Source organism: Drepanopeziza brunnea (genome assembly GCF_022702325.1).
Source record: "Drepanopeziza brunnea f. sp. 'multigermtubi' strain 214-2 chromosome Unknown ctg6, whole genome shotgun sequence".
Taxonomy (NCBI): Eukaryota; Fungi; Ascomycota; class Leotiomycetes; order Helotiales; family Drepanopezizaceae; genus Drepanopeziza; species Drepanopeziza brunnea.
The window spans coordinates 1,388,699-2,461,724 of NW_027094069.1; the positions used below are offsets into that span (position 1 = coordinate 1,388,699).

The window sequence follows — 1,073,026 nt, forward strand, 5'->3', positions numbered from 1 at the left end:
GAACGTTAGCTTTAATTAAATGCATTAAAAGCTTCGCGATTACGCCGTAGTTTCGAATAAAACGGCGGTAAAAGTTATAAAATCTAAAGAAGTTTTAAACGCTTTTAACGGTTATAAAAAGCGCTTAATGCTTTATTATCGACGTTTTATCCGGATCTACTTTTAAGCTTTCGGTAGAAATAATAAAGCTTAAGTATTTTACTTTAATAATGCTAAATTCGTATTTTTTAATATTAGCTTAAAAGCTAGCGTCGTCGAGTCGTTAAAAAACTTAACGGACGTAGTAAGCGTGCTTTAAAAGGTCGAAAAAGTAAATTAAAATATCGTTTAAATATATTATATAAAAGATATTTAAAAAGTCGAAAAAGAGGTTATTTATATAGCGTTAGTAAGTAGCGAATCTATTAATTAATCCGAATAAAAAGACCTTGCACTTATAAGCATTATAGCGTGTTTTGAATATTATAAGCTCTTTTAAAGCTAAGTCTATTCGTATTTTATAAAAAGCTTGCCGAATATCGAGTTTCGTAAAGATTTTAACTCTTAAAAGACGTGCGAAGGTCTTATCGATTAAAAAGAAAGAGTATCGATCTTTACGAGTAAAGTTGTTTAACGCGCGGAAGTCAATATAAAAGCGAAAAGAACCGTCTTGCTTTTTAACAAACAAGACTAGAGCTGTAAATAGCGCTATTAAAAGTTCGATAAAACTTTTATTAAAATTATCGATAAAGTAAGCTTTAATAAGCTTTAGCTTAAGGATCGACATCTTATATAATAATAAGTATCGAAGCGCTTTTTCTTTTTTTTCGAAAAGCTCGATTTTATAATCGTAAGGCTTATGTAGTGCTAGCACGTTGCTAACGGCTTTAAAAAACACGTATATATAATCGGAGTATTCGAAAAAGATAAAAAGGTCGTTAATAAGCTTTAATAGTTCTATTGCGAAGTCGATAATAAAGATAAAGCCGTTAATAAAGCGTATTAGCGTTGCTTAATAGTTAACTTAAATAAAAGCAATCGTTTAACGCTCGAAGATTAAGCAATCGAGCTCGTAAAAAGACGTAAAGAATAGTTTTACGTTCTTTTATCGAGCAATTATATAGAAAGCGTATCCGAAGACGCTATTGATTTTAAAGTTTCTATTGATTTTGTGCTTAAATATTTAACGAAAGCGTTTAACGAGTAAAAAAGGTTTTACGAAAGCGATATCGGTTAATATAAGCTTACGGTTTATTTAAGATATTAATTTAACGTAGTCTTTAAAAAAAGTGGTTTTCGTAAAGCGAAAGAGTAACGGCTTTACGAAAAAGTAAAAAAAAAAAAAAGGTTTAATAATCTTAAAAGAAAAAGCGGAAAGAAGACGATTCCGAAAAGAAAAAAAACGATTTTAAAAAGAAAGAAGTGATTTAACGATTATTATTGCTGCTTGATCCGCTCGTGAACTATAGTTTACAAATGAATTAGCGTTATAAGCTTTTTAAAAGCGGTTTAAAGCTCGATTACGTTTATTAACGTCGTGCTAGTGACGAGCGTTTACTTTACGCTAATTAAAGTGTATAATCTTAATAAGTTTAGCGTAAGTAGCGGTCGAAAAGTTAAAGCGAAGCTAATAAAGCTTGCGGCGAACGCAATTAAAAAGAATCTAATGCTTAATTAATTATGTTCGTCCGAAGATCACGCTATGATTTTTAAAGTTAATAATAAAAAAAAAAGTAAAAGATTAGACGCGCTTGTCGACCGTAAAGTTAAGAAGTGCAAAATGTAAGATAATAGCTTTACGAGCTTTATTATATAATTTAATAAAGAATAAAGCCGAAAGAGATTAAATCAAAGGTTTAAGAAAAAAAGAAAGTGATTTAAGTAGCGCTAAGTTAATTAACGCGTACTTATTAGCTCTTAAGTCGAGCAAAGCAAATACTTTATACGAAAGGCTATTCTTAGTAAAAGTGACGAATATAATCATAGTTTTATTATTAAAAAGCTTCGTAAAATCGAAGTATCGTATGTCTTGAAGCTGGCTTAAAAAAGAAGCTTTGCTTAAGCTTCGACGTTTTCTTTATTAAAAGCGTCGAAGTCAGCAAGAAAGAGCTCTTAGTGATTTTTAAAAGCATCGGAGTAAAGCTTATCGTTCGAGTCATCCGAATAAAAGCTGTATTCAAGTCTAGCGCCGTATTTTATTTCGTTGATTAAGTAGTAGCGAAAAAGCTTTAGCGTATTCGGATCTTTACGAGACGATTTAAAAGTCTTGATCGCTAACTTAAAAGCGTTTCCGAAAGAAAAGAATTTATTAAATCGATTAAATCGATTTGCATTAGCGCTAAAGCTGTTAAAGGTTTAACGTTAAAAAGTAAAAAAGAAAACGAAGGTTAAGCTACTTTAACGGTTCTCGTAATAAATGATTTGCTTAACCGCTGCTTTTTAAGCCGAGCGAGATTCGATACGAGCTTTACTATAAGAGCTCTTCGCGAATTAAGTATTATACTTAGCTTATAGAGCGTCGTAAAGCTTTATAAACGCGTATTAGCTAACAGCTAATTGTTAGACGGCAATCTGAAAGTCTTTAAAAGTTGTAATCTTAGCAAATTCTAAATAAAGCTGATCGCGCAGCGTCTTAATAATCTTAAAACGCAAAGCTTTACGTAATCGGTCCTCGTCTTTAATTTCAGCGGTAGCAGCAAGCTTCGAGAAAACAAAATAAAAGTCTTAAAATTGCTAGTTAAGCTTTATATAAAGTTTTTCGAACTCAATTAACGCTTTAGCCTTTTTAACAGGGTCGTTTAAGAACTCGAAAGCGATTTAAACGAGTTCCGAAGCGGTTACGAAGTTGCTACGATCTATAATTAAAAAGGCTAAGAACAAGTAAGCTATTCTTTCGATTTAGTTAAAGATGTAATTCTTACGTTAGCGTTTTATAAAAAAGTATTCTTTAAAAGCTTTTAAGTTATCGAAGACGCGGGCTTGCTAATAGCGTGCTCGGTAGCTTATACCGTTTAAAAGCTTTTGTTTAAAGTTAAAGATCCGCTCGATACGAGCGCGACTTTAAGAAGCTAAAGAAAAGGCTTTAAAAGTATTGAACTTAGCTAAAGTGCGGAAGTTGATTAGCTTATAAAGAGAAAGTGGTTCATCGTCGTCGGCGAAGAAGCGGCGAAAGTTAGCGGTTCTATAAATAGAAAGAGTAGTTTAAAAGACCGAAGGCCTGTATAGCTCTTTGCTTTTAAAATTATCTTCGAAAAAGACTTAAAAAGGCTTTAACGAGCGTTCCGTAGTTAGCAAGATCGCTTAGAGCTGATCTAATTCTTTTCGAGCTCGACGAGCCTTTTTTTTAGCTTTTTCGGCGAAAGTTTTTTGCTCGCTAGCGTTCTTATCGAGCTCTTCGTTGCGGGTTTTCATATCTGCGAAAAGCTTTTTAAGCTTAGCAGCCTTTCGTTAAGACTAAAAGAAAGCTTAGTATTAAGCCAAGGCTTCTTCGGGGTTAGTAAAGGCCGAAGGATCATCTTTATCGTCTTGCTTACTAATAGCTTCTTCTTAAGTAAAAGGAACTGTTGGATTGCTTCCAAGCGATTGGGAATATATTCGTAACTTCGTAAGGTCGTCAAAGTACTTGCAATTGCAAAACACTCGGTTGATAAGGTATCTGAATTCTGTCTGCTCCTTAAGATTCAGGGGAGCTGATTCCTTCTATAGGACTAGAAGGAATCACGTGCACTAGCTAACTAATAGGTCTACTTGTCAAGTTGAAGGTCCTTTGACTGCGGACATGCTAAGCGAGGCATGCCAAGTGGCCCGTGAACTATAGTTCACGGGTGAGCTTCCCCAACTACTACTACTACTACTACTAGCTAGCTAAGGTCGATATAGAGATACCGACACCGGCAACTCTTTCTTTGGCAAGCAGTGCCTTGCCAACTACTATATCGACCGAAAAAGAAGGAAGGTAATTAAACAAAAGAGAAAAAAAACAATCTCATCCCTCTTTCTCTTACAGCGGCCTTTCCATCTACCCGTCCACTTGCACCTTCAAGGTATTGGTCAAAACTAGCTCTTGCAAGGAGGTATTGGCCCCGACTTTAGTCATAGCGTTAGCAAGGTTAGATTTTCCTTCGATCTAGCGTACTTTAAAGAGCTCCCGCTTCTCGTATAACTCCCGAATAGCTATAATATCGATCATGAAGCGCTTCTTTTTAATAGTCTCTAGCTTTACTATACACTCGTAGAGCGAGTAAGAGTCAGTGCACACGATTACGAGGAAGTTAAGGATTCTTAGCTGAGCCGTGATTTGGGCAAAGGTAATCGACATAGCAATAGCTATATCGATACTTAAGGACATCGCGTATAGCTTAAAGGCTAATACTGCTCTTGTCACCCTCTTGCACTTCTATGACACCCAATGTAAGATGTTACCCGTCAGAGTGAACTCGTTCTCACTTACGTGAGCTTTATTGCTAAAGATAGCTACGAAACCGATCTAAGAGCTGAGGTCAGCGTTGTTAGCAAACGCTCCGTCTACGAACACAAAGAGCTTCGCAGTCTTCAAGTCTAAGGGCACGTAATAGATCCTTCGGGTTGGGTGATCGATCAGCTACTAGATCACCTTATTGAGGGCTTTGTAGTCCTTATCTTTTGGTTCCTAGTGCTAAGCAGCCATCGATAAAGCATAAGATGCCTTTAAGTAGCAAATGGTAGCCAAATACGCCCTTCGAGCACGTTGTTCTAAGTACTCCTTAGCCCGCGTTGCTGAATCGAGCTTGATTACGGCAAGCCTTTCACCTTGCCCTTTCTGCCCAACTGACAGTCCGAACCCGTCTTTATCTAAGGATAGCTTGCATCTATTGAAAATCATCGGTTCGGCGTGTGTAAGAGTCTTTATTTCCTTGCTCTTTAGCTTAGATTTGACCAACTCTCTCTCTTCCCTTGCTCTTATAGCTCGATTGACAACTATAAGAACATCGTCCGTCTGTAAGGCAGCTATTCTTAGCTGATCCTTGTTGATTGACACAAAAAGGCAAAAATCAAAGCTCGATTGCTTTATCTCGAAGTTGTTTGTGAAATGCTTTGAAAAACGCTTATACTAGTGCGTTCTTGCCTCGAAGATGCCGTATAAAGGGCTAGTCATAAAGAACAAAGTGCCGGAAAGGAATCGATAGGTGATCTTTTTAAGTGGTCGCACGACGATTATTCGGATGAGCTTCGTGCTTGACTGAGTGTAAGCCTGAGTGATATTTCTGCTACAGACTTAACACTCGTAGTCCCTTATCAGCGAAGGAGCTAGAGCACAATAGAGTCTTTGACCCGCTCGCTGTACCGTAAAAGACTCGGTGAGTACCTTCGTCTTGCCCTTGTCTTAGAAGGCTTAAACCACTATACGAGACTTTTCGTATAGCGTTAGTGTTCCTTTGCCTTTGATCTTATTAATAAACCTAGATCCGAAGATCTTAGCGCCTTTAGCGCGTAGGTCGGTGCCCGGGATCACTTAAAGGATGCTTTAAGCTATCAATCCAGCCAATTCCTTTGCTCTAGACTCTTGAAATAGTGCCCCGGGGCTCTTGATAATTCCCTCGGCTTGTAGCTTAGCTGAGAGCTTATAGTCCCGGCGTTCCTTGTCGGTAATCAACACCTCGGAGTCCTTAATGAATAGAACGTAAGAATCGCCCTCCTCTTCGTCGAGCACGGTCGGGATACTAAGATCGTACTTCTAGTAAGGTATCTGGACTATTAGTATTGTTGACTTCTAGGGATTGACAAGTTGAGGGTTAAGGGAGCTGTTTGCTAATTTAGGCGAGCTTCTTAGATTAAGCGACCTCGGTGGATTAAGCGAATGTTGAGGTTTAAGCGAATTTCGTATTTCCAGCTCTTTTTCGCTTTCGCTTTGATCTTCTTTCACCTCTACTTTAAGTACTTGCAACTCCTCTAGCAGCTTTTCAACTTCAAAGTAGTAAGGTTTTACTAAGGTTGACTTGAATTCCGTAAGCCTCGGACATGCCATTGTGCACGTGTGCCTTTGCTTACTAAGCAGTTGAAAGAGGCCCTTCTACCCTTGGTTTTCTCGCTATACGAGCACCCGTGAGCCAATAAGGAGGTCTAAGGTATGCTCCGTAATTAGGCCATTCTTCTTCTTAAGCGCGTCTTTAACCTGCTTCGCAGCGTGGCATTTTCGTACTTCCTTTATAGCTTTGTTAATAGCAGCAGCACGCTCTTAGGTAGACGCGGCAAGTCGATCTTGTTCCGTTAGCCTTGGTAGGGTGCTAAAAACGAGAAGCGTAAGGACTAGGCCATTAAGTCCCGCCGTGTCGTTGATGGCTTTGATAGCTATTTGAAGCCGGTCTTCTTTTAAGGCTTTTGGAAGCTCTTTTGTAACGATCTTAAAGGCGCGTCGCATAAAGACGTAGTAGCGTTCCATTAGCTCGACGCTGTGATAGGCTTTTACAAGCATTTGCTTTAAGGTGCTGCTAATACTCTTAAGGTAGCTTCGGAACGTTGCCGAATTGAAGTTGGTTCCGAGATCGTGCACGACGTTTGTAAAAGGTCCGACGTAAGTGTTGACCTAGTATCTACTGAATCCTTTAAGTAAGTGCTGTGCGGACATGCTTTTAAGGAAAGTGGCGGCTTGAAAATTAATAGAATCGCAGACGACGTATAATACGTTCTTGCCGTCAAAGTGCATTACGTCTACGTATACCGTATTATTAAAGTCAGTATCATCTTTAAGTCTGATACTAAACCTTTTTAAAGAACGTCCGAATACTTAGCAGTGGTAGCAAAACTTTTAGATGTTGTAAAGCAAATCCCGTTTAAATTCGTGCTCGGCCCTTTTGAGAACAGCAGCAAATCGACCTGCTAAAAGGTAGCTAAAACGCTTATAGATAGTTTTCAATTGCTCTTCCGTAAGGTGGCAGTAGACGGTCTCGCCCTCGGTGCTGTAGTAAGTAGCAGCGTGCTCTTTACTTAATAGCATCCATACGTACCTAAACATCCTTACTACTAGTATTTCCTTTTTCCCTTAGACTAGCACGTTCCGCAAGTTATCCAAGATCACCTTGTGCTTGTCTATGTTAGCTAATGAGAATAAAAAGGGTACGTCGCTCTTTATAACGTAGAACTCCACTTGACCTAAAGGTGTTTCTAAGGTAACTGCTCTAATAAAAGTAGCCGAGCCGATGCCGTATTTGACGGACTTCTCTTTTGCTCGAGATGTATTTAATTAGACCTCGAGGTACCTCTTTTAGAGTGCTCGTAGCTAGGGCAAGCTAGCGGTAGAGAAATTGGCTGCTCCGCTGTCAATTATAAGGCTTATGAATACGTTTTTAGAGTACTTAGAGGCTATATAGATCTTTGCTTTGCCCGCGGGCATACGCGGATCTTGCCCGGTCATCTTTTAGGTCTCTACTTGGCTAGTAAGGGCGTGGAATGCCGTTTGAATCTCTAGTTGCTTATATACCTCGTTAGCGTCAAAGGTGCCGTGGGTAGTCATAAAACCTTCGGACATGTTAGCGTAGCTGCCCGATTCGGGCGGCTCGTTTGGTAAGCTTGCGATAAACTGATCGAATTCTTCCGTAGATACAAGCGGCAAACCTTCGATCGACGCCACGTACTAGGAGAATTTGTTCTTCGTCACTCTTTTTGCGTCTTTAGAGCTTTAGAACTTAGCGACGGATGCCTTCTTCTCGTCGGGGGTGTAGTTGGTGCTCTAGCAACTTGGCTTTTTGCAAACAAAACACCTTTTCTCACCCTTAGTAGCCTTGGCAGCTTTCTTACCTCCGAAGTATTGGCGGTCTTGAATAAAGCATTCGTATTCTTCGTTTAAATCGGAGTCAGCTTCTGAAGCGTGCTGAGAGCAGGTGTGATCGTGTGGCTCGCTAGAGCTCGCGTAAGCTCTAGCTTTGGCGGGAGGTCGAAAGGTCTTAGTAGCAAACGCAATTGCTCGACGAATATTAGCAACTGCCGCGGTAGAGGTAAAAGCAGGATTCATTCGTGCAATCGTAGTCTCTGGTACGTTTTTACAAGCTGAATACAGCTTGTTAGCAAGACTTCGATCATCCTTCAAACCTGGTCGTAAAGAGCCTTGAATGCCCTTGAGCTCCTTAGCGAGCTTTTTAAAGCACTCGCTAAGCGAGGTCCTTGGATTCTCCTTCTTGACTAAATCTAGCGAAATTTCTTTTTAACGGTCGTATTTTGCTTGCCGTCGGTAGTCAGTCTCGAAGTGGTCTCTTATAGCAATAGCGTTTGCTTTAAACGTCGGAAGCCTAGCTTTGATCACATGATTGTAATAGAAGGTTATAGCCTCTTTCGTAAGCATAATTAAGAACGCTGCCAAATAGTCGTCGGATGTTAAGCCGTACCGACTTGCTTAGTCAGCGAAAATACTTAATTAGGTCTTGAAGTCATCGTCGGGTCCCGAATACTTCAGTTCTTTAAGAAAGCTTTTTGCAAACAAGGCTAACTCTTTTGCCTTTGGGTAAGGGTCCGTTGCTTTTAGCTTAAGGAAATCGTCTTTATCATCGTTAAGGGCGCTTGGAGTGCCGTACGCAAGCGTGCCGTGCTTAGCTAGTAGTCGGATCGGTACGGGGTTACCGATATAATTGCCGGTGGTCCGTCCTCTTCTAGGGTCTTTAAGAGGCTCATTTCCGGATCCGAGGTCTTTTGAAGGTCCGTTTCCGAATCCCTTTAGTGGTCCAAGAGGACCGTTCTTACCCTCTCCGTATCCGTGTCCTCGATCTCTTTGCTAATCTCTCCCGTTTCTTCTTCGTCGGTTATCGCTAGGATCGCTAGAGTCATTCGAGTCACCGGTTAGTGCTTTAGCTTAGTGATATCCGTATCCTTAAGCTTGCTTTTAGCGATTCTTATACCTTTGGTCTCTCTCTTGTTGATACGTGGCCTCTTAAGAGATATAAGTAGCTTGCCGGTACGTCCGAGGGTGCTGGATCCCTTCTTCGGGTTGCTGAGGCTGGGCACGGAAATCTGCACGCTGTCTTTGGTAAGAGCTGATTTTGTCCGGAATGCTCTTAGGTTTTGGCGGGTCCTCTTTTGGCGTGTAGCTCCCGTGGCCTCGATTGTTGTCTGGTCCGATGATGATCTCAAGACCGTTTTTGTTGCTACTCGGTCTTGGTTTTTCGAAAATTCGGCTGTAGCCCTTGAGAAAGGGGTTTAAGGGTCGCTGAGGTGATTTTGGCTCTTTTTGTATGGTTAGCGTATTGCGTAGCGATTGATGAGGTTGATGAATTGAGGATGAGTACGCTGAAGTACTTCGTCGTAGCCTTTCGTTGGATTGTATAGCGTAGGTTCGTAATTCCGCTATTTGCTTTGCTATAGCCTTTATATTTCGTTCCATATCGCTCCTTTCTTTTAAAAACTCTTCGCGTAACTTCCGAATCTCTTCCTTTTCTTTCCTTTTGCTTGAGGCCTCTTTTTCCTTCCCTTTTAGACTGCGCGGGGGTGGAGGTGGTTGAGGTGTAGTATCCTCGTCGTCCGTGAGGTTTTCGGCGGTCCACTTTGAATCGAGACTTAAAGGTGTTGCTTGTTGCTCTTTTATCTCTTCGAGGGTCCACTAGTGCTGCCGCTCGTCGTTCAAGAGCTTGACCATCCTATTAGCGTAGCCCTTTTGCTTTAAAGGGCACTACACGCCTTTGGACAGCAAGTGTTCCTTAAGGCTAATAAAGGTAGCATACTTAAGGCCTCGTCCCGTATTATCCTCCGTTATCGTAAAACTGGTCCAATCCTAGCGTGAGAACGCGTGCCGGAATAGGCTCTACAAGTCGTAATCTTTCAGCCTTCTATACTTCGCATCCAGGAAGTCCTTCACTATCGCTCGGGCCGTGATCTTATTGTCTGGCTTTGCGTATAGCAGCTCGTTTAAGTCAAATGAGATGCCCGACATCTCGTCATCTGGCCTTTCCGAGAGGCTTAGGAGTCCTGGGTATAGGGTTTGTTTTAGCTGAATAGCTGGGGGTTCCGTGGGTAGTGATGAGACTCGAGGGGTATAATACTCTATTGCTCTTTGTCGGCTGGACTCCCTACTCGGAGGTCCAGTTGCTCGATCGGCTATAGTTGCTGTCTGCTCGTACGTAGATCGATCTTGTTGGTTGGGTTTGCTATATGTAGCAAGCGCGGCTCTTACAGCGTTGAAGGTTGTTGTTTTTGAAAGTGACTTGGTTCGGAATCACTCTTCCGTAGGAATAGGGAAAAATCGATGGTATAAGCAAGCGACTTGGTACGGAATCGCTCTTCCGTTGTAAAGGAAAGGTATCGAGGTGTAAGAAAGCGACTTGGTACGGAATCGCTCTTCCGTTGTAGAAGGAGGGAGGTATCGTAGTAAAAGGTATCCTCGCTATAGAGTCCTAGCTTCTCTGTGATTGATCACTTAGTAGTAAATCAACCACTGATCAGTGTTGGATTGCTTCCAAGCGATTAAGAATATATTCGTAACTTCGTAAGGTCGTCAAAGTACTTGCAATTGCAAAACACTCGGTTGATAAGGTATCTGAATTCTGTCTGCTCCTTAAGATTCAGGGGAGCTGATTCCTTCTATAAGACTAGAAGGAATCACGTGCACTAGCTAACTAATAGGTCTACTTGTCAAGTTGGGGGTCCCTTGACTGCGGACATGCTAAGCGAGGCATGCCAAGTGGCCCGTGAACCATGGTTCACGGGTGAGCTTCCCCAACTACTACTACTACTACTACTAGCTAGCTAAGGTCGATATAGAGATACCGACAGGAACTATTGGTTAGGCCGTAAAAGAAGAGGAAAGAGCTGCTAAAGCAGCTTTAAAAGGTGTACGAAGGATTTTGCTCGCGAAGCGAAAGTTATTGTATTATATAAGTGCTATCCTTTAAGTTATACTTAAAATAAGCTTTCTCGTAATTGTTAGTATCGTTTAAATGTTTTTTAACGTCTAACTATTAAGGAATTCTAAAAAAAAGGAATATTATTAAAGCCGTTCCCGGCGGAATAAAGTAGTTATTGATAATGTAACGACCTTAAGCGATTACTTAAAAGAACTCACGAAAGCGCGAGGGTTTATATAAAAGCTCAAGAGAATCTTAAAGTAATGACTTAAAATCAACAACTACCGAGTATAAAGGTTGAAAGTAGCTAAGGTCTATATATACGAAGGTAGAAGCGCTAAGGACTCGTAAACTATAGTTCATAGGTCAAAAAGCGAAGAATAAAAGAATACGAAGAATACGAAGGAAAAAAGGAAGGAAGTAGCTTGGCGCATATGAGGTGGGTCCAGGAGACCTGGCGTGTCGTCACAATAAAGTCGAAAAATGCAAACTAGCAATATTCAACTTAATTAATATATATAAAAGAGTTGCTGCTTAATTACGATTAGCAATCGGTATTATTTAAAAAGAACGCTAAGTACTCGAATATACAGCCTCTTTTATTATATATAATACTTTAAGCTATCCCGATCATAATTGCAATAGCAATTACAATTACGAGACTTATTATACTAATCGAAACTATAAAAGATCAAGTAAAAGCTATAACCGTAGTTTAAGAAGAAGCTATAATCGCGGTAATAAAAGCAAAGGTAAGAATAAAGGTTTTGCACGTAAAAAAAAGAATAAAAGATTTCGCGGAAGCAATAAAAAAAGTAAAAGACTTAAAGTATGCTTTATTTGCGGTAAGCTTAACTGCTAGTCTACTAAATACTCTTTCGAAAAACGAAAACGCTTTTACGACGAGTATAAGAAAAGCGTTATATATTATACTACTCAACTAATGACCTTAGCTTATTTTGCAAGCTTTTTAGCGGATTACGAAAGAGTAAAAAGTATTTCAAACGAAGAAAATCATTAAGATCAAGTAATATACGCTATTAAAAACTATTAATACGACGAATACGATTACGATGATCGCAATTACTTTACTTAAACTTTTTTTATCGAAGCTAAAAAAGTAATAAGCGCCGAGATTATTGCAATTTTGCAAAAACGCTTAGTTTACTACGCTTTTATTACTTTAGACGCTATAAACCTTTTAATTAAAGAAGACGAAACCGTTTTATTAAAGACTTATATTTTACACTTTCGATATTCAGCTTATCGATTCTAAAAGTTCCTTTTCGATTCGAAAGCTGCAAGTAAGTCTTTTGTAAAAGAAGTATAAGTGAAAGCTCTTTAGCACTACTTACTTAAATTACAAGTGATTACTACTTAAAAAAGTACTATCAGCTTCGGCGAAACCTCGGCTATTATTAAAAGAATCGTAAAAATACAAATATTAATTAATAAGATTGTTTTTTATATAATTAATACTAATACTCTTTTCTTAATCTATTTAAAAGACATAGATTCTCTTAACGTGTATTTTAATAATTTAAAAAACCTGCTTATGCAAGGCCATAATAGCGTGCTAATTGTTAGAAAATAAAGCTACTTATTTTTATTATTCAATTAGCAAGAAACTATTATATGCTATTTTACTGAAAAAGAATTGCGTTAAATTCATCGCCGTTAAAAACACCTTTTAGTATAGCGTTTTGCTATTACTTTTAAAGCTATAAATAAAGAGTTTAAAACCGATATCTTCGAGAAGATTATTAAATACTATGCGCAATATCAATTATATAAGCAAGCTTTTCGCAGATTTAAAATCTTTTTAAAAAATAAGTATAAATTCAATTATTCGATTATTATTAATATTATGTATATTAACGAAGACCTCGTATTATATATCGTAGATTCAATTATAAGTTACGGTTTTAAAGGATTCCTTAAGAATATAATTGCAAAACACGTATAAAATACAATACGTTATTATTAGATCGATATATACTTAAACCCTTTAAATATAATCGTAATAAACGCTAAAACCAACTTGAACTCTTAAGAGTTTAAACAATAAGCAAAATCGATAAATACTAAGATTAAAGTAGTTTTAATAAAAGCTTATAATAGCGTCGGAAAAATAAAGCGCTATCATAGCCTTTTTCGAAGAATATATAATATTTTAAAAAAAGAATTAGCAAGTAAAAGAGTTGATAAGCATATAATACTTTAAATAGCTTTTAAAGCTATTAACGATATAGCCGGCCTCGAAAATATTGTCTTTATATTGCTCGTATACGGCGCATACTTACGCTTTTTTAAAATAGATTTTCTAGCACTATTTATAACAAAAAGACGAAAGGCCTTTCGAATTGCAATTAAAGAGATTCGTCGATTATAAGCTAAAAGAAAAGTCAAGGACGCTTTAGCAATGCGAAATGGACTAAATACTTTAAAAACCTTTAACCTCTTTTTGCAATCAAACGTTAAAGTTTATAAAAAGGTAAAAAGTAAACTAAGCAAAAGCGAATAGACTAGACCGTACAAGCTAATTGCACGTGAAAACGAGACTTGCAAAGTATTCGTAAACGATCGAATTAGCGAATTCCGTTTAATAATTATTAAACTATATTATAAATCACTTTTAAATACGCTAAACCTCGAAGAATCCTTGTTATCGAACCGGTCAACTAAAGCTAAACTACTATCGGTTTAGCTTATAAGACAACTTACTTTAGCTATTAAAATTGGATCACGCTTGCGCAAACCGAAAGGCAGTTTAGCAGTTCGCTATAACCTTCGTCACTTTTTTGCAAGTATAAAAGAATTTAAATATTTCGACGAGCAATTTCTTAATCACGAAAATAATATTATTATAATATTCTTTACTTATAAAAAAAAAGCTAATATTACACTTTCTACGAAGCTTAAAAACGAAAGAGTTATTATTACGCTCGGCGAGTAATTCGTAGAATTACGCTTTTAAAAGCTAAAAGGCTTAATAGAAAAGAAAGTATTTAAAGTTATAAAATACAATCTTATAATCTACGGAATAAGCCGCATATTCAACTTTCGAATGATCGATAAGATCAAAAGCAAGAATACCTTCGAACTATACGAAAAATCACGCTTTATTATTTAAGCTTAAAGCGACGAAAGCAAGTATAATATTCTTATTTAATCCTCGATTATTTAGCGCAATAATTAGCGTTTAATAATATCTTTAGCTTTATTTTTAAAATCCTTTAATCAAGCAATAATATCTTTGCGAAATATTACTTAAGCTTACGTATCGAATCAGCGTTATCTCGAGCGTATGATCTTAGCGTATTTGCTTAAGAACTTTTAATATTTATACTTTTCGAGCTATATCTTATTAATTTGTAAACTTTTATACGAGATTGCGAAAGCAAGTACTTATTAATAAAACACTTATTATAAATATTATAAAGATAAGCTATTTATAGTCTCTTTTATATACGACCTTTATTTATTAATCTTTATAATTAGCAAATTCGCTATTATTAAAATACAAACAAACGATACGCTAATAATAGCTGACAAGAAGTTTAATGACTTAGAAAAGCAAAAGCTTAAGAAGGCTGATTTCAACGCTAAGCTAAAAAAAACGCTTATAATAAAAAACGAAGTGACATTCAATAAAAAAACACTAAAGAAGCTCGCTAATAGCTCGATTTTACTTAAGTAAAAAGACCAAAGGAAAAAGCTAAAGCTAGTTATCGAAAATAAAAACAATTACTTAAAGCAGCGAACACGTGCAGCTTATATTGCAAGTTTATATTAACTTAAAGCTATTTTCGATTTATCTACCGCCGCGCAAATTTAGTAAAAAGACTTCACTTTAAACGATATCACTTTCTTAAACAAAAGAATTGCATAGATAATAGAAAACTAACAACGAAGCTTAATATATCTTAATATCGACTTACGTTTAGCGAAGCTATTCGTATTTATAAACGAGAGTTTTGCTAATAATAAAGACTGCAGTTTATAAATTGGTTTTCTAATTATTTTAGCAATCGAAAAGAAGTTTAATAGCTCTTTCTTCATTTAAAAGAACCTTATCGCTACTAGTTCGATAAAATGCAAGCGAGTGATACGCTTCGTATTTGCTTCGGAAATCTATAGCATAGTCTCCGGTATAAATATTGCTATTTGCGTAGCTATTACTTTCAAAATGATTATTAACAAGCTAGAAATCTTCGAAGTCTTTATAATCGTTTATACCGACTCATATTCTTTTTACGAATGCTTTATTAAGCTCGGAACTATTAAAAAGAAGCGCTTAATAATCGATATTATAGCTTTTAGATAATCATACGAGCGCCAAGAGCTTGCAAAAGTTAAATAAATTAAAAGAAAAGATAATTTAGCCGACTTTATAACGAAAATCAACTTAAATAAGTCGTTAGCGACCTTTATTAATACGAACAAAGCTAACGTACGTATCGAAGAGTAAATGGAAAAAGCATAAGAAAGTCAGGTCGAAAATAAAAAGAACGGTAATAATATTTTTTTATCGATAACGTTAAGAATAAAAAAGCTATTTTTACTTGTATTATAATTGCAATTGCAATTACTGCAATTGCAAAAAAGAAAATTGCGAGTGTAAGAATAAGAAAATCGGAGTTAAGGACTCGGGATCGGAGTTAAAGACTCGATTAAAAATAAAAGTGGCTCGTGCACCTTTGCTATAGCAACTACATAGTGGCCCGTGTACGCAACTATATATAACTGCACCTCGCAGCTAAAATAGCTTCCTTCCTCCCTTAGACTTAATAATACCACGAATGCAACCACTTGCCATTCGTATCAAGTCTCACGTGTGCACCTTATTGTGTAACCAACAGTTCCTAATTAAATATTTTTTGGACGACGAAAAAGAACCCGCCAGGATGGAAATTTTTGGAATCATTTTTTGAAACCGAAGAGTACCTAGCGAAAGAGAGATAAGTCAGCAGACAGACCATCGAGACAAACCAACGCATTAAGCCTGGGACCCCAAGACTATTAATTATGGATCTCACGAGGTCCAGCTTGCGAATTCTGATTCTCTTTCCTAAGGAACGGAGGGGAATTCCAAACGGGTGCCAAACACCGAGTTTCTTCTGCTCGGATAAATTAGTGGGCGAATTAACTGCTATAGGGGACCACTTGAGGAGTAGGCTAGCGGTAAGAACTTGACGAATTGAAAGGATACAAAGTAGATGGCGTATGTGAAACGCGATATCTACAATACGAGCTGCTCCTGAATAATGCGTCTCGCAACTGACCGAGGACTGTAGAAACGGAGCTCGAGCTCTCACGACAATATCCTACACAAGCTCCCGGCAATACGGACTACGCACGGAGACCTCACTTGGTACCATACCAGGTTCCAGCACTACGACGCCAACCGGAGATGCGCGTGCGGCAAACGTAAAGCCCTTGTGCACCTCGCCTTCGATCGCTTTACACGGCGGCGGTTATTTTTTTTTTTTTTTTTTTTTTTTTTTTTTTCTAGCTAGAACGGAAACTCGACCAAGGATCCTGCTAAGCACTATCCCGGAAGCCTGCGACTTCCTTAAGGCTCTCCTTAGCAGCAAACCGGCTGGCTTTCAAGCCTTCCTAACCACCACGGAGTTCTATTATGAGCATTGCACTCGCTGATAATGCCGCTCTAGCTGCTCACTGATACTGCCTCTATAAGGAGGACGGGGTACGCCCCGCCTTATAGAGGCTGTAGAAGCTAGCAAAATACACGATAGAATAGAGCAATTCTAAGGCAGCGTGATGCCTTCCCGAGGGAACTTGTTTCTGACGCTATGATACGATATAGATAGACTGTTTTTAGAGTTTTGTTTTGTTTTTAGCTATGGTTGCGAGCACCCTTTCTCTCTTTTTCCTTCTTTCTTCCTAGCATTGTTATGTATACCTACGGCTGACCCCGGTCTGGCCTCGATACTAGTCGTCTTGCGGCTCGAGGGTAGCCATGTTGCGATGGCCACGGCAGCTTGCGCCTGCCTTATTCTCTTTTCTAGTTTTTTTTTCTTTAACGAGAGATTCTTCTCTCATTATGATCCATCTTATCTATAAGAAAAGAGCGCAAACGACAATAGCTTTTGCTGCACTACTATGAACTACTTTCTAGGGCTGTGTTATATGTAACTCCTTAGCTTAGCACGTCGCTATACCCTATAAGAGGTCTTAAGGCGGCAGGCTTCGCTTGCTACCCGCCCGACGTTAATGAATACAACAACAACAACAAGACTATAGAAACTGACCAACACTTTGGTCTATATACAGAATTTTTAAGCACCTAACGCCATTCCCTACTATACCTTTCCCAAACACCCGCGGTCCAATTCGTGACAGCGTAATTGCGGTCTCAATCAAAAAAGTACAGGACCAGATAAACCAAATCGAATTGACGGGGGCAGGGAGAGGCAAGAGCATTAGTTCATGTGCTGCCGCCAGTGCTCACACCGTCCATTTCAATGTTATTGCTGCCATTAGATATCCCCACACTGCTGCCACTATTGTCAAAAAAGTTCAGCATATCCTGGGGCAGGTATTCCAACCAGGGCATAATTTCTCCGCCCAGTGACGACACGTCGATTTCCTGACTCTCCAGCATCATGTCTCCGACGTTACCACCTTGCGAGAAGTCATAAGAGGCGGAATCACACCGCATGTCGTGAGGAGATCTCATGCCTCGTGGGGTATTGTTGTAAGACTGGTACGGGGTCGGTGTGCCGTGTGAGTAAGGATTTTGTAATCCGAGAAGCATCTCCGCATCTGAGGTTGAAGCATGATCTGCCGTCTCCGCAGAGTATTTGGTAGGGAGAGGCACTATCCGCTTCAAGGTTTGCGATCGCGGTGGAGCAGAAGAGGAGTATTGAGAGGTGTAATTGGACGCGGAAGTCGATGAAGCTGTAGCCTCTGGCAAACTTTGTCGAATAGGGTCGTAAATCATATTACCGGTTGATGGCGGAGGCGGAGGATGCGGAGGGGTATTTTCCATTTGTTGGTACATGAATGTGAGGTTCGAGTTTGGAGAATTGGTTGTTCCGGTCAATGACCATCCGATGGCTTGCGATGAATCAAGAGCTGGTGATCCTGGCACGTGCTCCGATCGAGAAGAGCGTAAGTCGGCGAGGCGGCCAGAATTTGATAAATTCGTGTTCAACTTCTTTTGCCAATGCATCAAGTCCGGCTTCAATTTTGTGCTTTCATATTCCTGTTCAGTAAACGTCTCTGGATCCCAGATCCCTTTCGCCTTTTGATCAAGCGCTACCAGGAGATATCTGGTTCCTGCCCAGTACGTTTCTAATTGCTGCAGTGCTTTGTAGCACTTTTGGTAATTCTGGTTGGCGGCTGAAGCAAGCAGAGTGTGTTTCTGCTTCTGCTTCTGTTCGCTAGAGGTTATCTTTCCTTTCCGGTCGCTTGGTTCAACACCACGGTCATTCCGTGGGGGACTAGCATCTCTGGAAGCAGGCTGTGAAGTGTGTGCAGCGGTTTCCATGAGAAACGCAGACGCCGCAATATACATGGGCTGAGATGTAAAAGCGTTGCCGATGAAGCTTCTTGGATCGATGACTTCGGCAAAGGCTAAAATGTCAGCGATAGTCTTGGCAGAAGACATACTAAGTTCCCGGCTGTGAGGAAGCAGAGAAAGGATCTGGCCTTCGAAGGAGCGCATCAGAGTTGGTTGATGGACCAGCATGATGAGAGTGTGAAACCAGAAGTGTACCTGATCCAAGTCAGTGAAGCTAATACTACTATCAATAGCAAAAGTTTTCATCTTACCAGGATGAAATTGGTCCCTTCGCCAGACTTCACGTAGTGTTGGAAGTTGGTGGCATTAAACGTCAACTTCTGGTCCAACCTTTGATATAGCTCTGTCAGATCCTTCTCCATGCTTTGCAAACTCTCAACCTTCTTCGGCGTAACATCCTTTGCATCTCTGATATTATTCAATAGATCCGTTACTCGTCCATAGAGATGAACAATCTGTATCAATGCCGGAAACGGATTTGGCCATCCGCCGTCACGGGTGATTTCAGGAAACGATAGTTCCAAGTCTTCATCTCTTAACGCGACGGATCTTCCCGTCCCTGATGAGATTACTCTGTCAAGCATGAAAACCGCCCACAAAGTGTCAATGCGCTCTTGCTCAAGTGCCTTCATCTCTTGCAGGTTGACCTGAGGAGTAGTTTCTAAGATAGCCGAGTCATTGCCATATCGGTGATAACCGGAATCTTTCGGGCCCTGGTGTTTGACACCATCCAGCTTCTGGAGACCCAAATCCACTGCCATTCGGATTGCGCATCCTAGGTACATCCACAACGCACTGTCTTGATTGGCGCCGAATCCCTCATACGCAAGCAACAAACAGGCCTGCACTGCTGCGACCGTCGGACATGGGAATGTGTCGACTACAGCAGCCTTGGCCCTTTGCGCAAAAGCATTTCCATACTCTGATTTTGGGAGCGACTTATCATGATGACCGATAAGTAGAGGGTGGTCTGTAAAGCGAGCAGCGAGCGCACAAACGGCATCGACGAGAATCGCTTCAACGGACTTCTCTTCCACTCGTTGGATGAACGATCTCTGTCGAAGGAAAGGGTAGTTTGATCCTAGGTGTGCAAAGAATGTTTCGATAATGTGAATGATCAACCTGTTGACCGGCAATGGATCGTTCTGATCGTAGATTGGCATCTCAATGGAAGATCTCGTCTCCCCCCCGGGCTGCAAGTATGTGCCACCACGAGCAGATCCACCTCCTCCTGGGCCATTAGAGCCAGGAGATACTATTTTGTTGATTAGTAGCTGTAGCAGGTTTAATTTTGGTGCAGGGTACCTACTCGCAACAGACGAGCTGCCAATACTTCTGCTGTGCTCTCGAACCGAGACAACCACTTGCTTGAAGCCAGGAACGATAGCAGTCGGGCCGAAGTATCTGAAGTACGGTACTCGATAGTTCTGCAGACTGGAATTTGAAGAGTGTTCGGCTTTCAAAGGTCAGTATTTGCGTGAGATATCGTTTAGGTAGGCTTCACTTACCAGTGGAACTTTCATCTTCGTCGGAGAATACATCACTTTCTTTGTAATCCGCGATTTTGCAGTATCCCCTTTCCCCGTTATCAATCATACTTTTTCGCCTAGGCTTAGGTGACTTTTGCGTGAAATAGCGCTGATTTTTTGAGACCGTCCTCCCGCCCCCCTCGCCTAGCTCCGAACAATTGCCCTGTGCCCTTTGCTGTTGATGGCCATGCCCTTTCTCCACCGCCGATTTTTCTCTTTCTTCATGCTCCTCCTCTTCCTCCTCGTGCCCGTCCTCCTCATTATTGTTCTTTCTGCCAGCATCACTGCCCCTACACTCCCTCTTCACATTACCCTCCTCGTAGCCCATGCACTCATGTCCATTTTCCGTACAAGTCGAGCACAAGGGCTTCTTCCCATCGCATCTCGTCTTCCGCTTGCGACACGTCCGGCAACTATTCGATTGCCCATCAGCCCAATCCCCTTCACGCAAAGACCGCGTCGGAGATCATCGTGCGCGTTCCAGAACTCCCGCTTCACTCCAACTTCCACGGTAGGCCCAGCTGGCAAAGCAAAGAAAAAAACACCGCACAAAAGGGACCTACGCAGCATTGATCCTCCTCCTCTTGGGCGGTGGCTGTCCCTCATTATTGACGAAGCGGATCTGCTTCAGCGGTAGCAGCTGTGAGATCCGGACTGCAGGTGGATGTGCCATTATTCCCAGTTCCAGCAGCGGGGATTGCACCACGGGTTGTTGAGCTCGCACTCATCCCTGGTGGCTCTTCTGCATAGAGCGACACATTCGACTATCGATTCGCAGGGCACATTGTCTGTCCTTTATCCTTTGCTTCGTGCGCAAATTGCTTCTTCCGTCTGGTGTCTGTGGACTCGAGTTGATTAATGAATGCGGAGGAAGGTTTTGCTGGGATGAGCTTGACTGCTTGATTTTCTGGGGGACGCGCTCATCTGTGGAGCACTGCCGGCTTGGCTCTGGGGTTCCGGATGCGCCAGTGAACTCAGCTTGCGAGGATCAAAAGGCAGCGATAGATTTCAGTAGATTTCAGTAACTGCTGGTTTGTTGGTCGATAATCTAATCTCATAATAGCATCCGGTTTCCGGCTTCACATAATCTCACTGGACGATCTGGGGTGATTTGGGGCTTGGACAGGATCGATGTCCAGGCCAGGGTGGATACGGAGCTTGAAGAGCCGAGGATCTCAAATGCATCCCGAAGGATATGCGAGTATGCCGAATACTGCTGTAAATGAAAGGATGACGGGTAAGTAACAACATATTCTAATTTATGAATCAGTAATGCCCCCATGATCCCAAGTCGATCTGTCTCGAGCCGGGTACTGAAGAGTATTTTCATACCAATGTCCATAGCCCCTCGCTAAAGCCAGCTTCAACCCCTTTCTCCTCTATCCTCGATAAACAAGGCTTCTGAAAGCCGACACATAGGCATCCAAGGCTTGCTAATTGAGATGCCAATATTCACAATTCCTCATTCGTAATATCATGCAGCTCAATGAGTCAATATAAAGGTGAAAACCTATAAAGCAAGCCATCAGTCTACACAACCTGCTTCTTTTCTTTCCAAGTCAACCTCTCTTTGGCTCTCCTCTCTCCCGTTGTCGAGGATAACAACAACAATAGATAGCTCCATAGGCATAGATCCGTCGTCCTCAGTATTTGTAAAATAATTGAATGCAAGCAATACAGCTCGAAATGCCGCACATGTAAATATCTAAACGTTATTGTAACGTCGGTGTTTATACACTCAAAAGAGTTTCTTTGCCTTCACCCGTGCCTGTGCCTGTGTTCGTGCCGCGAAGTTGAAAAAGATGTGGTTCGAGGAGAAGGAGAAGGAGGTCCGGCTGAGGTACTCAGCAGGCGCCTCTACTCGTGGAAGACGAGGTTCGCGGATGGGAGCGTTGGCCCGTATTATCTGGGGATGGCAAGTGGAGGAGAGAGAATCTTCAGATGTCGAAGTGAGAGCTTTGGGTCTGGAATTGTGTAAGGATTCAGAGTTTGAGAATCCGGGCCTAGGGTTTGGAGGAGATCTATCTGTAAAGAGTTTGGTAGAATTTGATAATACCTCGAAGGAATGAAAACCGATTTTTCGGCTGTGCCGCTCTCTCTGCAATTTTCTCGGCCTTTCTCCGTTCTCCTGTAATAGGTGCTTCAATACATACGTCACAGGTCAGCGTAGCAAAAAACACAGCCTGTCTGTCATAAGTTCATTATTTTCCAGATCCCTACACAATGTAAACACAAAAAGAGCTGGCTAACTACAAAGGTATCTCCGCCAAAGGTGACCAAAGTCGCTGAACATATTCTTTGACCTACAATAAGCACATCATCTACTTATCGTCCCAATTCATGTGCATGCAAATCATTCCCATTCCCTCTGATCGATTTCATCCTTTATGTCCCGCCATTTGTACTCAGCGTTCAAGAACGTAATGTAAATGAGTGAGGAAAAGCAGATCCGAAAACTGCTTGTTCAAAACAGAAGGCAAAATTAAAAACAACGCTTGCGCAAGTGCGTATCAACAGATTTTCGCAGGTCAAGAGAGATGGTCTGAGGGTGTTTTCTGTCGTTCATCGGCCCGTTTTCATTCGGTCGGGTCGGAATCTGTAATTGAGTCTTGTTCGGCCTCGGATGTGAGGATAGCCGAGTCTGGGTTGGAGTCCAGGGGGAGGGATGGGTCCAGAGGTGTGAGGAGTTTCTCAGCCGGTTCCTCAAATAGAATAGGGGCTGCTTCGGCTACTAAGATGGGTACCTCTCCTTCAGGGATAGACGTACCCTTCATGATATCGCCGGCTTCGGCCTCGGCCTCGGGTTCGGGTTCGGCGCTAGGTACAGGGTGTCCGATAACCTTAGCAGAGGGATCCGCTTCCACCAGCTCGGGCCTGACAGAGGAAACACTTTGCCCTGCTGCTTTCGAAGCAGGCTCGCACGGCTCCGATGATGTAGAGGGACTCTCAGATGCGACAGATGTAGCAGCGGTAATTATCTCAGTCACAGTAAACTCTCTGAAGATTGTTGTCGTCAATGGCTCTTTCTCGACTGGCTTCGGATCCACCTGCACCACTTGCTCAATAGTAGCGGCAGGCTTTACTGTCACTGGCGCTTCATGGTAGACCGTTTTCGTGATCTGTTCTACCATCGGAGCAGAACCCATGACGGCCGATGAATGCGTGCGTTCAGGTGTGCTCGTTGGTTTGAGTGAAAGCAGCAATATCAGGACACTCAGGACACAGATAACCACATTCTTCGAATCCCGCATTGCCACTTGGAAAGCCGCCAATAGTAGCTCTGGGAGCGACGAGTCGTCGTGAACGGCAATTCTAGAGGAGCTGCGTCGAGACTCCGATGGCGCTGGACACTCCTGTCCATACATCTCATTCATACGTTGCTCCTCCATGCGTTGCTCCTCCATGTTCTTCCTCATCAGATCCTCTTCTTCCACCATTCGCTGGCGCAGCTCTTCTTCCAGGGCCAATTGCTTCCGCATCTGCTCTTCCTCATGGAGTCTTGTCTCTTCGTCGTGCAATCGCGCTTCCTCCTCGCGCATTCGCTCTTCTTCTTCCCGTCGCTTCTCGGCTTCATGATCGTGGATATGATCCACCACTATATCCTCATCCTCAAATCCATCATCCGGCTCCTTCTGCTCCTCGGCCTTGGGTTTCGCAACAAGAGCCAGATGCTCTAACTCAGCATGCTGATGCGTCTCAATGAACGGCTCAAGCTCCACATCTACCCTCTCCATCTCCTTCCAGCAGGCTGCCCAAGCACCAGCCCTCATCAGTCCGTTACTTGCATATATCTTCACCCGGAACCGACGTTCCCCTCTGCCAACGTCGCCGACAGTCTCGAGACGCACATCTCGCATGCATATATCACACCACTTCCTCTGCTCACCTGCTTCCCCTCCCCAATTATCGTCGCCGCCTTCTTCGTCCGAGCTCGGCGCTTCGGAGTCTCCTGGCCCCATGTAGTGTCCACATCGTAGAATCTTGGCACGAGGGCGCACTGGCAGTTCAAGAGCTTCAAGGAGACGCTCTTCGAGTATCTCGTAAGAGTCTTGCGGGTGAGGAAGAAGGATACCACGTTCGAGGACTGTATCTCCTAGTTTCTCTTGGAGGAGTCTCCAGCTTTCTTTGACGGTTTTTAATGCTGTGGGTATTTCAAGAGAGGACATTAAGTACGAGTAATGCCATTGAAGGGGGAGGACAGTGACATGTAGCAGGACGAGAGGTTCTTTCTTCGCCTTGAAGCGAGTAGGCGTTCGTTTGGAAGGAGTGTATTGAGAATTGGGGGTGCCGATTCGAGAGACAGTTGGCATATGTCTCTTGGACGAGCGAGGGGCCGAGAAGACCGATTGTGTGGGAGAGGACATCTGCATTGCACGGACTGAGGAGGGGGTTCGGAAGGGGGGCCTCGCGAGGACTTTGCTTGGAGTTCGGGTTGTCGAGTCTGCTGGCCTTTGTAACATATATGAAGATGCGCTGGGAACTCTGGAGATAGCATTCATCTCTTTGGCGGATCCGGCCTCTTCCCCAACCACTGGAGAAGTCAGGAGCTTCTGGTTACCGTCTGAGCTATGCATTTCGGAATTCATGCTGCTTCGCTTGCTGCAGTCAGAATGACTGAATACGTCGTCGTTATCAACGTCAGCCTCATCGTGATGGTCGCTGGAGTCTCCGTTCCCTTGTTCAGAGTGTCGATCTAGTTCGTATGTTGGGTTTATCTCTTCCTCGTGGTTCGGATGGTGGTCATTGTCCGTCTCGTAGATTGTTTCGCTTTCATCGCCGTACGTGATTTGAGTCCCATCACTGTAGCTCAACTCTGTGCCATCGTATGTTATCTCTGTCCCCTCCCGTTCGCAGGCCTCTTCTGTTTGCATGCTGAGTTCTGAATCTGCCAATCCGTTGTAATGGTCGTGCTCGATGTTGGCGACTACAGCTTTTGCTGCAGCACGGATTTGTTCCCCTATACGCCCCAGCTGGCGTTCTCGGGCTGCAGATTTTCCATCCTTTCCAGCCCGCTCTGGTTGTGGCTCTTGTGCTCCGCCCTCCTCGGCGACCTCTTCGACTGAGGCTTTTTGCGGCGAGGGAGGGGCCGGCACATTCTCCTTGTGGTCCTCTGCGGATCCTGAAGTACTGGTATCTTCCTCATCATCTGGACTCTTAGCTTTGATATCCTCCTCGGTCTCAGAGTCATGGTGCACCACCGTCTGGTTACTCGGGACGCTTTCGGGCGACATCTCGCCTTCCTGGATCGCAAGGTCCCCCTTTATAGAATTTCCCGTCGTATTTTCGGTCTTGCTGGGATCATCCGACAAACATGAAGGGTCCACATGTATCTCGAAGTCTTTCGGGGAAGCTGTGTTTCGCATCTCGACGACTTCCTGGGGGGCAGCTTGTCCGTCAAATACTCTAAATTACGTGGCAAGACAGCTCATACAGCAGCCCGTTTGCTGTGGAGAGTAATCGCGCAGTGTTATATATCAGATCCTTCGTGGTTGTTGGTGGTATATGTTAGGTCTTATCGGTATTGGGTTCGAAATCATTGGTGCATATAGAGCCTTGTTTTTTTTCTCTTTTTTTTTTCGAGTTCTGTTGTTGATTCCAATCGGTGGTTGCCTGTGACAACAAGAAACACAATTTCGTGCATCAAAAGCGCACCGCTTGACGAGGCCGCGTCGGACAGAGAATATATTACCAAGGAGTTGTGCCATTTCTCAGAATAGAATTGAACTTCCTTATCTGTCGTACCGTTGTAAAATGATCATGTAAATCAACTGACCTTTTTTTTTTTTGTTCACATTTTTCCCAGACCCACACTGATGGCGTTCCATCCATCTCCCGGCCGGCCTGGCTCTTTGACACCCGCCAGCTTTGGTCTACGCCTAAGCGCTAAGCGCATTGGCTATCGTTATAAATTATTCTGAGCACTGGGCGAGGCTGCTCAGAGAAGGGAAGTGACCCAGCTAGTTCCAGACCTCGCAATGGGAATGTCTTCAATTTCGCCTATCTCTTCAGTCTCCTCCGGCATACAACCAACGGCCCTGTGGTGTAAGGGTGCTCAACATCATGCACAATGCGGCAGCCGAGTATTTATTTACTTCATCCTGTACTGTATCCGCAAGAAAGGATGGAATGAAATGAAAATGGCATCCGCAGAGGAGATGTGAGCCTTCTACGTCATGTCACCATGCAGGTGCAGTATTTCAGGGGTCCAAAGTCGTTCCTTATAGTGTCTTGGTGGGGGAGGGAGGGGTTGCTCTTGAAATCTTCATGCTCTTCGTCCCTTCTTCAGCTTCGAAAGTTCAACCTTCAGAATTCAATCTACAACCTTCAAAATTCAAACTTCAAACTTCAAACTTCAAACTTCAAACTTCAAACTTCAAAGGCTGAACCAATTCTCGTCTATCGTTTATACAAACTTCAAATTTGAGCAAGTCAACAACCAAAAGTACTACAGAGACTAGGGAACAAGCAGACAAGATGGCGGACTATGGTATGTTGTAATTCCCAGCTGCTCGGGAACCAAATCTGACTCGCAGTAGAGCAGAAGCCCACACCGGAGAACATGACCATGATGCAAGCATTCGAATGGTACGTGCCAGACGATCACAAGCACTGGATCCGGCTCCACGACAACATCCTGCAGATGAAAGCCGTTGGGATCGACAACATATGGGTCCCCCCTGGATGCAAAGCCTCTTCCCCTTCTGGCAATGGCTACGATATCTACGATCTATACGACCTCGGTGAATTCGATCAAAAGGGAGGCAAGGCAACGAAATGGGGTACCAAGGAAGAGCTCGTGGCGATGGTGAAGAAGGCCAACGAGGTTGGTGTAGGGATCTACTGGGATGCAGGTATGTTGCATGTCCACGTAGCTGTAAATGCTATCTTCTGACATTATATCTTCAGTGCTCAACCATAAAGCTGCTGCCGACCACAAAGAGAAGTGCCAAGTCCAAGAAGTCGATTCCAACGACCGCAACAAAACCATCTCGGACCCGTATCAAATCGACGCATGGCTAGGCTTTGACTTCCCTGGTCGAGGTGAGAAATACTCTGCGCAGAAGTACCACTGGTTCCATTTCTCAGGAACAGACTACAATGCCAGCAACGGCAAGACTGCCATCTACAAGATTCTCGGAGACAAGACGAAGGGCTGGGCAGTCGACGGCGATGTCGATTCCGAGAATGGCAATTACGACTACCTCATGTTCGCCGATCTTGATTACTCCCACCCAGAAGTTGAAAAAGACGTCCTCGATTGGGGTATCTGGTTGAGCAAGGAGTTTACGATCAAGGGCATGCGTTTCGACGCTGTGAAGCATTTCAGCGAAGACTTTCTGCGCAAGTTCATTACGCTAATGGACGAGATGTACGGTGAGGGATGGTTCTTCGTTGGAGAGTTTTGGAAAGACAGCTTGTCGGACATGAGTGCGTACTTGCAGCGCATGGGCAAGAAGTTCAGCTTGTTTGACGCGCCATTGGTGTATAATTTCAGCAAGTTGAGCAAGACTGAGGGAGGGGACTTGAGAAAGGTCTTTGATGATACGCTAGTGCAGGTCGAGCCTATCAATGCTGTGGTGAGTCCCCTCTCGGAATTTCCTTGTGATGATGCTAATGAATACAGACTTTGGTCATGAACCACGACACTCAACCCTATCAAGCCCTTGAGGCTGCCATCGAGCCCTTCTTCAAACCGCTAGCTTACGCTTTGATTCTCTTGCGTGATCGCGGCTACCCCTGCGTCTTCTATGGTGATCTCTACGGTATTAAAGGCGAGCACCCATTCCCACCTTCCTGCGGAGGTGCTCTTCCATCCCTGATATTGGCCCGTAAACTTTATGCCTATGGTAAACAAGCCGATTATTTCGACTTTGCTACCTGCATTGGCTGGGTTCGCTACGGTACCTGGGACAAGCGATTCGGATGTGCCACAGTCATGAGCAATGCCGGACCTGGTGAGAAGAGAATGCACGTGGGTGAGATGCACGCGGGGGAGAAGTGGACGGATGTTCTTGGATGGGGAGAAGGGGAAGTGGAGATTGATTCCGAGGGATATGGGATATTTACTTGCCCTGGTGTAAGCCTGGCTGTCTGGGTGAATAAGGAAGCGGAGGGCAGAGATCAGTTCGGGAAGTTGTGAGTGCCGGTCTCCTGCCCTGACATTAGTAATTGCTAACAATCTTTTAGTGACAGTGATATCTACAAGACCTAGTAGTCGGTATTTTGGGATATACGTAAAAAGGGACATGATCTTTCTACCGAAGTCAGCGAGCGTTTGTGTGTACAGCGAGATTCGGTGGACTCTTGAAGCATAAGAACTTATATACCAAGCTACTCCATCAGAATTTATATTGACGTAGTACAATATTACTCTATATTGTCGAAATAATATTAATGAATCTGTTCCTCTGCGTTGGTCTTGCGGGTACAGAAGCATTGGAAATTGTTCAGGGAAGGGAATGGGTGGGTTGGTGGCAGCGAGCTGCTTCGGGGTGTATATCGAAAAATAAAGTTGGCTTTATTTTTTCTTCTTCTTTTTTGTTTCTCTCCTGTCTTTCCTACTTTGAGGGTAACAGCTAGGCTAGGAGCTCAACTTGGATTACATATCGTAATTGTACGGTGAGCTTATGAACTAAAAGCATAGGAGAGAAATACGGGGGGTTGAGATTGAACTTTCTTTCGTCAGTGGTCAAAGTTTCTTTGCGTACTGTTCTTTTTTCTTTTTTTTTTTTCCAAGTTTTTCTTTTACTTCAACTTGAGCCCTGTTTCAGCTACCGAATATGATTCTGGGAGAAAAGCCAGAGGTCGTTTTGGATTTTAGCTTGTTCGCAGGAGCAAGTTGTTTTTACCTAGGTATGCTCGCATGTTTTTCAAGCTAGGTAGCCTCATGGGATCGATCAGTGGAGAGAGAGGGGGGGGGGGGGGGGGGGGGGGTTCCCTATAAGGAAAAGGTTATTATTATCTCTTCTAGGTCCCAAATTTGAATCTTTTTCGGGTATCCGGCTGGATGAATTACGGATGGGATCTGTGGAGAAGAGAGGTGAAAAGGTGTAGGTAGATTGAAGCGAAGAAGATAGGAATCTGGTAGAGATAGATGGATGGATGTTCCTTCGAACTTGTCGTGCTGGGATTTGTTTTGAGGATATCGGTTCATTGATGATGGCGTGGCGGAGAAGTGACGGGGGCAAATAAGTGGTGTGCGACGTTCGGGTTGGGAATGGAAGGGATACAATACGTGCTAACTCACGTTCGTCCCGTAGATGAGCTAGAGAGCGTGGTTGCAAGACCTGGAAAAGAGAGAAATCACCACAGCAAGGAAGGCGTTTGGGATTGGGTATTCTTTGATATAGCTACAGAGGAGGGGAAAATCGATATTTTTAGCTGGAGGGAAAACATGGCCAGATGGGAACATGCGTGATGTTGCTTAAACAAATTTTTCACGTGAGATTTGTCGTTCTTTCCATATTGACAGGGCCAGAGCTAGCGAAGTTTGTTACTTGATGGTGACGATTCTTGATGTGCTCGATCGTAGACTGAGAATAGGGCTCTGGCTCTGAGTCAAGGGAGTTTTCAAGATAACTCCACTGCTATAGACAAGTATCGGTGTCAAGACTAAACAACAGGGCGAATGAATTTGGGTTGTGTAAAGATTCGGTCTGCCAGAAAAAGAATAAAGAAGAAGAAATTTGATGCAGAGAATTACGAACAGTAAAATTCCTTCATATCAAACTGGTAGAGCCATCGAGTTTCCAACAGCCTGCGGGTTCCAGAACACAAACGTCGGATCCACCCGCATCTTGATATCCAGCAGCTTGTTATACGTCGCCGCACCGTAGTATTCCTCAGCGGCCGTCATCGCATCCAAGTCCGAGTCCACATAGTTGATGTAGCCCGAGAAATCCCCATCGGGCTGGGCATTTTCCACGGCAGCATTCAGGCCATCCACGAAGCCGATGGCCGCCGGGTCGTAGGGAGGCTGCTGGGCGGCTGTGGATTCGTAGTTCTGGAAGACCCACAACGTATCTCGCTCAGAGTAGGCCGATGAGTCCGGCGACGGCGCGTTGATGGCCGATCCAGGGCCACCGTAGAGATTGATGATGGAGTAGAAGGGACCTTTGCCTTGGTTGTCGACCATGTAGGCCCAGAAGGCGCGGATAGCAGCGGTGGTTAGCGGCCGTGCGTTCTTCGAGACGATGGATTTCGCGTAAAAGGTGTCGTGGGACGTGTATTCGTGGCCCAGTGGCTGTGCCAGAGGATATGGGTCAGCGAGAACTGTGAGGGCTTCGATCCAGCCCTGCTGTGTGACGGTGGGAGAAGCCGCTCCTGGGAACCCGGCAAGCATCGCTGGGAAGACCGAGTTGGTGAATGCTGCCGTGTCGCAATCCATGCACCATCCGCTGATGCTGAATAAGCCGCTCGTGTCGGTGTACATGCCGAGAGTGATATTGGGGGTGAGCAGCGGCGAAGTGAGCACAAAGTTTTGGAGCTTCTCGAACCCTGCCGTGACGGTCTCAACGTTGGTCAGGGACGCAGCCAGATCGGCGCTGAAATACGTGACGGAGGCTGGAGCTGGCTGGGTCTGAAGGTAGAAATAAGTCGCAATGGCGAATGCATCTCCTGCTCCTTTCATAGCGTAGAAGACATCTGGGTATGACTCGCAGCTAGTGTAGATCTGTGATCCATTGGCGAGGACAACATCGATTCCGACAATGGTATCAAGAGTGATGCCCCATTTTCTTGACGCATAGCCGTACCCGCCGTGTAAAGCATGACCTGCAATGCCCACCCCCGAGCAAGTTCCATGGGGGAGACCCCGCTGGGCCTGATCGAAGATTTCTATGGCAATGTTTCCCAGTCTTTGCCCGGCTCCAATTTTCGCAATGAAGGTGCCTGTTCCGCCGTTAGAGGACCGATATTCGAGATCTCTTTGATTGATAATACTCACTTTTGTCAACATCGATCGATGCGAATTTCTCCATATCAACAATCAAACTCCCATCTTTGCCGCCACTCGAGTAACTTGCATACGAATGCCCGCCCCCTTTGGCTTGAACTTTCAGACTCGCGGCTGCAGCACACGTAACCGAAGATGCAACCTGCTCCGGTGTTTCGGGGACAGTAATAACTGCCGGCTCATAAACAAGTCGAAGGTTGTACGGCGTCGCATAACTTGTCCAATTCCCGTCACTCTTCACAACAAAAGGGACGTTCTTGGACGTCAGGCAATCAAGGACATCGTTCCGGGGCTTTCTTGGACTATATGGAGCAGCTGCATTTACAGAGGTGGCGGCAACCAGGGACCCGACGAGCAGCTGAAATAACGAAGGATACATATTTGATATCCGTGAGTTCCGATTACAGATGAATATGAAATGGATATGTAGATTAACTTTGCGAACTGTGGGAGGGCTGGGTAATAAATATACTTCGAAGAAAAAAGGATAGGGTGGATATAGTTTAGGCGAGTGAGATCAACATCGCCTAATCATACCCCTGATCGGAGTGCTAGTCAGAGGCAAGGTTTGCGGTTTCTAGTACCCTTCACCGATACGGTCAATTTTTTCGTCATTTTTCTTTTACACGCGATTGATTATGAACACTATGACTAAACATAATGCCCACACGGGAGATAAAATCTTTAGAGCTATAGCTTTTAGAATATTTAATTCTTGCATTAAACCGAGCACGATTGCCGCTGAATTCGTTGTTCTTCTTCGTTTATTTAACGCGAGATTTAGAAGCCGAAAATCATATATTATAAAAAGAGCTTAAATAACGCATTATCGTATAGATAATGTGGAGGCTTAAGTAGGTATACTTTGTTTTTAATATTTATTATTTTTTAAATAAAAAATCAGTATACGTGTTGTGATGAATTGATTATGATGCGTTGCGCAGCTGTCTAATAAGTAAAGATGCGAGGCTTTTGAATTGATCGGTACACTTAAAAAAACACGAATTATGATCATCGATAAATCTACTCTCACGTTGGGATATTGAAAATATACTGCGATATAGACTCGAAGCTAGCGACTGCGATTTTTCAGAAGGCTACAAGTAATTATTTGTGGTTATTTAATTATTCAGCTGTATATACAATAGAATAGTATTAAATAAGCGCGAACGAGGTTGAAATACAGATATAATTGCGTTCCAAAACTCCATTGATTCCTAATTTTTTTTCCTAGAGTAGGTCTAATACTAAAGAACGATATGGTATTTTATTATTAATTTTTCAATCAAAAAGTGTGTAAGTAATATATGTTGCAATAAAAAAGGTCAAAAATTTGACGGTATCGCTGAAGGGTACTAGGAACCGCAACGCCTCTGACTAGTACTCCGACCAGGGGTACGATTACTGTAGCACCTCGTGAATACGGAGGTGAGATGTCGTCACGCCCAGGCGTCTCTTTCGAACCCAAAAATAGACATCGAATCAAAGCTGGCTCAGCTTCAGCCTGTTCAACTCTTCTCTGTACAACGAACACAGGTGACCCATCTGTTGATTGCAAGCGGACGTGCTGTGCGACGATCTTTTCGTATTTGCCTGACCGATAAATTTTCAGTCTTACTGCTCGAGTAGTGCTTATGTGTAAAGCTTCCGAGCGGTCTGACCAGCTACGTCGGTGGCGTAACCATCGCTACCGGATGAAGGCTTTGCCACCGTGGCTGGAAGACTGTGGTAGGAAGCTTAAGCAGTTATTGGGCAAGCCCAGGAGTTTTGGGTATAAGTGAGGGTCAGCCTGAAAGAGGGCGAGAATGCCCCGGGATTCTTTTGGCTATGGGAGGTGGGCGAATCTATATGTAGACCTGGACGAAGAAATTGCTGTTTTCAGAACTCGACGGAAGAGCTATAGCTGCTGGAGCCGGTAGAGAGATCGAAGTTATTCGTGTCACAGATCTGGTGGATGAAGTCAATGATTGCAATGGTTACGCGGTGCCGTTATGGAAGGAATGATGCTGAGGATCGGGCTCACTAGTGAGTCGAAGAAGTTGGTTATAATCACTGACTAACTATTAGAATGACAAGTCCCCTAAACTCCAATAAGCATCATGTTTCTCAAGTGATGAATATCATCGCTGCTCCCAGCTCTTTTGCACCCTCTAGCAAGTAGCCAACATGCTAGTCAAGGCAGTCTTCTCCGCCGACGTAATGGTCAAATCGTACACGGACTTGACCTTCGTCCAAGCCTTCGCGTAGGTGCAGTAGAATGAGGTCTGAAATACGCGAATCTCGTCAGCATTATTTCTCTGGAGTGGCTGTCTCCCCAGCAACCGTCGTACACGGCAGCGACTTGCTCCTCGGATAGTAGGAGTGTTAGATGGATGTACTCACCAACGGCGGCTTCCAGTTTTCGGGCCCGGAATCACTCTTGGCCTGGTTCACGTTATCCGTGACGGCCCATAGCTGGGGGTTCGTCAGGTCGTTGGCGAAAACCTGTCTCTGCGCAGTAGTCCAAGCCGCGGCTCCGGACTTCCAGGCATTGCTTAATGGCACCATGTGATCGATGTCTACATCGGAAGCGGCTGTCCACTAGAGGCAAGTTGTCAGTAAGCTTTATAAGATTACGATTCTGAGTTGCAGAACGCAGAGAGAGAGAGAGAGAGAGGAGGGAATCAGTCTTACGGTCGCTCCGTCGAAGGGCGAGAACCAGGATCCGGAGGTTGAGGCACAGGCTGTGTTCGTAACGACGTTGGTGCCGTCGCGGATCAGCACTGTCTCTCTGGTGTTGCAATTTCCTGAGATGGTGATCCAAGAGGGGAAGAGGTCGCGCGAGTAGCCAGTTTGGGGGCCCTGGGCTGCAACAGTGAGGCCGCTGGGTCAGGCACCGAGAAGTCAGCAGATGATCTCGCTTTTGAGTAATGTATAGCTAAGATACTAGAAAGTTGGGATTTGGCTATTTCCTGGGAAAGAAATCCTTACGCGAGAAGCGTCCTTGCTGTAGCGGTTGTGGGGATGCCGGGAGGGGCGCGGACTTCGATGGGTGCTGTGAGGACGCAAGTAGATATGGATAAGAGGAGGGTGCTGAGGACGGCGAGGGAAACCATGGCGGCCAGCGAGGTTCAAGTGGACTGACTGAATGCGATACTTGCTGAGAGGGATGCAGATATCAAAGTGTGAGAATTAGAGCAGCCAGCGAACCCTACTTATATATGTCTTCCTCTGACTATACATCTCGGACTTAATCATAACAATCCACCGTCTCGTCGACTGTATGCAGAGGCCGTATCTCATCTGCACGAGCATATAGACATCATGGCTAATAACGACTCTTCCCCTCTGCCTGGAATCCAACCTTCTCATTCCGGCGACTCCTCCGGCGAACAGAGCTGCTTGGCTCAGATCCGTATATGATATAAGCTTATACAGAGTCCTCTTTCGCCAGATATGTTTCAATCGAGCAGATGACAGCCTTATCGAATAATGTCGACACATGAAGTGCAAATGTATCTGCATCGCTTGGCTCTCTCCAGACCTGCTCTTTTGAGAGGATAGCGGCAGGGCCCGAAAGTAGTTCAATAGTCAAATCTGGTTGTCAAGGACACACGTGAGATCTTCGAAGACGGGGATGTATACGTATAGATGTATCTACAGCTCCAAGATCAAGCCTGAGGTTGGTAGTTGTTTGTGTACCCTTGCGGAAGCTATTTAAAGTATATTATTCCGAGCTAGATAAGCACTGGCGTGATTGCTTATGCGCCCACTTTGGATTGATAGGCCATGTTATATATGCCGTTTATACCCACCCACCTTATCGCGGTATCGATCTCGAAGTGATAGGCAGGACATGGACATGTCGTACAGATTCCACGTGCGCGGGGTAGATCCAAAGAAGGCAGTTGCGAAGCAAAGATAAGCGAATTACGCAGGCTGGATATCAATATTAGATATCACAATTGGCACCGAATCAGCAGCTGATCAAAAGATCCATCTCCGCTGATCAGAACCAGTTTGGGCCCTGGTGTTTCTCAAATTCAGACTTCACATTATCTCAAAATCTTCCGGGCTGCTTTTCGGTATTTCAGGGTTAGCGAGACAAAATCGTCGTAGCCAGATGAAATAATCAGTCTGATCAGTTGAGTTGGACCCACAAACCCTCGAATCCCTTTGCGGTGCGTCTAAGGCCTTTTGGTCGCACTTTGATGGGAAGTGTCTAGAAATCGAGTCAACATTTCCATTCCACGAGCTATATCAGCGCCAATTTATACTTATATTTGCTCGGAGGTAGCTGGAACGATTCTCTGTTCATTCTGTTATATAATAATTCAATCTTATATAGTTTTAGTCTTGTTATAATAACTAACTATACCGTTAAAAATGGGTTGATTTTTTTTTTCGCAGCGCTTGTCCATCGGAACGCCCTTTGAGACTTCAATCAACTCGATCGTTATAAAATATATTAAAAACACGCTGAAGGTAAGACATCTAAGACGAGTGTCGACACGTCTTACTTTTACTTATTAATTCTTATTTAAAAGCTTTATAATACTTAAATATCAATAATTAGGCGTGGTTTCCAAATTCTATTCATTAACACTTAAAGATTTTAAGCTAATTACGTGATTGATATGAAATTGTCTGAACAAAGATAAATGAACAGAAAAATCTCTACAAATCAGCCTTACTAGCTAATCTCTCCGAGGCTGTTCGAAAATGTCGATTTTGAAAAATAAGTATGGACATTGATGTCGGCCGTAAGATCTCGGACTTAATCGGTCGGATTTCGGATTTAAATCAATCGGATTTAAAAATAATCGCTTATCACGCTGCACCGACGCTATAATCGTCGGGTACCTTGAATTCAATTTGTAAAAAATTCCGACCTGGGAATATTGAATATTGAATATCGACAGATAGCAGATATCTTTGGGCATATCTCATAGAGAGAATCGGCTGTACTAGCTAATTACTAAAAGGTGGTAGCGATAACGGTATACGTAGTATACGTTTGAAATTTCTTACGGTTATTCGGATGGCTTTTGCGGGACCGCCCTTCCCCTTACCCCCTTTTCAAGCACATCAGCTATCGCGTTTCCTAGTAGTAAAGCTATGACAGTTTGATCGTGAACGCGCTTGATTGGAGCATTTGCAAATGGACCCGCCCCGATTATGATAACACACCTTTACTAATCGATCCCCAGTTGCTTGCAATACGTAGCTGGTGGTACGCAAATAGAGCACGGAATAGGTGGAAGAGAAGCTTTCGTTATTGATGAGCCTAGTTTGGGTTTGAATTTGGATGCTGGTTTTGTAGCGCTTTGAGGATTTAATAACACTGCGAAATTTTAGATTGTAAATATTCTATTTTGCAAATCTGAACTCATTGGATTACAAGTACTAAATAGACATGATCTGAATCTTTCGGTTATCGAGATTAGCACAGTTTGGCGCTCATTTTGATAGATTATGTTCTTGAGTCAGACGCGTTATCCTCGATAGAACCTTCGGCCTTTGATTGGTCAATACTAGGCTGGTTCAAAATCGAGGTAATCAACGCGGAGGATTTTGAGATAAGATTTCACATACATTCAAGAATCTCTTTGTCAACACCTCTGGTGGGAAATTGTCAGCCTCTTTCGGTAATAGATACGGCTCTCAGAATTGGCGTCCGATAAGGAAGATTGCAATTTCTCGAGCACATACTTGCATTTCAGATCTCAAATGTTCCTCCTGGGGACTTCAACTGTTGCCAATTCATGTATCACCTGTTCTCCGTACTGCAAACTGCCAGAGTTCGAAAGACTTTTTTTTTGGATTGAGTAAACATCTGACGCAGCTATCCACCTATGCTTCATTTATTCATGCGAATCAACACTCCGTAATTGGGAAGAGGGGTTACTATGATCAAGTTCGTGGTTCGGGATCAGATGCTCCGCTTCGCTCAACTTTAGCCCGTGATACTTGGGGTCATTCCAAATCTTTCTCAAATATCTCCTCGATGTTAGGTGCAGTATGGAAATCTCTCTATACCTGCATTTCTGTATCGAATATCCATTATGAGGGTGGTCACATTAGGGACAAGTTTATGTTGGCTCGGTCTTAGCCAGGCTTTGACGACGTCTAAACCTTCGACCAGCTTCAGATGGGATGATATGAAGTACATGTGAGGGAACTTTTACACAGGCTGTTGATAAGATTAGGTACTGATTGATGTAACCAGACTTGCCTTTGGCGACTCGTACACATACGTCCAAGGAACGGCAGGGCGTTCAAATTACTCATTCGTTGGAGACTATCTGAACTATGCATACACTCCCAAAACTTTGCTGACGAGCGAGATCGTCAAGAACCGAGTATGTGTGCCGAAGTACATTGGGAGATTATATCTTGACGCGAAATGTACAGACATCAGCGGGTGGACCAGACTACGTCGAATACCTGACGGGATGCTTCTCCGGCCTGCCTTCCGAGTGCCCGAGACAGCTTTGGGACTTTGCCTTTGCGGGAGCGGATGTCTCTGCCAGATTGTAAGAGCTCGTGGAATAGGATCTCTTCTGGTGACTCATTTTCTCACATATCACAGCCTTCCACGCCATCACAACTTCTCGGTCCAGCTTGATGAACAAATCATACGTACGTACGTTCTTGGGCGACTAGGTTACCTCCCAATTCGGACAGCTCCCCTGGACTTGATCTTCCATTGCCTCTTTTGTCCTGAGACGTTGGCAGTTAGCATTTACTGACTCGCACATTATCTAGAATGGTCTCTCTACGCTAAGCCTGTCCTCCCAATCGATGTCTCTCGAGCACTGGTCGTCATCTTCATCGGCATCAACGATATCAACGACTCAGCCATGTTCACCTTCCCTCGCAAGAACGCCACAGACTTTCCGTCTTTCTACGCCCAGATCATCCACGCGGAGATGGATTCCGTCGCGAAGATATACGACGCCGGCTACCGGAACTTCCTATTCATGAACCTCCCCCCACTGGACAGAAAAGTACGTCCATCCCACCCCCAACTCATTCCTCAACCCAGCATATTGACAAATTCAATAAAACCCAGCCGGGTAATCAGCTGAGCGCAACCTCACTCCCGAACAGCACCATGGTACACCAATACAACCTAGCCATCTCCTCCGCCGCCGCCCAGTTCACCGCCGCGCACCCAGGAGCCCACGCCATGGTCTTCGACAGCTACGCCTTTCTCGCGGGAGTAATGGACCACCCCTCCCGGTACGGCATCACGAACACGACGGGCTTCTGCCCCAGGTTCAACGCCCCGGACATAGCCACCAACTACGCGGCCTACGGCTGCCAGCCCATCGGCGACTACTTCTGGTACGATTCTGGACACATCACTTGGACCGTCCACCGGCACCTCGCGCGCGCGGTGGAGAGGTTTCTGGTGGGCCAGAGTCGCTAAAGTGGCTGGCTGGCTCGCTCGCTTAGGTAGTTCGGACAGAGAGGTGCTGGATATGGTAATGAAACAATTATTAGTCACCTCGTCTATCTTGATAACTTCTCGAGGCTCCTCGACCACTTTTTCTCTGTGAATTTGGCCCTTGAATCTCCCTTGCACTTGCATCGGGACCCTTCGATTTTGTCAGACTCCTATTGCTGATATATAAGGATGCCTGCCTATTTCGGAATTCCACCTCCTCTCTTCTTGATTCTCGTCTTCTAGAAAACAAAGAAGATACGTCTATCTATCTATCTATCTCTCCATCTATCTAACTTTCTCTTCAAAGGGGGCTAGAATCACAAAACGTTTGACCACCACTTTACTACTCAAAAATAAATAATAAAAAAAATATATATAAATGCATGTGTCACACATAACAACCGCACTCCCCCCATCCCTTCTCATCTCCCCTCTAGCCATCTCTATCAGAAACAAACCTCTCAAGTCAATACAATAACGAAAAGAAGGCCCAAACCTCCACACACGGATAGAAACAAATGAAAACAGATCATGTGACTTACACACATCTCGCATCTCATACCCCCTCCCTCCTTCGTCCCTTTTTCATCTATCTATCTGTCGAAATCACTTCGCAACACCTCACTAGCCGGCCACAACCCAAGAATGGAGGGGAGCTTATTGCGGAGTGAGCGCAAGTAAAGAATCGGTTACTCCCAACGCTAGCTATATACATCCAATGTTTCTCCATCTTGTATTCATATTCGTACAGCGGGGTCAATCGAGCGGTACTGGGGGCTGGCTGGCTCGTAGGGAAAGCAACATTGGATCATCGACGGAGCCAGTCAGTCACGCCATTTCCTCACCCGACATCACAAATATGTAAAATAACATGACCTTGTATCATAAATAGAGGAAGAAAAAGAAGCTAGTATTATAGATCCAGTCTCTGGAACATGACATGACTATCGTCTGTATTATTTAGGGGGAGAGAGAGACTCTCCAAAGAAGAGTGCCATCCTGCCTACTCTAACGCCATGAACGCAATTTCGCTTGGTATCATGTCACTGGAATAAAAAGCAATAGAAGAACTAAAAGAACACGCTCCTCTTCTTCGGTATCTTGTTCCGACCCCCAAATCCAAAAAACCCATTAGGGCTCGCCGAGTGGTTGCCGCTCGCCTGCAAATACGGACTGCTGCTATTCTGCGGCCTCGGGGTAGATCCGAATCCGGCCGAGCTGTACCCGTGAGGTGTGCTCGCCGGCCTGGCAACCGGTGTGGGCACAGTATGTGGCGCGCTCTGGTGCTGCGGTAACGCGGCTAACGCCTGCGGTCGAGGACTGGGCGCAAACTGCACGCGCGGGGCTGGGACGCCGTATTTCTTCCGCAGCCTCTCCGTCTCTTTGGCTACCTCTAGCTCTCGACGTTTCCGCTCTCTATCCTCCTGTTCGAGCATTTTCTTGATGCGTTTCTGCTCCTCGTGTTCGGCTTTTGCGCGAGCTCGCTCTTCCTCTTGCACGATGCGTTTTAGTCGTTCGGTTTCGGCGTCGATTTCCCATTGTGTGCGCGGGTCAGCAGGGGGTGGTCTGGAGACGGGTTGCTGCTGCTGGCGGCGGGGGGGTTGCGGGGGAATTTGCGATTGTGGGATGTTATTCGTCCTCTGTGGTGGTGTAGACATGACTGCTCCTGACATGAGGGGGAGAGGTGGACCGGATTTCCCTGCAATCAAGGGGCCGCTATTCTTCCTCCCTCCATGCGGATTAGCTGCTCCGACGGTAGGAGAACTGATATTGAACATCTCTCGGTTGGGGTTGAAGAAAATGTCTTTGATTACAGTTGCACCGAGCAAAAGCACCACCTCGAGACCCTTGACATCTTCCACATCTACTCTGTGCATGTTCGGTTGGTAAATCGTGAGATTCTTTCCACCTTTGAACATCGCCACTGTGATATCAGGCTCCTTGGTCTTCCTGCCATTTGTTGACTTTCCCGCTAAGAAACACGAAATATCTTTCGATAGCTTCCCATCCCTCCTCCACTTAAACGCAATTTTAGGCGTGAGAGATGAAGCTGCAGGGTCACTCTGGCTTCTGTCAAGGGACGAGGCTGAAGGTAACCGGAAGGTATTCTGCGGCATCTCGAATTCCCAATACGCCGAGCTGAAGGTCGTGCTCGGGATCTGCCTGATGATTACCTGCTGATCGGGATTGTACAGCTGGACTGTAAAAGCGTTGGGCACGATCGGTACAGGTGGCGGCGGCAACCCGTTCTCAGCGGCAGCAAGACCTGGTTGCTGCCATTCTGGACGCACCAGCACCTCGGCAAACAGGACCTCAGGGCTGTACGAGTCGTACAAGCCTACCGCGTAGCAGTTCTTCGAGGCTGGGAGGTTCGGCTCAGGTCGTCGCAGCGTGTATTCGGGTTGGAGCTCTTCTGCACCATTCTCGCGCAGGAAGATGGTGCTGGAGGCGGGAATGTCGGAGGAGGGCTTGATGATGAAGCATGGGAGATTTTCGTCGAGCATTTTGGTTGCGCCTGCGAGGCGGTGTCACCTCTAGGTCTTTTGGTATGGTATGGTATAGTGTAGTGTGGTGTGGTGTGGGTTTAAGCTGGTATAGGGGGCAGGGCAATTCCGCGCGTTGGGTTATGTGTGAGTTGAAAACGATGGTGTACGAAGTAGTCGTTGTTGGCTGGTGAGAAGTGAGCAGTAGTAGTTTAGGTTAGATAGGGTGTATGTTTCATGATCAAGGTCACAGCTCTTTGAAGGACTTGAGATTCGAGAAACAGAAACAAAAGCAAACAGAAAGGAGACAAGACGGCCTCTTTCATCACGGGTGAGGCTGAGGAGGCTGAGGGCCGAGGGCCGAGGGCTAAGGAGGCTGGGCGTCTATTCTTAGTTTTGCCAAAGACTCACTTGAGCATAACTCGACCGTCATACCTGGCCTTGTCTTGGACCCTTAAGCGATGCGACAAACGGTTGCGAGGCATTCTCTGACGGAGAAGCATGATTCAGAAGTCGGAATTCCAGCAGCGGAACTCGCTTCGCAGCAGATAGAGAAGGCAAGTTTCATAGAATCTCCCAGTCCCAGATCTGAGCAAGAAGTTGCTGGATGCGCCAGATATGGCTATAATTTTTTTTATTTTTAGATTCAATAATCGTAGTATGTACCTAGGTATGCACACATACTTTCATTCTAGTCTCCTTCCATCCTCGGCATATTCAGGACATTACAAATTTTCTGTTGTCCGCTCGTCATGTCGCCCTTTCCCCCTTGCCTTTCCTTTCTCTTCCTTTCCTTTCCTTCCCTTTCCTTTCCTCCCTTCCTTCCCGTCCACTTGCCTTCCCTTCTCAAGACTCCTCGCTATGCTAAATTTATCCATCTAAGCACCAGGCTCAGGGACCACTAAAAGGTTATATACACAAGAACGAGACTGCATGCAATTCATGAGCTCATCAGACCATTCCCATCTCTATCTCCATCCTAGTAATCCCTAGTTTAGAAACGTCTTCGTGTCCAAGATGCTGCTCGGTACTCTCGAGCCTTGATCGCTCAGTACTCTCGAGCCCGGGTGATATCTGAACGCTGTGTCCTCGCTTAGCATGCGATTATGACGAACTCCAACATTAGTCCGGATAGGATGCGGGATGGGCGGCATCGGTGGGATCTTCCGGCCGCTTTGCTGTTGCCTGTCGACGTGGTCTGTCTGCTGGGCAACCCATGAGTTGACGGTGCGGAAGCGGGGAGCCGAATCCTGGGAGGTAGTCGTGTACATCGTGTCTCGGTCACCCTTCAATGCCGGGGCCTCAGGTACGGAAGTTCCCCACGAGAGTCTAGCAGCGGCAGTTTCGGGGTCGCGTGACTGGCGATAGGTTTGTCGAGAGCCGCCAGCGTTAACTGTTGGCTCTGGCATGATGAGCCCGTCCCCAAAGCCAGAGGACAGCGAAGACAAGTAGCTAATGCGGTTGATCTCTCTTTGGCTTGGGTCGTAGGCGCCCGAGGTTGTCAGCGTGTTCTGCGAGCCTGGTTGTCTAGATAGCATCATGTTACTGCCAGTGTTGCTATAGTCCGAAAATAAATTACCACCAGCTGCGCTCGAACTAAGTGAGTTGCTGTAGGCACTTGACGGTTCTTGGCCCTGGTTAATGTTATTTTGACCCCCGACGCCGTAGAAATCCTGAGTAGCGAAGGTGGGGGCAGCCTGCTCAATCGGCGAGGATGTCTGAGGATACTGAGGGTTAACGAAAGGGTTTGAATTGTCAACCAAGCCCGGTTGGAAAGGCTCAAGCGGTTGTGAATTTCTTCCCAAGGGCGTAGCAGCGCTTCCTGGATTCGGCATCGGGTATGGTGAGCCAGATGTCGAATAGTAAGCCTCGACCTGTCGTTGCGTCGGTGAGGATTTCTCATCAGCGCTGTAACCTGCGTAGTATTGCGGGGGGTAATCCATATAACCGTCGTTCTCTTTTCGCCATCCATACCAGCCTCTTGGGCCCCCTTTGCCAAACTTCCTGTGCTTGGTTGAGACCCCAAAGTAAAATCTCCGCCCTTTCATTTTCAAGCAAAGAAAAATTACCAGAGCGGAAAAGGTGACAAATGCGCCTGGATACCGTTAGTACTTCCTCGCTCTCCCCCAAATCGCTCTCCCCCAAAGAATGGATATCGGAAAATTAGACCTTACCTATGGCTGCTAGGGCGATAAGCCAGTGTGTAGCGCTGCTGGACAGTGTCCCGGGCCTTTCCTGTTGCCGGGGGGAGTCATCTTGACCTGGCAACGCGGACATTGTAGCAGACGCTACTGCTACTGTAGCCGAAGTCACAACTGTAGAGGTGGCCGTCATTAATATATGTGGAGTGCTAGCTGGTCGGTCTTGATCCGGCTCGTCCAGACCCTTTCGAGGTCTACCCAGCTGTGGTCGCGCCGTCCAGGCTGGTAGTACGGAAATTGGGATAGTCGTTGAAGATGGCGAAAAAGTTGTGGATGGCGCGGTCTGTAGATTGTTAGTTCAGCGACATGAGCCCGAGCTAGAAGTCCTACAATGCTCGCTGCAGCAGCAGCCATATAACCAGGTTGTGTAGATGAGCTGGGTGAGCTCGAGGAAATTGTGGAATTCGTAGCTGTTGATGAGGTGAAGGGTATCGAGGTTGTCATCCATATAGTAGATGTAATTGGAGGAGCCGTAGACGTTACGACAATAGTCGTGGGTTCAACAGTGCCGATGGGAGAAGCCGCTATCGCAGGAGCGTACATAGTCCTGGTCGCGATCACGGAAGAGGTCGCAGCAGGAGTAGCCAGTAGCGGGAATTTCTTTCCATCAACGCCCGTTCCAGGTATTGCCAGCGGTTGCGGCACCATATTCCCATTGATGTCCACTCGTTGCTTTCCTCCATAATTATCATCGCCCCTCACGTTGAGTATCTTGAAATGTGACCGAGTTGGAGAGTCTCGCCGTTGTTGCAATACCCCAAGTGGGCCCTGCTGTATTTGATCCAACGGTGCCATTGCCGTGCTCATAACCTCCCAGGCGCTCGCTGGCCCTTCGTATTATCTATCCTTCGCCACGGTGCCTGGTATGCTGAGCATACACTGATGCTCGCCAAATAGTCCCGCCCTTCGTTGGAATGCCTGGAGAGCTGTCTATTGCAAAAACTGGACCTTCGAATGTAATCAATCACGAGCCAGCCGTGTGACGCACAAAAAGAAAAGAATTGGAACCGAGCGAGTTGCTGAAGAAAAGAGTGTGTCAGGAACGAACGGTGATCTCAAGCACCAGCGGATCGAGTCGAGGCGTCGGCATGATTCGGGGTGGGGGAGGAGGGTGCCTATGAGGCCGTATGAGCGAGCAAGTGGTCAGTGGTCTGAGGGCCGGATTCAGTGTTGCAGCGATGGACGAAGTCACAGCAGTCCAGTTGGTTCGTGCCCGTGGAAGGATTCCTGGAGCGGATATGCAACATCTTAGCCATCTCAGGCTGGGCTCTCGCTGCGTTACATCGCCCGCCCGCCGCGAGTGAGAGGATTCGATTGGTGACCTGAGACTGTGGTGCTCCACCTCTGAACGACCCAGAGCCATTCACAGCGGCGACCGAAGCTTGAGGTCGATCATCAGCAAGGACCAGCAGCGTGGAGGTGGTGAGAATGCATTGCATAGTTGCGGTGTTGTCTTGATCTTGATGTTTCGTATCAGGGATGATCGGGCACTGCCGTTTGAGAGTTTGTCGTTGTTGTCCCACCAAAATCTCGAACCCGTGACGAGCCGACGACATCGAGATGCAACTTCTACACTGCGAGCAGATAAAGTAGAAGAGTGAAGGGGACTATGACGAATGTAGACGGAGATCAAGTTGAGGTGCCATACTCTTATCAAATTACTGTAAATGGTCACGCTTGCGCAACTCGGGACTCCTGCTCACTGGTCAATATAGAATATAGTAAACAGTATATCGCTTAAGTTATGGTGCGGAACTACCCGTACAGCGTGATAGGCGGCGGCAGCCCCCTACCCTACCGAGAAAAACAAGCTCATCTATACTTTACCGTATGCATGCATCACGGAAGGCTAGCTTTACGATTCGTAGATCAAAGCCTTAAACGTTAAACTAAGCTTTGGAAGAAAGCAATACAGTAGTACACTTGACGTTTTGGTCGTTGGAGATCCTGAGCTTACTCCGCGAAGCCACCAACCAAATATTTCCGTACCGAAATGAGGATGCAGTAAGTACTCTCGGAATGGAAATGAAATCGTAAAACCCAGAGCGAGCATGGACTCAAAATGAGATGCGCATCGGGGCAACTACTATGCCTCGCTTGACTGAACTGCCTTACGAACCTGCCCGGTCGGAGAGGTTCAAGATTCAGCGACAATGTTTCGTCACTGAAGCTCAAACCTCGGAAAATTGCGAGAGAGTCTTGGAAAATACCAGAGTCCAGCCCTGCCAAGAGATCCCGTCTCATGAACTGTGCAACTTCCGGGTGCACCCCTACTTTGGAAAAGAGCCAATCCAAACGTAGAATAACCAGAGAAGATATCCCAGGTGCGGTGACGGCGATCCAACAAGCTTTCGCGGAAGACCCTTAAAACCTTGTATATACTTGGGTCCAGTCTGATGTCTCTCGTCGTCTCGCTCACACGTACGGAGAGCAACAACATGCTCCATCGTGGAAACGGCGGTCTGCTGCCACCCGAACTCGCTCTGCCGGTTGCATGAATGCCGTAATATTAGAGCTAGCCAGCAGCCAGTAAGCCAGTAAGCAACAAGCACTGCACCATCTCACCCCGCCTCGTCGGGCCTCAGTCTTCAGAGGAGGGCGGATGGATGGGCATGAAAGTCCCGTCTTCGGCACGTCTGTCGCGTCGCCATTCTTTAACATAAAAACGTCAGTCTGGCAGACCAATCGAGGAACGGCAAGCATCACCCAGGAGACTGCGTTTTCCACGTCTTCAGGTGATCAAAGCTTGACCTCAGTCGAAACAGAGCGTCACTTGGCATTTTGCTGCCGTTGGGAGTTCGTGATGCGCTGTTCCACGTGGCGAAGGAGTCGGCGAATGATGAGGAGGAGAGGGTTGGAAAGATGGAAGATGTGGGTGCAGCAGCAGAAGGTGGTCGGCATGAATCTTCGGCATGAATGCGGTAGCATGGGGGATGAACGTCAAGGTGTGTAGGGAGGGCAGTTTCCATGGTGAAACGGGGCATCGGACGAAACTGAGGCCTTGACGGCTATTCGATGCTGCTGGCATGGCTCTGGGTGTGTATAAGCGACGCGTTCTTGAACAAATGGATCTTGAACGAGATCAGGAGCTTTAGCGTTGCGATGTTTGGACGACACCTTGTCCCTCTCTTTGCCTCTTGTTTAAATACAGGAGATCCCACTCCGACTCCGACCGAGTCTTTCAAGCCTCTGGCCCGGAGACTATGGCTGGATGTCCATCATCCTCGAGGCTCTCCCTAGTTGCCATGCTTTGCTCTATCTCGATATCTGGTGTGCGATAGAGATGCATACTGACAAACACAGCGTTACCATATTTGGAAAGACAGACAAGCAGAAGCCTAAAATCTAGACAGACCCAAAGGGATTTTACTTCCTCAACATGATTGGTGCCAACATATACGAAACTATAGGCTTCCACTTCGGTCAAGCAGATGGACTATGACAACAAGGGGGATATCTGTAAGTTGTTCTGCATGTGTGAGAGAGCCTCGGAAGCTACCGGATGACGAATGGAGAGAAATATTGTTATGCCTCGGTCTGAGAAGAGCTTTTGATCTGAGGCTTTAGTATTATCTATAGTTTGTTGCTTTAGAGTGGTCATCTGCTCTCTCAACCGTCTGATGAACCAACCAAAAACTTGACGGGCCAACTTCGAGTTGGAGTATCTTCCTCTGTCACCTCGGAATCACGGGTAGGAAAGATGGGAACGACTTGACAGACAGAGACATGACAGACACTTCGGAGGTTCGGAATCTTCCCGAGCGGCTATCGGGATGAACAACAACGTCAACACGAGATGATTCCCAGACCAAACCAAACCAACCGAGAATCAACAAACTACATACTACAAAAGAATTCCAAGACCAAGAAGATTCGTCGTAGGATGATTGCAGGATACTATCCGCGCCATGCCAACCGGTGCGGCTGGATTATTTCTCACAGGCTCAAATGACCAGTTTTCTTGTTTTGGTGCAGTCCCGGTCCAAGCTCGTGAAAACAATAATAGCTTGGGTCATCACCGCCCTTTGGTATCCGAGCACTCCCATCCAGCTTTTCATATCTTCGCTTCCTAGAAAACGCCTCCCCTCTCTATCTTCTCCAGACTTGTGGAGGCATGGCGTCCACGACGACGAGATCAATGATGCGGCTGCCTGCCTCTTCAATCGGCTTCAGCACGGCAGCTGCTCGCCGGTCCTTCGCGACAGTACCAACTCCCCTCACTCGCGCGCCGCGATCAACGTCCCGGATCCTCTTGCAGCAGAGCAAGTTGCACCAGACCTCGCGTCGCGCATACGCAGATATCGCTCCCGCTCCCGTTGAGAAGGCAAAGAAGCGCCGCTTCCCGTTCTTCAAGACTCTTTGGCGCCTCACATACGCCTCTGCGATTATAGGCACAGCTTATATGGCTTATGGAGTTTATGAGTTGAGACACCCAGACGACCAATTCGAACCGGATCCAACGAAGAAGAACCTCGTCATTCTGGGTACGAATTTGATGCACATATACCGGCATGTTTGTGACTTCTAACTAATCGTCTGCAGGCACAGGTTGGGGCGCCGTATCTCTCCTCAAGAAGCTCGACACCGAAAACTACAACGTTATCGTTATTTCTCCCCGAAACTACTTCCTCTTCACGCCCCTCCTGCCATCATGCACAACCGGCACCGTCGAACACCGATCCATCATGGAGCCTATCCGCAGCATAACCAGACATAAGCAAGCGGCCGTGAAGTTCTACGAAGCAGAGGCGACCAAGATCGACTCACAGAGAAAGATTGTCTACATCAATGACAACTCTGACATCAAAGGAACTTCCAGCAAGACCGAGGTCGCTTATGATATGCTTGTTGTTAGTGTTGGCGCTGAGAATGCTACATTCGGTATTCAAGGTGTAAAGGAGCACGCTTGCTTCTTGAAGGAGATAGGTGATGCCCAGACTATCCGCAAGAAGATCATGGACTGCGTGGAGACTGCCACTTTCAAGGGCCAGACACCCGAGGAGGTCGAGCGTCTCCTTCACATGGTTGTCGTCGGTGGCGGACCAACTGGTGTCGAGTTCGCCGGTGAGCTCCAGGATTTCTTCGACCAGGACATCAAGAAGTGGATTCCTGAGATCAGCGACAAGTTCAAGGTCACTCTGATCGAAGCCCTCCCCAGCGTGCTTCCCACGTTCTCCAAGCAACTCATTGATTACACCGAGTCAACCTTCAAGGAAGAGAAGATTACCATCAAGACTAAGACGGCTGTCAAGAAGGTCACGGATACCACCGTAGAAGCCGAGGCAACTGGCCCTGATGGAAAGAAGACTATGGAGGTCATGCCGTATGGCCTGCTCGTCTGGGCCACTGGTAATGCGGTTCGTCCCATCGTCAAGGACCTTATGGCCAGCATCCCCGCGCAGAAAGACTCGAGAAGAGGACTGGCCGTCAACGAATACCTCGTCGTACAAGGCGCCAAGGATATCTGGGCCACCGGTGACTGTGCCGTCGCAGGTTACGCGCCAACCGCCCAAGTCGCTGCACAGGAAGGTGCCTTTCTCGCCCGCCTCTTCAACACCATGGCCAAGAGCGAAGCCATCGAGAGCAAGATCCACGAGCTTAGCTCGTCGCTTAACTTGCAACCTGGAGACGCTGCTGGCATCGCAAAGGAAATCGAGTCGCATGAGAGGCAATTGCGCCGAGTCAAGGATATCAAGCCGTTCCACTACACCCATCAGGGCTCTTTGGCATACATTGGTAGTGAGCGCGCGGTAGCGGACGTGAGTTGGTTAAATGGCAATTTTGCGACTGGTGGTGGCTTGACCTATCTGTTCTGGAGAAGTGCGTATTTAAGCATGTGCTTTAGCAGTAAGTGCCCTTCTGATAAAATCGACCTGTCAAAAGATCTTGGCTGACGAATACTCTCAAGCTCGTAACCGTGTCCTGGTCGTTCTCGACTGGTTGAAGTCCAAGGCCTTCGGACGAGATGTATCCCGCGAATAAAAAGACAAGCAGGAATGCAGTGCACTATAAGGGAAGATACAGACAACACCATAAGACAGTCGGAGTAGAAGAGAGGCGTGTTTGTGTATAACTTGTTGTTTCCTTTGTTCTTTTTCCTTTTTCTTTTAGAAACGAAAAACTGGGATAGAAAGGACAGCAACCCGTGTACAGATATAGACAGGGTGTTTATTTTATATTTCCCCCCCCCTTTCCATTCAACGGATAGAGGAGAAAACGATAATAGCAGAAGACAATAAAGGATTCAGAGCTCAAGCAATCTTTTCTCTATTTCTTCTTCTTTCTTTCCGCTGATGAGAAGAGACGGGAGGTCCGTCTATAAATGCCCTGGAAAAAACAGGGGGCCGCGGGTGTTGATCGGGTGGATGAGACCTCATTGATATTTTTCTTTTTTCCCGCTCGGGATTCCCGCTGCGCTCTGGCATCTCTGAGAGCGAACGAGTGAGCGAACGGGGAACGTGACGTAACGTGAACTTCTTATCAGTCTATGACATGATCGGGTATTTGACTAGATGATCTTTACTTTACTTCACCAGCGTCTTTGATATTGTAGCCCCCCTATTTTTCGAGAAGAAGAAAAGAGTCGATGGAAATGTAGCTATGTATAGCTTTTATACATAGGTATCTTGATTCGACTTTTGCCCCTTTTTCCTCTCTCTTTTTTCCTCTCTTCTTTCATCTTGGATATTGAATCAGAATCTCCTGGATCTTTGATCGGCTCTTTGTTGGTGTACTCCGTATATTTTATCTGGCTTGCTTGCGAGTTCCCTACATCCCTTGAGAAGGTTGGGAAATGGGTGGTTATAGGTCTGGGGTTCCCTGGCGTAGTGAGCGTTTTTTTTCCCCCGGCTCTTGTTGTTATGGGGAGGACGGCATTGGGTTTTGTTATACGTATTCTGGGGGGTAAATGCAAATTCCTATTCTAGGGAGGCGTGAGATGATTGATTAGTGGTCAGAGAGAGATAGAGGTGCTAACTAGCTAGGCCTGGATCTGTCTGTACGCTAGCTGACCTGTATTGTGGTGTTGTGGATGGGGTACATAACTGTACGGAGGCTGGACCGGAAGACTAGCTGTAAATGATTTCGGGACTATGGTCACTTCATGCTGACGTTTTAGGAACCCCATAGCAGGATTGCGAGTAAATGCCTGATTATTAGGTTGTTGCTGAAGAGAAGCATGACACCGCCAAGCCAAGACTTTTAACCCTCGCGAGGACCCTGAAGCCCTCTTTGGCTTGCAATGTTATTCATATTGGCATCAATCAGCGTGAAAATCTTAGGAAATGGGTCGGCTTCAATCTAGCCTTTCCGTAGCCGCTCCCGACGGATCTGCCATCTTGGCATCCTCACCTCTAACTCAGGGTAGTCTTTACCTACTTGACCCAGTCCCTCTCTTTCTACCATCTCGAGATCCATCGAAAACCTTCCTCCATCACCAGAGCTTCGGCTTCTCCCAGGTCCCCCGTCTCCGGATCTGGCTCCAGTACTCCGTTTCAAAGCCAGAATCACCGCCATGGAAAGGCTGCGACTGGGCACCGCAGTCCTAGCGCTGGAGGTGATGGAGATGCACTTCCACCAGGCTTCCGACGCTTGTGGCCTGCTGGACTGGTTGCTTACAGCTGGGGAGAAGGGTATGGAACTCGTCGACGGCAAAAACTGCGAGCTTGTTTGGTAAAGAGGAAGGGTGATGTGGTAATAACCATGAGATTCTTCGGTGAGGTAGAGACATAATGTGATGGGTTGGTGGAGCCATTAACACAGTCTCTTCAAATTCTCGAGACTTCCTGGTACACCAAGCTTTGTTGGAGGGTATTCGGGGACGGCCGCGCTTGCCGACCGTTCTTTTAGAAAAATACAAGATGTAAGAAGCAGGTACTGAGCGAAGAGATGATTAAAAAATTTGTTCATTTGAATATTCAATATCAAATCCATGACTCGCTGTAGGGACTCATTGTAGCATCGATTCAATAGATTTCTGAGAAGGAAATAGGTAGAGAGGAAATAAGAAAAGAAAGAGAATGAAAACAGGAGAGAAAAATTACTTCAATTTTAATAATCCTGAATTTTAAGCATTGAAGCTCCTTCCAGCTGTTTTTGTAATTGAATCCGTGTTATTCTTTTGGTGGTTGATGATGGTGTTGTTGTTGTTGTTGTTATTATCGTTTTTGGTGGAACTCAGAAGATCACGGGAAGCCACGCAGGCCTCCGTCTGCCTGGAAACGACCCGCCGAGTCGAAGCCGCTCGAAGTGGGTAGAAGCGACACGCTAAGCCTCTTTGGGTGAGCTGCCGTTCTTGAGCTTGCCTACTATTCTACAATCGATTACCCCAACTCCCGACCACTACTTATTGTCACCTCCTTCACCTGCCACCACTTCTTCCTCTTGTCCCAACTACACAACAACAACACATCCACACTCTTCTTGGGTTCCTCGATCTATCGTAGCAACCTCTCACACTCAAACTCACTCTCCATCCCATACACAAGCTTGCCCACCCGCCGGCGACTCCCCACGGAAAACGAAACACCTTCACCACAGCTCCAGCTTCTGGACCCGCCGTCAACATGTCGGCCGAGCCTGGATCACCAGATATCAAGCAGGAGCAAAAGAAGAAGATCAATCTCAAGTGGGTCAAGCTTCATCGGCTTCTTGTGGGCAAACACTGACAGTCACCAGCGATGCTTCCGGTGCTGAGCACAAGACTGTAAGTTGACACGATGCCTGGCAGCTGCTTGGACTTCAAACTGACCGGCCTCCCAGAATGATGATACCGCGACGGCCATTCTGAAAAAGAAGAAGAAGCCAAATTCCTTGATGTAAGAATCTCGCAGGTCTACGTCCTAGGATGTCAAAGCTGACAAGGTGGCAATAGGGTCACCGATGCCGCTACCGATGATAACTCTGTGATCGCTCTGTCCAACAACACTATGGAGACGCTCCAATTGTTCCGTGGCGATACCGTCTTGGTGAAGGGAAAGAAGCGCAAGGACACTGTTCTAATCGTTCTCGCCGATGAGGAGTTGGATGACGGGAGCGCGCGTATGAACCGTGTTGTTAGACATAACCTTCGCGTCAAGCACGGCGATGTCGTCACCGTTCACCCTTGCCCCGACATCAAATACGTAAGCTTCTTTATTCACAGATTAATCTTTAACAAGTTTTGACAATCCCTACAGGCCAAGCGCATTGCTGTCCTTCCTATCGCCGATACCGTTGAAGGCCTCACCGGGTCTCTCTTCGATGTCTTCCTCGCCCCATACTTCCGGGAGGCATACAGACCCGTTCGTCAGGGCGACCTTTTCACAGTCCGTGGTGGTATGAGACAAGTCGAGTTCAAGGTTGTGGAGGTCGATCCTCCGGAATACGGAATTGTTGCACAAGATACCGTCATTCATTGCGAAGGCGAACCCATCCAGCGCGAGGATGAGGAGGGTAACCTGAACGAGGTTGGATATGATGATATTGGAGGATGCCGAAAGCAGATGGCCCAGATCCGCGAAATGGTCGAGCTTCCTTTGCGCCATCCTCAGCTCTTCAAGTCCATCGGTATCAAGCCTCCCCGTGGTGTCCTTATGTTCGGTCCTCCAGGTACTGGAAAAACACTCATGGCTCGAGCTGTGGCAAATGAGACTGGTGCTTTCTTCTTCTTGATCAACGGTCCCGAAATCATGTCGAAGATGGCTGGTGAGTCCGAATCGAATCTCCGCAAAGCATTCGAGGAGGCCGAGAAGAACTCTCCTGCGATTATCTTCATTGATGAGATCGACTCTATCGCCCCAAAGCGTGACAAGACCAACGGAGAGGTTGAGCGCCGTGTCGTTTCCCAACTCCTTACCCTGATGGACGGCATGAAGGCTCGATCGAACGTTGTTGTTATGGCCGCTACTAACAGACCCAACTCGATCGACCCTGCCCTTCGTCGTTTCGGACGTTTCGATCGGGAGGTCGATATCGGCATTCCAGACCCAACTGGCCGCCTCGAGATTCTTCAAATCCACACCAAGAACATGAAGTTGGGTGATGATGTTGATCTTGAGCAGATTGCGTCTGAGACTCACGGTTACGTCGGTTCCGATATTGCATCCCTCTGCTCTGAGGCTGCTATGCAACAGATTCGTGAGAAGATGGATCTCATCGATCTGGATGAGGATACAATTGATGCCGAAGTTCTTGACTCCCTGGGGGTTACCATGGACAACTTCCGCTTCGCCCTTGGTGTTTCCAACCCATCTGCTCTCCGCGAGGTTGCTGTTGTCGAGGTACCAAACGTCCGCTGGGACGATATTGGAGGACTCGAGGAGGTCAAGCGGGAGCTTATCGAGAGCGTCCAATATCCCGTCGACCATCCCGAAAAGTTCCTCAAGTTCGGTCTCTCCCCATCCCGCGGTGTTCTCTTCTACGGTCCTCCTGGTACTGGTAAGACATTGCTTGCAAAGGCTGTCGCCAACGAGTGTTCCGCCAACTTCATCTCAGTCAAGGGCCCTGAGTTGTTAAGTATGTGGTTTGGAGAGTCTGAGAGCAACATCAGAGATATTTTCGACAAGGCCAGAGCCGCTGCTCCTTGCGTCGTGTTTTTGGATGAGTTGGACTCCATTGCCAAGTCACGTGGCGGATCGAACGGTGACGCTGGAGGTGCTTCTGACCGTGTTGTGAACCAACTTTTGACTGGTAAGTCTACGATTATCCTCTTCCGGAACCAGAACTAACCTTCCGCAGAAATGGACGGTATGACATCCAAGAAGAACGTCTTCGTCATTGGTGCTACCAACAGACCTGAGCAACTTGACAATGCTCTCTGCAGACCCGGTCGTCTTGATACCCTTGTCTATGTTCCTCTCCCCAACGAGTCGTCTCGTGCTGGTATTCTTAAGGCACAACTCAGAAAGACCCCAGTCGCTCCTGACGTCGACCTTACTTACATCGCTTCCCGCACCCACGGTTTCTCTGGTGCTGATCTGGGCTTCATCACTCAACGTGCTGTCAAGCTTGCCATCAAGGAAGCCATATCTTTGGATATTGAGCGCCGCAAGGCTTTGGAGGCTGCCGGGGGAGACGTTGATATGGAGGACGATGATGCAGAGGATCCAGTTCCTCAGTTGACCAAGGCCCATTTCGAGGAGGCTATGTCATCCGCTCGCCGATCGGTTTCCGATGTTGAGATCCGTAGATACGAGGCTTTCGCTCAGAGCATGAAGAGTTCTGGACCTGGTGCCTTCTTCAAGTTCCCCGAGGCTGGAGAGGCCGCTGCCAATGCTGAGGGTGGAGCTGCTGGGTTCGGTAATGCTGGTGAGGATGACAGTCTCTACGACTAGTCATTTGTAATCTATAGTTCTTTCTGTTTTGCATGCATGGGAGAATTCCTAGGCCGGTTTGGGAATGGTGTTTCCTAGGGTAGGCCTGTATTGGGAGTCGGGAGAGAAGTAAGCCTTCATCAGTCGGCTGGGGGGCATCAACAAGATTTTCTTCATTTGCTTTTTGCATACATTCGGGCGCAGCGATGATTTAGAGTGTCTCTCCAGAGCACACTTGGTCTTCACTGTACCCGACCGACCGAATAGATTGATAGTCCGTCCCATGAACTTTTCTTACCGTTTATCTTGTGGCAGCCGTCACTTTCATGACTTTTGTATGATCATTATGGAATCATCGCTACAATTCGTGCCCACTGTTTACCAGCAATGCTGAATTTCGAACCAGATCTATGAGCTTTCATTTCATGTATGCACTCTGTCGGTCATCACACACACACACGTATATAATGTATATTTATTGACCCACTGACCTACTGACCTAGGTCCTCATCTCTATAACATGACCGTACTTAACTCGAATTGACAGTTTGTAAACAATAAATCATAAGTTACCATCTCCCAGTACGTCCCCGACCCTACCTGAATCTACCCGAACCTACCCGAACCTACCCGAACCTACCTACCTACCTACACACTACACATCAGCTATAGAGACGAGCGAGCAAAAGAAAAGGCAATGAAAATGATGAAATGTGTGTGCTTGTATGGGCTATGGGGGTATATATACACACACACACACACACACACACATACACACACATATATATATATATATATATATATATACATAAAGTTTTTTGCAAGAACACTTTCTCTTCAATCTTTTCTCTTCAGTCTAGTAGGTTTTGGATGTGGCTATTATGGATGGGCGCTTTTTTTGTTTTTGTTTTTGTTTTTTCTTTGGAGGGTGGAAAAGGGTGAAGGGAGGGAAGGGGGGATGAGGATGCTTGATCACTGGTTACATGATGAGACGAGAGAGCCTCGCTTGTTGTTTGGATATATCGTAGTAGTAGGAGGAGATATATTATAGAGCATCCCTCGCTTGCTGCAGCTACCCTGTAGATTTGTGGCTGTCTTATGTGTGCGGAGGGGAGGCATACATGGTATAAAGATACATGGTATAAAGGTTGCTGCAATGATCTCTCATCAGTACATGTGCATATACATAAATACATCTATATTCGCGGCTGTCCCATTTTTTTCGTTCCTGGCCCGTTTGAACGCCGTCTTGAGGGTCCAAGTGTACATATGATTTTTTCCATCCCGGACTACTTCTATTTCGTCCTGTTGCCTGGAATCCAATTCCAAGTCCAAGTCCAAGTTCTCGGCACGGTACCTATATGGAAACAGAAAGGGAGAAGGAGAGGGAGGGAGAGGGAGAGGAGGGAGGGGGGGCTTTTCATTCGGGAACCTCGCACACCAGCTCCAAACACTCCCTCGTAACCTTCACCCCCTCCTCAACCACTACCCTCGGCAGCGCCAGACTGACCCCTCCCTCGCCTCTTCCCCTGAAGCCAGGTACGTCCTCCCCAGGCCTCCTCTTCACGTTGCTTACTCCGTTGACTTTCCCGCTCGCTTTACTTGAGTTCGCCGTGGTGGCTGTTGGGTTGGTGCTGGTGCTTGCGGAGGCGTTTTGGGCGAATGCTTCTTGAGCGAGAGTGTCGTCTTTGATGTCTTGCAGGACGCGCCGCATGAGCTCTGGGAAGGAGGTGTATTTCCCAGAACGGAGGAGGGAGAGGGCGTGGGCTTGGAGGGTGGTAGGCCAGTTCGCGGGGTGGGCGTGGAGGGCGTGGAGGAGCGTATCGTGGATCCTGAGCGGTGGTATTAGTGTTTGCTTTTTTGAGGGGAGGGAGTTTGTTGTATAAGGTGATGGATGGTAGGGCACAGTTTGAGGAGGGAGGGGTGCGAAGAGGGGCATGTTGCTGGTAAGACGAGAAGAAGAAAAGAAGAAAAGTAAGCAGTGAGCGAAAGTACTTGGTAATATGCCCGTCTCGCAGGAGCGTCATGTTTATCTGAGACCGCAGCTCGGGATCCTGGGTCGTGGGCGAGTAGTTCGAGGCGGCCTTTGGCACGCGGACCGGCGTCGTGGATCCGGATGGCATTGTGCTGGCTGCTCTTTGGCACGCTCGCTCTGTTCTATTTCTCTCTGGATCCTGCCTTCGACCGTTCTCCTCCCAATCTTCCAATTCTCCCTCTCGGATATCTCAAAGCTGGGAAGTTTGGGTTGACGCTTGACTGCGAGGTTGTGGTTTGTGGTTTTATGGATTGGCTGGCTGTTGGGTTGGGGAAGGAGAGTTGGCCAAGAGTCACGGTGGCAGATATAGAATGGAACTGCTGGTAGGTATTGTGTTTGTGTTGTGTTGCTGATGTGATGTGTTGAATTGTCGGCTTCCTTGGTGAGTGAGCAGCATAGCATTCAACCGCTCACTCACTCATTGCTTTGCGACTTGCGACTTAGGCGCGAGGCTGAGGGTGGGGCAGCTCGAGAAGGCTACCAATCATAGATCAAGAGAGAGGAGTGAGGGGCCGAGCCGAGAGTGACCTAGTTGGACCTTTGGCGAGAACTCAGGGGTTTAAGTGGGGCTACTTGCTTTATGTATCACAACAGGACGATATCAACCAACAACCAACAACCAACAACCAACAGCCAACAGCCAACAGCCAACAAACAACAACTTATCACATATCACCGATTTCCCAACATCTGAAACTGTACTCCCGTTTCAAACTATTCCTAATGTTTCGTCATAGCCAAATGTCGCGACCTCACTGGCTCCGTGGAAGACGTCGACCTCCTCAAGTCGTTCGCCAAATTGAAAAGCTGCGGGAGGCTGGATTGACGATCATCATGCCACTCATTGCCTAACTCAACAAGTGTTCATTCTTCGAGACCAAGGAAGGATTTGTATTAAAAGGAACGTGTATAACTATCCCTGACTTCGTAATCCTGTCCATCAAACCTTCTTTTCTTTTTGCTTCGAATACCCACCAGTCCCCATCTCCCACTAAGTATTTCTCCTTCTGTTCTGCATCAATCCTTTTCCAATCCGAACAGTTGAAGAAGTCAGTCAACTCCAGCCACTCTGCAGCAGGCTTCGATCACTCAGCACTCTAGCTGCATCTCGTTCTTCGTTTGATTTATTTTCTGCGTTGCGCATTTGATCCGTTGCGTCATTCCAGAAATCACTAGGACGCCAGCAATATCCTTCATAAAGCAAAGAGTTTTGGGAAAGGACTCGAGAGACTATCACCTCTCGATCCCTCCTGTCACAAACGACGTGGAGACCGTGGAGTGCCACTACCCTAACGGTAGCACTCGAATCTGCCGCGTTTTTTGCAAGTCGAAGCATTCGCTATCCCTTCCGCGGGCAACGTGTCAAAGCTCTTGCTGGCAACGCTCTACCTGCTGTCGTCACTGCTGTACGGTGTTATCTATCATCGACAATCCCCAAAGTGGTGGCGGCGAGCCTTATCACAACCTACGTTTTCGGAGCCGGCTTGGGACCCCTACTGCCATTCTCATTCACAATGCTGCGCAAACACCTTGGTCTGTCCCTTGCACTGCCTACAGCGCTCGCCTTGTCCCTGTCAAATTTTCAGGAAATCAGAAATGAATACATTTCGTTATCATGTCTGTTGACATACGATACGCAGATGGTCAATTGCAAAAAGAAGGATTTCGACAGGGGATGCTCAAATGATTGCATTGCGAATCTGTTGACCATACAAGCAGATGTGCGAGACGCCTGCGTATCCGCTAGCGTAAATGCACAAACACTATTGGGGATTATCAAGAATGGAGGGATTTTAGCGGCGCTGTGTTTTTCAACGCCCGTATCAGAACCACCACAGGCTTCTGTTACCATGACGATGGTACCAACGACCAAAGCTACAACGAAACAGATGGCTACTCCTACGACCTCATTGATGTTTTGGTCAGTATCGAGTGGAACTTTGGCCTCGAAACCGACACCCACATCGACAGGGATTGCAGCAACCTCTTCGGCTTCTAAAAAACCAACAATCTCTACACAGCAGGCGTCATTCCCGGAAACGATAACTTCGGCGATACCTCCTATCCCCTCTTTCACCTCTTCCACGACATCCGCGGAAAGTTTATCCACTACGACATCCTCCAAGGATGGCGCTGCAGCCGCCGGGTCCAGTGCCACCCCGAAAGCGACATCCAAGCCAGACGGAGGATCAGGTGGCGGATCTCCCTTCGATATATCGAGTAGTGGGAGCACTGTTGGATGTAACCTGGTCTGGTGTGCAGTTTTGGCGATAGCATGGACGGGTTTTATGTTTGGATGGTAAGGTCTTCTTCGGGCTTAGGTTTGGAATATGAGATGACCGAGGTCCGAAATTACGAAAATTTCTACACGAACTTGGATTGATACGTTTGGAGAGAAACGACTTGAAAATGGTTGTAACAGCGACGGGCTGTGATGAAAGGGCGGATTGGTAGAGGAATATCCTTAGCCTTATCAGCAAAACAGGCAGCATGGCGGTGTGGAGTTCTGGGACAGAGGCCCCGGCTGTCATGTCAAGCGCACTTGTGTTCGATACCACTCCTTGCTTTACAATCAAATAACTCGAGTACGGAAGCCCTCTGAATTTTGCAACTGCCCACTCGAGAACTAATATGAATTCTCAATGCGCGCAGAACGAGGGTTCAAACGAAATGTCGTTTTCTGCAATATGCAGGTAGGATTGGAGTCCACGGGGGGGGGCTATTTCTCCGTCTATATGTAACTATTTACTGCCTGCGATATGCGTGCTACCATATCTTTGTCTGCGCATAAATCTTCTTATCTGCAGTTCTCTCAACATTGTTTACAGGTTGTTCAGATTGGGCGAGGGGGGAGGGGCGGTAAATGGCTAGCTACAGCTGCCTTTCATCAAAGGGCCATAGGGTCATCGGGCCAGCTCATCTTTCTCTCTTCTTGACACTCGTTACGTCCAGACCAACAAGTACAATAAATGAAAAGGACTGATGTTGATGACGGCCTAGATGCGGGTTTCGAAGTTTTCGACTCGAGGAATCCGAGCTCCTTGCTTAGGTAGGTAGGTAGGCAGGCAACAGGTCTGGATCGACGGAGAAAGACAGGGTAAGCTGAGGGAGGGATTTGAAGGTTTCCCTCCGTAGGTAGGCTAGACAGTCAGTCGGTCGGTTAGAAGTTTGAGTAGAAGGCAAGGAAGCAGTTCCGCAAAAAAAAAAAAAAAAAAAAAAAAAATAAAAAATTTAAAGAAAAGAAAAAAATGAAAAAAAAAGGGGGGGGTGTGGGGGGGTTCTTTGCTAGGAAGGTATGAGAGGGAGAGAGAGAGGTTCGCGCGAGCCTTCATTCTCTGAAATACGTCCAGCTCCTCCTCCCTCTTCCGAGCTGTACGCGTATTCGATGATATGACATATACTTCGTATTAATCAGAGATTGTAAAGTGGTCTAGTAGTAAATGAAATGAAACTGTAGCTATGAGTCGATGCGCGGTTTCTCTCTCTGTTCCTTCATGTCGGTTCATCAGTATCGACCTCGTTTCGCTCGGGGAGATGGACAGGGTTCGCTTAGCGCGCCACCTATTTATGGCCCCCAAATTCCTGGTAAACATCATTAGATAGCCATTCCGGGGGGCTTCGTCTCCTCATATCGAAGGAATCTCCTCCCCTGATTCTTGGGGGGGTAGACAGAAGTCAGATACCATTCAAACCCATTCTTTTGCAATTGCAAGAACCTGCGTGCTAAGCTAAGCACGTTGAAGGAGATACGAGAGAACGTTCGCTTCCGGCGAACCAACACTTTACGAATGAATTCTTTGTTTAGTATAGTGAGTGGTACTTAAGCGAGAGCAGAGGGGGGAAAGGGGAGGGGCCTCTCGCTTATCAGGTGGAAGAAAAATCGATTATTTATTTATCTACTTTAGGGAAGTGGTTTCCGTAGATGTGGATATCGACCGGTCGAGGAACATGATGGACTAATGGTTTAAGCTCACACTTGCTTAATGAACTGGGAGACCCATCTTGACATTCGGAGGTTGACTCCCAGGCCCTCGCAAGTCGGTCCGGGTAAACATGTTCAGTTAAGATTACAAACTGGAATCTTATCTGTGTCCCACGTCACAGGTGAGTTTCCAGTTGAGTTTTGATCTTTTTCTTTTCTTTCTGCTTTTTTAAGGAAGAGCCGGGGGGAGAGGGTTGGTGCTGCTTTGAATTTCTTCCAGATTCTCATACGGAATTCCCAAGACCCGCCACTCCCCAACCTCACCGACCCCAAGCCTAAGCTTCATTTTCCCAGCAGTGTAACACCTTAAGAGCAAGAAGAGGAAGTGGTCTTGACAAGAAGGGATTAGCTGCCGTTCCGTGACGAGCGAGCAAATCGGATCCCTGCCGTCTAAAGTTTAGGGGGCAGGATTATCCGAGAGGAAAAGATGAAGTGCCACTATCTCGGTATCCACCGGCCTGTGAGATATTGCCGGAGGCAGCTTTCAAGCTTTCAAGCTTTCAAGCAGGAAGCAGAAAGAAGCCTAGCCTCTGGAGGGCCCAGAAACCAGCCCTCAGGAGAAAGCTAGAGGATGCGCCTCCAGGCAAGACCCAAGGTCCCGCGCGAGTACCTACCTACCTGCCTACCTACCTACCAGCCTGGATGAAAAGCTGCTGCACACAAGGCTCAGCTCAGCCAAGGAAACGACGTCGATTTTGGCAGAGAGCTGCACTTGCTGGAAAGATGAAGATGGGGATGGCTTCGGCTGGCCATTCACGCATACAGATGCCTGGCTGGCTACGCACCCTCGGCCGCAGCGGCTTCACAGCTCGCACCATGGAAGAGTCTGGTCCTGACATGTATGTACGATCTTGCGAGGTCCTAGCCCTCGAAATGGCCTGGAGAGTGGAGCGAGCGCTCGGGATCTTGTCTCCTGAGCAGTTGACGGAGGATGCCACGGTCCGCAAAGTCCCGCAACATGCATCTGCGAGCAAGAGAGAGAGAGAGAGAGAGAGCTTGGACTGGTACGTTGGAAAGGCAAAGAAGCAAGCCTAGGATCTTTTAGTGAGTGAGGCTGAGAGCCAGGATCACCGTTAACGAAGGCTAAGATTGGAAGAGGAATCTATGATAGGGGGCAGGGATTCTGAAATTGTTGAAGAATCTGAGGAGGGCAAGGCTTTGAGGATGGGAATAGGAATGTCTCCGAATCAGCGGGTGGGATAGGACGTACGTTCGCGGAGGGGAGATGGGCAATGATTATGGGCCTTTGGAAAAGAGAGTACATACTTGAACTCAAAAAAAACCGAGACGTTCTCAGCACTTGGATATCGAAGTTTCTGGGCTTCAAGAAGACTAGTATTATTAGGTGACTTTCGATTGAACATGCGTACGTGTCCGGGATCTATTTCGACATTCTGCAGAATACAAAGCTTGAAGAGAGAAACAGCAAGGGCCTAGGGTCGATGACTATCAGCCAGCTAGATAACTAACCCTCTTATGAATCAGTTCAATCAGTTATAGAAAATTTCAGACTCGCCAGAGTTTGGATATTTTATTCTCCTCTTTGTGTAGAATATGTACGAAGCCTGATGCAAAGGCGAGAGAGGGCGATGGAGTCGAAGGACTTGGTGTCGCTCTCAGGATATTCAAACGACAGACTCGATGCAATGCTGAGCAACTATTGAAGAACTTCTTGGTACTTGATACTCGATGCTTTTAACCTTTTATGAAGCCAAAAATATATAGACACAGAAGAAGCTCACTGGAATCAACGGGCGTGGAAGCAGACCTTCGCGAATTACTGACCCAAGTCATGACAACAAATCAGACATAATCAACGGTGATGGTGTTTGAATCCTGCCTGAGAGGGCTGGGCTATCGACTTGGTAATGGGTTAGTACGTGCTGGGTACCTTTGAGGTCAATTTGTGCACTGTGTAGAACGACTTGCGTTGGATGTTTTGTTGTGTTATCATTCTTCAACAAACAGCGTTGCCCTTCCAAACGAATCGAGAACTTCTCCATTGACCACTATGCTACATTTACACCTGCTCTGATTCCCCCACATGAGTATTCCAATCTATCTGTATTCAGGGCGGACATAGTCGGCGAAGGTCTTTGGCTCCTCGTACTTGGCATGGTGGTCGTGTCCGTGGGCATGGGGATCGTCTTGTGGGCCAACGTACTCCATCTTCAGCACGTTGCCGCACTCTGGACATCTCTCGACAGGGCGTTCCCGAGTCATCTAGTCAATCATCAGTCTCATGCCCCAGCTTCGACGCACGCCCAAACATACCGTGAGCCAGATGACGTTGTGGGAGTCGGCAGGGAACCCAGTGCAACCGGCGTATTGCTCGTCGCCGAATGACTTGACCATAATTGGGTTGTCGAGCGTGCCTGCGTTTCCCCATCAGCAACTGATCTTCCTACTATCCGTAGCGCACCCATTCAATTGTGGTCTGATTTCGAGCGTACCTAGTCGGGAGGCATCCAATGGCTTCATATCGAAGATGTCAATGCCTTGCATCTTTCCCAATATTTCTAGTCGTTCTAAACCAGTGGCCTGCTCGAGATCGGTGGGAACGGTTCCTGGCGCGGCTCCGGGACCGAACAGGTCGGCCTCGGTCTTGATATCTGCATACGCGCATCAGCACCCACTCACTCCGCCCAGAAACCCTCCATGAAGCTCAGATTTCGTATCGTACCTTGGAACTTCTTCAGCTTGTTCTCGTTGGCTCCGCTAGGGGGTGAGGGGGCGGCTTCTCCTGTGGTGCCGGAGTTAGGACAATGCGATGAGTTGCGGATCGGGAGGAACTCGTACTGCGCACAATGGAGCTTGTGAAGCTACGTTTGACTATAGGATTGACTGCCGCTCTGCGTGCGGCAGCAAGGGCAGGGCGTGAGAGAAACATGGTGGCTTCGATTGATGATTGTTAATCGATTGTTAATCAACGGAGGGCATCCGACGACTGAAGTTCAAGGGAAACCCGACACGCTAAATGCTCCACACGTGACTACATATACTATATTTATAAATTGCAACGACATGAAGTTGCTTTTTCGGAAAATATGTTTGAGCAATCGCCACGAACCGTATGTTTATTCCTGATAAACCCTTGTCTTATCTCCAATAGCATCTCAGTGCTCCTCTGATTTCCTCGTGGCCTAGCTACCCGCCATTTCTTCGCATCATATTGCTGAATAGAGATCATACCCCTCGACAAGAAAGACAAGACAACCTTCGATCAGCACATTGTATAGAGGTAGTATTTCTCCCTATCTATTACTTCTAAAGTACTTGCTGATCATCCCGATCGTTTTCAAATGGCATACATAGCGAGTCTAGTAATACTCCTGCCGCCATTCCCGAGATGGTAAATCGACTCACATATACTCCAAGCGCAACACGCAGCTCACTTCTTCGTGGAAATAGGCTCAATATTGCAACCAAAATTTTAAGCGATTTCTTGCGGTTATGCCTGCTAAATCCTTGAGCCGTCTGCCCTGGGAGTGTTCCGGTGTTCTGAGGTACTTTTATAGCATGAAGCCCAGCAGCACTGAGTACATCCGGTGCTGAAACAGACTTGGAAAAGCTGTATAGCAGCTACCTAGCAGCTCGCTATTTGCATGCGAATATTGTCAGCACCAGCATTTACCGACTCGGCCAATGTGATGCAGCTGAGAATGATATCGAGCTGTAGAGGAGAAAGCTGTGCTGGCTCGCTATCACGGTCTCTTTTACCTCATTGCCAGTTTGACAGTCCCCAGGATTGCCAGAGGGAAGATGGCCCACCTGCTTTGGTCTTCTGGACGGGAGTCTGATTGCTGTCTGGAGGAGGGCTGGGATTCCGCCTAGCAGATTGCGACGTAGCAGCTGCCGAAGGTGGGTGCCGAAGGCTTGCAGCTAATGATGGTTTCTATAAAGCCAATTATTAGTCTGGATTTCTTCCTTCTCAAAAGCATCTCACTTCATATCGTTTCTTTCAAACTTGCTTTTTGTACGTGTTTGAAATTTTGTGCTTGTAGTGGAGGAAATGCATATAATCTTGTGGAGGAGATAGCTAATCGCTTCTTGTCTACTCTCTCAGAAAAAGAAGATGGTGTACAAGAAACCCGGAGGTAACCTAACGAGCTAGAACAAACGGACTTTTTGGATAAATTGCACGTGCACACGCGAGACTTAAATCGCGTCGGATCAAGCTCCTTAGGTATAAATTTTAGCAGTCCATCGATTCACTTTTCAACCCTCTTTCTTTGAAGTCAAATTCTCCTTCAGTTCGACTTTGGTAGTCCTTTCTATCCAACTCACCGCTGCACAGCCTAGTCCGGAAATATAACTTCAGACCTCAACGTCTTCCGACGAACTCTTTCTCACCTCCCCATCTCACCCACCACCTTACCACCTCACCACCCCAAGACCGTTCGACAACTTTCTTCAAATATTACAACAACGACGGCTTCTTCTCTGGTATCCATCCCCCTGCCTTCCTATCTTCCGATCTTGGCAATACACTTGCACACTTTCCTATCAAAATTTACTTTACTTCACACCTTCATACCAAGTCGAATCCAAGATGCCGCTACGACCAACTTTCGACCTCTATGAGGCCCTCGAGATCGATGCTACTGCTACTAAAGGGGAAATCATATCCTCATACCGTCGTCTTGCTCGTGATCATCATCCCGACAAGAATCCCGATAACGCCGAGGCCACGGCCAATATGCAGAAGGTATGCCTGCTCTTTCATCAATCTATCCACGTTCCTCAATACCCCAGGGACGCTGTGGTCTTATCCTCCTTATCTATATTTCAGAACTGACCCTCCTTCGTCTAGATCAACGCGGCATATGAGATCCTCAAGAACCAAGAGCTCCGTGCCAACTATGACCGCCAAACCCCGAACACTCGATTCTCTTTCAACAGCGACCAATACCAAAGCGGAGATGAATATGACGACTGGGAGAACTATTCCTATGAACAGGAGGAACGCGGTGATTACTTCGATGGCTTCGGCTTCGAAGGATTCCCTTTCGGCGAACATGAATTCGGCTTTGGTGGACGTAGCGCTCGCAATCTTCGCGATGACGCTCGGGCAGAGTTGATAAAGAAGATAAAGGAGATGGAAGAAGCCATGAAGAGAGCAGAGGAGCTACGCGTGCAGGCCAGAGATCAGGTCAGTCGTTCCATTTTTCATTTCTTCATACAGAGGGGAACCCCATTTCTCGAAGTTCGGTCAAAATTAAGGGGTCCCTTCCTGCACTGTCCCCCAGATTTCGAACCAAGATCGAGGGATCATATCTCTGATTTTCCATGCTGTTCCAAAAGCCTTGAGGAGGAAGTAGCTAGCTGAACAGCATGAGCTAATACACTGAACAGAGAATCAAGAGAGAGGCTGAGGTTAAAGCACAAGCGGAACAAAAGGAGCAGAAGCAGAAGCTCGCCGCCGAGGAGAAGGAGAAGAGACTGCGCAAGGAGAAGAGTGGTCAAGAAGCCATCTGGAAGGCGAAGAAAGCGACCACCCCGTCTCTTCAACGCAAGTCATGCCTCCACTCTGAGTTCTGGCCTCGTCAGCAGATGAAGAGCAAATTTCAGTGCATGGGTTGTCTGCGAAAGCGAGGCCCAGTTGGGTTCAAGTGTCCGTACTGTTCATCACTGCAGTGCCAGTCTTGCCTCGATGACTTCAGAGTCAAGCGTGCTGCTCGCTGTGCAGCTCCCTAGGGATTTCAGTTGTCATTTTACGACAGGCAGCAAACAGCTTCTCGTCATATAGCATGCCAGTCACCTTGGCAGGGGGTCCACATTTCTGTTTTCTTTCTGTTTTCAGGCGTAGTAAACATCGAGGGGGCAGGTGGTAGGAGTATGGCGTTTGTCTTGCCATGTGGCAAAGATTTCTTTGCGACATGCGGATGGATACGTTTATGGATTTGTTTCGTTAGGCGCGCGTGTGGAGCTGGATAATCGGATGTTCGATACCAACAGGTCCCATGGAGAGATCTCACTTAGTTTATGCTTTCTGCGGCCAAGTCAGATACCAAATCATAGAAGGAATATGAGGCTCTTGTCTAAATTTCGAGGATCTCTGAGAGTACCATCGGTAGGTAGGTAGGCATATGCAACTATTCTGGTGTTCTCGTTCCGTGGTGAGCGTTATTGATGCCAGTGATCTGGACCCAGCTTGCGAGTGCCCCAAACCCCGAACTCTTTTGATCATTCTTGTTCGTCATGTAATAAGCCTGCACACCTGCGAAGTAGGGGATTGCGTCGTCATCATAAGGCCGGAGTTGGAATGTGGCTGTTGATATATGTTACCATAATTGATCCATGACATTGGAGATCACCTCGCTCTGCAACGCGAGCCCAGCTCATCTGCAGCTTTCGTTGTTCTTGTTGTTGTTGTATTTATTAACGTCTGGCGGACTATGCAGCGTAGCATGCGCTCCTCGTCCTAGGACCTCCTAAGGGGTACGGAGACGTGCAAAGCTGAGGGCTTATATACAGTCTATCAAATCGATCTTCCAAGCGCCAAACCCTTGCGCAGCTGTAATCTTCTCTTGAATCGACCTAGTATCACCCTATAATACCCCAGAATGCAATTCAACTTTTTTTTTTGCAAAAGAGTGTCGAAACAATCAAGTACGTATCCTACCATAGGACGACGGCCGGTCCTTTCTTGGGTACAATCATGAGGAAGCCGGCTCTATCGATTGGGATCGGATACGCCACGGGATGCAAGGGCAGAAGAGAGACGCGACATCTTGTGCCGCCGGATATATTACTGAACCTCTCACCACGACGGACGCCTACTCGTCGCCTCATACAATACCAACAACGATCCTCTCATCCACTGTCCTCGGGTCTCCCGACGCCACAAAATCCGTTCTGGTGAGCGGCATCGTGGGTAAATACACACCCTCCCAGATCTTCACCGTGATCAATACCCTGACAAGGAAGCGAGGGAGCGAGGAAGCCGTGTCGCGATTGAGAATATTCAGGAGAAGAGACAAATGGAAACGAAAGAAGGTCTCGCCTGCAGCTGATTCATCCCGTCAACTATATACAAGTCACCTGTCGTTCGTGGTGGGTTCTTCCGGCAGTCGAAGCGGAGAAATCGGGGGCAGCGGAGGCCTTTCCGCTCGGTCAGGGGATCTTGCTGCAAATACGATGGAGAAGTGAGTAAGTAATATAGGTCATGGGACGGGACCTGACTCGGTATGATTGATACTGCTCGCCTTGATTCGGGTGATCCATCCGTATATTAATATAGGTATATGGGGTATGATCGGACTTGTCGCTATCGCGGTCTCATTTATCTACTAGCGAGTTTCTCGCTTCCGACCTCTCGGACTTGCCAGTCAGTTGCGCATCCTCTGGAATCTCCAGATGATGCGGGATGTATGATGGTGTATGTATGTATGTGTGTGTGTGTGTGTGTATGTATGTATGTATATATGAATATATAAAATATACATACATACACACATATATATACACACATGTCAGACGTCGGATAGTCGGATATAGGGCAGAAGAGGTCATGCCGCGGGGATCCAATAGCCTCGGTGGTGGAACCAGCGGGTCGGACTTGTCGGCGTTTCGTTCCGTGGCGCGCCTCAACATCTCGGAAGCCGACCGCCCCGTCTCTTCTCTCTTCCCGCCCTCTCCCTCTCCCTCTCCCTTCCCCTTCTCTTTTCTTCCCTTCTTACAACCACTTCCGACAACTTTCATCCCCTCCCCAAACCCCCAAACCCCCCAAAGTAACGTCGCCAAAGTAACATCGGTACCACACACCCCGAACTCATGGATCCGAATTCCAATGCCGATCAGCAGTCCGTCGTCGATTCAGCGGCAGCGGTCTCTCCGATTGCGACGGTGACGCGGCCGGGAGACGACGACGACGATAACACCGCCGTCAACACCGCTGATACACCGCGCCCAGCAAAACGCCAAAAGGTCTTGAGCGCATGCGACGTTTGCCATGCCAAGAAATCCAAATGCGATGGCGGCAGGCCGTAAGTAACCTTCTATTCACTTTAACCTCCATTTTGATTTTCACTTTGATTTTCACTTTGATTTTCCTGCCTCCTTGTATTGTCTCCCGGGGCGCCTGTCGACCGACGCAGGCGCAGGAAGCAAAGAAGCTTTGGCCCATGCACCACCACCCAAAACATGCCTGTCCAATTTTGAAGAAAAAAAAAAAGGGAAAAGAAAAGAAAAGAAAAGAAAAAAAAAAGAAAATGAAAATGAAAAAGAAAAAAAACAAAAAACTATTTCTCCATTTACATGAGAAGACATGCTTACTTCGAAATCCGTACCATTAGTGCCTGTGGGCCCTGTTTCCAAAGGTCGGAGCGATACGGAACTGAGATATTGTGCGCTTACTCAAGAGATGGACCTGGGCCAGCAGTTGTCAGACCGTGAGTGACCGCCCAGACAGATTATGAAGACTTCGCCATCATTACTGAAACTCATGAAAAGCCGTCTCAATACCCAGAGTTTGATCGATCGCATTCACAGTCTAGAACGCGAGATCGCTTCCTCGAAGCAAGGACCCTCAGCACAGCTAGGGCGTGATAAACGGGGGTCAGAGACTCACTCTGGAAAACGCCATGGACTTCCATCCTCGCCCACATCTTCCAATGCCTGGATGTCTGTCAATAGACCTACTCTCAGGGCTACTGAGGGTGAAAAAACCCCAGCCGACGCGGTGGGCTCGAGAGCCTTCATCGATAACCGAGGCGCTTCACCATCCAATGTGGCCAGCCAAATTTATGGCAGCTCTACAGCTACCAATCTTATGCGACAAGACAAAAAAAGTTTTCGGACCACTAGCAGGAGACGGACAAGTAGTTTTCAACCCACGTCAAATCCAGTCCCCTCTCGAGAGAAGTCACTGGGAACACCATCACTTTTATCTGAGAATTTCTCGCTTCCCCAACGAGATGTAGCAGACGCTCTACTAGAAGCATACTGGCTTCGATCGCACACTCTCTATCCGTTTATTGACAAAGACAATTTCATGGAAGCGTACCAGGACTTATGGCTCCCCTCTCGTCAGACTCAAGAAGACTTCCAGACAAGCGATCTTGGTCTAGGAACGCCAGGACTTTCGGATTCTCGCACCGTCGTCTTTCACTGTGCTCTGAACGCGATTTTTGCGCTTGGTTGCCAGCTATCTGACACTGCTATATCACACCAAGAGCGAGACTCCTCATCACAGACCTTCTTTCTTCGCTCGAAAAGTTTGTTACAGGTTGATATATTGGACGAAGGCAGTATCGGACTTGTACAGACCCTGCTGATCATTGCTCAATTCCTTCAGAGCACACCGTCTCCCAGTCAATGCTGGACCTCGCTGGGTTTAGCTTGCCGCATTGCCCAGGGATTGGGACTGCATGCCGAAGACCGTGGTTCGCGGACAGACGCCAAAGAAGTTGAACTTCGTCGTCGGGTATGGTACGGCTGTACCATGATGGATATGTAGGTTCCCCATGTTATTATCGCTTGAGAGTGGCTAATGAGTCAACAGAGAAGCAAGTATGACACTTGGACGTCCAATGATGACACCCTGTCAAATTACTATCCCTCTACCTTCAGCCACCGAAGATGAAGCATTAAGGTTGAATCAACCCTTGTCGCAATTTACTTTCTATAATGAGACAATCAAGTTGTACTTCATTCTTGGGAAGTCACTGTCGACGCTCTACGGGCTATGGTCATCGCCAGGTGCCAGCAATGACAACGAGAAAGGCAGTAAGAGCAGTGAGGCTCAGACCCCTGACTCGGATTCGATCATTTCTCTAGACGACGAGCTCTCAAATTTCGAAGACACTATTCCCATTCTCCTGCACTGGAAGACAGGCAACGACACCAGGGCTTCGATTCCGCGCCAGTGGCAACCGATGATCGAGATGCAGACAAATGTTCTTCATGCGCAGTCAGTGGAATGAATACCCATCACTCGTAGATGCTGACTATTTTCTTTCAGATTCCTTCATACCCAAGTCTTGCTACACCGCCCAACATTTCTACGGGTTTGTAGAAAGATATGGCCTCAACACTCGGCCGATACGGCCGATAACCAAAACGGTGATCGCATTACGAAATCCCATAGCCTTCGCTCTCAGTTAGATTCCCAGTCTGCCACGTCCTGCTTGAGTGCAGCAATCGATCTCATCAATCTACTTTCCAATGCCACTACCCAAGCAGCTTCTGGCTCTTGGTGGTCTACGACATTCTGTGCGTTCCTCCCTGCGGGATTCTTTCCATTTTTTTAACTTGGATTGCTCACATCCTCCCTAGATCTATGTACTGCCGGAACGGTTGTATTGCTCACCGAAGCATGCCTCAAGCCTCTTGGATATCTGCGATTCGACATTGACGAGATACACTCGGCATGGGCGCTTTGCTGTGGAACACTAGGACGCCTTGTGGAACAAGACCATCCTGTAGAGCCAGTGTTAGACGGGCTGTGTAACATCTTTCAGAAGCTGTCGACTGGTAAGCTATTTCCTTGCGTTATGAGTAGCCGATATTGAGTTTCGCAACAGACCAACGCTCAGCACAACCACCAAATGAAGCGACCGAAGGGACGTCTACGGAGGCACAACAAGATGGCGATTCCCGACACGACCAAGGAGTTGGCCTTTCTCCAGAGCATATTGATCACGATCTTCGACAATCAAACGTGCCAGAGGAAGTCTTTGCGCTTCCCATGCAGCCTGTGATTGATTTCATGATGCAAAACAAGAGTTTTACACCTTTTGGTACAATAGGTACGGTTATTCTACCCTTTCAGCTCTAATTCTCGGAGGAAACGAGAGTTTTGAACATGGCATAGGGCGCCTGCCCGCACGTGACCGTAAAAGCGGGCGTCCGCCTTTGAGGTGCTGGATGGCTGTATGAGGCCCGGGACGTGCCTGCCCGAGTGGTGCAGTGACGCGGGCCTCATGCAATATCCTGGCGACGAGACCCAGCGTTGAACTGAATTTTGCGCGGCTTGGGATTTTTATGCTCACATATCGGCAGATGGAAGTTGGTGGCACGTGCCAGTAAACGGCACAGCAGATGGTGATGATGTGTAGATAGATAGAGCGAGCGGCGATGAGAAGTACGAGCGGCGACTGTTCTTTACCTCATTCAACGACACTATAGCCTGTACAACGAATTCTACTACTAGCCAGCATCCCTGGATCCCGAATTTCTCATCACGATGTAAGATATTTCGTCGCGCCCGTTCTAAATGGCAGTCTGATATTCTATGTTCTACCTCTATTGTAGTTGAAGAAACCCGCACTCGATCAATTGAAAGTCTGGACACGCATGTTATTTTTCAGCGACTCTATGACCCCCATGGCCCCGGTCTCCGCTTCGACTTGCATGAGCGCCATGAAAAGCGCCTCGTTTCCCGGGCTACTAAACACCCCGCAACCCATCTCTTCACCGCACGATCCCGAATTTCCAGCGACACAAAACTCATCTGGGAGACCCAGCAGAACCTCGATCGGTCGAAGCTGGCCCTCCACCACGCGGAACAGGCTGTTTCCCAGTAGATTGGGCTCGAACGGGATGGCGATGCCACCTAGCCGAAGCTGGGGACTGGAAGCCAGGGTGTCGGCGTGATGTTGAGTCAAGAAATGGTGGATAACGCAGTCATAGATGGAGACGACGAGCAGGTGGCAGGCCAGGATACCTAGGAGATCAGGGACTGCCCGGCGAGGATTTGCCGATGGCGGCGAGTCCGGACTGGCTGCTGGACTCCTATGATGACTTGCTGCCGGGTACTGGAACGAACGCAGAAGTTGAGCAAATTCGCTTAGATATCATCAGCTGCCTTGTTATTCTAAGAAGATTCCGTGGAATTCGGTTTGTACGCGACAGAATGCCTCGGCAGAGAGAATGAGTGGGAGGGAGATATCGGGAGTCTCCACATACCCTGACTTCTGCGTAATGACCGCCAAAGGATTCGACCTGAAGCCGATCTGACACACATCCGACAGACCATGCCGGGAGTCGTGGGCGCACGTCAGCCGCAGATCTTCGGCCATGACCCACGGCGCCGACTCTAGCATAGCCAAGAGACTCGAGAGGTCGCGCTGCAAGGCAAACACGCGAGACTCGTAGTCAACAAGGGAGTGCGCCCGCTCGGGCGACGGTTCCGGAACCGGGTTGCACGGAGCGCTGCTGTCCATGGAGCCGCCCCGTCCGGGAGGACTCGCAACCTCGTCTGGGGAGGAGTACATGATGGTACACGCCTCGCTCCCTCCCCCGAACATAGACGTCTCGTGAAGATAGGCTTCGTCAGCATCGACGGGCGGCCAGCCGGACGACGACGACGACGAGGACAGCTCGCGCGTATCAACAGCGAGCAGGTCGAAATCGTACCAGCAGCCCTCGACGGCGGTCGGCGGCATCACCTCGCTCGGATCAGCCAGGAGGCGTGGAGCGGTGCTGGCTGACTTCTTGGGACGGCCTGATCGCTTGGAGGGCCGGGTGAGGCACTCGGCGTTGCAGCGCACACAGCGGATGCAGGAGAAGGTCGGGTGCGACTCGATCCGGAGACAACGAAGCTTTTGGCTGCGGCACCTGTTGCATGCGATGTGGACTGTTGGCTTTGGTGGTCTTGACGACATTTTTGATGTTGTGTATGTGTGTTTGAGAGGCTTTTTGTTCTTGAGCTGCTGCTACCTTCTCCAAGAAATATGTATTTATACATATATACATACATAAAGCACCACACCTTTTCTAGATGTTGTACAAGTACGTGCCTCATCTTATCTCAACTCAGAGTGGGGGGGAAGTCGAATTCGTTCCGCTTAAGTAAGCAAGCGAGCTGCAGCAGAACGCGGATCACCCAAACAAAAGAAGCAGGTGGCCGTCGTTGTCTCGAGGATCGGAGATTGCAAAGAGTAGTATGGCCTTCCCGTCGTGCTACTAGATAAGTATGATGGATAGATAGATCGGTAGGTGAGTAAGTAGGTAGATATGTTGAGCCCATCCCATTTATCCCATTCATGGGGGTAGTGGTTCATCTTACCCATCTCACCCTCACCTTGCTGCTTATGGGGATATATTCATAATACGTGTGCTACCCCCGTGACCTGGAGCGTTCTGTGCCTTTCGTGGTAGGTTTTGATGATTAGGATTTCACGTGGCCCATAAGACAGTGCCACGTGCTACACGCGGCGCTAAGATCCCACCGTGTTGCTACTGCCTCAGTCCGACAATTCGCTACTGATACACCTCTCTCTCTGTGTATATATCCTTAATCCGACGACCTACCTTTACCATTCATTACCTCTGTCGGCTCCACGACAAATCATCCACATCTTCCTCTTCTATTCAGCTTCTCCGAAATCAACAAATCCTCTTCACGCAAATTGTACACTCCTGCGTGGACTTTACGATGCTTGGGTGGGTTTCTTCGCAGCGTCGTCTACAATGTCGTCCATAGTATGAAATTGGTGGCTTTGAGTCCTGACATAGGTAGCTAGCGTCACCCACTCCCCTCCAGGATTGCGAACTGTACAATACGAAAAAAAATTACAACACACTACAATGAGTTGTATCTATCTATGAATATTTCATGCTAACATTCCTCCTGAATTTAGGTCCTTGGCGATAATAAGCTCAACCTCCTGCCCCTCGCAATCGGCACCCTGGGGAGAGCTCTCGATGATCTTTAAGCGGGCAGATGAAATGAGATTGGTGATGTGAAAGAGAGCATCATATCTTGAGGGTTGACCAGCCTCGAATTTCTCGAGTTTTTACTCACGTGCGAAACAGGTCTTGGATGCACTTACCTACCTCACGGAGCGGATGGTCACGCTCTTCGTCTCGCTCTTTCCCCTTAGAGCTCTGATGTGTACCCACACGTGATGTGCTTCCTCATTTTTCTATGTGATGAGCCGAAGTCGCACAAAGAATATTGCTAATACGGAGAAAGGATTGTGGAAAAGGGTTGTCAAAAAAGGGTTGTGAAACTCCGGGGGGGGTGGGTTGGTGGGGGAAAGGCTATCTCAACGACAATAGAGCCTTCGAATTGCAGGGTCTGGCCGTCGAGAAACTCAACGCGGACCAGACAAAGAACATGTCAGGAGCAAGAAGGAACCTTATTGCTGGAGAAGCAGATGTCAGAAAAGAGAGAATAAGACAAGAGCGGCTTTCGACTAGACCAGTATAAGAATTCCCAAGAAGAAAACAAGCGGAGAAAAGAGAAAAAGAAAGAGAACCGAAAAGAAGATGCAGCACGAGTCAACTCAAATATGAGTGATTTCGGGCAGATGCCATGCATGAGATACAATATCACAGGACACGGCATGCTGGCAAACTTCACGATCGCCGTTTTCCCCTCATGGAGAAAAGGAGTATATGTACAGCGAGGATATCGTTTCCTGATCCCCGTCTGTCTGAACTCGAGGGTAGCCCGTCGTCATACCCGTTACTGAAATGGGTATAATCTCAAAAGCGCGAATCCATGACAAAGATTTCATACCATCCAACATTGTATGGCTATGGTATGCCCGGGCTGTATAACAGGAAATAGCTACAGGAGTTTAGAACACGCACACATACACACACACACACACACACACACACACACACACATACAAATATCAAATCCCAAGCTCGTAGTATCCGCCAAACACGCAAAGCTAGATAGATGGGAAACATCATCATCAAAACCCCGCCGGCAATTCTTCGCCTCTTTGTAGTATTCGTATTGTTTGATGTTCAGAGCTTGCATGCGTGGTGCACCCGCGCGTCCGGCTATGATGTTTACATATGATATTATGTGTACCCAGTTATGCGTTCGTAATTGGACGACGTTCTCTGCTCTTACTTGGGGACTCTCTCTCTCTCTCTCTCTCGCTTTTTTTCTCTGTATCCAGATGTTAAAATCCCGAAGAAGAAGAGGAGGTAGAAGAAGAAGAAACGCCTTTGGCATTACTGCACGCAATCAGCATGAAACAAACCAACCCTAACCCCCCCTCCCCCTCCCCCTCCCCCTCCATCTTGCATATCTTGCAATTTACCCGTCCCGTTTCAGAGCCAGCTCTTCTCGCATCGCGCATCGATTGATAATCGCATACTACCGTATACTACCGGTATACTAAACCATACTATCCCGTATTGTATTGTATTGTATTGTAGCGTATTATATGGTATTACACCACATCACAAACCAAGTAGGTGGCAAGATAATAAATAGATAGACAGATGTACATACCAAAAACTCCTCCCGAGTCGTAGTCGCAGTCCCACGATGCAACTTCCTTAATTAAGGAAGGAGCAGTGTAGTGTAGTGTGGTGTAGTACGGTAGTATTCACTCACCTCTTGCACTGGTCCCCCTCTCACTCACCCACATACCTACCTACCTACCGGTACACATACCGGTACTCTCTCTCAGTGGAGAGGAGGATTCAAGCCCGCGAGCTGAAAAGGTTAGAATCAGCCACGGGATCGTCGAAGAAAAAAAATCAAAAATATATACACAAATGTCCTGACTCAAGGGGAAAAAAAAAAAAAAAAAACCTTCTCTAGGTACCTGCCTAGATACTTAGTGAGACAAAGATCCAAGACGAAGTCTTCGGATGAAGGTCAAACAGATAGGTAGTACCGGTACCGGTAGTACAGGCAGCGAAGTGAAAGAGAGTTGCGAGTAAAGTTGCAGTAACAAGCCGTATGCATATACTACCTACGTGTATATGTATGATACAATATATTAACATCTCCAAGAACTCGGCTCATATCATCTGCGACAAACGTACATGTGAGGATCAGGAACGAGAAAGGAAAAAGAAACGGCAGGGAGATATATCGAAAGATACAGATGGAGTGATCTTTATACTTTCATTAAGGCCTCATTCTTTTTCGACAGACACCTAATGCAAAAATGCCTGCAGGTCCTTTTATCCCCTAGCTAGCCCCCATTAAACCCGACATCACACACAGATCCCAGCCCTTTCCTGCAGGTATATTGCACAAACGACAGCACCGTCGCAACAAGATGCACGCCCCTTTCAAGTTCGCAATTCGCTTTCGCTCGCCGCCCGCTATGCAAGTCATACCAGCTGCGTACAGTAGCACAGCGTCTTCTGATCTAATCCAGAAGACCATCTTAGCCCCCTCCAAAGGATCGTTTCAAATCTTAGGCTTCTCCCACGTAAAAACACTCATATGATTCCCCCGGGCGGATCATACACGGCCTGCATGCCCCTCCCCATATTTCTATCTAGTCCAGCGCTTCCCGGCCCCTCGACCTGCACATCCCCATTAGGGGTGATCTTCCTCAGCATAAACATTGGCTTCTTTCCCTCCTTATCAAGCTGCTTGAACAGAATCAGCGGCTTCTCCTCCATCCCCAAGCAACGTTCTTTATCACCATAGACGATGTATAAGGCGTATTGTTCCCACGGGGCGTTGATGTTGTATTTCTTCAAAGCAGCGGGCAGGACTTTGTAGCACGGGTCTTCCATACTGACGCGGAAGGACTTGAAGATCTCCACGGAGCCGTTGGAGGAGGGCGTGTCGGAGGCAGGGGTTGGGGCTCGCCGTGAGGGCGCGGGTTTTTGAGAATCTCGCGAGTAGGTCGAGGCTTGGTATTGGTCGTTGTCTTGTCCGAAAGTGCTTCGGGCGGGTGTGGGTTGGTCGGAGCCGGAGCGGTAGGATCGGGAGGCGAGAGTGGAGCCGCCGACTATCGGGGGTGAAGTTGGTGAGGGTTGGCTAAGAGGTGAAGGGTAGCCGGGTGATGTTGATGGTTGTGAGCCCCCATTCATGGCGGCCAGATGTGAGGATGAAATTACTGCCCTCTCAGCTGCACTTGCAGGATCAAGAGTTTGCTCAATCAAAGGTCTTTCCTGGGTAGCTTGGAAATATGTCGGAGAGGAATTTTTCTGGTTGTCGAAATAGAGCGGCTTTGTGGAAAATTTTCGTGAAAGACCGCTCACAGAATGGGCCGATGGAGGCGTGGGTGCAGGCGGCGATATTGTATTTGGAATATCGTAAGGGTATGAGGCTTGGTTGTTGGAATCCGAAGGGTAAGGCAGTGGCTGTCCTTCTTTCGCCATACGAAATACGGGCAGAAGCTCCTCTCGCAATCGAGCATATTCGGACGTTATCCTGCGTAGTTCCATCTCTGCAATACTCATTCTCTCATCCCGTAATCGTAGTTGTTCCACCAGATGCTTAATATCTTTCAGAGTTGCCGTTGCGTATTGTGCCTCTGCATCTGCCGCTGATGGGAATCAGCAACCGTGATTAGGATAACACAGGTGCGTACTCACACAAGGGCACATAGTGATCGCTCTCTAGGGGTATATCCTGCTTGGTCTTGATATCGTAAACGTTTTTCAAGATCGTGAGTCGATGTCCAACACTCGTAACACCCATCTGCTTCAGATCCTCATGCTGTAGCGCCACCAAAGCCTCCCCCACGATCTCATTTTCTACATCGGGTAAGTGCACATCCCAATTCCAGACCAAGAGTAGGGAGCCATACCTAAGAACTGATCCACGTATTGCTGCAATCCCAAGCTCCCGACAAAGTCCGCGCATTCATCCGCAGTCCACTCGGTGATGATGGTCTCTGGCAGCCTGTCCCCGGAGCCCGGGGCACCATACGTCGTCGGCGTGTGCTCGTTCGACGAGGGATTCGAGTCTGTCGCCTCGGAGTCTGTTGCCAGAGGAGGGGATGAGTCGTGCACACTCCTCTCGTACTCGTCGTCAGCGTCGCTCTCGGGATACATGGCGGTGCCGGATGCATAGGCCATGCTATGTTGAGACATCTGCTGGCTGGCTGGCTGGATGGAGATGGGAGATGGAGATGGAATGGTGGTAGATGAGTGAGTGAGGTTGCTGCCAGAGTGAGTTGAGGATAGTTCCAGAGCGATAGTCTCCAATTCGGTCCTTAGGCTTAGATTGCAGGTGGATCTGGAGTCCGGGCCGGGTCTAACGGGATGCGGGAGGACGGGTCCCACGCTAAGCCCGACCTAGTCTAGTCGAATGCCAATATTCTCAAGAGAACTTGCAGCACTGACCGTGACTTTTATATGGGACTTATTATATAATTATATGATCGTGTTTGTACAATTAAGGGGAGTTTGCATTGCATCGTTGATGTGAGTACCGCTCCATCTCCTTTTGCTTGTTACGCTATCCAAAAGTATACTTACTGACTGGACTGGACTGGAAAGAAGTGCGTGCAGTCGTTGACTGGAACCACTACGACCATGTCACGAACCAGGGATTGATTGGGATCAACGTGAGACAGAATGCAACAATAGAAGCAACATCCCATGCTTGAGGACGTCGAGAAGTACGGGAAACTGTGTCTGGAAATACTGATACAGCTTTGAAGAACACATCATCCAATATGGTATAGACTGATCCCCATGTTGCCCACGCCGTCGGGACTTGGCCCCAGCCCCCCTTTTCCGGTTGCCCACTGCCGCCCGCCAGCCGGTACGAGACGGAGAAATCAGACGCTTCGCCTTCAGGAATCCTCATTTATCATGTTCGTGTGCATCGTTTATATAGTACAAGTAGAAATAAGAGTGCTGCTACCTCGAGCTTTGCGTTCGCATTTTGCGAGCCAGCCAGTCTCCAAGCATTCCATCCAGGCGCTGAGCTTCATTAGCGCATGTCACTCCTTCACCAGAGATAATGAACGACTTACATTGGTTATGTCAGCCAGCTTCGCATTCTCCTCCTTGAAGAGACTTCCCATAATTGGATGGTCGGGCCCGGCAGGGACTACCCCTGACTTGTCATATACCACCACCAGCAGGTCTTTGATGTCCGCATCATCATCAAAGAATGTTCGCAGATGTGCATCGCTCCATGTTGCGGTTGACGTGGAGGTTGTAGAGCTCCCCGTACCTTTCTTCTCCCGTACATCGTCTGCATCTATCAATTCTGGTGAAGGCGATGATACAGGTGAAGGTTGATCTTCTTGACTTGATGAATCGACCATGAGAGCCGGTGGGTATGATCCCGAGGATATACCAGGAGACGCTTGCACCGGAGACTCGGAAAGTCTCTCATCCGCAAAAGTAGATCGTTCCGTGGCAGTTGTCGAAATATAGTTGTCTGGAAAGCTTCCAGGAACTGGACGTTGACTCTGTTTACTTGGCTCACCAGCAGGCTCTTCCACCAAAGAATCCTCACTGGACGAATCGAAGTCATCCAGCTCCACGCGAGATTTGGCTTTCTTTGCCTTGACAGGGCGTGGCTCAGAAGTGCTGGGATTGGCCGAGCGAAGTATCTTGGAGATCTTGCCACCCGCCTTCTGTTCTTTCTGTGATGCGGGTATAGCCTGGCCCATGCCAACCTCAGAAGTATTCCGACTGAGGGTAGCTTCGGGAGAAGCACCCTGGGGTTGCTGTGCTTTAGTAAGTACAGGGGAGACAATTCGTTGCTGCGAAAGATCCTCGCTCGATGGCTCTGATTTGACAATACGCATCGAGGGCGCTGGAGCCGATTCAGCTGGTGGTGCCTTTTCAGGGGCAGGCGCTTGGACTGGTTCCGCAACTATGGGCTGTCTAGACTGTGCCCCCTTTTGGATGGGTGACGATTCTGTTCGGGACGGTTGCTGCTGTTTACTCGCCTTACGTTCAAGAGTCTGAGAAACTACCGCAGCCTCAGTAGGTGGTTTTTCCTCGAGTTCTTTGCTGGGCGAAGGGGACGCCCTTTGGTTATCGTTCCACCTCTTCTCAGAAAGCTCTTCAATTTCCTCGTCAATTGACGAGATTTTCGATTTCTTCTCTTTCCGTTTGAAAAGGCCACTGAGCATGCCTGGTTTCTTCTCCTTCTCCTTCTTATCTTTCTTATCTTTCCTGTCTTTGGACTTCTCTGGGGAATCTTTCTCAAGCTTATCTAGACTCGCACGTTGCTTCTGTTCCTTGGATTCGTTGGACGTCCTCGTAGACGAGCTCGAATCATCTCTGAGTAGATTGGGAGTGAGTGTGATCTTCCTCGTCTCCACAGAATCGTCCTTGAAGAAGGAGTCCGTATTCCTCAGGGTACCATTTCGAGATTTACTCTCTATCTTCCCATCGAAGAACTCATCACTAGATCGAGTGATGTCAGAGCTGGGCTTGCTTGCGGAGTCTTTATCGACATCTGGCTCTGCCGATTCTGACCCAACTTCTCGGATGTCGGGTCGTGCGTCCAATGGCTCGGCGATTTTGATCTCCTCCTCCACAATTTCTTGGTCCTGATGCTCCACATTTTGATCTTGCTGCCCGTTCTGGCCATAGTAATCACCTTCTCCGTCTTCCTCGTCTGTTGAATAATCGACATCCGAAGCTTCCACATATGTTGGGGCTGCAAACGTGACAGTCCTAGCATTCCGTCTGCGTATAGCCTTCTTGAGTGGATTTTTCGGTTTCGCTTCTTGATCTCCCAGCATTGCTGAAGTGAGCTTTGCTTGTATTAGCCCAAGAATTAATTACAGATAGAAAAGAACGTACGTCAATATTCCTGTGTTTGTTCAAACGAGCTAGTCGTTCTGTCGGCGTTTCGATATGTTCTGCTGGCAAATATCCTACGCATCTCATTGGCCTGGGAATTCGACATCGCGTCAGATGAACTCACCAATACTACTGTCCTTGACAACTCTGACAAGCCACCAGTAGCTATTACTGTCATCAAGCAGCACCATAGTGTCACCCTTAGTAGCATTCGCTTGGCCTTCAACAGTTGCGACAAACGTGTGTAACGCATAGACGAATTCGAAATCGATGTCCTCTAGTTCTTGTAAGCTTTCACCACCCCAACCCGAATCAACAAATCTAGAGTCAGCAGAATAAGGAATTTCGTAATCGTCATCTTCATCCTCGGAACTTTCGTAGGGTATGGTTATTCCTGTTTCGTCGCCTGTGGGATTTTCTTGCTCGATGGGTCGCTCGCCAGGGAGTTCTGTTGAGTCTCCCACACCAGGCTCTAAGTCCTCGCTGAGTAGGGCGAGATCGTCTGCTATTAGTTGATCGCTATAGTAATCGAGGTCAAAATCGTTATCGTAACTTTCGACGGGCCGGTATCCAGGACCTGTATGAAGGGGGGAAGTCTCGGCTGTTTGGTCCTCGTGGTTGGATTCGCTGCCGGTGCCGTCCAGATACTCACCAAGAAAATGACGAAAACGATGCCGCTTAGCCTGGCTACTTTGACCATCGTCCTTGTCGATGGGATCAGGCTGAGGTCTTAGAGGGAAATGATCCGGTGTCTCCACAAAAGGGGATGAACTCTCGTAGCACGCTTGTGGAAACGAGGGAGAACCGATCGGATTATTCTGCGAAAGAGAATCGCCTCGCTGGGGCCACAAGTGCGGAAGGGAATACCCACCATCATCGATTGAGGGAGAGCTGGAGATCTTGTCCATCATATCATCATCCATCAGATCATCGCCCTCCGCGTCTGCCATGTCGGCATCTTCGCTTGTTGAACCTCCATTCTGCGCAATGGCCAGATCGTCTTGTTGTTGGAGATTGGTGCCGGTCAAGTTTGACGTCACCCTCGCTGCCAGCTCGTCGCCGTATTGCTGTGCTTGATGGACATCCCCCTTTGACCACTCCTTCGACACTCTTGGACTTCTGTGATTCTCTTCCGCGGCCTCTACCGCTACTTCTCGCAAAGCCTCTGCCTGATGTGGCGCTGGGGGTCCTACGCCTAGAGCGCCTGGGCTTGTAGGTTGCCGGGTGTGGTCCTGTGCCGACGGGGAATTTTGGTCCTGGAGATCAATCGAGTCTGTCAGGATTGGCAATTAGTAGATATCTTCTGCATTTAAACTCCTGTGGAGATTCCTACCGGCTCGGATAATCTGCGGGCGCGTCATGATGCCTCCTGAGCATGGGTTTCTGGAAGTTGAAAAGAGATCTCGCGAAGAGTGGTAATGAGGTGATCGCGCAACTTTGGGTTGATGCACGAATCCGCACGAAGCCGCAGCAAGTTATCTATCTCATGGATGGGAACCTGCAGAAGTTGTACAAGGCAGTTCCTGAAATCGGATCGGGTAGAGAATGCAATCGATGACACAAGGAGTGGCAGCAGCCATATGCCGCAAAAAGGGACTGGACTGGACTGTGAGTTATGGTATGCCTCCGAGCTACAAGATCCGTTGCGGAAAAGTAACAGTGTCGACTATGGCCTGCGTAGCGACGTCGAATGTAGTGTACCGTACGTATCGTATCGTATCGTGTCGTATCGTGTCGTATCGTATCGTATCGTACCGCACTGCGTCGTCCCTTATTTGATCTTTTGCGAAACACAAGAGAAGGAGTGTCGGGGTTGAATGGAATAGATAGGATGGAGTGAGTGGATTGCTGTGCCATGAAGCTGGATTGTTCCCGATATGGGGGCAAGGCACTAAGCCCCTTTTAGAGCACGTGAAGCTCCTTAAAATTCACAGAAAAAAGCAGAGTGATCCTCAACTCTGTAAACTACATCAACCTGCACATATACTTCTGCATTATTTCAGCTATCCGTTCTAGGGTCCAGGAAACATATAGGTATAGTTGTTTCAACAGCCACGTCTCGCGCGCTATTCTGGCAAATTCATCTCAGAGATCTGCAAAGGACAGAGAGCCCTTGTATGTTTGTTGACGTATGATTCAGCCTCCTGCATAAGGGCGCGTATAAGTATTGACGAACTCAGACGTGAATATCTAGTCGCAGCATCTCAAGATTCTCTCTTTTAGGGCACGTCCTAAAGAACACATCCTTCGCTCTTTGTGTTCTTGCCTTCTCAGAAGTTTGGTCTGAATATGCGGATTTAGACTGCTCAGCAATGCCTGGATGAGTATCAAATGCGTCACATGGCTTGATACCCTTCAAGGTTATTGATGTCCCTTCTTTATACTTGTCTTTACTTCTCTATGCCAGACTCTGTGCTATAGGTAGTAGCATGCTTCGTTACAGCACTGCTGTTCTCCAACCAACTCTTCTCTAGAAACTTTTGGCGATTTGCTGCGATTATCAACTACATCTATGTCCACCAAAGGGAACCCAACTATTGAGGTCCTGCGATGTTTAACATTCGATGCAAATGAAGGTTGGGATGGCATAAGCCTAAACCTGTCAAGGATCCGCTGCATTTGGAATCAGTGCCTTCTACAAGAGACGCCATCGAACCCTGTTCTACTGGATGAATTTGGATTACCCGACTCACTTGGTTATCCCAAACTTGGTCTCTGAGCATAGAAATCCCTTTTTGGAGCACAATAACAGGTTGTCTTTCAACTCTTTCCGTCTGTTACTTCCGCAGCGCAGATCATTCTACGCAGTTTCACGTCATTATGCAAATCTTTTAACACGGTTAACCTTACCCACCAACTCCGGCTCCTCAAGGATATCCTGACCTGTCTCAACTTGCACACTATCGATTAGCTGCTCATCGGTGTCCTCAAATCTGAATATCGCCTTCTATCCCTGTTATGGATACTTGCAGCAATCGAGCCCGGCGCAGGTACCCTTGTGAGTGCAGCAGCAGCAGCAGCAGCAGCAGCAACCGGACCAGCCGAAGCTGCTTATCATCCGACGAAGAGTTAGGATTCTCTTTTCAGGAATGACACGAGCCTGCTTTCGCATGTTGACCCTTAAAGAGCTTCTCGAGAAATTGCGTTCATACAAAGGAAGACCTGAGTTCGGGTCAACTCTGAGCCAATCCTTGGAGAACTCCAGGACGATGTTTTATAGCAGGTATTTCTCAAAGATACAAATCGGCAAAACAGCATCTTGACATCGGTAAACTCATTAGAGACCGGCCTCTAGCAGCAAAACCAGATAGAACCGGGCTAGCCTGAACAGGGAGAGTATATACAGACGGGAGCATTGGGACTTGAAAAGTGCCTAGGTATATACTCCAAACACCTTCACTGGGACAGTAGCATGGAGAACCCCGGGTCTGCAGGAAAAAAAAAATGCAATCCGTGGCTCCGTTCGCACCAGAGACCAGGAGTCACACGAGGGAGAAGGCCCGCCGCCTACCGTACCGCAGCTGGATTTGGTTTGCTTACATATTTCCCGCGAGCGTGTTCTTCCATTTGTCAGAAATGGTACTATTATGCCAGCTGATTATTTTTGGTATTTGTTCAGCTTTCGTCAAGATTGGTCCACCTTCCGATTTGAAATCAATCAGGCCGGCTGAACGTTGCCACTTTGACAAATTTTTGGCGTCATATCTGTGCGCTAGGTATCTCAGTCAAACTGACACGCACGGAACAGCCTCTGAGGGTTTGAACCTCTCCTCGTCTGATTTTGACTCGCGAACCGAGCTCAAGAAAGCGGGAATGGAGAAATGGCTGGCGGTGGACAGTCGAGTCCAGACGAGCCCGTTGGATATGATTTTGAGCGTGAAGCAGCGCAGCGCTTCGTATACGTTGTAATACCGGTACCGGTACCGGTAGTACCTACGTAGTACTTCCATCTTCCGTTGAGGCATTTTCGCATTTGAGTTTCCGATCGACAGAGCTCGAGTAAGAGACGTCCAGCGTGCCCGAAGCAGCCAGTCTCCAGGTCCTTTGACTCCCCTCAAACCCCGAAGCGGCTCACGAGTCACAACAACGGCCACCAGCAATACGTAGGTTCAATCCGAAATGATATGCTTTGTTGAGCGCCCAGACGTTCCTGTCGCATCTCAAGCGTTTGCCCATTGCTTGTCAACGATGATGTTTTTTGAGGGGGTGGCATTTTTAAGCCTCGCCCAGTCTTGACACCTTGAGGGGAGCTTGGCAGGCTTCTCACAGCCTTGGATTGGGGTGCCCGGCCGTCGTGATGGAAGCCAGCCATCGATATGATGAGGTTGAGGTTGTCTATGGGATTGGTCTGGGTCTGGGTCTGGGTATGGGGATTGAAATTGATATTGATGATATCGTGACTCGTCATCATCGTTGATTATGATATATGATATATAATGTAATGGAAACACACAGTACATCCACATAACGTACATATACGAATATACTATATATACTACGTACATATATACTATAGTGCTTCAGAGTGCACCCGACCCAGCCCGACTCAAGTGTGCTTTAATGTACAATATATACATAAGGTATATATACATATATATCTTATATAAATTAAATAGCAAGAAGGATGCTCCGTATATCTCTTCTATTATTATCTGTCCCTTACCAGCCCCCCTATCCCTTATATTATCCACACCACACACGACACATACGAGCCGAATTTGAGTCCGAATCCGAGTCCGGTCGGAAAGCTTATTGGGAGAGCCAACCGAGCCACCCGCTTCAGGACCACCTCAATGAAACCTTCACCCCCTCCACTTCAACCTCTCCGACAACCACCACCACCACCACCATTACCACCACCAGTAACATAATACCGTATCATTTGTTCATGATACGACCTAACATACAGCACATCACAGCATCGCACAGCGCGACTCACGACCCATCAAACAATCGCCCTCCTCGATGACCGCCCAATCTATCGAGTCGCGCCGAATCCGCCGTTGATTGCGCCCGCCGAAAAATCACGACTCAACTTAATCTCCGTCACCTACAATGTCGACCAACACCCATTAAGTGACTATTCAGCACTTGCGGCAGGGCCGCGTTATAGATGAAAATGGAAGCCCGACAGATTCTCGACATTGTGAGGCCCAGCCGCACAACGGCCACGACGTCGAGCACGACGCCGCACTGTACCCCTTTCACGCTACCCTCGGCCGGCGTCCTTACACTCGGTGTCGACAACATCATTACGCTGACCTCCGATGCCGTCTTTCAGCCGGAATGCACTGCATCCAGCGACACAGTGCTTACGGGGAAAGGCTCACCGACCTTTACGGACTTTCGTGATCCTTTCTACGCCTCGACGATCCCCGAATGCTACGCGCTGGCAGCGGCGACGGTGATCGCTTATATGCTCGTTATTATGCTATTTATCACCCCTCGGACATTCTTGCGCGAAGGTGCGGTGGTACTAGGGAGACGGGGGTTCACGAATGGCCCCTCGGGCAATAGCGAAGCGGGAATCGGAATCGGTGGCCGACCGTGGTTGCAGAAGGTCGCGGCTCTGACCGTGGCGGTATCCCTTACGATTGCGACCGCAGACACGTTCCGAGTAGCCGAAGAACAATATTATGTTGGATACATGGACGCTGCGGCTCTCCAGAGTCAAGTGGAGGATGGTCTGGAATTGAAGATTATCCGCGTCATCTCCGACACATTCCTGTGGCTTGCTCAAGCTCAAACGTTGATAAGGTTATTCCCACGACAGAGGGAGAAAATCATTATCAAGTGGACGGCCTTCGCTCTCATAACACTCGACGTCCTTTTCAGTATCCTCAACAACTTCGTTTATAACGGCAGCTCTCGCCCACGAAGCTTCGTGGACGCAATCCCCGCACTTGCATACCTATTCCAGCTGGCACTGAGCCTATTGTACGCTGCATGGGTCTTGTACTACTCGATAACCAAGAAACAATTCGCCTTTTATCATGCGCAGATGAAGAATATGATCATGGTATCATTATTGTCAATAGTATCGGTACTAGTTCCAATCGTCTTTTTCGTTTTGGACATATCAAAGCCAACTTTAGCCGGATGGGGAGACTATGTGCGCTGGGTTGGAGCAGCAGCAGCCAGTGTCGTAGTCTGGGAATGGGTGGAAAGAATCGAAGCATTAGAAAGAGAGGATAAGAAAGATGGTGTGTTGGGGCGAGAAGTGTTCGACGGAGATGAGATGTTGGACGCAAATCTTCCAGGAGCGAATTGGAATTATCGTCCGACGCACCGGAGAGGCGGCAGTGGAGATGGAGCCAGTGGAGCCACCACCGGGTCCAGCGGTAGATCGTGGCCTACCGCTGTCAGTGGCCTTGCGAATCGATACCGGCCCCGTGCTAAACACGACATCGAAAAAGGCCGGACTACACAACGCCTTAAAGAGAAACGTTCTCGGCCGCGGCCTCCACTTTGGCCAACTAGGCCTCCCGCCGCTGCAACTCCCGTCAGCAGAACAGATACAGCTAGTGCAGAAAGTACGGTCTATGCTGTTCGATACCATCCGATTAGCGAAGCAACGCCGTCCGTAAGAGATGGTGCGAGACCGACAGAACTTTATAGGCACAACAGTGCAGAGATCAATAGGGAACCAAGCAGCACTCAAGAAGAGTTCAATGCAATAGAGGAGAAGGATCTTGCGATTGAACGAATGGAAGAAGGTCTAGGGTCCGAAGCTGAGCCACCAAAACAACACACTGCTTGGAAGTCCTTTGCCAAGGCAAATCCATTCAAACGGAGAGGGAAAGAACTCCCACCGGAGGTTTCTGCACATACAGCAGCAAAGCCCACAGAGCAGACAAATGTCCACGACGGTACATCAAGCGTATGGGACGTCCGAGCCCGACTCGAGGACTTCGCTGCGACACAAGCCGAGAAACTCCGGGACAAGTCGAAAACAACCTCAGCCGTCGGTCCGCTTCCTAAGACCGTTATCCCAGCCCCTCCGCGAAGGCGTGATCTCGCCGCCGCACTGGAAGAGCTCGAGAACACCGAACGACACGACCATGCTCTAAGTCGAGCTACGCAACTAGAACGTCAACTCCCAGACCGGTCAGCTAGCCAAGCGGCCTGGCTCCCATCTTCCGTCACCCCCGACGATGACCTAGAAACCAGACAACCGCAACAGCGCCCCAGCGACCCTTACCGCCCCGACACTTCTAACGGGCGGTCAATCCACCAACGTAGCGCCATCTCTTTCGTAAGAGCTTCGTCACAGACACAATCCAATGACGCCGTATCACCTGCCGAGATTCAGCGCGTGACGCCGCCGAGCATGAGTGCTAGCCAGGTAAGCAGTTCCACGCTATGGCGCTCACCATCTTTGCCGAGGAGACCGGAAGGGCCGCCCGTGACGAGCATCCCTGCTCCGCCGAGGCGGCCCAGGTCTCCCGACGAGGATGAGTGAGTGGATAGGGTGGTCTGTTTAGTTATGTGTCTAGTTCGGGTTCTGCATTAGCATGGCGCTCTTTTGGACAATTAGCATGGTTGGGTTGGTTGTATTTATGGCATAGCGTGGCACAGCATAGCATAGCGGGAACTTCAAAATGGGGCTGGGTACATAGGAGGACCGCAAGGGACTGCCCTGGACATGAGCGGCATAGATTAATAGATGGGGGGCGAAGATGGGGCCGGGCGACAAGCCGTTTACGTTTACGGTTTGACACTTTGGATAGAAACCTTCGCTGGCATTCTTGGGAACGGCGCAGCACGCCTACGTATGGAGGAGCATCTGTGGATTCCAAAGAGAAGGGGCCAAGAAGGGGGTGGGGGTGGGGGAAAGCAAGAGGCATTGCGGATCCAATGTTGATCTGGTCTTGTCCAGCGATCCGGGGGGGGGATTCCATCAAGACAAGGCAAACGGTGTTAGAAGGAAGGGAGAGAAGAAGATACATATCCGTGTACTGGTTCTAACGTAGTTACCAGTTAATGATGGATGGGCGCTACGAATGTCATGAGTGATGAATATATCCATTTTCCCGTCTCCTAATCCTTTTTACCTTGCAGATCTGCCCTTTGGCATGTCACTCACCCACTTTCGTCCCTTCCCTGTTTCAGACGAGGGAAGGAAGAAAGGAAGAAAGAAAGAAAGAAAGAAAGAAAGAAAGAAAGAAAGAAAGACAAACGCTTCATTGATGACCATCTCCTCATCACCTGTTGGGCAGTTGGATAAATATCGCCATTGCCACCACCATCGCCACTAGCTAGATAGTAGGTAAAAACCCCTACCTCGACTCGATCCCGCGGCCACCTCTTCCGAGACCCTAGAGGGTGAGACGGGAGGGGGAGGGGGACGGATGGTTGGTTTTTATGGTTGGGCTAGCTGACTTGCTGGCTGGCTGGCTGGCTGGCTGACTGACACGACCTTCCTCATCCACTCGCTGCTTCCTCGAGACTCGTGGGTGTGTGGGCTGGGTGAGTTAGGTGAGTGAGCGAGCGGTTTCCCGTTAGATAGATGCCGCTCATATCAACAGTAAAATAAAATCCACTGGCCTTGCTTACATCCCAAGTAGACAAGTGCCAGTCAGAGATGGAAGACAGACGCAACTTGAAATACTATGGGTTGAACACCTCGGCTCAGGAACGTCGGGAAATTAGATAGCAGGCGGCGATGCTTCCGGAAGAAAGGATGCAGATATAATCCGTTGTATAAAGAGCAAAGTGGCCACTTGGCTAGCTGAGAGGGCACTCACTGGAAAGCTAGGTGTCTCTGCGTTGGTGACTAGTTCAGATGTTCGAACATGACTTTGAGAGCGCAAGCCTCGTATGTTCACCAGACATGCCATCAGAAGAATAGTGGTGCGAGTGTTATAGAATCTGAAGTGAACGCAAACTGCCAATGGGTGCAGATGCTTTCTATTGATTGCTATGATCACATCTCCAGCTCGCTCCCTGAAATCAATCCCTCATTAAGGTCATTTAGTTCTCCCGTTCGTAACATCTTCTCATTTCGTTTCGTATCACCCCCGTGCAAAGTCGATTTCACAGAATCGTACCGAACCTATGTGAATCAGTTTGGCATCACAGAAAAGCAGCACATGGTTTGAAACTTACCCGAAGGTCTGTTTGATGCTTCGCACGTAATACTCTCTCCAGTTACGCTTTGTAACCTCTTCTTGGCCCACCGGAACACCACTCCAGGTGACTCTCATAACAGTAACATTATCCACATCGTTTTGATCAAAGTTGATCTCGAGACGTGAGTGGTGATCCTTTGGCCATTGGTCGAGTCTCCAACTTTGGACGATCTTGGTCGGCTCAACGAGTTCGACGTACTCACCGGAGACGTTGCCACCGAACAACTCAAACTTGCCGCCCTGCTTCGCGCCCTCGAACAACTTGGGTGCTGCACGAGTGAAAGCGGAAATGCGTTGGGGGTCTGTAAACGTTTGGTAGAGCTCGGTAGCCGGGGCACGGAACTCCTCGGTATCAGTAACAGTGGTAGTGTTGACCGTGGTGCTGGCCTTGGTCTTCTGAGAGGTCGAAGCAGCGGCTGGTGCAGAGGGAACGTGCAACTTGGGAGTGGAGCTGCCGCTCAAGGTAGGGTTTTCACCCGGGGCATGCTGAAGATCTTTTCCGTGCTCAGCAATCAAGGCGGGACCAAGCTTCGCGAATTCTTTGCGCAACTGTGGGAGAATCTTGGAGCGGACTAGGTCCTTAACGGGAGCTTTGGAGTTGGCATCAGAGTAGATATCTAGGTCGAACTATTCAAGAGTTAGTTTGGCCAGACAAGGCGCCCACGGGGACGAAGAGACATACAACATACTCATTTTCTTCAGTATCATGCGCAACCTCAGGTACTGTGATTGTTCCGCTAACATCTTCACCATCCTTGGTCTTGCCTATTTTGGTCAGCATTGCCTCCGTAACAGTGATTCTCGACTTACCAGAATACTCGAGGACAAGCTTGACGTCAAAAATCGTGATGACTTTCCCCTTGCGCTGGTTAACATCAACGTCGCCATCCATGCTGATCAGCTTGTCTAATTGAGCTGTGACTCCATTCTCCTCAGCATTGATGCCCTTGATGTTCTTCTCCAGGTATGCCTTGGTCCAGACACTGGCATCCTTATTGACCCAGTGCCAATTGTTCGGGTTGTGCAGCATGGTGAGATTGTGTGGAAGGTCGATGCTGTTCAAGATACCTGTCAGCACAAAGAAACGACTGAGATTGCCAGACAGCGAGGGGCTTAAGAATTTTTCAGAAGGAGACCGGAGTCGTAGCATTTTCCTCAAGAACTGAGTACAAAATCGTTCATAGGACTGGTGCCAGCTTGTATATCATCATAAAAGTCGTGAGGGAGAGGAAGGACGTAAATATAACTCTGGTACCTTTGGTGGGGCCTAACGGTGAAAGCTGAGCGTTTAAAATCGGCGACGCTGTATGTCCTCGACTGTAATGGAAGAGGAGATTCACATCTATGGGTTGACGATGAAGCTTCCACGGAGTGCGAATGCTGGGTGTGAAGAAAGAAATAACGGGGTTGGAAGAGAATTGAGCTCTCAAGATAAACAGTGAAAAGAAGAATCTAGAAGCTCAATCAACTAGTGGCCGAGGCTAGTCGAGCACGTGCTGGTTAGCTCCAACCAGGACTGCCCGTGACTTCGACTTTTCTCCGACAACACTCCGGCTGGTACGGACGTGTTCAACCATTTATCCGTATTCTTATATTCTCTAGAATTAGAATCCTTCTTGGATAGCAGTGCCCGGGAGTACGGTAGGTAGTCCCTTGAGATTATGCAATCCATGGCCTTGCTTAACCTTTACCGACATCCAAGCTTTCGAAGCGGCCTTCCTCCTTCCTGCGAATATCTACCGGTACCGTACTTACCTCACTCAAGATTGCTCAAAGCTCTAGGAGGGAGTTTCTTCCTAGCACTCTGCCGGCCATACAATACACACACACGTCCAATCACCTGGTCACAATAAAGCTCTCTCAAACCTGAGCTGTTGTCTCAAATCCACAAATCCACCTAAGCCTCGGACGTGGTGGCTCGGGCGCGGCGCACCAAACACTTTCCCGCAACACCAAGTCAACAATATCTGACAGATCTAACGAAACAGAAACACAAGAACATCATAACGGTAAAGCTTGTTCGTAACCTACTGAGCTGCGATACAAAACCGTTTGTCGAGTGCATTGAGTGGAATGTGTCAAGTGTTTAGGCTGGTAGAACGAACCTCTACTTACGCAGCGACTCGGTTGAAATGACAAGAGAGAGTACGTTGGAATATAACGCAAGCTGCTCATTAATCCAGATCACATACGTCATAGAGGCGTTGATACACCTTTGATGTCCTGAATCTATAGGTACATAAGGTCTGGGTACATGCTTGAAGTCCTTACCAAAAGTCACGTGTCGCGCTTAGATCGGATCAATGATAAAAACAACAAATAAAGGTAACAGAACGAGCCGTGTCGTTAGTTAGGAGTCTGGCAACTTGACAACTTGACTTGTCGGATTGCATACACTCCCTATACAGGAGTATGATGGACTTGGAGTTGGAGACTCAAACGACAATACTGTAAAGATCAAAGCAGGGGGCTGGGGGACGGGAAGGAAGGTTTGGGTCTGACGACAGTCAGGGACTGCCCTTAAGTATTTAAGGTTTTGGATCTTATTCGGATCTTCTACTACCATGCCCATCCAGTGTCGCATCTTCGTGTTCAAACATTGACTGGGCACGCACTTTTCAATTGCAATGCCCATATATGCGCCTTTATCCACCCGCTAATTTACCTTCTACCCCCTACCTGCATTGGATACTTCATTCTATGACACCAAGCGCCTAGTTGACTTCTTTACTGCACGAATTTACACCTACCGGCGACTATGGCTACTACCACCACCAACGACACCCTCTTGTCTCTGTCCGACGAACTGGCACCCTTGGGAGGACCGAACAGCGCAGTCAACCCTCGCCTCCGAAGACGCTCCAGCGGACTCGGAGGAGAGATCAGGGCAGGAGACACAGGCTCGCCGGCATTAGCAACATTGGACGTGAGACCGCCGTCTCCCGCAACAATCAAAGTATGCACGTGTGATGCTTCCACTCCAGCAGCACATCTGATCTGACATGAACCAGGCGCAGACCGAACGCGACCGCAAAAAGCCATTCTCCAAGCGCAGGAAAGCCAAAACAGTCTTCCAACAGTGGAAAAGGTATGCGTTGAAGCACACATGGGTTACACCGCTGGCGCTGTTGCTGGTATTCCTCGCCCTCTATGCGATCAACCCGACTAGCTCGAATCCTGTCCACCACTTTATCTTCCTCTCCTACGAGATTCCTTTAAGTCCGAACGACCCGCCGGGAACACTGACTCAATATGGGAAGGGAGGCTGGGATCTCGCGTTCGTCAGCTTCTATGTTATTGTGCTCTCGTTTACAAGAGAGTTCATCATGCAGAGAATCCTACGACCTCTGGCCAAGCGCAGTGGATTGAAGAGCAGGGCAAAGCAATCCCGCTTCATGGAGCAGATGTATACGGCTATCTACTTTGGATTTCTCGGTCCCTGCGGATTATATGTTATGAGTCGGACACCTCTTTGGTACTTCAACACTAGGGCTATGTACGAGTTCTTCCCACACAAGACCCACGAGGCTTTGTTCAAGTTCTACTACCTCTTCCAGGCGGCATACTGGGCTCAGCAAGCAATTGTGCTTGTGCTGGGAATGGAGAAGCCCAGGAAGGATTTCAGGGAACTGGTTGGGCACCACGTAGTGTCGTTGGCTCTGATATTCTTGAGCTACCGTTTCCACTTTACCTACATGGGTCTCGGGGTCTTTATTACCCACGACATCAGCGATTTCTTCCTCGCCGTAAGTAGCAATTCCGCTCCTCACCCCGGGCTGCGCTAACAACAACCACCTCTCCAGACCTCCAAAACTCTCAACTACCTCGACCACCCGCTCGTCGGCCCCTATTTCGGATTCTTCGTCGTCGCCTGGATATACCTGCGCCATTACCTCAACCTCCGCATCCTCTGGTCCGAATTCAATGAGTTCAAGACCGTCGGCCCCTACGAACTCAACTGGGCAACCGAACAATACAAATGCGCTCTCTCGCACTGGATCTCCACCATCCTACTTGCCGCTCTCCAAGGCCTGAACCTTTTCTGGCTGTACTACATCTTGCGCATCGCATACCGGTTTGTTTTTGTAGGCACTGCGGACGACGACAGAAGTGATAACGATGAGAATGAGTTCCAAGAGGAGGAGAGGCTGGATGCGGAGGCAAGAGACAGGCGGGCGCTGAAGGAAGGAACTGCTAGCCCTGCGGTGGTGCTGCTGAATGGGCAATCTATGAATGGCGCTGCCAAGGGCTATGGGATTGCAGCGAGCAGTGGGGCGAAGACCCTGTCGAATGGGGCTGCAAATCGGAAGGAAACTGGCAGGACGAAAGCTTGATCTGATGGCAAACGCACGCACGCTGATCCGATCTTGGTGTGTGGGGTTACGAGCACCATTGGGGGCGTCGTGTCTCAAAGCTGTAATGACGGGAGAGGCAGTCACATTTGGTATGGAGACTAGCCTGGACTTTACGACTGTCGTTACTTTGTCCTGGATGACAAAGATCCTTTAGAGATCTCTTTACCTGCCTTATTCGGGTCAACATTTTCATGAAGGCGGGGGTGGAAGGCAGGGGAGGATGCCGAGAACACCTGGAACAGTCGTTACGCTTCTTGTAGTGATCATATCTATACGAAGTTTATTAATGAGAATTGGTGGGCTATGATTCCGGTTGCCTCGCACGTGCGATACTGCGCTGTTCAAGTTCAACGACGTGACGGTTCTTGCGATCCTTTGACTTTAGATTCCCTCTCTCCGATCATCAGAGCCCTTCTTCGTCTTAAAAAGTGTGCCTCGATGCTCTCCGAACATCTTCTCATTTGATCAGCCATTAAAGATAGCGCACGTTCTAGCACATCCTCGTCGAAGTCCATACATTGACAAGTCTTGCGTTCTCAGAAAAAGTCATCTCTGCACCCTCAAGAACGAAACAGCGAAAGCTAATCTGCCGCTCCTCTCCATCTCAACAACTATCAATAAGTTGCTCACAAACTCCCCGCTTGGCTTCTGTGCTTCTACTTTCTGTACAAATTGAAAGCTTCGGCTGACTGGATAGTCGAGTAGAAAGGAGGAGGAGGAGGAGGAGGAGGAGGAGGAGTGATCTTCTCGGCTGCGAGAGGTTCACGATCGCGAGTTGTTTACTGTGAGGTGCAATCCGGGGATTTGGTGAGCCTTTTGGAGATTGGGAGCGGCTACTTGAGCGACGCGGTAAAGGGTTCCGACGGCAGTCGGATCCTGTCCCGCTGAGTGAGGGGGATGCTTCCCTTCGACGTGAAGAAAGGACGCTGTATCGGTCTATATGAGTCTACCTACCGTATATCATTGGTAATGGACCTAAGAAAAAAAAAATTACATATATACCTATATCTATATAGTTTAGAAACTTCACTCTACTTATTGCACATGATGTAAGCCATCCTCTTCACGTCTTCTCTCACCAGGTCTCTTTCTTTCGACCGATCGCGAGGATCTCTAGGCCGAGGAGATCGTTACATCTCGGCATCGCGAAGAGGGCCGCTCCTTCTTCGCGCGTGACTCTCCTGGGGGCTGTGAGGTTGGGGCTGAGCCACCCACGACGACAAAAGTTTCGCCCGGCGGCCGGCTCGACTGCGAATGGGAACACCGTTGCGTGTTAGACGCTCGTATTCTTCACGACGGGGCAGCCTCCTCGTCTAATATCCGGTTCCGCACCTGTTTGGCCTATGCTGCTGATAAGTAATAATATACCGGTAGCAGTTTATAAATCTCGTGTGTCGTATCGATATCTCCCCACTCTGCGCCCGTCTGCTCGAGGAGCCAGCCAGGACAAGTAGGTATCGCACAGAAAGGGTGGTGGAAATAAGTAGAATAGCAGTTGTTGATATGCTGCGATGGGCAGAAAGCTGAGGCAGGGGATCGAAGTTGCTTGAAAGCTTGAGGAGGGACAACTGCCGTAGCCTCAGGCAGACGAGGCCGGCCACAAGGGCGCGTGCACCAGTAGTGGTGGGGAGAGGTAGGTAGGTAGGTATATCAGCTTGCAGAGCAGAGAGCTCTGCATTGCAGACAACAATCCATTCATTCGCTTTGGCAACTCGGTCATCGTCCAAATATAGGACACGTGACTGTTTGAGGCAGGTGGTCCCTCTACGTCCCCTTGCCCCCGTTTCCTTCCCGTTCTCCACCTCCATTGCCCGCAGATCAAGCTTTCCCTTCCGTTGTCTATACACTCTTCACTCTTCACTCTTCACTCTTCACTCTTCACTCTTCACTCTTCACTCTTCACTCTTCACTCTTCACTCTTCACTCTTCACTCTTCACTCTTCACTCTCCACTCTCCACTCTCCACTGTCCACTGTCTACTCTTTCCCGCTTCTCTTTCTTTAGATACTAAACCGATAAACCAATAAATAAACAGGTACGCGAATGAGGGAGCTTACAAGTGGACGGACGGCGAAAAGAAAGTGGTGGGGTTTGATTGGATTGGATTGGCAGGTGACTTCCTCTTTACTTTTCCTTTGTCATGCTTGATTATTTGTAATTTCTGGGCCGGGCTAGGCTGAACTAGTCAGATTCGGTTTGGTTTTGAAATCTTTCGTATTTGTTTATATATATATATATATGAAAAAATCATAAGCCTACTCTCATCCCCCTACTATAGAACTCGCGGCGTCCTTGTAATTCTCGGTCACTTCGAAGCCGTAGATCAGAGCATGTGGATTCGGGACTTCACTTACTTGCGTACTTACCTACTTATTGAGTGGTATAGTAGCCATGTTTTTCTTTCACGAGACTTCATGGGGAGAATGGTATGTTTTTTTGTATGTATTATCCTCTTGCTTTCAAATTCTGGAGCGTAGTCGTGTGTTGCAGTCGAGGTGTACTACGTACGGTAGTTTCAAATCGATAGGTTGAAATCTACTTGTATCGTCAAGGCTCACCTCACCGACCCATACGCGCCGTTGGAGTCATACGATCTCTCACCCGAACTAGCTTCCCCGTGGAGATTCACGTACCTAGTAAAGTACCTAGTTGAACTTGTGGATATGCAGCTACCAAGGCCCCGGGCCCGGCCGGCGGCCACCCGCTTACCGCTACTCCACTCGACTTGCCTATGGGTGAAGGCAGGGATGAGGAGACGAGCAATGCAAGTGCGCTAGCTGCAGAGGTGCTGACCGATCGATTACATACTTAATGATCTGTGATCTGTGGGGAGAGAGAAAGGTCTTGCGTGCTTGCGAGAGAGGAGAGAAGAGAATGGCGAGTATTTGCATTTGCCGTTTTCGGATCCGGGCCCGGGACCTGGATGCTGGCGCCGAAGACGCTGTGCGTCTGCAGAGAACAAGATTAGGCAGTGGTTCATACGCTGAATGTATAACCAGCTACGGAAATGGCTTCCGACTGATAGAGTATGGCCGGGGGCGCAGGAAGTCCGCTTCTGAAAAGAGAAGGAGGGAGAGTGTACGTGTGTACTCTAGGAACTAGTCCACATATGAATGGCTTGCATTTCCGAGGGCATGTTATCCCACCCAGGAGCCACGTAGAGCCGTTCGGAGCGGTGCGCATAGACAAACCCGAAGACTATATAGGCCACGCTGCTGCCGGAGGGCCGGAGGGCCGGAGAGACGTTTGAAACATGCCGATCATTCTCGGGCCATTTCCAAAAAGAGATCTAGGGTGACAGGGCGACGGAGCGACGGAGCGACGGATTACGGGAGCGACGGGCTACGGGAGCGACGGGCTACGGCATCGACGTGGAGAGACCGGTAAGTGTATGCGATTGGCGGCGCAGGGGAAGAGAGGGAAGGGGACGGTGACGGTGACGATAGGGAGCTTTGCTTGCTTGCTTGTTTTTTCGATTGATTGATTGATTGACAGAGTTTCTCACCGCCGTATCGATTCCGGGCCAGTGATGTGGGAGCATGAATCAAGAGGGTATCAATGGCTAGGTAGATGATGCATCGTCCGTCACACAGAGCGACGTAGCTGAGATATGAGCGGCTCTTGATATGCATGGATACTGGTACCGGTTTTGCGAGCTCGGGTGTTGGAGTGATGGAAGTAGAGGAGGTGGTTTTGTTGTTGCGAGGGGTGATTTCTTGAGGATGAGTGTCCAATTAAGGTTGCCCCTGGGGAAATCTCGCTTAGGATATGCTGGCCTTCTTTTCGGACAAATACTGTAATGCGGTCGCGAACTGGAGACCGTGCAGATGCAGATGCAGATGCAAGTGCAGATGCAGATGCAGGTCGCTATGCAGGTGGCTCGCCATGCAGCTCCTCCGTGGCTCCGTTGCCCCGTTGTTCCGTTGTTCCGGGGCAGTGGGCAGTGATGAGGGTGGTCGAAGAAGCGTTGATAGCTATTGAAGCGTTGATAGGTATTCTGTGAATGAAGTGTTGAGAGGCGATTTCCAAGTGGCTGTTAGAGATACACTAGGCAAACTTGAGTAGATAGTTGATTGTACTGGGGAATAGGGACAGGCAACGGGAACAGCGACTGAGACCACGTTGGGAGTCTGGACCTTCTAGACCTTCTAGACCTTCTAGAGCTTGTAGTAGTGTGACGGTGTGGCCGACGTGTGAGTATCGGACTGAGACACTGGATTGGTCACGACACGATCAGCTGAGTTGAAGTCATAGATAAAGGGGAATAAGGCCGTCAATGGTGTGATGCGAGAGAAACAAAGAAATAGAAGCAATTAACAGTTGACCCATTCTGGTCATATGAAGGGTGCCCCATGACTTCCAGTGTGTGTGGTACAGGAAAACAGATTTCTATATATGTGCACGCATGAAAGCTATAATAAAATATACAGCTAAATATATATAGGTAACTCATCAAGTCCCGTTCTATCAGCCATAGAGAGGCAGAACCGTAGAAGAGACTGGATCCCAGCAACCGGGTGCTCGTAAATAAAGAGGTGCAGCATCACCATTTGTCAGATCGGTAACAGTAAGGAACACCAAGGGAGTCCAGACTTTATGTATTCCGTAATTTCTCAATAATTGAACCTTGTTCCAGAATAGATATCGTGCCAATGCGGCATAATAGAAGCTCTTCCGGACCAGGATCAGGACCAGGACCCGGACTAGGGCAGATCCATATCACTGATCGATCCATACGAAATCAGAAGAGAAATCCAAACACCTCTGCTTCCAAACCGAACCACCGTCTCTGGTTGACTCACTGCCTGAATGATTGACTGACGACGAGCCTCAAACAAAGTGAGTGTCCGTCCAACACCAAAAGTCAAACGGCCTTCGATATCTGAAATGCCTTAAGGTCTTCAAACGTCGGGAGAAACTACGGACCGAGCTTGTCTGTGCTCGCCGCAGCTAGGAGTATTAGCTGTATATGTGACACCCTTGCTGCATCTGAACTGAAGATCTCTCGTGTTCTATTGTATTATCCGGTACTGGATGCACTCCAAGCTAGCTAGTAATAGATCTGGGATTCCTCTTCCGGAGGCGGCTCGCGTCTTGCGTCTGAGAGTCTGAGAGTCGGAGAGTCGGAGAGTCTGAGAATCTAAGAGTCTAATAAGAGTCTGAGAGTTTGTGAGTCTGCTATCAAATCAACTCGACGCGACTCGACTCGACTCGACTCGCCTCAACTCAACTCAACTCGACTCAACTAAACTCAACTCTACCGACTACGTAAGCTGGGTGTATCGCCGCCGCTGCATATATATTAGTCGCAACATAGATAGAGACTGCATGCGACTTGCTGCATACATCTTTGCATATACTGCAAACAACTAGTTGTACATCTCTCTCTTTCTGCACGGATTGCATTAAAGGCAAACGCTCCGCAGAGAACGGAAAGAACGGGCCTGGCCAAAAGACCCTAGTCGCTAGCTCGGGGCGGTGAGCGTAGCGCCACACTGGCTCGATCGAATTGCCCATAGAGCCATAGAGAGCTTCACTTCACCTCGAATCCTCCTCCTTCCACAAAGATCCTACAACCCCCCCCCCCCCCCCTCTCCTCCTCTCCAATACAAATCCATTCCAATCCATTCCGAACTACATCAAACAAAACCTCGTCGTCGCCGAAGGTCAGAGGAAACAGATCTGGTGTGCCAGTGACGTTCCCAGATACCACACGATACGATCCCATCCCACACCATACATCTCGACTTCTCCCTCCGAACCGGTAGTGCAGGACTGCACGGCCCCGATCCTTGTCTATAACAAACAGGTCGAAGGTGATATCCAGTTCCAGGTCCAGGCCGATTCTCTAGATCGACACCACCGTCCCATCAATACCACCAGTAAGGTCCTGCCTGGGTCCCGTGTGTCGATCTCCCTCTATCTCGGTCGACTACGGAGTACACCGCGACTCTAGGATCTAGAGTCTCCATACTGTTCCAGCGCTCTCACCTATCTCCGCGCTCACCTTAACGCGCCTGCTCTGAGGTAAGTTACCATACCCAACTCCCCCTCCCCCTCCCCCTCCCCCCCCCCCCCCCCCCTCTCCTCCTCCGTCCTTATTATCTGGAAAGGCTCCATACCACCTCACTGCATACTCGAACCCCTCCCAACCTCAAAAGTCTCATTCCAGCTTCTTTTTATTCATCACATGAGCTCTGCTCCACCCAGCCACCAGCACGCACGCACGCATGCAAGCCACACCCGCTGACACCATTTCATGATCTTGCAGGTGGCGATTGCCGTACCGAGGCTGCGTCTGCTTCGCGTTCGCCCCGAGCACCTCAATTGAAGCTCGTCGCCATCTAAGGTGCCATGAGCTGTCAACAACCCTCTTACGAACCGGAAATCTGATGAGGGACGGGGGAAACGGAACTATCCCATAATTGTAATGGCAGCAGAGGCATATGAGCTAAGCTCACAGCTTGGAAGTCAAGATGGAGCTTCGAATTTGTCCACCAAGCTTCTCAACTTCGTCCATTTCTACTCTTCACCCGCCCTCTTTATCATATTTATCGTAGCTTTTGTTACGAATTCTATTCTCTCCGCTGAGAACGCTGCAGAGTCGCTAGGTCCCGTTCGACTCGGTCCTGGTGGAAAGCCACTACCCCGCGGAACGGCTCGAAAGAACGAAGAAGAGAGGGAGAAGAGAAAGAAGGACAAGGATTTCAGCCATGGCAGAAAGCTGTTCTTCTTCTACCTTTCTGCTGCACTTCTTGCGACTTTTGTGGCAAATGCAATCAACATCATTGCTCATGCTCTCACCGATACTGCGAATGGTTGGTGGTGTGGTGAAGCTGCGGCTGTAAGTAGTAGAACGTTCTTATTTCTTCAAAGACCGGCATAACTAACCCAATTTCGACTAGATATATGTTTGTGCATCGGCCTTCTTCTATAGCATCTTCCTCATCTCTCTGGTGGACACGACGCCATCTCCCAACATCGCTCACCAAATTACATGGGGCTTTTCCATTATCATGGAAGTCGTACTGCTAGGGGGGAATATTGCCTTATACACCAGTCCTCATAAGGAAATCAATTCTCTGAAGAAAAAGGACGACAGCGAGAAGATTTACGATTCACCAACAGATTGGGAGGCTGTCCAATTAACAATTGATATAGCCCGAGTCATAGTCCTACTAGCCCTCTTCACATTCTACATTATTTTCTCCCTCGAACGCAGTCACAATCAACGAAGCGAGTCACGAGGGGATTCTGACGAGCAGGCCCCTCTCCTTGTCAACGGCCAGGCTAACGGAAATGGACATGTTCATGATAATGGAACAATTGGTCATGGTGAATGTGCTGCTGGATTCGTTACTCCCAACACCCGCAAGAGTACAGAGGAACCCGCATTCTACAAGCCAACCGTGCAGCCAAATAAGACTTGGTACGAATATCTCAGAGGTTATTCTCTCTTCTTCCCATACTTGTGGCCAAGCAGATCTGTCCGCCTTCAGCTTGTGGTTCTGGTTTGCTTCCTTCTGGTTATACTTCAACGGGTGGTCAACATTGCTGTGCCCATCCAGCTTGGTCGCCTCACCAACCAACTCGCCAATCGAGATGGAGAGACCTCTGGTATGCCTTGGCTCTCGATCTCCATGCTCATCGGATTCAAGTTTCTGCAGGGTACTGGTGGTATCCTGGGAGCCATTAGATCTGTACTCTGGATTCCTATCTCTCAATACTCCTACCGAGCATTGACTACAGCATCTTTTGAGCATGTTCACAGTCTCAGTCTTGACTTTCACTTGGGTAAGCGAACAGGAGAGGTCTTGTCTGCTCTGAGCAAAGGAAACGCTATCAACAATTTCCTCGAGCAAATCACGTTTCAAGTTCTCCCCATGATTTTTGATTTAGGGGTTGCAATTGTGTACTTTGGTATTGCTTTCGACGCCTACTATGCCTTAGTGGTTGCCATGATCACGTTCGCCTACCTCTACCTTACAATCCGGATGGCCCGATGGCGCTCTACCCAGAGACGAGCCATGACAAATCTGAGCCGAGAGGAGGATGCAGTCAAGAACGATTCTCTCACTTCCTATGAGACTGTCAAGTATTTCAATGCCGAGGAATACGAGTTCAATCGATATCGCAAAGCGGTCATCGCGTTCCAGGCAATGGAGTACGAGGTCACGATATCTTTGAATATTCTCAATATTTCACAGAACATGGTGTTCATGACTGGTCTCCTTGTCACGTCTTTCATTTCTGCATATCAAGTTACAACTGGTATTCGCAAGGCGGGAGACTTCGTAACGCTCTTGACTTACATGGCGCAACTCCAACAGCCCCTCAATTTCTTTGGCTCGTTCTACCGGAGCGTACAGAGCGCAATGATCAGCGGAGAGAGACTCCTCGAGCTTTTCAAAGAGCAACCCACTGTTGTCGACGAGCTCGAAGCAAAGGCCATGCCAGGTTGTGAAGGCCAAATCAGTTTCCAGAACGTCAAATTCTCCTACGACCAACGCAAGCCTGCCCTGGAAAACCTTAGTTTCAATTGCCGTCCTGGCACCACCACTGCGTTTGTTGGGGAATCTGGTGGGGGGAAGTCAACCGTCTTCAGACTTTTATTCCGGTTTTACAACACCCAAGATGGAAGTATTCAAGTCGATGGCACTGATGTTAGAGACATTACCATTGATTCTCTGCGGCGCCACATCGGAGTAGTTCCACAGGATACCATTCTGTTCAATGAGACTCTCATGTACAATCTGAAGTACGCCAACCAGGCGGCCACGGACGAGCAGGTCTACGCAGCATGCCGCGCAGCTTCCATCCACGACAAGATCATGGCCTTCCCGGATCAGTACGAGACCAAAGTCGGAGAGCGCGGTCTTCGTCTAAGTGGTGGAGAGAAACAGCGTGTGGCTATTGCTCGTACCATCCTCAAGGACCCCCGCATCATCATGCTAGATGAGGCTACGGCGGCTTTGGATTCAGATACTGAACAGAACATCCAAGAGGCACTGCGAACCTTGTCTCAAGGCCGGACTATGCTTGTCATTGCGTGAGTTGTCCTGTTTTTCGCGGTCAAGTCAAGTAAATTACTAACTCAGTCCACAGTCATCGCCTGTCAACAATCACCAGTGCTGACCAGATCGTTGTTCTCCATGCTGGTCGGGTTGACGAAGCTGGGACTCACAAGGAATTGCTGGAGAAGAAGGGCCGCTACTACAACATGTGGCGAAAGCAGATCAAGGCTGAGCGTGCCGAGCAGCAAGCTACACAGATGATGGCAAAAGCCAAGGCTCTGAAGGATGCTATCATGACCCGACCCACCAGCTCTGGAAATGAGGGAAGTCCGAGTGAGGAAGCCAGTGACAATGATTGTGGACGCGACAACCGAAGTACTACAACGTCGGCCACGCTTGCCTCCAACGCCCTCCTCGTCAAAAAGCCTGAGGCATATCGGATGGATAGCTCTTCAGGCTCCGAGTCTAACTTTGGGGACGTCAATGGCATCAATGGCACCAAGCCAGACAGCGTCGACAAATTCCAAGGCGTTGAGACTGCGGGCGAGACCTTGGTTGGGGCCACGGCTCAGGGTGCTCAAAACGATGCCCGTCAGGCTGAACAAGAGCAGCCCCGACAAACAGACCCTTCTAACAAGCTGCGGATTTCTTGAACGATAATCGATTTCTTCCGAATTCTTTACATCACGCAAAATCCGATGATGAGCAAAAGATACCCAATACCCACAGCGCGTTTCGTGAACTGCGGTTCATTGGCCATTTCGGCCGGTCTCAACGCAGCTTGTTCGCAGACTCATAAATTTTCTCGATGATTTTCCCTTTTTCTTCTTCTTTCTTCTTCATGTGTCTTTTTCTCCACGATGACCACAAAATTGGGTTTTAATAATTGAGACGAGAGAAAAGAAGATTACGGCTTTACGAACCTTGCATAAAACGGTGCATGAACGGGGCGGGCTCAGCGATTTGATTTGAATTTTTCTGGCTTTTCCCTTTCCGGTCCGCTCTTTCTGCTTCTGAATAGTTCCAGGGATAGAGGCTGGAGCCCAGGGTCTGCTCTATTGGTTCTTGCTTTTACATGGAACTTCCGGTATGTATTTTACATCCAAAACAACGGCGTGGGGGCTGTTTGCTAGTTTGCTTGCTTGATATGGTGCCACGGGGTTGGGCCGGGATGACGGGTTGGTCTGTCCCCGGAAGGTGCTCTGGATGGGAGGCTCTTATGCCGGCTGGCTGGGAGTCGGCTGGCTGTGGCATGACAAAATGGCTTAGACAATTGATGCAAATCACCCCGTACTTCCTCTTTCTCTCTTTCTTTCTTTCTTTTCTTTCTTGCTTTCTAGCTTTCATCTACCCATCTATCCACCCCTCTCCACAACCCCCCCTCCTCTTTTTTAGAACACTACAATACAAACCACGACACCGTTGCGGAAACCAATCTATCTACCTAACCCAACCACCTCTTCCCTGGATACCCTTGGTTCTCCCCCTACGCCCCTTCCAACCTCTGGAGCTGTCTAACCCATTCATGCTGGGCTCACGAGACGGGAGGGGCGAGGAGCTGGACGTGCAGTGGAAGAAGATGTGGAGGATGCGGTGGCGCTGGTCTTGGGAGGTTCGTATCGGAGGGGGAGGGAGAGGGGAGAGGGGAAGGGACAAGTACATCCTTGCTTTCGTCTTCTCTCGCTGTGGAATCACTCATACGTGTGGGAGGGGGATATGCCAGGGAGAGAGAGGGGGGTGGGTTTTGGAAGTGAGTTTGGGTTGTGAAGATATAGTCACTCTCCGGGTTTCTGATACAGCGAGACGGGAGCGGGAGTAAGTGAGTGAGTGAGTGAGTGGGTGCTACTCGATGAATCCTGTCTTACTTACTTACTAGCTGGCTAGCTTTCTGACTCGCTCATGACTTACTCACTGTCTGGAAAATCGAGAACCAGAAGGGAGAAGAAGAAAAAAGAAGAAAGGAAAAAAAAGACACGTAGGATAGATACATACAAACATTTTACGAACCTTTCTCGGAGAGAGAGAGAGGACTAAGAGAGACCACCACACCATATGCACCCGCTTTCCTCCTGCGCCGTTCGGAAGTGCCGACGCGTCCGCGTAGTCGCGCGCTGCTGAGTTGCTCTGGCGCGTCTGCGGCAGGGCATGAAGGGTGCGGGAGGTGGATCCGCTGGGGCCGTGTCGGGGTTGTGTTTAGGGGTTGTTTGTTGTGGTGGTGGGCGTGGATGAGATGGGATGTGATGGGATGTGATGGGATAGGGGGGGGGGGGGGGGAAGGGGGAAGGGGGAAGGAAGGGTAATCGATCAATCGACAGATAGATAGATAAATAGGTAGCTTCATCTGCCAAGTCTTATTCCAATTCTAGTTTTGGGGTGCTGTTTGTTCTCTCATTTTTTCCTTTTTTTTTTTTTTTTTTTTTTTTTTTTTTTTTTTTACTTTGGGTGATCTTTCTCCCTGGGACTCGATTCTTACCTGACTATACCTCTACACCCGGTATACAGAGAGAAGTCGTCTAAACGCGGAAGTAACAACTGGAAGGGGAGGGGGGGGAAGGCGGTTCCATCCGTCCGCTCCGAGCTAAGCGAAGAACCAACGACGTCGATCGATCGCGCCTCCGCACCTTCAGCGATCCTTCCTGCTTGGGCCAACTCTGGCGAACCTGGACAGCAACAGGCAACAGGAGATACCGGTATTGAAGCGACCGGGCTCGTGCACAAGAAAGAAAAAGGAAAAAAATGGGTTACTTCAGAGCGGCTAGGCAACCTCGCTATTACTGCAATCAAAGCTTCAATTAACGCGAGGCGAGAAGAGGAGGAAATCAATCACAGATGGGCAGCGGAAAGAGTCACGGGGTAATCTATCTACATACAGGCTAGACTCACTCGTCGGACCACCTTCTCGGAATGAATAGGGGCGATGAGTTGTTTCCCGAACCGTGCTTTCTTCGTAGGTCGTCGGGTGGTTTCATGGATGGATGGATAGGTCTTCTTGCACTGTGTATTTGTATGTTAAGAAGAAGAAGAAGAAGAAGAAGAAGAAGAAGAAATAAAAAAAAATCTACTCGCGAGTAAATGAGTGAAGTGATGCAGCTCCACACCTTTGTAAAAAACCCCCGTCGCAGGGGACAGAGCGAGACTACCTATCTCCCGAGTCCACGAAATCCATCGCAGCAAAACAAGTAAGTACCGCCGACATATACGTCCAAACATCAACGCCCAACCATCAACACACACATACATCCCACCCTAAAAACCACCCAAGAGATTGGTTGACCCCCATCTCGCTACCGTCCGTCACCACCACCACCGCCACCACCACCACCTCTCAATACGCCGCAGCTCTCGGCGTCCAAGGCCGCCCCTGCGCATCGTACAACCCACAGGTATTACAGCGCACATGCCCGCAGACAAAGCAAGACTCAATGACGTCGCCCGTGCGCGCGATGCGGATGTTGCGCCGCGTCTCGCCCAGGGCCTCCACGCACGGGGCGCCCTTCTCGTTGGGGTGCCCGTACTTGCCTTCCTTGTTGCAGCAGGTCCAGGTGCTGCACGTGGAGTAGTCCACGACTGGCTTCGGGCCGGCGCGGTGGGAGGCTGTGCTGGGCATGGGTTGGTTTGGTTTGGTTTGGGGGGGAAGGGAGGGAGGGAGGGAGGGATGGGCGGTCTCTGCGAGGTGTTGGATGTTAGATTTGAGGTATGGTCTTTTTACTTTCTCTTCTTGTTTCTTTTCTTGAGAGAGAGAGAGAGAGAGAGAGAGGGAGAGGGGAAAGGGGGAGTGGATGCCAGGGACAGCAAGGTAGATAGATAGATGTATCTACCGAAGATAGGAGCCTGGAGAGCAATCCGCTCCCGTGCTGTATCTCGAGAGCTCGGCGAAGGTGGTTCGACGAACGAATTACTCGAGAGCAAGCCTTTCCCGCGAGGAGGACGGAGATGATGTGCGTACGTACGTGCTAATCGTAATTGCTCGGGACTGAGAAAGGAAGACGTTCGAAGAGGTGTGTGGGTGCGAGTGTGGGTGATGAAGAAGAAGAAGAAGAAGGAAAGTCGTAATTCCAAGCCAGAAGGCGAGCCCTGATGTAGGCCAGCATTCTACTCATGAATAACCTTTCCCTGCAGGAGAGTTGCACTCGTGGAGAAGGCATGTCCTGAATCACAGTAATTCGTGTGGGGTTCAAAGGATAGGTGTTATTCGACGTTAGGGAACGGAGGCGATGGGACCCCGATGCCACTTCCAAAAAGCTTTCGGTTCCGTCGCGGAACAGATGCCAGGAGCTTGAACTTCGTTAATATAGAATCACAGCACTGCGTTGAGGATGTGGATCGAGAACTGACCTTGCAAGCCCCTACAGTCACAAAGATTAAGCGAGATCAAATAGGGGTCAGCGAATCGAACAGCACATGAGCACAAGTTTTTGTAGAGCTCGTAATGAAATGGTATATCCTTCCATGAGATTTGGCTGTCTAGCCCACCATACCATCAACGCTGCTCTGGGTGCTACTACCAACGTCTTAGAGCCTACCGCTTCAACGTCTTCTGCTTCTCTGCATCCTTCACCAATTTCCGCCCGCTAACCATTAGCCCCTTCCTCTTCCTCACACCATCCATATACCTCTTCGCCACATTCTCCTTATCAGCCAGCTCTCCCAGATCCTCCAGATCGTCCTCCGTAAACGGAACCCAGAATGGATCTTCGTCGAGAATCTCGTAGCCTTGGAAGATAAGTTGCGGTGATGCGGCACCGGATGTGCGTTTGCGGATTTCGTCAGAGAAGCCGAAGGATTCGGCGACGGGGAGGAGGGATTGGATTGTAAAGAAGGGGGTACCTTCGTTCATGGCTTCGGATTGAACGCGGCCACGACGGCGGGTCAGGACGTCGTAGACGCGGCCCAGGACTTCGGCTGGGTTGTTGTTAAAATTGACGCATGGCAAAATGATTGGCTGTGGGGAAAGTGACTTACTACTTGCTTGAATCTCACAAGAGTACATTGCGAGAAGTAAGCGTGGACTCCAGTCTAAAAACCCTTGCTTGATGGCTTGTTGCACGGTCTTTATAACTTCGCCCGTGAGGCGGCCGAGTTTATCGCGTGCTGAGGACTCATCTTCTGCTGCAGGAGTGATCGTAACCTCCTCGAGGAACACGGCAATACCTTGAACTGGCTCATTACACATGGGCCCTTGAGCGGTGGCGAGTTGGAAGGCATAGCTTATCTTGTCGGAGAAGTCTCGTGCTTCTAAAGTATCGCCAATCGTCTGCTCCTTCTCAACTTCTGCTTCTCGGAGGCTGCGTGTGTTAGTTGAGAGACTCTAGGGCTTAGTATCACTGAGACTTACAATCGCCCACAAATACCATCCTTGGTTCTATCAATCAAGAGATTGGGTCCTGTTCTCCGTGGTCCGAACGCTGTGATTTGTTCCACTGCATTTGCCCAGATATCTCGCTGTCCCTTGACTCCTTCGAAAGTAGTCTGGAGCTCCTTCTTGAACTCGGCAAGTGACAATACCTTTTTGTTATCAAGCACATCGTCAACATCAACCTGTTCCGCACTTGTTGTCTCGCCATTCGCTGTTACGCTTTTCTCAACGGCTTCGCGGTCGGAATAAAGTCGCTTGATCGCACTCGAATTTTTTGACAGAAAGTTCGTCACTTCAGCTGGTAGAGGTCGTACAGTCAACCGAACAGAGACTTGCTTGGAAGCTGTTACAGCCACAACAGTACCTCTCCCCAATTCCTTGCTCGCAGGTGGTTTCATCTCCTCAGCACGTACGATTGTTTCCCGGTAAGGCACAATCGGCTCGCCAGCCTGGATCTCGCATCTGGCAAATCTCTCCCGTAGGTCCGTCAAGCAACGCTCTAGGTGCAACTCTCCAGCGGTCAGAAGGACGTGCTCACCACTCTCGAACTGTTCGTATTCGGCACAAGGGTCACTCTGTACAAGTAATTTGAGCCCAGTGATCATCTTTTCCAGGTCTGCTGGGCTGACAGGCTCCAGAGCAACGCGAACAATTGGCTTCGAAGCCATATTTACGCCCGCGAGATTGACGCTACCTTCTAGTTGACTGCAGATGGTTCCCGACTTGAGAACATGGCCTTCCAATCCAGCGATACCGAAGACCACACCGGCTGGTACTGATGTCAAAGGCTCGAGACTACGTCCCATGAGCAGGTAGAGAGCAGTCACAGTGACTTTCTGAGGCTCGGGGGCATTGTGAGGATTCGCAGGTGTGAACTTCGGCGGTAGAACATAGACCGAGTCCCCAACTGACAGTGTCCCGGAGTATATTCTTGCGAATCCAATGAGGTGCTCCCGGTCAGGTTTTGCCTCTTCGATATTAGCTTCCTCGAGACTGGCCTCTCCGATTGCTTCTGTAATGCCACCCAGAGGGTCTTTTGTGTCGCCGTTTTCTAGAGCCTTCGCCTTCGCAATTTCTGCTCGTTTCCGGCGTCCCATCTCCCTTGCTTCTTCCGGACTCAATGCACCTCGGCGCTTATTTTCTGGGAGCTCGCTCTCTGGTATTGACACCATTTTACTGATGTAGGCCACGACTGGATCACTGTTGGAGCTTTTTGACTTGACCATAGCGTCACGGATGATTGGGTCAACAAACTTGAAGCCAGGAGAATCGTCGATGAGGGCAGGTAGTCTATCCGCTTGTGCTGTAGGTGGCGCTGGTAACGACTCTATTACAGAAACCAGCAATGCCGTTGATAGTGGAAGCCAGGCGCTAAACAGTGTAGTAAGGATAGCTCGAGGATCTCTTGAGCGTATGATATGCGGAGGAAGGGTAATATTCAACGACTTGGTAATTTTATCGGTCAAAACAGGATCACTAAAGTGTGACGCGTTAGAACACACATTCTAGGCTGCTTAAGCATACCCACAGGGAAGAGAAGGAAATATACGCACCCCTTGCCCTTATCACCGCCGGTTGTAGCTGAGTATACAGCCCATATCTGATCAAGCACAAGTTGAACAAACATAGGCTTGAGATTTCTGCCCTTAAGATGCTTCTGCCCCAGAACCTTTTTCGTCTTGGGGTCCAGATAAAAGTCTCCCCAGAGTACTTTCTCCATAACATTTCTTTTGATTCCCAGCTTTTTCTCATATAAGCTGGCAAATTGTCTTACAGTAAATGCCCAGCCATCGATGGCACTGCTGAATATGACGTTGTTCTTTTCCGGCGCAAAATAGATGTCCTCGTCATCTTTTTCTTCGAATGTGTTGTGAGATGATAACATACTCTCAGTGTCAATTGAAGTCGCATTTGTTCCATTCGCGGTATCCCGGTCCGTCTTCTCCTTCTCCTTTGCAGCAACGGCAGCGATTCTCTCGTCGACTCTTTCTCTCCAGTTCAGGTCCTCCTCCATTCTCTCGCCTTGGAAAAATGACCCCAGCACGGCGTTAACTTGCTCCAGAATTTTGTTCAGATGTATGTAGGCCTCTCCAGGTGTCATCTTCAATTCCGTAATGAGACGATCCATCTTGTTAATGACCAGCAACGGCTTCATGTGTTCCACCCAGGTTTGCCGCAGCACAGTCACAGTCTGACTGCAAACTCCTTCCACAGAATCCACGAGTACTATGGCCCCGTCGCAGAGCCGAGACGCAGTCGAAACCTCGCTGCTGAAATCGATGTGCCCAGGGGAGTCTATTAAATTGATCAGGTATTCTCTTTGTTCTGGCGTTGCGTCCGGCGCAGATCTGCGAAGCATAGAGAAGAAGAGGGAGATGGCAGATGACTCCATGGTAATCCCACGAGTCTGCTCATCGGGTCGCGAATCGAGGTATCGTATTTTGCCGGCCATTTTCGACGAGATGATGCCGTTCGTCGCAATGAGCGCGTCGGAAAGGGATGTCTTTCCATGATCCTAATGCGAACATTAGACGCCTTCGATAGTGACAAGATGCGCAAATGCTGAGACTTACGACGTGGGCTAAGATGCATATCTAGAATTCATATCAGCGCCAACGGACATATACTGTTACCCCTCCATCGCGGACTTACATTTCTGATGCCTTCCGGATTTTTCTGTAAAGCGACCAGCTTTTCTGGATTAACGACAGGCATATTGAAGGCTAGAGTTCTTACGCAGACAGAACAATGAAGAGAGAGAGAGTAGACAAGAAGGAAGCCCAGAAGGCCTGAAGTCGAGGTGGTGTTAAGCTGGAATTATTTTAGCGTCAGCCCGACTCTTGCACGAGTCAAAACTACCCCGCTACGCCACTACAGCACAAGGAAGTTCGGTCACATGACTATTTCCAAATCGACTAAAGTTTTCTTCCGCTCACCTTGCCCTGGCAGACTGACCATGATGAAATTTCTAGTGATACAATGGTGAAGTATTTTTACCTATCGTTCTAATATCAACCCTTTTTTATAGCAAAACAATCACAAGGATAGGAAAAAGTTGCACAAAACTCACCCGCTAGATTGATTCCTTTTGTCTTAAGGAGTATTCCTATGAGAAGTAGAGGTTAACAACTCGTAGGTCCAGGCCAAATCCTTGTCGACATCGAATAATATATACCGGTAATCGCTGCACCTCTATAAGAAATCGGATAGATAGGTACTCCATTCGACCGTCTAAATGCTACGTCAAAATAGAGTAATTAAGCGAGGTTGGAAAAGGGCTGCCGACATCATCAATGGAGAAGTGGTCGGTCTACTCTATCTGAAAGCCTAATCAAAGTAAATACAAGCATCGAGGGATCGAAACTTGATGTCCCTCGGAAGAATATAATATCAGGCATCTGAACATTGATATTCTATCGGTGGTACTGCTCCAATCTAGGATCTCGAAAGCTCCTGGTCGACGAGGCGCAAGACTTGCGCGAGTATCGAGACCGAGAGCAGCTACCGGGCACTATCTGAATGTTTCAAGACGGAAAAGTCTGACCTGCGAGCTTCGCAGGAGATCTTTCCACAAGCCTGATATCGGATGTTTGTTGATCTCTCCAGGACGCTAAGCGAGAAAGGGGAACCGCCTGTTCGCACGCCTCTCTCTGTAAAGGAATAGAGTATGATCCTTATCGTTTGCTCGGAATGGAAAGAATGATGTATGGCTATGAAACCAAGATAACTTCTGTGCGAAAGCCCTTCGTCTGTGGTGCGCCACCGATTTGGGTCGAGATGGGTCGAGTGATATTACATGCTGACTTGGCCGGAAAATGCCCGATGACAAGCTCTCTCACTCAGCCTCTACGTCTCAACTTCCATCCCAGGGCACAAAAACGCGAGTAATTCTATACACACATGATCAGTTCTCACATGCCCGGAAAGCAGCTACCCGCTACCTACTGCATCACGAATCTTCTCTCCGCGTCTCGAATGAATGCGTCTCCCTCGCTTCTCTGATATCACACGGTCGTATCGGAAACTCTGTGAGTGGAAAGAGACTTCTGACAAGGATAGATAGAGACTGGAGGTAGAGAAGGCAAATCCCAGGCTACAATGGTCTGTACGGGACAAGGCTCTCTACTCACACGGCTCCCCGGTATCCAGGGCGAGCGGAAGTCGCAAATAATAGCTGAGGGATCTTCACCGAGTAGAAGCATATCCATGCCGTACCACCACAGTCGCACGAGCGCGCTCCTCTTCGCAGCGCGGGTCATCCCAATTCTCTCATCTAGCAGCCAGAGAGAGTGTCACCGATCCGCCATTCTTGGCCCAACACCTCTCCGGACGGCAGACCTCTTGTTTGCTGCCAAGCTCGGTCAAGATTTCTCCACATCCTGGCGGCGTGGATCGAATCCGGATGGCTATGCTTCGACATCGCTCCCTTCCGACCCTGCTGGGTACTTTCGGATGGCCGTTGTCCCAGCCTCACGCCTCCGCACGACCAAGTGACCCTGCGCATGTACCAAGGCAGACCGCTCCAAGGCTCATCTCGATTGCTGGCGCATGTCGCCGCATACGTCCTCATCTCTGTGGGCTGGCCAGTACGCCCGACGCATAAGCGCAGCCCTACTACTCCTCGAGACCTCATTCCCATGTGCTGATGGCAACCTGGTGAAATTTCAACAGTAAATATATATATATGTATAGCTGGCTACTCGAATCCTCATTTCTTGCAAAACAGACGCTCCCTCCTCATTCAAGACGGTCTGTCTACTCGCGGAAGTTCCCCAGTATTAGACACCAGGCTCCGAGTCTCGCGCCGCCATCAAGAAAAATCCCACATGACCCAGCGCACAATCTTCCGTCACCCTCCAAGACCATCATCCATCACACTCCTCGCAAAGAGAACCATCATTCCCACACCCACACCCACACACACTCCCATCGCCATCACCACGCAAGCCACCACCTCCGCCCTTCCAACATGGCCCACTCGCACACCATGCTGTCCATCGCCCAGATCCTCGGCTTATTCTTCTGTGCCCATCACTTCTGGCCCAAAGGCACCACGTACAGAAAGGCCGGCGGGGACTGGGAGAAGAGCTATCGCAGGAGGCATGCCCAGGGACACTCCCGGTCGAATAAACGTGGGAGGAAGGACTCTGGGACCTCGAGTAATGACGAGCACGTGCCCAGGAGGAGGGGAGACGGGCGAAGAGAGAGACATCATGAGTACGAGGACGGGAAACGGCGGCAAAGCAGGCACGCAAGCTCGAGATATTGAGGCCGGAGCAATGTCATCGACGAAGGAGAGAGACGAGTCCAATGAATGATAACGGTGACGGTGATAACTGGGGGTTCATGCGAGTGGCGGACCGGGAGAAACTGGTGAAGTTGGATATCTGTTCGGTAGGCAATCTTGCTGTCTCGATATATCAGTGACAAAGCCGTGTTCGATCTGGGCAATCAAGTCACCACTGATCTAGATCGGAAACAGTCTCTCGGTTTCCACTATCCAGATGAGTTCTCGAGAGGTCGCTCCCCCTTCCCCCCCTTCCGGCCTTCAAGCGTTGGCGTTGCAATGCATCCGCCCGGCGGGATGCGTACGTGACCATGTATTCTCCGACGTCACGCAAGTGCCGTGCGTGCAACGACTTGGGTCGGTTACCTCCGCCAGCAGTGTCACATCTGCTGGACCCGTTCGTTTCGTGATACCAGGATATGCTTTTGTCTCTCGTTGCCTCAAGCGAGGTCCAATGGATGGATGTATGTACCCAGAGAGAAGAAGAAGCATTCGGTGAGGATGTGGATAGGGACATTGGGGACATTGCCGGCCCACGTCGGCAATGTTGATGCTCCCGCTGCATCCTGAGATCGAGAGTCGCCAAAGAATCCAGCCTGTGATACTTGGCTGAAGCAAGGGTGGATTGGCATGCCGGTGGTGGAGGCCTCGACGGAAGTTGAGCTGAGGCCGGTGAGCAAGTTGATGCATAGGCTGAAGAGGTTGAGAGCATTGCCCGTAGTCAAGGGACTCGCGGGAGAGCTGGGTGAGCTTTGAGAACACTTTATATCCTGGCTCTGCTGCTCTTATACGCAGATGGTTCGTTCTCCTGCACATGATAGGGTCACTGTCTGGTCCGCCATACCAGCATTGGACGCTAAAAAAGCTCATATACCCGGAGGAATAGCGGATTTGAAAACATTTCAAGCTGTCTCGTGTATCGTGTACGTCGATGGCTTTTGTGCAAGTGTATCCGAAACCTCGAATACAAACATATCACAAAAACCATCTCCGCTGCTGGCACCCACGTACCAAAAATGCAACCGAGTAAAGTTCAAGGGAATTTTTTCCCGAGAAGCACACGTCTATAGTTTCTTCATAATATCATTGACTGCCTTCGCGGCGAACCTTTTCCTCTCCGCTTCCGGCATATCGGCCCCCAAATCTACACCAGTCAATCACCAAGCTCTCAACTCCCAGGCCAGCAAGAAACGTACCTCTAACAGCCTGCATCTTCAGCATCATAGCCTGTAAATCCTCCACGTCCTTATCACTCGGCTCCTCCGCATCACCACGGTCGTCCCCGCCACCAGAGATGCTGCCCGCATATATATCCATCTTCATCCCCCTCATCTCCTTCTCCATCTCCGCTTTATCAGCAGCACCGAGTCCGAACCCGATACTAGCAGCGTCGTCACTGTCATCCTCCTCTAAACCGTCAAGATCTATAGCATCTCCAAGCTCATCGCTCCCTTCCCAATCATTCGCCTCCAGAGCCTCTTTCAGACGATCCATACCCAAAGGCTCTGTTGACATCAGTTCAGTCAGTCCAAGCCACTTCCCCCAGATACCCTCCCTCTCAAACCAAAGACCCAGAGGGAAAAGGTTCACACACGTACCCGAATACTCATTCCGTCCCTTCGCTTCAAAATCCACAAACTCAAACCCATACTCCTGACAAACATCCTCCCACTCCTCGTGACTTTTCTCCAGATACGGAGTCGCGCTCTGCTTCATGCCCACCGCCAGACACACGCCCTCCCAACTCAACCCGCACCCCTCCTTGACGACCTCCCCCACGCCCTCAAGCAACGACTTGACCTCCTCGAGGCCAGCCTCGTCAACAGGTTTCTTGAAGCACACCACGAAAGCGCCAAGGACGGACAGCACTTCGCGAGCCTCGGGGGCGAGAAAGTCAGCTGACCAGGCGGGCGGGTCGGCGATCTCGTCAAGCCAGACGGGGATGCTGGCTGTGTAGTAGGCGGTGCTGATAGTGTGCGTATGTGAGCTGCCAGCGATGGTGTCGATCGTTAGGGTGGGCTGTGTGCCGGTCAAGCCTGTGAGCGTTAGAAGGTGATGGTGAGGACTGCTGATTGAGAAGATACTTTGGATGAGGTCTAGCAGGCCGTGGTCAGGGCGACTGACAGCCAGGATACGGCGGGGATGTGAAATCTCCATTTTGTGTGTTGTGTTTGCGTTTGATGGAGGAAACATCGCATCCAGGTGCTTTGGCTTTGAGGTTGGGAATATAGCACGTGATCTGACGTTTTGGACCTTACTGAGCCCGGCAGCTGTCCATCTCATGTCTCTCTAGTAGAAGATGGAGATGACCGTCCCGGTAGCATATACTCACAAACATTGCATAGATACGTGGTCTTGAAGTTTTCGCATTTTCCTCTATTTGGCCTACGACTCATAGTAGCCAACGCGCAACAAACTCATGCCCGGCTTTGCTTTTCCTCTAACGCCATAAAATGACCCAAGCCATTCATCTATCAATCATTTGCATCCCCTCCGCTCCCACCTTTCAGCCCCTAGGTGCACCGCGTCCGCTTGCTCTCGCCCTGCTGACCGTGGCTCTACCTCTGGCAAGACCAACACCTCGGCCCTTTACGCCCCTACTTCTGAACATCGGCGCGTTTCTGCAGCTCACACGTTAGCCGGTTTTCCGTGATTGAAAGCATGAAGGAGGGATAGAAGCAGTAGAGCTGGGAGCAGGGACCATACCGAAGCATATCAGGCACAATAAAGAACCGCACATGCGATCCCCGAATATAGACCTGATCCAAGTGGCTGACCCGCCCATCGCGCGCCGTGACAGTGATATCCTTCAATTGCACATTCATATTGTCCTCAGCTATCACACCTTGAATCAGCCTCTATCCTTTGTGTTCAGCCCCGGGCGAGAATTGATGGGTTGGGCGAGGCAGAGGGAATGTACCTTCGAGCAGCTTGCCACGGTAGACCTGTCCAGATGTAATCTCCAGCGTTACGACATGACCCTACGGTTTCTTATTAGCATGTATTCTCACGCCAATCCTTCCATTTTTCGGTACGCATAAGGCTGAAGCTCTGGAGATGCAGGGCGGGGTGTGCAGCGCATAGGAATAACGGACCTGCGCCTCGTTCAGCAGCTTGATGGGGATCCCGATCGTGCTCGTCATTTTATCCGCGATGATCTTGCGCTCTGAGTTCGATTGTGAGGGGGGCGCGGTTCGTGGATTGGAGTTGGGGGGTGGTCGTCGCGAGGCCGAGAGCTGGTGGACCGCGTTTCTCGAAATGCGACGGGCACGCTAAGTGATTTGGAAGCTCTCACTAGCGCCATCCAATCTCGACTGCAATTCTCATGGGTATCCACCTCACTCCACGACACCGTTGTTCACATCCCATCATGAACCGGAATCGACATTAAAGGTCCAATGGAGATGAACATCTCAGCTACTTTAAATGTCTTCCGGCTCCTGACAAGACCATCACTATGCCTCCCGCATGCTACCATCTCGACCTTCAACCAGCTGCCTGTTCCGCTGAACTCGGCATTTGGCAAGCATAAGGATGTAGATATTAGAGCTGTAGTGCTGGATAAAGATAACTGCTTTGCGGTACCGCACGAGAATGATGTTTATGGGGCTTATGAGGTAGGCTCACTCTTTGCTTTTGGCTCCTCATCCCTCTCTTGACACCAGTTCGCATCTACATATCAAGTCATCAGTTGTGTTTCCTGTGTATATCGACATTTCCATCTCACTTCAATGCTTCATTCATCTCCAATGACCCATCGTGATTTGGGTTATTGTTCTCTACCCATCCATCTATCTATCTTACTTTAATCTTCCTCAAACCTTCCCTATAATGACTTCCCAATTTCCGAAGCACATCCTCAAACCCCCAACTTTCTCACCCCCCTCTGCCCCCTCCTGGAACCATACTCACACTCTCTTTCACAGAAAAAGTTCGCCCAGCTCCGCGCTGCCTACCCCAACCACCGGCTCCTAATCGTCTCTAACACGGCGGGATCCTCTTCGGACCCCTCCCTCTCCCTCTCCAGCGCCGTCCAGAAAAGCACCGGCGTCCACGTCCTCCCGCACAGCACCAAGAAGCCTGGGTGCGGCGAGGAGATCATGGCGTACTTCCGCGCGCACCCCGAGACGGGCGTCACGCGACCGGAGCACATCGCCGTGGTGGGCGACCGGCTAACGACCGACGTCGTGATGGCGAATCTGATGGGCGGGTACGCCGTCTGGGTGCGTGACGGGGTTGTGAAGAGGGAGGAGACGAGCGTGGTGGGTTTTGCTTCCTTCCCCCTTCCTCCCCTCGACTCTTTCGTCTGTTCTTTGGTGTGGAAACAAGACGTACGGGCCGCTGACATGGAAACCAGTTCGCGAGGATGGAGCAGCGCTTCGGCGACTTCCTCCTGAAGCGAGGATACGAAGCCCCAGATCCGGCTAGGAACCCATTCAATTCCTGATTCGGATCGAGGCGTCTTGCCTCTGGCATTGGGACGCGGAGAAAGGGAGGGGGCTCGCTAAGCACTCGGAGAGAGGGAGAGGGAGAGAGGGGGAGGGAGAGAGAGGGAGGGGGAGAGAGAGAGAGAGAGAGAGAGAGAGAGAGAGAGAGCGACGGAAACATTGAATCCAAAGATTGATTGTAGTATCAGATTGCAAGCAAGTACCAACATCAACAAGATAGAACAGCGACGACAGAAGAGCGACGACAGATCAAGCATCGACTCCAGCCACAGCCATCAGCAATACCCAGCGCGATGCCTCGCCGCAGTCGAACATGACATGACATACCTACCTTACCTACCTCTCCATCCATCCATCATCCTCCCATCCCTGAGCAAGCCAGCAAGCCAGCAAGCCAGCCGAGCCGATTCAAGACCGAACATCCGAACCCGGTATCCCCCCCTTCCCTCACCCCTCACCCATGTCACTCAATAAACCCCCTTTCATGCGATGCGCACTCGCTACCGCGTCCTCCTCTCTCGATGTCCACACCCCGCTCGTCGAGCCCTTTTTTATTTTTCTTTTCAGGGGTTTTCGTTTGTCTGTCTGTCTGTTAGTCAGTCAATCAGTTAGTCAATCTGTCTATCTGTCAGTCGATCTGTTAGTCAGTTAGTCAGCTAGTCAGCTAGTCAGTCTGGTCGCACGCACACACGCACACACGCACACACGCACACACGCACACACGCACACACGCACACACGCACGCATGCATGCATGCATGTACCGGTACTATGTGCATGCACGCCTCTCCTTCCCGCACCCCCGCACCCACGCATCGTGAAATATAGTAGTAGCAGTAGTAGATTGATTAAAAACCAAAAAAACCAAAAAAAAAAAAAAAAAAAAAAAAAAAAAAAAAAAAAACCTCCCTCCTCCGTACTTCGTAACTAAGTAGTAGTACGTAGATGCAAAAGCAAAAGGCAAAGGCAAAGGCAAAGGCAAAGGCAAAGGAAAAAGGGACAGGAAAAAGGAAAAAAGGGGGGGAGGGGATAAGACGAGGAGGGCCGGTAACGGGTACGGGTACGGTATCAAGCCCAGCCAGGCGAATCGGGACCCTTTCCATCCATCCATCCACCTATCCACCTATCCAACCCAACCCTTTCCAGTCGGAAAAACACCCCACTTACTTACTTACTACGTACTTACTACGTACTTACTCACTTACTCAACTCAACTTACTCACCTCACTACCGTACGTACTAACTAACTACTCCAACCCTCCTCCTCCTCCTCCACCACTCCCTCCACAGTCAACCAACCAACCGACGGAGGCCAGCAAGCAAGCCATACTCCTCCGCCCTCCGCCCTCCGCCCTCCGCCCTCACTCACCCACCCATCTACCCACCTCCCTTTATCCCATCCGCCCACCGCAACTACAGCCTACCGTACACCGTCCACCGCAAGCAGAGAGACAGCAGAAAACCTAGGTACCTACCTCTGCACACCCTACCCTTTCTACCCACCAACCAACCCACCAACCCACGCAACCAACCCACTCACCCGCCCTTCCCGCACAAAAATAGCAATAGAAGTCGACAAGAGATCCATACCTCTATCCATCCATACCTCCTCCCTCCCTCCCTCCTCCCCTCCCACCCCCCCCCACCCTCACCAGTACAGTACCACAAGCAAGAAAAAATCCAAATGCTTAAAGGCGACCGACCTTTCGAATCTGGACCCAGACCCAGACCCGACCCCCTCTCCCCTTTCTCTGTCGCTCCGCTCCGCTTCACTCCGCTTCACTCAACCTGAAACGCGCCGAGGGGTATTTACGGAAATGCAGGACTAATTATAGTAGGTAAGTAAGTAAGTAAGTAGGTAGGTAAGTAGGTAGGTACTGTACTTGTGTAGTGTACTGTAGTGTAGTGTAGTGTAGGTACTAGTAGTAGGACCGGTAAGGAGGAGTGACTGCTGCTGCTGCTGCTGCTTACGGCTAGGTACTACCTACCGTATACCGGTACCGGTAGTACTGTACTGCTAAGTTAAGTAGGTAAGTAGGTAGGTAGGAGTAGGTAGGAGTAGGTACTATTATAAGGTAACTAACTACTTATGACTATAACTATGACTATGACTACCGGTAGTACGACTACTGTATGACTTGCTGTAACTTTCTTTGTGAGGGTGTGGGTGCGGGTTGTGTGGCTGATGCAAGAGTTCGTCCGTTCACAAAGCATATACGCATACACACACACAAACCTACACAACTCCATACGTACGGAAGGGTTCCCTTCCTCTTGTTCTTCTTCCTCTTCCTCTTCTTTTCATTCCTCCTCTTCTTAATTCCTCCTCTTATCCCTCCTCTTTATCCCTCCTCTTACCCCTCCTCCCCCTCTTCATCTCCTCCTTCTTCTTTTTTAGAAAACCCGCACCATTCAAGCAGTGAATTAAATAGCAGCTGCTCTGGTTAGATTACTCGCAACTATTTAGAGCTCTGGGGGAAAAAAAAAAAAACTAAAAAACTGACCACACCCGAGTCGGTCCCCCCCCCCCCCCTCTCCCCGAGTCCCGTAACCCCCCGGTACCCTTAAAGCGCAACTTGCTTGACTGGCCAGGACGGGAAGAAGGAAGAAAAAAAAAGGTTCCATGGCGCCAACGGACGGAATAGACAGACTCCCAAAAAGGCGAAGATCGTGACTAACAGAAAACTCTTAATCCTGCACCCCAGTCCCCCCCCCCCCCCCCCCCTCCCCCCCTCGCCTATCATATCATACGGAGGAGGTACCGGTAGTAGGTACCGGGAACTCGTGCGGCCAGCATACCATAAGTACTATACTTATCTGTCCCCACCTCGAAAAGATAAAGAAAAAAAGAAAGAAAAAAAAAAGGATCAAAAAAAAAAAAAAAAAAAAAAAAAAAAACAGGAAAACGAAGATACAGGCCTAGAGAACTATCCAAAATGTAGTTATAAGGGTGAAGTTCCGCTGAGCCAACTTTTCAGAGCGTTGCGATCTCTTTCCCCCGTTGCGATCTCTCTCCCCAGTTGCGATCTCTGGCCCCGGGCTCAAGGAGTAGGCTCCGTATAGAAAAAAGATCGACGCATGGGGGCCAGATTTAGGCGGCACCACACGAGTTGAGTTGAGTTCCGTACGTTCGTTCCATCGACTGATAGCCTAAACTCTGGAGTTTCGGTTAGGCTTTTTGCTTGTTCGTCAAGGACGAGTCGGTAGACTTCCCGATTCTTGTACCATCGACTCCTGTATCGGTAGCAGTGCCACCAAAATAGTAGTAGTTTATTCCGAGATGGCCTCGGTTCTTGGGCGGAAAAAAAAAATTTGTGCCTCTGGATGGAGAACTCCTGTCAAGTCGATCGACAGGTCACCCACCACCCCGTCTTGGAGCTTCCGATAATCCGGTCCCGTCCGTGGGGATTCAAGAAGCAAAGACCAAGCAGCCTCCCAGAGGTCCCAGAGGAAAACATTACCTCGTCTACCGAACATCACACCCGGGGAATTTCAACCCCCTTCATGAAGGGGAGCAGGCGACTATCAACAGTTCCAAATACAGCACTGATTCAAAAACCAAAAATCTCTACACCACCACCACATGCGTAGGATTTCCGCTTCGGAGAAGTCCGGATACAACGGGTGAGGTGTTCGCTCTGCACGGCTCAGAGGATCTATTTATATGAGAATGAAACACATCACAGAAAGACATTTGCTCTGAAAGCTTGTGAGAATTTAGAAAATAGCAAAGCTTAGCGAGCCCTCTTTACTTAGAAGCAACAGCCTGCAGCGTGAACGCTAGGGCATGCCAGACCTGTGGCTCTGGTGCGATGACCAGGAATGCCCTTCGCGAATAGTGGTCAACGCGGAGATATATATAGTGGTATAGAGAGAGATATATATATATATATATGTATATCTATATATATATATCCCGATTTGTGGAGTGTGGTGGCGGGTGCCGAAAAGACCAGATGACATGTAGGTAAGCTTTAGGAAGCTGTTATTTTTGGCGGCTTGGGTACAGCGATCAGTACTCTTGTTATCGGTTTATTGTTTCATCATTGGCACTATCGGGACGTGCATAGCTGCGGATCGCGGGCGTGAGGCTTGGATTGTCCAAATACTACTATATTCAGAATTCCATCGCACGAACTTGGTAGTAGAGGGTTAGGGCGAGCTGGGTTAGGATGAGGATCAGTTCGGTAGACAGGGTTACAACCATTTAATTTTCTTGCATTTTGTTGGTAGTTCAAGGCAGATGGGTGGATGGTCGGGTTAGTATGGTCGATCTGGCTCAAGCCCACCGCTGGACGGCACGGTTGAATAAGACGGAAAGAGAAGAATCCGATGACAGGTAGAAGAGCTACTCTGGATCTGCCGCTAACAACCTTCTATTTTCGTCGGGGCGTCCTTCTAGAAGTACAGAGACAGACTCCCGATGAAAGTTAGGAAAGATCGAAGCAGGCATCTCAAGAGGAAGTTCTTGGAAGCGACAACGCCACTTTTGCCTGGGAATGCCTAACCTGTGAGGGAAAGTCCCGACGGGTCCATTTCACGGACTAAAGTGTACGGAGGGTAAGGTGTGAGGTGGCATCGTCAGCGTGCGGGCTGCCAGGACTTTCCTGGCTGGCATCGACGACTCCAGAGTCCATCTGTTCATTCATGATGGACAAACATTGCCTGCGACAACTACTAGTTTTTCGTGTTTCTTCGAGACATGTGACCTTGCCTCGTGCTTCGGCTTCCAGGTTTCGGGTTCCTGGTGTGGCGTTTAACCCCTATTTTTGAAAGGCCCTAAGTTACGGTAGTGTGGCACTCGGTCTGAGCTCGGCGCGGATTGGCTGCAGGCACAAGCGTTCCCGACTACCTAGACGCTTGCTGCAGGTACCGGGTCAAGCCGTGTGTGTGGAAGCCGGCCGTGTGCACTGTCATGCTGGTTGTCGCTCAGAGCTGAAATGAAGAGGAAAAAAAAAAAAAAAAACACACACACACACACACCGAACGTACTGTGACGAGAGCGCGCAGGTAAACAGGCAACGCACTGACTATTAAGCATAGGAAGTCGAAGGATTCTCACTTGACTCGACCTCTACTCTACCTCTTACTCGTCGAGGGCCACAGCCACGACTACCGCGTGGATGCCCCTCAGACCAACAGTCCGCAATGGTGACGCGATGCCAGGCTTCTGTTTCTATTTTGAGTTTCGTTCGGCTTCGGCCCTGGCACTTTGCGCGGCGATAAAAAGTGACCAGGGGATCGTCATGCGAGGGTTTCGATTGGTGGACTGAAACAGTCAGCAGACAGCGCTTTCCGAAGCGATGCTTAGGGTTTGGGTTCAAGGGAGCAGCAGTGTGGCACACAGAGCCCAAGAAAGTACGGACTTCCTTTTTTTAGCCGGTCGTGAGCGAGGCTGCAAAGGGCGAGAAACGTACGAACACCCGAGGTGATGGATTTGACTGCATATGGTTGCGTGGCCCGTCCGGCTGCGCACCGCTGCTAGGGGCGCGTGGTTATTCTTAGAATGAGAATAAGAAGAGGTGAGGTTTATCCGTAGCCGTCCGACGAGGGATGTGCCAGCAACCAACCTAGTAATATGCTTGCTTGCTTTTACGGAGCAACACTCTGTAGTACCACTACGGTAGTACGTAGTAAGTACCTTACCTGGGGTCATGGGTGGCAGCCCGCTACGCTCTCCGTAGCCGGCGCACATCAGCCCGTCCGTTACCAGCGGTGGAGGGGAGTTTCGTTGGGATGATCGAGCCGCCCACCCGCAAGATGTCGACCGTTGTCGCTCAGGGGCACTCTGGTGGGCACTCTGGTGGGCACTCTGGTGGGCACTCTGGTTCCGTGGTCGGCCGGGATCATGACCCCAATTGGCCTGGAGGAAACGACGAAACGCCGGGGCCGCATGCCCGCCCCAGCACGACTTGGGCAGCGCGTGGCATGGCATCGCATGGGGGTGAGAGCTCGGCTCCCCCTTTCCCTTTCCTTTTCCTTTTCCCTTTCCCTTTCCCTTCTCCTTCCTTTCCACTGCTTCTGGGGCGAAGCGAAGCGAGGCGCGGAGCCGAGATCTGTTACGTGAGGCGGGGAGGGGAGACCTCGGGAACGAAGGAAGGAAGACAAGACGGCAAACGGGAGTTTCTGAGAGCGCCTGCGGATGTTGCTGCGGGGAGAAGGTAGGTAGGTGTGCGGACCGGCCAGTTCAGATATCACAGCTCTGGAAGGATGGGTTATATGTACGGAGCAGTACGGTCGATCTGTACGGAGCTCTGGACGTCCGAAGTCGTAGTACCGTAGATGTACGTAGTAGTATTGTCGCAGTGGAATCTCGTGGGATAGGTCGAGGCAGAGTTCAAGCCAAAGTATATCTTGAGTGGACCCGGCGGGTCGCGAGCGGCTGGCATCTGGAATGGAAGGGGAGAGTTCGTTGAGGTTGTCGTCGATAGATGAGATAGCTGTGGATCCTTGGGTTGGGATAGTTGGGATAGTTGGGATGGTTGGGATAGTTGGGATGGTTGGGATAGATGGGATGGGTTGGGATAGTTGGGACGATTGGGATAGTTGGGATGGTTGGTAGGTGGAGAGTGGAAGTACGGTATGGAGGGAGAACGTTGTACAGACGGAAGTACGGTTGTGTGGGTGGTGCAGACGAGACCAGCGAGGGTGACGAGGGTGACGAGGGTAGGGTAGGGCAGGGCAGGGCAGGGTAGGGTAGGGTAGGGTAGGGCAGGGTAGTAGGGTAGGGCAGGGTAGAGCAGAGTACGGAGAGCAGGACCGGAGGCACCAGAAAAAGGAACTGGTTCTAGCTCGGCGCTCCGCTCTACTTACTACCGTACTACCGTACTATCCCTCTCCCTGAATAATAGACGGACCTACAGTACAAACTGTACTCCCTCTAAACCCCCCCCCCCCCCCCCCCCCACCCCCCCAACCCATCCTGGCTCCCTGTCCTGTCTCGCCAGCACAGACTCACAGACTCACAGACTCTCAGACTCTCAGACTCTCAGACTCTCAGACTAACAGACTCACAGACCCCGTGATCTTGGCACCGATCCGCTACCGGTGGTCTGCCCCCTTCCCTTTCTTGCTCTAGCGCCAGTTCCAGGTGTTCCAGTTTCCATCCACTCCTTCTGCCACCTCTCTCTCTCCGTCATCTTTGCTTTCACTTCTCATCGACGCCTCTTCCGTCTCCGTCTCCCATTTCCCATCTCCATTTCCATATCCTCCTATTCACTCCCTTCCTTTCTTGCACAGTCTTCCGGCTACAAACGGAATCACAGTCATTACACATACACACTTACAATACACACACACTCGCACACACACACACCTTTCTCTCTCTCTCTCTCTCTCTCTCTCTCTCTCTCTCTCACACACACACACACACACACCCACACACATACAATACAGAGAACACACTCATTCCCTCTCGCTACGTTCAGACTCGAATTTTTCCAAATCGACAAATTTCTTCGCTCGATTGGCCAAACAATACAGAACTACATTTCTTCTGTTCCTGCTAGATCCAGCGAAAAAAAAATATATATCCCCCCCTCACCTATTCAATCACACATCGACGACCCTTTTGATATATTCGATTCCATCGCATTGCGCTACTCGCAATTCGCGATCCACTGACTCTTTCAGTCTTTGTCAGGAGATAGATCTACGGAGAGGTGGTTCTCTCACATATAGACACTTTTCTGAATCACCGAAATCAGAAACACGAAGGCACTCGTCATGGAACTATTCTCAGCACCAGAGGACAACCGGTGCATGTCGGAAATCTCGCAGGAGGACGCGGCGTCGGTGATCAAAATGTCGTCGACCCCCAGCCCAACTGCCTCGGCTTCAGCCAGCGGCTCGTCAGCATCCAGAAGACCGCCCCGGAAGAGTACCCTGACCCAGCAACAGAAGAATCAGAAGCGCCAACGCGCCACTCAGGATCAACTCGTTACGCTGGAGATGGAATTCAACAAGAACCCTACGCCAACCGCTACTGTTAGGGAGAGGATAGCGGAGGACATCAACATGACAGAGCGTTCGGTGCAGATTTGGTTCCAGAACAGGTGAGTTTCGCGCCCACAATTTGCTGAGACACAGAAGCCAACAAAACCTTAGGCGCGCAAAGATAAAGTTGATGGCGAAGAAGAGCATCGAAACTGGCGAGGATTGCGACGCTATCCCTGAAGCAATGCGACAGTACCTTGCAATCCAAGCTATGGAGTCTGGAAAGTCGTTGGGAGGAAACTTCCTGGGCCGCTCCGGCCTCATGCCTTATGGCAGTGGTAGCTTGATGATGGGAGGAGATCAGGGCCCGCAGGGAAAAGTTGGTACGTGGAGCAAAAGTCGAAATACCCAGGTCTCCGAAAACTGACGAATCTAAAGTTATCCACCATTTTTCATGCCGGTCGTTGAGCATTGGATCTTGGAGACGGGTCGGCCAAAGTGCGATGGATTTGATCATCTTCTACTCGCCAGACAAGGCATGCATGACATACTACATTAACAATGATCAAGCAGGCTACAAGATCGAGTACCCTTTTGCATTCATCAAGAACATCTACCTTGAAAACGGAGATATGGAGTCTGGAACGCCAGGTGGCTTGGTTGTCGAGCTCAACCGACCCCCGAACTTCTTCATGGACTCGTCCGGATCCGGCGGTTTCTTCCAATGTGGTGATTTCACGGAAGAACAGCAAGCATCTTCTCAGATGATTCATAATCTCGGCGGACACCCCAAGGTTCTCAGCGGACAACTCGCCAAGCTGGTCTCCCTGGAATCTTTCATGAATCGTCACAACCAATTCGAGCCACAGATTTCAGTATCTGCTCCCTCGTCTCCGATTGGTATGCGGCCAGCGTCTCAGCCAAACTACAATGCCCAGGCACATGTTGGTATGTTCCAGGAGGGGTGGGGCGTGAACATGAACACTCCTGGTCAGAGAGGCCCTGGCCACAAGAGACAGCGAAGTAGGTCCGTTCCTATGGCGGTCGACTTTTCGATGTTCAACAACCCCATGCCTTCCTTCCTTATTCAGCACACGGGTGAGAACCCGCAGCACCATCACAATCCAAACATCTTCGCACCCGTCCCACAGCAGGCAAATAACATGGGGGCTCTGGGGCCAAACTTGCGGATCGACACGTCGTCTGGATATGGAATGGATTTCAGGCAATACCCCATGTCCGCTACTACAGCCGCATCGCCGTCCGATTTTGCAAGCCCCGGGTTCTTCTCCCAAGGTCCGGACACAGGCGGTCTTACTGCCCCTTCATACAACAATACGCCATACAATGTCCCCTATCTCTCACCCAACCCAATGGCTGATTCTGTCCATGGCATGATCCAACCCTCTGTGTCGCCACTTTCCTTCATGAGCCACGCCGACCCGGCTATTGTTGATCAGTCACCCCCGATGATGATGCACCGTAGCGCTTCCGCAGATGTCTATACCATGCAGCATGACCACTCGAACATCTCCGATGACGGCACTGGACTCAACGAGATGTACTCCAAACACACTCTAAACCTGCCTATGCATCCTCACTCGCCGCCCTTTACAGAGCAGTCTCAGGCCGATATTGACATGCATCAACTCGTCTCGTTCGACGACAATGCCGCAAGTCTCTCACCCGAAACTATTTCCCAATAGCCAAAGGTCGATTGTAGCCACGGATGATCCAAACGTTCGGCCTCATTTGTGTTTGAGCCCCCGGGGCTTGGCTGCGCAGGTGGTAGTCTGAGCAGAGGAAGACACAAGGGACAGTTTCTCGCTGGAGATGGAACTTGTGTTACTGGAGCGAATATACGGGAGGCGTTTTCTGGGTTGTTGTTTTCATTTCGATCGATTGGTGGTGCTTACAACGACGACCTGCATTCCTTGGGTCGTGTTTGAGTGATGCCTTCGGCTTAATCCTACCTCGTTGTTGGCTTTCCATCATTTGCTAGCTTTTCCTCTTTCTTTGCTTTGTCTTCTGCCACGAACCTACATGACGATATATTCTACTCGATCATGCTTGGCTGGCTCAGCGATCGCGCTTCCTCGATCTTTTCGCTTTTTCTGTCGCTGTCGTGTTTGAGAGACATGTTTGAGTTTTCGAGTACATTTTCTCGCATTTTGGCTGAGGCTTTTCGAGAAAAGAAGGATATCCTTGGTGGGCTAGGTGGTCGGAGGGAAATACACCGGTGTTTGTGAAAATGCTACGCGAGAGGGGGGGAACTTGTCTGTTTAGGTAGTGTTGAGTTGATGTTGTGGGTGGTTGATATCACCCTGGGCTTAATAATGGAAGATTCATTATCGAGACTGCTCCTACATGATTTGGATAGGCGTGGCTCCGTATATGATGCTCAATAAGGAGGCGATGAAGTAGCTTGAGTTTGTCGTTGGATACCCGTACTGACAACAGGAAGAAGATGGTGATCCGCCCTGACTGCCTCGGAACACTAGACCTTTTAAACACTAATACTGAACACTTCCTCTACTCGTGATTTGATTGATAATCGAGAAATGATTCCATCCTCGAACGTCTTAGTGGCATTCTCATGAGCCAAGGCACAATCCCCAGATCCCCCTACTGAAAGTCTGCTGAGGTCTGGTGCACTTACTGGCCCTCGCTTTGACGGGCCGATCGCGGAATCAGTAATCGATCCAACAACCGAGAATACGGAGACAGGCATGCGGTAGACAGGTACCAGGTACGAACCACGTACGTACATTACCTTGCTCTTTGAATATTTTGAGACTTTGATACCCTGTGGGCCTTTATTGAAACAGTTCAAATAATAACAGCACCCATCTCATCCTCAACACGATCAGTTGTATAACTTACAACCAGGACACGGAGCGCGTCCCAGACAAAGCCTTTTTTGCCTTTACACTCCCGCGTCTATACTTGGCACCAAGCCTCGGTCTGATCTTTGTGTGTGAGCAGCTCTCCGAGAACGCGTCGCGTCGGGGTGACCTGAGCCGCTGGACAGCAACACTCCGGGATGACGACAGCGTCGCCATACACAGGTTGAAATGGCGAATAATAATTATGCGGATGCGACAGGTTCGTCCCCGCCAGAGCGAGGAATCAGCAGAGCTGCGACGGATCCTGAGGAATTGGTAGATGGGGCTTCGATTCCGATGGCAGATGGCAGAGAAGCTGCTCCCAGGGTGTGCTTCTCTCACGACCTAGGCAGATCGACTGCAGAACCATACAGGATGGGGAATCTCTCAGTCGATGATACACTAGCTGCTCTCCAAGTACCCCAGAGGAGTTCCGGTAACGGTTCTGGAGCGAATAATGCTATGAGGCTTCCGTCTGCATCGCCGACACGGACGAGACACCGTGGGTATTCCCTGCGCAGAGCTCTGTTCGCCAGAAGCGTGAATTACAGGCCACCCAGGCCGGGGGAGGGAGCTGGAGGGAGGATTGAGCTTCTTGAGGGATGTCCAATTGGAGGAAGCCAGGAACAAGAACAAGATCGCGGAGCAGGAGAAGGGACAGGAGGAGGACATGATGGACAGGCCGCACAAAGGGAAAGATATGCCAAGAGGCTTTCGAGTGCCGCCACTGTGTCTCCAAGCAATTTGGATGGGCATCATATGTCGATATCCACAATTACAGCTGTAGAAGAAGGACGGTACCCGTTCGAGGAGAACTCGACGAAAGGCACCCAGTCGAGAGGGAAAGGAGGCCTTACCACCCTATGGAACTACGATCTCTGGGCCCGGAAACGCATCCAATCTTCTGCTCCAGTGAGAAGAGCCAAAGCATGGAAAGACAAAATGGTTATGATTATTCTACGGCGAAATCCGATCACGCCCTCTAAAGACGGACGTCACATCGACCTCGATATCAGCATTAGAAGAGCTGGTCCGGTGATTGACGAGCGAACCGGCAAAGAACACATCAGTAATTGGATCAGATCGAGCAGATATACAGTCTGGAACTTCTTGCCAAGACAACTGTGGTTTCAATTCTCGAAGCTGGCGAATGCGTACTTTTTGGTCATTTCTATACTGCAGATGATTCCCAGCTTAAGTACAACGGGCACTTACACCACCGTTGCCCCCTTGTTGGTTTTTGTGGCGATCAGTATGGGGAAGGAGGGGTGGGACGATGTGAGGTACGGACTCAACTTACTTTCGAAGCGATTTTGTGAACGTGGATATGAAGGACATGCTAATTGAAAGTGTAGGAGATACAAGTTAGATAAGATCGAAAACAACCGGGAGACGCTTGTTCTGCGTCGGTTCAAACCCGAGCAAGCGTTTGGATCTGGCGAGCTGGGAAATAAGTTGAAAGCTCTAGTACCGAAGAAGAAACATGCTAAGTTTGAAGGTGCTCTTGATGGAGCTGAAGATAGAGAGGATGGGAATTGGAAAAAGTTGAAGTGGCATGCGATCAGAGTTGGCGACATCATCAAACTCCGGCGCGACGACCCTGTCCCAGCAGACATTGTGATTCTCTCAGCTTCTGGCCCCAACGGTGTCGCTTACATCGAAACTATGGCACTTGATGGCGAAACTAATCTCAAATCCAAACAAGCGCCTCCGCCTCTGGCTAAACGCTGTGGATCTGAGGACGCCATTGCAACCTGCCAAGCACACTTGGTTATCGAGGATCCGAATATAGATTTGTATAATTTTGACGGGAGAGTGACGGTCGATAAGGAGACGCTGCCGTTGACGACCAACGAGGTTATTTTCCGAGGCAGCACGTTGCGGAATACAGCGCAGGCTGTGGGAATCGTGGTCAACACAGGCGAGGAGTGCAAGATCCGCATGAACGCTAACAAAAATCCTCGAACCAAAGCACCAGCTCTCCAGGCGTTCACCAACAAGATTGTTATCTTGCTTTTCTTCTTTGTTGTCTTCCTCGCTCTCTTCTGTACCCTCGCATACCAGATTTGGACCGATAAGACCGAGGAGAAGGCATGGTATTTGAAAGGACTACATGTCCCCTTGCATCAGATCATTGTTGGGTTCGTGATCCTCTACAACACGCTGATTCCACTGTCACTGTATGTCAGTTTGGAGATCGTTAAGGTTGGGCAGGTTTACTTGATGGGGGATGTTGAAATGTATGATCCGGTGTCGGATACGCCGATGACTTGCAACGTGAGCTTTGCTGGCTTTTCCCCCTGGAAGTTCGTACTGATATGACAATATTTAGACCACTACCATCCTGGAAAACCTGGGTCAAGTCAATTACATCTTTTCTGATAAGACCGGAACGTTGACAGATAACATCATGAAATTCCGCAAACTCAGCGTTGCTGGCTACACCTGGCTCCACGACTTCGATTTGCAGGAAGAAGCCGCCAAGCTCGAAGACGCTCAGGCGGCCGCTGTGGAAAGCAAGAAGAAGAAGGGCAAAGGCATTATGAAACACGTTGTCCAGATGACAATTCCTGCCCGACCAGCAGACGAGCGAAGAATGTCCGCCTTGTCAAGTTCTACAGTCCGTCCTTCCAAATCGATCCGCAGATCTAGCTCCGTGAAGCAGTGGAAGTCGACAGCACGACCTTCAAAAGCCCAGCCAGAGACGCGGACAGAAGACTTGCTCAAGTTCATGCAGCATAACCCACATAGTGTGTTTACGAAGAAGGCGAAGTTCTTCCTGCTCTCGCTGGCGCTGTGCCATACGTGTCTGCCCGAGGTGAAGGAGAATGGGGACATTGAATTCCAGGCTGCTTCTCCCGATGAACTGGCTCTTGTCAAAGCTGCTCAGGAACTCGAATATCTTGTCATTGACAGATCTGCGAAATCTATCACTATAAGGCATTCAAGCGGCCCAGACTCCTCTGAGACAGTTACAGAAACCTACGATATCCTCGATGTTATTGAGTTCTCCAGCAAGCGAAAACGCATGTCGATTATCGTTCGCTTCCCTAATGGCAGAATATGTATCTTTTGCAAAGGAGCCGACTCGGCTATCATGCCGCGTCTCAAGCTTGCGCCTATGGCGATGCAAAAGAAGGCAGAGGTATTGAACCGTTCGAATGTGATTAAGAACTTAGAAGCCGGGGAGGCACTGAGAAGAATGAGCGAGAGTAGCCCACGCCCTAGCTTTAGCCCTCGTGTAAGCATCAGCAGAAAGAGCGTCAGCCTCTCTCGCCCCAGCATGCATGCATCCCGTAAAAGTATCGGACACGGACGGTCCAGCACGGCGAGCGCGCGAATACAGCCTATTCCTGTTCGCGACGAGCTAGATACCTGGATTCGGAGGCAAGAAACCGACGGTGATCCCGTCGATGATACAGGGGTCTATTCGACTGGCAGGGCCTCATTTGCATCTCTGGACCGCATCGGCTCGACAATGAGTATTCCGGTGTTGGAGAGGCACTTGGATGAGATGATTGATGAAGGCGTGGTGCTGGATGAGGCGATGGTGTTCGAGAGGTGCTTTCAGCATATTGACGACTTTGCCTCCGAGGGGTTGAGGACATTGCTCTTTGGATATCGGTTCTTGGACGAGGGGGAGTATGGAGGTAGGCAACATCTTCGTTCTCCGGAGTACACGATGAGAAATTCATGCTAACAAATCTCAGGTTGGAAGAAAGTATACGTCGATGCCACAACCAGCCTAGTGGACCGTCAGAACTTGATCGAGCATGCTGGAGAGCTAATCGAGCAGAACTTCGACCTTGCAGGCGCTACTGCCATCGAGGACAAGCTGCAGAAAGGCGTCCCTGAGACGATCGACAAGTTGAGGCGGGCGAATATCAAAATATGGATGCTTACCGGCGACAAGCGAGAGACGGCCATCAATATCGGGCACAGCGCTCGGATTTGCAAGAGCTACTCGACCATTATCATTCTAGATCATAATACGGGCGACGTTGAACAGCTCATGGCAACCACTTTGATGGATATCACTAAAGGATCTGTTGCCCATTCCGTTGTTGTCGTCGATGGACAGACGCTCTCTGAGATTGATGTGAATGAGACGCTGGCCTTGCTGTTTTTCGACCTTGTCGTTCTTGTGGATTCAGTTATCTGCTGTCGAGCCAGCCCGAGCCAGAAAGCCTCTCTAGTAAAGAGAGTGCGGACCAAAGTCAAGAAGTCTCTTACCCTGGCCATCGGCGACGGCGCGAACGACATTGCCATGATTACGGATGCTCATGTCGGAATTGGTATTAGTGGAAAGGAGGGGTTGCAAGCTGCTCGTATTGCAGACTACTCCATCGCGCAGTTCCGATTCTTGCAGCGCCTTCTCTTCGTCCATGGACGATGGAACTACGTGCGAACAGCGAAATACATCCTAGCAACCTTCTGGAAAGAGGTCGTGTTCTACCTACTCCAAGCCCTGTATCAGAGGTGGGTTGGATATACAGGAACCTCCCTCTTCGAGTCTACATCCCTGACGGTATTCAACACGCTGTTCACCTCCCTCTGCGTCATCTTTCTCGGCATGTTCGAGCAGGATCTTAACGCAAGCACATTGCTAGCAGTACCGGAACTTTACGTCACTGCGCAGAATAACTCGGCGTTTAACTTCAAAGTGTATTTCGGGTGGATGCTCATGGCGATTTCAGAGTCTGTCATCATCTACTTCTCTATCTATGCGCTCTTTGGTGGAGCGATCTTTACCCGTGACGATAACCTGCTCGCCATGGGCACGCTTGCCTTTTCAGCCTCTGTGGTATTCATCAACACAAAGCTCCTGTACGTCCTGCCCACCCCTTTCCTCGCATCCCTACTTGTCAACCATGGCTAACATAACCCCATAAACAGTCTCATCGAGATGCACAACAAAACCGCTATCTCCTTCCTGGGCTGGGCGATCTCCGTAGCCGGCTGGTTCCTCTGGACGCTCTTCCTCTCAGTCGTCTTCACACACAACAAGACCTACCCGCTCTACTCCATCAAAGACGGCTTCACCAAAGGCTACGGCCGCAACCTCCTCTGGTGGCTCGTCTTATTCCTCACCCTCGCAGCTGTCGTGCTGTTAGAGCTGGGTGTCAGCAGTGTGCGGAAAGCATTCTGGCCGACGGACGTAGATCTCTTCCAGGAGCTCCAGAGGGATCCCGGTGTGAGGAGGAAATTTGAGGAGGCGGTGGAGAGGGACGAGCAGGGCGAGAATGTTGTCACTTTCAACCAGCAGAAGAGCAGTCGGGAAGAGGAAGCGAGGAGGGAAGGCGAGATTCAGAAGTTGCTCAATCGGCCGCGCGTTATGGATCGGGAGATGATGCAGGCCGAGGAGGCGGATGTGCTGCAGAGTCCTGTGGAGGTGGGGGGTGGGGGGAACGCAGGCCGGGGTGCGAGCGAGCACCTGACGAGGAGGAAGATCTCGGTGGATTATGGGAATGAGAACCTGCAGCAGGAGATGAGATGAGCGTTAGGGGGTAGGCGAGGAGGTGTGTGAGTGGACCCTGTGTCGGGCAGGCCCACCAGCAGAGAAAAGGAGATGGTCATGATTGTCTGAGTAATGATTAATTAATTGTACATACAACAACACGGGTGGGGACGGGGACGGCCTGCAACGGCAAGGAAAGGAGGGAGGGGGGGGGGGTTGGCGTTTTCGATACCTACTTACTTACTCTCTCCTATTCTGTTTTCTACAGCAGGGAAATCGACAGGAAGAAGAACGGAACTGAACAGAACGGAACTGAACGGAACATAACAGAATGAAAGAGAATATAATACTACCGAGTCGTCTCCCTCTCTTTCTTTTCCTTTCTCTTCTTCTGAGACTTTTTCAAGGAGTTACAGGAACTACGAGAACTTTGCTTGCTTGGATTATTTTATGCATCGATTCATTCATGGATTGGTGGATGATGCGAGAATTGGTGGGGGGGGGGTTGGACTGGTTGATTGTGATTGTGATTGTGGTTGTGGTCCATGTTGTTGTTGTTTTGTGTTTTTGTTCCTTTGATTTGTTTTCTTCTTTTTTTTTTTCTCTCTCTCTCTTGCCTGGCTGCGCTAGGTGTGTGTGTGTGTGTGTGTGTGTGTGCTAAGTGACCGACCGACCTACTGTGTGAATAGCCGCCTTTGGTGCTTTGCTTTGCTTTGCTTTGCTTTACTTTGCTTTAGTACCGACGAAACCATGAACGGAAGCACCTGGGAAGAGCCGGGTGAGCGAGTGGGTAGGTGAGTAAGTAAGTAGGTAAGTGAGTGAGTACGTTAGCATTCCCTCGCGGCCCTTCTGTCTGGTCTGGTCTGGTCTGGTCTAGTCTCCGAATGCAATGCACTGATTAAGTAAACTACTAGCCTGGCATCTTCTCGCTGTTGAGAAGTGGAAGGGGAAGTGGAGGTAGAAGTGGAAGGTGAAAGAGAAGTGCAAGGTGATCGATCTACTCTTTTTTCCTGCGCGGAGACAGATAGACGGACTATGTACCACGTTGTATAGGTAGCAAATAAGTTAAGTTAAAGTAGAGTAGAGTAGAGTAGAGCGGGTAAAGAGGGGTGAGGCCAGCGACGGAGAAGCAGGGTCTTGGCTCATCCTGATTGATCTAAGTAGGGCCTGTCCGTACTTTTACTTTAGGCTGGCTTTGGCAGGATGGAGGAGGAGAGAGGAGAGGGGATTTGGAGTTTTTGGTTGGTTGGTTGGTTGGTTGGTTGGTTGATTGGTTGGTGATTTGCGCAAAACTAGATGTATATATGTGTGTGTGTGTGTGTGTATGTGTATTTGTGTGTATATGTACATGATTGTTGGTCACTCGGCTAAAGGACTCTTGCTATGACCTATCGGCGATTCTGTCTTGGGGAGGGGCGTGTTAAGGTGCTTGGTGGCTTCTTCATGTTTACATTCATATTCATAGTCATATTCATATTCATATTTTTGTTTTTTGTTTTTTGTTTTTTGTTTTGTTAAGTTTTGTTCTGTTTAGTTTAGGGGGATGGCTGCGGAGGTTGAAGGTTGAAGGTTAAAAGTTGTAGGGTGGGTGTATTCTTTTATTGACATCCCTCTCGCTTATTCCTCTTCCTCTTCCTCTTCCTCTTCCTCTTCCTCTTCTTAGTCTCAAGGTAAAGATAAAGAAAGAAGGAAGGACTGGCTATTTCGCTCACTGTGTGTGTCTATATTTAAGTAGACGATTGGATTGGTTGGTTGAAGATATGCACTGGACTACTGGGTTGTAGGTTATAGGTTCGGTCGAGATGGCAAGGAGAGGAGAGGAAAGGCTATGGTGGTGTTGTGTATTGTGCTGGTAGGCTGGGTTCCGTAGTTCGCTTCCTGGTGTTGTGGGGCGCGGCGGGTTGGGCCGGGCTGGGTGCTTGCTGGCTGGGATAAGGTCGAGAAATAGATGCGCACTGCTTTTTGTTTTCTCGAAAGATTCGTGTTTTTTTTTCTACAGGTTCCGTCGGTATTTAGGTGGTATGTGGTATGTATTGAAAAAATAATCGAGTCCGTTGTGAGCTAGCTAGCTGTCTGGCCCGGCGGGGATAGACAAACAATTCTACCCTCCCCCTCTTTCCTTAGTGAATTGTATGAATCCCGTTTCTATGCCTATCAAGGGCGATGTAGTCTTCCTGCTGAGTATTGAAAAGGAATTATATTCATCTCAGCTTCTGCATCTATGATATCTATCTTTGAAGTCTAAAATTTAAAATTTGCTTCTGAGGAAAAGATGAAAGACGTTAGCTGGCTGGACGTGGTTTGTTTGAAAATGGTCGAAGAGAATTGGGGAAGCTATAATCTATAAGATAAAAATATTTTTATCCTTTCGTTAGTTGTGTAGGTGCGGAACTTTATAGAAAGGGTCTGGAAAGATCTTCTTCCGAAAAAATATCTGTACTTTCTTCGGTTTCTATCTATTCTGTCTCAGGATAGTAAAACTCGGTCACCGTCGACTTGACTCGAAACATCCAGACGGACTATGCTTTTTTCACGCATCAAATAGACAATGAGAAGAAAACGGAAATGTATCTGAATTCTGCATTTTATTGACTTAATATCTGCCGCAGCAACGGCCACTCCTTCGCTGAACATTCAAGGGTATCACAAAACAAACATACAAAAAAGCCCAGTCCTAACATATCGCGAGTTTGAAAGCAGTCCAAACCAAGTTCAAACCGTACGCACTCATCTCACGATTTACAAAAACGCCCACCCCGCCTCGACAGCAGCCTTCCGCATCGCCTTCTCGTCCTGGTATTCCTTCAGCGTCTGCTGACCAACCGTCGAAGTCATCACGAGCGACAGCCACGCCCAGCTGACCGTATCGTAATCGTTGCCGCTCCCCTTGAACCGCGCCTGCCAGATCAGGAAGTCCTCTGGCATGGGGCCGGTGGAGTCCAGGTACTTGAGGAGGAGAACCTTGTAATCGACGTACAGCAGGGCGCACTTGTCGAGCGAGGTGTAGCTGCCGTCGAGCTTGCCGTCTTGGATCTGGACGTAGAGGAAGACGACGGACTTGCTGAAGAAACCGAGGCTTTCGCGGTATCCGTAGCGCGTGACCATGCTGTCGTGCTTGACTTTGAAGAGGTTGATGGGTTGTATGGCCTGGAGGTACTGGTCTGGAGCGGGGGCATTGTATGGCAGGTTCGAGGGGTTCGAAGAGAGGCTGTGGCCAGTTTGCTGAGTGAAGTATTGTGCGTCGTATTTGCGTTTCTTCGAGGAGATAGTTGGATCAAATTGCTGGTCGTAGCTGGTGACGTGCGGACCTGGCGCGGCTTGTTGATCTTCGTACATCGAGGGGTATGGCTGCATGTTCTGGTAGGAGTTGGAGGCATACGTGTATGACTGTTCAAAGTTGCCATTTTGACTGCTCTGCGCTGCTATCTCTTGACCTGGTGCTTGGCCTAATAGTGCTGGGGTTGGTGTCTGACTTGCAACCAAGGGCTGGGAACTGTTTCCATTAGCTCTATATTCGTCATTAACCGTTTCAACAGACGCCATACCCAATATTAAAGCCAATCGCGACGCCAAAATCTGCAGCAGCAGCCACAATTTCTCTCACCAGCTTCGATCTCTCTGCCTGCTTTCCCCCAAAGTTCTTCTCGCAGAACCTGAACAGAGCAAAAGCATTACAGCACATCTCCTTCATCTCATGATTCTGCTTGTCCTTCCATGGCTCGCCAGGGCGTCTCAACAGCAACACAAGTAGCACGGTAAATCTAGCCAAGATTTCTAGGTGACAGAGGCCTCCGTGCAAGGTGGGAGGGCCAGTCAAGAAACGTGGGTCGTTGTTAGCTATAGCTTGGACAGCAACATCTGCCATGACTTCAACGTTAATAGAGCTTCTACTCGTGACCCCCTTCCTGTATTCAATAAAGCCCAGGACGAGCTCGAGGTATTCACGTTCGCAGACTAGGGCGCTGAAATCTGACTGGCCTTGGGCAGGAAAGTGCAAGGACAGGTACACCGCCGTAGCTCCGTTCCCCATCTTTGCAAGTGGTGTTGGCTGTCGGGTTGTCAAGTTGTTGAGTTGTCGAGTATCCTATTGGTAGAGGTTCATCTGAATCGATCTGTTTTGTGGACCTAAAGATTGTGGTTGGAAGTCGGCTATGAGGCGCTAGCTATCTTGTGGTTAAGCTAACAGCTGAGGTGAAGTTGGCTATTTCCGACAAGGCAATTGTTCGAAGGTGAACGAGAATTGCTGTCGGTAAAGAATGGTTGGAATGAAAGCAGCTAGACCCGAGACGCTAGCTAGAGAATCCACGAGAATACCTGCTACAAGAAGCATGTTGGTTAAATCAACTTTGCAGTGCAAGGCTATCATGTTCATAAAGAATAGCGACATCGACTACACAAATGATTTCAATATAGAACCTCTCAGTCCCACCGATTTGATGATTTGAATCTCCCTGGATCTCGTTTAAGATCGCATTCAGTAATCAGTTTCCTACTTGGCCGCCAGTAACTCATTGGAGGTTCTGATTTAGAGAGGATATTGGCACTTGAAGCTTTTACTTGAGATTCATCATACGCTTTATAGTTTGGTCAAATCTTTTCTTTGTATGCAGATCGAAATAACTAGACTCGTTGATACTACGAGATACTTGTCCCGATTCGGGTTATCCGTCTCTGGCATACTGGCTTCCAAATCCATTCATTCAACAGTGCTACGCAACAGTGTGCCACAAGGATTCACCAAGATTTGAAGAAGAGGGGCTCGCAGTTTAGAGTATTGCGAGTGAACCAACATAGAGTTGCGTAAAAACTTGGGCGCTGAAATTTTTATGCGATGTGACGGGATAGAAGAGAAAACACACGGAGCAGACAGTCGCTGTATATGTCACCAAACACACTAAACAAAAGCAAAGGGAACTCAAGACATGGAGAGGAACACCCGTTGTACGAAATTGATGTATTCATCTTCTTCCGGATCCTATTTTCAGTGATTACGTTGACTATCCCGGGTCAACTTTGCAGCACAAGGCACAAAGGTCATCTACCGGATGCGTCGGGAGTTCATAGTCCTCAATGCCCTGCTCCAAGTTCCAGAGCCGATAAGACTATTGGGGCAATATGCAATAAAGTGTGAGCCGAGAGATGAATCAATTCATCGGGCAGGGTAGGTGGTTTGGTTTGCTGGGTCTTGATGTCAAGACAGACGACTTTGAGTGTCCGAAGCCGAGTTCGACATTGAATGCGAGGTACAACCAAGACACTGTTGGAAAACTCGAGCACTCATTCACTGTCGGAAGTCAGGCTACGGTGCCATCGTGCAAAATATCAGATGCAGGCCTGAAAGTCGGAGCGGATGGATATCCATATGCAACGAAATACCTAGATAAGCGTACGGCCGTTCACCCCGAGATTGGAGAGAGCGAGGGCGTAATGCTGCCAAAAAGCTCTTCCACATCGGCATTTCTCTGAACAAAGTAACAGAATGCAGTACAGCATTGGAAAAAGGCATGGAGCGCATTCCATGACGTTGCCGAGTCACCTTGCTAATGGCGGGATGGGTCGGCGACAAGGTTGGAGGCCACGAGCATTTGATGAGGCATCATTTTTGCTGCGGCGGTAGGAGGGTGACGCACAATATTAAATACATCAAATACAACGCGATAACCTCAGATCCTCCATCAAGAAATCCTCTGCAGTCAGCATAAGATGGGAGTGCAAACGAGGGGGGGGGCACGGAGGGGGCGACGCTGACCGCAGCTTCGGTCGCCATGCCAAAAGCGTAGCTGCTCCCTACTTCATCCTCTCTTCTTCATGCCACCGCGCACGGCGATGATCATAATGAAAGAAGGCAACTCTTATGCCTGGAAAGCAATCAAAAATTCCCCCGCTGAGGATGCCGAAACATACTCAACGATTCTCAACGCCCCGATGTGCAATGGAGGTTTCGTATCGTAAGCAAAGCCATTCATGAGCGGCATGCTTGCAAGAAGGTAAGTATGAAGAAGAAAAGAGGGAGATTGAAGGAGAGAGTGAGTTTAAGTACCTGCGAAATTCTTTAGCGCGGGACTAAACTAGCGCAAGGTCACGGGGTATGTGTCAGCGAGCACTAGTCTACATGCAAATTGAACTTCAATCCCGTAATCATACATGAATTCTTTGCCTCCTCAATCAACCCGGAAAAATCATGGCCAACAACGACCTTCTGAAATGGACAACCAGTGACGTAGACTTCTACGCCCTCCTGGGTGTCACCTTTGAAGCCTGCTCAGAGTCTGAACTGCGGCGCGCCTACCGCAAAACCGCCCTGAAGTACCACCCGGACAAAGTAGGCAAGGACTTCGACCCGGACAAATACGAGCTCTTCCAAGCAGCGAACGATGTCCTGAGTGACCCGCAGCTGAAAGCCAAGTATGACAACCACCGGAATGCGAAGCTGCAGAAGCAGAGGGCGAATGAGCTGTTCGAGGGAAAGAGGAGGCAGATGAAGGAGGATCTGGAGGCGAGGGAGAGAGGTGGGACGAGTGGGGTGAAAAGGGGGAGGGAGGAAGGGGAGACGGATATGGGGATTGAAATGAGGAAATTGGCTGAGGAGGGGAGGAAGAGGAGGGCTGCTCGGCAGTCGATGATGGCCGAGAATGCGGCCTCCTCGCCTGCGCCTCCAAATCGGAACGCTGAACCGGAACCGACTCTCGTTCCCGAAGAAAAAACACAAAAATCACAAGAACCGGAAGAGGAAGATGAAGTGGTCCGCCTCGAACGCCGGATTCGCGAAGCAGAACTTGCAAAAGCCAAGCGGAAAGCAGACAAGAAAGCCAGGAAGAGTGGAATCTTCGTTCCTGCCGAGTCGCCCGCAGGCAAGACGGGAGAGATGAAGATGGGCGCGGAGACAGCTACACCTATCAAACGTCCCGATATCTTCAGAGGATTGAAAGCTGACGAACAGTCTTCAGCATCTCCGAAATTCTCCTTCTCGCCTAGCATAGCGACGCCGAAGCGGAACGACTTTGCGGCCACGATGGCGAGATTGAAAGAGGCGGAGAAGAAGAGGATGGAAGAGGAGATTCGGCAGCAGGAATCGGGAACCGCGTGAGCTCTACACACTCCCTCGCTTGGTCATGATGATTTTAGCGCTGGCGTTGGAGAGGATTTGTTCGTTTTGCTATACCCACGATACATAATACAAGTGCCTTCAAATACCGCGGACCCGAATTTACATTGGTGTCATGACCTGTGGTATGTTCCGTAACGGCGGCCCTTTCTTTACCTCAAAGCTCTACAGCACAGCCATCTTCCCCCTCGGCCTAGTCGTGTATATGCCTTCCTCGATCCTGCATCTTACATTCCGTAACCTCTATCTAGTTACTCCTCGCCAAATGCCATGTTGGCACAAACGCTTTCACCTTGACTACCCTTCCCTCCCCCTCCTGCTCCCACTCAAGCTTAAACTCATCCCCCTCCCCCTTAGAAATACCCTCGCCCTGCGCCAACTGCACATCCGTCATGGTCTCCAGCCTACAGAGTCCTAACCCTACATTCCCCAGACCAACCAGGAACTTCCCCGCGCTCCTCCCCTTCTTCTCCCACCTCCCAATGCCTGTCTCCCGCGGAATACTCTCAGCCCCCCACAGCCCCCCTCCGCCACCCAAATACTGCAGCACCTCCGGCTCCTTCTCGTCAACCCCGTATATCATCACAGGCAAGATCCGTTTCCTCACTACCCCGCGATGGTGGGTACGTATCGTGAGCTCCTGACCAACGTAACACCCCTTCCTATAGTCAATCCCACCCATATAATCGACATTGCTCTCCTGTGGCAGGGCCTGCTCCCTCACCAGTTCGTCCTGGCCCTCCGGCACACCCTTCAGATACCGCCTCAGCCTGTAGACCTCCTCGGTGCATTCCTCGCGGTCAGCCTCCGGCTTCCGATCGCCAGGAAGCAGCACTCTCCTCCCCATGCCCGGGGCGCGAGAGTCCTCGCATCCGATAACACCCTTCGTCCAGTTCCTGCCATTACCATTAAAATCGCCGTCACTATTACCATTGCTATCGTGATTGCCGTCTGCCCATAGACTCCACACCCCCCGCTCCCCCACCTCCAGCACCCGAACCTCGAACCGACTCCTCAGCCTGTAGCGCCTGATATGCTTAGCCAGCACATCCACTTCTTTAGCATCAACCTCGATCAGCCAGCCTCCTCCTCCTTCCGCTCCATACTTGCCTCCGCCTCCATCAACGTAAGGGTATACGAAGACGTCATTCAGGAGCCGCCCACTCGCGTTCAGGAACGCAGCGTAGAACCCGCTCGTGCGCGGGGCGTTCGGGGAGAGGTTCGCTGTGATGACGCCTTGGAGGTAGTGTGTTGAGTCCGGGCCGGTGAGGGCGATAAGGCGGCGGTCCGAGAGGTGGGCGTAGGCTGCTGATGGGGGAGGTTTGGAAGGGGGAGGTTTGGACGGAGGACTGGATGTTGACGTTGAGTAGAGGCGAGTGGTTTTGGTGGCGAGAGACAGCGTGCGGGAGAGGCAATTGCTGCATATGTATGATATTGGCGATTGGGAGAGTATTCGTAATATTGCGTGTGAGCTTTTCATAATGAATGGGTTGGGATGCTATGAGCCGTGAGCTCTGTGTGTGGAAGGAGAAGCTTGAGCTACTTGTGTGAGGATTCCTCGATTTGAGGCGAGGCGACAAAATTCCGCGCTGCGACTTCTCAGCCTTGTCAGCCTTTACCCATGCTCTAGCGAGCTTTGATCGGTTGATTTGGTTCTGGCCTACCAATCTTATTTGCCTACGCAGGCGTGGAAGAAGTATCATTTGGAAGAAAGGATGGAACAAATATGCTACGAAGTGGACTGGTAGCAAAGTACAATTATAGAGCAAAAAATATGTGTCGGTAGGCTACAGTTTGGATCAATCATAGCTACCTCGCCATAACCCCCCCGCCCACGACCTTCCGAGTACCTGGGCTAAATGTCCTCTGAATATTCGTCCATGCCATTTGCACGCCAAAATGCATCCTCGTTACCCTCGCGCTGTAACTCCATCGCTCATGTCTGATGGCTAAGCCTAGTCATACATCATCATCGCTGAACTCCATTTGCAACTGCATCCAGATAATTGAGCAGAAACCCCGTGTCTGCAGGTGATATAGGAGTTTGGCTGCCACGCCGTGGACCCATTTCCATAGACGCGAGACTTCCTACTCTCGTTCTCGACGCCAGTCCCGGCATTGGATCAACAGAGGAAATCGAAATAAGTTTCTCGTCAGATGGCCCTTGAGAAAGAGGAGTCGCGCCAACAGGGACTTTGCGGAACAAGGAGAGTAAGGTTTGTGTATGGTCTGTTGCACTCGCTGGTCGCTCAAATGAGGGTTGAGCGAGTACTGGGAAACTTGGCTGCTGTAGAGTTGAATCATCAGGCGTTTTCGATACGGCTGGTTGCGGCCGTTTCAGTATCTGAGGCTGGAATAATGACTTCTCCGCGCGTAATACATGGCGTTTTGACACTGGTGTTGCCTTCTTTCCGTTCGAGCGCATCTTCGGCGCGGAGCCGTCTTTCCCGGCGCGTTCTTCCTCGCTCAACTCCACAGGCCGAGCAAGAATTGTGGCGGGTCTGAAAGGAAGCTGGGAGCCTGGTGGTAGAGCCAGCTTGGTACCAATATTTGCGGCTTGATCTGGAACTCGCTTATCGTTGAGGAGAGCAGATGTGACCGCAGCATTGGTGGATAATGGTTCCACGGCTGACAGCTCCACTGCAGAAGGAGTTAAGCTGGGAGGCAATGCTGTCGCACTAAGCGGTCCTGCAGGCACCGCTGCTAGAATTTTAGGGCTGTTGAAGAGACCGAGCAGAGTTGACTTCTGAGTGTCACTGATTGCTGGTCTGGCAGCCGCACTTGGAGGAGCAGCTCCTGGGTGGCCGTTTTGGGGCTGTCCAACTCGCAGACGACGGGGCTCCTGGGAATTCTGAGAAGCATCCGCGGGTAGTTCTTGAGGCATCGGCTGCGCTCGAGGGGTTTGGATGTCTGAAGCATACTGCCTCAAGGGGAGATCACGCGGAGCAGGAGCCTCGCTGGCTGCCTGATCTCGTATCTTGAAAGCATTGAGAAGAGCCAATGAATGACTGGTGAGTTTTGGTGGTGTCTGCTTCGGCTGTGGTAGGACCATGGTCGAGTGCAAGCCAGGAAACATTGGGCTAGGCAGTGCTACGGGGACAGTTGGATGATGCTGTGGCGGCTGTGTTTCTCGAGGTGGAGGTACCATGGGAGCATGAGCAGGGCCTCCAGTAAAGACAGCTCTTTGAACATGCGGAGGGAGTGGTTGCGGGTGAACCAGATGCTGAGACTGGTGGATGTGTGGGTTCTGAGTCCGTTGTGGCGTTGGCTTGTGGGGCGGGAAATTCTGGTGAGAGTTGTGTCTAGGATACTGGGGCGAGAGGTTGGGCAACTGATGGGAGAACGTCTCAGGCTGTTGCTGCTGGGGATGGAATGGAAAAGTAGGCGGAGGTGGCATGCTGGAGAACTGCGGAGGCCTGGGTGGGAAGTGGTGAGGTGTCGGAGGCATCTGAGGTTGAGCACGGGCATGGTCCATTGGTGTATGAGGCGGTGCGACTTTGGGGATTTGTTCGTTCGCAGTAGCTGGCTTGTTGTGAAGTAAGGCAAGCAACGCGTTGCCGACCTTATTTACAGGTTGAGGAACGGGAGTTGGTTCAGCTTGCAGCTCTTGAGGCTGCTGTATCTTCAAAAGACGATTCAGAGCAGCGCTTGCATCCTCCAGACTACTCTGATCTGGCATGCCACGGTGGAGGCCGTCATCAGTCTGCCCTGGGCCAGCTGAATCCACGCCCTGATCTTCTTCTGTAAATATTTCGTCACCAGTAGACAGGTATTGCTTGCTTAGACGTCTCTTTGTCCCTTTCTTTTTCTCTTCCAAGATCCATTTACGGAGAGGCACGAGAAATGGTGCCACCATGTAGAACTTATTGGCATTCACAACTCCCTGGGTGGTTGCCTGGCCTTTCTTTCGGAACGCTGGAAGGTCAGAGAGGCGCCACCACTGGATCTTGCTGATCTCCTTGCGTGTTCGTGGCGCAAAGTAGGTATCCATCGGTACATCCTTGAAGACAAAAAGTTGCATTTGTTGATCTCGCATGTTAACCTCAATTGACTTGACATCTCGGCCTTCCGGAACTAGCCCGGCTTCCACAAGATCGTACCCAGTCTCTTCGTAAACCTCTCGGATAGCGCAAACCATGTCGTCTTCGTCTTTGTTGATCTTTCCCCTAGGGAAACTCCAGTTTGCGCCTTTCTTCCAACCCTTGACCAGAACCGCAGAGTCCATTTCCTCATTCAGCAAGATGGCACCTCTTACGGGAATGCGGGCCTTGTATTCCATGAACTGCTCAAAAGCTTGCATGTGTTCTCCTTGAGAAAAAGCGGAAAGCAATGGGCAGTGCGAGAATATTCTTTCACAGAAATGGCGGAGGGACATGGATGGAAGGGCGGGGTCGAGGGGACGGATGAAGTCCTCGTAGAACCATTGGGCTTCTTCAACTTGAAAACATATCCGCTCAATCGATTCTAGATCAGCCAGCGGGAGGTTCAGAATAAATCGGACGCAGAGATCGTCGAGCCCTGGATCAAGTTTGTTAACTATGGCTCTCGCGATAAAGCTGCGAAGTAATCGGATAGCAGATAGAAGTGGGCGGGTTATCAAGCATGGCATGATCGCAAGAATACCACTTTGGAGCTCGAAACACTTACAGTCTTCTAGTTGCATATTTAATTCTGTCATGATGCCTCGTTCTCAGCATATCCACGACTCAACTGTGCCAAGGGAGCCGGGAAAATCAAGCCAGAGAGGCGGCAGGTACAGCTAGTACCCGAGAGTCCAAGGTATTCCGAGGGATAGGAGGTCGTGGCGAAATGGGACAGTTTGCAGATAGGGTTCCAAGGGGTTTGTTGTGGAGGGTTGTACGGACGTTGAATAAAGTTGAGACGATCGGATCTGATGTCGCGGAAGAGGGCTGATGGATCGGAAGTTGTTTCGAGTCAGTCTTTAGCGTACCGTCTACGTACTAGCACAAAAGGCTTTAGCCACAGCCACAGAGGCTTGGAAAGTGGCTGGGGCCGGCAGGGGGTAAGGTGGGGTTTGCTTACTAATCAATCCAATCCGATCGCCGGGATCCAGTTAAGCTGCCAAGTGCTCTCTCTCTCTCATGTTTGGATGTCACCGTAACAATGACGTTGTGGCAAAGGGTGGAGGCGCAGACCTCACGATCGCGCGCCAAACCATCTTGGTTCTGCAAATATCCAACCAAGTGCGTGCCTGAGATAGCTAGCTAATAAACTCTTCAAGCCTAAGCCAGTTTCTCACCTTCGTACTCCGTATATAACAAACCCTGATTCCTTCCCTCATTCACAGTGATTCATGGCCATGTTCCACTGATCTCGCGCTTAACGCTGCCAGACATTCGCCCCTTCTTACCATACGCGCGACAACGACAACCGTTTCAGAGAGGAGTAGCAGATACCACTCATTCATTCACCCCGAGGTATTCCCTCTTCAGTAAAGCGCGGTTGGTCCTCTCTGAGTGAAGGAAATCGCTTTGTTGTGCTGTTCTCCTATCAAAGCAAAGCATCCCCTCAGTCCATTTACAACTACAGCTACAACTATAACTACCCGGTCCACCTTCAGCACCTGAACTCTACAACCACAATCATGGCAAGCTTCGTCGCAAAGATCATAAGCAAGAAGATTCTGGGGGAGACTCTTGAGAATAACTTTGGCAAAGATGTTTGTTATTCTGCCCGAAAGTTCAAATGCCATCTCAACTAACATTTCGTGCTCTAGGATCCCTACTTCGAGACTGTACCGGCGACCCGTCTTGATGGCAAACCTTCCAAAAAGACCAAGAAGAGGCGCAAGGCCTTGCCACCAGGAATATCCGCTCACGATGCAAAGGTTCTTACCAAGGTCAAGCGTCGCGCATACCGCCTCGATATGTGTCTATTCAGTTGCTTGGGAATCCGCTTTGGCTGGAGTTCCGTCATTGGAATCATACCTGCGTAGGTCGCATCGCACAGCCACTGGTCTAGCCCCAAAGACTAACAAATCTGCTCTTCAGTATCGGAGATGCCATCGATGCCTTCATGGCTCTGATGGTCTACCGAACATGCACGCAGGTTGAAGGTGGCCTACCATCAGACGTCAAGATGAAAATGATATTGAACATCATCGTAGATTTCGGCGTCGGACTGGTACCCTTCCTCGGAGATATCGTAGATGCCTTATTCCGGGCCAATACCAAGAACGCCGTCATCCTGGAGCATTACCTGAGAGAGAAGGGAGCGAAGAGTCTCGAAGCACGAGGTCAGATCGCTCCTGACATCGACCCTAGCGATCCCGATGTATTCGATGTACAAAGCAGCGACGAAAATCCACCTCCTCACTATGCAAATCAAGCGTCAACTCGACATGGCACAGGCAAAGTTCCAAAGCAGCATGACCATGGTGTAAGGGGTGGGGGCAGCAAGCAGAGGATACAAGATCCCGAGATGGGATATGAGGTGCGAAGGCCCGAAGCCGCATATGACAATGAAACTCGGGGCAACAAGTCTACCTCGCGGAAGGGCAGGCGTTGATTCTTTCCAGAGGGATGGTATGATACGGTGTGATGAGGTTGGGTGGTGTTTTATGCGATGTTTATGTAGCGACTTGATGTCTGATGTTAGAGAATACCCGCGAGTAAAAGATGAGAGTGGAACCAACAATAGAAGCTTTACGAGTCATTTATTCTAACGGACCTGAATTGTGCCGGTATTCGCGTTCAGATATGCCTAACAAGGGGTCGAAGTTTGATGGATAAGTAGCGCGTCCGTAATCACGTTGGCTCCACCAGGAACACGACCGTTAGCTCCGGGATCGGTTCATATGCTAAATCTAGCAGACAAAACATCCAACCTGTACGTAGTTGTATCTGAATAAAATTAAAATTCCAGCTTTGGCATGGCACAAGACCAGTCGGCCTCTCACAGCTGACGATTCTCCAAGTCATGACTACCAATATCCACTATATCAATTATATCCACTCCTGTCGCCAACCTCCTGCCTTCCTGCCTCCGGGATTAAGATCTGATAAAGCAAGATTAGATCCGGGCCCGTGAGAGGTTAAGCCAAGACTAGACTCCCGACTCCCGACTCCCAGCCTCTTTGATTCAGCCGAATTTCTGGCCTCGACGCGTTTGTCTTTAGCGTGTTTTCTTTAGTCGGTGCACGGACCAGATACGCGGTGTCTTTTTGCTATTAAGAGGCTTCTTCCGCCCTCCTCGAACCACCCGTTCCCATCAACAACAACTACTACCTCTCTCCTGCTTTCACGATCCCAATCCCAATCCTTCCTGAACCGAATACAATATTCCTCATTCATCATTCAACTCTGCAATACTTCAATATGACTTCCATTGTCACTCCTTCCAAGGCAGTAAGTCCTCGCCACACCCCTTCGACCTATCGTCCTCCTTTCAAGTCGTCCATACGTTCGAGTCTAATGCTAACTCGTGTCACCATAGGCTGCCACTGGCATGGAATCCCTCAAGATGGACTCCCCTGTGAAGAAGCTTGACTTCGGAACTGCCAACAAAGAGAACGAGTCACTCAAGGCCGACGCGCCTATCTTCAGCGACATCGACAACAAGAAACCCGTCGTTGAAGAAATCAAGAAGACCGAGATAATAAAGGTTGCGCCCACAATCAAGCCAGAGGAAGCCGATGAGCCATTGCTGCGCGAGAACCCACAACGCTTCGTGCTCTTCCCAATCAAGTACCACGAGGTCAGTCGCGTCGACGCGTAGCTCATACAAGTTTTTGGTGGGAGACAAAGGCTAATATGTTTCAATACCAGATCTGGCAGATGTACAAGAAGGCCGAGGCTTCTTTTTGGACCGCTGAAGAGATTGACCTATCCAAGGATCTCCATGACTGGAATAACAGACTCAATGACGACGAGCGCTATTTCATCTCTCACGTCCTTGCGTTCTTCGCAGCGTCCGACGGTATTGTGAACGAGAACCTTGTGGAGCGCTTCAGCGGTGAAGTTCAAGTTCCGGAGGCGCGATGCTTTTACGGTTTCCAGATTATGATGGAGAATATCCACTCCGAGACATACTCTCTTCTCATCGACACATACATCAAAGAGCAATCCCAAAAGACATATCTGTTCAACGCTATTGATACTAGTAAGTACAAGCTTGATAAAGTAGTAGACTCTTGAATACTAACGTGTACCAGTTCCCTGCATCAAGAAGAAGGCCGACTGGGCTGTCAAGTGGATCGAGGACAAGAACTCTACGTTTGCTCAACGTCTTGTTGCATTCGCCGCCGTTGAGGGTATCTTCTTCAGTGGTTCTTTTGCATCCATCTTCTGGCTGAAGAAGCGTGGTCTCATGGCCGGTCTTACCTTCTCCAACGAGCTCATCTCCCGTGACGAGGGGCTTCATACCGATTTCGCCTGTCTGCTCTTCTCCCATCTGAACCACCGCCCAAGCAAGCAAGCCGTCCAAGACGTCATTACCGAGGCAGTCGAGATTGAGCAAGAGTTCTTGACAGAGGCTCTTCCTTGCGCTCTTCTTGGCATGAACGCCAACCTCATGAAGCAATATATCGAATTCGTCGCTGATCGCCTGCTCCTCTCCCTCGGTAACGAGAAGTTCTACAAGTCCACCAACCCTTTTGACTTCATGGAGAACATCTCTCTCGCTGGAAAGACCAACTTCTTTGAGAAGCGCGTCGGAGACTACCAAAAGGCCGGTGTCATGGCCGGCACGCAAAAGAAACACGAGGACACCGCCGCTCAGACCGATGCGAAGGCAGAGAATGGTGGTGACTTCAATTTCGACGAGGACTTCTAAATGTCCCAAATCTGTATTTTGGCGGTCATCGGCGTCTCTCATATTCACTGTACATGTTTGCCTCGGGTATCTCTACTCCTTCTTCAAACGGGTCTCTGCATAGATTGCGAGGTCATCAGATGCAACCGTTTGGTGTCTTTGTTATGTTTCTGGAAATACACACTTTATTGATTGGCGTTCTGGGAGTCGGGATCACCACAGGTGTGATGAGAGATGCCTGACCTGGATTGAATGAAGGATGGATAGGGAGTATAGCGTTGATACCGGTAGTGTAGTAGAAATAGAATATTTCAATCTTTCAATTATCCTCATCCTGTTGACTCACAATATGATTGTCTCTTGTGTTGGCTGCAACAAGTCCGCCATCCCACAACCGTAACGCCTGCATGTATCATGCATTGCCATTGCCCAGATGCTCATCAGCCTGCTCAAAATCCCGTCATCTAGCTGAAGGATGCCTCCCCTACTCATGCGACAAGCATGCAGCCTCTCATCGACCACTCCACAGCAAAATCATTCCAGCAAATGCACATCCTCTCTGAGCCCTTCCAAACACCTCTCTCCCTTTCCTCTCAACATCAATTCTCTCTACCTCTTCCCCTTCTTCTTCCCCTTTCCCTTCCCACCTCCCTGCTGCTGCTGCTGTTGCTGTTGCTGCGCACCACCCTTCGCCGCCGCCGCCACAACCACCGCCCCTCCTCCACCCTCCTTCACCTCCTCCCCCTCCTCCTTGATAACAGCCTCCTCCTCCTCCCTCTTCATCTCCAGCCCGGCCATGGGCCTTGCCAACCGTCCCAGGATCTGGACCAAGCGGGACACCTCGGCCGCCTTGTTCGTCTCGTACTTGAGCGTCGTGCCGCTTACGGGGTCGAACGTTTTCAGCGTGAGCGTTGCGCGCGGCGCGAGGGGGTCTGCGGGTCTGCGGGTCTTGCTAGGTTTGCTGGGTTTGCTGGATGTGGTTGTGGGGGAGGTGGAGGGCAGGGGGGAAATGGTGTATTTGGATGTTATGCGTGTCTGTTCCGGGGGGGGATTGGTTAGCTAGCTAAGGGAAAGGATGGAGATCGGGGTGAAGGTATAAGTTTTTTTTGGGGGGCGGGGGGGGGGAAGAGGCCGGGGAGAGGGGAGAGAGACGTACAGTTGAGGGCCGCGCTTCGAGGAGGAGGGTGCTTTCGGTGAGCCATGATTGTGCTGTGGGTAGGAACGGCATGTTTGGATATTTGGGTGGATATTGGCTGGAAGGGCCAAATCTCGTCGTCGTCCTTGGTTCGCACAATTGGGTGTATGGTGGGCTTGTTATCGGTGTCCCCGTCCAGGATCGTGTCGTAGGAAGAGGTGGTAGAGGCTGCGATTGAGCTTCGAAGTGACTTGCGAATTCGGTTGATGGGGTGGGAATAAGGCTGAAGGGCTTTGGTCTTGGCGTGGCTCGGTTAAATACCTAGCTTTATTGAGTGAGGCTATATAAACAAGGGAACTCCAGGCACCTTCAGATGTCTTCCACTTTCCTGAGAGCGAGGCAATTAACGTCAACAACTTCAGACATTAGAGGGTGCACTCGTGATTCTTGGGATTTGATTCTCATCCCTAGCTAGCTAGCTAGCACCGACAGGACTCTAAGATTTAGGTCAATCATCTCACAGGTTTTTATCCACCGAAGGCCAGGTTTCCATGTATATACGTCTAGGGGAATAGAGGACCAGGGAACCCTCACCATGGATATTGCAACCAGACTGTTCCGGACTCATTCGTGGACTCTTATCGGGGGGTATATTGGATCTTCCACAGACGATGCGGCCATAATCGCTATACCCCCAGTGTCAGCGTTGTCGATATCCTGAAGTGTATTTGGCAATGGGATAAAATATCACTAAATAGTGATAAGTGAGTCTCTTTTTGTCGATTTCTTCTCTGGGACAGTCAGCTTTTGCAAAAATGTCGCCATCGTAACAGAACCCAGACAATGTCGAATACCCAACGAGACAAACAATCAGCCATGGCAGAGGTACTATGGAAATGAATAGGGCTCGTATTTAACACATCCAAGACAATCGAGAGTAATATCAGCGGTTGGAAGGTGAACGCCCACCATTGCATTCCCGCTGCATTGGTGAGTACAGGATCCTTCCAAGAGGTACACTTAGAAAAACAAATGTACAGTATCATATTGTTCTCCATCCTGCTCTAATATTCAGAGTCGTATGCATTTTAGCATCCAGCCCGCCTCCAAGCAGGCCGTCGATGCAGAACCAAAGGCGGAAGACTAGTCGCCTTCGGGCTTGATAGGTTGCGAATCTCCCTGTGTATCTGAACGTCGGTTTACTTTGGCATATCGCTCTGGTCCCATACTCGCTATCTAAAACCCTCTACATTGCCATGGTAATTCGAGTCCCATTCATTACATTTGGGTTCCTAGTAAGGAAGACTACAGCTGGCTGGTTGGTGTTCTTGCTTTTCTCTGGCCTCTAAGCTCGAGGGTCAGTCTTTTTGATGTGTCGTTTCCCTTGTGTCACTAGGTATGTTCTCTCTTTCAGCACATTTTGGCCTATCGGATCCAATGTTGTGGCCCAGGTCAAACTAAACAACTCAATAAGTGGGCTGGCCTTGGACGAGGAGACAATTGGGTCCTTGCTTTGGTCATGTCAAGATTTGGACGGTGGTCTTGGTCTAATCGGGGACTGTGAAGCTGGGGTCTTTAGCGAGCAGCTGGGCATGGATCTCCTAGGCGATTCAACAGAGGTCTTCCGAAGAGTTTGGCTAGATGAGAAGCGTCTTACTCGGACGGTGCCAGTCAGATTTGTCTCAGCTAACCCGAATGGTTGCCAGCTGAAGGTATCTGGGGGGCTAGACTCTAGAGAGACGAAGACACCATCGTCAACGGAGGCTCTATTGACGGGGCTGAAGAGCAGTGTATCAGCTGTAATGAATGTGAACTGGGCGATGAGTGTAAATATATTTCTGATCGTGGTTTGTTTACGTCTCAGGAAGTTATATGTTGTTGTCACAATGAAGGGGGAAGAAGAGAAAACTTTGTAGCTATCACAACGGGAGAGAAGGATAGCAATATTAGGAGATCATATTTATATAAGAGGAGATGCAGACCGTTCACTATCAAGTCTCAATATCACAGCGATTCCGTAACGGCTTTCTTGTATTGAATGTTCTTCAGAAGCTCTGCCCACCATTCAACGGCTTCTCGTAAGTGTCACATGGTATCTAAATCTGCAGGCCTACATGACAGTAGAGATTAGGGAAGATTCAAGGTTACATGGTAATGAGGAAAAGCCATTTGGGGCTCCTGAGAAAGAAGTCTGTTGTTGTATGGAATGCATTGGACGAGCTTTAGCTGTTGTTAGCGAAGCTACCGCTTAGTCATGGTTGGCGGGGTAGATTGGAAGGGCGACTGTCTGTAATAGGGGGGCGAGTATCTCAGTGAATCGACACTTTACTTATATCGATTTCGCGCAAAATCATAAGCTGCCCTACCTACCCATTTTCATCTACAAAAGACCCTCACAACAGCTTCAGCAGTCCTGATGCAGAATGGCCACCCACCCACCATCTGGCGGGGCCGATGAATCCCAGCCTGATCAGAAGATCGAGGAGCAATCCGATAGTCTTGTAGCTGAGACCAAAAAGCTCGCCGAAGAAATGCATCGGCGGTGTCGAGTCCTACTCGATGAGCTCCTACAGTTCCAGGCGCATCTCAAAGCGTTGAAGAAGGAAGCTCGAGTCGAAGTCAGGTGCTTCAAAGGCGGCGTTCAGTCAGAACTGCGGATACTAGGCAAGGTGAAAAAGAGCAATATTTCTGGTCGGGCTCAGGGGTGCTAATCAGATATCGAAGCTCCTAAAATCAGATCCGGCGGATCCGAAAACAGCTCACGGGCTTCGATCCTCCAATCTTTCATTTTACGGACTGGTGTGGTCGATAGCGAAGACTTGCAGGAGCGTCATCGGTCTTGAGAAGAAGTTTTTTAAGATACATGCCAAGGCTGATATCGTATCAGAGGACGGCTTAAGTTGGACAATGGTATCTTCAGTGACAGAAAAAAAGATCATATGGGACTTGGCAAAAGCAGGCTGGGTAGATTCTAGTGGTGAGAGTGAAGATGATTTCGAGGTGCTCGAAGACGACAAACCAGAAGGACTCTTGAGGCAAGTCGAGGCTCTTGTTAAAGCGTCCCGAGCTACTGTCGTCCATGGCCGACATCCCAAGATCACACTCGTGCTACCCAAAATCAAAGCTGTCCCGGATTCCAAGGAAGTAGGAGCCATCCTACAGAAGATAAGAAATATGGGCGTTGTCATTCTTACATCGCAAGAGTTGCCCACCGGACCTCCTCTACCGGCTGACGCTATCGAGCAAATGGCAGCTGACAGACTGAATTGCTTCTCCGACACCCTCAATATTGACTGTACTATACTACTTGCATTTGCGAGTGACCTATCTCACGGGAGAGTTGAGCCAGCACAATGGCATAATCGTGCAATAGCCAGACAGATCGAAATAGAGGCCGAAGACCTACTACTACCGTCCAGTCTCTGGCCGGCATGCGGCAGTAGGAAGCTTGTAACCACCAAGGAATCAGCAGACAGAATGCGGGAGATTATCAAAACCATCGGCAGTGAGGACGAGAGCAAGCGAGCCTCGCTTCTCCTCGGTCTCGACGAGAACTCACACCTGCCCCAAGAACAGCTCGTCAAGCACTTCCAGACCCTGACAGATTACCCCGTGCCGGCCGAATGGTCGCTACCCATCAAAATCGTAGACACCGATATGGCAACCATAATTACCAGTCTCCCCGCCTTCGCGGAGAACGTCGCGGAAAAATTGACGCCCATCAACCGATCGGTCTTCTTTTACGGCTGGGCAAATCGCATGACGATACTGAGCAGCAACGCGGGCGTGGCAAAGGTTTTCGACCACGCCGTTGAGCAGAGCAGTGATCCCGATAGTGCCGGCCCGGATATATGGCTGTCGCCGACGTGCCGGTCGCTAGTCGGAAAGGAGAAAAAGCGAAGGGGTTTCACTGAGAGGGAGGAGGAGACTTTGTGAATGAGGAAAGCTCTCGGCTGATTTGTAAACAAGAACTTCCAACTTGAGCCGTATGAAATGTATGTATGTATGTATGAGGTAGATCTCAATGTAGAGGGCAGCAGAAGGCTGGATGGCTGATTTTGAGATTCACAGCCTTTATTGCAGGTAACACTGCAGAGCTTGATGCTGACATCAGTTGCGACGTAGGCCCATTCATGGCTTTCTGCTCAAATCGATGGGCAGGTGTAAAACTGTTCCGCCTCTGGTCATGACACCCTTTCTTCAATCACACTATTTCATGAGAATGAGGAGGGAACAAGTTGAAGGTTGAAGGTTGAAGGTTGAAAGTTGAAGACTAAAAAGTTGAAAGTTGGAAATCAAAAGCTTCATTCTGCCGATTCTCAATCGTGATACTCACAGGTCTTCCCCATAGTAACCGGCACCACGAATCTGCACGAACAGTTCAATTTGTCCGTAAAAGTTTGCGCACTTCGAAGACCTGGTTAGAGAACTGGATTATTCATGAATTTGATTGTAGCAGCCGCCTTCTCATGGACACGATTGAGAAGGTGGCTAACGTTGAGATTCCTCGAGAGTAGACGTCCACTCCAAGTCTAAATCACTGGCTCGGTGATCTGCTCCGAGCTAACTCCCCCAAACGCCCCGTCCCTCAAAACAACTTTTCTTTTTGGGGTATCCTACCACGAAACTCAAACCCAAGCCGCAAATGCAAGATAATTTTCCACCCCATCAATTGCCACTCATACCCGTATGACACCCGAGAAGTCAGTGCTTCAGGAAAAACTCTGTTCCGGGACCCAGAATACGACATCCTTGTCGCCTGTAGCAAAGAAGTTGTAGCGCGGGTTGAAGGCAATGACCGCCGACTCCCCGTCATACTCCAGCTGATGGATCGGAAGGAGGAATTGTTCGGGCGCAGGAGCCAGCGTATCCCACACCAGAGCATTCTGGCCTCGGGAGCCACTGATCACGTATCTGCCATCCGGTGTGAAGCAGCAGTCGCCGGTGCCGGGGTACAGGTAGTCGCTTGACTGCGAGCTGACGCCTTCTGGATTCTGGTCACCACCATAAAGTCTTCGGACACTGCCACGTTCTCGACGTAAAGCAGCTTTCAAGTGGCCATCAAACGCATCGAGCAAGAAGTGGCTTTGCCCAGCACTGCCGAGCAGGATGTGTTTCCCATCATTTGAGAACTCAATTTTACTCCACCCCTTGCTCGCCAAATTCGAAGTTTCCGGGTTAGCGAAGGGCAGAATATCAAAGGTCGAGAAAGGGGCCTTATCATAGTTTCTAAAATCGTAAAGCAGGATTGACGCGGCGGTGGGAGAGGCGACGGCGAAGACGTTGCCGGAGGGGTCCCAGGCAGCGAGGTACGCACCGTTGAGCAGGAGTTTGCCGCAATGGTTCTTGGTCGCTGCGTCCCAGATGCGGAGAGTGTTGTCTTCGCTGCAGGAGAGGAAGTTGTCTTGCCCGGGGTGCAAAGAGAGACACGTGACTGTGTCTTCGTGGCCTTCGAAGTAGCGGAGGTATGAGTTGTCGTGGGTGGAGAGGTAGCGGATGGTATCTGTATGTGATTGAGTACAGTTTGAAGTATCAGGGGGAAGAGAGGCACACGGTTGAGTTTAGTACTGGCGTGAATAATGCAGCCAGTGGCATGGCCGAACATGGCGTGGTTGACCCCGTATTTGTGACTGAGAAGGGGCTTGTGGTGTTTGCCATCTTTGACGTTGTAGATTTGCATGGTGTGGTCACTTTCTGATGTGAGAAGTTGACCTCCTTCATCGTCAAAGCTGAGAGAGACTATAGTCGTTGGCTGGCCCGGAGTCTTCTCTCGGCGGAAGTGCTTCTTGGTGTCAGTCTTTTCTCAATTATGAATGTGAGGGCCGTACCTTGGTCGGTCGATACAGCGAGATCACCTCGGAGAGTATCGCCGTCGGCTGCACTGCAGTTATTTTCCCTGTGAGGCCATTGCCAATGGGAGAGTCGACAGCTATAGGGGTTGTCGACATAGCTGGTCGTTATCAATTGTTTTCGAATTTGTATCTTTCGTATCGTTCGTATCGTTCGTATCGTTCGTATCTTTGGCACACAAAGCAAAGTCAAGATTCAGGGTGCATTATTTACGTGTTGGAGTCAGAATTGGGCGATCCAATAGGTAGTCAAGACTTGGGAGTTCCTTTCGCAGCGAGGACTGATGTTTTGATCGATCACGTGCCGACTTCTCGCTACTTCTCTGATTGGCCGAGGACCCGTCATTTAAGCATCAGGGGATTGTTCAGCTGTGGGACAAACTTTATTTACTGCAATAGCAGATCAGCTCTCTTGAAAAGTCAATCCAGAGCAACTTATAGATAGCCTTTATAAATTGATAGGTAGGCGATAAAGTCAGATTATCGACTCACCGTCTTAGGAGTTTGCCCACAAAGGCGCTTCCCAATTTTTTATCTGGCAAAAACTAGTCATAGCTCAAGCTGGTGTTGCACTTACACCGAGCGCAGCAACCCCTCTGAAGGAGGGCACAAGGGAAGCGCCAACATGGCTACAACTCTAGGGTACGCCGTGAAGCTGCAGACAAATATCGAGTTGCTGACGGGGATAGAGCTTTTGTGGCTGGTGGCATTGCAGCTTGCGGAGCAGTCACAGCTACGCATCCGTTTGAGACAGTCAAGATCCGGTAAGCCCCCCTCTCGCGAGCTTCCATCAGCGATCAAGGCGCTGACCATGGGCGTATAGCATGCAATTGCAGGGCGAGCTTCAGGAGAAGAGTCTTCAACCGCGCATGTATAAGGGCCCTCTCCATGGCGTCTCAGTCATCGTTCGCAACGAGGGGGTCAGGGGCATCTATCGCGGAATCGGCACGGCGTATATCTACCAAATGATCCTCAATGGATGTCGATTGGGCTTTTACGAACCAATACGGCATACTATAACCTCGGCCATCTGCTCGGACTCGACAACGCAGAGCTTGGGGATTAATATCTTCTCGGGCGCTTCTTCTGGAATATTGGGCGCCGCGGCTGGGAGTCCGTTCTTTCTGGTTAAGACAAGATTACAGAGTTTCTCTCCGTTTGCACCGGTGGGCACCCAACACAATTACAAGAACGCTGTGGATGGTATGATGCAGATATACAAGGGAGAGGGCGTCAATGGGCTCTACAGAGGCGTGGGGGCTGCTATGGTGAGGACAGGGTTTGGCAGTTCTGTACAGCTGCCAACGTACTTTTTCGCGAAGAGGAGGCTGCAAAAGCATTTGGGGATGGAGGATGGTCCAGCCTTGCATTTGGCAAGCAGTTCTGCTAGTGGATTCGTGGTATGCTGCGTGATGCATCCTCCGGGTAGGTCATCAAGTTCTTTTGGATGAGGACAAGCTAATGCTAAGCCAAGACACCATCATGTCTCGCATGTACAACCAAAACGGAAATCTCTACCAAGGAGTGTTGGATTGTCTAGCGAAGACGGTCAAGACCGAAGGGTTGTTGGCTATTTATAAAGGATTCTTGCCCCATCTGGCAAGAATCTTGCCTCACACCATTTTGACACTCAGTTTGGCCGAGCAAACAAATAAGTTGATGCGCAAGCTGGAGGACAAGATTCTTCCTCCAGCCGACGAGAAAGAGAATGTTTGAGTAGTTTCATAGCAGAACCACCAATTCAAGCTTCTCTTTTGTTGATCCAAGCTTGACATGCATCTACGGAATTGGCATTGAAAAAACAGTTCGATGCGCATGTCTTTTGGATATCCCCGGGATAGATTCGAAAGTTGGTGCAAGCTGCAACAAATGCTTTTTCGCGTTGCTCAGTTGCATAATGCCGAATTCGAATTCGAAGCCGGGCAGGGTGAGGTCAGGACAGAGGATGTCAATTTTATCGAATTTCCTGTATCGAATTGGGAACTCTGGCTTCGACTTGGGCTGGAAGCCTCAAAGTTTAGCCATTGATAGATCTAGAGCACCCGTAGCATAAAATCCCTTGATCGCCATTCTCTCCAATAGGTCGTGAGTCCGAGTTCTGGTCACCACCCCAGCCAAATATCCCATCATTTCCCTCTAATACGGGGAGGCCACAGAGACCACATCCCGCGGAGACCTCACCGCTCCTGGGCTTGAGCTTGCTCGACGTTCTGACAACATTTGCAACAATGCTAGGGTAGTTCTGTTCGACAGACTCGAAATATTGGATCATCAGATCGTCGATCGTGGTCAACTTTGAGGAAGCGGATATGTCAGATGACGAGTTTTGATATAGGATCAGGTCCGTGAGAGGAGCTGTGGTTAGAGAAGTAAAAGTCACGAGTTCTTTCTTCAGCAAATCTCGCGCGGGATAATTGAACCCGACTCCATAGGATGTCATCCCGTCGGAAACTTGCCAAGGCAGAGAGAACCCACGGCCCTTGGCTGTCTCCGTGAGAGTCTTCTCAGCAAGCCTCGTGGTAGAGTCTCCGAACAAGATGCTTTCGCAGCTGTTCCTCTTCGCAACTTCCACTAGAAGTCGAGTGAGCAGTGTGGTAGCAATGTCCTTCCGTGAAGTCGCTGAAGGCATGGAGCCAATAAGCGCTTGCAATCGCTCTGTTCCGAGTTTCTGAGTGACAACCTCTGCAGGAGCAGACATTCCCAGGGCTTTCCAATCTATGTTGTCCAGCTGGAGAGCATCCTCGAGGCCTAGGGAGAAATATGTATGTCTAGGAAAACGAGCCTTGTACTTCTCCAGCAACGCAACACAGTCCTTTCGATCGGCATCATCCAGGTGTAAGTAGATGTGTACTATGTGTAGCTTGTATGCAGCTCGGTTCATTCGCTCGTATTGTCCTTGGAGATGCTGGTCCAGAATGTGTAGTAACGAGGCAGACGAGGGTCCAAACGAGAGGGGAAACAGTAACTTCTTTGGGGCATTCCTTGAACCTCGCATCTTGTAAGTTTCCATGCGCTTGATAACCTTGGTTGCTACATATTGCGTGAAGCACTTGCTGGACTCATGTCAATATCTGCTTTTCCATAGATCCACTCAAGACGTACCTGCATACTGTCTCTGATCGGATTTGCTGTGTCCCAGGCTCTTCGTTGCATCGCTTACAAAGTGGGCTAGCGACGCCATTCGAAGCAACTTTATTGCTCGAATTTGCCATGTTGGATGTATAATTGATGTATAATTGAGTTCGTTCAAGTCGGTATATTATTTCGGGGAAACTATTTACCTAAGCCTCCCCGAAGGCTGCTACCAGGCACGTTTTAAGTGGGGTGGTATGTTTGAACGGTCCAAGCGCCTAGGTTCGTTACGTTGCCTCATGGAGCATGTTGGAAAGGGCAACTCTTCAACCATATTATGCCTGACTTACGACAATCGTCATATCTCGGACTCTACTCAATATTCCAGGTTCACCACCTACCCTGCGGTCTACTTATAAGCTGGATTCGAAGCGACAGGTGCTGAGACACGCAAGCCGCAAGCATCAGCCTCGAGGCTACAGCAATCATGAGGAACTGGCTCCATGGTCTCCTCCTGCTGGGGCTGTCTGCTATCACTGTTGGAGCAATGGAAATGAAGATGAATCAGGTGGCTGAGAACAGACAGATCTGCGCAGGAATGTACAGTCGGGAATCTTGGGGAGGAGCTGTCGAGCCGCATATACTTGTCAAATTCTTAAAGAACACGGAAGAGGGCGATTCGGATCCGATCACGAGTTTGGTGATATTCGAGTGGAAGGACTATAATTTGATAGGGGTACTTCCTACCGCTGATTCTATAACGGTATTTCTTGCCGTTTTCGCTGGCCGGGGCTGATAACTGATTCCATACACAGAAGGAATACCTTTGCGACACGCAATCAATCGAGAATAAGTTCTGCAATGCCAACCAGACTGGAGAGTTCGTTCTGGCCCCCAACGCGACGGAGATTTCGAAGAATTTGCTTTTCACAAAAGCGGTACACTTGAAGGATCCGGGACTACCTATCAACTATGCGATCAAGAAAACCGGCTACTACTGTGTTGGGACCACAGCTTTTTCGCCATCGGATGTTGCATACACAGCTACGGTCGAGTTTCGAAATGCCTACGGCGAGCTTCCGGCTGCTCAGATTGCGAAGCTACCCTTTTATGGAGGCATTACCCTTGTCTATGCAGTTATCGGAGCGTAAGTTACCTGTCATACCTTTGATTCAAAGCAGTTGCAGCTTGCTAACACAAGTGACAGCTTCTGGGCTTTTCTATATGCGCAACATAGACAAGACATTTGTAAGACATTCAATTCTGAAACTCCATCAATATGCTTACCAACGTCGCAGTGCCTGTACAAAATTACATCACCGCAATTATCATGTTTTTGATAGTTGAAATGCTGATGACCTGGTTTTTCTACGGTACATGGTCTTGTGAATCTTTACCCGGACACCACTGACTTTCCTAGATTACATGAATCGCCATGGCTCCAATGTAGGCTCGAAAGTCTTGATGATCGTTGTCGCAATCTTGAACGCGGGACGAAACTCGTTCTCTTTCTTCCTCTTACTTATTGTCTGTATGGGTTATGGTGTTGTAAAGCACAGCCTTGGCAAGACTATGATCTACGTTCGCTATCTTGCAGGTGCCCATTTTGTATTTGGCCTGATCTACTCCATTGCCAGCTTGACTGTCACTCCCGAGACTGCTGGTACGTCTTACTAGTACCTCCTTGCCATTTAAGCTGATCAGTGACAGGACCTCTCGTGCTATTCGTCATCCTGCCATTGGCAGGAACGCTTACAGCCTTCTATGTCTGGACTCTCAACTCTCTTAACATGACTATGAAGGATCTGATGGAGCGGAAACAAACACAGAAATTCTCTATGTACCGCAAGCTCTGGTGGGCTATCCTCAGCTCCATCATTATCATCTTTGGTTTTTTCTTCTTCAATTCTTTCACGTTCGCCTCGGCCGGGGATGCTGACTTCGTGCCCTTCCACTGGAAGACCCGCTGGTTCATTCTCGACGGATGGTTAAACCTCGTCTACCTTGGCGACGTTGTCTTCATAGCATACTTGTGGAGACCCACCGCAAATAACAGGAGATTCGCGATGAGTGACGAGCTGGCTCAAGATGATGAAGGCTTTGAAATTGCAGATTTCGGAGCAGAAGATGACGAGGAAGACGATTTGGAGAACGCTGATGCACACAGAGGAGACAGAACACAACCAGGACAAGAAGGTCCTCGGTATGATCCGGCACCCTCAGCAACCAATACTGCAAAAATTCTTCCTAGGGAAAGTCTAGATGGAGAGACGATATTCGCTGTGGGTGAGGACGGAGATAGGTGGTCGGAGGAAGGTAGTGATGATGAATCTCGGGGGAAGCTTGTGACGAAAGATCCGAAGGATGTATGAGAGACCACTTGGTACTTGCTTGTAGTAATAGACACAGGCGAATGGATAAACACGATTTCTTATTTTCACCATCAACGGTATTTTCTTGTTCTTGCGCAGGTTGTACACTAGTATAAATGTGTAGCCAAGTGGCATGCAGATAACATATACATCTTTTCCCCAAGTATGAGCTTACAGGCTTTTATCACAAAATTATGTTGTCCCCTTTACTATGGTTACTAGAGTTGGCTCGACTTGCAGGATCTTCTCCGTAGATATTGCCAGATGTATCACAGCAATTTTTTGACACAGTTGCTTCAGCAGAAATGAATTTGCTTGCTACTGCTTCTCTCACATGTCTATTGCTTCGGGAACGCAGGTGCCTTATGATCTATTTCTAAATATGATATCGCGTACTTCTATGGACGAGTCAGGCTGTCACGGACGGTGAATGATATTTCCTCATTCAAGTCTTCAAGCGACGACCACCGGGATCGCAGGGCTGACGATTTGAGAAGCCGCACATCCATCAATGTGATAAGCCACAGGCATTCGATGGACTTATAATTCTCTCCCTACTGGCCGCTTGCTGATGAATACTGGACTGGCAGGTTAAGTTGTAGCGACCGGCGGCTGAGCAGCTTCGGGCATTCCGTACCGAGACTGGCGCACGAAGAGAACTCCTTATGAAGGAACAGGAGTTGCACAAGAAATCACATGAGATGAGTGTGGAGAAGGCCAAAAAATATGATTTTTGCTGCAGCTGATCGTATGTCTTCCTTTCTCTTCCTCTACTTGCAGTTTTCTGCCCATCGCGTAATCGTCGGCTCGCTTAGGTGGGCCTCCTTTCAGCCTTTCAGTCTTAGTCGGTATAAGCGACTGCGGATCGGAATCGAGTGCGGATTTTTCGAATGTGTTAGAAATTTTTGTATATTATAGCAATTAATTACTATTACAACTCAAAAATATTTATATAAATAATTAATCTGCGAGTATATCTTCTTTCGAAACATCCGAAATCGTATCATTTGATAAAACATTTGATTATCGATTGCTATTTTTAAAATCTGATTCGTCTCTTACTTTACGCAACGAATCGTTTGAATCTCTACTACTATTAGAATTGAAACTATCGCTATCGATATTAATACTAGAAAAAAGAAAAACATCTTGCTTTAAAAAAAGGTCTTTAATAGTATCGGTTATAATTATCAGATCATCGTTATCGTAAGAAAGTTCGGGTTGAGAAAAAGTTGGTCGAGGAATACCTTTTTTACGAGGCCGCAAAATTTGACTTTTAAAAGGTTGTTGCATCCATCAAATCTCTTTCGAATCGAGAATTGAAATGAATATTATATCGTCGTCTTTAATAATTAAGCTTATAGCAAAGCGTTTTCGTATAATACTTTTACGCTCGCGCTCAATTATGCGATTCTTTTACGATATTTAGTATCTTTTTCCTCTTTTTAAATCTTATCGACGCGTTGTTATTTTATAGCAGATTTAAGATTTTCTTTACTTTGCTGCTTAATAGCAAGCTTGTTATCGATTAATAATACGATTTCAAATGTTTCGGAAAAAAGTATGCTCGTAAATTAATTATTTATATAAATATTCTTTAGTTAATTATAATAATAATTGCTATAGTATATAAGAATTTCTAACACATTCGAAAAATCCGCACTCGCTTCCGATCCGCAGTCGCTTATACCGACTAAGACTGAAAGGCTGAAAGGAGGCCCACCTAAGCGAGCCGACGATTATCCCCCTCTCTCGAAGTTAATAGCGCTGGTACAGTACTAGGTAACTGCTAATGCATAAAACCACTTTTCGCACCAAAACTAAGGTTCAACTTCGGGGGAAAAAATCAACACTAGCCGGCGCTTTATTAATTTCATGTTCGGGGACGTAGTTGATTTGAACTTTCAATATTGAATCTGATTGTTTAATAGACCTAGATACAAAAGACGAAGCTGAAGTTGCTCCTTTTTTTTTCATGACTTCTTCCACAGTTAAGCGAAAGCCAACTTTCTATACTGTGTTTCTGCTTTAGTGAACTCAATTAGTTCCTAATATAAACTTAAACGTCTTATGGTTATAAGCTATCTCTTGTTGCCAGAAGGTTTACAATTTCTACTTTCCTATTAAGGTTTATGTTTATAAAAAGTTTAAGCCGTCAAATGTAAAGATTATTGGTGCGAAATGAAAGTTTATACATTAGCAGTTAGAGGTTACTGTATGTTCCTAGTCTCGCAGTCGCAGTCTTCCTCGCGATACGACATGGATTTGGCAAGAGCTCCGGATGGCTCTACCTTATCATTTTCTGTTTGGCACGCATAATCGGCCCCTCCATGCAACTTGCTACGATCTCCGATCCAGGAAACACAAGTCTCTACACTGGATACGCAATTCTGAACAACGCTGGCCTCTCGCCGCTCTTGTTTGCCGCGTTGGGATTCGTCGGCCGACTTCTCATCAGCATCCACAAATCCTACCATGCCGTATTCCTACCCAACATCCTGAGGGTTGTCCAGCTCGTCATCCTGGTGAGTCTAATCTTTGGAATTGTCGGCGGCATCGATGCCAGATCCGTCTACACCAGTGATTTGGAGACGGATCCGGGAGCTCGCGACGTCCGAGGTACCCTAACCAAGGCCGGCACAGCACTGTTCATCGTGTCGTGCGACGCCACCGTTGCTTCCACGACCATCATCTCATTCTTAGTCCCCCGTGCTGAGCCCGGCGAGAAGCGGCTCTTCTTCGCCGTCGCGATCGCTCCCCCGTTCCTCTTCGTCCGGCTCATCTACTCCTGCACTAGCACCTTCACCACCAATCTGCACTTCAACTTGCTCGAGGGAGATACCACGACCTTGCTCTTCATGGCTTTTGTAATGGAGCTCTGTGTGATGACTCTTTTTTTTTTTGGAGGTACGGGTCTGAAGCTGAGGAAGGCTGTCAGAGAGCAACGTCGCACTCTTGCCACTGGTGAGATTGGCGGCTCAGCTAGCCCGGAACCTCTGCAGAAGAAGACTGGCGCTGGTAGCCAGGCTCTAAATTTTTCCAAGTACACTAGTGGCCATTGGGAAGTCCATAGCTTTTTGGTCAAGTGGTGGGAGAGGGGATCTGGAGATGCAGTCGCAGGAGATGGGGAAGTGATGGTCAAGCAATGGAGGTAGAGGATTATGGGTGGGATTGGCAAGAAGGTGCATCATTTTTCGGGATACTGAGATCAGCAACGGCGACTTCCGTTGGAGTATGTGTCTGTTAATTTGCTGTTGGTCTTGTAGCATAGACTTTATACATATATATATATCATGAGAGGTATATCATCCCCCGAGGAAGGTTGCACACTCGAGTGCCTTTAGAGACGTTGATGGAATATCTAATCTAAGCTCCTCTTCCATACCATCATAATCGTACCAAAAGTATCCTCTAACCCACAAGGAGAGAGAGCGTCATTTAAGCTAGTCCCAGGCGTAGTAGCTAGCTAGCTGGCCAGGCACAACCTAGCTGAACGTTACCTATCGCTTCGACGCTCCGTAGGTAGTTCGGCTCTCCTTTACCCGAACTGACGCCGATCGATCCAAACAAAATTTTGGGTCTCCTTTATGATTCGAGATGTTGCGGATGTACTTCAACCAGTGGCGCAGGTACAATGGTGTACTTGTCAGGTCAATCTGGCAGGAGGATCAACAACTTTGTAACGATTTGGGGCCGAGTGGTTTAGAAACACCGAACCACACACGACAAAATCACGGCGGAATTCGAATACGACAAAAGATGTAGGCATTCGACACCGGGCTGAACTTTTTGATGCTTTTTTCCCCCAAAAAAGTTTTTTTTTTATTTTTTTTTTACCAGAGGGGCAAGAATGGAAATTAGCTGGGAAGTCTCATGCTACTACTAACATTCCCGGAATACGCTAACACTGGAGACTATCTTACCGGCTGAGGTTTGTGAGCCGATGTGGCTTAAAAGTAAGTAAGACGTATATTCGATTAATAAGATCGAAAATCATTTTGAAGATACCAAAACAGGTCGAACAACATTTTCTCTTCTTGGTTAGCACTCCGTCCTTCATTTCTATATTTTCGATATTCCGAACGTAAACTGAAGGCCGGAATCGTAGAAGCCGGATTGTTGGATTCAGCAGGCGCTGAAACGCACTGGTATCGTCACGATAGGGAACATCTTTTGCAAATAAAAATACATATTCTTACACTACACAGAGCCCCGAGCACTAATCTACATGAATGATAAACGGCGCTTGCTCACTTCACAAGTATCCAGCCCATCTTGCCCATCCCGCGCAACGTATCTGGAAAGCACCTTGACCACGATCACCAAGCACGCAGCTCCAAGCTCCAATATGGTCCCTCCAGACCCAACCTGAGTGATGGTGTACACGGCAAAAAGAAAAACACGTGGGGAAATGAAAAAAATGAAAAATGGGGTATCTCGTACATTACAGTCATCCAGTCATAATAAAAAGGGTCAGGACAACCAAGCTCGACGTATAGACATGTGCCAAGAATAAACAGCAGAAGGAGATCCTGAGAGTAGAACAGCACCGCCGACCCACTATCTCTCGTCCTCTGCGTTCTTCTCCGGCATATCTTTCTGGGATAATACAGCGGCCACAGCATCGTTGCGCCACTTTGCCTCTGCCTCGGGGTCGTTGAAGAACTCTGTGTAGAATGGCGAGACCGGGTCAGCGATTTCGTTGAACGGGCGGACCGCCTTCGCCTTCGCCTTTCCTTTCGCCTTTGCCTTAGCCTTAGGAAGTTCAGGTGGAGGGGAAGATGAAGCAGCAGCAGCACAATCACCAGTCTCCTCTGGCTTCGACTTATCTGCCAGCGTAGCAGTCACAGCATCGCTGCGCCACTTGGCCTCCGCCTCTGGATGTTCGAAAAACTCCGTAAAAGAGCCTAGAGCTGGAATGAGTTCGGGAGTTGGCGCAGATGATCGGACCAGTTGACGGCGACTGATTGTTGTGGACGGATGGCTGGGAGCGGGGGAAGGCGAGCCACTGCTCTGTGGCAGAGACGATGCACCAGGATGGAGCATTGGCATCTGTCGGAAAGGATCCGGGACACGTCTTGCAAAGGCTGACATATTTACAGGACCGTTACCGGGGAGTGGCTGTGGGTATGTACGAGGATGGCCAGTAGAATCCCCGAATCGAAGATTGCCGGTTGGGAACTGACGGATATTACGCTCGAAATTGGCTGGAGGTAGGCCCGTGTATTGGTACCCCGAATTTGTGGCGACTGTTTGGTATTGATACATATTGGGAACTGGTGGTAGGGCCGCTGCGGAAGATTGAGGATGCGAGGAAATGGCTGGATGATAGTAACCACCAGGACTGGCCGTGGACTGACCATACTGAAGCTGCTGTCGAGGCAAGGGTTGGAGCACGAACTGACCGAGTTGAGATGGATGCGGTGGAGGGCGTGGCAATTTCTTCGCTGTGTTCTTTTGAATCAACTGCGCGCGAGCATGGACCACATCATCATCTGCGCTGTATAACGGAGCAGATGGCTTGAGAGCTGCTGCATAGCCAACAGTCTCTGCGGAAGAGCCTGGTCGGGGGAGAAGGTCACCCAGCTGCAGCTGCGGTCCTTCAATAGACTGGATTAGGTTGGGATCTTGGTTTGCTCTAGGAGTATTAGTTGCCAGGAGGGAACAATTACGGTTGGTGTGTCGGCATCGTTTGCAACCTCCACCACTGAGGCCTAGGGATGTATCACAATAGACCTTCGCCTTGCGACAGTCATCACACACCGGAACTGCTCTGTTGCTAGATCGGGAGCGACCGCTAGATTGATTGCTTTTCGTCTGGAGTGGAGAGCTCAGAATGTATTCGGGCGGAGTCTTGAGCATATCAAGTGAGCCCCCGAAAGGTGAGTGTTGTGATGGAATGTTTGTGCTCATCATGATGTTTGGGGTGCCTGGCGAGTTTCTGTGCAGAAACTGTCGCTGTCCAACATTTGCCAAAGCCAACGCAGCACGTGGCGGAGTCTCCATCATGCTTGATGAGCTTTCGCGGCCGGACTGTTGTGGCCCAAAATAGGAAGAGTTCATCACAGGACGTGCGGGAGTCTCCATCATACCTGACAAGCCTGCGTGGATGGAATGTGGTGGTTCAGTTTTCGCAGAGGTCATCTCAGGACGTGGGGGCGTGTAAACAGGAATATACGGAGGCTTTGATTCTTGATTTTCACTTTCCTCCTGCTGACTGCGAATTTCGTCTTGTCTCTGCTGATTCATCGCCTGCATAGACTCGTCAATTCCGCGACTATTTTCCACTGCCTGCGCCGGGTAGTTGTATCCATGGTTAAGAGCCATGACAGGTTGAGGGTATGCCCGAGACTGATCACCGTATGCGAGACTATTGTTTTGTAGGGTCATGCCGCCAGGATTAGGGTCGTAAGGATTGTAGGTTGGGATCATCTGATTTTGTGCCTGAAGTCCCATCCCCGCTTGGAAATTGGGAACCTGAAGCAACTCATCGTAGTACTTGGAGTAAAGTAGAGTATCCTGCGAATTAGTCTCAAGCGGAGTGGCTACCTGCTTCTTCGTCCGACTTACTGACCGTGGCGTGGCTGAGCTCTTGCGATTAGTAGCTGCAGGACGTAAAAAATTAGCAAATGCCTGTCCATAAACATTTCATGATGGGATTGAAATGTAGTCATGTTCCTTTCTATGGTGCCGTGGGAGTCGGGAAAGCAAGAAATAGAAGAAATGAATACCTACGTGGGCGAACCGGCGTCGTGACTCCCGACAAGCTCAACTTCCTGGACTGACTAGCACGACGCTTTGGTTGGGAAATTTCTGACTCGGACTCAATTTGTTGTGGAGTATGGACACGCTTGCTGGCCGACGACTTGCGGGGTTGTCTGCCTGAATTGGTAGGTGTGGGAGTCGCAACGATGCCTTCGGTGACTCTGTTACGTCTTGTTGGGGTTGAGAAGTTGAACATGGGAGGTTGTCGAACAGACTTAATAAGGCTGGACCTGTCACCGGTTTCAGGGTCGCCTGTAGGATTCCGACGCGGAGACGTGGTCAAGTCGATTAGGTTGTGATCGTCTGGGTCGGGATATGTACACTTGCTTGGTCCGGCCGGTCCGTCATGGCCAGCATCCTCTCCGCGCTGCGCATTTCTTTGGAAGGGAAAGGGGGGGTTGGAAGAGGATGCGGTATACGTGGAGGAAGAGATTGGCGCCAAATAAGATGAAGGGTCTCCAATGGGAGGTGAGGCGTCGCGCTCGACGTACACGTTGAGTTGAGAACCAATTTCATTCAGTCCGGTGATATCATCCATCAATTCGCAGCGGGCTAGAACTTCACGCATCTGGTGCGGGCAATTCACTTTGACACCTTCCGGGGTTACGAGGTACGGCTGGCTAGCAGGAGGAAGGGGGAGCATTCTCAGAGCCATGAGTTCCCAATCTAATACAGCCATTAGTAACATCAATCAACTGGTCAAGATACAGAGATCTTACGCGTGGGATCGCGGCCGAGTGTGTCTTTGATCTTCTGGCATCTCCGAAGAAACGCGCTGTTGGCTTTGCCCTGTTCGGACATGGTTTGAATGAGAGCACCAACTGTGCAGGGATTGTAGCGAGAGGAATGCGAGTTGAATAGTGACACCGAGTGTCGGGAAAGGAGGCCCTGCGAAGCGCAGCAGAATTGCTTGATGGGGTTGTGTTCGGCGGTGTTGACTTTGTTGTTGTTGACAACCGTTCGGGAAACCAAACAGTACCCTCGTGATGATAAACACGGCTAGCGCAGCCGGCACAAATTGAGCAGCAACCCGGACGCTTAACCTATAGGCTGAGTTCGCGTTCCAGGAGACTACGAAATTTCTCTCCGGTAGAGGAGGACCACTTGGCCAATCAAGCAGACTTCGTACTTCTTTGCCAGAACAAGTATATGCTAAAGGGCTTGAGATATATCCACAGGAATATCGTACTTCTGGGCGCTCACTGTGTTCCTTGAAAGTTGATAACCTTTACTGCGGGCATTGAACACACCTCTTGCGCTCTCATTGCGGCAGTTTTTGTCGTCCATATTGGACATGCGCTTCATCAAGGCCTTTTATTCCTTAGCCTTACGAAAGTTTAGAAGCATTAGAGCATCATCAGAAATAATAAGCAAGTGCAGAACGAGAAACGATTTTTACTTGCATCGAGAACAGATCATGCTAGCATCTCTCAGGTTCACCGTGCCGAGATTACAGCAATGCTTCTCAATAACGGATTTGAAGTCTTAGAGACCCAAGCTTTGTTCGTTAAACAGCAACGAACTTCCAAGCAAGTAGCTTGAAAAGCCGCCCGAGAGGGAAATACATCGGGAGAAAATAGAAAAGCCAGACAATGCTCAAAGACTGCATTTTAGTCACCCAAAGCTCGGTATGGATACCAGTAGGCGCATGTACACAGAAGAAGATGCATTGTTATGGGAGTTACACTTGGGGGCCATGGATTTTGACTCGGGTTGGAGTTCTTGAAGTCCTCACGGTCAGTAGTACTTCTCCAATCTGGTGGAACCACTTGGCTTTAAGCAGACACGAAGTTATCGATATATACAACAACCAAGCCGCATATTTAGAGCGAATTCAATTTGTTTGTGACCCAAGAAACAAAGGAGTGAGGAGTTAGAATTGGAGACCAATATTAATGATGTCCTGAGACGGATGGAGTGAAGTCGTTGAAAAGGTGGAGCCATTTAACCGAGCAAGATTAGATTAGATCAGATCTTCATCTGATCTTGGCATCAACTTTTATAAACAGCCGCCACAGTACAATACAAGGTAGTCAACGTAGTCAACCCTCACACACTGCAAAATGGGTAAAGGTAGGCTCCAGGAAAACCCGAAGCTTAGCAATCCATCATTGCTAACAATATCACAGGTACGGATAAGCTATACGTATGTTCCCAAATGGCCTCGACACTTCGAAACTCACCTACGCGACCTCGACAAAAGCGCCTCCGGTCATGCTATAGAACCTGCACTGACTGTTTGCTAGATTACCCACTCCGAGTGGTCCTCTTCCGACGCGTACTCCGCCAGCGCTGGCTCGAACGTCAACCAAAAAGCGCCAAATGGAGCGAACTTCAAGAGACTGCCCTTCAACTTTTGCGCCGCGAGTCTCCAACCCTTCAAACACCCAGTCTGCACAGCAGAAGGCACGATATTCGACGTTGAGGTAATCAGTCAATGGCTCGAGAAGCATGGAACGAATCCGGTGACTGGCAAGCCGATGAAAGATAAGGATTTGATAAAGCTCAACTTCGCGCGTAACGGGGACACGGATGCGCATGATGGGGGCATGGGGGCTGGAGATGGGAAGGGAGAGATGGTGGATCCTGTTACGTTCAAGGTGTTTACGGACAATACGCATATTGTGGCCATACGACATGGCAGCGAGGCGAACGTTTTTGCCTGGGAGACGGTTGAGAGGCTGAATATCAAGGCTAAGACGTGGAAGGACTTGGTTGATGATCGGGATTTCGGGAGGTCGGATATCATTACGCTACAGGATCCGCAGAATCTGGAGAGCAGGGATTTGAGTCAATTCAACTTTGTGAAGGAGGGAGAGACGGTGCTTACGAAGGAGCAAGAGGAAGAAAGGAAGAAGGGGAGTGTGAACATTGACGCCTTAGGCAGGGTAGGAGACAAGGTTCTGAGAGCGAAAGAAGCTGTGGAGAAGGCCAGGAGAGAACGCGAAGCAGGGGGTGATGTTAATCGATCCAAAGCTTTGGCCAAGCCAGGAGCCTCCAGTGCTCCTCCCAAGCCGTCGATGTTACAGGAAAAGAAGGTGGCTTACAATGCGGCACAGTTTACAACGGGTAAAGCTGCAGCAAGTTTTACATCTACCGGACTTACCCCCGAGACAAGCGGCGAGAGAGCGCTCCTTACTGACGAGGAGTATATGCTTCGGCCTAAGAGAGTAAAGATCAAGGGTTATGCTCGGATTGAAACCTCAATGGGATCTTTGAATATCGAGTTACAAACAGAAACGGCACCACGGGCTGTATGGAATTTTGTTCACTTGGCGAAGAAAGGGTATTACAACGGAGTAAAATTCCATCGCAACATCCGGAATTTTATGATTCAAGGTGGGGATCCTACCGGGACAGGCAAGGGAGGAACAAGTATCTGGGGTAAGAACTTTATGGACGAGTTTGATGGTCCTCTGACACACGACGCAAGAGGTGTCATGAGCATGGCGAACAAGGGCAAGAATACCAACTCGAGCCAATTCTTCATTACCTACAAGCCAGCGAAGCATCTGGACCGGAAACACACCATTTTCGGTCGAGTCGTCGGCGGTATGGATGTGCTCACAAAGCTGGAGAATGTTCCAGGCGACGATGGAAACCGGCCTCTTGAGGATATCGTTATGGAAAATGTTGTGGTATTTGTCGACCCATTCGAGGAGTTTCAGAAGCAGAAACGCGAGAGGGATGAGCTCGAGAAGCAAAAAGAGGAGATCAAGAGACAAGGAGGAACCGAGGACGACAAAACAACCTGGACGGGCAAGCGGATCAGGAATGACGGGACTATCGAGCAGAGCGAGCAATCGGGTGGTGTAGGCAAGTATTTGAATGCTGTCAAGGCTACCGGCAGCAGGAAACCCGCCCCTGAAGACGAAATACCAGAAGCCGAGCCTGCTAAGAAAAAGATAAAGACTGGAGGATTCGGAAACTTCGATGGATGGTGATTTGCTCGGCCTGAGTGCCCGGTGAAAGAAAAAGCGAGGAATCTGAACGCGAAAGCTGGATAGCGACCCAATCGCGGAGACAAAATCTTGCCTTGGAAAAGTGTCGAGTTGAAAGCTCTGAGTTGGGGGAAATGAGAAGCCGGGAGATACCTAGCAAGGCGAGGAAGGACTCTGGTATAGCCTTACCAGCGATCTTTCTCTGTATTGTGCTATACTCGTCAACGAAAATAGCGCTGAGGATAGAAACCCGGAAGTGAAAGTGAATTATCGCCTTCCGAGATATCTATTCAGAATAAATATATAATATAGCTGACTGGCTGTTGAATTCCACTTTCAATTTCCACCTATGCTGTGTAAGGATTCCTTACTTATCGTCGTTAATATGTGCCACCCACACCACAGCTGCAGGTCCCATCGAAGATAAGGGAGGACAATCTCACCAAGCTCTGCTGCGTCTCTTGCTCTCTCTAGCCCTCTGCTGGTCACATTGCGCCGCACAACATCTGGTGTCGTATTCCCTAGACTTACAGAGTCGAGCCGAACTTTGATCTCCGAGACCTCCACTTTGTGCACCGCCGATTCCAAGCGTTCCGCCTTGTATCGGCACACGCCGATAGATCGACAACCCCGCGAGCACTATGTCCATGTCAATGTCGACATCAACATCGACATCACCGTCAACACAACGACCACCGCCAGAGAACCACAATGGCTCCGGGTCCCCCTCCGGTCTAGGTCCAGGTCCAAGTCCAATTCCAGGCCAGGGCCAGCAGCAACAGCAGCAACACAAGCGAGTTTACCAAGTCAGTCGGTTTTGCCGCTGAGGCGCGATACCGTTCTTTGCTACTATTGTTTCTTCTCTTGTTTAGCACCCTTCAAATCAATAATGCTAATATATATCCGTGTGAACCTAGGCCTGCATCCCTTGCAGAAGAAGGTACGACTCTATCGCTCTTTCACTCATCTCTCTTTATTATCCAGATCGAATCCAAACAATTGCTGACCCTCCGGCAGAAAGGTAAAATGCGACTTAGGATCTGTCGATAACCCAAACGAACCACCATGTGTGAGGTGCCGACGAGAAAGCAAAGAATGCTATTTCTCTGCTACAAGACGAAAGAGGAAGAATGAAGAAGGCGGACCCGATAGCCTGGATGGCTACGAACAGGACGACTACCTCGTTCGCAACAGCAGGAAGATGCCACAAAGCTCCCCTCACGCCAGCATCAGACAGTCGTCAATAGGTGCTTCAGAATCCGCCAGATCAGCAAACCAGTATGTGGATAATGCGCCCGCGGCTCCTGGACCGCCGTTGACGCCTGGTGGATCCATCGGCAGAACGCAGCCTTTGCGCCGGCCGACAGAACAGCGGAAAGGCGATTTTCCAAAAGACGAGCGACAATCCGATGGGTCAAATACACAATTGGAGAACTTGGAGGCACAGGAGGTTATGCGACGAGAGGTCTATGGTAGGCTCGAGCCCTACTGAGGCTTTGGAAATGAAGCTAATGTTGAATCAGGACCCCACGATGCTCTGGATCTATTGTATAAGGCTGCGACAAATAGGTAAGTTGGTGTTTATGTCAAATTGAGGCTGAGATGCTCAAACTTTTGAAGTCCAGGTCACAAGAGAAACAACAGCCAGGTATCTTCTATGCCCAATAGTACTACGCCTGGCCACCAGGCATTGGCTTCTCCTCTACACAACCTCAACCAACCCATCCAGGTCAGCAGCGGTATGAGGCCTCCAAAGCGACGGAGAGATACCACCATTGATCCCTCTTTATCTTCCGTAGCACCAAATGGGCGACCAGAGAGAATACAGGAACAAGGCTATAAGGATGCAGTAAAGGCCTGGTCCCGATTCAGATTTGTGCGAGCTGGATGGTTTACTCCTAGCGAAGCAATCGACTATATTGATTAGTACGTGAAACCTAGCCGGCTAAGATGTGTGACCAGGGCTAACCGGCCCAGCTATTATGAATACCTCAGTCCACTAACACCAATCTCCCCACCAACGTTCAGAGATACAGGAACCCACCATACGTTGCTCATCGAAGAGCCTATTCTGACTGTCACTCTTCTGACAATCGCTACTCGCTACCGACAGATCCCAGGTCCCGGAGGCCATTGTAGATCGCATGCTATCCATGAACAACTCTGGACTTATCTTCGGGGAATGATCGAACGCTGCCTGTGGGGCCAGGAAGCATTTGGAGGTGGTTTCTGCGGCTCTGGAGGAGAATCCGAGGCTCAGACGTCGAGCACAGCACCTTGGCGTGGCTTGCGGAAAGGCAGTCTGAGAACGCTAGGCACGATTGAAAGTCTCATGATCCTGACAGAATGGCATCCTCGAGCGCTTCACTTCCCTCCTGCAGAGGCAACAGACGAGCTGATGCTTCCTTCCTACGATACTCCAGATACTTATAGCACAGACGATGATGGCATGCCTCGTCTCCCCAGAGGTGTCGGTGGCAAGAGAATTGAAAGTTGGCTAGAGCCGGCTTGGAGAAGTGACCGCATGTGTTGGATGCTGCTGAGCACAGCAATGGGTCTATCTTACGAGCTTGGTGTTTTTGATGAGATTGAAGAGCTTTTAGCTCAGGGGGGAGAGATGACTCGGCCTGAGTACGAAGACGAGGCATATCGTCTGCGGGCTGCTAGAATCAAGCGGCTTTTGCTGATATACGTCACACAACTGGCCGGTCGTCTTGGATGGACAAATATGGTTCCCGAGAACCTGCGCGTTGGCGATCCCGCCTTCGCTCCCCGCAAGAGAAAAGCTTCGTTAGACGGTAAGACTCCTGAGACAAATACAACTGTGAGCACCGGCTTCAACTACATCCCGAATCTGGAGCTAGATGATCAGATCATCCACTGTTGGGCTGGTATCAGTAACGCTATGCGAATCGGTAATGACAAGCTCTTCAAGTCGAGGCAGCATACTACGAGAATTATCAATGATTCGACTTACATCGAGCTACTGAAAGACTTCCAGCCTATGCTGAGAGCATGGATGACTGAGTTTCAGAGATTCAAGCTACCTCAGTACATTGGATGCATCCTGCAAATCGAATACCAATACGTTCGAATTTACGTGAATTCTCTATCTCTTCAAGCTGTTGTTGAGAGATGCAGTACTGAGGCTGGCAATCGGATTCTCACAACTGGACATCAAGACAACAGAACGGCAACGGGACTCGATAGCGCTACATTGACAGAGAATCAGCAGACATACTACGGAAAGCTGCCGCTCTCGACTTTCGGTAGCTACACCTCAGCTGACCAAGACTATGTTAAGGAGGTTGTCGATGGAAGTCGTGAACTACTGACGATCGTAGTCGATGGACTCCTACCTGGAGGCTATCTCAAGCACGCCCCAGTACGCACCTACTTCCGAATTATCAGCGGTGCCATGTTCTTGCTAAAGACATTCGCCCTCGGTGCAACGAAGAGCGACGTAGAGAAGAGTATCAGACTCATGGACAGAGCGGTTGATGCGCTACGAAACTGCGTGGTCGATGATGTTCACTTGGGAATTCGTTTTGCAGATCTCCTCGAAACTCTGACCTCTCGTCTGCGAAGCCGATTCATCAGTGCTCCCGGCCACTACACATCTGGCGAGAACATCAGCAGACATCGCAGTCCAGTCATGCATCATGAGGCAGACTCCAAGAGACAGAAGATGGATCAAAGTGACACGATCCGAGAGTGGAGTGCTTCAACTCCAAATTACGCCGTGAATAACGGCGCTGGTAACCCGTCCCCTCCCATCCTTTTTCAACTAGTATTTATTGTTTTTCCAGATCTGAACGTGTCAGCCACCCCCTTTGACCTCAACCAAGGCTCATTTGTGGCCGCCCCTGGCGATTCATACAATCAAGGCCCTGAGCCCGCCTACGGCAACGGCATTGATATGCAAGATGCCTTTGGCGACTGGAACGCGAACAATGGCAAAGATTTTTGGTATCTACCGCCTGGTACAGCCTTCTATCAGCATCTCAACGACCAAGGTGTTACGCAGACTGCGGAGGGTGTTAACGTTGGAGGCATGGATTTGCTGGATTTCATGGCTTTGGACCCGCCCCCGCCTTTTGATAACGATGCGTTCCAAGGAGGCGTGTAAGGTGGTTCTTAAGGGAAGGGATCCGGACATTGGCGAATTTGCATTGGAGGAAGGATGAACATGGCGTTTTCGATGGCAGGCATGGAACACTGGACACGACTGGCTGCAACGGCGGGTGCTTCTGATGATTGCGAGGTATTTTGGATTTCAAGACAACGAGTGATTCCCCATTGTACGGATTCGGAGCTTATGTCGCCAGTGAACAAACAATATATTCTGCGCCATGATCGCCGGAACACACACATGCTCTATGCTCTTCTTTCCTTCTTTTCCTGCCTCCGTATCCAGTTTCGCTTCGCTTCGCAGGGTGCGTGCGTGAATGATTGATTGTCCGTGCCAGGATGCACGCACCAGCGGCATTTCCGCACCCCGTACCCCGTACCCCGTACCACCCAACCCGAGGTCCAGGCTTTGTGTCTGTATCTCTCTCCGCCTCTGTCTATATTCTCTCGTCTCTGTCTCTGCTATCCTATCTAAGCTCGCACTCATGTTTATGTCATACACCCACCAACCACCCACCAATGGCTGCACTGGGCGTTGGTTTACAGAGCTTCTTCTACTTCTTCTACTCCTTCTTCTTCTCTCACGTGCAGAAAAGGGGGGAGGAGATGTAGTTAGTTGTATACAGTGTATAGAGGATAGGGGATAGGGGAGATGGAGCGGGAGGGAGAGAGAGGCAGAGGGAGAGAGAGAGAGAGTATGTGTGTGTGTGTGAGTGAGCGAGGAGAGGGGGGGAAAAAGAAAGAGGCTGCGCGCTACGCGATATCATAGGTATATATCGTACATGGTAATGATACATACATATATACATACATACATACATGTGATATACATATATATATATACATGCGTACAGTTACAGTACAAAGCAATGCAATGCAATTCACCGTGAGGGTGATTGAGAGAGACTAAACAGATAGATAGACATACAGGCAAGGCAGTAAGTAAGTAAGTAACGCCGGGAAACCTAGACCGAGAGCCAAACCCCCCTTCCCTCCCCCACCCAAAGACCGAGAGCAAGAACCCAAAGACCGAGAGCGCCAGCATGAAATGAAGAAGGAATTCCCCCCCGGATAAACAGCGTAGAGAAGATCCGAAAAGAAAGGCCTGGTTATCTGGGGTCGTCTAAAACTTTTTGATATATATAAGATGAGATTAAAGAAAAAAAGAAAAAAAAAAGAGGACCACAACAACAAGGACGTTCGTGAGTGAGTTCTCGCAACGAGGGTGACCACCGAACGAGCCATCGAAGAGCCGATTCATTTTATTGATTTTCGCTTCAGAGCACCTTGTTGTTGCGCAGGATGGTCTCCAGGGCCTGGGTGTCGAAGAGGGTGTCGTCGGGGATCTGGTCGATGATGTAGGTGAGGTTTGCGAAGAGGTCGCCCTGGTTCTTGTAGGCGAGGATGGCGGGCACGCCGGCGTTGTCGAACTCGATGGCTTCGTAGTGGATGCGGACGAAGTGGATGCCGGGGTTTTTGGAGACGAGGGGAGTGAGGGCGTCGGAGATGACTTGGGAGACGGCACACTGGGGTTTTACGTCAGTACGTTGTTTCTCGGGACGGAGGAGAAGAGGGCAGAGGAGAGGGGGAGGGACCGGTGAAGGTAAGGGGAAATGGGGAGGAGGAAGAGGGAGAGGGAGAGGGGAGGGGAAACGTACCTCAGGATCGTAAACAAACACACACACAACCGTGTCTCGCGTCACCTTCTCAATAGCATCCAGGTACCCCAGAGCGTCCACCTCATCAAAGCGCCCAAAGCGCCTCATACTCGGACTCGTCCTCCGATTCCGAATATCGCTGCCCTCCCGCCGGAGCTCCTCCCGCCGCTGCATCCTCCACCGCTGCACAAACTCCTCCTCGTCCTCGTCGTCGCTGCCCTCCCCCTCGTCCTTGAAGGTGCTCGCGCGCTTGTTGCCGCCGGCGCTCTCCTCGTTCGTTCGAGCCCCTCGCCGACTGCCACTCCGCGCCCGGCTCTTCCACGACGCGCCCCCGCTCTGCTGCTTGCGCGCCTCCTCGAAGCTACGGGCGTCGGCAATGACGCCCTTGACGCCCGTCGTGCGCCCGCTGTCGAAGTCGCGGTGCGGGAGGTACATGGGCCCCCCGCGGGGGTCGAGGGACGGCATCATCCGCATGTTCTCGGCGACCTGCTTCTGCAGGAATGCGGCTTCCTCGTCGGCCTCGTCCTCGCTGTGCTCGGCGTCGTGGGCGTAGTCGTGGACGTCGCTGGCGTGGTAGGGTAATTTGGCGTGCGCGGAGGCTTTCTGGAGGATGCTGTCGAATTCTTCCTCGGCGGCGGTTCTGGCTGCCATTTATCTTTTTTTTTTATCTTCCCTGGGCCAGGAAGGGGGGGAGGTGTGTACTATTTGTGGGTGGTGAAGGTGGTGTGCGTATGTGTTATGTGTGTACTTTCAGGGATGGATAAGGGGTCTTGTTGAGTCCGTAATTTGGAGAGATGATGGGGCCAAGGGAGGCGAGGGACACCGGGAGACGGTTGATCTCTTCTAGAAGGCGCGGGAGAAGCGACGAGGATTGTTTTAGAGTTCCTTGGGATTAATTGTTGACGTTTCAGATGGCCACTCGAGCCCCTATCATCTGAATTAGAAAGGGGCTTTGTGACTTTTGACTTTTTCGTGTACGACGAAACATGGAGGTCGGTACGTACACATCGCCATGGGACTAATTTTAGATCGATATGTGTATCCAAGTGTATACCTATCTACTACGTACTACGTATATACGGGTATCCATATACGGGTATCTATATATATGCACATGTATATACACATATGAACATACCTATTTACATACAAACATATATATACACAAATATCCAAACGTCCAAATGTCAACCACTTAACGCAAGTGCCAAACAAACACCAAACAAACGCTCCTACTACGTATATCCCGAATCGAAACAAAACGAAACTTCAGACTTACGTACCTACGCAGTACCTACGCAGTACCTACGCACGCACGCATTCCAACCGCGCCACTCGACACCTGCAAGGATCCATCCCATCCCATCCTTCTTCCTCTCGAGTCTCTCCCTTCTCTGTTGACTTTACACATACCTTCGTACGTATCCGTATCTTCGGCTCGGACAAGGATTTCGAAGCCGATCTGTCGTGGAATTCGGTACTAATTTTAGGCCCGGCGGCAGCACACAGCCAGATACGAAATAGGTACGTAAGATTACGAAACGGTGAGATCAAAGTTAGACGGTTTCAGCTATAATCATCACGGACCCCCTATTTCAGAGAGAGAGAGAGAGAGATGCTTTATTCATATCATAGTAAGTAAACAATCATGATGATGATCAAGCGCTGCCGGGTGCTAGATTTGACCTCTCTCTCTTTACATACATATATACATACATTCATACATACATACATATATACATACTACGTCGCAGGCGTAAGTATTACCCCTCGAGGGTAGGGAAAACAGGGGGTTTAAAGTGGAAACTAAACTTTTAAGGCACCCTCGAGGGGTAATACTTAGGCCTGTACCGTGGTACATACGTACGTAGTACATACATACATACCACGGTAAAAGCGTAAGTATTACCCCTCGAGGGTGCCTCAAAAGTTTAGTTCCCATTATAAACCCCTTGGCTACCCTACCCTTAAGGCGTAATACTTACGCCTGGGACGTAGTACGTAGTACATGAATACGTAGTACATACATACATACATACATACCACGGTACAGGCCTAAGTATTACCCCTCGAGGGTGCCTTAAAAGTTTAGTTTCCACTTTAAAACCCCTGTTTTCCCTACCCTCGAGGGGTAATACTTACGCCTGCGACGTAGTACATACATACATACCGGTACATACATACATACATACATACGTAGTACATACGTACATACATACTACGTACGTACATACATACTACATACATACGTACCTACCTACTTAAGCTCACATCACCTCCTGCATTCCCCCCTGCCTCAGCCGAGTAACAAATACTAGTACGTAGTACACAACTCAGACAGACAGCGCCTTCTCCCTTCGAACCCTCAGATATCCAATCCAAGCGTGCAGAATACCGAGGTAGGTCGGTGGGTAGAACTGTCACGGCGATAGATGGTCCCTAGGTGCGTGCATGCATGGAGAACCATGTCAGCAACGATCATGCATCATGAAGAAAGAGGAAAGAAGAAGATAAAAACGAGGAGTCACGCACGTCTGAGAGGAATTGAGAGGGTCTGAGAGTTTGAGAGTTCGAGGGTCTGAGAGTTTGAAAGTTTGAGAGTTTGAGAATTTGAGAGTTTGAGAGTTTGAGAGTTTGAGGGTTTGAGAGTTTGAGATTTGAGATTCGGAGTTGGTAATAAGAGTGACTACCTACCTACTCACTCACTTTATAATTCGTAATACTGGCCGTGCAAAGAGAGAGAGGGAGAGGGAGAGACAGAGAGAGAGGCACTTCATGTGGTACTTGCCGACCGATTCGTAGCATCCTAGGGACGTGTAACAGAACAGATCGACCTCTTTGAGTCGCCGGGCCTTCTGCCCCCAGGAGCGGCGTAACTCCTTCCAAATGAGAATAGCCCGATTCACACGACAATCATGAGAAGGAGCGAGTGCTCATTTTCTATGCAGTATTCATCCGGGCTATTTTGTACAAGCTGCGCATGATGGACCGACGCCAAACTGCCAGATGGATAGCGAGGAGGCAGCAAAAGCTCGAAATAAAGACTCCATCTTCCGCTGCCCGCGTGGTCCACATGTTCCCACCAGCCGCCACCTAATATATCTACATATACCCAAGACTAACAAGGGCTAGGGCAACCTCTCCTCCTGGAGCTTTATCGACGTTCGAAACACTAACACGGACATTGAATCGGGAGACACAAAGAGGAAGAGACGAGCCAGATGAAGGAGAAAAAAAAAACCTTCCTGGCGCGCAAACCCCCCTCCGTTGACTCAGCCCAGAAGATGCTGCTATCCCACCGAGACCACCCGAGACAGAGCTTTTGGGTTTGATTGACCGAAAAAATGAAATTACGGAAACATGTTGACGAGGAAATAGAGAAAGGCGATGCGAGAGGGGAAGGCCGGGGAACCAGATGTCTCGGAAGGATATCATCGCAAAACAGCCCGGGCTTAAGGCGCGCAAGAAACGAGCAAATCATTCAACACCACCCCATACGAACAAGAATGTTGTGAAAAGGGGAATTATTCGGCACAGAATCGGGGATCGCGGGCCATCTTGAGCGGGTCGTTTCCCTCGGGCCGGATCGCCAGCTCAGTAACGAACACTACATTGCTAGGGCATGCGTGGAATCGTAACTTCGTCCAGGTACGCCGAGTTGCAGAGATTAACAAGGCGGGGGGGTATCGGGGTTTTGATGGGTGATTGATTAGAAGATTGTAGAAGTGGTCGGATGTCAGGGGATTCGGAGTGAGCTACTCTGCACAGCTCGAATGTGGGATACCGTCCGCAATTTTCGAGTTGGGAGCTCTTACATAGCCCAGATCTTGAGCTAGAAGGGGGCTAAAGTCAGCAGAATACTCGGAAAACAACGTAGCAGCTTCGCGTACCAATGAATCCCATGATCCAGTACACAAACTCATTCCATCATTGCTGACACCTAAGCAGCTGACCCGGTTGTCGTGGCCCACCAGCGATCCCACCTTCTCTCCGCGAGTGATGTCCCACACCTGTTTTTAACGTTAGCATGAGATCTGGGGATTTGCATGCAAGATCTCCTACCTTGCATTCGAAGTCATCGTAGCCAGCGAACAGGAGTCTACCCGAAACCGAAGTGGCGACAGAAGTGATACCGCAAAGAATGGCTTCGCTCTGTGATTTTGCTGTTAGCATGTTTCCCACCAGAGCAAGAAAATAAATTTATGAAAGATGCGGAGACGACGTACTCCGTATTGGTTCAGTTCTCTATCAGCACGAATATCAAACAGCCTGCAGGTAGCATCGTCGGAACCGGTGACAAATGAGTGGCCATCTGGGAAGAATTGGATGGCGTTGATATCGGACTCGTGACCAGCAAATGTTTGGACGGCCTTGCCAGCTCGGATATCCCATAATTTGGCGAAGGCATCACAGGCACCGGAGACGAAGGTGTTCTGATTTGTTGGGTTTATGCTGATGCTCATAACATCACCGAGATGGTCTGCGAACTCGGTGACCTTGGATCCCGTCTCAACATCCCACTTCATACAGGTCATATCGCCGGAGGAGGTGAGGATGCTACGGTCGTTGATGAATCGGCAGCAGGAGAGGTACCCAGAGTGACCCGAAAGTTCTCGTGCAACGCGGGTTGGGCCTTCGCGGTTCGAGTTGAGGTTGTAAATAGAGCAGATGTTGTCCAGACCACCGCACGCGACGTAATTTCCGCTCGGGGCGTACGCACAAGTCATGACCCAAGATGAGCGTAGAGGAATAGCGTGGACTTTGTTCGTGGTGTATGCATCCCAGATTATGAGCTTTCCGTCTTGCGATGCTGATACTAAATGTCTCCGATCGGTCGACCAGTGCATGGCGTAGATCTTCGCGAGATGTCCCTTCAAGGTCTTTCTGGTCTTCATCATGGTGTTCTTTGGTAGGGCCTCTTGTTGACTGCGGGCGATATTCGAGACTGCGCCATCATGGTCAGCACAATCGAAATTGGGGTACCGCAGGAATCATGGCAGTTGGATTCGAGGTTGACAAGACGCTGTAGAGCGGCAGCGATCGGATCTACTTACGCGTGCCATCCGCCAAATCATCCTTCTTGCGCTTTATCCTGTCCTTCAGGTTCTCAGCCTCACGACGGGCCTGCTGGATGCGCGCCTGCATCTGATCTGGAGAGACGTCGTTCGACATGATGGCGGTCTGTTGCGAGCTGCGGATTGCGGGTTGCGGGTTGCGGGTTGTGGGTTGCGGGTTGTGGAAGGATTGATGGGTTGTGAGGAAGCTCGAGATTGGAGATTGGAGATTGGAGATTGGAGATTGAGATTGAGATGAGGCTAGGGTAGGGTAGGGTAGGGTAGGGTAGGGGGAGGGTGGTTGGTTCGGGGGGTTGCGCCCACACAGAGGATAGCTCCCCGGGGCTACTTGGCAGCAGCACTGCCGCTGGTGAGTGAGCGAGCGGTTGTGTTGTGGGAGGAGAAGAGGAGGAGGAAGAGGAGGAGGAGGAGGAGAAGGAGGAGGAGGAGGAGGAGGAAGAGGAGGAGGAGAAAGACGAAGAGATCTCTTGATGAGGGCGCCGGAGCAAATTGATGGAAGGGGAGTGACAGGAAGTCAATGTGGAGTGCCGTGGGAGTGGGAGTGGAATGGAGAGAGAGAGAGAGAGGTCGTTGGGTTGGAGGTTGGTGCCGGCTCGGAAGTTGGATCGGAGGCTGGATTTGCTGGATTTGACCGATCGATGGATTGACCTCTTTGGGTTTGGCCTGCTTTTCGGGAGACCTTTCGGCCGGCCGAGCCAATTCTCCAGCCCCGAAGCCGTACCTACCTTATATCATTCATATCACTTATAACATATATTTATGTGCGCATTTCAGTTGGATATGAAATTATCCACATATACGTATATACATATATATCATATTTAAACATCTCTCTCTCTCCCTATCTCCTCCCCCCTCTCTCGGTGAGTTTCCCACCCACAGATTGCTTACTGAGCAAGAACCGATGCGACTACCTAGGTAATATTGGAGTCTACTCCGACCCCCTCGAAAAACCTACTTCCCCTGGTAAAAATCCCTGGTTGTACTGTATCTACCGGTACCGACTCGAGCAGTAGGTCTGTGCCCTGCTTTGCATTTATTTACCGGTACTGTAGTCTGGCACCACTGGCTTTACCCATCTTTATCGACCATACTACGTATATCCGCCTTGAGCCTCTATCAAAACGCAAAGAAATTTGACCTTTACACACATGACTAGGTTGCTTATCCAACCAAGGCATTTCACCGCCCCTTCTTGCTGCTGGGCGACTCGGCGTCTCTTGGGCAGCGATCTCCATCCGCGAGCAAGACATCTCGATATCTTGAATTCTCGACTTCACAAGTACTCACTCTCTATCTACAGCCTTGCAGCTAGCTGCATGCTGCCATGGTCTATCTACGTAGTACCTCAGTATTAACTAATAATTTAGTTTCGGATGCATATGATTCCCAGGCCGTGCAGAAAGCTTCCGCCGCTATGGACAGTACTGCTACTGCTGCTTGACCCCCTTGGCCCACGTTCATGTGTGGTTTGGCTCACTCTCGAAGCCAGCTTTGTTTTGGTTGCGTTTTGTTCTGTTTGATCTGGTTTGATTTGTTTTTGCTTTTGCTGAAAGAAACTCAATCATGTGGAAAGTGGGCCTCCTGAAAGCGGAATATATGCTTACACTCCAGCTTTGTACTTGACATTACTCAGACCAAGGGATCGAGATCGATATGATTTCCCAGTATCCTTGTTCCAACAGGAATTACTACTAAGTAGAGTAAACTGGCGAGTACAGATCGCTTACTAAGATGGGTAGGTGCCTTCTTATACGCCGGCCATGGACCAATTGCCCATCGTCTTTAAGATTTATTTTCGGGAAAATAACAGGAGTATATAGCCGGAAATCTATACCTGTCTAAATTTCTTGTTTCTCTCGTTGTTAGAGTTAAGAACACCAGTGCGGTCGGTAACTTGTAAGAGTTTCAGCAAGTAAGGGATTGTCATTATTGACTACGACTCGGCCAAGATATTCGCTTCTTGCATACCATACCATACCTCACTTCTTCTCTGCTATCAGGAGCGATGCATCTCGTTTCGAAAGATGCGGCGCCCACTTTCCATCATACCAGTGCTCCAATATCCTCGTCTCAGGACGGTTCGCAGACTCTCATCTCTCGAAGCATCACCTCGGATATCCCCAGAATCTTCAACAGCTACCAGGATGGATTATGTCGCTTTGCCCAAGGTAGAGGTAAGCAGCCGCCGTCAGTCGTCAATGATACACGCTCCCGCCTGCTTGCAGCCGTAGTTGCGCAATCCAATCAGGCCTTCACGAGTTCGCATGCTGTCTGAGAGTTTGACACAGGGCTGAGAGAAGATCATAGTTACACGCCCACTTGACTGGAAGCATCAGGTCAGCGAAAATATTCCATTACCCTCGTGTTTCGATGACTTGGGGTCGGGGGAGTCTTCAGAAGGAATCTGTTCTAATCTGCTGAGTAGTCGGGAATGTCTTCATGAGGTGTGGGTGCAGAAGAAGAGCCGCGGAGAGACAACGCTTGAAGACCCTTTAATTGAAATGCCGGTCGGTAAGTTTGACTACGCCTTGGAGATGTGAGTTAAAAATCTTCCTCTTTTCCTCCTTTTTTTCTACGTATTGCGAACAGGCTCCACCCGAGAGTGGATCAGGGGCACAAAACAACACAGGGTTTTGCTTCGCTTGGAAGTGGCTCAAACCACTACTTTTGGTCTCGCTACCATCTGATTCTTCGCAGGTTCTTTCCCCTTTTCTCGAAATACATCTACAATCTCTGCAATGACGAGGTATGTGTGCGTATATTGCCTTTCCAATCTCTCTGACTTTTCAACTGCAAAGACCTATCGTCTCCAATACTCTCGACACCTCCTCGCTTCTTCCCTGCGATGAAGCCCCAGCTAATCTTGACCACAGGAATCCCTATTATACACTACCAAATCGGTCCTCGCCGACTTCGAAGCAGACGGCCTAGCCTACCTCGAGCTTCGCACAACCCCGCGCGCAATGCCCTCCGCAAACATCACCAAAGATGATTATGTGCGGCTCATTCTCTCCGTCACAAACGCCCCCTCCCCCCAGATGAAAACAAAACTCATCCTCTCCATCGATCGCCGCAACGATGCAGCTACAGCCCTCTCCGTTGTCGCCCTCGCCCTGAAATACCGCTCCCAAGGCGTCGTTGGCATCGACCTGGTAAGACACCCGGGAATGATAATCTTTCCCTATGGATCCATTCTGATCCCGAGAGATTCTCAGAACCCCTTCCCCCCTCCTCCTTTGAAACATTCTCATGTGGCAAATACTGACTCCTCCGTTTTCCAGTGCGGTGACCCCACCGTAGGCGACGTCTCCATCTTTCGGCCCGCTTTCCAACTCGCCATAAGCGAGAACTTACCCATCACCATCCATTTCTCAGAGGCGCCTTCTTGTACGAAAGAGGAGTTGTGGACTCTGCTGGAGTACAGACCGCAGCGGATCGGCCATGTGATCCATGTGCCGGAGGATGTGAGGGAGGAGATTGTGAGGAGGGGGCTGGGCCTGGAGCTATGTCTGAGTTGCAATGTGCACGCCAAGATGATTCCGGGGACGTACGGGGACCACCATTTCGGGTGGTGGAAGGGAAAGGGGTGTCCCATTGCGTTGAGTGTCAGTGCCGCACACTCCTAGGATATTGCTTGTTGGGGAGCGTGAGTGTCGAAAGGAAAGATGTGCTAACGAAAGCTGATAGACGGACGACGTTGGAGTCTTTGGCAGTGCCCTCTCGAATGAGTACGCACTCATCGCCGAGCACTTCAACCTCGACAATAAGGAGATCTGTGAGCTTGCGCGAAGTGCCGTCGACATGATCTTCGGCGGCGAGAAGGAGAAGGAGAGGCTGCGAAAGCTGATGTGGAGATAGGGCTTTGAATTGTAAGGACTTAAGAGCCTGTTTTGGCTCGCAGATTCAGGCCAAGATGCACTCCTCCTTATCAAGATATTTTTGCATCTTTAAGTTGCACACCAAGATGCAAGAATTGACCGATCTGTTTGGCTTGTGGACGTAAATCTTGTAAAGGGTGCATCTGACCCTGCAACTCAAGACTTAAGATGCACCATACAAATCCGAGCTGGACCAGATAGCTCTCAGTTCGAACTCCCAAGTTACAAGCTTAAGTAAGTTGCAAGCTTTTTTCTCACCGTCCCCCCTTTTTACTACATTTCTTAACAACGCTACCTCTCCATATACAGTGGCGAACCTATAGGCAGTATCTGCGGCGCTGCAGTTGTGCCAATTAGTTGCACTGTTATCTATCACCTCATCAACTTATCTTGTCTGGATAGGTAGTCTGCTCCTTTTCATTCGCATCACCCATCCATCCATCACATCTCCTCTCGTCACACATCTTATTCAAGGAAAGCAAAGCAATTAATCATATCGCGACTGTCACCGACGGGTGCATACAACTCAAGTGCTGGAGGCTACACTCACCGTACGTGGCCCATTATATTATTGCGCCAGCTTGACGAGGTCTTTTTTTTTTTCAACTCAAGCGCAGACTTCTGATCTCTCGCTCTTTCGGTGGTAGTAAGGTCCTCGGGGCGATGTGCACGATGTAGCAGGAATATGCCTCCGTATAGTTTCCGGGAAGATAAAGAGGACCTACCTTCAAACTCGCAGAGCCAGAAGCGCGTCACCATGGCGACAGGACGGTGTTTCGCGATTGAGCTAGGCTCGAGTTGGCCTCGAACTTTCGTCCCAAGGAGCCCTCCCAACGCCATACTCTCCTCCCGCGCCTTCGAACGATCAGACCGCATCACAAGCGGCCCCAAAACTTTTCCTCGAGTCTACGAATGACGGAAACATATCCGGATCTGACTCTCCATTATATCGATTCCCAGTCACACTTACACCGAAATCAATCCATCTCGACATTGAGACCCGACCCCGTGTACCATCTTATATCGAGACCGCGAACGTGTTGAACATGGCTCTAAGCCAACAGCCTTGGGAACTGAGCCGAATCCAATCTATCACCGAGTCTCACTTTGACGATCCGAATTGCTCTCTTCTCAAGGCCGTGCTCGTCAACAACGCATCGATCGTCGCTGCTGCCACGGAGAAATCCGACTTCCTCGGCTTCGGTGACGCCAACCGCAACCCAGAGAATGATCGGTACTTTGCACAGATTGGAGTCGAGCAGTCAAGGCTGACCTTCGGTCTCAATATTGGCATCAATGGCGAGTTCGGAAAACTATGGGGCTTGAGATACCAGTTCTACGCTTTAGCTCTAGGAGCATGGCTTACATTCGTGTGGTACCATGCTATGCAGGTTAAGGAAGCCAACAAGACGTTCAGCGCAGTCTACTCGGGTCTAGAAAGAGTCGGACTCAAATCCTTGGCCGTGATCTTCGCCGTCATTCTTACCACCTTCATTTCCGACCACGTTTATCAGGTGTACCAACTGGTTCGCAAATTTCGAGGATATCCAGCTCCATCCGCAGAGCTCATGCAGCCGATGGATGACATATTTATGGTCGTCTTTGGGTTCTCTGTTTTGGCCGTCACTGTCGTATTCTTGGGCAGTGTTGAATTCTTCTGGTTTATGATTTGCGCTGTTGGGAAGTAATACTCCAGGTAAGCATCTTTTTCCGTCCTTCTTTGCGAAAGATATTAAGCATCGTCTATCTGGGTTTCAAACTGAAGAGTAAAAACTGATGCTGAACGATATCAGAGAAAATCATGAAGAGTTCCCGGTCGCTTCGAGGACCACGGCACGGGCTGGGACGGGTTTTTCGGGCGATGGGTTGACTGGGTTGCAGTACGCCAATGAAACTATAGGAATTCGTCCTGTGGTATACTTTCTGGGTTGGTCATTGGCTGCTGGAAGTTTTCGAGATCTTGAAATAGGAGGGTGGAGAGAGGGCCACGGAAATTCTTGTAAGCAACAAGCAGTTTGACACGGTTGCAAGATGTGATAATTCATGATCACTGGACGACTTGAGATCGCACAAAATGATGAGCATGATGCTTGCTATTGAAAGGCAGCTTATTGTGACCGTGACACTTCTTGAATTCGAAGAAAGAAATTGCGACAAGATGCGCACTCTCTTCCCGGCTTTCCAGATACTCAACCCAAGAGCCGGGTTACTCACTCTCGCCCATCTATACGGTACCTCGTCCAACTCCTATCAAGCAAAAATGAAAATCTACCTTTCCACTCATATCCGCGGGAATCGAATAGGTGGAAGTCTTCGATCCGTTGTACATTCCGCCGAAATCTTTCTGGAACGACACGGTGAAGATGAACAATATGGCGGTGCGGGATTGCAGGCTCATTTCGGGCGGTTCTCTGATCTGCTTCAATTACCTATAGGCCATAGCGATCAAGGAAGATTATTGATGAGGTTGCTTCCATTTTTCTGCCTCCGAAGCGCCCTCAGGTGACATGCCGGGCACTAACATAGCTTCACCACGCAACTTTTATTCATTTAACCGTTTAGCGTTCGACCTCTTCCTCTCTACAAATACCGTCAACTTTCACCCCTAATTTACAAGTCCCAAATCGACAATCATGTCTGTTCACGGAAAGACTGTTCTGGTAGACAACCATCAGCAGCACGCGGTCGAGAACACCAACGAGAAGATGCCATACGAGCATGATGTCGTCGACCTCGAGAGCGGCAGCACGTCCAAGTTTCCGAAACCCATCAGCAGCTATTTCAGGCGTTGGACGATATCCGACCTCATCGTTGTTCTCGGGACGATCAACTACTGCGCGACCATTACCTTCATCAAGCGCAGCATCCCCGAGAGCGAGCTCCCTGTCACTCCGGCGACGACCTACTACGAGGAGGTCACCATCTTCAGCCGCGGTTTTGCCCTCGCTCTGTCCTTCATAGCGACGTTTCTGACGGCCATTATCCTGGTCAAAATCTGTCGCTTCGTCCGCCATATCTTGGGATTCCCGGTTCGAGAGTCGAGTCTGCGCCTTGCGGACCCCGTCGGTACGTGGTGCATGATTGACACTGTGGAACATTACATTGCGTATTATGTTCACAACTTGTGTGTCTTTTGCACCCTCTCGGCCTTCTTTGGAGCCGCGATCTGGGTTGAGTACCGCTTGCTCACGGAGTCGACTTGGCTGGCCGCTTATTGCTCGGGAGTCGTTTAGATAGATCCAGGTAGATCCTCCTTCCGTCCCGTGATGCTCTATTCATTCTAATTAACGTTTGCACACAGATCCTTCGAGTTGTTGATCCAGTTCTCGATCTCTAACGACTTCTCGATCACATTTGCATCAAAAAACCCTACAGGGTGGCAGCGCTTGTTTGATGATGGTTATGGTGGTGGTCTTCGCCGGGGATCTTCTTGACGTGCAGTGAGTTCAGGTAATCAGGCGTTGCCGCTTTATTGGTCACTTGTTTTTCGGTGGACCAGGTATTGCCCTGGAAAGGACATATCTCATGGGCATCGGTGGACAGTGACGAGGGGGGGGGGGGTTAACTTTTGAGGCATGGGCTAAAGCATCGGTGGATACCTAGCATATGGCCGAATGTATATCCTCAACGAACCAGAAACTCTCGAAATATGCAAGTCTATGCCAGAGAATTGAATGATCGTGCTGAATAAGTACATTTGAAGACTTTCTAATCAAATATATGTCGCTCTTCCTCGAAACTGGGGTGAGGTCTTGGAAATCTAGCAATGACCGTTCTTTTTGGGGAAGCTGCATTGTACTGTATCGTCGGTCTCAACACTTTCAATTTCCAATCGTCCATATCGCCAATTTCCAATCAAAACCGCATCGAACACTGGCAGCGCGGTGCATAGCAACCCTGGACCGAGACGTGCAACATCTCAGCACCAGTGCCAGCACCAACACCGCCCGCCTCTCTGAAAAGGACGCGTCGATCGTACGTCTCAAAGCTCGGAGTCATAATGTTAGGCCTCAAGTGGGAAAGGATACGTTTTTGAAGGTCGTCTTTGTAAGGAGGCACATATGATGGTCATTCAACTGGTAGGCCGACGAGGTAGAGAGGAGTGATCGTGAGGGTTCAGGGCGTTAGGGGAAAACCTACGATGCTGTATTGGCAGAGGGACGGAAATGTTCTGCTTGTCTCTGTTCTACCATGGTTTATGTTCCTCAGGATGTGGTTACGACCAGATTGAATACTTTCATGTTGTTTCTGGGTATTTTCATCGGTGGCAATGTTCAGGTCCAGCACCTCCTGATCGATGCTCGATGCGTGTCTTGGGCTTGCTACTGACTGCATCAGCTGATCTGGGATGCTTTACTTGGGGACGGGGAGAATCACTTAGTAGTAGATATGGACTCCTTTCTTCTCTCGGTCTCGAGGCCGGCAAGGAACTCAAGTTCATTGTGCTCCCCTCCGGGAAAAAATGAGGGGGGAAGGGGGAGGAGAAGGCTGAAATCGTAGTTTGGAGATGTGCAAGCACCAATACGTTGATATTGAGACTATAATTTAAAAGTAGATCTGCTATGACTACACCCTCGGCAACCTTTCTCGTGGCAAAGCTTTCAAATAATATCGTGGGTTCCCTACTTGATCATGAAAACTATGCCGAAGCAAAGATCTATATCTGGATGAATCTCTCGATATCAAGGACAAAAGAAAACAAGACCAAGGAAACTGAGGCTACAGTGCGCCATGCGTAACTACACAAGAATCTTGCTGCATTTATCGTTGTTGAGAACGACTTTGACGGAACTTTCAACTCGCATGTAAGGCCGTTGTTCGAATCGTGGAAGGAGATCGCTCTGATGATAGGTCGGTCGGATATGTTTCTCCGCTTTATCAAGACGAACGGCTTTACTTTCTTCTATAAAGTTTCAGACCTGACATAACATCAACCAATCTCGAGTGGGTAGATGGGGAAGAAAAGGTCATGCACAATGTACGAGGCTTTGAAGACCAATCTGAGCTTGACCAACATGGCTTTTGCATTGATGTATCTGCTAGGAATTAAATAATTGCAGGTTCAGCAATTCGACGTGGTCGGTCGCGTGGATTCGAGTAGCATAAATACTAGAGATACTCCCTTCTTGTCAGTCGAAAGACCAGATCAGAGTTGTAGTCAAGAAAAGCTCACGAAACTTCAACCCATTTCCTTAATAGCCCGGCCCGTCATATGCCCGGCTCTTCCCTAAGATAAGATAAGCGATAAGCACGTCTTCAGAACTCTCGGATTTTCGAAAAGCCTTGGTCCACAACATTAACATGCCCGCATACACAAACGTTTTAGAAGAGATCCGTCAACACGGGTATAATTCTCAAGATGCCCCTCACGATCCTCAGCGACGACAATGTCAAGGAGATCCTACACAACCTGACCAGAGATGATGTCGCAGCTTTGCAGATCGCCATGAGAAACGCCATGCACGAGTATGCGACTGGTACTACGAATTCTGGAGCCTGTGCAGACAATCAGCCCAAACGAACGGTCATAGGATCCGCGGGGAACTCGACGACTACCTTGTTTATGCCGTCGATCAGCTCCTCCTCTATTGCAATCAAAGGTGAGGCTCTACTTCTTAACTCTTCAAGAAAGTATCTACTAACAACTATACAGTTGTCACCCTCGCCTGTCCCCCCTCAAATCCAGATGAAGCTCCTTCGGCATCAGCCAATGAAGATGCCACCCCTTACGGCTCTCTCACACTTATGGGCGCGGAAGGCAAGCCCTTCGGCTTCCTGAACGCCGAAGAAATCACTGCTTTCCGAACTGCACTCGCATCCTCTCTCCTCATGCTCCGCCGGACAAAAGTAAAGACCATCACAGTATTTGGAACCGGAAAGCAAGCATACTGGCACATCCGTCTAGCCCTCCTCTTGCGTGGAAACACAATCAAGAACGTGCACTTCATCAACCGCGAGTTCAACGAGCGAGCTGCAAAGATCATGAAAGCGTTCGTTACGTATGATATTGCAGCCAAGCGGAGTGAGGGGTGGGTGGATACCCAATTCGACTTGGCGTCTTTAAGGTACACCGAGATTGACCGGATTCTGAAGCAGAGGCTAAGAGCGTCGGACATTATCATCTGTACCACTCCTTCTACAGAACCGCTGTTCGACCACACAATCTTGACGAATACAGAAGGAAGAATGCGAGCACGGTTGATCATTGCCATTGGATCTTACAAGCCTCATATGATTGAGATCCCACCCGAGGTAGTAACGCAAGCTATCAAAGTCCATGGGGCTGGTCACCATTTCCATAAGCGCGCAGAAGAAGGTGGCGTAATTGTAGTGGACACGCTGGAATGCCTCAGGGAAGCAGGCGAGTTGGTTCAAGCAGGCGTGCGATCCGATCGAACGGTTGAACTTGGAGAACTAGTCACGCTCGACCAAATGCACCCTCACGACGACGACTCGCCCATTGAAGACAGCCCGCGCAGCTCCTTCCAAGACCTTACCATATCACCCGACGGTACCAGAAGCACGTCCAAGATCTTCGGTGACTCGAGTATCGAAAGTCCCGGCTCGCCTCCGGCGAGAAGTTCCTCCAGAAAGTCCTCGTTCACGTTGAATCGCAATCCCTCGTTCTCCCTGCGGCCGAGCAGGAGTAACAGCATGTCCTCGCAAAGCGGCGGCAGCAGCAGGAGAAAGCAGGAGCAGACTGAGAAAGATGATCAGATGAGTAGGTGGCTGAGTAGCGGGAACGTTATTTACAAGAGCGTGGGCATGGGCTTGATGGATCTAGTGGTGGGAGGGGAGGTTGTGAAGCTTGCAAGGAAGAAGAACATTGGGACGACCATCCAGGATTTCTGAAGAGGGGCCGCTCGAGTGACCCGGAGGTTATTCGATATTGAAGCAGCCATGCGGATGCTGTTGCGAGTTTCGGTCAGCAGCAATGATAGCTGTGATAGCAGGGCGTCCGCGCGGATGCCAGAGCAGGTGATCAAGGGATGATCAAAGGTGCTCACGTTGACGACTGATGATAACCACGAAATGATACCACGAAATGATACCACAAATTTTGGACCCCGGGTTAGAGCCATGTCGCAATGGCAATAGTAAATACCAAATGAACTCGAGTGGGATTGAGGGTATTTGCTAGAGGCCGAAGCCGCATAGAGCAGGACTACTCGTTTCAGGGCCCAGCTTATCAGAAACAGTAATTGGGTTCTGTTTTTGCGCCCTGCTGTAAGCACACAGCTCATACATATACTTGGAGCATCTAGGATATTTGCAGCAGCAGATGTGGGTCGACTTCAAATCCTCCCAACACGATCAAAGCCTTTTTTTTTTCTTCTTTCTTCCTTGGTGCTCCTCGCCCAAGCTCGTATCACGGATCGCAGTCTGACAGTGCCAATCTTATCATCCAGTGAGTAATAAATATCCGTAACGTGTCTAGAGGTGAGGGTCGAGAGGTGGGATAACAAATAGATAAATGAAAAAACGCACTGCGTTATTGGACACGACACGACTCTAGATCTAGAAAGATTATATTTCAATTTAAAAACTCAGCATCTGAGTCGATTTTTTCCAAAAATTGCTCGGGTTTGTCAAGCTCAGTGCTGATGTCATTTTCTAGCCCCGGACGTCTAGCCAGGAGACGACGAGAACACAGCACAGGTGAGGTAGAAAAAGGGAACCGCACGAGGTATTTAGGATAATGCGACCTTTAATCCAAATGGGTTTTGATACTGCCAGCACCATCCTGCCCCTGTCACTCTATGATGGGAATAGGGACGGACTACAGCAATTGAGAAAGAAAAGAAGAAGAAAAAAAACGCCCTGATCCGAGAAGCCAAACCTGCCAGGCACGTTGCCTGACCGGTTCGGCATTAGCCCTGAGTACTCGCTGTAACACGCCAGCGCCGAATACTCCATGACAGACCCAAGGGCAGCACTTGCTCAAGTAATAGTTATGCGAGATCCATGCCGACGCTACCTAACAGCCATCGTCGACCCTTCACCCTCAAACACCAACATGCCATGCTTGCCCCTCACAAGCTCGACCTCCTCCCGGCTCGGAAGTAATGCATCCTTGAGGTCTTCCTCCGTAGGCGCAGCGCCAAAGTAAGACTCCTTGACCGTAATTCCGACCTCGAGATCCCGGATCTTACCGCTTGCAACATCGTACAGCACGCCGTGCACCGTCAGCCCCCGGTCCCTGATCGCCTCCTCGACAAACCAGCTGCTCATCAAGTTATGCACCCCCATCTCGACGTTCAGCTCCGCCAGCCTCACAGCTCTTGCTCCGTCGTCACCGAGCTCCGTCAGCTCTTCCTCGTTCTGCTTGCGTAGGGATCGTAAGGGGGTGATCCACGCATCGATAACGCCTCCCACGCGCGCATCGCCCAAGGCAGCACCGGCGCCTCCACAGCACGTGTGGCCGCACAGAACGATGTGGTGGACTTTGAGGTGGACGACGGCGTACTCGATGACGGCCATGGAGTTGATGTCGGTAGGTGAGATGATGTTGGCGATGTTGCGGTGCACGAAGACGTCGCCGGGCTGGAGGCCGAGGAGCGTCGTTTCAGGAACGCGAGAGTCGGAGCAGCCCAGCCAGACTTGTGTTTTTATGATTAGCCATTCTCTCTTTCAATTCCCATGGGGTGTTCATGAATAGGTCGTGAGCAGAAAACCGTATGAGTTTGTTGGGTCTGGGGAGAAGGGGACATACGAATAGTAGGTGTCTGCTTGATGGCCAGCTTCTCAAAGAACGCGGGGTTCTGGTTCTCTTTGAAATTCGCCCAGGCCTCATTGGACCTCAAGGCGGACTCAAACGTGTGCCTTTCTGTTCCACCGAGCAGGAGCTCATCAGCATATTTTTCTGGCAATTTTTGGTACCGTTCCTCTTGCTCATGGGAACAGGGGTGGCACGCGTTACAAGATCAAGATGTATAGGAATCGGTGGCTGATGAGAGTTTGCTCTTACTGTTGGGGCCCATTGCAACGAGTGTAAGGTAAGTCTCAGGAAAGTGAGGAATACGATGAGTTGGTGAGGGAGATCTGGACCCCAAAGCGCTGGTGTACAGGGTGGCGAACCTATTTAAGAGGCAGGAACGAGGGTGTTGAGAAATTGCGAGAATCGGCCGCTGCCAAAGTTTTGCCTCTGAATTCGATGAGGCTGATGACGAGCTCTAATAGCGGGAATCAATGGGGATCCTGAGCTTGAGATATCTAAATGATTGAGAAGAGTGATCCGATAGTAGATTGTGGGGGAGCGGATGTGGAAATCTGCGTGCTCTGCTGCTATTTTGTGATGATTTGCAGAGGGGACAAGGGCAGAGGTCTCAGCACTCTGTTCCCTTGGTGGGTGGCGTCGAATTCGTCCTACATGCAACGGTCCCATTAGGAGAGTACCAGTTTCCGCTCCTCCTCGGTGGTGTCACACTTGGGGGCAAGATGTTACTCCCGGGCGTGGTTACGCAGGTCATCGTGGACACGGATCCATAGAAAGAATTTGGAATTGGGACGATCTGTGAGCAGTGATCGAGGCATCTCCCCCAGAGTAAGCAATACAAACTCATTCAACCACCGGCTAGCCACAAAAGGATCTTGTACTGGCGGACGGCCGCACGGATTCTGCAATGCGACATCGAATACCTCGCACTACATACTTGCCTGCCCAAGGAGAATCGATTCGCAGATGCTTGGCCCGGGTCCGCAGCTCGTCTCAGTGGTACATCTATCCCTCGCCGTAAGCAAATGAATCTTTGGCGTTGATGTTGATGTTGACGTTCAATCAAGCGAGGGTAGCACCAGCTTCTAGTTCGGATAGATTAGGGAATCCTTGCTGGCGATCTCTCTAGTCCCGGAGACAGATGCCAAGATGGAGTCAATTGAACAACATTTGAGGTCGGGTGGAGAAGAACAATCATGTCCAACTTCCTAGCCATTGAACATATGTTAGCTACTTTTTAACGTGGCCTTGGGCCAAAATCAAACGATCCATTATCAGACTCATGAAGGCAACGAAAGATTCACGCAGAACGTCCAAACTGGATTCCGAACTTTCGGAAAGATCTCATGTGATGGCGGAAATGAGGGAGGATGTGGAGTTTTCAGGTGTTCATAAAGTCCCAAAGTATGGTATCATCAGCTGAGTTTTGTTGCGCCTAGCTACAACCCTCCCAGAGCCATAAATACCATAAAAACGCCATAGACACTGCACCAAGAAAGAAATTAGATCTTGATAGCGCTCTCCAGGGCCTTGCGCTTCTTCTCGGTACGAGCAACAGCCTTAGCACCCATGATACCTCCACCCCAGTGTTTCTTGGCCTCCTCGTACTTCTCAGCGTAGCCCTCCTTGATGGCCTGGACCAACTTGGAAAGCTCGGTCTTGTCCTCGGATCTGACCTCGGTCAACGCGAGAACGGCAGCAGTCTTCTTGTGGACGACCGTGCCGAGTCTAGCCTTGCCCTTGATGATGGCGTAAGGGACACCCATCTTGCGGCAGAGTGCTGGGAGGAAGATAACCAACTCAATTGGGTCGACATCATTTGGGATCAGGACAAGGGAAGCCTTCTTGTTCTCGATCAGACCGACAACGTGATTGAGACCATACTTGACGGCGTATGGCTTTTTGCTAACGTCTTCCTTCTTCTTGCCCTCCTTCATGGCGGTAGCCTCTTTGACTAGGCGCTCCTTTTTCTCGGTCTTGCTCTCGGGGCGGTACTTGTTGAGGAGGGTGAAGGCCTTGCCAGCGGTGTTGCGGTCGAGGACGTTCTGGAACTGGGCGATCGCGGGCGGGACCTTCAGGCGGAGGTTGAGAATCTTGCGTTGGCGTTGAAGACGGACATACTCGGGCCATTTCACCATGCGCGAAAGGTTTCTGCGAGGTTGGATGTCTTGACCGATACCGTAGTTACGGGTGCGCTTCTCAATGAGCGGGTTCTGAAAAATGTCAGCGGGGACACAAGGGAGGGAATACAGTTGTTGGTCATACCTTGGGGGCCTTCTTCGAACCTGCACCAGCCTTGGACTGGGGGAACGGGGCTGGAGCAGCCTTCTTTCCGGCTTTGGGAGGCTATCATTGAGAAAAGAGACATCAGCGAACATGTTCACTAATAATCTTCTTTGAACTCTAGAGAGACCTCACTGGCATTTCTGCGCAGATGAGGCTCAAGCCAAGTCATCATCAAAACCCTCAGGTTATTGATGGAAAACACATCTCGACGTGCGATTGCTCGTAGAGGTACGAGAGTGGCAGCGAGTCGTATCAATTCATATAGAACTCTGTCAGTAGCTTACCATCTTGTCGGATCGCTGTGGTGGTGCGATTTGTCGTGTGGTTGTCGATGGGAAGTGGAAGAGGAAAGAAGATTTCGCGAAGCAGATTTGTGTGCGCGAAAGTCTTGGCAGTGACTAGCTCTTTCATCACGTGTCGCTAAGCGGAGTCATGTTTGGCCGCTCCGTCCAGACGCTGATGGGTGTAAGGCGAGATGAATAACGGAGGCTGAAATGGACCCCATACTTTTTTCACAATGGCGCCTTCTCTATGTGCTATCTGCAAGACTGCTAGGGCTCTGATAATACGTCCGAAAAACGCTCAGAAGCTCTGTAAACCATGCTTCATCACTATCTTCGAGGAGGAGATCCACCACACGATCATCACAACGAAACTTTTTACACGAGGGGACAGGATAGCAATAGGCGCATCTGGAGGAAAGGACTCCACTGTGCTTGCATCAGTACTCAAAACCCTCAATGAACGCTACAATTACGGTCTGGATCTGGTACTACTCAGTATCGACGAAGGAATCAAGGGATACCGAGATGACTCTCTGGAGACGGTAAAAAGAAATGCGACGCAGTACGAAATGGAGTTGAAGATTGTCGGGTATGATGAGCTTTATGGGTGGACTATGGACCAAGTCGTGGAGACTATCGGGAAGAAGGGAAACTGCACATACTGTGGTGTCTTCCGCAGACAGGCTTTAGACCGAGGCGCAAAAATGCTGGGGATCAAGCATGTGGTGACTGGACATAATGCAGACGACGTGGCTGAGACCATTCTGATGAATCTACTTCGAGGGGACCTTCCACGACTGGCACGGAGCACAAGTATAGTCACTGGCGGCGAATCGAGCGAAGTCAGACGGAGCAAGCCCTTGAAGTACGCATATGAGAAGGAAATCGTGCTATACGCCCATCACAAGAAGCTTGATTACTTCAGCACAGAATGCATTTACAGCCCAGAAGCTTTCAGAGGAAGTGCAAGGACCCTGATCAAAAGTCTGGAGCGAGTTCGACCCAGTGCGATTTTGGATGTGGTGCGTAGTGGCGAAGACATGGCGAGACTAGTACCGGAGGAGGTAACAGGGATTAGTCAATGCAAAAGCCACAAAGTCCCGTTATCAAGAGCTGGCGGCGAGGAAGAAGGCGGTGGTGGCTGTGGGAGTGCTGGTAGGGAGACTGGAGGAGAAATGGCTGCTATGGAGAAGAAGCTGCAGCAAGATGAAGAGGCCACGAATCGGGAGGTCGATGTTGCTTCGTTAATGGCAAACGGTACAGATGGTGAACCACACGATAGAACGAAGAGGAAGGCAGCAGCCCGGAATGATGTCAGGAATGAGCAGGGAAAGAAGCTTACTCGACAAGTTCTAGGTACCTGCAAAACCTGTGGATACATGTCCAGTCAGGATATCTGTAAGGCCTGCATGCTACTCGAAGGTCTGAATAAGAACCGGCCTAAGATGGAAATCGAGGTCGACCTCGAGGATGAGGAAAGCTCGACCCTGAGGCGGAAAATTGAGGGTATTGCTTTATCGGCTGGTTGAACCAGCCAGGCCGAAAACAAAAGAAACCTTTGAAAAGAGTATCTTCTCGCTGTGCATTGGCTATGAACGCTTCAGTCTCCTGGTAAGGCCAGTCAGTACGTCAAGTGAAGCTTCGATTAGTCCATTTGATGGTTCTATGAGGGCCCAACCTGAAGGAGTGCCGAAACTGCCGTTTTATGAGAACTCCAAAGGCTCCTACCTGGTTTGAAGATAGAGAGATTTTAAACCTCAAGGTCTTGTAATGGCTTCCCAGCAAGACGAAATATAATCTCACAAAGTTAACTGATTGTAGGATCTTGGGCGGACCTCTCAAAGGATATTCACCTCCGATTTCTTTTTTTTTTAAAAAAAATCGCTGTTCATCGTGAGTCATCTGGACGATTCCAAAAACATCAAAGCTGTCTCACTGTTTTGCGACAAATTCGATTGCTTTCTGTATTCTAGCACTGAATCTGTCAATCAAGCGATGCGAGGCAGAGGCCTAGGCACAACCATAAATGTTTGCATTCAGTTTAAATCCGTACATTCCGCTCAGTTCAGAATTTGCAGCGATCTTTGTAGGGTAGGCAGCTCTGAAGTCATGCGCCTTCCGGCGTTGTAGGATTGTGTTTTCTCTTCCAGAAATTCCATAAAAAAACCAACCTTCCCAGTTCCAAGTACCACCAACCAAAAAGGGTGTGTAATGTACCTCTTATCGCGAATTGAAGAGCGCTAATTTCTCCCTTACCGCGATGCTTAGAATCGATATACCTAGTAAATGATCTGCTCGAAAAAATTTTTAGAAAAGGAAGTCGATAGGCATGTCAAAGAATAGAGTAGAAGGTTACTAAGAGACTCGGTGTATCCATGACTAATATAGTGAGAAAAAAGTATTTAAGTAAATGAATTATAAACACGATCGTTGATTTTGATATGAAGGAGAAGACTAACGAGGCAGTTAGGTTGATGGCTTTTACAGCTTGCTAGCTCGGGGCAGCTGGTTAACGAAAGAGGACATGGCGTTTCCGGAAGAAGGATATAGGATATGCAATTAAAGCTAGACAAGGCTTGAAAAAAAAAAATTTATTTATTTTGAAGCATGATGAACTATTTTTTTTTTTCCAAAAAAAAAAAAAAAAATTCGGATTAAAATATCGTTCATCGATACATGAAACTTGGGACTGGACTTAATATAAAAAACCATCATCTTGTTAGTATCAAAACGAAATGATAATTATAATAACAACTCTCTTATTTCAATTATTCTTTATCAGTCAGATTCTCTCTAATATTCGCAAAGAAAATCGAAGCTTTAGTACTATTACTTAATATTACTTGATATTTGAGGTCAATATCTAAAGTCGCTTAATTATAGTTAGTGTATATAAGGCGTCAGGGCTCCACTCTTATCGCGATAAGAATGAATGGGACAGCGACTGTTCGTACCGATACATAAACAAGCACACCGCTCGTTCTGAAAGAGAAAAAGAAACTCTCTTCTTTTAGGAAATACAAATAACTTCCAATTACACAGAAGGCTGCGAGAAAGTACCTCTTCAAGCATATCAGGTGGCAAAGGGTTTTTCCAGACGCCTCGACGCCTCGCCCCAATCTTTACTCCAAACCCTCTTGAGCCGGTCTCCCAGGATTCAGTATGTCGATCATCAGCATCCCTGTCCTGGGGCTCTTAACCCTTTCCCTCCTCGCCATCTACAAGTTTGTCATCTACCCAGTGCTCCTCTCCCCACTATCCAAAATACCCAACGCACACTGGTCGGCTCCAATATCACCGCTCTGGATCTTGCGCACTCGATTGCTAAAGCAAGAGAACCGCAAGACTCACGATGCTCACCTCAAGCATGGCCCAGTCATCCGGTTGGGTCCGAATGAGCTCAGCGTCAATGATCTTGCTGGATTGAGGACGGTGTATGCTGGGGGCTTTGAGAAGGGAGAGTGGTACTCGATATTCGATAACTACGGGTAAGTCTACCTTATAGTCTCTCGGGATGTGATTGTTCTGATATGATGTTGTCAACTTAGTGTTCCGTGCATGTTCTCGGCTTGGCACTCCAAGCCTCACTCAGCAAAGAAGCGCATGATCTCCAACATCTACTCCAAATCCAACATCCACAACTCGCCCGCTCTCCACCGACAGGCTCAAGTGATCCTCTATGATCGTCTCCTTCCCATTCTGACCGCTGCTTCAACACCCCCAAACTGCCAAAACGGCATCGAAATTCATGAGATTTGGAATGCGACAACCCTGGACTTCATCACGGCCTACCAGTTCGGTCTCCAAAACGGCAGCAACTTTCTAAGCGAAGAGGAATACCGGAAACATTGGTTCTCTCTATACTACAATCGTAAGAGATACACCTTCTGGTCCCAGGAACTTCCCCGCCTAAATCGCTTCTTCAGGAAACTTGGGATTTACCTCGTTCCGAAGTGGGTGGATGATAACAATGATGAGCTTGAAGCCTGGACCCAGGAGCGCTGCGATAGGACCTTGACTTACATCATGGAGGGTCTTGCAGCGAAAGATACGGATCCCGGAAACGAACCTGTGGTGTTCAGCACCATGCTGAATGGTATCGAGAAGGAACGCAAGAGCAAAGGAGACAGCTCCATCCTTGCCACGGATTTGCTCAAACACCCGGAGCTTAGCATGGCGAGTGAGATGATTGATCATCTGGCTGCAGGGCACGAGACGTCCGGAATCACGCTTACGTACATAACGTGGCACCTCTCGCAAGATATTCCGCTGCAAGACAGACTTCGCGCTGAGCTTCTCTCTCTTTCGCCAAATATGCTTCTGTCCAGGAACTCGTCCAGGAAGGAGTTGCCGAGCTCGAAGGAGTTGGACAATCTACCCGTCTTGCACGCTATCATGATGGAAACTCTCCGTCTCGATGCCGCGATTCCAGGAAGCCAGCCTCGGCAAACTCCCTACCCATCCTGCACAATAGGGAAATTCTCAGGTATCCCCGGCGGCGTGAGAGTAGGGGCCCAAGCACACAGCGTACACCGAAATGCAGAGGTGTATCCGAGGCCGGAGAAGTTCGATTACACGAGATGGCTGGACGACGAGAACGGATATTCGGAGCATCAGAAGAAAGAGCGCGACCGGTGGTTCTGGGCTTTCAGTAGTGGTGGAAGGATGTGTGTCGGGAGCAACTTTGCTGTCCATGGTATGCTGTTCTCTTCCGAGTGGAAAGTTTTCCACGAGGCTTGCAATGTATGACTAACCGTAGGCAGAAATCAAGCTTATTCTGGCAGCTGTGTACTCGAACTTCCGGACGTACATTGTGAACGATGAAGGGATTGAACAAGAGGACGGGTACACTGTTGGTCCAGCGAGCAATCGGCTCATCTTGAAACTCGAGCGAGTGGAGGAGGATTGAGGCGTTAACAGAAAGAATAGGAGAACAACTGGGTAAAGGAGATAAGACAATAGTTTCGGTACCCTGTCTATAATTTTGTGCGCGAACAGTAGCGGGACTCGGCAATGTCAACAATCGGCAAGCGCCATTATCTCAGGCCTCAATGGACCACAATATTTCACGCAGAAGAGAGCCTCGGCTGCCTAGAAGCCAAGTTCATCTCCAGAAAGTTGTTGCGAGCTTCCCGCACACAAAGAGTGGAGTCCGAGGGTAATCATAACAAATCGTTTGGATTGAGCGAACTCCTGAGCGAGTTATGGGGGTGTAGTCATCAGGCTACCACTTGGTACCTAGTGAATCGTCCTCGTCCCTGCTTAGAGTCCCAGTAGTACAAAAGCCCAAGTCAACAGCCCCTATCTCGACACGCTCCACACACAACCCATTCAATATAAATCACTCCGAAAAGTCAACATCCAATCCAAAACACAACAACAAAACCCCGCCCCCATCACCGCAAACCACTCACCAAGACGACCAAGCGCGCCACCACCAACACCGGGGCCACCAGCTGGATGATCCGCTCCTATCGCTGCGAAAAAAAAAAAAAAAAAAAAAAAAAAAAAGTGGCGCCGGCCTCCTTGTTATGTGGCATGAGGAAGAAGTTTGGGCGGTGGGCGGCGGCGAGATGGGGGGTCGGGAGTGGGCGATGCTGGGGGAGGCGCTTGTGCAGGTATACAGTATTTTTTTTTTCGTTTGCCCTTCTCCTCCGAGAAACGCGAGACGTACGCGGGAGAACCAACGATAAGTTAATATATATATATATATATAAATAAATATTTTCTTGGCAGACTTTACTTGTGTGAATGCGCTAGGTGGATGGGTAGGCTGGATCTGACCCAGACGAGTACTGGGACTTTCAACGCTTGGTGCATGGTATTGGAAGCATCTCTGTGGAGGATCTACACGTAAGAAGGGTGAGAGGGGATGGTCTTCTCGAATGCACGGGAGGTGCTGAAGACGGAGCGGAGGGCGAAGAAGAAGAAGTCGAGTGTTCGGAAGGCTGCTCGGCGGAGTGCCGGGTCAACAACATCGCCGAGGGCGGTGGTATTCGGAGTATTTGAACATCGGCCCATGGTAGCGGGGGAGAAGTAACGTGTGCATCTATCTACCTATCTGCATATTTGTCGAGGGTTGAGTGCCGTATAGACTATGTGTGGTATCCATCCCCCACTGGAGGTTTTCTAGCAGGACCAAACAAAACTCCCCTCAGATTAGCATTAGAAGCATCTTTGTCACAGATCCTAATATTCGTATCTTTGAAAAATGAAATACGGTTGGTTCCACGTCACGCCACCATGTTTATCCCCCCCCCTTCCCCCCCGACTCCTCGCGTCCACCCCAAAACCGAATGCAACTCGGAACTGCACCTAGGCTTTCAACTGTCACTTTATACTGCAGGAGGAAAGTTGTTGTCGGTCCCTACTTTGAGCCCTTGAAATCCTCCACCTGAGGAAAAGTGAAGAGGCTTTTAAATTTGGGCGAGGCGGCTCTTGCTAGTTGAACTCTCCGCCAGCATTCTACTTGCTACCAGTTGAAAATTCATTAAGAAGAAGACATTGATCCGAGCCGGAAGATGATCTTCACAGTAGCAAGTAGTTGTAGAGAGTTTTAGCAGAACCTGCGGGCCAGATCTACAAGTGAAATCTGCAGGTTGCGGCCCTTTTGAGATAGGTGCTTCGAAATTTTGACTCGAGCTAATTCCAATGTAGGTCTACGCTAGATCCAAAAGAGCCGAAACTTGTCAGTGGTGCAAGGCTTTGGTTTGTCCCTATTAAGCCTAATCAGGCTATTATATATAGCCTTTATTACATACTTAGTAGGTGTAGACTGATTAGTATAGACATAGTCAAAGCCAAGTATACGGCTCAAGTCCTCCTACGTAAGATGACTCTGGTTTACTTATTTGAAGCTGATTTTGCGTCAGCCAAGCCCAAAAGAATTCGAAGGTCTATTAGCTTCTACTTTATCAGCTGTAGAATAATACGTACGAGTATGAAGTCTTTCTCATCACACGAGCTACCGTCGGTCCAATATCATCATCAACTTCCAAAATCAGAATACGATACATCAATCCTTTATATTGTTGAAATGGTCCCCATCAAATCTCCGCTCACCGTGCTTTTGTAAGTAGCTTATCCAATCCATCTTTATCATTCTTAGATAGCTAGCTTGATGGTTTGCTTATTGCTTTAGTATCTCTGTAGTGAGCGCACAAAGTCCAGTATGTACTTGTGGAAACCGGGCTGACACCGAAGCCGTATGCGGCCTAATCGCCAGCACAGGCGCTACTAGCCTAAGCGCCTCTCGAGAGCCTTCTCCTCTTGAATGCACGCCAAAAGACCTCAACCGTTCGATCGTGGGTGGTCTTGTAGAACGCAATTGATTCGCGCGGGCGTCTTTAACTCCGTAAGGGTAAGGGGAGGAACAGAGGAGTTTACATACCACCGGCTTGTCCCCCATCGTCCCATCGTTAGATTGGCCTCAACTCGGTTCTAGAGTACATGGACAGCTTTCGGAGTTCCAAGAGCCTTTCCAACCCCCCTTGTGAGCGGTCTTACCTCTTTCGTAGTAGGTACAGTAGTATGCGCAAAAGCCAGCGGCCAAAAAAAAAAAAAAAGGGAGAACACGGGGTAACAAATGAATGTGAGACTGAATTACCTTACCCTATACATACATATACATATATATATATAATATATATATATATATATATGTATATATATCAATATTGGAATACGCCAATATTTTAAAACCCACCCTGGCTCAAAGAATCGTTCCCACGCGGTGATCGGGTCACGTGAGTAGATCATTCCATATTGCCGCCGTCGTGCCTTCCGATTCCAATCGCACGATCAGATCAGCTGCCGGCAAGCTAAGCAAAGGCAACGGTGAATTTAGTGACCCGTGTGGCCATGAAATTTCTGACTCCAAGAAACGAAAATACAACACCTCTTCGTACTTCTTTTCAGCCAACCAAACCCCATCCATCCAACAGCGTTTCCCCGACACATCCCCCCCCCCCAAACACACACACAGACACACACACAACAAGAATGGATTTCAACACCGCGCCACCACCGTCCATGGAGACCGACGCCGATGCCGACGCCATGCAAACCAAAACCGAAGTCGCCCACGCCCACGCCAACGACAAGAACAACAAGCAAACCCCCCCAGCGGCGCCGTCACAAAAGCCCTCCCGCCAGCAGCGCAAGAAGAAGAAGAAGAAGTCCAGGATCCTGAAGCCCGACTACGTCGACGGGGACACGGCCTTCATGCGCCTCGCGACGGACGTCAAGTATGGGCAGTTCGCGCGCGACGTGCACAGCCTGAACGGCGAGCGCTTCGTCACGCGCATGCAGATGCGGCAGGTGTGGCAGAGCACCGTGCGCCAGGCGCATCACCGCTGGGCGAGGGACAAGTACGATGCGCCTGACTCGGCCAAGGAGAGGGCGTTTGGGGGCCGGTTGTTGGAGGAGGCACTGGCGCAGGTAAGGTCTTCCCCCGTGGTCTATGGTCCTCCTTTTGCTGGGCAGGGGAACGGGGATTGGGAGACGATGGGTTGGCTGAGCTGACTGGGTTCGGTTTGCAGGCGGATGGTTACGAGGGCTTTGATCTGGATGCGTATTGTAAGTCTCCGTCGTCCGTCGTGGACCCCCCGGCCTTGTCATGTTATGCTATGATGTTCTTCTGGGTATCTTCGTATCCAAACAGGTGATCTCTCGAGATCTTGTTGAGAACGAATGAACGAACGTATGGATGGGATCCTTAATCTCACCAAAGTTCGAGGCTTGGGGATATCTGGATCTGTTTCTACTACATATGGCACAACTGCTGACTCCGCCTTGCTTTTCTCAAGGGGACCTTCAGGGCGCGATGCGTGAGATGGACGCCTTGTCAATGACAGCAGACCGCGGTGCTAAGTTGGTCACGGGGTGCGAGAAGCTCATCGCAGAGCGGCTGATGAAGTTGCGGGTGGATTTGGTGAAGCGGACAAGAGCTGCTCGTAAGGCAGAGAAGAGGCTGCAGAATTTCGTTACCAAGCGGGAGACGACGCTGAAGACCGAGCCTGGCCCAGATGTGGAAATGCAGTAAGCCGGCAATCAATGCCAAGAAAGACTCGCCGTCTCCTTCTCTAGCATAGCAATGGAAGCGTACATGGATTTCTAATCTAAGCCCAGCTCCTGATGACGGACGGCACTCTCGATGGAATTTAAATCACAGCTTGCAAAAACCAAAAGCACATATTTTCCACTATGAGCAGCAGAGGTCGAACATGGTTGTGATGTATAGTGGTTCGAATAGAGTATCCAATCAGATTTTCCTAATTACAAAAGTACATACGATCAAGCTTTGAATATCAAGCCAGAAGCTGTCCACCACCCGCCGTATACCTCCTCTCCGCCGCTGCTCTATCAGCATCTACCCTCCTCATCCTCACGCCCTCCTGTCTCCCGCAGCAGCCCAGCGCAAGCGGGAGCGGAACAACGACCAGCGCTAGAACGGTCTGGAATATCAAAGATCTGAACATGTTTCCTGGCGGCCGATCGGTATGGTCATCAGCTGTCCCATCGTTAGGGCCCGAGGCACGGAGAGCATCGGAGACGATGATGAAGATCCCTCCGAAAAGTTGGCCGCCAGTCCAGCAGATGGTGCTGGTAACCTCCGGGGCAACAGGATGCGTGATCTCAATCAGGTATTCCAGCACGATCGGAATGAGACTGAACGATGCCGCGCCCAGGATAGATAGGGTGACATACGGCGCCAGTATGGTCCGGGTCTGTGGGGCCCAGGTGAAGGCTAGATAGCAGACGGCAATGATCGGTACCAGGACTTTACAAGCTAGAAGGTATGATTTAGTTTTGTCGATGATCGGTGAGGTGATAGCCGATGCTACCAGGCCGACAACGATGAGGAGAGCTCCAGCGATACCAGCGTCGTCCTCGGTGAAGGAGTAAGGCTGGAGAATCTGGTTGAGCAAGGACGAGAGGCTATTGAACAGCCCCACGTAGAACGTAAACGGGATCATGATCATCCAGAATTCCGGGGACGAGATGAGAAACCTGAGGGATGGGATCAGCTGGTGCTTTGGCTGAGTCCCAGAGTGGGAGCTCGGTGTTGGTGGCTTTGCTGAGAGGAAAAATGAAGGAATGCTCGCAACAGTAGCCTTTCAACTGTCAGTATGCGCAGAGAGACAGGTGGCTAGAAAACACATACAATGATGGAGATATACAGGACCATGTTAGGGATGTCAGAAGCCTGATGTACCCAAGCAGGATCAATAAGTTGAGCCAATGCGCCCCCTAAAGGATTTGCCAAGCTCATCACAGCCGTCGCCGCAATTCTTCCGCGGTTGGTGAACCACAGATCCGAGTATCTGGTCGGAGCAGCGAGCACAAAAGGTTGGGCCAGTCCCGTCAGAATCTGTCCGACCATGAGGCCTCCAAAACTGCCATGCGTCCCTACTCTGGTCGCTGCATATCGGATCCAATTTCCCACCAGGATGAGCACGGAAGCGGCTATGATGGACGGCTTGGGACCTCCGCGGTGAAGCGTGTACACCACAAATGGAGATGCCACGACAAAGGCGAAGAGGAAGCCCGTACTGAGCCAGTTGATGCTGGACGACGTTACATTGTAGTACTCAGCCGCCGTCGTCGAATTTGCCGCAAAGGAGAGCCACTGCCTCGTGTTAACGAGGCTGAGATTATTATCAACACTTTGCTGGTTGCAGATATATATCTACTTACGTTCCAAGACACGATGATATTCAAGAGCACCAACTGTACCAGTCCGAACCACCTCCTTTTGTAGACCTTGAATTCCGTGTGGCCGCGGGCTAATGCCTCCCCGTCCCCATCAGTCCTCTCACTCTCACGAACCACAGAAGCGCGTCGACGCCCATCTTCTTCGTCGGTATCGGATCCCAAAAGCTCGTCGTCACTGCGGATGTCGTCCGAGGCTTCGAGGTCCCCCGTTCCGTCTTGACCGTCACCGCTGCCAGTTGTCTCGTCCGTTTCTGTGATCTTGAAGTCGCTCTTCCTATTAACGTCGATGCCATTGCCATTGCCATTTCCACCCCCTTTTCCATTGGAACCGAGTCCATCGGCTCTTCTCCTCCTCTCGCTGCCGATGCCATTGCCCTTGCTCTTCAAGCCTCTCATCCTCATCGGCCGCATAACCATCCAGTCCGGCAACATTTCCCGAGCAGTATCTCTCTCGCAGACCGCGACGCCAGATTTCTCTGCCCTCGAGGCCCTCGGGCCCCTCGGGGACGCTGTGGTGCGGACATCGTTGCTGTCTGAGTCGGGGCCCATGTCCGAATTTAATTGACGACGTAATTGACGTAGGTTGGTGATCCGAGCTCCTGCTAAGCTTTTTCGCCCAGGCCTATATAGACAACTATAGAGTATATCGGAATAATTCACAGGCTACAGTATATGGTGGAATATATTCAACGGGAGATTTGGGAGATCTGGATGATGAGCTAAGGTCTCGTGCCAGCCCGGGACGGTATCCTCGAAATGGACTGCCCCCGGCTGTCCAAGGACCCGGGTCGAGACGCCGCCGAGGCACAGTGATGAGAATCGACATCATCACAAAAAACAGATCTGATAACTATTCTGACCTCCAGCCAGTCTATCTTGCGAAGGCCCGAGGGATATAGCCAATTCCCTCTCCGAGAACGCATCTCATCTTCTTGTCTCTCACATAAGCCGGTTGGTATGCTGGAATTTCACGTTTATATAAAAGGGTCTACCGCGCCCGGCACCGTTAGGAAACACACTATATTGGACTTGGAACTCGGTCATGACTATTCTCTAAGATCGAATCCCATTCCTAGACATAGCCTCTCCAACTCGTCTCGATTACAGTGGTGGCTTCGACAAAGGTGCAAAAGAAAGGGACCACTGTACATGCCAGGAATCGAAGAAAAGGGAATGGAAGACCAGGGAGAACGAAAGACAGGCCAAGGTCCAAACAAACAGAGTATAATCAGTAATAAGCCAAAAATTGCATCAGGTGAGGCTTGGTATAAGCTCCCTCTCTGCCTTGGGACTCACAAGATGCACAAGAGACCAGAATCCATCTATAAGCCTTTTCCTACTAGTATACATGCAGAACCCGCGCTCAAACAAGGAGTTGTGTTGTGCGTCTGTACAAGCCCGCCTCGGCACCGACTATTTCCCCCACCATCTAATAAGTCGTCTGGGCATTTCAAATGCAGTGTTGTCGTGTGAGAAGCAAAGGCTTCTACTTGAGGGCAGCCCAAAGCTTTGGTGCAGCGCACGAGGTGGCGCAATGAGCGAGATGGAAGACTAACCGTTGTCAGTATATACGAGGTAGAAAGAGCGGCTACACAGAGCTTACATTCTTCGACGCAGTCCTCGTCTGGCTGCTTCTTGTCCTCGCTCTGAGTAGCACTGGTAACACGCTCGACGCACTCATCGTAGTGATGCTTTGGACCGGAGCATTGCTTGGATTGCTTGCATTCTTCAAAAGTCAGTATGATTCTTGCGGTTTTATTTCCCGCCACATATTCTTCAATCCATCCGACACCTGACAGGGTCCTCTCATGCAGCATCCGTGGTGTATGGTGATATGCCTCGTCTCGAGTGGCGTTCGGTTGACAAGTCTCTTCGTCGGGATGCAGAACGATAGAACAGTCTCGATTACCATGTCGAATTTGGCATTTTTCCTTGATTACATGCCGCCTCGACATATGGGGTGGATTTGAGGTTCTGGCGATCGTTCCCTGGAAGTAGACCAGAGTCCTCGCTGTCCACAGAGTGCGATGGCAGGTCCTAGACCAATGTGTCGCTATTTTCGAGGCCGTTGCATATCCATAACATCCAAAGAAACGTATAAACTCACCCTCCTCGAACTTATCCTTAGGGTCGACCATCTCCTCTTCCTCCTCCTCTTCTTCTTCTTCGGCTTCCTCCGGCTCGTCCTTAGATTCTTCCTCCCCTCCTTCGCTGGTAGATTCTTCCTGAAAAAGAAAAATAATATTGTTAGCAAATGTACACTTCCTCCTGGAGAATTGCAGTCCCAGTCTCAATCATCCATAACTACTGTGCGCAGATTCCGCCGCATCGCCAACCACCCCAACCCGTTCTACAGACCTCCAGTCCGATCACCATCAAACCAGCTGCCTGGCCATCATTCGTATCCATGTTTCTCCTCCTCCTCTGCCAATGCTGAAAATAGGAGCTTCGAGACGTACCTTCACATCCTCGGTCTCCTCTTCCTTCTGGGCCTCCGCCTCAGCGGAGCTCCACGGCAGCGCCGCCTCCAGCAGGTCGCTGAAGCTATCAAAGAATCCCATCGTAGCAGAAGATCGCAACGCACAACGATTGATGGCTCAATGGGGGCGAGGGTGCGTGGTGTGCGTGGTACGTGTTCGACGTCGATATGAGGATGGAGCGGAAAGACTCGAGCTGCCGAAAGAAGCTTGAAATTGGTTGGCGTTGATTGGTTGGTCTGTATCTGAATTAGACACGTGATTTCAAGGGCTTCCTGGATATTCCGGGTGCACGTCCCACTTGGTGCAAGGCGAGCAAGGCAGTACGTAGGATTTCTCTTTCAAATAATGGAGTCGGAACTTCGTATGTGCTTAGTTGTTGGAAGCCTGAGTGACCGAACAAATGAGGTTTGGAATTTTTTCATTTTTACCGCGAATATGAATAATTTTGCGCCCTTTTGTTAGACACCAAATTCCGAAAGTGGTGCACTTTCACTATGAATTTGACCATCATGTCTTTGTCTTCTCAACTTGAAAACGATGAGCTTCGAGAATAGTCTAATGTTATTTACACTATTTGACATTCAAGACAAACAAGTAGCGAGACATGGAATCAAGAAATCAGAATCGACACTCATTCTATCTCATCGACAAATCATGGCTCCGGAACACCTTGCACAGGCTCACCGTGAGCAAAACTCTACCAAGTGCAATGAGCGCCTTGTTCCCCAAGAATTCACAGATCCCCATCTCGCCGTGTACTATTTATTGACCGAATACCTAGTCATCCCGCCTCTCCGCCTCCAGTCTCCGCCTGTGGTCCAGGTCGACCGTCACAGCCTGAGCTTGGGCTTCCTCATAGCCCGGAGGAGGCTCATCTGGAGTAATAGGTACGTCGGGCTTGGGCGAGTTTGTCAGAGAGCTTCTCACTTCACCAATCCCGCTGTCCCTCGTCGGACGGACGGGGACGGGACTAATTATCGTAGGTCCATCATCCTCGGGAGCTTCTCTAGGTGCCTCGTAGGCTGGCAATTGCTCCAAGTGAACGTTCGCCAGGTCTATGTTTCCGGCAGCATCCCGATGCGAAGTCTCTTGGGCCACCACATACGCTTGGTGTAGACGCTCCTTTATTTGCTCGAACATGGTGTGGAAATCGAAGGCTCCACCGTCCTTGAACGTAAATCGCAACTCAACTGCCGCGTGCGTCGGTGGGATATTTCCTCCGGCTACGGGCTTGCATAACGCAACCCAGTAGTTTGCGCCAAAGAAGGGCGCTCGCACGTAGCTGTCTTGGAGATTGAGAATGGGTGTCGAGAAGGATTTAAGCTCGGGCGTCGGCGCTGATGGAAGGTAGACTATCTGTACAGACGTAAGTAGGAGCCAAGCGACTGGAACGTGTCTTCTTACCCTTTGGTTGGTGAGATAGAGAATCCCAGAGTCGCTTTTCGCAGAAAAAGGATCCGATCCGGGGAATGTGCTCGAGGACGATAATTGTAGACTCGTCCGCGGCGGGGATGTGTAGAATACTCTTTCGTTCGGCAGTTTGACAAAGCCCGGCTCGGCAGGGTTGGTCATTACCCAGCTGCGGCGAGTTTGCTTTAGCAATTTGTCATGGGCCAGCTTTGAAGCGTAGAGATGCTGCTCTTGATGGAATTGATACATGATGAAGGGACTCTGAATTTCTGGGGCGCAACGAAGACAGAAAGAAGTCAAGAAAGACGCGAGATCCTGGTATGGGACTTACTTGATAGACATGTTGAGTTTAGCTAACTCTGCCCCAAACCAGTTTGTATGCAGAGGAGTGGGGGGGGGGTTCCAGCCGCAAGTGTAGGTGCTAAGAGCAGAGAACGAACTCTCTTCGTCGGCTCAACGGCAAGTTGCAGAAACAGAAACCGGTAGGCTCCGTAGCTGTTCGCCGGGGATCCGGGGGACTGGTAGGTAGGTAAGTACGGAGGGAGGGTAGATATAGTACGGTATGTAGAAGTTACTGTCGGGCGGACGGTAGGTAGGTACCGGTAGGTGGGTAGGTAGGTAGGTAGGTGAGGGCGCGGGTTGAAGTGAAGTGGAACTGGGCTGAAGGTTTCAGGGCAGTCAGTATCTTGCAGCAGCTGAGGACAGTAGCGTAGCCAGATGAGTAAGTGAAGGTAGGGAGGTTGATATAGAGAACGGATATGTGTGTGTGTGTATGTGTATGTGTATGTGTATGTGTATGTTTGTGCGGTGATTTTATAAGTTTGAAATCATCACGCCGTTCTGCCTTTCTGCCCTTCTGCCCTTCTGCCTTTCTGCATTTCTGCCTTTCGCCTACCGACGGACAGGCTCCGTACGGACAGTACTGCATGGAATTAAACCCACCTTCTTCGGCATGGCCCGCATCACGCGCTTCCGCTTTTCGTCATCGCCAAGGTTAAGGAAAGTCAGTCGGGATCACGTGACTCTACATCATGACGGGTCGAGGATAGAGAGGGAGGCGACGCTGAGGAAGGTTGGAGATGGGTACAAACAGCGCCATATACCTATACAGACTATATCTATCTTTACAATTTCGGATAGCATTGATGTACTTCTCTTTGAGTATATATATATATATATATATCCATTCTATATCTTCTCGGTATCCTCCGTCCATATCCTTGAATATCCATCGGTAGAGATAGAGTATTCAGACTGCATGGAGCCTACCGGTATTGCAACTTGCAGGGGAACAGATCCGCCGGATGAAGTACGTAGTACAAGTACCATTACGTATACAACGTACAGAGTCGAAGGTCCGGAGTAGACTTTCCGGCTTATTGGCCATGGTGCGCCAAGCGAGCCTGCTGTACCAGTACTTAATAAATAGCTACCTACATTCATCAGATGAAGAAGAAGACTGGAACGTTCAACTGGCTCATTCCATAAGTAGTGAGCTCAAGGCTCCGTACCTGAAAGCGCCCCATGCCGCTTTTACCGGTCGATGGGGGTTTCCTTTGAAACGGCGAGCTTTCCACCGCTTTCCTGATAGAACCCTAGCTTCCACCTCTATTTCAACATCACCATCCCATATCAATACATCGTCAATTGTGCAGATCTATCCTCCGCTTGCGGTATACGTGCCAGTGACTGCAGGCATTTCTCACCTTTCCTTGCGTATTGCAACAATAACCTTCCTGTTCGCATCATTATTTTATCCCCAGTCCCGAACCATGGCGACCTCGCACCAGCTGCAGGAGCTTGGGACTTACACAGCCTGCGACATAGCGGACGCACTTGTCAAACTCAACGTTCCCAATGCAGGCTTTCTTCCAGATTTGAAGCTGTTTGCTCCTCCTTCTACGGCTCCGGAAGGTAGCGAAGGTGATTCTAATCCGGATGTGCTGGTAGCCCCTGCTTCCACGGTGTTGTTTGCTCCCAAGACCGGAGATACTTCTGGCTATATAGATGCGAACATCCCGTCGGGGAAGCATTTTGTGGATCTCACAGAGCCAGAGACTATCGTGGTTATGCAACAGCCTCTGGGGCAGAAATGTGCGATTCTTGGCGGCATCATGGCTCTCCGGATGAAGGTCCTCAATGCCAAAGGTATCGTTGTGAATGGCAGAGTGAGAGATATTGAGGAACTGGCAACCACAGCCCTTCCCGTAGGTTCTTTTTTCGCATGCGCCCCTTGCTCACCGTATATTTCAAATTCTCAAGGTTTTTGCACTACACAACAAGCTCTACTATAGTCGATTCGGTTTCCTGTTATCATGTCTTCCATATCCTGATCCATTATCATCAACATACTGAGTGCTACCAGATCTGGGGCAAGGCTACCTCGATCGTCGGAAGTGGCTTAGAAGCAAAAGCGCATGCCGTTCAAGTACCACTGGACATCGATGGGACCGTTGTCAGACCCGGGGATTTGGTCTTCAGCGACTTCGTCAACGGCGTAGTAGTGATACCACACGACAAAGTCGAAGAGCTCCTCGCAATCTTGCCTGGTCTTGTGGAAGCAGACGACCGAGTGAAGGAGGACGTGGAGAAAGGGATGACAGTCCAAGAGGCTTTCAAGAAGCACAGAGGCTAGTGACAGACCGGCCTTAAACGAACCCATGAGGTGCATTAGGAAGCTGTCGATGGGCAAAATTCTGGAATGGCGGTGGTGGTGGCTGCAAACCCGTAGTCTGACTGCGATAAGGGGGTATGAATCAAGGGTCACTCGGTTAATTGAAGCGATTTGGGCGGCGTTGTTTATGTTATACGCACTCATGCTAACAGCCTCATGGCCCTCACGGCATTGGAATTCTGATTTCGAGAATGCAGGCAGCGTGTATACCTGGATAGCTCCGCTGACAAAAATCTTGATTTCATTAGTTGCCATTTGGTACTACCCTGATATCCCTACATCACGAAAGTAGCAAGCATGTAGATGCATGGCTCTATCAGGCACGCCACAAGGTCGGATTCTGCGGGGAATTGAATATAGACTGGATCTCCGACCTGCATGTACAAGTAGGTCAATGTCAGACATCAATCACGGTTCCCTGGTTATGCACAACTGGGCCTTCGAAACGGTTATTTGCCGTCGTCTTGTTCAGCCGTAATTCTTCCTTCTTCTGGCTGGCTACCATATCCAAGTATCAACATGCCTGTGCACAACTGTGTACAATTGCTCGGCTCCAGGTATAAGCGCTCCCCTCTCTTTCAAAATTGGTTTCCGCCCTCGCTAAAGCCAGGCAGCAAACGTCCTCTCTACCTACCTTCCCGTCTCCATCGTCTCTCGCATTCATTCTCTCCCCAAAGCCACGTAATCCTCGGGAAAGAAATCTAGTATCGATAGATATATATATATATATATATATATATATATATATATATATATCCCCAAAAACACCCACCCACCTACACCCACCCTCCTCATCGCAGTATCCGCCACCGAGTAATCAATCCACCCCGTGATATATGTTTTTTCAATTAACTATTTCCTATATCATACCATTTACATGCATAGATGAACGACGCCAATATCTATCTCTCCATTCAACCACCGAGCCATTGCCCAACCGAGAGGCGCCTGACCGCCTCAATCTTTCCAGCCCTAATCTTTCCAGCCCTATAGATGTCCATGGAGACGGGGTGTGAAAGCTGCGAGCCCGAACGAGCAATCCAGTTTCGATCGGAACTCTAGCTTTACCACAAGGCTCGACTAGGTAATACGCGTGCTTTATAGGACAGGGTAGAGTATCTGAGTAGCAGAGAAGTATCTATCTGTATGGTTCAAGCTGTCCCTGCGGTCTGATTGATTTGTCACGAGGTAGCGATTGATAGACTGCGCTGCTGGCGCTAGTGGTTTCTGGGGCTTGGGCTTGGATGAGGAAGGGGTCGCAGGCTAGATGTGGTGGGCAGGATGTGGGTTACTTTGTTGCCGGGGGTGGTGAGGGGGTTCTTTGATTGGGATCTTGGATGTGATTTCGCTTTGACGATGGGACTACGCGGTTTACCTTCGAAAGGTGCTACTGCTGTATTCAAGTGTTGACGTTGATGCCTATCCCATATGCTGAGAAACAAGACGTAGCTCGTAGTTTACATCATCCACTGGTGATCCGTTAAATAATGCGTGAGAAACCTCTACCCTGACCGGAAAAAATGGCATAGCTGTTTACAATACGATAGCACATTGTAACTTTAGCTATGGCTAAGCTCGCTCAAAACACCTTACTGCGTATCTGGGGGCAAGGTCTCGTTCATGATCTCCGAAACGCTCCCCATCCCCCCTGCCTTCACAGCTGCTCCCCCACCCACGAACTTCAATACCCATTCCCTAACCCTTCTCGTCTTCTCTACCTGTGGGTGGACACCATCGCCACTCACCAAGTCAGCAGCACCATAGCAGCCACCCACATCCGTCCTATTCACCCGATTCCTGTACAGCAGATGAACCTTGGTCATCTCTTTCCGCAAACTCTGTCCATAAACCCTTCCCTTGAAGCTATTCAAGGCTACATTCCTCATAAGCACCACATCCTGCGGCCTCAAACCTTCTAACACACTCCTCATATCCCCTTCCACCGGCCGAGAAGAAGACAACCAGAAATTGACTCCGAACCCGGATTTCGTTTCATCGCCAACGAGGACCTCAACGAGGGAAACGCTATCTCCTCGCCGAGTCTTCACTCCTCTGGGCTGTGGCATGGATATAATGCCCACGATGAGATTGACGGTCATGGTCTGCGGTTGGATGGAATCGAGGTACTCCGGTCTCGGTACATCCCTGATGTTGGTTAGACGGCCAGCGATAGGCGCTTCTCTGATCTGGGCAGTGGCACGAAATGAGGACTCGAAGGATGCGGATGTGAACGAGCATTCGTCGCTAGTGAACGATGCTGGACCCTCCGAGGCTGGAGCGATCTGGGAAGATGGAACATCCACATGGCGGGCGTAAGACTCTTCGTAGAACTGGGAGAGGACTTGTGAGATCTGTGCTTGGGTGGAGGCGAAGGAGTCGCCTGGCAATTGGGATTGAGAGATCTCAAATTCAACTTGAGAGGTTGTGAAGAAAGAAGCTCCTTCGTCGCCTTGGGACTGAGGATAGCCTGTAAAGAGCTGGTGTTGATCGAAGTCTTGCGTCAGACCCGTAGTCAGCTGCTTGCGATCTAAAGGCAGAGATCTCCATTGGGGATCTGTTGATGTTGATGATGTTGATTTCGGATCTGGATTACTGCTGTCAATCCCGAGCAGTTGGGCAATGGGATCGATGAAGGTGTCGAGGAGATCGTCTTGATTCCAGCTGAGTGAGCTGGGAGGTGGAGCTCCGAAGAACAACATCAGACGTGGTGCCATAGCCAACAAGCTGGGCTGATATCATGTGACATGTGCATTTCCTCAGATCCGACGAAGTATCTGGGACACAAGGAGACTTATCCAAGATGGATTTAAAGGCAAATTATTTCACGCGTACATTGTTTGCAGTTGTTTTTCTGTATTGGGAGAGCTAGTCTGTCAGCTCAGCCAAAGTCCCGTTTGGCATCCCATGATCTGATAAGCCGGAGTCTTAGAGCCAGCCAAGTGGGACCGTGACACTAGAAGCGGATCAGATAAACTCCACCGATATAACCGAGGGACGCACAGGTTCGGATTAACTCCGTGAAACTATATACTCAAATGCCCCGCTAAAATTCCATACGGACATACATAAAAAACCAGAAACAAAGACGAACATGCGCTTCCGAACCCAAACTCGAATTCGAACTCGGTCTCGACGCTCCTCATACCAGAACGACGCAAAAGAACAATGGCGAGCGCCTTCAAGTCCTTCCTGAAAGCTGCGCAACAGACCATCTCCGGCACAACAAGTCCAACTCCTGCAGAGGCCCCAGCTTGGGACAAGCTCTTCCCAAAGGTAGATCCAACCGTAGATGGCGAGGACTGCGACCATGATTGCACTTCCTGTGTGGTGAAATGGCCGAAGGGATTCAAGATCGACGAGGACGATGAGCTTTATGGGCATGTGAAGGCGTGGAGTACGCATGTCTTGGTAGCAACTGGGAAGACGGATTGGGTGAGGGATGTTGCGGACGAGAAGGGGAGTCTGATGGAGGCCATTGGGACGAAGGCGAGCGTGAAGATCAGCAATGGTGTGAGTTATTTCTCATTCGGCAAGCAGACTGAAGAAAGACTAATACAATGCCAGAAACTCATGCTCTCCGCCTCAAACATACCCACACCAAACCACTCTTGCGACTATGCAGAACCGACCACAGTCCTCCTCCTGCCCGCCTTCCTAATTATCGAGAATGTCCACCCTAAGAGCGTGGACACCCTGATCTCAGATTACATCAACAAAGCCCCTACCAACACGACACCACTTGGTCCATTCTCTATACCCGCACCTCTTCAAGATCCTCTTCCTACTGCCGAGCAAATCACTTCCAGACCCTCACCCCACCGTGCTCTCATCCTCCTCTGCTCGCAAAAGACCCGAGATGCAAGGTGTGGGCAATCAGCACCCCTGTTACGGAAAGAATTGGAGAGACATCTGCGGGTATGTGGCTTGTACAGGGACCTGGACGACGAGAGACCCGGTGGAGTTGGCATCTACTTCATTTCGCATGTTGGTGGTCATAAATACTCGGCCAATGTTATGATATACCGGAAAGCGGATGCGTTTGGGCTTGATAAGGTTGAGCGGGGGAAGCTGGCTGGAGAGGTGTGCCCGCCGCCTTCGAAGCCTGCGATTGATGAGGTTCAGGAGGGTGCTGCTCAATGTATATGGATTGCTAGGGTACGACCAGAAGATTGCGAGGGGATTGTGAAGTACACGGTGTTACAGGGCAAGTTGATTAAGCCTGGAAGCCAGTTGAGAGGTGGATTCGACAGACAGAGAGGTGTTTTCTCGTGGTAATTGGAATTGCTGGATTGGATAGACAGAGACTATCGGGGCGCTGAGGAGCTTTGTAGAGGAAATAGTCAAGCGATTTTTATTCTCTAGTGCTTTGCCACCCCGGCTCTCGTTTACACACGCATGTACTTAAGCGACAAAGTAAGGGGGTTGTTGACTATTGACATTTATCATCAATGCCAGACCAAGTCATGTTTCTTTCTAGAGGGAGAGGCTAGAAAGTGTGAATCGGTTTTCGAGAACTGCTTTCTTGAATTCCTTCACAAGGTCAATGCTATATTTAGTCTCTGATTTGCGAAAGTAAACAGCGAATTGAGCTTTGAACATTCCATCGTATCGCGGATTATGCACTAGGTACCCCTAGTGATTTCACGTGTTGGGACTAAACCTTGTTGCTGGGCAACGCAAGCACGCTCGTCTCGTCAACACAGGACGGGCCGTGGGGAAGCGCAAGTACATCAACTCTTCAACTTCTCAACTCTTCAATTCTTCAACTCCTCATTTCTTCAACTCTTCAAACCCTCAAATTCATACTCTCGACATGCAGCTCATTATTCGCCTCATTGCAGCATAATTTAAGAGTAATTCCGCCATTACAGAGTACAGACAGCATCAATTGGGGCCTGCCCATCATGGCTTCGCAACAGCCCCAACCGGATTCTTACCACCACATACGCCCCAAATCCTCCTCCGTATTGTCATTCATGCACAAGAGAACTCCTTCCGCGGGAACATTCCTACCCCCCAATGAGTCCCACGAGTCCGTCGCCTCTCCAGTCAACGGAGCCATGCCATTTCTACCCCACGATCATCCTCATGCGAGAGCGCTCGGAGAAATCCAGCAAAATCAACAAAGCAGCATGCCGCCGATTTCGTCGAACAAGTTGAGGGATGGGAGCCGACCTAGCACGATGGAGGAGAAACCAAAATCGCTGCACAAGAAGACCCTGAGCTCGATCTCCTTAAAGTCATTAGCTGGGAGGGACTCGGACAAAGCTACCAAGTCAAAAGAGTCTAAGCCCAAGCCCAAGAAGATGAAATCCTCCACCAATCTGGCCAGTCTCCTCAAACGCCCGAAATCTTCGAGAAGCCTACACAAGGAGGCTCAAGCCGAAGCTGTTCGCCCCCCGAAAGATAAAGAGAATCGGAGCCCCGTGGCACAAGATTCTGCTGCAGAAGCTGTGCGACTACCAATATACGCCCAATTCTCCAGCGAACACTTGGCGAAGCAGCCACTGGGAGGGAAGGTCCTCGAGGACGAGATTGATCTCTACACGCCGCAGAACTATTGCCCAGGGAAACAACGCAACTTTTACCAAGGCCCAGGCCAACAACCCACCCTGATAACCCGCGATGACCCAGCACAGCGTCCAAGAAAACCATACCTGCCCAGCAGCTTCAGCGTGCAGGATATCACCCGAAAAGTGAGCAGTGGATCGAGGAAGAGCGCCGAGCTGATGCGACGGGTCTCTTCAGGAAAGCGACCAAGCTTTGAGAAGAAGATCACTGGGTCCTCCTCCAAATCCGAGTTGTCTGACAGAGCAGGCCCAAGCAAGGGTCAGCGGGTACTGGCAGCTGTGTCGGCACTCGGGGGAGGAAGATCACAGAAGTCTGGAGCTCAATCCGAATCGCTTCAAGATAGGGATGTTGATCGGGAGTTTGAGGCTATGTTGGACAGACGGAATATTCCTGAGCACCAACGAGGAAAGATGCGGAACCTTGCCATGTCGATGAAGAAAGATTTCATCAAGCAAGACTGGGCCGAGATAGCTGCTGCGAAGAATGGCAGACCTGGAACAGATGGTAGCGACTCAAGTGCTGATGCAACCAACGCTCTCCAGGCTGTCCCTGAAGTCAAAGTTAAGCGACCCAGAAGTCGAACATTCACTCTCTCGAGAGCAAGCAGCAAGGAGCCTACGTCGCCAACTAAGAAGAGTAAGCCTGAGGGTAGCACGGGTAAACATTCTCGCACCAAGTCCTCTGACAGCGGGCTTGTTGGCGCAAAGTCCTTGACGGCTACAGGCGTTGCTGCGGCACAATCCATGATTGCCAAGGCGAAAGGACAAACTCCAGATGACTTCGTATCATACTTGAGGAAAGTTCAGAAGCCTGAGCTGGTCGAGGTCGGCCGCTTGCATAAGTTGAGACTTCTGCTCCGCAACGAGACCGTTGCTTGGACGGATGGGTTTATTGGACAGGGTGGGATGGAGGAGATTGTTGGGTTATTGCACCGAACCATGGAAGTCGAGTGGAGGTTTGTCTCTCATGTCCTGTAAACGTGCTACTGCTAACATCAAGACAGAGAGGAGCATGAGGATGCATTATTGCACGAGGTCCTACTCTGCTTGAAGGCGCTATCCACCACAGCCCTGGCTCTCCACCACCTTGAAAAGATCCAACACACCCTCTTCCCAGCTCTTCTGCACATGATCTTTGACGAGGAGAAGAAGGGTCCCAGCGAATTCACAACCCGCAATATCGTATCTTCTCTGTTGTTCACATATCTGAAATCGGCCCCCATTGCCGAGCGGACTTTCCGTGCCATGACCATTCTCTCCTACCTTAAGGACCCAGAGCCTACCGAGTCGCAGCGACCTGTAGGCTTTGTTCTCGACATGCGACGCCCCCGTCCATACCGAGTCTGGTGCAAGGAGGTTGTCAATGTCACCAAGGAGGTCTTCTGGATCTTCCTTCACAACCTGAATGTCATTTCCCTTCCAGGAGCACGACACCACGATAGCGAGACAATGTATGAAACGAGCGACTCCACCATCGCGTCCCTGATTTCAGACCCCAGTTTTGACATATCGAACCCACACCATGTCTTCATGGCCCGCCACTTCCCACAAGAACTTCCACCCGTACCAGCCGCTCCATACGTCGGTGGGGTTGAATGGGACGCAACCAACTACCTCGCTTCGCACCTCGACCTCGTCAACGGCATCATCTCTTGCCTGCCTACTCGAGAAGAACGCAACACCCTTCGTGAGCAGATGCTGGTTTCGGGCTGGGAGAAGTGCTTTGGCGGTACCCTTCGCCTATGCAAGGAAAAGTTCTACGGAGGCGTCCACGCTGGTTTGAGATGCTGGGTTGCCGCAGCTGTGGAAGATGGTTGGGATACGCGCGATGTCCGAAACGGTCCTTCTGTTGAGCCTAGGAGCCCAGTGAAGAGTCCCAAGAAGGCGTCAGCTCCTCTGCAGCCGCCGCCAAAGATTGACATGAAGCTGGATTTCTCGGGGGAACATAAGAAGAAGCCTGTCAGTGATGATTTATGGTTGTAGAAGGAAAAGAGTACTAATCTCCCCAACATGTCGGGTTGGGTAAACACGAAACCTCGAGTTAGGTCGCCGGTCTCCAGTCCTTTGACGACGGCTCTATTGGTCTCTGTGTCTGGTTTCTCCCTCTCGTATCATGGGTGTTGGGACCTGGGCTTCTCTTTTGTCTCATGACCAGTATGAGTGATGATTATATGAGTGTCGAATGCACAAATTGAATATGATGTAATAAGCTTCTTCTCCTTGCTGTCTGTCAAGCCTGTTCGTTGGTGTGGAAGTGAATGTGGCTGTCAACCACCAGCCTGGGCGAGCCATCGTAACCTTTTCTTTTTGATCGGAGTGATATGCGTGTTTTGCAAGTGGCTAATAACTGTTTTACACAAGCGTTCGAATATTGACTGATGGGGGGAGAATATCGGACTGCATTCGTGTGTCGGACAAGCATAATTACAATTCGATCCTGAATTGCGAATGGGAAAATTGGAAACTTGGGAAGAAGGCTTAGGTAGATGCTCAACTAGTATTCATAAACTGCCTTGGGACTAGGTAGGCACCTCCCATGATACCTTTACGGTCTGTTGAATGCCAACTCTGCCCAAATCGAAAAGCTGGCCCGAGTACGTGAATTGCCTACTTGTGGAACGACTTGACCTTCTCTATCTCGTCATAGCTACCCATGAAGATACCTGATCTGTCGTGGATATTGGTTGGCGTAACCTCCATCATGCGGTTCATCTTGCTGTCCAAAGCTTGTCCGCCAGCTGTCAAAGGTTAGCCTTGTGCCACCAGCCATTTGAAGCATCATCTTACCATTCTCAAATACCATAGCCATGGGGGCACACTCATACAAGATCCTTAGCTTCCCCTTCGGACTCTTCTTATCTGCTGGATAGGCGAAAATGCCACCATACAGCAGTGTACGATAGGCGTCGGCGACCATACTGCCAATATATCTCGCCGAGTACGGCTTACCCCCATCCTGAACAGGGTACTTCAGCGAGTTGAAGTAGTCCTTGACTGGCTCTTCCCAGTACAGGGAGTTACCCTCGTTGACCGAGTAGATTGATCGCGACTTCGGAATCTTCATATCCGGATGCGTGAGGATGAACTCGCCAAGCGCCGAATCCATGGTAAATCCGTTGACTGTGCTGTTCTTCATGGTTATAACTAGCTGTGTGGAAGCACCGTACATAGTGAAGCCGGCGGCAACCAACTCCGTTCCTGGCTTCAACAGATCTTCTTTTGTGCCTTTTGAGCCCTCGGGCAGCTTATGGATCCCGAAAATTGTACCGACAGACACACCAGCGTCCAAGTTGGAGGAACCATCAATGGGATCACATGCAACTGCGTAACGAGCACCTTTGTGTTCGGGGAAAAAGATGGCTTCCTCCTCTTCTTCGGAGACGAGTACCGCGCACTTCCCGGACGATCGCATAGCGGCTATGAAGAGGTCATTCCCGATTACATCGAGCTTCTTTTGGTCGTCACCGGTTGTGTTGCTGGATCCTGCGAGACCGGTCAGGTTGATGAGGGTTGCGCGGCGGATGTAGTACGCTATCGACTTGAAGGAAAATTGGAGGGCATGGCAGAGTAAGCTTGGGGGGAAGTCAGTCCCATGCTTGGTGGCTTTAAGGAGCTTGGGGAAGCGTACGTGAAATCCCCAGTAGCCTCCTTGTGTTTTGCCTGCTCTTCTGTGAGGAACCGGGTAAGAGTAACGATGTCCGTATTGATCTTCTCTTGTTGCGAGCTGTTGGATGCCATTATGGATGATAGTGATGTCGGTTGGGTAGGTCGTCAGATCCAGTGAGTGGGTAATATTCTTGGGCTTTTCGAGGTATTTCAAGTGGAAACGGTTCGTTCGATGGGGGTCGGAGTTGGACCTCGGTTCGACGGTTCGAGACGGAGGGGTTCCGAGACGTGGTAGGTAGAGAGAAAGGTAGATGATAGGTAGGAAAAAGAAGCTTGAATAAGGCAGAAGATAGAGAGCTGGCTGGATATAAGGGAAGCACGAGAGACTTGGAAAATGTCAAGACGTGCGGGCACTTACTTTTTGTTGTATTGATGAAGGTGATGGAATGGATGAATGAATGAATACCGTAACTACGGAGAGAATCCCCGGCAGCTGTATGATCCAGTCCAGTGCCATGTTCTCGTCAAGAGAGAGGAGCTCCCGTTCCCGTTCAGAACCTCTCGACTCTCCACACGAGATGCAGGCCTGGCCATGGATCTCCGAGGGCCATGAATATCCGAATTCATCTCCATCTCCATCTCGATCGTGACTGTTGACGAGTCATCACTGGTCGCTGCCGAGCGGGAGATGCCGGGCGCATCAATGTTCTTCCATCTCATGTGACTGCTGGAGTGCCTCTGAGATCACGTGTATCAACTATGCTATTAGTGACCTAGCGTGCCTTAGCATCCGGGAAAAAAAAATCGGCTCGATTAGCGCCATCTTCGCACTTCAAAAAGGCTTTTAGCTGAAGCTCCATCCACCTTCCCTTACCCTCAACTTCAACCATTTCCGATCTCGACAACAACTCCCGAGCTTCGCAACTGCACAATCGACGTGGCAATGGTAAGCCGCAGCTCCTCTACCTCTCCCTCCCTCTATAGTGATGACATACATACAACCGCAAACTAGAGTCTTTGATCCCAAGGGAAATGAAACTTTTGTAACACGTCAGTCTGATATGGAGATACTATTCTGTCGATCCAAGGATTACTCGTCTCTGGATTATGCTGATTCTGCTTTCCAGACTCCCGTTCGCGTTCATTTATGATGCGAGTCCGCCGACTGCGTCCTGTTCCTGAAGCTTCGGTAAGCACATCTCCCATTCCTTCTACCTCGAATTCACCTTGCTATGATGAACATTCGTGCTTTGCACGCTGGAAATTACCGACTGAACAATCATGTCGAAAACAAATGGCTATTTCTGAGCAACTCACCTCCTCTTCAATTGCTTGCATGCTACTCATCTTCCCGAACATGGCGCTGACAGTCACAAAGCTACAGGAGTTCGACCAGCCTCAACATCTCTTCAAAGGTAGGATATCAGTCCTCACTCTCCCCCACACACCCCGGAATCCTACATGATGAATGGCACTGGGCTCCGACAGTCGACAAGATCTTCTGGTCATGAAGGATAAGCCCCTTTGCGGCAGGCCTAGAAAACCTCGCCCACTGAATACCGCCCGGAAAGCACGGGGCCAGAGTGTTGTATGTCAAGATGTTTGCTAATACCTCATTAGAATCTTAGAGATGCCTTCGCGATTGGATCCGCCTGGGATCATGTTGTCTTATAATGCCCTTGGTAGGTCACTACTTCCTCTCCTTCCGCAGCCTCTCAAATCCATTTCTATGATGAGCATTTTAGATGACGAGTCTGATCCGGTTTTCCGATGTTGACACAAATTAAATTAAACCATTCATGCCAACTGATCTTTGGAACAACCTTCAATTCCTTCTTGCTCCATGACTGGCATATGCTTACCATCTCTTCGCAGTCAGTATAGACAGCTCCCTACGCATACTCGGCAACATCTGGCAGGGAGGTGCTCGACTCCTTCACTGGATCCTCGACCCCTGTCTGCCCGACGACGATTTGTAAGCCCTGCCTCTCCCCTTCCCAGACAGACCTCGAGCATAATGATGACCTCGACCGACAAATGACAAGCATATGTCCAAGCCTTCGGGCGGTGACGAGTCTGTCTTGACTGAACGCGCTCAGATTAATTCTCATCACTGTCACGCCCCCATGAATACCGCTAACAAACATTTTAGAAGAACCGCCCTTTGTTTCACGTTCGCCTCTCCTCTTCGGTTTTATGCATTTCGCATAGAACACATCAGGTATGCACTCCCATAATTTCTCATCGTCTTCTCCCCAACACTATTACATGATGATCAATAATCACGACGGTCAACATAAAGCCACACGTTGGTATTGATGAGAATGCCTGTGACAGGGCTGTAGATCTGATAGTTCTTCTATGTATCCAGTTTTTTCTTGCAAATATTCTTCACACTACTTTACTGACTCGTCTTGAAAGTTTCATCGGCATATGAATCCCAGTCCAGTGCCTGAGCTTGTGTGTACTGGTCTGCCCATAACAGATTTTCATTGAGAATTCGAGCTTCGTGCTCGGGCTCGAAGAAGATGCGCTGACGCTATTACAAATGCTGGTTGACTCCTGCGATCTTGCCTCCACGGCCTCTGCACCCACACCCAGGCCATCCCCAGGCCATCCCAGAATGATGGAAATTTGCGAGAGCTATCATGGTAACCAGAGCCACAAGCTCTGTTACCTGTATGGGAACAGTAGCCCAACAACGCCACCAGCTCCTAGCAGTTTTCCTCAAATTCATCGTTTTATCCACCATCCACTTCAGCATGTCGAGGACCCTTGACTCCAATGACGATGCATGCATGTACGTTCGTTCATCCATGGCAATACGGACTTCAAGATCTAGATCTTCCATTCCTCCCGATCGTTATCAACCATCCATTGCTCCATCTCCGTGTCTTCCAGTCATCCAAATGTTGAAATGAAATCAAGTCTAATCCCTCAAGTCTCTGCTTACCCAGCCGTTCTGTACTGTGTTGCCAGTAGGCAGGGTATTTGATTCGTGTCAACTCATTCCAACCGCCTGTGCGTGTCGTTTTCTCCGTGGACGCCCACGTGCGCCTCAAGATGCCGTGTTTGTTCCAAGACGTCCTGTCCTGCCCGTCATTTCCCCCCCTGTCATCAAGAAAGTACCATAGTGATCAGTAGCCCCCAAAACGGTATCGCCATCATCTTAGCATTAGTCTCGAAACCTGGAACCCCCTTTCCTTTCTTGAGACTCGGCGTTGCAGTTGCCGTGAAAAACCCAGTGAGCGTCTGCGTCGTAGTCATCACCTCCACCGTCTCCGTCCCCGAACTCGCCACAGAGCTCGTTGTCAAGGGGCTCACTGAGATCCAGTCGCTAGCCGACTCATACAACACCCCATTGATTATCGCACCTTTCTTATTAACAATCATCTTTTTCTGATCGTCCGTACATGTGTCCGGAATATTACGCTGATAGCATGTAGCGGACGGTGACGGGGGGAGATCATTCGTGTACGTGGCGTTCAATGGACCGGTGGTGTTGTATGTAGTACGATTTATTACTTCTCCTGTGGAAATTGAGGTTCCGCTCATGATGCGGGCGAAGACTTGGAAGGCTGTTTCGGGCTGGTAGGCGGGCACGCTATGGCCTGAGTCGTAGATGCGTGAAAACGACAAGTTCCCAAACTGCCGGACTACGCCGCCAATGTAGGATGTGTTGACGATGATGGGAGCGTAGCCTGCGCTACGGAAGATGGATGCATATGAAGGGGAGGTGGCTTCGGCTACAGCAAGAGATATGGCTTCGCCGCCGAGCCAGTTGCAAATGTAGTCGCGATCGCCATACATGAAGCCTACTCTGATGCCGGAGTTAAGGAGAGCGGCGATATCTGGGATGAGAGACATGCGCTCGTAATCGCCTGTAGAGGTAAACGCCGAGACGACTTGAAGGTTTGTTTGCGTGAAGTTGACGGGGGAGCCGATGGCGGCCTGCACAGAGGCAGTATTTAGGTACTCCAAGTATGTGCTTGGAGGAAATGATTCGGGAGTGTAGTGGGCGATATCGTAGATACTCCTGCCAGCATCGAAGTATGGCTGTAGGACGTTGACGGAACAGCTACTATAGGCATTTGCGCATATGGTGTTGACGACCTTGACATCGCCTTCATTTTCGGGATCTTGACTAGCAACTGCCACTCGACATTGCTTTGTGAGATCCTGACATCCTCCTGCCGAGTAGAAGCTTGCGCTTGCAAGTTTTGCTCGGGTTGGGTTGATGGCTTGTAAGCCGAAGGTATTGTTGACAGCCATTGCTGGGTAGAAGGGCGCCTGTATCAAGTCGTCCACACAGCCATTGACGATACCTAGGGAAGCGAGCTTGATCTCGACACTCCCACTTCTCGAGATTGTTCCGTTCGCTCGGCGCTTGTTCTGTTCCTCCCAAATACTAGCAAATGCAGGGCCGTATTTCCCACCATAGCTCTCGGCAAATAAGTGTACACCCATCGTTGTACTGCTATTCGGTCCATATTCAGGGAAAGCACCTAGGAAGCCTTGGAGCATGTGCCAGATAGCCATTCCGGCGATTTCGGTCGTGTTTGCAGTGTTGTTGACGTTGAGGGAGCTGAACGTCCCGTTCATGAAAGTACTTGCTGGTTGCGAATTCGGTAGGGTTTGGGGAGGGTTGTAAAGGTTCGATGTAAGGAGATCGAGGGAGCCATTGGTAGGTGTATCGTAAGAGAAGCCGACCTGGTTTGGCTGTACTGTAGTCAGTAGGAATAGCAATCGTAGGATATCAAAATTGGCACAGCATGCGACTCTGGCGAAAGAATGATGGTCGACCGCGCGCGACGAATATTGAGTACCTGGCATATTCATCCTCGAGCTTCCAGCAGAAGATTGCGCATATCGTAGGCCCAAACCAGACTTTTCTCAACCACCGAGCTACAATTATCCAAAGAAATTTCCCGTCGTACCTGATCAATAAACAGCATATTTGACCCGCGATCCCATCCCCAATCCCTGAATTGTGTGCCCAGCTGGCCCATACCCTTCTCAACAACTTCGCAAGGACCATTCTCAGTGAAGAAGCCGATCATCGAACTCGACCCAGGCCCTCCATTCAGCCATACCGTCAATTGATCTGTTGGAGCCCTAGCTCCTACAAACCAAAAGAACGTATTCGTCGGGTACGTCCCGGGTAAATGAACCCATCCTGTGTACTGCTGCTGCGTATCGAAAGCGGTTTCGCAAGTGCCTGGAGGCGGAGACTTGTAAGAAATGGTGATGTTGCCGTCGATAGGGCTCTTGATGGTGGTCAGGTTTAACGCGACGGGCGGGTATTGAGCGAGCGTGGTTGCGACGAAGAGAAGGACAAAAAGAAGCCGATACATGATTGTTCACGCATTTTTCGATGATGCAGAAGAAGAAGAAGAAAAACGAGCGGAATGATGGGGTTTTGGAGGAACGACCGTCCCGCTGATAGGACAGGGCAGGGTTTGTGTTGTGTTGATCTTTCCAGCGGCGTCGGTGTCGACAAGAAAGCGGCGAAATTGCTGGGCTGCCAGTGCCAATGATGCTTCGACGACCCCAAAAGCTTGTGTACTTAAGTACGTGATTTCTGGGCTTACTCACGTATAATATAATATATATATATATATTAATATATACGCATACTTACATCCACATACATACATACATACATACATACATACATACGAAAAACGAACTGCCTTTCCAATTGCAGTCCGTGATCTTTCTCAAGTTTATTTTGGGCATATTGGGTTTTTCTCGTACACATTTTCGAATTTCGATCGCCAAAATCGCGATTGTCTCCGTGTCGAATCTACACGCCCAACTCAGCCATCCCCCTTTCCGCCATTGCGGCTGAAGTGTGCGTGTTTTGTGCTATTCCCTGACTCTTCTTACCCGCAATTCCCCTGCTTTTGCTCTCAGATTTCTCTGCATCTACCCTTCGCCTTCAGTCCTCCTATCTGGTCACCTCTGTCATCATATACTGGGTCATACTTCGAGGAGCATTGGATGGAGACATCTTCCTCGAGAAATGTACCGTCAAGAATGTTCAAGAGGTTACAACTGCTTTCAAGGCCGAACATAGTGTTGAGCCAACAGATGAACCCAAGTGCGCAACCAACGAGATCGATATTGAGCGCGCTTCCATCTCCAAATGTATGTCCTTTGACATCGAGCACCCTTCGATGTTGAAAGTCAATCTGGCGACGGGGCAGCACACACCGATGATCCGCTGTCATATCGGGATTACCGGTTTGAAGACCGCAATCCCGCATGATCTCGATGTCGTCGAGCCACTGCCCATTGACCATCTTCGCGGCGAAGAGATGCGTGTCCACTCGACTGGTGACTGGTTCGCAAGTGCTCTCACTGTACTCAGCACATCTTCCCAGACAATGCTCTGGAATTACAAAGTCCCTACCGCTATCTTTGCCTTCTCACAGAGAGAGTCGATTCTATGCGGTGTGCTTGCGCTTCTTTGTATTATTGACGAATCTGCTACTCCAGAGTGGGCCACTAAATACAACGATGAAGAAGAGGAGCGCGAGACTGTGATGAGAAAATTAAGAGAGTCCTCCCGGGCTATGATGAGAGAAATGTCCTTGTCGCCAGCAGAGAAAGCCAAAGCATTCCGAGAGAGAGTCAGCAAGAAACATGATGAGTGGTTTGAAGGCTTGAATGCCATCAGGAGAAGGGGCGCCCAAAGGGCCGACACCAGGATCGTGGAGGCTGTTCAAAGTCCCAAGTGGGATAACAAGCTCGTCGCTGAACACAACCTTCTATGGCTGAAATGGACAGGCCACGTGCAGGAAAGTCATGACCTGAGAAGAGCGGTTGAAGTGCTGCTGTGGAGGATGGTGAAAGAGCCACCGTTCGCTCGAGATCTGGCCCACACGCTCGATTAGTGGCAGGCATTTCTTGATAACGGCGGGCCCCAAAAGGCGGATTATCTGGCATTGAAGGAAGGCCGGGTGATGTTTGGCGAATGCCAGTCTTATTTTGGCCATCATTCAGGCCTCTGCAGCGGCCTCGCACGGTTCGCTCGGGATGGACTTGCAGGAGTGCACGAGGATATGGAAAACAGTCCGATTAGGATGACATAGTAGTAGTACGTTGAAGCGATGCCTTCTTAATCGGTAATACACCTTCTCTCTAGGTAAGCACTTCTAATGTCGCAAACCGCACGGCATAGTAGCTCAATTTCAAGTTCGTCGTATACCTACCGGAGTACCTCGCTTATTCTTTACTTATCTTCAGTTCAATCAACATAGAACAAAACAACATCGTATAAACTCCCACAGTTAGCGCGCTCCACCGCGCAAGGTTCCACCAATCTACGGTACGGAGTACAGCATGCAGATTTAACCTTTGAGTATTAACTGATCAGTGCTCAAGCGCAAGAAGTCACGATCACGGAAACAGCGCCCAAATCAGCGATGGAAGCTTCCTGATTCGGCGTTGAGGCTTTAGTACTTTTTACCATATTATTCGTCTTATAAACGATAGTTGATTATGAGGACTTTATGTTCTAATATTTAACGATGACGCCAAACTTATAAAATCAGCTTACAATACGTTAGCTTATTTATGTATTGCTTTATTCGAGATGTAGATTATTTATAAATTTTTGTATCGGGATTCCAGCCCTTCAAATCAGTAAAAAAAAAAAAAAAAAAAAAAAAAAAAAAAAAAACCCTGCAAATACATGCGTTAAAAATCGCGACAGTAAATAACTAGCTGTGAAAATATTATGCATTTAGTATCTAAGAATTACGCCGATTAAATCACTCGATGTTGACTTCTATATCTAGATACGCTACTGAGTTATTTAAATAATAAGCTGGAAGTACGATTTACAGCGACCTGAAAGATAATAAATTGGTAATTGCAATTTACGAGCACGCAGCTCTCCGACAAAGGAAAGTAATACTACGATACGAGCGATCACTACTTCGTAGAGGCAAGCACGAGGCTTTGGATCCTGTCGGTACATCAATACCGGTAATCGACCCAGCTCGGTTGGGGCCAGCTCGGTTACGGATGGAGCATGCCTCGCTTAGCGTGGCATACCCTCAGGGACCCCCAACTTCCTTGTTAATACCGGTACTACTGTATTGTATACCGGTAGTGTGAGGGGAGGAAACAAACATTTCGGCCACGGAATGCCAAGGCGGAGGGACGCACGGACCCCCACAACAATGGACTTACTAGGTACGTATCTCCTCCTGTACCTTAGTACTACTACGTAGTATCTCTTCCATACCCTCGTACACAATCTAGACCTCATTCGAAGACCTTGCTCTCGTACCGTGACATATACGTAGTATTAGTAGTAGTAGTAGCTAGCCCTCGTGATCCCTTCCAATCGTACTCATACGTAGTAAGTAGAAGGAATCCACGTCCCCGAAACCTTGGGGGAGCAGACAGGATTCCGAGACCGTTTTCACCGACAGTTGTGCAAGTGCGAGAAACCTACTACTACTACCGTACGTACGTGCGCGGCACACTAGCGATGAGAAACATCCGCTACGGTAGCGGCGATCCAACAGATACGGTCTGTTACAGATACGGTCTGTAGGTTGTACACGTTACCTCGGCGATCTTTTCGTTTCCGTTTTAGCATGCCTGCTTACGAACAAGACCTCTGGGTTATGGATGATTCCTTTTTTTTTTTTCTTCTTTCCTTTTTCGTCTTTCTTAGTAGTAGTTTGGGACAGAGCGTACTCCTAGCTGGTACTTACTACAGTACTACTGCCTTTGACAGCCGTAATACTACGTAAGTGGAGCTTTCGGCAGCTCACGATCAAGCTCGCATGGTTACCTTCAATCGATTATCTGAGCAGAGCTACTATCCCTCCCCCCCCCACCATGAATAAATGCCGGGCCAGTTTAGCTCCATGAACCGTAGAGCGGTGGTTTCGGAATGGCTCAAAGCCTTATCAACTCTACTGCACAGACTAAATACTGACCTAAAGGTACTACGTACTACGTCCCGGGCGGAAGTATTACCTCTCGAGGGTAGGTAGGGTAACCAGGTGGTCTAAATTGGAAACCAAACTTTTGAGGCACCCTCGAGGGGTAATACTACTACTTAGGCCTGTATCGTGGTAGTAGTACGTAGTCCGTAGTACTTTTCAAGGCTGGATTCTTATACTACGCAAGTTGATTGGTTTAAGCCCTGGTTAGATCCCTTGCAAATTTATACTCCCGACATGTACGTACAGTAGTATTCATGGGGTGGGGAGAAGACTTCATGGAAACCCGAGCTTAATTCGGAGCGGAGGTTTGCTTTTAAGCTCAGATCCTAGAAAAGCTTAAGATGAAAGCTTAAGCGCTACTATCCCTCCCCCATGAATACGTACTGTAGTAGTAGTACATGTCGAAAGTATAATTTCGCAAGGGATCTGACCAGGGCTTAAACCAATCAACTTGTCAGAATCCAGCCTTGAAAAGTACATCTAGGTCAGTTTGTAGTCTGTACAATGGAGTTGACAGGGCGTTGGGCCATTCCGAAACCACCGCTCTATGATTTATGGGCCTGAACTAGGCCGGCATGTATTCATGGGGGGGGGGGGGGGGGGGATAGTAGGGCGAGCGGGCGAGCTGGGTTAGGATCAAGGTCAGCTAGCTAATCAGGGTAATGACGGTATACTCAACACATGTTTTAATAGAAGTTTACAGCAGATACGTGCATGTAGTCTATGTAATGAATGTGCTCCGCAAAATCGACATAGCTGAAATCCAACAAGGGAGCACTCTACCAAGGCAACGGCGGTCAGTCAGCGCGAGAACCACTCGATCAGGATGGCGACGTTGAGATACCGGTACGTGAGAGGCTACGATTCTCTACCTGGTACGACGCTGCCTCTCACGAACCTCCAGCTCTCTTTTGCGGGGCAAAGGGTCCACTTCGAAAGCCGAGATTAAATCACTGGCATGCGACGTCTCTTCGACGACATTTATTTTGTGTTCGCGGGTTCCAAACCTGCTTCTTCTTTCTTCTCGAATATTACGCCGGCTGCGATCTATACCTGACGGACGGACATGCGGATTGGAAAGACCAAGAAGGTTTGCGAAAAAAAAAAAAAAAAAAAAAAAAAAAAAAAAACGGATATACTACGTAGAAGATAAGATAAGAAAGGCTTAGTTCGACTAATCGAAAACACAATATTGCGCCTTCGAAAAGAGCGGGTTGCAAATACACCGGCAATTTTTTTCATGCGGGCTATAAGCGCGAGCCCTTTTAGCTTCACGACCAAACGGGAACGATATGTTTACTGAGACGAATGGAGGCCGCTCGTAGAGCCATACGTATCCGATCAGCCGACGAGAGAAAACTCGGCGCGCATTACTATATGCATTCATTGCTTTTAGAAGGGTTGATAGGTAAAGCGTTTGCGATTTGAGAGAGAGCTTTTCCTGAACGTGGTTTCTACTCCCGCTTGGATGGCAATTCTATTTCGCATATAAGTTCTTTTTTTTCTTTCGCACGTCGCCGTCCCCCGTAGGAGGGAGGTCTGGAGGTCCAAGCAAGCAGTGCGGTTTGGATACCCGGCCGACGTTGATAGATGTAATAATTGTAATGACAACAACGTTGGGAGAGTTAAATTTTTTATTTTTTTTTGTTGAGGTTCTGCTGCCCAGAAGTTGATTTTACCGAAAGCCGTTTGGCCGAAACCGGGTTTCGCGAGACCCGCGCCAGAGGAGTTGAGGAAGAGGAGGAGGAGGTGGGAAAGAGGTGGGAAAAAAAGTGGGAAAAAAGTGGGAGCGTAAGGCTGGTTTAAACTCCGATATCGCCGGGCAAGCTGACTACTGTACAGATAACCGACTTTGATCGATCGACCTCTGTACTGATTTAATTACCTCTTTTGCAAGCTTTTGTTTATTTTATTTTTTCAAAAAAAAAAAAAAAACCCCCCAAATTGATTACTCCGTATACGGCTATACGGAGATGCATAAGGTAAGTTAGTACCTACTTACCGGCTCTGCTTAACGAAATCTCCTGTCATCGATCCTGCTGCGCAGAGCAGAGGTGAAAGCGGCGACAACATACCTTGAACCCATCCACCTGCGCATCCGCAGAACTAGACTCTAGACTGCTCGGGGAAGGAAGTTGATCACCTTTGCCATGGGTGCCACAACTGGTCATGATTTAATTATTTATTAATGCGAAGTGGTCCGAGATCGGCCGGTCGTTTCGCACATCAGCTGCGGTTTTATTTTAATATTTATTTATCCCCGTATCGGAGCAGCGTAGATCCAGGTTCGAAGCATTGACCTACAGTACCGGTTATGCTGTACGTAGATCAGTGGGTCGGTCGTTGGGCGGTAGGGCGCGCTTGACGGTGGGAGCTGACGCATACGGTACCGTACTCTCTGCCTACTTGATACTTTGGGTATTTATTATCTGTGCAATCAACAAGAAGACCACACCGTTCCTGAAACCATAGACTGCTATATCGGATCAGGCAGCTTTCGGCGCCGAGTCTACTTATTCGGTTATCCTGGATATGAAGTCAGCGGCAGAGCTAAGAAGTTACGGAGGCTATCTCCCCCCCGTGAACACACACACAGTCCATGGCAGGATTTAAGGGTGGCACGGATAGGTAGACTTTTGCTGTGTTCTTGCTCGTGCCACCCTTGGGATGCTGCCTTTTACTTTATTCATGGGGGATAGTACTACTAGTACGTACCCCCTCCCATGAATCAATGTCGAGAGTATAATTTCGCACGGGATCTTACCAGGCCTTAAACCAATCAACTTATAAGGATTCAGCTTTGCAAAGTAGTACGTAGTACCGGTATCTTTGAGCCAGTATTTAGTCTATACAATGGAGTCGACAGAGCTTTAAGCCATTAAGAAACCACCGCTCTATGATTTATGGGCCTAAACTGGGTCCGACATTTATTCATGGGGGGAGAGTAGTAGTAAGAAGGTGGACGATTTTAGACGACGACGATCATCACATCCTCGTACCCATAAGTATAAGTCATCTCGATCTCTATTCGGCCTGCTCCGTAACTTGCCCTGGGTTCGAAGTTGACTTTTTGCCCTGACCTTGACCTGAAATAAAGATGTACTACGTAGTAGCAGTAGCAGTATGGTGTTCCAGTACGGCCGGAGTACGTAAATATTCTCCTTCCGAAACTTCGACTTCTCTTAGCCCGACTCTATACTTATAGAGCGCCGCCTTGGCTTTGAAGTGAGAGAAAGTGGGGCTTGCTTCTGCGTGCGAAGAAATGATGATGACGCCGGCAACGACCGTATCAGATCAGATTAGATCACGGCAAAGGGAAGAAAGAAGGGGGGGAACTGAATATCGTTAGACCGGAGGCCACCGCGGCACCAACAAACAACTTCAAGAAATATACTATCGCCCAAGTGCAAGATAGTAGTACCATATCCGCACACCTTTCCGCACTGCCAGGTCAAGGGTGAAGGAAGGCACATAATTAGCCTCCAAGCAAAAGGCAAACTCAGCCGGATAGAATATCCGCACCTCGAGATACCGGTACCTTGATGCCTCCCGTATAACTATAAGCCAGAATCTCGAGCGATCAGCGATCGCCATCTTCTATAACCGTCCACTTTATTATTGGGCTCTTGGCTGGAGCGCGACGTCTATATTTAAGCTAAATTCAGTGACTCACAAACCGAGGTTGAAAACTATCTGGTAATGGTTATGCATGTTGACCTAATAGCGCGGCCAGAAAGGGGGTTATTTTGGGGGTGGGGGTACCCATGCCGAAAATCTTCCTAAATAAGTACCTCCTCGGGTTGAAAAAGATCAACGCATGGGTACGGACTATCTGGCGGGTATTGACTTTCTACAGTCACGTATAGAGGTATACCGCATATTTCGCGCGCCCTGGGCCGCCCTTCCTCTTTACTCCCCCCTCATCGTGGTATTCCGCGTCTCTGGAGGGTGGCGCTTCCAAAACGGAACCTCCTGCTTTACACCTATCCCTTCCTCGCAGCGAATCATTCGCTTATTTCGTTTCGTTCGGTCCGGCGTAGATTCGTAGACATACATTTTTTTTTTTTTTTTTTTTTTTCGTCGCTGCTACGGGTGAGCCAGGTAGGACGTTCTTGGAGAGGCTTATTTTGGTATTTTAATAGAGTCCAGCCCGGCTTCAGCACCGCTAACACGAAAAGGTCCTCTCGTACGCCTCGTACTCGCGGCAGCACTAGTACCCGTTCGTCCCAGGAGAAGCTAGTCCACCCTGGACCAAAGGCCGTGTCCCGAGGCTGTTCAAGGATTCTCGTTGCATTCCAACCGTTGGAAACCCTGGAGTGCATCGATCTGACTTCGTACATCCCCCCAGCAGACCTGTTCTCCGTACGTTCTGTAAGGACTAGGACTGCGAATCAAGCCTCGTTCATCGGATCTTCGTTCAGGAGCTTGAAGATTCCGTACATATAGGCCCTGTCCCAGACAAGAGCAGCCTTCACGTTTCAGTGAGATTACGGAAGTCAGGCCTCACCGCGGCATCTTCCATGAGGAATGTGCAAGGCATCCGGGAGTTCGGTTGAATCTTGTTTTAATAAAAGTGTTTTAATAAAAGTGCCCTTCTGAGTATTTCTAACTTTTGAAACTTGACAACTGCCCAAGGCCATGATTCCATTGCGTGGTGGGCCGTTGAGAAAATCCGTATAAAGTCCACCGCTCCGTTAGCCATTTCTATTTCTGCATCCTCATTCGATCTTCATTCAGCTCTCTCTTCTCACTCATCACTCATCACTCATCACAGGACTACCGTGCTCTCTCTCCTCACACATTCCATCCATCATGCATTTCCTCTCGCTTGCACTGTTCATCGGCCTTGTGACCGCATCCCCAGTTAGCAAGCTCACCCCGAGAGCTGCCTCATCTCCTCCACAGGGAGCTATCGTCGTCGACCAGAGCGGTTCCGTGGCCGGGTCTTTGCCGACCGTCCAGGCCGGAGTCGATGCCTTATCGAAGACCTCGACCGAGGTGCAAACCCTCTACATCATGGCCGGCAACTACACCGAGCAAGTCTACATTCAGCCTCTGGCGGGGCCGCTGGTCGTCCAAGGGCAGACGGACGACACCAGCTCTTACAAGGGCAACAAAGTCACCATCAGCCAGAACCGGTCCCGCAACACCGTCGCGAAGAACGACGATACCGCCACGGTCCGCAACTGGTCCACCAACACCAAATTCTACAACATCAACCTCGAGAACACGTTCGGCCACACGCCGACCAACGGCCAAGCGCTGGCGATCTCCGCCCAGGAGACCAACCAAGGCTACTATGGCATGAGCTTCTTGGGCTTCCAAGACACCATCCTGGCGAACGAGGGCAAACAGCTCTACGCCAAGTGCTATGTCGAGGGTGTCGTGGACTTCATCTTCGGGCAGCGGGCCTTCGCCTGGTTCGAAGGCGCCGACATCCGAGTCTTTGAAGAGGCCGTCATCGTAGCCAACGGGGCCGCGACGGAAGGGGCTTCGAAGTTCGTGATCAACAAGTCGAACGTCGCGGCCCGCGACGCCAACGTCCAGAAGGGGACCGCCCACCTGGCCCGGCCCTGGAAGGAGTTCTCCTACACGGTCTTCCAGAACACCGAGCTCAGCGATGTCGTCGACCCGGAAGGCTGGAGGGCCTGGAACGAGGCGACGCCCAACACGGCCTCGTCGACGCTGGCGGAGTTCGGCAACACCGGGGCCGGGGCGGGCGACAAGAGTACTCGCGCTCCGTTCGGCCAGTTCTTGCAGGCGCCTATTGCGATCGAGGACGTCTTGGGCAGTGGCTGGGAGAAGGAGTCGTATGTCGACATGGCGTACATGTCCTAGAGCTCCGTAGCGAGCGAGCGAGCGAGCGAGCCGCTCAATGCATCATCATTGTATATACCTATATATTCGCGTATTCCCTGTACATATGTTCATCTTATATCAACGCCATCCCTTGGCTCCAGCCACATCCACCGTACACACCTGTCTGTCTGCCTTGCACTTACTTCCACCCAGATACCAGGAAAACATACCGTGATAACCTCGCACTCACTGAGCCTGATCCCCACCCCGCTCGCAGGTTCGCCCTCACCCTTCTCACCCTTCTCACCCTTCCAACCCCAACTCATCCGCGTCTCTGGCGATGCAACTCTGCGTATCCCTCGTCGAATCCAAGACCCGAACCCGCGACAGCCGTGCACGCACGGCTTGTGCGTCCGCTTCAGGATTAGCCGGTCGGGTTCCAGTAGGCAGCCGTATGGTTTTGTACGGTAGTTGTATGGTTTTGCACGGTAGTTGTTGTACGGTAGTTGTTGTACAAGTGTTGTACAAGTGTTGTACTTCTAGGTCAGTACATCTACCATCCCCCACCCCTGGACCACACGTGGGAAAGTATAGCTTCGCAAGGGCTCTCTCCTTACCGTACCAGGGCCTCGCACCCAATCAAAACCCCGGTACGTACTGTACAGTAGTACAGTACAGTATAAGGATTCAGCCTTGAGAAAGTACTACTACCGGTATATGTGAAGCCCGGTATTGAGTCTATACAGTGGATTCGACAGGGCTCTGAGCCATTCAGAAAACCAGTGCTGGATGATTCGTGGGGGGACGTGTAGTCTCTTTGTGTATGGTACCTACCGGTAGGTACTACCGGTACTGTAGGTACTGTACGTACTAGTTGTACTACAGTACTTACTACATACCACCTATACCGATAGTAAGTAGGTACCGGTAAGTAGCTATCGTAGCTACTTACTTACTTACAACAAAGCCCTTCCTTCCTTCCTTCCTTCCCTCCCACCGCCATCGCCCCCACGCCGCAAAACTCTCCCCGCGCAACGCAAGGCCTTCCTTCTTCTTTCTCTCCTCCGCAGAAACGATCCCCCTCGGCACCGCACCACCGGACGAAACGGGCGCGCTAGCCAATCACCCCGATCCCGTACCGCGGTCTGAGATGTTGCCGTTGTGGTGATACGCTAGATATACCGGTAGGTACGTACTGTAGTAAGCACGCACGCACGCACGCACGAACGCCTAAGTACTTTTCCTGTATAAGTACAGGAAGGTCATCGTAGCCCTGGCCGGAGCACCGGTACAAGTCAGAGAGAGGCAAGGGTTTGCGGTTTCCTACAGTACAGTACAGTACAGTAGTACCTAGGTAGTAAGTACCCTTCAGCGACGCGCTCACACTTCTTCACCTATTTATTCTCTTACATCATATAGGTAGGTAGGTAGGTACATCTCAGGTGCCATTCGATATAGAAATCGATCACAAAAACGTGAATTTTTTTCTTGTCTTTCCGTCGGACCTGCTGTAGAAGAAAAAGGCGTTGCAGGTTCGGTAGGGTTTTGGGAACGCGTTTGTTTACATCCGGGTTCGAACTTGGGCGGCGCCGCGCCGTTCAGACGGGGCCTTTTTTTGTACTTGGTAGATGAGATGAGATGGCTGGATAGATACCGGTAGATAGGCAAGCAGCTGTGGATGAATTATATGGTGCTTGCTGAACATTCATACCTCGTCGCAAGCTTTCGAATGGATGTCGGTGTTCGTTCTCGATAGCTTGGGGTAGTAATAAGTTTATCGATTATGATAGATTCTTTCCCTTTTTTTCATTTTTTCATTTTTTTTTTCTTTTTGGTGAAAAGTGCACCGATCGGTGGGAAAGCCTTGCCATCTTGACGTGTTAGGTAATTGCGCAACGCATCACAATACAATACAATTCATTACAGCGCGCAGATACATACAAAACCTTTTTTCGTAAACAATTCACAGATATCAAAAGAGGAAGTATACCTCCTCAAGCTGACCTCTTCTAGACACGATAGTGCATCATCCAAGCCTTTTTCTCCATATATATATAACATATATGATTTTCAGCCTTCAAATCCCGCCTTGAAATGACGAAGAACACCGATGAATGTATCAGCAACCGTGCTCGGCTTCACTAACGCAAGGCTTCTCTTCTGTGAGCGCTACAGCCTCAGCGATCATATCCTTCGCTTCGGCATTGCATTCAATCCGGGCGTGACCAACTAATCGCGCGTGAAAGAGAGATCACGGGATTCTTGACTCGATCGTATCGCTGAAGAGTAAGTACTACTACCGGTACCTACTGTACTTAGGAACCGCAACCGCAACCCCTTGTCCTCTGCCTCGTACTCCGACCAGGGGGCACGATCACACAGTACCGTTTCTAACTACCGGTAAGAACAGTACAGTGCGGCCGGTACCTGCCGTATCCGCCTCCTCACAGACCACGGTGGAGAGGCAGGCAAGAGACCATGTCCTCCGTCGGGGGACCTGATCCGGCATACCGGCGCGGTCGTGTGCAGATAGGCGAGAATCATAGTACAAGCGAGTAGCGGATCGGGTAGTAATAGCCAGGGCGCTTATCTAGCAAACCTGCGAAAGAGAGATTTACGGCTTTCTGGTTTCGGAAGGGGGTGAAGCTGAGCTTGATCGGAATGCTTTGTCGGTGGAATGCTGATCCGACGGGCGAGAGAGCCCTGTGAAGGCTGGCTTGTCGAGCGAAACGACTTTCGAATCAAAGGGTGATGCAGAGTTCTTATATTCTGGCTTAGAGCAGATGTCCAGTAGAATTTTGGCGTTCAGTAAAGAGCTATGTGAGTTGGAAGTGGTCTTGCAAAACATTCGGTCGATGGGTCAGAGCGTGGTTTGGACGGAATTCGATCCTCGAGCTTCGCCTGATCGTACACATGCCACCAGTTCATCGCCCGCCGGGTGTTATTTCTACATCCAACTCTTACACGAGCTCGGCTTGAAGCTTCTCGATAACCCGTAATACACCTCATTCCCACCCTCACTTGTCCCTGCGAATTGCAAAGAAGTAGTTCCCCAATTTCTCCCCCCCAGGAACCTCCTTCCACCCAACACCAGGCACATACACCACCCCCAGAACCATTGGGCTATTCCAGCCCCCCTCCTTCAAAAAGTAACCTCTCAGCTCCTCCTCATTAATGTACTTGTCCCAATCATGCGTCCCCCGCGGCACTATCCTCGCTAGATCCTCCGCCACAAGCTTCGTGGTTACCCAGCTCGTCCACGTCCGCGCAATCGTACTCATCACGATCCACCCTCCGGGCTTCACAAACGGGGTGCACAGATCCAGGAACTCGGCCGGGTAGGTAATGTGCTCAATGACCTCAAACACCGACATGACATCGTATTGCTCCTCCACCGACGCCGGCTGCGGCAGCTCCTCGATAGAGGTATTGAGATAGGTCAATTTCCCTTTCAACCCAGGGTCCTGCCTCGCGTGTCCCTTTGCGATAGCCAGCACCTCAGGACTTGGATCGATAGCCGTCACGCTCTGCGTGCTCCCCAGCCTTGCAGCGCTCTCGGCGAATATCCCCCCTCCGCACCCAATATCCAGATACCTGATCCCGTCTCGAGGCGGCGGATCCGGCTGTACGGCATGGCAGCTTCGGATGAAGTCGTGGCGCAGAGGGTTCATGAGATGCAGGAGGCGCGAGGAGCCGTGCGGATCCCACCATGTCGACGCCAGGGCATTGAAGTGCGAGACTTCTTCCGGGTTGACCGACGAGGAGGTGGTGCTGTGAAGCCGGAACTGGTTCTGCACGAACCTGGGCGCGGTGCGGAGGAGGAGGTTCAGGTTTCGGAGGGAGGTCGGCTTCATAAAGGAAGCTGCGGGCAAAGCCATTGCCGCTATGAGTCGGCTGCTTGCTCGATTGGATGCCCTGGCCGTTCTCCTCGTCGGTAATGGGGGGATGGTGATTGTAGCCGTGGACTCGAGCTCCCATACCAGGCCTCGGCACTAATTTACCTAGGTCGAGGTCCCTGCCAAGCTGTATGGTACTTCGCATGATTACTTAAGTATTACATGCATCTGATTTATTCTTCGGCTGAATCATTTCTCTTCCTCTCCTTGTCTTTTTCCTCACATCTTTTCCATGAATATATTGGATACTGCCTTTACCGTAACTACGCTCCTTGTTCACCAGACCTGCTGCTTTATTCTTCTCTAATAAATAGAAAGTCTTCTTTATAGCTCTAAAAAGAAACAGCACTGTAATTATCTGCCCCACTACCCACCGTCGGAGCGCAAATTCGAGCCGCGGGGTACATCTCACAACATCTCCTCGCCTCGCACCACCCGCAACACCGTCGCAATGCCTTCCCCGGCCGTCGCCCAGCAGTTCGACAGCATAGAATCCACAATCCACGCATACAGTCCGCCTCTCCCTCCCCAATGCCATCCCAAAGCCCAAATCCCCCTCTCCCGGCTCGTGCTCCCCTTCTTCTAACGCATCCCAGAAAACGGCGAATTTATAGTCGTGCTCGACGACCTCTCCCGCGAGAACGAAGGCGACCTGATCATCGCCGCCGAGGACGTCACCGCCGAGAAGATGGCCTTCATGGTGCGCTACACCTCCGGCCTGATCTGCGCGCCCATGACCCCGGCCCTGACCACGCATTTCGACCTCCCGCAGATGGTGTCCGCGAACGAGGACCCGAACCGCACCGCCTACACCGTTTCCATCGACGCCGAGTCCCCCGAAACGACGACGGGGATCTCGGCCCACAACCGGGCGCTGACGTGTAGGACGCTGGCGAGCAAGGAGGCCACCAAGGCGAGCTTCAGACGGCCGGGCCATGTGTTTCCGCTGCGGGCGAGGGAGGGCGGTATCAGGGAGCGAACGGGACACACGGAGGCGGCGGTGGAGTTCTGCAGGTTGGCCGGGAAGGCGCCCGTGGGTGTGATCTGCGAGTTGGTGGAGGATGGGGAGGAGGTTGCGGGACAGGCTCTGAGGAGGGAGCCGGAGATGATGAGGCGGGATGGGTGTTTGGCGTTTGGGAAGAAGTGGGGGCTGAAGGTCTGCACGATTGAGGATCTGGTTGAGTATGTGGAGAAGACCGAAGGGAAGCTGGTAAATAAGACGAATGGGGCGAGTTGAGGGTTGGGAGGATGGGAGTACGTACGTGTGGTGAGAGGCGTTGGATTTGTAAAAATTCTGGCTCGGACGCCATAACTACAAGGAAATCCTCACGGCCCGGTTCTGAATTCGAGGTGGGACGATATGAAGAGCTAAACTCGTAAGTCATGCACGAAGGAGACAAAAAACTGTTCTATCGATATCACGACATCGTCTCCTGCAAATGCACCTCTTCGCCAACAAGGCTCTAATCAAGCAACTCCTCACCACTCAACGAGCTACATAAATCCGTGTCTAACTAACCCGGCTTCGCTCCCAACATATACCTATACTGCAAGCCTAACAGCCCTTATAGAAAGCCCACCACAGCAATACTTCCCAGAGCCATTAAGTAGCCATGCCTTACCTACTCACCACGAACCATGAAAACCCCCAAGGAAGAAACAGCATCCCCTCCCGATCTCTACACATCATGCGCGTTCCCCCCCTCTCCCAACCTACCCGCCTCGCCTCCCCAATCTCCAAGCAACGCACCCCCATCCATCCTCCTTCCCCTTCCTTCCCTACCCACATTAACATCCCCCTTCCTTCCTTCATTCTCTCTCTCTCTCTCTCTCTCTCTCTCTTCCCAATCGCGACCCCGGAACCCAAACACCCTATATACTACGTATGTATATATATCCTTACTCGACTCGACTCGACTAGATTAAAACCCCTTTAAATGTTTCCCCAAGAGAGATAGATAGATAGATAGATAGAGAGATAGATAGATAGATAGATAAAGAGGCTTGGTATACTCACAGAAAGGTAGGTATACCTGTATGTGCTGTGTACTACCTTCACCCGACTTCGGATACGGTGCGTACTGTGGGCGATGGATGATGGATGGCTGGAGACGGACGGACGGGTCGCTTGCGCTGGCTGGGGGGATATATATATGTATGTACTACGTCGCAGGCGTAAGTATTACCCCTCGAGGGTATGGAAAACAGGGGATTTAAAGTGGAAACTAAACTTTTGAGGCACCCTCGAGGGGTAATACTTAGGCCTGTACCGTGGTATGTGTGCGTGCGTGCATGCGATACACATATATCTATATACGGCTATCAAAAAAAAAAAAAAAAAAAAAAAAAAAAAAAACACACAAAAAATAACATCAACATTCGAAAGTTGAGTCACAACCAGCCAAAAAAAAAAAAAAAAAAAAAAAAAAAAAAAAAAAAAAAAAAAAAAAAAAAAAAAAAAAAAAAAAAAAAAAAAAAAGAAGACCGGAGTGGATGAGCACCGCAGCAGAAGACCCGAGAGGCCAAAAGGGCAGTTAGCGAGAGAGAGAGAGTAGCCGCTCAAGAGGAAAAAGGCAGAGAGAGAGAGAGCGGAAAACGCAGCTGCTTCTCAGTAAGGAAGTCATCGGTCGATCGATCGGCCGGCTCGTCGCTCTCTCTCTTGCTCGCTTCTGCTCGCTAGGAACAAGCGAGGCGAGGCCCTGAGCCTGAGCCTGAGCCTGAGCCTGAGCCTGAGCCCAGGCCGTCGTTTCTTGCAATAGTGTTCGCAGCGGCAGATTCGTCCCGGCTGCGATCGTTGGGTGAGCAGAGAGAGAGAGAGAGGTACCTCGGACGGGCTGGATAAGTAGGAGGAGAGGTTCGGCTTGGTCACGGCTGATCGAACGAGGTGGAAGTCCGGAGGCGGGCTGGTTCGAGGAGGCGGCAATATTGCCATTCAGCTTCATTCATGTAGCCATGTTCTGCTCTAGAATATTGTCACAGTATCCCGTCCATCATCGGCCCTACCAACGCCACTTTTTCTCGCCGAGCAATGGAAGCCGTCCGTTGGCCATGCAGCAAGCAAATACCATACAAACAAAGCAAAGCACTACCAACCTTTATTTGATCATCCGCCCCGAGGTCGCTTAGCTCCGTGCTGTTGGCCTCCACCTCCAATAGAACCCTCTTCTCTACCACGCTTAGTACCTGCCTGCCCATTTGGGCTGTACGGGGGAGCGTGAGCATTCGGTCCGCCTCCTTGCTGTCCGCCTCCTTGCGGTCCGCCTCTACCCCTGCCTCTGCCACCCTGTCCTCCTTGTCCACCGGCACCTCCACGTGCTTGATAAATTTGGGGTCCTCCCCCACGCCCTCGGACAGAAGAATTTCCGCGCATCATTGGGATTGAAGATGAACGCTGCTGATTGTTAACGGGTGCCTAAAGATTCATTAGTCTACGCTCAATTCAACACACAATGCCAGCTTACATTTGGAAGGTTGCTAGGAGGGTTAGCCGTCGCGCCGTTCTGTACCAGTGCAGTATTCAGTACTTGTGATGCCCGACGCTGCTGAGGTAGCTGTTCGTTTAGCGGAACCGGCGGCAGCGGCAGCGAAGCTACGGATTCGAGTTTGACCACGGCTGGTGCAGGATTCGAACCAGCTGAGCCATTTGGTTGTGCAACGGGTTCTGATTCACCGTGTTAGTCATGAGTATGTTACAAAGGAGAAGACATAATACCAGGAGCTGGGGCAGGTGCAGCCGGTGCGACCGGTGCAGCAATGGCAGCCGGTGCAGGCATTGTCGGCTTCCACGCCTTGACATCCTCCCACACCTCTCCAACAGGTCGCTCTGGAGTTTCTTGGGCAGCCTTCTCCACAATGTCCAGTTTTCCCGTAGCGTTCCGAACCTTGTTTTCCGTCATGTTGATTCTCAACGCCGACTTCTTGGTCTCCATGGTGACTGCATTTATTTTTGCGGCTTCAGCCTTTTGCAACGCATCGGCCAATGCCTGTGCATGGTCATCGATAAGCTTCTGTGTCTCCTTTGCATGTTCATCTTTCACCTTTTGGGTTTGAATACCAGCGAGCCGTGTGATGTTGGACCTCAAAATTTCCTTGGCGGTGTTGTTACTAGCCACGAAGTCTCGGACTTCTTTCTCGGACATGGAAAATGCTGGGTTCGTTTGCGGCTGTTGACTCGGGGTTGCGGGCATACTGGGTGCTGCTCCGGTGGCAGGCTTGGATTCTATAGCAACCTTCGAAGGTGTGTCAAGAGGTTGATGAGTCGGAGCAGGCTGAACAGCTTTGTTTTCCGCCAGCCAAATTGCTTTCTCCTGTTCCAACCGCATATCAAACTCGGCTGCAACTTCGGCCTTCTGAGCCTCTCTCGACTCGGCAAGCTTCTTGTTCAACGCGGTCTTCATCTTCTCGGAGCGTTCCCGTAGCTTGCTCTCCATCTCCTCCTCCATCCTGCTGACCTTCGCCTCTGCCTCCTTGACCTTGGACTCCGCTCCAGCAATACGATCCTCCAAGGCTTTTCTTTGCTCATCTGCGAGTCCTGAGGTAGGGATTTCGTCAATTTGGCCTTCTTCCGTTTCGTTTTGAATAGCGGCATCAGAAGCTTGGGCTGCTTGATTGGTTCTTGCTTCTGAAGCTCCTGCGATGGCGTTGGCTCGTTCGGAATTGGACTTTTCGAGTTGTTCTCCCAGTTCCTTGATCTGCGTCTCCAAGTAAGACTTTTCTTTCTTCACGTCTTCAAGCTCGCTACGTAGTTTAGCAATTTGTGTATTAAGGGCTGGGTCGCTTTGCGGTATAGCTGCAGGAATAGCAGCAGTCTGGCGGAGTTTAGAAACATCGGCCAAGGCTTGATCACGCTCGAATTTGACCGTTTCGAGTTCCTGGCTGATAGACTGAAGTTGCTGCTGAGCAGCCTCTTTCTCTTGGACAGCAGTCTCAAGTTCTTCCTGGAGGCCTGTAAGTTGCTGCTGAAGATTGTCCTTCTCCTGGATTGCAGCATCTCTCTCGGCTGTGCGCTCCTTGTTCTGGTTCAAGTTGATTCGGTTACGCTCCTTCGCTTGGTCAATCAATTTGGTTCGTGACTGCTGCCAAGTGGCCTTATCGGCTTCCAGGCCCTGGATCCTCTCCTGCAAAGGCTGTTGCTCCTCGACCAAGTTATCTCGCTCAGCTCGTAGTGATTCGATGGTCTCCTTGAGTTGTTCCATCTCGGCTGGGTCGATTCGGTCGTACTTTGAAATGATGTCTTGAGTACGCTTCTGCCATCTGTCCCGATCCTCCTGCAACAATCGCATCTCCTCACTCGTCGTCTCTTTTCCTTGCTCAAGCTCCCGGATCCTGGTCTCCAACGGCTGTATCTGTCCCAATAGATCTTCCACTCGCTTGGTTTTCTCGGCTAGCTGACTCTGGGCTTGGCGGGCTTCATTACGGAGAGTGATACTGCTCTCGCGGAACAGGTTCAGTTCGCTGAGCTTCTCCATGAGGTCTTTGTGCGCAACGGAGCTGCGGCTTCCATCTGCATTTTGTCGGCGCTCTTGCTCAAGTTTGAGTCTGGTCTCGTCAAGTTGAGACTGGGCGTAGTCAAGCTGCTGTTGCAGACGCTTGGCTTCTTGGACCTTCATCTCATACTGTACTTCCACGATTTCTTTCTCTCGTCTCAGGAACACATTGAGTTCTCGGAGGCCATCCGCATTACGATCGCCGGTGGACTCTACTTCTGCGGACCCAGCTTCTACTGCGCGGCTTTGCTGGAGACCACTGATCTGTGCTCCAACATCCTCCAATTGTTGATGAAGTAGCTTGTTCTGGGAATTGAGATCATCACGTCTGGTTCTTAGCTCTTTCAACTCCTTCTCGAATTGCTCTCGTCGATCCTCCCACGAGCTTTGGCTTTGACTCAAAGTTACTTTGGCAGATTCGGCCTCGGCCTTGAGAGTGGAAGATTCGCTCTTGAGTTGATTATGCTCCGCTCGGAGAGCCAAGAGTAATTTCGTAGCTTCAGCATGCTTGACAAGCTCATTTTCGTAATCCTGCTGGGCCTTGGTTGCGATGGCCGCCTGTGCACGAAGATCCTGCTGGTGAAACTGTGCCGCCGTCGCATGCTTCTCATCCTCGTCCTTGAGTCGAGAAATCTCCGCTTGGAGAGCCGCCTTCTCTTCCTCGGCTTGACGAGCAACTTCTGACTGGCCATTTCGTAGTGAGGTCAATTCGTTGTTAGTATTAGTCAGTTCGGACGAGATATCATCGACTCTCTGCTCAAGCTCGCGGATCTTGGTGTCCTTCTCTTCTACGATGCTATCCATCTCCTCGCGGTACTGGTCCTGGGTTGCGTTGAGGCTGGCCAGCTCCTCCTCGGACGATTGACTAATGGACTTGTATTGCTCCATTTGGTTCCTCGTATTCTCAAGCTCTGATTTGGCGAGTTCCAAATCCCTCTTCAACTCCGAAACCTCAATTGCCAATTCCTGCTCCCTGCTAATATCTGCCTCGGAGGCATCTCCATTCGTACCGTCGGTCTCGGCGTTGGCACCTGGTCGAGGCGTTGGTCTGGGCTGGAGAAGCTCTACTCGCTCCTCTGCGCTCTTCAACTCGATCGTAAGCTCGTCCACTCGTGATTGCAGATGATCGCGGGTTGTCTTCGCAGCCACTAGCTCTTCCCTAACTTGGCTGAGACTCGACGCGAGATCGTCAATACGCTTCTGGTTTTGTTGAGAGTCGTATTCCTTCCGTAATTGAGCCTTCTTACTATCATCAATCTCATCACTGAGTTTACGTTTGGTCGTATTCAGCTCGCTTTCGAGGCTTTCTACTTGGGCCGTCAACCTGCGTCTGGTCTCGGAATCAGATAATTCGCGCTCGTTGTGCAGTGTCTGTTGATTGGCAATCAGAGCGTTCAGTCGTGTGCGTTCATTCATGAGTTCTTCGGTATCATGGCTCAAACGCTCCTGGATGTCTTTCCATAGTTTCTTCTCCGCCTTCAGGTTAGCGTTCTCGTTACGCATACTCTCCACAAGTCCTTTAGCTTCGACAAGATCCTCGGCGACTTGTTGAGTTCGCAAATCTTGCTTGGCTGCTGAATCTGAGAGAAGTTGCGACCGCTTTTGCAACTCCGAGTTTTCGTTCTGCAGCATCGAGTAGTTAGAGTTGAGCAGGTCATATCTTTCACTGTTCAGCGTAAGTTGGCTGTTTATTTTGGCAATTTCAGCCTGCAGAGCACCCTTCTCCTGGGACAATCTCTCGATTTGCTCTTTCATGGTGCGCCGATCGGTGGACTGCTCCTCTCTGTACTGGTCGAAATGAGCCTGAAGTTCGCGCAGCAAGTAAGCATTTTCTCGGTTGCCCGGAGTCTGCTCGGTCGATTGCATCAAGCCATTCTGGTTTCCATCGACCGATTGACCAAACAGAGACGCAAGATCTGAGTTGGCTGGAAGCTGGCCACGATGTTGAAGCATGCGACGGAACATATCTCTTTCCTTAATGTAGCTTTCCGAACGGGTGATCATGGACTGCAGTTCATCCTTATAGTTCTCAATTTTTGCCTGGAGATTACGCACTTCCTCATGGTCTTTGGCTGCCTGATGCTTTGCAGCAAGTGCTTCCTCGCTCTCCATCTGGGCACCTAGTTGTCGAGTGATCTTGAGAAGCTCTTGGTTCTTTTCTTGCAGTTCGCTAACACTGCGGAATACTGTCAGCCGCTGGCTGATGAATCGGTCGGTGTCGGTGAGTCCTTCGAATGCTTCCTCGCTGACTTCTCCTCGAGCCAGACGCTCAAGCTGGGCCTGTTCCTCGGGGCTCAATGCACCAAGCCCGCGTTCTCGGGCATCCAAGTCGCTTAGTAGCATCTTGACTTGGGCACTGAGATCTCGAAGTTGTTGCTGCAGGATATTCACCTCTGCCTTAGCTGTGGAAGCTTCACTCTCTGCTCTCCTAGCATCCTTCTTTGCACGGTCTCTCTCCTTTCCAGTTTGGTCGACGAATCTTGACATTTCGATGACTTCTTGTTGAAGACGTCCATTCTCAGCCTGGGCCTCTTCAATCTCTGGCTGCTTAGCCTCCAAGCCTTGCATCATTTCGTCCACCTCGGCTGCAAGGCGGTCACCCCGTCGCTTCTCAGCTTGGTACAAGTTACGAAGTTTGAAGTTTTCTTCGGCAAACTGGGTCGCAGTCATGGCATTGGTTTTGCGTACGGACCCAGGAGTTCCAAACTGGGCAGGCGACCCTGCTCTTCCATTAAGGCCTTGGCGAGGTGTTCCCGGGACAGATCCTGGGCGGGTAGCGATGATGGCTTCAAGACGGTCGTTGTCGGCTTCCAGTTCAGTAATACGATGCTCCAGAGCTGCCCGCTCTTGTCTTTCTGCTTCCATTACCGATTGGCATCGCCCAACTTCCTCTGCTGCATCGTCCTTGACCTTCTCCAAGCTTGCCTCAACCTCCTTGAGTCTGTTTTTGTGAGTTTCCGATTGCTGAGCCTGAAGTTCGGCGAGTCGGTTGGCACTCTCTAGCTCCTGGCGGTATCCTTCTTCTGACTTCGCGGCTGCTTCTTGAAGCTGTTGCACTTTTCCGAGCGATTCTTCCACTTTCTTTTGAAGCTCATCCACACGATTTCTCAGTACTTGTTCTGTCTTCTTCAAAGCTTCAAGATTGGAGGTCGTGTCTTCGTTCAGACGTTGAAGCTCGGCAATTCGTGCCCCCTTTTCCTTTCGGTACTTCAATGCCTCCGCGCTCTTCGTCTTTAGCTCGTTCTCGAACCACTCATTATTGCGTTTCGCAAGCTCAATCTCTTGCTTGAGAGACTGCTCTCGGAATTTAGCACTCGATGCAGCGGCATTCGCGCTCTGAACTTGTTGCTGAACCACTGTGAGCTGTTGACTGAGCTCTAGTCCCTTTTGGTGTTGCTTTTGTAGATCCCGAGAAAGGTTATCGTTTGCGGTTGTCTTCGACTCAAGTACTGCGATCGTGTCGCGATTTGCGGCTTCGAGAGATGCGATTCGTACGCGTAGTGTCTCTGCTTCGGATGTTGAAGAGGTCGATGAGGACTTCAGTGATTGCAGTTCGCTCTCGAGGGATGATCTGGCGTTCTCTGTTGCGCAAACATGTTTAGCCCTTGGCCAGATAATCTCTCTGCGATCGGGAGGTCATACCTTCTTCCTTCAACTTCGTGCGAACCTCTTCAACGGTTTTCTGCGCCTTCTCGATATTTGTGCGCAGACCCTCAATGCGAGTCTCTGAGCCCCTCACTGAATTCTCCAACTCGATATCCACGCGAAGTTTATCTGCGGCGAGCTCATCGTGTTCGCGCGCCTTCGCCGTGACAGCTTCGAGGACCAATCGGACAAGCTCAGCGGTTGGTGAGTCGATGGCGAAGCTGAGAGTCTGTTGAGGGACACTCAGATAGGCCGATAAGTAGTCGACATCTAATACAGCCGTAGCCATGGCTACGAAGAGATCCTCATCAATTTGGGCAAGATCGCAAAGAGACAAAGGTAATATTGTGACGGGGGGACGCGCGTTTGGTTTATCGATGCGCTGTCGGTATCGGTGCAGTAGAAGGGGAGAGATATGGGATAAGCTTCCTGTATATCAGTACATATCTCGCAGAGCTCCGTACACGCGCCGTGGATCCGGTAGGTGTGTAGGAAATTTGTTGGTGTGGGGTTGGTGATGGTAAGGTATTTGGGGTTGTTCTTTGAAGCTGGACGCATGCATCTTTAGCGCGAAATGTTGCGCCAAGACTTTTACTTACGGGGACCTAGCTCAAGTTACGAAGTAGCCTTGTCCCACCCAAAGCTCCGACTCAGAGCCCCCAACTTCTCCATATCACTCACAACTCACAACTCACAACTACCTTCTCACCCCGGAGGCTGATCATCGACTATTTCTTTCACCATTCCGGCCGAACTATCCAGTCATACAGGCCATAGCGCAGCACGTTACCGGTCATTTGGCTCTCGAACACTTTCACTTGATCTGTGGCTCCTGTGAATGCGACCCGAAGACTGACCGCCCGAGGCCACCTCGACGTAACCCGAAACAGAGTCCTCTCGCTCTCCTTCTTCACAGTCACGTCTCCCACGCTGGGCAACATACACCGCAGCCTCCATGTCTTCCTATCTCGAGAAGCAGCAGGCTCAGTTCAAGAGCAGTGCTATTTCTGCGGCTCCCCAGATTGCCACGAAGAAACGCAAACTCACGGCCCCTACTCCAGAATCCGCCCCATCCCCAGCACCCTCTAACACTTCGACCACCTCGAAAGCCGACAGCAAGGCCCCGAAGAAGAAAGAGTCAGCAAATGTCGTCTACTCTCAACCCGCGACGACGGGATATGGAACAGATGCCTTCACCCAGGTCACCTATGTTATCGATTTCTTGAAGAAGAAAGATGAAGCGAAGACGTTCAAGGATATCCTGGAGTACCTAAGCCAGATGCATGCGGATGATCGGATGAAGCAAACGATTGCGAGAGTTCTGAAGAAACACGACCGAGTCCAATGGTTCCCAGACCCAAGTCTGAAGACCCAAACTTGGTACTCGGGAAAATTCATGCACCGACCTATCATCAACGTCCGCTCCAAAGGTGATCTCCTCGCACATCTTCAGCGTAAGGCCGATGCGCAAGGAGTCTCTGTCAAGGATCTGAAGGATGGCTGGCCAGACTGTGAGGAGGCCATTGACGAGTTGGAGCGAGAGCATAAGATCTTGGTCACAAGAACAAAGAAGGACAACCATGCTAGGATGGTCTGGAGCGACGATCCAACCTTGTTTCATGCCACCGATCCAGAATTCCAAGTCATGTGGCACAAAATCGAGTTACCCTCCGTTGATGAGCTTGTCCGAAAGCTTCAAGAAGCTGGTCAGAAGCCTGCAAGTGAAGACCCTGCGAAGCGTATCAAGGCCGCACCGAAGCTGAAGGAGAAGAAGAAGAGAGCCGCACGCAGTGGTGGCAAGACTACTAACCTACACATGTCCCATCTTCTTAAGGATTACTCATACATGAAGAAATAGAACCACGGTCAAAAGTCGCCTGGGTTACGGAAATTCGCGATAGATTCTGGGAAGCATTGCATGGCGTTATTGAGGCAGGACGGTGGTATTCTTTCTTCAGCAATGGCGTCTGGTCGGCCATGGTCGGGGGTTGACGGCTCTCAGAAGTATCACTCCAGGGAATTCAAGACTTTCAATCTCTGAACTTTCCAAGCTCAACGGTTGCAATGTTTATGATTTCAAGTCATTTATGAAGCCTGGGCTGATCTTATGGTATGGATGGTTCAAGTGAACCTTTCCGTCGGTGAGTATGGGGCTGGCTTTTATAAACTGACGGCCGGTAAGTGCATTCTCCCGAGCAAGATCAAGCACTTAATGCAGTTCGCCAATCTCATCATCCACAATATTCCAAAGCTTACAGATTATCTCTTTCATTGTCTAGCTTCACATGGGACATGATGGCTATGACTTCTTTATACTGTTGCATCACCGAATTCGGGTGCGTTGCACATTCGGTAATGAGAAAATATACTTGAAAACCAATTTGGAGCTCTACTCTCAAAGCTCTATCGAAAAAGAGTACAGTAGCAGACAGACCTGGTCTTTGAAAATGTGAAAATCTACTCCCATTTCAAGTTAAGCGCACGGCTCCCACGACCGCCTCGGAAGTGGTGCTATACGGAATATGGAGGTGCTTGGGGTAAATAGGTCAAAGAGGTCACCGCCGTCGTCAGCAAGGGGTGAAAAGGTCAACGTCTGCCATCTATCCTGCCATATGGAACAGTGGTACAGGTGGTGGCCTACTTTACGGAACCCCCGGCACCTCCGGAATGATTTCCCATCGTTTCTCGGCCCCCGGCCCTGCCGCCTACGATAAGTATTCTGCATCTCTGTTTTCTTGATCTTCTCTATCCTGCGCCCCTATTGCCCCTTTTTGTATTATGTGAGCCCTCATTTTTCTCTCCTGTCAATAGTCCGGCCCACTCCAAGCAGAATGACAAAATTCGACATTGAGATCGTGACCGACAGTGTCTGTCCCTGGTGCTACGTGGGGAAGACGAAGCTGGACAAAGCTACTGAGGCGTACAAGGAGGTGCACCCCAACTCGGAGGATACGTTCTCGATGACTTGGATGCCATTTTATCTGGAGCCTGGAGCTCCACAGACTGGTAATTCTTCCTTCCAAACTATGATTTCACACAGAAGACATGATGAGCAAGCAGTACTAAGGGAATCTTCCAGGTGTGGACCGGATTGGCTACTACCGAGCCAAGTCCGGCCGGGAGAGAACGGATATGATGTTCAAGCGCCTCTCGCAGATCGGGAGAGAGGTCGGCATCAACTCCGAGCACGGTGGCAAAACTGGCAACACGCGGGATTCGCACCGCCTGGTCCAGCTCGGCGAGTCCACATCGCCAGCCTTGCAGACTCGAGTGAGTGGTGGAGGAGGAGCTTTTCGCTGCGCATTTCGAGAACGAAGGCGACATTACAGGTCACGATGTCTTGCTGGGCGCAGCCGTCAAAGCTGGTCTCGACGAGAGCGAGGCCAGGGACTGGCTCCAGAGTGATAGAGGGGGGCCTGAGGCTGATGGGGAGGTCGAGCAGGCGAGGCTCAAGCAGATCAGCGGGGTGCCAAACTTCACGGTGCAGGCGAAGTACGAGATCGGTGGCGTACAGGATCCGGCTGTGTTTCTGAGACTGTTTGAGAAGATCAAGGCGCAGGAGGAGGGCGCGGAGGCTTGATGTGGTATGGACTATCGACGTCGGCTGTGTGCCTGCCGAAGCTATTCTCCTCGTCTGTCTGGTTGTACGGTGTGTTTTTATGTTCGGGGGGCTGTCGAGAGATATCTTCCAGTCCATTTGCTCATTACCCGCATCTCGACTGAGGACTCCAAGCTCTCTTTGAAGATCGCCATGATCCCTCCGGCCACTTTGGCGGTTTATATTGAAGCCTCTAGCCGAAAACCTTGCCGCAGCAGAAGCATCATCGAGTCACGTTGTGACCAGCCAATACATCAGATTTGTATCATTCCTACCCCGAGATACGCTCTGTGTCAACCCTTCCCTTCCCTGCCTCGCCTTGCCTTGCCTTGCACGATTCCCACCGGCCGCCCAGTGCAACCAATCCATCCATCCATCCACTCTCTACCCCCAATGAGTCAAATGCCCACTCGCCGGATCCCAATGCCCACCCTGACAAACAAACATAATCTCACAAGCCCTCCCCCCACCCCCAACCGCATAGCAACGCGCCCTATAGTAATAGTCCTCCCCCCCGCCGAATCTCGTCCCGTTGTAAGTCATCTCCGTCACGCCGTCCGCCGCGACCGGAACCAGAACAGTGACGTCCGCACCCGCGCTGTGAGGAGCAGCACACCCGCCGTCGGTCAGTAATCGAATCCGTCTTGCCTGCTTGCTTGCTTGCTTGCTTGCTCGTCTCGAGGAAAAAAAGAGGAAGAAAAAGATAAAAAGGGAGAAAAGAAAAAAAAGAAAAAAGAAAAAAAAAAAACTCACATGTCCTTCCACTCCGCCCGCAGCCCTAGCTTGACCCCTTCGTGGCGTCTGATTTCCTCGCACCTATCGTCGTACGCGAAGAGCTGGGCCTGCTGCTGCTGCTGCTGCTGCTGCTGCTTCCCCTCTCCCTCAGCGGCAGCGGCGGCGGCGGCGGCGGCGGCGCCGTCGTCGTCGTCGTCGACAACGAGGGAGGCGAGCGTGCAGATTGTGGTGTTGGAGAACTGCACGAAGAGTCTGCTGGGGACGGTGCAGTAGGTCTTGGAGGCGGGTGGTGGTGGTGGACAGCTTGCTGGGTGGTCGCTGCAGCGAGCGAGGGTCGCGGGCGTGACGACGGTTGAGAGGAGGAGGAGGAGGAGGAGGAGGAGGGAGAGGAAGGCGAGGGGGATCATTGCTGCTTGGTGTACTGTTGTTGTTGTTGCTGGGTAGGTGTTCGTTTTGGCTTTGCTTTGCTTTGCCTTGCTCCCCTTCGTGGGAGAGGTGCTGGTGGGGCTTGGAGGAGAGGGTTTTCCTCTTTTTGGCGGTTGTGGTGTGTGTGTGTGTATGTATGTATGTACGTGTGTGTGTATGGACGCGAGAGGGTCTGCCTTGGTCCGTATCTCGTCACTGAAGAGGCGCAAAGAGGGCTGGCTAGGTTCCGGGAGGGGATGAAAAAAAAGGGGCTCGAGAAACGAAGCGAGAGAGAGAGAGAGAGAGAGAGCCAGCCTTGATTGAAGGTGAGAGGATCAGCGTGCATGCGTTCTCGCATTCTGGAATTCGAAATCCGCGAACAAGGTCGTCCGTCCGTCAGTCAGTCAGTCACCTGAGGTGTCTAAACCAAACCGCGGTTTTTCGATACTCGATTCGACAAACCCGAGCCTAGGTCGTCTAGCGTGCTCCTGGTGGTCTTCTTTGGAGTAGCCGCAGCAGACCAGTGTTTTGTTTTTTTTTTTGCTTCCGTCTATGTTTTTCGGGAGAGGTCGTGTCGAGAATCTGGATGTCAACAACGACAAACAAAACAAAACAGAACAGAAACCGCTAGCCGAGCTTGGCTGGTGGTGGTGGTGGTGGGTGGTGTTGTTGCTGTTGTTGGCAACCTGTTTCGCAGACCCGGGAAGCTAGTACCTTTATGGGGATTGTGAAGAGCCGCTTGTTTATTTACTATGTATATTAATAGGTGTTATAAGGCGCAAATAGGTATGGGAGACGAGGGATGCGGGAGAGGCGCAGAGTTGGGAGCCTAGCGTGATGATCAACTTATCGAGGACACCTGGTTGTTGTTCAGTGCGCTTCCTTGATGTGGTTTAGGAATAACAGAGGTGGTTCTCTTGAGAACGCACTCATCCTAGCCTCCTGGGATGGCACCGAGATGGAGATGGTAGTTGAGATGCTGATTCGCCGTAGTAGGGCCCGGAGCGTTGCTTGCGAGGAGATGAGATTGCTGCGCTGGTCTTTACGGCTGCTCTTGTTGCGAAGAGGAAGCAAAGCGGGAGCTTGAGGCCAGGGATGCGGGACAATCGATCTCAGATATCTCCTATTGCGATTCAATAATGAGATTGTGATCCTGAAGATAGCGGGGAGACAAGCTCGAGACGTGACGCACCAAAGAAAGAGTTCCCGGGATGGTAGTTACCTACCTGCAACGCTTACAAACCAATCCCCCTGCCATCACTGCCCCAGAGGCTACCCGCGACAATCTTCCTGCGCTCCGAGGACACATTCAGAAGATACGGCAGGCATGCCAAGTTTGGCAATGAAATCCGCAACAACACCATAGATGCGTCCGTCCACCAACCCGTTTGTTTACATGCGCGCTCGCTAAACAACGAGCGAGCGACCTCATTCCCAGCACCGATTCTTCCAATTCCCCCCCACCCTCTTTCACATATAAAAAACGTGGAAAAAAAAATATATATCCATTTGGGAGAAACCATGGATCATAGATCAATCAACCCCCCCCCTAACCCCACCCCACCCAACCAAAAGAATCAATCCTCTCTCCGCCTCCAAACAAACCAACCGCCTCATCTAATACAGCCAGCCCACATCGCCCCCTCCCACGACTACGGAACCTACGGAAAAAAAAAAAACATCCCACAAAACCTCCCGCCCAAGCCGCAGTATATGTAGGTACGTAGATATCTCCATCTCCACTCTCAATCTCGCAACCATATCGAAACCCATATTAACAAAATTCCATCGCAACACATCGCAATACAACCCACCCTCCTTAGCAGCGAGGTAGGTAGATAGGCAACAAACACAAAGACAGATACAAAAGCAGTCCGCCCTCCCCCGCCGCCTCTCCTACTTGAAAAGCGGACGAATACAGGTAGGCTATCCATCATATCAAGAAAATACAGCAGTATACCCACAAAAACCCACCTTCTACTTTATATTTATCCCCTATCATACTTACCGCGAATCACAACAGCGACACCGGCATAGTATATCAATCACGATCAGCACAATTTTTTTGATCAGCACCTTCATTGCTCACTCTCAATCCCAGCGCGCGGATACCGCAGCCCCTTCTAATCTACATTAACCTTTGTATTAACCCACCAAACCCCCATCAGAATCCCCAGCCTTCCCTTCACGAGGAGCAAGTCCCGTCAGATATTTTCATCGGCCTTGTTCGCTCCCCAGAAAGAGAGGCCGCCTCGCCAATCAAGCGACGGACAGCAGAGGCAAGAAAGAAAAAAGGCCGAAACATCATTGGTATCATGAGATGAGCCTCGCGGCTAGCTCCCTATTCCCGCCATAGGGCCCCGTGTACCAGACCCGATCTATTTGTGTATACCACCCGCTCGCACCGGAGCAAAAGAAAGGCAGTAGAGTGAAACGGACAAAAGAAATTTGAGCAACCCGTTTGTTTGGGAGAGTGCTGTAGACCTTGATGTGTATGCCGCAGTGCCCAGGTAAACTCCGACAAAACAAAGGAAAAGGGCAGTAGTAAGATTTTCGGAATGTACAGGGTATCGAAGGTGTCTCGAAGGCAACTTGGAAAGATGCTCGGAGGACTTTTGTTCGTTGAAAATTTCGGATATCAAAATCCAAAGTCGTGGAGAAATTTTACTATACTCTAGACTGGTGGAAAGTTTTTCATGACCAACGCCAGAATAGTCCACGGTAGTGTCACGGGAGTATGATTCTAACGCTAGAAATGCCATAAGCATCCCTTTATTGAGCAGCGGTCCACATCTCTTGATTTAGACGTGGCTTGACATCGTATTCACCCTCGGGGCTTTGTAGTCGTCGGATGTTAGAGTTTTGGTAATACATTTGTTGGCCCATTTGAGATCCATAAGGATCTGGGTCTGGATAAACGTAGCCGTTACTTGCCGAAGGCGACGGCATACCATTTTGCGATTGCGATGGCGATGCCCATCCAGAGTTACTCATGTGAGGGCTACCAGTCACACTACGCTCGGGGTGGGTAGGGGGCTCCAAGATTGAAGGAGGTCCGTATCCAGTAGGGTGAGAGGTGGGTCTCATACCGTTGTTGTACGAGGCAGTGGTAGGTGGTTGGCCTTGCATGTGGTATTCTCCTCTGACGTGATTGGGCAGGTGCTGGTTGCCGATGTATTGGTATTCTACTGGATGGCGGTGCATGCTGCTGAGAGGTGCAAGTTCCGAGTTGGGCGAAGCAGAAAGGGTTCTTTGGCCAGGAGATGGGGTCGACATTGGAGATCCATTGTTCGAATACTGCTCTCCATCTGATCGTTGACGTCCGCCTCGTTGACTTCCGGTACGGGTGGCGAGAGCGGCGGCAGTGGCAGCGGCAGCTTCTTCGACGGTTCCAGTGTGGTGGTTCTGATGGCGAGTCAAAGTGGTTCGGCGGGTGAAGGTCTTCTGACAGTCGGCGTAGGGGCATTTGTATGGCCTCTTGCCAGAATGAATACGACGATGTCTAGCCAGGGAAGAGGAGTCACTGAAAGGCTGCAGGCTGTTAGATACGAAGAAGCAGGTGGAGGGACAGATCTTGCCTTGCCACATCGTTCACACATATGAGGCTTCTCGCCGGTGTGGACTCGCATGTGTACAGTCAATGCCGAACGTTGAATGAATTGCTTTCCGCAACCTGGATGCTCGCAAACGTGGGGCCGGATACCACTATGGATACGTTCTGGAAGAAGAAGATCAGTGGTGTAGTTTCAAGCGGACAGGTGAAGGCTTACCATGGCGGGCGAGATCACTTCTTCGCGCAAAGCCTTTTCCACACGAGCTACACGAGAAAGCCTTCTGCGCAATGCCGTTTCCAGACTGCGCAGGACTTCGGATGCTTTCTTGTTGCATCATACCATTATCGAATCTCGGATCGGATGGATAAGATTGTTGCAACATAGGGAGCGGGGCTTGCATAGCGGTCGGAGATGGGTAACGCATATTTGGAGCTCCATTCATGCCGTTCATCTGTCCGTATCTCGGAGCAGAGCCAGAGTACCGTGAATGCTCCGAATCATGGGGCGAGTTCCCTCGTTCCGATCCAGTGTCAGACATGTGCATGCTGTTGGCTTGCGAGATTGATTGAAGGAGATGAAGATCTTGTGGGACGCCATTTGCTGCCGCGGCGGCGGCGGCGGCCTTGGGGCCTTTGGCATTTACAATCTGCTTGATATCCATGATGAAAAATGGAGTGACGGTCGGTTCGAAAAAGAGTGTGGGTGGTACGGCGCGGAGGGGGTTATAGGGAGATGGCGACGCTTGGATCAGGCGTTCGCTCAACAGTCCCGTTTAGATTCGGGAATCGCTGTGGTGTCTCGAATCTGAGGCTTTGTCTCGGGGACGCGCCTGCGGAAGAATATCCGACGTGGTGAGCGTGCCTTACTCGTCAGAAGCGATCTGGGCAAACAGCTTGGCAATGCAGCGCAATCGAGATAGCGTGTTGGGTAGAAAATCTGGCGCGGTGGGTGATCTTACTCCAAAGATTTGTTTGTTGTCCAACAGAGAAACCGAGAAAAACCTTGGGATCGTCGACGTCAGTTTCTATCTCTTGGGACGTGCAAGGGTACAAGGCAAACAGAATGGAATCGCGACCGACGTGCTCATTACTGTCACACCCACACCGCCTACTCGCGGGAGGACAAAAGGGACTCGTCAAGAGAAGAGAAAGAAAGCAGAGTGGAGGTCGGGACGTGTGTGAGTGTAAGTGTGAATGTGAGTGTGAGTGTGTGTGTGTAAGGATGCATCAATCCGAACGTGCTCACCTTGTCAACGTTTGTAGCCGAGCCAAACCCAAAGAATCCACAGAGGCGTTGGTCCGAAGATTCCCAGCTTCGCGATATCCGCTAATGCGGATGGTGGGTTCGTGGGTTCGTGGGTTCGTGGGGCGCGGGAATGTCAGAACGCACGGGCACCAGGCGGCCTGTTGAAAATTGGCTGCGGCTGGCCCTGGTAGGGTAGAGTTTAATATAGTAATTGTTGTTCGCGCCGTCTGCGTCTGATTTCTGTCGCCCGAGCGAGTCGCAACTCGTTGGAATTGCCGCTTTGTCGTGGAAAGGGGGCGAGTTGGCCGAGTCTAACAAGACAGGCGAGCGAGCAAGGGAATCTGGAGACGGAAATCAGTGAGGTGGTGGAGGGGACCCTTTGCTGCCGCCGGATCGTGGTGTTGATGATGGCACGGGGTGTAGAGCAGTGGCTAGGCCAGGCTGGTCTTGTGTCACCACTGGCTCTCCAGTTGGCCAGTGTCTCTGTCTCCAGAGACGGAAGCTCGCGGTATCCTGCAGTGTTTGAGGCACGCGCCAGAGGTTCGTCGGAATACGTGATGTATCGTGAAGTCGTGGCGGCGAAAGCAGATCAAAGATCAGCGTAGCCGTATGTCGCCCAATGTGATGTATGCCAGACAATTCAAGTCTTCCCTTCCTTTGCAGACTTTCCAGAGAAAGAACGCGTCGATGCTCGAGATGAAGATCGATCAGGTGCGCACTGCAACTCCGAGCTGGGCTGGGTAGTGGACCAGGAGCTGAGGCCTTTTGCCGGGGCGACGTTCCACTTGCCCGTAGCCTTCCTTATTCCCAGGTTGCTTTGTTGTGTTTCGTTTCGTGCACGGGAGCGGGATGTGGAAGTGGGTGAGGACAGGTTTGATCGAGGCGCCGAAAAAGTCGAGTTGCAGCGCGGGAGCAGGCTGACGAGGTAAGAGCGGGTCGAGGGGGAAGAAACGCTGCGGACGGTTAGCTGGATGTACCTCGTCAAGAGAATCCCTGGTGGTAGTGGTAGTGGTAGGAGCAGGAGCAGGAGCAGGAGCAGGAGCAGGACTTGCAATGAATTGATCGCTGTGATGACTATGAGATTCCTAGGCCAAGAGTCGACGTCGACGTTGGAAACGAAGTTGAAATTTGGGGTGACACGGAAGCTTAGGATCGCCTCGGAACACCGCTGCACGTACAAGGAAGATGCGGTATGGGCAGGTTTCGGGAAACACACAGGCGTTGAATCGAATTGGATCCTCGATACCTATCTAACAGAGAGGATGAGTCTGTTTGTGTCTGAGCTTTGGAGGACCGGGCTGGATGCTGGCTGGGTACTGGGTACCTATTCCAAGGGGGGCGGCAGAGGAAGAGGTAGAGGTGAAAAGTAGTGGCAAAGGTAGAGGCGGAGGCAGAGATGGAGACAGAAGAGGTGAGGTCCCCACGGGAGTCGTTGGTGTTGATTCGGGACTCGTTATGGGTTGGTTAGTTGGTCGGTTTAGTTGGTTGGTTGATCAGGGACCCAGAGGAATGAAGGTAGTTTTGTTGGTTCGGCGAGATGGGGGTGGGGAGGGGGGTGTGGGCTTTGGGATGGGATGGAATTTTTCGACACGACCCAAGAGAGATACAGAGCCGGAAAGGACCTGCAGAACAAGACAGGACAGGACAGGACAGGACAGAACGGGATCCGACCAGCGAGAGGAGAGAGTACCAGGTCGTGTGTGTGTACAAGTAGTAGTAGTAGTAGTAACTTACTACCTACCTACTAGTACTCCTTTTCTGAGTATTTACAACTAATCGTCGCCCAGCAGGCCCGCAGGCCTGCAGTCCCAAAATTCCTCCTGCGGCCAGGGGGTTTCGGGGGAACACTAGAGGCTGGTCAGTGGTGCGCCTTGGGCCTGGGGATTCTTTCTTCAAACCTCCTGAAGACTCGCTAAAGCACAACAAGAGTTGAAGCCCATATCCATGTACGTATCCATGCACACTGCCCTGGCGCCCATGGGCCCGAGGGCCCAAGGACGTGCAGGGAACGGCGCAGGGGAGGCTGGCTGGCCAGGAGATTTGGGTGCCGGTGTGAGGTGGAAGGGGGGTGGAAGGGAGGTGGAAGGGAGGTCGAGGGCGATGGCGATGGCGATGGCGACGGCGATGGCGATGGCGAGCTCAGGCACAGCATGTTATAGGTACAGGCTCAAGGTAAAAGAAGAAGAAGAAGAAGAACTCATAGCGGGTACAGACATACGAGGACAACTCGCTCGGGTCCAAGGGGAGGATAGGGCAACGGGCAAGACTATCGGTATCGGGACCATTCAAGCCATTCAAGCGGAGTCCATTCAAGCGGACTGGGCAGGGCAAGCATAGAGTCGACCCGGAGGCTCCTATCGTAAGTATGGGACTATTTTAAAAGACACTTCTATTTCTGTTACCTACTCAGGAGCAGTGGGCTCTGGCAGAGCTGTGCGTGCGTTACCGACATTGTAGGTACATAGGTACTCCATGTACTACTACTACGGTATGTTCCTCGCTGCTCAGACTCAGACCAGGAACTGAAACCGCAATGTCGTCGAGAAGCAATCTCTCAATTACTAAGTACCAGCAGGGCGAAGTGGCCATGAAAGAAATACATACAGTACTAGTAAGTCTATAAATACTTCTGCTACGACTGGTGGTACCTCCAACTACTTTTAAATTCGTACCTCGGCCGTGGGTTGGGTAGCCTTCGACAGTACCTAGTAGTACCCAGTAGCACTTAGTAATAAATCTCCACCGATATCCGGTCAGCTCCTTTCTAGGCAGGATGGATTGCATAGCATATCTCCCTTAACATTAGAGGGATTTTGTTCCGAAATTTGTACGAATTATGGTAGCCGTAGTACTACTACGTACGTAGTTCGTGGCTGTAGCTATAAACCAGGCCCACTTGGTTCCAAGCTGGTTTATACTGTGGTTACATATAAAGTTGATTTGTTTAAAGCGAGGTTGGCGTGCTAATAACAAATAGTAGTCGTACCTTGGTGCAACAGATCACGATCGATAGCGACACGGATATAAAGCTGTTAGTATTACGGAGTAAGGTAAGCATTACAAAGTTTATTCCAAAGGATGTGTATGCCGGGCTAGAATTTAGTAGTAGCCCCTTTTCTAGCGCCAAAGGCCATAAAGTACTCCTAGATAACCGGGAACCTAGCTCTCTTACAGCTAGTCATCTGTGCTAGCTCCAAACTACTACTAGGTACAACTAAAGCTACGAAGAAATCTCGGAACAGAACTCTTCTGCTAACCTACCGGCACAACTACTACCATTGTCCGTATCCAGAACTCCTTATGTGATGGCAATGTTTAACGAGGACTTCGCACCATGGAGGCCGTGGGATGGGAGCCATTGACTTCACGCACCCGGCTTCAATTTCGGGCCTGAGCTGCACGTTCCGGGATAGTAGTAGGTAGGTATAGTACTTCTAATCTTTCTTCCAGTACTTCTAGAAGCCCCCGCTCTGCCCATGCTCTGCGCTGCTTCCAGAAGCCTGGAGGAATCCGCAGTGCCGCTTCGAAAGTCTTATTTTATCCTCTCCCCATCCCCCCTTGGCCCTTGGCCTTCCCCCCCTTTCCGCTGGGCTGGGTGGTGGTCGTGCTGGTCAGCAGTGAGCACGGCGCAGAATGCGAAAGTGCCTGGTCCTGATCCGTGTTCCCCCATCTCCAAATATTTGTACGGAATAGCACTACTACAACGTACTACTACTACATTGTAGTACTACTACTACTACTACTACTACTGTAACGCACGGGAAGTCCTTTCCATCTCTCTGTGTCGTCTCTGATGCTGCATTTCTGCTGCTGATCCCCGTCCATCGTTATGTGCGCTAGTCGCGTCTATCGCTGCAAGTTCGAAACAGTCCTCGCTGTCGCCGAACCAATTCGTTCGTGTCGAGTTTCTATCTCGGACGAAGGAACGAAGGAAAAAAAGTTTATGTGGGAACTGCAGCTCTTTGTGGGCCAGGTGCCAGGTCACGTACGGAGTATTACCTAGTTGTACATTTTATTTGCGGGTGCCGCTCTGCGACTGATATCTGACCCCGGCTGCCATACTGTATTACTCTACCGTGTGTACAGTACTGTACAGAGTATACTTGTAAGTCCGTGTGTCATGCAAGCTGACGATAATGTGCAGATCCGTGGGTTGTTTCAGGAGGAAGTTAAGACGACCAGCTCGATCGTTCGACGATGAGAACGTGCTACTTTTAGCATCAAGCTTGCTACTTTTAGCCTTGAGCTTCGCAATGACACGGAACACTATGAGGGCTTTGCCTGAAGGACATTGCTTCAGCGCAGCAGGAACCCAGGTGCATGGATCGCTTTGCACACCGTCGCGATCAGTCCGCATCTGATCGTTGAAGAGACTTGTACGGAGTCTGTAAAGTACCGGTAAGTTGTAGCGACGCACGCTGTAACCAGATGGGGCTTTTTACAGCTCACGATATTCGAGGTTGCGCGTTAGAAAGATTGAGCTGCCTCCTGGGGTGAGTGCTAATTGCCTCCCGCAGTACCATTGTACTATTTCAGTCTCGTTCCGATCGTCAACCAAAATAGACGGCTCAATAACTCACTCATAGCGCTTATTATTAGATGTCCAGAGCAAAAGCCGATAGACTCGTTGCGAAATTAGTCTGCCTGATAATTCCCCCTATATCAAATTTTCTCCTTTCAGGCCCAGAGTTGGTACTAGTAGTAGTAGATTCAAGTCTCCGAGACCAAGAGGCTGTTCGATGTGCCAATGCTCATCCACGCTGCTCGCAGTTGTGGAGGCCGTCCGTGCTTGGAGATAGATAGATAGGCTTTGAAATGGTATGTCGACTCGGCTCCTGCAGCTGGCCAGTGGCCATGAGGTTGACCAACAAGTGAGGTCTGTGCCAGAAGGCATAAAGGCATGAAGGCATGAAGGCATGAAGGCATGAGGGCATGAAGGCATCAAGGCATGAAGGCATGAAGGCATGAAGCTCTCTCGGTGGACCGAGATTGAAAACCAAAGCATGCAACGATGACTGTCACCATCATGGTGCTCTCCGCCAGGCCTATCATACAACATGTACTGTAGTAGTAAGTACTACTACGTACTAGTATTTTCGTCAGTATTGGAACCTGTTGCGCTCAGGCCTGATACGCACCACTGCGCACATGTACCACGCTTTCCATCCCCCGCTCTCGCTACTCTCCGAAGTCTCCTCGGCACTGACTCCATGAATGCCCAAGCCCCAAGTCGCCGCCCGTGATTTGCTGCCTGCGGTTGTCCCGCATGGAATCCTGAAATCCTGAGCCTTGTTTGTCGACATCCACATCCCCTGAGTAAGGCGGGTCGAGATCTACAGAGTACGGAGTAGGGACTACGTACTACCACTTCGTAATCGTAATCAGGAGCTTTGGCCGGGTGGACTCGTCTACTTTTCTTTCCCTCCCCATCGTCTTCGTCCAAACAAAGCGTGCATGTCTGTAGCGAGCATGAATCGTGAGGGTTCTGCTTCTTCGGTCGATAGCGTTGCGATACGTATCAAGTCAAGTCAAGTCAAGTCAAGCCAAGCCAAGTCAAGTCAAGTCAAGTCAAGTCAGCAAGCTGATAGAGACATCGACGCCTCGTCGATTTGACAATCGTTTTGCGATTTACGAGGTGGATGAAGGAAGGACACCTGCCAAATCACTAAATGGCCCGTGTGTGAGGGAGCCCATGGCGAGAGTAACATGCTTCTAGCGGCCTTCGAGAAGCAGCTGGGACGGTGAACTGGGTGCATACGGTGCTTATGCAAGGACAAGCAAGGTACGTAGTAAGTAAGTAGGAACAGCAAAATAAGAAGATAAGGAAGTGAGCATAAATATTTTCAGTACTAGTAGGGTAGTTGTCGTACTACTACCACGTACTACTACTTCCATCTCCTAAACAGAGCTTTGAAGTAAGGACTTCAGAGAGGGCGAGAGTTGGCCTGACTATGGGGACTGTGTAGCTAGGTACCGGTATCTCAAGCCGGTATCACTCGTCGCCTCGGCTATCTTACAGCCAGTGTTTTGGTTGCCTTCCTCCATCCTTCCAATTCAGCAGGCCAACATAGTAGTAGTTGTACGAGTGGTACCTCGAGCTACTACGTACGCGTTGTAGCTCCAGGACCCAGCTGCTGGAAAAGCACAGTCAGAATTCACAAAGATGTACTATGTACTACTGATTCTAAGAGGGAATTCCCTGTTATCTGGAAGTCCCACACGCTGCCTGTCGGGCACGGACGGGCACGTTTCAACCTCACCCACCGAGTCACCGACACCCGCCGACGAGGAATATCGCTGAACGGCCATGAGCTGAAAGCCCTAAATACTACGTAGTAGTATTTCAAGCCGATGCATTCTGATAGCTGCTGTCGACTACTCTGTACAGAACCGTCCCGTCCGACATGGGTTTCAAGATACATACAATTAATTACATGCCTTGGAACGCCAGCTACAGCAAAGCGGCATACGGTACATTTCCCGACAGACGTCCTTCATGCTGTAGAGATAAGGGTAGAGTTTTCCTGGTACACCGGAAATACCACCTCTCTCCCGCGGGCCGGCCGCGGTCTCTACTGTACTGTATCGTCGACACTGGGTAGATACGGAGCAGCTACCATCGTGTCCAGCAGGGAGATCACCCAACCTAACCTATCAAGCCCCTGGCCTCCTACTTACAGTAATGATCAGGGCCATGATTCGGCCCATGCTACAACTACTTACTACAACTTACTACAACTTACTACAACTTACTACAACTTACTACAACTTACTACAACTTACTACAACTTACTACAACTTACTACAACTTACTACTACTTACTACTACTTACTACTACTTACTACTACTACTAGTACTATCTTTGAGGCATGTCCCCAGGCCCATCCTGCCGCGCCCTAGTCGCGCGGTGCGCCGGCGTCTCTGTGGTTTGGTCCCTGCGTCGTGAGCGACGACCACCTCCCAGCCCTGGGCCCTGGTTCTCTCCCACTCTTGGAACCTGTTCGAACCTGTTTTCCTTTCTAGAAGGTCCCGTGGAAGAAGTCTACTCCGTAGATTTCATACCAATCTCTCTCTCTCTCTCTCCCCCCCCCGCTCTCCCTCTCTCTGTAACCGGGTTGCAGGTCGCGTTGGGCATGAACTCTTGTATGCCCCGCCACCCCCCGACAAACGCCATCCGCATTGATAGAAGACAGAGTACGGACACAAGCCCAAGACCTAAGACCTCTTTCAGGATCTTTCAAGAGTCAAGACGATCTCGAATCACAAGATCCGCCGTTCTCTACCGTAGGGCGGGTGTCTTGGAGAGAGTACGGGCAGAGTGGCATCTCCTCTCTACTTGGAGCTTTTGGGGACTTAACAGACCGAAATTTTCTGGCTGCGCTGCGTTCGAAAAGTTTCCGCGGCAGAGTTGTGGGCTGTTCCGTATTCAACAGCTTTCGTTCCGGTTGGGAGATGGAGCTCCTTGGTGATCCGTCCGGATCAGCATATCGGTCCCGGAACTCAAAAGACGCTCCTCCGCCCCTACTGTCCTACACGGATATGGCGTACACGGATATGGCGCACGCGGATATGGCGCGTATCCTCTCTCCGCTCCGGAGTCGAACCTCGACCGGAAAGGAAATATTATATCATATTTACACATATCGATGCCGCGTTGAAAACTCCAGTCTCCGAAATCGAAATCGACATCGGAGCGAGTACAAGTTCACGACGGGTCAGGGATTTCGCGCATGTACTCCGTACTCTACGCCCTCCCTATCTACCTTTAGAGTATACTTTACTGCATACTTCAGTTTCAATGGAGTGCTGTACCGGTATTCCTTCGTGCCATCGCGCTACACCGGGAGCGGTTACCGCGAAAAACCAGAGTAGATCAAGTTGCGAGAGCTGGGATTCTGGGAACAGGGCGGTAAATAGCCATTAGCTAAAGTTCACGCTGCGAGCTGGGAATAGGGCGGTAAATGGCCATCAACCAAGGGGAGGGGGGCGGTTCAACATCCAGGTGCCAGCGTCCCGGGACGCTTAGGGTTAGGCTCAGCCACGCTAAAGACTAAAATAGTGTCGAGTCTGCCTTTTAGAAGGATTCCCCTGCCTCCTACAAGAGGTATTAGTCGTACCCTCGTACAACTAGTCGTAGGTAGGTATTCCCAAAAGCCATCACGACACGGCCGTTGCCTCTGCTGTCACCCGGCTGGAGATCGGGAATCCCGCGCATTGTTTCCATGCTGGCGCCACGTCGCTACTTAGTTGTACCACTTGCCCGCCAGACCTACCCGTCTGGTCGGTCGGTGGTGCGTAGAAATGTGCCCACGATAACGCACCGTGCATGATAGGTAACCACCCTAAGGGGAAACCATCGCTCAGATGATGTTTCTACCTACCGGTATGCTGCTGTCAATTTTACTTTGTTCGATGTCGCTTATTTACACACTACGAACCCGATGTTCTCGTGCTGTTGTTTATCTTACTTTTGTTTGGTGTCGCTTATTTAGTACGTAGTAGGTAGGTATGTACAACTACGGTACGTCTGTATGTATGTATGTATGCAACTGGATGCAGCGACGTGACACGGCGGCGCAAGCGAGATACGATGATCGTACGGCACTCACTACGGAAGCAGGCATCACGGGGTCGATGGTAGATAGATCTACATACCCCTTGAGAGAAGTAAGTCGAAAGGCAGACATGACGCGATGTAGTAGATACCGGTAGATAGGTATCCCTCAGGAGAAGTCGAAAGGCCCCGGCTCTGAATATGAACGCGCTCGCCGTGGCCGTAGAATAAATATTACTGTTATATATGGAACCCGCAAGCCGCTGAGCTCCTCTCAGCGAAGTCGTTCCTTCCTCCCTCCCTTATTTGAGGGTTAGTCAGATTCCTACGATTTTAGAGCTCTTGAGATTGATGAGATTCGGGCGAGTTTGATGCCGGGCCGGTCCCATCCCATCCCATCCCGCCGCCTCTACGCGACCCCTCTCTCTCTGTTGGTGTAAATTACAAGCTGTGATACAGAATCAATCATTTTCGTTCGCTGCTAGGGACCTACGGTACTATCTAGCATAATAAGTGTGTGGGCCGGGTATGGATTACATATCTAGTATCTTTCACGATTCCACGATCGGCTGGTGGGCTTTAAGGAGAGAAGGAAGGGGGGGATACTTTTCATATTCTCGTCGTGGGTTGAGGTGTTGATCCCCCCGCTCTCCCCCCCCCTCTCCTCCCCTCCCCCTTTTTTCCACATGAATGAGCTGCAAGCGGGCGGGCTTCCAGAAGTAAGATCTTGTTCGTCTTCAAGTTCTTCAATGTTACTACAGTACTATCTCGAACCTTCCCCTTCCCCCTCCCCTTCCCCCGCCGGGCTTCTTAGCTTTCGGTTTTAGCTTTCAGAGGACAGCTACCGGTAGCGATTTGGCGAAAGGAAATCTATCCATCCAGTCAGCGTATCTGCAATATGAGAGAGATCCGGGCGTGCTAAGTCTGCGCTGTACGTAGTACGTACGTAGTACGGTATCTTTCTGAGGTTGGCTCCGGCGGGGAGACCCGAGTCCTTCTCTGGGACAGGTGATTTTCTTGGTTTCTTCCTTATCGTGGGCTGTGTATGCTCAATACTGTAGGGTGTCCAGCACTAGCACCCTTCCCTATGCTATGCACAGATAGGTGATGCTGCCGGTATCGATGCTTGGATGACTGGCTGGCACTGTTGCTAGAGCTACCACGAGTACTACGTACATCTCGTTTACCTCGGGGGACTTGTATGTCCCAGGGCCAAGCGCCGGGTGTTGCTTTTCTGAATCTGGGGAGTTGGCACCTGGAGTTGGCGACTGTCGGACGCAGGTCGAGCGGCGATCTTCTTTTCAGATGTGAGTCGTGGATGGGTATCTATTAATGCCTTTTGGTTTATCTCCGATCGTGTCCATCTGTTTTTCCATATGCGGTCTGTGTTCATCGGGTGTGAAAATGTGCTTGCTTGCTTATCTCTGTTGCGCGCACAACACAGGAGACTCCCGATCCGTTGACGTCTACCGAGCCGTGTGGTGTCGCGTAAATTGCCATCGATGATGGGGCTCGCCTTGTTCAAAATTTAAATCAAGCTATTACAGCCAGTCTACGTGATGATGAAGCTGCAGTCCAGCTTCTTGAAAGGTTAAGTGTCTCCGATTCCGCCGTTGAATCTCTCGCTGGCTGATTGCCCTCTCTGCGTCCGGGTGGTTGACTCGCTCGCAAGATATTCGCATCACATCAACAACAACAACAACAACAACAACAACAACACCTGTCAGGCAGAGACGCACAACGCACATCCGTGGCTCCCATCTAGGCAGCTCAGTATGTGAACCGATTGACTTACACTACCTTATCATCTGCAAGTCCTCAAAATCGCGCCCCGAGTTTCTATCTACCTTTTGGTCTTCCCACGAACTAGTGCAGACTGTCTACCTCGGAGCAGTACGTTAACCTGGGAGAGCCAGCACCAACCCACCTCTTCCCGGAGACTCCCTTGAGGAAATGTCCTCGAGGTCAAGAGGCGCAGCAGCGTGAGAGTCTAGGAACGGCAAACTGAAGCCGCCAGCAGAGGCCTACCCGCGTCCCATCGGTCCTCCGAGCTGGCTACCCGAGAAGATTCGCTACGCAAGAGAAGTCCCGTCGGTCCCGACTTGTGGTGCCAAACCCTCCTCAAACACCGCCCCAGAAAGCGAATGATGATGTTCCAACGGCCGGTCCAGAACCCGATCCTTTCCCAGCTATCATCCCTCGAGAGCTGTCCCAGGAGACAGCCGCCTCCCAAGCTTCTTCCCTCCGTAGAGCTCTAGGGCCAACGAACTTGTGACCACTCAGATCATCTTTTGAAGGAGGGAGTGAAAGATAGACGAGAGCAGTTTCGAGAATCCCTTCTTCCCGCTTTACGCAAGAGCTTACAGGAACACCATCATCCTACGCGATCAACGACACATACCCCAAGCGCCATCAAAGATCCCACGGGATCGGTCCCAGGACACGCCGAGCAGTCACAGCTCTACAGGCGCTGCAGCTCATCGAACACTTACTCGAGAGACAACCGCAACCGACACATTCGTCACTGCTCCCCAGACTCCCTCGTCACAGAAGACGGAAGACGCGTGGGTCGATAACACTCGGGAGTCTCTCCCCCGTGGCCGACCAACGGATACCCACGACAGCCCACAGGACCGGCCGGCCGTGGCCCCAGACGACGACTTACACACGAACCGTCTCTCGCACGCCGACTCCCTCGAGAGCCCCGCGCCGCATCTCCTGTCCGGCGGACGACCGCACATCATGTCCGCAGAACGCCCGTACGTCGCCCCAGCAAGCCCCAGCTCCATCGCGGGCGCGGGCGCGGGTGCGACTGTTCTCACTCTCGCGGGCTCGGAGAAGAGACGTGTACGTTCGTCGAGCGTGGTTGCTGCTGTCTGTCCAAGCTGGGACCGGGTTCGAGACAGCCAGAAGGGAGGCTACGAGTTTGCCGTAGCGTAGCGGGATGGCGTTTGGAAGACAGATACGGAGACGGATGCGGACAAGAACACGATGGGGCCTGCGCAGGAGGTGATGGAGATGGGAGTAGCGAGGGCGACGACGATTTCGGAGCGCAATTGTGCTCACTGAATCCCTCGCTACGATTGCAGATGTCGCTGCAGCTGCAGCAGAGCGTATCAAGGTTACGGACTACTCGACAACGAGGGAGCATGTTACGGTTACGGTTACGGTTGCGGTTACGGTTGCGGACCACACCACCACCACCGCGACGGCTGCGGTAGCTGCGTCTGGGGATCCGCCGATCGGGTTAAATCAGACACGGCCTTCAACGGCGGCTGTGCCGCAGATCCAAGTGCACGCAGGTTGTGGGCAACGACGCTTCGAGTTTGAGTGAGTGAGTGAGGACTTGGCGACGGTAGCCTGGATATCTGGTGGTTGTCTTGCGTCGCGCGTTTTGTTGGCAGTCGGCATGCTGCTGGTGTGAGAGGGGTTGATTGTTGGAGATGGATGTCCAGGGGGATACGCAACGAAGGAGAGCTGGGGACCGGTAGTTGTCGAGCACTTGGGATCGAGCGATCCGGACAGAGAGGTAGCTAGCTAGCTGCCTTTTCAACTCTTGGAGTACGAGATGGTTGATCAGGAAAGATAAGGTATCTTGTGCCTGCGCGTTGGTGTGCTTGCCGGTGATGGCGGCAGGCAAGTAAGTAGTCGCTTGATTCCCACTCCGTAAACACATGTCGTGGTTCTTTTCTTTTTCGGACACTGAAGCCTCTCTGTCTTTTCATTTTCGTTTTCTCTTGCATTCCATTTTCATTCCATTTTCATTCCATTTTCATTCCATTTTCATTCCATTTTCATTTTCGTTCCATTTCAATCCACATATTGGATTCTCACATTGCCGAGTAACAACTGGCCCAGTGATTTCCAAAGTGTCTTAATCGATCAATGATATGATGACATTATCAGGTCGTAAATTCACCATGTATCATAACGGCCGCATGATCTATATTCAAGACAGAAGCGCGAGCAGCTTATAGCAGGTTGGGTTTGGTTGGCGTTCACTAGACAATGAAATTTATCTAAATTCTGTCTTAGTGGAAATGAAATGCTCTTGCTGCTTGTAGGAGCTCTAACCTACCTCTACCTCTACCTCTGAGTGACCCTAATCGCTTTGAACTATATTTAGATAACTGCGGAGTCAGATCTGCCTCTGCATCTGAATCCAAAGCATGTTGTAATCTTGAAAGGATATTGTTATTGTATCTCCCCCGCGGCGATGCGCGATAGGACGGATCAAGAATCTGAGCTGCCGAGCTCTACATACCATTCTTGAAGGGAGGCGGCTGTGATGAAGAGGCCCGTGAAAGGTCTGGGGTTGGAGTGATCGTAGACGAGCCTGTTGCTCCTTCTTGTATCCTTCGTTTTCGTTCCGAGACCCTGCGTACCTAGAGTAGGCTGAAGGAGGCCATGCGGATCGATGTCCGAGAGAACCCACCCGCGTTCTGGGCTGCTTTCTCTGGATAGGATTGACTGATGGCAAGTCATCTTGACTGACAACCGCAAGGGCAGGGATGGACAGAGACAACAGTTTGAACAAATGACTTGACGACGTCGTGAAATAAATGAAGTAAAGCGCTGTTGGCACCTACGCCTGGCGCTACTGTAATAACCCCATCCACTCGGGGGCCCAGGCAGCAGGAAAACATGCAAAAGTCAACATTCAAGTCCGGGAAACCATCTCAACGGTAACCCCCATACATCCACCTTCTTGACACTGTCATATGTTTCGTAGCAAACACGCCCATTGTGAAAAGGCAAAAAACAAATACAAAGACTTGGAAAGGTTTATGCGGAGGATCGTATTCGGTAATTCAGATCGAGAATATACCAAGGGCGGATCTTGCTTCGCGGTCCATGTCCACTGCTCTTGTTCGTGGGACTGGCGTGGGAGCTTGGTATTGTGAAGAAGAGTCTGCCGTCTGAAATTCGCAAGTCCATTGCTAAAAAGGATATGGGAGATACACAACCGCCGCGGGCAGCGCTTGAGGGAAGATGACAGCAGCGCTTGGTGGTTAGTTGGAGAGGGACTCTGGTCGGCCGTTCATATGCATGGTGCGTGTTTTGGCAGCGTCGTTAAAGGAAGGCGATGTGGTTGCGAAGAGAAGTTACGAAAGCCTTGAAACGCTCCCAAGTCTCGACTCGGCTTTGGTGATGCCGTGGACGAGGTGTAAGGCGCTGAGGTAGCCTTGTACGTCTTAGATAGTCTCCGGCTATTGCAGGACTGTGATATCCAGGAATAACGGAGAGAAAGAATAATTCTCTTGGTTGTAGCCTCACTTATGCCTGAGGCAGGATATCTCATTCGGGCCTTAGCGCGGTTACTGGGGCGACGTGATTGCGGAGTACCTCAATACCCCTACTTTGGCGATGAACTCTCTTCAACCAACCCATTCCACATTACTCAAGCTCGAACTCTATCTCCACGCGAAGTGCTTGTTCTCGCTATCTCCCGACATACTACTAATGCTCTTGTTACACATGGCGCGAGCGCGAGCGCGGCCGCGAGTGCGAGTGCGAGTGCGACCATATCGCGTGATTGCAATGCCCAACTTCAAGACGTCGAAGTTCAGGAGTTTCTCAAATCTTTCCGCAGGTGCTCAAGGTTTACATTCAGCCCTCCCAAAGACCATTGCATACATTGTGTGTGCTGCTGCGGTCGCTGTACCAGGCCTCTGGTGGCTGACACCTTCCTCTGACGAAGCTCCACGTCTTGATCTCGAGGGACCACCCACGAAGCAATTGGTCTTCGACACAGGTCCGTCAAAAAATGCGGTGACGCGTATCTTATCGCAGAACTCATATTCATTCATGGTCAAAACCGTCTCCGGCGTTAATCGATACGATGGCACCCAACTAGCTTCAAATAGTGTGTGCGAGGACCGATTCACACATGGGAAGCTTCCTTCGCCGTGGAACGATAACAATCAGTGGATGGCCTGGGGCGTTTTCGATGGTCATGCAGGCTGGCAGACAGCGGCACTTCTCCAGAAACAACTCCTGCCTTTTGTGCGATATAGCTTGGGCAATATTGAGCCTACTCCAGGAGGGGCAGTGAGATCCGACAAGATGATCCAAACTGCTATTAAGAAAGGGTTCGTTGACCTCGACGAAGCCATCATGGAGCTAGCCTTGACTGCCGCTCAGAGTGAAGAACCTCTTCAGGACAAAGTGAAGAAATCTGAGTCTGCCTGGGCAGGCTCATGCGCCTTGCTAGCTATGTATGATCCCGCGGCAAGCACACTACAAGTGGCGTGTACAGGCGACTCGCGAGCAGTGTTGGGACGGGAAGATTCGGACGGCAAGTGGAGAGCTATTCCTCTGTCAGTGGACCAAACGGCCAACAATCCAGAGGAAGTGGCGAGAATCAGCAAGGAGCACCCTGGCGAAGAAGGCATAGTTAAGGACGGAAGGGTGCTAGGGCTTGTAGTTTCACGAGCCTTTGGCGACAGTCGGTGGAAATGGGCAGTCGAATTACAGAAGGATCTGAAAAGGAGGCTTTATGGCCCAAGACCCCTCACACCAAAGTACGACATTCGAACACCGCCATACATAACTGCCGAGCCGATTGTCACCACGACGAAGATTGATCCAAACAAACCCTCGTTCTTAATCTTAGCAACGGACGGTTTATGGGATACCCTCACCAATCAACAGGCCGTTGATCTGGTAAAAGGATGGTTGGAATCTCGAGCATCTCGAGATTCGAGCCGTACACCAGAGCCTACGCACGAGCCATTTGATTTTGGTCACTTTCGGAAAGGTGTGAGCTGGAAGTTTGTGGCGGAGAGGGCAACCTTTCAAGATGACAATGTTGCCGTGCACCTGGTGCGAAATTCACTAGGCGGAAACCACCATGAATTACTCGCTGGTCGGCTTGCCTTCAGTTCTCCATTCTCCCGGAGCTTGCGGGATGATATAACTGTCCAAGTTGTCTTCTTCAATGTCCCAGGTCTCGAATCCTCAACTCAAAAGCCCACGTTGCTTGACCGTATGCGGCCCAAGCTTGGTCTTCGGTAACGCATATATCCTATGTCTTACTCAAAAGCAAGTAAAAGCTCGAACGAGTCTCGCTTATGTGAGTGCGCCGGGCCTACTCTGGATGAAAGATCTAGGAATGTGAGCGAGGTACGTCCGAGGCTTTCTCGAGATCTGTTTTCAAAGACTGGAGTGGCCATAACCCTGTCCTTTGGCGTTCTACCCTGGCAACTCGTCTCTCGGATCAGAAGGAAAGGAACTGGAAATGGGGTGACGATTTCTTTCAACTCATTTGCCTCGATATCATGAAAGAAGTTTTACGCCTCAATCTACCCTCGCGTCGAATTTACCGGCAATTTCCAGCCGAGAACAAGATCAGCGTACGACTGAGCCGGCTGGATTTCATCACGAGAACTTTCGTTGATATCGCCGGGTCGTGCTAGTAAAGGGGAGAAGCAATTGGATAGCGCTGTAATATAGCTGTTCGTCCGAAGCGCTGAAGTAGATTGACGATATCATCTGTCTAAATAATGTACTCTGGCGGGGAGATCCTAGAGTCATCGCTGCATCGAACGTGGCCAGCATTAGAAAGGGCAATCGCTAGGAAGAATGAATACGGCAAGCGGTCAATGAATATTTGAGAGAATTATGATAGTTACATGGATTATGCCACTTTCCCAAGAGGGTCTGATATTGAGGTCGGTAGGTTTACGAGGCGTATTTCAAGGCTGTACAGCTCATCTAAGGTATATGCAGGTGTCGATTAAGATATCAGAGAGAGGGCGAGGAGCTTCTGGTCAGAATGCAGCCTGCGGTTGATAGTTAGCCTGTGTGTATTCTTGTCAGGCAAGTTATCAGAAGATAAGATAGACGACGAATATTTGGCAGAGCGACAGACAGTCCAAGTCTTGTATACCGTATATACCTTCGGACACTCTGTTGGATTGATGGATGTCCAGACAAGCAAATCTCGGCGCCGGCTTCGGCATATCACGTGAGCATATGGGATTCCGGTTTTCGGGGATAACGAACGAATGGCAGTCCGGAGAAGGATCCAGACCAGATCTGAAGCTCTGAATACGGTCGGGGACTCCGTGTAAACTACAGACTTCTACGAGATGCACGGAATCATTGGCGCTTGCATCCTCACCGACCGAATGACAGTTCGACTTGAGTGTCACACTGACGCTTCGTTGTCCTGTGCCCGCTTGCGTCAAAGATAGATACTCTGTAGATATATAGATAGGCAGATAGATAGATAGATAGAAGAGATGCAGCAGAAAAGTAAATACCTACCACCAACCACAACCGCAACCGCAACCTCGAAAGTCAAGTCAGATCGAGTCGCCACTTCGCAACAGCGCTTTTGCGACTGACTTCACCCATACGTCTCCTTTTCGCAAGATTCATTTTTCCATTTTTCCATTTTTTCTGTTTTTAAACGACGTCATCATCGCAGCCATCAACAACATTCCACGAATCCCGAACTCTTCAGCCTTGTCCCAGAGCTAAGGTAAAGCAGCTGCACTGGCACGGCCTTCCACCCAACCAGTACTATCCCGCATCTCGACCAGCAACCTCGGGCATCTACGAATCATTAGAGACTCGGACGAAATATGCTGATCCGGATATCGGATCTGTTGTGAACCGACCGGGCACCGGCGAATTGCTTTGTTAGCAGGAAGGAGCTTGACCAAGACTGCTGCTGCGGATGGCCCTAGGAACGAGGACACCACTCGTAACTCGGAGGCACTGAGTTTGCAGGAAAGACAATACTAGGTCGGCCGACGCGCTGCGAATGGCGCCCTGCAACGAATCCGATTAATGGCGCTCCTAAATCCCACCTTCATCTTTGGGGTGATAGTGCTCGCATACCTATTCTCCTTTATCATATTCGCCGTTCTCCGGATCCTCACCGGCATATCTATCCAGCGCATCGGCTACTTCTCCTTGAGGCGACTCGCGTACACGCCGAAGGATGGCATAAAAATCGAGATCAGGGGACTGGGATTGAACTTGCACCGGCCGACCTTTGCACAGCCGACATGGGTCAGTGTCGTCCTTAGGGAGCTGGCAGTGACTATCGACTTGAAGGCTGCAGACGGAGAGAAGGGCAGCGGTTCTGATACGAAAAATGGAACCAATGGCACAGCGGACGGGGCCGGTGGCTCAGCTTGCGACTCTAAGCCAAAGAAGAGGCCCTTGTCGAACAAGACGAGCTTTACGCTTCGAAGAAGTAAGAGCTGGGAAAAGCTCACCCATGCGAAGGAACGGATCAAGCGCTTGCACCGGAATATCAACTGGATCCGTATGGTCGATGTGGTGGCTACAAATACCTCTGTGACAGTGGTGGACGTGGGGCAGATTCAAGTTGGGAGCTTTACTATGGCGGTGGATACGCGGCGCAAAATGGTAGACAGAGGGAGGATGTTTTCACATCTGAAGATGCCCAAGAAAGAACAACGACCTGCGGAATGGATGCTTACAGTTCGGAGCGTCCTCTTTACTCCCGAAGGCAAGGACTCCCTCGAAGTACTCGATCACGCGACCCTCAACGTTCATGGACTGCTGTATAAAGAATTGGACGGACTCCGAGATGCTGCTATTTCGCTAAAGCTGGGTCGGGTACATATACCATACGATGACATAAATACTTGCATGAATAGTTACAAAGACTGCCGCAGGCCACACGTAGAGGAAAAGTCGGAAACGGAGGATATCTCTGTCACGGATCTGATCGAAGAGCTCGACAGACCAGGTAGCCGTGAACAGAAGCTCGTTCAAACCGTTTCTGACTCCAAGGAGTTCGCCAGTTCCATTCTGCGTGGGATCAAGGAAGTACAATTCGCGGTCAGTTTCGTTGGATTCTCGAAGAAATTCAGCGCCGTACAGCCTCGTGGTTCACCCATCTATCTCAATGCGTCGATGAAAGAGGTTGGCGTAGCTCTGCACCGACTTGATCAGAAGTCGCCGGCGCATCGGATGTATTTCTCTTCTAAGGACGTTGCTCATCAAGCTCTGGTGGCGGCACTGGCTATTTCTGTTGGTGTTGACGATGGAAATGGGAAATCCGATAGACTGGCTTACATACCAATGGCAACCACAACAGTACGAACCACTCTTCCCTCAAAGACGGTGGAATTCGCTCGGGACTGTAGTGCTGATGACCGAAATGCAAACATCTTGTACTCGAATGTTGTCATCACTTCGCCGTCCATTGATCTGGACCCGAAGCACCTGCCTCTGATTCTGGCACTCTTACAATCCAAGCCCAAGTCTCGGAAATCTACGCAGCCGCAAAGGCATGTCATCATTTCAAGGCTACTGCCAAAAGCCAACGTCAAGTTCTCGATGCACGAACCAGTCGTTCGAATCGCGCTCCCACCTGTCGAGAAGGATGCGGCTGAAGATGATTTCGATTTGATCATCTCGTCAATTTCCTCGGTATCTTTGGACATCGAGTCTTCGCACTCTGCAGTGGGAGAGCTTCATTATAGCCTAGGCTCGACGCTTAGAGTACAATCCCACGATCTGTACTACCAGACCTCGTCCGGAGCGCATTTTGACCTACTTCAAACTGAATCGTTGGAGCTGAAAGCTCAGCTCAGCGCCAACCCGGAAGTTCAAGTCGTGGCAACTGGCAACCTTCAAACCTTTTCCATTCACATGGTCCGCCCCGAGATCAGTGATGGCGTTCGCCAAATCGTCCGTCAGTTACGGCTTAATGTGGAGCCGACGAAGAAAGTACATGCCAAGACAAACCGCAATCCAAATTTCATTAGAGCATTACCACCTTGGCTCTTGCATTTTCAAATCCAAGGCTCGGACTTCAGCGCGGAAGTTGCTGGTGTAGATGAAGATATCTCTGATGATACAAGAGGCGTTGCTCTGCAATTACAATCATGGACAACAGAATACAAGGCACACAAGGTGCTCGCGGATCGAAGAATATCACGTCGCAGAGCAGCAAGTCGGTCACTGACACCAGACTCTGACATGTTCTTGACTATGCCCCAGTCTACCCGAAGAAAGCATCAGCAGAAACAGCATCCGACTGATGGTCGGCGTATGGCTGTTTACATCCGCGGCCTGGAGGCTTTCATCATCGAATCGACTGAAAAATGGGAGGCTGAACCTTTCGTTGCGATACCGCGCTTCGAAGTCGCACTCTCAACTTCAAGTGATACCCAGGGTCCAGTCTTCCACGTCAACTCGCATGTGAAGCAGCTCCTTGTCCAGTACTCTCTCTATCGCCACTATTCTGCTGGAGTTGCTATCACCGTCCTGAGGAAAGCTTTTGTCCGTACCAAAGCAGACAGGGATGAGGAGCAAGCGAGGGTGTCGACAACAGCGATGCGCGACGCTGAATTGCTATCCCCTGTCAGATCTTCAGATGATTTTTACACTCGCGATGCGCCGGAATACCCGTTCACAGCGAGTGAGTTGGTCACTATCGACCTCAAGGCGACGCTGGTCCAAGTTAAGGCACAAATGCCTTCCGACCCAGCAGTGATGGTACAAATATATGGCTTGGAAGCTGGCCGACATAGGTGGTCGCCTCCCTTCTTGCACGCCAAGCTTGCGAGACTTTATGCGGACGCACCAAAAATGAAGCATGTGTGGGCAAGGCTTGTAAGTATCAAAGGTCTGCGAGTGGACTTGCGTGAGAGCCGTCGGAAACGCAGCAACGGCCAAATGGAGGACGAGAAGCTCATTGACGTGAAATCTGAGGCTATAAGATTAGCTATCCCACATCAGCTCGTTCTTCACAAAGTTTTTGACAACTTTGTCAATACACTGAAGGCTGTTCAACAGCTACACCATCGCTTTGTCACCGGTACAAATGAGTACATTCTCAACAAGCGTCCAGAAGGTCCGAAACATCTGCCAAAAATCTCAGTCCGAAGCAGACTTCTGCTTTTTGAGCTTGAAGATGGTGCATTCGAATGGAAACTGGGCGTGATATATCGCACCGGGCTAGTTGAGCAATCACAGCGCCTTGCACGTGAAGCGGCATTCAAATTCAAGGCTAAGAAGATCGAGGAAGAGGAAATGCGCAAGGATTCTTCCCGTTTCCGCAACAGATCTGCTCACCCGCGGGGCCGTAGTACTCAAAGGGATGCCCATGTCCCGAAAAGAAGTCAGAGCGAGGACGAGGCCACTGATAAACATCAATCAAGAGGTCATCGTGGTCGCAATATGCGCTACGACCCTGAAGGCACCTGCGGAATATCAAGCTCAGCCAAAATTTCTATTGGAGAGGCCCATGAGAGACTGCAGAAGTATAATTCAGAGAGCTGGAAGCGACGAATTGACCGCGTCTACGGAAAATTTAAAAGTGGAATGAAGGATATTCGTGCTATCTTCTGGGGATCCGAACAGCTTGACGACATGGTGGATGTCGAAAATATACTTGAGGTACCTCAACGTCCGGCCCTGATGGCTACCTTGATCATCGATCTTCACATCACGATCGATAAGCCGTCATTCCCAATGCACCAGCTACCCGACTTCATCCATCGCGTAGGGAAAGGCATGCCCTATGACATGCAATACTCGCTCTTGGTCCCTATGCACGTCCAGATAGATATGGGAGAAGCTCGAATGACCCTGCGTGATTATCCTCTGCCTCTCTTGCATGTTCCGGCCATCAAACCTGGTCAGTCTACTCGACTACCTGCCTGGTCCCTAAAGTCCGATTTTGTTATCGCCGAAGAATTCCGAGGCCGCGAATCAACGCGGCATGTTAAAGTCGATATCATTCCGCCGAACAGCCCTGAATCGGGGACGTCAAATGTGGGCGGGTTCGCCATTGATGTCCGGAGAACGATCTCGCCGGTCAAGTCATACTCCGACATCAAGGTTGATATCAATACAGGATTCCCCACGCGCATAACTTGGGGTGCATCTTTCCAGCCAGCTATACAGGACATGATGATGGTAGTCGAGACATTCACCAAGCCTCAGGTTGATCCATCAGACCGAACTGGCTTCTGGGACAAGATCCGGCTTAGTTTTCATTCTCGTGTTAGCGTGGCATGGAAAGGGGATGGCGATGTCCATCTCATGCTCAAGGGAACCCGTGATCCATATTCCATTACTGGCGATGGTGCAGGTTTTCTTATGTGCTGGCGTAATGACGTTCGGTGGAACATATGCCGCGAGGAAGACCCAAGAAAGTTCATGACCGTAGACAGTGGTGAATACATCCTCGCGATTCCGGACTTCAGCCATCAAGCCCGTTCGATGTCGAAGAACGTTCTGGATAGCGATAGTGTGACCAGTGTGGATAGTTTCAAACGTGGTGCGGCCTTCAAAAAGGTTATCATGAAGCTGTCTGGGAATGTGCAGTGGCAAACCGGCTTGACGTTTGAACGGAATTTGCAAGAAGACGGCAAACGGTCCTTCGATTTTGAGCCCCATTACAATGTCATTCTGAAGGAACCACAATTTGCGAAGGGATCGCCCGGCCAGGAATACGACGCTTTCCGAGGATTTAGGAGTAACCACATACACATGTCGATTGCCGTCAGAGCACCCGTCGAACGAGAGTGGTCTGTATCAAATCTAGAAAACTCCAGTAGCTACAACACTGTACATCTGACCCCTCGGTTCTTCTCCCACTTCTTCGCCTGGTGGTCGATGTTCAACGGTACTATGTCACTTCCCATCCGCCAAGGTACGCTGTGGCCAGGCATTGAGAAGTCCAGCAAGAAATTTGGCCGGCACCTTGCTACGATAAAGTACAACCTTCTTCTGGCTCCTCTGTTCATCAGTCACATATACAAGCACAAGGATGCCGAGGATTACTCAGAAGACGTTGTCTCTGCCACAGGCTTGAAGATGAGACTCGACAGCTTCATGCTTGATATGCACCAACGTCGTGAGGAATTTCCCACCCACGACAAGGGCCGCAAGACACAGGGCACAACCACTGGTATGAAGATGCACCAAGCGCAACTGGATCTTTTGTCAGCCGATATCCGAGCTATAACGGCCAGTATCGCTGGTACAACCCCTGAGGATTTGCAGAAGGCGTCCGCCTCTCAGCTTGTGTCCCAAGCGGAAACTCCTTCCATCGATCTGTCACGATTTGAAATCCCAGACAACGACTTCAGCTGGATCGACATGGATGACTTTGTCGAACTGGATTGGATCCTGCCATCTGAGGCAAATCCAAAGACAAAGATCATGCCGCTGGCTTACACCCCTCGTTTCACGTATTTCCGCCAGACTGATCACGGCGATACCATTTCTGGAGACCCCGACAGATCGAGCCCATTTGGAAAAGAGCAGACACATTTCTGTATCATGAGCAAGGATGATGACCCTCGTCGCGTTCAATGCCAGCTGATAAAAAGTCGCCTTGGGCAGCTTGAAACCCAGATGGAGTCTCATAACCAAGCTATCGAATACGCCGCACTTGAATGCGTTAGAGATGATACCAATCCTTCCCTGAGAGCAGATTTCGAGCTACTAAGCAAACATGGCAGTTTCCTGCGAGACAAAAGGCTATTTTTAGAGTCGATGCTGCGTCGCATGGCCATGCGCATCCATACGGACAAGAAGCGTGCAGTACCCGATGGGGATGCCGATGTCGACAGCGATGGCGAAACAACGTCTCCCAAGGATTATGATGAAGCTGCCGAAGGAATGGACACCAATCCTGGCTCAGATTTCGTGAGTGACTTCAACAATCGTTTCGTCATTCACAATATGCAGTTGAAGTGGAACAACCTCTTGAGGAACATAATCCTTCGATACATACACCAAGTCAGCCAGAGGCGCGGATTCGTCTACTATCTCTCCAGACGAGCTGTCAAGTTCATTCTCGATATTGTTGACGAACAGAACAAGGCGAAGGCAGCAAAGCAACACCCGTCGCCAGAGACCGATGGCTCTCGTAGAGGCTCTGCAGCTGATGTTCCGTACGGCGAGCCTGGTCCTCAAGAAGTCGAAGAGCGGATCAACGAGCTTCTCGCCGATGGCAGGGACTTTATCAACGCAGACGACACTGATACCCAGGAGGATCCGGCTCTAGAAAAGGGTGAGAAGGTTTCCTCCGAAGATCTCCGTACTGGCATTGGCCGCGAGTTCACGCCACAGAACAGCTACCACGTACGACTTATCGCTCCTCAGATTCAGCTCCAAAGCGAGAAGAATCCTAAAGCTGTGGTTCTGGTCACCGCCAAGGGTATGGAGCTAAAAGTTATCGAGGTCATGGACAAAGACCGCATATCGGACGTCATCAGTGGTCTGGTGCAGCGCCGATTTTCCGTGGAGATGGACAGCACACAGTTCTTTGTCACGCATCAGAAGTGGTTCTCATCACAGCTCTTGTCAATGTACTCTGGAAATCATTATGGTGTACCCGCTGGTACTGCCTGGCCACCCTGGGTACCCATGGAAGTCATGTTTGACTTTAAAGTTGATCCATTCGGCTTCAAACGGATTGTCCAAAAGACCTCCGCTACCTTGAGGTACGACAAGTACAACACATTGCGACTCAAGTACAACGATGAGATTAGCAGCGAAGGCACTTATGCGGTCGCTGAAGACAATGTCGAAAATCGGATGGATCATCTCTACGTCGAGTTCCCCCAGATCTTCGCCATCTGCAACTCAGCCCAGTATTATGCGATGTACATCATCGTACTGGACCTTCTGATGTACAGCGAGCCTCTGGAGAAGACCAGAAATGAACGTTTGGAGAAGATCATGCTTGCATCAGACTTCAGTGATTTACGAGGTGCCCCGGAAATGGTCATTCGTTTGCAGGAACGGATTCGACAGCTAGAAGAGATCAAGGACCTATTCCAGATGAACTCGAAGTTTTTGGACATGAAAGGGTGGGAAGATAGGCTTGCTGTTGACAGGGACCTAGCCAGCTGCGAGGATGAACTGTTTTTCATGATGAAAGCCATCACCTCTTCGCAGAGAAAATACGACGCAACACAGACCAGCGGGTTGCTCAGGTGGATCATTTCGTCGAGTCAAATTGTTTGGCATCTCATCCGGGACAACAATGAGCCGCTGATGGAATTTCAACTTCAACACGCCGAGTACGATCGAGTGGACAATTCAGATGGGTCGCACATGAATTCCATGTCGATAGGGAAGATCATTGGGCTCAACCTTTTGCCAGATGCTATCTATCCCGAGATGTTTGCTCCCTACTCTGATCCTGAGCGCGGAGTTTTCAACGAAGGCGAAAACAACAAGATGTTGAGTGTAAACTGGAACATGCTCGAAGCAATTGCAGGTATTCCTGTGATGGACCGGTTCGAAGTCAATCTCTTCCCTGTGAAAATTCAGCTCGAACGTGAGGTCGGAAAACGACTCTTCGATTATATGTTTCCTGGCACCAATGATACAAAGCCTACATCGCCGTTCATGGTTAAATACATGCAACCCGTGGACGACGAGGGTGAGGATGAGAACGGGGAAGAGCAAAGCACACCCACTATGGAGAAGCAACCTAATATCGTAGCTAGAGACAAGCATAACAACGAATATAAACCACGAGCAGGATCATTTGAGCTGCGTCTCCAGCCGACCATGAACTCGGAAGCTCGTCCGAGCACCTCGTCCGCGCGCAAATCAAAGGCTTCTAGCGTGTACGGACACGGACGAGAACACGAGAGCAATCATTTCAGACTGTTCCAGTCAAGCAACAAAACCTCTGCAAATTCTCGGGGTGTGTCCGCAAAGACTCTGGCCAGGAAACCATCGAGCGAAAGCCTACAGTCCAGTATGGCATCGCGGCCAACTCTAGGCCGGACGTTGACCGTGGGCTCCGCAAATGATGCTAACTCAACCCATACGACTAACAGCGACTCGAAGAAGCGGTTCGGGATTCATCGCCACCCAGGTAAGAAGGCAGAGCCGTCTGATGACCTGACGAAGATGATGTCTCGAGCATCTGAGTACATGACACTTGCACATGTCAAGATAACAAGTGTCGTACTCTGTCTGAGTTATAAAGGGAACGGGGAGCGTAACCTTGAAGATGTTCACGACTTCGTCTTCCGCCTGCCTTCTATTGAGTATCGTAACAAGACTTGGTCGAACCTCGACCTTGCGCTCGCTCTGAAGAAAGATGTTATTCGAGCCTTGATTTCCCACACCGGTGCTATCATCAAAAATAAGTTCAAGCATCGGCCAACAACTGCTCAGCAGCATCGCCTCCGAGAACTTGCCACAAGTAGCATGCTTCTGAATCCTTCCAGCCAAGACAACTTGCACGACAACAGCGATGCAAGCAGTTCTGTGTTCGAAACGAGTCTCAGCGCTGCTCGATCTGATCGGTCGAGAAGTCCCCGGCGATCTTTCACGTCGAGTAACAGTATCGGCCTCAGCCAATTGAACCGGACACCTAGCGACTCCAGCAGCGTTCTCTCGAAGCAATCGCGCAACCAAAGCATCCAATCTTCGCTGATGATGACCCCGATGGTGCAACGGGATACTATCAAGACAGACCCCGACAGCGAAATGCCTGGTCCGAAGAGCGGGAAGAGCAATCACGAGTCGGGGCTGCTGGCTACGCTGGGTCGCTTGAAGAAGAAGGATAAGGATAGCTCGCCAGGCTCGAGTGGAGGCCAGACGCAAGACAACAATGATGAATCGACGAAGAAGAAGAAGGGCATACATTTCAAGAAGATCCTCGGTGGCTTGTCGAGCGACCACTGAAACACGATATGTATTTCTTTGTACGATATTCACGATGTGCTTTGGGGGCTGGGGGCCCAGAATGTACAGGATCAGGCGGAGGAGAGCTTTTTTTTTTTCTCTTTTTTTTCTTCCGGTAGCGAAAACCTGGGTAGGGCGGCGGCGGCGGCGGCAGCGGCGTTTTTTGGGACTCTCTGGAAAGGGCGAGGCAAGGCCAGGCGAGCGAGTCCTGTTTGCTGATTGGCTTTCTCGGCAATTTCTGATTTTTCCCTTTTTTTTTTTGTTAGATTACGTAAAATATAGGTTCTGGCTGTCTCTCAGTTAGCCAGTCGGAAATGAATCAATTCATATGTATAATCTCGGCTAGAGCTTGATTTGTTGGGCCTGTTGTTGACATGCTACCGAAAGCCGTGCTCGTGCTCGTTCCTTTTTTTTCTTTCTTTTTTTTTTCTTTTTGATAAATTTCAAGCAAGGTATCCATCATCTATGATCTAGGTAGGTAAGTAAGTACCTCCCAAACGGCATTTGAAGATGAAGATGAGGGATGGATGGATGGGGTTCGGAACCAGCGTTCGATCAGGTCGATTTCACTTACTTTCACTTTACTTACTTTACTTACTTTACTTACTTTACTTACTTTACTTACTTTACTTACTTTACTTACTTTACTTACTTTACTTACTTTACTTACTTTACTTACTTTACTTACTTTACTTACTTTACTTACTTTACTTACTTTACTTACTTTACTTACTTTACTTACTTTACTTACTTTACTTACTTTACTTACTTTACTTACTTTACTGTGACCGAGGGCCCGCAGGTTCACAGTCAGCACACTGACTATTAGACTTTAACTACCTGTCGGTACCTACCTACATCAATATCAACCCAGCTTGGTTGGGGCCAGCTCGGCTACGGATGAGCATGCCTCGCTTACACGGGTATGCTTCGCTTAGCGTGGCATACCCTCAGGGGCCCCCAACTTCCTTGTAAATGGTGTTAGATCGCTACGTAGTCTCGTGAATACTTCTAATCGTCTAGAAGGAATCCACTCCCCCGAACCTTGGGGGGCAGACAAGAATCAGATACCATTTTTGCCGACAGTTTTGCAATGGCAAGGAGCTAGGTACGTGCGCCGCACGCTAGGAATGAGCGTTCGCTACCGGCGGTCCAACACCACCACATCTTTTCTTTGTTTGTTTGTTTGTTTATATCAAGTCGCATATTTGTCCGATCACGAACTGCACGGCATAGCATGGTGACGACGACGGGGAAGGCTAAATGCCAAGCTACTGCGACAAAGCTGAATGATCCAGGGGACCTGCCTAATCCGGATGTCCGCAAGCTCGGAACTTCCTATCAGGGCGGCACGAGCGGGACTTCAGCGCCGTACAATATCCAGTAGTGTGTGCGATGGCGACGCTGCCCCCACCGCCCAAGGGGATCCTGGTAATTATTATTATGGTTGTATTTATCAACGTCGGACGGATAGCAGGCTCCGCCTACCGCCTACCGCCTACCGCGCAGGGACCTCCTACAGGGTACGGCGACGACGTGCTCAGCTAAGGAGTTGCACACAAGACAATCTTGAAAAGCAGATCCAGAGTAATACAACCACAGCTGCGATCATCTGCGCTTGTTTCTTCTAGGTAGGATACTAGATCGATCACAAGAAAAGAGATCTTACGTCAAGGAAAAGAAAAGTAAAGGAGCAAAGCAGGGTAGAGATTTCGGCAGCTAGCTTAGCTTCGAAGCGTGGATTTGGTGTAGGATCAATCGTAAGAAGACGAATATGGATAGTGTCGAGGCCGGACTGAGGTCAGGTATGGTGAGTAGTACAGAGGAAGGAAAAAGAAAAGAACGCCTCACCTCAAAACCCACATTCAAAACTCTGGATCCAAAACCCAACCTATCAATCCGATATCCTACTTAGCATGCGTTCAAGGTCAGTAAGGTTCCTTTAGGAAGGAACCTCGCCGCCTAAAGAGAAATGCAACCCTCGGCGTATATCTTAGCGCCGAGTCTTTATAGTCTATGTAAGGAGGGGCGGAACCCGTTCTCCTTACGAAACTAATAGGTGTAAGCATCTAGGTAAGCACTCGGCGAGTGCGGTGCTTGGAGTAGAACTCCAAGGTGGTCAGGAAGGCCTGAAAGTCGGCCGGCTTGCTGGAAAGAGCTTTGAGGAAGCTGTTGGCTTCGGGGATGGTACTCGGTGGGGTCCATGGTCGTGAATCCTTAAGGAGGGTGGTTTTTTTTTCTCTCCTCCCTTTTTCTCCTTCCCTTTTCCCCCTTGGTCTTCTCGCTCGCTTGAGGGAAGGATGGATGGAAGGGGGGTTTAAAATAGCAAACTGCGAGAGGAAGAAAAGGAAAATCATGAGTGGTGTTTCTGAGAGGCGATTTACATTATTGTTTAACGACAGACCAGATGACTCCCTTTGATCATTACCAACCCCGCATGTCCGCAGCAATTATTTCACCGATCCATCTAACTCGCCGGGTATCGAACACAAACAATCCAGAATTAAGCAAAAGGAAGCTGGTTTCAAATGAACCCCGATGGTACCTATCAGAATCCCGCGCCAACGAAATCAACCGAATATTCATGTCCCGAGAAGGAAATGTCTTCACATATAGAAGCTACCAGGATGATCTAGGATAGACTCTTGTCGCTCGCGCTAGAAGGGCAGTCCAACGTAGGACTGCGCTCTATTTCGGTATGGGTTGGCGTACGACGAGTAGAAGGAGTGACCGAGCCTGAGGATGATGGGAATGGGTCTAACGAGTCCTTGCGTGCCGAGCCCTGACTCGAGAAAGCTAGACCTGACGATCTTGTGGCCGAGTTAGAGCCACGGGTCGAATAGCATTGGGCTGGCGTGTGTATGACCGACGAAGAGCCCATGTATTTGCGCTCGAACTCATCCATATCCAGACCACTATTTCCTTGTCCTTTCAAATCCTGTTTTCGGAATTCCCGAAGGTAATCCCTACTTTCCGATGAATTTGGGCTCGGGGTAGTCTTTCTGGGCTCAGTGCAACCGAACAGCTTTCGAATGCGTTGTTTGATAAGACGAAAGACCGGTCTAAGAGGCGGAACGCAGGCACATGTAATTCCGAAGCTTACTTCTGCCATCGAGCAGTTGAGCGGCGCAGCACCTTCATCTATACCCGAGTATTAGATAGACACGAGAACGAATTCGTGGGAACAATCTTACAGGTAACGTCAATCCCACCCAAGCCCTTGAGTTGACCGAGACGGAAGAGACCTGCCAAACAACTCCTGTCGAAACATATCAGTACGGGTATATACGAAACATCATGTCCAGACCTACACCAAGCCAATTGCATATAGACCAGACAATTCGATCTTTTGTCGTTGAGGCATGGCGGATCTCCAAAATACCGGAATAGGCGCTCCCCACAAGAGAAAATCCGAAGCGACGTTGAGAGCCGAGCTGACGTAGAAGAACAGTCTGATGTTGATGCATTTTCTGCGCGGTATCGACCAGTTCCAAGAGCCTTCTGGTGGGGTGCATGCGAAGACGACGACGAGCACAAAGATGATTGCTTGTATCACGATGGCGACCCCCAAAACATACATCAATCGGCGAAATATCTTTCCGGGGAAGATACGAAGGTAGGAGGCGATAATTGACAACTTCGTGAGAGAGGTTGCTACTGCGTACGCGCTGTAAGCACCATAGTTCAGCTTGACGAGATGCTCAGCTGCTCTGAAGTTGAACGTTGGAATTCGCACGATGATCCAGATATGGGTTCCGAGCCCTCTCTTTGCCCCTACGATGATGAAGCCGGCGAGGACGACCATGAAGAGAGTAGCTGCGAGCATGAGATCTAGAGAGCATGGGATCAGCACTGCCAAAGATTGATGAGTTAGACTGGCCGATGCCTTGGGGCACGGCGGCAGACAACGCGACACGGCCGCAGAGATGGGACAAAAAAAGTTCGGCTTTGCCGACAGGCGGGAAGGGAATGAATACTCACAGTCGTCCAACCCAACTGCGCTCGTCTTGCCCCGACGATTAGCAGGAAGCTTGACGCAGAGACGGGCGCTGAGACGAAGCGAGGTCATCCCAACAGCCAGGATCATGAGGAAAGAGGCAGTCCATATAAGGGGGTGGGCGAGCGACTTGTCGAGGGCCAACTGCTCATCAGTGAAGACCATGTCGGCACCGAATGGGGTAGCAGGCTCGGCCATTGCTGGAGGTTTCGCGTTCGTGAGAGAGAAGACGGGTATGGTGGCAGGGTAGCAAGGTCGAGGTCGAGGTCGCGGTCGAGGTCGCGGTCAAGATCGCGGTCCAGGTCACGGCGGGAGAGAAGAGGTGATGTGCTGTGTGCTGTGTGCTGTGTGCAAGATTGGGACGGACGTAGGTATGCAGTGGGTACTAGATGAAGTACAAAAGAGTGACAGGCGGCGAGGCCGAGAAAAAGTTGAGATTTATCGATCGTAGGGGTGATGATGGAGGAGAAAAGACGTCACTTCACCTCTTGGGGTTGAGACGAGATGGGCGGTAAGAGATGAATATTTCCTGTCGCCGCATCGCCGTCGCCGTCGCCTAGTCTGGTCTGGTCTGGTCTAGTCTAATTTCCACGTGGGAGGAAGGAACGCAAGGTAAGGTGAGGAGATATACCACAACAAGACACACCCACAACCACAAAAATCCAAAAACCGAGATCCTCCTTTTGCTGCAGAGAAAACACTCGCAACTCGCAACAGTAAGGGAATCGTCGCTAAGATATGAGACATGGACGAAAGCACGCGTTCACTTTTCGTATACAAGGCAAGAACATCAACCAAAAAAAAAAAAACACCACATACAGATCCAACAGCCACCGTTCTTGAGCGTAATTCAATTGGCTATCGATCGACATACAAGAAGCAACAGAGTTCCACAGTACATAGGAAACATTATGGAGCATAATTTCGTTGGCCTTCATTACTACCATGACCACCTTGACCCTCCAGAACAGGCTCCATTGTGTCTGTCTATACAAGAACTTTCGAAGGTGTCTGATCTTGAAAAATACTTACAACAACGCCCATGGTATATCTACCTCTACCTGCCATCCAGAGATCGTTCCTCTGTCACCTAATACGAGGTTTGGTAATTTGGACACCGAGTTATCCAGTCTCTATTGCGACCGGGTCTGCTTTTAGTGTCTTTTCCAGCTCAGCATATTCCAACGGGATGCCAACACCTGCATATGTCAGTCTCAGATCTATCCCTGCCAAACTCTCTAACCATTTCATTATCTTCTTCTAGTGCGAGCGGCTGCCTCAGGCAAATTCATCAAAACCTTCACGGATAGGCCGCGGCTGATCCTCCTTGCTCTCGTGGTTTATGAACAAGAACGAGAGGAGGACGACAAGAGCCCCAACCCAATACAACGCGCTGGAGTATTGAGTGTTGAGGATGATTTGACCGATCAATGACAGTGGGATTGTCATGGATAGTCCCACTGTTACCACTAACGGAGTTGTGAGGAGCATGGCGTAAGCCCAAGCATAGTCGCTGATGAAAGACGATGCCGAGTTCAGCTGTATCGATGTCAGGAATGCCCGCCCAAGCATGCTTATAGAAGTATACTTACCAGTACGATGGCCCATATCTTCCCAGTAGGTGGCAGACCAAACTCTTCAACTCCAGTATAGTGAAGTATGATAAAGCCCGGCCACATGAAAATGACATTGAAAAGCCCAACCAGTCCGAAGAATAGTGGCATGTTCACGCGGTCTTCATTCCCAATCTTCTTTTTCATGACAACGGTGTAGATGCCGTACATAACAGCACTTCCGAAAGCCATGGCGTCTCCGATTGCTATCTCTCCTTGTGACTTGTGGGGAAAGTTCCCACGATTGTCGTCGTTATCCTCACCAGCAAGATCCACTGATGAGATCAAAACAATCCCAGCCAAGGATGCCAAAACTCCAATGAGTTTCTTATATGAGAAGTGCTCGACCCGCACCAGAGCCCCGAAGACCAGTGTCCAGATACTGCTCGTAGATGTCAAGATCGTAGAACTGGCCACGCTGGTATATTCCAAGCAAGCCGCAACCAGATAATTGGCTCCAAACCAAAGAAGGCAAAACTCCAGACTGAGCCATGCCGTCTCTGGTACACTGAGCATTTCTTCCGGAGGTTGAGGCTCTCCCGTCAATGTCAGAGCTGGACCGACATCATTGTCCACCAGAAGTCGGGTCTGAGAAGCTGACATGGAGTCTTCGACTTCGTCATCGTCCCTAGGCTTGCTTCCAACTGGCGCATAATCTCCCTTGCCTTCCCAAAATATCACCAAGGAGTTCTTGATATGTGAGAAGCCATGTTCATGAGATATCCGGAGGAATATGGGGATCAACGAGATGGCGAAGAACGAGGTATTGATATAGGTGACGAAGTAGGGCTTGGAGTAGGTTTTGTCTGCGAATATATACTCGGAGAGTGTCAGCAAGTCACAGCTGGCCTAGAAGCAAGTATATAACTTACACTGGCCAAGAAGTTGGACGCGGTCCACAGAATCACTGTCACTAGCAGCAGGAAGATTCCCAGGGTTCGGCGTGCCATATTCTCCAAGCCAACGAGAGCCCGAAATCCTCTCGGCTTCAGCGGCTTCAGCGCCGGCCTCACGGAAGCCGCCGACTGCCTGTTGTGGTACTCCATCGATTGGTCTCGGGGTAACTCTTCAGCAGCCACCCCGAGCAGCACGGGAGGCTCTTGTGCACTCATGATATTCCCAGCAAGCGTCGTTGCTTGCGTGTGCAGCTCTTATCGTTAAGAGGACTTAGAAAGTAGATTTGTTAAGCTTCTGTCATGGGGGTCGGAAAGTGACGAATGCTGGTGTCATGGAAGGGCCAGCACTATACGTCTCATTAGGCATATATGATGATGCACTGTGTCTATCATCCGAGATCGATTATGTTGATGCAGGACTGGCAGAAGATCATAGGTAGGAACGACAAATGTTTGGCAGTGCGTGAAGTAGGTATTTCGAATTGTGGTGGTGGAATCTCTTGGACGAAACGTATCTTCGCTATCCCTGCACTTGTACCTATTCCGCACTCATACCCCTTGTTTGCGATAGGCGGGCAGTTCCGATACGGCTTTCCGGCGATAGCTTTGGCTGGCACTGGCAGCCCAACCATGTCATGCTCTATAGTGAGCATAGTACTTTACTCTTGACTTCATGGGGTGAGCTAAATAAAGTCGTAAAACCAATTTCCGTTTCCTCATGCAGTGCAGCCTGGCTCTTATACTTCGTATAAATATATATATATATATATATATATATATATATATATGGTATACATATATATGTGTATGGCATGAATGATTATTCCCAGCGAAGATAAAACTTGATGCGTTGCGAGGCTATGATTTTTTGCAGTTCAAGTTACACCCTTGATCAAGCCGCAATGAGCCCGAGAAAGACGAATGTTAAGCGATGTTGAAGATACCGCGAAGGTAACACAGATCCACTGTGTAAGTTTATATATGGATCGACTTATGGTAGCTAGTAGTAGCTGTGTGAGAGTCTACACGTGCCTTACCATGACGACAAGAGCTTGAAAACACACTGCCAGGAGAGTTCTCCAGGTTCCATGAGACTAGACGTTTCCAGCATCACCTCTCACAGGCCAGACCAACAGAAGGCGACAAGAGAGCCTTCTTGTAAAACCCATTATGCATTCTGTATAGACAAGGAGACGCAGACACCAAAACGCCAATACTGATTCCTATGTACACCCGAACTTTGGTTGGCCGTGCCCGCCCATTACATGAGCGTGGCTCCGGAAAGGTGCCCGGTGCACAAAACGCAATTCAAGGCCGTTCCGAAGACCAGGAAAAAATGGGCAGGACGCACGTAGAAGGAAAGAAAGAAAATACCCCGTCTGGTTCTTCTTCTCTAGCATGCGCAACCGTCTCTGTCGTTCTCGATGTGGATGTTGATGGGGTCTGAGAAGTCGCCGCTGAACTCCTCGGATTCTTCTTGGGCTAAGGCGTTTCTTGCAATGACTGTAGAGAACTGTTAGTAAGTGGAAGGTCAGACCAGAGGAGATGTAAGAAGACTAACCCTCGAATGCTTGTTCTACGTTGATAGCCTCCTTTGCACTAGTCTCGAAATATGGAATTCCGCCTTTGGACTGGCAGAAGGTCATGGCCCGTTTCGACGATATCTGAACCAATATTAGCCAACGTCCCCACGGCTTCAGCGTCTCAAACATACCACTCTCTTATTCTCCTCCACATCGATTTTGTTTCCCAGCACGACCTATACCAATTAGCCCCAATTCCCACTCAGCTTGTGCCATAGCTCACAAAAGGAAAGCTATCGGGATCTCGAGGGGAAGCCTGGATCAGGAACTCATCCCTCCAGCTATCAAGCGTGTCGAAACTCTTCGAGTTGTTCACATCGTACACCAGAACACAGCAGTCGGCACCTCTGTAGAACGCTACACCCAGCGATTGGAATCTCTCTTGGCCTGCCGTATCCCAAAGCTATGTCCCATCAGTAATCCATCCATGTATGTTCCAACGAGGGAGGTAGGGGCCTCACCTGCATAGTGACAAGTCTATCGTCAACCAACACTTCTTTCGTGAGGAAATCCGCCCCAATCGTCGCCTTGTAACTTGCACTGAACTTCTTGTTGACCTGCCCAATCATCAGTCCTCCATGTCGGCAGGCAATGTGTTATGTGCAGAAGTCTGGGGGTCGAAAGGAGGGGGGGGGCATGTACATATTGGTTCATCAAACTCGTCTTGCCGACACCGCTATCGCCCAAGATAATGACCTGCATACCCAGTTAGCTCTGCACTCAAACAGACACATACAGACACAACTGAGCGACCATAGGCCTCCTACCTTGAGCAAAACCTTCTTTCTGGACGCCATTGTGAGGAGAGAGGCTGGAGAGGGCGGCTGATGCGCGATCACAAGGACAATAAGGATATCGGCCTTCTTCCCTCTTGTCCTATCAGCCCTGGGATTTTCTATTAAACCCTCTAACTTCTCAAATTTCTGACTCAGGACTAGACAAGAGGTGGTTGCAGAGCGGAGATAATATCAATGCTCGAGGAGGTGGATGATTATGAGGGAGCTCTCCAGTGCACTTGGGGTTCACCGCTTACGGAGCGACCAGAGCTCATGACAGGCCAGCCCCCCGAAACAGCAGCCTTACCTCGTTACAAGCTCAAAGTTCAGCCTTGGACTAAAGTCACTTTGCAACAAGCACCATCCTAACGTCTTCTAGGTAAGAAATGTAGGTTGTAATTTAGACCTTGCATCTACTGTATCTGCAGCATACACAGGCGCAACATGACTTCGTGGCGAGATGAGTATATTCGGAACCTGCAGGAGCGGGACCAGCGAGAGAGAGCCAGCTACCAGAGGCTCGACGCCGATTTGATATCTGCCTGTACGCTCCCCAACACCTCTTCGAACTTTACAGCCTAATGCAGTAATATATAGTCACGAACCTCCTAGACCGAACAGCAGAACTCGAGGCCGAGAAAGCCGCACGTACATCCGCGGAGACCGCCGGCGCGAAACCGCGAGATCCAACCACGCCGGCGAGTACGAACGATAATACGGCGCAGATAAGATGGGACCTGGCAGAAGCACTGCGCTCGAACGGGCAATTTCAGTCGCGAATCAAGACCGCCGAGGCTGAGCTGAGCAAGCTGAAAGTCAAGAGTAGATCCGAGTCCAAGCAGGTGGATGAGCTGTCTAGGGAACGTTCGTACCTCGCCCAGAAGCTGAAGGATAGGGATGAGGAGTTACGGGGAAAGACAAAGCTCTTAGATGTAGGTGTGCTGTCGGGCAACAGGTGGATACATGGCTTACGTATACGAGGACGTCCATGATGAGGTTATTTCGCTCAACTTGCAGCTGAATTTGTCTGAGCAGAAGGTCAATGGTCTCAAGGCTGAGAATAAGGAGTTAATAGACCGATGGATGGCCCGCAAGGGTAGGGAAGCGGAGGAAATGAACAAGGCATTTGGATGATATGCTTCTATGGCAGACGAGGCTTGGGTATCATAGTGTATTGATTCAGCGCGGACTTCCACCGCTAACGCTGTTTTCGTTCACTGTTAGTATTTTACATTCTTTTCTTCAATTGTCGTCCCTCATCAATCTTTACGCACGCTCCTTCACAACTCGCTGTATGGACATGAAAACCGACCGAATGATAGGATCACGAGCGTAGCTTGCTCGCAGCGCTGATTTTGTCAAGATGGCCTTGGTCCTTCGTGGCGATGAAGTACTGACCAGTGCCGTTCGTCCAGCTAATATCCTTGTCGAAGAAAACACCAGTAATCTTGTTCTGAATCAAATTTGCCAAATCGTTCTCGTTGCGCCCATTCCCAACGGCGAATGACTGCAAGGAGACGATATGGCATCCATCTTTGAGGTCCAAGAACAGATACCGGAGCGCTTCGTTGGTTTCAGAACTGAAAACCTTGTTGTTCACCAGAACGACATCTGCTTTTCGTAGCGCAGCTTTGATCACATCGTTTTCCAGAAAGTCGCCTTTTTCAAGATGAACTTTGCCGGTCTGGAGTCCCCAGAGGCGGCAACGGGCAGCAAATTCAGCCAGTTGCTTATCTGCGAGTTCACAGGCCTTCGGCATTATCTCACAGCCCCAGCTCTCACAACCGAACTGCAGCGCGGCCTGCAAGACGACACTTCCAACGCCAGAGCCCAGATCCACGAAAACTTGGTCCGACTTGAGCCCAGTCTCGCCGAGGACTCGGCTGACGAACGGACAGAGGAGCTCGCCGTAAGTGTTGTCTTTTGCGGAATAAAATTGTAACAAGTCAACCTGGGGCGAGACAGCTCGATCGTAGCCTTGTCTTAGAATGAACTCGATCATATTATATGGGAGATCATGCAAATTTTCGAGGTTCTTGGCCAGTGAACCATTCTTAAAAAGGCTTCTGACCGCTTTGTTATAATTCTCGACTGCGATTCCGAATTTCTGTAGCGTCTCTTTGCCTAGCCCCTTTGTTCCTATTTCGTTGTTTGCTGCCTCCAGAGGACGGAGGGTACTGCTAAACGCTTTGGCTTGACTGGCCGTTAAGTAAACATCCCGCACAATCTGGGCAATTTCGCAGATCTCTTTGATTGAATCAATTTTGTCTTTGCCAGGGATGAGATCAAATCTGCATCGTTCAATGTCAGCTTTGGTCATATAATTGCCATGGATATGATAGTCCAACCTTTCCAGCTGAGAGGCACCCGGGTACTGCAAAAACACTTTAAAGCGCTTCAAAGAAGATTTGGGGCAGCCATCCTTGTTAATAGGAACCGCATCCATAGCATGGATCATCTTGAACCCCCCACCATCAGCTTCAGAGAAAGCTTCCTTGCGGCGCAAAGTCCTCCTGGAGTCAACAGGGTGATCATTTTTCTGGCGCTTGTACTTGTTTGTGTCGAAGGGCCTACCAAAGATGCCGTTCTTATCCCCGCCATCTTCATTGTCATCGCTGTCACTTTGAACACGTTGATCTGCCTTGCGCTTCGGAGGTCGCAGATGGGAGGACGCGTGCTGATCTGAGGACGGAGCAGGACTGGCGGTCGAAGATGAAGGAGACACTCGAGCTGGTGTGGCTTGTGATTGCTGAGATCTCTGAGGAGGTTCATGTCTTGGTCTCTGGGCAGAGGGTAGTGCTGTCGGCTGCACTTCACTTTGGACTCGAATTGTTCGGACTACCCCCCTAACAGGCTTGATGCCAGAATTCTTGTTGCCGAAGAGATTCATGTTAAGGACTGCCGGTTTGGATAATATGTGCCAATATCAAAAAAAAAATATGCGCCGTAAATACCCAAAATCATAAAGAGCGTCGTGAAGGTGTTGTACTGATATCTGTACGGATATAAGTGGATGGTTTGTTTTCGTTGCAGCCTCAGGTACTAGTTATACCTCCGTAGGTTCAAAACAACCCCGACGCTACGTAAGAAAAAGGGGTCCCTGGGGGTCAGGTGGGGTCGGACCGGACTTTTTCCGGACCCTTCCATTTTGTCTTTGTCTGCGAATTCAGGTAACGAGAATCTCGGGTGGGCTCTTACATCACTCAACATCGCCCTCATGCCTTTAGGATGCTCTTATGTACGGGTATCATTCTGTTGGCGAATGCCATCTACAACTTCTCAACGCCAAATCCTGCCCCTCTAGGGATCTAGCCCAAGTTTGTACCTCCGAGCGCCTGTTATCCGTGTTCTATATCATAATCGCATTCCCTATTTCATAGCTTGGACCTGACAGCCTCAAGTCTGTACTTGACGTCCTTAAGGACCTTGGTCGCAGGCTTCCAATCATCAAACTGTTTCAATAGCTCTGTTGTCTCATGATCGAGCTCCGTCTTTACAAAGTCTTCTTCTAGAAGACCCCGCATTATCCATGGCAACATATATGGATTTGCGTTGGTTGGGATCTCGTACTTCTTGATATCCAGTGGGACATCGCCTACCGAAGTTGTCTCCAGGGCGTACTCGACCGCAAGGCTATGTTTGATTAGCGAATACTCATTAATGGCGAAATCGCGTACGCACTCGTAAACATTTCCATCGTCATAAAGTCGTGAATGGCCCTCGCCGGTATACAGACTACCTGCGAGAGGCGCTGAAAGTTCTCTGATGAGCCCATGGTCGGATACACCAAGGTTGCGTAGCTTCAGTGCAAATCCGACGAGATGTGAGAGGCTGCCACGGAGTTAATGAGCTGATCTTAAAATTCAAGCAAGGGTAACGTACAAGTCAGGAGCATGTATCCGGCCATCGACAAAAACTGCTCTGAAAATGTAAGGATGGCTGACTGTAGAGAATATGGAGGACTGGTCGATGTTAGTGCTTTCTGTCAATGGGAGTTCGGTTTTCGTACCTCCAATGACACCAGTTGGTCGTCAATAGAACCGCAATATGTGACTCTAACCCCATACTTCACAGCCACCTTGAGAGAGTCCTCATATCGTTTAGACACGGTACTGTGGGGGTTTGCAAATTCGAACAACTCGCCGGCTGAACCACTGAAAAGCCTAGACTTGTAGTCCGAAAAGGGACCCAGCGACACTCCGGCCATTGCACAAACTCCAATCTTCCCCGTTGTCACGACGCCAAACTCTATCAGTTTAGCTACTAGCATCAGCGCCACAGGAACTCCCTGCGAATGGCAAGAAACTAGCACGAAGTCGGCCTTCCTGACATGTTCAATCCAGTTGAGCAAAAGCTTCCACAAGTTATCAACCCGTTCGGCAATCTTGCCCTCGCCCTCGAGTGCTACTTTCTCGATTTCGCAATCAACAGACCCGTTCTGATCTGTCCATCTCCTGATTGCTTCCGCTCCATGATTGGCAAATCGAATAGATGTACCTGTTGGCTGACCAATTACTGTTCTAAGGAGAGGGGCGGGGAATAGACCGTGAATGCCGATTGCAAGCGCTTTTTTGATCTTAGGTGGCTCTTTTGTGAGAAAAACGTGCTTCACAGGTTTCTGCTGACCGCGCAATAGTAGCCGGGAGATTTGTTGTAGTATCGAGGGATTCTCTACAAGTCTATAAGTGCTTCTCACCGAAGGTATAAGCAGGTTCGGGGGCGAAGTCTTTGCTTTTGATGGTGCAGGGCTTGAGGGATTTTTGGCTATCGATGCCGCGGCCTGGTTTACTGTCACCGCAGCATCGTTCTCGGTCGACTGTGGTCGTCCTCTTTTACTCGACTGCCATTTCTTACTTTCTTTAACAGTCGCCGTTTTCGCCGGTTGTGGTTTGTGTTGAGAAGCATCTCCAGCGACTGCAACTTCGCCAGAAGCTTCGGGTTTATTCGGCATTGTATCTGTCTTCTTGGATGGTTCAGTGGACCAGAACGCCCAACTTGAGCCAGCAGCCGGGGCACCCGGGACTGGCTTAGAAGTCGTAGGAGTCGGGGCATCGGCCATAGCAGTTTCTTGGTCATCTTCCGGGACTTTGACGGGAATCTCTTGTTTCGGAGCTTCCGTCGCAACTGAGGGTGCTGCAGTTGACCATAGGCCAAACCAGGAGCCTGATGCCGCGGGCGGTATAGTTGGCTTTGAAGCGTCTTCTTCCTGAGCAGCTACTACAGGCTCAGTGACCTGTTCTTCGACTGTTGGCATATCCCCAATTTCGACGCTTGGGGCGATCTCAGGCGCTTTATCAGGGACAGTCGGCACCTCTCCTGTAGGTCTGCTAAGCCAACCTCCCAGCCAACCTGACGATGTTGCAGGTCTCGGAGGATCTTTACCAGCCTGTGGTGGGATTTGAATTTCAGAAGACTTCTCTTGAGCTTTTAGGGCCTTTGCTGGTGCCTCTTCGGCCGTAGATACTTCTCCCGTCAGGGAAGAAGGGTCGGATTTCCTTTCATTCTTGTCTGTTGGTCCATCAACGTCCATAGTTCCTCCCATGGTGATTTCTAAAGTCTCCTTGCTCTTCCCAAGATACATTGAAGGTGGCCTGGTAGTTGAGATAGAAGGTCTCGTGGGCGGGGATTTCTTGGGCTCAAATCGACTTAAATCCACGGTTGATGAGTTCGTCGGCTTGTCTGCAAGGATCGATTCCCTTGCTACTTGAGTGGAGGCCATCGATTTCCTAGGCCAAGTGCCGTACCAACTTGCCCTCGTTTTAAGCTGCGCATGGTGTCAGTCAGGCAATACTGCACGGTGAGATCGACAGACAGGTTTAAAAGAGCTCGACTCGGGCTTGACGCCCTTCAAACGGGTCGGGACTTCATCTTTTGTACCCGGAATGTCGCTTGAAGTCTCGACTATAGGATTCGAAGGCTTCACCGTGGTCGGGGAGCTTTCCTCGAGTGGCGTTTGACCTGAACTGCCAGCCGGATCATTCTCGCTGGGAGACTTCGTTCTGGCTCGTTTTGATTTCCTTAAAGGGCCCATTAAACAGGATGGCACACGCAGACCTGGATCCACGCCGAGCGAGCAATAGGTTTGAAGGGGACGTGGCGGTCGTAAAAAATCAGAGGAGATGCACTACCAGACAGATGTCTTTCTTTGGACGGCTGGATTGTATCTTGCGGGTGACTTGGCAGCCTGATGCCACACAACTTGGATAGCCCGAGGCCCCTCAATACTCACAGACCCGGCTTATGTAATGTCTTGTGGGAGCTTCTGACTTGGTACTTCACTCCTAGGTACCTACTTCGTAGGCAATCCTCGATTTATGAGCAGAATACAGTAGAAGACACATGGTACTCAGGAACGTAAAAAAGCTTTAGGCAATGGTTTTAGAGGCTTGAGCAAAGAGAACTACTTCAATTCGGAGTTCTTGCCAATGTTATCTGTAAAGATGCCTAATGTACCTGACGAGGTCCATAGTTAGAACAGGTAACTCTTTCATGGTCAATATAAACATACACATTCCGTATACCGCAGTTATCCCAATATCAAAAATACCAAGTACAAAACATAGGTACATGCAACTCACAGTCTCGGTCTTGGCTGCACCACTGTATTCCGGCGCTAGTCCCCGCCTCGCCCGCAAAAAAAAAAAAAGTCCCCAACTTCGCGGCACTTGCATTTTACGTGTAGGCGGAACAACTCGCGACAAGTCACATACCAACACCCGACGTTGGATGTACAAGATGGCGCCCATTGATAAGAAGAGGAAGACCGGTCCGACTAACGAGTCTTTTGCACGCTCTCGAAACACTGCTGATGCCGACACGCGACCATCGAAACGGCCAAGAGCAGAGGAGGATGGGGAGAACACCACGAAATCAAAAATTCCTTATGTCCCCAAAATATCGAAAGCTAAAGATGAAGAGGTCGCCTTTCCTAGAGGTGGCGCAAGTCTTTTGACGCCCTTGGAGCACAAACAAATTCAAATTGAAGCTACTCGGGATGTTCTCTTCGAACAAGGCGCAAACTCCAAGTCCGTTGAAGCTGGCGTGAATGGCGAGCCGGCCGCAAAGAAGAAGCACAAGCTGAAGAAAGTGAAAGGCAAGGGAAATAAGGGCAGTGAAGCTGCTGAAGTTGAGGAGAAAAATGTTAGGATTGAGGGCCTGAGTTACACGGTAAGCTGGGATACTCAAGTCAGAGTCTTGCACATCTAACGTATCGCAGCGGATAGTCCCAGGGTCACTAGTCTTGGGCCAAGTTTCTCAAATCAATGACCTCGATGTAGCTCTTTCGTTGCCTAATAACCTCACTGGATACGTGCCGATAACCTCGATCTCGGACAAGATTACTGAACGGATCGAGGCCATTGCTGCGCAGGAAGGAGAAGACGAGGATGAGACAGACCTGAAGGATGTGAACCTGAAGAAATTGTTTTCTATCGGGCAATACCTTCGAGCATACGTTGTTTCTACCAAGGACGACGAGGCTGCCGGGTCAAAGGCTAAGAGACACATCGAGTTATCTCTTCGACCACAGCAATCAAATGCCAACATCGCAGTACAGAATGTGGTCACCAACAATACCCTCATGGCATCAGTTGCAAGCGTGGAAGATCACGGACTTATCATGGATCTTGGTCTCCCCGAACTCGGTGTGAAAGGTTTCATGTCTTCCAATGAAGTTGGTTATGGAGTGGCTCTTTCGAGCATAGAGGAAGGTGCTGTTTTCTTGTGCACGATTCTTGGTCTGAATTCGAGTGGGAAAACCGTCAAACTATCCGTGGACCCGCAGAAGATCGCCAACTCAAAGAATCCAAAATACCTTTCCGATGCTCCGACAATCGATGCGTTCCTGCCAGGTACCGCTGTCGAAATCTTGGTCTCAGAAATCACTCTGAGAGGAATCTCTGGGAAAGTCATGGGCTCGCTTGATGTGACCGCGGATTTGATGCATTCGGGCGCTGGCGCAAGTGGAAAAGATCTGGAGAAGAAATACAAGATTGGGTCGAAAGTCAAGGGAAGATTAATATGCACTTTCCCGAATTCACAGCCCGCTAAACTGGGGGTCTCTCTATTGGACCATGTCTTGTCGCTCTCGTCTCTACAAGGGCTTCTGAACAGTGAACTAAAAAACCCTCTCGATATCTTGCCTCTCTCTTCTTTCGTTGAGGAAGTAAAGGTCAAGAAGGTGGAGCCAGGAATGGGACTTTTTGTTGACGTGGGTGTCAAGGGTGTCGCCGGATTTGTTCATATTTCCAGAGTGAAGGATGGCAAGATTGAAACTCTCGCAGAAACCTCTGGTCCTTTCAAGACCGGATCGGTTCATCGGGGGCGACTGATTGGATACAACGCACTTGATGGACTCTATATTGTATCCTTGGAGCCATCGATCCTTGCGCAGCCCTTCCTACGAGTCGAGGATTTATCCATCGGCGAAGTGGTCAAGGGAAAAGTGGAGAAGATTGTTGTGAACGAACGAGGCGTGGGAGGACTGCTGGTAAACTTGGCTGATGGGATATCTGGTCTGGTTCCAGAAGCCCATATGGCAGACGTTCACTTACTCCGTCCGGAGAAGAAGTTTAAGGAGGGCTCGACGGTCATGGCTCGAGTTCTATCCACCGACCCCGGCAAACGACAGATTCGACTCACTCTTAAGAAAACCTTGGTAAATTCGGATGCAGCTCTATTTGTCTCTTACGACGATATCAAAGTCGGCATGCAAAGCCCTGGAACAATCGTTAACATCCTCTCTACTGGTGCCGTGGTGCAGTTCTATGGGACTATCCGTGGTTTCCTTCCGGTCGCCGAAATGAGCGAGGCATACATCCAGGATCCATCCCAACATTTTTTAGTTGGTCAAGTTGTCAATGTGCACGTTGTCAAAGTTGATCCAGAAGCCAAGAAATTGATAGTATCTTGCAAGGATCCTGCGGCGTTTGGCCTTGCTCAGCAAGCTGCGTTCAAGAAGCTGAAGCTCGGCGAGGTTGTCTCCGCTGTGGTTACAGAGAAGTCCAACGACAACATTTCTCTCGACTTACATGGAATTCGTGCCACCCTTCCGATCGGCCAGCTCACTGATGGGTCATCACAAAAGAATGCATCCGCTCTCAAGAAGATCAGGGTCGGACAGACTTTGACCGATCTAGTGGTTCTCGGCAAGTACGAAAACAAACGCCTGATCATCTTGACGAACAAGCCAAATCTTGTGAAGGATGCTAAAGCCAAGCTCCTCTTGAGAAGCTTCGAGGACGTGAAGGAGGACAAGGTTGTCCATGGATTCGTTAAGAACATAACTTTGACGGCTGTATTCGTTCAGTTTGCGGGAGGCCTCACTGGTTTACTGCCAAAGGTCAAGTTGCCAGAGGCAGCTATCCGTCTTCCAGACTTCGGAATGAAGAAATTTCAGACTTTACAGGTCAAGATCACCCGAGTAGATCATGGCCAGAGGCAGTTCCAATTGTCAATGGTTGATGCCGCATCGAAGGAGAGAGTCGAACCAGAAACACCTGTTTCATCTGGTAGTATCAATCAGGAAGCAGTAAACCCAATTGATACCACACTTACATGTCTCGACGATCTGACGCAGGGAAGATTGACGAAAGCAAAAATATCTTCTGTAAAGGAAACTCAGATCAATGTTCAACTTGCCGACAATATCCAAGGTCGTATAGATGTTTCGCAAATTTTCGATTCATTCGATGATATCAAGGACCGCAAGAGGCCAGTGCGATCATTCTCGCCAAAGCAGATCTTGAATGTCCGTGTTCTGGGTATCCACGATGCCAAGAATCATCGATTCTTGCCAATCTCGCATCGCTCTGGCAAAACTATGGTTTTCGAGTTATCCGCAAAGCCAAGCGACCAGAATGACGACCCCAAAGAACCCCTGGCACTCGATAAGGTCAAGGTCGGATCCTCATGGGTCGCCTACGTCAACAACATCAAGGAAGAATACGTTTGGGTGAATCTGTCTCCCAATGTCCGTGGACGCATTCCAGCCTTAGAGCTCTCAGAAGACGTGTCCAAATTAAAGAACTTGGAGACACACTTCCCCATTGGATCCGCTATTAAAGTCCATGTCAAACATGTCGATGCTGGAAACAATCGTTTGGATTTGTCTGCGTTATCAAGTCAATCTTCAGGACCTATCACCTTGAAGAGTTTAAGCAAGGGGATGGTTGTTACAGGAAAGGTCACAAAATCTACTGAGAGACACATCATGGTGCAGCTCAGCGATAATCTATCGGCTCCAGTCAACCTTACCGACCTCGCAGATGACTACTCAGAAGCCGATCCTACAAAGTACTCAAAGGGTGAGATTGTCAGAGTATGTGTCGTTGATGTCGACCTGCCAAACAAAAAGATCAGACTGTCGACTCGGCCATCAAGAGTATTGAGCTCTTCTCTTGAAGTAAAGGATCCTGAGATCTCGGAAATTTCGCAATTGAAGCCCAACGACATTGTGCGCGGGTTCATCAAAAACATTACCGAAGCGGGGCTCTTCATCAACTTGGGTGGGAAAGTCGATGCCTTGGTTAAGGTTGCGGATCTCTCCGATTCGTTCATCAAAGACTGGCAGTCCGAGTACGAGGTTGATCAGCTTGTCAAAGGTAAGGTCATTGGCATTGACAAATCCAGAGGCAACGTCCAGATGAGTTTGAAAGCCTCTGCCCTTGATAAAGACTACGTGCTCCCCATGAGCTTTGCCGATTTAAGACCCGGGCAAATTGTCACTGGAAAAATCAGAAAAGTTGAGGAATTCGGCGCTTTTATTGTCATTGATGGCACCAATAACCTCAGCGGCCTCTGCCATCGGACTCAAATGGCTGACAAAAGGGTTGATGACGTGAAAAGTCTTTACCAGGCAGGTGATCAGGTCAAAGCCAAGATCGTGTTTCTCGATGCTGAAAAGAGACAAATTAGCTTGGGGCTCAAGGCTTCGTACTTTGAGGATAATGCAGGATCTGGGGACAACAGCGACGGTGAAGATCTAGATGGGGTGGAGGGAATCGAAATCGGTGGTGATTCCAGTGGAGACGAGGATGGCCAGGATGGGGGTATCGACCTCGATGTCGAGAGTATTGACAGCAACGAGGGCCAAGGAGGAGGGGAATCTGATCTCGAGATGCCTGACGCTCAGGACGATACCGATGCACCGGCTCTTAGCGCAGGAGGCTTCGACTGGTCTGCCAATGTCCTCGACGAACAGTCCAATGCCGGGTCTGATAACGAAGGCGCAGACGAGAAGCCGAAGAAGAAGCGTAGGAAGGCTGAAATTACAGTCGATCGTACCGGTGATCTCGATGTTAATGGCCCACAGTCCGTCAGTGATTTTGAACGTCTCCTGCTCGGACAACCAGACTCATCGACCCTGTGGATCCAATACATGGCTTTCCAGATGCAACTAAGCGAGCTCAGCAAGGCGCGAGAAGTTGCAGAGCGTGCTATCAAAACCATCAATATCCGCGAGGAGACCGAGAAGATGAATGTCTGGATCGCACTTCTCAATCTGGAGAATGCTTACGGCAGTGATGAAACTGTAGAGGAGGTTTTCAAGAGAGCATGCCAATACAACGACGCTCAGGAGATCTACGAAAGACTGACTAGTATCTACATTCAGTCTGGCAAGCACAGCGTAAGTCAGCCACTTACCCTGCAGAGCATAAACAACTGACCCCATTTCAGAAAGCCGATGACCTCTTTCAAGTCCTCGTCAAGAAGTTCTCCCAGTCCCCCAACGTCTGGGCAAACTACGCACACTTCCTTCACTCAACCCTCTCCTCCCCAGACCGTGCACGTGCCCTCCTCTCCCGTGCAAAGCAATCTCTGCCATCCCACACTCACGTCGCCATAACCCTCAAGTTTGCCGCCCTCGAGTTTCACTCCAAGGTCGGCTCCCCCGAGCGCGGTCGCACCATGTTCGAAGCCTTACTCACCACGTTCCCCAAGCGTCTCGACATCTGGAACCAGCTACTCGATCTGGAAATCCAACAAAATGACAAGGATATCATACGTGGTGTATTCGAGCGTATGGTGAAGACAAACAAGGCATTGAAACCTAAGCAAGCGGTGGCTTGGTTCAGACGCTGGAGTGAGTGGGAGGAGGGGAATGGGGATAAGAAGAGCAAGGAGAAGGTGTTGGCGAAGACGCAGGAGTGGGTTAGTGCTGCGGCCAAGAAGAAAGCAAAGGTTGGTGGTACTGTTGATGAATGAAGTGAAGATGTATCATAATGGAGCTACACTTCAAGCCGAAGTAGATACAAAGGTGGCGATCAGGCTTTGTTCTGTATAGCATGGAGTAAGGACACTTGAAAATGTGCAGATGGGTTTTTGGGGATACTACACTAGGAGTACGTGCCACCTGGTTTGAAGGCTACAACCGTTTCTCGTAGCTTCCTCGTCTTGGGACAATGAACTCACTTTCCACTCTGACTTGGAGAGTTTAGCTGGTGCCCAATGCAAGGACTCGTTCTCCGAATTATTCTCTTTGGGGAGCTGCTCCAAATATGGAACTGCTTCGAAATCAATCAAACTTCCCGGCATTCTGAACTGGTCTCATCACCCTGCACCTCACTTTCGAAGAGAAACACCCCGCGAGAGCGATCTGCAAAGCCAACACCCCACCTCCCCCCCTCTAAAATAGGAGAGAAACTGAAGAGCCAACCTATAATTTACTCTAGAACCCTCTATAAAACCTCTCGAATCGGGAAACGAAGATCTTTCCAATTGCCCACCTTCGAGCAACTGCATTCTGTTAACATCCACAAGATGTCCTAGCTAGACACCTCCGAAGCCGATCCACTCCTCAAGGTACCCAGGCACAACGAATACGAGATGGAATCACCAAAGAGTAGTCCAAGACATTCAAGCTTCCCGAGTCATATCCAACATCAAAAAGAGTCATACGCAGGAAGACCTCAAAGGTTGCCTATAAACCCAACTAAAACCCCACGACAACCTCGCTAAACTTCTCGCTTAGAGCCCAATGCTCTTGGCAATTTGCTCAGGGGCACCTTCCCCTTTATAAACTCTCTCTATTCTAAGGTTATGATAGAATCTTCTAATCATATTGATAGCTAGTCTCCTCTTTAGTCGGATAGAAATTAGCGAATTTACTATTTGTGACATGTCATACGATACATGTCCACGAGCGGCAGAGAGACTGAGCTATTCGATTTCGCTACTAGTGTACTAGTAGAGTTTATAGTTTGATAAAATAAGATAGGAGGCGGCAAATTATAATGCTTTCGAAGCGGAATTCCCAAACCTCTGGCCTTTACAGTTAGAAAGTAATTATTATTGTGTTATTGTATTTACAAACGTCAGGCAGGTGGCGGGCGAAGCCTGCCGCCCTGGGACCTCCCACGGGGTACGGCGACGTACTAAGCTGAGGAGTTACATATAAGACCCTAGAAATCATTTCAAGGTGGTACAGCGGTGCTGATATCGATTGCGCCCTTTCTTTACAGATAGGATGGATTACGAAAAGAGAACAAAGGCTCCCGTCAGAGAAAGAAAAGCCAAAGAAGCAAGGCAGGGAATGCCATAGCAAGCTTCAAAGTGTCGCATTGTCAGAGTCGCAGGGAATTAAAAATTGAGAGAGATATTACGTGCGAGTTGATTGAATGCAATAGGAAACTGTCACTTTATTCTTTAATCCGGGTACCCTTATTCACATTGAGTCGGACATTTTCACTTTCCTATTCAAACTGTCCTCGAGTGAAAAGGAGCATTGGTTAATCTTGGTATCCACATAGGATGTATGCACACGGGGTTGAGACCTAGTACGAATAGAAATAGCTGTTTTTCGTGGTTATGATTCTTTGGGAAGGAAGCTATTCTAGGTGGGAGGGAGAGCTACCTTGTGCCAAGGCCGGCGTACCTAATGTAGTCAGGGGAAAAGTCAATCGAAAGACACTGTTGATTGAATTCTGATCTGAGCATTTGTTTTTTAAATTGAATCAGACATTTTCACTTTCCTATCTAAAAATTATCTGGGTGAAATGGAGCATTGGTTAAGTAAATAGTACGATTTTTCAGAAGTAAAAGAACAATAGTAAAGTCAATTGAAAGACACCGTGGATTGAATTTCTAATCTAAGCATCTGTTATTCATATCAAGTCAGATATTTCTACTTTTCTATCCAGATAGTCCCTGGGTGAAGAGAAGCACTAAGTAAGTTAATATTAAGATTCACCCAGAAGTGAAAGAATAATAGTAAAGTCAATTCAGGGAAACCGTGAATCCTTAATTAAGCACTTTTTATTTACGTCAAGTCAGACATTCTTATTTCCTTACGCAAACAGCCCTTGAGTGAAAAGAAGCACTAATTGTTGAATTGATACTGAGATTCACTCAGAACTGAAAGAACAATAGTAAAGTCAATCAAAAGACGCTGTCACTTGAATTCTCTACTGATCTGTATACCTTTATTCACATCAAGTTAGAAATTTGAACTTCCTTACTCAGAAAGTCCGTAAGTGAAAATACGCATTGGTTAAGTTAGTACCAAGATTCATTCGAAACTAAAAGAAAAATAGTGAAGTTGATTGAGCGATTGAATGGAATAAACTTTTCTATCTAAGCGCCAATTCTAAAATGTATATAACCAGCACCCCTATCTGCTTGAGAACAATCAAACAAACCAATCCTTAAGAAAAGCAAACGATGGGTGTTGCTGTTCTGTCTGTGGGAGCTGCGTATGCTGTTAGACGTAGTTCCTTTCTATAAGTGGCTTTAAGGAACGCTTTATTGCTTCCTTTTCTTTCTTTCTGATTCCTGAGCAATATTTTGATGTTAAACTACGTGCTTCTGTATTGAATTGTGAGAAACAGATCGAAATTTTGATAAATTTAACAGCGGGTTGAAAATATATTGATATTTTAACAAAGATGACAGTGATACTTCCTTTTATTATTTCTTGTTTTTAAAAGTTTATTCTGACATAAAATTACACGCTTCTGTATTGAATTATGAAAAATAGATCGACATATATATAGAGTTAAGAACGGTCTAAATATATATGAATATAACGACAAAGATGACAGTGATAAGTTCTACAAGCATCGATATGGAAATTCAATTAAAAAATTAATTTATAGCAAGTTTCTTAAAAATAAATTGTATCAAAATAATTCATTTGCAATGCATTAACTGTACAACCTTTCTATAGCTCCAGCTCTTAAGTGGTAAAAAAAACCAACATATAAACAAAACGCGGACCAGAAAAAAGAGGAAAGATGTCTAATAGTGTTATGATTTTTTTCAATACATACGCTTGATAACGCATGTAAACTTCACTGATGTTAGTGAATTTTACATACATCTAAACTGCATCAATTCGCGTCTGGTGAAGATCAACGAGACGAAAAGAATAGCTTGAAGGTGAAGTTTTTTCCATTGCCTAGTCTTCAGATTCTTAAATTTAAGCTATTGACATCAAATTCACTCTCTTTACCTAATTGAATACACAGCTACAATCTGGATTCTGTGAATGACTGAAGCAGTGAATTCTTAAGAAAGGGGGAAGAAATGAAAGGGATTAATGAAGGCTGAAGCTCTTCTTGCTAGAGGCTTTGTTTGTGCCTGAAGCAGTGAATTTCTGAAGGGGGGGGGAAGAGAAGAAAGAGGTGAAGGCTGAAGCTCTTCTTGCTCAAGGCTTTGTGCTGTAAAGAATACAAACCAGCTATAGAGACAGACCCTGGGAAGAGAGCAAGGAATAGGAAAGAAAGAGAAGATTAAAACTGTGGCTCTAATCCGCGAAAACAAGTGATGCATGTCCTGTTGAGTACAACAGCTATTGCACCTGGAATTCAATTACCTTCCGGCACTCTTTCCAATATATAACCCTCGCCTAGGCATTCAAGAATCCATCAAGTCCGATTTCCCTAAATATACTATTCCGCCTCAATGCCGGCGTACTAAGCCTCTCCACTGAGTCACTAGGACTACACGCCAGAGTATACGGTCTGCCACGCCCCATCATGCCACCAGAGCCGCGGTTAATGTTATATATGCCTTTCGAGATGGCCGTCTTCTCCGTCAAATTAATTTCCCTCTCGCTTCGTCAAATCCTACCCCAGCCCCCTATCCTCAACCTCCAAGTCAGCCATCGGCGTCCTCTGCTCCTCAATCGAACCCCTTCCTCTCGCTCCCGCATCCCAGCCTCATCTCCCCTCCCACTTCTCTGGACTAGAACATTAGCAAGCAACTCTTGCGGATGCATAATCGGAATGCCCCATTTCTCAAACCTGGAGTCATTTCCTGAGAGTTCGCTTGCTAATGCTCACTTGGGTCGGAATTTTCTCTCCTATAGATTTGAACGCTTTTGCTGCTGCATTGCTGCGTTTTTTTCCTACAGACAAAAAACAATGTTATGAGGAAGGCAAGCAAGACGACGGCGCCAATTGCGATGCCGGCTATTGCTCCAGCCGCCCATGTCTCTGATGACTTTGGATCAGAATCGGAGCCAGTGTTGGAAATTGAGGTATTTGTTGGGAGCGTAGCTGGCAGAGCCACACGAATTGGGGCAGTGCTATCTGAAAAGACGGCTTGAGAGACATTGAAGGTTCGGGAATTTTAGGGCGTCGTTACATACGCTTCTTGCAGGAACGCTCGCCCCAGAACATACGTGTTTTCGTCGGCAGTCTGCTTGACTGGGAAGTACAGGCTTGTAGAGTTGAGTAGAATTGCAGAGGTAACGTTGAGGTCGAAAGCTGCGTAGGGTAGCACTATGTCCGGTGTTGAACCACTTCCTTCTGGTTGGCAAGTGTGAATGTGATGTTTGGGTTGAGAGCTGCCAGTTCTCGTGCGTGGAATTGTCGACCAGGTGGAGTCCTCACTTCTGATCTATGAAGAGACCAAAAGCTTTCTCGAACTGCTGGCATACTGTAGCTGGGAGGTAGCACTCCGAGACGGCTGAGTCGATGTACGCCAGTATAGGTTTGGACAGCAAATTAGTGTTTTCAGAGGCCGTGCTAGAACTAAGGAGCGTATTGCAACCACCAAATCGCGGAGATTGTCACTTGCCATCGTGAACCGGATTAGGATTAAGTATAATTCTGGAGGCATCGTAGCCGCCGAATATCAAGACTTCCCAAGACGCCCTTGAGACGGTAGAATGCACCTGCTGTATAGCTCCAGCTCATACTCGGTACCGTGCCATTTGTTCACAGGGTACCTGTAAAGCTTTGCTCTGCATATCCAGAGAAGTTGGTGGGCTGGAACCCAAGCCCAAGCATGCCGAACCACCAGTTGTCGGTAACGACCTCTGAAACTATCTGGTCGGGGAGAGTGGGTCCCATCTTGACTGTATAGCCCAAGCCCACAGTATCGAATCCTGAGTGCTGAATCAACATTTTCCCAGCATCAATAGCTGGTTCATAAGCCTACCATATTGCCCTACTTCCCCGTAACCTAGATTTGAATCCAACTGTAGTTGATATTGATCTTCTTTTTTCCAAGCAGACGACTTTGAAGAATCAAAACGCCGCCTCTGTCCTCTTGGCAAGCTGGCTTCACCCTCGGCCGTGATGTTGTAAGTCTGTGCTCCTTAGACTACCCACGTCTCCTGCCACAAATTTGCAGGAAGAACTCGATATATATTCGATAGGGTACCGACCCGAATGATAAAAGTGCTCCAAGTACCGTTAACTCCTTCTCTGTGACCAGTCAGCTTTAGTCTGTCTTACTCAGAAATCATACTAATGCTGACTAGGTATCGCAACAACAGGAACCATGAGAGAAGCGTTTCCTCTCTTATCCAATATCTCATTTGTGTAGCCACTACAAGTTGACAACCGCACCAAGAGTAATGAGACCTTTGAAAACGAACGCATCGCAATTGCTCACCTGATAAGCCAAAAGCGCAAAGGGGGGGGGGGGGGGTTAAACTGGCAAATGATATACTTACTGCATAAGTGCGATTATGGGACCCTCGTACCCATGATAATATAGCAGGACAAAGACCATCATATGATCTCCCCAACTTGCGTAGGCACAACAGCATGACGTTCGCGTCCTTCAAGATAGTAGCAATGCAGGTAGCCAAAAGTTGACAGCCCGTAAAGATAAGCGACATACTCAGGGGTCGCTGCCATCATTCGCCTTTCCTATTGGAAATTATCAATGTTGGACGATAAACATTGAAGGTCTATGACCTTGATCGATAATCGGTCTCATCCAACGAGAAGAATATTCTGGTGTGTGAAGAGTATGGACGGACATACAACGAAGCGCATACCAGTACAATGCGAACGATCCCTTGGATCGATTCTGCTTCCATGGACTTGAATAATACCGAAAAAAAAAAATGAAAAAAAAAAAATATTGGTTGCCGTTCTGAGGTAGACCGGGTCGATCCGAGCTTCGTTCTCCCCCCCGGCTAACCACGATCTCGCCATCATGATTGGAAGCTAGCCCATCTCCAAATGGACGGCAGCGAAAACGTCTCTCGAGTGGAAAAGCAGAGACACCTGGGTCTCATGATACAGATTTGATACAATTGGTACACACCTATACAAATTACTACCTCTCCAACGATTTGTACTTCGGGCCAGAATGTCTAGCCTCCCATCCTCTCTTCCTCTGCTTTGGCTTGAGCGCAATGACCTTGTTCTTCTTGAACTCGATGTCAGCTCCTTCAATACCAGCTCTTTGCATCACGCCAGCAGTTCCTTCATCCCACAAGCTGCGGAAAATGCCAACCCCAATCGGACTCAGATTCAGACTTTGCACAACGCTCTTCATGGAGATAGGCTTACTCCACTCCAAATGTTTGAAGTGCTCTTTGCTTTGATTTGTCCTGCGCACGTCTCGTTGGAACTTCTCCTTTAACTTTGCCACGTCAAGAAGCTCGCCAGGCTGCTGCTGGAGGACAAACGCAGAAAACCGGTGATATGGGGTCCCCTTCTGGGCGAAGGGTGGGAGCCAAGGTAGGACGAGCTGGTCTTCTGGGACCTTGGAAAGAGGCAGTGAAGTCTTTGTTGGGGAGATAGGGATGTTGACGGCGAAGTAATGTAATCGCGACTTGAACTTGTCATCCTCCCCTGGTGCATCTGAATCGACCACAATGACGCTAACAAATCGTTCTCCTTTGTCGAAGACTTGAACTTTCAAGCGGCAAGGAACCTCACTGACTCGAGAATCAACAAAATCGCCAGGCTGGACATTTCGGTCCCTGAAAGCAAGTCTGACCTCAGCGGTGGGCTCGAAAGAAGGCAGTACATCGGGAACAACGCCAAGTTGATTTATACGTTGGATAATGAGCGGGCGTTGGTATTTACGCCACTTCTCGTTTGCCAGATACCGGTAGATGGGCTTGCTCATGTCACCTTTTAATTGTGGTTAGCAATTGAAAATACTTAGAATAGATAATATGCGTACCCTCGCCGTCTTCGAAGCGCTTCTTGATCAGGGGATCGTTGATGTCTGCTTGTATCTTCAAATATTCCAGATGCCTCCGCATACTATCCAGCCTCATATTCTTCGAATTTTCTCCCCCTTTGATTTTCTCAGCATCTGTAGCCAGTAGCTTCGAAATACGTGAACGTTCTTCAGCGATCAACTCCAGCTTTTCAGCCCTGTCTGCCGCGAGCACTTTCCTGGCCTCCTGGAAACATTGATATGGCAATTGCTCGAGCGGAATGTTATCGGAACTTTTCAATGCTGCGCGACGTCTTCTGGATCCGATTGGGACTACTCCAGTCCTCAACAGAGCTCGTTCTTGCTTCGGACTCGTAACAGTCGCAGGATCGAGTACGGGCTTAAAGGAGACTTTCTCGGTGGTAGCTTCTTCATGGGATCGGGAAGAGCTGGTGAAGGTTCGAGTTACTCTCGCGGAATTGCACGAGGCCTGTGTTTTCTGGAGACATCGTGCCAATGGCCTTGCGGCCTTCTGACAGGCGGGCATAGTTGGTGTTGTGGATGCTTGTTGATGTCTGTAAAGATTTCAAATATCGCCGTGACACGGACTAACATTATTCCGGGACCACCGAAGTTCCGCCATATTTTGAACTCCTACGAGATTGACGAACAACAAGTCGCATACCATCCATGGCGTCCAAAGGGTTGCAGAAGTTCTCGCGGAGCTTGATAACACTAAGAACGCTCTCTTCTGGAGTGAAGGATCCGTTGACGGTTGGTCATAACGTCCTGGTCGCAGAAGTCCTTCTAACTACTCAGCAGCAATGTCTGGCACCACGGCTTTCGAGGTCAATGGCGACGGAGACCACGATGCCCTCCAACATAACGCACGAATTCAATCCTTCATTTCTTGAAACCGCTTCGGATCCTACGTACGGCCTACCAGGTACTACCTCTCTAGCGCAACTGGCAGCAGCATCTGACCTATTTCACAGACCCGACAGTCCTTACCACCATCTATAAATTTCCTACGATGGAGCCTATCCGATTCGAATCATACAACAGCAAGCACCTCCATCTTCCTCTCCGCCGCGATATTCTGCACCGCGCAGTCATCTTCGAAGGCGACTACACCCGGCAAGGAACAGCAAGCTCCAAGACTCGATTCGAGGTCCATGGTTCTCACCGCAAAGTTAGACCACAAAAGGGAGGTGGTAAGGCGCGTCTTGGTACGAGGCAATCGCCTGTGATCCAGGGTGGAGGAAAGACTTTCGGACCGCATCCTCGAGACTTCGCTACCGCCCTCCCGAGAAAAATGTACGATTTGGCGTGGAGGACTGCCTTGAGCTGGCGGTACAGGAGGGGTGAACTGCTTGTATGCGAAGATGGGATGGATATCGAGTACCAGAAGGCACGATACATCAAGGCCATTTTGGACCACAACCACTGGGGTAAAGAATTTGGGAGAACACTCATAATTACATTGAATCTGGAGAGAAACCTGACTCAGGCCATGGAACATGCTGGTGAGCATGGGAGAGTTCAGACAGCTGAGGAAGTGGATGTCAAGGATTTGCTCGAGTTGGGAAGAGTAGTGATTGAGAAGAGTGCGCTGGACAAGATATTGATCGAGCATCAGAGTGATCTCGTGAATCGAAGGACTGTAGCATAAGCTTCCTTGATGAAGTTCTATCGGCTTGTATATTTCTGTAAAGTATGATTACCTTTACGTTCTGATTCTTTGTTTATCAGATCACCATTTTTATTAGTTGTCGTGGAGATGTAGAATTTGCCTATATAGTCTTCACTGGATCCTCGTGGTCACGGGACCTGGCGTTGTCTCTTGGCTACCTCTGCATCCCTACACAACGAGAGCTCCCCCCAACTCGTTAAATGGCTTATCCCCAAACTTCACGAATCACATCACGATATTACGATAATAATCAGAGATCTCTCGTCTACAATTGTATCCAGACTCCTTACTTTGTTACACAAAATTGTTGTTTCAGTCAAACAGGTTGTCGAGGTCGATTCATGAGCATGGTACACCCATTTCAATGTACTCCACCAAGCAATGCGTCACTTCACAAACATGTAAATACAGGACTGCCGTCGAGAGGAGTTTGATATTAGCTGTTTTTCTCAAGGAACACAAGTCTAACCCCAGCTCCTCGTCAAGCGAAGTCTGGGAACGCTAAGGATGCAGAAAAGAATTCTCAGATCTCACGAGATTTCTCCTTCACCTCGAATAATACCAAGCATACGGATTGTTCCAATCAAGCAAACAACATGAGAGAAGTGGCAGTAGAGGCACGGAATGAGACCAACCTCCAATAGCTCCATACTTCCATGTTCGTAGGTATGCATTTCCATGACCACCTCGCCAACGAGAACCAGGTACAGCAGGTACAGTGACAATGAAATCGAGACCGATGTGCGAGACTTAGCACTATTACTGACGAGTAAAGCTCCCGCTCCGCTAAGACTGTAGAGAGAACATGAGGGGCACGATCATTCCGGCTCGAGGACTATATACCGTAGATATCGGCAACGCTGGTGGGAAGAATACATTTCTCTCGGTGGCTTCTCAAGACTCAGGTCCGGCGAGAGAAGAATCAAAGGATCATAGCTAGCCCCAGCTCTACTTCCGAAACATGACTGACACTATGAAAATTCCGTAAGGAGAGTCATTTTGCGCTCTTTTCTGGAACAGCATATATACCGTACACCAGCACCTGTGTCTCTCTCTGGAGTACCGTCAGAAATATAGAGGCATCCTCAACTGGGCATCGACCATATACCACGGTACAGGCCTAAGTATTACCACTCGAGGGTGCCTTAAAAGTTTAGTTTCCACTTTAAACCCCCTGTTTTCCCTACCCTCGAGGGGTAATACTTACGCCTGCGACGCAGTACCACGGTACAGGCCTTAAGTATTAACCCTCGAGGGTGCCTGAAAAGTTTAGTTTCCACTTTAAACCCCCTGTTTTCCCTACCCTCGAGGGGTAATACTTACGCCTGCGACGCAGTACCACGGTACAGGCCTTAAGTATTACCACTCGAGGGTATGGAAAACAGGGGGGTTTAAAGTGGAAACTAAACTTTTAAGGCACCCTCGAGGGGTAATACTTAGGCCTGTACCGTGGTAGTATGTCCCCCCTTTATCAGCATGTCGCCGCCGAGCGTATTCACTGTATCGCAGCCACTGAACAGATGCACCGAATATATATCCCGATCCGTCCGTTTGAAAAAAAAAAACACATCTTTGCACCAGCCACGTTTCTGGCCACGTGCCTCCTCGATCATTCAGACGAGTCTTCGTATCCGTCCTTGGAGCTCCGTACTTATGATTCGGATTAACAACTTCAGGGCAAGACCCCCGATATTGGAACAGCTCTGTCATCCCTTCCTATTCCAAACATGCTACTACCGGTACTATACGTAGTACAACATATTTGCCAGCGTTGGAAGTTTATTAGCCTCTGCCTCCGCTTCCGCAATTTGATGCATACCTCCGTACAGTGCTCCACGTGAAACGGTCACTGCACGTACTACGTACGTAGTACTACTTATCGAAGGTATAACTTTGCAAGGGATCTTACGTAATACTTGTATCAGGTCTTACTATATTTACAATAGTAGAATGATTTTCGACTCAAGGAGGGCCAACTGAAACAAACATACTTATACGGGTTTCAAAGTCTATTTATATCTTTTACTCTCCCCTTCCTATGAATAAATGTCGGACCCAGTTTAAGCCTATAAATTATAGAGCGGTGGTTTCTTAATGGCTCAAAGCCTTGTCAACTCCACTGTATAGACTAAATACTGGCTCAAAGATACTTTCCAAAGCTGAATCCTTATAAGTTGATTGGTTTAATTTAAGCCTTGGTAAGATCCCCTTGCGAAATTATACTTTCGACATTTATTTATGGAGGGAGAGTAAACTGAAAGAATATAAGAAGGCCTATTTAATCGAGACGACGATTACGTATTGCTCGTATTTCTATATTTATATTGACAATAAAAAGTATGTGTACGAGATTGCCGAGCTACTTCGCAATTATAGCTACCTATATAAGATAAGCAATTCCTCTTTATTTTTTTATCTTCATCATACACAATCATCATACTGCTTTACAATATTCTTACAAGCTCAATTCGTCAAAAGATTATTTTTATTTACCAACTCCATTATGCGTTTCAACAACAATCTCTCGCTCGCTTTTTTTTTTAGCGTCGCAACCGCTTTTCGTCGAACCTGCACATACGACACTACAGCCGACAACGACGTGCCCGGCTCTTACACTATAACAGACATGGACAATTGGAGTAACATCGCGGCGGACTTTTGCAGTACTATCCAGCAGCTGCAAACTATGAACTCTCGTGCCTCGATGATTGCGGGACAAACTTTAAGAGTTCCTTGCAGAACTCGATCGCGCGATTGCGCTAGGATCGCGGGCAGCGAATATGGGTATTATACGGTCGTCGACGGCGATAACTTGCAGCTTATTGCGAGGGATTTTTGCGCAGAGATCGATGGTTTGTCGCTCTTAAACACCGACGTTAAAGACTACAAAGTCACCGCTGGCATGGTCCTCCAAGTTCCTTGCTCTTGGAACTAGCTACAATACGTAAAAGCTTTATCCGCTCGCTCGCTTTGCTTACTGCGGGGGGCCAGCGAAGACGGATTTCTGAGCTTGTACGTGGCGCTGGCTACGAACCTGCGATATTCTCAACCATATTGGTAAAGCCGATCAAAAAACGCACCTTTTTCGAAGGGTGATCGAGGCGATGCACTTTAATGCTAGTCGTATTTTTCGTATTTGCCGACGAAACGAACGACGATTAAAGATACGGAATAAGAATTACTAGATACTTTTTCGTACATAACTCGAACTCGACCTTACCGACTAGCTCGATGACTCTATTTGACGACTGCATTCGACTTTTTTTCTCAAATTCGATACGATAAGCGATATTCACGATTGATTATACAAGGACGCTGAGGAAACGAAGTGGACACGGTAGCGGCTTGGCTCTCGGAACTCCTGGGATTGCTATACCGGTATAGTAGAGGAACCTTTGACAAAGGCTGGCCCGAGGACGCCTACAACTACAATCGATTGCGAATATAATATGTCGAACGAAAGAAAGAAGGAAGAAGGATCTTAGTCGGATACTTGATTAAATGGTCTGAAAAACGGTGTATCGAGCTGCTGATATCCTAATCGCAATAAGAAGCGACCGTAGCAATTGATTCTTTTCCAACTATATCTGCCGTTCATAAGAAGCATTGAGATGATATACGTAGTATTAAGCAATTGAACTGCTCCTTTTATCTTTTTCGATAATAAGGTTAAGCTCAGTGTATTTCGAAAGGACGGAAGATAGTGGGTAAAAACTGAGTCTCTTTTTATAAGATATTAAAGACTTGATTATCAATATGTAAAAACATGATATCGATGAATCGATTCTTAAAGTGACGTATCTTTACATACCACGGTATAAGCTTGAAGTATTACCCTTCGAAGGTGCTTTAAAAGTGTAGTTTCCACTTTAAACCCCCTGCTTACCTTACCCTCGAGGGGTAATACTTACGCCTGGGACGTAGTACTTACTTACCTACGTCATCAGCCCAGCCCTGCCCTGCCCTGTCTACACCTACAGAGTCCATCGTCCCTACAGTTCAACGACAGGCGCAAGAGGCAACTGTCGCTAGCGCCGGACGCGCAGCGTCAAACATGTTTTCGGAAACGAGTCCGATCCGGGAAAGGCTTGGAAACAGCTATTTGGAGCTTTTGTTGCACGTCGCAAACCGAGCCGATATTTATATCTCGGTTCTTTTTTGGTTTACATATATATATATATATATATATAGATATATATCTACGTAGTATATCTCTCAAGGTTGATTATTGACACTTCGCCAGCCATCACATACCCGAGGTAGGTAAGCTGGGGGGAAGGGTTAAAGAGGAAATTCTGCCCGAGAGGCGCGCTCGCTCATTGTGCTCGTCGACATTATCCGTTACCATTGCAATTTAGAACGAGAGAAAGGTAGGAAGAAATCGGCGGCATCTGATGATCATCCGCAAGAAGGCACTTTTCAGAATGACAAACAAGTATTAGCATGTACGAAGTATATTACGCGACGATAATTGCAGAAGGGTTGGGTTTGAAAAGACTTTTATTCCGTCTGATAGTGGGTAACAATTGTCAGTCGTTTTTATTACTTGCCCTTCCCACACTACGGAGTAGAAGCTGGCGCGCCGGCGACTGGGTCGCAAAGGGCGCTTTCTTTACTTACTGTACCGGTAGTAGTTTGGGCCTCTCATTCTCCACAGACGGCACGATTTGCCTTTTGGGCGCTTACTGCGGAGATAGTACTGCACTTAGGGCGATACACGAGTCAGCTAGCGAGCTAGCCATGCCATACATATTCAAAAAGGAGAAAGTTCAAATTTGAACTGAAAAAGCGACCTGCAAGAGCACGGTGAGAGCAAAGAATTTAGTTGACACCATTTCGAACCACGCGAAGAAGACCAATATTTCGTTTTTTTTTGTTTTTTTTTAAAAAAAAAAAATTCCGGGAGTTGATGGATGAGAGACTGAAACTGATGCAGGTGACGATACGGAGTACGATAAGTATATCCGCGGGGATAGAAATAAAGCCGTTCATATTCGTGCTACTTACTTGTACTGAATATAGCACCTCGGATTCTTTCTCGGCTTAGCTGGCTGATATAGTACGTAGTAGATTCAGCTTCAAACAGATACTACGTCGCAGGCGTAAGTATTACCCCTCGAGGGTAGGGAAAACAGGGGGTTTAAAGTGGAAACTAAACTTTTGAGGCACCCTCGAGGGGTAATACTTAGGCCTGTACCGTGGTAGATGAACCAAAACCACAACTCTCTTAAGAATAGTTTCGCCGCGTATAGTTTGTTTGTAGTACCGGTAGTACTATAGTTGGTCAAGTACCTACGGTACTGGCTATCTATCACCGCCTTCGCTTGGCGAACGCCGGACAAGGTCTGGCTAAAAGCTTACATAAATTACCTACTTAGCAGGTCAATTCGGGGTAAATATTGATGCTGCTGTACGGTACATAGGTACCTACCTACGTAGTAGGTACGTAGTATGTCCACCCGCGAGCTCTCGGCTACAGCTAGTCAGAGTGAGTAACCTGCCTGCCTAGTCTAAGCAGCTCAAGGACATGCATGCATGCATGCTACGTACGTAGTACATACCACGGTACAGACGTAAGTACGTAGAATTACCCCTTGAGGGTGCCTCAAAAGTTTAGTTCCCACTACGTATAAACCCCCTGGTTACCCTACCCTAAGGGAGTAATACTTATTACGCCTGGGACGTAGTAGAATCCATACTCACCTCTCCCGTCCTCGTCCCCCTCCTAAAAAACCCAACTCCAACCCCAACCCAAACCCCAACCCCATATCAACAAATCAACAAACAATCGAAAATCAAACCCACGAAAGGGAAAGCAAAGGCCACCCGTCCCTTCTATCTATCTCTCTCTGTATCTTATCCACATGACAGATAAAGACGCATTCCATCATATCATGTCCTAATTCTCCTAACTCTCGTACCGCTACGCTACGGTACGCTACTGTACGTCAAGCCCTCTCTCACTATTCCTGCCTATCATATAAAATCACAATTCATCTCTACAGTAGTAAGTAAAGGTAAGTAGTGCTGGTATCACCTAAGGGGTGGTGCACACACAGCTTGAGACTCGATACGAATACTTATTATTTAGCAGGTGTTGCATTCGTAGTGTTGGTAAGTCCAAGGAGAGGGGAGCTATTCTACCGGTAGGTGAGTGGGAAGTGGTACCGGTACCGTAGTACGGTAGTACGGTACCTAGTGGTGGTGCCAGGAGTGCACGGGCCACTAACTCCGATACCGAGTCCTTAACTCCGGCTCCTTCCATTCCCCAGTTCAGCATTCCCACAGTAAGGAAGGTCAAGCCGCGCGGTAAGCGAGCGAACGAGTGAGTGAGTGAGTGAGTGGAAAGCTCCACGAGTCAAGTTAGTGTGGTGAGAATTTCCGGTTTGGGAATTTGGGATAGAGAGAGAGAGAGAGAGACGTCAGAGTCTGCTGAGGGAGGCAGATATTTCAGAGGCAGGTTGGTTTTCCGTTTCGCTTCTTGGGGTGGAGCTGTGCACTGGATTTCGTGAGCGTAGATCCGTCTTGTTCATCGGTTCATTTATTTATTTATTTTATTTATTCATTTATTTATTAATGTCCACAACTTATCATAGCACGCTCGCCTCGAGCTGTACGAGGGTAGCTCCCCCGACCCTGTCACCTATCTACGTACATAGTAGTACTTCGCTCGATTCAATGCCATCCCCGTAATCCAACTCAGATCAGATTAACAATTAACAATCAGCATTCAATTTATCGGAAATTCCGTCCATTCCCCATCCGCCCACCCTCCTTCCTGTCCCAGAGGCAGCTGGAGGGCTACTGCCGGGTCTATCCTCTGGATCATGACCGGCGCTCCCTCTCCCCGTGCGTGCCTCTGGTGTAGCAACTGCTGGACCGTTGTGCATACTGCCCTGTACCTCTCTTCGACACCGACCCAGGAAAGTCCAAGTTCGCGCTCAGCGATACCCCGAAACTCCCGGTTTTGTAACCAGCCACCAATCTCCGGGAGCAATTCATCGCATTCGCGAACCATGTCCCACATCATCTGGTTCGTGATCACTTCAGCCCTCGCTCGTTCTTCCAGCCGCTCTATTTCAAGCTTCTTCTTCTGCCGGGACTTCGTCGCTGCCCCGCGGTTGCGCTCGAGTTGATTAGTGCGTTTGGCATCTTCCTCTGATGCCGTTTGCGGCTTCTTCCTCTCTCGCTTTCTCTTCTGCGCGCGTACCACAACAGGGGCGGCGTCCGGGCCCGGTCGAGTCATCTGGGTGGCCTGAGGGAACTCGCGGTTGGTCTGTCTTGCATTTTGAATTCGGTTTCGGCCTTGATTCTGGTCTACTTCGAATTCTGCCGGCTGGAATGGCTGTTGATGGGCCTGGGAAGCGTGCAAAGCGTGCGGGGCTGCGCCAAACTTACCAGCTGCTCTACTCGCTGTGGAGGGTGGTGGAGGTTGCTGCTGATAAGCTTGGTAATCGTAGAATGCATGCGGAACGTTGCCAAACGGACCAGCCGCCATATTTGACATGGCAGGTGGTAAGAGTTGCTGCTGATGAGCCTGGGCGTAGAAAGCCTGCATGTTGTTGCTAAACGAACCAGCCGCCATGTGTGCAGTGGCAGGTGGGAAAGGTTGCTGCTGAAAAGCCTGGCAATCGTGGAAGGCTTGCGGACCATTGTCAAACGGGGCAGCCGCCATGTCCGCTGCGGCTGGCGTGTCTGCAAATAAGATGTCTGTAGACTCCAGGCAATTTGGACTGTCGGAGCTAAAGGTTAACATCGGCGTTGGTTCATCTTCCGTCAAGGTCTCCTCGATGGCGGGACTAGTCGAAACTTGTGGGCCGAGATGAGTCATGTCGCCAGCAGCAAGCATGTTTTTGTTGCTGGAGTAGTAAGGACACTCCTGGCTGTAGGTTCCGGTGAAGAACATGGCGGGATCGAGTATATTGCTGGCGTCAGACTCGGAGTTGACGGAGAGCTGAGAGTTGTCGAGGTTGAAGGTGTCGAAGCCCGTTTCATGGATGACTCTGTCACTCATGGGCATGATTGCACGATCTCGGTAAGGATTGATTGCAATGGTCGAATATGTGTCGGTGGTTGCGGGCGATGATGCAGGGTTCTCAGGGGCGGAAGGCAGAGCAAGAGGAAGAAGAGATGCCCCGCTGATATATCAGCAGTTGGATGCGTGGAGCGTGTTCAGCACTTAGAGAATTGGTCTCGAAAGAGAGCTGCTCCAGACCTGATTCGAGACTTGTGAGGTGCAGGGACAGAGGAGCACCGGAGCTACCGAAGATCAATGATTATCTGGGGGGGGCAAACGAAGCCTCAGGCTCAGCTAAAGGGCAAACAGTCGACCGATTTCCTGTCGAAGTACGGGCGGACCCGTCTTCGAGGGGAGGGGGGCTCAATTGGTGCGCTGGAGACCGATTGGGTTTCATGGAATCATTGTTTTGGAAAAGCTCGTTGGGGCTTGGTGTTGTGGTGTTGTGGTGGTTGTTATGTTGCTGTGTGTTGCTGTGTTTATTTTTCGACCAACTTGCCCTTCCAATCCCTTCCACTGGAGACTAGCGGGGGTCCCAGGGTCCTCTAATTCTCGATGAGTTCTCGAGCCCTTACCTTCTTCGCTGATCGACTGTTTGTGGTCCTGGTCCGAGGCCGGTGGTGCAACTTTTAAGCGCGAGGTACGGGGGGGGTGGAAGGGCAAGCAAAGCACAAATATCGCATGGCACCAACCACCAACCAGTATGATGGAATGGATGGAATGGATGGAATGGAAGGAATAGGATTGGAATTCTGGGGATGAAATGAAGAGGTGGATGGCGGCGTTGACGACCTGCGACTCACTACCAACACCGATGTGGAAGTGAATTGGTTGTATTGGTGGGTGATGGGTTGATGGGTGATGGGTGATGGTTGACAGGAAAGTTTAGACTTTGAACTTCGATGTCCGGGGAAGCTAGGAGGTCGGAGAAAGCTCCATTCCCCCCTGCTAGCGGCGCTTGGCGGGGGAAGCGATGGCACTTATTATGTTTACGTATATATGGATATTTATCTATGTCTCTATGTATATATACCTCTCTATTTATATGTATATGTATACACAGATATTTCCCTCTCCCTCTCCGACTACGACAAGTTTGCCACGAGATTCATCAGCATCACCCTCACGATCAGGTTTGTTGCCATTACCATCACCACGATCATGGTCATTGCCACCGCCACTGCCCTTCCTACTGCCTCCATTTCCTGTTTATCTCCGATGGCATCTGCATCTGTACCACATACAACACCCGCTCCAACCAGCTTGATCGTTGGGATCCGGAAATATGAAGGGCAATTTCAGACGAGCTCGTCGATCTCGCTGCATCCAACCTGACAGCCCAACAAACAGACGGACACACACAGACCACAGACCACAGACCACAGACCACGGACCACGGACCACGGACCACCACCAAGTCCCCACAAGCTTTCTTTCCGCCACCGATCGACAAATTCAATTCAGAAACATGGCATTTTCAAGAATTCCATGTCAGGGGTCAGGAACGGGAATCCAATCCATAACCTGCTGCTACAGTCCCCATCTCAGTCCCGTCGAAAAAGCCCACTGCCCAGAGCCAGCCAGATAATCAAAGAAGAGAAAGAAAAGGGAACAAAAAAAAAAAAAAAAACAACAACAAACAACTTTGGTGTCAATAATTGCGAGACTTATCAACCAAAAGGAGCAGCAAGGAGGTACTTCCGTACCCATTCTCATCTCATATCATCTCATTTCATCTCATTTCATCTCATCTCATCTCATCCCAACCCTCTTTTTCCTAGACACCGACCGGGAAATCCCCATTACAGTCTGGACGATCGAACGCAAGGGAGCAAAGAGTGAGACGTGCGGGAAGTTTCTCCGCGCAGACCACATCCCATGCAAGAAGCCGCCGCCCAGAGTACTTCTAAGTATGAGACGAAGGCAAGGGGAGTGGGAGAGGGGAAGTGGGACACCCGGAAACCCCTCCGGAGATATTTCAACTACCTACCCACTTATCTACGTACCAACTTCTATATCTAGATAAACACGGACGTACAGCGGCTATCTTTTGTCCCCGCTTTTCTACATTTGCAATGGTCCCCAGCAACGTCTTTCTTGATCGAGCAGCTTTCTACGGAAATACCTAGCTTACGGAGCCTCTCTCTTCGGGACGTGAAATGCTACCACATGATATCAAGTTTGGGCTCCATACTCCTCTCGCTTTTAACTACCTAGAGACAAAAGATCACCGCTGACCTCTGTAGATAGATATAATGTTACACGAGACCGTCAAAAGTCTTCATTAATAGTCAAGTCAGAGGTACATAATTTCCTGTGTGCATACCTGCCCCAACGCCAAAACCAGCCCAAAAGCTTAAAATTAAACTAAACGTGCGTCTCGACCGCGCAGGGGAAGAAATTTGAAAAGCTGAGACGACAGACATGTTGAACATGGCGACGGTTCTATCTGCTTACCTACTCGGTTACTGTATCAACAACAACAACAACAACAACAACAACAACAACAACAACAACTTGACCTCTGCTGCTCTGCTCTACTCTGCAACATATTCTACAACCGAGACCGCATGCATAATTTCGAAATGGCGCAGATCTCCTCAGGTTCTTGGAATCTCAGACTTATAAGCAAAAAATGCACTCACGTACTTGATACATTCAAGAAACACATATTCCCGGTCCTTCTCTCTTCCTCTCTCCCACTCCCTCCCACTTCCCCAGATTCCCTCACCATTAGTGTTTAACATTGATTTACACCGAACCCTTATACATATACATCCCTCGCCACCAACTTCCCAACGAGGAGATATTACCCTATCCGACCCAACCCAACCCGTCCTATCCCGACCTATCCCGACCTTTCCCGACCTTTCCCGACCTATCCCGATCCGAAATCGAAGGCCAATCGAATCGAATCGAATCGAATCGAATTTGACCCGTCCTGTCCAGAGGCGCGGCGGCGGCGGCACCACCACTACCAGAAAACCCCTCCCCTCACGCCACCTCCACCTCCACCTCCACATGCTTTCGTTCACACAGCATCTCGTTCATACAGCAGAAGTCTCACTCTGTAGTATTCAGAGCCGGAAAATCCAAAAGAGAAAAACCAGAAGAGGCCCGTGAGCTAGCTGCACTGAGCTGAGCTGAGCTGAGCCCCCCGCCCCCAAAAAAATCGTCCCGGGTCTTCAGCCTTGCCTTACTTATTTACTATGATTAGCGCAAGGGCTATAGCTGTACAGTAGTTGTAGCTGCCGATCTGATCTGATCTGCCCTACCCTACCCTGCCCTCATTCATTCATTCATTCATCCATTCATGCCTCATGCCCTATAGGGCTCATGTTACCGAACGAAGGGGAGAAGGTGGATTATGATCTTGGCTAGCACCGACAGCAAAGACCATGAACTAGAACGGATCGTCGGTTACCTTGAATTTACTCTGTAAAAAATCCCGCCGAGTCGGCACCACCAACGCGGAACAGTACTGTAACGGTATAATCGTCGGTTACCTTGAATTTCATTTGTGAAAAATCCCACCACGTCGGCACCACCAACGCGGGACAGTAACGGTATACCACTTATCAAACACAACTATCAATATATACATATATATATTAAAAAAATGAAATATTTTACATGCTCCGAAAACTTTGCTTCACAAAGGTGAAGTAAGAATATAAAGATTGCATTCATTTGCCGGTGACCTAATATCTCAGAAACGTACTGAAAATACAGCTTAAAAACCGTCCCAAACAATTCATTTTTTTTACTCTGTCTGCTTCGAATATCTTGATATCCACAACTTTAATAATAATAAAAAATACGTCTTATAGATCGCGAGAAAAAAAAGAAAAAAAAACCAATCTATTACAGAAGTCTCATTCTCATATTTCTCGCTCATCCCACCCTACCTTACCTACCTACCTACCTGAGTTGTTTACATACATACATAGCAATTCTAATCTACCGGTATACGCACCAACAAAATCGAAAAAGTACATACTTATCAATCACAAGTACTATTTCTTACTACCACCTTCACCTAGCGCGAGAAAGGCATAAGAACAATTTGTTATGTAGAATTTGATTAGTTGGTTAATCGTCGGCTCGCTTAGGTGGGCGCTCCTTACAGCCTTTCAGTCTTAGTCGGTACAGTCAGTATAAGCGATTGCGGATCGGAAGCGAGTGCGGATTTTTCGAGGGTATGAGAAATGCTTTTATACTATAGCGATGATCATTATAATAAATTAATTGATTACAATGATAATTAAATGTTTCGAGAAAAGGTATACTCGTAGATTAATTATTTATATAACTATTTTCGAGCCGACGATTAAATATCAAGCTCGATACGGTGGTGCGTGCATCTTCCTATTTGAAAAATAATTACGATGTAATAGTAGGTTGGTCTTTTATTCATGATGAAAGGGCAAATTTTACTGTCCCGCCTCGGTGGTGCCTATTTGCTACAGCAAGTCGGTCAATTCTTTCGAATTAAATTTATGGTAACCAACGATTAGAAGGGAAATAGATATATATATGTACGTATCAATTATTGAAAATTTCGGGCATAAGTATATAATTGCTGCAATATGTTCAACATACAATCTACATCTAAAATCTAAAACACGATTATCATTAATCACTCATTGGAAGCCATAACAGGTCCGTCCCCCTTGGTATGTATATGTACCAGCAATCACATCAATCCGGCCACGAGCAATCCTCCCAAACTCATCCACCACACACTCATCACCAACCGCCTCCCAGCATCCCCAGTAATGCTTTCCCCCGAACTACCCGTCGCCCTCGGCATTGGAGAGCCGTTGCGGTCCGCTGTAGGCGTCACCCCCGCACCGAGATCTGGTAGATCAGGAAAGGGTCCGCTGCTATCAGTGCTACTGACGTTTACCAGAAAGCAATCGGCATCGTATCGATAGGGATTGATCAAGTTAGGACCCGTGATGTTGTCGTAAGCGAGTCTGACAAGCGAGTCCTGGCTGGTGTCGTATCGCGGCCATCCGTAAGTCGTGAGCCCGTTCGCGGGATCTTTGGCGAAAGCTGCCCAGGCGCCACGCATATAGTTCCCAATGCTGACCTGCTCGGGAGTAGCAGGAATGCTATTTGGCGCCGTGTTGAATAGCATCGGTACCTCGGCCGCGTGCCAGGCTCCTGCCTCACTCGTAATCGCTAAGTTGGGGAAGACGCCGAAGTAGCGGTATCGCCATGTCGGAACGTCTGCTGCGACAGACAAATTTGCGCGGATGCCAGTGGGGCAGGTGAAGGCTTGGAGGTTGAACGTGGCCCAGAAGCTGTCTGAGAAAGTAACTCCTCTCAGAGCGAATTGTGTGCGGAATAGTCCCGCCTCGTAGTTGTTACTACCAATCAACATCGGGACCTTGGCTGGTGTACGTGATCGGTAATCGGAAAAGACAATGGTATCGTCTACGGTTGGCCCAAAGGACCCTAGGATTGAAGCGGTACCATTCAATGCTGGGACCGCGTTGAGAATTGCGTTGTAGTCCTGTTTGCGCATGCAGGACAGGACAGCTGCAGAGTCTGAAGTAGAGTCTCCACATCCAAGAGAACTACTTGTGTTGTACCAAGCCGATGCTGTGAAGCTGGCAGAGTTTGGAAGCCCCCAACCAATGACGTTCCCACTCTCGGGAATGAAACCTGCCGCGATAGGGTCCTTTGTCCAGGCATAAGAGTAAACGTCAATGGCAGCTGCTCCAGCGGATTGCCCGAAAAGAGTAATTCTCGAGGGATCTCCACCAAATTGCTCAATGTTGTCTCTCACCCATTCAACGGCAAGCCTCTGATCCAAAAGTGCCACATTGGGCGTTGCGGAAGAGCCTCCAGGGAATCCAAGGATACTCAGCCGGTAACTGTACATTATTAGCTATGGAGCTATGGGTGTTGTTTGCGGCAACTCACTTCAAGGATACAACCACAACATCTTCCTGCCCAGCAATATTTGCACCATTGTAACCAGGAATTGAGGAACTGCCCGAGCTGAATCCACCACCGTAGAGCCAGACCAGAACTGCTTTCTTCGCATCGCCGCTTTGTGGTTTCGTCCAAACGTTTAAATATAGACAATCTTCATTATATGTAGCCCCATTGTCGGTCAAGACTGCGAAGGTCAATAACCCAGCACTCGTCAAATTCGCCGCTTCGCGTGCTTGAGCGGTAGGCACCGAGTCATTAGATTGCTTGACGGGACAAGAAGGTCCCTTCGCAGACGTATTAGCTTGTGATTGTTATGCGCGGTGGCCGCGACTTACGAAAGAGGTTCCATTGATGGAGCTGTTGCCGGTGAACTTGACGGGAGCCGCAAATCTCAACTCTCCAATTGGTGCCTGTCCGTATTGTATTCCCAAATACTCCGAGACCTCTGTATTGTTCGCTGCAGCTTGCCCAGAGATCGATCCACTGCTTGTGTGCACTGTTTGTCCAACGACCCAGTCCGACTTTCGTTGCTCGAGGGCAAAGCCATGGACACCCAGTCCAGTCGCGAGAGCCACAAGGATCGAGGACTTCATGGCGATTTTCGTTCCTGACCGAAGGATCGATGACAGATGGAGGAAAAGAAGGAAAAAAAAGAATACAGCACAACAGTGCAGGCCTACCTTTGTACTCACTCATCAGTGGCGCACACATGATACCTTAATTCCATCCCCCGCTTAGCCACAAGTCTTTAGCCAGGCTGACCTCCTCAGCGGATGAATGCCCAAGAAAGAGTTTTGGATCAGGCCGTGTCCAGCGAATATGCCGGGTGCTGGAAGCCCTTGTGGCGTCGTCATTAGCGGGCAGGAATCTTCACCTGGGTCATATTGCCGACCGTCTGTGCCACGAGGCTGCACGCTTTTGCGCGAAGTGAAGGTTTGGAAAAGAGGAGAGATGATCCTTGGTGCCACCGGTACTGCCGGTTGAGGGATGCGATTGGGGGCAACGAAGTGAAAAACTTCCAACCTGCGAAATCGGGAAAGTAGCTTTAAGTAGCGCCTGCAGCCGAGGCCCGAATGACGTTGCTTGGCATTCATGGTTGTTAAAAATACTACTTACCTAGTGCTACGTACGAAGTACTACCGGTACGTAAGAGCTGATATCCTCCTCGCTTACGTATCTGAGCGCGCTTTGATATTAATGTTTATCACATATACCTCCTCCTCCTCCTCCTCCTCCTCCTCCTCCTCCTCCTCCTCCTCCTCCTCCGCCTCCTTTGCGCCCCCATCACCACCGGACGACGATCATTGATTTCGCCAACTTCTTGAAGCTGCTTGTTCATTCGGATTAAGCTTTCCAGCCCAGCATCATCCATTCTTCCTATCCCCAGCGTTTCAATCAAATGCCGGTTGATTCAAAGCTATACGTAAACACAACGTACTACGTAACTTAGAGGATCCCAATGCTGCGTCTCTCCGGGGCGAGCTATATTTCATACAAATATAGATTGCACGAGACAATTGTTTGTTTGGAACCGACCTCGTTAAGCGAGTGACCCCACCCCCCAACCCCCGACTACGCTTCTACGAATGCCAATGCTGATCGTGACCGGGCCAAGCATGTAAACAAATTCAAGTATACCCATAACAATTTCCTCAGGCGAGCTGGAGCTTCTTTCTTTTCTTCATGCATTCACGGCTCAAATTAGTCACTTGAACTGCTACGTTTGTACTAACTCACCGGCAAAAAGAAACCCCCGCTTTGGAAAAATTCATGAAGCTAGAGAGGAAAAAGGAGTACGGAAAAGGTTTCCCCGGGAATTTCGGCAACAGCAGCAACTCCGTCTACTCGTGCGGCCAGCATATTAGTCCCGTATCGAAAATCATCCCCAACATCCCCAATATAAATTTAAAGCTACGTAATTTAAGCGTAGCCAACCATACAGAGCGCTGCAATCGCCCTCCCCAGTTTAAAACGATCAGCGCATGGAGACAGATGTGCTGGCCGCATGAGTATCCCCACACCTGACTCTTAACGTGGCTACTACCGGGTCGATTATTTCTTATGCCTCGAAGAAAGTGGAGTTGTATTTCCTATGCCTCAACCCACTTTTTGAGTGGGCCCGCCCAGCCAAATCTATTCGCTGCTTTATACAAGAAAATTTTTCAGTAATGCCGCTTATACTAGAATTCTATACAATTGCAATTTTAGTATTATTATCGCGATTTGTTTAAGTACAATAGCGGAAATCCTTACTACCGACGCAGCTTTAGATGCTTTATTAAAATCTTAAACGCTACGGTATCGGTGTGATAAGGAAAACATATATGCTTTGATCGTGTTCGTTATATAAGACCGTTGATTATGCGGACAGCGTATCTTTTGGAATTAATTCTTAAGCTGATATCTATAACTAAAAACACATATGTTTCTTTAATTCGGGATCAGGTTCAGCGCTACACCGAGATCCGTAGGTATAGCTTTAAAATTACAATCGAGAACTTTAAAAAATAATTCTAGTATAAGCGGCATTGCTGAAAAAAATTTCTTGTATACTGGTAGAGCAGCGAATAGATTTGGCTAGGCGGGTCCACTTAAAAAGTAGGTTAAAGCATAGGAAATACAACTCCACTTTCTTCGAGGCATGGGAAATAATCGACCCTACTACCGGTATCAGTGCAGGATAGGCTTTAGGTTCGTGATCGGATAGGAATTAACAGTGGGAGTTGACCTTACAACCACTTTATTATGATCATCTCCACAGTAGCTGGATGATCAAAGACGTACAGCGGAGTTGGTCGGATTTTAGCATAATGGAAACTTATACGAAGTATGTGTATTTCCAACAGAGCCGTAGGTAGGGCCACGATAACTGGAGTGTTTTTAAGGCAAAGCACTAACATATATAAAATTCTCTCTCTATAGCCCATCCTTTAGATGATTTAAGCAACTTTCACCCTTATCGATTCAGATTCCGTCGGTCCTCTACCACGTACTTACGTAGTACGTAGTATTACTCACTACTATACTTACTTTATTAGCCCTTAAACTTCTAAAACTCTATTTTTTCGAAAAGAAAAAGTAACTTAGCGAAAAAATGTACAACATACGTAGTACGTACGTAGTAGTAGTACGTAGTACTACTACTACTACGTAGCAAAACTTAACCAAAATCTTAAAACTCGGATGGGGGATGATGATCTGAGGTTCTAATCTGCAAACCTAACTGAACAGGCTTTTCCGAATTACGTACGATAATTGAGGGCCAGCGAAGACGGATTTCTGAGCCTGTACGTGGCGCTGGCTACGAACTTGCGATATTCTTAACAATATTCGTATAGCCGATTAAACAACGCACCCTTTTCGAAGGGTAATCGAGGCGATGCACTTTCATGCTAGCCTTGTTTTTCGTATCTGCAGACGGAACGAATGACGATTAGAGATACGAAATAAGTATTACAACATACTCTTTCGTATATCACTCGAACCCGACCTTATCGACTAGCTCGATGACTCTATCTGACGACTGAATTCGACCCTTTTTTCTCGAACCTTACACGATGAGCGGTATTTACTACGTACGACCGATTATACTACGTACGTAGTATAAAGACGCTGAAAGAACGAAGTAAATACGATAGCGGCTTAGCTCTCGGAACTCTCGGGATTCCTACACGGTAAAGGAACCTTTAGCAAAGGCTGGCCCGAAAACGCTTATAACTATAATCGATTACGAATACAAAGGGTCGGACGGAAAAAGAAGAAGAAAAAAGGATCTTGGTCGAATACTCGATTAAATAATCGGAAAGACGGTGTATCGAGCTGCTAATAACTAATCGCAATGAGAAGCGATCGCAGCAATTAATACTTTCTTAAATAGATTTGCTGTTAATAAGAAGCATCATGAGCTGCAATACCGCGAGATCAAAGACCCGAGACTCTATATCGATTTAATCTTTTTCTTACGAGTTTTTACCTTATCGGTATAGATAGACTTTGTTTTTAAAAAACCGTTTAATTAGTAGTAGTTAAGATACCACTTGCTTTTGCGGGGTGCTTATAGGTGGGACCTAATGCCGGCACGCCATTATACCCTTAGGGAGGTGGTGAGTCGGACTCCTTTTAGGACCCGCAGCAGGCGTTAAAACAATACTACCGGTACTACTACTACTACTACTACTACTACAATAATTGGGTCGCGTGTAACAATGCAAACTGGACCCGGGAACTTGACGCTAAGCCGCGGAGCCATCGCCCCAAGTTCCGCCAGTTTATGGACGGGTCTTCCTCAACTGAATTAAAACACAGGTGAATATCTTTCCCTGAGCGAGAGGCAAGAAAAGCCCGGAAGAAGAAGGGGAGGGAAGGATCCCAGCTTTTCCTAACCAGACCATGATCATAGATTCATAAGTAGAACATGTTATGTTCACTTGTAAAATTATATTCTGATAAGGCCTATGATCCCACTCACACATCTCGTTTTCCAACTATCCTACAGATACCCACTTAAGACGGTAGAAGTCCTCCGGCTCCACAAACCCTTCCTCCCGGTGAGAGCATGGTTGCGTTTTCTTACTACCTCTAGGTACTGTAGTTTTTCTGCTCCGTACAGTGAGTGCAATTTTAAGGGTCTGGCGATCGTGAGCCACGCTATTCCTGTATTAGCATGTCGAAAATAATGCCAAATATACGTAGTAGGACGTAGTGTCAAATTTCCTTAACTTGGGCCTAGCCAACCATACAGAGCGTTGCAGTCTCTTTCCCCAATTTAAAATTGATCAGCGCATGGGTAATGTCGGCGTTAATGTCGGTGTCGGCGTATAATAGTACCGGCGTATAATAGTACCCGGATGTTTTTACAATCCGAAATAGTTGGGAGACATCAAATTACTAAGAGAACCGGCCGTGCTTTCAAGCAGAAATTGATGAGCCACTGCTGATATAGCGGTAGCGCTTTCGAATGTAATCATCGGTGGCCGTCCGCCGGGTCGGTTTTTCTTTTTTTCTTTTTTACAAATCAAATTCAAGGTAACCAACGACTATCCAAGTACTTCCCGAGTCCAAGCGTTATATTGAAATTTAGGCGAACCTCGCTTTAGGGTGCGATGTCGAGGCCTATAAAGGGATACAAAGGATTGAAAAGATTTAAGACCGAATCCGACCTGATATTACAAGTAATCACGGTGTTTTTTTTTTTACAACTATATTGGAAAGGAGAGATTACAATATTATAAATAGTTAGCTAAGCGTAAATTCGACTTTAAGCGCTGATTATTACCAGCGATACGATTATTTATAGCCGGCGTAGAAAAGTCGAAAACCAATTTGAAAAAGAGATATATATTTTTTCTTGCACCTACCTCAGATCTAATTCACCATCCTCTCCACTCGCAAGCTTGTTCCTTTTCGATAAATCGCAGAATCAAATCGCAGAATCAAACCGCAGAATCATAAGACCTATACAGACACGATGCTCCTATCAAAGTCTAACCACCCGATCTTGCTGCTGGCCTTGGGCTTTCTCTTTAGTGAAGCTCAAGGATTTCTCGATGGCAGTAAAACTATCGGCTATCGATCAGTTTCCAAAGTAAGTTTGTTCTACTTGATTCACATAGCATAAGCTTGTACTAATTACGCGGATTATAGGAGGAAGCCGAGATTATCAATGCCGACAACAAGCTACATAAAGATGAAGACGCCGATAGCTTAAAGTACCTTAATCCATTAGGATTTGGTAGTTATCTAGGTGAGTTGATCTGTACAGATCGTTCCTTATTACGCAAAGCTAATTATCCAAATAATATCAGAACCTGATATCTGGCCAGGTGAACCAGGGGACTGGTATTGTGCTGTCGAAGCGGATAGTAGTAAGCTCGATAAAATACGCAAAGTATGGATCCCGGAATTTTGGAAAAGAACGGACCAGTTTGGTAACCTGATTGGGGAAGAGGAATTGTATGGAAACGAAGCCCTTACCGTGGGATATATCGGGACAGTGGTGCCAGAGCCCCAGAAAGCGTTGCGCTTCTCAGAGGTCGGTCTCAATAGGGAGCTGTCAATGCTTATTCCAACGCAAGTGATTGATAGCGATGATTTGGAACTATGGTGCAAATGCTATGAAACAAAAGAAGAGCTGAGAGAAGCTTCGGATGGGGCTATTGATTGGGAAGCTTGGGGTATTGAAGGAGATCGTGAACCAGCGAACCCTTCCTAGCTTAAGTGGTACAATGAAAGGGGGTGGCTCGTCAATTGTATATTAGAACTCATACTATCTGCTGCAATTCTACCTATTTCACCGACTCGGCTGCTTATGCCATTGCACCTTTGGAACCAACTTGCAGTCCTCCTATTCCCACTCCCGCTCTGACCCCCGCCCCTAACTCCCTCCTGCCAATGATCGTACCCTTGGTGGGAGTACAAGATAGAGGCAAGGGTTGCGGTTCCTAGTACTCTTCAGCGATACGGTCAATTTTCAGCGATAAGGTCAAAATTTTGTTGTTGAGTCTAAGGAGAGGTAGCTCTTCTAGGTGAGAGGGAAGTAGTAGAGGTGGTGGTGCCAAGGCTGGCGTACCTAATGTTAGCCACGTGACCTGGTACCTACGTTCCTACAGTATATATATATGATTCAGACTCCTAGCAGCTTCATCAGCGACATGAACGCCCCCAGACCACACCAGTAAAGCCTGATTCCAGCTATTTCATGAACCATCACTCAAATTCACAAAGCATATCTTTCCTCATCCAACAATGTCTTTTCTTCCCAGCTATCCTTGAGCCAGTTGATGTCCACAATCCGCGGGCGCCTCGTCAGTTGCACAACTCTCTTCCGCAAAGAGCTAATCAGATCTTCGTCCTGGTCCAGTAGCACGTAATGCGTAATCGATTCATCGTCGTCGTTATCTGAAATCCTCCCAGCGGCGAATCGAAACTGGTTCTGGATGATCAGATGGTCGATATTCGCCATCGTCTTCGCCCCGCCCATATCGGAAGAGACAAAACGAACAACACATCTCGCGAACATCGAGCCGGGCGTATCTTGGAGCCCTTTCCCATGTTCATCCAACTGTAGCAAAAACTCTTCTACCGAGAAAGAAGAGTTTTTGGGGTGTATCATATCATCTACCAGGGCTTTCAGGTCTTCAGGATTAGTATCCCGGGCATAGCTGTCGCCGTACACATCAACGCTGCCCGCAATCTCGTCACTAAAGCCGCCGGCAATGTGGAACATATGGGCAGGCTCGAACGGAAGTAGGTAGCGCCCCTTTCCAAGCCCGTCAGCTTCTGCTTGCTGCATGGCATCAAACACCCATGCCGGCTTCACAACATTCTTCTGTCCCATCTTTATCAGACTCGCAACCTTGACAACCCGTTTGTCTCCAATGCAAATCATATTCGGTGCCGCTCCTGGGGTTTGAAAGATATTCCCACCGTTACCTTTGATAGCTTGCTCGGTCTCCGCCTTAGTCCTCTTTGGGGCTTGCTGTGATTCGTTCATGACGCAAAAGTTTAGCCCTTCGAAAATCTTGGTTTTCGGGCCTGCGTACGGTGTCTTAATTTTGCTGTCATTGCCAGCGATACGGTACTCCTTCTTCAACCTCTTAGTTTTCCTCCGGTTTTCTACCTTTATTTCCTTTGTTTTAGATTCCTCTTCGGCGTTCTGCTTCACTTCGTCGAATTCGTCCATCGAGAGCGCCTGTTCCCAGCTCTTTTCATCCTTGAGTCTTCTGAAGCGCGGGAATCTCAGCGTGTATTTCGTCCCAAACCTATCAGATACACCCACTGACGCTGCTTTGACTTCAAGGACAATGGAATCGCAGGGCTTGATCCAAACGTCTGGCTTCTCATACTGTTTCTCGCCGCCACCGAGCCTGATGTACTCCTTAGGTGGACGCATATCATTCCAAGGAATCCATTTCCCATCGGTTTGATGATAAATTTTAGCGTAGTCTTCCCCGCGAAAACCTCCTCCAACCTTACAAAAAGAGAAACACTTCATAGGATTTGATCCTATTAGGAGCTGTCAATACTGTTGTCACTCTAGAACTAGTAGCACTCGACTTACCACGAGCGATCTGGTCTTGGTTCACACGCAGTCCACACAGGAATGATGCTAACTTGCCACCTCGATGACCTCCTCCATAGTATCCGCCAATGACGATGAGATCAAGGGATTCGCCAAACTCAGTCATGTACTCAGGTTTGACCTTCATCCACATATTGTTTCTCTCATTCAGTGAGTATGCAGAATTGGGGTTCTTCAGAACCAGACCCTCATGACCTTTATCAATCACGTCGCGTAATTGTTCTTCAATGGCTTCTTGCCCACCTAACTCGGAGGCCGTCGCGTGTGTATGAATCTCAAGTCTGCGATTGACATTCTGGATAGAGCTCTCGAGAGCTCTGTATCGTTCTCTCAGAGTGTACATGGTGATCGGCTTGTGGTTCAAGTATAAGCAGTCAAAAACGCGAAATAAAGGTCGGTTGCCTGTGTCAGCCTGATAAGGGTTGTTTCGTTCTGATTTCGCAGCCGTCTTCAAAGTACCAAAGGCCACAACTTTGTCCGCATCCATGTTCCACGTTATCATCTCTCCGTCGAGAATAATGTTCCTCACTTTTTTTTTGAAAGCACCATCGATAAATCGGGCCAGTGCCGAGTTGTCATCATCGTGGGAACTCCCATATAAATATGTGTAGTCTGTGGCTTTCCGGGAGTACCACGCAAATCTTCGCTTGCCATCCGGGCCTGTATCCATATGCATCTGCATCCGTTCTCCATCGAGTTTCTCCTCGATCCAGAACGTGTTGGTACCTTCAGCGTCTTCTTCGAGCTGCATCTTGGCAAGCATGACGGGGAACGAGTGTGACTGAAATTGGGCGAGTTGGGGCTGGAAGCAGCTCATGATTTGGATTCCTTTATCTTCAGTGCCAAGGTCAATGTTAGGATCGACTAATTCCCAACACACACGTCGCAAACTTGATGAAACATTGAAAAGAGCATCACCATCGGGATGCCAAACCTATTTTGATTGTGTCAATTGAAGTTTCTCGAATTCATGAGCAATACCCACATCAAGAACGGTTTTCTCGGTTGCTCCAATCTTCATCTGACGCAGGATAATGCGAATCAACCACATAAGCTCCTCCGCATTCATCCGACTGTAGAACTTCTCAAAGAGTGGCAACTGGTCTGCTTCCTTTGACACAGCAGCGAGCTGATCCAGCAGTGCGTTGACTTCGGCAATTCGCATATTGCCCACTTGCGTTCGCATGGATCGCTTAGACAACACCTCATAACACCTTCCTGCAAAGTCACCCGCATTCTTACTCGCCGAGTTAATCCTCTTCCAGTCCGTCAAGTTCATGGCATCCTCAGAACGAGAATTCAATCCCACCATCTTCACGACCAGCTTACCAATACTCTTCTCCTTCAGGCCATACATAGGCCTGTCGCGATCTCTCGACGGAAGGATGAGGCGAATCGCAGGGTAGAAGTCTTTCCCAACTTCACTGCGCCATCTGGATACAAATTGCTCGATAATATTTTTGCGTCTCTCGTGAGGGGTCATCGTGTTGGATCCATGACCTTTCTTTCGACTATTACTCGCAGGCCCACCGACCTTGGCCTTATTCTCCGTCAAGGGTATGAAGAGACTGTTCACAAGCTGGTGGAAAGGCGGTGTTTTCCTTTTGTTCTTGGGCCGACCAGGGTACCTTTCAAGTTAGTCTAGGGAGGAGACATTCTTGAGCTTCACTTACTTTTCGTTCAGTTCTTCCTCGGTCAAAGGGCCGTGGCCATACATAAGCTCGTGATCTCCGTCATCGTCGGTCTCATCGCCGCTGTGGACTGAGAGCGGCATTTTCAACAGCGGGGGAGAATCAAGCGGCCGCCTTGGAAAGAAGCAGGAAAAAAACCGTACTGAAGTCTGGATCTTGTCGAATAGTCTCGGCGACGATGGTCGAGTAGCCGCGGTTGCCTTAATTCAGGCAGGTATCGCGTCTGGGTAACGTAGTCACGTGCCGCGGTAGCCCCTCTGAGCCGCAGGGCGGCCAAACGTCGGTATCAATTGCTGGCTGTCATCCTGTCTCATTTGTCTCACCTACCTCAATTACGTTGTAATTCGTACAGTCATATTTTCACGGCCAGCAGTTGCAACATCGCGAGACCGTTATTGCCACTGATCCATCATTCCAACCAGTTCCAAGACGACAAGGAACCCCGTGATCCATCCAGCCTCCAAGCCTTTTACGGAGTGCGCCTTGACAGTGATAACGTGACCTTCTGGCCCACAGAGCCAAGGTCCCGACAGCGTGCGGTTACCTCCGTTCATGCGAAAGTTCGACATTAAGCCTCGTCGATGCCCACGTGCCTGGCTGGCTCCTCTGGTCAACTTACTACTACAACTACCCTAGTTGTACGGATATAATCAAGTAAGTGGCTATTGGACGCATCAAGCAATCGGACAGGCCATAGATAAGGTCTGCATGGAAACGAATTGCATGATGCAGGTCGGCGGCGACAGGGCCAGTTCTTGTTGTTGTTGTTGTTGCATTTGGGCCCAACTTCTAAAGTAGGCGGGCTGGCAGGCTTATCCTACGGCATTGATTGGACATGCCTTTCCTCGGGCCATCTCCTGAACTTCTGGACTCTGTTCTCAAGTTCTCATGTTTTCATATCAGCCAGCCAGGGTGTCCCAAAGCTGATAAGGAAGAACGAAGGTCGCTCGCTGTTCCTGTCCCGCATATACGGTACGGAGACGTGTTCAGCCAAAGATAACAAACGCCGTTATCGGGCAGGTTCTGGCTGGGCTGTCTCTATCCTCTAGCTTCTTCGCCTTTGCTATCCTGATCGAAGAATTTTCTCTGCGGATTTTGTCGGCATCTCGCAGTTTGAGGCAGGTCGCAAGCGAGGTTATCTGTCATACAGCGGTGAAGTCGCTTTGCTTGCTTGCTTGCTTGCTTGTGTGCAATGCCAGCGTGTACCTACCGGTACTCCTGTCCGCACACAAGAATATAAGACCCCTGGGCATACCGTGCGTGCGTGCAGTACAGTACATTACAGTACAGTACAGGAAAAGATTGGCAGGCCAAAGCAACCGAAGTGGAAGCCCAAAAATGACGAGAAGGGCATGGTTGCGTTAAAATAGAACTGGTACATCAAGCCTGGTTGATAAGCTACCGTACGGAGTAGACGCAGCTTGGCCTGGCCGGGAATAGCGAATGGAGTTGCGTAGGAATCGAGAAAGCACCAAAGATAGAGAATAATATAGTATTCCACTACTGGCCTCGCGCTCTCGTGTCGTCTCGTTCCGTCTCCTCACCGCTGAAGAGAGTCATAGAAGTCGGGTGTCCAAAGAGAGGTTGGAGATCCGATTAGGTACGGTCTGATAGGTTGTCGAGGTATATGGACAAGGATAAATACGAACAAGACGAACAAGGCCACAAAGCAAACAAGTACCGGTAGTATTTCTGGTATGTCTATGTACAACTAGCTCCTCTAGGACCTCTATCCCATCAACCTGATCCACGATAAGACTGGCCAAGGCAAAATACAGATCCGGAGGTCATCCTACCGTAGTGCTGGCCAAGCCAAGGCTGATTGATCCAGCCGCACGTTTACCTTTCCTTCCTCAACACGAGAGCACTTCAACAAGCCGTCCGCCCTCTTCTCTACTCGCAACCCTCTTCACCTCAATATGAACAGTCGGAAAGAGAGACCATGTCTGTTATTGCGAAACGCGATATTGCGCCAATGTCTCCTCCCTCAACAACCGCCACCCCCAGCTCCGGACTTAGCACTCCTACCGCGCCGGTCGTGATCCCTGTGAAGGGCCAACATGATGCTACACTCGAGCGAAGCCGACATGGGAAGAAGGAAAAGAGGATGCGAAATATCCATTCGCCAAATGCTGTTCCACCTTCGGTAGCGGCCCTCCTTGCGCTCACCTCGATCCCTCCTCCGCGAGGCAGCAGGCGCCAGGGTGGCCAAGGTCAAAGGTTGACTGTAAATGCCATACTCGAACATACCAGGGCATCTGAGAAGCAGTTGGGCATAAGCTTAGGAAAGAGTCATCTTCACCTTCTACTGAGTCCTCCCGAAGAGGACTCTGAGGTCACCGAGAGCGAGACAGGTTGTGAATCCCTCTTATCGAGGCGCACAACATGGAGTGGATCTGTTCCCTCCCTGGAGGACGATGGCTCCATTTCTGAAGCCATTTCTGAAGCATCGCCTTCCTCTGGATCCCCCGTCACCGTTGGCTTCCGCGGGAGACGGACGCCTCCCAAGAGGAAGCAATCGCTCCTACTTCCTCTATCGGTTCCGTCGGAAGACCACCCTTTGTCCGTTGTCGATGTGGAAGAAATGGATTTTCGGGTTTTTAGAAAGAGGGGCGAAGAACAAGAGAGGCCGGATACCGAAGCGACCCCCCAGCGCAAGTCAGCTTTCAAGTCAAATCTGACGGCTTCCTTAAGGGCGCTAAAGTCAGCCGCGAAGTCATTCTCGAGCCTCACAACACCATTAATCGCGCCGGACGATTTCCTAACGAGGTCCATTATTTCCATTGACCCTCAAGTACCATTTACAGACGAACGCATGCCATCACTCGAGGATACCCCGACACCTGCATTACGCCGATATCTCAACCCGACTTCCAACCCCCCAGGCGAAGTACACGTATCGGCCTCGATACAGATGCAAACTTACAAGATAACTCGCACTGGGAAAAGCACTTCACCAAGTGTCATTAGCCGGCGTACCGTCCCGACTCCGGAAGAAGAGACCGAGGCCTCAGTTCCATTCATACGTCAGCGAGACATGCGAGAGAATAGCGATTTCATTCGGGTGGCAGTCATGGAGATGCTCATGCGAAAGAAGGGGAAGTTGGACAATCAGAAGCCTGGTAGAGCTCGCTGGGCTCTGCCACCTAGGAAGCCATCAGGAGCCTACGAAATTTCTGTCACCGGTATCCCAGCGAGATGGGTTTCGGTTACAAATTGAAACCCAGGACCAGATATTACCCACCGTGAGAGAAGGGTGAATGTCACACCGCATGGTCGGGCTCTGATCAGTAAGCGGCCTCGTGCGTGGCGCCTTGAAAGAATTAAGAGTACGAACTCTAATCTCCCGCCGTGTGATACGGAACTCTCGCGTGCCTAATTATATTAAAGTTTTTGGGGAGAAGAGTTTTTTCGGGAAGCACGAAGGGTCCAACGGCTCCAACCCACTTGACGATTTCAGGGATCAGGTCGACTGAGTAATGGGTAGTTTCCAAGACTTCTTCCTACCCGAGGTGGGGCTCGAAGATTGGAGTGGTAGGTTGTGAGAGCACGCGCAAACTGGAGGAGAGATTTCATAGAACCACTGAAGAAGCAGAATCTTACGCTTGGTGTTGCATTTGGCATTTGGGGCTGCACAGTAACATCGACTGGCCGCATGGCATCGGGTATTATGGGATCGGATGGGAATGGACCGTATGCATTGCGTGGTCATTGATGGAGTTTGCATGGTTTGCGATGCGATACCACTTTTTTTTTGCCTTTTTTTTGCCATTTTTTTTCCCCTTTGTGACTCCGTATTTTTGGTTTGCTGCATCGCTGGCTGGGTTGGGTTCCGGAGGATTCCGAAGGAGAGTTACGTAGGTACATAGCTTGGCAGAAGAACTGCATGATCTTGAACTCTGAAGGGATTGCGAATTTAAGAATCCCATGAAACTGTTCCCAAGATTTTTGTTGGAGACGGAATGTGATCTCGTGATCTTTCAAGTCTAGGGCTGGGAAATGACTGTCATAGACTTGAGTCAAGTGTCTTATGCCTTTAATGCGAGGAATAAAATCGCACTCTCTGAATTTACGATGCATAATTCCATTTTCACAGTCTGTCTTGAAAGCCTTGCGATATGTAAAACGCAATACCCCATATCTTATCGACGCACACTATTCCCTTGGACGACTTGCATAATAGCGTTATGAGAGAGCGTACGTTTCCGTAGGGACGACAAGTGGTGAAGCCAGGTTTTGGAGCTGAACGAGTAGGTTGGTTGTAGATGAGTGGTATGATAATCAAGTTCCAAGGTCGGGGTGAGAAGGTATTTCTCGCCTGCCGCTGTAAAAACTTATACCGGGTTGATATAAGTAAATTCTAGCACCGCTTACCATCAACTTGCGTGAAGGTGAGATGCGGTGGCTCAGCGGCGTGTAGCGCAGCTCGTAGTCATCCCCTCGTCCCGTAAGTTGATCGTAGATATCGGAAAACCTATTCAATTAGGTTTGTAGACTGGAACCTCATAATAGTATATGAGTTTCCAGTTGAGTTTTTACGTTTTCTTGATCTATTTTTATTTTCTTCTATCGGAAAACCTATTCAATTAGGTTTGTAGACTGGAACCTCATAATAGTATATGAGTTTCCAGTTGAGTTTTTGCGTTTTCTTGATCTATTTTTATTTTCTTCACGAGCACAAATGAGGCATCGCGAGTATCGGCAAGATACCCCTTGGTAATCACAAGGCTACCATCACGTGGATGCTCAGCCTTGCAAATCTCCCCTAAAACCTAAACCAAAATAACAACACCCATCTTAGAGACCCATCTTAGAGAACCACAGCACAAGGACCGATGAGTATCGCTATACATGCTCCCCTCTGCCCGGTACGATCACGACCGTCTCCCGCTCGCGATCCAACCGTAGCTCGATGACTGCTCCTCGAACCACATCCCAAGACATTCGGCTTGGCTCAGCAGCACAGGATGCAGCCCTCAGAGGAGCTTCGTTAGCTTTTGGGAAACCGCCTGTCAAACCGAAGCCCAAGATTAATACCTACAGCGGGAAAAATGGCGCCCTCGCTGCGGCAAACTCAGTCGAAGGGGGCGCACGCCAGAGTCAGGGCCAAAACCAGAATTCCCGGAACGTAAGGGCCTCAGGTCTGGAAGACCCCAGAGGGCCCGGAGGTGACCAAAGGCTAGCATACCAGAATACTGGATCAAGTATTGGCAGTAGGACGAATGTGGGAGGGCTGGATCGCAACGTCACTCCGCAACGGCCAGCAGGGGGAAGGGGGTATCTTCAGCCTCCAGGAGCTCTGTCCGACCAGTCGAGATCTGCCTCCTTCATAGCTGCCACAATCGCAGCCTCGCGCTCAGCATCCACAAGCCCGAATACAACGGGCCAGCAAGAGATTTATGCTGCGAAACTGCGTAGACCCCAGGGTTCACGGTCGCCGTCTATCAGGAGTATGAACTCCTCGCGGAGTTCTGAATATGCATTGGATACGACTCCCATACCGCCGACTACTTCCTTGATTGGGATGTTTGAGAAGAATGAGGCATCTACCCGCTCTGTCAAGCGGTTTCCTGCCGAAAGAGCAGCTAAAGCAACTCCGACGAAAGTCGTCAGACCAGCTGAATCCGAGTCTCATCTGTCCAGGCCAGCTCGAACACCTTCGCCTCTAGCAAATTTAGAACGAAGCCCTCCAGTTAAAGAAAACAAGCCAACATTGGGACCCAAAAGCGCTTCCGAGAAATCCGAAGCTCGGAAACCTCCTACAGGACAAAAACCCTCCCTTCCTCCTACGAAGCCTATCCCCGTCCCAAGGAAAACAAGACCCCCTGTACTCGAGCTTGATCCCGATAATGACGCCTCTTCGGACGACTCCTTCGTCTCCGCATCAGACTACCAAACCGAAAGCACTTCTCCGTACCAGCTTTCTTTCCGCGCCGAACTCGCCGCCAGAAAGTCTCGTCCCCAACACTCCAACATCTCAGCCACCTCCTCTGTAACAGCCGTTGACTCCCTCGCCAACGCCATTGTAGCCTCTTCCCTCGCTTCCTCACGCGCCGCATCCCCCGCCAAATCTCTAAACTCGTCGTCTAACACCTTATACCCGGCACCCCCTCCCCCGCGACGAAGCGGAAGAACACACCTCTTCTACCATTCGAAGGACGACCCAACGCGGACACCCAGCCCCGCGAAGCCACAGGGGCCGGTACTCAAAACCACACTACGGAAGAAGAAAAGCAAAGCGGAAATTGACGAGCGGGAGAAGCGACAAGGGAAGAAGAGCTTCGTGAAGAAACACCCAAACAAGCACAACGAAGGCGACCGAAAACGTTGGCGCGACGCCATCACCGAGCGCGAGCGCAAACGCTACGAAGCCGTATGGGCCTCGAATAAGGGGCTCTTCGCCAACGGGGAGCCCGGGAGCGAAGGCCGCGTCGTGAACGTCGTGGTGCGGGACTTGTGGAGCCGGAGCCGGCTGCACCCCGACGTGTTGGAGGAGGTTTGGGAGCTGGTCGATCGCGGGAAGAGCGGCGGCCTGGAGAAGGAGGAGTTCGTGGTGGGCCTGTGGCTGGTGGATCAGAGGCTGAAGGGGCGGAAGCTGCCGATTAGGGTCAGCGAGAGCGTATGGAAGAGTGTTGGGGTTCTGAGTGGAATCAAGGTTAGGAAGGCCTACAAATGAGCCTGAGCCACTTGGACAATGGATAGATACTGGGTAGGTCCCGACGCGGAAGGTGAAGAGGTACTACATTGGATGAACCGATAAAAGACGGCAGATGTAATAAAGCTGGCTGGCCGTTGGACAGACACGGCAGCAAGGCCGCGGCGCTCTTGACTGAACGCACCGAGAGGAGAGGAGAGGAGAGCTCGGGGAAGAGATTTTCATGCCTGCATGCATGTATGCATGCGTGTTTTAATACCCAGCGCTCTGCTCTGCGGAGTAGGGATGGATACCAGCCATTAATCAGACCTTCGACCCGAGAAAAGAGAGAGGGCCCAACTGTAGATATGGAGACGGTAGCTAGAGCCCCTGAGATTCCGCGTATTTCGGACTTGACCACAACAATAAACAGTAAAGAAAATGACATTAACTGACTATCGGCTCGGTCCGACTTAGCTCAGCTCAGCTCAGCTCAGCTCGCCTCGGCAAAGCAAAAAACAAGATAAAAACACACATATACATACCGCTATATACCCCCTTTCTCTTGTTTACTTTTGTCTAAGCGAGGTACCGGTACTCGTAAGCGAAACTCATCGCTACTCGCTCTCTCGACTACTGTGTGTGCCTCTACCCCAGAAGTGGTGGGTGAGAAACGCTTGCACAGAGTTTTATTTCACGTCGTAAGCGAAGAGAGCCGCCGAGGGTATTTTGCATTAGGTTTAACTTCGTTCCGTCCCGGTTTACCCTTGCTTTATTTAGTTCTAGTCTCTATCAGAACAAGTACGGGGGTTACCAGAGAGGTTCTCGCCCTCACGTTCACTGGTGGCCGTTTGCTGCTGTGTGTCCCATTCTGACCATCGTCCATGTCGAAATTCTAGCCCTCGCTCCAACGCCGCCGAAAACGCCTCGCGATCCGCCCTGTCCCAATGCCCCATATCTATGCTATGCCCTTTTAGTGATCATTGACCGTCGTCCCATGCCGTGTTCCGTCGTCGCATTCATTCGTATTACAGTACCAGCCCCATTCCAATTTCTACTCCCGTCATCACCCATCAGAACACACAATCTTGTACCCCAGCAAGACAATCATCAAAAGCAGCGTGGCCAGAATCTGCAACGACATCGGCCCTCCCTCCTTCACAACAACCACGTCCTGTTGATCCACCACCCCGTCATCCAGAATCACGTCCTTCTCAACCATGAACGTCACCTGCGGCGGCGTCGGCGGCGGCCCCGAGAGCCGCCGGACAATGGCATCGAAACTCAGTATCCTCCCTCTGAATTCGACAACCTTTGCCAGCGGCCCGCCTACCACATCGAGAAAGCTTCGTTTCCTCGGCCCCTCGGCCTCTGCTTCGGTCAGCGGCTCTTGTTCTTCGCGCTGCTCGCTCTCCTCGCGCTGGATCGTGTTGCGTCCGATGCGCTCCTTAGCCACACTAACACTATCGCGACTGGCACTCAGCGGAATTCCTCGCGCTGCGTTGGCGCTGGTCTTGAGGTCCTCTGCTTTGGTTCCGACGGCAACATCGAGCTGGTGGACCAGCTGGATCAAGTAGGTGAAGATATGCTGCGCCTCGACCTCGATATCGTCCTTCTCCCTCGCCGTCAACAGATTCTCCGCATCCGCTATCCTCTTCTTGAACTCCCTCTTCAGATCCTCGCCATCTTCGCTCCCGACAAAATTGAAGAATTGCAGTCCGGCGACAGGCTCGCTAGGTCGAGGCGGGAAGTTGTGGTTGGGTTCCGAGCGCGTGGGCGCCGTGTCGCTTTCGGACTGCGAGTGCGCCTGCCGGGACGTCGAACGAGGGGGGACAGCGGAGTCGTCGATGCTGTAAGGGCGAATGGGGGACCTGTCGCGATCCCAGAATGTGGTGCCGTGGCCGCCTGCATCTTTGAGCGCAGCGCGTAGGTAGCGACCGCCTGAGAAGAGCGCCATGTAGAGGACCCATGCGTAGGCTAGGAGGACGTGTGGGTTTGCTTCTACGGAAACTTTGGTGTGGGCGAGGAATTGGGAGAGGGGCCCGGAGTGAGAGATTGCGGCTAGCTGGACGTCAATTTGGTAGTCGGGGACATTGGCGAGGGTGCGGAGGTCTGCTAAGAGACGGTCTGCTCGTAGGAGGCCTGGCAGGCGTAGGTGGGTGAGGAGGGAGTGAGTTCGGCCGCAGATCCTCGGGATATGGAGTATGGGTGGTTCTGTCGAGGTGGGGGAGAGGAGGGGGATGGTCCTGGAGTCCAAGAGGGGTTTATCGGGGTCGCAGGCATCTTGGTACCCTTTTATGGTAGTCGGGAGTTGCGGGGAGCAGAGGATGGTGGCCCAGAGGCTTTCGAAAGTGTTGTAGATGGGCGCAATGTGGAGGAGGCCTGAGACGTAGGTAGAGGGGTTATTCGTGTATGGTGGCAACGCCAGAGGGAGTCGGCTGAGGATCAGGCGGTTTAGTTGCGTATGCAGAGGACGCGTAGATATATTGACTGTGGTTTCTGTGAGTACTTTTCTATCTGCTGAAGCAAACGGGCCGTACTTCTCTCGGAAAGCGAATGAGGGTTGATCGGAGGAGAGGGTATCGAAGACGGCGTAGGGATGTTGTCGGACATTTTGTCGTTATCCAGGCATGAGGAAAAGAAGAGAAGAGAAATGATCAATACATGAACAGCGGTAAGGAATGAAAATATAAGAGGGTTATTATGAATAGAGTAGGGAATGAATACGGTGGGTTGTTTGATATTCACTTGGTGATCGATCGATGCTTACGGTAAGTAGCCCGAGGTGCTTTCGGCGTCAGGTCAAGAAAGTTTAAATCTTGGCCAGACGCGACTGCGATGATGGGAACTGAGCGCGAGCGAGACAAAGGCGATGGCAACGACAGATACGACAACATAGCGATAACAAAGGGAATAGAGAAGCAAAGATGAAGAGGAAGAAGAAGGAGGAGAAGAAGAAGAGAAAGAGGAATTTACTGTTGATACTGTTGGCGCTGTTGGCGGTTCCATGTTTCCCTCGATCTTTTCTCTCACGCTAAGTTCCGGTAGACAACGTACGGCCAGGGGGCGTATATTTCGATTTCGATCTTTGCTCATGAATACCGTATGTACATATGGTGGCGAGAGGTCGCAGCGGACGGGAGGCAAAAATATATCCACATCCGTACGTAATTATGAAGGAAATGCTTGTCTCACTTCACAATCCAACCACCGTTCTGGGACCCCACAAGCTTTCGGGATCGACATTTCGTCCTCGCTTTAAGTACGGAATCTCATCTAGGGAGGACCTAGGTACCGGTACAAAGGTAGATACTTAAACAAGCCGGGCTAATCGGCCTCTCCAAACAACATATGGCCGGCCTGATGGCAAATTCTATAGTCAAGGACCTATGTCCGCAGATTGGTAGGACAGTAGGACAGACTCTTTTAACTACATCATTGTATGTCTCACTGGCACGGGAATATCCTACGCTCTGCTATCCTCCTCCAAAAGTTCAGCAATGAAAAGAAAGTCCCTTGCTCTGCTCTGCAATAGCAAACTGTTATTAAGTAGATATATTGGGCTATTGCCCCGCTCGCTAAGCTCGCGATGGGCCCGGAGGGAAGGGATATGAATGGTATTGGAGATGTTTTGGCTTGAATTTAGGGATTTGATAATATCGGGCCATAGGAAGAGACTGGGAGACACGTAACCACGACTTACTTCTCCCTGTTTCTACGTAAGAGAGGACTCGAGGATTATCATCTGCGATATTCTCGCCGGCAGATCTGGTCACGGGATCAATCGTACCTACTGCCGCGAATCACGGGGCCAAGATCAATGTCTTGTCAGTGACTCCCTCTCCTGCATCTTGTCCCATCTCATCTCATCTCATCTCATCTACTAGCTCTCTGAATATGTACAGTACAACTACCGATACAACTGTCTACCGTACGGTACAGTAAGTAATATAATATTCTTATTTCTTTTTTTCGGTTTCACGGATGCATGCATGGTTGGTTGGGGCCGCAGAAAGCTCGACCTCGTCCAAAGCCAAAGCAACGACGAACGTCCAGCGATTGGATCCAAGCAACACCACCCACCAACCTCCTCTTGCTTGGAAGCCGAAGAAATTCTGTGGCTGGGAGGAGGAGAGAGGGCAAGGCAAGCAGGTACAGTACGGTACGGTACGGTACGGTACGGTACCTACGGTACTGATCTACTGATCTGGCCTTGGATCTCAGGTGAGCCAGCCAGCCAGCCACCACACCTCGAGTGTACCGTGCATCCATCCAACCCAAACCCCCACTTCATTTTCCATCTCCCATCCCCATCACTCATCCCCTCCATCAACACCATTTTTTCACTCGAGCATTGCATTCATTCGTTTCTTCTCTTGTCGCGAGACTCTTTTCCTCCGTGCTATTTGCAATTGCCGACGCGCTGTCATACTGTTTCGCGTCACGCGCATCGCCGACGAAGAGCCAGACAGGCGTGACTGGCGGTCATGCCCTTCGTGACGGTCGAGAACCACGTCAACCTGTCATTGATAAATCTCAACGTCGCCCCGGGCACTTTTCTGGCCTGCATCGCACTTGCATTCACCTACCTATACATCCTGCACGCCCGAAACAATTCCCGACTCCGACCCCGCGTCCGCCGCCAGGCCCAGGTCACATATTTCCCCCCCGAGAAGAAAAACTCCCTTCAAGATGCTGAAGCAACCCACCATCGAAGACTTGGAACAGGAGTTCGACGACCACCCTTCGTTGCACGCATCTCTGCGCGATTTCGAGCCAACAAGCAGCGAGATCCGCCAGCTGTCGCCGTCCCCCCGCTTTGGCTACCCTTCACATCATTCTGGCTTCCGCTCCGACAGCGACTCGGAGATGGCAGAGTCGATGTCGGGGGGCAGGTTCAGCCCACCAGCGTGGCGACGCGACGGAAACGGCAACCGAAGCAGCGGCTTCTGGAATAGGTCGACATTGGGCAAGCGTGGTAGGGAAGACTCGAGAGAAAGTAGTCCGGAATACGAAGACGCGCAAGACGGAGAGGACGCAATCCTGGCTGCTGCTCAGAGAACAAGGTTGCCTACTGGATCAATGTCGCCCGAGAAGCAAAGAAGTCCGAGCCCTGGGGTATATCCAGGCTCGGAGGTTTTTGGCAGAACGTTTGGAGGAGGTGTGAAGCGCGAAGACGGAGATGAAACTTTAGTCCCATCAACAGAGAATCCAAATAATTGTACGAAGCAGATTTCCTTGCTGTCATGGACTCACTGACGATCTGTAGACATCCGATTTGCAGTTAGAGCAGAAGTCCAACATAGGACGGAGCCGCTTGAGGCCGCTTTCTCTTTCTTCAGAAACAAGTTCAACACAGCTACCCAGTCATGGACCTCTTTAGCGACCTCAATGCTCGTCGCATTCCTCTCTTTCCTCGCTGTACAGAGACTGTTTCAGCCTGGCCCTCCGCCTCCGGTTCCCGATCTGGTTAAGGTAGCTGGATTAGCGAAAGCATTCGAACCTCTCATATTCTACTCCGAGAATGGCGTACAGCAAGTTGGGGATCTTCAAGCGACTGGTGTAGCAGTTTGGGATCTTGGGGAGAGCGTACGGTCGACGAATATGACTTCGGCACCTATTATCGTCAAAGAACTGGATGGATTAAGCGAGAGTCTTAAGACATTGGCCATTGAGCTGACCAGATTCTTTGCGAACGTGGACGGCGATGTTGACGGGTAATTGAATCTTACCTCGTGTGGAAATTAATCTAATAATATCGTAGAATTTTAATAGTAATGGATTGGGCCAAGCGCGAGCTCTCCCAACTCCAGCTCCTCCCACCCTCACCAATGACCGCCGCCTTCGATAACGTTCACACCCTCTTCACCCGCCTCGGCGTCTTTGAGACCCCTTCCGGAACCCCGACACGTGTCGGTGCCCTGGCAACTTCGATCTTCGGGCTTTCAACACAGCAACGCACCCGCCAAACCCTACAGCGCACTTTCACCGAATTCCTCTCCGTCCTCGAAGAATCCATCAATTCAGAGCTCACGCACTCCCTCGCCCTGTTTTCACTATTCGAAGCCATCGACCGCCAGTTCGGCAACCTCGCGCGGACAGTAGCCCGCGAATCCGACGCCCAGGATTCCGCGCAGGACGACCTCCTATCCTCTCTATGGACAAAGCTGCTAGGCCCCAATGCGAACACGCTGCACAAGTTTGAGAAGAACAAGAAACTGCTCCAGAATATCCGGTCCAAGACCGTTCAGAACAAAAATATTCTGGAAGACCATAATCGCAAGCTTCTGATGCTGAAAGCGAACCTGGAGAACTTGCGACGCAAGCTGGTGAGTCCGCTTGTACGAGCGAATGGGAGTACCTTGGGCGTGGAAGAGCAGATTCGGGGACTGGAGGAAGTCAGTGGGTACCTAGGTGGAGTGCGAGAGAAGCAGAAGACGAAGTTGATGGAGTTCCTCTACGGGGCGGGAAGTGGGAGTGCGAGGAGGGTAGCGGGCATTGAGGATGGCTGGGCTCGGTGATAGTATTTTCTTGCACCTAGCTTTCCTCAACTCCCTGGTGTGAGTGTGAAATTCTGTCTTGAATAGTTCTGCATCAGCTTGGTTGTGCCTTGCCTCTGGATATACGGGGTCTAATATTACGGAGAGGCTGCTGGGCTTGGGTAGATGAATATTTTTTGGGAGTCGCTGGGCGAAGAGACGGGTGGATGTTTCGGCGCATTGACGGTGTTTTTTTTGGGGGGGGGGGGATTGTGCTGCTGATTTGAGTCCTTGCGACTCTCTGTGCCCTTTCCTGGCGTTGTTTTTTATAGCAGCTACGTATCTACTATCTTGGTTCGCCACCAGCCACTCTAACTCGGCTAGAAGGCATCTCTCCGGGGGGTCCTCCCTCGAACCAATACCAAAGATTCTCCATCCATCCAAACCTCTTCTTCTTCTTCTTCTTCTTCTTCTTCTTCTTCTCCTGACTGTCTTGTCATGTTTGTACCTATCTACCTCACCATGTGTGTGCATCTATCAGAGCCAAAAAAAAAAATTAAATTAAATTAAATAGCGAACAAGTCAACATTGTCTACCGCGTTTCCAATTTCGATGGTGCCCAGTCTGTAGGTACGGAGTTAAGTAAGTAAGTAAGTAGAGTAGTAGTACTTTCGGATCTAGGTACCTTACTTTGCCTTCACATGTTACGTATCATAACAACAGTGACAACCTCGCCTCTATACTGTAGCCTCCTCCTTTTTTTCCTTTTGTGATCTCTGCATGCGATAATATCAATATCAAACAATATCAAGAACGAAAAAAAAAAAAAAAAAAAAAAAAAAAACCCCCACTGTAAGAGCCCTTCTTCGCGCATTCCACGGCCACGGCCACGGCCAGAATCCACCTGTGGGATCCATCCGCTTACGGTAGACGAAATGTTTGCTTCCCCTCGATGTAGTCTGAATAGGTCTTGGGATCTTACAGCTTTTACTATCACTATGACCAATTTTCAATCTCAATAATAAATTTTTTTTTTTTTCCTTCATCTTTTTCCTTGTCAAGTAAATTCCAAGAAATTCAAATCGATCGAAAAAGTTCCCTGTGAGTCTCGAGAAAACCACGTAGACTGTGAAGGGAAAGGAGAGGAGAGGAAAGGAAAGGAAAGGAAAGGAACGAGGGTCATCGAATACCATTTCATGCATCGATGCTAACTACGGTTGCGTTTTCTATACCTAGCTACCTGCCCGCCTGCCTACGGTGGGCCGCTGTGCAGACATTATGCATCGACCGAAGAAAAGAACGCAATTATCTACAACGCGCTCGCCAAGTATTTTCCGCCCCTAACCATAATATCTTCCCAATCAAGGATTTCCCACCACTCCTCTCATCCATCTACGTCTCAGTTCCTCAAAAGAGGATGTTGGGGTATTGCACAAAGTAGCGTCTCCCCTTCGCCCATAGAACAAAATTCAGAAAGCAAGCCGCTATGTATCCATCCGATTTTCCTGCCGCGCCGAGACATCATCTTGCGCTTTCCATTACCCCCCGATAGTACTCTAGGCTCAAATCCACGGTGTGCTTGAGATATTTGTCTTCGGTGAGTGGAAGTCTCAAGACGTTATGAATATTGTTTTTCTGTTGGGTATTAGCATTGTTCCCAATGTCGAAAGCAGGGGTATGTATGGCTTACTTCTCCCTTCTTGCCAATAGCAATGACAGTCTTAGCAACCACTCCACTGATGGTCTCGATGGCAACCGTCTCCATGAAGCTCGGATGACGGGAATCCTGGACTACAGCCGGAAGACCGACAAGCAATCTCTCTACAAGCAGATCGTCAACCGCATGCCCCTTCTTGTCGCTCTGGAGGAGCTCCAAGAAGTCTTGATAGATCTCTCCACCCAAGTGCCACTCCGCGATCGAGTTCTTCTTATCCTGGAGTCCAAGAAGTAGTGCTCTGAGAGTGTTGTAGTCGAGTTCAACAACAGCCTGCGGAGCAACTTGTCTGGCAAAGGTGCGATGAGCTTCATTGAATGAGCCAGCTTTGATCAGGCACTCGACTTCACCAATTGGGTTTCTCTCTACACTTCGCATGTAAAGAGCCTTGGCCTCCCAGATCCAAGCTGCCGGGATTTGGAAAGTCTGTGTCAACGTGGCAAAGCTTTGACTGTCTTCCGAGCAGATAAGCCCAGCGTGCTGTGCAAGGTGATCTTGGATGGATCTTGCTCTGGCCTCGGCCGAGGTGAGATGTAGAAGGACAAAGACTGCATCGAGCCAGCTACCTTCACTGGAAAGCTGGGCAGCAAACGAAAGGGTGGTTCGATCAGCATTTTCATCGGGGTTATCCGAGTATTGAACTTGTCCGGAAGCGATAAGAGCTCGGCTGAGTTGCCAAGTAAGACGGACGTCGAGGGGAGATAGTTGAGAATTCTCGGGTCGGAGTACATCTTCAACATTGACCTCGTTGTTGTATGCATATAGCTTCAGAAGACCCCACAACAAGTCCTCACGCTGCTGAAGGTTTGCGTCGTCCCACAAAGCCGGTACCTTCTGCTCCACATACCACGAGTGAGGTGTAGCAGTTTCCCTATCTTGCGCGATGTCTTCTTGGAATTCTGCAACGGCAGACTCGAGTGGCTCCTTGGCTGAGATAGCGTACCAGAGTCGGAGTCCGAAAGCTTGTCGCCAATCAAGCCCAAATCGCTTGGAAATGCCAAAAGTAGCCATTTCGCCCTTGGAGCCAGCACAGACACACACGTTACCAGCGAGAAACTCATAAACAGTTCGTACAGGCTGGCTGAATTCAGCAAGCATCTGTGTCTTTTGCCAGTCATCGAGCTGTTGACGCATATCTTTTCTGATGCTGTCCTTGCTACCGATCAGAGCAACAAGAGTGGCCAGGTGGTAGTTACCGCTGCTGACGAGTTGTCCACATGCATCAGGAATTCTATGACCCGACAGGGATGCAATAGCCTTCTCCTCGTTAGACTTAGCGAGAGCAACATGCTTGGAAGTCGACTCGTCCACTAGCTTCTGCCAAAACGCCGACAGGTTGTCCTTTCTCAAACGATCCCGAATATCTGGAACATGCTGAAGACTCTCTGGGGGCTCAATAGGGTCAAAGAGAACACTAGCCAGCTGCCAAATAAGCTTCTCATGTGTGGCAGCTGGGTTCGAGGCAGCACCATCGTCGAAGAAATCGTCGAATGAAAAAAATTCGGGGAGTCGAGCACTTGGAACACCGTCCGAAACATCAAACAGGGTCATGTCTTTGTGTTTCTTGAGCAGAGTGCCGGAGGCCTAGATAATTATTAGATTACGATATCAAAGGTCTTGAATTGGCAGACTCACTTCATTCGAGAATTTGGCGAATCGGATGTCTCGATGCTCTGATACGACACCCCCCTTCTGGATCGTAAGCAAGCCATCTCTCCCACGAACATGGCGGGATGATCGTCCAAATGGCTTTGTGCTTTGTGGAGCGGCATAAACCAAAGTACCATCAGGGCCCCACTGAGGCTTCATGGAGTCGTGAAAAGCACGGTCTTGCTCTGACATATTCGACATGTCTTGGTCACCGGTTTTTGATCTCTTTACATATGGCCACTGCGACACAGAAGCTTTAGTAACATTCTTTTATTGATTTACGTACATGACTAGGCGCAACAATAGGCCTCGATATCCTCATCCCCAGATCGGAAGATCAAACTGAAGGAGAACTAACCTTAAACCCCTCTGGCTTTGCTGGAACTTTTGCCGCCTTGATCGGACTGTACGTGCCGTGCAACGAGTGCATCAGATCAATAGTGGTTGCGAACCCACGGTTGTCTGAGACAACTCTCCGTGGCATTGGTGTTGGCGCTGAGTCACCTCGGTAATCATCACCGTGGATCTCGATCATGCTCTTGAGTAAAGCTCGATCCTGCTTCTTGGGACTCACTGTGGCTTGCAAGGTGATTGCCCAGTCGTCAGCTGCAGTGAACTTCCGCTTGAGAGGCGTTTCCGAACTCTTCAACAATCTCTGTCTTGCTCTCAAAACCACACCGGGTGTTTCCATCGTGACGTCCATATCCTCGTCATCGTCTTGCGAGTCATAGAGCTCCGCGGTATTGCCAGCCACGGGATAAGAGCCCGCCATCTCTTGATCCACTATGCTGACAGATTCACCATCTTCGTAGACACCGTCTTGATCCATTGGCTCTTCGACGCCGCTCTCCGACTGTGAACCCACGGAGCGCTCATCTAAAAAAGACTCCTCTTGCTGCTCCTCGTATTCACCGTCCATATTCTCGTCATCGTAAAGCTCCTGGTCATCGAAAGCGCCAGGGAGAACCTTCTTTTTTCTGAACGCGAATGTGTCCTCTGGATCGGACTCGTCGTAGGTCATTTGAGAATCGGAGGCAAAGGACTCATCCAAATGAGCGGACTTGGGGGTAGGTGCGATCGGGGTGGGAGTTTCTGGCGGAGCACTCAATGTACTCTGTCCAAACTCGCTAGTAGCATCAATCTCATCCTCCTCCTCCTCCGGAAAGCTGTAAGTGGTGAAATGCTCAACAGTGAAGATCCATGCTCCAGTATCCTTGATGTAATCAACGAATGTAGTATCTTTGACCTGCTTGAGCTTTTCGATGTGCTTTGCGAATCTAACGTTGCTACTTGTCTTGCCTCGAGGCCATGAGTTCTCTAGCGAGATAAGAGATGGCAAATTCAGTCCCTTGCCCACTGGTGGCTTCTTAGCAGGGTTTGGATACACTGTAGCCGATCTGGGGACGAGAACGACGATGTTATCATAGATGTCATCAAGGTTGATGTTTGTGAAGTCGACGGCTGACTTAAATGAGACGGAGCCAACACCATTACGACCAACGGTAAAGCCAGTGACCGCCTTGCGCTCTTCGCGAGTCATGTTCTCAATCTCCTCTCTTGAGGGCTTCATCCAGTACTGTCCGACTTCCTTGTCTTGCCCCGGATTTTGGGAATTCGGCTGGGTGAGAGCGGTCTCCTCCTCATTGACAATAGTCAGCTGATTATTGGCATTGGTAGCTTGCTCAGTCTCCACAGGACTGGAAGTGCCTGTTCGCTTCTTACCATTGGCACTAGCTGGGTCTGAATTGCCACCGATATTGTTCACCTGCTTTAAGGGGCTATCAGAAGATGATCCGTGACCGTTGAGTGTAACATCAGCGCCGAACGAGACCCGCTTCTTGAGAATGCCACCTTGGATTTGTGAACTGTGCTGTGGGGACTGGGCGGCCTCAGGGGGACTGAAAAGATCTTGGTGGAGACCTCTGCTAATCGCAAGCCGCTTCACACTGCCAGTGCTTCCAAAGTGTCTGTTGTTGGGGCTAGAAGAGAAAGCACCGGGAGCCAGGATACTATCTTCGGTGTTGAAGCTTCGGCGGAGACTGCTGGTGGACATGCTCTTGTTGAGAGAGCGACCAAAGCTACCACCAAGCAGGCTACCACTAAATGCACCTGGAGTGCTGGTTGTGCTGGAAGAACTGCTGGGTGAGTTATAGTTGCTGTAAGAGAACCCAAAGCCAGGGCGTTTCTGAGGTGTGGAGAAGCGAGAGCCCGGAGTGGAGTTCAACTTGTACATCGGGAGAGCAGCACTCTTCTTAGCCTTGACATTGCTGGACAGAGGAGTGGCAATGGGGCCAGGATTATTGACTTGAGTTGAGGCCAGGTTTGCAAATAGCGACGTAGAGCCAAATGCAGTATTGTCGTTAATGCTAGCCGTAAGAGATTGAGGAGTTTGTTGGTTTTGCTGGGATGTGTTGAAGATGGAATTGCCGCTGCCGAACATGGAATTCTGTGGCTGCTGCTGTTGTTGTTGCTGGCCGGTGTTGGCCGAGCCGCCGAACAGGCCGCCGGATTGTTGAGCATTGGTGCTTCCGAACAAGCCACCAGTCTGTTGCTGTGTTCCAGTAGATCCGAAGAGACCACCCGGCTTTGCTTGGTTGTTGTTTGTAGCACCAAAAAGACCGCCTGTGTTTTGTTGCTGGTTCTGATTCTGGTTGTTACCAAAACTTCCAAAGAGACCACCGCTACCAGTGTTCGTGGGTTGTGTGCTTCCAAACAGACCTCCTGTGGCTGCTGGCTTGGCACCAAAAAGGCCACCAGTACTCTGATTAGCAGTTGAGCCACCAAATGGGTTTGTATTGGCAGCTGGCTGGCTGCTTCCGAAGAGGCCGCCAGTGTTTGTAGCCGCAGGTGTAGAGCCAAATAGACCGCCAGTAGCAGGCTTGGCTTGGTTTGCTGCACCGAATAAACCCCCGCTTTGCTGGGTGTTGCTCGCACCAAAGCCACCAAAGCCAGTACTTGCAGCAGGCTGTGCGGCAGCAGCACCGAACCCAGTTGTGGTAGCTTGCTGAGTATTGTTCCCGAACAAGCCACCACCGCCGCTTCCAAAGCCTCCTGTCGTTGTGGAAGCACCGAAGCCCGTACCGGTAGCTGCTGGTTGAGATGTACCAAAGTTAAAAGGGGTCTTGGCAGCATTGTTGTTTCCAAAGAGACCACCAGTGTTTGTAGTAGCAGGCTGTGCTCCAAACAGACCTCCAGCTGGCTGGGCCGCAGGTTGAGCTCCGAACAGGGTACTGGTATTCGTCGCCGCCGGAGTAGAGCCAAAGAGTCCACCAGTCGCAGGCTTTGCGCCAAATAGACCACCACTTGTTGCCGTGTTTCCAAAGCCGGTCGAAGCAGGTTGACTAGTGCCAAAACCTGTGCTGGTTCCTCCTCCAAAGGCATTGGTCGTCGCAGGCTGCGCGCCAAAACCGGTTGAGGCGGGTTGACTTGATCCAAAACCACCAAAGTTTGTTGCACCAAATGCTCCTGTCTGGTTGTTGCCGTTACCATATCTGCGGCCTTGGGCGTAGTCTGCTAGTCTCAATTCCTCTGGTGAAAATTTCTGGTACGGGGGCTGGAAGCAGATACTTTGGAAGGCATTCTGTTGGTTCGTGCTGCTGTTGGGTTCTTTCTCGACAAATGGTTGGAATTGAGTGCTTCCAGTTCCCTGGCACTCTCCCACACCTGCAGTGGTGAGGGCTGTCGACTGAGGGGCTCCGAATGCGCCAGTGGCTGCGCCTCCACCAAAGGGAGAGCTGGTAGCTGCTCCTCCGAAAGGGTTGGACGGCGCTTGAGTAGCACCAAAGGCAGGCTTGTTCTGGGCAAATAATCCACCACCGGAATTGTTTCCGCCGCCAAAGGCAGTAGTTGTCGAGTTATTTCCTCCGAATCCCCCGAAGCCAGAACCCCCTGCTGTAGCAGTATTGCTCGTCCCGAATAATCCTCCACTAGATGCCGCGGCACCAAATCCGCCAGGCTTCGCTCCAAAAGTATTGTTTGTAGTGCTGCCAAAGCCACCTGTAGATCCCAAAGTTAGCGTGTGTGCCTCGACGTTGCTGTGAGAAGAGACCTGAGAAAGCAGCCCTTAAGGGAAGACGATTGCGGCGATCAACCATAGTCGCTGCAATAAAGATGTAGTGGATAACCAATATTGAAGAGAGGATAGAGGACGCGAATGCGCTTTTGGCTTTGACATGTACGCCCGGAGAGCGCAGCGCACATTCGATTCGAGAACGATCCAGAGCAGAGATTCGGCGACATACCTCCAGAGCCAAAGGCACCAGTCGTCCCAGTACCGCCGCTTCCAAAGAGCCCGCCACCCGTGTTCGTGCTGCCGAAACCTGTGTTTCCAGTTCCGCCAAAGCCTGTCGGGCGCAGAGAAGGTTCGAGTAAGCGATGGGTCCACGCTGATTGCAAAAGCCGCGATCCAAGACATTCTCCGGAGCAGAGACAAAGCAAGAAGTGAGAGTAGACATACCTGTATTGTTGGTCGTGTTGCTCGACCCAAATCCACCAGCTCCGAAGCCGGTCTGCTGAGTATTATTGTTCTGGCCGAAGCCACCGAAGCCTCCTCCGAAAGACATGGTTTACGCAAGGAGGGGCTGTACTCGAGGTCGTATGTATGAAGTCGCGGAGACGAGCGCAAAGATGATTGACGCGAGATCGATTGCGCGCCACGAGAAATGAAGGTTCAGGTCGCGCTCAATGACGACAGGAAACAGCAGACATGAGAATTGACTAAAGAGGGACAGGAATCATCTGTGTCGAAAGTCAATGCAGATGAGCAGATGAGGTTGGTGAATGTGAAAGGGGGGATGAGGGTTGGCTGCCGTGGGCGACCAGAATATTATATGGGGTTACTGAAGCTGGCTGGGGGTGAAGTTGCTGGACTTAGGCTCCGCACGGACGGCCAATTATTTTCCCGCTAGTTTTGCGAATGACTGATACTACTGCTGCCTAGTGAACTCTGTGTCACCAACAAGTACTCGGTTGAACAGCGAGTCCAATGCCACGACTCGGGCTGGAGAAAGATTGCTGCCTGAGGGAAACGGTTGGTTGTCAAGCAATCGGGACTTCTTCTTGAGTCATATGCATACGCGCAAGGGACTTTTCTGTTTACTTCTGAGCTTGTTTTGGACTGACCGGCAGCATCCACAGTACTTGTCTGGATCCCGCGTGCACAGAAGCAAGTCAATATGGATCCAGAGCTAGCTCTACGGAGTAAACAAACGTATTCATCCACCATATATTAGGTACACCCAGTACACGTCCTAGGACTTACTGTTCTCTCATCGGGCTACCATCCAATATCAAGCTTACAGTATACACACATTACCGAAAGTAAAACCACCTCAATAACACCCAACGTAGCAAGTACCCCGGAAGCACGCTAGAGACGCGACTTGATCGACCTTTCATACCCGCACCACGCGTCTTCGACATTGTTGCCGCAAATCCAAGCACCCTTCACGACCCTAAAAATCCCACCCCAAAAAATCATCACAGCGATAGTGTACAGCATACATCGTACGTAGCTGCTTCTGCGACTCACCTAACTCATCATCCCCGCCTTCGCCGATATTTCAGCACCTCTCTCCATCCCCAATTCGCCTGGCGCAACAGTACAATGGCATCCACCGCCCACCCCTCCTTTCCGCAAAGGCCCTACTCCTCAACGCTACACGGGAAACTGCCCGATCGAGCGAATAATAATAACAACGCCAACAACAACAACAACAATAATAACGCATTCGGAGCCACCGCGCACCCCGTGACGAGAGAAACGGGGCGGCAAGGCGATCGTCAGGACCGCGACAGGGCGCAACGAGACGCAGCTACGGGGTCCGGACCGCAAATAACAGACGAGCAAAGAGAGGAGATAAACGAAGCAGTACGTCTAGTCTAGTCTACCATATTTCCAGAGGAATTCGCAACCCGGGGAGGAATTGAACGGAGTTACACTGCACAGCTCTGCACAGCACTGCACCGCACCGAGCTCTTTTGGCATGTCGTTATTGATTGATCAATTGGTACGGACGGGACGGGAGATCAGTTCCTCAAACTAACAGCAACCCAACGAAAAACAGTTCTCCCTCTTCGACCTCGACAAGGACGGGCGCGTCGACTACCACGAGTTCAAAGTCGCCCTCAAAGCCCTCGGCTTCGACCTCCCCAAATCCAGCATCCTCGACCTCCTGACCGTGCACGGCGTGCCGCCCCCGCCGCTGGCGCCGCCGGCGCAGAACCAGCAGAACAAGCCGTCGCGCGCACAGCACCCCACGCCGCCCAGCCGCCTCACGCTCACCCTCCCAGCCTTCCAGACCATAGCCGCGAAGCTGATCAGCGAGCGCGACCCCCGGGACGAGATCCTCCGCGCCTTCGGGCTCTTCGACACGGACGAGAAGGGCATGATCACGCTGGAAGATCTGCGGAGGGTAGCGCGGGAGCTGGGCGAGGGGCTGGAAGAGGACGAGCTCGTGGCCATGATCGAGGAGTTCGATTTGGAAGGGAAAGGGGGCGTAGGCCAGGAGGAGTTCGTCGGGATATGCATGGGCTGAAGAGCTGAAGAGAGGAGAGAGAGGACGCCTTTTTTTAATATTTGAAAATGCGCCAGGGATGGGATGGGATGGGATGATGGGGGCTTGGTCGGTGGTCGGGATGTTTATGGTATGGATACCCATTTTGGCATGCTAGGCACTTTCTATCTGGGATTATCTGCATGTTTTGAGTACGTACTCCTTTTGAGCGTGGAGTTTGGGCGCTCGAGTCCCTAGGGCATTGCGGATAGCAATCTTTGAATTCGTCACATTCACACCATACACATCAATACACTACCCAAGCCAATGTTCCTCGACGATATGTCCATCGCTCGTGAATTGATCTGATCTACCCCATCCGCCTAACAGTTAAAACAACAGTACATTCACCACACTAGGCTGTGCAGTGATGTTTCAATGCTAGCCACCGAAAGCCTTTCCGGGCAACGAAGTGTATCACTTGCAGCGTCCTGCTTGGATGAAAACTACCAAGAGAGCGCCACAGCCTTGGGGAAAAAAAAGACCACCCGGAGCCCATATCAAATCCTACCTGTGCCCTCTGTTTTGCATAGATCTCCTAGAACTGTATTAAGTCGCCCCCTCCCTGCCCATTGTTCTGTTGCGGTTTTTGACCAAAGGGGTTTGGGCTTTGCTGGGAGCCGTATCCACCACCGAAACCATTCGACATACCAGCGGGACCAGTAGCCGCCGGAACTTGGTATCCAGCAGCAGCGTATTGTGTTTGTGGCATTCCGGTGTATTGGGTCTGTAGGAATGGGTTGGTACCTGTCTGTTGACCAGTAAGTCTTCCCAGTCCTGCACCAGCACTGTTGACAAATGTGCCTGGTGCGGTATGCTGCGCCGGGATTCGCATTTCACCAGTGTTACCGAAGGTGTCCATCCCATCACCACTTGAGAGTAGTTGATTGAGTCGGGCGTGATGCGGATCTTGCTCTTTCGGTGGGGCTTGAAACGAGGTGATTGGGTTGTAAGAGTTGGTTTTGTTGAAGGTGGCAGTCTGTTGCTCTTGGAGTGTTGCGAGAGATGGCTTAGAAGCTTGTGCTGTTTGAGGACGAGCAAAGCCGCTTGCAAAGGGGTTGTTTGAGCCAGTTGGTGTTGGCTTGAGAGCCATGGGTTGAGTGTTGGTCGCCCACGGGTTGTTCGTGTTGGCGGGAACGACAAGTTCAGGCGGTTGCTGCTGGGGTTGTTGTTGTTGGAATTGGGTCTGCTGGCCGTAGGGATTGAAGCTGGTTTGCTGTGGCTGCAATTGCTGCTGTTGCGCATATGGATCGAAGCCAGTAGGTTGAGCTGCGAACCCGGTTAAGTATCCATTCTGGTAGCCGGTTGGCTGTGGCTGTTGGAAGCTCCCGTTGTACATGGTTCCCAAGTAGCCGGTCTGTTGCTGCTGCTGCATATTGGCGTCAATCGGATTGCCAGCCCAGTCCACCTGTGTTTGCTGCTGATATCCTTGGTTGAATCCCGTAGGCTGAGCAGTTTGAATAGGGTCGTCATCAAAAAGAGACGCAGCATTTTGCTCCTCCAGCTCTCGCCTCCGTAGCTCTTCCTCTTCCTTGCTCAACTTGATGGCCTTTGCCAGATCATCATCGTCAGGCTCTCCATTCCGGCTCTGGCGCCTCTTACGATCTTCCTCCTCCTGGTACTTGCTAGCCTCAATAGCAAGCTTGTACTCGGCATCTTCTTCGTCGGCGCGTTGAGCTCGGTGAGGACGTGTTGGTCGGCTTCGGGATTGGTCATGGTGAGGCTGAGGCTGGTATTCATCGATGCCAGTCACTCTTGACTTCCAGTTCCTACGGTCACTACGCTCCGCACGCAGTCTCTCTTCGTCAAGGATAAGTGATGTTAGCTCCTTTGCAGAAACTCGAACTGAAACCCGATTAGCCAATGTGGCGATTGTCCTTCCACAGGAGGGTTCCTACCATTCTGTCCAACGTCACGGCCGTCTTCATCGATATACTGGAATTCCCTTAAGGTCTTGATGATGTAGACATTCTTGTGTGCCCAAGTGACCACCAGTTCGGATCCCTCGTGAAGGCAGTAATCTAGGACCTTGAGAGCTTTCAAAACGTGCCGCCAATTCTTTCCTTTATCATTCAACCGTTTGTCTAGCATATCCATTATCTCGTAGAACTCGTTCGACCTAAGGCGTCCGTTAGACTGTGCACACTGCCAGCAAGCAAGTTGGCATACGAATTGAAGGTCATTTGAGCGATTTCGCTCATCTCCGTCCCTGTCGGTCCCCATGGATCATTACTGGTCGCTATGGATAGTTAGCTGTGTCCCATTAAGCAAACATCGATGTCCGTACCGTTCCGGACCTTCACCTGGACGGATGAGTAGCCCTTGGTTACATTTTTGACGCTGCGGATAACCTTTGACATGTTTGCGACGGGGCCCTGGAAGGATTACGAAGGAGAGGGATTTGCGGTAAGGATATCGATTCAGATAGAGTAGGAAGTGATGGGATCGAGGGCCGCAAGTTTGGTTGTCGAATCGTATGGTATCTTATTTTAATGAATTGTAAAGGTTGCTCGAAGTTGCGACGGGGAGAACTGCTAGACCCAAGGCCAGGGGTGTGTGGGTGACGTTCGTCGACCGACTGACGGATGACGATGCAGTTACTGAGCCCCGCAGCCGTGAACCGTGAAAAGAAAGTCGGGGGGCTGGATACGAAAAGGGAGGTACGGGTGATCAAATGAAAAGTGTAAATAGTTCTTTGACGTTGATTTTATCAGTGGTAGTGGTGGTGGCGACGCTCGTGCGAAGCATGATGAAGTTCGTGTTTGACGTGATTAATGCGACGGAAGAAGATTTCTCACTCTCTCTCACTCTCTCTCTCCCTCTCTCTCCAGAGCGGGTCATGTCCAAATCAGCCCGAAGAATTGCCGATGGCTGTTGGGTAGCTCCATAGATATATCCGGTATACTTCGTCTTCGTACTACGTATATAGGTAAATAGGCAATTTTCAAACTTTGATATCCTCCGTAGATCTATCACTATTGCTTTTTTCTACATGCAGAATATGTATCTGAAAGTCTCAGAGCTTCATTTCCCTGACAACCTACTGATATGTATGTCATTTGATACCTACATAGTATGGCTTATGCCCAGTTCATAAACCTTCCCTATCCCTCGATCATGATTCTTAGAAGAGGCTGGTGAGCCAACGCTTCGATGTCCGTGAATCTACCGTACCTTCTTGAAGCGATCTATTTACGTCTTAATCACGCCAGTCCCTAATGCCCGCGAACAGCAGCAGCGTCGCAAAAAGCCGCAGTCGGATTGGTGATTGATTGACTGTCGTAAAGTAGTCTCTGCCGGCGTCCAATTCATTCCGCGGTTCCAATTCCATTACACACACAGCTGGTTACATCCCATCCGATCCCATCCCACAAGCTTAGACGCAGCACAACCGCATGTTTCACGCGGGTTGTAACTTATAATGCTGATCACCCTCTCTCGTCCTCCCGTCCTATCTACGGTATGCATAAAAGGTTGATCGACGGTTGGGGGTGATAAGCGCCCTGTCGTCTCTTTGCTGCAACTCCGTACTGCAAGAATAGCCCACTTATCACGACGGCTATCCAATCAAGAGACGTTCCAAATTTAGATATCCTAGTATGTGCATGCTTCTAAGTAAACATTTCTCCTTCACAGTTTATTCGCGTTGAGGACCTTTAAGAACTCCGTATCATTCTATGCCTGCTGCAACGTCAAGTCTTCATCTCCTCTCTCCCTCTCTCCTTCTCTCCCTCTCTCCTTCTCTCTCTCCTTCCCCTTCTTTCCCTCTCCCTCTATCCCTTCTAGATGACTTCAGCGCAGAGTTGTCTCCGCCTGCAGACGAAGCTCAGAACTGCTTGTTTTGGCGCGGGGCTTCTAACCGAGCGGCTCATCCATTCTATCCTAGGACGCCCGTGTCCGTAGTTCAGTCTGGATTATGGCAACTCTGAGGGAGGCAGCTCGTCGACGCTTGAACCTGGATCCCCTAACAACCTCGCTCACCCCTCCCCAACATCCCTCTCAACATCAGACACCAACAAGTTCGGCTTTGTCTGCGGCGTCTCTGAGCGCTCCGTTTGGCTACAATCCATCATCTTTCACGCCAGTTAGTGCCGTCCGGAACTCCTCTTACAACCCGGCTCAATGGTCGAACTCGCCCAACCTCACTCCAGACAGCAGTTCTCGGTTCTCATCGGGCCACTCCTCGGCGCGGCCTCAAGCCCCAGAGGGTATGAAAGCTCGCTCCTACTACTATCATAACTTTATATCCTGGGATCGATGTCAGAATATAGTTGTGGAGAAGCTAATTAGCTCGAACTAGCTGCTACGCCACCCCCTCCACCACCTTACAGCCCTCCAAGATCACAAAGAACGTCGATGATAGTATCTGAAGAGGCTTCTACTAGGATATCGCCTGCTACTCGACTCTCCTCTGCAACTCTTTACAGGTCATCCCCGGAGCCAGCTTCAGATCCCATCTTCCCCCCTCCTCCCAATACGCGAGCACGGGCTGCTTCGAACGATAGACCGCTGTCGCTGTTCAATATAGCCTCATTCTCAAGGCGAACGACGACACCAGAATCCCAAAGGCTTTCGCCAGAGACCATTAGGGATCATGGATCCAATCCTCGCCGGCCAGTGCCCGTGTCGATTGAAGCTCCGCCCTCAGCCTCAGAAGAAGAAGGCTCGTTAAATGTGGAGTCACGACCCCCAGCTTCGCGTAGAGCTGTATCCGCAGGGGCTATAAGCACACCGTCATCCTCGCGTTTACGTGGCTCATCAGCGTCAAGATGGGCGCCTGGTATGCCATTGCCTCCTCCCCCGCCAGGACCACCTCCTCCTTCGTCAAGGTCACAAAGCATGACTGGAACGGATCGGGTAGTCTCGCCATCGACGAGGAGGCCAGATCCCTTGTCGACACTGGGTCCGGTGCCCCCAACTCCAGCCGGTTGGGTGGATGGGGATCTTGCAGGAAGAGGAAGGTCTCCAAATCGTGGACTGTATATCGATACGTCAAGTGCTGGCTCAAGTACTGCCCCCGAGTCCAACTCAGGATCAAGTTCCTCCGGCTTAGCCAGAGCTCATGCCGTGAGAGGCGAGAAGAGCATCCGGGAAAGAAGGACTGAAAGCAAAACCAGGCGAAATGCTGTTGCGGCAGAAGAATCTTCTAACAATCCTTGGGCCGAGTCAATCACGCCATCAGATATTGTTCTTCCGCAAACTCTACTTACCAGGAGACCAACGATTACCCGTTCTACTCCAAGGAGTGCAAGATCATACAACGTAGAAACACCGAAATCTGCAGGCAACTCGCAGCGTAATACACCAATCCAATGTGGGCCCGCGGGGGCTGGGTCCAGAGGTTCGACTCCTCGGCCGTCTCTTTCTTCGAGTCGACCAGAGGCCCCCACTCCACCCTTTTCTCCTGGGCAGATAAAAGCCGCGTTCACTGCAGCCTCTCCAGCTATACCGCCGAAGGGATTGCCTACCCCTCCACCGCAATCAAGACTAACCCTCAACTCTCCAAGTCGACCTGTTTCTCATATACTACACATGCCCAACACTGATGCAACCACTATCGCACCGCTCGTTCCTTCTCGTCCAGGCTCTCGACAGTCGAACCACAGCCAAATATCTCAAATATCTCCAGCGGAGCAATTCTCTCGTGCGGCCGTTGAAAGGCACCAAGCGTTTGCGCAGAAAGAAGCTGCCGCCGCAACTGATGGCGAGCGTGTAAGAATATTTGCAGAGTTTATCGTCACGGAATCTCGTTTGCGGAGGCAAAGATATGCTTCTGCAATCGATGAAATGGGTTCCGAGATCCTGGAGCTAACCCGTGACCTCTTCCGTCCGTACAGTAGCCCTCGGAAGGAGTCTACGGAATCACGATCAAGTGCGTGGACGCCAGAATCATCTACCGGACCGAGATCACCTGGAATTTCGGGACCGGGAATGAGATCACACAGAGGGTCTTTAATGTCAGCTTTGCACGACGTACCAAAGCTCCAGACAGCTGCGGAGTCATCTTCTAGCTCGAAGCAAGCTTCTCCTGCAACAGGAAGGCCCGAGTCATCATGGTGGACAGGTTATATGCCTTGTTTGTCACCGATTCCAAGTATGAGTGTAAGCGAAGTCCTTGATGGCTCGGATTCGAGAGGAAGACCTTCAAGTAGGTGGTGGGAAGTAAGCCAGGAAGGATCGAATGGCACTCCCTCGATGGACTTGAAGCGGTCTAAGCGAGAATCGAAGTATATGGGTATGCCACGAGAGCTACGGGAGGCGCTCCAGTATGAGAATGGTGACCCGAGAGCGAATCAAAACGGCAAAGGAATTGACATGTCCGAGTCGAATGAGTCCAACATCTACGGAGAGAATGAGTACCCCCCTGAAAAGGTTGGCTGGCACGAGGAAGAGCCATCGCAACCGATACTGCGTCAAGAAACGTCAAGATCCCCAGCTCCATTTTCGCCTGCACCGGCTACCCCAAATCCGAATCACTTGGACGTCTCCCGCCTTGTAACATTACCTCCTCCCTATCCTCGCCATCATCCAGCCGTCAACAACAACCACCCTGATCTAACTTCCATCCGCAGCGTCGTCCGAGTCCTCAGCGATTTCACCGAAGTCGAAGCCACTAAAGAACGCTTCTCAATCAGCAGTGCCAAAGTGCAAGAGGATCTAGCCGCCGAAATTTCTAAGCGACGCAACTCCCTCCGAAGCAACATCCAGCGTGAAGTGGGCTCTGGAAACATGACCTACGCGGACGCCGCAAAAGTCGAAGCGGCGGCCCTAGAAAACGAACAAGAGAAGACCAAAGCGGCCTCCAAACTGGATTTCGAGCTCTTCCAATCCGAAGTTGTGATCCCCTTGAACGATTTACTGATGGATCGAGTGGCCCGCTCAACCGAACTCTTCACCCAGCTGCGGTCCAAGCTTTTTGTAGACGCGCAAGAGCAAAGCCCCAACCTCACGCAAGAAGAAGGTGATGAGCAACCCGAGCTTCTCGAAAAACTCACACTACTAAAATGGATCTTTGAAGCTCGCGAGCAGCTGCACAGAGAACTCTTCGACCTCCTCAGCGACCGCAACAACCGCTACCGAGACATGGTGATCACACCCTACCGACTCGCCGGCAACGCGGAAAAAGTCCAGAACGCCGAGCTCTTCTTCGCCGAAGACGCATCCAAACGCAGGCTAGCCTTCGAGCAGGAAGCGCTGAAACGCACGGAGGAGTTCATGGACGTCATCGAGGAGAACGTCGTGCGCGGCGTCGAGGTCCAGCTCTCGGCATTCTGGGACATCGCGCCCAGCCTGAGCCGCATCACTGAGCGCATCCCGACGCGCCTGGACGCGGCCTTTCAGATCCAGATCCCGGCCGCCGAGTACGCGGAGAACCCGAGCTACTGGGAGTTCCCGATGCAGTACCTGTACAGCCTGCTCGGCCACTGCGAGAAGAGCACGTACCAGTTCATCGAGAGCCAGACGAACCTGCTGTGCCTGCTGCACGAGGTCAAGAGCATCGTGACGCTGGCGAACTGCCGGCTCATGCGCACGCAGCGGGTGGCACAGGGCGAGGACGAGGAGGAGGTCGAGCGGGAGTTGAAGGCGGTAGAGGCCGATGAGGAGGTCCGGCTGACGGATGACTTGAAGGAGAAGGTGCGGTGCGTGGAGGAGCTGTGGAGCTCCGCGCTCGGGAGGGAGTTGACGGGTGTGAAGAGCAGGATCGCGAGGTTCCTGGTTGAGCAGGGGGGCTGGGACGAGGATGTATAATGTGATTTATCCCCTGGTTGGACTGCGGTATTGGATCGGGGTATTGGGAGAGGGAAAATGGGCTGTTCTTTCTTCTCTCGTTGTATCCATGTATCTACCTATAACCATTTACATCCACCAAATCTTTTCCGTGGAAATGTGGAGAGGGCGGGAGGATACTACCCGTCGCTGCCAAAGCCATAGCCATAGCTAAAATCCTCTTACGTATAATATATATAACAGCGCGAGTTTGCATATCTGTCGTGCACCATACACTATATATTACATTATACGAAGTACTAACGATAGCCCCGCTCTCCGCTTCATCGACGCTTGTGAGTCCGAGCAAGCCTCGCCCGCTTCCTCTTCGAGAACCAGATCTTCAGCTTCAGGATCACCCACGCCAGCCCCATGGCCACCGCGGCCACCGGCAGCGCGGTGGCAAAGTACAGCCGCATCGTGTGCGCCAGCGCGTAGACGTCGGCCTGCATGCTGAAAAGACTGGCGATCAGGCTCATTGGGATGAAGAAGGACGCCAGCCAGGTCAGGCGTGCCACGTTCTTGGCGTCGGCGATGGCGTGCCGGGATTCCTCGATGGACATGGTGCTCGTGAGGATGGATGTCACGCGATCGATGCGCATCTGGTACTCTTGCATGTACGACAGGGCGCGGGCGAAGTCGACCCGGATCGCGGCGATGGATCCCTTCCCCTCCTCCGGGCCGGGCGGGCGCGCTGGCTGGATACTGCTGCTGAATCGCGAGGCCGACGAGGCGTGCTGAGCGCATGGGCATCCTGAGCTGCTGCCGACCCCGTTGATGGAGACCGTGGTGACCTCGCTGTCGTGGCACGGGAATCCGAAGACCTGTCGTATGCTGTCGGTAAGCATTTCCTGGTACAGGGGGACCAGACGTCTCCAGACGTGGAGCCTGCTGAGGGCCCCGTCACTGCTCGTATCTATATTCTGGGCGGCGAAGTTGTCCGGGAGTGAAATTTCCCAGTCGATGATTCCGAGACGTGTGCGGATGTAGCTGGCCATCGTGAGCCATTCCGCGCAGACGAGGTAGAGGAGGGCTCTGGTTGGGGCGTGGAGGTCTGTCTTTGAGCTTCCAAAAAGGACTGAGGTCGGATGATGGGTCAGAACGCTGCCTATGGAGGCGGAAGGTTGCTTGGCCCAGTAGATGAAGTCATTGAACAGAGAGTCTCGAGGCGGCCCGGGGGGGATGCGGGGAGAGTGCATGCTGGGTGTCGATGACCAGTTTCGGTATCCGTGCCAGAGAGGCGTTCCCTCTTTTATCGTGGGGTCGAGGAGGAGGATACCTGGTGAGCTTGTGAGCTCCAAGAAAACACTGGAAATATGTGCAAGAACGGCCATGGAGGAAGACTCACCAACGGCACTGTTACCATCCTGCCCCTTCTTCAACCAAAAGCTCGTCCTTGTCCTCATGACTCCCACAATCGCATCCTCCGAATCCCAAACCGCCTTATTGTTCAGGTCGTCATCTGGCCTCCGGAGAACATTGAAATTCGATGCTTCTCTGATTGCTGCCTTGAAAGATTGGGGAGTCTTGTAGTACCGAGCCGTCACATACCGAAGCTGTATCCAACGTCGGTGCTCTTCAGCTGACTGTAGGCTCGGAGGATCTTCCCATCGATCGCGAACGTTGTACCATGCGTAGTCCACGATGTGTTCTCGGAAGAAAGCAGGCTCGATGTCGAATTTGGAACCCAGAGCCTCAATCACGTCTCTTGAAAGATCTTCCACCACGTAGAGCTGTAGATTACACCTGCCACCTCTTCCTCTTCCATCACCTCTGATCTCTCCTTCTCCGTCAGGTCTCTGCTCGTGCTCATTCTCTCTCTCCCCTCCACCTGTGCTTTCGTCGTTGAGGGCTACATGGAGAGCCGACACGTTCCTGCAATGCTTCTGCTCCACGTTGCCGGAAGCCATGTACTTCAGAAGCATAACATTAGTTCTCGCGGCCCTCTCAGCGCGTTTTTTGATCCGCTCCTGACATTCCAAGGGGTGGAGGTCAGGCCCCTGTGGTGGAGGGGTAGTAGTGAGCTCCTTCCAGCGCAACGGAGTGGTCCCGACCTCCATGAAATCAGCCAGGAGACGGAGATGCGGCCATGTGTTCGATAGGGCCTTCACGTGGGTAAGATACGGAAGGGGTTTTTTCACATCGTCTCTGCATCGAGTCAGTTCTAGTTGCTGTAGCTGGAGTCTGTCGATGGTCTGGATCTTACGGGAGAATTTCCCACTCCTTCTGCAACTGCCTCACCTTGTCAGGTGAATACACATCTCCTATCTCGTAGGAGGCATCTCGCAGCTCCGGGCGAAAGAACTCGTATATTTGCTTCTTGGCCACCATAGCCCAGTCTATGCCCAGCTCCAGGTCAAGAAGTGGAATGAAATATCGACAGTCGCGCCGGAGATGATGTGAAGCTCTCGAAAGCCGAGAAGGATGGATGCAGTCTCGCTATATAGTCATCGATCAACCACCTTTTGCGGCTGAATGAGGCTTGCTCTGTCTTTAACGAAGCAAAATGATTGGATGCAGGGGGAGGGAGGCTGATGCTATCACAAACGTGATCATGCAGGAGGGAGGAGAGTGATTGGTAAGAAGTTACTGCGCTTCGGAGGGGATATTAATAAAGTATTGGGGGCTGGATACGGCTGAAGACATGAATCTGTTCAACGGAAGAGAAGCTGGGATTTTCTTGAAGAGTGCAAACCTATCGGTGGTATGAGTGATCAAGACTATTTTTTGTATTGCTCCTTGCATGGTTGCATATATGCTGATTGAGGTGGCTGCGTTGTCGGGACATGGAAGACCTGTGAGTGAATGCGTGATATGTGATTGTCATGGCTGATTACCAAGGGGTGTTGATAGGTATGTTCTGTCTCTCCCCCCAGTTTGACTGCAAGATTTGATTGAGGCTGGACCCGATAGATACAGCGCCTACCACGAGGAGAATCCCAAATCCTTTCGAGAAAAAACCATGAGGACTGCAGTAACAGCAACAGAAACAGCAACGATCAGCTTATTTTTTCGATCGGAATTCAAACTGTAGTTTAAGCTTGCCTGTTATCCTGATCAGGGTAGCTTATGGCGACAGGATACCTATCTTTCAGACTGCGTTAGGCCGGATGGGTTGATCTGACCAGCCCGGCATTGAAGCGACTCTCAACCGTTTCCTTGGCTCGATATCTCATACAGGGAGATGACTCTGAGCAAGCGCTGCAAATCAGATTCTCAAGGCCGAACATACTACTCACATGAAAAGGACAGAGGTAGACAACCCGACATGTCGGTAAAGTCAACAAAGAAACTTGGCAATGCGAAGAAAGCGGAACGGAAGAAGAAGGAAAAATAAGAAGAGGAAGCAACCAGGGCTTTTGAAAATCCCCGAGATGCAAGACATCCAATGCAAAGCCCACAAACTCTATACATAATACCACCCCCTTCAAAAATACCATTTTATCAACAATCCCACGAGCGCTTCTCGAAGCCTGCAAACTAGGGGGAGTTAGCAGGAATACAGCTTTCTCATTGTACCTTGCAATTCTCTAGCGCTGAAAGCTAGCCAAGTATCGTTTAGAGCCTTAGAGCATGTTAAGTAAAATAAAGCTTTCAAAATCGTGGTCGTATCCTTGCTCTCGAAAACTTCTCGCGAGGTTTCCGAATCCATCAGGTCGTTAACCGCCTGAGCCACCCTTCCTTGCCCCCCTTTGATGAATTTACGACAAAAGAGAGCCAAAACCGAGTCTTCAAAAGCTCTTTACGTTGATTCAACATTTGAGATCTGAAAGCCAAGTATCACTGTTGACTTATAGGAAAAGAAGGTAATTTTTTATAAGAAAAATCAACCCTCGCTCTTCCCCCCCCCAAAAAGCAGAAATGTTTACAAGGAACTTGAAGGAACTTACAAGTACCAGTGTGGAAAGAAGGATGTCACCGAGAAATATCCCGAAACTCTACGCTCTCGATCATCGCGGAGCTTTCTCAAGTAAAACCTGCCATTGGAATCCCGAGAACCCAGCCCTTACGTATGAAGTATACTTACAGACCGACATCCAGCGGCTCAAGCGCACTAATCTCACCGACCAACCGATCCATGCCAGCCTGAGCGACGGACGCCTGAAGGCGCCCCCCCCCCCAAATCACACAAGCCCCTCTCCTACTCCGGGCACTTGTAGTAGCCGTCGCCTCCGCTGCAAGGCTTGCCGATGTTATTCTCGCAGGATCCTACAGCGCATCCGTATCCCTGATGTCTTCTGTTAGTTCCTGTGCTCGAGACTTGTATGCAAAAAAGAAAAGGGAGATATATATATATATATATATATTTTTACTTACCACGTAATCGATGTAGCACATGGGGGTTTTCATCGCGTTGTTTTCGGGGGCGTCGCACCAGCCATAGTTTTCGGCGGATACCGAAGAGGTGAAAGCCAAGGCGGCGAAAAAGAGTGAAACGGAGAATTGCATTTTTTTGGCTAGGCTTGTGTAGTATTGAACCGAGAAAAGAAGATGGTAGTGGTAGAAGGAAATGTGTCTTGGAAATGGATCGAGAAGAGGCTATGAAAGATGAAGAGGAGGGAGAAGAATGGTCACATATATATATATGATTTTACCAACTCCATCGAACCAACTGAAACACCTCTCATGTTGGTCTAAAAATTATTGCACTTGAAGTGAAACTTCGATGGCGAATTTAAATCGAGTTTTACTTTGTAGCACCCACTTTATCCAGAAGTCGGAACCATAGGAGAGAGTATTCAAGGAGAATAGAGGGATTTCGAAGCTGGCGTATCGTACTTCGTTATTCTAAATATAAAGTCGGTGCTGCAGCCAAGAGTCTCAGAGAAGTAGACGGTACTAAAAATAAGGATTATTGACCTTCGAACTTATTTAGCATCAAAAGCATCATCATTTCAACTTGTAAATATTTTATTCGGTTTGGTTTAGCTTTAGTCCGAAGCTCATCTTATGCCGTGATCTCTTATTTATTATGCACTGGTATTCCGCTAGCGATGTTTGATATCTCTGAAGTATATCTCCAATTTAATAAATATCAACTGTAACCGCTGTAGCGCGATGTTATTATAATTATAATATGATCACCGCCGGCGCCGTTCTATTCGAGCTATTCAAAAGCATTTTTAAGACCATTATTTCCAAGCTCGTAAGATTATCATTAAACGGCTAACAAATCTTCAGTACAAATTATTTATTTCTTTACATTCGCAGACACTTCGACCTTGACGAGTATAACGATATATTCCTATCTTGTGTCGAATACATGCGGCTCAGCAAGGCATAGATTCGTAGTCACTCTCATCTTGAATATCAAGAAATAGTATTAATTACAGTACAAAAGCAAGACATGCGTGATATCAAGTTCGTAAGATCTTATACTCGGTACTGCGAATTCCAAGAGTTCTCCACTTTTTCTTGGAGTGATCGACGTGCAATCTTTGAACGTACTAGTTTAAGATGAAAAGGCTTTTTCCTCAATTCATTCACCACTTCTTTCTCTTCGGCGCGTAAGCCAAGGCTCTGCATACCCAATTCGGTGAAGATAGCTGACCAAGTTAACTGACCTTGCCAAATCCCTCTTCCAGATGCAACTCAGCGAACTAATAATGGGGTTAACTGAGGAGTTACATATGTTCAAGTTAACTCGGGAGCGAAATCCGTTCTAGCAGATATAAGCTATATCGCTATATTCGTCGAAGCGTTTACGAATGTAAAGAACAAGAAGTCTATACCGAAGGTGACGGCGACGGCAGTAATCATCATATATTACCGATAAAATCGCCTTCGTTCTAGCTCATGCGATCGATGCTCACTGAATCGAGGATGTACTTTGAAGATACTGGATGACACAGTCTCCCCTCTAGAATACATGCGCAGAGTAGGTATAATTTTGCGAGGGCTCTGACCACGGCTTAAACCCGTCAACGTATAAGGATTCGGTCATGAACCGTATCTCTCAGCAAGTACTTCGGTCTGTGCAATAGAATTGACGGGGCTTTAGGCCGTTCGGAAAACCCACTGCTCTACGTACGATTCATGGGGCTCAACTGGGTAAATTATACTCTGCACATGTATTCTTGGGGGGGACTGTACTACTTAGCGGGATACGATTGCACAGTAGGCCGAGGGCCAAGGCATAGACAGGATGAGCCTCGAGCCAAAATTCAAACCAGGCCGAGTACCTAGAATATTCAAGAGTTCAGATGACAGTGCTTTTAACGCCCAACAAGTTGGAAGGGTAATAATTGTTATCTTTTGATACCGTCCATCTTGCTCAGAAACTTAGCTACCGCGCCGACTTTGGATTCAGGATAGCCAAGGACGATAACTCGGCTCCGGAATCCCTTTCACGCAGAAGGCAGGGAGATACAGGATATCAGACATTTCTCCTTCTTTTCGACTTTCCCCCCTTCCTAGAGCTGTGTCACGTCGACAGGAGGGCGAAACCCTTTTTTGTATCGGTGGTGCCAAGGGTATACCGGGGCTTAGGTGTCTGGACACCGACGTGGACGGATTCTATCAGTGAATGGGCGTTCTTTGAGAAAAAAGTAGGTGGGAAATAGATCTGCTTGCTGTCAGCTCTGCAGAGTCCCCTCTTATCGTGCCAAAGAAAGAAATGGGAAGGGAGGCTACGTACGATTCCTTACCTATACGAGAGAGGTGCCGCCTGCGAACCTTTAGCTTATGCACTCTCGAGGTAAAGAGCCCTATATACTCTTGAGGTAAAAGAGCTTTTCGAGAAAGCGAGTCTGGAGAGCCGGAATTTGAATTAATCGAGCGTTGTTACAACGTCACAGGCGTAGATATTACACCTTGAGGGTGTATGGGGTAAAAGAAAAGACCGGGTCTTTCACTTTTTGAAAAAACTAAAATATATATAGATATGTATATATATATATAAACGATACCTTACGACTCGATACGATCGAGGTTTCTGCGAAGCTCTCACCTACCAAGTATCAGCTCTCTTTCTCGCTCGACTGAAAAAAAAAAAAAAAAAAAAAAAAAAAAAAAAAAAAAAAGCTTGACCTCTAGCATTTCCGCCTCACGGTCGGTTTACCTTCAGATTCTCATTCGAAAGAATTGGCCTAGCGATCGACACCACCAAGGTGGGGGACAGTCCCGTTAGAACACCGGTTAGATCACAGCTACTAATAGAAAACCATGATAAGAAAAATTATCCACTTGCCTTTTTTTTTTTTTTTTTTTTTTTTTTTTTGAAAAAAAAAAAAAAAAAAAAAAAAAAAAAAAAAAAAAAAAAAGACTTTGCTATGGAAACGTGTATTGGAAATATAAAGACGCCTTCATCTTGTTGCGAGCGAGACGGCTTCTGAAAAAAGGAGTGAAAATATAGCTATATATAAAAAAAAAAAACCTCCCTCCTCCTCCCGTCCTAAATTATTTCAACTTCTACCTGTCCGCGTCAACCATCAAAATAATTACCATCTCAATCTTAATATATATATAAATATAATTAAAAAAAAAAAAAAACGTTATACAAATCCAAAGGAAACCATCTCATCCCATCCATCCATTCTCGTACCAAAAGGAAAACAATCACCAAGTAGAAGTTGGTAGGAATGCACGCTTTTTTCGTGTCTTCCTCGCTCATTCCGTCTAGGTAGTATCTACATGGCAATTCTGATATATTTATATGTATATGTATGTATGTATGTATGTATGTATGTATGTATGTATGTATGTATGTATGTATGTATGTATGTATGTATACGCGCAAAGTAAAGACAGCACCATGGAAATCGACGAGTAATCATCGGAACTCGTGATGATATCTTTGCTTCGCCTCTTGATTTGTTTCGACGCCACTGTCAAGCTCGGGATCGCTGTTACGTTAAGCTGGGAAGTTACTGTGGGGGTTTTTTTTTTCCTATTTTTTTTTTTCCTTCTTTTTTTTCAATTTTACTTCTTCTTTTTTTTATCGTCTTTTGATGAAAGAAAAAAAAAAAAAAAAAAAAAAAAAGGTCGATTGCTTTCGAGCGAGTGAGAGAGAGAGAGAGAGAGAGAGAGAGCGTCGTCACCTACCCTACCTACCGGTACCTATGGTCTTCTTCTCGCTTCATTCACCGCTCGAACTCACTCCCGCAGCAACCAACCCCCCCTAAAAAACCCCAAATACCCCTCCTTTTCTTAACAGTGTTTGTCTAACAAGAAGAAGAAGAAGAAGAAGAAGAAGAAGAAGAAGGCTCAAGTAGGTACCGGTAAGCCCACCAACAACCCATTCTCCATCCCCATCATCCCTATCATCCCCATCCACAATCCACAATCCACAATCCACAATCCACAATCCACAATCCAATCCAATGCCGTGCCGTGCCGTGCCGCCCTCGCCACTTCAAAAGCCCCCTTAAAAGCCCCCCCCAAAAAACCCCCTTTTTTTTAAATTTTTTTTTTTTTTAAAATTTAAACATTCAAACAATACATCTCTACAACACCTACCTACAGTACAGTACAGTACCTATCTAAAAGCCAAACCCCATCCCATCCCATCCACATCCCATCCCATCCCATCCCGTCCAATCCCGTCCCATCCTCTAAATTCCACACTCGCTCTCGCTCTCGACATCGACATCGACATCGACCTCCTCCAGCATTCATTTCATTCCCAAGAGCGGGAAAGGAACCCCCCCCCCCCCCTCCCCTCCCCTCCCCTCCCCCACCCACCTTGTACGATGAGAAGCGAAACGAGAAGCGAATAAGATGATATATATTTTTATATTTTTCTGGTTTTATTTATTTACTTTTACTTTTTACTTTTATATTTTTCTGTTATTTATTTATTTTTATTGTTTATTTTTTATTTTTGAAAGAAAGAAAGAGAAAGAGGGTGGTTATTTGATCTGTATGTATGTATGTATGTATGTGTGTATGTGTGTGTGTATGTGTGTGTATGTATGTGTGTATGTGTGTGTGAGAAAGAAAGAGAAAGTGAGAAAGAGAGAAAGAGACAGTATCATCGCATCGCGTACAGTAAGAAGCAGGACGACGCGAGGGCGGTACGAGTTGGATTAGAGAGGCAGGCAGGCAGGCAGGTATAGGTAGGCAGGTATGCAAAAGCGGGGTTTGGGTTTGGAAGAGGCTGGTTATCTGATGGTGATGTTTGGGGGGATGGGTTACGGGTACGGGTACTGGTACTGACTACTTACTATTGACTGGCTGACGCGTCTGTTGCTTTGGTCGTTGGTTGGTTCTTGCTGCTTAGAGAGGAGAGGAGCTGAGGGGGGGCGTGGGGCGGCTTGCTAAGTAGGGGGAGGAGGGGAGTTACTTACTTATTCTACGTAGGTACCTTAGGTGCTTACTCTTTTTTATAGATCAGGGAGAGGGGGGGACGATAAGTAGAAGCAGTCTTGGTTTTGCTTGGGGTTGGCTGTCTGGATGTCTTTGCTTGGGTTTCCCGTCTTTTTTAGTTTGGCCTTGGAGGTGGGTGGGTAGGTAGGTAGGTAGGCACATGGTCGGTCGCTTTGTTGTGTAGGTTGATGATGATGCTAGTACTACTGCTGCTGCTACTACTACTACTACTACTACAAATAAATGCACACCCACCTATGCTGGAGAAAGAAAGCGGAAGGGAAGAAGAAGAGGAGGAGGAGGAGGAAGCAATCAGAGAAGACTTAGGGAAACACATCCCCGAAAGACATCCACCCAACGCCAGAGCCCACAAGCTCCATACAGTGGCAGGTACCGGTACATGACAGCACCCCCTCCAAAAAATCATCACAATTCCAAGCAGTCGGTCCCACGAGTGAGCGCTTCTCGAAACCTGCAAATCTGGCGCACATATATTGGTAGCAACACCTAATCCTCTCCCTCTCTCTCTCTCTCTCTTCCTAAAAAAGGAGCGACCCAGGCCTGTTTCATCGATCCGGTCGGTGACGCAGGATGAGATATCCCCAGCAGCAAGGCGCTTACCCAAACGAACAACCGGGCTGAGCCGCACGATGATGATGCAGCTAGCTAACCAACGAGGTATACCGTATCCTCTGGTTTAAATGAGACCTTGGCAAGCCGTGCGGGGTGGAGTCAGCCAAGTAGAGAAGCGAGAAAAATGGATTACTCAGCTGACAGTATTCAACGTCGAAAAGTTGGTAAAGGTCAGAATCAAGCGAATTTTAATATTTTCGATCCTTTTTTAAATTTATTTTAATATAAATTTATTTTAATAGATATAATTAAATATCAATTGCAGTTAAATCTATACTTTCCATTACTTTCGACCAATTTCCATATTCGGTTCCATCTTCGTCTACGTATACGATTTCTTTTGCAATTGCTTCGTGCTTTTTTATAAGCAAATTTTGCTCTTGTGCTACCCTTTTTTCCTCAACTTTAGTATCGTTTTCGCTCTCTTTACGAGCTTTATCAAACGATCTTAGCATATCGATTAATTCGGAGTTTTTCTTTGTAGAAAAGCCTCGAATATTGCGTTCTTTTATTAGATCTATTAGATCTTTTCTCCGCAATCGCTCGTATTCGTCGCATTCTACCCATTCGGAATCTATATTCCAATCGTTATCTTGAGTATCGTCGATTACGCGATATTCGTATCCTTCTATCGCTTTATCTCGAATATTCCAATCTCCTATTATTAAATCAGGTAGATTTTTAATATTTAAAAGGTGATCTTCGCTGCCGTCGGCGGCTAAATATATACCGGTATCGCGAAAAGATTTAATAACGAGGTCGTTTGTATTGCAAATACGATCCCAAGCTTGCGCGACCACGTGAGTAAGCATAATTCTCTTATCACTAACAGTCCATTTGGTATCGGTTGGTTTATTTGCTTCCCATTGCCAAATATATTTATCGGTAAGCTCTCGAAGGTGATTTTTAAAAGTTTTGTTGATATGAGTATCGAGAGGCTGGCAAATTCCCGTCATCCCCGGAGGTATCATCGCTATTTCGATATTATTTTTTCGAAAAAGCTTTTTGATTTCTGTCGTTTTATGAAAAGCAGCACAATCTAAAGCAACTAATAAAGGATTGTCTTTAGTAACTGCTGTTTGAGGGACTAGCTCTTCTTCGATCCATTTTAATAATAACTTTTCGTTATTATATGCTGATTTGTTGAATTCGATAGTAACTCCAGGATTATATTGTATTCCTTCTGATTTTTCAATCTCTCCTCCTAATTCGGATTCTTTTCCGTGGAAAATTAATTTCGGTTTTAATCGTCCGATACCGTCTGCGAATATATATAAAATAAGAGTAGCTTGGCGTTTATTCCATCCACTTCGGTCTGATTTACCTCCTACGGTATGTGCACCTTTTATATTATAAGTGCGACCATCTAAATATTCAAATGGAATCGGAGTTTCGTCGAAATTTAAACACATAGAAGGTTTGAATTTATTTAATAATCGAGGCTCGTATTCGTTAGAAATCGATGGTTGCGAAACCTTACGAATACGGCGAAGAAAATTTAATACGTATCTTTCCGTATCGACAGGTAATTTTTGAGCCTATTTTTATTAATATTAATAATTGATTATATTAAAAAATAATAAATATACGTACGATTTTTGTAATACAACGTAAAGTAAGGTTATTTCTTTTTAAAAAACCTTGAAACCAGCCACTTGAAAAAAGAAATACTGATGCATAATCAGGGTATATTTCAGTGAAAAGTCTAGTAGCTTGCTCTCTAAACCACCATTGTTTTATAACAATATTCGTCGATCTTTTTTCGAGGAATTCGTTAAGAAGTTTTTCTTCCATTTCTGGCCAATACGGCGTCCAATATTCAGAAACTCTTCGAGAGCCTTTCGGAGCAGCTAAAATCTTTTGTGCGCCGTTTAAAGTGCACCATTTCATCATAGTAGATTCTCCGTATTGAGGGAATTGTATTTTAAGTTGCTCTTTCGTCGGTTTTTTCCATTCTATTTGTTCTTTATTAAGATTATAATATCTATATCTATATTTTAAAAAATTAATTATTATTATCTTTTTTTTTTAAAATAGAAATATATACCTGTATTTTAAAAAGAACTTAATTACTACTAGCTTTTCTTCTCGAGTCGGATTAAGCTTCTTTATTATTGGCCCTATTTTTGGAGCTGGACCAGCGTTTTCATCTTCTTCAGGCTCGATCCCGTCTGAATATACGTGTATATTTGGTCCGATATGAGTTTGTAGCTTATCTATTGTCATAGATTTCTTTCCCATTCGTGCTACTTTAGGAACAAGCTTATCGTTGCTCCATTTTCTTTTTAAAACGCTTTTAACGCTTCTTATAGAACTAGAACTAGCTTGAGAGCTAAAAGAGGTATTTGCTGAGAGTAGATCTGGTGGTTCTGGCGGTTTCGGTGGAATTTCAAAGGTGGGCAAAGACATGTTGGCATATCAAGATGTAATAGCAATGCAATTCTATTCATTTTGGCGGCTCAAATGCTATAGATTTTGATACTTGGCATTTCTGAGTCATCAATTCCTGCCAATCGGTCACTTGTCGCCGGTGCCCGTCTCCACCACGCACGGCTTGCCAAGGTCTCATTTAAACCAGAGGATACGGTATTTATATGTATATATATATATATATATCTTTATATGTATGTATCAATATACCATGTTCTGGAAGCGCCACCTACCCCTCCTCCGGCTGGCGGCTCGCTGGTTACGCGCGGTAGCAAGATTGATGCAGTGCCGGTCCCCCTCTGGCGTGCACTGTGTCACCACGTTTGTCGTTGTAAGAATGAAAATGAAACAGAGGCATTGTAGAGGGTTGGAAGAGGCGGCATGTCTCGGTTCGGGGTTTGTCAAGACCCGAGACTCGAGATGGAGAGCGTTTGAAGGTGGGCGCGGGAGGCCTTTCTCTCCCGTGTTCGTCGCGTCTCGTATGCAACGGCTTGCGGGTCTGGTCAGTCGGGTGTTCCTCCTGTGCCAGCTGGTGGTGACATGACGGAATGGCATCTGTCTGTTGTGGCAGTGAAGATGATGATCCGGGCTGGCAGCTGGATGCATCGGATCCTGGATGGTTTCAGAGCAGACTGGTGGATCCGGGCTGATCAGAGGCCCATACCAGGACCCTGAAGATCATACGTAATTCATCTATTTATGATCGCCATTGCCATAGCCGTTGCCGTTGGCATTGCCACTCAGTGTCTGAATGACTGCCTGGCTGGTGTAGACGAAGAGATGGGCCGACGAAGCGACTTTCAGACCGGGTCAACCCAGAAGATGTGCCCGGCGCAGATCAGATGCCAGCCACGGCGAGAAATGCATCAAGTTGTCTTTCCGAGGGGGGGGGCGGGGGATATTGGAGGATGGGATGGGATGGGATGGAATGGAATGGGATGGCATCTCGGGATCAATAATCAATAATCAAGCCATCACCTGCCATCTACCTTTCTGCCCCTCGACTCCTGACTCGCGAGACCAGGAAGGATGATGTTGGTGGTGGTGATGATGATGATGGATGCTGCTGCTGCTGCTGTGAGCTGGATGACCGTGACGGAAAGCTTTCCTCCTCCTCCTCTGAGTTTGTTCACCGCTGGAACTGGAAGAGCAGTCTATAGCTACTCCTTATTATTGCATTGTCCTCGGAGTCGGAGTCCATTCCATCCCATTCCGTGCCATTCCACATTTCTCCTCTCCGGCTCCAAGTCCGAGGTTGCTGAGCAGTGAGTGTTTCCTTGTGAGTTCCCTGTGGACGGCAAGCCTTGCGTCTGGAGATTATTATTGGCATAGAAATAGCGGGGGGGGCACACGAGGCCAAGGGGACTGCCCAGCCCAGCCCAGCCCAGCCCAGACCGACATCTCCCGTGCCACGGCCGGCGCTTCGTAGTGCCCCAGCGACACATGAAACTAGGTACGGGAGTACGGTAATGGGTTGACCTGGGTAACATGTGACTTGTGACTTGTGACCTGTGACCTGTGACCTGTGACTTGTGGCAGATCGGCTGGTTGGATGATGCGGTCGGTCGACCTGATACATTCATTCATTCATCCATCCATCCATCCACCATCAGCAGGTTCTCACAACATCCACATCCATATCCCCGACCACCCCCATTTCGATTGAAGGGCAAAGCAAAGCAAGGCAAGGCAAGGCAAGCAAGGCAAGGCAAGTCAAGGCAAATCAAAGCAACGCGGAGCAAAGCAGATGCAGCCGAACTGAAACTGGCCCTCAACTCTCTCGTCCACTTGGGCGTCGGCTTTCCCAGTGCAGCGTCTAGTACCACCAAGGAGGTTAGCCCGTAGCCCACGTAGACCCCGTAGACCCCGTCGACCAAGCAGCCCAAGCAGCCCGAGCAGCCCAAGCAGACCAACCACGCCCAACCATCCGGCAGCGGCAGCTGCTCTTCCTTACTTGCGCTGCCTCAACATCGATATCGAATCGACCTGACCTTAAACCGACAACCTCCCTCAATCTCGCTCGACCCAACCCTTGGTTCGGCGGCCACCATCATTTTCTTTTCTCTCCCTTTTCTCTGTTGTCATTTTCCTTCTTCTCTGTCCCTTTCCGTTTCCCTTATATTCCCATCCCATCCCATCCCATCCGTTCCATCCCATCCACAACGACAACCCATCGCCCATCGCCCATCGCCCATCGTATTTGCACCCGCCACATCTCGCATCTCGCATCTGGCTCGCCCTGGCCAGCTCAGCTCACTTGACCGTACTGGCCCATCGGACTCGCATCTCCCTCCTCTCCCTCCTCTCCCTCCCTCTCCGCGACGACCTGGTGTCTGTCCTCGACATCGACCCATTTTCCAAAGCAAAACGTCTACTCGTCTTCTGAGATTCGGCGAACAGACGAATTGTCAAAACGCTGGCCGATTGCCCCTGCATCCGTTGTCTGTGCACCCCCGGGAAAGGTACTACCGGTACGTACGTAGCACCACGTCGTACCACCGATTACGATACCGGTACCGGTATTCGTGTCGAGCTCGTTGCCCTCGTCCGGCCGGCCAGCATCCAGCATCCAGCATCCAGTATCCAGTATCCGCGTCCAGCGCCTTAGCCAGCGCGCCTGTGGATAAAAGAAAGCATCCATCATCCCTCCCCCTGGCCGCGCCTCGTCCTCGTCTCCATCCCCGTCCAGCACATCAGATCCCCAGCCCCCCCCTTCTTTCCCCTCCTCCCCCCAACCCCCAACTTCCAACCCCCAACTTCCAACCCCCCCGACTCGACTCGACTCCAGTATCCACTTCTTCCCTTCGGCTCCGACGTGGTCCTACGTACTGCCTTGGCAGCTTACGAATCATCCATTCGTCGTCTCCATCAATCGATCAATCATCAATCAATCAATCCAATCCAATCAGTCAAATCATTCATTCAATCAACTTGCAGTGCATTGATTCTGCTTCCTTGTAGCCGTTGCGTCGTCGCATATTCTCGCATTTATTTGCCTTTGACTTTGGCTTTGGCTTTTGCATGAGTTGAAGTGTTGCTGCTGCTGCGCCAGCGAAACAACGTCAACGTCCTTAATCGAATTCAGTCGCTAGGTTCTCTCCGCCGGCTCGGAAAGTTCGTCTCGTCTGGTCGCCCCCCATCCACTCCCAACTTTTCTCCTTCATATACCACCCGCATCCACCCTGCACAATCAATCCTTCCTGACCTTTGCGGCCGGAGAACTGTTATACCGTACTTACGTGCATCGCTTCCGTCGTGCATTGCATGATTCCGAGTTTGGGTTGTTGAAGCTGCCACCGACCTACCGGGCTCCACTCTCCGAACATTGGATTTTTGGGGGTGGTGTTGTTCTTGTTGTCGTCGTCGCCATCGGCCCCACTTTTCGCACTAGCAATCGGCCGACCCTCCCATTCACACATAGCCTCACCCGGACCGTATTCTTGACATCAAGCCTTGAATTCTCGCCGAGTCACAATAGCTAGCTAGGCACAATAGCAAGAGACCGCCCCCAACAATACGAAGTTCACGACAATAGAAAGATTATAGCGTCTGGCCGTCGCAACTGATATTTCTTCTTGGCTCCCTCTCCACGAGATCGTTTCCTCCGACCACAACAACCACAACTACAACCACTTCTTCCACTTCTTCTCCTTCTTCTCCTTCTACGACTACTACTACTGCTACATCAACTACATCGCCTGTCACCAATCAAGAACCAACACACACACCCCATCACCAAAATGGCGTACCCGACCCGAGAGTTGAACGAGGCTGCCTTGGACCACTTCATCTACACCCCCGTCACCACGGACATGATCCACTATCTGGCCATCAAGGCGACGCAGGTCATCCAGTGCGAGCATCGACCTCTCTCCAAGTCAGCTGACCTCCCTGCTTCTCCCCCCACGACGCCTCCCAACGATCCCACCGTGTCGACGACAAGCCTCCCATCGCTCGAACGCTTCATCACCAACCTGGTCCGAAAGTCCAACGTCCAGGTCCCGACGCTGATGAGCACCCTGGTCTACCTCGAGCGATTGAAGAAGAAGCTCCCGCCGGTCGCCAAGGGCCTGAGATGTACCGTTCACCGCATCTTCCTCGCCGCCCTCATCCTCTCCGCCAAGTTCCTGAATGACTCCTCACCCAAGAACAAACATTGGGCCGAGTACACCCACGTCCGCGGCTGGGACAAGTTTGGCTTCTCGACCACCGAGGTCAACCTCATGGAGAAGCAGCTGCTCTTCCTCCTCGACTGGGATCTCATCATCACCGAACTGGATCTCTACGCCCACCTGGAACCCTTCCTGGCGCCCATCCGGCACGAGGTGGTGAGGAAGCAAGAACAGCGCCGTGAGCGGGAGATGCGCAAGGAGGCTGCCCGACAACAGCAGTTGGCCGAGGAGGAGCAGCGCCGAGCCGAGGCCGCCCACCACCAGTACTGGGTGCCCAGCAACGAGTTCCACCCGATGAACACCTCCGGCCGCTTCATCGATCCGACCGGCATGATGGTTGCTCCCCTCCGCATCCCGTCCCGGGCATCACAGTACGGCTCTCCACCTTCCACCAGCGAAGTCCCCGTCCTGGCACGCAGCGGTACGGCCGACACGTACTCCACGGTCTCCTCCTCCGCTTCTTCCTATGTCGACACGCTCTCCCGCGCCGGTACCCCCAGCTCCAGCATGGAAGGCTACAACGAGGAGCTCGAAGCCCAGTACTGCCGCCTCAATGGTGAGAGCCCTGCGCCGATCGTCCGTGACATCGTGCAGATCGAGATGGATCACCAGGTCTTGTACCCGGCCAGCCAGCACACCATGCTACCCTACGAGGTCGAGCGCGAGGTGATCCATGAGAAGCCCGCGAAGAAGCCCCGCCTCATGGCCGGCAACATCTTCTCGAGACTTCTCGGTGGACAGAGAGATCGCAACAGCTACGCTGCATAGAATCTTGGCATAGATGGGTAGATGGATAGATGGATAGATGGATAGATGAGAGGAATTTGATCTTGGCGCATTTGGGGGCGGCGGTGGGGGGCGCTTGGATGCATGGTGTCACGATTTTCTTTTTCTCTCTTTGTTGGCTGCTCCAACAGCAGAGATGCATGCACGCATACACGAACATGGATGATGATCTTCACACACACAAAAGGGGCGGGTTTAACGACTGGGTGGGGGGGGGAGGAGTTTGGTTGGGGATCATGTTCCTCTGGAAACGATCACGCACACACACCCACCCACCCATCCACATCTGGCGTTTCTTCCTTTTTTTTTCACGACAGACCTACTTTGCATTAGCACGGCGTTTGAAGGATGGCTGGATGCGTTGCATCGCCACGGGCATGGTCTGTATGTACTGTACGATTCTCTCAAGGAGGGAGGGATTAGAGCGAGATGAGATAGAGATGATAGCGAGAGAAAAGCACAACCTGATCTCTTGCACCATCAATGCCACGAACAAAACAATAAACCCAAACCCAAAATTTGACTTGCCACTTTTCGATTACTCAAAAACGCGTGAAGGGGGGGATGGGGGGAAAGAAAATATGAAAAGAAAAAAAAAAATTCAGACGAACAAAAAAATAAACCCAAACCCAAAATTTGACTTGCCACTTTTTGCTTATTCAAAAATGCGTGAATGGGGGGGGGGGGGGGGGGGGGGGAGTGCGTGGGGAAATGTGAAGGAAAAAAAGAAAAAAAAAAGTTCAGGTAGATTTTCTCTTCTCTTCCGGCCTGTCAACATTAGCAACAGCACAACAACAAGACAACAGTAATAATAATAGTAGTAATAATAATAATAATAATAATAATAGTAATAGAATCTGAAATCCGACAAAGCGAAATCCGGAACCCGAATCTCGAGCGACCACCAATACAATACAACCAACTGCCATGGCGATCACGATCACGACGCGCCCGCTCTCTCGTACTTATATACTATGGTATGTTATACTGTACTGTATTATACTATAGTATACTATATTATACTATATTATATTATATTATATTATATTATATTATATTATACTATACTGTACTATATTATACTATACTTTACTATATTATACTATACTTTACTATACTACCGGTATATATACTGTTTCGAAGTACCTACCTACCTACCTACCTACCCACCTAGCTAGGTAAAGTAGGTAAAGTACCTAGGTAAAGTAAGCAGAAAGGAAAGCAGGACGATTGATTGATTGATTGATTGATTGATTGATGCACGCGCCACCAAGGCAGTACGAAGTAAGTAAGTGCACGAACCTTGGGCCTTGGCGCTGGTTCTTACTTATTAGGTACGTACTTACTTACTTATTAGGTATTGTACTACTGTACTGAACTGAACTGAACTTTACTGTACGGTACGGTACGGTACGGTATTACTGTACGGTACTACTGTACGGTACTGTAAGTATGTAAATTCATCCCGATATGGTTTATAGGTGGTTTGTTGGTTGGTTGGTTGGTTGGTTGGTTGGGATTGGATGGATGGATGGATGGAGGGATGGATGGTTGGTTGGTTGGTTGGTTAGTCTTGGATGATTGGTGATAAGGGAAGGTAGGTAAGGTTAGGTACGGTGAGGTTAGGTACGGTAAGGTTAGGTGAGGTTAGGTAAGGTTAGGTACGGTACGGTACGAGTCAAGTCAAGTCAAGTCAAGTCAACCAATATCATTAGAACAGCTTCAGAACAGCTTCCTTTTGTGACCTGGTTTTGTTACGAGATGGGTGCTTGCAGGATGTAGATATAGATGTAGATGTAATGCTATGTTGTGTTGTGTTATGTTGTATTATGTTATATCGTTTTATCCGCCCGTGAGTCTGTCTATCCATCCATCCCATTTCTCCCATCTCATATCTTCCATCTCTCCTCCCCTCCCTCTCTCCCAATTTATAGATTCCATCTCTTCTTCATCCTCTCCTCTCCTCGTCCCCGCTCTATCCTTCCTCCCTCTCCCGCTAGCTGAGTGCATTCAGATCAGAAAGTAAGTAAGTAAGTAAGTAAGTAAGTAAAGACAGGTGATATCCTTTCCTTCCATCCTTCCTTTCCTTCCATCCTTCCTTTATTTCCTTTGCTTTGCTTTGCTTTGCCTTGCCTTGCCTTGCTTGCATGAATCCTTGCTTTGCTTTGCTTTTTCTAGATGAGATTGGATTGTTTTTCAGGATTGGGCTGGGCTGGATTAGATTAGATTGGACTGGACTGGATTAGATTAGACAGTACTAGATTGGACTGGATTAGACTGGCCTAGGTTAGACTGGATTAGACTGGATTAGACTATATTAGACTGGATTATACTAGACTAGACTGGACTAGAAACCATTTCGGGCAAAGAGAGAGAGAGAGGGAAGAGAGGGATGCATAAAATAGGTACCCAAGGTAGATAGGTACCTAGGTAGCTGGCTGGCTGGCGGCTCATGTGCATTACCCCTCCCCCACCACCCCCACCAACGAGGCCCAGACAATCCCACCACTAGAAATTGCACACATCCCGATCAATCATTAATCAACTGCAGCTTCTGGAATGTACAAATATGCTCTGCATTTGCGTCATGGTATATCCTTACAGCTGTACCCCTTTCGAAGCATCCCACAGACGGTACCTCCGAACGAAACGCCATTTGTCAATCCAAAGCTAAAACCGCTGCAAAAGAGACCAAAGATTAAGAACATATCCAGCCCTCGTATCATTCATATCGTTGCCATGTCAACCCCAAACTTTGCTTCCTGGCCGGCTACCTACTTTCTGAACGCTGCAGAAACATCCGCACGGGTCCATTCCGCGATCACCTCCCCATCATACACATCTCTGCTAATGGTCAGGATTCGATCCTCGACCCTTTCGTAATACTTCTCACAGTTCTGTGTGACTGTCGCGACAAGACCTCGACTGATTCCGGGTTCGTCGGCATCTCCAAAATGCTTCTCAACTCGCTTCTTGAGCGCTTCGATACCCTTCCGAATTTCTTTCGAGTCGTAGTTAGCGAGGATCTTGTTGAATGTTGACTTCGAGTGACTAGGCATGCTGGAGATCTTCGTGGCAGGCTCTCCTGCCTGTCGAGAGAGCATCAAGCTTTCAGCGCTTTCGAGGAAGTCGAGCAACTTCCCCAAGGGTCTCCGAATCACAGCACCGAGGTACAGCCCCATGTGCTCATTCATCTCTCGGGTAGCGTTTTGTCTCCATTCCTCCAACACCGGATTAGCACGACCGTCTACCTCTTCCAGATAATGGTTCATATTTTCAATGAGCAGCACCTGGTAGTTCAAGGCCTCCTTATCTTCGGGATCGGCCCCAGCAACTTGAGCGCTAGGGTTTTCTCTCGCAATGACCTTCAGAGACTCGAACATGGTCTTGTTGATTCGAGAATAGGCACTGTTAACCGTTTGCCGAATATCGAGATCATGCGAGGTTGACAGCATTGTCTCCATAGTCAAGGAGAAGGATGGGAAAATCCGGATGAAGGCAATCACACCCTTGCGTTTCTTGATCTTCACTTTCGTCTCCTCAATCGCGCGGATTTGCTCGTCCAACAACTTGTTGAAGAGACTAACGAGCTTGACATGCAACCTTTGGAGGGTTCGGGCAAGGAACTCCTGGCTGGATTCTTCGAAGCTGACGAGCTTGCGTTCGATGGCAGCAATGACACCAATGACTTGTCTGTGCAGAAGTTAGCCAATACTTCATAACGATACTTCCTAATGTCGGCAGCACCTACAGTGGATCGGACCCCAATGTCCATTCGGACAGTCCTTGCATATCCTGTCCATAAAACGAAAATAACTCTTCCATTGATTGAATGACAAGCCGTGCTAGATTCCTGTCCGGATCCATCACTCTAGGCCGTCGCAAATCGCCACCACGTCGCATATCTGGTGGCGCTGCAGAAACAGCATCAGAGAAGTCGGATTGCTCCAGGGAGGTAACGTGAAAGAACTCGACGAGAAAGTTCTGTTCCATGCTTATGATGGAAACAGTCTCGTCAAGGATTCCAGCGAACACCTCATACGGTTGGAGTCGGCCATCAGCTTTGTCGAGGCTTGACTTGATAGCATTGTCGCCAATGGGAGACCGCAAGCTCTTTGCCAAAGTCTGACTTCTCTTGACGGTCAGTTTCCGAGCAGTGGTAGCAATACCGTCGGTCTGCTTCTCAATTTGCGAAGTGAACAGAACATCGCCCTCGTCTCCAGTAGGCTTTCTGACAATACGTTTCCATGCAAAGGTCGCGTCTTTGAACTCTTCTGAGTACACCGGGCGGCAGACCATCTCGTACATTTTCATGAGCTCTTCCCACTCTGTGCGATCTACTTCCCTTGAGAAAAGCATTAGTGGGCTGTATCTCCAAAGCAGATCCCGGGCAAGATCGTGATTCCGGGGGTCGAGTCTCGCCTTGCCTGCGGGTCTGGTAAGATTGCTTCCTTTCTCTTGCTCGAGGGCCTTCCTCGTCTCATCGATTGCAGCTCCAAATTTGACTTGCAAGAAGGGTTTCAAGCGACGAAGGAACATGGCAATCTCATTTTTGTAAACGTCCTTCTTTTCCTGAAGGACTCTCATACTTCCGATCTCACTGTTGCCGTAGCCACCGGGCTTCCCAGAGATGAGGCTACCGTCTTCGCTAGGCCTAGAAACAGTCGTATTCAGAGATGGGTCAATCGTCAGCATAGCCTTATAGAGCATAATTAAAGAAGATTCGATTTGCTCGAGGCCACGCGAAGATTCCAACGAAGCTTCGCGGAGATCAGCGAGCTGATCGTTCGAGATAGAAATCGTATCGAGTAGAGATTTGAGCTCGGTTTGGAGAAGCCGCTGGTTGGCCGTCTGAACTTGCAATCCTTGTGATTGGGCCTCAATGTACGCGACATCCTCATTCAGAGTCTGTGTTGTTAGTAAGCGATCCCCGAGCAGTAGATTGGAAATGACCCACCCCAAGTTCCACCAGATACAACGTGAACAACCCGTCAAGCTCCTCACACTCCTCTATACACCTGTCAAGACCAGTCTTGATTGCCTCGATCCTATCGTCTTCCTCCTCTAACCTGCTGAGCCACCCACCAGCTTGAACCTTGTTCAGTTCACGCTCAACGTCCTCTTTCATTTGGTCAATGTTCTTGGTTCTTATGCCTTCACCGACCCACCCGAACTCCTCCCATGCAGAGACAAGCTCACCGCCTCTATCGCCGATGATGCTTGGATCGACGCCGATGGCAGTGAGCTCCTTTGACATAGTCTCTGCTGGTGGTCTAGCTCTCTTGGCTTCCCGAGCTTTGGCCTTTTCTGGGGGGCTAGTTTCTGGTGGGCTAATTTCTTGTACAGGCGGTACTGAAACCACGAAGCTATGTGGCCTTGGTGGTTCTGGGACCGATATTTTCACCTCTGGCAGGCTATCATTCGTCTTACGAGACGGAGGCCGTTCCAAAGGTGTTATTACGGGACTGGGAGTTGGTGTAGCACTTTCGCTGCTCATTCCACGAAGAAGTGACGGAGCTGGTACTACGCCGGTCACACCATCGGGACCCTCTGGTGATTTTGCCTGAGCTTCTCTAAGTCGTTCTGCGGCACCTCCGGCACGTGGCTTAAAAGAGCTGAAAGCATTGGCAACTTTGGCCGCTCTCATAACTTGGCCGGCCACATCAGTCGGGGACTTCTTGCTTTTGATCATTGGTCCAAGTCCAGGTCGCATATCTTCGGGTTCTTCTGCCAATTGGGCAGGGGGCGAGTCGACGCTTGCAGGTGGTGATGGCTGGACAGCGGGAACTTGTGCAGGTGGGACTTCGACGTTGTCCTCACGGTCAGAGCTTTCGGTTGCAGTAGGAGTTGGGATAGCTTTGGGAAAGGCGTTGGAGCTGAGCTGCATATTGCTACCATCCATCTCCTGATCTCTTTCGCGCGGGACACTCCGTTCGCTGCTGCGTGTTGGTGGCCGTAAATCTTCCCGTCGCACCCCAGCGCTAGAGAGTGGTGCAGGGACAATGTTGTCATTCGGGTTTTGCCTCCTCTGTCTGGAATCGCCAGGATTTGGCATTGGAGGTCTGCGTCGCTCAGGAGGCAAAGCTAACGGGGCTGGGATAGGGGGTACTTCGTCCATCGGCTCCTTGTTACCTGAGAAGCTGGAGTCGGGAGTGACCGTCCGCTGGGATATTGGAGTGACAGTGCGATCGGAGAGCCTTCCAGGGGCGCTTGGAAGTCCGTTCACTCCGCCTCGTGATCTTGGGGGCAAACTTGCCGCTTCTTCAATTCTCCCAAATGACTCCTGGCTCTGATTGTTTCCCGCCAACCGCCGGAGATTCTGTGGGACTTGTTGAGGGATATTGTTATTGGCTTCCATACTGCCACTGGAAGAGTCTCCTCGTTGAGGACGCGCTTGAGGTCTAGTATTTTGAGGATAGGCGCCTCCACCGGGTGGCATTGGTGGTGGAGGGCGTTGCACAGCATCTCGAATAGGCTGTGTCCGCGGTAAAGGGGGCTGCGGTAAAGGGGGCTCTCTTGATGGATCTCGTCTCCTGTCCCTCCCATATCCTGGTGGTGCTTGCTGAGGAGGAGGCTGAGAGGCAGGAGGTGGGCGCCCTGAAGATCCAAGTAATTGCTCTCTCTCCCTACTCTCAAATCCGATAAGCTCTGGGGACTTTCCTCCAGTGTATTTGGTGTATATTTTGACGAGGCTTGCAATGAAGAATTGCTTCTCCTTTGGCGTATTTGCTTGCCAATAATATGGTTTCCCAATGGTGACCGTAAACCCGACCCCTCCGGCCCATTCTTTTTGCTGCTGCTCCTCCGGGTTCCCTGGGTTCGCAAAATTGTAAGATTGCACTGAAGATAGATCATCCAGCATCCATGTTTTTCCAATTGAAAAGGTCCCATTGGCATTTTCTCTTGCTTTGTGCATTCGCACTCGCCCAGACTTCCGCACCGCAATAATTATAATTCGAGGTTTCTTTGCATTTGAATTGGCGTTTGGCGGAGGTGGAGTAGATGGGTAAGCAGCATCTTCGACAATCCTGATGTGGGTGATGTATGACTCTGATACTGTAAAGCAAACAGTCAGTCCCATTTCCGCCACTCCACTGTCTATTTGGTCTTACGAGTTCCATCCTCTTCCTTCTTGGCAAAACAGCTGTCCACGATCCTGCGCTTCTCATCTTCAAATCTTTCTGCTCTCGACATTCCTCCACTGCTGGTACTGTCGTGAATGCCGCTAGATCCGTTCTGATTTGAACCGTCCATTTGGCGCTACGTCTTGTAGGAGGTTAGCGCTGGGCAGTCAATCATTCAATCATGAATGATGTTCTTTATCCACCCTCTAATTCTCTCCTTATGCATGGCTATGTGAGTCCGCTGGGTCGATATAGGACGGATGGAGTGGTGAGTGTCGGTCTTCATGGGAGGTTGTACTCACAACTACGAAGTGTGGCTGTATAGCTGGACGCATTATCTCGGACAATTATCGGACCGATGTTCCTTTTCAGGTGTTCAATCTAGTCGAGCCTCTTGAACAGCGAGAACTCGATCTTCTATTGGGAAGGTTAATATCTGATAACTGAATAGCAATCTCTGAATTATGTTAGGATGTCGAAATATACAAAACCAATATTCTTTCAAAGCAGTTATAGCAGTATCCTAGTAAATAGCTTCTCAAAATGCTCTATTTGCTTGCAAGATCATGGATGCCAAATTCAGTTCAGTACTGTTTGATCAAGCGGATAGGTTATAGGCAGTGTAGTAATTTACAGAGCATTCCTTTAAATCATCCTCCTTTCATCATACCCGAAGCCGTTCACTGATATTGGGGTTCCCAGCTCTTGAGTCCTTTCTCACTAGCTCTCGTGACTTTCATCCTTGCGACTCCACAGCAGGTTTTTAGCGGGCCCCACTGTGCTTGGTAGGCCTACATTTTTTTTTTATTTTCCATCGGATTAAGGCTTTCCAGCAACTGTCCTTCACCTCCAACGATCTCGTCATGTCGAACCCAAACATGTGAGCTTCCCGTTGCTCCTAACGAGCTTGAGACTTACGAATTTAAGGACCAAGATCGGAAAGAGAAAGTCTTCTGAGCCGCGCCCGGACTGGTTGTTCCCGGCAGCGAAGCCAGAGACCTCAAAGCAACTCAAACCTCATGGCACATCGAATAGGAATAAGAAATTGAAGGCTCGAGCTGACGGTCTGCCATCCAAGCCCGCACTTCCACCCAAGTCCGCCCCTCCACGTCAACTGCTCGAGCTCGTCGGCGCATTCCTGACCGAATATGAGTTCACACTCACGAGCCAAGCTCTTAAGGCTGAGCGCGAAAGCCGGGGCGAGAAAGCGGGCGAGTTAGAGGGTGTACCTTCTCTCAGTACGATCTTCAGCGAGTGGAGTGGTTTGAAGGGGGGCAACGAGGCCAAGAAAGAAGCGGAGAAGAAGGACAAGGTGGATAAGAAGAAAAATAAAAAGCGAGCATCGAGCAGCAGCAGCGACGATGATAGCGATGTTGAAATGGCAGATGCGCCAGTCGCCAAGAAAGTTTCCGGAAAGCGATCGAGCCCGTCTTCGTCCTTATCTTCCTCCAGCAGCTCCGACAGCGACGCAGATGACGAGAAGGAGGTCCCAGTCGTAGTGAAAGTCGCTTCCCCAAAGGCCAAAGCCAACAAATTGAAGCGCAAGGCCGAGTCCAGCAGCGAATCGTCCTCATCAGGATCAGTCTCTAGTTCCGAAGATGAACCTCCCATGAAGAAAAAAGTTAAGACGGAAGCCACTTCATCAAGCGAATCCACTTCCGATTCCTCGTCTGAAACCTCCTCGGGCTGTAGCTCTGACGAGAAGACTAAGAAGGCTCCCATCAAGAAGACAAAGGAGGTCAAAAAGTCTTCGGATAGCGAATCCTCGTCCTCTTCTGGTTCTAACTCGAGCAGTTCATCAGATTCCGAGAGCGATTCTGAGTCTGCAACCACAACTCTTGCGAAGAAGACCCCGCTCCCAGCTTCCGAGACTGAATCTTCCGATTCTGACAGCTCCGACAGCGACTCCGCGAAGGACGACAAGCAGAGGCCAACTGCAAGCTCAGACACAAGCGCTACACTCTCTGATGGACCGAAGAAATCCTCGTCATCCTCTTCCGACTCGAGCTCTGGTTCTTCGTCAGGCGACTCAGACGCTGAGCCAAAGATCGTCAAGGCCACCGAAACCGTCTCTACCCATGAACCTGATCCCCCATTGCCCCCGGAGCCAGTCTTTAACAAGAAGAGAAAGACCAATGAGCCGTTCTCGAGAATCCCAAAGGATACTAAGGTTGATGAGCGGCTGGCCAGCAATGCATACGTCCCTTACGACTATGCTCAGAAGGCTCACGAGGATCTGATTGTTACGAGAGGAAAGGGGTTCACCAAGGAGAAGAACAAGAAGAAGCGTGGGAGCTACAAGGGAGGATACATTGATGTAGAGGGAAAGAAGGGCATCAAGTTCATGGACTAAACGAAAAGTATGAGATTCGGAAGGGTCGGGCCTGACAGAGGAAGCATGGTGCCATCCAAGCTCAGGCGCATGGAGTGCTCCTGAGGGTACGCTTTTTGCAGTACATTAATTAGATGGTGTTGGTTTCTCTTTCCATGCAACACATATCCTGCTGCTATGACTTCGTAACTGAGAAAGCCCTCCCTATGCAGTGATACACCACGTATCACCGGCTGGGAAATTTGAGATGGGGCCAATGTAATAGTATTCGGAACTCGGACCAATAAGAAACCAGCCAATCTCATGCGCTAAAAAGATATAGGTATCTATCTAGATGAAGGTACCAGAATTTGAGGTTCAGTGAGTAGTGTTAGTATCCTTTGGTTGGTACAAATCCCTTCAATGCGCCAAGGGGATCAGCTCGAATTGCGGTATCGCCTCGCTGCTGGCTACATAGCCACAAAATCACTACAAGCCTTTGTGAGAATATTGGTTTTGTCATAATCTCAATTGTGAATTACTTTGTACAGCATAGTCTGAGGTCAGCGTGCGTATCCGAAATATGCTGTTGATACTTGCTCCCAAGTGCCTCGAGCTGCCCATCAACTCTCTCAACTCTTCCTCTACAGTACGGAACGGACTGCACAAGGCCGGACATGGCATACAAGATAGGGTTTGCCCACAGACGCTTTTGCATGCCGATGATCGATTCAGTACGGACGTTGATTGCAATACAGTAGATACAGGGTATGTCTTGCTCGCTGGCAAGTCTGGAAAGTAAACACGTCGCCGAGGACTTGCCTTTGTTCGTCCCACAAGACACGTTCTGTGACTACAAGACACATGCTACATAGATCACCAGCGTAGTTGGACGTTCTTCTTGCTAACGTGGGCGGTTTGAGCCTTCTACTGCTGTTTTCGAATCTCAATGCCAAGGGACCTTCTAGGATCAAGTCACCAAACTCGAGGCTGTAAATAAGGGGTTGGGAGTTGGGAGTTGGGAGTCAAGCTGTCCAATCAAGCAAGAATTGATCGCAAAGTGGCGCAGCGCAACATTTGGATTGAGGAACCCAGACCACGGCATTAATATACCGGTATAACAGCCTCACCAAGCTCTGTCATTAAAGCTACCGTATGGTAGTCGCAGCTCGCACGGAGTCCACGTTTCCCGGCAAACTCAAACAACAGTGGAGGCACAGCCATCGCATGTATGAGGGCCCAGAGTAGCTGGTGAAATGGGCGTTCTTTGTTTCACCGTTGATAAAGAGGGTGAGGACTCTCCAGATGGGAAGATTCGCTTACAGCATCTCTCTCACATATCTCGAAGACTTCGAAAGTTGCACCGTTTTGGAGGACCGGTTACAACATCTCAACAAAACCACATGACTAACCCTGACATGGATGCCTACAACAACGCATTGCAGCAACTTCAACTAGCGGAGAAGGCGAGAGCATTCGATGCTAAAATCACCGCTGCCTCTTCAGACATCGAGAAGACTGCGGCTGATCTTGTACGGAAAATCAAATCTTATGACTGGGAAAATACGTACGGAAAGCCATTGAATGTAGATGGCAAGAGGACGCAAGGGGAACATTTCCTTGGCAATGTCGACCTTATCAACAAGACGGAGTTGATGAAAGTTGCGAAGAAGATGCCGAAAGGCGCTCATCTTCACATCCATTTTAATTCCTGTCTTCCGGCCAGGTTTCTGATTAGACAAGCTCGGAATGTCGAAGCAATGTACATTCGGAGTTCTTTGCCTTTGGTCAGCCCTCAAAATTGGATCGAATCTCGGATATCATTCATGGTTATGAGTCCGGAGGAAGCTTGTCAGCTACAAGATCCCACAGGAAATCTTCAGGATGTTGGATTGGGAAACGTCTTCGACGACAACTACGTGTCCAACAGATGGATGCCGTACAAGCAATTTCAGCAATTGTTCTACTATACAGACAATGTCGAGCGGGAGTTGGCTGGAACATCTGGTGCAGAGACTTGGCTAGAGCACAAGATGCACATTTCCGAAGAGGAGGCGCATGGGCGTGGTCAGACTGGTCGAGGGTAGGTTCAGAACTCATCTCTACGTTTCACTCCGGAAACTAACACTACTAGAATCTGGGAGAAATTCAACCATCGGACCCAGATGATGAAAGGACTTTTTGCCTATGAATCTGCTTTCAGAAATTACACCAGAGCATGCATCGAAGACTTCGTTCAGGATAACATCCAGTACGCCGAGATTCGGCCAAATTTCATGGCGACAAACACACTGAAAACAGACGACGGGAAGGGGTCTATCGGCAACGAGGGCATTATGCGAATCATCAACGAGGAGCTGCAAAAAACTATGGCCCAGATTCAAAAAAGAGGACAGTACTTTGGTGGCATGAAAGTCATATATTGCACGCCACGTTCCTTCAAAAACTCGGCTGTCGAAGCTTCCCTGAACGAATGTATGGAGTTGAAGGCCAAGTACAAACACTTGATATGTGGTAAGTGATATAACCAGCCTTTCACTCATCAGCCCAGAAGCATACTGACAAACCTCAGGATTCGATCTTGTTGGCCACGAAGAGATGGGCAACGAACTCCGTAACTTTGTACCTGAGTTTCTGGCCTTTCGGAAAAAGTGTGAGGCTCAGAACCTGGATATTCCATTTCTCTTCCACTGCGGCGAGACACTCGAAGTCGGCGACAGGGTCGATGGTAACCTTTTCGATGCTGTCCTGCTCAATGCGAAACGAATCGGTCACGGATATGCACTTGCCAGGCACCCTCTACTAATGGAGAAGTTCAAGGAGAAAGGAATCGCCATCGAGTCATGCCCAATCTCCAACGAGATTTTGGGTCTCACTTCGACCATCGCAGGGCATCATTTGCCCATTCTACTGGCAAATAACGTACCATGTACAGTCAACAGCGACAACGCTACCTTCTACAAGTAAGCCTACCCCCAGCATCTAGCTCGAGGTCAGAGACTAACCTTTGTACCAGATCCTCTTTGTCACACGATTTCTATCAAGTTATGATCGGTGCCGAATCAATGACCTTGCTAGGGTGGAAACAACTCGTGAAGTGGAGTTTGGAGCACAGCTGCATGGATCCAGAACAGCTGAAATCAGTCACGGCGGTATGGGAAGTTATGTGGGACGAGTTTTGCCATTGGATTGTCGAGGAATATGGTCCTCGCATGCAAAACTGGGAGCCGCAGCCTGGCCGACACTGACAGAGGCAAGGCAACGAGATATGACTAGCATTCCCCGAGCACAGGTTATTCTACATCCTTGGGCTAAACAAGGCTGCACGAAGCCTCTTGTATACCGGGAAGTGAATTCAGATGCGACCGAGGGGAGGTTGGCGACAGACGTGTCGGGATATAAGATATGGGATAGGGTGTTCCTTTGGAGTAGGGAGTCGGAGATTTTGCTTTAGAGATACCTCGTTTGGAATTGAGATTTTGTATGGTCGCAAAAACAGGAGGTATGATTTTTTATTATTCCCAATATCAATCACCCTCTGGGAACCAACACCAGGACTTGGATTTTGGGGGGGGGGGGGGGAAATATGATACCCGAGTCTTATTAGCCCAGATGAGGGCTTCGGCTGCATTTTCGAGACTGTAATAAGATAATTTCTCCAAATCAGCTTCCTCCTTTTGGGAATTTCCTAAATGAATAAAGATTCACGGGAAAGTTGCACGGCATGTCCCCCACCTCTCTCACCCCCTGGGAACCGAGCCTCTGCCAGGACCATTTTCTAACATCGATCACAACCGTCAACCACTAGTACTGAGCGGCAAGTCCCAAACTGCCTATATGCGGTCTGTTGGTCTTGTTTGAAATGGAACACTCTCTACGGGGGTGTCCCGGGTCAAAATATCCACGTAACACTTATAGCGGACAATAGCACAAGCCACTCAAATATTCTTATTTGGTTCGTGTGCTCTCGACTTTCGTCTACCGTTCACTACGGTACCGACGTGTCCTATACTGACTCACTCGTTATTAAAGGCTTACTGAGCGGTATCACTCCGTAGAAAGGGTTTCGTATGTCGCGAATGTTAGCTCCACTCTTGGAAATTTCTTGTCTACCCCAACCTCATCCCAACCTCGTCGGACCCACGGGGTAGGGCTGGGGAAGCAGCGCTTAAATATACGTCGCATCGCCTCCACTGGCTCCACTGGAGCATCCGTTTCATCTACTTTTTGCAACACATCTACATACGTTGCTCTAGCTAATATTCCTCAACAGTGGTATTCTTTGTGAAGAGCAGTCATCCTGCTAAATTATAATCGCCCTCACCTCAAACCGAACAAGCGTCTATCGATATCAATATCGACCCGCTACCGACATATTCGCGCTCTGGCACGCCGGCAGAGTTTAGCTAGGCACAATGCCTTCGAATTGGTTCCCTACAGGTACGGGCGAAAATGGGTGGAGGTTGGATATCGTTTCTCTTTTGGCCGTCATTGGCGAGAGTTCCATTGAAGATCAATCGCAAACCCTCACAGCCTCATGGACCTGCATGCTTCCTCGGATCATCCCTGCGCCGCAGGTTCTCCTCAAATCTTCAAGGCCGACTCGGATGCCCTGCCATAATGCCGCTGTTGTGGGTGTACACAACGGGACCCTAGTTCCCACATTGAACTACTTCCCGAATATCATGCATCCTATCGAGGACCTGACGCCGTTTGTGTTCAAGGTCCTGCAAATTACGCACAGAAAGAAGAAAGAACCCACGATGTTAGTGAATTCAGATGAGAGTCGATCAAACAATAGCCCGGCAAGCTTGGATCTTGGGATGATTGAAAACGGGCCCCTAACACCTCTTGAACGTCGAACCGCAAAGAAACTCACTCATGCCACAAAGCTGGACAGGGGAAAACCTCGAGTGCCTCCCCAAAGGTTCTCGCCGCTGAAAATCCTCTCTGTAGGATCATTCTTTGTCACTGTAGGGCTGATAATCGGGGCTGCCTTTCTGAAGGACGGGACTGCAATCGCTGCTGTTTGCACCATCTCCATGGTATCTTCCATCGTGGGCTATGCATCCTGGTGGCAGCCCGTCCTCATGAAACGTTCATTCAAGTCTCGAGTTCCAGACGGCGACGTCGTGATTCGCACCCGAGAAGGGGCGTTCCTCCTCGTCCGGTGCAATGAAGACGTAGCACGCGAGCTCTACACCGGAACGGAAGAGTGCCAGTACCACGTCGGTACCCGGATGTACCGTATGTACGTCGGTTTCGGCACCTTTCTTCTCATGGCTTCTGTCGTTCTGATGGGCAATTGCGAGTTCGCTATGCAAGCTGCTATTGGTCTCTCTTACATCATCTTGAACGGCTTGTTCTGGGCCGCGTCGCTCATCCCGGACGATGTATTCTGGGACCTCTCAAACTACGAGTGCAAAGATATCACTCCCCCCGACGCCCAGGAAGCAGACCGGCCTCAAGATGATACCCTTGAGGGCCGACCCAGCTTCACACGGACAGTATGGTACGCCATCAGGGAGACGAAGAAGATCGGGTGGATCACCCGGGGCGGAGTAGCTCCCAAGACAGACCAGTGGGATGCTTGGCTTAGAGAAGCGGAGCGGAACGCGATTCTGGGCAACAGAGCATGGAATGCCGTTGAGATGCGAGAGAAGATGGTTGGGCAGGCTGAGCTTCCGGTGCAGAACAAGCATGATCTGGCGGAGCAGCATGTTCCTGCTATGGAGGTCCCAATCACGGAGAAAAGGTAGGAAGGAGGAAGAGATATGCAAAAGCTATACTTGCCATTTACCCGCGCAGATCTGCTTTCTTAAAGCACTATACCCTGCATTTGTCTTTTAGCTATTCGAGATACCATTGGGGTAGTATCTACACGTGGTCTTGAGACTAGCGTTCAGCGTAGTTGCATTTGGTGAACGGCGTTATGTTTGACGTCTCCTCAATATTCTATTTCCTTTCGGGTTCCTGTTCACGAATTTTGTGCTTTCAAAAGGGAATAAATGTTCGAAGCAAAATCTGACCATTCAATGAAGACGAATCTTGACGTGGTCTTGCAGTATTTCACTGTGGCATCATGAGAATGTTAAAAAAATTACTTCATCCAGCTTGCTGCTGTTGCATCTCAGAGCGTTCGTTAGTACTGTACCTGTCCTTTCGAGACCTGATATGAATCTCAACTTCGCAATAGCAGTTAAGTTCTCTACTTACATCACTTATATACTCTATACTTGATAAAGACAAAAAATTAAAAATCGGTTAACAGTAACGATGTTTTATACTACCGTTGTTTATAGCTTGCTTGATCAATTATCTCTTAGTGCTCGACCTGACTAGTGAAACTCTTGTAAGATTTAATTTAGATCCCTTAGCATAACACTTTCCTACCAGTGCGGTTGTCGTCCTCGTGCTCTCTTATAGAGTCAGTCTTGGGTCTTTCTCGCTTTGCGGCAGGTCTATGCAACTTAAACATAGGCATTCAGCATTATCCTGGGTGGGATCAAAGGCAGGGAGGATGATCTCTTCACTGATGCCCTAGGAGTATAAATGCAGTCGTTGCGTAGTGCTTTGTACTTGAACTCCCTATACTTTGCCGTTTACCGTGAAACATTACTCAAGCGACTATATCCAATTCTTGTACAGTACCTAATTCATAAGCGAAGAGTCCTTATTTCTTGCGCAAGCATACGACAGAGAAATTGTCAATTGACTTATGAGTTTATTTTTAAGGGCGATTGCTTGGAGAGAGGAAAATGAGAAAGCTAGCAAGCCAAACTGACAGGCACCTTTAAGCTTTGATTGGTTGATAACAGCGTGCTAGCAAGCTTGTTCGCTTTAGTAGCTTGGCAAGCTGTTCATTGCCGACATAGCTTGCTAGAGAATAGGCCAGCTGTTATAGAGAATAAGTCATTCTGAAGTTATGAAGAAAGGCAAGGGATGGGCGGGGAAATGAAGAAATGTATTCCAAGCCATCGATCAATGCTAAAGACCGAGTAAATCTGAGAGAATACTACTGTAATATAGCGTTCAAACACCTCTATCCTGCAAGATCCAGAAAATCCTCAACTCAACGGAAATTGTAGCCAAAGAAACTCCTTCGAGAGAGTAAACACCGAATTTTTGAAGTAAATCATTGGAGTCGTTCGCTTTACGGCAACCCGATAGTCGCACTCCCGCGCGCTTATCGTCCCCGCTTCTTGATATGGTATAGTATGGTTTGATAGGAATTTGTTCATCCATGCGTTACTTAATGAGCCGTCACCATAATGGAACAGTATCACAAACCAATATCCAGTCCTGGAACAAATCCTTACGAGCCGATATTATTTCAACAATCTGTGCCGCTCATTCAACCGCTTCTGATGACGAATGTCTCGCACTGATCTTCTGAGATTATTTGTTGAGCTGCAGGTGCAATTCTTTGAAGACTAGACCTCACCCAATCGATATACTACGTCTTCTAAATATTTGCTCTGCATCTGTTCCTCCGGCAGAACACCTCCTGGCTACATCTACTTCCTCATCCGCTCGCTCTTCGTCTTCAAGTTGCACATCATCAACATGGCGAATGAACCAGAGATCCACGACCACATGCCGCATCAGATGAAGCATAAGGAACAGAATCCCATGACAAACTGGGTCTATGATGTCTTCTTATGGACTTTCTCGATCTTGGTGGATCTCTTCTTCCGAGAAGTTCATCCACGAGGATCGTGGAAGGTGCCTCGACGAGGACCTCTCATTTTTGTTGCTGCGCCGCATGCGAATCAGGTCAGTGGGAGAGCTCAGACGTACGAAATGCAGTATTAACTATCTGATCAGTTTGTCGATCCTCTTATTCTCATGCGAACACTCCGAACTGAATGCCACCGACGAGCTGCCTTTCTTATTGCTGCGAAATCTATGAACAGATGGCTCATTGGGTGGTTCGCGAGAAAGGTCGGTGCTGTACCAGTTGGACGAGCTCTCGACATGGTCAAGCCAGGATCTGGAACCATATACCTCCCAGATCCAGTGAATGATCCCCTCCTCGTTCGCGGAGTAGGCACAAATTTCGATAGCAAGGAAGTTCAAGTTGGTGGTTTATTGGTTCTCCCAAGCGTCAATGGCACTGCTGCCAATGCTGAGGTCGCAGAAGTTATCAGCGCAGAGGAAATTAGATTGAAGAAACCCTTCAAAGGCGAGGCAGCGATCAAGCAATTGACAGGCAGAGAAGATCTTACTCACAATGGAAAATTCCAAGACGAGAGCGTAAAGGGGAGACCGGAGGAATTCACCGGTTCGAAATACAAGACTGCTCCCAAGGTAGACCAGACACAAGTTTACGATGCGGTATTCGACCGTCTTAGTGCCGATGGAGCTGTGGGCATTTTTCCTGAAGGTGGTAGCCACGACCGAACTGAGCTGCTTCCTCTCAAAGCTGGAGTTGCTATTATGGCCCTCGGCGCATTAGCGGCAAACCCTGAAAGCGGATTGAAGATCATACCTTGTGGCATGAATTACTTCCATGCGCACAAATTCAGATCCAGGGCCGTCGTTGAGTTTGGAAACCCAGTCGAGGTTCCTCAAGAACTTGTAGAGCTATACAAGAGTGGCGAAAGGAGAGAGGCTGTAAGTCAATTGCTCGATACAGTCTATCAAGCGCTGGTTGCAGTCACTGTCACAAGCCCAGACTATGACACCCTTATGCTCATCCAGGCAGTTCGAAGACTTTACAACCCCACTGGCAAGAAGCTTCCGCTCCCCATGGTTGTAGAGCTGAACAGGAGACTTGTTAAGGGCTATACACACTACAAAGATGATCCCAGGGTCATTGGCTTGAAGAAATCAGTTACGGAATACAACAAACAGCTACGATACATGAACATCCGGGATCACCAAGTTGAGTACGCCAAGTTTTCGATACCGAAAGTACTTCTGCTCCTTTGCTACAGACTAGGAAAGATATCGGTCCTTTCGATCGGTGTCATTCCTGGTCTTGTACTCTTCGGCCCCATCTTCGTCGCGTCCAAGCTCATCAGCATCAAAAAATCCAAGGAGGCCCTCGCCGCATCTACCGTGAAGCTCCAAGGTCGGGATGTTATGGCCACTTGGAAATTGCTTGTCGCTCTTGCGCTCGCGCCGGTTCTGTATAACTTCTACACCATTCTTCTCACGTACTGGACATATCGTAACCGGATCCAAGGTTATATGCCAGAGTGGGTGCCTTTGTGGGCAGTCGTCATTTTTGGGTACATATTCTTCCCGATGATCACTTTTGCCGCCCTCCGTTTTGGTGAAGTTGGAATGGACATCGTTAAGTCTCTCCGGCCGCTAGTCGTATCTCTCAGCCCTGAGTCTAGCAATATCATCCACAAGCTCCGGGAACGGAGAGCTCAGTTGAGCGCGGAGGTCACTGATCTCATCAATACACTGGGTCCGGAAATGTTCCCAGACTTTGACGCATCCAGGATCGTGGCCGATCCATTCTCGAATGGAGCTGGGATACCACCATCACTAAAACACCGCAGAGGTAGCAGCCAATCTGGTATTTCTGACTCGGACACACCCTCCCCTTTCCCAAAATCTAATCCTGATGCTTCCATCGGCGCAGGATCAGGCTCAAACGGATATCTTCCAAGAAACGAGTCCTTCAAAAACCTTGGAAATATTGGTCTCTTTGCCACCAGACCACCTTCTCGAAGCAGGAGTCGTAGCAGTAGTAGTGGTGGGGCAGTCGGGTCGGCTGGATTCCCATTGAAGAGTTTTAGCACGCTGGACTCTAAGAGTGGCTTTGAAGAGGTAAGCATGAAGATTAGAGGTGCTATGAGAGAACGGGGTCAGATACGGAGAAGAAACACCGACCAGGCAAGGCAGGAAGAGGCTGATGAGAGTGAGGGCGAAGAAAGCAAAGACGAGTAGGTGCCATTGGATCTTCTTTGTTTGGTCGGGCTGGGCTGGGCTGGATGGGGGGGGCCAAAGCGATTGCAATAAATCACTGGCGTCTGGAATACCAATACAATCTTAATTTCGCCTGATGTTTTTCTTCTATTTCTGTGCGTAATTACTGTATCCTTCATGCTTCTGCATACAAAGTTTGCTGAAGCCTTTACTGCTTGATATTCGTTCACTTGGGGGATGGCGTGTCAGAACGAGACTTGTCTCTCCATCGCCCAGGCCTTTCCCTTCCTCGTCAGCGCTACCTTTTGTCTGTCCATGCCCATCCTAGAAGTGGATCCTCTGTTTCTCTGTGAACAATCGAAGTTTCCAATTGATGCAGAATTTTTGTTTGAGAGCTCGTTGCACGTCTGATATGTGCTAGAGAATCTTTGGTGCAGTGGACTGGCTGATCTTGTCCGGCTGCAAACAAACCTCTTTTCCAACCTCCGCAGAGCCATAGTTGTAAAACTCGTTCATCAGACCATCAGACAGAGGATTACTATTGTTCCTACATGCTGGGGGGAACTGTAGATTAGTCGGGCTAGCCTGTATGCGTTGTTGCATCGATGTTTGGATTGTATCCTGTGTTTCCGTGATGCGTGCAAGGTGGTTGAGCTACCCCGCCTCCTCTTGTTGGGAGATGGGTTCGAGTCTTATGCCTGTCCTATTGCTGCTTTTTCTGCTTTGGCAATGGTTGCTTTTGTGACTCGTTCGGTTGGAGTTCAGCAATGGGTCATTGTGTAATTCGTTCGGTTTTGGGTTTAGCAATGAATCATTTCGTAATTCGTTCGCTTTGAGTCGCAGTGAGGGACTTCGTACTTTCCCATTGCCGGAATAGAATCCCGCAGTCGTTTTGCTGAAGCTAGAATCCGGCGAGCAAGTCGTGACGACCGGCATTGCGAAGCGTTGGTGCTACCGGCACCTCGTCCTCGCTTCACGGCAGAATTTTTTGAATATGTTATATGACCCAGCAACCAAGTGCTCCCACAATAAAATAAGCCAATCGATCATGTAAGCCCGTTAACACACGCTGGGTCATATCTCCTCTACACCTAACAGTGGTTGCTATGAGATCTAACTTGCACCGTAAAATGGCGTCTTGGGTGCGTCTATGTGGGGATCTGGGGGAATAGATTCGAGTTGGAGTGGATTAGAGTTCCATAAAATTTTGTACTTTTTGGTACAAATTCTTAGTACTTTTTGGTACAAAAAACTGCACATTTTGGGTTTTGCGAATAAATTTTGGGCGTTGGGGGGGGGAGAGGGGGGGCGCAGATTTATATAATTTTTTGCTATCTATACTGATCTTTTTACGATACAGATGAGGAAAAGAATAACGTTGAATACTATCTAGACAAGCATGAGAACCACGTTGGCCACGATGCAGATGCTCCTTCCGTTTGAGTTCACTTTCGCTCGGGCGGCGATGATGCGCCCGCAAGAGAACCACTGCGATTCATTAAGGCGGCTTTCTGTTCTATTTTCCACGTTGCTATTCACTTTCGCAGTTAAGGCCACAGATCAGAGCAAAATTGATAGACGATCACACTAGTCAATAGTAAATAGTCGACCTTGCCTACTCAAAGACACCTCCTCTCCCATAAACAACCTTCTCTTGAAGTTCAGCACAACAACAACCTCTTTGATACCGCTCCCAGTCACCCAACATCTCTGTAGTAAATCCCGGCATCCCCCTTTCGTAAGTTCACTCCTAACTTCTCTTTCCAGTCCGCACCCCCAGAAGCTCCACACCACGAGATCGACCCCTCCGGCAATCCGCTCATCAAAGTTCACACATGCCCCCAGAATGCTCCTGACATGGACGCCAGCAGCTCTGAAATCGTCAAAATAACCCCGGTTCGCGTCTCGGGTAACATCTTGATGGAAAACTCGGCGAGTTTCCACCATGCCACCAAGGCTCTGGACTTGACCAACCATCAAGTCGTCGATCAACACGAGGATATGGTCGAGGGTCTTGAGCTCTGGCTCAAGGTCTTTCATGGTACCCTCAAAAACGAGCACCGACACCTCTCCGTCCTCACCCTCCAATCATTCTGGGACGCTGCGGGTTTGAGCCAGAAGTACGTGTTCGATCTGAAGAAGCTGAGCGTTTGGTTCGCACTGTGGTTGGGGGAGCAGGATCCGCAGACAATCGACACCGGGGAGATGGAGAAGGTTCGTGAGCTCTGCACTGCTTTTGATCATGCAAAAGGCCGTGAAATCTTTACGCTTCTCCTGGCGGAGAGACACGGAGCTCAACACCCCGGGATTCATCCAGCCTTCAAGCTGTTCCCGCCTGTGCCTGCGATGTCGTACCGTCAAAGTACCCGCTGTATCCTCGCGATTGGGGATGTAGAGCCCGAAGATTACGAAAAATGGGGTTTCTCGAACAGATTTCTGGCCGTCTACGGAGAAGTGATGGAGCATTATTCCGACTTCGAGCGTCTGATGAAGACAAGTTTCGATCTTGGTATCCTGCCATCCTACAAAAACTTCACAGTGCTCACCCAGAGCAGCTCGACCTTCCTCCGGTTCTGCAGAGCGGTGGATAACAAGGCATCCCTACACAATTTGCCGACAGTGACTCGACCCCAGATGGAAGCTGCTTGGACTTTCCTGGCTTTTAATCTCTTCGACAAGATGCGAGTCCCTGGTCATTTCAGCGAGCGGGCAGCTGCAGAGCTGAAGGATGTCATGCGGATGGTGAGTCTCTATGACCAAGTCTATAAATTTTCTCCCTAGGTTGCTAACTGGAATAGCGTTTCCTTCCAGATCAAAAGATCGAGAGGTACTGGCGTGAGAGGCAGGAGAAGGCCGGTTGGGATGCACAGTTGATTCAGAAGATGGCAGATGGATGTGCAGAGCCCCCGGAGCAACAAACAATGGCCGAGCCAGATGAGGATGATGAGATGGGTGAGGAGGCTAAGGACGAGGACATTCGCGTCCTGAATCGGGGCATGAACGACATAGAAGTTGATGACGAAGATGACGACGACGACGACGACGACGACGACGATATGACTAGGGAGGAGGCAATTCGTAGGCTGCTCAGCCTGGAAAAGAGCAGACCCGAATGGGTTCCCCAGCAGCACCCTAAATAAGACAACCTAAATAGCAGCACAACTAATGTATAATGCACTCATTCCATTTTCACATGTTCCATCACGAGAAGTTGAAGGTGACTACGGTTTGGAGCTTACAAGACCGATTTAAAGGACTGTAAAGAAACCTTCCGCTTTGCACGCTAACCAACCAACCAACATCAAAATCCAAATTCGCTTTTTAAAGATTTAAAAAAAGAGCAAACCCGAATAAGTTCCTTAGCAGCACCTTAAATAAAACAACTTAAACAGCAGTAAAACTAATGTATAATGCACTCATTCCACTTTCACATGTTCCATCACGGGAAGTTGAAGGTTACCAACCACGGTTTAAAGCTTGCAAGACCGATTCAAAGGATTATAAATGACCCCTCCGCTTTGCACGCCCACCAACCAATTAATATCAAAATCCAAATTCGCTCTCTAAAGATTTAAGAAAAGAGCAAACCCGAATAAGTTCCTTAGCAGCACCTTAAATAAAACAACTTAAACAGCAGTAAAACTAATGTATAATGCACTCATTCCACTTTCACATGTTCCATCACGGGAAGTTGAAGGTTACCAACCACGGTTTAAAGCTTGCAAGACCGATTCAAAGGATTATAAATGACCCCTCCGCTTTGCACGCCTACCAACCAACTAATATCAAAATCCAAATTCGCTCTCTAAAGATTTAAGAAAAGAGCAAACCCGAATAAGTTCCTTAGCAGCACCTTAAATAAAACAACTTAAACAGCAGTAAAACTAATGTATAATGCACTCATTCCACTTCTATATGTTCCATCACGGGAAGTTGAAGGTTACCAACCACGGTTTAAAGCTTGCAAGACCGATTCAAAGGATTATAAATGACCCCTCCGCTTTGCACGCCCACCAACCAACTAATATCAAAATCCAAATTCGCCCTCCGAGGATTCACCCATCTCACGCGCGAGTAGTGCACAGAGGGAAGAGGCCGGCTGATATTACTGTCAGAACCCAGGATTGAGGATTTACGCTCGTATACATGTATGTATGTATGTATATAGCTATTCCTCGCTCGAGCTTCATACCCCTCCGTACGGTACCTACCCTATACAGGGAAGGTCGCATAGGGCGGCAGGGGCGCGCTCTCTCTCTCTCTCTATTTATATATATACCGATGACCTGCAAGTGAACAACGGCCCGCTAGAGGTCGTACTCTGTCAATCAGTACTTACTTACTGTACAACTTCTTCAACTTAAAACCCTAGGCGAGATGCCTAGACGCGCACGCCGAACTGGCGAATCGAGGGGTTCAGTCTCTTCGTGAAAAGAGAGGGAGAAAAGAAATAGGGATTCAAGGGTTGGAGTTGAATTGTAATGAGAAGCCTGTTGGAAACCCTCAAGGGGGGTGGGGGTGTTGATTTCGCCTGGGACGAGGTGAGATAACAACAACAACAACAACAACAACAAAGTAAAGCCCCTCCTGCCTCTCTTCCCCAATCCCAGTCGTCTACTTCCCCTGGCCCTGTCCCTTCCCCTTCCCTTTCTTCCCCCTCCCAATCTTCTCAGGCGGCAAGACAAGAGTACCCCCCTCAATCTCCCCCTTCTCCAGCACGCCCCCCTCCGCCGGCACATTCCCCTCCATCTCCCGGATCTTCCCCTCGGCACTGATACTGAAAAGCAGATCGCGGTTCGCCTCCACCAGCTCCCGATTCTCCTCCCGCACCTTCTCCATTTCCCGCTCTACCCCCTGCATCCGCATATTCACGTGTCCGATGCGCTCCATCAGTCCCTCACTCACCCTCTTCTCCTCCACCAGGCTCTTGCCGAGCCCGCGCGCAATCTCGCCGCTCTTCTCCGCCTTGCGCTTCTCCCGCGCGAGATCTTTCTCGAGGACCGTGACGACGTCTTGTTTCAGCATCTGGTTCTCGGCGCTGAGCGTGGCGAGTTGGGAGAGCGCTTCTTCGGCACGAGCAGAAGCAGACGCCGCAGCGGACGACGCCGCAGAGGCTTTCGCCACCGCTTTGCTTACCAGCTCTTCGAAGTAGACCCGTTGGCTTTCGAGCTGCGAGGTCAGGAGGTGCGTATACTCCATCCCGATCCTCTCCAGCTTCTCCCGCGGGACCATGTCCCCCTCGCCTCCATCGCCGCCCCGGCCCCCTCGGCTTCTCGATGGGAGCTCGATCACTTTGTCGCCTTTATCCCTGATCAAACGGTGGACCCATGTGTCGCCCGCATAGTCCCAGACATGCTGCGTCTCAATCTCCAACGCGAAGTTGTGGGCCGCCTCTTTCCAGTGTTCTTTTGCGTGCCCGCCTTTGTAGCGGCCGCAGCCGACGGCGCCGCAGATAAGACAGATCCAGAGGTCTTCGGTGCTGTCGCAGACCGAGCAGAGGGAGGCCTCGCCGCTGCCAAAGGGCGGGTTGTAAGGGTCTTGAGGGTAGGAAGCAGAATCTGACGAGGGAAAAGGGTTGGTATGGCGGCAGACGGGACAGCCGCTGCCGCGCCACTTTTGAAGACAGGCACAGTGGAATACGTGTTGGCAGAGGATGGTAAGAAGGCCGGTTGTGTCGTCCATCCGCTCCAGACATACTGGGCAGGTAGGAAGTTCGACCAAGTTCGGCGTTGGTGGTGGGAATGGCCTGAGTGAGGATGAAGGCGTTGAAGAGGGCGTAAACGGATCGTGAGAGAGCTCCGGGAAGCTGGTATTTGGAGTGGAGGAGGTATGCGTTCGGAAAGTAATGGACTTGATGAATGTGACATGGCAAGTCTCTGGCTTTGGCAACGTTAGCAAGGTTCACAAAGTAGACAAACAGCACCTCCAGTATCACATCCAGCGAACATACCTCCATGCTGTTGAAAACCTTCCCATCCCACTCTTTCTTCCACCTCCTCGCAACGCTCGCATCCCTAAACTTCATAAGCACCAAATACCGATTCATCCTCCCCGTCATCACCATTCGAAAGTGGCTAACCTCCTCCCGCGTCCTCTCCCCGACGAATCCCAAGAAATCATTCGTCGTCAGGTAGCTCGGCACAGCAGGAATACACAGCGTCGTGCAATCCTCCTCTCCCTCTCCCTCTCCCTCTCCCTCTCCCTCACCCCCTTCAACATCATACAGCTCCTCCCCACTGCCCAACGCCAGATCCCCATCTCGGTACAGATGCACCACTCCCCACCCCACTTCCGTATTCTTGACCCTGCTGCCCCCTACACTCTCGAACCTCGCCTTCGTGACCTTCCCCTGAGAGCCTACAGTCTCCTCCGGCGCAAGCCCAGCATTGATCCCATTGCCGACCGCGACCGCAGCAGAGCTGCTCTCGCCCCTCTTATGCTTCGGCTGCTCCAACATATCCAGACTCTCGACTCTCACGCGCCCGAAGCGCCAGTCTCTGACGGCCGTCTGCAGCCGCGCCTTGACGTGCTTCGGATTGGGCGGGGGGAACTCGAGGGGTTTCTCGGCCGCGATGGTGGTGTAAGCTTCACTTGTCGGGGAGCGGAGACGGGCTGCTCGCGCTCCGCAGTCGATTACCCCTACTCCTCCTCCCCTGGCTTCAGCGTCACTGGCCCTACTTCGTGCGTGTTCTTTCTGGCTGATGGTTCCTGACCCTGGTGTTCTGGTATGCTCCTCCTGAGCTGGCGCGTGTGAAGGCCAATGTTCCGTCTCGAAGATGTCGCTTTCTGGAGAGGGGACATGGACAGTTCTCGCACGCTCTTCTTCCTCATTCTTATCGCGCAGGAAAGGCGCGGAACTTAGACACGTGGATTCTGCCTCTGCTGCGATCGAAGGGTAAGGATAGAGCTCGAATTCAAGGTGGTAGAAAAAAGATGGCATTCTCTCACTGTAGGGCGTTGTTAATGTTCGAAGGGCTCATGGCGCATGCTTTATGAGATATTTTGGAGTACATTTGTAGAGGTTTCCGAAGGGCTTTTTAAAATTTCCTGAACATCTGAACCGTCCATTCACGAGACTGGCAAGCAAGGCGCGTTGATGGTTCATAACGTGCAGAAAAGGCGTGGTGGGGTACGAGGCCAGCCTTGCAACTGTGAGATGCCAGAAGTACTTGCTGGGAAAATCTAGCACCCAGCCGAAAACCCACCTTGACCGCATAGTTTGTAATACATTAAAAGTCACAGTCATTTTTTTTTCAGCGCAATAGAACAGGCCTAATAATTTAATTGGACTCATAGACCTAACTGCCCTCTGCACCTGCCAGTGGAGCCATGAATCTCATGCAGTTTCCGGAACGCCAGCGCAAACGCAAATCCAAAGAAACGAAACCTCTCTCTAGACGCTTATTGACCCCCACGAAGACGCAACACCAAATGAAGGGTCGACTCCTTTTGGATGTTGTAGTCGCTCAATGTACGGCCATCCTCCAATTGCTTACCAGCAAAAATCAATCGCTGTTGGTCGGGAGGGATACCCTCTTTGTCTTGAATCTTCGACTTGACGTTGTCAATCGTATCCGATGACTCAACCTCCAACGTAATGGTCTTGCCAGTCAGGGTCTTGACGAAGATCTGCATACCACCACGTAGACGGAGGACCAAGTGAAGAGTCGACTCCTTTTGGATGTTGTAGTCGCTCAATGTACGGCCGTCCTCTAATTGCTTACCAGCAAAAATAAGACGTTGTTGATCAGGTGGGATACCCTCCTTGTCTTGAATCTTCGACTTGACATTGTCGATGGTGTCCGATGACTCAACCTCGAGAGTGATTGTCTTCCCAGTCAGGGTCTTGACGAAGATCTGCATACCACCACGTAGACGAAGGACCAAGTGAAGAGTCGACTCCTTTTGGATGTTGTAGTCGCTCAATGTACGGCCGTCCTCTAATTGCTTACCAGCGAAAATAAGACGTTGTTGATCAGGTGGGATGCCCTCCTTGTCTTGAATCTTCGACTTGACATTGTCGATGGTGTCTGACGACTCGACTTCCAGAGTGATAGTCTTTCCTGTCAGGGTCTTGACGAAAATTTGCATACCACCACGGAGACGGAGCACCAAATGCAGGGTCGACTCCTTCTGAATGTTGTAATCGGAGAGAGTGCGGCCATCCTCGAGTTGCTTTCCAGCAAAGATCAGACGCTGCTGGTCAGGGGGAATGCCTTCCTTGTCCTGGATCTTGCTCTTCACATTGTCGATGGTATCGGAGGACTCAACCTCGAGGGTGATGGTCTTGCCGGTGAGGGTCTTGACGACTGCGGGGCTGTCAGCAGATGATGACAAAGCGGAGGGGCGAAGAGAGCAACTTACAAATTTGCATACCACCACGGAGGCGGAGGACGAGATGAAGGGTGGACTCCTTCTGGATGTTGTAATCGGAAAGGGTGCGACCATCCTCCAACTGCTTGCCCGCAAAGATCAGGCGTTGCTGGTCGGGAGGAATACCCTCTTTGTCCTGGATCTTGCTCTTAACGTTGTCGATAGTGTCGGACGACTCGACCTCGAGGGTGATGGTCTTGCCGGTGACTGCGCAGGTGTCAGAAGGCGTAGAAGGTGAAGTGGCGTGTTGAAGGTGCGAGGAGATGAGGGGAACTTACGGGTCTTGACGAAGATCTGCATGGCTGCGGGGATTCAGGTGCTTCTGTAGATGTGTCTGGAAAAGATCTATGGAGATGTTGGATGGAGTTGTCGAGTGGTTGAGAGTGGATGTGTGAGTGGAAAGGGGAGAGTGTTGGAGGGGGAGAGGGAGGGCGAGCTTATATTGAGGTCGGAGGTTGAAGACGGTCGGTCGGTCGTTGCCTCGTTAGCGTGGCACGCTAGTCAAAGCGCCCCGCTCAGCCTGGTTTTGGATGATTCACCTGGCGAGAGCGAGAGGGATCGAGAAACAGCTACGCCTCGCCACCCAAACTTATTTATCCATCTCATCGATTCATTGTCTACCCTTCCCTAGTGTTCTATCACCAATACCCTCGTCCATTCTGGCTGTATATTCCATTTTCCATCTTCCATCTCCCCCCCACCACACCATCCTTGGTGACGCCATTCGTCTTTGAATACCTCCCACTGTACCGACGACGTCTCATCCCCCGCACCCGCAGCGATACGGGTAGCAGCGGGGCAAGGCCGTTTTTAGCAAGCCGCGACTCCTACGTACGGTGTTCCCGTTCCCAGCCCGCAAGCCATCTTAACCTCCTGTCCTCTTCAACGCAAACGCTTCCAGCCTCAGCCTCAGCCTCGGCCTCGGCCTCGGCCCAGCCTATGCTCTCCGTGTCTCGGAAATTTCGACCTCACCTCTCGATTCGATACACTTTGATTATCTGCATCTGCATCTGCATCTGCATGATCCTAACAGAAGCATAGGTACCAGTAGTATCAATCAATAAATCAGTTGATCAATCATACTACATTCCCTACTTACTAACAAGTCTTGTTTGTTCACAACAGCCAAAAGAGGTTGCATACCTATCTATCTCCTTATCACCTTCACCGCGGCTGGCAGAATATATACATCTTCTGTACGTACAAGCACGGTGGCCGGAAGTCGCCGGCTTGCATGTTGACCGCGGACCCACCTGCTCTGCGTCATCAGCATCCCACCGGTTGGCGATTACGACACAGGACAAGCAATGCTCGAGCTGGAATAGGTACTGTAGTGCTCATGTAACCAAAATTGCAAAATTGAGCCGAGGCGATGCCGGCCTAGAACTTCAATCACGTGGATATGCGCAGATCCGAAGGGCCGGTGCTTCGGATATCAGTCAGGGACCGACAGCAAAGCTAGCTAGCTGGGTGAGTCTCGGGATGAGTGGCGAATGTGACCTTGTCGCGCAAGCATGGGCATATCGGTGTTTGATCACTGGTCTCATGACGGCAGGGCATTTATTTTAGCCTTCACACAATCGAGTTTGAGGAAAAGCCATGTCCCAAGTATCCAGGTAAGGCTTTTTTATTTGGACCGAGATCTATATCTGATAACGGTTCTGTCATTATCTGCAGGACCATACACTTCATGGTCTTTCCTGTAGTAAACGTCAAGCAATCTGGGCATCCCTCATTTGGACGGGAGCCGGCTATCCAGGACTTTCCAATACCCTCTCTGCCTGCTTGCTTAATCCTGAACGCTGCCTCCATAAGATAGAACATAAAGCCGTAAAAATTCATCAACGTAAAAATCCTTGATCTCGTGATCTTGAAAGACAATCATTTCGTACAGATCTGGACTAAAATAGGCAGATAACCATCATAACGGGTCGTTAATCCACAAAATCGTCATGATCGACGATCCCCCCCGCCCCCCCCCAAAAAAATCAGGTTAGCGCGAAGAGAAAGAATCAACGCCTTCGCTGTTGGCCGTCAATGGGTGGTGCGAACAAGTGAAAGTCTTTCCGAGCCTGGCCCAATAACAAAGGAAATAATCGTAAATACGTCGAGAAAATGGCCGGGGGGGGAGGCCCTCCATAAATAGCGTCGCTGCGTTTGTACAGTCGGGTACGCGAAATGGGTATAGAACGGTAATGGAAAAATGAAGACGACTAGTTGGCTCGGATAACCAGTTTTGAGAGGAATTTGTTGGATAAGCAGTCGAAATCTCTTCGGTCGAACTTGACATCGGGGCGAGTCTTAAGGTAGGATTCTATCTCCGTGTCAGTAAAAAGTCTACACCACTTTTGGTGAGGGGAAACTTACCATGCTTCGTGACGTGATCCTTCATTTCAGTCATTGCTTCACAGACAGCAACGTTATTGTTAAGGAGTTGTCCATGTCGTCTTGTATCCCACTCGGTGAAGGAAGGAAGCTTCTGTGAGATGGCGTGGAAGAGACCAACAATAACACCGACGGGGGTGGTTTCCATATCGCTGCAGAACTTGTTGACAACAGCTGCATCGGGAACTCGGTAATGGCAGTCGAATTGCATCTCCTCCCACACGGCAAGGAGGATGGAGGCAAGCATGAAGATTGTAGGCCAGTTCTTGAGTCTATCTCCGCTGTAGACGCTAGAGTATAACGAAGACAGCTCCTCGAGAATCTCCTTTTGAAGCTCACGCCACATGTCGGCAAGTGCGCACTTGATCTGGAAGTTGATCATGACCGGTGCAATGATCTTTCCGTTGTACCTGGACTCCTCATCTTCGATCAGACCATCCATCGGGTGCTCATCGCCACGCTGCTCGACCATGGTAACGTGTAGAGTAAGGTTGTAAGCCAGCACGAGCTTCAACGCCTTTCGGATGACAGGCACCTTCTCCTTCATGTAGTAGCGGTGCGCCGTCTTCAGAATCTCGGTGATGAATGGGGTACCCTCGAAGTAATCGTCAATGAACTCCTCGAACGGGCCATCGAGGTGCTTGTCAAGGTATTCAGACAACGCGTCCGTTGAGACGCCCTCAGAGCCGGCCGACATCCGCTCGGTGCGGGTATCGAACTCCAGAGGTTCGTCATGCTCCGTCTCGATCCAATCGACCGTAAAACAGCTGTCATCGCTGACGTATACCTCCCGAGCCATGATGGGAATGGCAAAGCCGTAACCGTGGGTGATCCAAATAAGCTCTTCCTTTTGAGCAAAGCCCTTGATGTTGTAGACAGACACGCCACGTCCCACGTGACGCTCGTAGTCCGCTCTCCAGTCTTTCATAAAGTACCCGATGTCCTTGATGTCGATACGCGTACAGGGAACCTGCCATAATCGGGCGTGCGAAGGTTGGCAACCGGCACATGGCTCTCCCTTGTCACAGGTCTTCTTCAAGAATTTGCATCTCAGACATGCCCGCAACTTTCTTATCTCACTTGCCTGTTTCCGTTGCTCGGGCAACAGCGGTCCGCGACGGCGTCCTACACGCTTTTCGGTATCCTTCTTCCCATTCGAGGTACGGCGGATGACAGGTTTTGTGGCTTTCGCAGTTGGACTCTTGCGCGGGGCCGAGTTTCTCCTTGCTGGCGGCGAAGAAGTTGAGGATGGTGATGTCCTACTCGACGGCGACATCCTGATCGGTACAGGGGCAACGACGGCGGCGGGGCTGACCATCTCGTGGTTGTGATGATGGGCCTCTCCGTGGTAGCAGTTGCGATGTTCGGCGGGGTTCATGTATGTTTCTGAGGCGGGCGAGTAGGGTGAGAATGAACAGGAGATGTCCTCAAAGCTACCGAACGACTCGATGGTGTGTCCGGTTCCATCTGATTGCGACGAGTCAGAGTGACTTCGAAGATGTAACGTTTGCCCCGGGTTGAAGATGGCCGCATTCTGTGCCTGCTGGTAGGCTTCGAAATTGGGGAAGTGATCCACGGTGGCCCACCCATTGTCACTGCTCGAACTTGGCATCGACATGACCTCCAGATACGTTCCCGTCGGCGAGAGGCTTCCCAAGCTCGCCCGCCCTGTACTCGGTAGCCCATCGTGAGTCCCAGCATAGCTCATCGCATTCTCGAGATCGTGCCAATTCGCCCACATGGCTGCTTGAGCCTCGACAGTCTGTGCCAATCCATTGAAGGGCGCCTCCATCTGTAAGCCGGGTTCGAAGTTCCCCTGGGTGGTAGTAGGCAGGTGGTGGTAGTCGAGTGGAGACGTCTGGAAGGGGGCCCCAAAGGTGCTGAATTGAGTTCCCATTAGCGAGTTGTCGGGAATATACTGGGGAAGGTGTTGCGGTTGCGGTTGCGGTTGCGGCTGCATAGGCCAGTCCGTGAGGAGGGAGGGCGAGTTATTGCTGTTATGGGCGGCCTGGGGGAACTGTTGCTGGGAGTTTTGAGTTGGGGAAGTCTCGCGCCTCTCGTCAGCAGCAGCTCCTGATGCCATGTCGAGAGGCATCGGCCAGCTCGGACGGGCCTCCATGGGCGTGGGAAACGGGTATCGGGGATCTCGAGGATCGTAGAAGTCTAACAGACCCTCTGGTGTGAAGTCGAGATTCGAGGTCATTGTTTTCGTGGGGGATCCGGTGTGTGTTTGTGATAGGAAGGTCAATAGTATTGTAAGAAGAGGGTTGGTGACACCGCTCTTTGAGGAAGAGGGAGTCCTCACGATGAAGACGGTGAGAGGACTGCTGTTCGTTGGGAGGTTAGGAAGAGCGGGGCCCTTGGGGGCTTTGGGGGCCTTGGGGGCGGGCCTTGGAGCGAGGTGGGTCCACACAAGGAGCGGTGAGGGGAGGCCGGAAGAAGGGCTTTTTGCCTCTGGTGGGTGGGAAGGGTGTGCCTTGGTGCCTTGGTGGGCCTGGTCTGAGCATCCCAGCCACTTGTCCACATTTTTCCCCATTTTTCCCCATTTTTCCACGCGAAGCCCGGATCAGGGGGGTGTGGGATTGGCCCAGAGGATGGCAGCGAAAGAGCCGACGGCATATGCGCGATGCATGGCAGCGGCAGGTGACCTTGACCCCAATCCAGGCCAAACTGCTTTCGGCGCGTGGCAGTCTAGAATAAACGCTCCTCCCCTTACCCCTTACCGTACAGAGAGATCCGTCCGTAATACGAGCGGTGGTACGGTACAGTACCTAGGTAGTAGGTAGTAGGTAGTAGGTACTACTAGTAAATGGGCGTCTGTGGCGGGGTACTATAGAATGAGGCGCCATCCTCCGCAGTCGAAGGATGTCTACTCCGTCCATATAGCAAGGAGTACCGGTATACGTAGTGACCATCATTCCTCCTAGCTGAAGACTAGGTAGTCAAGGTAGTCAAGAGATACAGTAGTAGGTACTACTAGGTACCGGTAGATTAATTCACAGCTGCGACAGCCGGACCCCCGCCACTCATGAACATCGAACGCGTTGCACCGGACCAAGAGATTAACCCCGCGGGGGAAATCAGGTGAGAGTCCCCAACCACGGAGTGAGGCCTTTCCGAGCCTTGAGAGAGAGCTGGTGGTCCTTACTCCGTACGTAAGTGTCCTTCAGATCCTCACGATCCGGCGGTGCACTTGCCCAATCCGACCTACCGCCGACACGCTCTCCCTACACCCCCCTACACCCCTACAGTAGCTCATCTACTCGAATCTTGAGACCCCTGCAAAGAGTCTGCCGAGCCGAGTGATGTGGAAACCAGCTGCAGCACCGGATGGGCTACACCACTAATGAATTCCTGCAGACCTCGCTTCCCGATGGAGTAAAGAGAGAGGGAGAGAGGTGGTAAGCGCGGCAAACATCGTGATCGCCTCTGCGTCCTTAGTGACCACTACCACCACCACCACCACCACCACCACCACCACCATCACCACGGCTTGAGAGGCAAGCCATATGTACGTACGAGTACGGAGGGGCTCGTTTCTCCCCAGACCAATTTTCAATTTTCAAGTCGCCAATCCGCTCCCTTGCTGATGTGCACTGCACTGCTCACTGCACGTCTCTCCTTCTGGCTCCACCAGCTTGCCATCTCCAAGCATAAGGGGGGTTTATCAAATCGATCCCCAATCTTAGCTGTTCTGACGGCGGGGCCACGGATCTTCTGTGCTGCACGACTGGTCGATGCTTTAGTCAAGCATCATACTGTTCGGAGTATGGCTGATGTTTTCGTGTCCCCCCCCCCCCCGCACAACCGTGGAGAAGACCCCGCTCTTCCCCCCTCAGTCCCACCAGCACCATCATTCTGAAGAGTGCCGTCACCGCATAGGATGGACACCAGCGGAACCACCATAGCACCGGGAATCAGATGGACTTTCACGAAGCCAGGCAACGGCGAGTAATGTTTCGAGATTGAGTCTGAGGCTAGAGTCAGAGGCAGCCGGGTGCTATGAAGATTCAATCTCATATCCTTTTCCGGCCGTAGAATCGCCGACATTAATCAAGGACTCGCATGTTTGCGCTGGCTTGACTCCTTACTAGTGATCTGAACTGGTTCTTCTGCAGCCGGTCAAGAACGAGATACATGGCGAGATTCGTGTACCGTAGTCGCCGAGGGCCGCAGCTAAACGGGTTCCATTGGACGAGGTGGACGCCGGCTGCAGGAAAACGGCGCATAGTGACATATTGCTTGCATGCGCCCGGCTTAGCTCATGCTTCCGTAATCTCCGGGGTCAGATTCGTGTGACTTGGTGGCCAACTGCCAAACCGTCATGTACTGTAACGTGAAGCAACCTCGTCCGTCGACTCTGGCCGAAAGCCTTTGGAGCTTTAGAGCTCGTTCGCATAGGTACTGGCTGCCCTAGTCGGTGTCCAGAAGTGACAGTAGGTAGGAGTTTGAGATTAGGCGCTGCTCACGGCAGACTGCATAGGCTGTTTGGCCGTGAGATTGCAAACATCCGCAGTTCGCGAGGAGATGCGCAGAAGACCTATCGTGTATCGTATTTGTATTTGAGGCTCCAAAGATGTATCTGTAGGATGTACCGTAGGGGAGGAGAGATAGATCATCCCCAGCTGTGGGAGTGGGGTCTGATGACAGATGTTGAGCACGAGGGGCACGTGCCGGTAGTACCTACCCTTATCTAGTTGTACATACGGAGTACCTGTCGGCCCGAGCTCATTGCGGGGTTACCGATAAGGATAAGGGAGGATCGAGTACCGGTACAAGCGAGGTGCTAATAAGCAAACTTGGTCCGGGTCGGCGTCCCTCGGTAAGATTTTTTTGACTTCCGATCTCCCGATCTCCCGATCTCCCGATCTTCCGATCTTCCGATCTTCCGATCTTCCGATCTCCCGATCCCCCGATTCCCATGCCCGTCGACAATCCGGAAAATGGAATTCGAGCCTCTCAGCGAATCAACGCCTCCCGCTCGGAAAGGAGCCTCACATGACATTCCTCGTCAAAGAAAGAAAACACCGCAAGGTCATCTTCACAAAGCGGAAGGCAAGGTCGCAAATGTCCTCTGCTCCATCGTTGCTACCTCTACCTCTACCTCTACCTCTACCTGTACTCTCCGGTGCCCAGCAGCAGACCACTCGCCAATCCGGATTCATCGTCGAGGGACCATCGCCATCTGATTCGGATTCGGATTTTGATATTGATTCTGTAGTGGTAGACCCAGTCGCGGAAGCCATGTCCATAAAGACAGCCCGTGCGACCATGGTCCCGGATATTTTCACCCAGCTTCCGCCATGCAGGGACCTTCACATCACAGAAAGCTCCCAAGTGCAGGACGAGACGGTGCAAGAGGTCCTTCCTTTCCTGTCAGGGCAGAACTCGGATGTGGAAACCAACGAGCACGGGGTACCACGACTCGCCCGAGACCGTCACATTAGTTTTCTTCATAAGAGCCTGGGAAGGCTACCTTCTGGCTATGTTGCCGCCGATGCCAGCCGGCCTTGGATGTTCTACTGGGCTCTTAACGGCCTAGCCACGCTCGGAGAAGATGTATCAGAATACAGACAGAGAGTCATCAATACCGTGAGGCCAATTCAGAATGCAACCGGTGGTTTTGGTGGCGGCAATGGGCAAATGTCGCATCTTGCCCCCACATACGCGATCCTCCTATCCTTGGCCATTGTGGGGGAATCCGAGTCTATGGAACTTATTGACAGGAAGAGCATGTGGAAGTGGCTCAGTATTTTGAAACAACCTAGTGGAGGCTTCCAAATGTCGGTTGGTGGCGAGGAGGATGTTCGGTAAGTGCTTGCTTGCTTGTCATGGGGAACGTGGAATCTGAATATTGATCTGATCGGCCTTAGAGGAGCATACATTGCTGCCGTGATCATTGTCCTGCTCGACTTGCCGCTAGAACTGCACCCTGACTCTCCTGCATGGACGAAGGATGGGGCCACTCTTCTTACAGGTCTCCCGGAATGGATCTCAAGATGTACGTTCTCTTCAGTGGAAATAAATGGTGATGGATGGTCCGTATTGATAGCCACAGGTCAAACCTTTGAGGGGGGCATGTCGGCCCGGCCAGACGTGGAAGCCCATGGAGCTTATGCGTTCTGTGCTCTGGCTTGCCTTAGCATCCTCGGTGATCCTCAAGACATCATACCCAAGTAAACTATTCCAATCGCTCGTCCATGTGTGTACTCACAGATTCGTAGATACTTAGATGTACCCTTGTTGATCTCGTGGCTTTCTGCACGTCAATACGCACCCGATAGCGGCTTCTCCGGCAGAACGAATAAGCTAGTCGATGGTTGCTACAGCCACTGGGTTGGAGGATGCTGGCCTCTTCTCGAGGCATGTCTCAACGGCAATGCTTCGAATCCAGAGTCCCGACTTGTTTCAATCACAAGTGATGGGAAGCTATTCAGCAGAGAAGGGCTGATCAGGTATATTCTGTGTTGCTGCCAAGATCAAACAAAAAGGGGAGGATTGAGAGACAAACCAAGCCAGTGAGTGATACCCACCCTAATAGAAGGACCTATTCTAACATCCAATCCCAGCTCATCGGACTCGTACCATACTTGCTATGTTCTTGCCGGCCTTACATCTGCGCAGAACAACTGGTACTTCGATGCCTCAGCATCTGGATCTAGCGGTTTTCTCTCCTCGGCTTTCCAGTGGACCTCCGAGCCGATCATCGACGATTGCCAAATCTTTGACGAGGAAGATAGGATCGGAACTCTTCATCCCGTGTTCGTCATACCTCAAGGTACCGCGGAAGAGATGAGAGCTTATTTCACCTCGAGAGGAGGCTTCTAGAGTACTACCTCAACGGTGCTGGCTGCATTCAGCTTTCGATACGGTGGTGTAAGACATTGATGCATGAACTGAGCGGTTCGGATTTTCAAAGCACGTGCATGATATCAGGATAGAGATCGATACGAAATTAGAATGGGAGGTAACCACAGGGCTTGGTTTGTGCGGACTTGGAGAGGTCGACAGGACAGGATAAGATAGCAAGGAGCAACTTCCTTGGTCATCTTTTGTGCGCTTCACATTCTTTCTGGGGCCTGATTCAGGTAGTAAACTGTTTTATTTTCACTGGCATCGATGGAAAGCGTTGTTGGGATTACTCCCAACCTGCTACCAATCTACTTCATACTTCAATTTCGTCATCTTACCATTCAGTGAAATCTCATTTGGTATCTTCTGATAGTCGTTGGCAAATTTACGAATCGCTCATGATAGCAGCTACCGTACTGTCTGGTCACCGATGGAGGTATTTGATTACGGAAAGGGTTGGACTGTGGATCCATGCAATCGGGCAGTCCGAAACGTGATCTTGACATGGTTGAGTGCGAAGATTAGCCTACCTGATATGCAAATGCAAGACACAAGTGATGGGTCAGATATACTCTGTACGCCGTGCAACGGTTCGCTGACGAGACATCGAGCGCGGTTCCCCTGTCTTCCAGAATCAAGTGTTGATCAATTCTGTGCTTTTGCGTTGTAGCAATGCCCTGGGGCGCCCCGGATTTGTGTGGCTTGTAGGTAGTCAAGTATCATGGGCCGTTGGGCGGTTCGAGCTTCCTGATAGCCACCCCGTTCGTCATTAATCCTCCACACTCTTTTACAGAGTATTCCCCTAACGGCGACGGCCCGCGCAAATATACGCATATTCGCCTCAAAACTCGAGACGTGATCACGACCCTGAGCCCAGGTAGCTCGGCCTCTCGAGATTCCAGTGCTATCGCGTTGGCTTTCCTTTGTCCCGCAAGCTTGCATCGTCGTTGCTGCAGAGAAATATACTCGGCGCCGCTCCACGAATCGCGCCCCTTGTCTGCTGCCAGGCGATGGAGACCAGCAACAACAGCCGACGCTCGCTCGTTGTCTTGCAAATTCCCGCCGACGATAAGACGATGCACCAGTACCGGTACCGGTACCGGTACCGGTGCCGCTACCAGCACCAGTATTCGTCCCAGACAAGATGTACCATGGCCCAAAGTAAGCTCGCTACGCTGAGCTCCCCAGGAATACAGTAACACCCTCTATGTTGGGATAGCCGGCATCGGCAACTATTCAGATTCAGGTGCGTGATCTCCGTTCCGACCTCACGGGAAAGCCTTTGCTGGGATTTCAACCCCAGAGCTGCTTTGCTCCGTACGGAGTAAGGAGGGCAGAGACGTCTTCGGCGGCCGTGGACCGAACAGGTATTCATTCGTACTAGGCACAGCTCCCGAGTCCTCGACCGTGTCCCTTTTCCAATATTCGCGGCATATGGCCTTACCACTTAAGACCTCCAGCGCAATGCCAGCTCATCGTACATGCGATCAAGAACCTTGCACTCGGCTAGTCATCGGTCTGGCTCAGTTGTCTCGCGCTATCTTGCCCTTCCTACTTGCCCGAGGGACTGACGGTACAGCGAGAACTCTGAACAGTCCAGCCACTGTTCATGCATCGAGCGCTTCACCGACTTCGTGTCAAGTCCTACTCCACTCATTCCGGTCCAACACGGCGACAACGATACTGCGGGGCAGAGGAACCACTACAGATGCTGTGCTTGAGCCAGTCCAGAGCTTTCAAAATCTGCTTCTACCAGTCTCTGATCTTCCACTTGATGTATCATCTCTGGGAGACTGAGACTGATGGTTTGGTGCTCGTCGAGGCCAGTGCGCCAGCTTGTCGGATCTCTATGGCACCGCAGCATTCCCCAGCAAAAATCAAATCTTGAGAATTATGGTACTCTGATGGAGCCAAGCTCGGATCTCGATTCCTCTTGCTGCAAAAGCTTGCAAATCTTGCCCCAAGTTCTACACTGTATGTATGAGATAGGTGTTGGGCCTCTTGCCACCACCGCTGGCTGCATCGACCAGAAGTAGCTGCAGACCAACCTGGAAAGGACGAATTGATACCTCTGACCCCTCAGAGATCATCGCCTAGCATGCGTTCCCATGTTGCGGTGGAGTCGCCTAATCTCCGAACGAGTTATTAATTGGCAACGACCTACGCCAGCACTTCGATATGGGTCGCATTTTAAAGAGCCGCATCATGACTTGCATTTGTTCAACTCTTCGTCCTATCTCAACAGCGCCTGAAATTCTTTACGGGAATCCAATCCATAATCCTTGTCAGCCGCTAACCGTAGGCTCTGCAATAAATCACACATGTCTCGCCTTCGATGGACGAAAGACCTGCACAAACCCCCCTAGACAACCACTCAACCTGTCAGCCTTACTCTTTCAACATCACGACGCTGGCCATACAACACCCTCCGCAGCTACATTCCATTGACGGCGTGCATTTTTCCCTGTATTCAGCGGGTTGGGCTCAATTGCATCTACAACATCGTAACATCTTGCGCACTCGGCTCATCGACATCCTGGTATCAGAAGAACCTTTCTCCCACACTAGCTCACCATAACCGAGATCTGTTCCTGCTCCAGGATCTTGTAAGACTGCGATCACCGTCAACTGAAAGTTACAATGGGTGGCTTCTATATGGCATACCTAGAGAGTAAGTCGATCCGCAACTTCGGGAATATTTCCCCGATTCTTTAGGTCTTGTCCTCCGATCCCCCTCTCGTTTCTCGTGTCTCCAAAATCCTGCTAGAAAGAGGCCCCATTCCAACCATCAGTCATGCTGGCCCTCTGAGCCACTCTGCTCTTAGGCTGGCGAGGTGGCCTCACTGCCCAATCTTGCAAGATGCCGGAATTTCTACCTGCCCATCGTCGTTTTACCTCTCCATACCTCTCCTTTCGGGACTACAACTCTGTACCCCAAAATTCACCCCAATAGCCACCACTTACATGCCTTATAGGTCTGTGCCGTCGCCGCGGATGGCGTGATCCCCTGTACGAGACGTACAGGAGTTCAGCGGGTTTCACTTGCCTGGTCCTCGTGAATGGTCGAGAATACCAGACGGACCTGGCATACGAATCCGATGGGCTGGCTCAGGAGAATGCGGCAATGCGGGCATTCATGGTCTGCAGGAACTTCTCTGTGAACGGAGGTATGCTGGCTCGAAATGGTGTGGTCCAGGGGCTGCCTGCGAATGAAAGTAATGGCAGGCAGAGGAGAAGCCGGGGCGGTCGAAGTCATTCTGTCAACCTGAGCAGCAGCAGTTCCACAACGTCATCAGAGTAGAGGACTCGACTGATACGTCCTTTCGAACACGCAGGCTGGATATCTCAGTCCCTGGTATCCTGACCAGGGCCAACCGATGAGCGCGACAAACGAAGCAACGAATCACGACCAAGACAAAAAAACGGCGACGACGCTCACAGGATTCTGCCTGTCGATTCTACTACTCGACTCTAATGACGACTAACGATGATGGCGAACGATTCTCTTTCTACATTTCGACCAAGATATGCCAGCGGCATGGGGAAAACAGTACCTGTCGTAGGAGACCCAGAGGCAACTCAATCACTGTCCTTACGGAGGCTTTTTACGTGGTTTATTGCGCTTGCAAACCTGGGGTGTTTGGGACAGCAATCGCGGCTGTAGGGGGACCTTTCATTGCTCGTATTTGACGCATTTAGCAAGCGTGGTGGTAACTAGCGTTGCTTTCATTTTCAGACGACTTCTCATGGGTTTCTTTTTCTCTGGAAGGCCTAAGGGGATTTGGGGTGGGGTTTTTCCATTCGGCAAGATGGATATGGCGAAGTTATGATGAACGAACGACATGACGAAAAAGCAAAATAACAGTATCTCTGAGGTGCCCCTGAGATACTTATTTCATATTCTTAAGATCCCTCTGATACATGTGTTCCCGTGCCCACTGTGATGTGCAATGGTTGTGTGAAGGTTTCCGGGGGGAGGCGAACCTGCCGCTGTATCCAATAGTGGCAATCTCCCAAGCTTACATCCACTTTCTCCATCAACGCTCGTGATGGAATCCTGAGAACGTACGCAAAGGTAAGATTTTCGTTCTAGCAGCAGTGTCATCGATGACCTGGGCACTCTCACCCACGCCACTGTCGAGAAGAAGAGGCCTGACAAATGTACTGGAGCCAGTACTACTCGAACGTTCTGTATATGTTAGAAGCAATGGGAGTCGAGTGACGTGGAGTGCCGTCTGTTGCTAGCCTCGACTGCCCCTTGGAATCTCTTCAATATCAAATCTCTCCCCAAAAAAAACAGGGACTACACTTAACATGGGGAAAACGCGACTCGTTACGCTCAATCGAGTCAAAATTTGAAGCCAGCCAAAGAGGGCTGACACAGTATACAGCGCAGCCTCGCCCGTGAAATTACCTGGCTCAGCTCCATTAATAAATCAGTATACCCTTCCATACCTCTTGCAGCTCCTTCAATTTAAAAAGGGGTTCTAATTGCGTAGTGGGCAATGCTAAGCGAGGTGTCTGGAACGGCCTCTGAGACCAAGTGTCCTCCTCTCCATTCTTTTTCTCAACCATTCGACACTTTTACTTCAGCACTATCACCACCGCATACCTGTTCTACACTCGACGCCATTCAGGTAGCAACTATTCACTGGATTGCATCTGCGGGAGAAGCACTTGTGGTCAAAGCCGGTCGATCCTTGTCGCGCAATAAACTTTCAACGTCTAAGCTCGACTGACTGGGGTACTGCTTTCTTGCCCTTGGGAATCACCCACACCATACATCTGCGCGACCACAACCTCCACTTCACAAAACTTACTCACTCACGATGAAGGGTAAGTGTCGCAGGAGGATCTCTCCAATCTGGAACAATTACTAATTCCTCTGTGAAGCTCTTATCCTTGTCGGTGGCTTTGGCACCCGTCTGCGCCCTCTCGTACGTTCCTCCCGACATCAATCTCAATTGTTGAAACCTCGAGTCCAAAATCCTCTCCGCAGACTTCAGAAATCCTATCATACCTCCAACTGTTGACGGAAATGTAGACCCTCACTCTCCCTAAGCCTTTGGTCGAGTTTGGCAACAAGCCCATGATCCTGCATCAAGTTGAAGCTCTAGCAGCTGCTGGTGTCACAGATATCGTACTTGCTGTCAATTACCGTCCAGAGGTAATGGAGAAGCACTTGGCAGAAGTGAGTAACGCAATATTACCCTGTATAAATCGCACTTACTGATGGTTTGCGCCGATAGTACGAGGCGAAGTTCAACGTCAAAATCACTTTCTCTATCGAGTCGGAACCCCTTGGTACTGCTGGCCCCCTCAAGCTCGCAGAAGCAATCCTCGGAAAGGACGACGCTCCCTTCTTCGTCCTCAACTCCGACGTTATCTGCGACTACCCTTTCGCGAATCTCGCTGCTTTCCATAAGGCTCATGGAGATGAAGGCACGATTGTAGTCACCAAGGTCGACGAGCCCTCAAAGTACGGTGTTGTCGTCCACAAGCCCAACCACGCCTCGCGGATTGACCGATTCGTCGAGAAGCCAGTCGAGTTCGTGGGCAACCGCATCAACGCTGGTATCTACATCTTGAATCCAAGTGTCCTCAAGCGCATCGACCTGCGCCCTACATCCATCGAGCAAGAGACCTTCCCAGCCATCTGCAGCGACGGACAACTGCACTCGTTCGACTTGGAGGGCTTCTGGATGGACGTTGGACAACCTAAGGATTTCCTCTCAGGGACCTGCCTCTACCTTACTTCTCTCACTAAGAAGGGTTCTAAGCTCCTTGCCCCCTCTTCCCTTCCTTACGTCCACGGCGGTAACGTCCTGATCGACCCCTCCGCAAAGATCGGCAAGAACTGCAGGATCGGGCCCAACGTCACAATTGGGCCAGATGCCGTTATTGGTGATGGTGTCCGTCTACAACGCTGCGTTATCCTTGCCGGATCCAAGATCAAGGATCACGCTTGGGTCAAGAGCACCATTGTCGGCTGGAACTCCACCGTAGGCAAGTGGGCGCGCTTGGAGAACGTCAGTGTCCTCGGAGACGATGTCACCATCGGCGATGAGATCTACGTTAACGGAGGAAGTATTCTGCCTCACAAGAGCATCAAAGTCAACGTTGATGTGCCCGCAATCATCATGTAACAACACCCACATCACAAGACAAATATTGTGAACTTTCAGTATCCGGGCAGGAATCTATCAAGATCATTCCGGCTTTTCAATCAGCCTTTTGGTATGACACCTTTGTTTTTGTGTACTGCCAGGCATTGTACAACAGTTGATTCTTCTCCCCTCCTCTTTATTTCATTTCATTGGACGCAAGAAGTGAGAACGCAGTCAGTTCTTGATGGGATATATTTGATATGGTTTTGATTGCATGCGCTGGCGTCTAGTGGCTGTTGCACGCAAAATTTGTCCTAGAACGCAGAGAAAAGGGAACGGGATAAAGCTTTTTGCTTGAGAAGGGGAAGGAGGCTTCTTCAGCGGGAAACTGGGCTCGTGCTTTTTCATGGCGGCGATGATTGGGATATGTCGTTGAGGCATAGTAATCCTAGATAGTTGATCATTTGAAAAAATGCTTTGCTTCTCATTCGATACGGCTTTTGGGGAATCGGGAAGGTCAGCGGCGTTCAAGTGACGAAGGCCTTCGGGTGAGAGAAGAGTGTGCGAGGGAAAGATGGGTAGTGTCTAGCCTTTACAGCTAATTTTTTGAAAGTTAAAACCCATCGAGGTGTTCGTCGTCGTCGTCGTCCTCTGGGCATCTCGCTATCTTCAATCTGTATATCCTCTTGGCTGATGACATACTCTGCTACTTACAAAATTGACAGATCCGAGGGTTAAGATTTCGGGCATTTCGGCAAGCAAAACCGGATTCCTGGTCACAGTAAGCTTTTGCCCTGCATGAAATGATGAAGAACCGATCGATCACGCTTAAGCCTCGACTTCGAAACGCTACAGTCTCGGCATAGAAGCCACACGAAGTAGAGCCATAGGGTAAGCTTCAGCCGGAATGTCCTGTCACTCCTGGGAAGATAGGTAATTTAAAAAAAAAAAAAAAAAAAAAAAAAAAAAAAAAAACCGATTTGATGAATCTTGCCTCCCGTCTCAGCCCGGGAGCCTCTCTCTCTATCTCTCGTTGAAAGCGAGGCAAGCGGTGTCTCCTCGCCTACGAGATGATGGAGCCGCTAAGGGAAATCCTCTACTTCGTACGGAGACTGGAAAGAAATCACGTCTTGACCGGATCTTTCGGAGTCAGTACTTGCTTACTTGCTCGGTCGTCCGCACTTCTGCTTCTGCTTCTGCTTCTCAAGGATACAGATTTTCTGTATTCTTGGCACGAGCACGAGCACGAGCACGGTCCGGTATTTGATCAATTGGGTCGGGCCCACAAGGGCTCTTCTCACTTGAGGGCTCTTTGCAAGTGAGAAGAGCTCGACGCCATTCTACGGAGTGTCTTTCACCTTTTTTTGGGGGGGGGGGGGGGGGGGGGGGGGGGCAAGGATTCGCACTTCGTTCTCGTGTCTGTTCTTTATTACCTCTTAGTCGTGTGTCGTCGTTTTCGTCCCATTGAAAGGCTACCTAGGCCCCTGGAGTCAGGGCATCTAGGTACGGTAGCCCTGACTGTCACAAACTTCTCTGCTGCTTATTAATGGAATTCTCGCAGTTGGCGAGTCTTTTGAGAAAATGAGATGATGTGTAAGTCTTGGTTCTATGTTTCTACGCTTTACTTTCTGTTTCAAGGCTTGGTCTGCACTTTCATTCTTGGATTCTTCCGTGAAGGCTCTAGGTGTCCCTTTTTTTTGTTCCCCTTTTTCTTTTCAATCTCCGGCTTCCCCCTTTTCTTTCTTCGTATTTTATCTATACTCTCGTTTTACAACTTGGAGGAAAACTAAACGACAGGAACTGTGCTGTAGTTTTACTGTCTCTGGCTGTGTTGGTATACAAATACTTTATTCGATTCTATCCTTGATTGCCATGTCTATCCCTCATCCTCTTCGCGCGTACAACGCATCAGGTCTGTCGTCTCTGGAAAGCAGTAGCTCAGTCGGGCCACCAGGTCCTTTCCACAACCCGTTCCCGGCTCGGCGAGCAAGAAGCGAAGAGTTTGTCAAAGGGCTGAATATACCAATACCTTAGTCTTCGCAGACTTCAAATCTCTTCGAAACTCCTCGAGGGAGCCCTAGGCCTTGTCGATCGATACTTACACTGTTTCGCGTTATCAGAAAGGAAAGCAAGGTTTTCTCTGATATGTCAGCATACCCTTTGGAAAAGAACCTCGCAGACCCCCCGTATCGTGTTTTTCACAATTGCGAGGAAGAAACAGCTTTGTCTATAATGTATCTCATGCTGGACTGTTCCCACCACTCTCCAGAAATACTTACTTTCCAGCATTGAAAGAAATGGCTACTATTAGTCCTTCACGCCTTTTGATAGTAGCTTTTGTAACACAGGCCTAGGATCTTAAGGTTAGCCTGTCGTTTGTCAGTCTTACAGTTGCTGTGTACATGGTGGGCCAGTCTATGGGCCCAGTATTCGGGGGTATCATCTCATAATACCTCGGATACCACGCTATTTCTAAGTTTCTCTCCGGCCTGGGAGCTTTTACCCTCCTGCTCATTGTGGCTCTCCTCCCCGAGAATATTTGCAGAATCGTAGGAAAACGGCATACTCCGCCTCAGTTCTATCCACAGACCCGTCATATACAGTTACAAGGAGCCATATCCCTCAGAAAAGTTTCGAGATGTACCGGCTCGCAAGAATGTCACTGCCTCGAGCATCGTGGCACCCCTTAAATTACTCTTCGCAAAGGACGTCTTTATCACCCTGTTCGTCTGTTCTACTTTTTATACTGTGAAGATACGACTATGAGAAAGTGGAAGCGCAATACCGCAACGAGCATGATATCGATGCCGACGCACCCCTTAACAAGAAAGAACTCGTCGTCGACTCTGCTGTCGAGAAGTATAGGCTGATGAAACATCTGGTGGATCATCCTCCTCTTCATCGCCGCCACTGCGTCCTGCGGGTATTAGCTACAGCTGAAAATCATCGCCGTCCCAGCTCTCAGCCTCCAGTTCTTCATCGCGTATACAGCGACCGCTGGGTTTTCGCTGAACAGCGAGCGGACTGGCCGTTGATCTCTTTCCCGGGGCTTCGGCCTCGGCTACTACGGTTGACAAGTTGATGCGCTGTTCCGTCGGTGCTGCGGGCGTTGCTTTTGTGCAGAGCATCATTGATGGGATGCCGAGGCGCGACCCCTTGTGACGTTTGCGCGTAACCGTACCACTGCGGCTCTGAGCCCACTTCTTGTGGTAGAATGGTTGTTATTGTTGTTGCATTTATTAACGTCTGGCGGACTATAAGCGTAGCATGCACTCTTCTTCTTCTTCGGACCTCTTAAGGGGTACGGAGACGTGCAAAGCTAAGGGCTTATATATAATCCGATATTTCAATCTTTTAAGCGCTAAACTCTTGCGCAGCTATAATGTTCTTTTTAAGTCGACCTATTATCACCTTATAATACCCAGAATGCAATTCAAACGAGTGTCGAAACGAGGAAGTACTTTTTTCTTTTACGGGCGGGATAGAAAATACGAAAAAAAAAACCCCTCCCCCCTTAGTCAGAGTCCAAACCCCGATAATTTTTTCTCAACTCTAACAAAGCTCGGCGGAGCTTTCTTTCGATAAGTCCGATAAAAATGTCGAGCCTTTTATCCGATCAAGTCGAGCAACAATTTGCTCGGTGGAGCTTTAACGCGTATATAAATCCGAAAATCCCTAAAAAATACCCTTTCGACGAGCTCTCCTTATCTCAATTCCTTTTTTTTTTTTCGCTCTATCGTCGTCGAAATCGCGAGATAAAAGGTCACTTCTTTTATCACACTCGCGGATCCAAAGCCCTTTTAAAGAGTCTGGGCTGCGTATTTTATCTTTCTTCGTAGTGTCGTACCGGTCCGAGTATATATATTTCCGTAGTAGTCGTTTGAAAGACCTAGCTAGCAAAGGAAGCGACGCGTAAGCTGGCCAACTATATAGTATCGAGGTAGAACGTGTACAGCATAGCCGTACGCTGTGGTGTCTTTTGATCCGATGGCCGAGTAGCGCGAGTTCTATCCGCACACGTGACAGTTGGCCTTAGAAGAACCCTCTGACAAATTGCGGAAGACGTTTCACTGCAACAGTTTATCGTGCGGTAAATAGGGTTATAATACTTGAAACTGCAACATGCATTACAGGTCTGCTTTTGCATAATGGTTAAGAGCTCAATACGCTTTTATGAGCTAGTCGTTTAATATTGGACCAGCTCCAAATCGACTTGGAGGCGGATTCCGCAAGTGTCATCGTTTTTACGTCAGAATTCTGCATTTCGGGACATTCCGCAGGACCGTCAATGACTCTAAACCTCGCCTTGGAAAGTCTCACCAACATAAAAGAAAATACCTAAGAGCTACTCAAGGTCGGACAAGTGATCCTTGAGGGAAGGAGCGAATTCCTCGAATGGATTTCCGGCTACACCAACCTGGTCAAATCCCTGAAGATGGAGAAGTACGCTATGCCACGGACCAGCCTAAAAGAAGAGATCAAAGAGTATCATATATTCTCCAAGGCGGAGTACGACGCATCCATAGCTGAGTAGAAAGTCACTAGCGCCAAATACAATCAAATCAAGAGCTGGATCAGACAAATAATTAGGAGCTCTATCCTCTAAGAAGCTATCTTTACCGCTACCGAGAAAAACAATACCTCTGTTGGTTCATCAATACCGACCGGTGCCGGTCAGTGTGAGTGGAGGTCAGCCAGGGTCGGAATGTACCTGGCTCGCTTAGCGAGCCAAGGTTCTAAGGACCCCAACTTGAGCGTAAACGTTATTATACGATTAGCTGGCTGGACCTCTTCTAACTAGATAAGTAGAGCTCGATTCCCTGATTCTTAGGGAGTAGACAGAAATCAGATACCATTTCTTACCCGAAGAGTTGCAATTGCAAGAGACTACGTGCGTTGCACGCTAGTAATGAGAACGTTCGCTACCGGCGAACCAACACTGATCAGTGATTGACTACGCCGTTAAGCACAGAGAAGCTAGGTTCGACTCGAAGATTTGGGAGTCTACCAATACCTATTCATCTAGTGTAAAGGTGGTGAGTTTGTGTCGGAATACGAGAGGCCATTGTGGCCATGATGGAAGTGGAAGGTACGAGAAGCTCTAGGCTTGGCAATAGCACGTAAGGGTGGCACGTGCACCCGCGATTCCCTTAAAGGACCGCCACAACCTTCCTTAGCAATACTAGACATTACCAACACAACCACCCAACCAATTGATACGAGATTAGTCCTACCATCAAACCAAGACCTATATTACCAACAGTTCGCACTATAAAAAGCCTGCAACAGCAAGGAGCCCATAATATACACCGCCATTCTACACTCCTAGGGGACTCCGACACAAGTCTTCCACCGATATTAGAGAGTCATTCCAATTCCATACATCGTATACAGCATAGAAGATCACATAGCCTAGGAGCAACCAGACCTTAAAGCGGAGACGACAACCGATAAGAAGATCATACCCCCAGGATCTCAACAGCACCTGCGGAACCTCCGCCAGTTCCACAGAAAGGACTATTGAAGCCAGGGCCATAGGCGCCGTCTGAAGTATCAGAAGAAGAGATGGCAGGTCTGTCTTTTGACCTAGATGACCTACCATATGCAAGGCCCGATAGCCATGCAGCGGCAAGAATGACTGTCGACGACTTCCTGGAAAACAAAAGTGAGGGACTGAGGGGCCATGAGCTATGGCTCCAGTTCCGAAATGCTTTGTCCAGATGGGACGCAGATGACTCCTGCCTAGCAGTCACTCAAGGCAAAAGAGGAGGCAAGTTGAACATACTCATTAAACTAAGGGAACACCTGATGTCTAAGGGAGTATAGTGCCCAGCAAGGCAAAGAGGCTACGCAAAGGGGCTAGTCATGGTCGTGCGGGATGATACAGAGCACTAGTAGAGCTACGAGCAGCAGGAGCCCCAAGAGGCAAGCAAAGAGGGGTTTGGCTCCATGTGGAACGACGTCAATATTGCTATGCACAACCGAAAAATCGAGGAAATAGGCATCATTCAAGGGAAAGACGTGGAGACCGGGGCGCTATGCCAATCGATTGCGAGTTGCTGTCCACCGAGGGGCAAGGACCACCAAAGGAGAGGACCGATTTGGTTTGCCCTAAGACCGACACAGTCAGCTAAGCATAAGACCTATCGTACGAAAGCGAGAGGGTTACTTATGTATTTGGTATTGAGAATGGATAAGTGGAAGAAGAAGTTGTTGTTGACGTTGTACGGAGATGGAAAGTAAAAGCTAAAAGGCGAAGGGAGGCACCCATTTATTGACTCGAGTCGACGCGCCTCGATACGTGTAGTGGATATTCGAATAACTGTTTACGGATAAACCTCGAGGTTTTCACTTTCTTTCTTATGTTTCGAAGACGTTTGCAGCGATCACTTTTACTCACTCGATCTTTATTGTTTCTATACACGGTTCTTTAAAAGTGGAGTTTCACTTTTCAAGGTTTTCCTACCTTCCTTTTGTCGCAAATGCGGAGGGCTATTTACTATCGATTATTCTGTCTGCAAATGATAGCTGTTCGTACGAAAAAAGAAGAATTACTTATATTAGAGCAGGCATCTCTGAACCGCTTACCGGTTTGCGAGATTATATGCCCGAAATTTAGCCGAGCATACTTTTTCCTATGAATTTTAATCTATCTTGAATTGATCATTGATAAATTCAAAATCCCTAAGTACAAAATTCTAATAATCGATGTATACGTCATTTCGCTACATTGAATAAGCGGTGAGCTGTACGGAGAGAACCTTGCAACCTCTTACCCCGGTTTACGGAGTAAGAAGATCAACGCTGGCCGCACGAGTACCCTGGACCTCGAAGAAAGTAAATAGAGGAGAGGTTGATACTGACCCGAGAAACCGCGTCTCTCCCTTCAGAGCTCGTAACTCCGTCTACATAATCCTCAATCCATTCCCACAACTCCATCTAGAATGGGACTGCCACCATGGGAGACGAGCGACGACCAGCTCTTTGCATTGGTCACTGGCGCGAACAGGTATGCGCATGAATGCCCCTCGATGCAGGCGGCCGTCCCCAATTCTTGCTCCCAGCATCGGAGGGGGGGTGGGAGTGGGCTCCCTTCAATGCGCGCCGCAATACACATATCCAAGGAGCTGGGCTAAAATCCTCCTGCTGGCAGCGGTCTAGGTTTCGCAATCGCATCCCGCCTCATCGATGAGTTCTTCACCTCGCCCTCCACCACCCCCAATCGACATCTCATCCTCATCCTATGTACGCGCTCGCCCATGAAGACACGCTACACCATCTCCCGACTCCGCGCACACCTGAGAATACTCGTCGACCATTCCCAATGGGCGAAGCAGCAGCGGGCGAAAGCTGCAGAGCAAGGCGGCGAGTACAGGTGGGAGGAGACGGTGCAGAGAGTGCATTTCCTCGGCGTCGAGGTCGACCTCTGCGATCTGCGCAGCGTATACAGATTGGCGGATAAGCTGGTCAATGGCACCGTGGGCAGCCCGGATGCGACCTTGATGGATGGCGGCAAGCTCCCGCACGGGTCCCCTGGAACGGCGAGCTACGACCCCGATATGAAGCAAGATAGATGGGCGTTGAGTCAGGAACCCGGATCAATCGGCGCTCAGAGATCTTGGGGATGGGGGTTAAGCGGGCTGCGGATACCTAGATTGGATGCCGTAATCCTGAGTGCTGGAATCGGTGGTTGGGTAGGTCTGAACTGGCCACTGGCCGTGAGGACGGTCATGTTCGATACCGTAGAGGCGGTGACTTGGCCGAGATATAAGGTGTCGAGTCTCGGGTCTTTGGTGAAGAACCCGACTGGGGTAAAGGATGAGGCAAGCCAACCTCTGCTCGAGAACCAAGAAAAACCAGACGAGCCACCCTTGGGCGAGGTCTTCTGCGCGAATGTGTTTGGTCATTATATACTTGCCCACGAGCTGATGCCACTGCTATCCCGCACGGCAACTCCTTCGTCTACTACTTCTGGGAAGATAATATGGGTAAGCAGCATCGAAGCCGTCGACGACAAGTTCTCCATCGATGACATCCAAGGCCTGGAATCTGCAGCTCCCTACGAAGCCTCGAAACGACTTATGGACCTTCTCGCCCTGACTTCAAGTTTGCCTTCTGTCCAACGACTAGCCTCCTCTTACTTTGACAGTTCGAATACGACGACGGCAAAGAAGGGAACAGCAGAGGAGTCGGGAACCCTGATCCAACCTCAAATATACCTCACCCACCCAGGAATCTTCGCCTCGGAGATCATGCCCCTCCCTTCGCTCTTGGTCTTAATCTACAAACTCGTCTTCCTGTTCGCGAGGTGGATCGGCAGCCCTTGGCACCTCATCGAGCCCTACAAAGCCGCCGTGGCGCCCGTCTGGCTCTCGCTTACCCACGTCGAGGAGTTGAATGATGCAGAGGGAAATGGTCTGAAGAAAGCGAAGTGGGGATCTGCAACCGACACGGGTGGCGGGGAACGGGTGATGAAGACCGAAGTTCCGGGCTGGGGATGGAATGGGGACGTGGAGGATACCGCTGAGATTCAGAAGCGCAAGGGGAGGAAGAGGGATGCTGTTGACCTGACGAAGGAGAGGAGGGAGGAGTTTGAGGTGCTGGGTGGGAAGTGTTGGGCGCAGATGGAGGAGCTGAGGAAGGAATGGGAGGGCATTCTAGGGGTAAATGATAACAAGTAGCGGTGACATGTGTTGTGCGGGTGGCTATCAATCTCTGGTATTGTAGCGATGTACGCATTATTATTATGGACGCCGACTCTCTGATGCGATGAAACTTTTATACCACCCGTGGCTCTCTTGATGGAAATTCGTACCCGGCAAAACCCCATACTCAAGGACCAGTAGCCGAAGAAAGAGAAGTATTTGGGCTTGTACAATCATGTTAGGGCCTCAATGGACAGATCGCAAGCAAGCAAAAGTTTCGCAAGTTGACCGTTTCTCTCAGCCCAAGCTTGATAAACAACGAACTCAACTAAAGTCTATATATAGCTCGAGCACGGAAAAGCAACAATAAGCAACCAAGAAATGCTTTGAACCTGCTAATCTATTTGAATTTCGATGTCTGCCTTGCAATAGCTACTCATACTCATAACTTGAAGCCACAGATGCTGCTTCTCTAGCATTCCATTCTAAGTAGTAGCCCCTCAAGTACGATGCGGGCAGCTGCCTGTATCTCAAGCTCACGAGGTCCCAGCACCGCTTCACAGCGAGGGGCTAACGACGAATTCCCAAACTTCCTCCACAATGATCTTCCGAGGAGGGGTGGTCCAGTCTACCCCTCGCTGATCGTCCACTTCTCCTTTCATGCTCGGGGTGATTCTCGCTCTCTTCCCAGCTGGGGAATCCTCTGGTTGCTGTTCTCTCTCTCTCTTGACGCTGCTCTGCTTCTGTTCAACTTCCAATTTCGCTTCTTTCAGATTGCTGTCGAAATTGGCCCTACGCCTCCAAAAATCATCAACGTCGAAAGACTCACGGCCATGGCTAGGCTTGCCCGTGGTGATCTAGGGCGAAGGAATCAGCAGACGGACCAAAATTATCATGACTGAAAAGATATACCTCTGCAAGAGCTGTCCTCAGCCTTCTATTTCGGATCCTTTCGGTGTAGATCTCAGGATCTGGATCCCACTTCGCGAAGATATTCTGACACTTCACGATCCAACCCTTTTCAATTTGGTCGCGGACAAGACGACCGTTTTTACTCTCCTCGCATTGCTTGATGTATTCTCTGTACGTCAAGTTGAATGGACTTGGAGAACTAAGAGCAGAATTTCTGTCTGCAATGCGTAAGATAGACTCGCGCGAATCCTCTCCCTGCTCGAGAATTTTCCACCACTTTACGGGCCACAAATTCTGCTGTTTCTTTATATCTCTCTCCTCCTTCCTCTTATCTTGCGGGCTGTTTGCAGGAGACTCGGTAGTGGCTGGCTGAGTGGTGACAAGCTTAGGCTTCAGCTCCATCTCGAGAATCCGCTCTGATCGTCTCGGAGATGATCTCGTATGGATGTCGAGGCTAGAGAGTTGAATTTCATCATCTCCGGTCTTCTTGTAAACTTTTCGATCTTGTCATTCCCCATCCAACTGAAGGTGGTTCAATTTACAAAATAGTTGCGTCAGCTCGCCTCACGTTGGCTCGGCCCAAGTCACTACTTACCAGCGGCCTCTGAGTTCTTGTCTGGGGTGGACATGGCTCCGAGGTCGCAAAGGCCTTCTAAACCGAAGAGTAAGCGCAACGACGATCGGGGTATGCGATGCTGACGCAATGTTGTTGTGGTGGAGGAGGAGGAAGAGAGGGAGGAGAGAGGGAGGGACCACGGAAATCAGGTAGAAACATAGTTCTCACTAGTCACTAGCGTGGGAGCTGGCTGGAGGAAGGTATGGAAAATTGTCGGAAAAGGCAGGAGCCCTCTGCAAGCTGCCGTACCAGCAAGGCGTGTACAGTAGCATAACTAGGACCGATTTTCAATTATTTCGAAACAGTATATCGCTTACGGATGCCTTTTTCGCGATTCTCACCTTCCCTCAAGGCTCAGGGGCTCGCTTAGTGTTGTGAGTGAGGTCGTTCGTGCAGGTCAGGAACCTTGTACACCCGTCCTGGCCCTAGCCCGATTTGAGCTCCCAACCGCACCGCTAATGAATCCTCAAGAGCTAGTTTGGAGGCGGAAAGGTGCTGTGCGGTGGCAGCTGAATAGTCTGGTTTCTGTGTTTAGAGGACTGGACCGGGAACATAGCATTGCCAGCCGGTGGCGAGGGCATCTCCTCGTCAGTTTCCTCGGTCTCACTAGGTTGAAAAGAGCACCAGCTGATCATAGGATAGGCCCCCTTTAAACTATGTAGAATGACCTGGTCTGCCTTGATGTGAGACGGGCGATAGCTGACCGCCGGGTATATTCTGGGAAGCGGGTTCTCTATCACCTGTAGCAGAAAGTGGTAGTGTGTAGCTTAGTGAGCTCAGATATCCCTTGAACGAAGGCAAATTACCTAAAGAATGAGGAGTATAGGTTATGGCATAGGAAATCTTGGAGCCGGGAGATAACCTGAAGCTAGATGTTTCAATATGCACGAGTCCGATATAGGTGTGGACTAGTTTGATATCATGTCATATCTGGTGAAGTTTGGGATGACTATATTTCTCTCCGGAGTGATTTAATATCAGAGAATGTCTATAGTCTTCCTGGAGAGCCCGGCTACGCTTGGGGATTTGACACGGGAGTATTTGAGCAATGTTGAAGGGGGCTTTGGTAGGGTTCACTCAGCCTGAATGAAGATTAGATTATATTCTGGACCGAGGGTTGAATATCTACTTGTGGACTTCCCCGCCAGCGACCTCGTGCAACATCTGCTTTCAAACGCGGCCACCGATATGATCATTGGGCGTGATACAGGTGACTAGTCTCTACGCATGTCCTAGTAACGGCCGAGTCGTGCGCAAGACCAAAAACACGCATTGCCAGCCAATCAGTGCCATAATTTCTTCAACCACTGATCCTCTGCTCTATGTGAATATGCTAGCTACCAACTTCGACCGAGCCGGGTCAAGTAAATTGTAAATTTTATTGACTACTGACCTTGTCCCAATATTTTATGACAGCACACTTAGCTCTACTATTGTCAAAATGTGCTCACCATAAGTATCGTTCATAGGATTGAGACTTCAACGATCTCTTAGAGACTGACCATCTATCGACAATCCTGCACGCGATTTCTAGATGTTGTGCCGGATTTAAGGGCTGCATGCACTTACTTATGCGACGGAGGACAAGCAAGTAAGAACTCTTCAAGGCATATGAATATACCTCCCCTGATTCTACGTTCTTGAATCGCTTTATAAGATGTGCTCTAAGCCTTTACCAATCAGAGAGAATGAGTAAACAAATCGCTATGATGATTCATATTCGAAAGCTCACCTCAGGACCGCACTTATACGAGACGTGTTTTAGCAGGACGCTATTTTCAACTACCCTTCTCATCTATACGATCGCATGCTATTTTATGCGATATAGGCATATATGACTGAAGTGACGTCCAATAAGCGTCTATGAGGCTTACTTAGCGTCTTCGGGCAAACGGCAAGCAAGTCACGCCAAATATTAGGAAGTTGTCCGGGGTTGTTGTAATGATTGCTTTAATTGCTATAATCCGGAAATTAAAAGAAGTTCAAGAAGACGTTGCGGAGCACGAAGCGGCAATCTTTACCGTGTCTTCTAGATAGTATCCGTATATCCGGCCATGCTATAATAAACCGACTATATGGCCGCTAATTAAATTGAACAATCAAGGCCACTTGACTGCCATCAAGTACGGTACCTTAAAAGTTCATTGGATCGGAAAGGAATGGTCTTTTGGTATTTGCAGCGGCGTTAATAACCAAAATTTCAGAACGACTGAGTGTCCAGGGAAAAATTAACAGCTTTTCTTCTCGTTATTTGATGCTCGTTATTCATATGACCGGAATAATATTAAGCCGGAATCGAACAATTTCACGAACCAATTGAAAGCTTCCAAAGTGATTAGCAAGCACAGGAATTATAATTAGCGTTTGAATTATTGAATATAAATGACTTGAATCTATTAATAGTCAGTGCACTGCCTGTTTACCTGCGGCCCCTCGAGCACTGACTACTATATGTAGCAGACGACTGATATATTTGTCTAGCATTATTATCACTTCGTATTACTTTCTTTGCTTGTATAATCATAGAATAGCTATTTTGAGTTTTTTCTTGCTGCTACGTACAGCATGACGAGGCACTTCCCTGATCAGGCACATTATTAGCGAATCCTTCCGTTATTGATAAATGAGCAACTGGCTCGTCAATAACGCATTAAAACCTTAGATCTTAACCCTTTGCTAGAGAGGACTTGTACATACAGGCGTGCTCCTTGTATACGCTGACCGACAGTAATTACCGTCGATCTTTGCAAATTAGGATGGAATATTGCAATACTATAAATAATTAGCTAAGCCTGAATTTGCTATTATATCCAGAATAATCGCCGATGTAGAAATTCCGAATACGAATCAAGAAAGAGGTATATATTTCTTCTTGCACTGGCTTCAGATTTAGTTCGTCATCCTCTTTCTTTTGCAAGTAGCAAGCTTGTTCCTTCTCATCAGCTCGCATCATTAGAATACTTACACAAACACGATGCTACAATCGAAGTCTTTCTTCCCGATCTTGCTAGCCTTGAGCTTTCTCTTGGATGGAGCTTTTGGACTTGAATCATGTCTTTTACCCTTTTGGAGTTGCGGAATCAAAAGAACCCAAGTCATCGGCTACGCAAAGCTTCCCGGAGTAAGTTTCACTTGATTCATATAATTTAAGCTTACACTCACTGATCACGCACATTATAGGAAAAGGCTATGCCTATCATTCTGAATAACAAGCTACGTGTAGAGAAATCCACGGTCACTAAGCAAGTAGGACCTGGCTTTTATATGCGTGAGTTGATCTATATCGATCGTTACCTATTACGCGGAGCTAACAATCTAAATAGTAAACCAACCAGTATGGGAAGAAGACGATGATGGGAGTTGGTATTGTCTTATCAAAGCGAATATGGATAAGGTGAAAAAAGCAGATAAAGTCTGGATCCCGACACATTACCAGAAGACGAATCCGGATGGCTCGACTGTGGATCAGGCATTATGGGACCAAGAAGACCTCGACAATCTTTATGATTTCATCTCGTATGAGGCATTCATACCAGAGGCTAACAAAGCGCTGCTCTTCTCATGGGTCCATGAAGAAGGCTATTGGCATGAACAAATGACTATTCCAACCGACGTGGTAAATAACGATAGTTTGGGTATATGGGCCACATGCTTTCCATCAATACACGACCTGAAGAAAACTTCGAACAAGGCGGTTAATTGGCAAAAGTGGAATATTAAGACTGCTGGAGTGTAGATATGATAATACTGGGGGATATAATCGTCGGTTTCGCGTCCCCTTATAAACGCCCTATACCACCTACAACCCTACATATGGGGAGTTGATGCATTATGATTATCGTTTAGATTATGTTTATCGTTTAGATTATATTTATTGTTTAGATTATATTTATCAATTGGATTAGATTTGTCGCTTATATACAGTGCCACGCAACTGCTGTTAGCCGAAAAGCATAAGACCGCGATTTTTCGCGATACGCGTTTTTTATCCTTTTATAATAACTATAAAAATGCGATATTAACGCATTCTTCTCGCTGCGGCTTCGAATGATCGACTTATTTGGAATTTTTTTCTCTATATTAGTAAAGACTGATTATACATAAACAGCTTTGCTTTCGATGCAATTTCGATCGTTCTCGCGAAGGCTTCTAGATTGCTTTATGGCACGATCAATTATATTCGAAGGTGTCCGAAGGTAGCTTGAAGACAGGCAAAGATAGAATGATAGGAGTGTAGAAGTATGTATTGATAGTGAACTGATCTCTGGGGCTTTTTTAAGGAGCACCCGCGACGTATATATAAGTCTACGATACTATTAAGTGGACTCCTTCAGAGTTCTGGATACGAGGCGAGATTATGATACGAGGCGAGATTATGATACGCGTTATCCTAATTTCTGATATGTCAGATCCTCATCTTTAATTATAGGCATAGCGAGGGCTTTCCGGTAGTTAGAAGGATGCTGAGCATCCGAGTAGAGTATTCCTGTAAGGTATTACTGTCACGCATTAAAGAAAGCTAGAAGTATTGCGCAACTTAAATGAACCTGTTATGAGGAACCAATAGCTGAATAGCTTTAACATTGGGCTAAACGGGCCAAGTTATCTAAGAATGCTTCCTAGTCAACTATTCCATTATATATAGAAAGCTAGTCAGCTCACTTCACTAAGAGTGTGTAGGTATGGCTCGCAGCTGCACGTTTCAAAGCTTATATGGCTCGCAACTAGCAAATTGAATAGCAATTTGCAACTTAGGACTTACGTAGTAGGAAATAAATTCGATTTATCATTACAAATACTGATTTATTTTTCGTAATAAACTCAAGAACAATAACTCCACCTCATCATATCGGTCCTTCTAAACTCGAGGTTTCTTATTATGGAGGCTCTTCCTGACTCTTGGCAGGGGCACAACGGCGCTATCTCAATGCCGGCAGGGGCACAACGGCCTACTCACTAACTTAGGCATCAATTTAGGCGAGGGCTATTAACATGTGTCCATATAACGACATTTCGTTCAGCGATGGCCACTCGCGCAAGCAGCTACTACGTCCCAGGCGTAAATATTACCCCTCGAGGGTAGGGTAACCAAGGGGTTTAAAGTGGAAACTAAACTTTTGAGGCACCCTCGAGGGCTAATACTTAGGCCTGTACCGTGGTAATTGTTGTTCGATACGTACTCCCCCCCTATGAATACATGTCGGACCCATTTTAGGCCCATGAATCATAGAGCGGTGGTTTCTTAATAGCTCAAAGCCCTGTCAACTCCACTGTATAGACTAAATACTGGCTCAAAGATACTTTTCAAGGCTGAATCCTTATATTACATAAGTTGATTGGTTTAAGCCCTGGTGAGATCCCTTGCGAAATTATTATTTCGATATGTATTCATAGGGGGGGGGGAGAGTACAGTAGTTTAGGGATCGATTAAAGCGTCATGAGGCCATAAGGCAGAAACAGGCACACACGCATTAGACAGCCACTCGGACGCCGAACCTCCGACGGAGCTAATCTCAATCGGGTATAGCCTACATCATTCCCGCATCAACTACTCCGTAAACGATTGACTAATAAGCGCGCTTATAAAATCGGCTAAGTCGCTAAACTCCGATACTTAATATAAAAATTCGAGTTCAAATCGAATTTAAAGTTTCGCTCGTGATTGATTTGATTCGAATATCACGTGCGAAGCTCGTTAAGCGGCCGCTAGCTTCGACTAACTAATCTTTTCTTCTTTTAACCAAGGCCTGCTTGCTAGCACCGTATACTCTCCCCCCCCATGAATAAATGTCGGACCCAGTTTAGGCCCATAAATCATAGAGCGGTGGTTTCTTAATGGCTCAAAGCCTTGTCAACTCCACTATATAGACTAAATACCGGTTCAAAGATACTTTTCAAAGCCGAATCCTTATAAGTTGATTGGTTTAAGCCTTGGTAAGATCCCTTGCGAAATTATACTTTCGACATTTATTCATGGGGGGGGAGAGTAGTAACAAAAAGAAGGCTAAAAGCGGAAGTTTGAAGAGCCTTACGTGCACGCTCGAATCAACACGTGACGTAACAATAAGCGTAAAGCTTTTTCAATATAAGTAATAGTTTATCTCGAAGTAAATACACGTTATCGATAAAAAGCCGAAATATCTTATAATCAGTTAAATTAAAGAAATAAAAATAAAGGTAACGTAAAAGAAGTCGAGCGCACGTGCTTAGTATTATAAAAAAGCTAAAAATAGTTTTTATTTCGTTGAATTTGCTTAAGTCAAACGGCGAAGGAAGTAGCGAGAAAAGTGGCGAAAGAGGTGGCGGAAAAGGTGGCGGGAGAAGTGGCGAAGGAGGCTGTGTTATGCGTGTATGCCTGTTTCTGCCTTATGGCCTCATGACGCTTTAATCGATCCCGTAGTTTACAGTAGTAGTAGTATAGAAGTATGCCGGATAGAATTTAAAGCTTGTATCGCGGCCAATAGCTAGCACACTAAGTATTAAGGTCCGTGAGCATTCGAATCATTAAGCAAAGTATGGAAAAAAAAAAGAAAGAAAGAAAGAGAGAGAGGGATGTAAGAAATTGAATGATATTATTTTTATTTGATTTGCAGTTTTATTAATCACGCGATTGAGACATAGCTGGATATTTAAAATTGATTTTGATATTCTCGCCTAAGTGGCCAACACCAGTTGCCTAGTACTGTAGGCCTATTATCGTCGTTCGACACGCCCCTTTGAAAAATAATAAAGTCATTATAATAAGTCTCACAACCGAGCTCATGATTGGAAAGATAATGGTAACAGAACGGCGCAATACTAAAGGAGGCATCGCGATATCCAACGTGCCAGAACCGTCAAGCTTCCTTTCGGCAGGGCGGGGAAAGAGGGAAAGTGGCATTATATCTTCAGCTGCGAGTAATGAAGCCTTGATGTAGTTGAAAATCATCTTACCACAGTTTTTTATTTTCGTAAGGTTGCTACTGATCGACTCTGAGTTCACCGATAAAAGACGTACTCCAGCCGAAGTCGTTATATATGCGGCGCAAACGGCTTTTTCGAAAGGATCGTAAAGCAAAGATAAATTCGATCCATTTCTGCAGACGCGGTTCCCGGCTTGCGCTTGCACTGAATTTTCTCCAGGTGTGACCGAGGTACTTTGATACGAATGCAAGACCAGATGGCTCTGATGTGCTGAAACGGCTCCGTAAAAGGCCCGTTGGCGGCCCGTTGATGGCCGGCCACCGCGTATCCCTATGACCGTGATGAAAATGACAGAAGAACGCCTTCGGATATTGTTGAAGGCAAAATCATACACGTCCGAATGATCCTCGCTTATTAGGCGCTGAAACTTCCAAGTAAGTATGCTCTTCAGACAAGAAAGAAGTAAGTCTCAATCTTCGAATAGCAACCCGCTCAAACAAATTGTTTCTGAACGAAAGGATGCGAGCCCGAGCTATAATTCAGCTCTCGAAAGGATTTCACAGGTCATAGGGGGCTCCTAAGACCGGGGCAGATAAAAAGCCCGGAAGCCCTCGAAGAACTCCATCGGTTCGGAAGAGTCCCGTCCGGGACTGGCAATATTGTCGATCATTTGGACGTGTTTGTTGACTGATATAGGCCAGTATACCCACCCAGTCGTACCTTTTATCTTCTTTCTGCAGTTCGGTGGGAGACTCGATGTGCATCTGTGGCTTAAAGGAAATGACGAGAGGAGGTCCAAGTGGCATATCTTGTGTTCGACGGCGAGTACAAAGAGTGGCTTGCGGCCTCTACCACTAGTGAAGTTGGAGAGCAACCCGTTGAGAATTAATTTTGGGATGTATTCTCTGATTTTTTTTCTTCCGATCCTGGCCGCAGCTGCAGGCATGTATGCAGGGTCCGCAGATCCCGGTAGATATAGTCGTTCATACCTACTTCGTCCCGGATCTTGAAAATCCTGTCTCGGTAGCCTATTTCGGTTTTTTCCGTTGTAATTCATCCCAGTGAGATCGTCAGCAAGTAGATTAACTATTGGCTCGGAGAAGCTAGTCGTACGATCTCGAATGCTGTAGGTCCCGGCAGTCAAAATTTCCTGGCCTAGGGGACCGGGCCGGCTAAGAGATAAAACAAACGAAGTCTCGTTGCCGTACAGGGCCAGATGAAAGAAATTGGATCGACCAACCGAACTACCTAACGAACGAGTAAAGAAGTCCAGATGGAAATGGTAACTTACACTCAGTATCCGTACGATACTGTACATAGTTTCGATGACTTACGGGCTGCAGATTCGGACACTTCGTCGTACCTATTCATCCATCTCATTATTTATCGATGCATGGGCAACCTCATACGACGACAGACATAGTTGTAGATTAGATCACTGAATTGACTGACTTGGTGCAGTAATCAAATGAGCAGTGAGCACAGTCCACTCGATCACACCCTATGTTTGCCCTGATGTTTCCCTGCTAAGGCTCATCGCCACCCTTTCTCATCTCGACGTGCGACTTGGACGTCTGGGCTGCATAGTGGTGGTACAGTACACATCTAGAGAGACAAACCCGACATAGTTGTAGGTATAGACAGACGCGGTGATGGTGATATGTGATGTGGCGCTGGCCTTAAAACCTTGGTCTCCTCCCATGTCCAGCTGTACATGTCCGTCCTTACTTTACTCCGTACACCTGCTCGATCGACTCTGCAGATGCTAGACTACATTATTCCGGATATATGTATATATATATATGTTAGAAACATAAAGACATGTGGAGTATAACCACGTTAAGGTAAGGTAAGTTAATAAGGTAGTTAGTTAGCTACAGCTATAGCTTTCAAAAGCCACCACTCCGAGCTCGCCTACAAATGGACGGCCTCGTCTTGCTGCCGGGCAGGCTCGTATCGTCTGTTTGGGCTGTTCGGCACTTTCTTAGCAGACCAACCATTAAGGGAGGCAGGAGTTCCAGCGAGTTGCTACCACATCCGGTTCGTTGCTCTGAGAGATCCCGGCCCAGCCAGCTACTGAGCAGGACCCTGGTCGGAAGCGTTAGGAAGGCATCATAGAAGCACAGCCAAGTGTAAGGACGCCCGCTTTCAAAAACAATGCGGTATGGTTCTGTGCATTTGCAGCTCAGTGCAGGAATTGCCAGCCATCCAGAGATCGGACGTCGAATTTGGCGTCCAGTCTCATCACATCGAATCTTCTCCTCAGGAGTATTATAACAGAAGCCACCTCGATACTCGATCTCGACCCCATCTCCAAGGATTTCAAGCGGCGGTTGTATGCTCATTTACCGTTTGTTTGCGGCAAACGACACTGGCGACGGCTCTCCCGAAACCTGACGATGCTGAGTACTTTACTGTTGCCCTTCGCTTATCACGTCAAGGCTCAACATACAGTATATACCGCCCTCAAATTCAATCAAATCAAATCAAATCCGGATTTAGCACACGAATCTGGTCACATCAATTCCCATGAGCCTGGAGATCCAATCACGACTGAAAATTGTTCAATGCCAGCAAACGGCAACCGCTCGTGTCTGGCTCAATCTCCCTGGACTTGTTCCGGAAGGAGGTCTTTGGTCTGCTTCAATCTGCCTTGTATTTCCTCGCTACTGACATAACCTACTGTTTTTTTGATCTCATATCTCAAACTTTTTTTCCCCAGTTCTGGTGACTTCTAATCCCGTTTATTTCCACCTCTATACTTGGACATTATTACGAGGAACAGTACGAAAATAAGGATATTTTTTCTGGAACAGCTGCTTGCCACCTGGTTCAGATCAACTCTGGCTGTACTCAACTGGATCTCATCACACCTCAAATCCGGCCTTCAGTACCGCATATCCGCTGCTCCGTTGTGCCGTACCCACAGGTTTGCGAGAAAAAAAAATCGATCTGTACAGTACTTGGGTTCTCCGCGCTGGCAATATCAAAACTTAACATGGGATTGAGAGATATTCAGTAAGTACAACTGGCGGTTCTAGCCACTCCTCTCAGGATTTACGGACCGCAAGTACTGTTGTGTATCTTCACCGACCACCCTTCGTTACAACCACCCTTCGTTACGACCACGCACCACTCACACTACATATCACGGCTCCTACTTGCACGCCTCAAGCCACGCCGTCTCATTCTAAATGCCGGTTGTGTCAACGACTAGTACATATCCACTGGTCACTACCTGCTAGTCAATGTACTCTACACTCAACCAGCTTCTGTGGCCTCCTACTTCACATAGCAGCCCTTCTAAGGCCACGTCTTGCCCTTCAGCCCTATCGACTTACATTTTCCCGGCGCACTCGTTTTGACTTGCCAGACGTTCGAGATTTATCTAACGAGAACCGGCGCAAGGCTTAGGAGACTACTGGGCGAAAAAATCCAGTCTGCCCGCAACTAACTATCACCGTTTAGTAAAAAATTACCACGCTACGTGCCGCGAACCCACTCATCACTTCATCGGTGATCCTCTTAAATCCCACCGTCTCCCTGCCTGATGTGTATCGAAATATATCAATTTCAACACCGGTACCAGCATTCTGTCTTGAGGACTTTTCATTCGTGACAGAGGGCACCACAATAAGACCCGGAGAGTTAATCACTTTGGTACACCATATTAGAAAACAGCGCGTATCGACATCTTATCCTTACCATGGAATTTTCGCAACCAACTTATAATTTCACGGACGCGGTGAATCTTCACACCCAGGACTCGATCATGTAAGGCCAACCATACCTTTTCACTCTGCTTCTAACCACAAGCAACATAGGTCCCACCAAAAGCTCATAATTCGGCAACAACCTCTTCAATCCAAGACCTGTGCAGAGGACAAGGGTATGTCTGATACCTACCATGGACCATCATTAGCTAACTTTCCAGACAAATCACCAATTGACCCACCCCCTATCGTAGAGTTGAAAGTCGACCCTCGGCAGGACCCAGCGCAAGGTTTCCTACATAGTACGTATCTTGAGGATAAGGTTTCTGTAATGTAATGTGGGCCGTGGCTGACATTTAGTCTCTGGTAGGTCCCTACCTGCTCATGACATGTAGTATTCTACCGCAATCAAACCAGGACCAGCATTCCAATACGGCAAGAGCGATTTCAGGCCAACTGACTTCGACTTTACAGCGGCTGAAAGATTCCGACGCTCCCAACGCTAGCGATGGAGCGTTCTTCATTTTTGGGGACATGCAAACCAGGCAGGCGGGCATATTCCGATTACAATTTTCCTTGTACGAGATGCGCGGCGCAAATTGCCACTACATCACCTCGGTCGTTTCTGATATTTTTGAGTCGTACTTGCCGAAATTCTTCCCAGGACTTCGAGGAGCTTCTGTTTTAAGTCATAGATTTATCGCCCAAGGTGTCAAGTTAAAAGCTCGCCGGGAACCGCGTACATATCTCAAAGAGAAGGGACCTGCTTCCGATGACTATCAGCCCCGACATTATGAAACAGGAAGGCACAAAGCCATACCGTCCCCTCCATTGCAGACACAGGAACAACTCAAGCGGTGTTTCTCGCAACAGTCGCAACAGTCGGCAGTATCCTATCAAGAGACTGCTGGTACTCCATACGACGAATACCCAAATTCGAAACGCCCTTGTACCGATTTAAACCAGAGCCAGTCTCCGGCATTCAATCCAAACTATGCTGGCGGCCGTCAGTCGTCTGTCTCCAATCAAGGTTTCCAACAAGCCCCAGGATATGGCGACTGTACCTATGCGGAATTCCCACAGCCTGGTAGTGCTTCTGGTCCGGCTTCAGGATATGGCGGCTACGCCTGTGCAGAATTGCAACAACCTGCAGTCTCTCATGGCCCGACTCCTAGAGGGGCTCAATCGTCTGAGTTGGCGTCGGTATCTTGGTCGCAGGATTTCACACCGCCACTTCAAACGTTTGATCCTTTTTGGAGTATCCCAAACTTGCAGTTTGATTTCAACCCAATACAAGCATCGCCAATGGAGCCAGGGATGGGATTTATCCAGCAAGGGTTACCAGGTTCTTCGCTGGCTGCCGTCCCGTCGAGTTTTAGCGCAGGCTATGGCAATATAGATCCACCGCCGCCGAGGACCCACAGCGATTTTGGGTTCCAAGGTTTCTATGGGCCTAACGAGGGGCAGTTGAACTCGTTCCAGGACGGCCAATACTCAACAGGAACCTTTGGTCAGAATCAGAACATGTCGGCCGGCAACTTCGGGACGGGGTTCTTCGAGGGTGGCCATGAATGCAGCTGTCAGCAATGTAATCAAGCAGTTGAGTGCGGCAAGACGATTTGCAGGGGCTAGGGTGTCAGTGGCGTCTGCCAAAAGCGTCTTGCGACTCTGCTGGGACTACCTGGATACTGGCAATCGTAGATTTACGAGGAGGGACTTGGGTAACTCCCGCTCGACTGGTCGCCTGCGTGGTTTCGATGCTCGATAATAATAGTCGGTGCGCCGCTGACTTTTACCTGCGGGCTCTCGGTAACGGTCAGGACAAGCACGTGTCCCAGGTCAAGCAAGTGTCCCATCTCACTTGATTTCCGATTGGAAAAAAAAAGTTATCTTTTACGATCTGAGCTGGACTCGACAATAGCTATATATATATAAATAAGAATTTGATGATTTAGATAAAGCTCGATTGCCACACTTCTGTGCATCTTCTTTTCCTACATTATTACTCGTTGCGTTATTGATTTATTCGAGTTGCACATCGCATCAATTCTAGCTGATATTTCCATCTTCCGCAGCCTTTCAGGCTTGATAATCGATAAGCTGCAAATCTTGCTACGAGTTATTAAAAAAAACAAAACAAAAAAAACAACCTCTTTACGCGATAGATATTATAATACTTAAATATATATATATAATAATTGATAATCTAATAGGAGATCGTGACGCCGATACGTGAGTACAACTTTTCTTATTGTAGCTTGTTGCGTTGTCAAGTTATCTACGATGTAAATCGGGATTCTCAAGGATTTTCAATTCGATTTTGTGTATTATTTGAGATGGGACACTTGCTTGCCCTAAGACACTTACTTGCCCTGACTGTGACCGAGAGCTCGCAGGTAAGAGTCAGCGAACGCACTGACTATTAGACCTAAAAAAAAAGAGGGCCTTTCTTACAATCATCGTCCCAAGCGGTGCTGGTGATTGGAGCAAGGTCTCAGTTCAAGCCCCTAAAAAAACTCGTGAATCTGGCTAGCTAGCTATCGAGGATGGCTAAGGCTGGAAGAAGTCTCTATCTATTTGTACTTGTTGCCTCCGAATAAGGAAATTTGTTGTAAAGCAAGCTACCCAAACGAGAACGCGATATTTACAGGCGAGATTCGGATTCTGGAGCGCATACGGAACCTTTCTTTTTTTCTTTCTTTCTTTCTTTCTTTCTTTCTTTCTTTCTTTCTTTCTTTCTTTCTTTCTTTCTTTCTTTCTTTCTTTCTTTCTTTCTTTCTTTCTTCCTCTCTTTCTTTCTCTCTTTCTTTCTTTCTTTCTTTCTTTTTTTTTTTTTTTTTTTTTTTGAGCAGGGCGTTGGGATTAAGAATATCAAGCTTTACTACTGGTCGATCGCGTGCGAGCTTGTGCTGCGCTGTGCTGTCTGTGTGGCTTGAAGGTTTCGGCTCTGCAGCGGGTCCTGTACGTAAGGCGACGAGCTAAGATGGAAGGATGAATTAGCGTGCATATCTTTATTCTCCGAGCAAATCGTGGGCATAGGATAGGGGAATAAATAAACGGGGATCTTTCTTCGCTCAGCTTATGCGAGGTGAGAGATTCCTTTCGTCGCTTCTGGGGGGGGATTTTTTTCTTCTTTTTTCTCCTTTTTTTTTTCTTTTTCTTTAAATCTCCAAGTTTTCGGGTGGGTAGAACGTAGAACGCACCGTCGCAGATTGTCACTCGGTATTCGTAGGGACTGGATGTTATGAGGGTGGTCAAAGCGAAAAGGGGCCGGCTTGCTTGCTACGCGCTGCGCTGCCGGGTTGAGAATGTTTGGGTGAGAGGATCAAGGAAGGGGATTGGGATTGGGATTGAAGTTGTACGGACGTCTATTACGTACTTGGCGATTGGAAATTAAGAGGGTAAACGAGATTTCTTTTCCTCTTTCCCGTCTTCAAGTTGTTGGTATGCTTGTTTATGACTTGAGATCGACAGATAATAGAATCATGAATCGGGTTCGTTTTAGCTGGTTGGTGTGGTTGTATCATTAGTTACCTCAAGGTGACGGCGATGTCGGCGTCGATCATTCCCGTGTCGGCGCCACTAGCGTGGCATGTGTGACTCGGGGAACGGGGAAAATGCGTTTGTTAATCAATACTACTTGTCCTGGGTACTTGTCAGCTAAACGGAGCAGGATAGGAAGGAACATCTGGCTGGTCGACCCATTCTGCCCCTCCCGCTTCCATCCATCCACCCTCCCGTTAACCATCGCTCGACCTCGTCTCTCTTCTAATTTCTCACGTCCGGCCGGGCTGGCACTCCATCAGAAAGAAAGATGGCCTTCTCCCACCGCCCAAGCTATGCCCTCCCAGCCCTCAAGAAATACTTCTCGCACATCTCGCTCCCCGCACCGCACCAAAACATCCTCTTACAAAACGCCACCCGCGAGCAGTGGGCCACATCGTTCGAAGCGCGGGATGTGCTGAAGCAGCTGCAGGTTTACCAGCAGGCAAAGATTCCCTTCTCGAACCTGTACCTGCATTACAGCCGCCACCACGTGGGCACGCTGAAGCCGGCGGAGCTGTTTGAGTATTTGGTGCTGAGTCAGGGGATTGCGAGTGAGGGGGGGAGCGGGGGGTCTTCGATTCTGGCTGCTGGGAAGGATGTGCTTGCTGGGGTCTCGAAGGTGAGTGAGAGTGAAGGTCGGGGCGATCTGGAGGTAGAGAGGGTGAGGAGGTGGGAGGATAGGGTGGCGAGTGGGGGACGAGGAGGCACGTGTACCCTCAACAACACGTTTTTTGGCACTGTTATGCGCAGTTTTGGGATGCGGGTTTTGTGTTCAGGAGCGAGGGTTGCGGCGACGGTGCTTGGGGGCGAGAGGTATAGGTTTTGTGGGTGGAACCATCTGATTAATCTGGTGGAGTTTGAGGGGAAGAGGTGGTTAGTGGATGTCGGGTTTGGGGGCGATGGTGAGTCTCTGCCCAGGCTTACTTTCAGTTCCTCCGAGTGTGGAAATGCGGAGAGTTAACGAAGTGATAGGCCCTGCGTGCCCTATTGAACTTGCTGATGGCAAGGAGGTTTCGTGGGGGGCCACAGGCAACACTCTGCGTCTCATCTACGCCCCTATCCAGGAATTCGAAGACCCAAACCAGCGATGCTGGATCTTGCAACATAGACAGGCGGGTAAGTCAGAGTGGGACGATGTGTACTGCTTCACCGAGACGGAATTTCTACCGCAAGACATCGCAGTCATGAATTTCAAGACTACAGGCGATGTAAGGACCAGCTTCTTCAACCACGTAGCGTTCTGCGGATGTAATGTGGTGGAGGAAGGAGAGGTTATCGGGAAAGTTAACCTAGCGGGCGGGAAGTGCAAGAGGACGGTTTGGAGGGGAGGGAAGTGGGAGAAGGAGGTATTGGGAACCTGTGAAAGCGAGGTTGAGAGGTGGGAGATCCTTGAGAGGGTGTTTGGGATCGTGCTTGGGGATGAGGAGAGGAAGGGCATTAGTGGGATGGTGAGCGAGCTGAGGCGTAAGCCAAAGGATGATTAGGGGCAGTAAGGCTTTTCGGCGGTGCAGAGTACTCAGCAAGATGTGCAGTTGGGTTTTGCTAGACGAGATGTGGATGGAATGTGTGGTGGCTAAAAAAGGCATGTAAAGCAAGTAGAAGAGATATTTCCTCGGATTTGGGTTGACACGGGTACCACCAAGGTGGGTAGTTAGCTACTCCCATAGGATTGTGAGGATCTCGATTCACCATAGACCAAAAGCAATGCGGGCAACGGCAGAGAGCCATGTGTATATATGAGAGAAAAAAGAGATTTCTTGGATAAAACTACTTAGGCCCCATGTCAGCAAGGTCTATGAGAGAAGTGCATCGTTCCAAACACGTGGTCCACCTGAACTATTCTAGCCTTTTTGTCCTTCGACACAAGGAGCCGGCCTGTTTGCGAGGGCGAGGGGTGGAAACCAGGCCAGTGTAACTATCTGAAAGAGTATTTAAAGATTATGTGCTTACGTGATTATCTTGTTGGGAATAAGCTGTTTCGTGAAAATTGTCCAGGAATGCCCTTTCAAAGAAGAACATGTAGACTTCCCCACTGGGATTCGGGTTGAGGGTTAAGGAACAAAACTGTTGCTTCAAATCTTGAGGCACGATATTCATGTGGGTAAGTAGGTAGTCCAAGATGCACTTGCATCGGAAGCTATGAGTAAGTAGGTAGTCCTATAAGATGATCAACCTATTGATTTCAGCTCTTAGGATCACCGAATATTCCCATGCGATATTAATAAGTGTAAGTGTTGGTGACAGTTCTTTTTCCACAGTTTGTACAATTTCTGAATTCGACCCGCCAACCTAGTTGATCCGTTTCTCTAGCTATAGATTCCGGTCAGCCTCGCGTTCTCCAACAACTCATCTACCCAGCGAACGATACGTACTCTCCATGGGTTGTTCAGCTCGAAGCCAGCGGGTGCTATTGGGTTGTCCGTTTGACCCCTCAGGAATCCCGTCAATCTGCGGTCCCGGTCCATCACTATCTTCAATTAGCTCCGCAATGTCTTCCGTATCGATCTGGAGGGTTTACTTTGCTAGAAAGAGTTAGCCTTGAGCATTCTGCAGAGGGCATGCCGGCTCACCTTATCCCATTGATCCACCGAGTGTCTGCCCCTCTTCCCTCCGTTCTGCATGTGTCTGATCTTCGACATTCCCGCTCCGGTGATACCAAACATCTGCTGCACTCAGTATAGGGCCCCTCCTATACCGACGTCGGGGGCTGCTGGGGAAGGTAGAGAGGTACGCACGGCAAGCATGATCCCATAGGGAATAAGGGCTTCGAAGGGGACACCCATCGTGGTGATCGTAAATCAATTCTGAAATCCCAATTAGCATCTGCAGATCTTTCCCGGTATTTGTTAAGGGTTCCCATACCCAGTTATGTGTGTCGTGAGGCGATTAATTTCGCTTTGGTAGAGAGTTGAACATAGACCTGACGTTCAAAAGCGACGGACTCCCGCTTACTAAGGCGTTACAGGACTACGACGACATTTCTATTGCGCCAGCTCCGGTTTCCCATCCCGCAGCGCCACGACAAGGTATTGATCAGATTCAATCGTGATCTATGTGTCGGAAGGCTGTATGCTTTCTTAATTATCGCGCTATTAATTTTCCTGCTGGAGTTGTGGCTACAAACCGCGCGTTTCTCCCTATTTCCCCACACGACTCACTCACGACCTCCTCGAAATCCCATTTTCACTCAACCCTCCACCTAGAAGGGCTCAAAACTTTTTAGGCCGATACCTTACTACTCCAGGAACCTCTTCGAAACTACGCACTTATCCTGTGAAGCCTATTGCTCTCTGTAGCCGTTCGCGCGCATTCTGACGGCCGTGGACAGCCTCCAACCATCCATACGGCAAGAAAAGCACAACTCGAAGATACACATTATCAACCCATACGGATGCTGAGCAGCTGATATAAGATGGCGGCCGCCGTGCTTATGGAGGAGGTGCTTCCGCATAGTATGGCGACCTCTGATGACGATGCCGAGTTCGAGGAAGACGATGAGATTGCGGCAGACGGCATAGCAGATGCAGAAGCTTTTGCGGCCAACAACCAACTCCATAATGGACTGTTGGGGCAAATAGAAGGCAGGGGTTATGATGAGGGAGAAGAGAACGAGACCGAAGAGCTTTCTGACCATGATGCTGAGGGTGAGGATGACGATGACATGATCGACTCGGTTCGGAATGGCGAAAACGGGACCGAAGATCTCTCCGATGAGGACGCAGAAGGCGTAGGTGCTGTCAAAATTCAGCCAAAGGGACCGGTAGATGACGATGAGGATGTTGTATCTGGGCCGGATAACGAAGACGACATGAGTGTTACGAGTGGTGAGGACGACGCCGACGACGACGACGATGACGAATCGAAAGACTCTACAGATGGTGAAGCAGAGGAAGTCTGGGTCCCAGATGCCGACGGTGAAGAGGACAACGAGCCAGCGAACCCCAATCGCTGCGTGTAAGACCCCTCAAAACGACCAGAAGATATTGTCTCTAATGAGTGTGCTAGATTCTGTCAGCAAGATGAAGATAACGATCCCAGTGAAGTCTTTGAATTTTATCTGGCATGTGGTGTTTGTGGCGACAATGGTATGTTGTTCCCAAGTATGGTATTGGGGCGAGGCTGACGAGGCTGCAGCGCATCGGCAATGCGCTCGCGGTGCCGGCGCCATTAAATCGGAAGATGGTAAGTAAACAATGAATCCTGAGAACGCGAAAACAAACTGGGTCTAAGCTATGAACCTAGATGCAGACACGTGGTATTGTCCCGATTGCGTTTCAAACAAACTTGTCCCAGGCCAAGAGCAAGAGGATGAAGACACTGCCGTAGCGCTAGAGGTCGAGGAATCCCTGGATCCCGCAGCAAGAAGAGTATCACGGGATAGAATCGCAGGGGATCTTCTTCCTCCTCAACGTTCTATCAAGCCCGACTCGCATTCTGTTTTCAACCAATTAATCGCGCCTGATGATCCAATGGACGGATCGCGTTATTTGCGAAAGAGGAAAACTTCTTCAACGGACGCCGAGCCTAGCATGGAAGAACCTCTTCCGCCAAGAAGGCGAACGCGAGAAAACACAGGCTCAACTAATCCTAGATCCACAACTACTGAAGCTCAAATCAAGGAGGCGAATGGTCACATAGTGATTGAGCCCCTCCCCGAAAAGAACAAACCGCCTGCGACCAATGGTCACAAGAAAACCGAAGTCATGCTGACGCCACGAGTCTCGAGAACACTTCGACCCAAAGTCTACCGAGGTGCAAGCATTTCCGAAAAGTCACCAAATAGTATCAAATTGTTGATTCGCGTTGAGCCCGGCGAATTGCAACATATCCTGTCTCTGCCACCCAAGCCGACGAACAAGAAAAAGAAGGGCAGCGGCTCTTCTGCTCGATCTACAACTACTGCAGTCACGACTACTGTCTCTCAATTTGTCCCTGCGAGCAACTACTCCCAACCATTTTACTCACTCCACGACAGAGAGATGGACGAGCTGAAGTCAAAACCGTATGGTGGGATTCTTGAGGAAAAGGATGCCGATACGTCTTTGACCTTGCCGAAACCTGAACATCGGCGACAATTCGATGAAGCGCGTCAAAAGGCCGAAGAAGACTGGAAGGCACGAGTAGAAGCCGCCGCGGAGGCAGCCATAGCATCTGGGGTCAAGAAAGCGAAAAAGGTGTCCGGACCGGCCAGTCAGATCGAATATATCGAATTTGGACAATACCAGATCGACATCTGGTACGCTGCACCATATCCGGAGGAATACAGCCGGAACAAGGCATTGTTCATATGCGAGTTCTGTCTGAAGTACATGGAATCTGACATTGTTGCATGGCGACACAAGACTAAATGCCCCTGGAAACATCCACCTGGGGACGAAATCTACCGTGATGGTAAAGTGATGATCTTTGAGGTCGACGGACGCAAGAATCCTCTTTACTGCCAGAACCTCTGTCTACTTGCGAAGCTGTTCCTCGGTTCAAAAACTCTATACTACGATGTGGAGCCATTCTTGTTCTACGTCATGACAGAGTATGACGAACTTGGCTGTCACTTTGTAGGCTACTTCTCCAAGGAGAAGAGGCCGAGTAGTCAGAACAATGTCTCGTGTATTTTGGTCCTCCCCATCCACCAACGGAAAGGCTATGGTCACCTGCTTATCGATTTCTCCTACCTCCTGACTCGCGTCGAGAAAAAGACTGGGTCACCGGAGAAGCCTTTATCAGATATGGGTCTGGTGTCGTATCGAAACTACTGGCGACTGGTTCTATGCTACTATTTCAGAGAATTCAAACCTCGTGATAAGATTCCAAGCATCAGACAGATCTCCGATGATATGGGACTTACCCCAGACGATGTGGTATCAGCACTTGATGCCATGGGTGCTCTGATCCGAGATCCCATCACCGGAACGTATGCTCTGAAGCTCAAGACAGACTATTACCGCGAGGTCATCCGTCAACATGAGACCAAGGACTATGCGAAACTCAACCCCAAAGGGTTGGTGTGGACGCCATACATAATGGGCAGGGGAAATGCATCTGCTTTCGATCTTGCACCCGCACTAAATACTGTAGCACCCCGTGACGAGGATGAGGATGACGACGAGACCATTTCAGATGCCAAGATTTCACCCAGACAGGACTTCGATTCTTTCAGCAACGGCGTAACTGAGGCTATCGCTGACTCCCTTGGGAAACTAACCACAATTTCAGGTGAGCTCGTTAAAGTAGGCAAGCCTGACATAAATGGTGGAGTATCGCCTCCCGGACCCAAGCTTAACGGCAACCCGAAAGTCTCTTACTACGAGGCTGCAGCTGGAATTCCTCCGACGCGATTCGAAGTATTTCCTCCCGCGCCCGGTGCAAGGAATCGCAATACTCCTCGACCATCTGGCTCTCGGCCCACTCCTACCCGAAACAGATCAGGGCAATCGACATCATCGCGGCCAAAGCCAAAACGACCTTCAAGTAGCACTCCGCGACGTCCTGCTCCGGCTCGGCCACGCAGCAGCACGCCACGGAGGAAAAGTGGCGGTACGGGTAGAGGTCCTGGTCGATGGCCTAAGGGAACAACGAAAGCTGACTTCGATGGAGCAGAAAGCGCCCCAGGCCTACCTCCGAGCTCCTTGAAGCAAAGAAGCAGGCTGGGCAACGAAATCCTACTTGGCGACGAGGTGGGAGGCGAAGAAGACGAAGAAGGAGTTGAGAGTGGCGATGGGAAGGGGTTGCAGAAGCAAATGACCACATTCGAAACTCCCGCGATAAAGAAACGACGAGATGCTGCCCGAGGAAAGGGGTTGGCAAAGCCAGTTCCTGGACTAAAAGGAAAGGGAAAGGGTAAGGGAATGGGCTTGGGCTTGGGAGAACCCATGCCGGAAGACAAGGGAAAGGGACCATCAATCGGGCCCGTGGAAGTCAATCAACTAATGGAAAACGCACCAACCATGTCAACAGAAATGGATATTGATGCTGAAGGCGAGATAGACGAGTGATGATTTGTCACTTGGTGTACGGTTATGGGATCTCGAAGCTCCAGGCGTCCAAGGCGTTTTGGCTTCTACAAAGGAGGGCATGGGGGCACAATTATGGTACTGGCGCGATGGAGGGAAGTTTCAGGAATGGCCCGTGAGATCTCGCGGCAACGGATGTATAAGTAGCGCAGTTGAGTACTTCTGGGTTGATACTACCCAGCCAAATGCATTTTTTGCCCGTTCATTGGGCTTGAAAAGTCCAAGCAGTCTTGCACATCATTCGCAAGTCTCTATGATGTTAAAACTTTATGTTAGATATTAGGCATGGAAGTTCGGCGAAGTGAGCACAGGCAATCCGAACCTCTCTCTGCCAGGGTCTCCAGTGGAGATCTTCGTTCCTGAGACGGGGATGAGGGCCATTCTGTGGCCAGAGCCTCAAGTGCGGTATGTAATGCATGTCAGCTGCCAGTAACGGGGAAGGGTTAAACTTCAGACGTCTGCCTGCTTGGTGCACGAGCATGCGCTCGCCAGTTGGTCGTCCATCTTCCTGTTCGGCTATCAATCGACACGGTCAGCTTTCAGGGCCGATGCCGGTCTCCTTGAGTCAGTTCTCGGTCAAGCTTTTCCTCGCTTGTATTATTATGACTCTACTCTACTTCAAAGCTTAAGCACGAGTAGATCTTTTCTACCTTTTCAAGATATATATAGGAAGAGACGACAAGACCAACATTCCAAGTGTCATCTTTGCGTATTGGCTGTTTCTTGATTGTGATCGGATAATCTTTTCCAAATTTCTGGTGCGCATCGATTGTAATTGAAAGCCGTATTACTCCTCCCCCTGCGCGAGTGAGATTCAGGGGTCAGCAACTCTTGCAGGATGGGGATAAGTACTCTAAAACCTGTCCGCGCAAAGTGGAAACAACAACACCCAAGCGCTTCCGTCTGCCACCCGATCATCACGTTTCATGCTCTTGCTTTGTTTGGCCTGATGGCTGATTCCCACGGCCGATATCTCCAATAAAGGCATCTTGACCACGGGTCAAACCATTCTTTGTCGCGAACACTTGAGACGAGCGATGGCCGCGATTCCCGGCTGCTCAAGCTTCAACGTGGGCAACGTTAGCGCGCAGTAGCCACTCCTTGATCTGCCATCCGATGACCTGATTGATCTCATCCTTGGAGGAAAGACATGGCGGGTGATTTCTATGGCATCCCTCGAATGGCTTCCGGCTTGTCTTGACCGACCGATCTGCAGAGCTGCACTGACTTTGCAACGAATGCTGTAGGACGAAGGTCTTTGTCAATCAGAGGCAGTCGCCAGGTCCGGTGAGAGCTGGGAACTTGGGATGCCAGGTATTTAAAGACTCGCCATGCCAGCCCCCAAAGTCTTCATATTACTTACTCCATTCTTGCTTCAATAACTCTATTTCTTCACTTCACGGGATCCGGGTGATTCATCACCTTCCAGCTCTTATACATTCTTTCATATTTTTCGTGCAGGACACCATCTATGTACTTCATCATGCTCTCTTTAGTCCTCTACATCGCGGCTCTCCTTTCCTTAGTCCAAGGCCATGGAGTCATTCTCGGAGCACAGGTGCGTTGAAACACAGCTGTGCTACGTGGACGTACTAACAAGTAGCGATAACCAGGGCGAAGCAGGATCGCCCCCAAGCGTTGGATTCCAAGTAAACGATGCCATTGCCCGAAACTGCACATCCATTAGTCCTTGCCAACAAGACACCACGATAATCCGAGATGCGGAGATCAGAGCAAACATCGTCAATGAATGTGGCCGGACAGAATTGACAGGCAACATTGATATTGGAGAGAATACCGAGAACGCTCTCGCGGCCGGTGCGGTTACCTCTGTCAAGTCCGGTACACTAATGACTGTTACTATTCATCAGGTCAACGCCGATGGTGCTGGACCATACGCGTGTGACTTGGAGGAGACGGGTACGAGAACATGTACGATCCGACAGACTGTGGCTAATGTTTCGTAGGCAACACGGGTGTCTTCACGCAAAATCTCACAGTCACCAACAACGTTCCCGGTGTCAACGGCTTTTCGCAAGCCAAGACCCAGGACTTCAACATTACTGTCGCTATGCCCGACGAATTCAGTAAGTAAACTTGGCCAATAGCCGTGTTCCCTTGTGCAAGTGACTCTGAACTTTCATATCTACTCCAAAAATCTACTCTCAAGACAGAAACACGTATAAATGCTGACTCTCCGGTCATCAGATTGCATTGGGGGATCTACCGGAAACATTTGCACCGTCCGCTGCCGTAACAACTCTCAAGCCGGACCCTTTGGAGGCTGCGTCGCCGTCCAACAGACAGACGGCGTTGCTTCCGTCAACTCTCCCAACACCAGTACGTATTAGCAGTTGTGTATTCTTGACTCGGAGTACAGATTGCTCTGATGAATTGTTTTCAGTTGTCGAAGCATTGATCGACACATCCACACCCATGAAACTTGCCTCTTTTTTCTCCAATCCTTAAATCCCGAGCGCTGACCTCCTCCTCAGTCTCTACTGCAGCAACCCTCCCAAACATACTTGCACAAGTCAACCAAGACCAGATCGATCTCGCCGCTGCCATCAAGGCCAATCAGGTCTCAGGGACTGGCGCTGCCGCTCTCAAAGCTGCTGGTGGTGGGTGCTCACCAGTTCGCTCTAATGAAAACCAGCTAACGCCAGATAGCCGAGCTCAAGGTGGTCAGCAAGGCAGCCGAAGTCCAAACCCTTGCTCGCGAGAACATCAACGGGGTTGGCGCTGCAGCTGCGACCACTGGAGCAGCAGATTCGGTTTCCTCCAGCGCGTCCGCGAAGGCGACGGAGACGGCCAAGGGAGCAGGAAAGGGCGCAAGGAAGGGCGCAGCTAAGCCTTCTGCAGCTACTATGGCTAAGGAGACAGGAGCGGTAACAAAGGGTAACAAGGTGGCTGGTGACAACCAGGGCAGTGATGGAAACAATGTCAAGAATCAGTCCGTTTAATTACAGGTACTGGGAAGGAGTTTGGATTCACGGTCGTGCTAGGATATGTAGTTAGTAGCGTCGCAGTTGTAGACGAGGGCTATGTTATGGGCCTCTTCGTATCGACTTGTGCAGTTTCATCTCGTTGTCCTCTTTCGATGTGGGTGAGGAACATGAATGCTGGCGAGGATTCTCACCCCTCGCGTAACAATCATAACAATTGCGATTTCCACGAGCATTGAAAGTCTCGGGTCTGTACTATTATTAGAGAAAGGGCTCTCAGGACGTTGGAATTTGGAACTAAGAAGGTAAGAAGGTAAGAAGATAAGAAGGTAAGAAGGTAGGAAGGAAGGAAGAAAGGAGGTATCCCCCTGCTGGACTCCTGAATAGGGCTCAAATGCATGATGCTCCTTTACCTCGCCCGCTTCCAAAAGCTCGCGGCGCAAAAATCCACTTACTTCCACAGGTGAACAGCGAGCATGGCGGATGATCGAAAGCACGTATCAGAGACGCACCTATCGCCTGCAAACGCTCAAAAGTAAACATACCCCTTCAAGTGTCGCGTAAGTGTTGGGCACCGACCTCGCCCTCCTTTTTGCCGCCCTCGGTACTCGCAGCTATGTCACCGGCTCGAAGTCCATGGCATACTGCACCACCTTCACGGTCTTCATCCCGTCTTGACTCGTGGGATTTATTCAAGGAGCGCTTGCATTTTAGTGCTCACGTGTACGCAGCAGAGAAAAGAATTTCGGTGCCAATGGCTGTTGATGTTCTTCTTCTAGACTCTGGCTTGAGCCCGACATCGTAAGTATCTACCAACACCCTAACTTTCTTGAACAGCGTGTCGGGAAGAGATACAGGGCCGGAAAGTGTGTCATTTGGGCTCAGTAGAGATTCTGGACGACATTAAATGATATTGCTAGGCGCAGATAGAAGCGTCACCAGAGAAAGCGTGGTCAACATTCGGAGAGAGAGGTATCAAGGCGATGGCAGGGCTGGCATTCTTACCACAGTACTGCCCTATTATATAATATGCGTGGCTAATTGCCGTGAGTATGATCTACATATCGTCTAAGGGGTATACAAGAAGCGCTTCTTTTAGATTGTTCGTGACCTTCGCAAGCTGCCACGTCCTATCCGCCTCCCTCACCCCGCCCCAAGTGAATACCTTCTTGTAGGCTTCGGGACCAGCGAACGAAGCACTAGTCACCGAGAGGAGAGCCGAGGGGATATGGGAACAGGTTCTTAAGACGTGCACTATATCCATAAAGGTTACAACTTGCGCACTGAAAGTGGAAGGGGTGTATGAACGCAGTAATTCCAGCAGAGCTATGATCCAGAAGCTCGTCACGAATCTAGTTTGCGATGCACATCGTGGGGGTCAGTCAGCGTGAGGAAAAACGCACCAGACATCTGCCAGTAGGTAGGTATCCTTACTGCACAGGGAGGAGCACCGGCCTTCACGGCGGGTCTGGGCGGGAGATTCTGAAAAGTATGGTGATTAGTATGATTAGTATACGGTACGGTGGAATCTACCACACTACAGCCATAATCACTGCCGCCTGAGGGCAGCTCGGAAGGCTAAATCTCCACTTCACGCCCCTTGATTTCCCAACCCTCAGGGTGCATTGCTGATTGTTGTGAAGAGGAGGAGGAACAGGTGTAGAGCCTACGGCCCAAGCAGTCGCCGCACAGCCCGAGCTCGGCTACGATGGTGTGAGCGGAACTACTCGTGCGTGTACGGTACTACTACTCGATGTATATTCGCTGTTGATTCTGATTCGGTATTACACGAGGGGGAACCGAACCATGTATTTACGCGACATCTGGGGTCCTCGGAGAGAGGATCCAGGTCCTGCTGCTGGCGCGCTTCAATGGAGGTGTCTGGGACTTGGCATAGCGAGGCCCGGAAGTACGGGTGGCGGAGCGTGAGCGCGACAAATGTCAACTTCACAGCGAGGAAAGTAAATAGTTGTGTGTGCGGGGTTTTGGAGAGGATCGCGAAGTGGAAGAGCAAGACAGTGAGTATCTTGCTGGTTGTTATGCTAATCTGCGACTCGATGGTGCTTCGGACGGGATATGCTGCTCTGTAAAAAAAAAAAAACTACCACGGTACAGGCGTAAGTGTTACCCCTCGAGGGTGCCTCGGAAGTTTAGTTCCCACTTTAAACCGCCTGGTTTCCCTGCCCTCGAGGGGTAATACTTACGCCTGGGACGGAGTATTTGCTTATGCGCATGAAGTTTCCCAGAGCTTGTTTTAAGTAAAGCGAAAGTACGCTATTTATAGTACTGCAAGTGGAAGCTAGACTGGATCTATGGAAATTCAACTGCACAACCGTGAGAAGTACAAATACTAATGGTAATTTGTATATGGACGTCGACAAGAGAGAAAAAAACAGTATATTCTCGAGCAATCTCGACAACAACAATTTTACAGCTAGTCTAGAGGTCATCTGCTGTTGTCGACCCTTTCTTTTGTGAAGAAGCCCGCCCCTGCTAACTTGTATAGATAGACCCGTGCCGAACCATCTTGCCCTGTCTCGAGCCCAAGCCCCGTTTTGAAGTGGGTATGGTCCTTGGTATACAGAGTACGGAGGTGCATGGGATAAAGTGCTACTCAACCCCATGCACCTCCGCATAAAGGGTGATCTGGGAGTTGACCTCGCAACTTTTAGGGGTCCTTCTTCCAAGTGGGCGAAAAAAATGTGTCTCGGGAGAAAAAAAAAAACATGTATCCCAACCAAAACCAACTCCGAAAATCGCATATTTTTCGACGTATTATTTCGAATAATCGCCTGGGCTGCGCTTCCCTCTTAATCCCCCTCCGGTAGGGCTTTCTTGAAGTGTCCGTTTTTCAGAAGTGTCCTGAAGCCTTAGGTATTTGGGCGATGACAAGGCTGGCAAAGTTGATGCGTAACTCATTAAATTTCGTATTATCTACAAACACAGCGTCTGTACCGCCATTTCTTTGGCATTGGTTGTGCCCTTCGCTAGCTTCCACATCTGATCAGGCTCTCTCACCCCCTCACCGAGTGAATACCATGTTTTGGGCTTTGGGACGAGCGAACGAAGCACCAGTCTCTGAGGGGAGAAAAAGAGGAAGCTAGCTATGCAGTCTGCACTTAGATACGAGGGGTGACTTCGGGAGGAGGTGGTAATCCCGTGGAGCACTATATCGACACACTTAGTATGTGCGTACTGCAGATGGTGGGTTTATACGTACGCAGTAAGCCCAACAGTTCTATAAATCAGACGTTAGTAAGAAAAACTAGGGTTTTTATACACATCGCGGGGTTAGTGTGTGGGAGAAAACGTACCAAACAATTTTTACCATTCTCATCACATACGGTGCAGCCACCTGGGCGGCACTCGTAATCCTGGGTAGCACCGTGTTTAGTACATCATGGAGATCAAAGCAATGGGGTTGAGCAGTTGACTCTTGTAGGGAGGAGCGAGAGGTAGAACTTACAGGGCTACGACAACGGTCCTTCACACATTCTCCCGTCAGCTGCGGCTGGTGTTAGTAAACTGATTGTCATGGTAGATATGTATTCGGTGATGATTCCATAACTCATTGTACAACGAGGGTAACGAACCGATTGAACTGTAAGGCAGCCTGGCTGCTGGCGCGCTTCAAGAGAGACAGGTGCTCCGAATGGGTTTGGGATAGCGAGGCCTGGAAGGGCGAGCGCGAGTGTGAGAGCGACAGATGTGAACTTCATTGTGAGGGTGGTAGAGACTTGATGTTTGCGAGGCTTGGAGAATATCGAGAAGAGGATTAGCAAAGATGAGATTGTGGTATTTGACAAACGAGAGGGATATGCTACCTATTTTATACAACACCAATTCTCTATCGGTCAGACAAAGTGCAAAGTAATGCGCATCAAGGTTCCAAGACTCCGTTTTCAATGAAGTATATTAAATTGAGTTATCGTATAACGAGATCCGTCCATGTGCCTGCATAACTGTCCCCATATCGAAAATCATCCTAATGTACCGGTAGAATCGGATTACGTAATAAGCCTAGCCAACTTTTGAAAGCATTCCAACCCCTCTCCTTAATCTACCGGTAAAAGGATCGATGCATATTTCCTCGGTAGGGACAGCTGATAGCCGAACACAGTTCGGAGACACTTCCCTCCGTACGATAACCGAGAGCAGCTAAGGCTAGTAGTCAACTCTTGAAGAAGGCTTTTGCTCGTTTAGTGAAATTGTTCAGTCAACTTAGTCCGATTCGGTGGATAAGGCTCTCGCCTTCGCTGCGAACATTTGCGTACAAAAAAACATGGCGCCAGCGATAACAAAATATGATGATGAGGCTTCTGAACGAGAATGTGAACATACTACCACCACAATGAAAAAACACGATATATATCTCTTGTATATCAAGTCGAAGGCCACAGCACGGAATTAGCCTTGAGCCATACCCAAACCAAGCCAAACGAAATATCCGCAGGTCGGGTTAACACATCGTTATCCCGTACTCTGCAGACACGCAGGTCGGCAGGTCAGTGATAGACTTTTGACTATGCCGATGATTCTATATTTAGAAAAACCTAATGAGTTAACTCGATCGCAAACCCTGCTCCGTGGGGCCGATAGTTTCCCCATGCCTGGACATTACAGTACGGTAGTGGAATCCGTTTTCGCATGCCTCGGTACTCTGAACTGAATGCTGCTCTACCTAGGTATGCCAGCGCAGACTTCCTTCCGTGCGCTGGCCCCTGAAGTATGGGGTCGCCCCTGCGCAAAGTAGCAAAGCTGGGCCGATCGTAAAGGCCAAACTGAAGCTATTCGCAAGGTCAGTTTGCTAGCCAATCACGAATGTTTAGAGTTAATTGCCTGCGAGAATTTAACGAAGTGAGTAGAGCACGAGATAAGGTTCCAGCAAAGGTAACAAGAAGCGTCTGATTCATGTAGAGAAGCAAGAGTGAGTAACTGTCTATGCTCCGTGTGTATGTGTAGACCACGTGAGCCCCGTTTACAGTTTTGAGAACGGTAATCCACAGAGTTGGGAAACCATGATTGCTTGGGCCGCCTTGTGGAGGGTGCTGGGGGAGGGGGCGGCCCAAGCGATCAATCGTTGGGGCATTTTAAATAATACTGTACGTAGAGAGCATTCGCAGAAATTTCAGGTGGGATCCGGGAGAGTTTTTGCAGGTGGTTTAGCGCAAATACTATCACTAGAGAGGTAAAGCTGGTACAAAGGGTACTTTTGAAAACGCTTGGAACGGGAAGAGCTTTCATATACTTTTCAGCTCCATATGTCGTCGATCTAGCCCTACTTGTCGTTGAAAACAAAAAACTTCGATACCCTTCACGAGAATTAGTGGAGTATTACAAAACCCTATTAAAGTAGAAAATAGTGGAGTAGTCTGAGCTACTTTGGAAAGAAATTTCAACCTGCTCGTGGGTTTCCGCTCTGTTGGATCTACGTACGAAATCGTAGCTTAGACATACAGTGCAGTTGACTCGCGTTAATCTTTCGGAGAACCCGTCCCAAAGAAGCCGAAAACTGCAGATTTCACTTGCAAATCTGACCTGCGGGTTTTGCTAATGCTCTTCAATCGTCGTGAAAATTTGATTTATCGCTTACGTAGTCTCACCGTTCGAAGGTACTTTTTGGCCTTAAAATAATAAAAGTACTTGCGTTCTTACACAAAATACATAGGATCGCGTTGTGCGGTATGGGGTTATAATACTAGAAACTGCGATATGCCTTGCAGGTCTGCTTTTGCACAATATATCGTAATAAAGAATGCTTTCCTTTCATATTGAAAATGTGAAGAGAAGGATAAGCGTATAATCAGCGCAAAATCAAGTACATCTTCAAACTCGATTGCTTGGAAAAGGAAGGCAAAGGTGAAACATGTGAGTTTTGGCCGACAGGCGCCCTTGAGCTTTGATCGATGTGATGAGAGCTGGCTAGCAAGCTTTTTGGAAGCAGCTAGGTGGAGCTTGCTTAAGAAGAAGCCGGCTGTCAGAAAATTGAGCCAAGCTCAAAGAAGCCTAACGCTCCTTATTAGGGCCATTCTGAATACATGAAGTGTGGCCAGGGGTGGCGGGAGGGGAAACGACTTCCAAGCAATCGATCGCTGCTGAGCACTCTCAGCTCTGGGAGAGCACCACTGTAATATAGTCCATCCTGACCAAAGGACTTTATCCTGTAACTTACCGACAGTCTTTCAAGGCATTGAAGGTTGTAGCCCGCTTCCTCCTTTGAGAGTGTAAACACAAACATTCTATCTTAGTCAACTACCATTTTCTTCACGACTGGTGAGCGGGAAACACTCGATCTTGATGTTCCGGTACGGAATAGGTAACCTGCTCCGGCCTTCGCTACCGTAAAGGCCAGCTACGTTAGCGACAAATCAAACATTTACGGAGTACGACAATTCAAGTGCCTCGACTACCACAGGAGGGGGATGTTGGTGGCGTGGGGCATGTGGGGGAGGCGCCTCCGACGATAAAACGAACTTTCTCGAAGTCTAGCCAGGACATTCAGACAGTGATAGTACTCTAATAAGAATAAGGGCATCCTTGAACAGAGGTTGAAGCTGAAGCGTGGTATGCATCAGAATTTCACACTGCTCTTCTGTTCAAAGGGGGGGGCATATGAGAGTCTTGCTAAAACCTTACCTCAACATCAAGGCTGTCTCTGGCTCGTCAGTATTAAGAGAGATTGGGACGTTTCTATTTTTAGTATCCCACTGCTTAACAAAGCTCCTAAACCTTTTACGATTAAACCCAACTTAAACCTACCTGGACGGTCTTCATTCTTTAGTCCCATGTGAATAGAGGGGTTTTTCGCTTAGCGTGGCACGCCCTTCAAGGGACCCCCAACTTCCATAGAAAACCTATTATATAGCTAGTGCACGTGATTCCTTCTATTCGTATGGAAGGAATCACCTCCCCTGAACGTTGGGGAACACACAGAAATCAAGTACCATTTTTACCCATTGTTTTGCAATTGCAAGAAGCTACGTGCGCTGCACGCGAGTATTTACGAGGTTACGAACGTTCACGAATAGATCGCCGGTAGCGATCTATTCGTGAGGCGCCTCAGGAAAACGGACACTCGAAAGAAAATGATACTTCAAAAGGACAGGCCCCTGTGAAGGGGAGTAAGGGGGAAGGGCGGCCCAGGCGACTATCTCACCTTGAAGCGAGGTTCGCGTAATTTTCAATATATCATGGACTCGGGAGGTACTTGGATACATCCGAAGCCGCTGCATGATCAATTTCATTTAAAAGCCCGGCCATTTCTCTACTCTGATGTCTCTCAACTTTTCTTTCTTTCAAAGAGTATCTAGGTACTTCTTCACGCTAACGCTAACATCAACGCTTTTTTTAAACCGCCGCTATACCTTCTGTCGGAGTTGTTTGCAAAGACATCGAAGCTCTTCGCAAAGCGATACGAACCTTTAGATTGTAATCTAAGAAATGGTCGCCGCTAATAATTATGACTTCCTATTCTGAAAAATCTGTGAATAGCTTCATTTTCTTTGTAACGCCGTAAGTCATATGACTGTATTTTGGGCTATAGCGCTCCGTGTCTTAGAAAAGGATCAACCCTCACGATGCTGTTATCTGTTTATACAGGATCGAGGAGTTGCAGATCCCTGAAAACATAGGGATGAAGAGTTAAGACCCTGCGTAGACCGACAAAAGCTAATCAAAACGCTATGAAAAGTACCCCCGCCGGAGAAAGCAAACATCTTCAGCTGCTCTGTAATGTCCAATTGATCGGGCACATCTGAGCAGAAACTTGTAATTCGACAAGGTCAGCGGCCATGATTATTGACAAGCTTCCATAATGCGTTTAATCTGCGAAAGAAACAAAATAGAATAATCACGGTAATCGGCCTGTCGAACTTGCTGAGAGAGCCCAAGAAGTTTCATTGTCCATGTGCCTACCGTCTTATACAATTCCGCCTGCCGATCTACGAGGTACTTCGGGTCCATAAAATGCAAAACCTCAGAGAAATTTGGTGGGGGAATAGTTAACAGGAGAGATGGAACCCCATCTTCGAGCGCAGCAAGATGAAGGACGACTTTCATAACAGCATGGGGGTCTCGCGTTCGTAACGCAGAAAGAAGTCTCTCTTCTTGTTCCTCGATTGAGATAGGAGTGACGTATCGAGACTCGGATGGCTGATTGGGAGGACGTCTCCGAAAGTTCCAATGCTGCTACGAGCTTTGGCATTTCCTTGTCCGCAAATGTATTGATCGAGGCCCCGTCTCCATTCTGTATAACCTGAGGATCTCCAGTCTTCCTCTCGGGTCGTTTCGAAGTCCAGGTCTGCTCCTTCCTTCAGCTCACCAGAATATGTCTGTCTTTTCTCGATATCCACGGCCCTGGTTGTCTCCCCAAGAGCTGTGATTTTCCCGCCTTTTCGTTCCTCATGATGATTGTTGTAGAAGAATCGTCGAAGTCTGAGCGCGCACAACATGACTTGACACTCTACCCGGGCAGGAGTATGAAGCTATCCGAGACTCAGCTGCCTCCAGCTTCCAAAAAGAGCATGTTCATGGGCTTCAAACTTCGAGGGTGTGGAAATCCGGGGAATCTGTGGGCCCCGGGCGGGTACTGGTGGAGATGTGGAGTAATAAAGTAGGACTAAGCTTAGAAGTCAAATAAATAAATCGAGGTTGATCTTTGTGGGGAAAAACCTACTCGCGGACAGTTCTCGGAAGTGACAAATACTGCTCCCTTATATGTAAGGCATCAAGATTTGCCAATTTTGCTCATGCAGGCGCGGCCAGCAGATCGAAGTCAACACGCAGATTCGAGCGCGTTTCGTTTACTTTCCAACGCCAACTCTACAAAATATGGCCGACAACGAAGATGGCGTATCTGCTCCCGCGGAGCCCCTTGATCTTGTGCGCTTGTGCCTCGACGAGGTTGTGTTTGTGAAGCTGCGAGGAGACCGAGAGCTGAAGGGGAGACTACACGTTGGAAATTCTCCGCGCATACGATGACTCGATGCTAATGATTTCGCAGGCATACGACAGTCATTGCAATCTCGTGCTAGGAGATGTAGAGGAGACAGTATACGTGGTTGAAGAAGACGAGGACGAAGAAGAGACCGTCAAGGTACAGCTGCCTACCTTCACAACACTCGGACGGCTTTTTAATGACGGCCATAGACGATTCACAAGAAATCTGAGATGCTTTTTGTCAGAGGTGAGAGTGCTCATAGCGTTCTGTAGTTGAGCTCCAAGGATAAATGAACTGACTTTTTTTACACAGGTGACAGCGTAGTCCTCATCTCTCCCCAAGCGCCGTCATGAGAGCAGAATAGATCAACGCGCAACGATAAATTGGTTGGAACCGGCTCAGGAATTTCAGGGAACAGTGAAGATATCAGAAGATATCAGCGGAGGCGCATGTTATTCTCAACGTGAGCAAGGCGGGGTAGGCCATTGTTTTTTGCAGCGGCAAACTCCACGAGTTTGCAGGAAAACCGAATACCAGAGGTGAAACAATAGAAATGAAACAATGAAGCTTTGCCATGAATCAATTCAGACCGGCGATGCTGCGATGCTGCTGTGCGGGACGGTTCATAAGTGATTCGAGCTCAGTGGCGATTCACGACTCCCAGCGGCTCTTATCGATAAAGCTCCCCGGAAGAGTCATCTTTCGACTCTCTTTCAGCTCAACCAACAGATAAAGGAATTTGTCGAAAGAAGCGCCAGGCAATTGGGAACTTCGAGTCGTCCAAATGATATTACGAATATACTACAGAGCCAATATTGACTCGAAGCACTGGATCTCAGACGTGAACGATGGCAACCAAAGGCAAACAACTTCCGCATGAGCGGCGGAAAGGCGAGACGGTACGATATATCTCTATCGAAACACTTCTCTATACTCACGTTCTCCAGGCGTTGATGGAATTCGCAGACTATGTTGAAAAACAACAGAAGATCCGCCACCCCTCTGCTACAGCTGGCTCATCCACCACAGTTGAAGAGCACTCGGAGCTCGACATCCTAGACTCGTTAGACCTGGCAGATGCCTCCCCAGCTATTCGATTGAAAGAGCTACTTCTCACTCACGATGATGACACATTTGCGAAACTGGTCAACCTGTTGGAGACACGAATTGAGGAGGGACATGGCGAGACAATCTTCGAGGTCGGGTTCGAGAATAATGGCGACTCGATGTCATTGACCAAGGATGAATGGGATATTTCCATGAAGAGGTTACGGGAAGCGGCCGGCAAAGTACGGGCGGACTGCCAGATTCTTCTCACGAAACATGTTGGGGGCGACGTGGAAGCCGAGAGTGCCGCAAAGGAGAGGAAGAAGGACTGCAGTGGGAAAATCCTGATCAGACAATCCCCAGCAACTGTCCAGGAGGTTATCGAAACTCGAATTGCGGTCGTGGGAAATGTTGATGCTGGTAAAAGCACTATGTTGGGGGTTCTCGTTAAGGGAGGATTGGTCAGTAGATTCCCTCGTATTCTCGGTGTCTTGGGTTTGGAGTTATGTCTCAGGATCAGTGATTCCAGATGATACCTCGGCCCTGAAATGCTGAACCAAACCGGTGCTGACTTGCAGAGTCAGGACGATGGGCGAGGGAAAGCCAGAGTTAACCTCTTCAGACACAAGCACGAGATCGAGAGCGGACGGACTAGCTCGGTCGGGATGGAGATTATGGGATTTGATACCATGGGCAAGATTGTTACAGCTGAAGTGCCAGGGCGAAAACTGTCATGGGAGGAGATTGGCAAACGCTCCGCAAAAGTCATCAGCTTTACTGACTTGGCTGGACACGAGCGATACCTGCGAACAACAGTGTTCGGAATGCTATCTTCAAGCCCAAATTACTGTCTACTGATGGTAGCGGCCAATAACGGCTTAATCGGGATGAGTAAAGAGCATCTGGGTATTGCCTTGGCTCTGAACGTTCCGGTCATGGTTGTCATCACCAAGATTGACATTTGTCCGCCACAGATTTTGGAACAGACTATTCAGCAAATCACCAAGATTCTGAAAAGTCCCGGAGCGAGGAAAATCCCGGTCTTCGTCAAGAACCGAGAAGAGTGCATCAATACGGCTACTCAGTTTGTCAGTCAACGTATTTGCCCTGTCTTTCAAGTATCCAATGTCACCGGAGAATCCCTGGACTTGGTTCGAGCGTTCTTGAACATCCTTCCACACCACGGCCACTACGACGCTGATGCTCCGTTTGAGTTCCATGTCAATGACACTTTTTCCGTTCCCTTCGTCGGAACTGTCGTGTCCGGTATTATCAAGAGTGGGGTCATCCATGCTGGTGATACCGTTATGATCGGACCAGACTCCCTTGGTCATTTCACTACCACCAGTATACGATCCATTGAGAGGAAACGAATACCAGTACCCGCTGCATCCGCGGGACAGTCTGCATCTTTCGCGCTGAAACGTGTCAAACGAAAGGATGTGCGAAAAGGCATGGTTGTGCTTCCCAAGCTTGAGAAGCTTGAGCAGAATGCTCCCAAGCTTGAGCAGAATGCTCCCAAAGTTTACCGAGAGTTTGTTGCCGAAGGTAGGATACTCTCCGTCCCATGTCTTCTGACTGACATAATTAACAAACGCCAGTACTCATTCTCTCCCACGCAACCACCATCAAAACCAAGTACCAAGCCATGCTCCACGTAGGTCCTATCTCCCAAACCTGCGCTATTATCGACATCGACCGCGCGTTCATCCGCACCGGTGACCGCGCGCTCGTCGCTTTCCGTTTCGTCCAAAGACCTGAGTATTTGGCTCCCGGCGACCGATTACTTTTTCGTGAAGGCCGTACGAAAGGGTTAGGAATTGTGAAGAGCGTGGGATATGACGAAAACAAACCGCTCAATCCAAACGCGGCTAAGCAAGATGAAAAGGCTGATGAAGCTAAGGTGGACGATAAGGCTGCCGACGGGGAGACTGCTCAGGAGAATGGCAGGGTGTGAGAAGTGTTTTCAAATTGCATCTTTTTATGCTTTTATCCGTAGATGCTATTATGGGTTTTGAGGAAGGGGCATTGGGATTGCTTGGATGGAATGTTGGGAAGGGGAATTGATTACCTCGCACAGAATCACGGAGGTGCATGCGGAGGGTGAGTTGGAAGGTGGTGCTGGATGCCTTTGCTAGGCAATAGCACCTTTTTTTTTTTTCAATTTGAATGACTTCCAGCCTCGCACTTCTTTCTATCTAGGTATTCTCCACAGCGAAAGCTGTTCTCGCGAACTCCGACCACAGAAGGACGGTGGGTGGCTAGGCTCTTGAATTGCTCATCTTTGGTTTGGCTTTGGGATGAAGTAGAAGAGGTAAGTTGGGGGAGGGGTAAATGTAAATAGAATCCCTGAATTTAGCGAGGCGGGATGACGTTTCTGACAGCGACGCGATGACGTCCGGGCGGGAGATCAGTGCGAGTGCTAACAAGTGTTCAACAGCGGCGGGTATAGCCACTTCCAGATCGTAGACTCAACCTGAATTTGGAACATGCCTCAAGTAAATTTCGGTAAAGAATCACATCAAATACAAGCCAGTGGATTTATTTTTGACCGGCGCCTTGATTTTATTCTCGTTCTGTATCAAGTAAACTGTAAGTATGAAGCAAGCTCTCAGGGTCCTCTGATTCGCATGACACTAGTTTGGTGCCAACTCATCTGGAGCACCCGAGAGCCTGTTCAGGAACCAGTCAGATCTGGCCCCGCGTCGGTAGGAGGCTTTTTAACGACGTCAGTTCTTTGCTTAGCCTTGCTTTTGGACAGTCAAAGGCCGGGCTCGTACTGTAAAGGAGGTGGGGCGTGCCTTCCTTCCCCGCCAAACACTTCTTGGTATAAATTGACACCTTCCCACCAACACCATCATCTCTCTCCCTAACGAACATCACGACTTGACGAAGACCCAAAACTACGAAATACACATCACAAGTCAAACCACAAGAAGCAGATACTCACAAAGAAAGGCACGATGGAGACGGTAACGAACCTCGTATCTGGTGCTGCCGGCGTTGCGTCGCGCGCTATCTGGGGCGAGGCAGAGAACGAGCAGAAGAGAGAGAATGAGACTCTGGGGAAGGAACCTCTATCTGGAGTAGTCGGCGACGTGAAGAGCGGCGAGCCTTACGATAAGGGAAACGCCGGTAAGATGACCATGCCCCCTGCCTGTACTCACGGGCAAAAATACTGATGCGCTTCTCTACAGAAGATTCTACTATCGGCACCGACAGAAAATCGACCCTGACTTCTAATCCGAAAGTCACAGACACTACTGCTCCTTCTGTGCCAAGTGCAAGTGAAGGTCTTGTGCAGAAGAAGGAAGACCCGACTGTCCCAGCGCCATCGACCACGTCGACTACTAGCGTTGATGCCACGCTGGTTTCGGAGCTTCCTGATCGTCCTATTGAGGTATTCGAGACGGGACCGAGTACGGGGATCCAAGACACAAAGCCAGATACTGGATATGCTATGAAGCATGATATTACGAAGAGTATCGACGAGCAAGCCGCAACCAGTGCGGCCGTAGCTGGACTTGGAACCCCAAGCGGAATGGAGAAGGAGAAGGAGAGCGTGGGTACGGGCGCGATCAAGAGTACTGAGCGTTTGAATAATTCCGGTACGTTATGACACTTTGAGAAATATGTGGTAGCGAACAGATGCTAACACGCCACAGCCTTTCCAGAAACCACACCCTTCAAGACCGAGTCGTCCACCAGCCTCTCAACCGCTGCTCCCTCAACCACTGCCCCCTCAACCACTGCTCCCTCAACCACTGCCCACTCAACCACTGCCCACTCAACCACTGCCCCCTCAACCACTGCCCCCTCAACCACTGCCCACTCAACCACTGCCCACTCAACCACTGCTCCCTCAACCACTGCCCACTCAACCACTGCTCCCTCAACCACTGCCCACTCAACCACTGCCCACTCAACCACTACCCCCTCAACCACTGCCCATCCCGTCACCACCCTCCCGGAATCAGTCACCGAGCATTCAGGCTCAGCGTCAAAGAAGAGTCTCGAAGAATCCGGCTCAGTCTCACCGGATACGCCGGGAAAGAAAAGCCTGAAGGAGAAGATTGGCCTCGAGAAGCTGAAGGCGAAGCTGCACATTCATAAGGAGTCTAACGAGTAGACTAGGAGGAAGGAAAACGATTTGGAAGGGGGTGGACTTGCGATTGCATAGGGATGCGCGTTGATTTTTTTTTTGATACCGATCGATTGATGAGGGGTCGCCTCGCGTCGAGAACGTTTGCCTCTTTTAGCCTCGTTGATGTTGATGGGAATGAGACTTTGCTTCTTCAATCTCCTTTCTCGAAGCATCGTGTTACCGAGTTTGCATCATGTGCGGTCCATTATGGGTATGTGAAAGTCCTCGAGTGATGCGCAAGGTTTGTGGTGCCGACCGCATTTCCACCAGTTGAATTGCATTGCAACCACATTGTAGACTTGTCACGGATGTACTTGTCGTGGACATATGCACACTTGGCCTACGTATTCTGAAGCGGTTCAACGGGTGGGTAAGGATAATCTGTCTTCAAACACACCCACACCCACACACCACTGGAAGGAGCTAAGCGAGAAAGGCGAGAAAAGAGGAGAGGGGGTGACATGGACCGACCCACTTCTGCTTCTGAACGCTCAACGATCGATGTTCAACGTCAACATCAACGTCATCGTCAACAGCAGCCTTTTTTTTATTCATTTTCTTTTTTACTTTCCCTCTTGTGTCTCATCCTTTTTTTTTAAAAAAAAATTTCTTTTCCTTTTTCTCTTCCTTTTCCTTTACTTGAAGAATGGAGAATGGAGAATGGAGAGGGGGGGGGAGGAAAGAGAGGGGAGAGGGCTGCGGTTTTTGGTTGTTGGATTTTGGATGTTGGATGTTGGATGTTGGATGAGGTGAGGTGAGGTGTATGTATATATTTGTATATCAATTAAGAAAGGAAAGGAAGGAGGGAGGGGGGGGATCGGGGGGAGGGGTTGGTTGGTTGAAAAGGGCAGGGGAAAAGAAAAAGAAAAGAGAAGGGAAGAGAGGAAGAGAGGAAGGAAATACCGGTAGAGAGATAAGAGAAATAAGAGAGAGGGATTTACTTCATGTTGATTTTGTTTGCATCATTTCAAGATCAATTTTATATTATTTGTTTTTGCATCATCCGTTTGCATCGTCTGTTGGCATCATTTATTTACATATTAGCGTTTCTGCTGCCGAGAGCAAGGCGAGTGAAGCGAGTCAAGCGAGTAAAGTGAATTACAAAGATAAAAGCTAGCGAGCGAATAGCATACCCTTCTCTTCTTTTCTTTTCCTTTTCTTCCTCTTTCTGTCTTTCTTTCTTTCTTTCCGGTCTGCTGATTGATTCACAGTCCTCTTTGTTTGTTTGTTAGTCTATCGGTTGCCTTTTGTGGCGCTGTGCTGGTTTGGTGCTACGGGTGCTGCCTGGCCTGTCGGGGAAGACCGCTGCCGGGTTACGTGGCGTGTCGTACGGACGGTCGGGCGGAGGGATGTGTATGTGGTACAGAGGGGCGGGGATGGATGTATTATTATGAGAAGGGGGGAGGGGGGAGGAGTCCATGGTGGGTGGACTGGCTTTGCGGCTTGAGGGACTGGTGGGAGGGGGGGTAAGACGGAAGGAAGGGCTGGGGAAAGGGGTGGAAAGGGGTGGAGGGAGGAGGATGAGAGGGTTTGATGCTAGGGGGTTTTTTTTTAAAAAAAAAAAAAAAAAAAAATTCGCTAGTACATAAGTCGTAATGCATCCGTTAGTGGTAAATTCGACAGGCACCGCTCCTTGCCCAGCTCCCAGTATAGATAGAGGCACTCCGTCGCCGGGCCATATCTGAACACGCGTGATCTAATAATCAGGACCCTGAACGGTGATGCGTATTCAAAGCCAACACAGTGCACCGACCTGAGCTCTAGTGAAACCCTGCTCCCTCTGACCTAGCCCACATCCTTCTCCTCGCCCTCCCTTCTCAACACATCAAGACAACCGGTCGCCAGTCCGGGCGGTGCAACTGGCTCGTCCAGAAAAGCTCCTTCGCCGGGTCACTCACATGATCTCCTCTGATCATCTTCAGAAGCGGGCGGGTACCGCGGAGGTACTCCCGTTGATCCTCCGGGAAGCGCTGAGTGCATTCCAGCTGTGGTTCGGAGAACGGGGCGTAGCCTTGGTGGGCGTAGTGGAAGCAGGTGAGGAGTGTGGTGGCACCTTGAGTGATGGTGTCGATGAGGGATTTGTTCGAGTACTTCCTCTGTACGACCGCTGTGTTAGTAGGGCACGGTTCGGGATGGTGGGGAGTGTGTACGGGGAGCTGAGGCAGGCGAGAATGGAACGCACGCACCTTCAAATTATTTCTCTTGACGAACCACGCGTCGTGCGCCATGGTCAACTCCACATTATGCAGCAAGATGAAATAAGCGAGATATATCTCGAACCAATCGCTCCATGGCTCGCTCGACTCCAGTTTCTCCTTCAGCATCTTCAAGATCTTCTTGAGTTCCGGCTGCAGAATCTCGTTGACGACGATGAGATCGATTTGCAGGTCGACGATGGGAGGTACCGGGACGCGGTCGTGGTACGGACAGGCTGGGTTGGGGTCGGTCACCATATCAAGCTTCTCGCGGCCGACGATGGACCATGGTTCTTCAATGAAGCGGCAGGCGACCCAGAGCTTGAGGGCACGCTCGACGAGGGGGAGAGACTAGGATCTGGTGTCAGGCGGACGGTCAGAAATTCAGATGATGGCGGATCGCGCTTACCCCATGTGCTTGAGCGGTGCGGAAAGTCTTGCGCGTGAGCTCGGTCGCCGTGCGCAGATGGGCCTCGATATATGCCTCGGCATTCTGTGCCTGGAACTTCTCGATGGCCGAAGTGGCTATCCCCAAGTTTGCAATGCCAAATGCCGGAGTTCGAAACTGTCTCTCCTTGCCGTCTTCGTACCAGGTGTAGAACTGCTTGTCCGTCTCCATGGGCTGGTACCTGTCGAGTCGGATGCTCAACTTGTTCCCCGTCCAGTACTGTGACAACTCGACGATGCGCGCCGAGTCGCTCCCACTTCGACGAGTTGCAAAGTGTTTCCACAAGGCTTGCTTTCCCGGCCCAGCATCTTCGCTGTTGCCTCGCAGCGATGCGGCGAAATCGAGGGATGGGCCTGAATCTGTAAGCGATAATGTCTACCACTAGTAGTCGCGTGCGTGCCTAGCGTCGTAGCTAGCTAGCCGAGTGGCAATGGAAGTTGAAATTAAGCATACCTCGACGAAAGACTTCCGTCGACCCAATATTCGGGCGCCAACAGAGCGGACGAAGCATGCCGGGAGTCACCGCTATGCTATCAGGGTGATTGACGCATCTCTTGCACGAACCTTCGGGGTCCTCTCCATCTTGGCACTGAGCTCGGGGTCAGATTGGGCTCGCAAGTGGAGGAAGACACACCGACAGCGCGGAAGACTTACGATTTTCCTCTTCTTCTGACACAGAAAACAGGCGCCTTTCTCTCGCACCTTTGCCGTCTCGTGCGGCGCCCTCAGCTTTCTGGTCTTGCGGGCGCGCACCAGAATCGTCTCCTCTGAAGACTGGTGGCGTAGTCGCTTCGGCAGTGGCAGTGGCAGTGGCAGTGGCAGTGGCAGTGGCAGTGGTAGTCCACACTCCGATTCCGGGTCGGGCTCGGGCTCGGGCTGTGGCAGTGGCCGTGGATCTTCCGAAGCGTGGTCGGGGCACGAGTAGAAAGAGTCCGGGCTGCTGTAGTAGATCTGGGGTGCGGGTGCGGGTGGGGCCGGGGCCGGGGGTGGGGGTGGGGGTGGGGGAGCGGCCGAGACCGGGGTCGGGTTAAAGAAGATTGCTTGTTCGAAAGAGCCGGGCGCGAAGTGGGCCCAGCTGATGTGGGTGGTATTGTCAAACCATTGCTGGAGGGCCCAGTCGTCCTGGTCGAAGTCGGCCATGATGGGGGTGGAGAGCGGAGTTGGAGAGAGTTGTGTGGGTGTGTGTTTGTATGGATGTTCCAAAGGAAGAGGAGGAAGAGGAGGAGGAAGAGGAGGAAGAGGAAGAAGAGGAAGAAGAGGAGGAAGAGGAAGAAGAGGAAGAAGAGGAAGAAGACGAGGAGGATGGAATGAGATGGACCAAGATTTTAGAGTTCGACTAGCGAGGAGAGCTGGGTACTTAACTAAAGACGGCACGGGACGAAGCGACGAACCTTCTCTAGATGTAGTCCTAAGTAAGTAGTGTGGGATCTGGGCATGGCGGTTTCATAGGTGGTACATCAATCATATCGTGGGGAAGAATTGCGGGCTGGAGATCAGGATGAGATGGGGCATGGGCATGGGCATGGGCGTGGGCATGGGCATGGGATGGCGTAGTATCGCACGATATGCAGTTGTACTTACTACTGTACAGTAGTAGCTACTGTACTGTGAGATCCATCTTGCCTGCCGTTGCCAGCCGTTGCCCGTCGATGCCCCGTCGATGCCCGTCGTTCGTCCCGTCGTCCCCACGATCCGGGGCGCTTGTTACGATGTCTTGCGATCATGGCTCTCGATGTCCGGTCACGGTGCCACCTGCCAGCAGGGGTCATGGCGATCGGGGTGGAGTGGTGTCCCCTCGATCGTCGGAAAAGAGGCTGTAAGTGCTGTACAGTCCGTATTAACTGCATCAACTGTATCAACGGGGGAGAAGATGGGGAATGACGGGGAGACGTGAAATGTCCATCGAGCCCCCTGGAGCCAGTCAGATGGCGCGAATCCATGTCGGCGGCCGACGCTAGCAAGGATCCAGCCAATCGCAGCGAAGGGACCCCGCAGCCAAAGCCAAGCAAATCCCCAATACCCGGGATTTTGACGCGGACTTGATTCGGACTTTTTGATACGCACAGTACCTACAGTACACTACAGTACAGTACAGTCGGACGTGGCAGGTACTAAGAAGGTAGGTAGTCGAGGTTCGCTTCAATCTGGCCTTGTCGGCGACTTCCTCACCGCGCATCCCCAATTCACTCCATCATCACCTTTTGCCCTTTCCCGTGGCCCTTGCCCTTGGCCCTTCCTTCCCTTTCCCTCCCCACTTGACTCCCCCTACCAAAATGATGATGATGATAATAATAATAATAATCATAATATTCATAATAATAATATTGATGCCCCCGGAACTCCAAATCAAAACCAATCCAGCCCATAATATTTATTTCATCCCAAAGCCGCCAAATCAGGTAATCACCTGCAGTCAGCGACCAAAGAGACAAAAGCACGTGAATGCTATTCTCCTCTCCCTCTCCCTCTCCTCTCTCCCCGCGATACCACCCACCCCAGACCTAGTCGTGACCCGATGCGCGGGCTTGATAGGTGATGAACTGGAGAATGACCAAAGCAGGTCAACAAGTCAGCCAGCCATCCAGCAAACAATCACCACCATCACCACCACCACCACCACCATCACCATCACCACCCCCAAGAACGAAAGAAAGATTGGCTGCTGCTCCTGCACTTACCTCGCGATCCGTGATGGGATCCAGGGGCCACTTTTGCTCCCGCCCATCGAGCTCAAAGGCATCATCCCACCCAGCCTTGATCTCCTCGGGGATCGACCAGCCGCTCAAGGTAGCCTCGTTGCAGAGCCAGAGTCGGATCAGATGGCGCCTCTTGCCACTACATCCGTACGTACAACACACCCATCAGCATTGAATCCACGTATCCAGTACCTCACCATGATTGGCTCGATCGAGGGAGGAAGTGCAACTTACGCTCCACCATCGGTGAAACCTTGCCGAGAATGCAACATCGACAAGTTGTTCCAGAACAGCATCTCCCCAACCGGCAACGGGGTCGACAACGCATGCTTCGCAGCAACAAACTGGACGGCATTGAGAGCCTCGACGTGGGCATCACTTCAAGATCAAATCGAATCAGCATCGCTATGCCAGCTGGGGCATGGGCACGGGCACGGGCACACCTACCTCAGTTCAGGGACACCTTCGGAACGGGGAGACTGCGAGCTACCCAGCAGAGGACGGCGGGCGAAGGCGAACATGACCTTGCCATCCTTCAGAGGGTAGAGGAGAGGGCGGACGTTGTAAGCCGGAGTGAGGCCGAAGCTGTTCAACGTTAGGATATACACACGCGATCCTCCCCAGAACGTCCAAGGACGACGGATTCTTACCTGTCAAAGACCCAAGTGTGGGAAGCCAGGAGGCGGATGATATCCGGGCGGGTGGCGGCGATCTCGTTGTAGACGGTGGCCATGGGAACCAACTGAGAGTTACCGCCCGTCTCGGCCTGGCCCAGCGAGTAGAGCGCAATGAGGCCACCGGCATCCGTGTGGTATGGCTACGGATTCGAGTCGGGTCAGCATATCCCATACTTCCCCCTCCTTTAAAACTCCACGGTATTCTGGCTTCTAATTTACCTGGCTGATGTTGGAGTAGGGGGCTTGACGCTCATTGATGCCGGCATTCTGTGGACCAACGTCGGTCAAGTGAACTGCATGCCGTCCGTGTTAGCGAGCACCGCACTAGCAGACGAATCCCCCACCCACTCGGCATGGTTTCGTTCAACTTACGAAGCATATTGCCGCGCTCATCTTGCATACCGCGCTTCTCGGCAACATAGGCGCAGATACCAAGATACATGAGGATGTTTTTCTCGCTCGAGTATTGTTGGGGGTTCAGACCACGAATGCGGAAAAAACCAACGCCCTGGGTGAGCTCCGAAGCCCATGCTTTGAGCTTGGCAGACAAGGTGGGAAGGGGCAAGGTCTTCTCCGAGACAGCATCGAAGGGCAGGTTGAGCTCTGGGGAAGGAAAAACAGAGTTATTATAGTCATTATCCCAACACAGCCGGAAAGGAAGCAAACTTCAGGCGCGACAGAGAGGGACTTCGAAAGGTCGGGGGCGTGCTGGGATACTACTCACCCTTAAACATGCGGCAGCCCTCCTCTAATTCGCCAATCTCAGCCTCGCTCAGGATCAGGGTGTGCTGCTCGGTCGAAGGATCGAATTTGGCGTTCTCACCGGACCAGGCAGTCTTCGAGTCTACGACCTTTGGGAAGCCCGGGGGCAAGCTAGTGTCGACGGGACAGGAGTCGCTCTGCATCACGTTCTTTGAGTCGCCACATCCCAAACAAAGGTCAATGGGGTCAAACATACCTTGAGGAAGCGCTCCACATCTCGAGGTTGGGTGGGGATCAGAGAGCGATCGATGCGAAGGCCTTCCATGGATGCCATTGTTTCTTGATGTCGTTGTTGTGTGTTGTGATTGGTAGTGGTGTTGTTGGGGGTGCACCTAAAAGTGTCGGTGGAAAATACCAAAAGGAAACCTTGATGTCGGGGGTTCTTAAGGAGGAAAAAAACCGATGGTGGGGCGGCAGATGAATTGTATCCAGGTCTCGATTTGCTCTCGAAATTCACCCTGCGCGGTTTCTCGGTCGGCCGCCACCTCTCGAAATTTCTGGACGTGCGAGGCAGTATCACCAAATCAGGCACGCGGCACGCTTACCTACCGATGCTCCAATCGACGCACTCCCTTCACTGCTTCCACGAGCGCGGGTGGCTTCCTATTGATTCCCAACGGGCCTGCATATTCAATCGACGATCTAATCGTGCCTGGTCCTTCGTGAATTTCAGCCTCCTCTCCGTGAGCTAGCGCCTCTAGTTAGTTACACGAAGACGAGTGACCCGATCACGTCGTTACACCAACCCGGCACAAACACAATACAAAGAAGAAGAGTAAAAAGATGATGAAGAAGGAGGGGGAGGATGAGGAAGCCTGTCAATTCAAGTCAATCTAGCCAGCTCACATACTTGGTCCTTGTTCAGTGATCGCCGCACCATTTATCTATCGATCTAGGTATCTATCGGACTCTATGGATTCCGAATTCATCGCCGGAGCATTCACATCTATCCACATTCTCATCCAAATAGAATCTATTCACAGACAGCTAACTAGGCTGGGTAGCTAGGTCAGTCAACCTTGAGATATAAAATTCAATACGCGAAGTGTCCTCCTCTTCCCCTTCTCCCCCCTCTTCCCCCTCTTCCCCCTCTTCCCTCTCTCTTTCCTCTTCCTCCTCAAAGCAAATACCGAAATCCAGCCGCCCTCTGCGCCTCCGTGGGCCCACCGACGCCCGTTGGCAGGCCCTTCTCCATCTTCGCGTTCTGTCGACGTAGGTAGGAGCGCGTGCCGGTCGCGAAGAGGATGGCGAGGGCGGCGGCCGCCATGTTGACGATGAAGGCGGTGAGGTAGCGGGGTGGGGCGTAGTAGAGGTAGGAGGTCCAGACTGTGGAAGGGGGAGGGGGGGGGTTGTTAGCTAGATAGGTAGATGGATGGATTGGGGCCGGGTAAGGGGGGGATAAGGGGGAGGGGGGAATATCTGCGATGAAGAGTATTGATTTTTTTTATATAGACGTAACGTAAACGTAATGAATGTAGACGTAAACGTACTGTTCGGGGTATTGCTCAGGCAGTTGATGAGGGCGATGGCGGAGGCGCGCTTGATGGCTGGCTGGTTGAGACTCCCTGCTACCCAGGAGAGGACGACTGCCGTGGCGGAGTAGAAGGAAGCGGGCATTAGCATCATTGCTGTGTCTGTTTTTTTTGTTTCAGTTTTAGTTTTAGTTCTTTTCTTTTCTTCTTTTTGTATATATATTTTTGCTAAGCGAAGCGAAGCGAGAGGAGGCGCTTACACCGTGCGCCGGTGCTGAGCGTCGATACCGCGATGATGTTTGCGACGAGGGTCACGCAGAGGGGAAGGACGATGTGGAGATACCGCTCTTGTTTCTATTTGACGGAGGGGGGGAAAGGGGTTAGTGACTTGTCTGTGAGTTGACTGTGACTTGACTGGACTGGGTGCTGGGTGTAGCCTGGCGAACCTTGTCTGAGTGGAAACCGATGCAGAGCATGCTGATCACGGAGAGGATGTATGGTGGCTTTTTTTCTCCCCCCCCCCCATTTCACACGATGTTAGTGGAGGGCCGTTGCGTGATGGATTCGGAATTTTTGGGAGGAGGGAGGGGTGTGCCGTCGGATGAGGGGAGGGGAGGGGACTGGACTTACGGCTGTGAGACCGTATGTTGTTGTTCGATCGTAGCCGAGAGTGGCGACGACGGAAGGGAAGAAATTCGATACGGCGGCGGCGACGAAGATCTGGTTTGGTTTGCCGAAGATGGTGGCTTAGCACGGTACAGCCGAGGAGGGAAGCAGAGTACGTGAGCAGCAGTGGGAAGCAAGTGAGAGAGCACCTCAACTTACGGACATGAGAAGGCCCAGCAGGAGCCAAGTCTTGGGATCCACGACCGCCATCCGCAAGCCCTTCCACGCGCCCATCTCACCCGAGTGATCCTCTTGTCCCTGATCCCGGGCGAAGTTGTACGCGACCCATCCGCGCTCCCGATCCGTCTGCCCCCGCACCCGCTGCGGCGAATCCGGCAGGACGAAGGCGAAGGCGATGGCCAGGCCCACCGTCGCCACGCCCTCGATGACGAACAGCCAGCGCCAGCCCGCGATTCCGTACCGGCCGTCCAGCTCCAGGATGGCGATGGCGAAGAGGCCGCCGAAGCCGTTGCCGAGCTGCGAGCCGGCGTAGAGGACGGCGACGCGCAGCGTGTACTGCTGCCGGTTGTAGAATAGGCTCAGGAAGTAGAGCGCACCCGGGAAGAAGACGGCCTCGACGAAGCCGAGGGCGAAGCGGCCCAGGATCAGGCCCGTGTAGGAGTGCGTGGCGGCCATGCAGGCCGAGATGGCGCCCCAGATGGCCATCGCGAAGCAGATGTAGACGCCTGGCCGTGGGATCTTTCCCACGATCATATTGGAGGGGACTTGCATGGAGACTAGTGTGCGCGCATTTTCTGTTCAACATTTTTTTTTTCTTTTTTTTTTGCATCATTCTTATGCAGGTGTGAGGAGACAAGCTCGAGGGTTGACGGAACGGTAAGTGCTTACTGTATCCGACGAACAAGATGCTGACACACGTCTGGTACTGGACGGCCGTGAGCTTCAGATCCTCGTCGATGCCGGCGAGCTTTGCAGCGGCTATGTTCTGCCGGTCGAGGAAGTTCATGATGAACATGATGACCAGGCAGGGCATGATGGAGATGTCCATCTTGAAGGTCGCGCTCCGGCCCACCTTGTCGTATTCCTCATCCGACAACGCTGCTAGGGAGGCTGGACGACGAAGTCGTGTTTCCAGACCCGTCTCGAGTTTCTCCTCGTCGAAATCAACCGTTTCCTCAACTTGCTTCCCTCCCGGATTGAGCTTCTGCAAGACTGACATCTTGCTGGATTTTTTGATTTTTTTCTTGGTTGGGATCGGATCGAGCTTTATGGTTGTTCTTGATTTTACTTTCTTTCTGCAGCGCTTGTTGGCTTTATAGGAGAGAGGGAATACTTTCCTGTCTCCCAACCAAGCTTTACCAGGCTTTTCCCCACGAAGCAACTCCCATGCCCCAGATGGAGGAGGTGTGAGGGGAAGGAGGCGGTCCTTCTCCGGCCCCTCAACCAGACAGCAGGAAGTGGAGAAGTCGGCCAAACCCATTGGACCCCCTTCTTGGTCTATTCATGGGGAACATCTCAAAATGACCCACGAGCCCACCAGAGATGAAGCTTTGCAAAAGGCTTGTGTCGCCCCGGTCCCGTCAGCAAAAGTGGATATCTCTCGGCGTTGAGTCGTTATCTTGACATCCCCCGAGTCCCCCCTTCCCCAACGTTTTTATATTAGGACGCATGAATGATCCCTACTCCAGACCGTGAGAGCTTTTCCCCTCCAGTCAAATTTCCTGGATGATACGACTCTCTCTGGGGAGAAAGAAAAGCTTGCTCACCGCTTGGCTTTCTGTGTCTTTGATGGAAGTTGAGGGGATTCGTCTTTCTTGGCGATTGGGCTGGGCTGGGCGGCAGCAGGACCTCCACGATCGTTATGTATGTATGGCTTGGAAGGAAATATTCAGACGATGCCGTGGCCTACCCGATTCAGATCAGATCAGATCTCTTCTCGGGCTCGGTCCTGCTCGTTTAACCTTGCGGTCTTTACAGATTTGAGAGTGATATCGGTTCTGAACGAACCTCTTAAGTCCGAGACGTGGTCCGACGAGTATTACTTCTGCATCTGCCGAAAACGATCCCAACATAGGTGGCCCCACTAATGAGATCGACAAAGGTGCGGGGATAGAGGTTTGTAATGGAGCTGAATATGATAATGGCTTGAGATGTGTTGAGAGCAGAACATCTCCCTGTGATCAACCAGGATTCAAGAGAAGCTAACATTGTCTTGCCGCTGAGAAGTCATAAAGTCTAGGGCTGTTGTTGAGACGATGTCATCCGTCCGGGAGTGGATCCCTAGTGCAAGAAAAAGCGCCCCTCTCAGAACGTACCCGGCTGAAGCAGATGCACTGGCGGATAGCCATTCTTCTGCTTGAGTGGCATGGTTGGTCATCAACAGTTACTGAACGTCGTTCCGAAAAAGTGAACCTCGATCCTCGTAGAAAGAGGTCTGCATTCATCCAATGCTCTACTTCTGCCTTTTTTTTTGGAGCGCAGCCACGGCAAGGACCGAGGTCGAGAGCAGAGACAAAGAAAGAGCGTCGAACATGTACATGAGGTGCTTTATCACGAGACTATCCCAAAAAAGCAGCCGATTTCCTAGTAAAGTTGCAAGATTGCAATAGACTTTCAGCACACCTCCAGACTGGGAGCACTTCCCGAGATGAAGTCTGTCCTAAGTGCATTGCTGATTTCGGGGACGTTGCCAATCCGGCGAGATCTTAGAGTACAACAGTTTCGTCACTTCATGTAAAGTACCTGTGGGAGCCGACACGGTGTTCTCGTCCAGATCTAGCTCTCGAGAGGGTTTTCTAGCTCGCCCTGTCTCAACGGCTCGTGGCGTTGACTAGTGGATGATCTGTTCCGCAGGAGTCCAGGTTTGGAAGTAAGCTGCGGTCGGCGAAGGGTATTGAAGACGGCAGCCTCGAGCTTCGACACCTGCGCTGCCCGCGGAGATTTTTCCATCTCGTGTCTTTGTCAACTAACCTCTTCACAGTGTTGTCGGTTACACATGAGAGGTTTTCGAGCGAAGGCATCGACGACGCTTTGGCTCGCCTGTATCAAACGCGCATTTGATCTTGTGTTTTTCGCACTTAGAGTAAGAGCGATTTCTGGTCTTGAAAGGAACATATTCGAAGCCGGCATCATGCAATGGTTCGAGGTCCGCGTCGTGGCACAGTCACCTCTCACTGCTAATGCGTAAACTTTTACTTCGCACCATAACTCTTTACGTTTGACAGCTTCAACTCTGTACAGCCACAAGCTTTGAAAGGTGGATTAAAATTTATACCACTTTGAATGCTGAGAAGAAGATAAAACCAAAATTACATTATTCGTTATTACGCATTTTAAATCGAACCTTTTTACTTATCGACCTAAATGGATCATTTAATAAAATAAAAAATCTTTGACAAATACAAATTATATAATATATAAGTAGCTATTTGAAAAGAGATGCGAGGCTTTTAAAATGGTCGGCACACTTTATATAATACGGCGAATTTGCAAGAACCGATCGATCTATCATTACTTTAAGTTATTGAAAATGAGGAAGAATATCGATTTAAAGCTGGCGATTACGATTTTTTAAAAGGTTATATGTTATTATTTGTAATTGCTTAATTATTTAGTTGTTTACTTGATTGAAAATTGTTTAAATAGCGCCGATGAAGTTGAAATACGAATATAATTGCGTTCCAAAACTCTATTGACTCTTAAAATCTTTCTTAAAGTAAGTCAGTCTATTATTAAAGAATAATATTTTTTCTCATAATTAATTTTCCTATTGAAAATTTTAGGAGATGTATGTGTTAGAAGAAAAATCAAGAAAAATTTGATCGTATTACTGAAAATTGACCGTATCACCCCAGAGTATTAAAAACCGCAATATTCCCTCTAACTTGTACTCCAACCAAGGGTACGATCACCTGTATGAGTGCAGATACATCAATCCGAGCTCTTCTCCTATTCAGCTCACTTACGTACTTCGTAAGCCGTAAATTCCTTTGTTCTACACCACACTCTTCCAGTAATCCTCCACCGCTTCTTCAAACGAGCCATCCGGCTTGAAGCCCAGGCTATACGCGTACTTGTTGTCAAACCTGTCTGCCCAACTCCTCAAGATCGCCTCCGTCGCCGGGTCATCCTCTTCCGTGAGGTACTGCAACTTGTCCTTCCCAGCGACCTTCTCCAGCGCATCCATCATGTCCTGGATAGTCACGTGTATACCCGGGAGGTTGACCTCGCGTACATGCGGAGGCATCAACGTCGTGTCCAGCGTCAAGGCGTGCATCAGATTATGGACAAGCGTCCGCGGCGAGCACACCCATGATCCGAACGAGCGATCCTTCAGCGGGATGATCGATTCCAGCCCGTTGATTGGCTCTCTGATCATGCCACTCAGAAAACTGCTTGCCGCAGCAGTTGGCTTTCCGGGACGAACGGAGATGGTGGGAAAGCGCAGAACGATGCCGTCGATGAATTTCCGTCGCGTGTAGTCATTGACCAGCGTCTCGCACATCAATTTGGCCGCGCCGTAAGAGGATTCAGGCGTAGGTCGCACATCCTCATCCACCACCGCAGGGAATGGTCGTCCGTAGACGGCCTGGCTCGAGGCGTAGATCACCCGGATGCCAGGGCGGACGGCTCGACAAGCCTCCAGGAGTCTGCGTGTCGCGTCGAGATTGACCTTCATTCCGAAGTCAAATTTCTCCTCTGCACCCGAGGACATGATGCCGTGGAAAACAAACGCTGCGTCTAGCGATGCGTCGACCACTGTGCTGGCGTCCTCAGACAGATCAGTCTTGACGGCCTTAGCATTCTGAGGATATTTGACACCCCTTGGAATGGGCGGAAGGATGATGTCGCTGAGCACGACTGTATAGCTCTCCTCGTTCAGAAGGACCTCTGCCAATAGCTGGCCGATGAAACCTGCCGCGCCGGTGATGAGGACCTTCATCTTGGCAATGGGGTGTGAATAGGTGGATGAGTAAAAGATCTTTGAGTTTGACTTGGAAGGCCCTAATACTTTTGAGATCAACTCCTACTATTACTGATTGTGGAGTCACGGATCCCATTCTTTCATGACCTGGCACTCTATATATCGGTCACGTTTCTTGCGCGTTTGGATATATATCGGCACATTTCCGATGTCAACAGCCCACTCTTGATTGGTGGCCGGACATCATCCGTCCCCAACACCCCTCTTCTATACAGCGGCTTTGGCTCTCGGTGACATCCCCGAGTTGTTGACGGGCTCTGACGGCGAACTCTTTTCCGTATAGTTCCCGGCATATCCATAACAGTTTAAATTCTGTTTTCTGGATAATCTCTTTCTTCTCGTCAATACTTCGTAAGTTACTGGTCATTGTCTTCTTCCTCACTACGCCGTATTTGGGGTCTCGAAGTATTGAACTTCATAGAGCAATCGATTGTTTTCTAGGAAATTAATCGTCATGGCTGCCACGAAGCCCCTCGCGGAGAATAAGAGCACTGCCATCTTAGATGCCGCTGAGAAAGGTAGCTATGGGGTCGTTGCGGTGTGCTGCGTAAGTCAATCATTCCAACTCTAACGAGCTCTCCTGTTCCTGACATGATGCAGTACAACCTCGAGGAGATATTCGCAACGGTTCGGGCAGCAGAAACAACCAAATCCCCAGCAATGATCCTCCTCTTCCCTTGGGCCATGCAAAAGTTCGGACACATCCTCGTCAACATGGCGGCAGACGCCTGCCGCTCAGCCAAAGTTCCCGTTTCACTCCACCTTGACCATTGTCAGGACGTCGAGCTAGTCAAATACGCAGCTTCGCTACCCTTTGACTCGATCATGGTCGATATGTCGCATCATGAGAAGGAGGAGAATTTGCGGTTGACGAAGGAACTCACTGAGTATTGCCACGAGAGGGGCATCGCGACCGAGGCTGAGCCAGGAAGGATTGAAGGCGGCGAAGACGGAGTCAAGGATACTGCTGAGCTGGAAGGCGTCATGACGACGTCTGAGCAAGCGCAGGAGTTTATCGACACGGGTATTGACTACTTAGCTCCTGCATTCGGAAATGTGCATGGTGCGTATAGTAGCAAAGGTCCTCGAGCGCATCTCCAGTTCGAACGCCTTGAATCGGTGCAGAAAGCATCGCAAGGAAAGGTCAGACTGGTGCTTCATGGAAGTGGCGAGTTCACGGAGGATATCTACCAGGACTGCATCCAGAGGGGCATTTCGAAGATCAATGTTAATGCGCAATTGGTGGGTCCGTGGAGAGATATGATGAAGACAAGAACGGAGTTCACGCCTCTGACGAAACTGATAGAAGATAGCATCGATATCTTCCAGGAGGAGGTTGAGAAGTTGATGAGGATGGTGGGAAGTTGTGGGAAGGCTTGAGGTGATGTGGCGAAGTGAAGAGTGGATGAACACAGCAGACTATTCGTGTGTGTCGTGTTCGCATCCGAACTGGGCCCAAAATTTCGAAGCTGTCAAAACTCTGGATAAAACTTCAATGGAAGAAGCTCGCAAATTCGAGCTCAGAATAGCCAATCTGAAATGTTCCAAGTGAGAATTCATCAATAGCAGTCAAACAAGTCAAATCCAAGGGGGCTCGCTTAAACATCGGGGTGCCTGTATTAAAAGCACAGACCTTCGGTTCACGCGTTGCGCGAAACTCCAAATGCGCCTGCATCAACCAAGCCTCTGCGGCCCTTATTGTATATAAAAAAGTGAAGCATCGAAGCCTCAAGAATACTTATGATTATGCGCCCACTGGAACCCTCGCAGCATAACTAGGCAGCAGCATTCATCGATATCGAGTGGCGACATGGCGCGAAAGAATAAGAAGGAAGCATACGTTGTATTTAGGGGAAGGATACCAGGACTTTACCGGACGTGGGACGAATGCAGTGCCCAAGTTTTAGGCTTCTCGAAGGGATATCAGCTTGGGTATGAGAGATTTGAGGAAGCCGAAAAGGCGTGGGCAGAACACACGGCCAGGCAGGATGCCGAAAAACCCATCCGGGTCTTTGTAGCAGGTAGACTTGAGGGCAAGCCAATAAAGGAGGAGGTTATGGACTCGGATTATGACTCTGGTATTTTACGGATCAGTTGTTCCTTCAGTACCTACAGGTCATCGTGCTAACATTCTTCGCAGATAGAGAAGAATTGGAAAAACCTAGGAACTTGAAACGGCCCGCAGATTGTAGTGACCTCGACGATTACCAATATCAAGCGGCCGAAAAGCGGCAGCGCATTTCCAGGAACGAGTCAGATGACGAATGGGAGGCAATCACTCAAGTTCCTGGTGTTGAGCTCACATTGGAGCAAGAGGAGGTAGTCAGCTTGGCTATGCGAGGGCATAACATGTTTCTAACGGGCGCCGGAGGCTCCGGCAAGACAGTGACTCTCAAAGAAATTCTTCGGTGCCTGGAAGCAAGAAAAAAAAAATACCAGGTTGTAGCCCCTACAGGAATCGCCGCGCTACCCCTTGGTGGCAAGACCATACACTCTTTCATGGGCTGGAAGCCGGACTCGCTTCGAAAATCTCTCGAGGATATCTTGAATGATATGAAACCTTACACCAGGAAGGAAATCAGAAAGGCACAAGTGCTCATCGTCGAAGAGATTTCAATGGTGGAGAATCAGAATCTGGAACGAATGAATCTGATCTTACAAGATGTTATGACGAACAGCTCACCATTTGGTGGAAAGCAGGTAATTTTCCTCGGTGATTTTCACCAGCTACCTCCCGTCAAGCCTTTTGAATTCTGTCTTCATTGTGGTAGTATGATGACAAAAGTTGATCACGGAGAGTGCACCTTTGTATGCGACGAAGACGGATGCACTAATCGAGGGCTAGCTTTCAGAGAGGGAAGTAAGTGGGCTTTCCAGGCACCTGTTTGGAAGCGGTTGAATCTCAGGCATATCCAGCTTCAACGGATTCATCGCCAAAAAGATAAGCAATTCAAGGATATTTTGACCAATATCCGACACGGGATTTCCTTAACGCTAGAGGAATGGGATAGTCTAGAACGGATAAAGCCTCCTCCGCTTCATGGCATATATCCAGTGAGGCTGATGTCTCGAAGGAGGCAAGTAGCCGAGATCAACAGAGCAGAGCTTCAGGCTATCAAGCTTCCATCAAAGTCCTGGACCGCAGTCAACCGTTACGAGAAGAAATATCCATTTCCAAAATGGAACCACAGCAGGCCATGGGAGTCAGACCAGCCGCTCAAGAATCACCGACTCCCCGAGTGCCTAGTACTGAAAGTTGGAGCCAAAGTCGTGCTCCTTCACAACTTCAATCAGCAACGTGGGCTCGTGAATGGCTCACAGGGCGTCGTTGTCGGCTTTCAGAAAATGGATGGGGTTGATTGCGATCCGGAAATCAAATTCATCGAAGGCAAGCCAAAAATTGGGCCTGGCAATACCAAGCGTCACTGGGACACCTTCTCTGCCCCCGTCGTCAGGTTCGCAAACGGTATCATTATGCCGGTTTTTGCAATCGATTCGACGTCGCAATATGGGACGAAAAAAATGCCGTATTTGGCTACGAGAGTACAAATCCCATTGACGCTGGCCTGGGCTCTCACTATTCACAAAAGCCAGGGTATGACGTTGGATTACATCGAGGTTTCATCGCGGAACATCTTTGAGACTGGGCAGTTCTACGTCGCTCTATCCAGGGGAACGAATATTGAGGGTGTCACTGTGACGGGATTCTCGAGGGACCAGTTACCGCTCGATGATGATGTGGTTGAATTCTATCAGGGTACTAAATGGGAGACGTTTGGGACGGCTGAGCCTAAGGATAATGATGATGTCATCGTGAACTTGAAAGAAGAAACGCCTTCTGATGGAGAGGCGGTCGGATGGATCGTGGACCTAAAGCCCGGGAGTCCTGAGAAGAAGGCAGTCTTAGAATGGCAGAAATCTTTGTTGGCCTCGCCGTATGTCTGAGCTCGATTGGATTACTAGCCTTGACGACCCAGGCAGCGCTGCCATTCAGTCATGTTGGTTTTTAATGAAGTGATGTGTGTTTCTGCCTAGCTCAGACACCACTGTTCTCCTTATCCGGATAGGGTGGTTTTCTGCTTCGATCAGGCCCAATCAGAGGATGAGATAGCGGATACCATAATCAATAATCAACTTCCCTTTTCCGAACTTGAGAAACCCCCGAGAACTTGTGCAAGATTATCAGAATTACGGATACCATTATTATATTTACTTCAAGCCGACCTGACATGCACGTATTCGTAATCCTGCAGATCAATATCGTGCTCGCCATCACCGCTATGATGATTAAATACTTGTAATCGACCGGGCTCAGTTCCATCTGTGATATGCTATTGCCATCTCAAAGTTCTTGGTTGTTTACTTACCTTATCATCATTCCAACTCAGCTCCTCCCATATGCATCAGTAAACAAAACCACCATGAGGAAAGCGAAAACAGCACGAAGACTGGGCTGTGCCGCTTTCGAAGCAGGTACATATATGATAGAAATATATGAGGTGTAGACTATCATTTACCTGCCTACCTATTGGGGTTGGTCACTTGGCTCGTCCAATTGTACGTAGCATACTCTGTATTGCTAGCTCTCAGCTCTCCCTGTCGAGGATCAACACCTTCTAAACCTTTGATTCTATCAGTACATCCGCATCTTCATTCGTTGAGACTATACTCCTATCTCTTGCCAGTCTGTCCCGCAAAACCCGTCCTGAACAGCGGAAAAAGAGTAGCACAGCGCATTCTCGCATCTTACTTAGCTCCATGCGATATGTTGAATCGATTAGAAGTTCATGGAGAAGGAGGTTTTGTCGTGGCAGTGTTTTTTAAGTAGGCTACCTGAGCTAAGCGAGAGAGGGAAGTGGACCTACTCCGGAATATCAACAAGTATTGACTTAGGGTTCCCCAATATGGGGTGTAGGTAAACAACCGATCAATCTCTATGCAAGAATAATCAATAGTTATCTTTGTTTGTTGGTTCGCTACTACCTAGTGGGCTCCGCAGTTGCACTAGTGGCCCCTAACACTTTGTAGTCCCGTGGCATGACCTATTCCTAACAACAAGTTCATTTCGGGGTGCAGCCCGTGATTAAGCATCTACGTAGGAGAGTAAAAGGTGCATGTATGTACTGCGATCCCGTTGATAGAAATTTGACAAAAAAATGCAAAAGAAACCCCCGCCGAAGCAGGGTAGAGAAACTCACTTCCGAGGAAGCTGGTTTACTCTGATCGATCTCCTCATGTGCCTGGTCACCCCTTCAGTTACCCAATCACCCCATTAGTAACTAACGGGGTGACCAGGCACATGAAGAGATCGTAAAGCCCACCACCACTGGGCCACAGTGGAGTAATTCGAGGTCACTCCACTGTGGCCGAAGCAAAGTGTTTTGGTGGTAATATGTAGCAGCGGAAAAAAGCTCGCCGGCCCGGGATATTTTTCTGATTCACGCTAGCTTGGTCGCTTCTTGTGGAAGCTTGGGGGAATATCGGACTATTATCCTGTCTCGTCATCTGGATGTCAGCTTGATGACACGCCTACATCGCTCGACGCTTCAAGCCCAACCCCAGTGCGCAACATGGCGCGCGACCGCAAATGTAGGAATAAGTACTACGTATACCAACCTTGATCATCTTCGTCTCTCCAAGAGAGACACAAATCAATTCCGTAGAGGAGAAATAAATACCGAATGCAGAGAGAATCTCATCACAGGGTGAGAAGAATCACGCGTTTTATTATCATCGATACGATGAACCTCGATTGTATGACTGAGCAATTTCTACCTGAGCTCATTGGTGCCTCCTTCCTGACCAGAATCTCTGTTTGAGGTAGGAGCAGGTTTGTCTCTCAAACTCCCTGATCTCATGGCTTTGCTGTGAATTTTTGGATCTACCGATAAGACCCTGTCTCCCATAGTCGCTGCTCTTCGAAGTCTCGTTGGTGGCCCCTGTTCCCAACCACTCATACTAGACGAGGGCTTCTTCCCAAGATCCTGATGTTGCACTGTTGTGGCAAGCTTCTTGGCTACACTAACAGCTTTAAGGGCCACCTTCGAAGCTTCGGACTTGATCATGTTGAAGTTCCTAGAAGGCGTGGTAGACTCCGTTCCCTCTAGTCTCATATCGATGTTCTCGTCACCAGATTCTATCGTGGGAGGCTTGCTCGTGGCACTTTCCGACCTCATCATTCTACTTGTCGAATTCCCGCCTTCAAAAATGCACTGTCAGCCACCACTCTGACGTCTGATAGCTTTAACAACAAATCAACTTACACGGATGAAGGGTCCCGTATCTCGATCCTGGCTCTCCTTTCCAGTAGCTTCCGTCAGAATCTTCATAGCTGTAAATTTGCGTATCGGCATCGTAGCCAACCCTCCTCTAGGAGGACACGGGGGAGTCAGCGATTGCCTGTCTGAAAAGGGTTTGGGAAAGTATAGGAGGAGGAGAAGGAGGAGGAGGATAGGAAATAGTTCCCCGTTACCTACCATACCTGCCGGCAGGCGAGCCTCGTCCTGTAACTTCGTCAGATAAGTGAAGGTGACAAGAGGGATTTCAAATACCGAGTCTTGTTCGGACCAACGGTGGCGGCCACTCATTTTCTGGCTGTTGTCTTGGTTTTTGACAGTTGACGCTCGGCCTGGAATAGTTTTGGTGAGTTCGAGGTTCCAACGGGAGGTTTCGATGTTCATAGCAGGCTAGATCGAAAGCTCATGGGTCACATTCTTGTGGCTTTGCGACCATTCACGCCAGAAATCGTGGCAAGCAGTCCATTCGCCCTCTTCAGCAGGTGGGCTATTGCGAATCGGTGAGATGTTACGGGGGGAGGAATGCCGCGAAAAGAGAGAGGGGAGGAAATTGAGGAAGGTGAGGAAGGTGAGGAAGGTGAGGAAGGTGAGGAAGGTGAGGAAGGTGAGGAAGGTGGGGGTGTCAGGCAATAACCACGAGGGAAGGGGGGGGTTTGCCTACCAGACCACGCTTCTAGACTTTGATTTCGAAACCCGTTCCTCGAGCCGAACTGTGCTCTCTGGATATTCATGAGCAAACCCAAGGCAAGCTTTCCCTGACTGCCATCTCTAGCATCCCGATAAGATCGTCCCCCACGCTCCCCCAAAAAGTATAAAATTCCGGTCTCGATCCGAGCAGTCCCAGAATCCGGATAGCCGGACGGTATGAACAATGGAAAATAATTAAATTTAATTGCAGAAAAGTGTTGCTCTGATAGAAGGAATCACAGGTAAATAAAACACTCGCTCATTTAGCCGAGAGAGAGGGAAAAGGGGAAGGAGTGAGTGGGGCTATCGGCAGAACTTCGGCTACTCGGAGCTGGAATTGGCAACGAGCTTCATTCAAACTCGGGACTTTGGCGACGAACATATTTATCTACAGACAAAGATTCGACTTCGACGCCTCGTTGATTACCATCGAGATGTCAGAGAAAACGCGCAAAGACGCCATAACTAGATGTGAAATCGCAGATCCAGCAGCATTAGCCTCGTCATCAGCCTCGCCCTCCCTCAACGCCTGTACGCCAGCGCAAACTATCTGCACATTCTCTACTGACGCGAAACAGTCTCAGCCATCATGAACAAACGAAAAGCCTCGTCTCCCTGCTCTGGCCCCTCGAAAAAGCCGCACAGCAAGAATCCGGTCTTCGGAAGAGATGGTCTTGGTCCCTACATCGACCACCCGGAGAAATTCGACGCCTCGCGCGTAATTTGTTATGATGAGAACTTTGTGGCAATCCATGACCTGTATCCCAAGTCGAGCGTCCATACCCTTCTCCTACCACGATCCCAGAAGCATACACTGCAGCATCCATTCGATGCCTTCGAAGACGCCGAATTCCTTGCCAGCGTACGAGAACAAGCTACGAAGTTACGGGACTACGTGGGCAAGGAGTTGCAGCAAAGATACGGAAAGTTCTCAAAACAAGATTCTCCCAGGCAGAAAGTTCTGAATAAGGAGATTGAGCTTGCGCGTGGGGAAGAAATGCCCGTGGGTAGAGACTGGACCAAGGATGTGAAAGTCGGCATCCACGCTCATCCGAGTATGGACCACCTACATATCCATGTTCTGAGCATCGATCGTTACTCTGAGTGCCTGAAACACCGAAAGCATTACAATAGTTTTGCCACGGCTTTCTTTGTGGATTTGGCGGATTTTCCATTGGCGAAGGATGATGTGAGGAGGAAGGCGGAGTACCTGAATAGGGATATGGAGTGCTGGAGATGTGAGAAGAACTTTGGAAATAAGTTTGTGAAGCTGAAGGAGCATTTGAGGGAGGAGTTCGAGGAGTGGAAGAAGGAGTGAGGCATGGGGTGGTCTGGTATTCAATTGGCGTACTGGGATTGGAGTTAACGGGTAGGACAGGAAATGATACCCTTGAAGATGCAGGTGTATGATCAGGAACTCAGCAACGAATCTCGATTTTTGGTTCTCAGATCAATGACTCAAATCAACCCTGCTTCCCCGGACGCCACGACTCAAGGATTGACCACCAGGTGCAGGCCGATCACTTACCCCTCATTGGTTGCCCTTGGACTGAATAATGCATCATGACCTCCAGACTTTTGAGCTGTCTGACCCCTCTACCACATTAACCTCTTCTTCCTCCAGATTCTTACAGTTCTTTAGATTAGAATACTAGACGGTGTACTGTGGTAAATGAGAATATATCTTCTGCATTTCTTTCGGCATGCAATTCCGTTGCCTAGAAGTCCTCAGCGTCTCATTTTTGGCAGGAATAGCGGCGCGAGCTGCAAAATTTGATGGACCGGATTACCATTCCCTCCCGTTAGACACGATATTCCCTGGGCCATGGGAGAGCAATATACGAGCTCCTTTCAACAAGTCATACATTACGCCGAATAAGGTATTCAAATTCGAAGGCGCGGTCTCTGGCCTCGAGTCTGTTTTGCAAGATGCGAAAACCGAGGGAAGCATTAGTTGGGTGATCGGCCTGGGAGGTTTGGTTACCTTTGAGTTTGGAGAGAATGTTGCTGGGAAGTGAGTTTCGTACATCTTCTAGAGTAGAGCATATGCTAATATAAATACAGAGTATGTTTTGAGGTCGACTCCATCAAGGGCGATCCCTATGTTGTGCTGGCCTACTCCGAATCTTCCTTCTTCGCAGACCGAGAATGCGATGCAACTGGTGATGACGATAGAGACCTGCCGCTTTCTTTCTCTTTGAATCATACTGGCACGAACTGCGTTGGAGGAGGTTACAATAGAGGGGGTTTCAAGTACCTGACTGTGTATATGCCAACTTCAGATACTCCCACTGAAGGCGGATACTGGCATGAGGGACATTCAGCGCCGAAGATTTCTGTGAAAAAGCAATCTTGGTACCATACGATTGGACAGAAACTATTGGGACTGGATACTGACACCAAGAACAAAGCACTGAAAGAGCCTGCGGTTACCATCTCGAAGATCTGGGTCAATTGTACCGCATTTCCCTCGAATCCGAATGGGAGAGCTTACACAGGATACTTCGACAGCTCTTCTTCCATTTTGAACCGTGTCTGGTATGCAGGCGCCTATACCTTACAGCTCTCCACTTTAGATCCAAAGGAGGGTGGATCTCTTATCAACTTCAATCGCAATTTTGATCACAACCGTGCACCTCCAGGGGCTTGGTACTCCAACTATACCATTGCCAATGGCACTGCCGTCACAACCGACGGAGCGAAACGAGACAGGATGGTTTGGCCTGGCGATATGACCATTGCTGTGCCCGGAATCGCAGTTTCGACGTACGATATGCTGGCAGTGAGAAATGCACTCAATATTATATACCATCGCCAGTATTCCGACGGCTCTATGCCGTATGCCGGGCCTCCGATGGGGGCCTTTGGCGAGTTTAGTGATACATACCACCTTCACACCTTAGTCGGAACATACCAATATGTTCTGTACTCGGGTGATCTCGACTGGCTCGAAGAGAGGTGGAATGCCTACACTACTGCGCTTGCTGTCAGCATCCGAAAGGTTGACGAAACAGGTCTTTTGCATGTGTCCTCTAGAAACGATTGGATTCGGCCAGGGATGACCGGTCATAATGTTGAGGCCTCGTCTATTCTACTTGATGTTCTGGCAAACAGCATCAAACTTGCCAGCTGGATTGGTAAGAACGCTACCTCTGACGGCGAAGACTGGTCTAAGACCCGACAACGGCTGTATAAAGGTATCTCCACCTTGTACTGCCAAGAGGATGGTCTGTACGGCGATAACATAGGCCGACGAGGCTGCAGTGGACCTGAGAAAGTCCTCCCACAAGATGGAAACAGTTGGGCCTTGATTTCGGGGGCGGTAGTGTCCGGGTCTACTGCTTACAACGTTTCCGAGAATTTGCGGAAACGATGGGTCAAGGCTGGTGCTCCAGCAGTGGAGTTTCCGAACGTGATATCACCATTTGCATCTTCTTTTGAGCTGCTTGGTCACAGCGCCGCTAATAACAACGACGCTGCCGTGGAGTTGATCGAGCATATGTGGGGATTCATGTTAGACGGACCGGGCATGACGAACTCTACGCTGTGCGAAGGTTACAGGATTGATGGATACATCCATTATCCAGCATACTGGCAACTATCCCGCAATTCGCATGCTCACGGCTGGGCAACAGGCCCAACCACCGTTTTGATGCAAGGTATCCTAGGTATCAAGCTGCTGTCTCCCCTCGGGGAAACATGGGAAATTCAGCCCAAACTCACCAAGTGGTTGAGCTATGCTCGCGGTGGTTTCGCAACCAAGCTCGGTAAATTCGAAGTCTCGATTGCCTTGATGCGCAGCTTGAGCACAAGCCGAAGGGTTGAAGCCCTCAATGTCACATATCCTGCTGGTACGGAGGGTCTTGTGACATGGGGAGACAAGGCTCAATTCCGAAGCGAGGATATGGGAACGAGTTTCAGTATTTACCGATACCTGGATGTGGCAAGCCAGGATAGATGGCAGACGTGGGGTGTTGACGATGTTCATGACTTTGTTGAGGATAAGACGTGGATCAAGCCTCAGGTTGAGGAGAGGCCGGAAGGTGTTGTTGACTGGAAAGCTTTGGAGGAGAATTACGTTCTTGCTAAGCAGCGTTTCACTGCGAGCGATCTTGTTCAGATTGATGACTGGGCAGTCACAGAGAACATGACCGCGAAACGGAAATTTATAGAAGAGGGGACGAAGGAGGATCTGTAGAGCTTTATAATGACTTGAATAGACCGAGGATCTTAATTACCTCTTCCTAATAAATTTCGTATCAATTCCCATACTTCCTCATAGTTGTGAGTAGAGGCAGTCTCTCGCTTGCACTAACGGAGTAAATATGCACGATTCTTTTTTCCAAATCAGCTGTTGTCCCAACCGCCCGACCCATGAGCACAATCAGTGAAAAGCGCGGAATGTATACGAAGTGCTCCAGGTGCTTTAAGCATAGGTACTTTCATGGTGCAAAGAACCACGTATGGGTCGCCAACGCCTTATACTACTCATCTCCATCTCGCTCTTCATCGCCCTCCCAATCGAATCTTCGACGGAATCTCATCTCCCCTCACCAAGTACTGACAAATCAGCCGTACCTAGTACACCGCTGATAGCTTTAGGAAAAGTGCCATCGTGATAGGATCCGGCCTCGCCGGTCCTAGTCGAGGCCCCTGAGAGCAACTAAGAACGACGGGATCGATCAGTTCGCCCGGGCTACCGGATCCACTTTCGGATTCATACAAGTTCGCCTAGTCAAAATTTGCGATGAGTTCCTGGTAACATGTTCATGCAATTTGGACTTAGGAGTCGTCAATTTCGACTGTTGGGTGGAAGGACTTTTCTTTGAGAGGATCGGTCAAAGGGCGGTTCTCGTCATGATATTGGGGGTCAGGATCATACTTCTATATAGGATTTCCTGGGAGACTTTTGGTAGGCAGCTAAACAGAGCCGATCGATTGAGAAGGAGTCTTGCAAAACGAATATTCATGAGTAACCATGTCGTTTTATAGTCTTGCATTTGGCAACGAATAACAAATCTATATACATGGATCAACTGATGCATTTTAAAGTGAGCACGACGGAGAGCCCATTCGTGATGACACTTCAAGGTGTCAGTCATAGGTATCGTCACAAATATGACCGAGTTGAGAGTATCGCTTACAGCCGGGCTTGTGAGTTTACATCCTCTTCACATCATTTTCAAGTGTATTTCTTACATAAAAGGGATGTAGCGTTGATGCTACGAATACTATACCACGAAGTGCGAAAAACTTTAAGGTCGTTTGGTCCAGAGCCAGATTTTAAAAACTGGCCAAAGTTTGGTGTTTGGTCAAACGCAAAAACTGACTTCAAAAACCGGTTTTTGAAAATTGATTCGCCCGCCACCCCATACAAATCCGTAAAAACTGCACAGTCACCTCAAGAGATTGTTTTGAAGTTGAGTTTTTCGGTTTGTACGCGTCTTGCAGTACCTAGCCCAAAACCATGTAGTCCACTTTTACCACTTTTCTTCTTATCGATAATCAAAAGTTCAAATGACGTACCGAGATCGCGAGAAATACGGGTCAAAATCCTTTTCAAGATCGATCAATTTCTTGACCAAACGTTTTTTCAGATTATATCAGTTTTCATACTTAGACCGTACTTTACAAACTGGAGCTCTTAAAATACCGAGTTAAAGCCGGTTTTTACAAACAGGAGTTGGACGAAACGACCCCGTATAGCCCGGAGCTTGCGAAGGGCCGCCAGGTAATAGACCTCGTTGAGAATGTCGCAAACGTATCTCAGCTACACACCACCACCCAAAATTGAAGTCCTTGTAACGCAGCCTGATAACTTGCGCACTTAACCGGACGAGTGTGGATACGTCATAAATAGGAGGAGGCTGTTATGGTTTATGTGCTGTGTACGTTGTATATTGTAAATTACCTTCTTGGCTAGGTAGTTTCGGAGGCTTCGTAAAGTCCGGACGGATATATTGTCACATGGGTGTTGGTCATGCCTGACCGCCGTTCCAATATATTCTCTAACAAAAGATGGAGGCTCAAATTTCAATCATGAGATAAGTCAGCACTGCGCTACAGGCACGGGAAGTAGTCATTCATCACTTCACCTTACTTCACATCTTGAAAAAGAGGACACGTTATTGCTCGAGGCCAATACCAATACCAATACCAAGCCCATTGCCAAATTGCCGAGTTGCCAAACCTTACTGAACCGACCAAATATTCCGAAACCACTCCCCGACATTCCCTGACGACGAACCTGAGTATTTCAGGGCGAAGAGGCCATCCTCCCTATAGCAAATCATAGCGTACCCATCCAAATCCACTCGTCCATCAGCCAGCACGAACTGGAACCCCTTCCAGTTCACTGTCGTTTGACTTCGCTAAAATGTCCGAGCATTCGCCTGATAGCACCGGAGCGGGGAGTAACTCCAGCAGTGTCTCTGTCTCACTCGTGATCAAGGTACGTACTTCGGATGCTTACTTGTTGTTACTACAACCATCACGGCCATGATCCCCCTCCTGAGTACTAGCCTGGCCTGGCACCTCTCTCTCTATGCTATACTCGCTGGGCCGAGGCTGATAACCTAGGCCTGTGATATGTGCCGCAAGAAAAAGATCAGATGTGAACCCAAAGATCACACCTGTGTACAATGCCTTAAATACAAAACACACTGTCACTTCACACCCATCAGCACAAAACGTGCTGCGAGAAGGCCAGCTGGGTAGGTAGTCATGACCTACCTCGCTTAGTAGGGGCCAAATGCTGATTTTGCTAGGCACAAACGTGTTGAAGAACTCGAGAGGAAGTTGAAGAGTGTGGAAGAGAGCTTAAAGCGTGCTACGGAGCAACTTCAACAAACTCCCAGTTTCGAGCATGAAAGACCACGGAGGGAACCTGCTACCGTGCCAGTGATGACTGACGAACTCGGCTCTACGTCTTTCATGAACCTATTGTATCAGGACCTGCCAACAGATTTGGCTTCTGGTATGCCTTGGATGAATTCTCTATCACCAAACTTCGACATGAACATGAACTGCCCGAATGGTAGGTTCCATCGACCACGGCCCCTGCACCAGCTAATCAGATTTAGCACCGATCTCGTCAGACCCAGGTCTAAAGATCATGCCCACCTGGGACCTTAGCGCTGCCGGCGACATGTTTACGCGTCGTATATTCAAGAACCTCCCGCCCAGACATGAAGCCATAACCCTCATCAAAACCTCCCTTCATTGCTTCAACTCCGCCTTTCCTCTCTTTAATGAGGATTTTTTCATACAAAGACTTGACGACCTGGACACTAGCATCAGAGACCCCGGCTTCTGGGCCTGCTTGAATAGTGTTTTGACATTAGGTCATCGCTTCGGCATTCGCAACAGCGTCCAAGTAGCCGAAGACAATGAAGCTTGGGGCTATTTTCGCAATGCCTTGGGCGTTGTGAATCAGCTTACACTGATGCCGCCTTCTATAACGTCCGTACAAGCTCTCCTCAGTCTGGCAATTGTCATACAAGGAACACCAAATCCAGCGCCTTACTCGTTCCTCAACACTGCCGCTGTGAAGATGGCTCAGCAATTGGGCCTGCACCGCCGGAACGTGGACCCCAACATGAGCGCAGCCGAGATCGAGGAACGAAAACGAGTGTTCTGGATCGCCTACGCCATGGACAAAGAAGGTGCTCTGCGCAACAACGAGCCGCCTGCACAAGACGACGACGATATGGACGTTGATCTCCCAGACTACTGCAATTTCTCCGAGATTGGACCCCACCAACACAACTTCTTCCGTTTGCGAATTCAGCTCGCTCTGATCCAGAGCATGGTCTACAAGCGACTACTTTCAGCCAAAGCGAGCCGGCAATCCGTCGCCGAGAGAGTAAACGCTGTTCGGGATTTGACAGCGGCGCTCGAGAACTGGAAGCTCAGTGTACCGATCGAGTACCAGCAAGAATACAACAAGGAGGCGAGCTCAGCCATGAAAGACATCTCCCCTGTCCTGCACTCGGTGATCTTACGCTTAACGTATTTCCATACGCTGATTGCTGTCCATCGGTTCGCCACGCCAGTCAATCAATGGCAGGAGATGATGGAAGCGCCAACGGATCCAAATGTAACATGGCCACCTCCGCCATCGATCACTTGTATCGAAGAAGCGAGGAAATCTCTGAAGCTGCTTCTGATCACCCCACAAGGAGAATATGCCTGCATCTGGGTCCTTCTGCATATCTTTGTGTCAGCGACCACAACGCTCCTCGCCAACGTTCGCTCTGATCCACTAAGCTATACGGCACAATCCGATCTGCAGCTCATCGAGCCCTTGCTGAGTCTGCTGGGCCTGCTCTCGCTGCAGGGGAAGAGTCCCAAGGTCGAAGGGATGTATGAGAGTTGTAGAACGGCGTGGGAGCAAGCTCGTAGGGTGGTTTGGGATGCCAGGGGTCGAGGTGCGGTTTCGAACGGGAGGAATCACATGATTACCGTCCCGTATATACCGGATCACACGATGCGGCAGCCGCAGATCACTAGTGCAAGGGTTTCAGAGGAAAAGGAGAGCTTGGAAGAATTCATACGCAGGATTGAGAGTCTTGCGGGAGGGGATGGGGGGCCGTTCGAGTTTGGTTTCTATTGAGCTATTTTGACTGACAAGCAAATGAGAAAAGGAAGGGAAAAAAAAACAAGAAGAAAAAAAAAAAAAAAAAAAGGAAGGAAAGAAGGAAAGTAAGAAGCTGAGGGCAGTATAGATTTTGGGTGTAATATTGATGGTCTGGGGTGTTCTGATGGATCTAGGCGTCTCTGGGTACAAATAACACCGAGATGGGTTTCGCTATCAAGAAACCCTTCTCCGCGTTATCGTTTGCGCGCTATGGTGGTGGTCACAAGAGCCAGGAGCTATATTGTTGCCGCATTATGTATCGCGTTATATACAGCATTGATATGTGGGCGGATGCGCTGGCGCAGACGCCGGGATAGCCCTCGGTCGCTCTTATTGACCAAATCCTCATCTTGGGTATTCTTCCTCAACATGTCTCTCTGTAAGCTTTCCAAGACAGGACTGGGCGTGCTCTCTCTCCACGAAATCTTCTGCTCCTGCTCTCTTCTCAAGGACGCGCGGACTCGAGTGGCACCTACGCGTCTGAGGCGTCCGTATCTGCAAGACCAGCTGAGGCGCAACTCAGATGAAGTAGGCCACGAGTCACTAGTGTAAAATGTAAACTTCCATCTGTATCAAAGACGGATAAATGAGTGGAAATCTTCCGAGCGAGGTTTTCTCCATCTTCAGATGCACGCTGAACCATAAGAGGGGAGAGGGAGAGGAGGTTCTCTGCTCGCGGGGGTTTCAGGTTTTGCGGGGACCGGCTGACTGACTGGTCTTTGTCCGGTCCCTCTACCCGGGAGATTTTTATCTTCGTGAATGATGGTGGATGGTGTGTGTTGCGTTACGTCTCGGCGGGCCCTTCCACCTTACGAATCCCAGCAAGCCTTGTAATTTGGGGGTAGTCTTTGTGCGCTAGCGACGTCCGTCCGTCCGTTTATTCGTTCGCTCGCTCGTTCCTCGCTTCAAGAAGGGAGGAAGGAAGGAAGGAAGGAAGGAAAGGTAAACAAATAAACAAACAAACAAACAAATAAACGAACAAACGAGCAAACAGACCAGCAGTCCAACAGTCCAACAGTCCAACAGTCCAACAGTCCAACAACCCATCTACCCTCCATCCACCAGACCCCAAGACGACAACAACACACCGCCGCATCCAGCTGCACCCATCCACACCACCTTCTTCGTACCTCCATCGGCATATACCCGCAATCGTTCATCCCCCTATCCCCCCCCCATATCCCCCCCCCCCCCCAACCCCTTCCCCAAACCCAAAAACCCCAAACCCAAAACCCAAACCCGAATCGAAAGATCTCGTGAACCTGCCAGCCACAGCCCTGGCCCCTTCTTCATTCACTCCCGCAAGTCCGTCCTCCAGCGCTAAAGCAGAGTCGGGATGCGAAGCCCTCCTCTATAACCCAACGAGCCACAGGTTCCCTCCCCTCTAGACACACACACATACACACATACATACCTCTGCCATTAGGTAGATGGATGAACTTGACCAAACAAAACAAACATCCTTTACACCTAAGCTTCGAATCTTCGAACATCGATCTTTAACTGGATAGGTATATATCCAAGCCCTCATCCCTCCCCCTCCTCCTTACCCTCAAAAAAAAAAAAAAAAAAAAAAAAAAAAAAGAAAGGAAAAAGAAAAAAGAAAAAAGAAAAAAAAGAAGAAAAGAAGAAAAAAAGAAAAAAAAAAAGATAAAAAGATCGATGGATCACCTACTACCGCTACTCTGTGCTGTGACCAATTCCCCCCTCCCTCCCTTCATTCGTTCGTTGATCTATCTGCCATGGGAGAAGAGAAATAGGAGAGGAGGAGGAGGAGGAGGAGTAAAGGGGACAGAAAGAAGGAAGGATGTGAGGTCGTTCGGGTTGTTTCTTGGTGCCAGTATTCGTACCGTATGCCGTCCGTATGCTAGAACTAGAAAGAAAGGTGCGAGCTTGTTTGTTGCTGCGGCTGCTGAACCCGTCTTTGCAGTCATCTGACTGACTCAGGGGTAAAAGTCAATGAACCGGAAAAGGCTTGAAGCAGACAACGCAGTGACCCATCCACCGACTGACTGTACAGCTACATGTCAGCAGGAATACTAACTCGAAATGGAGTTTTCACTGGGCGGGTAGGAACGAGAGTCAAATGTAGAGTGGGTAGTTGTCTGGTATTTTCAAGTCCGGAGATATCTAATACACAGAGAAGCGAGCTTGAAGACAATATCCCCGTACCCCATCCAGACCGTGACATCCATCAAGATTGATGATACGCCATAACCAGTACAGAGCCCCGAGATGATGCCTAGAAGCTACGATAGAAGGTAGAGAGACCTTCAACCCACTCATAAATGGAGGTCATTGTAACCCCCAGCCCATTCCAAATCCGGAATCTGGTCACCATGGCGGTTATATCCTTGAGGGTCACGCGCGCGCTCCTTCGCCCAAGGGCACCCCTTGCTTTTGGGTTTGGCGCTCATATCCTTGACGACCATGTTCAGTCTATTCTCCCAAACTCCAACGCCGGCTCTAAATCCAGAGAGGCCCAATCCCACATGTCCAACCCGCTCATGAGGGTTCCACAGCACCCGGGGTTTCTCCGAGTCCGAGGTACCATTGAGTGCTCGCCTGCGCTCTCCCAACTTCGACCACTTGTCGCTGGTAGCTCGCTTAGGTGGTGGTGAATATCTAGGAGGAGAGGACGCTGGGATGACCTCCTCTTTCTCGGGGGCATCGTGAAAGAAGAATCCATCCGCAACGAGGTCTCCATCAATATCGTTCACGGCAGCCAGACGCGCATCGTGGCTCAACTTTGAAATATTTACAGATGAAGAGTTCTTTGGCTCCAGAGGTTCGCGAGCATTCTTGACATCTTCTTCGTGCTTGCTTTCGTGGCTCCAGGTTCTCGAGTTCTGCATTTGGCGAGCCTTGAGTTGCCTGTCGGCTTCCTCCTCCTCCTCCTCCTCGTCCCAGAGATCGCTCCAACTCTTGGACGCGACCTCGTTCTTCTTGCCGAAGACGGAAGCTAGGGAAGGCAAAGGCACGGGCTTCGACATGGTGATAGGCAGGGACCCCGAAATGGGAGTGAGGCTAGCCTTAGGTGGACCTGACTTCATGGGGGGTCTGATGGCCATTGACTTCATCGAAGCTCCGAGAGTCGAGTCCAACACGGAGGCCATGGATGGGGTTTGTTGCCCAGCGGGGAACCAACCTTTGTTGTGATCTTCCGGGTTCGGGAAAAGATCCTCAGAGTAGCTCTCGTCGTCCGCAATGACTGACAGTTGGCGGAATTGGTGGGGTGGACTTGCCTGCAGAGCCTTGGCCCACGGGAAAGATCCATTGTCGACGTGAGGGCTCTGGATAGATGGAGTGCGGAGGGGTTCACGGTTGGCGCTGGCGATGCCCCTTCTCTCGGCCATGCAGAAATCATCCAATGACTCGTCGAAGGTGGTGAAGCTGACCAGGCGCTCGAGGGCCTCACGGGCTCCTGTCAAGGAACGCTTGCGAGGATCTAAGCTCATGCACTGGGTAATTACCTCGAAGGTGTCCATGGACATTGTTGGGAAGACATCGAAAAGAGATTGCTTGTCACGAGTAAAGTCGAGGAACAATGGATCGGACTCCGTGGGAGTGGTGAATGGGTTTCGAGAGAAGAGAATGTTCAACAGACAGATACCAATGGCCCAGATATCGGCTTTCTCCGGTGCGTACCCTGCTCCAGCGGAATCATACTGTTCTGGCGACATGTATCGGTCACTGCCAACAGTCGTTTCGAAAGTCCACTTCTCTGTCGTAGCGAGTCCAAAGTCACCGAGCTTCATCTCCCCGGCTTGTGTGAGGAAGATGTTTTCTGGCTTGATGTCTCGGTGATACATGCCCTTGGCGTGAATGTAATCAACAGCATCGACAAGCTGGAGCATGAATCTGCGGACGTGCTCGGTTTCCAATGGGCCGGTTCCGGTTCTGATGGCCTCGTAAAGGTCACCTCGGGAGCAGAACTCGAGGACGATGTAGATATGTGCTTCGGTCTCGAAAGAGTGAATCATGTTCACAATGTTGGGATGGTTGCCTAGTCGTGCGTGGCAGGCCAGCTCCTCCGACTGCTCATCCACAGCAAAGGAGTAATCTCCATCGAGGATTGCAGATTTCTTGGTGAGGCACTTGATAGCAACCTTCTCATTGTTGGTCAGATCCTCGGCCATAAAGACCATGCCGAAAGATCCATGGTTGAGAGGAGATACTGTCTTGAACCGTCCATCAAGTACAACTCCATCGTAGAAAGACTCCCGGAGGCACTCCATGGCGAACGAAGTATGGATCTGGCGAGGGGGTGACGTAGATTGGTAGATCGGAAAATTAAGTCGAGGATAGCAACAGCGTGAATACTCTTACAACGGCAACGTCTTTTGTCCCTAGGCGAGTGCCACCGAGCAGCACAGGTAGGAAGATGCTTCTGTCTTATTTAAACAAAGTTGTTGGCACAAGGAGCTGGGCTCCAGAGCAGGTGTCGAAGAGCCGAGGGGGGAAGGCGGAAGCGAGTACACAGACAAGTGACGCTTATATAGATGTATTCAACCGCCGATAAAATAGATAACTGGTGTGGAGAACTCCTTGTTGGGGTCGTACGGGTCAGAGGCTCATTGATGGGTATTCGAATCGCTTACAAAGGAAATTGGGCTGGTGGTCGTAACAGGTGGACTAGAGTCCGATAAGAAATGAGAAAGTCGTTATGCTAACATGAGAGCCAAAGATGTGTAAAGAACGAGTGTCTGAGGAATAAAGCTAGTCGCAGGTAGCAGTACGAGCAAACGTACTGCCAGAGTGTGTTTGTGTTGTGGTAGGAAGGTCGAGGGTGGAAGTGTATATTCGATGGAGTGCCAGATCGACTCGATGACTAGGCAGCACAACCGACGGAAAGTCGAGTGTCCGGTGTCAAGGTGATTATCGTGAGAGGGGTGATGGCTCGATGGAAGGGTATTGACGTCCGAGCGGATGGATATAAGGAGGACTCGAAATGGATAGAGATTGTCAGATTGGAATTCGAGGAAGGCAGAAGTCTATCTGGAGACAATCTCGGGCTCTGTCGTTGAAATCATGTGTTGGTTGTCGTAGGTTGAGGGAACAGGTAGTCGAAGAGCTGGCTCTTCGTCTGCCTTCTCCGCTGGGGACAACTGAGGTAGATATCGTAGGTTGGAGAGCAAGATGGAGTGAGGGTGTCAAGTCGACAGGTGTTTGGTATTAATGGGCGGTCTTTGTTCTAGTTAGGGCAACACCCGCTGCACACAAAGCCACAGCTTCTGGTTTGGTCGATTGCACGGTGAATGGAGGAGTGCTGTTGCTCAGAACAAGTGGGCGGATAATGCAGAGATGCGAGGGTCCGGGCGAGCTCGTTGATGGACTGCAGATGAGATGGTGGTTGTTGTTGTTGTGGTGGTGGTGGTGGTGGTGGTGGTGATGGTGGTAGTGAAGCGTAGGTGAGGTAGGTAGGTAGGTAGAGGGATTAGTTGGTCGTATCGTATCGTATCGTAGGTGAGAGGGAGAGAGAGAGAGAGAGAGAGAGAGATGGAGAGGGAGAGAGGGAGAGGAGCTTAGAAGGAACGAGGGAAAAGGAAACGGGACTCCGATGAGGTTGTAGTCTATCAGTACGCAGTTGTTTTAGAAGTACTGACGAGGACGGATGGGATGGAATGGGCAGGATACGTACGACTGTTAGTCACCGTAGTCACCGTAGTCAACCTAGTCAACCTAGCCAACCTAGCCAACCTAGTCAACACGGCAGACAGGGGATGGTCCGACCCACCCGACCCACCCTTCGAACTAGTGACCGCTATGCCTTATTTGGATTGGTGTCAGGACAGGGCAGGGCCCGGACAGACTTGATTTATGAGCAGAACGGTGTAGCATCCCCGCCTGTCTTAAAGCGGCACCGCCCTCGAAGCCCAGTCAGCCCCCCCCTATCGTCGCCCATCGTCGATCGTCGTCCATCGTCGTCCAACCCGTGGCTCGACCCATATGCGAGTTCAGGCGTGGAACGCTGCTTTTCGGTGATTCTATCGACTTCCAGGAAAACAGCTGCATAGGAAAGTCCGTGCCAGATATGCTTTCTTGGCCAGTAGGCTTGCGCCATCTACTACAACACAACTAGGTACAGTAGAAGTACGTTGCTCCGTCGAAGTAGTGAAGGACGAAGTATATACTTAGTACTTCTAGTAAAAATCAAGCTCGAGTTGAGGTCCTGAGGATGGATTCTGTCAATTTACTGTAGAGACACCTCTATCCGTCCATGTTCCATCCCTCCATCCCTCCATCCCTCCATCCAACTTCCCTCGAGTTCTGATACTATAGATAGGATGGTAGATGCTCTGTTGTATCGCTTTTCCGTACTCTGTATACGCAGAAGCTATTGGCAAAGCAACGAGTACCGACCATAGCACTTCAGTCTTGACAATCGTGAGCCGCCCTCCTTGCCGCCGCTGACTTCAGCGGCCGGCGGCCCTGGCTTAGACGCTGCCCCAACTCGTTCATTCAAAACATCGTAAGCGGGGTCGTGTGACCTCGAAGGCTGAAGCCATCTAGTAGTAGTACCGGTAGTAGTAGTAGTAGTAGTAGTAGTAGTAGTAGTAGTAGTAGTAGTACGGTAGTAGGTAGTACTTATCCATTGTCCTAGCCAGACCCGTGATCATGTCATCAACGACCGCAGCAGAAATGTCACGATGCTCGACGTGACTCCTCTAGCCATCAGTCATTCTTTGGCGGCCACGACAGCAGCTCGCACCAAAACCTCATCACCATCACTATCACCACCACCACCATCATCATCATCATCATCATCATCAGTTATCACATTACCTACATCAGGTCCAACAGCTCACAATAGTAACTCTCTCGCATTCCTCGAAAGTCAAGTCTCCCGCAGCACGCCTGGGCTGGGCACTTTCGCATACTTTTTGGGGGCCAGCAGGCACCCAGCAAGCACCCAGCACACCACCACCACACCACCGCACCACCACACCACCATACCTGCACCCCCGCGTTGCCCGGCAAGGAGTTGTTGGCTTGATCAAAAATTCCCTTCCATGACGAAAGAATGATACAATAATACGCTCGATTATACGAAAATTCGAAGCGCCCGTTACCTTGAAACACCCGCACTGTATCAACCGTGGATCTCCCCCATCGTCCCGCCAGAGAAACTTCATCTGTACTCACTCTACTCCCTACCTCCCTACCTCCCTACCTCCCTACCTTCTGACCCGCCCTGCCAAAACCTCGCAGCCACAGGCCGAATCTTAAACCCACGACCCACTCGCCCACTTACTACGCATTCCTCTGGATCCTTTAGGAACGACAGACTTTCCATTTGCAGCGATGCAGTGTGGACAGACGCACCCCAGGTACGCATTCGAGCATGAGTTGACGTTGACGTCGGGAGAGGGAAAGGTACGTACGGTCGGCTTGATAGGTTGGGAAGATGGGGCTCCTGAAACGTCCCCAGCGGTCTCTATCAGCCAGACCAGACCCAAAAGTTTTGTTCTGCGTACAGCCTCTGGAGTAGGCGCCTTTCATACCGCTGCATTCCTGACGTCCCAATAAATGCAAGTTCCCGACACACACACACACACACATACCGGTACACACACGTATATCATCTGCGGCGTCTCCGAGGCCCGCAGCGTCAAATCTCATCCAATCGTGCATCTCTCCAAACATGACTTTCAATCCGAATTCTTCTGCCGCGCCCAGCAACATCTGCCGCTTTCCAAAGTTACAGAATCACCTGGTCGCTCTGGCGAGGAGCGTTCTTGCGAGGGAGAACCCCGATGCGCTCGCTGTCGTCCTCGCAAGTTCGGTGCCTGTGCCAGTATTTTACCTCGTCAGCTCACACCTCGGCTTGACCATCGATGTACCTTCTGGTACTCCTTCCTATACGGAGCATAGATCTGCGTCTAATAATATGACATGTCACTTGTAACCTTGAGCTGGCGGCGGGACTTCGTCCGCGGCAACACGACCAAAACCGACGCCCGTTATCGTGATACTCGGGTTTTCCCCAAGTCTGAGCCACGGAAGCACTGAGTTTACAGATATTCAACGTCAAACATAACCTACAGAAGAGCTATTGTCGACTCAAATCTAAAGCAAAAATAGAGCAGACAAAGGAAATTGGAGAGGCGGTTTCGAGGGCCCCGCCCATCTCGCACTGACGACAAGCCTGGCTGCAGAATCGCAATTTCGCGTGGTGGTTCAGACTCATGGGAAAGACCGAGTCCGTTCTGCGCTGTACGCTGTACGCTGTAGGCGAGACGGCAGCCCTAGCGGTGAGTGGGCACAAAGTCTTGACTCCGGCAAACCTCTGCAATCAATCCCTGAGCTTGGAGGCCTCGAAATACAATCAATCAATAATACCGTGATTGTATGATAATACAGACAGATATGGTCCAAGTTCGAGCCTCAAATAGCCTGCCACCACCAAGTACCATACCGCAACTTGCAAGGCTTCCCATCCCGCCTCTGCTCCGTCTCTGCAGTACGTACAGTAGAGCTGCACGCGCGCGCGCGCCCGGACCCGGACCCGGACGGGCCCAGGTTATCGATAGTCCGGATCCAAGATCACGGGAAGGATGCAGCTAGGGACGAAGAGAAAGATATCCGCTTCTCCACTACTTACCAGCCGTGGTCCGGATGCAGTTCCTGAAGCCATTATTTCCGCTTGGGCATCTGGAATTTTTGGAAATCTTATTCTTATCTTACTTGTACCGGTACAACTATTTACATACTGGCCCCTCGATTCTATCCGAGGCATTGCTGGTGGGGGTGGTTGAATGGAACACTTTCGAATTCGAAAATATCCCACTGAGGTCTGGGATCATCGCTTCTTCCTACTTGGTACGATGGTGATGCTCACTATTAGCGAGAGCGTTCCACCCAGCTGAGACGAAGAAATGGCAACAGCGAAAAAGAAACAAAACAAAAAACATAAAAACAAAAAAACAAAAAAAACATAAAAACAAACAAAACAAACAAAAAAACTCTACCTCTCTGCCCGTAATTGATCGTCCCACTTTTCCCAAGACGCATCTCCATAATCGAAACCGGTCGGGGTTTTTTATTTAGCATGTCGAGAAAAGGGCCTCCCGAGCGGGGCCGACGGGCGTGTTTGTGTACGGACTAGGTACTATTATTGTTATATTAGTCCGTGTTGTTACTACTACTTATGGTTATTAGTAGTATGTTACCGGTACTATGCTACTCCGTACGCCATGCAATGCAAGTCCACCGCATCGGCATCGGAGTGGATCTCCCGGCCATCCTCCCGAGAATGCAAATAACTATCCTCCGCATAGTATGCAAAGAGAGAAAATGGATTGCTTAACTCTCACCGCCATCACAATCTGAGAAAAAATCGAGAAAAAAATCTGCACGGATTTTATGGAGTCTCTATTCTGATATGATGAAGAAGATTTTTGCCACTTGTTCCCCGACGAGTTGTGCATGATACAAGCACAGCACAACCACGTTGTGAGTCCTGACAGGCTTTCCACCTAGCTACTGTAACTTCCCGACTTGCATTCCATTCCATTCCAATCTAGACCCAGGCCAGACCAGACCCACAACAACAATACTGTACCAGAGTTGCTGCCGCGTGCATGCAAACCCGTAGCTTGCATTCCCATCCCCCATCCCGATCCCTCCCCCCCCCGGCTATTCCTCACTGGCTACTCGCTACTTACCTACTTAGTCCATAAACAAAACAAACCCGTGGCGACGTTGCGAACGAACCAGACACCTTCTTCCACCCCTCTTGACGAGATTTCTCTTCACACCCGGCCATCATCGTTTGACAGTCGTCGGTCTTCTTGATCAGCTTCAGCTTAGGCCTGAGCGAGCTTTGCTTTGACATCTGCGACGGCTCAAGAAATTACGGCAGCGCGGGATATCGCACATGTCGGCAATGGCTGCTGGTGCTCTGGATTTCGATGTTGCGCTGCTGGATATCGGTAGGATGATTCATTTGCCTGCGCCCCAGTAGTGGCTGGGTCTGATGAGGCTGGCCAGCAGTGTGTGCCTGGCCTGGCCTGGCCTGGCCCTTTCCATTTGGAATGCTCCAGACTCAGACTCGGCTTCAAGGGAGAGGTCAAAGTTGGAAGGGAGAGCAGGGCTGACTTGATGGGGTTTTACTAGAGGGAACGGTCTGTCCGATCTCGTTCGTGAAGGAGGTCTTGGTAAGCTCGTCTTCCTCTGTTCAACGTGCTCTCCTCCATTCGGCATCCTTCTCTCGCTTTCCCCTTTCTGTCCTGGCTTTCAATTTTCAATTTCAATTTTGGTTTCCAGTGGGCATTTAGTGGTGTCTCGTTGTGTCACGGGATCCGCTTTTTAGCCAACAACCATCCCTTTATGAATTCGAAATCTCACGATGGTCACCTGACCTCCTCAGACGGTGTGCTGCAGGCGACGCCGATAAACAAGCAAAGGGGATGTCCTTAATTCGGGGTCAGCTGGCACGCATCACAGCACAGCACCGCACGGCATTACGCACAAGTGTTGCGTTGCCCAGGCCATTAATTCGTGCGCGAAATTCTTTGCATCTGCCGCTCTTGATTATCTTTTCTTAGTTGTAGCGACTGAACCGGGTCTCAGATCCGGGGTGCATCGTGACTTTCGTACGCTGTGTCTCCCGTCTCTCTCTGCCGTGCGTTGTTTGTTGACGTCTCTGCTTCTGCTGTGCGGGATGTCCGGGTCAACGAGGTGGCACGAGACCTGCCGAGATACTTCGGCATATGCACTCGCCACGCGGTTGGTTGCATTCTTTTCTCCTGCAGGAGTGTTATACTCCGTTCGGTCAATTGAACCTATCGATCGCAACCCCTTTTCTCATCCGCGACAGTGCAGGAGAAGTGATGACTCGCGGAAGGTTCGTATCGACGACGCGCTTGGTGTCACTATCAAGGGGAGACAACGGCCACGCAATTTTCCAATTTGTATGTCACGATTGGGAAACTCAACATTCGCCTCGTTGGCCATGCTCGTAGCCACGGATCATGGCTGGGGCATGGCCATTAAGAATTCGAGCTAGAATTGCCTAAAGTCTCGTGGGTACATCACCACTGGTACTTACTTTCAGAACACACAGTCTTACAGTCTTAATTGTCTTTGCATGCGCCACCCGCTGTCTCTTCAAAAGACATTGCCCTGCTTCTTCCTATCAATTGACCTTCTTCGACATGTCAACAAACCTTACTCGTCCTTACGCGTCGCTTCTTAGTCATGTCCGCTAAACATGCTGACCAATACGCGTTCCCTAGATGCCCTACTCCCTCACAGCCCTCGACCCAGTCCTAGCTACCGCATGGGACTCACCCACCTTTACACCCTACCGCGACGCCTTCCCGGCCGAACACCGCGCCTCTCCCGCCCACTTCCGCAGCCACGTCCACGACCTCGTCACCCGGGACGTCAAGATCGCCTACCTGAAGAACCTGCAGGGCTACCTCTGGCTCGCCGGCTACCAGGCCGGCTCGCTCACCTGCCCGCTCTTCCCGGACGTGGTCCCCTTCTTCAAGCGCTGCCACGCCTCTCGCGTCCCGATCATCATCTACAGCTCCGGCTCGGTCGCCGCGCAGAAGCTCCTCTTCCAGTATACGAACGGCCGCGAGGAGGACGGGGAGAAGGATCTGACAGGCTTGATCGACGGGTACTTCGACACGGTCAACGCCGGTCTCAAGCGGGAGAAGGCGAGCTATGAGAAGATCGCGGGGACGAGGCCGGAGCCGATTGGGAGGTGGCTGTTCCTGAGCGACCGGGTGGAGGAGGTCGAGGCGGCGAAGGCGGCGGGCATGCAGAGTGCTGTTGTGGTTCGGGAGGGCAATGCGGCGCTCAGCGATGCCCAGAGGGAGAAGCATGTTGTGGTGAGGAGCTTTGAGGAGGTCGGGCCGAAGGCATAGGTGGTGCGGCTCTTGCTTGCGACGCGTCTCACTGGCTTCGTTGCTTACTTGCCGCTCGCTTCGGTTCGGTTCGGCGTGTAGACTGGGGATTGCTGCGTCGGTTTCCCTGCCTTGACTTTCTTTGGGCGAATTCAACGCCGTCACGGAGAGTGGTGGGTGGTTGAGTGACCAAGCTCTCTCTCTCTCTCTCTCTCTCTCTCTCTCTCTCTCTCTCTCTCTCTCTTCTCTCTCTCTCTCTCTCTCCCCCCCTAGGAACCCGTAAGACTTTTTACAATCCTCATCTACCAACAGCCGCGGCCCGAACGTGAACACACTCCCACATAAACATCAAACCATGATGATAAATCCAACGCCAAACACTATGATCCCCAATCCCCAATTCCTCACATCCTCCACTCTTGTTAAAAAATAACCCCCCTATCCTACTCCGCCTTAAGAGAACCCTAGCACCACATAAAAGAGCTACCCATGACCGCCAATCCTCCCTTTCCGTTGCCGACACCAACTACTCTCGTCGCAGTGTTGAATACGGCGCGCCTAGTCGAGCAATCAGGTACATCCTCTCCCCTCTCTCCTCTTTACAACCTCACCTCCTCGCCTCCTCGCCTCCTCTCCTCCCCTCTCTCCCCCTCCTCGAAACCCTCCAAACCACCAACGCCGGACACCCAGCAACCCGGGAGGGACACTTTCCTTCCACAAAAAAAAAATATATATATATATAATAAAAATAAAAATAATAATTTAATAATAGTAACCATGGGAAGCCACCATCACAAGTAATCGTCGGTTACTTCAACTTTAACTCGAAAGGACTGACCGACCGACGTGCTTGCTATAGCAAGTCGGAACCACCACGGCGGGACAGCAACGGTATACCGCTCATCAAACAATAAGTATCAAATATAAATAAGGAAAAAGAATAAAATTTTATTCGCATGCTTAGTAAACAACGCTTCATAAAAGCGAATTAAAAAATTATACAAAGATGCATTCCTTTGTAATGACCTAATACAGTACAGCGAAGATATAATTAAACACGGTCTTGAATAATTCGATTTTTTTTACCTGTCTGCGTCGAATATCTTTGATGAGTACAGACTTGATCAAAAAAAAAAAAAAAAAAAAAAAAAAAAAAAAACGTCCCATAGATAAGAAATAAATGATTGATTTAATCTATGATATTACTGGAGGTATTAGTGAACAGATAAAAGTTGGCAGTGAAGCACGTATTTCTTCTCCTCATAGGCTTGAATAGAAGTCTGGTTTTCGCATTCTTCGCTTCTCTTCTAGCATGTACATCGATAGATAGCAATTCTGATTTATATATATATATATATATATATACGCACTAATAAAGTCCAAAGGTATCTAAAAGTACTGTTTTTACTACTTTGCTTTAGCATGATAGAGGATTGACAGTTTGTCATTTAAAATTTGATTTGTGGATTGGTTGGTTGATGTTGGACTTGGTATGGTGCATCTTTTTATATAGAGATGATTACGATGTGTTGGTTGGTGGGTTTGAAGTCTATTATAAGTATGTAGAAGAGGAAAATTTACTGGCTCGCTTTGGTGGTGCCAATTTGATGTACGGTTATTGTTGGTGTTGTTGTTGTTGTTATTGTTATTATATTTATTAACGTCGAGCGGGTATTCAAAACGCAATGCTTGGACCTCAAGGACCTCTTATAAGGTAATAGTGGGCCTTGACGTCGCAACTTTTGGGGCCCTTCCCTAAAGTGGGCGAAAAAATTATGTCCCGCGAAAAAATTATGTCCCGCTTCAACGCTAAAAACCGCGAGGAACGTAGACACTTATATTGCTTATAACATTGCTTACAACATTGCAATAATATATATATATATATTTTTAATAATGTTATTCATTCCTAATTAAGTTACGAAAATTTTATTTCACCGCGTGTCTTTTAAATTAAGTTAAAAGATGCTATAGATCGAATCGACGGCGAATCTTTTTGTTTTTTTTATTTATCTTCTTCAAGCTCTTTCTTAAGCTCTTTTTATTTAATAAATATTATTTTTATTAAAGAAAACGAAGATAAGTATTTATTTTCTTGTTATCTTCATCGTCTTTATTGATTTAAATGCAAGCTAATAGATTTTGTTTAATTCAAAAGCCTTTTTTTTTTGTAAATATTTAAAAGTCGATTAAGTACGAAGCGTCCGCGAACTAAGCAAGATCATTTTCTCGAACTTTTTTTAATAAAGCAAAGCAAAGCAAAGCAAAGCAAAGCAAAGCAAAGCAAAGCAAAGCAAAGCAAAGCAAAGCAAAGCAAAGCAAAGCAAAGCAAAGTAAATTAAAGCAAAGCAAAGCAAAGTAAAGCAAAGCAAGTTAAAGCAAAGCAAAGCAAAGCAAAGCAAAGTAAAGCAAGATAAAGCAAAGCAAAGCAAAGCAAAGCAAAGCAAAGCAAAGCAGCGCAACGATAAAGTAAAATAATTAAGTGAATTAAAATAAATACATAATAAAGAGTATTTAAAAAAGGAAAAGCAAATACGTAAGTAAATAAATAAGTAAATACGTACGTGTATATATACTATTTTAAACTTATAAGAGACTAAAGTCTTAAGAATTAAAGAAAAAAAGAAAAAAGAAAGCGAAAAAGTGAAGAATAAAATCTATAGTAAGCTTAACTATCTAAATCTATTATATATATATATATTTTTTAAAAAAAAAGAAAAAAAGAAAAGAAAAAAAGAAAAAGAAAAGAAAAAGAAAAAGAAAAAGGAAAAAGGAAAAAAAAAGAAAAGAAAAAGGACGAAAAAAAAAGATTTTTTTTTTCCTTTTTTAATTGAGATTAAAACTAGCGCTAAAAGATTTTAACTCATTTTTTTTTAAAAATATTATATTAGATTATCAACGTTTTTCGCCGTTTTTTACGCTGAAGCTTGAAGCGGGACATAATTTTTTCGCCCACTTTAGGGAAGGGCCCCAAAAGTTGCGACGTCAAGGCCCACTATTACGGCGACGTGCTAAGTAAAGGAACTATATATAAAGTCTATTTAATCGAGAATTCAAACTGTGTTAAAGAAAAGCTCTCGTCAAATAGCTAAACACTTATCAACCTTTTGAAAGCAATTTATAATATCATGCGTCGAGTTTTCTTTTGAGTACCGTCGAATACGTATAGCAGCTTTACGAGCGGCCTCGATCCGTATAGTACAAACATCGTTTTCTTTCGTCGTAAAGCTGAAAAGGCTCGCGTTCGTAGCTTTTAAATAAAGCCGATGAGTTTGCAAAACGCTCTTTCGAAAGCGCAATACCGTGTTTTCGATTAATCGAATTAAACCTTTTTTTATCTTATCTTTTACACCCGTTCCTTTTGTTATCGCAAATTCCTCTTGGTCTTTTTAATTGATATACTCGTTAAATATAAATTATAGTCGGCGTAGTGTTCGAAAAGAAGAAAAAAAAAAGAAGTTCGGAACCGCCGGTAAAAAAAGATTTCTTCGAACGGACGTCGCATATCGCTAATTTAATTTCGGCTTTCTAGACTTTCTATCTCTCTTTCTACCGCAAGAGAGAAAGAGGAAAAAAAGCTTAAGGTTCGTACTTCGTACAAGTAAAGAATCGTAGCCCCTCATTTAATATACGGTAGCAAGTCGGTCAATCCTTTGGAGTTAGATTTCAGGTAGCCAGCCGACGATTATGCAGTACGCACGAGTAAGGTCGAAACGTATAATAAAAGTATATTAAAAGTACTGTTTTTATCACTTTCCTTTAGCGTGATAGAGGATTGACAATTCCTAATTCAAATTTGGTTGATTGGTTGATGTTAGACTTAATAGGGTGCATCTTTTCATATAAAAATAATTATGATGTGTTTGTTAGTGGATTTTCTGTTTATTATAAAGAAGCAAGTTTTATTGTCTTGCCTTGGTGATGCCGACTTGATATAGCAAGCCGGTCAATCCTTTGGAATTAAATTAAGATAGCCGACGTTTATATGCATTAGTAAGGTCGAAACGTATAACAAAAGTACACTCAAAGTGCTATTCTTATTACTTTAATTTAGCGTGATAAAGGATTGACAATTTGTAAATCAAATTTGGTTGATTAGCTGATATTACATATAATATAATGCAGCTTTTTATATAGAAATAATTGCGATGTATTAGTTAGTAGATTTTCTGTTTATTATAAAAGAGCAAATTTTACTGTCCCGCTTTGGTGGTGCTGACTTGATATAGCAAGCCGGTCAATCCTTTCGAATTAAAATTAAGGTAACCGACGATTAACCAATGACTACGATGTAGAGATATAATCAATTTATTTATTATAATTTTTTTTTTTTAAGAAAAAAGAAAAAAGTCCCTCCCGTTTTTCGTCCGTATTCTTTTTTCGGCCTTGGACACGTACACCACGCTAATAAGCTAAGCTAAGCTAGTCCTACGGAATAGGTAGCGGACGGACGTATATGTCTATAATATACAAAAAAGCCCAAAAAAAATAAAAAAATTTATTGCCTTCGTCAACTCAAAGCAATGATTTACGTATGATTGGGATTTTGTATTTGTTGGTTATCTATAGTTACTAGAATCCAAGATCGATACGGTGGGTGCATTCTTTTTAGAGTAGAAAAATTAATTAACGATGCGATAACGATGAAGGCGGGGGGGTTGATTTTTTATAAATTCGATTTTATATATCTCTATCAAGGCGGAAAAAGGTTAGGTGTGGGGGTGGCCCGGGCTTTGTTTGGCTGGGCTGTCTGTCCCGGGTGGCTTGCTTTGGTGGTGGGGTTCGGAGTACCGGTAGGTAAGGGCGAGTCGGATCCAGATTTCTACCTACGAGGATTATTTTTCTTCAGGTGACATAGGCGACGGGTAGGTAGATAAGCGACGGGTTGCCCCGAGTAGGTAAGTATTTTATTTTTGAAAAAGGATTTCCGGACTTGTCCTCGCAGAGTCTGGACCGGACATGCGTCCGTAGAAGAGCGAGCCGGACACGAAGGAGTCAGTCCGTCCACGTAATGGATTGGTTGCTAATACTACGTAAATCCAACCCACCTTATCCTCCGAACCTCATCTCCGTCGCGAATTCGATTTACGCGTAGTCTGATCAATATTACAGCACATCCTTAACACTCACGGTTTATTTATAAAGGCTGCAAAGCAAGAAGGAATAAGGAAGGATGCGGTAAATCAATATGTCTTCTTCGTATCTGTTTTCGCTTTGTTTTTTGGCCCGCGCTAGTAAAGAAGGAAGGCTCTTAACCGTCAAGACTGGATTTATTTTTGGCTCGTAGAAATCGCTTGCGCGAATCAATTTGCGGAATTCATTCATTTGCCTCCGCACGTCCGTATGAAAGATATACGTAGTATAGTCATGAGCAAAAAATAAAAGAAAGCTAGAGGTTTAAAAGACAAGGCTTGAATCCGATCGAGCATGGACTTCGGTAGTGTTCATAAAAGAGGCGCACATATCAAAATAGCCGTAGCCGTGGATATATCACAATAAGCGAGGAACATCAGATTTGTTGGACTACCGGTATAATAGGAGCCTGCATTCTTTTGGCACTACCTACCAATTTACATTTCAAAAATAAATTTTCGTCCGGCAAGGTTATGAATAGCGATTAAGACTTGCGTATACATGTAATTTTCTTTTTCACGATCGGATCGGGGTAGGTAATGGTTGCTAACACGAATATACTCTACGGAGCTACGAATAGATCGTGAAATTGATTGATTACCTTATAGATTTACCTTAAGCGAAATTCGAGTTGGTTTTTCCACGACATTTTCATCTTGTAGCTATCCTTGTAATATTGAGTAAGAATTTTCACCAAGAGATTCGAAAATGGATTGGTATTTACTTAACATGAAGATTCTTTTCTTAAAAAAAATTAAAAAAAATGTGTTGATAGTTATAAGCTATTGATTAATCACGTGGATGGCTCCTTATGCCCGGGTTGGTGGTTCCGACTTGCTACGTAGGACAAGGCGGCGAATTTTTCAAATTCAAACTGATACCTACTCAGGCAACTGGCGAGTAGGTAAGATCGCATACTTGGTAAGAAGCCTTTCGGATTTATTCGAGGCCAAAGTTCAAGCAAGCTAGTAGCCTCTTTCTCTGTGGATAGCACTAGCAGGATGGATGGAGCTTTGAAAATTTGTATTGTAGCATCGCAATTTAATTTCCAATTCGTTTTTCTTCTACGCTGGGCTCTTGTCTGCCTGTCTTTTGTAGGTCCAAGATGGAAAACAGTTTCTGGACGAACGCCTTTCGAATAAAGAGAGTTTTCCCTCTGAGGCGGCGTTTTCATGGTTTTGTATTCAAACTGGTAGGAGCTGCTGGCACTGGGGTAGGAGCTCGTCGTCCCTCTCTCTCCTTTGTCCTTAAGTCATCATACCAAGCTGATCTGCGTTCAAAGTAATCCAAACATCAGGAAAAATCAGAAGAGGGGGTGTATATCTTCTGAAATACCTGAATGCAGATGGGATCATCCTGCCTGGGGTAGTGAGTCGAGTCGAATGGTATTAAATCACATCACTTTGTATAATTGGTAAGCCGAAAGACTTTGAGATTTGGAATACCCGCTACATGTACGTGCTAGAGTAATAAGATATTAGCCTATACAATAGACACAATTGTACTACGCAAGAAAGACGACTTTGGTCAGACGCTGCGTTGTTAAACCAATTCAAGTTGCAATACTGCAGGTTCCTTTTTTTTTTGGTGATAATAGCCTTAGCGGAATTCGTGTGGCACAGGGCACATAAGTAAGTTCGATCATACTACCGCGAGAAGAATGCAAAAAGAACCTGTACGCATGCACACACACATAATACTAGTACATTTCTTAATACCCAAACCAAACTCAACCAGCCCAGCCCAGCCCAAACCCAAACCCAATCCCAATCCCAATCCCAGCCTCAGCAAAGCAACACTCCATCCATCCATCCATCCATCCATTCACACATATCATTTCACTTTCACTTACCCCCATTCCACTCCTCCCCTCCCCCTCACTCCCCTCCATCCATCCACCTAATCCACACCCAACTAGCCAACTCACCACACTCACTACCCCCCGCTACTTTCTTCATCCAAGCGAAAAATCTAAGCGAAAAAAGGCGCGAAACCCCCTTTCCATGTCCCCCATCCAAATCCAAATCCAAATCCAAATCCAAATCCAAATCCAAATCCGAATCCAGATCCAGATCCAGATCCAGATCCAGATCCAGATCCAGATCTAGATCCAAATCCAAATCTTAAATCCAAATCCAAATCCAAATCCAAATCTCAAATCCAAATCCAAATCCAAATCCAAATTCCAATCCAGACCCTCCCTTCAAATTCACAGGAGAGAAGAAAAGGGAAAAAAGAAGAAGAAAAAGGAGAAGAGAAGAGAAGAGAAGAGAAGAGAAGAGAAGAGAAGAGAAGAGAAGAGAAGAGGTATAATACGTAAGCAAAAGCAAAGTAAGGAAGTAAACACAGACGTACGTATGTACGTGTATACCGGATTTGCGTTTTCGTTTTCGCTTCGTTTTCGCTTCGCTTTCGCTTTCGCTTCGCTTCGCTTAGCCCCCGTTAAACCTACCTACAACAACCTACAACAACCTACGTAGTACCTCTTCTGCCTTCCCTGGCTTGGCTTGCTTGCTTGCTCCTGGATATAAGTAAGTATGAGGGATCGATCGTAATATCGGATAGGAGACATGCTTTCAAGAGCGACTCAAGAAGGCCTTTCTTCAACGTAGCCTTACAGCACAGCATAGCAATGTGAAACCTGACAACTACACCTAGGTAGTTTGACAGGTACAAGTCGCCAAGAATAGAATCCCTTTTCACATCTTCACAGAAACGTACGCAGAAGCATCACGGGATGGATTTAACAGTTATCAATCCCATTCTTTCCATTGGTTCTCTCCCGCCATCCATTGCCTGATTATCAGTTAAAAGTTGATAAGAGCAGCGACAATCGTCTTGTCGTGCCTAGTAAGAAAAAGACCCAAGTTTCGCCGTGCAATTGATACCCGCTACAGCATGAATTCAGAGACGCCCTCTCCAGCCCATAACCCGAGCACAGATCAGAAAGCGGCATAGAAAAAGCAAACGCTACCGAAGAAAAGGGGCGACTCAAGGAAACACATGCGCCGGAAAAACCCCCATCCGGCCATGTAAAAAGGCAAATAGAAAAAGGCAAGCCAGAAAATATGTACCCCAAACAAACGACTAAATCCAACATCATTATCATCGACAGATGTAGACGCTAGCCATAAGGCGGTGAATTCCCCCTTCAACCGTTTCCATCCTGAATTCAGTTTCTGCGAGTAATGCAAAATGCGTCCAATCGTATCCTATCCTATCCTATCCCCATACACCCAAGCCACGTTGCCTAGTAGTAAAGCAGCGCCACTTGTGCCAATTCATAATTTCGTAATTCATCAAGTTTTTAACTCCATCACGCAGGATTCTTCGATTGACAAAAAGAATTCGTGATAAATCATCATACTTCGTCTAGAAGCGAGACGTGAAGTTCCGTCCTAAGCCTGGTCGAGCTTTCGGCGATCGCTTGCCCAATGGGACTGAATTATCACCACCCGAGCCGATCTTCTGGAAGCCTTGCATGATATCCCATCCCTGGTTCAGCTCTTCGGAGAGGAATTCGGAGCTGAAAAAGTCGTCCTGGGGGAGGTCAAAGGTGGCGAGATTGAAGTTGGGGCGTGCAATCTTGTTGGGAGAATCGAGCCCCAGGAGCTTGCTTGGTGACATCATTCTGCTTGGAGATTCCAAGAGTCCACTGCCCTTCAGAGGCGAGGCGAAGTTGTTCAAGCTGGGCGTGAACTTGCGGAGCGGAGTGGAGGCGAGTCTCTTGTTAGGGCTGAAGTTTGAGATATCTGCTAGAATGTTTGCAGATCTCGATCGGTCTAAGCGAGGTCGCTTGGCTGATCTCTTTTCGGGGGAGCCATTACCGAGGCCGAACACGTCCGGTGAATCATCAGTGAAGATATCAAAATTGGTACTAAAGTCCTGGTACATGCAGCTCGAGTCGTTGAGGTTGAAGGCAGGACTCCAAGGAGCGTGGTTCTCATCGAGAACCGTCATTCCACGGAGGGGCGAGCCAACCATCTCACGAACCTTGTCTCGGTGAAGGCGGAGATTGGTGTTTGGCGAGGCAGATGGAGGAGGTCGCACGGGAGCCTTCAGCTTCACAGCAGGCGTAAGAGGTGGTAGCATCTGAGAGAGTTCATTCTTGGCAGCACTCAGGCGCATAGGCGATGATGATGCAGGAGCGAAGAGTGCACGACCCTTGGTAGGGACATCACACGAAGAGCCACGGAGACGAGCAATCTCCTCTTCCGCACGACCGCGCTTGATAATTGGGCGGTCTGCTTCTGAGGTAAGCAATCGGCGAGGGCCACGAAGGGCTGATGATTCAAGAGACGAGAAGTATCCACTGTCGTCCATTGACGCGTGCTTGCGTTTGTGCGAGTGAGTCTCGGAGGATGATGAAAAGCGAGGGACTGGTGGTGGGGTATCATTGCGTTTTTGAGTTTGTCGAGCAACGGGAGGGGATGAATGCATTGCAGCCATCGGCGGCGAAGATTGGATGAGAGGCGAAGATGGGACCTCAGTCTCGACATTGTTCTCTGGCTCCGTATTGCAGGCGTCGGAACAGGGAATGGTAGCATCGGAGGAGAGCTCCTGGATGGTAGGTAGATTTTCAGAAATTTGGCATTTTGATTGAGAGGGAGGAAGTTCAGGTGTTCGCGCGGGTGGCGGAGGAGCTTTGAACAGAGCAGTCTCGGGGAGGTTGGCTGGACTCAAGTTGGTCGAGAGCACGGGGACATTCTCGTTGGGTCCAGCAGGTTTCTTGGGTATCCTCTCCTTGATGAATAGGTGTTCCATTCCGGGCTCAATCGCCCAATAGTTTCCCTTTCCTGGATCGTCCTTAGGCCTCTCCTGCTTGATGAACGCCTTGTTAAGACTCAGGTTATGACGAATGCTGTTTTGCCATCCGGTCTCTTGAGCATTGTAGAAGGAATATGTATCGGAAATCCACTTGTAGATCTGGGCCAGGGTAAGTCGTCGGTTTGTTGCTCTGAGGATAGACATGCCAATCAACTGAGCGTAGCTGTGATGCGGCTTGTTCCCGTCGTCGTGCAAGGGAGGAAAAGAGTCCGGGGCCGGGAGCTCCTCGGGTTCCAAAGATTCCTCCGACTCCTGGCTCTGGCTCTGTTCACTCTTGACATGTTTGAATGGTCTAGATTCGTGGATCGGGGCTGAGTCCAACAGTTTGCGCTTTACCGGTCGTTCGCCATACAAACCGCCTGCCAGCGAAAAGTTCGATCGAGACATATCGTCGTAAGAGGGTGCTGTTGGGTGGAACGGGTTCTGCGGATAGTTCTCCTGGTCCACCGAGGCGTTGTTCGAGAAATTGAAGAACATGCTTCTCTGCCTGAAGTTCGAGACGACCGGTTGCTTTTTCTCCATCGAATCCGTATCGAGCTTTGCTCCTCCAGGGGGTGGCATTGATACCGAGTTCAGCTCATTACCAAAGGGGGCTCTTGAGGGAGAGCTGGATGTCTGGTGGGCCAACTTCAGAGGGGACTGCTTGCTACGACCAGCATGGGGCGGATTGAAAATGTTATTCCTCCTCGATGCAGAATTTTTGATCGGTCGAAAAGGCGACGGCTTCTTGGTGTTGTTGAAATTTGGTTCAGAGGGCATAGGGGCGCGGTCGATGGAGGGGGCCGGATCTTGGTAGATATTTAGCGGTTGCTGCGAATAACGCGTCGACGACATCGTAGGTCGACGACGCGGAGGTCACGGTGGAATGTCGAGGCAGTTTCAGCGGATACACCATGTGTGGATGCTTGAGGTATAGATATCGTTGAAAGCAAGCCGTGATAGGCGTCTGCGTCTGCGTCTGCGTCTGCGTCTGGGCGAATCGGAAAGTCAGTCTATCTTTGATCTATTGTGCTGAAGTAGGTGCAGGACAAGGCGGATGTGCGCTGGTCAGGATCGTAGATGGATGACGGAGCGAGATTGCGGTGGATTCCAGGTTTAGCAGGAGGAAGCAAGGGGGTGACGGCGTCAGGAGTCCGTGTCGATGTCGATAAGGCTCATTAAGACTTGGATCTCATCTCGCGATATCGGCTCGGCGAAGTAGTTCGCGTCGCAGTCGTGAGTCGATGCGATTGATAGTAGGTGAAGTTGAGGGTGAGGTTGAGGTTGAGGTTGAGGTTGGGACCGAGATTGAGAATGAGATTGAGGTAGAGGTACCTAGAGGTAGAGGGGGGTTGAATGCCAGAGCTGAGGGAAGGGCGGAAAGTGATGCAATGGACTGGTGTGGCGGGCGGATAGTACAGTATGATGGGTATGAGATCGTCGAGCAGTAGTGAGATAGGGAAGACAGGACTAACCAGCGATTAGAGTACGGAAACTACTTCGTAGTAAGAGATGCCGTACAGCGGATCAGCGGGGAAGGATGGTCGGTCGAGCTTGGCGGGCGCACAGCAGGGAAAAAAGAAAAGAATGATGGATGGATGATGGATGTTTCCGAGATCCAGATGTCCAGGTTGGTTTTGGATCGTAAGGTTGGCAGATAGAGAGCGAGTAGGAGAAATGAGAGTCGAGTTCGAATCGAATTGAATCGAATTAAGTGCTTGCCGGAGAAGTTGGAAGTGCAGGTGCAGCGATTGGATGTGAAGCATTCCGATGAGGTTGAGGTCGACGGGTCGACGGGTCGATAGGTCGATAGGTCGAGATCGTGTTCGTGTTGGTGCACGTGCTCGCGCCCTGGCGCCACGGTTGAAGAAAAGGACGCGCCGAGACTAGTCTAATATAGTCTAGTCTAGTCTGGCCTACCTAGTCCACCTAGTCCACCTAGTCTACCTAGTCTACCTAATCTAGTCCCTCCGATTTACCAAACACGCGTCCAGCCCCAATCACAAGACGGCCGACGGTGTATCTCAAACCTCCATCCCAACAGAAACCATCGGTACATGCACCAATGCACCAATCAAGCAAGCATCACCCAGCCGGGAAAGGAAAGAGGAAAGAGGAAAGAGAGGGTTGCGTTGTTCCCTTTGGTTATCTTTACTTTGGCCTTCCAGCTTCCGCCCCAAGCATGTCCCCTTGGAAGAAAAGCATAAAGAAGGAGAAAAGAGTTTTTCCTTTAGCGAGATAGATATTCTTATACTCACTACTCTACTAAGCCCCAGTTGTTCATACAACAGCAACAACCAACAGACAACATCCGCATACCTTTCTTAGAACTGCTACCTAGGTACCTCTCTATAAAACCACCTTCGTATACCTCCCCTCCCCTACCCTTAGAACTTATTTTACTACCTATAGACAACCACTATACTACGCCGAATCCAACCCAACCCAACCCAACCCAAAGCAGGCCTCTTCTCCTCGCTTCTTCCGCCGTAAAAGTAAAATTACATTTTGTACAACGCATCATGAGTTGACTGACTGACTGACTGATTGACTGACTGACTTACTGACTGACTGACTGACTGACTGACTGGCTTACTTTCCCCTTCCCCGTTCCCATCTCCGTTCGCTTCACCTCCGATCCTTCTCCCCGACCCGTTCCCTTCGTCTTCCCTTCCGACTCCCGAGCCTGCATCCAGGCCCGGCCGGCAGATACAGGTCAGATCCTCTCTCAAACCGACTCACCTACCGTACTCCATAAAAGCACGGAGATACCCATCAAGCGTCTTCCCGCTCCGATTCTTTGGTCCCCCCGTTCCGTCTGACAGCCCCCCCTGCCCCTGTCCCTGTCTTTCCTCCTCCTCTCTCTCTCTCTCTCTCTCTCCCTCTCTCACCTTGCTCGGCTCGAACCCAGAAAATAAACAGTTACAGTACCAGGTAATTAACTGCTAAAAAACATAAAACAACTATTCGCACCAAAACTAAGGGTTAACACTTCAAGAAAAAAAAATCAACATTAGCCGGTCTTTATTAATTCTGTCTTCGGGGAGGTAGTTAATCTAAACCGTCAATCTTAAATCTGATTATTTAATAAACCCAGATACAAAAGATGAAGCTGAAGTCGCTCCTTTTTTTTTTGGAAAAAAAAAAAGGGTTTCTTATAGAGTTAAGCGAAAGCCAGCTTTCTATATTTCTGCTTTAACCATCCCCATTAAATCCAAATATAAAATTAAATCGTCTTACAGTCATAAACTATCCCTCGTTATCAGAAGGTTTATGGTTTTTACTGTATTTACTTTTCAAAGCTTATAGTGGTGGGAAGTTTAAGTTGTCAAATGTGAAGAGTTTCAGTGCGGAATAAAATTTTATGCATCAGCAGTTAGAGGTGACTGAGTATGGAGGAGACCAATGTATTTTTTGGAAGTGGGTTGGGAGGGGAGCACCTAGCGGTACGAAATTTGGCCCCTCCAACACATATGGACGACATGGGACAGGTGCGTCGGGATCATGGAACGCCAATGGTGTGGGTGCAACAACATGGCAAACGAGCGGGAGGGATAATTTATACCTTCCTTCACCTAACGGAGTTGCTCGTGCGGCCAGTATAGGGCGTCTGTCCCCTTGTCGAAAACCATCCCGATCATGAAAGTCGATTTCTCGAATTTAGGCAAGATGAGTTCTAATGAAAGGAGTTCTAATATGCAACTAATAGACAATCAACGAGCCACTTCCCTTCTGATCATGTTATCAAAGAGCTCCAGCAATTTCCCAACTCGTCCAATCAAGGGTGTTTTCGCCCAGATACGCCATCAGCAGGAATACCGGTAGCCATCTGCAGCGTGTCAAGGTCTTCCAAGTTGTTTGAAAAGCGCAATGCTTTCTTCGGGTCTAACTCCATTGAATCGACGTACTTCGTAATACCGGTAGCCTCTCCTTCTCCGTCCCATAACTTCATTCGCCGTTTTTCACCAATCAAAGGGTTTTCCTCGTATGATTCTGGGATCCATACTTTGCTTATATCGTTCATCTTGTCAACATCCGCTTTGACAACACAATACCATGAATTTTTCAGAAGCCGACAGAATAGTAGTAGGTGAGTTTACTACCGTGTTTAGATTATTAGCTCCGCGTAATAATAGTGGGACTTGACGTCACAACTTTAGGAGCCCTTCCCTAAAGTAGGCGGCGACCTTGAGTATTATTGTAGAAATACCGACCTGTGCGCGACGATTACCTGGAAGGGGAATGCTGGAGCTGTTGGACAGTCAGCTAATTATCCGATAACGACCTCTTTTAGAGATGGTCCCAAGAGATTGACATAGCTGGTGGATCACTCTAGGTCTATTAGAATCAAACTTATAATTAGATCAATTGAAAATTTAAACTATTGCTAAAATGGAACCGATTTCATCGATTGAAATCGTCTTTTCCGAGCGTTTGGGGACCGTCCCTCGGCCGTCCCTTAGCCATCTTCGAATTGAACACCGTATTCGAGAACTTATATTAGTAAGCGAACGGGCCGTTATTAGGTAGCTATTTAAGCACGATCTCAGCTCTCCGTTTTCGGGCCGATAGAAGTTTGACAATGTACAATTATGATGCGCGTTGCGCTCTTGCTCTTGTTCTGTGTCCCTTCTTCGCCATCTAGGTAGCTAGCTATACTGTATGTACATCTATCTGCCCGCATTATCTGGTCCAACTGGTAGCCCGCTGAAGCCCACATACAGCGAGTCCGTGCTGGCCCAATATTGCCTGTGTCGGTCTCTCTAGTAACCAAAGACCCCCGTGATTGACACAAACGCCCGCTCAACCCCTACGCCGTGCAAAACCATCATCCCATCATCCCATCATCTATCTACACCCTACCCAGGTTCCCTCTCATATAAACAAAATTCCTGCTACCATGGCGCTCGCAATCGTGAACACCATCGATGACAGTCCCTGTCGGCCAGCCGAGAGGTAGTAGATTGTGCCAGGAGAATTACACGTAATGTTTGAGATACGTCCACTCGCATCTCCAGGGAACATGGGCTTGACGCCGTAGCTTTCGTTAAACCCAATGTCCCCAAATTGCGGACACCCGAAACCCATCGATGCAGGACAGCTCCGCACAAGATTGAAGCATAACTCATCGCACGGCAAGACCTCTTTGTACGGGCCCGGAACCAGAAGATCATCGATACGAGAATTTCGAGACGCGTTGACGCCAGCCGTTATATTTGCAAGTGCCCTGTCCGCTTCAGGGAGGAGGGTGCCGTTGGGAAAAGGCTGGCCCATAGCTCGAGCTTGGAGCCAGTCCTTTTCCTTGGTGAAGTCCGTACATCGTGGGATACTCACCGCGCACAGCCAAGTTTTGTACGCTTCGCGGCAATCGGCACAATTCCTTGCAAGCGAGTACTGCGCAGTGGATGTTGTTTCGCAAGGAATCTGAGCGAGCACCTTTTCAAAGTTGGCGAAGCTGGCTTGGGTTGCGTTGTCGTAGAAAGCGGCGAGTGCGCTCATGTTGGGAAAGACGTTGGGATTTGAAGGTACCGAGTAGGCTGTTTGATCACAGAAAGATAATTTGTGTATCACAGCACAATTGCCACCTTTAAAGCATTAGCTTACGAGTTTCCCATCAAAAGTGGAGGTCAAACCTGAGAGCATGTCGAAGCTAGTTTGGGCAAAGACCTGACCCCCTCCTCCTACGACACCGGTACCTGAAGCTGTGGAATTTCCGTCCATTGCCAGAGACACTTTGTAGGTCTTGCCAGCTCCCAATCCGTTCACAAAAAACGACTGTTTTGGGAGAGTTTGGTTTCCAACTGCAGTCATACCAGTCACTATTGTACCGGCTGTCTGTCCGGGCAAAGAGGCTTGGATCGACGATTTCCGCTTCAGACCACAGTATGATCTCTCTAGTCCTACCGTCAAGGTATCATTTGCATCGCTGGCAAAGATAACATATGGCGGAGGCTGATCCATCCACTCTTCAAACAGCGTAGTGTTAGTCGAGTTGGTGATAAACGGATCTGTAAACAAGAGAGCGGAGTAGTCGTCACTATCGACGAGGAATAGGTTCGGGTCTGAGCTATTCCAGTACTTGTGATATGGTGCATCGATTGAAGCAGCTATATGAGCACTGTAGACATTTTCATTGTACGCCGTGGCATTTTGAGCGTATATGCTGATATAGACATCTCCCGTAGCGTTTACTTCATGCAAAGCGTACCCTCCCTCTAGCTGTACCAGATCCTGGAGAGCTGATGGTTTTCCTGGCCCGGGATTTGTATTATTCGCAAACTGGGAAACGTATAGTTGGAGCTGAGGTGCAGGATCAGTGGTTGTATTCGAGGTTGGTTGATCACAGGTAGTCACTGTGATATATACAGTCCTGTAATTTTCCACAGTCGTTTGCCGTTTTCTGAGCTCACTCCCTTCATCAGCGTCTGCCCCCTCTTCCGAGACTCCCTTCACCGACCTCCTTAGCCGCCTATTGTCCAGTATTATCTCGGATGGTAGGCCCGGTGTCGCTGGAGACTTCTCCCCCCATACCGAAGCATTTGCAAACACATAATAGAAGCTTTGTCCCAACTGCACATTCGTCGCCTCGACCCGATTATTGAGCAAAGCTGTCGGCGCCGTGTTTCTCGGTAGGATCATGCTATCCACCCCGAAGAAGTTCGCTTCATAGACAACTTCTCTCGATTCCAGCTCATGGTAATCATCCAGGAGCGGGAAGTCCATTAATCTCTCATGGTTGTGATCTTCCGGTCGTGTCGAATCGACCTCGGTGGCGTATGCAAAATTGGGCGCTGTGAGCAGCAAGTACAATAGGAGCAACATCATGGATCCGAATAGCGATGCCGCGAGTCGCGACTGAAGCGGAGTGAGCTTGGGGAGGGGCATGAGGTTCAGCGGCGCATCCCATGGGACCTTAGGTTTGCGGCGCAGAACAAGAGTGTCGAAGCAGATATTTCTCGGTGATCTGGTATCAAAGGACGCAAATCATGGTTTCGGTGTCTTCCAGAGATTGGTCCTGGTGTTGGTATGTTATTGGTAGGTTGTTGTTTGCGGCTTTTGGCGTTAGGAACTGACCCCTTGGGGTTGCCGGTGATGTTTTATTTTTAGCATTGGTCTAGTCTCTTCGGCTAGTACAAATCAAACCACACTCGAGCTAGAGTACGGAGAGACATGTGAAAATGGGAGAGCTTCATCGTGGGCCGATTCTCTAGCATAGTAGCATTCAAGTTGCCCTTTTAGACCCGGAATATTGCCCACACAAGGAGCTGTAGGCATATTTCAATAGTGACTTGACAGTACATCGATTCTAATGGTATGTTTCATTCTTTAAGTACTTCTAATGATGTTGGCTGAAAACGATACTAAATGGTGTTGCCATTTCCTGGGTAGTTATGTTTATATCCAAGGTCACCTGCAGCTTAGTACACATTCACTCTCAAAGAATCATTTCAAAATCGCTCATTCGTCCACCCACCACCTCAGTATATAGAATCAACGAAAATATTCTAGCACCCCTGCAGGAAATTCGTTCCAGGAGCCCAAAGTTTATTATTGCCTCGTTAATTCCCATCAGCTTGCCAGGACCATACCCTCTCTCATGTACTGTTCCATTCCCATCATCCCTGCTTTCCCATCCGTCAAGTTTCGTTACGTATCCCTCTTCTAGTCGATCGAGGATTTGGGGTTACTTTACTTCAGCAGTATGTCTGGAGCTCATCAAAGAGAGCCGCTTACAAGCTCTTGTCGTCAATCTTCGAGCGAAGATTGGCTGCAGTGGCTCCAGGTCCGGAAAAGTAGCGGGCAAAGACGGGTTGGATGAACGACCGGAAGACGATATGGGCACCGCTAGGGGCTTTGTCAGCAGCATTCGGAATTCGGGGAGAGGGTAAGTTTACCCAGTAGCCGGGAGCGCGAGCCAGAGAACGAAGATGAATTTGAAGGTGAAGTAAAACGGGAACCAGTAGACGGCGTTTACCAAGCTTTCAAAGACGGTGAAGAACGCAAAGACAACCCAGTACTGTGATTATCCAGTTAGTAGAGCTCTCACAGCGGGTATTCAGGGACCATACAGTGAGCCATTGGGTATCATCGCTCTTTCCCATGCTGAACAGAGCCTCGAGAGAATAGTAACCTGGGATGACGAAACCAGCAACATTGGTAAGGAGTTGGCCACCGATGTTGAAGAAGATGAAGAAGAAGTAGGTTGCGACGGCGCCGAGGAAGGCATAGGTCTTTGGGATCGAGGTCTGCTTCTCCAGGTTATTTAAGACTTCGTACTTGGAAAGCTGCAGAAAGACTTGTTAGCAGGTAGTTCTTTGGATACAGCAGATCTGGGCGCGAGCCCTGCCCCTGCCCCTGTGCTGTGCGCATGCGCATGCGCTGGAGAGAACTGACCTCCTTATCGATGAGGGAGATATGGGCCTGAGCCTTTTCTTGGAAGGACATGTTGACAGAGGAAGAGAGTGCGGGATGCGAAAGTCGGATGGAGTTTCCAGTTGCGGTGGTGCGGTTATTTGCAGGTGGGCTGTGGAAAGCAGACTGCAAAAGAATGGTGATGTTGATTGATGATTGATGATAATGGTGATGTTTGATTGATGATAATGGAGGTTGTGTGCCCGAGGGAGGTGAAGGAGCGAGGGAAAGGGAGAAATGAAAATGACGAATTGTGGTCCACGCTAAACGTTGTGTAGCGCAGCTTTGTCTCGGCGGACAAGCCGATCAGTGATCCTTCAGTCACAAGTCCATGATGATAATATTAACAAAACTCGCCAGCTATGCAGAGTTATTAATATTAAACAGCTAATCAAGAGACTCGGGGCTGCAATTAGGCCCTCCAGACCACGAAATCCAGAATGCTGCCTGTCCACGTGAATTCCAGCCCTTGAAAACCGTATCTATGTAGGGTAACTGAATACCGACCACGACATCGTGTGTGGGGTGGGTCGGGCTAGCTGTCTCTCCATGAACATGAATGAATACCTACTCTACTCGAGGGGGGCTTTCTGTTCTTATGATTAATTGAGTGCTGCATCTTCTGGTTCTAGAAGTGAAGAGCACGTATTATCATCGGTCCAGATGCTCGAGATAGTTTCTACATACAAAAATCAACTTCATAATGCATGACCCGTCTGGTCATTCATTGATTGATTCCGAGACGAAGAATGCCCGGACTCGAGGCGAGACAGAAAGCGGCACTAGATAGAAGGCCTTCTAGAAAAGAACTTTTATCAGATCACAACTGAGGGTGAAAGCGCTCGAGGAAAGTGAAAACTCGGTCATACGAGATTCGAGCTAGATATCTATCTTCCTATGTAGTTTGCGTTTATATTCAATGCCTGCCGGACGGTAGTTAGCTTCGAGTGTCAGCAGTATACAGTGTTCGCGGGTCGCTCATGTAGTGCCGCTTTTACCACCAGCCGGGTAAAGGTTTCCCTGCGAACAACATGCGGGAGGTGAACGTAAACAATCTCATCAACAACACCGACGACAACAACCGCCGCCCACCAGCAGGGAGAATCCGGAATCGATATTAATTGATAGGGCCGCTCGTTCAACGCGATTTCTGGATCCTTCAAACCCGGGCAAGAGCCTCCCTCCCGCTTCGGTCGCAAAAAAAACAACAAAAAAACACACCAAAAAAAAAAGAGACAGCGTCCCAGCCACACCCCTCCGGACCCGATCGAAATAATCTTACTCGGTCCTTATGGACATGATGGGTGAGGAATTCCCCTTCAACGTCTGCAATAGATAAAATTATTTCGGCGCTCTATGGTGCGAGATGGTACAGTTGCTAATTGCGTCACACCCTCCAGATCACCCATCTCTAGACAACAACAGGATCCCGATGCCTCGATCTCGGTCGAATACAGCTGCGTCCAGCAAAGGCAGAAGACGACCCCTTTCGCGGGCCTCCACGACCAGTATACATAGCCAGCCGATACTCGAACAGCAACTCGCCGATCCTGCCGAATACCACAAGCAGTGGTATGAGCAGCAGGCCAATGCCCACGCGCATCACCAACGGTATGGAAGCATGAGCCACCCGATGACTGCGGAGGACATGGTTATACACTCGGCATCCCAACTGCAAAATCCTCGAGGCTACGATATAGATCCGACACTTGGGGGGGTAAATCACCATCTTCCTCTAGCGTATCCCCAAGACCAGCCATACAAGCCCGAACATGGTCGCCAGTCTATGCCGGCAGACGTCTACGGAGGAAATTATGGAGAAGGAGACAACCAATTGATGGAAGCGCGAAGCGATGAGCAAGACGAGGCAGAATCGATGGTGAGCGGAAACGCAAAAAAATCGTCGAAATCGAGTGCTGCCAATGAGTTGGAGATGAGACAATTGTTCCAGGCAAATAAGCATCGCAGCTTGCCAGAGATTGCCACGGAACTTCACGGAAATGAGCGAGGGCCACAATCCGAGAGACAGCGACAAGTATTTGCTATGCTCTGGTACGCTTCCATTGCCTGGTCCGGTAATAAAGCAAACTGACATGTGTGCCCATATAGGATCAACCAGGTCTGTGACAAAGGGAAAGGCTCCGTGCCCAGAGGAAGAGTTTATGCAAACTATGTGTCGAGGTGTGCAACTGAACGAGTGACTGTTCTCAACCCTGCTTCTTTCGGTAAACTTGTTCGCGTGTTGTTCCCCGGACTCAAGACAAGGAGACTCGGCGTTCGAGGCGAGTCGAAATATCACTACGTGAATTTCAGCCTCAAAGACGATCAGCCGGAGTTGACTGAAACACAGAGGTCACAGTCAGTCCAGCAATCGTTCAATGAGACGCCTAGCTTTGCAACAAGCTTCAAGTATGCTTCCTCAGTGTTCAGTTGTGGGGTTTCCGCTGACTTCCTTAGTCAAAGCATGAACGCCCAGTATCCTATTGACCGAGCAGTTTTCCCATCCCCTGATGTAATCCAAGCTCCGGAACTGAAGACAGAACGATCGGAAGGCTTCACGAGGCCTCATAGTCTGTACCACCAGCCCGAAATTCATGGAATACCTCAACTTGAAGCTACGTCCAGCAAGATGTCTCAGCGACTTCGTTTTGCTCCCGCAAGCGAGCCACTGAATCAAGAATACGAGCCAATCACGCTGCCCAAGATTGAACAGCATGTTCCCGTCGGTACTGATCCAGATTCTGCGAGTGCATTGACCGCGCTCTATCGGTCTCACTGCACATCTCTCGTCGATGCTCTGCGGTTCTGCAAGGAGAAGACATTCTTCCATTTGTTCACGTCGTTCCACGGTACTCTCACCATGCCTGTCCAGAAACTGTTCGCCAACCCCGGCATTGCCCCTTGGATCGAAGAATGCGACTTTGTCATGTACCAAAAGATGATGCGAGTTGTGGCCCCTCTGACTCTCCAAGTCGCGCCAAAACCAGTCCTGGATACTTTGCGAAACATTTCCGAGCGGCTGGTCTCTCATATCCAAACCTCTTTCCACGGTCACCCAGGTCATGTCATCGACGCCAAGGTTGCACCAGCAACGCTTTTCGCGGGATTATTGGACCGTGAACTGAGGGTCAACTTGACTGCACATGCTGCAGCAAACATGCTGTCCAACCCGGCCAATCGAGATCAAATGTACGAAGATTGGATCACAATGGTCCGAACACGGAAGGTTGCCGAATGTGTGCCAACAAGGGGAATGGACGATGTCGTTACGCTACTGTTATCCGAGCTTCGTGATCTTCTTGATCCCGTCGGCGTTCCTTGGGAGGTTGAGGGACTTACGCCTTATGGGGAGATGGCTCTACGCACCGGTCGTCAACAGCAAGCTAGCATTCATGCCGATTCTTCAACAGAGAACGTCTTGGACCGCTGGGTTAACTTCCTTCAAGCTCTCCCGTCAAAATTTTCTTACGCTACGCATGCTGAGATTGTTTGGTGTGTGCAAAGAGTCGGGACTGCTGTTATGAGAGACTTGACGATTGCACAGGGGAAGAGTTTCGGCGCATGGTGGGTAACGAAGTGCTGGATTGACGAGATGATTGCGTTCATGGCCGAGCAAGGTGGATTCATGGAATTCAAGACCACTAGGTCCACTCGAAGCCAGCCAAAGCAAACGGGTGCCACTCGGGTGGTCAGCCAGCATGAGAGTAGCAGATACAGCAGCGGAAGTGACGAGTTTCTGAGGGATAACGGACATGTGGACAACAGGGTAGCAGCCCGATCGATAGATGTTACGAGCCAGGCCGCATTAAACGCTGCTACCAGCCATGACGACAGTGGCATTGAAATTCGAACACCAAACGAAGAGTTCATCGGGAAGTTCGAGTATGGACGGACAATTTCTCAGTTCGGGCCCAATACTATGAATCATTCAATGGCTCATTCCTCAATGGTCTGATTCCCTTGTTATTCAGCCCCTCCGGTGTACGGTGTAATCTTCTTCTTTTTCTCGCTCTAGGGACAACAGAGTTTGGCCGGCAAACTCTTCACGACGCGAACGACGAAATGACTGCTGTAGATTTGGGAGGCACGGCTGGGTAGGGGTGTTATTATGGGGGGGATACAATTGTAATGTTTTTCGTGATGTGGACTTGCAGTTTGGATGGATTGCTGGCGGTTGGGTATAATTGTATTATGTATTAGAATCTGTAACCCTGAGCCGGCTACTCTCAGGCTACTCTCAGGTGCGACTGAGAGTAGCCGACAGTTTGCCTTATTGGCGCATGGTTCCTTATGATTGTCGCAGGTTTGGCTAACAGCCGGTCAACTGTCCTCTTCTGCTCCAGGCTCGCTAAGAGTCGGGGGATGTGAATTTTACAAGAAGCTGACTGTCACAGCGGATCATTTGGAGAATATCACATATTCGCTATATACGAAGCATTCAATCTTTATGTTCCGAGCGTTGCTTGAATGAAGTCTCAAAGTAATGAAGTTCATGTAATTTTCTTTTATCTGTTATAGATATAATATTCATTTAAACTTGTAACGACGGTAATGACTTGAAGAAATTCGCATATTCGATACGCACCTAGTAGAGCTTCTTCTCCTTCACATTATACCTTTCATAACTGTTGATTCCAAGTCATTACTTTAAGATCTTTTCGTGCCTTATGATGTAGCTACCTTGGCGCTCTGTTACTCTTCGTGTGTAAATTTCATTATATCGTCAGTGGAATATGTTTTGCTTTTGTTCTAGCTTTCATTACCATAGAGCAAGTTTAATATGAGCTATTCGACTTCAATCAAAGTAGCTGCTTTCAAAAGCGCAGGAAACTTCTTAGGCTTTATTCAAGTATACTCTGCTTCTGCTTTGCGCCCTTCATGCATTTCATAGCTAATAGAAGCAGGCAGGGCGCCGTCTTAACAGATTAGGTATTACCGTTTGGTGTATTCCATTGAATATAATTGCAGAGTCTTTCGCATTTCCTACTTCTCGCCTTCAGTTTTGCTTTATCTTACAGCTTTCCATCGATCGGTCTTGTACACAACACCATTCAACTCCGTATTCCACGGCCCTCTTCCTTATCTTATCTTAGTGCCTGTGCTCGGCATCCCAGTCTGAAAAACTCCCCACCTCTCTTCGTCGACAGTCCAGTGTCTCGCCCATTTCTGCCCTCAAACATTCTTTGGCCAGCCAAATTAATACCAATTTTGCAGTCGCTCGCTTTGAAAGTATGGCTTCTTCGTTACCAGTCCGCGTGAACGGCAGCGCAGAGCCGACGCCAGTGGAGAGCGAGGCGGGGCAGAGATGGAGGAATAACAGCGAGGGCGATTGGGTGGTGCAGAAGTTTGGGGGAACCAGTGTAGGGAAGTTCGCCGTCAATATTGCAGAGGATATTGTGAGGTGCGTTGTGTTTTGTTCTTGAGCGGAGAGAGGAGTGAGGAGTGAGGAGTGAGGAAATGGTGGGGGGGAGGTCGGAAGGGGCAATATGGGCTTGTGAGGAAATGGGGAGAGATGAGAGATATTTGCTGACAGTGGGTTTGGCAGGGCGGGTCTGAAGGATAACAAGATTGCGGTTGTCTGCTCCGCCAGGAGCACGGGGAAGAAGGTTGAGGGGACTACGAGTCGGTGAGTCCTCTCTACCCCGCCATGCTCATGCGCAATTCTGACGCTGTCGCTCAGATTACTAGAGATCTTCGGAATCCTCGAAGCCATTAATGCTTGCAAAGATGCGGAATCAGTACATTATGAAAGCTTGGTGGTGGAATACGAACGACTGGTACATGTCATCTGCGAAGACCACGTCGCTGCGGCGCGAAGCCATATTCGAGACGCCCGGACACAACAGGCCGTCATACAGCAGATAGAAGGGGAGTGCAAGGAGATTGTGGATTATAGAAAAGCGGCTGAGAGATGGCATTTGGAGATTGATGGCAGGAGTAAGGATCGTATTGTCAGTTTTGGGGAAAAATTGAGCTGTCGGTTCCTGGTTGCTTTGCTGCAAGATCGGGGCGTTGCGGCGGAATACGTGGATCTCTCCGATGTCGTGAATTCGAAGGCTGGAAAAGCAACGAATTTTGAGTTTTATAGGGGGCTTTCTGCAGCGCTGAGGGAGAAGGTATTGGCTTGCGATGACAGGGTTCCGGTCATTACTGGATATTTCGGAATGGTGCCTGGTGGATTGATGGATGGCGAGATTGGAAGAGGATATACGGATCTATGCGCCAGTCTCGTCGCTGTTGGAATGTCAGCCGAGGAGCTCCAAGTTTGGAAAGAAGTCGATGGCATATTTACTGCCGACCCTTCAAAGGTTCCCACAGCGCGTCTGCTACAGAGCATCACGCCCGCAGAAGCCGCAGAATTGACCTTTTACGGCTCGGAAGTCATACACCACCTTACCATGGACCAAGTTATGCACGCCTCGCCCCCGATCCAGATCCGCATCAAGAACGTCAAGAACCCGCGCGGAAACGGCACAATTGTCCTGCCAGACGTGAAACTCAGCTCGAATCAACTGCTACGTTCTCGAAATTCCAGCTCTGTATCTCTGAGGATAACGCCGAAAAGACCTACAGCCGTCACGATCAAGGACAAAATATCCGTCATCAACGTACACTCGAACAAGCGCTCTATCTCCCACGGGTTTTTTAACAAGGTCTTCCGTATCTTAGACCAACGGCGATTATCCGTCGATCTAATTTCGACATCTGAAGTCCATGTATCTATGGCCATTCACTCAGCGAACATCTCGGACGAGGAGCTAGAGAAAGCGAAGAAAGATCTAGAAGAATGCGGTGAAGTCAGCATCTTACACAAGATGGCCATCTTGTCGTTAGTCGGGGCCGATATGAAAAACATGATTGGCATTGCTGGAAGGATGTTCAGTACATTGGGAGAAAACAATGTTAATATCGAGATGATCTCACAAGGTACGGTCCCCTCCCAAGATACTTTTCAGGCGCAAGTGGCTAATGCAGCCTCAAAGGCGCCAGCGAGATCAACATATCGTGCGTGATAGACGCATACGAGGCGACGCGAGCCATGAACATCCTGCATACGAATCTGTTTACTTTCCTTGAGCAATAAAAAACTAGTCCGCGAGCCCTTTTGGAGGTAGGAATGTAAATACTAGGTGGGCACACAAAGGCATGATATTTTGACTACATACGGGAAGCAATGCGACATAGACAGGCCGGCGTTGAAAGCATTTGGGGGCGGTGCGCTGTTCAAATTTTGACGATCACTTCCTGAAAGCCGCAGCTTCAGCGGGGGGTATTTCTCATAGAGAATAAGAGCGTGGTTTACAGGTTATCCATGGGGTTCTGACACACCTTGAATTCGGAACCACCAGCATGGCAGAAACGGGAGTCGCATGTTGCTGTCAGGTACATGGTGAGAGGCAGTCCAAGCCTCTTCCTCCTTCTCGCCTCCAGGAGACGAAAACCTTCATCTCGACGACACGACGTCCTTCCTCGCTTCAAGTATTCCCGATCAAAGAAAACATCTAGCCATACTATGAATCGGCACTAGATTAGAAGAGGAATGTCTACTGAAAGAGGGGCCAAAACCGCAGAGTGAGAGTGAAAGCGTTCACTGTCTGACTCAAGGCGCCTTGTATATACAGTATTCCAGTCAGCCTTGCGTCTCCTTTATTTTCCCATCCTCGTCCTTCCCTTTGCGGCCTTTCGAGCATGAAAATACTGAGTGATGTTTGTTAACGCTACTTCATCCTGGTCCCAGCCCGGTCCCCATATCAGGCGGCCGGGCATCGGGGGCATTAGGGTAATACATTTTCAGGGAATTTTGCAAGAATGATTGATTGGCCTTGATATCTTGGCTTCGAAGTTATAAGGTTCTATCTTCAATTTATGACGAAGTACCTTACACCTGTCCCTGTTGGACACCCCTTTTTTTTTTTTTTTTTTTTTCAACAAATATTTGCTCACTCACTTTGCCACGTCTCTGCTATACACGTTCCTGTACTGATTCTGACCCGGCTCCATTTCATTCATACATACGATATACCGCGCTCTAATCTCCCTTGTTTTTTTCTATCTCGATCTTACAGGTCACTCGCTTATCCCAAATAATTCGCGTAGAGCTATGAAGACTATCTCTTTCAAACCGGTTTGTCACCCTCTCTACCCCCACCTTTTTTTTTTCAGCTGTCGAGCTTGAGCCGAATCGGCAGAGAAAACTCTTCGGTGCTCCACGGTAACAACGAACAAGCCCACTTGTTCCTTTTTCGACTGACGGCTAGGCGAATGATTGAGGCACACCTTGTGGGCGTGACAGCGAGCTCTGACGCCTACAATTTTGCCAAATTGCCAAGGTATGACGGCCTCAAATGCAGAATTCCCTACCACGCTGTCGATATCTTGAAGGAATGAGATGGATGACGGCTCTATTATCGTTTGTATATCTACGGCTTTCGGAGACTGGAGGGACAATGTGGATCTGCAATCGGACTTCAAATGATCACAACTCTGCCAGGAGTGGTCATGGGAAATAATGAAGCCCAACGGTTCTTGAATCGTATAGACATAACCCTGCCGTTTTTGGTATTTACTATTCTTTATATCCTGCCAGATATCACGGCTGTGCGTATTATACTGGTACAAACGCCCTCTATTCTATCTCGAGCCAGTTCCGTTATTCACGCGTCACCTTCTCAAAGGTGATCCGGCCTGGGCCCTCAAATCAGCATTACTCCCTACCGCCATTGGCATTGAATACCCAGTTCTCGGCTGCTCCCAACTCAGATCCCCTGTAAGCCCTGTGATAATGCCAGCCACCGATACCGGCACCGGCTGATCCGATGGTCCAACTTGCACCGTCATCGCACTTCCGCCACTGTCTCTATCTACTTTCCTAGCCATCACATATGAGTCTGCGCCCGTCAACTCCTCAGTGTCGAAATCCCAATCACGCCAAAAATCCTTCTTCCCCCTCGCCACTCGCCTCATCCATCCTGGTAGGAGTCCACCACGTACTTTGTAAGTCCAGTAGTCCTTGTGTTCGTGATCGTGGGGGATGATACGGCCGCATGAGGCCTGCGCAATGAGCCAAGCGCCTGTGTTCAAAATTGTGTAGGTGACTATGCCAACAATGAGACCGTAGGCGATGGAATATGTGAAAGGCATCAGCGCTATTGTTAAAAACGCCGGGATAGAGTCACCGATATAGCGCCAGTTGATATCAGTACAGGCGCGGGCCATCATTGCGCCGACAAGTATAAGCGTACATCCTGTTGCCCAAGGTGGAATACTGGCGAATATAGGAGCGAAGAATAGGGATACAAAAAAGCATAGGCCGGTCGTACAGGCGGTGATACCTGTTGTGCCACCTTCTGATATACCGGCTCCAGATTCGATGAAGGCTGTCACTGGAGGACATCCGAGAAGAGATCCTATGCTAATACCAATGGCGTCGATGAGGTAAGCGACGGCACTGCCTTCGAAGTCCTGAGTATCTTCGTCCATGGCCCCGCAGAACCGTGCCATAGAGTAGAGTGTTCCGGTACAGTCCAAGACATCGACATATAGAAAGGTAGCGAGAGCGATGAAGAACTGGCCTGTGTGTGGTCCACCAATGTTCCAGTCTTGGGCGACTAAAACATGTTTGATAGGGTGGAACGTAACAACCTTCTTGAAGAACTCAAAAGAAGAATCGCCATTTGGGGTATCTGGGAAGAATGTGACCGGGGTACCGCGAGGCCATGAGATGATGGACACGAGCAGGATACCAGCGATGATAGCTCCTTTTACCCTGTACATCATCAAGAATGCGGTGAAGATTCCCCCGCAGAAGATACCAACCCACAATGTAGGGTTGCGCATCTTATGGCCTGTACAATCTCCGGTCTCGCTATCCAGGAGTTCGGGGACACATCCAGCCAGAGATATAGGCTCACTGGTACTGGCTCCACCGGTAATAGCGCCGATCCCAGAACCGTAGGTCAAGCCGATGAGAGCGATGTATAGCCCGATCCCAGCACCACTCGCAATCTTCAAACTTCGTGGAATCGTCCGGGCCAGCCATTGTCTGAGTCCGAATACCGACAGAAGGACAAAGATGAGGCCTTCCACAAAAACAGCAGTCAGAGCTAATCGATAAGGGATGACGCCCGATCCATTGGGACCAACAACTTGGTAGGTGAAATAGGCATTCAGTCCCATTCCAGGGGCCAGAGCGATAGGCATGTTTGCGAAGAATCCCATACAGAAGCTGGTCAAGCACGAAATTGCTGCTGTAGCCGTTACCATGTCCCGATTAATCTCTTGTTTACAACTATTGTAAGCAGGGGTCGATGGGTTGTCGATATTGTTACAGTGGTTATCAGTAGGATAGTCCTCGCTGGGCATGCAAACACAAGTTCCTCCACTTGCTATTATGGAGTCAGCACCAGTGTAGGGTAAGAGGAGGCGGCGACGACTTGCCAGCAACTATGGAAGCGTTGACGGAGATGATGTATGCCATTGCAAAAAAGGTAGCAAGACCCGCCCTGATCTCTGTAATGAATCTCGACCCTTTCCTCTCATGGGGATGCCCGGAGAACTCTACTCTGAAGTGCCGTCCCACAGGACCCCTGGCCACGGCCATATTCGTCTTTTCAACCTGAAAGGCATTAGCATTGACCTCAAATATATATCTTGACTTAAACAAACCCAACCCATGATGCTCGAATAGGCAGTTGGAAATTGTATAGATTATAGAGGAAACAAGAATCAATGCGATCTGAGAAGGCACCAGATCGGTCAGGTCGTTATATGGTTAAGTCGTAAGTCGTCACACCATCTTCACCCCCCCTTTAATTCTCCAAGAACTGCCAGCAAATGCTCCAATATTCTTTAAATTCCAAGGCCTAAACACGCCTTTCTCGTTTCTCACAGAGATGGGTCTCCCAGTGTTGACGGTGTCTTCCAAACCGTTGAGTTTGTTTGCGCCGTAAAACCGGATAAGTTTGCGTTGGCAGTACTCCGCTTAATGTCAACACGTAAACGAGGCGATAGCATCGGGAGAAATAAGTCAGAGGTGGGGAGGAGTAGTGACTGAAGGCCAAGAGAATTGGAGGGTATCGATGTGTTGGGATGAACTGATGAACTGAGGACATTTTGATATATTAGGAACCGCCGCGACGCATGGCAGTGCCGCATTAAGTGTGACATCTGCATCTGGATGGCATGTGCCAGTCAAGAGTCGAGCTCCTCTGCGTCAGTAGGAGCAAGGGGCGGAGAGCCAATTGGTGAGTGAGGATATTGCAGATATCCGCATGGAGGTGCACTGTAGCTTACCCGTCTATCATTCATCTATCGAACCGGGAACGTCGAGAGATCAGAGTCCGAGACAAGAGCCTTACGAAAAGTGCGGGAGCACCGGTGTTTCCTGTGCTCCTGATCGACTGACTGCATTAGTTAGTGCTGTCCTCTGGTCATACAAAGCCATGCGCTTTAAAGAAAAGAAACCTGGCCATAGCTATACTGTACTTCTAGCAATTACCGGAATTGCCAACCAGACCAAGCGGAAGCTTTCATAGCAGAGGACACTCGGAACACGCCTGGATGATATGCAAGAGCGCCATCGGATTGACGCCCGAGATGAGGGTGCTGAGCGATAAGATTCTCTCGAAGATCCTTACGGCATGTAAATGCAATCACGGCAGTCTTCTACTGCACATGCACATGAGCAACACGAAGAAGCGTAAATCTCCATGAGGCTCGAGTCGTTGCCCTGTACTGTAGCAAACGTGGATAAAGAACGGTTGAAGTATAGGTAGAGTAACGCCCGTTGAAGCATTCGGTACGGAGCAGGAGGCGAGGTCGATTATCTTGTTTCATGCAAGCATGCATGCATGCATGCATATAATCGTCGGCTCGCTTAGGTGGGCCTCCTTTTGATTCTTCAAGTCGTCGACCTGCAGCTTCAAAGTTCAGGGATCCAAAAACGACCGTCTCACGGCAGGTCGGCCTGTTTTTGATATTAAATTCAAGGTAACCGAAATTTCTGCGTAAATTTCGTAACTTTGACTCCATAAGTATCTGAGACGATTTTCGACATGGGGATAGATATGCTGGCCGCACGAATACAAAGTCTGAAAACGGTTGCTAATATTAGTGAAATGGATATAATATCGGATAGAATTCGTCTCAAGAGCATGCGAATAAAAGGATTTTCGATTATCAAGAGTGAAAGCAATTTCGATTTAAAACGGCAAATGTAAATACGTTCGAGGACGATACCTACTAACATATAGCGATTTTCGAAATGCACTATGAACAATATAATATATATATACATATATATATCTTCTTACACCTACTTTAGATTTAATGTTCATCGGCCCAAAAGCTGAGTGTAGGGTAGCAGCTAATATCCAAAGCTTTCTTTCAGCTCCGTCACTTCTTCAGGGTACAGAGTTCTTGCCAGTGGATCTGCGGGTGTCACATTGAATGCAAAAGCACCCGTACGAGTTTGCACAGACGTCAGTGATCCAAGTACCAAGCAAACATGGGCCGTGAATCTCAGTCTGAAGCATGCGATCTTTACTACTTACAGCCGTGGGTCCCACGAGAGCTTTTCGAGCTGTGAGATCCCATGTGGAATACATTCCTATGCTGCAGATTGGCGGGGTAAAGTTGAGAGTGGATGGAGTGGAAGTAAGTAGAAGGGGTCTATTTATTATAGAAGGCTGGTGATAGAAATCAGTTTGTGAAGCGTTGTTGATTCAGGGCTCTGTAGTTGAATGTGGACGGAAAGGTTCTGAAAATTCAGGATTAGCGACGCAGTACAATGATCAACATGTTGCAACAGCATTTACCTTTCATACACTCTTGATCCAGAGAAATATACTGGCTTGGTAGTAATGAAAGGGTAAGCAGGCGGACAAATCGACCACACTCTTTTCCGGAGCTCCAGAGGGACGTCGCACCGTCAATCTATTCTCCTACCAGAATTCGATCCACCGAATGAGCGAAAATGCCGCTGAGCATGACACAAAATGTAATGCAAGACCCAAACTATAATCTAAGGTCGCCGTCTCTAGCCTACGGGAGATTAGCGGAAAGATCTGAACAGAGGGGTACATCGGACCTTCCTGGAAGCGCTTTGTCGCGAGGACAGCATCATCCACATAAGCTGTGATGAGAACAGGTTGTGCTCAGCAGAACGGCATAATAAGCATGCGTAAGTCCGTGATGTACCAGAATGAGCGGCCTTCACTCCAACCATTCAACAGGTCTATATTGCAGCTTGCATGTCTCTCACGCAAGTGCCAAGCGCTCACAGCAGGAGATGATAGCTTGAGTAGCCAACCCATCCAGCAGCACCGGAACAATGCCGACCGAGACATAAGTAGAATGGGATCGGGGATTTCGTAAGGGCGTCATGCGTTTCTGCAAATTTAATGGAACTACAGTCACACCCGAGGCTCAATTTGTGTCTCGAGTCACGGGCTGTCCTATGCTCTCTCCATCTGACCTTTAGAAGGAAAGTTGTCTGGCGCTCGGTGAAAGATAAGGAGTGACCAGAGATGCGTTTTCTCATTGAACAGGCATAATACTCCACGGTCGAGAAATTCGCTAGATAAGGGGTTGGCCTTGAAGCTGGTAATGATATGAGCAATACCTTATAGAGGTTGGGATTTGGGATCGTCGTACGAAAGAGAAAATCGACTTGAAGCAGTCCTTATCAGAACTCCTCCATATGCACCTAGGAGAGGCTCTCTGGAATGTCAACGACCAGTCCCCCTTTTGATCCTTTCGAAGCCTGCATGACCAGAAACTACAGGATCTGGTCTGCATCTAGATCATGGTCCGATACACGTAGTCATGAATGGTGACAGGCTCCAGCAGGTCCTCACTGCAGCATAAGAGCCGGAATGGTTGCATCGTTGATTGCTCCACGGTTAATTGCTCCGTGTTGGTGTACCGACAGCAAACAATTCAAGTCGGATCGGCGGTTCCTCGGCTTACTCTCGCTGACGGAGTGCGCTCAAGCTCAACCTCGTCCAAGCTCTCGGCTTTCACGCTCACAACAAGCTACAGCACAACAAGCCCACAGCAAGATGTCGTCTTCACTTCCCATGGAAATAGCATCTACCATCCAAACTGCGTCCATAAACCGCGCCCCATCGCCCTCTCACGACCTCAATCCGTCAACAGCTGTCTCACAAAAGCTCCCCGTCACTCTTGAGCACCCCGACCCCTCTCTCGACGGATACGCCTACGACTCCGACGGCGTCGATGGCTCCGAAGTTGAAGCAGATGGAGAAGAGGATATTCCATACAGTGTGCTGAAACCATTGCCTCGGCGGCAAAGCTTTCCCCCGTTACCTGATTTGAGGTTCGAGCAGAGCTATTTGTCTAGCATTAGGAATGCGGAGAGTAACTGGAGTGTGGCATTCATCACTTTCAGAGATCAGGTACGACATCAAGCTCCACAGAAAGGTGCTCCAGTGGATGAACCTCAAGCTGATGCATGTCTCGATAGCTTGTTCTCCCGCTTGTCCAAGGCATGGTCTGGTCTCTTGCTCTCCAAGGGTGGCGATACTGGAACCGCACTGCGCAACTCAGTGGTAGCTCTGTAGGGTCAAAATTCCGTCGCTGGTGGTACAGAACAAATAACTGGAAGTTCCCGGCAAGGATGAGGGAATTTGGGGGCAATGCGAAGCTGGCTGCGGACATGGGAGACGTAAGTTGGAGACGCCATTCGGGCGCTGATGCATGGGCCTTTTGCTGATGCGTTCATACGCAGTATTATCAGAATCAGAGCTCGAGCGATTGAGATGACTTATGCAAGAGAAATTGAAGTTTGGCGTTTGGACGGAACGGTTGATACGCATTATCAAAAGGCGTTTGGGCTTGTTGTATAAGTACCCTACTCATCTAGAGATATTCCATTTCCAAGGCTCCCTCCCGACCGTACTGGGATTATGAACAGAATGTGACGTTGAAGGAAATTCGCATCACTGGATACAAATCCAGGCCTCTTGGTCGATCTCCTATCTCAAAATTCCCAGGAGACACCGAAATAGCGGCAATATGCCGCTATTGACCCATCATCCACTCGTGAGAAGTCCCATTATTTCTCGATATCACCTTCACATCTCGACAAAATACCCAGCTCTCTCGCTAACACTACACCTCCGTTCCACCTTTCGGTACACTTCCATCCTCCTCTAGCTGCCCCGGTTTGGCAAGCTGTGGCTCAAGTTGAACATCAGAAAATCACCCAAATATCACATTTTTGGCAAGTGGAGATCCAGTGAATGGCTCACCTTATCTTCTGTGGTCCATAACGGCTACATCTATCTATCTTGCCCGAAGTCAAACTTATCCAAAATACACACACACACATATATATATCTTGCAATAAGGCCTAAAGCTAAGCTCATGACCACGGTGATGCGAGTCCTGACCGTCTGTATAGATTCTCTGCATTCAGCAGCAATGAAATAGGCTCAATACCAGAATTTATTTTGCACGTCAGTCTCAAGGCGCGACCAGGCTGCCATTCTTCGTAGGTGTATACATCCGAGCTACTTAAGATAATTATACTAAGCTCACTATTTCCGGAATCGGTGAATCCGTCTTCTGTTCTCGTCTTCTTGTATATTTATATGTATAAATTCAATTTTGTACTGCACGAATCCCTCAATGACCAGTAGTCGTGGTTCTGGAGTTCTTACGGTGGTATGGCTCCTTAACCGCGGGCTGGAGGCGAGGGGGAAAAATTCTGAGCTCCTTCATATAACAAGATATCGCGGACGTATTTCAACCAGTGGCGCAGGTACAATGGTGTACTTGTCAGGTCAATCTGGCGGGGGGATCAACAACTTGTAACGATTTGGGGCCGAGTGGTTTAGATGCACCGAACCACATACGACGATTGACGGCGGAATTCGAACTCGACAAAAGATGTAGGCATATCGACACCGGGCCGAACTTTTTGGAATTTGTTTTGGCTGTTCTTTTTTTCCATTTCCAATTTTTTATGGGGGAGGGGGGAGAACAACTCGCGAGTTGTTGTGTTTAAGCGAAGTTGAGTGATACACGACGAGATGAATCCGAAACCTGTCTGGCAATGTCAGCTTATAAGCCGCCAGGCTTAATAAAAATTTTCCAGACCGGAGGAAAGGAATAAAAGCCCAAACCTACCAATCTTATACGCTGAGGTTCTAGAGCGGAAGAGGTCCCGAATTCCCGTCAAGCAGTGCCTGGGTCAGGATCGAAGATATCGCGCTGCATGGAAGCATGTTTGAGGATGTTCGACCTCGGAATTCTCGGCTTTTTGGAAAGGGCTCTGAAAAAAGACCTACCTACCTCACTACGCCATGATCTCAGTCCTGGTGATATTATTCTGACGATGAACAGTCGCAAAGGCTAGCTGCTAGACTTACAAGCTTGGCATTTCCATCAGCCGGATTCTATTAGTTGCTCGGTAATCCAGGATCTCCAATAATATTCCAACTGTCCCAATCGATAATTTTGCTCGAATATTCCAATAGCTCCTTCTCTGATTCAAAGCATTCAGCCCATAAATCTAGATCATCGTTATTCAATACATCAGTTGGAATAACCATTTGCAAATGAGGACCGTGATGTATGATCCATGAAAATCGTAGCGTCTTCTCGGGGTCTAAGATCATCTTTTCGATAAATTCCGAGAGAAGTTTTTCGTCTCCATTCCATAAGTAATTTTCTTCAATCCTACCAGTTGAAGTCAATTTGTGATAATCTTTTGGGATGTATATTTTATCCGCATTTTCAATCTTATCACTATCCGCTTTGATAACACAATGATTATACGAATATTTCCAGAAAGCAGGCTCATTTGCTTTCTAAGTATCAGCTTCGCGTAATAAATAAGTGACGATCTATAAGCATAAATCGACTTACTCATATAAAAGCCACTTCCTATTTGACGAAGGTATTCACCGTTCTCATCGTATTTTCTGTCTCTATACGGCTTATGAGAAGAATTAATCAAGTTGGCTTCTTCCTATAATTCGCGTAATTAATATAAATGCTACAGAATCGTCGGTAACCGACGATTAAATCAAGCAAAACTTACATCGCCAACTGATCGATAGCCGATGATTTCTCTTTCTATTCCTTGAGCTCTATTAAAGAGAAGATTTAAGGCTAGCAAGATTGCGCAATTGGACGCCGATAATGGCATCGTATTTGTAAATATCCGAAGTAGTTTTGAGTCTTCCAAAGGAAAAGGACAATGAATTGAACTTAAGATAAGTAAGTGCAGTAAGAGGAATATATCTCTTTGATTGATTCCATCCTATACCATATTCGTTTTACTAATATTAGCAACCATCTTTAGGATTTCTTCGTCGCTTATAACTAATCCTGCGGCTAATAATATATTTGCCTTTTTACGTATTATTATATCGAAGATCAGCTTAAATACTTCGTACTATGGGTAAATAATGTACAATTCTAGTCTGTGCATACTACCTAGATACTTAGCAATGCTGTTTGAATTGTTATCGTTATATCATTGGTGGTACCCATTGCACAAAAGCCTGGTCAACGGAAACCTCTAGAATTGGGCTCAGACAGCGTTTGTACATTATTTCGGGACATATACTACTGCCAAGTATAAAGTCAAATTTACGCTTACCTAACTATTTTTGACATTGCAATCTCGTCTTCTGAAATTACAATTGTAAAAGCGAAAAAAGCTCGGACAATTTAGCGAAAATTCAAGAACATCAACTTCTCGATTAAATTTATAACTTAAATAAAATAATAATTATAAAAGCTATAATAATAAAAACAAATGACACGAGTCCGCTTGATTAAGAGTTTTCTAAATATTAGACTTTTATATTAAAATTCAGTATAATATACGATTGATATTGAAAAATATAAAATTTTCAATGTAAAATATTTGATTTCCAATCAATTCAATTGATAATCAAGTATTATTTACTTTATTAATTATCAAATTGTTAATAAAAAGATTTCATACTTGGTTAGACTTTTAGAGATCTCGATTACGCCGATCTATGAATTTAGTTTTTAATATTATAGCATGATTCGTTGCTAAGTTATTTCCAATACAAGTTGAAATAATTGAAATGAGACACTTGCTTGACCTGGGATGCTTGCTTGCCTTGACTAAGGTATGACCGAGAGCCCGCAGGTTACAGAGTCAGTGCACTGACTATTATCCTGTGGTGGCCTTTTGCAGTGCAAGTGCCTTCCGAGGCCTTTACATAACATTAGCGCTAATAGTCAGTGCGCGCTGACATTTACCTGTAAATCAATTTTCCATCAGAAATGCACTTGAAAATTATGTTAAAATAGATGTGTAAGCGATTCAGCCCTGCCGCAAGCTAAAAACTACGGCTTTCTATAAGCTCCCGGGTAAGTTTTCCGGATATCGCTGTGTAATGTTCGTAGTTATATTAAAGTTTATAGCATTTTATTTCTGGATAATATTAGCTAGTTTAAGTGCGATGGAAGCAGTTAACAGTACCTTAAAGGCAAGTAAGGGGTCATTTGAGCGGTCTTCTGACCGTCTTTTATGAAAGACGGTTATTAAACTATTTAAAATCAGTATTAATTATTAATCAAAAATAATTCATTTTTTTAATCGTTAAAAAAAGTTCGAGAAAAAGATCTTGCTAAGTTCGCGGACGCTTCGTACTCAATCGACTTTTAAATATTTGCAAAAAAAAAGGCTTTCGAACTAAATAAAATCTATTAGCTTGCATTCAAATAAATAACGACGACGAAGATTACAAGAAAATAAATACTTATCTTCGTTTTCTTTTATAAAAATAATACTTATTAGATAGAAAGAGCTTAAGAAAGAGCTTAAAGAAGATAAATAAAAAAATAAAAAGATTTGCCGTCGATTCGATCTATAGCATCTCTTGACTCAATTCAAAGGACACGCAGTGAAATAAATTTTCGTAGCTTAATTAAGAATGAATAACATTATTAAATATTTATATATATATATATATATATTATTGCAATATTGTGAGCAATGTTATAAGCAATATAAGTGTCTACGTTCCCCGCGGTTTTTGGCGTTGAAGCGGGACATAATTTTTTCGCCCACTTTAGGGAAGGGCCCCAAAAGTTGCGACGTCAAGGCCCACTATTAATTCAAGTTCTTCGGGACGGTTTTCAGTTCAAGGACGGCCTTTGGACGGCTATAGGACGGTCTTAAAACGCTCGAAAACGGTCTTAAGACGGTTTTTATACGAAAAGACGAGCATTTAAATAGACGATTTAAATCGAATACAATAGTTCTATTTTGGCCATGATCTAAATAATTCAAATCGTTTGTTTTCAAATTCTATTCAATCTTAAGTATCGGCCTAGGGTGATCCACCAGCCATTCTAACCTATTAAAATCGTCCTTAACAGAGATGGTTATCAAACGATCAGCTGACCGTCTAAAAGCTCCTGCATTCCCCTTTAAGGTATATCTTTTCAGTCTCAAAGGATGTAAGGAGGCCCACCTAAGCGAGTCGACGATTAGCCTTTTTAAAGGCGGTGCAAGCAACTGTCTCTCTAGCACTCAATTCATAATAATAGCCTTTTCCGGCGCGATGCAGCCAGCTGTTCCTCGAGCATTTAATCCATAGAATAACCCCCTTCAACGCGTTGCAGCCAGCTGTCCTTCGAGCATTCTATTTAAAGCCTTGCTTTGATACTAGGTTGCATATTACACACACACACAAAGAGAGAGAGAGAGAGAACGACACATATTCAGGACAAACAGTATACAGCATTGCGGGCGCATCACCAAATACATGACGTCGCCTTCACTCTTCTCTCGATGGACAGGAAGTTGCAGAAGGCCATTGATACGGAGAAGCCGCACTGACTAAGCAAGAGTCTATAAGACATTTTCTAAGTTACTTTTGCAACCTTTTCCGCCAATCAGCATAGCTGTTCTCTCATCCAGAGACCAGCGTTCCACACAGAAGATGACCCTCACGCCCAAACGCCACCCTACCAGTCATTTTACATCCAGAGTGCCGCCCACCCGCTTCAAGGACAGAAATCAGATTTGAGATCATGCACTTGCGTCTATCACAAGACACCACGGTGAAATGTTAGTACACAGTTGGTTTCTCGGGGCTACCACGGAAAGCAAGAGGAGATTGTGGCGCCTTCGGCGGGAGGGCGGTCAACTTTTGGGGATCCTCGTGGCCATTCATGGCTACCGGGTCGTTCGTAGAGGAAGAAGCTGGCTGAAGATTCTCCTTGGTAGCCACAGCAGATGCAGCATGAGGACCTTCCGATGACGATAACAGGCCAGAAGTGCTATTTGTCGTGGCTGGAAAGAGGGCTTTAGTAGCATCATTTTCTTTTCGGGGTGAGATTTTTAGCTTGACAGTTCTCTTTCGCTCCGGTGTTGGGGTCTTAATGGACAGCTTGACAATCAACTTCTTCGGCTCTTCATGCAGATCCTCGTTTTCATCTTGATCAGAGAGGTCATCTTGATCGTCAACATCGCTTTCCGAAGGCACGTCTTCTTCCTCGTCATCGCCATAGTCTTGCTCGCTAGCGTCACCCTCCTCCTCAGAAGTCATCTCATCCACGCTGTTGTAGCCCGAAATTTGACGACCTGATTTGCGATTCGAAGCCTGTCCATTAGTAGCGGCAGCTCTTCGAGGTGGTCGGCCTCCGTTGCTCTCTGCGTAGCTTGGCTCGTCAGTCGCTCCATCAAAGCCAACGGCACAACCAGTACTCATTCCGCTCAACATACTCTCACCGTAAGCACCACCAAGGCGTGACTTGACTTGGCGCCCGCTTTGAGTGATGGTAGGGCCACTGGGTTCCGCTGGAGTGTGGGTTCCGGTGTTGCGAGTAGATTTGCGGGCAGCAGTAGAGTCCGAGCAGACCTCGTCCTCCTCGTCCGAGTAGGTATACTTCATCCTCTTCCCTCTAGTTCGGCCTTCGTACATAGAGTAGTTCGGCTCTGGTCGCTTGAATTGCTGTTTGCGAGTCTGGCGATATTCACGACGCTTGCGCTTCTATTGTCCGTATCAATATTGTAGACTCAGAAGTCTTGATGGAGACGCATACCTCTTCAGTAGCCTCGAATCTAGGGATAGCAGCCATCATCTTTGAGCTCAAAAGCCTAGCCTTCTGACCACCATCCTCGTTGGCGAGCTTTTCTGCTAAAGTCTTTAACTGATCGATATCACCAGCAACACTCCACCAAGTTCTCTTGATGTCAGTGTAGTCGCTCTCACGGTAAACTCTGAAATGTGTATCATCAAGACCCTCAATCAAGAAATATCTGCGCTTATAGCTATCGGAGCCCCAAGGTTGTACGGAAAGCGGTTGGTTGAGATCGTCCTCATGGCGATTCTGCTTGTAGGAGGCTTGGATTGTACTCTTAACGGTGTCGGAAGAGGCAAGAGACCATAGAATTAGAGTTCGTAGAAGGGTGAGCTACGCATAGCGGTTAGCAAATGATGATCCATCTTCAGCAGACTTCCTTACTCGCTCGGTGGGTGCCATGGAAGCAAATGTAGTCCCTCCAGATAACGGGTTCTTGCTCTCCCAGTCCTTGGCCCATTGTGATTTGTGTGTTTGAATAGCCTCCTCAAGCGCGCGATTATAATGTCCAGACCTGGTTTGGAAATTGAAGTCAGTGTCTGAAGCTTTGTGTCTGCCACCCACTCCGAGCAAGGCTACCTACTTAACATCTTGCTTTCTATTTAGCAAGAGACCAAGGAGCGCGCAAAGAAAATGCTCAACACCCTCTCCAGGAACAGTATCTACAATATCGCGCTCGAGCTCTTGGGGACCGAAGTTGACGAGGGATTTTGGGAAGGCTTCGGTAAACCGCGAGCGGAACATGCATATAAACTGCCATGTGCGCGTTAGCAACAATTCCGGCACAGAGCCACGCGTTTTAAACGTGTAAAGCCTGCGAGAACGCGAAGATGGGCAGATACACGTACTGCAATATCAGGATTATCTGCGAGCACGAACTCATGAGGAGGTGAAGGCGCGCGCTGCTGTCGGGGCGGCGAGTCGGGTTCGACGACCTAAGGCAATGGACTCATCAGCATTCTTGTCCACAACTTCAGGGACACTTCAATGTGCTCCGGAGCTATCGTGGGTATCCAAAATAGGTCTGCGATTCGAATCGAACCAGTCCGATGGATCAATTCGTTTCGAGGGGCTGGATAGTGTCAATTTACCTTGGATGGTGCAGGGCGGGGAGCTTTAGAGAAGAATTTCAGGATACCATCCTTTTTCTTCAATTGTAGCTCTTTCTCCACGTCTGAAGGAACATCGGACAGGTCTGAAGAGTCGTCGGAGCTCATTTTCGACGTTTTGGTGGGTGTCGAATTTTGGGGTTGTCGCTTTTGGAGGAATGAAGTCAGAGAGACTTTGCCGATAAAAGGCGGCAACGATCAGGCTAAGCATTTCTATGTCACGCATCTCTTTGGTAACATGATGGCCTAATAAAGACGACTAAATCAGAGTGAATTAGAGCACCTATTCCTTCGGATATTGGTGTGACTCGACATCACATCGATATGTCAAGAGCATAGGTAGTTGTAACCGGATATCATCCCTTTTAGTGTACATTATTCCAATATTGATCTGCGATGTATTCATACAACGTACCCAGGGCAACATTGTAGCTTCCGTCCTCCCGCAGCAACACTAACGCCCTATCCCAGCCCCAATTCAACCTCCAGTTTAGAATATAACAAATCACCGAGATCAGGCATTTGCTTTACGCCGCTACTGGGCTCAGGTAGTGGTGAAAGAAAGCGAGAGCATAGAAGCTTTTGTGCTTTTCCCAGTTGGCTAAAGGCGCCCTGCCAGCGCATAGGTTCCCCAGCAGATTTTGGCATCGTTTAAAGGACTCGGCGTCGAATTCCTCGCATTCCTATCATGCAAAGCCATTCGTAGTTGTTTGAGAGGCCTCTGCACATCCGTATCATAGGTAGTCGACCACAGCTGTACTACTAGCCGAAGAACTATCCTGAATAAGTTAGAAGAATGGCAAAACCCAAAAGCGAAGACTAATGAGCCAATCTACGGTTCAATAAGAAGCACGGTGTTGAAATGGCAATATGTACAAGAAACGGTTCGGAAAGTTGCCCATCATCTGTCACGGCCGCAATAATAACAGGACTCTTGAAGGGTTGCCTCTCGAGATGACGTTAGCATCCAGAGGATAGTCCCCTAGACTACATTCATGGCCAATAACAACTTGGCGACATGCAACATGTACAATTTTCCCGAATGGAAAACGACAACGACAACGAAAACGGAAGATTGTGACTTAGGTGATCGTAAACACGATTGAGTAATTTTGAGACCGAAGCCTACCGAACACTTGCAGGTTTGAACACCCAAGAAAGGTCAATACCGCATGCATGCCACCTTGCCGTCGCAAAGTTGTGAGGCATTCGGCGACGATCGCAACAAATCATGTTCAAAGAAGATAAAGTGTTCTTTCCAAAGAAGCAATATTGAGGAGGATGGCCTCTCTGAACGTACACAAAACTCGAGAAGCTACAGGTGACGCAGGGAAAGGATTTGGAATCACAGGGGAACAAGAGATTTTAATACTTGCGAGGAATTCGTTGAAATGTAGTGTCGTGCTCCAGCAGGGCGACCAGACGGTAGATGGTTCTTGAAGCAGGGCTCAGCCCGCAAAGGATTAGTTACGATCGTAAATATAAATCTGCGATGAGTCCGAGGGAATATTTTGTTCGTGAGCCTATCTTGAATGGAATCTGATAAGAATATGGCATTTGCATCATGGTATGGTCTTGAGCGTTGTGTCGTCGTCGTTGATTATGCTCGGCCGCTAGTGTGATCACGTGGAGAAAACCTCGTTTACACCCGCACACTCCCATTTGCATATTCCCGACTTTGGAAGGCTTCAATCCACGAAACTCAACCTCATTGACGACGACAACGGCAACGATGGGTCGGTAGGTGGTAACTTTTCAATTATTTCTCTAAGATCTGCGACTCTACGAAAACGAAGAGCATACCGACCGTGTCAGGTTGCTCGCAGGGACATTCTGGGCAGCTGTTTGAAGAGCTTTGGTGGACCGGAATTCGATGAGGATATACTGACAACGTTTGCAGCGTTATCCGAAACCAGAGAAAAGGACGAGGGTCTATCTTCACGGCCAATACGAGATTGAACAGTACGTGGAACTCCATCAGTGTTGACTTGGGCGGAAGGGAAAGAAATTCATTGCGGCGCAAACGCCCGAAGACCTCCACCAGCACACCATGTTTTAATGGAAACACTACTAATTATATGCTCTAGAGGCTCCTGCTCAGTTCCGTAACCTCGATTTCGCCGAGCGCAAGGGATATGTCCGAGGTGTACGTCTTCCTCTGGGGTTCCTGCTCAACTTTCAACCCGACCTCCGAATAAACTCCATCACCACCACCGGACACGCTCAGCTAACCCATAAACGCAGGTGATCAAGGAGATTATTCACGACCCGGGTCGAGGAGCTCCGTGAGTTTGCTCACAAAAGCCAAACATATGAAGGTTGAATCTATACTGACTGTTCTCAAGTCTCGCCCGAGTTGTCTTCCGCGATTCTTACCGGTTTAAGCTTCACACCGAGACCTTCATTGCCAACGAGGGGTACGGGTCCTCGAAAAATTTCGTCAATACATGTTAATAGTTGGCAGAATGTACACTGGTCAATTCATCTATGCTGGAAAGAACGCTGCCTTGACTGTCGGAAACGTCCTCCCACTCTCTAGCATCCCCGAAGGAACCGTTATCTCGAACGTTGAGAGCAAGGTCGGCGATCGTGGTGTCCTTGGACGTACATCTGGCAACTATGTCACCGTCATCGGCCACAACCCTGATGAAGGCAAGACCCGTGTCAAGCTCCCATCTGGCGCCAAGAAGGTTATTAGCAGCCAAGCCCGTGGTATGATCGGTATCGTTGCAGGTGGTGGACGCACAGACAAGCCATTGATGAGTACGTTCTGACAAAACGTTTTATGCAAGAGGAATTTCTGACAGATTTCGCAGAGGCCTCGCGTGCGAAGCACAAGTTCGCTGTCAAGCGCAACTCCTGGCCCAAGACTCGTGGTGTTGCCATGAACCCCGTGGACCATCCTCACGGAGTACGTACTTCCAAGTCGAGATCAAATACAGATATTTTGCTAACCTTTATTAGGGTGGTAACCATCAACATATCGGTAAGGCCTCGACAATCTCCCGATACGCTGTGCAGGGTCAAAAGGCTGGTCTCATTGCTGCTCGGAGAACTGGTCTGTTGCGCGGTACTCAAAAGGTCAAGGACTGAGGTGCTTGTGATGGGTATTTTTTTTTGCTTCGGATATGCTGGCTTCGCATTATATGTACCTTCGGGAGGAGCATATGCGTGGATGAATAAAAAACTTACAAAAAATATCTGAAATGTGGTCTATGACTTAGTGAGTCCGCGTGAGACTAGGTTGATTTCTGTCCATATCCCATCGATACTTCTCGACTCTTACTCATACCTCAGACGAAGTTGGGAGTGGATGGAAGCTGGGAGTAGATCATGCTTAATGAGAAAAAAGAACCTTTTGAGCCAGCGGAGGCGATTCGAATGCCCCAAGTTATCCCTACAATAACCCCAGTCCACATTCGAACGCAAATACATTGATTGTACTTCATAGGTATGCTATATGAGTTCGCTAAAAGCCAAGCATTGTAAGTAATGCTGTCCCACGATTCGGAAACCCCGCCAAAGCTCATCGACCCCACCATCCCTTGAGCTCCCCGACATACATTCCCCTTCAATTCTTCAACAACCTTCCTTCTCAGTCCTTCAAGAACATCTAACAACCTCCAAAAAACTTCACAGAAAATAAGCGTAGACATGGCTCCCATCAGAGAATACGCTCTTCTCTGCTTGGAGAACCCTCTGCTTGGTAAGGCATTTTTTTTAATTGCAGAAAAGTTCTCTGTTGATACCCCTCACCTGGAAACCGAAATCCACTCCAAGTCCCATGCAAATTCCTCAATATTGCCATCTCATAAGCAGAAACTGACCTCTATTTTCACCTTCAGACATCCAAGCAGTCGGTAACGCAGCCCTGCTCGAGAAATACAACCTCAAACCCAATGATGCCATCCTCGCCGAAGAGAAGCACCTCAGCATCTATGACGACCTCCTGAACAACTACTCCGCCAAACTCATCGCGGGAGGCGGCGCCCAGAATACTGCCCGCGGAGCTCAGTACATGCTGCCGCCTAACAGCGTCGTCTTCCTCGGCGGCGTCGGCGACGACAAGTACGCCGCCATCCTGCACGACGCAGTCAAGGCCGCCGGTCTCCGCGTCGAGTACCGTGTCGATAAGACCCAGCCGACTGGCCGGTGTGGAGTTGTTATCACCGACCACAACAGATCCATGGTCACAGATCTTGCGGCCGCAAATCACTATGACCTCGAGCACTTGAAGAGCCCCGAGGTGTGGAAGCTGGTCGAGGGCGCTACCACCTACTTTGTCGGTGGGTACCACTTGACGGTGTGCCCGCCTGCGATCATGGCGTTAGCTGAGGAAGCCGCTGCGAATGACAAGGCTTTTGTGTTCTCGCTGTCTGCTCCGTTCATTCCCCAGTTCTTCAAAGACCCCCTTGATGCTACGGCGCCTTACTGGGACTACGTGATTGGTAACGAGACCGAGGCGTTATCTTATGCTGAGAGCCATGGCCTTGAGACCAAGGATATCAAAGTAATCGCGAAGGCTTTAGCTGCCTTGCCAAAGAAGAATGAGAAGCGGGAGAGAGTGGCTATCATTACCCAGGGTACTGAGCCTACTCTTGTTTCTGTTGGCGGCAAGGATGTCCAGGAGTTCCCTGTTCACGCCATCGATAGCAAGCTGATTAATGACACTACTGGTGCTGGAGATGCTTTCGCTGCTGGCTTCACTGCTGGTTTGGTTGCTGGGGAGAGCTTAGCTCAATGTGTTGATCAGGGTCAATGGCTGGCTAAGTTGAGTATCCAGGAGTTGGGTCCTTCGTAAGTTACATTCCCTTTGTCTCAATTTGCGGCATCACATATTGCACACACCAGTTCCAGGAAAAATCTATTTCGAAGAGGCTAGCTACACCCCTCAACCTCATCTCGATATCCCACCAACAACATCCTCAATCCCCAAGATGCTGACAAACAAATGTGCAGATTCCCATTTCCCAAGCAGGCGTATAAGCCATCCAGCCAATAGACGACCCAATTTTCTTTTCGATTCTCACCTTGAGATTTTAGACGGCGTTCAAAGGAGAAAAAGGTTTCAACAACAGGAGCGTCTAAAATCTGGTGATTTAGCGCCCTTATATGATGAGATAACCCATGGTGATCCTCCACGATCATAGCATAGATAGCTGGCATTGCATTCAAATGAGTTGAAGGTCCTTCAACACAAAGTCTCCTTGTGGTAGTGACTGGCTCGGTATATCGCAGTATTGCCGATGTCTGACGGTGATGCCTCAAAGCCCATCCTGTCAGTTTAGGATCTTTTGGGTAAGACCGAGTCTGACACAGGCAGTAGGTACGTGAAGCGCACTTCGCGTTGGTACAGTAATTGTCGATCCGCATCTGCTCAACCGCCTTGACCGCCTGGGGGGGTTTGGCTGTATCCACCAAATTGCTGACTGCCGGTCCAGATAGAACTTTGAAGCATCGTATCTCGGTCAAAGGCACTGGCACCAGCGTAAATGGTGGAGTCGGCGTTCACCATCCCAAACATGCCATTTCTCACACCCATGACACCGTTCCGAACTGGAGGCGGAGTATTTACATAGATACTGCTCGAATCGGAGAATCCAGACGACATGTACTGCTGGTTGAGGGATTCCTGGAGTAGCTGATTGACAGATTGAGCCACCGAGCCAGAGGCTGGTCGGGGTCTTTGTCGTGCCCATGTAGTGTTGGCTATTCTTTCATCAAGACCTTCGTCCAACTGCCTGGATACTGACTTGTAAGCCCCTGTGGAACCTACAAGTGACGATTGACGGCCCCAAGACGTGGTTCGACAACTTGAATACCCAGTGGCAACCTCTAAAGCGGCTGCAGCTTCTAGTTGCTGTTCTCTTGTAGCTAAAGGGGCTGGAGAGTAGGAATATCTCATGGGACTGGTTAGCTTTAACTCGTTCGGCTGAGGAGCGAAAGCACTGTCTTGGAAGCCGGGCATGCTTGGCAACATCTTGGGCGATGAACGAACTTGCCAGTCATAGCCGTTGGATCCAGTAAGCGCGAAGATCTCGTTAGCAGTGCGGCTACCCATACCATAGGAGGTTTCGTCGTTTGCGTGGACTGTGCCGCTTGCTGATGAGTCAACGAGCCCGTCAACCATTCGAAGCATATCGTTTTCCATGCTGTGATGGGCATCGTATGTGCTTACAGCGTCTCGGACACCGCTGTGGTGCGAACCATCTAATTCTCGTGGCGAGAAGGCGCTTTTGCTGGTTTGGGTTGGGGTTGGGGTTGGGAATACGGAGGACTCAGCGGTATTCGGCGGGCTGGCCACCCCCTCAACAAAGTGAAAGACGTTCCTACCGTTGCTTTGGCTCAGAGTAATTGGAAATTGAGGTTGCATGTGGAAAGTGAGGCTGATACACAGGATATCCTGGATCCTAGACTGCATCTCGACACTTGGGTGGTGTCTGTTAATACCTTGGTCGGAGTTCCGTGGCTTGGACTCGCCGGCAATATTCTTGAAAACATCACATCCTTGTGGAAATTTGAAGCTTCGGAGAGGTTCAAAACCAACCGTAGACTCGTCTTCTTCTAGGAGGTACCCAACCGATGCCTGATTCCCAGAGAAGCGTTCGCCAAGTCTCGTAGAAACATTAGCAAAAGCCTTCCACATCTCGTTGATTTGAATAGCAATGGCGTTACTGGCTACTACTGGCGCAGACAGAGCCATGAGCCACTTGTTGTTGGCCATGACCCACGTGCTATACTGGCGGATGGCAGGAAGAACTCTCCGAGCAATAGCGGTGATCTTGTCGTTTTCGCGCTCCGACCGAAATCCACTAGGTCCGTTGGGAATATCTTCGCCTGTTGGCTCGTCTTCGAGTTCGGGGAGTAGAGTTTGCAGAAGGACAGTGAAGAAACGAACATTGAACCGAATGCAAAAGTTGTAAGAGTTGAGTGGGACCTCTTGAGACGTCTCGGTTGCTTGTTGGAATCTGGCATAAGCAAAATGTTGAGCGGCAATGTTGACGATCACCAATTTCTCCAGAGTTGCCCCAAAAGACTGCCCCTTGAGCAGTAGGGCTAAGCGTGACAGAATCTCTCTCTCCAACTCCTTTTGGGTCGCAGCAAATTCCACTCCCTGGTAAAACTTTGCCTGGAGCAACACATACCACCAGCAGAGCATTCTCAGCTTATCGTTATTCTGCTGCGGAACTTTCTTCTCCCAAGCAGAAATGATCTTCTTGAACTCGGTCTCAAGATTACCCTTCGCCAGAGCATGAGGATTTTCAGTTGTGAGCGCACGGTACAGATGGTAGATCGCATCAAGATGATTTTGTTCGGACAAGGCGATCACGGACATCTGACTGTGGGCTGCGCCATCGGTGGGACGGAGGTCGTTTGCCAAGGCGTAGTAGCCCATTGCTGGCTCCCAGCTCCGATCCTTGGTTCTGAAGCTATTTCTCCACCGGGATAGGTCACCAAGATGCAGAAGGGTTGCGTGGCAAGAGAGCTCAATGAGTGGCCTAATGTCCGGAGAAACTTTGACTCGTTGGTCGGCCGTTAAGGTGCTGAGAGATAAGCGGCTCGCGATTCTGTACAGGTTTTCCAGTCCATCGAAATGTGAGGCCAGTCGTTGAATGTAGCCCTTGTAGAAATACTGGCTAGTCTTGATAAAATCGGCATAGTGCTTCGCGGTGGCTCGACGTTCAACGTGGGTTTTATTCGCTTTCTTGGAATGCTCCATAACTTTTCGGTACCGGTTGTTGATCATGGTGTGTACACTCCAGAGGCGTTGTTCTACTTCAACAGATGTAGCGAAACTGAAGTCTGCGAATTGGACAGCCTCGCAGGCAGTGCGCAGCCTTGGCCGGTCAACAGAGGAGGGTCGAGGGAGGGAACTGTACTTACTCGACCATGCCATTGTCGATCTCCTTGTAAGTGGGATCTCGATCCTTCATCAAACCCTTGATTTGTGCCTCTAACTGTTGGACGAGCCTATATAAACTATGTGTTAGCCTCGTCACCACATACTACCGGTAGATGCTCTCTGTGGGGGGGGGGGAGAGGGGGAACACTGACGCCCAGCTTTGCGCCGCTGGAGAGGAATCCATGGTTGGTTTGTGTGGTTTGGGTCTGTGATTGTGATCGCAGGTATGCTAGGGCCCACGATCTTTCTTGAGGTTAGATTTGCGCGTGATGGTCCGCAAATCGAGGAGGGAGGTCGCAATCCATAGGTAGAGGTTCGGGCGGAAGGTGAACGGCTTTTTGTACTGCTCTGCGCGCTAATGGCTAGTTCAGATCAAAATAGAATGGCAGCTAGCGGCAGGGCCAGTGTTTGAATGGATGAATGGATGAATGGATGAATGAATGAACGAGGCAGCAAGACGAGACCTAGGTAACAAAGGCCGGTCGTTGTGGAAAGGTGAATGAATGCTTGATGCTTCCTCAATATCAGGCGCTCGGGGAAGTGGCAGAATACACGTGACCGTTGTAATTATTTACTAAATACTTTCCCTGGCGCGGAAGCTTTATTGGCAAGGCGGTGAGATCGCCATGGCTTGGCAGTACGAGGCTGAGGCTGAGGCTGAGGCCGAGGCCGAGGCCGATTACCATTTCTTACTCTACGCACTCGACATTTCCACGTTGATGCTTCTCCTGGATTCTACTTATATCTTACTTCTGACCGACACCTCGAATAATTGCATAGTAAGGTACCAGTTGCGAGAGGAGAACAAGGCACAGATCAGACGGACCCAAAGTATTTACCCCACGTTCATTCTACTGCAACTACAAACAAACATGGCCAAGCGCTCACGAGAAGACTTTGAGCCGTCCTCCTCTCCCGAGCTGGAGTCCGAGTCTGTAGGAGAAACTCCAGCTACTGCTCGATTAGTCGTTCATCCTAGCACGATCCAGATCCCTTGCTCGACTTCAAAATTCGTCCACCTCGACCTTGAAATTAGCGGTGAAGCTCCTATAGAAATGCGATGTTCTCTCCCACCACATCGCGGAGTTTTGACTTTTGCTTCTTATGATGAATACGATGTTCATTATGCTCAAACGCATACCAATCGATGCCTCGAGTGCAGGAAGAATTTCCCTACAGAGCACTTTCTGACTCTCCACATCGAGGAAAACCACGATGCCATGACCAGTTTGTTGAGAGAGCGAGGCGAGAAGACTGTCTGTACCACCCAATTTTATACAAAATTCCCTGCAATTTCTAATTGCCTCTAGTACTCTTGCTTTGTTGAAGACTGCGACCGCAAATGCTCAACTCCACAGAAGAGACGCATGCATCTGGTGGACAAGCACATGTTTCCCAAAGACTATGACTTCTACGTAGTGAACGATGGGATCGATCGTAGGAGTTCCATGCTGCGGTCGGGGAAGAACCGCAGACGAAGCTCAACAGCCCAACATCTCATGGAAATCGAAGAAAGAAACAGACGCCGAAGCTCTACTCTGCGAAGCACCGAGGAGACCGACGGAAGTGGGCCCGAGAGAAAAGAGACATCCGAGATGCCTCTCAGTCCTCCCAGTTCCAAGGAGAACACAGATATGGATTGCTTGTCGGGTGCCATGTCCGCTCTGAAGTTTGTGCCTCCGAGTGTCAGATTCGGCCGTGGTCGAGGACGAGGGCGAGGTGGATTCAGTAGGAGTTGAGGAATTCATGATTTACGATTAATGGAACGACTCACGAGGTGATGGGTAAACCTGTCACATTTTCAGCGTATGCAACAGTTGTATCTGTAATTTCGCTGTGGAGACTAGGGCAAAGAGAAAGTTCACCGAGGTTTGAAATCTTACATGACTTCGAAGGGAAGCCCTGGCTTTCACCACGATTATCCGATGATTCGACGTCCAGGTGGGTTGTTCACATTGGTCTGGGTTATCACGGGCACGATACAGACTTACCATACTGCAAGAGCAAGTGCTTGTCGAACGAAGCCTTTTATTTGGGTATCTGTCTGCACAAGCCTTCTAACCTCAATACTCCTCAACTCCAGCCATTAACGATGTCCTTAGATATGTACGCTAGAAAATACCCATACGGGCTCCCCACCCATTATCCCTAGGATTAATCACAATCTGGTACGGGAACGGGTTTGACTCGCTGGTCGTAATTGGTGGAATGTGGTCTTTCTCTCTGTTCACCGTTGTCACGATCTTCATGGCAGCTTTGAGAAGCATGGCTTCCATTGCTTTCCTGACCTTCGCGCGCTCTTCAGATTCCTACTATTAGCATTTTCGATATTATCGGAAATTTACAGCAGTCAGTACATACCACTTTCGGTCCTCGGGGTAGCAAGTGTAACATCCAGCGTCCACTGTTCCCAGCAAACCTCCTCCTCCCCTTTCGTAAACCAAGCCTTCCTCCTCTTCTTCTCGAAAAACTGCACTGCCATCAAGCCCCTCACGCCGGTGCTCCTCACCCCCATATCGGAACTCGTGTCCAGCTGCCGCACCAGCGTCGCAGTCCTCTGGTCGATCAACGTCTCCAGCTCAACATCCTCCACGAACGGCAGGGTCAGGTCCAGAATATCCCTCGTTGTCGGCCTCAAAGAAGGAAAGAATCTATGAAAAAAGATCGTGTGGAGAATACCTACGGGTTGCGAGTGTCAGCCTGGAAAACCCTCCCTCCCTTCCGTCGACCCATCCCGCGCAGAAGTAAAGCGAGCGAAGTGAAAGGGGAAATGCTAATTTACCCCGGACAACGTCTTTGACGGACGACGGGTCTGCGAACACCTCGATAATATATTCCGGGGGTCTGCGCTGCTCCATCGTTCGCGGGGGTCTGGATTATGGAAGCGTGGTGGACTGAGATGGGAAAGAAATGGAGGCTTCGCGGTGATGAGGGAGGATGGTCATGGAGGGGTAGTTGCTGTTTCATGACAAAGGCGGTGTCCACACCGACCTCGGCTTCGTCGCGCTCAACAAACATATTCTGGAAATCTCCTCGAGTCACTACAGAGAGACCTTGACATCAAGTCCCGTTGCGAGTCTCTTTCCCTCTTCTCAGCATCAACGAAAGTCATGTTTTCTGCTACAAGGAACTGGCTGAAGAGGAATAGGGCGCCGTTCGCAATTGGATTTGGCGTCATTGGGGTAGGCTATGTGGCTACGCAATATGTGTTGGGGAAGTTCTCAGAGGTGCGGGAGCGCATGAGCAGTGATCGCATAGCTCGAGAGAAGTACATCTCTCTTTCTCTCTCCTTCACTTTTTGCGTCAAAACTAACAATATGCCAGCCTGCGCCGGAGATTCGAGCAGAACCAAGAGGACTGCACCTTCACGGTGCTAGCTTTGCTGCCCACGGCGACGGATAACATTATGGGAGAGCTGCAGACGGAGAGAATAACCTTTGAGTTGCAGCAGCAGAAGGCTGCTAAGCTGGCGAGGTCTGGGGATGGGCAGCCTTCTGAGTTTGGGTCAGCGCCGCCGAGTGTGACAGATGATGATGGAAGAAGTATGGCGAGTATCCACAGCGAAAGTGGTATGCACATCAGTCAGTTGGGTATACCTAGCGCGAATGCGGCTGGCGAGACGTCGCAGGATGGCGGACAACCAGTGCAGAAAGCGAGAAAATCGAAGCTCCAATTGTGGAATGAGTTGAAGATTAGTGGTATGTTCAGCAGCAAAGGCTGGAGAGCTATGCTAATATTTCGCAGCAATCACTCGATCTTTTACACTGATCTATACCCTGGCTTTGCTAACACTACTCACTCGGATACAACTCAACCTCCTCGGTCGAAGAAGTTACCTATCTAGCGTGGTGTCTTTGGCTACGGGGGGAATGGAGCAGTCAGCTATCAGTTTAGAGAACAACGATGACGATAACTCAGATCAGGCTTACGGGAACGACTTTGAGACAAATAGGCGATACCTCACATTTAGTTGGTGGCTACTGCATCGAGGATGGAGGGAAATCATGCTGAAAGTGGAGCTGGCAGTGAAAGAGGTATTCGGATCCATGAATCTTAGAGAAGATGTTTCTATGCAGAGATTCTCTGAGCTCACATTGGAGGTCCGCAAGAAGGTCGAAGGAGCTACGGAAAGAGAGAGAAAGGAAGGGAATTGGCTGCAATATCTGCTTCCACCAAGAGATCAAGAAGAGTTGGTGCTCAAAGAGTCAGGGATGACAACCGAATCAACCGCATCGTCGGAATCGATCTCAGCAGCGGGCCCTCTTCGACGCCTCTTGGATGAAACCTCAGACTTGATCGACTCGCCACCGTTCTCTCATGTCTTAACCCTACTACTCGACGCTGGCTACTCGACTTTAGTCGATCAAAAGGTTGCTCAACAGGTTTTTAAGATGCCTGTCATACCTGACGTTCCTGATCTTGACGGGCCTCGAGTCACAGAAGTCTTCGACACCACGCCTGTCAAACTACCGATTCTTCTCGCAACTTTGACCAGACAGGCACATTCTATTGGTAACGGAGTACCGAACGAGTACCTTCAATCTATGGAGCAGGTGAGAGACCTGGAAGCGTTTGCGGCAGTTGTTTACTCCAGCAACTGGGAGAATGAGATCAGCCCGATGAACGACCCGGAGAGCAGCACTGTCATTGTAGAGAAGGACGGACTAGCTGGACCAGCAGGACAAGCAAATATCCAGGCTGCGGAGGCTGCAGGACAGGAAAGCATTGTAGACTTAGGGACGGCAAGCACGTTCGAAAATGCATGGGGGAAGGCCGTTGATGGTGAGAAAGGCACTGTGGTGTAAGATGTCTTGGCGGAGTTACAGATGTATGGAATACGGAACGATAAACTGTAGGCAGTGGAGGCAAAGCTCGGGGAACGAAAGGGCAATCAATCAAGTGGGACGTTGCAAGAAATGTAAGATACCGGGAGAGAGTAATGGATTAACATTTTAGATCCTGGATCTGTAGTAGACTCCTAACTCCTGCTACTCCGGTAACGCCTCAAATATTGGTAGCCTCCCTGAGCAAGAACAAACCGCGTCTGAGCGAAAACGCATCTCATATTGCCCGTACATCATCCAGCCTGCTCAGCTTGTTAGAGCACCCCCTTTACGAACTGGTCCAGAGCCAGCTCGAACAACTCGTTCGCAACTCCCACACCCCCAGGATGCTCAACTGGACTTAACGGGTTCTTAACCACTACACACAACAGTCAGCCATTTTCTCTTCCCCTACCTCTTGATGAAACCACCACAACTCACCAAACTCCACATAAAGATTGACGTAAATTTGGTGCAGCACATTCCGCATATTCAACGTCTGTGTATCCGTCAACATCACAAACTTGATGCTCGTTGGCGTCTCGTAGTAATGCAGCTTATACTGGCCCGTCCGATACGAGATGAAGCTGTCGTCCTGGCCCCCTAACTTGCGCACCATGTTGCGCAGCGAGAAGATCGTGCCGAAGATGAGTTTGGCATCATCCTGCGCCGAGAGACGGGGAGGGCGTGCCCGCGCTGGTCCATGGTCGGGGGCGAGGGCTGTGGTGGTGTTGTTGGAGTTGGTGCTCGATGTCGAGATAGGGCGGTCGGACTGTTGACGGGCCCAGAGTCGGGAGTAGATACATTCCGCTGGCTGTGTTAGCCGCGATATCCAGGAGTGGTGGCTAAGGGGAAAATTGTACTATGCCGGTCGAATATGTAGAAGCTGTAGACCACCATTGTGCTTGTGTTGACCTTACACCTTCCCAGCTCCCTACTCAAACTAAACGAGAGGGCTAGGGGCGGCCCCGGGGACGACACATGGGAAGAAGGCTGGAAGCAAGCTTTCGCCAAGATCTTGGAGCCCCGCGAATCCCAATCAGGATGACTGATGGGATCCGACTCTCTTTTCTCTCAACACACGCTTCTGGCTTCAAGCTATTGTCGAGTAGGAAGGATGCACTAGCCTGACTATCCATCAACCCACCTGGAGCGCTTCCTCGTCATGAATAACACCGTGGAAGGATGTGAGCCCTCAAGCCACCCGGGCGACATCTCAGCAAAGGAATTTGCGGTTGGCATTCTGCCTTCACATGGTAATGTTCCGCCCTCCGTGCTTCGAGGCAGAGCTTGACAGAGCGCAACTCTAATAAAAAGGGGGTGGATAGGCATATCTTTGGACGTGCCCGGAGACCCAGAGCTGCAACGATCGCATTTGAGCAAGCACCTGTGAGCGTTACTTTTTCGCTTGAGGTGGTCGGGATGGAGGGGTAATTGTGTGCTGATGGATGCGAATAGCTCCACGCCTGCGTACCAGAGTCCGCTTAGACACCACCGCCGCACGCCCTCGCAGCATCGCGAGGTCAAGGAGACTTTGAACGCCAGAAGCGCCTACACGAATAATCAAGATGACGGCAAGGCTGAGCACCACATCAACCAGTACATTATCAAAGATGAGATTGGACGCGGCTCGTTTGGCGCGGTGCACTTGGCTGTTGATCAGTATGGCACGGAATATGTGGGCATCATCAGGAGACCGATTACTATCGCGGAAGAGGCTGATAACCCGATCAGGCTGTCAAGGAGTTCTCGAAGTCTCGTCTGCGAAAACGAGCCCAGTCCAATATTCTCCGAAGCCCACATGGACCTCGACGACCCGGACATCTAGCTGCGAGTGGTGGACTCAATTCGCCTCTACATCGACACTCGGCATCGGACATTCATAAATACCAGGAAGCAGGAAACCCGTTGTACTTGATCAAGGAGGAGATTGCTATCATGAAGAAGTTGAACCATCCTAACCTGGTGTCGCTTATTGAAGTGCTGGACGATCCCGAGGAAGACTCATTGTACATGGTCTTGGAGATGTGCAAGAAAGGTGTGGTCATGAAAGTCGGACTGAACGAGAAGGCAGACCCGTATGACACTGAGAGGTGTAGGCTTTGGTTCAGAGATCTGATATTGGGAATCGAGTACCGTAAGCGACATCGCCCCTTTTCGGCTCGCTTATTGACACAGTTGAAGTTCACGCCCAAGGTGTTGTGCATCGGGATATCAAGCCTGACAATTTACTCCTGACCGAAGACAATGTCCTCAAGATCGTTGACTTTGGTGTATCTGAGATGTTCGAAAAAGCCTCAGATATGATGACTGCCAAGTCCGCCGGATCGCCTGCTTTCTTACCGCCGGAGCTTTGCGTGACCAAGCACGGAGATGTCTCTGGGAAAGCTGCGGATATCTGGTCTATGGGTGTATCCTTATACTGTCTAAGATTCGGATGCATACCCTTCGAGCGGCCTGGAGTTCTGGAATTATACAACGCCATTCGGAACGATAACCTAGAGATCCATGAGACTGACTCGGAGTTCTGTGATCTGATAAGAAAGATGCTTGAGAAGGATCCCAAGAAGAGGATAACGATGCCGGAGATTCGAGTATGACCACCATATTACTGTATCTTCTTGAAGCTAATGGGTAGCAGGCACATCCGTGGGTGACCAAAAACGGTGCAGATCCATTACTATCTGAAGAGGAGAACACCTCGGAATTAGTTGAACCGCCAAGCGCGATCGAGGTCAATCATGCCATCACAGCAAGAATGAGGAATCTCCTTGTTATGGTACAGCCCATCTCATATCTTCTCCCACTGACGTGTACTAAATGCCCACAGATGAAAGCAGTCAAAAAGTTCAAGACACTGGTAGAAAAGCGGAGACCTTCTGCTCTGTCTGGTGCTCTAGGGAGAGGACTCGGTGCTATCCACTCTTCCTTGAGTTTAAGTGTCGATGGAGAATCCGAGAGAGCGGGAATGGGTTCTCATAAATCCAAAAGCTCAATCTTCGATGATCGAAGACACCCGAAGACTGTTCTAGCCACTGAAGGGGTCCATTACACGCCTACTCAAGTCCCGAGCCTCCGACCAAGAGCCGGTAGCGCTGTCTCAGGCGGCTCTCCAAACGACACTTGCAAGTCAATTCCCACCATGGTGTCCAAATCATCACCCCCGATCCTCGCCAAAGAGGACTCGGGCGAGAAAGGCCACGCACACGACCCCCTCGAAGAAGAACCGCTCTTCCTTGGCATTGGCGCGGGCGGCCACGAGGCTCTCGACGCTTCTCTGCAGAGCATCATTGCAGAGTCCCCCACGTCCGCCGAGTCTAACATCTACGAGAAAGCTTACCAAGAGGAAGTTGATCGCATCCGTAGCGCGCGGGGCCACACTGCTACCATCTACCTCACCCGCCGGGTTGAATCGAAGAAAGAGTACAAGGCTGACGAGAACATGGTGGATGCGCCGCACCCAAGTGAAGTTGCAGGTGCCACGCAGGGTTTTCGAGACTTTCTGGATAAGGCGAGGAAGAAGAAAGCCGAGCCTGAGAATAAGGAGGGGCTTGTTGTGGGCGGCAATCGGTTTGCGGATATTGCGTCGAAGGCAGTTGAAAATACTCGGATCTTGGGGAGAGAGTTGAGCGACAGGAGTGGTGGGTTGGTGGATAGTGTGTTGGCCAAGGCAGTGGAGAAGAGAGCTGAGCAGAAGGAGGCGAGAGGAGGGAGCGGTACGGCGGTTGTGGGTGGCCGATGGGGAAGTGGACAGGAGTGAGTGGCTCCTCTTCTGCATGGACTGTTCTTCGTTGGGTTCGGCGCGGGAGGACACCCCGCGGGCTTGAATGGCTTGGATTTGGTCCGAGCTCCAAACGGGACGGATGGGATACGGACTGGACTACCCCTTGTGCTGCGTTGGTGGCTTAAGTGGCGCCATGGGAGTTTTGATGGACTTTTCTATCTCGGCATGAGAAAATACGATGGGTATGGGATCAAGTGTCGAGCTGAAGTTGAAAACTATGGATAGCTGGCACGTGAGGCAAGTCTTTGATAGTGTGCATGTGCATTTTCAGAACAGTTGGCTTGTGTCGATGTTGTGTTTGGGCTTGGACAGAAGGGGAGGGGGCCTCGAGTGAGGTCAATATAATCATGATACGAATCATATGAAGTACGGTACGGGATTTTGCAACATTTGAATGGAGTTGTTGTCGGTACCTACCGTAGTCGAGCTTGATGAGTAACGAAGATCCATGTCCCGACTTTGGGGTTATTACCGCACTCCTCGCTCGGCGAATTCTTCGGTGGTTGCAGTCACCATGGCCTGCCTCCCAGGGAAACCCGGGAAGCGAGGAGGGCTGGTAGGTACTTACCGGCGACCGATAAGCTTTTGCTCTTTCCGTGCTTGGGGGGGGGGGGGGGCCATGAGGGGAGAGCCCAGTGCTTGCAACGTCGGTAACTTAGTTGTCCCGTACTTGATATGATAGAGTAGGTAATGCCCGCTGCTGAGTAAGGTCCCAAGTCCTCGGCCTCGGACCGGCGGAAGGAGACGGACGAGAGGATTCTGCGGGTGTCGGACAGCGTGCCCGCGAGCAGGCTGTCTAGGTAGCTAGCTGTCAGGCTGTCCAGCTGTCCAGCTGTCCAGCTGTCCGTACGCCGACGGGCGCGTGACCCGATTGCGTGGAATGGACAGGAATGGTGCAACCACGAGCGGAGCTGAGCTGAGCTGAGCTGAGCTGAACTGAGCTGAGCAGAGCTGAGCTGGGCTGGGCTGGGCTGGGCTGGGCTGGGCTGGGCTGGGCTGGGCTGGGCGGCGCACAACAGATACGGTAACCGTACACCGTTCTTGAGGATGGCGTGCAGAAGGAAGAGCTCGGTGACTTGCCAAGGCAGGCAGAAGAGAGTTACGGTAGGTGGGACGGAGTAAAGGATCGGTGCGTACGGTGTGTGTACAACCAGTACGAGGGAGATACCGGTACGGTAAGCAATGGGATAAGCATTTCCCCATGGAATCATGGATGATTCTGATATGATTTACGGAGCCATCCATCCTGCAGGAGTGACGAGGGGAGACAATGTTCGCCTCGTCCATCAGCCATGGCGGGGTGTTCTGGCTGTTTGTTCCCTTCAGGCTTTGTTACCGTGGTTTGCAACCCACGCACACTCACTGACTGACTACTGACTGACTGACTGACTGACTGCACTTGACCCGAGCGGTGAATTGAGGGGACCTCCCACCAGGGATCGGCTCCTACTGGGGTGAGAAGGCGAGAAGGTGAGAAGGTGAGAAGGGGGGAAGGTGAGGTGGTGAGCAGGTGAGAAGAAGAGTAGGTCCAAGGAGGACACTGGAAAACCCTCATGTAGATAAGTAATAGACCTGGCATTACAAGACCTGGCATTTCCACAGCCTCATGTACATGGACGGAGGAGGAGTACCGGTATCCAGAGTAGAGTAGAGTAGAGTCGAGTCGAGTAGAGTCGAGTAGAGTACCGTAGAGTACCGTACCGTACCGTACCGGTAGTATCCTAAGCGAGACACCGACGGAGATCTGAGCCAGCCATGTCGCTGTCAAGCAATGCCGGTACCTACTCTACCGCCGGGAAAAGGGACGTCGAAGAGAGTTCGCCGTCGCAGCAGCAACAAGGATGGCTCACCTACCGGTATATCCTACGACAGTACTACGTAGATTCCAGGATACCTTGAACCACCAGTAGCCGGCTTCTACTGACCACCATGGAAACGAGGAGTTTTATAGAAAACATGCGCAGTCCGCTTTCTGTCTTGAAACGCGACTCTATCATAAACGTAGGCCGGCTGATGGATTGATTGATGGATGGATGGATTGATTGACTGACTGACTGACTGACTGACTGACTGACTGACTGACTGATTGACTGATTGACTGATTGACTGACTGGTAAGAGTTTCCCAGCAGCGCATCCTTACCCACTGCGCGGCGACTGCTGCAACCTTTTTATCCGCAGCAGTCGCAGCTGATTGAGGCACATAGCGACATCTCCAATTTCTTGTCTGGCCAGGCATGGGCAGTGAGTGCCATTGCGGTGCCTTTGCAACTCTTTTACTCCGGCACCTGCCCTCGCCTCGCCTCGCCCGCCTCGCCCACTTCTTCCCATTCCCTTGTGCGCTCTAGTCCCGTAGCCAACTGTCCTTCTGTCATTCACTGATCTCATGTATCCATATGTTCATTCGTTGATTCATCGATCCATCGACCCATTGATCCATTGATCCGTTGATCCATCCATTCACCGCGTCCCGCTCCGTAAATCCCTCACCACCACCGACGACCACCACCACCACCACCAGCACCAGCACCAGCACCAGCATCAGCACCAGCACCACCGCCACGACCACCACCACGACCACCACCACCAACAAAAACACACGCCTTTCCTCTTCGAAATAAAGGCCCTCGAACTCGCACTCGCACTCGCACTGCCCACGGCCCACGGCCCACGGCTTTTGCAACTTTCCCCCCCGCCCGTCCAAAAGGCTAGCTAGCTAGCTAGCCAGCCAACCAACAAGCAATACGGCAGTCCAGCCCCCCAGCTATTACATACCTACCATACCGACTGCCCTACTGCCCTACTGCCCACTGCCTACTGCCTACTGCCTACTGCCTACTGCCTACTGCCTACTGCCTACTGCCCTATTGTCTTACTGCCCTACTGGCTCTCGAAAAAGTATTTCCCTCTTCCCACCTCCTTCACACATCGCAACAACTTCACTTCGATCCGCGCGACGCTCTTCAGCTCGGAAAGGCTCCCAAAGAGGACGAGTCTCGCCCGCACCGCGTGGCCTTCCTCCCACGCTCTCCGCCTCTCACCTCCCATCATCCACCACCCACCCACCCCTAGTCGATTCGATTCGATCGGGCGCAGAATCCAATCCCCCCTCGCCCCTCCATACCGAGGAGGCAACAGCTGAACCAAAACACACACCCCACACACGCACACACACGCACAAACAAGAGGGGGAAGAAGGGACATGGCCACCTTCACCAGGCCGAGAGACCAGTTCGCCGCTGAGAAAGCTCATTCTTCTCCTGGAGCTTCGCAGACGTCATCAGCAGCTGGCTCTCCAGAATTCCCGCCCGTCAGACAGAATGGCATTGCTGCTGTTCCTAGCACCGAGAACCTCAATGGGAACGGCCATGCTGCGCCACCAGCCGAGCCACATAAATCCACTCTCGCGCAGCAGCCAGAAAAGCCCTCAATGACAAAGCGACTCACTCGCATGTTCTCAACAAAAGATTCCTTGCGCTCAGAGCTCAGCATAACTTCCCAACCCGCGACCAACGGCACTTCTTCCAAAACCGACTTGGTTGCGACCTCGCAAAAACCCAAGCCTCCTTCCCGGCAGTCGTCTTCGACCGACAAAGGAACTAGCAAGACCGAAAAGCCCGAGAAGCCCACGACGGCGCCAGCAAAGGACAAGAAGGCGGCGGGGACGGCCTCTGCGCACCAGAGGTACATCCCCAATGCCGACCTCAAGGGTGGCCATGAGCACCACCTCAAGAGCGCGAAGAGGCAAGAGAAGTTGTCGGACATGCTCCGGAATGTGATCAGTGGCAAGACCAAGGCTCCAGAGCATGTACAGGAAGGGGAACAGCAACTGTCCCTCATGTCAAGCTGGGTGGATCAACTCAAGAGCGAACGCGAAAGCCTGGCCTCCGAGAAGAAGGGAGGCCCCAACGCGACCACTTCTTTGGTTGAGAAATACGGCAAGTGCCAGGAGATCGTCGGACGCGGCGCCTTTGGCATTGTGCGGATATCCCACAAGCGCAGTGAAAATGGATCGGGGGAGCAGCTGTACGCGGTGAAGGAATTCCGACGACGCCCCGAGGAGAACGAAAGAAAGTACAGCAAGCGCCTCACATCTGAGTTCTGCATATCGTCTTCGTTACGCCACCCCAACGTGATCCACACCCTCGACCTGCTGCAAGACTCCAAAGGAGACTACTGCGAAGTCATGGAGTTCTGTGCCGGTGGTGACCTCTACACCCTGGTCCTGGCCGCTGGCAAGCTCGAAGCCATGGAAGCCGACTGTTACTTCAAGCAGATGATGCGGGGTGTGGAATACATGCACGAGATGGGAGTTGCACACCGAGATCTGAAGCCTGAGAATCTTCTCCTGACGACTCATGGGTCCCTGAAAATCACCGACTTTGGGAACGGGGAGTGCTTTCGGATGGCCTGGGAATCAGACGCACACATGGTCTCTGGTCTCTGTGGCTCTGCTCCTTACATTGCTCCCGAAGAGTACATCGACAAGGAGTTTGATGCTCGAGCTGTGGATGTCTGGGCTACCGGTGTCATATACATGGCGATGCGCACTGGACGTCATCTGTGGCGCGTCGCCAAGAAGGACGAGGATGAGTTCTACGCACGCTACCTGGAAGGACGCCGAGATGAGGAGGGGTACGCGCCTATAGAGTCCCTCCACCGAGTAAGTTTATCCGTCTGACATGGACCAAACCTCAAAACTGACCCAGAAAATCAAGGCTCGCTGCCGCAATGTCATCTACTCCATCCTCGACCCTAATCCTTCTCGCCGGATCACAGCCTCTCAGGTTCTCAAGTCCGAATGGGGTCGGGAGATCAAACTCTGCAAGGCTGGTGAAGAGGGTCTCTGACAATATGCGCTTGACCGTGGATTCCAACAGCCGAAGAAGCTCTTCTCGACTCTACCCAGAGAGACCAATGTCGCTGTGCGCCTCCCTCCTTGTCCGGAAGTTAGACAAGAGGGCTCGCATACATTCTACGCTCACAAAAACTGCAGTTGCGGGGTGGGCATTTCGAATACACTTGTAGTAGCGACGGGCAGGAGATCAACAGTGAGAAAGCCAGTTTGAGCAGGCTTGGGTTTGACGGATCAGGCTGGGACATAGGGACTTGCATGGGGTCTGCTTGGATTTTGGAGCGTTGGTGTTTGTGGCGTTTTCCCCCCCGCCTTTTGCTCTCCTGGTACGTGGGTGGTTGTTTTATTCAATTGTTTGCTACGGACGGGCGTATGGCGCACCGGGCGGGATCCAGCAAATCAAAGGACTCGATGAAATCGGAACTGGTTCCTTGACTCCACACAAAGAAAGCATGGGGGAAAGGCAAAAACTCAGTCCCCGGGGTGGGGAAACACAGCCTGGCAGTCACCTAGGAGGCTTTTTTTCCCTTCTTCTCTTGTATCTCTCTCAGCGTTGATTGTTGCCTCTACTTTTTTTTTTTTTCAGCAGCTAGCTAGCGAGCAAGCAAGCAAGCAAGCGTTTCTTCTTCCGTTTGGCAGTTTTTCGCGCATGGTGGTTGTTGCTGAGAGAGAGTGCACTTGGACCTGCGTGTGTGTGTGTGTGTGTGTGTGTGTGTGTGTGCGTGTGTGTGTGGCATTGGAGTGGGTGAGTGGGTGAGTGGGTAGGTTGGTGGGCTAGGTGGGATAGAAAGGACTTTGAGGATTGGAGAGATTGATTGACTAGACGGACAGTAAGGAGGATAGGTAGGTAGGGAGGGAGGGGTTTTGGAAAAATCGAGAGAGTGGAATATGTGTAGATATGAGTGCGAAGGACGGGAGCTGTGCGTGGACAGGACAGGATAGGATAGGATAGGATAGGGAATGTGTGGATGTGGATGTGGTGGTGGGGGGGGGGGGGGGGGGGGGGGGGGGGGGGTAGTAGGATGCGTCGAGCAGAAACCTTGATCTGCAATCAATTGCAATCAAGAAAGTACTATGTGTGGTCCTGTGATTGCTTCCTGTGATGACTTAACGATGACGGTAATGATGATGAGGGCGAAAGATCGGTCCGGCCTTCTCTTTCCCTTTCCCTCTCCCTTTCCCTTTTGAGCATTCGTTGTCACGTCAAGTCATCGACGACATGAGACGGATAGATAGATAGATATAGATGGATAGATCGTCTCCCGCACAGACAAGATCTCCGCAACTCTTCGACCGGAGACTAGCTATACAAGTAGGTACGTACGTACGTACGTCCTCTCCTGACTGACGGACGACTTGCGATCCGATACCTATATCAGTCAGGGGTTCGGTTCGGAGGCTGGATGGATGGATGGATGGATGGATGGTGGATGGTGGATATTATATGGGTACCGTCACATGTATCCCGTTCCTTTTATCGGCTGGGTTATTTGATTGTATGTGTGTGTATGTGTGTGTGTATGTGTATGTGTGTGTGTATATGTAGCAGTTCTTTTCTCTCTCGTCGTCTATCTATGGTAGGTATGCTTAAGTGATTGATTGTCTTGTCTATATAAATAAACAAGCAAAACAAATAAACATGTAGGCAGGTAAACAAGTAAACAAGCAAATGAACGGGTATTTTGGCGAAAGAAGAAAAGGGATAGGAAGTCTTTGGTTCTTGGTTTTTCCGGTTCGACCGCTTTCTTGTTGGGGATGGAGGGTGTAGTTGAATAGATAGCTAGCACTTGGTTTTCTATAATCGTTTATGCTTGATTGGTTGTTTTGTATAAGGAGCAAACAAACGAACAGATAGTTTAGCAAAAGAGGAAAAGGGATAGAATCTCCTTCGTTTCGTCTTTTTTCCGCTTCGTCTTTTTTCCGTTTCGTCTTCTTTCTTGTTGAGGATGATACGTATAGTTGAATATATATAGCACTTCTTTCTTTATATAATCGTTTATGCTTAATTGATTGTTTTATATAACTAGCAAACAAACAGGTAGTTTAGCAAAAGAGGGAAAGGGATAGAAACTTTTCCGTTTCGTCTTTGTTTCCGCTTCATCCTCTTTCCTATGAAAAATGATACGTATAGTTAAATATATATGTGTTTATATTTATGCATCTATACATATATAGTATGCACCTATGTATAAATATATATATATGCATAAATATAAATAACTCTCACATCGATATATAAATATAAACAATCCTCCTACCGAATCCACCGACTAGGCACAATATGCCTTTTCCTGGTTGACATATATTAAAGAACGAGCCCCAAACCAAACAAACGATCTAAAAAAAAAAAAAAAAAAAAAAAAAAAAAAAAGGAACAGGAGCACCGCGTTTCAAAGGATTTGATAATTTAGATAAACACTATATACTTACTATATTAGCGCAAGCATAGCCAGAGCAAAGCAAAGCAAAGCAACCCCCACCCCCTCACCAGCCCCGAAACCATCCTAATAAAATATCCCCAGCGTTTCGGATGTTGCGAATATAGATGGAGAGATGGTATTCCGGGGATGTAACGTAACGTAACGTAAGGTAACGGAACGAGAAATGCAAGGAGAGACCTACACCCCGCCCGCACTTACATAGGTGTAGTTTTAATTATAGGATAGACAAAACCACTTGGGCTTGCGTGCTGTGACTAGGTAGGTAACCCCTAACCCGTGAAAATCCCTAGAAAATCCCTAAACTGTAAAGATCCCTATACCGTAAAAATCCCTAAACCGTAAAAGTTCCTAACCCGTAAAAATCCCTAAACTGTAAAAATCCCTAAACCGTAAAACCTTCAAAACCCGTAGAGTCCTCAAAACCCTCAAACCCTCGAAACCCTTAGCCCGTAAAACCCCTAACCCGTAAAACACTCAAAACCCTCAAAACCCTCAAAGCCCTCAAAGCCCTCAAAGCCCCGAAAAACCCTCAATACCCTCAATACCCTCAATACCCTCAAAACCCTCAAAGCCCTCAAAGCCCTCAAAGCCCCGAAAAACCCTCAATACCCTCAATACCCTCAATACCCTCAATACCCTCAATACCCGTAAAACCCCTAACCCGTAAAACTCCCTAAACCATAAAACCTTCGAAACCGTAAAACCCCCAAAAACCCTAACCCACACTGTAAAACCCTCCAACCCTCAGAATCCCTAACCCGTAAAACCCTCAAAACCCGTAAAGCCCCCAAAAACCCCTAACCTGTAAAAGCCGTAAAACCCTGAGAACCCTCTAACTCGTAAAACCCTCAGAAACCTCTAACTCGTAAACCCCCCCAAAAACCCTAACCCATAATGTAAAGCCCCTTAAAAACCAAAAACCAAAAACCAAAAAACCAAAAAACCAGAACCCCTCAAAAAAGCCCCCTCCCCAATTTTCAATTTTTATTATAAATGTTTTTTTTTTTTTCCTTCTTCCTTCTCCTCTTCCCATCCTCCTCTGTCCACCCCCACTTACCCCCCCCCACAGCCAAATAACCCAACCGAGAGCCAAAGAAGAAGAAGAAGAGCCAAAAAAAAAAAAAAATAAATTAAAAATTAAAAAAGGAAAAAAGAAAAAAAAAAATGGAAAAAAAAAGGGGATATTGCAATGTAGTCTGGATATCGTGCTTTTTGCAGAAGGGGATGTCTACCGGTCGGTACTTTGTTTTGTCTGTCTGTCTGTCTGTTTGTCTGTCTGTTCCCCCGCGGGACAGACTTCCTGCCTTACTTACCTACTTACTTACCTACTCGTTTCGTTTCGTTTCGTTTCGAGACGCTTTTGCGTTGCGTTGCGCTGGATTGGATTGGATTGGATTGGATTGGATTGCGTCGCGTCGCGTTGCATTCCGGGATATCATCATCATAAGAGTAATCCGAGCAGCGAGCAGCTGCAGCTTCAGCGAGGAGCGGTTTGGGTTTGGGTTTGGCGCTGGGAGGATGCGGTGTGGTGGTGGTGGATTGTAGGTAGGTGTGTATGTATGTATGTAGGTATAATAAGTAAGTATATGTATAAGTACCGTACCTATATGAACGCATAGCTTGGCGCGTCTTCGTACCGACGGACGGATGGACACCTTGGATACACTTGGACACACTTGGGGGAAGGGCGTGCTGCTGCGCTTGTATTGTATTGTAGGCTGCTATTGCTAGATGGGGATTGATTGATGCGATGACAGCAATGACCAAGAAGAAGAAGAAGAAGAAGAAGAAGAAGAACGGACTCCAGCTCTCCAGAGTCTGCCGTCTCCAACACCAGGTGGACGAATGAACGAATGAACGGATATATAAGTGAACGAGTGAATAAATCATATCATAGGCATACCGAACCTACCCTACCTAACCTACTTAACCTACCTACCTTACCTACCCAAATAAATATCTTTCAAAAAGACAGGTACCGGTAGGGAAAGTAGGTTGGTTATGCTGCTGCTGCTGCTGCGTCTGCTGCGACTGCTGCGTCTGCGGCGACTGATGCGGAAAAAGAGTGCCCGTCGTGCGGCGGGCGTAGGAAAACTCTCTTCATGCAGTCCTCCGTAGTCCATCTGAGTTGAACGGCCAAAGCGTAGAGGGAAAGAATGTGGACATCGAGGACGACAGATAAGAAAAAAAAGACGGGAAGGGATTAAAGTCCAAGGATATTCAGTGAATTTCTTTCGGCCTGGTTGACTACCTAAAACCCCTCCCCCCAATCGGCGACCATCCCCCCCAAAAGAAACATTACAAGCAGCGTTGCTTCTAATCATCGATCCGAGCAATCGATAGAATACACAGAGTCAGCCAAAGCACAAAGAATTATTGATTCCAAAGCTCCATCCCGACGCCCACACTCCGGCAACTTCATGAATATAGGTCATCCCCTCCGATGTATCAGAAAGCGAATCAAGAATTAACGAGTCGGGCATCAGAGCGCTGGAACAAGTCATTATCGCTCCCTCCTTCTCTTCTGGTATAATGTCGTCTCATCCATCCCCCCTGGCCCCCGACCCATCCATAACATCATCGTGCTACAGCCATTCGTAAACCAGGAATTCATCTCAGGAAGCCATTCCGTAATCGCTTCATCCCATATTAACGCCAACTTATCGACGAGCCCGACTGACACATCGATAAAGTCCCAGATGCTTGCCAACAGCATGAAGTCGTAGTCCAAACATCAGCATGTAAATGACCCCGTTCACCCATGCGTGGAGATCGAGACTGGTATCCTAGTCGAATCGAGGTTGCCTCCCTCATGAGCCCACAGAGAAGGAGAACAGGTGAAGAGCTGCCTAGGAGTGAAAGAGATCCCACGCTCGGTCACACAGTCGGATAAACTCCTCCTTCTTGCGCTGCTGGCTCGCGGGACTATCGCGGCCTTCGCCAAACGGTCCGCGTCGACTCGCGGACGGTCCGGTTCCGAGGGGTGGGCTGCCGCCTTCTTCGTACTCGGCGCGGGCTCTCCTCCGCGGGCCGCCGCTGCGCGCAGATTCACTGTATCTCATGGCCGTGCCGGTCAGGGGAGACGGTGGCGTGGGAGGTTGCTGATGTCGGCCATAGTGTACGAGCTTGGGCAAGAGCTCGGGTCGGCCACCGGCCAGTTCTGCTTGCGCATCTTCGGCGGACCGGTACTCCCGAGGTCGGGCAGAGGGGGGCGGCTGATGGTTGTTGCGCCCGGGGGACGGAAACGCCGGTCTCGTATTCGAATGCGAGGAGTTGGCGGCGGATCCGGCGTTGTTGGGGAAGAACGCACCACGGCTGGTCTGGACCTCACGGTGGGCACCGAGACCCTCGGCGGCGAACACATCGGTGATGGGCGGAAGGCGGTTGCTGGTCTGCGTTGCTGGGACGTGGTGGATGTGCGACGTGTTGGCGAGGTTCGACGAGGGATTTTGGATGTGTCGAGTGAGCGGGTGTGCTTGGTGTCGTCCGGTGAAGGATTGGTGCAGAGGGGCCGATTGAATCACCCTCTCGTGCGCGAATTGCTCATGAGATGGTGCGACGATGCTGAGCCCCGGAGGCGCTTTCCTCTTGGACGTCCCGGGAGTTTTGGCAGGGAACGCCGATCCTCCCAGTTCACGCTCCCGGGCACTTTCCATGGGGGCGTCGCCGGGCTTGGCCGTCTGCTGCAGTCGCGACACGATCAGTTGTCTCTGCTGCTCGCGGACCGAGATGCTGCGTTGCAATTGTTCCCGCATGGTGGGATCTTGGGTGACGAACCCGGGCGACAGACACGCCAGGCCGACGTCGTGAATCAACAGCCCGTCTCCGCCGCGCGCGGTCAGCGGGCCCGCGGAGGGTCGCGAGGTCGCCGGGTGAGCGCTGGCCGTGTTCTTTGAAAGGTCGAGTTTTCGGGGTCGGTGTCGAGACGTCGATAGATCCGGCGACGATGGCATCTCCTTCTTGATCGTGATCTTCGGGGCCGTGCCAATTCGCGCCCTACAGAGATGCGGATGTCAGTCATGGGGCATGGAGCGTTGGGAGGGACCAGGCCCGCCATGGGCGGTCGAGACTCACGTATTGGGGGGACTCTTTGCGGCTGGAGTTGTCTCTGGGCTCCCACTCCCTGCCCTGTGGTCGGCATGATTCGACGTGGCCGAAGCTACACGGTGCACTGGTGGCGACTTGGACCGGTCAGAGTGGCGCTGGGGGGCCGATGGGGTCATGTCTATATACGAGGGCCGGTCGTGAGGTGCTGGCGACGGAGCCATGGCGATGGCAGTGCTCATGCTGTCGGAGGGTTGGAGTGCGGGTGGGTGGAGTTGTGACCGCGAGACGCTCTCTGGGTTCGGGTTCGGGTTCGGGGATGATCAGCTGCTGCCGCTGTAAGTAGGCCTCTCCGGTCTGGCGGTGCTGCACAACTGAATGCGAGCGCTCGGTGCCTCTTGCTTCTTTTCACACCTGGCGCGAACGAGAGACGTGTTCTATAGAATGAAGCTATCTCTGCTGTGCTGGGCAGGTAAGAATTGGAAGAAGGATGAGGAGGAGGAGGAGGAGGAGGAAGTGGTGGTGGGTGGCGGTGGGTGGTGGTGGAGAAAAGAGGAGGAGGAGGAGGACAAGGCGGGAGATGCGCCTCGAGTCGGGGATCACAAACGCGGATGGCCAGGATCTCCTGAATTTGAATTTGAATTTTGCACTTCTTTCCCTTCTTTGCTTGCCAACCCGGAAACGAAGGTGTGAAGGAAGGAGCAGAGGGTGCAGAGAGCAGAGGCAGCAGAGAGCAGAGAGCAGAGAGCAGAGAGCAGAGAGAATCGAGAAAACCGAGAGAACAGAGAGGAGCAGAAAGCCGATAAAAGAAGGGAAGTGGGGCTGATGCTGGTGCTGGTGCTGGTACTGGTGCTGGTACTGGTGCCGGTGCGAGAGGGATCAAGAGCAGAGGCGGTCCTGTCGTGTCGAAGAAAAGACGGAGAGAGACGGAGGGATGAGAGAAGGTGTGAGCGGGGTGGCGGTGAGATTTTATTATGAATTGCCCGCCGGCCCGACTTGGGGGGAGGGTTGAGGGCGAAGGGCGAGGACGAGGACGAGGGGGGAAGGGTTGAGGGTTGAGGGTAAGTGTCAGTGCAGTGCAGTGGAGTGCAGTGCAGTGAGGAGACGTGAGGAAGAGCACTGGCTCTGGCACTGGCCACTGGCCACTGGCCACTGGCCACCGGCCACTGGGGCAGTAGAGGGGCCTGGGCACGTTTTCCTTGTTTCAGCATTCGATAGATAAGTCTGTAAGTGTCTGTAGCGTCTGTAGCGTCTGTAGTATCTGTAATGTCTGTAGTACCTGGAACCAGCCCCCCCGGAGAGAGTTGGTGGCTGGTGGCTCGCAGTGGCCAGTGCCAGCCAGTACCAGCCAGTACCAGCCCAGGGACTGCCTGCCCCCGTCCATTTTACCCTTTTACCCTTTCTACTACTACGTACGCTCTACCGGACGATACTACGCTATTCCTGCTCTATTTCCGATTTCGAAACCAATATCCAAAGTGCTTGCCCAGAGATTTCATAATCAAATCAGACTGCCTGTGTCCGAAAGGGGGACGGTGATGGAGACCACTTCTTGCCAGGACCCCCCATATCTGCATCTCCACTCCCCGCCCAAGCTGTTTCCTATAGACAGCGACCATGGGAAAAGGCTTGACCCATTCTGCGGAGGGCGGTGTCTACTGTATACAAGACCCTCGTCTCGTCCGCGACCCTGACTCTCCTCAGCCCGCAAGTCCGGTGGGTCGTGCTCGTCGCCAAATAACAGATCGGATATGAGCCCATCTATTTGCAGGAGATGATGCGGACAAAATTAACAACAACGGATGAACTCCCCATGATCGCCATCTCAAGTTCAGTTCCGCAGAATGGAATCCAAATGCATTCCCGACATTTCAAACCGGGCCTCATCTCCATGCACCCCACCCGGGAGAGCAAGCAGCCTCGTCTCTGTCAAACAAATCAAAAACACCCGTCTCGATAGGTACTTGTCAACCCATATCGAGCCGAAAATGTGTCGGATATCGCGCAAGTGCACATGGCAGCATTCGCTATTCCCGGGCAAAGTCAGCGAAAAGTCCTTCGTAGGTCAACCGGAATCGGTATGGATGGGTTATGAACCTATATTTCCTCCGTTGCTCGCCGATGCGAGAGGGAGAACCAACTCTGCACTCTCGAGCCCTGACTAAGCGGTCTTGGCAATAGTCACCTGACTGAACCGTGATCACGCCGAGGTAGATCCGAAGACGGATACCGTACGGTACCGGTAGTCCAAAGTCTCGTCAGAGCTAACGGGTAACGACAAAAATAATCCTTCCCGACTAAGGAGTCTTTCACGGGGGTATGCGATGAAAGGTCCCGGCTCCGACGCATCGGACAGGCTACAGCAGGTCTCACAAGGCGCCATGAAACGCGGCTCAGCTGTCTCGCCCAGCTCCCACCAAAACCCCCCCCCCCCCCCACTCGGTAAGGATTAAATGCGTCGAAACGACCACCGATCGAAATAAACATCGGGTGGGCAGCCCCTCCACGCTTCAATATCGAAGTGACGCCTCCTTTTATCATCGGATTCCATTGGGATGCGTCGAAGTTACAGCCCTGCATCATCGACCCAGGTGGCGAGTAAAGAGCGAGGAAAAGGGGATGGTGGTTGAGTTCAGTCTATCGGTATACCGTACTCCGTAGATCTGTACGGTAGCCGCGCGGTAGGACTTGGGCATTCGCCACCGCATTCGAACGTTGGAGAAACTTCCACCTCTCCTGATGACGTCTGCTACACGCATCTACGGAGTGATCGAGGGCTGTTTTCCTCCGGTGGGTATAGCCGATCCAGTACTGGTTACGGTCCGAATCCGAAAGGGCGGCGATGCCTTCGAGCCTGGTACACATTGTACGGAGTACGGTACGGAGGTGGTTTGTAGAAAATAGTATGTTGCCGCCTTCGCTGGCAGGCGAGGCTTCCCACCGTGATCTTGTACTGACCGCCATTCGGCCAGTCATTATGCTATGGTTAGCTAAAGACGGTGATACTCCGTACCTGACCGTAGGTAGTAAGTATCATTCATTCTCACTTGCATTCTGGACACAACGAAAGTCACAAAATAATGTGGCCTGCCCTGATGAAGAGCAAGACCAACGAAAAGTTATGTTCGAAACCACGAAATCCGAACAAAGAGCGAGCCACTACCTCTCTATGCATACTCGGTACGAAGTCGGTCGGCGAAAATGTGCTTGGGCTGAAGAAGGCTGTGGATATACCCGTAGCCTTGCCATCCTCGGCCTTTTCCTAAAGGGTACTAGCGCAATCTTTGAAAACCGTTCTCGATAAGAAATTCTTTTTTTGCAATCCGCCCGCCCGCCTTCTGAAATTGCGCCTGGGGGAGATTCCGCCGCCCAACCAACCTGTCAAAATGCCTCCAAAGAAGTCGACAGCTGTTGCTGTTGACGATCCAGCCGCAGACGATGTTTCCATGACTGATGCTCCCGCCGCCGAGGACGGCACTCCCGCGCCACAGGAAAAGCCGTGGGTGGACGAGAAGCGGATCAGAATCGTATGCTTCGAACCATTCCGCCGAAGGGGCAGGGGAAGGGGAAGTCATAAACGTTTTGCTAAAGGATACCTGTAGCTTCCAGGATCTTCAGATACCGCTGCGTCGTTCGAGTTTAAGAAGGAGGATCATACGCTGGGGAATTCGCTACGATACATAATCATGAAGAAGTATGGCAATCTGGACGACCCTTTGCATTCTTTGAGCTACCTACCAATCTCACACTCTGAACTGGAACGATGTACGAGGCTAACGTCCGTCCGTCCTCGCAAAAGCCCCAATGTAGAATTCTGCGGATACTCGATTCCCCATCCCAGTGAAGAGCTGATGAACATCCGAATCCAGACGTATGGTGAGTAGCATGGTGACGCACAAACACAAAAAAAAAAAAAAAAAGCTGACGAGTGTGCAGAAGGAACAACGGCAGTGGCAGCGTTGGATAAAGGGTTCCAAGACTTGATGGACTTATGTGACGAGGTAGCACTCAAGTTCATGCAGGCTCGAGAAGATTTCGACGGAGCGAAGGATTAAGAGAGGACATAGCAAGGGATTGCTCGGCGTTCAGGCATGGAAAACTGCGGAGTTTTGATTCTGGTCCATTCGGAAGGCAAATGTACAAAAGGCTATGAAACAACAAGGAACACTCAGTTGCGACCCTGTATCCTCGTCGTTAGTCTGTGATAGGGAGGTAGTGGGGCGGTAAAGACTCGCCTCGAGGAATCCATTCATGAAGTTTGTTGGGCGGCGTGCCTTGACATCTTCCTCTGCGCGAAAGTATTTGAGGATGTGCGGTAGTTGCTTCCAGTAGTTCAGAGTTTCCTGCAATCAAGAATGTTAGCCAAGCTCGACCTCAGAGTTGACAATGAAGCTCCCCCCAGCAGATACTTCCAACGCATCTTGGATCCTCGAGTACACAACTTGGATCCTGGAGTGTGTCGAGATTATCCAATCATCCCCTTGGCGTTCATAGCCTGGTTCCTTGCGGCCTTCTCCTCCGAATGGTAAAGGAAGATATCTACGAACCTGGTATTCTGCATGGCTCTGAAAGAGAAGCGTATCCACCACCTGTATCTGATTCACGTATCGATGCCTCTCAAACTCCTGCCGAATTTTCGTCCTCAACGCTGAAACCGGGATATTGAGGGAATACATGGTTTGGATCTCGGGTGCCTGTACATGGTCGTGAGCCTTTGGCTCTGCAGTCTACACCACCGACAGTTGTCCATATCATGTCCCTCCAAGCTCCTCCCTAGTCACACTGTCGGCGGTAGGACAACATACAGATCTGATCCATTCCCGGTAGTTCTTCAAGACCCTCCGTTGAGCATCCGCCCAATTGACCGCTGCACATCCAATTAGCAAACGTATTCCCTCAAAAATCAGCGTACGTGTAGAGCTCACATTGGCGCGTCCGCTGCGCAAGGTGTGTAGGGTTGATAACCATGGTGGCGTCGAGTGTTTCTATGGGTAGACTTCACTCACGTCGAGGAAGCTCGGCTACCTACCGGTACTACGTCGAGTTGTGGTCACGTGTGAGATTAAATAAGAACGAGGCTGAATCATAAGGCGCCCTCCCCCATTCCCACCTCCGCAAAACCACCCTCCATGCCACTTTGACGACCTGGAACCGCGCCACCCTGTCAAGCCCATCTAATTTTCAAAAGTCGGCGCACGCGCAGTTTACGCAATAATCACAAATATGCCTGCCATCCGCCATGCCAGCAAGCGCAAATCTCCCCCAGCAGGCTTCTCCGACATCGAAGACGACCTCTTAATTTTCAGCAATAAAATGAAAGACGCAGAGAACGCGCCCTCGACGAATGTCCCCCGACACGCTGTGCACTGGCCCATATTCCAAATCAGCCATCAGCGCAGCAGATATATCTACGAGCTGTACTACGAGAAGGAGGCAATCAGCAAGGAGCTCTATGAGTACTTGCTGAAGAATGCTTATGCGGACAAGATGCTGATTGCGAAGTGGAAGAAGACCGGATATGAAAAGGTTTGTTATTCCTGGCGTGCTCTGAGGCTCGAAGCACAGGCAGAGGCTGACCTTCCCATAGCTGTGCTGTCTCCGCTGTGTACAAACGAAGGAGACAAACTTTAACTCGACGTGTATATGCAGGGTTCCAAAGGCCCAGATGAAGGAGGATCAAGCGGTGGAATGCGTAAGCTGTGGGTGCAGAGGGTGTGCGTCGAGTGATTAAGCGGCTCTTCAAACAGGGTATGGAGAATATTGCTTTCGGATTTCATGATACCAGCACTGGCGTTCTACGAATGGGGAAATGTCAGCGCTCCCATAGGCTGCTGCGGCGGTTCGATATAAGGATTGGATCAGAGCATCGTCCTGGCGTTAGGGAAATGCCAGTGGGAAAAGTGGACTCCTGGATGCAAGGGAAACTATTTACGACTGAACCATTTCTGTTATGCATACCGTGGAAAGGTACTTGCTTCAGCATGAAGATGCCCTTACTGTGTGAGGTATGACATGCTAACTCGGCATAAAATTAGCGAAGACGAGGAACTGTAGACTTTCTAGCTACCTCATACTCCGGGACATTGCCCACGGAGCAAGCCACTAGAGCGTGGAAACTGAAGACCACGAAATCCTCGCTCGGCAGGGGCTCCCGCCAGACAAGTAATAGGCCCATTCCCTGCCTCCATTAACAGTAAAGAACCTTCGAGCTCCGAGATCCATAATGTCCCCGAGAACGCTAGCGCAATCGGAAAATCGTGTCTTTCCCAGGCATGGGCCCATGGAGCACCATAGCCCAGGCTTCCCAGTTCAAGTTCTTGGTATCAAAGTCCAGATTTGTGGAAAGGACCCGCTACCTCATGGGCACATCACAGATATACTATTGTATCAATGGTGTTCCATTCCGATATCAGATGAAAATAGAAAAAAGTCTTTGACCCAGATCACTAACTACGTAAAACTGTTGGAAGCGTGCACTAAGGCTGACAGAGCCCCCTCTTTACCCTGGGAGTACCTCGCTCGGAGTACCTCGCTTGAACCTAAGCGAAGTCGTATCTGCCTCCTAAGTACTACTAATAAACCGTGTCCCTCTTTCAACGTCTCCAAATCTAATCATGGCATCTACTGTACCGGTACTGTACCTCTCCACGGTAACTTTGTTTCATTATCTAATTGGAGAATCCTTATCCTCCTCCTACCTCTCCCGTTCTCCCGCGATAACCTCCCTCCGTAATACAAAAGTGGGGCCCGATCTTATTATAGCTGGGGTCCGTTTGATCTGCAGAACTAATGGCATAGGTGAGGTAGGTACGGTACCGGTACCTTAGGTACCTACCTTACCTATCCCGTTGGTTTTTTTCTAATCAGACTTTATTAGTCACGAGTACCTCGTATAAGAGAGGAAACAAGGCCAGTCCGCTAGATACTAGTAGGTTCAGCAAGGCCTGACTTGGGCAGGTGCGAATCGAGCGGGTGCAGGACCCGCACTGCTGTGCACGGCGGGGAGATGATGAAGAGAGAGAGATACAATTTTTTTTTTTATATATTTATATGTGTATATATATATATATATATATATATATATACGAAAAGCAACTGCACCCAAGACTCGAGACGAGCTCGTTACGAGCGAGGCACCGTGGCCGGGACCAGAGCGTGCAAATACGGGCACAGGGTTCACGCAGCAGTGCATATTGAGGAGGTGGGCGCGATTCCTTTCCTAGTTGGGTGGAAGAGGATGGACAGCCTGCACGGATCTGCTGCGGACTCGGGCGGAGGCATAGTGTACCGGTAGTAGTAAGAGGTTCTGGCAACGCTTTGCACACACATCGACTACGGGTTGGCGAGATACGGACTGCGGTGTTGGACACTTGATTGATGAGTTTGCTTGCAGAGTAAGAGATGCGAAGGGGAGCTTCTACATATGGGTGGGGGAGGGGGCAGAGAAATGAATGAATGGCATGGGCAGAAGAGTCGCTGTCTGGTATCTTTCGTTGCGCAGCTTGATCCGAGTGATTTGTGCATTCTTGAGGCCTGCTTGAAATCATCGGGACAAGGGAAAGAATGAGGGCTCTAGAAAGGCACCACGTCTGAATGCTGCTCGCAGATGGTGCGGATGACGCCTACCCAGGTCGTATCGAAGAAGGAAGTGGACGTTCGGGAGACGGTAGTCAAGTTCAACGGAGTTTATAGGGTGAAGAAGACGAGAGAGAAGAAGCTGGAGTGGACGCCAAAGATATACTGGGCTGGTCTGAACAGGGTCTATGTGTTTACTGATAGAGGGGCTTTGGAGAGTGAGTAATGGCTGGCTTCTGATGTGGAGGAGGAGTATGCTGAATTGCTGATGGAGTGATAATGGAGTTCCTCGGATGTTTAGTAAATGAGGGAAAGAGGATGGAGAAAAGAGCCTCGCGGTCTAGGACTACCGCGACGGACCGAGAGATACAGACGCAGGTGAAGGGAGTACGGAGAGGTGCAGTAGTGGTGGTGGTAGTGAAGAGGCGTTGTTGAACATCTTAGCAACGATAAGATTGAGTAATAGCTATGGTGGATTTCCAAGCGAAAGGAAGGAAAGTTCGCTTATGATAAAGGAAGGTTGTTGTTATATTACTCACTAGGGCTTACATGTATATGGGTGAGTGTTCTACTATTGGACATACCACAATGCACTTTTTCACTCCATTAAAAAGGCAACGAAAGTATACACTCATCGAAGTACGGCCAAATAAGGGGTCGCCTCGTCAATACATTACATTGTGATATAACTGTTTTATTACTAATAAAATACGTGAGTGCTGGTCTTCTACACAGCTGGCAAACCCAACTCCTACGAGCCCGCACTTCCCTCTCTCTCATCAAGCAGCTTTCGTCGCTCAGCCCCCTCTTTCGGATGCTTGAACGGACTCGCTCTCTTTTCCACCTCGCGACTTTCCCCGAACGCCAAATCCGACCCATGAACCTTCGTGTGCTTAAAATCCAACCAGCAGATCATCGTCTTCATCAGCCCATCCAGCCCCAACTCACCCAGCCCCCCTCTCATCCTCACCATCTTCGCCAGGCCAGCCATGTGCACCTGATAAGAATTTGCGTCTCCGTACATAGATTCCAGTAGCGACATGCAGAACACGGCACCTATCGTCTCGTCTGACTTACAGGTATCTGGGTCGAAGAGTGTGCTGTTGATGGATGAGATGGCTTTCTGGCGGAGCCTGAGGATCGTGAGACCAGTGGCGGGATGGCAACACCGGGGGTAGAAACTGTGAGACACGGGTTAGTCAATTGTCGCTACCTCAAAATGTTTCGGATCAGGGCAAGGCATGCTCCCAGATCGCTTATAACAACCAGAAGATAAAATGAATGCCTCCGCCCATCCAGCCGAATCCACTCGAAGCGATAAAAGACACAGTTAGAAGGATGAGGTAGGGCTTTCCCATGTACTTACAGTGTCCCAGCAAGTGCGAGGGCTGCGTAGAATGTGATGGGGCTCTTCATGATGAATGGGTACCAGGAGGACCTTAAACGAAAGACTTGGCCGGGTTTAGCTATGCCCGGTGTGTCGATAAGAACATGTGTCAGGTCTGAGAATGATCAGTGTCCGTTTCGTAGATAAATTTGAAGACTCAGAATTCATAGTGGAAAGTTTGGACCAGACTCGTAGGTCACCGAACGTACAAAAGTCCAAAATAGGCTCATACACGGGATCCCACGGGATGGGATAAGATTGAAACGGATCAACTCTCATCCCACTGAACGCCGGCTGATACGAAGTGTGAAAGGCGGAAACATAGTCTGGCCTTTCTTCTGGCGGTGTAGGCGTAGGCTGAGTGGAACTTGACCATGTTTCTCCAGAATCATCTTGCTCCAACGGAAGGCTTGTCACCAGAGAGCGGGACACAGATTTCCTTTTCCACCCTCTCATTCGCCTACCAGATCCAGGGTCTTTGCCATCATCCTTGTGATGCTGGTAATATGCTACAGCCGATCTGACCTGGCGCTTCTTCGACCTAGACTTAGTTTCCTTCGGATCGGTTATCGTGACGAAGCAATATGTAGGCGGCTTTGGCAACGGTAGGCGCTTCAGCTCTGAAGGAGCACCCATATTCAAGTTACTCGCCATTACCCGGAAATCTGAGCTGTGATCTTAAAACGCGCCGCAGTAGCCTCGCCATGGATGAACAAAACCGAGGCTGAGATTTTGCCTTATCCTTCGTCGTTCCCGACGCAGATGGTGGTCAGAAAAGTTTGTATTCCACCGCTTAGTCTGCAGGTAGAGTGTAAGTTATGTGCAGGTGCACGAGGGGTGGCGCAAGGCTTTCAATCCGCTGAATACGCTAGCACTGCAGCAGCGCTGCGGATTCTGAACCTAGGCGTTATGTAGATCAGGCCTCAGGAAGAAGCATGAATTTTTGAGGCACCGCTTGAGTGGACTAGGGGAGAAGCGTGGTGATTGCAAAGCCCTGTGGCTTCTAGGAGACGAACGCGCCCGACGTTGGTCGTTGGAAAGGGACCGGGGAAGCGAGGAAAAACAAAGCAACAGGGAGCCGCGTGAATTCGCCTGGCGATCACCTCCCTCGCGTAACCTTTCCGTGTTTTGCTGGAGCGGGTACCTAGGCATTGCAGGTACTCAAGTAAAACCTCACAAATATCTACTGCTACAAAATCACTCCCCACGTCTCCGATTTGGTCTCACAGATGGACGGCTCACTATGCAGGAAAGTAGGTTTAAAAAATACGGGGCTTATTGAATCGATTTTATTTTCCAGCCAGACGTTCCGCAAATGCTGAGTGGACCTCTCAAAAGAACCACCATCATGAACCGGCATGATGTACAAACAAACCCAGACGCCATGGTCCATTGCGCCGCATAACGCAGATTGATTCAAAACTTTTGTGGTATTTTCCCCTTCCAAGCGCCATATGCCCCTTTTTATGCCCACCTCGAAAAATCAAGAGACTCTACAAGGCTCTCTTCGCCAGTCGTGGGACCGACTTCTGTCTCAGCTGTCGACAGCAACGATGATCGTTGAGAAATCGGCTCTGGTGCGTGTGCCAAGAAATTTGCAACCGATGACCGTCGAAGACTGCTAATACTCTCCCGTAAATTCACACCATTTGAAGTTCCCGGAGGCGATGTGGCCATCACCCCTGCGTTCTTCACGGCGTATCTCTCTCGGATTCGATTGATAGCCTGCAATCGACTTCGCCATGATGATACATTCTCCCCGCCTTCCCTGTTAGCCCACACTAATGAGAATACCGATGCGTTGAGAGCTAGCAACCGGATAAAGCCCGGCAGGGCTGCCAAACTCATAATCTTCATCTCAGCCGCAGGTGATACTTCTGGAAAACCCGGTTTGCTCATGACCTGCACCCGATAAAACGCATCGTCTGCATGCATCTTGGATCTAAAGCGAGTCGCAACAAACGATGCCCGAGATTCTGGAGTGATGACAATATTGACGTAGTTAAACTGCGATGGGAAAGTGTCAAATCGGAAGGGAAGTCCAGAGTTATTGAAGATTATGTTGACAAAGTCGTTGCCAATATGTCTCTTCTTCATGATACACTGAGGATCGTTGTCCAGGTTAGTTGGCATTTGCGTTGTAACATGGAAAACAATTTCCGTGACCCGATCGCGCCAACAGAACGTGTACTTCCCATCCAAGTCAGATTCCTTGTCCAGCCCTTGAGTATTGAATTTTGCCCCCTTGAGCTTGGTGAGGGTACCGAGACGAGATAGGAATTCGGTGTAGTCACTGCTGCCCTGAATGTTCGCCAGGATTTCCACCTCGTTTGTTTGGTTTTCCCCGATGTAAATCACTCCAACCTTGTGGCCGTCCACGGTGAAGAGGCGGTTGAAAGTTCTCACAGCCCGTTCCATGTCTTCGTTGTTAGGCAAAGGTATAGGACGCATAGCCTCGCTTGCTAAAGGGGTCGAAGCTGACAATTGTAGTAGAAGATGGCTTGGCAACTTGACATTGTCGTCCGAGACACGCCCATCTTTCATTACATCTGCTAGTCCGGGATCCTGATGAGGCGGAGGTCGAATGAACTTCTCCTGAATAATGTAACGGGATGTCCCAGAAGGTTGTCGTTTGGTTATCTGAGCCCAATCTCCTCGTGTTGCTTGTTGAACAGTGATTAGACTGTTTCCAATGATCCACCTCTTCTTCTGGATTTCCCCGAGTAACTCTGGTGTGAAGGAGGGATCAGCATCGGACTCATCGACATCTGCATAAGCTACTCGCTGCATAAAGTCTAAGGTGACCTGTGCTTGCTCGTCGATCTTCTCTCTACCGTTCGCATCTGTGGAAACGAGGTTTCTGGTGATCCAGCTGACCTGTCCGGCACGGTCCGGGAGCTTTAAGGCCAAAAACCAGAATATGATGACATGATAGGCCAAGGCGTAGACATACTGTGGGAGATCGTCCGATGGATTGGGTTGAAAATTGCTCTCTGCGGGACTTGGGTCTGCAGGCAGATTTGCCAGGGGATTACGTCCAAGAGGATTACTGTTACGGTTACCGGCTTCTTTCGCGTCCTGGTCTCGAACGTACTGCAGGTACCGGAAGCAGATCGCAAAGACTATGCGATATTCCTCCTCGCGAAAGTTGATATAAAGATCTGGCAGTCTAGCTAGACATGCTAGGAACTCGAGGATATGGACTGCAACGTGGCTTTGGGTGATTATCTGCGACATCTTCTGAAGGATATGAATAAGTGATTTACTCGTTGAACCAGGAAGCTCGTGACAGCAAATCGAAAGTGCGTGGATGCAGGACTTGGAAGTTCGTTCGCCCACACCCTGCAGGAAGGTTCTGACAATGTCATCTTGATCGACCTTCTGAAAGTGGCGGTGGTAACTCATAACCATATTCAATATCTGGAAAAGGCAAATGCCCACATCGGCTTTGCGAAGCCCAGATGAATGCGGCGGATCGTAATAGGTACCGTTTTTGATCTGATCGCACAGAAGCTCCCGCAAATTCCTGATTTGCGGAATAGCGCCAACAAATAAAGCTTGATTTGTCAGTTGGGAAGCCAAATGCACGAGTATGTAACTGTAAATTTCCCAGTCACATCCGTTCTTGAGCAATTCAATGATATTGTCGAGGTAGAAGCCGATATCTAAAGCGGCAATATCCCTATGGATTGAATTGGTCGACGGCACGTTCCCTCCTTCCACTTCGCGGAATTCGTAATCGTCATGCAGTTCCTCGTCTACCTTTTCTCTGTCTGCATCGTTCTTTCTCAACACAGACTTTAACACGAGACTAGCCTTCCCAGAAGCAGGCTCGGGCAGAGCGTTTTGGTCAGGTGACATCCACATTTGATGATTTCGTTGCATTGTTCTGGTAAGTCCACTGGCAGTTCGAATTGGCTGTCGAACTTGTGGATAAGGTAGACTAACAGAGGTACTCCGGGAACTGCGGGAGGTCTCATCAATACGAGCTGAGCGCTGTTGCAAAGCAGCTTCATCAATGGCTTGTTTTCGTGCTAGTGAAGCAGCAGTACGGTAAAGGGTCACTGCGAGGCCATCCGATTCCGTGAAGGGTGTCAGGAAAATACCATTCGCCCAATCAGCTCTCAAACGAGATAGCATCTTCAATGCCGAGATACGCGCGTCCGTTTCGCAGCCGTGAGACTTGGCAATCCGGAGAAGTTCATGGAAGATCCGCAGAGCTTTCGAACTCGAATTGTCCATTGTCCTCATGAAAATCAAGATAAGGCCTCTCGTGACAACGTTCGACGGGGTCTGTATCAAGGTATTGGAGGTGGCCAAGGAATCAAGCCTGCTTGCATTCATCAGCCCGCGCCTAGATCCTGGTGGCGAAGCAAGAGGAGATTGTAGACGATCGCTGGTGATGCTGCTTCTGATGGCGTTTATAATAAAGTGAAAGAGTCTCTCGTCTGCCTTTTCTGCGACAGTCACTGCGAAGGAAACGACCTTCTCCAAAACTGTAGTGTCCTTCTCTTCGCCAATCTCATTCAAAATGGACATAACAAATACTTGAACGGTATCAGGGTCTTCATGCTCATCCATCATTTCAATAACCTCGAAAACATCTGTGATAGCTTTCAGCGCGTGTAAGCGAATATGAGTATGTCGAGATCTGTCAGTGAAGAAGGCCGACAGTATCATCTTCGTGTTGTCTTTCCAATCCAAGTCCGAAGGGTAGCAGTAACGGTACTCCATGTAGTAGTCGATAACAAACCTAGCGCAAGATTCCGGCAACTGTGAATGACAAGTGACGAAAAACTTTACACAGTCCTCCTTCTGGAAGAAATCCACGCTAGGGAGTTTGGAGAGGAGCGCTTCGATCCGCAATATAATTTTGTGTAGAGTCTGACCCAGGCCGGTGGCTGAAGTCTGATTGCCCAGGTCATCCTTGGCCGTTGAATTTTTGAGACGAGAACGGCTCATGATTTGGCGACCCTCAGGATTCTCCAACGCCCTCTGCGAACATTTGATTACCACATCGAACATCATGGACCAGTCTTCTTGAATGACATTCTCCTTGATCTCTTTCTTCTCGTCACTGAGGAGGGACAGGATCAAATTGAGGACGTCATTTTCCACCTTTGTGTGCTCCACGTTCACCACCTTCTCTAGCGCAGCAATGAGAAGCGTGAAGGGAACAAGAGGATAACCCTTCTGGCCATCCTTCGCAAATAGCTTTTCTAGTACTGACAATGCCCCACGGATCTCTCGGACTGTTTGCCTTCCGCTCGCCGAGTCGGCCGGAGGTTCTTGAAGGATGTTGAGCAGGATTCTGACGGTCTTCTGTGCATTATGTGACCTGCATAGGTTGCTAATAGAACGCCACGCTTCAGATTGCACATCACTAACTAGACAATGTATGGAGCAGAGCACTTTGACACATCCCGACAACTTTTCGCCTGGAATGTCGCCATAAGTAACAATGGCATTGATAACATCGATACATGTCTTCAAGTCGCTGGAGAGTGGCGTGTTAACGCAGATATAGAGCACAACATCGATGAGCCCGCCCGTGGTTTCTTCGCTGGAAACGCTAAAGCTGAATTTGATCACGTCCACGATGAAAGCGAAAAGAAGTGATAGGTTGGTCTCCTCGCTAAGCGGGGTTTTGGATTTCGAACTCCTATTCCGACCTGCATTTCTTCTAGCCGCGGAAGTAATAGCAAAATTATGTCGTAACCAGGAGGTCAAAAGAGGTAAAGTCTCATAATGGAAGCCCGAAAGATCCTTTCCATGTTTCGCCAATTCCACCAGGGCCGTAAGTTGAAACTGGAAGTCCTCGGGATTTGCTGGAGCAGTAAGAACGTGGAAAAAAGCCAGGCGCTCCGGGTCCGTAGAAGTTGATTGTCGAACACAGGCAGTCAAAAGCTCGAATCCAGCAACACGGACCTCTCTGGGGTTTCTTGATTCAATGAGGTCTTTCCCTTGTTTGAATATACTCGTCACCTAACATACATCAGCCAAAGCCCTTGTTCGTAGCCACACACCGAGCCACATACCCCGCTTAACGGATAATCCTGCACCGCATGGCGAAGTGCTTCTGCAGCAGCAAGTCGGTCTGCAAGAGGGTTCCCGGGCTTCAGTGTATCGTACAGGTGCTCATAATCGGGCGGACCACCATAGGTCGCTGACTGTGGGTAGACAATCTGTTGCAGACTGGCCGAGCCAGCGAGAGACGCTGCTGAAGAGCTAGGATTTGGGTTCCTGGTTGATCTACTACCAGTCAAGCTCTTGAAGACGCTGGCAAAGCCGCTGGTGGGTTTCGGCTCTGGGGTCTGGGCTACGTCTCCAGATGCTGGAGACATAGACACTGGAGTGGTTGGTTCCAGGTGGAGTGGTTACTCTGTGCGCATAGCATGATGGTCAGCTCCGGGATCTTTGGCCATCTTTTGGCAGAATGGTGGTCGAGCAGTAAGAGGCCCGCCGTTGGTTGTCTACTCGGATCGAGGGCCGAGAGCCATGCGACTCTGGGTGATCTGGAGAATGAATAGTACAGTTGTGAAAGCCAAACTCACATGAAGTCCAGTACACGCATAGAGAAATGCGAGGCGGAGCGTAGCAGCACTGCTCGTCGGGGGGCATAACAGATCGGGACTGATAAGGAAAGACGAATGCGACAGAGACGCTGGACTGGATTAGGTTGGCTAATCTCTGAGCTCCATGAGTCAAGGAGGGCGGGCAGACAGGATAGAAGGAGGAGAAAGCGACACGGTTGCAATGTATAGGAAGTTGAAGATGTAGTTGTAGTAGTTAGTGGCCGACGAGATCTCAGGGTTCCAGGCTCTGTTGATGATTGGCAGACCGGAGTTATCCCGCCGCTATCGCCCGTAGCCTTGCCGAAAATAAATACTTCCTGAGGTACTGTTTGTCAATAGGGCTGGCTGGATGAACCCACTCCTCGTCTTCCTTTCCACCCCACCACGAAGCCACACTCTATCGCTCCACCGAGATGCTTTCCGATCTGCCAACCGTGGTACAGCTTCTCCAGGCTACTCTGGATCCGCAACAACACAAGCAAGGCAAGTTCAAGCTCGTTCGTAAAAACGAAATCAGTCAGTCGCGTTTGTCTGGTTCGTCGAAAGGCTGACTGTCGCGTAGCTGAGGCCGCGCTCAAGAACGAAGAGACTCAGCCTGGGTTCTCTCTTCTCTTACTGAACATCGTCGCATCCGAATCTCTTCCACTCAATACCCGACTTTCGGGCGCTCTTGTATTCAAGAACTTCATCAAGTTCAACTGGGTGGTGGGTGTCTGGAGGCTTCCGCTTGCTTGGAGCTCTGCTGATGTAGCGCTACCAGGACGAAGATGGAAACCACAAACTCCCTGTAGACGAGGTCACCACGATTAAGAAGGAGCTCATAGGCCTGATGATCACGGTCCCGGCGAGCATACAATCACAACTGGGAGAGACGATCAGTGTGATCGCAGATTCCGATTTCTGGACTAAGTGGGATTCTTTGGTCGATGTAAGTCTCTCAGACTCTCTACACGCCCGATGGACCCTCAGAACTTGTACTGATATGTTCAGGACCTGGTCTCACGCCTAACGCCCGATAATCCAAGAGTCAACATTGGGGTCTTGGAGGTTGCGCACTCGATTTTCAAGAGATGGAGACCGCTCTTCGCATCCGATGGCCTGTATACCGAAATCAACCATGTTCTGTCGAAGTTTGGAGAGCCGTTCGTTCAACTGCTTGCAGTAATACCCCGCAGCCCCTCTCGACAGTCATCTGGCTAATCAGTTACTGTGACAGAATACCGACCGCCAAATCGACGCGAACAAGGATGATAAGGATGTTCTGAAGCAATATGTAGAGGTTATGAATCTTCTGGTCAAGCTCTTCTACGACCTTTCCTCGCAGGATCTTCCTCCTATATTTGAAGAGAACCTCGGAGGCGTCACCTCGCTGTTACACAAGTACCTCACGTACGAGAACCCCCTGTTGGCGACCGACGACGATTCTGAGTCTGGACCCTTGGAATATGTGAAGGCTGGTATCTGCGAGGTAATGACTTTGTATATGCAGAAATACGAGGATGCTTTCGGAGAGCTTTGCAAACCATTCATCACAAGTACCTGGAGTTTGTTGACGACCATTGGCCCGGAGACGAAATTCGACATCCTTGTCAGCAAGGCCTTGCATTTCCTGACAGCCGTGGCTAGCATCAGCACGCACGCCGAGAACTTCAACAACGAGGCTATCTTGGGAGAAGTCGTGGAGAAAGTTATTCTGCCCAATGTCAGTCTGCGCGAGTCGGACATTGAGCAATTTGAGGATGAGCCCATTGAATACATCCGGAGGGATCTCGAAGGATCCGATGCAGATACTCGCCGGAGGGCAGCCACCGATTTCTTGCGGAAGCTGTTAGAGAGATTTGAAGCCATCGTTACACAGGTGGTTGGTGTCTACATTAACCATTACCTAGAAGACTTCTCCAAGGATCCCAGAAGTGCATGGAAATCGAAGGATACAGCGGTGTATCTTTTCTCGGCTATCGCCGCAAAGGGCGGCATTACCGCCAACCACGGAGTCAAAACAACCAACTCATTGGTCAACATCGTCGAGTTCTTTCAGAACAACATTGCTAGCGATCTCATTGCGGATACCGGTGTGGAGCCGATTTTGAAAGTAGACGCCATCAAATTTCTCTATACTTTCCGCAGTCAACTGACACGGGAGCAATGGAGTGCAGCATTCCCGCCTCTCGTTAAGAACCTTGGATCGTCAAATTATGTTGTCTACACATATGCTTCGATTGCGGTTGAGCGAGTTCTATTCCTTACAAATGAAGCAGGACAGCACATCTTCGGAAAGGATGATGTTGCACCGTTCGCAAAGGATCTTCTGGAACACTTATTTCAGTTGATAGAGAAAGACCCCGCCCCTGAAAAGGTTCAAGAAAACGAGTTCTTGATGCGTTGTGTGATGAGAGTCTTGATTGTGATTAAGGATGCTGTATCGCCAATTCTGGAAATTCTGCTCAAACATTTGATCGATATCACTGGAATCATCGCCCAAAATCCAAGTAATCCGCGCTTCTACTACTATCATTTTGAGGCGATGGGTGCACTTGTCAGATTCTCAGCTCCATCGCAACCGGAAAAGCTTGAGAACGATATGTACACCCCATTCGCAGGCGTTCTGCAGAACGACATTCAAGGTAGGTCAAACTGCTGATGCGATCTCGATCTCTGCTAACGAACCACTAGAATTCATGCCGTATGTCTTCCAGCTTTTCGCTGCTCTTCTCGAGTCCCGCCCGCAAGGTCCACTATCCGAATACTACAAGGCATTGATTGGCCCGGTACTCTCACCTGCTCTATGGGAGTCGAGGGGTAATGTTCCGGCACTGGCTCGCTTGCTCTCTTCCATTATCCCTAGAGCCGGCGCGGATATTGTGGCAGCTGGCCAGATTGAGCCTATCCTGGGAATCTTTCAAAAGCTCATCGCTGGCAAGGCGAGAACCGAGCTATACGGTCTCGACGTATTGGAAGCTGTAGTTGTATCCTGCGACGTGTTGGTTTTCCCCATTTACCATGAGATGGCCTTTGCTGATCTAGTATATTATAGGGCTGCTATCCAACAATACTTTCCCACCATCCTCAACCTACTATTCACACGACTCCAATCTAACCCGAATGAGAAATTCAAGCAGAGATTCGTTCGTTTCTATCACCTGATTTCGTCACGGGACCAATCTGGTCTCGGCGCAGATTTCTTTATCAAGAATGCGGATGCAGTTCAAGACGGCGTTTACGTTCCGCTCTACCTCACGATTATCCTCCCTAAGACCCAAGAACTTGTACGACCAGTCGACCGCAAGCTTGCAGTCATATCGTTGACCAAGACCCTGTGCGACTCCCAAGCCTTCGCAGTAAAGTATCAAAAGGGATGGGGTAAGACCTGCGAAGCACTACTAAAGTTACTGGAGAACCCGCCGGTACTCGTATCCTCAGATGATGCTGTCGTCGAAGTCGACGTCGATGACCTGAGCTTTGGAGTTGGCTTTACACCACTGAACACGTGCAAGAAGGTACCCAAGGACGAATGGGCGGAGGTGACAGATGTCAAGTCCTGGGTAGGCACATACCTGAAGGAGGCTGACGGAAGACACGGAGGTACAATTGGCGGATATGTTAATGAACGCCTTGTTCCAGAGGCAAAGAATGTGTTGGTCTCTTACATGAGATAGGATGGAACGATGAATCGACAGATAATGGATGAGGGGATATGGGTCGGGACGATGCAGAAGTCTACCATGTTGAGGGAGCCACAGCTATGCCTGAGCAAAATTCAAAAGCGTTAAATCTGTGTCTACGCCGACTGAACTCCACTTCTTGAGCGCAGAATTAGTTCCTCGTGTGAGATCCGACTAAAGTCATAGCTTTAAACCGCTGAATAACTTTAGTACTGAGGAATCCAACGACGAGAATTGCAAACGTGTAGTAAGAATTTAACTTCCCCTTTTGCTGAACATCAAGTCTGGGGCACAGAGCAAACCCAAATTCTACAAATTGTATTCACAGGCTCAGCTCGTCTAAATCTGGATGAAACGAGTAATGGTTTACAGGCTCAGCTCGTTCAAAATCTGAATGAAAGGAGCACAGACAGATGTTAGCAAAGCACCAAGTAAAGAAAGAGGTAGAGTAAATAGACTAGTTTCGGAGCTAACTTAACTCAACTTGCGTAGCTACGGAGTTGACCTTATAAACAATTAACTGAGTCAAGTTTTCAAAGAGTTATGTTAAACGAATTCGGTATATAATTGATCAAGGGCGGAGGCAGTTTAAGCTAATCTAAGCCAAATACGGTATATCCGCACATCGAGGTAACATATCCCTACTGTATGCACAAGTAGAAAGCCAATTGTTCTTAAAAGGACCATCCTATGAGCGTCCACGACCGTTCAAGACTGTTTCAAGGGCCCCTTTGGTCGCCCACGCATGATGTACCACGGTACAGGCCTAAGTATTACCCCTCGAGGGTGCCTTAAAAGTTTAGTTTCCACTTTAAACCCCCTGTTTTCCCTACCCTCGAGGGGTAATACTTACGCCTGCGACGTAGTATCCTGAGGGTAGGATGTACAGTTTGAGCCTTCAAACCTGTTTTGATTCACCACGTTTTAAAGTCAGAAATTGGATTTCAAAATTGGATTTTGCTATCCCATACAAACCGTACTGAGGTCTTAAAACCCCATCTGGAGAACCTTTCATATCCTTAAAACTCGCAATTCTATTTCGTAACTGGCTTCTCCTTACGATACTTCAACCTCCCCCCCTTTTCCTCACTTTTTCTTTCAAAATAGAAATATAAAACACTCGCCTTACCATCCGAGTCTTGAGCGCTGTCAAATTAAAACAAGCTGAATTATGCAATAAGATCTCGTGACCGAAATTGAGGTTAAGGTATTCGTTTTAAATATTTAAGATAAACTAATGCTCGTTCTTTATAATATACGATTAAAATATAAAAACCCTTTTTCTAATGTTGTCGTTTAATAATAGTTTAATAACACTGATGCCAAGATATTTTTCGGTATCGCTATTATAGCGTATATATCAACGCTTTAAAAGATTTAAAATCGGAATCGATTGATTCGCTAAAAGATTGCTTTGCTCCTGCTTGTCACCACGCATGATAGCGACGGTGATAGATAAAAAGAAGTAGGGTAAAGGAAGGGATGAGGTAAAGGCTAAGGGCTAAAATATTTGCTTACTAATCTAAGTTCTCGAAGACGGTCTAAAGTTCTAAAGTTCGAAGACGGCTTTAGGACGCTTATGAGACGGTCTTAAATCGGTCTGGAAACGATCGAGGATAACCTGTAAACGGAAAGACGAGCTTTTATAAAAGACCGTTCAAAAATTTTTAAGATGAATCTATTTTAGCTACGATTTAAATGATTTTACTGGTTTGATTTCAGATTCTATTTAATCTTAAGTATCAGCTTAAATTGATCTATTAATTATGCTAACCTCTTAGGACCGTCTTTTAAGAAGACCGTGATCGGATTGTCAGCTGTAGGTTTAAATAACTCTTTACCTGCCTTTAAGGTAAGATTTTATATTCTCAGAAAATGGTTATTTCAAACCCTTATTATCAAACTTCAGGGGGTCTACGATTCTTTACGTACTACTACGTACCTGTACGAGGTGTCCCTTACGAACCTTCAGCTCTCTTTCTTGCGGCAAGAAGAGTTTGAGGAGCCGAAATTGAATCAAAGTAGCTTCAACCTTTCGAAAGATTTCCCCTTACTGGCGATCCGAACAAGCCTTCTCTTACCTCGATTACCACGCCGACTACGATCTATACCTGACGGGCATACCGACTGAAACTACTCAAGGGATTTGCGATAGAAAGGGAACGGGGTAAGAGAAATGGAAATGGGTTTACGACGAACTACGATATTGCACCTTCGAAAATGCTACCTAGCTGACTCCAGTCCGGCCTTGAATTGTCTCGATAATTGATACCGATATACGTTACTTACGCTATAACTTGCTTTTTAAGTTTTTCCTTCGACGATTTTTTTTTTCTGCGATCCATTTTATCCGTAAAGAAAAGGCACAATCGATAGCAGCTGCGCTGTACTAACCTAAAATGCTTTTAAGGGTTACAAAGGTTATGCGATACCGCGAGAATACTTAAAGACCCGGGGCTATCTGAAAGAAAGCTTTTCCTTCACGTGGTTCTTACTTCGATTGAATAGTACTTTATACTACTATAACTCCTTTACTTAGCACGTTGCCGTACCCCATGAGAGGTCCCAAGGCTGCAGGCAAAGCTTGCCACCCGCCCGACGTCAATAAATACAACAACAATAACAATTGCAAAACTTCAGGTTCTACAGTCTACAACTGGATTCTACCGGTATAATCTATGTGCGACCAAAGAGGCCCTAAATCCGTCTCAAGTCCGTTCGAGAAGCGGTCTCGGAAGCTTAATCAATAAGCATGTCGCTTATCTTTCTATTAATAGCATTCTCTAGCTCCCAACCTCCTTGCCTTCCGATCTTTCCCTCTAATCGTACCCCTGGTCGGAGTACTAGTCAGAGGCAGGAATGCGGTTCCTAGTACCCTTTAGTAATACGGTCAATTTTCAGTAATACGGTTAATTTTTTCGTGATTTTTCTTCCAATATATATATCTATCACAATTCTTAATAGAAAAATTATTTTTAAAATATGATATTATTCTTTAATAATAGACCTACTTTAAGAAAAAATTTACGTATTAATAGGATTTTAAAACGCGATTATATTCGTATATTAGCCTCGTCGACGCTATTCAAATAACTTTCCATCAAGTAAACAAATAAATAACTAAGCAACTACAAATAATTACATGTAACCTTTTAAAAAATCATAATCGATAGCTTCGAATCTTTATTCTGCCTCATTTTAAATAGCTTAACGCAATAATAGCTCGATCGTTTTCTGCAAATTCGCCGTACTTTTTAAATTTTTAAAGTGCGCCGACCATTCTAAAAGCCTCGCATCTTTACTCAAATAGCCGCCCATTTCATTACAACCTTTAACCGATCGATCCATTATTGCTTTAAGCTATTAAAATTGAGAAAGAATATAAATTAAAAGCTATCAATTATGATTTTTTAAAAGGTTATATATAATTATTTGTAGTTGCTTAATTATTTAATTATTTACTTAACTAAAAATTATTTAGATACCGCCGACGAGGTTAATATACAGATATAATCGCGCTTTACAATCATACCAGCTTTTAAATTTTTTCTTAAAGTAGGTGTATTCTTAAAGAATAATATTATACTTTAAAAATAATTTTTCTGTTAAAAGTTATAATAGATATATATATTAAAAGAAGAATCACGAAAAAGTTGACCGTATTACTGAAAATTGACCGTATTACTGAAGGGTACTAGGAACCGCATTCCTGCCTCTGACTAGTACTCCGACCAGGGGTACGATTAAGTAGGTTTCTTACGGTTGAAAATCCGCCAAGAAATCCCGCTTCGTACCCAAAATCACCTCCAATCTCATTGATTACAACGTAACTCTGCAACTACGAAGTACAGCCTCTATTGCAAATACGAGTATCGAGCTTTTGCTTCGAAATGATGGCGCTAGCCTACCGAGTTGCACTTCCAATTCCGGCGAGATAGCCCGACTCCGTACACTACTTTTTGTCGTACCTCGGCCGTAGCCTTATTTTGGTCCGCAAAAGCCTTATATCCTTATGAAAAGGTTTCACCGAAGACTGAAACGGAAATCCTTGGCCGCGATCATGAACAGACTTTTTTCTCCGCGTGTTCTTCTTATGACGCAATTCAGGAGGATACTTTGTGTTGGCACACGCACTTTGTTCCCCAGGTAAGGGTGAGATAGGATGAAGTGCCAAGGTTCAGATGTCTGTCCTGTCAATCTGATCTATTTCCAGGAAAGAGATGGGTTGCGAATATCTAAGCTAAGAGAAGGCCCTGGGGATTGACTCCCTTAAGTCCGTACGTATATCGGGATAGCTAGCACATACACTTGCGCATCACTTTTTGTCTCGGTAGGCCAGACTCCTGAACATGTACGTAGTACGTAGTATAAGGCGAGCAAGCTGGCACTTTATTTTCCTCGTACTACTATCCCCCCCCAATGAATAAATGTCGAAAGTATAATTTCGCAAGGGATCTTACCAGGGCTTAAACCAATTAACTTATATCTTTGAGCCAGTATTTAGTCTATATAATGGAGTTGACAGGGCTTTAAGCCATTCAGAAACCACCGCTCTATGATTTATGGGCCTAAACTGGGTCCGACATTTATTCATGGGGGGGGGGGAGTAGTACGTAGTACGTACCACGGTACAGGCCTAAGTATTACCCCTCGAGGGTGCCTTAAAAGTTTAGTTTCCACTTTAAAACCCCTGTTTTCCCTACCCTCGAGGGGTAATACTTACGCCTGCGACGTAGTACGTACTACGTAGTAAGTGTTTGGTGACTGAAGTAAAGCCCCACTATATAAACACCTTACTCTCGTATCGCCAACATCCCGAAAAGCTTTCGTATTATCCCTACCCCTTACATATAATTAGCATAGATACAAATAATACTTTGTGGCTTATAAAACTCCGCACTGCGCCTGGCACGGAGTATAAGTAGAGACATGAGTACGCCAGAGGTTAGGGTCAAGTAATCGTCTACCTCTATTTTTTCCCACGTCGAATTACCTTTCCAGAAATAATGCTCAACATCAAGAACATCGCCGCTGTGACGGCAGTACTGTTGATCAGTATCGATGCTGCAGTCGCTCAGGCTGTAGGCTACAGCACAGGAGGAGATAAAAGCATCGACGTGAAGTTCCGCGCTCATGGCAAAAAATTCTTTGGTTGTGCATCTGATCAGTCGCGTTTGACTGTGGGGAGTACCGGCGATATTATCAAGGCGAATTTTGGGCAGTTGACGCCGGAGAATAGTATGAAGTGGGATAGTCTTCAAGGTACAAGGGATAAATTACGAAGATCTGATGGAAGCTAATGCAATGAATAAGGTACTCAGGGCCAATTCGACACGGCAGGCGCCGATTTTCTAGTTCGTTGCCCTCGATGCTCTGGACGGTGGGAAATGGAGGCTGATGATCTATGCAGGTTGACTGGGCTGTGGCGAATAAGAAGCTGGTTCGCGGACATGCTTTGGGTATGGTTCTCCAGAGATTGGGACTAGCACATTACCTGGGTGTTGGTGTCTAACATGCGTAGTATGGCATATTCAACTCCCTGAGTGGGTAAGCGATATGAACGACGCCAAAACGCTCACGACAGTGCTGCAAACACACATCTCGACGGTTGTGGGCAGATGGGCGGGGAAGATTTATGCTTGGGTAAGTCCTCCAAAGGCTTAGATATCAGAATATCACTAAAAGCATGCCTAGGATGTGGCCAACGAAATTTTTAATGAAGGTATGCCAGTTGTTGCTCTCGTTTGACACGTACTCGCACTTCAATTACCATACCATTCGATACGTCGGTAACTACGTTATTTGCAGCTGACATATCATGATACTAGATGGAACCGTGCGTACAACTACCGTGTGGGGTAAGGTTCTCGGCGACAATCTAATGCCTGTACGTACCAGCGCTCCATTTACTGATTGTTCATGACTATCTTGGGAAATTTCTCTTTACATCCCAAAGTCAAGCATATTAAGAAATCTTCTGATCACCCGGGCTCATAGATCGCTTTCGAGGCCGCCAAAGCTGCCGATCCAAATGCAAAGCTCTACATCAACGACTATAAGTTCGTCCTCCTTCCCAGATACCCATACCTCTATGTTCTGCACGACTGACAGAAAAAACCTATCAGTATGGACAAATCTGACAGCCCTAAGGCAATCGCCTTGGCCGCCCGCGTCAAGGAATGGCTGGCAGCCGGCATCCCGATCGACGGCATCGGCACTCAGGCCCATCTCTCTGCAGGCACGGGCTCGCAAGTTGCTGGTGCATTGCAGGTCCTTGCTAGCTCGGGCGTTTCGGAGATTTCCATTACGGAGTTGGATATAATCGGGGCTGCTCCTGATGACTATGTTGCCGTGCGTACTCCACTCAACCACCCTACTGCGTACCTGGCATCGTGTTCTCACCTACTAATGTGTCCCATCAGGTCACTCAAGCCTGCCTTGATGAACCTAAATGCGTCGGTATCACTGTCTGGGGTGTTCGAGACACGGTGCGTGGCCCCTTGTTTTGAATCTTGCTTTGTTGATGTGAAGTTGGGAAGCGAGAAATTGACTTACACGTGATGACAGGATTCTTGGAGACCGGGGAACACCCCGCTGTTATTTGATGAGAAATGGTTGCCAAAGCCAGCTTACGACGCTATCCTTGGAATTCTGTAAGGGAATTCTTGACAGAGAGTGATAAAATATTCGGCTTTCGTTCTTGACTGGGTGCTTGGTGGGAGGATGACAAGCTGGTCTTTAAACTACTCAAAAAGACATTCCAACTACTTCGGCAATGTGCCACAACTCTTGGAACACTTGTGAATTCTGCCCTGCTCCTTTCCGTGTTATCAGTCCAAAGTGCAGGAAAGCCGAGATCCAGGCCCCACTCTATATCTTTCTAGTCTCGGGTGTTCCAGCGTATTCTCAAGCTCTACAACCCCTAGATTTCCTTGTCCAGCTTAAATTTGAACTCTCCAAGGCCTCTGACACCAACATCAACCTTGAAGACTGCGCCGGCGTATGGCTTGGTCTCATCGTGGTCGTCAGCCGTGGTGACCCAGAGTTCCGTCCCAACGAACACAGGGCATGTAATGCATTTTGTGGGATAGGTGATCTCTCCCACGAGCTTTCCTTCTGGGGAAATCTTCAGAACCCGGCTCCCGCCATAGACTGCTTGCCAGATGTATCCATTGACATCTATCGCGAATCCGTCTGGGTCTCCGTCGCCATCATGCTGGTAGAACACTCGCTCGTTGCTTAGGTCTCCCGTGGCGCCATCAAAGTCAAATGCAATGATGCGTTTCTCGGTCGTGTGGGTGAAATATAATGTCTTGCCATCACGCGACCAGCCGATGCCGTTAGGAATCGTCAGGGAGGAGCGAAGTCTTGTCCGACTCAGGTCCGAGCCAAAACGGAAAATTGAACCTGGACTTATTAGTATTTTGGAAAAAATACATCTTGTTGGGGGATTCTGCTCTGGGGTCACATGGTTTACACTTGGAGGGGATAAACGACAGAACCAAAATCATGAAAAGAGACAAGATTGCAGACTCACCCTCCGCTTGGGGTTCTCCAACCCAAAAGTCGTTCATAGTGCCAATCCAGAACCGGCCCTGGGGATCAATCGCGCCGTCATTGCTCCTCAGCCTTTCATCCTTCTCCTCGGTATCGTAGAATCTCTTCAGCAACTCGTACTTCTCAGTTTCTCTATCGAGTATATACACCCCACTCTTCCCGCCGATCAGAATCTTCTTTGTGGGATCGACGCCTTCAATATCGGCTGTCACGCCCACTGGCATATCCAACTGTATCGTCTTTAGACTCTCGGGTCCAAGTGTCAAGTCGATTGTGTGCAGCTGGTTCTTGATGATGTCAACAAAGCGTAGTCGATTGTTGCTCTCTTCATAAAAAGGGCCCTCGCCAAGCGCGCAATGGAGGTCCAGGTATGGCTCCGTGACACTCCATGTCTGGAAGGATTGTGACATAGTTGATGGTTGATCAGCTGGTGAAAAGAATGAGATATTTAAATTCCACCTTGGAACTGAAATTTGAAAAAGAAGTTCTGTTGACTTCGAGGGGTTTGGTAGGGAACTGGCTCTGGTGAAGTCATAGTTAAAGCTGTGGCGGATCCTATTGTGGCGGCGGAACAGACGAACATAATCCGATGCAGAATTGAAAAGCGCCGATGCAGGACACGGGCTGGTGCAAGCAAGCGTGCCTGAAGAAGCATTAATGCAGATCTATTAGTGGGATAGGTTTATGCCTCAAGCAATCCCGAGTGCTACTCATCTGTCCATTCGATGGGAGATGGGCCTTCGTCCCGAACATATGCTCGATTTTCTTCAGAAATGTTGAACATATATTACAGTTTGATAAATATGTATGAGATACCTTCAAGCTGACGACTTGGCTTGCCTATTTCTGCATGCGTTCTGCGTCGTCTAATCAACAGGTTTGTTAATTTACTACGGCGAATAATATTTCTTCCCGCCTTTCTGTAAGACATCTCATGCAATGCGAGACAAGTTCTATCACTCCGTCAAACTTTTGCTGTTATCGACTTGCGTGTCCCCCGTTGCCTGATTGTAGGCCTGTTCTTCCTGTCAATAGGGGTTTTCAAAAGCCTACTCCTTCAATGTCCTAGAGTTTCTTTCTTATGAGCGTGACCGGGGACTTTTTCTGTCTCTTCATATAGTTTTTCTTACATGCCAACACAGTAAGCGAAAGAAAGAAAGCCTGGACTGATTCGTATGCGGTGCGTCTCTATGTCCATCTATTATAATTTATCTGGTCTGTTATGCGATGCCTAGTATCACATCTACGCTACGAAAGCATGCCAGAAAATGGCGAATGACAATTGGTAATTTGATTATTTGCTCAAGAACTTTCAAAAGTCAACCTTCAATTGCATTGAGTATATACGCTAGAGAAGAGGCTGCTTGCTAGGATGTACACATCCCTTGGGATATCAAGGACTCGCTGATTATCTTTTTCAAAAATATAATAACAAAATCAATCGTCGGCTCGAGTCTTAAAGGATGTAAGGAGGCCCACTTAAGCGAGCCGACGATTATTACAGTACAGCCCTAATAAATACCGCCTGAGGGTAGCTCAAAAGTTCACATCTCCACTTTAAACCCCCTTGGCTTCCTAACCCTTAGGCGGTAATTACCATGCCTAGGAGGTAGTAATTACCTCATTTGCTTGCTCATTCACACTCTACGGAATATCCGATCAGCCTGGTCCTTGTCTAAGATCATCTCCGCAAGACAAGCCCCCTTTAGACATTCTCTGCAGCTCCCTATGCCGTCTATCTATCCCTTGTTCCTCCTCCCGTCAGACGCAATCTCAAGACCCAGGAACAAATTATGGAGAGACGCCATCGCTAGCATTTCTAAATTAGTAGTAGTTAGTACTATCCGCCATCCTGGTCGCGTCGCCGAGCATGCGCTGCTCGAGGTTCTCCGGACACCCGAGACCAGGTTATCTCCCTGCGCATGCAGTTGGGACTGCCGACGACAACGTTGACTTCTTCCTCTCAGTCCCAGAACGCTTGCGGGCCAGAACGTGGTTAGCTGTTCCATGCTGATTTAGAGCCGCGTGGAAGGCGAAAAAATGATACAACTATGCAACTACTACACTCTCGACCGGGAAAGAGAGGGCCCTTTGGCCCCGGAGTCTGCGGAGAGCCGCTAAGAAAAGATCTCGTTTAGAGTACTCTATTCAAGGACACGAAAATACTCCGAGCCAACACGACATACTACGTACTACGTCCCAGGCGTAAGTATTACTCCTCGAGGGTAGGGTAATCGGGTGGTTTGAAGTGGAAGCTAAACATTTGAGGCACCCTCGGGGGGTAATACTTAGGCCTGTACCGTGGTATTGTTATAAGTAACCACGGTAATCTTCCTGAATTAAGAAAAGAAGATTGCAATACTTATAAATAATCCATATTTAGGATGATCTTCAATATATAGACAGGAAAAATGACTACAACAGTCAGTGCGCGAACTATTATTACCCGCACGATTATTTATAGCCGACGTAGAAATCCCGAATACTTCGTGAGAAAGAGATATAAAGACATGTATATTTCTTCTTTTGCAAAATCATCATACCATCTTGTCAGCTACAAAACACAATGCTTCAATCAAAGACTATCCTCGCGATCTTGCTAGCCTTGAGCTTTCTCTTCACTGAAATTCAAGGAGAAGGGAATAAAATCGTCATGGGCTATGCAACAGTCCCCGCAGTAAGTTTCACTTGACTTACATAGCATAAGCTTATATTAATTACGCGAATTACAGGATGTGGCTTATCTCATGAATCTACGCGAAAGGCCATATGTACCGAGATCCGATGAACTCACTCAATTAGGACCTGGCTTTTATCTGGGTAAGTTGATCCATATAGATCGTTACATATCATACGGAGTTAATAATTTAAATAGTAAACAAACCTGGCAACTGGAAGGGTAATCATGAAAGTCACTTTTGTGTTATCAGAGGGCTGGAGTCTCGGATACAAGAGACCGAGAAAGTCTATATCCCGAGATCTTATCACAGAGAGTCTTGGGAAGATTTTAATACCCAAAACTTATGGGGCGAAAAAGACGAATCAGTCATTTTAGAGTACATTATGACAGAGACATCGATAAAAGAGCCCGAGAAAGCGTTTCGCTTCTCGTGGGTTTTGGGTGTCGATTGGCAGTTGCGTATGCTTATTCCAAAGAATGTGGTAGATAGGGCTGGTTCGGATTTCCAGGCCGCATGCTATGAATCAGAAGCTGCAATGAGGGAAGATTCAGACGAGGTCGTTGATTGGATGTCTTGGGGGATTACAGGACACCCTGGACTACCGGGCAATTAGCATAATCAGAAGGGAGTGGCTCGTTCGTCTTTAACGCGATATAACAGAATGCAATATAACAGAATGTTAAAGATGCTAAATGTCTCACCGCTGCTTGAACGGTTTGGAGAGTGCCAGTTGGACCTAGAATCAAATTAGTAATTGCTATCAGATTGCTGTACCCAAACTTCAGTGTCTGGCCAAGCAATGCTCCTCTCTGTTATTTTACAACGTCTAGCGCACAGAAGGATTATATCGACGAAGCAACGTGACAGACCCTGGAAAATGCGAATGCAATACGAATCAGAGAACCGTGATCGTGTGGTTTTCTTCAGGTGTACTGACTGGCTATTGAAGAAATCTCACAGCCCAATGGGGGAGAGCATCATACTTCCCCAACCCGTGAGCCATTACTAACGTTGAAGTGCACTTTCTTGGATCGTGGTTCTTCGCATTCCTTTCCAGGAGTCAAGGTCAGGTGCCTCAACCCGCCTGCGTCCGTTATCGAGTCCTCATGCGCCATGTGGTAAGCTGCAAGTCACTAGGATCTGTATGCAGCTACCGTTCAATGGAAACGCGGGATGCCAATCACCTCCGTGCGGAACGCCTCATCCCATCTCTCGCTGCCCTGTTTCCGCGCGGTCCTTTACCAGTACAGTAGTGGCCGGACTGCCGGATGGTTCGCTGACAGCTTCGCCTAGGTACGTAGTGCCTGCAGATGGCCGCTTTCTCTGAACGGGAGTTCTTTAGGTTAAAATAAAATAACGGAAGAAAAAGTTGCTCTTAGCCTCTTATTCCCTCCTAGTAGTACGGAGGACTACCTAACTCCAAATAGTAGTAGTTGTACTCCGTATCATCCTGCCAATACCCCCTAGCGCGCTTCGCTCGGACCGATCCAGGATGACAAGCAGCTGGTCCAGACTCCTGATATCGAGGCTCGTCTGTTGGTTTGCACATCCGCAATTCTCGGCTGGAAAAAGTCTGTGGACCATCCTCGGAGAAGTTGAGTTGTTGCAGTACCTACGTAGTGAGAAGTCAGGCCGCGCCTGAGAGCTCTCCCTCTCCCGTTGCGTTGTCTGAGACTCTCGGCGGGAGCTGATCCAAGACCAAGACCAAGACCACGACGACCAAGACCCAACATGGCTGCAGGCTTTGCAGCCGCGCTAAGGTAAGCTCATGACCAGCTGCAAGCCTGCCAGGCTGGGCTAGGCTTGCGGTGAACCTACTCCTAAGCCACTTATTGATAATAGTAGTAGCAGTAGTAGTAGTAGTAGTAGTACTACTACTCTGTAGCTGTACTTCGGGGGCGACGGAAAAGGAAATTTAAATGACGAAGCCTTGAGCCAACGAGCTACTACTACCTAGGTAGGTAGTTAAGTTGTATTTCCAGCAAGCTAAGAACTCACTTACCTTCCCTTTTCATCACTCACCTGTTTCCGGACTCTGTACAGAGTAGTGCAGTGCAGTGTAGTGTAGTGTGTTCTTTGACCGACTTCAATTAGCCGGAATAGAGCCAGGAGAGGGGCAAACTCCACATCACCAACTAACTCCACATCCGGATCTCGTGATCTATCTCACGTGATATATCGATGCTCAACTTCAGCATCGGGATGTGTTCGGCTGGTACGCAGTGGATTGACCCATGCCGAACAACATCACATTTAGGTGTAGTCGTATCTTCACTACGAAACTACTTAGTGCAGCTCTGCCGAGATGAGATAGGAGGAGATAGCATCTGTGTAAGACTACGACTGAGATGTTTGAATCGCCAATATAGTATACTACTACTACCTACCTACTACCTACTAACTACTACCTACTACTACCTACCTACTACCTACTACCTACTACCTACTACCTACTACCCACTACCCACTACCTACTACCTACTACCTACTACCTACTACCTACTACCTACTACCTACTACCTACTACCTACTACCTACTACCTACTACCTACTACCTACTACCTACTACCTACTACCTACTACCTAAAACTAACTTCTACTTCAGCTAGCAAGGCTAGCCGGCCGGCCTGCCATCCCATGTCGAATCGGGGCACACATTTCATCCATCGCAGGGCTTGTTGTTCTCCCCGTGCCGCTCAACCTGCCGGATCCTGGTATCCCACGAGACTCCAGGTCGACCCGACCCACGCAGCCAGCAGGGTTAGAGAACTTGCTCCGTACAGTAAGTAGTAGTACTACTGTAGTAAGTAGTAGTACCTACCTACGTAGCAGGAGACCAGTTCAACTGCAGTCTGCAGAATGATGTCGGAGGACCCTTGCTTGCAGCTTTGCTCTTACTCCGTACCTCTTACTCTTTCACTCTCCCATTTTCCAACCGTTTTTGTTTACATGATATTTAGCTCTCTGTCCACGTCCCTTGGTAATGGGGATGTTCGGATTTGTGGGGTGGAAGAGCATAGCCTTAGAATTACGACTGTATCCTGCTTCCTTCGTCTCAATCACCTACCAGCGCGAGTCGTAACCCACTACTCCGTACTGGAGGGCCCACTGCAAAACGGTATGGACTGAAATGATTCTCGCGCGTCGGTATGAAGCAGCGCAAAATTCTCATTCTACTTGTAATCTTCTCTCTTTCCTAATCTTATCGTTATTGCGACTACTTCTAGAGCTACAGACCGATGTTCACACGCATAGCGGCCCAAACACACCATTGGTACCCGACGCCAGTTATGTACAACTACTGTAAAAATTGGTAGCTTCTTTTTCATCAACTGAAACGATTGCGGAAAGCCAGATTGTCAGAGAGAGGTTCAATGGTTATTATCACGACGATAACTACTTCCAGTCTACTACCTAATTTGCTTTCGCTTCTCAAGTAAAAAGAAACCTTCATACCTGATGGGCAAAGAAAAGAGCGTGTTGGGCGTGTGCAGTACGATCCCGGATAAGCGATCGGCGAGCTTCTTAAAGAGAACCAGACTGATCTGAGTCCCTGAAACAACGAGGCGGCGGCGATCTGACAGGAGGGGAGGCGCGTGTTTTCTACATACTAGTTCCTCTTTAGGCCATTAAGTGTCAATCAAACCTATCCGCCGCTGGGGGCTAAGTACGGGTATACGTAGTACGTTGTCTTGTATCGGTGATTAATCCCCATGACCCGGCAAAGAGTGTTATTGATGTCTTGCTTTAAATAAAGTCAATTATCCAGGACCAGTTCCTGGTACGTGCTCTCATCACGCTCGTATACGGAGGGAAGCCGGAAGGCTGCCATAGAAAGAAATGCATGGCTTGCTTGTTCTTGGAAAGCAAAACCGAGGCCAAAAGTGTTGTAATGAAAAAATAATATTGCCGGCATCTGTATCAGGGTATAAGCGTTCAATAATTCAAGCATAAGAAACCTTTTTCTTATCTGATCCTGTACAACTTTTTTTGTACTATTTAGTACTATTTAGTACTATTTGTTTTGGTGCATAGCTTTGGATGCCGAAGAAAGCCCGTCAGTTGGCTCTCCGCGATGCTCCGTGACGCTCGCGACAGCACGACCAGGTTGGACTTGCGCATCGAGATCCTCCTCCTGTCTATCTATCGGTTTCTGTAGTATAGCAGGACAAGACAGCACCGAGAGCGGGCATGGTGAATGGTGATGATGAACGGTGATATAAAGTTACCAGCCTGCAGGATAGGCTAGCGCTGCACTGCACGTACGGTGGGATTATGCAGCACGATACTAGGTATACGTTACCAGGCGCCAGGCGGACCTTATCCACTCTGAATATGCATGACGAGGAACCAAGACTGCCGACGACAACAAAAACAAGAGCAACAACAACAACAACAACAACAACAACAACAACAACAACAACAACAGTAACAACAACAACAACAAGCCGGATAGGGAATGTGACGACGAGAGATATTCTCAAAAGGCAGCCAAATAAAATATCTGTTATTATACCTATATATAATATAAATATGTATGAATATACGTAGTAAGCGTGATGATGGACAGCCACTCCTGGTCAAGTACAATCTACTACTACTATAAAGTCTGGTAAGTTGTACCGTGGTGGACATCACCGGACTAGGTCCATCGTGGCTTCTAGGTTCATCCATGCAGGATCTACTACTACGCTCCCGTAATCTGTCAACCATGCGAGCCGTCGTTCCGCAGGGTGGTCGTCGCCATCGCCATTGCTACCGACATTGAAATCAACAAGAATATCGACATCCACAGGCACAGGCACAGGCACAGGCACAGGCACAGGGACCAGCACCAGGGTCGCATGCATGCAGATGGCCATGATGAGCCTGGAGCAGCGGCGCCGTCAAAGGGAGTATAGTATAGTAAGTATAGTAAGTATAGTATAGTAAATTTCACACTTCTCCAACTGGCCCCCGGTACCTTGGCCCGTCACTACTTACCAGTAATGTCGAGTAATTACTGTACTGTACAGCAAACTTCTAGGGGTATCAATCGATCTACTCTAATAAAGTAGGTACTCCGTACTCTACAGTACCCTACGGACTGCTCCACTGCTCCGTACGACCAGGGCTGGCAATCAGCCTTCTAGCACCCCAGCGTGCTCCACTCTCTTAAAGCTAAAGACTATCGAGTACTACGGAGTCCTTCCACTATACAGTACAGTACTGTACTTCCACCATCCTGGAAGGGGTCCAAAGGTCTGTGGGTAAAAGAGGCATGGGGACCCAAAGAGCAAAAGCTTGGGGGTTCCCAAACATTACTGGGCTGCATGCCGGTTGCCGCTGAGGTCGTCCTCGATCTCTTGTTCTCTTGTCCTTTCTTGCTTCGACCTGACTGACCGGGCCGTGGCAGTTTTGTCAACAACGTCCTCCAGCTTCCAGTTCCAGCTCCCAGCTTCCAGCCTTTCGACCTCCAACCATCCGCAGCTGTACAGGACATTATTCGAAAGACAACCTAACCTACAGCTCTACCTCTTACTCTCCCTTCACTTCCATCCCCTGCCCTTACCCACTACTCCTCCTCTCCCTCTGCCTTCTCCTCCAGTCGCGACGATTGCCCACAATTCTGGTGCGTGAGTGGTTCGTCACCCACAGCCCCTCCCAGTCAGTCCCTTCGACACCACTGGTCCCCCCCCCCCCCTCGATACTCCCATTATTGCTGCGCAGTAACTAATATCCAATGGACTGTCCTCCAGCGTCCGGCTGCTTTTGCTCCCCAGAATTTTGGTCCACTTCCTCAACTATCTGTTGATGGTCGAGCTGCTCCGGATCGACGTTCATCCTACCGCAACACAGTAACATCGAAAGAATCTTTTACTTACAACAAGTCATCCATCCACATTGGTCCTGGATCAGGAAAACCAATACATCATTGAACAGCTTGGTACAGCGCATCATCATCAGTCAGCGCTTGAAAATTCTTATCGAGTCAACACGAGCCACCGCCGAGACTCTGAGTACAGTAGCAACTGGACCTGACCTTCACCGCTACTGAAGGCTTTTATCGGGGAGCTCAGTTGACCGTTCACTATTTCGATCTGGCTGTACAGGACTTTTTTAGGCCTCCGTCGTGTGAGGGCCAGAGTGTCGTTGCCGTTGCAGACGAAGTCCAGACATCGCGAACGCTACCTCGACAACCCGAAAATCCAGAGGCCCTTCTCCAAAGACGGCTTTCTAACTTTGCAGTAAAGCTCCATAGCTATCAGCAGGGCTGGGAAGGAAGTGGGAAACGTCAATGTCCCGGTCCTGGGGACCATCCAGGGTTGAGGGATCAGGACTCGATGTCGCAGAGGCCTTCTGCGTCTCGTCCTGCATCTCGGTCACCGCCACAAGGTCAAAGATTTGTTCTACCGCCTGTGCAGTTTCGAGATAACTTTTTACAGGAGGGGAGACAGCCTGAAAGTCGGCAACCCGACCCTGAAGGTAGAGTCTTTCCCCAGTATCTACAGACCTCCCCGCAACATGCGCGGCCCTCCCAGGGGCCGTCATCTGGAGAGGACTGGAGAACATCGAGACAATCCAGGGATCTCGGGGTCCACTCCATACTAAACCCGCCGGAACCCGAGGATGGTGGAAGCTCGACTCGTCGAATGAGTAACGCGACGAACGAATCTCCTAATTCCGCAGCTGGCCCGCCGTTGACCTTTGGTGCAAGTCCATCCGCCGCGGCGTCACACACGTTTTCTGGTCAGCAGTTTCTGCCGGGGCCAGGAGAAGAACTGCGCAGTGGAGCATATTCTCAAGTTCCCCGACGAATTCTGACTCCGAGATCGCCATCAAGCCGAAATTCGAGTTATGGGAGAGGAATGGGCGTGGGAACCATCGATGCTCAGCAAACCCCCTTCCTGCCTGCGAAAGGACGAGCCTACGTGGCGGAGCCAGTTCCACATGCGTCTTCGGAGGTCGCTTCCATGCCGACGCCTTCTGGACAGCAACAGCAGCATCAACAGCAGCAACACCAACACTATGGGTTTCCGCAGGCAGCTTCAGCACCATCTAATGCCCCTCGTGGAACCAGCGGGGGTACTATGCAGGCTCCTGGCCGCACGCCGCTATCACAGAGCGCGAGTCCTAGCATTTCGGCTTCTTCACAAAATCCTTCATCGGGTCAGGCGTCGCCAGCATCATTTCTCTTCCGTAAAGGGGCACAGACGACGCCTCAATCCGCCTCGAGTTATTATCCGGGCTCGTCATTCGGGACAGCTATACAGGCGGGAGGTGGATTGCAATTCCAGGGGCCCTCTGGAGTACCTGAAGGTCCGTACTCTGCTCCAGCTCCTGCTACAAAAAGCAATTCCCTCCAACCCAGCAGTGCTAGCAGCTCCAGGCAGAATTCTACCTCAGATCCTATTCAAGTCCTGACAATAACCACGTCTGAAGGCTCGTATACTGTACCTGTAGACGTACATCAGGCCTCGAGGTTAGCTGACGAGAAGCGTGCTCGAAATGCAGGTGCATCGGCGCGATTCCGTCAACGTAGAAAGGAAAAGGAGAAGGAGGCCAGCACGAGCATCGAGAAGCTGCAGCAGCAAACGCGGGATTTAGAGCGGAAAATGAGGGACGTGGAACAACAACGAGATCGGTATCGGCACGAGAGAGACCGACTGCGCGACATTGTCTACAGGAGTCCCGATATCAGACATCTGGCCATGCAGGGACCACCCAGCCCCCAAAGCATGCGACCTGGGCCGTCCCAGGGAGCGGGGATGGGAATGGGAACAGGAACAGGAATGGGTCAATCGGGTAGCCCTCCTGCCCCTCCCCCTCCACCGGCTCAAATGGGATACCAGGCCTCCGAGAGCACGTCGGAACGTGCGCCGAGAAGAAGGAAGACGGACCCGCAGGGTGAATACACCGGCTTAGCTTACTCGCTCCCACCGGCATCAACACTTCCTCCAGTCCAAGAGCCTGGGTATCCCCCTACCTCAGGAATCCAAGGCCCGCCAAGCCTTCCTCCTTTGCGAATGGACAACCCATCTGCGCCGCGAACTCCGAACACAAACATCCCTCCTTCCACCAGTGCTGGCCCTCAACCACCATTCGAACCCTACGCGCGAGGATACGAGCGCGGATGGCCTGGCGATGCTGGGCGCCGATGAATGTACAGCCCGCCTGGTGTCGCGTAGTACGCCCAGAACATCGAGACACCAAACTCATCATAATCTTTATCAAAAAAAAACATGGCCAAAAACATGGCCTTGCTAAGCGAGCGCTAGTGTTCTCCCTCGACCATAATCCAATGTATCTTCATTGTATATCACCTACTTAACATATTTCATAAACTACTCTCGTCGTCATTATTGTCATTGGGGAGCGGTTTCGAAGAAGAACAAAATTGGGCGACCAAACACATTCATACATATTCTAATTTTGAGCGACACAGCGACTTTATACCCTGGAGGCACGAGCAGCCCCCTCTGATCAACATCATCGTCATACCATTTCTTTTACAATTTTTTTTATTTGTTTTCGAATCTTGTGGATATACCTCTTACTATTCGGCCCTTTCGAACAACTGTCTTCTTTTGCTTTGTTGCTAAAGCATGGAGTTCTGCTAGGGCGGCATATCTGGAGCAGAGGAGGTGTGGACTCGGGGTTCGGAATGGGAGTCTCGGTGGGTGGGGGGGAAAGGGGATTTTGTTCATATGAGCTGGGAACGGAGGATTTAAAAGAGCACCTGGACTGGCTGAGCAGGGTGGTTTCAGGACATTGTACAGAATTAGAGGGTATGGGACGGCGGGTATACATAGAACCAGATTGTACGAACAGAGATATAATTTGACCGGGGGTAGATGAATGGCCTTCTCGCATTTTTGGGGAGAGGGGGAGGGGGAGGGTAGTTGTTCAATATTTTTTCATATCAAGGATAGATGAAATTAAATTAATGAACGGAAATTGGGAAGGATTGTCTGATATTAGGAATCTATTGAGATTTTATAACGGGCTTGAATTGCTTTGCTTTGCGATAGATAGTATCAAGATGGTGAGCTAAGAGCTTTCTCTCTATAAGCTTTCTTCAAGCTTCGGACTAGCTGGGAACCCAGCTTCCAATACGTGGTAATTGTCTGTATCATATGCGGGCAACCGCTTCTTAGAGGATCCGGCAGAAGTACACAGAAGTATCAACAGTATAACAGCAACAGCAGCAACAGCAACAGCAGCAACAACAGTGACAGTGATCGTTACCCACCCCCACCCTCCACCACAGGTCTTACACTGCATTGCATTGCATTGCATTTCCAAACGATCATACATCAGTTATCTTTCGTCCCCTCCATTCCAATGTTCCATCCACACCTCTCTCTCCTTCTCCCTCTCCCGCCGCTCCTGCGCCGTTCGGTATTCCAGCAGATCAGTCGTGCCTGCAACCAACGTCCACAACTGCTGAGAGCTGCTCCCTCATCACGTCCTGGCTGCCATTGCCCTTTTGCAGCACCCGAGATACACGGCTATCGATCTCTCAGCAGCTCCCCCCTTAAAATGTCTGACCTCTCCGTCGAGCTCACAGCTCCCAATGGCAAGAAATACTCTCAGCCAACAGGCCTCTTCATCAACAACGAATGGGTGAAGAGCAGCAACGGCCAGAAGCTTACCTCCATTAACCCCACGTATGCTGCTCCCAGAAATATTGCACCATGGAAATTCATAGCTAACTCTCTTCTAGCGACGAGACCGAGATTGTCGATGTGTATGCTGCCACTACCGAAGATGTTGATACAGCCGTGGCCGCTGCGCGCAAGGCTTTCAAGGATCCTTCGTGGCGCGACCTCTCACCCACCGACCGAGGCAACATGATGATAAAGCTCTCCGACCTGTGCGACGCAAACAAAGATATCCTCGCCACAGTTGAGACTTGGGATAACGGAAAGATATACGGAGACTCACTAGGAGACGTCGCAGAAGTTGCTGGGGTTTTGAAGTACTATGGAGGCTACGCAGACAAGATTCACGGACAGGTCATCGATACCGGGCCTGCTAAGTTCGCATACACAATCAAGGAGCCGGTTGGTGTCTGCGGGCAGATTATCCCCTGGAACTATCCTCTAGCGATGGCGGCATGGAAGATTGGTCCAGCGCTGGCCTGTGGTAATACGATTGTCATGAAGGCTGCGGAGCAGACTCCTCTGAGTATTCTGGTTTTCGCAAACCTGATCAAGGAGGCTGGCTTCCCCCCCGGAGTAGTCAACATCCTCAATGGCCACGGCCGTGAGGCTGGTGCTGCTATTGCTACCCACTTGGGCATTGACAAGGTTGCGTTCACAGGAAGTACTGGCACTGGAAAGGAGATTATGAAGATGGCTGCGATCAACATGAAGAATATTACTTTGGAGACTGGAGGGAAGTCGCCATTGCTCGTCTTCGAAGATGCCGATTTGGATCAAGCTGTGAAGTGGGCACATATCGGTAGTTTCTTCTCTGTAATTCTAGGGCTCGGCGCTGACACTCCAAGGTATCATGTCCAATCAAGGACAAATTTGCACCGCGACCTCCCGCATTCTCGTCCAAGAATCTATCTACGATAGCTTCGTTTCCGCCTTCAAGACGCACGTGCAGAAGGTTTCCGTAGTCGGTGACCCATTCGCCGAGACCACCTTCCAAGGTCCTCAAGTCACCAATTCTCAATACGTGCGTATCCTTGGCTATGTCCAGGCTGGTAAGGACGAAGGTGCAACTCTCCTGACAGGTGGTGAGGCTTTCACTTCCGGTCCTACACCCGGCAAGGGCTTTTTTATCACTCCGACAGTCTTCACGGGTGTGAAGCCCAGCATGAAGATCTTCAGGGAGGAGGTATTTGGCCCATTTGTTGTCATTGCCAGCTTCAAGACTGAGGAGGATGCTCTGGAGATGGCAAACGACACCACGTATGGTCTTGGAAGTGCTGTGTTCACCCAGGACCTCACTCGTGCTCACCGAGTTGCGAAGAACATTGAGGCTGGTATGGTGTGGATCAACTCGAGCAACGACTCGGATTACAGAATTCCGTTTGGTGGTGTGAAGCAGAGCGGTATTGGACGCGAATTAGGAGAGGCGGGCTTGGCGGGATATACCCAAATCAAAGCGGTTCACGTTAACATGGGCAGTAAACTGTAGTTTGGTGGATTTAACGATCTTTGGGAGTCTGATGCAGGGAATTCGGAAGCGACGATTTTTACGAACGGATTTTTTACACTTTCGGTCCCCCTCTCAGCTTAAGATTATCCAAGGCAGTACATGACCCAGGTGCGGTAATCAAAGTCAGCGTCAGATCATTAATGGCGGGTACTCGGTGTTATTTTTCTGCTCTCTCCGATTCATATGATCATCGTCATGGATGGTAACCCGGACTTTGCTAAGGAATAGCGATCTTCCACGAGTTCTGCCTGCACTTCAAGAGGTCGCAACCTCCTAGACAAGAAAAAAAAGAAAAAGAAAAAAAAAAAGAGAGTCACTGAAATTTATCACTGAAATCTACAACCGCACCGCACCGCACCGAGCGGGGGTTTTCACCCGCACCCGCTGTTATCTCTACTTGACCACACTGTTACATACATTGGCATTTCCTGCTGGGCTACCACCATCGGACTTGTCCTCGAGAGGTCGCCGTTGAGATCTTCACGTGGCGACCGCCGCCGTGAAACGCATTGCATCTCATCTCGATCCGTGCCCGTCAGGTTTTCCATTCGCAAAGCGTCGACCGATCGAGTCTCGAGCTTGTGACGAGAGGAGTTCTCTCTCTCTCTCTCTCTCTCTTGAAATTGCTCGAGGATCTCCTCGTCTCTCTCTTGCAGAATCATCCACATCCCAGGATAGATTCGTTCTGCAACCGGGTCCTGGAACTAGGCGAGCTTGTCAGGAGCTGGACGGACGGACGACTGTTGGGTAGAGTCAGATGGGGCATGCATGGTAAGTAGTATATCTATGGTCTAAAGCTAGGTGGTCTCTCTCTCTCTCTCTCTCTCTCTCTCTCTCTCTCTTTCTCTTTCCTGCTGCCAATATGCCTCTGTTGAAGAGAAGGAGGCGAGAATCTACGGAAGCTAAGGTAGTAGTTATCTCCCGAGCTTCACTTTACTTTACTTTCCTCTGCAGACGTGGCAGGTATGTGGGGTGTGTAGGAGGTAGGTAAGGCTTGACGACTCGTGATCTCTCTTGTCTTCAGGCAAGGCATTCTTGTTAGAGTGACCGCCTACATTTGGAATAGGTAGGTATTCTTTCCCTTTTGTTTTCTTCGTGCAAGAAGGTAGAAAGACAGTGAGCTCGGTTTGTGGATAGGGTGGCTTTGAAGGCGGCTATTGGGTATTTATCTATCTGTCTATGTACCTGCTCATTATTAGAATCGGTATTAATATCATGGCTCTTACTAGAGATTTATGTGAATGGCCCACAAAAGTTCAAAGGCAGGTCAGAACACAAAGGTCTTCGACTTGGGATATGTAATCGAGGACGTGTGTGTGTGAAGAAGCTGGGTAATTAATTAAACCCAAAGCTGGTCGTCTGATTATATTCTCATATAAATGACCGCCTTAATCACACTCTGGAATAGCAAGAAGGTATCACATTACCATGGCGCTTCTTACCATCTCAGTTGCTGCTGCTACACGAATTTCAATGCAGAATTACAGAACATATCCTGCTCCACCAGCAATAGCCCAATCTCTGACTCCCCTCCCTTCCTCAAGTTCTACACACCACCAGAGAACTTCTCGGGCTTTGTCGGGCTGGCCACCTTCCTCGTAGGCTCGAGAAAGAGCGAACCAGGCTTCACTGTAGTTCCATCCCGTACCGAGTTTTGTCAAAGCAGTAAGGAGCCCATAGGCTCTGTCGCGGGCTGCAAGACGGTCTAGGAGAGCAGTGGACGCTTCTCTGTAGCCGCGCTGAACTAGGCCAGATGAGATGGGATCGGGGGTAGCAGCTTCTATGTGGCTATCGGTGGGGTTTGTCACAGGCCTTGCGGGAGAAAGACCTAGGGGTCCACTTGGGCGTGAGGGAAGGGTAGATGAATGTTTGTGAGGAGGTGGCTGAGTCGTCAATGGGGTCGAGGATATGGATGAGGTATTGAGGGTGGAGGAGGAAGGTATGTCCAAAGGGCCCGGAAGAACAAGACTTGGAATAGCAGGTGGCGGAAGAAGATCTTCGGTGTAGATATCCAGAAGAATGTTGGATAGGCCCACAATGGCCGAAGGGTGATCTGCGAAGTGTGTGAGGGCAGTTTCGAAAAGCGCGAGTGCACTGTACGGATCGCTTTCTGCAAGAGCCAGATAGCCGCGCTGATCAAATTAGTAAACCGATTTGTTAAACGCAGCAAATATGAAACATACCTCAGCGAAGACATCACCCCAAAGTTGCTTTATACTTTTGCCACCTCCCCATCCTGCTTGGCTTATAGAAAAGCTGCCTGTCGTGTCATTTGACACATCTGCTTCGGCCTGTCGAACCAGATTCTCAGCTTCCTCGAGGGCTCCTTTTGAATCTTCATACATTGATGCACGACGGTAAAATCCGCTAATGAGAAGCCAGACCTTCACCAAAATGGCTATTCTGCGTCTTCTCTCCTGGTTCTTCGAGAACCGGGTCACGGGCGTCGTCGAAAATGCGTAAGGAGATGCCTTTGATAGGCGAACACCTTGTGAAAAGCCCTGGGTTGTATGGGCGGCTTGCAGTGATGGCTCTATTTGTGTTATCTGATGCGCATTAGGAGGCGATTGTCGTGGGTTACTCGATTTATTTGAGCTTTTTATAGAAGTAGCACGTCCGAATTTTCCTTGTCCTTCTCTAGAAAACGTTTGGTCGTGTACTTGGGAATCCGCTGGAGGGCCGAAAATGTTCTCGTCGTCTACAGCGCCATAGACATTCGCCCCACTACCATCTCGCCTGCTCGCTTTGCTGATGCTCCTGGTTCTATTCGTCACGGTTTTTTTCGAAAGACTATCGCTCCGCTTTTTCAGCTTCTCGTTGTGTTGCTTCGCTGCACTACCGGTGGCATTAGTGACCTGGATTGTCGGGGCAATGCCTCCAATCGTATGGGTGGTTTGTGGCCTCGGAAGGGAGCCAGGTGTCTCGTTGATCGCCGATGCACTTATCTGTGTCTTTCGAAGTGATCGCCCGAAAATACTGCCTCTACCACTTCTGATTGTCCCAGCATGAGTTTGAGGTGCCACCAAGGCTGTAGTAGGTAAGGCCAAAGGCGCCGAATCTTTCGAGGGATCACCAAAAAGCCTGGTGAACAAACTCAGAAGCTCATCGCTGGCGTTTACTGCAACCTCCGGGCCTTCAAGCACTTCAATAATTGCGAGTTGGGTTAATTTCACCTCCAGAATGCCCTCTTTTTCGAAATCATCCATGTCATCGACAACACCCTGCTGACTTGAACTTGAATTTTCGTTCAAATGAGCACTCCTATACGTGCCGTTGAGATTTGGTTCGCCGAAAAGAGATTTTGAGTCTTGGAACTGTTCAAATGCACCCTCACAAGACCTCGCAGCGGTGGCAAATTCATGCCGAGCACTGAGCAGTAAAGCCATAAGATGCCATAGTGGTATCAATGATCGCTCTCTGGCGAAGCGTCCGGGATGCGGGCCCAGAAAATTCGCGGCGTCGGTGGATGAGCGTCGCATTAAACCAGTTTTGACCACTTCGATAGCAGCTGGCAGTTCTCTCCGCTCAGCTAGAATGGTGCCTAAAGCGAACAGGGTCTCAACATCTGCCGTACTCTCATACTGTGGAAGAAGAGCGTTACGAAGACATCTGATCGCATGCAATTGAATGTCAGATCTGGATGGTGCTTCATAGGTGAATCGTGCCCATTGAGCATAAGAGATTCCAATGGAGCGCCATGCTAATGCAAAGATTCTCGGTGAGACAGGATTGCTCGGTTCCGCGGTTTCTCGGTTCTCGAGTATATGGTCATGGCCATGCCGTTGATCAATCGGGTGGTGTTTATCCAACCAACCTTCAAAGAATTGGCCAAGTTCCTTTGCCTTCTCTGCACCGTCATGTGAGCCGTATCGACACAACGCCTTGATACATTCAGACATTGCCTTCAGTACGGTCTCGTCGTCATCAAGTCCATGCTCCGGCTCCCCAGTCTTCTCGACCCGAGCCTTGCCTTTCTTGACAATATCGAGATACGTATCGAATGCTTTGAAAGCCAGGTCAAATTCTGCCACAGCAAGATGAACGGTAAAAAGATGGCGTAAAATTGCCGTGGAGTGGAATGTCTTGGTTGCAGCCCGGTAGAGAATGTCCAGGACACCTCTACTAACCGCTTCGGCGCCCCCCTCCCCAAGATCATGCTCCCTCCAGCCACTGCCACATAGGATGCGCCAATTCTGCATAGCTATTTCTACGAAGGTCTCGACCTCTTCTCCAGCCTCATCAGCTTTGGGGAACTGGACCTCGCTCAGTAGCAGTGTCTCATATTTTGCCTCCACTCCTTTCAACTCGGCTCTTTGCTGGAGTCTTGTAGAAGTTTCAACATAGGCAGTTGTGAGGGCTGTGGTTGGAAACGGCAAGTCCTGCTCCAGCAGATCCGAAATTGTGATGTAGTATTCCTTCCAAACCAGCCTTCGAGAGACTTCAGCTTGCGGTGCCTGGCCCCCTGTGGGTACCGAGCCTTGAATCTCCCAAAATCTTGCCCATGCCCTGAATGCAGATAGTGTCTCGGTCTCCAAGAGGGACGAGACCTTCGACTTGACAGCCTGGCTGGACAGGACGCAGAACCCTGTCAAGTATAATTCTGTCCATAGTCGAAGTTCCTTTCCTTGCTTTGGGCAGGAAAAAACGCTCCACAGTAACGGAAGCCCCGATTCGAAAGTGTCCAGCGCATCCATAATAGCACCTCCTCTCCCCTGGGACTGTCCTTTAATATAAGATGCCTTCAGAGCACATACTTTCGTCCATTCTCCGGATTCCTGGTTGGTACCATCAAACTGCGAAAACTTCTGCTCAATATTCTTCGGAAGTCTCGCAGCTGCTAGTGACAGCTCCCCCAATTGCCAATGTAACCAGCCCAGACAAACTTGCGCCTGGAATCCATCCTCCAGAAACGTCTTCTCCTGCTCGATAGCCTCTAACAGCAATGGTATGTGACGAGAAAAGCTCGGAGATTGGGAAGAGCCGCCAGTTGCAGAGGTATTAGGTCGGGCGGTACTTAGGTGATGAGAGGCTTGGGTAACTTCATATTCGGATTCTGCGGTCAATGCCAGGCCTATCAACAGCTATTAATTCATAGTCCGAAGCTTGTCTGCGTCGGTAAGAGAAAGAATCTCGGGATTCCCTGGCGAATGAATATACGTACAGGCCCGCTGAGGCGCATGTTTCCTGACCTTCCTCACCAACTCCGGCACGGCTTCCCAATTCCCCTCGCAGCGGGCGTCGTCTAGCTGCTGGATATATTGGGCGGCCTTAGTTTTTTCGCGCTAGCCATTGAGCGTTAGTATTGCAATTATTTGTTCAGAGTGATGCGGACAGCAGGCAAGATGGACGTACGCTCATTGTTGGGACTTGGATCTGGTGTGGTGCCAGGGTGGTTCTGGATTTCAGAGGCACGCAGTTTGAGTGGCATGGTAGATCAGCAGGTACATGTTCGCATGTTGGTGACAGTAAAGAGGAAGGCGATAGTGAAGAGAAGTCGACGATCAAATACTCATGGCAAATAGGTAAATGCTGGGCATGAATTCTGGGGTGTCGGGGGTTCAATTTCTGGTGACGCGGGCCAGGGCAGATTGGATTTAGGAGTTAAGGGTGTCGTCTTCTCCGCCAATCAGCGACGGATCATCCGTCTCGCGAATTGAATATTCACTTACTCAGCAGCACATCAGGACCGAGCGACAGTTTCTTGCCTCGAAGTATTTTCCATTCCAAATTGAGTTGACAAGACCAGACAAAACCAGACCAGACTCAGGATTTGCCATTTTCCGATCCATCGAACCTTTGCTTTTCAAGAGGGCGGCAATACCCTGCATCAGAAAAATCCAAAGCATTCTCGCCTTTGTGTCCTGCCTCAGAAGAAAAAAAGAGAGAGAAAAAAAACATCCATCCCAAGATCATTCCCGGAGATCTCCAGTCCGTCCAAGCATCAACGACGCAATTTTTTATTTTTATTTTTATTTTTGGAACTGAGACTCCTCGTTTCAACGTATGGCATGTCTTTTCCCTTCTGCTCATAGCAAACCTGGAATTTTTCTGTGCTGATGATAAGTCTCGCAGTTCTTTTGAGGGTAGCCTCTGAGCCAACATCAAGACAGCATAGACAAGATCGCTGTGATGTCTCTTCCTCCAGAACTAAGGGTTCTGTGCTTCCAGCTCTCCTCCACTCCACCTACTGATCTTCCTCGTCTTTTACCGACGCTTCTTAGCCATGTTTATCGTTGTCAAGTCCCTCTATCCAGCCCGGCCGGCAATGCCACCCAAGCAGATGCATCTGCGTCTTCTGTTCTTGTGCACAAGCTGAAGACGCATCTCTCTAGCCTGCTCAACGGGAAGAGCCTCGAAGGAAGATTCACCGCCGTTGTTCTGATCAAGGCTGTGGTCGAAGTTGGAGGATGGGAAATTTTGCAAGGTGCCGAGTCATGGGCTCGAGGGCTACTTACTATCCTTGGAGTTAGATACCCTGTCAGCTCGTACTCATGGAATTCTGCTGACAATGATGAAGAAGCCAGACTCTGCTGCAGTCAAGGAGCTTTGTATCATGACACTCAGCAAGATATATTGCATGACTCAGCAGTACCAGACTCTCATCCGGGAGATCACCACCCCCACGTTGCCGACCTTTGTAACTTCGTGCTTGAACCTAATCTCGGCCTCTTCAAAAAAAAGCCAGGGTAGACCTTCATCTCTCGACGAAATCATTTTCCACTCATTTGCCATGCTTTTACCTCGTCATACTACCATCTTCCGTCCTTTTGCTTCACAAATTCGTGTTGCTACTCGTCCTTACCTTGCACCTACGATGTCTGATGGGTTCTACGCATCGCAAGCTCTGAGGGATAGTGCTCGACGACTCGTCGTGGTTCTCCACCAAACTGCAGCAAAGAACACGAGCGCAGAGGAGTGGAGTAGAGCTGTGCGTGAGCTAGTCACAGGCATACACATGACTGCCGATTGTGTTTTTCGCGCGGTCGTCGAGGACTGGGAATCTACCGCCGGTCATGTCAGTGCAGCTATCGATGTCAACCAGGCACTAGCTGGGGGCTCGGCGACCGCTGAAGACTTGCCTTCGTGGACCGGCATTTATGCTGGGGTGGAACGTCTGACCGGAAGACTTGAGCTTTTAACAGAGTATATCAAGACCGAGACATCTGCACCTGTCACTATGCCTCTGGGAATGATCATGGATCTCATCACCAGAATGCTGTCCATCGCCATTCCATCTTCCGATCCTTCGGCTGGATACAGGGGCGCACGCCTCCACCCTGCCATAGATCGTGACGAGAGAGACGGCTTGTGGACTGGCATGCCTCAGATATATGTTGCTGCATTGAAACTTGTCGATACAATTTCTATGAGGCTGGAAAACGGGTTCTTGCCTTTGGCACTAGAGAGCTTTGACCAGCTAGCCTGGGCTTTCGAATATGGCAAGCACAGCCCAGAATTTCGCTCGATTGCATATGTCGTTACTGCCAAGATCTTGGTTCAAATCGGACAAAGTTTCAACCGAGCCCAATGCGATAAGCTCGTCCCCATCGTCCAGTCCTGTTGTCGAGACTTGCAAGAGGCTCATCCAAACTTTACCGACGCTGCTATTGACGATGCTGGAGCCAAACCACAGAGAAATTCAAGTACTGATACATTTCTACGAACTAAGGTTGCTATATCTATGGAGCAGAGTGCTAACGACTCTGATGTCGCTGCCGCTGCTAAAGAGCTACTTCCATTGGTACTATCTCATCTGCCTCAGTCATACCTGAGTCTCTCTATGCGAGCGCTAGTTGATCGAACCTCCATCCTCACCCACGATAAAGACGCTATGTTAGCGAGCATTTTGAATCCAGCTATTGCAAGGAACGGGGCAGCTTTACCTAGCATACTACCCCACCTGACAAGAGAATTCGGTCATGACGCTGTCGTTGAAATCTTGCTGCGGCCACGCATGCCCGTCATTCCTTCCACGGCCAGGCATACATCTGTAGACGGCGCTGTGGATGAGGGCGTTGAAGACGAAGAAATGAACTTGCATCCCGACTCTACCTCGACTCATCAAGACTCAAGATCCATGCCAAACTCCACACACCCAGACCCCTTTGCTGCGTCCTCTCAACCAGGACTAGGCTCTGCTACCGATATGCCTGTCGGCCAATCTTCAAAGCATCATTCCAGCTTTGCTACTTCTAATCTATCGTCAGAAGTCCCATCCATGGGTGATCATCACTTGAGTGCGACCGAAGTTAGGCAAGCTACTCACGCCACCCCCATTGAGCAAACTGAAGACCCTATGGCGGAGGATAATGAAAGCTCGGACGATGAAAGTGTACACCTTACGATGCAACTAGACACGGATTCCGAGGACGATGCCTAATGGGGTAGTAATCAGTCCTCGAATGGTGCCTACTTCCCGTCTCCAAACATGGACATTCCTGTCCCTATCTCTAGTTCTGTTTTTCAAAGGATATGACTCAATGCAGCTCAATGAATAGCGTTAGTGTCACTATAGTCACCATCATCGCTATCGTGGAAACTTTTGATATCAGAAGAATACGCCTTTCGTCACATCATATGATTTTGAGGCATAAGAAGGAGCGTCCTCCCAGCTCACCGATCATGTTTTATTTCACACACTCGATTCAGATTCACACACTTCAGAACTACCGCTGAACTCTCGATTCTCAATTTCCAATTTCCAATTCTCAATTCTCAATTCTCAAGCAGCCTCGAGTGTATAAGTATCATCTTCCTTTACGCAGAGTAATATCCTCAATGAGGAATTCCATAGTGATCTCCGCCTTCTCCTTGGTATTGGCCATTCGCAGATTCGATCTCTGGCGTTCGGCCCAAATAGGCCATTTCTTTGAGCATGCCGCAATAAACAACACGAAATTCCATTGCGGTGGTGGTGAAATTCCTAAAGAATCGAGCTTCGGAATAGAAAGCTTGAAGGCCACCACGAACTTTTCCAAGGAGGGGAAATCGTCGCATTTAATTGTGACGTAGTTCCGAATAGCGGTGTATAGAAGAACCGGGCCAGAAACCTCATACCGGTGTTGTAGAGCCTCCCACATATCCAATGGTAGCCTTGGCTCGTGTATGTCCGAGAGGGCCAGCCTTGCAATTCAGGGTAATCGCAAGCTTCATCTGTGACTCTCCGGTCTCCTAATCTAGCCATATTTTAAGCTCATATTCCTTCACATCATCATCCCATTCGTTAACCTGTTTTGGTTTCTTGGTCCGAGAGACTTGGGGACATCAATATATCGAATAGATCTGTAAATTGAGGGTTGAAAGTTGGAAGTTAAAAATTGGTAGAGGTCAAATTGAAAAAGAATCTGCATTTGCACGATCAGTCATCTTAACATAGCAGAACAGGTGGGGGAGGGGGCATGGCACCTTCCGTAACGAATAATAAGCTTTGTCACTGTCGCCACCCTGCTGTTGGTACTGAAGACCACAGCCAATTACGCTCGGTCGCCAACCTCGGATGTAGGTTTCTCGTGGGAATTAGTCACTTTGTCTGTCTATAATTTGACTTCTTCACTTGTCCTCAGAAGAACACGAACCCTTCCGGTGGACTTCGGCTAGCAGGATGCTAAGCGAGAATTTTCCAGTCATCTCTGATTCTGATTAAAGAGGAACCGTATCAGGGAGAAGTACGGAAGAATTGTGAGATCGAGCTTGATGAAGAGTGAAGTATCTTCGGGATCGCTTCCCCAAAGCCACGATCACAAACGCCGTAGGATGAATGGAGGCATGGATGGAATTCAAGGCGACCTCACAGAATTGGCAACCGAGAGACTGTGATAGATGAAAACAGGCAGCAACTAAGAAAATCGATGCTTATCTCCTGTGTTCATGCACCTCGCCGATCCCCAGTGCTACATAGTCCTCCCTGGATGGAGCTGAGCCTGACTGAAGCTCGAGTGATCGAGGCTAGGAATTCCATCATCGTCAAGTATGGATATTAAAATGTGTATGCTTTGTCCACGGATGCAAATAGAACTGACCGCAGTTTTGGTATGACCAATCGTGGCGGGAAATATTTGGAAGTGTTGTCGTTGTCGTTGGTGAGTTTCGGGTGGCACGCGTCACCTCCTACAAGCTGATCATGGCCAGCCAGCTCCCCCACCTTCACTGGAAGCCCCTTTCTCGATCAATCCATGTTGGTATTTTCCTATCATACGAATGCCGAATATTCAATCACGCGATTTCTGCCCCGGTATTGATCATCAAACTCCAGCTACGGGAGCGGGCAGAGAGTGAATCTGAAGAAAAGCGACGAAATCATGACTGAGACGACGGGGGCAGATCTAGAGCAGCCAACCTACAGCTTTGAAAGCCTGGGTGTGCACGCAGGGTAGTTTTAACCTTCAACTAAACAAACCATTTGTCGGAGCTGCAGTTGACCATTCTCAGTCTCAGCCGAAAAGAGAACAAGGTCATAGATGCAGCGATCTATGCCTCTACTGCAAGGAACCCTAATATATACTTCAGGTCCTGATCTGACATTCTCACAGTCGTTTGTATTCGAAAATAGCGCCCATGGAGCCGCAATATTTAACGGGACGGCTGAAGCGTTCTGCTACAGCCGCATTGGCAACCCTACTACCAAGGTCTTCGAGACCCGAGTAGCTGCGTTGGAAGGAGGTGAGGCTGCCTTGGCCACATCTTCTGGCGCCGCAGCTTTGTTTACGACGATTATATCCTTGGCACAACATGGAAGCAACATCGTCGTAGCATCGTCGATTTCAGATTCTTGGACCCATGTATTTCAGCACCGCCTCCCGACTTGGGGAATCACGGCTCAATTAGTTAGCAACGATGACATCGAGCAGATCGTACAGGCGATCGACAAAGATACAAAATTTGTGTTCGCAGAGAGCATACCCACCGACAACTTGCAGATTTCAGACATCGAAGCCCTCGCGACTGCGGCTCACTCAAAAGGAGTCCCGCTAGTAATCGACAACACCGCTGGTGCAGGAGGTTATCTGATTCGTCCTCTCGATCATGGAGCAGACATTGTCATCCAGGACGCAGGTCCGTGGCTCAGTGTCTCTGGCTCCATCTCAGCCGGAATCATCGTCGATAGCGGCAGATTCGACTGGAGCAGAAGCGTAGAACGATATCCTCAGTTCTTTGACCCGTCGGCTGGCTTTCACGGCCTGAAATTCTGGGAGAAGTTCGGGAACCTGTCGTTCATTACGTATGCTAGAGCGGCCGTGATGAGGGATTCGGGACCGTGCCTGAACCCGTTCGAGGCGTTCCAATTGATCTCGGGTCTTGAGACGCTGTCGGTAAGGTTAGAGAGAATATCGTACAATGCTTTTGTGCTTGCGGATTGGATTGACGAGAGGAAGGACACATGTGGAATCCAAAGAGTGTTGTATCCAGGTAAGCTACGATCACTTCCCGTTATCTGTCATTGTTAAGCCCATCACCAGGTCTCTCACATGCTACAGTTGCCGCGAACAGAAATTACATAAAGGGTGGGCTTGGTGGCCTGTTGTCCATCACGTTGGCAGATATGGACGTCCTTCCACGACTCCTGAGGAAAGTAACCCTCATATCGCTTGGGCAAAGGTATGACCACTCAGCTGGCTTCGAGAGTCACGAGGAAGACTGACACTTGCTCGCTTCCCACAGCATCGGCGGTTCGAAGACAGTCATAGTAAACCAGCCAACCATCTCGACAAAAGCGCCACCAAAAGCGTGGATCTCGGTCGGACTTGAAAACATAGTAAGAAGACATGGCACCACACTCATTTTTGTCTGCCGAGCGCTAACATTCGCATAGGACGATATCATTGAAGATCTTGCACAAGCTACATCTGATACTGAGATTTGAGCGGCGTTAGAGGGAAGCAAGATAATCTGGCACGTTTGAACTGGGAGCAAGGAAGGAAATCGATTCGCTGATGGAAAAAGTACGAGACTGGAAGTATTACGTATTCCAATGGGCTTCCTGCCCCTGGAGTACCGAATAACCTTTTGAAGAACGTTGATCATCAATCAAACATATTTATCTCGCTCCTATCGCATCCACTCTCACCCTCCTAACCTAGCAAAAATTGAAACGCTGTCGCTTTAATCAACAAAGCAAACCAGCAACCTTCATTAAAAACCCCCCGGATATTTTCATAGTGCAATCTGCAGCACGCACAGCGACTCTGGGCTCTAACAAGAACACAGACTTCTGTGAGATATGGGTTCAAGCTCCATTGAGACTACACGGCCGGAAAGATCATTGTTGAATTCTCGAGCTGCGCAATGACCCGTCCCCGTCCCCGGCCCCTCTCTTGTTTGTTTTTGGCCTTTCCATCGTACTCATCGTGATAGCTTTTGGGACGGCTTTTCGTGTTTTTGTTAACCTGGCGTGCCGCCGAGGGGGAGAAAGGGTCGATTGAAACCGAATCAATGGATGACTGCCCGAATTCGATCGGACAGTTTCTTCGGCCTGGAGAGGCGGCATATCGAATGTCTGGGGAGTTTTCAGCAGTTTCAGTGACTGACCACCATGGGTTTCGGGACGTTCAAACCAAGATCCAGACGCTTTTTACTTGGTATCCATTCGCATAAGCGCACGTACTGTACAGTGCGGATGCTAGCTTGTTCATACATGAGAGCGGCTTATTCATCATCACCGCCATCAGCTTCAGGTCCTTCGCTCGTCTCCCCCTCAACATCCTCTTGAACCACGTCAAGTCCCTCATCCAAATATCCATCTTCCTCATCTATATCGCCAACAACCTCACTACCGGCCTCAATCGCCAGCAATGGACCATCAGCTTCCGATAAGCCTCTCTCAGCTCTCAGCTGTGCCACCTTTGCGCTCGTCATGTCGAATACATATTGCCCCAAGTGCTCTACGCTCACCATCTCGGTCTGTCCGGGAACATCTGAGCCTTCTTCGTCCTTGAGAATTCTTTGGCTTGGCCATAGCTCGCCGGTGACAAGCTGCAACGTATCTTGTCTCTTCAAAAGGATGTCAAAGGCCGGCTTGAGCTCAGTACATGATTCGAAGACCTCACGCCGACCGAGGATGTACAATCCCAGACGTGCACGAGAAAGCGCCACTGTGAGACGTCGAACATCTCGCAAATAACCGACGCGGGATGTACGGGTCAGAGAAAGTATGACATCTATCTTTCATTAGCTATTGGATCAGTGGAAGAGATTTAGGGAACTTGCAGTCATTTTGCTCTCCCTGGTACTTGTCGACGGTGGTGACAATTTTAGGAAGACCAAAGAGGGGATTGTTTGCACATCGGTGTGCCAGCACATCCTTGATAAGAGCACGCTGACCTGCGTATGTAGCGAGAATGCTGATCTTGGCTGCGGGATAGCCCAAGAGACGCATGTACTGATATATGGCGACAGCGTATTCTGCTTCACCTAAATTCTGTATGAAATGTGGAGTTGGTTCTGTCTCCCCCTTCCCTTTGTAATCCGGTACTTGTATGAACTGGTAATCGTACTTGAAGCCAGCGTTAGCAACTTGGAATTCCGTTGATGATAACGTAAGAGGCAAGTTGTCAAGATTTTGGTACCGCCATGAGTACAAGGAAGCTATCGAAGGTCGGGCTCGGCCTTGCTGGTCTAGGTTGACCGTCGGCACGCCAAGACGGACGAGGCGGGAAAAGAGAGATTGTTCCAAGTTGGCATATTGTCGGAAAGCGAGATTTTGAATGACAGGGGAATTTTGAAAGTGGTCGCCGCACAGGACAACACGCTGCAAAGGCATCTGTCCACTCTTGGGGTTTTGCAAAGCCAGTGGTAAGAAATTTTCGATCTCTGTGATCTGAGCAGCTTCTTCCATAATCACATTATGGTAATGGAATCCCAAGCCTGAAATTTCCCTCCTCCTCATCGCTGCATGAGTCGATGTCATCGCAATGATACGAGCTTCGTTTGTTAGAAGATAATTCGCTTTGTCGCGATCTCTGCCCAAAATTTCGAAGGGACGAAGATCTGCCAGTTCCTCAAAAATCTTCTTGACGTGATGATAACAGCCATTAGCAATATCTAGGATGACATCCTTCTCTGCATCGGCTGGGAAGAGAGGCTGAGCTGCGTTGGAGAAGTAGTAATGAAATGGGAACGCCTCGACAATGGATTTTGAGGTGGCGTCCGGGGATTTGGAAGACTCCTCAAATCTCGTCCAAGCTGGCAGAACATAAACCGAGTTGAAGTACAGTGCAGTTTCAGCGGATGAACCATGGGCCCCCGGAGCATCAAAATTTGCAGCAAGCCGATTCACCTCCTGAAGATATCCATCCCGGTTTTCAAAGAATGATTCAACTCTTCCATGCTTGCTGAAATTGGCTTCGGTATCAAGCTCTTCCTCGCCATGGCCCAGACGGAGCAAGTGCCGCTCGTCGATATCCAAAGCAACAATCTTCTGGAAAAGCTGGTTTAAGGCCTGGTTACTATGTGCAATCAACAAAGTTCGTTGCTCAGGAAAGTTGTGGTATATGTTATTAATAATCTGAGTCGCGACATCAGTCTTCCCAGTTCCGGGGGGCCCAATGATGACGGTGAGTCCTGGCTGTGTCCCTGAGACGATTGCTTCAACCTGACTGGGCGTAAATCTTACTTGGTTGAGTTTTGGGGCATCCATAGGATACGGCCCAGTATTCGGAGGTTTGTAGGTAGAGACTTCGACGGACTGTGGTTGTGTGTGCGGTACGGGCTCAGCATCTCGGCGACGCTTCTTTGACGATTTGACCGGAGCAGGCGCCTCGGCTTTTGGACCCATCTGCAAAACGTAGGGTGGCCCGAAGCTACCGTGGACATCCTCGCTCGGCTCTATGGTCTTGCCAGGAAAACTTTCAATCAGGTGCTGCCAGTCAAGGAAAGTGTCTCGGTAGTCCACCTTCTTGATCTGGTTTGCGAGGTGGGTATAATTAGCTCCTGCTGGGTCTCCATAGCCAAGGAATACCTCGTGAAGCCAAGAAGCCAGAGGCACGTCAGATAACGTCAGGCTCTGAATGGATTCCAAAATCGGCTTGAAGTTGTTCTCGCGTCCTCTCCGGCGCACAACGAGATTCATGCTTTCAGTAATATCCGGTTTCCCGCTCGCCACCCTCTCTTGATCTGCTTTGTACATAGCTGCATCAAGCTTTACCTGCAATCTCCGCAGTCGAGGTCGGCCGTGGCCATTTTGAGCATTCTGGTCTCGCAGCGATCGTCCTTTGTCATCCAAGACTTGCGTAACTTCAGCGGTTCGAACATATTTCAAGCCCAATTTTTGTAATTCAGAAGAGGTAGCATCCCCGTTCGTCACCATCTTTGAGCTGTCAGTAGCCTGAACTGCCACTAGGAAAATAACATCGTCAGGGCGAAGTGACTCCCACTCCCGGCGGACGTTGTCTGCCAGGCGGCTGACATCTAGCGAGATTTCGGCACGAACTGCGGAAGGCTTATCATCTCCAACAAGAGGCGGGACAACTTCAAGAATCCTGCTCCATGTTAGGAAAGGCTCAAAGACACTGAAGTTGTGAACTTACGTAGGTTTCGTGATTGGCAAGGCCATCCTCGAAAATCCCCCAAATTCGGTCTGGCCAACTCTATTCATTGAAGGGCGAAGCCTTTGCACGACGTCTTCGATGTGCTTCCTGATTTCGTAGAAAGATTCGCTACGGTGTAGAATGAATGACCGCCAAAGAAAATCTCCAACTGTGAGGTATTGAAGATTCAACTTTGGAATAGCCAACGGCTGTGAGCCATTATAATTGTCATTTCTCAGCAATGCTGGTTCGAAGAGAGTTACTTCTGTCGGTAGTATACTGAGATCACGTGCAGTCTCCTGAAAGGTCTTCCGCTTCTCATGTCCAGATAGGAGAACCTCAGTGAGAAGCTTCCGGTCTGCTACAAATTTGGTTGATGATGGATAAGAGGTGCGGAGTTCGAGCAGATCACAGAGGCGGAAAATCTCTTCATCTGTCAGGGCTGCTAGGTGACCTTCAAGCTCCGTACGCTTGTCAATGGATCCGTAATTTGACAAGGCTAGGATGGTCAATTTCTCCTTGAAATACTTGAGAGCTGTTCGCTGCAAAGTAGCAAGTACCGCGCAATGACGTTCGTATGCTTCAGCACGAGTATGCTGTATGCCAGTATGATCATCGATAGAGAAATGGGTGTAATGCTTGAACAGACCATACAGATCTCTCAGGAGCCCATTATCCTCGTCGTTAAAGGCGGGGGACATTCGTATGACTGTAATCGTGTTGAGGTCTTGAAGAAGTGTGTTGACGTATCGACGGGTAGGAAGTTGACTTTGCAAATCCGAGATGAACTCGATGAAACGTTCGCAGTAACGCAGGTTTCCTAGTCGATCGTCAGCTTGTTCGTCACCTACTCTCCATTGGAACTTACCAGGCTTTCTTTTCTCATTGTATAGCTGGTTGAAAAAGTCCAGTACAAGCGTAAATAGCCATGATCTCTCGAACCGAAGTCGAGCCTTTGTCGCATTATCTGCTGCATCATAACGCTTTCCCGCGGCTCTCCAAGCCTTCCTCAACTGTACTGTCTGGTCAAGCTTTCGTTCCCGCTTCGCTTCAGTTGATATGTTGTGCCATATAGAGATTGATACCAGCGGAGCGCATTCTTTTCTCACAATCCCGCTGTCCAGCGACTGGAATGAGCTGATAATGAATGAAAGGAGGTGGGTGCGGATTGTCGCAGACAATGTGGTGTCGAGTGTCATAGAGAGGATTCTGCGAAAGAGTTGGGAAAAATCTGACGGGTTTTCTGTAAAGATTTCTATAGCTGGTCAGCTTGACAATTCCCGACATAGGTTGTAGAAGCCTTACCCCATGTTGGCAAGTGCTCTCTGGTTCTAACATTTGTGATCAAAACGATGAGAAGAACGTGAAAGTTGGAGGAATCCTCGGAGTAGCCAGGCCAAAGATAACTGTACGGAGTTAGCAGATGCGATATACACAGCAAGCCCGGCCTACCTCTCAAGTATCTGCAAGTTCTCCAGCGCCAAAAGGGACTTGAACGGAAAGTCCTCCTTCTCGAGTACATCCCATATGTCATTCTTCAAGATATCCGGCTTGACCTTGACCTTCGCAGCCGTCTTCTTGCTCGGCTTCAACCAATGCGCTCTGGCAAGCTCCTCGAAAAAGCCCTGTCCGTCCGCGTCGCCCGCCGCGCTCCCCTGCTCTGCTTCCCGCCGCGCATCTTCCTTGACTCTGGTTCTCGGCGCCATGTCGTGAGTGCCGTGTTCTGGCTGCGAACGTCACTCTGCGCGACACGATCCAGGCACGAGTCTTGGATTCTCTCTTAACGCGTTTTAATATCACGTGATATCAATCAAGCTTTCCCTCCGCTAGTACGAAGTAAGGTACCGATATCATTAAGCATCAGCCGCGTCGCGAGACCAGCGAATTCAACAAAGATTGGACCATACATTCGCTTTCGAAAATTCTTCCCAGCGCAGACTTCGCCCACCTGAAATCGCGCAGAGCTCAAGTCGGCGCATCTATTGTCGCAATCATGGAGAGAATCCAGATGGTGGAGGATTTTGGGAAGCTCTTGGATAAAATACTCGCGAGGGCCTTGGAGATCAAACCGACGAGCACGATCGAGCCGCCATTGAACAAATCCGACTTCGCCGAGCTTTTCGCCCAAATCGACTCTGTTTTCCCTTCGACAACTTCCCTCGAATCGAAGAAGCATGCGATTGAAACCGCCGCCCGCGAATCCTTCAACAACTTACTGGTGAGCCGCACATCGGTACGAACACGGGAACGCATATCTGACGTTCCATAGGCCTGTACTACAACCATCGATTCTCCCTCTTTCGTCAACATATGGAACCTCCTCGACATTATGTCAATTCTTTCCGATGACGATAAAACCGAGCCAGCGGTAATGGTTTGGCTAGTAGAGGAGCTCTTCGACAGTCAAACAGTTGCCGGTTGCCGGAAGATATTCGACTACCTCGAGTCACGGCGAGAGCGTATCATAGCGAAGTACTTTGACAGTAAAAAGTTGGTAATATTGAGGAGCTGCAATGAGTTACTACGACGGCTTTCACGGGCTGAAGATACAGCGTTCTGCGGGCGCGTGTTCATTTTCCTGTTTCAGAGTTTTCCCCTTGGCGACAAAAGTTCAGTGAATCTTCGAGGCGAATACCATACCGAAAATGTGACCACATTCGACGTGCCCCCGCCCAAGGAGGTTGCAGATCCGGAGAAGATGGATGTAGACCCCAGTTCAGAGTCACCATCAGGTGGCGGCACCCAGAAGGCCAGCCAGAATTCGTCAAGTGCCCCCCAGAAGGGCGTTAGCTTCTCGAGATCAGAAAATGTAATGGCCGCGGAAGACTTATATGTCGCCTTCTGGTCATTGCAACAGAGCTTTAGCCAGCCCAAGAGCCTCTTTGACAACACAAATTTTTCAAGTTTCAAAGCAGGATTAGAAGCTACTATGGCAATGTTCAAGTCAGTGCAGTCGGACGTTTCTGGAAGGCAGACAAAGTCCAATGAGGAAGGCAAGCGGGGAACAAAGCGAAAACACCACCAAGGGGATGACGATCTTGCAAGCACATACAACCCCAAGTATCTCACAAGTAGAGATCTCTTCGAATTAGAGGTACGAAACTGCGGCTCATAAGGACACATTTTCAAGCTAACAGAAATCACAGATTAGCGATCTTTCCTTTCGAAGACACATTATCGTCCAAGTCCTGATCGTGATAGAATTCTTGCTATCTCTGAGCGCCAAGGCTAAAGAAAAACTTTCGAAGGCATTGCCCGATGGCACGAACAAGTCTGTCACGTATGTAGACCAGGTATTGAGCGAGGAAGATGTGAGTACGCTATTGTTGATATCAGACTCAGCTCCCCCATCTTTCACGATCTATTTAAGTGTTATACACTAACATAACAAGACCAAATGGGCCACCGAGATGAAGAAGTCTATGGCGGAGTACTTGAAGCAGGGATATGAAGGTGCTTACTTCCACCGCATGGTCGAAACTGTACTTTCACGCGACAAGAATTGGGCTCGTTGGAAGATCGAGAACTGCCCGTCTATCGCGAAGCCATCAATCACCCCCCAAGAATACGCCAGCGCTAAGGTCTCGGCTCGCAAAGCTACTACGACCAAGAGACCACGGCCAAACCCTCCAATAGGATCCCTCGATTTGCAGTTTCTCTCTGAAGGCGACAATCGAAGTGGATTGGATAGACTGAAGGATCCTACAAGATATCAACTTCCCTCTGTCAAGAGTTTCAAGAGTAGCATTGAGCTCGACGATATGGACATCGAGATGGCACAGGACGAGGAGTCAAAGAACGCAGCAATGGAATTGAAAGCGAGCAAAAGCTGGCGAGCCCAGCGAATCGCTAGCGCAACTCAACTAGCTGTATTCGACAACATTCAGCGATCCGACAAAATCGATCTTTTGTTTCAAGACGCTGTCAGACCCGAAGAGACGGTCAATGGTGCCGAGGAGGAAAGTCGAGACTCCCATAGGCTACCGAGAGATCGACGCCCGGTCGTCATTTCCGATGAGAAGGAGGCTGGTAAGAATAAATTAATCACCATGCTCGTGGAGGCACACGGGAAGTCTCTAGCAAAGACGGTATCACATACTACCAGGCCTCCCGGGGAGAAGGAGGTTGACGGTATCGACTTTCATTTTGTGGATACGGACAAATTCGCGACTATGCGTGATGGAGACCAATTCCTGGAACACCAAGATGATGAAGGCATTTACTATGGCACCAGTCGGAAAGCCATTGAGGGTCTGATTGCTCAAGGCAAGACCCCTATTTTGGATTTGGGCATCAATGTAAGCCTTAACTCTCCGTATTCCATGCCATACTGACCATCCGATAGCAATTCCAACAGTTAAAGGATCAAGGGTTTGATGCACGCTTCATCTCCATTATCTCGACAGATACACCAGGGCTCGAGACACAATCTCGGCGTCAAGAAAAGTCTTCGGAGACATGGAACGGAAGTCCCCAGGCCACAGATGAGAGAGAGCCCCCGATACCTGAAGGACATCACGTCAAGACAATACTGAACGACGGTGTCGAGCAGACTTATAAGATGTTAGAGCAATATATATTTGGGGACGACTTGGAGAAGGAGGATGTTTTGCAGGCAACGTCAGTTGGCGCATCCCCGGCGAAAGCAGCGACTATAGACGTTGAGATGAGTAACGGCGATGGACCTACCAGAGGAGAACTTGTGACGATTGATACCCCTGCTCCGGAGGCTATGGAGACAGATGACGCCGTCCCCATAGCAGAGACATACTCTGCGACTTCGACATCTGAGGCTGCTGAGCCGACGAATTAAAGGTCAAGCTTTTACAACAGAACAGCTGATCGGATTTGTTTTCATCTTTGCATAGCGAAGCGGCGTACTGAAATACAATGAATTAAGGTTAAATACTAGTTTCTTAAGGCCTTCTACCCGCTTTTCCCACACCTTCGAACATTGGTTAACCGGTATAGCCTGTCTCAAGAGCCATAGAAATAGGAGCAGTCGTAGCCGGTCAGAGGTGATCCTTTTTTTAGTCTACAGTCTCAGTCTACATTTTCTCTCGTTAGCGAACTAGCAACTGTTCGTCGCGGAAGGGAAGTCAGACCTGTCCGCAATATCCGGTGTGATCAAGAACAGCCGCCCGATCGCAAATGCGTTAATTGTATGTTGCGTCCTCTAGTATGTTCAAATTTTTTTTTACCGCTGTTAGCGATAAAGAAAAAAAAACGTACTCACGCTCTACAATTGCCTATCCTTTCACGCACTGGTACTGGCTTCTGCACCATAGTGAGAGAGGGTGGGGAGGGGGTGGCAACTGCAACACTGCTGATAAGCTCTTCAAGCTGTAGGGCTCCTGGAATCCCGAAGACCCATGTTTAGGGTGTGGAGATGAGTAGCCGGCCGAGTCATGATGGCTTTCCTGGTCCGTTGCTCCTGACTCGGCTGGTCTACCTGCGGGAGTAGGAAGACTTGATCCAGAAGCGCGGGAGGATTGAAAAAGGCGAGAGAGGTGGATGCTTTGAATTAGCATTGAGCATGGTCAGGGATGCAAGGGAAGAGAAATAAACTACGGACGAGGACTGGGCCGGAGCGGGGGCTTAGAGTGTTGGGAGTCGGAGGTGGGATGACGTTCGTATTTGGTAAGACATACAGAGTAGGTAGGTATATGTTTTTGTTTTGGCAACTAATTGAAACATAACCTGCAGTAGAGTACGGAGTTATTCGCACCTGTTGCAGTCGAAAGAGGGGTAGAATTGCGCGTTGCGGCGAAGGTGAATGCGAGATCGAAGATCAGTTTCTATCACTTAATCAAAACTCCCTAAAAAAAATCATCATCTCCTGTCCCCTCCCCTCGCCAGGATCGACATATCTGGATACCTACGAAATGCACCACCGGGTCTCCATCCTGGGCTTGCTCGTGCCGGCCCTCATCCACCTCACATCCGGTCTCGAAAATCACTCTCACTCTCACTCTCCCGGCCCTTCCCAATTCTACGCCAATGACACCATCCCCTTCTCAACAAGGGCATTCTGGATGCGCCGTGCCAACGAAGCATTGAGCGAACTCGATTCACCGTGTCCATTCGCTGCATTCGGCACGGTGATCGTGAACCACACCGATTTGAGCGAGGGGCCGCATGGGAAGGCTATCTGTTACGGGGTTAACGCGAACAGAAAGACGGGGAATCCGACGCTACATGGTACGCCGATCCAGGGTGGAATGTCGAAAAGCTGTAGAGCTGATGACGTGACATAGGGGAAGTGGCTGGTATCAACAATTGCTCGACCATATTGACGGATCCAGAGGGCGAGTATAGGCTGACTGGGGCGGAGGCATTGCTTGCCTTTGCGACGTTGAGTCTCTATACTAATGCGGAGCCTTGTCCCATGGTACGGCCACCACCAGCCCACACCTTCCCGGCTTCCAGAACTGACGGCAATTGCATAGTGTGCCTCGGCCATCCGCTGGTCTGGCTTCTCGGAATGCATCTTCGGCACTAGTATTGCAACTTTGATCGCCAAGGGATGGCGTCAGATTGAAATTGCGGCTGAAGAGGTATTCGATCGATCAGAGGATCTGCCGCGTAGCACCAAGTTGTACCAAGAGGTGTTGACGAACGAGACGGATCCGTATTTCTTCTGGCAGTATGACAAGACCTACCCTTGCCCGAAGGGGTGTGAGAGGACGAGTAGTGGTAGTAGTTGTGCTGTAGTGGCCGAGAAGCATGGGGATCTGTGAGATGGCTCCAGTGTGCGCTGGTCCGATAGGAATTTGAGGAGAGTACCTCAGCTCCTACGCGATGATCACTTCGCCGGTCATACAGTAGAGAAGACTGGATAACAGAGTGAGGGAAAATATGAACACATAACTTCTTGGCATTAACATGTAACTTTGTGACACCCGGGATGGCTTGTGAGCCGGCCACGCATTCAGCACATTCGGTGGCTTTGCTCTCTTGATACTCGGGGCCAGGTGACCCTTTTGGTAAGGAGACTTCTTTTCTGAAGTGCTCGGCAATTTGTGTACGAGTAGCAACCTACACATTCTCCTTGCTCACAACATACTCCACGATTCTCTTCAAGGCCATGAGACGCCCGAGTTTTCTAATGCAGCGGCAGCGAAGAGCAATGGTCATAATCTTAAGCGATCCTTCCTTGAAGAGTGTATCGAAAGCGTTCTTAAAGCGGTTTTAGAAATGATTTGTAGAGCAAAAGCCGGTTGGTACGTTGAACTTATAGTCATTTCAATCTGCGATTGTAGTCACAAGGTTAGGGGATAAGAGACTGCAGGGTACGCACCGTATGAATGAGGAAGCATCAACATTTTCCCCTGGATTCTGCTCTTGCTTCTCGGCAGTTATGTCAACCCAATAAGTTCTGTGGAAGTCGTAATTATCATCCCATTCATGAGGTTTGATATCGCCTGCATCCTTGGGAATATCTTAATGCGTAGAAATCTTCTGTGAAAACGGGAACTGGCCTGAATATGCAACACGATTGTAAAGCTGCAGAGAGAAAACAGGAGAACACGACAGATTCTTTTAAATACGCGTACACTGGAAGAGCCATGTCAGACCAAGCTCTGAAGAGCTACCAGCCAAAATCCTATCGGCTACTGACATATCCACGATGTCACCCATCTTGATAATATTGGAGCGGAGTCCCTAGGTAGGTGGTGCCAAAGGAGGCCTAAATCGGAGCACGTGAACGGAATTTCTTTCTCTCGAGATGATAAGAGCGTTGGGTTTCCTTGCCCCCGATGCAACGGTATATGTATGCATGGTATTGCTTCGCCGCGCTGGGCTGATCGGAAGACTACCGATGAGCAAGGGGGAGAGCTGCATTGAGTCGGTCGATGGCCGGAAGAAATTCCAAAGAGAAATAGGAAATCAATACGTATGCAGATGTATGTATTGAACCAGCAACATCTTGGCCGAAAAAAAAAGAGCAGAACTACCAGAGAAGAGACATTGATGGTTTGTTGCCGGAGCTAAGGTTGAGCCCCGGGCCTGAAGTGCAAATTTGTCTTCTGTCCCACTTTCCGAGCCGAGTTTTCTTTAACGACATGTCATCCATCGAAGCTGCAATAATGCTCGCCATTCTCGGGCCAAATATGTACAACACCATCGATATCTAACTGAACCGTTTCTGGCAGCTTAGAAAACTCTTTATTAATCAAGAAGTTTGATACACAATCTTGCATTCCACCCGAGAGGATGTTGAGTTCATCACGAGAACAGGTAGTGGCATTTGTGTGCTGAACGAAGGATGACGACCTCATATGATCTTCGACCAGAATTGCGCCTCGGGGCGCAATGGTCACGTATAAGGAATCATCGTAGCTAATGAAGCAGAATTTCATTACGGTGTGCCATCCTGGAAGGACAGGAGCTCGCGTGTCCATGGCAGCCAAGTCGACCGAGGAGCAGAAATCCGGCTTTCGTTTGTAGAACGTATGCTTTGGAAACTTGCTGTATTATCACTTCTTCGCCTTTTCCTTTGCACATTCTGGATTCCTGATTTCAAGGGTTGCGTTTCTCTAATTATTCTCAATCGGGCCCTTCCAGCTTCAACACTGTATCCTTGATCTATACTATCTATGTAGGCTTTCATTAGGACATAAAAGATTGCTCCGAAGGCCCAGTCGAGTCGTGAAACCCAAGCTGTCTATATGCAAATCTTTTGGCATCAGGATGTGATCCTGACTGCAATTTATAAGCTGTGCTAGGGTTTAGTTGAGGGGTCCTTGCTCTGGACGACTTCCTCTTGTACAGGCAAGTGCATCAAGCAGTTTACAGACCTCCTCTAAGTTATCATCAATTTACTCAATGTATTGTCGGGCCGGTCAATGTTCTTTGAGAGTGGTGATAGATGGATCTTGTCATGTTCTGCAGTATAAAAAGCTCGGAGACCATAAGGGTGGGCTACTCTTCCACCCTACGTCCTCAGCTTATCTTGCTTTCTTATTTCAGGAACATGTCTGGTCTACACTATGAAATTCGTTATTGGTTACTGCTTTATGTTGTGGAGTTTACTAAAAGCTGCTTGGTCTGCGCGTTTGCTTCACCATTCATTGCCACTTGATTGCCCTCCCCCACGCTAGGTTCCAGCTTTGTGGACTGTAGCTTTCAGCCCGTGATTCCTTGCTGCCCTGCTACTGCAAGTCCTACCAAGGGCTATTGGGTAAAAATTACGGAGTTGCATAACCTGCAATACTTCCTATGGATTCTAAATATAAATGTTTCTTTTAGTTTGTGACTACAGATCAGGATATCATGCTCAACATCCCCTTAATAGTATATAGCATTGTGCTAAGACTGTCTTAATTATCGCAATACAGTGTGACAAGAGCAACGGCCAAGTCAGTACCATACTTTCCTTGAAATCCTTTGTTCTTTGAGAACATTCACTTTTTGTCGCATATTCACCTTACTAGCAGCCTCCGACAATGTGCCTCCCCGATAAGACTAGCGCCAAGCAAGTTTTTCCTAAAGCTAGCTCCGTCTTCCCTACAACCTCGACTTTCCCTATCGACCGATCTTGTTCAACCACAACCTATCAACCGATTGTAACCTCCAGCAATACACCACGACAAACAATATTGAAATGGCAAAGAAGAGAACACGCCGCGGCGAGGCGGTCGAGCACGCTGCTTCAGTCACACCTACCTCCATCGCACCTGCCTCTATCGGGACTGCTTCCGTTGAGCACACTGATCCGGTCCTACGTCCCTTCATCGCACTTCCCTCCACCGCACTTCCCTCACCTTCTAAGGGCAACAGCGACGGCGACGGCGACCACGACCATGAGACCAGCAACAGCGGCTCGTCAACATATGCTATCGCTGGCCAAAACCTTGCAGATGTAGGTGTACTTGTCTGATCGAGGTGATCTTTCCGACCGCTGATGGGAAATTTAGGGTGGCGTTACGCATGTTTCGACTGACGGCTCCCCTCCGAAGGTGAGATTCGAAACCTTTTGTTTACTCTCATTATCCAAAGCTGACTAGCGACATAGAAAGTGAAGAGGACATTTTTGAGGCTTCCACCGGAGATCAAAAAGAGAATCTGTAAGTCATCACTGTGCACGGGCTCTCTCCATCTGCTGACCGTCGACTGTTCAGATGAATTGGCAACTACGCTTGATAAGCCCATCACACCAATCCAGCTGGCCACCGGATCGAATAAGTTCCTCTGTACGTACCGCACCCCCGTGACCCCACCCCACAAACACAACCCATTCCAAGTATCTAGTGCTCGACGGATATTCTGCTTGCTGCGGTGCGAGCGCTAACTCCTGGTTACTTAGGGAGCATAGATCAGGTTACCTTTAATAAGAATGGTTGTCGGATCATAAAAGATCCTTCTCTCGTCGCACCCCTAGCTGCGGTCTCCCTCTCTGCCGTTTGCAAGGAGATGTACACAGATGTTTCCCTCACACATATGTTTTACACGAACAATGTGTTCGATTTCACCAGTTATCGGAGTGATGTGCTCACTTATTTGGTTGCGATTACCCAGCCACGGAGAGATGCAATCAAGACAATTAGCATGTATTGGCATTTCGTGCCATTTTGGGGACGAAAGCTATGGGATATGCCAGAGATTTGTAAGTACTTTATTTCAACTTCACTTTGTATATGCTGACTTCTGTCTGCAATATAGGGACACTGATTGCTTCATGCGAGGGTCTTAAGTCTCTTCAGCTCAATTTCAGCAACTACTACATGAACCAATTCTTGACTTCTGGTAGAACTTTAACCCGAGCACTGGCCGGATTGAAGGAAGCAAAAGTTGCTGTACGCGGCTTGGACCTGGCTTACAAGCGTAAGTACCGAACCCCTTCAGTGACTTAGGATATTTGTTCGATCAGGAGAGAGCTAACTAAGTTTCTATGACAGTGATTGTTGACGACTTTCATGAAGATTTTCAGCCTAGCCCACCTATCCCCAAGACAGTTCAAGATAAATTTCTGGAGGATGTTAGTAATGCCCTTCCCAAGAGTTCAGATATGGAGCGCACTGGCACAGCCAATAACTTGAAGCTCTTGCAAACCGCCAAACCAAAGGCCAAATTGAATATCTATGGGGAGGGTCGATTGTCAAATGACAAGAAGCCTGGACGTATGTGTGAAAAACGCTTCTTTCCGTGCTCGTTCAGTGGTTCAGGCATTTCCGGTTCCATGTCTCGAAACATCAATTCTTGCCATGGAGATTGCTGACTCCGGCGTTATGTAGAGGTCTCGAGCCGTACTCGTGGCGGAATGCAGAAGGTTGAACATTTGTCGGACAAAGGAACCCTTCCCGAAAGACAGGCTCATAGGGTAAGTCAATACTGCGGTGCCTCGGTAGCTTAAACGAAATTGAGGACTGTTACTGACTGTACCACAGTATGATACAGATGGCTTACTCCTGCGCGATGTTGTCAAATGCATGGAAAAGTGCCGTGTCGTCACTGGAGAGGACGGAGGAGACACGGTAGAATTTCTTGTCGAAACTCACGAAGTTTCATCTCCGTTTTGGGAGGATGCTACGGCGCTCAATGATGATAATCGTGGTAGGATCTTGGCTTTCGTAAGATACACCGATCTATTCCGCGACTTGCCTAATTTGACTTACCTACAGTATAAGAAGAACCCTGGTATGCCGGGGAAGAGCATCGTGCTCCGTATCTGGAAGGTCAGTTGCTATATTCCCGGCTTCGTGAGCATTTTATCTAATTCTTAAGTAGGAGTTCAAGCCGGCTTGCGTCGACGGGGAATACCATTCAAAACCTGCAAGAAGCTTGAGACGCGCTAAAGCTTACGACGAGAAAGCCCTGATCGCTCTCATTGAGAAGGAGGCCAACAAGGAAAAGGATGCGGAGGAAGCTGAGAAGGCGGAGGACGAAATCTTCGATATCCCACTGCCATCGGCGAAGCGAGTGAAGAAGAACTGAGTATTACTGACCTGGCCTGGAACCTGCATCGTCTCTGGTTGATTTGGGGGTTGGGAGGCATACGGATGGCGTTCCTGATTTTACCTTTGATCACGATACCCTAGGCGTTATGGAAAAACAGGTGGGGGGGGGGGGGGCCTTCAGTCAGGAGGCTAGGTTTACTTTGCATCACAAAATCAATCAATCTCTCTCTCTCTCTCTCTCTCTCTCTCTCTGTTCAAGTCCGTTCTCCCACCAGAAACTCGTCAGGTGATATGATGATTTTCCGAAGCGGGTTGTAGTGGTTGATGGCCAGATGTCGACGGGTCGGGTCGGGTATCGAGCTTCGGAAGGTGTCCGAGTGACAACGGCGATCGATCCTAAGATATGAGGAAACACGTTAGAGACAACTGCTAAGTTAGTTAGTGAGGTTGTTATAGACGTAGTGTAGTTGGGGTAAAGCAGTATTTCCGGGCCCAACTCTATAAGCGGATCGGGGTCCGATGTCATGTCACCGGTCGTTACTCGACTACTACTAAGTAGGACTAGTATTTTAGTAGTTACGGAGTAGGTGCGGAGATCCAAGATCTCCGTTCGTACGATATCCAATCACCTGCGAGGTGTGGGGTCCAATCTGAGCTAGCTAAGCCAGCTAGCCACCCTCTAGGTAGCTCCCAGGGGGGGGGGGGGGGGAAGGCCCCGTACTTGATTCATGTTCGATTTCTCTTTCCCCAGAAAAAATTCCCACTTCTCCTCCTCGACTCGGCAGTGTGGAGAGGCGGGAGTCCGGCGACGGGCTCCTGATTGGTTCGTGGGCAGGGAAATCCATTATCAATGACGCCTGCTTTGCTCGGGCGGGAGTCCGAGAAGGGGAAAGGGAGGAGGGGGATTGGCTGAGCCCCTTTGTGGAGGGGAGCTGCGATTGTTTCCCTAGGTGCGGACGGAAGGGGGGAGAAAATGATGATGATGTGTATATATGTAGGTACGAATATTTTCATATAATATCGCTTCTTGTTGGAGTGGGGTGGGGTGGGGTGGAAGTGGAAGTGGAGTGGGCTTTGATTTTTCTTCTTTAGGTACCTACTACCTACTACCTACTACCGGTACTGTAGGTGGTGTGTTGTATATTACGTAATACATGTATAGTCTATACAGTAAGTAAGTAAGGTAGTCTACGGGAGGTACAAGTAACTTACAGTGATGAAGTTTTCCGACCCACTTGGGAAACTACGGTACCCAGCTTAATCGAGCAATGTGGCGCTGAACGCGCTGATACAATATACTACGTCCTACTACTACGGTACTACCGGTACACTCTACTGTACCGAAAAGAATTAAAATTTTCATCTCCTGTAGATCTTCCTCCTGCCTCGTCTCGGGCCCGACACAACGCTCCGGATTACTCTCAACAAGCGCGTGGCATTCCCCAACCCACCGACCTTTTCCTGCGCGTCTCTCCTGACAGCCGCATGCTATGGAGCGAGGGATCGTAAAAGTGCTGCTCGATTAAGGTACCGTACGCTGGTTGCCAGAGTGGGTCGGAAAACTTGACCGCTGTGCGCACTGTACTGTACGGTACGGTACTGTACAGTACCTACTGTACCTCTGTATGTTGTTGATTTGGTGAATCGTGCCCTGCCCGCCCCCCCGGGAACCCGAAACGGCTGGGGGGAGGGCTGCGGGTGAGGTAAGGTAGTAAGTAGTAAGTAGTAAGTAGTAGTACCTAGTGGATGGAACGGGCCAAGCGTCGATGCCAAGCCCGTCGACGCTAAGGTCTATACCGGCCCTGGATCGTGCGCTGGCCAATCAGCAGCCCGGGACGGGGGCGGTCGGTGTCGGTGTCTGGGAATCTTCTGGAAGAAGAAACTTTGCTTATGCAATCGAGGAATGGAGGAAAGGGCAGGTCATCCCACCCTCGTACCTATATATAATCCGGTTATACGAAGGGGCTCGGTACCGGTACCTGTTTATAAAATATACTGTATGTCGGTATGTATATACACGTATTATACTATGTGAACCCTTGCTCGGATGGCCCGTTTCTTGTGTGGCGTAAAATGTAACGTTAGGACCCTCTCGGACAACTTTGAACCTATACTCCACGGGCCCACACGGATCACACCTCCCTCCATGATGCTGGCATCTTCCTTTGCCGTAGAGATTGTCATTCCTTCATTCATGCGCCTTCTGATGTGATTGATGTCTATACCCTCGTCCCGACTTCTCTCTGCTACTCTTCATCATCATTTGCCTCCTGCTCTCTGTCTGTCTATCTGTCTATCTCTCTGTCTATCTACCTGTCTATCTATATACCTGTCTACCCGTCCATCTATCTATTCTGCCTTCCTCTTTCCTTGCGAACACGACCTCCTCTCATGCATGATTGACGACACTGATACGACCCCCTGAACATTCACGATTCACGATACACCAGATACCAACCACCATACACCTTACACCTTACATACACCTACACATCATACATTACCCGCCGACCTGGACTCGACTCCCATCCACGACTAAGGATAACCAACAGACCTCTGGCCTTCTCCGGATTCCTCGCGGGTTAGGGCTCACCCCTTTTCGCAACACCCACGACGACAGCAGACAGTCCAACGGCCTTCCGCTGGACACGGCGCTCCCATGTCCTCCATCCCTCTTGACCCCGCCCTCCCCCTCCGAAACAGCCTCGCCAGAATAAAAACGCCCCCGAAACCCGACTTTTCGCAAGAGAATGGCGCGCTGGAAGCTTCTAGAGATGCGCGGCAGATTGTGAGGCTGGTACAATGCGCCTCGTGCTCGTACCCGCTGCAAGAACCGGTGACCCTGCCATGTGGGAACTCCATCTGCAAGAACTGCATACCGGAGTTGCGTCTGCGCCCAAATATATCATATCCTGCGACGCCGAATCGTCTGCAGGGCTTCACCTGCCCGTTCCCAACGTGCAAGATGGATCACGCGGCCGGGGATGTCAGCGTGGATGTGGTGCTGAAAAAAGTCATGTATCTGATCAGCAAAGAGATTGATGCGTACGCAAATTCCGACCAGGCTTCGAAAATACTGTTTCGGCTACAAGAACGGGACAAATGGTCGATCGCGGGCGTACCTTCTTTGCGGCAGGAAGAGGCCCGGACTCGTGTCTTGTCTGGCGGGAGGTTGATCGCCACATATACGATGGCGCAAATGGGCGAGCTGCCGTACGACTCCGAGGTCATGTATACTTCAATATCTGCGACCAACGAGCAGTCAGAAGCGCTGGACACCGCGGTGTTGGAGCACCTACAGGAATCTATTCGGGCAGAGCTGGACTGCCAAGTGTGTTATAATTTGTTCCTGGAGCCATATACGACCCCCTGTGGCCATACTTTCTGCCGGTCATGTCTGTACAGAGTACTGGACCATTCAAGGCTTTGCCCTATCTGTCGGCGAGTGCAGACTATCACGCCTCAGCTGGGCCGCGATCGGGACCCATCAAATGTCATCATCTCAAAGCTCCTCACCGGGCTCTGCCCAGAGGCTCTTGCTGTGCGAGCGAAAGCTGCAGAGGCGGATTTGAGACCTGGGACCGTGGAGATGGACATTCCCCTGTTTATATGTACTCTGTCTTTTCCCCAGGTCCCAACATTCCTCCATATCTTTGAGCCCAGGTACCGCCTCATGATCAGACGGGCAATAGAGAGCGGCGAGGGGAAATTTGGCATGCTTCGACACAACCCATCCCGGGAGCCCCAAGGCGAGCTGGGCCGCGTCAGTTTCTATGAGTATGGAACGCTCCTCTGTATCGAAGGCATCCAAGTGTTGCCGGACGGGCGAAGTCTCATCGAGACAAGAGGGAAGTCCCGATTTAGAGTTCTGAAGCACGGAACCCTGGATGGATACACGATCGGCAAGATAGAACTACTCACGGACATCAGCATTCCCGCGGAAGAAGAGCTCGAAGCCCGCGAAACAACCGATACACGCGCCCAGAATCTTTCGGCTCAGTCTGACAACTCAGCCCCGCTCTCCCCTGAAGCCGCTCACATTGCCAAGCTCAACGCCATGTCCACCAAAGCGCTTTTCGAACTGGGCGTTGCTTTTGTGAAGAAAATGAGGGACCGGTCCGCGCCGTGGCTGCATGCCCGAGTACTCCAGGCGTATGGCGAGTGTCCGAACGACCCGGCTATCTTTCCGTGGTGGTTCGCCAGCGTGTTTCCCACGGCAGACTCGGAGAAGTATCATCTGCTCATGACGGATAGCGTGAGGCAGAGGCTCAAGATAATTGCTGACTGGATCGCGGTCATCGAGGCTGGCGAATTGTAAGTGCCACCACTCGTCTCTGTCTTCTCCCGGCCTGCGTCTGTTATTAACATTCGAACAGGAGCCAAGACAATGGCTGCAATGTCCTGTGACTAGCCGGCCTGAGTCTTTCGGTGATGCTTGTGAGCATTGCTATTATGTATATAAGGCATTTGAGTCGAAGTTTAAACGGAACGGAATCAGATGAGAAGAGATGAGTTGAGTTGAAGTAAGACGGGCTATTAGTTAATTGTCTTTGGTGTCTATTTGTGGGATAGGTGCATTTAGCGTCGAGAGTCTGGATCATACGGTTGCTTTTGTACGTGAATTATTCACGTGATGCATCGCATTTTTTTAATCTGATTAAGGAAAGCGGGACATGGTATAACTCAGGGGAATTTGCTAAGCGTTGTGTGTATTAGCTAGGTAGGGAGGGACCTTTATAGCCTCTAGTTTACCGAGAGCCTAAGACTCATCCTCTAGGCCTCTGATGATGATTAAAGATTTCACATCTGAGCAAGGGATTGGTATATGTTATATATATATATCTATATCTATATATCTATACAGCCTTTTGTGTATCATTCATTCATTGACCGTAAGAGAAGCTGCTGGGCACTGGTTTTTCCCAAGGTATACATGTACATGTATATAATATAATGTGATATGATGTGATATAATGTCATGTGATGTAATATATAGCTAGCTTAAATAGATTGCTATAGCTCGCTGTAGCTAGCTAGCTAGCACGACGATGACTATCTAGGTACGTCTGTTCTACGTATGTATATATCACTCACCCTCTTTTTTTTTCTTTCCCGGGGAGGGAGGAATAGGTAGGTAGGTAGGTAGGTATCCTTTCGCATGTCGCCCGTCCGTTGTCTACTACTTAGTACTCGCTCACCACCTGATCTGCTTCACCGCGCTTGGGGATTGGTTGTTTATTCGTGTTACAGCACGCTTGCAGTTTTTTTTTTTTTTGTTGTTTTTTTGTTTTTTTTTAGACGGGTGGTACTGCGTTTTGGCTGGGTTTGGCCGGGTTCGCTCTGCCTCTATATATACTGTACTTATGAATCCCCGCCCTCCGCGACATTTCACCGAGCCTAGACAGCTGCAGAAGCTAGCGAGCGAGCTGGCTCTGGATGTGGGTGCACTGTGGTTATAGTAGGTAGTACTCTACCATTACCGGTACAACTATCAAGCTACTCTCCCCTGTTGAGTTGACTGTGCTCCAGGCCCGGTCGTTCTCCCATCTCCTCTCGTATTACTGAATTCATAGCGTCGTCCGAAAAGTCCTGTGGCTCATCTCTTGGTTTTGTTTGTATTCGGTGCATTTGGCTTTCCTACGTCTAGATCGTCGTTACGTACTGCTCCTGTTTGTGTGGGGATGAGGATTAGCTTATGCTGATTGGGGATCTTCCGCTCTGTGGTTAACGCTACTCGTAGATTGACTTCAGGTACGGTACTTGAAAGAAAAGACGATTTCTCCACGTTCGCCCTACGCACAGGGTTTGTTTTTCCATCGCAGGCTCCCCTTTTCTTTCTTTCTCTCTTGATTTCTTGACTTCCTGATTTCGGGATGTGGGACTTTGCCGACACGTACAGGGTCACCTTCTTCTTCTTCTTCCTCTCCGTCGCTGTGGTGGATAGCACCAGACCCATTGTCTCCTCTCGTTTCGGCGGCACTTGCAAGTCGCTGCTGGTGGTGCTGGTGGTGCTGGTGGTGCTGCGCATCCGGTAACCCCGTGGGAACCCGAGACGGTGGGAAGTGGCCCGACAGCTTGCGTGCCTCGAGTACCTATAGGAGGCGCACGGTGCGTCATCACTTCTACGGTATACACAAAGAGGTACAGGACACCTTGGAACCATGTAGTAGTTGTAAGTACCGTACGTAGAGAAAGATGTACCGGTAGTAGCGCTTGCGCCCGGCCGCCGAGCTGCGGAGGGAAGTTCTCCGGATCTCGCGGCCCCGTAAGTACCTACTTAATATTCTTACAGGAGAAGTACCCGTAGCCCTTCTTAGCGCGATGATAATCAGCTACCGGCACCGGCACCGGTACCGGTATCCCTCCCTATCCTTCGAGCATGCGAATCCGATACCTACTGTAGCCACACGCCCCCTTCTCGCGCTGCGCGGCCAGCTGGTGCTCAAACACCTCTTCCCCTACCATGAATCAGCTTCTCAAATCAGGTATCCGGAAGGAGAAAGAAAGACCCATGACCGCGTTACATACATACCCAATTCGAAAAGTGATCGAGAAAAATTTGGCCCCCCAACGGTCTTGATCCGGTCCCGAAACTCGTCAAGAAAAAAAAAAAGAAACCTTATTCTGGTGTTGCGCAGCGACCTATTGGTTGGGTTTTGAGTCTTTCCTGCGTGGCTTAAGCTCTGACCTACGGATGCACTCAGCGAACTCTTCATTAACCACGTGGTGGTACATTTCACACGTGATATAACCTTCGGGGTCAATGTACCTAGCATACCTAGATCATTCACATTCATTGGTCGTACGAAAAGCTGCTAGGACAGGTTTTTTATGAGGTATGTGTGGATTGTAGAGCTGGCTAGCTGGCTACAGCTGCTATAGCTATCTATCTATGACGATGACTACGTACATGTATACTTATCGCTCTGTGTCTTGGAGAAATATCTTTCGTCTGTCGTCTGTCGTCGTCGTCATCTATCACTCACTAACTCACTTGACTAGTTATTTGTTGATGTCACAGCAAGCTTGCTGTGTTTGCTGTGTTTGCTCTGCTTGTATACTGGCTTGCAATCCCCTCTGCGATGTTTCATCAAAATATGAAGTTAGAGAGCTAGAGAGCTAGTTCTGTGTGTGCACTGTGCTAAGTAAGTACCTAGGCTAGTTAACCACGGCGAACCCACTCGCCAGAGCTGAACTTGAGATATATTCTGCTTATCTTAGTCTAATATGATTATAGGATCGCACCCTTATCATATTTGCTGCGGCCAAAAAAAAAGGGGAGGGGGGGGGGAGAACAAAAAAGGTGGAGGTGAGCGTGAATTTAGGCTGTCTGTCCTACCTAGGCTGGCCAGCAGTGGCTGGTTGGCTGGCTGGCTGGCTGGCTGGCTGGCTGGCTTAGCTACGTGAAGTGAAGTGAAGGAAACGAGGAGGCTGATATGAAAGAGCGAGGTGAGAGCGGGAGCGGGACGAAAGCTAAGGAAAGCCAGGGAAATGGAGATTTTCTTCTTTTAGAGAGACGGGAAGATGCTTTGTTCAATGGGTTGTACGCTGGGTACAGTATAGAACAGAACAGACAGTAGGTACGTATCCAGGCTATGGAGGACTTGGGTTGACGGGCAGAAGAGAAAGTAGAGTTGAGCATCGGGTCGTATCACTCAGGTGAGAATGACTAGAACAAATGACAAGCATAGGTAGCAGACGTGGCAAAGGAAAGGAGAAGAGAGAAGAGGAGGAGGAGCGCGAAGAGAAGTGAAGAATAGAATATAAAATAAGTAGGTACTTATACATGTAAGTAAATACCAAATTCATATCAAGAAGAAGGTATCATCTATTCTCCTGTTCTGCCCCGCTAGCCTATGTCCATAGACCATGTGATCTGCCCGTCGTCTCCTGCACGTCGGCGATCACATGCAAGCCATCTCTTGGTCTCTTCGGGCGGACCCGCAGCAGCAGCAGCAGCAGCATGGTTGGTCGGTTGGTCGGTCGGTTGGTTGGTTGGTCAGTCGGTCAGTTGTTGATCAGTCAGTCGGTCGGTCGGCCGGTCGCATAGTTACGTATTCTAGAAGAAAATTAAAAAATAGCAGTGTCGCACATGGTCAAGTAAGACATTGTGGGAAGTGCAAAGTTATTTGACTAGCCTCCCAGATTTGATGCTTGAGAAGTCCGTAGGTATATTGTCTGTTGCATCCCAACTCAGCCCCCTCGTTTTTCTGCAACTGCAACTGCAACTGCATCTGCATCTGCATCTGCACCTGCACCTGCAACTGCAACTGCAACGTTGCGTCGTTTGTTCCGTCGCGCTGCAGCCTACAGCCAGCAACTCGGTGGGTGCGTGGCTAGCCGCGTGGCGATTTAGGTTCGCGCCATGACTACTGGTGCTCGGTGCTCGTTGCTCGGTGCCCGGGGCTCGGTTTATTTGGCTTGAGATGCAGCACGCAGATGCGGCCAGATGCAGCAGATGCAGATGGATACAGATGCAACGTAGCGAATGGACTTCGCATGTCCTACTTATAGGTCCCAGTACTGTAGAGTGTAAGTAGTTGTACAAGTACCGGTAATAATGTCAAGCTGAAGGGCGAATTGTACCCTACCCTACCTACGGAGTATAGTCAGAGTGACTCACCGAGCTTATTCTGTCATGTAGATGCAACAGCTCGGAGCGCTTGGACTGGTGCACGTACGAACGATGCTGCGACGACTTCTTCTTGGAGAGCTTATCCAGATGCGACCTTCACTTCACTCGGGGATGGCCAGGTTCGTCTTGCTTTCTTTCGTTCGTATTGTTCGGTTTTTCTTTCTCTGTTTCTTTCACTTTCACTTTCACTTTCACTTTCACTTTCACTTTCACTTTCTCTTTCTCTTTCTCTTTCTCTTTCTCTTTCTCTTTCTCTTTCTCACTCTCCTTCTCTCTCTCTTTCCCTTTCCCTTTCCCTTTCCCTTTCCCTTCCCCTTTCCTTGGAGCGCGATGGGATGGGAGGTCGGTAGGCTATGTAGGCACGGGCTCTTGGTGCCACAGACCTGACGTCGAATGAGCGACCGAACGAACGAACGAACGTGCTTTGATAGGAAGGAAGGATTCTCAGGAGGTATCAGCCTGACAATCGACCAGGCCTCCCGGAACGAGGTGGATCTCGGGGTTGAACAAAGCTCCCTTTCCTCTTGTTCGACAGATTAGTATTGTGCGTCTGTCGGTACCCATCTACCGTACCGATACTCTACCTGCTGCTGATCGATCATAAGCATATACTTCATCGGCAAATACGAAGACAAAGATTGTTCGGATGAAGAGAGTTTTGATGTTGTTCCAGGTCTTCCAGGTTTCACGCGCCCAAGAAAACACCCAGCGGCCCCTCTTCCAGCATCCCGGTCTAGGTTGGGTAGGTTTGGGTACAGGTCGGTAGAGTACCTATGTACATAGATAGAGTAGCGTGTTTGAAGGGGACGTACAGCAGGACCCTGCAATACCAATACCTTTCTCCGCAGGTTGAATACCTACCTTAGCTATCACCCTCCGGCCGTGGATAATAACAAGTGAATCGGTTTGCACTTCAGGTACGGCTGTTTCGATTTCTATCTACCTTCCTGCTGCGTCCGAGGCGTGGAAAGACTTGTCGCTCGCTCGCTCGCTCGCTCGCTCCCTCGCTCCCTCGCTCCATTTTCTTCCTTTCTCACTCACGATTAGGCATGCCGTGCCGATCAGGGTGGTTAGCTACCTACCTAACTCCGCTTGAACAGTGATTTTCGAGAACCGGCTTCTCACTACGATGATGCGAGAGAGTGGAATGCCCGGAGCCTCAACATTCCACTTACAATGAGTCATTGCTCGCAAGCAAGGCTGAAGGGTAGGGCTGCGTGCATGGCGGCCGCTGCAAGAGCCAGAGTAAACCAATTCAAGCGCTTTTCTTCTTCCTCGTTGCTTTTATCATTCGCGGGTGCATCCCACAATGGTGACAATTAGGGTAAACTCGAACGAGCCCTGGTGGATACGATCTCTTCTTTGGTGGGAGTCAGAATTTCAAAACTTCATTCCTTTTGAATCATTTCCAAAAGTGAGTGCGTGGGTGACGGCCAAACATGGTCGATTGGTGTAGCACCGTGTAGAGAGGCTGCTGAGCTAGCAGACGAATACATCAGTCGAGTAGAATGAATGAATGAATGAATGAATGCATGAATGAATAATTCATTGATTCACAAGCAGAGTCGGTCGATCCATAGATAATAAGAGAGATGCTTCGTACATCAAAAAATATACGGACTTGCAAAAGGGCAATACGGCAATAATTGCAATACCTGCCTGCAATACTACTACTACCGGTACCTACGGTAGAAAATACCGTACCGGACTCAGGCCCGGCTCACCACCTCCCCCTGCCCGCTAGTCCTTAAGCGAGGCCGTAAGATGGAAATTATCTTCCCCCCCCAAAACTTTCTCCTGCTCTTCCCTTCCCCTTCCCCCCAACCCTCCAATTTTTTCTGATCATCAGAAACCACCCCCATAATTGCCAACGACCCCCCCCCCCCCAACTACTCCGGCAAGAATCTTCTATTCGTAGGAGATACCTTGCGGCAGGAATAGTCTCTCGATACCGCACACGTACTCGGAATTAATAATTGCTTGCGCCCGTCTCGACGTCCCGCTGCCGACACACTCCTTCATCACGAGCGAAGAAGCCTCCGCGGCCATCTTTGACTGACTGTTAATTGACTGTCAACACTTCCTACATCTTCTCACACACGCGACTCACACTCACCACTGAGAGCGATCTCTCCGCTCTATCGTATCTCCACTCCTCACGACCTCGTCTCATTCGATCGCCTTTCGGCGACGCCTTCGTCTCTTATCGCGACGTCATCCAACAACAACAACCATACCAACGACCATAACAACGATACCAAAAAGATCACTCTATGACTTCCGTGTCTCAACAATCCCAAATCCCCAGCCAGGCCTCTAATACCAGCAGCGCGTCGCAGCCTACCCTGTCGTACGCTTCCACCGCGAAGAAGGCAGTCTCGTCGCCACTCAACGCGACGAGCTCCTCCACCCCTTCGCCCGCCGTGGCTGTCGGAGGCTCTGGGCCGGTACACCATGGCAAAAGTAGTTCCATCTCGCCCCTCAACGGCAAGCCAACAACTATTGCACCTGCGGTACCGGCAATCTCTGCACCTGCAATCGCCCACAGCAGCTCTGCGGTCAATGGCTCTTCCGAGCATAGTCGGAAGAGTTCCGTCACCATTGGCGCAAACGGCATGAATGGAGGACCCGTGGGTGGCATGAAGATTCAATTCGGATCAGTCCCAGAGGCTTCTCCCAAGGTTTCCCACAGCGCTCCTGAAGGTAGCACGACTTCGGCCCCCATCGCGATTCCCAACCCCAGAATCACTGACCCGTCTCATTCTCCGTCGCCAATCCCAGCCCCATCTGCGAGTGGTGGCAAGCCTCCCTCGGGTCTTCAAGGAAACAACCCTCCCATGGCTTTTGGTAGCTTCGAGAACGTAAGTCTGATACACGTCTCCTGTCGCCGCGCGCTTTGACTAATCTTCTGTGTTTGACAGCAACGACGCCCTGGCGCTCAGGCAGCCCTCGCCTCATCAAACCCACAAGTCGGTCACAATCGCCACGAGTCGTCGCAATCTGTGCATAGCGACATGAGCAATCACACGGGTAACCCAGGTCGCGGGGGATTCTCTGGACGAGGAGGCCGAGGTGGTGCCAGCGCCAACTTTACCCCTGGGTACCCGCCCCAGGGACAAATGAATTACGGAGCTCAGAATAATTACCGGCCCTCGGGCAATCCACCTCGCGGTGCCATGGCGCCCTCGTTCCAAGGTCGCGGATTCCCCAACTCTCCTCATCAGGCCACACGAAGCCCCAACCTGGCCAACTCGATTCCCGGTGGCTCGATGCCCGGCACCCCCAACATGAACCAGGCGATGCCGATGCCAAACCAACAGCAGTATGGCAACTACTACGCACCCATGCATCCACAAGTACAGAGCCCTTCTTCTTTGAAATGCGTCCCTTACAAATCCGTCTCCAAGGGTAAGAGGGGCAAGAACAATAACTACCGGTTTAGCGGCAAGAATGAGCAGTACTCAGAACGCCAGCGGCCACAAGAGAGTCTGATGCAGGTGTTCAGCCACGACTATACGACTGATGAGCTTAAGCTGCCAGTCCGTGAGAATCAGGTCCATCATGATGCGAAACAGTTCCACGAACTTACACCGCCCGTTGCGGCGATGCGTGTCAATGGACCTGCACCACGAGTCGCTGGGAACCCCGATCTGACTAATCTTGCTGGTTCCGGTTTGCCTACTCTTCCCCCTTTTCCTCAGGCTCCACTAGGTGGAAATCGCAGCAGTGGCGGCCCCCCACCTCCATTCTACGAGCCTCTGGGTCCTCCTAATCTTGATCCTGTGACAGGAAACTTTGATCAAATTGCACAACGCTTACAAGAACAACAGCAGTACCCCGGATACCCCCCTCAATTCGGCAACGATGGGCGCATGGGCATGCAACAGGCACCATACGGCTATCCTCAGATGGCCCACATGCAAGGCTACCCACCCCCATCTCCACAACCTCCATTCCACCAGCCTGCTGCCTACACTCCAGGCCAGTACAACAATGGCGGTCAGTCAATGTCGAGAAACGGTTCGCAAATGTCCGAGAGACCAGCCTCTAGTATGGGACAACCTCAGACACCCATGACTCCAGTAGCTCACGCCCATGCTCCTCAGCCGAAGCCCAACCCTGCATCTCCAGCTTTCTCCAGACCTGCTCGAAAGAGCGCTGCCATCATTATCAAGAGACCCGATGGGGAGGCCGTGGATGTTGGTAGTTTTAAGGCTCCAGCGTCGCCAGCTCCCAGTCAGCAGCGCGCCAGAACACCTCCCGTCATCGCCTCCACCCCGACTCCTCCACCAAAATCCGCCACTCCTCAAGTTGCTCGCAGTGACAGTGGCCCTACTCCTCAAAAGACTGCCGAGCAGATTCGTCTCGAGATGGTAGAAAAGGTCAAGAAGGCCAAGGAGGAAGACGAAGCTAACGAGGCCAAAGAGGCTGCCGACGCCAAGTTGAAAGATGAGGAGAAGATGCAGGAGGCTGCCAAGGCTGCGGAGGCCGAGAAGGCCAAGGCAGAGGCCGAGGCAAAGGCTGCTGCAGCAGAGCAAGCTAAGAAAGACGAAGACGAAGAGCTCGAGCGTCAGATCCAGGAGATGGAGGCAGCCGAGGCTGAGAGAGAGCGAAAGGAGGCAGAGCTCCTGGCGAAGCGTGCGGCCGAGAAGGAGGCAGCCGAAGCTGCCAATGCCGAGAAGAAAAAGGCAGAGGCTGCTGCTAACGATCTCAAGCTCAAGGAACAAGAGCGTGAGATGGAGCGCTTGGAGGACGAGAAGGAAAAGAAGCGTCAAGAGGCAGAGGCCAAGCCTGCCGCTGGAGGCGACAAACCTGCCGAGAAGGAGGGCTCGAAGACCCCCAGCACTTTGGCCTCTAAGCTTTCCAACATGACCCTGGGCACAGGTAGTGGCGCATCCACACCAGACTCTGACAGTTCGATGGGTCCACCCCCCAAGATCAACCTGTCCGAAAAGCGGGGAAAGCCTGTTGCCCTCAACCTGGCCCCTCTCAACAACAAACCGGTAGAGCCACCGCAGCCTAGCGCTGCTCTTCAATCTTTGAAGTCCGCTCGCTTCCTCACCCTGATGAACTCTTCTCTCTACCCACCTAATATCAACTCCCCCAACCCGGCGCTGAACTCTGCCGTCACCACGAAGGGCAAGAGCTTCAAGTACGATAAGGAGTTCTTGCTCCAGTTTCAAAAGGTCTTCGTTGAAAAGCCATCGATGGAGTTTGAGTCACAAATCAAGGCTCTCATTGGAGATGGTGATGGGGGATCAGCTCGCCTGGGCTCTGCGAGACCCGGTGGAAGTGGGATGGGACCCAGACAGGGTTCTTCACGCAACAACCCACCCGGTGCTTTCGCTATGGGCTCTTTTGGTGCCGTCGGCGGTGGTGGCGGCAAGACACTTCCTCCCGGAACAACCTCGGCCGAGCGCTTTGCTATGGCCAGCGGCTCCATGCCTCGCCCTGCACCTTCGACTTCCTCGTTCAACCGAGCAGGTGGAGCAGGCTTCCCAGGTGGCAACCAAATGGCTCGTAACATGTCCAACCCCATGAACAATATTCCCCATTCACCCCGCCAAGCAAGCAGATCCCAACGTGGGGGCGGTGGAGGCGGTGGAGGCGGTGGCAGCAGAAAAGATAGCAACTTCCAAAGTTCTTCTAAATCGGAGGCTCAAGCAGCAAAGACGATGCCTCTCACTGCCGGCATGGACCTAAAGCCGATTGCAATCACCGCTACCGGCTGGAAGCCACGGATTGCTCAACAGGCCTCCGCCACTGGTGCCGCTGGACCCACCCCCGGCTCATCAGGTGCATCTGGGCACCTGGAGCCTGATATGGTTCAAAGAAAGGTCAAGGCAGCTCTGAACAAGATGACTCCCGAGAAGTTCGATAAGATCGCGGATCAGGTTCTCGCCATTGCCGCTCAATCCAAAGACGAGGCCGATGGACGCACTCTCCGACAAGTCATTCAACTCACCTTTGAGAAGGCTACTGACGAGGCTCACTGGGCTTCTATGTACGCCAAATTTTGCAAACGTATGTTGGAGACCATGAGTCCCGAGATCAAGGATGAGAGCATTGTTGACAAGAACGGGAACATTGTTTCTGGTGGCAACCTGTTCCGAAAATACTTGCTCAACCGATGTCAAGAGGAGTTTGAGCGTGGTTGGAAGATTGACTTGCCAGAGAAGCCGGAAGGTGATGGCGAAGAGGTCAAGACTGAGGAAGCCGCCATGCTTTCTGACGAGTACTACATCGCCGCTGCCGCCAAGCGACGTGGCCTTGGCCTTGTGCAGTTCATTGGAGAGCTTTACAAGCTTAGTATGCTTACGGAGCGTATCATGCACGAGTGCGTGAAGAAGCTTGTCGACTACACCGGCATCCCAGATGAGGCTGAAATTGAATCTTTGACGAAGCTTCTGAAGACTATCGGTTCCAACCTGGACAGCACGGAGAAGGGTCGACCTATGATGGATGTGTACTTCCAACGCATCCAGACTATGGTTGATACGCCTGAGCTGCCCAGCCGTCTGAGATTCATGCTTATGGATATCATCGATCTGCGCAAGAAGCGATGGGCATCCAAGGATAATAACAAGGGCCCTAAGACTCTCGATGAGGTCAGAATCGAGGTAAGTTTCTGCACATTCCCCCTCTGTTTCACTTTACTGATTTTGGACAGGCCGAAGCAGCTGCTAGCCAGAAGGCCGCTGAGAACAATGCTCGTGGCAGTCAACGTGGTGGTGGGCGCATGCAAATGGGTCGTGGCGACGGCCGCAATTTCTCGGGTCAATACGGCAACCAACCCCCGGTCGATTACCAGAAGAACGTCGTTGGTATGGACGATCTTCGCCGGCTTACCAACAAGAACCCTAGCCGGGCCGCAAGCCAGCAAATGTCTTTCGGTCCATCATCTATGTTCTCATCCCGCAGCAACAGTGGTCGCAAGGGACCTGGCAACTTTGGCAGAGCAGGAGAAGAATCCGGAGCTTCTTCAAGAACAGGCACCCCTCCTCAGAAGGAAAAGGCAGACTCTACTTCCGCAAATGCATTCAGGTATGTCTCACTTGTAACTTGTTAGTAATGACGATTCTAATGTATCTTAGCCTGCTTGCAGGATTAGGATCTGGTGATCAAGAGACCCCAGCCTCCCCACCTTCGACATCCGCTTCTCCCGCCATGACCAAGTCTATACCTGCTTCGGCAGACAAGTCTGGCGACAAGGAGAGCCAGTCATGAGGCTTCTGTTAACATACACAAAAGTGTTTCAGAAGCATCCTAATATCTGTGCATAGACCGGTGGTCAATTTTGCATTTGCGGCGGGGCCTTTTTCAAACGTGTCTTAAAAGTTCCTTCGCTTTTTTTTCTTTTCCATACCATGATACCTCGAGTTCGACCAATAGACAGATCTCTTTTTCAATCGTCTGCTGCGCATTTTTCGGGAAGTGCACAGGTTGGTTTGCTTTTGCGATGCTGCATCTTGCTTTTTTGCTCACAGGGTTTGACCTGAGAGACGGCACTGGCCTTCTCTGGCTCAACTACTAAAAGCTTTTGTCACAATAGTTCTTCGTCTCCTTTGGTGGTCTTCACGTCGTTTTTGCGAGGGAGATCCATACTCGCGTTGCATTTCTGCGTCGACGCTTCTATTGTTGCGGAGCGGGATTCGTGCCGGCTTGCAGATGAGGAAAGAGAACGGGACTCGTTTCACGCTGCGTTGCTCCTTCCATTTCCTGATAGCCTGGCTGGCTTTGGTATGTAATCTTGGGTTGGCAGGAGAGCGAGGTTGGACCTCATTCATGCCAGGGATGATGGAGATCAGGGAGATGGCTTGATTGGAACATGCCGGGGAGGATTTCGCTCGGGAAGGCGCTACATTGTACAAATATTTTAATTCGCAGAGCCAGGCCAGCCAGCCACAGCAGTCAATCAGAACAGAAAAAAAAAAAAAAAAAAAAAAAAAACCCCCCATGTTTGCGCTTGACGTGATGACGATCTTTCTGCTTGTATGTATTATCATGGAACCACAACCCCATCCATCCATCCATCCATCCATCCATCCATCTCACACTCACTTCTCTCGAGGAAGCTGCCCGCAATCATCTCATGCGATGCCACCTATGTATGTATGCCTGCCTGGTCTTCTTTTTCGAAGAGACTTGCCACAGGTATTTTGTACTGCTTGCTTGTTTGCTTGTCTCTATCTTCATCTCCATCTTCATCTCCAGCCCTTCTTCTCCCTTACATACTCTCTCTCTCCCCCCCCCCCCTCTCTCTCTCTCTCTCCGTCCTTGGCTTGTGCATACATTCTTCTTCTCCTTCTCCTTCCTAATCCTGCCCGGCGCCATTCTCTCACCATCGTCCTACTTTCTTACTTACTTACTTGTATAACCCGGGAAGAGGAACACCCTCTTCCTATCCCTCCCCCCCCTCCCCCAAAAAGCTGCCATAAGCTCATCAGAAGCCTACCATAACCCACACACCCAACCATCTCATTCAGGCACGATCTGAAACCTCCACAGTCCCGAATTTACATCTGAGGATACCCGTTCGAATAAGCAGCAGCTCGCGATTCGGGCTGATAGTGTATATATAGGAAGACAAGATCCAGGCAGGAGTCGACTTGCGTGGATGATGGAGGTGGGGCTGGATTTTCTCGCGCAGTACCCTACCAACCTACATACAGTACAGGTGTATATATATCCCCACTGACTTGCAGGCAAGCCCTCGCTAAGCAAAGCAGGGTCGAGTAGAGTAGAGTAGAGTAGACTGCTCTCTTTATAAAATCAGGGACCTTGAGTATACAAACATACATACATACATACATACATACATACATACATACATGCACTTCAGCTTAACCCGCAGCAGCAGTAAGGAAGCGGACACGGAAAGCGCATCGAGGAACGGATCAAGTTAGCAAGTGCAAGCCAGCCAGGACCACGAATGCCCCCACCGGTGTGTGTGTGTGTGTGTTCTATATCTTTCCCACTCCCGAGACCCTAGACACGTAAAGGCCTGCTTCTCCTATTCCATCCATACACAGCCATCACCCATCCTGCGTCCGGCGTGGACTCTTGTGGGAACAGCTAGCTAGCTAGCTAGCTGGGGGGGTTTTTTCTATGCTTCTCCTCTCCCGTTACGAATACACACCAGCAAGTCTCGCTAAAAAGTGATGAGAAGAAGAAGAAGAAGAAGAAGAAGAAGAAGAACAAGACGGACGAAAAGGATCACAACTGCGAATTTTCCGGGCCGGAGAAGCCTCGAGCTCACCTTCTCTCTTTCATGCTTTCTTTCTTTGCTGCTTACTGACTTACTCATTGCTGAGTGGCTACTCATCAAGGGAAAAAGGCCCGTCGGGAAAGACGTCCTGAGAGCTCCGCTCGTGAGAAATGAACGAACGGTTGGGATGACAGGCGGCTCGGGATCTAGTTCATCGTAGATATAGGCCAGGGGAGCGAGTACCCTGAGCCAGTTTCGTTCTACCTACTGGGTTCAGTTAGTCAGTTAGTCAGTCAGTCAGTCAGTCAGTCAGTCAGTCAGTCGCTCCTGTGTTGGACGAGTCTCAGAACTTAAACAGTCTATTCTCGAATGATTGATGGAAAAAGAGGCACATGATGTACAGGATGGATGGGAATAGGGAATAGGGAATAGAAACGGGAATGAGCGTTACATATACCAATCTGGCATGAATTTATCACCCGAGTACTGGTTCTAAGGATGTTTGGTTGCAGACAGTGGATTAAAAATACATCTCTCTCAAGATGGGAAGCATACAAACAGTACACCAAACACAGGACATATTCAACCACCAGATGGTACGGAAGACCATACCGGAATTTCGAGGTATTCGCAGACGCCTGCCCACAATATCACCGTGTACCTAGTTAACGCCAGCAGCCCTCGTAACGACCTTCTTGATCTCCTCCCGGACAGCAATGAGCCTCGGACTGTGACTGTCAATCAAAAGCCGATAGCTCCCGCAGAAGGCCATCTCAAAACTTCTTAAATTCTGCAACAACTCCCAGTTCTTCGACGACTCCAGCTTGACACATATATCCTCTTTGGGCAGGAACTCGTGGTGTTCCAGGAACTTGTATTGGTAGTTAGGCAGTTTTAGCTCATAACAGAGATCCGCCTCGACATAGACCTCGAAGGACAGATCGCGGAGACTAGGCTGGAGACTTGCGAGGGTGGTGATTATCTTCCTGGGGATGTTGGGGGCATTGCGGGTAAGGCGGACTCGGAGGTGGATGGCAGAAATGTTGGAGGCGTGGAAGGCTGAAGGCTCAAGTTAGCATATGGTCTTGGAATATTTCCCAGAAAGCCATGAAAACTCCGAAAGTCTGAAGAGCTAGAATTGTGGACCATGACCTGGGACAGAGTATGAGTGTCTTCCTGAAGACTTTGCAGACAAGACACCCAACCTCTACCACCCAAAGCCCAAAGTCCTCGCCCAAGTTTGAAGGGAGAACAATTAGTACTTACGGTTGATCCGATTGATATAGTTGTACATCAGCGTCGGGCTGTTGAAGTTGAAAGCCCCAATCTGATACAGCCAAGCACCTCCAACAATTTCCACGTACGTCTGCCGGCAAAGCATAGACAAGTATATATACAAGTCGACTACACTATTCGGACGAAAGTAATTGGGATCCTCAACATCAATTGAATCATGTCGGGATCTGCAAGTGTAGCGGGTGCGGCCTGCAATGTTGAGGAACCGCTTTCCACATTTGTGAGGGGTGAGGGTCAGATCGTAATCGGAGAGGACGATCTCGAAAATGCGTTGTCGGAGTTCAATTGGGATCCGGAGGAGAGGAGCGGTCTGTTCTGCGATCTGGAGAGCCCAGGCTTTCGACTGTGGAGGGATTGGAGTCAGCAAAGTCATGCTGGAGACCAGAGAGAGCGGTTGGACCTCGAAAGTTCAAGAAAGCCAATTTCTTATGCAGATGGAAGTCGAAAACACTCACATGGATGCCAGTCTCTGGAGAAACAACCCGGATCTTCTTCAGAGTATTGCCCTCGTTGTCCGACACCTGCTGCTTCACCTGTTCGACATTATGAGCCCCATCATCTCATCCTCAGTTGCAGCCAAAAGTTTACCTCAAAGGCATCGAAGGCAGGTCTCCGCTTCGAGAAGTAGCCCTTATTAGGCAGGTTCAGCAACGGTCTCCTCTTCCTCTTCTTGATATTTGGTAGGACTGGAGAGAGAGATGCTGGACGTAGGCCCCTCTGGACGACGACCACGTCGGTAAGGCAGGCTTTCTTGCGCATGGTGGACGATGGCGGGGTTTTCGTTGGTTAACAGATCGGTGGCTTTGAGACGGAAAGAGATGGTGATGAGGATTGTAGTTATGAGGTTCGAGATTCAAGTAGATGATGGATGGTAAAGATGCAAGGCTATGGACGAGGCTGAGGTCGGCTTGCCTAGCGTAGATTTGGTAGTGGGGTTGTGTTAGTGGGGGAGGGGCAGACTTAGGGTTAGGGTTAGTGTTGGCGGCCATCTGCTTGGAGCTTATTTTGTCATGATGCTTAATCTGTAAGGATGAGCCAGAACTGTCTGAAATAGTTGGAACAGTTACTTAGGCATTGATACACTTCACCATTCCAAACAATGAGCAAGCTCAAGCATGGTTTGATTTCTGAACTTTCGGTTGCATTTGACTTCATATCTATCGTTGGATATTTCTGATTCCACAACTCATATGCCATGAGTACCCATGCCTCCCCGAACGCCTGCGCTAAATCCCAGTGAGGTAGGTAGGTATGCGTCTTGCCTTCGACACACCTCCAAAGATCAAACCATGTTCCTCCCATACGCATGCTTCGTGTAGTATGGCATATCTACTTGAATTCATCCTTGAGAACCCATCTACCTCTCATCCTCAGATTACTACCCTTCTCCAGTCTCGCAATCTCCCCCAGCATATGCTTGAATTCAGCCGTCTGCTGTTCCGTAGTACACATCCGATTGAAGTGATTGACCAGAGCTTGACTGGGAACCGACCCACCCTGTCGCTTGATAAAGTCCCGAATCAACTTCATGAAATCCTTTCCAGCCCGAGGTCTATCGCCAGCCAAGCCGGGGGTTGCGGATCTCGAGCTACTAGCGCTGCCAGGGACCGAGAGGCCTTGCCGGTTTGCAAGCCCAGAGAGGATACCAGCAGAGCTAGTCCCAGCGCCTCGTCGAATGTTGACTGGTCTTCCTGCTGAGCCAAATTCCCCAGTCCAAGTGACCGTGCCAGGAGTGATGCTCTGTGCTGCTTCACCTGCTTTGCGGAGAGCTGCTGCGGCTTCAGCTGCGACTTTCTTAGCTTCTCTCTCAATCATGCCGCGGTCTCCCGTGATCTTCTTCTTGCCGTTGATGATCTGGTCGTGTTCCAAAGCGCTGTGGACACCGGAGCGAGCGAAGATACCCTCCATGAGTCTGGCCTCCTCAGACGGTGGTTTATCCTGGTCTGGATCACCACGGAATGCTTCGAGACTGGCAACACCTGCGAGGTTGCGAACATCTGTGCTGACGTCTCCTTGATCTGGACTATCAGGCTGGGTGATGCCCTGAGACACTCCTTCGTTCCGAACGGCAGCAGCTTTAATCGCAACAGTGTCTTCTAATGTAGCAGGCTCAGGTGTCTTATTGAACTGAACTTCGGTACCCTTGAACATTTCTCCAGTTTCGGTTGTACCATCATCCGTGCCGCCAAGAGTGAACAGATCGTAGAGATCCTTCATCTGGAACGTCTGGCGTTGCTTAGGATCCTTCAGGATCTTGTTGGTCAAGAACTGCTTGAAGATCTGTCGGTGATAAATCTTCTCTTCAATGGTACCTGCGGTCATCAGACGGTAGATGGTGACTTCCTTCTTCTGACCCAAGCGCCAGGCGCGTTCTCGTGCTTGAACATCTGTTGAGGGATTCCAATCAGGGTCGAAGATGATGACACGGTTTGCACCTGTAAGATTGACACCAAGTCCACCGACTTTCGTCGTAAGCAAGAATACATGAAGATCAGGGTCGTTATTGAAGCGATCCACTAAGGTCTGTCTCTCCTTGATGCTGGTACTCCCATCCATTCGAAGATAATTGAATCCGTTGAGTCCTTTGACGAATTCCTCGATGATGTTCAACATCAGTACGCCCTGGCTGAATAAGAGTGTCTTGTGGCCGAAGCCTTTCCACATCTCCAGCAGAGCCTTCACAACCTGCATCTTTCCAGACTTGTTTGGGTTCCCCCACCGGTAGCCGGGCTTGCCCTTCAATCGAGGATCGAGGAGATCTGGGTGATTGCAGATCTTGCGCAAGATGTCGATACCATACAGAGATTGGCGGGTCCGGTCCATGATCGAAGTCATCTCATCAGAAGACAAGAACATCTCGTACGCCTCTCGCTGGGGTTTGGTGAGCTTGCAGAAGAGAACCTGCTCACTCTTCTTGGGAAGATCCGAAGCAACGTCAACTTTGAGTCTCTGGAGAAGATACGGACTGATTGCTGCCTTCAGTGTCTCCGCACATTTGGTAGCCGTCAAAACTTGAAGGTTGGTAGCGTTTGCATAGCCACCGAGCTTGATAGGAACCTCAAACGCCTGCCGGAAGTTGACGAGAGTGCCCAATCGCATAGGAAACACAAAGTCAAAGAGCGACCAAAGCTCAACGAGGTTGTTTTGCAATGGTGTACCCGAAAGGATCACTCGGTTTGGTGTGCGCAACTCTTTGCAGTAAATGGTGATTGCTGTATTTGGGTTGCGAATCTTGTGGCCCTCGTCAAGCACTGCGTAGTCCCAATCAACGGGAATCAGTACATCTGCATAGGTCTGAAGACCAGCATACGTAGTAACGAGAACATGTCCATGCTTGACAACTCGATCCACGATCTTTTTAGCAGCCTTGGAGGACTTCGACTTCCCGTTAGAACGACCATAGATCTCCTGCGAGTCATCCATTCGTCCCTCACTACCAACGTTCAACATGCCACTGCCAGAGCTGTGAAGGATTGACACGCGGAGAGGTGGCCACCATCGATGGAATTCGTTCACCCATTGACGCAGGACCGTTGCAGGAGCCACAACAATAATAGGTCTTGTAAGCTTCTTACTGTAGTGTAGGCCAGCGAGAAAGGAGATGATCTGGATTGTCTTGCCGAGTCCCATCTCGTCACCCACAATTCCACCAACCTGTTGAGCGTAGAGCTCACCGAGCCATTGAACGCCTGTCTTCTGGTAGTCGAATAAAGCTGGGTATATATCGCCCGGTAGCTTGAGTCCGTTGTCGAATTGATGATCGGGCGCATCAGGACAAGGCTTGAACCATTCCTCTTCATCTCCATTTTCAGCTAGCTGCTCTTCGTCTGTTGCTTCGTTCCTGAGTAATGTGCCATGCCGAGCCGCGCTTCTCTTTTCAACCCATGTGTTCAAGCGGGCCTGATACATCTGCTCATTTCCGTCATCAATGGCTCCAAGGTCTACCTTTTCCTCGGCTTTACCCTTGCCAGCACGTCGCTTCTTTGATCCTTGGGAGTGCATGACATCGTCAGTATCTTCCTCTTCTTCAAACTCGTCGCCCTCGCCACCAGAAACGTCGGGGGTGAAATCGTCTTCCTCAATTGGAGTTGACTTGCGAGCTCGTGGCTTAGAAGAAGTGGATCCGTTGTTCAGTCTTGCCTTCTTGCGAGGACGTAGGCCAAATTCCTCCTGTACAATAGGGACATCTGAAGCGTCGGCAAAGCCAGGCATGCGTAGATTTTGATGGGATCTATGCTCTGGCTCGGGAATATCCTCCTTTTCTTCTGCCTCTTCCTCGGCATCCATCAAGACAGAAGTCAGGTTCATCTCGACAGCCTCAGAATCCCGGCCAGGAATTAGTGAGAAAGGTGTTATCTTGCCGGTACGGATGAGGAAGTCCCGATGACTCTCGTTCGCCATACGCTTATTGCCCCCGGCATCGTCTCCATTCTCTGCCCCATCGACCTGATGTCGCTCAGCAATGCGACTTCGTATATCCGAGATGTCATTCTTTAGGGCAGCAATGTCGGCATCGAGTTGGGTGATCTCCTCCGAACAGCGTTTGCGCATCAGAGGGTTGCTGGCCATGGCTTGTAGACGCTGTTTCTTCCTCCGCTTCTCGCTCTCAAGCTTCTCAATACTACCATTGACCTTGGATATTCTCTTTTCGTCACGCTCATCCTCCTGCTCAATCATGACCAAGTTCGCCTTGTTGGTGATATCTCTCTCCAAGTCCTCTTGGTCCAATACATTTTCAGTCAATCCTTGCAGCACGGCAGCTTCATCCATTGGCACTGATGGCGTGGCGCCTTCGATGTTGCTCTCTTTCTCGACTGCTTCGTCTGCGACAGCGGCTGCAGCTTCTGCGATAGAGGGCGGAGTTGTATCGGGTTGTTGAGAGATTATGACGCCACCCTCACTCATCTCGAGCTGAGTCTGTTCGGATTGAGAAGCCATCGAGGATCTGTTTTGGGAATCCATCGAGGAGGTTTGCGGTTGAAGGAATTATGATTAACGTAAAGAGTTTTGGGAGAGCGTAGATTTAGATTTAGGATGGGTGGTTCGTCGGTCGAGGTGAATACTACCTACCTAACTGGCCAGAGCCAAAGGTGAACTCGAGAACGTTTCAGGGAGGATTCGCGATAAGGAATTTTGAGAAGTTGACTGGCCAAATTAGAATGACATGTAGTAAAAGTAGACCGGCACTATTTGCAACCATTTGCAGCCTAGTGTAGGTGTTCAGGATTTAGGAATTTGAGGAATTTGAGGAATTTGAGGAATTTGGGTTGATGCGTCATTATCAAGATTTCCCCGCGGGTTCACGTGCTCTCTACAAGCACCAACCTCAGGGCACTCTGTGTGTAAGAAAACGCGTATACGCGATTTGCGCATACAATTCTGGTCATATATTAGGTTTTATACTATACCAAACAGTGCATAGCAAGTGGAACGAACAAGTGACTTCTCACTTTCAACCACTCACCCAATTAATTATTTCAAAAGCTGTTGCCTCTCGTTTTTCAGAGGCAAGATCTGTGACTCAGCACGGCAAATAGCCTGTGACTGCTACAATCGATCAATGGATCAAGTTCAGTGAAGCCATTGATTCAGGACCTCGCAGCTCCCTCTTAGCTCCCCCATGCAATCTCAGTAAGTTACATGAATGACTTTGAAAAACGCCCTTCCCTGTCAGCCAGCAATGCATGCCCGATCCTTCATTCAGCCTGAAGCTAGCAAAGCCAGCGTAGTCCACGTCCGCCAATACCCCCCTTCCCTCCACCCTAGCCCAGATGCAATGCATGTCCAGCTAGACCTTGTGTACAAGTTGCCATACGTATGAAACCCCTTTGATCCGCCTCTATGAGCGAGAGTTGGGCTCTGCCCTGTCTCTCTCACCACGCTTGCAAGTCATAGTTCGAAATCCACCCTCATGGAGGCGGAACCAGTAGATCAGTCATATTTGCAAAAGAAAAAGAAAAAACCATCCCGTAGCCGCAGATACCTGGCGCTACCGCCTGTAAACAGCAAAATGGTTGGGGCGAGTTACAAGCAGCCATGAATGGTATTGGCGGCGCCGACCCTCCCTGCCGGAGGATCAAGCGAGAAGCCGGCTCAATGCCATTGGCTCTGGCCCATGAAGCCTTCCTCGAGCGTACGATCTTCCAGATTGCGAATGAAGTCTCGGTTGCTTCTCTGCCCAGGTTGTCCTCCCTGGCCCTGAGCAGCTCTGCTACCTCTCCTTCGCGCGCTACCGGGATTTCCATCAGGTGCGCCCTCGGGTGGCGGTGGGTAGTATGCCGGACTTGGTTGTAAGCGAATAGGTTGAGTCGGGTCAAGGTGACTTGCAACTCGCTGAATAGTCACCGGTATTCCTCCTTGTTGGACCTCCATTGTGGAAGCCCTTTGACGACCGGATCTTACAGCAGCTTGTTGCGCGTAGACACTTTGTTGACTCTGTTGCTGCTGTGGGTGTTGTTGTGGGTGTTGTGGTGGGCCCTGTTGCGTGTATTGCGTAGGGGTCATTTGGGTGGGAGGGTGCTGAGGCATCATACCCATCTGGTTATATGATCCAGGAGGTGGTGGCTGCTGCTGTTGGGCAGGATATGGTGGCGGAGCGCCTTGCATATTTGTATTCGGGGAATACATGTTCGTATTTGCATACATCGGTGGTTGACCTGGGCTGGCTTGAGGATACTGGCCCATTGGAGGACCAGCCGAGTAAGATGCATGCACTTGAGCAGTGTGGGCCTGCACTTGTGCTTGGGCTGCTTGGGCACGCTGCTTGCTCAATGCCTCGGCTTGCTGCTGCTGTTGCGTACCAGGAGCAGGAGATCGGTTAATCGAGCTGGATTTAAGGTTCATGGGAGGCACGAATGGACCCGTGTACTTTTGCTGAGTGATGAAAGGATGCAGTTTCGCTTGTTGTGGCGACCATCGCTCCAACGGATTAATGTTTAGAAGTCCGCGAACGAAGTCAATGAACGCGACCCGGTTGTTCATTTCTAGGCAAGAGTTTAGCAACATGTTGTTTAAAAAAAAGGGGGGGGGTTTACTAACCCCTGTCGATCTCGCTCTGCTTCATGTTTTTCCGGGGCATGGCGTATGATCGAATGATCTCTGGGAGTGTGGTGGCTTGGAAATACTTCTTGCTAGGTTGCTCCTTGGTGCCATGCTCGCGAGAGTATTGCTCCATGCTCTTCAAGTTATATGTTCGTCTTCCGTAATCATCCACGTCGTGTCTCTTCTCGAAAAACTCTCCAGACTGCTTCCCCATCTCAAGCATCCAGCTTGGCGGATTACCTAGCATCTCTACTATCCGAGTTACTTGGTTGTACTCCGATGAACCTGGGAAGAGAGGAAGACCCAGGAACAATTCCACAACAATACACCCTAGTGACCACATATCGATAGCCGACGAGTATGGTAAGCCAAGCAGAACCTCGGGCGATCTGTAGAATCTCGACTGGATATAGGTGTAGACAGTTTGGCGTTCGTCGCAAGCTGAGCCAAAATCGATGATCTTGATGATGGGGCTTTCGAGATTTTTTAGCAAGATATTCTCGGGCTTCAAATCGCAATGAATGAGTCGGGCCTTATTCAGTAGACTCAGCCCATTGAGAAGTTGCTGTGCAAATACCCGCACTAGTGTCGTGCTCAACCCCCTAAACTGATTCTGCTTGATCAATTCGTATAAATTGACGCTCAGCAGCTCGAATACCAAGCAAAGATGCTGTCGGTGAATAAATGTGTCTTTTAATCGAAGAATGTGGTGATCGTCATTCTTATCAAGCTTTGTGTTGAGCTACATGAGTGGATTAGCATGAGTTCAGCGGAGTCCAGGGGGCGTTTCGGAGCAATCCTACCAGATCGAGAACAGACACTTCCATCATACTTTGGTTGAAGTATGCTGTCCTATTCTTGACCACTTTCACCGCAACCACCTCCTGCGTCTTCAAATTTTGGCATTTAACAACCTGGCCAAACGTTCCTTGTCCGAGGACATCAAGAATGAGGTATCGATTTCTGGAGTATATATTAGCACACACCATCTCGAAGATTACGGACGTCTTAACCTCGAGACATACTTATGACCAGTCTCCTCCGACCCAAGAATGTCATTCACATAAAGTATATAGTCACTGTCCTCGTTATCGAATCCATCGTTCTTCACACCCTTGCTTGGCTTGGTGAGGACACGGCGAGGATTCCGGGAGGACTCGTACTTGAAGCTGGGATTGCAGATGCGGTATGTTGACGGGAGATGACTTGTGAGAGCTTGTAGTGGCTATCATCTCAAGTCAGCGATCGCTTCTTCTTCTACAGTGACCCAACTTACACTAATAAATCCGCCTTCTGGGTTCGCCCGTCTGAACGCAGGCTGCGCATTAATCTTGGGCTGCAAATCGGCCACAGATCGAAGCTTAGTAAATTCAGGAACTGGCCCGCGACCTGGAGGGCCCATCGCTGCGTGGGTCACCGGCCGCCGGGGCGACTTCGGGTCGTTACCGAAGACGGCATTCAGTTGTTGCGTTGCAGAGGTAGGATAGCTGTCATTATTGTTCGAATATGGAGTGATCGGAGCCAATTGCTGCGCTTGCTGGCGGTTGGTATAGTATGAGTTTGGTGAAGAGTAGCTCCCAGTTCTTGTTGGTGATTGCCGTGACCCGTATTGATTCTGGCCTTGCTGTGGTGCACCGTATGGCGAACTAGGCGACAAAGTTTCCATCGGTGAGTATCTCTGCGCTGCCGCGGATGGTTCCTGGGACGAGTGGAGTGATTGTATCCGTCCGGCAGAAAGATGCTGTTGATGTAAGGGTCGCATCGGATACTTCATGCTACCGTACGAGTCTCCAGCATCCTGCATAGCTACATCACCGTTCCCGTCTCTCATATGGGGCGCTGCCGCGGGGGACGTTGTCGATGAGTGAGGATGCGCACCCATTCCACCCTGATATTGCTCGTACGTGAAGCCAGCAGGAGGTTGGGCCTGAGCGCAGCTGCTGCCGTTGCCGTTGTAGTCGCGCGCCATCTGCGCCTGAGATGGTGGGGGGTTGCCGTTATATCTTCGAGAGGAACCGGCCTGGTCAGAGTAGGATTGCTGCCATTGATCCATGCTGAATCAGACGTCGCGGAAGAGCACCGATAGGTATCGTACGCAGGCTGATAGGCAGGGCAGGACAGGACCGCAGCCGGTTGTGTACAGCTACCTCACCGGAGCACAAAGCGTCGCCCTTGTGATGGGAAGAGTTGGGGGCCCAGAACGCGTCGCAGGCGGAAGGAGAGGCTCGGGGGAGGCAGATGGAGCCCGTGGAAATCCAGTTGCGTGTCAACGTCGCATGGCGGGTCGGGATAAGTCTTCGGCGGGTGGTCGCCGTCCTCGCAGATATGGAGTTGAATGAGGTTGGAGGAGCTGCCCTCTTGGCGTGGGTATGAATCACGGCCGGGTAATATCTGGCGAGAAGGGCATCCCAAACAACACTCAAATTTGCAGCGGATTAAAATGGACACGCCCGAGGAAAAAAAAATTTATTCTTCGAAGAGTCGTGTCTGTGTTTGCATACTATAAGTAGCTAAATATACGATAATTCATCAACTGAGGGCGCTCCTAATGCTCGTTTGGCTTGGGTTGGGCTGGGTTGGGTCGAGGGCTTGGGCGGCGGCGCGTGTAAGGGCCCGTCTGGTTCGAAGCCAGCATGTAAAAACTGTTTCAAAAACTGGGTCTGTAGAAACTCTAGTTTGTAAAGTACGGTTTGTACAAATCGTTAATTTAAACGTTTGGTTTAAAGAATCAATTAGGTCTGTAAAAGATTTCGACCCGTATCCCTCGTGACTTCGATGCGTCATTATTTTTTTCTAGAGTACAATTTGATGTAGTAGTACGTGGAATCTCCGACTACTGCAGGATTATTGTAAGACTATCGAGGTTCGTGGCTTAGCTAGCGTATAAACTTATGAACTGATTGTAGAGTTGGGTCAAAAGGTTTGGACAGTTTGTACGGATTTGTATAGGGTGGCGAAATACGTAGTAGTTTCTCCAACTCAGTTTGTAAAGTCGATTTTAGCTCTGAACCAGACACCGAAGCCCCCCCTTGGTTTCTACAAATTGGGCCGGATTTTACATACTGGCTTTAAACCTGACGGCAATGAGTTCTCAACTCTCTGAATTCGTGTAGACAAGGCAACTTCTTTGTTTTCTTTTCGTTGCTAGACTGGCACTCTGTAAAGTAGAAGCGACTCTATTACCGGTACCTACCTACCCTCCCCACATGAATAAAAGGCAGCATCCCATGGGTGGCACGAGCCAAAACACAGCAAAAGTCTACCCGTGTCACCCTTGGAATCCTGCCCTTTATTCATGGGGTGGGGATAGTAGTGTCAGCCTCAAAGCAATGGATTTTGGTCCAGCACTTGGCACTGATTCTGATATCTCTCCTCTTCACATGCTGGAAACAGCCGGATGCTCATCGTGATTCCGTATATCCTCGAACAACGGGTTACGACAAGAATTAGAGTGCTACAATCTCATGGATGAATGCGGCAAAGCGGTTTAAGAATCTTCTTGTGTGATTATAAAACTAGAAACCTCAATCCTTGCCTCTGACTTGTACCTACGGTACTCCGACTTCCGACCAGGGGTACGATTCATCTTACTCCGTAAAATCCTCCGCCCCGCTTTCCGAGATTTTGGGGTTAAGCGAGAAACCAAACCATAAAATTTCCCAATGGAGCCTAATCAATCTAAGACCTACAAACCCCATGAATCCCTCTGTGGCGCCTGTGAGGCCTTTTGGTCGCACTTTGGTGAGGATCGCCTGGAATTCGGGTCAACATTTCCATTTTTCGAGCTATCATAGCGCCAATTAATAATTGTACTTGCTCGGGGGTACAGAAACGCTTTCTCGGTGTATTTTTTTATGTAATACTTCCTTTCTTATGTAGTTTTGATCTTGTTATAATAACGAACTAAATCTTTAAAAAGGGTTTGATTTTGTGATCAGCGCATTTTCATCGGAACGCATCGGAACGCCCTCTCGGCATCAGTCAATTCGATAGATATAAAACAATCTAAAAATACGCTGAGGGTCAGAAAGCCAAGAAGAATGTCATGGTATTTTTGTTTTATTTCTAAAGCCTCATAATAGTTGAATATTCATAGTTGGGCATGTTTTCAGTCTTTCGCATCAACACTTAAAAATTTGAAGCTATTTACGCTATTGCTATGAATTATTCCAATCAAGAATGGGAAACCAAAGGTTCTCTGTAAGATGGCTTTACTAGTTAGTCTCTCAGACGTTACCTATTTAAGAATGTCGATATTAAAAAATTAGTATGGACATGAAGGACATTAATGTCGGCTATCAGATTTCGGATTTAATCCATTAGATTTCCAAATATAAACAGTTTTACTTTGAATTATATACGATATTCTATCAAAAATCCAATATTGGCGGGTAGCGGTCTATTTTTCTCTTTTTTTTTTCTCTTTTTTTTGGTGGAATGTCTTAAAGAACAAATCGGCCGTACTAGCTACCTTAAGTAATAAAGCGTTGTGTTGATAACGATCCATAATAGTCAGTGCGCTGCCGGCGTAGAAATTTCAAATACTATTTAAAAAAATGATATATATTTCTTCTTGCATCTCTTGCATCTGCTTTTGATTCAATTCATTATCTTATTCCTTTGCAGGCTTGTTGCTTTTCGTTAGCTCGCGTTAGTAAAAGACTCTCACAAATACGATGGCTATGATCGAAGTCCATCTTCGCGATTGTGCTAGCCCTCCCACAGACGGTTATTAGACCGCTCAAATTCAGTACTAAGCTCTATTCAGGGATACGAAGTTCATTCGCGAGACCGTCCTCGAGCAAGAGACCGTACCTTGACCGTCCTATAGCCGTCCCCGTTTAATTATATAGAACAGGTTTCTTTAAGAGCTCATTCTGAAGATTTAAAACCGTTTAGTGATCATCTTAAATAAAATTTCATCGAAACGTAGAAACTATTTTTCATATGGTATCGTTTTTGATTATAATTTAACAAATACGTGCCAAGATATTTCTCGTTATCGCTGCCACTGCTTTTGAATTAACGCTTTGAAAGATTTGAAATCGGGATCAATCGATTCAATCCCGCGCAATTCTCTCGCTTTATAAGTGGCGAGGAAGGGTGGATAAGGTGGTGGGGGGGAGGGGGGAGAAGGAACGGGGAACTGAAGAGCATATTCTACTACATATAATTTAAGTCCTCGAAGACGGTTCATAGTTCGGGGACAGACATGGGACGGTCCCAAAACGGTCGGAGACGGTCCGAGGATGGTCTTTTCGTAAAAAGACCGACTTTTATAAATGACGATTCGATCCTTTAAAACGGTAATTCTTTAGTAAAGATCTTTTCACGAAAAGACGGACCCTTATAAAAGATAGTCCAATCGACTAAGCCGCCTTCATGTCAGGTATAATTCAAATCGTTTAAACCGTTGAACTACAGTTTTGACTCCAGTTCAGCTATAGACCTAGGGTGATCCACCAGCCACCTTGTAAGACCGTCCCTAATAGAGATGGTCATCGAATAATCAGCTAACCGTTTAGATAGCCCCCTACCTGCCTTTGAGGCAAGTTTCACTTAAGTTGCATAAGCTTATACTAATTACGCGATTACAAGTAGAGACTGAGTGCACCGATAAAAAGAACAGGATAAAGGTAGCGAAAGTAAGACATTCCCTATACGGTTACTGTAAGCGATCAGGATTTGGCTTGTATATAGGTAGATGAGTTTGTCTGTATAAATCATTACCTATTACGTAAAGCTAATAATTCAAATAGTAAACTTACCTAGTAGCTTGCCGGAGCTAGAAGAAGGGTGGTATTGTATTATCAAAGCGAAGAAGAGGGAGATAGCACGTATGCACAGAATCTACATTCCGCAATCTTACAAAAAAAAAAAAAAAGACTTGAGGGACTAGGTAGTAAGGAAGAAGAACAAAACTTATGGGTCGAAGACGAAAAAGTTATCGTGGATTATTACATCAAGGACTCGGTAACGGAAACGGAAGAGCCCAAGAAAACGCTGCCCTTCTCATGAGTTCAAAACGGTCAAAACCCCTATTGGCAGCTGGAAATGGTTGTTCCAACGGAAGCGCTAAATGACTATGACTTGCAAATAAGGGGCACATGCTCTTAGTCAAGACATAAGCTGATGTGGAAGTCGAAAGAGGCTGTTATATGGGAAGCTTGGGGGATGATAGGATATCGTGAACAGCTGGACTTTGACTCTTGAACGTAGGGGAGTGGCTCGTCAATTGTACATTGGAACTCATGTACTACTTACTACGGAATCTAATACACAGATTCATTCGAAGAGCCTCGCAAGCAAGCGCGGTTTCTTATGGTCTTCTAAAGCAGGTACCACTGATCGCAATATCTTCAAAAAGAGGCAACGCGTGGCGGGCCGAATGCAATTGCCTGCTACAATAATTGGAAGGTTTGAGGGAACTCTTCTGATACCACGCAGGTATTCGTCTATCGAAGTCGTGAAATTTTCTGGGGTGTCCATTTATATCCAATCTCATCTGTAGGACTGTCTTCTTTCTCCCCAGTCACCACCGCGCTCTCTGTTGTTGACTGTTCCTCGACCTTTGCTTGAGATCAGGTTATCGCTGTACAAGCCTCCGTTCACGAATTCGTCAGTTTCCATCCGGTCATCGAAGCCATACGATCCATCTGTCACATCGTCTCTGCTGTATTGCCGTCTTCGCTCCCGACTGCGCTCTCGCAGTGGATACCGGTGGTTTTCGTATCCTGAGCGTCTGTCTCTATTGATATCTGCTCGTGGTCCTTGCGGTGTGTGTATTTGTTGTGCGGGGGGTTGAACTGGTAGCTTTACGTAGGCTGGGAGCGGACCGGTGTGGTGGTAGACTTCGAGTCGGTTGCCATCAGCCTGTGGTAATTTGTTAGATGATCATTCGTTAAGAAGTCCAGGTTGCTTACATTCTGGTTGTTGAAGGTATCAACAACGTTGTCAGCACCCTCTTTCGTCTCGAAGACAAGCTCTGCGACAACCTTCGGTCTCTCAGAAGTAATACGGGAGCTCAGCACAGATCCTCCGACTGGTGCCATTGCAGATTCTATATCTGCTGCTGTAGTTCCTGTTGCGAGGTTCTTTATGACTACTAGAGCCGGGCCTGCCAGTCCGCGAATCGATATGCTGGAGGCAGGCTTGGAGGTACCGACTATGTTGAATTGGCCGTTGAGCGAAGGCGACGTGGCTGAACCACTGAGCGCAGAGTGTATTCGTTCATTGCGGTTCGCACGCCCAGCCTTAGGACCGCGAGGAGGTGCTTGGGAGGCTCTCGATGAAAGGTTGTTGGAGTTATGAAGGTCGTGGGTCCATTCCGAGTTGACATTTACGGCTGGTTGTGGTCTCGCCGTCGGCCTGGCTGGTCTCGCTGCACTCGATGCATTCCGCTGCTGCTTTGATATCAATTATGCGGACTTTCAAGGCTCGGTGGCTGATCCTACCTTTGTGACTGAGGCCCCAATCACACCTATCCTGCTTGCCAAAGATGGGACTGCTCCAGGCTTGGTGTTGCGCTTGTACGATCCACTGGGCGCGCTCGCTCTGCGGTTCTTCCCGAATATCTCCTTAGCCAGAGTCTCATTCTTGCGACGTTCGCGATCTGCGAGACGGTCAGCGGCTAGAATCTGGGGGTTTATGTGCGCATACCTGCATTGAGCATCGTGTTGAGGTCGAGGGCAGGTGTACCGGGCGCCATGATCGCTATGTATTGATAGATAGGTACAAGTAAGTAAGATGCACGAATGGCTGCTTTCGTTTCCTTCAGTTGATGCAAACGAAAGTTGCAGACGAGGCAGTGGTTGTGCACGGAGTCGATGCGGTCGACGCGATCTGGCGTCGGCGTGACGACCGCTCTAGAGCCGTGTGTGTACGGTACTTCGTTAGATCAACTCAATTTAATCTTGATCGATAGGAACTACTGTGAGCTGTATGGCTACGGGTACGCAATTCAGACAACCAATCCCGAAATCAGGTGAGAGATAAAGTAGGCACTTATCAAACTTGAAGGCAGCGAGAAGCAGCGAGAAGCCAGATGAATGCTCAATGGCTGCTGGCTTGAGTAACACTTAAAGTGCCTACCTACGCAACTCCGAGTATTGCTGGAAAGAACACGGATTACAGGAGCGATTTTGCAATCCGGGAAAAGTCGTAGCCCTACGTGTTGGTTGGTCCAAGGTAACGTATCTCTACAAACCAAAGCAAATGCAAATGTCCCGACGCATTTGGTGACTTGGGATTTGGAAGTGTTTGTCTGGGCTGTACACCCAGGTAGCCACTGACCAGCCGATGGCTGGCCTCGCTTAAGTAGCTATCTATAGCTGGCGACTGGGAAGGAGCGAGCGGCTCTCTATTCTTTACCAAAGCGGTAAGTAGGAAGTAGGAGGCCAGGATGAAGGTACCAAACTACCTGACCTACCCACCCAAGTACTGTTTCTATCTCCGTCATGATCATTCTCTCAACATCACATCATCACATCTTCACGACGAGAGGATTTTGGTTACGAGTTACAACAAACGAAGATAGGTAGGTAGGTAAAATCACATCACGGTCTGAGGACTCTGTTACTCAATGACTGAACTCAATGACTGACTGCCAGCCCGGCCCTACTCCAGAATCGATAGCAAACATGACTCCTCCACGCACACCGACCGGTAAGGAGAACGCCGGATCGAAATATCGATCTCTCACGAAGGCGGCGAAGGGTTTGTATGCATCAGTGAGAAATGCGTATAGCTCTCCTCGTCGTCGACCGTCGCATGGTACCTGGAAGGACTCGACCCCGCTGGATCCAGATAGGAGCCCCAGTAAGAAGCCAGTGGGAAGGAGGTCATCTGTTGGAAACCTTCTCAGCCTCTTCTCCAACAGTCAGTCGAGCAACTATGAGTACCCAGAAACAACCAAGGCAACAAAAGAAAAGTCCGAAGGGTTCGCAGGTAGGCTCTCTCTGATGATTTAACATACCTACACTGACTCTCTGCCCAGGTCTATTTGGTCATGTTGCCATGAGACGACGTAAGAGCTTTGGCCCCTTTGGCTCCATTACATACACGAGACGGGAACCTGTCAGGAATACAGCTCAGCATACTGGGGATTGCAATGAGGCAATCTCAATCCATGTCACTAATACCACCACGGCTACGACTGGGCATACTGGGGATTGTAACGAGGCGGTTTCAATCCATATCAGGGAGCCCTCCGGAGACCCTGAGCTGCCTGTCGAGAATTTACCACTTGCGGATACGACTGAAGCAACCGAGGCATGCGATGAAGCAGTTTCGATCCATGTTACCGAGCCTTATGCAGTTTTTGAGTCCAATGGGCCGGAAGATAAGGAAAACGCCTACCAGCAGCTGGTTGCGAGCGGCAATGACGAGATCAATAAGGTGCTTTCGATGCCGGATTCAATGCGCCCAATGCTTCCGCGTCAGAACAGGTCAGTATATACCTATGCCTTCCCGTCTTCTGCGTATTTCCACGAAAGACGTGCTAACAATGTATTTCTAGCCGTGCATCCACACCTGTAAGGTCCCTTCTGGGTGCAGAGCAGAATCGTCTGTTATATCATTCTGACGCAACCCGCTTTTCCAACTCTGGCGGCGAGGAGATAGACCCCGTCACTCATCTTCCTGACGGATGTTATGAAGTTCCTGCGCATACCTCGGATCCCTCGGCGTGGGAGCAAGCAAAAAGCGCTTTGCGTGATGCCATGCCAATGGTCACTGTTCGCCCAACCAGTCCAACTTCGACTCCTGTCGACATTGATCCCGAATTTAAAAGACGGCATGCTGAAAGGACCGAAAAGTTGATAAAGCTTGACCTGGACCCAGGTGTCAGTACAAGCCAAACCAACGATACCTCTTTCAGTGGTAACATTCTTCACCTAAGTCGAAACATAATCGCGGCCCCAGCTGCTCTGGTCCTGGGTCCAAACCCAGCTGCCAATTCGAATTCCACCAGTCTAGGTGTTAGCATTGATTCCCGTACAGACGTCTGGAAAGCCAATACCGACAAGATCCTAGAAGCCATCCGGTCAACAGTAGCAAAGATGACACGAAACTATCATGGTTCAGCGCACCATCGCTCCCTCATGGACGAAGGCGTTTCCTTCACCGTAACTGATACGCATAGCCAACCTACTCCATCCTACAGTGAGTTTGAGAGAGATTCAGACGACTTCTGGGACTCGGTCAAGACGGGGGAAGCAATTATGCAGGTACACATCATCTCATCCTTCCTGAATGTGCTGACCAGCAGAGAAGCGAACTTTGAAATCTCAGGACAGTCAAACGTCCCTATCGGCCCAATCTGAAGTCTCTTGGTTTGATCATGGGTTCCCAGCCGATATTTTCAACTTGGTACGTTCCCAATGACTCCGTCCATCTGGCTAATTTGCTAATTTAAATCAGAGAAGTACATATGCTGGATCAGATTTCTCGCTTCCGCTCCCTTTGACTCCAGCCAAGAAGAGATTCATGTTGGATGACGACGAGTCAAGTTCCGAATCCCCCGGGTACCTTGACGTATTTCGGCACTTTGACAAAGATCTGTTTTCTTTGCCCGTAGATTCAATACTTCAAAATTCAATTTTGTTCCGGACACCCCTGGATCCCTTCGATCGGGGCCCAGCCCGTATGGTCCAGATGTCCCCCAAAAAGGTGGTAGCATTGCCTTTGAGCATTGGCGACTCTCCCGGATCCGATAAGCTGGTGCGAAGAACCTGTCCAGGCAATATCACTCCATTTAAGCGGGCAGATAGCGACGAGATTGAAACCGAGTACATTGAGGACGCCCAGTTCTTTCCTCCAGGCCCTAGCCAAGTGTCCCTATCTGATTCAGTGAAATTGGTAGAAGAGATCGTTGAGCACCCTTCTGGATACCACCTCACCACTGTTCGAAAGCATTTGAGGAGCTCCAGCCAAGGTTCCCAGTCAAGCACGGACAATCAGAGTCCTGTGGACATCTTCCTAGCCCACGGCCATGCTGTGCCTTATGTGCCCTGCTCCAGCCGCCAGATTGCTGGGCTCTCCGCCGGTTCCTCTTCCATTGGCAAGCGGGACGATGAGCGCTGGACTGGCGATACTGACTTTTCCTAGCTAGTGAGCAAATCGGCGGACAATATGGGGCACTTTAAAAAAAGCCCCATCTTTATTAGGGGCATTCAGAGGTATTAGATAAATATTCTTACCGCTTATTATCAAAGTCAATCAATGACTTTAGGATCAGTGAATAAATATCCCCCAGTCACCCATGTTCGGATGAAGGTTGGGACAGCTCAAAACCCAATGTGATTCTTGTGAGTACCAACTACCAAGCCAGGACGCTGGAGCGGATGATGTTTTTTTTTTTTTTTTTTTTTTTTTTTTTTTTCAAAGAGTCCCCAGGAAGTCTCTCAACATTCGAATCGCAGCTTTCGAAAAGTGCGCTATGGTACATAGTAATTTTATATTTCACTAGCAGCTCCGAATCCCACATGGATCATATATCAACATCCATATCGAACTATCGAAAGGTGACTGAAGTGTACAGCTCATTAAAATATTGTATCTTTCCAGCGACGCTACGCTCTATTTCTACAAATATATATGCACACGGCTCTATTAGACGCCAAGCCGGCTCCTTCTCAGACTAGCACTCTCTTGTTGATCCGCTTTCTTTAACGCAGCTTTGAAATAGGACTTTGCAGACTCAATCTCGTCCGCCTTCAGCGGCTCTCGAGACCGAGGCCTGATCCTCCCGTCTACGGTGACCTCACCAGACGGTGAGGCCTTGTCCTTGGCATTCTGGTGCCGGGTCACGAACGCGGCAAGCTTACTGCGCTGCTTCGTGAGGTCCTGGTACATGTCTCTGGGCACCAGGGCGTAGTTCATCATGTAGTCGTAGGCGGCAATCATGCGCCGCGTCAGCCCCATGATGTCCATGGTAAAATCGCGTCTCTGGTGTTCATTCATGTTCCGTGAGTGCGCATCCCCGAACTGCAGCATTGATTTCAGGTTGATGAAGGAGGGGTTGAGTCGGTCGAGTGCCCGCAGGATCTGCTTGCCTTGTGCTGTTTTCGGGGAGGTGAAGGAGGAGGAGGAGGTGGTGGTGGTTGTGGTCGTGGTGCCAGGTTTGTGTTTGCCATCGTGGCCTGTGATGGCTAGGTCGAGGTAGTTTGTCAGAGCGGGAATGTCAGGTTGGGGAAGAGCCATCTGCATAATATCGAGGATTTTGCCGGCGTTAGTGAAGGCGTTGGGGTTGCGTTTATCGCGGTCGCAGCAGGACATGGCGATGCGGAAGGTTTTGGCGGCCATGTCTTGTTTGGGCATTTCTTGCAGGAGGAGGACGGTCTCGTTGCTAGCTCGTGCTAGCCGAAGCACACGCAAGTAGGCGTGATAGTTTTCAGCGTCGGGGGTCAGGAGAAGCGATTTGGTGAAAATATTCCAGTAAGACACCGCTGGGGCTTTGAGGCGTAGCTGGAGGGCGGCTTGGAGAAGGAGTGAGAGCGTGTTGGGCCCTGGCTTGGCGTACATGGCTATTCCTTCTGCTTTGGCGATCGGGACAATGATGTCCTCGAACTTCGGGTCTGGGCTTGCGGCTCCATCTTGGGCATCATCATCTGGCTGCTCTTCTCGGCTCGACACCCTGCTGTGGAATTCTTTGCCTTGGCTTGCTGGATCCATACGCTGGCGAGCTGGGGACCCGAGTTTTGGAATTTGGCGTGGGATGTTCATGGTCTGCTGGATCAACGAGAATATGTCGTCCCAGTCTTCTTCTTGCCCAATCAGCAGGAGTCGGCCCATTGAAGCTACCAGCTCCTCATCGATCCATAAATCTCCCTTCCTCCACCGCTCCACTACTTCAATCCAGATTTCTCGGGAGCTCGCAATGGCCGCACGTTTGTTCTGTCTTTGCTCCATCGGACTCAGTATACTACGCATCCCTGCTGCAGCGTTGAACCGGATAGCGTTTAAAATAATTGAGAAGCTTAAATTGTTAGGCGACTGGAGCCCCTTCTCGGTGAACTGGGCGACTATGGCAAATAGAGCGTCCATGTTTTTGGCTTTGGCGCACATCTGCAACACGCAGTTCATGTGAATCGTATTTGGCTTGACCTTTGAGTTATCGGCGAACATCGAATTGTAGATGGTCAGAACCTTGGGCAAAGCATTATTGGACTCCTTGTGTGCTACGCAGCCGTTAAATATTGTAGTGTAAGTATAGGCATCGGGTGTCTGAGCACGCTTTTTCATCTGAAGAAATTTATCAGTACGTGAAACTGAATTGTCTGACGGGAGCGAATACCTCATTATAAGTCGATATAGCAGCATTCATTCTCCCTTTGCTCATCTGATATCCTATCAGGTGATTCCAACTAACTACATGAATATCATTCTTGCTGGCCGCCCTGACAAGCTCCTGCACGAAATCAAAGTCGCCAGAGGTTTGCAGCGTCTTCCGCACGTAATCAGCCATTTTCACCGGATCGTTAAGATACTTGAGATGCTGTTGCACTTGGGCCTCTGTTCTTTCTTTCTTTGATTCCTTCTTGGTCGGAGGCCGGATGCCCCTCGAGTCCAGCCATTGCTTCCTCTGTACCAAGCGTGCCGAAGCTCCAGGTCTCTTCTCCTGTCGCGTCCTGTCGAGTCCTGCATCGCGACCTTCGAATTTGCCAGATCGTTCTCTCTCTGTTCGATTGCTCTCCGCCGAATATGTACTTGAGGATTCGCCAAATCTATCCCTCCCTGCTTGGCTTCTCTCGTAGGAAGTACTGTTGTTTCGCCTCAGGGGCCGTCTGCTGAGATTCGAGGTCGAGAGCCGCCGTGATGAAGCTGTAAAATAGGCAGAGTCCCCAATTATGCTCTGCAGGCAATGCCTCATGCATCCGCTGCAGGACAACATTATGAGATGTCGATCCAATGCCAGTGAAGTTGTAGGGCAACAAAAACTTTCTATATTGATAACGTGACGGCGACTTCGGGCCTGACGAGTCAGGCATTCTTGCATTGGCGCTGGCCTCGGTTACAGGGGCTCACGTTGAGAGAGAACGCGACTATTTCGCGACTTGAAGGAAGACTCGCGTAAAGTAACGTTAAGTGCAAAGCAGTCTTTCAGCCCCATCCCCATCGCATTCCCATGCAAGCCTTCACAACAACACAACTTCAAAATTCTTTTCTTTTCACCCCGTCACCCTCATCACCAAGTACTACTATAACAATCGTCGATTGAACACTTCCATAATGTCAAAGGCAGCCAGTGCACGAGAAAAGTTCGCAGAACTCCGAGCTCTCAAGGCGTCCGGCAAGAAGCGTCTGGATACATACCAAGTCCAAGAGGAAGAGGACTTGTACGAGGAAGTCGACGAGGATGGATACAAAAAGGTCGTACGCGATCGTCTCAATCAGGACGACTTTGTGATTGACGATAATGGCGAGGGCTACGCAGATGATGGTCGGGAGGAATGGGACCAGCAGCCAAATTATGGTTCGGCCAGCGAGGAAGAATTACCAGCCAAGGGCAAATCTGGGAAAGCTGGTTAGTTGGCAATTTCCGTAGTAGACTGCGACAAAGCTGACGAGGAGTAGCAAAACGTCAACGCGAAGAAGACAAGGCCAAAAAGGAGAAGATTGAGAAGGGGATAAGCAACTACTTTACCAAGGGTCCAGTTGTAGCTCAGTCAAAAGCAAAGGTACGCGAAATGCAGCAGGATTCTTGAACGTACCTCGCTGACCTCTAGTAGCCCGTCAAAACCAAAGCAGATGACGACTTTCTGGCAGATCTACTCGGCGAAGTCGACACCAACGTACCTCGACCCACTGCTCAATCTTCGAGGTCTCGCAGAGTGCAGGACAAGCGGAAGGCTCGAGCTCTGTCCCCAGGAGTCAGCGAGCTCCCCCGACATACATTGAAGAAGACCAAGGTATCTGACAACAGGGCACCAGCGACAACACATGTTGAGCAAGATTTTGGCGACGATGGGTTTATGGATACTATGGACGACGATATGGTTATGGATAACCCAATGACATCATCTCCGGTTGCCAAGGCAGTTGAAAGGAAGTCGAATGTTGCCGTGAAAGTAGAGGATGACGAGGAAGAGGACACGATGGATGTTGCGCAAGCTGATGGAATCGTAACTGCTCGTGTCAACATTTCCGGTACACGCCCGCCGACAAAGATCAAAAAGGCTGAACCATATCCATCCCCGGCGAGCTCGTCACCAACTCGAGCACCCCCTCAGCGGGTCGATGCGTCGACTTGGAACAACGTGACAGACAGGTTGAATGTTGTGAATGGCAGCCAGGGCGAAACGTCCTCCTTCGGAAAGCTCGATCACACGGATGCGATCGAAGAAGATGGCAGCCTACACATGTTTTGGACCGACTACACGGAAGTCAACGGCAGTCTGTGTCTGTTTGGAAAAGTTCAGAATAAGACGGACAGATCATTTGTCAGTTGTTTTTTGAAAGTGGACAACATTCTCAGAAAACTTTTCTTCCTTCCACGTGAATACCGCCAGAGAGGCGGGCGAGATACTACTGATGAGGTAGAAATGAAAGATGTGTACGAGGAGGTGGATGAATTGATGGGTAAAATGAGGGTTGGCATGCACAAGATCAAGCCTTGTACACGGAAGTACGCTTTTGAGCTCCCTGACATTCCCCGAGAAGGAGAATATCTCAAGCTTCTTTACCCTTATTCTAGTAAGTACTTTCACTATAATATTCTGAACTCAATGACTGACAAGAATTAGAACCTCAATTACAACCCGAGCACCAGACTGGAACGACTTTCTCCCACGTCTTTGGAACTAATACACCACTTTTCGAGCAATTCGTGCTCTGGAAGAATATCATGGGTCCCTGCTGGCTGAAGATTGAAGATGCAGAGTTTGGAGTGTTGAACAATGCTTCTTACTGCAAGCTGGAAGTTCAAGTTTCGAAGCCAAATCTCATCACGGCCTTAAGCGAGAGCGACAACTTGGAGGCGCCTCCCTTGACCCTCATGAGTGTAGCTTTGAGAACCACTTTGAACGTGAAGGAAAACAAACAGGAAATCCTCGCAATCAGCGCTCGAATCTACCAAAACATCTCTCTTACGGACACGACGCCCCCGGACAAGCTCCCTTGCCATACATTCACAGTCATGCGCCCTGCTTCGACCAGCTTTCCCCTCGGGTTCGAGAATGAGGTGAAAAAGAAAGCCAAAGGCATGGTGAAGCTTGTCAAGCAGGAGCAAGAAATCCTTAGCTTTTTCCTTGCCCGGCTTCAAGTGGTCGACCCGGACGTTCTCATCGGTCACCAGCTGGAGGGTGTAGACTTCAGCATCTTGTTAAGCAGACTCCAAGCGAAGAAGACTCCCCAGTGGTCGCGAATAGGTAGAATGAGACGCAGTGCGTGGCCTAGTTCGATGGGAAAGATGGGGGGTAACTTTTTCGCTGAACGAGCTCTTATCGCAGGAAGACTTCTCTGCGATTTAGCCAACGATGCTGGAAAATCGGCAATGTCGAAATGTACATCCTGGACCCTGACCGAAATGTGCAGCATCTACCTTCCTGGAGAAATTCGGCTTGAAATGGACAACGAGCAGGCACTGAAGACTTGGGCAACAACAAAGGACGGCTTGATGGATTATGTCGGTCACTGTGAAGCCGATACGTTTTTTATTGCGGCCTTGGCTCTGAAAGTCCAGCTGCTTCCTCTGACAAAAGTACTCACCAACCTGGCTGGAAACTCCTGGGCCAGAACCTTGACTGGTACTCGTGCTGAACGCAACGAGTATATTCTGCTTCACGAGTTCCATCGTAACAAGTATATCTGCCCCGACAAAGCTGTATTCAAAGGCAAGCATCAGATTGAGGAGGAGAACGCCGATGAGGAGAGCGGGGATGTAAAGAAGAAGGATAAGTACAAAGGTGGTCTCGTTTTCGAGCCAGAGAAGGGTCTATACGATAAATTTGTCTTGGTCATGGATTTCAACTCCCTGTACCCGAGTATCATCCAGGAGTTCAACATCTGCTTCACCACAGTTGATAGATTGAACCTAGTAAGATCATGAAAACCCCTGACAGAAAAGTCCCAAACTGACTAGAGCCACAGTCCAACGATGAGGAGCAAGTTCCAGAGGTTCCGGTGGACCAAGATCTCGGTGTGTTGCCCAAGCTTATCGCCACTCTCGTCAGCCGTCGACGAGAAGTCAAGAAGTTGATGAAGGACAAGACCGCTACTACGGAACAGCTTTCAACTTGGGATATCAAGCAATTAGCTCTAAAGTTGACCGCCAACTCTATGTACGGTTGTTTGGGATATACGAAATCGAGATTCTACGCCAGACCCCTAGCAGTGCTCACTACCTACAAAGGTCGTGAGATTCTTCGTAGCACCAAGGATTTAGCAGAATCCAATTCTCTCCAGGTCATCTACGGAGATACAGATTCAGTCATGATCAATGCGAATGTCGACAATGTAAAGGATGCTCTTAGGGTTGGAGAAGAGTTCAAGAAAGCCGTGAACGAGCGGTATCGACTCCTTGAAATTGATATCGACAACGTTTTCCGGCGAATCCTGCTTCAAGCCAAGAAGAAGTATGCTGCAATCAACTTAGTCCAGGTTGATGGCAAATATGTCGACAAGATGGAGGTCAAAGGTCTCGACATGAAGCGCCGAGAGTACTGCAACTTATCGAAAGAGGTCTCCGCCAAATTGCTCGACGAGATTCTGTCAGGTGATGATATGGAACTTGTGGTGACTCGCATACACGACTACCTTCGCGAGATATCTACCAAGATGCGGGAGGGTGCTGTTCCAACTCACAAGTATACGATCTATACCAAGCTCGGCAAGGCGCCGCAGGATTACCCTCAAGCAGATTCGATGCCCCAAGTCCAGGTCGCTTTGCGTGAGCTGTCAAGGGGCAAGACCGTCCGCAAAGACGATGTTATTGCCTACATCGTCACTGGTGATGGCAAGAACAGTTCTGAAGGGCCTGCGAAACGCTCTTACACGCCTCAAGATGTTTCCAAGGCTGAATCAGGTCTCACTCCGGATGTCGAGTGGTACCTCTACAAGCAGATCTTTCCACCCGTGGAACGTCTTTGTGCGAACATCGCCGGAACTGATACTGTTCGTATCGCTGACTGTCTTGGTCTCGATGTTCGTAAGTATAGCATCAACAATAACAACGCAAATGCTGGTGGTGAGGCTGAGATATCTCCTCTCGAAAGTCAAATCGATGACGAGGTGCGCTTCAAGGATGCATTCAGACTCCGTCTTCAATGCAGGGCCTGCAAAGGGAAGTTCGGATTCGAGGGTCTCGTAGGAAGCCTGGATTCTTGCTCTGCAGCAGGTATCACTTGCCGCTGTGGACACACCTTGTCAAATATCTCCATTATAGCCCAGCTTGAGCATCAAATACGACAGCAGACGAGCAGATACTACGAAGGCTGGTTGGTCTGTGACGATCAAGCTTGCGGCAATCGGACAAGACAGATGAGTGTGTATGGTCATAGATGCTTAGGCCCCAAAGGTCTCGGGCACGGATGTCTAGGCAAGATGCACTACGAATATACGGAGAAGATGATTTACAACCAGCTGCTGTACTTCTCCAGCTTGTTCGATGTGGAGAAGGCGAAGACTGCGGCAAAGGGTACCGAGAGAGGTAAGCATCGACTACCATAATTTAGAACTCACAGCTAACAACTTCTAGAACTTGTGATGGCACTCGTGGAGCATAATAGAGTAAGATTTGGGACATTGAAGGCTGTCGTGGAGAAATACTTGGATAAGTGTGGAAGACAGTGGGTTGCTATGGATAGCTTATTTGGGAAACTTGGTTTCACGGTTTGAATGATTATTCCTGGATGGCGTTTGGATGTTTGGGTTACTTCTACGGCGTTCGTTGTTCGTATAATGGTTATGAATTTAATTCACATTCTCAGAAGTCATGGTTCTATACATAGAACATCGAAGGATTTCTTTATTTGCACGTGGTTAGAGCTTCCTTGTTCTACAACTAGGTATGGCATCTGTTGTTCTCAAAGCTTCGAGAATCCTTACTCGGAATCCTTAGTCCAACAATAGCATTGTTAAGACATAAGCTCCGCTCAAAATCCTTTATGAGAACAACGCATTGTCCGGCCGAACAGACTATTATCTCTCTACAAATACACCCCCACGATCTTATCCCACCAACTCGTAGAAATCTTCTACAGAACCGACGATACAGTAAGTTAAGCTCTCCCCAGTCCCCTTACTCTCACATACACACGCATCTACAGCCCAAATTCAGGATGCCAACCAAATTCTCCAAGCACCTGTCCGCTCTGCCCAGCTGCGCAGCCTACTCATCTAAACGATACAACGACATCGAAGCCCAAGACGGCTTCAAAATTATCGACCTGGGACCCCTTCCTCCCCTCCCTCAGCAGGCTGAGGGCGCGAAATACGCCTTCCCTCGTACACACAGCCAGCAGCAAAAGAAGACCCTGCGCGCCCGCGGCCGCCAACACATCAACACAGTGAAAGAATGGTGCGGGAACAACCCGCGCTGGACGTGGCTTCTAGTCGCCTTACTGCTCACGGTTGTTGTCGTTGGTGGCACGTTGCTCTGCTGGGTGTTCTTGTCGCTAGGCCCGGATGAGGCGCGGACGCCCGAGTTTCTGGACGCTGTGAATGATGTTCCGGGGTTTTCGCCGGGCCATCATCATCGATGAGTGCTTCTCTGTCAAGGAATGCGGGAAAGAGAGCGAGATGGAGATAAGTAGGCGAATAGGTCAGTGAGAGAGCGAGATTTCGCGAAATATATTTTTTTCTGCGAGAAGATGAGTTACAGTCTTATTAAACATGACGTGTGGCGAGTTAAAGAATGCTAACGTGACAAATTTGCAGAAACACCATGATATCCCATACGAATAAATCAAACGGTAAAGTCAGAGCAGGATGGCAATGGAGTTGTCTATACTAACACTGCTTAGCGCACCCGATCCGTGAATTGCTGCCCTCTACCGCCTAACAAAAAAGCGGACATGATCAACGAGTTCTGAACCTCGATTTTATCGGAACCAAGCTCCTTGTGCTGTGTGGCCAATACCGCAAAGATGGTGAACATTACGGAGAAGATCAAGGAGCAAGTATTTGTTGCGAAAACAGCAGGTTCTTCAGCTGACTTCAATGCAGTATCGAGGAGGAGATGAGAAAGACGCAGAGTGAGTACCCCGCCGTGCCCCTCACATGACCAAAACACGTGAAGTAGATAGGGACTAACTGGGTTATAGAGAATAAGGCTACTGGTACGCTCTCGTGTACTTCGAAGTGGTGATAGTGATAACTCATCTTTGAAGAATATCATCTTGGTCTCCTTAAAGGGTAAGTGACAGTACCCATCACTCAACCCGACCGCTCACTCACAACAAGCACAGAAAACTCGCCCGCTACAGAGCCCAACTCCTGGAGCCTGGCCCTGGCTCAGGAGCAGCAGGCGGTCCTGGGTTCGACGTCCAGAAGTCTGGCGACGCTCGTATCGCCCTCGTCGGCTTCCCCTCCGTCGGAAAATCCACCTTCCTGTCCAAAATCACCAAGACCAAGTCCGAAGTCGCCGCCTACTCCTTCACCACCCTGACTGCCATTCCAGGAGTCCTCGAGTATGGAGGCGCTGAGATCCAAATCCTAGATTTGCCTGGTATTATTGAGGGGGCAGCTGAGGGCAAGGGCAGAGGTAGGCAGGTCATTAGTGCCGCCAAGACAAGTGATATGATCCTGATGATTTTGGATGCGACGAAGAAGGCGGAGCAGAGGCGTTTGCTTGAGGCCGAGTTGGAGGCTGTAGGGATCAGACTGAATAGGGAGCCGCCGTATGTACTGCTCTTCCTTTTGCCTATTCTCCATCTTACGTCTCGACCTGTGTCGTATGAATGGAGCGCGATGTGTCAAAAGATGTTGACGATAGCAGAAACATCTACCTGAAGCCCAAAACCGCCGGCGGCATGAAAATCACCTTTCAAAACCCCCCGAAGAACATCGATCAAAAGATGGTCTACAACATCCTACGCGACTACAAAATCCTCAACTGCGAGGTCCTGGTCCGGGACGAAAACGTCACCGTCGACGACTTCATCGACGTGATCATGAAGGACCACCGCAAGTACATCAAGTGCCTCTACGTCTACAACAAGATCGACTCCGTGTCCCTCGATTTCCTCGACAAGCTGGCCCGCGAACCCAACACGGTCGTCATGAGCTGCGAGCTCGACTTGGGCATCAAAAACGTGGTGGACCGGTGTTGGGATGAGCTGAAACTCATCAGGATTTACACGAAGCGGCAGGGCGTGGATCCGGATTTTGGAGAGGCGCTGATTGTGAGGAGTAAGAGCACGATTGAGGATGTGTGTGACCAGGTGCATCGGACGCTGAAGGATACTTTCAAGTATGCGCTAGTCTGGGGGGCGAGTGCGAAGCATGTGCCGCAGAGAGTGGGCTTGGGGCACATGGTTGCGGACGAGGATGTGGTTTCAATTATCAGCAATTGGAAGGCATAGATAGTGGTGGGTGGGAAGTGGTCGTTGGTTTTTGAGATGAGTGTAGATGCCAATTGCAAACACGTTACCTCCTGTTGCGTTTTGTTCTCTTTGAATCATTGCTGATCTGAGAGAGAATCGTGTGCAGAGGAGCGAGGTTGCGAAGCCTAGCGCCTGAATTGTTATGAAATTCATAAACTATGGCTGGCATGAATACTCGAGACTGAATGTATCTGTATCCGGACCTTGTCTGCCTCCTTGTTTGATTCCAAATGTCGTAATTTGAAAAAGGTGCGGTGAACCGTAGAGCACATCTGACTCGAATGATGTGGCAGCACTTGCCAACAACCTACCTATGATAAGTGTCATATACACCATCGAGAGAAGGTGTAGAGAAGGTCAATCATTCCATAGGCCTGCGCGTGTCTAAACCCACTACCACTACCGATTCAGACCAAGCATGTAAGCATAAACGAGACGCGCCGCCCTTGGCCAGTACAAGAACTCCAGTACCCAATGCCATTTGTGCCTAGGCAAACCCTTTTCGTTCCCAAGCCCGTCGTAATATCACCCGCCCCGTCAACAAGCCCATGTCTTGCGTCAGGATATCCCAGCCAAGCTCCGTGTCGTAAACGAATTTTTGTGTTTTGACGATAACCATTCAGCCAAAGGATAGAAGATGAGAGAAAGACAGAATGAATGTATTCCATCCTCGCTCTGCATTATCAGTCCTATTGTGGGTGGTTCGTCTAAGGAAAGAAGGAAATATCGTACACGCGCTCATGTGATAAAAAGAGGGTTTGAAGAAGGGTATCTGCCGAGTTGTTGCGAGAATTTCGAGAGCGAAGAACCCTGTTTATTGGCCTTCCATCTTCTCATCCTCGCCGTCGGTGTTGGCGTTAGGGACGGGTTTGGATGCGAATAAGCCGCCGCCGCTGGCACCGGCACCGACACTGAGGTTCTTGGACGAGGTCTTTGCGAAGAGGGACTTGGGCTTGGCTCTGTTGTTGTAGCATCATGATCAGTCCGGTGCCATGTAACGGAATTTTAGGTGTACGGAGGAGAGAGGGGAAAGAGAACTCACTTTCCAACTTGCTTGCTGCGGTAGGCACTGAGCTTTGCGGTGCAGGGGCTCATGATGTTGTCGGAGGGGGAGATGTATGTTTGCTTTCCTCTGCGACCGCGGATCTTCATTAGTCGTTGCGCGCCTCCGGAGCAGTGGGTAGGAATTTATTAGACATACTGAGACTCCTCAAGCTTGGACTGCAGGACCTGGCGGTGGTACTCCATGCTTTTGACGTCGCCCTTCTCTTGATTAGGCTTGTACTCGGGGATCTTGGTCGCAGCGGAGGCGTTGATGTCCCGGTCGGCGAGGACGTTGGAAGACATATCGGACGGAAGGCTGTAGAGTTTTTGTTTTGTTTATGTACTTAGGTAGGAGATTGTAGATTGGTACTGTGCTTCGGTACTGAAGAGGGAATCTCGGAGAATTGATGGGGTTGTGGAGTGCGGATGCGATGGTGAGGAATTTGTGGTGCGGTGCGGTCAGGTTCAGATTTAAGTAAGTCGGAACTTAAAGGGACGCGATGTCAACAATGGCGTTGCTACCTCAACCAACGCATTGTCCCGCCCGCAGTGACGATTGCCACTACCAAACCAAGCCATGTTCGTGGTATGATCGGGGAATCTAAGAGTCACACACACTTCGTTGTTGCTTTAACGTTTCTTTTCTGGCATAAAATCTCATTCCTCAAAGGATATATTGAAATTTATAGGAGCTACAGGTTACATCAAATTGAAGAAAGCAGAACTCTTCAGAGCTTGGACTGTGGCCCTGGCTGCGAGAGGCTGACCTTGTATTCAGCAAACATCCTCTTGGTGATCTCTGCCTGTCTTAAGATCAACTCAGTACTCTCCTTTCCTCTCTTGTTCTCGTTACGTCCCAATTGTTGCAAGTGCACCTCATCAGGTCCATCAGCCAATTTCAGTGTTCTGATATTTGACCACATATTAGCGAGGGGGGTATCTTGGGAGACCCCAGCAGCTCCGAACGATTGCACAGCACGATCGATGACGGTCAGTCCCATGCTGGGGACGAGAACCTTGGCTTCTCCAATCTCCTTGAGGGCTCCTTTGGCTCCGAACACGTCAACCTTTATAGCAGCGTTAAGGACAACCAAGCGAGCTGCATCGATCTCAATCCTGGACCTGGCAACCCACTCGAGAATAACACCATGATCCTTCAATTGCTTGCCGAAGGTTGTCTTTCTAGGGTCGTTAATGCGGACAAGCATCCATTCAAGGGCTTGCTCAGCCTATAGCTTTTAGTAAGAAGTCAAGCGATGTGAAGGTCAAATACTTACAGCACCGATCGTGCGCATGCAGTGGTGAATCCGTCCTGGGCCAAGACGTCCCTGGATGATCTCAAATCCTCGGCCAAGACCAAGAACAATATTCGATGCTGGTACGCGGACGTTTTTGAACGAGATGTGACCGTGGCCGTGGGGAGCATCATCGTAGCCGTAGACAGATAACATTCTCTCAATGGTGACACCAGGAGTGTTAGCTGGAACCAGAATGACTGATTGCTGCCTGTGCTTGTCCGAGTTCCCAGGATCACTCTTCGCCATAACGATGTAGATCTTGCAACGTGGATCACCAGCTCCACTTGACCACCATTTCTACCAGGCATCAGCAGCATATTCCAGCCCAAAATCATAGAAGACTTACCTGTCCGTTCAAAACCCAGTCATTCCCATCCTTTACCATGCTCATCTGAATGTTCGTCGCATCAGATGAAGCAATGTGCGGTTCAGTCATCAAGAAAGCCGATCGAATATCACCATTCAACAACGGCTGCAACCACTGCTTCTTCTGCGCTTCATTCCCATACTTCGCCAAAACTTCCATGTTCCCTGTATCCGGAGCTGCACAGTTAACGGCCTCAGATGCAACCCTAGACTTGCCGAGATACTCTGCCATCAACCCATACTCGAGATTCGTGAAGCCTGCTCCCTCCTTGTAGTGGCCCTTGGCCAGGAAAAGATTCCACAGACCCAGCTTCTTTGCCTCAGCCTTAAGATCGTCGATAACAGAGGGGTAGTGGTCCCAGCGGTTCGAGCCTGATTGCTCGATTTGTGCGGCGAAGATGGGGTCGGCGCTGTCGATAGATGGTCAGCTTGTATTGATAAATGGTGCCGATTCAAGATGCCGGACCGCCATTGATCGATTTTGAGGAGGCAGGTTGCTGAATAGAGCTTACGGAATACATCTCTCCTCCACAAACTTCTTCACAATATCGAGAGTCTTCTTTGCATGATCACTGACTCTGTCCGCAGCCTGTAAAGGCTGTTAGTCTGGAAGTCCGAAGGCGGCGAAGGCGGGGAAGCAGAGTGGTCTCTCACAAGAATTGGGATTTGGGCCGACATTTTTATTGATTATCGTGTTTATACTCTCTGGATCGAATTTCGAAGAGCCTGCAGTCTCAATTCCAAAAAGAAAAATAAGAGTAACAAAAGGTATTATCAGACCGAGGAGGGACTGGAGGACACACTGGGTTACTTTTACCTCAACCCAGGTTCCTCCACACTCAACGGAAGTATCTCGGTTGCCTTGGGTTTGCCAGGCCGAGGTCCCTTGGAGAAAGGAAGCTCCACCTCGCCACCAACATATTGCGCTTATTCGAAACTTCGAGGCTACAACGCCTCGGTTTGCCTTTTCACCCAAGTCCTAACTCACCTAAGGTACCGAGGCACTCAGCTAAGTTTGCTTTTAGAATTCTTTCATTGGAGTTTTATCCTTTGCTGAGTCGAGTCCAATGCATCTAACTATACGGTATTCGCACTTTTTCCGGAACATCAATTAGTCCGTACGTGGTCCAAATAATGCGTGAAGGGTATTACTGAGCCATGGACCAATCAATGGCTCCGAGATGTGTGCGAAGAGAGTACCGGTACTTGTGTGGGCACCCGGCGGCCTTGCGGTGTAGTATCGACCGGGACTCCAATCCAGCGGTATGAATGCCCGAGAATGGTAGACAATAGATCACAATAACGGTAAATGTGCGTGAGATGGAAAAGAGAATTGCCCAAGTTATTATTGGAATCTTAAATTTATCAGAGCAAACGCCTCACTGATGCAAACTACTATTCCTTTCCATTTCTTACTATTCTCAGACCCAGAACTTCAGCTCCGTCAAATAAGATCAAAGAATAGCAAATGACTGCGTACCGTAAATAAAACTCAGTCCGCAAAGTAATCCGCTCTGCGCTTCCCATTTCCCTTGGTACCGTTCTTGAAGTGCTTCTTGCTCGTTAACATCTTGATATCCTTCGGATCCAAGTCCTTCTCTAACGCCAGAAGAGTCTTTTGCTTGCGCCCGGACAGTTGCTTGCCGCTAGCAGTTCCCTGCTCGCTGTACTTGTGGTTGAATGGCATTCGGAGGTGTGCAGAGTTACCTTGTCCTTGAGCGAAGAAAGTACTGTCTAGCTTCTTGGACTTGCTTCCAGTCTCTATTGGGATCATATCTGAATCGGCGACCGACGCTGTCTCCTCGGTATGAGCATCCATCGATGACAGTGCTAGCCGCCTTTTCTCAGGAAGGTGGCCTTCGTCGTAGAGCTCCTTGTTGAACTCAATTGGGTCGATATCCAAAGGTGGCGGCTGACAGAAGAGAAGCTTGCCACTGACATAATCTTTCAAGATATATCTCGCGGCTCGCGACTCATCAGGCTGACCTTGACCTGTTCTCGTGAAACCTCTAGCCTTTGCGTATGCAGAAAGAACTTCCTCGGCAGTAGGAATTCCGGTTCCACCTTCCTCGATGGGCCTGATCTTAATCTTCATTCCGTACAAGGCCTCCAAGAAATGTTGAGGAATACGTTTGGCGACGAGCCCGGCTGGACCTGTGAACTCTCTCAGCTGATCAATGGGGAGAATACCATTGCAAACGAGCTCTGCCTTGGTCGTGGCGAAATTTGGGAACACAAGACCAGGGCAATCACAAAGTAAAACCTTGTCGCTCAGATGAATAGTCTGGAAATGCTTTGTCTTTCCTGGCGTGGAAGAGACGGAAACTTTCTTGGATCCGATCAGCGCGTTAATAGTAGATGACTTTCCAACGTTGGGATATCCGACAAGGCCAATTTGTGTCTTTCTGGGGCCCTCTGAGTTGACATCTATGGAATGTTAGAAAGCCCGCAACAGGGTAGGTAGCATTCGAAAACTCACCAAGATTGTCTGGAGCATGTAGCAGGAATAGAGCTTCAAGTTCATCAACTGTCAAAATCCTCGTTCTCTCGTCTTCGGCTTCTTCATCCTCCTCGTTGGACTCCTCATCATCCTCGATTTTAAGAGCTTGGGCCTTTTCTGTAAGCTTTTGCACGGTTGGCTCTACCTCTTTCCTAGTCTCATCTTCTTCATCTTCAGAATCAGAGAAATCCCGGGTCTCGTTCATCTCCTTGGCCAGACTGGCAGAGAAGAATTTGTATGCAATTCCGGCAGCTTCGAAGTAATCAGCCCAGGACTGACGTTGGCCAAAAGTCAACATATCCGCCTTGTTCACAAGCAGAAGATTCTCTTTTCTCGAGTCGACGGCCTTGACATATTTCTCCAAATCATCTGAGCGAAACAGCAGAGGATGGCGAGCGTCAACAATCTGTACCACCAAGTCCGACCTCTCAATAACTCTCCACAATTGTCTCCAGACCTCCAAATTCCGCTCGAAGGGTGTCATAAGCAAATCATTGTTCTCTTGCAACTCTGCAAGACCTCTACGCCACTCCAGCAGACTATCTCTCTCTGCTCGGTCTAATTGCTCAGGGGTTGTGGACGCATCCCAGTGCGGCCTACGAGGTACTGTGAGTCTATCCTTGTGGGCCTTCTGCTTTCCGACAGCCGCTCGCTCCTCTGCTGCTGATAACAGGTATGGGTTCTTCTGATCGGTATGGATAATCTTGACATTGTTCATCTTCTCGGCGGTAAAGTCGGTACCTGCCAGCTCTGCTGTCGACAGGAACTCATCGAGGGCTGCCTGCTCTGTCACCGATCGCATCTTGACCCAGCTGGCCTCCTTTCGCTCGTTGGTAACATACTTGAAGATGTCAGCTCAGTCTCATGCCTCTGTGGGTACCATGCCTACGGTCTCTCCAGTAGCATGGTTGATTCTGTGGATTCCTGCAGATGTGACCTTCTTCCGGTCTGAACCTTTGCCTTTTCCAAATCGATCATTCATCAAGCTACGGAACCCATGAGCACATATATTTAAGGGCTGTGCGAAATGAACGAACGAACCTGTTTCCCAGCCCAACGGCATTTTTAGATTTTGCAAGAACCATCTTGACTTGATTATCTCTAGTGAGTGTCGCTGGTGAAGGTAAATTTCTTTCAATCTCAAAATACCTTCTTTATGCTTTGATGGAAAAATTTCCGTCGAAGTTGTGTGGTGGGGGTGGGATGAGGCAAATGACGCAAATAAGTACTTACTTGACCCCACTTCAACCTAGTCTCAAAAATCTCATAATAATTTTTAATTTTTAACCAATTCTCAACACGTCCCAAAATACCACAACCGTCGAAATGCCTCGCAAGCAGTGGATCGATAAGAAGACTGCGACACATTTCACAGTACTTCATCGGCCTCAAAATGATCCGCTCATTCACGATGCGTCGGCATCCTCGATGATCCTGAATCCCACGGTCGCACTCAATTCAACCAAGTCCAAGAAAATTGACGATCTCGCCTCGGAACTTGGCTCAGAACTCAACAATATCAGAGATAATGAAGGAGAGGCTGCGACTCATGGGATCTACTACGATGACACCGAGTACGACTACATGCAGCACATGCGGGATGTTGGAAGTGGTTCTGGCGACGCACATTTCGTAGAAGCCCAGACTGCGCAGAACAAGGGGAAGGCGAAGCAGCAGTCCTTGGAGGATGCATTGAAGAACGCGAGTCTCGAGGATAGAGCACGCATGCTCTTGGACGATGAGATTCTGCCCTCGAAGAATTTACGGAAGGTCACATACCAGGCACAGCAGGATGTTCCGGATGTGCTTGCGGGCTTCCAGCCAGACATGGATCCACGATTGAGAGAGGTTCTCGTTGCCCTTGAGGATGACGCATATGTTGATGATGAGGACGACATCTTCGGAGAGCTTGCCAAGGATGGAGAGGAAATCGATGAGGAAGAATTCGAGCATGGTGCCTGGGATCACGAAGAGGATGGCGGTTGGGAGTCGGACGACACTGCAAAGCCTACCAAGGACTACCGTGAGGCTCCCAAACCGACTCCTGAGGTGGTAAATGACGAGCGAGAGGATCATGGCGACGGCAACTGGTTGGCGAACTTCATCAAGAGGGACCAACAAAAGTCGAGCCCACGTGCTGCACCGTCAGACGCCCAATCTTCAATGATGACTACGACTACGAATGGAGGTAGACGAAAGAAAAGAAAGGGGGCTTTGACGAACCCGTCCAATTACTCGATGAGCTCTTCTTCCATGTTTCGTACCGAAGGTCTCACCGATTTGGATAAGCGATTCGAGAAAATCGAAGAGAGATACAACGAGGACATGGACGATATGGCATCTGTTTCCATGTCCTCGACTGCGTCAAGTGTCACTGGGCCCGTTCGAGGAGACTTCGACAGCATTATGGATGATTTCCTCGGAAACCACTCGATGAGTGGGAAGAAGTTCGTCAAGAAGGGCAAGTACCAGAGCGGAATGGAGCAACTCGATGAGGTTCGGAAAGGACTCGGCCCTGCGATCATCCGGAAACAGCGAGCTTGAGGGAGACTTCGGTAGGCATCGAAATTAGGCGTTTAGTGGGAAAAGGGCACGGGATGGCGCTAACAGGGAGTAAACGATACCTCTGCCCAGGACCGAGGAAACAATTTCCGCATAATAAGCTGCGCCATGGATGGCTGATTACTTTTTCAACCAACCAATTCTTTTCAAAATGTCTTTTTCCGAGCTTCGATAAGTCTATAGCTTCTTCAGCCAAGCCCTCTTCCTTATCGAGAGTGATATCCGCATTGTCCCAACCAAAATCCTGCAAGGCATCTACAACAGGCATATCACAAATTTGATGAATGGTGGTTTGTAATGATGAGTTTTGAGGCTCCTCGCACTCTTTGCTTCATGTATGACGGGTTGGGGTGCTGAGGTGTTGAGGTGTTGGAGAACAATGGGACTCGGCCGTGAAATCTTCAAGAATGTCCGGCTCTTGGGACGAATTCGAAATTTAGAAGTCGTCTACATAAACGGCGGTATGGATCCTTCGGCTATCGATGTACAAGGAGGTCAACGAACGACGAGGCCTGGTACTTTTCTTATGAAAAATATTATCGAGCTCCGTGAATTCTTTCAGGGCAAAAGTGTTTTGGCGAAGTACCCGGAAGCCTCGAGGATAGGTACCCTCCAAGCAATTTCTTGTCTGCATTTACTCGAATGTCCTATGCATTATATAGATATGAAGCTATTCAGCATAAACACAAGCCACCACCCCAATATCCTACGAGTAAACTTTCGCCAGTTTGAAATGTCATTGTTATGAATCTTTCGTGGTATCAGCGCCACAATTACCTTCTATCCTCCCTAGCAGACCCGAATCCTATAAAGCCATTTCTGCACCCCCTTCTTCACATAGATCTTACTGCCAAGACGTCTGCTTTTGAATTCTGTGAAATAGGAGATGATGATCATTGTGGGCCGTCAAAGTAACTCGAGCATCCCAAGGAAAGCCTTATTCGTACTACTTGTCCAAATTGGTGCTTTGAGTATTCTTCAAATCGCCTTTACTACTTGACATGCTTAATTCGATCGCTGATCCGTCCGGCTTATCATCCATCCCATCACACATCTCACCAGAAAAAAAAGATTTTCTGGTCGCTCCTCCGGAAATGGTGGTGGTTATATCGGCCACACGCTCCACTTGGATATCAAGACGTTGGGAAGGGTGCACTGAGGCATCTATAATCGGAGGAAACGTTGAAGTTCCTTGGTAACCTGATGTATGTCGTCATCCTCGTATAGCCGAATATGAGGCTGAAAGCGCGGAGTGGGGCCGCTTTCGGCTAGCACCCATGGTCGTGAGAGCTTCAATGGTGAACACCAAAGACCCTCTGTTCGGATGAGTGAATAGACAACGAGGGCCACTACGCCTAAGCGAACGAAAATTTTCATCCCACGAATGTACTTAATAACTCCTCGACCTCGTTGCGACTCACCCTCAATGAACACCGACAATGCAAGAGCTACTCCAAGGTAGCAATCGCAACCCACGCTCCCCAATCCGTTCAACGAGAGGAAGAGATCAAGACACGATGAGTCGAGGAGCTTCAAGCTCCAGTAAGTTCAAGGACGACCACTATGCTCTGCTGAACCCCTCTGCTCCACGCGCAATGCGCGACAAGTCGAACACCCACCAGTCGAATTATCGTGGTAAGAAGAAAAACTTCAGGGACAATTACTCAAAGATTCATGCAGATTCACCCTCAGGACCTACCTCTCCAAACAAGTTCGAAAAGGAGCGACTCGAGAACGCGGCAAAGCGAGCAGAGAGGGATCAGAACGGCAAGAGGGGCAATGGGCGAGGCAGAGGTGCCGGAGGCCGTGGTCTGTATACCAATAAATCTGTCCGCTTCTCAGACGCGACCACCGAACCAAAATCAGGCGTCTTCACCAAGGAACCTTCACTTAAGCCAAATCCTTTTGCGAAGCCTGCAACGGTAGCATTCCCCTTTGGCATACCATCAACCACACCCAACCCCTTCGGCGCGACTTCGACCCCATCCACCACAACTCTTATCAACCCATTCGCGACAGCCTCGAAGCCAGATGCAGCAATCAACCCTATCGGCAACTCTAGTACGATGTCGAATCCATTTGGCGCGTCTTTAAGTGCTCTTTCGAAAGCAGACACGGGATTCAACTTCAACAAATCAACCGCGTCCTCCACTGGCTTTGGCGCCCCCTCACAAACTCCTTCTGCAAAAAGCTCGAGTGCCTTCGGAGCACCAACTACAGACACATGGGGCAAGCCATCTGCTGGAGTGTTCGGTGGGGAACCGGCACCCAGCCCTCTTGCCGTACCTTCTTCGATGAGCTCTAACGCGCCAGTGCCCTCCTCGAACCCTTTCGGCGCTGTTACAAATACACCCCCTACTGGTTTTTCTTCAAATCAAACGAACGCATTCGGAGCTGGTGCAGGTAAAACTACAAGCGTATTTGGGTCTGTAAGTAATGGGTTTGGTGGGAAGAGCTCCGGGGTTTTCAACAACGCTAGAGCATATGGAGCGATGTCGACACCAGGCCCCACCTCATCATCAGGTTCAGCCTTCACATTCAACTCTGCCGCTTCGGACTCAAACACATCGTCCACGTTCAATTCTCCTGCTACCACAAAGCCTGCTACTGGTTCCCTTGCCGCCAAGGTCGTAAAGGTGTTGGAGAAGGATCGCATCGTCCCGCCCAAAATGCCTTCCTACGACCTGATGTTTGCGCGTCAATTGCTGGGTGTTCCGGAGCTGATGAAGTATCTGAACGAGTACAAAAAGTATCAGAACAAGGTCCGGACGGCTCTCATGCGGGAGGGCGTAATTGACGATCCGGAAAAGCCAAAAAGTTTAGCTGATGCTATCGACTTCAAGGGCACTTGCGAGGAAATGTGTCCGCAGCTCGAGAAGATTGAAAGACTGCTCGAGGGAAGAGTCGATGCTTGTGAGAAGGGTTTACAACCAGATGGCACCCTGACTCGCCACGCAATGATGGAAAAGATGGTTAAGATCCATGCACGCTCCTCTGCTGGCCAAGACGCCCCTTTACCAAGCGAGGTGCGAACAACAGCAGCCCTGAGAAGAACTGTCGACTACTTGATGAAGGATGTCTTGGCAGAGGAAAATCTCCCCCAGGTCCATGGCTTTCTCTGGAACCGAACACGAGCCTTGAGACGGGATTTTGTGTTCCATTCCTTCATGACCTCGACCGAATTGCTTGATCAGGTTTACTGTCTCGAGACAATCGCCCGCTTCCATACCTTGGCACTACATCTTATGTCCAAGCCGGGGAACTATTCCGAGGCCTTCGATACTTACCAAGAATTCGAACAACTCAGCAACACCATGATCTCACTTTTGCAAGCGTATGACGACTGCAAAGCAAATGGAGTTTCTTGCGAGAACGAGCCAGAGTTTCGGGCATATTCGATCCTCATCCAGCGAAAGACTCACCCAGGGCTTCTTGATATGGTTCAGAGCTGGGGATGGGATGTCTACAACGGGAAAGAAATGAAAATTGCGCTGAGCTTGGTGGAAGCTCTAACTAACATATGGGAGGTGCAAGGCCCTCTCACCCCCGCTGCGCAAACGGATGTTGCGCAGAATGCCTCTGCTCGATACTTCGATATTGTCAAAGACAAGGGCACTTCATACACCATGGCTTGTTTTGCTGAGATATGGTTCAACGACGCTCGAGAGGCCATTGTGAGAACAATTATCGCCTCCTACCGTAAACAGAGAGACCAAGTCAAGCATTGGACACTTTCGAGACTCAACGAATACCTCCGATTCGATGACGAGGAGGATATTCTACCATGGGGCAAAGCGCGCAATATGACTTTTGAAGAGGCTGACGGCGTTACATATCTATCCTTGGAGCTCGGGAGCGACATTTCCCATCTGCAGAAAGGGAAGCAATACCACTCTTATCCTCTTGTGGAGCGGAAGCGGGGGAACCACTCCCTGTTGGAGGTTCTGTACCACACAGTCTACGAGGAGGCTGGTAGTGAGGATACAGGTACCGAAGAGGAAGACGACGGGCTCTTTGTGAAGCAAACGCCTGCAATTGATCTATGGCCGAAGCCAGCCGTGGAACCCGAAATTCAACGACCTGCTTTCTCGTTTGTCGAGACCTCTTCCCCGGCCGTCCCTGAGATTGTTTCAACTCCAGCACAGGAGACGCAGCCCAAACCAGCCTCCATTTTTGATCGCTTCAGCCCTCTCAATGGCTCAGGAGTCTCCGCAGCTGCGCCAGTCGCGAATTCCCCCCCAGTTGGGAACCAGCAAAACCTGGAAGAGCTCAAACCAACCTCGGCATTCTCCTTCCCACCAACAAATGGAGCTTCTTCACTTTTAACACAACAACCAGCCAGTGTAGGATCATCAGTCTTTGACAGACCCACTGTGAAAGGGGCCACTTCCATCTTCTCGCAGACATCAGCACCAGCAACGCCCGCTGCAACTCAAGCTCCTCCCCTTTTCTCCTTCACATCGACGACGGTTACCGCGCCCGCTACCCCTCATTTGGTACCTACATCACTTGGTGTTGAAGCCGCGTCTTCTGGACCGGCAGCTCCCTCTTTCTTTCCAAAACCGCAGTCTCCTAATCTTCCAGAGCCTGTTTCAGAAAGCCAAGGACCTCGAGAATCAGTCTTACAACCTCAAACTTTCCCTGCTCAACCTTCACCACTTGCAGGCGTATTTGGTACACCGTCCACACTGGCACCTACGCAGAATTCTTTGGCAAATGTATCGCCGCAGCTGCAAAGTACCACACCGAAGGACTCGCCCATACCAACTTTTCCAAGCTTCCCTACTGCCCAACAAGCTTCAATCGTAGTTGCCGAGCCACCTCCACCACCTTTTGATCCGTGGGAATGCTTTACAAACTGGTACGCTTTAGGAAATGAGGGTGTTATGGATCAGTTCGTTTCTTGGGAAATCGAAGGGATCCTGCGCAACGCAGTTGCACAGTTCCAGGAAGAGGAGAACCTCAAGGCTGCAAGAAAGGCCGATGAGATGGCGCTGGCTGAGGCGGACCGCTTCAGAGCGAAGAGGTTGGCCACGAAATATGGCCATATTTGGTTTACTGTGACTCGTCGTATGAGTCTGAGGCGGAGAGGCAGAGAGGCAAGAAGACTTCGGCGGGAAGCTGCAGAGGAGTCGGCTGCAGCCAAAAAGTCAGCGGCGGCGAACATGGTGGAGGATTTTAAAGCGTCTACCACAACAGCCCGTAGAAAAGACAGCCTGGAAAGCCTCCTTGGGGCAACGGGTGTCTTGACTGGTGTCCACGATTCGAGTGGTAATCGCGCGATTGTGCAGCCAAACCAGAAGCCCGCACTCAAACGACAGCGATCAGACTGGTCTCTCAACAGCCTCTCTTCCAGCGTGAGCAGGCACAAGCGTGGCAGGTCAGACGATTCACTTCGTCGCTCCCTGATGACTGGTGGATCAAGAATACACTTGATCCCCAACTATACCCCTCAGGACGAACACCGACCACAGGTGAGCGGTGTGCAGACCGATTATTTCCGCTTGAAGGCAAGAGGCATCTCTACCCTTCCCAATGGAACACCTCTCGCAAGCTCGGTTGCGAAGATGTTGCACCCAAAGCGCTCTTTCGATGGTTTCATCAAGCCGTCGACACCCCGCCGCCAGTCAAGAGAATTCTCGGCACCAAGAAGTGTGCCAGCAAACCCCGCTGTGGGGCGCCTAGTGGAAGATCAACCGGATGATATTGATTTCCTGAAGGCAAGAGCCAGGGCTGTGATGTCGGAGGATAAGATGTCACGATCAAAGAGGTCATTCGATGACGACGAGGAAGCGCTGTTCGCACGTGCAAAAAGAGTTCGTGAGCAGATGGATGAGGGAGAGGAATTTTATAGAAGAGAGCGCGAGAGATCGTCCTTGAGTGGGAGTGGGTCATAAGCGTGGTTGTGCGCATAGCAATATGGAGTTTAGGGCAAAGCTTGGAGAAATTTTTGTTGCGCGATTTGCGCGGGCGTTCAGTGGAAATGGTGCATTTACAGAGAGGCGTTTCATGTGGTATTTTGGCTGGGTGGAAGGATGAGAGAGCTTTGTATAGAGAGCACAAGGATACCCGTTTTGGTCTGTAGGATGGAATGAGCCTCTCTGCGTACGAGGAATGACTATTATGGCTTTCTTTTCCTCCTCTGTAACCTGTATCTCTCTGCGAACTCGCCGTGTTGCTTCAAGTTCATTCCCTCCCTCACCTGCCCCATCCTTCATCCCGGCAACCCAGTATCCTCAGTATCCTCGGACGCCCGGCCAGATTCCAACTGTGATTTCGTACACCTAGCTCGCTACCCATCTATCAACTTACCTACCCCCTTCCTCCCCCTTGTGTTCCAGATACTCAGACTCGGCTCACGAATAGAATACTCCGCATCCAAGCATCCTATTACCGGCCCGGAGCCCGGAGCCCGGAAGCTCTCTCTCTGTTATTTCCTCTTATCTTCTCTTCTCTTCTTTTATTTTTCATTTCCTCTTCTTTTCTTTCCCCCCTCTCTAATCTTCACTTTTTCCCTTTCCTAGCCCTGAGATTCCATCCATCCATGATGCAAATCCCGCACCCGCATAAAAAAGTCACACACCCACCACCACCACCACCACCTTGAGGGCCTCCCTAGGATAGGCAGATAAAGAGATCACATCATGAGTTCCGAGACGAGATGAGACGAGACTACCAATCACCTACTCTTTCTGGAGTATGGACCCGATGCGTTATTATTCAGTACTTGAATGCAGATATCGATCACGCTATGTGGAGAGGATAAGCCGGTGTGGGAATAGGGATAGGTGGTGCTCTCGGGGGTTGGTTGCTGGAGAGAGAGAGAGAAAGAGAGAGGGTGAGAGAGAGAGGGTGGAGGTGCCGGTACTACTTACTTGGCTTGCTTGCTTCAACCAGGAAGGAAGGCATGGATGGACGTCACCGACTGATCACAGGGCATTCCATTCCATTCCATTCCATTCCACCCTTCAAACTCATGAGCTCTTCCTTTATCTCTCCTCTCCCTTTCTTGCCCGGCCGAAGGACTAGATTGGCAACTATAGATGGGCAAGGCAGGCCCGCAGGTAGGTAGGCAGGCAGGCAGGCATGGGCTTCTCGACCTCGACCTCGACCTCGGCCTCTTCTTCGTTGCCGGACGAAATGTGAACATCGTCCGGCGTGTCGCCAGTATATCTGTACAGATCATGCAATGCGTCCGTCTGTACTCGCACAATTCCCTTCATACTACTCGGTCTAGTTTCAGTTGCACTGGAGGAGTAGCTTCGTGCTCGGAGGCCATTTGGAGTGACGGAGTTGATTTGCAAATTGCTTTCTACACCATCGCGAGTTTTGTGTTATCCCAGGGCAGATCCCCCCCCGCATGATAGAGTTCTGAATGTTGCAAGTTTACAAACTGGCCGCCATCAGCGTGCTCCACGACATAAACGTCCCGAGTCAAAATGACACGGCGCAAGCCCCTACTAGAAAGAGAAGCGACAGTAGCTCTCGCTACAGCACTATGAATTGCTTTCTGGGGCCTTCTTGTATGTAACTCCATAGCTTGGCACGTCGCCGTACCCCATGGGAGGTCCCAGGGCGGCAGGCTTCGCCTGCTACCAGCCCGACGTAAATAAATACAACAACAACAACAACAACTACTAGAAAGAGAAATTGCACAGAGTACCCCGCGTACGCCGGTTCTCCCAAAGTCCGAGGGTATGTTTTTGCTCATATTGTCGGTTCTCTGATTTGGCGTACCACATGTTGAGATCAACCCATTCCCAATCACGCGCTAAAAGCTTGAAATTCATATGATCTCCACACCTCTCAGAGGAAGAGACCAGCCTCTTCTCATTTTTGGCATTAAAATCTCCAAGTGAAGTCTCTTCCTGACTCTCGTACTTTTTCCGAGTGCCCCCAAGTGGCAGGTTATGCCGGGTGGTTTCAAGCCACGACGTATTATGTGCTCGCCATTTCCAATCGTGAGCAGTGTCGCCCGCACCAAGGTTCATCCATTTAGTGGTGCAAGGAGCCGTGCCTGTTTTTCCAAGATCCACGAGATCGATCTTGTAATCCACAGGACAATAAGGGCAGCCGTGGAACTTCAAGCCTGTACGATCTCGTTCTGCAAGATTCTGGCTAATTCGACATGTGAACACATCAGTGAAGGTTCCTTCAGAACCAATATCCTCTTCTTGTGCAAATAGATGGTTGCAGACGCCATGGTAACTCAGAGAGGTTTCAGAAAATTTTCTGCTCGGATGCACACCTGTGAGGATCCAGTCTTGGGAGCGCAAAATGAGTTCGTTAGATACGACTCAAGCGTCGACCGAGAACATGGAGTATATTCCAAGGAATTTCACGACATCAGTATGCGACAAGTCTTTGAGTGGCATCCCCATGGTCACGACCATGTCGGTGTTGCTTCAACACCAACTGAACGTGCGAAAAACGCAATTTATAAGACGTACGGTAGCAGTACGGTAGTACGAGACAGCGAAATTTCCCGGGTTACAGGTAACAGGTAGTGACGAGACACTCCTGTCCGCCGGCCGTGGAACCGTGTTGCTCTGATGAAGGCGGATACATCCGTGGCATGCGTGGTATCGAGGGAGATCTCGTGATAACATAGTAAGGAAGCGGATCCGGCCCTCAGAACCTAGACTCGAGAGCAAGCTTCAATGTTTACTTGATAGCAGAGCCGTGAGTCTCTTGCTGCACAATGCAAAAGAGGCTGCCGATTCCGTTGGAAGGAGGTCTGCCACATGAAGTATGACCGCTGGTGGAAATCGATCGATAATTGATTTATGCTTCTTGAAGCAATATTGTTCTTGCTCAGTATGCATTTTAAAAGATGATTCTGAAGCAAAAGGTTGCAAGTTTAATTTTGTAATGTGGGAGCTGTAGAGCAAGATGGAAAGAATGACGCCCAGACAATGCCGACCCATATAACACGTGATACATACGCTACGCTTGATAAGGCTAAGCCTCCACCAGAAAAAAATAAATGGGAATCTCGAATAATGCGAGTCTATTTCCAGGCGGAGCTTCAACACTCTGATATTAACACCAGGAAACTGGATCTTAGAGACAAGAACAAGTCTTCAAGATGGCCATGACTCTTGCGTCGAAAGATGCGGATTACACCATCAAGCCCGAAGCTGTGACTCCAGCAGCAGACTCCAGCGAATGGCCTCTCCTCCTGAAGAACTACACCAATTGTACGGATCCCCTGCTCCAATTTACTGCAGTGGCATACACCTAACAGTTCGACAGTGCTTGTTCGTACTGGACACTTCACTCCCATTCCCGTCGGCTGCAATCCCCTCAATCGCGACCTTAAGTCCTACATCAGTTCTGGTGTCATAAACCTCGACAAGCCCTCGAACCCTTCTTCTCATGAAGTGGTCGCGTGGGTGAAGCGTATGCTGAGGTAGAAAAACACTAAGAATGTACTGTTTCTTCATTTCACTGACCCGAAGACCAGGGTTGAGAAGACTGGTCACAGTGGAACGCTCGATCCTAAGGTCACCGGATGCTTGATCGTCTGCATTGATCGCGCAACGAGACTCGTCAAGTCGCAGCAAGGTGCCGGAAAGGAGTACGTCTGCGTTATCAGATTACACGACAAGCTCCCAGGTGGTGAAGCGCAATTTGCCCGAGCCCTCGAGACTCTGACTGGTGCGCTTTTCCAACGTCCCCCTCTGATCTCCGCCGTCAAGCGACAGCTGCGTATCCGAACGATCCACGAGAGCAAGCTCTACGAGTTCGACAACGATAGACACCTGGGCGTATTCTGGGTCAGTTGTGAAGCAGGAACATATATCCGTACACTATGTGTTCACTTGGGCCTGTTGTTAGGCGTTGGAGCTCACATGCAGGAGTTGCGCCGTGTTCGCAGTGGTGCTATGGATGAGACGAAGGGAATGGTCACTCTCCACGATGTTCTGGATGCCCAATGGATGCAGGACAACACTCGCGATGAGTCGTACTTGAGACGGGTCATCTCTCCTCTTGAAACACTTCTTACCACCTACAAGAGAATTGTCGTCAAGGACAGTGCCGTAAATGCTGTATGCTACGGTGCCAAGCTTATGATTCCTGGTTTGCTCAGATACGGTAGGCTCTATCCCTTTTTGCGAAGAAATCTGTGTATTAACGAAAGTTGCAGAGTCTGGTATTGAGGTTCATGAGGAGGTCGTTCTAATGACCACGAAGGGAGAGGCTATCGCATTGGGTATTGCGCAAATGTCGACAGTCGAGCTCTCAACATGCGACCACGGAGTAGTTGCCAAGGTCAAGCGTTGTATCATGGAGCGCGATCTCTACCCAAGAAGATGGGGACTAGGGCCAGTTGCGTTGGAGAAGAAGAAGATGAAGGCCGACGGCAAGCTCGACAAATACGGACGCCCCAATGAGGCTACCCCGGCAAAGTGGAACACCGATTACAAGGACTTCAACGCACCTCTCGAGGGTGGTGAGGCGCCTGCGAGCTCTGCAATGGTCGCACCCGAGACACCTGCCAAGACCGCTGCCGCTGTATCGTCAACAGCAGCCAGCCCAGCGGGAGATGTGTCGATGATCAGCAATGGTGCAGAAGAGAGTGGCCGGAAGCGTAAGAGACATGAGGGCGAGACTGCAGAAGAGAAGGCTGAACGTAAGCGCAAGAAGCAAGAGAAAAAGGAGAAGAAGGCCAAGAAGGAGGGCAAGCAAGTTGAGGACAGCGATAGTAACTGAGTGGATGTCTGGATCGGCGCGTATCTCTGACTTAGGTGTTCATATTTCCTCGAGGCGTCTGTGTATCATACTTGCTATAGGGCAGGGAAAGGTCAAAACTGGAGTTGTAGGAAAATGGTATTTTGATAACTAGATCCGAGACGAGGATGTAGTGAGCAAAAACTCCGGATTAGATATTTTCGGGCAATACAGGCGCTTCGAAGGTAGTAGAGTCTCGTCAGTTGCCAGATTTCTTTCTTGGATCTTGTGTCCATGGTCGACCTTTCACTCCTGGAATTAAGCTGACAGCCACAACCTAGACCAAACCGAACCGCTTCCATTATACATTAGAAGAACCCACTCCGAATCCAACGCTCCTCGGCCAACCCATAAATCTCTTCGTGATTCCGACATTGTTGATCCGCACCACAGAGCCCTGACCAACCTACCTACCTTCTCACGCCCGCCCGATCCCCGAACCGTTGAGCAGTCGTCCTTTTTTTTTTTTTTTTTTTTTTTTTTTTCGGCTTTCGCGCGCCGTATTCTTGCCATTCATCCTCCCTTGACTGTTGACTGCCGAGATTCACAGTATAGCTGTAGCTGTCGCTGGACAGACTCCACGACGCTTCGCATACACATGTCGACAGTCAATGCCCAATTCTGCGACAGGAGGGCTGCAGACGGAAAGTGGCTGAGCAGTCTGCACTTTGAGAAGCAGATTTATATCATATTGTGAAATGCAAAACTCTCAGACTCTCGGTTTCAAAGGATGTTGATGAGGGGATCTGGGACGCTTCTTCAGCTACTGATTTGGGAGGGGAGAACGGTCGGATAGTGAGGGCTTTTGCGATTGAAGATCATTTGGGGGGGGGGGGGGGAGGGGGGGGCTCTCAATGATGACTTCTGCCGAGAATGAGAAGAAGTTGCTCAGCTACTTGGCCAGTATCGGGCAGGAGCTGCGGTGTCGAACGAAAATCTGGGACCATGCCTGCCACCAGCTTCGTACATCGCATATCCCTGATCGAGCCGTGGTGTTGTACTGTAGTCAGCAACTACAGTCAACAAGAGCATGATCGGGGCGAGACCTCTCATGCTGCAGAAACTTGCCGAGTCAATTCTCCAAATAAACTTTCAAGTATGGGACCATAGCAGTGGCCCACTGATGGAACTTCTGCGATTCGTCTGGATCATTGCTATGTACTTCTTGTAGCGGCAAATCCTTCAACATGCCAGGCTACGACGTAGGCTGGGCGACTGCCTCGTCGGTCAAATTGCCTTTCACAAAGACACCTCTCCGGCCGCTGCTGGCTACCGAGTATATATTCTTTCCATTTTGACGGCCAGGTTGGACACCCAAGGATGATGGCAAGAATACGGTCTCTCATCAAAGCAGTCTTGCGGAGGCGATGCATATATTGACAAGGCAGAATGCTGCTATCGCATTCCACGATTATCTCGGCTGGTGTCCGAGTTGTTGGCCATGAAACTACATCGAGCGTCCACCTGATAGGAAAATCCCAGTTGATTGACAAGATTTCAACTTTTCATGTATAGTATCTTGGCAGATGGGGTAAAGTCAGAACATCCTCCATGTAACTGTGACTGTGACTGTGACTGTGACTGAACCCTGAGAAGGATGGGAGGCCGAAACAGCGCTTCTCGAAGAACGCTTGGATTCTGTAGCGATGGGGCAACAGTGGGAGACGGTGAGAGCACGTCGTCTTGGAGGGTCAGGTCCGGCCCGACTCTCTATGGTACTTCCGCATCTTCCCATACCGAGAGCAGTATGCAAACCATGCCCACCCGACATTCCCGATCGGAAGGACAACCGAGTGAGTAGTGCACCGGCATAGGTATTGATCGCGCCAACCGGGGCAGATGTAATTACAAAATGGCTAGATCTCGGGATAACACGACGAAAAGGAGCCCCGGAGACGATCCGACACCACTACGTACCAACTCTTTCTGCATTCTCTCAGATGCAGCACTCTTAGCGCCCGGCAGCTACCTTTCACTTTGCATATATCACGACTTAGAAGGATCTTCAGCTGCTGTTTCCCCCCTGCTTGTTCCTCCGGGAAAAGATGATTGGTTCCAGAGATGGGAGAGAGGCACATGGGTATACATGAAAACATTCAACTTGCTATCTATCAGCAGCCACCATGACAGACCTCGCCGCGATTCCCTGCGCGTTAGTTAGACGCGGTGGTAATAAGCTTTTAGGGTCGGGTACCAAGCGACCAACTGATGGCATTCCATTACTATCCCCCCCCATGAATATATGTCGGACCCAGTTTAGCTTTATAAATCGTAGAGCGTGATTTCTGAATGGCTTAAAGCCCTGTCAACTTCATTGCACAGACTAAATACTGGCTCAAAGATACTTTTCAAGGCTGAACGAGTCCTTATCCTACGTACATGTAGTAGTAAGCTGATCGGTTTAAGACCTGGTAAGATCCCTTGCAAAATTATACTTTCGACATGTGCTTAGGGGGGGGAGAATAGAGTTTATTTCATTTCGTTGAAGAAAGATGGCGATATGGTGCTCTCGTGTTTTCGCTGTTGTCTGTCTCTTATGGCGAGCTGTATGTGTATGTTTATGTACATGCGACAAGTGGTAGGCCTTTCCGCTTGCCCACCCCGTACGACACGGAAAGCTAGGTAGCTGATTAAGTACCATCGCTGTCCTGTATAAGGATTAACTCGTACGTATGTATTACTTCTCCAGGGATTCCACCCTCGAGCGCTTACGCAGAGTTGTCATTGGCCTCGCTGAAGGCCCTGAGGGTCAGATCTGCATCACTGGCGAGGCGTTGCTTAAACCCAAAGAACAAGGTGGTGTAGGCTCACAGGGCCAGCCACTATGCGACCAGGCGCGCTATACCTGTCACTGATTTCCATTGGCAGAGCTTCTCATCGCGTGTAAAAGGATCTGCAACGGCTCCGGTATTGCAGTTTGGATGGATGGTTTGTACCCGGTACCATGGCTCAAGCTGGCTAGGGACTTCGGATTGAGATAAACCAACATTAAACCTACGAAACGCTCTCCCCGAGTGGTCGGCTTCGCTTTGTTTGGGTTGTCAAGTCGCAAGGCAGACAGATATGTTGGGACCGAACTCTGGAGAGGGCCTGTGGAGAAGTGCTGCGGGGAATAACTGCATGGAGATGATGTTGCTTCTCGACCGATTACTGAAGCTGCAGCCCGGTCTGTTGCTTGTACCGGTCGGTATATGATGACTGATCTCCCATTAGCCAGTCTTCTTCCTACATCACCTGCGATTTGTTCTTTCTGTTTTAACTTGGGTTGGTCTTTTGCCGTTTTTTTGTTTTATAATACCCCCTTCGCGGCCTTCCCACCCATGCCCTCATGAGCAAGCCCGAGGCTGGAATCCTCTGACACAGAAACTCATGATGATTTTCGGGTCAACCAGAGCTACCTCGGCCATCCAGGGCCGGAGGAAGTCAAACATGGCCGTGTCAGTCCTCGCCATCGTGGTGGCTCTTCTGAGTCCAACCTCAGCGTTACAGGTTACCCCGGATTCGGCCTGTTCTTCCGTTTGCATAGACGTTCCGACATCTGATATTTCTGAACCGGATGTTTCAAACACTTCTGCGTCTGAAATCGTGTGCAGAGATGACGACTATTCAACCGGTCAAGCTGGATACACGTATTCGACTTGCCTCAACTGTCTTCAGAATAGCAGCGCGTCAAAATTCGATGAGAACGACCAAGCATGGTACTTTTGTGAGTCAAAACCAACTACTACTCTCAGTATGCTAGAATTTACTGATGCTATCTTCCAAGATAATCTCCGATATGCCTTGAATAGCTGCATATTCGGGACCACCAATGCTACCGACCCGATTTCGACACCATGTGGAACAAGCTCGGTCTGTGGGAGGATCCAACTAGCTCTGGCCCATGGTATGCAAACGCCATCAACCACGGGACAATATTCTTACTGTACGGCCTACGACAACTCGTTCTTGGGATCTGGTCTGGATATTTGCCAAGAATGTCTCAGGCTCAACAGCGAATCTTCATATCTGGCCAACTGTATGTCTGGAATTTCACCATATATCTTCTATCTTCCATGGCAGCTATTGATATCTCCGTAGTCCTTACTGCACTTCGAGCAGGCTGTACCCAGCGACCAGGCAAAGGCCTAGTTGTTGGGCTGAACAGTACTTTATTCACCAAGTACGAAGTTGCCATCACGTTCCCGCATAACCCCTCAGCGGCAGCCCGGGAGAAGCGCAAAGGCTTGTCCACAGAGTCCATCGTTGGTATGGCAGTTAGTTGCGGGGTGCTATTGCTGATCTTGGTTGCAATCGCCATCATATGCATAAGAAAGCGACGGAATACGAGACGTCTGAATCGATTCCAGCGCCCCCTCCATGAACGATTCGGCGCCGAGAATATTACCGCGCCTAATCGAGGAGCTTTCAGCTCAACACAGAATTCGCCTCCGTTGAAAGAGGAAGTACAAATGTCTCGCGCTCCCAAGGTCAGGAATATTAGTCTATCGAGGCAGCTTCCTCAGAGAGCTGGAGAATGGCAAGGAATCCAACCATCTTGGGAGATAAACTCTCCGAATCCACCAAGCTACTCACCACCCCGGCGCGATGGTGATTCCCTACCGGCCCATCACGCCTACATACCTCCGGAATACACACCTCCATCCCGGAACTCTACGTCTCCCTTGTACTTCCCGCCACCGGCCTCGCCCCCGCAACAGTCCCCCCAGCCGTTACCCGCTTCACATCCTCAGCGGATGTCCCTTCCAGCCACAGAAAGCCAACAAAAAGACAGCCTACCCGTGGCGCCAAGCACATCGCTATCTAGAGGACCAAGCATCGATTCGCGTATCGTCCCCAACAGGCAAGAAGCTTCAATGGATACCAGGCGTCTAAGCAACACACCACCATCTCTGCCCGGCCCCCTGGGCCCTGGACTCCCGCGAACATCAAACAACACCGCTCTCCCCGACCCTCCGATCATGGGTAGCGGCAACAACTCCGACCCATCATCATCAACCTCCTCCTCCATCACCCCCTCGGTGCCTCCCCTCCAGCGACAGCAGAATCCCGGAACCGGAACGTCCTCTCCTTCCCACTCCCGCCACCCTAGCACAGCCGCCAGGATCCAAATTCAGAACCTAGGTGTGCGCCGCGGCTTCGTGCCCAGCCCGGTCCAAACAACAGCTGCCGCCGCCGCCTCGGTTACCCAGTGCGGAGAGCATGCCCCCCAGGGAGCGAGAGGGGGGATGGGGATGTACAGGGAAGGCGTGGGGGGGACGCGGGCTCATGGACCGGAGACGGTCGAGGCCGTGGAGAGGCCGAGACCAGATAGCGATGCTAGCGAGGAGCTGTGGCCTGGTAGGTACTGAGCCGGTGGATGATTTGCGAGTGGATTTGGTTCAAGGCATTTTTTTTTTTTTGTGGGCGCTGAGCCGGTGAGGAAGGGCGTTTGGGAGGAGACTTTTTTTTTTAATTTCTTCTCCTTCTTTTCCCCTTTCCCCTTTTCCCTTTTCTTCTCCTTCTCACGGAGACAACCAACTGACGGGCTTGAAAGTATATTTAGATCCATATCAGATCAGAATTGCAAACTTTAGATGTTTTCTTTTTCATTTTTTTCAGGGAGGGGGGGGATTCTAAAATCGCATGGCATATCTTTTCAAATCCACTCCACTCCACTCCACTCCAGTGTTTGTCTTCTTCTTCTTCTCATTTACTTCTCGAACACCGAGACACCCCTTTTTGGGGGGGAGGAGGGGGGGGGGACTTGGCCGAATAAATGTAAGGTTGCACCACAAACAAGTTTTTAGCTCAGAAGAGAAGAGAAGAGAAGAACACGGAGAACACGGAGAATGCGGTGCGGAGAAGAGAGTTGCCGGGGGGGTTTTCTTATAATTATGGTTTACAGTAGTATATTTATAGGTAGTGTTGAGAATGTGAAACTTATATTGACATCTGTGTTCGCGATGCAAGTGACACGTTAAAGCTAGGTAATCGACGCTGAAGATTTTGATACTTGTGTGAGTTATCATTTCGTTTCTTGCCAATCGGCGGCCATACGGTCGGTATTTATATATGTATATATATAACATATTGACTTACGTACGTTATACTTGACCTTATTTTCCCCCGAAACCAACACCGAAACCAGAACCACGGCCTCTCAGGTTACAAGCCAGCGAGCGCACTGACTACCGGTATTTATTACATTAGCCCCCCGCACTTCCCCGTATCCCGTCCCGTCCGGCAGCTCCCGAGAAACTGTGCCGTACGGAGGGGCGAGATGGATATACTCCGTACTGCCGAACATGCAGGCCACCGCTTCAGGACAACGACACACACGCCGAAAAAAGTATTATCAAGTTATTCACGTGCGCGTTTAATAGATAGGTACGTCCTGGATAGAGCAAGCAAGCAAGCAAGCACGTAGAACGTAGCAGGCAGCTCCGAGCTGGATCTTAGCCGTTTAATATAGGTATACAGCTTATGGTTGCAATCGTCGGCTCGCTTAGGTGGGCCTCCTTACATCCTTTCAATCTTAAAAAAATCGGCATAAGCGATTGCGGATCGGAAGCGAATGCGGATCTTTCGAGCATATTGGAAATTCTGTTATACTATAGCAATTACTCTTACAATCAACTAAAAAATATTTACATAAACAATTGATCTACGAGTATACCTTCTTCCGAAATATCTAAAATCGTATTATCAATCGGTAAAAAGCAGCAAGCTAAAAAAAAAAATCTTGAATCTGCTGCAAAACAACAACGAATCGTCATCGACAAGCTTTAGAGAGAAGAAAGAGATGCTAAGTATCGTAAAGGAATCGATTTATGCAGAGCTGAGCGCAAGCGCAAAAGGATTCTACAAGAACGCTTTATTGCAAGCTTAATTATTAAAGACGACGATGCAATACTTATTTCAACTCTCGATTCGGAAGAGATTTAGTGGTTGCAATAACTAGCGTTAAATTTTGCGGCCTCGGAAAAAAAAGTGTTGCTCGACCAACTCTCTCTCAACCTGAACCTTTTCTCGATGACGATGATGTAATAATGATAACTGATATTATTCAAGACCTCTTGTTTAAAGCAAGATATTTTTCTTTTCCCTGATAAATGGCTTCAATCCTAATAATAGTAGAGATTCAAACGATTCGTTGCGGAGGCCTGTTCGTTGCGTAAGGTAAGAGCCGAATCAGATTCTAGTAAAAATAGTAATCGATGGTCAAATGTTTCATCGGATAATACGGTTTAAAATGTTTCAGAAGAAAGTATACTCGTCGATGGATTGTTTATATAAATATTTTTTAGTTAATTATAATAGCAATTGCTATAGTATAAAAGAATTCCCAATATACTCGAAAAATCCGCATTCGCTTTCGATCCGCAATCGCTTATGCTGACTAAGACTGAAAGGATATAAGGAGGCCTACTTAAGCGAGCCGACGATTAGTTGTAGACGGCAGACCTTTTCACCAACTACTTTACCATCCCCCTTAAGAACAACACAAAAGGCAGGGCCCTCGGCTAGCACGGATCGACTTTTGTTGTGTTTTTGCTCGTAATTCTGTTCCCATGTTTTGAGCTTTTTAAACTGGGGAAAGGGGTTGCAACGCTCTGTACCTCCCTCCGTATGGTTGTTAGCCCACGCCTAAATTTAGTAAATTTGACTCTATATTCAGGATGATTTGCGACATGGGAACACACTTACTGGCCGCCCAGGACCTCCGTAGCGTGCGAGCTGTGCGGAATAGATTGGGAAAACATTCCGCTGCCGGCCCGTAATACAACATCGTACGAAATACGTACACTTCCATTAACTAACAACCATACCCTCAATTCTTATATGCGACAGCAGCAAAATAACAGTGCGAAAGTCTGTAATACCTAGGCCAGTCAGTCTGAAGTTTTATCTCGCATAAGCTATTTAAATACTCTTTAAAATTCCCTCGTTACGCCCTCTCTCTCAATCATTCATTCCCACAATCAATTTAATCCGTCTTTTTTCACGCAATTTCAATTCTCCATCACGTTCGCAACGATCCTTCTCACACGCAAAATTCAATTTTCGACCTATCACTCTATCTCTATCAAAGATGATGTTCATCAACGCCCTCGCCGCCGCAGTCGTTCTCCTGTCCCCTGCCGTCATAGCCGCCCCTCAAGTTTCTGCAAAATTCCCTAGGATCCAACTATGCTCAGAAAGTAGCAACGTCAACTGCTACGAGCCTCTTGCCGAACCCGGCATCTGCAGTACGAATTTTTTCTTCTTCTTTCTCTCTCTCTCTCCTTCTTCCTCTCACTCTCCTCCCGAAAAACCAAAAAAAAAAGACGAGAAGCTTACATATAGCAAAGTGACGATCCCAATTGACTTCAGCCGGAGGGTCACCTCTCTCAATACCTACGGCAGAACATGCAACTTTTACCTGTGAGGATCCCCCCCTCCTTTTTTCTTTTTTTTTTCTCTCTCTCTCTCTTCTTCATGAGATATGCAGACAAGGATGACGAACTAATCTTTTTTTTTTTAAAAAAAAATAGTTTCCCCGCTTGCAGCGTGGACCCGGGCAAGGGACCACTGGCCTTTACCGGCTCCAACGATAACCTGAGCAAGGGCGATTATTCCAAGTACGACAATGCCATCGCTTCCTACAAGTGCAATTAGCCTTGGCTTTAGCTTTATCTTCAGCTTTATCTTTTGCTGTGCAGCTGGCGCTCGCTGGCCGATTGATATTCCTCCGTCGACCTGGGAAAGAGGGAATACCTCTATGCTGGACCATTGTTGATAGGGATATGTGTGGGCGGATTACCATGCCTATCTGCAGGGGGGTTTTTGACAAGCAGTGCTGCGATAAGGCGACAGGGGGCTACCACTACTTTTGTAGGTAGTACTACTGTGTACCTATGTAGTAGAGTAGGTTGTGGTGGTGGTTGAAAAGGGTGGCTAAGTATCCAAGCAGATATATTTCATATACCCATCCACCTCTGCTTCCGGAGCGCTTTATTGATTTGGGGAAGGTCCCAGGGCGGATGGATCGGTTGCGGGAATGCATTGACGTGCAAGAATATATATATATATATATATATATTTACATTATAAAAAAGGGTTCTAGGGCCAAAAAATAACCAGATGTCAATGCAAGCTACTGTTGTCCAAACAGCGATTCCTCTTCCGTAACTCCACCCTCCGCAATACCAACCTGGTTAAGAGCAGGACCTGACGTCTCAACTTTTTGAGACCCTTCCCTAAAGTGGGCGAAAGAAATGTATCCCCTGGAGGCCAAAAAAAAAAGAGAAAACAAAAAGTAGAACAAGTGTCCCTCTCCGTACTTTTTGCACCTTTCGCAATATTGCTCGTATCAGAAGAAAGCCTCGACTATAAGAAAAAAAGGTTGATGTTCCCATTCTTGACGACGCTGCCGATCTAGAGAATCAGATTTGTAATATGCTAGCTCTATTATATACCGCTTTGTTCGATGTGAAAATTTAGTGGAATCTGATGTGTTCGAATTTTAACCGTTCAGAGAGATCTAAAAAACCTTTTTTTTTGGAGCAAATTCGAATCGTAACTAATTGGGTTAGTAGATACTGAATCATATCAAGTTGATGCATCAATAGTTATATAGTATCTTGATCTGAGACACCAATTCATATATATATATATGTGTGTGTGTGTGTTTTAATTCGTTATTGAGTTATTCGAACGATGAGTCATGAAATTATGCGAATTTGAGACCTGATTTTGATGAGGGACACACTTTTTTTTCCAGGGACACATTTTTTTTCGCCACTTTAGGCAAGGGCCTTGAAAGTCGAGACGTCAAGTCTCACTGTTATTATGCTCGTTAAGGAGTGATAACGGAGCCGAGCTGAGTGAACCGAGATACTATCTACCGACTGGTATCGCCTTCCACTCATCACCATCATCACCTTCATCGCCTCGGATCTAGCCAGTAGGGATCTACCCAAGCAGCCAGCACCGAACCAAACCCATCCGTCTTCCCACCTAACAACTCTCGATCAGAAACCCCCCCTTTAAACCAATCATGATACTCGAAATCTGCCTCTTCTATACAGCATGACCTCCCCTCTGAACATCGTCTTCGGTCAAGTGACTAGCAGTGCCCCTACCATGCCCTGGATGTAGCAGCACGGGTGCAACGTTCTGCATCTCGATTATCTCGGCGGTGGGCTCGTGCTTCTCTCGACTGCGACTGCGGACGCCCGAGGATCCTCCAATGCTGCTCTTGCGGTCTACCGGCCACTCCCTTGGCCACTCCCTCGAACTCCCGCTGGTTTGGAACCGGTCACTGGCGTCTGTAGGGCTGGAGTATTGACTCGAGTACGTGCTGTATGCCCCATCTCCCATTGCGCTGGCTGGACTGTCTCCGCCTTGTCTTGGTCTTGGCCATGGTTGTGACGATACTAGAGGCCGTTGACTTTGAGGGCTGTCGAAGAATGCCCCGGGGCTGGAAATTTGTGGTGACATAAATGCTGACTTTTTCTGTACGAGCCAATCTGCGTAGCCCGTTTCCTGCTGGTGCTTCAAAAGAAACATCCTCCGCCGTCTCTTTCCTCGCCACACAATGCAGAACCCTGAAATTGACAATAAAGCAACAAGGCCGCCCACTGCAATCCCGACTTTGGCTCCCAGCGTCAAGGCATGATCGTCTGGTTTGTATGTAGAAGCAGGCCTAGCCGATCCGGTTGTGATATTGACTGCTGTAGTGGAGAAGAGGCTCCCTTCTATGTTGATTGTATTGCCAGGAGTGGGTTGTTGCTGGCATGCTGCGTCTAGAGCCGTAACAACTTTTGAGCGAGACTATCAGTGAAATCCTGCGTGTCATAACAGATAGAGAGCTTACAGTTCTTAAGGTAGAATTCCGAGGTTTGAAAACTGAGACATGATGTGCATTTTGATATATCAGTGGCGGGTACGAGGGCACAGAAGCCGTAAGTACTAGCGTTCGAAGATAATGAATCATGTACGAAGCCAGCTTTCAGAAGGCCACAAGATTTACTTTCCGTTGTCAGATACTGTCAATCTTACAAAGCAGGAAAGAACCAACCTAGTGGTGCATGGTGTGCTGATAACATTCTCGTTGTTCGGATACCCAAACAGACACCAACTCACGGCGTAACGTATATTATCTAAGGTAAAAGATCCATTAGCAAACAAGCTATTAGAGGATGTATTTGGAAAACAAGTCTACTGTATACTTACATATTGCCCAGTGAAGATCTGATTGTTTGGTCACAGGGTCAACATAGTTGCTCCGAACCTGGCAGGAGATACAATTTTCAAAGACCGTTCCGGCGTTTGTGGACTCGAATTCGGCATTGCTACAGGCAATATCACTCCCACTGGTACTATCCAATGTATTCCCGCACTGAGAAGCGCATGGTGACGAAGTAGATGCTAGTAGAGCTGACGTTGTCGACGCAAAGGATGTGATGAGAACGAGCGTAGGTCTGAATATAGACGACCGCATTTTCGAGTGCCCTATTGCTTGAATATTGTGATATATTAAATGATTGTGGTGAACTCTCCGATGTCCAAGGTTGAGCTGGAAGATGCGTGCTACATGTATGAAGCTTCCGTGATCTTGGCCAGCAAGATTATCCCAACCTCCTTGCAAACAAACGCAACTGGTATTGAATAGCGAGTTGCTTCCGTACGCATATCAGGGGGCGGGTTGATGGCATTATATGAAAGTTTGGTGGAAGCTTTGAGAGCAATCGAGGTTTTTCGATGCGCAGACTTTCTCAGGGACTTCTCCGCAGAATCCAGCCCAGCCCTAGCAGACAGACTCCTAACAAGCAGAAATAAACCGATTCGGTTTTCACCAACAGCGTCGTTGTGCATGCGAGGTACACCACAAGGTCACCCTGCAGGACAGGGATTTGGTGATGAGATAACAAGGTGTGAAGCTTCGTGAGTCGTGCTGGCGGATGATTGGCGATCGTGGAGATACAAGAAGCCTTGAATTGACGAACAATCGCTCGCGTCTTGGGACGCTGTATCCAGCCTTAAAAAGTATCTCTTCACACAGCCAGAGCAGGAGTTTCGATGATTGGGGGCTGTTGGCGACCTAGTGACCTCAAGTGGAAGAAGGACCGCAAAGCTCGGCTCATTGAGACAGTTGGTCCGCCACCTAGCTAGTACTCTCGAAGTGTGTGATGTTGTGATAATGATAATAGCTGCGGCGCAAGACGGATCTATCTTCATGGTGACAGCTGCAGACGCAGCTGTGAGTCCTAGACAGCCGCGCCGAATGAATCCAAATCACAAAATTAAAAATTGAGGAATGTTCCCGCCCCACATCTCATCGTGCCAGCGCAACAGGACGAAGTGACCGAGGCATCTATTGGTGCGCTGCGGCCCGGAATTGTTGAAGGATGATAGAGGTCGGGGGGCCTTTTCAGTAGCCATTGAGCGACGCTTCCGTGACTCCCTAATATCATGACACCTGAAGTGGAGGCCCGAATCGAATGAATCGGACAGTAGCGTACTTGACCAGTATCGGTTTACAGGAGACTGGATTCGAGCCTGTGTTGATTTAAAGACACCGGGCGCGTAACCGGGCGAGGCGATTGGGTGGTTTTTCATCGATACCTAACGAGGTCACATGACGATCATTGGACTCTGTGCCTTAGAGAATGCGTGTAGTGATAATGTCCCTATGGAATACTTCTCCTTTTAACCCACGATTCATGCATCCCACGGGCGGTTCAGTTGCCAATTTCTCAATGTGATGGTTTGGGAGCGCCGTGTGATAACAGCGGAGGCTGCTAAGGTATCGATTATCTCGGCAGGATATCGACCGATGCGGTATTTCTTGAGCGTCGCTTACATTTTCCAGGAGGTGTCTAATGGCCTGTTTTGATAGCGATAATGCCGCACATAGGGGGAACAATTGCCATCGTGCCTCGGATCTGAAAAAGCTAGAAAAGGACTCTCGTAAGACGAAGCTGCATATTTCGAACTTATTTTATCGCATAAACGCCGAAAGAAACCTCTCGGTACTTACAGTATGAAGGCTTGCTGAATAGTCACAGGACTGAAAGGTTCTGTGTTGATATGCGGGAGTCTGGTCCTGTGTAGAAGTAATGGAGCCCCAGCCGAGACAATGATCATGCCCACAAAGCCACGGAGATACTCAAGCCAAAGAAATTGATTCAATGCGAAGTGTACAGTGATTCAGAAGTCGTAAATCGGAATCGAGTAGGTAGATCCCTACCAGAAATTCTGTTGGTTGGTCAGCAGCGTTGGGAGAACAAGGTTCGAAGAGAGTTTTCGCGAATTTAAAGAACATGAGAAATGAATCATGTGATTTTCATGCTGGCAGATTCACTCCCTCCCAGCCTCTCACTTACGATAATACCTACCTTGAGCAAATAAACACGAATCTGTTGGAAACTTAAAGCCGCTTCGCCTTTTAATTTTGATCTCTATAATTGTTCCGCGTTGGGAGGGAGAGGTGCTACTAACCCAGCACCTAGTGTTGGTATCAGGTTGGTATGATAAAAACATTCTCCAAAAGGATTTCGCAGAATCGTATACAGAAAGCCGGATTTAAGGCAGGGGGTGAAAAATATCTCCGAATGGTCTTACTGTTGATTCTAGTCATGTTTAAATATTCGATTAAGCACAGCATATACGGGTACAGATCAAAGGCTCGGTTATCTAATATACAGCCCAACGCATACACACTTCCGTCTCTTCGGTCTCTACCCTTTTTCAAGTTGCCGAACGCCATGCTGCTACACAGATGAATATCAATAATTTGAATAACAAGTGACAAAGACCCAGAACATAGCTAGTTAAAGATGCATGGGGGATCTTCCATTTACCAGATTGAGCTTTTGGACATTTCCACCTCAGAGATCGAGAGGACTGGAGGAGAAAATCGACTGATGATCATCTGGAATGTTTAATGTTGAGTGAGTTCCGTGTTTAATGGAGGCCCGAAGGACAACTTCCTCCTCCGAATGTTCACGCTCCCCATTCCCACTGGCATTTCTCGACTCGGTTGATGTCGAGCCGACAGAACTCGGGAATTCTCATGATGGAGTGTGGACATGAGACTCGGCTCTGTTTGATCTCACTGGCTCGTCAAGTTCATCGTTGGGGGCGGTAGCTTTGGGATTGAAGTGAAGCGGAGAACGTCGAGAGTCGGAGGCAGAGATGGGCGGGGGATCATGATGGTAGTCATCCGCCTCCAAAGAACCTTCAAAACTGTCCGAATCGGACCAGTCAGGCAGATCGGCTGGCTCGTATCCATTAGCACCTGATTCAGGGGCGGTTTCTAGGACATCAGTGGCAGCAGAATTCGGTGCCGAGACCAGTTTGGCTTTCGGTAGCTCATTCGTATCGACTACAAGAAGCTCTTTCTCTCCGCGGCCTAGAAGTCCGTAGACTTTCACTTCGCCCTCGTTGATTCCAATTACCGCGCTTGTTCCAGCGTAGGTGACCTCGTCCTCTGTACCGCAGCGATTGGCGAAAATGACGATTATTTCTCCTTTGGCCTCGGCCCGAATCAAAGGTTCAAGACGGCCGAGCCAGTATGCAAGAGTTTCCATATCAGGCTCAAGTGGCGCTCGACTGAAGCTTCCCGCATCTTCTCGAGTGTTCCATCTGTATGTAATATCATTGTCAGAGAAAAGAAAGGTTTGTTTGTCGTGATGACTTTGGATTCCAAAGCCTATAAGAAGGCAACAGGTGAGAGATCCTGATTTCTGAATTTACTTACGCCATTGAAAGTATCACAAGATTTGCCTTAACATGAAGGACATGATGTGCGAACTCCCATGCACTCCACGGTGCTTCAAACTTGTAAGGACTAGTGAAATCAGCAGACCTCACTGGTACCAAGTGTGTTTGAACCTACTTCAAATCCATACCTGTTAGAAGCAGAGGTCAGCGGTTTTTTTCTTTCTTTTTTCCAAAGAAAAAAATTTACTGGACTAGTGACATACATATTCCCATAGCAACATCGCCGAGGCCTTCGATGGCTCCTGAGTAGAAGCCTTTACCTTCCAGAGCCCAGGTTTCATCCGTATAATACAGGAACGATTTTCGATAATTTGCGATGGTCTCGCCATCTTGATTGACCATAATCACAGAGTTGTAATACTCAGGATTTGTAGGCCATCTCTTGCTGACGTCGACTTTCTCGGGGTAGCCAGCAGCTATTATGCAATTGTATTTGAGAGCTGCAGTCCGTGCCCAGAGCGAAGTGATGCCAGCTGTAGTGGGCTCGAGGAAAGGCGAAATATGCGCCAAGGACCTGAAATTATATCCTGTGAAAATCTTAGCTCTTGTTCGTGAGGAATGATCCTCCAAGATCGTCGCGATGTTGGTAGAAACCCGCGAGCCTGGTTCTGCGGCACAGTGCCGAGGGGTGGATCTCTGCGGGCATCACTAACAAGCAGGCTTGCAACATTGCAAAGGCATCAGAAGGTCGTAGACTAACCAGTGAATGCAAGTTCAGGCAGCACGAGCAGATCTAGATCTTTTGGGTTTGCCCTGCTCAGAACGCAATCGGCGCGGTTCAGGTTGTTATCAACATCGCCAACCTGCGAAGACATTAAGCCTTCGACAACCATAGCGAATGAATACAACATACCTGAGGCGAAAACTGCAAGCAACCAATTCGCATCTTTGCGGGTAGTTGTGGATGGTAAGTACTACCTTTGGAGGGCCGACAGGAAGATATCTGATTTTCGCCCCACTTAATACCTTACGCGTGGTGGTGAACCCGAAGCCCGGAAGGCGAAGCTCCAGAAGAATAGCCCTTTAGATTGTACTTCCGCAATCGCAGCAGTCGTATCGCATTCGCGCTGATCATATGCGGCCAACTTCGGACTTCAGGATCTCAGAGGTGTGGTCAATTAACACGGATGGTCTGACAAGCCTAAGTAGGCGGGCGCTTACGGGCTGACCCACTTTTATAATGTCACCCACCGCTAGCGCCAGTAGCCGAGGATGCATATCAACAACGTCGACACAACCTTTCAAGGCTCGGGATAGTTTGTCCTTTCCTACCCCGAGCTGCTTCAACAAATTTCAATTCCACTTTTGTATGAATTAGATATTTGAGTGGATTGACAATTTAGTGGCTTCCACGATTGAGAGTCTTTCACTGCCCCCCATATGCAACCGAGACTTAATTTCTCTGCCACCTCGTAAGTCGTACCTCTTATACCAAAAAGTTATATCCCATCATAAAAAGTCAGTGACATGATTCAACCTTACAAGGCTGGGTATAATATCTGTGCACACAAGTACGCCCACCGCGCTCTATTCCCATCCCGATGCTATTGCAAGGTACGGTTCTTCCACAAACACGAGGTGCATGCACCACAAGCTACGATGCTAGAAGACCTAATCTCCTCCAGCCAGAACTCCATGCTCTTAAGAACGCCTTGATTCTCCATTGCGATGACCAGCGACAACCACACATGACCCTAGCGTAAGCCCCCAATCCATATCTGCCCATAGGATCACCAATCAACACTCCTCGGCCTCGGAGACGCTGGACTCTTCACCCTTAATTTGGTCTCCCCACCCAGGTGCCCATCAAAAGTATCCGTAATCATACTCGCCGAATGAGGTGGACTTTTCGCAATCTCCATCTGCTTACCTACCCCAAATGTCCTCGTTGAAGGTATGTTCGGCGTCTCACTAGAATCAGCATACATCAGCCCAGGCTCCACGTCGGCCCAGGCTCCACGTAGTTGGGGTTTCGAACCTGGCTGGCGTTACGGGATTTGGGTGACGAGGGGCGGAAGAGTGTAGGGAGTCTGGAATCATGGGTTCAACTTGCTTGAGCTTTTCGATGCTGGATTTGAGGGATTTTTCGTGCCGTGGTTCTCCGCAGCTGGGATTGCCGGACCGGGCGAAGAAAGGGCTGGGAACACGAGCGTCCACTGGGCAGAGAGGCGCGATCGTGCTGTCCATGTCTATCGAGAGGTGCATGGAGGTAGAGATTGTAGCAGCAGTGGCTGTGGTCGAAACCCCCAGATTTTCAGCGATAGGCTGACCAGGCCTTATGCATTTGGAATTTGGCGATTTGGAGAATGCTGCGGATGTTGGCTTGGTTAGGAAAGTGTTGGGCAAGGAGCTTCGGGGCTCCGATTTCGCGGAATTAGAGCTTTTAGAGAGACTGGGCTCCGAAATGAGCTTTGCCTGCGGAGGGCGGCTAGTGTGTACGACTAGCAGTTCTCGCTCACCCCGTCCCAGTATGCCGTAAACCTTGACTTCTCCACTTTGAATGCCGAGCACTGAGCTTGTACCTGCATACACTGCGTCTTCTTCCGTTCCACAGCGATTAGCGAGTACAGCTATCATCTCGTCATCGCTTTCTGCTCGAATCAGAGGTTCTAGTCTTGCGAGTCAGTAGGAGAGTGTCTCCATATCTGGCTCTTGGGTGTACGACTGAATGCCCTCGCATCTTCTCGGGTGAGCCAGGTCGTAGATATGATGACAAGATTTGCCGACTTGTGGAGAATATGGTATGCGAATTCCCATGCGCTCCAGGGGGCCTCAAACTTATACGGGCTGGATCTAAGTCAGTCATCTTGTGATACAGCGCGAGGGAAAATAGACCTTACTTCATGCCCATGCCTATGAGAATCTCGTTAGCTGATTTCTCAAGAACTGTAAAACATGGACTCACGCTCAAATTACTCTGTTGGCCACTTACATATCCCCATCGCTACGTTCCCTAATCCGTCTATCTCCCCATCGTGAAAGCCATCTGGACCCTCCAAAGCTCAAGCCTCATCTGCGCAGTAGAGAAAAGACTTCCGATAATTGGCAATAGTCTCCACTTCACCGCTCACCGCTCACCGTTATCGCAGAATTATAATATTCGGTGGAGGCTGGCCATTTTGGACCGATGTCGACCTTTTCAGGGTATCCCGCAGTGACTACGCAACCATACTTCAAAGAAGTCGTCCTGGCCCAAAGCGATGTGATACCGGCAGTGGTGGGTTCGAGGTAGGTACTGATATTTTGTAGCGACTTGAAATTGTAACCTGCTTCTGGTTAATTGAACATGAATTTGTGATGTGCCAGAGCATCATGGTCTTGGCAGAATTGAGAGTTCTAATCCGCTCTGAGTGTATCGCATGATCAAAACACAGCAACAAGCATGCTTGGTATAGCAATACGACTGCTGTCAGGAAATATCGTCAACATCATCTTACGCTCGCAACAGGTATGGCGCTCCTTTCCAGACCCACCAGTGAATGCCAACTCAGGTAGTACTAGCAGATCTAGTTCTTGAGAATTCGCTTTACTCAGTATCGCATCTGCACGGTTGAGATTGTTGTCGATATCGCTAACCTGAGGTGCGAACTATCTGCGATATTGTAAGCGCTAGAAAGAGGGGTTGGGCATCGAGTAGGATACCTGAAGGCAAGCAATCCTCATCTTGATTACTTTTGATCATAATCAACGACGTTACATGCACCGCAAGAAGGGGTCGTCGGAAAGACAGAAGACCGATTGAACGACTAAGAAAACACAACGCACGATTATAAGAATGGGGGATAGGATGGGTCAAGGAACGGATATCAAAAACTGGTACAGCACCTCGGCTGATATTTAATTTCGGCCCGAGGGAAATCTGCGGGATGCTCCTGATGCTCCTGATGCTCCCGATCCAAAAGTAACACGGGATGGCTGGTCTCTCGGGCTATATCAATATCCTCCAGTGAATTATGGGCGTGTAAAGGCCGGGGAAGAGTGGGTGCTGTCTCTGCAAGCCCTGCCCAGGTGAACACTTCGATAAGCGAGAAGACCCCTAGAGCAATGCAGCTCGTCCCATGCGCTCCGAATCGTAGCAGCAGCACCTCTGTTGCTCACTCCTCCCTCCGCTTGGAAGACGGTCGTTCCCTTTTCTTCTTACCACCATGGAGCCGAATCATGACCTCTGATTTGGGGGAGCATCTGACTACAAACGTTGCTAATCAACTTCGCATGTGCAAACCGCCATAACTCAAAAAGACCCCCCTCATAGCGTTGAAAAAATATTTGTTCATCCCAGATTCCAATAACACTCAGCATATCGAGTAATTTACAGTATTTGTTCTATACTGCGCCATCTTATACCTGCTGTTGATCGCTACATCCTCTTTGCCTTCCTGATGCGTAGAAAATTCGTCCGAAGGACAGGACATATAAACAAGCTCCAAACACCATGCTTCACAAGATAACAAGAAGTTTCTACAAAAAAAGAGTCCTGACATAAAACCCAAATCCAGCACCCCTACCAGACCGTACTCAGAGGGCGAGGCGTAATATGCCGACTCCTAGGGCCGAGAGGGTTTCTTGTGAATAATGAATCGAAATGTGGAACTTTGGTAGGCAACAGAGGAAGCGACTTTTCGCTGGCCTTGGCCGTATCTGTCTGGCTTCTATGCTGAGAATCGCCTGAGTTCACTGTTCCGATCGATTGCGTGACGTTGCAGACGGACTGGAACGTGGGGGATTCCAGAATGTGGGCACAGATAGCGGACATCAATAGCTGACTCTCATCCCCAGTGCCAATATCGACTCGGCTACTGGAAGAAACTCTTGGTCGTAATGGAGCTCGACCTCGGGATGTATCTCGGCTCCGTGAATGGTCGACCAAAAATATCTCTCTAGACGAAGTAACATTGATGCTATGTTGAGAGGCGCGGGAAAGAGACATAGCTGATTGGCTGCTGGTGCGTCTGTTATTAGATTCAACCTGGGACACCGAACAGGGAGAGTATTTTGTCGGCGGGTGCTGATTGCTGATATATTCGCCCATGAAATCGGCTCGATCTTCCCGTGCATCCTCAAGGATGTTCCCAACTACACTCTCAAAATGCTGGTCGTCCTCGCCCTCGATGTAAATGATCTCATTGGGATCGAGACGCTCCTCAATAAATGATTCGAAATCAATCCCCTGTCCAATCATACTCATACTTCCCAGGGCAAGAGACTCTTGAAGCCTCTGCTCATCGCTGAGGATGCTACCCATCCTGGATATCGAACCATCAATTGGCGGCAAAACCTGTAGGGCCGCTCCTCTAGAGCGACTGCAATTTCTAGACTTAGGCGAAGCTGGCCTTGAATAGACTGACGGAATAGGAATTGGTGTTGGATGTCGCTCTACAAACTTGCCGTGCTCGGTACTCTGCGGAACTGGCGTCAGCTTCCTCTCCTTCACTTGCTTCGGCTCATGGGGACAAGGTTCTGTAGTGGTCTTTTCTGGGAAGTATGCTTGTGTGGTCGGATTTCCAACGGGTGAAATCGGCGAGAAGGAACACGAATCCAGTTGAGGAGTAACCAATGATGATTTGGTTGTCGATATTGTCATTTGGGTGGTCAGTTGCGGGAGATCTATTGAGGTATGACTCGTGGAGATAGATTGCTGGCTGCTCAGGCTCTGATCGGAATCATTGGCAGAGTCCGAGGATGTCGATAATCGTGTTTCCGAAATTTTGTTTGCAGTGGCGGCAGCAAAAGCAATTGCATCGAGGGCAGCAGAGGGAGCTATACCACGTTCGATGGTAGGTGCTGGCGGCGTTGCATCCCTCGGTTCGGAAACAAGTTGTAACTTCGGCCGCTCAGAGGTATCAACAACAAGTAGTTCTCTGTCTCCTCGTCCAAGTATCCCGTAGACCTTGACCTCGCCAGCTTGAATCCCTAGAACTGCACTAGACCCGGCGTACACAGCATTTTCCTCGGTACCCGTTCGATTCGCGAACACGGCGATGATTTCTTCCTCCCCCTCGTTACGAATAATCGGTTCCAGTCGGGCCAACCAATACGAGAGCGTGTCCATATCTGGTTCCTTCGGAGTCCTACAGAACGATCTGCCGTTTTCACGTGTCATCCACTATCAAATCAGCGTGTGTTTCATCCATGATAAAAGTTATCTGCAATCTTACCGCCATAGAGAGAATTATGAGGTTAGACTGTCTATGGAGAACATGGTGAGCGAATTCCCAAGCGTTCCAAGCAGCTTCGAATTTATATGGACTAAACGCCGTTAACAACCAAGACGTGGGATTTTGTCACCTATAGGAACTTACTTGAGATCCATACCTATGACTGTAAGTTAGCAAGGTTTCAGGACTCCAATTTTTGACACCCACGCTCGGCAGGATCGTTGGGCCACTTACAGATACCCATTGCCACGTCTCCGAGACCCTCGATGTTGCCGTCATAAAAACCATCAGGACCTTCGAGTGCCCATGTTTCGTCCGTATAAAAGAGGAACGATTTCCGATAGTTTGCTATAGTTTCACCGTCGGCATTGACAGTGATTGCCGAGTTGTAGTACTCCGGAGATGCTGGCCATTTCGGACTCAAATCTACTTTCTCTGGATAGCCTGCTGTAACAACACAGTTATATTTCAGAGCTGTGGTCCTCGCCCACAACGAGGTAATGCCCGATGTCATAGGCTCGAGATAAGGACTGATATGATGCAAAGAGCGAAAATTATATCCTGCCGCAGACGGGTCAGCTGGCCGGTTGCTGAGACCCGAGCTGGCTGAACCACCAGATCTCAAGGACATACCAGTGAAGGCCAGCTCTGGAAGGACCAGTAAGTCCAAGTTTTGGGGATTCGCGCGATTAAGGACCGAATCGGCACGATTGAGGTTGTTGTCGATATCCCCAACCTGTGACCTTGTCAGCAAAACTCTCAAAACACATCAAGGAACGTACCTGAGGGGCGAACTGCAAACAGGCAATCCTCATTCTCGCGATACTTCACGAACTAATGCATGCCTCGCCGATTCAGTCAATAAAAATTGATCAAATTTGAAAGAGAAGAAGAGATCGTGTGGTCTGGACACCGGGCAGCACACAAATGGTTGCGCGGGTTCTCATGATGGTATATAGTGGGCGATCGGGCGGTGGCTCGTTGGTGGCTTGATGCGTGGCCGAATGGATGTAGGCCGGCATACGCATGATTCCAATTCTGGGAATGGTTGCATCGCATGCGTGAGCAGCACTCCACTGTGTTACCATAATGATTGGAAGGAAGAGAAGAACCGACAGCGCTTACATGCATACCGCTAGACCCCTTTTCTAAGCGAGCCGAGCCTCTTGTCTAGCCAACCTCGAATTCTCTTTCCTGTACGCTCGGGATCCCGAGTCAGCGCTTATTTTCTCAGAATCCCGATTTTCAAAAGAGAGGGAAACCGATCCGTCGGCAGCTCCTCGAAATAGTCGGAAGATGGCCGGTAGAAGTGCGGAGCGGCGAGGAGGAAGAGAGCCGAGGACAGTACCTCGACTGTGGCGACGGGCTGCCTCAAAGTCTCAAACCCTCGCATTGAAAAACTTTCCCTGCTGTGCCATGTCTTCTCTTGCTTGAATTTTGGTGGGGCCAAGGGATTCCAGCCAGCCCTAACAGAGATACAGTACGCCGATATATTGTTAGATCTCGTAATATTTATCAAGAATGTCCCAACCGATACATATGACCTATACATATACATATAATATAACTAACCACCTCTATTCTTCTGCTGACCCGAAATCAGACCCCCCACCAGTGCGCTACTCTTGAGCGATGCACCTCCACGATGCGGCCGTATCGTGTCAGTCACAGCCGCCCAGTGGCAACACACCAGACCAAATATCGATCATATCTTAACGCAGCCCACTTCCCGAATAGAGTGCCGCTCAGCACTCCCGCTCTTATGGAAATGGAGCCCAAGACTCTCGCCGTGGCCGACCTATGTTCCTTCCTCCTCCCGAACCGCACTTCTAAACTCTCTGCTCGTAGCGGGAGCTCCCTTCGGATCTCGAGCCTCGACAGATGAGTTCCGTATATATCACCGTGACGGCCTTCTTTCTCACGCCGGAAAGTGCTCATGGACCATCAGATAGGAGGACTCTAGTCGAAAGGCATGATTGGATGGTCGTCAGTGCAATGCTTTATGGTCTGTCTTCGAGCGACACTCGGCTCGTACCTTGGTTTCAAGAATCACGCTCTGCATCTCTACGCTCCTCGTTCGTTGTACCTCCCCACCCAAGAAGCCTAAATATGATAAACCAGTCCTAGCAATTTTCCATACAAGTAGTAATCCTCCATCTCAGAGTGATCACCTCGAGTACGTAGCGAAACCCTTTCCCATCCATATATATATATCCCCACCCCGAGCTTCTCCCGCGCACAAATATTTTCACCTCCTTAATCAAACCAACTCCGTCCCCGTCTTCCATCAACTTGCGACAGAAGTTGCGGTGGCTCAGCGGGTTTCAGGCCAGCTATCAGAGTCGCACATCCCCTCTCGCAAGTTGATAATCGTAGATTCGGAATAACCTATTCAATTAGGTTTGTAAACTGGGACCTCATAATAGTATATGGGCTTCCAGTTGAGTTTTGCAATTTTTGTCCTTTTTTTTGTCCTTTTTTTTTGTTTTGGTGAGAGAACAGTAATATCATCAACTCCATTTCGTGAAGAAGCGTTGTGCGCCACTAGATTTACGAATCAGGCTAGCAAGTAGCGATCAATGAATGGGGTATATCCAAATCCCATCCCTTTTTACTCTCGATTCGTATTGATGTTCCGAGAGCTGATCAAAGGTATTTCAATCAGCTGTTAATCAAGGCGAGGATTTCCGACCTATATATCGCGCAGGCACTCACTCAACTTGAATCTACTCATGCAAATAAACACCCAAAAATCATAAAAAAAAACAAGGCTCTTCCCGCAGTAACCTTCAGCCCGCCATTCATTCGATAGAGATTCGTTGAAGACTAGTCGCAGGATCCAAGCAAGAATCTCCGAGAGCAGCTAGAAAGTGACAACCGCTTCTGAAACCTCTCATCGGCACATTTTGTTTTCCCCCGCATATATGTATGTATATATATATATATATATATGTATCTATGTGGATCCTGATTCTGATCAGCGTCACCCGTACGTACACTACAAACTTTATTACCGCGTCTCGAAATCGTACCTGCAGGTCACTTACTACTCGGCAGAACGCACCGTCTCCTACGAACCTACGCTATAATGAAAATAATGGTATTGCTAGTTACGGTGCCTAGGCTGCAATGAACGACAACCCCCAAGGTTTAGAAGCGCCATCAGATTTTCTAGCTTCGTCTGCTAAACCAACTTGGGTTCTCGTTGTTGGATGCTTCAACTCGCACCTTCCTGGCCGAGGAAATACTCTCACTAGTAGACGCGATGCTCCGATCCTCCACCAGGAATCAGTGACAACAACAAATGTCTTAATCAAAAAAGAAAGCAAGAAAGAAAGAAAGAAAGAAAGAAAGAAAAACAACCATCATCGATTTCCAGGTTACCAAGGATAGACTCCATACACCAGGAACTTTACCATTGGCCCGCAACTTGACAAGTTACAACTGCTTTCTTCTGAAAATTGACCGCACAATGGACGACTGGAAGCCCTCTTCAGGATTCCTAGAACTGACATTCAGGAACCCATTCGATGGGAAACGGCCTCCGTCCACGTCCCCGTCCCCGAGCTGTACATGTCTGGATTCCATCTCGCCGGTCTCGATGCCAGAACATACTTCAGTGGACGCGTGCAGATCTGCCACCTTGGAATGTTTCCCAGCCACCATGGTCACGCAGCAGCTGATCCTCGACGACGGCTTGCCGTTTACAGTTACAGATTCCACGAGCGAGGGACCGAGTCCGTCTGAGGAAGAGAAGCTTACAACAGCGACTTTCACCGACAGGACGGTGCCTTCGGCCAAGCCCAGCCCCAGCCTGCCTCGAGCCACACCAGCAACGACGCGCAGAGAGAGCATCACAGGGCTCTTCAGTGACAGTATCGAAGATCATGGCGTTGTCTTCGATGGTAGCACGGACTTCTTGATGACGCCGAAGCTATGTGAGCAGAGACGAGCAACGATTGAGTCCTCGAGCTGATACCGTGTTAGCACCAGCACGTTTCTTCAGCTCTCCCCAGAACACTACGACGACAGCTTCGGGAGCAAATTCTGTCCAGTCGACTCAATCTAGAAAGCCCTTTGGATCGTTTGCCTCCTCGGAAGGAGGCGAGTGGATGTACGCCTCGGAAGGAGGGGAGTGGATGTACGATGAAGTGCGCGAACTCACTGACTCCATTCGAACAGCTGTGAAGGTATAAAAGCGTATCTCTACGAGGAGGGCCCGATTCTAACATCACTTCAGAGCGTTGGAGTAATTTATGGTGAGAGTGCTGCCGAGCTTGACGTCGTGATATCTGCGCTATTGTTGGAAGAGACTTCGCCGGATCCGACTACTGCACTCGATTTGATCATCCACACGCATTTCGACAAGCTCATCAAAGAGATCGTGGCATCCAAACTGTTCAATGCTGCAGATTTAAACTCCCAGCTTTACGGGATATTTACTAAAGCGGAGTCACTGGAGAGAAAGTGGCAGCGGCGTTTCAAAGTATTGTACTCCGACATTGACAAATACCGCACGGAGGAAATGATGCGCAGTGGTATTCTCCATGACCTGAAAATAGCTCCTAAAGAAGAAAAGGGGCATATGTGGATTGTTGACAATCCGAGATGCCCAGATTTCGCAGGAAGTTTGGACCATAATCCGGGGGACTGGTGGCCCAATTTGCATTGTGCCTATCGTGACGGCATTGTTGGACCAGGTAGTCGACGTCCCAAAAAAATGCAGGGCATTGATGAGCACGCTGACTTCAACCAGTTGAATCCGCCCTTACGAAAGGAAAGGCTGGCGTAGTCGCACTGGCCTTGTTGACCGGACAGGAAGTCAACGGCCCGACACTGAACCTCATCGACTACACCAAGGTAGGGAAGAAGCAGGACATGTTCTTCAGTCTGATGAGCTGCCGCCACCCCATCCGAATCTTGAGAGGCTGCAACCTGAGAAGTAAATGGGCGCCCGCAGCTGGAATTCGTTACGATGGATTGTGAGACAGCGTCGTTCCCAACCAAGTGATCCTTTACTGAAGGGGGAGAAAAAACAGATTCCATGTCAGGCATTTCAGCCACAGGCTTCTTGATCAAAACCAGAACACATATCGATACTCGCTCATGCTGGAGAGAGTCCCCGGTCAGGTGTCTTTCAATGCTGTCCTTCAAGTGCCGAAGCCATCACAACTAGACGACTGGGTTTTGTATGAGGAATTAGTATGTCGGGATTATCGGGAGCGCCACGGTGACGGAGCCTTTGGTAGATGGAAGGAATTTGAAGAAGAGCAGCGGACCGAGAAAGAGCAGTTTTTGAAGGCGAAGGCTTTGCGTGAGGAGATAAACAAGGTGAGTCACGGGGGAGGCTATGAGGGATGTTCGGGCCGGGAAAACGTGTTGCCTTGGCCGAAAATATACCGACCGACCAGGACTGACCGCAGTGGTGGTAGTACCGGGAGAGAAATCCGAGTTATCGTCTGGAGTGATCATCGATACAAATGCTGGGAGTATCGGGCACTTGGGAGAGATTCACGTGATGGAAATATCCGAGGTCGGGCTGTTGTGCGTGGATCCTACCTAAGGAGTACCGTTATACTGTACCAGTAGTTGTATATCCTCATTGGCCCCCGTCGCTAGCGGTGGCTGGAGCAGGGCCCGGGCCCACCGCGGTTAGTCTGGTGTGGCGTCAGTACAGAATCTTTTTGATATTCGCTTCTGAGGTGAATTGGTGACCTACTCCCCCACACATCTACACGCTCACCTTTGAATTCGCAAACCACCCTGAGAGTGAATCGTAGACAGACAGCCCCAGCCCTAAATACCTTCACCTCGCCCACCATGGCTAGCTCCATCCACAATGAGGCAATGGAAGAGCCTCCGCACAAAAAGCTGAAAACCTCACCCGCAACATCCTCTTCTATTTCCACAACCACAACCACAACCACAACTACAACTGCACCCACGCCCACAGCCTCAACCTCAAACCTTGCCGATTCCACGGTCGCGCAACCAAATCCTACAGCCACAGCCACAGCCACACCCAAACCCAAATCCGCCAAGATGGAAGACTTGACCATGAGACTCTGTTGTTATGGTGACGGCGCCGTCGCGAAGAAGGAGGTCAATGTCGGTATCAAGTGCTTCGTGAACGAGGAGAACCCCGGCTTCCAAGGAACCCTCAAGACCAGGTACGTGATCAGTTCTTTCCATCCTCTTTCAATTGAGCTCTCTGGGTGATCGGTCTTACGGGGACATTTACTGACTCACATGCGGCCCTCAGATACACCGACTTCCAAGTCTTTGAGATCGCGCCAGATGGAACAATTGTTCACCTGACCGACGACAGAGCTCCTGCGGAGAAGAAGCCTCCTGTGCCTACGTTTGGATCTGCACCTGCTATTGCTGCTTCGGCGGCTCCTAAGGTAGGTGGGAGGGAGCTTCACAGTCCGCGCACGAGTGCCTCATCTAATCTGTTTTCGCAGATCAAGAGAGAGAGTTCTGCGCCGGCTACGCCTGTCAAGACGGAACCTGCTGTTGAGGTACGGTGCCATTTCACCATGACCGCGATTCGCTCACGTGTGCATCATCTGACACTGTTCACAGGATAAGAAGGAGAGTCTTGCACCAGCTACACCTGTCAAGACTGAATCTGCTACTGAGGTACGTTGCTAATTTTCTACTTCACGATGAGAGTGATTACGCGCATGCGTGCGTTATCTGACATTAGTCGCAGGACACCAAGGAGAGTGTTGCGCCAGCTACACCTATCAAAATCGAATCTGCTGCAAACAAGGTACGTCGGAAGCTGATTTCGCTAATGGGGTATCATCTGATATATGCCACAGGAAGAGAAGGAGAATGTTGCGACTGAGCTAACAACTACACCTATCAAGACCGAAGCTACTGTCCAAGTAAGTCCAATTGGAGCATCGCCTCTTGTTCGCTCTTCCCACCCTTTCACTTTTGCAAAGGAGAACACATGCTAATCTGCAATCGATAGACTGGCCTCTCTAAGAGTTCGTGCCCAGATACCCCAATCAACCCATCTCTCCAGGTCGACGATCGGCCCAAATCCTCAACAACCCCTACCTCTCACTCCAACGCACAATTAGCCAAGAATATCGAGGCTGCATTCTCCCCCAACCGTGTCAATACACCACCGAGTGAAGATGGCTCAGATGACTCTATCATTTCTCTTGAAGACACAAACATTCTCAATCAGTGGTTTGGACCTACTCTGGTCAATCAAATGATCAGTCTCTACAAGGACATCCTCTCCAAGCCAAAGTCAAAGCTCGAGTCCTTTGGTGATGACCTTGAGTCGCAGGCTATCCCTAGAGCTGCACGCAGTCCTATTCACGGTGCTATCAAGAGAATCTTCAATTCCAAGCTCGACTCTACGACGAAAAATGACAAGATCTTAGTCTATGCCGCCTCAGCCAATAGGTCTTGGAAGACTCGGTCAGCTAGGTCTCAATCGCAAACTGACGCTCGATCTCAAATCTCTATCGAGGCTCAAGGTTCGGCTTCATCCACCCAACCTTCTTCTGGCCCTCAAAACCAAGGTACGTAATGGAAGTTCAATATCCTGTTCATGATTGTCATAACTAGGAAAATGCCTTATCCTCTTCCGAAACGTTGAATATGCAATTGCTAACTTCCATGCTTCAAACTGTAGTATCTCGTCAGAAACAAAATCCGCGTCAGCAACAACGTGGTCAGCCAACTGGCAAGCTCGGATGGCAAGACCTTGGTGGTGAGTACTTGCATTTTACGATGTACAAGGAGAACAAGGATACCATGGAGGTCATCACGTACTTGGCTTCGTGCCTGAAAATCAAGCCGAGAGACTTCGCCTTTGCTGGTACCAAAGACCGCAGAGCCGTCACCGTCCAGCGCGTCAGCGTCCGCCGCCAGTATGCAAAGAGCCTCGCCAGATTAAATGCTCACCTGTACGCTGGCCGTCTTGGAAATTTCAAGTACGAGAAGCATGGCCTTGAGCTCGGCGAACTTACGGGAAACCACTTCCACATCACCCTTCGAGATTGCCACTTCGGTGATGATCAAAATTGGACAACGGAACTCAAGCTGGAGCATGGTAATAAGGTTGTTGGTCAAGCTGTCAAGCATTTGCAACAGCATGGTTTCATAAACTACTTTGGCCTGCAGCGTTTCGGCACCTTCGGCATTGGAACCGACGAGATTGGTCTTCAGATCCTGAAAGGTGACTTCAAAGGTGCCGTCGACGCCATCCTGACCTACAGTGATGAGGTATTTGGTCCGCCTAAAGACTTCTCGGAACCCGAGTATGGCGATAGAGTCAGTCAATATGACCTCGATCGTGCCCAAGCTATTATTGCATTCCGGAACGGAGGTAAAAAGTCTGACGTGTTAGAAATAATGCCCAGAAAGTTCTCTGGCGAGATTGCGGTCATGCGTCATCTGATGACACGAAATTGCCACAACGATTATGAAGGCGCGATTATGTCTATCCACCGTAACCTCCGAAGCATGTATCTTCATGCGTACCAGTCGTTGGTTTGGAACACTGTCGCTAGTGAGCGCTGGGCCAGACATGGTAATAAGGTTGTGGAGGGGGACCTTGTTCTTGTCGTTCCGGAGGCCGCCCCAGCCGACGAAGTTGATGAGAGTGGGGAAGTCGTCGTTCACGCAGCAGCTGATGATACCGCCATTTCCCGCGACGACGTCTACCAGCGTGCTCGTCCGCTAACTGCTGAGGAGGCTGCGAGTGGGAAGTACAACATTTTCGACATTGTTCTCCCACTACCGGGCTACGACGTCAACTACCCTGCCAACGCTATCGGAGACTTCTACAAGACTTTCATGGCTGGCCCGCGTGGTGGTGGCATCGATCCTGGAAACATGCGACGATCAAACAAGGATTTCAGTCTGAGTGGCAGCTACCGCAAGCTTATGGCAGAGGTCAAGGATTGCAGCTTTGAACTTAAAGTCTACATCAACTCACTAGAAGAACTGGTCGAGACTGATTGGCAGAAGTTGCAAAAGTCTCGTGGCGAGGACCCCATGGCACCAAGAAATTTCTACCAAGAGGAACGCGGCTCAGGCCCAAACAATAAGAACGCCAGAAAGGCCGAAATCCGCAGCGAAGCTATCAAGATGAAGGATCAATACAAGAACAGTGCAGCTTTACAAGCATGGAAGGCTCTTCCAGACGCGATGCCTGGTTTGGACAAGGCCTGTGCGGATGCCGCTGCCCTTAAGGTAGCACAGAGAAAGGCCAACTACCCCGACGATCTCACTCCTGTCATCAAGGACACCTGGATTCAGACCGATCCTGAGGACTGGACGAAGAAGACCGGCGTCAAGTCTACCATCGTTCTCAATGAGAAGATGGCCAGCGAAACTCCTGTCACCAAGAGCGAGCCTGAGATTGCGGATGCTGTTGTCTCAGTTGAAGAGGCCAGCGCGGTTCCCATTCCTACTTCGCCAGCTGTCAAGGCTGAAGAGGCTGCTCTCGTTCCTGCACCTGATTCCGTTGCTTCCAGCTCAAACATGGATATTGGTTTCAAGGAGGACGAATTTGATGCCATGGATGTTGACGACGCACCGGTAAAAGGTTTCTATCCTAAGTCCACTTTCAAGCGACTCGTCACCCATGTCTCTGGCGTGCCAATCATCTGTTCCGAAACAGCCACCTACATTGACGAGGAAGGTGTCGAGCGACCCATGTTCCCTCAGGACCACAGAATTGGCGTCGTTATCAAGTTCTCGCTGGGATCAAGTCAATACGCCACTATAGCCTTGCGCGAACTGATGAAGGCCGGTGGTGTCCGAACTTTCAAGCCTGACTTCAGCCGTGGAATCTAAAGGGTGTGGAATTCGTTTCTGTCTTTCTTTCCACATACCAACTGATGATTGTATTTACACTAGGTGGTGGTATGTTTGCCACTCATAGAGTCTTTTCAAACGGCGGCATGGTGAAGCGAATTTGTGCTTCGTAAATGGGTATGCATAACGCTGATGAGCATGCATGCATGATTGGAGAATATGAATGAAGGCTTGCTCGCTATCGCGGAGGGGGGTTAGATAGATAGCATAGTAAACAAGCAGATGAATAGCACTTGAACTCACCACGCTTGCTTCCTATTTTCCGTGTCTTTCTCTGACTCCTGGGATTGATTATTACCCTCTCCCTCTTCGTCTCAGCTAACAGCCCGCGACAGCCCCTGACTGTGTGGGGAAACAAACCATCATGTTCGACCCGGATTAGCTGTTATCTAGATCTGAAAGAAAATAATGAGACTGGTTCTGATAGGTGATGCTACTCCTAACTTTACCCCTACTTATATCTTTCCGCCAGGTTCCTGCGTAGCATGACAAGTAGATTGATTATACATGCACAAGTAGATTATACATACATACATATAGGTACAGTACATAAACAGACAGACAAACCGATCAATCGATCGATCTGTTTTCCCTCTTACAAGCCAACAACATTGCCGAGTTCTTACTAAATGAATGTTTCTGAAGGCTGTATATATAGTGTATATACTACGATCTCCCTTTTAGCCTTTTCCACCTCCCCCCCCCCACCCCGAATGCATATCCATGTTTATTTAATCCGTACAGGAGGCATTTGAGTAGTGGGTGAGGAAATGCTGAACCCCGATAATAGTTACAGCTCCAGCTTGGCTTTATTCGCTGAATTGCTTGCCAGAGTGGGCCCCGTACTGCAGGTGAATTTTTTTTACATGTGCTCGTCTAGTATGTGGCGGTTCCAGGAAGCTGATGAGAGGCCTCCTAACCTTAACGCAGGAGCAGCCAGGAGATGCGGATCTCTTCGCTCGCTTCTGGAGGTACGGTAGGAAGACCTAGGGAGACCTAAAAAAAAATTAAAAAAAAGAGAGAGAGAAAAAAAATATATAAAAAAACTTAGGCACCCGAGTTCCGCTTTCCAAAACTGGAGAAGAAGTTGCACTGCGTGACGTGTGAGCTCTTGCCCGTGCGCTCGTCGAAGATGTTGCAGCCTTCTTTGGCGGCGTTGGGTGGTGTGTAGACTAAAAAGAAGAAGAAAGAAAAAGATAAAAGCCATTAGCTGTTCTGGTATACTAAACTAGCAGAGGGATGGTACGAATCAGGGGTTTATAGAAGGAGAAGGGAGGACCTACGATGGAGACTGACGGCCTCCTCGTCTGCACTTGGGTTGGAGATCTTGTGTAGGCCCAGGTCGTCAGCCATGTAGGTGACTTCTCCCTGGCCCAGGACGGTCTCCTGGATGGCTCGGGGCGGGGCATCGTTGTTGGCATCGCAGGCATGGAAACGTGTCTCTTTGAGGGACCCCTTGAGGACTTTCATCACGCAGTGGGCATCTGCGTGGTCGTGGATTGGACTGCCTTTGCCTGGTGTCCACACGAGTATCAACTGTTGGATGGTCAGTGACTTTTTTTTCCCAATTGGTCTTTTTGCCAGATTCGTACGAAAGACCTGTTCACAGGCCGCCCAATTCGGTAGGATCTGGCTATTTCTAATCTTTTTAAGGAGGGTGGGTAGGTAGGTAGGGACACTTACAAGGTTACTCTTCCCATTCCCTTCATCGACCAGGTTTCTCGTGTACCCTCGACTTGTGTCCGCAAAAGCATATTTCTTCCAGTCCGTCTCCCTGGAGGTGTAGTTCTTCATGAGACTACAAAGCTCGTCCACGTTCACGTCTGAAGAGTCGATGCCGGATGATGGGCCGAGGATCCCAGAGAGGTCGGAGACGAGCTTCTTGAATGGATTGGAAGACTCCTGGGGGTCTTGGATAGCCGAGGGTACCATGGTGAGATATACTCCGAGTTGGTGATGATGTCTTTGAGGCCGAATAGAGAGCTCTGGCGATATAGCTACAATCACCAATGTCGAGATCCTTTGTCCTTGAAGCCGAGGCTAGTACATGAGCACAAGTTATGAAAACGAAAAAGAGATGGCTGCCAGGGAAAGAATTATTAATAGAGTGAATGACCCGAGATCTACCCAGAAGCATATATGACTGACTGACTATATACAGATTTTCGCAATTGAAATCATGAAGCACGTCAGTTCAACGAGCCAAATGTGACTTTCCACCCCTCCAACATTTTTGTGGGGCAAAGGCCACTGCCCCTCCATTAAAGATGCCGTACCTGATTACATCACAACCCTTCATCCAGTAGTAGCCAGCGCTACCTTGAGCAGCTTCGTATCTCTCTGCGGCCTCCCCTTGAAGCTGCGAAATCTGCTGCGAAGATGGGAAAAGGCGGCGACAAGGGCGGTGCCGCGAAAGGGAAAGGCAAGCCGGCAGGCGATAAGGAGGAGAAGGGGGGGAAGGTCAAGGGCGCACAATTCGTCAACGTCCGACACATTCTGGTATGGGGGCTTCGACCTCGGATCAGAGATATACGGGGTCCATGGACACTGACTGATGGGATACAGTGCGAGAAGCATGGCAAGAAGGAAGAGGCTTTAGAGAAGCTCAAGGGCGGTGCGAAGTTTGACGACGTGGCGAGGGAGTTCTCCGAGGACAAGGCGCGGGCTGGTATGCGATCCTTCTTCTTGCTAGGCATATTGGGAATACAGGCTGACAGGAATGTAGGTGGAGCTCTGGGGTGGAAGAAGAGGGGTGATCTGGATCTTGCGTTTGAGGAGAAGGCTTTCGAGCTGGAGGCTAGCACGCTTGCGAGTCCGAAGTATGCAGAGGTCAAGACTGGGTTTGGGTATCACATTTTGATGGTGGAGGGTCGGAAGTAAATGATGTGAGAATTGAGAGTGGGATCTGAGGTATAGTTGCATACCCAGGAAACGATAGCTGGTTTAGGTAGGAGAGGGAACGTGGAGTTTGGGGCGTTTCAACAGTGTCAGTGTCACGTAGCCATACTTTGACAGAGATTCCCAACAAACATAGTCTTCCAAATGCTGCCCTCATATTTTAGGTTACATCTCAAAGGAAAACCTGGCAAAAGCCGGAATGTCTAACCATCGACAGTAACTCCATGTGACCATCCATCCGTTTTTGAATTTACTGCTCGGTCTGGAAGTAGTTGAGGAGGATCGATCGCTCTTGAGATTCCTCACCCCAGTCCTTAACGACAACGCACGAGCAGTTGACAACCTTGCGTGCATTTCCCTCACGGTCCAGAACACCTGAACTCCTGGTTAGAACGCGAGCCGGTACTCCAGTACGGGGTATGCTTACACAAACCAGCCCACTCGCCCAATTGCTTTCCGTCAGGAACCTTGATCAGGGGGATGCTGTGCTCAGAGCAGAGCGCAACGACCAACTTCTTGTATGCCTCCTCCTCGCATGCCTCATCTGTCCAGCAAGTTAGTGTATGGCCTGGGGTCTTCCGGATATGGTGACGTACTCAGGACGCACATGTGTGCTTGACGACGATCAAGAGCCTTTGAGGCTTCGCGCAGACCACGCGCAAGACCGTCGTGCATGAGGGCGAGCTTGAGAACACCCTTGAGGGCGTCTAGGACAGACATTTGTCCCTTGGATGCGGCATCTCCAGAAACTTCAACCTCCTCGGCCTCGGCGACCTCGACTTGTGGCTCTTCTTCTCCGTCAGACTAGGCATTGTTAGTTGGGTTTTCTAACTCTCTGTGTTGTGGCACTCGAGATTCGAAAGTGCGCTTCAACATTCGCAGCAACTGACGAGACGAGATGCGAAAATTTCAAGGGATGAAGTTGCAGTCGTGCGAATCGCTGATATCGGAAGGGGAGCAACGTACCATCTTGATTTGTGGTGAGATGGCTAGATTTTCCTCGAAGATTGATGTATTTCGAAGGAAATATTTCTAGACAATTAGACTTAAATGTGTGGTGGCCGTCGAAGCGAATTTGATCGCCAGCCAGTTTAGGCCTAGCTAGGGCCTAGTGCCCAGCCAAGCCCACACGAACTTTACCCTCGAAATTCTCAGGAAAATGGTCTTTATTCCTCATCAGCACCACGACACATCGCCATTCAACCAACAACTCTTGAGGTATGTATCACTCACAGCTCCACACATCAATCCAAAGGCTCCGTTCTTCATGAAAGGCAGAGAGAGCAATCGGCATCTACTCAGTCTGCGACTGGGAGCTGAGCGGCCGAGGAGACATTACCCCGGGCCTCTAAGCTCTCCTCCACCTGCGATGCGACCATAGCAGCTGAAAGATGTCGACACTACTCTTCTCTTACGACGAGCTGAAGAACCCTCTTGTCACTCTTGAGGGCACTCTCCACGCTCAGAGCCCATGAAGGCTAACATGCAGCGCGCCGCAGATACCTCACCTCTTACAAATTAAAAGACTTGAGAATCTCCATCAGTCAAAATGGTTAAGACCTCCGTTCTCAACGATGCGCTCAACTCCATCAACAACGCGGAGAAGTCTGGGAAGCGACAGGTCCTCATCCGCCCTTCCTCCAAGGTCATCGTCAAGTTCCTCAGCGTCATGCAGAAGCACGGTACGTTGGCTCGAGTACATATCATTATCTCCTGTTCGGCATGATAACTAGATGACGGTCTCACAAACACTACGACCAAAGTCCTTTAAGTTGCCGATATATTGATTTGCGAGGATCTTACACGTTCTCTGATTTTCTCCTGACGTTACACGTTTAATCTATCGCAACATACTAATACCTGCATCAGGATACATTGGAGAGTTCGAGGAGGTTGACGACCACCGCTCTGGCAAGATTGTCATCCAATTGAACGGCCGGTAAGTAGCCCTACCTTTCCCTCAACTTGAGCAGATGCTAACATGATTCTCCTCAGTCTTAACAAGACCGGCGTCATTTCCCCCCGTTACAACGTCCGCCTCGGTGAGCTTGAGAAGTGGGTCGTTAAGCTCCTGCCATCGCGTCAATTCGGTTACATCGTCCTTACCACCTCCGCCGGTATCATGGACCACGAGGAGGCCCGTCGCAAGCACGTTGCTGGAAAGGTCATCGGGTTCTTCTACTAGACGTTGAGACAAGTTGCGGAGAGGGGCGTTCGGAGTACCATGAGCATGTAGCTATCTACAGCAGATACTCGGATGAGATGTCCACAGTATCTAGCGGGTGATACCCAAATTCGTTTTCTGCTGCGTGCATAATTCGATATCTCCTTAGGGAGGTAGATAGCACTACACCAAAAGTCAATTCACACTCATGAGCTCGCAAAATAATGCCCATGTATTTTGCTTGTTAGTTTTGCATCTGTGCTGTCTCTTATCTTCGGCTGTGTGATCAAGTGGTCTCGCCTGGCCGGCCACTCCATGTTGTACGAAGTTTACTGCCTTTGGGGTGCTACATTCATTGGCAGGCTTTCAAGCGCCGTCATGCATAGCCAACTCTGTTTAATGGTCCACGAGAAAGGACGATGGCTGGATTGAAGACCTCTCACTATAAATTTCCTGCTTTAGTCAAATAATAGGAAGGGCACTGTGAAATTCCCCTCCGCTTAAAGCCTCCTCTCGGCCCACATCTTGATCTCTACAACAGCTGTTGGAACTGAACATACTAAAACCTCAGTGCCTTCTGAAACCTTAGTAACTTTAGTGACCTGTGAAGCTTGGAATTGCAAACGCCTGACAGCCAATAGAGCCTAGCGAGTGGCGGTCAAGAGTACAGCATGTCAGACCATATGGTAGCACAGTACAAACGACCTAATAAAGTGAGGCCGTATGGTTGTCCGTTTGCTATTCCGTTCGTACGTCAGTAGCTATTTAGCAAGCTACCTCCACTCACATCGAATACGTATTCACACTTGCATCACACTTCCCTTTGGTACCAACAACAACAAGAACAACCACATCACCTCAAACTATCACATACACCAGCCAAAAGCATGGATCTCTTCAAATCCATTGTCGACTGCCTCACGGGCTCCTCGCCCTTTAACGACTCTGCATACTAAACCATCTCCGAGAACCCAGCCAACGACCACGAGCTGGTCGCCTCCCTCCTCCAATCCCTCTTCACCACAGAAAAGACCGGCCCAGCACTCAAAGCCCATGTTGAAAGCATCGTCCACCCAGACAGCTGGACCTCCCATCTTGCTCAGCACCTCCTGGATGGCCTGGTCCACGCCCTCAATTCTAATGCCCAGATGGGTACGTCACGACCTCCTCTCGCCTTCCGTGTATGAATTTCCGAAATCTGTTGCTGACAAGAAATACGAATGATAGGAGGAGCAATGAAGGAAGCCTTCGACCGCGCCAGCGCTGCCACGGAGCTCTTCGTCCGCGAGCACCCTATCTTGGTCGGTGTCATAGCCACAGTCGTCGCCCTCGGCATCCTGGCGCTGCTTGTTCCCTGGGCAATCGAGCCGTTGGGGTTCGCGGAGTTGGGTCCGATTGAAGGTATGCCCTTACCTACCTAATTTTTCCACTGATAAGAAAGGTGATGCTGACGGGTTTGGTTGTGTCTAGGCTCTTGGGCGGCTTTGTGGCAGTCTACGTTCCCGGATGTGACTGCTGATTCGTGGTTTGCCTTCTTCCAGCGGCTGGGCATGACTTTGAGGAAGAAGTGATTGTTGTTGTTGTTGTTGTTGTATTTATTTACGTCGGGCGGGTAGCAGGCGAAGCCTGCCGCCCTGGGACCTCCTATAGGGTACGGCGACGTGCTAAGCTAAGGAGTTACATACAAGAAAGCCTTAGAAAGCAATTCAAAGTGTTGTAGCGAAGGCTACTGTCGCATGCGCCCTTCTCTTACAAATAGGATGGATCACATAGAAAGAAACCTTTCATCAAGGGAAAACCATAAAAGAGAGAGTCAAGCATGTACAAACTGCTATAGCTAGCCAAAAGCGAGCTGTTCACGTCGCGTAGCGACAAGAATCAAGGCCGGACCGGGGTCAGCCGAGTACAAAAGAAAAAGTGAATACGAAAGCTTAAACTTTAAAAGAAAACCTAATATAATACACTAGTGCTAAAGAGAATTCCTTCGGGAGCGCACTACGCTATCCCAAAGTCTTAGTCCCGTGACGCGGTTGATCTAACGAGCCTTTACAGCTTAAGTAAGGCGGAGCGTACCCCGTTCTCTTTATCGAAGCAGTATCAATTAGCTAGAGTAGCACCCTTATCGAGTGCAGTGCTTAGAGTAGAACTCCGTAGTGGTCAAGAAGGCTTGAAAATCGGCCGGATTGTTAAAAAGACCTTTAAGGAAGTCGTAGGCTTCCGAGATCGTGCTTGGAGGGGTCCGCGGTCGGGTCTTGTGAGGCTAAGAAAAGAAGCGTCGTTGCGTGAATCGGCAAAAGGCTATGTGCAAAGAGGACTTGCGTTTGCCGCAAGCACACTTTAAGTTAGCGTCGTAGTGCTAGAACCTGGTATAGTATTAAGTAAAGTCTCCGTGCGTAGTTCGGATCGCAAGTAGTCTGTGTAAGACATGTCGTAAGAGTTTTAGCTCCGAGAAAGGCTTGACTAAGTATAGAAGGCTTTATTTCTGATACGAGCGTGAGAGCTTAAGAGAGCTTGCGCTCTACTAGGCTTCTCGTGCTTTATCTCGTATATCGCGGAAGAGTGTGCGGATGCCGCTGATCGTAAGTTGCGATGCTAGACTAATGTTCTAGTCCGGTTTCTTTGCTTTTAAGTCTGTAAGCTTGTCCGCCCGTTCGTTCCTTTTAATGCTTATGTGCCTTAAGGACTATCGTATTCGCACGTCTCGAGTCTCTATCACCCCTTGGACGTTCAAGAACGCTTATTGCAATGATAAGGAAGCATTTCCGCGAAGACACTAAATGACTGATGTGCTATCGATGCAAAGCTAGATCCGTTTCGCTGTCGGATAAGCGTGCACTACTCGTTCGAGGCTTTTTCATGCCCTTATCACCTCTGCGTTAAAGACGTAGGAGCAGTCGTTGATAAAGCCGTACCCGTGGCTTGTCTCTTGTCGTCTTCGATAGACTACGTACCCGTAGCTTACTAGTCGGTTGCCTTGATCGTACTGTTCTGACCCGTCTGAAAAGATCGTGATGTCTTTTAACGAGAGCTGTTGCTATTATGCTTCGAATGCGGCAGCAGCTTCTTTCTTCGTTTTGCCGTCCGCCGGGTCCCGTCTGCTCTTCGATGTGAAGTGCGGAGAGACGAGGCGAGAGCGAGGAACGTCTAAGAGGAGAGTTCTTAGTCTTTAGATCTTGGTCTCGAGGATCTTAATAGTCCTCGCGCCGCGACCGCGTTATCGGATCCGCAGAAGTATCCGGCTGACTAATAAGTGCTTGTCGTCCACCGTCTTTAGTCTTATTGCAAACCTAGCTTTAGCTTCTTCTAAGGCCGCAGTGCCGAAAAGGAGCCCGGCATCTCGAAAGAGCGTTGCCGTTAGTGTCGTTCTCTAGACCGAGAGTACTTCGCGCGCCGCGAGGGTTATCGTCTTATCAATAAGGTCAACTATCCTTCCGACCCGAGCGCTAACAACTTCTAGTCTTCCGGACTTGCAAATTAAGCGATAGCGCCTTACGTACTACGCCTCCGTGCCGTAAAGCACCGAGGGCAGCACGCAAGTAGTAACTACCTTGCGCAGTGAGGCCGCAGAAGGACCGTAGACTGTTTTAGCGAAACTGCGGATGTGCTAAGCGACTTTCTTAGCTTTAGCCGCTCGTTCCCGGACGTATCGGCGGAACTTTAGCTTGCGGTCAAACCAGACCTTAAGCTATCGTATCGCAAGTGTGTCTTCGTCCTTCGGACCCGTGGTAATGCACGGAATAGTCATAATATCGATTACGAAAAGGAGAGCATACGTGCTTTTCTTGCGAGAGAAGTGCATTATCTCGATTTTCTCCGGAGCGAAAGCGATCTTATGAGTATTACTTTACTTAATAATAGAATTGACATCGTCTCGAAGCATAGCGATGTTCCGGTCGAAGGTGCGATTGACGCGATACAAGCAGATATCGTCAGCGTACTCGAAGCGCAATATCCGGTCTTAGTTGAGTAGCTCAGCTAAGTAAAGCATATAAAGCACCGGTAATAGCGGAGATCCTTGCGGAGTGCCGCACTTTACGTCGTAAGTGTCCGTGATTTCTTTCTCTAATCGGACCTTGACTTTGCGGTCTAAAAGAAAGGATTCTATTAGCTTGAGCAGTGAGTACGGCTAGCCCTGCTCCGTTATGCGTTTAAAGAGGCGACGGGTCAAGACCGCATCGAAAGCTCTTTAAACGTCCATAGTGACTATAGTGACTTAATATCTAGCTGCAAGTGCGGACTCGATGTCGTGTGTTAAGCACGAAGCGAGGTCTAATGCAAAGCGCCGTAAGAGGGCTCCCGCGTGTTGTAGGCTAAAGACGTCGTTAGTAAAGGCAGTCTACGCAATTCTTTTCGCAACGATGCGCTCTAGTCCTTTAGAGATGCACGAAAGCAAAGCAATCGGTCGTTAAGAGCGGATAAAGGTTTTGTCTTTTTTCCTTACCTTAAAGATCATCGAGACCTCAGCGAGCTTCTACGCATCCGAGAAATAGTGAAGAGCTAAGCACTTATTAAAGAAGCTATAAAAGAAGTGATAGACGTGTTGCTAGCATGCTTTGAGCAGTCGTACAGTGATCTTATCCGTCCCGAGTGAAGTGCTTGTCACCTCGATCACGTAAGACTCCACTTTTTTTAATGACACCGTAGTATCTTAAAAGAGCCGGCTAGTGCTTTCTTAGCTAGCGAGTAGATCGTAGTCGAGGTCGTCGGCAACGCTAAACCGTCCAAAGATGCTTTCTCGCAGCGCGTCCGCCTTTTCTTTAATGTCTTCGATAGCTTCGTCGTTGACTATTAAAAGGGGCGATTTCAAGTTCGAAATGAGCTTGTGCTAGCTTATGACTTTGTACAAGTCTTAGTCCGATTTCACTCCGTCGATCACGTAGGTCCAATAAGCCCTCTTGGCTTTCTTGACTGTAGCGAGCCAGTCTCGCGTTTCTTAAGTCGGTTCTCCGTCGTATATTACGAAGCGCGCTGCTAAGTGTTTCTTGTACGCTGTCTAGCAGTCTGCCGTCTATTATAGTACAGCCGTCAGCCCCTTTCGAGCGGGCTGTCCCGCAACTTCTAAAGCAGAGTTGAAGGCAATGGCTAAGCTGATCGCAAGCTGATCGAGTTCCTCGGTAGAATGTATCGTCTACGGGTCGAAGAGTTAGTCTACGCTTAGCGCCATAAGCGAAGCGAATTTCTCGAGGTCTTAGTCCGGTACTCGGTATTAAAAGCGCTTTAAAGGAACGACTTCTCGGCTAAGGATAATCGTGACTTAGGTCTCGTGGTCTAAGCCCGAATAAAGATCGGGGCGAATTATCGTTTGAGCAAACGGGATATTTGAAAAGGTCAAGTTTAAAACGTGACTAGCTTTGTAAGTAGGGTCGCTCGAGAGTCTAATGTAGTCTATCTTACTAGCATTGGACCAAGCCGCAAAGTCTCTTTTTCGGCCTTTGAGCTCAACCCTTGGTTCGAACATATCGTGCCATATATTAAAGTCCCTTTTAATCAAGCACTTAGAAAGAAGGACGAGGTAAGTGATGTAGTCTATAATCGAGTCTATCAAAGGTTGCCGATAGACGTTCAAAGTAGCGAAGCCGTTTATATCGACTTACAAAAGATCTTTATTGCGAATAGAACGGCGTTGCTAAGTGCGAAGACTTACGCTTTTGCGCACGTAAGTCATCACTCGTAGTCGCTTAACGAAGTACTAAGCATCGTCTTAACTATCTTACGATTCTATCGAAGCATAGCATTCGTAAGACGGGTGGTTTTAAGTTTTAGTGCTCGAGTGCGTATACGGCTCTTAGACACAGATAACGTTAATATTTGCCGAATAGCAAAGGTGGAGTAAAGCAATGTGGTATGGCTGCTCTTTGCTTACGTTCGCTTAACAGACTTAGATTTTTTTAAAGGGCTGTCGATTGCGGCGAGTGCCGCGGTGCCGTGTCGGCGTGCTTAACATGTAAAGTTGTTTTAAGCATCTTAGCTAGCAGCAATGCTCGAGCCTCTTATAAACGAGGAAGATGAGCTGGTAGTGTTGTCCACGTGATAGTCCGATATCGCTATTAGCGTGTCCTTTCTTTCGTCTATAGCAGAGAAAGCGCTATCTATTAGAGTCTTTTCGTTAAGGTTCTTGCGCGTAGCCGTACTACGCAGAGGTCTCGTAGCTTGCGTAAAAGACTAAGAAAAGGATTGTGAAGAGACGGCTTAAAAAGAGGTCGCTCGCTCGTGCTCTTGCACCGCAAAAGCGCGTTTTTTTCGAAGGGGAGCCGCGTTAACACCGGTGGCAAGAGTCTTTAGTTAAGAAGCCGAGGTCGGTTCGTTCTCCTCCGTCACAAGAGCAATGGCAATAGCGTAAGCCTGAGCTTTTAATCGTCGGACGGCGCCTAGCTCCTTTTTAGTGAGAGTGATCACCTTGCCGTTGACTCGCTTAAGAGCCGCAAAGCAGTTCTTGTGACTGGCCTCGTACGGGCCGTAGCAGTTTGCACAGCGAAGGGGTGCCGTGCAGTCTTTGCCGTCGGGCCCGTCGTACTAGTCTCTTCGCTCGCCGCAATAAGAGCAGCGTGCGTGCCGAGTGCACCTGGCCGAGTTACACTAGCCGAGGCAGCCAAGGTCGTGCCTCTTGATAAGTTGCTTTTTGTCGATCAGCCGAGAGTAGCTGCTGCAGCCGAACAGCTTAAAGCTGCGGACCTCTTTTAAAAAGGAGATCATCTAGCAGGTCAAGCCGGTCGCCGGGTCGGCTCCGTGCTAAGAGATGCGGACGCTCACCGAGGCTCTCTCGGCTTAGGCCAAGATCTCTTCGTCGATATGCTCCGCCGTCTTGAAAATCTCGCCGAAGAGGCCCTTGATTTCGGCAAGGACTCTCTAGACAACGTACGTGTACTATTTGACCGAGATAATCGCTCCCGTAGCCTTAAGAACCTCTTAGTACACTTTTTTAGCTTCATCTATAATAAAGAGGTCTTTCGCTTTAAGGTTGATCGAGGTGAGTGCTCAACCCGTGCGAGTAGCTTTAAAACGAAGGATAGTGGTTATGTCGACGCCGTCTAGTTTGTCGGCAATAGCCTTGCGAGCGGCGTAGCTGTCGGGACGAGCTAAGAGTACGGCGGAAGGTACTTGAATCAAGACTCGCTTGTCTTAGCGTGTCTTAGGTTGTTCGCTAGAGGACTTGCGAATGGCCTGAGAGCTCGTAAGCTTGCGGGTCTTTACAAGTCTTATTCTTATAACGGAAGAGGATCGGGATAGCTTGGCGATTGCCGACTAAGCGGCAGCCCTTAAGTTTTTCAAAGTCTTCGAGGGCCTCGCGGAATCTGCTTATAAGACAGACTTAGAAGGGGCCGTTTGCTCGCTGCTATAAAGAGCGGTCGAAAGAAAGGAGGGAATGGTTGCCCCGGTAGTTGCGTGTGAATGAGTACGCATAAACGTAAAGAGACTCTTAAAGAACTCTTGCGCATAGTGTCGAGATTCGAAGTCAAGTTGGTCGTTTATAATCTAGTCCGAAGCGGAAGCGTATTGCTGCTAGACACGTCGTTTGATAGCAGCCGCGCGGTCGATGTCGTCGAAGTAGCTCTCGATAGCCTTCGTCGCCGTGTTAGTAGTCGGTGCTCCTCGTCTTAATACGAAAGGAAAGGGCTGCAAATTGATAGCAGCGTTCTTTCTTCTCTTCTTAGAGTGCTAGGTAAAGTTGGACGGCGATGCAGCGTCTTAAGGCCGTGTATAATCGGCGTTATTAGTGTTGTTGTTGTCCGCGGAGGATCGAGATAAAGTAACGGGAACCATTTCTCGAGCTATGCGGCGAGCGCAACGAGCTATTGATCTGGTTCTAGCGGATTCTTAAGAAAACCGTATCCTAGGAATCGAATGCAATGAAAATCAAGTCGTTGTAAGCAAGTTGAAAATTTCGTGTTGAATAATTAGGATGCGTTTCTCGATAAGTTCGGACGGGGAAGAAGTGATGGAAGGCACGGAGGGATGCAGGGAGCCAGTGGTCTTTTTCGCGTTGAGCTTTACAATGTTTTAGATTCGGAAGAGTCTTCAAAACTAATCACAATCGTTGGTTTTCAAATCCCAGCGGTGCTTTTTTCTGGGTAAGTCCACGCTATTCGGCCACTAGCTTCTCAAATAGGTCACTACAAGAAATATAGCCAAGACAACGAGGCACCTGCGTAACCCTCCCCGTCTCTCTTCGATTCATCTTTCTCCTTGAACGAAATTTGAGGAGTAAAATCGAACAGCGCCACTGATAAGCCGTTTTAAAGCCGGCTCAGAAACAGGAAGGAAGCACAAGTAGATGGATAACAAGCTAGTAACAACGAACATAAAATGCCTGTGCACATATGTTTATTTATATACGTGTGTGTGTGTGTGTGTGTTGATGCGTTCTTGAATATAATCGAAATCTACAGAGAAAGTGGAAGGAAAAGTGCGGTTAGGATGATGTGAGTATTCATTAGAGACTGTGGAATTTGAAATGTAGCACATCTCCGCAAGAAACAGCAGCTAGTTACATGTCTATAATTGTAGCTGCGGATTCTTGTCAGTGGTCACCTGAGCCGCAAGATATGCTTTGGATAAGTAGGTTTGACGAGGTAGCTCGTGGTGGAAGCATGAGATAACTCGGAGCTGTATTGTTGATTGAAAGGTGTCGACGAGATCGAGAGCTTGTGTGCTGAACAGGATGCTGTAAGTACAGGTCGACGTGACTTACTTCCCCGTTCCTCCCGTGTTTGAGATCGCTCTCTTCTTAGGTTCCTTAGGCCTTCTCCAAAGCAAAGGTCCATGCATTGTGTAGTTACCACTAGGCTCAAGCTGGCTCTGTTGATTTTCCTTAAGCGAGAGAAGTTACAAGGTCAAGTTTACTTGAAAAGTAAGGACCACATCGTGGGGTAGTATTGATGCCTGGAAGCTGCGTCTTGATGTCTGCTTTACTGTACAGAATACAGTAGCTGCGGAAAGCGGAAAGCTTTGTCGACAGAAGCTTAATACTACGCCGGCTTCCGGACTCTCGCCTTTTTTTGACTTTGACTACACACATCCTTGCTTGACCTTGCGAGTTGTCATACGCGAGCAGGAGAAGAGAGCTCGACTAACAGAAGAAGAAGAAGAAGAAGAAGAAGAAGAAGAAAAAGAAGAGTACCAATGGTTATCTTAGCAGAAAATCGAAGATTTTAGACGATAGCAGCCATTGCTTGGCGTGTAAATAATATAATAAATATACTTGTGTAGAAAGAAGCTTTTAATATTGACTTTTGAGTGGCAGGGCAGCGCTCGAAGGCTTGTTGGCAGCAGATCCTGGGCATTGGCAAAAATATAAAGCTTCGTAGCGATAATCGGACGAACCTTAAAACATCAACATCGTTGTGGCTTCAGCTCTGTGCTGTATAAAAGCACTACCAATTTTCATGCAACTACCCGAGAAGTACGAATAGCCACAGATAACCCTAAGGGCTTGACATGTGGCACTGTCAGTAAACGGTACCAGGCTTGAAGATCGGCGGCTAACGCTACCTACCTACCTATCAAAACAACATTTTGCGGGCATGCGATCCCCATCAATCACCATGGGTGGGAGTGCGCGCCAGCGGTCGTCTTCGACGCTCCACTTACCCTCACCGCAGCGAGTCCGCCGCAAACGCAGCAGCAACTCCTATCTGGAAGACGATGAAGAGTCGAAACTCCCCTCCGTCACCACCATCTGCCTGAGAACGAAAAGAAGGATGCGCTCGAGACAATTCCTGGGCTTCCTCGCCCTTATGATCTGCGCAGGCTGCACATTTTTCTACCTTCGTACGCCTACTATGAATCCAGGCGCCGAATTCATATCTACGAGTCCGGCACCACAGAAAGAAGCGTCAAATGCCCCAGCAAAAGAGTCCTCGTATTTTGCGCCCGCGAAAGTAGAGCTACCGAAGCTGGGAACTGGGCACCCCATATGGCAGCTGGTGAAGAAGGCCGAGAGCGAATTCGCGAAGATCACCAGTCGACAGTCGGAAACACTCGGGCAAGCAGTGAAGGAATACCGGCGGCGATATGGCATCCCTCCTCCGCCCAACTTCGACAAGTGGTACGAATTTGCAAAGTCGCGGAACGTGCAATTGATCGATGAGTACGATTCTATATACCACTCACTGACTCCTTTCTGGGGGCTGAAGCCCAAGACAATTCGGGCTCGGGCGCAAGAATCACTGGGGTACGATGCGAACAATTTGGTTGGGGTATTGATCAGGAAGGGCGAGATCAAGAAGTTGGATGGAGGCGTGAAGTGGCACATGGATGCATTGAGAGGAATGCTGCAGAGCTTCTTGAAACATCTGCCGGATATGGATCTGGCCTTCAACCTCCATGATGAGCCCCGAGTCATGGTACAAGACGGCGATCTATCACGGCTGGTACACGAGGCGAGGGATGTCAAGATGCCAGCAGCCGACGCAGTGGCGAAACCTAGGAATGAGTTTTCGAAAGCGCCGCCGGATCTGAGTGATGGGTTGCGGTTCGAGGATGTAAAGACTACTCGGTTCAACGTTTTTTCCCAACAGGCAACATGGACACATTCGAAGATGTCGTGTCCGCCAGACAGTCCAGCAAGATCTCTAGAGGATGGAATTGCGGAGGATAACATTCAGAGCTATGCCCTGGGCGAAATGGGCTTTGTCTACAATACTACGGCCTTTTCAGACATTTGCCAATCCCCATCCTTCAGCCAAAGCTATGGATTTTTCGACCGACCGAATGCCTTCAATCTCGTCACAGACCTATTTCCCGTCTTCTCGGCGTCAAAGCTATCGTCATACTCAGATATCACATACCCATCACCTTGGTACTGGGATGGCAAGGTGACTTACAACGAGACAGCAGATTTCGATTGGGCAGAAAAGGAAAACAAGATGTACTGGCGTGGCTCCACCACAGGAGGATTCAGTCGTGACGGTGGATGGAGACGACAGCACCGCCAACACCTGGTCCGGAAAATCAACGCAGGGGACCATGCTAAGATCCTGGCCAATCGTGGCGAGGGAGAAGCCGAAGACTGGCAGGTCAAGCAAGTGCCCCGCAGCGACTACAAGGAGCTCTTCGACATCCACTTCTCCCACATTGGGCAATGCGATCCTCGCGACTGTGACGCCCAGAAGGACTTCTTCGAGATCAAGGAGCCCGCCGAGCAGTCTGCGGCTTGGAGATACAAGTACTTGCTTGATGTCGATGGTAATGCCTTCAGCGGCCGCTTCTACGCCTTTCTGAAGAGTAAGAGCTTAGTGTACAAGCTGGCGGTTTTCCGAGAGTGGCACGACGAGTGGCTGAAGCCGTGGGTCCATTACATCCCGCTGAGTTTGAGGGGCGATGAGTGGCTTGAGGCTGTGCGGTGGTTTGCGGGTGAGTCGTCGGGAAAGAAGGAAGCGGAGCGTATTGCGCTTCAGGGGAGGGATTGGGCGAACAAGGTGGTGAGGAATGAAGATCTGGAGGTTTACTTCTTCCGATTGCTTCTAGAGTATGCCGCTTTTCCTTCCCCATTGAGACGACAGTGCTGACGAACGAGTAGATACGGTAGGTTAGTAGACGACGACCGCGAGATCATCGGATACGCATAGGAGTGAGTGAGACGGTTCGAGTCCGGCACATGAACACACGGTGAGTGTGGAAGAGAAACGACATTTATCATTGTACACTATACTACTACATTACGAACACGGCTCCGAAAAACGAAAACGCGAATGATATTGCTTGTACAAACGACAGGGACACGTTAGGTAGAACTCGGGATGGGTGGATATGGAGTTTCACTGCTGCATCTTTTTCTTATGCCGACGAAGGCTGGTTGGCTAAATAGAGAGAAGGTGGCCTACGAAGATCATGTGGATACGAAGGGTCAGTCTAGGCCGAAGCAATCTAATACCCTGTTATGACGTTACGACTGTTAATCCTCTGATGCGAATCTTTCTCATTCCCTTTTTTTTTTTTTTCTTAACTTGCCTCTGAGGGAGAGTAGTCGATACTGCACCTTCTATGGACACGAGATGCGGCTGTCAGTCAACCCCTACACAACAAGTATTTTATCTTCTCCCCCTCCCTCTCAAAGGCCCGTCTCTCACGTCACGGCAGCCAGCCAGCCCCTTATGGTAACCTCTCCCCCCCCCTTAAGAAGGCCCTTCTTTTCGACGAGTTGATTCCGAGAATTATATATTTTCTCTCTCCTCGCCGGGGGGGGGGGGGGGGGTTATTTGGCAGTGTTTTCTTTCTCCCGTCACGTAAACCCAGTTAAGCAAGTTACTCAGTCCCTTCTATCTCTTGGGTTTTTGATGTGTTTGCTGAGAAAGAGGGGAGGGGTGACGGGGTGAAGGTGGGGGGGTGGGAAAGAGAAAGGGAAAGGCAATGGGAATGGGAATGGGAATGGGGATATGGGGATATGGGGGAATAAAACAAAAAGACATACAACAGCGGGCATTCGCTGGTGGTCACCCCACCTAACTACTAATCCGCCGATCTGAGATTTGCGTACGGCCGAGCGGGCGGGATGCCCAATTCCACTCGTATGTGATATCTTGGGACATTGGGTCGTGTTATGTTTTTTGCTAGGGTAGATCGCTGGGTTTGGGGGAAGGGGGGGAGGGGAGGGGGGGATTGGGAAGTGAGAGTGTTGTTTGATTGATGATTGAATGATTGAATGATTGATTGATTGATTGATTGATTGATTGTTGATGTATGAACTTCAAGTACGAAACTACCACAAGGAACTCAAGGAAGGGACTACAGAGCCAATGGCTTACAGCATTGCAGCATGAAGAAGGCTAAATGAAAGCCTTTCTCTGTCTTGGGTCTGTAACTTTAGCAGAAGCGTGGTTTCGTACGGGAGAGGAGAGAAGAGAGAGAGAGAGAGCGGAGGGACTCAGCTAAGCAAGAGAGGTTAAGTTGGAATTAGCAAGTGCGTTTTTCTTTTCAAACTTAGAGAGCAACTAGCCATCAACGGGTAGATATGCTCCGCGTTCAGAGAGTCATTCTCGAGTCTCGAGGCTCCAGGCTCCAGGCTCCAGGCTCCAGGCTTGACAAGACGGCGACGTGCTGACTCTCATAAAGGCATAAACTGCATGCATCTAAAAATGCCCCCTGACGGTTACTTACATCGGATACCGTATTCGCCGATCTTCCTTGGAGTTCATAGCTGGACTGGACTTTACGAGGAGACCGATACGAACCCCGACGACACCAGGCTCAAAGCTAAAGGAACTACTAGTAGCTGTTTCCTTACTGTGACCTTTTGCCCTGCGAGAAATTTCGGATTAAAGGAAAGGCAGTGTAGTCTAGTGTGGTAAGCAGTTGCCGAACTGAAAGACTGGATGCAGATCCGTAGAAACCATAACGCAACAATAATAATCCACCCCGCTGCAGAATCAAAATCAAGGGGACCCCAACCCCCAGATGCTGTCTCACCCCTCCGCCCTCGGCATTTTGCCAAGCAAGATCCAATTCCGGACCGGATGTTGGGAGCTACCTATCTATGCTGCCCATGCATGGGAGCAAAGAAAGGCCTCTGTCTCAACTGACGAACGCGGACGGATGAAACAGCCTTCGTCGCTTTTACCGATGATCCCGTCTGGAATGTTTGAGCAAGCAGTCAGTAGAAAAGTCTTGACGTCGGTGATATATATCCCTGAGGGAGCAGCTCTGCCCATAGGCATCGACTTGGTATCTGATTTGGATGACTTGCTGAGAGAAGGTCCATGGGATTTATTTGATACACCAAAGTGCCCGCCCAAGGAACGTGAACGTGGACTCAAACCATCAAGATGTGCCAGCTCTCGCGGCGTCGGCGTCGCTAGGCCGCAGAGGAAGTTGGGCCTTGGAAGGCTTGGGCGTTAAAGCTTGAGCTCTGCGGACAGTAACTAGACATTGGCACATCTGCAACTTGCAGATCCATGACAGAACTGTAAAGACGTAGAAAATTCCATAGCTAGAAACATGCACAGAAACCCAACAACCTCGCTTGAGGGATGGATATTGTGAACCACCAAAACAGCACGTCTTCAGCCAAGAAGTCTCTCCAGAAATTACAACTCTTCGTCTATCTCACATGCGTTCCCAACTTGGGGGCCCACCCAGGTAAGAGAACCCACCAGCCTCCGAAGATCAAAAAGATCACGAAGAAGTCAATATGCCATTTCCCTGGCGAATACATCGTCCGTATCGTACCATTATCTCCTCTCACTGATGTATCAATCCCCCTCCGCACAACTTCCGGCCACAGGCCCAATCAGGGCAGACAAAGTGCCCCGGAAAGCCCATCCATCGGACCTCCTCCCATGATGTTTCTTGTACTCCAGTTGTCTCATTATGATGGTACAAGCCGCCCCTCTCATCTTCCTACCCTAGGAGTCCTGTTGCACCGTTTGCTGCAAAAAAAGTGTTAGCCTTGCTTCTCTCTGACAAAGGACTACGATGGGGGCATACCACAAGCCAGTCCATCCCCTCATCAACACCACTCCCATCCACCGCGCTACACGCCACGATACTCCAATTCCTGTCCCTCAACTCCCCCAGCTTCAACGCCTCACTGATCTGCCCTGCGCCCTTAGCACCCGGCTGATCCTGCTTATTCGCAAAGACCAAGAGCGCCGCATCCTTCAGCTCGTCTTCATTTAGCATTGCTGCAAGTTCCTCCGACGCGGTTCCCAGGCGGTCGATATCTGTCGAGTCGATCACGAATATCACGGCTGCAGTGTTGGCATAGTAGCACCTCCAGTACGGCCGTATAGATGTTTGTCCACCAAGATCCTCGTAAGCTTGTTAGGGGGTATTTCCAGAGGGGCGAGGTGCATGCTTACCCAGACATTGAAGTTTAGGTTTTTGTATGTGACGGACTCGACGTTAAAGCCTATTGTCGGTATTGTAGTGACTACTTCTCCAATCTGTCCATCTGGCGTCAGTGAATATTACGAGTAGGTTGGCAGAGGGGGGACATACCTTGAGTCTGTATAATAGGGTTGTCTTTCCTGCATTGTCCTTAAATCCGACATCAACGTTAGTGAAAGTCCCCAACCTCTGATACCTGAAAGATGATCGAGCCGTACCAGTCCCAAGATCAGTATCCGAATCTCCTTCTTCGACCACAGCAGCCCCGAAAGCCACGATACACTGGCGCCCATCTTGCACTGTGTCCTTTCACCAAAAGAGATCGCTTCCTCCTGTTCGATTTATTTCCCCTGAGCCAAGCTTGAGAGTTGGCTTTTCAAGCGGTGGATGTTCTTTGGGTCTTCGCGCTGGAGCTTTCCGTTGGGATATCAATAAGTATTGAACTTTAACAGATCGAGTCGCGAAGCTCCAGGGCCCAAGCCGTCTCGTTTGCCTTTTCCGTATCTGCAGCCTCACTACCGTCCGCTTCCGCATCAAGGTGAGTCCAGGCTTTCCGGAAACGGGCAAGGGTATCACGGCACGTGATAGCTCGCTAAGCCCACAACGCTTGCAGACAATTCAAGTTTCGCAACTGGGAGTACAATTTCTCAAGCTAAGAATCTCGACACAACGACAACGTCAAAATGCCGGTACGTTCGCTCTCCTGGTGGCCTTCTCGAATAAATGGGATACAGCCGAATCCTAGATACCGATAATTTCTGCCCGCGTATCGCAGCGGCGGAGAGACGAGGGGCGCGATTTGACATTTGCGCTGAGAGACGGATGCTGATGAGAATATAACGCAGAGCCACAAGTCCTTCCGCACAAAGGTGAAGCTCGCCAGAGCCCAGAAGCAAAACAGACCCATCCCGCAATGGATCCGTCTGAGAACTGGTAACACCATCCGGTACGCCCACCAAACTCCCCAAAACCCCTCCAGCGCAGTACATATTACATTCCCCGAGCATACAGATCAGCACGGAAGACCTTGAGGAAATGCTTGGGATCCCGCAGCTAATTAGAAAATAGATACAACGCAAAGAGAAGACATTGGAGAAAGACCCGTATCGGTATCTGAGCAATTCGCCAACCGTCCTGCACGCCCGTCCTCCCTTCGACCCCACAAACAAAAATACACCCATCAAAAACCTCATCCCGGAACGTACTTCTCTCCATCAACTTTCCTCGTCTGTACTACGAGAAATGTTCTCCGTGTGATGGATCAACTTTCTTCTTGATGGAATCTGGCGGTTTGACGGGCTATGGGTGGGGTGTTGTTTCGCGCTGGTTGAATTTGACTTTGGTTTCGATCGATTGATTTTCTCGTGGATGGAAAACATATCTCCGAGGGAGGGACACATGGATGGCGTCTTTTATGATCTTGCTATGGCATTGCGGCCAGCGCATTGAAATGGAGAAACAACAAAGTTCTGCGTCTCACTTCTCTTTCGCTCTGGATTTGGATGTCTGGTTTGTTCAGATGGTAAATCTCGAGGTCAAAAGTGACAACGCCTACTTTGCTACTCTAGGTTTACTTCCCACGAGGCACCTGCCAAAGCACTACATATCAACAGCAACCCATCACTGTACGGCTAGGTAAGAAAGGGTATTCATCATACAGTACCCGCCTCTCTCCTGCCACTGTACGCATGCTCCATCATCTCAATGATTCCTTTCCCTCCAGTGCCGCTTTTCCCATTCCACTCACTCCCTCCACTCCATTCCATGTGATCACCATTTCTCCCTCGAACCAGTCAGCTCGTACCTACCTACGGCGTAGGCACTTCGGACATAGCTCACACCCCCATGGGAATCAACCAGCAGCCGTCTCTCGCATTAGCAGCAGCAGTGCTCACCATCATTTACTTACCTAGCTCGCTAGAAGGTAGGTTAGGGCTCCAATCTACTCTACTCTACTCTCCTACACTCTATTACTCCCCATCTCATTCTCACCTCATCTCATATCCGCCCATATCCGCCTTGATAGATACATACATACATACATACATACATACATACAAAACTAACATCGACCGACTCTCTCTCTCTCCCTCCCTTCCCCCCTCTCCCCCCTCCAAGCCCATCACCACAAATCCCCTCCTCCTAAAAACCCCAAAGGAAAAGAAGAAAATCCCAACCCGCACCACCCCCTCACACCCCTTTAAAATAAAAATAAAAAAGAGCAATTTTCTTTCCTTTTCTTCCTTCCTTTCCTTCCTTCCTTCCTTCCTAACACCCCTTCCATATCGATCCCAAACCACGACATCACACGGTACCACAGCATACCACAGCATACCATACCATACCATACCATACCACCTCGACTTACCTACCTATTCACGTAGGGTCGGCTTTCCAGCGCTAGCTAGCTGGTAGCTGCTACCCAGGTCAACCGAGATTGGTTTCTACTTCTTCTTCTTCTTCTTCTTCTTCTTCTTCGCTTCTTCCTCTCTCTGTAGACAGAAGACTGGGTGGGTGGTGAGTAGCAGTACCCTTTAATACCATAGATGGGTTGCGTATCCCTCGTGTGTCTGGCTTGTCTTTTGGAAAGGCCGCCGTGTATGTATATCCTTCCCATGTCTTTTCCACTGTACGGAGACGCCCAAACACACTCACAAGCACCAACCCACCCTCCAAAAACTCCTCGTACAGCACAATAGTCTCGGGGTTCAATAGTACAGAAGACATCATTTGAATGGAGTAACAGACTGGCAGTGAAATGACGATGTCAATGGGAAAGATACAGCCCGAATGCAGTTACACGACATAACAAAGCAAGTGCCCACGAATTATGTTAAAGTCTTTATTTTCGCGCTCGAACTATCTACTTTCCAGAGCCCTCCCATGGAACTTTTGGACAGGATGTCGAGAAAAATTCATCCCGTAGCAGAAACCCTGAGTAATACCACCCGTAACGCCATGCAAGCCTTGGGCCGCATATTGCGGAAAACGCGAAGAGAAACCGGAAAAATAACCCATGCCCAGAGGGAGTGTGCCACACAAGTGCCACCACATCGAAAGCCAAGTAATAGCCAAAGAAGAGGCCGGAACACCAGGTATGCAAGGAGAAGACGCCGCAGTACATCTGAGTAGGTGAGGTGAACCTGACCGGATGGCCATGATCTGGTTGGGGTATCGTGTTGTGTCCTCCTCAGTACTCAGGAAGTGAGCTGCTCAGCGATCCTCAGCCCACTCGTTCTCGCGGCGGATTTGCTCCTCCTCTTCGGGTGTGAAGTCGTTGGTGATGTTGAACGTCTTGCGGATCTCCTCTGGCGACTTGCCCTTGATCATGTTGGCGACGGTCTTACATCCAACGTCAAGGAGGGGCTTAATGTCAAGGTAGTTGGAAGCCTGAGAAAGGGTGGTCAGCATGATAGCTCAGTGCGCGCGAATGTGTGATGTAGGGCACCCACCAAGATGATCTCGAACAGCATCTCCTGGTCGACCTGCATGAATTTTTGGTCCCACTCCTCGATATCGGTGGTCTTCTTGCGAGAATCGGAGTCGTCGTCGGAGGTAGCAGCGGCGTCGCCCTTGTGATGCTCACACCACTCAATGACCTTCTTAAGGACGGCTTCGTTGACCTGCGCGGGAAATAATGTTAGGGGAGGGGTGGTGTCTAAAGGTGAGGTCGGTCGGGATGGGAGAGAGGTACTTACGTTGGGGATGGGGACATCGGTATCGAGGGCAGCATCTCCGAGATCCTCGATCATGTTCTTGATGAGCATGGATTTCTCAGCGACCAGGCGATCTACGGCAGGAATCAGTACGATTAATTCCTCGAGGGAGGGCAGACCAGGAGAGGCATGCGCGGGCGGAGGGGGGGCGGGGGGGGAAGGTGTAGGAGGAGGGGTATCATACCGACGGCGATGTGGCAGCCGTCATTAGAGACGAGCGTGATTTTAGAAGTGTCAGACATCTTGAGAATGGGGATGTTTGAAGAGAATATTTGAAGAAGAAATCGAATAGTATGCGTTGGTGGGAGTGGAAGTTGTCAGGAGCAGTGAAGTTGGTGGATGTGGTTGTGGTGGTGGTGATGATGGGAAGAAGAGGAGTTCTTGGGGTGTTCTTGTAGTAGACGCCAATGGGAAGCTCTAGCCAACTAGCGCGTTTGTAGCCTTTGTAGCCTTGAAATGACTAATGAGGAAAATAAGCGAAAGACGGGCAGCTCCACTCACGAATCTAGTCTCCGTAGAAGCGCGTTTAAGTCGTTAGTGCTCAGCGATTTCATGTGCTGCGTGTATGCTACGTGTGTGCGTCATGAAAGGGGTGAAAGGCAAATAGCCACTTGTCAATTGACTGTTTCTTTGTCATTGTGAAAGCCTGACTATAGCCTATGGTTTATAGCCTCATCTGTCATTGCGAGATACTGGTAGTCATTACCACTCTTATCGTAGCTTAATTACAGCTTATCAAGTCCGTGTGAATGCACGCAAGCCAATATCAAAAAATCAAGAATGGCCTCTGTGTCTTGCCAAGGTATGTATGTATACCGGTATACTGCTGACTGGTAGAGTCATCGAGAGCTCTGAAGAATTAGAGCAGAGTGCCCCCCGTACTATATATAGCCAATAGCCAAGTTACGTATGAAACGGCTCTGTTGTCAGTTCGAGTGGCAGCCCGGGTGCCAAGCCAAAGCAAGGCTGAGCTTGGAACTGGTTCACGGCCTTGCCTTACTTATTAACCTCTGCCCAGCATCGACCGACAAACTCTTTACTCTCTCTATCATTCCCAATGCATATGCGAAGGCAAAGAAATGAATGCATCCTTGAGATATACGACAAAATTTCTATATACCATACTGTACCTGCCACTCGACTCGACTCGACTCGACTTGACTCGACCGAATTCCCCAAATGTCTTGCATGCAATCCAGACTTGGCTTCCGGAATCCGAATCAATCTACCCTGTCCGACCTCCATGCTTCCATACATTCCCGGCGAATGCGGCTGATCAAGCTTCTTCTCCTATCCTTGTCCTGTCGATAAAAATAAACGCGACAGTTCCAACATATCGGTCCGCTACACTTGGACCTAGACCAGGACCAGGACCAGGACCAGGACCTGGATCTGGACCTTGGCCTTTGTCTCACAACATTTCCTTCATACCACCTCTCAACCTCCCAACATCGCAAATGCAAACTACCACCATTAAATACCACGATCGCATCGGCGAATCCTCTCCTTCCATGCCCTGATCGCAGGTAATCCGGCCCATACCATAATGTGGAGGCGCGCATACCTATTTCTGGTTCTGGTCCGACTTTACTTTTCTCTGTCGCCGAGTTACCTCCACCCTGATGAGAACTTCCAAGGCCCGGAAGTGATAGCTGGTACGTGTTTTGAAATCTCCTGCAGCTTCTGGTGGTGGAAGCACGATGCCCAAGAAAACGCAACGCGCTGGTCGATCTGCGCGTCCCAGATCTGCCCCCGTTGGGCCACGGCGGGCTGTCATCAAACCGTGGCACATGTGCTAATCATTATCAATCTGCAGGCCAGATCTTCAGCTATCCGGTGAAGTTGACCTGGGAGTTTACCGCCGATGATCCCCTCCGAAGCGTATTCCCACTATGGCCTATCTACGGCCTGCCGATGCTGCTCCTGCGATGGCTGTGGATAGGGAACGGACACGACGGAGAAGTACCGCCCATCGCAGTGTTCTGGACCTTGAGGGTGTTGATGTTCACATTGAGCTTCGTGCTGGAGGATTGGGCTCTGCATGAATTAGTCCAGTCCCCAAGAAGTCGGAAGGTCGCGGTTCTGCTGGTCGCATCCTCATACGTGACTTGGACATACCAGACACACACCTTTTCGAACTCGATAGAGACTTTAGCGCTGGCCTGGTGCTTGGTTCTGATAGATAGGATTGTAGGAACAAAGGTAAGGCTTGTCCTGGGTGAATCGGGCACAAGTCTCACAGCTTCGCAGCACCGATCTTCTGCCTTTGCATCAGCTATCCTAGCATCTATCGCAGTCTTTGGCATATTCAACCGGATTACGTTTCCAGCGTTTCTCGTAATCCCAGGCCTTCGATTGATTCCTCATTTCATCAAGAGGGAGGTACCCCTCCTGCTTGTTGCTTCTGATACTAACAATTCCTGCAGACCTTTGGCTCTTTTCACCGCAATTTTCGCTGCCCTTCTTACCACCTTCATTGCGGTCTATATCGACACACAGTTCTACACTGAACATTCGGTTACCTGGTCATACCTCTTTTCTCACCCGGTCATCACACCTCTCAATAACTTCAAGTACAACCTACAAAAAAGTAATCTCGCAGAGCACGGACTCCATCCGTGGTATCAGCACGTTATCTTTAACCTCCCACAACTGCTTGGGCCAGCAGCTCCCTTAATTTTCTTTGGAATGCACCCATCGTTGCGGCTCTCCTCCGCTATTGCCGGTGTTGTCGTCCTCTCGATATTTCAGCACCAAGAAGCTCGTTTTCTCCTTCCTACGATACCCATGATTCTTTCCTCGATACAACTTCCTCGAAATCAGACCATACTTCGCCTCTGGGCTGGGAGCTGGATTCTCTTCAACGTATTTTTCGGCATACTAATGGGTGTGTACCACCAAGGCGGGATCGTGCCTACTCAGGTGTTTTTGGGTAAGCAGCCGGATGCAACCCATGCAATCTGGTGGAAAACATACAGTCCTCCCATTTGGCTTTTAAATGGGAAGAACGAGGTCCTGACGACGCACGACATGATGGGCATGAAAGGACCACTCATGCTTCGCGAGCTAGCGGCTTTGGCGACGTGTCACAAGACTTTCGATAACGCAACGGCTTATCTGGATGAGAAGGAAGGCACATATCTCATCGCCCCTCTGTCAGCGACTTTCCTGGACAACTACATCTCACGCAAGGAATCGTCACCCCTCCATTTCTTAGAAGTTTGGCGCTACAGAAAACATCTGAACTTGGACGATCTGGACTTCGGCGATGATGGGTTCGCGAATACCCTAAGCCGAGTGGTTGGGAGAAGAGGACTCGGTGCATGGAGAGTGACGAAGGATTGCTAGAAGATATAGGCGGCTGCGCTTTTTGACTCCATCACGGAAGATGTTTGCCGATATTGTACATTCCTGGATTACTACGCAGAGCGCGGGCAAGAAATACAAACAAAATCTCAAAAATTTCCGTCTCTGGAAGATAAATACCCGACCCCTGATTTTAAGCTCGTCCCAGTGGCAGCGGGATTTCCATATCGGTGTCTTCCAAGGGCGTTGGTTGAGAGTCGCTCGCTCACGTAAGTCAGGCCCCCTGGAGTTGATTGAGCTACAGCTAGGTAGGTATCGCAGCTAGCTTCTCATACCCCTCTCCCTCCATGCTTACTTCAACCCTTCCATCCTCTGCCTACATACAAAATCTACACCATTCATCCATCCATTCATTCGTCTGCATTTCAACGAACCTATTTTTCTCCGCCTTATACCAATCACATCATTTAAGCGAACTTCGAAGATATCCTAGCCTCGCGCAGTCGCCTGGTTCTTTGAGTCTTTGAGAAGCTCGACCCTCCCCTACTCCGTACACGAATATCGTCGTCTTCTTCTTCTTCCCGCGCGTCGATCATAAAGCCCGAGAGGAAATCCTTCATTCTAGGCGATGTCCGGGGGGGTGGGCTGAGAGAGGCGCCTGGGATACGGATACGGATTGGGGGGAGGGGGCGGGGGGGTGAGTGTTATCAGGAGCGGAGCGACTACTAGAGTGCGTCCTTCCTCTTTTCGTCTTCAGTCCCTGCTGTTTTGGTTTCGGTTTCACATTGGGCCCGGTGGGAGTTGGTGTTGTGTACTTTTGTGATTGATCTTTAGCTTTTTTACTTCTTCTTCCTCGGCGGTCCTCCGCTTTTTCTCTTATTATCTCTTCTCTTCTCTTTTTAGAGAATAGAGGAGAAGGAGATGGATTGGATTGGATTGGATTGGGTGGGGTGGGGTGTATAGAGTTGGTATAGGGAAGTGTGTATTGTACAACTACTTTTTTCATACTCGTTATATCTAACGCGCGCGCATGATAGATATCTCAGAAGCGGAGGAAGGGCCTATTTATATATATATATATATATATATTGGCTTCTCTTGCGAGGAAATAGCTAGCTATTATGATAAAACAAATGCGAAAAGAGAGATAGAAAAAAAAAAACATAGCAAAACTCAGCCGCGCACTCTTTTAGCGCCCGGCTTGAAACTTAATTGAATAAATATGTTTATCGACGGAAGGTGAGGGAAGAGTGAGGAGGAGGAGGAGGCAGGCGAAGAGGACGAAATGGACATGGCACCGGCGGAGAGGGGTTTGATTCCAAGACAAGACAGCGAGGAATGGTATGAATGAATTGCAATACTCCGTCCAACGAACGCTCAAGGCAGCAACGTAATCAAGGGAGTAGAATAGGGTGAGAGTGGGGCATGGGATAGGAAATGATGAAAACGCAAATGCAGATGTAGGTAGTAGGTGGTAATTTATCATACCACGAAACTGGATAGCGGCTTGCGGAAGTTGCCGGGTGGAAATTTTGCACGACGGCTTGTAGCGTGTCGCAATCGCGGTTTTCGGAGGGAGCGGGGATGGCGCGGTGGGGAGTTGGAGTTGGAGTTGGAGTTGGAGCTGGAGCTGGAAGTGTGTGGTCGGTTGTCGTTCTAGGCTGATGAGGTGGTGAGGATTTTTCTTTTCTTTTCTCTTCCTTTTCCTTTTCCTTTTCCTTTCCTTTTTCCTTTTTATTTCTTTTGCCATGTCTCACTTCTCTTTCTTTTTCTCTCTCCCCTCCTGTCTCATTATTCTTCTTTTCTTCTTTTTTCTGCTTTTTCCTCCAATCTCTCCCCCTTGCAGGCGGCCCCATGGATAGATAGACAGATAACACAAGCAAATTGTGATTCGAGTATTAAATAAATAGATAGGTGAAACAAAGTGTTCGACCAAGGGACTCGTTTTCTTTCTCTTTCTCTTTCTCTTTCTCTTACTCTTTCTCTTCCTCTCACTTATCTATATGAAGGAGAGAAAGACAGAGAGGGAGAGAGATGACTGATCATTCGAATCTCAATTATGGAGAACTTTCAAACCTGAGATTACTCCCGAGACAAGGTTTCAGGATCTATGTCTCACTCCTCTTAGCAAGCAAGTACTCCATAAGCAAGTGCGAGCAAGTGCGATATATCAATTTTCATATTCTCATTGATACACATCCCGAACTCTATCTACCTAAAACATGACGCAATGCTTGCTTGCCCGTTTGCTGCACACGAAGTAGGTGGTACATACCAACACATCATCTCATCTCTCTTAGCCAACCAACCAATCAGGTGTACGAAGTATTATCATTTCTCTACTCTAAGTGCAAGAAAGGAAAAAGGAAAGAAAGGAAAAAGAGACAGCAACGCGTTTCAAAAATGAAAGTGTTCAGCCGACCATATTATCATCTCTCTAGAAGCAAGGCGACAAAAGGAAAAGAGACAACAACATGTTTTGAAATTGAAAATGTTCAAGTGCTGACATTGAAATCATCCACCTCTCTCACTGAGAGGCGCGAGGGATGGTGGAGACTGCACTCTAGTACGATCCGTACTTTCCGTAGGATCCGTAGTTTCCGTAGCTGAATAATGGTGCGTTAGGTATGCTTCTAAAGTAAAGTAGAGGGGGAGGGGCGGGGGGACACGTTGTCTCTAGTCTGGGAGATTTAGAAAAACTTACCCCTGTGCGGGAGTAGGAGTAGGAGAGGGCTTTGGCGTAGAAGAAGACTTTACAGAGCTGCTAGAAGCCACGGGGTAGTTCTGGTACTGTCCGTAGGCTGCCAATCCTATAAGTTAGCTTTCGCTTCGTTTCGTCGAGCTTGAGCTTGGAAGAAGTAGCTGTGTAGAGGAAAGCTGCGGGGGATAGATAGATAGATCTGGTACGCCAGCCGACGACACATCAAATATTATGATATTTGCGTAGGTAAGGAATGCGCTACTTGCCTCCGTATTGGCCGTAGTCGGCTCTCTTCTTGACGAACTCTGCTTCGGGAACGGCAGCAGCCCCAGCTTCACGCTTGTACGCACCATACGAGCCGTAGTTTCCATAAGAGATGGGAGTTGGGGTTGCGGAGGGGAGCTTCGATGTGGAGGAGGAGGTGGAAGTCGACGTGGTTGTGGAAGTCTGCTTTGTTGAAGAGGGAGCACCTGGATAGTTCTGGTAGTTGCCATACGCGCCATACGCGCCATACGCGCCATAAGCACCATAATTCCCCTTGGGTTGGAAGTTAGCAATCGTGTTGGGACACATGGTTTCATCAGATACGTGGAGATAGGCCTGGTACGTACATAATCAGCTGGTTTGGCAGAGACGGAGACCGCCGAAGCAGCAGCGAGGATAGCTAAGATTGAGAATCGCATTTTGAAAATCGGAGTCTGAAGATTAGGTAGCTGTTGAAATTAAGTGGTAATTAGAAGATGTTGAAAGACTGATCTGGTGGAGAGAGTGAGGAGTAGGATGATGCGCAGGAGAGGGACAGCTATATAGCAGATTTCTCTAGCACCTGCTGTTGACATCAAAATGGCGATGACGCTGATATGCAACAAGAGTTACAAGCTTCGGCCAATTGCAAGTTCTTCGTACCGCTCCAATTGGACAGAGGTTGCTTGAATGGAGCCGAGGAGGAGCTGTACGGTCAGAGTAGTGCAAGCCTCGTACCCGAGAAAGTCGACCAAACTTTTCCTGGGAAAGCTGAGCGAGAAAATCATGCTTAGAGGAGAGATTTGACATCCAATGGCAACAAACATGAGGTCAAAAGTACTGCCGAGTCATGCCCATTCGGGAAGCCACATTTCTTCTTGTGCAACCCAATGCACGCCTTCGTATCCGAACTTGCCATAAAGTGGAGCGCCTGGAAAATTGTACCAGATCATCATCCTCGTATATTTATTTTGGTGAGCTTTAAGACGGAAGTTGTACTCAGAGTCGACTCTGAACTAGCGAGGCTGATTCGCATCGGCGAGTGACACAGTAGCCTTGCATAAGACAACGCCATAGATGCCGGTGCTGCCAAGGGCACACCATACCATGCAGCCTCTGCAAATTACAAGATCTGCTGTGCATAGCCGAGGGAGACGGTAGTGCAGCATCGAGAGGCAAGGCACCCGATATCCTGGACATGGGGATTTCGGTAGTCCTCGGGTAACTGCCTTTCAGAATATCAGCTTCAAAACTCAATAGTGATTGAACGGGTTATACATTTTTCCCTTGGAGTCTGAATGGAACCGGTGAGATTTCGCCCATGGTTGCAATTTGACAAGTGAGGTTGCAGTAAACTTTGTGACCATTCTATTTTTAGGCGTGTCATTGAACTAACCGCAGAGCAGGCGCGCCAAGCCCTAGCTCAGTAGGTGGACTTAGTGATGTACCAAACTCGTATTTCTTCTTCCCATCATACCAGATTTCGATATGTCTCTGTCCATTTAGCCGAGTGATGATGCAGGGCTGCATATTACACCAAAATACTGCTCATGTTGTAGCTCCGGGCTGCTGAGGTCCGATGCAGACACGAGTTATTAGACGGTCACCTGCGTCGTCCGCAAGAGCTCTAGTGGGAGGCGGTATTTTCCGCAGGGTGATCTCAGAGGTGACGGCTCAGCTCCAAAACGAACGAATCTCTCGTCCCAAAAAAACCTGCGTTTTCTTTCCATCTGCCCAAGGCTCTTTGTTGCTGATCAGCTTTGAAGAAGTCCGTCCATTCCTCTGCTCATCCCATCCCATCCAACATGTACCAACCCCTCGAGGATAGAAGCGAGCGGGACTCTCAATCCACAGGAGATTGCGAGAAGCTACTTTCTGATAGCCCAGAAGTTCCATTTCAGAAATCGCTCAGACGAGTCCCGGTGTGGGCTGTTCTCGCAACCACCATACTTGCATCATCTGCTTTTTTTGTATTGGGAACCTGGTTTGGGAGTCGTACGACAGATAGGTCCTGTTTGCAGCATGTCCAGAAATACTGTATGTTTCTAGGAACTACTCTCTTCGCGCAATCACTGAACTCGAGTGCAGCTCCAATCATGGCGGAAGTGGACAATTCCTACCACAGCGTTCGCTTCAACGGGTCGTTCATGAAGGAAAACGCGTTTCGACTCGGTGCAGGACCAGAAGTAGATGCCGCCTGGGAATCTCTGGGGATCAACTGTAAGCATCTCCCTCCACTGATGAAGACGATCGGCTTCTGACTATTTATGAAAGATCGAGGGATAGCCGTACCGCTTAGCGAAGGCCCCAAATCCGGCCTCCGAGCCGACCAAGTGCAAATCAACCCCAAACACGGCGGCGGCTTCCCCGCTAACGTCGAAGGCCTGCACCACCTCCACTGCCTCAACCTCGTGCGCCAATCCCTCTACTACAACATCGACTACTACCGCGCCCAAGGCAAGGGCGCGTTCGTGAACGAAGAGAGCGTCGTCCGGTACCACGTCTCACACTGTCTCGATATCGTGCGCCAGCAGTTGATGTGCACGCCGGACACGGGGCTCCTGGGACAGGTCTGGTGGGACCCCGAGTACCCGAAGGCGTTCGTGGATTTCAACACGGAGCACAAGTGCAAGAACTTTGAGGCCATCCGGCAGTGGGCGGAGGAGAGACAGCTTCCGGAGACGGTGCCGGAAGACTTTTTGAGACCGCCGCAAGCTAGTGATACCATCTATGCGGCCATTCCTTGAACGAGCGGAAGGAAAGAAAGAATGATTGTGCGATTCCATTCAAGATACAAAGTTAAAAATAGAACGTTTTTTAAGACGAGCAAAGGCGAAACTACACGGTCGATAAAACATCACTTAGTGGAGCCAAGATGGCTCTTCGTGACGAGCAGAAACGAAAGATGAGACTCCTTCTTCATGAAGAGATTGACAAGAGAAGACAGAGCTTGGAAATGGGAAACAATGTATTTCTAAGAGCTCAACAGATCAGAAGCAATGAACATATGTAACCATTTTTGAAGCTCTCGCAGTAAACCTTTGAGCTCTCGATTCAATTCTGAAAGTCAGAATATTGTACTCATAATAAAAATGTTGTTTATGGAAGGAATACAAGCTCCTATTTCTAGCCAAGCGCCAAAGTAGTAGTTGAAAACATGCTTTCGATAAATTGCCCAAAGCAATACCTTCTAAACCAAAACGATTGGGATATTCCCTGTAAAAAAATGAGCAATATAGCAAGAAATATGATAGATAGAAAAGACGGAGTTTTCATAAAAGTCAGGCGTAACGCTTTCGAGAAAGGAGAGCAGTCCCTCCCCGTTATGCGCAGAACATCGTCTCGGCTCACACAGGTCAAACCCTGGGCGATAGCCGGGGCCTCTTTCCCGTCAGGTAATCCGGCTGCAGGTCCTTCAGCATGAGGAGTATGCTGTCGATCAGCGCCTGCTGAGCCATCTCCTCACTCTGGCCTCCGGGATCTGGCTCCGAGACGCCCGCCGCGCCGTCTGCATGCCTGTCGCAGCTGCTCCATTCGGGTCTTTCCATTTCCTGTACCGTCGTGGAGAAGTCTCGGGGATTATTTGAAACACGAGTACATGACGGTGAAAGCGAGCTTGACTTGAGAGGCTTGTGGGATATCCACGCTTGCCCCCGTGTTGTTGGTATTGGCCGCTGACGGTCTGGATATACTTGGCGTGGGTTCTCGTTGAGTCCGTCTAGCTGAGCCAGGCCCTCAGTGGTGTATGGTAATCTCTGAAGATGACTGTTGCTGGGTTTCTCTGGCTTGGGTCTATGACTGTCGCGAATATAATTGTTGATAGAGATGGCATAGAAATGCGGGTACCCGGGCAACGAGGTGATGGGTCTGTCCGACATGGTTGTACTCGACCGGCAATATGATGACGATAGTACTGTCCTGGAGAACGGTGTGCATGAATGAGCACTTCGTGGGTGCAGGATAAAGGGCTTTTTCAGAGGCAGAATGCCATTCTCTCCTGCATGTAAGAAATGTACAGGCATCGCCGGGTGGTTGAGACTGGTCCCGAATGGTGTGTTAAGATGCCGATAAGCCACCGAAAGGAGCCGATGTTGTAATATTACTGAATCCTGCTCGAAATTACAGAAATTGTTGTGAAAGGATCGTCAGGGCTCGGGGACATGCTGGGTTTCGAAAGGGCCTGTACCAATAGCAGAATTCATGGGGCATGACAGCCCTCGGACGCTCAAACGACGCAGTCTTCTTCTCCTGGACCGTTAAGATAATGGGTAGAAGGAAGAGATCATGGCACAGTTCAGTCAGATGTATGAAACAGAAACAGGCAATACACGTACAGCAGCTCGTGATATTGAAGAAAAAAAAATGGAAAAAAATGGAAAAAAAAAAGCAAAAAAAAAGGAAAAAAAGGAGAAAAAAAAACAGGAAAAGGATAAAAGGTTGGGCCGATGAACAAACAGTCAGAAAGTCGCCATGAGAATGATGTAGGAACGACCAGAAGATACAAGTTCGAGGTCCATTAAACATTGAACTTCAGATGTCAAGAAAGCAGACAAGCAGCATCATAATATGTGACAGGGGATCTTGGTGGACGTTGTCGCTTAAAACGGAAATTATGAAGGCATTCCCAAGGCCGCCCGGCTTCGGCCAGCATTCATCCGAATATCGGATCCGGAGATTTCCCTCCCCGTAGTCAATCGATACCAACGAATACATACAGAGGTAGAAAACAAGATGGGGCGACTGCAGAGGCTTCTCCGAGTTCCCCGAGCTTCATGAATTATGAATCATGACAAGGTTCGAGACTCGTATGCAATGCCGATTCGCATACCGAAAGGAAAGCCTCCTCTCGTCGAGAATCCACCGTTGGCTGGGAGTTGACGGTTCGAGTTCGAGGCCAAGTCCGCCAAATAATACTCTCTGTAAGGGAAAAGTCCGATCGCATGATGGAAAAGAGCATTCTGAAGCTCGGCATTCGCGGCCGAGCCATCGATTACCTACCAGATGCCAGCTCACATGACTCGGAGGTTTGGAATTTCCGTTGTCCGAAGGCTCGTCCGTCTCCATAGCCTCCGAGTCCGCAGCATCAGAGCCGCGTTCCGCCTTGGTCTACCAAGTGTCCCGAAGCTGTCAAGTAGGCTTTATGAACAGTGAACACTGTATTTCTCGAAGACTCTTATACTTTGTCGATTTCCAACTTTTCATCTGCCGGGCTTTCAAATTGGCGGATGCAACTTAATCAACTCCCGGCACTTGGAAGGTACTCTAAGTAACAAATGGCGTCGTATTATTCGTAAAATCACTTGCCAAGCCCCTCCTTTGCCTATCGCCATGCGAAAGACGGTGAGTCTCTTATACCCCGATTATCTATCGACAACGGTAGCCTGGCGATGATACTGCACTCACTTTTCTATAACACTTCTCCGTCTCCTTGCGTTTGCCTCTCGTATGAGAAATTGAGAGAATTTTGGCATGGCTCTCTATTTTGGCTCGGAATTCCTGAATTCCCCGCCGCCTATTGAAACCACGCGACCTTTTCAAGACGGCGTGGAAAACTATGCGACCCTTACGAAGCATCGGGATACATACTCTTTCATCGACCCTTGGCGCTTCTGCAATGCGCTCACGGGCAAGATTGTGCTGATAACTCAAGCCCATCGTGGTGTTGGACGATCTACCGCTCTTGCATTTGCACGTGAGTTACCCGGACCCGAGTACGAGGTGGTGGGCTTGTTTATATGTGTTTATATATATATGTGTGTGTGTGTGTGTGTATAAATATATATAAATATATACTTAAATAAGGTATATGTATATACACACACATATACATACTATACACACACACACACACATATATACAAACACATCTACATACCTCTTAAATACCCTCCCGCTCATTTGACTGACTTGCGCTTCAGGAGCTGGAGCATCCGTCTGCTGTGTCGGGCCGACGCCCGATTCACTAGAGCCTCTCCTTCGCGAGATCAAGCAGACGTTCAACACCCCGACACTCGCCCTGACAGCCGACCTCCTCGCCCCCGGCGCGCCCGCCCAAGTCGTCAAGCTCGTCGAGCTGCACCGCGGCCCGGTGGACATCCTCATCAACATCACGCCCGCCTCCTACGCGCGGAGTTTCGACACCGAACCCGACATCACGCAAGACTGGTGGCCGACGATGGAATCCGGGGTGCGCGTCCCCGTCGCCCTCACGCACGCCGTCCTCCCCTCCATGATCGCGCGCGGCAGCGGCATCATCATCAGCACGACGCTCATCGGCGGCGTCGTGCACATCCCCTTCATGTCCGCCCAGGGCACGGCCAAGGCCGCCCTGCTCAAGTTCCACCACCACCTGCACCTCGAGACGGCCAAGAAGGGCATCCTCTCCTTCGCCGTCCACCCGGGCCTGATCCCCAGCCACCTGCACGACCCGGGCATCTCCTTCCTCGAGCGGCCCGAGCACATCGGCCAGGACCCCGAGTTCCGCCAGGTCGTGGCCGACCTGGTCCGCGAGTGGGAGTGGTGCTCGGCCGGCCTGGCGAGCGGGACCTTCCTGACGCTGTGCGCCGAGCCCCGGGCCCGCATCTTGAGCGGCCTGTACGTCAATGCCGAGAGGGACATGGAGGAGCTGCTCACCAAGATCGAAGCCGACTGGGGGGACCAGGTCAAGCGCGAACGACTCTACCACTTGAAAGTTGACGAGTACTGAGTGTGGTTGGCGGGGCCACGAAAGGGGGACACGAACCAGGGAGAGCAGAAATCGGGAAGGTGGAAGGTAGAATATCCAGCAGAAGACGAAGGGATCAACATGTTATTCACTTGTTACTAGCACATTAGAATAGTCAGGACATATATTCCTCTCCCTCTCCTTCTCCCTGTCCCTCTCCCTACTTTTCTTTTTTCTTTTCCCTTGTCCTCTTGTCCTCTTTCCCCCTTTCCCCCTTTCCCTCTTCCAACCCCGTATCTAATCCGTCCATACCCATCCAACCACCTAACTCCCTAACTCCCTACCTCCCTAACCACCTAACCACCTAACTCCCTACCTCCCTAACTCCCTAATTCCCAATCCAATCCAACCAAACTCCAAACTCCAAACTCCAACATACAAAACCCCAAATCCAAACCCCAAACCCCAAACTCCCAAACCCCAAAAACCTCGCTTAACGAACTCGCTTAATCCATTCCAGCCTCGCCTCGCCTAACCTAACCTCGCCCAAAAACCAAAAACCAAACAAGCAGAAACCAAAAACCAAAAACCAAAAACCAAAAACCAAAACCAGACAAGCAGAACAAGCAGAACAAGCAGAAACAAGCCCATTTCACTCTTCTTCTTATTTCCTTTCACCGACCTTTTTCACCTCCGTCTCTCTACTCTCTCTACTTCACTCTACTCCTAAGGAACAGGTTGGTTAGAAAAAGAAAGAGAGAAAGAGAAAGAGAGAAAGAAAGAGAGAAAGAAAGAAAGAGAAAGAAAGAGAGAAAGAGAAAAAGAAAGAGAAAATTGTTGGGGGATCTTCAATTTTTTTTCAGTTCATTTGTTAATTAGACTGTGAGATGTGAGTACCTATGTTTCCGTCTAGATATTTTAATCATCCTCTCTCTTTCTCTCCACTTCTATCACATCTCTCACATCTCTCACATCTCTCATTTTTCCTTTTGGGGAAACAGCCGTGCCCCTTGCCCCTTGCCCCTTGGCCCTTGGCCCTTGCCCTGCCTTGCCTGCATGGGGTGGTATCTACTGTACATCCTGCCTACTTTACAGAGACCCCGCCGCCATATCTGTCATTATGTCCCTGTCGTCGGTCCATGTCCACATGCGTCTATTGCTGCCCTCGCCCAACATAAAAAAAAAGTGGTATTTGTATTGCGCTCCAAACCCCTGTCCCAATGCTTGCTTGCGTGCTCCGCCTAAACAGGTAAATTAAAATCGCTCAGAAAAATCGTTCGCTGTAGAATACACCCATCCTTTCCCCTTCCCCCCCGAGAGCCGTACGCCGACCACGGCTCAGTACACGCGGATGGCGGATACCAAGCCCGGCTTGGGCGCACGGCGCGGAGAGTACTCGAAGAAGGCGCGCGGCGGCTCCGGCTGCGGTATGGCGCGGGGCGTGGGCTGGCGGCGGCGGCGGCTGCTGCTCCGGTAGTAGGAGGTTGTGACGATCCTCTGCTTCTCGGAGAAGGTGGGCAGGGCGGCGCTGGGCGGCGAAGGAGGCATGGACTCGTCCTCCTCGGAAGAGGAGGCGGCGTCGTCCGAGTCGGGGTCGAGCTCCGGCGTCTGCTGCTGGGAGCGCGAGGGGGTGAGGCGTAGCTGCAAGCCCTCGAGGTCTTCCTCACCGTCGTCCTCGAACTCCTGTTCGACTTCCTCGACGGTGGCGCATGCGTCGTCGGAGGATGAGGGGGACGGGGAGCGGGAGGAGAAAGAGTGCACACGCTGCAGCGGGGTGAAGCGTTCTCCCGTCTCCACGTCCTCGTCGTCGGACCCGTATGTGCTGCTCTCCGAGTCGGACTCGGCCTCGGCGTCTTCAATGTGCCAGTCCTCCGCGGGGTCTTCGACGACGGCGTCGGCCCATTGGATGTGTGTCCGGCCTTTGGTCTTGGAGGAGGCCTTGGTGACGGATTGGTGGAACCACTGCTCCTGCTCGTCCTCGGCCGCTGCGAGCTCGAGCATCAGGGAGTCGAGGAGGTTGGCATGGCCGACCAGCAGGCGCAGGTTGTGATCGGAGCGGCCTGCCTCGGAGGACAGCTTCCCGCGGGCGGTGTGGGCCAGGTAGTAGGTCTGGGTGATGGACATGGCTTTCCGCTGTAAGGGGGAGGATGTCGAGATGTAGATTGAGGGTGGTGTCGAGGTCGAGGTTAAGGCTGGGCTTGGGGTTGGGGTTGAAGATAAGGAGGAGGAGGAGGAGGAGGAGGAGAAGAGCGGTGTTGTAGACATGGTCGGCATTTGGTCTTGAGATTGTGCAATTATGCTGGATGACTCAAGGCCGAAGACCGATGACCGATGACCGGATGGTAGGCCAAGTTTAGTGTTTTGGCAGGGTGGTGGTTGCAGATGCAGGTTATCTCGAGTAGGTAAGGGGGTTTGTTGGTGGTGATGCTTTGAAGCCGAGGAGATTGACTATCGCTGTTTGTTGATGGTGTTGGGCGATGGTGATGTCGATGTTATTATTGTTTGTTTTTGATGTTGCTATCGGTGGGTAGTCACAGCATGGCTGACTGTGTTGGAGGTGGGAGCATAGTCTGTTATGTATCCGGATGCAGTTGAATCTTTTGCCTGAACGATCGACCGACTGGACATGGGGGGGGGGGGGAATGTGATATGGAACATGGATAGTGGATTTATTCCGTCTCCGTATCCGTGGATATGCCAGAGAGAGGTATGTGCGCAAGTGCAGAGTTCGGAGTATCTGCTACTTAGTCGGTGGGTGGGTTTAGTTGAGTGGAGCGGAATGGAGTTTAAGTTGAGTCCGGGTCCGGGAGTGGGAGTGGGATTGGGAGTGGGAGTGGGACTGGACTGGACTGGAGTGGGAGTGGGACTGGGACTGGGACTGGGACTGGAGTGGGACTAGGACTAGGACTAGGACTGGGACTGCGACTGCGACTGCGACTGGGAACAGGAACGAGAACGAGAACGGGAACGAATGCGAATGCGAATCAACCTGGGCTGGACTGGGCTGAGCTAGACTGGGCTCGGCTGGGCTGGCCTGGGCAGGGCTGGGCAGGGCTGATATTATCTCCGAGTCGCCGATGAGATGAGTCAGGTGACCGACGCAAGCTGAGATGAGATCAGATTACTCAGTCTTTATCCCAAACCAAAACCAAACCAAGCACAGGCGCAGGCCCCCGGCACGGGCCAGCCACATCAAACCAACCCAAACCAACCACAACCAACCACAACCAACCACAACCAACCACAACCAACCACAACCAACAACAAACAACAACAAACTAAACCAACAAACAAACCCGCCGAACCAAAACACTCATACCGTACCAAACCAACATTACAAATCACCATCATCATCATCACGCATCATCACGCATCATCATCCATCCCAAATCAAGCCTCCCCCGATCTACATTTATTGACTTGCTGACTACAGCTACAACCACGGGATGCTCCTATGGCCAAGCCACCATGGAACGAAGCTTACAGTAGATGAACCGTACGGTGTACGCACCCAGACGGGATTAACGCTTTACGAGCAAAACCTTCTGCTTCTACGTACTGTACGTAGTACCGGTTACCTACTACGTCCTTACTGTATACCCGGCCACAAAGCGCATACCGAGTGCATATTTAAAGATCAGTCAGTCAATAATTAGATATCCACTTTTGATCACCCCGCATTGCATTACCTACGCACATCTGCAGCACTGTAATTGGAACTTCTAGAAGAGGCCTGGGAACACCGTACCCATGGCGGGCAACAAGACTTGGATCTCATTTGCCCAGCCCGCAATCAACCAAGCATACGCACCGCACCGTCTCAGGGGGCTTTGTTCTTTTCTTAGGAGTGATGTGGTCTCTCCTTTCTTTGATAACCGACGGCAGCATTGTACTCATCTGCTCGGTCCGTACTTTTGAAAGGGGTATCCTGCTCCGTACCGTGCCTATGCTGTATAACACGGTACGTTACGGGCGAAAAAGCTGCCGTGCAGAGAGAGTCATCCGCTCCGCAGCAGACCAAACCCGCCACGGCTCCAAGCAGTCGTAAGGTACCGGTAAGCCAGCAGCAAGTCTTTGATCAGCAGGATTTCCCCCAACATGGGACCACCCGATGGGAGAACAACCCCCTACCAACGACCAGCTCCGCTCTTCTGCACCTCTCTTCTCCTCTCCTCGCTTTTGCACTTCCTCTCCTTTTCCGATCGCGCATTCGCTCGCGGTACGAGGCCTTGGTATCGCTAGTGCTTGGTATACATACAGCGTACCTCTTACTTCGCCCGCGATTCCAAATCTATCTCATCCTGCGTGCTGGGGCAGCCAGGCACGCGACTCTTATCCTCTTCCCCGATCATCGATCTGTCGCTGAGGTTCCAACCGAAGCCTGGGGATCATACCACTCCCATACTCATAGCATTCCTATGCGCACCCACGAGCCCGTGAAAGCCAGTCATCTAATCCAGCCTGGGGGAACGAAGCGACAAAACCTCTAATCCTCTATCTCCTCGTTGATCCATTTACGTATGCTAGTAACTTATCATCGCTACCACCAAAAGCCAGCACTGGCTGGGACCACCTTGCTCTCCTCCCCCGTTCCCGTTCATGACGTTTGCATCTGCATGGGTATACCGATGATTAGGGATTCATGGGATGATCACTCTATAGCAGTAGGAAGTCTAACTCTACTGTTGTTGTAGGTATTCACCGGCTACGCTCAGCTGACGAGTCAAAGAGCATAAGGAGACGCCGGCTGCGTACCGCCGTTGATCTCACTCTGATCCGATGCGAACCAGGTTTTCCTTCTTCCTGTGCACGGTAGATCCAGTAGCAGTAGCAATAGCCATAGCAATAGCAATAGCAATAGCAATAGCGGCGGCACTACCTACACTAGTTAGTACCCTTTCCCGGGAACAGGATAAGGGACGGAGGGATTCGCCGGGACCAGAACATGCTGCTTTCCGCACAGTAAGGCACACGCGTCGTAAATGGAAGTACCTACAGTACAGCTACCGTACATCTACAGCTAGTAAGTAAGTAGTAGTAAGTAGTAGTAAGTAGTAATAAGTAGTAGTAAGTAGTAGTAAGTAGTAGTAAGTAGTAACAAGTAGTAACAAAGTACGGATAAAGTATAAAAAGCATAAAGTATGAAATTCATTACAGCAGCCCTCCCCGCCCATTCCTTCACGTACCTACCTACCGGTAGGGCAAGGAGAAGATGGCATGCTCTCTCTCTCTCTCTCACGGGAAAGGCCAAAGAGAAAAAAAAGAGAGAGAAAAAAAAGAGAGAAAAAAAAAAACAAAAAAGAAAAGAAAAGCACGTCGGGCCATGAGCCGCTTCTGGTGCTGCGGTGCGGGAGATCGCAAGCTAGATCGCAAGCTAGCTAGCTAGCGGCGGCAGTCAAAGCTATAGTTAGTACGACGTGGTACGTGGTTAAGAAGGTGCTGGGAAATGGAATAATAGCGGTAGCTAATAAGGTAGGTAGGTAAGGTAGGTAGGTAAGGTAAGGTAGGTAGGTACCAGTGGGACTTGCCGTCGCGGTCTTTGCTGGTGGGGTTCGGGCTGGGCGCCTTTCCCTAGGTAAGGTAAGGTAAGGTACGGGGAGTAGAGTAGAGTACTGTACTGTACTGTACTGTACTGTAAGTAGAGAAGGGAAGAGAAGAGAAGAGAAGAGAAGAGAAAGGTAAGTAGGGTAGTAAGGTAGTGAGGTAGTGAGGTAGTAAGTAAGTACGTAGTAAGTACCCAAAATAGCTACCTAGCAGCTAACATAGGTAAGGTAGGTATAAAGCATAAAATAAATACAAACGTGGTAAAAAAGAAGGTATGACGTATAGAAGCCCCCCCCCGTCCCCCCTCCATCGAATGTTCTTCTGTCTGGGTACATACAGTACGTAGTACGGTACCAGCAAAGGATTCTTCGGACCGGGAAAGGATCGCGCCGCTCCATCCCAGGGGGGAAGAGGGGCGGCGGGCGCGGAGCCGCTTTGGGTAGGGTGGGGTACCGGTACCGGTAGATGGCTGCTAGCGGCGGCAGTGGGAGAGCAATATTGGATTGTATTCGCTGGGAGGGGAATAGCTCCGTGGATAGCGATACGTAGTAGTAGTACTAGGTAGGGAAGGACTCATCGTCAGTGCGCCGGCTGCCTTGGGACGGAACCCGACCCGACCCGGCGACCCGGCGGGGGCTCTCGGTTACGCTAGGTACAGTCAGTCAGTCAGTCAGTAGTTTGTGGCCGTCCCACTTCCAGCTAGGTATCAAGCTCCTCCTAAGGTAAGTACTACGCATCAACCATACAAGTAGTAGGTAAGGTAGGTGTTCCCCGTCCTTTCTCATCCTTTCATACTTCTAGTAGTATACGAAAGAGCAATATCTGTATGTAGAAGTCCGTAGTATACACGACCAGAGCGCCGATCCGTGCGTCTCGCTTCTATTGTTACTTATACCGGTAGCTCCATCTTTTCTCGATCTGTCCGCGCTACCAACGGCGGCGACGATGACGTTTTCGGCCTTGGGATTTTGTACGTCCTGTCCGGAAACGTATAGGTATTCTCACTGTAATTAATCATCGTCCTCGTCACTAATTTCACCTAAAAAAAAGAAAGACAATCCTCGGAAAGCTCTCAGCGACGCTGACTCTCGCATGCCTTTTCCAACACAACACCAGCTCTCTCTCTCATCCCACGCACAACCACGGTCGAAAAGGTAAGCATTCCGCGTTCCTAACATCTCATCTCCGCCCAAACAATCCAATCCAATCCAATCCAATCCAATCCGCGCCTCTCTCCGCCCCCCTCCCGCCCCCTCTCCCCTTCTTCCCTTCCAACCACGATTTGAGCGGTCCTCTAACCCTCCTTCATAAAAGCCCGTTATCAAACCATTCAAAACCAGTATGAGTTACCAATCCAGAATCATCCACCTTTTTTAATCGTCCCTTCCCCGAGCCTGGGACCGTCCCATAGCCGTCCCACAGCCGTCCCCGTCCCAGTTTTTTTTAAAAATAGGCTTATCAACAAGCCCGTTTTTCAAAATTGAAAAAATCGTTCGATGGATTATTTGCAAATGATATGCAATTATAAATAAAAATATTGTCTTTTCTTTCACGTAAAATCGATCTATTAATAATTTATGAGAATATATATGCCATGATGTTTCTCGGTGTCGCTGCCGCGGCTTATAGGTATATCAACGCTGTAAATTTTTTATCATCGAAATCGATCGATGTAGTAAAAGTTCCGTCGCGCCAGAGATGCGCTCCCTCTGCCTGCCGGGAGGGGGGGTGTGGTATGGGAGTGGCAGGTATACCTGGGAAGAGGTAGGTAGACTGCTAAGCGATTGAAAAAAAAAAAAAAAAAAAGCTTACTAATCAACGTTCCTTAAGACGGTTTCAAGTTCGGGGATTATTATTGTTGTTGTTATTGTATTTATTAACGTCGGGCGGGTATCCAAAACGCAATGCTTGGACCTTAAGGACCTCTTATAAGGTACGGCGACGTGCTACGTAAAAGAATTATATATAAAATATTATTTAATTACGAGTAAAAAACCACGTTGAAGAAAACCTTTTATCAAATAGCTGAACACTTGTAAACCTCTTAAAAGCAATTTATAATGCTATGCGTCGAGTTTTCTCTTGATAACTATTGCATACGTATAGCTTTACGAGCGGCTTCGATCCGTATAATACAAACATCGTTTTCTTTCGTCGTAAAGCTAAGAAAGCTCGCGTTCGTAGCCCTTAAATAAAGCCGATATATTTGCAAAACGCTCTTTCGAAAGCGCAATACCGTGTTTTCGATCAATCGAACTAAGCCTTTCCTATCCCATCTCTTATACCCGTTCCCTCTTTATCGCAAATCCTCTTAGTCTTTTCCATCGGTATGCTCGTCAAGTATAGATCGTAATCGGCGTAGTATTCGAAAAGAAAGAAAAAAAGGAGGTTCGGAAATCGCCGGTAAGAGAAAATCTCTTCGAAGAGACGTCGCATGTCGATGATGCAATTTCGGCTCTCTAGACTCTCGATCTCTCTTTCTACCGCAGGAGAAAGAAAGAAAGAAGAAGAGCTGACGGTGCGGAAAGGGCAGGCACCTCGTACAGGTAAAGAATCGTAGCCCCCCGAGCGCGGGCGCGAGCGCGAGCGCGAGGACGATCAAAAAGGTGGATTATTCTTGATTTGTAACTAGGACTGATTTCAAACGCTTGAATAACCGTCTCTGATAGAAGAGGGTCGGAGGACCGCTCGAGTGACCCCCTCCCTACCTGCCTTTGAGGTAGGTACTTACCTTAGGTATTGTAGATACGAGGCAGCGAGGCGCGCACTGACGGGACCGACTAAAAGGAGGGTTGCAACGCTATGAATAGGTGGTGAGTGAAGCTGGGCGTACCGTACTTGGTGAAATCGACTATCGACTTGACTCGACGCGCTGCTTGCCTGCCTGCCTGCCTGCCTATTTATTTATTCTCTCAGCCGCCCGAGGGTTTTTATAGCCGGCGTGGAGACTTCAAGTAGGTGCGGCTTAAATATATATATACATATGCATATATATATATATATGTGTGTGTGTGTGTGTGTATGTGTATATATGTATATGTATATATCTCTCTCTCTCTCCTCCAATCCTGCCTACACTTCTGCACTTTACCTACCACCTACTCCTCTCGTCCATTTCAATTCCTCTCAATTCCTCTCACTTCCTCATCCCCCCCCCTCCCTCTCTTCCCTCCATCTCCCCCCTCTCTCTCCCCCTTCACAACCTCATTCTCTCTCTCTTACCTCCTTCATCAGCTCGCATTTCCTTCCTCTTTCTTTCTTTCTTTCTTTTCTTTCTTTTCTTTTTCCTTATCATCAAAAAAAGAAAAAAAAAAAGATTTCCACAAACACACACACAAACGATGCCCCCCCTCCTCTTGAGGTCCCTCTGCGCGATCCTGCTCGCCTTGAGCTACCTCTCTAGCCCGGCCCGCGGCCTTCCCGAGGGCCGAACGCTCATCGGCTACCGAACCGTTTCCAAGGCAAGTTTTTTTATTCTTTTTTATTCTTTTTTCTTCTTTTTTTTTTTTTTTTTTTTTTTTTTTTTTTTTTTTTTTTTTTTTTTCTTTTTTTTTTTTTTTTTTTTTTTTTTTCTTTTTTTTCTTTTTTTTCTTTTTTTTCTTTTTTTTCTTCTTTTTTCTTCTTTTTTCTTTTTTTTCTTTTTTTTCTTTTTTTTCTTCTTTTTTCTTCTTTTCTCCTTTTCTTTTATATATATATATATATATATCTGCGCTCGAGGTTTTGGAGATGGAGATGGAGCTTTTGATACTGACTGCCTGACTGACTGATTACGCAATGGGAACAACAGGCGGAAGCGGATCTCATTAATGCGAAGAACGAGGTGCGCCGCGATGAAGCGTTCGATGACCGAGGGCTTTTCCGCAATTCTATCGGGTTTGGCATTTACATGGGTGAGTGTTTGATTTTCAATTTTTTTCTTTATTTATAAATTTTTTTTTTTTTTTTTCATATATATATATATATATACCTCGATCATCCAACCCACTTTCTCTTCTCCGACGCAGGAGCTAACGAATCCCCCCCTTCCCTCTTCCCCAAATACAGTTCCAGAACCAGCCGGCTGGCCCGCTCAACCAGGGGACTGGCACTGCGCCCTCACCGCGGACAGCCGCAAGATCGAGCGCATAGACAAGGCATGGATCAAGTACACCTGGATCCGCGAGAAGGACGACGAGATCGAGCTGCTCAACCTGATCGGGGACGAGGAGCGCATCGTGGAGTACCTGGGGACCTTGGTGGCCGAGCCGGAGAGGGCGCTGCGCTTCTCCGACGTCGGCGCCCGGGAGGAGCTGCAGATGCTGATCCCGACGGCGGTGGTCAACGGCGGCGATCTGGACCTGTGGGCTGTCTGCTTCGAGACGGAGGCGGAGCTGAGGGCCTTCTCGGACGAGGTCGTGGATTGGGAGGCTTGGGGTGATATTCAAGGGGAGCCTCAGCACGGTTATTCTTAGGAGCGACGTGTTTTACGTGGCGGGTTGGCGGTGGAGATGACGCTTGTGTCTGAAATACGAAGTCGTTGTTGGCGCTGGGGAATGGAGTTTAGTTTAGTGATAGATGAGTTCACCTGGAGAAGTCTAGATCATGTCACGTTACTGTGTGAAGTTAGTTGGGCTTTAAATGAGCGCTATTTGGTACAGAATGCACCACCTAGAATCGGGAAGAAATCTCAGAATTGTGGCTCCAGGCTTGCTCATGAATCCTCTCTTGGCGTTTATTATTGGTTAACGCTCAAGCGTCGATCAATACTACCGGTACATATCGATATCACAGTAAGTAGCATGTAAATCACAAAAGTATAAAATCTAGAAGCCTTATCGAACATTCTTTCACAACGTACTACTACTACTAGTACCTACTACGTAGTACTACGTACTACGTAAGTCCAAGATAAGGATGGCGTGCCTTGCACCACTCGCAAAAGGCAAAGCAGGTCGGGGAAAGAGTCTAATTGAGCTTAAGCAGCGATCGCTTTGACCGCTCCCGACCCTTTTCGCAAAAGAAGGTTACAGTAGTACTACGTACCTATTCTTTTGCCTTTCGTTCCACCGATCTGTATGGGATCCGTTCGACTGTACAGTAGTAGGTATCGTCTCTTACGTAGTACTTGTACTCCCTTCTGAAAGCTCGCGCTTGTCCCCTTCGGAAATCTGAAGCCTGCAGGTCCACAGGCGGCGCACCAATTATCATCTACCACTACGGTACTACGTAGTTACTACGTATCTTTATCTTCATCTTGGCGCTGTATTCTCCGATCAGCGATCTAGCATCCTTTCCTTTCCTTTCCTTTTCTTCTTATTTACTACTTTCTTTCTTTCCCCATCCGATAACACACGTCCGTTGTACGTTACCCACCTATGCATCTCATCTCATCTAAACTCATCCATCCCATCTCATTTCCCCCTGCATCCCATCCCATCCCATCTCATCCCATTCATTCATCTAATCATACATTGTACCTACTTCGATTCCACCCTCGACGTATCGCATCCCCACCCCCACAAACCCCCCACTCAACACCCCTCGAATCCTTCAGATCCTTCAAACCCCACACTCTCTCCCCCCTCCCCTCCCCTCAATCCCCCGGCCCCAACTCTAAAATATCGATTTCTGTTTCCGGCTACACCTCCGTTTCCGTACTTGCACTCCATCGATAATTATGCTTTTTCAGCCCTTTATCTCTTGGCGCTTTTTTCTATTTTTATTTCGGGATGTTGCTTATCTGGAAGACAGGGACGTGCATGTCGGCGTGGATGTGGAGATATGGGTCGATATGGGGATATGGGTCGATAGAGATATAGAGAGATGGAGATATAGAGAGATAGAGAGATAGAGAGATCGATACCACCGACCACAAACTGGTGCATGGGAGCTGAAACGATAAGAAAATACAGACTAACTGTGCTGGATATCGAGGGAGAACTAGATGGATAGATAGACACAGTACGGACATGGACATGGACATGGATATAATAGTAGTAGATCCTCGGCAGTATTTTCCCGGATATTGAAAATGGAGCAATACCGGGGCTCGGGAAGGAGTGTGGGGGTGGGTTCTGGGATGTGAACGTGGATGAATGCCGGATGGGAATGATGTATGTGAATGACGGAGATGGGGATGGGGATGTGGGGGGGCTAGGTGGGAGTGGGGGGTAGTTGCTGAGTAAACATCCCATCTCTTTCCTCTCAAAACTAGGTACCTTAGGTATCGTTCGTTGGCTTCGCTTAGATTAGATTGATAAGATAGATAGAGACTGACTGATGAGAAGGATGGAGAGGTACGGTCTCATTCGGGCAAGAAGGGAGGGAGGGTACTAGGTGTCTGTCTACCTGCATCCATCCATCGATCGATCCGTCCGTTCATCCATTCATTCCGTTCTGGGGGAGAGGTCTCCTCTCGTTCTTCGTCCCTCTGTCTCTCTCTTCCTCTGTCTCTCCCTCTCTCTCTCCCTCTCTCCCTCCCACCCTCTCCTTATCTCAACACCCGACTAAGCGAAGAATTTCACAAAACCAAACAACCAACCAACCAACCAGTACTAACAGCTATCATGCGAAAGCAAACCTGCAATGCACATTGCACTTTCTAGTATTTACCCTCTACACCGCACGACATGCCACCCCCCCCCCCCCTTCCCCAGAGCATGCCCATCAACGCTCCACCGACTCCTCTACATACTCTATACACCACATAGCGGCTACGCACCATCCATTGCACGGCATGACTTCACCCACCGATCAGTATCAGTATCAGAATCAGAATCAGAATCAGAATCCAACCCTTCTCTCTCCGCGACGTTGCTTCCCTCATCTCCATGAATCATGAATCGAAAAACTCTACCGAGATGATTCTACAGCCTTTTTTTTTCTTTTCTTCTTGTTTCTTTTTTTCCCCCTCCTTTTAGCCAATGCCCCCCCACGCCCTCCCTCCCTTTTTTTTCTCAATATCTCTCTCAACTCTCTCAACTCTCTCAACTCTCCCAACTCTCTCAACTCTCCCAACTCTCCCAACTCTCTCAACTCTCTCAACTCTCTCAACTCTCTCAACTCTCTCAACTCTCCCAACTCTCTCAACTCTCTCAACTCTCTCAAGAAAAGAAAGAAGAAGAAGAAGAAAAAGAGGAGGCCGGGAGAAGAGAGAGCATGGAACAGTCTGAATTTTCTTTCTTCTTCTTCTTTTTTCTCTTTTTTTTCTCTTTTTCCTAAAACCCCCTCTCTCCCCCCCTTTCCATTTATCCATTTCTCCTCTCCTTACCAAATTCCTCACCTAAAAAGAAAAAAAAAAAAAAATAAACCCAGCTATTCGAACATCTCATAGTTTCTCTAGAATCTGGCTGGCTATGCAAATTAGGGGGGTTTTTTCTTTTTTTTTTCCCTTTCGCGCTATGGCTAGGTATTTTTCTTTCTCTCTCTGCTGCCTCTCTCTCTCTCTCTCTCTCTCTCTCTCTCTCTCTCTCGCACGCGCGCATACAGACACACACACGCACACACACACACATTTTTATGCCGAATAGAGGTCATCCTCATCCGGAAGCGCAACACCTTGCTTCGCATCCCTAGCAGATACTTCCTGGGCTTCTCCTCTCGCCAAGGAAGTTAGGATCGGTGCGGCTGCTGTAGCTTCTCTGCTGCTGCTGCTGCTGCTGCTGCTGCTGAGTCTGCTTGCCTCGTTCTTGTCGTCGTCCTCATCTTCCTCATCGTCCTCATCATCGTCCTCATCGTCCTCATCGTCCTCATCATCGTAATCCTCATCCACGATAATCTCCCGCGCAGGAGCATCAGGCAGGAGCTTGCGCTTCTTCTCCGGTGGCATCTCATTTTCAACTTTAGGCATCTCGAGCTCTGCCGGGTCTCCGCTTTTGCCGCGCTTCTGGCTGCCATGCTTGAACGTGAACGTCATGGGCTTGGGTGAAGGCATGCTCTGGTCACGAGTCCCGTTGGGCGGAGCCTGGGCGGCGATATCATAGTCGTCGTCGTCTGGGATTTCGATCTTGATCTTGAAGTGGGTGTTGTCGAAGTTGGCTTCGTCTCTGTTTAAGTGTTCCTCTTGGCTCGCGTGCTTTACCTCTCGCTGTAACTCGTGATCCTCGTCTTCATCCTCGTCCCAATACTCCACCTCATACTCCTCCTCCTCCTCCTCCTCCTCCTCCTCCTCCTCCTCCTCCTCCTCCTCCTCCTCCTCCTCCTCCTCCTCCTCCTCCTCCTCCTCATCCTCATCCTCATACCCATCTTCATCCTTGATCTTAGTCTCACCCTCACCCTCAGTCTCGGCCTCATACTTAATCTCGCTTTTCTTCCCCTTGCCCAGCTTAGCCCGGCTAGCCTGTCTCGAAAGCTTGCACAGGATGTGCTCGATATCGATGATATTCAAAGGTCTCCTCTGCCAGATTGCACACCAATCCACAACATTCCTGATCCAGGAACCTACAGGCGAGTTGTCGAAAACAGTCATGATCTCCCACAGTGCATGGACAATCTCGTCGGGTGTCTTGGGTGGGCCTGGGGCTCCTTGCTCGGCGATCATTTTCAGGGCGTTCTTGGCGCCTCGGGCACTGGTGTTGGTGATGTGGCGGACGAGGTCTTCGGGTGTAGGTGGGAGACAGAGACCAAACTCGAAGAGATCACTTACGAGGACCCTGCTACTGTATTAGCATATATATATATCTTACCAGAGAGAGAAGAGAACCGGTCAAGAACGAACCAAGAGATAAGACCATGCTCCGGGATGGCGTGGATACCGCGCTTGGTCAGATTGTCTTGCATCTGTGCAAAGGTGACCAGGTAAGGATTGATGAAGGCTACTTTGGAAACAATTTCCGAGAATACCATCAGCTTCTCAAGCATATCCATGACGTAGTCCTTTCGAATTTGGAGGTTTCCGTAGGCGGGGACCGGGATGTGAGCCACGCCTGCCCAGGCCTTGATGGTCGAGGCAAGTGACTCGAGGTTGATCGAGTGTAGGAGCCAAGGCGTATGGAGGCTGATTGCCACCATCCTGTCTCTGCTGCCGAAGGCGAACGTGCGCCAGATGCACAGCTGGAAGATCACACCTTGCGAAGTCATCGGGACCCGGGTCGCACGAAATGTTTCGATCATATACTTGACCGACGTTAGCTTTCAAGTTCCCTCAAGTCTTGTTTGTTTATGCATTTGGGAATAGATAGGCTCCGAGTATATATATAGTTCTTTTCCTCGAGAAGATGAGAGAAGAAGTCGGATTCTGTACTGGACATACCTGCATTGATGCGCCAGTTTTTCGCAGAGGAAACATCTTGTCTGCCATGAAGGCAGATGAAAGTGCAGAGATGACGTATTTGCGGCAATTCAGCTCGCCGGGATGGCTCTTGTCGAAGGTTCTGACATCGCGGTGGGGATGAGCCAGGAAGAGACCGAGGCGGAGTGTATGTACAACCGCGCAGAATAGGTCCTTGGCAAAACCCGACAGCTTGCCCAGCTCTGGCAATGCAAGCTCGGCCTGGGATGGACTAAAGTATGCTGGTTCCATCGTGCAGAAACTATAGCATGAAGCCAGTCAGCATATATCTTGGACGGCGCTACTTGGCTGCGGGCTGCTGGCTGCGGGCGGATTCGGAGCTTCTTCAACTTCTTCAACGACCAACCTTTGGTTTTCCGAGAGGTAGGTAATAGATGTAGACGACGGTATTTCCACTGTGTGGTATTGCGGAAAATATCAAAGCTGGCTAGTGCTGTTGAGGTTGTGGGCTCCTTCCTTAAATAGATCAGACTCAGTTTGGCGCTACGGTAGTGCTTCTTTCCCTCTAGCTCCCGAGCTACCGTATGAGAACCACATGGACTTCACCGAGCCGACTCGTGAATCATCCTCTATTTGGTCAGATTCATACAAGTATTCACAAGAGTAGCAAATAAATCTGATCTCAACCACAAGTAGAGAAACTGCTTGGTACTGAAGGCAGTAAAGTATTAGATATGCAATTACATATCCGATTCTGTATGCGGTTAGAACTGAGGCTACTAGGGTCTCTACAGTGTATTGCGAGTATGTACTACTGCTATAGTATTTATTTAATTTTCAGTCTCTGGAGAATTCACTAAGATCCTTCTGGGGCGATATCTGACGGATTCACCTGTGCCACAGTCAGTATATCTTTGCTCCTGGATTCGTGGCCGGAGACGCACCGTATTGCTTGTGGCATCTCTCGATATCGAGGTGCATATCGCCGGTGTAGGCATAGTAGGCACCGTAAAGTCCTGTAGTTTTCGCCAGGAACGGTCCGGAATCCTTTACGAAGGGATGGAAATACAATCTGCAAATGACAATAACGGTGATCTGTATTGAATGAGTCGTGAGCTCTATATATCGGGAACTGCTCGACTACTAACGTGTGCAACTACGTACGATACAGCCACTGATACCAAGGTCCCTAGCCTCAAGATTGCGAGAAGAGTCAGTAACTGCGAAGTAGAAGATGTCTTCCTCAGAGACCGTACATAGATAGAGCTTTTACATTGTAAATGAGTTCGTGAATTTGCTCTCCAAGATACTACGTAAGTTGTGCCGTGGCTGACAAGTGGGGCATCTGGGCTCAAAAAACCTAAAGAAGAGAATTCTAGGTCAAATATCTCCACTTGAGGCTAGAATCAGTCGAGACTGTGTCACATACATACTGAAGCACAATAAATAGCTGCCATATTGGCTGTGGATGTTTTAATCGGTTTTGATGGGTGGCAGGCAAATGGACAACAACCATGCACCGAGGAATTCAAGGGGGGGGAACTAGCCTGCTAGTCACGTGATAAATTCATATGGGCCGCGTTTGCGATCAGATCCTCTGCATTATCGTTTCCCCTCAGCCAAGATCATCTGTCAAATTCAATTCCACATCCCAGCGGGCAATTCGAATGGATAAAGAATCACAGTGAAATACGTGCCCCCATTTCACTCTAGCAAGCACTCTAATCAGAGCCAACCGTTACCGAAGACACGTGCTCGCGGCGTCGTCCTTAGCTTTCAGTATAGCGAAGCTTGAGCACGACGATGACGATGACAACAGCTTCAGGAGGCATCACTCCATCGAGCTCATTGCTCATTATTTGGAAATGTATCTTTTTTTCAAATAGATCTGATATCTACACTGTCCAAATTTTCCGAAAAAGTTTTGCTTTCGCACCTCTATGCCAGTACAACTTCTTGGCTAGTCTGTAGAGATCATGCTCCTGTTCGCTTCTTCGACCTGTAAATTTTGCGTAAGCAGCTTCATTTGGACATCACTTTGAATACATATTTAATTTATCAAGGAATATACCACTTATCTTATCATTTTCCCTGCCTATAATTAAGATAATTATCCTCGAGCTTCTTATTGTATAAAAAGCAGTTTTCTGGCAAAAACTGTTTGATCTAGAAAGCTGCGTTGTTCAAAGAATTGTGCATTCGTAGTCGGTACATCCCAACACTGATTCCGGTCTGAGACAATGGCCAGGTCTACTGTCACAACAAAGAAAACTCCCTGGGATCTCCGAAGACTGATGGGATCATGCGTTCATTCTCATGCAAGTCCTCAACTCAGACCCAAGTGCTTAGATCATGGCAGACCACGAAGCACCACTCCGGATCCTTCCTGAGCCTGAATCCATCGGCCACAAAGTTGCCCTTCTCCCAGCGAAGATGCTACTACTACTACCTAATAGTCTGCAAGAATTTGCCAAGCAATTCCATGGCACACAGGCGACGAATCTGGCACCTCGGAATACCCTCACGCTATCTCTGGCAGCATGGTGGGCAGTCCTGATCATATTCTACTTCCCGTATTCTATCAATGAAGCACCGCGTATTCTGTCGGTTCAAGATTCAGCAACTTGGGCCTCTCCCCTCTCAGAATGGCCTGTGGATGTCGTGGAGCGGGGATTAAATTTCTCTGCAGATGTGGAGCGAATCCTGAGATCTTGGAATGGCAAAAGCTCGTCTGAGGATTGGAAGGGTGCGGATGTGGCAGACGATTTGTTTGTGAGATTTACAAGGCTGTCAAAACAGCAGCCTATCTCGTAAGAAAACATCCGAGAAATCGCCTTAGTACAGCATGCGGGGAAGACGAATGGCTGACTTTCTACCAGACAGAATTTTGGAAAGATCTCCAGGCAGCGCAGCAAGGTCTTGTCAACACTGGATCACGGGATCTCGAACTACACCTCGACTCTAGACAGCCTCGCTATCAAGGCTATCTCCGCTAGCACGGCGGCCGAGTCACAGTTTCGAGCTGCAATCCAAATGGCGGGCAGAAGCTTCATCTATCGACACAACCCTCTTACGAAAAATAAGAACAATCCGCTGAAAAGAATACTCCAAATTTTCTCATCCGAGTTGTTCTTTCGCCTGTCAGAAGCCGCCCGCCAAGCTGGCAGTGTCCACCGCGATCTCGTCGCCCTCGAACAGTCCCTCAATGCTCTCGCGAATCCCAGCGGCAAACTGCTCGGCGAAAGCGCAAAATCAAAGTTGCGCTCAGCAAAGTACTGGGAAAAGCAGCTTGGTCCTTTCACGAGCCGACTGCACCTAGCCAACAGCGTTGAGCCCAGTGGTACAGCTCCCGCAAAAATCCTTGCTGCTTATGCTGCGGATATTGCGGCATTGCGAGATTCTGTTGCCGGGAGTAAGTATATGCTTGTGGATTTGAGGCTCAAACAATATTTCTTCAGTCTTTGGCTAGCTAAGCACAAGCGGTTCGATGATGAGAAGGATTTGAAGGGTGGTCTCAGTAGGTACCTGTCGATTGTTGAGGGCGGGAGAAAAGGCTTGGAGAATTTCCAGCTGGGGATTGTTGAGAGATAGGACGAGATTCGCTTTTCTGAGCAGGTGCAGAGTCTCGCTGACGAGGTTCTACTGAAGACCTTGTCTACGGAGTTCCAGCGACGTCGGCGAAACTCGGACGCTTTCTTTCTTGAGCACGCTTTGCCTCTGATTTTGGTTCCAGTGATGGTTCGAACTTGAAGTTCGGGTTGGCGCCTGCTGTATTGATTCTTATTTGAAATTGCAATTAAAACTTATTCCGGCCGTTTTCCCGCTGCATGGCTGGCTTTGAGCGTCATTGCCATGGCATAACCAAGTATGCTAGCTCGTCCGTTTCACCTCACCGATACTCGATATTTTTGCAGCTTAGGCTCTGGCATTCCGGCCTAGAGATGTCGTCACATTTATGAGAACCTCCCAGACAGACCTTCTGGAACTTCATGCGAGAGAGCTGTTTGACTCGAAGTCGGTATGTGACATTCAAGTGAAATATTAGAATGTTCATCATCTACCGAGGAAATCTAGCTAATAGAAAAAAATTGTATTATATTTCGACCGAAGCATAATTTTTGCTCAACGCATCCCTGGAAAGTCGCAAGATCTCCTTACAGTCAGTCAAAATCTGCCAATGGAACCCCTCCGACACCAGTTCTTCGTCAAACGCAAAATGAGGCCGCTTCTTGATCTGCTGCACAAACGCTTCAATACTATCCTTCGTACTCTCATTCAGCCATCTCGAAGCCATCTCCTCGGTGATTTCCCCATTCACAATCTGTATCGAGACTCCCGCGAGGCTCCTGGCCAAATCACTGAACCTGTGCACTACGCCCGGGTAAGTCTGAAGGCGATCACGACCGTCACTCTCCCGGGCCATCTTGTTGATGAGCTGGCTGGAGTCGAGCACCTTAGACGAGGAGCTGACGCGGTCCCAAGCCTTTTGCAAGCGGGTGACGTTGAGGTGATGGCTGTCACCCTCGGCCATCAACTGGTCGATGACGGAGTAGAGGGACAAGGTCAAATCCAGCGCCGTCGCGACACGCTGCTCTTGGCTCGTCGGGGCCCTCTCGCCTGGAAAGCTGAAGGATCCAGGCTGCCACCTCCGAGCTTTGGAAGGGCCCGCCTTCAGCCTCGAAGATGCGGAAGAAGATGGTGGGCGCGTCGCAGATGTGGGTAGATATCTCGTGAGCCAGGCAGGCATCATCTGGCTTCCCCACGAGCTGGGGCTCAGACTCTCGAAGAGCTCTTTATCTGCTGCCTCGATTGCCGCCTGTTTCTGCTTTGTGGTGTGTGTCTCGGATGTACCGGCATCTGCTGCTTCGTACTGGCTGGATGGGCTTGCCCAGTCCGTCTCTCGATCTTCTGATGCCAGATCGTGCTTTGAGCTCTCCTCCTGCTTGGGATGTTCCGAGACGGCATCCGTCGATTCATCTTGGCCTCTTGAGTGAGCATGAGCAGTACTCCCGAAAGAAGTTTCCTCCTGGGCCGGGAACTTGCTTTCTCCAGCTAGCGAATCTTCGTTGTAGGCTGCACCTTGCCGTGAGGATCTCCCCCAGGAAGACAGATGCTTCCATACAGCCTTCGACGAGCCTGGAGACGTTCTGGGGGTTTCGGGACTCTGTTTCTCTGACGACGGGACCCCTTCTTCTGTTTTTGACGATGCTTCCTTCAGTATACGTTCACCCGTCGTCTCTGCCGCCTGTTTTTGTCGGTTCACCTCATCCTTCGTCTCGTCAGGGAGCCGCAAGGCTTCTGCCCACCAAGCCATAAAATCCGAAGGGGCACTCTTAACCTGCGACCAGAGCGACGATGGTTCACTCGACTCCAAAGGCTGCCTAGGGTTGTTTTCTCTACCTGGCTTCTGTGTCCCAGTCTCGGATTCATCTTCCGCTTGGCCTGATGCAGATGGCTTCGGCTCCGTATCCTTCTTCCCATCGACAGACGTCTTTTCTTCTTTCGTGATCTTTCCGCCTTTGCTAAAAGAACTCTCCTCTGAGTCCGCGAGCGATGAAGATGCATATTTCTTGATAGATGGCGTATCAATCGGGTCATGTTCCCTCCGTGCTCTCTTCCAATACCCCGCCCAGCCCTGAAGCGTTTCACGCCACCGAGTTTTCGCTTCGGCAGATTCGACTGGCCGGCTCCGCTCCTCAGTCTCATTTTCTGGCGCATCCGCCGTGGACGTGGAGGGCTCACTCCCACTTTTCCCAGGAGACTTCGGCGGCAACTCCACGGGGGTTCTGCTGCGCGGCGCCGGCGAACTGCTCGATGGCTTGATCTCGGGGATACCAGTCAACTTGCCACTCGTAGCCTGCGTCGCCGCTCTGGTGCCCGCTCCCCTCTCGTCTCCCTCGGCTTCGGTGCGCCATCCGTCGTCTTTCTTCAATGTGATGCGGTCCAAGGCCTTCTGTGCGACACTGGATCCCCAGCCCAAGAGACCTGTCGGCTGTGCCTTGCTTGTGAGCGTCGGGCTTTCCCTTATTCAATGTCAGCCATGCTCCTTCAACTCGTTCCCGACTAATCATCATCACTACTCACTTTTCTTTGTGGCTCCGACTGGACGACGTGGCACTGGACGTCGAGGTTTCCAGAATCTCCTCTCCTGGCTCCATTTTCAACCTCTTGACCTTCTCCTTCTCAGCTTGGGCTGCTTCCCAATCCTTGATTCTAGACGCCTTTCTATTTTCCCGCTCCGCAGCTTGGCTTTGCCTTGCCTCTTCGTAAGCTGTCATTTTGGCCGCGTACTTGGACACCTTCATCCTATCCTTCTCAGCTAGAGTTGTCCCCCCCTTCTTGATTTTCGAAGCTTCTCTCTCTTCTTGCTGAAGGACTTGGCTTTGCTTTGCCTTTTCGCGAGCCGTTTTGCTAGCCGAGTCCCTGGACGCTTTCAGTCGTTCCTTCTCCACCAGAATTGTCTCGGCATTTTTGATCCTAGACGCCTCCTTCTCTTTTTGCTGAGCAGCATGGCTTTGTTTTGCCATTTCGTAGGCCATTATTTTAGCCGCGTACTTGGACAGCTTCACTCTTTCCTTCTCGGCTGGAGTTGTTTGGACAAAAGCTTCCCTTTCTTCGTGCTTAGCAACTTGGCTTTGCTTTGCTTCCTCGTAAGCCGTCTTCCTAGCTGCGGATTTAGACGCTTTGCTGCTTTCCCTCTCGGCCGTTTGGCTTTGCTTCGCCCTTTCGTAGGATTCAATTTTCGCCGAGTACTTGGCCATCTTGCTCTTGTGTTTCTCGAATAGGGGGGTTGTTTCGCTGTCGCTGTGCTTGGCCTTGGATGCTTCCTTTTTTTCTTGCTCGGCACTTGCTTTCCTTTTTTCTTGCTCGACCTGCTGGCTCTGCTTTGCCTCCTCGTAGGCCGTCTGCCTGGCCGAGTACTTGGACGCCTTGCTGCTTTCCCTTTCGGCCGTTTGGCTTTGTTTTGCCCTTCCGTGGGCTATTATTTTAGCCGCGTACTCGAACAGCTTCACTATATCCTTCTCGGCTAGAGGTGTTTGGGCAATTTTAGCTTTCGAAGCTTCCCTTTCTTCGTGCTTAGCAACATGGCTTTGCTTTGCTTCCTCGTAAGCCGTCTTTTTAGCTGTGAATTGAAACGCTGTGCTGCTTTCCTTTTCGGCCGTTCGGCTTTGCTTTGCCCTTTCGTAGGATTCGATTTTCGCCGAGTACTTGGCCAACTTGCTCTTGTCTTTTTCGGATAAGATTGTCTCGCTATCGCTAGTCTTGATCTTGGATACTTTCCTTCTTTCCTGCTCAATAATCTGGCTCTGCTTTGCTTCCTCGTGGGCCGTCTTCCTAGCCGCGGACTTAGACGCCTTGCTGCTTTCCCTCTCGGCCGTTTGGATTTTTTTTGCTCTCTCGTAGGCTGTTATTTTAGCCGCGTACTTGGACAGCTTCACTCTGTCCTTCTCGGCTGGAGTTTGGGAAATTTCAGCTTTCGAAGCTTCCCTTTCTTCTTGCTTAGCAACTTGGCTTTGCTTTGCTGCTTCGTAAGCCGTCTTCCTAGCCGAGTACTTCGACGCCTTGCTGCTCTCCCTCTCGGCCGTTTGGCTTTGCTTTGCCTTGTCGTAAGATTCGATTTTCGCCGAGTACTTGGCCAACTTGCTCTTGTCTTTTTCGGGTAAGATTGTCTCGCTATCGCTAGTCTTGATCTTGGATACTTTCCTTCTTTCCTGCTCAACAATCTGGCTCTGCTTTGCTTCCTCGTAGGCCGTCTTCCTAGCCGCGGACTTAGACGCCTTGCTGCGTTCTTTCTCGGCCGTTCGGCTTTGCTTTGCCTTCTCGTATGATTCTAGTTTCGCTGAGTACTGGGCCAACTTGCTCTCTGTCCTCTCGCGCGCTTGTCTCTGCCTCGTCTCGCCGTGAGCTGTGTCACTGTCGGATGTTGTAGATGGGACTCCCCCAAAAAATCCGAACCGGTCGAGAAATCCCTGGGTGGAATCTTCGGCAGGGAACTCGGCTATCGCTTCCCTAGTATTCATCAGCCAGTGGCTCAACACAGGGGCCCGGCAGGCAGTAGGATCTTACCCCGTCTCTTCTGCTCGCACATATGTCGCGCGCGAAATTGTTGGCTTCAAGAGGATTTTTCCGGCTCTCGCAGTCACGTACTCCGATCTCACAACTCTATCATGTGTCGGATCGTACGACAGCGATGGAAAAAACGCACCCAAGTTTAGCATTGCGATCGACACTACCGAGGTAATAATCAATACCGCTCCCGCTGTCACTGTCAATCTTATCCATGATGATTGCCGCGTTGCTGCTGCTGCTGCCGCCGCCGCTGCCGCATTGTTGTTTTCCGCATTGTCCACCATCGCAAGTGCTATCTCGCAAATTTCTATTCCGAATACTTCCCGAAAGGCCGGAGGAGTGCATTTTGCGTACATATATCTTACATCGCGCATCTCATTCTTTGTCATCGGGGCCGAATCTTGCGCTTTGTTCACGGCATCAAAATGCGGCTTCTCCTTTCAAGCATCGACTGCCGAACACAGCTTGAAACCCCCATTTGTCGACGTCCTGAAAGCAAAGAAGACATCTCAATGCATACAGCTACGTCTTGATGAAGATCATTGTCGAGAGAAAAATGTAAATAACAATGGCATTCAGGATATGGCGGCCGGGCTGAGATCCAAGTAAGTGACGCTGGGGGAAGATCACCAAGGTCACTCACTACTCATCATTTATTTTATATAGCCTGGAGAATAGGCGTGCGATATGCTGAGTGCATTGAAGAGGAAGCGTACAGATGAACGCAATTGTGCAGGGCGGATCAACATCCGTGATGAAAAAAATACATCATTCGGGTCAATTCTTAACATCGAACCATCTTTATCCGTGAATAGACTCCTTGTATATGCTTGTTTCCCGCAGCAACTAATTTCAAGCATGGGAAATACGCATTGCGACAAGCAAATCCGCAGACAATATGTTGAGATGAAGCCCAGTGTAACAATTTGTTAATTTTGGACATCGTCTCCTATATTCTCTCGCGCTGATGACCAACCCAAACGAATCGGACAGATCCAGCACTAATGCAAAGAGAGAGAAAAGAAAATCAATTGTTGTCATCTGGTCACGACCTGCTTGGTTTTGCCTGGCTCCTGGTCTGATTCGACTGCTCTCGGTGGATATTATAATTCTATAGGTATCTACGCGTGCGAGACGACTCGGTTGATTGCAGCAAACGGCAAAGTTTGACTAAAAAAAAAGAAGAAAAAAAGAAAAAAAGAAGAAGAAAAAAAAAAAAAAAAAAAAAAAAAAAAAAAGGACCATTGAATTTTCGGATACTGATAACCAAGACAGAACTTAGACTGCTAATACTAGCAACTGTATCATGTTCCAAAACAAAAGAGGTACATAACTCTCTCGCTGAATCAAAACCAGATACCCGGCTTTAGTGAGATCGTGGGTAGAAGGCTCAGAGAGATTTCATGACGCCGCTCTCATCGTTTTTGAAGCATTGATTCCCTTTGGTGTTGAGAAGGAGATGGTGTTAGGGTATTTGAGTTCCAGCTGTGCGTCTGCTCCGGCGAGGACCTCGGTTTGCTGTTTAAGCTTTCATTCGATCTACATTAGGAGAGAGCGGTAGAGTAGAGCGTGCCCTCGCTAAACTCGCAGGGGCTGGCTCGCTTAGCGCAATTTCGCTTTTCTTTCCGGAGGTCTGGTCGGAAAACTGGCCTGCAAACGGCTGATCCGTTACCTCCTACCTCTCAGATTTGAAAATCCGAAAAACTGGGGTTACGCATGGATACTTCCTCTTCGTCACGGATTATATTGTTGCGACAAAGAGGGCTTGTCGCGTCGAGGGAGGTCGGCTGCAAACGGCCAAGGAAACAATGCGCCCGAGCTCTAAACAAAGAATACCATCATGACATCCCCAACGCAGTCGCATGGAATCCATCTCCAGGCTTCTCGATAGCTCTCAGGATTACACAGGTTCTGGAAATCACCATGACGGAAAGACACTACGACCCCAAGCCGCTCCGGGAGCGGCGCCGCCACGTCGGCTTCGCCCCCGACGACATTGATGACAAAGACGAAGAGCCCATCGAGAAACAAGAGCTGGACCTGCCAGAAGAGGGACCGGAAGATTCCAGGAGACTGAAACTATACCTCCTCTTCGCGATCATGCTCGCGATCGTGGGCTTCTGGCTCAGGCTCGACTATGCGCTGGCCAACAGCAGCCAGACCCCGGTCGTCTGCTACCTTCCCCACTGGCCTCGCCCGGAGAAGTGTTCTGAAGCAGGAGCGGCGCGGAACATGCGGGAGCTGTTCCAAAGCGGGTTTGCCCGTTGGAGAGCAGCTGGGCGATCTTCGAGATCTAGCGGGACGACAGTCACGTCGATACATCGCGTCGCTCGCGGCCTCGAGTACGTCGATTTGGTTCGGAAGATCCATCAGGTCGCAGTTGAAAATTATCGGGTGACGGAGCTGCTGAAAGGCGGTTTTGATAATGGCGATGACTTCGTTTGGCAGTGGTCTTTAGCAGGCCGGAGAGCAGGGGGATTGTAGTAAGCGCTCCCCCTCCTTCGTATGGATTCAGGCACAATCCAAGCAATTCTCGAGAGAAAGTTCCATTTGAATATTGCGAGAATGAGCAGATCATGCTGATGCCAGTGCCCAGCGAACCGAACATGATAGAGCTCCGTGTGAAATTCCACAAGCTGCGCTCAAACCTGCCCGATCAATTCGCCCAACTCATTTCCAACAGCGAGTACATGGCAACCAAATCGCTGCAGTATACTGCACAGCTAGATTTCCACGCACAGGATTTTGGGAGGAAAGATCGTGTGTATGGGAGCCGCAGAGTCGGAACTAAAGTAGAGGACGACATCGCGAACGCGGTTCACGACATCTTCGCAATGATAGAGCCGCGGGCCCACGCCCTCCGACGTACCATCGACAGAATGCTCCCAGCGATTGCGCAGATGGACCTTATCCTGAGCACGCTCGCACATCCCCAAGGCGGCCGTCCATACAAACCAGACATGCACGCACTCCAGGATGAGGATCTGTGGCGGAGGAATCTCCAGCCGTACATGAAGGACAGGCTCGACGCGTTCAACTGTTCAGAGATTGCCGGGTATGTGGGTGCCGTTGCGCGGGCGCGCAAAGCTGTGGAAGCGTCGAGGGAGCTGCTCGGGGAGTATGAGATTGCGACGAGGCTCTTCCTGATTCCGCACGGCTCGTTGATCCTGGAAGGGACGAATGTGGACGCGGAGTTGCAGAAGTGGATCAAGTCCATGCGATACTCTGTGGCTGAGTGGCGAGAGAACTTTCGGCCGCTGTCAAAAAAGAACTTTCGAACGATTGCGGGCGTGCAATAGGATGAGGTGTATCAGTCTACATGTATTATTGGCGCGACACTTACAAAGCGGTTAGTGTCGGCGGCGGCCACCCAGACTTTTAGAAGTGAGTGAAAGGTAATTTTTAGCTTGGAGTTAAGCTATGCCAACTTAATCAAAGACGAATTCCCGTTCGTGTTGGAAACCTGGGATAAATAAATATGGCTTCATCACCACAAAAGCCCTCGTAATAAAGCGGCCAGAGCAATCATCGGAACGGAGCCACCATATATGTATGTATGTATTTCACGTAGTAAGCACATTTTGAAGAAAGCACATTCCTCTATGAAATCTACCAGGATCTATTCTCATATTTTCAAGCCCCCACTCACCAATGCAGTGTAAGCGACACAAGGGAGGGTGGACGTGGCCGTTTGCGGCGGAAATTTCCAAAAAGTAAACAAAGACAGAACACTCCAGCAAAGCAAAGCAGACGATTAAATACCATTATGTATAATCAATCTCCTCTCCTCTATTCCATTTCTACATCTCCCCAAGCCCGGCAAATTGCAAAGCTCAGCCGAATCATACGATACGATGGCGGACTATCAATACAGTTCCCAAAGCCCCCGGCTTCGATCTCCAAGCCAGCGATCCTCCCAGACTCTATCACCTCGCCAGCTCTTCAGTCCTAGATCTCCCGGGATCCCCATCCCTCCTACCACACCCATGACGCCCATGACGCCCATGACGCCCATCAACCGCCAATCTCCCCGATCCCCAATGTCCCCGCGCCGAACGGCTCAACTCCCAGTCGTCGAGGAAGAAGCCGACGAGACCAGACTCAAGCCTCATCATCTGATCGCCGTCATGCTCGCCATCCTCAGCATCTGGCTCCGAATCGACTATTCCCTCGCAAACACCGCGACCGGCCAGACGCCCGTGGTCTGCTACCTCCCTCTCTCCTCCAACCTGGAGAAGTGCATCTCTTCGTCGACGTTCCGCAGCGCTCACGGCGGTCGGAAAGAGGTTACGGCAGACACGTCGCACTCGTCTTCTCGCGCGCAGTCGTCTGAGAATAGCGACTCGCCTCACTGGTTCCCCGAGTTGCCACCGGTGCACCACCCGAAGACCGGCTGGGTGATCAGCGATGGACTTGTATTCGGGGACTACGTCGCGATCCTCGATGATCTTGGAGCGAGGCTAGCTGATATCCCAGTCGCGCTGGTGAAGCAGAGCGGGTCGCTGACGGCACTGGTGATGGCCTACCGCCTGCCAGATGAAGCGTCGTAAGTTCACCACCACCTCCTCTTCTCCCTCCGATTGCATTTGTCTATTTAGCGAGACGGGGATCCCCGCGTGCCAGATCTCTTTGTGTGTGACTGGGGACTGACGAAATGTTGGTGTTTCTTTCGTCGATTGTAGCGAAGAGAAGTGGAAACTCGTTGGGAAAGAGGCCCACGAGAGGCAGCATCGCATCAACGGAGCGCTTTTTCGCGTCAGCGAGAAGATCGGGCGCGTAGCTGACACGGCGCGGATCTGGACCGCGATGGCCCTGAAGAGGCTCCGCACGTCGGACTTTGGAGTCGAAGTGTCGTTCCAAGGGCCCGAGGTCACGACGCAGCAGAAGGTGGTTGCAGATGCTAGAGCGACGTTTACGGCCATGCTGGAGATTTTTCGTCGGCTCAAGACGGAGGCCCTGGTGGAGACAGTGGGTGAGGCCCTAAGAGATGTCGAGGGCTTGCAGGGTGATGTCAATTTGCTGGCGAACCCCGATGGAAAGCTGCTGGAGGGTAAAGAAGTGAGGAAGCTGGGGGAGGGGGCTTATTGGGAGAGGAAATTGGAGAAAATAAAGTCGACGAGTTTGAAAGTGGAGGAGGTCGTGGGAATTGCGGATTACTATCGCAAATTGGACGAGGCGTATATGGCTTTGTTCAATATTAGGAATGCGCTGGTGGCGTTGCAGACTGTGTGGCGGGAGTTTGAAGAGGGATTGGCGAGTGAGAAGCCGTTGACGGAGGATTGGGAGACGCTTGAGACGCTGAATGCTAGGGTAGAGGGGTGGAAGAGGTCGCTTGAGTCGTTGGAAGGGGCCATGAAGGAAAAGCACCAGGAGGTTGCTATGGAGTAATAAAGTAAAAAGAAGGTAACTTCGACTTCTTCATAAAACTAACAGGAAATTTGATGCTATTTAAAACCGGATTCAGTCATAATCCTCATCCTCATCGTCCCCACTGTCCTCATCCACGTTGCCGTCTGTCGTTGATTCTATTGCCGTCAGCAATTTTGAAACCTTTCCGACAGATTGGTGACATACGTTCCGAGTCATTCTCGCTGCTATCACTCTCAGAATTCTCGTTCAGACGAACCACAATCACCATATCCTTGAAGTCGCGCAGAGCGCTCTGTGTACCCGTGCCAGCCCAGTTCCTCGTTCGTGGCCACTTAGAGTCTTTGAATGTCACCTCCTTGACATGGACATTGCCCCTGTCTATTACATGCTGGGCGAGGTGGGACATGTTGATACCCTGAATCATGATGAGTCGCTGTTCGAGGAGAGGAAATATTACTGACCTTAAGGTTGAGATCCAACTTTGCTAATTGCCCGAATAATTTGGCCCCTGGGTAAGTCAGCATTTGTCATGCCCCTAGAGAGCTTGAGGAAATGGATAATATTTACAGAGGTTCACCCTTTCTCCGGCTGCAAGCACGTCGGTATTCGTGAGTGTCAGCCTGTGTAGGCTAATAGTCTCGATTGTTGCTTGGAACTTGCGCATGGTTGCCAGGACAGCATTGGGCTCAACCTCAAACATGCCGATGTCGATTCTTCTGAGATGCTTGAAATCGACAGGACGCGGGAGCTCGGAAATTTGCGTGGGCGTTGCGAGGTCGGTGGGAGCGGATTTGGATAACCAGGAAAGAAAATCGCCGCCACTTTTACTGCCCCAGGTCGACCTAAAGTTTAGACGCAGATGCTCAAGTTCGGTGGTTTCGGAAAGAAACTTCATCAAGAAGTAATTTGGGCCTGGGCAGTGATGTAAGCAAATACAAAATGTAAGCTCAATGGTCATGGCTCATTGGGACTTACATTTAGTCGCGATACCATTGATATTCAGCTGTATACATCCGGTGTTGGAGCTCAAATCCAAGAACAACACTCGTAGATGTCTCAGGACTGGTCGTAAAACGGGCAGAACATAAGGTGGTAAACTCAGCACCGTATCCGTGAATGAGCCACGTCGCATTATGACCTCTAACCCCAGTCCCTTGGATGGCGAAGATGACTTCCCTGCACCCCGAAGGACGCCCATGAAAACATGATTCATTAATCCATACTCGCTCCCGGAACAATTATTGAAAATGGGATGCCTAGGCCGATTGTCGTCATGAAGAACAAGAGGTCCAGATTCTCGCTTAATGGTAGTGGAGCCATAGCCTGTGATTTATTTAGCCAAGCACGACAGATATAAGTGATATCGCGATGCATCAGGTGGAGATGTAGCCAGAGTAGCCCCAGAGAACTGAAAACCACCGGAGATGGCCGTAGAATTCTGACTTCGAGGGCAACGTACTCTTCCACGCGTCATCCGGATAGTCGCGTCTCCTAGTTCGTGAATTGAAATCGCGGATTCCGATCGTCTCCAGATTTCTCAAGTTTCCAAATGCTTCTGCAAGCATTTCCACATCTTGAGGCGACACCGAGCGGGTTAGTCATTGCCTGGTGGAAAATGTTTCGGGAGTGGGGCAAGACTGTCTGAATTCGAATGAAAGGGGCTCTGTCCACGTACCTTGACCCGTGGTGAAGAAGGGTACATAGTGGAGGGTTTTGAACGTACGGTTAATCCGATTTTCAAGGATTTCAATGTCACCGGTAGCTGCATTCTGTAAATCCAGGGTCAGCATTCTCCGAGTCAGAAACCACACTGTTTGTAAGTAGAACATCTTGGGAGGGGACATCACCGGAATCAGGAAATGAGATCACTCACCAATGGGCCGGTCATTTCTGTGGGAAATCTCCAAATTGGCTGTTCCAGGCTGAATATAACATAGTTCAAGCTGTTTGAGAAGCGCGAATGTGAGATATCAACAAGCGCTTGGAAACTGAGCTCTACCCACATGAACTGTCTCTTGGTAAAGAACTCTTGCGCGAAAGCATCGAGAAGCTTGTCCTCTATTTGCTTGCATGAAATTCGAAGCGCGCAATAATCGGGAGTTTTTAGATGAGAACTGACGTTGAGCAAAACTTCGATGGGAATTCCCGAAGCCAGTTGGGAGGATTGTGCTGTGATTGTCCCACCGAGAGACGGCACAACGGACTTCCTCAAAGTCTGCATGTCTATTTTCACCGTGGATGGAAGATGGAGGGAGATTTAGAACGGAGTCGGGAATGGGAGGTTTGAGAAGTTATGAGCTGTGGTATGTAGCGCTTAGCTAGAAACAGTCCCGTGATTTATGACTGGATGCCTAATAGTCCCGTGACTGATGACTGGTGCCTATCGGGAGTTTTCGATGTCCTCGATCAGCGAGCGGGACGGGAAGATATTCGGATCAATCAAATGGAATCAAATCAAATGAAATCAAGTACCAAGACCAAGTAGTACGGAGGTAGAGTAACCACGAGCCAGGCAGGAGAGCACGTCACGTGTTTTGGCGTGAAGCTCGCGACACAATTTCCCATCCTCGGTTTCGTCTTCGTCTCCTTTTTCTCTTCCTCTTCCTGTTTTCTTCCTTTTGCTCTTCCTAATTGACCATCCGAAGTAACGACCCCCAAATAATATCGCACCCATTCTCCTTTCAAGGCACTGTGGAAGTTCACTCTATCAAGACTCGAGACTGACAACCCCTACAAAATGGCACCGTCGCGGAAAGCAGCAAGTCTCCCACTCCAAGGATGCGTCGTCGCCCTCAGCGGCACCTTTCCGAACCGCTCGCAAGGTGCCATTGACAAGGACCTCATTCAAGTCCTGGGCGCAAATCTTTCGAAGACGGTCAATGCTGATACCACCCACCTCATCACAACCACCAGCGACTTCGCCAAAGTAGGTCACCGCTCCGGGGGCTACCATCTCTTTTGCTGGTATTCCTCATATTCCATGTAATAGGCAATTGCTGACTCCCCTCTCTCCTACAGCCCTCGGTCAAGGTCAGTCAGGCAAAGTCATATGACATACCCATCCTTACGCTGGCCTGGCTAGAGGATTGTCTGGAGCAGGTAGGTTCTAATTGTCCCAATGCTCCCAGAAAAGCATGAGACCATCTCGATCTAGCAGCTGCTCACTCCTCCCTATAGAGCACGAAGTTGAGCAAAGACAGCTACAGCTTCGGTAGCTCAGCCCTTGCTACTGCTCCATCTGCTCCCATTAGCAATCCTAGTCGACCAAAGCGCAACTTGGCAGCTGTCTACATCGACCGCAAAGAAGACGAGGAGGAGGAAGAGGGAAAAGTGCCACCCCAGTCGAAGAAGAAATCCAAGCCTGCGAGTACCACCAACTCCCAGGTCAGGGACGAAGAAGATTCGAAGATTACTGCGAGACCTATACCAGAGTCTAAACTAGAGAGACTAGCCACCTCACGCGAGACCATAGGAAATATAGCAACGCTTTCCCACCTGAAGATTCCCGTTGATGAAGTCTGCACTCTGACGCATTACGAAGTGTACATTGACAGGGATCGCATCATCTACGACGCTGCTCTCAACCAAACCAACACGAGTAACAATAATAACAAGTTCTATCTGATCCAAGTAGGCTCTAGCCGTTCTTTAGAAACTCCAGCCTGACATCTACAGCTTCTTCACCGCGGCGGCAACTATCGCACCTGGACCAGATGGGGCCGAGTTGGTGACCGCGGTCAGAGTAGTCTTCTCGGAGACGGAAGCCTTCATTATGCCATGAAACAGTTCGAGAGCAAGTTCAGGGGCAAAAGCGGCCTTTCCTGGTCAGATAGAGCTGGCAAGCCAAAGTCAGGCAAGTACACATTCATTGAGAGGAGCTACGGTGAAGAGTCAGACGAGGAGGAGGAACAGAAGGTCAAGACCAAGGATGCACCCGGGGTGAAGCAAGAAAAGGCCCCAGATTCAAAGTTGCCAACTGCCGTACAAGATTTGATGGAGTTGATCTTCAACCAGCAATACTTTGCCAACACCATGGCCGATTTCAACTACGACACCAATAAGTGAGTTGATCGAGCGATAGCCTTCCCCCTTTTCCGGATATCTCTCGTATCGTACTTCTGAGAGAACTCTCGAGATATGTAAAACGAGTCATTGTTGACATCCTGACCAAGGCTTCCACTTGGAAAGCTAGCAAAGAGTACCATCGTCAAGGGCTACCAAGCACTGAAGGATTTATGTGACCTGATCAACGATCAGACATTGGCGCAGATCGAATACGGCACCACTTATGCGCAGGCTCTCGAAGACCTTTCGAACCAATTCTACTCTGTCATTCCTCACGCGTTTGGTCGTAACCGACCTCCGATCATCCAAACCCAAGAAACGATCAACAAAGAAGTCGAGCTCTTAGACAATTTGAGCGATATGAAGGATGCCCAGAACATCATGAGGAAAGAGCCCAAGGATGCCGAGAAGGTGAATGCACTTGACCGACAATTCCGAGGTCTTGATCTGGAGGAGATGACAGTGTTGAAGCGGGAAAGTATCGAGTTTCAAGAGCTCAAAAACTATCTTGTCGATACGCGGGGTGCCACACACAACGCAAACTACCACGTTGATCAGATCTTCCGCATTGAACGCCAAGGCGAGAAGAATCGGTTTGACAACAGCCCTTTCGCAGGACCACCTAGAGACTGCCGACTTTTGTGGCATGGATCTCGTGCCACGAACTTCGGCGGCATTCTCAGCCAAGGTCTGCGCATCGCCCCTCCCGAAGCTCCCGCGTCTGGATATATGTTTGGAAAGGGAATCTACCTTGCAGATATGTCATCCAAATCTGCCAACTACTGCTTCTCACACGCATCAAACGGCCATGCCTTGCTTCTTCTCTGTGAAGCAGAGCTTGGTGATCCCAAGCTGGTTCTGACGAATGCATTATATTCCGCGGGCGAAGATGCCAAGGCAAGGGGGATGATGTCAACGTAAATGTTCTAGCTTTTGTATACGGGGTGTACTGACGGATATATAGGTGGGGTCAAGGAATGACTGGACCAAATGCTTGGAAAGACGCTGAAGCGGTCCATCCATCTCTCAAAGGCATTACAATGCAAGTCTTGACCTCACATCCATCACAAACCTACTAACCGATGCCTCACAGGCCGGACGTCAGTATACCTGTTGGTGATACTGGTGTTCCATATGCCTACCTTCAATACAATGAGTACATCGCCTACGACGTTGCCCAAATCCGCCTCCGATACCTCTTCCGCGTCAGGATGTGAGACGGCGCCGAGGGATATGTTGATGAACGATGGCATTGTACTATGTCGCATTAACTGATTGCTCTCATTGCTACAGATATCGGATGGAGGTATATTACTATTTGCGCTCAAGTCATTGTTTGAGTGGCGCCTGATCAACTATACACAGTTAATTGAGTATTTACTTCATGTTCTGCAAGTATATCAAAGCTAGTTGATCTAGATGACCCGGGCTTTTTGCAATAGATAATGGCATCTGTATCAAAACTAACCTTCTACAAAGCTGCAGATCTCCTTTCTCTTACTTTCTTAGTAATCTTCGGAGCCGGCGTTGTTTATGGAATGTTTTATACCTCGGCTCCATCTCCAGAACTCCCAAAATACCATACAGCCCCACCTTGTGGTGGTCAGCTTCCTGATTAATATATATATATAAAAAATTTATTGCGCAATCCCGACCTCGACAATTCAAAGTCTTTCTTTCTTTATCGTGAGTGTAAATGTGACGCGTTCGTGGACCGGACGGGACTGGACTGGACGGCCCTCTCTGCTCCGTTTTCATAATGCCTGCCTGCCCTGCCAGGGGATCAATCGTATTTAGAATCGATTGGTGACGGGATCTTGGGACGGGTTATGGGGAGGTGAAAGGGAAGAGGAGGAAGGGGTTTTGAAAGTAGTGTAGCAGGGGTGGAATTTGGAAATTGGATTAGGGGGGGGGGGAGGGAAAATTCGATGGGGAGGGAAGGGAAGCAGCGGTGTCGGGAGCACCTTCTAGATCGCATTATGATTTGTCTGAAAAAAAAAAGGAAAAAAAAAAAACAGGATTGCTCTAGTTAAGCTGATATTTGGGAGGATTGAAAGGGGTTGAATGGCTGAAAGGGGTGTGTAGATAGGTGGGGGGAGGAGAGGAGAGGAGAGGAGAGGAGAGGAGGAGAGAAGAGTCTTTGTAGTTGAACGGTATAATAGCTATCGTTGCTGGCTTAACCCCTGAGTTTTTAAGCGAGGAGCTTACAGCAAAGTAAATATACCTTCTTGGCTTTGTTTTCCCCCTCTCGCTCATCGTTACATCCATATCGCTCTCTGCTATCGTGCTCCAAGGGCTGAGGGTGTTCCAACAGCAGCAATCCCCCCAACTCTATTCCCAGGCATTCTGACAACCGACTTGGCATAATCTTTCTCGTCGTCGTCTCTTCATCACAATGACCGTAGCATATTGTTCACCAAGATACGCTTCCCCTCGCTGCCCCTGATTTCGGAAACCATGCCCCAACGCCTGACTTGATACACACCCCAAACCCAGAGGCGGCCAACAAAGGCGAATTTGGCTGCCAGTGCCAAGGCCTGGAAGATATCGGCTGCGCCGCGGACGCCGGAGTTGAACATGATGTACATTTCGTCGCCGACAGCTACGTGTTGTGTGTGTCAGCCTGAGCTTACCAGGGACAAGACAAGATGGAACATATCCCAGGAGCAGAAAATACGTTGACGATCCTCTCCAGCGCATCTAAGCTGGCGATTGCACTATCGACTTGCACGCCTGCGCGGTGCCCTTCAGGCAAAATGGACTTCCCCCCACTAAGCCTCTTCCACGTCTCCATCAGCCAAGGCGTCTTCTCCCAGCTCCAGGCCCGTCCAGGCCACACACCATCGGTCCACATGGCCCCCTGCCTCTTGTAGGCTGCTCGACAGGATCAACGCCCGCCTCCTCCATTCTCTTTTGGAAAACCGGGCCCGACAGTCCGAGATCTGCACCGATGCCGCGATAGAAGGCGCAATGATCCGATTCCGCCGCGACAGCCTCGAGGGGGGATTGAGCCCGCGGTGGATGGAGAGACAGTATGGCAGGCTCAGCGCCTTCGCGCCCTAGGCTACTGGGAGCTTCGCCAAGCGGGGTGGTAGATCTTGTTGATTTCCGATGGGGGCAAAGCCGATGGGCGCGCTGGCCTTGTGTCCGAAGACGGTGGTTTCCGTATCGCCTTTGCTCGCGTCGACGAGCTTCCGGGGGATGATGACCCGGTGGCGGTCGAATGCCCAGATGGGTGTAGGATTGGCCTGCAGTAGAGGAGGCGTAGTACCTGGATCTATCTGTTCGTTGAATGAAGGCTGTGGTTGGTTTGTACTTTCTAGAGGGCTTACCAGCCGCCAATTGTCAGCGCCCTATTTGCCGGATCCTCGAGATCTCCTGGTTCGGTGCTGAGGGGAGGGACTTCGCCGTCATGGTCCTTCCAGAACAGCTCTCGCTGGTAGAGGCCCCATTGAAGAGTGTTTCTGCTCTTGATGTTGGGATTATTGGGATCATACATGATCGGGGTGGTAAGGAACTCTTCTTTATCTTCTAAACGCTTCGAGCATCTGCTAGTTAAAAGGTTTGCAGCTATTCTTAAAGAAACCGAGTACGAGTTCAAGCGCAATATACTTTAAAATTCCCTCCTCCGCTTCGTACCTAGCCTCGTCAGATCGAGTGAATGAGCGCGCCTCATCTATCATCACCTTCGTTTTGTATCTTATCAAAAGAATACGAGAAAAAAAAGAGAATATCAAAAGTATATATGAAAACAAAAAATTGAAAAAAACTGCAAAACTCAGCTGGAAGCTCGCAACAACGGGATGTTACGAGGTTCCAGCCTACAAACCTAACTGAATAGGTTATTTGGTGCTATAATGGGATATACACAACATTATAGACATTTTTCAATCTCTGCCCCTCTGCCGGAAGCCCCTGAACAACGGGATGTTAGGGGGTTCCAGCTTACAGATCCAACTTAATAGATCTGTACCGTGTTGCCGCATTGTATTATAATAGGATATACACCATTATAATTTTTTACCAACCGGTGAGTGGCGCGGCCGCTCAGCAGTCATACCGCTGAGCTACCACCCCGGGTTCACCGGCTGATGGAAGCCCTCGCGAGGTTTGGTTCTATAGAGTAGATAATTTTTTTGTTTTCTCGCCTCGTTTTTTTTTTTTCACAGCGCCTGGTGGAGGCCGGCTGGATCACGTTGCAAGCTACCAAAACATCTTCATCTTCGACTTTCTAGCTTGCATTTCGCAGTGAGATGTGATGAGCTATGTGTATATACTAATACCTGCCTCTATGTGAGGACGGTGGCCCCGGAGGAGACGAGCATTGGGAATTGGCTGTCAGGATTTTAGGAAACGAGGATATGCATCTTGGTCTCGATTTTTATACAAGGCCGCCTAAAGAGTGCTTCGCTGAGCGGCACTGATGTTGACGATAAGATCATCGTCAAGTGCAGACGTCGGGGTGGTACCGATCGGGCTCGGCAACTCCAAACCTTTCACGTGATTAAATTACGCAGGAGCAAACCTTTTTAGCTTTGAGATTCATAGGTTAAACTACTGGTAGTCACTCGGGAGGATGGGATTGGCAGCGGAGATGTTTTCAGGCGCAATATTTGGGCACTCGGGGTCTACCTCTGCTGGTGTCAAAGTGGGTCGTCTTCCTGCCCCCTGATCTGGACCTTTACAGTGATTCATATAGAAGTTGTATAGGACATCTATACCTGTGTATTGCGGGTATCTCGTCAGCTTGAATTGCAATACCTGTAGTTATTTAACGAAAAAAAGATCCTAACGAAAAGAGATCGAGATTTGTTAGCTCCCAGATCGCACCTTCCTAGCTAATGTCTTAGCGGACAGAAGCTTAGCAGCCCAGACCTATTTCCAAAACGCGAAGAGAAAACTTGAGGATGCAAGAAGTCGAAGAAGAAAGACGCTAACCTATGAGTGTTTACATAATGGTGTTAAGCAATCCATCGGAGCCCCTGGATTAAATGGGGAAGAGGGTAGTCACGTGAGGATATAAACATACACTTGGCTCCTTGGATCGTCTTAGAGCAGTCCGACTCTGTGCTATATTAGATTGATAGATTGGCACATGTCTACGGATCTCTCTCCTTGAAGCGGAGAAGCCAAATATCGTGGATTCCGGGAAATCCTACCGAAGCCTAAGACATGTGGCGTGATTGACTGAGTCTGACATGCAGGCAGAGTGCCGCAGCTGACAGCTTCTCATATTCCCACCGGTTTTCGATTTTTATCATGCCACCTCCACCCCATCTCAAAGCTAAATCGCATCTTCTACAGACCCTCAGCATAGAGAGCATACATTCGCAAGCCGTTATCATGGGTGAATGCAAAACTCTCATAAACAACCAGCCCCCAGCTTCATTACATGCATATCAGATCAAGATCGAATTGGATAATCCCTCGGAACTCCATCCAGAGACTTCCTCGCTCCAAACTGTTCTCCATCCGCAGTCAGCTCCACGACACCATCGACCACAAAAGCTCATGTCATGTGACTCGGGCCACTCAGAAGCCAACAGCACGAAGCAGCCTACTGAGTGGGAGATTTTCATGGAGCAGTCTATCTTCAAGGCGATGAGAAATCCATACAACGATATGAAGGCGAAAAAGCGACAACAAGCGAAGATGCAAGCGGTGCAAGACGAAGCGGAATGTGATACTGAACGGAGGAATACGGAGGCGTTGTCCACGAACTCCGAACGCCAAAGCAATGCTGAAGACGGGGAGCTGTGAGGAATTGAAGCGAAAGAAAGTTGAAGAGGGCTGGGTGGAACCGGAGATGCGAGGTTGAGGATTCTGGCGAGGATAATCGGCGAGGAGATGGATTGCAGCCTTTACGTTTTTCGGGCCTGTACAGAAGGGCTTGATCTGCATATCAGATTGATGGGCCGTGCAAAATGAAAGTATTCGGATAGGTTTTACGGATGATCGATTTACCTGATATTTGCTGTAAAGTGAAGACGGAAGTAGCAAATCACGTGCTGGCTATAGACCAAAAGATAAGGCCGATTGAGATTATCTGACCAAGCCGAAATAGATAGGTAGCTAGAATGCCAGGAATACCTAGTTCGTGACAAATACCTACTTCGTACTAAATACTACGTACAAATCTCTGTATTTCGCAATCCTGACGTTGGTCATATTTGAGATTCCCAACGGCCCGGTATGAGGGGGTTTCTCTACTGCCCCACGTTTCAAGATGGAATACAGAGAGCTCCGAACGATCCTCCTTCTTCGAAGCCGAGGGTGCCTACAGTATATGAGTGGTTTGGCATGGTACCTATTACACTTTCGCTTTTATCTCAGGGAGGGGGATAAACTCCGTAGGAAGTTGTGGTTGTTGTTGTAGTTGTACAGTAGGTAGTTGTAGTTGTAGTTGTAGCTCCAAGTATTTCAAATGACCGCTTCAGGCCATTCCTCTTGTAACCTAGCCGCAGGATTAGAGTTGGAGGCCCCGGCGAGGTGGGGTAAAGTACTTAACTACCTTAACCACCCCTCATTATACCATCACCATCACACTCACCGTCACCATCACCACCACCACTACCACTACCACTGACCTCAACCTCCTTTCCTCATCTTTGCTCTCCATCAACATTCTTAGACAATCCACTCCCACTTCAACCCACTCCCACTACAATCAATCAATCCCTTCATAATCGCCACTATGGTCAAGGTCGGAGACAGCATTCCCAGCATTCCTCTCGTCGAGGGTCTGCCTGACAACAAGATTGATCTGGCTTCGGAGCTTGCGTCTGGATCGGGAATCATCATCGGTGTCCCAGCGGCTTTCAGTAAGTCCGCCTCGGAATTGAAGCTTTGGACCCAATCCCCAATCAACTGCGAAGCTTCGGTGCAAAGAAATCAGCATGGTGTCATTGCTAACGAGTTTGCAGGCCCGACATGCACTGACTCTCACATCCCCGGCTTCATCGCCCACCCCAAACTGAAGAGCGCCGGAAAGGTCTTTGTCGTCTCCGTCAATGACTCATTTGTGTACGTCTCTTCTCTCGTGCGAACTGCAAACTGCAAACTGCACACTTCAAACACTTCCTTCTTCTGCCAGAGCGAGCAACGGCTAACAGCACGATAGCATGTCGGCCTGGGGCAAGTCCCTCGACAAGGACGCCTCGTCCGGCATCCGCTTCCTCGGCGACCCCAGCGGAGAGTTCACCCGTGCCCTCGATGTCGAGTTCGCAGCTGCTCCTCTCCTCGGCACGAACCGAAGCAAGAGATACGCCATGGTCGTTGAGGGCGGAAAGGTGAAGAGCATCAGCGTGGAACCTGATAACACCGGAGCCACTGTCTCGACTGCAGAGAAGATCCTGGGTTAGATACATCCTTTGGAAGGAGTTCAAAATAAATAGAATGATGAAGAAGACGTATTGAACCTTTCCCAGCGTGCAGCCTTGTGAATATGCATATGGTGTACATGTTGACCGCTGCCATGTGCCGTTGGTTGAGTGTTCCGAGTTTTACAGCATGTCAAATTCAAGGTGGGAGTTCACCTCGCAACTTTTAGGGAAGAGCACAAAGAAGTTGTGACGTCGAGGTCAACCCCACTGCTACTCGTACAGACGCCAGAATCATGGCATTAGTTCTCACGCTTGCACTTTAACGGCGTGATGGCCGGCCGCCGTAGCGAGTCTGATTGGATAGTTACAGCCTGAGGCATAAATTCACAAGATGAGGCCGCAACCCCCAAGACTTGGCCACCCTCTAGCAGTCAAGCTGTGCAATTTCTTTCCCGATTTTCAGCCCGGTACAATCTAGGGATCCAATCGTCCACTGCTCTCGCCATGGCATTAACAACACCACTTCTGGATATGTCTACGGAAAAGTTGCAAGTACCGAAATCAAGACTTGGGGGGCCCTGCATCCCGTGGTTAAATACTCCCGCAAGTCCGTGTCAGCTACTGGAAAACTTTGAGAATATTTATTTCCACGTACATGACGATGAGTTCAAATCCACGGTTTCTGTCAGCGGCACGCTGGCGTGCATTGTGGGAACTGGGTGTGGATTGCAACCTGGTTAGTCCCTGGTGTGATGGGATAGGTAGTTGAACCTCTCGAACCTCTCGCTAGGAATGATCTCGAGCTATTAGCTCTCAGACCCTGGCACTCCGCCGACCTTTTCTTGCTCCGTTGTGGTAACGGTGCTTTGTAACTTGGACGGACAAATTTTGCGGAACGTCTTCGTCCCTTGTTTCAAGGCGCAGGACGCGCTTTCACCAAGGGACCGGTGATTCCTGAAGTTGCTCTATGGACGGCGATCGCCGCGATCGTACATATATGGACGGACCTCTGTGGCTCTGGCGCCTGTCTACGCGGGGATGACACTATCTCTCGGGCAGATGCACGGCTGTCTCGTCTGGAAGATCGAAGTGTGGGATATATCCCGCTTCAGCAGAGCCCCAACCACTTCCAGACGTAACATCGATCATTGCTCTGGCGGGTCGGGAAGATCGAACCAGCCCTGCCTATTCTCTGACAGGTCCTCTCTGGTTGAGACTCGACACCCTCGCTCTTCCATTTCCGCTCACCAGATAAATGCCTCGCGAGACGATTCAGCGCTTGCTCCCTCTTCGCCGAGGTCAGGCTAGGCTAGATACGTAAGAGGAAGGAAGGGAGGGCACTCACTCACTCGCTTAATTATCGCCTAACCCTAGGTAAGGTAAGGTACACCGGTGAGTCTCCAGAATTGCTACCTATTCCATCCATCCATCCATTCCAAATAAAAAAAAATTAATTGGAAAGAAAAAAAGAATTTCCCGCCTTCTCGGCTTCAATAATCAAAGCTGTAATTAAAGCTGTAAACTCTCCAGAACAGATCCGGGCCAGCCAAGAATGGAGAAGCCAAGATCAATCCAAATATCTAATCTAACCTACTCCACGTGATGTAAATCCCTTAACCTCTTCTCTGATTCGCCCGGTTACGTAGGATGATAGGATAGGAAGTAAGTAAGGAAAGCGAAGATGAATGAATGAGAGCGTGACGCGACAGGTACGGCGAAGACGTGCTAAGCTAAGCTAAGCTAGGCTAAGCTAAGCTAAGGAGTTACATACACATACAAGATGACCCTAGAAGAAAGCATTTCAAGATGTGCTGGGCTGTCTATCGACTGCGCTGGAAATTTCCTTTACGAAATAGGATGGAATCACAGGAGTGGATTACAAAAAGAGAAAGAAACTGTAGTTGGTTCGAAGTAGGAACTAAAGGAGCAGGCAGGGCAGAGTACCTATGCTATCGCAAGCTTTAGAAGCTTAGCTAGTGGATGTGAGTAAGTCGCAGAACGATATGGATCGAGGCCGGACCGAAGTCAGCCAAGAAGAGCCTTGACAGTGGTGGTGCATGCAAGCCTGGAAAAGGCTATATCTTGGCCTTCGGACGCCACTTGGCATAAGGATGTTCCTCTCCGCCGGGTATCAGATGATCTACCGCGCCGGTATTCAGCATGCCGGGATGCACTTGGCTCAGGTCCGTAACGCCCATCATCCGCATAGTTGTCTCCAACTCGTCTCTAAGAACTATGCCGACGTCAGCATTACCCACCACCCACGTCGGTATTAAGATATAAGAGGGCAAGGACTTACTCTCAACATACTTCTCCACGCCTTCACTTCCATAATTCAACGCATACAGAAAGCCCCTCCCAATCCCGCAGCTCCTAGCCCCAAGACACAACGCCTTGAATATGTCCGTGCCTCGCATAATGCCCCCATCGACGAAGACTTCAAGCTTGTCAAACACGCCCGGGCAATTCTTCTGCAGCTCAAGCAACAGCAACACCGGCGCTGGGGCTGTATCCAAGCTCCTTCCTCCATGGTTACTCAGCAACACGCCCTCAATCCCCATCTCGGCCGCTTTCTGCACATCCATGTACGTCTGCACGCCTTTGAGTACAATAGGAAGGGACGTGCATGAGCGCAGCCAGGGAAGATCCTTCCAAGAAAGCGAGGCGTCAATATAGGCGCCCATGATTCGGCCGAGAGAACCGCCTTTGGAGTCATTCTTCGCTTTGGCGCCGCTCATGGGGGTGGAGAGGGATTCGTCCGCTTTCACGCGTTCGTCTTCTTCTCTCTTCCCCGGGACTGGGGCGTCGACAGTCACGAAGATAGCTTTGACGCCCAGTTTCTCCACGTCATTCAAAAGCTTCTCGCTCTTCTCTCGCTGCTTGTCGACGTAGAGCTGGAAGAATATCGGCATTTCGGTCTCCATCTCGAAATGGCCGTAATGGCCAGGTCCCGAGACCGAGTTGAAGATTTCGGCAATGGGAAAGGAGGCATTGGTTGAGACACACTGCGGGATCCCCGAGTTCTTACACCCCCTCGCTAAGCCCTTCTCGCCATCGGGATGTACCATCTTGGCCATGGCAGCCGGCGAGCAAAAGATCGGAACGCTCATCTTCTGCCCTAGCATTTTGGTGCTGGTATCTACGTCCTTTACATCGACCAGTATCCTGGGCCGTAGTCCAATATCCGCGTATGCCGAGTTATTTCTTTCTTTCGTTCGCAAGTCTGTGGCAGCGGAGGAGTAAAAGGCCCAGGTTTTCTTAGTAAGGGTGGCGCGAGCGGAAGATACAAAATCGTGTGTAGAGATCAGGGTATCCAGAGGTGGTTTGGCGTTGGGGGGAAGGGAGGCCGTGACGCTCGGGGGTGGCTTGGCCCATTCGGTGGTTATGGAGGAGGTATCGATTTGGCCTACGTGTTTGGAAAGGGGCAGCGAGCTCTTGATTAGAGAAGGGGCGTGGATTTCATTGTAGGCGGAGGAGGCATCGCGGCCTGCGTAGCGGTGGATTACTGATGGATGGTCAGAAATTGCATGTACGTAGGAAGGTAGACGTACTGTCAGCACCGCCAGGATGGTTTGGGGCGAATTCTGTGAGGTTGTAGACATTGTCGTCGACCACTATCCAGAGATCTTCTGGGATATTGTGCTTGGAGATCTCCTGGATTGATATACTGCCTGGCATGGTTGCTGCTGGCGTTGGGATATATCTGCTGCGAAGTCAATTGCTCGTAGATGGTCACTTCTTTGTATATTGAGAAGACGAAGAGACAGCACTGGAAAATTGAGAGGTGAAAGCAGTTTTATTGGCTTGTTATATACATGCAATGTCGATTTGCGAGGATCTAGAGGGGTTTCGGAGCTGACGTTGCGTCTGTCTTTATCCGGCGTACAGTACTTAAAGATACAGCGAGGTCTCGGCAAGCATCTGGGCATTAGTCAGCAGTCATTTGGTTGAACAACGTTCCCAAGTCCCGATGCTTGAGTTGAGGATACTCCATACCATCTTCTAATTGCTTCAAATATTGCTTCTGCTGTGTTGATCTTGTGCGTGCGAGGTTTGATTCAAGCTGCAGGCCCATGTATGAGACAGCGTGACCAGTGCAGAGGCTGTGAAATACGTGGGGAGCTCCCCCTCCTCCTCTTTTGTCTTTTGATCTAAGCGCTTGAGCGTGCGAGCTTTGTATCACAAATTCTTTGCCTCAACTAGACACATCGATATAGTCTTGGATAGTCTCTTGATTTTTCTGCTGTTATTGTTTTTCCGCTTGGCTATTGACGACGTGGTCCCAAAATGGCCAACTCAGTGGCCACCTTTGCTTCGAGAGGTGCTGTCGTCAGCATTGTTTTCGTTGCAGTTCTCTACCAATTTCTTTTCAAACACTTCATTTATCAAACCCTCGGTTATGGACGTGAGGTCCAGTCAATCGATGAATTCCCCGATTTGAAGTGCGAGAATGTCGACGAGCTAGGACTTGAGGGGTGCGAGGACATGTGGCTGCACGAGAAGACTGGACATCTTTACATGGCATGTTCAGACTCTCAGAGTCGTACTCAATGGCTTCCTGCGTTCGTCTCTATCCTTCTCAGTCTAGACTAGAAACTTTGGCTGACAACATCAGGGTCCATCATCTCAATGCCTCCGGGCGCGGCTTGACAGACCGTATCGCCGTCCTCGACACCCGGGGCTCAGGCCGTCTTGCCTCACGTATCAAGTGGCTCGCCATCGAGGACTTCTCTGGTATCAATGGTGATGGAACTTTGAACCTACACGGTCTCAATATTCGCGCAGACGAAAACACGGACACCCTCCACATCCTGCTCAACAATCACCGCCCCCCGCTCGATCCAGTCACTGGAGCTTTTCTTGATGCTTCAAAATTTGGTGCCAATTCTACCATCGAACGATTCCAGACGAAAGTTGGAAGTGACAAGATGCGTCACGTGCAGACATATACCGACCCGCTCATCCAGACCCCCAATCGAGTCGCTTGGGTGAGCGAAGATACCTTTGTCTTTACGAATTCACATAGTGCTAAGGTTGGATTTGTAAGTATCAAATGTCTGAACAGAATCACTGAGTTGTGGTTTACTAACCGCCTCAGCGTCAATCACTAGACGTGATCATTGGAGGAGGAGCAGTAATTTACTGCCATCGCAACCGCTGCCACAATGCTTCTCCGGACTCTAAATTAAAGTTACCAAATGGTCTCGTCAGAGGGCGAGATGGTCTCATCTACGTACCAAGCTCAATAGACGGTACAGTCGCCGTCTTCGAACTCACCGCAGACCATCTCCTAGAAAAAATCAGAACCATCGAAACAGGCTTCCCACTCGACAACCTGTCAGTTGATAAAAACGGCGATCTCTTCGCCGCAGCCTTTCCACGTCTACACATCTGGTTAGAATCCTCTGCTACACCCTTCGACATTAAAGTTCCCAGCACGGTGTTGAAGATCAAGAGAGCTGGGAAAGGGGACCAGGGTGCAGGCAGCAAAGGCCATCCGGGTCACGATGCGCAGTACACCGTTGATAAGCTACTGGAGGATGACGGAACAGTGTTATCTGGGTTGACAATCGCGGTCCATGATACCCAGACTGGGAGGCTTTTTATGGGAGGTGTCATGTCGCCTTTCATTACCATTTGTGAGCCTCGCGGGAAGTAGATCTCAGGGGGTATGGAATGCACCCTTCAGAAATGACTAACGAAAATTTTTACTTGTTCATATTTGCACAGCCAGTTATCTAATACCAAAACCAGCTCCGGACCGAGTAGACCTTTTCTCCGGCTACAAAAACAATTACCGAGGTTACAAACTGCGATATGCAACAATCGTTTCGAAAGTGAGATTCGTAAAGCCGGTCGGTAACTTTATCAAATACCAAGCCGGCTCTCTGTAGACCGAATGTAATAGACCCCGCTCTGAATACAAGAGCTACAACCGAGGTTAGAAAGTGCGATGTGCAACAGAATCTTTTCGACGAAAGAGAAGTTGTAAAGCCGATAACTTATTACTAAAGCGAGAACATTTTTATACTTTTCAAAACCATACCTAGCCGAGGTCCGAGAACGCGACATGTAGTATCAAAATCCGACTACGTACATACCTCCAGCTTCTCCCAGGATGCAACTGTCCCACTTCCCCTCAATTCAAATTCTATCATAATCTGATCGAGTGATTCATCTCGCTATTAATACGCACGTGTGAACTTAGATCGCAATACGAGGTCGGACAAGATAACAATTGTAAAATAGTTTAATTTCATGATCAGAGCCGGGTTTCGATAGTTTCGCGGTATAGTAATGATGCATTATCGCGTCGGCGTCAAGACCCTGTAAAGAATTGGAAGAGAAGATTCGCGCTTTAAATGATTGTGTGGTTTCGTATATTTAGAGAGTTCTGACTGGGCATGGATGGATGCTCGATTAGCAAGATCTAATACACATCTCGTCTTTAGCGGTGGTTACTGAACTAGCTTCGGCAGCTTCCTCTTTTAGGAATAGGAAAAGGCAGATGGGTTGCGGCTTGGTGGATTATGTTTATTTATCTTTTTTGATTGATTTAATTTGATTAAGGAAAGGTTTCCGTAGAGTATCCGTGGCTCCTTTTTTTTCCTTTTTTTTTTTTGAATTTGTATTACCATGAAGTATATCTGTTTGGCTTTACATGCTCGACTGCACATGAAGAAGGCCTGGGACCAAGCGTCGAGAGCTTGAAAGGTCTGGATCTATCGATATACCCGTTCGGATTTGTGTATATATTTGCGGCTATCTGATCTATTAGACCCTATCAGAAGCAAAAATGTGACCCCAATACACCTTGCTCCGTTTTACACGCCAAAAATGGTATAGAATCAAGCGTACGCTGCGCATATATAATCATAAAAAGCAATCGTCAACCACCCACGCCACGCATGTAATTTCCGTCTCTGGGAATTCTGCTCCTCGGATCCAGGATCGCCATTCACCCAGATCCTCTCGTGAATTTCTCATGCTGGCGGGTCGCATCGCTATCGTTACCCGCCTCCAGCGAGCCAGCCTTTGTCGGCCGTGTCTTTTGGGGGAAGCAGTACCCGGGATGGAAGACGGTCATAGCCAGGACGGCAAGCACGATCATTCTAGCAAGCCACATTCAGCATTTCGATCGACTCAGTACGATTGACGTAAGTAGGTCAGGGTGGGGGAAAACCTACACTCCTTCAAACACAATAAAGCTAGGCTCGTCCCGCATGATGGGGTTCGCCCAGCCCCCAACCATCTCGACGATGCGGTACACGCAGCGCAGGAAGACGGTCACGAAGGCGACGGTGACGGCGGCCACGAAGCCCTTGAACTTCCCCGACGCGAGCAGCGCCTTGGCCTGGGGATCGACCGCCTCCCATGCGAAGCGCGTGCGCACGACGTAGTCGACCACGAGCCCGGCGAAGGCGAGGAGCGTGGCGACCTGCCACACGATACCAGCGATCATGAGGTCGGTCCCGAGATCGCGGAGGTCCGCGTCGTCGCCGGCGCTGCCGGCCATGCCGCCTCCGATGGCCTGCAGGAGGAGCGAGATGAAGTCGCAGGTGATGAAGATCCAGGTGTACCAGCGGGCGGGGATGCGGGAGCGCTGCTCCCCGAAGGCGCGGACGAGGTGCTTCAGGGTGAGGTAGATGCCGGCCGCTATGAACGCCGGGGAGAAGATGAGGCAGGAGATTTGGATTGTGAAGCCTGTGTCGCTGTACTTTTGGTTATGTTAGATAGCTAGTCCCTCTTACGCGAGTTTGTGTCCCTGGGCAGGGAACAAAGACAAAGTGATAGGGACCTTACTGGGTTTTTGTGCATCATTAATCGGCCCCCGTAACCGATACACTCACCAATGCAGCCGATGGCTATTGCGAGGCTGTAGAAGTATGTCTTCTTTGGGATCCCGAGACCGAGTTGCGCCGCGGCTAAGAGAGCGAAGATGGCTATGAAAAACGCATTGGCGGGTAGGTTTGGGAGGTACCCGTAAATGGTATTCTCGACTGAACAGTCTCCAGGGGTAACTTTGGCGCAGTCTTGAGCCACATAATGCTGTTTCATCGTGAGAGTTGTTCAAGTGATTGACGGATATTGTAAACAAGAACAAGTGTAGAGTCCTAGCTGAAAGAGATGTTCAAAGTCAAGGTGTATAAGTATCTGGAAAGGGCCAAGATTATACAGAGATAACTGTGTTGCTGCATCAAAGAAGCCCTTTGGAATCACGATTAGCGGCCTCTCTTTATGCTCAACCTCATCTGAAGCCACGGAGGCTTAGCGCAATTCTTACCTACTGAGCCCACCAAGCCGTTAAGCGAGTCCGATAATCCACCTTGTCATGCCGGCTCGCTAAGGCTGAAAATACCCCGATGCCGTCCCGTTACTAACTCACCGAGACCAGACCTGCTCGTGCGTCCCGTAAATACCATATTTATAATTCGGACTCGTTAGATGGCATAAAACGCATTTCCTTTGTCTAGGTAAGCAGCCAAGATCCATATTGATCATACTCGGCTCGGTGTCTTTTGATTTGTGGCTTGAGTCGTCGCACGCAGCCCACGCCGGTAAGGCTATAGGCATGTAAGACACTTGGCGGGTCAGACTCACGATCAATGCATTCGGGGCGATGAGGCTACGGGCGTAAAGCGGGAAGCTTTTCTTTCTTTCTTTCGACGGCTGGCTGGCAGCGTGCAGCTATATTATATCGGGGTCGAGGTTCGAGTTTGCAGGCTCTTTGTTTGGACTCACGGCTTTGCTGCACTAACGCACCGGAGCATCTCTTCCCACGACACATATTCATTGCCCACCGTGCCGCATGCACCAAGAGCTCGGGTATTTCAAGACATAACGACTTTCAAAAAAATTACGTGAGCGCAAGTTCATTCCGAATAAGCCTAATCTGACGTCTCGTTTGGTCTGGAAAATAACAATCGATGCCTTGATATATCTTGGCTACGGCAAATTTGATCGCTATCCTCAAGATTCTTATATCTTACTGGCATGTTATATATGTCAACGTGTGTCCCGGCCGATAGCCCACGTTTCAAAAAGCCTCAGTCGTCTGACGTACGGCAGAGATAAGGCTTTGTGTACGACGCCATCGATATGAATTACGACTCCCGATTGATCTGGGAGTGAGTGCGTCCCGAGCATCTTTTTACCCGAACGATCAACGATATCATGATACGAGTGCTGGCTGCTGACGTGAGATGGGGCACCGAATAAGAGAAGCCGTCGATGAGAGAAGAATCTGGGAATGATGTTGCACAGCTTCCAAACGACTGGCAACTGAGGTCTAGCGCTATTTGTCAGGTGCAAGGCTCAAGTCTCAGCCACGGTGTATTCTTTCTGAAGTGGATGGATGCCTAAGGGCTAGTATTCCAGAATCAGAATTATCCGTATGTATCTACTCTCATCGACTCTGCTACTTCGTTACGGTCTGATAACGGATAAATTCTAGGTCAGGTGTATCCCCATCATCGAGTTCGTGAGGAGGTCTTCTCTTTTCTGTTTGAACCATGCCTCTTTTTCACTACCGAGTAGAGAATTCGCAGTGTGGTTAGATAGGAGATCAAATTAATCTACTCTCAGCCTACTTACGTAGTTTCTCAGCTTCTCATATCCGGTTTTGGTATCTTTGGGCCTGCTTGGCGGTATCTCGAAAATATTCGTTTCCTCAAGTATCAAAATGAACACCAAGGCTGACCCTATTTCGGCCAACCGAGTCAAGCTGCGATTCTAATGCTTCTCTAGTCGAAAATTTGCCTTTATCCACAGGTAATATACGATCGGTACCAGGTGCCAAGATAGACTAGATAGCTCTTGAGGACTTGAACTTGAAAGCGCAGAAACAAAATAGAACCTTTATTTATTATTATAGCACAGAGGAAGTACGTAAAATGATCGCTTAGAGGCTATTTAATGCTGCTGCGGCTGCGGCTGCTGCTGTATTGAATTAGTTTGATAAGCTTGCTATTGAAACGGAGATAAAACTGCTATGGGCTACGAAGTTCTAAGATGGTGGCTACTCCTGGATCAATATATGCGAGTTATTAGTATCGAATATGAGATTTAGTTGCATTGTTTTGAAGATTATCTAGCGATTGATGGATACGAACGACCGGCCGGACCACTGTCGCGGTGGACTCTGGAACATTTGAATGCTTTTGAGTCTTGAGAACTTGCTGGAAGCTGAAGAAATTTTCAACTACGAGCAGATAAGCTAACGCGCATGATGGAGAGGAGTAAGAAGTTCGATTGATAGTGGTAATTGTAACCAACATTTCTGCGATCAGCGCGCCAGTAATAAGTGTATGTATAGGCTTTTTAGTAAATAAACAAACAAGCGAGCGAATGGCCCCCCGTTGCCGAGCTAAGCACGGATACTCACCGACCCACATCCAGATAAAGGCTAGGGCAGCAATACCCAATTCTAGCTGGAGTTGACTCCGTGACCTTCAATTTCATGACATTGGTCCCTTCGTCCACTTAACCATGATCAATGTAAGCACCGGTAATGCATTTCATCCAATGGGAGGTTTTCCCATAGCCCTATTGCGGGGCCCCTTCCCGTTGTTGGTATATAGGGTTTCGCCCCTATTCCTGTGTAGGAATTAGCCTCTTGGCTACTTCCACATATATAGCTCTCAGCTCTCTCATACTAGAATAAATCAACACTTTCTACACTCTTGATTCTATCACCCGTACCCCACGATTTACCCGTTCTCGGGGGCTGGGAGAAAGCTGTTCAGGTTATCGAGCAGGAGTTCCGGCCTTCAAGAATTGAGGTCTTCTAGGCTCTTTACAGCTTTTAGCTTACAAACAAGCTTCATCGTACGTAAAGTTCTCTTCCTCTGTTGAGCCTGTTGCAGATAGTTCACGGTTTCCACCAATGAATCACGCTGGAAGCTCTCTCCTCGGGAAGGTAACCTGCAGGTATCATATCTTATGCATCATCGGTCTCGAGATCCAGCATTTGCCATGCAGGTTTGTTGATATTTGCTCTGTATTTGACTCCTGATGCAGGTCCCGCCCGCTCTACCCTTGTCGCTATTGTCAGCCGCTAGTCGTAAGGGTTCAGATCTGCAACCCTCAGTACATGCCGGCCGCTCTCTTGCAGACGTTCCTGCCCTATGATTCCATCCATACTGTTGCTTCCCTTGCCTTTCTGCGGGCAAAGGCTGCGATTTGGGGGCGATAACCCGTACTGCTGTTACACGAGACCTGAGCTCCGGATACCCGCTGCATAATCAATATAAGATCATCCGAATTCATGCTTATGATCAGAAGTCACTGCTATATGCAATCAGTCGTGTGAAATTCTGGTTTGATCACCAGACTGATATATCAGGTATAAGTGATGGCTGCCCCAACGTACAGGCCATCACCACCCTTGACTCAGCTCAGCATATCTTTTATCAGCCATGAGACTTGTTATTACATCGCTCTTGTTGGTGGCAAAGGCGTCAGCTGGAGTCGTGGACAGACCAATTCTTGTGTCGGACTCAGAGATTCAGTCTTTCTTACAACCGAATGGGATGGAGCCGTAAGTGCCAGCCTCTATCTTTATGTACCGGGCTAATCGGATTCTTCAGAGAATACCTCTCTGACCGAGCTGTATGTACCGGTCCAGCTATAGGCACGCAAGCCAAATACTGGTTGGACGCTCAAGATCACACCGGGAATGCGAGAGGTTACGCTCCCTTCCTCGGAACCGACTACACCTATCCTGTCTATCGCAACGTAAAAACGGCACCTTACACTGCCAAGGGCAATGCGGCAGCAGATGATACGGCTGCCCTTCAATATGCCCTGAACAACGACGGGAGTGGTGGAACTCGCTATAAAAATGGAGTCACGATCCGGCCCGCCGTTGTCTTCGTGCCCGGCGGCACCTATATGATTTCAGCGACTCTGGACATGCGTCTGAACACCATCCTCATTGGAGATCCGGCGAATCCGCCCGTTTTTAAAGCTACTTCGGCCTTCAGTGGGACCAATCTGATCCAAGGATACGACTTTGGGGCGGGTGACCCAACGACCAACTTTTTCGTGGCTCTGAAGAACATTGTCATCGATACTACGAGTATCGATAAAGCTAAATCGGTCACGGGTCTTGGCTGGGGCATCTCTCAAGCTTGCCACCTCACCAATATCAAGATCAACATGCCCACGGATTCTGGAGGTCATGTTGGCATCGACATGACTGCAGGGTCTGCGATTACAGTCTCTGATGTAGTACGTTAGCTGGTCCCCGCGTCTCGCAAATGATACTAAGCTTTATCTCCAATAGTCTTTCGTTGGCGGCTCGATTGGCATCCGAGTCAACAACCAGCAAGTGAACCTCAAAAATCTTAATTTCTTATACTGCACTACGGCCATAAAATTTGGTGGAGGCAAGACCGCAGTCATCCAGGGGAGCAAGATCGATACCTGTGGTCGTGGAGTCGACACTACCAATAGCGGCCAGCTTGGGTTTCTTGCCATTCTCGACACCAACGTCGTCAATTCTGGCCCGGTCATCACTTTCCACGACTCATCGAACGATTCTGGGGATCGCAATAATCAGATCGTCATTGAAAACCTGTCGCACTCCGGTACTAATCCAATAGCTGTTGATACCAACGGAAACGTCAAGCTCGCAAGCACTGCCAGTGTTGACACCTGGATCTGGGGTAACAAGAGTCCGGGTGGTTACACCTCAGGAGCTTTGTCTGCGACCCCCCGCCCGGCTGCCCTCCTATCAGGGGGCAAGTACTTGATGAAGACTCAGCCCACCTATGGCCAGTACGCATCCGATCAGTTCGTCAACGTCAAGTCTGTGGCGGGGTTCCAGGTCTTTGGCGATGGCTCCACGGACGATGCGGCCTCGCTTAACGCGATCCTCCTCCAGAATGCCGCCAACTGCAAGATAACATACTTTCCCTATGGTGTGTACATCGTCAAGAGCACGCTCTACATCCCACCCGGATCCCGGATCGTCGGAGAAGCCTGGCCCGTCATCTCCGGAAGTGGCGCGGCTTTCACCAATGCAGCAAGCCCGGCTCCCGTTGTGAAGGTAGGAAACGCCGGTGAAATCGGCCTCGCCGAGATCCAGGACATGCGTTTCACCGTGGCGGGGATCTTGCCCGGCGCCACCATCCTGCAGGTCAACATGGCGGGCTCCAACCCCGGCGACGTCGCCTTCTGGAACACGCACGTCACGGTCGGAGGAGCCGCCGATTCCCAAGTCAACACCGCCTGCGGATCTGGCAACACGGCAGGCTGCAAAGCCGCGTTCGCCCTGGTCCACCTCACGGCCTCCTCGAGCGCCTACATCGAGAACATGTGGGGCTGGATCGCAGACCACTCCCTCGACGGGGGCTCAGCGCAGAACATTGCCGTCGGCCGCGGCCTCCTCGTCGAAGCCACCAAGGGGACCTGGATCGCCGGCGCCAGCTTCGAGCACTGCGTACTCTACAGCTACAACTTCCACCGCGCGCAGAACGTCTTCGTCGGCATGCTGCAGTCGGAAACCGCGTACTGGCAAGGGGAGGGCGCCCAGCAGAACGCCCCCGCCCCGTGGACGGCCAGCGCGACGGTCGGCGACCCGGATTACTCCTGGTGCGGAGGGAGCGACCAGAAGTGCCGGATGGGCGTCCACGCCAACATCGACGGCGGGAAAAACCTCTTCCTCTATGCGGCTGGCTTCTGGACCTTCTTCCACGGCGAGACGCAGACGAGGTATAACGCGCCCGAGACGGTCTGTGGGAGCGACTGCATCACCAACCAGATCCGGGTCACGGGCGCCCCGAAGGCTCTGTACTGGTTTGGGATAGCGACCAAGTCTGGCACGACCATGGTGCTGGATGGGGTGTCGAACCCAACGCAGTTTAATAACCCTGGTGGCTGGAGTCCTGGCGGGGTCATTGCAGCGTATTTACAGTTCTCTGCCGCCTGATGCAAGATCTTCGCTACAGGAATCTGCTGCTGGAATCTGTTTACCGTTTCGTATCTACGATGGGGGCTTACAAATATTGTAGCGAATTTCGGCTATTGGTTTTGATAGTCATAGCGTGAACAGCTAGCTACCCAATATGATCGATCTCCATTCGGTTCATTCTTACTAAATCAGTCATTCCACAATCAGATATGATAGAGATTTTCTTAAAAGAAGCTTTCCAGTAGAGTAAGGGGAAGTGAAGTCCTATGTGTATAATAAACCACCCACAATCCTCACCTCCATCCTCGTCCGCGTCTCTAGCTTATTCCTTTACTTTACCTATCATTCTTTCTATATATACATACCCGTATATAAATCTCACCCACAGATACCCGCCCCAGCAGAAGTAACCGATGCTGACCTTCAGTTTTTCTTTATTAAAGATAGATTTAAAAGTAAAAGTGAAACCTAGAAAAGCAGCTTGAGTGATTGAAAGACAAGGGTAAGTCTTTGCTTAGTTTGAATATCAGAAATCAGAGATACATGTATTTAAGTGAGTGGGACGTTCAAATAATACCAATCTCTTCTTAAATGCCCCCCCCCCCCAAAAAAAGGAATTTGAACAAATTGTAAGTCGCTGAATTATCAGTGAAGAACATCACCAACCACGATAGACACTCCTCCTCGCCAACCAACCCAGCAACCCATCACTCAGCACTCGCCCTACCTATACACCCCTCTCTCGCCCTCTCCCCCTTTCCATCTACCTCCATCCCCCACATCCCAACCTCCCCATCTCACCCCTCAATCCAATCCACCCCATCATCAAAAAATCTAATAAGGCGTATTCGGCCCCGGTTATCATACGCCACCTCTCCACTCTGCAGCCCGTTATTCGGGTGATCGTAGCCAAAGTAAGCCCTCTGGCGAACAGGGAAGGAGATGCGATATTATGTCTTACTATTGTGTTGTGCTGTTGACTAGGTAGGTGGGTGTTAAGGGAGGAGGTATGATAGAATACAAAGTGTGAACATAATGCTACACAAAGAAGAGATGTATGTATATATGTAAGGACTCTATCAACTGCGCGATCGATCATTACACTATAGATCGGTTGTAATTAAGGGACGGTGACATTGTCGTACTAGGTACGTAGGTACCGAGGCAAGAGACAAGTAGGTACGACAACGTACCACGGTACAGGCTTAAGTATTACCCCTCGAGGGTGCCTCCAAAGTTTAGTTTTCACTTTAAGCCCCCTGGTTACCCTACTCTCGAGGGGTAATACTTACGCCTGGGACGTAGTACAAGGGCACACACATTGGGGTAACCTTAGTCTCCTCCAGAGTACACATCCATCAACCCATCAACCCAACAAAAGAAAGAAAGAACTATTTCCTAGAAATAGAAATAGAAACACAACGCAAAGCCAGCCAGCCAGCCAGCCAGCTAGCACCAATCCAATCCAATCCAATCCAACTAGCCAGCCAACTCATAACCCCCCCTCCATTTCCGTTATTTTTAAATCAAAGTCTTTACTTAGCACCTAAACATTTACATGTACATCTCCTCCAAATCCAAAATCCAAAATCCAAAATCCAAATCGATATCCGACTCCTTCACTCCCCGTTCCCTACTCCTACTCATGATCCCACCCCACGCCTCGTACCTACCCAATCCATCCCATCTCCCCATCTAACCACGCCAACAAACCCACCTCTCCAAAAAAACCCCAAAGGATTTGCATCAAAAAAAAAAAAAAGGATGGGTATAAAAGACGAGATAAGAAGAGGCTTAATCCAACTGATCGAAAACACGATATTACACTTTCAAAAGAGCGTTCTGCAAACAGAACACACCGGCTCTAGGGATCTGGAAGCTACCACCGCGAGCCTTTCAAGCTCTACGACAAAAAAAAAAAAAAAAAAAAAAAAAAGATGTTTCTATCATACGGATCGAGGCCGCTCGGAAAGCCCCACGTATTCAACCATTATCGAGAGGAAACTCGACGTCTAGCACTATGAATTGCTTTAAAAAAAAAGTTTACGAGTGTTCAGCTATGTAACGAGAGGCTTGCCTTAACGGAGTTATCTACTCTCGATTACGGTAGATAGTACTTTGTATATATAATTCTTTAACTTTAACGTAGCACGTCGCTGTACCTTGTAAAAGAGGTCCCCAGGGTCTAGGTAGCTAAGCTTTGCGTTTGGGATACCCGCCCGACGGTAATACGGGAGATACAATGACAGCAACAACAACAAGAACAAATCTCTATCCCCTTTCTTTTCTTCCCACCTTCTGAAATGTGAATGATTGTAAAGCTTGATAATTATAATTATATATATATATATACATATATACATATATACGTATATACATATATAAATACATATATACACACACTCGTTCCCTCTCCCCTTCCCCCTTCCCCCTTCCCCCTTCCCCCTTCCCCCTTCCCCCTCCCCCCCCCCCCCCCTCCCTCCTCAACCCCCTTCCCCCTCCCCCTTCCACCTCCCTCTCACACTCCCCTCTCTCATCAAACACACCAAAACCCTCACCCCCACCCCAAGACCCACTTCCCCATCCCTCCCAACTTCCAAAGCCTATCACGCAGTGACAGTAAACACGGGAAATGGCCATTTCCCGCGAGCGCGCGCGTCCGCACGCAAGAAACAGAGAATAGGATTGGAGTGCGAACGAGCGCCTTCCGGCTTGCCCTTGCCTCGGGGGAAAAAAAAAAAAAGCCTTGCTACCTGCTTATATTCACACAGAGATATCCACACAAATTAAATGTCCATACACACAGCGGTTATCCTCCATCGCCCCAAAGGCAAAAAAGGCAAAAAGGCAAAAAGACAAAAGAAAAGATAAAGAGAGGAAGAGAGAGAGAAAGGAGAATTTACAAATGTAAACAAGCTTTGATTCATCGGATTGTGAAAAGGTAAATAAAACTGAGAGCCCAAGGGGTATCAAGGTATCATATCGCTCGCCACGCCAGCCGAAATAAATAGAAAAAAAAAAAAAAAAAAAACAATAGAAAAAATTACGAAGAAAAAAATGACAAGCTTCCTGATCACCACCAGACCACCAGACCACCCCCTCTCACTCCCACCCTCACTCAACCCTCTACTACCAACCACTCCCATTACGCAGTCGTCTCGACACGTGGGCGCGGCACTTTCTTCCTCCGACTAGCCGTCATCCCTACAAACATGCTATCATCCGTCGAGCTCCCGCCGCGACCGAAGTGGTCGTTTCCTACCGTGAGGACCTTGATCACGTTCCCCAGCCCCACCACTACCGTACGTCCACCCATCGTGTGCATAGGGCCTAGCCCGCTCACCAGTAGGTGATCGCGCTCAGCGTCACCACAGAGCGGCGTGACGTTTCTCTCGCCGCGCCCAGATATCGACCAGACCTCCCAGACATCGTCGTCGTCGGCCCATGAGAGAGGCGTCTCCGACATGCGAGTTCGCGACGGGCCACCTCGACGGCGGAGACCGGCGTTGTCAGGGAGACTGGATTTCGCTTCCTTGGGCGGTGGTTCGCGCTTTCGGACGCCTATCAGATGGCCAGTCATCAAAGCGTCCCATTCACCGGGGCTTTCAATTTCGTAGCGGTGCTCGACGGTCTCGCGCCAGAGACAGCAGGTCTTGCTTCCGGGGGTGTATGGATCGCGGAAGCAGATGGTATCTCCTTCATGCCGAGGTAGGTAAGACTGGAGGATAACATTGCCGGTTTCTGCGTGGGCATAGGCGATGGCAAGACTGGCCAGTCCCACTGACCCACATTGCGGTCTGCGGCGAGTGGAATGGAAACAGCGGAGGCTGTCATGTCTCATCGTTTGGGTGACGAACGTGTGAGTGATTTTGTGAGTGACGAGATCGACAAGATCCACCGAGCTAGTACGGACGGCGAGGAAGGCGCTCAATGATGGTAGAGGAAGAATTGAATTGATTGCCGGATCATTTGGGGGACACGAAATGTCGAAGCCTTCTGATACCCACCCCGATTTGAAATGCGATGCAACATGGACACAGCCTTTCTTGGACGAGGTGATGATCCGAGCCGGTGGGTGAGCCGAGGTTGCGTTCGGCTTCTCGAAATGCTGTCGGACGCAGACAAGGGGGCTGTGACAGATGAGGACTTCAGTACTCCTATCGCTCTCCACGTGAAGCTCTGTCATCTTTCCATTTTGCCGAACAATGATAAGCGGGTCGATGAACTCCGTCTCGTCGCGACCAAAGCAGAACGCAACCGGCTTCTTGCCCTTGACGACAACGTGCATTGAGGGTCCCCATCGTCGCTCGGGGATGTTCCATGTGTACACACGATCGCGACCGGAGAGTAGTGCCAACCAATTCGAGTCCCGATCGATGGCGATGGCGACGACAGGAAACGGATCGACGGGAGAGTCGTAGTCCTGAACAACATGGCTCATAACGCCTCTGCGCAGATCCCAAATCCGAACGAGCCGATCCAGGCCCACCGACGCTAGCACACCGTCACGTGAAGCAGTCAAGAGCACAATATCTAGGTTGTGACCGGCGGGTAGAGTCTTGACGTTCAGGAGGGGCTCGTCTTCCGGGCGAGCATCGATTTCCCCTTCGGGCGATTCGCCGTCCCATAGAAGATAATTCATCAGCATCGAAACAGCAGCGACCAGGACAAGGACCGTCATGATGAAGACCCCCATGCGGTTCCGTGCGAAATCGTAAGCGGCGGGCAGAAAGGGGCGTACTCCAAATTGATTCGGCGTCCTATCCGATCCATCTAGGACGAAAATCAGAGGATCATGGACCCGAGCTATGTAGCTGTTTGCGTGTGGCTTGACCACTTGGATCACTTCGTATGCGGTTTTATGATCTTGCATTCGGAGCCAGGCTGTTGGCGTTCTCGCTTGATGGATGTCAACAGACAAGAGGGACGCTTGCGACGAGCGAGGCAATTGGGCTTGCGGCTTTGCGACGCGGAAGATGCGGAGTACGGTCTGGAAGAAGGTCTCGCTGTCAAAAAAGTGCCACTGCGCAATGAGAATGGAGCCCGTCATAACAATAGTACCCGCAATCCGTGTCGAGAAGGCTGACTCTGCTCTTAGTATACCACCCATCCACGTCTGTTTCGGCTGGGTTTGCGGAGACGTGGGCCGGCTGAGTGTCGCAGCACTGTTAAGCGAATCGCCCAGCTCCGTTCTGCGAACATCGATGCTGAGAACGCCCGTGAAGAAGGTCAACAAGTAAAAGAAGTCGAACAAGAGCGCGAAGGCGGCGAACGTACAGCAGGCCTTGATATGAGGCGAGACGTATTTGGAGAGTCCCCACAGAATGAACAGGTTCTGGCTGGCACCAGCAATGGCGACATGGGCGGTCTGCCCCAGCGCCTCCCCAATTCTGAAGGGAGTCGCGCATGAGGACGGCGTGGTAATGACAGCATTGATGAGCCTGAAGATATTCTCCAGCCCTATCACGAGAATGACGAGAGGGTACAGTCCTCGTGGAATCTTGGAGAGGTCGATCTTCAGGACTGCGCAGATGGTGAAGCTCGACATGATTGAGACGCCGATCTGAGAGAGGACGGCTAGCAGGAGTCCCAGCCTGGATTTCAAAGCGCGCAGCTTCGAAATACGCCATAGGAAGTAGAGAGTAATCACGAAGTAGTTTACGCCGAAGACGATATCGTCCTTCAAGGAAAGTGGTTGAAATCGAAACTCGTACAAGGTGCTTGTCCAGGATCGTCCATTTTCGGGATATATCCGCCACTTGCCGCCTGACTTGAGAGCCAGATCTTCCGCCTGTCTCTCCCACTGTCTCCCGACAGGAGAATCGAGCATATGCACGAGCGTGATGACCAACGCATCCGCCGCCACCAGGCGATGGTCCTCGAAACGCTTCCCGCTGAACACGATGGAATGGCGCAAAGTCACATTGACAGACGTGGATTGGCGACAGTGTTCGTTCACCGTAAGGATGATATCCCTGTCCCCCGCGATCTTCTCTCCGTCGCACGACCAGTATTGCAGCGGGGAGTGGAAGAACCAGGAGGAATTGCTCAGCCCATGGACCGCGTGGAGCGAATCTCGCATGTCCGGCGTCAATCTCGCACTGGGGGCGATCGGCCCAAACTGCTCCAGCGGTCTCCGAGGATTGAAGTTGATCGTAGGGCCCAGCAGCTCGTCCTGTATCTCCAGAGCGCTCAGAAGGACGTGTGGTTCCAACGCCTTCATATAGCTCCCGTGTACCCAAACCGATCGCATCACCACATCCGGGCGGGTAGCAGCATTCCCCTCGAACGGCTGGGCAGATGTCCAGACGTGATGCGGCAGGTTTGACGCCCCATTGACGAAGTTGTTGGTATAGAGGAACGGGAATGGAATGATGAGGATGGCAGCGGTAGCCACGGATACCAGGAGGGTGATGGCAGGGTGACGCGCTGCATGGTTTCCATATCGCGTGAAGGCGGAGCGGAGAGGGTGTTTATTGTCGAGATTGGGTGGCTCGGTAGTTCTATAACGCGATTTAGCGATTCATTCCATCGCGCTCTTTCGCAGACAGGGGCTTCGTACCCTCGAAATGGGTACAGCAGATACCAAATCATTGAAGCTGGATTATTCGTGACCGCGGAGGCCAGCAACAGGTAAACGGTCCCTAGAGCGAGAACTTGAAAAGGGTTAGTTAGTACCGATCTCTTCCTATCTTATCGTATCTCGTGCCGGTCCAGTCGCGAGCCGTGCGCGCCAGCAGCAAGTGCAATGCGCGCCGACAGCCGTGTGTGTCTGTCTACTTTTTGTATTTGGGTGCCCAAGTTGCAAAGGAATGGCGAGACTGAATTGGTATCGGGCTCATATTGCGACTCGAGAAAATTGTGACTGCGACCGGTCGGGGGGGGGAGGGGGGTGGCGGTGGAGGTGGAGGTGGAGGTGGAGGTGGGAGGTGGGAGGTGAAGGTGGAGGTGGGAGGTGGGAGATGGAACGTGGAGATGGGCGGAGATGGGCGGAGAGGTCTGAACTAGACTGGACCGGACTGCACTGGACTGCACTGGACTGGACTGCACTGGACTGGACGATGGAAGTGGTCGAAGACGATAGTGGCTTTCAATGAGATGAGACCCGACCCGGACCCTGATCCAAGCCCGGACCCAAAATTTAAGGTTGACAGTAAGCGAGGCCAGCCCCCGGACCGTACAGTAATAGAGTAGATAGGTAGTGGAATCGAATTGAATCCGGCACACCAGATGGGAAGATTGGCTGGGCAGAAAGGCAATCGACGGCGAGGGCGACGGCGACGGCGACGGTGAGGGCGATGGCGATGGCGACGGCGATGGCGATGGCGAGAAGAATAGGGAGGCCGAAGCCGAAGCCGAAGTTGAAGCCAGCGTGGGATCTCGATCCATGGAGGAGTGAGTACCGTAGGTAGGGAGGTATCGGTAGGTATCGGTAGGTATCGGTAGGTATCGGTAGGTATCGGTAGGTATCGGTAGGTCTCCGTTGCCGTCCTTCTCGAGGTATCCCGATTCCCAAAATATTCCCCGGCGATAGATAGATAGTATTCGTTCAAAGCGCCCGAGGACGAGGATCTTCATTGCACAAAGCTGGCCTATGCTTTTAATAATATCCTTCGTTCGGGGCCCTCCTTAGCACAGCCCGATCGTCGAGAATCAATAGTCGATCGTCGATAGTCAATAGTCGATCGTCGGCAGTCGATAGTCGATAGTCGATAGTCGATCCGAGTTCTCGAGTTCTCGAATTCTCGAGATGGAAGGAAGGGCAGGCCACCTCTTTTCTCCTCACCTCACGGTCGTTCCAAGATCCCGTGATGAGATTGCAGCGAGATCCGGCGAGAGGAGCGAAGGAACTTGGAAGGGGAGAGAGAGAAGGTATAAATAAATCCATCCAACGTACCAACATCCAGCATTGCCATCAACCCCCAGTCGAGCACCCATTCCATCATCCCGGGACTCATCATCTTCTCTTCTGCGTCCGATCTATATCTTTGTCGAGACGCTCAACAAAGCAGTCAGTCAGTCCGCAGTCAGGAAACCACAACAACAACAACGACGACACTAACAACAACGACGATAATAACGACGATGACGACGACAACGACGATGACGACGACGACAACGACGACAACGATAACAACAACAACAACCAAAGTAAGTATCGAATCCTCACCCACCGCGGGTCATCGTTTGCATCGACCATCTACTATCGTGTGTATCTCGTACGACCAGCTCTCCTCACTCGCGCCACTCTTCGACGGTACGGCGGCAAGAGAAGCCACACACCAGCAGAAGAAGCGGTAAAAACAAAAACAATAACAAAAACCAAGGCCAAAAAATAATATCCTCACCGGAACTCCCTCCCCTCCATTTGCATACATACATACATATATATATATATATCTATATATATCTATATACACCTACCTACGGTATGTATCTATCCCGCTTTCCGCCAACCAGCTCACCCTCCGCCCACGCCGCACAACCAAAATCCCTAAAATCGTAAGATTTCCCCCACCCCTCCCCTTCCCCCCTCCATTTCCTCTTCACAACATCAGCCCACATTCCAACCGCTACCTACAATACGTCCACACCTCAGAATCCCTGCCGGGCTCCAGCAGGGGGGAAAGGGGGGGGATGGGGAAAGAAAACGCGAGAAACGGAAGAACGGGCAACGGGAAAACGGGAAGAACGGGCAGGACCGGACGAAAACATGCCCCAAAACGGGCGGACATCTCACGACAAAAACGTAAAGATGAGATAAGAAGAAGAAGGAGAACAGAAGCGAAGGAAAAAAAACAACAACAACAACACACAACAAAGCTCCCCAGAGCCGACAGATGATAAAGATCGATACGAGGGGAGTCGGTGCCCCAAAATAACACTAATCACGATGCGAACAATAATAATGATAATAGTACGAAATAATAATCATAATGGTAATCACAATACGAGACGAGGCCAGCCCTGGCGCGGCCAAGTCGGGACCACCAAGCTCCGACGCTGGAGGTGAGAACCTTGTGGGAATAAGGTAGGTAGGTAGCGGACCAGGTCCCAATCCAAACGTAATAAAAAAAAACAAAGAAAAATTTAAACGATCCCAAACGAAGAAGGGGACAAAAAAGAGAGAGAGAGAGAGAGAGAGAGAGAGAGAGAGAGAGAGAGAGAGAGAGAGAGAGAGAGAGAGAGAGAGCGTATATATCAATCGCACTTGGTATTCATCATCTCTCTCTCTCTCTCTCTCTCTCTCTCTCTCCCTCTCTCTCTCCCTCTCTCTCTCAGCAAGAGTCTTCACAAGAGGGCCTCCCCCCCCCCCCCCCCCCCCCCCCCCCCCTTTTATCTTTTTATTTTCATCACATTGCAGTGCTGTCAGTGACGCATTCAAACGCTACGGGGGACAAACAAAACCAAAAAAAGAAAACTAAACTCGCGCGACTACTTCCTACCTCCTACCTCCTACCTACTGCTACTTATACGGTATGTAATGATATCTAACAGGTGCCTTACCTACCTACCTACCTACCAACCAACCAACCTCTCCGACTTTTACCAACTGTGGTAGGTAGGTAAAGTCAAGCTCGCTCGCTCGCTCGCTAGCTACGGTGTCTACTTGTGATACTTACGGTATTTCCCTGCCTGCCTAGGTACCTAGGGAGGGTATCAATCATAATACAATACAATACAATACAATACAATACAATATAGTATAGTATAGTATAGTATAATATAATACACCCAAGAAAAAAGAAGAAGGAGGGAAGTGATGCGCATACATATATATACATAGATATATATACATATCCATCCATGCCAAAATCCCCAACTACCTAAACTAGTGCTTGCTACAAACCTATCAAGAAAATACCAACAACAACTACAACAACAACAACAACAACAGAGCTTCTAACTAACTCGCTACTTAATCAAGTTTTGATCGACGTTCAGTGATCTCGTTCAGGACCGGGGAGGTTTACCGGTACCTAGGAGGGCGTTTCGTAGTGGTGGTGGTGGTGTTAGTAGTAGTGGTGGTAGGACCGGTAATCATCGCGATTCCCTACCGACCTACCTACCGACCTACCTACCTACTGTACCGAGGATTGCTTACAAGGATACCTACCTCATGAAGGAGGTGGAGCGCGCGAAAGCGTCCCGTCCGCGTCCGGCCGTCACTTGCTCACCGGTATATACTTATCAAACCATTTGTACTTGTACTAATTAACACAGCAAGCGAGCGAGCGAGCGAGCTTGATTAGGGTATCGACTTCGAGATTAGGTAGACAGACAAGCCTTTTCAAGGCCCGGGAGAGTCGGCGGGGTCCGGACCTCGACCGCGCCGCGCTGTGCACTGCACTGTGTCGGTGTCGGTGGCTGCGGAATATGGGAAGGGCGAGTCGAATTGACCTACCGCAGGAATTGGTAGCGCCTGCTTGCTGTTGCTACATGCCGAGCTGGGGCTTTGATTTGCGTCAAGATAGGTAGGCCAGACGAAGGCGTTAGCGGACGGCCCGGGTAATTGATTCGATGAGCGTGTGTTGCTGCTGAGGCCGGAATGCTGGGAGGGAGATTTGGATTTGGAGCATAGCGCAGGTTCGTTCCCTTTTTCGCCTTTCCTTCGAGTTTCGGTTACGGAATCCACTATTTTTTGATTTCAGATTGGGTGCTTTGTGAAGCGATTCGGTATGTTGTATCTGAGTATGTAGCCCATCGATGTGATGGTCCGTTTCCTAATTTGTAATACCATTAACGTGTTGTCCAGTTTCCCAAAGGACTCTCTTGCCGACTTACATTTGGCTTTTTGGTCCTCTATTCCAAGCCCCCCCCCCAAACCCGGATCCCCATGTCATGCCCAACCCCAACCAATCATCCTGCCAACGCCTTTCCCACCAACTCCTTACTCGACTCCGACATTGGTAGCTGCAACGCCAGCTCGCGCCCCCTCTCACTCATCTTCCGCCACGTCTTCCTCAAGATCTCAATAATCTTCTCCTCATCGTGTCCCTTCTCAAAGGCCTCGAACTGGTCATCGAGGAACACCAGACACGCCACATCCTCGAGGATCTGCGTCTCCTCATTCTTCTTGAGGTCCTCCTTCCGGATCAACCTCGCCACCCCCGCCGCGTCCTCCTCGCTGAAGTTGCACCCCAGACAGACCGCAGCCGCGAGGTCCGCTTGGCGTTTCTTCAGGAAGGAGCGCCAGTTCAGGTATCCGGCCTTCGTCTGTATGAAAGCCGGGTCATCAGTCTTTTGCCCAACACACGGAAGATATTTTAAATAGGATGGGAGGGTCGAAACATGATGGTTGGATTTGAGGGAAGGGGTCAACGGCGTTTGCGTACCATGGGGTAGGAACCGCGGGGAACCTCCCACCTGCGAAAGTGCTGGGCACGGATAGCGACTTTGAGGATCGGGGAGGCGTCGGGGGCGCGCAGGCTGAGGTAGTGCGACATCTGCTGGGCGTAGTGCAGTTCGTAGGGGACGTCTTGGCCGTCTACTATCGTGACATTGGGATCCTGGGCGTGAGCTTCGTCGATGAGAGCGATGGCCGCTTCGTAGTTGGCGGCCGCCATTGCGAAGCTGTTTAGGAAGCTGGAGATGGGAAATCTAGAGAGGTCTTGTTATGGGGGAATACGCCAGATTCGAGCTCGCTTATCTGATATTCGCTTGAGCCTTGTGGTCGACTCTGGACATCTTCTGGAGATGCCGAGTTAAGAGGTTGAAGTGGAGCCATATGTATCTAGCGAGGACATACAAGCTTCACGTGACCATTCTAATAATCGCATATCGTTAATAAACGGGCTCTTTCAAGATGAGAGTCATTGAAAGAAATTGGGTTTTTAATTTTTTTATTATTACTTTTTTTTTTTTTTTTTTTTTTTTTTTTTTTTTTTTTGGAGGGGGCGGGCCCGGGGGTGGGGTCCATGGTGGACTAGGGGTGATGTTGAATACCGGTAACACAACTTACTCAAAAGACTTAGTTCCAACCCATCGCGAACCGCTGCCCCGGCCGTAGCTCCGCTTCTTGCCGGACTCGATATTCAGGCCGTTCAAAAGCTAGCCTCGCGGACCGGGCCGCGACCGGTAACCCAGGGCGGCGTGCAAATAGTGCGGGTTCTCTGAGATCGGTGCCTAGGTCCGGTGGTGGGCGAGTCCAAGGCCGTTCTTTTCCGTCATGGCGTCGCGAGGGGTGTCTTGTTAATATGGAAATAGACATGGATATAGATATGCAGATAAAGATTTCGATACAAGAGAAAATAGTAATATCGAAATCGATAGAAACCCCCGCCCAGGACGAACTCAAGGCTCGGTATCTATCTATCTTTCCCGCTCTTCTTCTTCTTCCCGCTGCAGAAGAAGACGTCCGACGTTCGACGTATAGTCGCCCGGGCCACCGTCTTAGCCCTTTTGCATGAAAGGTGAAGGAAGAGAAAAGAAGCAGGTACGGAGAGTAGCCAGGGAAGGCTTGCCTGGATAAGCGTGAGGAGTTCACTGGCATCCTATCCGGGGGGGATAAGAAAAGATAGATGGTGGGAGGATGGGGGGAAGAAAGGGAAGGAGAGGAACAACGGACAGAAGGCGGAGAGAGATTCAAACTTGAGCCTAAAAGACAATTTATCTTTTCATTGCGAAGGCAGCTGTGTATCCGCATCGAAATATACCCATCTCTCTCTCTGAATTTTGAAAACAGATCTTGCTAGCTACATGAGTAGTGCTAACGTGGATCGCGAGCAAGCCGCTCCAGCAGCAAAAAGTATGCACCCGCGCCATTCACTCCAGTGAGCCCTGATACAAAAACATGCGTAAGACCTTAGTCCGAGAACCTGACCAGCCAGCGCCGAGCCTTGAACAAATACAGTCCCCCATATGTAGTACCGAAGAAGAGAGGAGATAAAAAAAACACTAAATCCGCCCCCGCCCCCCCATTTCCAACACCATGACGCCGCAACACCCGTCTCCACCCCGAATATGCCAACGGGTTCATGTCCAACTCCCGGAGACAGTGGTAAATGATCAGATCGTGAGACCAAGAACCCGCTTCAGGCGCTCACCAAGAACCCCCAGCGTCTTGACAGCAGCGCTCTGCTCTGGAGACTCGTTCGGAAACGTGATCAGAGCCGCACGGAGAGCAGCAATGGCCATGTCGCCGTAAAACTCCAAGAAATTCTTCTCAAAGCCGTCGATCATGGCAGTGAGGACGAGGATTTGCGTAGCGCTGCGCTCGCCAGGTGGGGTGTTGAGAAGCAGGGCCATGGAGTTCCAGTAGTGGTAAGGAGGCCAGGGGTTCGTGCGGGGAGATTTGCTATAGTTGCGTAGACACAAGGCAGCGTAGCCTGCCCCGAGACCGCGCATGCGATCGTAGTGCTCTGCCTCGGAGATCCATCCCTCATCGAGGCGCTTCCAGCCCAATCGGTCGCGTCCTTCGTGGGTGGTCTCGCTGCCGCGGACGCCGAAGACGACAGGGAGGGAGACACGAATCTTGGCCATGATGATATCCATGAACGATGTGCCACGCCAGAGGTAATTGGGGTGGGTGACGATGTTGTGGACGAGGACACCAACTGGCTCTGCGATGCGCGGGTTGACTGCCGCCTCGCTTGCGAGTTGTTTGACGATCGCTTTGGCGAAGATGTTGACGACGTAGATAAACAGACATGGTAGTTGGCCATTATTGTTGTTTGCATCTGCAACCGGGTTCGCTGGGGGTGTGACGAGAAACTGCTCTGGGTTGATGAGGGGTGACGGAGCTTGAGGGCTAAGGGTGAGGTCAAAGATGTTTCGAATTGCGAGGGCCTGGATTCTCGTTAGAGGGGTTGCTTGTAGAGAGAGGAGCTACTTGCCTGATCCTTGTTGGTGCCCGCCCCGTCGGTCAATTGACCCAAGGTCCTGTTCAGCATGCGGCGTAGATCACCAGCGAGGCTTTTCACCGAGTATTTTCGATTGCCAGCAGCAGGGCTAGCGACGTTTGGCAGACTCATAGAATTTTGGTCCAGGCTCAAAACGTACTTTCGAAGCTTTTTGCAGTCCTGTAAAATCTGATCGTACCGTTGGACATTTGCAAGGACGAGCTGAGCACTGGTCTCCTCGCCACGCGCTGGCGGTGGCGGCTGCGGGTTGGCGACGGGAGAACGAATAGGAGGGGCGGGAGCAGCGGGAGCAGCCTCGAAAGGATTCGGTCTCTCGCCTGAACGAGGCTGAGAAGGCGGTTGAGAGGAGCCTGGGTCTGCGCTAGGGGGAGCTGTACGGAACGGGTTTGGCGGGGCCGGAACCTGATGAGCTGCTGGTCCTTTGACGAACGAATTGTGAGACTTCGGAGGATGTTCCGGGGTGGAAGAGGGGTTGGCTGGCCCGGCAGGCGAAGTGGGAGATGGCTGGGAGAGTTGTGCTACGTCTTTGCCCTTGACTGATTCCGCGAGAACTGGAGGGGTAGGTTGGACCACGGGAGGTGCAGGTGCAGGTGCAGGTGGAGGTGTTGGAAGTCTTGGTGGAGGGTGCGGAATTTGCTTTGCCCTGTTCTCTGCCTCACGAATCCGAATCTCCTCTCTTGCCTTCTTCTCTGCAGCTGCCACGCTCTTCTCCAGCGCATCCGCCTTTGCTTTCAGCAGCTTCGCCTGGCGATCGTCCACGGCGGTTTGTAGGACCAATTGGGCTCGTTCTTGGACCTTGAGGGAATACTGCCACTGCTCTTCGAGTCGCGCAGTGTGGTATGCCTCCATGTTAGAGAAGTCGCTTGGATGAGGGAAAGAGAGGCGTTCAATGCCGTGAAGCAGTTGTTCGTCCATTCCACCGTTGGAGTTGAGGTTGATGTTGAGGTTGGGGTTGAGGTTGGGAGAGGAAGAGGAAGACATCGTGACGGGGACATTTGAATAAATAATTGGTGAGATCGCCTCGCTCGCTTCCTGGCTCGCTTCCCCTGCTATTGTGCAAGTGCGGCAATAGGAAGGTCAGCGGCGGGGGGGCTCTGGGAGTGAATGCGCTCAAATGTGAGGTTATCAATCTCTCCGACACGAGGCGTCAAAATAATTCTGCCCGGTGGGCGGTGTATGCACTTGGCTTGGCACAGTCCGGACCGGAATGTCACGGGCGGGCGAGCTTGCTTGCATTTCTCTCGGATCAACACCATCCTCGCCATCCTCACCATCCTCACCTCCTCCCTTCCGATGTTTATTCCGCTTTTGAGGACCATCTATAACAAGTCCTTCTCTTTCCGGGTATAATTGAAGTCCTTGAGTCAGAGCTATTAAAATTGGCGGAATTCATCTCTTCCCTCTGGACGTCGAGTCCTCTGGTCTCGTTACGAGCTATATCGCAGCAGTAAGTGAAATTGCGCTCGATCCAATAGAGAATACCTATACCGTAATCATTGATCTTATATCGATGTCCCTTATCTACACATATCAGCCCTCGGCACCTCGAGATACGGAGCCCGGGGCCTGATCTGTGCTCAAGCTTCAGTACGAGGGTGCCCGGGCGACATGACGACGATGAAGAGACGGAGGATATCCCTTCCAGGTTACCCGGGTACTCTCTTTCCCAAGGCGAGAAGGTGACGACATGGAGTTTGCAACCTTTCGGTATCTCTTGGTTCTGAATCAAGTTGAGGAGAAAGGGGAGCACTATGGCGTGGACGGACTCGGCTTCTCGGAGCTCCTCACAACCAACTAGTACTTCTGAGATTGTGAAATTGAATAATGAAAAGTAGCACCAGGGATTTGATGTCGGTTTTCCTTTCTATACTATACAAGAACTTTGGTTTTCATTTCGAATGATAGCAAGCAAATGTCTTTGGTCAATTGGCCGTTCCATGTTCAGCGATCCAGAAGCATCTCATCGGACCTCGAACCTCTACCGTATCTAACCTCTGACCTCTGACCTCTCTACCCAGCAGAACGCCACCATGTCCTTCCTGACTTACCGAGGCACTTTGCTCTCTCGGGTGTACGGATTGCGGTGAGGCTCTGACCGGACATGTTGACTCTCCTTCTCATGACTAAGGTGCAGTCCGAGTCCAAAACTCACACCAAGCCCGAGCAGGACGAAATAAACGAACAGTTTAGACGAAGAAGTGCTGCAATAGACCGTCGTAGGAGGCATTTGTTGAAGCTGCTACCGGTATTGATAGGATGGGACAACGTGATCGTAGTGGGGGACTGCTCTTGGCAAAGGAGCTGTACTCCGCACGACCGATAGCTTTTTGAAAAGGGCCTGTGATTGCCGAAAGGTCAGTGGTGCCAACGGAAGAGAGATGTTTTGATTTCGGATTCCGAACAACATCCAAACCCGATCGCCACACGTCCGTCAGCTCTCATACCCTCCCGACTTGCCGCACAGAAGGCTGATCCTGATCTGACCACGCCAAGACAGGGGACCGTACACTGGAAGTGGTAGTAGAGTAGCTACCGCACCAAGAGATAGATAGACCTTGGGCTGGAGGATAGTTTAATTCGGTAAGGACAGTCAGTAAGTATGGGGATGCCAGGTCCCGGAGGTCCAGGGAGTCCGACGATGAAATAGAACAGAAAGGGCCGAATGTGATCTTAAGTAGTCGCAAGCAGATAGAGTGATAGAGAAAAGCCTGGATAAATCAACTTTGATAAAAAACGAGGTAGCTGCCTACCTAGCTGATAGTCCTATTCTATTATAAGATCCAAATGGTCTGTTTAGTTTTGCTTGCCATGCTGAAACGACAAACATCTGTGTCCCGCCCGACTTGACCCAGCCCAGCCAGCCCAGATAGCACTAACCCCATCCCGAAAGTCAACGCTAAACCATTTGTGGCCACGCTGGTGTGTAACGCCTCGACCTGTCTCTCTGGCTCCTGACCTCCGCCATCTCCTTCTCCAAAACTGCACGTCTCCTCTCAACACTCTCCCTCAACTGTTGCCTCTCTCTTCCATCTACTCCAAACAATCTCGGAACCTCGAGAAGCTTTCCTTGATCTTCTTCCCCTCTTTTACCCTCCCATTTGAGTCCCGATCATCACAATCATTCGGACTGCCTCCTCTCACACCCACTCCTCGCACTGGACGTGCACACCTCCATCATGGAGCAGCAACAGAACCAACAACAGCAGCCGCAGCTGCAGCCGCAGCAGGCACAGCAGCATCTTCAGCCACAGTCGCAGAGTGGTGTATCGGGTCCAAATGGTCGTAGACTGCACATTGCCCATCGCCGAAGCCCCTCGGAGCTGACCCCATTGATGAGCATGTTCTCCAGCCCAGGCAGTAAGTTCGAGCATGCCCTGCCTGATTGATGTCTTCTCTCGGCTCCTTTGAACCAGATCAATGTGCTAATGCATATCTTCCATCCACAGTGGAGCAGCTGGCCATCCAGCAACAAATCGAGCTTCTGCAACAACAACAACAGCAAATTCAAGCTACACACCAACAGTATGTCAACATGGGCATGATTCCTCCAACCCAGCATCTCGCCCCCGGATACAACCCTCTCCAGCAGCAGATGCAAGGCATTCCTCAGAACAACTTCCAGTTTCCGAACCAGATGCAACAACAGCAGATGAACGTTTCTATGGGTGCCCCTACGCAACCGCTCTCGCATCGCCGTAATCAATCAGCTCTCCCCAACATGGGCATGGGTCCTCCACCCGCCCCCTCCTCTGGAGCATCCGCATCTGCATTTGACAACTTTGGAGGACAACAAAGAGGCGAGAATGCTGGCAGAGGAGGCCGCGGAGGCGGACCACCCGGTGGCGGACACCAGCGTCGTCATTCTTTGGCTCTCCCCGAAGCTAAGAAGGCTGCCGAGCTTGCCCAGCAAAAACGCACAACTTCCGGCTTCCAATTCCCCATCCCAGGAGCTGCCGGTGGCGATGCAAACGACGGCGCGAACTCACCACCTGCCGAAGAGAAGCTCCCACAAGCTGGAAACACAGGCCAGAGCACGCGTGGCCGAGGCGGTGGACATGGACGAAGTCAGAGCATGGCCGTCAACGGACGAGGTGGTGGATCTACCCGGGGTGGAGGCTCGTTCCAATTTCCTCCAATGCAGGCTACCGTAGATGCAGGAGCTTCGGGCCAGAGCAACGACATCCAGCGAAGAGGAAGCGGCAATAGTTCACACACCCGACAAGGTTCCCGAAACTTTGAGGGAAACTGGAGAAACCAGCCCCAAGGCGGAGCTCCTACACAGGATCAGGGTGCCATGGGCAACTTCCAGGGTCAGGGTGGTTTCCAACCTGGTCACCGCAACCGTGGATCCAGCAATCAGTCGATCAACTCCATTCCCAGTTTCCAGTATGGTGGCCAACCTCAGATTGTGCCAATGCAGCCGGGACAGCTGATGGTTCCCCAGATGTACGCTGGTCAGCAATTGAACCCTCTCCAGATCAGCCAACTCCAGGCTCTGCAAGCCGCTCAGATGAATGGACAGGTTGGTCTCCAAGGCAGCCAACACGCCCCCCACATGTCTGGGCAGCATCAACAACAACAGCGCAAGACGCTCTTCACCCCGTACCTCCCACAAGCTACACTTCCTGCTCTTCTCGGTGACGGCCAGCTTGTTTCCGGTATCCTCCGTGTGAATAAGAAGAATCGGAGTGACGCCTATGTCACCACCCAGGATGGTCTTCTCGATGCCGACATTTTCATTTGTGGAAGCAAGGATCGTAATCGAGCCCTGGAAGGAGATCTCGTTGCCGTTGAACTGTTGGATGTGGACGAAGTGTGGGGCCAGAAGCGCGAGAAGGAAGAGAAGAAGAAGCGCAAGGATGTCACGGATAGCCGAGGTGGCTCCAACAACAACGATCGATCCCACCGTGATAACTCAACAACCGGCGATGAGCAACCCAGCACTGGCGAGGGTGGCGGGCTTCGCAGACGTGGAAGTTTGAGGCAGCGGCCAACTCAGAAGAAGAACGATGATGTGGAAGTCGAGGGACAGAGTCTCCTTCTCGTCGAGGAGGAGGAAGTCAACGATGAGCAAAAGCCGCTTTATGCCGGACACATTGTTGCTGTGGTTGAGCGTGTTGCTGGCCAGATGTTCTCGGGTACGCTGGGTCTCCTTCGACCTAGCAGTCAGGCGACCAAGGAGAAGCAAGAGGCTGAGCGTCAAGCTCGTGATGGTAACTCTGGTCGTCACCAGGAGCAGAGACAGCAAGACAAGCCAAAGATCGTCTGGTTCAAGCCAACTGACAAGGTAAGATTATCCCGCCCCACAGTCATGATCTCTCTGCATGAAGCGCACTGCGGGATCCTGCATCCCTCCCCTACCCCTTAGCATCCGCTGATCCGATTGAAAATAGCGCGTCCCACTGATTGCTATTCCCACCGAGCAAGCTCCACGTGACTTTGTTGAGAAGCATCAAGACTATGCCGACCGCATTTTTGTTGCTTGCATTAAGAGATGGCCAATCACCTCTCTGCATCCTTTCGGTACTCTGGTCGAGCAACTCGGAAAGATGGGTGAGTTGAAGGTTGAGACGGATGCTCTTCTTCGAGACAACAACTTCGCCTCCGATGAATTTTCCGATGCCGTTACACGCAGTGTTGGTCTTGACGAATGGTCTATTGAGAAGGAAGACGAGGCTGAAATTGCCGCTCGTCGTGACTTCCGTAATGAGAAGACCTTTACGATTGACCCTAATGGTGCCGATGAGCTTGATGATGCCATCCACGTCAAGACCGAGGAGGAAGATGGGAAGATTGAGATTGGTATTCACATCGCTGATGTCGCTCATTTCATCAAGGCGAACTCGCTTGTTGATAGAGAAGCTCGTAAGAGAGGCTCCGCGGTGTACCTCATGAACAGTAAGTCTTTCTGCTCAAACATGTTGGTCATATTGCTCACTCGAGACTTCAGGATCATGCGCCATGCTCCCACCGAAGATTGCTTCCGAGATCTGCTCTTTAGTCCCGGGCCAAGACAGACTGACTGTATCGGTGGTCTTCAAAGTTAATGCTCACACTGGAATGGTCTCTGACGAAGATACATGGATCGGGAAGAGTATCATCAAGAGTGCTGGTAAATTGACCTACAAGGAGGTCGATGCTGTTTTGTCTGGCCATCTCGACACAAAGCTCGATGGAGCTGACGTCAGGGAGATTCAGATTCTTAACGTATGTGCCTACCTGTTCCTGTCACTTCTTATTACTAACGCTCCGGTAGGCCGTATCCCAAAAGTGGCGCGAACGTCGTCTCGGAACCGAAGGCGAGACCATCACCCCATTGAGACTGATCTACCAATTGGACGATGAGAATGTCCCAGTCGAGCAAAACATATTCGACTCAACTCCATCACACGAGCTTATTGAAGAGTTGATGCACAAGGCCAACGCTTACGTTGCACAGAGAATCTTCAAGGGTTTGCCCGAGAAGGCACTCCTCCGTAGACAAGGTCCACCCAACCCTCGGCGCCTCCAAACATTCATCTCCCGCATGAATAAGATAGGCTACGAGATAGACGCAACCACCAGTGGAACTCTCCAGACTAGTTTGTTCAAGGTCGATGACACTCAAATCCGACTCGGAATGGAGACCCTCCTCGTCAAAGCTATGCACAGAGCCAAGTACTTCATTGCTGGAAAGACACCTGCCCATCTCTACCCTCACTATGCCTTGAACTTCCCTCTCTATACACACTTCACCAACCCCTCTCGGCGCTATGCGGATCTGGTCGTTCACCGCCAGCTCGAAGCGGTTCTGTCTGAAGGGAAGATTGAGTTCAACGAGGACATTGAGACCCTTGTTAAGACCACTGAGTCTTGCAACACCAAGAAGGATTCTTCCAAAAATGCCCAAGAGCAAAGTGTCCACATCGAATCTTGCCGCATCATGGACAGAAAGCGTGAAGCTGCCGGTGGCGAACTTATCAGCGAAGGCATCGTCCTTGCTGTCTATGATTCTGCTTTCGACGTCCTCATCCCCGAGTATGGTTTCGAGAAGCGAGTTCATTGTGATCAGCTGCCACTGAAGAAGGCAGAGTTCCGCAAGAACGATCGTATCTTGGAGTTGTACTGGGAGAAGGGCGTCCCATCCTCAATATACATCCCAGAGGATGAGCGTCCTAGAGCAGGCGCATCTCAGCGCATGACCAATGCTGCCGCTGCCGCAAAGAAAGCCGCCGTCGCTGAGCGTGCCAAGAAAGAGCACGAGGAAGCCCAACGCAAGCAAATGGAGACTGGCACGATCTCTACCGACGATGTTGACGCGCTGTTTGATGACGAAGACGATGTCTCTGACGTTGCTGACAGTCTCGCTGGCGTATCTCTCAATGACCGCCCAACCCAGAGCGTCCCACCCTCTCCAACCAAGAACTCCCTTCAAGCCTCGGGTAAACTTCACCGTACTAGATCCGACTCTAAAGTCCCTCCTGTCGAGCCTGCTGAGGCCAAACTCAGTGCCAAGGAAAAATACTTGAAGTTCTTCACTCTTCGCGAGGAGAACGGCGAGTACATTCAGGACGTAAAGGAAATGACAAGAGTTCCTGTCATCTTGAAAACAGACCTCACCAAGAGTCCTCCGTACGTTACATCCCTCTTCAGCTTCTTGCCCAATCTAACCATTCGTAGTTGCCTAACCATCCGTTCTCTCAACCCCTATGCTCTATGAGCATTGATCCAATCGTTCACTTACCCACTTGCATACGGTCGTGATTCCTCCAAGGATGCACGTGGTGCGTCACTCCTCAGATGAGTAATTTACCGATACCGACATGCACAGTTGTTTGGGACAACTCCTGTGCTATCCAAGCCATGTTTCTGGGCTACGAGCGGAGATGAACTTTTCCTTTGTAAAATTGTAGTTAAGGGCACTCATGAATGGTTGTTGGATGGGGTTTGGCAACGGGGTCAAGATGGGATGGGATGGGATGAGATGAGATGAATGAGGGATCGAGGGATTGATGGATGAAGTGGAGAAGTGGAGAATAATAACGAAAGCGGATCGTGGCGAGTGCAAGCTTGGCCTGTGATATATGAATCTGGGTCGGAGAGGAAGGGGGCGGGAGCAGATAATTTCCTTTGCTTTAGCGTTTGTGCACCTGTAATTCTTCGCGCAGATCAATCAATCAATGCAGAAAATCTCTAGACGCCCAGGCGAAAGGCATGAGTGTTTGTACGAATGATGTTTTTAATGTAGGTATATAAGGGAAAGACTGCCATCAAGCCTCACTCCAGAGTTCCTCGGCCAGGAGGTAGGCAGCCAGTCGACTAATTTTCCAGGCAGTCTTGGGGCAAAAGAGAACGAGACGAAGAGAAGGCGAAGAACCAAGACGCTGGGAATGGTCATTTCCTGCGATACAGTTCGCTGGCTTGATTCGGGACACGGGAAAGATGCACAGTGTTTGAATTTGGACGATACGGCAAAGACGCCATCTACTACTACCACGAGAACAGAATCGAGGGATGGATGGATAAAGGAAAAGTTTCCTTGCAACAGCTGCCAGATCGAGGGTCGGCATTTTGGATGATACCGCACAAAACTCATTGGCTTGGATTATCGAATCCTCATCTCTATCTATTTGTCAATCTACCGATCAGACGCGTGGACGATGTGAAGATGATCTTGCTCGCTTCCCCGCCGAGTAAGTAAATAAAGGCTCGCAGGCGAGCTTGATAAGAAAGATCTGTCTTCTTCCTTTCTCTTTCCCTCTCTTTCTGCGCTCTCCTCCTTCGCTCGCTCGATCGCTTTTTTCCATGACGAAAATCCCTCTCTGCTGCGGTGGTGGTGCGACTTGTCCAGGGCCCTCTTCAAACCGGCCTGACACAGGAGGCTCGTTCGCGACCCTGCAACGCGGAGTGCACCATGTGCAGTGCACAGCTTATGCTCGCAAGAGCCGCTATTGGCTGCATAGATGCTTCGGGGTTTTCTCCTTTATTTTTTCTTTCCCGGATCCCGCTGTCACGCTCGGATGAGCATCTTTCCTTTCTTTTAAGCTTGTCACAGGTGTGGATGAGATCTCCCACTGCTCTTCCGCCGGTCGACCTGCTTCCCGTGGAAACTGCTGCAGGGGCCGCTCTGGTCTCTCTCGACGTCTCGCCCCTCTTAACTTGCTACTTCTCCCGCTCGATTTCCGGATTTTCCCTTCTCCCTTCTTCTCATTGCCTTCTTCCTCTTCCTAGATACCCCCCTTCCCTCCCTCCCTCCCTTCTTATCCATTCAAGCGCTGGTTTGCTTTTTCCAATACATATTTTATTCTTTTCGGGATAACTGCTTCCACTCTGTATTGGTCTCTCCTAATATACACGTTCTTCACACAACTCAACCCTTTCGTCTTTTAATTCCACCATCGGCGTGCACCTAGTTGTAATTGGATCAGGCTGGTCTTGTTAAACGGTTCACAACTACTCTGCTACTTTCACAATCAAACTACGAACAATCCCTCTCTCACTCTCTCTCTTCTTCTCGAATCGAACGATATAGTAATAATGCCGAGCATGAAGTCAATCCTGTGTGCGGTAGCGGTGGGATGTGTCGCAAGCACCATGGCGCTGCCTGCGGCGCCAAAGTACACATATACTGCCTACGAGAAGAGGGCCTATGAGTACGGACAGCAGGCACGCAAGCTGATGCTCGAGCGGAGACAAAACCCCGCCACGGGCCTGCCGGACGGCTTGACCGACGTTGATATTCTCGAATTGTACGGTCCCTCTCCTCTTCTCCCCTGCTCTCTTCTCTACCCTCCTCTCTACTCTCCCAACCTCACAATCCTTCAAGCAGAAGCTAACAGACCACGCAGCGCTCTCACGCTCGAGAACCTCGAGACTGCGTTCTACCAGCAGGGCTTCGCCAAGTTCCAGGACACCGACTTTGCAGCGCTGGGCCTGGCGCCGGCTGAGATCACCAACTTGAAGTCGATTGGAGGCACAGAGGCTACTCATGTCACGACCCTCAACGCTGCTATTTCTGGCGCTGGCACAGCTCCGGTCGCGCCGTGCACCTATAACTTTGCCCCTGCGCTTACCGATGCTAAGACTATGGTTGCCACCGCTGCGGTGCTGGAGAACGTCGGTGTTTCTGCGTAAGTTTACTCCTTGTTCTATTCTCGCTGTTCGATATTTGAAATCTTATATCAGATACTTGAATGCGTCTGTACAGAATTTAACTAACACATAACCAGCTACCTTGCAGCAGCGCCCCTCGTCAAAGCCCCCGGCATCCTCACCGTCGCCGGCGAGATCGTCACGGTCGAAGCCCGCCATCAGACCTTCGTCCGCACCGCCTCCCGCACGGCCGCCATCCCCTCCGCCTTCGACACCCCGCTCGGCATCCGCGCCGTCTTCACCCTCGCCGCGGGCTTCATCTCCGCCTGCCCGGCCGGCTCCAACCTGGCCATCACGCCCTTCCCGGCCCTGACCATGACGGCCGGCGCCGCCATGCCCGCCTCCCCGATCGCCGCCGGCTCCCAGGTCGCCGTCACCACCACCGCCACGGGCGGCACCTCCTGCGCCTTCGTCAACGGTGGCCTGCCCGGCGGCTCCGCCTTCACCCCCTTCACCAACGGCGCCTGCACCGTGCCCCAGAACCTGGCCGGCGTGACCTACCTCCACCTGGCGAGCTCCACGCCCCCGGATAACATCCTGACTGATGCCATCACGGTCGCAGGACCCATGGTCATGACCATCACGTAGATGTGCCTGTTATCTCCGTGTATGCGTGTGTGTCTGGATGATGGTGTAGGTGTGGCAAACGGATAAGATGTGGACGCAGGAAAAGCAACGAAAACGAAGAGAAAGGTCGGAGGAAAAAAGGGGCAGCGCAGATGGTGCTTGCGTGGGATGTAATTATGATCTTTTTTTTTTCCCTTATATCTATCGGCGTATACTACTACAAACTATCTCGTGTGAAGAGACGGAGAAGGGGAGCAAGCATGATTAAAATGCGCGAATGTGCGAATGCGATGGGGATTCTGGCGGCGACGTACGGAAGAATCGATGATCGAACATTTTTTTTATCTTTCTGTTCTTATTTTTTCTTATTTCTATCTCTTATATTTATTTTTATCTATCTTTTTCTCTGAGTTTCTGTCTTTTCATTGTTTTGTGCGGAGGGGGATTATATAGAACTAAATCATAAGCTTTAGGGCTCGTTGACCATCAATTTTATTGTGTAATGTTTACTTTTTTTTTGGGTGGGATGTATTAGATGCAATCTTGTGTTTACTTTAATAAACGAGTCACTCTTTACTTATTATCCATCTGATGGCACGTGAACTATTTCAGCGAGAGTTTGTGATCAATTGGTTAATGGAAAACTGCGTGTGAAAAGAAACAAAGCGAAGATGAATATGATTTTTTTTGCAATCGAAACTTGAAGACCACCTTTTCTTCCCTTGTCCTTCCTTCTTCTCGCGACGGCCAACCGCTGCTGGTTTTCCCACCGTTGATCTCGCCTCATTTGAAATTTGATCCGTCTGATTGTCTAGGTACTGTTGCAGATATTACATCGTGGGCGTAATTGATCGCCACCATGAAAGGCATCACCAGACTTTAGATTCTCGGAGGAATCCTTTGTCTCTCCTTCTTAGCAACGTTACGAGATCTTCCTTATGTCTCTGGTGGCATGACACTTTTCAATCTTTCCCTCGTATTCAAGAGAGCGGAAGCTGATGTTGATCAGGTGTGTATGTATGCTGTTCCTCTCTCGTTGCCAGAAATAGATTCCCACGTTACGAGGCCACTGGCCGTGTGCAGCTTTTGCTCCCAAAAGAAGATCTATGAACGAGAGGGTTCGCCTCATTATGATCATGCTGTCAGTTACGACGTTCCACTATTTACGCAACAGGTTGCGAGCTCTATCGGTCACGTGGGTAAATTCCCGATTGCAGGACCTTGGAGTTTCTGGAGGACTCTTCGTGACATCGATGTGATGGAGGAAACTCCGTCAGACATCCTCGTGTAGCCTGCAAATACGAGGATCAGATCCTCGGCTGCTACGCTTCAACCGCATTTCTGGCTTGGGGAGATTCGTGGCTTCCTCGTTAATGCACGAAGCCGTACCTGCTGTTCGATGTGTTTCGTTGTACGATACCTTCCCTTGAGTTGCTGTACTGCACCGACCACTATCGTGTGATTCTTGACAGCTTTCCAGGCGGCAAACCGTCTCTTGTACCATTCACGATTCTCAAGTTCTCCGCCTTCTAGTCTTTTCCTGACCGGATATCGGATCTGGTGTGCTGCTCCAACGAGATCTATAAAGAGGATGCATGTTGTCTTATCCTCGCTATAGCATACAGCAATCGACCTCACTTCTTGTTTACGAAAAGGGCAGCGCTCGAGTCCCTATCATCAGGTTCAACGCAAGTTCGTTCACCATGAAATCCTTCATCTCCCTCGCCTTGGTCGCTGGCACGAATGCCATCGTGACTCGATGGGCACCCTGTTGCTTCCACTTGAGCGCGTCTGGTGCTATCACTGGCACCGTTGGCCAACTCGATGACGGCCAAAACCGTGTCAATGGAGGTCTCTCTTCAGCTGAATTCTGTATCGCAGATGGCGCAATTAAGGACACCAATGGACGTGGCTGCATCATTACTCGTGAGCACTCATCCTTTAACACTTCCAGATAACCTACTGACCATTACCAGCCCAAGTAACGCAATACCAATGCGATGACGGCGTACCTCCAGCATCAGGATTCAGTATTGGGAGTGACGGAACCCTCGCTTACAACGGGGGAACAACTTTCTGGGAGTGTCAAACAGGACAAAATGTCAGTCATTTCCCTCTCACCTTGGATGGAATGATTATTGACCTAAGTCAGGGCGGAGTCAACATCTACATCAATCCAGGCGGCACGAACTGTGGCAAGATCACACTCAAAGCCGACGCCTGCTATTCTCCTCCTTCTACACCACCACCAACCCCACCACCACCCGGATGCCCAACCAACATCGACAGCCCCTGGGGCACATGGGAGTTCCCGCACCTACTCCTCCCCATCGACGCCAGTAACCCTAGCCAGGCGTCCGGCACCAGTTACTTCGGCGAGGTCTCCCCCAGCGGCGGCATCTCCAGCATCTACAACTTCGACATCCCCGCCGCCGACGCCGGCAAGACGTGCTCTCTCATCTTCCTCTTTCCGCGCCAGGACCAGCTCACGACCTCTTCCTTCACCTTGAGCGGCAACGGCGCCGTCTCCTTCGCCCAGCTAACCGGCATCGCCACGACGTCCACGTCCTACGCCACGGCGCCCGGCGTGCAGACGGGCTACGGCACGACGGTCCTCGCGCCGGGTAACTCCTACCACATCGCCGACTTTCCGTGCCCGGCTGGGACGACGGTTAGTTATAGGATGGAGGCCGTCGGGGATACTCATCTGCGGTACTTTCAGGATTGGAACCCTTCGCCTATCGGGCTCTATATTACCAAGTGCTGAGATGGGCATTTTCGGGGACTGTAGTACTATACGCGCATGTACTCTCACGTTAGTTATACTTATCAGGCGGCTAGCTAGCTAGCTGTTCTGCAAGCTGGCTTGAGCGATGTTTTCCTTTCGCTGGCTTCGTCTTTCGTTGTTTATCACTCTTAGATTGATATTCCTTCCATTCCAATCCAATTCAGTCCATCATTCCCTCCTCTTTTTTTTCTTTTTTTTCTTTTTTTTTTTTTAAAAAAAAGAGGGAAAAAAAAGGTAATGAAATAATGTGAGCGAAATCGAACAACTTCATCAACATTGAATATATATACATACATATATATATATATATTAATTACCGAAAAAATTAACAAAAATTTAGAAATTACAAGAAACTAGGAGAAGCTATCATCAACTCAAAACTTGGAAACCCCCCTCCCCCCCTACTACTGACGGCTTATATCGCGTCGCCAGCTAGCTGCCTGTTTGATTCTACTTTACAAACGCAAGTTTCCGTTTAGATTCAAAAAGGGGAATATAATATATATAATATATACAATATACATACATAATCAATACCAAAGAAGCTTGCTCAGCTGGAACTAAATAAAGACAAGCTGAAGAAGGGAGGAGGAAGTAAAAAATTGATGAATAAGTTCTGATACTGATGTTTATATATATATATATATATGTATATATAATTTAGTACGCCTGCAAGCCAGCCCTTTCAAAGATATCAAGCATAAATACAGACTCTTGCTCCTCCTCCTCCTCCTGCTCCTCCTCCTGCTCCTCAACTCGAAACCGGCAGATCCCGCCAGCTCACCCCCCTCGCCCTCTCGGCTTCCCAATCAGGCTCGGCATAGCGATAGGTCTCGCCGCGACACACGCGGTCGACCTCGGCGCGCACGCGCGGGAAGACGTCGACGTAGGCCTCGCGGCCCATCCAGCAGTCGAGGTGGCCATAGCCCTGGATGAGGTGGCGGGAGTAGTTGGCGGGGCCGAAGGCGTCGCGCAGGAGGCCGTACGAGCGCTCCGTCGCCTCAGGGGTCAGCACCTGGTTGTCGGCGCCCGAGAAGAGCATGACGGGCAGGCGGGCGAGGCGCCGCAGGTGCGCGGGCGTCGTCAGGTCGCCGAAGAGAGGGGAGTTGGTCGTGACGAGGCCGCGGCGGCCCATCTGCATGAGGAGGTGTAGGCAGGTCATGTTCACACCGCCGAAGAAGCGGTTGAGTTGGCGGTGCGTGGCGTCGTTGAGGTTGCGGTGGTTCCAGAGCCTGCAGGGGAGGGGTGGGGCGTTAGTGAGGTTGGGGGGTTGAGTGTGAGGTGTATATTATATATAAATCTTGTGCTTTACTGTTTGACTTGTTTCTTGGGAGATGGGGAAGTAAGGGAGAAGAGCTTAGGGAAGAACCAGGGGGGGTGGGAGGTAAGAAAAGAAAAGGGGATGGACGTACCGGCCGAAGATAAGCGAGCATCGGTGACAAGACACGTTGTTGCAGATCTCTTCCCTCGCGTCCGGGTAGAAGCGCAAGATCTGGTTGACCAACTGCTGGAAGTAGCTATCGCCTCGGGTCGAAGAGCAGCTGAACCACTTGCCGCCGAGCCAGCCATACAGCTTGTCAAACGGCACCGGCCCAGCCATCACCTTCGCCATATTCAGCGTCGACCAGATCGGGTTCATCAGCACTTGGCTGCTAGTGATCCCCCGAACCCACTTCGCCGGGATGGTGCCGTCCAACAGGCCACTCGAGAACGCAACGGCGCCCATGCAGTGGCTGATTGTATATATCGGGGCATGGCCGTGCTCCTTCCGCATCCATTCGTAGCAGGCTCTGATATCTAGGCGGGAATCGTAGGTCGTCCAATCGTTTTCAGCTATCATGAGCTGGCATATACGGTGCACCGTGACGTGTACACGGTAGCCGGCGCGGGTGAAGTAGTTAACGGCGTTGACGTCAATGGTTGGGAGCGAGAAGATCTGATGGTCGACTGAGGCACCGGGGATCATAAAGAGATTCTCGGTCTTCAGCTCCGGGTTCCGCGGTTCCCAGATATGCAGGAATGTTTGTACGCCGTCACTTGCTACAATCTTGATTGTACGGTCTGGAGACGTCTCGTTGATGAAGCCCGAGTATGTGACTGACGGATATTGTTGCCAGGTGAAGGGCGCCAGGAAGAGCCCCATAGACTGCTTGGCGAAGAAACCCATGAAGGACACGGAGGAGTGAAGTTTGGAGAGGAAAGATTTGCCCGAGGGTTTCAGCGTGAAAAGCTCGGACAAGAAGTCCATGGGCTTGATGTGCATCATGCCTCTTCCCAACACCCTCTTTCCCCCGTTAGCCTCGCTAATGGTCACGTAGAGCGTACTGGTCGCCTTCCAGAAGCGCCAGGGGCCGAGTGCAACGCTACTGTCGACGATCTTCTGGCCGTGGAAATGAAAAGCGCCACCGTCGGTGGACGTCATGTCAAAGTCGTATGTGAGATTTCTGGTACCAGGCGCTTCGGAGTCAACGGAGAAGAGGTGGAACGCGCCGCGTTGTACCATGAAAGGGGAACCAGGGAGGCCGGCGCATGTAAAGGTCCCAGTTAGCATGGCCGAATGGTCAGCTTTGTTGACGACTGTTTCCTGTCAGCAAGGAAAGCGGTTACGATTAAGAAGTGAAGCAAAGGGAAGGTTGAGAGAGAGGGGGCGGGTTTGGTAGCTTACTGGTCTCCGTATCCCAAGCCTTCACACTTAAAAAGAATCGGGCCTCTTCACAAAGCCCCTTGGCCGTCTTCGCAGCAGTCTGGTAATCTTCAATCTTACAGCCTTCGATCCCCTCTCCCACGTGAATATATCCGGACATGACTTCCGAGAATCCAAAGCCATTACTTTTTGCCTCTCTCGTCCTGGTCACTAGGCTCGTAGCTTCACGGATACCAGTAGTATCGCTCCTTTGCAACACCTTCTTGGCAGATGCGTACTGATGCGGTTCTGCAAAGAGGTCGAGCATATTATTCTTCGTCTCGAAATCTATCCTCCTCTTGATGCGGAATTTGGCCGCGTGCTCGACGGAGCGTTCGGCCAGCGCGGTGATGGTTGCGAAGGGATTTACGCCCAACGCCGTGGGGATAACAGCGCCATCTGTGACGATGAGTCCGTGATGCGTCTCCTTCCCATCACCCGCAAACACCTCACCCCAGTGATTCGTGACGCCGTGTTCGCCGGAATCGGATTTGGACATGCACGCTCCACCGATGGGATGAACGGTGATTTCCTGCTGGCCGAGCGCTGCGTAAAAGGGAGAGTTGACGTAGGTGCCACCGACTGCTTGGGTTGCTTGCCGGAGGACGTCGTTGAGGTACTCGACATGCTCGCTGCGTCCCACCCCGAGGAATTCGAGGACTGGCTTGTCATTTTTGAGGGTGAGAATTGCCTGGTTCGAGTCGTGGCTCATGACGAGGTAGACTTGTGTGCGTTCTATACTGCCTTTCGCGTAGTATGGTCCCAGGAAACGACTTCCTTGCTGAGCAATAGAGTGCTTGACCTTCTCAAGGAGAGTTTGCCCAGTGGGAAGCTGGTTGCCTGGCATAAGCTCGAGCATAGTCTGAAACAGCGGAGCAAGAGCTTTCGGGATAGCGCCTTCTTGTATCACGAACCCATCAAGGGGATTGTCGTGATCGTCTCTACAGTCAATGATCCCGCTGATCGTTGGACCAACAGGCTTGTACGGCGACGGATACTGGCGTCCGATTGCGTTGACTTCGCTGTCGGTGTTGTATCCGAAGGCGAGAATGTCGCCGTTTCCACTCATGCCTGTGCCAACTTTATCACTCATTCCCAGCCCAAGTTTCTTGCTCCTCAGCAGTATCTCCGTGGTCCCAATGCTTCCCGCACCAAGAAACACGCATTTTTTTGCATGTACCCACATCAAATCCTCATACAGTCGTTCCTGGAACGCTCCACGACTGCTTCCGTGCCACGCAAAGAACACGAGATAGCCTTCTTGTTCTGGATCAGGGTGTTTCTTGATATAGCGGACTTCGCATTCGCAGAACATCTCTGCGCCCCAGTTCCATGCGTCAGATAGATAGTTGACCAAAGTGCTAGACTTGCTGCCGTCGTTAACGCCGGTAGAATCCATTCCCGTCAGGGCCGAGGGATACATTTCTACGCCTGTGCTATTGGGACCTCCCTTGAAGCGTGTGGTCTGCGGCACACGGCGGAATTTCTCGCCCCAGCCTAGAGCCTTGGCTTGACGTTCAAGCATCGTGAGTTTGGGCAGTTCGGGCCAGTCGTCAGGATATGTCTCTGGCTCAAGAACGTCGGCTGCACGATCATAGTACTCTTTCAGCGAATCCGGCTTCCGCAATTCTTTCGGCCAGCACGACATCTTCATCGTCTTGGAATCTGCTTCAAGAAATACATTCGCGTTCAGCAAGCTCGTGCCTCCGAGTCCGTTGCCAACAAATGCGTTCTGGCCCTTGCCGCAAATGAGGTGGTAGAGACCTGTTGGATCTCCACCTTCCACCATGGCGCCTTCCAAGAAGCCTGGTGCAAACTCCCCAGAGACATGAAGATTTTTCAAAGCGTCTAGGAATCCGCTCGGATACTCGCCTGGCCAGCGCTCCTTTCCTCGTTCAAGGAGACAGACTGATTGGCCTGCTCGAGCCATTCTGCTGGCCGCGACGCCACCACCATAACCGGAACCGATGACAATGCAATCATAGCTGTTCCGCAACAGTTCAACAGAACGAGAAATGCGTGGGAACTGTTTGGTATACGGATCATCGGTATATGTTCTGATCTTGGCATGGGCTTTCGACTGCGGCCCGTTTGGCTCGCTAGCATGCGGTCCTGGTGATTGGATCGGATGAGACTTCTCTGGTATCTCACCATGGAGTGTAGGAGCGTGACGAAGCCCGCTGGACAATATCGGTGTATCGAAAATTGTGTCAAAACTGGTATCGAGGCTGAATTGAGAATCTCCTCTTTCAAACGGCGGTTTGTTTTCTTTGCCGTTGGTAGCTCCAGGAAGCTCCTCAAACCGGACCCCCGAAGATATATGGGTACCATTGACACCATTGCTCTGCTGAAGAGGGACATCAATCCCATTTATCTTCGGACTAGGGTTAGGTCTCTCAAATATCCCTATATCCGGCGTCGGCGTCGGCGGAAATGCCCCCGGTCCACTCAAAATCTCGTTGAACCCGGTAAATGGGCCCAGATGCATCACCGCCGGATCTCGAGGCATGTAAATACCCATGAATAAGGGTGCCGAGACGACAAGTAGGGATGGGAAACTGTGGAAGCCAGTTTCAATCTTTACATCCGCTAATGAGGCGGGTAAGTTTCCGAGCCACTGCTGAAAAGGAGAGGAAGGGAGGTCAGAAACTTTGAATCTTGACGAGATGTGAAGGGCAAATGCCATTCGTGGCGCTTGTGAGCCGGGAATTAGAGCGGATGAGTGCAGGAAGGAGGGGGAAAGAGAGAGGTTGGTGACTCCTTCTGGATTGGGATGGTGGACTTCGAATGAGCCTTTAGCATGAGCGTCGTCTTTGTGTATCGCAAGACGAATGCTGCGCGGATATCTGTCATTTTCTTGATTGAGAGGAGCGTAGACTGGGGCTGGTGGTTTGTCGGGATGTTCTGACTGGCGAATTTGGGAGCGGCAGAAGAGGTTGTGATAGAGATTGCCGACCGAGAAAGATGGCAGCTTACTCAGATCTCGCAGTTCAATTGCGAGGTCTTCGGTGAAGGCGAATGGTTTGTCGATCTTTGCTCCCTCGTTTAGAGAGCGAGATGCGATGACTTCGGTGACTCCACTGCAGTGGCTGATGCTCGAAGGCCCCGTGTAAGGACTGTCCAAGAGGATCAAGACATCGCTGTGAGCCTGCTCAGGTGCTGTCTGCACATCAATCCAGTCGCCTGTAGGATTGGATTTCTTGCGACCGCTATATATGTAAGCACACATCCTCTCATCGGTAAGAAGTTCAGCGCACCTGGTCGACATCACTCTCTCTTCTCTCTTTGCTTTCGTGTCTCCAGCATAGTAAATAATCTTCAAGTCCTCGGCGCGATTCCCTCCAAGGTCCAAAAAGCCCCTGATCTTCTCGTCAACAGCTTGCTGGGGATTCTCCCTTGGGATCCTGAAATGCTCCACGTCGAATTTAAAAATATCCTTGAATACCGCAGACAATTTCGCTACCTCAACGGGCGCTGCTCTGTTCTCGTCTTCATCTCTCCAGACAATCATCAATGCATAAACATTGGTGTATGGTGGCTGGATCTCATCAGGGAAGACGGCTTTTGCTGCGGCACCGAGACTTTCCCCAAAATTGTTGAGCTCGATTTGAGATTGACATTGCTCGAAAGTTGAGTTTGAAGGGAAAGTCTGACTGGACCTAAGATACTCATGCTGCTCCGAGTCGCTATTTGCGCTCTCGCTCATGATTTCCTGGCGTGATGAGGTGGTGGGGGCGAGATCTGCCATTTTGTGATGATAAAGCTAAGCTCTGTTTCTGTTCATGATCGGTTAGCGATGGAGCTTTATGAACTGGACTGAGGTGTCTCGTACAAGTAATCAAGTTCCTTCCAAAGATGAGACTCCACACATCCTTCGCCTCTGGCCATATATTATAGAAGTGCTATCTATAGCTGTCGAGATGACCACACAGCCTCTTCCATCTACTAAGAGGGCGACAGGACTGCAGTATGCAAGAGGACACCGAGTTTGGGGTCGCAGGGTGTGATGCGGGATGACTCCAGCCAACGACGCCAAGTTCCAACAGCATATAGCAAGTAGCAATGTCAAAGGGAAAAAAACCCCTTAAAATGAACAAGGTACAGTGGCTTCGACGAATTAAAAGCAGCAATTCAAGGCAACGAACTGCACGACACAGCCCCCATCAAGGCATTTAGGGCTGATTGATGGCTGACGGCCGAGAGCTGAAAGAGAAGTGGAGAGATGCCCGCCCATGCCACCGCGACCGTGACCATGCCCACCATGCAGCTCCGAATATCGATTGGATACACCCTCGTGAATTGGCCAATCAGCTTTGCGCTGCCCTCCCAGATCTAAAAACCCCGACGGCTATTTTCGCTTCGGAGAGATAAACGGATGGATGGATGGATGCACATGCGCCCTAGGTTCTGGGTTCTGGGTTCTGGGCTCCCTAGCCTCGCCATGCAGTTGGATTTCTGAGAGCAGGCCAAAAAAACAGGATATCAATTGGCTGGCTGCTGGTATCGGGTTGGAGAAGAGGAGATAATCCATGGCACGGCCATGTGCAGTAATCTGACAGCAGCCAGGACCCGAGTCCTGTGTCTACGGAGTATGTCTGTATCTGTCTTCTGTGGATGCAACGGACTTCAGACGGGTCACCGTGTCAATGCCTGCCGGCCTGCCCGAATATATAAAACAACATGAATATAAGCACTCACTCACTCACTCACTCACTCACTCACCGGGACACAGCAAATCCCACCCGCCGAAGCTCACGAGCGCGAAAGCGAGAATTCCAAGTGGACGGTCCTCTCTCACTCGTGCACACCCGAACAGGCGGGATGGAATGCGCGAAGATCCCCATTAGGAGGTGATCGCCGACAACAAACGACGTTGCTACATACGTACGTACACACACCAAAATCCAAAATTACCGAGGCCCCTGAGATAGTTACGCGAAATAACAGAAAACACGTGATATTAGTGGTCAGGATACGCCGACGAATCAAAGAATTCGTTCATCCGAAGCTGTGAAAGGAAGGATACGAATAAGCGTAAGCGTAAGATTCGAGTTGGAGAGAGATGAGAAAAGGATTGGGCGGTATTGTTATAACGTAAGCGCTGATTGGCTTTCTCAGCTGACGGGCTAACCGGTAGTAGTGTCTGTCAGCTTGAGTGAGTGAGCATAAGCGGGCCGGAGTCGTACCAACGCGGGATAGCTATGTGGGCATCGCTCGATGAGATGATGTTTTGTTGTCGGCATTCGATGTCATCAAGGAACATACTCCGTATGGATGGATGATCATGAAGCATACATGAGAATTTGGGAACGTCCGGATAAAGTTTGTACTAAATCAATCTATCGCAACGGCCAGTTCGGCTCCAGCCGAGATCACGTGGCCATATATACAATACACGTGTGTGGTCATTTCAACGGCCCTGTTGCACGTAATCAGCATCTGCTCTAGACTTACCAAACACATAGGGATCAAGTCTAGACCGAAACCCGAAATGTATTTTCCTAACTGTTTCCCCCAATTTAAACATGCGCTCATGGCCCCCTCCCAAGCAACAACTCCCATAACCTCCTCCCGCCCTCGTCTCCCATCCCATCAGCCCACGCCAACGTCCCCAACAACCTCCTCGCCTCCTCCCACCCCCTCAGCCCAAGCACTCCCCTCACTATCTTCAACCGCCTCACAAACCAGCCCCTCTCCTCCCTCTCGACGCTCGCCACCCCCGCTACAAACAACATCCAAAACACAACCTCCGCCGGGACCGAGCCCTCCAACACCTTCTCTTCCTCCCCAAACCGCTCCAGTTCCTCCCGCACCAGGCTGACCATATAGTCGAACACCGGACTCGCCAGCGGGATCTTGCGCAGGAACAGGTAGATGTAGATCGAGCCCACGAAGCCGCACGGCCGCATGGGCACCGTGTCGGGCTTGTTGGTGTTGTGAAGGGGACGGTTCGCGTTCTGGGGCAGGAGGAGGGTGGTGTGATCTGAGCCGGCGCCGGCGCCGCCGTGGACGAGGGAGTCGATGAATCTCTCGATCGCGCAGAGGCGGGAGAGGATCTCTGCTTCGTGGATGGGAGAGCTGCCGTTCTCGAATGCAGCAGCCAGGGCGGAGTGCGTGCGGAGATGGCGGAACATCTGTGCTAGCGAGTCAAGGTCGCGGTCCGGGAAGCCTCCTGTGGTGTGGAAGCGGGATCCCATCACGTCTGTCGGGAAGAATGGGGAGTCGGAGCCGGGTGGTGGCGCTACTACTATTTTCGTCGACGACAACGTTGAGGAAGGCTTGGCTTTCGCTTTGGGGGTAATATGTGTGCTTCTTGTTACTGAGCCGCCGTAAAAGCGGGGGAGCTGCCTGACTTGGGAGGAGGTGTGTATGTCTGCTCTGGACGGCACGTCAGGACTGGGTGCGTGTCATTGCGGTGGGCGGAGGATCATTACTTACAAACAGATCAGCCGAGATAGAAAGCCGTTTCGCGTGTTGATATGCATGCCATCTCGAAGCCTCATCACTATTTCCAGGCCATCGAGGTGATGCACCGCGATCTTGGGATTTCCGTACAGCACCTGCTTTCGTATCAGACTTCATTCAGTACTCTCCCTCTCTCAAAAAAAATAAATAAATAAACCTCGTCCCAGTTAAGCGATCTTCGGTTAATTTTCAAGGGGGGACTTACCTCTGCAAGTATCAGTATAGCGATCCCGCCGACGGTACCATCTGTAGTGGCCTGCTCCGGATCTCGCAGTCTCTCTCGAATAATACGCATGGCTTCGAGTTTGTGGTGATACAGCGCCGGTGCCATGTACCCCGGATCTCCACCTGTCGCGACCCAGTGATTCGCGGTCAAGTGCAGCACCGAATGCAGAACGGCAATGTCGCTCGTACTGAACTCGATTTCGGCGTGACGATACTTCTTCGTGACAGCCTGACGGGTGAGGGTATTGTACGTCGCGCCTATTGACCAGTCAGTGGTCACAATTTCAGCAGTGAGCGCAATGATATCCGATGCCCGCTGGGATGAATTAATCACCATGGTTGAATAGCATCTTAGACACGCCCGATAGCCTGTCGGGAAGACAGCTGCAGTGGGTAGTGTAATCATATTGGAGAACCGGCAAGTTCAGGAGCCACCGCTGGTCATGGTGGAGGTCTTTGCCGATCTCGTTACCGTCAACGGACGGAGTGGTGGAGTCTGGATAGCCGCAACTGCCGCCTGTCTTGAGGCAGTTGTGGCTTTGAACACTGTCAGACTGAAGCGCACTATATGCTATATACACTCGGGTTTCGTCGCCTACCAGAAGGGCCTTGCCTCGTCGCATCGCCGGTGCCGTTTCTTGCAGGTTATGCAGCCTGCTTTGGACCGCTGGTGATGTTTCCTCTTGCGTTCTTTCGGCATTGCGTCGGGTTGTGGAGCGTCGCATTCGATGCTCGTTGCAGCTGGCGGCTGGGAGGTGAAAGCTTGGCAAGCTGCGGGCGAGACATGTTCGACGACATCCGGCTTGCTAGGCCTCTTAAGTGTCAGAAGAGCGTAGTGTACTAATAGATGGGGGGGAGGGGAGGGGGGCGGAGCACAGCACAGCACAGCACGGTTCTGCAACTGGACATGCATACATACATTTTGGCACTCGCTTTTAGATCACCAAAGTGCCCTATGGTGCGACCAAGAGACATGGTTTTCATAGACATGACCGCAATTCAGACGCCGGGCTCAAGGCTGATATCCTCTTGCACTTCAGGATGTTGGACTGTAGGGCTGAAAAGGATGATTGATGTCTGATTGTTAAAGTGCCGAACTCTCGGTGGAGCCGAGATAGATGCAAAGCTTCCTTCAGCCCCGAAGAGGGCTGAATCTGGATCCAATAGTAGAGTCCAGTCGATAAGAGGCTGGAGAGCATCTGTTGAGTGACTAACATCTCAGGATAGAAACGTACAGGACGAGCTTTGATCTGCGATGGCGAATGAAGTAGCCAGGCAGCCTGAAGGAGACACTTTAAGACAACTTCTACTGGATGGCTTTATAATCTACCCAATAAGCTCTTCGTGTCTTCATTGGTGTAGATCTGCCGGATAACTCGCTACGATGATTATGGTTGTGGGTGCATCTCGCGGATGACCTGGTAGCTAGAGCGGAGTAAGCATATGGGCTTGTAATGGGGCTGGAGCGTAGAAGCCTGATATGATGACATATTTCAAGCTCGTGAGTCTGCGAGATGGGATTTCTCTAATTGAAGTGCTGCAGCCGTCATATGCATCATAGTTCTGATATTCCTCTGAGATTCCTCTGAGATTCCTAGAGACGTTACGATTGGACCTCCTCGACTTCCAATATCCTCCTACGATTGGCTCATCACAGCTACAATCCTGTCGACTTGCGTCCCGAACCGAAGACGTACCGTCTTCGTGAAATTTGGATGGATTGCTGTGTCCTACATCAGTCTCCGGTCAAGAATAACTTGACTCCTTGCACGCGCTCTCTTACTACGTATATGGGAGTCAAAACAAATGCCCGTTTTAGGCTCGGTTAGGGAGTGGGTCAAGTTTACCCCCTTGAAGCCCTTGATTAGCTTATCGGCTTATCGGGGTCAGGCTTCCCAGGGAAAAACTCAAGCACCGTCATATTTCCAATCCAGTCAGTGCTGACACCAAGTCTATCTATCGCGATGGCCTCAATCTTCGACCTTGGGTTCTGGACCATTGCGAGTATCATCGTCGGCCTCCTGGTACTACTTCCTTCAATCATGGGTCTCTTCGGCGGCAATAAGTTCGATGTCAAGGGCAAAGTGAAGCCTCAGCCTTCTCCTTCCCCCTTCAGCCTCGCTGACAATGACAGACAGTCCTCATCACCGGCGCCTCGGAGGGTATGGGCAGGAGCGCCGCCGTGCAGCTCGCGCAAAAGGGGGCCAATGTGATCATCGTTTCCCGCAATGTGGGCAAGCTGGAGCAGGCATTGGCTGCAGTAAAGGTATACCTTACTTCCCTGAACTACAAGACGCCACTATGCTTACACTGCACCAGGCCTCAGCAGCAAGCCCATCTACCCAACGATTTCACTACATCAGCGCAGACCTAGCCGAAGAAGAGGCAGCCGATCGCGTCATCGCTGAGGCGATTGTCTGGAACAAGGGCGAGGCTCCAGACGTCGTGTGGTGCGTGGCCGGCGGTTCACACCCGAGCCTCTTTCTCGATACCCCAAAGTCCGTTATGCGACAGCAGATGAATCTCAACTACTGGTCATGCTCGGATATGGCACACGCGATACTGCGTCAGTGGTTGGCGCTAGATAAAGTGGGCAGGTCCGGAACCAAACATCTGGTGTTCACGAGCTCGGTGCTGGGCCTGTTTACGGTCGTTGGGTATTCACCGTATAGTCCCGGAAAGGCTGCGGTCAAGAGTTTAAGCGATACACTGGCACATGAACTGCTGCTGTATGGGGACAGCGTCAAGATCCATACTGTCTTTCCTGGCACAATCGATAGTCCAGGACTGCAGAACGAGAACAAGACGAAGCCGAAGATTACGCAGATTATGGAAGAGGGTGATCCGGTACAGACGCCTGATGAGGTTGCCGCGAAGTCTATCAAGGGCCTGGAGAACGGGGAGTATTTGATTGTGGTAGGATTTCTGGGCCAGGCCATGAGGGCTTGTTCGTGGGCTGGAGCCGCGAGGAATAATTGGCTGTGGGACACGCTGCTGACCTGGGTAGTGGCTCCTATCATGTTCTTCATCAAGATGGATTTGGATGGGAAGGTTCGGTCATATGGGAAGAAGCATGGTCACCCGAGCACATACTCAAAGACGGCATGAAATCAAAAGAGTTCTATTCTGGACAGGACGTTGGTTCGCTAAAGTATTGATAGCCCTTTCTACCTACACTCTCTCCTTTTGGGGCCTTCCCACTGCCACGACTACCATGAATGGCAATATAATGTGCCGCATTTGCCACAGGCGATAACAACCCTCATATGGATGCCATGACCACGGATTACGCGGTACAGTAGAAGAGAAGTCCGCTATTTCCGTACAAATGGATGTCCAAGCCGCCATGCTAGCCAATTCTGGAACCGGGGATTGTTCAATATTGGCATCTCTCGTATGTTCGCTCTGTTGTCAGTCACCACGCCCGACTGCGATATTTTTCTCACCGGCTCTACATATGACGCCGTTCATTGCAAAGGCGCAAGGGAAATCTTTCATGCGCAAAAGCATTCCGAGGCTCGGGGGAAATGCTGATATTGTCTTACCACCACTTCCTATTCGTTGCCCAGTGCTGGTTCTGAAATGCGATTTTCTCTGGATTTCACCACCGAGGTGAGTTGTAGTAGTCTCCGTCTTCTATCCGTTGTTTCTCCTCGCTCCAGAGAAGTACGTCGTCCTGGATCCGGGCTTCCCAAGCCATCTGCCCATTGGTTTTCACGAGCGTCATTATTTTATCTATACACCGATCCAATCGCGAACTTTTGCCGATCCTCGACATCCATAAACGGGACCTCATCTCCGCCAGATCCTGTTCCGTGTTTGTAAAGATAGAATTTCGAGTTCCGCGAAATTTCTCGAGACCACGTCTCAGTTCCGCGACTTGCTCTCGTAGAGAAACCAGTCTCGTGCGGTACAAGGCCTGGCTCTGGTACCACTCTATCCTCTTCAACCTGGCTTCTTGCTGCTGCAATCTCTGAATGTTTGGCGCCAGTCATCTCTGGGCTTATATTGGAAATTACAATCTTGAAAGTAGCATCAAAAGGCTCTTTGTATCCCATGTTATGATCTGGATAGACCAGCAGCGACAGGCCCATAAATGCCTTTCGGATCTCTCTCTTTTCGGCGCTCTGAGGTACGCCCATAATGGCATAATGATCTTGCTCCAGTTCGGTATTCATAATATCCCGACTTATATCGAGTAGATCTCGGTGATTTTTTCAATCCTGTACAAAGTGGACCTCGGTTTACATCCTGTGATGCCCCCTCGAGATCTTTGTTGCTCTCTAGTCGAAGGAATGCTCGAAAGTCTCGATCCCGGAGATTTCAGGCTGTTGGGTGCAGCCCGCGATTCTTTCAAGCGGTTATTTCAATGGTTGATTACGGCACTAGAAGTCCTTTCATTCGATACTATATTAGCAGCTTCTTGCGCATGGCTCTGCTTTGCCATGTGCTTACTTTGACAAGTTTTATTGACGTTATGAAGCTATCAAGACGGTTCTGGAACGAAAGTACCCATGCAAATAATTTTCAAAGGCCTGAGATCATAACGTGGCATAGACATTGCTGTTCAATTGAGGTCCGAAGTATTAGGAAAATATCGAGATGAAGACGAAGTGAAAAATAGCTACTGTTAATCGAGCCGTCTTTACTGTTCATTAATAATGTATATTGATTTTAAAACAAACATGCATAAGCTCCGCCAAGCTTTACCTACTTTTCCATCCCCGCGGTTCTCAATAAGGATGACCAAAGCCGAGACATTGCCGGCGAAATAATAATCGGCAGTATATAACCTAGCTAGTCGATGGAGGGAGTTTTTTTATTATTACATACCTATGCTGGTTTTACTTAATGGGGCTCGAAACATTCGCCCCCGCGAAAGTGGTTTCCTTTCAAGCAAGATCTATCTCACCGGTGAATAAGATCGGGTTATATTATAACTATCGACGACTGAATAGACTTTGATGATTGTGGGCTGTCGCACGAAGAGGTAGTGAGGTTTTGAGGTTTTGGATCTTGGGGTCTATTGAAAGTCTAGGAAGGGAGGTTATCTCAGAGCAGAGGGGTGGGGAGGTAGGTACCCGTTGGCTGGGGTGGGCCTTGATTGAGTGGTTCTATTTTGAAGCTTGAATGTAGGGAAGAGTAGGTGCTTTATGATACTTTGGAGAAAAAAATTGGTAAGTGCTTATATGAACTGTTGGTGATTAAAAATTGGGTTCTTATGACACTTTCTGTTGGTGTCAGCAGGAAAGCGGCTCTGCAAAGGCCAAATGCTAATACACTTGTCATATATCAACATCGAACCCATTGAGACACGCCACTAATGACTACGATACAACATTTGCCACTTCCATGACTGACTCATTTTGTTTCGCCTTAGATCCATCCGATAGCCGCAGGCAACGACTCGATCTCGTTGCTCGCTTAGCTGCCAACATTCGTTTCAGTGTTGTCAGATGTGAGCATAATCTTTTTCTTACAAGCCTCAGAAACAAACTGCTGGCCTATCAAAGTGCCTTCTTTTTGGAATTGATCGCCAACCCCGGATCCGCTGCTAGCCCGGCTTGGCTTTCTTGATGGGCAAACGCTTATTTGGACGCAATGATTCGATTACCCAGCTGATGGCTACCCATCGTCATCGTAGCACTTTCAGCTCATGTCAGTATAGTGCCATACCATACAGGTCCATGGCAGAAGAGGCGGGCAGTGTTTACAACGGCGGGGGTAATCCCATGGCACACTTCTTCTTGAAGAGATATATGTACGGGCGATACAAAGCCCAAGCCAGAAGAGCCCTCCTCTCCATCTTTTTCATCATTAACTTCCCCAACTCAGTATTCTTTTAATTCATAAAAAAAATCATTCAAATTAATCTGCTTAGTCTTACTCATGTGAATCGATCATGGATGCATTTATGAAGGACCATAATGTGAGCCGAGCCAGCAACCTCGTTCGCCAATGCGCGAGTGACCTCCCCTCGGCAACGGGCAGATACCTCTTAGAGAAAGTCCCAGCAGTACAATGGCTGCCGAGATACGCACCGCGATGGATCGTCAATGATTCGATCGCGGGCTTGACCGTTGGGGTCGTCCTCGTGCCGCAAGCGTTGGCATATGCAAAGATTGCGGGTATCCCTCTGCAGGACGGGCTGCTGGCTGCGTGGTTGCCGTCTATCCTATACTTCATCATGGGAACTTCAAAAGGTAAGTTGACAAGTGAAAAGAAAAAGGGTCAAAAACATCTGAGGTCTTTTTAACTGATGCTTTTTATTTCTTCTTCTTCTAGATGCCAATACCGGACCAACATCAATCATCGGCCTTCTCACGGCTCAGATCATCAAGGACGTCAGTGCCGAGGGATACACATCGACCGCCATCGCAGTTGCCATATCCTTCTCGGTCGGCGTGTACTGTCTCGTCTTGGGCCTGCTCAAACTCGGCTTTCTCCTAGAGCTCGTCTCGCATCCCGTGCTCACCGGCTTCATCTCCGCCGCAGCAATAACCATCATCGTCGGCCAGGTCCCCGCCATCTTCGGCGAGACCGACGTCGGCAGCGGCGTTGCGAACCAGATCCACGACATCTTCGCCAAACTCCCCCGGACCAAGCCGGTGACTCTCGTCGTCGGGATCGTAGGCATCCTCATGCTCGTCGCGATGCAAGTCTTGGGCCAGCGGTACGGCAAGAGGAGCAAAGTAATGTGGATCGTCTCCATCGGCCGGAACGCCATCACCATCCTCCTCTTCACGGTCATCAGCTTCGTCGCCAACCGGAACATCCAGACGCCCATCTTCGCCCTCACGGGGAAGATTCCGGCCGGGCTCCTCCCGCCCCGGGCGCCGGATATGGCGCTGGTAGGCCGGGTCTTCTCGCCCAGCCTGGCCGTCTTCCTCGCGGCCGCGCTGGAGCACATCGCCATCGCGAAGTCGTTCGGCCGGAAGAATCACTACGCGATCGATCCAAGCCAGGAACTCACATTCCTCGGCGTCGCCAACGTGCTCAACAGCTTCATGGGCGGCATGGCTGTAGGCGGCGCCGCCTCACGTACTGCGGTCAATTCGGAATCGGGGGTCAAGTCGCCTCTGTATGGGCTATTCACGGCCGGGACGGTCCTCGTCTCCATCTACGCCCTGACCGGGGCGCTCTTCTGGATCCCAAAGGCCACCCTATCGGCCGTCATCATCGTAGCCGTGTGGTCCATCGTCGCCTCCCCTTCCGTGTTCGTCGGCTATTGGAACGTGTCGCTGGTCGACTTTACGGCGTCGCAGATCGCCTTCTGGGTCACCCTCTTCGTCTCGGCCGAGATGGGCATCGAGCTCGCCACCGGCTTCATGCTTCTGTGCACCATCCTCCAGACTCTCTTCCTCAAAGGCCGAGGCCTGGACCCGCGAGACGATCTCGCCACTTACTACCCCCGGCCGTCCGCCGACAGCGGCTGCGGCATCGATCACATCCCAGCCGGGACTGCCGTGGTGAGGTTCAGCCACCCCATCATCTTCCTCAACGCCTCGCGCGCGAAAGCCTCCATCCTCGACACCGTGCAGGCTTTCCATTCGGGCGCGCCTGCACCATCATCATTCTCGCGCAACAAAACGGATCCCGACCGGCTCTGGAACGAGCTCGGCACTCAGCACATTGCGCGCTTGAGAGAACGCTACGCCAACGACAACAAAAACAACAACAACAAAAATATTTCTCCTCCGCATCTTTCCGACGCCGCCGACGATGACCTGCCGCAGATCAGGCTCCTGGTCATCGATTTCTCATCCGTCATCTATATTGACGAGACGGGCATCCTCGCCTTGCAGGACACGCAGACCGAGCTGAAGGCCTACGCCGGCACCGAGGTCCCCATCCGCTTCGTAGGCATGAAGCAGCATCTCGTCGGCAAGTTGGAGCGCGTGGGCTGGAACTTCTCACTTCCCTCTATCTCCTCGCCACAGCCACAGCCCGGGGCCGTCGTGCTGTATCATGATATGCGAGAAGCCATCACATCGCCTCTAAATAAGAATATCCCGGAACGCGGCTGCGAAATCGGGGATGGAAAAGAAGCGTCGAGTCTTGCAGAGAGTCAAGTTTAATGTATAAATCGAGGCGGACATCATCGAACGGGCTGGCTGGTCAGGGACCGCGACCGGCGAGGATCCAGTAGGTACAGTACTAACGATGTTATAATGCATAGACCCCCTTTTAGCACCAAAACTAAGGGTCAACACTTCGAGAGAAAATTTCACATTAGCGAGAATCCATCAATCCCACTTTCGGGAAACTATTTAATTGGACCATTGATCTTAAATCTGCTTATTCAATGGAACTAAATGCAAAGGATAAGAGCCGACATCGCTCCCCTCGTTTTTTCTTTTCTACTCTACCCCTTCCAAAATTAAATTTGCGGGTATAACTCTAAATATTAAGCGAAAGCCAACATTCCATGCTTCCTGCTCTACCTAGCCCTCTCTCAAACGATATGGAATAAAACCGTCTCAGAGTTATGAGCTATTTGTATCTACTGAAAGGTTTATAATTTTTATTTATCATTTAAAGCTTCCGATTGGGAAAAAAAAAAAGTTTGCGCTCTCAAATTGACAAGTTTTGGTATGAAATAAGCGTTTATGGCTTTACTTGTTCTGGGGTAACCTATCGTTCGGGCTGGATCCCCCATCCGTTCATTATATCCGCTTGAAATAATCAATGTCAAGATAAACATAATAATCAAAGAGGAAATCTGCTCTTTCTTCTTAAGATAAGAGAAATTTAAATACTCTACTTTTTAATACGCATTGCATTCATTACATGATCTCCGTAATCAGCGACTAAACACGAGAAACGAAAAAAAAAAAAAAAAAAAAAAAAAAAAAAAAAGGAGGGAGAGAGAGAGAGAGAGAGAAGTGTCGGTTGCACAGGCAATCCGGTGGTGAGAAGTACAAATTATACCGAGTAGTGTTTACCAAGTATATTCCTGAAGTCTGAAGAGGCTCAGCTATACTACCTACCTTAGCGGAGCAAGCCGGGATTCTAGAACCGTGGGGCAGACCGTGTAGCAGGTCTACACGGTTGGCCACTATCCTTCAAAACAGCTCGGTTGATAGATTTTAAACCGTGTAGATATTTTTAAACCGTGTAGGAGGAGTTAAGCGAAGGCTGCGCCCGGGAGAATAATCCGAGCGGGGTCACTAAGGTAGCTAAGGGAGAGCTATATGTTGGTGCCAAGGCCGGCATACCCTATTGTAGCCACGTGACCTGGTGCTTACATTCCTACAAGAAGATAAAGAAGAAAAAAAAGGAAGAAAAAAAAGTGGCAAACCGCTCGCCATTCAATTCTCGCTTACTTCGCTTACTCCGTATACATACTTATAAAAAAAAAAAAATCCCCTTACTCCGTAAACCCAGTTTCAACAACCTAATAAAACTACCTACCTATCTATCTAACACCATCCATCCTCATATATCATCATCCCCTTTGATACTCCGTAAAGCTCGCGAGAGTACTTCACATCACATCTTCCTAGGCCGATTTATTTATGGGGGGGGGGGGGGGGGGGGGGGGCAGGAAGGAGGGGCAGGACTCACTCTAAATAGTAGTGGTAGTGGTGGTAAAATTATGATGATAACGGGCATAATTTTTTTTTTAAAAAAGAAATACCTAACTAACTACCTATCCGCACCATCCCAGATACCCCAGGGGACTAGCTGTTAACACCTCGACTGTGAAGGTACATATCTCGAACTCCAAAGACCAGAGACGAAAAGCACCTCCCTTACAACTTACCAAGCGCTCTCTCAACAACACAAAGATACAAACAAAACTCCAATCAAAAGCCCATGCCACCCCCCATGCCACCCCCCATAACATCCCCCATACCATCCCCCATCCCACCCCCCAGATCGCCTCCACTTCCAAATCCCAATAGATCTTCCCCGCCCCCCATCAGCCCCGACATCAAGTCCCCATGCTCACCTCCCAGGGAGCCAATCAAAAGGTTCCCCCGGCCGGTATCCACCACGGACGCCAGCGCATCCATGCCCGCGGCGTCGATGGCGTTGTTGAGATCGCCCAGTGCATCCATAGCCTGCTGTGGCATGCTGAGCTGGGCTTCCACCTTGCGGTACAGGCGTACGATCGTCTCGGCGCGACAGGGCTCCGTTTTGTGCAGCTGGGGGGCGTCTTCGGCCTCGGACTTGAGAGCTTCGCGGAGGTTCATGCGCCGCTGTTGAGGCGGGATGACATCGATTTGGCTTCCCGTGTCCCAGCTCGCGGGTTCCGGGGCGCAGACGATAGCGCATGCTGCATCGAGGGCGGCACTTCCACTGCCGTTTTCAATGTGCGTCTTCAATTCATCGATGAGAGCGGCTAGGACGCGTTTGGCGCCTAGCATTTTGACGGCGACGAGGATGAGCCGGTGGGTGTAGTTTGCAGGATGGCTGCTTAGGCGTGGGTTGAGAGCCCACTGTACCATATTTCCGAGAGTTGAGTTGATGGCGACGATGAGACCACCACTTGGTGAGCCGGTCCAGGACTCGAGTTCGGTGTGGTCGCTTGCACCGCGACGTTCCCAGCCGAGGTTGCCGCGGAGGGCTTTGAGAAGAGGCTCGATGTCTTGTCGTGACGGCTCGGCGCGTTGGAGCCAGCGGAGACTTTGCTCTAGGTTCTTAGCTACGATGTTGAGAATTGAGTTGAGCATCTGAGAGGCTTCGGTGTTATTGGATATGGAGGCCGGATTCGTGATAAGTACAGAGAGGATTTGAAGGACAGCGTTGGCGTCACCGCGGGATTCCCAAAGCTGGCATGCCAACCAGTTGATGCCAGAAACCAAGGATGGGAGGAGGAAAGTGTCGACCAAGTACTCCAATCCACCTTTCAGTGTCTCATCAGACAGAACTTTGGTTGAGCATGCCAAGGCAGTCTCATGGAAGAGGGTCGGCACCAGAAGGTAAAAGTCTTGCGGTGGGCAAGACGACATCAACTCATCTCCGAGCCCACCACTTTCGTTGTCAAACAGACCTTGTATCCAGCCCTTGAGATGTTGCGATTCGGCCTCGGTCATGTCTTCCATCTTACGGCTAAGATGGCCGCGATTGAGAAGCTTGGCGACAAACGAATTCGGGTTTCGTATTCCTAGGTCGACAGTAGATAGGTTGTATCTATAAGTGAATGATAAGACCAGCAGAAGAATGGCTCCGAATTCTTCGTATACGGGCTGGTACTCTCCTTGGTCCTCGTCATATCGCCAGTTATCAAGCAGGTCGCAGATTGGTTGGAGGAATGTTGAAGGTTTGTCGAAAAGAAGCATCACGTCAAGCGAGTATGGTCTCCTGACAAGCTGATTACACAAACTTTTCAGGGACATTGTCTCCTTATTGCTACATAGTCGTGCAATAACCTTATGTTGTTAATTTTGATTCTCACATGGGGTATTCAATACTCGCCTCTGTGATAGCATGGCTTACAGCCCCGACGTTTCCGTCCATATGCTCCAACTCATCGACCAAACCCTCGGTCCTTTCCGGATCTGACAAGCATTGCTGAACCAGGTCTTCTTTCATATACCTACCACCTGCTGGTAAACTCTGCATTGGAATGTCGCCCAATAGCTCTTCGATACTCGACTCTTCCAATAAGCCGTGTAGACAACATGCAAAGCAGAAATCCTGCCGCACCGAGTCGGAGAACATGTTATTGTTGCTCGTCTCATCAAACATGTTGGATAGTGTGGGAAAGACCGTGGTATCGACATGCCTCAGAGCTTCTGTGATACAAAACTCAGAGGTGAGAGGTGGGAAAAGTGACGACGACAAAGCTGAGAGGAGAAGCGGGATCTTGTTGATGAGGAAGGATCTGAGAATGTTTGTAGTCTGGGCTCGTTCGTTGCGAAACGTTGCATTTGCGAGGACATCAAACGCTGCGAGAATAAGATCTACCATGGTAGATCGGATATCGTCCTATTCGAGTTAGCGAAGCACTTGCTGTTCTAAGATACGGCAGCAAACTTGGTATCTGTTATGGAGATATTGAAATATGGCACCATCATCCACCAATGGTCGAGCAACGAGCTGTCAACATCAGCACGCGAACCCTGGTAGTTTTCATCCGACCTACCAGAGAGTTGAGGTAGATATACAAGCCCGCCCTAGTATTGACGACTGGAAGTTCCTCTACAACCATACTGTCTACTCCTGGCTCCAAGCCTGCCTGTAGCATATCTTCGATCTCCTTGTCCGCTCCAGTTTTGGGCTCCTTCGGTTCAGGAGGTTCGAACGAAATCAGTGTTTCCGTCCGAAAAATCTCCAGCCTTCCAGCACTCTGAGGGCTGCTCTCTATCAACAGCGGCACGAATCCTGCCAACGCTTTTCCCAGCTCTAGCCGTGTAGACTTCGGTACCGCCCTTCTTCTGAGAAAGTGTAGTACTCGATCACTCTCCACCACCGAGACAACCAATGTACCAAGAGCCATGTGCACTGCTGCCATTTCAGCCGGACTCGTGGGAGCCAAACCCATCATCTGGCGCACGGGGTGTGCCGCAGTAACCATCGTCCCCATCCACCGTACACACGCATTGATCAATTCCACGATCTCCTGAAGGTCGCGAGGCGCTGCGCCCGAGGAGATGTGTTTCGTGATGCGGTAGAACAGCGTCTCCTCCGCCGCATATGAATTTGTCCATCTTCTCGGCGGCTTCTTGTTCTCTCCTCCATCCTGCTCGAGTTCATCTTCTCGGAAGCTCGAGACCTTCCACAACGCCCTCAACAGGGTCGGCACATTGACCAGATCCAGGCTCAGCAGAACCTGCAGGTAGCGGACGACACGCGGATCGAGAGCCGAATTGATATCTTCTCGCGGCGCAAGAAAAATATCTAGTATCCGTGCTGGCTGAAGGGGGCTTTGGTTGTGGAGGAGCTCGACGTAGGTTTTGAAGGTTTCAGGGTCAAGGCGCGTCTCGATGCAGCGGTCCAGGAACCTCTGCCATACGTTACAGCTTGAGGTCATCATGCGTGCCGTGTGGTATTCAAGGAGCCGGTGGACTGCGCATCAGGTATATCGTTCGCTTCGACGAGAGAATACAGCAAATACCTGTTGGAACTTTGCTCGCAATTGTGGTTAGGTGCTTCTTCTGATGTGACGCGCCCAAATCGAGATTTGCCAGGTTCAGCCTCGGCTGGCACATACGTCATTTATTGGACTTTAAAACGAGACAATGGATAGATAACATCAGAAGAATAAGATACAAAGATTATTTTTCAAACCTACGTATTCAGTGCTAGAATTGACAAACAATCGTCAAAAAACGGCTGCACTTCTCAGTTGCATAGATAGCCTTTGACTTTGTCTTGATTTTAACCGAGTGTTCGCAGACTACCGGTAGGTAAAAGCCGGCGCATGGGTAGGTAGAGAGACTATTTCTTGAGTGCCCCAGACGGGTTAGGCGTGGAATAGCAACACGTTGGTTCGTTCACGTGTATGTCTGACATGCCAAAGCAACAAATTACTCAAAACTACCGGTATTCGAATCGCTATACACCAGCTTCCGGTTCCCCCAAGATGAGCTGTACGACTAATATACGTAGTACGAAGCAGTCAACCAACGATTGGTAGCATCTAAAAGAATTTTGTATTTACATCAGATATCTATTAAGATATCACAAGAAGCAGAAGCTAACAAAAAAATCTGGCAGGTGTACACTCTGATAATTTGATCTCGTAGGGATTGGATTAGTTACCAAGTCACGTGTGTCTCGCTAAGGCCGCTAATTATACTCTAGCGATATGATATGGTCGTCTATATCATAGAGTTAAAAACTGCACTGAACTCGCGCCTACGGGTTGCATTATGACAAATTACATGGGGCTTCTAGGAGGATACGTGTGGGTACCTATTATGGGCACATCATCATCTCAGTTATTATATTCCCTCATTGACGTTTCTATACACAACGGACCTACCTATTCACAGCCACATAAACCGATAGAAAGAAACAGAAGGGACAGATACAAGTAATAAATAAATCTATGTTCTAAAATGCAACTAATTATAAGTAAAAAGAAACTATGAGCGGGACACCAGAATGGGTTCTCCCTACCAAAGGGAGCAAAGCAAAGCCAAGCAAAGCAAAGCATGCAAGCAAGCCAGCCTAGCCTAGCTCTAACCATTTCCCAACCTCGCGAAAAGGATCAAGAACACGAAAAAAAGGAATCGAGGTTATGAAATCGCATCGCTGAGCAAGCATTCCATTCTCAAATCATAACCACCATGGCAGCAACGGTAGCGAAAAGACCGACGACTAGATGGTTCGTCCTCGTGTCAGCAGTGGCGCCAGAGACATATGTCTGCTTGTGCGCCATGCTGTTGCCTGCTGGAACGGTCAAGTTTGAGGCGGTGTAGTTGGAGGCGGTGTAGTTCGACGGTGCGTCGACGATGAATGCGCCGTGGTCTGGTACGTGGGGCAGTGGACTGGAGGGTGGACTTGCTGGAGCGGGTTTGGTTGCTGCAGGGGGGTGGGATTCGCCCTCGTTTAAGTGTTTATCGCTGGTATCTTTATCCTTGGGAACGTCATCTCCAACGGGGTAGCTTCCCGGGTCTTCAGGCTTAGCGGGCACGTTATTTCCCGCTGGTTTATCGGTTCCATGGCTTTGAGGCGGAGTGGGTACGTTGCTTCCCGCTGGTTTGTCACTGCCATGGCCTTGAGGCGGAGGAGGCATTTTATCTCCCGCTGGTTTGTTGCTTCCAGGGCCTTCAGGCTTAGCGGGCACGTTATTTCCCGCTGGTTTATCGGTTCCATGGCTTTGAGGCGGAGTGGGTACGTTGCCTCCCGCTGGTTTGTCACTTCCGTGGCCTTGAGGCGGGGTAAGCATCTTATCTCCCGCTGGTTTGTCGCTTCCATAGCCTTGGGGCTGAGTAGGCACGTTACCTCCCGCTGGTTTATTGCTTCCTGGGCCTTCAGGCTTAGCAGGCACGTTGTCTCCCGCTGGTTTGTCACTTCCATGACCGTCCGGTTGAGCGGGAACGTTATCTCCCGCTGGTTTATTGCTTCCTGGGCCTTCAGGCTTAGCAGGCACGTTGCCTCCCGCTGGTTTGTCACTTCCGTGGCCTTGAGGCGGGGTAGGCATCTTATCTCCCGCTGGTTTGTCGCTTCCATAGCCTTGGGGCTGAGTAGGCACGTTATTTCCTGCTGGTTTGTCGCTTCCATGACCGTCCGGTTGAGCGGGAACGTTATCTCCCGCTGGTTTATTGCTTCCAGGGCCTTCAGGCTTCGCGGGTATCTTATCTCCCGCTGGTTTGTCGCTATCATAGCCTTGAGGCGGAGTGTGTACGTTGCCTCCTGCTGGTTTATTGCTTCCATAGCCTTCAGGGTGATTGGGCACCGGGTTGTTGCTTCCGTGGTCTTCAGGTGGAGTATGCACGTCACCTCCCACTGGTTTGTCGCTTCCATGGCTTTGAGGCGGAGTGGGTACGTTATCTCCAACGGGGTAGCTTTCATGGCCTTCAGGCTGAGGTCCAGCTGGTGCCTTCGGAGGCGATACGGTCGGAACAATGTTGCTCATGGTGGTAGGAGAGCATTTCGAGCATGGCTGGAAGACGAGCGATGTCGGAGGGGTTGGTGCGCCATCAGCACAGCTTCGGACCAATGTCTATGAGGTGTTAGTTAGATCAAGCCAGAATCAAACCAGGACGTGGATCATACCCTCGTTACTGTAACGTCCGAGCTGGGCAATGGGTAGCCAGCGGATGTGATATGGCAGGCGTAACAGGCTGTTCTGGTCAGTGAGAGCTTAACGAAACGGGAATGCATAGTGCTTACGTTGACCAGATGTTGGTTGATTGCAAAGACTGTTCGAATCCTTCGTGAATGTCTTGGTCTGGAACTTCGTTTCAGTCTTGTCATTCAAGACATTGACTTCGACGGTAACATCCACGACAATCGTCACAAGTACACCAATATTCTCACAGGTGTTCGCTGGGACGGGCGGCTCAGGGTGGCCTGACTTGATAGGGCTCACTGGGCAAACCGTCGTATACACGTCAATTGTGTCAGTAGTCACGTGGCCTATTGGACAGTTCTTGACTGTGGAAGGACAAGCTGTGATGGTGTACGTGATCTCCGTCTGTACCGTTGAGGTGGTATAGCCAGGGGGTTGGATAGGCGTTGGCGTTACAGGGTAAACAGTTGTGTAGGTTGATACCGTGTTAGTAACAACTTGACCTGGGCTGCAGTTCACTTTGGTTTGGCCACAAGAGGTCACAGTGCTGATCTGCGTAACATAAACCGTGCTTGTTGTCATCGGTACCGCTGGGATACCCGTGATCGTGGGCCGCAATGATATTGGCGCCGAGCGTGATATTAGTTTCGTCGGACTGACCAATATTTCGGATATAGGAACGCCGGAGTACACAGGCAAGGGGTTGTATACCGAGGGCTCAACAACGACTGGAGGCTCTGCGGTCTGGTATGGCGGCAGGTCGGTGGCCGGGACGGGGTTGTATACCGAGGGTTCAACAACGATTGGGGGCTCTGCGGTCTGGTATGGCGGCAGTTCGGTGGCCGGGACGGGGTTGTATACCGAGGGTTCAACAACGATTGGGGGCTCTGCGGTCGGGTATGGCGGCAGGTCGGTGGCCGGGACGGGGTTGTATACCGAGGGTTCAACAACGATTGGGGGCTCTGCGGTCTGGTATGGCGGCAGGTCGGTGGCCGGGACGGGGTTGTATACCGAGGATTCAACAACGACTGGAGGCTGTGCGGTCTGGTATGGTGGAAGGTCGGTGGCCGGAATGGGGTTGTATACCGAGGGCCCAACAATGACGGAAGGCTCTGTGGTTTGGTATCGATCTGTCGCGGGGGGTATCTCGGGGGAAACGCTCGCTGTGGTAGTGACAGACGCAAAGCTGGGACCTGGTGTAGGTTTTATGCTGATGGTCTCAACTGGTATATCCCCGGAGACTGCTGGGGCTGCCGTTGAGGTTGGGAATACAGTCTCTTCAGAAGGATCATCCGTGTAGATATCCGACTCAATCTTTGTGTTGATAGACTCTACTGGAGGGTCTGAAGCGATGGGCAAGGTGCCGGTTGGGTATGGCGGGACTTCGGTAGGCTGTGCCGTTATCGATGGAGCTTCTGATGATGTGAATTCAACAGGAATGCTGGTTTCAATCGAGGCTTGAACTGACACCTGTGTGGTGAAAATATCCGATGCGAGACCAGTGGTCGGTGGAGCCACGGCTGAAATGGTAAAGCTCGGCAGCAATATTTCAGTCGTTTGGTCTTGGTTCAAGCTCTCAGTCGAAGACACGCCCTGGGATCCCACCGCTGTAGCCGGGGCTGAACTTTCTACTGGAATAGAAACATCGACCGGCGTAGAAGTGGCAGTGATCAGCGGGTCTGAGGCCGAAGGACCGGGAAGATTTGTGTTCACTGATATGACTGTGTCTGTTTCTGGGAGACCCGAGGAAGATCCGATGATTTCAGAGACGGTAAAAGATGGTTGGGCAGTTTGAGCTGGGTCGACATCCGAAGTAAGTACAGTGCTCGACGCTTGGTCTTGACTTGCGGAGATACTTAGGCTACTGCTCGATATGTCAGATGTTGCGAGGTCAACGAATGAAGGAACAGGAGTGTTTGTTTCAATGGCTGTCGGTTGAATCGTGAATATTCCAGTATTGATACCGGAAGACGGGCTAGAAACGGCCAGCGATGGGTCTCCGATAATTGTGGACGATATAACTCGGGTGATTGACGGGACTTCCGTTGGTTCCAGGATCGATGAAGTTTCCTCCGGGGGGCCTCCGGCGGAAGTGACGAGTGGCGGCACAGAGAAACTGGGCAACAAAGAAAGGCTTTCCACGACGCTAGTAGCCGTAGGCTCTGCCGTAAAGTCCGAGACAATATCCGTGAATATATCTGTAACGATGGTCACCTTTGAGGCGAAAGAACTCAGAGCGAGGCCTCCAGATGAAGCCGTAGGCTCTGCCGTAAAGTCCGAAACGATACCGGTGAATGTGTTTGTAGCGACGGTCACCCCTGGGGCGGAAGAACTGTCTCTAGCTGTAGCCGTAGGCTCTGCCGTAAAGTCCGAAACGATATCCGTGAGTATGTCTGTGGCGATGGTTACCTCTAGAGCGGAAGAGCTGCTTCTAGCTGAAGCCGTAGGCTCTGCTGTAAAGTCCGAAACGATATCCGTGAGTATGTCTGTGGCGATGGTTACCTCTAGAGCGGAAGAGCTGCTTCTAGCTGAAGCCGTAGGCTCTGCTGTAAAGTCCGAAACGATACCGGTGAATGTGTTTGTAGCGACGGTCACCCCTGGGGCGGAAGAGCTCAGAACGAGGCCTCCAGCTGAAGTCGTGAATGTGTTTGTAGCGACGGTCACCCTTGGGACGGAAGAACTGTCTCCAGCTATAGCCGTAGGCTCTGCCGTAAAGTCCGAAACAATATCCGTAAATGTGTTTGTAGCGACGGTCACCTCTGGGCCGAGAGAACTCAGAGCGAGGCCTGCAGCTGAAGTCGTGAATGTGTTTGTAGCGACGGTCACCTCTGGGCCGAAAGAACTCAGAGCGAGGCCTGCAGCTGAAGTCGTGAATGTGTTTGTAGCGACGGTCACCTCTGGGCCGAAAGAACTCAGAGCGAGGCCTCCAGCTGAAGTGACAAGAGGCGGCACAGAAGCTGAAGTGACAAGAAGCACAGAAGAACTGGGCGACAAAGAAAGACTTTCCAAGCTAATAGCAGTGGGTTCTACTGTAAACTCCGAAGCGATATCCGTGAATGTATTTGTAGCGAAGGTCACCTCTGAAGCGAAAGAACTCAGAGCGGGGCCTCCAGCTGAAGTGATAAAAGGCGGCACAAAAGCTGAGGTGATAAGGGGCACAGAAGAGCTGACCGGCGAGAGACTTTCCAAGAAGCTAGTAGCCGTAGGCTCTACCGTAAAGTCCGAAATGATATCCGTGAATGTGTCCGTAGCGACGGTCACCTCTGAGGCGAAAGAACTCAGAGCGAGGCCTCCAGCTGAAGTGACAAGAGGCGGCACAGAAGAACTGGGCGATAAAGAGAGACTTCCTAAGCTAATAGCCGTAGGCTCTGCCGTATCCGTAGCGACGGTCACCTCTGAGGCGAGAGAACTCAGAGCGAGGCCTCCAGCTGAAGTGACAAGAGGCGGCACAGAAGCTGAAGTGATAAAAGGCGGCAAAGAGGAGCTGGGCGTCAGAGGAAGACTTTCCAAGAAGCTAGTAGCTGTAGGCTCTGCCGTATCCGTAGCGACGGTCACCTCTGGGCCGAAAGAACTCAAAGCGATGCTTCCAGCTGAAGTGACAAGAGGCGGCACAGAAGAACTGGGCGATAAAGAGAGACTTCCTAAGCTAATAGCCGTAGGCTCTGCCGTATCCGTAGCGACGGTCACCTCTAGGCCGAAAGAACTCAAAGCGATGCTTCCAGCTGAAGTGACAAGAGGCGGCACAAAAGAACTGGGCGATAAAGAGAGACTTCCTAAGCTAATAGCCGTAGGCTCTGCCGTATCCGTAGCGACGGTCACCTCTAGGCCGAAAGAACTCAGAGCGATGCTTCCAGCTGAAGTGACAAGAGGCGGCACAGAAGAACTGGGCGATAAAGAGAGACTTCCTAAGCTAATAGCCGTAGGCACAGCCGTCAAGTCCGAAACAATATCCGTAAATGTATTCGTAGCGACGCTCACTTCTGGGGCGGAAGAACTCAGGGCCAGAGACAGCACAGGTGTTGTCTCGATCTGACTTGGTGTCAGTGAAAGGGCCGTCGACGGGAAACCGTCTGAATCAGAAGCCAGGCTAGTGACAAGGGACGATGGCGAAATGATTTCCGAGGCCGTGGATGGTAACTCAGCAGTCCGATCACTTGTCGGAAAGGCAGATTGAGAAGTCACTTGGGTGATGGAGGCCAGTATCGAGGTACCTTCGCTTGTTTGCTGCACCACTGTCGTGGTTTGAGCAAAGAACAGGCTCGATAGCGATGAGAGAAGACCACCAGAGCTTGTCGGGGCTGTTGATAAAGTGGCGGAATCTCTGAGGGCCGTAGGCTCTGAAGACAGTGTGCTTTGCTGCGTAGCTGTCGGATTCTCTTGACTTAGCGATGCGAGAGATGACTGGCCAAGTCCATTGCTTAAAGAGGAACTTTGACCAAGTAGTAAATCGCTTTCGCTCCTGCTTGAAACCTGGGGTAAATTGAAAGACTGCGTTGGTTGCGACGTCTCAGCTGTGATAGTGGTGCGAAGTGATTGACTCTGGAAGAAGAATTAGTTCCGGAAAGGGTCGATCAATATGTCCGCACTTGATCCGAGACAAATGAAAATGCTGAAGTTACCTGAGGTATATTCTCCAATGTGCTGGTACCCCCAACATTACTCTGCGCCAAAGTTAATGTGCTTGGACCTGGTGAGGTACTGCCCAACACCACAGCACTGCTCGGTTCATTACAGACAACTGCATTATTGTCGGCCGACACTACACTGAAAGACTGTTCAATAGAGCCATCAATAGAACTGCCGTCGAATGTAACACCAACGCCACATTCATCTGTGGTAGAGGAAAAAAACCTTGCGTTACCAAAGATAGGATTGTCCCATGTTAACACTCCCCTAACATAAGAGAAGGTGACATCGATGTCATTGGCAGTAGGAGTGCCAAAACGGAATAAGTGAGGGCCCGGTGTCAGGACTTCTTGCTGAGTGGCAAATGCTGTGAGACCATTCGCCCTCAGACGTTGGTCATCGCCGATTTCGAAAATCGTAGCTTGGGTACATGTAGTGGTGATGCAGATTTCTCCGCCGACGCCGAACGCAAGGTAGACTTGGTCCACGGATTGCCTGGGCAGTATCCTGCCCGGCCTAGTTGCGGTCGCACCCGGTGGAATATTTTGTATAGCCACGTTGAACGACAATATAAATTTTGCGGATGTCGCGGAGCTGGTGGCAATATTGGTAACGAGAGATGGACGGCTGACACTTGTCGTTGATGCACGGTTCGAAATAGAGACACCTGATGCTGTGAAAGCTGGCTGGGATAATGAGATTGAACGGAGTGATATCTGTCCCACTGAAGATGCTACTTTAGATGTGGCTGTAGACTGTAGACGGCTGAATGATCCTGTGGATAGCGACTGGCTCCCAAACTGAGAAATGATGCGGCTAGTTGCAGGTACAGACTCGGATCTTGCTGATAGCGACTGGCTCCCAGACGGAGAAATGATGCGACTAGTTGCAGGTACAGACTCGGATCCTGAGCTTCGTTGTACAGAGAGCGAAGACAAGACGCTGGGGATAGACGACTGTCTGACCACAAAAGACGATTCTGTTGAGGTTTTGCTTCCAGATTCAGAGAGTAGGACGTCCGTCGGGAGCGAAATGCTCGGCTGGGAAGAGAAGCGCAATATCGTGCTTGACGAGACAGAGCTGCTATTTTGAAGACCTGGCAGGCTGGAACCGACGGAAACACCACTCTGTGTCAGGGAAGGCACGAATGGTTGAGATACAGACGGCTGTGTACTTATGATGCCAGTTGGAAGTGACAGCAATGATGTTAACACCCCTTCCAATGATGCCTGAGCTGACGAAAGACGCGACGTGCTTTGTTGTTGGGTTGTCACGCTTCCAAGCAACGAGGATATGTTTTGCGTGACGGGCAATCCAGTTTCTGAAACAGGGATTGACAATGACGGCTCTAGACTTCCGGATGTGGATTGCACAACCCCAGCGGATCCCGAAGTCTGCGGTTGCGATGAAGTGCCCTGTGCGGAAACACGGCTCGAGAATAGGTCTCCGCTCGTGGATGCTAATGAGTACGACGGTCCAGAGGAGTAAGGAAGGCTTGAGGGCTCCGCCGAGGCAGTCACTCTAACTCTAGTCTCAGAGAACGACTGAGAGGATGAAGGTTGACCGGAAGACAATAGCGTGGATTGTGCGATGATGGTTGCGGCAGAGGATTCAACAGCAGTACTGTTTTGATCCCTGTAGGACGTGGTGAAGGCACTTCGACTGTACATGGATGAGAGCAGAGAGAGGGAGGATGAGTACAAGGCCTCGCTCAGACTAGACGCCTCAGAGATAAGTTGACTTCTCGACGATGATGGGGCCACGTAGTTGGTGTTTGAGCCAGTCGAGACAACAGAAATCTGCGATGCTTCGGCCGAAGCACTGGAGAAAGTTTCAATAGAGACAATCCGAGAGCTCGTGCTGATTGTGCTCCCTTGTCCGACTTGACTGGAAGAGAAAAGTTCTGAAACGACCGCGGTACTCTCCGTGAATTGACTCAGAGATCCCGATCTTGTCGATGAACCAGCGCTGAGCGAGCCACTACCCTGGGTGGTAGAGGGCGCTGAGGCGGATCCATTTTGTGTCGTAGATGCGTAGGTGGTAGAAGGTGCCTGTGAATTATAAGCACCACATTCTCCGTGAGGAAGGAAAGTCCTACCTCAGAAACAGACACTCCACTTTCAATACTTGAGATCTGACCCTGACTGGAAGATATACTGTTATATGGGCCACCAGCACTCACACTGATACTGGCTTGCGTAGATGAAGACAAAGATCCGCTAGCACCTAATGTCGTAGATCCAGATCCCGGTAAAGTGGTAGTCGCACTTCTAGATCCAAGTTGAGTTTCGATAGAAGATATTCCATTGACAGCAACTGAGGAAGGTGTAGCAAGTAAAGATGAGATCTGACTTTGACTGGAAGATATACTGATAAATGGGCCACCAGCACTGACACTGATACTGGCTTGCGTAGACAGAGATAAAGATCCGCTAGCTCCTAATGTCGTAGATCCAGATCCTGGTAGTGTCGCAGTCGCACTTCCAGATCCAAGTCGAGTTTCGATAGAAGATATTCCACTGATAGCAATTGAGGAAGGTGTGGCAAGTAAAGATGAGATCTGACCTTGACTAGAAGATATACCGATAAATGGGCCACTAGCACTGAAACTGATACTGGCTTGCGTAGATAGAGATAAAGATCCGCTAGCTCCTAATGTCGTGGATCCAGATCCTGGTAGAGTCGCAGTCGCACTTCCAGATCCAAGTCGAGTTTCGATTGAAGATATTCCACTGATAGCAATTGAGGAAGGTATGGCAAGTAAAGATGAGGATATACCAGTAAACTCTCCACTCGAAACACTCGGCGACGGCAACAGAGTGCTGTACTCACTGCTGGAGACCACCGATGCTGACCCGCTCTCACTTATACTTACGCTTGGCACAGTAGTCGAGAAGACAACAGTCTGTGTCGCAGTACCCGTGATCGATGTGCCGCTCGCGTCAGTTGTGACAGTCTCAATGAATGAGAGGGTTGACGTGAGGCTGTATGAGGCGGATGCTGTCGATGACTGGTACTCCGTTGTGCTCTGGAGAATGCTATTGCTTGCCGAAGAGGCAGAAGCTGAGAGCGACGATGCATACTCTGCGATGGAACTGCTGGCGGACAAAATTGAGGAGAAGCTTGAGATCACTTGACTTGGGATCGCTGAACTCAAGGACTCGGTCATGGTCGACAGGGCGGATGAATACGCGCTCTGAGAGGACTGAAGGGCCGAGAGAGATGATGAGGCCAGACTTGTGACGGCCGGTGACTCTGATGCCGAAGCACTTTGGGAGCTGACCAAGGCCGAAAGCGATGATGAAGCCAGAAACACACTCTGGCTAGCAGATTCGAGCGAGGAGATGCTTGCGGCAATCGAGCTTGGTACGGCTGAACTCAGAGAGGCCGAGATACTTGATACCATCGATGAGAGGGCGCTCTGGGAGCTCTCCAGGGATGAGAGAGTAGATGTAACATCTGCCATGGAGCTGCTGACCGAAATACTTGTGTATATCGCGGCAACGCTCGAGGAGACACTCGAGGCAGTTGCGGAGGACATGAGACTGCTGTATATAGCGCTCTGGCTCGAGAAGTCTGTTGCTGTAGGTGTTGACGATACTGATTCCCAGAACGTTCGGGTATTCAGTGACTGAGACACTTCGGTTGGCTGTGCGCTAACTGGTTGTTCCAAGGCGCTTGTAAATACAGGCAATCCTGAAGTGCTCTGTCCTGGTGGGACGAACTGGGACGTTGAAGGCGACGGAGCAACATCTGGAGTGACAACTTGGCTCGTAGACGCGGCATTTTCTTGTGCAGTGGAGGCGGCGGCGACTGTGCTTGATCCTGGCTCGACAGCGTTCGATGTTGACAATATCTCTGGGGTGGTGAGTTGACCAAGAGATGAAGGAACACCCGAAGATGTAAACAAGACGCTGGCATCACCATTGACCGTAATTGTCTCGGAGAAGATCCTGGAGACAATAGTTATCGATTCCGAAGCGGCCGAAGATATCGGGGAGACAGTTGCGGATTCTAAAGCAGCCGAAGAGATCCGGGAGACAGTGGCGGATCCTAAAGCGGCCGAAGAGATCGGGGAAATAGTTGCGGATTCTAGAGCGGCCGAAGAGATCGTAGAGACAATAGTTGCGGATCCCGAAGCGGCCGAAGAGACAACAGTTGCGGATCCTAAAGCGGCCGAAGATATCGGGGAGACAGTTGCGGATTCTAAAGCAGCCGAAGAGATCCGGGAGACAATGGCGGATTCTAAAGCAGCCGAAGAGATCGTAGAGACAACAGTTGCGGATTCTGAAGCGGCCAAAGAGACAACAGTTGCGGATCCCGAAGCGGCTGAAGAGACAATAGTTGCGGATCCTAAAGCGGCCGAAGATATCGGAGAAACAATTGCGGATTCTAAAGCAGCCGAAGAGATCGTAGAGACAACAGTTGCGGATCCCGAAGCGGCCGAAGAGATAACAGTTGCGGATCCTAAAGCGGCCGAAGAGATCGGGGAAACAGTTGCGGATCCTAAAGCGGCCGAAGATGAAGGTCTAGTTGTTCCCAAACTTGAATCTCCGCTCCGACTCAAGCTTTGAGAAGCAGGAGAACCTGAGGCCGATGAGGACAGAATGGAGCTGGGCACACTTCTTCCCGAAGTAGATAGTGAGAAGAAGTTAGAGAACAGGGTGTCCGAGGCAGCAGGTGTGGCAACAAAAGTCGCGGACGTGCTTTCAGAGAGAATCCTGGAAACAGAAGCTGTAGACAAAGATCCCGCGGTCTGACTGCTTTTGTACGACGTCGAGAATCCCGAGCCAGTAGAGATGCTCGAAAAGGCGCTACTCAAAGTAGACTCGACAGGCAATCTCGTGTTAATAAGGCTTGTTCCTGTGAGTGAAGACGATTGCACATTCGAAGACCCAAGTCGCGACGTCGAAAGGCTCGAGCCAATAGAGATGCCCGAGCCCGTAGAGATGCTCGGAAAGGCGCTGCTAAGAGTACTTGGCCTTATAAGTGAAGACGATTGCACATTCGAAGACCCAGTTCGCGAGGTCGAGGAGCCCGAGCCAGTAGAGATGCCCGAAAAGGCGCTACTCAAAGTAGACTCGACAGGCAATCTCGTGTTAATAAGGCTTGTTCCTATGAATGAAGAAGATTGCACATTCGAAGACCCAAGTCGCGACGTCGAAAGGCTCGAGCCAATAGAGATGCTCGAACCCGTAGAGATGCTCGGAAAGGCGCTGCTCAAAGTACTTGGCCTTAAAAGCGAAGACGATTGCACATTCGAAGACCCAAGTGGCGACGTCGAAAGGCCCGAGCTAATAGAGATGCCTGAGCCCGTAGAGATGCTCGAGCCCGTAGAGATGCCCGAGCCTGTAGAGATGCTCGGAAAGGCGCTGCTCAAAGTACTTGGCCTTAAAAGCGAAGACGATTGCACATTCGAAGACCCAAGTAGCGACGTCGAAAGGCCCGAGCTAATAGAGATGCCTGAGCCCGTAGAGATGCCCGAGCCTGTAGAGATGCTCGGAAAGGCGCTGCTCAAAGTACTTGGCCTTAAAAGCGAAGACGATTGCACATTCGAAGACCCAAGTAGCGACGTCGAAAGGCCCGAGCTAATAGAGATGCCTGAGCCCGTAGAGATGCCCGAGCCTGTAGAGATGCTCGGAAAGGCGCTGCTCAAAGTACTTGGCCTTAAAAGCGAAGACGATTGCACATTCGAAGACCCAAGTCGCGACGTCGAAAGGCTCGAGCCAATAGAGATGCTCGAACCCGTAGAGATGCTCGGAAAGGCGCTGCTCAAAGTACTTGGCCTTAAAAGCGAAGACGATTGCACATTCGAAGACCCAAGTAGCGACGTCGAAAGGCCCGAGCTAATAGAGATGCCTGAGCCCGTAGAGATGCTCGAACCCGTAGAGATGCTCGGAAAGGCGTTGCTTAAAGTACTTGGCCTTAAAAGCGAAGACGATTGCACATTCGAAGACCCAAGTCGCGATGTCGAAAGGCCCGAGCTAATAGAGATGCCCGACCCAGTAGAGATGCTCGGAAAGGCGCTGCTAAGAGTACTTGGCCTTATGAGCGAAGACGATTGCACATTCGAAGACCCAGGTCGCGAAGTCGATTCTGCGACTGATATATTCAAAGAGCTGGTAGAAACTGAAGGTACTGTTAGCGCAAGGCCAAAGTCACGATTGATTTTTTTTTTCGCAACAACATGTCAGTTGTCGCAAAACATCGCATCTCACAAACTAGCCATTCAATCTTCGACGAGCTGTGAGATGCGATATCCTGGAATATCTTTTCCTGGCCAGATTTTGTTGTTGCTACGGCAGGGCTCTTGGAGGATCTAGCAATATGGTCCTGGGAGCGGGAAAGGAACATCCTGGGACTCAAGAACGGTGACCAGAACAAAATAAACACAGGGACGGTGTGAGGGCCAGAAGAAAAAAGCACATACCCAGGGATTCGATCCTTGAACTAGAAAAGGCCTGTCCGGATGTCGATACCGAAGCTAGGGAGGGCAAAACGAGGGTCTGAGAGTTGCTTGAGGCGATGCCAGACGAGGATCCAGTAGCCCGGGCTGCAGAGCTTCCGTAGAGAGAGGTGGATGAACCTGAGCTCTCGCTGCGGGATACAGATTGAGCATTGCTAATCGTAGATGCGCCGGCCGATGAAGCTCTCGATAACGAGTTCTCATCAACCTCCCAGAAGACCCTGATAATTGGCGTCCCTATTGAGCCGGAGGGCAAGGAAAAAGATGCAATTATCGCAGGGTCATTTATTGTGGATATACCAGGGAGACCAAACCTAGGACTGGAGGAGGTCGTGTCAAGGGTTGGAAGCTGGGCGTTGATGATTGTGCTATTGATAGTGTCAGAAAGCTATCATGGACAAGAAGGTAGGATAGGCACTCACGCATATCCTAAGACTAATCCAAGTACAACAGGTGAACGGAGTAATTTGGGAAGAGCCGTATGGAGCAGCATGGCGATAAAGATTTCGACACTGCACCCGCCGACAACGCCTCACGTGGAGGAGTAAAGACCGTGTACCGCAGTGATATTGCGATGAATGAAAATTAAAAAACCGAGTGAGTGAGGGTTGTATTTTGTCTACGTAGACGACATGAATCTTTGCGAGAAAAAGTATTTAGGAAATTCGATTAGGGAGTGGGAAGGAGCTAAGTGTATGCAAAATCGACTGTTGACATTGTTGAGGTTGGAATTGTACGCTAGGCGTAAGCGAGAGAAGAATTAGCATTCCATACATAGCTTTTTGAATGTCGTAAGTTTTGTCTCTGATTGATGACGAGAATTTTTTTGCTAATTGGGATGTTCTCTGTGCCCTTAGTGTTGACACCGTTGAGGTTGGAATTGTACGCTGGGCGTAAGCGAGAGAAGAATTAGCATTCCATACATGGCTTTTGAATGTCGTAAGTTTTGTCTCTGATTGATGACGAGAATCTTTTTGCTAATCGGGATTTTCTCTGTGCCCTAAATTGGTGATTTCAAAAAATATGGATCTACCATGGGCCTGGAGCTATCCTCTGTTGCATCAGGCTTCCTCCGACTAATTCGGACATACAAGACCTCGGGCAAGAGGCTCTTCCATAGTAATAATCCAGGGCGCTGCTCCGCTGGGTGTTACATAAAAATAACCATAAACTTGGATCTGGAATATCCCTTGGCATTATTGATATGGAGTAGATATTCCTTAGGGGATAGCTCCGCTAGCATTCCGTGGCAATTTGTGGAATGAAGAGGTGAGGGGCGAAGCGCCGGAGGGTCTCAAACCACCCAACTTCCGATACTGATAGGATGAGAAGACGGGAGGTCTCAGGTTATTCGGATATAGCCCCGGGAGAAAATGACTGGCTGGATTGATCATCTTGGGTCGAGAGACTGGGCATCAAGGGTAGAAGAGGATACACTCGTGGCAAAAACAGAGTATCGCCATCATTCGATGCCTCGTCAGTAAATATTAAATCACTCGAGCCGATCTTGGGCAACCCAGAGCAAACCCGCCGGGAACGGCCCGACGGGAGGGATCAGCCCCTTCCATTCCTCTCACCTCATTTCTGTACCAACATCAGGAATCGAATCATGAAATCAGGGAGGATCAACTCACAAAAACCCGTCAAGGTTTTCAGAGGCACTTTCCCAGAAGACAAATCAATTAGCAGCGCTGCGCCAGCCGCGTATTACTTTTTCCCGGGAATGCTCCTCAGTCTTCACGGAGAATCCATGCGCTTGACGTATTCATACCGTATTAAAGTATTCTTCGCTCGCAACTGATAAATCTGCTGAAGCTAGAGTTTTCCACGTGTGCAGATGCAATGACAATAAATTAGCGCTGAATCGGCCTCAACCCCGTCCAGGAGTATCGGGCGACTTACAGCGACGGACGGTCTTCCCTTTTGCCCCCTCATGCGTTTCACCGTGTCGAAGTACCTACACATTCAGGCCCGACACTTTCGCGTCTTCCGTCTCTTCCCTTCCGAGCGAGAAAACACAAGCCAGCTAGCTCCGGTCTGGTGCTCCGTTCAGTCCTCGGCGGATCCACAAGAATATTAATGCAGAAGTCTGATTGTGCCAATGATGTGTAGTAGTGCTGCTTCTGTAACTGATTAGCTGGTCGTTTTCCAGACAGAGCTTCCATAATAGATAGATCATCAGAGATAGATGTCTACCCAGGGACTTTACTTACGTGCGTTGATTTTCTCAACCTGCCAAATCCATACCTAACCTACCCTGCAGGACCCTTAGATCTTCAACACCTACCTACACACGGTAAGAGAAATCTAGACCTTCGATTCCAACCACCAACCACTCACTACCAGCGCATATCACTCCTCGTTGGTCCTTGCCGCAAAAACCCGCTTTAATCTGCCCTATCGATCGTACCCACAAAAAGTATAGGATGGATACCGGTACCGTACTTACAACGTCCCTCCGTTCACTGCAATGCACCGACACTGTAAGTATTAAGAAGCCGTTCCATCCAAGCCCTCACCTTTTCACTTCTGAAAAGAGAGTCCTTTCATCTCGGTTAGAAAAGGGTTCAATTCACAATACGTACTAGTAACAATCAGGGTGCAGTTCTCTCCTTCAAGCGTGCCCCGAGCAGAAGAAAATAGAGTTAGATCCGCTACTCATCACCGGCCGTAACAAAACCTTCCCCTGTTGACAGCACGTGCGGCCAGCAGCCAGCTCAGCTCAGCTCCACGCATATCATTGGAATACACTTTAGCCGTTACCCGCACTCATTTCGAAACCGGTGCCAACAGCGAAAGGTGAAAGGTAAAGTTTCCCGTTCCTCGTTGGACCCCTATGCACATAACCCTGGTAGGAAAAAAAAAAGAATTTCCTCCGCAGGGCTCAATGCTTGGTTATGGTGGCTACTTAAGTATTTGTTTGGCTGGGCAGGTCTTCTGTACTTGGCGGGTAGCGGCCTACTGCCAGGTAAAATTGTAATAGAGTGCTTCACCAATGGAATTGTCTCCCGTTGGCCTTTTCCTAATTTCTGAGGAAAACGGTCCGTCGGAGGGTAAGGGTCCGAGAAAAAAAATCAAAGAGATCGATGCTGTGCGAGATGGAAGGAAAGGAGAGATATGTGTATAAAATGCCCGTCACCCTGAAATTGGAGTTCCTCATTCAAGTCTGTGACTTTTCTTCGACTCTCATTTTACCTATTAATATCGTTTCGACAACATGGCTCCCCGCCACGCTTTTTTTCCTCTTGCCTTTGGGATAGTAACAGCCCTGACGCCAGGCCCGACGCCTGAGACGCATCCCACTCTCATCACTTCCAAGTGTACCGTCGCAGGCGGCTGTACTGAACAGACAAGCTTGCTGGTGCTGGATCAACTCGCACATCCTCTTTACCAAGCTGCTGCTCCAGAATACAATGTGTGTAACCAGGTGGCCCCAAAATTTCGTGTTCCTGATTACCCCAAAAATACCAGAGACCAGCTCTCTTCTCCCCTTGAGTACCCCCAGATAATGCAGTCATTGATGCCCTATCACAGTGTGGAGACTGGGGCGAAGGACCCAACAGCACCGCCTGTCCTGACGCGCAAACCTGCGCCAAGAACTGCATCGTTGATGGTATCTCCTCCTACGCCTCGTACGGCGTCACCACCACCGGGTCTTCCCTACTCATGAAGATGCTCTCCCCCGACGGCCGCACCCTCACCCCCAGAATCTACCTTCTAGAGCCGGCAGGGGACCGGTACGAGATGCTGACTTTAAGCGGCGGCGAGCTGAGTTTCGACGTCGATATAAGTCAGCTGCCGTGCGGAATGAACGGCGCGCTGTATCTGAGCGAGATGGCCGCAGATGGGGGCAGAAGCGATCTGAATCCCACGGGGGCCGGGTATGGGAGTGGGTATTGTGATGCGCAATGCTTTACGCTGCCATTTTTGAACGGCGAAGTAAGTGATCTACTCCCTTCCAATTTTGACACACCCTGGTGCGTATTCAACGGTGGATTGACGAAAGCACATATAGGCCAACCTCGACGGCAAGGGTAGCTGCTGCAACGAAATGGATATCTGGGAAGGCAACGCTCGCGCCAATGCCATCGTTCCCCATACTTGTAACCAGACTGGCCTGTACGCCTGTTCGGGAGATGAATGCGCGGCTGACGGCGTTTGCGACAAGCCCGGGTGCGGATATAACACTTATTCGTTGGGCAATCGGGACTATTACGGCCCTGGTTTGACAGTCGATACGAATCGCCCGTTTACTGTTGTCACGCAGTTCCCGGAGGTTGATGGGAAGATGACGGAGATCAGACGGTTGTACGTCCAAGATGGAGTTGTTATTCAGAATGCGAAACTGAATACGACAATCGCAGGGCTGGACCCGACGAAGGTGCTGGATAGTGTGAGTGATGAGTTGTGTGGGCAGGTGGCGCCTAAGTACATGGCTCTTGGAGGCACGACCGGAATGGGTGAAGCGATGAAGCGGGGTATGGTGTTGATATTTAGTATCTGGTGGGATGAGGGCGGATTTATGCGGTGGCTGGACAGCGGGAATTCTGGACCTTGTAATGCCACGGAGGGCGATCCCAAAGTCATCGTGAAGGTAGAACCAGATCCAGCGGTAGTCTGGTCGAATGTGAAATGGGGCGAGATTGGGAGTACATTTTCGTAGCGTTCGTAGATTACATATCTTTGTACGCAGAACGGAATCCAGATCCTTACAGAAACTCCGAAGCTCGGTTCCGGAGTTCTGGTTCTGGATCTGAGGTGGGTAGAGTGCCGCTCTGCTTGTACTTCTGCAGAACTTCATCCCAATACGCCTCCGGCTTTTCTTCCAAGTTTGTGCTCGCAGCCTGCGATGCAAAGAAAAACTTCTCTTCCTCCACTCTCTCCTCTTTCCCCTTCTGCATTGCCTCCAACCCAGGCTCCTTCCGCCTTTTGGTCTTCGCCTGCAAAGCCTACCAGCGATACGTGACCTCCACTCCAACGGCCATCTCTTTTGCCCACACTCCGCTTGCGAATTGCACATTCAAGTTCTTATTGATCTTTTTGGCCCCTTCGGCTGAAGAATTTTTGAAAGCTGTGACCGCTGGTCGGAACTCAGCCCTTTTCCGTCAATCGACCACCTTCTCCGCCTGCACGATAGACGCGTCTTGCTCTCTTCTCTGAGTGGCCAGTTTTCCCAAGATACCGCGTGTCATGTGCTGCTCAAGCCCAGCGAGCTTCGTTGATATGACGTTAAACGAGACTCTCTATTTGCCAGCTCTGTTGGGCATAGCAAACGGCCTCTGGAATCGGATCGCAAAGGGCGTTTGACATGTGGCAAGCGTTTGCAATATCGAATTGTAGAAACGCGGACTCGGGAGTGTGAGTTGATGTACGATAGGTAGGAATCCGCATCAAGGCATCCACACCCGCCGCATCTTTGGGCGGTATCCCAGCGGCACCAATGATATTGTGCTCTTCCCTTAGCTTGCTCCAGAGAGGCGCCACAGTCTCAGACGTAGCCAACAACGAGATCTTGACCTGACACAGCGCGAACGGTCAGTTTTGGCTCCATCGGTCTATGGGATTTGGGATTCATCATTCTGGTATACGCTTTGCTTGCTTGCCCAGGCGCGGAGCCAATTTCTTATCGTTTGATCCGGACCTCTCTTTTCGTTTCAACAGACGGATCTTCTACATTTCTCGATGGTACTTTGTGGAAAGACCTTGGGATATTATTAGCGCATCCGAAACCCGGGACATTCAATTCCCGTGCGTTGACTTTTCGGACTATTGGCTGGTCCTCCTCCTCGTTGTGTAGGGGGTTAATATCGGCTTCATCCACCGCTTGGATCCTAGCAACTCTGAGTTTTTTTTTTGGAAACTCTTCGGATATTGAATGTGATCTCGAAGGCTTCCCCGGCTTTGGGAACCATGAGTTTCTTGATTGCAATTGTTGAAGTCCCCATGATTCAATGTGTCATGTGACGAGCTGCAGATTTTGGATGTTGATGCACAGGCGAATAGGAGGGGGCAGGAAGAGAATTATAGAGAAGAGCAATTCGCTATTGGGAAAAATTGATGTACTGCATGTCGACTTGGGCAAGCTGGGAAGGATTGGTGGTAGAAGCCGGCGATAATATCCAGGTATCACGATGAAGTGGAAGAAGATGCGGCCGCAAACGAACGTCGTGCTTACTTAAGCACTAAAGGGTAACGCAGTGGCATGAGATTTTGAATTTGGCATCTAGCCTAATTGTATCCTGATAGAATGCGACTGAGAATCTCGAAGTTATAATTTTTACAATCAGGCGCAGTATTGTATAGAAGCTACAAAGTCTCTGATTCCCTCCTAGGATGACCATTTAAGTGCTGCTATCTACAGAACAATTTTTCCTCTCTGAAAATGGTGACTCGGTCTTCTGGAGATATGCAGACTAATGGCCGCCCTTCCGCTTCTTCCGCATCTGCCTCTTTTTTTGAATGATCTGTGCCCTGCGCTGTAACCTGCCCTCTTCCCCAGGCGGGAAACCCGCCTTGAAGGCCTTGACTTCAGGCTCCTTGATACCCTTCTTCACCTTTTTGCCCTTCGCTTCCCCCGCATCAGACACGGTCCTCTTACGCTTCTCCACATCAACCTTCTCGAAGGTCTTCTTCTCCCCTTCCCCACCTGCCTTCCACGGGCCCTTCTTGCCTGGTCTACCAGCTTTGCCTTTCATCCCCTCTCTCGTCTTCTTCATTACCTCGCCCCGTGTCAAAGTTTTCTTCTCCTTGGGCGGAGCTTCACCGGCTTTGCGAAGTTTCTCAACCTCCAAGCTTCGTAAGCGGGCTTTATCCTCTTTCTCCTTCCGCCTCTGGACAACTTGCGCATTCTCTATCGCAAACTCCACAACCAGGCGCTGCTTCTTTCCCTTATTCTCATTCTCGACCGCATACCCGTTCATCCATCTCAAGCCCATCAATGCCAAACGATGACTTGAGTATTCAACAAAACCGTAACCGCGAGACTTGCCTGCACCGGACCCTTCAGAAACTTTCGTGCCTTCACGACCCTCAAACACGATTTTAGCCTGGTGCACAACACCTTTGCCTTTGGCTTTCCCGACTTTCTCGGCCTCGCGCATTTCCTTTCCACCACGGTTTTTTTCTTCCGACGATAGAGGTTGGCGAAGCCCAGCTTTAACATCCTTGGCAAATCCAATGACGGCTTCGCGGGCGAGAGTTTTGAGGTCTTTAGATGTATAGTTCTTGGGCAAGTTGCGGATTGAGAGACGAGTCAGGGACAGAGACAGCATGGGGTTGTTCTGGATGAGCTTTTTTCGTTGCTTAGCCGAGTCTTCGCGCATTGTTACTTCAGAAGGGGCGAGAGCGTCGTAGAGCGGTGTGCCTTTTGCGACGGTTCCTTCAGAGAGAAGGTACAATTTGCGTTTGTCTTTTTCGGCCTGTGTGCGCATGTTCTCTCCGTTTTCGGTAAGCTTGACGGCCGTTTCTTTCTCCACGGCTTTGGAGACGAGGATGAGACGGCCGTCGAGAGAGTACATGCCGCTTGTATCGGCAGCGTCATTTTCAAGGATAGAGTGTTTGATCTTGGTGATGGCGTTGGCGCCGGTTGGTTGATGTTTAGGGGCATTGCGAAAGCACATGTCGGCATCGTGTAAGTTGTAGAAGCAGACGAAGCCTGTGCCGCGGGGACGATCGGTTGCCCGGTCCATTACTACGCGAGCGTAGCGGACGGGCCCAAATTGCTCAAAGTGTTCCTTGAGTTCGGCATCGCGGACTGTGAAGGGAAGGTTGCGGATGAAAAGAGTGGTAGAGTTGTCTGTCACGAGAACTTTGGTACGGGCGACTGGGACTTCGACCTCGGATTCGGATTCAGAAGACTCATTGTCTTCCCAGGTCTCTTCCTCTTCCTCGCCTTCTTTCTCCTCTTGGTGATTGTCGTCTCCGTCGTCGTCCTCATCCTCAGATTCCAGATTGTCACCGAATTTCTTGAAGAAATTGGCGACGTCGTCCTCTTCTTTGTCTTCATCTTCGGGAGGCTTCTCAGCAGACTTCTTAAGCTTCTTATGTTTAGACCCACCGTCATCCTCGACGGTCTCGCCTTCGTTAGCTGCCCCTTGCTGCGTCTCCCAAACACTCTTTTCAACCGCCCAATCCACAGCCAGAATCCGCCCATCCACCAACGTGCCATTGATAGCAGCCAATGCCTTATCAGCATTCTTCTTTCCTCGCATCGTGATAAAACCAAATCCAGCTTGCGTGTCTCCCTTCTTCTTCGGCAACACGGAAAACTTGACCTTCCCAAACTTCTTGAAAATCTCAGCCAGCTTCTCAGGTGTGTTCACACTCCAAGGCAGATTTCTTATGATCAGCTTCGGCGGCTTCTTCTCCTCGGCCATTTGCTCCAGCCTCTCCTTCTTGATCCTCGCCGCCTCCGCAGAAATGGTGCTTTTCCGTTTACCCTCCAACCCTTTCCCATCAGCCATCTCCCTAGATCTGGGCTGCGCAATCTCAATCTTCATTTTCCGCCCCATGAAAGTCTTGCCATTGAACTCTTCCAGCGCCCGCTGCGCATCCTCCGCATCAGCCAGAGTAACAAAACCATAGCCTTTCGATTGCTTGGTTTCAGGATCGAGGACGACGGTGGCGTGCTTGAGGGGATAGTCTTGGGAGAAGAGCTCGGTGAGCTTGTCACTGGTTGCTATTGCAGGCAGGGAGCGCACGAAGAGAGTTCGTTTGGCTTGGGCGTTGGGCAGGGAGTCAGACTCTGCGCGCTCTTTGCGTGGTTTTTTGGACGGGGGATCTTGGGAGATAGGAATGTTTTCGATATCACCACCTATGTCTTCGGGGTTGCGAGTTCGTTTACCCATTTCGATGATTTGGTATAGATTTCGGTGTTGACTGGGAACCGGGCTTGGACTTGGACTTGTGAAATTGGAAAATGTGCAGCAACTAAACTTTTTCTCTTATCGAAAATATCGCGACGGCGCTAGTCCGTAGTAAGACTAGGACTGGCCGGAGGATGCTGTCCCCTCAACTTGACCTAGTAAACCGTAATGTTTGAATGGTGTGCGATTCATGGATGATCTCAGACGCCGACCCAGCAGACTCGAGGCTATCTGTTGACTGTTCTCTCGCAGTCACCCGTTTTTTGGGGTCTATCACGTGACCTGAGCAGCCCCACTTGGTCCTGCGGCTAAGTCTAAGGCCCCAAACGACGGAGGAAGTCCTACAACCACAACAACCACCCCATCACCACCAACACCCAGCGACATCACAATACCCCCTTGTCAACTCTCAACAAACTTCAAGTCGAACCGCCGCTATCGCTGAGCATATTGAATGCTGAAGGGTTAGAGCTGAGCGGAGCTTTCCCGGCGTGGCCTGCTGTTGCGTGCCTGCGACGCTCCTCCGATCTTACCTTTGCCAACCCTGCGCCCACTCCACCCATCGAGAACCGACCAGAATTCTCACCCTCTTCAACGGGATCTCTTACTCGAGTCGAACATCGGATTCCACAATCGTCCACCGCTCGAAACGGGAGCCAGCGTATGTGACAAACATCTGCTCTCGAGCCTTCACTCTCTCACCTTTCACGGCCTCCAGCCAAGTCGTTGCTTTGTCCATAATCTCCGCATACATACAATAAAACATACTGTCGAGATACCCGGATCCTCGATCTACGCCCCGAAATGACTTCCAATTTTCCCCGAACTCCCGAGACTCCTTCACAGACATCTCCCGCTCACTCGAATCTTCCATCGAAGCCCGTCACCTCGCCAGCAGACACACATTCTATGCCAACGCCTGCTCGCAGCGTCAACGGCAGCATGTCAACCATCACCGTCGAGGGATTCGCCCCTGATGATTCTTCGCTGAAGCGTAAGCGTGATATCGGGGACCAAGGAAATCAAGAAACAAAGAAAGTCCAAGTAGAGGCATCAGAGAAAACCAAAGTCACCGTCGAGGATATATCTCAGAATGTCGGCTCTCTTTACCTTTTCTGCAAGACTCGTAAGGCTTCTTTCTTTACCAGATATTTCCCCACCTCTGGTTTAGTATTCCAGACCCCCAATCAACCCTGCACATTACTTTTTGAAGTACATGGTTAACATGGAGATGGCGTGCAGCACACGTCCCGCGTCTGCCATCGCTTTTGGATGATCTGTTTGAACGCTACGGCTTGAACGATGTTGCAAAGTCAGTTGCACGCATACACCCCGATGGATCGAAGGCAGTCAAGCTGCGTAAGACTTATAAGAATCATATCAAGGACCACGGCATCTTGGGCTCCTTTGATGCAATTAAGAATGAAGTTGGCGCACCCGGTACTCTAGGGGCTATGATGAAGTTGCCGGACGATGTATGGAACGCTGAATTTGTGCGGGGAAAGGAGATTGAGAAAGGCATACCCGAGTCGATGTTGGCCAAGGGTCACACGATCTTCACGATGTCAAGAGGTCCGATTCCAAAGGCTATGTGGAATCCTGCTATTCTTAATCTCGGGACTGGAGATTCCGTAGCTCCTGCGCAAGTCGAGAAGGCAAAGGCTGCTCAGAATGGTTCCCGCACCCCAGTTCCTCAGGCTCAGGCTCAGGCTATACGTCCGGTTCAAGGCAAGGCAAAGGGTGACCTCCGTCGTCCATCGCGAACTACCACCAAGCGTTCTTATGCAGATTCGAGCTTCGAGGGCTATGGTGAAGGCTACGTTGATGACGTACAAGATCCTGGCTATTCGACTGGTGATGGCGATGATCGAGGTGGTCGGAAGCGTGTGAAGAAGGTTTGAACTATTGCTACGCAGGTTGCAAGAGTTCGGGCTAACAAACACAAGAACACACAAAGTCATGGTGGTTACCAGCAAGGCGGTGCGATGCGTCAAAGCGGCTACGGTCCCGGAAGTAAGAAACCCAATACGGCTGCTCCCAACAAGAATTGTTCCTAGGCGTCTTCGACCTCGCATCCTGGTGCGCGTCGTTTTCGTATTCACTGGATGCTTTTCAAGCCCTGCTGCGCTCTGCTCGTTCCTCGATGCAAGCGGCCAGGCACCGAACGAACCTTTACTGACTCGACGATTCCTAGTGGTTGGAGCTTGACGTCGGTGAAAGACTCATGATCTCCTCTGTATGATAGAAATTTCGGCACCTCACCCCTCCGCAAGAAAGAAGCGCGAGGCTGTATACCTACTGTTGATTAGATCACATGCGTTCTCGTCACGACGCTCTGTCGTGGCACTCAGTAACTGCTCTCGGTGGCTCCTGGTCTTGGTGCTCCTGTCACCGTCAACAGAGATACTGGGGTTTGGGATGATAGAAAGGGATGGAGTGGAACCAAAACTCGAAGTCTCTCTGACTAACGAGAGCATGATGGCGGACTTACTCGATGCAGAAGTCGCCTCTAGCGTTTGCTTTTTTCGACATGATCTGCTCTGCTTTGTTCTGCCTTAGCGGGTGTTTAGGCTGGCGCAGCTGAGCTGATCATAGCATAATGTCTTCAATGCACATGGGCAATTTCATAAAATGACGTTTTCCGCTGTTTGTGAGATGACCAGCTCGCACCTGTCGTCATTCCGGTGGCCTTGATTGACTTCTTCGAAAATCGACCAATATCCCTTACAGCTTTTATAAATGCCAAGCCAAGCACGCAGAGAAGATCAGAGAGACATAATAGATGGTGTCAATCAATAAGCGGAAGCTTAGAGTAGCCATCCATCTCAGTCTCGGACAGGGTCCGAAAAATCAAATACCCAGAGTCTGTCTGTCATATTCCAACGATGCACCCGGAAGGTAATGGAAAAAAAAAGAAGAGATCAAAAACCCAAGTTATCATGATGAGATCCAGGTGCATCCTCATAAATCGGGAGAGAAATGGCCATGGGTGTAAATAGTTAAGGCTTCGTCCCTCTCTTCAATCAACACCTCTCTCATCCACTGTCAATTCTGCCCTACCTCGTGTCGCTGCTCATCAGGGATTTCCTTTTATTTGCATTTATCCTACTTCTTCTCCTGCCGTGGTGGCAGGTCACTTGGCTGCTTGTTGTTCAGTTGTGCTACGCCGAAACTATGCGGTTGTTACATAAGTTTTTGATTTTGACGAGGCACCTAGCCAGCGCTGCGCCAATAGAGAAAAGCGAGTCTTGTTACATGCAGTGTCGTCGATTCCGAGGCTGCCCGCTTGGTGTTTTGTTTCTCCTTCTTGGTCATCTTTTTTTTTTTTTTTTTTTTGGTTCTAGCTGTTTGTGTGTCGGATCTCTTCTGTAAATGGCTTATAATCCGCTTGTTGCTTCTTCTCTCTCTACCTTTTTTTTTTTTTTTCTCTCACAGTGTGTGTGATAAATCATCACTTTGCACTGACCCCAGACACATTTGTGCTGTTCAGCTAGACCAGACTGTAAATGGTTGTCGCGGGTGAGAGGGATGGGGTAGTTATGGTGACGGGAGATCCTTGGGATATCTCAAGCAAAGGAGAGCTGAATTCTCAGATCAATATTCTACGTTCCCAGCTCCTCGCCATCTACACTCCTTGGTTCCGCGCGAAACTCCAGCTGACATCTATACATACACACATACACACATACATACATACATAGGTACATGTACATCTCCAAGTATCCATCGCCCATTCAAAAACCCCTTTCGCTCTTACAGAAGAAGAAAAGGCTATACAAAGTCTGATGGCCAACCCCCCAACAGCGCAGCAGCAGCAGCAGCTTGTACCCACCCCCGCAGCAGCATCCACCCTCCTGGCGCTCCTCCTCCAACAACACCATCCCACAGCCCAACCCCCGATCCCCATCCGCACCCTCTACCCTTCCTCAACCCCCGCTGGGCGCCCCACCGCATCATCTCCACGCTCGAGTCGCTGCTCCTCACCGCACACAGCAGCAGCCCTGCGGCGTGCACGAGCGCCATGCTGTACCAGTGGGCTGCGTGGGAGGGGGATCCCGCCGCGCCGGCTATGGCGCCTGGGGAGCTGCTGGCGTGCGTGGTGCAGGGGACGAGGGTCGCGGGTGTCTACTTTGGGAAGAGGGGGGAGCTGGAGAGGAGGATGGGAAGAGGAGGGGAGGGGAATGCGGAAATAGTGGGAGGAGGGGGTCTGGGTATAGGTGTGGGTGTGGATACGGATATGGATGGAGTGAGGCTTGCGGAGGAATCTGTGCTAGCGCTGGAGGGGTTGAGGCGGGTTATGGTGGAGAGGTACCCGGAGGCTGAGAGGGGGTTGTGGGGATGGGTGGATGGATGGTGAAGCTGGCTTTTACAGTGATAGGGTAAAGGGGGGGGGGTATGTTGCGGTGGTGTGAGCTGTAGATTGGCTGATGTGAGAGATTTGGGGACATTTGGTGGTGGGAGAGAACGTTCAAGGTCCTCTCCCGGGATCGAAACTTACATCTACAAACCGGCAACTCCTGCCTGGCATTTGAAGTCCAAACATACGGTACAGATATATAGAAACTAGTTTCCACGAGAGCGTTGCTCTGAGACTTATACGATACTTCCAAATTCCCTATTCTGGCCAGTTCATCCTCGCCGGTCCACGCAATCCCAGAGGTAGAGAAGTAATAGACACGCTTCGTCCGTAGAAAGGTGAGAGCCTGTATTAGACATAGTTTCTTTCTTTCCCGCGCATTTGTTATGAGAAGCTTTGAACTTTGAATTCCTCGTCGCGCGGAAGCCGTGAATGTGATACGTCGCTGGTTTCGGTACTGCACGCGTATATATAGATGCCGAGTCTGATAAATAAACAAGGATGCTCGTCCCTAATATGCATCCTTATCCTTTCGGAACAGGCTGTTGTTATTTTGATGCGCGACTGACAATCTCTGGCACATTCCTTTTCTCGCTCTGATACTTTACCAAATTTAGACTCTCCGTCTCGAGCTTTCATATCGTTGTATCCGCGAGACTCGAAGTGCCGTCTTGATATTTATATCTGAGTCTCGCCTAGCACTTCCGTGCGGGAGAATACCTGCGTGTCGTGGAAATTTAACCAACTTACACATATGCTTTACGCCCTCTGGCGCTGAAAGGGAATCAATGTGCTATCGCGGGGGTTATTCTGTGTATTTAACTACATGCATGTTACTCACACTTTCCAATCTAATACTCCTCTATCCCAAGATACATAGACGTGGGCAACGCTCGTTCATTTGTCTTGGGGCGCGAGAATAAAGGTCTCTAGAATCATTCGATCTTATTTATTCGATCATATCGGAGAGCAAGAACCTCTGATACGACGACTTCGTCATGTGCCGCTTCTGCAGCTTCACGGAGATTGAGGATAGCGGAGGGTGCCTCTTCAAAGCTACCGACGATAGTGCCGATAGAGAGTGAAGAGAGTGAAGAGAGTGAAGAGAGTGAAGAGAGTGAAGAGAGTGAAGAGAGTGAAGAGAGTGAAGAGAGTGAAGAGAGTGAAGAGAGTGAAGAGAGCGACAACAACGAAGAGGGCGACGATAGAGACGACAGCAAAGAAAGCGAAGAAATGAAAGAGGGTAGTGGCTACACCCACCCAACCACCCACCACCTTGCTCAACAACTTCCTCTCTGCCGTCCACTCCATCACGAAAGAAGACTACCTCCCTTACTACAAACACAACTTACATCCACGCCAGCTGCTCCCGGTTCTCGAGTTCTTCTCCCGCCTACCTCGCCAGGAGTCAGAGGAGACCATCTTAGCTTGGCTATCCTAATCGGTGTCGGGCCGACGAAGCCGGAAAGGGCTGAAAAGCAGCTCGACATCGTTCTCCAGAGTGGTGTCGAGTTGGTACTTCACAAAGCTGTCCAGGCTGTGACGCGCAAGATCATTGAGCTAGATGTTGACTCTGATCCTGGTGATGTCCACCGCGGCTCCAGAGCTGGCCGGAGTAGCAAGAGGACTCCGCCGGAAGTGGCTATGGCAGTGGCTGTGGCGGGGTGGGACGCGGGAGATCGCCGTCCCCGTGTTTTTGAGATGGCTTGATGGGTCTGATCTACAGGTTCATAGTGGAGCACGCAATCCACTCGCGGAGAAAGATATTGATGGGTCGATATCCAGGGATGAAGGGAAGGAAGAAGAAGGCGATGATGCATCCTGAGCTGGACTTGCCGGGGGAGGAGGAGATGGGCAGACGGAAGTCATTCATATTCTCTGAATGAAAGAGGAGATATCGCAGGGCTCTTTGAAGTAATAAATGCGTTCTCTTTTAGCCGTTGCTTTGCGATGTCCACATCATTTTGTAAGCTCGCCTGGGTCTACGGATCCAGGTGAAGTTTCTGGAAACACTGCTCTGTGAGGGTTTCTGATTTGATAAAAAACCGTGATACCACGAAAGAAAGCTACATCATTGCAATGTGGCAGCTTTTGGCAAGTGTTGAAGATGTTGACATACACAGTGACACCCCCCAAATTAAGCGAGCTCCGACTCAATTTCTTCGATTCGGTTTAACTGCTGTCCTTATATTAGACGACATGTAATTTTGATAACTGCTATATAGGTTGTGTAGCGACAAAGTCGGTATGAGATTGAAACCCCTTCATCTACCTCAAATCTTGGAGAGAGAGAGATACATGGCCTCCACACACTCGAACGCAATACTCGTACGACCATCATATCTGTCCCTATGCGTGGATCTTTTCCGACTGACGATAGAGATCGCAACGCTTTAGAAAGAATTGGCTCGGCGTAATCAGATTCTGTTTAGTACGTCTAAGATGATCCCTGATATGGGGACATGTACCAGTGGCCTTATACGTAGTACTTTTTATGAGCCCTTATCTGCCTTACCTAATACCCGAAGATCACTCTCGGCGCCAATTTCTCAGAGTTGTTCTTTTTCCTACAGTAGCTGATCATACGGTAATTAAAGCTGCAGTACTGGAGTTTGACAAGCGGAATCGAATCTTCTATTGAATTCTATTTCTTTTTCCAGAACTCTTGGCTAGGACAATCGTCTGTGCAGCGGTCTTGGCCTCCAGAACCATGCTTTCAGCGGCCTTTTTGCTCCAGTTCCTCCCCGAATCAGGCTCCTCTGGTTGGCTGTAATCGGATGAGGATTCTTACTGTAACAGGGCTCTAACCAAGCAGCTTGAATGTACCTATTCGGCCTTACGTAGTGAGGGCTCACATGGTTGTTTATGACATCAGGGCAGCTTGTTTTGACTTGGCAAACATAGAACATGCGGATTCCTGGCTGTCAAGAATTGCAGCATCCTGGACCTCCGTCGATGATACGAGCTGCTCAAAAAGTCGAGAAATCGTTGAGGTAAACATCTTCTGATTATTGATGAGTAGTGCCTTTGGCACTTGGAGGAAATAGCGAGTAAATGTAGACCTATCGGCTCAAAAATAAAATGCTCCGAGAAACTCCGTACAATGTGCACAACGCTGGAACGCCTGGGTTTAATTGCAGCAGCCAGAATCCCGAACCTCAACGCAAAGATAATTGTATCTGATCCCCGAAGTCGAATCGGTAGACACTGGGGCCAGCCAACTACTTAATCAAGGCAGCAAGTCAAGCAATCGAAGCAAGCTTCGCAAGTCTCCGCGCACAGCCAACAACAACACAAGGTAGCCAAACTGCGTCAATTGTCAGTCAAGTTCGACACATGGAGAAAACGGCGAGGACGTACCAGCTGAAACAACATCCGCGGTCCTTGCTGCCGCCGCGAGAATCGTTAGGCGGAGGGGCTTGTTGGTACATCTATCGCTCAAACATCAGTACATAGACCTGGTAGGCGTCAATCTCGAACCTACAGGTTGTTGCTGCTGAGGAGGGTAGCCGTATCCTTGGGGAGGACCTCCCTGGGGAGGGCCGTATTGTGGGCCGTACTGTTGGCCGTACTGCTGGCCGTACTGATCGTTGGGAGGAGGATATTGAGACATGTTGATACTGGAGGGAAGTGTGGCTAGCAAAGTGTGGCTTTTGATGGTGACGAGACGGCAAGTGTTTCGTAAGATGGACAGGAGGCGATGTCACTGCTTTTAATTGTTTCGAGATTTGATGCCAAGCAGCTTTCTGCCGGGAGTCCCGAGAGGGGGACTAGCGTGCCGCTTAGTGGGGTGCTTGTAATTACGTAGCTGGGCAGAGGTGCCAAGAGTGGCTCGGGATGTCTCGAAATAGAATGTGTAGCGTGAGGACTGTGGCCAAGAGTTCGTGTTGTGATTTGGACAATTCACTTGGTAGGTCCTTCAGTGGGTACAGTACTTGTACTATCCTGGCTTGTCATAAATTTCGCCAGAGTCCCAAAGTAAACAAATATGACTTGAATACTAACCAAATTTCGATTTGCTGTTCCAAGTTGAATGTATCGATTCACCTTGAAACTATGATCATAGGCCATATAAAAAAACAAAAAGAAGGCTATGCGCACACCGTCTGGGAGACGCCAGCCTTATGGTGGCATAAATATAAGAAAATTATACGCATCACAAAGACCTCAAACATTTTGATATAAGCTCACCCGAATCTTCATAGGACTCCATTGTTCTCCGTCTGATCATTCGATCTGATCAAGAGCTAGGAAGCAACTAGAATTGTCCAGCAGCGAATCAGCGAGTTCCTTCGCCGGAAAGCTGTTGATAGGGAACTCGAACCCTTCATCCGACAGGATGCACAATCTTTATGGAAGAAGCATGATAGAATCAATCATCTCAACCGTCTGCACCCAGACAAGCTCATAGATTTTGAGGACCCGCCTATTGATCCAGAATTTGCCAAAAGATGGATTGGAGAGTTGAAGAGTCGGGGTAATTTCAATTCCAAAGTCGAATTCCGGGACCAGAAGCAGGAACATATCGAGTCTTGAACCAAAGCACTAGAACAAGATAGAAGCTTCCCCTTATCGATTCTGGAAATTTGTAAGTGGTGAACGAAGGTCCTTGTTATCTCTCGGGAGGGAGGTGGTCCCCTTTGACTTGATTCTGGACAACATCTGAACTTTTCAATTCCACTTCGGAATCATCGAATTCCCAACAAATTTCTTCACACTTGACTAGACAAAATCACCGACCATCAACATGCCAATCCCGGAAGATAAAACTCGAGGCTGAGGAGGAGGAGAAGGAGGAGGAGGCCGGAACTCTTCACCATGGTCGGGCAGCAGGTCTGGTATGTATGTGATCTCCTATCCCGTCCCATGGTTCTGGATGTATGTCTCTGAGTAAAACTTTCTTCCACAATACTCTCAATGCATGGAACGCCTTCGCTGACCTGATTTTCTCTCCAGATCTCTGGGCTTTGAATATTTCATGAGTTGCACCGTGATCAACTAAACCTGGGAGCCCAATGACTGGATCGCCCATCCGCCAGAAGAGTTCTCCCTAAGTTACATCATGTATGATCTTGGAGTTCCCGAACTCATGGCTACACTGGCACTTCAGGAAGGCGATATCTCTGGGGGGAAGCTCGCACAATCCAAGTTCTTACTCAGGCCCCATCACTTTACTAAGGAAGCCCAGAGTGTACAGAATCTGCTCTGGAACGTTTGTGAGGGGATAAATCTCGTCATCGAAGTAATGGTCAAGCATGTCGGAGTTGCAGAGATCAACACATATCGTAAGTTACATAGAGCGGGCTCCTTTGAACTTACTTCCTATCCAGTCTCCACTTTTAGATCTCCGTGGATCTTTAGAAGTCTGGGACCCGGTGTCTGAGTACAGAGACTGATGCTACATTTGAGGAAGTGGGACGAGGAGGAGTTGATCATCAGACTTGGCAAGGAGATTCGAGCAGATCATTGAAATAGAGAAGTGTGGCATAATTGAGCCAGAATTGCGCCAGAGACAAATTCACACACGGAGATGCCAGGCTACGACGCCTCGTTGTTAAGGATCCAGGCTTCGAGATGTTCTTTAGCCAGCCCATCGAGCTACCGAGAATATTCCCAGTGAACTCCGAGCCAAATCGTCCCGATACACCGTCTCCTCTAACAAGATCAACAAGGCTTTTGGAGATTGGAGATTGGAGACCTGAGTTCGATGATTTGAATGAGCCGGATTGGAGTGCTAAGTGCCAGACATTGATCAACATATGCTTAACAGGGCGCATCTATGTGGTACATGATAGACAGTAAGGCAACTGAAGAGCAAATCATCACGTTGACAACCAACCAACCAACCAACCAACCAACCCAAAAAAAAAAAAAAAAAAAAAAAAATTTAAACGAAAAAAAATTAAACATAAAAAAAACGCTGTCTACACCACCGGACGATTCAAGACACTGGCAGTCGCCTGTGGCGCAATAGAAAATTGCGCCGAAGAAGAAATAAATTTTGACGTCTCGGAAGAGGGAGCACAGCAGAGGTCACTGGACTGATTGGACAAGTCTAGCGGACGCCTGAACTGGACAGTCAATCTGGTTACACCTGCAAATGCTCGGAATACTGGGCATAGCAGGAGCTTTTTGAAGAGTAAGACTTGAAAACATCAATCCAGTAACGGAGGAGGAACAGCGACAAGCGCTGGGTCAAATTTTTTTCGAATTGAATTTCATGGGAACCGATGATTATGTCGATGATAGTAGTAACTCGTTTGTCAGTTGTGTATTGTAAAGCTAGGAAAAGGATAGAATAGCAAGACAAGAGGATAGCAGATTAAAATACATGTCAAGCATACCAAATGAAAGTGATGAAAACATATGATTAGGAAATATGACTAGTGAACATGGCTAGTAAATATGACTAGTAAGTATGACTAGTAAGTATGACTAGTAAGTATGACTAGTAAGTATGACTAGTAAGTATGACTAGTAAGTATGACTAGTAAATATGACTAGTAAATATGAATAGTAAATATGACTAGTAAATATAATCATGCACATGCATATAATAAACCTTGTGGGAATGTAGGCACCAGATGCCTTGGCACCAGCATATACTACTAGCTCCTCAGCTAGAATAGCTGACTCAGACGAAAGGGGGCTAACAAAAGCAACTGGTCTGATTCAAAACGGAAAATATGGACAAAAGCCGCCTCAATCTCACGCTAGCAATCCTTCTCCGAAATTAAGAATCGATCTGCTCAAGCCTCATCGCACAGATCTTCCATATCTCCACTTGGAAACTTACCACCTTCAATCCATACTACAAACGCTGAAGGGGAGAGCGAAGCCGAAGTTTTGAAAGCTGGCGTAGAGCACCCTTCTCCTTCAGTTAAAAATACCGCCAATAACCTTTCGGACCAGCTAGCAGAGGAAGAGGATAGTTTACTTGAAGAGAGAAGACTTTTCCAAACGCAGCCAAACGAGAAGACGAGAACTGAGAGTTGGATTTTTTCAAACACGCAAGCACTTAGATTAGTTTTTTCCTTTTTTAGTCAGGTCTTTCGGCCTTTGCTGTTTTTTCCCCGTATGACTCTCATGTTTCTTTCTTCTTCGGACCCACCTTCAGTGGGAGCCTTATTCATCAACTTCAGTGGGAGTCTTTTCATCTGAATAAGTCTTGAGTAAGAGTGTCGGATGTGATCAAGTGATAGACCTATCACGTGTCAAGACCTCTCCAGATGTATAAGTAGAGGGCTACTTCCCGAGTTCATCAGAGAATAATCAAGAATCACTCTACTCATCTTTGTATCCCCGTGTTACCGTTGAACAGATACCACCCTATATTCGTACTTCTCAGTCGATGCCTGTGATACCGACAAACCTTATGGGGTTTTCCTATAGGGAGAGGCCAGATTTTTGCGTCCCGCATGGGTTTCCCCGTGGGGAGGAGCCAAAAGCCAAATCCCCGCGATAGTGAATACCGGTATACCGGTAGGTCTGCGAATAGGCACGAAGGTTCATTACTTTCAGAAAATATCTACTCGGTCCTGTCCCAAGAGAATAGCTTCTACAACAAGAGGTTGCATAGCCGCGATCTATCACAATGTCAACACCGACTTTAGACGATAATATCAAAGCATGACTCGACGTAATATTGCCTGAATACTATCCTAAAACACTTGTAAATAGCGAGAAAATCTCCTCGATCTTCAGCGTTGTCACCGTTTCCATGATAAGCTACGCTCAGTTGCTTAACTATAAACCGAATTCCATTAAAAAGTCTGTCGTGCGGTGTAAGTTTATGATACTGGAACTGCGATGTGCATTGCAGGTCTGCTTTTGCGCAACAAAGTCTCTAGCCTTAGTGAAGATCTACCGGTAGCAGGTCAAGGACTTTACCCAAACCGCTTTACATTACTTAAGAGATGTGCCAATCTTCTGAGCTTATTTCGAAGGAAGTCTGGATACCTTGATCGGGATATCGAGAGGTGTTTGAAAACTCTATTGCCAAAAGCGGCTCCTTTGACCTAAGAGGGAAAATTCTTCTTAATACTACTATAATGTTGAGCTAAATGTGGATCCCGAAAACTGTTGAAAATGCGGTCACTTGACCTAACGGTCGTGACCTTAAGTGTATGCATCCATTTGGGCTTAAGCCGTCGAGGAACACCAAAAACTTAACTAATCGCTTACTAGTAAGAAGATAAAAATGAATCTTGCGGGTTTTAAAACTAGAATTGCCCTCTTGCTATTGAAATCCACCTTTTGCAGTTAAGAACTACGATTATAAACTCTTCTCCTTGCGAATACTTGATTTAAGAGCTAATCAATAATGAAAAAAGAAATGCTCGAAAAAGTGCTTGCTGCATCGCTTTAAAAGGGGCTATTGCTATAAATTAAAATCCCGAAAAATAGCTACATGCACCGGGCTGAAAAAAAGCTGATGCTATAGATTAAACGCTTGGGAGATAGCTGGATGCATCGCGCTAAAAGAAGCTATGATTACGAGTTAAATGCTCGAGGAATAGCTAGCAATATCGTGCTAAAAGAAGCCATTATTATGTAGTAGATTATATGTAGTAGCTACGAATATTACACCGGGAAGTCCGGAAAACCTGTCCCGGAACTTGCGGATGGCCGTAAGTTTAGCTTGCGGCCGGGCTGAAGCGTTACATTTTCTTTACATCTTTTACAAGTAGTAGGTAGTGGTAGTACATTCTTTTAAAGCCTATTTCTTAGCCGTAGTAATTCAGGAGAGAGATGGAACGCTAGCCGTTTAGCGTACTTGGCAAACAGGGGGGGATCAATAGTTACGCCGATCCGGGTACAACGACATGCGTTCCCTTTCATTGAATTGTTTTCTTCGCGACTATAATTTTGCTATAAATACTATTTATTTTCAATTAATCATACAGCAAGAAAATATTACTAGAGAATATAGCATAATCCGTAAGTATCGTATCATTGAGCAAGCTTAAATAGGAAATACGATTAACTTTTTTTAAATGTTTCTTGCAATCGCAACGGCAATTCCGAACTCTTCGATCTATACCTTTCGCTTATATACTCTTTTTAGCGTCATTCTATCGTTTGCGAGTAGCAAGGCGGTCTCGTTTCGAGTAAGCGGGCAAAGAGATTACTCGAGCGATCTTATGAAAATAAAGAAATAGTATTACGTCGACCTTACGCTCCTTAAGTCTACATAGGTACTTTCGGGCATATAATAAGAAGACGAAGTGTATAAGCTGCAATAGGATTGTTATAGGCGTCTTTTCTAGCTTGATAATGCGCTAATATTTTAGGCTCCTTCCCAGGCCGTGGTCGAGGAGCATGCTCCTTATATAAAAAAGCATTTAGAGTATTTAATAAATGAGATTCTTGAAGAAGTATTTCAAGGCCGAATTTTCGTTTAGCAACCATAATTTCAAAGACTTATATTGACGTTAACAGATGCAAATAGCAAGTTCAAAGTATTCAGAGCACATATATGATATCACGCTAAAGGACACTTAGGATTTTGATATGCGGCCGCCTTTCGGAGCGGCGTAACTATTGATCCCCCCTGTTTGCCAAGTACGCTAAACGGCTAGCGTTCCATCTCTCTCCTGAATAACTAATAGTCAGTGCACTGACTTTGTGACCTGCGGGCTCTCGGTCACAGTCAAGGCAAGCAAGTGTCCTAGGTCAAGCAAGTGTCCCATTTCAATTATTTCAATTTATATTGAAATAACTTAGCAACGAATATTGCTATAATATTCAAAACTAGATGCATAGATCGGCGTAATCGAGATCTTTAAAAGTCTAACCAAGTATAAAATCTTTTTATTAACAATTTAATAATTAATAAAATAAATAATGTTTGATTATCGATTGAATTTGATTGAAAATTAAATATTTTGTATTGAAAATTTTATATTTTTTGATATTAATCGGCTTGCAAATTGAAATTTCATATAAAAATTTGATATTTAAGAAACTTTGAATCAAGCGGACTCGTACCATTTGATATTTTTATTATAACTTTTATAATTATTATCTTATTTAAGTTATAAATATAATCGAAAAGTTGATGTTCTTGAATTTTCGCTAAATTGTCCGAGCTTTTTTCGCTGTTACAATTGTAATTGTGCGTAATAAATATCATTTTACTTATTGTAATAATAAAAATATATAATGTATTTTATAAATAAAGTATAATTCACTTATATCGACTCGCATATTTAATTTTTATTGCTATAGCTTTTTTTGTTATGACTTATTCTTAATACAAATCGCGATTTTCGATTCTTTTCGTTAAAGAATCCCCCAAAAATTTTTTTACGATTTGCAACTTGATTTTCTTGATAATAAAAAGAGCTATATTGATAAAATTTGAATGCATTAATCGGCGGAATCGAGCTCTTTAAGAGTATCAAGTTTTTAATATTATAGCTTTATTCGTTATTAATTTATTTCTAAAACAAGTTGAAATAATTGAAATGGGACATTTGCTTGACCTGGGACACTTGCTTGCCTTGATTATGACCGAGAGCCCGCAGGTCACAAAGTCAGTGCACTGACTATTACGGTATAGAAAATCGATAAAGCATTAATGCGGAAAGCAGCCTCGTACTACGACCGGGCTAAGCAAGGTTCCCCAACCCCGGAGCTTGCGGAGGGCCGCCAGGGATCAGACTTACTGCTGGACGCATCTATTTAAGCTTGGGCCATCGAAGAACATTGAAAACTTGAACTAATCGCTTACTAGTAAGAGAAAAGGGAATCTTGCGAATTTACGTAGTAATAAGCTAGATTTGCATTTTTGCAATCGAAATCCACCTTTTGCTATCTTACGATTATAAACTCTTGTCGAATACTTGATTAGTAGCTAATGACTAATAGCTACTTGATAATGAAAAGAGGAATGCTCGAAAAACAGCTCACTGCATCGCTTTAGAAGAGGTTACTGCTACAGATTAAATGATCGAAGGATAGCTAGCTGCTTCGATCTAAATGGAGCTAATGCTGTAGATTGAACGCTTAAAAGATACCGCATCCTCTGGTTTGAACGAGACCTTGGCAAGCGGTGCGCGATAAGGTCAGCAAAATGAAGAAGCGAGAAAAAAGATGACTTAGCGAGCAGCACCCAACGTCGAGAAAATTGTGAAGGTTAAGAATTGAGCGGATTTGAGTATTTCCGTTCCCGTTCTGATTTTATTTTAGTTTTAATTTAATAATCGTATTTAAAAATCAATTGCAATTAAATCTATACTTTCTATCGCTTGCGATTCATCTCTATATTCAATTCCATCTTTTTATACATATATATATATATATATATATACAATCTCTTTTGCAAGTGCTTCGTGCTTTTTTATATGCAATTTTTGCTCTTTTGCCAGCCTCTTTTCCTAAACCTTATTATCGTTTTCGCTCTTTCTACGAGCTTTATCAAACGATTTTAGCATATTGATTAATTCGGCGTTCTTCTTCGTCGAAAAGCTTCTAATGATGCGCTCTTTTATTAGGATTATATCAGTAGCAGAGTATGCTCGGGGGCTTGGCGGGCTTGGCTCGGTCACATGTATGATACTGACCACATTTGTTAAGGATCCCTTGGAGTTCATGAGTTTAGAAGGCTAGAGTTCAGTCTGAATACCAACGGAGCATCATCGGAGCCTCGAATAGTGATTCCCTATTGTTGGTTACACAATAGGGTGCACACGTGAGACTCGGTACGAATGGCAAGTGGTTGCATTCGTGGTGTTGTTAAGTCTTTGAAGGAGGAAGCTATTCTAGCTGCGAGGTGCAGTTACATGTAGTTGAGTGCATAGGTGCACGGGCCATTATATGGTTGCTATAGCAAAGGTGCACGTGCCAAGCACGGGCCACCTTTATCCTCGATCGAGTCCTTAACTCCGATCCCCTCATTCCCATACTCGCAATTTTCTCTTTTGTAATTGCAGTAGTTGCAATTGCAATTGCAATTCTAATACAAGTAAAAATAGCTCTTTCATTCTTAACGTTGTCGGTAAAAAATACTATCACCGTTCTTTCTAAATTCGGCCTGACCTTCCTATGCTCTTTCTACCTACCTTTCGACACGTACGTTGGCCTTGTTCGTATTAATAAAGGTCGCTAACGATTTATTTAAATTGATTTTCGTTATAGAGTCGGCTAAATTATCCTTTCTTTCAATCCATCTGACCTCTGCAAGCTCTCGGCGCTCGTATGATTGCTTAAGGGCTATAATGTCGATTATTAAGCGCTTCTCCTTAGTGGTTCCGAGCTTAACAAGGCATTCGTAAAGAGAATATAAGTCGGTATAGACGACTATAAGGACCTCGGGGACTTCTAGCTTGTTGGTAATTATTTTGAAGGTGGTAGCTACGCAAATAGCAATATCTACACCGGAGACCATGCTATAGATTTCCGAAGCAAGTATTAAGCGTGTTACTCGCTTGCATTTTGTAGAATTAGCAGCGATGAGGTTCTTTTAGATAAGGAAAGAGCTATTAAACTTCTCTTCGGTTGCTAAGATGATTAGAAAACTAATTTGTGAACTGCAGTCTTTATTGTTAGCAAAACTCTCGTTTACAAATACGAATAGCTTCGCTGAACGTAAGTCGATATTAAGGTATATTAAGCCTCGTTGCTGGTTTTCTATTATCTATGCAATTCTCTTGTTTAAGAAGGTGATGTCGTCCAAAGTAAGGTCCTTTTGCTAGATCTGCGCGGCGGTAGATAAGTCGAAAATAGCTTCGGGCTAATACAAGCTTGCAATATAAGCTGCACGTGCTCGCTATTCCAAGTAGTTGTTTCCATTTTCGGTAACTAGCTCTAGCTTCTTTCCTTGGTCCTTCTGCTTGAGTAGAATCGAGCCATTAGCGAGCTTCTTCAGTGTTCCTTTATTGAATATCACTTCGTTTTCTACTATAAGCGTCTCTTTTGGCTTAGCGTTAAAATCAGCTTTCTTAAGCTTTTGCTCTTCTAAGTCATTAAACTCTTTGTCAGCTACTATTAGTGTATCGTTTGTTTGCATTTTAATGATAGCGAATTTGCTAATTGTAGAGATCAACAAACAAAGGTCGTATGTAAAGGAGACTATGAATAGCTTATCTTTATAGTATCTATAATAAGTGTTCTATTAATAGGTACTTGCCTCCGCAATCTCGTATAAAGGTCTACGAATTAGTAGGATGTAGCCCGAGGAGTATAAGTATTAGAAGTCCTTGGGCAAATACGCTAAGATCATACGCTCGAAGTAGCGCTAGCTCGATACGTAAGCTTAAGTAATATCCTGCAAAGAAATTGTTGCTTGATTAAAGGATTCTAAGAATAAGGCTAAGGAAATTATTAAACGCTAGCTATTGCGCTGAATAGTCGAGGATTAAGTAAGAATATCATACTTGCTTTCGTCGCCTTAAGCTTGAATAACAAAGCGTGATTTTTCGTATAGTTCGAGAGTATTTTTGCTTTTGACCTTATCGATTATTCGAAAGTTAAATATGCGGCTTGTTCCGTGGACCGCAAGGTTGTATTTTATAACTTCAAATACCTCCTTCTCTATTAGGCCTTTTAGCTCTTGGAAGCGTGATTCTACGAATTGCTCGCCGAGCGTAGTGATAACTTCTTCGTTTTTAAGCTTCGTAAAGAGCGCAATATCAGCTTTTTCTTTATAAGTAAAGAATATTATAATAACATCACTCTCGTGATTGAGAAATTGCTTATCAAAATCTTTAAACTCTTTTATACTTGCAAAAAGGTGACGAAGGCTGTAGCGAACTGCTAAACTGCCTTTCGGTTTGCGCAAGCGTGATCTAATCTTAGTAGCTAAAGTAGTAGGTTGTTTTGTAAGCTAGACCGGTGGTAGTTCAGCTTCAATTGACCGGTTCGGTAGCAAGGATTCTTCGAGGTTTAGCGTATTTAAAAGTGTTTTATAATACGGTTTGACAATTACTAAACGGAATTCGCTAATTCGGTCGTTTACGAGTACTTTGCAAGTCTCGTTTTTACGTGCAATTAGCTTGTGCGGTCCGGTCCATTCGCCTTTGCCTAGTTTACCTTTTACCTCTTTATAGACTTTGACGTCTGATTATAAAAAGAGGTTAAGGGTTTCCAAGGTATTTAGTCCATTTCGCATTGCTAAAGCGTCCTTGACTTTTCTCTTAGCTTGTAGTCGACGAATCTCCTTGGTTGCAGCTCGAAGGGCTTTTCGTCTCTTTATTATAAACAGTGCTAAAGAATCTATCTTAGAAAAGCGTGGGTATGCGCCGTATACGAGCAATATAAGGACAATACTTCCGGGGCCGGCTGTATCGTTGATAGCTTTGAAAGCTATTTAAAGTACTATGTGTTTATCAACTCTTTCACTTGCTAGTTCCTCTTTTAGAATATTGTATATTCTTCGGAAAGGGCTATAGTAGCGTTTTACTTTTCCGACGCTATTATGAGCTTCGACTAAGACTACCTTGATCTTAGTATTTATCGAATTTGCTTGTTGTTTGAACTCTTAAGAGCTCAAGTTAGTTTTAGCGTTTATTACGATTACATCTAAAAGGCTTAAGTATGTATCGATCTAATAGTAACGTATTGTATCCTATACGTGTTTTGCAGTCATATTCTTAAGGAATCCTTTAGAACCGTAGCTTGTAGCTGAATCTACGATATGTAATACGGGGTCTTCGTTAATATACATAATGTTAATAATAATCGAATAATTGAATTCATACTCATCTTTTAAAGAGATTTTGAATCTGCGAAAGGCTTGCTTATATAGTTGACACTGCGCATAGTATTTAGTAATCTTTTCGAAGATATCGGTTTTAAACTCTTTACCGGCAGTCTTAAGGGTGGTAGCAAAACGCTATACTAAAGGGTGTCCTTAGCGGCGATGAATTTGACGCAATTCTCTTTCGATAAGGTAGCATGTAATAGTTTCTTGCTGATTAAGCAATAAGAATGAATAGCCTTATTTTCTAACAACTGGCACGCTGTTATAGCTTTGCATAAGCAGGTTTCTTAGATTATCAAAATACACGCTAAGAGAATCTATGTCTTTCAAACAGATTAGGAAAAGGGTGTTAATATTGACTATATGAAAAACAATCTTGCTAATTAGTGTTTATACTTTTACGGTTCCTTTAATAGTAGCCGAGGTTTCGCCGAAGCTGATAATACTTCCTTAAGTAATAATCACTTGTAATTCAGGCAAGTGGTGCTAAAAAGCTCTCACTTGTGCTTCTCTTGCAAAAGACTTACTTGCAGCTCCCGAATCGGGAAAGAAGCCTTGGAATCGGTAAGCTGAATACCGAGAGTGTGAAATGTAGGTCTTTAGTAGAACGGTCTTATCTTCTTTAATTAAAAGGTTCATAGCGTCCAAGGTAGTGAAAGCGTAGTAAGCTGAGCGTTCTTGTAAAATTGCAATAGTCTCGGCGCTTGTCATTTCTCTAGCTTCGGTAAGAAAGGTCTAAGTGAAGTAGTTGCGGTCACCGTGATCGTATTCGTCGTATTAATAGTTTTTAATAGCGTATGTTGCTTGATCTTAGTGATTTTCTTCGTTTGCAATACCCTCTACTTCTTCGTAGTCCGCCAAGAAGCTTGCAAAATAAGCCAAGGTCATTGGTTGAGTGGTATAGTACGTAGCGCCTTTCTTGTATTCGTCGTAAAAGCGTTTTCGTTCTTCGGGAGAGTGTTTTGTAGACCAGCAGTCGGGTTTGCCGCAGATGAAGCATACTTTAAGCTTTCTACCTTCGCGGAAGCCTCTATTCCTTTCTCTACGTGCAAAACCTCTGTTCTTACCTTTGCCTCTACTACCGCGATTATAGCCTTTTAAGCTACGGTTATAGCTCCTACTTGATCCTCTATAGTTTCGATCGGTGTAGTAGGTCTCGTGATTGCAATTAGTATCGCAATTGTGGTCGTTAGAAGCATAGTACATAGTAAGAAAGGCTGTGTATTCGAGTACTTGGCGTTCTCTTTAAATAGTACCGATTGCTGATCGTAATTGAGTAGCAACTCTTTTATATGTATTAGCTGGATTGAATATTGCTAGTCTGCATTCTTCGACTCTATTGCAAGCGCTAATAAGTTGATCGCGCAATACGTTATCGATCTGGTATTCGAGTGTAAAGCCTTGCTAACAGCTCTTTAAAAGCTTTATCGTAATCTCTAAGCACTTTAGTCGGGTCTTCCCGATGTTCTCTTTGTCTGCAATAACATTAGCGAATGTAGTAGTTCTCTACAAGCTTATATAATGCTTTCGGTTCTTATCGGTTTCGAAGTGTTAAGCTATAAGGTGTGTCATGGCTTCGAAAGAGTAGCTTCTGCTAGCTATTTGATCGATATAGTAAGCGTCTGCTGCTCCGGTAAGTATGACAAGGAAAGCTTTAGCGTATAAAGTAGAAGGGATGTCGTATGTTTCGCACAAGCTGTAGAACTTCTTCAGCTTTACGAAGAGTATATCCTATATTCCTCCATTGTATTTGAGCTCCTTCTTATGTCCATACATCTTATTGAGTCCGCTAATTAACTGCGCTAGGCTTGATCTTTAGCCTTCTCTAGCTGATTGGTCAGGGTCTCTTCTATTACCACCTCTACCTCCTCTTCCTTTACCACCTCCTCCTCTACCTCTTCTTCTACCTCCTCCTCCACCTCCTCCTCTACCGCCTTCTCCACCTCCTCTGTAATTATCTCTGCGGTAAGAGTCCTCCGTATAGTTGCTTCCACTATCATCACCTCCGCCTCCCTTATTTGCTCTTCGTCCTTGAGGTTCGCGGTGTTCGAAGGGTGGTACGTAGGGTTGTCTATGAACCATTGGGTTGGGTGGGGGTCGAGACAAGATCGGGTGAATCGGTGGTAAGGGTTGTAGTCGAGGGTCAAGGGGTAGTCGAGGGTCAAGGGTGAACTCTTATTGTCTTTGCTATTGATAAGGTTGCCTATCGAATGGTATATCGAATTGTATATCATTCGGGGGTGGGGGTGGAGGTCGATACAGTTGAGGGTGTATCGGTAAGAGGGGTGGTCGTGTAGGTTGCATCGGTGTAAAAGGTGTAAGAGGTAAAGGTGAAGGTGGGGGTTTGACGGCAAGTCTGTATATCATTAAACTGAGTCGCTTTTCTCGTCTTGCCTTTTCGTAAGGTAGAAATACGAGAAATGTCGATCTGTGAAGTAATTTAGCAAGGGCTGAAGCATAGCTTACACTACTTCTTAGATCTTTCATCCATACGTAGTAGACGAAGAGGTGATTGTATAAGTATCTTAAGATTGTGATGTGACCTAGCTTGAACAATAGTTTAGTCCATCCTTCGAAGAAGCTCTAGTATGTCTCTTACAAATTGTCACTTGTAGCGTAGCGATAATCATCTTTGAATATATCGAGGGCTCGGATGATATACGAGTGAACGCAACCTTAGGTCCATTTGGTCTTGTCAGTAAGGTCGAAATCATCAGCTTCTTATACCTCTCGGTCGACTTTGAATTTGCCTCGGAAAGTCCATTCGAGTTCCTCGAAGCTACCTGCTAAAGGCCGAACAGATTTCTCTGAGAGGGGGGGGGGGGGGTCTTCGAATTCGTGAGGAGGGGGGTTTCTGTTTCTGTCATCCGCTATATTGGCGGCGGTGGTTGCGTAATAAGGTGGTTGCGTGATAGACGCTACAACTAGTGATAGTACTGCCAATTGTATTAGGTTTCCGCTAGACTTGTTAAAAACTAACGGTTGCTTATAGCGTAGTTAATACCTTTAAAGGGGCAAAAACTACCTCTTCTTTTCTATACCTAGCTCATCTATGGTTAAGTGTGAATTTAACCACTGATCAATATTGATTACACAATAAGGTGCACACGTGAGACTCGGTACGAATGGCAAGTAGTTGCATTCGTAGTGTTGTTAAGTCTCTGAGAAAGGAAGCTATTTTAGCTGCGAGGTGCAGTTACATGTAGTTAGGTGCATAGGTGCACGGGCCACCATGTGGTTGCTATGGCAAAGGTGCACGTGCCAAGCACGGGCCACCCTTATCCCCGATCGAGTCCTTAACTCCGATCCCCTCATTCCCACACCTATTATTGTGAACCTTACAATATATCAGATTTTTCCCCCGCAATTGGTCGTATTCGTTAGGCTCGATCCCGTTTAAATATACGTGTATATTCGGTCCGATATGAGTTTGCAGCTTATCTATCGTCATAGATTTATTTCGTATTTGTATTACCACTCGCTCCCCCTCCGAATTGCTACAGCCTAAAGGTGCTTCAAAAGTTTCCATTTCCACTTTAAACCCCTTGGGTACTGTGGGAATATAGGGCTAGGCATCCAAGGTCACGTAGTTACACTAGTTAGCAGGCAGGCCTTGGCACCAGCATATAGCTCTCCCTCAGCTAGAATAGCTGACCTCTTCAGACTTCACGAATACAATTGGTACCAACATATATTCGTACTTCTCATTCGGTACCTGTGATACCGACAGGTACCCTAACTTCAAGGGCTCAACAATTACGTCTGTGACGTAGTACTCTAAGAACAAGCTTATCGTTACTCCATTATCTTTTTGAAACGCTTTTATCGCTTCTTTTAAAGCTAAACTTAGCTTGAGAGCTAAAGAAAGTATTTTCTCAAGGCGGTTCTACTAGTTCTAGTAGTTCTAGTAGTTCTGGTAATGTTCTAGGGGTGGGCAAAGATATGTTGGCATATCAAGATGTAGTAGCAATGCATATCTATTCATTTTGGCTGGCTGCTTAAACGCTACAGATTTTGATACTTGGCATTTAAGAGTTATCAAGTCCTGCCAATCGGTCACTTGTCGCCGTTGCCCGTCTCCACCACGCACGGCTTGCCAAGGTCTCGTTTAAACCAGAGGATCCGGTAAATTGGATCGCCAGTAGCGAACGTTCCAAACTTTTTATCACTAGCGTACAGCGCGCGTAGCTTCTTGCAATCGCAAAACAATGGGTGAAAATGATACTTGATTACCGTGTCTCCCCCAAGGTTCAAAGGAGCTGACTCCTTCTACATGATTAGAAGGAGTCACGAGCACCAGCTATACAATAGTGTTTACATTAAAGTTGGGGGTTCCCTGAGGGCGTGCCACGCTAAGCGAGGCATGCTCGTCCGTGCCTGAGATAGCCGAACCCGCCATTTCCCTCCCAACTACGTCGGATCGATATTGATGTACCGATAAGATAGCTAGCTGCATCGCGCTAAATGAAGCTACAAACTAAATGCTTAAGGAATAACTGGCTGCATCGCGCGGAAAAGTGCTATTGCTATAGGTAAAATGCTCGAGAGATAACTGGCTGCATGGCGTTAAAAGAAGCTCTTACAATAGATTATACTACTATGTAGTAGCTACGAATATTACACCGCGAAGTCCGGAAAACTTACCCCGGAACTTGCGGAGGGCCGTAAGTTTTAGCTTGCGGCCGGGCTAAAGCGTTACATTTTTTTTACGTACCATATCCTTTTAAAGCGTATTTCTTAAAGAAAACTAATGTGGCGTTAGTGCGGAAGGCAGCCTTGCACCACGACCGGCCGAAGCAAGGTCCCCTGGCCCGGAGCTTACGGAGGGCCGCCAGGGATCAGACCTCGTGTAGTCCATCATGCTACACAGTTGCTTTCGGAAGGTGTTCGTCTGTTGGTCCCAAACATAAGTATCGAGATGTCTGCTCTGTCTGTCATGTTCTGTTCTGTCCAGTTCTTCTACAGGCACTCACGGATTCCTCTCTTTTGCCAAACATGAAGCTCCTCTCCTCTTTTACTCTTCTCGGGTTTGCCATCGTAGCGGAATCAGCCAAAAAGAGCTACGATGGAGCCAAAGCGGTCCGTATTCCGGTTGGAGAGGACGTCACCCCTCTCAAGAAAGTGATCAAGGAGCTCAATCTTCCCGTCTGGAAGAGTGCCAAAGATGGGGTCCCATGTGCCTATTCCAATGTCGACCTCGTGGTACCAGCCGACAAGGTCAGCGAATTCGACAAGATGACAGCAAACATGGACACCAAGGTCATGCATGAGGACCTTGGGGCATCGATTGCGGCGGAGGAAACCGCACCTCCTGTGTCCAGTAGGGTTCCGGCTACGAAACGTAACCAGTGACTTATTCTGACGTTGAGTCTAGTTGCCGCCGCCAATCTGACCTGGTTCAATGCCTACCATGACTATGCGGACCAGTACGTGCCTCCGGGGCAGTAGCCTCTTCTTCTCTTCTCCTCTTTCATGAGTAATCAGCTTCCTAAAGCCACCCCTTGAGACACATACAATCGAAGGTGTGCTAACCGCTCGATCCCTGCAGTCTTCAATTTCTCAGTGATCTTGCTGCTATGTACCCTACGCGGGCCAAGGTAGTCACTATGGGTGCTTCGGACGAAGGTCGTCAGATCACCGGTATTCATTTCTGGGGGAGTTCCGGTCCAGGCATCAAGCCCGCGGTTGTCCTTTACTCAACGGTCCACGCGCGCGAGTGGATCACCACCGTGACCAACGAGTATATGGCCTACCACCTCTTGACCAACTATGACAGCGACCCCGAAATCAGAGGCTTTGTGGACCAATACGACTACTACATCTACCCCGTCGTCAACCCTGATGGTACGTTTTCCCAAACCCCTATCGCGCGTGTTCAATTGTATCAAGTACGTACGTATGTACGGGCCCTGGCGTGTTGACTTGCGTATAGGATTCGTCTACAGCCAGACAACCGATCGGTTTTGGCGCAAGAATCGCCAAGTGTTGCCGTCGAGCACTTGTGTGGGACGAGACCTCAACCGTAACTGGGCGTTCCAGTGAGTGTCTCTTCGATCTTCGACCAGATCCCCAGATCGACCTTTGCAGTACTGACTAACCCGGATAGTTGGGAAGTCGAGGGTGGTGCGTCCATCATTCCCTGCGAGGACGACTATAAAGGTACATTGTCATTCTCTAATTTCGCTGACCCCCGGTCGTCTGCTCCTATGTATGTATGTATATACATGCCTGTGCTGACAGACCATCGCCTCCAGGTCTTGAAGCCGGCGACGCGACGGAGACCAGGGTAATGATGGAATATACCAACAACATCGCCGCCACCCAGGGGGTCCAGCTCTACATCGACATCCACTCCTACGCTCAACTCTTTATGACCCGTAAGTCTTTGTTTCCCCTTCGTTCTCTCTCTATTTCTCTTATCCCCCCTCACACCAGGATGTACACATCCTCCGTCCCTCGTCCTCCACCCTCCACCCTCCACGCCATCAACTAACCCGCTCTCCACCCACCCCAGCCTACGGCTTCTCCTGCGAAGACGAACCCACCAACGGCGCCGTACTTCATGACCTCGCCGTCGGCGTCGTCAACGCCATCAGCGCCGTTTACGGCACCAGCTACACCGCGGGCCCAGTCTGTCCCACCATCTACCCCGTGACGGGCGCCTCGGTGGACTATGTCAACGACGTGACCAACGCCAAGTACTCGTTTACTATCGAGCTGCGCGACACGGGCGAAAACGGCTTCGTCTTGCCCGTGGAAGAGATCATGCCGACGGCGATCGAGACGTGGGCGGGGTTGCGGTACTTGTTGCTTAACATGCCTTGATGATGATGATGATGATGTTGTTGTTGTTGTTGTTGGGTTTTGGGGGGGAGAGGGGGGAGAGGGGGAAAGGAGGGAGGGGGTGGGAAGAGGTGGGAAGAGGTGGCAGTAACAGCCCGGAAAAGTAAAGAGTAATGCATGCATGCAATGCAATGCAATGCAGGATTCAACTGTTTTTCGTAGGTATGTATCTATCGGAGCTTAATGCCCACAGCTGGTTATCGTCGCGCAGCATGAGTGCGGCCGCCAAAAGAAGATAAGAAGTACGTTCCGATTCACAATCCGATCATCAAGTTGCTACCATCCCTATTTACCATCTGACTGAAGGACACCACCTGAAAAGAAAGCCTCCTCTCCTACCGTGAAAAACTGCTGCTGCTTCTTTCCGGTACATCCCGGCCTTGATCATTGACGAGCGGACGAAGGTTTCGTGCTGCCACTCTACGCCAGACCATGGCCTCCCAAACTCTAAACAACCGAGTTGTTGACCTGGGACGTGTCAGCAAGTGTCTGCAATTCAGAAAGTTAAAGTGACTGACACGAGGTTCAGATATGCCTCGATAGGAACGAGTCCTCCACGTCCCGACATCTAGGCCCCAACTTGAATAGTTGCACTATCGCTTGCGCTCCCGGCCCCAGACCTAGTATCGGCTTGGTCATAGTAAGGCTCCTCTTCCCTTGCGGTACAGGCTAGGCAATTGCGACCACTTCTTTTTGTGCTCGAAGCACACGAGATCGGCGTTACAAGGTCATACTCTGCCGATGGACCTCTCGCCTCGGCAGCCACGCGCTTGTCGATTTTAGATTTCTCAGGCATATTTACCGTGTGTCCGCAGTCGACAAAGTGGACAGGAGTAGGCTGCAACCAATGGCACATCGTTGCTAAGGTTGACAAGGGTTGCAGAGTTGGTCTGGATCTAATCGGGTACTTGGTGTCACTAATATTGACAACGTGATCTAGGCAAGCTTACATCTTTGGATGGATACAATTAGATGGTTGTGAGAAGGTTGGTTGATCGAGGTAAATAGGAAAAGCTCTGACTGCATCTTTAAAAAGAGATAGGAAAAAGGCGAGTGATGCTTAATAGGTTCTGGCAGCATATGGCCTTCAATCAACGGGGTCATCGGAGGGGATACATTTGCGATCAGAATAAGTATGGGGTTACAAGTTCTTGAGAAAGTGTGGAATCCCCGTGGTGTGAGAAGTGCTCATAGGGTGAGAAGTGTGTATGGGGTTACACTTCTCAGCGGGCAAGAAATGCTCGTGGAAGTGTTCCTAGGGTGGTGACAAGTGCGTATGGGGTTACATTTCGCATGCGAGGGAAGTGTGGATGGGGCAGAGAAGTGTTCATAGGGTGGTGATAAGTGCGTATGGGGTGACATTTCTCAGCGAGCGAGAGATGCTCACGGGGGAGAGAAATGTCCCTAGGGTGAGATGTGTTTATGGGGTTACATTTCTCATGCGAGGAAAAGTGTGGATAGGGGTGAGACGTTTCTATAAGGTGAGGATTGTACCTGACGCTAGTCTTCCATCGCGCCTCCCAACCGGGCGCGGCTGATTGTTGATCTGAGAAGGGGCAAATGATGTGAGAGGAGGAGAGGAGCAAAGGATGAGGGGTAGTGGGAGTTCTGGTTCGATGAGCCTTGGTCGTGAATGCGGCAGCTGGGTAAGGATGAATCAGACACATGGACAGATGAATCAACTTTTGTTCTTCCTATCCACCCCCTTCTGGAGGTAATTGGTGTTGGTGGCTGATTGATGGGGGTTAGCGTGGTTGTCAGGTTTGCCATTTCGGTTTTGACACTGTTGTACGAAAACGCCTTATGCTTTAGGTTTTCTTTTACTTCCTGGGAGCTGTGCTCACTTCAGAGCTGTGCACAGCACGGTTCTAAGCTAAGCTAATACTACGTATGTCTCGAAGCTCTCAGAGAGCTCTCTTACAGACCTCCCTCTTCCAAAAATATATAGAATGATCATCAGTCAAGATCCCTTCAATCCAATCCGGAGCTCCCTCACAGACACCTCTTCCACGCTGTGCAACAGTTCAGAGCCTCATTCGTCCTGGTAGTTTCAATTGCTTATCGCTTGAGCAATGGCTTGTTGGCTTCTAAGCTTTCTTAACCGAGAACCCGATGCCACCCGGCCATCGTCAATTGCGGAGGTGGTTACCTTCAACTCTCAAGAGCTTTTGCACGAGATGAACAGAGAGAAGTATGTCGAGGGTCTTGCAAGGGCATATGCTTTGATAGAGAGATACTACGTACCTATACGTAGTACGTAGTACAACGTCATAGGCGTAAGTGTTACACCCTGAGGGTAGGGTAACCAGAAGGTTCAAAGTGGAGATTTAGACTTTTAAGGCATCTTCAGGCTGTAAGTAACACTTAGGCCTGTACCGTGGTAGGTATACATACCGGTACACACACATACGCGCGTACACAAGTTACAGTAGTACCCCAGCCTTGATCCTGTCGCTTGTCCCAGCGAATCGCCTGGGCCACCCTTCCTCTCCTTCTCCATGGGGGCCTGTCCTTTTAAAGTGTCCGATACAATACTGTAGCCTAAGGCACTTACTCCCCCCCCATGAATAAATGTCGGACCCAGTTAAGCTCCATAAATCGTAGAGTGGTGATTTCTGAATGGCTTAAAGCCCTGTCAACTCAATTGCACAGACTAAATACTGACCTAAAGATACGTAGTACGTACTACGTACTGTAGTACGTAGTATGTTCGTACTGTACCATCCCCCCCCATGAATAAATATCGGACCCAGTCTAGCTCCATAAATCGTAGAGCGGTGATTTCTGAATGGCTTAAAGCCCTGTCAAGTCCATTGCACAGACTAAATAATTGCTCAAAGATACTTTTCAGGGCTGAGTGAATCCGTTTAAGTTGATCGGTTTAAGACCTCGTGAGATCCCTTGCAAAATTATGCTTTCGACATGTATTCATGGGGGGGGGTACGGTAGTAGTACTACTACTACGTACTACGTCGCAGGCGTAAGTATTACCCCTCGAGGGTAGGGAAAACAGGGGGTTTAAAGTGGAAACTAAACTTTTAAGGCACCCTCGAGGGGTAATACTTAGGCCTGTACCGTGGTACTAGTACGTAGTACGTAGTACTTTGGCCTGTACCGTGGTAATTCTGCAAAGTATCTTAACAGAGCTTGAACCAATCAACCTATAAGAATCCGGCCTGGAAAAGTAACACTCTCCCCCCCCATGAATAAATGTCGGACCCAGTTTAGGCCCATAAATCATAGAACGGTGGTTTCTTAATGGCTCAAAGCCCTGTCAACTCCACTGTATAGACTAAATACTGGCTCAAAGATACTTTCCAAAGCTGAATCCTTATAAGATGATTGGTTTAAGCCTTGGTAAGATCCCCTTGCGAAATTATACTTTCGACATTTATTCATGGGGGGGGAGAGTACGTAGAGTAAAGTCTCCGGCTATTAAAATGAACGCGAAATAGCGATAATCCCTATGGCCGAAGACTCAGATCATGCATGCAGTGCCTCCAGTGCATTCATGTACTACGTAGTAGTACGTACGTAGTAGTACTAGGTACATACGTAGTACGTAGTACGTACTACTATGTCAATAAAGTCAGATTTGCAGGAAAGCATATTATTTACAATGTGAAATTGGTGGTGCTGCTAATAGTAAATTGTGATAAAGCGCTATAGAATCAGCCTCTAAATTCAACACCGAACTACCTAGGCCCCAAATCAATAACAAAACTCTCTCGGAGTTGTCTACATTGCGAGCCTGTGAGCCACAAGCAGTTCTCACTGCGTCATATAACACAACGATTAACATAACGCCATGACGAACATAGTACAATGATTAACATAACGCAGCGATTAACATGACGAAATCATCAACGTCACACATTCATTAATCACCAAGGCCATTTGACGATAGAGATACCGTAGACGTAGGTTTATCTTCAAACTCGACTGCTTGGAAAAGAGGAAAAGGTAAGCTTGTGAGACTTGTGAGTTTGGCTGACAGGCGCCTGTAAGCTTCGATTGGTGTGATGACAGCTAGCCAGCAAGCTTTTTGGTCTAAAGTACGTAGTACTAGCTGAGAGTAGCTTGCTAGAGAATAAGCCAGCTGTCAAAAAATGTGCTAAGCTCAAAGAAGCCTGACGCTCTTAATTACGGCCATTCTGAAGCACATGAAGTGTGAGGTATGATGGCCAAGGATGGCGGGTGGGGAAAATGAGTAGAAGACTTCCAAGCAGTCGATCGCCGCTGACGAGGACTCTTAGCTCGGGGAGAGTACCACTGTAACATAACCCAATCTGACCAGAACCCGTTATCTTATATCCTGCCGACGGCCTTTCAAGGCATTGAGAGTTGTAGCCCGCTTCCTCCTTTGAGAGTATGAACACAAACAATTTAAATGAGAGCTGGGCAAGCCGTGGGCGGTAAGGCCAGCTACAACTAGGTAGCGAAGCGAGAAAGAACGATGACTCAGCGAGCAGAATCCAACGTCGCAAGACCGGAAGCGAAGTATTTTCGGCGCTAGCATTGTTGACAGGCTCAAACGCATGTTCAAAGTCTCTAATCAACACAAGTAGAATCAAAATTGTATAGTTCTCTGCTCGATACCGTTTACTACTACGTACTACGTATTTAGGATGTTTGAAAGATACCTCAGTACGGGCCTAGGCGTTACAGCTTAAGGGTAGGCTCTCGCTGTTTTTATAAGCTTTTGTCCGACCTGGCTGTGTACCACCCCTCCGCCACGATTGCGTCTGAACAACGCTGTCTCATACGTACAGTACTGTACCAGTAAGTACTGTACAACTACGTAGTACGTAGTACTCATCGATATTTGGAATATTGAAACTGTAGGAAAAGGTTGAAAAAGCAGGGCTCAAATACCCATCGATTAGAGTTCGAATCCATCCGATATACTTTTGCTATATGCCCGATCCAATAGGACGCTTCTCCGATTTACTATTGGAGTCTACTTCGACACCCTTCGAAAATCCTATCTCCCTTGGTAAGAACCCCTGTTTCGTACTCAGCATATCAAGATGCAAATGGGCGTTAATGCTATTCATTTTTGGGCTGCTCGAGAGCTGAAGATTTTGATCCTTGGCATTTCTGAGTCATCATTTCCTGCCAATCGGCCTCTTTCTCGCCGGTTTCCGTCCCCACCGCAACACGGCTTGCCCAGCTCTCATTTAAACCAATGTCTAGGGTACCTGCTCATCGGAACGTATCTTGTTTTTGACGAAATGAAACGCACTCTGGGTGTGCGAGAAGAAGCTTTATTGGGAAAAAAAAAAAAAAAAAAAAAAAGAGATTGGGACTTGGAGCTCCTGATCACCTGCTGTGAGCAAACCTGCCGGCCAGATTTGCAGGTGAACTCTGCAGGTTTCGGCTCCTTTGGGATGGGTGCTCCGAAAGGTTAACTCGAGATAACTCCACTGTGGGTCTGAGATAGACCCAGAAGAGCGAAAAACAAAGTATAATTTGGTCAGGGTCCTTATCAGGGCCTGAACCAATGAACTAATCGAGATTTAGCCTTGAAGGGTATCTCGGAGCAAGTACGTACAACTACTACTATTTAGTCGGTGCCATGGAGTTGACAATGCTTTGAGCCATTCAGAAGCCACCGCTGTACGATTCATGAGGCGAGACTGGGTCCGTCTTCCATTTCGGAGGGGGGATAGTACCACGTACTTGGTGGTCTCCAGGTCCTGCAAACCACGAGCAGGTTGAAATATCCTCTCGAAGGAGCTTAGATTACCCCACTGTTTTCTATCCAATAGAGCTTAAACGACCCCATTAATTCCCGGAGAGGGTATAGACGCTCTTGGTATTCAACGACAAGTGGGGCTGAATAGACGACGTGTGGAGCTGGAAAAGCACAAAAGCTCTTCGCGCTCCCCACGCCGTGTAGCAGCTTTACCTCTTTAGTAATAGGTGTTTGCGCCAAGCCACCTGCCAAAACTTGCCCGGATCCGACCTGGAAGTTCTGGCAATGCTCTCTCTCATCGCGCCTTTCCAACATGAGATAAGCTCATGGGGGTTGGGGCCAGTCTGTCTGAGTCAGCGACAGAGCTTGGTGGGGTTTGGCTCTCCTTGGCTCTCCTTGGCTCGGCTTGGCTCGGCTTGGCTGGGCCAGAAGCTGCACACCTGGACGGACGACCGAGCTTCGTTTGCTACTTACTCCGCACCTAGGTATTTACCCCGCTCTGGAGATAAGTGGCGTTGGAGGCTGGGTCATGGGGTAAAGTAGTGCGATTGTTTATCAGATTATCCGTTTCGATATTGATGTGTGTGTGTGAGTGTATGGTAGTATGTGTGTATGTATCTATGCGTGTACCGGTATGTACATATATATACATATACCTTTACATGTACATATATACCTTATACATGTATACATATACCCCTACATGTGTTTATATCCATATACCGATCCACGTACTTATCTATGTATCTTTGTGACATATCAAAGACTTCTGCGCTTCCTCGTCCCGGTTGGTGAATCACTGCTTCGTATCAAGTCCCCAAGCCGTGATCATGTCGCTTATCCCAACCAAGCTCCCTTCTCCGGAGTAAGCTTTCTCGTCCCGGGTCGGCTTTCGCTTAATATTGCGGGGGGCTGGGGATTGTAGCCTGCAGCTGGAGAACGAGGGGAAAGCTCCTCATGTGATGAAGCGAGTGGGGCGGGTCACGGGACCCTGCAGGATTAAGGTTCACGACTCTCAAGACTTTCAAGACTTTCAAGACTTCTACAGTAAGACTTCCAAGACTTCTACAGCAAGACCTCCGAGACTTCTAACTCCAAAGACTCGAGATTGTCGACTCCAGGGCATCTGGCACGGTGCCCCGGGCGCCACTGACTCTGATAAACAATCGACTTCGACTCGTGGGAAAAGACGTCTCTCGCTTCCGCTTCCCGGTCCCGGACCCGGACCCAGACCCCCAAAGTCTCACCCACCTCGCCTGCGCTGGAATGCAAACTCGACACTCGGCTCAGCTGTTTCCAGCCAGCATCTAGATGGCCTTGGTACGACGTCCTGCATGCGGCCCATCACGTGCACCCATGTATCTGTACCCCAGATCATGGTGATGGACCAGTGACTGACTGACACTGACTGACACTAACTGGTCAATGTCGGCTGGTGGCGTGGAGCATTGGAAGGAAGTTGGACCATGGAAGTTGGAACAAGGAACTTATTTATAGGTCCGGGGGCTCCCACTTCTTGTGGGTGCGGCAGGATTTTGTGACTTTCACTCCTTCTCCCCCCTCTCCCCACTTCCCTTCCCCTTCTGGTATATATTCGATAACATCAGTTTCCGCATAACATAACCATAAGCAAAGAAGTTGAATCAACTCAAACTCGAACTCGAACTCGAAGTCGAAGTCGAAGTCGAACTCGAACTCGAACTCGAACTCGAACCTCAACTGCCTAGGAAACCATGTCCGAAAAGTTCTCTGGCTCGGCCGAGAACGTCGACAGCGCGACTTCTCACAACGAGAAGATCGGTGATGCCGACCCCGCGCATCATTTCAGACAGGACCATCACAATCTCGGGGCCGCATCTGCTGCGCTCAACATTGTCGAGAACCCGCTGAGGGTAAGGTTCCCGTCCCCAACTCCGTCCTTCTCGCTTGTAAATAAACAATCGCCACTCGTTGTTTACTAACTCGCTTGCTCTCACAGCGCACCTCCCCCGCAGAAACGGTTCGCGTTGCGCGCGAGTTCGCCGAGAAGAATGGCATGGCTGAACATGCGGCGCTCTTTGGACGGGCGGCCCTCGTTGCCCGTGATGGCGACAGGTTCGAGATGCAGAGCGAGCTGCTGGATGATGAGCGTGCTGCCTTGATCTACGAGAGGGACCACAAGTGGCACTCGTCCAAGATGATGTGGTATTCCATCATGCTGTGTGCTGTGGTAAGTCTTCATCGCCATGCCCTCTTCCTTCCAGATGGAGAGAAGAAAATGAAAAAAATATATATCCATTAAAATTCCGGTTGAGGAACTCGTGTCTGACCTGGTCTCTAGGGAGCTGCCACGCAAGGATGGGATCAGACAGGATCCAATGGTGCCAATCTCTCCTTCCCAGAGGAATTTGGCATTGCGGGCACAGGACGCGATGAATGGATCGTCGGTATCGTCAACGCCATCATCTTTCTGACTGCTGGTCTGATGTAAGCATCCTGACCCCCCCCTCCCCCCAACCCCCCCCGCCGTCATCTAACAAGCCGCCAGCGGAGCATTCATCGTCGATCCCCTCAACAAATACCTCGGTCGTCGAGGCGAGATCTTCCTCACGGCCATCTGCCTCACTGCTACTCCCATCGGTTCCGCCTTCACCCAGTCGTGGCAAGGGCTTTTCGCGGCTCGTTTTGTCATGGGTATTGGTATCGGGGCGAAAAACGCCACTGTGCCCATCTACTCGGCTGAGATGTCGCCCCATCGCATTCGTGGTGCGCTGGTCATGTTCTGGCAACTGTGGGTTGTAGCTGGTACGTCTCTATTCCTGTCGCAGTCCCCCTTTCTCTCAAGTCTGCAACATCGCGCTAAGCACAAAAGCAGGTATCTTCCTCGGCTTCGCAGCAAACGTGATCGTCAAAGATACGGGCAAGATCGCGTGGCGCCTCCAGCTCGGCTCGGCCTTCATCCCATCCTTTATCCTCATGGTCGGCATCTGGTTCTGCCCCGAATCACCCCGCTGGCTCATGAAGAGCGGCAAGCTTGCGAAAGGTTTCAGATCCATGTGTGCCCTGCGCGCGCACCCTATCATCGGCGCACGGGACTTCTACTACTCCTATGTCATCTTCCTCGAGGAGCAGAAGATTGCTGGAGACTCAACCTACTTTAGCCGCATGGCGGATTGTTTCCGGATTCCCAGGATCAGGAGAGCGAATTATGGCGCGAGCACTGTGATGATCGCGCAGCAGATGTGCGGCATCAACGGTCCGTTCTCCCTCTCGATCTTGTTTCGTGCACGTACTGATTTCGACCGGCAGTCATCTCTTTCTACTCTTCAACCATCTTCTCCGAGGCCGGGTACACCAACACGCAAGCCCTCTACGCCTCCCTCGGCTACGGTGCCATCCAGGTCGTCTTCACATTCCCCACGCTCTTCCTCATCGACACCAAGGGCCGCCGCAATCTCTGTCTGATCGTAAGTTCTCTCACGCCTGCCTCCGCCCCCTCCCCCTCCACTCCCCCAGCTCGCGAACTTGACTAAACCACGCAGACGTTCCCCTTCATGTTCCTCTTCCTCCTCGCCGCCGGCCTCGCGGAGCTGCAGCCCGCCGACGGGGCCAAGAAGGTCGGCCCGGTGATCCTCTTCATCTACCTCTTCACCATCGCCTACTCGATGGGCGAGGGCCCCGTCGCGTTCCAGTACTCGGCGGAGGTCTTCCCGACGATTCAGCGCGAGCAGGGCATGTCCTGGGCGGTGTGCATCAACAACACGTTCGCCGGCATCCTCTCGCTCACGTTCCCGCGCATGAAGACGGTCATGACGCCGACGGGCGCCTTCGGCTTCTACGCCGGCCTGAACCTCATCGCCTGGGCCCTGATCTTCTGCTTCGTGCGCGAGACCAAGCAGCTCACGCTCGAGGAGATCGACCAGGTCTTCAGCGTCCCGACCCGCGAGTTCCTCGCCTACGAGACCAAGGTCTGGCTGCCCTGGTGGTTCCGCCGGACGGTCCTCCGGCAGAACGTGCCGCGCCCGCCGCCGATTATCGAGAAGGCGGACCTGGTGCGCGAGGGGGATATTGTTGAGGCGTAGAGGGTGTAAGGGTGTAGGGGGCGTAGAGGGTGTAGGGGGCTGAGCCAGAGGAGGAGGAGGAGGAGGAGGAAGTAATTTTCTTTTTCATTTTCTTTTCTTTTCTCTCTCTCCCCCTTTTCCCTCTCTCTCCCTCTCGTTTCCCTCTCTTTTCCTCTCTCTCTCTCTCTCTCTCTCTCTCTCTCTTCCCCTCTAGCATAGAAACTCGAATAATACGACGTGACGAAGGAATAGGTAGATGGGTGAGCCTGCCGTCGCGGAAAGGCTGGCCCTGGAGCTTGGAGCTTGGGCGTCTATACATACATATATATACACATATATCTCTATGTCTATCTATCTATTTATCTATCTATGTGTCTGTGTTTGTTTGTGTGTGTCTCTATATATCTATATATCTACATATCTATAAAACTCATCAAACCGCATCTAAAAACACCCCCTTTTTCCTCCTCCTCTTCTTCCTCCCCTTTTTCCTCCTCCTCCTCCCCTTTTTCCTCCCCTTTTTCCTCCTCCTCCTCCTCCTCCTCCGTACTCACGTGTAGGGTAGGAGACTGATACTTGGTCTTCTTTTCGGGGTGTTTGGGTGAGTGTTGCTTTGCTTTGGATTGCTTTGCTTTGCTTTGCTTTGCTTTGCATGGCATAGCATGGCATGGGGAATAGAGGTTGGTTGGTTGGTTGGTTGGTTGGTTGGTTGGTTATTCGTTGCGGGTTTGTTTGCTTGTTTGTTGCTTGCTTACTTGTTTATTTATTTTCTTACTTATTTACTTATTTAGTTTCTTACTTACTTACTTGCTTGCTTGCTTGCTTGTTTGCTTGTTTGCTTGCTTACTTACTTATTTACTTATTTACTTATTTACTTATTTACTTATTTACTTATTTACTTATTTACTTATTTACTTATTTACTTATTTACTTATTTACTTACTTGTTTACTTATTTACTTACTTGTTTACTTATTTACTTGCTTACTTACTTACTTACTAACTCCCCCCCTCCCCCCCTCGCTCGCTCGCTTAGCATACACAGTAGACGAGTACCGGTACGGTACAAGCAGGTCATGCACGGCTGGGCATATGCAAGTGACGAGATAAGTATAGTATAGTACGGTATAAGATACGAGATGTGTTATGCAATGCAATGTAATACGATGCGATGCGATGCAATGCAATGCAATGTAAGGTTAAGTTAGGTATATATGTACTTATATATATATGTGTGTGTGTGTGTATATATACGTGTGTGTGTGTGCGTATATATGTATATATGTATATATGTATATATGTATATATGTATATACCTTAAAGGCAGGTAAGGGGTTATTTAAACCGTCAGCTGACAATCCGATAACGGTCTCTTGAAAAGACGATTCCAAGAGGTTGGCATAGCTAGTGGATCACCCTAGGCCAATACTTAAAATTGAATAGATTCTGAAAACAAATGATTTAAATTATTTAAATCGTAGCTAAAATAAAACTATTTTAATCGATTGAATCGTTTTTTATAAGAGCTCGTCTTTTCGTAAAAAGATTATTACTAAAATAAAACGATTTTAATCGATTAAATAATCGTTTATAAAAGTCGGTCTTTTTATAAAAAGACCGTTTTAAGACCGTCTTGTGGCCGTCCCAAGGCCGTCCCAAGGCCGTCCCCGAACTTGAAACCGTCCCGAAAAACGTTGATTAATAAGCAAATAATTTTTTTTTCTTTTCAATTACTTAGCAGTCTACCCTCTGCTAGGTATACCACCCCTTTATCACTACTCCTCCCCCCCCCCCTCCCTCAAGTGCTTTTAGGGCGCATCTACGCGGGTGAACTTTTATTGAATCGATCGATTCCGATTATTAAAAATTCAAAGCGTTGATATATAAACCGTAGCAGCGATACCGAGAAATATCTTGGCATCGAATTTATTAAATTATTACTAAAACGATTCCATTTAGGAAATGGTTTTTGTTTACAACTATATTTTATTTGAAATAGTTATCGAACTATTTCAATTTTTTAAAACGAGCTTATTAGTAAGCTTGTTTTAAAAATAAAGACGAGGACGGCCATGGGACGGCCGTAGGACGGTCCTAAGCTCGGGGACGATTAAAAAGGTGAACTATTCTTGATTTGTAACTAGTACTGATTTTAAACGGTCCAATAATCGTTTTTTAAAAAAGAAGGTCAGAGGACCGCTCAAATGACCCCCTACCTGCCTTTAAGGTATGTGTATGTATATATCTATATATCTATTCCCTAACGCAGCAGTGTCAGCTAGAGTACCTCCCGACAAGACGAGACAAGCAAGACAAGCAAGACAAGCAGGTCACTCCATGTCCAAGGATTCGCTAACGTATACGAATTAAGGAATCGATTAACAGACTGACGGACAGACGGACAGAGAGATAGAGAGATAAGCAGGTAGGCAGACAGACAAACAAACAAACAGACATCATCATCTCTCTCCCATCAGCGACAGCAGAAAAGGTTAGAAGCTAGCTACCTTAGCCACAGTAAGCTTGCTGTTTAGAAAGTCGGTGCTTCTCGGGTAGGTCGTTGCGACGTGGGAGGGTAAGGAGGTAGGGCGCTGAGATGGAATTATGTGTGTGTGTGTGTATATAGAGGTATGTATGTGTATCTATATGTGTGTATCTATGTGTGTGTATATGTAGAGGTATGTATCGGGGTGTAGATATAGATGCAAAGAATGACATAGATAATAGGTCACAAGTCACAAGTCACAAATGATAAAAAGAGACAGAATAGAACACGAGCGATATGCCACCGAGCGGGATTCTCCGTTTTCTTCTCCTGACTCTTCGTGCGAAGCTGGTGTGGTGACGGACGGACTGTTGACGATCAGGGCAGGTGGAGGTGGGGTGGAGGTGGAGGTGGAGGTGGAGGTGGAGGTGGAGGTGGAGGGGGAGGGGGTGCGGGTAGGTGGTGGGTAAGTGGGTAGCTGGGTAGCTGGGTAGGTAGCTGGGTAAGGTGGGTTGTTTAAACGAGTTAGTCAGCAGCTCTGCTACCTACCTACCTTACCCATCTCCTTCTCCGGTGACGGTGACGCAGAGGTGGGCTGGCTGGCTGGCTAGCTGGCTAGCTGGTGGATCACGTGGATCACGTGGATCACGTGGATCACGTGAATCGCTCTCCCCGGCGCGACATCTCAGATCTAGGTCGGTACTGGTACCGGTACCGGTACCTAGTCGAGTCGAGTCGAGTCGATATTTTAGGAATGAACGGTTTAGAAAGGAAGAGATTAAAAAAAAAATATAAAAAAAATATTTAAAAAATTAAAAAAAAACGTGATTGAGATGGAACCGATTCGGTTGATTGGATTCGCGTTTACGAGAATCCGTTTTTTTTTTTCTTTTTATCTCTCTTTCTCTCTTTCTCTCTTTCTCTCTTTCTCTCTTTCTCTCTTTCTCTCTTTCTCTCTTTCTCTCTTTCTCTCTTTCTCTCTTTCTCTCTTTCTCTCTTTCTCTCTTTCTCTCTTTCTCTCTTTCTCTTTTTCTTTTTTTCTTTTTCTCTTTCTTCTTCTTCTTCTTTCTTTTCTTCCTTTCTTTTTTCACCGAAAGATCAAAGTGTGCTCGCGACGAGCGCTTGTCCCAATCCGGATGAAGTAACGGTACCGGTAACATCGTCGTCGTTTGATACTGTCGAGGTGTTTTAGGGTCTCTAGACGAAAAGATCACCCCCCGGACCCGGGGGGATCGGTTTGCGATTGGAAGTGAGTGTCCTGGGGAAGTTGTGTTTAAAAAAAAAGAGAAAAAAAAAAATATATATATATATATATATACATGTAGCGATACGCTTATGCGTCTATTTCCCTTCCTTCCTTTTATATATACATCTCTCTCTCCCCATTCCCCATCACACACACGCGCGAGGGAACGGCCCGGTGACGAGGAAGCTAGGTAGACGCACACTCACACTCACACACACTCATGCTCAAACGATCGATGTGCGATTCGCGATTCGATTACCAACAAGAGCGACCGCTACACCGGCGATACCGTCGCGACACGGCGGAAAACACCTCACTTAGCATGTACGTACCTACCTACCCCCCTACCTACCTATCCATCACACAACCCCCAACAACAGTACTATAACAAGCACATGGTTTCCACTCTCGCGACCCGCGGCATCACATCTGAGATCTGAAAAGCGAATGCGAATGCGAACGAGGAAGTGGAAGTGGAAGTGGGAATCCCAAGACGAAGTCTGCACGAAGCCCGCGGTCGGGAACGAAAGAGACGGCGGGGAGAGGATTATATTATATTATATTATATATATTATATATATTATATATATTATATATATTATTATATATTATTATATATTATACATTATATATTATACGTAGGTACTTGTATGCGGGCGGGGCTTGGGCAATGGGATGGGCGACCGGCATGAGATGAGATGAGATGAGCTAGCTAGGCTGTTGCGGGATTGCGCGCAGGACGGTGGAACTGATGGCCGGCTGCTGATATGCGTAGTACGTACGTACGTACCGGTACGTAGAGAAAGGGCGAGAGGACCGTTGGAGATGGGGGTGTCTGTTTGGGCGCGCGGAGGAGGAAGTAGCGGGGAGGGTATAGGTAGGTACCGGTATACCGTAGGTAGGATTACAATGGGCTTGGGTCTGATTGGGCTCGATTACATACTTGTCGAAAGTAGGTAGTAGGTACTACCACTATAATCTCGCAAGGGATCTTACTTACCAGGGCTGACTGGCACCAATCAACGTACGTAGTACGTAGTACAGCGGATAAGAATCCCGCCTTGAAAGAGTACGTCGTATATTTAGCTCAGTACTTACTGTCCTAGTAGTCTGTGCAAGGGAGTTAGTGAGTTAGTTGACAGGGCCGTTGAGCCATTCCGAAACCACCACCGCTCGACAGGACGATTTACAGTATGGGCCTGGACGATCATGGGTCCGACATGGACTAGTACAGTACTACGACGTACTACGTACGTACTACGACGTACTACTACCACTACAGAGTTCTTCTCCTCGTTTTCCCCACCCGCCACCGCCACCGCCACCCCGGGCCATACATACATACAGTACGTCACAGGTCGTGTACCTACCGGTACGTCAGAATGGCCCCAATCAGAAGCCCCCAATCAGAAGCCCCCAATCAAGCAGCGTTAGGCGACTTGGAGCTTAGCTCGTCTTTCTGACAGCTGGCTTCTTCACGCAGCACCAAGAAAGCTTGCTGGCTGGCTGGCTGGCTGGCTGGCTGGCTGGCTGGCTGGCTGGCATCTCACCAATCGAAGCTCAAGGCCGCCGCCGGTCAGCCAGTCAGCCAGTCAGTCAGCCAGTCAGCCAGCCAGACGCACCAGTCCACCCGTTCTCTCCTCTTCCCAGCCGTCGAGGTTGAAGATCAACCATCCCGTCCGTACCTGCCCATAACGTCGCGCCAGCGGAGACGATCCATCTGGATACCGGTATGCAGAGGCAGATGGGATGCACTTACTACTACTACTACTACTTGTACAGTATGCACCTTCATGCGCATGCGGGGCGTGCATATCTACGTAGAGTTTGTCCAGGTCGAGGACGCCCAGATTTATGCATCAGAAATGTGAACCAGGACGGCCGAGGGAGGCAGCCCTGCCGATTAAGCTCGCGCTCTTACTGTAATTAATTACTGGTTAACCATGAGCCAGTCCCGTCTAGACCGCGGCCCATTCCCATCGCGTAAACATTACCTACGGTCCCCCAACCTCACCGTCGCCCACCCGCGCTAACCTGAGGCTATTCCCAGAGGGGCCTCCCCGTCGCCGCCTCCAGCCACCGCGCCCTCATCCCCTCCCGCGAGCGCAGTCCGGATCGCCCCTGGTGTGGTCAGAGAGCGCTCTTGTGCAGACGCGCCAGATCTCTGCGACACGATGAGCCGGGTCTGGTATTCGTGCCACGTGGAAACGGCCGAATGTCGCGGAGGAGGGCGGCAGAGGAGGGAGGGAGGGAGGCTGTGTATGAGCGCTGGGAAGGAGATCGGTCCGAGGCGGGAAGGGGCCCGAGGAGAAGCTGTGCAGGAGACCGTGTTTGTTCCCGGAGGCTGGAGGTCCAGACCGAGTGTGCCTCCGCAGACGGCAGACAGAGCAAGCGCTCGATTATCCCCTCGATACTGGCCCGAGAGACGGTGGGTGGGAAGAAGAGGGCTGTGGTCCAAAGCTCGCAGCAGCAGACGCACCTATGTCGCGAGTGGGAGAGGCGACCAAAGATAGCAAAGCGGCCATCGAGTCCCTCTCAAGAACAATCATCCTAAATACTACGTATCGTCGTCGGCTCGCTCGAGTGGGCCTCTCCATTCATGCATCCTTCCTGTCTTGGAGTAGGTAGGGGGAGGAGCCATTGCGGATCGGCCCATCTAAGCGAGCCCGACGATTACTCCGGACGGGGAATGATGTAACTGCTCCCTACGGGACGCCCAAAATAAGGACATATCCGGGAAATCCCTACCCCAAATCTCACTGTCATCCTACGTAGTACTACGTAGTAGTACGTGGTCGTAGTATAGTACCTACGTACCGGTAGTACGTGCGATCCGGAGCCGGAGGAGAGGGAAAAAAAAAAAAAAACGGGCTGACGTGATTGACTTTGCGATGCGAAATAAGGATTTGGGCGGCATTTTCCTTCGCTGCGCAGCCGCCGTAGACAGAAGGAGAGAAGGGGAGTAGGAGAGACGGAGAGAAGGGGAGGAAATAGCGCCCTTGTCGCCGCTTGCACTTCGAAGCCGAAAGTTCGAGATTCGACTCTTCATCAGAGGCGATATGCGCAACTGCAAAGCTTCTACGTACGTAGTACTACGTACGTAGTCCCTTAATCCTTGCAGCGAGCAAAGCTGATGTTGGAGGTCAGGTCGACTGAGGAACATTCCGGATGCGGTATCACGTGTGGGCCCGGCGTCAGGACATGCCATGCCCTGCCACGCCCCCCATACGGATGCTGGGCCGGGGGGAAGTGTTAAGGTTAAGATTTCCCTCATTAGCGAATTTATCCTTCGTAATGTGGCTCGACAAACCGGTCCCGGCCAGGTTAAGGATATCGAACTGGGTATCCATACCTAGGTCGCGAATCCTTTCTGGCGGGATTGTGGCAGCAAATTTAAATTTCCGCCGGCGCCCACTTGGCAGTATATCACCAGAGCGTTAGGACGACGTAGTACTAGTACCTATCCTAATCCATCGGCAGCAGGGCTTAAAGGATGGGGAGACGGTAATTGGGCTGGCCGCACGAGCAAAGTAATTTTCCCCCTTTTTTGGGGGGGGGGGGGGACGCTGGAGATGAGCACCGCAGGTAAAGCTTCCCCCGTCCTTGGGATGATGGTACCGTAGATAGATAAATTGATCGTCCTTCGTGCCAATGTGCCAATGGGGATCGTTGGGCTTGGCGGTTCCTTGTTGCCGAGAGTGTGTCCGTAGTTTGTATGTAGGTACAACTAGGTATGTATACGGAACTTCCCTGCCTTCTTGACTCTTCTTTGGGATTTTTCTGCATAATATAATTCAATCTGCTTTGACCGAAGAGGAAAAGGAAAAGAAGAGAAGAGGAAAGGAAAGGAAAGGAAAGGAAAGGAAAAGAAAGGAAAGGAAAAGTAAAGAAGAGAAAAGGAAAGAAAAGAAAAGAAAAGAAAAGAAGAAGAAAAAAGAACTCCCCTCCTCCCCCCCCCACGGAAACCCCCCCAAACCTCTTCTCCTTCGACTCACGCACCTACTGGCAACGTCGTCCAGCAGCACGGCCACCAGTCCATCATCGCCACGGAGTCGGAGATGCAGGATCTGGGAGAGCCTCCTCTACAACTGCCGGCCATCCCCACGTTTGAAACCCTCGACCGAGAGGGGCTGATGCTGCACGACGATGCGACCGCCATCAACAGTGTGGTCGGCCTGGGGAGTAGAGACGGCTCATGCACCTCGTCAACGTCAACGTCAACGTCCGCGTCAACGTCGTCGTCGAAGTCGTCGTGGGACGGCAAGCCGGACACGGCCCACGCCGTCGATGGAACCCTCGTGGCGTCCTTCTTAGGCGTCGATCCTCGGTAAGTTCTTGCTGGCGGCGGCGGCGGCGGCGGCGGCGGATTCCCATGGGACCTCCGTACGCCCGTGGCTCCTGAACTACTCGGCTGAATATGAGCGTGAGCGCAGACAGGGACTCTCTTCCTCAGAGGCGACGGCCCGCCTCGAACGGGGGGACGCCAACAAGATCGATGGGTCGGGCAAGGTCTCCATCGTGGAAGTCTTGCTCCGACAGGTTTCCAACAGCCTGACGATCGTAAGTGCACCCCCGCATCTCCAGATGCTGAACGTGCGCCGTGTTCTGACGGTGTGGGTGTGCGGTGGCTATCCAGGTCTTGCTCGTTGCCATGGCGCTCTCGTACGGCACGCTCGATTTCATCGAAGGCGGCGTCATCACGGCCGTCATCCTGATGAATGTGATCCTGGGGTGGGTAAAGCGCGACGAACGATCTCATCGTGACCAGGTTACCTGGGAGGGAGAGGGGGGGCTGCCTGGCTGACTGACTGACTGACTGGCAATTAGCTTCGTCCAGGACCTCCGTGCGGAACAGACGATGCAATCACTCCTCAGTCTCGCCGCGCCGTCTTCCCAGGTCGTCCGCAACGGCAAGATCGAAATCGTCAAGGCCGAGACCCTGGTCGTGGGCGACGTGGTGAAGCTCGCCACCGGCGTCACCGTCCCGGCCGACCTCCGCCTCCTCGAGAGCGCGAACCTGGAGGTCGATGAGGCCTTACTGACCGGGGAGTCACTGCCGGCCTCCAAGCGTGCCGACGGCATCCTCGACGGGAATGGAGGCACGTCGATTGGGGACCGGGTCAACATGGTCTACTCCGCGACCACCGTGACGCGCGGCCGGGGCTCTGGCATCGTGGTCGCGACCGGGATGAAGACCCAGGTCGGAAGTGTGGCGTACCTCCTTCGCGGCGACGATATCAAGCCAACCAGTGCCAGTCCCCGCGTGCGATTCTTCCAGAAGCTCGGCCGTACACTCAAGCGTATCTTGGGCTTGACCGGGACCCCGTTGCAAGTCAAGCTTTCCAAGTTCGCCATCCTGCTCTTCTGCCTGGCCGTCACGCTGGCCATCATCGTCTTCTCGGCAAACAAGTGGCAGGTCAACAACGAGGTCCTTCTCTACGGCATCGTGGTGGCGGTTGCCGTCATCCCCGTACGTGGTGGTGGGCAGAGGCCCAAGTCATTCTTTTGTTCATTCCGAATTTGAGAACCCTCTCCGGGGAAGGAAAGAAAGAAAAAAAATTATCGAGATTTTTTTTCTATAGGTTTTTTTGTTCTCCAATTTTTGAACATTAGACAGTTGATCACTTACTGACTTTCGTCGTGTTCGACTAGGAGTCGCTGATCGCAGTCATGACCATCACGATTGCTGTCGGCATCAAAGCCATGGCCCGGGGCAATGTTGTCATCCGACGGATGGCCGCCCTCGAGGCCATCGGAGGTGTCACCAACATCTGTTCCGACAAGACAGGTACCCTCACCCAGGGCAAGATGGTCGCCCACAAAGTCTATGTTCCCGGCGTGGGCATGCTCAGCGTCAAGGATACCACCAACATCCTCGATCCAGCCGATGGACAACTGGAACTGGACGGGGAGCCACTCGACAGGCTGGACTTCACCTCCCAGGCCAGATTTACAAGCCTGATCCCTGTCCTCGACGCAGTCGCTCTCTGTAACTTCGCCACGGTCTTCCAAACCAGCGCCGTGGATGCCAGCAACGCCCCGGTCCAGGAGAAGCCTCTCGACCCGGCGCCGGGGGGATGGACTGCCGTAGGCGACCCAACGGAGATCGCCCTGCAGGTCCTCGCGATGAGGTTTGGTCGTGGGAAGGAGATGCATGCGCGGAATGGCCCCCACCGCATGCCAGCAGCGATCGAGCACCAGTTCGACTCGAGCCTCAAAAGGATGTCCGTCGCCTTCAAGAACGAAAGCACGGGAAACCTCGAAGTCTTCGCCAAGGGGGCTTCGGAATCCATCCTGCCAATCATAGATATCACGCCGGACGAGGAGAATGCCATCGTCCCGGTGATGGAGCAGCTCGCCAGCGAGGGTCTCCGTGTCCTCCTGATCGCCAGCAAGACGGTTCCGGAGGAACACGAGGCCGCGCTGAGCGACCGAACTCTGATGGAGTCGCATCTCACCCTGCAAGGTCTCGTCGGCCTCTACGACCCTCCCCGGGTCGAGACGCTCGGCGCCGTGCAGAAGTGCCACGGCGCGGGCATCGTCGTCCACATGCTCACGGGAGACCACCTGAGCACCGCGACCGCCATTGCCCAGAAGGTGGGCATCCTCGACCCGTCCTCCCAGACGAGCCAGGCCGTGATGGGCGCGCAGGACTTCGACAAGCTGTCCGATGCCGAGATCGATGCGCTGCCATCTCTCCCGCTGGTCCTCGCCCGGTGCAGCCCCGCGACCAAGGTCCGGATGGTCGACGCACTGAGTCGCCGCCAGGCTTTCTGCGTCATGACGGGAGACGGGGTGAACGACGCGCCGGCGCTGAAACGTGCCCACGTCGGCATCGCCATGGGCATCAACGGGACGGACGTCGCCAAGGACGCTGCCGACATGGTGTTGACCGACGACAACTTCGCCTCGATCGTGAAGGCCGTGGAGGAAGGGCGGCGCCTCTTCGACAACATACAGAAGGTAAAGTAACCCCGATCCAATTCACACCTCACCTCGCATCATCACACCGTCATCGTCTACCCCCCCCCCGGGTTCACGGCCCGTGCCCAGTACAGGAATTTCTCGCTAACAGCGGCTGGCTTGGCTCCCTGTCCAGTTCCTCATGCACCTCCTCATCTCCAACATCTCGCAGGTCATCCTGCTGCTCATCGCCCTCGCCTTCCAAGACGCCGACGGGCACTCCGTCTTCCCCCTGTCGCCGCTCGCGATCCTCTGGGTCAACATGGTCACGTCCTCCTTCCTCGCGCTCGGTCTCGGGCTAGAAGAAGCGCAAGCCGACATCATGACCCGGCCGCCGCGCACGACCGGCGTCTTCAGCCGCGAGCTCATCACGGACAAGATGCTCTACGGCAGCTGGGCGGGGATCCTCTGCCTCGGCTCCTTCGCGGCGGTGGTCTTCGGGCCCGACTCCTCCGGGTCCGGCGCCCGCGCCCTCGGCCTCGACTGCAACGCGGGCTGGAACGGCAGCTGCTCGGGCGTGTTCCGGGGGCGGGCCACGGTCTTCGCCCTCCTGAGCTGCATCCTGCTCGTCACGGCCTGGGAGGTCAAGCACTTCGGGCGCAGCCTCTTCGCGCTCGACCCGCACCGCTTCGGCTGGGGCCCGGGCGCCCTCGGCCCGGCCCTCCGCGCCAACCGCTTCCTGCTCTGGGCCGTCGTCGGCGGCTTCGCCGTCACCTTCCCCGCCATCTACATCCCGCGCGTCAACGCGACCGTCTTCAAGCACGCCGCCATCGGCTGGGAGTGGGGCGTCGTGCTCGCCGCCCTGCTGCTCTACCTGGCCGCCGTCGAGGGCTGGAAGGCCGTCAAGCGCCGCTGCGGCATCTGGTCTGGCAAGGGCCAGTCCCTGAAGGAGCTGATGGCCGTCTAGCTTCTCATTTCTCATTGTCGCTCGACCTGGTTGGCGCTGCGGGGCGTAGCGAGCGTGGCGGGCGTAGCGAGATGGATACGGAGACTCCTCCTCCTCCTCCTTCTCCTCCTCCCCTCCCCCAACTTGCTTGTAAACAAACATATAAATATACACATACACATACACTTATATACACATATATATTCCCCCCCCCCCACCTACACATAAGCCTATCAACAGGGCATGAGCGCATCTCGTCTACTAGGTGTATAGAAGGAGTTTTTTTTTTTTTTTTTTTTTTTTTTTCTTGTTCAAATTGCGCATAGCTAGCTAGCTTTTGGGATGGATGGATGGATGGAGCCGGGCGAGAGGGGGAAAATCAAATCGAAATCTAATTAAAATCAAATCAAATTACGTGCTATCTCTGTTTTTTGTTTTTGGTTGATGATGGAGATGATGATGATAAAGATGATGGAGATGATGATGATGATGATGATGATGATGATGATGTAAAGGGAAGTAAAGGGAAGTAAAAGGAAGTTAAACGAAGTAAAACGAAGTCAAACCCGATTCGACCTGAGCCAAGCTAACCCACACGCTCTTGTCTGTGTGTGCGTGTTTTTTTTTTTTTGGGGGGGGGGGGGGGGGGGGTTGTGCGAGTGCGAGTGCGATGTTGAGGGACTGTGTTGATTGATGCGTTGATGCGTTTCGCTGCTGCTGCTGCCGGTGGGTGGGTAGGTGGGTGGGTGAGTAGGTGAACTAAACTAACCACTGGGTGAACTAACACCGGATAGGAGGGGTGAACTAAACTAAACTAAACTAACACACACTGGATGTGAACTGAACTAACACTGCATGGATAGACGGACGACTGGACGGATGTCGGATGGATACCTAGATGGGTTGGTTCTCTGCGGGCTGGAATGGAATGGAATGGAATAGAATAGGAATAAAAGAGAATAAAAAAGAATAAAAAAGAATAAAAGAGAATAAAAGAAAATAAAAGAGAATGAAATAGAATGAAATAGAATAAAATAGAATAAAATAGAATAAAATAGAATAAAATAGAATCGAATAAAAATTATAAACTCCGCACGCGTTTTCTTCCTGGCGCCTCTGCCTCTCTGCCTCTCTCTCTGTCTGTGCTTACTTACTTACTTACTATCATTGTATGTATGTGTATGTATATGTGTGTGTGTGTATGTATGTGTATGTGTATAGATGTGTATGTACTACGTATATGTAAAAGTATTGCATATCTCATCTCATCCCATCCGCCGCTCTTCGCTTGGCTTTCCTTCGCTTATTATTACCTATCATCGTCGACGTTGTAAGGGGAGGAGAAGGAAGGATGGAAGGAAGAGGCGAAGAGGGGAGGAGATGGATAAGGGAAGGGGAAGAGAAGGGGGAGGGGGGGAAGATGGGTGGAGGAAGGGAAGGGGATGCAAGGATGGAAATGGAGGAGGAGAAGGGGAGGAGAAAAGGAAAATAGGAGGGAAGGGGAGGAGGAAAGGAAAGAGATAGAGGGAAGGGGATAGAGGAAGGAGAGAGATAGAGGGAAGAGAGAAGAGAGAAGAAGACCAAGCGAGAGGAGGGGAAAAACATGCAGGAGTCAGGCTTGCAAAAAAACATGTACATGTACATGTACAGGGTTGGAATACCCCCCACTCCCCCCGAAAACAAAAAAAGAAAAAACAAAAAAAACTAGAAAAAAAATTAAAATTTAGGTTACCAAGCGAGTACCCCCTTAGATGTTGAAAAGGCCCGCTCCAAAAACGCCATTCTCAATAATTTCGGGACAAAAGGCTATGAAGTACGAGCTACTACCTACTACCTAGCCAAGCTTGATACTCTTGACAAGCCCCGCCTTGATACCCGTCTTCTCGCCGCCGTAGCCGCCGCGCTCCTCGCCACCCTTGTAGACGGCCCTCGTGCTCGCCAGCTTCTTCTTCTTCTCTTCGTACTTCATCCGCTTCTTGACGCGCGGGTTGCGCACCTCCTTCTTGCGCTTCGGCGCCAGCCCCTTGTTCTTCTCAATCACGTAGCCGATGGCCCGCTTGCTGCCGCCACCATCCGCCTCGTCGTCCGGCTCGCCCTCCACCACGCGCGTAAGGCGGCCTTCCGCCTGGGCCTGCTTCTCCGCCGCCAGCCGCATCTCTTTCGTCAGCTTCTTTTTCCGGGATGCCTGGGCCACCATGTCGTAGTACTCGTCCTCGGCGTCGCGGACCTTCTCAGCGACGGCATCTTCGCCGCTGTCGCTCTCCCCGCCGAGGTCAGCACCACCACCGCCACGGCCGTACTCGTCCAGTTTCTTGCCGCGCTTCTCGGCTTCGGCGTTCAGCCTAGCCTGACGGTCCCGCAGGCGCTCTTTGTGCGGCAGATCCGCATCACCACCCGCGTCACGTCCAGCTCCGGCGCGTTTGTTGGCCTTCTGGGTGATCTGTGAAGTATAGAAGCGGAGGCTCTTCTTCCTGTTCGCCTTCTCCTCGGCAGACTTGGCATCCATCGTCTCCTCCTCGCCAAAGTCCGAGTCATCGTCTGCGACAATGACTGCCTTGGGTCTCTGGCTCGATTTCCGAGATTTGGGAACGAGAGCTGCAAGATCCGCAAGCTCGTCTTCGGCCTCTTCGAGACGTTGGGCGCGGAGAGCAGCTGCTTCCTCAGCCGCGGCCAGGCGCGCACGCTCTTTCTTGCTCTTCTTGGACGGTTTGTCGGACTTGGAGGTAGGTTCTGGTTCCTGGGTTTCGTCGGCAGACTCGTACTCGGAGGCATCTTCGGTCGGTTCGGGAGCCTTCAGCAATCTGACCTTCGACCATAGCTCTCGACATTGTAATATGCTATCCATGACTGCGTGATCTCGTATTTCTGCCGGGTCCAGAGCCTTTCCTTCCGATTTGAGGCCCTTTGCAGGCGCTGTGAGGATGGCAAAGTACATTGTCAAAGCTGCCAAATACGCAGCCAAAGCTCGCGACTTGGCAACCGTGAACGAGGTTCGTGCCGAATTAGAAGCTCCTTCAGACGTAACCTGCTGTTGCAGATCTACCAGGACCGGTTGTAACTGCAATAACTCATTGGCAAGGTGATCAAACTCTGGGTATCGCGTCTGCAAAATTCGCAATCGCTCCTTCGGGTCCATGTCCGGCGTGATCTCAATATCCTTCAACACCTCCGTAACCACCTCTCTATCGTCATCCTCCCCCGCGGCATCCAGCCATTCGCTCTCGTCAAACCCAAAGTCGGCATCAGACATCTTCTGGAGCTTCTTCTGCTGTAATCGCTTTGCCTCCGCCTCTTCCTCGAGCGCATCCGCCTCGGTCTGAATCCCATCATTATCGTAGTAGTCCTTCCGCGACGTGCCCCAGCCTTCAGCGTCCTCATCTTCCTCAGCCTGCGGCTCCTCGTCATCAGACAAGATGACCTTGCCTTTCCCGCGGCCTTTGGGTGCCTCGAACTGCTCCTCTTCGCTTTCGGAGGAGTATCCTAAGATTTCCTCGTCCGAGGGCTCGAGTTCAGCATCTGCAGTCCGTTATTAGTAACAGATTGGTATATCCCAAGAGCAGTATCCGCCAACCTTCAGCGGCGTATTTCCTCCGCCTCTTCGCATCCGGGCCGTCATCGAGCAGGACCTTGTCGCGATTGATGTGGAATTCATCCTCAGAGTCGGCGACGTCCTCGAAGGTGGTAATAGGGCCCATCTTGCCACCTTTCTTCTCGAATCCATCGTCGATCTCCGCATTGGCAGGTTGGCCGGCTGCTTTTCTCTTTTTCGCCATGTTCCGCGGTGTTGCAATAAAATGCAGTTGTCGGTAGGAGAAAAAGCCGCTCGCTGGGTAATTTTCGATAGATTATCGAATTTTCTGCCTCTCGTTATCTTAGCGCCGCGGCTAAACTCCGAGGAATATAGTTCGGCTACATACGGACTAACCTCATCCGATCGCTCCCACGGCACCACTTTGGTAGATGAGGAACATGATACCGGTAGTTGGTGACGAAGCCGACAACAAAAGTATTCTCGAGGATAGTTGTACCAAGTCACTGGAATCTGTAAATAACATTTATTGCGTCCTACATCCATATACACACTTCTAACTTCACCCACCCCTCCCTGCTATACATAACCACCCGAGCACCATAAGCGAGATCCCCCTGAACGTCGACCCGTACAATGAGAAACTAACCGCCTCCTTACCTACTTAACAAGTCCAAAGTCCACATTTCATAAGAATCTCGGGAAATCAGCATCAATAACCTGTTTACATCCATTGCTCTGCCCTCTCCGCTTTCGTATCTGCCTAGCTAGGCGTATATTGTTACGTAGATATCTCGCGTGAGTAGCAGCACAGCTGATAGCGTCGGAGACGATATATATGAACGGGCGCTCTATAATCCAAAAATATATATATACATATATATAACACCCGGCTTCGCCATCTACAAAGGCACAGCAGAAGATAGCTAGACGGAAGTTGAATATGGAAGACTATCAAGAGGTGGAAGTATTACGAAATCTGGAACATGAAATCTGGGATATCAATTAATTATTCATCGGAACTAAATAACTCTAGAAAAGCGATCCAAATATGGCAGACAATCTCGAGAAATATATAAAAATGAATCTAGTGCTTGTAGGTGATGATTGGTCTCAGATCCGTCTCCTTGACCCTCTCTCTATACGCCGAAATGATCGCAAACGGGACCATGTGGTACATCTGAACACCACTCGGCGGCGGCGGCGTTTCAATCACCGTCCCGTTAGCATCGTACAGCAGGTTTCCAGGTCCCCTCATATCACGCCACTCGTGCACCTCCCGCGCACAAGCGGTCACGGTACTTCGTCCGCGTCCAAATGAAGCCGTGCGCATTATTTCCCGGGGATGCGGTCGGCGCGTCCACTCGTTCTCGTGCATGCGGTCCTTCTTGTTCCATGCTCGCGGGTTGTAATGATCAGTCGTGTTCCAGACGCGTGAGAACGGCTTCATGCCCGAGACGTTGAAGACGCGCAGGAAGGGCTCCATTTTGAGCTTGTAGATGAACTGGTGCATGTGTGTGATGGCTAGCTCGAGCTCAGGGATCATCAGGGTCGTGTGCGTGTCGTCGGTGGGCGTGAAGGAGCCAGCTCCGATGAGATCTTCTGATGGCTTGCGAAAGGGCGGGGGACTTGGGAAGCCGCTTCGATCCAGCATTCTAGAATCGTATGCAAGCCACTGGTTGGCTTGGTCGGAGTCGCTCAGGGATAGCATGCGCCATTGGTGGTAGTGCAAGTCGACGTCGATCGCCATTGTGTTGAATCGACTGGTACTTCCTGAGAGTCGGTGGTAATAGCGGAATGGTTGACTGGCATCGGTACCACTCGGATCAGTACGTTCCGCGAGGTAGAAATTTCTTGACTCCTGGTCGGGAACGAGACTCAGGGCTGTGAAGTGGGTGCCTGGGATGGTTAGCCATGAGTTTCTACATACTCCGCATCTACTGAGCGCCAGGATTTCCGCTACTGAGAGAGTGTCTTTGAGGAGGGACCAACCTGGTGTCTCATCCATTCCAATCCTAGTATTGAAGCCATTACAACTGTCCTTCATCTGATAATCCCACGCAAGCGGAGGGCCTTCAAAAAGCCTGAAACGCGTTAGCAAAGTAACTCTACAGGACCAGAAGCTTATGTAGATTACTTACGTAACAATCGGAACCGTAAAGATGGCGAGAAATAGTGGGCAGACGAATAATGCTCCAAGTAGTACCCCCGCAACAGAAGCACCAGAAGGCCGATTGTTGTCGAGCAATGTCAGGCTGAAGACCGAGATCAAGAACTCGAAAGTTACCATACAAGTACCCAAAATCAGTAACGCAAGAGCAGGTAATAATAAAAACATTCCTAGAATGAAGAGAACTGTGCTCTCGGTCATGCGCTCGAACCCGGGATACTTCCATGGCATTGTGTTCCACCTGATGTGGAAATGCAGAAAGACTCCCAGCCCGGAGTATATCAAGAGAAAGATTGCATATGCCCAAGCCAGTGGTTTCTTGTCTTTCTCTCTCACTCGCGTGCAGAATCTCCGAAATTTGTTTGATTGGCGAGCAGACAGGATTTGTCGACACTCGATCGTGCAGCGCAATCGGCAAGGGCCCGGGTGGCATTTCTGCTGGCAATTCGTGGCATGTCCGTGAGTGCATTGTCCTTCCCTGGCGCATAGCTCATCACAAGAGTTTGCGCTACCAATTGCGATGGCATCGTGGTCCCTTTTGCCACACCAGCAAGTGGCTACGTTGATGGCTGCTGGAGTAGCCGCGCAACAGGGACACTTCCATTGATGAGGCGGGTTGATGTAAAATATACTTGAAATTTCGGCGGCGTGGGCGGTGCTGGCGGTCGACCAGTCCTTGATGCAGCGGAAGTGATAGACGGTGTGGCACCCCTCTCTGCAGCTCCATAGAGCGTAGTCCTGGCCTCGACCGAATTCTATAGGATCTGTGCATACGACGCACGTATATCTAAAACGAATGTCAGAGGGAATCTTCCAGGAGAATTGCATGGCGTCGATTTGAAGACTAAGACTTACGAGCCGATTCGGATCTCGTTTAGAATTTCAGCGCCTCGGACTGAGAGGCCGTCCCTGCCCTCGAGTTCATGCCCTCCCTCCTCGTCTGCTCCAGCTCCCGCTCCATTCTGATGAGACGAGGACGCATTTGTGATTGTTCTTAGGAGTCGCATGTTAGCAGACTAGCTGGTGGCATGAAATGTTATCATAGCAATGGTACTTCAGGGATTTGGTTGTTGAAGATTCTGAGCTTAGTAGAAACGAAAGTAAAATGTGAAAGAAAAAGATTTGGAGAAAAAAAAGGGTTGAGCGAAATACGTGTTGCTGTGGGTGCCGACTACCCAGATAGGGAAAAGGGTGATCCCCGAGATGGTACTAAGTATCTGTCTGATGCAATAGCTTGAGCTAGGTGCTGATTTTTACGAGCGATGTCAGTTAAGCTCCTTTCAGCAGCGGACCTGTTTTCAATAGGTCGATAATCGCATACTCGATCTTCTCGGGCAGCTCGACCGGGCACCAATGCACCTTTTCTTAACGCAACCAATGCACATAAGTACCGACAACGGCATCGCTCCCTGTATGGTATGCTTCCTCCAAAGACTCTCCAGCGTCTCTCTAGGTACCCACAGAATCATCCCATGAGCAAGCTTGAACCCCAAACTTCTTTTCAAGCATTGCTCAACAATGTTCCTCGCTTGAACTTGCTCTGCACTCTCCGTCTCCCCTACTTTCGGTAGCGGTAACGACATCAAGTCAAAAGCTTCCTGCCCTCCTATGCAGTAATTTCGTTGATGAGTTGAGATCCGACCAAACAATTGATAGCATAGATCTTCTCCCGCACGTATTTTGGTCCATTCCACCCACCCTCCTCATCTATAAGCCCCATCACCAACTTCGTGACTTGTCTTTGAATGATGTAATCCGTCAACATCGTACTAGACTCCTCACCATCATGCTTCCCCTGCTCATCGCCTATGGTGAAATTTCCACCCATTAGTGTTATTCCATTTAGCAGCGCATGAGAATTTAGCCCTGTAGTACATGTCCTACCTTCCCAAAGCTTCAGCAAAAGGCGATGCGCACGCTCAAACAATGGGTTATTCTTGCATGCTCAGAAGAAGTATTTGTAAGGCAGTAGATTTCTGGAGGTCCCTGGTTATATGACAGAATTTTATACCCTGATTCGGGGTCTCCAATAGTTTTGTTCCAGAGGGCGTCGAGGTCCCCGATTTGCATGAAACCGACGTCTGTGTAGACACCTCCATACTTCAACAGTAGCGGCCAACGCACGAGATCACTGGTATGCTGCACTGCATATGTTCCTGTGATCGTGCCTTCTGAAAAAGCCTGGGGGAGGTTGGAGCGGTCGTTGACATCGAGAAATTTCTCGACATCGTCCACCCGGATCGTGAAAATCGACGATGCCAGGCGCGAACGATTCGTTGAGTGCAGGGATGCCTATGTTTGAAACTAGAATCCCAAACGAAGAAGATGTTCTTCTCGGTGGTGATGGGCTTCGGGTGGAGAATCTCGTAATCAATTTCAGAATCTGGTCGTAGGTCAAGGAGCTCATTTGAGATGGCATGGACACCTGGAGGTATTGGGTACGCCGGCGTTTGAGACCCCATTGTAAGATGTGCTGACGGTGTTGATGTGCTCTTGGGCTGGGCCAGGTACTAGCAATCTTACTAAGTTGGAGTGGGCCTGTTGAATATTACTATTTGAAGCCTCGGTATTTGTGTAACTTGCAGGACTGAGGATCAATTTAATGCCGCCCGTGTTCTTCATTCAAGCCCTCTTTATGGTGCTTTATTCTGGTCTTTGAGCATGTCGTCTGGACCTCATCGACTTGTGCGTAACAGCAGTAAGTACCCTTGAGTCAATCTTGGGAGCCGATTCCGATATCGTATCGACTCAGATTGAGTCGAGGTCACTCTGGGGGCTTATTTGTGGCCAAAAATATGCTGGGCACAAGTTTTGCTTACTCATCGCGTCGGCAGTCAGGCGAGTCGGAGACGACGACAATAGAAATAGAGGGATTTCGCTGCCGAGTTAACTCAACTTTCGTAACGACTGAGCTAATCCCACAATTAGTTAACTAGGTTATCTTTTGGAAAAGGACTTCGCTGGTTCAATTGACCTACAAATAATTCGAATTGCATAGATACGGCGCCGACGACGATACAACGAAACTATTTAGCAAAGCATTAGATCGAATACGATTAATAGCGAAGTAGTCGGTAGTCATACGAGGATCGATGATAATTGAGATTTCCGTACGAAGATACCTGTGCCTAAGCATACGATCATCTAAGTGCAAGATACGATATATATCTTTAAATCAAGTCAAAAGTCAACATACGGAATCGACTTCATGAAGCAGATAGCAGTGCACTTCATGTCTTCTCTGACCTCAGACGATCGACACTTCAGTACTCGCTTACACCCGCGGGAAAAAGTACTCGTCTCGCCGCACATTCTGGAACTCCTATATGTCACAAGCTATTTCTACACAGCTGTCTTCGGGGACGTAGATAAACAATACCCCGCCGATTGATTCCTCTCTTCGAGAAGATGCCTGCCCTGTCCGAAAAGATACTCGATCTTCTTATTCTTTATACTCGATCATCCTTTCAAGAATAAGAAGATCGCAACCTACATACTGAGTCATGTCAGGTACCTCAGTATAAGGGCGAGGAAAGGTAATGGAAAGGAGAGGTGAGGTGCTGGGTTGCTGGTTGTGACTGGCCTACTCCTATCGAGCGAACGACGACACTTTCTTGGTGATTTTCAGTCCTCGCTCAGACTTGCATTTTGCAATGTATATCTATATACGTGTGTGTATTATATTTCAGTCGCTTGCCTCCATCCCGGTTGCGCGTACTAGGATTCAGCTTTCTCATCACTTTTGCATCAAGGCTCACTGTCTAAAACTTTTCAGCAGCAGGTCTCAAGTCCAGCTCGTGAGTCCACAACTCAGGCTCCTGTTGACTCAACCACAAATACGTCTTCCCGACCGCATCCGCACTCATCTTCTTCCCAATCCTCTGATCCTCTCCATTCTTATCCTCAATAATCCCATTAGCAATCGTGTGCACAACATGCACCCCCTTTGGACTCATCTCTCTCGCCAGCGTCTGCGCCAACTGCCTCACACTACTCCTTCCGGCCCCATAGGCCGCGTACTCGGCGTTACACCTGAGCGCGCCTAGAGTCCCTGTGAAAATCAACGTCCCTTTTTTCTCGCCCGTCTCGCTCAACGGTGCTTCACCGTGGTGCTCAAAGAACAGCTTCAGCGCTTCCTGACTAAACGTAAACGCGCCACCAACGTATTGTTCCAGAGATTGCGTAAACTCCTCATATGTCTCTGACAGGAAGGGCTTCTTGGAGGAGTGCTTTAGGGAGTACACGGCGACTTTCAGCTTGAGGTGTGCGAACGAGGAGTGGGTCTTGATGGATTGGAAGGCGGCGCGCAGGCTGGTAGGGGAGGTGTCTGTAGGAAAGGTTTCCACAATGCTACCCGGAGATGTCTCTTTGAGGTTCGCACGCACGGAGGAGAGTCCTTCGGGGCGGCGGGCGAGCAGGGCGACCGCCATATTTCCGTGCTTTGGATGAGAGAGGATTCTCGCGATGCCCGTTCCCTGGATAGGAACTGTCAGTGGCTTGTAGCATGGGAGATATCTTGGAGAAGTTGCCAAATATTCTTACAGTATTGGGGCCGGCACCTATGATAATGGCAAGACCTGAAGGAGGCATATTGGCTCGTGATTTGTTTTGGTTTGATTCAAGCGATTTATAAGATAAAGCCACGATGCAGAAACTTCAAATGTAGTAAAGAAAACAAAATGGAGAATATTGTCAACAAGAGTGAGAGAAAAGACTTTACCCTTTACCCTACACTTGAATGCATCTACGTCCCGGGTGTGGGGTATGGGTATGGGTATGACGAATAGAGTACTAGATCGGACAATCTTACGACCGAAGAGCTAGAGGTATTTCCGGCGCTACTATAGCCGAACTCCGCCTGCCAATTCCAATTCCAATTCCAATTCCAACAACTTCGATCGATCGCTCTTCTCAAACTCATCAACCTTATCATTATCATAATGGTCACAGCGACAGATGCGCACTTACTTTGCAAGCTTTGTTTTCACATTGAATGCTATGCTATGAGAGACGGGTCCAGTGACAACTCTCCTCACCACCGCTCCATCTAAGGCCTCGTCTACACAGTTCGAAGCTCCTCTCCTCGAGTCCCAGGCAACATATCTCGGGTTCGCACCTTTGTTCCTTTTTGAAAGCCATCAGAACGGTCTCCTGGAATGAATTTGCGAAACGCATACTGGAAACCGCGGCTAAGGAAGGTCTTACCACAGCAATCATTTCTCCATTTACTTCGGACCCATCATCTTGTCATTTTCGTCATCTCGGTCACAACTTGTCCTGATCTCGGTTTGCTAGGGCCTTAAGATCAGCCACGGTGGTGTCGCGCTCTCCAAGGGAGGATAGGCCACGTCTTGGGGCAGAAGCTGTTGCTAATGCACGTCTGGCACCGGGAGCTGTTCCAGATCTGGCGCGCCCCAATCCCCGCTGAGGGCGAGCAACACGGGAGACAGGGGGGACACGTCTTGGTTGAGATGAAGGCTGGAATCCAGTGGGATCTAGTTGTCGCAGGGTTGATACTCGTCGCTGCTCTCTAACGTCATCATCACTCTCATCATCATCGAACGTGTTCGGGTTAGTACGGGGTGGATTCTGAGAGTGAGAAGCAAGACTAGCAGCTGGATCTGCTTGACCAACACCATCTGACGACTGATCAAGCGCCTCGCCAACCTGCTCTGCGATATCCTCGTGGAATCTTTGGTCTGGGTCGCCAATTTGTGGCTCGGTGCTGTTGGTAGTGGTCATTGACACTTTTCCGGATGCCTTCTTCTTGACGATAGCGACAGGGATGAAAGATCTATGTTCGTCTCCACGAGGTTGCATCACAGGCGATGTGTTGGCCGACTTAATCAAATCCATTGCGACACCAATTGGGATTGTGTCCATGGACTCTTGGATCGATTCCGTCAAGCTAGCTGGCCGAGCTGGTCGGAGAGGAGCCATGTCACCCAGCTGAACTGGTGGACCGTTTGCCGTTTGTTGGACCAAGTGCGCATTCCTCAGCGGTTCTGCTCTATGGGAGTCAGAGGTCACTAGAGCTGGATTCGATAGCGGGGATGAAATGACGATTGAAGGGGTGGTTGTGCGAGCTCTTGGCAACATGGGTATTGGTGACATGGGACGCGATGAGCCATCCCCTGGAAATCCTCCACCGATAGAAGGGAATGGAAGCCGGTTTCTGCGCTGCTGTTCTTTATGCTGCTTGTTTTTCCAGAATAGCCAGCCTCCCCCGATAAGTATGAAAAGGCCCAAGAACCCACCTGCGGAGCTCCAGGCAATTACCTTATGACGTTGGCGAGTAGAAGCTTCCGCTGATGTTAGATTTGGCTCGCTGGTAGCTGTGATCACAGTGCTGGACGTCACAACAGCAGAAGAACCGGTGGTAGCGGTAGGGCCCTGCACCATCACAGGTTGAATGTCAGTCTCGTTCCAGGCCGTGACTACAGGGCTCCACCATCTTTCAAAATTGTCAGCTGAGTCTTTGAGTTCCTTGCACTTTGATGGAATCTGTCTATTTACTTACGTTGATGTTGCAGTATATGTGCTGGTGCCTGTGGTTGAGATTGATGTCCAGGTCGAACCACTGTCCATCGTGAACGGAATCGTCTGCTCCAGAGGTTCCGTTCTTACTCCAGTCTCAGTTATGAGGGTGGATGTGGTCGATAAGTGTCGAATGACGGTGATACTGTAGATCGCTGACTTCTCGTGGTTGGCGCCAGCTTGGGTAGCCACAGGTGCGTTGAGAGTACGTTCGCGGATCGCTTTCATGTCGGACGTGCTCACCTCCGCACTTTGACCAAGAGCGATAGCCATGATGGCCATGAGCATGAAGAAAATTTCCTTCATCTTGACGTCCGGTCTGAGATTCAAGCTCGAAAAACGGTTATGTGCGGGTGCGCGCGACTCGTATGGCAAGCACAGGAGGGAGGATGTTTTGCGGACTTGCGCGACCTGTCGTCAATGGCCTGCGAAAGAGCGCGTAGAGTCAGTATGTGGGTCAATTGCTTCAATCAGGGAAAGGGAACTAGTTACCAGAGTACCAGGTCGAGGAGTCACGAGAGCTCCCGTGCGGAGGTCGCGCGTGTGCGCAAGCAGCCAGTTGCAGGTCCAGTTATGTTTCTTGGTCTTGCGTTTGGCGCTGTAGATCGATGAATCTTCGTTCTGTGTGGTGGATGCGAGTCCAAGATTGTTATCTTAAGATGAAGGGCTTCGATTCTGAGAAGAATTGAGAGGGGATTCGCAGAAGCTTACTACCGAGCGACCGCTTTGAAGAGACGGCTCGACGATATTGCAGAGGTCAGAGGATGTATGCGAGTGTTGAGGGATTGGGGTCGTGGTCGTGGTCGTGGTCGTGGTCGTGGTCGTGATGGGTATCGTAGGGTTTGAACCTCGATGCTCGCAAGCTTTACGAGAGAAGAATCTGAAAGAGGTGGCTGATATCAAGAAATAGAACGAAGAAAGCCCTCGGTACCTCTAAGTTGACGAGTCTATGCCATCGAGGCCTCGCAGCTGGCTGTGTTGGTGTTGTGCATCAACAAAGTGGAGGACGGTGTTGGAGGAAGTTTGTTGTGTGTGGGGAACGCTGAGTGTGATGAGGAGGGCAGCGGATGAATTGCTCGCTTTCTTGATCACGTAGTTCGAAAATGGCGCCGTTCTGAGAATGGTGTCGTTCGAAAATGGCGTTTTTCGAAAATCCAAGGATATGAAAGTTCTTTGATCCTGCTAGTCGCAGGAAGAGAGGACAAGACGGCATAGCTTTGGAGATTGGTGTTTAGACTACGGGGACAGATGATTCACGAGAAGGAGAGAAACAGAGGCAAAAGAGAGGTGTTTGTTGACTCTTGTGCAACTTGCAAAGACAGTTAGATCTGGCGCTTTCTATCTGTCAAAGGATGAAGAATATTCTCAAGAAGGCCGCCATACGAAGTGTATGGGCGATATTTTTGAGGTGGATGGAGGAAATCCTAAGCTTCACTTTCTCATCCTCAGTCAGTCATCAAGAGAATTCCGTTGCCTCTGTGAGGCTTTGGAGATAGAGCATGTTGTGCATGGTAAGAGCTGAGAGCAAGCTGGGACTTGGCATTCGCAGGTATATATATGCTTACGATAAAGAATCCTGATGGTTCTCACATCAATCCATATCAGCCGTTAGAGCATACTGCTCTTTCTGTATAGCCTCAATTTCCAAGCCCTGCGAGTGTGGATACAATAATTTCATTCACAGAACAACTTCAGGCAATGCAGGTTATCTAGGCTTGCATGCTACCAAATTCAACGCTTGCAAAATCCATCTTGGGTAGTTGGATAGTTCCAAATTATAGAAATAGCTTGGGGAAATTTATTGAAATGGGGAATTCTGCTGCTATTGACTGCCTTGATTTGTTATTGTTGCTTTGCTTGTTTTTCCTTGCGATTGATGATGAATTTTGGATTCTTTTCTTGCTTCTATCCTTATGAATGGTGAGGGAGCTGGGATTGTCAGGTCTATATAGCTAGCTAGGTCTAGTGGCTAGGGCCCTTGGAACTTGAACATTTCAAAAGCTGGAACGGTCTTATCAACACAAACCTATGTGACCGGGCCTGGATCATTTTCACCTTCGGGTGTACTGAATGTCTGCCACGAAACTCCCTTATTTCATTCCCTGATTAAAGGAAGAGAGAGCCATGCAGAATAGATTGTCTTTCTGGCGGGGTTTCTAAAGTCTGGAGGACCTGTGGAATGAAGGGATGACGGGGTTTCTTTCCAAAAGGTTCTCCCCAAAAGAATGACAACAAAAATGGAGGGACTAAAAGGTATGGATAGAGAAGGCTACGATGAAACATCTCCCCCTCCCTCCTCTTGCTCCCTCCTCCTCCTTCTTTAGATAATAATAGGAGACTAAGCATATCTGCCAATTGGTATTTCTTATCCTTTGCTATACTATACGCCCAGCCATGCCTTGCCATCGCGGCTGGTTTTGGTCTGGTCTGATCTGATCTGCACTCAAGTAAAGTAAACACAGAAAAAAAAAAAATTCAAGGGCTTTGCCGAACTTGTCCGTTCCTCCATGTTCCAACATGTTTCCGTGTTCACCCCCAGACCAATTCACCTCTACATCACACCTCTGTCTAAACCAATCCAAGAGGAATCCTCCCCCCCAAAAAACGCTGCCAACGAATTGAATACATGTACATCATCCTCTACACGTATTCATTTTACTATTCACCATTTACAAGAGAAAGAAAGAAAACGATGTAAAGTAATATACATTCATATCTGATAGTCAGTCCAACCAAGTGTCCCAGTCCAACCAAGTATCCTACTTCACACCAAAAAACATTTATATTTACCGATATCGACTGCATTAAACCATAGCTTTATCTATAAAAATTCGATAGCTGAATAACAGCTCGATAGCGTCGACTCGCCCATTCACCGTCCTACATTATGACATATTAGGTTACTAATCTATCCGAGTTGTAAATCGAATCAATTTTAGCTGACATTTTGATATTCCCGAGCCTCTTAACCTTAATAATCGAGAAGCTGCCAGCCTGCTACGAGTTTCCATTTCCCCCCTTCCAAAAAAACCCCCCCTTCCAAGCAATAGATATGAAGATAATGGATAAAAAGGATTTGTTATTGAATAGTACTATGAAAGATTGTAGCGCCGAGACGCAGATGTAGTTTTCATTATCATATCTTATTGCGTTGTAGAGTTGTGCATGGTACAAGCCGTGATTTGTCATGATTTTCGATGACTTTCGTTGATTCTCAACTCAACCCCGATTTTGCATACAGTTTGAGATGAGACGCTTGCTTGGACTGACTGTTACCGAGAGCCCGCAGGTAACAAGTCAGCGTAGCGCACTGACTATTATGCATCGCCACCCCCATCTCTAACCCCCATTTACAACGGCCGTCTCCAACGGCCATCTCTAACCGTCATCTCTAACCCCCCCCCCCCCCCCCCCCCCCCCCCCCCCCAACCTAGATTACACACACGCGTACGGGAATAAAGAATCCCAACAAAATCTCGAATGCACAAAGATCAAAGTCTACAGGTAATGTGATGCAAATAGTCAGATCAAGGCTGCTGCCACTTCTATTCCGGACGGATAACTACCATTTGCATCTAAATAATAAGCATAATAGTGGGTACAGGAATACGAGAGGAGCCAGGGTTTCTCTCGATAGCTTTCCGAGAAACAAATAAATCTAGCCAAAGACGCGCAGTCTAGTCCAGCGCAGTCCAATCCAGCCCTGGTATACATAGCCACTCAGGGTGTATCTATCGCCGCCGATACACTTCATCGAAAGAAAAGAAAAAAAGAAGAGATGAAAAAAAAAAAGATAAAAATAGAAAAAAAAAAAAAAAACGCCCTGCTCTACGTATAGGTACTCCTCCCGCGGGTATCTATGCATTTCTAGCATCCATCTCAGCCAAAACACAATCCGTTAGACATCTTATCTTATCATATCATAACCATAATCTCACGATCGCTTTTGTCCCAGCTCCACATCCCCATCATCAAATTCGTCCCATTCCCCTCCTCCCCCGAGCTTTCTCCCTACGTAGATGCCCAGCGCCGTACCCAAACTTGCCAACAAAAACCACCCATCGAACCACCTCTCCACCAGCCCCGGCTCCAGCGGACTCCCGAGCGCATCGCTAACCACGCTCTTCATCTCGCTCGGAAGGTTACTCCGTAGCAGTAACGCGCTGGAGATAACGTAGATTGCGGAGATCTGGGCAATGAGGAGTGCGAGGTTGGCTTGTGCTTGGTAGAGGAGGGAGGGAACGAGTTTGGTGATCATGTGGAAGGTTTGGAGGACGGAGTTGAAGGAGGCGAGAAGGATTATGCCCGAGAGGAGGAAGGAGATTTGGCGGGACCAGGCGAGTTGGTCGAGAGTGGGATCGACGTGTTTGGCGAGGAGGGAGAGGACCCGGTTGATGGGGTCGGTGGTGGAGGACGTGTAAGCTGTCGGATCGAGAGGTGGCAAGAGAATACGCCGGATAGAGGTGATGGTCGTGGACACAATGCGATACACGCAGTAGAGAGCAAAGGCGTAGGAGGTTGGTTTGAAGAGCATCTTGCCGAGAGGGGAGGATGCTTGTTTAGTAGATGCTAGGCGATTCTGAAGAACGGAGAGAGAGGAGGAGAGGGATAAGTTCATGGAATTTAATCCTGAGACCTCGAGTTCCAGGGCCTTTAGTTCCTGGGTATCTGGGTTGCCTCGTATGCTGCCCATGACTTTTGTCATAAAGCCCTCAGCGGGAGAGTCTTTCATCCTGCGATGTAGAGCTCGAAGACGACTGCGCTTTGCAGCTAGCATCTCGTTCGTAGCATCAAGACCTGCCTGCTTCCGCGCTACATCCGCCTCAGTGACTGGCCTTGGTTTCGCTCCAAACGTTTGCCATGGCGCTGACACAGCCGCAAAGCCAGACAACAGCGCCATGAGAGATATCCCCACAATGCCTACTCGGTCCAGGCATTCTTCCGTCAAGCTTTTGCCAGCTTGACTGGCAATGCCCGGTACGGCTTTGCCCGCCCACCAGAAGGCCACCAACCACACACTAAACAGCACCACTTGCAAAGCCCACGATTTCCTAGGTATCTTCCCTTTCACATTCCTCTTAAATGACAACCCGAATCCCGAAACAATTGACTGCAACTCCAAAAACGGGATGAGAGCCACCAAAAAGAAGAGCAGCACCGGCACCACAGCCCTCAACGCCAGACTCCGGGCGGCAGGGTTCAGCGAGTTCGAAATCTCGCACAGTATAAGCTCCGCAAGGACGGCAGCCAGGCTGATCGTTGCTGAGAAAGTCACGGCCACGACCCTCCTCCGGAGAGACTTCGCGCCCTGCTCTGCATGTTTCTGGCGTAGTTGGATCGGCGCGTCGCTGGGGAGATAATGGTCCTGCTCGTCTTTGGACTGGTGCAAGCCGGAGACGAGCGGAAATAGCTTATAGAGGACTGCGAACGAGACGCCGACAAAGGTCGTCACAAAGGGCAGGGAAGAGAAGGCGGCGGAGGTGAAGGATTGCGAGCCAAGGGAGCGGACTTGGTGGCCGGGTGCGAAGCAGGCGCTGGCGTCGTCGGAGCATTTGTTGGAAGGGAACATTGAGCTTGGTTGAGGCCAGCTCTGTGGCCGCGATCACATTGTTGGTATTTCGAAGCTGAGGGTGTGTGTTGTGTGTTATATGATGTGTGAGAGAGAGAAGAGACGCGTGTTTGCTTCTGGATTTTGAGCTTGTCGTTTCACGTGAGCGCCACAGCTTATCTTATCGTAGTGGGGGCCCTCTGATCGACAGCAAGGGGTTGAGGAATTGACCGTTCTGGTCTTGGCAACAAACATGAAGCAACTTTGACAAATATAAACATCGTTTCACGCTTCAATTTTTTAAAGAGATTATTCTTAGCAGAATAAGAGAACACACTCGTGCGCGGGCAAGACTCAGCTATATTCGTATCATTGATATGAACATTTTACATTCGTAGTAATGTACGCAATTCACGATGACTCTGAACCTGCTCACTAGGAACTCTCTTGAATGACCCATTCCGGTCCAAGCCAAACTATACTGCAATCTGGGTATCCGAAAGCAAAATAAATGGCGACTAGGCAGACCGGGTATCTGATACTACCACCAACCAGTGACAGAAACGCCATCCACAACGCCTAGCAAAGGCTGTGCTCCCAAATGACCCAAGGAAACAGCATTGAGAAAGATACACCAACCCAAGCACCTGCTCAAGCAAATGTACGAGGAAGAACGTTGAGATATCGAGCGAAACTGGTCCTAAACCTTGGATAGAATTCCCGAAGGCAAATGGATACCAGCGTCAAGTTCATCCTCTTGCACAGAGCTAGCATCTTCGTCGCTGTCCAAGTTGAGAAGTTGGAAGCGGTTCATTGGCTTAATATCCTTCTTCTGGCTGGGCTCACGTTGCTTGCGGAACTGAACGGGCCTCTCAAGCGGCGCTGCACATTCATCGGGGCCCCATTCGATCTTGGATCCCTTGTAGATACTGCAACCTGTTAGTTGACATACTCTGCCCCTGGCGGAAGTATACCTACGCGCGACTCATCATGCAAGTACGAGAAAACATCGAATTGTGAACCGAGTTCGTGGAAATGTAGCAATTTCGACCTCGGAAAGCAACGTCGATGACAACTAAGTTGTGGATATGCTCCAGATCATCTCGGATCATTTTTTCGGTAAACTTTGGGCTGCAATTCTGGATAATGAGGTTTCGGGTAGCTCCGATGCCTATCTTATTAGCAACATGGCCTGGTAGAATGAACTGGCGCTCGCCCCATCGAATCTCGACCTGTAGAGAATTAGGCCGGTGCTTTTTTGAGAAGTAAGGGACTGTATACCCTCCTGCCCCGGATGTACAAGTCGTGGCGCTTGACAAATCGAAAGAACTCCTGTGCAGCATCCTCGTCCAAGAATGAGACGCTGACACTATGGTCGTTGCTTCGAAGAAATATATCCAGCAGCATCCCACCTCTTACAGCATTGGTGACGTCTGCATGAGTGGTGCCCTCGGCAAGGTTAGATAGAACGACAGTTCGCTTGGCAAACTTGGCAAACTTAGGGGGCGGGATCCGACTTTGGGAATCATTTGGACTCGGATCGAAGAGTTCGTCTGGCGAAGAGAGCTCGTCGTTGATCTCGTGGTCGTAGTAGCCGCTGCTGACGCCATTTGTGAAAACATTGCCAAAACCTTTGGTTCCACTGTGGCGGCGCCCATAGCTACCCCGTGGATTGTAGTCGGCATTTCTTCCGTAAGTATAGTCTCGCCCGTTTCCATCTGTCTCTGGCGCGGTAGATTCGGGTTGTTGAGTGTAAAAGGCATCGCTACCGGTAGGGTCATCGGTCTCGATCGTGCCGCTATCTTCTTTGCCTGTAGCGTCGTCTTTCACCAAGATCTGACAGATACAATTAGCATGCATTCGGAAGGATGGCGGCAAGGCTAGTTCGAGGCAGTTCTGCTTACTGCCAATTTTTTTTGTTCAATGCCACCTCGGAAGAGGTTACGTCGTAGATTGGCTGCTACAGAGTCAGAGAGCAGCAGATAGTATGTAAAGTTGGTCACATTTTCATACCATACTCCCGAGAAATCTTCAACTGCGGAATGGTCAGCGTCTACGCCTCTTCCCACAGAGAGGCGCTCACGAGGTTGTCAAGGTCGGCCTTGGGTATGGCGACAGTAGTTACAGTTACAGGCGTAGTAAAATCGACACCATCGGTATGCTAAGACACAAGATCAACGTCCATCCGGACAGCATCCGTTGCGCGACGTAAGCCCATCGGGATTTGGGACGTACAAATTGTGCCCTTGAGAAGTTAGCTCTCTTCCGCATGTCAAGCACGAGCTTATCTCTAGCAATTGCTTGGGTATGCTGGGCAGGCGCGCGCTTACCTTCTCAGTAGAGTCTCAAAGTAGGCCTTGTCGAGAGTGACTGTGCCAGCCATAGTGAAGAAGTACACGGGTTCTGATAAACCGGAGTAGCAGCAGCTGAATGCATAAAAAGTAGGCTGACTGAGAAGAGGGGAGGAAAGGCGAGATAAAAAATAACTGTTGGTGATATCGTTTCGGGTTCGGCCAAATGTTATGGCGAGCCGGCCCCCACACGCTAAGGCAACCTTTAATTCCCATGTACGAAGTATATAGGTACCTGCCATGTCATGCATACGTACAGCCAGCTCCTTACGACTACAGCTACAGCTACAGCTACAGCTATTCCTAAAACCTTTACGAACAAAATAAAAGCATCAAACGAGTCTTCCCCCGAAGTCTTTGTCGAGGTGGGGAACAAACGAACTCCTGTGCTACAGTCCCAGCTGAGATTGGGTACAATAGGGCCGAACAGATAATGCATAAAACCGCGAAGTTTCGCGAATCACGTTCTTTCCCTTTGAAACTATCGACATTACAACTCAAATTTGCTACTATACTGTAGGCTTCTCGATGCACTTTCCGAGGATCGGCTTCCTGAGAGCACCTTAGCCCTTATATGCGAGGATTTATTGCCGGCGAAGCTGCACGCAGCGCAAGGCTTTCCGAGATCGCAAAAGAGCTTAGTCTTGAATATTCGACGGTTCATCGAACAATTCGCCGCGACTTATTCCGCTACGCAAGCTATTATTTACCTCGTGTGCTTCGAAAGAGAAGTTACACTAATGCCGATAAACGTCTTTTGCTTCGGTATATTCGATTACATCCGAAAAATGCTTATAAGAAAGTCTAAAAAGCGTATAGATTCAGTTTCGAAAAGGATATAAAAGCAAGAATTTTGAAGAAGTCTAGAATAAGCATCTGGAAAGCTAAACGCAGACCGTTTCTTATCTAAGAGAATCTTAATAAGTGGCTTGCTTAGTGTTTTGAACGACGACATTAGATTGCAAAAGATCAAGCCCTAATAGTATAAAGCAATGAGTATTCCATCGACCGAAGGCGGAGTAAAAACGACGAATAAGTCTTTCGAAGGTTAGTTTAAAAACAGCAACGATAGATGATCTAAACCTAAGGTGCAAAAAAGAATATCAAAGTTATAACCTACGCATCTTTTTGGAATATTTAAAGATCCGGTTTATATATTATAAATTAAGATTTCGAGTCGAAGAAGCATAAGTATTCGTAGCAAGAGTAGAAGGCTTAATCAGGTGGGCTGACTAGCATTCTATATATAGTAAAATAGCTGAACAAAAAGCGTTCTCAGTTGGTATGCCTTTTTAGCCCGTCCAGCCCAGTTGTAAAATTGTTCAATTGGTTCCTAACAGAATAACTGAGAACAACTGCTTGAACCACTTCTGAGCGTTCGTGGTGCCGAGGGTTCTTTCCGAGACGCCCCGCGAAGCGAGGAGCTCGAGTAAGAAAATCGCAAACGATGATATGCTTATCATATGGTTAAATTTTAAGTTAATAATAATCCACGCTTGCGCGTATGGCCACCGCTGAACGGGGAGATGCCGTTGTGTACGACTAGATACGTATTAGTACTACGTAAATGACTGCTTGCGCGTATGGACACGTTTTCGTAACTCTCGCCTAAATCTGTGCTTGAGGCAGTGAGTAAGCGGTTGTGCCCTTGCCAGGAGTCAGGTGCTAGCAGGGGGTAATGTCAGGAGTAGAAGGCTTAATCAGGTGAGCTGACTAGCGTTCTACTGTATATATAATGAAATAGCTTCTGGAGAAGCGTTCAGGGATTATGAATTTTTTGGCCCGTTCAGTCCAGTATCAAAGCTATTCAGCTATTGGTTCCTGACAATTCGATAAAAAGCTACTTGAAAGTCCTTAGCGCTGAAGGCGATCCAGTCTTCGAACGACTTAATGCGAACGGAAACAAATATAAATCTAGATAAGATTATAAATTTATTTACACGGCCTGAGCAGTCCAGGTTCAATTTCGAGCGCGAAGGATCGATTCACTAAAAGACTGGTCACCGTTCTCTCCCGATGTTAACTCGATCGAGCATTATGAGTAGCACTTGAAGGAAAAAGTCGTGAAGATATTTCCCGATATCGCTGCCGATAAAAGGAATTCAAAAGAAGCTCGGGCACGATTACATTCTTGTTTATAAGCAGCTTAGGATTGTTAAGATGAATTGTTATTTAATAATTTATAGTTATCAATAGGAAAGAGAATTGAAGCTGTAATCGAAGCAAAAGGGTGGCATACCAAGTACTAAAGCGTTGTATTGATCGAGTTTTTTTGATCCTTTTTTTCTATAAAAATGCTAAGATTTTTACGAATTCGAAATTTCAAGAATTATTTCAATCGCATTATTATAAGCTATCTAGTCGTTAAGTATTCAATAACGAATTTTGATAAGACTCGCATAATTTTACGGTTTATGCATTGTAACATCGCTAGTACTGTACCTACCTAGTTGGGTACATACTTTTTGGCAATAAGCCTTCGGTCAGTTCGAGCTTAATTAGCGAAACTGCAGGTGAAGTCTTTTCATCCTGTTTGAAGCCTCTTGTCGCCGACTCGCCGTTACTGAGCTGAGCACTCGGACTCAGCCAAATCGAACGTTCCCTACTTGAAATTTTCCAGAGGGACACGGTCGTTTTGAGTGCATCGGATAAGTGATTTTTCTGTGGGCTGCCGCTCGATTCAAATTAGTCGGTTTTGGTATGATTAGTCAGCTACATTCTTTTGGCAAAGCGCATGAGCTCCGAGGGGCACCTTTAGGTGCGAAAATGTCAATTTGGAATTCGAAGTTTCGATATCTTACAGCGTTTCCAACCCAATTCTATTTTTGAGATTAAATCTTTATTATAATCGTACGATTTGTTTCACGTCCGAGTAACAATGGGTTGCGCTTTTCCGAATAGCCCCAATCGGTTTTGATTTTCAGAATCCGGATTTCAGATTTCAAGAAGCGATTTTTTACAAACTCCAACTCCACTTGCCAGTCATTATCACGATTTCTATTCAAGATCTGCATCGTACGTTTGCAGCCTGTTTTGAAGCTACGCTAGTCGTTTTTCATCGTATATCTTTACGGGATCACCTTTTCTCGTCATCCAGATTCTTCTATGAAAGGGCGCTATTCAGTGCTCAGTCCTCAAGCTCTTTGAAACGGAGCCTCTTTCTCGAGTATTTATTGACTTTTGTTGGTGCGACCTAGAGGTACTTGTACGTTTTACCTACCCCCTTAGAAATAAACCCTTCGACGCCGAACCCGGGACGGGGCTGAGGCTGAGGTTAAGGTTTCGCAGGCTCCGATACACTATAGTATTTTACGGTTGTTTACCACAGGACAGGGAGGTTACTAGAAGAAGATCATGATCAATAGCGAAGACTCTTTCTGGAAGTACCACTGCAGTTTCCACAGGAAGATCCTTGATAAAGTCGTCGAATCGAGTCGTCGGCGCTATTGATTTTTGTACGTTGCCTCGGTTCCTTAGAAGGGGAAAGGAAGCAGGATCGTCCGAAAGCTGCGCTGTTTATTACCTACCGGCCTATTACCACTCGTGAGAATCTAGATTACTCCGTACAAGCACAAGTATTGTACGTAGCAGAACGTCGCTCATAGAATTATACTTTGATATGCTACAGAGTACCGGTACAAGTACTACTTGTAGGAGTAGTATCGCTCTCCGTGAAATCAGGGTCGGACCCCAAGAGTGGCACGGATAGTTTCTTGCTACAGTATATTTTTGGTCTGTGCCAACGTGGCCACGCTGACAATTATTTTAAGGGGGCGATAGTATTGGCTGCGAGCAGTACTGAGCCTACAGGGGATCTTACATCAAAATCAGTTCGTACTTGTAGAAGTACCTTTATGAAGTGCTTCTACAAGTCGCAGGGTGTTACACCAGTACATCCCCATGGCTGAATTTGGGTTTATTAAGGGTCCCAAAGTAGACACAAAACGTGTGCATATCTATATATATATATATACAGAATATACGGTAGTTGTGGGGGTTCTACTAGAAAAGAATACAAGTCCGCCAATAACTGCCACCGTATAGATTGATGAATACGAAAAGCGGAAAGTATACTCGCGGTAAGGTTTATCCAAACGGGCCAAGAGGAAAAAGTGTGAAGTGTAGGCGACGACACCGGCATTCGTAATGACCGAGGCGCTGCTCGACCCAGAACCCGAGGATGAGAAAAATTTTCCGATTTCCCCGATGCCTCCAGCCTACGTAGCCCAGCCCTGGCTGCCACGCGACACGGAAAAAGTTTCATCTTCTCTCGCGGGCTGTGTTGATTAGTGCGCAGGTTGCAGCGACAGTTGCTCCGATCTACGTAGTACAACTATCAGATGGGATGACAGATGACAGATGACAGATGACAGATGACGGGGTTCGTGGCAGGTACAGACAGCACTACTCGCACCAAGGCACTTTTGCGAGAGGGCGAGCTGGGAGAAGGGAGAAGGGAGAAGGGAGAAGGGAGAGGGAGCGAGGTACGCGGAAAACTGCTATTCTTCGAGACGCATCGTTTCTTCAAGGCAAGGGGCATAACGGGCGGAGTTTCACTGGGACGCCTTGTCATGTTCCCCAGATCTGGGTAAGTAGCGAGGTATCCATGAGCCAGGGACAAAGAATACTCCTAGTGCCTAGCTCTGTCGGTACTGGTCGGTACGGTATGGTGCTCCGTACGTAGAAGCACTACCGGTAGGTATGGCTCCGTACTTTTTCTACCTTATTGACTTGCAATTGAATCAGATCGAGATGAGGTCCGTGTCTAAAAAAACGGCCGACCAAGCCCGTCGAAGCGGATTTCCTGTTGAGCTTGCGGTCCGGAAGAAAGTTCTCTTGTTTCAATATCTGTTGACAATGGTCAAAGGCAAGTTGCCGTGTGAGGAGTTTGTTTACGTACGGGATAGGAGTGATCTCCTAGAGCTCATTGGCTCAATGATCCTGAAAGCATGATGCTCATCCTCGGACTCGTGCTAAAGTCCGCAATGTTGCAATTGGCAAGGTCCACCCTTCGCGAGATGTCTTGTCCAAAGCTATAATAAAATAGAGTACTACCCTGTACCCTATGTTTGCCAACACCTCTTGACCGGCCTCGAACTCTGTCCAGCGGTTTGGTATGAGCCTAGACCACGACGCGTATCTCTTGACTCTGCTTTACGATTTCTGGCAATATTTGCTCTGGAAGGAGCCTCCCTGGTCTCGGGCAGGTATTGGCAGGCATGGCTCTGCTGCTCGGCATTCTCATCTAGCTGCAATACAGTACACGGACTCCTGCTTAACTTTGCCAACACCCAGATGGCTATTGGCTCGGTGCTGGGCTTGGACTAAGCCCCTCTGCTTGTGTATGTCTCTCTCCCCAAAGTTGACAGAGCTCCGGCAGACTTTTCTTCTGGGCACTCGCTCTAGTTTAACCCAGATCTGGTTGACAGGACTATATATCTACTGTACCCCTCGGTTGGACTTGCAAGCAAGCAGCAGCGTACATTAAAGTCCAGTTCCCAATCCGGTCTCTTCACTCAGTTCCTATATCTAGTTTTCTTCCAATATGCGATTTTCTAATACTTTAGGAGCGTTAGCTCTCGGTATGGTCTTCTCTCCTCTACTTATCCAGCAGTTATGCTAACTACTCTCTGTCAGCGTCGAGCACCGTGGCTCAAGGTCTTACCACATGTGATGGAGATGTATGCTTCGTTATCAGCATCCCAACAGCTACCGCGGCGAGCGGAACTGGCGACATTTTCATACAGATGAGTGCTCCTACTACAGTAGGATGGATTGGTATCGGTCAAGGACCAACAATGTTCGATGTATGTGCAAGACCCCCACCAGGATTCTCGGTTCCAAAGACAGCTCTAGAGCCGAGGATCTCCAAACATCATCTCAGATGCTCGCAGCGTAGCAACACCCCATGCTGACTTTGGCGAAGTCCAACTTGTTTATGATGTACTCAAACGCAGCGGGAACCAACGTCACGTTATCCCCACGTCTCGGTGTCGGCGAGGTAGACCCAGATCCTGCTGGCACTACTGCCGAGGTCACTCTTCTGTCCGGCTCAGGCATCTCCGATGGTATCATGACCGGAAACTTTAAGTGTAAGTGCAGGTGAAGATGATTATCAGGAGGGCCTCGCTAACCCCATCCAGGCTCAAACTGTGCCAGCTGGCCGGGCGGATCTATGAACTTCAATGATCCCGCCTCAAAATGGATCTACGCCTGGGACACTTCAGCACCCGTTGCGTCTGACAGCCTGACTATCCGCTGCGCCGAGCACAGCAACTACGGTGAGCCAACCTGGGATCTCACAATGGCTGCTGGTGGCGACGGTCAGAACCCGTTCACCACATCTGCGGCTGCAGTCCTCGCCAGCGGCGCCACCCCAGCCGGTAGCATCGAAGCCGAGGAATCTAAGCCCTCACACTTCAACGCCGTCCTCAGGGCCCACGCCATCATCGGCGCCATCGCCTTCGCCATCATGTACCCCCTGGGCGCCATCGCCATCCGCATCCTCAGCATCAAGGGCCTCCTCTGGATCCACGCCGGCTGGATGATCTTCACCTACGCGCTGGCGATCTCCTGCATGGGCATGGGCATCTGGCTGGCCGTCACCGACGGCTACATGAGCGAGAACCACTCCAGAATCGGCATAGTCGTCGTCTGCGGGCTGGTCATCCAGCCCTTCACGGGTTTCATCCACCACAAGCTCTACAAGTCCTCCGGCTCTCCCAACACCGCGACGTACCCCCACGTGTGGTTCGGTCGGGCGCTCATCTTCTTGGGTGTGATCAACGGCGGCCTCGGGCTGAAACTGGCGGGCGCTGACAAGGGTGAGAAGATTGCCTACGGCGCCATTGCCGGTGTCATGTACGTAGCGTGGATCGCGGTCATCGCCTGGGCTTTCATCCGGAGCAGAGACCGGAAGGAGGGAGAGACTGGTGAGGGCGTGTTCCCAACCAGGGATCAGAGCGAGGAGATGCAGGGAATATCCCACCTGAAAGATGCCAACCAATCGACCTCGTCTTAGAAGGGGCCCAGCCGACCTGATCTCTTCTATCAACGGCGCGGCAGTATCGGACAAGGGCGGGTGGTCATTCAGTTGTAAATTCGGGGGTTTGACGGACTCAGGTGTTGGGACGGATGAAGGAAGGAAGGGTGTTTGGGTGTAATGAACGGTTGGTACCACTACCTGGCTATATATCTGACGACTCACCGATCTCTTTTTGTTCCTTTTGTATAGATAAAATCATTTATTATCAGAATTGAATTTGAGCGATCTTCAAAAGATTATTCGTACGTCCACATCATCTGAGATTGAAAACCTCTCCGACCATCCTTTTTTCCCCCCGTGTAACTTGAGGATTTTGAATTTTGGGACTAGTCGAGACCAGCCCAAAACAAACAAACACCTTCACAGTAAACACATACACACCGAGCCACCCATTCATCCAATTCTCTTCCCCGGTAACTGACTAAATAAATAAATGAAGGACCATGCACGACGGAAGACAAAATGGGAACGCACTCCCCGTGACTCCTAATCAATATCGAGATTGCGAATGCCAAATAATTGTTTACATTTTTATATATACATGTATATATATTTTGGCGACTGGGAACACCCCCCTTCCATGATCACCCAGTCAATCCAATCTCCGAACCAGAGCCAGAACCAAACTAGTTTGTAAACAAACAAATATTAGCCCGTCCGGCAGGGAACAATGTGGAGGAATAAAATTTCGATCGTTATGCGATAAACATGCTATGAATTCATTGGATTCTTAATTTATTTATAGGTACGTTTTTTTTTTTTTTTTTTTTTTTTTTTTTTTTTTTTTTTTTTTCGGCGTGTTTAATTAGATAATTAATAGTTACCTTGAATGATTCTTACAAAATCGAACCGACTCTGCAGCAAGTCCGGGGGGTTTTTTTTTTCGATTTAAATTTAAGGTAACCGGCGACTAGGTGGACGGAAGAAGGGTGGTTCATAGTCGAGGTGTACATTTCTCACCGTTACCCTCCTTTAGAATCTTTAGGAAAGGATCTGTTATGCATGCGTGTATGAGTGTGTACCTATGTGTGTACATACTATTGCGCGACAATACTATTGGGCCCAGGAAAAAGAATGGAAGAAGAAGAAGAAGAAGAAAACAGAAAGAAAGAGAGAAAGAAGATGACGACTCTAGCTTTAAGATTGTGGGTATCGATGAATTCCGCAAGCTGCTCAGAATTGCAGATCGGGCAGTCAAACAAACAATTCAATTAATTGGGAGTGAAGTCAGAAAAAGCATTCGCTCCGATCCGCAGCTACTAGGTACCGGTAGACCCAACCGAAGCTTTTTTTTTTGTCTCGTGGGCTCTCGTGTCGGAATACCTGGCTTTGGTGGAGTCGGTCTGGGATAGGCGTTACTACCTGCGCGTCGTTTCGAATAGCTTCATACGGAACGGGCTTGAGCATGCAAGTCGAGCCGGTGAGACCCCCCAGCTCGCCAAGAGATTGTTTTGGTTTGGGTGGGAGGAGTTATGAAATACTACAACTACACAACTATACGAGTAACTACCCATTTGCGCTTTCTTTCGCTTTATTAGTTATGGAATAGGAACTCGAGAGGGGTGGGATTTAGACTGCAAGTATGTACTAATGATATAGACTATACTAGTGATCCACGCACCGCATCGCCAGCCAAATCACTCGCCGACGCCAGGGCTTGTTAACCAAATACAGATGCCCCCTACGTATAGTAAGTCGGTGAGAGGTACAGCATTGACTGGATATGTACGGTCTGAACACTCGAGACTTCCAGCTCGAGAGGAAAACAGGTGAGGTGTCCGGCATCAGCACCCAATTAATTTAAACGCAACACAACAATCTGGCGAGATATGCCCAGTGTCCAGTACCGACTACAACATCCTCCTTCTCCTCCGTTTAGAAAGAATAGCACAGAATGAAAAGGCCAAGAAGGCTGTGATCATCAGCCAAACCATGATGAAACATTAGAATTGCATGGAAGACGCAAATATACCTCCCTCACGGTACAACACTGCTTACTCCTCCAGCCATCGGCATCGCCTCCCTCCTACGAGGTGTTCTGATCAGGAGGAATGCTCCGGCAAGCACCCCAGGCGGTTGAGGTTGATATCGCCAGCTGTTGACGTCCAGGTTATGGCGCGGATTGGAGTTTGGATACTTGAGGCAGAGTGGTAGAGCCTCTGAACTTTTGAACGGAGCGAAGCTGTTTGAGGGCTTTTGGCGGACTAAATAAGATTCCATACCTGGTCTTCGAGCTCTCGAGTTTTCCTGAGGCGTTTTCTCCGGTGGTGGGATATATTTCACCATCAGACCTGGAGGCTGCCTTTGGCAATTGCCGGCAATCGTGATTGATATTATACGTCTTGAATGCTCAAGATCAACGCTGAATTTGAAGCTTCTGTTGATCAGAAATACGAGCCTCTGAATGCGATTTTTTCGAGTTACCCAACGGGGCTTTAGTAAGGACATTCGAAGCAATGATGGATTGTTCTGATGGTGGCATATAGGACGGATACATTCCAAGAGCGGCATAACACTGGTAACGAGCTGATACATGTATAAAATTAATAAAGAATGCAAACAATAGCAATAATAAGCCAAGAACACATCAAAGCCGATATGCAACAAATTCATAGCAGCCCATAACACGTGACCCACTCAAGCAGAGAAAATTGGAGAATGGAACTTGGATAGACCACATGCTATATAGTATTGATAATTCTGCAATTGACGAGGTTTTGATCAATCAAAAGACAAGCTCCTATTTCGGTCTGGAAGTAGCTATCGGTTGAGAAGAGTTGGCGCTCGGAGGAGTCGTTGCCAGTTAATCGTCGTTAGGGGTAAAAAAAGATTCGCGGAATTTTGAGGCTACTTATCGATCACCCCTCCACGTTTCTTTCTTACGACCTCGACACCAGCTAGCTCGACGCCCGCGACAACATCACCACGAGCCAAGATGAGCGCCTTCCAGAATGGCAGTGCTCCGGCACGAAATATCGACGATGACTCCGATATCGAGGAGGATGCTCTCGCCGCCGACTACAGAGAGCAGGTTCAGTACGAGGGCATGGACGACATGGAGGGCAACCAGATGAGCATGGCACAACAGACGGACGACATCCAGAGCAGACTCGCTGCCGCTGCGCAACCGCTGGACTTCTCTGCCCCCCTCGAGGTCAAGTTTGCGAGTTACGATAACTACTGCAGCCTGTTCCACTTCATCCTGAACTCGGAGGGACCAGTCGACCTTGAACCACCCTCGGTGCGCTCCTCGCAGACTCTGTGTACGATTGGGCTTTCGCTGACCGTGATTCCAGTACTACTGGGCTTGGGACGTCATCGACGAATTCATCTACCAGTTCAACTCCTTCTGCTCGTACCGAAACCGTATCGCGCGCAAGGCTGACAACGAAGAGGAAATCACCATCCTCCGCGAAGCACCAAACACATGGGGCTGCTACAGCGTATTAAATGTCCTCTACTCCCTCATCCAAAGATCGCAGATCAACGAGCAACTGGCGGCTATCAAGCGCAACGAGGAGCCCATGGCAGTAGCAGGCGACTACGGATCCAAGTCCCTCTACAGAATGCTTGGATACTTCTCCATCATTGGTCTCTTGCGGGTTCACTGCCTCCTCGGAGACTTCAGCCTTGCGCTGAAGACCCTGGATGACATTGAGCTCAACAAGAAGGCTATGTTCGCGCGTGTTATGGCCGCACACTTCACAACCTACTACTACGTGGGCTTCTCCTACATGATGATGCGCCGATATGCAGATGCCATGCGCATGTTCAGCCACATCCTGATCTACGTCTCGCGCACCAAGAACTTCCAGAAGAACGCCCAGTACGACTCCATCTCGAAGAAGAACGACCAGATGTACGCTCTGATCGCCATCTGCGTGGCTTTCCACCCCACCAGACTCGACGAGACGATCCACACTGCTCTCCGCGAGAAGTACGGTGACCAGCTCTTGAAGTTGCAACGCGGTGGACCCGAGGCCCTCCCCATCTATGAGGAGCTGTTCCGCTCTGCGTGTCCCAAGTTCATCTCGCCCACGCCTCCGGACTTTGACAACCCCGAGCTCAACATCGATCCCCTGGAGCACCACCTGTCGATCTTCATGGACGAGGTCAAGACCAACATGTGGAACCCCACCGTCAAGTCATACCTCCGTCTTTACACTACGATGGATCTGACGAAGCTGGCGGGCTTCCTCGACGTGGAGCCGGAGAAGCTGCGCGGCTGGCTGTTGGTTAATAAGCAGCGAACCCGACAGATCAGATGGGCGGAGAACGGGCTCTTGGACGGTGAGATAGTCAGCTCCAACGATCTGGACTATGCCATGCAAGGAGTAAGCTTGTCCCCCGCAACAAGCCAACCGTCATGACTCTAGCTAACCTCTGGGCCAGGACTTGATCCACATCTCGGAAGCCAAGGTTGGGCGCAAGCTTGTCGATTGGTACCTCCGCAACCTGGCGCGCACATACACACCATAGGTTTCCCGCCGTTTGGACTCGGTCGGGTTTTGCGGGGATGGAATTTAGTGCTTTAACTTGCATGGGCTGGCGTTGAAGGGAAGAAAAGCGGAAAGGACGACGGGTGGCGGTGGTGGTGATCTCTATTCATGTCCGAGGCGCTGCCATGTGACGAGGGCAGGTCGGGGTAGAAGCGATCGTGTAGGAACCCGATTGGCAAGAAGCGTAGCTCTAGACTAGAGAAGGTAGAGGAACGTATAAGTGTGCCTTTCGACTCGGCACGCGTACGGTGACGGTGACGGTGACGGTGACGGGGGAGGTGAAGGTGGAGGTGAAGATGAAGATGACGATGATGATGAAGATGAAGATGATGCGTTGAAGCTGCTTCTGACCATGAATCTCGCAGAACCAAGGCCAGGCCGGGAAGAGGGAGGCTGAGTTCTGCCAAGACGTGAAATGACATGAGTGACCTGGCGGGACGGGCCCGAACTCCTGCCCAGGGCCAAAGAAAAAAAAAAGGCTTTGCTTTTTTGCCTTTGCAGAGCCACGGAAGGATGAGAAGGATGCAAACAATTACCCCCATCACCCCACCAGATGGCAGTGGTACCACTTATCTGCGTTTCTAGAAGTATACTCTGGACGTTGGATGTGTGTGCGATAACCAGGTAGCGTCTCAGGTAATCCGGGGTTGAGGGAGCTGATGTGGTACCGGTACTCTAATAATAAAAGTTGTGCTGCGGTACCGGTACTGTGTGTAAGTACCGGTATCACTCATCTCATCTCATCTCATCCCAGGCCAGGCCAGCCCAGGCCAGCCCAGCGCATCTCTCTTTCTCCCCCGTCAAGGAGCGTCCCTGCCTCCTGCCCGTCCCTTCCATCGCGACTCCTACCTACCTTACCTACCTACCTACCTACCTACCTACCTACGGTACCTACTTATCCTCAAATTCTGATCTCTGGCCGCTGACTCTGCAACTATCCGTATCTAGGCGCAGTGACGCCCTCTTCCCCATCTCCATCTCTTCCCATCATATCATTCCATCATACCACCCCATCGATATATCCAACCATGTCCTCCGCCGAGGGCTCGCTCCCCTACGCTCCCACGACGACGGCGACGAAGATGCGGACCACGATCCTGAGCATGCCCTCCCCCAAGTCCTCGCCCCCCGTCTCACCCCTCACCCTGCCGGGCGCGCACTTCGACTGCTACAGCAGCCTCAAGTCCCCGCCGCTGGACCCGATCCTCGAGAACGTCAAGGCCGACTACACCCACCCGCCCGCCAGCCGGTCGCGCGTGGGCTCCGTGAGCAGCATCTCGTTCAACCTGAAGGGCGGCGCTGGGGGCGGCCCGACGGCGGCGGGCCCGGGCGCGGACGGGTTGATGAAGAAGAAGAAGAAGCCGGCACCGCGGACGTGGGGGGAGAGGAGTCCGCCGCCCTCGCCGTGAGTTCCTGTCTTTCTTTCTGTCTTTCTGTCTTTCTGTCTTTCTGTCTTTCTTTCTTTCTTTCTGCGTGGGTGTTTGAGGCAGAGGCAGAGGCAGAGGCAGAGGCAGAGGCAGAGGCAGAGGCAGAGGCAGAGGATGAGGATGAGGATGAGGATGAGGATAAGGATGAGGGAGAGTGAGACAAGAAGGCGTGCGTGGGATGATCTGGGATGATCTGCTGCTCCATTTCTTGGGGGCGCTTCGCTTGCCGCATTGGCTTTGGTGCAGGGCATGGCAGTGCAAGTGCAGTGCAGTGCAGCGCAGCGCAGTACCCCGCGTTCTGCTCAGTACAGCAAGTAGTCCGTACCTAGGGAAGTATGTACGGCAAATCGCTCGTCGGCGGTGAACTAGCACAGAGAATAAAGGTACCGGCACTACTTCACCTCTCTCTACGTTCTCTCAGTCAAAGCTGCTGCTCGTGGATATATTGCCTCTCTGCTCCTATTCCTATTCCTCTTCCCCTTCTTCCTCTTCCTCTTCCTCTTCCTATCTCTTCCTCTTCCTCTTCCTATTCTTCTTCCTCTTCCTCTCACCCTTCCTCTTCTCATTACCTCCCATTCTCCTACCTATCATCCGCATGTTCCTGCTTCGCTCTGTTTCTTGCTTCCCTTGGCAAAGCATCCAATGACGCATTTACTCTCCACCTCACTGACCCAAGACACAACCAACAGCCGCTTTCAACACCATGTCTCCTTCGATAACTTCGCGGGCGGGGAGCCGACGGCCAAAAACAGCATCTCCTTCACCCTGAACGTCAAACATACCGGGTACCAGCGTAAGCGGCGCTCGCGGACCTTCATGGTAGGCGTGGATGAGAATGACTATTCGGACATCGCGCTCAGCTGGATGCTGGAGGAGCTCGTGGATGACGGAGACGAGGTGATCTGCTTGCGGGTGGTCGATAAGGATGCGAAGGTGGTGAGCGATCGTAACGTCGATCGCAAGACGTATCAGGAGGAGGCGAAGAGGTTGATGGAGAGGATCCAGAGCAGGAATGACGAGCACAGGGCCATCAGCATTGTGTTGGAGTATTCGGTCGGCAAGGTGCATTCGGTGTTCCAGAAGATGGTAAGTAAGCAAGCACAGCATGGAACGCCGTTTCTTAGACGTGTGCTAATCCATGACTTGCAGATCCAGCTCTACGAACCCGCAATGCTCATCGTCGGCACCCGCGGCCGCAGTCTGGGGGGCTTCCAAGGCTTGATGAACATGTCGAACTCCTTCTCCAAGTGGTGTCTCCAATACTCACCCATCCCGGTCGTCGTCGTCCGACCTACGGAGAAGCGAACCAAGAAGAAGAAGAAGCGAGATGCGGATCCGTCGCGACAAGACTACGCCCGCATACTCAGAGAATCCGGCCTCGCGATGCACGAAATCGAATCCGGCTCCGGCACCCCCGAGATCGAGTTTACGAACACCCCAGACGTTGAAGCCCACGCGGTTGCTGCTGCGTTAGGCCTGCCGGCACAGTTCGACCCGACGCTGAAACCGCTTATCTTCGAGGGGAACAGTGGTAGTCGTAATCACCGGAAGACAGATTCGACAGCTAGCGATGGCACAAGCGTCTTCAAAAGCACTGCTGTCACCGACTCGCGGCCTTCGAGTCCCGGCATGGTCATCAAGAATCCCAAAGTACGCCGCGAATCTGCCGATTCGAGAGATAGTAATTCGCTTAGTGGGGACGAGGAGAGCAGCGATGAGGAGGAGGGGGAATTCGAGGTGGTGAGTGGGCACGATCTGCTGGATAATGGAGAGCGGCAGATGAAGTTGCATGAGATGGAGGTTGGAGAAGCGGCTGCGCTCGCGGCGGGCAGGAAAGTGAGTGTCGGAAGTGCGGACAGTGATGGCAGTGTTACCCTACCTATCAGGCTGGAAGATGAGAGTCCACCAGCTGTTGATACCGAGGATGAGATGGAGAAGGCTGTGGTCAAGCTACATGACCGGCTGGAGGGAGATGTCGTTGAAGCAGGAGATGAGAAGCAGCCGGAGACGACGGGCACGGTCAAGCTGGAGAAGAAAACGCAGACGCAGACTGCGGTGGGACTGCAAGACGAGAAGGAAGCGATGAAGCATGCGGATACCGTGTAAGAACAACCTCGTTGAGAGCGAGAGCGAGCTCTCTCTTGAGATGAAACCCAATTTGCTAAAGCTAGTGCAGGTGGACGTTAGGCGTTCAAAGCGTCTTGATGACTTTGTGTTGATGTATTGATACCGACGAATGAACAAATGAATCCATCAGTGTAGGCTTTCATGACTATTAGGGAATGGGGCAGTCGCAATGGCAATGGCCGTGGGGGGGAGAGTATGGATGTGGGGGGGGGTTGATTAAGAAGGCGTTTTGGATTACAATATCGCAAGCAAGATAAGAGGGCGGCTTTCTCAATTCTGTATTTGGTTTTGATCAACCTAGATTTTTTTTCATCAGCGGGCATCGATGCGCTTTTCTCTTTTTTTCGAATTCGATGATGTATATTCATCTTTATATACGTGTATAGATCTATATCTATATACATATATATACATGTACCATGAATATCTCCTCTCTCCCGCTCCAAGAGGGCTCCGATCCTTTACCTGTACGAGGTCGGTGCCTCCTCCGAACCTCCATCTCTCTCTCTCCCGCGGTCCAGAGCGTCCGGCACGCCGAACTTGCACTAAGCTCGGCACCGGTAGGTAGCCTCTCGAAGAGATTTCTCCCCTCCCCGGCGATCCGCACGAGCCCCCCCCTTCCCTCCTCTCCCCTCGCTCGGCCACCACGCCGCCGCCGATCTACCTACCTGACCAGCCATACCGATTGAAAAACGCCTAGAAGATTCGCGGTGGATCATGAATGAGGTGAGAGAGTTGGGAGAGGGTTTTAAAGGGGGAAAAAAACGATCTGCGATGGATCTTGCGACTTGGGAAAAGGGTTAGCTACCTAGCTAGCTCGTTTCAGTCCGGCCATATGTAGGTAGGTAGGTACCGGTACCGTATCTGGATCATCGACACCATTTCGACCACCCACACCGATCGACACCGATCGATATACACACGATACGCTACGCTACGCTATAACTTAACTCGCTCCCTAGGTTTTTCCTCTTCCTCTCTTTGAGTCTTTCCTCTTCCTCTTCCTCTTCCTCTTCCTCTTCCTTCAATAAAAGATTGTTACACAATATTCGACTTCTTTTCTGCGAATCCATCGCATCCGTCGCATCCGTCGTCGTTCGGAGAGAGAGAGAGAGAGAGAGAGAGAGAGAGAGAGAAAGGAAGGCGTAGTGGACTGGTTTTTCATTGCCCTTTTTTTTTATAAAAAAAAAAAGGGTTGTTCATAAGGGGTGTGTGTGTGATGCTGTGGGGTTGGAGATGGAGATGTGGGGGAGAGATTTATTTATTTATTTATTTATTTATTTATTTATTTATTTATTTATTTATTTATTTATTTATTTATTTATTTATTTATTTATTTATTTATTTATTTATTTATTTATTTATTTATTTATTTATTTATTTATTTATTTATTTATTTATTTATTTATTTATTTATTTATTTATTTATTTATTTATTTATTTATTTATTTATTTATTTATTTATTTATTTATTTATTTATTTATTTATTTATTTATTTATTTATTTATTTATTTATTTATTTATTTATTTATTTATTTATTTATTTATTTATTTATTTATTTATTTATTTATTTATTTATTTATTTATTTATTTATTTAGTTATTTAGTTATTTATTTACTTATTTAGTTATTTAGTTATTTAGTTATTTATTTATTTATTTATTTATTTATTTATTTATTTATTTATTTATTTATTTATTTATTTATTTATTTATTTAGTTATTTAGTTATTTATTTGTTTATTTATTTATTTATTTATTTATTTATTTATTTATTTATTTATTTATTTATTTATTTATTTATTTATTTATTTATTTATTTATTTATTTATTTATTTATTTATTTATTTATTTATTTATTTATTTATTTATTTATTTATTTATTTATTTATTTATTTATTTATTTTTTATATTTTATATTTTTCTTTTATATATTTTTTTTTCTTTCGGATTGGTACAGTGTCGTGTTTTATGGGTGGGTGATGGTGTAGGGAGGGGTTGAGTGTTGAGTGCGTTTTGGATGGATGGATGGCTGGCTGGCTGGGTCAGGGTGGTGGATGTGATTGATGATGATGATGATGATGATGGTAATCTTTCTGGCTATGTGAAGTTGGTATTCCTTTTTTTAAAAAAAAAAAAAAAAAAAAAAAAAACCTACTTATGCTCTTCTCTGGTGGTGGATGGGCTGGATGGATGGATGGATAGTTTTTCTTGGGGTTTGTTGATATTGATGTTGATATTGGTGCCGTTGATATTGGTGAGGTAGGTATTGGATTTGATTTGGTTTGATTTGATTTGATTTTAGGGGGGGAGGGGGAGAGGTGACTGGCTGGCTTGTTGGTTTTTGTAATGTGATGTTATTCTGGCTTTGTGTTTTTTTTTTTTTTTTTTTTTTGGAAGAAGGAGAGGGGGATGGAGGGAAAGGGGGGGGGGGGGGGGGGGAGGGTTTGGGCGCAGGAGGAGAGGAGGAGAAGATGTTTTACTTTGGTCTTGGAAGAGGTGTCTTTTTTTTTTTTTTTTAGGAAGTTGGTTACACTACTTAATTGCTTGCTTGCTTGCTTGATCGCTAGAATGGAGCGGGGTTATTGGATTGGACTTTTGACGGTTGGGCGGGCTAAGTAAATATTTTCTGTCGAAGAAGGCCCAAGACCCCTCGAGAAATACGAATCTATCGAGTCTACTCCCCTCATGCTCTGACAGACAGCAATTGTGCGACCTCTAGCACTGTGGAGTTGGCCATGGCATATGAGACACCTACACCTAGCAAGCCTCGAGGTTGAGACGGAAGAAAGAATGAGCTAGTCCGCGATGCTAAATTTGGCCTGGATCGTGCTCCTAGAGAGCGAGTAAAGTAAAAAAAAAAAATATATATATATATATATGTAAAAGACACGCAGAGTTGATCTGCTGCCTGATTCTAGGATTGGATAAAAAATCTGGCTCGTTACAGGATTCTCGTGTCTAGATCCAGGGATATGCGCATCGAGCCAATAGCTACCTACCCACGCGGCATACAAGATGGTTCCCGAATGGCGTTCTACTATCCACCCCTCCTCCCTAAATAAAAATGTCAGCGTGCCTACGGTAGTACCATGACCCGACACACAGCAAGAGCCTAGCCTGGCCGTACCCGCACGTGAGGTCCTGCCTCTTTCTAGTTCGAGGAGGGTGAGAAATGGTATGGATGGAGAGCGATTGAGTGATTGATTTCAACTTTTGTTTATTTCCCCGTCACTTAAGCGAGGCTCAGCGCCAAGGCTTTCTTCCATTCATTCAGCGCAGACCAACCCACCCACCAGGAGGGGGAACATTTTTCACGACTCCCAAGCAGCCGCACCTCACCCGGTCAGTCGGTCATCGCGTATGTAGGGTGAGGAAATAGATGTTCGATCGAGTCGTGTCCGGCGACTCTGGATGCTCTGCTTTGCCATTGTCTCGCCTGCAGGGCGGATCTGGCTTGAGAAATGGACTTGTGGTGTGACCGGTGAGACGACGAAAGTGAGACGATCGCGAACCAGCATCACAGCGGTGAGAAGAGTTGAGGGATGAGTAGGGGCGTCCGTCTGCAGCAGGCTGTTTATCTTTATGCAGGGGCGACCGACCTCTGATGTACCAATTCATGCACACGGGTCCAGTGGATGCAACGAGATTGTGAAACCGTCCTGCAGCCCGGATTTTCAGTGGAAATCAATCGTTCTTCCCGGTTTTTTCTTTCCGTGGTATGCAGATCTCCAGATATCGGAATATCCCCCTTGTGGGGTACCCTTCGATTCTGAAGATCCCTAGTTGTTATAGAGTAAATGTGGCGGTGATTTCAGTGCCGGCATGCAGAAGGCTTCTCTCTCGGGAGATGCTTGAGGATACATGCGTTGACGCGAGCCGGGCTGACGGTTTGTCCTCCCAGGACAAAACTTCCCTAGGGACTTCTATGGTGTATGGCTTGCATTAGCCATAAGCAGGGGATATTATGCCATCGTGCCGGACGAGATTGCGAGTAACGAGAGGACAGACTGCGGGCGACACGGAGGAACTGCCAGCAGCGATGAGGATAGGCTTCCGCTGGTACGATCACGAACTGTATGTAGCAAAGACAGACTGGCGGCTGGCGAGGAACGACTGCAGCCTGGTCAGGAGATACTGCCACTGGCGAGGTCGGACGACGACAGGCTGGGGGATCTGGCCTTGCGCGGCCCTCCATTGTTATAAATTCAGGTCGAGTTCCCACTGTCCACACACACACACACACACAACGCACATATATCTCGACTTCTACTCACTTCCACACCAATTTCAAACAGTCTGCCAAACCAACTCGACAAGGATTCCGCCTACACATCTCTGTCCTTGAAAACTCCCCAGAGTAAGTTCAACGTCTCTCTGCGATGGGTTCTCGCGATAACGATAGATAGGATGTGCACATTCATATCTGAAATCGTCACGATTAAGAACGCTGATGGATCGATTCGGAAGACCACCGTAGCAGGCAAGAAAGAGAGAGATTGCGGGATGAGTAATTGCCCATCCTCTGATTCTTACGAGAAACCGAAAAAGAAGTAGTGGTATGTTACCCGGCGGTTGCTTACTTGAAGATACAATAGCTGATGCCTGATGTAGGAGTGAAGAGGTTCAATTAGGAGCAGAAGGTGGCACTGGGGAGGACGACAGAGGGTGGAACCGGGGAGGATGAGAGAAGGTGGCACTGGGAAGAATGGCAAAAGGTGGCACTGGGAAGAATGAGCTGAAGGTGATGCTTCTGTTTATATGTCGTGTTCAACACACGAAGCTTTCCACGATTTGCTCTTTCCACATGTAGGACACTCGTTTCGAAAACCAGGCAATCAGAGTTCTTGATTTTGCATTTCGTCCTCCCACACATGCGAGACTCCTCCTCGCTATTGACCATGATCGGGCCTATCTGGCGAGAGACTTCGCGAGTTTCTCAAGCCCCTGCTCATCACTCAAGCCCCGTTTTGCTGGATGTGGTTGGCCTATGACGGCGGAGGCGTCAAAGTCGATTAGGATCGCGAAGTCGCTCGATTCCGTGGGAAACATTACATTGGCTGTTTTAATGTCTCTATGTGCCACGTGGATCGAGTGAAGGTGCTCGACGGCATCGCTGATCTGAGCATAGACCTTGTCTTTGTCGATTGGACGACCGCTTAACATTCTGTCTTCAGCCGTCTCCGCATAACGTTGGAAACAAAGCCCTGCGATTCGACCTTCCTCCACGTAGCATCCAAAGTATTTAACGATGTGTGGGTGAGGATGGCGCATCAGAATCTCGCATATACGAGCTTCTTGAAGGATGAAATCGGCAAGATTGGAGCTACCATCGTATGAGGTCAGGTCGGGTCGTTTGATAAAGATGTCTGGCTTGGTAGGCTCTTCACAGACAGTGAGATTCTCCTCAACAAGTGGACATATATCTTCTCGGGGAATCATTCTGGGATGAAGGGCGTTGATGCTTTCGATATCAAGTTTAGGCTTGCGCTCTTCAGACTGACATACAAAGTGAACCCCGTCACGTTGAAAGACAATTGTTGAATGGAGAAAGCTCGGAACCTCGTTGTCCAAGCACCATATCTCACCTGTCTGGACTGACTGCATGGTGAGGGCGTGAGAACGATTGATGAGTTCGCGGGTCTCGAATTTGGGGTGGTGTGCTCGATCCAATGTCTTGCGCGCGGCAGGCTTGTTGGAAAGATGAAGTTCTGCAGTAAAAGTGAAGTCGGTATATTATTTCGGGCAGAATTGAGCGGTGAAACAGAGAGCTTGGTCAGCAATTCCCTGTAGGCTTATTGTATCCTTGTGCTACTGGATACCAGAGTTCAAAACCGATTTTCCTAGCATAAGTCCGCGGGCGGCAAAGATAGATAGGTTGCGGGTAGTAAGGACAATCTGATTGTAAAGTATTCCCTGCTTAGATATAATCATAGAGACTGTCACTTACGTAGTTCTTGGACGGCACAATGGGCTGGTTACTCTGCTCGTCGGAATAAAGTATTTAGAGGTTGATTTTCAATCACGAGATAGAAGGTCAAGCGTCCATCCTCCATAAAGACGTCTGATTAGTATATATGCCCTTTTCCATCGACCTTGAAGCATTTCATTGCGCTCGAATAATCTTCAATTACATCCATGTTTAGATCCATTATATGCGACGATGCCAAACTTCTCGCCAGGGGCCAAGTCCACCTCCACTGGTGTCCAAACGCAATTCAGAACACTATTACTTGCTCACTTCTTTGGTGAGCCCGGAGTCCGTTATTCAAGGGATGATCATGGCGGCAAATTCAAAGGCTACCCAGGGGCGACCTCCTCCTAGCAGCTCTTCCTGACATGCTTATGCCAAGGCCGTCTTTTCTCCTTTACAAGCTGATATTAGATCTCATGGATTCGCAAGACGGTATTGGACTGATGCAAAATGGAAGCCTGTCCGATCTTTGTGGGAAGATCTGGGCGGTCAAAATCATGCGACGTTAAATAGTCACGTCGTTATTGCAGCTCTCCGAGCACCCGATCTGAGCAAATAAGACCATGAACACTTTCCGACAGTCTTACTTCGAAGTCACACAGCATAATGGTTCTGGCCCAGGCGCGTATATCGCTCCGATTGAGGGCCAGGCAGACTGGCCATATTAGAAAATGAAATTGTCCAGAGGAGGCTGCAACGGTCAGAGTAGTTGGCCTATTAAGGAAGTCTACTTATTGGGAGAGAGCAATTCGCTTGGCCACAATAAGACTATGCGGTTGTTTTCCAGCTTCTTTATCTAAAAAAAAAAAAAAAATATGCAGATATCACATGAAACTGATTGTCACTCCACCTTAGTGTTACCTTCCTTTGGTGTCACTTCACTTCAGTGTCACCTCCCTACCCTAGCAGAGTTCCATGTGGATGCCTCCAGCAGCGTTGTTTCTTCATGCTGGGCACGACAGTAATCTAGCTAGCTGAGTTTCTCCTTCCTGGTGGTATTACTACTGATTGTCTAGAAAGGGCCACGCTAATTCCTGTACGTTGTGACACTACGTCTTGGGGTTGTTTTGCGCCGTGGACCTGAGAAGCGCCCCCCACCTCCAAAAAAACAGATGAGCAGGAGCATACACATTCTTAACCCAAACCCATAACTGATTCGGGTTGAAGACGGGAATCACGTCTCCAATCCAGTCCCTGGCCCCTGCCAGTTCAGGCAGCCAACTTCCTACCGAATGAATAGTCGTCTTACCAGTCTGAAGGAAAGATGTTGCTAAGCCAGGGAAAGATTTGCTACGAATAGAACGCGCATGAGGATTATCAACGGCTAGACTTGCCTACGCGTTGTTGGACTCCGGACGACGCCTGCCCTTGACTCCTAAGTCGAGGACTTTGCCGGATGACCCAATGATCTTTCCAACCATTTCTGCGAATAAAGACGAAGTCGATCAGTTCGAACTGAATGTAGCAGCGTCGGAGCACGGTATTGACATGGTAACGAGTAGGTGGGGCGAGCCCTTGCAAGAGCTGAGCTCAGCTGGGTGGATATTGGTAGGGGATATTGGCTACCGATTTTTTTTAGTATAGATGTCGATGGTCTGATGGGGGAAGAGAGGGAGGTACGTATATAGGGTGTTATATGTAGAGTTATGGAAATGTGGATTTGTTAGGTATGTATATACTGAGGGGATGTCTCTCTCTATCCACCTCCTCTCTCTCTGTCTGTCTGGAGGAAAGATGTGGCAAGTAAGTTTCGTTTTCCAGAGCCTACCATCCGAAAATTTAGCTTGACTACCGACTGGCTTCGACACCGCATTCCCGTTCAGCTGCATATACCAAGTCCGCGCATGTTCACCGACGAAGTACATCAATTGACAGGTTCTATCAGCCATCTCCATCCAGCCTCGGAATGTCATTGTTGACATCCGTCCTCGGCTGGCTCAGGAGGCGAAGTGAGAGGCGAAGCGAACCCCCAACTCCGTATGGGTCAGGTACGCACTCTATCCCGTATCCGTAGTTGGCACAGCCCCGATTCCCGTTTTCCCCGAGGCGTGGGGCTCCCTCGCACGTTCTTCCTCGCACTTCCCTCGCAACGTCCAAGAGCCAAGATCTTGCCATTCTTCATTCTCTACTCTGTACTTCTTTTCATCCTCTCTCTATCGGCATCGTACTTCACCACCACGACACCCGGCTGCACAGTATATTTTTACGGCCTCACTCGTTCGGCCATTTGACTGCGGGAACCATTGGGACTCAGGTGAGCGGCTGTGAGGGAGACAGGAGCTGGTGCTGCCGGCGTTGCTTGGTCGATTGAATGCAGTTGAGTGCTGATGTGGTGGACAGGGGCTAAATTACTCGACGACGAAGGATCCTTTCGACGACGAAGCATCCTTTGGACCGACCGACCTTACTTCAAGGGAATACCAACAGGCGAACAAACGCACGACCTCCACGTTTCCCACGAGTCTGCCGGCTCATTCCCAGCATATCCGATCGCGGCTTGGAAATCCCGTCTGGTTGTCGAACGAAGCCTTGCTGGATTGTTGACCTCGAGTGGAAATCGAGTTGGGATATACTACTCCTCGGGGTGACAAGATAGAGCATCATGAGGGCCCAATTCTTCTCGCTACTCTTCCTATTTCTTGCGGGCCTTTCAGCCGCGTGGCCGTGGCCGGAATGGATGCCAGAAATGGACTCGCTGATCGTGAGGCAGGACACGGGGGATAGTACGTCCATCCTATCCTATCTTATTCTCAAATAATTATCGCCCCTCACTATCCAAACAAGTCTAACATCAACAACAGATGAGGCTCAAGCAACTCCTACGGCCCCTAATGACGCCGCAAGACAAACAACCCCCCCGGCAAACAACAACAACGACTCGGACACCCCTAACAACAACGCCGACGCGGACACCCCAAACAACAACGCCGACGCGGACACCCCAAACAACAACGCCGAGTCGGAACCCCCGACTAGAGCATCCGATTCTGGTTCTAGAAGGACCTCCGCAGCCCCGTCCCGCAAGACTTCCTACGACGCCCGCCTCCCAGCCGGCGGCATCGCCCTGATCACGCCCGCCGCAACATCGACGCCCTACTTCAAGATCGGAGACTACGTGACTTTCGCCTGGAACTACACTTCGCTTTCCTCAACCCCGACGGCGCTGAATATCATGGCGACCTGCTCCGCCAACTCGCAGCTCTACACGCTAGCAGTGAACCAAACGATCACCAACGCCACGGGCGCCGTGACCTGGGATACGGGCAGCTACCAGGCGACGGCCGTGCAGAACCCGCTGCTGACCCAGACCTACACGCTCATCATCTACGACGTGGACAGCAGCATCAGCGCCCCAGCCGCGGCTGGCTATCTCCGCCCCTTCAACAGCTACAGCTTCGGCATGTACGTGCCGCAGCCGTATACGCCGCTCACCGAGTTCTCGTGCGCAACTTGCACCAGTGGGGCGTTGAGTGATCTGGAGCGCAAGGCTCTCGGCATGGTGCTGGGCATGGGTGTGCTGACCGTCTTGAGCTTTACCTGGTTCGTGGGAGGCACCGGGGTGATTTGGTAGTCTCGAAACTTGTCTCGTCTTACCCGTCCGTCTCGGGAAACTCGATTCGGTACGAAGAGCACTTTCATGTTATGAACAGCGTGTTTTGTGGGGTTGTGCGGAGACAAGACGAATAGATTTATTACACCCGTATGGGATCTGTGATTCGAAAGGCCAGGCGGTAGGTATTGGTATGATGGCTCTGCTCAGATTTTGAACCCACTAACGCTCCTTTTTCTGGGCCGGGGGAAAGCAAATGGTGTTTATGGATCTTTAACGAAATTTGGATGGTTTGATATATGCATAGATAGCGGAGGATCAATACATAATATGGGAGACGTATATACGCATGGAGGAAGAATGTTTGGTTCATATTGGCTTTGGTTTTCATTTTGATCGATTCTGTACATGCAGTTTTGCAGCATCCTACTACCTATAGCTTGTGTTTTTTTTGGTTGTACCAGCCAGCTATCTATCTTCGAATACCAGTGCAAGATTTCCCTTCTCGCTTATGCTCTCCATGTCTTGACGTGGCACCCAACTGATACTACACTTCAAAGAGTGAGAGACCTTGCTGCATCTAAATCAGCTTTAACGAGAACCCAGCCCCCCTTTCCTCATCTTCCCTCCCCGCAAATATCCCGCTAAAATCTACCGCCTTGATCTCCGGCACCTTCCCCCCCCTGCCCGGCGCATTCGGCGTGCCTCTTCTCCTCCGCTTCTCCTGACCCGCTTTGCTCGGAAATGTAGGGAACATCTCGGCACTCTTCGGCTTCGGGTCCTCCTTGAAGAACGCGTGCTCCAGGACCTCCCGCGCCGTCGGCCTCTTCCCGGGATCCAGGCTCAGCAGGTCCATCAGCAGCCTGGCGCCGGCCGTCGTCAGGAACGGGAACTTGGCGCGCAGGACCGAGCCCTGCGCGACGGGGTTCTTGGGCAGCTTGAGAGAGCGCGCGTTGGGCAGGCGGCGGAAGCCCGGCCAGGACTCCTCTGTCGGGACGCCGCAGAGCTCGAAGATGCGCGAGAGCGAGTCGACCTCGTTCTTCCCTTGCAGCAGCGGCTCCCGTGTCAGGAGCTCGCCGAAGATGCACCCGACGGACCACATGTCGACCGCGGCGCCGTAGCGCTCAGTCCCCAGCAGCAGTTCGGGAGCCCGGTACCACAGCGTTACGACCAGCTGGGTCAGCTTGGGACACGGGTCCCCGAAGTACCGCGCCATGCCGAAGTCGGCGATCTTGAGCACGCCACGGTTGTTGAGGAGGAGGTTGGAGGTCTTGAGGTCTCGATGTAGGATCCAGTTTTCGTGCAGGTAGGCGACGCCGGAGGTGAGTTGCAGGAGGAGGGTCTTGGTTTCCGATGGGAGGAAAGGCTCGCTCATGTCTTCTAAGAGGGTTTTTAGGTCGTGTTCGAGGAAGTCGAGGACGAGGAAGACGCTGTTTAGTTCAGTTAGCCAGTGCCCTCTGCCCATTGTAGACAAACCTGGAAAGTAAAGAGGGTGGGAGGGTAGAGAAGATATGTAGAAGGGAACACAGAGACTTACCTCTCAATCTTACTCGTATCTTCCCCCACAACTACTTCTTGCAGAGCAACAATGTTCGGATGCTCGCAGTCCCTCAGCGTCTGAATCTCCCTCAACCCGGTAACGGGAATCCCATCCTGGGCATCATCCATCTTCAGTCTTTTAAGCGCAACTATCTTCCCCGTCGCCGTATCTTTCGCTCGAGACACCCATCCGTACGCACCCTCCTCGATGTCATTCAGCTTTTCGTAATCCTCCACGCTCCTGCACTTCTTCCACTCGGGCGCCGGGAACCGCAGCAGCTGGGCGGGCGGCAGCACTTCTTCCGGCTCCCCATTCTCAGGCTCAAGCGATAGCTTCCTGCGTTTCAAGGGCCGAGACGAAAGCTCGATTTCTTGCGATTGGGCAGCGGCGGCTTCTTGTTGCTGCGAGAGGAGCTGGGCGGCAGCTTCGTCTGCTCGACGCTGTTTCTCGGCTTTTGCCCGTTTCTTCTCCTCCTTCTCGCGTTTGCGCTGCGCTTGGAGAGCAGCGTCTTCCTTGTCGTCGGCCCAGCGAGATTTCATCTTCGTACTCACTGTCGAGTCATTGGCGGCGGCGGCGGGCGGTGGTGGTGGTGGTGGGATTAGTGGTGATTAGTCGAGGGCGAGAAGGCTGAGTGAAGACGAGGCTCCATAATTTATTTTGGCCGAGCCGAGCTTGGATCACCACATCACTTCGCACCGGATGGGAAAATGTAGAGGTGACCGTCTTGAGAGCCAAGATGAAGTCTGTTTTATCATTTCAAGCTCGGAATGGCTTGCGAAATGCCCAGCGGAGTGCTGGGAGCTGGAGATATGCGGCTCCTACTGTTGTGAGGTGGTCGTCGAGTGAGGCCAGGCAGTGGACTACGCCTCTTGCGAAGCAGCTTTCTGAAGCTATTACTGTGAAGTACTTTCCCCCCAAAATAATTGATTGCATGGCTGATGATACCACAGGCTACGGGACCAATCCCCCTCGCATCCTTTATGCGAATGTGCTTGACGTCCGACTTGGGAGGCTACTACATGTCCAAGCAAGAAGGCCGCGATCAATTCGGGCAGAAGGGAGACTTTATAACCTCTCCTGAGATATCGCAAATATTTGGAGAGCTGATTGCTGTTTGGTTCGTGGCAGAATGGATGGGACAGGGCAGGAAATCGAAGGGTGTCGAGCTGATAGAGATTGGGCCTGGAAGAGGGACGTTGATGGATGATATGTTACGCGTATGCTTGAGAGCTATCGATAATAGGAGAACCCGGCTGATCTGGTATATAGACAATAAAGAATTTTGGACCCATGGCTAAGAGCATCGAGGCTGTCTATCTGGTTGAAGCTAGCCCGTCCTTGAGGGAGGCTCAGAAGCAACTGCTGTGTGGCGACGCGCCTCTTGAAGAGATGTCCATTGGGCACCGGAGTACAAGTAAATATGCCGGGATTCCTGTCATATGGACTGAGAACATCCGCTTCGTCCCATCAGGTAAGGTCCGTTCACTCATTCATGCTTGGTACTAACTTCCTACAGACCAGAACAAAACACCCTTCATCGTAGCCCACGAGTTCTTCGACGCCCTCCCAATCCACGCCTTCCAGTCCGTCGCTTCCTCAGACTCTGCCCAAGAGACCATCCAAACGCCCACAGGCGTCCATAAACTCACCCCCGAGGCCTCTAAAGCTGCCCAAAGGAAAGGACCCCAGTGGCGCGAAATGGTCGTCTCGCCCACGCCCCCAGGCTCAACACACACCACTCTCCACACCCCAAAGTCACAACAAGGCGCCAACTCACCTCCCGAGTTCCAACTCAATCTCTCTCCAGCCGCAACGCCACACAGCCTCTACCTGCCCGAGATATCAGCACGGTACCGGGCGCTGAAATCGACCCCGGACTCGCTCATCGAGATATCACCGGAATCGCACGCCTACGCGCAGGAATTCGCACGCCGCATTGGCGGCTCGGAAACAGAACCCAAGACCTCACCCTCGGGCGCAGCGCTCATCCTCGACTACGGGCCTGCCGACACCATCCCGACCAACTCCCTCCGCGGCATTCGCGCCCACCAGCGCGTCTCGCCGCTCAGCTCCCCCGGCCTCGTCGACATCTCCGCCGACGTGGACTTCGTCGCGCTGGCCGAGGCTGCGCTCGGGGCGTCGCCTGGCGTTGAGGTCTACGGGCCGGTGGAGCAGGGGCATTTCCTTCTAAGTATGGGGATTGAGGAGAGGGCTAGGCGGTTGAAGGGCCATGGCGGTGGGGGGGAGATGGGGGAGAGGGTGGAGGGGTCATGGAGGAGGTTGGTCGATCGGGGAGGGAGCGGTATGGGGAAGGTGTACAAGGCCATGGCTATTGTACCGGAGAGTGGGGGGAAGCGGAGGCCGGTGGGCTTTGGAGGTGATGTGGGGAATTGAGGGGAGGTGTATGATATTTTGGTGCGTGAAAATACGTAGTATGTACAGTAGTCGGTACATGCTCGCTACCTTACCTGTAAATACACACTACCCTCGCTTAGAGTCGCTTACGGTGTACTAGTACAATGTCACAAGCGTGAGTGCTACACCCTGAGAGTAAGGCAGGGTAACCAGGGGTTTGAAGTGGAGATTAAAATTTTTGAGGCACCCTCCGGCTGGTAACTGAACTGTACTTACTGTAACGTGGTATGGTGTCTTCTTCGGATCGGATCGGGGAACAGAGAAGCTACTCCGCATCCGTAGGGAGAGATGAAGCTTGGTGACAGCCACTGTGTTACTTAGCGCTCCGTATAAACTCACACAGTTGGCAGTGCCACGCCCTACCACACTGAGTTTCCAGCATTTGCGTTTAGTTTAAATCTTCAAGTACTACGTAGTCGTACTACCGGTACCACAGTAATTGATGAATGCTACTCACCACCTCCCCCCCCCATGAATACCTGTCGAAAGTATAATTTTGCAAGGGGTCTTATCAGGTCTTAAACCGATCAGGCTTATAAAGATTCATTCAGCCTTGAAAAGTATCTTTAGGTCGGTATTTAGTCTGTGCAATGGAGTTGAGAGGGCCTGAAGCCATTCAGAAATCACCGCTCTACGATTTATGGAGCTAAACTGGGTCCGACATTTATTCACGGGGGGAGATAGTAGAGCGTGCGTAGCAAATAGTACCGGTGCGTTGTATTAATTTTCAATCTATCTCCGTAAAGTATGGAAAGAGATTTAAGAGATCAGTGCAAGAGCGCAGCAAGTACTTGATGTCATTTATTAATCTTTCTCCGTAAAGTATGGAAAGGGATTTAAGAGATCGGTCCTAGAGCGTAGCGATTATTTGATATGAACTATTAATCTATCTCCGTAAAGTATCTACATTCTAAAGTGGCTTAGGATTTGCTGTGCTTTCAGCACCGATCAGTTGATAAGGCACCGAAAAAATTAAACGCAAAGGCTGAGCTCGGGGTGGTGGGGCGCGCTGACCGTGTGAGTTTATACGGTATTACCGTGATCTGTGAGGAAGGGTACCGCTATCTCGGTATCATCTATATTGTATTTAAGCGTTTTGTGGATCCGCCTGGAAGAATTATATTTCGTGAAAAAGCCTCTTTTGATTTAAAGGGCACCTTTCGATCCGTTTCGATCCGTATCTACCGGTAATAGTCATTGCGCTGACTTGTTATCTGCGAGCTGTCGGTAACAGTCAGTCCAAGCAAATGTCTTGGTCTGAGCAAGTGTCCCAACTCAATTAGTACAGTATGCAAATTCGGATTGAAAATCGTTAAAAATCATCAAGAATCACGGTTTATATCGTAAACAACTTGCCAATGTAAGAAAGCTATGTTAATAAAAACTACATCTACGTATCTGCGTCACGGTCTTCTATTTGATTACAAAATGTCAAGTACTTTTTATCGATTATTCTGATATCTATTGGGCAAAAGATAAGGGGCTACGATTCTTTACTTGTACGAGGTGCCTCCCCTCACGAACCTTCAGCTCTTTTTTCTACGTCAAAAAGAGTCCAGGAAGCCGAGATTGAATCAAGGTGGCCTTTCGAAGAGATTTTCTTTTACCGGCGATCCGAACGAGCCTTCTCATACCTCGATCACCACGCCGACTACGATCCATACTTGACGGGCATACCGATTGAAAATTTTAAAAAGATTTGCGATAAGGGGGGAACGAAGTAAAAGAAATGAAAGAAGGATTAAAACGATCTACGATATTGCGCTTTCGAAAAGGCTACGTAGCTGACTCCGGTCCGGCCTCGAATTATCTCGATAGTCGATACCGATATACGTTACTCACGCTATAACTTGCTCTGTAAGTTTTTCTTCCGACGAAGATATACTACTACCACGGTACAGGCGTAATTGTCACACCCTCCAGGGTACCTCAAAAGTCCAGTTTCGACTTTAAACTCCTTGGTTACCCTACTCCCAAGGGTGTAACAATTACACCTGAGACGTAGTGTTATATTTTTTTCGCGATCTACTGTATCTTGTCCGTAAAAGAAAAGCATAAGCGATAGCAGCTGCGTGCGCTATACCAATTTAAATTGCTTTTAAAGGTTATAAAAGTTATGCGATACGGCGAGATCGAAGACTCGAAACTATTTGAGGGAGAGCTTTTCTTTAAGGTGGTTTTTAATCTCGATTAAATAATACTTTATATATCATATCCTTGTTTAATACGTCGTCGTACCTTATAAAAGGGTTTAAAGTCCAAGTATTGCGTTTTGGATAATAGCAAGCTTTGCAACTTATCGATTACTAAGCTGAAAAGGCTCGAGAATATTCAAAATACCGGTTAGAATTGGTGCGGTTTACAATTCGAGTAAATTAAAAACGCAATATATCATGATAGTAAAAAGTGGATTAGGAAATCCAACGCAACCGAGCTTTATTTTAATTATCGAATTTTTATATGCAAAGCTGTTCTTGAATGCAATCAATATCGTAAAATATATATTTCTCTAATGTGGAATGGGGTACTTGCTTGGACTGGAACACTTGCTTGGACTGACTGTAAGCGAGTGCCCGCAGGTTTACAGTCAGCGCACCGATTATTAGTGCTGTGGCGTAGTAATATCATCAATCTATCTCTGTAAAGTATCTGGTATCTAGATTCTAGAATGAATTAGGATTTGCCGCGCTTCAGTTCAGCACAGATCAATTACCTCCACCGTACTACTACGTCCCAGGCGTAAGTATTAGCCCTCGAGGGTAGGGTAGCCAGGGGGTCTAAAGTGGGAACTAAACTTTTGAGGCACCCTCGAGGGGTAATACTTACGCCTGGGACGTAGTACTTGTAGTAGTAGTACTTGAAAATTAGACGCAAAGACTGAGCTCGGTGTGGAGGAGTGCGCTGACCATGTGAGTTTATACGGTACGATACCTACTGTATTACTATCTATCCCCTTATGAATGAATGTCGGACCCAGTTTAGCTTCATAAATCGTAGAGTGGTGGTTTCTGAATGGCTCAAGGCCCTGTCAACTCTATTGCACAGACTAAATACTGACTGAAAGATACTTTTCAAGGCTGAATGAATCCTTATACTACGTACCTAGTACGTACGTAGTAGTAAGTTGACCGATTTAAGACCTGGTAAGATCCCTTGCACAGTTATACTTTCGACATGTACTACGTATTCATGGGGGGAGTATTATTGTAAAGAGAGGTGGATATCTAACTCGGTATCATGTATATTGTATTGGGCGTTTTGTGGATCCCAATTGAAAAATTTATACTACGTGAAACGAGGTCTTTTGATGTTAAGGGAGTACTTGATTACGCTGATTGGGTGCATCCGTCAGAGCTTGGGGAGGTTTTTTCCTTACGGGTGTATAAGCTCTTCTTCCCCCCGAATAGGATATACGGCATGTAATCTTTAGAAACTTGACTGATAGCTGATTAAGAGTAAAGAGGGAAGTGCTCGGGAAATAGCTGGCTGCATCGCGCTGGAAAGGGCTATCAGCTTTGAATATCATCCCATATCCTTTTTAGATAATTTCAAAATGCATTTTCTTCTGTAAAAGTAATTTAGCGTTACGGCTACGAGTGGGTAAGGACCGTATAAACTCTTATAGTCAGCGCGCCTTATTATATTGAATTTCAGTGTTTGCGTTTGTTTTCTAAGTGTTGATCAATCAGTACTGAACCGTAGCAATAATCCAGTATCAATTATCAATCTATTTACTGTGAGGTATCTACTACGTAGATTCTAGAATGACTTAGAATTCGCTGCGCTTCGGCACTGATTCATCAGTATAGTACTCAAAAATTAAGCGCAAAGGCCGAACTCTGTATAATAAAGCGCGCCGACTGTATAAGTTTATACGGCACTCGTAGCATTAACGATACATCACTTTTATTGCTAGTAGTATAAGAAATACTTTTTAAAATTATATAAAAAATGTGAAATGAAATTCTAAGCTAAAAGCCCCTTTCAGCGCGATGCAGCCAGCTAGCTATGCCTCGAGCATTTAATCTATAGCAATAACCCTTTCCGGCCGATGCAGCCAGCTACCTATCCCTCGAGCATTTCCTTCCTTACTATTAATCAGCCATTAATTTTTTATTTTTATTTTTAAAAAAAAAAAATAATAATAATAAAAATTATGCTGTAAACCATTCGGAGGGAAAAGAATCCATACTCGCGTTTTACGGATCATCGAAACAAACAAATCGCAGAGTGACCCCGACAGTCTGCAAACAAATTAAAACCAGCCGGTACCAACCGACACCCGTAATAAAAAAAACCCCCCTCCCTAAGCTCTGACGGATGCACCCAATCAGCGAAGGTACTCCTTCTAAACCAAAAGACCCTGTCTCACGTAAATGTTATTTTCAAGTTGGATCCACACAACGCTCAAGAAGTGCAATATTGCAATCTAGATGATACCGAGTGGGCTACCTTTCCTCACGAAAATACCGTATAAAACCCGCACAGTCGTCGGCGCGCCCCACACATAGAGTTTTAGTCTTTGCGTTTAATTTTAAGAACTAATTGGTCAGTGCTGAAGCATAAGTAGCAGATCATACTACCAGTACTATAAGTACTAGTAAGTCACTTTGGATACTTTACGGAGATAGATTAGTGATTAATATCGAATATTCTACCACGCTTCGGCACTTAACAAGTTGTAGTACAGTAGTACTCGAAAATTAAAATAAACGCAAACGCTGGAACCTCAGTGTGTTGGGGCGTGCCGACGGTGTGAGGCTTACGCGTTTAAGACTCAAGGAATAATTGATCAATGCTAAAGCGTGGCAAGTCTCACGTCTCTTTCGATACTGTACGGAAATAGATGCACAATTAGTATCAAGTACTACGTACGTAGTAGGTATTCAGCACTGATTAGTTACCGTAGTACCCAACGAGTCAACGCAAACGTTGAAACTCAATGCGGTGGGGCGCGCTGACTGTGGGGATTTATACTACTTACGGTACTTGACAGAGTATACCGCGAAGTCCGGGAAACCTAGCCCGTAGCTTGCGGAGGGCCGTAAGCTTTAGCTTGCGCCCGGGCTGAAGCTTAGAATCTATTTTACTGTATTCAACATCCTTCCATACAGCTTGAAAGTGTATTTCTTACAGCTTTATGAAAGCGGTGTAGCGTCGATGCTCGGAATACTACGGAGTATTTACCGTAAAGTCCGGAAAACCTACCCCGTAGCGCTTGCGAAACGCCCCGGGTTTTAGCTTGCAGTCGCGACGGCTGAGGCTTGAAAATCATATTATATCGTAAAATCCGGAAAAAAAAAAAAAAAAAAAAAAACACGTTGACGTCTTTCTTTACAATGTTAGAGTGTATTTCTTCCTATGGAAGTGATGTAGCGTTGAGGTTCAACTCGGAACGCAGGCTTAGGGACACCACGACCGGTTCCGCTACACCTCTTACCCTCTTCCACCAAGAACAGGCAAGCAAGATACAACTTACAAGTAGCAAGCAGTACCTATGCCGCCTCACGCAGCTACAACCTATGTGAGCTGATCAGCTCCAGTTCTCCTTAAGCGATGTATATTCTATATTCCTCTCTTCATACTACTAAATGATTTTCGTTCCCTCCACACACGGTATATAGTCGTACTTTCATGTATATTGAACGTTGCTTGCGCCAAATTACCGCCCTCTCCCCCAGGCCGGATAATGGGGCAGACTCCGTACCTAACCTACGGATTCCCTCTCCGCTCTGTGCAGACCAGACCAGACCACCCTGGCCGGACTGACTTCTTCCTGCGATCCGTGCGAGCGACGTAATACCCGTAACGGCCTGGCCGGGCCGGGCTCGTCATGATTTGATATTTGTTGTATTAAGGGCTGAAAACAAGAGCTGGAAGTTCGTCATGTTTGAGCAACCAGAGGGCGAGGGTCTGATTTGGTCTGATGTGGGCGCGAGTCCCGTCCGAAGAGGATGGGGCTTGAAACAGGGAGGGGGCGCTAGGATTAATGAATTTCCGTGGGCCGGGACCAGTCGCGTGTTCGGCTATTGCTAGTGCAGGTGCTAGTGCAGGTACTAGTGCTCCGGAGCCATTCAGTCATTCGTCCCATCTTCTTCTGTCATCTTATCCTTTCTCGTCTTCACATCTTCACAACTTCACATTTTCACATCTTCACATCTTCGCATCTTCGCATCTTCGCATCGTCGCATCTTCGCATCTTCTCCTCTCCTATTCTCTTTTCACCCCATCCACCTCCTCTCGTCTCCTATTTTCATTCATATGCATATATGTACGAAGTATATATATACACAAATACTATTTACTTGATTCAAACGATTCAGATCATTCAGGGGCAGGCTCTCCCCCCCCCGCCCCCCTCAGCCGCACCGCTCCGCTCCGCTCCGCATGCTCTCCCTGTCCCGGCCTAAGCGAGCGAGCGGCCTCGCCCTCGCCCCTGGGCAGTGACCACCCCCCGGGCTGTGGCCACCCCCCGGGCCCAGGGAGACTTACATGCCCGAGTTTCATCTTCATGGGGATGAGGACAGGGACAAGCAAGTGCTCAGCTTTCTCTCCTCCCTACGGAATATGATCCGAGATGAGATGACCGAGGAGTATATGTTGCTGGCTGTCCGATTTGCTGGGTCAACTCCCTTGATCTGGTCCTGCTCATCAACCTCGCCGGTTGTGAACATTCATCCTACATCATCCCTCATCCTCCCCCCTTTCTCGGATGCTCGAGGCGTCTGTCCATCTATCTATCTATCTATTCACGCTCGTTGCCTTTGCTTTTCGCTTCAGTACCATCTATCTTTATATGCCTACGCAGCAGCTTTCTCTCTGCGTTTCGTCAGTTGATCTTCAGTTCCTTGCATACAGCAAGCATCCCATCACTGTAGACTTCTGCCACCATTCTGGCTCTGGTCCGATCAGATATTCTTCGAGACAGACTTCGGCCCTCATCTTTGAACGGCCCAGGCAGGAACCTCTCACACGAATGAATTGACGTACGGCATATCCGTCCGACATACACGATCATTCTTTCACTCGAATACACGCACACGCACACATATACAAGAAGAAGACTTGGACTGCTCAACACTTTGTATCCATCTCCCGAGAGATATATCATCCAAGCATTTAAAGTTATCAGCACATGCGAGACAGACCAAGATGTGGAACCATTTCACTATGGCTTCGACGGGCCTTCTCCTCCTGTCGTCCTCGGCATCAGCACGTCCCCAGAGACGAAATAGCGACCCGGAAATCACGCCGCTACCAGTTGGAACCAGCTTCAGAGCGGTCCCGTTGTATGAAGCCATCGCAACGACGGCGACAGAATTCACCTCCTTCGAAGCGGTTGCCTCGACGACAGCTCCGCCCTCTTCAACAAATGGACCCAAGCACCCACCTAAGAATCCATATGTACCCGTAGTCGCCAACCTCGTCGTGGAACCTGAGATTGTGGCGACTCCGCCAACGGTTGGGACCAGTTTCAACGCTGTTCCGTTATTAGAGGCTATCGCAACGACTGTCACCGAATACACATCTTTTGAGGCTGTTGCCACGCCGACTGGTCCGACTGTAACTCCGACCCCTATGCGCAAACCAACCACCCCGAAGAAACCAGCCCCAAAAGCCGAACCCGCTGCTCCATGTGACCCAGCGATCCCCTTCCTCCGCGGCGTCAACCTCGGCGGCTGGCTCATCCTCGAGAAATGGATGAACCCCCTCGTCTTCAACGGCTCCTTCTCCGCCGCCGTTGACCAGTACACATTTGACTCTCTCCCCTCCTCCTTTCCTGCCCTGCAAGAGCACTGGTCGACCTTCATCACTGAGACCGACATTGAAACCCTCGCTGCGACTGGCATCAACGCCTTGCGCATCCCTATCGGATTCTGGGCATACGACAGCACCGGCACGCCATACCACAAGGGCGCTGACGCTTACCTCGACAAGGCAATTCAGTGGGCAAGGAAGAACGGGATGTACGTGTGGATCGAACTGGACGGCTCCCCGGACCCGTACACTCAGGTCCAAAATTCCGAGCGCCCGCTCTCTGTGCTGAAGACCGTTGCGAAGAAGTACGGCGCGGCCAAGTACAGCGACGTTGTTATCGGCCTCCAGCTCCGCTACGACCCCTTATCGGAGGTGGGCGTGCTTCTCAGCGCCATGGAGCTGTGGGCGGCAGATGCTTACGCGGTCGTGAAGTCCGAGGCTGAAAATGAGCATTTGCTGTTTGTGATGCAAGATGCGTCCCTAGGCGCGGAGGCTTGGACGGACCTTGCCCGATCCCTGAACGGCGGCCCGGCGGAGGTGCCAGGAACTTTTGCCGTCGACACGCATCTGTACCAGACGTATACGGATGCGTACAACGAACTCAACCAAGCCGAGCACATCACCACTGCCTGTGCATTGGCCTCTGACCTCGCAGCTGCCGATGCGGTCATGCCGACTTTTGTTGGCGAGTGGACTGCCGCAACCAACATCTGCGTGAACCCCGACGGCAGCACGATCGCTGGCGCCTCGTGCTCCGTTGCCGGCTGCCAGTGCCAGCATGAGCCTATCCGTGAATGGAACAAGGACATGGTCGAGGAGGTGCGGAGGTACGTCGAGGCGCAGCTGGATGTGTTTGAGAGTAGCTCGAGCGGCTACTTCATGTGGAGCGCGAAGGCGCCTGGTGGGTGGGGGTACTTGAACGGCATCGGTGTCGGAGCTATTCCGAACCCCATCACAGACAGAAAGTACCCAAGACAGTGTGGTTCCCCGGTGAAGAGGACTTGTGAGAGGGGGTCATAGGGGCCGGTGGCCGCGGGAGTCTTTTGATTATGAGGTGAGTGGTTTAAGCGAGGGAGCAGAATGAGGGGATGACCACCGAATTCGACATTCCGACATTTTCTTCCATGGCCCAGACTGGTTTCTTTTAGCAGGCTACTATCTTTTGGTCTACACTTTTTGTATATAATTTTCCACTTCATTCACTAGCTGCCGTAGTGCAGACTGGCATCAGATACTTTTGTCATTTGCATCTTTCTATCTTTCTTGTATATAAACTGTGCTCTTCTCTTATATTTTCTTACCTTTTCTTACCTTTTCTTACCTCTTCTTACCTCTTCTTACCTTTTTTTACCTTTTTTTACCTTTTTTTTACCTCTACTTCAATACAGCCCACGGCATCTACAGACACAAAATTCTTTAGGGTATTCTGCCCTCTTTACTCTTATCCAAAAGAAAAACAAAAAAAAAATTATCAGTCATTCAGTCTTCCCTGACCGTGCGCCAATAAGGCAAGCTGTCGGCTACTCTCCGTCTCAAGTTTCAACGAGTGCGCTACACCGACTTTCAATCACCATTGACTTTTTTACACGAACTGATTTTGCGTTGAAGATTTTCCTTTTTTTTTTTTCTTCCTTTTTTTTTTTCCTTTTTTTTTTCCTTTTTTTTAAAAAATGTTTTTTTTTGATTGTTAATTTTTAATTTTTAATCTATATATATATATATATAAACGTAAATAAAAATATATTATTCTTATTATTATCATTCTTCTTCTTTTTTGTTAAGAAAAAAAAAAAAAAAAAAAAAAAAAAAAAAAAAAAAATAAAAAAAAATGAAAAAAAAAAAATGAAAAAAAAAATGAAAAAAATCCCTGAAATGTCCGAGTCCGATCAACAACCCCCCCGACAACAAGGCCAGCCAGCGAAAACCGACCTCACAACAGGAGAAAACCGACCGCACCGACACGCTCTTTCTCCATCATCACCAAACATTGCAAATCTCTCACATCGCCGCTACAAGATATCCCATGTCATGCAGAGGAATGGTTACACGCGTCAGGATGGATGACTGATGGTTGTGAGGATGTGAGGATGTAAGAGTGGGAGGTGGAGTTGGAATTGGATGATGGGGATAGGTAATACCTATTGGCTGCGCGAGACAGGACAGGTTGAGAGTCTAGTTGGTGGTGGTGGTGCGCACGCGGTGGAGGCTAGCGTTGGGTATGGAGATGGAGAGGGAGAGGGAGATTGAGATGGAGATGGAGAGTGTAGAGTAGCTGATAGCTTGCTTGCTTGCTTGCTTGCCTACCTACCTACCTACCTACCTAGCGCACGGCCAATCAATCCAATCAAATCAATCAAGTCAGCAAAGAGATAGGTTAGATAGATACCTACCTACCCATTCAAGTTATTCATCGGTCAGCAATTTTTTCTCCGTTTTCTCCGTATATCGATCGACTTTTATTTAACCCCTTCCTCCCCTTCCTACCCCCCCCCCCCCCCCCCCCTTTTTTTTTTTTTTTTTTTTTTTTTTTTTTTTTTTTTTTTTTTTGCTAACTTTCAAGAAAGGGGGGCGGGGCTCTTCGAAATCATGCCCCCCCAATCTGTCTTGTCTGTCTGCCTTTCTGTCTGGTCAGCAAGGTAACCAACCTAACCTAGGCCAACCCTAACCTAACACACCTTCTCGCTCCACGCATCCATCCATCCATCCATCCATCTCCCCCTCGCCAGGAACCAGGAACCAGGAACAACATATCGATCGATGGCTCTTAGTCCGTCTACTCGTTATCAAGATGAAGATCCGAGAAACGCTCGCTAACAAAGCAAACGGTCGGCGCGGGGGGGGAGGGGGTTTCACAGATTCGGATCTAGTGATATACAAGTGGTGGGTATATACATATACAAGTAGGATCGCTGAGCAAGAAAAACCATCATCATCAATCTGTCTCCTTTCTTGCAAATCTCCCTATTGATCGAGCCTGACAATTTCTCCCCTTTCCCTTGCGCACACAGCGGTAGAAACATCCCCATCCGAGTCTGTGAGAATCCAAAGTGGGCTCCCGAGTCCGAAATTCCACGTCCAGGCACTATCTAGATGCTTACTTTCTCCTCCTCCCCCCCTGACGGAACTCCACCACTCGCCGTAGCAACAGCAGCAGTAGCATCCTGCACCGCCTTCATCCTCCTCTCCCTCGCCTTCCTCAAAATCTTGATCGGTGCCGTCTCCCCTTTCTCAACCTCTGCTCCTTCCGAGACTCCACTACTCGTAGAAGCATCAGGAGTGTCCGGCATGGTCTTCATCCTCATCTCTCTCGCCTCCCTCAAAAGCTTCATTGGCCCCGTCTCCCACCGCTCTTTATCAGGCGTTTCCCACCGATCCTTGTCTAAACCCAAACTCGTATTTCCCATTGCTAACCCAATCTTTGGCGCCGTAAAGTCCGGCGCAGACGCCGAGAGCGGGTTCAGTCTCCTCCTCTCCGCAGCCCGGCGCTCCCTCTGTCCAAAATCGTGTCGCAGAGCTCTCTTCTCCTGGAAGAGCAGCTTGCGCTCCAGCTTGAGGTCCTCTTTGGACGGTAGAAGCGCCCCCTCATCACGGAGTCTCATCTGCTGTTCGTGCTGCTGAAGATAGATTTCCTGTTGCCACTTTGCCTTCTCGTCTAGCCGGTCTTGGATATCACTTACGACCTGACGACCCTTCAAATGCACGAGATTGAGGACATCGAGGTGCATTTGGGGGAATGGGATGCCTGGGATTCCCCGCGAGACCAGGTCCATACCGCGTTTCATTATGGCACCGGTGTTCCACTGTTGAGGGGTCAGTGTGAGAAAGATGCGGGTTTGAGGCATCCCCGGGTTGGAGGGGAAGAGGTGCGAAAGGTCGATAGTGTGCGTACCTCGATTGCAGTTTGTTTCCCCCGTGCAACTTTGACAAGCATAGGGCTAATATTATCCCCCTGGTTCGTGACCTGCTCAGCGATGTAAGTCGATAGAGTGTCGTAATCCAACAGTGGATCGTCGTGTTTGATAATCGCTGCTGCTTCATTCAACAACGTTTGAAAGACGTGCTTTCGATCTGGGTCAGAGCCTAGAACCCCGCGGTCTATCCACGCAGTTAGTATAGGATTTCTAGATCCAGTTCGTGGGGTGAGGAGAATGGCATGATCCCGGTGCCAGCACTCAGGAATGGTAATTTTGAGCAAGGCGGCATTCCACTTACTGTAACAGTTGAACATCACTGTCATGGGATGCACAATGGAAGCGTAGGCAACGACCTTGTAGCGAAGACGTCTGTGGGACTCATAATCTATCAAGCGGGTGTTAAGCCATTTCTTCGCACTCAGCAGCAGATCAGTGATGTAGACCGAGTTTTTCATGCGTTCCTTAAACCGCCTTTCGCTCTCCTCTGGAAACCTGATCACGGGGCTGATAGTGAGCAGGGCTTCGGAATGGGAAGTCAAACTCAGTCTGGAATTTAAAGGGTCATTCTTGTCCCAGAAAACGAATTGTTCAATCAGATAATCCAGAGGGTCGCTGACATTGTGTGTAGTGTCTTTGAGTGGCGACACATTATGAGAGAATGTTCCGATCATGTAACTTGGACGTCTTGCTGGGTCCGGAAAGACGTCCCTGTTGACCATTTCCTGGATCATCATTCCTTTTTGGATGAACAGAATTGTGGAATCCCATCTCAAACCTACATCATGGGCGTTCTTGGTCAGCAAAAGCTCCAACATATATTCCAAGCCGCGTTGTTGGAGCGAGCAGGAAGTATGCATGGTCAAAAATAGCTACCACGAATATCTGTAATTGGACCGGTGGAAGGAGCAAAAGCACTTACGATGTTTTAAGAGGTTAAGAGCCGCCGAGATGTATTGGGGCTCTAACGTAACTATCAAATTTCTGATGGGCTCGCTGCTTTTTGCGGCTTCCTCGTTATCCACGACCTTGAGTTCCGGCCGGCCCAAGCTATTGACAGTTGACCCCGAAATCCGCAGTGCCGAGTCGAGAGGATAGGTCAAATCTGCCGGATCACCGAGAAACTTCACGGGTCTCCTGAAGTTCTGGAAGCGGATTTCATCAAAGGACCAGTTCATGTGCTCCTCGTTGAGCGTGGTCTCGGTCGAGAACTTTTGGTGTGTCTCCAGCACTAGCGTCTTGAGCTGCACGTGTCTCGCGGAGGCGAAGTTCTTCGCACCCGACATATAATGGCTTTCTGGCACGTTCTCAACATCAAAGCCCCAGGCAACTTCGGACACGCCATTTCTGATGAGCTGGATCTCCCCGCCGCTATCGTGCAAGGCCTCCACCTTCCGGTTGCTCTCGACCAGGAACGTGATCGGGGGGCGCCGGTCGAGTTTGGCAAATGAGAAGCCGAACATCTGGCTGGTGGCACCGAGGCCTAAATTGTAGACGCGGGTTGCTTGTTCCTCAGTCCATGGCGTCGGTTTGTTGGAGTACTGTCGTCCCGAGAAGAAGCTTGATCGTGCTGTATGTTGGTGTTGATGTTGATTTTGGTGTTGGCATTGTGGTACCGGGAGGAGCCGTGACCTCAAGGCCCGACGCGACGAGGTGCAGTTTCTCATTTATCCCTCGATCGCAAGGCCAGTTAGTTAGTCTTCCTTCAGGCGGGCGATGAGGTTGCGGTTCGATTGTCGGGAGACTTGGGACGGGAAAAGTGAGGATGAAGTTGGAAAACTGACTGACTAAGCAAGCAGGGGGTGGTAGCTTGTCGGTCGGTGTTGGTGCTTGGTAAATATGGCACAGCACGCCTGGCCTTACAAAGAAAGATTTCCTGAATAGCAGTGGGATACGTCAACGGTGTCCGGGTGGCGCTTGCTATCACCGATTCATTGCTAATATATTATATGATTACTTTACTACTTGATTCTGCCTCAATCAGCTTCCGAGGGAAACTGCACGTCCAATTGCCTCATCAGACGTGGCCAGAAGAGTGCCGGGCCTTTTCAAATTATCACAATTCACGCTAAAAAGACTTGACACAGTATTGAGTTTTCATAGCAGTGAATGGAATCTAATGTTTCAGTCCCCTCCAAGTCTATGACCTGAGCCTCGATTTCTCCACGACTCCGGCAACACACCTCCCGAAGATGACCCAGAGGTCCTGCCTGCCTCCCGCTGAGCAGGTGCGAAGGCTGTTCCATAAGCACGGTGGTCAACTGTCGCTGCGGTGCTCTGCCACATCTTCTTGACAAACGCTGGCGTCGGGACCAAGTTCCTGCCTCCCCCAAAGGTCGGGTAAAGTCGGGTGAGAAAATCGTGGAGATGGGCGGCGACAAGCCCAGTAGCTTGGATTTTTGCTGCTTCAGGACCGGCCATGACCAAAGTCATAAGAAGCATAGCGTACGGGATGAACTGGGCAGGAATGGTGACAATAAAGAACGAAGCCTTCTGGCCGCGGTCATCTTGAGTGGACGTGTAAGCGAAGGCCAAAATGAGCGCTGATGTTAAGACCATGCCGCCAGTGACAAGCACGTTCAAGCCCTGTTGCACTTATTAGATGGGTTTCGATGGATTGAAAGGTGCCGATAGGGACACTCTCAAAGATCGAAGTGAAATATAGGGAGTCACAACCACCCGAGTGAAGTTGATGAATCAACACGAGTTTTCTCAAAGGAACTTCCCACCGTGCCTACACCGCAACCCGGCCCTTATTTATTTTGCGAATGATCGGACCGGGAGAAGTGCAGGGGTAATCTCCCTCGTTTTAGGAACCGCCAAAGCTTTGTGACAGAAGCTAGGCGGGCAGTATAGAGGTGCATAATAAATGCAATGAAGAGAATCGAAATATGTAGCCTACCAAGATCGTGAAGCAGACGAACACGATGTACGTAAAGAAGTCTCCGGGACCAGAAAATCTTGGAGATGCTGTTTCAAGCTTGCTCCCGTACGTGTACACTAGGTTGCGGTCAGCCAGCGGCGCTCGGGTATAAATGGATTGGGTGTAGGCGTAGGTGCTTACGAAAGTATGTATCGAAGAGAATGCTCAAATCTTTCCCTGTAAGTAGGAAGGAGGTGGCCAATCTCCAAATTTGCGGTGGCAGCCTCCATAACAGAGACAAGTGAAAGAGCACATAGTAACCGCTTAAAAGGCCTGAGTAGACGGAGATTGAGAGGACGAAGGCCGTCAAGGCGATGGTTCTGTACTGAAATCAGCATCAGCATGAGAATGCAGGGGCAGGGGCAGGGCGCGCAACACAAAACATACCTCGAGATGGGCGGAGCTGCCCAGAACATATCTAGAGCTGACATGATGATATGTTGTGATCTGATGCAATATGGAAGCTGTGGGAGTTCGGTGTGGGGAGATGGAGATGGAGGTAGGAATTAGTTCAGATGGTAGAGGACGGATGGCAGATGGCAGAAGGCAACAAATAAAGTGAAATGGTGTCTTTTTTGCCGTCTGGTACCGGCCACTATGGCACGTGCTACGCTTGTCGGGAATGGTCTAGTCCCTGGATTCTGGAAAAGCTCGCTTGAAGTTGATCCGCTCTGAGGTCGGACGGACCTCGGAGATCGGAGCTCCGGAGTGGGTATGCTTTGGTGGGGTTCTGGCCCAGAGGAGGGGCACTTTGGGAAATTTTTACCAAACACAACAACCGCAAACCACTTTGGAAGCAAATCCAAAGAACAGCGAGGAACTAAGCAACCATGGCTGGACCCAAGTAAGCTTTGGAAACGAAATGACCGACAGTGTATGTGATTGATCGCTGACTATCCTCCAGGAAAGTACTGATGCTGGGCGCGGGCTTCGTAAGTCTAACAGCCAGCCATCCATCGATGGCCCGACCCAAATCTCAATCTGGAATTTTCCCGTGTTGGCATCCATACAAGAAGCATCAGTACTGACCGCGAGATCTTGCTCATACAGGTCACCCGTCCTACCCTGGATGTCCTCAGCGATGCTGGTATCGAAGTGACGGTCGGTCAGTACTTCCCTTCCAAGCAAGCGACCAAGCTTGCTCGCTGACCAACTCTATAGCATGCAGAACCCTCGACCGTGCTCAGAAGCTCGCCCAAGGAGTCAAGAACGCCACTCCCGTCTCCCTCGATGTCAACGATGCCAGAGCTCTGGATGCCGAAGTGGGAAAGAACGACCTGGTCATCAGCTTGATCCCATACGCCTTCCACGCCTCCGTCATTGCGTCGGCGATCCGTACCAAGAAGCACGTGGTGACCACTAGCTACGTGTCGGGCCCGATGATGGAGCTGGATGCGGCAGCCAAGGAGGCCGGCATCACGGTGATGAACGAGATTGGTCTCGATCCGGGAATCGACCACTTGTATGCCATCAAGACGATCGAAGAGGTTCACCAGGCCGGTGGACAGATCGTCTCCTTCTTGTCCTTCTGTGGTGGTCTCCCCGCCCCAGAGGCATCCGACAACCCGCTCGGTTACAAGTTCTCGTGGTCGTCCCGCGGCGTCTTGCTGGCCCTGAGAAACGCGGCGAGATATTACAAAGATGGCAAGATTGTAGAAATTGAGGGAAAGAAGTTGATGGGTGAGGCCAAGCCTTACTTTATCTATCCTGGCTTCGCATTCGTTGGTTACCCGAACCGAGACTCGACCGAATACAAGGAGCGCTACAACATTCCTGAGGCTCAGACCATCGTCCGCGGCACCCTGCGCTATCAAGGCTTCCCCGAGTTCGTGCGCGTGCTGGTCGACATTGGGTTTCTGGGCGAAGTCGACAACGGGCATCTGAAGGAGCCGATTCCATGGAAGGAGGCCACCAAGCAAATTATCGGCGCCCCCTCTTCCACCGAAGAAGGCTTGAAGTCGACGATCGTCTCCAAGACCGAGTTCAAGGACGACGAGGAGAAGCAGCGTATCCTGGCTGGTCTCCGCTGGATCGGCGTCTTCTCCGACGAGAAGATCATCCCCCGTGGCAACGCCCTCGACACCCTGTGCGCTACGCTGGAGAAGAAGATGCAGTTCGAGGAGGGCGAGCGCGATCTCGTGATGCTGCAGCACAAGTTCGAGATTAAAAACCAAGACGGCAGTATGGAGACGAGAACCTCAACGCTGGTGGAGTACGGTGACCCGAAGGGTTACTCGGCGATGGCCAAGCTGGTAGGTGTGCCGTGTGGTGTTGCCGTCAAGTTGGTGCTTGATGGGACCATTAACGAGAAGGGCGTCATTGCGCCTATGTCTTCGAAGATTAATGATCCGTTGATGAAGGAGCTGAAGAAATATGGGATTGAATTGGTTGAGAAGGTCATCTCGTAGAGGAGTCCATACAGCGCCCGTTCATCTCGTACTATTTCTCTAGACAAAAGCAATAGACTCCCCATTGTCATCTCTGGTGGGAACAAGCGATTATTTTTCTTCCTATGCATACAATGACGGAACTCTTTGCTAGGCAGTTATTACCAAAAATATCTGGTGCCTCAATCCTCAATCCTCAATCCTCAATTATCGGGCCTCAGGCCTCAGGTCTCAGGTCTCAGGTCTTAGGTCTCAGGTCTCAGGTCTCAGCCCTGTCGTTCCTGCCAAAGTTGGTAAGCTCTTTCCTGGCGTGGACTGGGCTGGGCTGGGCCATACGGTAAGCAAGCACCTTGTCCTTCGTCTGTTTGTGTGTGCGCAGCCTGGTTCAACTCTTCACTCTCAACTCAATCTTCAGGACCACGATACCCAGTTGATCAGTTCCACAGTTCACCAGTTCACCAGTCCACCAGTCCACCAGTCCACCAGTTGACAATCAATCTGCTCTATCTGGTCCTGTCCTGTCCCGCTGCTATCTCCGACCCTCGACCAAGATGTCCGACTCCTACACCACCCACACCGGCGACATAATCGAGCTCCCCAAATCCTATTGCTCCCAACACCAGGACGCTGAGGCTCCAAGCAACATCGACGGCAGCTCTCTCACTATCCGCGCCTCTCGCACCTCTCCAACCTTGAGCAACACCGAACGCAGCACTATGCCCGTCCACCTCACCTGCATCTCCCCGAGCCTCAACATCGCCAACCGCAAAAGTACCGTCGATCCTATTGCGGCTTTGGTATCCGGTTTCACTTCCACTGAAGCCAATCGTCGCTCTTCATGCCGTAGCACGAATCCTCTGATTGAGATTGTGGGCCCGGATGAGCTACGCAAGAGAGCACCTGCCACGCCGCCACGATTACCACCTCAGCCGTCGGTAGAGTACCTCTTGAGCAGGAAGAAACAGACAGGAAAGAGATCACTCGGGAAGAAGGGGAGTATCCAGAGCGTTGCTAATCTGACTACCGTGAGCATGGTTTACAATCAGTACGGGGAGTTGGTTGAGGAGAGGGAATTGAATGTCTCGCCGAAGAGCGAGGATTTGAATGTTACACAGCTGCTGAGGGTTATTAGAAAGGCGTATCATCACGAGGTACATACCAACAGCTCTCCGACCTCTATAACCAGTAGCTGACCATCTGCGTAGCTCCGAGATAAGGTTGGCAAGATCATCACCCCACGCCCCGATGGAAAAGCCTCTGTGCTTGTTGATGACGGCATCTGGAAGAATAGACTCTCTTCGTGGGACTTCAAGCACGCGCCTCGGTCACCAAAGGCGCAGGAAGATATTCCAAGTGAAACTCACTCCGTTGCTGTGTACCATGGTCCACCTCGCGTCCTTGAAATTGGATGTGGGGATGGCATGTGGTGCTTCGGTTTCAAGAAGGAACAACCGGATTGGTTCGTCGAGGGCGTCGATGATACAAACCATTGGTCGTGTATCGATAGAGAGATCGAACTCGAGTCAGTCTTCTCCTCCAACAGGACTCTTCTCGAGACCCATATCCGTGTTGGCGCTCGTCTCCTTACTGACAGTCCATTAGGGACTTCATGGTTCCAAACCCTGAAGCAGGTCCAGCTCATCTTGGTAACCATTTCAGCCTCGTTCACACCAGCCAAAAGGCACCAGAGTTCACGTTGCGGAACCTGAACTCCCTCCTTGCCCACTCGAAGCCGATCTCGCACAACTTATACGAGTTCATCCGAGCCAGAGAGATCTTCGACAGGATCGAGAGTTACAAGACCTTCCTGGATGATATTCGCTCGTATGTTGACCCAGTCGAACTGCCATGTCCTACTGACTAACGTCAACCAGGTTGTTAAAGCCTGATGGAGTTGTTGAGTTCCTGGAAATTGATCCGAGACCACGAATTTTCAGTGGCATTCAGAAGAAGGACGAGAACGAGAAGGCCGACAGACACAAGAGCATTCCGCAGACTGACTGGACTGATAACATTGCAGACAGATTCAAGAATCCCCTCGATGCAGAGCTTGCAACTACGGTGCCTGGCTGGACTGAGAGAGTCGCCGAGCGATTGAAGGCGGTCATGGCACCTCGAGATGGGGTTGCGGCAGCATGTCTGAAGTCCTGGTTCCAGGGAGCAGGGTGAGTCTTCCATGCGGGCTGAAAAGTACCTCGGGGTATTCAGCTAGCTGCGAAGTATGTTACTAACTCGTTTTCAGCTTTTGGGATGTCAAGCAGATTGTCCTGCCGATCCCCGTTGGAGGAAACACAAGATCTGGTCAACTCATGAAAGAGTATGTTCTCTATCAGACCGAGCTCGAAAACTGCATTCCCAAGGTACATACTGCTTCTCCCTTCAGTGGCATTTGCTGACCATGGAGCTCTGCGAGGAGTTACCCACTGTCGAGATTTCTGAGATTGAATCCGGAGCCTACTTCATGAACCTCCACATCGTCACCGGACGCAAGCCTCATGAACCACGCCCAGGAGACCTCCTCATCGACGGGTCCAGACAAGAGATGACGGCATCCAAATACCACGCTATGGCTCGTCACCACGATTCCAAGACGTCGCAGTGGAAAAGGTAGCTCAACTCAGCATCATAAATTAATGACCCGTGTTGAGCTAACCATGTTCTTCAAGATACGATTTAAAAGGCAAATTGACGACGATGATGCAGAGTTTGACGACGCTGACTGGCGCTCCCACATCTCTCAATGAATCTCCGACGCACTTGGGCTATGGTGGCGCAGATGTAAGTTTTCGTTGCTTTCGAGGAGATGTGGTGTACTGACAAGGTTGAGGCCAAGGATCCATTCGAATCTCCACCCTTCGTGCCAGAGCAGCAGATGCCAGATGAGGTTAGGAAGATGTCTAGTTCCATGATGAAGGCCAAGCAGTCTAGGTCAGAATAGGAAACGCCAATTCCGAGTCTGGGTCGAGGGCTGGCTGTGGTTAAATTTTCAAATTGTATGGGCACATGGGGTGCTCGTTCCGGGGTCAGCTACGCGCTGTTTTGAATGTGGTCCAAGTATTGTACAACAACCATGTTTTGTTACCCGACTATCACTTCCTCACAGCACGTACACGAATTGCACACCTCTCAGCTGCTTGTGAAACTTGATTTTTCGTTTCGATTTTGGTATAGAAACTGACCGGTACTAGCCTTTAACGCCTGCTCAGCTGAGGCTTGCCTACCACAGCCCATCCATCTCCCAGTTCCCAATCCCATTTCATACTCCCATCTCACAATCGTTTGAATCTTACAATTCCACCTCCAAAATCTCCCCATCTCAAAATTCCGCCCGTCTATCCTTTCCATACCTAGAACTAGGTAAATGGCAAGGTTACTCGCCTCCGGTCCCCCACACCCACTCGCTACTGGAAACCTGTTCCCCCCCCCCCCCCCCCCCCCCCCCCCCCCCCCCCCCCCCCCGACCCCCAAGCACCCTTCCTGCTCCCTCGCTCGCTAGACTAGCGAGTTCTTTAATAGAGTACTTACTCCATCCCCCCACCATGCATTCGCTCATTCGCAACTAACATGTCCCTGCCTCGCAAGGCAGCTGAGCAAGACATGCTTAGAACACTACTCTTGTTCCGCGATAACGCTCATCTGGCCTTGCGACCCTATGGCCGAACTGAACCGCACGCACACCGGGCGGGCAGGACGCTGTTTCGGAGGGCGGGCTTGGGGATTTTCCTCGTCGCCTTTGCTCATACCGTTCTCCTTCCGAGAGGTCGAGCGGGCAGGAGGTTCCCCGGAGCCAGGTAGTCATTTGCGCTCCCGCTCCTTCTCCTTTTTCTCCTCCCAGCCCCAAACGGTGGAAAGGAAGTGCGACATGTTGACGCGCTTGGAACGCATCTCGATCATCCAGGGGTGCTCGAGCATGCGCCAGGGGGAAGCGCGGCGGGAGGGTTCCTTCTCAAGGCTGTGGGCATTAGGGCGTCAGCCGTACTGTCTTGGAAGATTATGCAGAAAGGGAGGGCGTCAAGGGAGAGATGGTAGAGAAGACCTACCAGCACTCAATGAAATATTTAAAGTTATCCGTCCACTTTATCCCTGCGTCCGGCTCATCCTTGAGCTTCGGAATCGGCTGCCGCACGATGTAAGTCAGTAGATCGATAAGACCAGCCCTGGGCTGCATCTCCGTGCCGTCCGCTGGGAACGGGAAGCGATGCTGTGCGACTTCCAGCAAAGTAACGCCTGTCGACCACACGTCGGAGGTGATGGTATAAGATTGTCCCGTAATCCGTTCAGGTGCCATGTAATACGACGTCCCGATAAATGTATTCGCGTCCCCTTTCGTTCCAAATTCGCCACTCACCCCAAAATCACACAGCTTGACTTGGCCGTTGCGGCATAGCAAGATATTGCTTGGTTTGATGTCTCTGTGGATGATTTTCTTGCCGTGGAGATATGTCAGGCCGTTCAAAACGCCTTCGGATATCTTGCCAAGTACTTTCTCGCCGGTGCGCCCACCGAGCTTCTTTACTTCGCGGTAGATGCTGTCAAGGGAACCGCCTTCGCAAAACTCCATTGCGATGGAGATGGTGGCGGTTGAGGGCTCGACGAAGGCGCCGTAGTAGCGGCAGATGTGCTCGCTGGCGCAGTCTTTATTGAAGCCTAGTTCGCGGACGATCTGCTTCTTGACATCCGGATCAGGGTTTGTTGTGATGATCTAGAGGTTCATTAGCGAAGTCTTGAGGTTTTTGGTAGCAGAGGTTCACGGTCGGACCTTGAGAGCAAATATTGTCTTGCCGCCTTTCAGAACGCATTTTGTAACTGCACCTCCGGCCCCTTCTCCTAAGCTGCTTATTTCCTCAATGCGTTTCTCCATGCTTGCTACACGCCAGCCGTCATCGTCCAGTTCTTCCACGTCGAGTGTTCTCCCCCGCTCTAAGCTCAATTTGTCGAATGCTTCGAGTCCGGTCATGCCTCCATCTCGATCCGGTACCACCCCACCTTCGCTACGCTCTGAATATAGAGAGCCCACAGCTGATGATGGGTCGGGCGTACCTTGCGGCTGTAACCCATACTGAGATGCCAGAGAAAACGCAGAGAATTGTGAGCCTGCCGATGTGGGCCCACTGGCTCGACCGTCTGACGGAGCGGAGCTTCCCGACCTCGAATTTGGAGCACTGCTCTCACTTCCTCCACTCGCTGCATAGCCCGTAGTACCCTGTACACTGGGACGGCCATTTTGTAAAGGCGGTTGCTCGTACGGCGCCTGACTAGTCCCCATCGGGGTAGCTAGTTGTAATCGAGGTAGGGCTGGTCTAGATGGTATGCTAGGCATCTGTAGCGAGAGACCTGGTGGGCGGGTAGCAGCGCCATTGACGGGTCTGGCGGTGGGTGAAGGTGGAATGGCGAGGCCTAATCTGGGAGTTCGAGCACCGCCATTGGAGCGAGAGCTAGGGACGGGAGGCCGGAGGAGAGGTGCTGGCGAGGACATTTTGGGTTGAAAGAAGGGGTCTGATGGGTGTGGCGGCTTTGAAGGGTCAGCATTGGATTCGTGGACTGGACTGGACTTGGTAGGAGTTGCGCAGGCTACTAGACAAACAAATAAACAAAAAATCATACAAATTGAGCTGGAGCGGAGACTGGAAGTGGCGGCAAGGCTTTGTCTTCTATGGCACCAGAGCCAGTTTCTGATGAGATATTCTGTTGCATCGCGCCGGGCAGACCTGTCTGCCACTGGCAGCAGGCCGGGTGAGTCGGGAGGAAAGAATATAATAGGTAGGTAGGTAGGTAGGTAGAATGGCTGGGAATCGAGGGACTCGAGGACTGGAGAGGGTTTGAGGCTTCGAGCTTCTTGAGTCGAGTGAGTCGAGGCGGGAAGGTCTCGGTATGGCAGAGTAGAGTACAGCAGAGGCTTGCTTTGCCTCTTACTATCTTTCTTTTCCCTTTGGCTTTGGGCGTCCGCGTCCGCTTCTGCGTCTGCCTTTGTGTCTATCTGTACGCTGCTCTGGGGAAAGGCCTGCCTGCGTAACGCTGTGTTTCAAGCTTGCCGTCACCCTACCGGTCGGCCGTTGAGGCGTGGAGGGGAGTAGAGTGGAATGGAGTTGAGTTGAGTCGAGTCGAGTTGAGATGAGTTGATTGAGGTTGACGACGGCTACTGCATATCCTTCCTGGTCGCTGGTCGTTGGTCGTTGGTAGTGTTGGGAGGTAGATACGGTAGGTAGGCAATCATTCGTATCACACAGTAGTGAGGGGAGAGGTAGGTAGTAGTTCTCCAAGTGACAAAGTTGGGGTTCTGACGCCGGTTGGGTTGGGCTGGGCTGGGCCGGGCTGGGCTAGCCTGGGCTAGCCTGGTCTCGGCTGGCCTAGCCTGGCCTGGCCTGGGCCGACTGATTGATGGCAGCAGAAAGACACTGCAGTCACGGTCATGCCGGGTCATTCATTATTACATTACGGTAAGCATACGGAATCGTTCATCGTATTGATTGGCTTTTGGAATGTCGCAGATGCTGAGACTGAGACCTTTTACCGGTACCTATCATCTCAAGCTGAGTCGATCTGAAGTGGTATCGTCTTGCTGTCTGATACCCGGTTGAAGGATTCAGGATTCAGGCAGGACCTGCCTGTCAGCTGACGTGCCCTCAACACCACCAGACCAGCTCTGGGTGAGCGGATACGGAGTAAAGAGCACATCCAGTGCAAGCTGCACAATAACCTTGCTTGCTGATTCGCGTCCCGATCCCAAAAAAAAGAAAAGTATTTTATAATTAGCATAGAAACATACGGAGGTACCTACAATTGTTTGGCAGAAGTCCAGCCCCCAAGTCCTAATGTTTCATATTAGCATGGCATGGATGGCCCCGCATATCCTCGTTATCTTAAGCGCGCGGCTCGGTTAAGATAAGGATTTTTTGGAATGTGAAATCTTCCCAAAAACCTTAAAACTTGATCAGGGCCTCAAGCGACCAACCGCAACCAGAAATCAACGATGGCTCCCTCAACAAAAGTACAAGCGCGGCCTGCCCCTGGCAAACAACTACTTCACGATGCCTCCGATTTTCCAGATCAGTCGTCCAATTCTTCGTCCGAGGGATCAGGATCTGAGTCCGACTCCCTCGACAGCGACTCTCTCGACAGCCATGGCTCGCGAAAACGTAGGAAAGTCGCTCCAGCGATCGAGATGGAAGAAGATGCCACCTTCAAATCTGCTCTCTCTGTACCTTCGCGGTTCAAATCCAAGATTCAGGCTCCGACTCTGGTTCAAGAAGATGTGACAGAGAAGCATGCAGAGAATGCAGGCATTTCAGTCTCAGTCGATCGCCAAACGAGCTTTGCCTCGCTGGACGTAAAACCCTGGCTTGTGGGCGCGTTGGAGAGAATGGCCATTAATCGACCGACGGGCATTCAGAAAGGCTGTATCCCGGAGATACTCAAGGGGAGGGATTGTATTGGAGGGAGCAGGACTGGATCCGGAAAGACGGTGGCTTTTGCGGTGCCCATTTTGCAGACGTGGGCGGAGGACCCATTTGGGATATTTGCTGTCGTTTTGACACCGACTAGGTACTATTCTTAAAATTGAACGTATTGGAATCTGGCTGATGAAAACAGGGAGCTTGCGCTGCAAATCTACGAGCAGATCAAAGCCATCTCCTCGCCTCAGCAACTAAAAGCCGTACTCATCACAGGAGGCTCAGACATGCGACCACAAGCCACTGCACTCGCCCAACGCCCACACATCGTAATCGCTACTCCCGGCCGACTGGCAGACCATATAAGAACTTCGGGCGAAGATACCATCTGCGGGCTTCGCCGTGTACGCATGGTCGTCCTCGATGAAGCCGATAGGTTACTTGCCAGTGGGAGCGTGGGCAGCATGCTTCCAGATGTCGAAGAATGCTTCTCCATCCTACCTTCACCTGCGAAGCGACAAACCCTCCTCTTCACAGCTACCATTACCCCGGAAGTGCGCGCGCTCAAGGATATGCCTCGGACGCCTGGGAAACCACCTGTGTTTGTCTGTGAAGTCGACACGCAGAAACTCGCTATTCCGGCGCAGCTACGTCAAATGCATCTCCAAGTTCCAGTCACACACCGCGAACACTACCTCCACATGTTCCTGCTCACAGATGTCAACCTGCAGAAATCGGTCATTATATTTTGCAACCGAACGGCTACGGCCGACTACCTGACCCACCTGCTACGGCTGCTGGAGCACAGAGTAACAGCCTTGCACTCCAAACTTCCCCAGCGCCAACGAATCGATAACCTCGGCCGTTTCCGCGCCTCGGCCGCCCGCATCCTGGTCGCAACAGACGTCGCAGCGCGTGGTCTCGACATCCCAGAAGTCGGCCTCGTCATCAACTATGACATCCCCCGCGACCCCGACGATTACATCCACCGCGTCGGCCGTACCGCTCGTGCGGGCCGAAAAGGAGACGCGGTAACATTCGTAGGGCAGAGGGACGTGCAGCTCGTACAGGCCATCGAGGGTAGAGTGGGCAGGGAACTGGAGAGATGGGAGGAGGAGGGCGTGAATCTTGAGACGCGGGTTGTCAGGGAAGCGCTGAAGCTGGTGGGTGAGAAGAAGAGGGAGGCCATGCTGGAGATTGAGGAGGGCAGAGAGGTGGGCGGGAAGAGGAAGCGGGGGATGCAGAAGCTGAAGTAAAGAGTTTCATCGTACACGAACTTCTGTCTGGAATGATCCCGCATTCGCGACCAACTCCACCTCGCCTCGTCAGATGCTTGTTGATCGCAGCATCCTCGGTGAGTCTTGCCTCGGTACTTCGAGCCCGTAATCGTTGTACTGTATGAGACTTGAATGACGGGGGTTTGGTAGCTCCCTATATGCCCTATAACGCAGTCTTGCGTAAGCAATTAGAAAGGTTTAGAGATCGATACGTAGCTCACTTTGTCACCCATTACCACAGGTACCTTCGCCTGGGTTCTTCTTCCTCCGGGAAGCCGGGAGCACCAACCAAATACATCGACCTCGGCTCGTCACTAGATCGTCACTCCAAACCCAACCTGAAACTAGTCTATACTTCGTATTTAACTACAGACCTCCATGTCAACAAATCTAACTCATCTCTTTCTTTCTCTCTCCCTCTCTCTCTCCTTCTCTCTCCACCTTTACAAATAACCCAGCAAAATATGGCAGGTCCAGATTTAAACAGCCGCATCAGCAGCAAGTCCTCGTCGTACCGCTCGCAAAAGGCCACGGCGCGGGACTTGAGCTTGCTGGAGAAGTTGGGTATTGGAACTGCCCTTGTCGCGACTCGTATGTAACCTAACCTTAACTTTGATCTGCCTACTTCATCTGCGCTACTTGTTTCTGTTGCTTGTTTCTTTCTCGGTCCTATTTTTGGTTACCTTTCCTGTTAATTGTTTTATCGATGAAGCGAATACCGGACCGCAGTCAGCCCATTACCTTACTTGGCCACCCATTTCAATTTGTCGAATATAAATTTCCCCCCTCTTTTTACTTTTCTTTCTCTCTCATCACTCACCCTCTCTTGAAGTCAAATTGTTCTCATTTTCTTGGAGAAAGGTGGACTGGAGGCATTCTTTACGCGAGAAATCGGACCCTTGTACTGACGTTTTGTTCACGAAGTAACCAACACGCTTCTCGCCCTGTTCACGGGGGTCTGGTACGCAAAAGAGCGCAGGCCCGAGAGCTATTATCGCTATGTCGTTCTAGCGGGCATCCGCACTTTAATTGAAAATTTGACTCCGAGGCAGCAGCAGTTTGTCTTCCTTTTCTCCTTTTCTCCTTATCGACGTTCAGTGTCTCTTCCTCATACCCTTAAACCATCCCGTCCCTTCTTCTCCTCTTCCCTTCTCACCCCCTCGTACCCCTCCCTACCTTTCTCCTGTTCCAAATAGAAACGCAATGCTGATACCTCTAAATTTAGCTACGTCAATCCCCCAACAGACGATGCCTACAGGGCCATCTGCAAAAAGCGTGGCCAGCAACCCTCCTCCGAGGTCCTATCCGACGGTACGCTTGCGCACTGGATTGGCAAGCCCCACGCTTCCAATCTGCTCATCAACTTCCACGGCGGCGGGTTTGTGATGCCAGCGAGCGAATGCATGGTGGATTTCATGTTCCAGGTCGTCGGTGTGCTGGAGCGGGAGGGGAAAGATGCGAGTTGTTTGTTCTTGAGCTACGGTAGGTGATGATATCTTCCAACCTTCCTCTAACTTATCATCTGAGAGAGAGCGAGAACAGAGATGAAGAGACGGATAGAGAAAAAAGGAATGGGTGATGGGTGATGGGTGATGGGTGAAGGTGCTGATACAAAAATGTAGATCTAGCACCCGGTGCCATCTACCCTCGCCAGCTGCAGCAGGCCGCTTCCCTACTAAACCACGTCCTACACACGCTGCACTACGCTCCCTCCTCGATCGTCATCTCCGGTGACTCAGCGGGCGCCAACCTCTGCGTGGCCCTCCTCTCGCACATCTCGCACCCGCACCCCTCTGCCTCCCTCCCCATCCCGGCAGTCACCCTCCCCGAGAAGCAAAAGTTCAAGGGCATCGTGCTCATCAGCCCCTGGATCTCCTTCGACACAGCCGCCCGGTCCTACGTCGAGAACGCGTGGAAGGACTGCGTGTCCATCCCCTCCGGCACGTCCTGGTCCAGCGCCTTCATGGGCTCCCCATGGCCCCACCACGATGGCAAGGATAGCTACAACGAGGCGCTATCCGCGCAGCCGGAGTGGTGGACCGGGCTGCCGGTCAGCAAGATGCTGATCCTGGGTGGAAGGGAAGAGGTCTTGCGTGACAGCATCATCGACTTTGCGGCGAAGGTCCGCGCGGGAACTGAGGGCGCGGGTGACGACGCCATGGGCCTCGAGTTTCACGTGCTGGCTGGCGAGTATCACGACCAGCCGAACCTTGATCTGCAGATAGGGTATAAGGAGAAGGACGAGGGGGTAATGGCGAAGATGGTGAAGAGTTGGATCGCTAGTAACTTTTAAACTGGCGCCGGGGGCTCGGTGCTAGGGGCTGGGGGTTGATGGTTGAAATAGATTAATAGATCAATAGATTAGACGAAGAATTGTGGATGGAAGAATGTGTATTCAATCTAGAGCTTTATTAAAAAGGGGTTGCCAAGCGAGGTACAGGATTCGCCGAGGGCAAAATAGGCAGGCAGGCGGGGGCAGCTAGCCGTCGCACAAATCAATCATAGCCCATGCCATGGGAGAACACACAGATAACGCAAGAATAATCTTCTTGTAATTGTACGTATGATTAGAGCCTTTAAAAATTGCGATCACAATGAGTTTCCTCTCTTCTCAGAGAAATCTATAACTTGCTCTATTCTTACAGCCAAGTTACCTATCCATATACCTATCCTATCTATTCAATACAGAAAGAACAAGCTGTTCGGTTCGGTTCAGATAATACATATACGCATACACACACAAACATCTAATTCTCCACCTTTGGCCTCTCGAGCGTCTTCCACGTACTCCTCCTCGCCTCCACATAGCTCCTACTCTCAATTGCCTTCCTGATCCCATGAAAGCCGCCCCACGGCCATCCCTTCTCCTTCTCCTCCCTTCCAGTCTCCGCAACCTCCTCTACTACCTTAACCTTCTCATAAACGCTCGGCATGCCCTCGGCCCTGTACTTCCTCCGCAGCGCCTCGTACCACTCCCGGTCAAACTGCGACCAGAACTCGTCTTCGGAGTAGTAGGTGTGCGCGTACAGCCACTTCATGCCGCCGAGCTGCTTGAGCTTGGCTTCCAGAAGGCGGTTCTTGGTGATGAAGTCTGTGTGATTTTCTGGGCCGGGACCCCAGAGGCCGATGTTGAGCAGTGGTTCCAAGGTCTCATGCTCTCCTCGGGGGGATAGGGAGGATGAAGAGGAAGATGGGTAATGCGGATGCATCGTTGGCAGTTTACTCTGCTTCAGTGGACACAGCCACAGCGGCCAGATCCCAAACTCCTCGTCGGTGTACTTGACGAATACTTCAACTGTGTCGTAGGGTAGCGCCAAGTCTTGCACCACGTATTTCTTCGACTGCCCGCTTGCGTGTAGTGCTGTGTACATCATACGCGTGTGCAGGAAGTCGTCTAGCCACCGTCTGGTGAACTTATTGAACGGGAATTTAAAGTACTCAAACGCGCTCTTGCCCACCCAGAACCCACCACGGTCATATCTGAATAGGTATTCGGCCAACGGGATGATCTCACTCACAGGCGCGAAATTTGCGTTCACCGTTTCTTGGACGTGCAAGTAGAACCAAGGATCGGAGGCCGCGCTGAAACACTGCAGTTCTAGATCTGATTTGGGCGTGTCGGTCAGTCGCCCGGTGATGATGGCCCCTTGTGTCTGCGAGAACATGATGCCGTCAACGTAATCCTCTTTCGACGAGGGCTTAGTAAAAAACTTGCATTTCGCGATGGCCTCTTCCATGCTTTGCACGGGGTGGTACGTCGTCTCTACGTACTTCTTCGCATCCTGTAGCTGTATCTCCACCAACGTAGTGACTCCAAACGTCCCTACAGCACCCGCAGCGCCATGAAATAGGTCTCCTTTCTCGGTCGGAGACAGTCGCACGACTTCTCCATCCGCGAGGATCATCTCTACCCAATTGATCGTCTGATCAAAAAATCCATGTTTGAAGGAACTGCTTTCTCCGCTTGTACCAGAATAGCCCCCTCCGACTGTGATGCCTGGAAATTCCATCACAACAGGGGGGACGAGCCCGTATGCCATTGTCGCTTCTACGAGCCGGTCCATAGGCACGTTGGGCTCGACTAGGCATGTCTTAGTTTCTGGGTCGATATGGAGGACATGCGAGAGGGCGCTGGTGTCTACCAGATTCTTCTTTGCGTTCGGACGGGTGCTGTTTGTGCTGCCATGGTAGATGCGGAACTTCTCGCCGCGGGCATGGTAGGACGCTACGGTTGCTGATATCTCCTCCACGGTCTCTTTGTGCTGTGCCATTGCGCCATCATTTCTATGCCTGATCGTCGAGAAGGGCCGTTTTTGAGGGAAGACTTGTTTGTTGTAGCTGCGCGGAGCATTGGAGCATCGTGGAGAGCTATGGGGAGCTTTTCTCGGAGCCGTGCAATGCGAGGCTGAGAAATCTCTTGCGGCGGCGGAGATTCCGCGTTGGCTGAAGTTAGCGTGGCGAGGTATGCAAGTTGGTTTTTGAAGAGACCGCGGCCTGCTGGCTGATATGGCTGTCCATTGGGGCTTCATTGGATTTTGAGGTTGTGATGGTGTTGAGCAGGGTGAAAATGAGAAAGAAGCCGTCAAGGCTAGGTCGAGGCAGATGCGGATGTCTCCCGAGATCCTGGGTTCGCTTAATTGGCACTATTTCAACGGCAACGATAATCAATCCAACTAACTCAAACCCTTATCAATATGAAGTTACGGTAACTTGAGCTGGGAAGTTCCTATCCGCCTGGCCACCTTTCTTAACATGCTCCTGGAAGGCACATCTCCTTTTGGTACTCAAGATCGACCCCTGCTCCAATATAATTTGAGAGTTCGACTATTTTGGCTTCCAATTTATAGATCGTTCTGCTAGCCATTCCCAGATTTCTTGCTTTTGGATCATTTCAAGCATGGATCAATTCTTCACACGGGTGCTTTGCTTGGATACCTTTCCAAAGCAATGTGAAGCATGTATTTTTCGGAGCTCATTATTATTTGCTCAGTTATCTTCTTCTCTACTTCTTCTCCTTATTTATCCTATTTATCCTATGTCAATATGTTTTGTTGTTCTACATCACTACTTGGATGGTCTTGGCTTGCACATCACTGCCAGTCATCGAAGTTACGAATATTGTGTTTTAGATTCAAGGGTAATGTCCAGTCATACCTGTCACCTTACACCAGAGTCTTGTCTTGCATCTCAAAAATCCAGAAAGGCCAATACGCTTCCTCTGACATGCATCCTCGTACTCATACTCTGGGGCTCTATTACTATGTCCCTTCGATGCGGGAGCTCACGCTCGCTACTTGCTCCTTTCGTATCGCTTCTGCTTCTTGCCATGGGAATATCAATCACATTATCTTTTTACTTACTCTACGTATTACGGTAAGTGCGAAGCCGTATATTTTATGCCCGCCCTTAGCTTGACTTTATTGAAAACATTCAATCCAAACGACACTTTAAGTACTATTTTCTTTTTTTAATTTATCCAAGTAAATTCTTGGAACAGTAGTGTCATTGTACGGGTACTGTTAGAATGCGCGGTTTAGATTAGTGAAGTGATTGCGGGTCACAGCGTGAGATGAGCGAGGATGCTTGCGCAAATCTTATGACCCAGAAAAACATTAGAGTTAGAAACACTTTGGGATTCATTTGTGATTATATAATTCAATGATTAGTTTAAAATCACTAAGAGTCTGTACCCTCTATTCGAAAGACCGGTAGCCCTGAATTTGTCACAACTCTTCTCTCTTCCTCTTGCCACCACCCGCATATCTCAGTCTATACATCGCAACCCCATGAGCCTCCACAATGGCGCTCACAGTGCCACCAGGCATAACGGTCGTTGTCACATTGCCCAACAACAACTCATTCTTATCCGCCAATCCCTGCTTGTAGCTTGTGGCTGTAGCATTGTATCTAGTGTCACCTTCAACCGTCGTGACATTATACCCAGTCGTAGCATTACCCGTCGCGGCCGATGCAGCAATAATCGCGGCTGCAGTCTCATCACTCATGCGGTTCGCCCACAGGTCTCTCACTTCCCAGCTCATCTGGATCTGTGGGGCCTTGCCCGCGGGTCCGCTGTCGGCGAAGATCTCGGCGAGCGAGGCGTTCATGGTTGTCGGCTCGTCCAAGCCGTTGATCATCAGGACGAGCACGTCGTTTTGGTCGCTGTCGGTCGTCGATTGCAGGTTACCGGTCCAGAGCTGGAGAGCAGGGCCGGCGTAGGGGCTTGTGCTGCCCGGGACGCGCATCCAGCGCCGGGAGGCGGATTGGCCGAGAGGGTCTTGGTTGACTGCTATAACGGCTGCGTTGGAGAGGATAGAGAGATCTTGGGGCGCGATCTCGCGGATGTCGTTGCCCATTATGAGAGGAGATTTTACGGCAGACCCTACGTTGTCTCGCTTAGCTTTTTGGGAGGGAGGCGTGGGGTGGTGCAACAGCGGAGGACATACACATGGAGAAGTGAGATACGTATTCAGCGTCAGTCATTGCTCCATTTCCGACTTCGAGCATGTCGAGGTCATTCCATCCACCTGGCTCGGCTTTCGAGACGATGAAGGCGACTTTATTCATGATGTTTGTGATCGAACAGTGGAAACCGGGGAGGCCACAGTTCCACGCATCAGCTCCCTCGCTGATCCTGTCAGCTGGCGAGAGTCAATATGGGTAAAGTGAGGAGACTTACCAAGGGCATCGGGGATCATAAGTGTCCCAGTAATCAAAGATATCGCCTGAAATGCGCCAGCTGTTGGCAATGGTGGAGCCCCAGTTCCAGGGGTAGTCCTCGCCCCAATTGCACAAGGAATAGAGAATTGGTCGTCCGGTGGCGTTCAATGCATCTGCCATCTTCTGGTAGCTAAATTCATACCTGTCAGCACTTCCTCACTCCCGCTTCCGAAGAGACTTACCGCGACTCGGAGATCAATTGGTCTCCTGCCTGACCCTCGTTATAGCAATTATCATATTTCAGATAATCGACCCCCCAGTCGGCCCAGGTCTGAGCATCAACTTCCTCATATCCAAGACTGCCTTCATACCTTGCACAAGTGTATCTGCCAGCTGAAGAGTACATGCCGAAACCCAGTCCCAGCGCATGCATATCATCTGCGACTGCTGCCATGCCACGGGGAAATTTCTTGGCGTCGGGAATGAGACTATTGTTGGTCGAGGCATTCCGGCCGGAGCTCCAACAGTCGTCCAATACGACGTAGTGATATCCGAGATCTTTCAGGCCGTAGTCAACAATGAGATTCGCGGTTTGGACAAGGAGATCTTCGGAAACGTCACACCCAAGAGCGTTCCAGTTATTCCCTTGCGTGAAATGTCAGCTGTCTGGAAATATGGAAACACATGAACAACTCACATCCCATCTGAGGCGTGACGGCTAGTCCATTATTGACTGCCGAAGCTCTGGTAACTAACAGGGCTGCGGAGGCACCGAGAAGGATATTATTGAAAGCCATCTTGAAGAGAATTGGTGGTCCTTGACTGCCCGGTAACACTTTGAAGCCGGGACGACGTATTTATATGCGTTAGATTGGGCGTTCCTCCCATCTTTGCCCACCATGAAGAGGTCATGTGTGACGGGAGATCTTCACCGAAATGCTAGGCAATACTTAGGCAATGCTAAGTAATGATGGGGACCTGCCGAACCGCTCGGATGGCGGAAGAGTCTAAATCTATACGTAGCACCAGTCGCCCTGGATGGCCCAGCCATCCCGCGCAGTTCCAAGAGGCTCCATCGGAACACCCCGAAGAAGGCCGTCTTATGATTCCGTAGTATTTCCATAGCTCTATCTATACTGAACCTCTGATCCCCCTTAGAGCTTCAGAGATCAGTTTAATATTAAATATCTAATCACATCTTCATCTCTTTGCATATTGCCCGTCGTACACCACTTCTGGTATACACGACAGCTGCAGGTTGAAAAAAGCTCACTGCCCACTTCCCCACAGCGGGGTAAGCTTCAGCAAAGTCGCTTAGTAGATTCAGATCCTTACTTACCCTTGGCCTTGAGGCATGGCATTGCTTTTTGAGTTTTGAGCCTCTGGAGTCGTCTGGAAGTGGAAGCTTTTCGTGGCACTCTGGATCTGGAGCAGATCTTGGGGATCGATTAAAGCGTCATGAGGCCACAAGGCAAAAACAGGCACACACGCATTGCACAGCCTCTCGGACGCCGAACTTCCGATCATTCTAACCTTAATCAAGTATAGCTTATATTATTCTCGTTCTAACCACTCCGTAAACGATTGACCAATAAATGCGCTTGTAAAATCAGCTAATTCAGCTTCCCATCGACTTAATATTATATTTCGATTTTCCGGCGTTAACGTTTCGCTAAATTCCGATATTTCGAAAAATCGAGTTCGAACTGAATCTAAAGCTTCGCTTGTAATTAATTTAGTTCGAATATCACGTGTAAGGCTCGTAACTTCGTCTTCTTCTACTTCGATAGCACTAATCGTCGAATAAATCTCGTAACTTGATTCGTCGAATTGACGAGCGTATTCTTCCCAATCAACTTCTTCTTCGAAAAATCCAAGTGAATCAGCGTAAATTACGTGCTTGCAAGGGAGCTAATAAGCACGTGCAAAAACGCAATCGCAACGTCCGGATTCCGGTAAGCGAACTTCTTTTCTTAATTCCGCTAGCTCTTCCGCACGCTTAATTTCGTTTAATAAAAGTAATTGCACGGGGTACGGAAAAATTAATAGCCACGGATATTCTAACGTTTGGCTAAGCTTTTTTCGAGACCAATCGTAAGCTAGCTTTCGAGCACGAGCGTCGTATCGATCTGTACATTGCGCTATTACTTTTATTATTCCTGAAAGAGAATACTTCGAATTTTTAGTCAGCTTAGTTATACCTGCTAAAGCTTTAAGCGAGCGATGAAAAGCTTCATTCGGATTAGTAGTAAGAACTTGAAGTAATAACGCTGAATGTTGGCGTGACGCGTTAGCCCACATTGATAAATTCGCTTCCCATTCGATTCGAATATAATTAGCTTTTTCGGTGGTCGGTGCGTATCGAATAGCGTTATCGATAGATTGTTGAGCGCTAATTAAAGTTCGCCGATTACAAAGTGCAGCTACTAGTGCAGCTCGGGATTTAGCGCAATCTTTACTATCGAGTTTTCGCTTAATCGTACGCATACAATGAACTCTGCAAAGAAGATGAGAAATCTAAATAATTAGCTAGAATTAAAATTATTAAAAGAATACGACTTACTTCTGTTTCTCTATCGATTAAACCCCGAAAAGCTAATCGAAACGCGCGTTGCTCGGCCCCTGAATCGTCGTTAAGTACGTAGCGCAAAACCCACTTCGGTGCCCATCGTTTAAGAACCAATAAGAATTCAGCAATTAATTCACCAAATTCGTAAGACATAAGTGCGTGCGCTATCGCATGCTAAGCACTCCATTGGTCGCGAACCATAATCGTAAAAAGCTTCCATTCTAATTGGTTCGTTTTATGAGTCGAATCGATTAGCGTAAGGTGGCCGAATTTAGTTAAAATCTCTAATCGCGTCGGTAGCGCAAATACAATCCCTTGTCCTCGTTGACCGTCGAGTCCGATTGCATTGATTGGACAGCTAAGCCAGCTAAGCGAATCTAGCGCTTCTAGCGCTTCCTTGGCTTGTACGCTAACGTCGCTTTTAGCCGAAAGCGAAACCCAAAGCGTATTAGGATTGGACGTGCGCTACGCTAAGCCGTTATTAATAACGTCTTGCCGAATAAAATATGCTCCACCTGCTTCTTTAAGCTTTTTTTGAACGTCGGCACGCCCTTTACCGCCGTTTATTGCAATAACTACCGCGGCGGGAGCGTAACCGGACGCCGCTTGCTGTTTCGCTAAGTTTCGAAGGAGTCCATTTCGCTTATTAGCGTCACTTTCGTCTAATGAATGCTCGTGCCGAACTATTTCCGACCGCGCTATTCCTCGTCCATTAGCTGAATGAAATTCAACGTGAGTTTTATATTCTCGTAAAGAAAACGCTACGCTACAGCGAGGTTTAACGCCTTTTTCGGTTCTTTTAATAGTAGCTCCTCGTTGACTAAAAGTAGAAGTCCGAGAAGCATCACGTGCACGCTCGAATCGACACGTGACGTAATAATAAACGTAAGGCTTTGTTGATGTAGGTAGCGATTTATTTCGAAGGGAATAAACGTTATCGATAAGAGGCCAAAATAGCTTATAATCAGCTAAACTAAGTGAAAAAGGTAAAGGTAATGTAAAAAGAATCGAGCGCACGTGCTCAGTATCATGAGGAAGGTTAAGAATAGTTTCCATTTCGCTGAATTTGCTTTAGATCAAACGGTAAAGACTTAGCTTTTATATAAGTAAAATAGCGGAGAAATTAGAGTATAAAATTAAGACTTAAAAATAGCAAAAAAAGTTGCGAAGTTAATACGAAAATAGTGGCGAAGGAAGTGGCGAAGGAAGTGGCGAAGGAAGTGGCGAAGGAGGCTGTGTTATGCGTGTGTGCCTGTTTTTGCCTTGTGGCCTCATGACGCTTTAATCGATCCCAGATCTTGCTTGCACTTGGCGAGAAATCTTAGCTCACGCAGGAACAAACAGTATAACAACAACGACAACGACACATCTATATCCTGAAAAAATATGCCGTATCCTTTCTCTTGTCCATTCTGTGAACATCAATTTGAGGAATGGAAATCTTGGCCTGATCCAGCCGCCAGCGGCAGACTGCACCGCTAGACTCGGCCGAATTGTTGATACACCACCTAATTAAGAAGCCGGCAGTCCCCGCTGCGGGGACCCCTCATTACAGGTAATTTATACTTTTCCGTAGAAGCGGAGAGAAGGCGGGGAACAGATGAAAGCAAAAGCAGAATGGGTAAGAACATATCCGATTCATGGGTAACAAAGGCAATTGTGGTGATTGATGACATTTTGGTCAAAGTCGAGTCCTGAGAAGCGAGAATAAACAAGACGGTCTGATCAGGTGGGAAAGGGAGGCGACGGGGGTGAGCCCATCAACCGAGCACGTGTTGCAATAATCCACCGCCACGGATGCTTGAATTTTCCGTCCCGGTTCACTACTGTAAGTAGTGGACTTGGCCTCCACCTCATCTCAGATGATCATCGGTTTTACGTAATGATTTACGGACGCGCCGCTCTCCAAGGCCCTACGAACACAAGTATCTTGAATGCAAGGTCGACAATGTCGACAATATCGACAACATCGACAATATCACATCTTCAATCGATGGTTACAGAACAGAATCGTATTGTGAGGCCAGCGGGCAGAGCTGGATGAGCCTGCGCCCGGAGTTGCAGATCTCAGTCAGAGCAGCGAACACCATCGCAAAAATACTTTATATGGATGAACCCTTTGCTCATTTTGGACTCAGTCCAAGAGCCACGAAAGTGCTTGGTTGATGCCCTGGAAGAGATTGATCCTTGAATCGGCAAGCCCAAACCACTACGACCGACACCTTTTCAGCTTCTCGAGAATCTCTATTTCGAGGTCAATACATTCGTCGTCCGGATCTATATCTTCCTCTTTTTCACCCAAGTCCCCAGACGTGCTGGCGTTCTTCTCATCTGCGGCAGACAGGCATGATCGCACCACACTTGCGAATGTTCTTCCTGCCGCAAATTCCAAAGCTTTTCCGACACTTCCGGGCCCGGTATCTGTGAGAAGTTTTCCTTTCGACTTGTTCACTCTTACCATCTCTTCCTTCGTTTCGTATATCAAGCTTGTCTGTGACACGCGTGCTGTCATCGTGGGGTCATGTTCCCTTCGTGAAAAATGCAGCAGAATCGTCGGTAAACGCTCCCAAAGTCCAATCTCCAGCAAAAGACAACCCAGTCCATACAGGTCGAATGCCTTTCGGAAGGGCGCTCGGTTGGCTCTGAGCAATGCCGGGTGCCGGGTTAAGTCTGCCCCCTGATCTGGGACCGGAGCCTCTGTCATATCAGTTGGGTTATCGGCTCGCGCGTACTCGTAGCCCTCAAGATAGACTTTTGTGATATCTATTGTCGTTTGATGGAAGAAGATAACGTTGTCTGCTCGCACACCTTTGTGCAACCCTGGGGGATACGGGTCAGCATCGCGTCAACCGGGGCCTAGGAAGACGGAAGACTCCATCACTTACACCCTGCTGTGTGTAGCTGGAGCACCGTCTCGGTCATAGCGATGGCCAAATCCAAGCGATCATCTAGACTCGGGGCCAGAGTATGGCCAATTAACAATTTCTCCAAAGACATAAACTTGGTTGTCTCGGGCGGAGCCTGGAATATGTACCCATAGTTTCCGGACTTTGGATCTTTCAAATACCCCAAGCATGTCAAGGAGTGAAATGGGGCAGAGCTCATCTCTTGGAGCAAGGCTGCAAGAGTTTTGATGCGATACTTCAGCCTGGTTTCGACTCCTCTATCCACCACCTTCCACTCAACAAGCACGAATTTGCCGTCGTAATATCCCACCTGCCTCGAGTTCGAATCTTGACCCAAACCCGGCTCTGTCTTCAAGAACTTGTACGACAGTGCCACCCCAGGATTCCTGGTCCTTGTCGCAATCGAGGTTCTAGGGCTGGTTGAGCCTCTTGATGGTCTAACAAGGGTCGCGCTTGAGAGACTGTTTGAGAGCGGCTTTGAAGAAAATGAATTGCTCGAACAGGTTTCAGTGTTCTCGTGATAACCAAGAACTACACTACGTTGCTTCAAGGAGAGGGCCGATTGGATGGCGGCATCCTCAAATCTAGAGTCGCCCTGGCGCTTGAAGTTGAGAAGTCTGGATATCAGAAAGTCAGCATTTCCCTTGTGAAAATAGATTCGCGGGACAATGGCAAGACACGCCCTCCAAATTTCTTCAGGTATCGAGAATTGGATAAAATTGGGCACCCGCAATATCTACCTTTCAAGATCTGAGAGTTCTTTAGGGCCCTGTGTCTGAGATATTGCATGCCTCATGAGAGCCTCCATACTGCTCCTCATAAACGCAAGGTCTTCATCCCGCAGCATGTTCCAAAGGTCTTCTACAAATCGATGAACGTCATTGACCAACAAGCTGACGCCGTCCTTATCGATCGCAGCCCACTTCAAACGTTTCCAGACATTGACTCCTTTCTGTAAGGTCCGAGCAGTTTCGTTATGGAAACTTGGCTTGAAAAGATGCCGAAAGCTTTTCTTGGGGGGTGCGACCTCATCCGATGAAAGTTTATCCTCCGTTGTGACGAGCTCTAGTCGATATTCTGATTTGAAATTGTCTGTGTCATTCAGCAGCGTCTCAAGTTTTTTCAGGTGTCCGTGGACAATCTCCCACTGGATAATCAAGAGATCAGCAAAAGAAATCGTTTCTAAATATCTCGCGAGGAGCAGAGTACTCGTGATACACTTGAAAAGGGGAAGGGCTGCTACCCCATTGTCCATACGTCCATGTTGCGAGATGGTGACCCGCTTTCTAATCCGATTGTTTCTGCCCATTTGTATAGCCGATATTGCTCGAATTCGATCTCGCTCCGGACCATATCGGCATCCTAACTAGCAGATGAGCACCGGATTTTTCAATGTTCCAGGAGCTCAGGGGCCATCTGGGATCGCTGAGCGAACTCAATCCCAGAACATCGAGACTTTGAATGGAGATATATGGGATATGCGGACCTGGCCAAAATTCTGTGCTGTCGACAACAGAACAAACCCTTTGATACATCCTTGGAGTGCAAGTATCCCAAGCGATGCGAAGCCAACGGCCCCGGCAGCAACGTCAAAGCCTGACATTCTGCAGCTGCTCGGCTCTAAATAGGAGGGAGGTTCGTTCGGTTTGCTTCAAATACGTGTGAAGGTCGACGACTACCTCTCTGCTGCTGGACACTCGGCCTAGCCGTACACATATGATATTTGAATGTTGGCCGCCAACCCGATGCGGTCATGGGCCAACAGAATGCATATTGCATCCTGCACACACGGTGCTCCTTGCCAATTTGGAGACATGCATCGGACGATCAGCTGATCCGACACCAACAGCCGGACGCTGTTCTGAGTTCTCAGCCTCAGCCTTATTCTACACGAAATCCGTTGTCGATTATCATTGAGGTCTCCAAGGCAACCATAGCTTTCCACTTCCAGAAACTCGAAAGTTACTACTTACTAGACATGGAGTCTGCTCAGTCCCCTGTATTGACCTCCGCAGAGAGAGCCTGCCAGGAACTCGATCGACTATGTCAGCAGCCTGCTGGCGTGGATGCTAATGGTTTGAAGATGGTGATCGATGACAGGACTTTCCAGGACATAGCGGACTGTCTTCGAGACATTGATCACATTGGAGCTAGCGACCGACCACGTACATATGCCATCCTGTCAATGATGAAACGGCGAGATCTGATGTATGCATTCATCGCATTCGGCCTTGGGGACAACTCTCTGCCCTACCTGGACCGTAGAGCGCTTCCTTCTGCCCTGAGGAAAGATCCAGATGCTTCCCGTCAATTCCTGGAGTTGCAGCAGCACGTAATCTCACCTGCATGTCAGATGGAAAGTAGCGAGGACAGTCGACACTGGAATATTCCCTCTGGCGATTCGTATTTCAGGTCATTGGGAAGGCTTGGTAGAGGAGGTGAAGCGTGAGAATTCACCAACTCTTGAGGTCTAAACCACGCTAATTGGGGGATCTAGTACTGTCGATAAAGTACAAAGCTTGTCTTCCAAGCAATATTATGCAAGGAGAAGAATCCGGAGACGGCGAGACATTGATAAAGACAATACGATCCAACAAGAGTTTCAGAGAGAGCTCAAGATACTCAAGAGATTAGACCATATCCATCTGGTCAAGATATTCGCAAGCTATACCGATCCCCGGTATCTGGCTGTTCTCATGAAGCCTGTGGCTTCCATCAATCTAAAGGAATATCTTCAAAACCAGGCATCGGATCTACAAAGTAACGCGTCCGAGCGTTCGATTTTGAGAACATATTATGGGTGTCTCACACATGCTGTGGCTTACTTGCACGACTCGAATATTCGGCACATGGATATCAAACCCAGCAATATTCTGATCGAAAAAGGTGAAATCTATATCGCAGACTTTGGAGCAGCTACCGAATTTGATGACGACGAGAGTATGACGAAGGGGACTGTCAATGCCCGGACTGCTCGGTATCAGAGTCCGGAGGTCTTCCGCGGAGCCAACAGAGGGAGGTCATCCGATATTTGGTCTCTGGGTGTCACGTTCCTGGAGATGACTACAGTTCTTCAGGGCCACACTTTGGAGTCCATGCACACATTCTTCAAGACAAATGGGACGAGAGAGGATTACGCATACGAAAACATCGAGGGTGCCATCCAATGGACTGAGCACCTGACGAAAAATGCGGCTTACTCGAAGGTCGATAACGCCCCTATGCAATGGATTAAAGACATGCTGTCGGACAAGCCAGGTGACAGACCGGAAGCTAATCAACTATTTCATGCTATCAGTCTGTCTCAGGCTGGAACCTTCTGCGGCAATTGCTGTATATTTGATGATTCGACTACATCGGATGCATCCTCAATCGGAAGCCTAGACGAGGACGCCACTATGAAGGCAGATAGCATAGTTAAAGCACCGAGAGTCTACCACCCGCGTTCAGATGATAAAATATCCAAGAGACCTAAGTCAAATGCACGAACGGTCAAAAAAGATCGGACGAAAGCGTCGCAGTATCCTCCGCAGTCCCCACTACATCAGCGCGTAACAAACATCGTCATCTCAAATCTTCCAACACTGTCAAGCTTCAAGATACCGTGGTCATACTCGACGTCGCACCCGCCTGAGCCTCCCCAATATGAACCTGAACCGCCGCTTTCATCAGCACCTGATGTGAATTCTATATCTGATACTCTCATGCCTGTACCTGTTACCCAGGAAGCCTTCGAAATTGAGCCTGAGCCACTCTTCGGAGAGATGCCTGATGACAATGATCATTATTACTACAGCATGCCTGGAGCATTCCCAGAATACTCGGCTCATGAAGTATCCGATGTAACACATAAAGATGCAAGCATTCGCGGCGATATGACCTACGATACACAGAATCCTCTCGAAGCCGTACTCAGTCCCAGTCCCAGTCCCATGTTCGCTATAAGTGCGGTGTGTGAAAGCGATCCTTTTGAACTATTGACGACTAGCATCGAGCAATCCGTCGGAAGCTCTTCAAATACGCCCGGTCGATGCTCAGATGATACACGTTCAAATACCAAAGTTGCTGACATGGCTCTTTATGAAGGCTGTGTCTTCAATACCGGGCCTCAGGGGCTCTTGACTTTGATCACGGAACCATCCAGTCACCATTCCAATGCCCTTAGAGACCTCCTGTTCCGGCCAGTTCCAGAGCTTCAGCGGTGTACGAGCGACGAGAATCTGGATGATAGCACTCTGGATATGAACCCTCGAGGAATATCGACAGATGCTCCAAGCCGGGACCGAAATGCCAGCACGGCCGAGCTAATAAGCGTACAGCAGCAGTTCGATGGGACCGTTGCTACTCTTGATCTTCCGGGGGCACCACCTCCAGTTCCACATACCCACGGAAGAGGAATTCCCAAACCAACAAGACATTCTATTCCCGTGACTACCAAGGACGTTACTGCAAGTTTCGTCAAAAATGTCAGATCATACAGTATGTATTTAAAGAGTCAAGAATTTCCTTCTATGAATGTCTATAAATTTCTGGTGACAGTCACCTGCTTCTCGGGACAATCAGGTGTTGGCAGTTGCTGATTACACGGCTACGCAGAGGAGGGAGAGATGCTCGACCCGGAAACACCACCAGAGCCTCCCAAAACTTCAGTACCCTCCAAAGCCAGACCAGCCACCAAACCCAATAGCCCTAAGGTAAACCCCTTACGCAAATCCTTTGACTCCGGGCGAGGCCCTCCCCAAGCTCCGCCAGCTCCCACTTTGACCGGCCACAATCTCAACTCGCACAACACGCAAGTTCCTCCAGTCCAGCGTCCTCGTGCCAAAGTAGAAAAAGCAAGCGTCTACATGAAGAAAGTCTACGAAGATACAGCGTCCAGTGTTTCCACTTCAGTCATGTCAACAAGAACGCGGCAATCCTTCGAGATGCGTGGGCGTATGCTGCCAATGGTGGACCGCTCCTGCGATCACCTCGGCGAGCAGACCAAGAATGGAAATGCCGATGCGGTTCGCATGCTTTTGCGCGCGGGCTGCAATCCAGGGACAAAAAAAGACCCTCGATTAGCCCCAATTTTCAATGTAGTGAGGGGAGCAAGCGCTAGACATACGAAGTGCTTGAGGGCTTTGATTGAACATGGCGTCGACGTCAATGTCAGGTCAAAGAAAACCTCGAAAACACCTCTACTGGAGGCTTTCGAACAAGATTTTTGGAGCGGCTATGTCACCGTCATCTATCTATTACTTGGAGCAGGAGCGAATCCCAACGCGAAAGATCCCTCTGGAGACGCACCGCTTCTGAAGCTGCTGGGAGGTGGCACACAGCCACTTGAACACCATCGCCGCGAAGCACTGGCTCTCCTTCTCTCCTCAAGCTACAAAACGGATGTAGGCGTTACATCTCTCGGAACACACAACAGACCACTGCACCTTGCTATCCGGCGCAACGACCCATGGGCTGTCGGTATGCTCCTTGATAAGCCCGACTCTCTGCGTACCATCGAAGTCGAGAATTCGGAGGGCCTCACTCCACTGCTCCTCGCAGCTACGTCTTGGAGCCCGTTGATAACGCCTGGCCAGCTAGAGATTCTAGACTACTTGCTGGAAAAGGGCGCCAACGCCAACGCCAAGATGATCATGACGAGAAGGACGCCGTTGCATATTGCTGTGAGCCACGGTTTGGTCAATGCGGTTGATGTGTTGGTCGCGTATGGCGCGAATGTGAGTTCGAAGACAAGCGAAGGGAAGACGGCGTGGGATGTGGCGATAGATAGGAGGAAGAGTCACGGATGTAGGAAGAAGGAGTGTAGAGACTGTGAGCAGATCAGGAGTTTCCTCGATTCTTCTGCTCGGTAACTGAGATGGCAGGGTGGAATACACTCTAATTGCTGATCGCAAGCCTACTATCAATCTCGCCATCTATCGAGATCAGAGCCTGTCATTACCGTACCGGGCTCCGGTAATATCCATATCTGAACTACCCACCCAGGGACCTACACAGGACATTATATTATCCGACTATTCTTGGACCTTCTGAGGCCCTACTCTTCCTGGTCTCATTGAATCCAACAATGCCACGTCTGCAAATTCGAGTCTTACAATATCGTCATAGATCCACGGATTTCTGCTCTTGGCGTTCTTGGCCTTGGATGCTTTAGCGAACCAACTATTTAGGCAGGCAGGAGGATATCGATATTTCTGCTCTTTCCAATGATCATACACTGGTTCGGAAATCGGAGAATCAATAGAATAGATCATGCGCGTAGACTTCTCTGAGATGTGTAGTCGAACACAGTCTAACGAAAAACAATGTCCTTGTCCGCTCTAATGTTGCTTTGAGTGAGCAGTCTGATACATGTGTTAAAAAAGGGGCAAAGTAAATAGATAATAAACAAAAACTAATAATATTCTTGTTTACATTAACTTGCGTTTACAGATTCGCTCGTTGTGATCTTGCCGACGCTGTTGTTGTTGTTGTTGTTATTGTTGTACTTTATATATATGTGATAATCTTAAGACGATGCATCAATTGCTTTACTGAAGTATCTCTCGTAACGGTACATGATGGGGTATCTCTGCAGGCGACATGGCGAGATTCAATCAAGCCCTACACTAGAGACGGGAGAGAGGGAGAAAGAGGGAGAAAGAAGGTAAGAGTCCAGTGAGGCAGGCAGGCAGGCGATGGAGCCTCTCTCCGTAGCCCATTGAAATCTTCAAAAAATTCCATAGTATTGAAAAAAAAAAACGGAACGCGTGTAAAAGGATGTAGCTATTGCCCGTACGAGGTTTAAATCCGAATCCTGAAAACGGGCAGTGAACGACAGCTCGCTCTATCGCTCTCCAATTTTCCAACTGTTTTTTTTCCAGCTTTAAATACACATACCTACCTATTCCTCCTCTTCCACTGCCCCCCTCCCCTCTCCCCCCCCCAACTCTTACCTGACCTAACTGACCTGAAATGCTTCGCGACTGGGCGATAAAAGATTTTGAAGGAGAAGAAGAGGGAAAAGGTGCAAGTGAATATGTATCTATTTAGATCATCATCATCATCATCATTATCATACACAATAATAAAATCTTCAAAATCCCAAGCATAATTCAGACAAATGCTCGATTCTCCTATCTGATCGTAGCAAAAACATACATACATAAGTAACCCAATCAAGGTTACCTAGCATTATATACACACACATTCATCATATCGTGGCACTGAAACCCTCCCTTTCTTTCATATCCTCAACCCCCACGAACAGCATCTGCGACGATGCCCGCCAACTCACTAAACAACACCCCTTTCAAGACCGTCTCTCCCATATCATCAGCCCAGTGCCCGGCAGCTCTCAGCTTCGCCTTCCACCCTTCCTTCTGCTCGTGCGCCAGATCCTCCCATTTCTTTCCGCCGTGCTCGTCATCTGCACCATGGACATGTGCCTCTAGGCCCTCTTCACTCTCACGCTCCTTCAAAAGTACGATATCACTACCTTCGCCGACCTTCTGCTTCAGTTCTTCGAAGAAGGAGGGGAGGCGCAGGGCTGAGCCGGAACCTTCAGCGTCGCCGGTAGGAACGCCCAGGTGGTGGTTGTAGCCCGTTGGGTGGGGTTCGGCGTTTGCTGGAGGCTCCATAGGGTTGCTATCTGCTACTGGGGCAGGAATTTCAGTCGGGAGGATACTCTCGGCTGTTTTAGCCACGCTGTTGTATCCCGCCGGGAACTCGTATGGGCGACCCAAGCGCTCTTGGAGAACGATGGGGAGATGGCTCCGTGCGTTTAGGTAGACGGGTACGCCGCCGCGGATCTCAAGCACGCCTTGGATGACAATAGATACGAGTGCAATGGCGATGATTGAGACGATGGCGCTCATGCCGTAGACGGCTGCCGTGGATGGTAGGGTCACGACGTAGCGGGCGGTCTTTGATTGTCCACGTTTGACGGAGAGAGGAACGGGGAAGAGAGGTAGGGTGTGAACGATAACTGTATTGGCCATACTTATACTGGCTAGCTTCAAGTGTTGAGGAAATATTTGCGCCGTCAAGGGTTCGGTTGGTGGTATGAAGTTGGAGAAGGCCAGGCCGGTAATCTGCATAGGGTGGACTTTGTTGAAAGTACGAAAAGGCTTGATCTTGGAGACCATGGACACGGCACCCTCAACTTGGAGATCGACCTTGAAGAGCGAGATGGAGATGTCCTGGCCGGCCACTGCGATCACGAATTGTGTGTATCCTTGCTGTGCCGTAGGGGAAGTCGGTGGTGTGAGGTTCGAGACTGCCAGCGCGGTTGCTTTCGTCTTACTGATCGGGAGCCTGATTGACTGAGCTAGACGACAGTTTCCCTTTCCACTGGGTGGTATTCGCAATATCTGCAGCACTACCCCGCTATTATTGGCGACAAGAGTGAGCATACAGAGGAGTTCCTTCGTAAGGAATCTCATCGCTCTGAATCGTGGAACTGTCGGTCTCTGCCCCGTCTCCCTGCTAGCAGGCGTAATATATATGCACTCCGGCTCTTCCGGGTCCGTCTGCCTTGATATCTTCTTCGCGTAGATATCAAACTCGTCGCAATACGCGAACAGATACTCATCATCTCCCGTTTGAATGATATCGACGTCTACAGCCTCTTTATTGCTCTGCACAGCTCCTCTTTGACTGGGCGGACTCGTAGATGTAGTATCAAACAGCACGATTTCGGATTTCTTAGACAGCCCTGTCGCGATCGCTCCAAGCTGGGTTCGACCGGGGAAAGGCTTCGATAACCTCGTAATCCTCTGGTAGATGTCTTCCTCCTTTCCCACGAACAGCGCCGACTTTGAGACCTCCGTAATCGTAATCGCATCCTCTGCATCGTTGTGCGCACCAGCCTTGCTCTCCATTTCCGTCCTGAAGATTCGGAAATGTAGATTCTTTCCCTTCTTGATATCCTCCGGGCAAGAGTTCACGCCTGCGAAGACCAGCGAGGTGCTGTTCAAATCCACGCCCACGGCCAAACTCGTCACATTGTCCTCATCCTTGCGGAGCTCGATGTCGCGCACCTCCCGGAGCTCTTTGGGATCCAAAGTATCGAGCAGAGTCTGGGCGAAGAGATTAGCAGCTGTTCCTGATTTCCGGCAACCAGGCTGGGGTCCAGAGCTTCACTCACGATCTTGTTGCCTACTCCAGTCCTGCCCGCGCCTCCTCCGCCTCCTACCACCAGCAGCGCGGAATCGACAGGGTCGAAGTCCACAGCGCAGAGGGGATAGGAGAGCGTGGCCTTTGCGACTGTAATCAGTGGCGCCATGATTCCTACTGGAGTGTGCGCAGCTGTAAACTAGAGTGTGCGCTGCTGTAAAATCAAGTGCCTGCGCCGTATGTCGAAAGTCGGTACTCCCAGAAATTTTGAGGTTCGAGATGTCTAGGTTAGTGTAACAAAGAAGCTATCATAACAAGCACAAATACAAGCCCGCCTACCTCGGACCCTCGGATCAACCATAGTCCGGCCAGCCTGACCTGACCGTACCGGGCTCAAGTCAGGGGTTGTGCTCCGAGTTCTTCGCAATGCAGCTGTGGATCATGATTTCACGCATGCAGCCTTGATGATCAAGATGGAAAAGTAAGCTTCCCAGCAGGGACAATGGCCTTAATTATTGTCAATAATCTGGCCTTCTCAAATTCACATCAGTTACCACAACGAGCCTTCCCAAATGTGAACAATATAATTATAGGTTCTTTCATTCCATGATTCCCTATGCGGCCCCAAATTCATTCCGCGGTGCTCAACTCTTAAAGCGCTCTCTTGTTCTAAGGCCCACAGCTATATAAAACCTTCACCCAGATTCAAAAAGGATGCAAAGTTGAAGGGAAACAGTATATGCCCAGTTGCCTTTATGTGATTCAGAAGAAACTCAGCCCTTGGAAACAAAAAGTCGCAAGTAGTGCTGGCCAGTTGGTGCTACTGTGCAAAGATCCAAAAGACTGCCCTTAACGCCGGAATTCGTGTGGATCATATTTATGTAGCCACACGAATAAATGCATACATCCCGCAGGACTGAGTCATCGCAGTGACCAGTTGGCCGTCCTCAATACAAGCATATCATGTCGTGAACGTGATCATTATCGTTTAATCAAATACCCGTTCTCTCACTTGGCGTGCTTGCGGAATGCAAGCAGGTCAGACAAGCTGGAGAGAGTGCAACCATGCTTCAAGAAGTCGTGCTGGAGAAGCTCAAGGGCCGAAGCTCTGCTCCGGATATCGACACAGAGGCACACAGACAAGAAAGCCTTCAACTCCTTGCTTAGTTTCTCGGGTTTCTTGAGGCGCGGAGTACCGTTGGTAGCGATAAGGTACAGAGCCTTGAGAGGTTCCTCATTGAGATATGGGGGTTCAGATTCGATCATTTCAATCGCCATGATGCCGAGAGACCAGATATCGACCTTGGGACCATACTCCTTTTGCTTAACAACCTCAGGCGCCATCCAGTAGGGTGTACCGACCATCGTAGCACGCTTAGACTTGGACTCGGTAAGCTTGGCGCAGAAACCGAAATCGGCTAGGTTTGGTTAGCAAACGACGACTTGACTAGTTACTGACAAGCGTTTGGGACTTACTAATTTTGACATTACCGCGCGCGTCGAGAAGAACGTTATCAGATTTGATATCACGGTGAATGATAGACTGTTGATGCAAGTGCTCAAGTCCACGGCAGGTCTATACTTGTCAGTCTTTCTCCACAAGGAAATAAATGGTCGTGTGAACCTACCTCGAGACAGATAGTTGAGATTTGGTCTTCGGTGATGCTGGGGTTGTTATCAATGACATCGGTCAGGGCACCACCTTCCATATACTCCATGACTACCCAAAGCTCCGTGAAGTTATTGCGCAGGAAGGCGTCAAGGAAATTGACAATGTTTCGGTGCTTGCTGTCCTTCATGACCATAATCTCGTTAACGATCAATTCCTTCCTTGGTTGATGCGCCAAATCCATCTGCTTGATAGCAACTTGAGCCTTGGTTCCCTGCTGGCGAAGTACTTCTCGAGCAATCGCCGAAGGTGCGTTCTCCTTGACTTTTGCGACATAGACTGAGCCTGATGCACCTTGTCCGATTTTCTTCTGCTTCGAATAAGACAGGTTGGGATCGTCTTTGGAAACAGCTTCTTTCAGCTTGACCATGACTTCGCTCTCGGTCATGGTAGACATGCGAACATCTTGCTTGCGTTCAGCAGTAGTTGGCTTGGCGGTCAGCGCGGCTTCGGCAGCCTTCACAGCATCGGTTTGTTGAATACCGTTGCCGCCGGTTGGCTGTTTAGAAGCGACATTAAGGGGCTTGACCTGTTGGACTGGTGCTGGGAGACGAGAAGGCGGTTGGTTCTGTTGTGGAGCTCGTGCCTGAGGCTGAGAGCCGTTTTGATAACGAGGATCTTGAGGTCGTTGATTTTCAGTTCTGGCAGGGGATCGAGAATCTCCATTCTGGTCCCGAGGGATTGACGAAGAGCTTTGTTGGCTGTTCAAAGGAGGACGAGAACCATTGCTAGGGGTCGGGGCTGAAGGAGCTTGTCGCTGGGCTCTGAGAGGTTGTGGTTGTCCTTGCGGGGCTCGAGGTGCGGGTGGTGCAGCTCGGGAGGGGTTGTATCTATCGGTGCTGCCTCCGAAGCCACCGACCTCCTGTTGAGCCATCGGGAGACGTGTCTTGGGTAGAGATGCGTTGTACTCCTCCATGTCTCGACGGTTTTGTTCCTCCATCTCCCTTTCCCGCTGCTCCTTCTCCTTCTCGCGTTGACGCTGAGCCTCGAGCTCCTTCTGTCTTTGCTCCTCGCGTAGCCGGGGGTCAACGTAATTGGAAGCCATCTGCTGCATTTGCTGGCGTTGCTGTTGCTGTTGCTGTGAGGACTCGGGTGGAGTTGGTCGGCGAGGCGTGTTGATTGTGGTGGAGGAGGATGAAGATGGCGTTCCATAGCTGTTGTTCCGCTGGGTGTTCTGGATTGGTCTAGGGGGAGCAACACTGGCACCACTCATGTTGTACCCCAGCTGCTTGTTCTGGTTCGTGGCAGCAGGTGGTGTGGGCGTCATGCTCGGGTACTGGTTGGGGTTTTGGGCCCGCTTGGTGATATCCGAGTAGAACTCCAGCACCTCGAAGACGGCCTGCGGGTTACGCTCATAGTCCTCCTTGGTGATGGCGGACGAGTTGAGCAGCTTAGACCACTCGGGGGGCAGTCCAACGAATTCCCCAGTGTTTGGGTCGAAGCCAACGTGGACCGAATGACTAAAGTTTGTAGGGTTGCTTACACCTCCCATGCCAGGGCAACGTGCGTATATGAAATCAATCCATTCGTACAAGTCGTCGTCCCCCTTCACTCTGATCTGCAAAGTCTTGGAGATCCCATCATCCTCTCCTGGATTTGACGAGGTTCCGTTCAAGGCTCGCTTGATCTCGAAGATGGTACCAGCAGCCTCGACCCGGGAAACGCCAAGCACGTCCTTGAGGACTATCTGGTATGATATCTTACCGCCCTCGGTCTTGTGGAAGTCGAGAGCCTCCTTTCGTAGGATGAGCCATTTTTGCTTCCAGGGACTAATGAAATTCTTGCCCTCCTTCACTGACGCCCAGCCCTCTTTGATAATCGCCACTCCGCCCATCCCATCCATATTAGTTTGCTGGCGAGCCAGAGGCAGCGATACTGTCGAGCCGGTGTAGGTAGAGGTCGCCGTCCGCGTCAGGGGAGAGTTGATGCTCATCTGAGACATGTTGCCGGGCAAGTTCTGGGTAGAAGGGGTGAGATTAAGTCGAGGTCGATCAGTCGGTGGTCGAGGAGCTGGCCCAGGATTCAAGAATTGACCAGGAGCGTAGATACTGGGCGCAGGATAATAATCAGCCATCGCAATCGCAACAAGATTCGACTCGGAAGAAGTAGTTGCAAGAACTGGACAATCGCAAGGACGGACAAGGAGGATGGATGGTATAGTCGGGAGCTGAGGGTGAATGTAACGGCTAGTCCAACCCAGCGTCCTCGAAATGCACCAATGACCCCACGTTTTGAATTACCCCGTGTTTCCAAACCATCTCACACATCGGGATCTGTGCGAAGAGACCGAGCAACGTACCTGTTTTGTGAAGCCATAGTCCACCACGAGATCTACAGGATGGCAGCGCGGGAACGGGCTCCTTGTTGGCTCGGGGGTGGGGTGAGATGCGAATTATTCGCCGCCGCGGGGTACAGTGCTGTATCGTCAAGGAAATTGTTTTCTCGTTTTTCGTCCTGCCGCGGAGGGAGGTTAGCTGAGTGGGCTGGGGCGATTTGGGGGGATTTGGGGGGATTTGGGGGGATTTGGGGGGAGGAGAAGGGGGAGGAGGGGGGGGGGGGGGTGCAGTTGGTTGGGTGGTACACACAATATGCGCTCGCATTCGTCATTTCCAGAGAGGTGATTCCAGGATGCTCGATGGGAGTCACTCCAGTCAATGAAAGAGACCCGGTGAATTCGCTGGCTGAGCCGAATCCGCAGGTAGGGCGCTCGCGATCGGTCGACGACGGTGAGGTTCCAACCGTTTCTCGGGTCGGCAGCGGCAGCGGCAGCGGCAGCGGCAGCGACAACAACAGCAGCAGCAGCAGCGGCAGCACCAGCAGCAGCAGTAGCAGCCTTGAATGCGACGTTCGATTGAGACCGTCGTATCCGTGTCCGTGTCGGTATTAGTTGTCGTCGTCTTCGTGGTCGTCGGATCGTTGATGTACCAGTACACTCCAGCGTGTAACATAGGAGGTGAGGAGAGACGGGCTCAGAGCGCAGGGTGGATGGACATGCGCTTGCGCTAAATTACAGTACCTGCCCAGACTCCGTACTGATCGATTCTGATGTGGCGGACTCGGGGACTCGAAACCAAAATAACTGCGGGTCAGCTCCAGGGCGTGGCATTACTTGAGGGGCTCTTATTTCCGGATAATACTAGTATACGTAGTAATTACGGTACTACTACCTAGCTGGGGGATACCTATAGACCTACCGGTACCGGTACCTCCAGGGGCGGTTGGGACAAATGGAGAATACAAGTGATACAAGGTATATATACATATATATACTACCTTACCATATATTATATACGTGGAAGGCGACTTGCAGAAGCCCAAACAACAAGTCGCATTACAGCGGTGTCCAGCCATACCTGATCTTCACACCGGTATACCGACTGTATCGAGAACTTGTCGCGCGGCACTCGACGGCAATCATCAAGTACTTATTAATAAGATATTCATAGGAATTATGCAGTATCGATCGCGCTTGAGAAGGATAATCGGTACTGCCATCCCCGAACATCGAGCAACAAAGGGGATCGACCACCTATGTTTGTTTACATACAGAGTACAGGATCTCCGACCCCTTACTCCTCAACAACAACAACCCCCACAAGTGCCTCTTCATTGATCTCTTCATGGAGTTCGCCACAGCAGGGGGCGCTTTGATTACAGCAATGCGAGCCAGTCCGCTTCAACCCAGCAACGCTTTACACTTTATTTACACTTTACACTTTACACTTTACCCTTTACCCTTTACCCTTTACCCCTATTCACCCCCGGGCCCACACGATTGCTCACGTCGATAATTAGAAGTACAGAAGGCTCCCGGTACCTCTCAACCGTGACAAGTTCCTCGCAGAACCTCCTGCGTCTGCTCTGCTACTTTGGAGGATGCATCAAACGTTCGGTTTCCATGTCCGGCACCGCCACTTGAAACGTCGCTGGCAGGCGGCGGCGATGCCGCGCCTTCGAATTCCTGCTGGGCGGAGACTCGTGTCGCAAGATGGACTGGCACGGACGGCCGAGGGGCGTTTCTTGCCACCGCCGCCTCCGTCCTGTACGTATTACTTTGCACTGTGGTTTGTTTTTGGCTTTTATCTCTTCCGTTTGGAGTTTTTCTAGAATTCGATTCCCGAATCTTCAACGCCGTGTCGTGCCGTATTGCTGGTACGATGTTTTTTTTCTGGAAGGCCTTACAAGCTTTCGCCCAGGAGATGGCCAAGAAGAGGCTTCCAAGTCACTATTATACTGTATTGTACAACCAGTACTTTCATGATTGTGTTCTTGACCTTGCGAAGCTGGAGGGGCTTTCACAGCAAGTTAAGGTCTGCGTTTGGCTTCGAAGTGGTTGTCAAATCCGAAACGGACAAAAAATCTCCAGGATCATACACTAGCTTTGTTTACCTCGTCCTCTGTTTCCTGTTTGCAGCAGGTAGACCACCTCTTGTCGCAGGGTCTATAAAAAAAGAGTCACTGGCAGCACAATGGAAGACGAACTGGAATGAGACAGGTGGTCAAGCTTGCCTCATCGGCCCAATCCAAGGAGCCTTTTTTCCATAGGAAACGCGGAGCTGGGCTTCAGAACACTCCAAGGGTTAGATACGCCCAAGGCGTATAAAGCCCTACGGAGCAAGACCCATGGTCTATAGTGGCAATGTCCGCTTCATGGAGATTCAGAGATGTTTACACAATCGTGAGGACCTGTGGGATGGTATCTGAAAAGGCAAGCCTTCCGTCTGGATACCCCGATATAGGCCTCTCCGTGGACAGAATAGTGACATATCCAACCCGCCCATACTCCCCTCTCTGGCCATCAAGTTCCTCTAGCAATAGTCCAGCTGTGGAACGATATCCCTTGTGCACTTGAAGACAATAGTACTCAGATCCCAATTTACGATACTTCATCTCATCAAATTTGGGCCGGCCAACAGGAACCCCGTCTGCGGTATGAAGTTGCAGGTCTTCGTACTCCCCTCGTGGCCCTGGCTGGACTCTTACACGTACTACACGGCCTTCGACTAACAGCCTGGCGTTTGAAACCTCCCCGTAATTTCCAAGGCGGTCCATTATCTCGTACGAGAGGTCGAGTACGTAGCAGTCGGTCTTCAGGAGCTTCAGACCGCTTCCCCCTTCACCCCAGAACCCGATTCCACCACTAAACCGCGCCCACGACCAAGTGGGCAGCCGGGACGAAGTGATTGCGCCTTTATGTCCAGATCGATACCACAGCAGTCCAGCAACAAGATCCTCCTTCCAAAGCCCAGCAACATACGCGTAACCCGTGCTGCGATGAAATTGCTTAGCTACACCGGCTATTGCAGGCAGCCTGTCCGACGCAAATGTGAGTTGCCGACGCGAGTACTGCTCAACGATCCGGTACCAACGACTCATGAGCTCGAGGGACTTCGCAGATGCATCATCCATTTCGACGGGATACTCCGAGCTTCCGAGCGGCGGCAACCGAGGCTTGATAGCGGCATTGGGATCCCAGCATTGCTTGAACCCGTCATAAGATCGGAACTTATCGCCTTCTACGTCGCGATACTTGCCATCCTGCCGTAAAGTAGCACTCGCGCACTCCCAGTACAGCTGCTGCGAGCCGTAGTACAGAACGCGAGGTGATAGTATTCTCTCTTGGAACACCCAGCCTCTTCCGTCAAGAGGCGACTGGTCGATCCGCTCATTCTTCGAGGAGGGGTCGCGCACAAAAAACGCTCCTGGGACCGGGCCGTCTCGGTACTCCAGACGACAAGGAGGCAGCTCTGCATTCCTCGGTATAAAGCACCCGACGTTGGCATTCGCAGCTCCCCGAGCGGCGATGGTGAGGTAGCTCCTCCCGTACACGTCGCCCATGAGTGCTGATTCCTTCTCCCAGTCTGATCTCGAGTCCTGTACGATACACAACGAGTCGACCCAGAGATATCGGACGTCTAACCTCCGAGAGATGAAGACCGCGTCCCGGAAGGTTTTGGGCAGTGACGATAGCGGGATGGATAGCTTCCTTTGTATGATCGTAGCTGAGGTTGTCGTCAAAGGCACTTCTCCGCCCCAACAGTGACTGAGTGTGATATAGCATCCATGCATCCCGCTCGTTTCGAGCAGGTACGGCTCTTCAAGGCCATCTCCTGCGCCAATGTCAAGCACTCTTGTCGGCAGCCGTGTGTGTGTCAGGGAAGCTTTCCGACAGGATTCATGGCTGTATCGGCAATCCTCTAGCCACCGCCTTACCAACTCGAAGTCTTCATCCGAGTCACCGGCCGTCAGCGGCAATGGTCGTCCTTGAACAGCACCATGCCATGCAGCAGGATCATCTTCTCCCATAAGAGCCAGTCAGCAATCATAGAGAAGTCAAAAGTCACACGTCTCTAGTTCGGAAAAATTATGAGAAGAAGTCACCTGGATAAGCGAAGATATTGAGCACACCCGATAGAGCAAGCTGGTAGTCGGGATGCATAGTCGGATCAGAAATAGCTCCCGACTCTTCTTGATCGGAATCCCCATCGGGTATCTCGCCGGTAGTGGTAACCAGTATCCGATCCAGCCAACCGTCGCTCTCGCGTCCCCACGCCACAAGGGAAATCTGCCTCCCGGGGTACTGTTCCGACACGCGCTCAAGGGTCGAACGACCTTCGAAAACTGTCCCTAGACCATCGTCAACCTGGCAACACTCGAGCGCTCTCCATATGAACGCACACAGCTGGCAGCCGGCAGAGGCTGCATTCCTGAGCGCGAGGTAGCTTGGCTGGTGGACTTGCATGCGGTCGAGATCCGGGCCTCGCATCTCATCTAGAGAGACGGAACGACATATCAGACACAGTATTGTCGGGCTAGGGCGAGACGGTGACATTTCAGCAGCTATCTCCCCGTCCGTGGTCTATCTCGCGTCTCAATATCGCGTTTTCGACAGTAAAGATGAGATGGGTTATGCTGAGCCAGATGCAGGAGGAGACGAGGTAAACAAACCTCGATCGACTTTCGCCTTCGGCTCCATGGTCTCTTCACCTCAGACCTGTCGTCTTTTCGCGCTCTGCCTTATGCACTACCTGGCACCATCTGGCTATCTTCGGAGCTCCGATCTGGCCCACTGTGACATATAGGGCCAACCAGCAGTAAGCCGAGGTGATACAATGCTGACGGAAAGCCCCTCCCCTCCTGCCCGTCTTCATATTATAAATCCAACAAGATCGAAGACCTGATAAGCCACAGAGCTTGACCATCAATACATACCCCGATGACCAAGAGCCCTTCCCACATCCGAATATAACATTTCCCCTTTTCCGTATCATATCACCACACCATGCATATATTTAAACAGAAGATCCAGACCTCTGTGTAGATGGTTTTTCGGGCTGGCCAACAACCAAACCAAGTCATTCAAGTAAATCAGTAGCGCGCCAGGTTCAACTTCTTTCGAGATCCAACACTCTGAACAAGGCTAGACCGATGATTCCCGAAAATAGTGATCACAACTAGCTGACCGATCGATCACTATAGGATTATCAAGTTGCGACAATACTGGACCAATGCTGAGTTTCACATATATATTTATTATATCTATGCCGCTCTAACCTGGACGGCATACATACATACATACATGCATAAGAAGGAAAACAAAACAATCAACCATCAGATTATTATTCTCAGACGGCAACCGGTACACCAAGACAAGTACTTACAATATTATAGTCGCACCTTGCACAGAACCCAACAAGCGATCTGTCAATCCATCCATTCCGTAAGCACTTTCCAGTTACGTTACAGGATATATATATATATATATATATATATATTATATACATATACATACCTTATATATGTGAAATATACATACCTGCCAACACCCTCACTTCCACCACGTCGATCTGCATCAAAGATTCGTCATCTCCCTAGCTACCAGAGTTTTTTCCCACTAGTATGTGCTTGCGCTTGTAGTCGTGAGGCCCAGGTAGCGATCGAAGAAAATTAAACAAAAAGAGGACGTTTTTGACTTGACCCCCCCTCCCCCTCCCCACCCAAGGTCACAGTCGCATACATACCCGCCAGATCTCCACAGCAGCAAGGCTATCCATCCAGGTTAGGTTCACCAATTAGTTCTCGCCAAAAGTCCGAAATTCAAAAGATGCAGATACTCCACCTATCACGACGTATCATCACCAATCAATCGGATCACGTCCGTCCCCCCCCCCCCCCCCCCCCCCAAACAAAAAAACGGCACTATTACTGTACTTACCTGTAAAGAAAGAAGGAAAGAAGGAAAGAAAGAAAGAAAGAAAGAAAGAAAGAAAGAAAGAAAGAAAGAAAGAAAGAAAGAAAGAAAGAAAGAAAGAAAGAAAGAAAGAAAGAAAGAAAGAAAGAAAGAAAGAAAGAAAGAAAGAAAGAAAGAAAGAAAGAAAGAAAGAAAGAAAGAAAGAAAGAAAGAAAGAAAGAAAGAAAGAAAGAAAGAAAGAAAGAAAGAAAGAAAGAAAGAAAGAAAGAAAGAAAGAAAGAAAGAAAGAAAGAAAGAAAGAAAGAAAGAAAGAAAGAAAGAAAGAAAGAAAGAAAGAAAGAAAGAAAGAAAGAAAGAAAGAAAGAAAGAAAGAAAGAAAGAAAGAAAGAAAGA

At 49.4% G+C, this 1,073,026-nt stretch overlaps 291 protein-coding genes across 300 annotated transcripts; 151 read left to right on the forward strand and 140 right to left on the reverse strand.

Annotated features, from left to right (window-relative positions):
- Positions 1–17,232: 17,232 nt before the first annotated feature.
- L3040_004230 (uncharacterized protein) lies at positions 17,233–20,532 on the reverse strand (the record flags this gene model as incomplete). Its single annotated transcript, XM_007288992.2, has 5 exons — positions 17,233–18,525; positions 18,582–19,585; positions 19,640–19,786; positions 19,839–20,272; positions 20,423–20,532. The coding sequence occupies 5 exons, from the start codon at positions 20,530–20,532 to the stop codon at positions 17,233–17,235; spliced, it is 2,988 nt and encodes a 995-aa protein (XP_007289054.2).
- A 1,903-nt stretch (positions 20,533–22,435) lies between these two features.
- L3040_004231 (uncharacterized protein) lies at positions 22,436–25,222 on the reverse strand (the record flags this gene model as incomplete). The annotated part of the gene is made up of 1 exon (XM_007288991.2): positions 22,436–25,222. One exon carries the CDS (start codon positions 25,220–25,222, stop codon positions 22,436–22,438), a length of 2,787 nt encoding a protein of 928 aa, XP_007289053.2.
- Positions 25,223–26,333: 1,111 nt separating this feature from the next.
- On the forward strand, positions 26,334–28,071 carry L3040_004232 (uncharacterized protein; the record flags this gene model as incomplete). The annotated part of the gene is made up of 5 exons (XM_007288990.2): positions 26,334–26,346; positions 26,396–26,710; positions 26,766–27,436; positions 27,484–27,995; positions 28,047–28,071. The coding sequence occupies 5 exons, from the start codon at positions 26,334–26,336 to the stop codon at positions 28,069–28,071; spliced, it is 1,536 nt and encodes a 511-aa protein (XP_007289052.2).
- Positions 28,072–29,583: 1,512 nt separating this feature from the next.
- L3040_004233 (uncharacterized protein) lies at positions 29,584–31,192 on the reverse strand (the record flags this gene model as incomplete). The annotated part of the gene is made up of 2 exons (XM_007288989.2): positions 29,584–30,749; positions 30,805–31,192. 2 exons carry the CDS (start codon positions 31,190–31,192, stop codon positions 29,584–29,586), a joined length of 1,554 nt encoding a protein of 517 aa, XP_007289051.2.
- Positions 31,193–32,963: 1,771 nt separating this feature from the next.
- L3040_004234 (uncharacterized protein) lies at positions 32,964–33,908 on the reverse strand (the record flags this gene model as incomplete). Its single annotated transcript, XM_007288988.1, has 4 exons — positions 32,964–33,077; positions 33,196–33,393; positions 33,487–33,676; positions 33,784–33,908. The coding sequence occupies 4 exons, from the start codon at positions 33,906–33,908 to the stop codon at positions 32,964–32,966; spliced, it is 627 nt and encodes a 208-aa protein (XP_007289050.1).
- Positions 33,909–36,857: 2,949 nt separating this feature from the next.
- L3040_004235 (uncharacterized protein) lies at positions 36,858–38,227 on the forward strand (the record flags this gene model as incomplete). Its single annotated transcript, XM_007288987.1, has 6 exons — positions 36,858–36,964; positions 37,022–37,154; positions 37,207–37,328; positions 37,385–37,434; positions 37,561–37,802; positions 37,868–38,227. 6 exons carry the CDS (start codon positions 36,858–36,860, stop codon positions 38,225–38,227), a joined length of 1,014 nt encoding a protein of 337 aa, XP_007289049.1.
- A 1,088-nt stretch (positions 38,228–39,315) lies between these two features.
- L3040_004236 (uncharacterized protein) lies at positions 39,316–40,749 on the reverse strand (the record flags this gene model as incomplete). The annotated part of the gene is made up of 1 exon (XM_007288986.1): positions 39,316–40,749. The coding sequence occupies one exon, from the start codon at positions 40,747–40,749 to the stop codon at positions 39,316–39,318; it is 1,434 nt and encodes a 477-aa protein (XP_007289048.1).
- A 968-nt stretch (positions 40,750–41,717) lies between these two features.
- Positions 41,718–43,736, reverse strand: L3040_004237 (uncharacterized protein; the record flags this gene model as incomplete). Its single annotated transcript, XM_007288985.2, has 3 exons — positions 41,718–42,823; positions 42,903–43,212; positions 43,260–43,736. 3 exons carry the CDS (start codon positions 43,734–43,736, stop codon positions 41,718–41,720), a joined length of 1,893 nt encoding a protein of 630 aa, XP_007289047.2.
- Positions 43,737–44,044: 308 nt separating this feature from the next.
- On the reverse strand, positions 44,045–44,368 carry L3040_004238 (uncharacterized protein; the record flags this gene model as incomplete). Its single annotated transcript, XM_066154230.1, has 1 exon — positions 44,045–44,368. The coding sequence occupies one exon, from the start codon at positions 44,366–44,368 to the stop codon at positions 44,045–44,047; it is 324 nt and encodes a 107-aa protein (XP_066011905.1).
- Positions 44,369–47,067: 2,699 nt separating this feature from the next.
- Positions 47,068–48,911, forward strand: L3040_004239 (uncharacterized protein; the record flags this gene model as incomplete). The annotated part of the gene is made up of 3 exons (XM_007288983.1): positions 47,068–47,413; positions 47,472–48,776; positions 48,838–48,911. 3 exons carry the CDS (start codon positions 47,068–47,070, stop codon positions 48,909–48,911), a joined length of 1,725 nt encoding a protein of 574 aa, XP_007289045.1.
- Positions 48,912–51,493: 2,582 nt separating this feature from the next.
- On the forward strand, positions 51,494–54,241 carry L3040_004240 (uncharacterized protein; the record flags this gene model as incomplete). The annotated part of the gene is made up of 6 exons (XM_007288982.1): positions 51,494–51,555; positions 51,606–51,633; positions 51,690–51,745; positions 51,802–52,051; positions 52,106–53,597; positions 53,646–54,241. The coding sequence occupies 6 exons, from the start codon at positions 51,494–51,496 to the stop codon at positions 54,239–54,241; spliced, it is 2,484 nt and encodes an 827-aa protein (XP_007289044.1).
- Positions 54,242–55,640: 1,399 nt separating this feature from the next.
- On the reverse strand, positions 55,641–56,343 carry L3040_004241 (uncharacterized protein; the record flags this gene model as incomplete). Its single annotated transcript, XM_007288981.1, has 2 exons — positions 55,641–56,052; positions 56,216–56,343. The coding sequence occupies 2 exons, from the start codon at positions 56,341–56,343 to the stop codon at positions 55,641–55,643; spliced, it is 540 nt and encodes a 179-aa protein (XP_007289043.1).
- A 1,377-nt stretch (positions 56,344–57,720) lies between these two features.
- L3040_004242 (uncharacterized protein) lies at positions 57,721–58,786 on the reverse strand (the record flags this gene model as incomplete). Its single annotated transcript, XM_007288980.1, has 3 exons — positions 57,721–57,826; positions 57,887–58,487; positions 58,630–58,786. The coding sequence occupies 3 exons, from the start codon at positions 58,784–58,786 to the stop codon at positions 57,721–57,723; spliced, it is 864 nt and encodes a 287-aa protein (XP_007289042.1).
- Positions 58,787–62,295: 3,509 nt separating this feature from the next.
- Positions 62,296–63,127, reverse strand: L3040_004243 (uncharacterized protein; the record flags this gene model as incomplete). The annotated part of the gene is made up of 5 exons (XM_007288978.1): positions 62,296–62,460; positions 62,512–62,612; positions 62,691–62,849; positions 62,921–62,980; positions 63,037–63,127. The coding sequence occupies 5 exons, from the start codon at positions 63,125–63,127 to the stop codon at positions 62,296–62,298; spliced, it is 576 nt and encodes a 191-aa protein (XP_007289040.1).
- A 1,662-nt stretch (positions 63,128–64,789) lies between these two features.
- Positions 64,790–65,934, forward strand: L3040_004244 (uncharacterized protein; the record flags this gene model as incomplete). Its single annotated transcript, XM_007288977.1, has 3 exons — positions 64,790–64,945; positions 65,051–65,389; positions 65,593–65,934. The coding sequence occupies 3 exons, from the start codon at positions 64,790–64,792 to the stop codon at positions 65,932–65,934; spliced, it is 837 nt and encodes a 278-aa protein (XP_007289039.1).
- Positions 65,935–68,013: 2,079 nt separating this feature from the next.
- Positions 68,014–71,297, forward strand: L3040_004245 (uncharacterized protein; the record flags this gene model as incomplete). Its single annotated transcript, XM_066154255.1, has 8 exons — positions 68,014–68,225; positions 68,535–68,630; positions 68,692–69,693; positions 69,743–70,150; positions 70,202–70,452; positions 70,516–70,713; positions 70,764–70,988; positions 71,242–71,297. 8 exons carry the CDS (start codon positions 68,014–68,016, stop codon positions 71,295–71,297), a joined length of 2,448 nt encoding a protein of 815 aa, XP_066011906.1.
- A 216-nt stretch (positions 71,298–71,513) lies between these two features.
- L3040_004246 (uncharacterized protein) lies at positions 71,514–72,845 on the reverse strand (the record flags this gene model as incomplete). The annotated part of the gene is made up of 2 exons (XM_066154262.1): positions 71,514–72,027; positions 72,148–72,845. The coding sequence occupies 2 exons, from the start codon at positions 72,843–72,845 to the stop codon at positions 71,514–71,516; spliced, it is 1,212 nt and encodes a 403-aa protein (XP_066011907.1).
- Positions 72,846–76,389: 3,544 nt separating this feature from the next.
- L3040_004247 (uncharacterized protein) lies at positions 76,390–77,985 on the reverse strand (the record flags this gene model as incomplete). Its single annotated transcript, XM_007288974.2, has 3 exons — positions 76,390–77,450; positions 77,500–77,661; positions 77,715–77,985. 3 exons carry the CDS (start codon positions 77,983–77,985, stop codon positions 76,390–76,392), a joined length of 1,494 nt encoding a protein of 497 aa, XP_007289036.2.
- A 789-nt stretch (positions 77,986–78,774) lies between these two features.
- On the reverse strand, positions 78,775–82,046 carry L3040_004248 (uncharacterized protein; the record flags this gene model as incomplete). The annotated part of the gene is made up of 6 exons (XM_066154271.1): positions 78,775–78,837; positions 78,891–80,636; positions 80,686–80,759; positions 80,810–80,962; positions 81,557–81,958; positions 82,019–82,046. 6 exons carry the CDS (start codon positions 82,044–82,046, stop codon positions 78,775–78,777), a joined length of 2,466 nt encoding a protein of 821 aa, XP_066011908.1.
- Positions 82,047–85,804: 3,758 nt separating this feature from the next.
- On the forward strand, positions 85,805–88,147 carry L3040_004249 (uncharacterized protein; the record flags this gene model as incomplete). Its single annotated transcript, XM_007288972.2, has 1 exon — positions 85,805–88,147. One exon carries the CDS (start codon positions 85,805–85,807, stop codon positions 88,145–88,147), a length of 2,343 nt encoding a protein of 780 aa, XP_007289034.2.
- A 1,574-nt stretch (positions 88,148–89,721) lies between these two features.
- L3040_004250 (uncharacterized protein) lies at positions 89,722–91,393 on the reverse strand (the record flags this gene model as incomplete). The annotated part of the gene is made up of 6 exons (XM_007288971.2): positions 89,722–89,740; positions 89,794–90,443; positions 90,499–90,581; positions 90,627–90,871; positions 91,072–91,133; positions 91,328–91,393. The coding sequence occupies 6 exons, from the start codon at positions 91,391–91,393 to the stop codon at positions 89,722–89,724; spliced, it is 1,125 nt and encodes a 374-aa protein (XP_007289033.2).
- Positions 91,394–92,574: 1,181 nt separating this feature from the next.
- On the forward strand, positions 92,575–94,150 carry L3040_004251 (uncharacterized protein; the record flags this gene model as incomplete). Its single annotated transcript, XM_007288970.2, has 3 exons — positions 92,575–92,772; positions 92,828–93,562; positions 93,620–94,150. The coding sequence occupies 3 exons, from the start codon at positions 92,575–92,577 to the stop codon at positions 94,148–94,150; spliced, it is 1,464 nt and encodes a 487-aa protein (XP_007289032.1).
- A 6,451-nt stretch (positions 94,151–100,601) lies between these two features.
- L3040_004252 (uncharacterized protein) lies at positions 100,602–103,838 on the forward strand (the record flags this gene model as incomplete). The annotated part of the gene is made up of 5 exons (XM_066154286.1): positions 100,602–101,015; positions 101,077–101,600; positions 101,740–101,788; positions 101,839–103,220; positions 103,277–103,838. 5 exons carry the CDS (start codon positions 100,602–100,604, stop codon positions 103,836–103,838), a joined length of 2,931 nt encoding a protein of 976 aa, XP_066011909.1.
- A 2,672-nt stretch (positions 103,839–106,510) lies between these two features.
- On the reverse strand, positions 106,511–106,792 carry L3040_004253 (uncharacterized protein; the record flags this gene model as incomplete). The annotated part of the gene is made up of 1 exon (XM_066154289.1): positions 106,511–106,792. The coding sequence occupies one exon, from the start codon at positions 106,790–106,792 to the stop codon at positions 106,511–106,513; it is 282 nt and encodes a 93-aa protein (XP_066011910.1).
- Positions 106,793–107,383: 591 nt separating this feature from the next.
- On the reverse strand, positions 107,384–111,256 carry L3040_004254 (uncharacterized protein; the record flags this gene model as incomplete). The annotated part of the gene is made up of 8 exons (XM_066154294.1): positions 107,384–107,460; positions 107,521–107,531; positions 107,709–108,087; positions 108,148–108,470; positions 108,521–110,017; positions 110,095–111,056; positions 111,115–111,135; positions 111,194–111,256. The coding sequence occupies 8 exons, from the start codon at positions 111,254–111,256 to the stop codon at positions 107,384–107,386; spliced, it is 3,333 nt and encodes a 1,110-aa protein (XP_066011911.1).
- Positions 111,257–113,510: 2,254 nt separating this feature from the next.
- On the forward strand, positions 113,511–113,859 carry L3040_004255 (uncharacterized protein; the record flags this gene model as incomplete). The annotated part of the gene is made up of 2 exons (XM_066154300.1): positions 113,511–113,673; positions 113,723–113,859. 2 exons carry the CDS (start codon positions 113,511–113,513, stop codon positions 113,857–113,859), a joined length of 300 nt encoding a protein of 99 aa, XP_066011912.1.
- A 1,033-nt stretch (positions 113,860–114,892) lies between these two features.
- On the reverse strand, positions 114,893–115,985 carry L3040_004256 (uncharacterized protein; the record flags this gene model as incomplete). Its single annotated transcript, XM_007288965.2, has 4 exons — positions 114,893–114,972; positions 115,025–115,333; positions 115,427–115,864; positions 115,913–115,985. 4 exons carry the CDS (start codon positions 115,983–115,985, stop codon positions 114,893–114,895), a joined length of 900 nt encoding a protein of 299 aa, XP_007289027.1.
- A 349-nt stretch (positions 115,986–116,334) lies between these two features.
- On the reverse strand, positions 116,335–116,971 carry L3040_004257 (uncharacterized protein; the record flags this gene model as incomplete). Its single annotated transcript, XM_066154312.1, has 4 exons — positions 116,335–116,449; positions 116,535–116,664; positions 116,749–116,809; positions 116,924–116,971. The coding sequence occupies 4 exons, from the start codon at positions 116,969–116,971 to the stop codon at positions 116,335–116,337; spliced, it is 354 nt and encodes a 117-aa protein (XP_066011913.1).
- Positions 116,972–117,226: 255 nt separating this feature from the next.
- On the forward strand, positions 117,227–118,275 carry L3040_004258 (uncharacterized protein; the record flags this gene model as incomplete). The annotated part of the gene is made up of 3 exons (XM_007288963.2): positions 117,227–117,445; positions 117,755–118,090; positions 118,186–118,275. The coding sequence occupies 3 exons, from the start codon at positions 117,227–117,229 to the stop codon at positions 118,273–118,275; spliced, it is 645 nt and encodes a 214-aa protein (XP_007289025.1).
- A 5,086-nt stretch (positions 118,276–123,361) lies between these two features.
- On the reverse strand, positions 123,362–124,210 carry L3040_004259 (uncharacterized protein; the record flags this gene model as incomplete). The annotated part of the gene is made up of 4 exons (XM_066154320.1): positions 123,362–123,445; positions 123,510–123,640; positions 123,693–123,753; positions 123,917–124,210. 4 exons carry the CDS (start codon positions 124,208–124,210, stop codon positions 123,362–123,364), a joined length of 570 nt encoding a protein of 189 aa, XP_066011914.1.
- Positions 124,211–126,000: 1,790 nt separating this feature from the next.
- On the forward strand, positions 126,001–127,916 carry L3040_004260 (uncharacterized protein; the record flags this gene model as incomplete). Its single annotated transcript, XM_007288960.2, has 3 exons — positions 126,001–126,329; positions 126,382–126,593; positions 126,649–127,916. The coding sequence occupies 3 exons, from the start codon at positions 126,001–126,003 to the stop codon at positions 127,914–127,916; spliced, it is 1,809 nt and encodes a 602-aa protein (XP_007289022.1).
- Positions 127,917–129,284: 1,368 nt separating this feature from the next.
- L3040_004261 (uncharacterized protein) lies at positions 129,285–134,592 on the forward strand (the record flags this gene model as incomplete). The annotated part of the gene is made up of 6 exons (XM_066154327.1): positions 129,285–129,597; positions 129,883–130,378; positions 130,451–131,372; positions 131,428–132,745; positions 132,806–133,922; positions 133,992–134,592. The coding sequence occupies 6 exons, from the start codon at positions 129,285–129,287 to the stop codon at positions 134,590–134,592; spliced, it is 4,767 nt and encodes a 1,588-aa protein (XP_066011915.1).
- A 2,700-nt stretch (positions 134,593–137,292) lies between these two features.
- Positions 137,293–138,583, reverse strand: L3040_004262 (uncharacterized protein; the record flags this gene model as incomplete). Its single annotated transcript, XM_007288958.2, has 2 exons — positions 137,293–138,046; positions 138,099–138,583. The coding sequence occupies 2 exons, from the start codon at positions 138,581–138,583 to the stop codon at positions 137,293–137,295; spliced, it is 1,239 nt and encodes a 412-aa protein (XP_007289020.2).
- Positions 138,584–140,734: 2,151 nt separating this feature from the next.
- Positions 140,735–141,640, forward strand: L3040_004263 (uncharacterized protein; the record flags this gene model as incomplete). Its single annotated transcript, XM_007288957.2, has 1 exon — positions 140,735–141,640. One exon carries the CDS (start codon positions 140,735–140,737, stop codon positions 141,638–141,640), a length of 906 nt encoding a protein of 301 aa, XP_007289019.2.
- Positions 141,641–141,905: 265 nt separating this feature from the next.
- Positions 141,906–143,138, reverse strand: L3040_004264 (uncharacterized protein; the record flags this gene model as incomplete). Its single annotated transcript, XM_007288956.2, has 1 exon — positions 141,906–143,138. One exon carries the CDS (start codon positions 143,136–143,138, stop codon positions 141,906–141,908), a length of 1,233 nt encoding a protein of 410 aa, XP_007289018.2.
- A 489-nt stretch (positions 143,139–143,627) lies between these two features.
- On the reverse strand, positions 143,628–146,336 carry L3040_004265 (uncharacterized protein; the record flags this gene model as incomplete). The annotated part of the gene is made up of 2 exons (XM_007288955.2): positions 143,628–146,176; positions 146,306–146,336. The coding sequence occupies 2 exons, from the start codon at positions 146,334–146,336 to the stop codon at positions 143,628–143,630; spliced, it is 2,580 nt and encodes an 859-aa protein (XP_007289017.2).
- Positions 146,337–147,263: 927 nt separating this feature from the next.
- Positions 147,264–148,186, forward strand: L3040_004266 (uncharacterized protein; the record flags this gene model as incomplete). The annotated part of the gene is made up of 4 exons (XM_066154354.1): positions 147,264–147,338; positions 147,396–147,610; positions 147,670–147,734; positions 147,786–148,186. 4 exons carry the CDS (start codon positions 147,264–147,266, stop codon positions 148,184–148,186), a joined length of 756 nt encoding a protein of 251 aa, XP_066011916.1.
- Positions 148,187–148,995: 809 nt separating this feature from the next.
- Positions 148,996–150,451, forward strand: L3040_004267 (uncharacterized protein; the record flags this gene model as incomplete). Its single annotated transcript, XM_007288953.2, has 4 exons — positions 148,996–149,025; positions 149,114–149,374; positions 149,446–149,779; positions 149,832–150,451. 4 exons carry the CDS (start codon positions 148,996–148,998, stop codon positions 150,449–150,451), a joined length of 1,245 nt encoding a protein of 414 aa, XP_007289015.2.
- Positions 150,452–151,039: 588 nt separating this feature from the next.
- On the reverse strand, positions 151,040–151,658 carry L3040_004268 (uncharacterized protein; the record flags this gene model as incomplete). The annotated part of the gene is made up of 2 exons (XM_007288952.2): positions 151,040–151,465; positions 151,587–151,658. 2 exons carry the CDS (start codon positions 151,656–151,658, stop codon positions 151,040–151,042), a joined length of 498 nt encoding a protein of 165 aa, XP_007289014.2.
- Positions 151,659–153,988: 2,330 nt separating this feature from the next.
- On the forward strand, positions 153,989–155,501 carry L3040_004269 (uncharacterized protein; the record flags this gene model as incomplete). Its single annotated transcript, XM_007288951.2, has 2 exons — positions 153,989–154,234; positions 154,290–155,501. 2 exons carry the CDS (start codon positions 153,989–153,991, stop codon positions 155,499–155,501), a joined length of 1,458 nt encoding a protein of 485 aa, XP_007289013.2.
- Positions 155,502–156,277: 776 nt separating this feature from the next.
- On the reverse strand, positions 156,278–157,513 carry L3040_004270 (uncharacterized protein; the record flags this gene model as incomplete). The annotated part of the gene is made up of 3 exons (XM_007288950.2): positions 156,278–157,068; positions 157,119–157,347; positions 157,394–157,513. 3 exons carry the CDS (start codon positions 157,511–157,513, stop codon positions 156,278–156,280), a joined length of 1,140 nt encoding a protein of 379 aa, XP_007289012.1.
- A 526-nt stretch (positions 157,514–158,039) lies between these two features.
- L3040_004271 (uncharacterized protein) lies at positions 158,040–159,130 on the forward strand (the record flags this gene model as incomplete). The annotated part of the gene is made up of 4 exons (XM_007288949.2): positions 158,040–158,056; positions 158,104–158,178; positions 158,238–158,839; positions 158,889–159,130. The coding sequence occupies 4 exons, from the start codon at positions 158,040–158,042 to the stop codon at positions 159,128–159,130; spliced, it is 936 nt and encodes a 311-aa protein (XP_007289011.2).
- Positions 159,131–159,431: 301 nt separating this feature from the next.
- L3040_004272 (uncharacterized protein) lies at positions 159,432–160,626 on the reverse strand (the record flags this gene model as incomplete). Its single annotated transcript, XM_007288948.2, has 2 exons — positions 159,432–160,467; positions 160,517–160,626. 2 exons carry the CDS (start codon positions 160,624–160,626, stop codon positions 159,432–159,434), a joined length of 1,146 nt encoding a protein of 381 aa, XP_007289010.2.
- A 347-nt stretch (positions 160,627–160,973) lies between these two features.
- Positions 160,974–162,858, forward strand: L3040_004273 (uncharacterized protein; the record flags this gene model as incomplete). Of its 2 annotated transcripts, none has more annotated exons than XM_007288947.2 (6): positions 160,974–161,249; positions 161,302–161,633; positions 161,694–161,734; positions 161,785–161,859; positions 161,907–162,149; positions 162,197–162,858. In XM_007288947.2, 6 exons carry the CDS (start codon positions 160,974–160,976, stop codon positions 162,856–162,858), a joined length of 1,629 nt encoding a protein of 542 aa, XP_007289009.2. The 2 variants fall into 2 exon arrangements, with proteins under 2 accessions (XP_007289009.2, XP_066011917.1); XM_066154378.1 differs by having other exon boundaries at positions 160,974–161,222.
- A 2,330-nt stretch (positions 162,859–165,188) lies between these two features.
- On the forward strand, positions 165,189–166,013 carry L3040_004274 (uncharacterized protein; the record flags this gene model as incomplete). Its single annotated transcript, XM_066154382.1, has 1 exon — positions 165,189–166,013. One exon carries the CDS (start codon positions 165,189–165,191, stop codon positions 166,011–166,013), a length of 825 nt encoding a protein of 274 aa, XP_066011918.1.
- A 1,405-nt stretch (positions 166,014–167,418) lies between these two features.
- L3040_004275 (uncharacterized protein) lies at positions 167,419–170,424 on the reverse strand (the record flags this gene model as incomplete). Its single annotated transcript, XM_066154387.1, has 4 exons — positions 167,419–169,377; positions 169,429–169,463; positions 169,594–170,289; positions 170,343–170,424. 4 exons carry the CDS (start codon positions 170,422–170,424, stop codon positions 167,419–167,421), a joined length of 2,772 nt encoding a protein of 923 aa, XP_066011919.1.
- Positions 170,425–171,686: 1,262 nt separating this feature from the next.
- L3040_004276 (uncharacterized protein) lies at positions 171,687–173,567 on the forward strand (the record flags this gene model as incomplete). Its single annotated transcript, XM_007288945.1, has 3 exons — positions 171,687–171,696; positions 171,753–171,769; positions 171,870–173,567. 3 exons carry the CDS (start codon positions 171,687–171,689, stop codon positions 173,565–173,567), a joined length of 1,725 nt encoding a protein of 574 aa, XP_007289007.1.
- Positions 173,568–174,453: 886 nt separating this feature from the next.
- Positions 174,454–177,693, forward strand: L3040_004277 (uncharacterized protein; the record flags this gene model as incomplete). Its single annotated transcript, XM_066154390.1, has 7 exons — positions 174,454–174,504; positions 174,582–174,585; positions 174,701–175,036; positions 175,088–175,133; positions 175,185–175,490; positions 175,542–177,322; positions 177,374–177,693. 7 exons carry the CDS (start codon positions 174,454–174,456, stop codon positions 177,691–177,693), a joined length of 2,844 nt encoding a protein of 947 aa, XP_066011920.1.
- A 1,279-nt stretch (positions 177,694–178,972) lies between these two features.
- On the reverse strand, positions 178,973–180,004 carry L3040_004278 (uncharacterized protein; the record flags this gene model as incomplete). Its single annotated transcript, XM_007288943.2, has 2 exons — positions 178,973–179,221; positions 179,354–180,004. 2 exons carry the CDS (start codon positions 180,002–180,004, stop codon positions 178,973–178,975), a joined length of 900 nt encoding a protein of 299 aa, XP_007289005.2.
- A 2,873-nt stretch (positions 180,005–182,877) lies between these two features.
- L3040_004279 (uncharacterized protein) lies at positions 182,878–184,525 on the reverse strand (the record flags this gene model as incomplete). The annotated part of the gene is made up of 6 exons (XM_007288942.2): positions 182,878–182,968; positions 183,169–183,185; positions 183,244–183,363; positions 183,416–183,505; positions 183,580–184,298; positions 184,408–184,525. The coding sequence occupies 6 exons, from the start codon at positions 184,523–184,525 to the stop codon at positions 182,878–182,880; spliced, it is 1,155 nt and encodes a 384-aa protein (XP_007289004.2).
- A 2,050-nt stretch (positions 184,526–186,575) lies between these two features.
- On the forward strand, positions 186,576–188,289 carry L3040_004280 (uncharacterized protein; the record flags this gene model as incomplete). The annotated part of the gene is made up of 7 exons (XM_066154400.1): positions 186,576–186,605; positions 186,739–186,767; positions 186,857–186,967; positions 187,129–187,177; positions 187,305–187,583; positions 187,713–188,036; positions 188,119–188,289. 7 exons carry the CDS (start codon positions 186,576–186,578, stop codon positions 188,287–188,289), a joined length of 993 nt encoding a protein of 330 aa, XP_066011921.1.
- Positions 188,290–189,355: 1,066 nt separating this feature from the next.
- On the forward strand, positions 189,356–189,997 carry L3040_004281 (uncharacterized protein; the record flags this gene model as incomplete). The annotated part of the gene is made up of 1 exon (XM_007288940.2): positions 189,356–189,997. One exon carries the CDS (start codon positions 189,356–189,358, stop codon positions 189,995–189,997), a length of 642 nt encoding a protein of 213 aa, XP_007289002.2.
- Positions 189,998–190,942: 945 nt separating this feature from the next.
- L3040_004282 (uncharacterized protein) lies at positions 190,943–191,743 on the forward strand (the record flags this gene model as incomplete). The annotated part of the gene is made up of 3 exons (XM_066154413.1): positions 190,943–191,375; positions 191,543–191,552; positions 191,611–191,743. The coding sequence occupies 3 exons, from the start codon at positions 190,943–190,945 to the stop codon at positions 191,741–191,743; spliced, it is 576 nt and encodes a 191-aa protein (XP_066011922.1).
- A 576-nt stretch (positions 191,744–192,319) lies between these two features.
- Positions 192,320–192,750, reverse strand: L3040_004283 (uncharacterized protein; the record flags this gene model as incomplete). The annotated part of the gene is made up of 3 exons (XM_066154418.1): positions 192,320–192,352; positions 192,450–192,631; positions 192,687–192,750. 3 exons carry the CDS (start codon positions 192,748–192,750, stop codon positions 192,320–192,322), a joined length of 279 nt encoding a protein of 92 aa, XP_066011923.1.
- Positions 192,751–193,668: 918 nt separating this feature from the next.
- Positions 193,669–195,161, forward strand: L3040_004284 (uncharacterized protein; the record flags this gene model as incomplete). The annotated part of the gene is made up of 2 exons (XM_007288938.2): positions 193,669–193,909; positions 193,963–195,161. The coding sequence occupies 2 exons, from the start codon at positions 193,669–193,671 to the stop codon at positions 195,159–195,161; spliced, it is 1,440 nt and encodes a 479-aa protein (XP_007289000.2).
- Positions 195,162–196,283: 1,122 nt separating this feature from the next.
- L3040_004285 (uncharacterized protein) lies at positions 196,284–197,290 on the reverse strand (the record flags this gene model as incomplete). The annotated part of the gene is made up of 3 exons (XM_066154425.1): positions 196,284–196,909; positions 197,023–197,136; positions 197,278–197,290. The coding sequence occupies 3 exons, from the start codon at positions 197,288–197,290 to the stop codon at positions 196,284–196,286; spliced, it is 753 nt and encodes a 250-aa protein (XP_066011924.1).
- A 1,237-nt stretch (positions 197,291–198,527) lies between these two features.
- Positions 198,528–199,598, reverse strand: L3040_004286 (uncharacterized protein; the record flags this gene model as incomplete). The annotated part of the gene is made up of 3 exons (XM_066154431.1): positions 198,528–199,238; positions 199,291–199,371; positions 199,596–199,598. 3 exons carry the CDS (start codon positions 199,596–199,598, stop codon positions 198,528–198,530), a joined length of 795 nt encoding a protein of 264 aa, XP_066011925.1.
- Positions 199,599–199,828: 230 nt separating this feature from the next.
- L3040_004287 (uncharacterized protein) lies at positions 199,829–201,124 on the forward strand (the record flags this gene model as incomplete). Its single annotated transcript, XM_007288935.1, has 1 exon — positions 199,829–201,124. One exon carries the CDS (start codon positions 199,829–199,831, stop codon positions 201,122–201,124), a length of 1,296 nt encoding a protein of 431 aa, XP_007288997.1.
- Positions 201,125–202,757: 1,633 nt separating this feature from the next.
- On the forward strand, positions 202,758–204,504 carry L3040_004288 (uncharacterized protein; the record flags this gene model as incomplete). Its single annotated transcript, XM_007288934.1, has 3 exons — positions 202,758–203,083; positions 203,144–204,291; positions 204,359–204,504. The coding sequence occupies 3 exons, from the start codon at positions 202,758–202,760 to the stop codon at positions 204,502–204,504; spliced, it is 1,620 nt and encodes a 539-aa protein (XP_007288996.1).
- Positions 204,505–207,596: 3,092 nt separating this feature from the next.
- Positions 207,597–208,638, forward strand: L3040_004289 (uncharacterized protein; the record flags this gene model as incomplete). Its single annotated transcript, XM_007288933.1, has 3 exons — positions 207,597–208,034; positions 208,136–208,172; positions 208,403–208,638. The coding sequence occupies 3 exons, from the start codon at positions 207,597–207,599 to the stop codon at positions 208,636–208,638; spliced, it is 711 nt and encodes a 236-aa protein (XP_007288995.1).
- Positions 208,639–208,903: 265 nt separating this feature from the next.
- On the reverse strand, positions 208,904–210,860 carry L3040_004290 (uncharacterized protein; the record flags this gene model as incomplete). Its single annotated transcript, XM_007288932.1, has 3 exons — positions 208,904–209,710; positions 209,761–210,225; positions 210,294–210,860. 3 exons carry the CDS (start codon positions 210,858–210,860, stop codon positions 208,904–208,906), a joined length of 1,839 nt encoding a protein of 612 aa, XP_007288994.1.
- Positions 210,861–211,797: 937 nt separating this feature from the next.
- On the reverse strand, positions 211,798–212,872 carry L3040_004291 (uncharacterized protein; the record flags this gene model as incomplete). The annotated part of the gene is made up of 4 exons (XM_007288931.1): positions 211,798–211,862; positions 211,915–212,037; positions 212,419–212,536; positions 212,771–212,872. The coding sequence occupies 4 exons, from the start codon at positions 212,870–212,872 to the stop codon at positions 211,798–211,800; spliced, it is 408 nt and encodes a 135-aa protein (XP_007288993.1).
- Positions 212,873–213,568: 696 nt separating this feature from the next.
- L3040_004292 (uncharacterized protein) lies at positions 213,569–214,543 on the reverse strand (the record flags this gene model as incomplete). Its single annotated transcript, XM_066154454.1, has 3 exons — positions 213,569–214,147; positions 214,196–214,370; positions 214,533–214,543. 3 exons carry the CDS (start codon positions 214,541–214,543, stop codon positions 213,569–213,571), a joined length of 765 nt encoding a protein of 254 aa, XP_066011926.1.
- Positions 214,544–215,973: 1,430 nt separating this feature from the next.
- L3040_004293 (uncharacterized protein) lies at positions 215,974–216,836 on the forward strand (the record flags this gene model as incomplete). The annotated part of the gene is made up of 2 exons (XM_007288929.2): positions 215,974–216,408; positions 216,567–216,836. 2 exons carry the CDS (start codon positions 215,974–215,976, stop codon positions 216,834–216,836), a joined length of 705 nt encoding a protein of 234 aa, XP_007288991.2.
- A 1,628-nt stretch (positions 216,837–218,464) lies between these two features.
- Positions 218,465–219,589, reverse strand: L3040_004294 (uncharacterized protein; the record flags this gene model as incomplete). The annotated part of the gene is made up of 1 exon (XM_007288928.1): positions 218,465–219,589. The coding sequence occupies one exon, from the start codon at positions 219,587–219,589 to the stop codon at positions 218,465–218,467; it is 1,125 nt and encodes a 374-aa protein (XP_007288990.1).
- A 451-nt stretch (positions 219,590–220,040) lies between these two features.
- On the forward strand, positions 220,041–221,150 carry L3040_004295 (uncharacterized protein; the record flags this gene model as incomplete). The annotated part of the gene is made up of 2 exons (XM_007288927.1): positions 220,041–220,385; positions 220,440–221,150. The coding sequence occupies 2 exons, from the start codon at positions 220,041–220,043 to the stop codon at positions 221,148–221,150; spliced, it is 1,056 nt and encodes a 351-aa protein (XP_007288989.1).
- Positions 221,151–221,779: 629 nt separating this feature from the next.
- Positions 221,780–224,428, forward strand: L3040_004296 (uncharacterized protein; the record flags this gene model as incomplete). Its single annotated transcript, XM_007288926.1, has 2 exons — positions 221,780–223,401; positions 223,450–224,428. The coding sequence occupies 2 exons, from the start codon at positions 221,780–221,782 to the stop codon at positions 224,426–224,428; spliced, it is 2,601 nt and encodes an 866-aa protein (XP_007288988.1).
- A 624-nt stretch (positions 224,429–225,052) lies between these two features.
- On the reverse strand, positions 225,053–226,183 carry L3040_004297 (uncharacterized protein; the record flags this gene model as incomplete). The annotated part of the gene is made up of 3 exons (XM_007288925.1): positions 225,053–225,183; positions 225,233–226,017; positions 226,074–226,183. The coding sequence occupies 3 exons, from the start codon at positions 226,181–226,183 to the stop codon at positions 225,053–225,055; spliced, it is 1,026 nt and encodes a 341-aa protein (XP_007288987.1).
- A 556-nt stretch (positions 226,184–226,739) lies between these two features.
- L3040_004298 (uncharacterized protein) lies at positions 226,740–227,679 on the forward strand (the record flags this gene model as incomplete). Its single annotated transcript, XM_066154478.1, has 5 exons — positions 226,740–226,771; positions 226,906–226,997; positions 227,179–227,240; positions 227,430–227,466; positions 227,672–227,679. 5 exons carry the CDS (start codon positions 226,740–226,742, stop codon positions 227,677–227,679), a joined length of 231 nt encoding a protein of 76 aa, XP_066011927.1.
- Positions 227,680–227,711: 32 nt separating this feature from the next.
- Positions 227,712–228,488, forward strand: L3040_004299 (uncharacterized protein; the record flags this gene model as incomplete). Its single annotated transcript, XM_066154484.1, has 4 exons — positions 227,712–227,733; positions 227,927–228,026; positions 228,204–228,272; positions 228,473–228,488. 4 exons carry the CDS (start codon positions 227,712–227,714, stop codon positions 228,486–228,488), a joined length of 207 nt encoding a protein of 68 aa, XP_066011928.1.
- A 680-nt stretch (positions 228,489–229,168) lies between these two features.
- Positions 229,169–231,405, reverse strand: L3040_004300 (uncharacterized protein; the record flags this gene model as incomplete). The annotated part of the gene is made up of 2 exons (XM_007288924.1): positions 229,169–230,770; positions 230,989–231,405. The coding sequence occupies 2 exons, from the start codon at positions 231,403–231,405 to the stop codon at positions 229,169–229,171; spliced, it is 2,019 nt and encodes a 672-aa protein (XP_007288986.1).
- A 182-nt stretch (positions 231,406–231,587) lies between these two features.
- Positions 231,588–232,950, forward strand: L3040_004301 (uncharacterized protein; the record flags this gene model as incomplete). The annotated part of the gene is made up of 2 exons (XM_007288923.1): positions 231,588–231,621; positions 231,968–232,950. 2 exons carry the CDS (start codon positions 231,588–231,590, stop codon positions 232,948–232,950), a joined length of 1,017 nt encoding a protein of 338 aa, XP_007288985.1.
- Positions 232,951–239,835: 6,885 nt separating this feature from the next.
- Positions 239,836–240,861, forward strand: L3040_004302 (uncharacterized protein; the record flags this gene model as incomplete). Its single annotated transcript, XM_007288922.2, has 1 exon — positions 239,836–240,861. One exon carries the CDS (start codon positions 239,836–239,838, stop codon positions 240,859–240,861), a length of 1,026 nt encoding a protein of 341 aa, XP_007288984.2.
- Positions 240,862–243,839: 2,978 nt separating this feature from the next.
- L3040_004303 (uncharacterized protein) lies at positions 243,840–244,700 on the reverse strand (the record flags this gene model as incomplete). Its single annotated transcript, XM_007288921.1, has 1 exon — positions 243,840–244,700. The coding sequence occupies one exon, from the start codon at positions 244,698–244,700 to the stop codon at positions 243,840–243,842; it is 861 nt and encodes a 286-aa protein (XP_007288983.1).
- A 469-nt stretch (positions 244,701–245,169) lies between these two features.
- On the forward strand, positions 245,170–245,955 carry L3040_004304 (uncharacterized protein; the record flags this gene model as incomplete). The annotated part of the gene is made up of 3 exons (XM_066154506.1): positions 245,170–245,230; positions 245,315–245,418; positions 245,491–245,955. 3 exons carry the CDS (start codon positions 245,170–245,172, stop codon positions 245,953–245,955), a joined length of 630 nt encoding a protein of 209 aa, XP_066011929.1.
- A 1,866-nt stretch (positions 245,956–247,821) lies between these two features.
- Positions 247,822–254,138, reverse strand: L3040_004305 (uncharacterized protein; the record flags this gene model as incomplete). The annotated part of the gene is made up of 4 exons (XM_007288919.1): positions 247,822–248,130; positions 248,180–248,379; positions 248,431–253,785; positions 253,847–254,138. 4 exons carry the CDS (start codon positions 254,136–254,138, stop codon positions 247,822–247,824), a joined length of 6,156 nt encoding a protein of 2,051 aa, XP_007288981.1.
- Positions 254,139–254,804: 666 nt separating this feature from the next.
- Positions 254,805–255,707, forward strand: L3040_004306 (uncharacterized protein; the record flags this gene model as incomplete). Its single annotated transcript, XM_007288918.1, has 1 exon — positions 254,805–255,707. One exon carries the CDS (start codon positions 254,805–254,807, stop codon positions 255,705–255,707), a length of 903 nt encoding a protein of 300 aa, XP_007288980.1.
- A 973-nt stretch (positions 255,708–256,680) lies between these two features.
- Positions 256,681–257,429, forward strand: L3040_004307 (uncharacterized protein; the record flags this gene model as incomplete). Its single annotated transcript, XM_066154518.1, has 3 exons — positions 256,681–256,855; positions 256,929–257,126; positions 257,179–257,429. 3 exons carry the CDS (start codon positions 256,681–256,683, stop codon positions 257,427–257,429), a joined length of 624 nt encoding a protein of 207 aa, XP_066011930.1.
- A 3,930-nt stretch (positions 257,430–261,359) lies between these two features.
- Positions 261,360–262,802, reverse strand: L3040_004308 (uncharacterized protein; the record flags this gene model as incomplete). Its single annotated transcript, XM_066154523.1, has 3 exons — positions 261,360–262,118; positions 262,166–262,305; positions 262,358–262,802. The coding sequence occupies 3 exons, from the start codon at positions 262,800–262,802 to the stop codon at positions 261,360–261,362; spliced, it is 1,344 nt and encodes a 447-aa protein (XP_066011931.1).
- A 98-nt stretch (positions 262,803–262,900) lies between these two features.
- L3040_004309 (uncharacterized protein) lies at positions 262,901–265,838 on the reverse strand (the record flags this gene model as incomplete). Its single annotated transcript, XM_066154527.1, has 9 exons — positions 262,901–263,002; positions 263,100–263,142; positions 263,387–263,544; positions 264,106–264,339; positions 264,439–264,471; positions 265,157–265,233; positions 265,285–265,298; positions 265,605–265,737; positions 265,793–265,838. 9 exons carry the CDS (start codon positions 265,836–265,838, stop codon positions 262,901–262,903), a joined length of 840 nt encoding a protein of 279 aa, XP_066011932.1.
- Positions 265,839–272,751: 6,913 nt separating this feature from the next.
- L3040_004310 (uncharacterized protein) lies at positions 272,752–273,334 on the reverse strand (the record flags this gene model as incomplete). The annotated part of the gene is made up of 3 exons (XM_066154533.1): positions 272,752–272,811; positions 272,888–272,996; positions 273,129–273,334. The coding sequence occupies 3 exons, from the start codon at positions 273,332–273,334 to the stop codon at positions 272,752–272,754; spliced, it is 375 nt and encodes a 124-aa protein (XP_066011933.1).
- Positions 273,335–273,894: 560 nt separating this feature from the next.
- Positions 273,895–275,275, forward strand: L3040_004311 (uncharacterized protein; the record flags this gene model as incomplete). The annotated part of the gene is made up of 4 exons (XM_066154536.1): positions 273,895–273,905; positions 273,952–274,212; positions 274,308–274,792; positions 275,031–275,275. The coding sequence occupies 4 exons, from the start codon at positions 273,895–273,897 to the stop codon at positions 275,273–275,275; spliced, it is 1,002 nt and encodes a 333-aa protein (XP_066011934.1).
- A 2,207-nt stretch (positions 275,276–277,482) lies between these two features.
- Positions 277,483–278,958, forward strand: L3040_004312 (uncharacterized protein; the record flags this gene model as incomplete). The annotated part of the gene is made up of 1 exon (XM_007288912.2): positions 277,483–278,958. The coding sequence occupies one exon, from the start codon at positions 277,483–277,485 to the stop codon at positions 278,956–278,958; it is 1,476 nt and encodes a 491-aa protein (XP_007288974.2).
- Positions 278,959–280,740: 1,782 nt separating this feature from the next.
- On the forward strand, positions 280,741–289,605 carry L3040_004313 (uncharacterized protein; the record flags this gene model as incomplete). 2 transcript variants are annotated; one of them, XM_066154543.1, is made up of 2 exons in its annotated part: positions 280,741–283,852; positions 283,912–283,925. In XM_066154543.1, 2 exons carry the CDS (start codon positions 280,741–280,743, stop codon positions 283,923–283,925), a joined length of 3,126 nt encoding a protein of 1,041 aa, XP_066011935.1. The 2 variants fall into 2 exon arrangements, with proteins under 2 accessions (XP_066011935.1, XP_007288973.2); XM_007288911.2 differs by having other exon boundaries at positions 280,741–289,605.
- A 2,632-nt stretch (positions 289,606–292,237) lies between these two features.
- Positions 292,238–293,800, reverse strand: L3040_004314 (uncharacterized protein; the record flags this gene model as incomplete). The annotated part of the gene is made up of 4 exons (XM_007288910.2): positions 292,238–292,746; positions 292,800–292,864; positions 292,917–293,436; positions 293,587–293,800. The coding sequence occupies 4 exons, from the start codon at positions 293,798–293,800 to the stop codon at positions 292,238–292,240; spliced, it is 1,308 nt and encodes a 435-aa protein (XP_007288972.2).
- Positions 293,801–294,880: 1,080 nt separating this feature from the next.
- Positions 294,881–296,327, reverse strand: L3040_004315 (uncharacterized protein; the record flags this gene model as incomplete). The annotated part of the gene is made up of 3 exons (XM_007288909.2): positions 294,881–295,141; positions 295,195–296,034; positions 296,088–296,327. 3 exons carry the CDS (start codon positions 296,325–296,327, stop codon positions 294,881–294,883), a joined length of 1,341 nt encoding a protein of 446 aa, XP_007288971.2.
- A 1,177-nt stretch (positions 296,328–297,504) lies between these two features.
- Positions 297,505–298,491, reverse strand: L3040_004316 (uncharacterized protein; the record flags this gene model as incomplete). The annotated part of the gene is made up of 7 exons (XM_007288908.1): positions 297,505–297,614; positions 297,673–297,775; positions 297,826–297,870; positions 297,918–298,097; positions 298,156–298,251; positions 298,337–298,390; positions 298,462–298,491. The coding sequence occupies 7 exons, from the start codon at positions 298,489–298,491 to the stop codon at positions 297,505–297,507; spliced, it is 618 nt and encodes a 205-aa protein (XP_007288970.1).
- A 423-nt stretch (positions 298,492–298,914) lies between these two features.
- On the forward strand, positions 298,915–299,604 carry L3040_004317 (uncharacterized protein; the record flags this gene model as incomplete). The annotated part of the gene is made up of 3 exons (XM_007288907.2): positions 298,915–299,014; positions 299,068–299,402; positions 299,452–299,604. 3 exons carry the CDS (start codon positions 298,915–298,917, stop codon positions 299,602–299,604), a joined length of 588 nt encoding a protein of 195 aa, XP_007288969.2.
- Positions 299,605–299,794: 190 nt separating this feature from the next.
- Positions 299,795–301,360, reverse strand: L3040_004318 (uncharacterized protein; the record flags this gene model as incomplete). Its single annotated transcript, XM_066154550.1, has 4 exons — positions 299,795–300,761; positions 300,819–300,844; positions 300,943–300,980; positions 301,045–301,360. 4 exons carry the CDS (start codon positions 301,358–301,360, stop codon positions 299,795–299,797), a joined length of 1,347 nt encoding a protein of 448 aa, XP_066011936.1.
- Positions 301,361–301,844: 484 nt separating this feature from the next.
- On the reverse strand, positions 301,845–304,501 carry L3040_004319 (uncharacterized protein; the record flags this gene model as incomplete). Its single annotated transcript, XM_066154556.1, has 5 exons — positions 301,845–302,103; positions 302,152–302,301; positions 302,353–302,432; positions 302,480–304,234; positions 304,283–304,501. The coding sequence occupies 5 exons, from the start codon at positions 304,499–304,501 to the stop codon at positions 301,845–301,847; spliced, it is 2,463 nt and encodes an 820-aa protein (XP_066011937.1).
- Positions 304,502–305,205: 704 nt separating this feature from the next.
- Positions 305,206–310,674, forward strand: L3040_004320 (uncharacterized protein; the record flags this gene model as incomplete). Its single annotated transcript, XM_007288904.2, has 3 exons — positions 305,206–305,637; positions 305,687–310,096; positions 310,147–310,674. The coding sequence occupies 3 exons, from the start codon at positions 305,206–305,208 to the stop codon at positions 310,672–310,674; spliced, it is 5,370 nt and encodes a 1,789-aa protein (XP_007288966.1).
- Positions 310,675–316,986: 6,312 nt separating this feature from the next.
- On the reverse strand, positions 316,987–318,370 carry L3040_004321 (mitochondrial 54S ribosomal protein mL38; the record flags this gene model as incomplete). Its single annotated transcript, XM_007288902.2, has 2 exons — positions 316,987–317,792; positions 317,845–318,370. 2 exons carry the CDS (start codon positions 318,368–318,370, stop codon positions 316,987–316,989), a joined length of 1,332 nt encoding a protein of 443 aa, XP_007288964.1.
- A 143-nt stretch (positions 318,371–318,513) lies between these two features.
- On the forward strand, positions 318,514–319,495 carry L3040_004322 (uncharacterized protein; the record flags this gene model as incomplete). The annotated part of the gene is made up of 3 exons (XM_066154568.1): positions 318,514–318,597; positions 318,646–318,769; positions 318,819–319,495. 3 exons carry the CDS (start codon positions 318,514–318,516, stop codon positions 319,493–319,495), a joined length of 885 nt encoding a protein of 294 aa, XP_066011938.1.
- Positions 319,496–326,246: 6,751 nt separating this feature from the next.
- Positions 326,247–327,536, reverse strand: L3040_004323 (uncharacterized protein; the record flags this gene model as incomplete). The annotated part of the gene is made up of 1 exon (XM_007288899.2): positions 326,247–327,536. One exon carries the CDS (start codon positions 327,534–327,536, stop codon positions 326,247–326,249), a length of 1,290 nt encoding a protein of 429 aa, XP_007288961.2.
- A 4,693-nt stretch (positions 327,537–332,229) lies between these two features.
- Positions 332,230–334,075, reverse strand: L3040_004324 (uncharacterized protein; the record flags this gene model as incomplete). Its single annotated transcript, XM_007288897.1, has 3 exons — positions 332,230–333,418; positions 333,468–333,766; positions 333,818–334,075. The coding sequence occupies 3 exons, from the start codon at positions 334,073–334,075 to the stop codon at positions 332,230–332,232; spliced, it is 1,746 nt and encodes a 581-aa protein (XP_007288959.1).
- A 4,874-nt stretch (positions 334,076–338,949) lies between these two features.
- L3040_004325 (uncharacterized protein) lies at positions 338,950–339,693 on the forward strand (the record flags this gene model as incomplete). The annotated part of the gene is made up of 3 exons (XM_007288896.2): positions 338,950–339,066; positions 339,126–339,225; positions 339,287–339,693. The coding sequence occupies 3 exons, from the start codon at positions 338,950–338,952 to the stop codon at positions 339,691–339,693; spliced, it is 624 nt and encodes a 207-aa protein (XP_007288958.2).
- A 504-nt stretch (positions 339,694–340,197) lies between these two features.
- On the reverse strand, positions 340,198–343,336 carry L3040_004326 (uncharacterized protein; the record flags this gene model as incomplete). Its single annotated transcript, XM_007288895.1, has 4 exons — positions 340,198–341,486; positions 341,542–342,496; positions 342,548–343,190; positions 343,236–343,336. 4 exons carry the CDS (start codon positions 343,334–343,336, stop codon positions 340,198–340,200), a joined length of 2,988 nt encoding a protein of 995 aa, XP_007288957.1.
- Positions 343,337–345,228: 1,892 nt separating this feature from the next.
- On the forward strand, positions 345,229–346,473 carry L3040_004327 (uncharacterized protein; the record flags this gene model as incomplete). The annotated part of the gene is made up of 1 exon (XM_007288894.2): positions 345,229–346,473. The coding sequence occupies one exon, from the start codon at positions 345,229–345,231 to the stop codon at positions 346,471–346,473; it is 1,245 nt and encodes a 414-aa protein (XP_007288956.2).
- Positions 346,474–348,165: 1,692 nt separating this feature from the next.
- Positions 348,166–349,929, forward strand: L3040_004328 (uncharacterized protein; the record flags this gene model as incomplete). The annotated part of the gene is made up of 1 exon (XM_007288893.2): positions 348,166–349,929. The coding sequence occupies one exon, from the start codon at positions 348,166–348,168 to the stop codon at positions 349,927–349,929; it is 1,764 nt and encodes a 587-aa protein (XP_007288955.2).
- Positions 349,930–350,953: 1,024 nt separating this feature from the next.
- L3040_004329 (uncharacterized protein) lies at positions 350,954–352,500 on the reverse strand (the record flags this gene model as incomplete). Its single annotated transcript, XM_007288892.2, has 2 exons — positions 350,954–352,377; positions 352,428–352,500. 2 exons carry the CDS (start codon positions 352,498–352,500, stop codon positions 350,954–350,956), a joined length of 1,497 nt encoding a protein of 498 aa, XP_007288954.2.
- Positions 352,501–354,579: 2,079 nt separating this feature from the next.
- Positions 354,580–356,408, forward strand: L3040_004330 (uncharacterized protein; the record flags this gene model as incomplete). The annotated part of the gene is made up of 3 exons (XM_007288891.2): positions 354,580–355,108; positions 355,157–355,604; positions 355,652–356,408. 3 exons carry the CDS (start codon positions 354,580–354,582, stop codon positions 356,406–356,408), a joined length of 1,734 nt encoding a protein of 577 aa, XP_007288953.1.
- A 1,479-nt stretch (positions 356,409–357,887) lies between these two features.
- On the reverse strand, positions 357,888–364,292 carry L3040_004331 (uncharacterized protein; the record flags this gene model as incomplete). The annotated part of the gene is made up of 6 exons (XM_066154605.1): positions 357,888–358,001; positions 358,057–359,664; positions 359,716–359,970; positions 360,089–363,726; positions 363,972–364,073; positions 364,187–364,292. 6 exons carry the CDS (start codon positions 364,290–364,292, stop codon positions 357,888–357,890), a joined length of 5,823 nt encoding a protein of 1,940 aa, XP_066011939.1.
- Positions 364,293–365,335: 1,043 nt separating this feature from the next.
- L3040_004332 (uncharacterized protein) lies at positions 365,336–366,266 on the forward strand (the record flags this gene model as incomplete). Its single annotated transcript, XM_007288889.2, has 2 exons — positions 365,336–365,599; positions 365,796–366,266. 2 exons carry the CDS (start codon positions 365,336–365,338, stop codon positions 366,264–366,266), a joined length of 735 nt encoding a protein of 244 aa, XP_007288951.1.
- A 556-nt stretch (positions 366,267–366,822) lies between these two features.
- Positions 366,823–368,644, reverse strand: L3040_004333 (uncharacterized protein; the record flags this gene model as incomplete). The annotated part of the gene is made up of 4 exons (XM_007288888.2): positions 366,823–368,129; positions 368,183–368,403; positions 368,454–368,523; positions 368,572–368,644. 4 exons carry the CDS (start codon positions 368,642–368,644, stop codon positions 366,823–366,825), a joined length of 1,671 nt encoding a protein of 556 aa, XP_007288950.1.
- Positions 368,645–370,200: 1,556 nt separating this feature from the next.
- L3040_004334 (uncharacterized protein) lies at positions 370,201–371,389 on the forward strand (the record flags this gene model as incomplete). The annotated part of the gene is made up of 3 exons (XM_066154617.1): positions 370,201–370,492; positions 370,585–370,951; positions 371,002–371,389. The coding sequence occupies 3 exons, from the start codon at positions 370,201–370,203 to the stop codon at positions 371,387–371,389; spliced, it is 1,047 nt and encodes a 348-aa protein (XP_066011940.1).
- A 427-nt stretch (positions 371,390–371,816) lies between these two features.
- L3040_004335 (uncharacterized protein) lies at positions 371,817–374,033 on the forward strand (the record flags this gene model as incomplete). Its single annotated transcript, XM_066154624.1, has 1 exon — positions 371,817–374,033. The coding sequence occupies one exon, from the start codon at positions 371,817–371,819 to the stop codon at positions 374,031–374,033; it is 2,217 nt and encodes a 738-aa protein (XP_066011941.1).
- Positions 374,034–374,335: 302 nt separating this feature from the next.
- Positions 374,336–376,382, reverse strand: L3040_004336 (uncharacterized protein; the record flags this gene model as incomplete). The annotated part of the gene is made up of 3 exons (XM_007288886.2): positions 374,336–375,330; positions 375,400–376,199; positions 376,258–376,382. 3 exons carry the CDS (start codon positions 376,380–376,382, stop codon positions 374,336–374,338), a joined length of 1,920 nt encoding a protein of 639 aa, XP_007288948.2.
- Positions 376,383–378,192: 1,810 nt separating this feature from the next.
- L3040_004337 (uncharacterized protein) lies at positions 378,193–378,500 on the reverse strand (the record flags this gene model as incomplete). The annotated part of the gene is made up of 2 exons (XM_007288885.2): positions 378,193–378,279; positions 378,369–378,500. 2 exons carry the CDS (start codon positions 378,498–378,500, stop codon positions 378,193–378,195), a joined length of 219 nt encoding a protein of 72 aa, XP_007288947.2.
- An 11,660-nt stretch (positions 378,501–390,160) lies between these two features.
- On the forward strand, positions 390,161–391,360 carry L3040_004338 (uncharacterized protein; the record flags this gene model as incomplete). The annotated part of the gene is made up of 1 exon (XM_007288882.1): positions 390,161–391,360. The coding sequence occupies one exon, from the start codon at positions 390,161–390,163 to the stop codon at positions 391,358–391,360; it is 1,200 nt and encodes a 399-aa protein (XP_007288944.1).
- Positions 391,361–394,152: 2,792 nt separating this feature from the next.
- On the reverse strand, positions 394,153–398,632 carry L3040_004339 (uncharacterized protein; the record flags this gene model as incomplete). Its single annotated transcript, XM_007288881.2, has 4 exons — positions 394,153–395,071; positions 395,130–396,286; positions 396,336–398,434; positions 398,491–398,632. 4 exons carry the CDS (start codon positions 398,630–398,632, stop codon positions 394,153–394,155), a joined length of 4,317 nt encoding a protein of 1,438 aa, XP_007288943.2.
- Positions 398,633–399,365: 733 nt separating this feature from the next.
- Positions 399,366–400,855, forward strand: L3040_004340 (uncharacterized protein; the record flags this gene model as incomplete). The annotated part of the gene is made up of 2 exons (XM_007288880.2): positions 399,366–399,382; positions 399,430–400,855. The coding sequence occupies 2 exons, from the start codon at positions 399,366–399,368 to the stop codon at positions 400,853–400,855; spliced, it is 1,443 nt and encodes a 480-aa protein (XP_007288942.2).
- A 1,361-nt stretch (positions 400,856–402,216) lies between these two features.
- Positions 402,217–404,061, forward strand: L3040_004341 (uncharacterized protein; the record flags this gene model as incomplete). The annotated part of the gene is made up of 4 exons (XM_007288879.2): positions 402,217–402,896; positions 402,948–403,327; positions 403,386–403,776; positions 403,830–404,061. The coding sequence occupies 4 exons, from the start codon at positions 402,217–402,219 to the stop codon at positions 404,059–404,061; spliced, it is 1,683 nt and encodes a 560-aa protein (XP_007288941.2).
- A 1,167-nt stretch (positions 404,062–405,228) lies between these two features.
- Positions 405,229–406,572, forward strand: L3040_004342 (uncharacterized protein; the record flags this gene model as incomplete). Its single annotated transcript, XM_007288878.2, has 1 exon — positions 405,229–406,572. The coding sequence occupies one exon, from the start codon at positions 405,229–405,231 to the stop codon at positions 406,570–406,572; it is 1,344 nt and encodes a 447-aa protein (XP_007288940.2).
- A 1,807-nt stretch (positions 406,573–408,379) lies between these two features.
- Positions 408,380–410,719, forward strand: L3040_004343 (uncharacterized protein; the record flags this gene model as incomplete). The annotated part of the gene is made up of 2 exons (XM_007288877.2): positions 408,380–408,589; positions 408,641–410,719. 2 exons carry the CDS (start codon positions 408,380–408,382, stop codon positions 410,717–410,719), a joined length of 2,289 nt encoding a protein of 762 aa, XP_007288939.2.
- A 1,836-nt stretch (positions 410,720–412,555) lies between these two features.
- On the forward strand, positions 412,556–413,838 carry L3040_004344 (uncharacterized protein; the record flags this gene model as incomplete). Its single annotated transcript, XM_007288876.2, has 2 exons — positions 412,556–413,440; positions 413,497–413,838. 2 exons carry the CDS (start codon positions 412,556–412,558, stop codon positions 413,836–413,838), a joined length of 1,227 nt encoding a protein of 408 aa, XP_007288938.2.
- Positions 413,839–415,312: 1,474 nt separating this feature from the next.
- Positions 415,313–417,638, reverse strand: L3040_004345 (uncharacterized protein; the record flags this gene model as incomplete). Its single annotated transcript, XM_007288875.2, has 2 exons — positions 415,313–416,578; positions 416,649–417,638. The coding sequence occupies 2 exons, from the start codon at positions 417,636–417,638 to the stop codon at positions 415,313–415,315; spliced, it is 2,256 nt and encodes a 751-aa protein (XP_007288937.2).
- A 1,249-nt stretch (positions 417,639–418,887) lies between these two features.
- Positions 418,888–419,371, reverse strand: L3040_004346 (uncharacterized protein; the record flags this gene model as incomplete). The annotated part of the gene is made up of 4 exons (XM_066154663.1): positions 418,888–418,894; positions 418,965–419,007; positions 419,063–419,278; positions 419,350–419,371. 4 exons carry the CDS (start codon positions 419,369–419,371, stop codon positions 418,888–418,890), a joined length of 288 nt encoding a protein of 95 aa, XP_066011942.1.
- Positions 419,372–421,284: 1,913 nt separating this feature from the next.
- L3040_004347 (uncharacterized protein) lies at positions 421,285–423,992 on the reverse strand (the record flags this gene model as incomplete). The annotated part of the gene is made up of 2 exons (XM_007288873.2): positions 421,285–421,385; positions 421,439–423,992. 2 exons carry the CDS (start codon positions 423,990–423,992, stop codon positions 421,285–421,287), a joined length of 2,655 nt encoding a protein of 884 aa, XP_007288935.2.
- A 2,708-nt stretch (positions 423,993–426,700) lies between these two features.
- On the forward strand, positions 426,701–428,284 carry L3040_004348 (uncharacterized protein; the record flags this gene model as incomplete). Its single annotated transcript, XM_007288872.2, has 5 exons — positions 426,701–427,266; positions 427,330–427,457; positions 427,515–427,632; positions 427,681–427,974; positions 428,026–428,284. The coding sequence occupies 5 exons, from the start codon at positions 426,701–426,703 to the stop codon at positions 428,282–428,284; spliced, it is 1,365 nt and encodes a 454-aa protein (XP_007288934.2).
- Positions 428,285–430,948: 2,664 nt separating this feature from the next.
- On the forward strand, positions 430,949–431,672 carry L3040_004349 (uncharacterized protein; the record flags this gene model as incomplete). Its single annotated transcript, XM_007288871.2, has 3 exons — positions 430,949–430,979; positions 431,284–431,475; positions 431,644–431,672. 3 exons carry the CDS (start codon positions 430,949–430,951, stop codon positions 431,670–431,672), a joined length of 252 nt encoding a protein of 83 aa, XP_007288933.2.
- A 1,465-nt stretch (positions 431,673–433,137) lies between these two features.
- L3040_004350 (uncharacterized protein) lies at positions 433,138–434,454 on the forward strand (the record flags this gene model as incomplete). Its single annotated transcript, XM_007288870.2, has 4 exons — positions 433,138–433,144; positions 433,202–433,245; positions 433,353–433,499; positions 433,558–434,454. The coding sequence occupies 4 exons, from the start codon at positions 433,138–433,140 to the stop codon at positions 434,452–434,454; spliced, it is 1,095 nt and encodes a 364-aa protein (XP_007288932.1).
- Positions 434,455–441,359: 6,905 nt separating this feature from the next.
- On the forward strand, positions 441,360–443,096 carry L3040_004351 (uncharacterized protein; the record flags this gene model as incomplete). The annotated part of the gene is made up of 2 exons (XM_007288868.2): positions 441,360–441,424; positions 441,569–443,096. The coding sequence occupies 2 exons, from the start codon at positions 441,360–441,362 to the stop codon at positions 443,094–443,096; spliced, it is 1,593 nt and encodes a 530-aa protein (XP_007288930.2).
- Positions 443,097–443,617: 521 nt separating this feature from the next.
- On the reverse strand, positions 443,618–444,601 carry L3040_004352 (uncharacterized protein; the record flags this gene model as incomplete). Its single annotated transcript, XM_007288867.2, has 3 exons — positions 443,618–443,917; positions 443,973–444,466; positions 444,568–444,601. 3 exons carry the CDS (start codon positions 444,599–444,601, stop codon positions 443,618–443,620), a joined length of 828 nt encoding a protein of 275 aa, XP_007288929.2.
- A 2,961-nt stretch (positions 444,602–447,562) lies between these two features.
- L3040_004353 (uncharacterized protein) lies at positions 447,563–448,324 on the forward strand (the record flags this gene model as incomplete). Its single annotated transcript, XM_007288866.2, has 3 exons — positions 447,563–447,709; positions 447,769–447,856; positions 447,912–448,324. The coding sequence occupies 3 exons, from the start codon at positions 447,563–447,565 to the stop codon at positions 448,322–448,324; spliced, it is 648 nt and encodes a 215-aa protein (XP_007288928.2).
- Positions 448,325–455,197: 6,873 nt separating this feature from the next.
- On the forward strand, positions 455,198–456,836 carry L3040_004354 (uncharacterized protein; the record flags this gene model as incomplete). The annotated part of the gene is made up of 4 exons (XM_066154695.1): positions 455,198–455,265; positions 455,316–455,380; positions 455,426–455,506; positions 455,575–456,836. 4 exons carry the CDS (start codon positions 455,198–455,200, stop codon positions 456,834–456,836), a joined length of 1,476 nt encoding a protein of 491 aa, XP_066011943.1.
- A 2,182-nt stretch (positions 456,837–459,018) lies between these two features.
- Positions 459,019–460,234, forward strand: L3040_004355 (uncharacterized protein; the record flags this gene model as incomplete). Its single annotated transcript, XM_066154699.1, has 2 exons — positions 459,019–459,652; positions 459,723–460,234. 2 exons carry the CDS (start codon positions 459,019–459,021, stop codon positions 460,232–460,234), a joined length of 1,146 nt encoding a protein of 381 aa, XP_066011944.1.
- Positions 460,235–461,039: 805 nt separating this feature from the next.
- Positions 461,040–461,533, reverse strand: L3040_004356 (uncharacterized protein; the record flags this gene model as incomplete). The annotated part of the gene is made up of 4 exons (XM_066154703.1): positions 461,040–461,060; positions 461,123–461,221; positions 461,321–461,413; positions 461,486–461,533. The coding sequence occupies 4 exons, from the start codon at positions 461,531–461,533 to the stop codon at positions 461,040–461,042; spliced, it is 261 nt and encodes an 86-aa protein (XP_066011945.1).
- Positions 461,534–462,162: 629 nt separating this feature from the next.
- Positions 462,163–465,742, forward strand: L3040_004357 (uncharacterized protein; the record flags this gene model as incomplete). Its single annotated transcript, XM_066154712.1, has 5 exons — positions 462,163–462,704; positions 462,756–462,835; positions 462,885–462,932; positions 462,993–465,284; positions 465,348–465,742. The coding sequence occupies 5 exons, from the start codon at positions 462,163–462,165 to the stop codon at positions 465,740–465,742; spliced, it is 3,357 nt and encodes a 1,118-aa protein (XP_066011946.1).
- Positions 465,743–467,243: 1,501 nt separating this feature from the next.
- Positions 467,244–468,723, forward strand: L3040_004358 (uncharacterized protein; the record flags this gene model as incomplete). Its single annotated transcript, XM_007288861.2, has 6 exons — positions 467,244–467,318; positions 467,374–467,680; positions 467,728–467,847; positions 467,969–468,100; positions 468,256–468,381; positions 468,431–468,723. 6 exons carry the CDS (start codon positions 467,244–467,246, stop codon positions 468,721–468,723), a joined length of 1,053 nt encoding a protein of 350 aa, XP_007288923.2.
- A 3,101-nt stretch (positions 468,724–471,824) lies between these two features.
- Positions 471,825–472,424, reverse strand: L3040_004359 (uncharacterized protein; the record flags this gene model as incomplete). The annotated part of the gene is made up of 5 exons (XM_066154726.1): positions 471,825–471,872; positions 471,926–471,943; positions 472,020–472,079; positions 472,172–472,210; positions 472,299–472,424. 5 exons carry the CDS (start codon positions 472,422–472,424, stop codon positions 471,825–471,827), a joined length of 291 nt encoding a protein of 96 aa, XP_066011947.1.
- Positions 472,425–477,534: 5,110 nt separating this feature from the next.
- On the forward strand, positions 477,535–477,996 carry L3040_004360 (uncharacterized protein; the record flags this gene model as incomplete). The annotated part of the gene is made up of 4 exons (XM_007288859.2): positions 477,535–477,657; positions 477,707–477,799; positions 477,853–477,889; positions 477,956–477,996. 4 exons carry the CDS (start codon positions 477,535–477,537, stop codon positions 477,994–477,996), a joined length of 294 nt encoding a protein of 97 aa, XP_007288921.1.
- Positions 477,997–478,491: 495 nt separating this feature from the next.
- L3040_004361 (uncharacterized protein) lies at positions 478,492–480,647 on the forward strand (the record flags this gene model as incomplete). The annotated part of the gene is made up of 4 exons (XM_066154732.1): positions 478,492–478,542; positions 478,591–479,151; positions 479,269–480,238; positions 480,292–480,647. 4 exons carry the CDS (start codon positions 478,492–478,494, stop codon positions 480,645–480,647), a joined length of 1,938 nt encoding a protein of 645 aa, XP_066011948.1.
- Positions 480,648–481,653: 1,006 nt separating this feature from the next.
- L3040_004362 (uncharacterized protein) lies at positions 481,654–482,819 on the forward strand (the record flags this gene model as incomplete). Its single annotated transcript, XM_007288857.2, has 3 exons — positions 481,654–481,825; positions 481,888–482,298; positions 482,356–482,819. The coding sequence occupies 3 exons, from the start codon at positions 481,654–481,656 to the stop codon at positions 482,817–482,819; spliced, it is 1,047 nt and encodes a 348-aa protein (XP_007288919.2).
- Positions 482,820–484,651: 1,832 nt separating this feature from the next.
- L3040_004363 (uncharacterized protein) lies at positions 484,652–486,617 on the reverse strand (the record flags this gene model as incomplete). Its single annotated transcript, XM_066154742.1, has 5 exons — positions 484,652–484,930; positions 485,021–485,380; positions 485,439–485,830; positions 485,931–486,066; positions 486,132–486,617. 5 exons carry the CDS (start codon positions 486,615–486,617, stop codon positions 484,652–484,654), a joined length of 1,653 nt encoding a protein of 550 aa, XP_066011949.1.
- Positions 486,618–487,978: 1,361 nt separating this feature from the next.
- Positions 487,979–489,886, reverse strand: L3040_004364 (uncharacterized protein; the record flags this gene model as incomplete). Its single annotated transcript, XM_007288855.2, has 9 exons — positions 487,979–488,017; positions 488,156–488,312; positions 488,408–488,551; positions 488,621–488,758; positions 488,824–488,990; positions 489,070–489,143; positions 489,223–489,453; positions 489,575–489,749; positions 489,809–489,886. 9 exons carry the CDS (start codon positions 489,884–489,886, stop codon positions 487,979–487,981), a joined length of 1,203 nt encoding a protein of 400 aa, XP_007288917.2.
- Positions 489,887–490,729: 843 nt separating this feature from the next.
- L3040_004365 (uncharacterized protein) lies at positions 490,730–492,930 on the reverse strand (the record flags this gene model as incomplete). The annotated part of the gene is made up of 7 exons (XM_066154749.1): positions 490,730–490,938; positions 491,103–491,246; positions 491,345–491,438; positions 491,531–491,587; positions 491,715–491,804; positions 491,910–492,487; positions 492,600–492,930. The coding sequence occupies 7 exons, from the start codon at positions 492,928–492,930 to the stop codon at positions 490,730–490,732; spliced, it is 1,503 nt and encodes a 500-aa protein (XP_066011950.1).
- Positions 492,931–495,705: 2,775 nt separating this feature from the next.
- On the reverse strand, positions 495,706–496,653 carry L3040_004366 (uncharacterized protein; the record flags this gene model as incomplete). 2 transcript variants are annotated; one of them, XM_007288854.2, is made up of 1 exon in its annotated part: positions 495,706–496,653. In XM_007288854.2, one exon carries the CDS (start codon positions 496,651–496,653, stop codon positions 495,706–495,708), a length of 948 nt encoding a protein of 315 aa, XP_007288916.2. The 2 variants fall into 2 exon arrangements, with proteins under 2 accessions (XP_007288916.2, XP_066011951.1); XM_066154754.1 differs by having other exon boundaries at positions 495,706–495,987.
- A 496-nt stretch (positions 496,654–497,149) lies between these two features.
- On the forward strand, positions 497,150–498,075 carry L3040_004367 (uncharacterized protein; the record flags this gene model as incomplete). Its single annotated transcript, XM_007288853.1, has 2 exons — positions 497,150–497,242; positions 497,296–498,075. 2 exons carry the CDS (start codon positions 497,150–497,152, stop codon positions 498,073–498,075), a joined length of 873 nt encoding a protein of 290 aa, XP_007288915.1.
- A 430-nt stretch (positions 498,076–498,505) lies between these two features.
- Positions 498,506–500,640, forward strand: L3040_004368 (uncharacterized protein; the record flags this gene model as incomplete). Its single annotated transcript, XM_066154762.1, has 3 exons — positions 498,506–498,773; positions 498,836–499,395; positions 499,612–500,640. The coding sequence occupies 3 exons, from the start codon at positions 498,506–498,508 to the stop codon at positions 500,638–500,640; spliced, it is 1,857 nt and encodes a 618-aa protein (XP_066011952.1).
- Positions 500,641–502,466: 1,826 nt separating this feature from the next.
- On the reverse strand, positions 502,467–503,375 carry L3040_004369 (uncharacterized protein; the record flags this gene model as incomplete). Its single annotated transcript, XM_066154764.1, has 4 exons — positions 502,467–502,894; positions 502,959–503,064; positions 503,172–503,198; positions 503,247–503,375. 4 exons carry the CDS (start codon positions 503,373–503,375, stop codon positions 502,467–502,469), a joined length of 690 nt encoding a protein of 229 aa, XP_066011953.1.
- Positions 503,376–504,112: 737 nt separating this feature from the next.
- L3040_004370 (uncharacterized protein) lies at positions 504,113–504,996 on the forward strand (the record flags this gene model as incomplete). The annotated part of the gene is made up of 2 exons (XM_007288850.2): positions 504,113–504,209; positions 504,257–504,996. 2 exons carry the CDS (start codon positions 504,113–504,115, stop codon positions 504,994–504,996), a joined length of 837 nt encoding a protein of 278 aa, XP_007288912.2.
- A 385-nt stretch (positions 504,997–505,381) lies between these two features.
- Positions 505,382–507,876, forward strand: L3040_004371 (uncharacterized protein; the record flags this gene model as incomplete). Its single annotated transcript, XM_007288849.2, has 2 exons — positions 505,382–505,692; positions 505,743–507,876. The coding sequence occupies 2 exons, from the start codon at positions 505,382–505,384 to the stop codon at positions 507,874–507,876; spliced, it is 2,445 nt and encodes an 814-aa protein (XP_007288911.2).
- Positions 507,877–510,054: 2,178 nt separating this feature from the next.
- Positions 510,055–512,292, forward strand: L3040_004372 (uncharacterized protein; the record flags this gene model as incomplete). The annotated part of the gene is made up of 4 exons (XM_007288848.2): positions 510,055–510,129; positions 510,258–510,391; positions 510,446–510,714; positions 510,761–512,292. 4 exons carry the CDS (start codon positions 510,055–510,057, stop codon positions 512,290–512,292), a joined length of 2,010 nt encoding a protein of 669 aa, XP_007288910.1.
- A 2,306-nt stretch (positions 512,293–514,598) lies between these two features.
- On the reverse strand, positions 514,599–516,554 carry L3040_004373 (uncharacterized protein; the record flags this gene model as incomplete). The annotated part of the gene is made up of 1 exon (XM_007288847.2): positions 514,599–516,554. The coding sequence occupies one exon, from the start codon at positions 516,552–516,554 to the stop codon at positions 514,599–514,601; it is 1,956 nt and encodes a 651-aa protein (XP_007288909.2).
- A 5,651-nt stretch (positions 516,555–522,205) lies between these two features.
- L3040_004374 (uncharacterized protein) lies at positions 522,206–524,195 on the forward strand (the record flags this gene model as incomplete). Its single annotated transcript, XM_007288845.2, has 3 exons — positions 522,206–522,251; positions 522,436–522,476; positions 523,557–524,195. 3 exons carry the CDS (start codon positions 522,206–522,208, stop codon positions 524,193–524,195), a joined length of 726 nt encoding a protein of 241 aa, XP_007288907.2.
- An 8,484-nt stretch (positions 524,196–532,679) lies between these two features.
- Positions 532,680–534,968, reverse strand: L3040_004375 (uncharacterized protein; the record flags this gene model as incomplete). The annotated part of the gene is made up of 1 exon (XM_007290959.2): positions 532,680–534,968. The coding sequence occupies one exon, from the start codon at positions 534,966–534,968 to the stop codon at positions 532,680–532,682; it is 2,289 nt and encodes a 762-aa protein (XP_007291021.2).
- A 4,020-nt stretch (positions 534,969–538,988) lies between these two features.
- L3040_004376 (uncharacterized protein) lies at positions 538,989–542,558 on the reverse strand (the record flags this gene model as incomplete). The annotated part of the gene is made up of 6 exons (XM_007290957.2): positions 538,989–539,698; positions 539,747–541,077; positions 541,848–541,958; positions 542,009–542,130; positions 542,183–542,398; positions 542,508–542,558. 6 exons carry the CDS (start codon positions 542,556–542,558, stop codon positions 538,989–538,991), a joined length of 2,541 nt encoding a protein of 846 aa, XP_007291019.2.
- Positions 542,559–543,816: 1,258 nt separating this feature from the next.
- L3040_004377 (uncharacterized protein) lies at positions 543,817–546,480 on the forward strand (the record flags this gene model as incomplete). The annotated part of the gene is made up of 4 exons (XM_007290956.2): positions 543,817–543,829; positions 543,926–544,577; positions 544,635–544,934; positions 544,983–546,480. 4 exons carry the CDS (start codon positions 543,817–543,819, stop codon positions 546,478–546,480), a joined length of 2,463 nt encoding a protein of 820 aa, XP_007291018.2.
- Positions 546,481–547,756: 1,276 nt separating this feature from the next.
- L3040_004378 (uncharacterized protein) lies at positions 547,757–549,609 on the forward strand (the record flags this gene model as incomplete). Its single annotated transcript, XM_007290955.2, has 4 exons — positions 547,757–547,926; positions 548,071–548,151; positions 548,206–549,452; positions 549,509–549,609. The coding sequence occupies 4 exons, from the start codon at positions 547,757–547,759 to the stop codon at positions 549,607–549,609; spliced, it is 1,599 nt and encodes a 532-aa protein (XP_007291017.2).
- Positions 549,610–551,186: 1,577 nt separating this feature from the next.
- L3040_004379 (uncharacterized protein) lies at positions 551,187–553,199 on the reverse strand (the record flags this gene model as incomplete). The annotated part of the gene is made up of 3 exons (XM_066154789.1): positions 551,187–552,910; positions 552,963–553,140; positions 553,191–553,199. The coding sequence occupies 3 exons, from the start codon at positions 553,197–553,199 to the stop codon at positions 551,187–551,189; spliced, it is 1,911 nt and encodes a 636-aa protein (XP_066011954.1).
- A 3,386-nt stretch (positions 553,200–556,585) lies between these two features.
- Positions 556,586–557,304, forward strand: L3040_004380 (uncharacterized protein; the record flags this gene model as incomplete). Its single annotated transcript, XM_007290953.1, has 3 exons — positions 556,586–556,942; positions 557,011–557,211; positions 557,275–557,304. The coding sequence occupies 3 exons, from the start codon at positions 556,586–556,588 to the stop codon at positions 557,302–557,304; spliced, it is 588 nt and encodes a 195-aa protein (XP_007291015.1).
- Positions 557,305–562,615: 5,311 nt separating this feature from the next.
- On the reverse strand, positions 562,616–564,847 carry L3040_004381 (uncharacterized protein; the record flags this gene model as incomplete). The annotated part of the gene is made up of 6 exons (XM_007291442.2): positions 562,616–563,539; positions 563,592–563,963; positions 564,015–564,144; positions 564,214–564,383; positions 564,479–564,565; positions 564,722–564,847. The coding sequence occupies 6 exons, from the start codon at positions 564,845–564,847 to the stop codon at positions 562,616–562,618; spliced, it is 1,809 nt and encodes a 602-aa protein (XP_007291504.2).
- A 1,624-nt stretch (positions 564,848–566,471) lies between these two features.
- L3040_004382 (60S ribosomal protein uL2) lies at positions 566,472–567,832 on the forward strand (the record flags this gene model as incomplete). The annotated part of the gene is made up of 8 exons (XM_007291443.2): positions 566,472–566,479; positions 566,640–566,701; positions 566,827–566,885; positions 566,984–567,024; positions 567,085–567,156; positions 567,204–567,502; positions 567,556–567,650; positions 567,704–567,832. 8 exons carry the CDS (start codon positions 566,472–566,474, stop codon positions 567,830–567,832), a joined length of 765 nt encoding a protein of 254 aa, XP_007291505.1.
- A 561-nt stretch (positions 567,833–568,393) lies between these two features.
- L3040_004383 (uncharacterized protein) lies at positions 568,394–569,741 on the forward strand (the record flags this gene model as incomplete). Its single annotated transcript, XM_007291444.2, has 3 exons — positions 568,394–568,445; positions 568,585–569,536; positions 569,699–569,741. The coding sequence occupies 3 exons, from the start codon at positions 568,394–568,396 to the stop codon at positions 569,739–569,741; spliced, it is 1,047 nt and encodes a 348-aa protein (XP_007291506.2).
- A 375-nt stretch (positions 569,742–570,116) lies between these two features.
- On the reverse strand, positions 570,117–572,826 carry L3040_004384 (uncharacterized protein; the record flags this gene model as incomplete). The annotated part of the gene is made up of 3 exons (XM_007291445.2): positions 570,117–572,577; positions 572,624–572,710; positions 572,795–572,826. 3 exons carry the CDS (start codon positions 572,824–572,826, stop codon positions 570,117–570,119), a joined length of 2,580 nt encoding a protein of 859 aa, XP_007291507.2.
- A 688-nt stretch (positions 572,827–573,514) lies between these two features.
- L3040_004385 (uncharacterized protein) lies at positions 573,515–574,381 on the forward strand (the record flags this gene model as incomplete). Its single annotated transcript, XM_007291446.2, has 2 exons — positions 573,515–573,898; positions 573,953–574,381. 2 exons carry the CDS (start codon positions 573,515–573,517, stop codon positions 574,379–574,381), a joined length of 813 nt encoding a protein of 270 aa, XP_007291508.2.
- Positions 574,382–574,753: 372 nt separating this feature from the next.
- On the reverse strand, positions 574,754–575,500 carry L3040_004386 (uncharacterized protein; the record flags this gene model as incomplete). The annotated part of the gene is made up of 3 exons (XM_066154812.1): positions 574,754–574,941; positions 575,004–575,321; positions 575,425–575,500. 3 exons carry the CDS (start codon positions 575,498–575,500, stop codon positions 574,754–574,756), a joined length of 582 nt encoding a protein of 193 aa, XP_066011955.1.
- A 252-nt stretch (positions 575,501–575,752) lies between these two features.
- Positions 575,753–577,447, forward strand: L3040_004387 (uncharacterized protein; the record flags this gene model as incomplete). Its single annotated transcript, XM_007291448.2, has 3 exons — positions 575,753–575,910; positions 575,967–576,340; positions 576,387–577,447. 3 exons carry the CDS (start codon positions 575,753–575,755, stop codon positions 577,445–577,447), a joined length of 1,593 nt encoding a protein of 530 aa, XP_007291510.2.
- Positions 577,448–577,740: 293 nt separating this feature from the next.
- On the reverse strand, positions 577,741–578,365 carry L3040_004388 (uncharacterized protein; the record flags this gene model as incomplete). Its single annotated transcript, XM_007291449.2, has 3 exons — positions 577,741–577,844; positions 577,907–578,275; positions 578,329–578,365. 3 exons carry the CDS (start codon positions 578,363–578,365, stop codon positions 577,741–577,743), a joined length of 510 nt encoding a protein of 169 aa, XP_007291511.1.
- A 265-nt stretch (positions 578,366–578,630) lies between these two features.
- On the forward strand, positions 578,631–581,225 carry L3040_004389 (uncharacterized protein; the record flags this gene model as incomplete). The annotated part of the gene is made up of 7 exons (XM_066154828.1): positions 578,631–578,721; positions 578,794–578,854; positions 578,924–579,143; positions 579,200–579,602; positions 579,650–580,059; positions 580,107–580,244; positions 580,296–581,225. The coding sequence occupies 7 exons, from the start codon at positions 578,631–578,633 to the stop codon at positions 581,223–581,225; spliced, it is 2,253 nt and encodes a 750-aa protein (XP_066011956.1).
- Positions 581,226–584,450: 3,225 nt separating this feature from the next.
- Positions 584,451–586,098, forward strand: L3040_004390 (uncharacterized protein; the record flags this gene model as incomplete). The annotated part of the gene is made up of 2 exons (XM_007291452.2): positions 584,451–585,911; positions 585,967–586,098. 2 exons carry the CDS (start codon positions 584,451–584,453, stop codon positions 586,096–586,098), a joined length of 1,593 nt encoding a protein of 530 aa, XP_007291514.1.
- Positions 586,099–591,393: 5,295 nt separating this feature from the next.
- L3040_004391 (uncharacterized protein) lies at positions 591,394–592,830 on the reverse strand (the record flags this gene model as incomplete). The annotated part of the gene is made up of 2 exons (XM_007291453.1): positions 591,394–592,540; positions 592,619–592,830. The coding sequence occupies 2 exons, from the start codon at positions 592,828–592,830 to the stop codon at positions 591,394–591,396; spliced, it is 1,359 nt and encodes a 452-aa protein (XP_007291515.1).
- Positions 592,831–595,974: 3,144 nt separating this feature from the next.
- L3040_004392 (uncharacterized protein) lies at positions 595,975–596,643 on the forward strand (the record flags this gene model as incomplete). The annotated part of the gene is made up of 3 exons (XM_066154849.1): positions 595,975–596,115; positions 596,191–596,464; positions 596,525–596,643. 3 exons carry the CDS (start codon positions 595,975–595,977, stop codon positions 596,641–596,643), a joined length of 534 nt encoding a protein of 177 aa, XP_066011957.1.
- A 113-nt stretch (positions 596,644–596,756) lies between these two features.
- Positions 596,757–597,556, reverse strand: L3040_004393 (uncharacterized protein; the record flags this gene model as incomplete). The annotated part of the gene is made up of 5 exons (XM_066154855.1): positions 596,757–596,768; positions 596,824–596,931; positions 597,136–597,282; positions 597,394–597,455; positions 597,514–597,556. The coding sequence occupies 5 exons, from the start codon at positions 597,554–597,556 to the stop codon at positions 596,757–596,759; spliced, it is 372 nt and encodes a 123-aa protein (XP_066011958.1).
- A 255-nt stretch (positions 597,557–597,811) lies between these two features.
- L3040_004394 (uncharacterized protein) lies at positions 597,812–598,694 on the forward strand (the record flags this gene model as incomplete). Its single annotated transcript, XM_007291456.2, has 4 exons — positions 597,812–598,114; positions 598,176–598,280; positions 598,336–598,555; positions 598,624–598,694. 4 exons carry the CDS (start codon positions 597,812–597,814, stop codon positions 598,692–598,694), a joined length of 699 nt encoding a protein of 232 aa, XP_007291518.2.
- A 2,220-nt stretch (positions 598,695–600,914) lies between these two features.
- L3040_004395 (uncharacterized protein) lies at positions 600,915–602,204 on the reverse strand (the record flags this gene model as incomplete). Its single annotated transcript, XM_007291457.1, has 3 exons — positions 600,915–601,344; positions 601,530–601,665; positions 601,760–602,204. 3 exons carry the CDS (start codon positions 602,202–602,204, stop codon positions 600,915–600,917), a joined length of 1,011 nt encoding a protein of 336 aa, XP_007291519.1.
- Positions 602,205–603,014: 810 nt separating this feature from the next.
- Positions 603,015–608,124, reverse strand: L3040_004396 (uncharacterized protein; the record flags this gene model as incomplete). Its single annotated transcript, XM_066154863.1, has 4 exons — positions 603,015–607,535; positions 607,589–607,745; positions 607,810–607,932; positions 608,105–608,124. The coding sequence occupies 4 exons, from the start codon at positions 608,122–608,124 to the stop codon at positions 603,015–603,017; spliced, it is 4,821 nt and encodes a 1,606-aa protein (XP_066011959.1).
- Positions 608,125–608,538: 414 nt separating this feature from the next.
- L3040_004397 (uncharacterized protein) lies at positions 608,539–611,781 on the forward strand (the record flags this gene model as incomplete). The annotated part of the gene is made up of 7 exons (XM_066154868.1): positions 608,539–608,608; positions 608,688–608,830; positions 608,886–609,053; positions 609,116–609,286; positions 609,342–610,749; positions 610,799–611,105; positions 611,160–611,781. 7 exons carry the CDS (start codon positions 608,539–608,541, stop codon positions 611,779–611,781), a joined length of 2,889 nt encoding a protein of 962 aa, XP_066011960.1.
- A 5,012-nt stretch (positions 611,782–616,793) lies between these two features.
- On the forward strand, positions 616,794–618,444 carry L3040_004398 (uncharacterized protein; the record flags this gene model as incomplete). Its single annotated transcript, XM_007291460.1, has 10 exons — positions 616,794–617,049; positions 617,101–617,141; positions 617,198–617,246; positions 617,309–617,430; positions 617,482–617,509; positions 617,616–617,674; positions 617,785–617,846; positions 617,913–618,138; positions 618,210–618,275; positions 618,355–618,444. The coding sequence occupies 10 exons, from the start codon at positions 616,794–616,796 to the stop codon at positions 618,442–618,444; spliced, it is 999 nt and encodes a 332-aa protein (XP_007291522.1).
- Positions 618,445–618,709: 265 nt separating this feature from the next.
- On the reverse strand, positions 618,710–619,754 carry L3040_004399 (uncharacterized protein; the record flags this gene model as incomplete). The annotated part of the gene is made up of 2 exons (XM_007291461.1): positions 618,710–619,194; positions 619,325–619,754. The coding sequence occupies 2 exons, from the start codon at positions 619,752–619,754 to the stop codon at positions 618,710–618,712; spliced, it is 915 nt and encodes a 304-aa protein (XP_007291523.1).
- Positions 619,755–621,910: 2,156 nt separating this feature from the next.
- Positions 621,911–622,638, forward strand: L3040_004400 (uncharacterized protein; the record flags this gene model as incomplete). The annotated part of the gene is made up of 3 exons (XM_007291462.1): positions 621,911–622,021; positions 622,077–622,164; positions 622,220–622,638. 3 exons carry the CDS (start codon positions 621,911–621,913, stop codon positions 622,636–622,638), a joined length of 618 nt encoding a protein of 205 aa, XP_007291524.1.
- Positions 622,639–628,241: 5,603 nt separating this feature from the next.
- Positions 628,242–628,577, reverse strand: L3040_004401 (uncharacterized protein; the record flags this gene model as incomplete). Its single annotated transcript, XM_066154883.1, has 1 exon — positions 628,242–628,577. The coding sequence occupies one exon, from the start codon at positions 628,575–628,577 to the stop codon at positions 628,242–628,244; it is 336 nt and encodes a 111-aa protein (XP_066011961.1).
- An 80-nt stretch (positions 628,578–628,657) lies between these two features.
- Positions 628,658–630,166, forward strand: L3040_004402 (uncharacterized protein; the record flags this gene model as incomplete). Its single annotated transcript, XM_007291463.2, has 1 exon — positions 628,658–630,166. The coding sequence occupies one exon, from the start codon at positions 628,658–628,660 to the stop codon at positions 630,164–630,166; it is 1,509 nt and encodes a 502-aa protein (XP_007291525.2).
- Positions 630,167–631,547: 1,381 nt separating this feature from the next.
- On the forward strand, positions 631,548–633,158 carry L3040_004403 (uncharacterized protein; the record flags this gene model as incomplete). The annotated part of the gene is made up of 3 exons (XM_007291464.1): positions 631,548–631,675; positions 631,732–632,471; positions 632,518–633,158. The coding sequence occupies 3 exons, from the start codon at positions 631,548–631,550 to the stop codon at positions 633,156–633,158; spliced, it is 1,509 nt and encodes a 502-aa protein (XP_007291526.1).
- Positions 633,159–634,660: 1,502 nt separating this feature from the next.
- Positions 634,661–638,537, reverse strand: L3040_004404 (uncharacterized protein; the record flags this gene model as incomplete). Its single annotated transcript, XM_007291465.1, has 4 exons — positions 634,661–635,311; positions 635,363–638,250; positions 638,341–638,461; positions 638,532–638,537. The coding sequence occupies 4 exons, from the start codon at positions 638,535–638,537 to the stop codon at positions 634,661–634,663; spliced, it is 3,666 nt and encodes a 1,221-aa protein (XP_007291527.1).
- A 771-nt stretch (positions 638,538–639,308) lies between these two features.
- Positions 639,309–641,559, forward strand: L3040_004405 (uncharacterized protein; the record flags this gene model as incomplete). The annotated part of the gene is made up of 2 exons (XM_007291466.1): positions 639,309–639,644; positions 639,697–641,559. The coding sequence occupies 2 exons, from the start codon at positions 639,309–639,311 to the stop codon at positions 641,557–641,559; spliced, it is 2,199 nt and encodes a 732-aa protein (XP_007291528.1).
- A 367-nt stretch (positions 641,560–641,926) lies between these two features.
- L3040_004406 (uncharacterized protein) lies at positions 641,927–642,259 on the reverse strand (the record flags this gene model as incomplete). The annotated part of the gene is made up of 1 exon (XM_066154901.1): positions 641,927–642,259. The coding sequence occupies one exon, from the start codon at positions 642,257–642,259 to the stop codon at positions 641,927–641,929; it is 333 nt and encodes a 110-aa protein (XP_066011962.1).
- Positions 642,260–643,477: 1,218 nt separating this feature from the next.
- On the forward strand, positions 643,478–645,039 carry L3040_004407 (uncharacterized protein; the record flags this gene model as incomplete). 2 transcript variants are annotated; one of them, XM_007291468.1, is made up of 6 exons in its annotated part: positions 643,478–643,548; positions 643,608–643,629; positions 643,709–644,585; positions 644,636–644,774; positions 644,838–644,931; positions 644,989–645,039. In XM_007291468.1, the coding sequence occupies 6 exons, from the start codon at positions 643,478–643,480 to the stop codon at positions 645,037–645,039; spliced, it is 1,254 nt and encodes a 417-aa protein (XP_007291530.1). The 2 variants fall into 2 exon arrangements, with proteins under 2 accessions (XP_007291530.1, XP_066011963.1); XM_066154903.1 differs by having other exon boundaries at positions 644,654–644,774.
- Positions 645,040–645,821: 782 nt separating this feature from the next.
- Positions 645,822–650,406, reverse strand: L3040_004408 (uncharacterized protein; the record flags this gene model as incomplete). The annotated part of the gene is made up of 6 exons (XM_066154905.1): positions 645,822–646,333; positions 646,383–648,652; positions 648,701–649,520; positions 649,569–649,955; positions 650,006–650,106; positions 650,153–650,406. The coding sequence occupies 6 exons, from the start codon at positions 650,404–650,406 to the stop codon at positions 645,822–645,824; spliced, it is 4,344 nt and encodes a 1,447-aa protein (XP_066011964.1).
- Positions 650,407–650,693: 287 nt separating this feature from the next.
- Positions 650,694–653,513, forward strand: L3040_004409 (uncharacterized protein; the record flags this gene model as incomplete). Its single annotated transcript, XM_007291470.1, has 5 exons — positions 650,694–650,918; positions 650,970–651,794; positions 651,847–652,011; positions 652,093–652,998; positions 653,046–653,513. The coding sequence occupies 5 exons, from the start codon at positions 650,694–650,696 to the stop codon at positions 653,511–653,513; spliced, it is 2,589 nt and encodes an 862-aa protein (XP_007291532.1).
- A 1,072-nt stretch (positions 653,514–654,585) lies between these two features.
- On the forward strand, positions 654,586–655,440 carry L3040_004410 (uncharacterized protein; the record flags this gene model as incomplete). Its single annotated transcript, XM_007291471.1, has 3 exons — positions 654,586–654,901; positions 654,958–655,091; positions 655,150–655,440. 3 exons carry the CDS (start codon positions 654,586–654,588, stop codon positions 655,438–655,440), a joined length of 741 nt encoding a protein of 246 aa, XP_007291533.1.
- A 2,867-nt stretch (positions 655,441–658,307) lies between these two features.
- L3040_004411 (uncharacterized protein) lies at positions 658,308–660,637 on the forward strand (the record flags this gene model as incomplete). Its single annotated transcript, XM_066154914.1, has 11 exons — positions 658,308–658,565; positions 658,621–658,662; positions 658,719–658,770; positions 658,825–658,896; positions 659,010–659,309; positions 659,366–659,527; positions 659,602–659,823; positions 659,938–660,023; positions 660,091–660,273; positions 660,325–660,378; positions 660,431–660,637. 11 exons carry the CDS (start codon positions 658,308–658,310, stop codon positions 660,635–660,637), a joined length of 1,638 nt encoding a protein of 545 aa, XP_066011965.1.
- Positions 660,638–663,259: 2,622 nt separating this feature from the next.
- Positions 663,260–665,007, forward strand: L3040_004412 (uncharacterized protein; the record flags this gene model as incomplete). The annotated part of the gene is made up of 2 exons (XM_007291473.1): positions 663,260–664,914; positions 664,977–665,007. 2 exons carry the CDS (start codon positions 663,260–663,262, stop codon positions 665,005–665,007), a joined length of 1,686 nt encoding a protein of 561 aa, XP_007291535.1.
- Positions 665,008–669,286: 4,279 nt separating this feature from the next.
- L3040_004413 (uncharacterized protein) lies at positions 669,287–670,018 on the forward strand (the record flags this gene model as incomplete). The annotated part of the gene is made up of 3 exons (XM_066154920.1): positions 669,287–669,354; positions 669,710–669,787; positions 669,841–670,018. The coding sequence occupies 3 exons, from the start codon at positions 669,287–669,289 to the stop codon at positions 670,016–670,018; spliced, it is 324 nt and encodes a 107-aa protein (XP_066011966.1).
- Positions 670,019–671,508: 1,490 nt separating this feature from the next.
- On the forward strand, positions 671,509–676,462 carry L3040_004414 (uncharacterized protein; the record flags this gene model as incomplete). The annotated part of the gene is made up of 4 exons (XM_007291474.1): positions 671,509–672,096; positions 672,157–675,855; positions 675,906–676,279; positions 676,330–676,462. 4 exons carry the CDS (start codon positions 671,509–671,511, stop codon positions 676,460–676,462), a joined length of 4,794 nt encoding a protein of 1,597 aa, XP_007291536.1.
- A 2,642-nt stretch (positions 676,463–679,104) lies between these two features.
- L3040_004415 (uncharacterized protein) lies at positions 679,105–680,498 on the reverse strand (the record flags this gene model as incomplete). Its single annotated transcript, XM_007291475.1, has 4 exons — positions 679,105–679,502; positions 679,710–680,082; positions 680,195–680,272; positions 680,328–680,498. 4 exons carry the CDS (start codon positions 680,496–680,498, stop codon positions 679,105–679,107), a joined length of 1,020 nt encoding a protein of 339 aa, XP_007291537.1.
- A 570-nt stretch (positions 680,499–681,068) lies between these two features.
- L3040_004416 (uncharacterized protein) lies at positions 681,069–684,701 on the reverse strand (the record flags this gene model as incomplete). The annotated part of the gene is made up of 1 exon (XM_007291476.2): positions 681,069–684,701. One exon carries the CDS (start codon positions 684,699–684,701, stop codon positions 681,069–681,071), a length of 3,633 nt encoding a protein of 1,210 aa, XP_007291538.2.
- Positions 684,702–685,832: 1,131 nt separating this feature from the next.
- On the reverse strand, positions 685,833–688,833 carry L3040_004417 (uncharacterized protein; the record flags this gene model as incomplete). Its single annotated transcript, XM_007291477.1, has 5 exons — positions 685,833–686,722; positions 686,778–687,522; positions 687,584–687,743; positions 687,806–688,005; positions 688,057–688,833. The coding sequence occupies 5 exons, from the start codon at positions 688,831–688,833 to the stop codon at positions 685,833–685,835; spliced, it is 2,772 nt and encodes a 923-aa protein (XP_007291539.1).
- Positions 688,834–693,281: 4,448 nt separating this feature from the next.
- L3040_004418 (uncharacterized protein) lies at positions 693,282–694,488 on the reverse strand (the record flags this gene model as incomplete). Its single annotated transcript, XM_066154939.1, has 4 exons — positions 693,282–693,653; positions 693,704–694,183; positions 694,235–694,392; positions 694,440–694,488. 4 exons carry the CDS (start codon positions 694,486–694,488, stop codon positions 693,282–693,284), a joined length of 1,059 nt encoding a protein of 352 aa, XP_066011967.1.
- Positions 694,489–695,419: 931 nt separating this feature from the next.
- Positions 695,420–697,886, forward strand: L3040_004419 (uncharacterized protein; the record flags this gene model as incomplete). Its single annotated transcript, XM_007291479.2, has 5 exons — positions 695,420–695,726; positions 695,776–696,226; positions 696,298–697,006; positions 697,053–697,148; positions 697,200–697,886. The coding sequence occupies 5 exons, from the start codon at positions 695,420–695,422 to the stop codon at positions 697,884–697,886; spliced, it is 2,250 nt and encodes a 749-aa protein (XP_007291541.2).
- Positions 697,887–698,390: 504 nt separating this feature from the next.
- Positions 698,391–700,671, reverse strand: L3040_004420 (uncharacterized protein; the record flags this gene model as incomplete). Its single annotated transcript, XM_066154945.1, has 2 exons — positions 698,391–700,022; positions 700,075–700,671. The coding sequence occupies 2 exons, from the start codon at positions 700,669–700,671 to the stop codon at positions 698,391–698,393; spliced, it is 2,229 nt and encodes a 742-aa protein (XP_066011968.1).
- A 338-nt stretch (positions 700,672–701,009) lies between these two features.
- L3040_004421 (uncharacterized protein) lies at positions 701,010–705,614 on the forward strand (the record flags this gene model as incomplete). Its single annotated transcript, XM_007291481.1, has 6 exons — positions 701,010–701,304; positions 701,355–701,458; positions 701,510–702,473; positions 702,524–703,815; positions 703,869–705,426; positions 705,475–705,614. The coding sequence occupies 6 exons, from the start codon at positions 701,010–701,012 to the stop codon at positions 705,612–705,614; spliced, it is 4,353 nt and encodes a 1,450-aa protein (XP_007291543.1).
- Positions 705,615–706,057: 443 nt separating this feature from the next.
- L3040_004422 (uncharacterized protein) lies at positions 706,058–706,480 on the forward strand (the record flags this gene model as incomplete). The annotated part of the gene is made up of 1 exon (XM_066154949.1): positions 706,058–706,480. One exon carries the CDS (start codon positions 706,058–706,060, stop codon positions 706,478–706,480), a length of 423 nt encoding a protein of 140 aa, XP_066011969.1.
- Positions 706,481–706,864: 384 nt separating this feature from the next.
- Positions 706,865–708,301, forward strand: L3040_004423 (uncharacterized protein; the record flags this gene model as incomplete). The annotated part of the gene is made up of 6 exons (XM_066154956.1): positions 706,865–706,893; positions 706,944–706,972; positions 707,042–707,056; positions 707,108–707,132; positions 707,186–707,617; positions 707,716–708,301. The coding sequence occupies 6 exons, from the start codon at positions 706,865–706,867 to the stop codon at positions 708,299–708,301; spliced, it is 1,116 nt and encodes a 371-aa protein (XP_066011970.1).
- An 835-nt stretch (positions 708,302–709,136) lies between these two features.
- On the reverse strand, positions 709,137–709,669 carry L3040_004424 (uncharacterized protein; the record flags this gene model as incomplete). The annotated part of the gene is made up of 3 exons (XM_007291483.1): positions 709,137–709,281; positions 709,365–709,454; positions 709,524–709,669. 3 exons carry the CDS (start codon positions 709,667–709,669, stop codon positions 709,137–709,139), a joined length of 381 nt encoding a protein of 126 aa, XP_007291545.1.
- Positions 709,670–710,094: 425 nt separating this feature from the next.
- L3040_004425 (uncharacterized protein) lies at positions 710,095–711,708 on the reverse strand (the record flags this gene model as incomplete). The annotated part of the gene is made up of 5 exons (XM_007291484.1): positions 710,095–710,595; positions 710,644–710,961; positions 711,011–711,440; positions 711,543–711,619; positions 711,685–711,708. The coding sequence occupies 5 exons, from the start codon at positions 711,706–711,708 to the stop codon at positions 710,095–710,097; spliced, it is 1,350 nt and encodes a 449-aa protein (XP_007291546.1).
- An 814-nt stretch (positions 711,709–712,522) lies between these two features.
- L3040_004426 (uncharacterized protein) lies at positions 712,523–714,615 on the reverse strand (the record flags this gene model as incomplete). The annotated part of the gene is made up of 4 exons (XM_007291485.1): positions 712,523–713,457; positions 713,510–714,371; positions 714,420–714,516; positions 714,572–714,615. The coding sequence occupies 4 exons, from the start codon at positions 714,613–714,615 to the stop codon at positions 712,523–712,525; spliced, it is 1,938 nt and encodes a 645-aa protein (XP_007291547.1).
- A 241-nt stretch (positions 714,616–714,856) lies between these two features.
- On the forward strand, positions 714,857–716,074 carry L3040_004427 (uncharacterized protein; the record flags this gene model as incomplete). Its single annotated transcript, XM_007291486.1, has 1 exon — positions 714,857–716,074. One exon carries the CDS (start codon positions 714,857–714,859, stop codon positions 716,072–716,074), a length of 1,218 nt encoding a protein of 405 aa, XP_007291548.1.
- Positions 716,075–717,609: 1,535 nt separating this feature from the next.
- On the forward strand, positions 717,610–721,989 carry L3040_004428 (uncharacterized protein; the record flags this gene model as incomplete). The annotated part of the gene is made up of 1 exon (XM_007291487.1): positions 717,610–721,989. The coding sequence occupies one exon, from the start codon at positions 717,610–717,612 to the stop codon at positions 721,987–721,989; it is 4,380 nt and encodes a 1,459-aa protein (XP_007291549.1).
- Positions 721,990–725,180: 3,191 nt separating this feature from the next.
- On the forward strand, positions 725,181–726,808 carry L3040_004429 (uncharacterized protein; the record flags this gene model as incomplete). Its single annotated transcript, XM_007291488.2, has 4 exons — positions 725,181–725,292; positions 725,348–725,504; positions 725,559–726,190; positions 726,243–726,808. 4 exons carry the CDS (start codon positions 725,181–725,183, stop codon positions 726,806–726,808), a joined length of 1,467 nt encoding a protein of 488 aa, XP_007291550.2.
- Positions 726,809–730,198: 3,390 nt separating this feature from the next.
- On the forward strand, positions 730,199–732,177 carry L3040_004430 (uncharacterized protein; the record flags this gene model as incomplete). The annotated part of the gene is made up of 3 exons (XM_066154978.1): positions 730,199–730,532; positions 730,593–730,844; positions 730,907–732,177. 3 exons carry the CDS (start codon positions 730,199–730,201, stop codon positions 732,175–732,177), a joined length of 1,857 nt encoding a protein of 618 aa, XP_066011971.1.
- Positions 732,178–736,870: 4,693 nt separating this feature from the next.
- Positions 736,871–738,293, reverse strand: L3040_004431 (uncharacterized protein; the record flags this gene model as incomplete). The annotated part of the gene is made up of 4 exons (XM_007291490.1): positions 736,871–737,610; positions 737,667–737,821; positions 737,871–737,952; positions 738,026–738,293. 4 exons carry the CDS (start codon positions 738,291–738,293, stop codon positions 736,871–736,873), a joined length of 1,245 nt encoding a protein of 414 aa, XP_007291552.1.
- A 2,572-nt stretch (positions 738,294–740,865) lies between these two features.
- Positions 740,866–742,463, reverse strand: L3040_004432 (uncharacterized protein; the record flags this gene model as incomplete). The annotated part of the gene is made up of 6 exons (XM_066154991.1): positions 740,866–741,439; positions 741,555–741,644; positions 741,693–741,705; positions 741,781–742,104; positions 742,278–742,380; positions 742,431–742,463. The coding sequence occupies 6 exons, from the start codon at positions 742,461–742,463 to the stop codon at positions 740,866–740,868; spliced, it is 1,137 nt and encodes a 378-aa protein (XP_066011972.1).
- A 1,031-nt stretch (positions 742,464–743,494) lies between these two features.
- On the reverse strand, positions 743,495–744,519 carry L3040_004433 (uncharacterized protein; the record flags this gene model as incomplete). The annotated part of the gene is made up of 4 exons (XM_066154994.1): positions 743,495–744,186; positions 744,240–744,364; positions 744,418–744,430; positions 744,510–744,519. The coding sequence occupies 4 exons, from the start codon at positions 744,517–744,519 to the stop codon at positions 743,495–743,497; spliced, it is 840 nt and encodes a 279-aa protein (XP_066011973.1).
- A 1,559-nt stretch (positions 744,520–746,078) lies between these two features.
- L3040_004434 (uncharacterized protein) lies at positions 746,079–748,547 on the reverse strand (the record flags this gene model as incomplete). The annotated part of the gene is made up of 6 exons (XM_066154998.1): positions 746,079–747,680; positions 747,733–747,823; positions 747,877–747,889; positions 747,967–748,293; positions 748,366–748,468; positions 748,515–748,547. The coding sequence occupies 6 exons, from the start codon at positions 748,545–748,547 to the stop codon at positions 746,079–746,081; spliced, it is 2,169 nt and encodes a 722-aa protein (XP_066011974.1).
- A 2,657-nt stretch (positions 748,548–751,204) lies between these two features.
- Positions 751,205–752,718, forward strand: L3040_004435 (uncharacterized protein; the record flags this gene model as incomplete). Its single annotated transcript, XM_066155003.1, has 4 exons — positions 751,205–751,670; positions 751,720–751,922; positions 751,973–752,432; positions 752,489–752,718. 4 exons carry the CDS (start codon positions 751,205–751,207, stop codon positions 752,716–752,718), a joined length of 1,359 nt encoding a protein of 452 aa, XP_066011975.1.
- A 1,056-nt stretch (positions 752,719–753,774) lies between these two features.
- Positions 753,775–757,563, forward strand: L3040_004436 (uncharacterized protein; the record flags this gene model as incomplete). 2 transcript variants are annotated; one of them, XM_066155007.1, is made up of 9 exons in its annotated part: positions 753,775–753,902; positions 753,995–754,136; positions 754,197–754,253; positions 754,318–754,374; positions 754,448–754,507; positions 754,560–754,625; positions 754,715–755,175; positions 755,228–755,279; positions 755,326–757,563. In XM_066155007.1, the coding sequence occupies 9 exons, from the start codon at positions 753,775–753,777 to the stop codon at positions 757,561–757,563; spliced, it is 3,261 nt and encodes a 1,086-aa protein (XP_066011976.1). The 2 variants fall into 2 exon arrangements, with proteins under 2 accessions (XP_066011976.1, XP_007291555.2); XM_007291493.2 differs by lacking the exons at positions 753,775–753,902; positions 753,995–754,136; positions 754,197–754,253; ... (3 more) ...; positions 754,715–755,175; positions 755,228–755,279 and having other exon boundaries at positions 755,491–757,563.
- A 1,068-nt stretch (positions 757,564–758,631) lies between these two features.
- Positions 758,632–759,516, reverse strand: L3040_004437 (uncharacterized protein; the record flags this gene model as incomplete). The annotated part of the gene is made up of 3 exons (XM_007291494.1): positions 758,632–758,756; positions 758,868–759,120; positions 759,268–759,516. 3 exons carry the CDS (start codon positions 759,514–759,516, stop codon positions 758,632–758,634), a joined length of 627 nt encoding a protein of 208 aa, XP_007291556.1.
- A 447-nt stretch (positions 759,517–759,963) lies between these two features.
- Positions 759,964–760,464, forward strand: L3040_004438 (uncharacterized protein; the record flags this gene model as incomplete). The annotated part of the gene is made up of 3 exons (XM_007291495.1): positions 759,964–760,083; positions 760,150–760,252; positions 760,310–760,464. 3 exons carry the CDS (start codon positions 759,964–759,966, stop codon positions 760,462–760,464), a joined length of 378 nt encoding a protein of 125 aa, XP_007291557.1.
- Positions 760,465–760,732: 268 nt separating this feature from the next.
- Positions 760,733–761,451, reverse strand: L3040_004439 (uncharacterized protein; the record flags this gene model as incomplete). Its single annotated transcript, XM_066155018.1, has 4 exons — positions 760,733–760,857; positions 760,910–761,026; positions 761,079–761,286; positions 761,449–761,451. 4 exons carry the CDS (start codon positions 761,449–761,451, stop codon positions 760,733–760,735), a joined length of 453 nt encoding a protein of 150 aa, XP_066011977.1.
- A 700-nt stretch (positions 761,452–762,151) lies between these two features.
- Positions 762,152–762,667, forward strand: L3040_004440 (40S ribosomal protein uS8; the record flags this gene model as incomplete). Its single annotated transcript, XM_007291497.2, has 3 exons — positions 762,152–762,164; positions 762,352–762,421; positions 762,478–762,667. The coding sequence occupies 3 exons, from the start codon at positions 762,152–762,154 to the stop codon at positions 762,665–762,667; spliced, it is 273 nt and encodes a 90-aa protein (XP_007291559.2).
- Positions 762,668–763,533: 866 nt separating this feature from the next.
- On the forward strand, positions 763,534–764,217 carry L3040_004441 (uncharacterized protein; the record flags this gene model as incomplete). Its single annotated transcript, XM_066155028.1, has 4 exons — positions 763,534–763,554; positions 763,615–763,798; positions 763,874–764,047; positions 764,117–764,217. 4 exons carry the CDS (start codon positions 763,534–763,536, stop codon positions 764,215–764,217), a joined length of 480 nt encoding a protein of 159 aa, XP_066011978.1.
- Positions 764,218–772,188: 7,971 nt separating this feature from the next.
- On the forward strand, positions 772,189–774,213 carry L3040_004442 (uncharacterized protein; the record flags this gene model as incomplete). The annotated part of the gene is made up of 2 exons (XM_007291500.1): positions 772,189–774,113; positions 774,165–774,213. The coding sequence occupies 2 exons, from the start codon at positions 772,189–772,191 to the stop codon at positions 774,211–774,213; spliced, it is 1,974 nt and encodes a 657-aa protein (XP_007291562.1).
- Positions 774,214–776,985: 2,772 nt separating this feature from the next.
- Positions 776,986–777,762, reverse strand: L3040_004443 (uncharacterized protein; the record flags this gene model as incomplete). The annotated part of the gene is made up of 5 exons (XM_007291501.1): positions 776,986–777,009; positions 777,068–777,391; positions 777,442–777,525; positions 777,581–777,619; positions 777,688–777,762. The coding sequence occupies 5 exons, from the start codon at positions 777,760–777,762 to the stop codon at positions 776,986–776,988; spliced, it is 546 nt and encodes a 181-aa protein (XP_007291563.1).
- A 2,920-nt stretch (positions 777,763–780,682) lies between these two features.
- L3040_004444 (uncharacterized protein) lies at positions 780,683–781,427 on the reverse strand (the record flags this gene model as incomplete). Its single annotated transcript, XM_007291504.1, has 4 exons — positions 780,683–780,859; positions 780,922–781,092; positions 781,168–781,259; positions 781,370–781,427. 4 exons carry the CDS (start codon positions 781,425–781,427, stop codon positions 780,683–780,685), a joined length of 498 nt encoding a protein of 165 aa, XP_007291566.1.
- A 1,304-nt stretch (positions 781,428–782,731) lies between these two features.
- Positions 782,732–784,533, forward strand: L3040_004445 (uncharacterized protein; the record flags this gene model as incomplete). Its single annotated transcript, XM_066155043.1, has 3 exons — positions 782,732–782,840; positions 783,002–783,387; positions 783,436–784,533. 3 exons carry the CDS (start codon positions 782,732–782,734, stop codon positions 784,531–784,533), a joined length of 1,593 nt encoding a protein of 530 aa, XP_066011979.1.
- A 2,521-nt stretch (positions 784,534–787,054) lies between these two features.
- L3040_004446 (uncharacterized protein) lies at positions 787,055–787,875 on the reverse strand (the record flags this gene model as incomplete). Its single annotated transcript, XM_007291506.2, has 4 exons — positions 787,055–787,097; positions 787,196–787,292; positions 787,459–787,729; positions 787,804–787,875. 4 exons carry the CDS (start codon positions 787,873–787,875, stop codon positions 787,055–787,057), a joined length of 483 nt encoding a protein of 160 aa, XP_007291568.2.
- A 1,365-nt stretch (positions 787,876–789,240) lies between these two features.
- Positions 789,241–790,182, forward strand: L3040_004447 (uncharacterized protein; the record flags this gene model as incomplete). Its single annotated transcript, XM_066155050.1, has 3 exons — positions 789,241–789,472; positions 789,524–789,655; positions 789,710–790,182. 3 exons carry the CDS (start codon positions 789,241–789,243, stop codon positions 790,180–790,182), a joined length of 837 nt encoding a protein of 278 aa, XP_066011980.1.
- Positions 790,183–790,791: 609 nt separating this feature from the next.
- L3040_004448 (uncharacterized protein) lies at positions 790,792–791,313 on the reverse strand (the record flags this gene model as incomplete). Its single annotated transcript, XM_007291508.1, has 1 exon — positions 790,792–791,313. The coding sequence occupies one exon, from the start codon at positions 791,311–791,313 to the stop codon at positions 790,792–790,794; it is 522 nt and encodes a 173-aa protein (XP_007291570.1).
- A 1,591-nt stretch (positions 791,314–792,904) lies between these two features.
- On the forward strand, positions 792,905–794,141 carry L3040_004449 (uncharacterized protein; the record flags this gene model as incomplete). Its single annotated transcript, XM_007291509.1, has 2 exons — positions 792,905–793,127; positions 793,354–794,141. The coding sequence occupies 2 exons, from the start codon at positions 792,905–792,907 to the stop codon at positions 794,139–794,141; spliced, it is 1,011 nt and encodes a 336-aa protein (XP_007291571.1).
- A 1,296-nt stretch (positions 794,142–795,437) lies between these two features.
- Positions 795,438–796,223, reverse strand: L3040_004450 (uncharacterized protein; the record flags this gene model as incomplete). Its single annotated transcript, XM_007291510.2, has 1 exon — positions 795,438–796,223. One exon carries the CDS (start codon positions 796,221–796,223, stop codon positions 795,438–795,440), a length of 786 nt encoding a protein of 261 aa, XP_007291572.2.
- Positions 796,224–802,984: 6,761 nt separating this feature from the next.
- On the forward strand, positions 802,985–804,094 carry L3040_004451 (uncharacterized protein; the record flags this gene model as incomplete). The annotated part of the gene is made up of 3 exons (XM_066155060.1): positions 802,985–803,095; positions 803,431–803,533; positions 803,688–804,094. The coding sequence occupies 3 exons, from the start codon at positions 802,985–802,987 to the stop codon at positions 804,092–804,094; spliced, it is 621 nt and encodes a 206-aa protein (XP_066011981.1).
- A 3,044-nt stretch (positions 804,095–807,138) lies between these two features.
- L3040_004452 (uncharacterized protein) lies at positions 807,139–809,142 on the reverse strand (the record flags this gene model as incomplete). The annotated part of the gene is made up of 3 exons (XM_007291513.2): positions 807,139–808,273; positions 808,339–808,736; positions 808,873–809,142. 3 exons carry the CDS (start codon positions 809,140–809,142, stop codon positions 807,139–807,141), a joined length of 1,803 nt encoding a protein of 600 aa, XP_007291575.2.
- A 539-nt stretch (positions 809,143–809,681) lies between these two features.
- L3040_004453 (uncharacterized protein) lies at positions 809,682–810,308 on the reverse strand (the record flags this gene model as incomplete). The annotated part of the gene is made up of 4 exons (XM_066155070.1): positions 809,682–809,743; positions 809,796–809,946; positions 810,000–810,025; positions 810,281–810,308. The coding sequence occupies 4 exons, from the start codon at positions 810,306–810,308 to the stop codon at positions 809,682–809,684; spliced, it is 267 nt and encodes an 88-aa protein (XP_066011982.1).
- Positions 810,309–811,203: 895 nt separating this feature from the next.
- L3040_004454 (uncharacterized protein) lies at positions 811,204–812,442 on the forward strand (the record flags this gene model as incomplete). Its single annotated transcript, XM_007291514.1, has 2 exons — positions 811,204–811,661; positions 811,731–812,442. The coding sequence occupies 2 exons, from the start codon at positions 811,204–811,206 to the stop codon at positions 812,440–812,442; spliced, it is 1,170 nt and encodes a 389-aa protein (XP_007291576.1).
- Positions 812,443–812,944: 502 nt separating this feature from the next.
- On the reverse strand, positions 812,945–817,070 carry L3040_004455 (uncharacterized protein; the record flags this gene model as incomplete). The annotated part of the gene is made up of 3 exons (XM_066155078.1): positions 812,945–814,874; positions 814,936–816,861; positions 816,919–817,070. The coding sequence occupies 3 exons, from the start codon at positions 817,068–817,070 to the stop codon at positions 812,945–812,947; spliced, it is 4,008 nt and encodes a 1,335-aa protein (XP_066011983.1).
- Positions 817,071–818,844: 1,774 nt separating this feature from the next.
- Positions 818,845–820,220, forward strand: L3040_004456 (uncharacterized protein; the record flags this gene model as incomplete). The annotated part of the gene is made up of 2 exons (XM_007291516.2): positions 818,845–819,404; positions 819,518–820,220. 2 exons carry the CDS (start codon positions 818,845–818,847, stop codon positions 820,218–820,220), a joined length of 1,263 nt encoding a protein of 420 aa, XP_007291578.2.
- Positions 820,221–820,775: 555 nt separating this feature from the next.
- Positions 820,776–822,309, forward strand: L3040_004457 (uncharacterized protein; the record flags this gene model as incomplete). The annotated part of the gene is made up of 2 exons (XM_007291517.2): positions 820,776–821,467; positions 821,604–822,309. 2 exons carry the CDS (start codon positions 820,776–820,778, stop codon positions 822,307–822,309), a joined length of 1,398 nt encoding a protein of 465 aa, XP_007291579.2.
- Positions 822,310–822,381: 72 nt separating this feature from the next.
- On the reverse strand, positions 822,382–824,512 carry L3040_004458 (uncharacterized protein; the record flags this gene model as incomplete). Its single annotated transcript, XM_007291518.2, has 8 exons — positions 822,382–822,446; positions 822,496–822,706; positions 822,753–822,799; positions 822,859–823,203; positions 823,267–823,614; positions 823,751–823,864; positions 823,967–824,060; positions 824,165–824,512. The coding sequence occupies 8 exons, from the start codon at positions 824,510–824,512 to the stop codon at positions 822,382–822,384; spliced, it is 1,572 nt and encodes a 523-aa protein (XP_007291580.2).
- A 516-nt stretch (positions 824,513–825,028) lies between these two features.
- Positions 825,029–827,573, forward strand: L3040_004459 (uncharacterized protein; the record flags this gene model as incomplete). Its single annotated transcript, XM_066155098.1, has 7 exons — positions 825,029–825,217; positions 825,310–825,390; positions 825,469–825,921; positions 825,967–826,352; positions 826,464–827,273; positions 827,321–827,398; positions 827,450–827,573. 7 exons carry the CDS (start codon positions 825,029–825,031, stop codon positions 827,571–827,573), a joined length of 2,121 nt encoding a protein of 706 aa, XP_066011984.1.
- A 1,173-nt stretch (positions 827,574–828,746) lies between these two features.
- Positions 828,747–829,855, reverse strand: L3040_004460 (uncharacterized protein; the record flags this gene model as incomplete). The annotated part of the gene is made up of 4 exons (XM_066155102.1): positions 828,747–828,958; positions 829,012–829,135; positions 829,198–829,627; positions 829,689–829,855. 4 exons carry the CDS (start codon positions 829,853–829,855, stop codon positions 828,747–828,749), a joined length of 933 nt encoding a protein of 310 aa, XP_066011985.1.
- Positions 829,856–831,699: 1,844 nt separating this feature from the next.
- L3040_004461 (uncharacterized protein) lies at positions 831,700–832,116 on the forward strand (the record flags this gene model as incomplete). Its single annotated transcript, XM_007291521.2, has 1 exon — positions 831,700–832,116. The coding sequence occupies one exon, from the start codon at positions 831,700–831,702 to the stop codon at positions 832,114–832,116; it is 417 nt and encodes a 138-aa protein (XP_007291583.2).
- A 934-nt stretch (positions 832,117–833,050) lies between these two features.
- L3040_004462 (uncharacterized protein) lies at positions 833,051–833,717 on the forward strand (the record flags this gene model as incomplete). The annotated part of the gene is made up of 2 exons (XM_066155110.1): positions 833,051–833,379; positions 833,477–833,717. The coding sequence occupies 2 exons, from the start codon at positions 833,051–833,053 to the stop codon at positions 833,715–833,717; spliced, it is 570 nt and encodes a 189-aa protein (XP_066011986.1).
- A 392-nt stretch (positions 833,718–834,109) lies between these two features.
- Positions 834,110–834,385, reverse strand: L3040_004463 (uncharacterized protein; the record flags this gene model as incomplete). The annotated part of the gene is made up of 2 exons (XM_066155117.1): positions 834,110–834,276; positions 834,334–834,385. The coding sequence occupies 2 exons, from the start codon at positions 834,383–834,385 to the stop codon at positions 834,110–834,112; spliced, it is 219 nt and encodes a 72-aa protein (XP_066011987.1).
- A 1,368-nt stretch (positions 834,386–835,753) lies between these two features.
- On the reverse strand, positions 835,754–837,356 carry L3040_004464 (uncharacterized protein; the record flags this gene model as incomplete). Its single annotated transcript, XM_007291523.2, has 3 exons — positions 835,754–835,911; positions 835,978–837,183; positions 837,230–837,356. 3 exons carry the CDS (start codon positions 837,354–837,356, stop codon positions 835,754–835,756), a joined length of 1,491 nt encoding a protein of 496 aa, XP_007291585.2.
- A 609-nt stretch (positions 837,357–837,965) lies between these two features.
- On the forward strand, positions 837,966–839,337 carry L3040_004465 (uncharacterized protein; the record flags this gene model as incomplete). The annotated part of the gene is made up of 3 exons (XM_007291524.2): positions 837,966–838,240; positions 838,294–838,720; positions 838,777–839,337. The coding sequence occupies 3 exons, from the start codon at positions 837,966–837,968 to the stop codon at positions 839,335–839,337; spliced, it is 1,263 nt and encodes a 420-aa protein (XP_007291586.2).
- Positions 839,338–840,636: 1,299 nt separating this feature from the next.
- Positions 840,637–841,736, reverse strand: L3040_004466 (uncharacterized protein; the record flags this gene model as incomplete). Its single annotated transcript, XM_007291525.1, has 3 exons — positions 840,637–840,790; positions 840,866–841,395; positions 841,482–841,736. 3 exons carry the CDS (start codon positions 841,734–841,736, stop codon positions 840,637–840,639), a joined length of 939 nt encoding a protein of 312 aa, XP_007291587.1.
- Positions 841,737–845,095: 3,359 nt separating this feature from the next.
- Positions 845,096–847,611, forward strand: L3040_004467 (uncharacterized protein; the record flags this gene model as incomplete). Of its 2 annotated transcripts, XM_007291526.1 has the most annotated exons (3): positions 845,096–845,217; positions 845,267–845,909; positions 845,965–847,611. In XM_007291526.1, the coding sequence occupies 3 exons, from the start codon at positions 845,096–845,098 to the stop codon at positions 847,609–847,611; spliced, it is 2,412 nt and encodes an 803-aa protein (XP_007291588.1). The 2 variants fall into 2 exon arrangements, with proteins under 2 accessions (XP_007291588.1, XP_066011988.1); XM_066155133.1 differs by lacking the exons at positions 845,096–845,217; positions 845,267–845,909 and having other exon boundaries at positions 846,433–847,611.
- A 3,127-nt stretch (positions 847,612–850,738) lies between these two features.
- Positions 850,739–855,777, reverse strand: L3040_004468 (uncharacterized protein; the record flags this gene model as incomplete). The annotated part of the gene is made up of 4 exons (XM_066155134.1): positions 850,739–854,096; positions 854,156–854,249; positions 855,491–855,592; positions 855,768–855,777. The coding sequence occupies 4 exons, from the start codon at positions 855,775–855,777 to the stop codon at positions 850,739–850,741; spliced, it is 3,564 nt and encodes a 1,187-aa protein (XP_066011989.1).
- Positions 855,778–858,241: 2,464 nt separating this feature from the next.
- L3040_004469 (uncharacterized protein) lies at positions 858,242–859,160 on the reverse strand (the record flags this gene model as incomplete). Its single annotated transcript, XM_007291528.2, has 4 exons — positions 858,242–858,317; positions 858,379–858,396; positions 858,482–858,810; positions 858,930–859,160. 4 exons carry the CDS (start codon positions 859,158–859,160, stop codon positions 858,242–858,244), a joined length of 654 nt encoding a protein of 217 aa, XP_007291590.2.
- A 1,441-nt stretch (positions 859,161–860,601) lies between these two features.
- Positions 860,602–862,436, reverse strand: L3040_004470 (uncharacterized protein; the record flags this gene model as incomplete). The annotated part of the gene is made up of 2 exons (XM_066155144.1): positions 860,602–861,381; positions 861,429–862,436. 2 exons carry the CDS (start codon positions 862,434–862,436, stop codon positions 860,602–860,604), a joined length of 1,788 nt encoding a protein of 595 aa, XP_066011990.1.
- Positions 862,437–864,793: 2,357 nt separating this feature from the next.
- On the forward strand, positions 864,794–869,154 carry L3040_004471 (uncharacterized protein; the record flags this gene model as incomplete). Its single annotated transcript, XM_007291530.2, has 6 exons — positions 864,794–864,812; positions 864,902–866,742; positions 866,849–867,353; positions 867,406–867,662; positions 867,712–869,066; positions 869,115–869,154. The coding sequence occupies 6 exons, from the start codon at positions 864,794–864,796 to the stop codon at positions 869,152–869,154; spliced, it is 4,017 nt and encodes a 1,338-aa protein (XP_007291592.2).
- Positions 869,155–870,971: 1,817 nt separating this feature from the next.
- On the forward strand, positions 870,972–872,174 carry L3040_004472 (uncharacterized protein; the record flags this gene model as incomplete). The annotated part of the gene is made up of 3 exons (XM_066155150.1): positions 870,972–871,183; positions 871,283–871,564; positions 871,664–872,174. The coding sequence occupies 3 exons, from the start codon at positions 870,972–870,974 to the stop codon at positions 872,172–872,174; spliced, it is 1,005 nt and encodes a 334-aa protein (XP_066011991.1).
- A 1,682-nt stretch (positions 872,175–873,856) lies between these two features.
- L3040_004473 (uncharacterized protein) lies at positions 873,857–874,920 on the forward strand (the record flags this gene model as incomplete). Its single annotated transcript, XM_007291532.1, has 3 exons — positions 873,857–874,079; positions 874,130–874,254; positions 874,306–874,920. The coding sequence occupies 3 exons, from the start codon at positions 873,857–873,859 to the stop codon at positions 874,918–874,920; spliced, it is 963 nt and encodes a 320-aa protein (XP_007291594.1).
- Positions 874,921–875,692: 772 nt separating this feature from the next.
- L3040_004474 (uncharacterized protein) lies at positions 875,693–881,330 on the reverse strand (the record flags this gene model as incomplete). The annotated part of the gene is made up of 5 exons (XM_066155161.1): positions 875,693–876,173; positions 876,354–876,458; positions 876,513–877,518; positions 877,607–880,833; positions 880,882–881,330. 5 exons carry the CDS (start codon positions 881,328–881,330, stop codon positions 875,693–875,695), a joined length of 5,268 nt encoding a protein of 1,755 aa, XP_066011992.1.
- A 555-nt stretch (positions 881,331–881,885) lies between these two features.
- Positions 881,886–882,779, forward strand: L3040_004475 (uncharacterized protein; the record flags this gene model as incomplete). Its single annotated transcript, XM_066155165.1, has 4 exons — positions 881,886–881,918; positions 882,357–882,508; positions 882,589–882,718; positions 882,765–882,779. The coding sequence occupies 4 exons, from the start codon at positions 881,886–881,888 to the stop codon at positions 882,777–882,779; spliced, it is 330 nt and encodes a 109-aa protein (XP_066011993.1).
- A 376-nt stretch (positions 882,780–883,155) lies between these two features.
- Positions 883,156–885,289, reverse strand: L3040_004476 (uncharacterized protein; the record flags this gene model as incomplete). The annotated part of the gene is made up of 6 exons (XM_066155167.1): positions 883,156–884,002; positions 884,063–884,184; positions 884,295–884,572; positions 884,649–884,851; positions 884,914–885,120; positions 885,234–885,289. 6 exons carry the CDS (start codon positions 885,287–885,289, stop codon positions 883,156–883,158), a joined length of 1,713 nt encoding a protein of 570 aa, XP_066011994.1.
- Positions 885,290–886,278: 989 nt separating this feature from the next.
- On the forward strand, positions 886,279–887,422 carry L3040_004477 (uncharacterized protein; the record flags this gene model as incomplete). Its single annotated transcript, XM_007291535.1, has 3 exons — positions 886,279–886,398; positions 886,449–886,580; positions 886,634–887,422. The coding sequence occupies 3 exons, from the start codon at positions 886,279–886,281 to the stop codon at positions 887,420–887,422; spliced, it is 1,041 nt and encodes a 346-aa protein (XP_007291597.1).
- A 623-nt stretch (positions 887,423–888,045) lies between these two features.
- Positions 888,046–888,456, reverse strand: L3040_004478 (uncharacterized protein; the record flags this gene model as incomplete). The annotated part of the gene is made up of 1 exon (XM_007291536.1): positions 888,046–888,456. One exon carries the CDS (start codon positions 888,454–888,456, stop codon positions 888,046–888,048), a length of 411 nt encoding a protein of 136 aa, XP_007291598.1.
- A 1,760-nt stretch (positions 888,457–890,216) lies between these two features.
- On the forward strand, positions 890,217–892,392 carry L3040_004479 (uncharacterized protein; the record flags this gene model as incomplete). Its single annotated transcript, XM_007291537.1, has 2 exons — positions 890,217–890,517; positions 890,600–892,392. 2 exons carry the CDS (start codon positions 890,217–890,219, stop codon positions 892,390–892,392), a joined length of 2,094 nt encoding a protein of 697 aa, XP_007291599.1.
- Positions 892,393–894,123: 1,731 nt separating this feature from the next.
- On the reverse strand, positions 894,124–897,296 carry L3040_004480 (uncharacterized protein; the record flags this gene model as incomplete). Its single annotated transcript, XM_066155186.1, has 4 exons — positions 894,124–895,692; positions 895,739–896,251; positions 896,300–896,362; positions 896,409–897,296. The coding sequence occupies 4 exons, from the start codon at positions 897,294–897,296 to the stop codon at positions 894,124–894,126; spliced, it is 3,033 nt and encodes a 1,010-aa protein (XP_066011995.1).
- Positions 897,297–898,541: 1,245 nt separating this feature from the next.
- On the reverse strand, positions 898,542–907,800 carry L3040_004481 (uncharacterized protein; the record flags this gene model as incomplete). Its single annotated transcript, XM_066155193.1, has 5 exons — positions 898,542–899,936; positions 899,990–900,057; positions 900,107–904,544; positions 904,625–906,682; positions 906,814–907,800. 5 exons carry the CDS (start codon positions 907,798–907,800, stop codon positions 898,542–898,544), a joined length of 8,946 nt encoding a protein of 2,981 aa, XP_066011996.1.
- A 175-nt stretch (positions 907,801–907,975) lies between these two features.
- Positions 907,976–909,391, forward strand: L3040_004482 (uncharacterized protein; the record flags this gene model as incomplete). Its single annotated transcript, XM_066155201.1, has 4 exons — positions 907,976–908,251; positions 908,306–908,497; positions 908,543–909,158; positions 909,213–909,391. 4 exons carry the CDS (start codon positions 907,976–907,978, stop codon positions 909,389–909,391), a joined length of 1,263 nt encoding a protein of 420 aa, XP_066011997.1.
- Positions 909,392–909,430: 39 nt separating this feature from the next.
- On the forward strand, positions 909,431–910,640 carry L3040_004483 (uncharacterized protein; the record flags this gene model as incomplete). Its single annotated transcript, XM_066155207.1, has 2 exons — positions 909,431–910,546; positions 910,638–910,640. The coding sequence occupies 2 exons, from the start codon at positions 909,431–909,433 to the stop codon at positions 910,638–910,640; spliced, it is 1,119 nt and encodes a 372-aa protein (XP_066011998.1).
- A 20-nt stretch (positions 910,641–910,660) lies between these two features.
- L3040_004484 (uncharacterized protein) lies at positions 910,661–911,590 on the reverse strand (the record flags this gene model as incomplete). The annotated part of the gene is made up of 4 exons (XM_066155211.1): positions 910,661–910,760; positions 911,062–911,081; positions 911,132–911,465; positions 911,520–911,590. The coding sequence occupies 4 exons, from the start codon at positions 911,588–911,590 to the stop codon at positions 910,661–910,663; spliced, it is 525 nt and encodes a 174-aa protein (XP_066011999.1).
- Positions 911,591–914,314: 2,724 nt separating this feature from the next.
- On the forward strand, positions 914,315–915,760 carry L3040_004485 (uncharacterized protein; the record flags this gene model as incomplete). The annotated part of the gene is made up of 3 exons (XM_007291539.1): positions 914,315–914,512; positions 914,632–915,036; positions 915,113–915,760. The coding sequence occupies 3 exons, from the start codon at positions 914,315–914,317 to the stop codon at positions 915,758–915,760; spliced, it is 1,251 nt and encodes a 416-aa protein (XP_007291601.1).
- A 1,750-nt stretch (positions 915,761–917,510) lies between these two features.
- Positions 917,511–919,943, reverse strand: L3040_004486 (uncharacterized protein; the record flags this gene model as incomplete). 2 transcript variants are annotated; one of them, XM_007291540.1, is made up of 1 exon in its annotated part: positions 917,511–919,943. In XM_007291540.1, the coding sequence occupies one exon, from the start codon at positions 919,941–919,943 to the stop codon at positions 917,511–917,513; it is 2,433 nt and encodes an 810-aa protein (XP_007291602.1). The 2 variants fall into 2 exon arrangements, with proteins under 2 accessions (XP_007291602.1, XP_066012000.1); XM_066155218.1 differs by having other exon boundaries at positions 917,511–918,197.
- An 822-nt stretch (positions 919,944–920,765) lies between these two features.
- On the forward strand, positions 920,766–922,169 carry L3040_004487 (uncharacterized protein; the record flags this gene model as incomplete). Its single annotated transcript, XM_066155222.1, has 4 exons — positions 920,766–921,087; positions 921,204–921,856; positions 921,908–921,974; positions 922,156–922,169. 4 exons carry the CDS (start codon positions 920,766–920,768, stop codon positions 922,167–922,169), a joined length of 1,056 nt encoding a protein of 351 aa, XP_066012001.1.
- A 5,391-nt stretch (positions 922,170–927,560) lies between these two features.
- L3040_004488 (uncharacterized protein) lies at positions 927,561–927,931 on the reverse strand (the record flags this gene model as incomplete). The annotated part of the gene is made up of 4 exons (XM_066155228.1): positions 927,561–927,625; positions 927,679–927,749; positions 927,803–927,850; positions 927,903–927,931. The coding sequence occupies 4 exons, from the start codon at positions 927,929–927,931 to the stop codon at positions 927,561–927,563; spliced, it is 213 nt and encodes a 70-aa protein (XP_066012002.1).
- Positions 927,932–944,017: 16,086 nt separating this feature from the next.
- L3040_004489 (uncharacterized protein) lies at positions 944,018–945,847 on the forward strand (the record flags this gene model as incomplete). The annotated part of the gene is made up of 7 exons (XM_066155234.1): positions 944,018–944,342; positions 944,397–944,448; positions 944,571–944,866; positions 944,955–945,060; positions 945,129–945,181; positions 945,277–945,399; positions 945,537–945,847. 7 exons carry the CDS (start codon positions 944,018–944,020, stop codon positions 945,845–945,847), a joined length of 1,266 nt encoding a protein of 421 aa, XP_066012003.1.
- A 7,449-nt stretch (positions 945,848–953,296) lies between these two features.
- L3040_004490 (uncharacterized protein) lies at positions 953,297–955,624 on the forward strand (the record flags this gene model as incomplete). Its single annotated transcript, XM_007291548.2, has 7 exons — positions 953,297–953,455; positions 953,542–953,772; positions 953,884–954,029; positions 954,091–954,347; positions 954,418–954,798; positions 954,852–955,009; positions 955,085–955,624. 7 exons carry the CDS (start codon positions 953,297–953,299, stop codon positions 955,622–955,624), a joined length of 1,872 nt encoding a protein of 623 aa, XP_007291610.2.
- Positions 955,625–963,391: 7,767 nt separating this feature from the next.
- Positions 963,392–967,203, forward strand: L3040_004491 (uncharacterized protein; the record flags this gene model as incomplete). The annotated part of the gene is made up of 6 exons (XM_007291550.1): positions 963,392–963,660; positions 963,767–963,893; positions 963,970–964,064; positions 964,161–964,803; positions 964,986–966,296; positions 966,433–967,203. The coding sequence occupies 6 exons, from the start codon at positions 963,392–963,394 to the stop codon at positions 967,201–967,203; spliced, it is 3,216 nt and encodes a 1,071-aa protein (XP_007291612.1).
- A 1,813-nt stretch (positions 967,204–969,016) lies between these two features.
- On the reverse strand, positions 969,017–970,955 carry L3040_004492 (uncharacterized protein; the record flags this gene model as incomplete). The annotated part of the gene is made up of 2 exons (XM_007291551.1): positions 969,017–970,698; positions 970,754–970,955. 2 exons carry the CDS (start codon positions 970,953–970,955, stop codon positions 969,017–969,019), a joined length of 1,884 nt encoding a protein of 627 aa, XP_007291613.1.
- Positions 970,956–971,798: 843 nt separating this feature from the next.
- Positions 971,799–973,888, reverse strand: L3040_004493 (uncharacterized protein; the record flags this gene model as incomplete). The annotated part of the gene is made up of 4 exons (XM_066155250.1): positions 971,799–972,610; positions 972,704–972,795; positions 972,853–973,668; positions 973,737–973,888. 4 exons carry the CDS (start codon positions 973,886–973,888, stop codon positions 971,799–971,801), a joined length of 1,872 nt encoding a protein of 623 aa, XP_066012004.1.
- Positions 973,889–976,642: 2,754 nt separating this feature from the next.
- L3040_004494 (uncharacterized protein) lies at positions 976,643–977,471 on the reverse strand (the record flags this gene model as incomplete). Its single annotated transcript, XM_007291553.1, has 2 exons — positions 976,643–977,356; positions 977,424–977,471. The coding sequence occupies 2 exons, from the start codon at positions 977,469–977,471 to the stop codon at positions 976,643–976,645; spliced, it is 762 nt and encodes a 253-aa protein (XP_007291615.1).
- A 675-nt stretch (positions 977,472–978,146) lies between these two features.
- Positions 978,147–979,724, reverse strand: L3040_004495 (uncharacterized protein; the record flags this gene model as incomplete). Its single annotated transcript, XM_007291554.1, has 2 exons — positions 978,147–979,335; positions 979,402–979,724. The coding sequence occupies 2 exons, from the start codon at positions 979,722–979,724 to the stop codon at positions 978,147–978,149; spliced, it is 1,512 nt and encodes a 503-aa protein (XP_007291616.1).
- Positions 979,725–983,352: 3,628 nt separating this feature from the next.
- Positions 983,353–984,987, reverse strand: L3040_004496 (uncharacterized protein; the record flags this gene model as incomplete). Its single annotated transcript, XM_007291555.1, has 1 exon — positions 983,353–984,987. The coding sequence occupies one exon, from the start codon at positions 984,985–984,987 to the stop codon at positions 983,353–983,355; it is 1,635 nt and encodes a 544-aa protein (XP_007291617.1).
- Positions 984,988–985,666: 679 nt separating this feature from the next.
- On the reverse strand, positions 985,667–987,349 carry L3040_004497 (uncharacterized protein; the record flags this gene model as incomplete). Its single annotated transcript, XM_066155264.1, has 8 exons — positions 985,667–985,895; positions 985,945–986,198; positions 986,248–986,802; positions 986,871–986,923; positions 986,980–987,001; positions 987,050–987,127; positions 987,202–987,211; positions 987,297–987,349. 8 exons carry the CDS (start codon positions 987,347–987,349, stop codon positions 985,667–985,669), a joined length of 1,254 nt encoding a protein of 417 aa, XP_066012005.1.
- A 5,513-nt stretch (positions 987,350–992,862) lies between these two features.
- On the forward strand, positions 992,863–994,338 carry L3040_004498 (uncharacterized protein; the record flags this gene model as incomplete). Its single annotated transcript, XM_007291557.1, has 4 exons — positions 992,863–992,899; positions 992,955–993,124; positions 993,244–993,409; positions 993,461–994,338. 4 exons carry the CDS (start codon positions 992,863–992,865, stop codon positions 994,336–994,338), a joined length of 1,251 nt encoding a protein of 416 aa, XP_007291619.1.
- Positions 994,339–997,297: 2,959 nt separating this feature from the next.
- Positions 997,298–998,841, forward strand: L3040_004499 (uncharacterized protein; the record flags this gene model as incomplete). Its single annotated transcript, XM_007291558.1, has 3 exons — positions 997,298–997,603; positions 997,659–998,696; positions 998,755–998,841. The coding sequence occupies 3 exons, from the start codon at positions 997,298–997,300 to the stop codon at positions 998,839–998,841; spliced, it is 1,431 nt and encodes a 476-aa protein (XP_007291620.1).
- Positions 998,842–999,889: 1,048 nt separating this feature from the next.
- L3040_004500 (uncharacterized protein) lies at positions 999,890–1,002,507 on the forward strand (the record flags this gene model as incomplete). Its single annotated transcript, XM_007291560.2, has 4 exons — positions 999,890–1,000,266; positions 1,000,978–1,001,374; positions 1,001,438–1,002,390; positions 1,002,465–1,002,507. 4 exons carry the CDS (start codon positions 999,890–999,892, stop codon positions 1,002,505–1,002,507), a joined length of 1,770 nt encoding a protein of 589 aa, XP_007291622.2.
- Positions 1,002,508–1,007,327: 4,820 nt separating this feature from the next.
- Positions 1,007,328–1,008,023, reverse strand: L3040_004501 (uncharacterized protein; the record flags this gene model as incomplete). The annotated part of the gene is made up of 1 exon (XM_007291561.1): positions 1,007,328–1,008,023. The coding sequence occupies one exon, from the start codon at positions 1,008,021–1,008,023 to the stop codon at positions 1,007,328–1,007,330; it is 696 nt and encodes a 231-aa protein (XP_007291623.1).
- A 2,101-nt stretch (positions 1,008,024–1,010,124) lies between these two features.
- L3040_004502 (uncharacterized protein) lies at positions 1,010,125–1,010,934 on the forward strand (the record flags this gene model as incomplete). Its single annotated transcript, XM_066155281.1, has 4 exons — positions 1,010,125–1,010,133; positions 1,010,276–1,010,367; positions 1,010,587–1,010,644; positions 1,010,731–1,010,934. 4 exons carry the CDS (start codon positions 1,010,125–1,010,127, stop codon positions 1,010,932–1,010,934), a joined length of 363 nt encoding a protein of 120 aa, XP_066012006.1.
- A 58-nt stretch (positions 1,010,935–1,010,992) lies between these two features.
- On the forward strand, positions 1,010,993–1,011,961 carry L3040_004503 (uncharacterized protein; the record flags this gene model as incomplete). Its single annotated transcript, XM_007291562.2, has 2 exons — positions 1,010,993–1,011,113; positions 1,011,192–1,011,961. The coding sequence occupies 2 exons, from the start codon at positions 1,010,993–1,010,995 to the stop codon at positions 1,011,959–1,011,961; spliced, it is 891 nt and encodes a 296-aa protein (XP_007291624.2).
- A 559-nt stretch (positions 1,011,962–1,012,520) lies between these two features.
- Positions 1,012,521–1,014,019, reverse strand: L3040_004504 (uncharacterized protein; the record flags this gene model as incomplete). The annotated part of the gene is made up of 2 exons (XM_007291563.1): positions 1,012,521–1,013,370; positions 1,013,478–1,014,019. The coding sequence occupies 2 exons, from the start codon at positions 1,014,017–1,014,019 to the stop codon at positions 1,012,521–1,012,523; spliced, it is 1,392 nt and encodes a 463-aa protein (XP_007291625.1).
- A 197-nt stretch (positions 1,014,020–1,014,216) lies between these two features.
- On the forward strand, positions 1,014,217–1,015,874 carry L3040_004505 (uncharacterized protein; the record flags this gene model as incomplete). Its single annotated transcript, XM_066155295.1, has 4 exons — positions 1,014,217–1,014,378; positions 1,014,431–1,014,697; positions 1,014,750–1,014,951; positions 1,014,997–1,015,874. The coding sequence occupies 4 exons, from the start codon at positions 1,014,217–1,014,219 to the stop codon at positions 1,015,872–1,015,874; spliced, it is 1,509 nt and encodes a 502-aa protein (XP_066012007.1).
- Positions 1,015,875–1,023,047: 7,173 nt separating this feature from the next.
- Positions 1,023,048–1,024,673, forward strand: L3040_004506 (uncharacterized protein; the record flags this gene model as incomplete). Its single annotated transcript, XM_007291565.2, has 1 exon — positions 1,023,048–1,024,673. The coding sequence occupies one exon, from the start codon at positions 1,023,048–1,023,050 to the stop codon at positions 1,024,671–1,024,673; it is 1,626 nt and encodes a 541-aa protein (XP_007291627.2).
- Positions 1,024,674–1,026,739: 2,066 nt separating this feature from the next.
- Positions 1,026,740–1,029,027, reverse strand: L3040_004507 (uncharacterized protein; the record flags this gene model as incomplete). Its single annotated transcript, XM_066155307.1, has 4 exons — positions 1,026,740–1,027,453; positions 1,027,543–1,027,748; positions 1,027,866–1,028,342; positions 1,028,487–1,029,027. 4 exons carry the CDS (start codon positions 1,029,025–1,029,027, stop codon positions 1,026,740–1,026,742), a joined length of 1,938 nt encoding a protein of 645 aa, XP_066012008.1.
- Positions 1,029,028–1,029,688: 661 nt separating this feature from the next.
- L3040_004508 (uncharacterized protein) lies at positions 1,029,689–1,030,918 on the reverse strand (the record flags this gene model as incomplete). Its single annotated transcript, XM_007291567.1, has 4 exons — positions 1,029,689–1,030,150; positions 1,030,467–1,030,564; positions 1,030,629–1,030,807; positions 1,030,875–1,030,918. 4 exons carry the CDS (start codon positions 1,030,916–1,030,918, stop codon positions 1,029,689–1,029,691), a joined length of 783 nt encoding a protein of 260 aa, XP_007291629.1.
- A 399-nt stretch (positions 1,030,919–1,031,317) lies between these two features.
- L3040_004509 (uncharacterized protein) lies at positions 1,031,318–1,032,895 on the forward strand (the record flags this gene model as incomplete). The annotated part of the gene is made up of 4 exons (XM_007291568.1): positions 1,031,318–1,031,331; positions 1,031,392–1,031,419; positions 1,031,538–1,031,592; positions 1,031,649–1,032,895. The coding sequence occupies 4 exons, from the start codon at positions 1,031,318–1,031,320 to the stop codon at positions 1,032,893–1,032,895; spliced, it is 1,344 nt and encodes a 447-aa protein (XP_007291630.1).
- A 530-nt stretch (positions 1,032,896–1,033,425) lies between these two features.
- Positions 1,033,426–1,035,812, forward strand: L3040_004510 (uncharacterized protein; the record flags this gene model as incomplete). Of its 2 annotated transcripts, none has more annotated exons than XM_066155317.1 (8): positions 1,033,426–1,034,025; positions 1,034,080–1,034,396; positions 1,034,477–1,034,698; positions 1,034,749–1,035,039; positions 1,035,117–1,035,234; positions 1,035,288–1,035,481; positions 1,035,541–1,035,652; positions 1,035,702–1,035,812. In XM_066155317.1, the coding sequence occupies 8 exons, from the start codon at positions 1,033,426–1,033,428 to the stop codon at positions 1,035,810–1,035,812; spliced, it is 1,965 nt and encodes a 654-aa protein (XP_066012010.1). The 2 variants fall into 2 exon arrangements, with proteins under 2 accessions (XP_066012010.1, XP_066012009.1); XM_066155316.1 differs by having other exon boundaries at positions 1,035,708–1,035,812.
- An 857-nt stretch (positions 1,035,813–1,036,669) lies between these two features.
- Positions 1,036,670–1,038,568, reverse strand: L3040_004511 (uncharacterized protein; the record flags this gene model as incomplete). Its single annotated transcript, XM_007291570.2, has 4 exons — positions 1,036,670–1,036,826; positions 1,036,915–1,037,576; positions 1,037,634–1,038,386; positions 1,038,479–1,038,568. 4 exons carry the CDS (start codon positions 1,038,566–1,038,568, stop codon positions 1,036,670–1,036,672), a joined length of 1,662 nt encoding a protein of 553 aa, XP_007291632.2.
- Positions 1,038,569–1,039,844: 1,276 nt separating this feature from the next.
- On the forward strand, positions 1,039,845–1,041,521 carry L3040_004512 (uncharacterized protein; the record flags this gene model as incomplete). Its single annotated transcript, XM_066155330.1, has 2 exons — positions 1,039,845–1,040,416; positions 1,040,465–1,041,521. The coding sequence occupies 2 exons, from the start codon at positions 1,039,845–1,039,847 to the stop codon at positions 1,041,519–1,041,521; spliced, it is 1,629 nt and encodes a 542-aa protein (XP_066012011.1).
- A 485-nt stretch (positions 1,041,522–1,042,006) lies between these two features.
- L3040_004513 (uncharacterized protein) lies at positions 1,042,007–1,043,835 on the forward strand (the record flags this gene model as incomplete). Its single annotated transcript, XM_066155332.1, has 4 exons — positions 1,042,007–1,042,133; positions 1,042,467–1,042,599; positions 1,042,768–1,043,024; positions 1,043,165–1,043,835. The coding sequence occupies 4 exons, from the start codon at positions 1,042,007–1,042,009 to the stop codon at positions 1,043,833–1,043,835; spliced, it is 1,188 nt and encodes a 395-aa protein (XP_066012012.1).
- A 454-nt stretch (positions 1,043,836–1,044,289) lies between these two features.
- L3040_004514 (uncharacterized protein) lies at positions 1,044,290–1,046,071 on the reverse strand (the record flags this gene model as incomplete). 2 transcript variants are annotated; one of them, XM_007291572.1, is made up of 1 exon in its annotated part: positions 1,044,290–1,046,071. In XM_007291572.1, the coding sequence occupies one exon, from the start codon at positions 1,046,069–1,046,071 to the stop codon at positions 1,044,290–1,044,292; it is 1,782 nt and encodes a 593-aa protein (XP_007291634.1). The 2 variants fall into 2 exon arrangements, with proteins under 2 accessions (XP_007291634.1, XP_066012013.1); XM_066155336.1 differs by having other exon boundaries at positions 1,044,290–1,045,813.
- A 1,194-nt stretch (positions 1,046,072–1,047,265) lies between these two features.
- Positions 1,047,266–1,048,999, reverse strand: L3040_004515 (uncharacterized protein; the record flags this gene model as incomplete). Its single annotated transcript, XM_007291573.1, has 5 exons — positions 1,047,266–1,047,924; positions 1,047,989–1,048,170; positions 1,048,222–1,048,392; positions 1,048,445–1,048,847; positions 1,048,900–1,048,999. 5 exons carry the CDS (start codon positions 1,048,997–1,048,999, stop codon positions 1,047,266–1,047,268), a joined length of 1,515 nt encoding a protein of 504 aa, XP_007291635.1.
- Positions 1,049,000–1,052,980: 3,981 nt separating this feature from the next.
- On the reverse strand, positions 1,052,981–1,054,986 carry L3040_004516 (uncharacterized protein; the record flags this gene model as incomplete). The annotated part of the gene is made up of 3 exons (XM_066155346.1): positions 1,052,981–1,053,591; positions 1,053,657–1,054,294; positions 1,054,418–1,054,986. The coding sequence occupies 3 exons, from the start codon at positions 1,054,984–1,054,986 to the stop codon at positions 1,052,981–1,052,983; spliced, it is 1,818 nt and encodes a 605-aa protein (XP_066012014.1).
- A 444-nt stretch (positions 1,054,987–1,055,430) lies between these two features.
- Positions 1,055,431–1,059,529, forward strand: L3040_004517 (uncharacterized protein; the record flags this gene model as incomplete). Its single annotated transcript, XM_066155351.1, has 4 exons — positions 1,055,431–1,056,122; positions 1,056,175–1,057,010; positions 1,057,062–1,058,156; positions 1,058,274–1,059,529. The coding sequence occupies 4 exons, from the start codon at positions 1,055,431–1,055,433 to the stop codon at positions 1,059,527–1,059,529; spliced, it is 3,879 nt and encodes a 1,292-aa protein (XP_066012015.1).
- A 1,380-nt stretch (positions 1,059,530–1,060,909) lies between these two features.
- Positions 1,060,910–1,062,942, reverse strand: L3040_004518 (uncharacterized protein; the record flags this gene model as incomplete). Its single annotated transcript, XM_007291576.1, has 2 exons — positions 1,060,910–1,062,736; positions 1,062,805–1,062,942. The coding sequence occupies 2 exons, from the start codon at positions 1,062,940–1,062,942 to the stop codon at positions 1,060,910–1,060,912; spliced, it is 1,965 nt and encodes a 654-aa protein (XP_007291638.1).
- Positions 1,062,943–1,063,781: 839 nt separating this feature from the next.
- On the reverse strand, positions 1,063,782–1,066,758 carry L3040_004519 (uncharacterized protein; the record flags this gene model as incomplete). The annotated part of the gene is made up of 4 exons (XM_066155359.1): positions 1,063,782–1,064,191; positions 1,064,250–1,064,349; positions 1,064,402–1,066,490; positions 1,066,742–1,066,758. The coding sequence occupies 4 exons, from the start codon at positions 1,066,756–1,066,758 to the stop codon at positions 1,063,782–1,063,784; spliced, it is 2,616 nt and encodes an 871-aa protein (XP_066012016.1).
- A 2,352-nt stretch (positions 1,066,759–1,069,110) lies between these two features.
- On the reverse strand, positions 1,069,111–1,071,208 carry L3040_004520 (uncharacterized protein; the record flags this gene model as incomplete). Its single annotated transcript, XM_066155362.1, has 4 exons — positions 1,069,111–1,070,316; positions 1,070,363–1,070,485; positions 1,070,656–1,070,738; positions 1,070,824–1,071,208. 4 exons carry the CDS (start codon positions 1,071,206–1,071,208, stop codon positions 1,069,111–1,069,113), a joined length of 1,797 nt encoding a protein of 598 aa, XP_066012017.1.
- Between the last annotated feature and the right edge of the window lie 1,818 nt (positions 1,071,209–1,073,026).